Source organism: Equus asinus, chromosome 25, assembly GCF_041296235.1.
Source record: "Equus asinus isolate D_3611 breed Donkey chromosome 25, EquAss-T2T_v2, whole genome shotgun sequence".
Classification (NCBI taxonomy): domain Eukaryota; kingdom Metazoa; phylum Chordata; class Mammalia; order Perissodactyla; family Equidae; genus Equus; species Equus asinus.
The window spans coordinates 46,194,712-47,137,939 of record NC_091814.1 but is presented as its reverse complement, the minus strand read 5'-3'; the positions used below and the strand labels follow the sequence as shown (position 1 = coordinate 47,137,939).

The window sequence follows — 943,228 nt, the reverse complement described above, 5'->3', positions numbered from 1 at the left end:
TGTCTTCCCTTCCAAGGATCTCGGGGCACAGCATGATGGGCTTCTGGCCAGGCTGGCTGCTTAGAGTCACCAAGGGAGTTAAAGATGCAGACTCCTGGGCTTTACTCCTAGAGACCCTGATACAGTAGGTCTAGGGTGGGCCCAGGAATTTATATTTGTAACAAACAGCCCGAGTGTTTCTGGACAATTGTCAGGTTCAAAAACTGTTGTATAAGCAAGTTGAGCGGATGAGCCTCTTCTGTGAGCACAGGAGCCGGTGCTGAATGAGGGCGTGGACCTCGGGCGAGGGGAGGTCGGGAGAGGTTGATCATGTACAGCGGCACCACCGCCTGCCGCGGGGGGCCTCCCCTGATGCTGCTTCTTGCCCTTGGGTAGTAGGGCATCTGGGCCAGAACTACTTTCCTGGGGGTCATGATTCAGTGCAATAAACATTCACTGGACCCTCACTATGTATCCGGCCCTGTGCGTTCAGACCCTGAGCACCTCTCAGTCTAGCAAGGAGGAGACACATAAATAGCTGCAGTAGAGTGTGATGAGTCCTGCGGTCAAGGTCTGTGTAAAGGGAAAGGGGAGTGGAGCAGGAGAAGGAGTAAGCAATTCAGCCTGGAGAGGGTTAAGGGGAACAGATTAAAAGGAAATAATCAGGACGGTGTCTGCTCATCACTGGGTCAATGACTACTTATGGACCACCTATTACTGGGAGCACTGGCGGGGAACTGTGTTGGGTCTTGGCTATCCAGGAACAAGCAGACCAGATCCCTGTCCTTTTAGTGCTTGAAGTCTAGTGCGGGAAGCAGACACTCCTTAAAGAACCCCAGAGGCAGGTGTGAAAGTATACTATCGTAAGGAAGCAGACACTCATTAAAGAACCCAAGAGGCAGGTATGAAAGTATACTATCGTAAGGAAGCGCTTTGAAGAAGCCCGAGGCCACGAAGGTGAGTAATACGCCTCAGGGAGGTGGGGCAGGCTCAGGTGGGACGACTTAGCCAGGCTCTGAATTACAAAAACAGCAAACACATGGCTAGGGTGTCTGAAAAGCCTCGAAACAGAGAATAAACTTATTTAAAGCGTTTTCAAGTAACATGCTTGGTATGTTTTTCTTCAAGCCTCAGGTGAAGTGCCTCTAAATTTAGAAAAATGAATTCAATTGTTAGTACGCTATAAAGTGTCCCCCCAAAGTCTGGAAACACAGGGCAATAATGCATTTATTGTGCTTGTTTTCAGAGGAATACTTGGACCCATTGCTTCTCCTGAAAAAGACCTGACAAGACAGTGTGGCCGAAGGCCGCAGCAGTGAGAGAGGTGACAGTGGGGAGACCAAGGCCCTCGAACAGGTGGCTCCACACCCACAGGGCCTTCTAAGCCGTGTTAATGGCTGGTATTATGTAAGAGCCACGGGGTTTTAAGCAAGGAGGGGACTAATCCATCTGCATTTTGTAAAGAACACTGTCACTGAGGTGAGAGGGAACAGATTGATGAGTGCAGCACTGGGAGCACACAATTACAGTTGTTCAGGGAAAGCGGCAGCTGAGAGGGGGTGACGGTGGCAGTGGAGGGCTGGACGAGTGGCTTGACCAGGGTGTTCTCCAGCAGATGTGGTGGGAGAACTCTCAGGCACAGGGACAGGAGGAAGTGCCCCTGGGCTGGGCTCTGCTCTCCCCTTGCTAGCCCTAGTCTAGTCTCCTCTCAAGGTCTCCAAGTCTGGCATATTTCATCTTTTCTTAAATAGGAATCCCATCAAACAGTCTTGGCCTGACTCCCTGCCATCTCTCTTAGGGGTTTAAAACATCTTATTGAGCCCCAGGCCTCTCCACCCTGCCTGCCCAAACCTTGCCCCAGTCTCAAAGCCACCCTGAGTCCTTGCAGAACCCCTATGGTTACAACAGTATCACACACTTTAGAAACCGAGGCTCTCTGGCAGCGAGGGCTCAGGGCAGAGCCTCAGTCAGCAGTTATTGGCTCTGCTGCTCTGGATATGTATTTTCTTGATGGTTCTCACCTTGCTAACCTGGTGAGCTCAGATGCCCTCTAATAGATGTAAGTACTGGTTTGTACAAAAATTGTCAGAGCACAGCAAACAATCTGCTGGTGGAATATTATGTGTATAACTTACACCTGGCTTTAAGCATGATGAAACAGATATCTGTATTTTCCCCAATTTAATTACTTCAAGCAACTAGTCCAAATACAAAGTGGGAGCTTCATTTTTCCCCCCGAGGGTATGCATATATGGTGTGTAACTAGATATTGAGTCTTATAGGAAAACAGATAGTATTTTCTCTTGGAATCAATGTTATAATTATGGTTGCAATTTTGAACAAAAGCACAAATAGATCATCAATATAGAAATGATTAAGGCACCATGGGTATTAAAAATAATAAAGTGATGCTTTAGCATATAGGCATTCTGAATTGGAAGAATCCAGAGATGGGTCATCTGGTTGGGTTCCCTACTTTGTTGATAAAGAATCTGGCACCAAAAGAAGCTTCGACTTGCTAGAGGTGACACAGTTGACAATTGGTGGAGTCAGGGCCAAAACCAATGTCTTCTGACTCCCAGCACCCCGCCTCGCCAGGTCTCCCATGCAAAAGTCCTTAAAAATAAGCATTGAGGCAGCACTTGGCAAGATGCTCGCCACATCCTCGTCCTGGGCACAGGCTAGATGACACTTCTAAGCCCCCTTACATCTCTGTGGGGCCATGTGGCTGAGTTCTGGCCAAGGGAACGTTGGCCTGGCTCCTGAAATCTCCTCCAGGCCCTCCATGTTCTCTCTCTGCTTGCTCAGTGGCTGGCCAGATGCAAAGGACCCACAGGAGGACTCAAGGCCCCTGGGATAGCAGAGATGGAAGGTCTTCCTGAATGACTGCGTGGAGCACAGCACCCTGCTGACCACAGTGACCAGTGCAATGAATGAGAAATAAATCTCTGTTGGGTGAAGCCACTGAGATTTCAGGATTATTTGCTATAGCAATTAGTCTATCCTGACTAATACAAGTGACAAAAAGCTAATGTTGGTAATGATTATAAGACGTATGAGATAAGTTCAACAGCTCTCCAGAGATGCAGCTTTGACCCAGGTGGGGTTTAGCTCAGTGCTTCAGAGTGCTGGTTCTGGGACCAAATACCAAATCCTGACTCTGTTACTCACCAACTATCACACTGGGCAGGTTACTTAACCTCGCTTTCTGGGGCTCAGTTTTCTCATTTGTAAAATGGAATTGATAATAATAGGCTGTTGTAAAGCTAAATGAGTCAGGAGATGTAGAGCCTCTCCCGGCTGAACCTGGCAGTAAATGTGAGCCCTTATTATTTGACCCCAAAGAAACAGGCCGGCCGAAAGAAACATCCCCGATTCCTTAGCTAATGGTGGTTTTGTTTGCCTTTTCAGAATTTGGGATGGTTCCGGAGTCATGACTTTGATTATATAGGTCTTCTTTAAAAGGCACTTTTTCTCCCTTCTCTGGTTTTCCTATAGTAGGGAGACTCTTTCTAAATTACTCCATTCATTATTCTTTGTCAAAGCAACCACTTCAGAATTAAAATATGTACGGCCATCACTCCGAAGCAGCATTATGAGGATTTGAATGCAGTCTCTTCACCCTCCCTCTGTGGGTCTCACATTATTGGGCAGAGTGGGACACGAGCTTCCCTCCCTCCCCCCACCAAACTGTCCCTTTGTCTCCTCCCTCCCTCTCTTCTTTCCTTCTGCCACTGTATTTCCTGAGTCCTAGAATGTGTCAGCTCCTGTGTGAGGCTCCGCAGATGGAGTCATGAAAGACACAGATGTGGTAAAGCTCTGTACTTTCTACAGGAAGAAGGTAGAGAATAAACAAGTGTATGAACAAATAAACCAAGACATGTTGTAAGCGCTATAAAGGAAATAATTGGCACTGCCTCTAGGAGGTGACTTCAAATTGAGATCTGAGGATGACAAGGATCCAGGTGTGTGCATGGCTGAGGGAAGGGCCTTCCACGGGGCAGGAACAGCAGACTGAGGGCTCTGAAGTGGGAAAGAGCTAGGCACCCTCTAGGAGAGAAGGAGGCCAGTGCCACTGGAGCCACAAGCACTGAAGGCGAAGCAGGGTTTAAGGCTGGCAGCTCTGGTGATGTGAGCATAGAGGGCAGAGGGTGGAGAAGCGAAGGGCCCCGAGCAGTAAAGCTGCCGTCCTCTTCATCCCATTGCTACTGCATTTGTCCGAGCCTCAAATAGGTCTCTAGCTTTTCCTTCTTCCAATTCATCTTTCTAAAATCTGAAGGTGATCATGGTCCCCCTGCTTAGCCCCTCTTTGGCTCTTCATCACTTACATGATAATCATGACTCCTTAGCAAGGAGGACAAATCGCTTGCGAGCTGGTCCCTCCCACGATCTCAGCCTCATCTCCCACCACCATCCTTCGTGCCACATTTTCCTTAGGCTCTCCCAAACATTCCTGCTCTCTCCCATTGTCATGCTTTGGCACATGCTATTCCATCTGCCTGGAATGTCTCCTCGCCTTCTTCCCTGGGTCCCTGCATGGGAGAACTCCTTGTCCTTCAAGCCTCCTCTGTGACAATCAGTCCTCCACTCCCAAACCTCCCCAAATGGATTTCTTTCTCTTCTGAGCTCTCATAGAGCCAGGAACCCACCATAGCCTTTACCTTATTGCATTATAATTTTCTTTGAAAAATTAAAAGAATACAGAAAAGTACAGAGTCATATATATTAATATTTTACATACATTAATATGTAGATATAGCACTTGTTGACATGTTTCTCTCATACTCACTGCAAACTCCTATACAGCAGCGATTCTCACTCAGCTGTATGACCTGACAAGCATACAGCTCTGTGCCTATCATACAACAGGTGCTCATAAATATTTGATGAATGAATGAATTCTTTCAATGCTTGGACCAAGAAGACTGAAGATGGGTCCTTGATTCCCTCCTGTTATGGGTTGAATTTTGTTCCCCCCTCCAAGATTTAGATGGAAGTCTGAACCCCTAGTATCTCAGAATGTGACCTTATTTGGACACAGCGTTTTTGCAGATGTAATCAGTTAAGATGAGGTCATACTGGAGTAAAGTGGGCCCCTAATCTAATATGACTGGTGTCCTTATAAAAAGGGGGAATTTGGACATAGAGATAGACATGGAAAGAGGGAAGACAATGTGAAGAGACATTTAGAGAAGACAGCTATTTACAAGCCAAGGGAGAGGCCTGGAAGAGATCCTTCCTTCATAGCCGTCAGAAAAAACCAACCGTACCAACGCCTTGATTTTGGACTTCTAGCCTCCAGAACGGTGAGACAACACATTTCTGTTGTTTAAGCCCGCTAGTTTGTGGTACTTTGTTACGGCAGCCCCTTTTGCTTCACCCCTACCTCCACCCCATCAGCTTGTCCCATCAGCTCAATCTCCAAAATGTATCCCAAATCCATCCACTTCTCTCCACTTCGTGGCCAGGTGTCCATCATCTCTCACTTGGATTATTGCGACAGCCTCCAACCAGTCTCCGGTTCTACTCTTCCCTCTCTATAGCCCGTTCTGCCTCACCCCGTGCACCTCCACTCACCACTGCTTCCCAATTCCTGGAGAGTGAAATCTAAACTCCTTGCCATGGCCCACAAGGGCCTCCATCATCTGGCCCTGCCTCCTTCTCTAATCTCTTCTTGAACCCCCTCCTCAGTCACTGTGTCCTGGGCACACCTACTTCAGGACTGTCCACCTCTCAGGACCTTGTTTGTCCCTTTGGTACAACTGCTCTCAGATCTGGGTGTGACTGACTACTCATAACATTCAGAGCTCAGTTCAAAAGCATTTCCACTCAAATGTAACCTCAAAGGTTACCTCATCAAGAGGCCTTTCTTAACCAAGTAATCCAAGAACCCTGCCCCCAGGCAACCTCTACCGCGCCATCCTGTCTCATTGCCTTTGTAGTACTTCCCCCTCTGAAACTTCTCATTCACATATGATGCTCTCGTCACTGTTGTTTATGCATTTATTGACTGTCTTCCTGCACTGGAAAATGAGCTCGATGAGAACAAGGCCCCTGCCTGTCTTATTCTGTTTGGATGCCCAGAGTCTGGCATATAGCTGAATGAATGAATGAAGTCATGCCAGTTAAGCCAAGGGTCCTGAAAGAAGAGAAATCTTGAAAAAATGTTAATCAGTCAAACCACATCATTAGAGAGAGAGAGCAGCCTCAATAAAGGGCATAGAAAAGTGGCCATCAGTCACATCTGTGGTCAGACTTTTATGACAATTACCCACCATTTAGCGTACGTTTTAGCCAGATCCTCATTTAAGGAGGAAATAACGATCAAGAAAATCCCATATCACTGAAAGCAGTTGGGAGTGGGGGCTGTGCTTTATGAGCTCCTAAACAATCACCTACCTTCCGTTTGCTTAGTTACAAAGAGCTCATTGTAGCTGGGACTTTCTGATAACAAGTGATCCTTTCCTAATTACTATATGCTCTATTTCAGGTTCAGCAGAAAAGAAAATTAAAAAGCTACATTTCACTCCAGGTTCAAATGAGTCAATCTTTCAATCAATCAAGTATTAATTAAGCTATGCTAGGAAATACAGGGAGGTAAAAGACACCTTCTGTCTACTCAAAGATGATGCCAGGGAAATAATCAGAGAACAATTTAAGAACAATGAAAAGAGTTTAAAAGGTTGTCATTTGGGCTTTCTCTGACTTTCTCTTACGGAAGGCATAGAATCTCTAGCTACTTCATTCCCTTTACTCTTCCTCCTTCCCTCTTGCTTCCCTTTTTTCTCTTCTCATCCCTGTTACACTGTCTCCAAAGGGTCCACGCCAGAGACTCTGAGAATAATTAGTCTTTTTCAGTCACCGCTAGGATAAGTCGTGTCTCTCTGATACTCTGAACATTCCAACGTGCTAAATGGGATTGATACAATCTCTCCAGCCTGTTAGCAAGTCAACCACTTCCTCATATTTACATCACTAGATCATCAAGGAAGTTTCCTGATTTTTCTTCTCCTAAACCAGAAAACGCACAGTCAAGAGTTTCACCTCCTCCACTCACATAGGTGTAGAGTCTGAGCCACATTCTCTCAAGCTCTTTGAGTCTAGTTTTCTCTTCTGTAAACAGAGGTATCAGCACATTTTTCAGAGGGCTGGGTGCCTTACCTACCTGCTACATCGCTGTATTCGCAATACCTAGCACGGCGCCTGGGAGAAAGTGGACCGGCAGTGTTTGTCATTAAGGAATGAATGCACTACTGGGAGGAATAAATGAGATAATGTGTATAAAGCATGTAGCCCAAGTACACGTCACACAGTGGGTGCCTTAAAATTGCCTTGAAAACTACATAGCATTATATTTGTTATTATACTATTCATATTGTGTGAAAGGTGAAAACATATATTTACTAAAAGATGATTTTATTCTAATCCGAGTTTGGTCCCTTTTTCAGTGAACTGGTCTAAAGCGTGATTAGCCAGCTTCTAGGGCGTCAGGGCAGACACGCTTGCCTTTCCCTTGGTTTCCTGCTAACTTGATCTCCATCTATTCCCAGCTGCGTGCGTCCCTCTTCCCGCCCTCCTGCCCTCTGGGATCTAGTTTCTTGGGGTGCCTTGTCCTATCCCTCACTATCAGCTTTCCCCTCCTCGTTTCAGCTGGAGTGCTCTCTTGTTTTCCTTTCGCCTCTTTTGACACAGACACCTCGGGAGGCCGAAGCCTCACGACGGAGGGTTGGCAAAACATCTTACCGCTTCTCACAGGAACAGGGAATCATCTGTTGAATCAAAAAGCTACCATTTGTTGTGCTCTTAGGAAGTGCGCCACTCTGTGGGTGTAATCAAGGCCTTACAGACACGGCCTCATTCACCAACTCAGAAGGTGGGCCTTTTATTCCCATTATACAGATGACGAACCTGGGGCTATCAGAGATTAAGCAATTTGTGGAAGGCCCTGGAGCTACTAAAGTGTAGAAGAGATTTGACTCTAGTCCTGAGTTCCAAGAGCCTGCTGTGACTACACAGCTGCCATTCTCAGGAGGCTGAGGACTTCAGTCTCTGGACCTTCTCTTCTAGGATGATGGGGTGTTCACTCAGTCATTCATCCATCAAACACTGGAAAGCCTGCCATGTGTGCCACACCCTATGGATACACACTTTATTAATTAAGATGTCTCTGTGACCTCGAGGAGCTCACATTTTAACAGGACTGAAAGTGTACGAAGAGGAGTGCAGAACAACAGCACATATGACAGTGGCTGTTGGGGACCCAAAGGCATAGACTCCTGTAAGTGCTCACTGGCAGTCCAGGAGCTATAGCCAACCCACAGGCGCTTCTATTTTATTTTATTTTTTGCCTTCTCTGATTTCATATAAAATGCTCAATCTTTAGCTAGTCCTAAATTTGGCCACACTAACCTCCCACATAGCCACAATCTGCTGGAGCTTTAGAAGGGCCTATGCTGTGCCCATCCCACACCCTAGTCCCACCCTGCCTGCTTCACCCACCTGGTCGCTGTCCTGTCCTGTCCCATACCTGGTCCCTGGAGGCATTTGAAGCCTGCAGCCCCTGGACTGTACGCTCCCTCCACAGTAGGGACTACGTTACCCCTTCTTTGTGCTGTCATCTATGTGGGGGGGAGCCACACAGGGGGCTTGAAAAAGACAAACGAGGACAAAAGGCAAAAGACCAGCCTTACTTTCCAGCTGTAACCTCCAGTTTGATGGAGTAGCCCTGGTCTTTGGCTAATCAGACAAATGATAATGATGAGGGATGTTTGCAAGAGGAATTAATGCATATCAGAATGTTCCCAGGCATGATACAAGAGGCTGGCAGAGGGATGCAGTGGAAAGAATATTAAGCTGCGAGTCAGAAGACCCAGTTCTAGCCCGGGGGCAGTTGTCCTCCAAGCCCCCGACCTTGGGCCAATCAGTTAAGCTTCCTGAGCCCTTTCCTCATCTGAGAAATGAGGCTATTAGCTGTCCCAGATCTCTCTCAAGATTGTTGTGAAGAACAGACAAGACATGTGAAAGCACACTGGGAAGGGAAAATTGCAACCCAAATGCAACGGAGTAGTATGTTAGAGGATTATACTAAAAAGCTGAATTAAAGCTAAAACTAGAACCCTGAGCGTCTCTTACCGATGCAGCCCTGCACCCTCCTCGTCTCTCCCCTCCCTCCCCCCACCAGTCTTTCATGAATCAGAGCCATTAGGAGCTACGTTTCCAATTTGGAGAATTTATGGGCACACACTCTGACACCACTCACCCTTGTGTTTGCTGTCTGTATATATCCGATCTGACCACATCCTGGTCTTGATGCTAATAAAACCTGTAGCCATGGTTACAGTGAAATACCTGGGTTATTCAGCTCCCATTTTCACTCTTGAAAATTATTTGGTAGAAGACCTTGGAGCCAATTTTTGTGGGTGTGGTAAGGCACGGAGGTAAAGTTCTATTTTTGGGAAGTGTGAGCCAAGGCTCTGAGGTCACCTGGGTGCCAGGAGTGGCTGAAGGGGGTGCGGCTTCTCTGTTCCACAAATAAAGGGGAGGCTGTGTGGCCACTGCTACCACGGACGCTTAAATCTTCAAACGTCATATCCTCTTGGAGGGAAAGAGTGTTTTTTGAAAAAGCAAGAAGACAACCAAGCACTTGTGTGATTCAGGGTCTCCCACGCAGGTGGTAATTAAAAAATAGATCTTAAATTTAAAGTTGCATAATTCTCTTTCATATTAGAGAAGAGAACTTAGAGTTCTGCAAACTTCGCAGCAATAACTGAATGACAGATTTTTCTCAGTGGTGGGGGGAGGAGGTTTACAGTCTGGAATAGTTGAAAACCAATGGAGTGGCAAAAATATACAATTATGCAACTCAAAAGCCATACAGATATGGCTTATTTTCCTTTCCTTTCCATTTCTTCCCTTCATTTAGTGTTAACACAAGTTCGAGGCAATCAAAAGCCAAAAGCTACCTTACTGTAACATTAAGGCTTGAAACGTGAAGGCCAAATCACAGAGGCAGGGAGCAGGAACATTCTCTTTGAGTCCTAGCTCCCCACTGCGGAAGGCGCAGCGTGGGACAGTGTGGATTCACCAGGCTTGGGGCTGCAAGCTCACTCCGGGGGTGGGTTGTGCAGAGGAGCTGATGCTGCAGGAGGATGAACCTCCACTTCCTGTCTGCGCAGGTTTAAATCCGCATCCTTAACACTGCATCCTTTTTTACACTCTTGATAAATAATTGCTGGTGAATGCAGAGGACATATATGAGTGCACTAAACTATTTATTGAGCTCCCACTGAGGCAAGCAGCACCCGCTTTTTTTTTTTTGCCTCGGCACCCTCTTTCTTTGATATAGACGACACTGACTCAGTCTCGTCAATGCAGCTTTAAGTGCCTCTGGGCAAACAGATTGTTACCCCTAAAGTTCCTGCTATAGAGAAATTCTGGAGCTGCCACTGGCTTCATCCCATCCCTGATCCCCTTAGTTTGCCTGCCCTCACTCCCAAACTTCTCCCTCTCTGCCTCTGAAATGCTCTTCCCCGAGGAAGCTGCAGGTATTAGCGGACATAGGTGATCTGGGAGCATGGATGGAAGAAGCTGCTTCAGCTGGGGACGGCAGGGGGTGCGCCCCGTAGATACTAACATGTATACACACACAGACACACACACACAGCCCCCTTCCCTCAGCCCCACCTCCTCACTCCTCCCCATCCACCACCTCTGCTCCATCCTGGCCTGGAGACCTCAAAGCTTTACGGAAGACTCTCTGAAGAGTACTTGGGGCCACTGGGCGGTGGGGGGATGGAGGGAGAGGCCAGGGAACTCAGGCCTGGTCTCCCAGCTCTCCACCGGTGGCCTCAGGCCAGGACTGCCCGCAGGCTCCACACCAGCCTTTAGGCTTTTTCTCCCATTAGCAGTCCAGAATACATTTTTTTTAATCAGACCGACCCTCAAAGTATCAGGTTTTGAAGAAATGGGACATTGGCTGGGAACACTTTGATAGAGCCAAACGGTCTGAATATGTGGACCTGCCTTGGCTAAGTAGAAGGCAGGAGAGGATCCTGAGATGGGGTTTGGCTTGGAGCAGCCAGAGAAGGGGCAGGTGTCCTTGTAACGCCGTAACGGGTAGGCAGTTCTGGTCCTCAGTGGAGAGCCTATGGCGCTCCAGGCCTCCAGGGCTGGCTTTCACTTTTACTTGCTTGTATTTGTTTACACTCTTGTAGGTTTTCACATGAGCTGAATTCATGGCTAAAAGACAACCTGGGATCCACAAGTACAGGGGAAGCTCAGGGACTATGGTATGAGAAGCCGGCTCAAATTCTCACCTGTGACTTACCAAGTGTGCGTCCTTGGGAAGGTCATTCGGTTGTTTTGGTCCTCAGTTTCTTCATCTCCAAAATGGGGAAAAATCTGGAAAGATGCATAAGAAAGTGATAGTATGTGTTGCCTGTATGGAAGGATACTGGGGGCTGGGCCGGGAGACTGCCTGCTCTCAGTCCTTCCATACAATTCTGAAGGTGTGACCATGTGCACACACTTTTTAAAGTAAACAAACAATAGGAAGTGAATGCCCACCTCAAGTGTCCTTGTGTCAAAGTAGACAATGTGTGTGAATGTGCTCCGAGGCTGTTAGGAACTGTACGAGTCTTCAGAGTCCTAATTGGTATTACTCTGGACAGATGTAGGGACACGGTAAAAACCATCACTCCTCAACTCTGCCAGGTAGTCAGAGAAGCCTAAATTCTTGGGAAATCTGCTCTCATGCTGGAAGGTCTTTGTGCCTCCAATGCAGAATGGGACCCCCCCCCCCCCACTCCCGTGTACACCCCCAGTGGCTCTTTCACCTGGCTGTGTAGTGGTGCTGGGCAATCTGGATCCTCCACGTGCCCAAGTGATCCCAGGTTTACCAGGATTAGCTGAGCATGTCCACCCTGCTGAGCAAGTTCGGACAAGCACATTCCATCCTTTGCTGGGAGGTGGTGGAGCCATGCAAGCAGAAGGAGTGGTACCTGCATTTGTGGCTGCCCCCTGATTAACCCTGGGGTGGGGGTGGGGAGGTTAGTAGAGAACGTGTGTGAGTCTCCTTTAGGTTGTTTACTGGGTCACTATAATAAAATAAAAATAATGCTGCAAACACATTGTTATTTATACACGAAGAGGCGGCAATTCTTTGCATCAATAAAATATGCCATTTGAGTTATTTTTCCTGTAGTTACATATGGATTTCATTTCGAGAAGTGTTAGTTCAGTCTTTGCTATCAAGATCAAGATGGTGCTAAGAGGAAAAACAGAAGCGGATGAACTGGTTTCTATCCTAGGAGGGTTTCTGAATGAAACTTAGAAAACCGTGAGTCCTGCCAGGTGAGAGTGAGTCCCTGAGTCCCCAAGCCTCAGGGTCCTCATCTGTAAGATGGAAAGATGATAATCGCACTGACTTCATCACCATCCAGTGTTGTTGCGAAAGTCCAATCATAATATAAATGAGAGTTCTTTATAGACTGCAATGCCCTGCAAAGTTGAATTTTCAAAAATAACAAAGCAATTAAAGGCTAAAGTAAATAGCAGAAAGTGCAAAAATGCACGACCATTAGAAAGGAGAGGGATAAGCGTTGGCTTTAGTTTGAAGGAGGAGATAGAGGTTGTGCTGGCCGTGTGCTGCATGTTACCACATGGAGGGATGGGCATTCGGGGGAGTGGGAGAAGGGAAGTTGGGGTAAGCTAGATAGATGGGAAAGCAAGAGCAAAGGAACAGAGAGCAGCACACACAGAGTTTGGGACGGCGATGGCAGTGAAGAAAACTTCTGGGCAAGAGTGGGGAACGAGGTGGTATAGGCAAGGCTGGTGACCTCACAGAGGGCTTGGAGGGCACAACACAGGTTTGGTGTAATGGGCCCCAGGGAGGCCTCGAAAGTTGGTGAGCAGGGGAGAGAGCAGCATCAATGTTTCCAAGGCCACATTATTCAAAGTATGCCTCGGCCAGAGCTCAGGATCATGCAGGATTAAGCCCCCACCCCTGGGCTCAGTAATGACAATTTAAAAACAACCCTTTTATTAATAGCATGCTTTCTCCCTTAAATAAAATATGATTATGAACTGAAATGAAATATCACCAAACCAATCAGAAGGAAACTGCTCCTAATCTCCTGACCCTTGGGAATGGGGGCAGAGAGAGAAAAACTCTGATGCAATCACTTCTCCAGTCTTCCAGCTGATGCACAACTGGGCTCGTGTTTATTTATGACTGGGAAAGACCTGTCAAAGACCCTACACTTACAACTCCTCTTCATTTTTTAAAGGCTCTGCAAACATTTCTTCATTCAATTGACAGTAATGTGAGGAGGGGAGGGAGTTCTTGCCTTATTTCATACATGAATAAATTAAAGAGCACAAATGTGTTCAAGATTTGTTCAAAATTGCAAGGCTGGTTAGTGGCCCAGGGCAGACAGGGTTCTAGTTTTCCAGTTTCCCAGCGTGATGCTGTCCTCGCTATACTAACTCCTGAAAAGCAGCAAGAGAGGTGTGAACAAAGGCAACCAGTCACTTTTCAGTTTACAAAGCCTTCTGTTTCTCAGACTCTGCGAGATCTGAGGTCCCTGTCTTGCTTCGGGGCCTCACACAAGCTTCTTTACCTGGAACCCTCAGCTCTCCCCCAATCCCACCCCAACCACTACCCCGGAATCTCCCGGCCTCTATTCAGTTAAGTCTCAGCTGAAACACAGTTCTCTTTGGGAAACTTCTGTGACCTCATTTAGGTAGTGCCACCCCTCCCACTGTCCCTGTGACCCCACCACAGCCCAGAACCTGCTTTAGGCTAATTGTTTAATTATCTTTTTTCTTTTCTAGATAGAATCTATTCCCATCATGACATCCTCAAATCTGGGATATGTTTTGCCCTTAGAAAATATTTGCTGAATTAATGAATGAACATTTTTATAGATGAGGAAACTGAGGCTCATGGAAATTAAATACCCAAGATCTCACAGCTAATCATGGATGATGTGGCAATTCTTCTTCCCCTAAATGTGCAGGGCTCATTCCACTCCACCACGCTGCTTTCTGGGTTCACTCACAGCACTGTGGTCAGATAGAAGAAGATACTCAGCGGAAAAAAAGTCTACCAATTGGAATTTCAATATTCTGGGTTTGGAGAACTCTTTCAGCCTGGGATCCGAGTGAGCTCAGATGCCACACATTCTTGGGCGTTCCAGGGTATAGGCACACTGTGCAGGCCTCTTTTGGGGACTGGCTACTTTTGAATCTCCAGGGAGGCTGACAGTACCAAGAAACAGAGATGACAGCAGTGAGATCTGACTTTCAAAGATCACTGGCCTCAAATGGAGATCGGATTTGGCCTCACAGCCGCCATACTGAATATTACAACGACGTCACCTGAAAGTGAGACTAGCACCATGTTGGAAAGCCCAGGCTGACTGTGTTCCTGAATATTTTGGTGTTTACGAATTGATATCATTCCATTTGGTAATTTCCGGTTGCCAAGCCGATTGAGTAGAGAACATGTGTGTGTGGTACTCGGCCTTTCACTACGTCACTGTTATTACTGCAAAAGGCTTTCCGTGTCTTTCCCCAGAGGAAGGAACTCCCTTTGCTGGCTTTTGTCTTCCTTGCCTGAGCCTGGGTTGTTGATACAATTGAAGCAGAGGAGGCCAAGAACTCCCATCTCCGCTCTCTGCAGTACAGCAGCACACAACTGAGTGCACATTTGTTGAGTACCCACTGTGTGCACAGGAACTTCTCTCTTTTCTAAGGCTGTCCAGATAATGTTGCCAACAAGAAGCAAAAACTTGCCACCTACCTGGGTAGAGAATCCAAATTGAACTAAAGATATAGACTGTGAAGTCAAGGAATTTATTTTTTGTTGGGGAAATGGATGCGCACAGAAGAACTGTAAAGCACAACTAATTAAGGGTCTCAAGGGAAATGCAAACAAATGGTTATGGGAACAGCAAGGAGGAAGCTGTTAATTCCATGAGGAAGCTAGGTTAGGCTTCAAAGAGGGTGTGATGTGAGCTGGCACCTGCAGGGAGAATGGGATGATTAAATGCAGCGAGGACGGGAGTGAAGGGATTCCAGCCTGCTCAGGAAAGCACAGCTGGCTCAGGGAAAGAATCCGATCAAGGTAGCCCGGGCACTGGCCCAGATCTGGAGCCTTCCAACCTCCTGCTGTTACCATGGTAACATTCTCCACTCCAGCCTGGCCCTCCCTCCATGCTTTCCCAGCCAGCTGCTCTAATCCAGGGCATCCAGCAAGCAGCCTGGCCCATGGGGAAGGCTCCGCAAGGTTGTGGCCCGAGGAGGAGGGCTGCTCCTTGGAAACTTCCTCTGCCTTCTCACCTCCTTACCTATTATGGCTTGAACGTCCAGGGACAGGGCTGGGGGTGGCTGATGATGTGCTGGGCTCAGGGACCTTCAGGGAATGTTTTTCACATTTGGCCATGAAGGCAGATTATGGTGTATGAAAACCTGAGTGCACAGGGAGCTTTCTGCTTCCTTCTCCCCCAACTCCTAACACACTTTATCCCTTTGTATATTCTTAAATTGGGTCATAATCCTGATTTCAACTCTGGGGTCACAAGGGTAGCTAAAGCCAGTTCCAGTTGGCACAAGTTCAGAGGGATCCCTCTCTCTCTCTCCTCCACACACACACACACACACACACACACGCACTCAGCCTACCCGTGTAGCAATGCTATTAACGTTTAGCACAAGGTTGGTGGAAATCAAATGAGATTTCTGTCCTAGAGGGACAGAAACCTAAATCACAGGGCGCAAACTGGAAGCCCACGAGGTAGATGTGACCAGTGACCAGTTTTCCAGTTTCCCAGCACACACTCCTACATTCCCACATTGTCTGTGTTATTTTTGTAGGTGGACCAGCCTGGGTCAAAGGCCAACCCCTGCCTCCATTCACCAGCTGTCAGACCTCGGAAAGTTCCTTTACCTTTCTGTGCCTCAGTTTCCTCAACCATAAAAGAAGGATAAGAATAGATTCTAAGTCACTGGATTGTTGTGGAAATCAGATGGGTTAAATAATCTGTATAATGTGGTTCAAATAGTGCCTGGCACAGAGTAAGGTTCAGTAGACGTTAGCTTTACCTGTCAGGCCCCCGTAGGTATCTGAGCTTGTGATCCAATGGTGAGGAGCTCAAGGATGCTAAAGAGACCACAGTGATGACTCCTGTGTGTAGCACGGAAAGATGCCTTTTGTCATTTTAGGCAGAGCCAGTGAGGGATGCTCTGGCCTGTTAAACGTAGCAAAGATTGGGCCATGTACAACCTCTACCAGATATGGGTGAAGGGAAGGAGGATTTAGAGGCCTGGGGGCTTTTTCTGGAATCATGGGTTACACAGAGATCATCATAGCTGAAAATTTCTGTCCCTCTCCCCTACGTCACCTCCCTGACAATGCGTGAAAGATTATTGCACAGATGCTGTTCACGTCTGCTGTGCCACTGATTAAACTAGGTAACAGCTCTTCCCTGGAGGTATCCCGAGTGCCTAATTCAGGGTTGGCACATGGCAGATGCTCAATAAATGCTTGTCGATTGCTTAGTGAACTGGTTATGGTCTTGAGGGACAGAAAAGAACCAGACTTAAGAGTGGCTGTGTGAGGGCTATATATTACCTCCTCAGGGCTGGGACATCCATATTCATCACTGGCAGCCTGAGCCCTCATATCTATATATACAGCTTGTGTATCTATACAGGCTTTGCAGAGGCCTCTGCAGGGCCAGGTCACAAGGTGGCATACCAGGGTAGGGCTACTGCAGGTGGAGGGAACCAGGACAGGGGCCTCTGCAGAACAAGAAGGTCTTGCAATGGTCGAGCTTTCACAGTTGGGGCTGGAGCCCAAAGTAGCAGCTCATGGCTTAGGCAAGCTGATCAGAGCCTGGAGGGCCAGCTGACCAGGGATGAAGCAGGTGTCAGGGAGGTTGAGAGTGGTGCAGGCCAGAGCCTGAGCAGTGAGGGAAGAGATGGCGGCACTAGGAGCAGAGATCCCAGGACAGACTGTAATCCCAGGGAAGAGGCTGTTTCCCACACCTCTGAATGAGGAGGCAGGACTTGCAGTGAGGTGCTCGAAGACTCCAGGTCATAGGCAGTAGGCCCCGGAAGGTGGGATCTGTGCCTGTTTGCTTTTTAAATTCCCACAGCCTCTAGCATAGTGTCAGGCACAGAGAAGTTTAAAAAATGCATATGGAAAAAGCGCAGTTGGAGCCTCACTGGGGCAGCGTCTGCCTTCTAAAGCAGGACGGCCAGACCTCGGAAGAGTTGTTACAATTCTCCTTTAGCAGACAGGAGCTGAAGGTGAATGATCGAAGGTAACTGATGGCACCCAGATTTCACGGAAACTCCCTGGGAAAGAGGAGCGAGAATTACCACCTGGGGAGAGCAGTGACCTTCCTGTGAAGCTGCTGCTTCTCGAACTTGCTGGCGGAGGTGAATTGCCTCTGATACGGTATAGCCGGTACAGCTGTCGGCTCAGAGTCTTTGAGGCAACAATACAACCTTGAGATGCAACGCAGAAATTTCAGTTTGGAAAGTGGTTTGCCAGTTCACTTCTCCTTTAGGATCCCAGGGACCTCTATGGGCTCCTCACCTGGCATAGAAGATCTCTTCCCAATCCCTTTGATGACCTCCCGCCCCCTCCCCACCCTTCTTCCCCCACTTCTCTTCTTCCCATATACACTGAGCCTGCTCAGACAGAGAGAGAACACCACAGAGAGAACAAAAGCCATTCTAGGCCTTTTCTCATCTCCTTCCCCTGATCTCTGGGCCATATCTGTTTTGAGAAAGCTCGTGATATTGTCCCAAGTGTTGGAATCACGTAACAGTGTGACAGGGGCTAGAAGGTCCACCTGCAGAAGCGCACGTGTTTATTAACCTGTGTTTAATGAGAAGCTACTACATGCCAGATACTGTGCACTGGGGATACAATGATGAAGTGGTGGTGCCAAAGGGTGACCCTAAGGGGGAGAGCCAAGTCTTACCATGGGTCACAAAGGTTTACACGTAAAATATCAATGCCACAACTAGAGGGACCCTCAACTGAAAATACACAACTATGTACTGGGGGGCTTTGGGGAGAAAAAGGAAAAATAAAATCTTTAAAAAAAAATGTATCACACTTAGATTTCATCTTCTCTGAGACGTCTATCACCCAGAGCTGGGCTAAGTGCCCCGCCTCTGGGTCCCAAGGGAGAGGTTGTGACGTCTCTCATGGCATTTATTACACTGTATTATAATTGCCTTTTTATCTGTCTGCCAAAATAGACTGTAAACTCCTGAGAAATAGAACAGCTTCTTATTCATCACTGGTGGCAGTCACAGAGTTTCTTGCTAGAAGGGGCTTATGGGTAATACTCTGGAGCCAGGGAGAGAGAACCAAGCTTTTGGAGAGACCTCAGTTTCCTCCTTTGTAAAACAGGGACAACAGTCGAGCCGTCATGATGGTTAAATGAGAGGAAGCAGGCGAAGTGCGTGACACAATGCCCGGCACCCCTGCACACAGCGCCCCACAGATGCTGCCGCTGCTGTCTCTTGCTGCCTACTTGGTCACATGGAGAAGGATTTATAGTTCACCTGATTTTTCTCTTTCTTAAGCATCCAAATAACTCTGCACCTCCAGGACAACAAGGCTCAGGATTTAATATCTCTCATTAAAGCATAAGATCAAAGACCACAAATAAGAGACCAGGCATGGAAAAGTATGCCACTTAATATGCATATTTGCCTCAAGAAAGGAAAGTGAATTTATAAGCATGCCAGAAAAATGCGGGAGAAGGGACAACAGTTTGGCAATTCCTCATAAAGTTCAACATAGCATTAGTTTATGATCCAGCAATTCCACTCCCAGGTATGTACCCGAAACAAGTGAGAACAGGGACTCAAACAAATCTTCGTACATGCATGCTCACAATAGCCAAAAGGCGGAAACAACCAAGATGTCTATCAACAGGTGAACGGATAAACAAATCGTAGTACATACACACAGTAGAACATTATTCAGCCAGGAAAAAGCATGAAGCACCAACACATGCTAAACCATGGATGAACCTCGAAAACATTACGCTAAATGAAAGAAGCCAGACACAAAATGTCACATATTGTATGACTGTTTATGGAAATATCTAGAATAGATAAACCTGTAGAGACAGAATGCAGACCAGTGGTGGCCATCAGCTGGGAACAGGGAGCAATAGGGAGCAACTGCTTGATGGGTATGGGGGTTTGTTTTGGGGTGATAAAAATGTTTTGGAACTAGATAGAGGTGATGATTACACAATATTGTGAATATACTAAATGCCACTGAATTGTTCACTTTAAAATGGTTAATTTTATGTAATGTGAATTTCACTTCCATTAAAAAAAATATGGGAGAAGATAATGCAAAATTTCTTGAAAGCTAATAGATGGTAAAAGGAAAAGAATGGTATAGTTTCCATTATTAATTGTTTAAGAAGTATAAAACGTCACAGTTTTTTTTTAGTAGGTGATTATTCATTCACTCCAATACCAAATGTTGAAGGACCACACATCTCAGTGGTTTAAGTATTCCTTATTAAAGGAATAATATTCTTTAAACCACTGAAAACTTACTCCTGGAAAATATCAGTCAGGAGCATCAGATCTTCTTCCCCATGTGGCACATGCTCAGTGACTGTGTCCCCTCCCCTTGTCCCAGACAGGGTGGGGGAAATACAGTGCCTCTGTCTGGAAATGAGATATTCTTTCCATGGCCAGCTGTGGAAATCTGTGCCATCGATCCATCGAAAACACAGTAATAATCAGCTCTATCCTCAGAGGGGCCAATAATATCCTCATGCAAACCCCGAAACACACAGTAGTTGGAAATCAGCAAGTATCCTTAGGCACCTGGCCCATCATTGCCTTTTTCTGAACCAAACAAGGCTTTGGGCCAAATATCCCACAGGGCGGAATCAGAGTTTCTAATTTGGAAACCAGGAGGGCTCTTAGCAGGTCTTGTCTGGATGGTGTCGTGTGCAAATGTGCTCCCCGTCCCAGTGGAGGTTTCATTAGGGGATGGTGTGGGTCACCTATGTAACGAGCCTGGAGGTTTTAATCTAGGCCACTGCCGTGCTGCGCTGGCAATTGCTACTCAGCAGACTGTGGGCCTTGGGCGGGAGGGGATGTTTCAGGTCACGAGCGGAAGCTAGGGAGAGAGAAGGGAGGGTGGAAGCCATCAGTCGTTTATAAGAAAGGGTCTGGAGAGATGGGGTAAGTCTGCAGGGCTGGCCTTAAGAGTGGTGTGCTGTCTTTCAGCTTTGCCACTTCTGCCTAGCATGACGTTGAATGAACAACTGTGATACGCTCATAAAGAAACCTGGAGGCTGGGAGGCAGCAATGACTGTCATTTTTATGTGCCTCAGATTCTTAGCACCACTATTCCACAAATGGCTCTTGAGAGCCTAGCACGCATACTAAAAACTCCTGGGAGCCAATGACGGTTGGATGAACATTTGTTTACTCTGGATCCCTAATCACTGGGAAGGTCACTTTGGCCCCAGTGTTAGTTTCTGGGTGATTTCAGGCCGGCGTGCATGAGTGGCTCTCTGGAGCCTCCGGGCTACGGCCAGGGCTTTTACAGCAGGGGGGCTTTTGAAAGCTGGCACATTGTCCCATTGGTGGAGCTGCTTAAGAATCTCAGATTAGAAATCACAAGCAAAAGGACACAGACTCAGGATCTTAGTCAGGCTGGGGTGGAAAAAGCTGGCTCCTGACTCACGTGGCAGCATTCTTTTCTCTTGTTTAAGGTGGCCACGGTCACAAGACATTTAGGTTAAGACACAGCATGTCTACTGTGTGCCATTCTGTTCCATAATGCTAAAACTAATGGAACTTTCTCATTTCCATTGATTTTCTCTGCCTTCAACCCCCACCCTACATCCATCTCAAAACTTGTGGACCCCCAACTTTTCCTCCTCAGGACAATTTGAAGACTAAAAGTACGATTACATGCAACTATCCTCATTGCTGTTATATTTTTTCCCTCTCTTCTGCCAATTTTCTTTTATGACTTGCAGAAAATGGAAAGAAATTGCTGATGGGCTTTCCTTAAGCCCATCTGGCTTGAAATTAGGGTTGTATTTGAGGAGAGTAAAAGTCAACTGGAAAACATCCTAGCAGGGAGAAGTTATAGACAGTGAACAGCAACGACAAGCCTGGCATGCCTTACAAACACAATCTTCAATTTCGACCAAGACATACAGCAATGATGAGGTTTTCTCTCATTTTTTAGCAACAACTGCATGGAGCAGCTTGCTCACAATCGTGGGAGCAAGTCTCTTCCCAGAGGCGGGGATTGAGTTTGGACACTGCCACGGCCCCTTGGGAGTTGCCCTGGGAAAGGAATCTTGGTTCGTGTGAAGTTCATTTTGGAACTCAGCTACCCTTGCCCACTCTCCACAAAAGGTCCACTCACGTGCCCAGGTGGTGCTCTCTTCAGATGGCTCACGCGGATGTGGGAGAAAAGTCAGAAACCTGACCTGGTCATGCAGCCCGGGGGATGGCCCTTCAAAGAACTTCAAAGATTTTCCTTTTGCTGCTTGGAAAGGGAAAAAGTCTACCCGTGGCTGTTTCACCTCTCTTACTGTGCCTGTGAGGAGCCTCAGGACCTTCTTTGATTGGCTTGGAGCTTTCTCATTGAACGGTAAGTTGTAGATCAATATTTGATGCGTACTGCTGACCCATCCACTGGTTTGAAAACAGTCTTCATGACAAATTTCACAAAACACTAAAAGGGTTGTCGTTCATTAAGGCACCCAACGCTGTTTCCCTTCTTGACGGGTCTTTGGGATTCTTGAGAAAAGCTTAAGGACTGAAGTTGAGGAGACAGGAGGGATGGGTGTGGTATGGAGACTGCCTGAAAGGATGAGATCTGCCCACATGTCTTGAGGATCTGCTCGTAGTTTCCCCCAGAGGCCAGTCGGGGAAGATTCAGCCTTCAAGGCAGTCTTTCATTTGACCTCTCTGCCAGCATTTGAGTGCCTGTGTGTGAGGGACAGAAGGTCTGAGTGATAGAAACCCTCAAGGGTGTCCACTTTTCCTGAATGGAGAAAGAGAGAGCTTGGATTCTGGTCCCTCCATTGACCAGCTGTTGCCCTGGGCACACACTTCACCTCCCTGAATCCTCCCTCATTTCTGAAGTGAGGGGGTGGGGCCGGCTCATCTCTGAAGTGCTTTTTCATTTGAAGTCTTTGAGTCTGTGGTTACTTCCTGTTCTTCATCAACAGTCAGCCCCAAACAGAAGTCTGTTTACTTGAAAGTTTTGATGCTGGCATAAAATTCCAGTTTCACTGGGTTGGAACACATCAGGTTTCCCTGATTGGGACAGAGGAAAACCACAGATATGGCCAAGCCATCAACCGATGCTCAGACTCAGGGCCACTGCTGGTTTAACCAGCACCTTAGTGAGGATTAGAAAAAAGCGTCCCCTCTGGGTGGACTCAGCTGCAAGTGGGATGGGTCCACGGCCTAGCCAGTGGAAAACTGGCTGCTTTCAGCCCCATCAGCTCCCAGGAGTCCTTGTGCAGTGTACAACCTGCATCAGCATTAGTAGAGGATTCACTGCTGTGGCCTCTGACCACTTTAGGTAAGGAGAAAAAAGAGAAGGGGCCAGAAGAGATGCATGCCATTGATATGACGGCAGGAGACTTTTATAACTACTGCCTTAAAATATTTCATACAGTCAAAAAGCTGCAAGTCTGGGCCTAAGATGCTGCCCGGATCCTACACCTACACAATCCATTTGATTTGGTAGCTTCAAGAGGCATTAGTAATCATTATTAATGATAATAAAACCCCTCACATTTTTATAGAACCTTACAATTTATGTAGCACATGAAATGTACTTTCTTTTTCAATTTGATTCTGATTCTAACCATTGCCCTGGTGAGTAATAATTATCCCCATTTTAAATACAAGAGAAATGAAGCTGAGAGATTCAAAGACTTGTTCAAGGGAAGCTAATAGGGGTCAAGGCAAGAAGTGAACCCATGTCCGTCTAGCTCCAAGTTTGAGGGGTTTTTTCCACACCAGGTCATATAAGATCGTGATCTGGGCACTGGCAGCCAGACCTAAAGTACCATGCTATAGGGGTTTAGAATTAGTTTGAGAAAGTCATCTTGTTTTAATGAAGGTAGGACTCTCCCACATGGTGCAATAAGCAGACTTGGGGTATCAGTTCTGGAGAGGCCTTGGTAGATCTTACAATTAAACTAAAGCATTCATTTCTCACACCGGGGAGTGATTCCTGGGGATTTGCTTGTTTGGTTAAATGCATCTGTAAATGCAGTTTTCCACTGGCTAGGCCATGGACCCATCCCACTTGCAGCTGAGTCCACCCAGAGGGGACGCTTTTTTCTAATCCTCACTAAGGTGCTGGTTAAACCAGCAGTGGCCCTGAGTCTGAGCATCGGTTGATGGCTTGGCCATATCTGTGGTTTTCCTCTGTCCCAATCAGGGAAGCCTGATGTGTTCCAACCCAGTGTGCATTTAACCCAGGATTCTCTCCAACACTTTAGGTATCACCCTGCAAGGCATCCTGAGAAAGCCTTAGGAAATCAGAAAGAGTCATGTAGAAGTCACCATACGGCATGAAAATAATGCCTGTCGGCCACTACTGACAAATCCAAGACTCTTCAGCGTCAACATGGTCTCACTGATGGTGTTATCACAGGCCTCTTGAGCTGCCTGCAACACTGCTTTTTGGTACAACATCTGAGATGGTTAAATTGGAGCAGCCTCCACCTCCCCCTGAGCTCCAGACTCAATACCCACTGCCTCCCATATCTCTCCACCTGGACATCTCCTGAGCATATTCAACGTAAGTGTGTCTAAAGTGTTCATCGCCTTCTTCTCCCACAATCCCCTTCCCAGGCCCACTCCTCCTGTAGTTCGTGAGATTTCCATTACGGGCATCACGATGCATCTCCCAGCCCTAGCTCAACACCTTACAATCATCCTCTGTTCCACTCACTGCTCCCTCACCACATACACTTGGTCATCAGGTACTTTTGACTCTACTTCCTAAACACCCCTGAAATCCATTCTCTTTCCTTAGTTCCCACTGCCTTTATCTTAGTTGAGTCCTCCTTCTCTCTGCTTCCCATCTCTCCAAGCTGGCCTCCATCTGGCCATTAGCTCTCTCTCCAAATCTGACCATACCGTTTCTCTGCCTAAAACCCAAAGCTGACTTCCCACTGCCACAGGAGAGACCTCACCGTTCTTAGTAGCAGCTCAATCCCCAATACTTGCAGTTCCCACAACCTGCCACTGACTTGGCCTATACTCTCTCCTCTGCCTAAGATACTCCTTCCCTGGGCACTCTAATCATTTTCAACACCCTGCTCATCCATCACTTCTGCAGTGCTGACTTCCCAGTAACTCCTGGGGGACTTTATCACTCCCTCCTTTGGATTGTTTCAACGTCCCACAGCTTCTGCTATTACGATGTGTAGGACAGTCATGTGTTGTTTAATGATGTGGATAGTTCTGAGAAATGCATTGTTTCGTGATTGCGTCGTTGTGCGAGCATCATGGAGTGTCCTTACCCAAACCTAGATGGTATAACCTGCTACACACCTAGGCTATATGGTACTAATCTTACGGGACCACTGTTGTCTATGTGGTCCGTCACTGGCTGACACGTCGTTATGCAGTGCATGACCGTATTCTAAACACGAGTTTATTTCTGTATCTGTCTCAAAGTGTTTATCAGCCTGTGGGGCTTTAAAAGCAGAAACTGTCTCACTATCTTTTGATTCCCCAGTCCTGTCACACTACCTGGGACACAGAAGCTACAGTAAATGTTGAATAAATGGATGGGGTGGATGTACCGCCCTCTTGGATGAAATCAGTAATGCAGCTTGTTGAGTGTTGGTTATTCTCTTGGGTTTAGTCCTGAGGGCAAAGGGCAGAAGTCGTCCTTTCTGTATTCCACAGGCTAAATATTGACAAAGTAAGGAGGCTGGAGAAACATATGTTTGCAATGTATTTCTTTCCTAAAACTGTGTCTGGGGTGGGGGGGGGAGCCCGAATTTCAGAGGAAATGAAGGACCTGATCAGACTTTCCTATACAGCGGCCTCCCCAGCCCAGCACTGGGCAAAGAGAAGGCACATCAGACGAGGAGGTCATGGCAAGATCTTTGCTGAATTCTTTAGATGGAACTTGCAAACTATTTGTAAAAGGGTTAGGAACAAGACGCATCAACACTACTTTTTAAGCTCTGCTCCTTACAACTCAAGGCTCTCCCATTATCCAACAGGACTTCAAAATGAGGGTTCCTCAAAATTAGCTTCAGGGTCCTATGAACTTTAGCTGAGTGAATGAAACGCAGCAGATTTGGAAGGAAGGGGCTCCTGGGATGATCAAGTGCACTCTCTCTCCCCTTCCTCATTCAACAGAATCTGTGGAGCATTGCCGTGGAGCAGCAATCCTAGCACACTGGCTGCCAGCATGGTCGGTGAAATGATGCCGTGCTTGTCTGCTTGGTTTCCCTTTCGGTTAGGCAGGACTGGCGTTCCTACTAGCTAACAGCTATAGTGTATTTAACTCCATTATTACATAATGTACTTCTGTGAAGCTCTTCAAAACACTAGGGAAACAGGGTTAATTGTGTCCTCCATTCTACCTTCACAGATGGGGTGGGGGGCTGGGAGTGGGACCATTCAGAGATTCAAAGAAGTTGGGAAGCAATCTGTGTCACAGCAAATCCCCAGGAGGCTCAGGGAATAGCAGACAGGTTCCCATCCCACTCCTGGCTCCAGGCCATATTTTCGTTTTGGCCACTTTCTTAGCCCCATTGAAAATCTGGCTTCACCTAGAATAATTTAGAAAGAGCTAAACCCAGGATACTTTTTGGACAGTCTCAGGCCTTGAGTTTTTCAGTAGCAGACAGAACGTTCATCTGTCCCTTTGCAGCCGCTCCTATGGGCAGCTGTGTCAACTGGCGTCAGAGCACTGCACCCCAGAGCCCCTAGGAACCCAGAAGCAGATGGAAGAGAGCTGAGGGTCCTCGCGAAGAACAAACTAGAAGTGAAGGTGTGAAGAGGCAGGAGGCTATTTAGAAATAACCCTTAAATCTTCCTTTTCTCTGGGGCTGGTCTCATCCTTCTAAAGAAACATGTGAGTGGGAAGTCCCCTTCCAAACAGAGGGCAGCTTAAACTGTATCTCAAAAAACCCACAACAACCACAGAAAGTCTTGAGACTCACCTTTCAGTCCACCGGCGAGCTTCCTGCAGGCGGGTCGCCCAGGGATCCCCGGGGCTCCCGTCTGACAGCGATCAGGACTGGAGGCGAGGTCCGCGTTTCCTTCCCGAAGGCCCCGCCGGCCCAAGCGGAGCCGACTCTGGGGTGGCGGGGTCAGCGGGGGCCGCCCCGCGCCGCGCCTACCTGCCGCCCGTCGGGAGAGTGGCGCCCTCTGTGTTCCCTGCCCTCCCGCTGGCCGCCGCCTCGCATTTTTGAGGTTTCACTCCAACTCCGTCCTGCCCCTGATGTCAGAGACTCAACTTCCTGAATCACACTCGCGCTCTCTCCCGCACCCCGGGCGCGGCCCAGGCTCTGCGCGCTGGGCACCCAGACCACGGGTGCCTTCGGATTGGGGCGCACACGCCCCAGATGCGCCCTCCCTCCGCGTCTTCCCGCCAGTTACCCCTCCCCGCCCCCGCCGTTACGTGTTCGTGCCCCTCCGTCCCGGAACACGCCTCCTGCAGGACACAGGCGCGCTCCTCGCCGGCGGCTCCGGTCCCGGTCGTTTTCACAAATGCGCAGAAGTTCCCAGAGACTTGAGACATGATTCGCGGCAAACTCGCCTTAAGTGAAAACAGCCCAGTGCTGCCTACTACAGCAGCCTTCTTGGAAAAAGGGTGGGAGGCATTGGAGAGGGAGGCCACGGGACAGATTGGGTGGAGGCTCCCATGCCTTATCTGGACAACAAAAACGACAGGCTCTTCTAGACAAGGCTGTGTGCTCAGTGGGGTGCAGCAACATCTCCGAAAAGTCTTTGTGCGGCTCACTGAAGGCTTCGGGGGAAAACTACGCCCCAACTGTCAGAAGCAGAGATGGAGGGGGAAACTGTCTTCAGACTTCTCAGAGTTTCTTCCCCTCTCATCATGAGTTGCCGTCTGTCCATTTCTTATTCAGATCTCCCTGGGTCTGATTTCCAGCGCCTGGAAGGCTAGAAAAGGAGAGGCCTGGCCCAGGGCTGGATGCAGGGCTCCAGACACAAAGCTTCTGATGCCCAAGGGCAGAGAACTTGCTCAGTGTCTAAGGTTACCGTGCGTGGGAAGGGAGGTGATGCCGAGTCCTGGCCTGGGAGCATCTTCCTCAGAGTCATCTCGGGAAGTCCTTCCGTGACATGGACCTGAGATACTGCCGTCTTGACTGTTTCTGCCAGGTACCCAAGTGCTCAGATGCCAGGTGCTTAGCCAGGTCCTGCCCTCCCCCTCCTGTGCTTGAGTGCTGGTGTCCTTTGGCCTCTGCATGTGGACATTAAAAGGACTGGTGCAGCCAACTGTTTTCACTGAGGAACAAGAGATCCCTTTCTGTTAGTGCAGGAGAAACCAAAGGGCTGTGAGCTGAAAGGCCAAAGAGAAAACCCAGCCCTCCAGTCAGAATGCCAAGGATGATTAAGAGAGAAAAACCAGTTTTCTTCCAGTGGAAGGAGTTTAGATGAGACCCTCTTCCCAGAAATCCGGGTTGAGTGAACTCAGTCTGGACTTGAACAAGGATGAGGAAGGGGGCCTTCAAGCAGGTGGGCTAACAAGTAGTGAGGTGGGGTCAATAGAGATTGGAAGGTTGGGCTTGAAAGACTGCTTGGAAGCGTCCTGACTGAGGGGCTTCCCTCGGTAGATGTGTTTTCCAAGATGGGAAAAGCTCAATCTGTAATCACGCTTTGAGCTTACGGTTGTCCACCTACATAGAGTTGGTTCCTCTAACACTCCTGGAGCTTAAAGCCAGAGTATAATGTCTAACAGAGCGTTGAGGAAGACCGGCCTGAGGGGCTGGCAGAGAAGCCTTGAATGGCAGCCTAAGGATTCGGGATATTTGGAATATTTGCTTCCATGTTAAGGAAGGACACTAGACACTGGGCCAGGAGCTTTACGCATAACGTATCATTCAATCTTTCACAACACATTCATGAGATGTAGTATTAGCCTCATTTCACAGATGAGGAAACTGAGGTTCAGAGAAGTTAAGTAACTTCCTCAAAGCCACATAACTCATAAATGGTGGAGCCCAGTTTGTGTCCAAGTGTTTCCAACTCCCCCATCCATCCTTTTACCACTATATCATCAGGTCGAGGAAAAAATTGCCTTCTGCGGAAGAATTCCACACTTGAGCAGGGGTAATGTTCAGGCCTGGAATGAGGCCTATTGAGGGAAGGCTACCGTAAATACTTTCCTGGGAATCGAGAGCAGCATTACAGATTGACTGTGGCTATGTGACAATTATTTAGGGTTGCTTGTAAGAGAAAACAGAAAGAAACTAACTGAGAGAAACTGTGAAAACTGACTTGAGCTCAGGGCTTCGTGGACATGGCTGTCAATGGTAGAAAGAAAATCTAGAGGCCTACCCAAAAGGTGATATCTCTGTGATGTGTCTGTTAGTGAGTGAGGAAAGCCAACAGCTTCTGTGGCAGAGAAATTAGTGACTCATAGGTGAGCAAGATGGCAGATTGGCTCACACTGGATTGCCAAGGCTGCAAAGTCTGTTGGGGAACTGATACTACTGGGAAGATGCAATTATGGCAGAAGTAAAGAAGTGGGTATCTGACCAAGATGTTCTCACTCCGGGTGGATGATGCAACCCTTACGAACAAGCAAGTTAGAGCACCACCTACTATTTTATTCTCTTGGCCCGAAATCCCAACTCTGATGAACTCATGAATGGCCCCAGGCAACCACAGTGCTGTTACATTTTGCTTAATCCTCATTATTTTTCATGTTTTCAGTAAAGATATTTAAAGGTGGTCAAGAGGTTAATGGGCTCTAAATGGAGTGAAACAGAGCATTAACATCTAATTAAAAAAGAAAATCCAAAATAAGCAGATTTGCGAACTGAGACTGGAAATTTGAGTGACTACCCCTCACTAACTTTAGCACCTGCTAAGCTATGGTTTCGCATCAGTATGTTCACAGAGTGCTGTGAAAAATCAATGGGGTATTTATTATAGAACCGTGGCCTGCTGTGAAGGCAAGGGCTGCCCATACTGCTTTTCCTTCCGGGCTGTGCCCTGTTCAGACAGGTGGCCTTGCACTACTGGCCAGCATTTATCCCTGTGCTGCTTGCAGACACTCTCCCATCAGTTTGCAAACTCCCTGAGTCCAGAATAAGTTCAAATATAGCGTGTTTACACCCAGGACAGTGCTTCCCAAAAAATGGGTGTATTCTTCATGTATGGAAAGTATGAAATTGAGAACATTGTCTTACTCTCACCTAAAACTGTGGCGTATTCTTGTCTACAACACTTGGGTGAGGATCTGGAAGCATAAATGGGGCCACAGAAGTCCTTGAGTGATAGCCTGGGTGCTCTGAGAAACCAGATAGAAGTTAGAAGCGCTGCTGACAAGGTGCAGGCTGTTAGGAGGAAATGAGCAGCCTATAAATGGTGTGGATAAGATGAGCACAGACTTGTTCATCAGATCCTGAAAGATAGCAGTGCCTTGGAACCAGGAAGGAGGCAAGTTCAGGACTAGTCAGTGGAAATACTACACCACGCAGCAGGCGAGGAATTTATGGAATGGATTATCTCCCAGAGGTGGCACAAGCTGGCGACATAAATGGATTCCAGAAGGGTTTAGACAGATGTGTGAATGGCAGAGCCATAGAGGAGAGCTGAAGAAAGCTGAGATAGACTCCATGTGGTTGGGAGAGCAGGATGACTAAATGGGCCCTTACACTGTGCCTACGTGGGGGTCTTTGTGGGCGAGAGTCATGGCCTCCATAGAGCTTGGATTTGAACTTGTGGGCATCACCAATGCTACCTCCCTATTTCTGCAGACTCTGTGGCCTTTGCCTCATGAAGGGAGCAAAACTTTGTTCTTTTTCCCTTAGCCAAACGTTTTCTGCACATACTGTCTTGTCTTTTTAGTCTCATGTGTGTTCAGTTTTAGTGGGTTACCCAAAAAACAGTGAGTTTTCCAGCTTAATTATAGCCATTCTAAGAAAATATTTCCTCTGCCCCACTCCCCCTACACCTTTTACAGCCCTTTTAAAATGCCTTGCCTTTTCATTTTGGCTTTGGACTTCTAAACAGATTCTGAGAGCCTGTTTTCACATCAGTCATTGTATTTATCTCTTATGATTAGATTTCTGTCGAAAACTTTCCTGCTAAACTGTCTAATTCTGACATAAATTGCTCTAATATGAAAGCTCCAATGAAAAGAGCAGTGATAATATACTTTTTTGAGGAAGTCTTTTGAATGCGACGTCCAAAATGTCTTCAATGCTGCATCCAGGATGCCAGGGAAAAGGTTAATTTTATGGGCTGTAGCTCCCAATCTTGGCCTCAGGGGAAGTTTAGGAAACTCTTGGATGTGTCCGCTAATAATCCAAGTGTTGCCCTACTCATCCACGTTCCCCTGCCTGACGCGCTTCATGTTTTCTGTAGCGCTCCTGTAAGTTCCAGAGATAGTGCGCCCCGCCCTGCGCCTTCCAGTAGTGGGGCAGGTGGCGCATTGTCTGTACTTACGGCACATGAAGGGGCTCAGTTTTCATTTTCTGTTTCTGGCTACGGCCCCCAGAGTTGTGCCTTGAAAGCTCTTTCTACAGCACTATCGCTGGCCGTGGTAGACTGGCGGGCACCGCTGTTCAGGGCCCTTTTGTTGGGATTCAGCATTGTCGTTGTTCAAATGTAAACAAGGGCCTCCGGATTCCATTTTCCTGGCAGGGGTCTCGGGGTGGGAGGAGGGCCCCACAGAGTTCTCATTTCATCTCTCTTTGTGGTTCCCCTCGTCTTCTGCTCTTCCCTTGGGGTTGGGTTTACTTATCAATTTATTGAGTGAGCCCGTGGTGTGGGTTTCGTATAGCATTTCCATGGACTAGGTAAAACATTTCTTGTCGCTTTGTGAGAGAGACGCCTGGGCAGCCCCAGCTTGCCCTGCCCAGCACACTCACTCTGGCAGAAGTTTTTGTGAAGGCTGAAATTGTTTATTCCTCTTGCCCGGAGGGCCCACAAAGTGACTGTGCCTTTGAAATTTTCTTCCTTAACTAGTTCAGTGACTCAGAATGTCAGTGTTGCCACAAACAAACTTCCTTTCTCTAGGTTGGCTCTTTCTTAACAGGTGAAAGGAAGTGCTGACGTAAAGACAAAATAATGGGATAATCTTCATTTACCCAACTGCAGAAATTGACTATGTTTCAGGCACTGTGCGAGGCAGCTTATGCATACTGCCTGTAAATTTCCAACAACACTATGAGATACTATTATATCAGTCTAGTAGATGAGCAGACTGAGATTTGGAAAATTTAAAAATTCGTCAAAGATCAGGTTGCTGGCAGACAGAGATTCCAACAAATTGTTAGAAACACATTTGTTCAGCACATGTATGTTCCTAGTACCGTGCGAAACATGAGATAGACAAAAATGGATGAGACTCTAGTCTGATAGAGCTTATGCTAGAGTCAGGTTTCAACCCAGAACTTTCTGAATTCAGAGCTCCACTGCTACCCGCCTTAATCAACTGAACTGGTTTGGGAAACAGCGCCTGTGTCTGTGGAGCACAATCGAATTAACTCATGCCGGGATGATAGCAACAGCAATAATACCGGAGCCTGCGTGTAATTTTCAGTTTATGAAGACTTTTCACATGCGTTATTTAATGTAACTCAATGTTCGTTAGGACGGCAGGGTAGATGAGAAGCTGGGGCTTCAGGAGGCTGGTTGCCCACAGTAGTTGCATAATTAGATTAGAACCAGGGTGTTTTGCCTCCTAGACCAGTGGGCTCTACATTGTGGCATGCAGGATGAATGATACATCCCAGGAACATCTCTTGGTGGGATATAGACCTATTGGTCATCTGAAAGTATCTGGAAGCAGAGCCTGAGCTGATAAACTCAAACAGAATCTGGATATTAGCCTTGGAGGGAATTCTTGCACTTAGAAAAACATGGGATACAAAAGTACTTCTCAAACTTCTCCACTACATTATCCTTACATGGTAGGAAATTTTTGCTTGAGGAAGACATTGTTTAATATCTTGTGGCTTCATATATACTTGGCATACTTTTCCATATACCTCCAGGGATGTGGGCACCCCAGTTTGAGAAGCGTAGGATCAGATGACTTATGAGACTTATTAGAGCTGTGCTCTAACCATTAGAATTGTTTTCTAACCAACTGAGCTAATAAATACAACCCAATGGAATTTCATCCACCCACTAGTGAACATTTATGGAGAATCCATAATAACCTCCACATTGTGCTAGGTAGGCACTATGACGCAGCCTTGAGGAATTTACAGTCTAACATGGAACTGACTCATGAAATGATTGGCAAATAGTAGAAAATTGCTTGTAATGAAGTGCTAAATTTTGTAATTTGGATTTAAGGGCAGTAAGAGCTGGAGCCTAACTTCCTGAGAGAGGTGGGTTGGCCAGAATCTAGGAGGTGCAGAAGAATTTGAAGAAGGGGAAAGAGAGTGAAAGGTTTCTAGATTGGGCATAATGTGAACCAAGATGTGGAGAAGCAATAAACATGGTCGGATTTTTTTTTGTAAGTAACATTAATTATTTGACGATCCTTTCTCAATCTCTCTCTCTCTCTCTCTCTAATGCAGAAAACTAAGAAAAGACTCAAAAGTATGAAGGAGAAAAACAAAATATCATCCAAAAACCTGGTGACTGAAGATAACCCATGTTACAGTAAAAAAAAAAATTGGTTATGGCATTTTTTTTTTGGAAGATTGGCCCTGTGCTAACATCTGTTGCCAATCTTCCTCTTTTTTTCTTTTCTCCCCAAAGTCCCGGAACATAGTTGTATATCCTAGTTGTAGGTCATTCTAGTTCTTCTATGTGGGATGCCACCAGGGCATGGCTTGATGAGCAGTGTGTAGGTCCATGCCCAGGATCCAAACTGGCAAACCCCGTGCTAGTGAAGTGGAGCACATGAACTTAACCACTTGGCTGTGGGGCTGGCCCCCAATGTTATATTTTTCTCTTTTTTTTTTTTGAGGAAGTTTAGCCCTGAGCTAACATCTGCTGCCAATCCTCCTCTTTTTGCTGAGGAAGACTGGCCCTGAGCTAACATCCATGCCCATCTTCCGCTACTTTACATGTGGGATGGCTACCCTAGCATGGCTTGCCAAGCGGTGCCATGTCCACACCTGGGATTCAAACCGGCGAACCCTGAGCTGCCACCGAAGCAGAACGTCCAAACCCAACCGCTGTGCCACTGGGCTGGCCCCGCCATGTTATATTTTATAGGGGCTATTCTAGTCTTTTAGAACGAGATTAGAATTTGTATGTTGGTAGTTGGAGTCACTGCAGATTTCCAACAGTGGACTGACCACTCTTAAAGAAAGTTTATCTGGTGGCCTTTTGTAGGATTTATTGGAGTATGGACAGACTGGAAGACTGTGGTTAGAAACTCTAGCCTGGTTGGAGGCCACTATATACTCTAGCTCCTGCCTGTAAAACTAACTAAGCAACTAGTTGCCTTGATGAGTGCAGAGTTCTCCATCACTGGACAATTTGAGCAGAGGCTGGGTGACCACCTGGCAAGGATGCTATAGAAGGGATTGCTATACCTGGTGAGAAAATTTGGTAACCCTTCTCATCCAAACCCAAGATTCTAGGGTTTACATGGTTAGCTATGGAAATCCATGTTCAAATAGATTATGATACTTTTTTCTTATGATTGAACAGCAATTGGTTTGCCCAGTAACGTTATTGGGTAACATGAAATGTTATTGGCAGGTGGAAATCAACTATCTTTGAGGTGCTGGGGTTAAGTTCTTGTATAGTTTAGCTATGTTCTCTTGCCATGTTATCATTTCACAGCTATCCTTACACGGGAGCATTTGAGGAGTAATTCTTACCCCTACCTAATCTCTACATGCCTGGGTCCCAGCTCAGCCACCATCTCCTCTGAAAAGATCCTGACTCCCCAAGACTGAGGTAGAAGGCAGCTCTTCGTATTCCTGCAGGACTCTGTGCTTACCCATTGTAAAGCCTGCCCCGCGGTCATGCAGTCACTGGTTCTTTGCTCCCCACACTGGACTGTGAGCTCTGTGTGAGCAGTGAGGTGCTCAATAAACATTTGTCACTGTATGAAGACCTTCAGCTGTAAGGCCACATCTGGGGAGTTGTGGAGGCTTTCTGCAAGCATGGAAGAGCGTGACGCCTTCCATGTGCACTTGTCTCCTGTGAGTGCACGAAGCACTGGGTTCTTTCTTTCCTCGGTACTGCTTGGGGTCTGCAATTCTGTCTCCTCACAAATAACTGGAATTATTGTTGGAAGTGTGTGTGAAAAGGGACACGAGAGGGGGAAGAACATGATGTGGGGTCAGAGTAAGGCCCGGCTACAGAGGCATTTCTGAGATCAGATCAGGTGTACCCTTCCTAAAGCCACTGCGATCTTTATAAGAAAAGGACCTTTCTGCCCTCCTCTGTGGTGGCCTTGGAACTCTTCTCACAATGTCCAATCCTGTTCCAGGCAAACAGAAATCTCCTATATTCCCCACCTCCAGCACTGTGGTCGTCCTTTCTCAAGTTCCTGATGTTGCCAGCCCTCAGCGAGGGTGCCGGGGAAAACACTGCAGGCCTATTGAGAATTCTCGACACAATGTTGGAGCCTGGAAGATGCTGGATCTGAGTTCCTTCAAGATTCATACAGGTTCCAACTCGAGCCTAAATTAAGCGGAAAATGTTTCCACCTACAAGCTTATCGTCCACTCCTCTGGTGAAGTCGCTAGGCAGCACGGTTTTCAGTGGCTCTAAAAACCATTTGGGTAAAAGATTATTTATTTCTATATATGGCCAGAAAAGAGCCCAATCATGGGCCAGCTTCCTGGTTGACGCTCTCCAGTTTTCCCAGACCTGTAGACTCCAGAGACTTCCAGGCTGGACCTTGGTTTCTGTGGCCTGTGTGTAATTAGGCTCAGCAATGGAAAATTTGGCTCCCAGTGTGACTGTCCCTAGTTGTCCTCGTCTGCCATCCCCTCCACACTTGCTTCTCTTCCCGCAGAATGCTGCAGCTAAAAAGCAAATAGTGAAGCTCTCACAGCTGCAGCCCTGCTAAAAATAGAAAGCTTGTTTATTTTTATGTTCATGAAGCCCTTTTCCTGCTGCTGCTGTTGTTATGAGCATAGCTCCCAGGCAGGAATGGGAAGGACTCTAGGCGCTGGTCACCGGCCAAGGGAATTCTGTCCTCTGTTGGAGGCCCAAGTTGAAGCCTACTCAAGGCCAGAGGATTCAGTGATCTGTGTTCTTTTTTGAGCCTCTCTCCTCTTAGCTGACACCTGCTCTTCAAAATTGGGGTTGTGGGTATCTTGGTTTTTAGATGATCTGCATGAAGGTACTTCCCTTTCAGAGACAGAATCCCCTTTTGTTATCATCTGCTCATAGGAAAGATAATGCGCAGGGGAAAGGACACTGAGCTCAGAGGCAAGAAACCTGGGTTTTTCTTCCTTGCTCTATGACCTTGAGCACTTCATAACCTCTCTGACCCTCAGTTTCCTCATCTATAAAATAGGGATAATAATATATGCCCAGAATTCCAGTGTAATAATGGATATGGAACAACTTTAAAAAGTTCACGATAGCTGCAAATGAATTGTTTTCTACTTTTGCTAAACAAACCCAGGCTTCTCAAGTGTGTCCAAAAGATAAATATTCTCTTTGCCTCCAATGGCCTCTGAGTCTCCCCTCCCTAAAAGGAGGAGGGGAAGGGGCACAAGAGAATAGTACAGGCGGAGACACGTTTTGATCATATTTCCTTTGAGATCAGCAAAAGACAAACTCGTGTTGAAATACCTGAGAGGTGATCAGTGCTAGAACAAAGACACCTGGATCTGGATTTGGGAAATCGGGGAAGGGACTCGTCAACATTCTGTTAGCTTGCTGTGGGCCCTGGAGCAAGGATTCCGCTGCTGTGTGTCTTGTCTCCCTTCTCATAATGTAGAACCATTGTTAATGGTTGATCTTCCCAGCTAGGAGGGATCTCCACTTGCTCAGCCATCTAGATTGCTTGGTTTATAACACACACATAAGGCTCGTCATATCTTTTCCAGACAGTGTCCTGGAGTGTCATCATTGACACTTTCTCCTCAAAGATCCTAATGGCTGAGGGCAGGGCTGTGTTGGACCCATCTTCGACTCCCCTGGGGCCACTCTGAGTGTTGTGTTTGCTTATTTTCTGTGAAGAACCCTTATGTACCCAGGGCTGGTCCTGAGGCCTGGGTCACATTGAGTACTGTATCCTACAGGCTTCTGTGTCGTAAGCAACAAAATAACAGCTTTGGTTGATTGAAGCAGAAAGGGAATTTATTTAAATTAAATTTTAATTAATTATGTTTTAAAACTAAATTAAATTTTAATTAAAATTTAGGGGCTCTGTGACTTGGGTGGATCACTTTTGTTTTAATAATCTCTCACTGAATGTAACATTTCCCTAAGTTATGAATGTAGACAATAAACCAGGTACCTGTGACTTTACCACCTTTAGAAATCATAGATATCTTCAAGTCACATTTCAGTTATTGCAGGCATTCCAAATATTGTTTATGCTCATTACAATAACAGCAGTTATTAGATCTGCCACCAGATTCATTTAATGCACTAATAAAAAACCACACGTTATGCTATCATATATCATCATAATATGATAATACATACTATGCTATTTAAAATGTGTTTTAACTGTATTTTAATATAATTGGCTTCCTATGTATTTTATTTTGTGCATTTAAAAACATTCTTTATATGCTTCATAGGCTTCACCCAACAGCCAAAGTGCTCTATGACAAACAAAAGATTAAGAACTCCTTGACCAAAGGATGCTAGCAAGCTCACAGCAGGACTGGCTACATAATTTGCAGGGCCCAGTGCAAAATGAAAATATGAAATCTCTTGGTCAAAAATGTAAAGAATTGGGAGATGGACAGCAAAGCATTAAACCAACCATAGGACGATGCTGAGCCTGGGACCCCGGGTGACCACACAGGTTGCTAACACATGAAGTGGGCCCTGGCTCGTTGAATTTCCAGAAAGGTCAAAGGGCCAGGCGCAGGGGCTATATGGCCAGGGAAAATATCCAAAATGTAATGCAGAACTGATCTGATAAGGATCCAGTGTTGCTCCTGCTGAGAACAGAATCTGCAGCTTGTCTCCGTGCCGCACCAACGGTAAATGCTGGAAACTGCCCCTGAATCTGCCACCACTGGTATGTCAGTAAGCTGAACGGAGCTGTCCCCACTGACAGAGTTCTGTGTGACCCCTGCTTTTTCGTATGACTAATTTCCAATTTTAGCTAGCCTTGGTGGTCTAGTGGTTAAGATCTGGCGCTCTCATCACTATGGTCTGGGTCCGTTTCCTGGTCAGGGAACCACAACCCTAGTGTGTTGGTTGTCATACTGTAGTGACTGCATGTTGCTGTGCTGCTGAAAGCTATGTCACTGGTGTTTCGAATGCCAGCAGGGTCACCTATGATGGACAGGTTTCAGCAGAGCTTCCAGACTAAAACAGACTAGGAAGAAGGACCTGGCCAACTACTTCTGAAAAAATTGGCCATGAAAATCCTACGAATAGCAATGGAGCATCGTCTGATGTAGCGCAGGAAGATGAGAAGATGAGTGCAAAAAGACGGGACAGGGTTCCCCTCTGCTGTGCACAGGGTCTCCAGGAGTTGGAATCCACTCGATGTCTAGACTAGGTACATTTGTTTGGCAGAGCCTAGTTCATGCCAGCCCTCCAGATGCAAGGGAGGCTAGTAAGCAAACATCTATCATTGCTAGTCTCCCTAGAGGGAGACCAGCTCTGCCTCACAGAAAGAGGGACTCCCCAAATGTGGGAAGGGGATTCAGATGCTAAGAGGCAAAAAAAATGAGAAATGTCCTTGACAGTACCCACATACCCAATGTACCCTGACCACTTCTGAAGAAAGCCCATGGGCTGGCAAGAACACATGGCCACCTTTAGGTAGACGAGATTGTCTGAGGGTGAATCCATATTAAAATGCTTTAGATTTCTGGGACATTTGGATCATTTCTAGGATCAGTAAGGCAGAAGATTTGGAATGGAGATTATTCAAGAAAATTCACAATCTGTGGAGGTAGGACGTAAAACCTTGGGACTTTCACCAAATATTCTCTATCTGCAAGACCAGACAATGCCAGGAAGAGCAAATGGGCTCTACACTGTCACACAATGACGAGGTCTAGTTAATTTAAGAGTTTCCTTGAAGCAAAAGACAATGAGTCAGTGTGGATGTACTTAAAGTTGGGCTAAGCCAAGGGGAGCAAAGGTCACTCTAGAAATGAGCCACTCTATGGTTTTATACAGTACCACTCTGTGAGGCAGGGGCTGGACCTCCAGCCTCAGCTCATAGCTCGAGTTGGCCTTCTCACTCCCACTGAAAAGTCAGTCAGTTAAGTAAGTGCTAGGTTTTTCTGTTTTCTTATCCTCCCCACAGAATAGTGGGTGGGCTGTTCTTTAAAAAGTGGTACAAGGACAGAGCTGTCCCAGGGGGCTTGGCAGGAGCCCAGCAGAGTGCAAGCTGCTTTCTAGAAGTCGAGCTGAGAGACCACAGCTTGCTGTCCAGGTGAAGACATCCAGCGGGTCCTCAGGAGGCCAGGAAGACAGGGAGCCCCACCCCTCCCCCCCACCCCCCAGCCAAGACAGAGCATCCTTCCACCCAGAGGGGCAACTTCTATGAGTTTCCCTAAGGGGCTGACAGGAACTGCCGGTGGGGATGTCCTAAGAAGGAGCATAAGAAAATGCCACTTACCCGGCTCCTGACACTCGTCAAGTGCTCTACATCCATTGTGTCCTTTATTCCCCACAAGGACTCGTGACAGAGAGATCATTATCTCTGTACGGACTGGAAAGCCCAACTCCTGGGGCTCCCAGCTCTCTTTACCTTCCTGACACGTTACCTTGAGGAGAAAAGGAGTTGGCCACCATCTTTTGGTTGATCTCTAGCAAAAGGATGGAGATTTTTGTCCTTTTAATATAATTTTCATTGGGAAAGAGAATAATAATCCCCACCTCTCCCACCCACCAAACAAAGGTTCTTCGGCAAAGAAATCTTAACTTCTTATTATTACTTTGCTTTTTTAAAAATAAATTTTCAGGGGCTGGCCCCATGGCCGAGTGGTTAAGTTCGTGTGCTCCACTGCGGTGGCCCAGGGTTTTGCTGGTTCAGATCCTGGGCGCGGACATGGCACCGGTTGTCAGGCCATGCTGAGGCGGTGTCCTACATGCCACAACTAGAAGGACTCACAACTAAAAATATACAACTATGTACTGGGGGGCTTTGGGGAGAAAAAGGAAAGAATTAAATCTTTAAAAATAAATTTTTGAATAAATTCTGGAATGATTTTAGATTTATAGAAAAGTTACAGAGATAATACAGAGATCCTACATACCCTGCACTCGGTTTCTCCAAATGCTAACATCTAATTTAACCACAGTGCATTTGTCAAAACTAAGAAATTAGCGTTGGTGTTACACTGTTAACTGAATATGGACTCTGGATTTCACCAGTTCTTCCACTGATGTCCATTTTTTCTGTTTTAGGATCCAATTTAGGATATCATACTGCTTTTGGGAAACCTTGAATTTTTTTTTTTTAAAGATTTTATTTGTTCCTTTTTCTCCCCAAAGCCCCCCAGTACATAGTTGTATATTCTTTGTTGTGGGTCCTTCCGGTTATGGCATGTGGGATGCTGCCTTAGTGTGGTTTGATGAGCGGTGCCATGTCTGCGCCCAGGATTCGAACCAACGAAACACTGGGCCGCCTGCAGCAGAGCGAGCCAACTTAACCACTCGGCCACGGGGCCTGCCCCAGGAAACCTTGAATTTTAAAGGAACTTTCAGACTGCCAATGGAGGGTTTGACCCAGGATGATAAATAGTTGTGTTTTATATTTTCCCTCATTTTTCTTGCCAAAGTGCTTTAAATATTAAGTGCTCTTTAAAGTTTTGTGGCCTCAGTGAACTCTTTGCTGCTTCTCTTAAATGCTAAGGCCGGACAAACTGACGTGGTTTGAGAATTTTGGAATAAAGATGATGCAAAAATGCAAACTACTGTGGTCTTTGATTGGGAATTTGGGATATCCAAGGTTGTTTCTTCCCCCAAGTTTTAAGTACTAAAAAAACAGGATACTTTCCCCACAGACTTCTACCTTGCATCTTCCTGTGGAGTCACGTAAGTTTGGGCTCAGAGGTTTACTTTGACAAATTGAAATGGGAAGTAATAGGATATACTGGAGTATATGAGGAAGCCATTTGGTGTAAACCTAATTCGGCCTGACTTTTTTTTTTCCGAAAGGGCCTGACCGTGGCTGTTGAACACGCATTGTATATCTGCTTTAAACATTTCCTATGGCAAGAACAAATGGGCTTAAGATAAAGATGCAACTTCCCCCGACATTGGCATTTCCTTAAGGTAAAGCATCTTTCCTTAGGCTAGGGACTGATTGCTGTGCTCACCTGTGACCACCCAGCTCACCTGTGACCACCCAGCTCGAGACAGCAGACCTGCCACTCTGCTGTGTCCACCGAGACAGCGACCTACCTGCTGTGTCCATCAATCGCTGTGTCGACAGAGCAGTCTTACGACTGTTGTAAAAGGCACATTTCAATTATATGTGAAGCACCCTCTTTGGGGGTATATAACCACTCTGTACACCCCACTTCTTTGGTGCCCTTTCTTCTTTCGGGAAGAAAGGCCCCAGGCCATGGTCCTCACATTTTAGCTCAGAATAAACTCTCCCAAATTTTCATTTATAGATTGGTTATGGATTATTTTCATCAACAGCTTTGTGCTGAGGGCTAAAGAGACTAGATGTAGGTGAGGTGTTGTGTGAACTCAATGGTACAACTGGTTTCCCTGAGTTGCTCAAATCCATTGTTTGTAGTGCCAGGCTTTGCTGGCAACATTTCAAGTCATGGAGTATCTTGTATTTGTCTGGGCTTCTGCTTATCGATTGGTCATCCTTGCTAATGTAGTTTATTTTCTCTTGAAATGGAACTAAAAATGGAATTTTAGTTAGGTATTCTTGAGTCTATGACAGGTCTCTTTTTATAGTCTACTATCTTGGGCTCCCAGTGCTTTTGGAAATCTGTAAAATTTCAAGAGCTAGTCAGCTGGTGAGTGATTGGGTGGGGTCCTTGTCATGGTTATATGGACCTGAGATCCCACAGAATAGAGTGGGTAGTAGAATTATTTATGAGGTTTCATGGGATAGACATAGCATGATCATATGTACTTGACTGATAATTTAACTCTCACTCCCAATCTTTATCTACCATAATATAAAAATGTGGGTCTATTACACAGCCATATATATAACTGTATGCATCTGCCCTTATAGCCCACCTATCTCTTAGGGCTTGCTTTTAGAATAGCGACAAGTGCTAATATTTGTCGAACATTTCCTATGTGCTAGGCAGTCTGCCATACTCTTTACATGTCTTCGTTTTGTGTAATTTTTCACAATTCTATGTGTTAAGTACCATTATTATGTTCACGTTTTGAATGAGGAAAATTAAGCTAAGAAACTTAATTTCATCCAAGTCACATAGCTAGGAAGCAGTGAAGCCTGGATTTGACTCAGAGCTATCTGACTCCAAATCCAGTTCTCGTACCCACCTTGCCACACTGAGCCAGGAGATATGAAGAGTTGGTAAATACTCATGTACATTTCCAGGCAGTGACTCCCTACTCTCTCTTTAAGCAAAGATTAGTCAAGTTCCAGAAATCAATAACCTACATCATTTATTGAATTTTTCCTACATGCAGAACTCTGTGCTTGCTATTTAAGAGGGTGGAGAGATAAAAGAACATGTTGAAAGTACTGAAGGAGGAAGAGCCCAGGAGACCTGAATTCTTGTCCTGGTGCTATCACTGATTGGTTTGGCCTCATCATGCAACCTTTTGGGGCATCAAATGATTTATTTATAAAGTGAGCAGGTGAGATTAGATGAACTTAAAGGTCCCTGCCAGTTCTTTGATTCTGTCCCCTCAGCTTTGTGCCAGACATAGCTTAAGATAAATACCAGATGTCAACTCTGCCCTCAAGGATCATGAAAAAACTTTCAAACACATGAAACAATTAGAGAACAGTAGAATGGCAAATTGTCTACCATGGGCTACAAGAGATCACTGGACGTGTGCTTACTTGAATCTCTTAGTACTCAGCAGTTTTAGGGATAAAAGACATATGTCATAATTTCTGCCCTTAATGAGCATACAGATTAGTTGGAAAAACAGGACATAAGCACTTGGAACAATGACTAATACAAGACACCAGATAATTAATTGCTAAATTGTGTTGTGCTGTCATTGTGTGATGATGATAAAATGATGGCAACCAACATTTACTGAGTTCTTAGGCAAGTGTGCAAAATTTAAGGGATGTCAAAAACCCCTCAGTAATCAAGATAGGTAATGCTATAATGCAATATTTTTTAAAAATAAAAATTAATACAAAAAATTCATGATAAACAACTATCAAGATTTTGAAAAAGACAGGGTCAGTAGTACAGATTTTTCCTTTTGTCTCAGGCTCAAGTATGCTCAGTGCAGCGCTGTGTGCTAGCTGCTACACCATAGGGCTTTGCATCCATTGCCTTATTTTTTTATTTTTATTTTTTAGCCTTTTTTTGGAAGATTGGCCCTGAGCTAACATCTGTTGGCAATCTTCCTCTTTCTTTTTTTCCCTCCCCAAAGCCCCAGTACATAGTTGTATATCCTAGTTGCAAGTGGTTCTAGCTCCTCTATGTGGGATGCTGCCATCAAGCATGGCTTGATGAGCAGTGCGTATGTCCGTGCCTGGGATCCAAACGGGTGAACCCTGCCCTGCTGAAGCGGAGTGCGTGAACTTAACCACTCAGCCATGGGGCTGGCCCCTCATTATTTTATTTAATCTCCACAATAACCCTTATGATTAGGTTCTGCAATTGGCATGATTTTATGGTTGAGGAAGCGGAGGCTTGGTGGGCTCAAGTCACAGAGGTGGTAAGGGGCAGGAATGGAACTCGAACCCAGGTCTCTGGCTTTGTAATTCATGCTTTTAAGTACTGGGTTATGTGCCCTTACAAATATACATACAGAGCTCACTGCTCCACAGAGACTGCCCCAGTGTGGCTGAGCTGGCAGTGGGCTCTGCCTGGGGCAACGCTCTGGTCCTCCTGGAGGGATGCTCAGCGCAGTTTCATGCCTTACACCTGCTGCTTACCAGCTGGAACCCTTTGGGGGGCTCCTCTTTCCCTATCCACTGGGTTCCACGAGACTGGAAACCACTGCTGAAGGGGCTTCACCAAACACCAAAACTTCAGGGTGCACTTCACACTCACTTCATCCAGAAGTAGGAAATCCAAGGTGAGTCCATCTGAATTGTGCTTTCTGCCTGACCCCACTAACAGAAAAGCCTTTATAGTGTTTACCCATATCTCATAGCAAAGGAAACCATGCTGAACCCAGAAGCTATCTTAGAAATGTTTGTGTCATCTTAAGCCCCATCTGCAGCACCGAGCTCTGTTTCCGGGCAGGAAATGAAACCACAGAGGGCAAGGCGAATCTTGATTTTCATGTTACCACTTTGAAGGTGGCAATCATTTGTCTTGCAGCTTTATATCTAGCACACATTTGCCCAAGGTAGGAGGCAAAGACACTGACCAGATGGGCCCTTGGGGCACTTCCATTGGACTGTGCTGTTTGAGCTACAAATCCACTCACGTGCCTTTAAGGAGTAGGGGTTAGATTTCTGCTGCTCAAGATGGTTGGTTGTTAGTACAGATAGAGGCTTGGAATAACTAGATGTGAGGTAAAAAGGAAAGGCAGAATTAGAAACTGTCAGAATGGGAACCGGCTGTGGAGGTTATCCAGTTTAATCTTCACATTACAGAAGGGGAATTAGAAGCCCAGAGAAATTATGTGACCTTGAGAAAGGTCACATAACAGCTTTATGGTAGGCATGGGACATGAAATTGGGTATATTACATTTTGAAGCAGCAATTTTAATGCAACCTCAGGGCCATTTGAATGATGCATAAAAAGTACTATTTTTAACAGCACAACGGGTACTTTCATTCTATTCTTGATCTCACCTTCTCCCCTTCTCTCAGGTTCTCTGGGAAAACATTCTGAGATCATTTAGTGATGCCTGCAGTGGAGGCCTATGTGCAACATATTGGCTATTTCTGTAGCATAAATAGGATGATCCACAGCGGCAGTAAACCCTAGGGTGATGAGGATCTCTCCATCAATTGGCATGTCTTGTCTTCGTTTTGATTTGTTACCTTGATGGGAAATTTTCTATTTTTATGTTTTGGAATAAAGAACCTATGGCCTAGGTTTCACAGTGTACATAGCTGCTTCATGTACTACTCACAGTTCTATTATATTTCTGGCAATTCCAAAATGTTTATTTCTCCAGGATGTTGGGTTATTTTGTGGGGCCCTTGAGATGTCCACACTGGGAAGTTGGTCCCTCTATCCTTCAACCTCCTTCTTCCCTATCCCCCCCCAGGATCTTCATAATTGTGGGTGGCCTGTCTGATATGACTTCAAGAACCTGTGAGGAAAAAGGCATTGATGAATGAGGGCCATTTAATGACCAATAACAACTCCAGGTGTGTAATTTAAAAACATGAGGTGAACCTGATGGATTCATGGAACCTGATGGATCGTGGTGCATGCATCAACAAAATGGGAATGATTATTTGCTGCCAATTCACCAGGATAGTAATATATGTATTTACTATGCATGTAAGATACTATATATACATACATTATGCATAACTTATAAATGTCCGAGTTTTTATGGAACTATTCACAGTTGTTACTACCCTGAGGAATATTTCCTTAATCCTTCAGGTTGAACGGACCATTCCTTTCTTTGTGCCATCATGTGCTCTTGTACATGCCTCTAGTATGGCCAGTCACTGTCTACGTGCAATTATTCATATGTACATCTACCTCTCTACTTGAGGACAGGGATCCATCCATCTCGGTGTCCTTGAGCCCAGCATGGTACCTGGCATATAGTAAAGCTCAAAAACTATTTGTTAGGTGCACCATGTCTTCAGGACGATGTAGACACTTCAGTCACGGGTGCTTAGGACAGCTGGATCTCCTGCTGCCTGGCTCATTTGGAAAGAAGTGGCAACAATGTCATGCATACACATCCCCTCAGTACCTGGAACCCTTTTGCTTCCAATTTAGCAGTTGGGCCAGTAAGATGCCCACATTCCGGGTACTGTGCCTCTAGGTGTTCAAATGATCTTGTGTCTGTGGAAGGAAACCTGATTTTTTAATCAAATGATTTCTAGTTTCCTTTACTATTGCTTTAAAAAAAATAAAATACTTTTTGAAGTAAAATCATTATCCTGTGCTGATTCCAAATTACCTTTTTATGCTGCTATCTCTTTCCATCTCTGTGATTTTATGCTCTGACAATACAGTTGTCAGTCAGCAAGGCTTTTCTGAGAGCCCTGCGGGATCTCTAACGTAACATTTTGAATGCATGTCATACTATTCTTAAGTATTCTCCTGGTGTTATCACTTTGGCTTCGAATATAGTCTAAATGAGAAAAATATTGTGCTTGAAGGTGTTTTGAAGTTCATAATGCAGAGATTGGTGCCTTTGATGGGGAAAGGCACAGTTACTATTTATTGGCCTACCATGTGTCAGGCATTATGCTCCACAATTTACATACATTATCTTATTTGATTCTCTCACCTGTCCCATGTGTAGGTGGTCTGATACCACATGTCACAGCTGAGCAAACAGATTCAGAGATGGCAGGCTCCTATAACTAGCAAAGGGTCAAGCCAGGGCTTGAACTCAGGCCCCTCTGAACCTAAAGCCTGTGCTCTTTCCCACATGTTTTCTTACTACATTAAACCATCCTACAGGCAAACGTTTGGAAAGATTACAATCGAAAGCAGATTGTAAATTCTTCAAGCCTGGGACTGTGCATAGAAGTGAAATGTGCCATTGGATGATTTTGACATGTCTTTGTGTATTTTTTTTCCCTACATGTGAAAAATAGGACTCATGCTGGGGTTCCTTTCTAAGAAGCTGGAAATGATGATGCTTTCTCTCTGTCCCTCCTTCCAGCAGTCCCAAAGGCCAGTTCAAGGGACCTAACCCCAAACTCAAAAGCCGTACAGTGATGCTCATGATTCCAACCATGGATTCACTCTTTTTTGTCTGGGCTCCTGCTACACAGGGCTCTTCCTTGGGAGTTATATAGTTTTTGTGTATCTTCTTCTTCTTCTCTCTCTCTTCATAAAAAGTCCTGAAGCAAAGTAAAAAAACTAACACACAGTGTGTAATTTACAAGGTGTTTCAAGGTTGTTCATTCGTTTGTTCACTTAGTCAGTTGAACAATTTGTTTATGAATCAGTTACGAGCTCTTTGATGTGTCTAAAGTGTGTCTGAAAAATACACACTGCTCATCTTTGAAAAACTCTTAGGCAAGCATGCACACAGCCAACTGCAAGATGAAATATTTGTTCCATATTAGTCCTGTGAACAAAGTCTAATGGACTTCAGGAGAGTAGGAAATGAATTATTTGGGAGGAAAGATGAGAGAAGGAGAGAACAAGGAACCAACAGAACTGAGGAATCACATGAACTGGATATTCAGCCATTCCACAAACATTTTTGACCACCTCCTGTGTGGTCAATGCAAAGGTGGATATTACACAGTCCTCATCCTCAAGGCACTCACAGACTACAAGAAGGAAAAAGACGTGTAAGCAACTGAGTGTTAGGTACCAAGACACGTGTACAGTTACTGTGTGACTGCAGAGGGATGGCGAATTTTCTCTGGTCTGGGCTCTTAAGGGAGGAACAGGCAAGGACTCTTAGAGGAGGTGGGTTTTAGCTGAGTCTTGAAAGATATGAAGATGCTTTGATGCTTTGAAAGCTATGAAGGTGTGTTGGGGCAGAGTGAGCAGGCAGAGAGGCATGAAACAGCAAGGCACTTTAAGGAACTTCACACAGTCCAGAGTTGGAGAGAGGAGTTGGTGCGGGTGGGCAGCAGTGAAGGGTGAGTCCAGGTTGATGGGCAAGGGTCTGGGACAGGAATGCCTTGAATGCCAAGCTAAGGACTTTTTATCCTGTAGGCCTTGGAAAGCCATGGAAAGATTTTTAAACAAGGGAATGATGTCATCAGAGTGATATTTGAGTATATTTTCATCAAGGTTGTACATACAAGCAATTGTTAAAAAGTGAAAATTTAACTATTTTTCATGTATGTTACTGAAAAAGTGTTTTCTATTCTCTTTGTTGTGGTTGTAAATAGGATTGTATTCTTCAGTTCTCTTTCTGTTAGTTTGTTATTAGAGTATAGAAGTGCAACTGATTTTTGTAAGTTGATTTTGTACCCCAAAACTTTGCTGTAGATGTTGATTATACTAACAGGTTTTTGATGGATTCTTTAGGGTTTTCTCTATACAGAATCATGTCATCTGCAAACACCAAAAGTTTCACTTCTTCTTTTCCATTTGGGTTCCTTTTGTTTCTTTTTCTTGACTGATTACTCTGGCCCAAACCTCTAACACTGTGTTGAATGAGACTGGTGAAAGTGAGCACCCTTGTCTTGTTCCTGTTCTCAGAGGGATGGCTTTCAGTTTTTCACCATTGAGTATGATGTTGGCTGTGGGTTTGTCATATATGGTCTTTATTATGTTGAGATACTTTCATTCTATCCCCATTTTATTGAGAGTTTTTATCATAAATGGATGTTGTATCTTGTCAAAGGCTTTCTCAGCATCTACTGAGATGATCATGTGATTTTTATTCTTCATTTTGTTAATGTAGTATATCACAATGATTGATTTGCAGATATTGAACCATCCCTGTGTCCCTGGTATAAATCCCGCTTGATCATGGAGTATGATCCTTTTAATGTATTGCTGTATTTGGCTTGCCAATATTTTATTGAGGATTTTTACATCTATGTTCATCAATGATATCGGCCTGTAATTTTCCTTCTTTGTGTTGTCCTTGTCTGCTTTGGGGATCAGAGTGATGTTGACCTTATAGAATGAGTTAGGAAGCATTCCATCTTCAATTTTTTGGAATAGTTAGAGAAAGATAGGTATTAAATTTTCTTTGAATGTTTGGTAGAATTCTCCAGAAGTCATCTGGTCCTGGACTTTTGTTTTTCAGGAGATTTTTGATTACTATTTTAATCTCTTTGGTCTATTCAGATTCTCTGTTTCTTATTGATTCAGTTTGGGGAGGTTGTATGAGTCTAAGAATTTATCCATTTCTTCTAGATTATCCAGTTTGTGGGCATATAGTTTTTCATAGTATTCTCTTATAACTCTTTGTATTTTTGTTGTATCCATTGTAATTTCTCCTCTTTCCTTTCTAATTTTATTTATTTGAGACTTCTCTCTTCTTTTCTTAGTGAGTCTGGCTAATTTTGTTTATCTTCTCAAAGAACCAGCTCTTAGTTTCATTGATCATTTCTACTTTTTTTCTTGGTTTCAATTTCATTTATTTCTTCTCTGATTTTTATTATTTCCCACCTCTTGCTGACTTTGGACTTTTTTGTTCTTTTTCTAGTTCTGTTAGGTGTAGTTTAAGATTACTTATTTGAGATTTTTCTTGTTTGTTGAAGTGGGCCTGTATTGCTATGAATTTCCCTCCTAGAACTGCATTTGCTGCATCCCATAGGAGTCGGTGTGATGTATTTTCATTTTCATTTGTCTCCAGATATTTTTCGATTTCTCCTTTGATTTCTTTATCGATCCAATGGTTGTTCAGTAGGATGTTGTTTAGTCTCCAGAAATTTGTGACTTTCCCAGCTTTTTTCTTGTAGTTGATTTCTAGTTTCATAGCATTATAGTTGGAAAAGATGCTTGATATGATTTCAATCTTCTTAAATTTATTTATGCTTGACTTGTTTTGCAACATATGGTCTATCTGAGAATGTTCCATGTGCCCTTGAGAAGAATGTGTATTATGATGTTTTTGGATGGAATATTCTATATATATCTATTAAGTTCATCTAGCCCAGTTTTTTGTTTAATTCCACTCTTTTCTTGTTGACTTTCTGTCTGGATGATCTATCCATTGATGTAAGTGGGGTGTTGAGGTCCCTTACTATTATTGTGTTGCTGTTAATTTCTCCCTTTAGGTCTGTTAGTAGATGCTTTATGTACTTTGGTGCACATATATTCATAAGTGTTATGTCCTCTTGGTGGAATGTCCCTTTTATTGTTATATACTGCCCCTCTTTGTCTCTTATTGCCTTTTTTATCTTGAAGTTTGCTCTGTCTGATGTAAGTATGGCAACATCTGCTTTCTTTTGCTTGTCATTTTCTTGGAGTATTGTTTTCCATCCCTTCACTCTGAACCTATGTTCATCTTCAGAGCTGAGATGTGTTTCCTGGAGACAGTATATTGTTGGGTCTTGTTTTTTAATCCATCCAGCCACTCTGTGTCTTTTTATTGGAGAATTCAACTCATTTTCCTTTAGAGTGATTATTAATATAGGAGGGCTTAATACTGCCCTTTTATCTCTTGTTTTCTGGTTGTTCTGTATTTCCCTTCTTTCTCTTCCTGTGTATTTCTGACTGACATTTTAGTTTGGTGATTTTCTATGATGGTTTTCTCAGTTTTCTCTTTATTTATTATTTGTGTCTCTGTTTTGATTTTTTGTTTAGTGGTTACCATGAGGTTTGTATAAAAGATCTCATAGATGAGATAGTGCATTTTCTGATAGTCTCTTATCTCCATTAGCCTAAGCATGTTCCATCCCTTTCCTCTTCGGTGTCTATGGTATTGTTGTCACAAATTATTCCATTTTGTTTTGTGAGTTTGTGATTAAAACTAGATGTTTATAGTTATTTTTGATACTTTCCTTTCCTTTATCTTTAATGTTATAATTAAGTGTTTGCTAATCTGTTCTGACAGGAATATGCAATTTTCTGATTTTTGTCTGTCTGTCTCCTTGCTCAAGACTTTGTAAATCTTTTCCTTTTTGTTTCAGGTATGAGGGCCTTCTTGATCATTTCTTAGGGGGAGGGGCATGTCTTACGGTGATGAACTCCTTCAGCTTTTGTTTATCTGGGAGAGTTTTTATTTCTCCATCATATCTGAAGGATAGTTTTGCTGGATTGAGTATTCTTGGCTGACAGTTTTTGTCTTTCAGTATTTTGCATATATCATTCCACTCTCTCCTAGCTTGTAAAATTTATTTTGAGAAGTCTGCTGATACCCTGATAGGGATTCCTTTGTAAATTATTCTCTTCTGCCTTGCTGCCCTCGATATTTTTTCTTTGTCATTTACTTTTGCCAGTTTTACTAATATATGCCTTGGAGAAGGTCTTTTTGCTTTGATGTAATTAGGAGTTATATTAACTTCATTTACTTGTAATTCCAGTTCCTTCCCCAGGTTTGGGAAATTCTCAGCTATTATTCCTTTGAATAATCTCTCTGCTTCTTTCTCTCTCTCTTCTCCCTCTGGAATACCTATAATCCTTATGTTGCTTTTCCTAATTGAGTTGGGTATTTCTTGGAGAATTTCTTCATTTTTTTAAAAGTCTTAGTTCTCTTGTCTCCTCCATTTGAAGCATTTCTGTATTTCTGTGCTCAAAATTACTAATTCTGTCCTCCATAATGTCAGCTCTGTTTTTTAAGGCTTCTAAATTGCTTTTTTTTGCCTCATTCATTGTGTTATTCATCTCCAGAATTTCTGGTTTCAAAATTTTTTTAGAGTTTCAATCTCTTTTGTAAAAAATTCCTTCCGCTCATTAATTTTATTCCTGAGTTCATTGCACAGTCTTTCTGAGTTTTCTTGCTACTCATTAAATTTCTTTAGGATAACTATTTTGAATTCTCTGTCATTTAGATTGTAATTTCTGTGAATTCAAGATTGGTCTCTGGAGACTTGTTATTTTCCTTCTGATCTGGAGTGTTAATATATTTCTTCATGGTGTTTGATGAAGTGGACCTTTGCTGGGGCATAATGGTAGTGTCTGGTTGCAGATTCCACCTGCCGCCACTTGGAGGGGGCAGGAGCTGTGCTTTATGAACCCACTGTATCCACTGGAAGCTGTGCCCATCCACTGGAAATTGTGCCAAGAGGGCTCATCTGCATCTTCTCGCTGACCATCACTGCTTGGCAGATCACACATGCAGGTGCAGGTGCACTGGTGCAGATCTGCTGCCCTGGCCGACTGGCTGAGCTAGTGTGCCATGTGGGAGGAGAGAGGGAGGTTGCTTTCTTTCAAGCATGTGAGCCCACTCTGCATTGACTGGTGGCCTGCCTGGGCTGCTGAGCTTGGTGGGGGCACTTACGTGGAGGCCCAGGTGCCTTGGTGTGGAGCATTCCTGCACACTGGATGCAACTCTGAAAGCAAAAACATACATGTGGAGGCCTGCCTATTCCCCTGCCTCCTCCCAGAGTCATGCACTGGCCACTGCGTGAGCACCTGGGACCTAGGTTGCTGCTGCTGGGCAGATGATCCGCTCACCTCCTTCTACTGCTTCCTGAGGATCCAACACCCCTACCTTCAGACATATGGCTCCATGGCTCTCAGACATCCTATTGTGCTGTGTGGATATTTTCTGTTGATTAATGAATGTCCTTTTGGTTGTATCTTAAGGGGCAGAGACTAAGGGAACAGCTCACTCTGCCACAATGCTGATGTCACTCTGAAAAAGTTTTTTCTAAACATTTATGATTATATACTAAAATTAAAAGAAAAATGCAAATTGCAAAGAATGAATGTAATTTTTTAGTTAAGTTTTCTATTTTGAAACAATTGTAGATTCACATGCAGTTGTAAAAAATAATGCAGAGAGATTGCAGATACCTTTAGCCAGGTGCCTCCTATGGTACTAGAATAAAACTATAGTTCAATTTACAACCAGGATATTGGCATTTAAACAGTTAAGATAAAGAAAATTTTCATCACCACAAGCATCCCTTATGTTGCCCTTTTCCAGCCACGCACTTCCCTCTCTTCTCCATTCACTCCTTAATCCCTGGAAATTTATCATATTTTCCTTTTTGGAGTGATGATTTTTTATGTCATGTCTAAAAATTCTTTGCCTAGCACTAGATCCTGAAGATGTTCTCACATATTTTTCTAGAGTTTATCTAGAAAACACTAGTTTTCTAGCGTTTATAGTTTTGTGTTTTACATTTAAGCCTATAATCCATTTTGAGTTAAATTTTGCATAAAGCTTGAGATTTAGGTTGAAGTTCTTTTTTTTGCCTATGGATGTCCAATTGCTCCAGCATCATTTATTGAAAAGACTGTATTGCCTCTGTTGAATTGCTTTTGCACCTTTGTCACAAATCAGTTGGCCATATTTGTGTGGGCCTATATCTGAGCTGTCTATTCTTTTCCATCAATCTGTATGTCTACCACTCCACAAATATCACACAGTCTTAATAACTGCTGCTACACAAAAAATCTTGGCATAGGGTAGATTGATTTCTCCTACTTTATTCTTTTATTTCAAAATGGTCTTAGCTATTCAAGTTCCTTTGCTTTTCCATATAAATTTTAGAATAATCTTGTCTATATGTACAAAAAGCCTTGCTGGGGTATTGACAGAATTGTGTTAAACCTGTATAACAATTTGATGGAAAATTGACATCTTTACTATTTTGAGTCTTCTAGTCAATGAACATAATATGTCTATTTGTTTAGATCTTGTCTGATTTCCTTAACCAGCATTGTATAGTTTTCAGCATACAAGTCTTGTACTTGTTTGTTAGATTTATACCTAAGTATTTGCTTTTTAAGTGTCATTGTAAATGGTATTGTATTTTAATTAAGATGTCTACATATTCATTGCCAGTGTATATAAAAACTATGGATTTTTCGGTATATTTATCTTGTATCTTGTGACCTTTCTAAATTCACTTATTTGTTCTAGGAAGTTCTTTTGGCCTTTTTAAAAAATAGATTCCTTAGGGGCCTGCCCAGTGGCTCAGTGGTTATGTGCACACCTTCCACTTTGGCGGCCTGGGGTTGGCGGGTTCTGATCCCAGGTGCGGACATGGCACTGTTTGGCAAGCCATGCTGTGGTAGGCGTCCCACATATAAAGTAGAAGAAGATGGACAGGGCCAGCCTTCCTCAGCAAAAAGAGGAGGATCGGCAGCAGTTAGCTCAGGGCTAATCTTCCTCAAAAAAAAAAAATTCCTTGGGATAGTCTATGTAAACATTCACGTCATCTGCAAATAGGGACGGTTTTATTTCATATTTCATTGTTTTCTAATTTGTATGCCTTTTATTTCCTTTGCCTTATTGCACTGGCTATAACTTCTAGCACTATGTTGAGTAAGAGTGGTGGGAGCAGACATCCTTGTCTTGTTCCAGATCTAAGGGGAAAAGCATTCAGTCTTTCACCACTAAGTGTAATGTTCACTATAGGTTTTTGTAGCTTCTCTTTACCAAGTTGAGGTAGTTCCCTCTATTCTTATTTTTCTGAGAATTTTTGTCATGAATGAATGTTGAATTTTGTCAATTTTTTTCTGCATTGATTAATATAGTCATGTGGTTTTCTTTATTTGATCTGTTGATTACATTGACTGCTTTTCAATATTGACCCAGGATTGCATTCCTGGAATAAATCCCACTTGGTCATGGTATAATGCTTTTTCCATATTATTGAATTCTGTTTGGTAATGTTTTGTTAAGTGATTCTGTGTCTAAATTCACAAAGAGTATTGATCTGTAGTTTTCTTTTTCTTTCTTTTTTGGTGAGGAAGATTGGCCCTGAGCTAACATCTGTGCCAATCTTCCTCCATTTTGTATGTGGGACACTGCCACAGCATGGCTTGATGAGTGGTGTATAAGTCTGCACCTGGAATCCAAACCTGTGAACTCTGGACTGCCAAAGCGGAGCATGTGAACTTAACCACTGCACCACTGGGCCAGCCCTTGTAGTTTTCTTTTCATGTACTGTCTTTGTCTGGTTTTGGAATCAGGGTAATACTAGCTTCATAAAATGAATTGGGAAGTGTTCCCTTCTTTTTTATTTTCTAGAAGAGTTGTGAAGAACTGGTGTTAATTCTTCATTAAGTGTTTGGTAGAATTTTCCAGTGAAATCATATCATCCTGAAGATATATTTTTTGTGAGTTTTTACATTAAAATTTCAATTCCCTTAATCGTTAAAGGGCTATTCAAGTGATCTGTTTCATTTTGGATGAGTTGTGGTAGTTTGTACTTCTTGAGAAATGGGTCCATTTGTCAGATACAGGTGTGTGGAGTTGTTGGTAGTGCTCATTTGTTATTCTTTTGATGTCTGCAGCGTCTGTAGCAATATCTCATATTTTATTCCTGATCTTGGTAATTTGTGTCTTCTTTTTCTCTTTGTCAGTCTTGCCAGATTAGTGCCAATTTTATTTTTTTTCCAACGACAATAAATTGTCTTTGAAAATTCAATTTTCTAAACATTCAATTTGATTGCCTTTGTTTCATTGATTTTTCTCTGTTTTCAACTTCACTAATTTCTGCTTTTCTTACTATTTCCTTCCTTCCACTTACTTTGGGTTTATTTTGCTCTTCTTTTCCAAGGTTCTTGAGATAGGAGATTAAATGATTGATTCAAGACTTTTTCTCTTTTCTAATGTACCCTTTTAGTGTTATAAATTTACCTCTTAATACTGCTTTACTTGTGTCCCACAAATTTTGGTATGTTTTATTTTCTTTCATTTCAATGTATTTTTAAAATTTCCCTTGAGACTTCTTCTTTGACCCATGGATTACGTTAAATTTCCAAGTGTTTGGAGATTTTCCTGTTATCTTTCTGTTATTGATTTGTAGTTTGATTCCATTGTGGTCAGAAAACTCACTCTGTGTGATTTCAGTGCTTTTACTTTTGTTGAGGTTTATTTTACAGCCCTTGATTGGTCTATCTTGGTATATGTTCTGTGGGCACTTGAAAAGAATGTGTATTCTGCTGTCATTGACTGGAAATTCTATAAAGGTCAGTTAGATTCTGTTGGTTGATTGTGTTGATGAATTCTCATATATCTTTGGTGATTTTCTGTGTAGTTATTCTACAATTGTTGAGAGAGGGGTCTTGAAGTCTCCAACTATAATTGTGGATCTGTTTATTTCTTCTTTTGGTTCTATCAGTTTTCCCTCACACATTTTGCAGCTCTGTTGTTTGGTGCATGCATATTTAGGATTACTGTCTTCTTGGTGGATTGACACTTTTATCATTATGTAATGTCCTGTTTGAGTCTGGCAATTTTCTTTGGTTTGAATTTTCTCTACTTTATCTCACATTAATATAGTCATTCCTGCTTCCCTTTGATTAATGTTTGCATTATATATTTGTTTCACCTTTTAATTTCAACCTGCCTATATTATTATATGTGAAGTAAATTTCTTGTAGACAGGATATAATTGGGTAATGTTTACAATCTGCTTTCCCATTCTCTGTCTTTTAATTGGTATATTTTTATCATTTACATTTAATGTAGTTATTTATAGGATTGGTCTTTTTTATTTTCTCACTTTTTTCTCTGCTTTTTAAATTTCTGGTTTTTTCTGCCTTCCTGTGTGTTACTTGGACAAGTTCTAGAATTTCATCTAGATTTTATTTCCTTGTTGACACTTTCCATTTCTTTGCTGAGACTTTCTATATTTTTATTTGCTTCATGCACATTTGTAATTGTTCATTGAAGCACTTTTATCACAGCTGCTTTAAAATATTTTGTCAGATCACTGTAACGTCTCTTTCCTCTCAATGTTGGCATCTATTAATTGTCTATTTTCACTCAGTTTGAGATCTTGATTTTTGGCAAAATGAGTGATTTTCGATTGAAACTTTAACATTTTCATATTATGCTTTGAGACTGTGGATTTTATTTAAACTTTCTGTTTTTGTTGGGTTTTTGGTGAGGTGCCACTTCTTTACTGCAAGGTGGAGGTAGAAGTCCAGGTCCCCACCTGTGCTTTGTTGACAAGTGATCCCCGAGGAGGCTGCTTTCTGTTACTACCAGGTGGAGGTGAGAGTTGCAGCTCCTCATGTGGTTTCTCCTGACTCTGCACTTAGGATGGCCTTGCTACTGCTGGGCCATGGTGAAAGTCCTGACTCTTCACTAGGCTTCTTCTGATAGCACCTCAGAGGAAAGGGGGAGGGACTCCTCGTGACTACTGGATGGGAGTAGAAGTCCAGGCTCTCAATGTGGTCCTCCACTGGTGGGGGGAGCTCATTACTGGCCAGTGGGGATGAAAGTTCAGGCACCCTATTTGATCTTCTCTGACCCCACTCAGGTGCATTGGGGCACCTCATTACAGTCTCATGAGGGGGAAGTTTAGGCTCCCACTTGGACTCTGCTGGCATGGATGGGTGTGGTGCCACAGATATTTTCTGTGGTGTATGGTTGGGGTAGAGTGGTTATAATCTAAAATGTTTCCTGTCTCCTAGGCTTCCCCTTTCCTATTCTTTTGGGGAGAGAGGGAAGGCTTTTGTTGGGGTTTGTTCTGTCTGCCAGTTGGTGTTTCTGAGTTGTTCAGCTCCAAATCTGGGGTATATGAGGCAAAAAGAAAATCCAGGGAACTGACTCCTCTGTCACTCCCTGGGCTGAAGATTCTAGCCAGTCTACCTTCTTCTCTCTACCTTTTAGAGTCTTCTTATCTTTATTTTATATATAATATCCATAGTTTTTAATTGTACTTAATGAAAGGAATAGGCATGTCAAAGTATGCCTAGTCTATCTTCCCTGAAGAAGTATCAAATGTAAATATTTTAAATAAAGCTGAATTTTAATTTGATTCTTTGAAGTGTAATTAAATATTTTAAAGTAGTTTTACAAGAATAAAACCATTTTCAGTTTTAACATTCAATGTTCTTCTAGTTACCAATAAAAATGTTAGTATCATGCTTCACCCATATACACAAATTTAAGGGTAATATGACTGGTTTAATACTGCAAAATGTTCCTCAGCTGCTGCCTGCATCTGTTGCAAACGCTGTGATCATTTGTGAACACTCCGGGAAACTTAAATTAGAATACAAAGAGAATGAAGAAAACAGACACCTGGCCCTTACTAGGAAACAAGCATTCAGCATGCAAGAAGTGTTGCATTTACACACAGAGGAAGGGTTTGACAAGTTAATTTCTCTCTTCTCTTATACCTAAGTGCTCCTGTTGCTCACATTCTCCCTATGGTTCAATGTCTGCAGGACGAAACCCACACACGTTCATGGCATTCAGATGCACCTGCCTTCTGTTTTGAGGACATCAGCAAGAGATCTGAAGGATTTCCCTGGGGCCTGACGGGTGCCAGAAACAAGGATGTTTGGGGTGATGGATTGCTCTGCACTGGCACTGAGCATCAGATCCTAAGCGACAGAGGCGCTCACGTGATCTTCAATAAGTGTATTGTGTGTGTGCTGTAAGGTATGGGAGCCCCTCCAACACAGAGGTCCAGGCCAGGGACCCTCTTGCCTGGAACCTAAAGGTAGTATTGTCTTCCATTGGGCCTGTTCAGCTAAGACTTTTAAGCTATTTGCCACATTTTAAGGGCCTTCTTTCTCATCTGTTTTCTCATAATCTAGTGTAAGACTATTAACAATGTAAATGAGGCAAAACTAAACATTTGCACATTCAACTGAGAATTAATATGAGGTAAACACAGATCAGGAGATGGTGAACGTTCTTTCTCTATAATTTATGATACAATTTTAATGGTGCTGCACCACTGTGTCTCTGGGTAGAAACACTGCGTGGGCAGAGAGGGACATTTCCTTCTCTAAATTGTGGGGGAAAGAGCTGAAGTTTTATTTTATGGTCAATTTCATTTTTTCTAACTGGAGTCAAACGCTTGATATGATAATTAAAAATACATCAAGTCATCCAGAACAGTGGCAGTGGTGTGTTTGGTTAGATGGCAGGATAATTGCCAACGCTTATCTTCAATTTTCAGACTTAAATCTCTTTCCCATTTAGTTTTAATTGGCTCTAGGCTTCCATCCATCCTTTACTTTGGGTTCATTTGTCGCAATTGTTTTATCTGAGCTAAGTTGTTCTCCAATGAATACAATAAATCTATGTAGCTGATTTGCCTGTGTTTTTATGGTTAATATTTTAAGATTATAAAACCAGACTTTTCAGAATGCGAAATATAGGAGTAAATGTCTCCGTTTCAGAATTACTTTGTCAATGTCTGAAAAGGCATTAGCTACCACACATTAGCTTATCGAATCACATTTTTAAAAACTCTCTGTAAAAAACAAGAATTTGTATTTTTATTTTCCCTGCTCTTAACTCTTGTTGATTTTTTATGACTCTCATAGCAGCATTTTTTGGAAACTTACATCTTTTCACAATGATTTTTTCCTCTTTCCAAACTGCCAATTAAATAGTGACCTGGTTTGAGGCTGCCTTAGCTCCTCAGGTTGCATTGCTGATAAAAAGCTCAGTCCTCTTCCCTGGCTACTTGATAGTGGTTAACACTTTTTTGGGGGGCAATGTCTTATTAAAGTTATAAATCCTTCTTCCGAAAAATGCATGTACTAGTTGCGTTTCAACTAGGGCATTGAAGGACGTTCTGCGGTTGTGCCCAGCTTCCTAAGAGTTTCCCAGACCCCAGGTTAAGCTCCTGGGTTCAGACCACTTGGTGGCAGAGGCATCTGCAGTAGACATAGTGTGGTAATGTCAAGACACTGTTTACAAGAGCCAGCGTGCCAATGCTGTTGGGGGAGCTGGTATTCCAACGTAGGCAAGTCCATTCTTTAGCTGTGAGCTGAGCTGGAGGCTCAGGACCTAGAGCACAGCAGGCAGAAAATGCTGCCACTCAGGGAGTGAGCTTATAAAGTGAAACGGAAGACAGTCCTTTTGCTTTCTAATGAAACAGGATTCAAGTTATAATTTTATTGGTGAAACGAAGGAAAAAGATCACCATTTAAAGCAAGTGTCTTAGAAAGCTGGTCTTTCTAAAGGAGTCAAAATGTTGTGGTTCCATTTCACACTTAGAGGGGTTTTGGATATGCAAAGCAGGGGAGGGAGCTATGGTGCTCTGAGCGAGAAGTGAGAAGTAGGAAGAATCCCCGGGGGAGAGAGGAGCCACGTGCTTCAGAACAGGCCTGGCCAGTGAGAAACCTCTAGAGAATGTTCAAGAAATGGGACATCTAGTATCGGATGTTAGGTTGTTAGTTGTGTGGTGAGAAAATGTAAGTCATCCCTTCTGACCTACAAACCATCAATAAAAGTGCTGCTAAGTGGAATGCTTGTAAAAATGATTGCTTTTAGGCGAGAGGCTAGGGTTGGGTGAAGAAGGTGCAGAATTATGGAGAACAGAGAATAAGAATTCAGTGAGGGCAGGAAATTGGAGCTGGAGGTGAGAGGAGAATATAGGTTCCCTTGCAATTTGCAGAAATCTCAAGGCAGGCATTAGCCTTTTCCCTAGGACATAAAATAGGGGTTTGAGCCAAACCGATGTATGTTTTAAGGAGCATAGTGACCCGCTGACCTCTGAGTAACATTTGTCTAGAGTGTTCACATTTCTAGAGCCCCTTTATATTCGTTCACATTGTTTGCTCTCCTCGCATTCTGAGTCCCCAGGCATGGTGTGCCTGTAGGGCCGGCAGCTTGTGAGACTGACAACTGCGGAAGGAGGGAGTGACCGAAGGATGATGCAAGAGAATTTTTAGTAAAGGTGGGGAGGGAAGAGATTCCTGCAACTCTGAGAGTCAAAGAAAAATGTTGGTGGGGATGGATAATTTGAAAAGGATTTGCAAAGCTCCATAAGGTTTCCAATTCTGTCAAGTTCCCAGGAGGGACAGCGCTGGCGCCTAGAGGTGTCATTCTACTCTTTTCTGGGAGAAAGGTTCCCTAAGATCATGCTGACCCCCTGTCTATTGCGGTATGGTAGGCATAAGGGGCGGGGACGCAGCTGTGACCACTTCTTTCTTTTCTCAATTGTTGACTGACTTAGTAAGGTTCGGGGAAATATTTGGTATGCTGACTTGTACTGTCTCAAACGAAAAGAAAAATGAGTACACCCCACTCCCTTGCTTATTAGTGTGCCTTATACATGTCTTGACTCTGCACAAGCGTTCCTTCCTGAGGAATCTTTAGTGTCACTGAATGGACTTCGTGGGAGGGAGGCAGGAAGAGAGGAGGGAAGGGAGAGGGGCAGGCTGCCCGGATGCAGAGCCATGAAAGCTGGAGTCAGGGATGCAGGGCCTGGAGATGAGGTTGACTGGCTGACTTGTTTCTTTTGGTCTCAGTGACCTGCATTCCCAGCCCTTTTCTCCAAGAATTCTGTATAATATGGTCTGTGGACACATGTGATGTCTCTCTTTAGAGCGGATGAGGACATATCTTTGGGCGGTGACTATGCTGTCCAATATTGCACCAGGGACGCTTGTGGGGCTAGAGGGGGGTGTGGAAGTGTGAGAGGAGGGAATGGAAGTGTGAGAGGAGGGAATGGGGACCCGTGTTGATGACTCAGCACTGACGCATATACTGGGCTGTCATAAAGAGTGCATTTCTCATGCAGTGACTCACTCAGGCGTTTGTTGGATGCAGGTAATATGCCAGGTGTCGGGACGCAGAGATGACAGTGCAGCCCCCGCTGCAATAGAACTTAGAGCAGTTTCTGTTCCAGCTGGTGGGTTTCAAGTTCTAACCAAGGCTTACAAGGCCTTGAGTGACGGCCTTGTCACCTCTTCACCTTGTCCTCTCCTCCTTCACCCTCTCACAGCCCAGCCACGCTGGCCTCGCTGCTGTTCTTGGAAAGCACCAGGCACACTCCCATCTTAGGACTTTTGCACTGGCTGTTCCCTCTGCTTAGAACGTTCTTCTCCCTCGTCTCTTTCCATTTTTCTCGAATGTCACCTTATTCTGATCAGGTATGAAAAGTGCAGTGGGCCCCCTTCCCAGCCTCCTGACTCCCTCACCTTGTTCCACATTTTCTTTCTAAAGCATATATCTCTTTCTACCGCACCATGTAATTGACTTATTTATTATGCTTTTATATTTAATATCTGTGTTCCCCTGCTAGAATATAAACTCCATGAGGCAGGAATGACTGATGTGTCCCAAGCCCCTGGAGCACGGCCTGTGGATGAATGAACAGATTACAGGGGGAGCTTTGGAAGTCCTCCTGCCCTTCCCCCGTCCATGGCAGGCCGGTTCAGAGCTGTACTTGAGCTGAGCGTCCCCTCCATCTCTTCAGTCTCTCCCTTGGCACCATATCAGGGAGGACCAATCAGGCCCTCTCGGTAAGCTCGGCCACACGAGGACGCTCCTGGTGGCGCCCGCAGGAAGAGTAACGCAGCCTTGTGGAAGAGGAGGCACTCTGCGATCCTGGTCAAGGTTTTCAGGACCTTGATTACCACAGCTTTGAGGGAACTTAGCCAAGGAAGTTCTTGAAAGGAGGCTTTGCATTTCGTGTTAGAGGTCCGACTCTAGTCTTCGAAACGTGATCCAAGTTTCATCCATTCGTCTAGCTCTACTTCTCTTTCAAGAGGCTTTCCAACTGTCAGCAGTCACCACTCTCAGTATCCAGCTGTCACGGTCTGAGCCCCTCTGCGTGTCTCAGGAATCCTGTCCCTTCCCCAGGTGTTTCTGAAAATCCCCAGGAGTGCCCAAATGTCCCTCAAGTCGTCTCAGTTTCCACCAGCTTCGTGTGACATTGGCTTACTCAGCTGATCACTCTGGGCTTGTTGTAACCATTTCTCTAGAGCTCCCTGTGGTCTAGTCCTCAAACCAAGGACACAGCCTAGACTTTCTCTCCCAGACACAGCTGACTCAAGGCTATGGGGATGTGATAAACCTTCCCAAGGAGCTGATGCTACCACAAGAAAATTATAACTCAGAAAAGGGAAGCCTACTACTCCAGCTCAATCATCAGTGCTTCTAACGTCCACTGGCTGTGCTTCTCCATGGTGGCAGTGCCCCTAACTGGGCACCTCCCCCCTTAGACACTAGCCTGCTGCATTGCTCCAGGACTCGCTTACCTCCTCTGCAAGAGCATTCCCTCTTACGTGTCCTTCTTTCCCTGAATCAAGCCCCAACCCCAACTCTGCAGTTAGCCAAACAGCCCCACAGGCCTCTTGTCTGTCCCCCCTAAAAGTGAAGTTTACACCCAGCGAGGGGCTTTTGTGCTTGGTGTTTCCTCTGTCTGGATGCTCTGCCCATAGATCTCTGTGTACCAGACTCCTTGTCATTCAGGTCTCAGCTCAAATGACACCTCTGTGGAGACGCTTCCCTGACCTCTCAGTCCGAATAGGACCTCTCTCGCCCTCCTATCACTGAGGTTTGTTCTAGTCTCAGTCCTTAGCACTATCTGGAAGGATCTGATTTATGGCTGGTTTGCATGTGGTTACTCAGCCCTCTACACACACAGATGCCTGTTTCTATCTCCTCAACGTAAAATAGAATGTAAGCTCCCCAAAGTGGAACTCACCTATCCTGTTCACCATTTTAGCTCCAGGACCTAGAAGATTATCAACTGGAACATAACATAAGATCAATAAATATCTGTTGAATGAATAGACACCCGGATCCCATCAAACGGGCCTCATTTTCCAGTTTTTCAAGAAAAGCCAGAAATCCATATTTTAAGTGTCATCCCCCAATGTGGCAACGTATTTAAAAAATTTAAAATACTGTTGTAGGCAAATAAATCATATCTGCAGGATTATTTGTCCTGCCAGCTTCCAGGTGGGGTCACTGCCCTAAATGCGTGCAGACACTTCCCGGGTTTCTTGGAGGAAAGAGATGGGGAGGCTAGAAGCTTTGAGGAAAAAGAGGTGACAGAGGATAGCAAGAGCGATTTCTCACCTCTGAGAAGGAAGCGGTGGTCAGAGAGTCCCTCAAAGGGTGGCAACCCCTGCTCCTTACCCTGACAGCATCTTTGGAGCTGGCAAGACCTCAGAGAAGATGGCACAGCTGGGGAGGCAGGGCCCCAGGCCCCCGGGGGAATGGGGCTCATAGTGCCCCTCCAAGGTTGCATGGAAGTCACGGTGAGGTTAGATTTCAAGGGGTCTTTTGGAGGGTCCAAGGCAGTAACCAGCGTGGGCTGGAGGGGCCTCGCAAAAACTTTGGGCAGCAGAAGCGTCCATAACCCAAAGGGATGGCGGCAGTGGAAATGACTGGATTGGATTTCCCACCAGACCAGAGGGAGAGGCACTCCAGGGTCAGATTTAAATTAACATAAATCGACCTCTCTGACATCTCTCATAGAACTCAGTCTGTAGACTGATGTTTCTCCCTATTACTTGACATTTCGTTTTTGCTGAAGTGGGACAAACTCCTGGGAAGTGTGTTGGGGGAAAGTATAGCACCAGACCTCACCCCAGCAGGGGCCCCTCGTCCTAAGGTCCCCTTGGGCTCTCTTGGGCTGCTTCTTGTCATCTTCGGACAGTGTCCTCCCGCATGCATCTCCTGGTTTTGGCCACCCCACCCAGGGGGAGGGTCCCGCTTGCTCCTGAGGCGTGCTCCCTAGGAACCTGCAGTGGCAGCCTTTGTTACGTATGTTCCAGCAGCAGGGGGAGGCTGAGGCATCAGAGGCCTCTTGTGGTCCAGATGAGGGACAATCAGGGCCAAATTTATAGCATCCTCCAGCCGTGTCCTCAACACCTCCAGCTTGCGAAGGGGAATTCCTAGGTCCTGCTGGCTCAGTCCTTTTTTGGAAGAGAACAAAACACTTCCTGGCTCTTTTCATGCTCCAAACACCTTTCTCCTCCCCAGCCTTCCTCCCCTACGCCCTCCCTGGAGAATGGCCTGTGGAGAAGGAAACCAGCTGGCTCAAGCCGGCGGACAGGATGAGACACTTTGTGCAGAGGATTTTCTGCCCAGTGGGAGCCAGCAGCTAGAGGTGGGGCTGCTGCTCCCATCAGAGAAGCAGAGTTTCTCTCTGGCTGAATTCTATCCACCTCACATGCTCTCCATCCTTCTGGGCCTACTCACAGAAAGACTGCCTGGGAGTGAGGGCTGAAGGACTCACTGTGTGTGTGGGATCGCTCTGTGCTGGAATGCTTCCTTCTTCCCAAGGGAGATGAGTGCACACAGCTCAGGGTAAAAACAAAAAGCTCCCGACTCTCTCTGAGGCCTGGCAAACATAGACTACATTACCTGCTTGAGCAATGGAGGAAAATATCCCCAGGCTGATTCTTGCCTGTGCCTCCCTCCACATCTCACTCTTCATACCTCATCTCCTCTTCTTGCACAAGTAAGGGGGGAAGAGAGAGAGGAGGAGAAGGAGCCCTGAGGGCGGGTTTGGAAGTGCCTTGGCCAGGAAACGGAGGTGAGAGTGGGGGGGCCGCCTTTAATGAGGGCACCGGTGTAACCGCCTTAGGGGGACTTCAGGCCTGGTCACACTAACAGCTATTTATAATATAGGATGTGCTGTATCCACCACTGGAATTCAGACACGTCTGGGCATCTCTGGCAAGTTGGTCAGTGAGCCAGCCAGGGACTCAGGAGCCTCCTAGAAGCAGGAACCAAGCACCATAACCTTGGCCCGGTAACAGGGCCTTTGGCTTCTGAGGGGGGAAGTGATGGTATGAGGCGTGCATTCAAATCTGTCCCAGCCCTGGCTCTCTGCCCCAGGGTGAGAGGGAACTAGGTGCAAGAGGAAACAGAGTTTCATGTAAATGTCACAAGATATCGGGCAGGAGCATTTCTGCTTCAGCAGTCCTGAACAACTTCGGAACGCCTTGTGGGGAGGGAGGGGTGCTCTTCCACATCTTGCCACAGATAACTGAGTGTCTGGTGGGACACGGAGGAAGTCATGGGAAGTGCTTTGTGGGAGCCACAGGTTGGTGGATCCAAATTTTAGGGGGAAGCACAAGTAAAACAGCTCCTGAGGATGCCCGGAAACAGTTGTGTGGTACTAAGCAGGGTGGGCATTAGGGAACCTGCATCAGCAGGATTACAGCAGCTGCAATGATAACTCCACCTCAGGTATCCAAGTAAGGGGGAGAGAGAGAGGAGAAGGAGCCCTGAGGTTGAGTTTGGAAGTACGTTGGCCAGGAAATATAGGTGAGTTTGGGAGGTAGCCTTTACAGAAGCTTTCACATACATGATTGTATTTGCTCCTCACAACCTCCCACAGAATGATCCTCTTCCCTCAGGACCCAGAGGGGCTGGCCTGGCAACCTCACGGTCACCTCGGCTCTGTCACTCCAGGGTCCTCACATAGGGACACTTCAAGAGCTGTAAAGCCAATGTGAACATTGCCTGGGGGCCTTTCTTCTGCCTAGGGTTCTGAACAGGAAACAAAGTAGTAAAAATGGAGAAAAATATTACCTTTATTACTGACAGAAGCTGAGTTGGAAGATGCAGCTTATAGTGAGAAACAAATGGTCCTGCTAACTGAGCTCAGAATTGGCCAGACCTGCCTACCCTGTCACAGACACAGCTGGACATTTTTCCAGGTAATATTTAGAGCATAAAAAGGCAGAGAGGAGCAAGAAGAGGAAGGAGCTGGGCTACTCTGTCTGGTTTCTCTATTGAACTCACCAATGAGGTGAGTGAGGGGTGGAGAGGGTCGAGAGTGTCACACTAATCAACGTCCCTCTATGTGGAAGAAACTTCAGGGCTTGGAAGAGAATGTTCCTGTATGAATAAGTGTACTGCATTGATATACAATATCCCCTGGGGCCAGGCCCTCTGTACTGGCAGGACTTAATGCTTAGTCTTCCAGCCTCTTGAGGGTTGATTGCTGTGTTAGTCAGGGATCTTCAGGGAAATGACAGAATCAATAGTATATATATAAATAGTATATATATGTGTGTGGGTGTGCGTGTGTGTGGGAAGAGAGAGAAAGAGAAAAGAGAGGGAGAGAGACATCAATGTAAGTAAATTCACCGAACAAAATTAAATTATAAAGATTTATATCAGGATAGCAATCCTTGGATCAATTAGTACCTCACAACTATCTAGGATCCGTGGATCATTGCCTGAGCCACAGCGCTGCTTAAATATATTTTTTTTAATTGAAAACAGAGAAGAATGACTTGTTTCTTGATTCAATAAGTAGCAAATAAGTGTCTGTGGTATCCTGGGTCCTGTGTGGAAGACACCAAGGGGAGTGACATTCGATATTTGTTTTCTGGGGCTCAAGGTTGAGTGGAGGATGGCAAAGCATAATATGATGAGCGCAATTAAGAAGAGAAAAGCAAAGTGCTATTATGGTCCCAGGTAGGATTAATTCTGACTTGAGATCTGAAGAAGGCTCTATGGAAAAGGAGACATTTAAATTGCACCTTGAAGAATGAATAGAATTTTGACAAGCAGAGATTAAGGGAAAGGATCTTTCCTTCGTATTGGAGGAATGTTGGTAAGTCTGGTCTTGTTAGAGTGTTCTAGATGTGTGTGCATCTGGGAGAGGACGAGAGGGTAGGGGATGGCTGTAGGGTTTGCTGGGGGCTGGAAGGCAAGAAGGAAAAACTAAAAGAGAGAACTCAATCTGGAAAGAGAGTTTATATTGGGAAAGGCACTGAATGCTGTGCTAAGGAGTTAAGACTTCCTACAGAAGGTAGGGGGGCTGTTGACTGTTTTTAAAGAGGTGAGGGGGGAGACATGGATTCTGAAAAATCCTTCTGGTGGTGTGTGTAAAATGGTTTGGAAGGTGATCCGAAGCCCATGTACGGGTCTTGGTGAGAGCTGGAGGGGAAGGAACCACGGCAGAGGTTGTGGGAATGGGTGCCAGGGATTCTCCAGAGAGAAGTGTGGCAGGCAGGACTTGATGCAGCATGGAAGTAGTTTCGGTGGGCTTGGGAGGAAGCCAATCACGAGTGGACCTGTTTGTCTTGTTTGAACGATGCATTCTGCCTGTGTCGGAAGCTCTTCTGTGTCTCCTGTCTCCTCTGGACTGGAGGTTCATTACAGGCAGAGAGTCGGGGTTTTCATCTTTGTGTCCCCCTCAGCCTTCAGCTCAGAGCTGTGATCATGTGAAGAAGGCAAGATATGAATGTTTGTGACAGCCGAGTGACCCCAGGAGGATAGGCTGTGGCATGCAAATTGCACGAGGGAGGGTCCATGTGTTGCTCTGTGGGTGTGATGCCCGGTACTTGAAGTGAAACTCTCTCTGTAGAGGACACGTGGAGCCAGAGAACCTGTGTGGGAAAGCCCCACCCGACACCCATGGGTGGTTATCTCATGGGGCCACCTGCACTATTAAGGGAGCCCTGAGCAGGAACAGGGGCTGGGGGAGGGGCCCGCCTGCGCTGGGGAAGCTCACTTCAGCTCTGAAGACAGGCCGGCCAGGATTCCTGCTGAGGGAACAGCACGTGCTGGCTACACTCCAGCCTGGGAATCACCACCTACGGTCATCACAGGAGCCACAAAAGCCCCTGGAAGTCATCAAGGGTCATAGGTTCCTGGAGCCACCCACAGGGGTACTTTCTGGCAGGATGATGGGTGTGAACTAAATATTCTCCACTTTGTATTTGCTTTACCTTTTTTTTTTCTTTTTTGAAAAAAGTAATGCATGTTCATTGTAGAAGTTTTGAAAATAAATGTAAGTAAAAAAATAAGTAAAAGGATCCGTTGTCTTACCAGTAAAGATAGCCGATGCCAAATTTTCATGATTATAAGGCAGTATATCCTTACCATATGCGTAAGGTATATATAAATATACATATACACCTATGTATATTACCATATATTTGGTATGCCATGCACCACACCATATGTGTCCATTACCAAATGTATATAGAGCGCTTTTTGTTTCCTCAGTGAATCACTAGGGTCCTCGTCTGTCGTTTGCAGGATGTGCAGGATCTCATCTCGAGGCCCTGCCCTCTTCCGTGGTCCATGAACACCAGGGACTCATTCAGTCCAAAGGGAGCCAGAGGTGCTTTCAAACACTGGCAGGTGACAAGGTGGGGTTCAGTCAGTTCCATGCCATTTGTTCTTCCTGCTGCCACGTGGCACCACTGTTGAAAACTATTTGCCGATACTGTGATCTCTTGACAGGGCTAAACTCTTGTCACTACCATTGAGGAACCCCATGCTTGGGCTCCAAAGTCACAGCTCTCTAGGTTCACATTCTCCTTGCAAGCGTTGTTCCCAAAGTACCACCAGGGACCCTGGAGGCTGCACGGTGAGGGCCTTTCTGCCTCAGCCACTGCTATTGCAGAGCTGGACCAGCCTCACAAACCTCAGGCTCCTGTGATGAGCCTGGGCCTCCAGCGTGGCATCCCTTTGCCCCCTTGTCTTTGGGGCCTTTGGAATCTTCTCCGGCTGATGAAACAGGGTCAGGGCTACTGTTGTTTCTCTAATTTTAAATCTTGGGGGAAAAGTTGTAGGAGTCTAGGTTACTTCCTTCCCAGAAGATCCTGGGCTCCCTATGCAGATTGGTCCTCCTCTTTCTCAGAAACTTGTTCCGCATACCCAGGAATACTGGTCAGCCTACAGGAAGTTTAATTATTTTGTTCTCCAGGAACACATCACAAAACTAAGATCTCCTCCAAGATGGCGAATAGGACACCTCGATGGATAGTTGTGTGACTGATTAGAAAGTTACCCGATCTGTCCGCCTAGGCAGGGGGGCAAGAGGCAGGTCTGGCACATCGTTATACGGAACTTTCCTTTGGGATCAAATAAAATCCAATCATCTCCTCACTCGAGAGCTGTCCTGGTGATTTGGGCCTCTCTGCACTCAGAGGGCACGCTTGGAATGCCAAATATTGCCTCCCGGGGCTTTGATGAAGTATCCAGCCAGCTCTTTCAATCACCAGTTTAAAAAATAGAAATGCTTCCAAATCTCCGAGCGGAGGAGCTCGGTCTGAATAATAATTATGTGTGTGTGACTGAGGTTCTCTACCTTCAAAACACACTCCAGGTCTTATCACTTCCTACCACCCAGGTGCAGGCCACCACATTGCTCTTCTAGACAATGGCAATAACCTCCCAACCAGCCAACCAGCCCCTCTGCTTCCACACATTCCCCTCTACAGTCTGTTGTTCACAGAGCAGGTCAGAATGAAGTGCTCAGCGCCTCCTGATGCCTTCCCAGAACAGGCCAGAATAAAATCCACACTCCCCACTGCGGTATGGAGGCCCCACCGTGCGACCCCTGCATAGCCCTCTGGTCTCACCCCATCCCTCTTCACTGTGTCTGCACTGCCCTCTTGCTCTGCCTTGAGTAACTCAAGTCTGTTTCTCCCTCAGGGCCTTTACACGTGCTTTCCCCTCCTCCTGGAACATTCTTCCTCCATTTCTCCTCATGTTTCCCTCCCTGGATTCATTGAAGTCTTGGCTCTAAAGTCACTTTTTCAGAGAGGACTTTAAGAGTAGACACTGCTCCCTGCCACACTCCACTTCCCCCATCATGTTGTGTCCCTGCTCACACTTTGTTTTTCTTCATTCATCTTATTATTGCCCCCAATTTCTTTTATTTAGTTGATTTGTTTCTTTATTTGTTTCCTGTCTTCCTAGCATTAGAGCTGAAGTTCCTTGAGAGCAGGGCCATGTCTGCCTTTTTGTGGTGGAATCCGCCAGGCCTAGTACAGTGCCTGGCACACAGTAGATGCTTCAGGAATGTGTTTTACATGAATGAATGTCTGAGCCCATTTCTCAAATTTACAGAGATGGAACCCAAGTAATGAAATGGCTTTCTTTGATGTAGAGTCAGTAGTTGCCTCAGTATAGGGTATTTCTTGCCTACCTTCCAAAGTGCTTAGCACTGTCCACGTACAGGGCATTAAGCATAGGTACACACACACACACACACACACACATACACACTTTGTAGCAATGAAATGCATAGACAGAAACATAATTAGATATCTTTCTTGAAATTTAAAACCATGGTTTGGGATAGTTCTCAGCCAGACTCTGTTCCACCTTTGGGCATTCCTTCTGACTCAAAAAAGGCTATGTCATTCTTCACCACTGCTCAGGTGGATTCTTCAGGACTAATTATTCTGTGGGAGAGCAGTCTGTTTTCTGAGTGACCCCCCCTCTCTCAGTGGAGCCTCCCAAAGGCCTCTAACTTTGTGGGTTTAAAAACAGGAAAGGTAAGGAATTTGGAAAGGGTTTGGCCAGATAATTCTGTTCCATGTGACACTGGTTGGAGTTATTTACTGATCTGTATTCAGCAGGTGCCTAAAATGGGCTGGAAGGTGTGAGAATGCTTTACTCACGTGCCTGGTTTCCTGCCGCTCCTCTGTGAGGCTTCTCTCTCTCCACGCGGCTAACTGGGCGTCCTCACAGCATGGTGGTCTCAGGCTAGTTGGACTTCTGACCTGGCAGCTGGCTTCTAAGAAGGAGCAGCAGTCCTAACACTGAGTTCTCATCTTGACTCTGTTACTTATTAACTTTTAGACACTTGGCAAATTGTTGCAATTTTCTGAGCTTAAACTTCCTCATCTGTGAAATAGGGATGCTAATACATATCTTAGAATGTTGTTGTGAGGTTTAAAGTGAGATGTGTATAACAGGAGAATAGAATCCCAGAACCCCAGGACCCAGGAGTTTGTAAGGATGGAGGGAGAATGACTTTTCTATTCCCTTCCTTTCCACTTAGAAGAGCTGCTTCTGGGAGAGGGATCTCTGACCAGATGTGTGATCTGGGGTACATGGAAGAAAAATTGCCATTTCAAAGCTTCTGATGATTCTTTACATTGTTTGGGATGGAGCCCAGAGTGGAAACTCACATAAGAGGACCCTTTCTGGTTGTTGAAGGCAAAACACAGGGAGACAAGGTGAGACGAAGGAGACCTGCATAATAAAATAACAGAAAATGTCTGTTTCCTGGCTCTGAAACTCAGAGGAAAGAGAATGAGAGAAAGGTCATAACTGGAGGTTGAGATCCCAAGTCCTCGGAGGGTTAGCAAGAGATACTGTCTGGTGCGATGTGTGATATTCCACTTCAGTCTGCTTCCTTCTCTGTAATCGCCTTCATTATCACCAAATCTTCAGGAAAAGCCTTGTGCTGGTGTTATGTGGAGGCCTGAGGCGGAGCCATATCCACTCAACCTTGGAAAAGGAGAGAGAACAGCATCTCAGGAGGGAGATGGTGAGAGGAGGTGAGAAACTTGCTGACAGCAGGAGTTCGAACACTTGCGCCCACTTTGGAAATCCTGGAAAAGATACTAGACTTCTCTAATTTAGTATGTTAGGTTGGGGCTCAGACTATTAAAGTGGGGGAGGCTGACTCCAGGAGGCTGGTAGAGTTGGGGACATTCTGGTTATGGATATAAAGAACTTGACCCATAGCTGACTTACCTTACATGGTGACTTCTCTTACTCAGAGTTCAGGTAACTTGCAAAGGGAAATACAGCTTAGCATGGCAACTGGCAATCAGACTCAGGTTTGTCTGAGTCTAAAGTCTTTACTCTTCACACTCTTCCACATTTCCCTTAAGTACTATGTATTTGCTGCCAAGTCTTTTTAGAATATTAGAGCTAAATGAAAGGCCTGGTGGCAGCTTAAAGTCAAGTTAAATGATGACTCCCCTTAGGTCACCTGAGGCAAGGCAGGGCCTTCTTAGGACTGTCTGAAGATCGCCCAAGTACACTTTCTCTTGAGGTCAAGTCTCCAGTGGTTAGTAGGCTCTAAAATCCTTCTCTGTTCCAGCTATTTTAAAATCTTGTTTATATGCTAATCGTACTCCACCCTCAGCCGGCCTTCTATCATCTGTCAAGTAAATAGTGACCATAATGAGAAAAGAAACCAGAAATGCAAATGAAGAAGGACAAAGAGTGTCAGTGAGCAAGAGCCAGCTGAACAGAAACATAGAAATCCCTGCTCAGAGCCACTTTGTCTCGTATCTAAACTCACACCTTTATTTTTTATTGACTCTGGCATGAGAAGGTTTCCTTGCATTAGTAATGAATGTTTTATAGGGTATGGAAGTCATAGTCACATTGAAATCCTTCCTCAGTGATGGAGGACTCTCAGACTTATTGAAACACATACTGAGTTTGAGTCAGAGTGTCATATAACCCAACCGAGGATCTGAGAATTCTTTGGGGGTGTTGGTGATATTTGGCCCCCTTTACTTTGTTAATATATGCTTCTCTACATCCTCAAGGAGGTTTCAGAAGACTCCTCGACCTCCTTTTCTTGACTGAGACCTGGATCTCCTAAGAGTCTCAACTGCCGCTGCAGTCCCCACCAGTAGAAGCTGCTCTTTCTTCTACATTCCACGCAGCAACCTCCCAGGGAAGACGTTGCTGTTCTCCTCACTCTTACCTGCACCTCCAGACCAATGCTCATCAGCCTCCAGGCAGAAGCTCTTTTCCCTTCCAGGTCACACCACCCACTTGAATCATGTTCTTTTCCTTCTAGTCACTGACATCAGCTTATTTCCCAGTTAGTTTCCTTCCTTCATTAATGATTTTGAAATGACAGTCAGTCATTATCCCCATTTATTTCAGACACAATCCTAGGATTCTTTTTTTTTTTTTAACATTTGTTAGACAGCCAATCCAACAAACTAATCTCCAAACTTCGATGTCCTTCATTTCTCTAGTTCTTCAACTAACCTTGTAGGCCAGCATTCCAGTATCCTACTCTCTGGTCACAACGCCCTGTCCTCACAATGTCTCGCCCATTACACTTTGACCTCATATGCTCTTCCTGTCCCTTGGTCACATCATTTTCTCACAGTTTATCCAAACCTCTACGACTCCACTCTTTCTCTATACAACCTAGATCCCAAGGTTGTACAGACATGTGAACCACTCTTTCGCAAGCATCTTTGATTCCTTTCCATCCTTTATCTTTCTATCATATCATCCATAAAATCCCAAACTAGAAACAATGGTACTGTTACTCTCTACCTCCTATGCTCTTCACTTGAATAGGGGAATACACTGGAAAAATAGTCACATATAGATTGGCATGCTAAAAAGTTCATGGTCTCCAATCACGACTCATCCCTTAGCACTACCTCTCAATCTTTTGTCTTTAGTCAACTCTTTCTCATTTCCTTCACTGACTATCAGATGGTATCTATTTCTTCAAGCCTCATACCTTATACTTGTTCTTTTGTCCTCAGCAGACAATCAAGAAAATCAAAGAAATTAAGCATAATTTCTCCTCCTGGATATAAACTTTTCCACATTTATCCCCACTGTGGCAGACACTTTTGATTGCCTACCCAACAGCTGTGCCCACCCATTCTTTCTTGATAACAGAGTCCTGATTTGGTTTAGGTGTTTGGTGGCTATGTTGTTCAGAGGGGCTAGGCCCTTGCCTGGCCCCAGTGGATGGATCATAATTAGTTTAACTCAATTTTGAATGCTTCATTTCCTTTGTCAGTACTTGGCTTGGCCATGTGAAGAAATTCTGGCCATTGAATGGAGGTCTGTTGAGGGGCTTCTGGGGAACTTTTTCTCCCTCTCAAAATGGAGCCCAAGAAAGAGCTCTTTTCTCCTGGTCTTTGGATATTGTTCTGTGTGTGGCCTGGAGCTACTACAGTGATCTTTTGACCTTGATGAGAGTGGCTGGTGTGTTGAGGGTGCCAATGCAGAAACCTGGAAAGAACCTGGGTCCTTGATGACATTGTTAAGCCACTGAATTAGCCAAACTTGCCTATAATCATCCCACTCTTTGATATATAAAAGAATAATATTCCCTTCTTGATATATAAAAGAATAATATTCCCTTATTTATTAAGCTTCTTTTGATTGGATTTTCTGTTGCTTGCAACCAAAAGCATTGCAAATGTTAAACTAATCCTTCCTGTCCTGGAAGGTTCTCTCCTCATTTCAGGGTGAATCTCTTCACTTGTGCTCTTGATCCTCTCGCTTCCTGTCTTTTCTGGAACTTTGTCACTTCACTCATCCCCCTCCGTCCTGTACCTTCTACTTCTCCCCCTCTAAGTCCATCAACTTGCTCAAGCAGCCTCTAATGTTAGAAGTTTCTCTCAAAGCCGTATCTTCCTCTAGCTCTCAACAAACTTCTCTTCTCGCCTTCTCATGCAAACTCTTTAGAGTGAGCTCTGCTTTCTCTCTCTACTTCTTCACTTCCCATTTCTTGTTTAGCCACTCAACTTGGCTTCTGGCTCTTCTTGACCATTAAAAAGGTCAGGTAAAAGTTACTAATGACGATCGGGGCTGGCCTGGTGGTGTAGTGGTTAAGTTCACATCCTCCATTTTGTTGGCCCAGGGTTCGTGGGTTCAGATCCTGGCATGGACCTATACACCACTCATGAAGCCATGCTGTGGCGGCATCCCGCATACAACATAGAGGAAGATTGACACAGATTTTAGCTCAGAGACAATCTTCCTCAAGCAAAAAAGAAGATTGGCAACAGATGTTAGCTCAGGGCCAATCTTCCTTATCAAAAAAAAAAAAGTTACCAATGATCTCATAACCACCATGTTCAACGGGATGTTTACGATCCCACGTTTTGCTGCATTTAATGCAGCTTATTGAATCTCCTCACTGTTTTGGCTTTCATGTAGCCTCACTCTCCTGGTTCTCCTTTGTGATGCTTCCTCTATATCTCTTGTGGATGGACATTCCTCTCTCTTCTTGCCCCTTACATTTTGGTATTCCTTAAGGTTACACCATCGGTTCAGCTCTCTTCTCATTCTATATATTCTTTCTGGGTCAGTGCACCTACTTTTGTGGTTTAAATGATCACCTTGCTGCTGATAACTCCCAAATCTCAGACCTCTTGCCTGACCTTCAGATCTTTCTGTCGAATGAGTTGCTAGAAATCTACACCAGGATACCATTTAGGCCCCTCAAACCTAACATGGCTATGCTGAATTCATCATCTTCCTTACCAGACTTCCTCCCTCCTGTGTTCTCTAGCTAAATTGGTGGCGCCCCATCTACCAATCACTTAAGTAAGACACTTGAAGACCAGCCTGCACATCTCCCTTTCTTCCCTTCTCCTCATCTACCACCTTCTCCCAATCTACCACCAAACGTGGGGGTTTTGCCACCTACATAGCTCTCAATCTTATTCCTGCCTCTTCAGCCCCCCTGCCACTCCCCCAGTTTGTATCCCTACCACCTCTCTCCTAACCACAGCATTAACTTCCTAATTGCTCTCCCTACCTCCATTGTTTACCTCCTGCAACTAATTCTCCACACAGCCGGCAGAGGATTGCATCTTGGTAATTAAGTTTGACTGTGGTATGCCCTTGATTGAATTCTGTCCATGGCTCCCCAGTTTTTATTTACAGAGTGAAGTGCACATTCTTTAACAGGGCATTCATGAGTGCCCCCTGCTGGCTTCTCCAGGTCTATCTCCTGGCATCTGCCTAACAATTTCTTTTGTTTCCTTTGCATACCACGTTATTTTTCAACACAAACATACACACACATACACGCACACCACTTTGCCTAGCCAGTTCTCTGAGTTGGATGCCATTTCTTAATTCTACAAGACTCTACCATTTCTACCACTACGATTTACCACGCTGCATTATAATTTTCTTTTTTTATGACTATTGAGAGCAGTCTTACTAATATCTGGGCTGTCAGTGACCAGCCTGTACTAGGGATCCCTGGCCCATAGTACAGATCCTTTAATATTTGTTGAATGAATGAATGGATGAATAAACATATCCTCTAGAAAGTTCAATCTCCTGGATCTGTCTGTGTAGATTGGGCCTCTCTGTAGCTTCAACTCAGAACTTGAAGAGGAAACTAAGCACTGTGCCTACAGACACCTCTGAGATACCACCTTGTCACTGTTCCTATATTTCACATTATCCTACTGTAATTCTCAAAGTGTTTTGACACTCCTCTGGTGTTGGAATAATAGGAGAATTTCTTCATGGATCCACTTGCAGGAAATAGTAAAAGCAATTCATGATTCTGGGATTACATGCATAAAATTAGTATGCACATAAATAAACTGTTATGTTTACTTTCAAGCTACCAAAGGAGATGTTGCTTGCTGATTTTCTTTTTTTCTGTATCTCCTTATTTCTCACTCAGTTGCTGGATGAGAAGAGATCCCTCAAGATCAAGAGAAGAGATCAAGAGAAGAAAATCCCTTGGAGCTGGAGGAGGGTGAGAGACATTGCAAACTTTGCTTTTTCCTCAATTTCACAGAATGCTGCGTTAGGGTGGAAGTCTTTTCCAGTTTAGAAATGTTTCTCTCTCTGTGACTCCTACTCTCTCCCTACCATCATCCTCCCCATGGCCCCCACTACCCACCTAGAACCATCTTCTACCCTCCTGAACATATGTGAAAAATCCAGAGCAAGGTTAGTCTGGGCCAAACGTGGAACACCTGGATTTAGATGCATTGTCGCATGTCCCTCCATTCCTGCAACACAGAAGGAGAAGGAGGGCCCTTCCATTAGCAAATTAGTGGCAGAATTTCAGGTCAATGAGAGGGAAATGTATGAGGTAGGCAGAACTTTTGTTGATTAATGTCTTCAGACCACATTACAGAAGCAATTGCCTGCTTGGCTTGTTAATCAAGATGGGGAAACACTTGTCTTTGAGCAGTAAGTTTCAAGATTCTTCAGACTTCCTGTATATTCCTTAGCTTCTTTCAATCTCAAAAATTTCTCAAAGTGAACTGAGGTGGTAGTGATAAAATTATAGGTTTTTCTTTGTTACCCAGGAACTTCTAAATGCAGGCTGCTCCTGAGGTTAAGAGACAATTCTAAACTGGGAGGTACAGTGTGTGAGGACAAGGACAGCAGGGACATTTGTTAATAAGTGCAGACTCTATTTTTCCTCTTGTCACTTGCTGCAGAAACATGAATCATGACCAAATCTTTCCAGATCAGGGAGGGCCTCAGAGTCACCCGTGGATGCTCCTGGTGCATGCTGACATGTGCCACATCAGATGGCCTGAGTGTGACTGTGAGCTGTCCAAATGCTCTTTCCCTAGTTTGAGGGCATTGAAATGGAAAAGCCCCAAGAATGTACTGCAATGGAGTCTAGTACTCCTAGGCTCAGGCTTCCTCAGCTGCTTGGTACAAGGTGAAAGGAGCTGGAAGAATGTTAATGGAGTTGTCATGGGCGGAGGCAATGGATGGATAAACAGCATTACAGATACATGACATTACATATTTCAGGATGGGGGGCAGTAGGGCATGGAGTGGGAGGCCTGAGGGGCATATTTCCCCTTCTCCATCCTTCGTTCCTTGCCTCATCTGTTCAAGAGGTACCAGAAATCTAAAAGGTGCAAACATGGCAGTATATTTTGCCTAAAAACCCATTATTTTGATTTTGATTTTAAGTAGTTATGATCCTTCAAATAGGAAAATCATATAAAAGTGTTCAAAATATGGATGAGCCATAGAGTATGAGTTCAACATATGGATGAGCCATAGAGTATGACCCACCAAATTCTTCATTTAGGAGATCCATAGATTTTGAAATCAATTCTCAAACTCCACAACTCATTTTTATGAAGCAATCATAATGTTAATCTCAAGATCTTCACCAAGAACTAATATGAAAAAAAACCTCTTTAGATTATTTTCATTTTAGATATAAACACAAGAATTCTAAATAAGATACTAGTAGATAGACTGCTTGACAATCCAGCTCATGGAGTCCTAAAAGGGAGATGGGAAAGGAAGAGGTGAGTGGAAAGACATCAAAGAGAAGCTCTCCTCATGTCGTTATTTGGACCAGAACAAGCCCTGGTGAATTAATTAAATCAAAGAATGAAAGATAAGAAGGCTGCAGAAAACTACAAACTTATGTGATCAAAATAATAGATATTAGTGGATAAGACAAGGGATTTGAAAGCCAAATACTGGCATATCCTTATGTCAGTGCCTTCTATCCTATGTGGAAAACAAAACTGGATAAACTAGATAAGTATAAAAATGAATCAGTGGTATTTAAGAGATAGTGTGGTGTGGTTTTAGTAATCGGGAAACCTGGCATCTAGTGCAGTTCAGCAAATTAGCTGTGAGACCTCAATGAAGTCACTTGACAACTTTGTGAAATGAGGCAGTTGATTCAGATCAGCACTTCTCAAACTTTTATATGTGTATGAGTCAGCTGAGGACCTTGTTGCAATGTCAATTCTGGTTCAGTAGGTCTGGGCCTGGTCTGAGATTCTGCGTTTCTAATAAGCTTTTAGGTGATGCCAGTGTTGTTGATCTGCAGACCACACTTTGAATAGCAAGGATCTAGATGAGCTCCATGCCTCTTCCAGTTCAAATGAACATGGTTTTCAGATATACTCTTTCACAGTCAATCAGCTCAGAAGTTTCTGAATTATAGAAATGAAGGTAAAGCAAAGACAAGAACTACTGTGATAAATAAGAACAAATTGAGAGACGTGGGCATGTCAGTAGGATGAATCTGGCAGTGAAGTTTGACTCAGCAACTCAGTGAGTAAGAGAGGCAGAGCCAAGTTAAAATCAGGGCATGAATCTCAGTCTAAAGGATGTGACCAGAGAGAGAGAAGAGCAATGGAGAAAGATACCCAGGAATCTCGTGAGCGGTTAAGTGCACGATGACACATTCCTCGTATTGCAAAGGAACAAAATGGGCCAGAATACTGTCAGCTCTGCTTCAATTCCGTGAGTCTCTTTGACTTCCCTATTGCATTTATTCATTGGAAAATGACTTCAGTTTAATGGCAATAATGATTTAGTAAGCCATTTATATTAAGAAAAGTTCTGTGAGGTAGATGGAGGCAGACGTTGTTATCCAATGTAAAAAAGGAAGAAGTCAAGATTAGGCAGGTTAAGACCGTCTGGCTAGCTAGTGTTGGATTAGAACTCAGGCCTCTTCATCCCCGTCAGTGGAGTTCCTCTACAGTGCTGTGTACCTTGTACCATACGTATTTAATCATATTGGACTTGGACTTTTCTTTCATACTCCACTAACCTTACCTATCAATTATCGTTATAGAATTACCAGGTGCTTTGTTTCATTATTTGATGGCAAAATGTTTTAGAAAATAAATAGTCTGTCATATCGGTGTGAGCGACAGCCATTGCTCGTTGCCAGTCTCAGAGCATTTCCCCTTTATTCTTTGCTGACAAATTTTCTTTACTTTCCTCTGAGAATCCACGTTCTTTAGCAGTGGCTGGGCCCTTTCCCAGCCTTAGGACACTGAATCCTGATTGGTCTAAACTAATGAAGATGGTATCACTTGTAGAGCTAAGGACGTGTGATGAAATTGTGGCCAATGAGATGCGAAGGGAGGTTGCCTCTGCCTTTAAAAAGGGACATATGAAGGAGATAGTCCTTTTTCTGCTTCTACACTTTGTCCACTACAGGTGATGCCTGGAACTAAGGCAGCATCTTGGAATGATGGGGGGAAACATTTGACACAATGAGAGTGGTAGAGAAGGAAAATGAAAAGAACCTGGGTCCTTGTTGATGTAATAGAGGCATGGAGCAATCAAACCAAGCCTGCTCTTCCTTTGATTTTTAGCTGAGATTTCTTCTATTTGCAGCCAAAATTATCCTAATGGATGTAGACAGACTGGGAGTAGCTCTGTCATAACTGTCATCAAACAACCAGCGTTGGAATCTCAGCTGGTTCACCAACTAGTTCTGTGACCTTGGGCAAGTCACTTTCCAGACAAGAGCCTAATTCCCTGTAAAAATGGAGACAAGAAAATACCAACTTCACAAGGTGGGAGTTCTAACATAAACTGTGGAAACACTCCAAAATTGTTATTATTATTATTACTGTTATCTTTATTAATATTATGTGTTATACAATAACAGCATTACAATCAGGCTCCATGTCAAGCAATCTGCAGTAAGAATGCTTTAAATCTTTTGATGTTTCTGGGAAAATCCCTGCATGCTGAGACATTTGCGCCTGCCCTCTCTCCTAAGGGCACATGAGAAATAGCCAGGCTGGTTACAGCTTGGAGTGGGGGAGTTCCTTAATGGAATCTGAGCGTAACACCTCATGATAAGCAAAATGGGGCTCATCGAATGACTTTTGGGACTAATGTTCCATGAGAGTGTTTCCAGGAATTTCAATGCATAAGTGGGGCACAACACACACCAGATAATTTTTCTCCGCACTTTCCTTTACATTGAGAAGTACAGAGCTCCACAGATTTCAAGTGAGAGGTCATGTCTCTGGTGTATGGAAAAAAAAATAAACCTGGGGGGTCTGACTGCACTGGATTATGAGAATGCTAGATCCCCAAGTGGAGGTTTGTAAAGGGCCTTCTTCCATTCCGTCGTTTTCATCCTCCCCACTCCCTTCGACAGACCACTTTTTCAGCAGGGTTCAAACAAGGCAAGACTTGCTTGGTTTACAGCTCTAGCCATTTTATTCACCTTTTTGTTTCACGAGTAAGGGCCAGAGGAGCTCTGCATTTTGTGTGTTTATGTTAGAGACAGCCTCCTGTTTCCGACTGAATGTAAGATTGTTGTCATTCTGATGAGCATGTCACTTGGGAGGACACTCAGGGCTGTTTTGCTGTTGAAGCTCTGGAGAGGAGAGGCAGTGGCCTCGGACTGCATAACGAGGAGGAGGAACCCATGGGAGGGGTGCTTGGCCCAGTTCCAGCCCAGAGCCTACTATTTTTTATGGGAGGTCAAGAAATGAGGAGCTGGGCCTACGGACATCTGCCTAGAGTGATATTTCCAAATTGGTCTTTCTCCTCTGGAGGTTCAGTTTCAAATTTAATTAGCTAGCTAATGATGGTAAATTATCATAATTAATTGATGAATGCTGAAGTGCTTTGACTACAAAGCACTATACATAATTTCTAGGGCAGTTAATTTCTGGTCTAACTTTGAGGACTAGTCTAGGAGAGAGACTTTTATAATAATAACAATAATAGTTTTTTAATGGTTTGGACCGAAGCCTTCTCTTGGTCTGGAACACTGCCTTAATGGAGTATCTTATACAGTCTCATTTCCCACTTAGAAAATGATCTCTCCTTTTGCCAGAGGCACCCCTGGAGGAAGAAGGCCTTGTGAGAGATCTGTAAGCGTGTCTTTACAGTCCTGTGGGTGAGACAGAGAAGTAAATAAGCAGTTATTATCCAGGAAGATTAGCGCTGTGGTAGGGAGATATCCAGGGAGCTATAGGATCATAGGACAGGGTCTGGGAAGTATTCTGGTAGAGGTGAGAGCTCCCGGTGAAGGATGAGCAGGAGTTCCTCAGGCAGAGGTGGCGGGGGACAGGGGGAGTAAGAAAGACGACGGGACAGAGAGAGTAACGTAAAAATGTGTGTGTGTGTGTATGTGTGTGTGTGTGTAAGAGAGAAAATAACACATTTGAAAAGTCCCAAGTAGAGTGTGTTTGGAAGGGTAGCAAGAGATGTAATTAAAAGGCTAAGGGGCTTTTATTTAAAGAAGATAAATTGAATACATGCATTATATCTTTCCCTGCCAAAACTTTGTTAAAGGGATGTTAATGAGATTTTTATAAATATGTAAAACCGTAGGAACAAACAGTACAGGAGAAATACGACAGTAACAAAATTTTAGAAGCTAGGCAATAGATGGAAGAGTGGCAATTGATTTAGCAGACTGGAGAAAGTGGAATTCTAATCTTAAGTAAGCAGTGGGGAAAACTAAACAGGAAGCTGATTTGAACCAGAGATTCCTCCTCGCCAAAGCTCAAGCATCAGAGATAATACATTGGAAATAGAGGTAAAGGAGGATCCAAAACCAGAAGAATTGGTTCAAGTAATTTTAGAGAAAGATTGAACCCCTAAATCATTTCATCATCTGTTCAAGAAGATGTCTTCCCACTTCCACTCTCACAGAAGACTGAGGGTGAGTCTCTTGAGGGTATGAAATAAACACCATGTAGAATTGAGTATGGGGAAATCGTATTGAAAATATGGTGAGTTCAGGAAAGTTTACATACTGAGATTGAGACACCTCCAGTCTTCAGCTCCTACCAGACTCTCAGAATTTTGACAACCACATCTTTATCCTCCGGGAAAGAGACAGAAAGAACCTTCTTTGGAAATATGACCAACCCAAGAAAAATGATCTAAAGGTACTGACATCAGGGCTTCCACAGGGACCCCAGTGAGATATCAACAATGAAGACTACAAGTTGATCTATACATGGTTTCTTTAAGGAAGTAAAATTGATAAGAAACCTAATACACCAAGGATGCTTACACAATTGGAGGAGAGTTTGGAGCTGAATTGCACATGGAAAAAGTTAAGGGTATGTAGAAATCTAAGCAAATAAACAAGCAAACAAAAGACAACTATTAACTACAGGGAAAACAGAAAGTTGTGCAGGAAAGGAAACAATGGTTTAGTTACAAAATGTGTTTACATAGTCATAATAATATTTATGCTACTAAAATTCTAAATTACAAGTAGGATGGAGGGATGGAAAGTACATGTTGGGAGCACGGGTGTGTGTGAAAGAGAACACTCTATCCTCATCTTCTGTAGTAGATAATCAACAAAATATGTCTAAAAATGGAAAAATCATGAAAGCAATATAGCGATAGTCTTTATCAAGATAGGAAACACAGGAGAAGAGGAATTATGGAGGAAGGTAATAGATTTATTGATAAAGTGTGGCTTTTGAGGCACCTGTGAAACAACCAAGTTGAGATGTCTCTTAGGCAGTTGGCTTTATGGGTCCAATGCCAACAAGCCTCAATAAGGGTTCTTGGAGAGAATTAAGCCGTACGGGAAATGATTTGAGTGACTATTTCCTCACTTCTTCCCCAGGGTGGTTGATAGCTATTCCCACTCTAGATAAATAAAAAAGAAGTTAATTAATTATATGCAATAGATGCTTAAGGGCTCTAGGGCTTGATGTCCTTGTAGAAGCCAACGGAGGGGGCTGCGTCAATAGGGTGGGAAATGGAGATTTGGAGTTATTGTCAGGGGAGTAGATGAAACTGGAAGAGGGCCAAGGATAACCACTAGAGGATACTCACAGGTCAAAGACGGGCAGGCAGGAGGAGACTGCAAGGAGATTAGAAAGAGCAACTGTAATAGAAATAAAAACACCCAGGAGAGTGTGGCACCCAGAAGACACAAGAGAAGAGATTTGAAAGAGCAGGTGCATGGGAAGTGCCAAAAGTTGCAGAAAGATTATGTGAAATAAGGACCATCAGGAGGTTGTTGATTTTACCTAGGAGGAAGTTGTCAGTGACTTTAGATGGAGCCTTTTTATTGGAGGAGGTGGTATTCAGAAACCAGATGGCAGCGTACTTGGGGCCCAGGAATCAGTCAGCTGAAACTAGTTATTTCTTAATGCCCAGCTCTCCAACCCAAGCTAAAACTCCATTCATGCTCCAAGTCACATCCCCTAGGAGGGAATTATGTTCTCACCCAGGAGACCACTTAGACACACAGCACTGGGTTTCTACGACTTTGTGAGAACATTTCTGGGGATTCATGGGCCCTGGCCAATCTTGTTACTGCATTCTTTAGGTTAGTCATTTTTATGTGAAAACTTAGATGGGATGAAGTGCTGATACTGACCAGGGAAGTGTATGAATTACCTTGTCCTTCAAGTAATTTCTCAGCATAAGTCAAGAACTTTTCACCTGGAAAAGTAAAGTCCTTCCTGTCATGCAAAGGGGTGGTGTCGATCTGTCTCTGAAATCTCTGGTGGTACAGCATTGCTGCTACAAATATATATCATGCATTCATGCAAATATTTACCATTCTCCTAAGAGTTATAGAGATAAAAACATGGAGTAGATATGGATTATGCTCTCAAGAAGCTTACAGTAGAGGCAAGGGTATGGTTGATGAGCCCGAGTAGCACCACGCGAGGTAAAAGGGCTAAAGAACCTTTTTCTCATGGAGAATCTTCAACCCAAACCAACCATCTGTGGGAGGAACAAAAGGAGGTGGGGTCCCCTAGGAAGCTCATCAGTCACTTTCTGCCTCAATCACCCAGCTTGCAGCTGAGAACCCTGACACCAAAATAAACAGACAAGCAAAGTCATCAAACAATTAGATTACAAAATATTCAAAAAGGTGGAAATAAGGCACCCATATTCCTATCCCTTTAACACAAAAAATAATGATAGCTATGTTTCCCCCATGACACTTTCCCAAAGTGTTTCCATGGAACACTAGGTCATGTGGACAGAAAACGTCTCCATCATCAAATGATTTTGGAAATTTGAGAAATGTTCTGATAATACTGCAGTTTTCTTTACTTCAATACATAACTTCTCAAAATCCTTAGTATGGTAATGCATTTTGAGAAGATTCAAGAAAGAGATAAACATTACTCTTTTTTTCTGGGAACTTTCAAAGGATTTTGAGAGACATTTGCTTCAAAATGCTGCCTTATGGTCTTTCGCACATACAAGGGAGCTACAAAATGGTAGGCAGAGGGCACGTGCAATTCTGTGCCCTGCTTTCTTCTACTACTGTACCATGGAGACTTTGAGGGCAAGACTTTGCTTGAAGAAGCTTCTCTCCTTTTGTTCCTGGCGTCTCTGTGGACTCGAGCTAACCCAGCAGGCGAAAAGCTGAGCTAGCAGACCATGTCTTGGTACTTAGTCTCTGCTCCCGTGTATTCTGCTAGAAGCAGGTTGTCAGGACTTGAAATTAGGGCCAGGACCTTCTAATCCTGAAATGAACTTAATTTATTTGGGCATTTCCAACTCACTAAACAGCATATCCAACTTCCCATCCACTCCCCAAGCTCAGAGGTGAGACCTTGAACAGTGATTCGACACAGACTACAAAGGAAGAAAGAACGCCTGATTTTCCTCAAAAGAAGAAACTCAAGAGCAACCGAGCGACTGCAGCAGGCTTTGTCATGCAAATGGACGTGGAGTCTCCTTGTTGCTCCCAATTATGCCCGGGGTGGAAAGGGCAGAGATTTAAGGAGACTTAACTCAGAGAAAGAAAGAAATAAGGTATCGTCTGTGGGGCACTAGCTGTTAAAGGAAAAAGAAATGTTTTCATTTTGTAATTTTTTTTCACCTGCTGAGTTGGCCCCAGGAAATACGACACTCACTGACAGGTACAGCCCAACCGTGCTAGCAACTCTGCTGCTTAGAACTTGGTGCTGAGAAAGGCACAGGCATGAATCTCCATTCGAATTTATATTCAATGAGGCCAGGGACTTGTTGGTGTTTTCTCTGCTGCGTCCCCAGGATGTAGAATAGTTACACTCTAAATATTTGTAGAATTAATGAAGGCTGTCTCCTTGGAGAAGAACTAGTTTTGCTGGTCCTCACAGACGGAGGTTGAACCTCTAATCCCCACCAGCCCGAAAATTCTAGCTTGGTGTACGTGTGTATATAAAGGCAGTTACCATTATATTTCTCTAAGTTCCCTTTGAAAAATCGTCAAGCCACAGACCGCTGTGTTGTCCTATTGAGTAAGAATTTACTCTGAATTATTTCCTTGCTGCACACTTGCATGTTCAGAAAATGCATAGCTCTGTTTCTGGTAATATAATGGCTAGGTACCTGGAACAATCTTCCTGCTAATAACAATGAAAAATGCTAGTTAATGAATATTTAAAAAATCTTAAAATCATTGAAGAACTGGTCAAATACAGCAGCAAGGATTTACCAGCTTGACATCTAAGGGAAAGCAGGAACCAAGGCAGGTAAGCAAAGTTTTCACCCTGAGGGCTGTTGCTGAACCTAATAAACTGGAGCTTCAATTTTCTGGGACAAGTGTCTGTGCGTGTGTATGTGTGTGTGTGTGTGTGGGGGGGGGGGGAGAGAGCTGGAAGGAGAGAAAGCAAAGTTCAGTGCCTGTTCCCAAATCCTGGAACCCCGATGCATCACGTGTTGTGTCAGTGTGAGCCAGAACTGAACACAACTACACCCCTTCCACACACAGGAAATTTCAAGGCAAGTTGCCTAAGCACCAGACAAACAGAATTAATTAAAAAAAACCTCTCCCTGATAGCTAAAATCTTGAGCTGACCTTCATGTGGGCATGTAAGCCAAATTTGTGTGACCTGGGTGGTCCAAAAAACTTCAAGTCAGATTTTAAAGTGCTCTTAGGATGGCAATGTCCCAACCATCTGGTAAATGCAAGCTCAAATCCTCTTTGGAAGAGTCCATTTCCACCCAAGGCATCAAAGAATTCTCAAAAAGAAAAGGAAGAGGGGCGGCTAACAATAAAAAATTACCAAATATACAGACAGAAGAAATGGATCTGCACAGACTTCAGACACTGCAATCATCAGTCTCATGATCCAAAGTAAATATGATTATTGTGTTTAAAGAAATAAAAGAGAAGCTTAAAATGTCTGTAGGGAAGACAAAACTATAATGAAGGTCTAAGCAGATGTTAAAAGGTATATTGAGGCATGTGAAAAATTTTAAGAGTTTATTTGAGCAAAAATCAATTTGAATCTGGCAGTGCCAAGTCACAAGTGGTTAGGAGCACTCTGCCAACAGCAGCCAGGGTCACGACTTATACAGAAAAAGGCAGAAGCAAAGTAAGGAAATGATTGATTGACTGTAGCTTAAAACCCCGTTGCCTGTTGGTGATTGGTTGCCCTTAGCATTTTGATTTTGTAACCTTGAGGCATTCACAGACTTAGATTTTGGGTTGCTTAGGCAGGTGTCACAGCATTAGAGCCACTTCAGTCTAGTGGCCTCCTTGTTTAATTAATTTAACACAGATTTTAAGAAAAACCTCATATAATTTATTGGAATGAAAATTATAATAAAATCGAAAAACCCAGTGGATGAGTTTAACATCAAATTAGATAGAGGTGAAGGGAACGAGTGAACTTGAAGATGGGTCAAATAAATTATCCAAATATAGCATAGAGACACACAAAAATAGAAAATGTGAAAGAGATAGCAGGAGACATGGAGAATGGAACGTGAAAATCTAACAAAAATGTAACTGGAGTTTAGAAGGACAGGTGAGAACGGGATGGGAAAAATGTTTGGAGAGATAACAGCTGAGAATTTTTGATAACTGTTAAAGACTAAAATCTACAGAATCAAAAATCCCTACAAATTCCAAGAGAAATAAATAAAAAGTGTACATCTAGGCACACTATAGTGAAACTTCAGGACATCAACGAGGAAAGATCTTAAAAGCAGCCAAGGGTGGGGGGGAGAATACACATTACCTTTAAAAGAGTAACTGTCAGACAGAAAGCTGATTTTTTCAACAAAAATGATAGAAACCTAGCATCAAATCTTCAATGTGCTAGGAAAAAAAAACTAACTACTAACCTAGCATTCTTCACCCAGGGACAGGATATTTCAAGAATAAGAACAAAATAAAAACATTTTCAGAAAACCAGAAACCAAGAGAATTTGTTGCCAGAGGACCTTTTCTAAAGGAAATTCTAAAAGATGAACTGCAAGCAAAAAGACAGCAAGCTCAGATGGAAGGCTTACAACCTTGTAAGAAAAGTGGCAAATACATGGGTAAGTCCAAGTGCTCATGGTATACATAAAAAAGTAACAACAACATCTTGTGTGTGTGTCTGTGTTTTTAAAAATAAGATAAAAGTAAACCACTTTAATTAAAATACTAAGTGTGGGGGATGGCGAACGGTATTAAAACGTTATGAAGTCTTTGTACTGTCTAGACAAACAGTAAAGGTATTGTCTAAATTTAGACTTTGATGAATTAGTGTGCACATTGTCATTTCTATGGTAGTCACCAAAAGAATAGAATGTAGTGTATAATTTCCAAACTAGTAGAGGAGAAAAATGAGAGGATGAAAAGTCCTCAATCAACCAAAAAGATGCAAAAAACAAAAAAAAATGAGAGAAAAAGAGAGATAGTGGAACCAATAGGAAGCACAAAATAAAATGGAGGAATAGATACAGAAATGTATCAGTACTTTCATTAAATGTAAAAAGGATAAGTGAAAATATGCAATAATACTTAGCATTCAACAATAAGAAAATAAACAAGCCATTTGAAAAATGGGCAAAAGATCTGAACAGACAACTCACTGAAGAAGACAGAGAGATGGCAAATAAGCATATAAAAAGATCCTCAGCATTATTTGTCATTAGTTAATTGCAAATTAAAACAACACTGTGGTACCACTATGCATCTACGAGAATGGCCAAAATGCAAAAAACTGACAATATCAAATACCGGCTAAGACTCAGAGGAACAGGAACTCATTCATTGCTAGTGGGAATGCAAAATGGTACAGCCTCTTGGAAGACAGTTTGGCAGTTTCTTACAAAGCTAGGCATAGTCTTACCATACTATAACAATCACATTCTTACATATTCACCCAGTTGAGTTGAAAACTCACATCCACACAAAAACCTGCAAACAAATGTTAATAGTAGTCTTATTCATAATTACCCCAAAACTCGAAGCAACTAAGCTGTGATTTAGTAGGTGAATGGACAAACACACTGGTACATCCATGCAGTAGAATATTATTCTACGATAAAAAGAAATGAGCTATCAAGCTGTGAAAAAACTGGGAAGAACCCTAAATGCATATTGCTACGTGAAAGAAGCCAGTCTGAAAAGGCTACATACTGTATGATTACAATTATACGCCTTGATGGAAAAGGCAAAACTGTAGAGACAGTGAAAAGATGAGTAGTTGCCTGGAGATTGGGAGGAGAGGACAAGGGATGAATAGATGAAGCACAGGGAATTTTTAGGGCAGTGAAACTATTACGTATAACACTGTAGTGGTGGATACAAGACCTTATGCATTTGTCAAAACCTATAAAACTTCAGTACATAAAAACTGAACCTCAATGCACGCAAATTTAAAAAAATCATTCAGGAGTCTGGAAGATCCCGGGAAAGAGTCTAAACTATGGCAATAGAATCTAACTGTATCACAAATGTATTTGAAAAGACCTCACTAAAGAGGATGGGAGAAAACATACTGACCTAAGTCTTTTTGGAAATGAATGGAGTCTGTGAGACTAAAGGCAAAAGCGACTGAACATAAGCACTGTACTCCAGATGACAAAATTGCTTCCCACGGAGGTACAGGCTAGCAATTCTGGTACTGCTATATGTGTATGCTGGAATTGAACAATTCAGTAAACAACGGCAGATGGTGGAGCTTAGTTTCTCAATGCTGGAGTGGGAATTATGGATAAGCACTGGGAGGAGGCTAGAATCATCTATATGGTAACGGATTAGAGTTGGAAACGTCAGTAAGAACTGATGACTAACCTAACAGATACAAATGTTTACATACAGTTAACACTGGTTAATATACACACATGTATATCTTTGTTTTGTCTGCTGAGAGGCTAAAAGAAATGATACCCTCGTAGTAATGAGCTCACCTAATACCCAGATCTTTGTAATACCATTATCCAACAAAAGGAACCATCTCCTGGGAGAAATGGATGATTCTAGGCCTGGGGCATGAAATATACAAGATAAGCCTTGAGCATCTTACAGTGCCAGAAAGTAAGGAAGTACTGGAAAAACAACAAACCCACTGAACCCTACCAAACACCTCATAGTGATGTAGGTAGATCAAAGGTGCACAGGATTCAAGGGAAAGAGTTTCCACTGGCCAAACCAGGAGCAATTTGAGCAACAACAAAATAAGGTAGTATTGATTTATAACCCAGACTATAAAACAAATATCCATGAGTCTGTATTGACATGAATAAGTGATGGAATGAATAAATAAATGGGAGAGAAGAGATAATTCTCCCATGCAGAAAAATTTCAAATAATTTATGTAGATTCTTTCAAGGAGGTGACATATAGCTCTTCAGTCCTTAAGTGTGGGCAGTACATAGTGAGTTCCTTCCAAAGAATACAGTATGGATAAGGGAGAAAGAGTAACTTTGTAGTGGAGAAACCTGATAAACATTAACTTAGTCAAGTGATCAAGGTCAATATCAACATGATAAGTTGCGTTGATAGTACATATCGTAGGTCTGATCTAACGAAAATGTCATTTACCTCTGTGATATTCCTCTCCAAAACAAACTACCCCAGTTTAACCATGAGAAAAACGTTAGACAAAGTGCAGTTGAGGGACGTTCTACAAAATACTAGACAAGTACTTCTCAACATTGTCAAAGTCATCAAAAACAAGGGAAGTCTGAGAAACCATCACAACCAAGAGAAACCTAAGGAGAAATGATTACTAAATGTAATATGGTGCCCTGAATGGGATCCTGGAACAGAAAAGAGATGTTAGGTAAAAACTAAGGAAATCTGACTTTAGTTAATAATAATGTATCGATATTGTTTCATTAATTATAACATGTATCATACTAATGTAAGATGTTAATAATAGGGGCAACTGGGTGTGTGGTATATTGGAACACTCTGTACTATCTTTGCAATTTTTCTGTAAATCTAAGACTTTTTAAAAAATAAGGTCTATTAATAGTAATAAAAAATGGAATAAGTGCTACAGAGAAAAAGATGGTCTGAGAGGATGAAATACAAAATCTAACTATTTATAAAAGAAACTTCTAAAATATAAGGATATAGAACGAGTGAAAGGAAACAAAGAATGAAAAAAGATATACTGGGCAGAATCCAACCAAAAGGAAGCCAGCGCAGTTATATTAAGATCAGAAAATATAGACTTTAAGCCAAAATCCTTACTAGTGATAAAGAGGATCACTTCATAAAAACGAAAAGTTCAATTCACCAAAAAGACGTCATAATTTAAAATGATATGTACCTTAATAACAGGACCTCTAAATATTCAAGCAAAAATTGATAACTCCAAGGAGAAATAGGCAAATCCACAATCATGTGAGTCATTTTAATGCCTCTCTCTCAGTAATTGATTGAACGAGCAGATAAAATAGCAGGAGGAATATGGAATATTTAAACATGATGGAAAAATCTTGATTTAATGGACACATATTATTGACTTGACTAGCATACGCACTTTTTCAAAATACACAGAATATTTACACAAAATTGGCTATACGCTGTGCCGTAAAGCAAACTCAAATAAATTTAAAAAGTCTGAATAATGTGTATTGAGTCTTCTCAGCACAATTCAATCAAGCTAGAAATCAACGGTAAAATGATAATTAGAAGAGTATGTTTAGTATTAGAAAACACGCTGATAAATAATTCTCAGTTCAAAGAAGAAATGCTTATGGAAGTTAGAGAACATTTTTAACTATATGATAAAAATACTGCAAATCAAAATGTTTGAGTTGAAGCTAAAGCAGTACTTGGAGAGAAGTTTATATCTACAATGGCAATATAAGTAAAAAAAGGCTAATCAAATTTAATAGAGTACAAAAATGATAATATATCATGACAAAGTTGAGTTTGTCTCGATAATGCAAGGTTTTAACATTAGAAAATTAAATTTGTTTTAACATTGCTAGATGAATGGAGGGAAATCATGCAATAATCTCAAGAGGTGCAGAAAAAGAAAAGTTATCCAATTACTATAAACACTTAGCAACCTGGGAGTAGAAAAAAATTATTTAATTTAATCTAAGGTATTTGCAAAAAAAAGGAAAGGGGACTAGAGAAAGCATCATTTATAACAGTGTAACATTTAAAGCTTTCTCTTTGAGATAAAGAATGAGATAGTGCTGTCATCATTTCTCTCAACATTGCTTTAGTTAAGCCAAGGAAACATTTTAGCCAGTGAAATAAAGTAGGAAAAAAAAGGTAAAAAATATAAGGTTGGATCAAAAGAAACATTTTGTTATTCAAAAATGATATGATTTTGTATGTAGAAAATTCTATGGAATCCAAGGCTAAATTATTAGACTTACAGGCATGTGTCGCTTAATGATAGGGATACATTCTGAGAAATGCATCGTTAGGCAATTTTGTCGTTGTGTGAACATCATGGTGTCCTTACACAAACCAAGATGGTATAGCCTACTACACCAATGCTGTATGGTACTAATCTTGTGGGACCACATCATGCGTGTGGGCCGTTCCTGACTGAAATGTTATGTGATGCATGACTATAATGAGTTTAGTAAGATTGCTAGATAGAGAATTAATATACAAAATTTATTTATATTTCTACATGTCAGCAACAGACGGTTAGAAAATAAAATTTTTACAAGATTCTGTGAATTACTGTTGGGAGATACTCCTCCGTGAGTCTTTTATACTCCCGCATGTGTTACTGTGTACGCCAAGAATGGATGGTTCCAACAACTATTTACATGGTCTTATCTTAATGCTGTCTTTCTATCAAGAAATCTTGAGGGATGAAATAATGTCTTCTTCTGGGACAAAGAGCAAGCTTGCTTATTGCTTGCCATATAACACAGTCATGCACTGCGTAACGACATTTTGGTTAATGATGGACAGCATATATGATGGTGGTCCCATAAGATTATAAAGAAGCTGAAAAATTGCTATCGCCTAGTGACATCGCAGCCATCATAATGTCATAGTGCAATGCATTACTCATGTGTTTGTGGGGATGCTGGTGTAAATAAACCTACTGCACTGCCAGTGGTATAAAAGTGTTGCACATAGAATTATGTACAGTACATAATACTCGATAATAATAACAAGTGACTGTCACTGGTTTATGTATTTACTATATTATTTTTTAAATCATTATTCCAGAGTGTATGCTTTCTATTTATAAAAAAATGTTTACTGTAAATCAGTATGCTGTGTTAAGCTGATAGCAGCTTCATACATCCATGTTTACTGCATTTCTTGACTGCATTGTTTTCTCTTGTGCTTGGTTTAATCTCGTGTTCTTGTGTTCATCATGGCCCCTAGCCATACAAAATCCACTGTGCGTGCTGCCAGTAAGAGGCCATGTCAAATGAATGACCTGGAAACAAAATTAAAAGTGAGTAAGGATTACAAAAGCAGAAAATCAGCGATGGTTATTGCTCCCCAGTCAGGCATGTCCTCTTCCACCATAGCTGAGATCTTGAAAAACAAGAACAAAGTGATGGAAGCTGTTAATGGATCAGCTTCATTGAAGCCAATGAGACTAACAAAAATTTGAGAAAGGCCTATATCAGACATGGAGAAACTTCTGATGACCTGGATTGAAGACCAGGCACAGAAGCGTATTCCTCTCAGCACCACGATGATCACGGGCAAAGCAAAAAGTTTGTTTGTGATATTGAAAGAAAAGGCCGGATTCGACTACAATGTTGAATTTACTGCCATCTCTGAGTGGTTTAAATGATTCAAGAATTGTTATTCATTACAAAAGGTGAAGGTGAGTGGTGAGTCTGTGAGTGCTGATGTGAAGGCAGCTGAAGAATTTTTAGAAACTCTAGATAATCTGATCTTGGAGGAAAATTAGTTGCCAGAGCAAATATTCAATATAAGTGAAAACTCTCTATTCTGAAAACAAATGCCCGAAGGGACTCATCGATAAGAAGACCAAGTCAATGCCAGGTTTCAAGACTTTTAAGGACAGGAAAACAGTCTTGCTTGGGGGCAATGTTGCAGGCTGCAAATTGAAACCCTTTGTGATCAGTGAGAAACCCAGGGCCTTCAAGGATATCAATAAGCACACACTGCCAGTGTACTGTAGGAGGAATAAGAAGTCATGGATGACCCGGCTTCTCTTCCAAGATGTCCTCCTAAATTGCTACCCCAGTGAAATGGAGAAATACTGTTTGAGGAAAAATATACCTTTCAAGACTTTGCTTATTGTTGATAATGCTTCTAGACAACCTCCTTTTATTGGTTACCTTCCTTCCAATATCAAAGTGATGTTTCTATCTTGAAACACCATCTCTTTCATCCAACCAATGGATCAAGAAATTATAGTAGCTTTTAAGACCTACTACCTGAGGAGAACCTTGGCCAAGCCTACTGCTGCAACTGAAGAAGACACTGAGAAGACAATGAGGCAATTCTGGAAGGATTACAACATTTGTGACCGCATCAAGAACCTTGTTTGGGCTGGGGGTGATGTCACCAAGGAATGTGTGAATGGGATCTGGAAGAAGGTACTCAAGAGGTTCATCCATGACTTCAAAGGATTTGCCAAGGATGAGGAGGTTGCAAAAATCAACAAGGCTGTGGTTGAGAAGGCAGACTACTTTACCCTGGGTGTGGATGAAGATGACACTGAGGAACTCCTGGAGGTGGCTCCTGAGGAATTGCCCAATGAGGAGTTGTTGAAACTGTAACAGGAATGCATAGCTGAAGAAGAGACAAGAGAAAAGGAAACTGCAGGAGAAGAAAAAGAAGAACTCCCCTCCCCTCTAAGAAAATTCACATGGAAGGTTTAGCTGAAGCTTTTGCAGATCTCAATAAGCTCCTTAAAAGTTTGAAAACATGGACCCCAACACTGAAAGGTTTTCATTAATAGAGAAGAATGTTTGTGGTGCATTATCTGCTTATATGCAAATCTATGATGAAAAAAAGAAACAAACCGTGCAAATCACCATGGACATATTTCTGAAAAGAGCGACACTTCCTTAAGAAGAGCCTCAGGCGGGTCCTTCAGGAGGTATTCCAGAAGAAGGCATTGTTATCATAGGAGATGACAGCTCCGTGCATGTTATTGCCCCTGAAGACCTTCCAGTGAGACAAGATGTGAAGGTAGATGACAGTGATATTAATGATCATGACCGTGTGTAGGCCTAGGCTAACGTGTGGGCTTGTGTCTTAGTTTTTAACAAAAAAGCTGAAAAAGTAAAAGAAAATAAAAAATTAAAAAAGCATTTTAAAGAGTTACAGAATGAGGATATAAAGACAGAAAATATTTTTGTACAGCTGTGCAATGTATTTGTGTTTTAATCTAAGTGTTATTAAAAAGAGTCAAAGAGTTAAAAAAGTAAAAATGTTTATAAAGTAAGAAAGTTACAATAAGCTAAGATTAATTAAAATATTTGTAATAAATTTAGTGTAGCCTAAGTGTCCGATGCCGATAAAGTCTACAGTAGTGTACGGTAAGGTCCCAGGCCTTCACATGCACTCACCAATCACTCACTCACCCAGAGCCACTGCTGGTCCTGTATGCTCCATTCATGGTAAGTGCCCTGTACAGGTGTACCATTTTTAAAAGTCTTTTATACTATATTTTTACTGTACCTTTGCTATGTTTAGATATGGTTAGATACACAAATACTTACCATTGTATTACAATTGCCTACGGTATTCAGTATAGTAACATGCTGTGCAGGTTTGTAGCCTAGGAGCGATAGGCTATACCATGCAGCCTAGGTGTGTAGTAGGCTATACCATCCAGGTTTGTGTAAGTATACTCTCTGATGTTTGCATCATGGTGAAATCACCTAAAGACACATTTCTCAGAATGTATCCCCATCATTAAGTGATGCTTGACTGTAATTTCCAAGCTCAGTGATCCTCAGCTATAAAGCAAACCCATTGTGGGGAGAGAAGCCCTCTGGCCTCCTCCATGGGGCTTGGACCAAGGAAAATCAATGCGCCTGTTGCTTGCTGTGAGAAATAAGAGTTTTCATCTCTACAGGATCCTTGTGTCTTCTACCAGCACTCATGAACCAATAATAGGCTAACTTATTAGCTTGTAAGTTGAGTAAAATCAAATCTCATGCTCAAAAAGTACCTGGAAGTAAATCTAATAAAAGACATGTAAAACCTATCAGGAGAAAATTATCATCCTTTATTGAGAGACATTAAAGAAGATATAATAAGTTGATAGATATTCTGTGTTCATTAACTGGAGGGCTCAGCATTGTGAAGAGGTCCATTCTTCCAAACTGATGCATGCAGTCAATGCAATTCCAATAAAATTCCAAAATTTCTTTTGGTTAAACTTGACAAGCTGATCCTAAGATTTATTTGGGAGTGCAAAGAGTCAAGAAGAACCAAACTCTCTTGAAGAAAAAGAGCCATGTGAGAGGTCTCGCCCTACAGAACTCACGTTGTTTTAAAGCCATAATAATTGAGGTGATATAGCCCTGGGGCTGGGATTGACAAAAAGACCTACATTAGCAAGATGGCATGGCAGATCAGTGGGCAAGGATAGACTTTCAGATAAACAGTACTGGGAAAATTTATTATTCACATGAAAAAATGGAAAATCCTGCCTCACTTCATGTATTGTGTTCAGTCATACAGAACTCTCATTTTGTAGGTCAAAAAGAGTCAAATATAAGACAATTCATGTAATTCAACCTAATAAAAACTTCCTTCCAGGTAGATTAAAAACCTAAATGTGAAAGATAGAAATTAAGATAGGAGAATATATTCATGCCATCAAGGGAAAGATGATAAATTTGATTACATTGAAACAAGAAACTCTCTTTATTTCAAAGACACCATCAAGGAAGTGGAAAGACAAGCAACAGAGTATAACAAGATATTTTAAATGCACATAACTGACAAAGGCTTCCTATCTAGAATATATAAAAACAACTCCTAAAATCAATAAGTAAATGACAGGCAAACTAATAGAAAAACCATTCAATGTGTTCTGTAGATCTTCCAAATTTGACATATTTTATTGTACAAAATCAAAAAATCACATTTTTAAACATCACTACTGATCTCATCAGAAAAGTTTTTAAGTATTGGGAAGCTGTCAAGCTTAGCATAGTGGATGCAAGTTTTTCAGACTTCTCATTTTTTTCAAGAGCTCAAATTTTATCACTAGTTACAAATACTGTCAATGGATTTCCTTGAAATGACAGGCTTACTTGGCTTATTTTTGAGACGATGCCTGCCAAATACCCAAACCTAAAAGCCATAGTTTGTCTGTCAGTTATTCTTTCAAGTAAAAATGGTGTTTCCACGAAAAAAGCAACTAGTTCAGCTGGCGACTCAAACAATTGCACAAATTCTTTTCCTCAAGACAATTGTTGTACTTGGATGTGCTGCAGGAGGCTTTCAGCATTCTTCCCATTGATTCACATAGAATGAAAAAGACGTGCATGCAGGGTCAAGATATAATAAAATTAATAAGTTTTACTTTTTCGTCAAGGACATTCTTAAGTGGCTTTTTTTTTTTTTTACTGTGAGTAAAAAGTACGACAATGAGTATAGTAGTTGCTATTGCCTTTTTTTGTGCTAAAGTGCCTGCAGTTTCACCACCATCGGTGTAAAGTTAATGCAGTGAAAAAGGTAAATATTGTCTTAGCATTTTTGTAAACATAGTTTGGATTTTGTGGGTCCCTTGGAAAGGTCTCATGGACACCTGAGGATCTATGGACCACAGTTTGACAACTGCTGCCCTGGGTGGGCAACAGCAAGGCAATACTGGGAACACCTAGAGTCCAAGTGTTCAGTTGTCTTCCTTTTCTGTTGCAGGCTCTCTCAGGACCATTCTGGCTGAGTTGGTAATCAAAGACATTTTGATGGGGGCCGTATGATGAAACTCCTTTGACATCACCCATTTGGGTACACAACTGACATGACTTTGGAGATGAATGTGGTGAAGTCAAAGATGGAAAGAGGTAATTTCGACTTTTCTTAAAATTTTTTTTCAAAACTGGAAGTTAATGATAGGTTATTTTTTAGACTGGGTCAAAAATTTCCTGAGGTCTAAATGGCATGAACCTACTTATGTTTTATAGGTTAAGATTCTTTTGGTATCAAGTAACAGAAAACTCAAGTGAAACTGTCTTAAACAACAACAAAAGGATGCATTCATAAATCCAGGTCAGATTGGATTCAGTAGCTTAACAGTGTAATCAGAACCCAGTTTCTTTCAGTGTCTCTGTTTAGCCTCGTGTGGTGTCAGCTTCATTCTGAGCCCGACTTTTTTCAAGGAGAGAAAATGGATGCACTGGTTTCAAGAGTTTCATCCATATATCACATAGTTCAGAGGGAATGAGAGTTTCATTCCTTGAAGCCACCAAAAAATGTTTGCTCTAAACTTCTAGGACTGAATTGGGACTCGTGTTCACCACTGAACTAATAACTGTGGGCCAGAATAGGACTGAGCTGAATTGCTTAGGCTGGAACTCCTGTGCCCTATCCCCAGAGCAGTGATTTTCACGAGGTGATGATTTTGCCCCCAGGTGACATTTTTGGTTGTCGTAACTGGTGTGCGTGTGCAACTAGTATCTAGTGAGTAGAGGCCAAGGATGATTCTAAGCATCCTACAACGCTACAATGCACAGGATAGCGTGTTTCTCCTCTCCCCTGCAAAAAAGGGAATTATCTGGCTTCAGCTGTCAAGGTTGAGAAACTTTGCGTTAGAGGAAGTGTTACCGAAACCAAAGTGGGTTCGCCTCCTGGTGAGTTAAATCAGACTCTCCACCAGAAGTAGTTGTCTCACAAAGTCAGGTATATTTGTAGCAAATAGGAGACCATGAGGAATCATTTCCTGAGTCATGGTGTCCCCAAACTAAGGGAAGCAGGGACCTTTTATTTCAGATGGGGAATGAATATTTAAATAGGAGAGGTGGGTATTTGCTTGTGCAGGCTCTGTTGGAAAACATGCTTCCACGTGCACTGCAGTTAAGGCAATGAGGCCTAAGCTCCTCCTGGAGAGATCTTAGCATTGAAAATAAGGCAAAGGTTATAAACGTAGCTCTGGGTGAGTCTTGGTCTGGTTCAGGGTGGTTGGTGACCGCATCTGCTTAACATAACAAAAGGAAAAAAAAACAATTTGGAAAAAGAGTTAAATGCTTCTAAACTCACTCCTGAGTTCTTTGGGGCAATTAATCTGTGACAGAAGGTGTAGATATTAGAATAAAATTGGTGTATTAGCAAGGGAAAAGGGAATGCACGTTGGAGGGGCAAGTATGTCTATTACAGGCATATTTTCCTGTTTCTGGTCTGTTGGAAATCCTTTCCTGTGGAAAACTAACTATCTTCCATTTGGTCTCAATTTCCATTTGGGAAATTGGGAATAATTTTTTCTCTTCATTAGGAATATGAAGGAATTCAATTGTTGTTGATTGTCGTTGAATATCTTACATTAAAAACTGAGTAAGTATAATAGTATCTGAAGTGGAATTCAAAAAACAACAACTCCTGTCTTAGGTAGATACCAAATGTAATTTTGTGATTTATAATAAGAAATATATATGATATTTGGTCTTCTTCCTGTTCCTGGCACAGAGCTCCTAAAATCCTTGGAATTTCCTAAGTGATGAGAGCAAGAGTGATAAAGATGTTTTGTGCTATTCATAGCAAGCCCCTTTCAACCACAACTGAGTTTATGTTAATCTGGTGACGTTTAGAAAGCCCCTAAGGATGGGGGCTGGTTGCCAGGGAAACCACCAGTCTGATTAAAGGGTTGGAACTTTCAGAACTAGGGACCCCCTCCCTCACCCCCGAGGGAGGAGAGAAGGATTCGAGGTTGAATCAATCACCAATGGCCAATGATTTAATCAATCATAGCTATGTAATAAAGCCTTCATAAAAATCCCTGGATATGGGGCTTGGAGAGTGCTCATGTTGGTGAACAAGAATGCATCCACACGTCCAGAGGGTGGCACACCACAAACTCCACAAGGACAGAAGCTCCTGTGCTCAGGACCCTTCCAGAACTTGCCCTATGTATTTCTTCATCTGACTGTTCATTCATATTTTTTAATATTATTTGTAATAAACCAATCATCTAGTAAGTAAATTGTTTTCTCAAGTTCTGTGAGTGGCCCAAGCAAATTAATCGAACCCAGGGCGAGGTGTTGTGGTAACCTCTGATTAATAGGCAGTTGGTCAGAATCACAGGTAACAACCTGGACTTGAGATTGACATCCAAAGTGATGGTGGTGGTGTCTTCCTGACACTCCGGTTAGAAAGTGTCAGAATTGAGTTAAATTGTAGGACACACAGCTGGTGTCACAGAATTGCTAGTGTGGGAAAAACCCACACACATGTGGTGTCAGAAGTAGTGTGGTAATAGTGTGAGAATAAAGGAGACATACAGAAGTGTTTTTTCTTTACGTAAGATATTATGGTTTCCCTGAATTAGCAGGTGTTACCGCACCAGGTTCGTTTTTGCCCACTGCTGGGAAAGCCAAACACCATGACGATGAGATTGCAGCAGAGAGAAGGTTTTAATCACAAGGCAGCCATGCGAGGAAGCGAGAGCATCTCAGATCTGCTTCCTTGAAAATAGGGACTCAGGGATGTTTATGGTGTAGGGGGCAAGGTGGTCTGAAATGCAGAGACAGATGATTGGAGGTGAGGAGAGGTGAGGTAATTGAAGATCTGCGCAAGTGTAGTCAGACTTCACGGCTCTTCCTGGGACGCATGCTCACAAAATGGCAACATTAGTATGGTCTGAGGGTGGAGTTTTTAGCCTCTTGTCATCAAAAGGTCGCTTACTGGACATCTACATGGGCCCAGTTGATGGGTTGGTGGTCTCAACTGGCCTGGAGTGGACAAAGGAGTTCTAATTCCTGAAGAACAGCTCAAACGCCCATTACCATGGTTGCTCAGGATCCAGGGAGATGTTATCTATAGGAACCCAGTGGGAGTCAGATAGCATACTGCCTGAACAGCAAAGTTAATAACGGGTGGAGGAACAGCTAAAAGTGATGATAATCAGTAATTGCAAAAAGGAAATTAAAAAAACCATTTAGTTCCTAGCTACTTAATCATCAATGGCTAACTGTTTGCCAGTTCCACAGGTATTCTGATTTCCTGGCTTCCAGGTCCCTAGGTGGATGCTGTGGCCAAGCTAACTGTATATATAGAAGGCCTTCCAAATAGTTTTCTCAAACTAGTATATACTATGAAGTGAAATGCCTAAAAGATTTGCAAAAGTCTATATGACTCTGCTTCTCAGACAGGAAAGAGAGAACTCAGACTACTGAAATCCATCCAGTCCTCTATACACATGCGTTATTTCTTTCATTTGATTTGACTTCTTATGGAAAGAAGAGGCAAGGAATCTGAAATGGCTCTTCCTTTTGCAATCTGACTTCTTTTAGGTTCTCCTTGAAATAGACCACCTATTTTCCCCTAGAGGTTTCACTCATTCTGGTCAGGCTTTCGCACCACTACTACCAGTCCTCCAAACTGCCTTTGTCAAGGTTAGCTTCTTGTCCTATCTCCTTTCTCAGTGGTATTCAACACAGTTGATCATTCCCGTCTCCTTGACTATTTTCCTTACTTGGCTTTCAGGACACCACACACTCCTGGGTTTTCATCTTTTCTCAGTACTTTCTCCTTTTCAGGCTCCTCTTTTCTTCATCCTCTTAAAGTCCCAACTGTTCACCATAAACCCCAGGAAAACCATTAAAAAATTTGAAAAATATAGTAAAAGAAATGAAAAGAGAATTGAGGTGGTACACTAGAAAATATTTGCTTAACACAAAAGAAAGCAGGAATGGATTAATAGAGGAGCAAAAACAATATAAGACATATAGAAAAGAATAAAATGGCATAGGTAAATCCTGACTTATCAGTAATTACATTAAATATAAATAGATTAACCACTAATCAAAAGGCAGAAACTGTAAGAATGGATAAAAAACATGATACAACTATATGCAGTCTACAAGAGACATGTTTTAGATTCAGAGAGACAAATAGGCTGAAAGTAAAAAGAAGAAAAGATGTACCATGCTAATAGTAATCTAAAGAGAAGAAATTGTTACTAGAGAGAAAGAAAGATATTTTATCATGATAAAAGGGTCAATCCATCAAGAAGATAGAACAACTATAAACATATATGCACCTAACAATAAAGCCCAAAAACATGATGCAAAATCTAACAGAATTGTAGGAAGAAATAAACAATTCAACCATAGTACTGTAGAATCCATGCCCCATTTTCAATAATGGATAGAACAACTAAAAAGAAGATCAAGAAGGACATAGAAGACTGGACAACACTATTAACTATCTAGAACTAATGGACATCTATAGAAAATGCCACCCAAACCAGCAGAACACACATTATCTCAAATGCACATGGAACATTCTCCAGGATAGACCTATATTAGGCCATAAAACAAGTCTTAATAAATTTAAAAGGATTTAAGTCATACAAAATATATCCTCTGACTACAGTGGGAATCAGTAACAGAAGGAAATTTGGGAAATTCACATATACATGAAAATTAAACAAAACACTTCTAAATAATCAATAGTTTAAAGAAATAATCAGAAGGGAAATTAGAAAATACTTTGAGATGAATGAAAATGAAAACACAATATACCAAAATTTATGGGATGTGGCTAAAGGAGTGTTTAGAGGGAAATTTATAGCTATCAATACCTATATGAAACAAGTGAAAGATCTCACATTAATAACTTAAACTTCACCTTAAAAAACTAGAGAAATAAGGGCAAATAAAACCCAAAGACACTAGAAGTAAGGAAGGAATAAAGATTAAAGCAGAAATAAATGAAATATAGAATGAAAACTAATGCAGAAAAATCAATGAAACCAAATTTTCTTTTTTGAAAAGAGCAACAATATTGACAAACTTTTAGCTAGACTGACCAACACCCCAAACAAAAGAAAAAAAATGAGAGAGAGAAAATTCAAATTACCTAAATCAGGAATGAAAGAAGGGACATCACTACTGACCTCACAAAAATAAAAAGGATTATAGAAACATATTATAAATAATTATATGCAAACAAATTTGATGGCCTAGATAAAATGGACAAATTTACAAACACACAAACTACTGAAACTGGCTCGAAAAGAAATAGAAAATCTGAATAGACATATAACAAGTAAACAAACTGAATTAGTTGTAAAAAACCTACCCACAAAGAAAATGCCAGGCCCAAATAGCTTCACTGGTAAATTCTACCAACTCTTTAAAGAAGAATTAACAACAACTCTTTACAAACTCTTCCAAAATAAATTGAGGAGGAAACACTTCCCAACTGATTCTATGGGTCCAATACTACCCTGATGCCAACACCTAATAAAGGTATCACAAGAAAAAATACTACAGACCAAATTCCTTATGAAGATACATAAAAAATTCTCAACAAAATGTTAACAAAGTGAATGCAGAAACATAGAAAATTGTTATACATTATGATTAAATGGGATTTAATCCGTGAATGCAGGGTTAGTTCAACATATGAAAATTCAGCAATGTAGCACACAATATTAGTAGAATAAAGGACATAAACCACAGGATCATCTCGATGGTTGCAGGAAAAGCATTTGACAAAATTGAATACTAAAAGTACAAGCAACCAAAGTAAAATAGATAAATTGAACTTCACCAAAATTAAAAACATTTGTGCTTCAAAGGACACTATCAAGAAAGTGAAACGATAACCCATAGAATGATAGAAAACATTGCAATTAATATATGTGATAAGGGACTGGTATGCAGAAGATATAAAGAACTTACAGGGCTTAGCAATAAAAAGACAAATAACTCAATTAAAAACTGGGCAAAAGATTTAATAGGCATTTCTCCAAAGATAAACAAGTGGCAATAAGCATGTGAAATGATACTCAACAACGTTACTTATTAGGGAAATGCAAATTTCCACAATGAGATATCACTTTATACCTACTGCAATGGCTATAATAAAAAAGATGGAACATAACAAGAATTCGTGAGTGTATAGAGAAATTGGAACACTCATACATTGCTTTGTGATACAAAATGGTGCAACTGCTTTGGGAAAATAATTAGCTCTAAGTTAGACTTAGAGCTACCACGTCACTTAGCAGCTCCACTCCTATGCATATTCTTAAGGGAAACAAAAACATCTCCATACAAAAAACTTGCACATGAATTTTCATAGCAGTATTATTTATAACAGCCAAAAAGTGGAAACGATCCATATGTCCCTCAATTGATGAGTAGATGAACAAAAATGTGGTATATCTATACAATAAAATATTATCCAGCCATAACAAGGAATGAAGTACTGACACGTGCTACAATGTGGACGCACATTGAAAATATTATGCTAAGTGAAAGAAGACAGACACAAAGGCCACATATTGTATGATTCCATTTATATGAAATGTCCACAAAGGCAAGTCTGTGGAGACATAAAGTAGATTCGTGGTTGTCAAAGGCTGGAGGAGGGGGAAATTAGGAATAACTGCTAACGGGTATGGAGTTTCTTTGTAGGGTGATGAAAAGTTTTAGAATTAGTGGATTGTTGTGCAACTTTGTGAATATAATAAAAACCACCGCAATGCATACTTTAAAAAGGTGAATTTTCTGGCATATGAATTATATCTCAATTAAAAAAATCTCATGAAAAAGTCCAGTGTGGGGGGAGCCTTGGAGTCATTCTTGACCCTTAACATCCCACATCCAGTCTGTCAGAAAATCCTGTCTGCTATTCCTTCAAAATATATCCAGAAACAGACCACTTCTCACTGCCTCCGTTGCTACTATCTTGACCCAAGCCACTGTCATCTCTTCCTCAACTGTTGTACTAGCCCCCTCATTGGACTTTCTGCTTCCCTACTTCCCCCTACTCTGTTCTTAGCATAGAAGCCAGTGTGACCATATCACTCTTCTGCTCAAAAATCTCTCATGTCTTTATACTTCATTTAGAGTAAAAGCCAAAGTTGTTATTATGGCCCATAATCATATATTATTATGACCCATAACCCTCCAGCCTGGTAGCTACTAACTATATGAGGCTATTGAGCACTTGAAATGGAGCTTCAGCCAATAAGGAACTTTTAAGTGAGTGTGGAACAACTTGGGCGCATGTATCTCCTATTCCAACTGTGAATTTTATGCAGTTTTAGATTTAGAAATCTAAATGTAGGTTTATTAGTTCGCTGGAGCTGCCGTAACAAAGTACCACAGACTGGTTCAAACAACAGAAATTATTTTCTCACAGTTGTGGATGCGAGAAGCCTGAGATCAAGGTGTCGCAGGGCTGATTTCTTCTGAGGCCTCTCTCCTTGTCTTGTAGATGACTGACTTCTGGTTTCATCACATGGCCTTCCCTCCGTGTGTGCCTGTGTCCTCACCTCCTCTTCTTAGGAAGACACTGGCTTTATTGGATCAGGGCCCACACGTATGACCTCACTTTATCTTAATCACCTCTTTAAAGACCCTATCTCCAAATACAATCACATTCTGAAGTGCTGGGGCTGAGGGCTTCTACATATGAATTTTAGGGGAACACAGTTCAGCCCATGACACAGGCTAGGTATGTCTGATGGAAATGTAGCATCCCAATTGACATGTGCAGTAAGTGTAAAATATATACCAAAGTTTGAAGATACAGTATAAAAAAAGAATATAATATCTTTCCAACAATTTCTTTTATACTGATTACATGTGGAAAAATAGTATTTTGGATATATTGGAATAAATAAAATACATTACTATACCTATTTTGCCTGTTTTGATGTGGCTATGAGAAAGTTGAAAATTATGCACGTGGCTCGGGTCCTAATTCTCCAGGCCAGCACTACTCTCCACAATGGCCTCCCATTAGCTAGCCGATCTCATTTCCTGATGCTCTTCCCCGGCCTCTATACCAGCCTCACTGGTGCAGCTAGAACTTGAGTTAGCTCCACCTCGAGGTCCTTGTCCTTGCCATTCTCTCTGCCTGGAACACTTTAGCTCCAGATGTCCCCATGGCTTGCTCCCCCACCTTCTTCATGGGACATTATTCAAATGTCGCTTTCTCACCGAGGCCTTATATATATACTTTAAATTGAAAACGCCTATCTTAATTTGGGTTCTCCTGAAAGCAGACCTTGAGACAACGAGTGCAAGTGGTTATTTTTAGGAGGTGGCCTCAGGAAGTATAACGAGGTAGCAGGGAACTGAAAAAGGGAAGGGATGACCAGCAATGAGAAGTGGATTAATAAGTGGCTCACTGCTGTGGGCACCAGGAGACCTCCTGAGAAACTTTGTAAAACACACGCCTCAGAATTGCCCTGCTCAGGAGCAAGGCAGCTGCGGCATATCCATCATATCTTTTCCCTGTTTATTTGAAGATTGCTGCTGGGGGCATTAATTCCTTAACATTTCTGTAGAAAAACAGTGGAGTTTGAGGTAAAATGTTAGCATCGATGGTAACAGTCATGGAAACTGCAGGTGACCCCAGAGGTGGGTTGAGGAGACAAAGGTAGAGAGCTGATAGCTTCTGCTATACCCCCAACACTCCCTACCCCTTGTTATGGACCGAATGGCATACTTCCCTCCCCACCCCCCCCATCCATATGTTGAAGTCTTAACGCACAATGTGACTGTATTTGGAGATAGGGCCCTTAAAGAGGTAATTCAGGTTAAATGAGGTCACAAGAGTGGGACTGTGGTACAACAAGACCGGTGGTCTTCTAAGAAGAGACTCCAGATCCCTCTCTTCTCTCCCCCACCCCTGCCCTGTGCACACAGAGAAACGGCCATGTGAGGGTGCAGTGAGAAGGTGTCTGTCTGCAAGCTAGGAAGAGAGGCCTCATAAGAAATGGAATTTTCCAGCACATTGATCTTGAACTTCTAGCCTCCAGAACTGTGAGAAAATACATTTCTCTTGTTTAAGCCACCCAGACTGGGATGTTTTGTTATGGCGGCCCTAGCAGACTAATACATCCCCCTTATTTATTTATTTATCTTCAGAGGCTTATCATCATCTCACACACTCTACATTACACTCATTTATCTTGTTTGTTGATTTCGCCACCTACTATTAAACAAGGCCCACCAGGGTAGGTATTTTTGTGTCTTTTGTTCTCTGCTATATTCTCAGTGCATAGAACAATGTTTGGAACACATTGAGTGCTCATGGAATGAATGAATGAATCCATGTCTATAACTTCAATTACTATCCGTATCCTTATTGATATTATGTTATATGTTCAGAATCAGCTACACAACTTTCTGGGCTTTGTGCAAAATAAAAATGTGGGACCCCTTCTTCAAAGATTTGAAGGTGGTGACAGCAGAGCATTAAACCAAGCGTGGGGCCCTGTGTGACTGTGTAGGTCACATGACCATGAAGTTGGTCTTGTATGTGACCCCCAAATAACTCTAGCGTGGCCTCTCCTTGAACTTCAGGCCAATATGTACAGCTGCCCTCTTGCTTGGATATCTCAGAGTGCCTTTAGCTGATGTTCAAAATGGAGTTCCTGGCTTCGGCTCTCACTGAGTCTCTCTTCCCTTCCTGGTGGCCACTGCCTGTCCAGTTGTGTCATCCAGAATCCTGTGAACTCGTGTCCCTCATCCACATGTTCAAGTTCTGTCAATTTACCTCCTAAATATCTCTTGAACATGTCTGTCTCCCCAGTTGTACTAAAAGCACCTGGGTCCACGTTATTCTGTTTCTCATCTGAACCAATCCTGAATTTCCCCCCAAAACCTTATGCAATCCCTCACCATCTACACTACACCCACAGCCAACTCTTTCAAATGCATACGTGATCATCCCGCTCTCTTGTTTAGAATCCTCTTGTGGCTTCCCACCACTCTTACAATAGCTCAGAATTCATGCCTGGCTTGCAAGGCCCTGTCTGATTAGGTCCTGCTCTCCTTCCCAGCTGTATCTCTGTTACCCACTCACCACCAATCTGTGCTCCAGCCACCCTTGCTTTCCACCAGTTCCCTGCACAGTGCAGGCAGACATGGGTATTGAACGACTCTTGGTTGAGTGAGTGAATAAATAAATGATTGCATGAACAAGTGAACGAATGAGGGAATGAATGCTCTAGGTCAGGAATGCCTGGGTTGTGCAGACGAGAAGCTGCATTGAAGGGCACGGTCTTCCTCTCCGTCCTGCAGGGCTCTTTGGCAGTGGGTGCTATGTGAGGAGGCGTGCTCTTGCTTTTGCTGTGCAATCTCATGCCTTGACGGGGAAAATGGCAGCAGAGAGGCTCCAGTGCCCCACCACATCTGTCACAGTCCATATGATACCACCAGAGTGAAAACAACTGGCTCAGTGAACTGCAAATTTGTCTGCATCCCCAGAGTGCAAGCAGGAGCTAAAGACTGAGAGTGAATGTGATCATTTCTGTTCCTCTTCTTTTTATAGGTCAGGACCTGGGACAGGTCAGTGGCTTCGAAGGTGGCTATGAGCCCTTTGTCCCCTATAGCACCAGACAGAATCAGGGCTGGAATGTGACAAGCTGTTTTCCCAGTCTCAGGCCATTGGAGAGGGTTGGGGAGAGGTGAGTGCCCAGCTCCTGGCTCACCCTCCTGGGGTGGGGTGGGGATGGGGGCAGGGCAGGGGTCTTCTCTGAGAGACCAAGCTTCTGTCCATGGGAAGTTTCAGGTCCATTCTGAGGGGCAGAAACACACACCCTTTCCTATATGGGGCTTCTGTGCAAATTTGAGGGCAATGCTGAGTTGAGACACATGGACATCCAGAGTAATTGCCTTTCAAATGAATATTCTTCAATCATTTGTTTCACATTTATGTAGAAGTGGGGCTAAGTCTCTGAGCCCATGTAGGGGGAAGGTTAGGGATGGTGCTGATGGCAGCACTCAGCCTCTCTGTCCCTTGAGTAGTTCAGTTCTGGCCCCAGACACCCTACTCAACAAAACTGAAGCCCATAGCTCCGTAGAAGCCAGACAGCAGCCCCTTCTTTATAAGCCATCATCTATACTATTGAAACATGCCCTTTGGGGGGCCAATGCCTGAACCCCGCAGGTGTGGTCTCCTGGGAGGAGTTTTGATAAATACAGGAACTCAGTGAGGAGTCCTCACCCCACACATCTGAAAGAGTACTACTAAGCATCTCTGTGGTGGCTGCTGAGTGCCTGCTGAGATCTCTCTGCTCTATGTCGCAGGGTAAGGTCGGGGTGGGAGAATGGACTGGAACCAGACCATCCTTAGACAGTCTGTAGTTCTGGCACATACTGGGCTGGCTTTCAACACAGCCTGGTCCTCTTCATCTCTCTCCTCCACAAGAGTCAACCGTGGAGCTGGCCTCAGCCGTGGCTGCTTTCTTCCATTCCTGTGTCCTCTGTTCCTTGTTCTTTGGCTCCTCATCTGCTCTCCTCCCCCACCCTTGTCCCCTCCTGCTCTCAGGTAGCCATCAACTCATGCCTGATAGCAAATGGATGTTCTTTCTTTGCCCGGGCATTTTCTCAGCAGAATAAGTTGCTTTAGGAAACTAGGTTGGTGAAATTTCAGGTCAGAACACTGCTGGGAAGGTATTGGAGATTTAAGGATGATTTTCAACATCCTTTACCTTTCACCAAGTTAACATGCTCCCAGTAGTGACAACACCTACTTCAAAGCATTTTCTGAACATGTTGAAGTTTGCCCCTCACAGCAGTCTGTGAAGAAGGAAGGACAGTTATGCTTGCTCCCATTTTAAAGATAAGGACACTAAGCTTCGGAGATGAAAGGACTTACCCAGCGTGCATCGCAGGTAAGTGGCAGAAATAGATTGATCACATATGCCTTTGACTTGAAGTCCAGCATCCCTTCCTCTGCTCCTCGGATAGTCTCAAACATCCTATTTTAGGGATCTATCCTAAATTTTGACATGATAAAAGCTGTTAATTGAGTCTCTTTCATGGACATGAGATAGAATTGATTCAATCCAGTTTACATCAATTCTGTGTTGAGTCCATACAGGGTGCTGGGCTAAATATTGGGAATAGAAATGGAAAACCCACTCTCTGTCTTCAAGGAGCCCAAGTACAAGGAGAAGGCTCTTTTCATTGGTACTTTCCCAATTCCCTCCAGTCCTTTGGAAAGAGAATAAGCCCTTTACTCTGCCAAACAGGAGGGCTTGACTCTTCAAAGTGGCTTGGTCTTGGAAGAGAAATAACTGGTCTGGAAATCTGATAATGAGTTGTGGCCCTTAATGGTAGGGGCGCTTTCTGAGCTGCTTCAGTGACTCTTGATCTGGAGGAAGATCCTGTGGTGAAAACGATCACGATGGAGGACCCATCTCCTTGGACACCAATGTGAACACCAAATATTCCTTCCTTGCTGTGAACTCTGTGGCAACACACCCCCCTGCAGGAAAGGGACCTCATCAGAGTCTCTTGAGAGACTGACCTAGACCTGTCCCATCTGACCCAGAGAAGCAAATGTGAGGGCTGTGGCTGCCAGTCACACTTGCTTGTTGATCCTCTCCTGATCCCAGATGACCTTCACAATTAACATAACGTTACAGAGATCAACTATGGTAACTGCATTTTCTAGGGACGTCTACTATAAGCATAACTGTTATAAGTAAGATCTACTACAGTGACTACATTTTCTAAGAACTAAACTAGGCCATGTGGCCCAACAGCCACGGCTGGGACAATAGGAAAGAAAAGTCAATATGGTGATTTCTCTGAAAAACCTGGAAGTAAAAATGGCGTCCGTCCTTACATCTCCCTTCCTGTGTTCTGGAAGAGCTTGTTTGGGAGGGTGAACTGAGTAAAGGGGTTTGGTGGTAGGTGTGCTTCTCTGCCACATGCTGAGGCTGCAGTAGACTTCTTCTAGACAACTATCTATTTTTCCCGTTTGCTGCATTTTTATTCTTGTGACACAATTAAAGTTTTCCTTGGCTGGGGCTCTAGTTAACCGTTTGCTCTCCCTAACACCGTGGAGCACTCTCTTAGGCACGTGACTTTGATATCCACATTCTCCTGGGGAGAATACTGGCCTTCTTTGTTCAGTTGACCAGAATCCTGGACCTAGGCAGAATATGGGGACAAAGCCTTCCCTTCCTCCTGTCTTTGGTGTATAATTTACCCTTGACTTCTCTTTTCTTAAGAAACCTTCAGGACATGTGAGATTGTGAGGTATTTGGGGATGTTAAACAATCAATACCATTTATTATTGTCCATCAGGTGAAGCAACAGAGCCAAAGGTCTAACTTACAAGTGACCCTTGATTGGAGACTTAATTGATTCCAGGAGCGCCGTGAAAAATTGAACCATTGTAAGTCGAGCTCTCATTTTCTGTAAGCACCATCCTACACATTCTACTCCCTACCTTGGAATCTAATCTCATACCATAAAAATACCCAGAGTAATTCCAACAAAATGAAACTGAGATAAAACACAGATATACGCTTTCCAAACATTTACAGACTACATAAAAAGAAATTCAATAGGAAAATCTGTAGCAGGGCCCTAATTGGGGAGCTCTCTTGTCTTTGGGACCGAAATGGGCTGGATGAAGTTTCTTAAAATGTTACTTCGATGAAGTCTGGATTGAAGTCATCTTCTTTTTGTGATAAATGTCCCTGTCACAGTGGCTTTCAACTGAGGGTGACTTTGTCCCCAAGGGTAAAATTGCATTTGGCAATGTCTGGAGATAGTTTTGGTTGTTACCACTTGGAGGGGGCAGTGGTCCTATTGGAATTCAAAGGGTAGAAGCCAGGGGTGCTGCTAAGTATTCTAGAATGCACAGGACAGTTTCCCTCAACAGAGAATTCTCTCACCAAAATGTCAATAGTACTGCCGTATTAAAACCCTGCCCCACAGTAAGCATGGGCATTTCAATCTGAATTAAAATTCAGGTAATTTCTCTGGAAAAGGAAAATTGAAATCTAGATTTACATGAACGCCTCTCCAAGTCTTTAAATGGTACATGATAGGGAGGCGAGTAGGGTAGGAGGTCAGGTGGTTCCATCTTGACTTCTCCAGCGATCCTGTGCTCTTCTGTGTCAGTAAGTCAGCTGAGCTGCCTTTCATAGCAAGCCAGGTTGTCATTGTTGCCAATTGTCTCAATTGTGTGTAGCTTTGGTTGTAAATATAAGTTTTGGTCATTACTCTGTGGGTTTTACTTATGGAAAAAAAGTCATAAAAAGTGAGTATGGGTCACAAATCATTCCAGGTGTTGCCTGTACACAGACATAATTTACACATTTCCTCACAGTTATTGCTGTTTTTCTTGGATCTTTAAATTTCCTGTACAGCTAGCATATTGAATTTTTGTAATTGCTACTGCATTTCTTGTAATTTATACTCATTTCCTAGAAATCTCTAAAGGGCTGATTGTTTGTCATGAAGAGCAGACCCAGAGCTTTCACACAAACTGTGAACGAGTGCTTAGCAATGATCTCTGATCACAGCAATTCTTACTTAAGATATTAAAGGACATACCAGAACCTTTTTGAATGCCCTTCCTCTCCCCAGCTGCCCCCTCCAACGAAGATTCTATAGTAATCAGTCCTTTGAGAAGGTTCTGTTAGCTTTTTGGATTCAAGAAGCTCCTTAATTGCCACTTTTCTCAGTGTTTGAAATATGTCTGAGTTAAAAAAAATATTGTCAATATTGAAATGACAACCTCATCCTAATTAACTGAATTCTTTTACTGTGTATCTCTTTCCAGTTCCTCACGAACACATAAACAGAAATTTGGAAATTTTAATCTGTTCTATTTTAAAACCTTTGAAGTGAGGGGCCTTATTCACATACTTGTGGCATATCTGGATTGGGGAGTAGGGAGTTTGGTACAAGTGGATGGAAACAGAAAGAGGCAAAAAGAGATTAAGTCTCTTCAAGGAGGGACCAGGCCTTTTGTCTCTGCACATCCAGAGCCAGCACTGGGTCTGGTCCATAGTATGTGCTCATTGAACTCAGATGGTGCGATGAGGGAAGAGGAGCAAGAGACTCAGTTATATGTGGATTTATGAGGCTAATGCACACTCTTTCTATAATTCCTTGAAAGCCTGGGCAATGGAGTGTATCGTACATATCACAGGAGAGGAGATACACAGGACCCAAGGGCCCTTATTCTATGATGATGTCTTCGTGCTGACTAGCAAAGAGGTTGCTGTTGAGGCATGTGTCCCCAGGGCCACTAGGGTCCTTACAGAAGAGAAGACGCTACTGTGTTTAGGTCAAGTTCTTGATAATTGCACTGATTACTAATGCTGCTAATATTTCTCTTGCTTAACAATCCATTTTTAATTTTACCCGTGGCAATCCTTAGTTCCCACAACACAGCAATAATTAAATCTTCGTTCAGATGGTTGTAAATGCACCCAGAGGTCTTAAGCAATGGATGAATTATACTCATTTAAGACATAATGTTAGCATTCAGTTACCTCAGGAATAACTACTAATTACTGAAATTCCTTTAAGTTCCACTATATCCTTTTAGTTTCTGCTTCCTACATAACATGCAGGATGAGATTCAGGTGGTTTTATCTGCACCTTACAATGGCCACTCCTCCGGGAATATGATCCTGGGGTACAGGTTTCCTGGGTGGCTTATTTAAAATAGGATCAGGAAATGTGGCTATTTTTAAAGGATGGTCTCTTGTCCGATATTCCAGAAATCTGTTTCTTAAGAAATGATGAAGAAAGAGGCAAGGAGGCATGGGGGAAGGGCTGAGAAGAGTGTGCTGGCCCTGTTTGTGTAGGGTGCCTTCAGTGGGAGAGTGTCACACAGCGGGAAGCGGGAAGTGGGAAGCTGGGATTCTGTCCCTGTTTCTCACATGGCTTAGGGTTGAGAAGACCCTGCTGGTGCCTAGTAAAGACTAAGATGAATAAAACTTTAAAAAAAAATTTGTTTCCAAGGCTAGGATTCATCCCTTTTTTAAAGTACTCTCTTGGTCTCCCTTTTAATGTGGGAACGGTGGAACAAAGTCTCTCTCTCTTGGCCTTGCGATTTCACAAGGCTCAGCCTGTCCTTGGCTGCCTGTGGGGAGCTCTGTCATCACCCTCCCTCACAGGGCCCCAGGCACCCAGGCCAAGACGAACACTCACCTCTCCTGGCCCTGCTCCCACAGGGTGTGCTGTTTCATGCCCTCCACTCTTATTCATAAGGCTCCCTCCTCACCTTTCCCCCTTGGATATTTCCTGTGGTCATAAGACCCAGCCAGGTCAACCTCCCCCAGTTAGGCTGCTAATGCCCCTCCCTCCTCCAGCAGGGGGAGATCTTGTCTGTGTTTATGGCACCTATCGTGCTCTGTTACAGTGCTCTCTCTACGTCCTGGCTCCGTGTGCCTGTGGATCTGAACTGGAGGGAAGTTTCCCTCATGACCCTCTGGTTGGCGCTGTTACCTGCTGGGTCTTACCTAATGTTACCTGGAGCTTAGAGATGATCTTACAGTGTGCACTGGGCCCATTTTCAAGGGAGAGAAAGGGAAAATGTTTTCCCAGGTGACCAAGTCTGAGAAGCAGGTAATCATGGGAGGTGGAGACTGACTGAGCCAAGGACAGGTAGGTTCAGCAAGTTAGGCCTGTTACATATTCTCCACCAGTGCCCATAGGTGGCACTAGAGCCTCGAAGATCTGGCTCCCACTGGGCATCCAAGCTTGAGGGAGGCGGGCAGTGAGTCACTCTTTGTGGCCGATCAAGGCTCAAAACCATAAACAAGACCAGTCTGGGTGGTGCTGGGGCATCCAGCGGAGGCTACCACCCATCAGTGACCTTTTCTGATGGTAAAAGCAAAGGCTGAGATGGAGAATTCAAAGTTGGTGGGAGACAGGGAAGGAAGAAAGGGGGAGAAAGAGGTGAAGAGAGAAGGAGCAGTAGGTGGGCAGAAAGAGGGAGGTAGAGAGGAGGTAATGAGAGACCAGGAGAGGGAAGGCAAGGAGGCAGATGGAGCAGCAGGACCATCAGGAATGAGAGCAGCCTACCCAAAGGGTGACGCAGGGAAGACGTTTTGGCAGAAGTGGTGGGTAAACGTTGAGGAAAAGAGGACCAGAAAAAGCAGACCGGTCATTAAGAAACGCGCGCCCCCACAATTCCCTATAGGACTTGCAAGATGCATACCGTTCCTTCAGGATCTTTTATTAACGTATAGAAAATGTGTTTAAAAAAGGAACTATACAGAGGCTAAAAGCAATCAGGACTAAAAATACTAGTTAACAATGGTTAACAAGCGGAGATTCCGGTCTTCGAGCTACAGCGCCATGAAAGGATGGGGACGTTGGTTTGCCCTCTCTCTTCCTCTGCACGTTTGTATTTTTGTTTTAGTTCATTAAAGTGTGCATCACCTGAAGAGTATGTACTCCATTTTCTTCTTACTTTTTTCTTCTTTCCAGTCCTTCTTTTAAGTAAATGCTTTCCCAAGCACGTTGTAGCTAAAAAGTCAGTAAATTGGTCTTTGTTATTTTTACCTGAAAAGCCTGTTAAAGGTTAAAACAACAAACAGAAATTCGGAGGGATTGGAGGATTTGGTGTTTATGATTTCTCAGAACAACAATCTAGAGACCACCAGGGTGGGTTTCAGCTGCCCGAGCCCCAGGTAACATCTCCCTCAAAGTCACAGTGACTTGCTTAGGGTACCTGGGAATTCCCATGGGCTTGGAGCGTATTTGAGGTTGGAATAATTTGAAGGGTGCGTGTGTGAATGACAGGAAGGAGGAATCTGTGTGTTAACGATAACTCACATAGATTCTGAACCTTGAGTCTGTGGGGCCATGGTGTGAGTCTAGGCCTCAGAGAGGGTGCGGGTGGAGACAGAGGCTTGACAGGGGAACACTTTCTTGGCTGCCATTTTTGCAGAAATCACAGTGTCTGCTACATCTAACACATAGGTGCCCCTGCTGCCCAAGCAGCCTCCGCACGGGAGAGGCCATAACATGCAGCGTTCTCTTTCGGGGACAGCTATTCCTTTACACAGAAATGTCATTCAATTAAGAGAAAGGGGTTCATTTCTGGAGTTTGTGCCTAGCAGCTAAAAATACAAGTTACCAAGTACTGATTTCCTTCTAACCTCCCCAAAGTGGCAAAGAGAGCTGAGATTGTAGCCAACTGTCCTCTGAGACCCCACTTACTGAGGAGGGGGGAGCAGGTAGGGAGAGGAGCAAAGAAACCAGGGAACAAACAAAATTAATTTACCTCCTGTCTTCTTCTAGCCTTAGTCCTCACAAATTTCCACTGCTGTAACCCTGTAGGGGACCAGGAAGGTCTTCATACCCCTGAGATCCTAGAGGGAGGGAGCCCGAATCTGTGTGCAACCTGCTGAGTCAGCCTAAAAATTCATGGGATTTCTGCATTTGATATCATCTGTAATGGTTTGAATTAATTAACAATACAACCCTTTTCCTCCCAAATTCTGGAGTAAGAGTGACATATGCCATGTTTATTCTGTGGCTTCCCTCTCCTCAATCCTGGCTACATTGTCTGCCCCAGTTTGAGAAGAACGTATCTAGAATATCCCACTCTTCTACTGTTGGGTGAGAAAGAGGCTGCTGTATTTCCAAAGGAGCGGGGTGGGGGAAATAGTGTTTGTGTCTTGGTCTTTATCTTCCCCTCCCAACCTGCAATGGATCCTTTTCTTCACCTCCCAAATTTAAGAAAAAAAGAATGGAAAGAGCTGCCAAGATGTTTCTTACTCCTGACGATAAGGTTGAAGATCCCTTGGAGTATGTGGCAAAAACTATGCAAGAACTCCGTTTTCTTTGGAGAGGAGAGAAGTGGCATCAGAAGGCTCTTTGGGAGAACATTAGCAAAATCCAAGATGGCGGCCACTTGGCTAAATAAATATAAAGGGCAGAAGCCTCATGAAGTAGAAAAGGCAAGGGCTTTAGAATTAGACAAAGAGCTTCTGATTATGGCTCTACTTAGTAGCTGTGTGACTTTGGACATATTACCTAACCTTTCTGTGCCTCCAGTCTCTTACCAGTAAAATGGTTAAACTTGAGTCAGGGTTGTGGTGTGGATTTAACAAAGAAATATACGTAAAGCTCCTAGTACAGTATCTGGAAAATAGTAGATGTGCAATAAATACCATTTCTCTTAGTTTTCATTTGGGGAGAGAAAATTAAAAAGCCTATGCCAGATCTGATGTCAGTTCTGTTACTAATTAGCTGTGTGAACTTGGGCAAGTTACCTAACCTTTCTGGGCCTCAGTTTTCTTGATTATGAAATAAGAGGGTTGGGTTAGATGATCCCCAGAGTCCCTTCCATCTCTGCAGGTGTGTTTCCAATGTTGGCCTTTTGGAGGCAGTGTTGAGCATACTAGTGTTCAATGACAGGATGTTAAAAGCAACACAGGGTCTCCCTGGGGGCTGCTAACCCAGTGATGGGAAGAAAACAGTAGCTCTCATCCATGCATTTACCTCCTGGCCGTGCACCTGGACCCAAACCCTCTCTTGTGGCTTGTGTGTTCCAGGCCTCCAGGGATGCTTGCTCTGCCTCCCCTGAGCCCATGACGCCAATGAGCCAAGGCCAGTGCCTGGGATTGCTGATCCAGGGGGACTGAAAGAGTTACATGTCTCTGAACTGGAAATTCAGCATCAGCCCAGCCTCACAGCCAGACAATGAAGAGCTGTTTTATTAAGTTAACAGAGGGGCAGAGTTTGTTGGAGGAATAAGAGCTGTGTTATTTGGATGCTCTTCAGTAGCCTCATTAAGCTTGGGGAAGGAGGGAGGATTTCCCGTTTGGAGAAAATGCAACACTGTCCAAAGACTGTGAGGTTTGCCAGGGACATTTGGACAAGGGAGTGCTGCAGGTGCAATGAAGTCATGCTTCAGGCAAGGGGTGACCTTGAAAAATTAATCAGAAATGCTGGAGATGACAAGTCAGGCTTGTGACTGTTTGTGAAGAAAAAGCGAGGTCCATGCAGGACCGGTTGAGCAAGCACAGAAAGCCCTTCGGCTTCCCATTCCCATTTCCTGTGCTGTGACAGGCCTCTCGTGCCTTAGTTTCTCCTCAGGTGAAGGGGGTGAACGGACAGGAGCCCTGGTGGAAGGCTGAATTCAAGGAACTAATGTGGACCCTTTCCCCGGGCGCCGCCCACCTGGTCTCTGCACATCTACTGTGGAGCCATCTGTAGAAGGTTTGCTTTTAGTCTCTAGTGATCCGTTGTTTTCTTTTTTATATTATTTTGTATTTTGTTTTTTCTTCTTCCCAGCTGTTTTGCAAAGCTTGAAGAACACAAAAGGAACATAAGCAAATCTAGTGTGGGTACAGCTAGGATGAGCCGGAGCCACTCTTTCCAACTGGACCTGAGTCCACACCAACACACCCTGGTAAAGTATACTAGAGTCTTTTCCCTACCCGCTTTTGGAGGTTTTCATCTTGACTTCTCTTTGGCCTGCTGCTGCCAAAATGCTCCAGTACCGCTGAGGGAGACCTTATCACATCCATGTGGGGTTGGGTTATGGGGTTTAGGGAAGCATTTAGTCAAAGATCTTCAGGATCTTGGTCAAAGACCCCTGATGTACAGCCAGAGAAAGGCTACAGGCACAATCCAGAAGCCAGCCCTGTGACTCATCTTCCCTCAGGGCATAGTACGTCTCTGTCATTGTGACCTGGAGGAAAATCCCAGGAAGGTTAGACAGAGCTGAGTCAGAAGCTCCTGGGGTCTGGATCTTTGTGCAAGAGGCAGACTTCCAAACTTTACAGACTCCCCCCAGGCCTCGGAGGTCCCAAGGCCCCCTTCTTGTAGCCTTGGCAAGTTTGAGGCAAGTGAAAACAAATTACCCCACCCTCTGTGGGCTTAGTGAAACTCAACTGAAGTGTGAATCTTTCCAAGCTTCCTTATTAAAGTTTTAAGAGTGGCTAGTGAGATGCAAGTGGAGTGACCCCTTTGGAGGGAAAGAAATGGAAGTCAGGACTTAGGTTAAAGAGGAGGCTGGTGATAAGAAAGTAAGCTGTAGAAAAGTACATATCCTGAGTGAGTGGCTCCACCTTTCCTGAAATTCTGAGGAGAGGTTAAAAAAAAGGAAAAATGTTTTCAAGCCCCAGGAGTATTTACAAATCTTGGCCACCAGTTAGTCTATTTCAACCCTTTCAGCTTGGTGCAGCCACTGTTCTCATAGGTTCTAGAAGACAAAGAGGAACTGAAGCCCTTTCCCAACTGATGTTTTTAGGAGTTCTTTGAAAAGATTCCATAATGACTTTTTGTCCCTTAATCCACAGTTCTGCTCTGGGACTGGATTGTAAGTCTAAATGTGATTAAGTGTGTTTGGTTTGGTATTGAACTCATCGGCAACCTTGGTTCTTCAGGTTTGTCTTGGAAGTAACAGTTTCAGTGTAGAGGGAGCTGGTTGGTTCCCAGGTGGAAGGGGACAGAGTGTGAGGTGTCCTACCGCTTTATGAGTAGTGGAGTGGGGGAGCTGGGAGGTGAAGGGTGGGGTGGATGTGACTATAGTCATTACAGTCATGCACTGCATAAGGACATTTCGGTCAACGATGGACCACATATATGACAGCAGTCCCATAGATTAGTACCATTAGTACTACATGTATAGGTGTGTAGTAGGCTATACCTTCCAGGTTTGTGTAAGGACACTCTGTGATGTTCATACAACAACAGAATTGCCTAACGATGCATTTCTCAGAATGTATCCTCGTCACTAAGCGACACATGACTGTATTTGTGGAAGTTTGCTCTGCATTTTCTTGCTGCCATTTTTGTTGTTGTTGTCCTTTTACAAATCAATCTCCTGTGCAAATCAGTTGGCCAGTTTTCCTGGGTCCTGGTTTGGTATGAGTTCTCCTGGAAACCTGGAGGGACTTGCTGTCCTCCACCCTATGATCAGGAGGTGGCTGGGGGCTGTGATCGCCACCTCATGGTCACACTTACCAAGTCTCCCTCCTCCAGTGAAATCTGGTCTAAAGGCCAGCAGGAGTTTTCCGCAGACTTCTTGTCTCTCCAGCCCGCCCTCTCACCTTCCAGAAATAACCCTGGAGAATGTGAGTGGACAGTGTTGGAAACTATCTTTGTCTGATGGGGAAATGCAAAAAGAAGAAACTGTCTGGGTCTTGGGTCTAGGCAGTGAGTCCAGGGCAGTCATGGGTAGAGGTTTTTTGTGTTTGTAAGTACATATCCTGATGTGTCTGCCGTTAATCTGCCTCTGAGCAGGGTTCTCTTCCATTCCTTTTGAGACCCTGGAGGGAAACTTTGGTGTGCTCAGGGTGAGTGCTTTGTGAATATTGCTTACTGGGTCCCCCGTGGGAAGAGCCCATGTGCTTGGAGGAACAGGATAAACAGTAATCAGTGAGTAAAGTGACAAAGCTCTGAGTCAAGTTGACTATGGGCCTTGGGGAGATAATGGGCACAGTGTCTCTTAAATATGGTGAAAGCTTGTGAGAAAATCACTGTACTTAATAAAAGGAATTTATAAATCTTTTTATAGAAGCTTGGGTGTAGTAATCTTTGAAGTCCCTTTCCTGCTTTAAAATTCTTTAAAATAAATCTAGGCAATGCTGCTGATACTATTTATAAAAATGTTCCATAGGGTAAAACGGTTCCAAGAAAAGGCGGGTTTTGGTTTCCACTTTTACCTGAACTGACGACATGAGGACTCATAATCTTTTCCTGTTTCGGTGCCCTTGATGAGGTGGGCCGTGCTGGCACCACCCAGGTCCCTGGGCTCTGCTTTCATGGACAAAGTGAGTTCAGCCTCTTACTTGGCAGGGTCTTTTCTGCAATGTTTTGTCCTCTGTGTGTGTGTTTTACTTGCGACTTCTAAGTCAGTCTTCCTTCCTTCCTTCCCTTCTTCTTTCCTTCCTTCCTTCCTTCCTTCCTTTCATTCAAGTAAAGCAAGGATTCTGGTTAGTTCTCATTAGTTAATTGTGCTCTCTCAGCAATGCCAATTTCTATGCAGATCTCCAGCTCAGAGACTAGCATTACTGGCTGCCAAAACTGAAAGGGAAGTTAGAAGCCATTGTAGTCTAAGCTTTCATTCAGCAGGTTAGGAAACTGAGGCCCAGAGAAGTGAAGCAACCTCCCCGATGTCACATAGCCAACAAAATGGCAGTGGTGGGCCTACAGCTCAGCCCCCAAGTTCCTCCTCACTCAGTTGTTTCCCACTGTTCACTGGCGTCCCACTCTCTAGCTGAATCTTACTTAATTTAAGGTTTCTTGAAAGGATCGTTTCTGTTTCTTTCTCTTTCTCCTAGTTTTCTTGAAGCCCACAGTGAATTGAGAAGTGAAAATGTCACCTCCATTTTCAGCACCGGGTTTGTCAGTCACATCCACAGCACACCAGTGAACAAGGCCCTGGAGGCCTGCTACAGGGAGAGTGGCTACAGCAACTGGCAGCTGACTTCATCCTCATCGCATCAGAAGTGTGATCGTCCACCCAGGGACCGCCCCTTCCTGGTTATCAGAGCTTGGTTAGATCGTGGATGTTTCCATTAGAAAGGTGCCTGCTCACAGGCTCATCCAGTAACTGCTTGGGAAAGCTACAAGATGCCCCAGTTTGACTAAAACACAGGCATTATAGAAGCAGACCTGGGGCTCTGAAGAGAACGAGAGGAAAGGGAGAAGGCGGCTGGGGGAACTGGGCATGGATTTTGGCAGAGCTGCAGAGACAGCTGCAGCCAACGTGATTTGGAGAAGTTGAAGGGCCATGGCTTCTAGAGCCTCCAGCTCTCTTGGGCTTAAAAACCAAATCATGCTAGTGAAGAGAGCACATCTCATAAGATGGAGGGATGCCCACAGTCTGCCACTCTTCACCTTTGGATTTCTAAATGTAATTTCCTCCAGTATTTTTCATTTTTCCTCTCAAACGCAGAATAATAAAAGAAGGTGGAGAAAGGCTTCTCATGATCTCACCTCATTAAGGAGGTCATTCCTGTTTCCCACAGAAGCAAAAAACAGAAAAAAATCCAAAAACCAAAACCCCCAAATCCCACCTCTTCCCAGGGAATGTCAGTAAGGGGATTGGCTGGCTGGTCATATAACTTCTTCTTCTGATGCTTATTAAGCCAGCCACACTAAAGAGAGCCTGACTGAGACAGAAACGAGGCCTTCAGTCTGTAATTCAGAAAAAAACAACCCATGACAAATAGGACCAGAAATAGAGAAAATGGAGTTAGGTAAAATCCGTGTTCCCCATGGGACCTGCCATCTCAACGGCAGGTGCCCTGGTTTCCACTTCTGCTGTCCTTTCCTCAATGCCTGACCGCAAAGTGCTAAAACTCACAACCATCTTCCCCTCCCATCCCCCAAGAAAGTTGCTGTCTGACCTGAGGGAGGGGGCAGTGATTTATGACCCACAGGGACACAGCCACTGTGTAGCCCAGGGCCAGGCACGGGCAATGAATGCCTTGGGAACTAGAGGCCAAAGCAGAGCTTGGGCTTGTGGGGCCGTGGGAGTCTCAGGGTAGGATGCAAGTAGGCACAGGTCTATTGGGGCTGGAAAAGAGGCCAGTACTCTTGAAAGGTAACAGAGGACACTCGGCTGGTAAGAGTGTCAGACGATGAGAATCTTTGGCCCATGTAAGAGGACTTGGCTTGTTGGGTTGGGGTGAGGATAATCTGTTTCCTCTTAAGGGGAGTTGTTGGCAAAGCTCTCTTGCTGAGGCTTCTTCTCTGTGTCAGTGTGAGAACCTGGCCATCAAAGGCAGTGACAAGAGCACGAACACCTGGATGTGGAGGGCATCTCAGAAGGAGGGCAAGGAAAGAAGGCACGTGCCTGCCACCATGACAATCTGACTCCAGCACTTGCCTTTGAATTTGGCTTTCAAGAAAACTTCCCACTTTCATCCTTGGTGGGAAGAGGGGAAGTTTAAGGATGACTGGGCAGAAGGGAGAATGGAGACCGAGGGTCAGGGCCGGGGGCAGCAGAAACCATGAGCCGCTGAACCTCAACTGATTTCCTGCTACATCCTGCTTCCTTTAAACACTCTTATTATGTTGCAAAGCACATTACTATTACCCCCCACCCTTTGTTTCATATTATAAAATACAAACAAATGACAGAAAAGGTCAGTTGGCTTGCAGCCGCCCACTACTCAGAACTGCAAGGACCGCCGTTTCCTCCCCGCCGTGAGACGGTGGTTGTAGGGGCGCATCTTCATTTCCACAAAGGGGATGGAGAACTCGTGGCCTTTCCAATGGTACCAGTTGATCCCCTGGGAAGGAGAAAGGTAAGCACATCAGGTCATCCTTCTCCCTCAATGTAACCCCTAGCTTGCAAAGAAGGGGAATGATGGGAGTGGGGAGTTCAAGGTGTGGATTTTGCCATTTTCCATCAACATGAAGCTTGTGGCCAAGTTCCCAACAAAGTCAAAGGAGCAGAGTCTCTTTCCAGCTTTTCTTTTTAAACACGACTGTGAACTGGGTCTTTATTGGGAATGTGTTGCAGGTCGTTCCTTATTGCCAGCTTCATGTGTTTAGCTTTCGGGATTTGCATGCACCAGCAACCAGTGTTGAATTTCAAAATCCCAACAGTATAGAAGCATTTTGAAGAGAGTAACTGTTTGCTTACTCCTGATGGAAGAGTCAGGTGGTTTCCATCTATGGTGACCAACCATCTTGGTTTGCCCAGGACTAAGGAGTTTCCCTGGCTGCTGGCTTTTCAGTGCTAAAACTGGGAAAGTCCCTGTTGGTCCAATTGGTTAGCCTATCACCCAGCCCAGACTATGGGACTTGTAGTCTCTAAGGGGAATCACAGTCCAGTTTATACTGGTATTTCTGGTCAATCCTTTCGTAGGTCACTTCTTAGGATGAAGTTGAGCCTTCATTGATAATCTCTTCATGGGATCTTCCAGATGAGGAAATGAAATGGAACTTGACTGGTTGTCAAGGGCTTCTTGGGGTGAGTTCTAGCTCTTGAGTCCAGATGCTTTCCTTTTCTTCCTCTGCCTTCTATTCTGTCCTGTCCTATCCCAGAATTTGCATTACTTTCCTTGTCATGCTAGTCCTTTCTCAAGACTCTGAGCATTCCTTTTTAAAAGGGAAATGTAAGACCTACACGTGCATTTACAACACAAAGCTAAGGGACCGTGGGTTCCACAGCTGTGGATCACTCATAACAGAGGCAGAACTTTACCTACCTGACTGTGCCTGGATTCCCCATATTTCCCATTGAGGTTGGTCCGGTGGCAGTTCTTATACCACCAAGCCCCCTTGTATGACATGGCGCAGTTGGTAACTGCAACATCATTGTCTCTGTCCTCTGTGGAGAAAGGGCGTCCTTGATGGTAGCTGAGGGAGTCCCCTGGAAAAAAGACACATTTGTGAGGCTGTTCTATCTGTCACTCTTTTGTCAGGATTTTCTGACATTGGACCCCCTCCCAACAAACCTGGCCTCCACTTAAGGGACCTTCCACTTGCCTCTCCTGTTTCTACCCAGTTCATCAGCCTGACTATACTGAACTCTTACTCCACCTTACTCCTGGGTTCAACTACTTCTGTGCTTCAATCTCGAACTCATTTGCTCATTCCCCTGACCTTCTGCTGAGAACTCTGTCCACTCAGCTCCACCTCACCGCCCCTGTGCACTGGGACACAGATATTCATGGTTCCTTTTGTCTCTAGCGGAGACAGTGATGAGCCATGGTGACTTGGGCCAGTCTGGGTCACCACCATGTGCCTGGCTTTCTCCGTGGCTCATCATGCCTGGTCAGCCCACACTCAAAACCCTCCATTTAGAACTTGGTGCCACATGTGAAGAAAGACATCAGAAAACAAGAGTTCCTGTTCACAGGAAACTGGATGATGAAAAAAGTCCTAACCGTGTCAGAGGAGAAGTGGTTGGGAAAACTGGGGCTGTATCTTGGGGAAGAGCAGGCTTGAAGGGGAGACAAGGTTCATGATCATTATCTCCAATATCTGATGGGCAATTGAGTAAAAAAAAATTAAATGAACTCTCTGGTGATGTATGAGAATCAGTAGGTAGAAACTTGTAAGGAGGCATAATTTGGCTAAATATATGAGGAGAAATCACCTAAATATTAGAGCCATTCACAAATGGGATAGACTGCTTGGAGATGTGGTGAGATCTCTACTCTCAGTGGCAAACAGAGGCTGGGTCTTCTCTTCTTGGGATGCTGTGCAGGGGACTCATTTGAATTGAGTATTCGAGATGAGGGGTCAGACTATAATTAATTTATAACTCTTGACCACATTTTTGGCAGGACTTGTGCTTAGAGATGTTGTGAAGGGGCTCATGCTTTTGAGTGAAAGTTATCTTAGATGCTTCTGAGGTTGCTTTAAGCTAGGAGAGACCATAGTTCTGCTTCTGTGACTTCTAAGTCCACACCATAGTGGCCACTTAATGCCTCCAATGCTTCCAAGACAAGTAAACCCTGAGGAGGATGATCTTTATTTTATGGGGATGCCTGATCCCCTCAGCCCAGTTGGGTCCCTAACTCAGCATGTCATTGTCTTTATCCCCTCTTTTTCATCTTACCCTCTTAGTCTCCAAGGAATCAGTTTTGTGTCCATCTAGAGTTAATCTTACTACCTGCAACTCATTTTTTCCCATCTCCCCAGGTCCTAGAGAAGGCAAAAAATATTTCTTACTTTTTCTTTTTTTTAATACTTTTTTTTTTTTTTAGCACTTTCATCTCCTCCAATCCTAAGTCATACTCATATTCCTTATCTTAAAAAGGTCTTGGGTTAATCCTACTATCTAGTGACCTTTTCTGTGCCATCAATTCCTTGACTATGTTGCCTCTACCCACATTCCTATCTTCTCATCTCCTGCTTATCCCTCTGTAACCTAGAATTTGCCCTTATTACTCCCCTGGAACAATTGTCTCCAGCTTCCACTCTAATGTGGCCTGCCACTGTTTCATATACGATCCCAATGTTGGTCCTTAGTTCCTTCCCAAATCTTGCTCCCTGTCCCATTTCTACCTCATATATCCACCTCACATATTTAGTACATTAGCTAAGTACTGGTTGTTCCCTCTCAAACTGCTGTTCAGATTTAGACCTTTCTCTTAATTCCTGGCATTAGTCAAGGCTCCTGTTATCTCCTACTAGGATTAATGCAGCAGCTCAAACTGGTCTCTGCTCTTCTCTCAGATTTACTTTATCCTGCTCATGGCTGTCAAATGAATCCTCCTACAACCCCACCTTCATTATCTACTCAGGACCCACCATGGCTCCTACTGCCCACCATATTAATACTGAACTCTTAGTTTTAAGGCCTTTTGGGATCTGGCTCCAGCCTACTCCACCAATCTTCTATTTCTTCTGAGCTCACACCCTGCCGGGGCAGCCAGGCCCTTCACGCCTTCCCTCCCTCCACATTAACTGCTCCTTCCGTGGGTTCTCTTCCAGGCTTTGCCTTCCCTGGAGTGTCTCCCTTACCATCAGGATCCCAGCCAAATGCTGCTGGTTTCATGAAGCCTTCCTCAACCACCCAGACCCCCCCTCCTCTGGACGCCCATTAATCTGGATGTGAGTACCATTTCTTTTGAGGTGAGTTACTACCTAACTGTTTCTTTTCTTTAAATAGATATTTAGTTCTTGCAGAGGCTATGTCTTACGCCTCTTAAGTCCCCACAATTTGTACGAAGAACTTCCAGGATTTGTTCAACAACCTCTTGTTGATAACTTGATTTGGAATTTTCGGTCCTAATCCAATGAGAGTCCTGGTTAGAGATTTGGATTTCTGGAGCCTTGAGAAATGGGGGTAGGAGAAGTGGCTGAACTTGGATGAGATGCCATGGGGATGGACTGTTGCCAGCAGGGCCAGTAAAAATGAGCAACAACTAAAAATAAAGGCCCAGAGAATTGGGCAATAGTGAATGCCAGAAAGAGAGGATGGGCTCTTCCTCCCCAGAGACCTGGTCTAGAAAGAACAACCATTGTGTGGAGTTGCCTGGAGAAGTGGCAGCCTACATAAGCCCAGGTTTTCATCTTTTGAGGAAGATGAACTAAATATGTGAGGTGAGAGGTCATCAGGTTGTAATTAATTTATGATGATTGGCCAAATTTTTGGCAGGATTTGCCTCTGAGACATGAGAGTAGAACTAAATCCAGCAATTCTGACCGCTACAGGGCCTGGTAGCGAGATAGAGCTGCAAAGAGGCAGCAGCCACTGGGTCCAAGGTAAACGGTAAAAAGCAGAGACCTGGAGCAGGTGAAGAGGAAGGTAGGACACGTGAGGAAGTGGGAGGGCCTGCTCTCCTTCTGTGGGAGAAATAAGAGCTGCTTTTCTACAGGCACAATTCTAATCCCATGGAATGGTTAGCATCAGGTTATTTTTGAAACGATTTAGTCTGACATTTTGTTTAATACACTCCATTTCCATGGCTGTTTTATGCCCAAAGTGTGATCAATTGCACCTTTTATTGGGGGTGCTTCAAGCAGGTCTGATTGCCATTGGGAATGACCTCCAATATGAACAATAACAAAGGAAAGTGTGTCTTCCCTTTGGAGTAACAATACCTGGCTGAGAAGAAATAATTGGACAGATGCAGTGTTTGGAAGGGAAACACCTTGATGATCTTCTTAATTCCAAGAGGCATAAAAATGTTACTAAAATTATACACTAGCATTTAGTCCTAAAATTGGAGTTAACGAAAGGACCAATAACTCCATATATCAAAGAGCAGAATATTTGGCAAAGCAGGTTTTATGAAATGTGCTACAATAGAACTCAGGAAACAGACTGACAAAGCCTAAGAAGCAGGCTTGATATTATGTGCCAATAAAACCATTAGTGCAACAGAGCTTAGAGGGAGAGTTGTTCTATTTAGTAGAAATGTCATAAGAATCTATACAGAAAACGTGACTGTGTGTGTGGCTCTTGTGGAGGAATGAAAAGAAGTGTGGCCACTGAGGAACATTTAACTGCTGTTGTCTGGCCCTTGATGGGAGTGTCATGATGACTGCTGATGGTGAGGTGGGGTCGTCTCAGAATATGAGGGATCTGTTTTATCCTCATTAGTTCAAAGATGGTTTTCTGAGATGTCATTGCAGGGGAGATTTCTACCCAGACAATGGATGATTGTGCTCTCATTGGATAAGAGCCCATATTGATTAATCTAGACAAGAAAAATAATCCTTTGCCCTTAAATTGCGCATTTTTTTTTTAACTTTAAAAGCACTTTCACTGCATTTATCGCATTTTTTTCTGACTTCTCTGAAGTACAGCAAGCATCATTATCACAGTTTTCCGGATGAGGAAACTGAAGTCCTGAGAATTTGATTTCAGGTCACCCGAGTGGTTAGGACAGCCTTGATGAGAGCAGTGATTCCCGGCCCTCTGCCCTCCTCATTGGCTAGCAGGGAATTCATGAACTCTGTGGGTGCTGCCACTGCCTGGTGCAGCTCGCGCCTACAATGTGGGCATCCTGGTCCTGCCACATGCCCATTGCCCCTGGGGTCTGCTCAGGGGCCAAGGTACCTGCAGTGCCATTGTAGCCTCCTATGCGGAGTTTGTACAGGCTTCTGCTGTCCTCCACGGAGAACTTGTCGTAGTAGGCAAAGGCGGCCTCCTGGCCGTCCCGCATGTCCACGCGCAGCTCGTAGCGGCCCTGCGACGTGATCCTGTGTATGTTGTCCAGCCCTGTGGAGAAGAGCAGAGAATGCAGTCAGCTGGCCGCAGTGGCTTTGGAAATGGGAGGGAAAAGGCAACTGTGGCCTCATAACAGAGGTTATAGAGGGGAGGTGGGATATCCAGATTGCTTTTGCCCTCAGCCCTTCCCAGGTTGTTAGCAAACAGACCCTAGGGGCCTGGCCCCGTGGCCAAGTGGTTAAGTTCACATGCTCCACTTCGGTGGCCCAGGGTTCACTGGTTCAGATCCCGGGCATGGACCTACTCTCTGCTCATCAAGCCATGCTGCGGTGGGATACCACATTGAAGAACTAGAATGACCTACAACTAGGATATAGACCTATGTACTGGAGCTTTGGGGAGGAAAAAAAAAAAAAGGAAGATTGGCAACAGATGTTAGATCATGGCCAATCAGTCTTACCAAAAAACAAAAGTCAAAACCAAAAAACCAAAAAAACCCAGACCCTGCCAGATTCTGAAATTTCTCCTGCAAAAAGGCCAGCCCAGGTCTGTTGATGAATTCCCACCACAGAGAAGGTCAGGGGTGCTAATATCTAGTCTTGACCCAGTAACTGACGAGCCCTGAGCCTCAGGATTCCTGGCCCTGTTGCCCACCATCTCCTATTCCAAACCATGGTGTGGGGTGAAAATGACAAGAGGCATCATATGGCCATGAATCCTTTGGTGTGGGTGATAGGAAGCAAGAGGTAGAAACACTGATCAGAGGAGGTGAGGGTGGGCCCTAGGGGTCCAGGATACCTGGACAGCCTACCGTCTCCTGGTAGCCTGTGAAGGGGGTTCTCACTTTCATTACACTGCCTCTCCTCTGCCTCCGGCCCTCCTGAGGCTCCCGTTACCAGGTTGGGGAATACTCTCGCCTGCCTCCTGACTCCACTTCCTTTCTCTCTGACCTACCTGCTACAGCTAGCACTGCTGCCTCTTCACTGGTCTTTCCAGGCAGTTACCCTCACTCACTCACTCTCTTTGGCCTCTCAGCTTCCCAGGCCTTGGTCCAATAGATTCTTGTATGTGCAAACCTCTGGGAGTGCAGAGTTCAGGTAGAGCCCAGATTCTCCTTGGTGATATGTTCTCGTATGTATTTTCTTTTTTTTTTTTTAAGTAATTTTTTGGGGATTATAAAGGTTTATAACATTGTCTAATTTCAGGTGTACATTATTGTTTTTATCAATTCCCAAATATACTTCATTGTGCTCAGCCCTAATAGTCTAATTTTCATCCATCACCATATCATATGTATTTTCTTGGCTGCTTGCCCTGGCTGGCTGTGCTGGGCAATTTTGACCTATTTGACCAGACTTGGAGCCACTCACCCTGCATTGCTAGTCACCTCTGAGTCCTCCTGGTCTCTATCTGCCTACAGAACTGGGATCCTCTTGCTTTGCTGTGGCAGCTAATGTCACTAGAATATGCCCTGATTTAGAATCAAAGAATTGCAGAGATGGAAGGGAATTTAGAGATGACTTAGGCTAGTCTCTGTTTTGTGGAAAAGGAGGCTGGAACCCACAGAGGTGAAATGATTGGTCGAGGGTCACCTGGATCTTTCTGCTTCCCTATCCTGTTTAAGATTTAAAGCATTACCTTGACTATAAGTCAAAGGCTATTTGACTGCTGTTTGCTGGGTTGCTGACCCTAGACTTGTGCTTGTGTGGATGAACTGGAGCCTGCTGGTGCCCTGCCCAGATGCCCTGAATTGAATGGTGGCTGCATCCCTCAGCTGATAAAAGTGTTGGCTGCTAATAACTGACAGCTGCTTCCTTATTGGATAATTGCCCTTGACCAAACGGGAGTCACTTCCCTCTGGAAGCTACACTCTCCCTCCCCCAAGCCTTGGGGCAGACTTCCATCAATGCCTGATGTGGGGGGTACAAAAGCCCGGTCCCCTTGCCCTGGTGGGGACCAACTCTGAGTAGCAATTCATGCTCCAAAGCTTCCCTGAGGATCAGACTGAAGTTAGTCTCCCACCAAGACCCTATGTTTGTACTTTCCCCTGCTCTATCCTGCCTTCCCCATTCCTCTTCTCCTGAGAGCACTCCCCCGACAAGTCACTCGAACAAGAATCCTGGTCTCAGGCTTTGCTTCAACTTACGACATAAACCATGGGTCATAATGTCACCCCCAAGCTGAGGATTGCTGCCACAGTACACATCATCAAGCTGTGCCTCTGTTTAAGAGGCCTCACTGGCTCCCTTTTACCTATGGCCGTAAGTCAAGACTTCTCTTCTGCACTTTAGAACCATAATGTGCCCTCATTCAACCCACCTACCATCATTTTCTTCTTTCCCTGACATGCACCCTTCCTCTGGTTGGATGTTTTCTTCACTGTCCCTTTGCACAGATCAAATGGATCCCTGCCTCCCCTCCTTTCGTGTCCCCTTCCCTCTTGCATTCTTCCTACTCATCCCTCAACGCCTTCTCCATGAAGCTAAACTCTTCCTTGAATATCCATGGCTGTCTTGTTGGTAGCTCATAGGTTGGTACAGAGTTTCCCAGGGCGAGATGGCATTTCTGATGAAATGAGAAATATTTTGGGAATAGGATTAAATAATTTTGGACATATAGGGAAAAAGGTATTTCCAAATTCTATCTCTTTCTTAATACATTAAGGAGAACACTTACCCCTGATCCTAATCTTAACTCTCAGTCTCAATTTGGTTCTAGTACTTTGTGGTTTAACACCCAAAACTTTCTAATCTCCATTTTTAACACCACCACCAGCAGCAACAACAACAGACTTGGAGCCTCCGTACTGATCTGTCATTTGATAATTTTAATATTGATTTGTTTTCATTGCATTTATCTTTGAGGTTCCCTTTTATTTACGGTACACGATAGTTCTCAATTTTCATAAAACAATAGATTTGATTAAATAAAACAAGTGATATATAGAAAATTTAAGTGCATGATGGTTCAGATATTTCACAGATATGACAAAAGTTGTGAGAATGTCACACAGTGGCTGAGGTTTGGGAAACGTGAGCACTGTCTGCTGTGGGGGCATTAATTCATGTGCATTACACTTGTCTCCCAAGGTGTCTGCAAACTCTTAGAAGGCAAGGATATTTTCCTATTCACTTGACATCTCTTTCTATGTTTGTGTATGATTTTTTACCTTATTTTTTAATATTTACATCAGCAAACACAGACCTGGGCATCTAATAGGTTCTTAGTAAAGTCTTGTCATTGGTCGACTGATTGATATAAATATCTTAGGGACCTACTATCTCCAGTCACCATAATAGGCAATGGGGTTAAAAGATGAATACGATGTGGTCCTAGCTCTGAAGCAAGTTTACACAGTACAGTCAAGAGAGACAGAAAGGAAAATGGACACTGTGATTGGGGCCACAAAGAGAGAGTAGCTGATTCTCCCACAGGCAAAGGGTGATAAAAATGGGTAGGATATGTTCTATGGAGGAAGAGATGTGTATTTGGGTCTCTGAATATGCACAGAACAGCAAGGTGCATAGGGGAGGGAATTGTCAGCTGGCACAGTGGTCCTCGCAGAGGCGACATTAGTAGTTCTAAGTGTTTGGAGTTTGGTGTTGGGTTGGGTTGAGGTAGTTAGCGGTGGGAGCAGGCTCCAGAGGTATGTTACAGCGGGCCTTGGACCTTAGCTAAGGTGTTTGGCCTTCACCTGGTGGTGACAAGGAGTCATTGAAAAGTTTTACAAGTGGGGTTAGCCGTCACTCAGATTTTGGGTATGAGGAAGATGATTCTAGTGGCCATGTGGACAATGGGTGGTTCTGGCGGTAGGGAGGCTAGTTAGGGGGTTGTTATAGGAGCATCCAGGAGAAAAACGATGAGGCCTGGATGAGTTAGTGACAGGGGAGACAGAGAGGAGACCACAAACATAAAACACAATTATTCGCCTTGCCTCCACCTCCCTTTATAATCACTATGAAAACCTCACCCAGAGGGAGATGCAGGTAAGAATGAATCTCTTGCTTTCTGGGATTGGCTCCACAGCTGTCTGCCTAGGGTGGGTGTGTTTACTTTCTCACACCAATTTGGTTCTCAATCGACACCTCCTGCTTGTGTGAGACCTCAAGGAAATTGCCGGTCACCTCTAATGCCATTTTCATTTTTTCCCTTCCCTTCTCAAGTCAGGTAATAACACTCCTCCAAGGAACTAGAGCAGCGTGACTGCCTCATTTCTCTCCTGACCTGCAGGCTGGCTGGCTGGGCCTGGCTTCTGAGAGCTGACCAGCCGGCCTGTTGCTCCCTGCGTCCCCTCCCCCGCCAGGCAGCTCACTCCCTTTGTAGTTGCCTCATGTCAAGATCCATCAGCATAAGAGACTATTAATGAGGATGGGAAGAGACAGAGCAAAGAGGAAAACAACACAATAAGATAAAAACAGATCAATAGTGGAGCCAAATGGAGCAAGAGGTACTGAAAGCAATTCACAAGCTGTCAACTTCTCAGCGGGGTTTCGGATAATCCCAGAGGGACACAGAGAGGAGGGAGGTGGACAAAAAGCCAGAGCTGCTCTCCAAGGGAAAGCAAAAAGGAGGCATTACCCAGCCAAAACTCATCCTCCAGGTTCCCGAAGCCAACACGGTACTCAGCCCATTTCCGGAAAAAATCTGTTTGGCCATTCTGCCGCCTCTGGAATACCTGTGAAGAGAAGGAGTAAGCCACAAAGAGATGCTAAGGAAAATAAACTCTAATGAGTAAAGTTGCTATAACTGAGTGTGATATCTGCAATGGCAATGATGCTCCCATAAGGAACAGGGCATACAGAGCTGGGGATTTTCACAGCAGCTTTTGCAGGAGATGCTCAGAGCCCTTCTCTTGAAGGGCAGAGGCCCCAGATCAATAGGCCAGGGTGTGATGTTGACACTAATTTGCATCCCTGCAATGTAGAAAGGATTCAGGGTACACATCAAACCCCCAAGCAGTCAAGGGAAATAGGCTTGGCTCACAAATTAATCTTTTTGCACCACGGAATGCACGAGAAAGCAGAAGAATGGGACCAGCCTCAAATCAGCTCGTAACTGTCGTCATCCTATTGCAGGCAAAGGAACTGCATGTCATTCACTTTCCAAGCTAAGTGCTAATTTCATTTAACCTCCAATACATCAGCCTCGGCTTCAATTTCTAATTATGTTTTAAGAAGGAGGCACAAATATGTCAGAAACATAAAAGAAAATGCCTCCCAAGAGTAGCTGTTATGAGCACAGCTACTATTTAACTCCATTCAAAAACTATCCATTTTGCATCGTGAAGAATCCGGCGCTGTGTATTAGTAGCGCTGGAAGGGGGATCCACAGGAGGGCAGGCGGAGGGGCTGGCTTTCCACCCCCACCGACTCAGTTAACACTGAGCTGCTCTGGGGCCAGGCTGCCGGAACTCTCCCACCTGCACAGGGGCCAGCACTGATAGGTGGGACCATTGGTGAGGTTGCCCTTTCTCTTCTCTGTGTACTGCCCTATCAGACATGGGAGGGGGGTGGGGACAGGAAATGGTGTCTCTCTTTTCCCAACCACTAGTGTTCCCTGAAGGCTGTGACAGCTCTGGGGAAGAGCCAGGGAGGGGAGGGAAGGATGGGACCAGGGTGGCCTTTGTAACTAAAGGTGACTATCCATGTTCTGGCCCTCATCTGCTCCTCCATATGCAATCTTCCAGTAGAAAGATCCTAATCACCTCCCCACAGAGGCTCACCTCCTCCTGCAGAGGAGTTGCCTGCTCTCTTCCTTTATTATAGCTATGGTCTTCAGCAGGCAAGACCCCTGGGCCTATGTGAGCCCCTAGTCCCCTTCCCTGGCACCCTCCTGCATGAACTGTCCCGGCAGAAGGTGCAGTCTTTCTAGGGCCCCTTCATTGGGCCGGGCCAGTGCAGCCTCACTAAGCTTCTTCTTCATGGGCCTGGCCAAAGCTAGGGTTGGGCTGCTGAACAAGAGCCCTTAGGGCAATGAAAAGCCCTAAGTTGGACATATTGGGGGTGGATGAAGGGAAGGCCAGAGGATGGTGAAGTCTGGGTCCATAGGTGCTGAGCCAGGTGGACTAGAAGGCCAAGGATGTTTGCATGCATGGGCAGCCGCATGTACTTACAATCCAGCCACCCCCGTCCGTGCTCATGTCACAGTAAACCTGTAACTTCTGGCTTAGCTCTCCATTGAGGAAGATGGTGTAAACCCCACTCAGAGTGTCTCCATTCATCAAATGCTGGGCACAGTCTTGAGGATGCGGGAATATCCGGCCCCCTGCACACAAAAAGAGGCAATTTCCAGAAAGAATCCACTTTCCCACTATGCATCAGAGCCCGTTGGATCAGAGAAGGTTTTAGAGAGCCTCGTGATGCTTCATCAAGAGCTGTAAGAAATCCTCACTGGATCTCAAACTGTGTGTGGGAAGCCTGCATCATCCTGCATCCCCCCTCTTCAACTGAGGCTGGATTTATCATGCAATATATAGTCTCATGGGATCTGAGGACCAAAGAACTGGGTTCACAGTCTGGCTCCTCCACTTACCTATTTGTCCGGCTTCGGGCAAGTGGCCTGAATTCCCTGGGCATCAGTTTTCTCATCAATAAGATGGAGATAATAAACACACTCCCCCACCCCCAACGGTAAAGGCGTGTGATTGCAGTTACTGAGTGGTTACTCAGGCCACCATTACAGACACGTGGGCCACAATAGATCACTGTAGGGCCCACCTTTCAAGAGGACGAGAGGCCCCTCAGCCGAGCTTTCTGCCTTCTTCACAGCAGCAGTAAGGAATGCCCAAACACGCTCAGCGTTAGCAAGAAGATGGATATCTCTTCCTCATGCAAAACAATCGGACTGGACTAAACAATCAAATGGCCATGTTTCACAGTTCAGTTTAAGTTTAAGGAGAGGGCAGGGGAAATAAATTGCTCCTCATCTTTCAGAGAGAACAGCCCAATTTGTAGAACAATATCTAATTAGCTGAAAGAGAAGCTTAAACCACGTGTCTTGAAGAGCTTAGCTTCAGGGCAAATTTTAATGCTTAGCAGGCAAGCCAAGAAGCAAAGATCTTGTGGGAGGAGCTTTTCTGGACTGCAGGAGCTCACAGAGCAAGTAAATGGCAGAGCTTGCCACGTGAGGGAAAGCAGCTTAGGTGCTCTGTAAATACCACAATCTTCTGGGTCAATGAAGAGTGTGGTGTGGTTGATGTGGTTCTGCCCCCTGCAACCAACCGTAGCAGAGTCAGGAAGAGAGGCCTGGGAGGGACCTCACGGGTCAGTCCCTACAGTCTCCCCTAGTGGCAGAATCAGCGCACTGCGGGTGTGACGGAGGGCCATTTGGAGAGTCAGTCAGTGGGTCAGAGCAGGTGACAGCATAATGCTACACAAAGAAGGTGACATAAAAATCCTGCTGAATGTCCAGGTCATCTAAGACCCCTGTCACAGATCATCAGTGAAGTAGCCTGTGTCAGGAACAGGTTGTTGGGGCTCAGTAGACTTTACGCAAGGGCCCTCCGGAGATCTGTTAACACCTCCTAGCATGAAGACAGTGCAGCCTGCTGCCACACTATGGTCAAGGGCGTTCCCATTTAAGGTAGTTTAGAACAAAGGCATCGCCTCCTTCAGGCATGGTTACATCAGGGAATAGCAATATATTTCTGTGGAACTTGCATTCTATAAAGTATGCCTTTATTTCCATTCAGTTCTTGCAAGAGACTTGAGAGGAAGGCAGATTGTTACAGATCAAAGACTTATTTTGCAGAGAAGGAAACTGCACTCAGAAAAATCACATGACTTCCTCCGGTCACTTGAGCTCAATTTTCAGACCCAAGTCAAGCGCTTCTTGCACTCTGCTAAGACAGGGAACATAACATATGATACAGTTCATTGGGTCTCCATCTCTCCACAGCAAAGGATTAATGTCTGTATCTATCTTATAAGCATATAAAACCTCAAAGGTTAAAGTTAGCTCAAAAAGTTCTAAATAAGTATCTTTACCCCCCAAAACTGATTTCCTTAATAGCTGCGGAAAAGCTCTTAACTTTCATCTCCAGCATGTCCTGGAGCTCGTTAGGGTCCCTCATCCCACCTGTCCCTAGAGGTCACGATTCCGTTTCAGGGGACAGGTGTGAGCGAGCTCCTTCCCTTCTCCCTGTTGCTTTGGGAGCTCTGTGATTATTTGGTTATTTCCTGGCTTCCAGGTCATTCTCTACCTGGTCTCCGGAGCAACCAGCCTGTCTGCCTTCCTTTCTCGCCTCGTCTCTTACTGCCTGAGTTTCTCATTTCAGAAGATCTGCACAAAATGTTCCTGGTCCTCAGCTCACTCCTACCTTATGCACGAAGAGCCCTTTCTCCTCAATCAACTCAGCCCCAAATTTCCTCCCTCTACCCAACGTGTCCCCAGCGGAATATCTTGCCCCAAACCTCAAAACGACAACCTCAGACAAATACACATACAAAAGCAAACCAAACTTCAGAATAGGTAAATAAATGATATTATACAGGCTTCTTCACATTGATAATCTAGATTATTTAACGTTTAATTATAGGTACTTTTAAAAGACTCAACGTATGAATTGCTTTAAAGGTAGACCTACCCAAGACAAAAATCTGAGATGACCCGCCCTGGAGATGAGAAGGTTTTTAAATATCTGAAGGACTGTTATGTAAAAGAGGGATTCATTTGTTAAAGTCAGAAAATGGGAATAAGATCAGTTTAAGAAAAAAGTGTGACCTAAGGGGTGTCAAAAGTTTGGACGGGATTAAGGTCCCAGACTGCACCCTGGGAGAGGAGGGTCGTGCTTCCTTCCTTCCGGCCCCGGGGTGCGCGCCCACCAAATGCGTGCGGGACCACTGTGTAGCTGCTGTGTGTGCTTGCCTTACTGTTAACAATTGCAAGGCCACCTGGTTGTGTATAGATTTGATTTACTATAATTTAGTCTGTGGCATTAATGGGAAGACAATCAACAAGGTTTTGGCTGGTGCAGAATACCAGGAGCAGCCATCTGGGATTTTCACATCCTGGGCGTTGGGAGAAGACATGACATTTACCGTGAAACCATGCCTCTCCACCCGCCTCCAGCCCTCAGTGCTGCCAAAGTTTTGCCTCGCACCTCCAGTCCTCGATCAAATTATTATTCCTTCTCACCAGATGAGAGGCTCACTAATTGTTCCCAGATGGGAAACTTTATTAAAATTCTGATTCCTGGGTTCTGCAGCAGACCTGCTGAATCAGAATGTCAGAGGGCGGGTGTTGGGGAATCATGTTTTCCCAAAGCTCCTCGGATGAGTCTGAAGAGCAGCTGGATTTGAACTCCACTGTTTCTCTGGTACATTTTCCTCTTCTCAGAGAGGCCAAGAAGGGGAATTAGTAAGCTAGAGAGTGCCCCCAAGGGGCCCAGTAGTCTGCTTTCTCTGCTAGATGCATATGGCTGAGTGGATAAGTAGACTGAGTGTCTCGGTCCCATTCTCTCTCTCTCTCTTTCTCCTCTTTCCTCCTTTCTTTCCCTTTCTCCCTTTCCTTCTTTCTCCCTGTCCTTCCCTCTCACTTTCTCAGTAGGTATGTTTTGAGTGGGCTGGTCCCCAAATTTAGACTGGGTGAGAGGGGGTAAGAGACTCTATTTATCCTTGAGTTTAAGCCTGTGTTCCAGTTTTTACCGTGAAGTTCTGCCTTGGGGTTGTTGGGTTTGGGCTTAGTTATTAATGGAGAACACCCTGACTCCTGTTCTACTGTGCTCACTGCATGTCTTCAGACATTTTTAGGGGATGGTCAGGGCAGATTTCAGGCATCCCTGGCTCTCTGGATGTCATACTCTCTCATATCATCAGAAACTCACCTTTAACCTTAACATAGATCATCTCACTAATTTTTCCCAAGGCAGAAATGTTAGGCCCAAGAGCAAAACTGAGAGGCTTTCTTTCTTTTTCTAGTACAGGCTGTGGTGATCACCAAGTTAAGGGGAAAGCAATGCCAAGTGATCAGTGCCCTCAAATGTCTCACAGTTAAGTGTTTCTAGAGGTAATTGTGAGATCAACAGGACTGGGGCACTCACCAGAAGAATTGCTCAGAAATTGGTTTGTTTTGGGCATCTGGAGGCTGGATGCTGATTAGAGTGAAGTGCGCTACGTGACCAACAGCAAAAACAGATAGTCCCCAGCCGGCTGGGAGTGAAGGAAGAGACTTTCTCTGTCCCTATCCTGACCCTGACTTGCTTTGTATTCTTGGATGCACTCTTTAAAATGGTCAGAGTCAGTGGCTTTGGCGAGTGTCTGCCCACTTCCCACTCTTATGGCCTTAGCATCAGGACCGAAGCCGTGATGTCAGTGTCTGTTTCTGAGAACAGCCTTGGCAGGCCTCTCTGCAACTGCAGAGTGAAGTGTGCTGCTCCATAGAAGCCCAGGTGAGACCACCTCTGGCCACCAGCACTTGGATTTTTCCCCCAGAAGTGAGTTTGTGGTTGGCAGGTTTGTGGGGCACAGTCTGAGGCTGTGGACAGGGCAAAGGTATCAGTTCAGCCCACATGGGCTGTCCAGCCTAACACCTTAGGCTCCTTCACAGCATCTTCCAGTTCATTTGCCTGTTTGTTATTTTGTGTATTCATTCAACAAGCATATAGGAAGTGTCTGTTGGATTCTAATTACTGGGCTAAGAGATGGGAATATAAAGAAGAGAAAGACACAGTCCCCTCTTTCAGGTTGCTCATACTCTGGTAGGAGTAACAGACAAATACACTCCTAAGTTCGAATGCTCTGGAAAAGAGATAAACATAGAGAGCTATCAAGACATGGAAGTGCACATGCAATGAAGCCTGGGGCTGGGAGGGTGGGGGTGAGCAGTGGAGCTGAGATTAGCAAGTGTGAATCAGAAAGTGCTTCTTCTTTAGGAATGATGTAGAAGTTAGCCAAAAAATTGGTGGAAGAAGGGTGTTCCAGGCCTGTGGAAAAGCATGGCCCATTTGGGAAACTGCAGGTTTAGGCAGGAGACAAGAGCAAGAGGTGGGTTGGATGGATGAGGGAGAGCCTTGGGGAGGTAAGAGCAACTGGATCACAGCATTTAAGAAGTTGGACCTTCTCTTGAAAGAAACAGGATGGAGAGTCCATTGATGGACTTTAAGCTCAAGTTTATAGAAAGATCATTCTCACTGTGGTGTGGAGAATAAACTAGGCAGAGGTAAGGCTGGAGGTAAGACCTCATGCAGGAGGTATAGGGGGAATCCAGGAAGGAAAGTGACAACAGTCTTTATGGAGGTAATGGGAATGGAGAATCTGTGGAGAAATAGACAGCATAGATGTCTTCATGTTGAGCAGAGTTGCTGAGGAAGGTCTTTAAGCTCTGCAGACGGCCTGCCTTCTATTCACCAAGCGCAAATGCAACAGGCTTCCAAATCTTCCCTTTGAAGATCAGCTAAAGGCACCCAAATAGCAGAGAAATGTTCTGACAAAATTTGCCTTCCTATTCCTCGGACTCACTTATATCAGGAGACTCAATTCCATGGCAGATTAGTTGGTCACAGACTGGCAGCTGCCAGCCTGACCCTTCTCTGTGGTTCTTGATTCAATATGGCGGAGAGGGCTGGGTGATGGTAATGCCTCCTACCTGCTCTCTCTCTGCCATTCTGGCAACACTTGCATCCATTCTCCATATTTTAACCAGAATGATCTTTTTATAATGCAGATGTGATCCTGTCTCATCCTGTCTCTCACTTGCCGAAAACCCTCTACTGGCTTCTCCAATGTAATGGCTCCAATTAGAATAAAACCTAAATTAGAACAAAATCTAAAATCCTTACCATGGCCTACAAAGCTCTGCATGCTCTGGCTCTGCCTTGTACTCCCCCTTTCTCACTGGCTTTCTTTTAATTTGTTGAACAAGCCAAATTTATTCCTCCCTGGGGGTAAGTAATGACCCTTCCCTGGGCCGGAAATGCCCTCTTTGTGTGATTCAGTCTCGTCATTCAAGTCCGGGCTCAAATGTCTCAGCCTTTTCTGACTGCTCTAGTTGAAGTCAGGGTTAGGATGGGGGTAGGAAGTAGCAGGTGACAATCAGGAAAGTCTTCCTGTCGTAGGAGTTAGCTCTTCAAACCCGTTTCTATTCCATTACTCTGTTTATTTATTTTTTTATAGTGTTACCACTATTTGAAATGACCTTACTTCCTTCTTTCGTCTATTTCTCACTGCCTCATCTCCTTGAATGTAAGTTTCAGGGGGGCAGTCGTCTGGCTTATCTTGTTCATCCCTCTATCCTCAGCACTTAGAAGAGTGTCTGACCTACAGTAGATGCTCAACTCATATTTTTAAATGATGCCATGTGAGCACTATATCCCCCAATGATTATCCAAAGGGGAATTAAAGTTAGATTTTCTGAAAAAATTTGGGACAACATGATTAAAAATGAGACAGATCAAATTCTGCATATAGTGACATATAAGGTCCTTCTATAAAATTCACAATGTCATCTTGTAACCTATGGCAGATTGTATTACTGTTTGACAAAATTCATTGCCCTCCCTGTAGAGGGATTGCACATCCCTTCCTATTGAATAGTATGAACAACTCCATATAAATAAATTCAACAGCTTAGGTGAAATGGACCAACTCCTTAAAAATCCCCATTTACCAGAAGTCACCCAAGATGAAATGGATGACCTGGGTAGTACTATAACTATTAAAGAAATTGGATCTGTAGTTAAAACCCTTAGAAAAAGAATCTCCAGGTCCAGGTGGCTTCACTGGTAATTCTACAAACATTAAAAAAAAATATATCACCAATACGATCCCTTATACAATTTCTTCCTGAAAATAGAAGAGGAGGGAGCATTTTCTAACTCGGTCAATAAGGTCAGCATTACTCTGATACCAAAACCAGATAAAAACAGTACAAAAAGGAGAGAGGGTAAGTTAGAAGATAGTCTTGAAGTTCTGTTCTTGCTTCTCCCCTGGTCAGTCACAGAGTAATCATTACCTACCCCTTCACATGTACTTGCTTCTTCTCTAATACACACATTACCAGAGAGAGCAGCTGAGAACCCCAAAGGAACATGAGCTCACAGGCCAGAATATCCATTCATTAAACAGTAAGACTACTGTGAAAGAAAGACCACAGGCAGTCTGACATCAATCATCTGAGGAAGAATTATTAGAATAGATGGACCAAGTTTAAATTAAGCATGATAATTTTTTAAATTTAATTAATTTATTTAAGGAGGTAAGGAAAGATATTAACAATATGAAAAAAGAACAGAAATCTTAAGGAATTAAGTAGAAATAGTAGGTATGAACAATGTAAGAGTTGAAAGTAAGAATACAACAGATGGGATGAATGAGGGAGATAGATATGGCTGAAAATAAATAAATGAATTGGATGATCAGACTGAAGTACTCTGAAAAGACTAAAAGTAAAGATAAAGAGAAAAAAAACATAAAGAAAAAGCTAAGCTATTTGGAGGATAGAATACACATTCCAACATCTAATTAACAGAAGTCCTGAAAAGGGAAAATAAAAACAAGAGGAAATGTTTAAAGAAATATGTCTCAGAATTAAAGATAAAACACTTCAGATTTAAAGGACTAATAGAGTGTGAAACTGGAGATGAAAAGATAAATGAACTCCAAGACATATATTGAAGTGTAGATTGTCAAAAAGAAAGAAAAACATTCTAAAAGCTTCTAGAAAGAAAGAGCAGACTGCCTACAGAAGAACAAAGATCAGATTAACATAGACTTCTTAATAGCAATACTCCATATGAGAAGACAATGGAATAAAATTTTAAAATATGAAGGAAACAAATATTTGAACCTAACATTTTATATCTCTGATCAAATTGCAATTCAAATGTGAGGATACGGTAAAAAAAAAAAAAAGAACAACTTCCTCAGGCATATGAGATTTCAGAAGTTTTGCCTTACAAAATCCTGTACTGAAAATGTAGAGTAAGCACACAGCTAAGAAGTGACAAATGCTGAGATATGAAAAGTAAGGGTGAGTAAACACTTGAGTAATATTTATTATTTTTGTCTTAAACCAAAGGCTATAATAAAAGAAGAGAAAAAAGAAAGCCTATTCATGACAATCCAGAGCCAAAATGTAAACGTGGTTTGTCTGGGTGGAGGTGAAAGGGATGGGTAGTAAGGAGGAGTCCAAAGGGATTTGAAAGCATGCTCAGGTATTCGGATTGTTAGAGGGAAGATATTATGTTGATATGTTTAAGAAATCAAGAGAGATAAATAAAACTGAATATGGATCTTAAATCTAAAAGCTGGTTCTCTTAAAATATTTAAGAGAAATAAATCACTGGCAAGATTGATCAAGAAATGAAGAAGGAAGTTGGAAAAACCAAAATGAAAAAGGGAAAATAGCTGTAGATACAGTAGAGAATAAAAAGTCTTTTGAAGATTTTTATGCTACTAAAATCTAAAACTCAGATGAAAGGAATAAATATCTAGAAAGTTATAAAGGGTCAAAACTGGTGCAAGAAGAAACCAAGAATTGGATAAATAATTAGCTAAAAAACTTCTAAGTATTAATCAGACATCTCACATTTCAAAAACAAACAAAGAAACAAAAGAAAACAAACAAACCAACAACAAAATATGCCCAAGTGGTTTTAGGAATGAGTTCTGTCTTAAGTTATTCCAAAAAAGTGGAAAAAAGAGTGAAAGCTGTCCAGTTTTTTTTAATGAAGTTAGTAAAACATGGATTTCAAAACGCAATAAGTGGGGCCAGCCCCATGGCTGAGTGGTTAAATTCATGTCCTCCGCTTTAGTGGCCCAGGGTTTTGCTGGTTTGGATCCTGGGCAAAGACCTAGCACCACTCATCAAGCCATGCTGAAGTGGCGTCCCACATAGCAGAACCAGAAGGACCTACAACTAGAATATACCACTATGTACTGGGGGGCTTTGGGGAGAAGAGGAGAAAAAAAGAGATTGGCAACAGATGTTAGCTCAGGTGCCAATCTTTAAAAAACAAAACAAAACAGAACAAACACAATAGGGAGGTATGTACAAGAAAAAATTATAAATTTCATTTATGATTGTAGATGTGAACAGCAAACAAAATACTAGCTAATCAAATCCAATGGTGCATTAAAAATCATATCCAGGTGAGGTTTCTCCTAGTGATGTAAAAAAAAACTATCAAAAAAAAAATCTATCCATGTAATTCACCTCATCAGTAAGCTAAATAATAAAAATCATGTTATTAATTAAATTGATGAAGAAAAAAGACATTGATGAAATTTAACAACAAAATTCATGGCAAAAACTCTTAGAATAGAAAAAAATTCTGTAACAACACATATTTTGAATTTCAAACCTAAGCAAATAATATTCTTGTTTATTTAAGGTTAGCTAATTATATATTTATTTTATTTTGGAAAAGGTTAAATAACTTTTTTTTAATCAAAAAGGAGTTTAAAAATGAATACTTAGCAAAAATTATGCAACATGAAGCTTTAGTTGCATTCTCTTTAAGAATGGGAACAGGGCAATGTTACCTAATATCTCTGTTACTGTTTAATATAGTTCTGGAGGTCCTAGCTAATGTGATAAGAAAAGAAAAGTAAATAAGAGGTATACGAATTAGAAATACAGAGATAAGACTATTGTTATTTGTAACTGATGTAAAACATTTACCTAAAATATTAACATGAATAAAATAGATAATTAGGATTAATAAGAGAGTTCAGCAGCGTTGCTAGATATGGGATCAATATACAAAAACCCATAGCATTTTTCCATATCAGCAATAACCAACTAGAAAATATTTTTAAAATTAAGTAAAAGTCATCAAGCAATAAAAAATTACAAAGTGTTCAGAAAATAGCCAAGAACATAAAGAATGTTATATAGAAAAACAAAATCCTATTCAAGAATGTAAAGATGATTTGAATAAGTGAAGATACATCATATACTTGTAGAAGAGATGACTTAATATTATAAAGATGTCAGTTCTCCCCAAATTAATTTACAAATTCATTGCAATTCCAATCTAAATTCAAGTTGAAGTTTCTTTCAGGGAAGTCGATAAACTTATTCTGAGATGCCTATGAAAAAATAAAGGCCACCAAACAGCTAAGTCAACTTTGAAAAAGAAAAGTGAGGAAACTTGTTCTACAAGCTATTAAGATATTAAGTCTTAGATATAAAAACTCAATGTACTGTTGGCAAAAGAACAGACAAATAGACTGTGGACTCGAATAGGGAGTTCAGAGTTCAAAGAGAGATACACCTACATATGGGAACTTAATATACAATAAACCACCACCAATCAGTGGAGAATAGATGGATTATTTAGAAAATGATAATGAGGAAATTGGCTCACTATAGAAAGGAAAATAAAACTGTATCCTTACCTAATACACATAAAAAATAGATTAAGTATAAAAACGTATATCTAGAAAGTTAATAGAAGAACATATAGAAGAATACTTTTGCATCCTGCAGGCAGGGAAAGACTTCTTAAGAAAGACTTCAAAAGCCCAAATAATAAGAGCTAATACTTATCTAGCACAGGAACCCTGGTAGAAAGATGGACAAACTATATGAACAGGCAATTTACAGAAAAAGGAAATTTGAAAGTCTAGCAAGCTTATGAAGAGATGTTTAAACTCAGACTTGTTATTATTTAGAGAAATTCAACTAGAACAATGAAATATCAATTATGCCTATTAGACTGTCAAGAATTACAAAGCTGAATCATGTCAAGCCATTAGGAATGATGCATGTCATTAGGAAATAGGAGACCTACTGCACTGTTGGAGGGAGTCTAGACTAGTACAGCCATTTAGGAGAACAAAACTTAGTTAAACTATGTAAATACATGCCCTACAACCCAGTAATTCTTCTTCTGGGTGTATATCCCAAATGCATTGCCCCACTGATTCATAAGTGGACACATACAAGGTATTTACTGCAGCACCATTTGTAGTGGTGGGAGGATGGAGACAATCCGATGTCTCTCTTTGGGAGAATGGAGAGGTAAAATGTGATGAGTGCATACCATGCAGTATTTTGCAACAGTTGGAAGCAAAAGACTGTACACATGAATAACAACATGGATAGATCTTAAAAACAGTGCTGAGTAAAAAATAGGAGAACTGGGAATGAGTTATGTCATCCAATACGATTTACACACATTTAAAATATGTTATACTCAAAGCAATTTTACAAGGACACATTTTTAAAAGACACAACAAAAGGATACAAATTTAACACATCAAAATGGTTGCACAAAGAAGGTGGAAGAAAAGATGGGGGTAAAAGGAAATGAATGAATAAACACAGAGAGGGACCTTGTGGAGACTGACATTAGTGATATGAGATAAACTGAGCAGTATGATGAGTTCACGCTTCTCATCTGACACCCATCCATCTGCCTGTGTTGGACATGCATGGGAATGTTTTGTTCAAATGGGATGCTGAGTGCCTACCTCCTTCCCGACAGTCAGGTCCTAAAGAAAGAAGAAGGTGAAATTCTCCTTTGAGGGGTCTGCATGTCTCAATGAAGCAAGAACTTGAGCTGTTTCTAAGTAGCGGACAAGAGAAAAGCCCCTTCAGTTCCCTATCTTGGTGAGAGGGAAGTGTGGCCCATACAAGCAGTGTGGTGTAGACAGACAGCAGTGGACGGCGATCATTCGGCTTTCCTTTCCAACTGAGAACTACGTGGATTTGCATGATCCACCACCTATTGTCCCAGAATCCAACGTTTGCCAATCTTCATTAATATTCATAACCTCAAAACCTGAAGCTTGTATTAGACTCCTGGAGTTTTCCTAAAAAGCCTCAGAGAGCAGCTCAGCCTGGATGTGGATAGCAGGGACTGGAGCAAAGGCAATAAAGAAAACTCATTATCCATCTCTGGGTACCTCAGCAAATGATTGTCTTCACTTAACCTCAAGGTCAAGACAACCTATTTTATAGCGTTCACTGTCTCTGAGGACAAGCTTTAGCGAGTACCTTGTTTGCTTCTTACAATATTAAAAGAGACAATGAAACCTGCCTCTCAGAAGATCATTTCACCAAGTCCCTGTTGCTCTGTGGGGAATATTTGTTTCCTCATTTATATTCATGTCTCTAAAAGACAAGCAGACCTTGGATGAAATTTTGGGTGACAGTAAATTATAAATAATGTATCCAGAGTTTTTTATTTTCCATACTTCTTGTATTTAATTCTCCCCAGAGTCTTGTGCAAACACCAGAGACAAGAGGACAGGAAGCTATTATCATGATGGAAAGAATGAAATGGGCTTATGTTATATGGCAGTTATGCAACAAGGGAAGATATCTTGATCAAAGGAGGTTTTGAGGTTTTGTGGGGGCCAGTTCTTCTCTTTTCTCTCTCTTTCTCTCTATCTTTTATTTTTATTTTATTTTTTTAACATCCCAACTCTTCCGGATCATTAAGTAGGCATCTGCTTGAAATGAGTTTCTTTTCTTGGCCCATCCAGGATGAGATGAGGGTTTGTCAATGGATGGTGGCCACTTTGGGGACCAACTTTAAGCTCTTTTGTTCCATAAGACAAAGCATAAAAAATGCTTAGAACGATCAGCTGAGATCAGCCGGTCCTAAGAACAGGATACTGCTAAGTGGAAAGCTCAGGCACTGTCAATGAAGTCAGGAAGGATGCTGGTTACTAGAATGAAATTAGCCTCCAAATCCATCAGCCCTGATTTGTCATCATTTAGGATCCCTGGTGTTCTCAGACCTCTTGCTCAGCAGGAATAATTCATGGAGTTCAGACTGGAAGCGCTCCAATCTTTCAAGTAAGTGAGGATACTCTGCTATTTGTTTTTGTTTCTTTCCTTTCTTCTTTTTTTTAGGCAAAAAGGAGTCCACAAAGGGAGCCTGCTGGGTGTGCTATGTGGCTGCTGGTGTGTGTGGGAAGTTAGTGCTAGTCCTGATAGAAGGACAGGGAGAGGATGGGCTGGGATGTGCTGACCGTGAGGGTAGGCTCACAAATGGTGCAATCAGGCACTGGTGCTGCTGCTGCAACCACTCTTCCCAGAGGAAGCCTGATCTCGGATCTTGGGAGATCTATGGGGGCCAGCAGAGGAGTCCTGGGATGAGAAACACCTGGGGGCCCAGGGCGCTGGAGGCCCCTCCTCCCAGACTCCTCCTTAAGGAGTCTGCCTCATGCTGCCTATCAAGCAAACCCCAATCTTTCTCTTCTTGGCAACATCCTGATCCCCATACTTAGGATGCTGGTACCCTTGTATTCTCTTCCTCTTTAATAAAGCTTGCTTTTGGCTTGGGGAGCAGGGAATGGGAGGGGGGTAGAAAAGATAGGGGAAGGGACGTCGGACAGGCAATGAAGACTCATTAATATTGGCATGCAAATAACTGTAGACTTAGTGCAATTTATTCAAGGAAATTTGCATTTTGGGTGGCAGAAGGAGCCTGAAATTAGAGGGACTTTGGGTATCAGATTCTGCAGGCAGTGCCTCTTTCCTGTGCCATCCCTGCGAGGGATATGGAGAATCCTCTCTTTCTACAGCTTGCTTTCACCAGAAACCCCTCTTCTGTGCTCTGCAGCTGGGATTAAACCATTCAGTTCAACCAACACTGATTATGACTGCTATGTGCCAGGCTTTGTGCAAGGCACTTTCACATGCATAACCTCTGTCCACAAGCTTTTCATTCTGCAACCACTCATTTCAGTGGGTTCTGATAAGTCTCCAAGACAAAGCTGACAGTGTTTGGTATGCATCAGTGACTTAAATCCAAATTTGGGTTTTCTGGTACAACTCTGCAAAAGCTTCCAAACATGGACATGTCTTTGCCAAGTACCACTGTAGTAGTGGCAAGTCCTCTGCTGGTATCCCAAACTCTACATGGAGCAGCTCGGTCAGTAACTACACTGTACAGGAACATGGGCTCTTCCGCGTTCTCCTTTCCAAGTTGGTATTGGTCATGCCATGGAAGCCCAGTGTCAATTGGAGTCTTGTAAAAACAAATAAACACCTAAAAACATCCTGATGGTCCCTCTGCACTGTCTACCAAACAAAGCCACTACCCTGGTGTCCTCTCCAGACTTCAGGGAATTGTTAACCCTCTGCTTATTGGATCTTGCTGAGCCCCTAGCTGGATTTGGGGTCCCAGACTCAAACTGTTGCACAGCCCCTGGGGCAGCTTCATCTAAGAGAGGCCAGGGTCTCTTTCAGCCCTGGGGCATCTGGAGCAAGACACTGCAGAAACCTCAGCTATATTGTCATACAGCTCACAGCCAGCATCTGTGCATTACTAGCATGGGAATTAAAAGCTCATACTACACTGAGCAAGCATCGAAACCCATGCATTATGGGGACGAAATGATTGGTTTAGACCTAATAAATATGCAAATTGGGAGCTATATTTACATTTCTGTCATCTGTGTCCTTTCTATGGGAAAGAAGTTCTTAATTCAGTAGAAATCTCTAATACATGGATCTTTGGGTGGTGGCTTGGAAAAGAGGACCACAGAAGAACCTTATTTAACCTGTGAATGTGCAGGGCAGGGCTTGAACAAGAAGACGGTAGCACCTCGGTTGAGACAAGACCTCTTGAAAGGGCAGGGAGTGTGAGCATAACTGACTTCAGCCCGATAAAAGAGATGAGTCCTCCTTCCAGTTCCACTTGATAGGAGCATGTCTTGAATTCTTGTCTTGGTTGCAAGACCAAGGTTTATTTTAATTTTTTTAATTAAAAAATTGTTTTTATGATTACTGTGCTCATTGTAGACACTTTGTAAGATATTGAAAAGTATAAAAAGCAGGAAAAAGAGGCCTCATTTGCAATCTCACCACCCTAAACAACCCCTGGCGACATTTGGTGCATTTGATCTGGTGTCCTGCTTTGTCATCCAGAACAAGTCTAATGGGGGAGGCCCCTGGGCAGGGGAGGGGAGCTCTGTCACCCCTCTCTGGTGTTGGGGCATGGGCAGGAATCCAATCATCCTGGAGCTCTGAGATGGCAGGCAGGCAGGCGTCTAGGGATGAGCAACGTGCTCACACTTGCCCCATGCACGTGCACGGCCACACCCCTAGAATGTGGGGCAGGGAGAGAATTCAAAGTCTGGACTCCAGACTGTAGAGAGGCACCGTGGGAGGAGGCAGAGAGGACTGCTCACGGCACAGAGCCCAGAGCCAGAACAACCGCAGTCAAATCCCAGCTCTCCTATTTAAGAGCTCCGGGCTCTTGGGTGGGCTGTCTCACTGGTCTGTGGCCCAGTTTCCTCACCCGTAAATAGGGATAATAGAACATACCTTGTAGGCTGTCATGAGGATTAAATTCAATAATGCAAGTAATACAGTTAGAGCAGTGCCCATCACATAGCCCTCAAAGGCTAGATATTAGTTTATTTCCTGTTATACACATCAGGACACTCTTATCCCTTAGGGACATTTCCAAGTATCATCTGCTGATACTTAAATGAGGGAAGGCAGGAGGAGCAGCTGGATTTAGAAGGAGAAGAACTCAGTTCAAGTTCTGACCCAGCCTCTTACTAGCCATAGAAGTCATTTGATTTCCATGCTCCTCAGTTTCATCATCTGTGACATGGGGATGATAAGGCCCTCCTTACCAGTTGTTATAAGGACTGACTTGAGACCATAGGAATGCAAAAGTGCTTTGTGTATGGAGAAGAATCATAGGTTTAATATTGAGTGTTGACTACTGCTATTTTTACTAGGTGACTCTCTGATTACAGACAGCGGAGGAAGACGGGAGGGAACGGAACTTTGCTGGAAAAACACGTGCAGAAAATCTCAACAGGAACCTGATGTCTTTACTTGGTGCGTTTAGTTGGTCCAGGTGGACCAGGGATTAGTGCTGTTGGTTCCTACGGTGGCCTTGGTAGTGAGAGGTTTCCTGGCAGGACCTTGAAAGTGGGAAAGGCAGCAGTGGAGGAAAAAATAATTTTCCTTTGCAGAAAGAGGCAATTGAGTTTCTTTGGTAGGCTCCTCCCTGCTCAAGTCTTAGCAGAGGCTGCCGAGGACACAAACGTCATGCAGGGGAGAAGAAGGGATGGAAGTGGCGGAAAGTCTCTCACCTGTGGTGAAGGCTGTGGAGGTGATGCTGCTCCGCGCGGCGTCCTGGGCTGCCTGCAGGAGCACTGTGTAGTCTGTGCTCTCTGACAGGCCCTCCAGTCGGATCCATGTGTCCTCTGCATCCACAATCAGCTCCTGTGGAATGAGCCGGAGGAAGGCAGATGAAAGGTAGCAACTGGCTCGCAATAGAGGAAGTGGGGAAGGAAGTCCAGATCCCACAGCCAGCTGGGTCAGTACTGCAGTGGTCATTTTCATCCTCTGCAACCCACAATGAGGAGAACCAAGCCAACAAGCCGAGAGGACAGCTCCTCTGTGAGATTTAGGACAGCTCCTAACTTCCAGATGCACATTGGGATAAACATAGGCACCTGGATTATCGAATCCAGTGGCTTTTGCATTGCACTGGGCCTCCTCGACAGGTGAGGAAGCAGAATCCTAGGCCTACTCCGTCTCCAACAGACTAGCTCTGCTTAAATCTACTCTGAACGTGATTTCACTTTAAAAAAGAATTCCACTGCTAACAAAAGTTTGACAACCAGTGCTCTAGATGGACTGTTTCAACTGATCACATGAAACAGAAATTTGTCATCTCTTTACTGTAGGCCATATAGATGTAGCCTTTATAATGCTTATCAGGAGGTGTAAAAGGCTGTTGAATTTGGTATCCAGCTCATGTTTGCTTGGCCCTGTTAGTGAAAAATCATTCCAATATCATGTACTTCTATAGCCTTGGAAATTTCCAAGGTGCTTTGCATCATCATGTTGGAAGCACCACAACCAAGCGAAGTTGCAGGAATAGATACCCCCATTATCTAGAGAGGAAACTAAGGCTCACGGAGGTTTAGTATTTTGCCTCAACTTGTATGAAGAGGAATAGTGGAGCCAGGATTAGCACCCAAGTCTTTGGCTTGCAGACTCCTTCCTCAACAGCATGCTATGTATCCATAGTGAGAAACCCAGCTTGTTCCTTGAGGATTGCTTGATAGGAATGGTCTTTCCCCTTGACAGAAAAATCTCACCTTGCGGCTTCCATCGGTAGATCTGTAGGTCAAGACGTAGTTTTCAATGTCTGCTCTGGGAGGCTGCCAGGAGATCAGGGCACTTTGTCTGGTGACTTCACTGGCTGTTAGGTTTGCAGGAGGGTCCAGGACTGCAAAGAGGAGGCAATGCCAGAGCGCCTGCCCCTCCAGCTCCTCCCCGTTCGATTCCAGGCATGTGTACCTATTTGCCCACTTGTGTGGTCCCTGGGCTGCTCACATGCTGACCCAGCTCTAGCTTGGACAGGAGCATAAAGGGTGCTCCTGGGTCAGAAGACAACTGTTGAGTATCATGATTATTCTTACAGCTATCCCCCTCTTCTCTCATCTGGGCCTCTGGGCCTCGGTGTGACACCTTACAATCTGACACTTTATGTCTGAAACCATGACCTTGTTAAATCTGCATGTCTGTGAGTTCAGTTTTGAACTTATAACATTCTCACATCTATATCTTTGTCTACTGTTCTCCTGGCCGTGACCACATCCAGCACTCTCTCTCCGATATCAAGCCCTTTCATATCCATCAGACTTTTCTGAGCCAGATGCATCACCAGTACTGGCCTCTCTTGGCCTGATTCTACTGCTATCAGCCAGATCCAGGATGAGAGCAGAAAACAGATATGTGTCTGCTGGCCAACAGCTGCAGCTCACTTCCACTGGCATTTGGGCCACAGTCAACTAAAATAAGAATAGCTCATGGCTGCATTGTCCAAAGCCTATAGACTATAATCTAGTCTATCACAAGCAAACTGATCATTTTCAGGATCCACAAAAAACTCCAGGGATACTGGATATGTAGCTGACCATGTACTCACGGGTAGAGAAGTTGGTGCTGATGGTGCCACTGGTGAGAGGCCCATTGGTGGCATACAAAGTGACGGTATAGTGGGTACTAGGAAGCAGGTCAACAAGCTGGAATTCCTCACTGCCTCCATCAACCAGGATGGTCTCTCCAGCAACTGAAATCAGATGAACATGGATAAAGATTGAATAAAGCTATTCAACTTAGGAAAGACTCATCAAATCCAAAGTCATTTCCAAAGATTCAATATTAGAGAATTTTGGAAAAAATATTTTGGAGGTTATTTAGCTTAGCATTTTACTCCATACAAGGATCCCCTTTCACCTAGTTTTGCATTGAGAAAAATATTCTTTATTTTTTTTTCAGAAATCTTTTTTCTTTTTTAAGATTTTTTTATTTTTCCTTTTTTTCCCCAAACCCCCCTGGTACATAGGTGTGTACTTTGAGTTGTGGGTCCTTCCAGTTGTGGCATGTGGGATGCCGCCTCAGTGTGGCCTGATGAGTGGTGCCACATCCGTGGCCAGGATTTGAACCGGCGAAACCCTGGGCTGCCAAAGCGGAGCATGCAAACATAACCACTCGGCCATGGGGCCAGACCCAAGAAAAATATCCTTTATTTGGAGGCCAAAATATCTTTTCTATAACTTCTACTCAGACCTCTGAAGTTATAAAGAATAAGCCAAATCTTTTGTCTACATGACCCCTTCCTTCCCACCACCATTCCTAATCAAGTCCTCTCTCTTCCAGACTGAGAAAATTCAGCCCCCATCCCCTATTACATGTATGTGACAACTCTAAAACCATCTCAATCCTGGCTACCTTTCTCTAGACAAGTAGTAGTTTATCAGTGTCCCTGCTGAAATGCAGAACTCAGGAGAATTGAGAACAATAGTTGAGAAGTACTGCCCAATGAAACAAACAGGGTCAACCTATGCTTATATTTGTGCCAATTATATTAGTCCATTAGGTTTTGAGACAGTCATGTGATATGGTGTCACATGCAAGATTATTACTAATCAAAGACTTTCTTTATAACCACCCAACCCAACCTTATGTAGTTGAGTTTTTGTACCCATAGGCAGAGCTTTCCATTTATTTCTATTGCATTTTGCCGTCTTGAATTTTGGGCCATTGTTTCACTTTATTAAAATTTATTTGAATTTGGATTTTATTGATCACAGTTTTGTTTTATACACATATTTGTGAGCATGTCTTCTCTGGATTCATTCAAGCTACTGATAAAACTGTTCATTAGATCAGGGCCAAGCCCTCTTTGTGCCTTTAGAATATTCTGGAGTCATTCAACATTTAACAAAGTTTACTAGGCACTTCTCCAAACTAGGTAGGGCCAGAAGTGTCAAGTTTCTTGTGGTCTAAAGGCATAGAAGGCATGTGAACAAGTTCAAATCCAAAAGGAGTCTTTGGAAGAGCAAACATAATGACTCTACCTTGTCAATATCCTCCTTTGAAACATCCTGCCATCAGTTAATGCTCCAGTCATGTCAAACTATAGCAGTTCCTCAAACTCTTCATGCTCTCTCATATCTCTGTAAATGCACACAGGCTGCTCTTCTTCTTTTCTCTCCCGTTCTCTTTCTTTAATTTTATCTGAGATGCACCTCCTTTCTTCTCTTCAACATCCTGATCCCAAATCATAGTGGCCCAAAAGACATATCTAAGGTGTTTTGTGCTTGACTATATCATGACACTGCTCCCTTAGAGTTGTAACTATTTACTTGTCTGCATCGTCACTAGATGTGGGTTCTGTGAAGACAAGAGCTCATGTTTTGTCTCTGAATCTTTATAGCCTTATAGAGTATATGGCACATGAGAGGGCATCAAAAGTATTTGTTGAGTGAATGAAAGTTAATTGCTATGATGGACCTGTGTACTTTTGTACCTGTGAGCAGGTGCATCTGACTGCCTTAGGGGAAAAATGGGAGCTTTGACAGAGGAGATAGTGTTGAAACTAAGACTTGAAGGATGGGTTTTCTAGGCAGACAAGTAGAGAGAGAATTTCCTGGTGGAGGAAACAGCATGTGCAAATGCCTGGTGACTTGAGAAGGCATGGTGAGAATTAAGAAGTACAGGATCATCATATGCAAGGAGGGATGGTAGCAGCTGAGGTGGATTGTGTATCAGAGGGGTTAGGATGTATCCAGAGTGATGATATTCATTCTTTGAGGAGGGTCATTCAGTCAACTACAGTTCCATGTAACTCCAAATATGACCCATCATGTATTTTTCCATCTAAGTGATTAGTGGGTTTTTCTAATGCCTTGCTGAAATACAAATGTGCTAGCAGATTTGCCAACAAAAAAAGGACGTAAACTGGTTTTGGTAAAACTTATTTGTAGTGAACCTGTGCTGTTATGTAGTAATCACTAATTCCTCTTCCAATTTGTTGAATAGTCTGTTTTGGGTTTTACTTTCCCAAGCTTTGACAATCAGTTTATTTCTTTGCAGCTTACAGAATTGGCTTTCTCTGCCATTTTTGAGAAGTAAGACATCTGCCTGCCTTCTGTCTTCTGGTATCTCTGTTTTCTGGATTCCTGAATATAACTCACAACAATTCTGTGATCATATGTATAATTTAGGCAGGGAAATAACTTTCCTGGGCCTGGTACTTGGACTACTCAATACTATTCTGCTTTGGGCCTCTCTGTTCAACTTCAAATAGCATAAGGTGAACAAGCATGGTGAAGAAGACATTGAAACTCAAGATTTCATCTTGGCTCAAACTTTTGGGCCGGATGTGGGTAGAGAAGACCCGTATCTGCTCCAAGCATGATCCTACAAATTTAGTGTTTTTCTTGCTCTATGAATATCTAGCCAAGTCTGCTTTTCTGCCCATAGCCTTTTGGGCCAGGTCTTAGCTTAATTCTGAGTTTTGTCTTCCTCATGCTACTTCTCTGTTCTTGTATTTGCCCTTGGGTATGTGCCCTTCTTGTAACCTTCTGAGTCAGCTTTCTCAATTCCTATAGTTGATACAGTTTGCAGAGTTTGGGGACATCTTGAGGGCTTCATAGTGAAATTGAAGCAGGAAGATTTCTAATTTGTCCCTCAGATTGACAAAATGTTTTGGTTTTTTTCCTTTCACACTAGTCTTCAGCCTCAGTCTCCACCATTCCCACCTGCCTGATGCATAGGCCTGCAGATACCCACCTGCAAAGTGGGTGAGAACGATGACGTAGTTCTCCACTTCACCCACTGGCGCCTTCCACTGCAGCAGGGCTTCCGTTGGAGTGATATTGGTAGCAATCAGATCCACAGGGTTGTCCATGGCTGAAAGAGAACAGGAGAGTATGGGGAAAGGTGAGAGGAACTGCAGCATGGAACTGTAGTGAACTATCTCCTGTAGATTCACCCACGACTCATGTCTGCTGCTGAACAAAATAATGAAGTGAGTGGAGACCTTTTTCCCTTATCCCCTCTGATTCCCACCAGCCCCTTCCTCCTCTCCCTTTCTGCCTTCCTCTCAAGTACCCAGCTCTCCTCTGATTGCCCCCAGATCTTCCTCTTAATTCATTAACTTCTTATGTACAGAATACGGTCAGGCGCTGTGGGGGATTCCAAGTTATGGCTGTTGTGTCTTAGACATTTAAGCCTAGATGGAGAACTAAGGAATATAGAAATTGTTATATTTCTTTAGCTAATGAGATAATACACTTCCCAAGATATTTGCACTTTGATAAATGTAAGGGGCATGCCTGTGGAACCATCTGTATTGTTGAACTTCAAGAGGTGTGGTGGGAGCTCCGTGAAGGCAGAAGTGTTCCTGGCACCTAGAACTTAGAAAGTGCTCAATACACATTTGTGCCAGGACTGAATGGGACTCAGCTTTCCTCTGAAGTCGTATGTGATTATTGAATTCTTGCTTTACTACTCACAAAGCTTACTCTGTACTGAGTCCTGGTATCCTTTTTGTGACATAGCGAATCAAGGAGATTCTTCTAGGTTTAAGGCCAAGAGTGCCTGTTGGGGCAACAAGATTTGCTTGTCATAGGACCATGTTTATATTCTCATTTGCCCATGCTCTGTGCCTTTGTTTTATTACTGTGCTTCCCTTCTATAGAGTTGGGATTTATTCTAGAGATGAACGTTATTACGACAGTTTAGGTATCAGCTCAACCTAAGTGTCATGCAATTTACTTTTGGGGATCAAGATGTGCTGTTGATTTGGCCCTGTTCTCTAATTGAAGATTTTTATTGCTTTCCCATGCCCATCACTTCAAAGCAACAACCATAAAATGTTTTTACAGTTTACATCTGAATTGTATCCATAATCTATGCCTTCAATGAGTTCTTCTGATGTGACCTTAGGAGAAGAAATGAAGAAGAAAAGTCTTATGAGACTATGGTTAGCTTGATCTCCCTGAGATTAAGCATGAGACCCTGAAGGAGTGCTCATTTCCAAAAGTTGTAAGATCATAGACTTCACGTTAGAACAACAACAACAAGCAACAACAAAATAAGACGTTTCTGTGAGCAATCTGGTTACTGGGAGTTTACAAAATAGCTCTGCCTGGACTTGGTTGGGGGTGGTTTGTGTTGGCACACTGGTGAACATCTGCATTAAAGATGCTCGCTGCTTATCACCAAGAACCCAAAGAATGAGCTATTGACCTGAGTTGCTGCTCTCTTTCTCCTTGGGGGTAGGAGGCTCTTCAAGTCCATTTTATTGTCCTCAGTGAGAAAAAGCTTGATTTCTTTGTCATGAATTTCTAAGACTTTCAGGAAGGTGTGAGAGCTTCTTTTGACTCATAGGGTATCACTTCAGGGTCAATTAGTGTTGATACTTTAGTGGTCAGAAATAATTTGATAGAAAGGGTAAGACTGAACCAACAACATGGCTGGGTTATCTGTGGTCATAGGCCTGGAAGGAGACTAGGGAAGAGTCCAATAGCCTGTGTTGTCTGTAGAAGAAGACTTTTTTTGAGTTTCTGAAGGAATGTTTCTTTGGGTGTGGCCTTAGAGACACTGCTTTTGGGCTTCTGAGAGCATCCACAAAAGCAGTGAGGAATTCCAAGTTACATTTTTCTCATTCAGGAAATACCATTCTCTGAGGAAAGTAAGCAACCTCAGGAAATCCAGGTGTTCTCCTAATGAGACAAGTTGGGTGTTTTCCCACGTTCTATGGGAACTATAGCTTAACTGGGAGGTTAGTTCTGGGGGTTGGGGACAGAAAACTGTGACTGTCCCCTCTGGTGACTTCTACAGCAAATCTTTCCTAGTTCTGCATTGTGGGCTGGCTGAGAGGCTAGAGAAGGAGGGGTGGTGGAGCTGCCGCAGAAGCCCCATCCTCAGCCCCATCCAAGGGGCTCATTGTCCAGAGGAAAGCTGCCACCTTCTTCCTCCCTCAAGCCTGAAGCAAGAGCAAATGCAGCTGCTTGGTGGTTTCTGGCAATATAGGAGAGAGGTTTCCTGACCCTGAGGGTTGTTACTAGAATAACAACCCTTTCCTTCTCTGAGGTGGCATTTCCTTCTGTGAGTTTTAAAAAAATTACATAGGATGATTCAGGTCTGTTCTGGAATTCACTTCCATGGTGTGTCTTTGAAAGGTCATCTGTCATATTGGAAGTTCCATGAAAATTCCTGACCTAAACCAATAAGAACCCTAGAGGGTGACTCTCTAAACTAGTATTAGAGAGAAATATCAGTGCGGGGAGAAGTTGCAGATGGCTTTGCATGACACAGTGAGTCAGAGGAGTGCCTAGGAGTGGAGCTTCCAAGCCCAGAGCCAGTGTCCTCTGTATCAGCCAGAACAACTTCGCTCTTTGCCTCTTCTGTTTGCTGCAGGTCCTCAGCAGGGGTCCTGACTTGGCCCCCAACAGGGAGGCATGCCTACCTGTGTGCACGAGAGTGCAGATGCGCTCACTCTCCTCCCGGCCCCGCACACTGTTGAGGCTGATTTCGTATTCGGTAGCTGGGTACAGCTTGGTGATGGTGAATTCTGTCACAGTGTTGGGCACCACGGAGCTGTCCAGCCGTCCCACTAAGGAAAAGCAGAAGCCACAGTTAAAGTTGAGCAGATCTCTCATCAAAGCAGCTCATGGCATAGTTCACATAGGAGCTCCTGATGGCACTTTGTCATGAAGCACGGATGGGTGCAAGACTTAACAGTTGGTGGGGAAGGAAGAAAAATGGTGCGTGGACTGACAATGCTCGAGAGAACTTACATGCTGGTCTCACCCCCTCATTTAACAGGTTCCTTGGAGCAAAGTAAAAGAACTATTTATTAGGTGGTTTTCTAACAAGCTGGTCTTTCTAAGGCAGTATAGAGGGCATGGCTGCAAAGAGTGGTCCGTGCAACCCAGAGACATGGTAGCCTGGAAAACTATCCCACCCGCTCACTGGAAGTCAGCACGCCTTTCACTTTGTTAACAATGCCACACGTGCTAGCAAGAACTGGCAGGATGCGGGGGAGATCTGGGCCAACTTCTTCTGACTCAGGACTTGGCTGGAGTGGCAAAAATAGGACCACTGTCACTGTGTTTCCCTCCAAGGCTTCGTCTGGCTCTGCTGGATCTTTAGGCATCCCCCAGGGTTCTAGTCTTAGACTTTACTCTCTCAGGAAAGTGCACATGACCCTGGCTCTTGGCAGATTCTTTTAGAGCTCTTTGTTCCTTACTACATTGCCTAGATAATGGTGACTAGCTACCTCTGCTGGTGAAGGGCCTGCTTTCTGGGTACACGTAATCAAGCCTTTTGTGAGAGGAGTTGGTGAGCGTAGGGTTTCTTGGGTGCTTCTCATCAACCCACTCTCATTCTGTTGGAGCATGCCACAGAGAGGAGGAAAAATGCAGGCATGGGGGTGATATCCTCTGGCATACGTTAGTTTTCCCATAACAATCTTCACCTAGCTCCAAATCCCATTCATCTTTGAGAAATCAGATAATTTTTATTACCTTGTGTTGGCCGATATGATACTCGGTAGTAATCAAAAGATGCAACAGGAGGGCTCCAGGAGACCATAACTGAGTCCTTGGTCACATTGCTGATTGTGATGTCTTTGGGGGGATCAATTCCTACAAGGATCCAAGTGGTTGTGGGAAAAAGACAGAAAGACAGAAAGTGTGAAAAAGGGATTCCTATCCTTGGCTTTACATGGCCCATGTGCTAATGGTGTCCAAGAGGCCTGTAAGAACTTTCTGTGTACTAGGGCATCCTTAAAACCATGGTGAGGCTGAAGTCTCATCTGAAACCTCATGGATATGGCCAAAGCCATGTTCATTGAGAATGTTTTAAAAACATGAAGTCAATTTGGTAAGATCTGTGCTTGTGTAGCAACTATTACTACCTAAAGGCCAACTGAGAACTTTCCTTTAAGTTTGTGTGTTTTGTTTTGAACCGAGGGCAACATGGTCATTTTCTCTGGGGCAACTTCTCTTGGACAAACCCAACTTGATCTTTCTTATTTTTTTAGCAATCACCTTTGGTTCACTTTGGAAAAACTGCCTATTGACTGTAGAGGGATTTCAGAGCACAAGTCCAGAACAAATCCACTTTCTAAATTATATTTCGTTTATACTGTATACCTTATTTTTTTGACTGCTGGAGGATCGCAGAGTCAAAACCAGCTGAGTGTTTAATCTGCTTGTCCAGTTTGTGAGTTCTTGTTGGTATGTAGGAAACCACTCAAACACACATGTCCTCACCCACATACATACTCATATTTGTGATTGTATTTGGGAATGATGAGATGAGAATGATCCAATTCATCTCAGAATGCCTGTGTTTTCCAAACACCATGCAAATCAACCCCATTCTCTATGTACCAGGTCCCTACATGGTTCCACGCTAGTCCCATATCTGAGGAAGCATCATTTGTGTTAGTGACCTCACTGGGCAGTGAAGAGATGGCCCTCCAGAATAGGAGCAGATGTCTCCTCACTGCAGAAGTATTTCCTCCGGGAGATTAACTCTCTCCAGGGCTTTTTCCTACACTAGTTATGGGAGGACTTCTGGACCAATATTCAAGCCTTGGCCTTCTCAAGACATTGAGTCCATTCTGCCTTCTAAATGGAAATTTCCCATCTTCTACATTTTGCATAGCTCTGGAAAAGGTGGCTGTTTCAGAACAGCTCATAGACCCTCTCTAGCCAAATGAGGCAGTCCCCTATTCCTTGGATGTTTCTCTTTCTAAGTTTCATTGATTTGTCAAAGGCTACTGTGGGAACCCCTTTCACCACCTGCTGTCAAGTCCTCCAGCCTCACCTGTGGTGATGGAGCCCACGATGGGTTCAGAGGTCACCGTGCCATGGACTGCCACCAGGTTCACAATGTACTCAGTGGCTGGTTGTAGGCCCATCAGAACAGCATGCCTCTTGGTGGCATCCAGGGAGACCTCCATCATCTCTTCCTCTTCATCCCGGGGGTTGTAGTTCAGAATGAGTCTGTCTGCTGGCGGAGATGGGTCACTCCAGGTGATGTTCACACTGGAGGAGGTGACATGAGAAAAGTGCAAATGGGAGATGGGGCGGAAGCCTGCAAAATAGAGAAGATGGATGGTTCTGAAACACACAGGAGGTGGTAGGGCCACTGGGCTAGAAGAGCTATCTGACTGAAGGGATCTACTTTTCTTGCTAATAAGGACTGTACCTTCACCTGCTGACCCTGAGCTTCTACCTCCTCACTCTCCAGTCCTGTCCGTTCATCTTTCTCCAAGCCACATTCTGAAACATGAATGTCCTCAGCAGGATAAAGCCAGCATTATCTCTTGGAGTTATTCATAATACTGATCCAGGATTTAAAAGCTCTCTCTTGGAAGGAATTTAATACGATCCCATGGATCCTCTGAATGCCCACTGGTTTAGTGCAGGCAGGGGAAGATGGACAGAATCAACCACTATGTCGAGGCTGTAGGAAACCAGACACAAATTTTCAGGCATGTGGGCAGCCTAGCTCATCTCTACCCTTTACTTCCAACCCTTCCTTCTTGGTGTATTCATTACATCCATCTCTTCCTCCTCTAAAGGAAATGGGGCGTTAAAAGAATGGGTTGCCTAGATGGCCTTCCCATGCTAAGATCTGTTGATCCCTGAACCTGGCTGGGATTTCTGCTGCCCTGGTACCTGTGAAGGCATCCACGGTGGACTCCAAGCTCTGCTGCCGACCCCTCTCAGCAGTGATTGAAATGATGTACTCTGCCCCAGGTTCTAGATCTGTCAGTGTGTATGAGGTCATGTCCTTGGGCACAGTGACTTCTGAGGCAATCCCAGAGGATGGAGTAAAGGTAATTCGGTAGTGGTCAATGGGGCCACTGGCCTTAGTCCAGATGAGGGAGATGGAGGTCTCCGAAGAGGCTGTCACCATGAGGTCTCGGGGACTGTCAAGTTCTGTGGATAAACATAAGTGCCCTATTTTACACAAGTTACACAGGAGGGCCAGTATTTATTGGAATTGGAACTTTCTGTGGATTTCTAAGCTATCAGCAGGCCTGCTGACCATGAGGATTAGCTTGTCATTGCTGACACTTATCTCATATTTTGTTAAGCATCTTCCCTTTGAGAGATGGCCATGGGCTTGGCATACAGACCGACAATCTGCAGAAAGACATTAGCAGCCCTAACACCTCTGGAAAATAGCCACCTCTGGGACAAAGCTGGCTGCTGATTTTTAAGCTTTCTGCATTCATTTTCTCCAAGCCTTACTCAGCAAGCCGACCAGGGCAAAACAGGAGCCACCATCAAGGAGGGATATGCCATTCCTGGAAACAATAGCAACCCCTGTTCCTGAGACCATTTTGACTGACCTGGCCATGACTGTGTAGGCAACTAGATCTGAGGACTCCTGGGGACTTATGTCCATGTGGTTCTCCAGAGAGGTTGTCTATGCTAGACTGAGCCTTGTGACAGAGATTGGCTCAAGATTCCCAGCCCAGTGCAGGGTGCTTGTACCTAAGGTACTAGAGTGACTTTGAGATTTATCCAGGGTCTGGAAGCAAAAGTGCTGGATCCAGAGTAGCAAGGGTCTCAAGGGGACTTTTCCATTGCCCTTAGATTTAATGGGCTCCTTCCAAGTCTAGGCCTTCATCCCTGTGGCCTTTCTGAGGGCTTCTGTCATGCACAGTGAGGGATACCACATTCTGCCTGCTGTGTGGTGGTCTAAAAGAAATATGATGTGCTATGACATCAACCTATCTTGGATTGTCCACCTCCGTTCTGCACAGCTGTGGGCAGCCCTTCAGACCACGGACACCATGCACACATCTGTGGGGAAGAGGGTGGGATTCCATCCTGTGTGTCGGATGTTGGAGGTCAGGCAGAAGGCATCAAAGAGCTGCAGGTAGATGTTGTGCCTAGGTGGATAACTGTCACCTGGAACCTGTTATCTAGGGGGCATTGCCTTCTGACCAGTCCTTACAGGACAAGCCTCCATGGCTCCTCGGGCTTACAGAGTATCCGGGTCTTCTTCCTCACCGATCCGCCTACTCACCAGTCCTGGCGTTCATGGTGGCTGGCACACTTTGCTGTGAGTTCATGACGGCAGATATTCCAACTCCATACTCAGTGCCAGGTACCAGATCTGTTGGTTGATGCAGAAACAAACATTATTCCATGTGTGTGTCAGGGGTGGGAAAGGCTGAAAGGAGGGAAGCAAATGACCCTAGACTCCTGTTCAGATCTTGTGTTTAGTCCTTCCTGAATGAACTGATCAGGGCAGAGCCTCCTTCTTGCTGCTGGTCTCCTCAGGCAGACAGTGAGGCTGCCCTTGTCAGTGACCTCCAGAAGGGTGCTTTCCTGTGGAAGGTCTCCCTCTGGTACTTAGAGTCTCAGGTTGGCTACAGCTGGGGAAGGGATTTCTTGCTTAAGCTGTGAATGGGGAGAGTATATAACGGAGAGGAACTATGTGGACAGGGGCCTTTAAAGCATTTCTTAAAGCTTGTGTATAAGGACCAAGCTGCACCTTTTATAGATGGGGACTGAGGCCGTGTGGGGACTCCTGGGTCCCTTCTAGGGAGCAACACTGGAAGGACTTTCTCTCTGAGCACAGGGCTGTCAGGCCTTTAGTGTGGGGCATGCAGAAGCCCTGTTGCTGTGGGATCCCACCAAGATCAGTAATTCAGGCCCCAGGATGTTTAAAGCTAAGGATTCAATTTTAGAATGACTTCTGGGGGACTCTGAGAAGATGCAGAAAATGCAAAAATGGTCCAACTTACAGGTATAAGTCTCTCCGGAGCAATCCTTTGGGACTTCAATGCAAAGGATGGCTGGGAGCCTCCCAGAATATCTGGAATTAACTGGGGTGTCTCCCTACCCTCTCCCACATTAATTTTCAGACTAACTGGTTTGACTGGCGTATTAATTTCTATTGCTGCTGTAACAAATTACCACGACATACTGGCTCTAAACAACACAAATCCTTATTTTACGGTTCAGGAGGTCTGAGGTCTAAAATGGTTCAGCAGGGCTGCATTCTTTCTGGAGGCTTTAGGAGGAAATACATTTCTTTGTCTTTCCCAGCTTCTAGAGGCTGCCTGCATCCCTTGGCTTGCGGCCCCTTAATCCATCTTTAAGGCCAGCAGCATAGCATTTTCCAATCTGTTTTTCTGTCTGACCTCTGCTTCCATCATCCCATCTTCTACTCTGACTCTGATCTCCCTGCATCCTTCTTATAAGGACCCTTATGATTACATTGGCCCCACCTGGATAGCACAGGTAATCTCCCCATCTCAACATCCTTAACTTACTCACATCTACAGTTTCTCTTTTGCTATGTAAGATGACACAGTCACACATGCCAGGGATCAGAATGGGGCTATTTTGGGGGGCCGTTATTCTGAGCATCAAACCAGCATCCAACTCACCCTCACTTATTAGGAGTAGGATTACAGAAAAATGCAACAAGAGCAAATCCTCACCGGCGGGGGCCCCCTGGTCAGTCTGAGTCCTTTTGGTAGGTTCTATGTGGGGCTCCGTGTGGCCCTGTCAGAGCTACGGCCAACGATCACGCTGTTCTGCATTAGGATAACATTTGCTCTTTTCAAAATACATGAAGTGTTTTGACCTCCATCTGCATTAGCTCCCTGTGACTATTGTGACAAATGACCATAGACAGAGTGGCTAAAAACAGCAGAAATTTATTCTCTCAGAGTTCTGGTGTCTAGAGGGCCAAATCAAGGCGTGAGGAGGGCCCTGCTCCTCCTGAAGGCTCTAAGAGGAGATCCTTCCTTCGCCTCTTCTTAGCGTCTGTGGTTGCCAGCAGTCTCTGGTTTCCCTTGACTTGCAGCTGCACTCCAGTCTCTGCCTCTGTTGTCCCATGGTGTCTCAGTCAGCTTGGGCTGGTGTAACAAACTGCCGCAGAAGGCGTGGCTTACACAATAAACATCATTCCTCACGGTTCTGAGGCCAAGAAGTCCAAGATCGAGGCACCAGCAGGTTTCACGTCTGGTGAGACTCCATTTCCTGGTTCTTAGATGGCCGTCTTCTCATATGGCGGAAAAAGTGAGAGAACTCTCCGGAGCCTCTTATAAGAGCACTAATCCCACTCACAAGGGCTCCATCCTTACTGACCAAATCATCTCCCAAAGGCCCATCTCCTAATATCATCACATTGGGAATGAGGATTTCAAAATATGAATTTGGGGAGAACACAAACATTCAGTCCATAACACGTGGTATTCTCCCTGTGTGTCTGTGTCTCTTTTTCTTATAAAGACATGGGTCATATTGAATTTGGGGGCCTGCCCTGATCAAGTATGACCTCACCTTAACTTGATTTTATCTGTAAAGACCCTATTTCCAAATAAGGTCACATTCACAGGTTCCAGGTAGACATGATTTTTTGGGTGGGACATTATTCAAACAGGTACACCGTCTTTTTACAAAAAGAAACTAAGGAAAAGAGTAAGTCTGTGATCAGCTGGAAATGACACTCTGGCTTCTGGCTTCAGGGTTCAGGGCTTTTAAGTGACTGGAATGTCCCACCCCTCCTCTCAGTTCATCCCCTCCCCAGAGCAGCTGTGAATTCTCTGGGATCCCTGAGGTAAGAGGAAGGATTTTGATAGGAAATGTGCTGAGCAACTTTTCCTTAGCAAACAGCCTGGTTTAATGAAGGGGAATGCTGCGAGAGGCCCCTGTACCCCCTCCTCAGTATGGCATCACTGCAGCCTGTGCAATAAATCCCTCGTGCTTGAGTATGGCAGAACCTACCAGGCCTTACCGACCAGGTTCCCTGGCAGGAATGCATTAGAATCAGGCTACTTTTTCCTTTCTCTCACCAGTTCCATCCATGCCTAACTCTTAGTTCTTTCTTTCTCTAAAGCGCCAATACCAGTAGAGGTGAACTTTGAAGTCTGACAGACTTTGAGGTCGCCATACTTACGTTAATATTCATGCTCGGCCACTTTCTACCTGTGAAACATTGATTACTTAACATCTTTGAGCTTCAGTTTCTGGAGAATGGGAAGAATCATAGGATCTGTCTCAGAGGGTCATTGTGAGGATTAGATGAATCAATGTGTATAAAGCACAGCCTCTGGCCCCTCGTGATAGTAGCCGATATTATTATTCCCTTGCTCAGAGAACTATTCCAGGATTTTGAGTCCTTTTGTTGCGTGCCCCAGGCAGGTGCAGATCAGTCCTCAGGACACCTGTTGTTGGTTTGCTGATGCTTAGCCTGTCAGCTCTGATGAAACCAGTGAGTCAGGGAGTCCAGGTGTCAGCGAGGAGCTGTCCCATGGCTGGCCTGAGTACCTGTTGCTAGATTGAGTGGGTGATTGCAACGCCCCCAGATCCGCCTGAAGCCCGCATTTATCTCCGTCAGGATGTGCTCTGAGTCCCAGGTACATCCTTGGTTGGAGAAATTAGATTACCTTTGGGACATAAACCACTTCTCTCAGGCACCTGATTGAGACCTTCAATTGCCTATAATGAAGTAGGAATTCTCCGACGAAGATGAAAGATGACAGATCGAGGGAGTAAGACAGAAATTATATGTTGCCAAACGGATCTAACATGTAACGTTTTCATCTGAGTTTCTTATTTATGAAGCTTAAATGAAATGTTCAATAATTTACAATGGAATCATCTTCTCCCAGAAAACCGCAGAGCAGAATTTAAAGAGTACCGTCTTCCCAGGCTTTCTGTCTAGGGGATGGGGAAGTGGGACTCGCTTATAAGCTCCTGCCTGCTGCTTGCCTTTGATTTTCAGCAGCTCTTTTCCTGTGCTACAAGTGAAATGTTGCTCTTTGCCAGTAGGTAAAATACAGTTCTGCCGGAAGAGAAAATGTGTATCCAAGGCACATCTAGCACACTTATATATCAGCACTCGGAGGCCGCCTGGGGAGTTCTCACTTTTTAAAGATCCCACTGCTCTCTATTAATGCTCCCTTTGTCTTTCCATCCAACTCCTGCAAGTGGTAACATGTAAGTGTGGTAACATATAAGGTGGTAACATATAAGGGCTCAGTTCCCTTTCTTAACAGTAGCTCAGAAAATTCGTCCCTTAGGAGACCACCACTCTCCATCCCTTATAGAACTTCCTTTGTTCAACTTGGAGCTTGATGCTTTTCTCAGCCCTTTCACTGCACACCCATTCTTTTCTGAGCTCCCAAAGCACACAGTTCATTCACTCAATGGGTATCACGGAGGGACTCCATTGTGTCAGGCACAAGGCCATGTCGGGGGGATACTGGGGTGAGCTGAGTGGACATCACTCTTGTCCTTAATGAGATAACAAGACATCTGTACTAAAGAAGGAAATCAATTATTTATTGAGCATCCATAAGAAGCCAAGCACTGAGCTACACGAAATAGGTACTCTAGAAGAAGACAGGGAGGGAAGAAAGGAGGGATAAAAATTGAAGGAGAATTTTTGAGTGACTGATGGTCAAGAGTACTATTGTTAACTATAGTTTCTTAGAGATTTGTCCATGTTATCTCATTTAATGCCCCTGTAGCTCCGCCAGGAGGACATTACTGACAAGCAAACAGAGGCTCAGAGAAGTTCATTCCTTGACCAAAGCCACAAAGCTAATATGTGATAAAACTGGGTGTGGAGCACAAGTCCTTTGTTCTTTCCGACACATCCTAGCATGGTCCCCATCCCTAACGGTCTTACAGGCCAGTTGAGGGGAGTGGAGCAAGCACATTGGAATTCCGCCCTACACCAGGGGCAGATGGTTAAGAAGACCATTTCAGAGGAGGGGTGAGATCAGCATGGGCTAGAGTAAGCCAGAGAAGTCTTTCTAGAAAAGGGGCTTGAGTTGAGCCTTGAGAGCCAGCCAAGACCAGAAAAAGTTGGGGGAAGGAGATACAGAGTTCTCTGGGGGTCAGGATGGGGCACGGTGAGCAGGAAGAGAACAATTAGGCCTGGAGAGTAAGAGGGGCTAGTGAATTCTCACCTGCACTTCAAGGACCGTGGGTGATAAAGGCAGAATGAGTCACTTGCCCCTGTTTAAGAGACCTGTCCTTCATGCTTCCTGCTGCTGGTGGGCAAGGAGTGGGAGGAGGAGGCCCGTGAAGCTGAGATTGCTGTCTCTTGCCAGCAAAAACATGAATAAGACACTTGGGGTCTGCAGGCTGGGTTGAGTTCAGGTGGACATGCAGAAATATGGACTCTTTCCATCTTTAAATCCCTACACTCATCACCCAAATGCCTGTGAAGCTCATGTCTACCAAACTGGGGTTAGGGATTTGCTTGGTCCCAGTGCATCAGGAACCTCCCTTCAAAGGGTGGGAAAAACTGAGGACCCTGTCCCCAAGGAGCTTGTGGTCAATCTCTTAGCTTTAATAGCAATTATGTGATTTTAGTTTTATTGTTAGTTTTTACGGCAGTCTCCTCACTAGACTCTTAGGTCTTTGAGTCAAGAGATTTGATTTTTTCAATGTTTTAATTCAGTATGTAGCATAGTGAAAAAAATCTATTCATACAGCATGGCGGAGCATTGTTGGGAGTGTTGGGAAGACTTCCAAAGAGGATATCTGTGAACGGGGCTTTGAGGGCTCAGGGGACATTGGTTGGGGAAGGGGCATCACAGGCAGAGGGCACAACATGTGCAAAGGCAGATCGGGTAAAATAAGTCATGAAAACCAGGGACCTAATGGAGGGTGCCTCTTAGGGAAATTTGCCAGCAGTAGATTTGGGTCCCAGGGGTTTCATAGATGGGGAGATATTTGGAGACAGAGGATCACCTGGAACCCCTGAAATCATACCAGATAAGCAACAGTCTACTTCTTATTGTAATGGAGACCTGAGTTCCCAGGCTCTCCATTCTTATCTTCTTGGGTAATGGTAGTTGCTCCTTCAGGTTCCCTGAATGAGTCAGGCGTTGGAGGACATCTCCTTGCTTTTGGAGTATGGATGATATGAGAGCATCAAGAGAAGCAACTGATTCTGTGCTGACTTTAAGGGAGGGACTGAGCCCACAAACCTCAGGTACAACTTTCTCGTTGCTGGTGAGATTAATGAGAAGCACGGCTCATCATCCTTGTCCTACAGGAACATCCGTCTCTGGTCTTTACTGAACAAACACTGCCTGCTGAAGAAGCCAAAGCAGAAGATGAAAATTCCCCACCTGGCTTTCCTCCTGGCCTTGCCCCAGCCCTTTAACACAAATGGGGGGACAGACACCCTTATGTGCCAGCTCTGTGGGGAGGAGGGGTATGGAAGCCTCTGCCCTTTCTTTCTCTCTTCTGCCTGGGTCTCTGCAGCCCATTCCCCACTTTCTGGCCCCTGGAAGGTGGTACCTTGTTCAGAGGGTGTCTTACCAAAGTGACCACTTGGGGTCACTGTGACTTCGCCCAAAGGAGGCAGAGCACGGTCTGGCTCTGGCCCCAGGCCCATTGCCCGATTCCTCCTCTCAGAGGAGCCTGCAGGGCGTTGAAGGTCTGGCACCACGTCTGGTGTTTGTGCCCTGGCACGCCGGGAGTGCAGACAGGGTGAAGTGAACATCGAGTGCCTTGGTCAGCGCCGAGTTGCCAGCTGGACTCCTCCGGAGTCCCAGATTTCTTCATGGAAAATCCTCCTGTGGACAAGCACATCTCCTGCCTTTGCCCCTCAAGGAGCCCACCTTCTCACCACCAGACCCCCTTCTGACACCTGAGGAGAAAATGTGGGGTTTGGTGTGGGACTCTGTTCCATGTCCACAGCAACCAGAGGCTTTGAAGGGGGCACCTTGCACAGCCTGAGTGAGGTGTGCTTGCAGACGTCAGCCTTGTGCGTGTGAGACTGTGTGTGTGAGCGAGTGGGTGTGTCATGTGTGGCTGGCTGTAGGTCTTTGTTTTCTTGCAATCCTACTTTGTATCGTGATGTCTGTAGGAATCTTCAAGGCCCTGGGTTTCTCAAGCCCTGTTCATGATTTTTCTGATTAGCAGCTTGTTGACTGGAGAGCCACGTCATCATAGAGCAGAGAGAGGCAGCTGGTTGGGACACGGTGTCAGGAGGCACCCAAGCAGGGCTGTGCAGTGGGTGACGGAGGCGATGAATGGGCCCCAGAGGGCGGGGTGAGAGCCCCCTGCTCACATGGCCATATGGGCCACTTTTTTTGCCTTTCTCCCTGGCCACAGAGGCCCTCAAGTGTGGGCTCCTGTTCATGACGGAAGACCAGCAAGAGGGTGTGGATGGCTGAGGACAAACCCCTCTCCCCTCTGGGCAAAACACTGCAGCCACAGGCCTTTCCGATGACAGGTTAGAGGAGTCACCTCAGACACAGAGGCCAGAGCAATGTCTATAATTTGCATGGGTCCCAGGCAGGGTTTTTTGACCAAATCCCAGTCAAGGAATGAGAATTTCCTTCTTTCCTTCTCTCTCTCCCTCCCTCCCTTCCTCCTTCCTACTCTCCTCCAGGAGTTTTCTATGTGGTTTGTTGTTTTTCATTGCCACCCAGAAAATAGACTGGTGGTGCCTGTCCCTGGTAAGTGCTGCCAAGTTCTAACCTAACCTTGATGAGCCTGTAACGTATACAACACTTGGGGACTCCTTAGGGACTCCGGGCATGGTACACAGGCCAAGCAGACGTCATCTGGGCTGAGAGGCTGAGCCTAAAAAAAGACTTATCATTAAGGACACAGAAGCCACCAGAGTAGAAAAAGAAAACAACCATTGCAGACACTGAGTCTGTTGTTCAGAAACGAATTCATACTTCAGAGGGAATTCACTGGGCATTGCCTAGAGAGAATCATGGAAAAGAAATGTTTGGTATTTTGTGCCCCAGCCTGGCCTCTGTGTTGCAAAAGGTGAGGTATGTGCACTGGGAAGCTGGGAGGGGAGTGCTTGGGAGAGCCTGCATTCCGCAGGCAAAAGTAAATGGTGCCTGTGGAGACAAGGGCTTGTGCAGGAAAAAGCCAACACAGATGCCATAGGACTTGAAGGGTTAGAGTCAGCTGTGAGAACACGGGGGATGCAAACTTATTCCAGGGAGAGGCCAGGTTGCCACGGATCCAGGTCTGACCTTTGTGGGGATTAAAAACAATGAAAGGTCCATCCTAAGTCCTTACTTATATAGATATCTGTGATTTCATTTAATCCTCACAACAACCCTGCGGGGTAGACATGATGGCCTTCAGACCAGGAAGCCGAAGTACAGGAAATTTAAGAAATTGCCCAAGGATGCATATCTATGAAGTTGGTCTCAAACCCAAGTGGGCAACTTCAGAAGCTATGCTTTAAATGAGCGCTTCTCACCCATTAATGTACACAAATCACCTGGGGTTTTCTAAAACGCAGGCTCTGAGATGGTAGATCTGCGGGGCAGAGGGCTCTGACATCTCTGGGGAGGAGGGTGCCCTTGCTGCTGGTCCCCACACCCCCCTCTGTGCCAAACCTGTTACAGGAAGTTGTCCTAAACCATCCGTTAGTTCACAGCCTCCTCCACCTCCTCCTCCTTCAGCCTCATCACCAGCCACAGGTGGAGTAGTTTGCTACGTTAGAAGCACTGCCTTAAACTCGCTGGAGACTGATTCGTTAAAGCCTCATCATGACGCTATGAGGGAAGAGGGGTCATTATTCTTCCACAGATGATGAAAGGTTCAGTAGATGGCCCCAAATCACACAGGAAGTGGCCGTGCCTGGATACAGGGTCCAAAGTCCTGGCTCTTAACATGTTCTGCAGAGCATTCAGATAAAACCGGGGCAAGAGAGAATGGGATCTTCTGCTAGAAGTCCCAATTTTTTTTCTTTTTTTAAATTGAGATATAATTGACATATATAATATATTAGTTTCAGGTGCACAACAATGATTTGTTATTTATACATATTACAAAATGACCACCACAATAAGTTTAGTTAACATCTGTCACCACACATAGTTACACATTTTTCTCTTGGGATGAGAATGTTAAGATGCAGTCTCTTAGCAGCTTTCAGAGGTGCAATGCAGTATTATTAACTACAGTCCCCACGCTGTACATTCCATCCTCAGGACTTATTTATTTTATAACTGGGAGTTTGTGCCTTTTGACCATCTTCACCCATTTTGCCCACCCCCACCCCCACCTCTGGTAACCACCCATCTGTTCTCTGTATCTGAGTTCCCCAATTATTTTTGACTAGGAGACAGGGAGGCTGGCGATGGGGAGGGTCTCTCTGGTGAGGGTGGACCAGCTACAGGTGACCCTGGGATGCCCTTCCCACCCACGGCCAGGGTCTTGTTTTATATATGCAAACAAACAACTTGCTTGAAACCAGAAAAAAGAACAGACTTTGGAGGCTGAAAAACTCTCTTCTTTAGTGTCCAAGTTGGGGAGTGAGAGAGAAAATACAACTCTTTAGAGCTGGGATCAAACTTCTCCCTCCCTCCTTCTGCCTGCCTTTCTTCACTGTCCTTCCTTCTCTTCCCCCAGATGCCACAGCAGGAGAGCCAACCATCCTTGTAATTTGCATCTCAGCAAGCACAGACATACTTGATTTCCTTACATGCCTATAATCCCTTCTTAAGTCACATAAAGCTATTTGTCTTTATAAATCTCCCCAGCGGTGAGCTCCCTGGGACAATTATGTGTAATATATACTTATAGTTTTATTTCATAAGCCCAACTCTAACCAAAAAATTGGCCTGAGTAAGCCCACTCCTCAATAATAATTTTCCATTCCTTGTGAGTCTGCAGCATTTAAGTTTTGACTGGCCTTTACGTTTGACTTCTTTAGTTGGAGCAGCCATGGCTGAGAGGCTTTGGGTGGGACTCAGAACTGCCTTTGAATCACAGCCATGCCCCTTGCTAGCTTTGCGAACGTAGGCAAGTTTCCAAACTCTCTGAGCCTCCATTTCCTCATCCACAGAATGGGGATGCTAACATGCCTCACAAAGTTGTTGTGAAGATTAAATGAGCTGTAACTATGTGAAGGTGCCTGGAATAGGACAGATGATCAACGAGTCTTCTCCTTTCTGGGTAGTGGAAAATAATAGCTAGGATGTGACTGGGTTCTTCCCTCTGTCTCTCCTGATTTTATGGTGCATGCTGTATCTGAACAACTAGCCGTCATCTTTGTAAAATTGCTAATTGCCAGATCAGCCTGCGGCTCCAGGCAGGGATGGGCTGCCCTTAGAATCAGATCCCTCCTGTATCATTTTAGTTTTTTTTGTTTAGCTTAATTTTTGTGAATGTCTCCAGCTCACTGTAAAGGCCCTCATGCCAGCTGGTCTGTTCCTGCTATGTTTAATTCACCCCCAATAACCTGCTTGGTCAGCATATCTCTCCATCTCTTGCTGTGTTTTCAGGAGTACATCTGTCTGGAAAAAGCATTTATTATATTTACTTTAACTGGCCTCATTTGGCAAGGCCGTCTGGGATTTCAGTTCAGGAGGAAAACAGCTTTGATTACACCGCCCTTGTTTACTGTGTGCACTCTTCGCTGTGTGTCCCTTGTCTAGCAAGACAGCAAATGCTTTTGCGGGAAGCCAAGACGCAAGTTAGACCAAGTGTCTCTCTGTGAGCGCATTGGCAGCCCCTGGTCCATGGCTGCTTTGCGTAGTCTCCTTCGTCTGAAAACCATGCCCCCCATTTCTAGTCATCTACCTCTCAGTGAAGTCCAGCAGGTAGATTTTCCTGGATAGCTGTGTCTAAGGCCCCAGGAAGAGCACTGGCTGGATCCCACAGTGCCATGGGGACAGGGAATGCTCCCCAGCCAAGTGTCATGGTGACCTAGGGCATTGTCTTAGCCCAGACCACCGTTATCTCTCTGTTTGACTCTATCACAGCCTCCTGACCAATCTCTGCCTCTGGCCTTGCCTTCCTCCCATCCATTCTCCACACTGCAGCTGCACAAATCTAGTCATTACATCACCTTATTTAAAATTCTTCAATGATTCCTCATTGCTCTCAAGAATGAACTCAAACTCTTTATAGGGTGTATGAGGCATGACCAGACTCTCACCTTTTCACTGGCCTTTTGTAGTCTATGCCCTAGTCGTAGTGAACTTTTGCAGTTTCTTTCATTCATTCATTCATTCAACCATTGATTATCTAGGAAGATGTACATGCTAGACGCCATGCTGGACACTGGGGTGTCAGTGATGAGCAATAACCAATATGATCCACCTTTCACAGAGTTTTAGGTCTAGGGTGGAGATGACAATCAAATAATCCCACCCACAAGTGTCCAGTGGTAGCTTGAGGAGTGCTATGAAGTGAGTGGCAACCAGCGAGGTGAGGCTGCCCGACAAGATGACCTGACCTCATCTGGGAACCAGACGGGCTCCCTGAGAAGTGGCAAGTGAACTGAGATCTGAAAAGGAGGCAGACACAACTGGGTGAAGAGGGAGGTGGGAGTGCCCAACAGGCAGTGAGAGCAGCATGTGCCAAGCCTTGTGGCAGGAGGAAAAGGTGTTTGAGGAGCCGAGAGAAGCAGACCTGTGGGTCTGGAGCACAGGGAGCACAGGGGATGTGGGAGGGAGGGGAGATGGGAGAAGATGGCAGGGGAGCCAGGACCGCAGTGTGGGCTGCGCTGAGGGTAACGGTTTCTCCCAGGAGCAATGGAAGTCCCCCAGATGTGTGCACAATGGGACAGCATAAATGGAAAAGATCACTCTTGGGTGAAGAGGAGGTTAGAAGAGGGCAGGAGAGAATGTGGGGAGGTTACTCAGAAGTGAGGACAGGACATGATCGTAGCTTAGACCAGGTGGTGGCAGTACCATGAAGGCAGTAGACAAACGTGGTAGGTACTTGAGAGAGTCAATCAGTGGGGTTTGGCAATGGCTGGATGTGGGGTGGATGGGCTGGGGAGAGAGCTGTCAGGGTTTGCACTCAGGAACTGAGGTGCCCCAGGAGCCAGGGCTCACTCACCTGTGAGGGTGGCTCTGGAGGTTGGGCCGATGCTCTTGGGAACCAGCAGCTCGTGGTACTGCTCGCCTGCCAGGGTGCTGTACACAACCTTGTACCCCTGAACCTCCGCTTCACTGTTGTCCCACTCAAGGTCAAGGCTGGTTGCCGTGCGGGAACCAACCCGCAGGTTCTTGGGGGCGTCGATCTCTAAAAACAGTCAGACATCACCAACATCACACAGGACAATGTGCATTTGTCATGCATCTTGAACCTTAATAGGCTTTGGGGCAAGGGCTCACACCTCCTGACCCTCCACCCTACATGAGTGAGCCCCGGGGCTGCCACTGAGCTGTGGGTCAGCCAGGCTGGTCAGGACTCAGTTCCTGCGCAGGTTGGAGAGTTTGACTTGGAGTTAAATACGAACACACTTCACACTTTCCCTATTTCCATTCAGGAGTTCCAGTGGTGTTCTAGAAATTTTAAAATGAACTAGTTAGTATCATAAACTTGAAACTAAGTGAGGGAAACCCGAATAGGAGAAAATCACAGACGGCGTCCAAAGGATTAAGATGGAATAGAGTAATGTCAAATTGACTACCAAGCAGAAAGAAGAGAGCTGACTGTGAAATGTTGAAGTGTAAGCTGTCGTCCCCTGGATTCACCTGTGGAACACTGCTGAAAGTTCTGCAGGTTAGAAAATTAAGTCTGTACAGAGGATGTGATGGAGGGCAAAGAATGTGGGCCTGGGAGTCCGGCCGCAGTTTGAGCCTCAGCTCTGCCACTTATTGTAATGGGACCATGGGCAAGTCCTTTCACATCCCTGGGACTCGATGGACACATCTGTAAAATGGGCAAATAATACTGACACTTCAGCTTGTTGTATAGCTTAGACACAATGCATATGAAGTGCGTGGCGTGGTTCCTGGTGCAAAAATAGGTGCCCAAGCCCTGGGCTGGCTTCCTGTTGCCTCTGCAGTTCTTCCTGAGTTCCAACAACTTGCCACCCCCAATGCTTGCTCTCTGGGGTTCCAAGAATTCCCATGCAATGAAAAGAACACTGACATTGGGGTCTCTCTCACAATCCTGGGGGCTAATTTTCTCTCCCAGGACTGATTATCTCCTCAGGCTTATTTGGGCAGAAACAACATAAACAACTGGCAGGGGAATAAGGTGCTGTCTTGAAAAACTGCCACTAAGAAGTTCTAAATAGGTCTTGTCTTTGACACTTGAATTTAAGTCTGGAGTGGTCCGGCCATTTGTTCTGAGAAAACCTCATGAGGACTGCTTTAATTTGCAAATGCCAGGCATGTACCCACCAATTGTTCTTTTCAGAAGATGGGGATGCTGTGAATCAATCTGAGTGCAGCTGCTTCAGAGTGAGAAGCGTTCTGTTTAGTGACGTAAATTGGATGAATCTTTTAGCAGATTTATGTCTCTGCAGCTTACTTTTCTGAGAAGTGTTTCCTTACTCGATGTGGCTGTAGCATGCCGGATACTGTGCGTTCTTGACGTGCTGTGTGTTGTGTGTGTTATTTTTCCAGCAGTTGGAGGGAGAGAGGAGCATGGATGCAGAGGCAGGCAGGAGGAGTGTCCGGGACTGCAGGCCAATACAGTGCATGCAAGAGGAGAGGCTGGGCCAAGGGGCTGGGCTGAGCTTGGAGTGTGCAGCCTGAATGGAACTGGAGCAAAAAGAAGTTAGGATGAGGGTTCAGACTGAGTCTTGTACTACCTAGTGCCCTTCACAGTGGAAAATCCCAGACCTTGGAAACTATGGTTTTTCTTTTCTTTTTTTGGCCTTAAGGGCTATGCCCTGTGGATAGGGGGCAGTGTTTTCTCTGAAGGGACCAGATATTGCAATGTCAGTGATACCAAAGGGAGGTCAGTCCTGGGAATGAGGGTTTGGGTGGTGAGTCTTAGGACTGGGGTGGGGTAAAATGGTTTGCTCCCCTGGGTCTTGAAGCCTGCCCTCTAGGAGAGGCCACCGAAGGCCACTCCTGTAGGTGGCTGTGTGTCTCTGCAACATGTCAGCGAGCCAGGGGCAAGGTAGTCCACTATAGACCGTCCTACATGTCATCCATTTCACTTCTCGGGAGAGTACTCACGATTGAAATGATCCTGCATGCTTCTTTTCTTCTTGCTTGTCCAGTTTTCCTCACTGGAAAGTAACTCACATGAACTGAGATCTTGTCTAGCTTGTTTTTTCTGTGCCTAGAGTGGTGCTTGTCACCTACTGGGTGTTTAGTAAGTACATGGGAAGTGACGGAATGCTTATTGTCAGTTCTTTGTCTTGTCAGTTACCTCAAAACCCTTAGAAAAGTCTTGCTAAATATTTCAGCTGTGGGGCTCTGAGGATGCTTAGGGCAAGGTGATGAGGAAAAGGAACAGCTTTGACCAAGGGTAGCTGGTCACAGCTCGGGTGGCAAGTGCCATGCAGGTTGAACTTGAGAGAATCCCAGAGTGGAATCACTGCCGAGCAGGCTGGGCCTCCAACTCTTGTGACTTGGGTCTTTGTATGGGTGTCCTGGGACTGCCATAACAAAGCATCATAGACTGCGTGGCTTAAACTACAGAAATGTCTTGTCTCCTGGACCAGAAGTCTGAGATCCAGGTGTCAGCAGTGTGGCTTCCTTCTGAGGGCTGTGAGGGAGAATCTGTTCCATGCCTCTCTCTGGTGGTTTGCTGACAACCTTTGGTGTTCCTTGGCTTGTAGGAAGATCACCCCAATCTCTGCTTTCATCTTCACATGACGTTCTCTGAATGTGTGTCTGTCTCCGTGTCTAAATTTCCCCTTTTTATAAAGACATAGTCATATTGGATTAGGGCCCACCCTAATGACTTCATCTTAACTTGATCAACTGCAAAGACCCTATTTCCAAATAAGGTCACATGCACAGGTACTGGGGGTTAAGACTTCAACATCTTTTAAGGGACACAACTCAACTCATAACAGCATTCAAGAGAGGTCTGGGGCATTCAGGTTCAAGCAGCAGCCTCTCGTTGGCAAATGCCCTGGAGGCTGCGTTCGGTGCCTTGAGGGATGTGCTCAGAGAGAAGGCCTCCGCTGGAGAGAAACAGTCCCAGGAATTCCCTGTGAGGGCACTGAAACCAGAGCCACTGAGAGCAGGGAGACTCTAGAGATTGGCCTCCCGGTTTCCCTGCGCCGGCTTCTCTCTAACCATTGGCCTTGGTATGTTTCCATCAAGGCCCTTTCCTTTTTCCGAGCGGCTCTAAGACCCAGCAAATATCCCACTCACCATGCAGGAAGCAAATCTGTTTTAATTGCCTATGCAATTAGTGCGCTCCTAGTGTCGAAGCCATCACCTGGAAAAGCACTTTGGCTAATTTGAATTTAAGCGGAGTTCTGAAATGACCGAGGGCCCTATCGCGAGGGTCCGGGCACCCTCTCATCATTCAGCCAGCACCTGCCAACCCCAGGCCCTGAGAGCTTGTCTGCAAAGCTGTTCGCATCTCCTCGGCCCCATGTCTCTCCAGCCCCCTTGAGCGGAGGGATGCAAGTTGGAGGTGCAGGCTGGGGCTGCACTGAGATGGCAGCCTCCAAACAGCTGCTGATCGGCCAGGCACCCGGACACAGAGAATCATGCAACAGTGAACTGAAACTGGGGGCGGGGAGGGGGAGCTTCGAGGAGGCAGAATGTAATTGTCTTGATTGGAATTTTTCTGGGCCACCAGCCAATCCTGCTTCCATCTTGTCGACATAAACATCAAGAATTTGCTTTTCATCATGCTGCTCAAGAGCTCTCTTCTCCTTTTCTGCCTCTTCAAACTCCTTATCTGAGCAAAGCACAAAGAAACCACTTTTCAAACAAAAACTGTCTTGAAATTCAGAACAGAATGCAGCACTCGTGGCCCACAGGAAACCCCACAATCCGAACAGGAAGTGTTGGGGGGCGGGGGGACGGGAGGAAAGGCTGACCTTGAATTCACCAAGAAGGGACAGGTGTGAGGGCCCTCCTCCTGCTCAGCCCCGAGTTTGGCTTAAGCAAGGGAGAAGAAGGGAAGAGAAATGGGCAGAATTTGGTTCTTTTTTGGTTTTGTTTTTGCTTTTGCTTTTGTTTTTGCTTTTGCTTTTGTTTTGTGCTGAGGAAGATTAATTCTTCTGACCTCTGATTCTTCTTTTAAGGTTCATATGCAGTCACCAGGGATCCCAAGATGTGTTTAGTAAAAAATCTGACCCCCTGGATGGGGTGGAGGCTAGCACAGGGGCTGGAGAGAAACCCTAAGATCTCTTTGGGAATCAAACCTGCCTTCTCCATTTCCTCAATGTCCACACTTGTTTCCTTTTAACAAAGAAGGTTTTCCCCCCTGCTGATGTTTCCTTCTGTGCAGGGGGAACCTATTATAAGAGTCCTAGCCTCTCTCTTTCTTACACTGGGGAAGACGGGCTCACCTCAGTGATGAGTTTTGCAGCAGGACCTGGGCACTGCCCTTCTGCTCCCTTCTCTCACGGGAGCCGGCCGACCCCTTGGACCAGGCCTCCACTTGCTCCTCCGGCTCTAAGTCCTAACCTTGGTAGTCCCCCAACTTCTGCCACGTGGGGGACTTGCCCAGGTCCACAGAGGCTGTCAGTTTGCAAGTCCATCTGGCTCTAACACTAAGCTACGTGCTCCAATCCAGGGGGTATTTTGGCCTTTATCTATCTTGCTCTTTGCCTTATGCATCAATTGATTTTCAACACAGGTCGGGGACAATGGTGCTGTGTATCAAACCTCCCTGGAGCCCCTCGGCTGCTTACTCCATCCTGCAACAGGCTCTTAGGGCACAACCCACGGTAGGATGCTTGCATTAGTGATTCTCCGTCAACTTTACCCCATCAGAAGATGCTGATTCTTAGATCTTACAGATGCTGGTCGTTTCCTTTGATCCCTGGGACAACTTGAAGGTGGCAGAGACATTTCTTGACACACAACCTCCCCAGGGCAGAGGGGCTGAGACTGAGGATCTGGGTTAGACAGAGGCTCCCTATCTGATCACAGACCCATGGACCCAGGGAGAGTGCCAGGAAGCCTGTCTTTGTCTGGGGTCTCTTCTAGGTGCCCACTAGCTGGCCAGCCTGATGCGCTCCGGGAGAGTCAGGGAGCAGGTCACCGCGAGGTCTGGCCTTTCCCGGCTGTTGGTGAAGCCCTTTGAGAGTCCCGACAGCCTTGGGAAGGGGGTGAGTGGTCATCTAGGCAAGGCAGGCGGCACTGATATGGCTTTATCCAGCCTACTGTCTGCGAGCCAGGCCTCACATTAGCCTTCTTGCTCGGGCTTACAAATGGCAGAATGAGTCACAGAACCTCAGGCAGAAGGTCTTCTTTCAGTTGTATGGGTTGGGCTTCATACAGCTCCAAAGGACACCATCATGCTAATGTAGTCATTATGGATTATAGAATTATTACAACAATTTCCAGCAAACAGCAATAAAGTGTCTCAAGGATGGGGCACATTTCCTGAACTCTCACAGATTTACCATTTGGGCTAGTAATATGGATGCTTAAATGACTTCAAGATACACTTTTCATTTTACAAATGAGAACTCGAGAGCCATGGGGAAGAGACTTATATCAGGTCCCAGATTTGGCTGGTAGCAGAGGTAGGATGGGAGCCCATGCTCCTAATTCCTGGGGCACTGCCCTCCTCTATATTGCAATGTCATTTCACAGGAGGCCCCGATACCTGTCGCTTCCTTCTTGCAGCATCAATGATAACATGGATGCCCAAGCACAAGTCAACTTGCTTCCTTAATGGCCCTCTTGCATGACGATACCACCAGCTGGCTCACCTCCTCCCCACTCATTCTGCTCCTCTCCCCAACCAGCCTTACCTGTTGTAAACTGGGTGGTCGTGGACTCGCTCTCGTTGGTCCCGCGGACTGCGCTGACCCACACCTCGTACCGGGAGCCGGGCCGCAGGGCCTGCACTGAGTATTGGCTCAAGGGAGGCTGCAGCCGGAAGGTGGTCTTCCCGCCTTCCCCGCCCACCAAGCCATACTTCAAGAGAATGAAGTCAACTTTGGCTCGAGGGGGCGTCCACTCCACGAAGGCCACAGTGTCGGAGACATCACGAACCAGGATCTGCGTGGGCCCATCAATGACTGAGTAAGAAGGACCAAATAGAAAAAAAAGCTTGAGAAATGAGCATATAATATCAGCTCTCTCCTTTCCTCCTTATGTTAGCCTGCTCAGTTAGAGACAGGATGAGAATTATTATCCCATTTTACAGTTGGGAAAATGAGATACAGGAAGATGAAATCTTTCCTGAGCACAGACAGTTTGGCATTGGGGGAACCAACACAGGAATTCAGTTCGTCTGAATCTTCTCTCACCAGGCTGTGGCTTCTCAGTGCTGGCATTTCCAAGTCTGGGCAGAGGAAGGACACTTCCTGGCTTGAGAAGGCCAGCACTGCTTCTGTCTGGAGGTAATGGGACAGAGAACTGTGTGCCCTGCTGCCCAGCTCTCACCTTCTTTGAGCCCTGAGGAAAGATCTAGGAAATTATCAGCCCTACATAAGCATCTGAGATTTCCAACTTTGTTGCTAAAGAGGACTTCATGAGTATCCAAAAGATGTCCTTGCTTAGCCATACTAACAACTCGGTCAACCCAGCTGCTAAGACAGCACCAAAACCCAACAGATATTTGGGACACGAAACATGCCTTCCGGGGAAGTTTGTTTTTCTGGAAAAAAAAAATGGACCTCAGTTTTGGAACAACCTCTTGTGGGCTGTTTTTTCCCACCTGTTCTTGCATATTTCTGAGCCAGAAGGGCACTGCAGTCACTCAGAGTCGCTCAAGGTTACTCAGCCTATGTCCCTCGTGAGTACTGGCCTCTGGCACTTAGCAGCTGAGGGGAACACCATTGTGGGATGGCATTACCCTGGAAAAGCAGGTTGGTTTCCTAGGCAGCCCACCATCCATGGTTCCAGCACCCATTTAGGGTCCTGTTCATATTGAACGAGATGATGGTGGGGGTGGGGGAAGCTGAGAGAATGTAGAAGGGAAATAGAAAAACAAAAGGCTTAGTGAGGAGAACAGAAAATAGTGTTCTCAACTCCTCATGGTATGTCTGCATGGCCAACATGCCCTTCTTTGAATTACTCATTATCTTCTAAAAGAGTAGGCCCAGCTTTTGTGTTTGCATTTGTTATGTGACCACAGCCCTCTGGCTGGAGCTGGTTAATATTAATATTCTTCAGGGATTTCGAATTGGAACAGGAGACCCTGTTTCTTTGGTTAGCTGGTTTTGGACCATGTAAGAGCCAGAACAAGCGTGGCCATGTTCTACCATATACACACATAAATAGAAAACATCTGATCTGGAGAGAGAGAGAAGGAGAGAGGGAAAGTGGGAGAGACAAAAGGGGAGAGGGAGTTTTATAATAAACACATATTTGGTCTTCCTCCCCTTCCTGGCTAGAGCTCCTAAAACCCCTGGAATTTCCTAAGTGATAAAGTTGTCCTGTGTTATGTTAATGAGGTAAAAGTGAGGGCTGGTTGCCAGGGCCCCCAACCATGTGATTAGTAACTTTTAGTCCCACCCTCTGTCTCTGGTCAATCAATCAATCAGGCCTTCGTGATGAAGCCTCCATAAAAATTTGAAAGAACTGGGTTCAGAGAGCATCCAGGTTGGGGAACCAGAATGCTTTCACATGCTGCTGTGCTGGGCCCAAGCTCCCCAGGGACAGAAGCTTCCTTTGTTATGGACTTCACCCTGTGTATTTCTTCGCCTGGCTGTTGATTCCTATCCTTTAATGTCCTTTGTAATAAACCAGTAATCTAGTGAGCAAACAGGTTTCCTGAGTTCTGTGAGGTGCTCCAGCAAATTAATCAAACCCAAAGAGGGAGTCATGGGAACCTCCAATCTGTAGCTGGTCAGTCAGAAGCACAGATGACAACCTGGACTCGCAATGGGCACCTGAAGTAGAGGGCAGTCTTGTAGGACTGAGCCTCAATCTGTGGACTCTGATGCTATTTCTGGGTAGATAGTGTCAGAATTGAGTTGAATTGTAGGACCCCCAGCTGATGTCACAGAGAATTGCTTGGTGTGAGGAACACCCCCCACCTCCCCCCGCCTGGCTCCGCCGACAGGAATTGGGTGCAGAATTTTAGGAGCGAAATATACAGAGAGAAGCAGAAATGAATCCCTACGTGGAACTTCTAGATGATATAGAGAGTAACTTGATTCCTGATTTTCCATTTTCTGGTTCATGTCTTTCGCGAGACCCAGATGCATTTCTGGCCCTGGCGTTGCATGAGATAATCTATATCCTTCCAGTAAATTCTCTTTTCTTGCTTCAGTTAGTTTAAGAAAGTTTCTCTTCCTTGTTACCAGACAGTCTTGACTTAAGACTGGTTTTTTAAACTAACGTGCACTGGACTACTTCCCGCTCTGTCTCTGGATGGGAGTACCTCCCTCAAGATTGTCTCAGGCTGACGTTGAGCCTCGAAATCTTTGAGACTTGGGCCTTTCCCTGGTTACCTCACCCTCTTTCTTGGTCTAGCCCACTCCTGTTTTCTATTAAGCAGTTTAGGATTTTTGGTCCGGCACCAGCCAAAATGAAAATCACCAGACCATTTTGATGTCACCTGGACTGGAGTTAAAATGAAGTTCTGTTTTTCATATTTGGGGTAACAATGTGATTTAACAGAACACATCCAGATGTTTTCTTTTCAACATGCTGTATTTAGTGGTTTCAGATAACTTGGGTCTTTTTCATTTGATTTAACTTAATAATGAAATGGGGAAATGGTCTCCTAGCTGCTGTATAAACATAATGCCTGGAATATAGCAGACACTCAGTAAATGGGTGTCGAGTAAGTGAAATGAATGGATGATCCTCCATATTCATGAGAAAGAAGAGGAAGCATTTCAATGAATTGCAGCTTCTTGAAAAAAATAGAAGATGTCACAGAAACTTCAATGACCACGCAAGTCTTTTGTCCTTCAAGTCTTTAAATCCAAAAAGCGCTAATCGTAATGGATTGACCATATTAGAATGTGATTGTGTAGCACAGAGGGCTCTAGCGCTAAGGGGTCTTGTGATGTGCATTCCCAAAATGCCTGCCTCGAAGAAGCTACTCGGAGTACCTGATGAAGACTCAGAGCTTTGCATGAGGGGCATGGTGTAGGTCACACCTTAGCAGAAGGAAATAATTAAATAATCATTTTCTAAAAACAGCAGACAGAGTTGGGAGCCAACCGTGTTTTCTGTAGCCACCCTTGGATTCTACTGTTTAGTTGGCCACTTAGTAGCGATGTCCCACTCCACTCAAGGAGACATCAGCTTGCTTTCAACTGAGCCCCTAATTTCTAAACAAACACAAGTCCTACTCAAAAAGTAAACTGGAATAAATGCTTTTCTTTCCATTTCTTCATGACTCGGTACCCAATGCCAAAATATTAACTAGGATAGTTTGCTTAATTGAAAAAAATTCTGCTCAGCTTTACCACAAATTTCTAGATCTGGAACTTTTAATTTTAATCTTAAAGCATTTTCAAACCAAAAAGTACTGCAAATTTCATAAAGATGTGGTTTGAGTAGAAGGCTAAGGCAGAGTTGGACGATCTTCTCTGTGTTCTCAACACTTGGGAAGAAAAACCTTCTACAGCTATAATGTTCTCTGCCCTCTTATGAACCATCTCTTCCTTCTAGCCTTTTGTTTTCTACTAATACTTTCTTAATAACAAATCATAGGAACAACTGGAGACCTGAAACATTCCACATCAAATGAGGAGAATCTGCACATGTTACCAGCTGTCAGCTCTTCATGTTCCAGCAGAACCTTGGGGAATGGAGCTGTGGAAGGACTCTGGCCACTGGCATCTGGAGAGATTCCTATGGAGCACTTTTAGGCTTTATGGCTATGGAGTTTCTTCTGAAACATATTTGGATTAGAACAGTGGTTTTAAAGCCTTTTTGTGGGGGTGTAACACTCTTTTTAAAGAATAAAATCTTAAATGACTGTACAAAATATAAAAGAGTAAAATGGAGCTGCCTTGGTTGGAGGGTGTGATGGACATGGAGTGGGAGTAACTAGAGGCCTGGCTCTCCACTGCATCCTTGCCTCGAAGTGCTGCCATGGAACCCTGGTACTCTAATGGAACATAATCTAATGCCACATCGTTTTAAACCAATGTTTTCTAGACTGAGCCTACCCCTCCGAATCTGATGCTGTTTAGTTTGGTTCCAATTAGCAAAGTATGAATCACTAACACATAAACATGGTCTCATTACACAGTGTTGTGGTTCCCTTTTCTGACCAACTCGGCCTTTGTCCTGGACTCATGACTGGCTTTCTTAGGTGTCAGTTTCTGTTTGTGAAAAACAAAGCTGTACTCATATTCACCTATCTCAGTTTCTGTTACTAACAGGGAAAGTTGTTTAACCTTCGAGTCTCAGCTCTCCCAGGAATAAAATGAGAACCAAAAATGATGCCAGACACTATTTACAACTTTTGAGAAATTCTTAGTGAGGGCACACTCATATGTATCATAATTGCTAATTTATGGCATTGAGGTTGAATATCTTTTGTTAGTTAAGGCAAAACACAATGCAGTTAATGAACCAAACCTAAAAATATAATGATCTTGCATGAGATTAACAGTAGGGATGAAATAATAATCAATTTACATCATTGCCTTGAACAGTGACCAAACCCACACTTACTGGTTTTGAATGACTTATTTCCTACCACTCTCACTTCTAGGTGTGTTCTCTGAGTATATGTGTATGCACAAGGTATAGAGCCCTCACTTTCACCAACACAGTGCTAGTCACCTTGTGTGCTTTATCTAATTTAATCCTCATGTCAACTCAACGAAGAGGGTATTATTGTTCATCACTGTGATAAAATGAATTGAGGGTTTGGGAAGCGTTGGATGACTTTCTCCAAATTTCACAAAAGGTAAGAGTGGGTCAACTCTTGATGCTTTCAAAGCTCAAGATACTAGTAGCTGACAATCAGGCCTCTTAATGAATATGATCAGAGGAAATACACTGGAAATCTTAACAAAGAATTTTCCCTGTAGAATACTCTCCCAGATTTCTTGCTTGCAAGGACAAGCAATAACGAAGAAGTTCAGCTAAGCATCTGGTAGAGCAGTTTCACCTCCAGGTACCAAGATGGTTCTCAGTTCTGAGAGAAATCCTAACACTTCCTTGTCTCTCTACTTCTTGGGCAAGCCTGCACTTTTTTTTTTGAGTGACCTAATGGGTAGCCATCAGGAAAAGGATGGGAGGCACTCACCAGTAGAGACGCTGGCCGAGGTAGGAAGGCTCCGGGCTTGCTCTTTCAGAGCCACCACGTTGACAATGTATTCCTCCCCAGGCTTTAGTCCCGTCTGGTTGAAGGATGTAACATCACTGGGGAGCTGGGCAATCACTCCTCCTTCATTGTTCTGGAGAGCAGGAGGAAGGGAGAAGCAGAGAAAGCAAAAGAGAAAATCACTGGGGGAGAAATCTGATGAGAGGAAGATAAAAGTATGGAACACTGTGAATTAAAAATGGGGACTACGTCTATTCCCTCCATACTGATGACTGAGTGCTGGGGGCTGGGAACAACTCCCAGCAGACTTAATAAGAACGCCACCACTCTATGAGGATTTGGCAAATGGGAAAGCAATTTTCAAGAACACTTCTTTGGCCTCGCCTGAGTCTATTGAGTTTGCCAATAAAAATTAGTCATGAGGTGATGTAGATCGGCTCTTGCCAAAGATTAAATATTTGATGGTTACAGTTAACATCCATCAATTTTTTTGGCATTTATCAAGATGAGCATACCCTTGGCTATTTAGAAGACTATACTTGTGTGTGAATGTGCATAAACATCTCTATGTACACACAGAACATATTTCAAACTAAGACATTCCCAGTTTTTTAAAGAGCGAAGCTTTTATTTTGCTATGTCTGGTGTTTCTCATGGTGTTACACTGGGTGCAAATCTGTCAATGTCTTGTTTACCCTTCATCCAGATGAGTTAGGAATCAGCAACACAACCAACTAGGAAGTACAAAAAAGAAAAAGGGAAGCATGGAGCAAAGAATAATACAAAGGAGAGGGGAAAGAGACAAATTGGTGGAAAAGGAAAGGAAAAAGATCAACTTGATGATGTTGGGTCCAGAATTTATTATCTATCTGCCTGTCTGCCTATTATTATACATTTTCTATGTGTGTCCCTGGAAATGGAGGAGACAAGAGGGCTTTTTTTATGGCACTGCCCTTCTCCCTATTCTTTGGTCTTTGTTAATGTCACCTGGAGCATCCTATATTTAATTTATACCCATACTCTTATAAATCAATGTGACAGATGCCCCCCAGTGGCCTCAACCTACAGATCACACAGTTATTCCATGTGTTAGACCTTGGCATGCCCCGGCCAGCCCCTCCCTTACTTAGAATTTTACATATTGGATGTAAAACCGGCAAACCTGTCATAGTCTTTTTCTGTCTGAGCAGCAGGGTGACACGATCCTCTCTGCCCCATTATAAATTCAGTTGCCCACCATACTTTCCTGTCCATTTTAATGCAGATAAGAGACATAAGAGAACATTTGTCTAGAATGTCTGCTTAGGTGTATTTAGCTTGCCATGACGTGACTACATCCACTTAAGAGAGTGGGGCATCCTGGTTTAGTGGACAGAGCCCTGGAATAGGAAGTGGAGACCCTGGTTCTTGTTTTAAGCCTGCCACCAACTAGCTGTCCAATATCATTTAAGTTCTCTGAGTCTTAGTCTCTATAAACCAAACAAACTAGACGTAAAATGAAGGGTCATACTCTGTGAACTTGAAGGTCTTTTGTAGCTCCAACAGTCCATGCCTCTAAGAATTTTGAAGTATAAGAGTGGTGAAGTCACAGTCTTGTTAGCCAAAAATGTGTCATCTGTCATTAAGTCTGATGAGTGACTGAAAAAATGTTCTTTGATATTGAAAGATGAAGACAGGAGGAAGGAGTAAGATTCAACATTATACCCCCATGAGTGCTATAGTTAGGGAGACATCAGTAGGGTCAACAAATCCTGGAAAACTACAACTGGTCAGGCACTTCTGGCAACTTGGAAAAATTAGTTTTAGGATCAATAAAACAAAATACTACTTGAAAGAATAGAAATGAATCTTAGGACACTGTTTAACTCAAAGACGAATAATATAATTTGATTAAGAAATTTTTCTCAATTGATAGGTTATAAAAGGTGTTTTTGTGTCACGCCTCTAACATTTAGAGACTAGGCCATGCAAGCTGACTTTTGGTGCATGTGTCTGCACAGAATGGAGCTGTGGGCTGACAGTGTGACTGATTCAGTTTGGCGTTTCTTGCGTCCTAGAGAGAAGCCCCAACTTTTTGAAGGTCTGGTTTTCAGACCTGCTAAAATCACAGCTTGCTAAACCCTAGAGATTTCTGAGCAGAGGACTAGGGCTGGTGGCTGCCTCCTGCATCCTCCTGTCATCCAAGGCCAGCGTGCTAGGCTCAGGGTCACTCTTGTTAGTGAGTGCTCACCACAGCTTTGTGAAAGAAACGTTCTGCAGTCCAGACACCCACAAAATGCCCCTTTGTGTCCATAATGGCACAGAGGGAGATATTGGGTAGGGCCTTCCTTGCTGCTCCTGATTCCAAGTTGAGGGTATGGATGCTCTAAACAAGGCTGTTTAGCAGTCTGACAGGTGGGTGTTACCTTTGGAATGAAGCTGATCTCCCACCCATCAAAGGAGAATGAGAAGGGCTCCCACTGCACCTCCACGGTAGTCTCTGTGATCGTCTTGAATCGCAGCCCTTGAGGAGTGGAGAGATCTGGAACACAGCAATGTGGGTGACCATGTCACGGCTACCCCCAGCAGGGACAGAGAGCATCATCTGGGGCTTTGTCTGGGTGTGCTTCCTCGCGTGGCGTCATGGGTGTGGTGGCATGTGGTGGGCTTTCCCAATCTGATTACAAACACAGTGGGTCCCAAGCACAGGATCAGCCCATGCCACTGTGGCCCTGGTGCTCAGCGTTGGTGAAGACATGAGTAAACTTAACAAACATAATCTCATAAATACTTTCTTGTGCTTTCTAATATACAATGTTATTATTAAAATACAAATGTCACTCTTTTCTTTCCTTAATAATGTGGTCAATCTTGGCATTTAATATAATGCCTTTTCTAGAGAACTTGAACACTATCTGTGGAGGCTCTAAGGATTCCTGAGAGGGGATATAATGACTAACGTCCCCATTTCACACCCAGAAAAAGGGAGGCACAGAGAGGGCTGGCTAAAGATAGGGGGTGAGCCAAGTTCAGATGAAGACTAGAATGCTTTTCTTGACCATCTGATGTGCAGCGAGAGCATTTTGTTTAACTAAAATCACCAAGTGTAGGATGACGTGAAATTTCCATTTCATGCACATGAGCCAAGCAAAGGTATACGCCAAGGACAACAGCAGGGCCTGGGGTTGTTGCTCTCGCTTCACTATCTCCTTCTTTTCTCCAGGTGTTCCCTCATGATTTCTCTCTTCTCTCCCTCGCTCACCTTTTATCTCACTTGTTTTTGTTCCTCTCTTAATCTCCCTCTTTTTCTACCGCGCCCCTCCCCTGCCCCCCCGCCCCAACGCACGTACGCACACGCAGGCACAGGTTTAGCGAGGTGGAAGTATGCTCGTCCTAATGGAGTTCCAGTTACCAGCCCTGAAATACGACAGCACGACTTTTCCCAGTTCTCCAGGGAGCCTGCTCCCATTTTAGCTTTGCCTCGCATGGGATGTTCCCATTGGAAAACGGACAGATTCTCATCCTTCCTGTTTGGAAGCTTCCTCATGCTTCTTGGCTGCAAGGCAGGGCTGATTCTAAACCCACTTGAAGGCATGTCAGGTGAGTTTACACGATTTTGTCCTTGTCACCTGGGAGCTTGCCTGAGGGGATGCCCCGAATTGGCATAATAAATGCCACAGGAGATGGAAACCTCATCACTGCCTGTGCACGTGGATCAGAGAGGAGACGCTTGGGAGTCAGGCCAGGCGCTCGCTGTGGTGACTCATCCTGGAGCAAGGTGGGGAAAGCAGCAGATGGTGACTGGCCTCTCTACACGATCACTGCAGATATTTAAAACTAGTTCTCAGGCATGAGAGGAATTAGAAAAGGGTCAAATATAAACAGAGATAATTATAGGAATATTAACAGGGTCAGCATTCATAGGGGGAGTCCAATATTATAACAGGATCTTTGTCACCTGAAAAGCAAGGGGACAAGACGACTTCTTAAATCCTTTCTCCTCTGACTGCCCCTATCCTTGCGTCCTTCAAAGCACAGTTCAAGTCCTTGGTACTCCGTGAAGACTTCGAGGTCAACTCTTCCTCCCCCTTCTCTGAACTTTCATGGTATTTGTTACCCAAATACCATCTTGTCATTTGAAACCTATATAAAATGGGCTCAGAACTCTTATCCTGCATTTGATGATAAGTCCTGTTTTACCAACCCAGGGGCTAATGTTTCATGGTCACCTCTTATTTGAGTTTCCTGTTACTACTGAAATCTCTGTGTGATATAATAAACAATAAATATTTGGTCTTTGCCCTGGCTCCTGGTACACAGCTCCTAAAACCCTTGGGATCTCTACAGTGATAAAAGTGTCTTTTGTATGATTATGTGGTAACCGGTGGCTAGAGGCCCCTAGATAGCTGGTCTCCAGAAAGACCAAGGTATGATTAGAGGTTTGGAACTTTCAGCCCCACCTCCAAACCTCCAGGGAGGGATGAGGGGCTGGAGATTGAGTTAATCACCAATGGCCAGTGATTTAATCAATCATGCCTACATAATGAGACCTCCATAAAAACCCTGGACAATGGGGTTCAGAGAGCTTCCCAGTTGCTGGCCACATGGAGGTGCTGGAAGGGTGGTGCACCCGGAGAGGGCATGGAAGCTCCATGCCCTTCTCCCACACTTTGCCCTGTGCATATCTTCCATGGGGCTCTTCCTGAGTTGTATCCTTTATAATAAACTGGTAATAGTATATAACGACTCTCCTGAGTTCTGTGAGTCATTCTAATGAATTATCAAATGTAAAAAGGACTTGTGAGAACCCCTTGAATTTATAGCTGGTTGGTCACAAGTATTGGTGACAACCTGGGACTTGTGATGGGCACCTGAAGTAGGGGCAGTCCTGTGAGACCGAGGGCTTAACCTGTGGATCTGATGTCAATTCCAGGTAGATAGTGTCAGAACTGAACTGAATCATAGATCACCAAGCTGGTGTCAGAGAGTTGGAGAAGTGGTGTTGGAAAAGACGATTTAAGAATTCAGAGGTGTATAAAAAAACCCAAAAAGCACTGCCTTCCTTATCTCTTTCTTATTCTACTCCTTGATGTAGTCAATGTTAACAGGTAGTATGGAATCTTTCAAAAATCTTCTATGCTTAAATAAACATACAAAATATAAATACATAGCTATAGGAGGTTTTTCCTGTTACAAGTGAAAAAGAACAACTGGCATTTCTTATGGAGAGCAGTTTAACTTGCTCCTTATCTGTATCTCAGTCTCTCTCTTTCTCCCCATTGAATCTTTCTAAACTATGCTCTAGAAACTCAACTTTTACAATGAAAATGAACTATAAAGATACTTTGCTAAACAAAAGACCATAAAGAAATTAAGCCACCTCTCTTTGAGGAGAGGTGGGTCTTGTCAGTTGTGGTTTTAAATAAGATTTTTTTTTCTCACTCTGCTATACACTTACCCTCTGTAACAAAACAGTTAGCACTTGTTTATTAAACATCCTGTATCACATCTCTGCGTCTTGAACCTCTAACTAGATTCAAAGTCTCTAAGTCTCACACTTTCCTTGACTTCTCGTTAGACTCTAGCTTATAATAAGTCAGAACTCAATAATTACAGTATTTTTTGTCCTTCTGGTTCCATTATTGGTAGGAGCTGCCTGAATTTGGAAGCCCTCTAAATCAGAAATGCCTTTTTCCTAAGCGGGTCACCTTGGAACCCTATCCCTCAAGAGCAATGATTACTACAGGCATCCCTGAAGAATTAAGAAAAGACACTACCATCGTGAATGCACATGATCTCATGTAGGAGAAAAGGAGAATGAAGCAGGATGGGGAAATGGTACGTACGGGTGGCCACCTTGGCAGTGATGGGAAGGCTGAGGATGTTGCTAATGACAGCGTAGACGCTGATGTTGTAGGTGAGACCTGGCTCCAGCTCCGTGATGGTGACACCACTCCAATCTCCAGGCACCCGCTGCTGGAGCTGGAGGCCCCCCAGGGCCGTCGGCTGGTAAGAGATCACATATTCCGTCACTGCCATCGGCCCGTCCCATTCCAGCTCAATGGACCTGTCGCTGATACCAGCCACTCGCAAGTCCTCTGGAGGGGCAACTACCGGGAGGCAATACACAGATAGCATGAACTCAGAGGACTGCCTTCCCCATCCTGGACTCAACTTTCTTCCTCACATCTCACCCCACATGCCCTGTGTGTATGTTCTGCTCTGCTCAGTGGCTTGGAGTGGTTTGTAACTCCCTTTGTGGGCAGGTTCTTGTCTTTTCTGTGCTTATTATTTCCTTCTCCACAGGGCCATGAGTTAGTGGCATGCTGGAGTTGTCCCCTAGTGGCTCATGAAAGTTGACTGTCGAATTTTCAGAAGTTTTGCCAAACAGTTGTTAAACATAGCCATTATTACAGATTAAATTTTTATAAACTTATCATTAAGTGAATTAGATTAAAAGCAAAGGTAATAAATACTCAAAATTCAGCACTTTCAAATTATTTCACTACAATTTACTATTATCTATGTCCTTAAGGTAATGTACATGTGTTGTATCTCTCTGGTGGAAACGTTACATAATCGCGTTCCACTGCACAGCTATTCCCAACTCCACAGTTAGTGGTGTTGTATGGGTAGTTGAAATTGGCCACGGAGGGAGTATTTACACCATAGAAATTGGCAAATGCTACAAATTAAGGCTTTTTATTTTTTTCCTCAGAGAGCCAGTTGTTAGATATTTAACAGCACACTACTGGCCAAAATTTTTGGTAGTTTAATAAGTTATTGTCACCAGGTTACTCTGGGAGCCAATATTTGATTTGGCAAGCAGGAATAAAGGCTTATTTCCTGGTTATTTTGCAAAATATAGGAAGCCACAACAGTAAGTCCTGGATATCATGGACTGATGAAGACCTTCAATAACTTTTATTATGTCATTTTCCCTTTTAAAAGGAGATCATTTAAGTTTTGAAAGAAATGTAACTAGTATTAAACCAATTTTTATTAGCCTTAACCCTGAGGATGATGATAAAGAAGAATTTCTGAGGGCTTTGGTTTGCTGTCTTGTCCTACTTCTCAAATGTTGCTCAGAATCACCAAAGATTAAACCTCATTGAAATAGCCTTTCATGTATGCTTCCCTTGGGAAGTGAAGATTTACCAGTAGCCTGGGTATTAAGTTATTGAACCTTTAAGACCAATTAGGAGGCTAACTCCAGTGTGCCTGTAATTGGACCTGTCCATAGATTAAATCAAAGATCAGACCAATATTTAAATAGTCATAATTAACATAAATTTATATGTAGAGGAGGCTTTGGTAATTTTAAGAGTCATCATTGGTTTTGAATTTCTCCTCTGAGTATTCTCACCCGTTCACTTTTACAAGAGCACAGGACTGAGCCAGCTGCTACTCACAGGACCGTGTGAGTGGAGAGCACCTGCCCAGTTGGCTGTGCTCATGCGTGCACCCTCAAATCCTCAGCAGAGGCAGAAATGAGGAGCCTTTTAACTGATCCCAGACTCACTGGATGGAAATTAGGAACAAATATTTGCAGTGCTGGGCATTTGTTTTGGTTGCTTTTGTGCAAAATTATTCATTGTATACAACAATCTAGATAGCAGAGCTTCCTCTGATTGAAGATGGCAAGTGTTAACCAAAACAAAAAATTAAAAATTTATTTGTTTAAATTTATAAAACTAAATAAATGTAAATGAAATTTAAATAAACTTTCAAATGATAATTTATAAGCTTATACCATTTCTAATTCTGGCATTATTAAAGCTCTGAAGTGCTCTAAGATCTCTGGGACAGCCTGTCTAATGCACGCAGAATGACTCCTAGGCCGAGGGAAGAAGAGTTGATATATAGAACTTATCAATATTTTGCGTGACTATATTGAGTATTTATTATGCACCAGGCACAATGCTAAACACTCTTACATGGACGATCTCATTTCATCCTCTCACTAACACTACGGACAGGCAATATTATTACCCCTATGCAAAGACGAAATTGGTTCACACAGTCAGCACGCACAGAAGACAGGATTTGAACTCAGGCAGAAGGACTCTAGAACCTCTTAGGCAGTAAAGAAGATCGCTTTACATTTACACAGCATTTCACAGTCTGTAACACATGTTCAGACACACCATTTAACTAGAATTTTAACAATTCTTTAGTAGCAGCTTTATGAAGTAGACCGGGTAGATATAAATATCCCAGCTTTATGAATGGGGAAACTGAGTCCCAGGTAAAGGGACTTAGTAAAAGTCAGAGAGTTGGGCCATAGTAGAACCGATGCTCAAACCCAGATCTTCTACACTTTGTGTTCTGTCCCCGACAATTTGTAGGACACGTTACGTATTGCGCCGGATGCCTTCTTTCATTTATACACAGCTCTCAAAAGTAACTGACATTAGAGAATAATTCAGGCTATCTTGTAGGATGTGAATCCCAGACTGGTGCTTATCCTAGAGGTAAGAGACTTCTTTTAAAAAAGGTTTTCCAGGGCCTGCTTCTTGTGATCCAATACATTGATTCCAAGTTTCCTCTGTGGGACTTCTGTCATAGTGACAGAAATGGCCATTCCAAATTTGAAGTCACCAACAACTAGGGCAGCTGGGACTAGCCAGTGCATTCCTTTTCAGTTCCTTCTTCCAGAAAATGAAGCTAATAATGACAACGGAGGATGATCCAAGAAGAGCATTTTGGGATTTTAAAGTAAGAAAGACGTGCAGAAGAACTCTTTATCTTGGTGCTTTAGCTTGAGACCTTAGCCTGCTCGTAAATACTGCTTTCCCTTCTGATGAGAAAACAGCAATGGTTTTGTTCATGGTGAAAGTACTTTTGGAAGTGATTGTGGCTCAATGGAAGAGACCATCACCCCTCTCCCTGTGACTTAGCAGCACCTGTGCACATTGGGTGTCAGTAATTCTTATAAAATGAAATGATATTGAACTATAAAGCAAACTATAAAAGAGCCATATGCCTTGAGTCAATGAATTTTGGACGGGTGCCAAGTATTCTTAGTCTTACTTCCTTTGGGCTTCCAATTTTGAACCTTGGGGAAAAGCAGGCGGTTAAAAAGTGGCTTGAAGAATTGGAGTTGCTTAGCTGCAAAGATGCCGTGCTGTTTACTTTTGAGATCTTGCATCAGTTTTGTACACATGCCATGAGAGCAGTCAGAATGAGTTCCATGAAGTGTCTTGCTCCAAGGAGCGAGTGATTTCAGGTGCCAAAGGTCGTGCTGGGGGCAGTGCTGGCAGAGGCAGAGGCTGACGTGGATGAATCTCCGCAGGTCCCAGTCCGGGGAACAGCTTTCTGGATTGTTTCCAGCCCTGCTCTGGTGGTTCTTTTATCCTGCTGACTCATAGGGAGTTTGGGCCAGCTCACTGGCAGGCTCCCCCGCCAAGCGCCTTCACTGGGGGCACATGTGGACAAATGGTTTAACATGCTTCTCTACTCCACCTCCAACACCTAATTTTTTTTATCATTTGACAGGGCTCAGCTTTCATATCAAAAGACTATTTCTTTGTGTATGTGGATTTTAAAATTTTTATTTTTCCATTCCACTCTACTTAGCATCGCAGAGAGGATTAAAGAGTGCTAGAAGTTGGTAGGAGATCAGGTTCTTATTCTTGCTCTGCCATTAATTAGCGGTCTGGCTCTGGAAAAAATCTCTCTGTCTCTCTCGACTGCTGCTTTTTAAATTTGTAAAATGAGAAGCCCAGAGTAGCTTGTTTCTAAGGCCTGTTTTAAGTGTTCATATTCATGAATTTTTTGTTCTATTATATTTACACAGCCAGAGAACAGAGGCAGAAAGGTTGAGATTTTTGTCTCATGGCATACTCTGCACAAAGATCAAGGCTAGGAGTCAAATATAGTGGCCTTGTGACATTATTCAATTGCATTCAAGCTCTAGGATCCTAGGGGACCTCAGAATGAAATCCAAACAATGGGCAGCTCTTTTCCATGCCCTTGCCAAGAGAAAAGAATGACCTCCGGGGAAGTATATTTTGTGGCTCTCCATATTTTCCCCTTCCTTACTCTTCCTTCTCCTCTCCTCACTCCTGTTGGCAAGGGGAGCAATAGTGCTGTAGTGTGTGCACCTGGCCAGAAATGTCAAACGGTGGGTAATAGTCCCCTCTCCTACGGCTTTCCCACAAAGAGCAAGCAAAGTAGCACTTTAGATAATGACCTAGATACTTCTCTGGAAGAGACCCCTGGCACTTGGTTTGAAAGGCTGGCGCTCAGAGCAGCACCTCCTGCAGTGAGTAGTGGCTCCAGGGTTGCTATAGAAACAGATGGAGATTATGCAACTGTCCTTCCTCACATGCTTTGGGAACCTGTAAAGGAATTTATCTGGGCCTCTAGAAGTCTTTCTCAAACAGCGTGGACATAATGTGTTGGAAATAATATGTGCTCACGGTTTGGACTCCACCAGTTGTAGTTATGCTAGCAGCTGCTGAGTCTTCCCTGAGTGACCAGGAGAGTTTGTCTCCAGTTCAGTTTGGACCCTGGATCAGATCAAGACTCTGTTTGTAAGTGAACCCATCCCTGTAGAAAAGCAAGGTCAAGAACAGGACAGGTATGTCCAGCCCAACAAAGATCAATTCTATTAAGAAGCGTGTGGACTGTGGAATAGCCACATGCAGCAATGGTCCAACTGACCCTTAGCATCCTCTCACGGGCCTTCAGGTAGCCTCGTCCTGTCGGTGGGAACCAGGACCATGCTTCAGCCTCCCCAGCAACTGCCTAGTGACTTTGGATTCAGAAACAAGGCTTCACTTCTGCTTAGTATAACGACTATTTACATTTTTAGAAAGATATTTCAATTCAGTACACAAAAATAGGAGGCCAAATGAAATAACTGAATATGGAAAAAAATGAGGAATATGAAAATATGTTGTTTTTCTTTTCATTATAGCCATTGATCTCTTAAAAGAATTTAAGTTGAAGTCACAGATGCAGGAACCTTGTCTAGCTGGTCTGCTATAAAGTGAGAATCATTGCTGATGCTGAAGAACAAAAGGCTGATGACGCTGGCTTCCCAGGATCTCCCCTGTAAACTGATGTCAGAAGGCTGATCAGAAAATTCTTAGAATCAATCCATCAGATGGTTTAAAAATGTTTATTTGCTGTTATTTTTAATTTTAAAGCTTCTCAGTGGGCACTCTGAGCCCACTGTTACACACTGAACTGTAAACGGAAAACATCAATTGCTTAATCTGTACCATTTAAAACACAAACAAATGTATCAGCAAGAGTCACTTGATTTAGTTAGAAGAGGATGAGCAGTTATAGTGAGATGATGAAAATAATCTGATTTTAGGCAAAAAAAAAAAAACCTCCAATGAGATATTGGTGTTTTTCCCTGCTGCTGGATTTAGATCTTCATTTTAAGACATCACCTTTGTATCGGTTTCCATGGTATAGACTACATATGGGGTTGGTTCCAATTTGCTATATGTCATCTGGAACAAAGGGAGCCCTAGCCTTTTAATATTCTGTCGTAGTTGTTAGAATGGGAGTTGGTGCTTGATGCCGTTAGTACTTTATTTCTGTTTAAATTTAATTCCTTGCCTATAAATGCTTTTTTCCACGTGGACACTAGATCATCTAATAAATTAATGACACCTTGCAATCTGTAAGCTCCAGAATAACCAGAGTGCCTGGTTCGTCTGGTTATCTCATTCATTGTAAAAGGATGTGTCCCTGGAATATGACAACAGGCAAGGCAGATATTTCGTAGCAGGTGGAGCTCTTGGAAGCCCTCTGAGTGGGAGAGTGGCACTGCCTAGGGTGGTCCCAAGGCCTGACTCTCTGCCCTCCCCCACCTGTGGGACGGTGGAATGCTGTCACCACTGCTTTTCTTCTAGTCTCAGGGGTAAAATCCAACTTTCAGCCTGAACTTGACTTTTTCTGGTTCCTGCCCTTTTCCCCCTTAACTCTGCCTCGACAGTTGTGATTGACTCAAGAAATCTGCGCTCTTGGAAAGCAAATGAGAACAACTCACATGGGAATTAGTTTGCCTAAAATTCACCTTCCTCCCATCTCTCTTCCCACCTCCAGTCAGTTTGCTGGACCACCCTTGCCAAGCGCCCCACGGAGCTCCCCTTCCTACCTGCCGAGCAGTCAGGGCCCTGGTAGCCCTCTTCACAGACGCACAGTCCCTCCTGGCAGTCTCCTCGCCCACTGCAGGCATTTGGACATCTCCGCTGGCCGCAGTCCTCACCGACGTAGCCCTCCTGGCATAAGCAGGTACCATTGACACATCTCCCCTTCCCCGAACAGTCCCCAGGGCACCTCAGCTCGCTGCAGTCCTCGCCTGTGTAGGCCTCTTCACAGACACACTCCCCGTCCACACAGAGCCCCCGGGAGCTGCAGTCTGCCGGGCACCGGAGTTCGGAGCAGTCATCCCCACTGTATTCGCTGTCACAGATGCACTGGCCATCCACACACACGCCCCGACTGGAGCAACCCAGGGGGCAGTAGGGCTCTGAGCAGTTCTTGCCAAACCAGCCTTCATGGCAGATGCAGCCACAGGACTCGAGGCTAAAGTTGCCGTGGCCACTGCAGTGAGGGATATAGTCCAGTTGTCCTGGAACATTCAAGGAGAAGGTCAGAGGGCAGCATGGCACCTCTTGTAAATGGTGCATGGGGAAGGGTGGGCACGGACCTCTCCTCACTCTCTGATCAGGTTTGTGTTGATGAGAGTTAGGTTCAACCTACTTTGGTAGGTAATCAATTTCATAAATATTTTCACCTAATATGGGTTGTCTGTGCCTAGCATAATGCTGGGGCAAGGATGAGTGACAGCTGGGCACGTGTCCTTCAGGAGCTCACCTTCAGTGTCGTAGCTTGAGTTCCCTACCAGTGGACCTGAGATGAGGATTCAGGTGAAAGGGACTTATTAGAAAATGCTCCCAGGAAAAACTGATTGGGGAGAGGGGAAGGTTGGGGAGGGAAGGAGCCCAAGCCAGGGTGCGTTGCCAGGCAAAGTCCCAGTGAGGGTAACTTGGGTTCAGTCCTGCAGAGTGCTCTGATCACAGTGCGGGTCACACCTCACCATGGGTTAAGCGCTGTCCCTGGGGGGTGTAAATGTTCTGGCTCTCTCGTTCTCTCTTTGGGCAGGCCAAGGAGGTTGAAGGCCTGAGGACAGTCCCTGACAAAGACACCCAGGTGCTGTGGGGACTGACGGGGATCCTTCAGTCAGTAGATTCAATGCTGAGCCTGCTCCGCAGGGCAAGGTCATATGCTCTGCAGACCCACGCTAGGCCCTCTCCGTCCTGCTGTCTATCTCACTCTGCTCGTTCATCACAGCCAAGTGCCAGGCTCACGTCAAAGGCTTCCCAGAACCTCAGTCTCACTTAGTTGCTGTTTGCTGGGATCTTTTTAGGATTCTATGCATATCTCTGTCCTAGCTGTTCCCAGGCTATTACCACAGTGGCTAATTTATCTGTCTAGCATGAATCAAACAAATTTATTAAACAAACACAAACCCAGCACCTGCTTGGCATCCTTCTCTGCACTTGGCCCTGGGGATATGAAATCAAGTAAGTTAGATCTTTGTTAAATTCTGTCATTTCACGCAACCCCCAGGGCCGGAAAGGATACTACGCTGACACAGCTTAACATAGCTCTTGCTGGTAGACTTTTCCACGTCTGCCAGAGAGCCTGGCTGGAGGCTGGTAAAAAGCCTACTCACAAGAGCCACCCAGCGTCCTGGGCAGCAAAGAGTCCATGTCCAAGGACACCTGTGACTTCCCCGCATTGCCTCGCTCCATTGTAAAGGTAAACTGACCTGACTGCTCTCACTGAGGAACAGAGGACTGAACAACTGGCCTTTCTCTTCTCTCCTTCAGATTATTTATTTATAGTTTTGGTGGTGAGGAGGAGAAAGAGGTGAGAAAACCCATGAAATATTTCACGACTCAAACACTGCCCCTAATCTTGTTGTGTCTCAGGATGAATGTGTCTGACATCCTTCTGGACGTGTGTGCCATCCAGGCCCTGTTAAAATGTCATCCTGCCACCTCCTGCTTTCATCTCTGTGAAAGCCCTGAGATATTGGACCCTACAGAGGTGAAAGCTTAAACCCAGGAGAGTAGGACAAATTCCTCTTCTTATTAAAGAATGAATGGCGCGGCTCTAAGGTAGCTTTGGGTGAGGGAAGTGGGGCCCATAAGGGGACGAACACAATTTCTGCTCACTGGGGGTCAGCTAGTAATAGCTACTGCTTATATGGTGCTTACCGGAAGCCACACTTCCATCCAAACAGATGCTTTCATATTTAACAATTCCTTGCCCTTCTGGTCTATCACTATTTGTCGATGGGGAAAGGAAGGCACGGGTTATGCAACTTACTTAAGTCACAAAGTAGTAAATAGCAGAGCCAGGATTTGAACTCAGGAAGTCTGGCTCTGAAGACTTCTCTCAGAGGGGCAAAAACAGTAATTCCTAAGTGTTACTAGTCAGGGGGTGGGTGAGGCTAGAAGTGCATCTCCTGGTCATTCAGCCTTTTGGGGGATGGAATAAGCCCTGTGAATGTGTGTGAGGACGTGTGTGCATGTGCGTGTGAGCAGATGTGCACTGGTGGAGGGGGCAGGGGCTAAAGCTTCCATCTTGCCGGAGAAGACGGGGACAGGTCCTCCGAGACCTTCATGACTATCATTTACTCAATGGGAGAGAGGCCGTGATTGAGGGAATCGAGCGCCTGCATTCTCTAGTCCCTCAGGTTAACACGGGTAGATATCATTTCGACAGCCTGTGAAAACCGAAGACGAATGAAGACAGACATCAAATTCCCTGCTCACCACAGAAGTTGCCGTGCTGAAGCGATGTACCATTACCTGACACATCCCCCCAAAATCAGGTTAATGTATTTCAAACTGGCTAAGCAGTGGAGAGTCCCTGCCCGGATCCCCTGGGAAGGACCGCGTTTAGATCTTAGAGACATAGTAACGGAGCTACGGACGAGGGCACTCTTTCTCCCCAGGTTTCGCAGGGGGTGGCTGCTCCCTTGCTCTCTCTCTTCCCTCTCCCTCTCTGCTCAGCCCTCTCCTCCCCCTCCCTCCAGAAGACTCTACCTGTGGCAGCGCTTCCTTGGCAACAGTTGCTGTCGCACTGGTCCCGCAGCAGCGACACCTCCCTCTCCAGCATCTCAATCCGGCTCAGCAGCTCCTGCAGCACCTGGGCGGAGCTGGCACACGGGCAGGCCTTTTTGGGGAGGTTGATCCTGTGGGTGAAGGTGACCTGGCTCTCGTGGTCTGAGGTGTGGCCCGTGTACTCTGCCAGCGCCTCGTCTTCGGCACTCACCTCCTGCTCGGCCGAGGCCTCCAGCCCCGAGGAGCAGAGGCTGTCCAGGGGCACGTTAATGTTGTACACGTGGTTGAAGACCACAGGCTGCTCTTTGCCCGATGTGTTGTAGTTGGCACCACCTCCTTCCTCCACCACTGCCTGTCTCTGGACCCTTTCCGTGGTGACCTCCAGCTGACACTCTGTCGGCTTGAGCATGGAGCCCAGAAGGATCAGGTTGACACCAATGAGCATGTTCTTCAGGACTACTGTTTCCCCGTCTGCCCCCATTCTCTCAGCCAGAGCTCCAGGTTCAAGACCAGCCTGCAGCACACAGCATGGAGTTGCGGGAATCTGCAAGAGAAACCAAGGAACGAGAAGATCTCTGAGACCTGCAGCTCGGCACCACACAGGGCACAATCCTACAGAGCTACAGAATAGGCACAAAAGGTTTTCAAGGGGGAGGTTGGGAAGGGACAACGACTACCACGGTCATAAAAGCCCGGAGCTTTGTTTCCTGGAGGAATCGATTCCTGGAAATGGACACTGCTTCTTCGGAAGAACATTTTGATTTCTCAAAAGGCTTATCTAGAACACATATCTCGTCCCCATGGTGGGCAAGTGGTTCCAGTGAAGAGGATACACGAGGACCTGGGCCAGGGGCTCTGTGGATGGGCCAGTCCTCCGAGGAGAGCTCAGTGCATCTTTTCACCGCTGGGTGAGAATTATGATGAAGGATGGAGCCTTTGGCGTACCCTCATATTTCTCCAGATATTTATTCTGAAGGGCCTCTGCCAGCCACTTCAGAATAACTTATTAACTCCTCTAAGCTCGTCTATTCCATACAAGTTGACTTTAGAATAACCGACCAGGCAGATAATATAGTTCCAGGTAATTGTGGTTGTTAATAATCCTTGGGTACATTTGTGATTATCTGGGACCGTATGCTCTGAACTTTCTTTTAATCTTCTCATTAGTATAGACCCAGTGCTTTGTGACCACAGGGTGCCTTTCTCCTGAGGTACTGTTTAAATTGCTAAAATAATGAATTAGCTCCTCTGCTGGTTACCTAGTCACCGAGAACCACGGAGAACGATAAATTTACTGTAATGTAAATCAGTTTTGCAGAAATTATACTTCTTTTTCACTCTCTATGTAAAAGAGAAAAGAGGCTTACAAACCTTGGTTCTAAAGGTGGTGTTAGAGCTACTAAGAAGATTAAGGACTAAGAGAGGGAGTGAGAGAAACTACGAGTCTGAGAGGAAGGCAACAAGTGAGAGCTAACATTTATTGAAGGTGTGCTGTGTCCACACTGTGCTGCGCCCCTCACGCAGAATCTTACTTGACCTGCAGAACAACCCTCGACGGGGCGTTATGATTATCCCCATCTTATAATGGAGAAAATTCTGCCTAGAGAGTGTAAGATTTGAAGGCAGGCCTGACTGATCCAACACCTGTGTTCTTAACTCCTGTGCTCCAGGGCCTTTCTTGAAAAGCGTGTTCAATTTTCTGTTGTCTCTGATGGAGACTGTGTAATTCTAAGATCTTCCCAGGAATACTGAGGTTGGAAAGTTTTGTTGGGGCCAGATCCAATCTTCCTTCCTCCATGAAGCGTTCTTCTCTCCCCTTTTTCCTCCTGTCCCTCATCTGTTCTCCCCGGTGCAGGCTGTGTGAATGCCCCGCGCCCCAGGAGCCCCTGCTGACAGCATTTGCCACGCTGGGCCATGGTTTCCTGTGCCTGCTCTGCTCCACCCGGACTGCTAAGTCAATTCACATCAGACCACCTTCATCTGCCGTGTGTGATGAGTGCCTAGGACAGCACAGGTGCCCTATCTGTGCTTGTACAATAAATGGCTGGGTGGATGCGTGGAAGGACGAATAAACAAATGAATTAATGGGGCCGGCCCAGTGGCACAGTGGTTAAGTTCGCACATTCTGCTTCTCAGTGGCCTGCGTTTCCCCAGTTCAGATCCTCGGTGTGGACATGGCACCGCTTGGCAAAAGCCATGCTGTGGTAGACATCCCATGTATAAAAAAGTAGAGGAAGGTGGGCACGGATGTTAGCTCAGGGCCAGTCTTCCTCAGCAAAAAGAGGAGGATTGGCAGTACTTAGCTCAGGGCTAATCTTCCTCAAAAAAAAAAAAAAGTTCATTCTTTAGGCAGAAAGAGAAGATGAAGACATTCATGTGAAAAGAGTAAATATTACAAAACAACAACAGCAAATGAATTAATGAGCAAATGCTCAGTGAGCCAAAGGTCGAATCATTCTCCAACTCATTTAACTTCATTTCATTATCCTCAAGTTATTCACTATTGTCTTCAATTTTAGTTCAACTGGATAACGTCTGAGTATTGATTTTTTTTTTTTTTTGGCAGGGAAAGATTCTCCCTGAGCTAACATCTGTTTCCAATCTTCTTCTTTTTTTTTTCTCCCCAAAGCCCCAGTACATAGTTGCATATCCTAGCTGTAAGTCATTCTAGTTCTTCTATGTGAGCTGCCACCACAGCATGGCTACTGACAGACAGGGTGTGTGTTCAGCGACCAAGAACCGAACCCAGGCTGCCGAAGATGTGAGAGAGCCAAACTTTAACCAGTAGGCCATTAGGGCTGACTCTGAGGTTTGGTTTTTATTAGGAGTAATCTGTATTAGTGACTAGTATAAAAGGCTGATTTATTACTCAGCCTTTATACCATATATTGGAGCATAATCTGTGCCTGCTCCCAATATGAAAAGGAAGCAGTGAAACAGAACAGTTAAGATCATGGACTCTGGAGTCAGGCTGCCTGGGTTCAAACCCAGCTCCTTACTTTCTAGCTGTGGGTAGATCAGTTAACCACTCTGTGTCTCAATTTTTCCATCTAGAAAGTGGGGATCACAACAGTACCAACCTTATAGAATTGTGGTGATGCTGAGTTATTATTTGTATAATACTACCTAGTACCTGGCATTGACTGAAATAAATAACTATGGTTTCTAGACAAATAGAATAATTGCTCTGCTTCTTCTCTTATCCAAGGGCTGCCCTGAAATCACTAGACCATGTGAGAAGTCTCATCCGTTAGTGGACAAGAGGAAAGCCAAACCTTAGCATACCCTTGTCCAAAGAAGGGTGGGGTTCTTGGAGTGATGTGGGAGGTGGCAATCTGTTGGTCACATCTGGATGACGTATGTCAACCTTGGGGATAGGTGGAGTGACATGTCTGAACCAAACTGCCCTCGAAACTGTAAGCTCTCGCTATACCCCTTCATCCGCCTCTGGGGCTCCCTGCCTTCCCTCTTTCAGGTGTTCTAGGCACTGCATCCTTGGAGCACCATGCTGCCCTTCCATCACTGAAAGCTTCCCAGGAAGGGCTCTCTCTCAGTCATTTACACTTACATTCAAGGCTAGGGAGCCTCAGCATCGCTCTTCCTAAAGTTGGTTTGTCTGATTCATGTTGATATTGCTGAAAAACATTTTTCTTCTGGAAATTGTGAAATTATTACATGATACCCATAACACTTAACATGGCTTTTTGCACATAGTCAACACTCAATAAATAACTGAAAGAATAAACAATGTTACAAATGAAAAGGAAGACAAATGACAGGAAAATTAAGAGGGAAAAATGTTAGATTCTACACTTTGGTCCAAAGCAACAACTACAAAATTATATATGGAAATGAAGGTACAGCTTTAGGTGTGAAAAACACTTAAGATTTTGGTCAATAACCAAACTTACCATGAGTCAGTCTACAGTGTGATTTTTGTAGCCTCCGAAATCTTATTTAAACTTAGGTTTTATTAATTGAAAAGCAGAATAAAAGATGAGCAGGCGGCTGTTTTGCTCTGTACCGCACTGATCATTGATCGCTTCTAGGTGGCTAGGTTGTTGAAGGGACTCGAAATCTTGTCATATGAGAGGGAGGAATTTACCTCCCTCTGGGTCCAGGGAAGTGAAGACTCAGGAGGTACATTTATTCCTTTATCATTCATTCCTCTGACAGATATTTATTGATCACCTACTATATGCTAGTTTCTTTATTTATAGAAGTTAATGAATGTGTGTGTGAGTGTCTGTGTGTGTGTGGGCACAAGGAGGGGAGGATGGATGATAAATAAATAAATACCCAAAATAATTATGTATATCATATAATGCACATTATATGGTATTTAATATATGACAATGTAACATACAGTTGTGCGTTTTTGTGGCAGGAAGTGGTAACGACTGTGGAGAAAAATAAAAGAAGATCACGGGTGGGGAGTTAGGGAGGGGAAGTCACATTCTTATTCTACAGAGCACGGTCAGGGAAGGCTTCTCTGAGCAAGTGACAGCTGAGCAGAGACGGAGAGAAGTGGAGCAGGGAGTCCAGCAGATGGCTGAGGAGGTGCGTTCCAGGCATGGAGAGCAGCAAGCGTGAGGGCTCCCAGGCAGGAGCCGGCCTGGTGAGTTTGAGTGACAGGGAGACTGCGGCCAGGCAGGTGAGGGAGAAGAGGGAGGGAGCGGAGGTCAGAACAGTGGGGGCCAGATCAGCTATGGCCTTGTAAACCACCATAAGGACTTTGGCTTTTACTGTGGATGTATGGTCACGTCTCTCAAACGCATCCACATCCCAAACATTTATTATAATCTAGTCCCTGTCCTTGAGAAACTCGCAGTCTCGTGAAGGAGATGGAAACTGTTGACCTTAAACAAATAGCCAGTTATTTCTCCAGCAAAAATGGGTTTCTTTGGGATCAGCAAAGAATTGCAATTTCGGGGTCTGCAACCATGCTAAGCCGTGCAAGTCCCCAGCAGCAAAGAGAGGAGAAACTCTTTTCCAGAGGGGAAGAGGAACTTGGGAGGGCCATTATAAACAAAGAGTCCATTGGAGGAATTGAGAGTTCTGTGTGTACTGGCTTTATTGACGGAGCTGTGACAGTCTCTCACTGGCTGAGCTTCCTGCCAGGCAAGAAGAGCAAGTCTTTCTTCTTCCTGTTGGACTCTGCTATCAATGTAGGGCATGAGTACTCCCCCTTTTGGCCTCCTGAATCCAATTTAATGAGGTTTCTGTTTATTCATTTTCACAAAACACAACTAAATATAATGACAATGCAATGTGATAACTACCATGACCAAGAAATACACAAAATGCCCTGAGGAGGCTGGGGGTGCTACCAGCAACGCTGCCCTGGGCAGCATGGAAAGCTCCCAGAGGGGGTGGGGGAGCCATCAGTGCCATTTGCCCAGTATTTCTGGCCTGGCTTTCCAGACACATGGAAGGACTACATTTTCTGTTGGGTAGGTGAGGTCATGCTACAAGTACTGGCCCATGAGCTGTGAGAGGAAGTGCTGTGTGTCACTTCTGGGTTGCGGCATTAATTGCTGATGGGAGACCCTCCAGAGCTTTCTCCCTTCAATGGTGACTGGTGATGTAAGGCTGCTCTCTCAGAGTGGGTCCCTGAGTAGCCACGATAAACAGGGTGTCCCTGCTGCCCCACAGTGGATATGTGCTGTGTGAGAGAGAAATAATCCTCTGACTTTGGAGGCACAGATTTTGATATTGCTTTTTCCTGCAGCATAACCTAGTCTATCAGGAGATAATACCGAGTTGGATTTTAATGAACTACTCTTTAGGTAGAGAAAGCAGAAGTTCATTGTACACAAAAGAAATTGCATTTGCTCAACCTCTGATATGTGCAAGAACATGGCTTATTCCACGAATGCAAGTATTTGGAAGACTGCTAAATGCCAAGGGATTGGACTTTTATATGGTAAAAGGTCCAAGGGTGGAAGTTTCCACCAATGAGGCAATCTACAGGGAGAGAGATTCTGGCTTCATATAAAGAATGCTTTTCTAATTGTCAGAGCTACTGGGTTGTCATGATAGGTAATGAGTTCCTGGTCACTGGAGGTGTTCAGGCACCAGTTGAAGGACTCCTTAGTGAGGATGCTGAAGAGGGGCTTTCCACTATCACATGAGAGACTGGACTGGAATGAACGTTAACGTCTTCTCTTTCTGATACTTTATGAATTCATGGTCTTATGCGACCTTTGAGGAGTCTACTCACTAGAACACCGTATGAGCTTCCCAGAAAGGCTGCAACAAATCAGCACTAACTGGGGAACTTAAGACAGCAGAGCTTAACTCTTTCACACTGATGGAGACCAGCCGTCCAAATTCAAGGTGTCATCAAGGCTGGTCCCTCTGAGGGATAATCTATTCCATGCCTCTCTCTGAGCTTCTGGTGATGACAGGGAATCCTTGGCGTACAGCTGCGTCACCCCAGGCTTTGCCTCCATCTTCACATTGCATTTTCTCTGTCTCTGTGTCTTCACATGGCTATCTTCTTTCAAGGACATCAGTCATATTGGATTAGGGGCCCATCACTCCAGTATGACCTCATCTTAACTAATTGCATCTGCAATGACCCTATTTCCCAATAAGGTCACCTTCTGAGATACTAGGGTTAGAATTTCAACGTATCTTCTTTGCAGGACACAATTCAATCCATAACAAACACCCCCAGCTAATTGGGCATTTACCACGAGCCAAGCTAAGCTAAGCATTCTCCTTGTATTAATTTACTCATTCCTTACTACAATCCTATAAGCTAGGAAGGAGTGATATTTAGGAGTCAAGATGTTTACCAACTAGTATGGCTCAGGCAATAACCAATCAGAAGAGGGGATAATCAATCAGACCCACTGTAAACAGCCAGTAGGGCTCTGTGGTGATTTTACTATGATGCTAAGTCTTCTTTTTATTTCCATTAATTGAGAACAGGAAAACGAGCTTCAGGAAAGGCCAAGGAATTTGACCAAGATTGCACAGCTAATGAGCAGAGGAGAAGGATGAGCCCAGATCTTGCTGACTATATTCTTAACTGCTTTTTTTCGGCCAGCTTTAATTAGTGGCCACATACCATTCTCATGAAAAGACTTAGAGCTCTTGCAAATCAACACTCTCCTCTCCCGGGATCAGATTTAGGACTTCTTGACAGCGATGACTTTTAGCTTAGTGTTTTCTCTACCAATCTAGGCTACTACCCCAGAAATTGCTTCTGTCTCTCCCCCTGGAGAGAAGGCTTGTCTGATGGCTCCTTATTTAAAAGTGCCCAGCCTCCACTGCGTACCAAAGAATCAAGAGCAATTCTAAACCAGTAAACCTTGATCCTAGAGGAGTTGGGGACACTATTTAAACTTGCCCTTTCCCAGGACAATTCCCCAACGAGCCAGCAGTTAAAGAAAGCCAGGGCCTGCACAGACAGACTCCCTCTGACTTCATTGGCTCCTCTGAGCTCCCTGTGGTGCGTCCCCACTTGCTCAGTTATAAGCCATTGTCAACCACACCACAGAGATGCTTTGCTTTTGCCTCTCCACTTCCATTTGGCTTAGGTTGCTTTTCTGGGGATGGGCAGAGAGAGAGGGTGGGATGAACGGCATGAAGGCCTTCATTTTTCTCATCCATCTGAAGCCCACTGAAGGGGAAAGGAGAATGAAACTAAGGTGTACTTAATGCCTACTTAATAAACGTGCCCTTAGTTTTTCTAAGCTCATGTTACTTATTTCAAAGCGGCTTTTCTTTCCTGTGACCCTGAAAGCTTCTCTTACTGACTTCGTTCTCTATCCCCGCCTTCTACTCCTTTGTATCACAAAGAATGCTGGCTGTTCTGCAGGCTGTCCAGTCTCTTTCTGCGGGGTTTTTCAGTGACGCTGGTGGGCAAATTTCTGCAGCTTCCTAGGAGGAAGGCCTGGTCTAATCCTGTGGCCTATCCAGGAGTGCCTCATCTGCTATTTTTATGTCTGTCTCTGTGGAGGGGTCTCCCCTGCTCTGAGACCTGTGTGCGAGGGCTGGTGGGAGGTGGTGGCTGCACCTCTAAGCTAGATGAAAGGCTCTGTCATCAAAGGCAACCTAGGAGACTTGAGGGGACCGGTAGCCTCCTTTCCCCTGTCACTATCTTCCCATCCCTCAGATGGGTCATCCAACTAAAGCTAGTAAGACTCCAGGACCAGAACCAAAACGGGCTGGTCAAAGGGGTGAGAAGGAGGAAAAGGAGGGGGAACAGAGAGGGAAGGAAAAGCAGAGAAGACAGAGAAGAGGAAAAGCAGAGAGCCAAGCTGATGAGAGGAACAGACAGGAATTCTACAGGTAGCAAGAGAAAATATAAACCCAAGGGACAGATAAAATACCCAGGATTCATTGATACCCTAACAGTCGTGAGCAGACAGATAGCTAAAGACCCTACAAATGAGAGTGCAAGGGAGTTGCAGTAATTCGATAGATTGATACTCAAGAAATTCACGTGATGCCATTGATTCATTTCCTCCACTCCAGCTTCCGTATCAATACAGTGATCATGGCGGCACCAAAGATAATTTGTAAGATGCCGGCCAGAGCAGAATGGTCCTCCACGGTGAGTTGGGGCTGTGTTACTGAGGTGCCCACTGCTCTCCTGGGAGGCCTACTCGGAGACGTGGGTCACCCCACTCAGCTGAAGTTCTCTCCTCCAGCTAAAGTTGTTCTTAAGTGGCTTTTCTTTCCCTCATCCTCTTCCACCCGCCCTCTCCTGGCTTGATTTCTGCACATTGAAGAGCTTTTGGTTATAGAGAAATATTGTGCTAGCTGTCACCTTTTCCCAGCCTCGGAGGAGAAGGGAGAGCAGAACTGGTCTCAGGAAGGTGGGTGTGGGGTGGGAGGCAGGAGGCGGCGAAGAGGAAGAGAAACAGTCAGGAGTCATTCACATTGAAACTATGCCTTTGTGTTTTTTCCTTTTTATTTCCTCCTAGAGTCAGAGGAGGGATGGAAGAAATAAACAGGAGCAGAAGGACCTCAGGAAACAAAAGGGAGAGAAAAAAATGAGTGTGTAGGTTGTTGGGCAGGTATGAAGAGGTGGTGGTCTCCCCGGGTGGGCGGCCAGTGCTCTCTTTGGATTTTCCAGCTTCTGCCAACTGTGGTCTCCACTCTGTCCCTGGGGGTGATTTATAAGCCAGAACTATATCTGTGAGAAAAAAATGACGCTTTTTTTTTTTTCAGTTAGAATTAGTTTAAAAATAGTTTCCTCCCTGCCGTTGGGATGCTCTGTCACTTGGAGAAAGAGGGTAATTATGAGAGACGAGGGTGTAATGCGATTACAGCCGGCCCCATTGTGTCAGGAGAGGCAGCATCAGGGCTGCTCGTCGCCGTCAGCACTGGGCCTTTATTGGGCCTGTCAGATTTCTTTAAAGAACCTGAGGGCAGAAACCTCCCCACAGACAGGGCTCTATGGCTGGCCCAGAGCTGTCAGGAAGGAGGGGAGCGATGTGGAAGGAGGCAGAGGCCAGGTTGGGGCGTCCATCGCCTCCCACCGGGCCTGGCCGCCCAACCCTCCTGAGCCGAGTTCACTTCCACGCGCCCCCATGTGGGAGTCTGCCGGAAGGGGCTCAGGGCTCGGAATCTGATGGAATCATATTCATTTTCTGCATGTGGTCAGCCCAGCATGTCTGTGGCTTTGTGTCGGTGCGGATTAGCGAGACCACACGGCTGGGAGGTGGAATCAGGCTTCCCGTCTTGCCCTCTGGTTCTGTCTTGTACTGTCCACGAGACTTCTGATTGACCTGACCTCTCAGAGCAACCCCTTCTTCATCTGGAAAATGGGGTCCTGAATATCAATCAAGGGAATAATACCCAGGGAGTAATAAAATGTCATGATTGGAAGTGAGTGTGAGGTCATCTGGCGTTGAATTCCCTCTTTACAACACAGCTGGCAAGGCTGGGCGCATTTTCCGCTGGGGGAGGGCGCCTGCTTCCTTCTGGGCAGCTAAGGCTGATAGAAAGTCTGCCTTCCAGGTTTCCCCACAGCTTTTGGTAAATAGGAATCCCCTTTAGGAGAGAATTTATCCAATTTTTATAGATCTCAAAGAATTCTTAACATGTGTAGAGCAATTGGCAGTATATATATACATATATACACAATTTTTGTATTATAGATTTTTTTATTATATTATATATATGTCTTAAAATATAACCCCATTTAATCCTCACAACAGTCCAGGGGATTATTACCATTTTATAGATGAGGCTTAAAGCAGGGGAGTTCTTTGCCCAATTACATCCAGTAAGTCAGAGTCAAGCTAAATCCTGAGTCATATTTCCAGACTCTCAGCTCAGTCGTAGATGCCATCAGCTGCCTCTATCCTTTGGAAGTAGGTGGGATATAAATAATGACTTTCTAATTAATCTCCATCATTTTGGCCAAGAATTCTTCCAAGAGTCTGACCTTTTGCTATCATTGATATCTATTTTTTGTCTCTGTTTCCTGAGCTGAGAGAACAGCATGTCACCATTTGCCATTCAATTATTCTTCTTGAAGAATCATCATATTACTTTTCATCTTTTCCTTCTTTACATTTAATAAAACTGCAAAGAAAATTCCCTTGTAAGAAAGATTGCCAGTCAGACTGCAGCCCAAATTGATGGTTTCTATTTCCTGCCCAAGATACCTCTCAGAACAGATTGAGAAATTGGCTCAGAATACAAAAAGTCATCTCTACCCTCATGGGGCTTAAAATCTAGTTGAGAAGCCTAGACTAATACACATGAAATTGAAGGACAAGGCAAGGCAGTCCATCTCTGTTATTAAACCGAAGATCACTCTTTTTACGTCTAATAGGCACTCCTAACACTGAACAGAGATAAGTATGGGAGAAGTGACTGGAGAAGGCCACCTCAAGAGGTGATGTCCCAGTCCAGATGGAGGGGTGATGTAAGAAAGCTGGATACGAATTGTGGGGAGCAGGTGGAGAGAGAGAGGAAAGGGCACAGCGTGAGCAGTTAGTTGGAGCCCCAAGGCCAAATGCAAGGAAGTTCTGCCTCTGAAGGGACCATCTTCAGTCTTCACAAAGGCTTAAAATCAATTACAACTAGATTATGACAATAAGACACACATACCTTGTTTGTGCCTATGACATAAGGGAGCTAGTCATATATCAGCAGTGCATCCATGGCTGGATGTCCACGGACCAGTGCATCTAGGAGACCAATGTGGGGCCATGCCAATTTATAAATGTGGGCTCTGAACATCTAGTTGATTATAACTCTAAATGTAGGGATTGTTTGCTTGATTTTAGGGCATTGAAACCCTTTAGAAACAAACAAATCTTAGAAGTAGTCACTTTTAAAAATTATGTTCACCCACATCCAGAATACCAGTTAATTCATCTGCTCTAAAAATACCTAATGACAGATTCAAATATCAAATTCATGCTGTTCCCAGTAATAGGAGATAACTATATTGGAGCTGATCCTTCCAACAGGAACTGACTAATTGCTTTCATATTGGATATCCATTAATTTCTTCAGATGACTTGTATGTTGGAGGTGACAACTTATGAAAGTCCAGCTCTAGAGGTCTAAAGGAGTTATTTACTTCATTGTGTAAATTATGTCTTTTAGAGCGTGAAATAGCAACTCCTTGACTCAAAGGCTACACACAAGTGAATTATGTTTTCTAGTGCATGAGCTAGCAGTTATTTTCTAACTAAAATTTGAAGAAGCGCTGAGAGTATAGTATATGGAGCACATCTTGCTTAATGAAATTCGGTTACACACTGGTTGCATGCCCGGAACTGGACTGGGTTCCCTTCGAGATGTCAGAGGTGAGCTAGAGAAATCTCAGGTAGCTCCTTGTGTAACTGGAAGGAAGGTATTCGCATAACAAGAATAAATAGCAGACCATGCTGAGCACCGTATCAGAGGTCTGGAGAAATTCTTCTGGGAGCCTGGCAGCAGGAAGCATTTCAACTGCAAGACTCGCTAGAGAAGGATCAATGGAAAAGGTGGCCTTTGAGCTGGCCTTGAAGAATTAGAAAGATTTTGAAAGGGGGAGGCAGGGGAAAGGCAGTTGAATCGAGTGAGGAGTAGAGAAAGAGGAAAATCATACCTGAGGAAGAGCAGGGTTCCCGGGGTGTTTGTGTGTGTTCAGGGATGGAGGGTACTAAGAAGCTGTCAGGGAGCCTTGATTGCTGTTGCTAGAAATTTGCTCTGTATTCTGTGGGCCTGTGGAGCCATCAAGGCTTTTCAAGCAGGGTGTAACATGATTAAGAAACCCTTAACATCTGGGGTTACAATTGGCCAAAGATGAATTCTAATCTGAAAAACTCGAAAGATTCCTTTTGCTTGTTTTTTATCTTATTTTGCAATTATTTAGTCGGTAAGGCCCGATTAGCCTTCCTCATGACTTCAGAGAGTGGTTTTCAGGGTACATAATTTCTTAAATTCCTTTTCTTTCACTCTCTGTCTTGACAAAACACATTTTGCTCTCCATTAAATTATATTGCATCGTCTTTGTTCACTATTGTTAAAAGAGGGCTCCAAGGGAATTCAAATGTTATTTTATTAACTGCTAAATTCGGGATATGTATTGTAAAATATTGGACTTCTAAATGTTTTCAATCTGAATAAAGACAAGAATTGACCATCTAGCTACAAGCAGCTTCCTTTCTGACACACCAAGAATGCAGATGACACTGAGTGAGCTCCGAGCATGGCCAGGCTGCTGAGACTTTGGTAAGCAAAGCAGGTTTTGAGGGTTCCCAAAGTCCCTGTGGGATCATAGAGGGTACACAGGAGCCCACAAGAGGATGCAGGATGTCTCTGGAGGGTTGGGGCTTACATCTGAAATAATTCGTTCTCGGCACCCTGTTCTCTTTGACCTGAGCTCTCCTTCCTCTCCAGCCCTTGTGCGCACACTCTCTCTCCACACACAGTTCTGGAGCTCCACCACTTACCTCTCCACACACTCGTTCCACCCTTCTCCTCGTTTGGGGCTTAAGCATGGTAACAGCTCAGCATCTACTAACTCCAGATGGTCTGGGTCTGACGACCTCCCTGCCTGACCCATGGCTGTCCAGTGCTCGTCCCTGCAGGTAGCCACAGGGACCTGGCTTCCTGGGAAGGGCTCTTTACCCTAGACATTTCTCCCTGTCCCCAACTCTGCTTAAGCCTTACCTGTCCTCTGCGCCTCATTCCCTTAGTAGTCAAATGCCAAAGTAATACAAGATACAGTGTTGGCAATAAATTAATGCCTTCTGGAAACCTATTTGGAACAGGTAGGCCTTAAACCATAAATAACAGTGACATTTTCATTTTAACAACAGCCTTCAGCTAACCTAACAGTGGACATGGTTCAGTGTGGTTTCGTGCTGTAGCAGAGAATAAGATTCATTGCCTGTAAAAGTCTTCAACATTTTTTCTCACATTGATCTTTCTGCCTTTCCCCTGTTGAAAAGCACAAAAATGAGTCAGAGTAACAGAACACCTGCATTTGCAGAGCTCATGGTTCCCAAGATGCTTTCATAAACATACTCGTGGTTGATGCTTCTACGAATTTTGTGGAGTACGTAAGGTGGGTATATTGCCCCACTTTACAGATGAGCAAACTGAGGCTTATTTCTATGAATAACATGCCATAAAGCTGCTATTAAAGAAATCAAGTTTTCTGAGCGTCATCTGTGCTACTTCTGAGAAATTTACATTGTAGAAAGGAATTTGGCTCACATCTTCTTGGGTTTGTTTTCCTCGCAGGGAAACTGGAAAAGTACAGTGACATTAAAAAAAATAAAGACACAGGTTTATTTATTTCTCAGCAAGGATTTGTTCTCTAAATTTTAAAAAAGGTTTGAACCTTCTACTTTCTCTTCGGCCATTTGTTGTGCGTTAATGAGCAGCTAGCTGGGGTAGGGGCAGGGGGCTCACCAACACCGACTCTCAGCTGCAGGGCTGGGGGTGGGGTGGGGTCTGGCCACCAAGGGGAAGGGGAGGTTGAGTGGAGAATCCCAAGCCGGTCAGTGCAGAGGGAGCCTTTCTTTGCTCCTCTCCATGGATTTACTCAACAACTCTCCTACTCGAGGGTGGAGGACCATACCCCAAGAGGCTCTCCGATTTTCCTAGCAACACCTCAAAACTGGATCCTTTCCATGGAGTTTGTAACAGGAAAACCTATCTCTTTGATCCTAGTTTGCATTACCAAACAGGACTCCTGTAGGGAGAGTTTCCCCTGCTGAGCACCACACCAGCCTGGTTCACTAAATGGGAAGCCCGAAGCAGGTGAACTGTTCCCCAGGCCAGCTCTGAGAACCTCCCACACCATATCCATCAGGGGCTATGTTTGAAGATAATTACGAGGTGGGCAGTGGAATATTATAGCTTCATTAGTCTAGACTCACAAATGTGTCTAGAATGATCCAAGCTTCTGACCTGTAAGATGAGCCTACAATATTAAGTCAACAATGAATATTTATTGTCTTTCTCCAAAATAACATCTCCGGGCTTTTCCTAGAAGATTGAAGATGGGAGACTGGTGGCTGGGTTTGTTCAAACCTGCTGCATTTGATAAGGAATCCTCACCATCTTCAGCTAAGCTGGTCACGTGTAACCACACACCCCAGGATTTGTGCATTCTACCCACTGCAATATGAGGACTGTGCTGTGAAGGAAAGGAAGGGCCTTCTCTGACTGACCAGATGCATTCCAGGCACAGGCCAGGCGCTCTTCCAAGGGCTTTATATATTAACTCATTTAATCCTCACAGCAACTGTACAAGCTACTAGGATTGTACCCATTTTACAGATGAGGAAATTGAGTCACAGAGAGGTTAAGTGACTTGCTTAAAATCACAAAGCCTTTAAATGAGGGGACCAAGATTCAAACATTTTTGAATGTCAAGGGATGTATCCAGTGCATGGAGACGCCTTCAGATGAGAAGGAATTTGTGACAGTTATCTCCCTCTCTGAGCTCAAGCAGAACTTGTTATTACACTTATTACAATAGTTGTCTGCAGAGCTTTTGCCCTCTCTGCCCCCAACAACAGAGGGTCCCTAGGTTGCAGGTCTGTAATCTAGTTATCTTTTGTCCCGGCATACAGCACAGATCCTAAAGTCTAGTAGGTTCTCTCTCTCAAAATACGTACATACAAGTATGTGTGATGTGGTTTCATCCATCCTGACCTACTCAGGTGTCTGCATGTTCCCACAAATTGGTTTTTCCTGCTTCCAAAGTTTCTGAAATTTTCCTTTCCTCAGTGTTATCCAGGAGAACTGCTGCTGGGAGGGTGTGAGGTGACACTGAGGGGCCTGGGGACACACTGTCCTGCTGGTCATCAGCACAATTTATGTTCGGGTAATAAATGTCCTGCCTACCCCCTTTCCAGTCCCTCTTGTTGATGGCTTCAGGATTACGGTCTTCCCCTTCACGTTTTATCACTGCTGCCTGCCACATTGTTTCTTCTTATTTGACCTTGGGACCTGTCAGACGGTTCCTATCCCCTAATTGTCTTTACCTGCTGCATGTCCATCTTCACAGAAAAGCCGGTGTCTCTGATTCTTCAGGCCCTGTCAGTCTCAAGGATTTACTTGCTTCTTCTCAGAAATGAAGGAGTGATTTGTGGCCTTCTTTGCCCTTGGATTTGATAGGGGTTGTTGGCAGTGAGCCGGGTCATAGATGGTCCCCTCCAGAGGGCTACTTCAGGGAGATTTGAGAGAGGGGTCATTGCCTGGTGGGCAGGGCCCTGCCTTGAAGACACATCATCTCCCTGGGTCTCCTGGCATTTTCATTTACCGGCTTTATGAGCTTGAGCAAGTCATATAACTGCTCTGAGTTTCAGTTTCCTTAGGTGTGAAGTAGGAAATATGTATGAGAATCGAGTCGATATGAAAATATTGTATAAACTATGAAATGGCGCATAACTGATGGGAAGGTATCAGTATCGCTAACATGAAAAATAAAGAAGCACGTGCTTTCCATTTCTGCACAGGTCAGAGGTTTGTTATGAGGCAGCCAGCCATGCGATTATCTTTCCTCCTCAACCTTCCCTCAGCCCCAGCGTTTAGAGGGGGCACAAGCAGGATGGCGATTTGCCACTGTGTGCTACATTAATGATGGTCGGATTGAGCAGAAGTGAGGATGCTCAGATAGTTATGAGTGAGAAATCCCATGGTGGCACTTGGGGTGCATCTTCTTGACCCCCAAGTATAGAGAAGGACCATCATTTCATGCAGATGATCATCAACCCTTAGAGAATGGTCTGCTTTCCAGAGTGAGGTTGATTAGAATGTAAAAAGAGAACTCAATCTCCTCGCAATCATAAGGGTTCCTAAATTATTCTTTGGTTGTTCCTGGGCTCAGTTTGATCCCTGAAACTGGATTCGAAGAAACCAGAGGAGCACCAGAGGTCAAAGCTATTCACCGGGCTATAGCAGCTGGACTTGAGGCCTGGGAGGCCAGCTTCAGGGGCCAAGGTGGAGCTGTCCTGGGCTAGACTGGAGCATGATGCTGGGCAAGACTGAGGTGGATAATGTGGCATATCCTGGGTGCAGCCAGGGTCAACTAAAGTCACAGAGCTGGATTAAAGCCATGAGGGTCAGAACCAAAAGGAGAGGAGACACATCAACAGAACCAGGACACAAATCCCACTGTCCCAGGTGGAAAGGTGGGTATGCACCAGCCAAACCCTATGAGCCGTGGGAGTCAGAATACCCACACCAATGCCCAAAGCTCAACCAACAGCTCTATATTTTTTAGCGTTTTTCTGTGTTTAGAAAAACAATGCATACTCATCATGAACTAACCAGAACATACAGAAAGGTTGTATTCTCAATAACCTGATCCAGCAAAACTCCCTAGTGATTTTGGTGCATTTTTTCCCAATTTTATGTTTATTTACTCAATTGAGATTGTGCAATATTTGGAAGAGACATTCCTTGGGTTTGCTATCTTTGGGGAAGCACTGCGCAGTGACACTGCCCCTGCTCAGGCAGGCCTGGAAGGCAGGGCTAAGGGTGGCCCAGGTCCCCATCAGCTGCCAGACCGCAGGGTCGTGCAGGTAAGGCAGGTGCAGGCTTGGCCAGGCAGTGATGGAGAGCTGGGCAGATGGCAACCAGAGAGCAGCTTCTGTGTTTTTCCCCCTGCCCCTGGCACCAAGCACACTTCTCTGTCAGTTGGGAGCCTGGGCAAGTGTTGACAGGGTGACTAGCTTCTTCTGCACAGTTCTCATTAACACGTGTGCAGAAGTGTGTCTGAACGCGTAGCTGTTGTGGGGGACATTCTGTTTCGGTCCTGATCAGAATAATGAACCAGATCTACCAGAGAGAGAGTTGTGGTAGGGGAGGGCCGGTTCCCCTCTTCGCTCTGTGATTTCTGACCAATCTGAACAGCAAGGCCCTCAGGCAGGGAGACCTGAAGCTCTGGAGAAGAGAAGTTTCTCAGGGGTGGGAGCGACTGGAGCAGGAGACAGAGCGGACAGGATGGGTGGGGGATGGACGTTCCTGGGTTCCCACGCGCTACCCTGTACAGGCTAGGTTCCTTCAGAGGGGTTAAGAAGGGCTAGTGGCCAAGTTCAAGTTTGAGTGGAAGACAGAAGCTGCTGACTAAGATGCAGTGTGTGCCCCGAAAGAGCTTCAAGTACTCGGAGACCAAGCAAGGAATACCAGTTCAGAGACCCTGGAGGGGGACACAAACCCAGCACTCCGGGAGCGTGGCATCTACCAGCATCCCTGTGGGTCCGGGTGGATGGATTCTCACCCGGAGAGACTCTGAGAGTAATTCTTATCCCCATTGCTACAACTACCTCAGGGCTCAGGTTTGTGGATGTTGTTGTGAGCTTACCAAGTCATTTTCTAAGATCTTGAATTAGGGATACTTGAAGTGGGAGATAAGATGGTGCGTAGACGTGGGGCTTGGGAATCCCATAAGCCTGAAGTCAGGTCTGCTGTGCCCTAGCTGTATAATCATGGGCAAGTGACAGATTTTCTCTAAGCCTCAGTTCCCTCATCTATAAAATGGAAGTAACAATGGGTTGTTTTAAGCATTTAATAGATGGTACGTATGAAGCATTTAACACAGGGCCTAGCTCAAAGTAAGTGTTCTAGACAACATGTTCGTCCGACTGGTAGTGTTTCCAAGGTGCTATGTGGGACTCTGCTTGAATGAGTTCTGAATCAGCTCTTACTATCTGAGGCATTTTGATTCAAGTTTCCTGGGTAATTCATGATCATGGAACAGAATTCATTTATATCAAAATCTGTGACGTCAGTTCCAGAGGCAGTGTCCTGATTAGCTATGAAAATGGCCTTCAGTGACAAGGACCTGGCAGACTGAAAGGACAGCTGGCAGCAGTGGGATGTGTCTGCATCCTTTCTGCCTATGCATTGCCCACTGCCATCGCACTTGAATTTGCAAAGCCTGTTTTCAGCACCCCCGTGGACTGGGACCTGGGAACACAGAGCCCACTTGGCCTTTCTTCCAGGGGTAAGACCCCCTGGCAGTGTTGAGATTAAGCAGTTGTTAGAATGCAGGGAGCTGCGGCTTTTGTGGCCTTGCATCCCTGGGGTGAGTTAGGACCCCTGCCTGGGTGGGCCTCAGCCTCTGCCTCCTGCAAGGCCAGGGTTATTCAAACCATGACTTACCACTGTGCTCTTGTGGGGTCTCAAATCAATCTGGAGCTGGCCTTTACCCCAGAGAGAGCTGCCTCTGGAGCCTGCAGAGATCACTGAAGCTCAGCCTCCAGAAAGCGCAGCGGTTGTGTTTTCTAACTTAATTATCTGGAGGGAAGACGTCTTTGGAGTTGTGGACTCCCTGTCTAGACTGGAGAGGAAACTTTTCTAGCCTCACAGGGATGTGCTGAAGGAATCGGCAGACCTCTACGGATAAAATTGGTAACACGATGTCTAAGTTGCCTTTGAGGGGGCCTCACTTCCTGCCCCTCTGGGTGCTCGGATGTTGTTTGCCCGCTGCCTTCATCTCCCAGGGCCCAGGAGCCCTCGGCATGTCACAGAGTGGTCCTCACTGCTTTCTACTCAGGCCTCTGAACTTGCATGACTCACAGAGATGGGTTAATAGCGCGGGCGCCCTTCTCTCCCACTAGCACAACATCAGCAGAGGCTGCAGAGTTTCCCTGGGCAGAACTGAAAAGTTACAGCGTTGACCTGACTCATCTCTGAATCCCCGTGGTCAGATACAAATCACACAGCCTTCGCTGTTTATGCCAGAACATTCTGACTCAAGAAAGTACTGTCTCGTCATGGATCATTTAGAAAAGGGGTGTTCAAACACTTTTTACTCTATTGACAGTAGAAATATTTTTCATTTTGTAACCCAATATGTAGTACATAAATCACACACATACATGTAATTGAAACCAAAATTTCACAAAACACTCCTTCCTGTTTTGAATGCATTCTAATCTGCTCTATTACATTTTATTCTACTCTCTTCATTAGGAAAAAATACAGGTTGTAAGTCACTAAACTGGTTTTATGCTGCACTGACACATCACAACCCACAATTTGGAAATCATTGCTATAGAGCCGCACCCTCCAATAAAAGCATTAATGCAAGTTACCAATGTCAGCCACACATGTCATTTACAATTTTCTATAGCCCACACTAAAAAGGTAAGAACAAACAAGTGGAATTAATCTTAATGATACAATTTATATAGCTAAAATATTATCATTTCAGCATGCATCAACATCAAAAATTACTGTTATTTTACTGTTTTTCATACTAAGTCTTTGAACCCCAGTGTGTATTTCACGCTCACAGCACATCTCAGTTTGGACCAGCCACATTCCAAGTGTTCCGTCATCACATGGGGCTGGTGACTCCTCTTTGCGCCGGGGCAGCTTTAGAGGATTCTTCAGGGAAGAAGAATCAAGCGTTTCTCGTGATGTTTACAGGTGGGTGAGGTACTGACAACGTGGTGTTTGAAGCTACCTTCCTCAGGCATGTTGCCTCCAGCACCAAGAAATACATTGTAGCAGAATGGACTTTGGGTTGGAGTCTGGATTTACTGTTAGAAATCCTATCTTTCTTGAGGCTTTGAGGAAGAGTCAAGGGGAAGGTTAAGGCAACACCATTCTACTTCCTTAAGGAAACCTTAAGATGTAGAAGTTAGCTGAATTCAACAATTAATGAGCACCTGCTATCAACAGTAAACCCATGTCCCAGCATCTAAGGGGTTTGGGGGGGCCTCTCTTCCTCAGAGCTAGAAGCTAATTTGGTTAGGGATCGTCCCCACTTAGGTCTTAGTGGCCTTTCCTCTACCTCTGTCTGTAACAGGGGCTTGCTTCTCCCCGCACGCCTACTGCTGACCAGCGTCTCCAGCAGGGAGCAACTCCAGTGGAGACCTGGCTGAGAGAACTGACGGAAACCAGGATGGTGTGTTTCAAATCTGACCAAGTTTGTTGTTGTTGATGATGATAGTGCTTGCAGCTAACATTTGCATCAGACATTAAAATCAAAGCTTGTTTACAATCAGGTCATCTGATTTACTTTTCACAGCAACCCTGGAAGTTAAACTTTTTATTATCATCTCCATTTTTTACACAAGGAAACTAAGGTTCAGGAAGGTTAAGGAAATTGTTCAAGATCAAACATTCGTTTAAAGCAACTCATATTTTCTGAGCACCTACCAGGCACAATATTATAAGCTGAGCATATAACAAGCAATAAAGTTCCAGCTATCAGTTGAATTTGGGCTCAAATGAAAATCTCTTTAGTCCAAATTTCAAGCCTTTTATGCCATACCACACTATTCTCATTTGATGTAAGTGGAAATGCTCACCATCTACTATTAGTTTATTCTTGGCTTGACTTGACTCATCTGTCTATCATCTACCATCAATTCCTTAAACAATTAATTGGATATTCAGGGATAGATATGATTCTGTTTTCTGTATTTACCAATTCCCTTTAAATTATTTAGGACCTGAAAGATTAGATAACTCTCACATGGATTTTGAGTTACCTGCTTATACTAATATTGGTCCAAATAAAGCAGAAAGCTGAATCTAGGATTCAAGAGTCTCATCTTTCCTTCAGAAAATCCTCAAAAGCATATTTTCATGGTGCTCTAGAACAGTCTATGACATGAGCTGTTAGTAGAAGTAAGCAAAGAAAGAAAAAAATAATGTTTCTTGTATCAAATAAATTTAGAAATCACCTAATTAAACAGACAGATTTCTTTACAAAAGAAATTTTCAGACATGCTAATCTGATTTGTAAACCATCAAGAAAGATATAGATAAAGATGTAAATATGGGTGTAGAGTAGATATGGAGATGAAGATACAGATTATAAAGATAGAATGAGAGAGAGAGAGAGAGAGAAATGGGAGGCAGTATCACATAGTGGTTAAAAGATGAGTTCTAGATTTGGACTAGTAGATTGAGCTTTGACTCCAATAGTTGCTTGTTGTGTGATCTCTCTGCTTCAGTTTCCTCGTCTGTAAAATGTACCCTACAATAAGGTTGTTGTGAGGATTAACTTAATTAATACATGCAAAGCATTTAGAACCTGTGACATGATAAATGCTCAATAACTATTAGATGAAAACGTTAGCTATATTTAGCATGCAGCATTTCCCAAATGCAGGATCAAAGGCTCCTCTTTTAAAAGCATCTTATGCGATTAATATTACATAAGATACTCTCCGTAAAGTGCTTCTCGAGAACTTAGAGTGCAAATTGAAACTAGTGGAGAAACTGGGCAGGAGCTGGGAGCCATCTTCTGGAAGATGGGAGGAGAGTGTTGTATGATGTCGCTGGTTGAGGAAAGATGTTGCCACTGGAGGAACTGGGTTGTCATCATTGTAGTTTCATCTCCAAGAAGATACAGGTTGGTAGCTCAAGAGCCTGGGGCCCAGGGACAGCAAATAAGTGGCATGTGTGTCACTGCTTCTGCCTTCTTCCCTCATGGCAGACATTGCTAATTGATCATGACGCTCTCTCCTGTGAACCTTCTCCACACAGCACCTCATGCAACTCTACAAGAAGGATAGAGTCTGCATGTGAGATAAAAGCTACTTTATAGCCCTGGGTCGGTTGTCATCTGGTGGTGAAGAAATTAGCAGTACTCCACCACAGATGGTTGCTGGGACCCCAGTGTGTGGGTTGGACAACTCGTTCTACTGTCATCAAATTTTCTGCCAGCTTTGTTTAGAGTTGGCTCTGTTTATAGCCTGAGGAAGTTAAATAACAACAGAAGTTGTGGTAGTCATAGTAATAATAAAAGTTAGAAAGACGTTAGTGGAGAGGTGGCTGAACGGCAACTTGGACAACCTTTAGGAATTAACTTCTGAAGAAGGAATTAAGTCAGGGTTCCTGAAGCAAGAATTAGAAGAAGTCTTAGTGAGAATGTTTGTTACCTCATATCTCAGACTAGAAGGGTCATTCTAATAGTTGAGATTATGTTATGTCGAAAAATAGTTTCCTATACTCCCCACTCCCACCCTTGTGTACTTCCAATGAGTACAGACTCCAAATGATGGAATCAGCAGAATTTAGAGCTCACCTTAGACGTTTCTATTTGACAGGTAAGGAAGTCCTTTCAATTCTTAGTGATAGATCTGAGTTTGGGATGCAGGTCTCCTGACTTCTGGCTCCAAGCTCTTCCCACTGTAGAAGAAGCATCTCCCCTCGATACTGCCCCCTAGTATTCCTTTATACCCACAGAGTACCAAGATTTTCATTGGAGTCCTTCAAATATCTTCTCCACTTCCTTTTTTCTGTCTTTAGATAAAAGTTGTTTATATCTACCGTATAGAGAAGAGGGCCCAGTGAAACATCATTGCTTAAAGGGAAATTATCACTACAATAATGGGTTCTTTCATATTTAGGAGTGAAAAAAATGTCATTTTCTATGAGAAGGGAAATTTTGTCTTAGTGCCACTCCAAGTATTCTGGATTCTCTCTTGGACGCAATTTGGGACCCTTTATATGCATGTCCATATATGGACTAAGGGAGATATTTGCCTCATCATCTGCTTTTTCTCATAAGAAGACCTATTCCAGGAACTGAATCATTCACAGCTCCGCACAGAGCCCAAGGAGCAGCCCGCATTCTGCATAATCATCTGCGTGACATTCAGCATCGGGCATCCTCAAAACTGCCTTTTCATTTAGGGACTGTACCAAAGGGACATTTAGGGAGGAATGAATCAATTGGGAGAAAAGTCAGAACTTGAACCTTTTCCTTGGAAATTTTGCATACTAATTCATTATTTAAGTGCTTGTTTTTAAAGCTATGTGGAGCTGAGAAAATAGACGTTTTCTCATATGTTTGTTTAACAAGTAATATCAAATATCTACCATGTGTGGAGAGCACTGTGTTTGGTATTGAGGGTAATGTAAAATAGATGTAAGATCACACACTGCTCTGTAGAAGATTAAATTCTAACTAAGGTGATACCACAGACGACATTCTCCCTTCTCCTCTTCCCTTCCTCTCATTGGGGGATGAACTAGCATCCACCCAGTGCTTTAGGTCCTAGGAGGGTCTAGAATAAAAATAATTTAATCCCCTTGGGCACCTCTCCTCCCAGGTGGCCAGGAGAGCTTCTGCTGACAGTGAAGTTTCTCTTGTGCCAGGGCCAGGCGTCAGGCAGAGCGGGACAGAACCAATGCCCTTCAGCACAGCCACAGGGGGAAATGAAGAGCATGGTGGTGGTCTTCTAAAGGGCAGGGTCCAAAGCTGAGGAACGTCAAAGTTTACCTCCATGAAAGACCATTACTTCATAGGTAACCTAGTAAGGGCCTCAGCCAGTCTTCGGCTCTCACTGAGGACCCACATCTCCTTGTTTGTGGACCATAACCTCTCTCTCTGTCTGCAGGCTACCGAGGGAGGTGAGAACACCAACGCCTTCTGCCAAAGCTTGAATCATTGTTGCCCCAACTGGTAAGATACAAGGAGGAATGTGGGCGAGCTGCCTCCTGCATGGAGAGGGGACGGGGTAACTGACCGGGAGTCTTGGCGCAGGGGCTGTGCGTCCCCGGTGAAGGAGGCAATCACAGAGAACTGCCAAGACCAGCCCAGAAGGGGCTAAATTAGCAGCAACTTCCACACTTGAGGTAGATCCTACAGTAAGTATGGACATCGTGTTCCTGAGTGCTTGGTCTGGTGAAAGCTCACAGTCAAGGGCAACCCAGAGATAGCCTGGCTGGTCCTATTTTCTAGGCATTGCAGGAGAAGGGGCTGGAACATCTATGGTGACAAGCTGAAGCAGGGAGCTCTGCTCCTAGAGGGCACAGAAGAAGACCCTAGGCTTGGGAAACAGGAATCCAAAACTTCCCCTGGTAGCAAAAGTCACTCCTAAGGGTGGACAATGGAGGCTCCACGAAACTCCCGGCTTTCATTTTCCGTTCACTCCTTTCTTTAGCCCTCTCTTGATTTCCCTCTTTTTCTTATTCCCTCTTCTTTTCTCCTCTCTTTTCTTTCCTTCCTCCTTTCATTTTCTTTTTCTTCCGTCCTTGGTTGGTCTTTCCTTCCTCTCCTTCTCTCAGTCCTTCCACTCTTCCATTTGTTCCCCTCGCTGAGTATTTGCTGTTATTTTAAGGTCCGTGGTATTATATTAGCGGTCTGGGGTCCTCTGCTCTTCAGATAACTGCAACCTAACTGTAGCTGAGACTGTGAGACTCCACCCAGTATGCATTCTCCTCTTCTCTCTTGGTGGCGGATACGTGAGATTATTTGGGGCCATATTATATCCAACTAAAAGACTACATTTTCCAGTCTTTCTTGTAGGAGCGGCCAAGTAATCAAGGTTGGGCCCATGAGATGCAAGCAGAGTATTGTGTGGGGAAGTTGCATATAGGAAGCTGACCAGCTGAGAATTGCAGCCTTTTTGCCCTTCCACCTTCCTCCTTCCTGTTGACTGGAGCATGGACATGATGGCTGGAGCTGCAGAAGCCATCTTGGACCATGCAGTGAACTTGAGCATGGAAACTACACAATAAGAGGAATGGAGAGATGATAGAAGGAGTCTAGGTTCATGGCGACACTGTGTGTCTACTGTACCAGCTCTGGACTTGATGTCTCTGGACTTATTATACAAGAGAGAAATAAATTTCTATGTTGTTTAAGCCATCATTATTTGCGGTCTCTCTTACTACAGCTGAATTCAGTCCTAAACCATCCACTAACCTCATCAAAAACTGTTTCCCATGCTCCATTATTCCCTCCTGGGTCATTGACTCTTCTGTCTTTACTATCAGGTGGGACACTGAGACTTTGAGGGCTGGGCGCTGTCATGTTAGATGGCTCAGCATAAGCAATGGAGCACCCCGACTCTCTTCTCCATTCAACAAACCCTTCTCAGGCATAATGTAGGACTGTGGGGAGTTTGAAGCTGTAGCAGCTGAAGGTTTGAGTCCCTTGTGCCCCCAGCAGAGTCTCCTACAGAAGTGTCATATGGGGAAGCAAAGGCAATCTGTCTGAGGCTGTCAGCTGTCCAGAAGCCTGGACAAGGCAGCAATTTATGAGGTGCCTTCAGACATCAAATGTAAGAGAAGGCTTCATCAAGCGAATTTTGCTGGCTGTGTTGTATGTACATTCACAAAGTAATTTACAGTTCCCTTGGAAGCATGAAATAGTTTGGGTCTAAATTTAGCGTGTTCATTCTGAGCTGTTGTAATGAGCTCAAAGAATATTCAGAGTGAAGGAACAGAATGAAGAGATGCAGGACAATTCACCCATCAATCTAAGCACCAACCCATCCACTGGGTCACAGAGACCATAGTTGCTCCCACAGGGGGTCAATACCCTGCAGCCCTCACAGTCAAGAGGCTGAGGGGAGGGCACCACTTCTTTGTCTGCTCTAGGCACTCTGGTCCTAGTGCGTTGGGTTTTGGTTTACTCCCTTGCCTTCGCAGTTGTGTGAGGCCCCATGACTTTTGCCATCTGTTTTCTGTTAAATTTTCTTGCAAAGTGTCTCAGTGTGTGGTTCCAGAGAACCAGCATGTGAAACTCTCAGGATGCAGCCAGATTGAATTTTCAAGATTCATCCACACGCTGGTTTCCCAGGAAGATTCTGGCAGCCTGTGAGGTAACGAACATCCATTTTCGGAGAGCAGGTGTGAGATGGAGCACTGGAGGAGGCGTGAAGACTCCAGATAAGCTCTACCTTTTATGTTGACAACATATGGGGTGTTGACTGTCTCTGGGAACACTGTTCCTTCCCTGGGCTGATAATTCATCATCTCTTGCCTGAATTGGAATATGAGTCCCCCAACTGATCTTTCCCCGCTTCCTCTGTGTCTCCCTCCCAGCCATCCTCCGTACTGCCAGGGAGGTGATCTGGCTCAGAGGATACTCCATTCCCCCCTGCACTGTAGCTGCGCACCGACATCCCCTGCTGGACTGTAACACTCTAACATCGGTGTCATTTGCCCAACAGTTGGCATGTGGCCTATATTAACTCAAAACAAATTTATTGGGCTCCTGGGTGAATAACACCACCATACCTCTGTGTACAACCTTGAAATGTCTCCCTGTCATCTATATTCCAAGCTCGTTAACTTGGCATTGAAGGTGCTCCACGGTATGACTCTATTAGGGCTCCAACCTCATGTCTTACCTCTCCTGGCCTCTTGATTTGTGCTTAGGAAGATGTTTCTACCGATTCTGGTTTCTCCCAGGTTCTGGCACGTAGCAGGGAGTTTCCGAATTCTCTGCATTTGGCCTTGCTGTCCTTCTGCCTAAAATGCTCTCAACAATTCTTCCTTCGTCTTTACTTCCTCACCTCTCTCTCGCCACCAAAGCACCCTACCCAGCTAACTCCTCCTTAATTTTAAGACTCTAATTATCACCTCTTCCAGGAAGCTTTCTACTATCTTCCTCAGTTTGGGGCAATAATTGTGTCTCTTTTTCATTCCCACAGCTTCCTGTCATCCACTTTTTACATTGCCTTGTGAATGTATTTTTATATTTCTGTCTTCTCTGCTAGACCACAAGCTCCTTAAGGGCAAGGGCTGAGTTTTAATTCTGTTCACTAGTACATATTTACTATCTGGTGTGTCTTAGGCACTGGGGGACACTGCAATGAACAAAATACCTCTCAAGGAACTTACACTCTAGTGGTGGAAGAGAGAAAAGAGATATAGAAATATAATAAATCAGTCATGATAAGTGCTATAAAGAAAGTTCCCATAGAGTCCATAGGGATAGTAAAGCAGTGCTAGGAGGTCTAAGGACACCTCTGGTGAGAAAATATTTAAGCAGTCACTTGAAGGAAGTGAGGGAACAAGCCGTGTAGATAGCTGGAGGAGAAACATTTTAGTCAGAGAGGCCAGCAAGTGCAAAGGCCCTGAGGTGGGATTATATTCGAGATTTTCCAAGGATAGTAAGAAGGCAAGTGAACAAGAAGGACAGTGACGTGAGATAAAGTCAGAGGTGTCTGAGAGCAGTGCCAATTATGTAGGACCTTGGAAGCCATGGTAAGGACCGCAGGTTTTTCTCTGAGTAGGATGGGATATCACTGGAGGGTTTTGAGCAGAGAAGTGACACGATGTGACTTATGTGACATTTTGGAGATGGAACTAATGGGGTTTGCTGATAGATTGATATGGTAGGTGAGAGAAAGGAAGAGTGACGGATGACACCAAGATTTTTGGTCTGTGCAGAGGAATGGCGTTGCCATTAACTAGGATGAGAGAGACCAGGGAGGACCCAGTTTAGAGCATGGAGTAATTAGAGGTTGGATTGGGGGTCTAATATAGTTTGACACAGGTATTAGAACTCCAAGAGGTCATAATGAGGAAGAAGTTGCATATATGAGTCTGGATTTCAAGGAAGAAGTTGGGCTCAAGATTTAAATTTGAAAGTTGTTAGTGAATATTCATGGAAATGGATGGAGTGAGTGTAAGAGGAGAACAAAAAGGATTCCAAGGATTGATCCCTATGCTGCACCGACATTTAGAGATTCAATTGGTGATGAGGAACCAGCGTGGATGAATGAGAAGGAGCACCTACCGAGGCACGAGAAGAACCAAGAGAGCGTGGATTCATCAACACCAAGTGAAGACGTGTTTCAAGGAGGAGGGAGGATTCAATTGTGTTAAGAGCTGGGAATCAATCCAATAAGACGAGGACTGAGAACTGACCATGGGGTTTGGCAATGTGGAAGTCATAACTGACTTCAGAGCAGCATAAATAGATGATGCAGAATACAGAGGATATTTGGTGGATTGATATTCCTGAGTAAGCAAGAGGGGATGGGATCCAGTATTCACACAGAGAGAGCTGGCTTTAGATAAGAGCCTAGTCACTGGAGGGAAGGCAGAGTTAAAGCGAGAGGGTTGACAGATGGGAAAGTGGGAATGGACAGAATTCCTCTTCTGATGGCTTCCATTTCTCAAGAGAGTAGGAAGCCAGGTCATTAGCTGAGAATGAAGGTGAGGGCATATGTCTTATGCATCTCTGGGTCCCCAGCAATTTATGTGGTGCCTGACACGTGCTTGGCATTAACACATGGTGCGTGAATTGAAGCTCTGTCTAATGACTTGACATTTCCTGTTCATCTAGTTTTGTGCTGTTTATGTGGTCGGAACCCTTGCTGGAACTGTACAAGAAGAGAAGATGGGATACCATGGGAGAAACAGAATGCTTTTTGATTAAAAGTTTGTGCGCATATTTATATATTATATATAATATATATCTACCTACATACATATAAATTACATACATGTGTTACATATACATACTTAACAAGAATTAAACCAATTTAAATAGACATTAACAAGTCCTATGATTAGATATTAGATATTATCTATTAGATATTAGATATTAGGTATTAGATGAACCCATCTTAGATCAATGCTCTTTCCTGTTATAGATTTGGATAACATTTCGCCAGCTGTAGAAATACACTTACTATCAAAAGATCATGGGAAGTCAGGTCCCTGGGAGGCCAGTGGAGGAGCTGGATGGGAGAAGGGGCTTCAGGGAAGCCCCTTGGGCTGCATTAGAGAAATCAGTGCAGCCCCTCCACCTGACCTGGGTAGGACCCATTCTTCCTTCTGAGCTGATGATTTCCAACCAGCTACTTCTCAGTGTCTGGGTCCAAATACGCCTAAGATGCTATCGTACTGCCAAAGAAGAACACGAAGAAGGGCTTTCGAAAAAATCTAAAAACTGAGGAGATGGGGGTTAGATAAGCAAGGAAAGGGAGTGTGAACTGCTGAAAAACAGAATTTAAAAGTCACGTCTAAGAGCGACATATTTTGCATTTGGAAGTCTTCCCAGCCCGGAACTAGCTGCAGCGAGAACACGGGGACGAAGCTGACATCTGTTGGATGACAGAGGGCTCTCGGGGACTGCTGTGGCTTCAGTCTGCAGAGGCACGCCATGCGTTTCCTCTCCAGAGCCAGGGTTCAGAGGAATCCATGAGATAAGCAGGGCAGTAAATTTTAGTTTGCCTCACTGACCTACCTTTTTTACATCTTATTTTTCTCTTGGCTTTTTTCCCCTCTTCCTTCTCCTTCTTCCACCAGTTCATAGAATTCACTGTGAATAGAACAGAATTCGCAGGCAGCAGGACATGTAAACTAGCCTCGTAAATTAGGACAAGCCGATTCCCATCAGTTTGACTGTTAGAACTGTGAAAGTGGTGGGAGACTTCACCAGAAATGAGATGAAAGTGAATGAAGATAGAGCGGCCCCAGGGTCACGCCTGAGGAGAGCCTGTGAGACGGGAGAGGGATGTGTTGAAGCATTGAGGTTGAATCCTAGGGCTCTGAAATCATATTGGCTGGATTATTAGAACACTGAGAGTGAGAAGGTGGTCTCAGAGCCGACCAGAGAGGCGAAGAGAGATTGTGTTTGGAATCCCTGAACGTAGCTGGAGGCGTTGTCCATCAGATAGACGCACACAGCACGACTGGAGGGAAGAGGCGAAGGCTTTCGCTGCACCGTGCTGCCTGCCGTGCCTCAGCCGGGAGCTTTGCTGTTTCCAGTCGTTAAAGCACAATAAATATGAAAAGTCCTGTCAATTGCCCAAGACCATATTTATTCAAATCAGCCAGAACAGGTTTCTAAAACTAAATGTCAACATATCAGAAAGATGAAAGGGATCTGAGAAAAAGAAGTCTTGAAACAGCTCTGAAATAGGTTATCACACTCTGAGACAATTGATGTAATTCCAGGCTCTGCAAATTTACCCATGCTGTGTACTTTGCTGGAAAAGACCCGTACCTTTCCCAGTCCTTGATGTCACTTTGGTTTCAGAAGGCTATAATAAGTGGGAAATGAGTTGTAAAGGTAGTAACATACTTGCCCATGCATATTTACAACACAGTCCTGCAGGCAACTTGTAGCTCGATGGAACATTTACTCTATAGCATAATTTTTCAGTAATATTACATGCATTAATAAAGGGAATTTAGAAGAAGCCCCATAAAGTCATTTGACTTCTTTGCCAATTGGCAGAGTAATAAAATGCCTTTACATTTATGCTGCGATAGAAAAGCTGTGCCCTTTTGCTTGATTAAGTTAAGTCCCTTCAGTGTTTACAACTAGATATTTGTGTGTCACTTTATTGCCATCTTATTTTAATTTGAACTATGGATTTCCTATCTCTGGACGACACTGTCCTTATAGTTTTGGAGACGGGAACTCTTACTCTGTTTACCAGGAGGATCGGGGACATGAACGCTGGCCTAGAATGTTCTATTTCTACCAGGTGCTCATGACATTTAAGTTATACTCCAGGACTCCCAGTCAACGCTTAGCAAGTGTTTACTGATCACCTACTACATGCTTGGCACTGTGGTAGGGAATGAGGGGGATATTACAGCAAGATTGGAATCTGGGGTAAGAAGTTTCAAAAAAGCTTTGCTTTGTTGAGCCCGGAGGGGAGGGTGAGACACTCCTAATGTACGTTTCAGCTTCCATAGATGATCACTACATTTCTCTGCCAGAGCCAAGGAGAATTGTTTTGGTTCCAAGAAAGGGTAGGGAAAAGGAGAGATGGGAACCACAAGAAGGGAGCATCATGAGAAAGGATGATGGGGTCTGAGAAGAAAGGAATGCAAAAGGATGGATTCTGAGGTTGATCGCTCCATGATTTGAGATGTGATTTCCTTCTTCGCAGCTTTCAAAACCTGCAGGAAATTTTACTGTCCCTACAAATGTTCTGTTTTGGGGTTAATTTTTGGGGACAGGGCCTCTTCAGAGGAATCTACTAGAGGACTGGATTTCTAGTCTACATGAGCTTGAGGTAGAAGGGTTCATGAAACCATAGGCCATCCCATGGGAGAGCTTCAGGCTTCATCTGGCCATGGACTTGGGGGTCTTTGTCCATTAAATCTAGCTCTCTCAAGGTATGGAGGCACCAGAATCAGACCCTCTAGTCAAAATACTTACAATCTGATAGGGAACTCTAAACCAGCTTACAAAGCCAACGTGTCTGCTGGAGATGGAATGTAATTAAGTGGTGAACTGAGAGTCAGGCTGGTCCGAGGGAGAACATGGAGCCACGGGAGAGGAAGGAGGGCTTTAAGGAGTCTCTTGATTTTCTGACCAAGGAATCTAAGACCTTTTTAAAGGAGGAAGTGAGATTTAATGGGGGTCTTAGAGGATTTAAGGATTTGGATCGGGGATTTAGGTGTACGTCAAAAGAGAGGCACACATAGACAGGTGCAAGGTGGGGAACATGGAGTATAGCTGGACCCCCACTGGGTGCCTTACCCCTTGGCAGAGTTTCCTGGGCCCTGATGCCTGTGAATGTGTCGTAGGTCCTGACTCAAATCTATCCTTCACACATCACATCCAAGAAACAACAAATAGTGTGGTTTATCTACTCATTCATCCGAGAAATAGATGGCAGGTAGCATTCTTATTGCTAGAACTACAGTGATCAGTAATGCAGACGCAATCTCTGCCACCCTGTCCCGTGGGAGAGACAGAGGCCGAGCATGTGAACAACTCTAAATTAAATCAGTGACCTGGAGGAACACAACAGGATACTGAGATGGAGAATATTGCTGGGCAGGCAGAAGCTACTTAAGAAAAGGTGTTCAGGGAAGACCTCACTGAGGAGGTGATATTTAAACTGGGATCTGAAGAGTGAGAAACAAAGTCAGGCAGAGAGTGTCGGGGTGGAGAGGAATGCTCAGGGGGCAGTGAGAGCACTTGCAAGGGTCCTGAGTCGGGAAAGAACTTGGCACCTCTGAAGACTCTTGAAGACCGAGATGGCTGATGCAGTTAGTAAAGGGGCGAGAGGCAGGACATAGAGCAAATTGGGTCAGATCATGTAAGGCCTTATAAGCCCAACAAAGGAGTTTAGATTCTATTCTGATTGCAATGAGAATTTATCAAAAGATTTCAAGCACAAATTTTAAAGCTGTTCAAGGATTTTTTCATTTCTTGGTTTCTATCTATAAAAATTTTCAATAACAAATTCTCAATACTGTACTGGTTGTACATGCCCCAGCCATGGTGCTACAGAAAATGGTAGGAACCTGCTAAGGTCTACTCATTACAGGCCCCTGAGCAGCCAACGGATGGATAGTAACATTTAGTCATTGCCGACTGGTAATTACAATATATATTTAAAAAAGAAATAACTACATTTTCTGCTTCAAGCTCTCACTTATGAAACAGAGAACCAATATCTCCCAAATTGTATGTCAGAGATGCAGTCCATAGTTCCCAGAGCCGATAGAAAGCTCCCCGAGGTTAATAATTCGTGCACGACCCGTGACTGCACTTGTCTGTTAGATCTGCTTTCATTAGGTGTTCTCCTTTATTGCGTTTTCACAGTGCCCATCGGTAGCTTCTGTGCACCCCCGTTTGAAATAGGCTGCTTGCTTTTAAAATGTTCTGGACAATATAATCTCATCTGAACCATTATGGGAACACATGGTTCCTGTGTGTCTGGCTTTTTAAATCTTTTCACGCTGATCTCTAACACTGTGATGCGATGTTGGTCTCAAACTTGTCCAGGTCTAGAGCGTTGTGGCTCTCACCTACTCACGGAACTATCTGCCCCTCCCACTCTTCGATGCAGACCTCTCTGGTCCTAAAAGGAGGGTCTCTAACTCAGGGCATTTTGAAAGAAGGCATCACGCATACTTTGAAATGAGTGAAGTCCTGGGTCTGTGTGCAGCCGGGGAAGAATGACATCTCCACCTCTCTGGGGCTGACCCCAGCACCCAGGGAACCGCTGGATCAGGCCCGGAGCTCAGGGTCTGCCCTGTCTGCACCACATCCTTGGGTCAGAAACTGGGCTCCATCACTTCTTTCTCCTGAGGCACATTCTTCCAGCCACAAGATGACTATGAATTTTCCTTTATTTTATCTTTCTGGGATGATAGAGAAATTCCTGAATTAAGGGCTGCTTTGTAATTACTGGTGACATAGTCTAACTTATGGCTCTAGTCCTCTACCTGCTTCTGAAACCAATTGGAAACAATATTACTGTTAAGAAATACATAACATGTATAGATCTGTAGAGAGATGTGCACATACACCCAAATTATTAATAGTGGTCACCTCTGGATGGCAGGATTTTAATTATTTTTCCTTTTGCTTATCTGTATTTTCTAACGTTTTGGCCATGGAAATGTTATTCAGGTTAAAATAACTCAAATTATTTATGTAATATAAAAAAAAAAAAAAGCAAAGAAAAAATTCGCTTGCTCTTGGTGCCCAGAGCCGGAGATCTGGCAGTCACAGTGATCTGGGAAAGGAGAGAAATGACAGCCCTTAAGACATCCCGCAGGACTAGCCACCTCCCGCGCTACTCAGGGGGTGAGGGTGCCCCAGACTCTTCCTGTGTGTCTGTGTGTGTTTGTGTGTGTGTTCCAGAGGCCCAAAACCTCCCCATGCTGCTCCCTGCGACACAAACCAAGGAAGACTCCACTCGGGTTTCCATCATCTTCTGGAAGTAGTGGCGGCATGGAGGCAGTGTGGGGTGGCTGCGGGGAGCGGGAGGAGTGGGGAGGCCTGGCTCCTTCTCAGGGCCCCACACCAGCAGTGAGTCCGGGTCCTCTCCTTTGCTGGTCTCCCCCTGCTTCTCTGTACATTGTCCTCTTCTTTTTCCCTGACTTCCTCTCCCCTCCTCCTCCTCCTCCTCTGTTTATTTTATTCCTGCTCCTTCTTTGGAGGTGTTGGGAGGGCTTGGTTCTTACCCCGTTCATCACTGCCTTCTTCCCACCCTCTGTTTACGGTGGACCCTTTCAGCACACAGTCCCTTCTGCTTCTGACTCTCAACGATCAAAGTCAAACTTTGGAAGGTAGAAAATATTTTCTCCATAAAACAGCAATCAACAAGCCCCAGTGCTTTTGCTGATCAAAACCGCTGGGACTGTGGTTTCTGCTGTGACTTACAATGCCTATTTGGAGACACAATCAGCTTCTGTGTTTTCTCTGTTTTCTGTGAGTTGGTTGTGCTTTTTTTTTTTTTGATTTTGTATCCTCTCCACTTCTGGGCAAGGAGTGGCTTCTGAAACAATGAAAGCCTTCGCTCCATGTGGGGAGGGAGGCATGTGGTGCTCAAGAAGGGAAAATCCCTCAGTTAATATCATCAAATTTTATTCTAACACATGTAAGATGGGAGCAATTATGTACCTATCTCTTAAGGTTGTTACGAGGATTTAATGAGCTAATCCAAGAGAACCTTCAACACTCTGCCTGGTGCTTAATAAAAGCTCAATAAATGTTACCTATTATTATTATTACTATCACCGTCATGCTGCTCATTACTTCCCGCTGGGAGAAGACAGCAGATGCCTGGATTCATCTTCCCCAGGTGTGAACGGAGGGGGTTTGGAGCCCCATCAAGCTCTGGGGACCTGCACCTGTGCCATCTCCCCATACCTGGCTCCCCGCCCCCCCCCCCCACCAAGGTGGGCTCCTGAGCCCTGGCATGGCGGCTTTAGCTTTACCTATCACACCCTGTTTGCAGGAGCCTTCAGGGGTTTGCTGGCTTTCCAGCTTGGTGGTCACTGTGCTCTCCTTATCCACCTCTGACCAGGCCAAGGTGGATGGTCCCATGGGACACACGGAGACCCAGGTGTGCTGGCCTGGCTTGGGGACAGCAGGGGCAATTGAAAGCCGCTGGAGAAGGCTGACCCTCACGGACCCTCCTGGGCAGGAAGCAGGTAAGTCTGGATTCAAGCTTCTTGATGTTCACTTTGGTGAGCCCTTTGGTGAGCCCTTTGGTGTCCACCAGCGAACCATAGTCTAGGACGGAGCCTGGAGCTATTCTTGTCCCTAACGCAGGTAGGGGAGCAAGGGGAGGGAGTGGGCTGTGGCTCCCAGCTGTCCTGCTTCCCTCTGTGCCAAGAGCAGCCTAGGTCTGTCACTGCACCCCACACCAGGGATGGTCCAGGAACTGCTGACGCTGCTTGGGCTCCTTTTAGCCCTTCCTTGGGGCTGGCTCCCATCTAAGGGGATTACTTTTCCTTAGGGTCCTGTCGTCTGACCCAGTGATCAGTGTGCTTGTCTTGCCACCTGCTGACTCACTGAAGTGACAGCAGATCATGGGAGGTTCTGCAAAGACCCTGAGCTGTTTTTTATCTGGAATAGTAGAGACCACTGGAGTTGTAGAAAACACTGCATGGAAATTGCTGCCTGCCCAAGCAGCCTGATTGGATGACGTCCACAGACCTCCACAGAACCAGCTGGCAAACCCTCCATTTCCCCAGGGAGCTCTGCTACCACCCGCCCCCTTGCTCTCACACATAGGCACACACATGCACAGGCATGCGGGCACACATACAGGAACGCACACACTTTCAAGCGCAAATACACAGTGTGCACATACACATGGACACACGTGCCCACAGCAGTGTCCAGGGCACCCACACACCTTGCATACCTCAGGGTGGGTGGTCCTGCAGGATGTCTTAAGGGCCATAATTTCTCCCCTTTTCCCTCTTCTTCCCTTGCTCCTCTGCAAATGCTAGATTCTTGCAAATATTGAGTAGTTGTGCAGACCAGTTAGGAGGCATCTGCATTCTGTGCTGGATCAGTTGCTAAATGAACTGCACTGAAGACCAGCTACACATGGCTGCCATCTGTCCTGAGAAGGCATTCGTGAAGGTTAACGTAAAGAAGGGACAAAACCGATGGAGCTATAAGGAAATGTTGAGGCTTCACTAAGGTGTCAGAGGAAACAGGGCATCCACCTGCCTGGGTGCCCCCGACCTGGGCTGAATTTTAGGGGGGCTCCTCTCCCACCTGCTCATGTAGGAGAGAGGGCCTCCGAGTTCAGAGGGCTAGGTAAACCCTTTTTATTTGAGATTTGGGAGCCTCCGTCCTCAAGGCTTCCTTCTTTGTAACCCAGAGTCTCCATTTTCCTGCTCAACACGGATAGCTTCATCTGCAGCCTCGTCAGCGACCTTCTGCATGTTCATGCTTTGCTTTTGCAACACTTGCCTGCCCACCCACGCTAGCTCACTGGTCCCATCATGCCTCCATTTTCTCCTGGGCTCACTCCCTCCTGGCTTAGCCCCTGACCTGCCGTGTAAACCACTCTCCTGTCAGGAGGGCCAGCTCCCTTACCCTCTTGTCCAGCTACCCATCTCCTGGAATAACCTCAACACTCCATTGACAAAACCCTCTGCCTCACCTGGCACTATGGGGGAAAACCGTACCCCCAACCTTCTTGTTTGGCCCATTAGAGATACATAGCCTCCAACTGGGGCTTCATGATCCCTCTCATCAGACCCTTGCTCTTCTCTGCAAGCTCTGGCATCATCATATCTCCATAGTCCCTGCAGCCGTCAGCTGATCTTAACCTTTAGAATGTGGGCCCTGACCAGGGGGGACAGAGTAGTCAGGACCGGGGGCTGTCTCTAAAGGGACCCAGGAAAAGCCGAGGGGTCCTGAGGAACCATCTCCAATGCGGTGGTCTGGAAGCACAGCCAGTTGCATCCGTATAACAGTGAGAAAGCTGTTTCTGTCAACCGCCATTCCACAGATCTTTAGCTGCCCATTTTGGGAGGAGGGGAGTAATTTCCTCTCCTGTTTTTTCTTCCCCACAAAGATAAATTCACCTTGGCTTAGAGTCCTGGAGTGTGCCGCCCAACTGTCAGTGGGTGCCAGGCAGTGTGTGTGTCCTCTCTCCCCGCACAGCTCTCTTTGCACCCTTTTGTTGCATCAAAGGGTTAGAATTTTCAAGCTCAAAGGGGTCTTATGGACCCCCTGGCCCAACTCCTTACTTTTACACTTGAGGAAACTGAGACCCAACGAGGTTAAAATTCTCCTCAATGCCACCTAGTTAGTAAAAGGGGGACATGTGGAAGCCAGGCCTCCAGGCCTCCAAGCCACTCCTGTGTCCACGAGGCTGCACTACTTCCAGCATGGGAAGTCCTGGTAATGGCTCTCTGGTGGGGGAGTTCGTCGCTGTGCACCAGGATAGGCCATCCCGCTGCGCCCCTTGCCCGCCAAGAATGAGCCTCTACAGCCCCCAGGAGCAGACGTGTGGAAACGCCGAGCATCGGCTGGTATGCCCGACCCCTTTTGTGGAGCCGCCTGTCTCAGCAGCAGGTAGAGCGATCTGTCCACGGCTTGGCAGGATTGTAGCTCTTGTTGATGAAAGAGAAATCCAGCCAAGCCTGAAAAATGACTTAGCATTTTGAACGTCAGAGAGACACAGACTAATGGGTTCCCTCCTTACACGTACTGTGTGCTACAGTGACCCAGGGGCGCGTCTATAAAGAATTGCTCTGGCTGGAGCCAACCAGGTCTCCCCTGTCAACTCCGAGCTCTCTGGGAACTCAAAGCCTGATGTAGTTGGAGTGGACGTGTGCCTTGGCGTCATTGTACCAAGTGCACATTGCCATGCAGTATGTTCGTCCGCCCTGGGCTCCCACTTAGAGGTGGCCAAAGCAGCAGCCGAAGGAAGAGGTGAGACCAGGTGAGGCGATACTGTAATGGCAACCAACGTCGTGTGCTCTGCGTTTCCCTTCTGTCCACTTCCTTTGGGGTCCTGTGACTCCTCTGTCCTGCTCTCCTTCCACTGTGGGCTCTCAAGTCCGATATTCAGACTTCATTCCTCCCACAAACACCGACAGCCCCGGTGCACTGGGCTCTGTCTGGGCCCTGGGATTCAGCAGTGAACAATGCCACCTGCTCTACAGTCCAGTGGGGGAGAAGACAGCACCCAAAGGGAGGTTCTGTAAGGCCAGCCATGCAGCTGCTACGGGGCAGACAAACCCAGGAAGAGGCCCTGGTGACTGGATGGGCACCAGGCTGCTGCTGCTCCAGCCCAGGGGAGTCCTCTCCAAGGAGGAGACATTCAATCAGAGCCTGGAAGGAAGAGGAGGAGCTGGCCTGGCTCAGGTCTGCGGAAACATTCCAGGCACAGGGAAGAGCACATGCCAAGGCCCTCGCGAGGACACGCTTGGTGTGTTTGAGAAAGGGACAGAAGGCTGATGTGAGTGGAGCCTGGTCAGCTTGGGGAGAGAGAAAACAGAGAGATGGCCCTGAAGGGCCTAGTGGACAAGAGGGAGGCCTTTGGATCTTATCCTTAGCATGGAGCTTTGGAGAGCGTTAGGGAGTGGAGAGTGACAGGAGCTGATTAGTATTTTTAAAAAGATGACCCCATATGCCAGTGTTCACAGCAGCTTTATTCACGATAGCCAAAAGGTGGAAACAACCCACACGCCCACCAACAGATGAGTGGAGGAACAAAACGTGGTGTGTGCATGCAATGGACTATTATTCAGTGTTAAAAGGAAGGAAATTCTGACACATGTGACAACATGGATGAATTCTGAAGACATGCGGATGGAAAGAAGCCAGTCACAAAAGGAAAGGTATTGTATGATTCTGCTCATAAGAGGTACCTGGAGAGAGGCACCTGGTTCCCAGAGAGCTCAAATCCATAGAAACAAAAGTGGGATGCTAGTTAGCAGGACTGGGGGTGGGGGGCACGGGGGTCGGCATTTAATGGGAGGAGAGTTTCAGTTTGAGACAATGAAAAAGTGGAGATGGATGCCGGTGGTGGTGGCATACGATGTAAAAGTATTTAATATTAGTGAATTGTACACTTAAAAATGGTTAAAATGGTAAATCTTATATTATCATATTTTACCAAAAGTAAGAAAAACACAAACAAAAAGAGAGAAAAAACAAAGAAAGAAAGAGCACCCTGGCTCCTGTGTGGAAAATCTCTGATAGAAGAGCAAGAGTGAATGCAGAAAAACAAACAGACAACAGTTAAGAGGCAATTTAACAACCCAGGGGACAGTGGTTTGGGCCAGGGTGGAAGTAATGGAGAGAGAAGAGGATGGAAGTAATTTCAAACTTAGAGAAAACTTGCAAGGACAGGACAAAAACTCCCAATGGCCCTTTCCCCAGGTGACTGGTGAAACATTTTGGCAATGAAGTTGAGCCGGACTTGGTGGTGGGACAGGCGTGCATGCTGGGAGAAGGAGAGAAATGCACTGTCTGCTCCCTGCAGCTACAGAATGTTCCATGCGGAAGGGCAGCGATCAAGTGGCTGACCACTGAGCACCAGCTAACAAAGCCGAGGCCCAGCGAGGTGAGGGGACACACAGCGAACTCACAGCAGGACCAGGGTGTGAGCTCAGGTCTGAGACCTGCGGTTTTTGATCAAGGGTGAAACTGCTTCCATTTTAGCCATATTTATCTTTATGAAAAGGTCAGGCAGTCAGTGGGGGGAAGGGGCGGGGTGGATGTCTCAGGGGTGGACCCTCTCTCCCTGCTCCCGGTCTCCTGTTATCCTCATAGGGAAAGGAGGATGCGCTTAGGGTGTTTACTGTGGAAGGCACCAGAAAGTTGCTCAGTTTCTCCATCTTCTAACTGAGTCTCGCAATCTGTCTGTCGGGGCTGGTAGTGGGAGTAGGAAGAACAGGGCTTTCCGTTAAAAGGGTTTTAGTAGACACAGCCCTACCCAAAATGTCTCCCCACACCCCCAAATGTCTCCCATACCTCTTGCCACAGTGACTGAAATCCCCATGATAGACTCATTCCTCGGGGTTCAGGAGAGAATGGTCAGAAGCAGCTGGTCATGCTGCATTCATTGATTCACGATGTGCCAAACTATGCTAAGCACAGAACGATACAGCTAAGATGTGGTCTCTTTCCCACGGGATGTCTGATATTGTGGAAAGAACACGTGCTTTGCAGTCAGACAGATGACTTTGAGTACGGGCTCCATCATGTGTTAGCTATTTGCTATCAGACAAGCGACCTACACTCCCTGAGCTGTGGTTTCTTCATCTGTGGCTGTGAATTCTTTCATACTCTTCTCATTGAGAGGAAGGGTCTATGTTGCCTCCCCTCAAATCTGGGCAGATTATGATGGCTTCAGTCAATAGAGTGTGGCGAGTGTGATGCTGTGTGACTCCTGAGGCTGGGTCATGAAGGCCATGAAGCTTCCTCCTTGTTCTCTGGAACCCTGAACCACCACATATGCCACAAGTAGGTACTCCAGCCCGCCAGTCATCCCAGATCCTGGGCCAGACACACAAGTGAAAAGCCATCTTAGAAACGGATCATCCAGCCCCAGCTCTTCCAGCCTCCGGCCATTCGACTCTAACCAGAGACCAGCTGTGCCCGCTATGCTTTGTGCAAATTCCTGGCCCACAGAATTCTAGACATAATGAAATGGCTATCATTTTATAGCACTAGGTTTTGGGGTGGTTTCTTGCATAGATAACCAGAATAAGGCCAGTGTTACATCCCTTAGGATTACAGTGCATTCGAAGTGGAAAATAAAACTGCATACAAAGCATCTAGGCCCTATTAGAGTCTTAGCCTGTTTGGGCTGCCATAACAAAATACTACAGACCAGGTGGCTTATAAGTGACAGGAATTTGCTTCTCACAGTTCTGGAGGCTGGAAGTCTCAGACCGTGTGGCAGCACAGTCCAGTGAGGGCCCTTTTCAGGGGCGCAGACTTCTTGTTGTGTCCGTCTTCACATGACAGAAGGGTGAGGGAGCTCTGTGGGGTCTCTTGTATAAGAGCTCTAATCCCATTTATGTGGAATCCAAGCTCATGAACTAATCACCTCCCAAAGGCCCCACCTCCTGATACCATCACCTTGGGGGTTACGATTCAATGCATGAATTCTGGGGGACACAAGCATTTAGACCATAGCATCAGGGCTGCAATAAATAGGAGTCTCCCTTTTCAAAAAAAGATTCTCCCTATCTAGCAATAGAAGTGGGAATGTCAACTGATAAGTAAACACGATGTGTAAACATTGTCAGAGACATGCAAATGAAGTAAAAAATCAGTCAAGGCACTGTTGAATTTTGTGAGGATGGGGGGCGGTGGGGCTGGGTCAGAGACAACCTCAGAAGAAGGAGACGTCTAAGTCAGGCCCTGAAAGAGTGGTGGAGTTGTTTGGGGTTCACCAACCAGACACAGCGGGAGAGGAACCTTCTAGAGAGAGGCGACAACCTGAGTTTGCAAAGCCTCTCAGGTTGCTTCCTTACTCCCACCTTGGCCCCGGGTCAGGTCCTTCGACACAGAGCAGCTGGAGGGGGCGCTCGACTGTGGGAGTCAGATACTGTCGTTCTGTTCCAGCTCCCTCAGCTCTGTTTGCCTCAGAGTAAAAGCCAAAGTCCTAAGGTAGCCCATGAATCGTGACCATCTAATTGTTGGTTCGCAACTTTGGGGGTTTCTGGGTGAAATTCGTAATTGGCCCCTGTTCTGAAGAAAGAGGTGGAACACTCCAGGTTGGTAGGTGGCAGGTTTAATAAGTAAGGGAACTTACATATGAGGCTTGCCTTGGTGGCCACGAGATGGGTAGATCTCCTCCCCCTCCTGGCGGGATCTTAAAAAGTTTATACAAAGGCCTTAACGGGTTTCAGTCACATGTGCTGTCCATATGGTCTTGATAACATATTACTCTCTCAAGGCTGCATCCTTGAAGTGACTCCTAGTGTGGGAACAGTGGGCAGAAAGTACATTCCAAGGACAGGGGAGGTTGGAGGGGCTTCTGATCGTCCAGGTCTAGCTCATGGGTCAACCGGTGGTCACATCCTCTTGACGACCTCCTCCAACAGTGATTTATCACCCAAATGGGGCACTTTGAGAATGGACAGGGACACTATTAATAATTCCACCAGGATAATAGGCATAATTCAGGATTGTTCCAGGCAACAGGGATGCGTAGTCACCGCAGCTGCAGGCTTTCTAAGGCCTGTCCCCGCACACCACCTTGAAGGCCCTTGACCGCAACTCCAAATTCCTTGTCTCCCTGCTCACTCCAGGCCGGCCACACTAGCCTTCCTGATGATTCCCGATTACATGGGGCAAGTTCCTGCCTCAGCCTCCTTGGACCCCCTGGCCTCTGCTTAGGGTGATCCTCCCTCAGTGGTCACGTGGCTCATTCCCTCACTTCCTTCAAGTCTTCGCTCAAACGTCATTTCTTTGTAACGCCCTTTCTGCTTACTCTATTGAAAATGGACTCTCTCAATGGCCTTCTCCTCTTCCTTGCTTTGTTTTCCTTCATAACCCTCATCACTTTCTAATATACCTCATAACTTACTATTTCTTTGGCTAGCATTTTTCTCTCCCCTCATCAGAATGCATGAGACAGAAAGGCAAGAATTTTGACTATTTCCTTTGCTGCTGCACCCCTAAATGTCTAGAACAGAGCCTGACACATAATAGGTACACAATAAAGATCCAGCAAGAGAATTCCTAAGCAAAAGTAGTTGACTGATCCCCTCAATGAAATACAACCTAACAGCAAAGAGTTCGGCCACTGGGGCTGAGGGTATTGAAGAATGTTTTGCATGACAGATTTTTTTTTAAGTTAGTAGCTTTTGAAAATAGCCAAGAGCCATGTCTAAAACAAAACGTATGGCCCATGTTCAGTACAGTTTTCTGTTATAAACTTTCCCTCTACATCTCTCGCTATCATAAATTATTATAGCTGGAAGAAATCAGTTCTAAAATTCTATGATTCTAAGTGAAAAGCTCTTATATCATAAAAAAATTGAAGGGATTTTTTTTCTGGATAATAAAGAAAACTGGAGGTCAGGGTAATAAGGGGAAACTGAGGATTTGGGCAATTTATGAGTCAATTTCTTGGGTTGACAGACTATTGAGATTTCTCCCAGTTTCTGTGGGGGGGTATTTCGATCCTGCCTCAGCTGCTGGAATAATACTTCTTCCATTTCTTTAGCTCCCCACTAACGTCTGCAGATTCTGGGAGATAAATTGTCAGCAGTTCTTCCCATTTCTGAGGCATTAAGCTTAAATCCTGTTAAGGTTCCTCATATATTAAAAATAAAACTTCTATTAACTTTTCCCCTGTCAGCGCAATGAGTTAAATTAATTTTTAACACTTGGGTAAAGCAGCCAAAGAGGAATGTGTCCCCAGAGCTGCCCCACGTGGGCTGTGGGGCAGCCAGGGAGACCTGGCCGGCTGACTCCCTGCAGAAGCTGGCCCACGCACCACCTGGATGTGCTGGAGGGCTCCGTGTCCATAGGCAGCGCTCCCAGAAGTATAATAGATGTTGGCGGGGTCCCAGGCTACAGTTGATGGGCCGTATGCAAGTGGATTGCTAAACAAGATATAACTTTGTGGACTGTGTTAGACCACTGAGATGGCCCACCAAACTGGCCTGCCTGGTTTGTCACCAATTTGGTCTGTGGCATTATCACTCCTGGAGATGCCCTGTCACTCACCCTCTGTGCCCAGGGAAATAGCTTATTTCTGAGGCTGAACATATGGTGTGTGAGAGCACGGGCTTTACAACCAGCTTTATAGTTGAAGCTTTGTTTTCATCACTTGAAGGTTATAAGACTTTAAGCAAAAAAATAGAGAAAAACCAGAGCAACTCTATTTATTGAATGCTTACTTTGTCTTGGGGACTGAACAAATGGGTGTATGTGTGTGTGTGTGTACAAAATTTATAATAATATATTAACCATTTATATACTTATAATTATATATAATGTGTTCACATATGTGATTCTTCTTATCCAATTCTCCCTTGTACAATCAAGTCTTATTTCCCCACTTTTCAGGTGAGGAAACCAAGATTGAGAGATGACAATTGACTCAATAAAAGCCACGCCACTGGTAAATGACAGAGCTCTGATTTGAAACCAGGTCCATCTGAATCCAGAGCTAGTACTTTTAACCATGAGACTTTAATGAAAATTATTGAAACTTTCTGATCCTACAGTTTCTCATCTGTAAAATGGGGAAATAGTACCCACTCCATAAGCTCAGTGTGAAGATTAAAGGAGATAATGTGTGTGATGTGCTTAGCCCAGAGCCTGGCCAGAGTTCAATAAATGTCAGCTACTATTGTAGTAATGGTATTATCAATTAGATCCCCTCTTTCTTACACTACCAGAGGAGATCTTGATGCTCAAATTACTTTCTTAACTATTGTGTGCACCATTGTGCTATGTATTTTTGGGAGAAAATGATAGCACCATAGATTCATTCATCAATCCATTCATTCATTTGTTCAGTATATATTTATTTAAAGGGCATGGAATTTAAGAAAGACAGGAAATGCACCTCATCTTCAAGAGGCTTACAATCTGATTGAGATGGAAAAACGTGCACACAAGATAAAGTAAATAATAATAAAAGCAATAGATGAGTAAGTTTTGAGGAGGGGAGTCACCCTTGGCCAGAGATGTGGAGCTGGGCTTGAGCTGGGCTCTAAAGCAAGCAGGACTCTCCTTTCAGGAGAGGAGATAGACAGGACACCTAGTCCCCAAATCAAGAAAATATTTTGGGCACCAGCAGGTGGTCAGTCCCTCAGAACTGGAACTTCCATTTTGCAACTTCTACTCTGAGATACACAAAATTGGACAGGATTCAGAGAAGGGCTTTTATGGAGGTCTGATTTGAAATAGGAGCAAAGTGCCTTCTTAGAAAAGAAATGTTCCATTCCTTAATGAAAATCGTCTTGAACACAAAGATTATATTGTCACACTCTACCATAATGCACAGACCACCACCATCACCACTTTCCTGATCATCAGCACCTCCACTGTCCCCTCACTGTCATCATTTCTACCACTACCACTATCATCGCCACCGCTACCACCATCATCACCTCCACCAACACTATCATTACCTCTATCACCACTACCACCACATTAATAGCACTTCCAAACCATTCCATCACCACCCAGCACATCATCATAACCATTATCATCACTTCCACCATCACCATCATTACCATAACCATCCCCACTATCCCTTCTGCCATTACTACAGCCACCATCATCACCTCTGTCATCACTACTAACACCACCACCATTACCATCACCTCCAGCACCACCATCATTACCTCCAATATCACTACTACCGCCACTACCACCATTATCTCCACCAGGCAAAACTCTTAACTTTGAGCAGAGATGATTATGAAAATGAGTGGTCTTCACTTTAAGGCCTACATCAGTCTAAACTGAGTAAGAGATTTATTTCTTCTATTTTCTAATGTGAGGCCAACTGGAGCTAGTCTTAACTGCAAACAGACCTATTGGGAACATCCTTTCCACCTTGTGATAATTTGTGAAAGCTGATATTACAAAGAAAATGCATTTAAAAGTTACTTGCCTTAGTCTGAGCCAAGGTTCCCACCTCCTTCAAGTGTGCCTGGAGAGCTGAAGAGAGGGCTGGCTATTCACAGTTCCAGGAGGTGGGGTGGTGGTTGCCGGCATGGAGAGGGGAGCCTGAGAAAACCTGGCAGGCAGGGGCTGTTTCTCTCCCACTCGAGGCAGCCCACTCCCTTCAGGCAATAGACAGCTTCGACTTCAAACCCTAGCCAGGGATACTGCAGCCTGAGGAATGCCCAGAAAGATTCTATAAATGATTTCTTTCATGTCCTATTGAAATGAAAGAACAAGGGAGTGAGAGAGTAGAAATGAATTGTATTCCTACTGCAGAGAGTTCATTTGATAAATAATGTATATAGAGTTTGCAGTTATAACTGCTCTTTTCCGATTCAGCATGTGAGGGTGAGTTTTGACATATATTCTCTGTATTTCTAACAGGTAGTGAGTGACTGGTGTCTGGACTGGCATTATGAAAAGCAAGGCAGACTGTTAACATTTGCTGTCGTGTCGGAAAGGTTGCTTTGGCTTTTCCCTGGAGCTGGGGGCAGGGCGCCTTTGCCTTTCAGTGGAGATGTAGGAAATGAAGTAGGAGGCAGATGGAGGATTCGTCATGCGCTGGGCTCCTGGGAACAGGTGGCAAGAAGATGACTTGTGCCACCAAGGTGGAGCGACTGGGACACAGGCAGCAGGGAGACCTGCATCTTGAGAAACTCGCTCTGCTGCCTTCTGCTGGCTTCTTCTCCCGGAGCATCAGAGAAAGTCCCAGAGCCCACTGGGCACTGGAAAGAGCACAGAGATCTACCTAAGCTTTCCTGGTGGACTGTTCCAGAGGCCAGGGGCTGGCCCCTGGCTCCTACCGAGAAGGAAGAAGCACTAGGATATTGGAAAACTTTCCTGATTCTTACAGCCTTTGGATTTCAAGGAGACAAACAAGTTGAAAAATGGACCCAAGTTGAAAAATTAATAATTTGATCATCCTATGTTACCTTCCATTTTGCCCCTAAACAATTGAGAACTCATGTCATTTTACAACGTGTTTGGCTTACAGAGTATCCTCATGCATATTATCTTGTTTGATCCTCATAACAATGGAGCAGGAATGGTTACCCACATCGTATAGATGAGGAAACTGAGGTTAGAAAGCTTTAGTAACTTGTCCATGATGGCAAAGCATGTAAGAGAAATAATTTATTCAAAATATGCTCCATGGTAGATTTTCTGACTCTAAGTGCAGTGCTTTTATCACTCAAGATTGCCTCTCTAGAGACACTTCTGCAGAGACTTTGTTGCTCTTTGTGTGTGTGTGTGGGGGGGGGGGTGGGCGCATACATGCACATGTACACACAAGCATGTGCACACACACGGATGAGTGCACATATGCATTCCTGGACACATGTACAGGACATACATCACATAGATACCCACATACACACATGAACCTGACCTGTGTACATACGGATGCGTGCACACAGACTTGCACTTGCATGCATGCACATGTGGATGCATACACACACACAGGTGCACACACATGCAGACATGCGTACTTGCACAGGGGAAGCCACAGGAGCGTTCCCAGTAGGGGAGGGTTTCTGCTACGCAGTTTGTTTTCCTTCACTTCAGTGAACAATCACTCGAAGCCTCAAGAATCACTCCTCCTGGCCCCAGATGGACGGATGGAGCTACCTGGAAGCCCCAGGAGATGAATTCTGCTCTTCAGGGGTCTGTGATTCTTGAGAATTATGATCCGCGACCTCTTTTGGCCACTGCCCTCCAGTTGGGATTCATAGTAGTTGGTGGCTACAATTTCTGGGACTAAGATTTACAGCACCGAGTGTCCAGGAAGATGTAATTTACTCTCAATGGGGACAACTCTTGATCCCAAGAAAATGTTTTCCATTCCCTGGCTCACCGTTACATTTAAGGAATCACTCTGCGAGGTGAGAGTGTCTAAAATTTTAAATGTTAGATTCGCCTCCCCAAAGATTAGATAACATTAATGTCAGACCTGACTCGTGTTTTTCTCAAAGGTTCTTTGCTCAATTCTCCACTCAAATCACCTACAAGGAACTTTCATGAAATAACAGAAAATGAATTCTCTATGTCGAATATTTTCCTTCCCACACCCCTCTCTATTCCCATCTTTTACTCTGATTTCTTTCTGCAACATCTCTTGGGAAATCTCACTGCTTATTCTCAAGTGTTTACTGCCTCTGCTCATACTTTTGTTCTGTCAGTTTTTGGTTTTCTTTTCAAATGAGACCTTTTCCTTCTACTCCCATGAATTCTTAATGGCTTCTTTCAGACAGTTCCTTATTTTTGCCAATTCATTGGCTTTCTCTCTCCTTGTGCCCTGGGCCTTTCCTCATCTCTGTCTTTGCGTTTCCTCCTCCATCCTTTGCAGGGAGGTGTTCTAAGCAGAGCGAGGGCTTTGGGAGTTTGGGATGGACACTGCTTTGACTTCAGACTCTACCACTTTAATATGCATGCACACGCGGAGGCATATACACACGTGTGTGCACACAAACGCACACGTGACCTTGGGAAGCTACCGTCACTGCTCACAGAGTCTTGGTTTCCAGATTTGAAATATAGGGTATTAATATCTACAATGTAGAGTTGTTCTGAGACTTAAATGAGATCCTGTGTGGAACCTCCTGTCCCATGCCCTGACACGTAATCGGTACCCACAGAATGTCCAGTTGCCCCATTACCTTCGCTTTTGGTATAAAATGTGTCCATTTCCAGTCCTTATCTGGTTCATTAAGTTACCTGGATTAAGTTTCAGGGTTAATCAGGCCACATAAAGGTAGAAATGTCCTTAATTTGTTGTTGGTGGAAGATCTCAAACAAGACAGATTTGGTTTGATGCCAATTCAAACGAAAACAAGGAAGGAATTTAAACAATGAAGGAAATTATGAGGCTGAAATTCATCAAAGGATTAGTTCTCTCCCATTTTGTGTGTGTACTGAAAACATTTTGATAAATGGGGAAGAAGAAAAATCTAAATGTGCTCCTTGGTTCAAACAAGCTGTCATAGCCCGTGAGATAAAGATGTGTTCGTCCAGGGAAGTCAGTTTCTAGACACACACGATCATTATGCACAATTTAATAATATACACAGGCATTCTCCCGAGTTCTTATTTGGCAGTGGCCAACACTCCAAGAGCTGAGCTTGCTAATTTTGCTATTTGGATTCTGCAGTAAAACAAGCAGTCTCAATATTTGGGTTCACTGGGAACCAGTTCTGGAATTGTAATGATGATTAAGTGGGAGAATGTCTGTGAGGCCTTAAAAGTTAGTTAATGCATCCTGACAGGATGAGTTTGGAGATTTGCAAATAACACCACTCCTATCAACAATAACAACACAGGCCACCTCCCCCTCCCCAAATAACAGCAGTAACAAGACAAGGACAGCTGGTCAGCGAACGTGAGCAATGCCTGAAAGGGCTGTAGGAGGGGATGTGGGGCGGGGGGGCTGCAAAAATGTGCACGCTGGAGTGGTTGGGATTTTTTGATTAATAATCTGCTTTGCCAACAAGATAGTTTTTACTCTTCTGACATAATGATAAGCCGTGGTTTAGAAATTGTTCCTGGAGAATGCAGAATAGTGTTATTGTCCTTTTATTAGAGGAAGAAGCAGGCCAACAGTAACTTACTAGAAGTCAGGGGCCAGAGCAGAAGGGCAGTTTCTCTGAATCACACTGGAGAAGCTCTGCCTTCAAGATTCTGCATCTATTTTATCTATAGGGTGCCCAGAGTCCAAAGCAAGAGTCCTGGGGGGAGCAGGTGACCTGCAGGAAGGGCCCCATCAGATTCACTTGTCCCACCTACTTGAAGGTTTAACAGGACCTTCCGATTCCTCTGTGTTTTCCAGAGATCTCAGCCCTTTCCTGCTTTTGTTTCAGAAACTCCATTAAGGATGCTCTTGCCAGCACACCTGGTCTTTCTTCTTTCACCATCCTTTCAATGTACACACTTGTCAAAAGCCAAAGCACAGGCAAAGCCAGCCTATTTAGCAGCTCAACACTTCATCAGGGAATTAGGTTTTTTCTGTGTTCTTGTGCTGACATTCTCATCACGTTGGCTTTTTTTCTCAGCTAGACTCCTCTTGATGCCGAAATAGTTGCCACAGCTCCAGTTATCCCATTTTTACCCACGAATGTCCAAAGTTTAGAAGTGGGGTAAGAGGGAATTTCCTTTCCTTGTATCCCTTTTTAAAAGTGATAATGTTCTCTGAGGCTGCCTCACAGCTCAGTGGCCAGAATTGTGCTTGTGCCCATTTCTATGACAATTCCTTGCAAGAGAAAACACAGTTACCAACATTGGTTTACCATCAAGACTCCTCCCTTCCCACCGGGGTTTGGAGTGGGACTCAGCCTCCTCCTAAACTGATTCCATCAGACGCTTGAACTGAATTAGGATTCTGCTACAAAGAAAAAATGACAGAGGGCTGCTGGGTAGATACCCACAGAATGTATGCTTTCCAAGGGAGTTGGTAACATAATCGAGAGTAAATAAAGCAGAAGGCTGCCAAGGAGTGACGTTCTTTTCTTCTCTGGTCTGACCTGTCTCAGGGTTCTTGGATCTGAAGCGTCTGCATGCCGTGAAAAAGAGCGCGTGTAGTTTTCACACAGGCTCGTTCATTCTGAATAACTGGTCCCTTGATCGTCACGTGACTGATCACTTCCCTCATAGGATCTAAGCCACAAATCTCTTCTCCCCAACACTTGATAGAAAGCCTTAAACTCAGAGGGGAATAATCGAAGAAAAGAATATCTGATAATAGGACAAATCCCAACTGCATTGAACCCAGCACAGCTGAACAGGAGCATATCCATTTTGCCCACCAGGTGAAATAGACATGGACTAATCTTTCTCCGAGCAGCCCCAGGGCTTCAGAAACCCAATATCCAGAATTAAAGTATGGAGTAAAATCTGAACAATCCTGAAGAAGAGAAAGAAGCCCATTAATAAAGACTGTCGATGGTACTAAGGAGAAGATGCTGCCAGTTCCGGGGAAGATGAGAAGTTGGCCAAAGGGACTAGAAGTGGAGAACAGGGATCAGCAATGAGAAGGCCAGGAGTTGCTGGGAAAGCTGCATACCAGGTGTCAGGGTACCCAGAACACAGGCGTTCAAGCTCCTGGGAAATTTCTGGATTGTACACTGGATCATTCCTCACCAAACGTTACAAATGGAGAGGGTATACATGGACAACAGTTCATGGGAACTGGCATCATTTTCTAGAACAGAAAAGCAGCCCTTTTGGGGCTTTCCACTGTCTTATTGCATTAACAGTAGCCAGAGAATGCTCATTATAATAGATACTGTTTGCTTTTCATTGTCTTCTACTCTATCAATTGATTTTATTTAATTTTTTTCCTGTTCTAACACCGTGGAAAGGGCACTGAAAATGAGGACAATTATTCAAACACAGGGCTTGAGAAATCCAGCCACCAGGTTGTGCTGGAGAGTGGAATTTGCCACCTGGGGGCCTTGCCTCTCCTGGGAGGGGCAGAGCTGAGAGGGCTGTCAGCCCTGACAGGGACCCCTCCTGCCCTGCTCTTACCCAAGTGGGCCCCGCGTCTGAGCAGACCTGGAAAGCCAGCTCGCAGATGAGGTGACTTGCTTCTGAGCTTTCACGGACTGGTAGGAGAGACATCGATGTGATCCAGGCCCATGTGCCATGTGGCAGCTTGGCATCCTGAGGTCTGAGCAGGACCCCACGGGCCCTGGACGGGGGGCCTGGGACACACAGCTGTCCCAAGCTCGGATGGCCTTAACTGAAATCCCAGTTCTACTACTCACTTATTGTAAGGCCTTGGGCAAATTCCTTTCCTACTTTTGGCCTCAGCTTCCTGATCTGTAAAATGGGGATAATAACCCTGCTGATGCTCCTAGATTGGAAGGGTTAAAATAAATAATCCACATAAACTTTGTAACTCCGTGCCTGGCATCTTGTAAGTGCTCGGTGAATGCCAATGATCATTTTGTGTCAGTCAGTGGCAGAAAACGAGACTTGAAGGCAAAGGCTTAAGTAGATTTCAAAGCATACTGATCATAAAGCAGCTAAGTGCTTTTATGTGATGTTTTTTTAATGAGCTCTTTCAAAAGTAAGAAGGTGCTTGCTTTTCCCTCTTGGAGTCAGTGCAGCCTGCTTCCCAGTCTCTGCATCCCGGCAGGTTTGGCTCTGTCCATGGTCCTAGGGTCAAGCCTCCAATGCCTGGCACCCAGTAGGGGACCCAGAAATATATGTTGAAGGAAAGTAGGAAGAAGAAAGAGGAAGGGCTGGAGGGATTGAAGAAGTATTCAAGAGGTCCACCTTGTCCTTGCTCTGGTGCAGCCTTGCCTGTGGCCAAGGCTGACCTCTGGAGCCAGCACTGCCTCCCTGAACTGGACGCCCAGTGTGGCCACACCCACTCTGCCTCTGGTCTGTTGGGGCCCCCAAGTAAGCAGACCTGCTGGTTGACATAACCGTGGGTGGGGCCCAAAGGCGGTGTGGGGCATTTGAGACAGCTCTCACTTGGTCCTCACCTTAGACCCCGGCTCTGCAACCTTGACCTCAGCTCTGCCCCTGGTCTCTTGAACTTGCTGTGCGGAGGTGACCTTTCCGCCGTTGCACTGACGATAGGGTTTTCATTACTTGAGCCCCTACATGTCTCATGTGGACATCGCACTGGACAATATTAGGTCCTTTAATCCTCAGAAGAATCCTAGGAATTAGGTTTTGTGAGCCCCGTTTTATAGATGGGGCAACAGGCTCAGAGGGGTGAAGAGGCTGGCTCAGGGCCATGGCTCAGAGTCAGATACAGTCTCTGACTTCACATCTCGTGTTCTAGTCCTTCTTCAGCCTTGGCTTTTCTAGTGGACACCAACCTGGCTCTCTGAGTTCCCTGAGGCCTCAGGAAAGGTCTGTGGAACCTAGTTTCCTCACTTGGCCACTTGGCTGCTGACTCAACTAGACGCTTTCTGCAGTCCCTCCAGCTCCCAGGAGACCCGTGTGCTGCTGACCCCATCCCTCCAGCCTTGGACCACGTGCCCCCAGGGACCCATGTCCTTCCCTGATCTCTACGCAGTTACTGGGCTCTGCCATCAGTGCCATGTTTTCCTGGGTGGGCCAGGGTGTCTACCAGCTCCCTCTGTGCGGCCCGCTGTCACTGCTCTGCTTATGTCAGGAGATCCTGTTTCTTCCCTCAGACGTCTGATGCCCACAGCTTGTCGGAGTGACTCCCTGGCAGTGTCTGGCCTGCGGAAAACTCATTCAACCTGACAGATTGTAAGTCTAGCTCCTGCAACTGCATCCACACATCACCGCTTTCGCCAGAATGGTCCACCCCCGGCAGACAAACAGCCTGTTTAGGAACCTGGGCTCCCCTTGTCTACTGGGATCTCCAGCCCTATGCGGGCCCCACATTCAGGACATGACACAGTCCCAACCCTCCCTGGCCTCTGTTCTCCGGGGTCTGCTGTTGTGGTGGCACAGGGGGAGAAATAGGCCTTAACCCTTGAATCCTCAGTAGAAGGAGGCTGGGATTCCAGGGCCTGGCAGATGATGAATAGGCCCAGCATATTAGATTCAACCCGTCAGGGCAACATTAAATGTGATTTATGACTTGGTTTTAATTGAGATTTTACTGAATTATTATTCGATGTAGAGAGCAGACCCAGACCCATATTCCTAAGTGTCCCAGGAGTCCTGAGCTCAGAGCTGAGTGAATATGTTCTGTCCAAGGGTGATGTCCACTCTCCTCCAGCATGGGGCCAGAGGCAGCCTCTTGCTCTGCCCGCTCCCACCTCTCCCCCTCTGCCTTCTGCCACCTCATTTTCCTTAACCCTTTCAAACCCAAGTTCAAACCACAAGTTGATCTGGTTGGTAAAATGAAACAATGAACTCAATGAGGCTGCAGAGTAAATGACTCAATGGAGGATGTACATTCTGAAAGAGGACAGAAGAATAAGGCAGTGCTGAACTCCAGAGAAACGACCTTCCTAACAGTGGGATTTCTGCCCGCTGGGGGGATGCTTGAGGGGCTCGCCCACGGACAGACATCAAGATGCAGCCATGAGTTTTGGCGATAGGAGATGAAACGACGGAGTGAGTCTAGAGGGCCCTTGAGCCCTGGGACTTGGGGCTGCAGCTGCCATGCTGACTGTCAGAGACGGTCCCACCGAGCATACTGACGTCTGAGGGGATGGTTGGGGGAGGGCAGGGAGGAGGACAAGGACATACGTGGGAACTCTCTCTCCACCCCCACAGGGCTGCTCTCTGACCTACAAGTGGGGAAATTGGGCTTACATGACATTTATTGGATTTTGAACTGCATTGGGCAAAGAAAATTACCTGTTAATATATAAAGCACTGCATTTCCCATAATGTGAACGCCAGTGAAAAATGGGTTCCTGCCTGCTTCATTGAGAGAGAGCTGCCTTTAAAGTACTAACGTAAATGTGTCCTTAGAGAGAGGGGGAATGGCAAATTAGATAGAAGTTTGCAATATGATATGGCGGCAAGGAAAGCTCGCGCTTGCTCCACGCCTGCAGACGTGCAGAGCTGAAGGAGGAGGTTTGCAAGCAGCAGGAGCGACTGAGGTGGGGCAGGCGATCAACATCTCAGGGAAGTTGGGCCACCTTCCTTCCTGGAGACCTTCTGAGAGAGTGAGAGTTAGTACGGCCAGCCCAGGAAAGGAGGTGGCACAATGTGGAAGAAAAGGCAAGGTATGGAGGTGTAGGTATGGGTTTGAATCCCTCCTGGTCATCTCTGGGCAAGATACTTACCCTCTCTGGGCCTTAGTTTCCTCAGTCATACATGGGTGGGGGCAACAGTACCTGCCCTGTTGAGTTCCTGTGAGACTCAATTGAGATACCGCAGATAAGCATCTGGCATATAATATTGCAGTCCACTCCCTTTACCTTTAGACGTTTCTTTAAGGAAATATGTTCATTGATTCCACATTTGTTGAGTTCCGATCATGTACAACATGGCTCCTGACCCCAAGGAGTGCAGGATCTTGTGGTAGTTGCCCCAGCAGTGACATGCAGAGGAGATTGGGGAAACTCAGAGGGTGGAGTTAATCCAGTCTGAGGAGGTGGGGAGAAGTCTGAGGCGGGAGAGGAGATGCCTACATTCAGTCTTACGTAGGAGCAGGAGCGGAGGGAGAGCCGCTGGGGCGGGGTGGGCAGAGACCCACAGGCCCTTCAGCGTGGCCGGGCAGGGGGCAGGGCCAGGAGCAGGGCCCGCTGAGGCCGTTGGGCCCTCAGCTGTCACATGGTGGCAGGTTGGTGCTGAGCAGGGGGGACTTTGTTTGAAGCATTCTCGAGAAGGTGACCGTGGCCTGGCAGTGTGTGGAGGCTAGTGGGGAGGCAGGGGTCACAGCATCCAGGGGGCAGTGGGCAGGGGTCAGAAAGAGAGTTGGGGTGGAGAGGACGGCAGTGACTTGAGATGTATTTGGGAAGTAAAATGGACAGAAAAATAGTTCTGAGGGAGGAGTCAAAATGACCTTCAGTTTGGAGATCGCCACCACCTGAGGCAGAGAATTCAGGAAGACGAGCATCTGGTGAGAAGTCACGGAGCTCAGCTCCGGGCTGTGTGACCGGCACTTGTGGGGCCATAGAGGGCAGGACGAGAGGTGTGTGCTGGCTCTCTGCTAGATGTTCTGGGGGCTTCGCCAACATACGAGGTGTGGCCTCTGTCCTTGAGGAGTTCACAGTCTTGCCAGGAGGCAGGTACCCAAATGGAAAAGTATAATAGAGGCCTCATTGCCATGAGAACACAACTCCGGGGGCGATTTGTTATGTGTGGTTGGGGCAGAGAAGGCTGAGAGAGCGGGAGAGTTTCGAGCTGGACCACGGGGCTTCCCAACTAGTGGGAAAGACACAGAAAGACATCGAGGAGCTGGAAAGTTGAGTATGGGGAGGGCTGTGGGGCCTCTTGTGGCTGGACAGGGGGCTGCTCTGGCAACTGGGGGAGCAGGAAATGTGGGAGTAAAGGAGGTTCAGAGTCAGTGAGGGTACTCAGAAAGCAGGTTAAGGAGCTCCAGCACAATACTAGAGGAAGTGGGATCTGTCTAACAGTCTTAAAAATGGGATACCTGGGTTTTGGATAAATTTCTCTGGCATTAGTGTTGTGCATAGACTGGAGTGAAGAGATACTGAGGCTGAAAACGAGGAGACTTGGCTGGAGATGACTGCAGTGGACCAGGGAAGAGACTGTGAGGGTAGGAGATGGAGAGAGCAGGATGGGAAGGGTGAATGGGAGAACCCCTTCAGACAATCACTAGGTGGTGAGGGGATGGTCAGCAAAGAGGTGGCGGATGGTTGGACTGCTGAGGGTAGAAGGAAGAAGCCAGTCTGCACTGTCAAGAACAGGAGGTTCATTGCTCTTGTCTGACACATCTGAACTAGACAGCAAAGAGAGAAGAGCAATAAATACACTGCAATTAGTAAAACAGAAGAAATGTCCTATGAGTCACGACAAGACTGACGTTAATACATCGGTCTGAGCAATGAACTTACGTCTTTCCCTTCCCAGCTCTACTTGTTGCATCGCAGCCTTAAAAATCTTTATTTGGGGTCCTTGACAGAACCATGATCATGTCAGTCTGTACTTGTTGCAATATTAATAATTTGTGCTATGTGTTAGCTTGCAATGATTGGGGGAGCTCTTAAGTTGGGAAGGGATAATATGTTGGATGAATGGGGTATCAGGTTGTCTGGGTCCCTTCTGGGTTCTTGAATCTCTGATTTCTAGCATTTACCACCATTGGCTTAGCTGACGGTGAGCCAGGCCTGTCAGCTTCCATTCCAAACCAGCACTGTGGGGCCACTGCTGCACCCATCTCCCAGTCCGTCTGAGAGTAGGGGCCCCTAGCTTTAAAAGTTTATGCTGAGGCACAAGCTCAGATGAGGTATAAGGATAGAAGCATCTGGAGGAGAGATGGGGAATATAGTAGTCTTGGGAGAGGTGACTGTTTTGAAATAAGTGGTGGTCCTAGGAGAAATTATTTTTCTGGCAACATTAGTTCTTGGTGATTAAGCCCTATTCACTCCTTTTGAATTGTTGTATTTTAGTAGACGGGAATCCTGGTGAGGATTGTCCAACAGTTTGCAGACAAGCCCTGACTCCATCTCAGGTTCCAGGAAAGCTCAGACACACAATTTTCCCATACAACTTCTTTCCCAGCTGCCAAATGCATTTTCTTCCTCTTTCCATTAAACGTCTGGTTTCTGTTCTTGTCAATATGATGACACAAACATGCTTGCACACACACATGCTAATCACCAGGAGACCCTCAAAGATGCCCCCAGCCCTCATCTTGAATTAACACTGCCCCCTTGAGAAGGAAACACACTGGAAGAAACATTATCCTGTATGTGCTTCTAGATGAACTGTCCTTCCCAAGAAATGGAACAACTCAGACCCTCCCCCGGGGAATGGAAGCCCTAGATTGGACAGAGCACCCCGGTGAACTGGCAGTGACCACCCAGTCATGGGGGAACGCCGGATGGATGGGCAGAGAAGACGGCCAAGGCCCAGATATCTACAAAGCTTTGGAAAGGAGATTTGGGTGGCTCGTACCCCTTGCCTGATTCTGCCCCCTCCACCCCACTGGGTAGCCATAGCGATGGTGGAGGAATAAGGCTGAGCACTTTACCTTTGATTCTTGCTGCCCTTTTATGTGTGAGCGGCTAACAGAGTGAGAAAGTGCAATCTTTAATGTACAATCTACCCGGAAAGATCAATGACAGCTTAAGACGCATTTCTGTCTAATATTCTCTTTGGCAGGTCTTTGTAATAAAAATGCTGGTTTTAATGAAGTGCATTAAAATGAGAAGATTCACGGCTAGCCTGTGCACCTTTATCACTATTGCCTCCCCTTGAGCTGTCAGAGCAGAAGCCACTTTGTGGCAGGAAGGCAGAGGGATGTCATTTTAGGAATCACACACGCACAAATTCCCCATTTCTGGAAAGACTCATGTTACTGGTGCATATATTTCAACGTAATTCATTTTATTTCCATAATATGATATCTTTCCAAAGATGTGTCTTTGGCAGAAAGTTGAGCTACGAGCCAGGTAGGTGGAGATGATGGAGAGAAGAGTCCTGTTATGGGCTGAATTGTGTCCTTCCAAAATCCATATGTGGGAGTCCTAACCCCCTAGTACTTCTGAATGTGGCCATATTCAGAAAGAAGATCTTTAAAGAGGTGATTCAGTTAAAACCAGCCTGTTATAGTGGGCCCTAATCCAATCTGACTAGTGACCTTATAAGAAGAGAAGATTAAGACACACAGACACCAGAGGCATGTGTGCACAGAGAGAAGACCACATGAAGAGACAGCAAGGGGGTGGCCACCTGCCAGTCAAGGAGAGAGGCCCCAGAGGAAACCAACCCCGCTGGCACCCTGATCTTGGGCTTCCAGCCTCCACACCTGTGAGAAAATAGATTTCTGTTGTTGGAGCCAGCCAGACTAGTATTTTGTTATGGTGGCCCCAGTGGACCGATCCAAGACCCAAAGCTTGAGATTGGAGCAGTGAGCTCTGAGCTCATCCTTTGGGAGAAGAAAGTGACCCAAGGGAATGAGAGGGCAACCCATTGCCATGTATGCCCTGGAGTGAGGTCAATTCAAACACCTGGAAACATCTGGAAAATGGAGAATAAGGATGTGGTAGTGGTGGTGATCTCTGTCTTTGAATGCCTGAAATGTCGCCCCTGGTAAGAAAGGATACACTTAGAATGTGCTGAGTGAGGGGCTTGTGCTCATAATGGTGGGTAAAGAGTTTCAATAGATAGGTAGGCAGATGCGTGCTCAATTCATATTTGTTGAATGTTGCTGAACGAACAGAGAGAGCGCGTAGCGTGATTGTTAGAGGCACAGACACTGGAACCCCAGCCCCATGCATGCCCACTACGTGATCTCTCCTTGCTTCCATTTTTCCACCTGTGAAGTGGGAGTAGCAGTGGTTTCTACCTCACGGACTGCTGTGAGGATGAAATGAGTTGCTATTTGTTCATGCTCAGAGTAGCGCCTGGCTTGTGGAGAGTGGGCTGTGATTGTTAAGTAAGCAAGTGGCTTGGGCTCACTGTGAGGAAGTCATTATATCAGCTGCTCATACAATAGCGGAACAGGATGTCCCAGGGTGGTGAGCTCTTTGTCACCCAAGTCACCAAGTCCCGTCTACTGCGTCAGGGTCCCCTGACTCCTCCCTTCCCCTCTGTTCCCTGTGCTGCTTTCCTGTAGGTTCTCGCTGACTCTCACCTGGACTCTCCCCAGCATCTTCCATCTGATCTCCTGGCCCCTAGCATCTTCTCCCCGATTTCTCCCACCCATTCTGCTGAAGTGAAACAAAAAATCCTGGCATGTTTCTGCTTATTACCTCCATCACCTAAGGGCTTGGGGAGGTGGTGGGGGATGTTGGTGAATTGGTTAAGGCATTGCATGAAGTGATATGCTCGTGTGGATATGTTAGCTTTTTGGGGGAGAAGGATAAAATCAAGCTCTTTCGCACAAAAATGGTCTTTTATCATCTGATCCTTAGTCTACTTTTCTGGCTTTATTTCCTGTTATTTCTCATTCTCACAGTTTACGCTACACAATGCAGAATGCTTACAGTCCTAAGAATATATGGTTCTGGTCGATGCTACTGTGCCTTTGCACATGCTCTGTCCTGTGCCTTCTCTGCACCCTGGAATACTCTTTTCCTTCTTTTTTTTAATCTGGTGAGTTTATATTCACCTTCCATAACCAAGATGGCCTCCTTCAGGAAAGGCTCCTGTCCAAATAGAATACAGAGTCCCCAACCCTCCTGGTGTTATCCTGGATAAGAAAAGAAAACTTGTGCCTGTGTAGCTTGCTTACTATCAGTAAATAAATACAAGAAGGAGAATCCAAGAAATAATTAGGAATTTGGAATCATCAAAGGACTAAATCTGGCATTTCTTCTAGAGTATCTGGCTGCCCCTCCAAACTTCAACAATCCTGTAATAAAATGATATTTTCAGGAGAAAGCTGGCTCTGCAGTCAAAGGGGGACACTAAGGTCAGTAGAGTGACAAGCCTCGTGGGAGTAAATGAGAGCTGGACAGGAAGACCACACGCAGCCCAAGTGGGAGAATCAAAGGAATGTCATGTTGGTTGTTAACCCAAGGGCCATGAATTCATCAACACATCTATGCTTTGTGGTTTGCTGTCTTGTTCTCACTCCATTCCGTCTTTAGACACCAGAGACAATGGGCGAGAGTCCTTGGTGACCATATAACTGCCTCCCAGAGTCTAGAAGCAAGCTAGTGCGTGCCACGATCGAGGGACAGGGAGATCTCAGGACAACCACAGTCTCTCTGAGCATTGGTTTACACATCGTTACAATGGTCTGATTTATAAGATTGCCCAGAGGGCTAAGTAGACGTGAACGGTAAGCTCAGAAGTCTGTACCGATTGGGTTTTGCTTTGGGGGAGAATTGCTCTGTGGGTGGTCTTGGCGCTCCTCACTCCACTTTCCTGCCTCAACATCTGCCTTCTTCGAGCACCCCACCTACGGCCTCCAGTGTCCTCTTGCTGCTTCCTGACCTCACAATGCCTGTCTCTGAATTGTGCTCTCTGGGCCTCCACACTCCCTCAGCAACTCTCCAGGTCACATGTCCCAATCAAAACAAGACTAGTCTCTACTCGAAAGTCCCTTCTGGGCTGGTTGGAAAGTAGACTAATTTATCTACTAAACTCCTTTTGCAAAAACATCAGCAGGTGCTAGAACATTTGTGTGTGACCCTCCTCTGTAAAGTGTAGAGATACAATACCTGACACACTGCTCCTATCCAGTGGTGACACTTCTGGGAATTTGAACTCCGAGGAATGGGGGTTGGGGGGGCAAACTCAGGACGGTTGGCCTTTAGGGACCCGTAACTGCACCGGGAGGAACCTGCAATCTAGCCCTGTGAATAACCGGCAGGATCCCGTAACAGGATGCCAGCTCCTTCACTAAGTACATTTTAAGGAGAGCATAATGGAAAGGTAGGGCCGCACGGGAAGGAGTGCCAAAGAGTGGCTGTTAAATGTGTCTGTGTTTTGGTAATGCACTAGCAAAATATAAGTGAAAAAGCTCTGCAAGGATAAATGAGATAATAATAACCAGAGATCATTTTTAGTTCCTGGGAAGAAAAGCACCATATAGATTTGAGGTGTTATTATTATGCACATAATATATACAGAGACGTTGGATATTTATTCACAGTGAAGCTCACATATGTCATTCCCACTAATAACATTTTCTTTTCCAGCTCTGGCGTAAAAGGAGAGATGCCATTTTCATCTGCTCCACACATACTCAGAGGAACCTGCTTAGAATATTTGCTGGTCAAATTTTCTGGGTTGTAACATTTATCTTTCGAAGAGCTTGCTTCCTATAACCCCATGTGGAGGGTGTGTTTTTACCTCTCATTGTGATGCCATCTACATGCGGATTTTGTGTCAACTGCTTATCTCAGGCATTAGCCAATTTCTTGTCTGTTTGTATTGTTTATAAAGTGCTGGAGACAGACCGTGCTTTGCCGGTGCATGAGGACCAAGCTCCCTGCCCTGTGGGGAGCACTCGCTGATGAAAATAGACAAGCCCAGCACACTGACTTCAGACAAATACAAGACCCGGGAAGATGCCGCCTTCGTGGGAATCGGGGAAGGCCAGTCAGGGCTTAGAGGATCGGAAGAAAGACAGGGAAGTATTCAGAGGAAACTGGGGTGAAGGGTAGTCTAATTGAGGCAGACACACACAGCACACACAAAGTCAGTTCTTACACAAACACATGATTGGAAGGAACCTCTAGAAGTTATCTGTCCCCCTCACCTCCTCATGTGTTTCTCTCCCTCATCCTGCAATGTCTCTCAGCCTTGATCATCCCCAATGGTGGGACAGTCAATTTAAGTGTGGATCTTTGCAGAGCAAGTGTTCGATCTCCAGCTGGCTTCCTCTGCCACCCAGGATGCTTCTGGGTAGCTCGCTGCCTACACTGTCACGTGCTGGGTGCTCAGAGGATGCAAATTCACTTGAGTATTAGTGATAGCAAGGCATAATAGAGAAATTAAATGTACTGCAAATGGAGGGGCATATATTTCATTCTCATACTAAAAATAAACCATTTGAGGTTACATGTAATTGCTCTCTGGGATTTCTCACTTCATCAGCAATTCTCTTTAGAGTGGACAATTGGAAATGCCCAGTTAATTTACACACACGGTCTCACAAAGTTTTGGGTCAGAAAACTTGCACCAACTTTCAATATGTATGCATATATTGTCCACATGGAGAGACATTAGTATTAGAAGAAGAGAAGAAGAGAAAGAAGGGGGAGGGAGCAGGCAGGACTCAGTCATGTGAATTTAGAAAGCAGGCAGAGTGCAACAGAGAGCAGAAACGGAGTCCAATGCAAACGCTGGTTCGTGCAACTCACTGACCTCTGTGCAACTCACTTAACGTCTCTGTGCTTCAGTTTCACCATCTGACTATGCACTTTGTAAACACGCAGTTACTTTTCAGGTGTGGCTCAAGAGATGGATCAGATCCAGCCCTGGGCTTCAATGAATTCTATCCAGCCCAGTGTCAGCTGGGGACACCCATCTACCTTCCATTTAAAAAAATCCACTCTCTGCGCTTTCCTTCAAGCAGCTGCCGGGGTGGATGACATATGACAGGATGGAAGGAGATCAACACCCAGCTCAAAGCACCCCCACCCCCACTGTGGAAAAGGACTTCAGGGGACCTTGATAGTACAAGGTTATGTGGCTGCCGCCCTGTGGTAGGACCTGCTCTTGTTTCTCCAAGAAACTGACAAGCATTCAGCATCCTTTTGTTAAATTCTACTTATGACCATTGGCAATTAGGCCACTGGGGCTCATACTGTACAAATGCAGACATTAAACAGAAATAGGATTTTATTCTATGGTTACAGGCTAGTAAATCCTGGGGCATAAGGTTATATTAGCCTGTGTACTTTGAGCATTTACCTTGTGCCAAGCCCCTTATGTACATTATCTCATTTCATCTTCACAATAGTAGCTTGACACCATTATCCCCACTTGACAGGTAAGAAAATTAAGATTAGGAAGAGTTTAAAAACTTGTTTTAGATTGCACACAAGGTAGAGCTGGGATTCAAACTCTAGGCAATTTATTCCCAACCACCGCAAGACTTCACTCCATGTTGACTCTCTGATTCCCCAGGTGGCTGCCTACCTGCCCCTGTTTGCTGTAGGAGGGTCCTTCTCTCCACTGATGGTGGAATTCTTTGGTTTCCTTGAGGAATTTGGGGCAACTATTTCTTAGCACTGGATTGGAGTCCATTCAGAAGGCCCCTCCCAGGGGTACCCCCTGAAGAGGTTCCCCCAAGTCAGTCCCCCCAGATAGAGCCCCACTTGCTTTAATTGCTTCTCTGTTGAGGCGATGAGACCATTCACGTGGGGACTCTCTAAGTGAGTAGAGCGGTTTCATCTTCCTGTTCTCCCTGAAAATTTTAATCCTGGTGACCTGGTACCTCAAACTCAGCCCCCTAATTTCCTTAAGCCCTCCATGGGCCCATCAACTCCTGTCGTCCATGGGCCTGCTGGCTGGACTTGGCAACCAGAGCCCCTGCGGCTGGTCTTCAGATCAGCCCCACACACCATTCTCGATACCCAGCTGAAATAACAGCACAGCTGGGCCCCTCATTGATTGTTGACTCACTGAGCTCTGAGCCCTGAATCTGAGATGTGGATTTCTAAGGATCTCGTGGTGTCCCTCTGATATGCTTTGTGGCTGCTGAGTTCCTTTGAAAACCCTCCAAGCTGCTATGGGTAGCTGCATTTTCCAGTTACTTCTGAGCCAAGCTAATGAGGCATGCTAATTTTGAGAGATGCATAACCATTCACAAATCTACTTCAGATCTCCAGGAATAGGATTCTGGAGAGATTCTAGCTAAATGCTAAGGCATTGCAGACCTCCAGAAAATAGCTCCTGTCTTCATGTTCCTCAGAAGAAACAAGGATAGGTGGTGACATGGGCCAAGTAGGAGTAGGAGCAGAGGGAGGAGAGGCCAGGGATGCCCACAGGGACCCGTCTGCCCACGTGTGCTAAATTTTGGTAGAGTATCCGAGTGGGCTTTCCCTCAGGCTTCTCAGAGCAGCCCCAGCACTGACAGTGACCCCAGAGTTCTCCTACAGGCCTCTGGACCCATCCTGGGCTCCGTTCTCCAGCTGCAAGGTCAGGAGCTTGGATGTACCCTGGACTGTGCCCGTTGAAGGAGATCTGTGTACAACGGAGACAGCGGCACCGACACTGGCCCGGAGGACATGAGGAGCAGAGCGAAGGGCTGGACTTAGTCAAGACTGTGAGCAGTGCTTTGTCCCCACTGCCTGCACAACCTCCTTTTTCCTCCTCTCCAGCCATAATGACGAGTATTTACTGAACACTTACACTATATTTGGCACTGCGCTAAGTACTTTACATGACGTTATATAACTTAATTCCCACAGTATATGGAATTTGGAGGGAGGTCTAGAGATGTTAAGACATCAAATGCTCACCTGACATCAAATGCTAGTAAATAAGAGAAGCTGGATTTGAATTTAGAACACATCCCTCAAAGCCACTAGTTATACTGCCTTTTCTCTGACCTCCCTCTTTTCTTCAGGTGCCTAATGTCCTCAATTCTTTTTTTTCTAGCATTTGGGCCTCATTGCACTACCCTTTCTAGGGGCATATCCTAGACTACTTCTTACCCTTTTATAATCCACACTTACATGGTTCTGTATTTATTCACACTAAGGATGCTTCTTTCTGATAGAACGAACTAATTTCTGCTAAAGTGTTAATGACTACCGAGGAGTAATACATTATCTTAAACTGAAAACTCTCTGCATCATCACAGTGGACTGCTATGCCTTAACCTTAAGGAGAGAGAAATTTGCAAATCTAAGGCTTTATGTCTGGACCAGTGAGAGAGAAAATCTGAGGTTAGGGAAAGGGGAATGGGGCACTCATCCTTGCCCCCTTTGAATCACATTATCTACTAGCTTGACACATTGTAAACACTAAATAAATGTTTACTGAAAAATGACTGGGTAAATGAATGAGTGAACAAACGAATGAATATGAAAATATCTAGACAAGATTTAAGTTCTGGTAATACTACATCTGGCCAGTAGAGGCCACTGTTAACACTTTCCAACATCTGAGCCAGTGCTGATCATTGAAGGGAAAGCCTGGGGCATGGAAAATTCTGTTATCCTAAAGGTTGATTCTGGGGCTAAGATTCCGAGGTGGATCCCGGTGTGCTGCCTTCCCCCCTGCCCCAAGCTCTCTTCAGTGGGGTTTTCAGGTACAGATGAGGGCTTGTTCTCTCTGCTGCTTGGAGAGAAGGCAGGACCGAGATGACCAATGCTGTGGGGCATCCGCCTGAGACAGCCCAGTAGAGTCATCAGAGCGACAACCCGCCCTATCAGACTTTGCACTAGCGTGTGGCTCTAGGGAAGAGGATGGTGGTTGCGGGCACTGACCGTTGGTTAAACGTTGGTCTCTGCTTTTTGGTGTATCTTTCTGACTAGAGCACCACCAGAAGGCAGTGTTCCAGATCATCCCCCAGTTCAAACCCTCTCTCTGGTGACCCAGACAGACATCTGGGAATCTAGCTGGACCCAGAACTTTCCCCTGGGAACAAGCACACTCTTCTGCCCGGAAAGCACAGTCCTGGTGTGTCCTCTTGGGAGTGGGGCATTGTCTGTTCTGGTTGGCATCCTTCTGTACCAGATCCACTTGAGTAACATTTAGGGCTTACCTCCTCTGCGAGGCCTCCCTGATACCCTTCGCCTCCCCAACCACACACCCGCCCCAGGTGTCATCATGTTGCATACCAATATTGAGTGGTCAGTTTATTGTCATTTTCTGGGTATGTCGCTGTGAATTCCTCAAGGGCAGAAAGGGTTTTCCTTTTCTCTCATCTTTAGGTCCTAGAAGATGCATGACTGAAGTCCACTGACTGTGATAATCCAAATCAGCTACTAGGATGACGAATTAACCAGACCTACCATTTAACTGTCACTTTATTTATGTCACATGGATACAGCAGAGTGGAGGAAATGGAAATAGTTCTTCCCCGACTTCGCCTTCGTGACCCTCGCTTTGATGACTGAAAGGGATAAAACTTTTCTTGCTGAACAGAATGAACCAGAGTTAATGTTATCCATGTTTCTTTTTGGTCCTGCGTGCACAACAGGAGACCCTTAATGACCATCCAACTTGTGTCTTATTAAATTTAAAAAGATAAAATGAATTGCATGAACCATAAGCTTATATGCTACTGTAGGCTAATGAGGGAAATGCTGATTAAAGTTTACCCAGCAAAGAACAGTAACACTCTGTCTGTACCGCGAGCATAGAAAAATAAATGTGCCTGGTACTTTGTAATTATTAGTTGAACATATGAATGAATTAGCTGCCTAGGAACAGTGCAATACATGAAGAAGGTAGGATCTCTGTTCCCTTCTTGGTTGTTTATTGAGCCAAACTCACTGAAACTTCTCTAAGCTTCTATAGAATGCAGAGCTAGCACCAAGAGAGCCAAAAGTCAAGCCTGCCACTCTCTGGGCTATGTCTGTGCACAAACACAGCCAGGAAAGGCACCAAGACTCACCCGATGGAGGCCTCACCCAGTGGTCTCTCACGGGGAAGCTTGCAGTCCCACTTTGCAGATCAAAACTTGTCTCAGAGGGGAGGAGAGGTTGACCAATTACTCCTATCAGAAAGATTCTATCAGAAAGAAGCTGAATTAGGGGTTGCCTGCAACTCAAATCACTGGGGACTCAATTCAAGTCAGCTCCCCAAGCATTTATTAAACTCTTTGTGTAAGCAAGGAGCTATGCCAGGAGCCAGGGGTAAACAGATGAGTGAACAGACTTCACAGCCTCCTGGGGGAGGAAGACAAGTCAAGAGATGATTAAGACATGAATGTGGTGACTGCTATGAGAGAGATGGGGATGGAGCTTGGGGGGTTGGGGGGCACCTGGGCATACTGGTTCAGAGTGGGAGGTTAGAGGGAGAAGGCTCTATGAGAGGTGGAAGAACCTGGGCTGAGTCTTGGAATGAGTTCAAAGTGTATGTCAAGGACACTGTAAGGCTGGGGTTGGGCAGATACAGGGAACACGCCTCAGCAAAGAGGGCCTCGCCTGTGAAAGAATGGAGGCCCACTCCTGCACCTCCAAGTACTTCAGTGTGGCTAGAACTGATTGGAAGAAAGAGGAATGGGTAAGAAGATGGATGGAGGGTACACACAAGCCAGCTGGAGGAGGGAGGGCCTGGATGCCAGGAGTTGGATTTGATCCTGAAAGGAATAGTGAGCCACTGAAGGATTTCCTGACAGATAGGAAAGGGAGCTGCTCTTGGATTTGATCCTGTGTGCTCAGGCTAGAGATGAGTTGTCAGGATGTTGGAGTTTGAAGGGGGCAAAACCAAACTCAGAAACAGTTGGATGTAGGGGCTGGAAACCAGGAGATGGGACTTCCAGCTCAGGCTCTGCCGCTGATCTCCTCGGAAGCTGGAGGGCTCTTGGCTGCTGGCTTTTGGGCCTGTGGTCACCCCACCTGGTACACACAGCTGTCAGGGGCCTCCTCGTGGGTCCCATGGCCCCCACACCATCATAACTCTCCTCCCACTGTGCTGTAGGTGCCAGTTCACTTGTCCATATGCCCCACTGGACTGTGAGCTCCTTGAGGGCAAAGATCTTGTCTGTCTTGTTCACCACGATGTCCGTGGTGCCTAGCACAGAGCAGGGCACATAGAAGGCGCTCAACAAATATTCATTCAAAGACCGCATGAGTGAACGGGTGGATGGATGGATGGATGAAAAGTCACTTAACCTCTCCGAGCCTTTAGTTACTTTACTTGCTTATTGGTAAAATGAAAACCATCTCTGTGCTCCTTTCTAATTACAAAACTCTGCATTCCAACACTCTACAATTCCTGAATGTATTACTTTCCTCCCTCCCCCATCCTTTTCACCTTCTTCCTCCTCTTCTCTCCGTGTTCCCGCTCTCTCCTCTTCTCCTCACTGTGGTTCCCACTGTTTGTGCATCTCCCGCTCGTGTGTCATGTTCCAGTTCTTCACTTTACCTTGGCTTTTCTATTCAATACTTTCCCTCCGCTCACCTCTCCACTCTCTCCCTTTGCAGGTCACCGGCCCCTTGCCCGCATCTTCCTTCCCGGCTCTCTCTCTAACTCTTCCCTGTTTTCCATTTAGCCCTCCTTCTATTCCCCCAATTGTTTTTGTCCTCATGAAATTTCTGCTAACCTAATTTCCTGCCTGGCTTTTGCCCCTGGCACTGAGTTCTAACTGACCTTCAAACTCTTTTCTCCATTTATCCTGCACGGAACAAATTGGCGATGATAATGACAGAGATGCTATTTCAGCAAAGAAAGGAATGACGTAGAGGATGTCTTTGAAGGGACCAGCAGGTCAGCTACGGAAGGAGGGACACCACTTAGTCCATCACTGAGAATACTCTGTCCTTTGATGGAGCTTCAGAGAATTTGAGAGCATATGATGAGCATCTGGAACTGTTCCTTCCAGAAAATAATACATCAGAAGGCAGAAAAATAATTATGTTTCCCTCAATGATCCCAGCAAAGATGTTTGCTCTCCTAAAGGACCTCAAGGCACTCATAAAACTAGGAAAACTGAGTTAAATGCTTTTTATTAAACCATTAAGAGATTTTATTCAGCTAAGACAAATGTCTTCACTGAAAGATACAGAGTTTGGTAGTATAGAAAATACCCAGATGAAAACTTGTGTGAATAAATTAGACTGATGCATTCGGCATTTAGGGCTCCAAGTGTCTGATTCCCTCCTTCAGGCCCAACCTGCCAACCAGAAAATATTCTGTAATGTGGGACTCACTGATTCTTAGGAGCGGCTGGGGAGCAGGCGTGAGAGGTCCTGACAGCACTGGAAGTTTCCCAAACTGTAAATGGCTTTGTAGATTAAGATGGAAGTAGCAGGGAATCCATTTTCTTCCCTCAACAGCCACGGGCTCCCAGATCTCTCTGGCCTCATCCATTTTGGCGGCCTCAGGGAGGCTGAGCAATAAATACATCAGGAGACAAGGGCATTGGCAAGGAGGAAGGGTGATTAGAAATGGGAACTTCACATCCAGCTTTGGAGCCCTCAGACCTCTGGTCTGCCACAAAATACAGAGTGGGTATGGACTCAGAAAAGACACATTTAAAGACACTCACTCCCAGCTTTCCCCTCACACCTTCTGGGTCCATTATAATCCTAGAGCAGATTCTTCTGGGGACATCACAGCTCTCCTCCTGGCTCTTTCCTCACTTTTCCAAAATGGAAAAAGAACTGGCTATGAGAATCTTGTGTGCCAAGGGATTTAGTATACTAATGTTTATTTATAAGGAATAAAATTGAGCCAGGCCTGTGAGCTCGCAACGGCTCCAACTTCATAATAGTAACAAGCTAACATTTACTGGGTATTTACCATGTGCCAGGACCATGCCAAGCTTTTACATATGATTTCTTATTTTGTCCTCACAACAGCTCTATGAGGAACATGTTAGCATCGTCATCCTAGGTGATATAACCTACCCAAGGTCATTTGAAGCCACATCCATCGGATGCAGCCTCTTCTTTGGGGAACGGACCACCTTCCTCTGGGACCTGCTCTTCCCTTTCCCTCCACCCTACCCATATGGCTACTGTGAGAGGTGCCATGTTCTTTTTGTGACCTGCCCCCTGCCAATCATTCCCACCCCCAAGGCATTTTTGAATCCTGGAAGAGAGAGCAAGATCAGTTTGAAGTTCTAACATGTGATGCTTGGGGCCCGATGGCAGCCACATTTTCTGGCACACAATCCTGTGGGGAGAGAGTCGAATGAATCACACACTCCCAGAGCACACTGACGGCCTTTAAGTCCCAGGCTCCAGGCACTCCTCAGGCCCTATGCCTGTTTTGGCTTCCACAGGCTACCCGAGGATGCTTATAATAAAGACTCTCCTTTGCTTTAGTTACTTCAAATTGGTCTCAGGAAAGCTTCATAGTGTGGTGGATACGTGCACAGGCTTTACAGTCAGACGGCTAAGATTAATCCAAACTCCATTAATTCCTGGCTGTGTGATTGCAAGTCACTCACTACCCCACGCCTCAACTTCATCTGATAAATGGGGATAATGATGGTACCTACTGCTGAAGATTCTCTGAGGGTTATAATTCAGGTGAAGTACTTAGTACTGTGCCCCCACAGGGTGAGCTTCCACAAAAAATAGTGTTCTTTATTTTTAATACCAATTTTAGTTGTTACTTTCGTTATTATCATGAAGGTTGTTTCTCGCGATGATTTATAGAATCACGGGGCTCTAGTTAGGGCTGTCTGATGGTACCTGGGATTTTGAGCTTATCACCAAATTTCCAGAGATGCTCCTCATGGATAGAGTGGAGTGGAGGGCAGATGGCTGTGAGTGTGCCCATCCGGGCCTTGGTGAGGGTATGGAGCCAGTGGGGTGGCTGGGGGTGGTTCAAAAATAAGAGCTAATAATATCTTTAGGAGACTTCAGTGCACGGACTGTCATTCTGCGCAAACTGGGAGGTGGGGTTCAGGAACGCAGAGAGCCAGATTGATTTTTAAAAGGCCGAACTTCCAGGCTGTTGTAAGAAGCCGGCAGCAAATGAGAGATCTATAAACTCAGGGAACATGCAGTGCATCACTGCAAACGGTGCTGGGAGATGGATTAGGCATGGAGAATGAGTACTTTGCGGCACAAAGAAGTTTTATATGATGTCAGAATTTGAAAATTCCCAGAACTGCTTTTTATGGGCAAAGTTGGGTGGGGAGAGAAGGATGAAGAATGAAATTAAATTTCTTAAAAGGATTACCACTGAGGATTAAACACTGGTTGGAAGAAAGCGCTAGATGCGAGATGTGATTTGGGATTGCAGTGAGGGGCAATGGAGGGGAATAGATTCAATACAATCCTGCCCGGTTTTTCTGCTAGGCTGGGAAATTGATTTAGGGCGAACTGGGCAGCGGATCCTCAGAGGCCCTGCACAGCCTTTGGTGGAAAGTTGGGCAGATTTGTTACTAGGTATCTCTCTCCAAGAGGCATCTCTCTCCAAGAAAGTCACTTGGGTCAGGGGACTGATTATTGATCCCCAGCCGCCAGTGAAGTTCTAGCATGGGCCAGTGCACATGTCACTCAAGGAATTGAAAGAGGATGAAACTCCCAGAATCCCCTTGCCACCATGAAAAGCTGGCGGATTACACGACAGATGGGGAATGAGAAGGGAGCATTTTTTGCTGGTCCCCAGAAGGGCGGATGGGGCAAGGGTTGTGGGGTAGGTGGAGAGGGAAGGTGCCTGCACTTTAAGGAAAGTTTAAAACAGATGCAAAATTTGGGGCAAAGAAACAGGAATCTGAGGACAAAGGGATATTCAGAGTTAATGGGATTTGAACCTGCAAGTGAATTTAAAGTCTATCCCAGGGAAGGTGAGACAAAAGTCACCCGGCACAGGAGTGAACATGTCACAGCCCTGGAACTTCAATTCCCTGAGGACCTTATTAATTTATTTGTTGGCATCTTCACACATATTTTAGAGCCCCGTCAACACTCTGAGGGTAGAAGGAAGGGATGTTATTATCCCCACTGAATATGTGGGCAATCGGGGCCACCCCAGGAAAGCTGGCAGGATGAGCCAGAAACAACCCAGAACCTCCTGAATTCCAGCCCAATGTCCCTCCCTTCCACCTTGCTCACAGAGGCCAGGTGCACTTCTGAGTAATTCACGTCCCCAGGGACTCTGCCATCCCATGCAAAAGATGACTATTGCATCCCACAGATGGAGGTTAGATGGGGTCATGGCTGCAATCCTTGCTGGGGAAACACTGGGAGTTTCTACCGTCCCCTTCAGGGTTTGTGCAAAGAATGTGCTTGTCCCAACTCCCATGTAAATTGTGGTTGCTGAGCCAAGCTGAACCGTGTGTCAGCATTTACTGAGGAGGGGCTGAGACAGGAGCAGAGATAGCACCTTCCTGGGGAGACTATGCAGCCTCATTCCCGGCCCTGTAGTCTCATTGCCCTGGGAGACCCGAATGCACGGAAGCTCAAGGAGCACTTGTTGGTTATCTGATGTGCACATTAATAAGGGGCTGCTGATGGGGGTCGAGGGCCCTTTGTGCCCGGCCGTGTTTAGTTTTTAGTAATACTTGCCATTCAGAGTCTGGTACTTTTCTAAGAACTTGAGAAAATCTAATTTTTAAAATTTTTAAAATAATCTTCTAAAATTTAGAAGATCTGTCATCACTTGCGTTTTTCAAAAAATTGAATGCTGTATATATATATTTGTCTTACTTCGACCAAAAGAACTACACATTTTCAATCCACAATATATGGGTTTCTTATAAGCATAATAAATTCAAATATTAATTTATTCCCTTTTCTTTTCACAATATCCTTTTAGCATTTCATCTCCTGACTTCTTTCCCTGCTTACCAGTGAGGGAGACTGAACTATGCTGATTTACTCCTTTTCACAGATGAGAAGACAGATTCCCAGAGTGGTAAAGTAATTGCCTCAGGATCGCACAAGTTGGTGGACGCGTCCAGACGTCCTGTCTAAATAATGCACTTTCTATCATAGCACAGGCATCAATATAATTATGTCTAAATTTCCAGACCTGGATTTTAAACTATAAACTTTTTATTAGTTGGTTCCATGACTTATTTAAAAGTTGCATAAAGGAAGGTCACTCATTGTGGGCCAAGGGTCATCTATGGCAATCAAATCAGAGGCCCTAATTCAGGCCTCCTGGTAACCATTTCCAGAGCCAACTTTGTTTTCCTGATCAATGAACAAACAGATTTCTTCAAATTTGGTGGGGAGTGGGAAGAGCATGCATTTTATGATTTTTCTCTCTGGAGAAAGCCCAAGTTTGTTTCATCTGTTGCTTTTGAATATTGCATGTGCTACTCTCATTTGCAAGAGTCATTTGATGATCACATTGCATGTCTCCCTTGTTTAGATAGTTCTGCAGATGGATCAGCAGTTGCTCACACACAGCTGTGCACATCTGGCATGCAGGTGTGTTCTCCGATAGCCTGACTTGCTTACAAAATGATTTCTTCTGGGAATGAAGACAAGAAATTGGCTAAGGTCTCAGACGGAGCTGTCCATGAGCCGGGGCGCTGATTTGTTTCTGACAGTGGTTTTCTGAGAACAGCTTAGGGAACATGATGAGATGAGATCCATATGCTGAAACAATGAGGGGGCCACAGAATTTCCACCCTCAAAGGCAGGTATGTCCCAAGGCCTGAGCTGGTTCCTGGGGCTTGAGACAGGCTGGAGAGTTAACGCTCTAGTCAAACCACTCCCACGGATATTTATGGATGAAACAACATTATCAATTGGCATTTCTTAAAAAATAAAAAAATCCCATGTGGGTGCGGGGGTGTTCGGGGAGTGAGGGCTACAGATGAAACAAGAGAGGTGCAGGGCTGATGATTTTTATAGCTGAGTGATTGGCACACAGGGTTCATGGACAACTCTATTTTTATGATTTTTAAAATTTTCTGTAATAAAAAGTTAAAAACAAAATCTGTTCCCACATATGGGCCCCCAGAAGTACCATGGATATTACGAGGCCTTGTATTCATTCCAGGGAGTGCATGGCTGTTGGAGTGCAGGAATGGACCCAGGCAGGAGGAGAAGCGAGGATGGTGGAGGGTCACTCACAGAGCGAGGCTCAAAGGAGCCTGAGAGAGAGAGGCTGAGAGATGAGGAAGAAACAGGGAGAGAGAGAGAATGGACTCGGCACACTTCCCAGGTGACGTGTTATTCTCTGCCCTACCCATTAGACGGCAGGTGTGTCTGCCTCATGCACCAGAGCTGTCCTCGCCCCCTTCCCCAAACACCTGGCAATCTCTCCAAGGAAGGGTGCTTGGGGTTCCATGGAGCCTAGAAATACAACCAGGAAAGCGGCTGGTAGAAACCAAATGTGTGCATCAGCCACGTTCTGTCAGAGCCAACCCTAGCCTAAGGAGTAACCCCAGCAAGGGGGAGAGGTGAAGGGAAGGGAAAGGGGGCAAAGTAAAGAGAAAACCACAGCAGTTTCAGAAGAAATGTTCCTGTTCAGAGGAGAGGCTTCCCTGGGCCATCGACTGACCGAGAGAACAGACAGGTGCCCAGAAGAGGACAGCCCATGTCACTCAGGCCATCAGCAGAAGCCTGGCCCCTCTCTGGCCCATGCTCTGCTGGGAGCAGCTGGCTCTGCCCTCGCCCGCTGGGCGAAGGCCATCGCTGGCTTTCTACAACCTTTACCGGAGAAGCGATGGCTCCCTTTCCAGCCAGAACAGCCTCTGCCCGGCCCCTTCTGAAACCACAAGTACCTGGAACTAATCTTGTGCGTGACCCTTTCCACTCCTACTCCCAGTCGAGTTCCAGGGTCATGCTCCCTCCTTTCCTACTAGAGAAGATGTGCTTGGGGTGGAGGCCTCGGTGTGGTGGTCCCACAGGGCCAAACGGGGAGCCAGGGCCTGGGCAGGAGGTGAGAGCATTTGCTGTCCTCCAGGGAGTCCAGATGGCTGCGGGGCTACAAATAGCTGCGCCAACTTGCAGGAGACGCCCACTCCTCTGAAACCGGCTCTGACTACTTGAGTCAGATACAGGCTGTTCCCTCCCTGGTCCTGACAGGAGCCCCTGTGAGATTCACTCCCAGCCAAGGGGGCCCTGAATCTTTGCGGGGGCTCGCCCTCCTAACCTCTGTTTTTCTTTGTTGTCGGCTGCCATCCCTGTTTCTTCCTTCCTCCTTCCCACTCTATCTTAGCCTCTTTCCACATTTTGGTCTGTGCCTCCCTCCCCAGTTCCCCGGACGCCTCAGCCCGCCCAGACTACCCCTGAGCCCCTCCCTCCAGCCTGCCCCCGCCCCTCCTCGCAGCTGGGCTCTCTGGGGGGGGGGGGCAGTCCTGTGGGCACAGGTGGCACTGGCAGATGCAAGTTCTTTCCATTCATGTGGGTAAACAGTAAACATTATATTAAAATATTCATCACCAGGGCCTCTGCCTGAATGTTAATCTGGGGCGGGAGCCGATTCCTCGTCCCCAGGGGCCCACAGTGCCGCTGTGACTGCGGCAGCAGACTCAGTGGTCAGGAAGGTCGGCTTGAGTGGAAAGCATTGATTTTGCATTTGCCTTGGAGGGAGACACAGTGGAGCTTTCCTACCAGAGAGGCCGCCTGTCTGCCTGGGGAAAACGGTCTTGCTGGGCGTTGCTGCCGCTGAGCGCCGCCTGGCCGGTGGGTTGCAGACCTGTCCAACAAGCAGGAATCTGACACTGGGCTCCTAGCACCTGTTTATCGCCTGTGTATTTACACGCCTGGCCATGTACTGAATGCTAAAAAGTCCTGTGGCTCTTTAAATGCCCACTGGTGATCATTTGCTCTCTGTTGTTAAGGATTACACGCCATGTATCTGTTCCATCTGTGCTGTTGAAACCTAGGAATCCTAATAGAGTCTGGACAATGCCTCAGTGATATCAGCTGGAGGAAAATCTAGCCTCTTTCTAAAGGACAGATTGTTGGGGGAAGGGGGCACACTGTTCCCAGCGTCGAAAATATTTCAGCATCAGGAGGTTCTTGCCCATAATGAATCTAGCCCCTTATACTTCGGAGGAGTTGAAACCATCAGACACGATGCTCTAGGCACAGCGCCCTCCTGGATCAGACCTCTCTTAGTCGCACGCTGTCTGCAGCATTCACTCCTGCAGGCACAGCTGCGTGCGTTCAATCCTTCCTCCTCACCCTTGTACACACTCATTCATTCATTCAATGACCGTTTGTGGATCGCCTGCTTGGTGACACACCCTGGGCCAGGCTAGGGGGAAGATGAGGCTCTTCTCTGCTCACCCTTGAGAATCCACAGTCCAGCAGAGAGAGAGACAAATGCATCATGTACTGTGCTAATGAGTCAGGTCAAAGAAGTACGGGAACCCAGAGGACGGGGTGACAACACTGCACAGAACAGGAGTGGCATTTGAGTGGAAATAAAATTTCCTAGGTAGAATTAAATAATAAAATCAGATACTTATCTAGCACTTACTCAGTAAAAGCACTATTCGAAACCCTTTCCAGACATCAGTGCATTTATTCTGCATGGCAGCTCTATGAGGCTGGTACTACGATTATCCCCGTTTTATGGACGGGAAAATTGAGGCACAGTCAGGATAAATGACTAGGTTAAGGATCAGAGCTTGGATTTGAACCCAGGCAGACTGGTTTTTAACCATTTACCATGTTACCTCCGGATTAACCCAGAATATTCAGGGAACAGGGGTATAACTCATTGTGGTTGGGACCTATTGATTATATGTAAGAGGGGTGATCAAGCTGGAGACGGAACCGGCCAGACTGTAAAGGGCCTCGCGTGTTGAGATCTCATCCTACAGAAAATGGGGAGCCATGAGGATTCCTTCTGCCAAATAACCCTAGTCCTCCAGACGTTCAGCCTTGTTCTTATTTCCCAGCTCTCAGTAGCTCTTGGCAGAATCCTCCCCACACTTTCCGCCTTCCTCACTGGAGGAGCCCACGATGATGCATTAGTCTAAAGAAGGGCTCTGGACAGTGCTGATGGCGAGAGGATATTCTCCCAGCTCCTCTGTGGTCTCCTCTTTTCGATGACCCCAAGAATTGCACTCTTCCCTTGTAGGAGCCTGCTCGGCTGCCACAACAGAATACCACAGACAGGGCGGCTGAAACAACAGGAATTTATTTTCTCACAGTTCTGGAGGGTGGAAATTGGAGATCAAGGTGTCAGCATGGTCAGTTTCTGGTGAGAGCTTTTCCCTTGAGCTGTAACGGCCGCCTTCCCTCTTGGTGCTCACGTAGCCCTTTCTTGGGCATGATGCTGTCTGGGGTCTCTTCTTAGAAGGGCACTAACACCCTGATGAGGACCCCACCCTCAGGACCTCATCTGGCTCTGACTACCTCCCAAAGGCCCCATCTCCAGTGCTACCACATAGGGGGTTAGGGTTCAACACGTGAGCTTGAGGAGGACACAGAATTCGGGCCATGATGTCCCCAGAGGACTCACGTCCATCACCTATCACCTTTCTCATCCAGGTGAGGAAAAGCCCTAGGCTGCTGAAGCAAAGGCAGGCCAACCACTGAATGGCCTGAAATGCCCCCCATTATCAGCGTCTCTCTCTTTCTCTTTGTCACACAGACACAAACACATTTGACTTTAGGTAAAGCAGTCATAGAGGCAAACATCCACTCATCATTCTTTTCACAGGTCAAGGCAACTCCTCAGCGAGGCTTTCTGAACCTCCTCTCTATCTACTGCCATGGCACCCACAAAATGCGACCATGTGATTGTTTGTTGTCTGCCTTTCTGGCTGGACTATGAGGTTCTCAAGGGCAGGGATCCTGTCAATCCGTATTTTTAACTCTAGTGCCTACACAGTGCCTGGCTCAGAGTGAGTGCTGATAGAATGTTTATTGAGTGAATAAATGAAGGTGCTTGTAGGACACAAAGATGTAAAAGTTGATTCCTGCTATCCAGGAGCTTAGACTTATTGGGAGTGGTATTAGGGGAACAAAATACTATTGAGATCACTAATGAGGATGTTCCCACACCCTTGCTTCAGGAACAATCACTGGGAACCCCAGCCTGCTGCCATCCCCCCTACGACAAACTCTATGACCACTACATGCTGGCTAACTGAACTGGTATATGGAGACCATGTGATAATCGTGACATCATAGGTGCCATTTGGGTTTACCGTGACCTGGGACCTGCAGCAGATATTTTACATAGGCAGTTGCGTTAACCCTTACACACCCAAACGCTCTTTTTTTTTTTTTTTTTGGTGAGGAAGATGAGCCCTGAGCTAACATCTGTTGCTAATCTTCCTCTTTTTGCTTGAGGAAGATTGTTGCTGAGCTAACATCCATGCCCATATTCCTCTATTTTGTATGCGGGATGCTGCCACAGCATGGCTTGTTGAGTGGGGTATAGGTCCATGCCTGGTATCTGAACCAGCGAACCCCAGGCCACCAAAGCAGAGCGTGCAAACTCAACCACTACGCCACCAGGCCGGCCCCAAACTGTGTCTTTTTTGAACTCATTCAGGAAGAGGAGCAGAATTAAGAAGTCCCAATCTCTGAATATTACCTTGTGTCACCTTCCCAGCACCTGTCACTGAGCCACAGAGAGACCCTGGATTATCCTTCAGGGGGAGTTTGCTGGCTGCTTCCTGCTGGCTGATGTTGAACAGCCTACCCTCCTCAAGCCATTTTGGAATTGATTTTAGGAAGTCTTTGCATTGTTTTTCGATATAAAGAAGTTCATGTTCTTGTGCGTTTTCCTGTTATTAAAATAGAAGGGCTCATCACTCTTATTTTCTGAGTCCCTGATTCTCAGACTCTCTGTCTCTGAGCTATTTTAACACTCCACTATGTGTGCGACCAAAGTCTGCTGGAGCCAAACGCATCTCGTTTATTGAAACACCTTTCACCAGGTATTGCCTGCCTTCTCCTTGATTTCCCGCCCTGCCAATCTGGGCGGATGTGCTACATATGTCTCTCTAATCACCTGTGTGGGAGCTCAGCACACACACGGCTCCTTAGTCTGTGAAACAAGTAAAAATTAGAGTGCTGGCTGGCACACGCTCTTCTTAGTGGCTTGGGGCTGCCGTGTGCAGGAGCTTCCCTGGCACCGTTTCCTGACGTCTTTCCTCTCCTGTCTTGCTGGGATCTGGGAATACTTGGAACATTCAGCTCGAGGTGGCACTTAGCATTTATTAACTGCCAGGTCTGTGCCAGGTGCTGGGCAAGCATGTCCACATTCACAGTCTCAGCTGAGCTCACCACCTGTGAGATTTTCTGTGTGGCCATAAAATCGGCCTCGTTTTATGAGCAAGAAACTGAGGCTCAGGGTTTAAATGAAGTGGCTCCACGTCTCCTTGCTATTAAAAGAGGGAATAGGGGTTTTAGTCCAGCTTTTTTATCTCCTACACATCTGTAGAAGGCCTACTGTGTTCTAGATGCCACTCCAAACATTTGATAAACGTTAACACATTTAATCTTTATAACAACCCTTCAAGGTAGGGTCTGACATTAAAGTAGCCGGAAACTGAGGCATGGAGGGGGTAAGCAACATGCCACCTTCATCCAGCTGGTCGATGGTGGAGCCACAGCATCCTCTGTCTCTCATCCCTTCTGGACTTCAAGTCATGCTTACTCAGGCCAAGGGCATTGGAGAGGTTTGTCCAACAGGACAAAGCCCACCAGAAGGACCTCCCTTCTCTAAACTCCCGAATTGTGACCCTAATTACATAGCTGCCTAGGCATTCTCCTTTTCCTCCTTGGTTCTTTCCAAGAGTCCTTCAGGGGAAAAAATAGTACTTAAAATCTACTTTTCCAGTATGCACACTTTACAGCCAGCCCTTCCTCTCCTCCTCCCCCCCTGTCGCCTCGGTTTCAGGCCTGTGAGAGCAGAAGGCACTAACTCCTGGGGGTCCTGTGCTCCTCTGCCCGCCTGGTCACCCTCTCTCTCACTGTCAATTTCAGGAGACGTCATTAATTTGAAAGGCAAGAGACCAGGAAGAATGGATTTTGAATTAACTAGTTCAGATAATCTGATATTTTTACTGGAGCATGACAAGGTATCCAGTTAGCTGGAGAACAACAATTGCTTCCAATTGTGCATTCTCTTGGATAAACCAATATCTGCTTAACAAGCTTTCGCTATAAAGGGTGATCAAATAAGCATTTGTGTTTCACAGAGTTTCCGAGCCTGGATCCCGATGCCTGGGGCGGCTGCAGTTGGAGGGGGTCTCGTGGGAGAAACAGGCTTCCACGTTATGTGAGAATACATGCATCTGGGGCTCACACGTGTTCTCTGCTCTAGTCCCACATCAGACCGTTCGCTGGTCCCTCGGAATCTTCAGTGCTTGCATTAGGTGATAATCACTAGTGCTTAAACCAAACAGGTCCTGCTTGGGTCTTGCAAAATGCCTTGTAGCAGAGACGACTACCCATCAAAAACTTGGGCACCTGTTTCCAGGGTGTGCAACTGTTGTGAGGAGCTGCTGCCTCGCCACAGGCTGCATTTTCTATCCTCCTTGTATCCATGGCAAGTTCTCACTGATGGGCTATGAGCCTGAGTGGTGTATGTCACTTCCAGGCTGAGGAGGGTGTGCAGATGTGTCTTTCCTCCCTCTCCTCTCCATCTGCCACCTGTGAGTGCCCCTGAGGACCGACTGGAGGATGGTCGAGCCACAAGATGGAGGAAGTTCGGACCCTCAGTCACCACCAGGAGGAAAACTGTCAGCCGATGAAGAACAGCCCCACTGGGCTGCTAGGAGAGGGTGAAATAGGCTTCTATTGTGGGGTGTCTGTTTGTTTCGGCAGCTCGTGTCACCCTGACTTATGCATCCTCTTCAATCCTTCTATTCTTGTGTTTTTCTCCCTCATTAAGGCAGAGAGCTCTATGCCCCAGTTTGAATCTAAGCAGAGAAAGGATGTGCTATCAGAGAAATTACCACTGAGGGAGTGTATAGATGCTGGAGAGCTGGCAGAGAGTGCGGGAGGAGGGGATTGAGAACCTGACCCTATCAAAGTCATACTCAGTAGTAACTTAAGTGAGCTGCATGTCTCGTGTGGCCAATTCCCACGCAGCACATACAACTGTTAGTACCATCATCTATCAATAGTATGATCCGTAAGAATGTGGTTGTGGGTTGCATTTGATTATTGCATTAAACTCTGTTTGCTCAACCTTCTGTTGCGCAGATTCGGGCCACAGTTTATATAACAAGGTCATTTGACCATAATTAAAAAGGAAAACAACAACAACAACAAAGGAAACGTAAAACGGAAGTAAAACCTATGAAAGCCAACACTCCACTGGGCGCACGCCGTGGACTCTGGTTCCTTTGAGGCTGGATCTCTCCAATTACATGTCTAGTTTCTGGGTTTTCTGTTGTTGTTGTTGGTTTTTCCTTTCCAAATATACACAGAAGAGGCAGAAAAATATTCCTTCGGAGTAGAAATTGGGAATGGCACTGTCCTCCCCTCCAATTAAAAATAACAAAGGAGCGCATGCCTCATGAATAATCCTAATAATTACAGTAACAATAACTGACATGTCTGGGTATTTAATATGGGCCTGGCACAGCTCTGAGAGCTACACTTGTCACTTGCAGGATGATAGAGCTGGGCTCTCCGTGCAGGGATGATGGGTGCTGAGGGGTGATGCTAACCTATCTTCTCTCTGATCTTTGATCCTCTCTACTCTGGACCCCCAGCTGAAGTTCAGACGTGGGAATGTTTTATATTTGCTGCCCCTGCTCACCTCCCTTCACACCCTCCCTTCTGGAGCCCTCAGACTCTGCGCCCCAGTCTCAGCAGGCATGGCATGCTTCATTCACAGCCCTGTGCCCCGTGCTCGGAGGGTCTTCCTCCATGCTCCACTCTTCTAGAGGGAAATGAGCTAACAAATAAATTACCTCCCATAATTGGTTAATCAGAGTATTCTCCCTCACAGCTGTCAGAGGCTTTTGGTGTCCTGGTTAATGTGCCCTTACAGTCCCTTCAGAGTGGGGTGATACAGATGTGGGGGAGGGCTGAAGGGACAACCTACATTTTTCTGTGATGTCTCTTAGCAGGAAGCATACCTATCTCCTCCCACCCACCCCCTCTTCCATCCCACCCCTACTCCCCATCAATCCACTGCATAACTACTGTCACTAGATTTTTAGAACTAAGATTGAACTGGTTTGACAAACACAAATTATGGTGCAACACAACAGAATAGTTGAAAGTGAAAACACCCCAGAAAATACCATACCTATGGTCATGGTCACCGTGCATGGACTGGCAGCCTTTCCTACCATCTGAGGAGACTTTTGACTGCCCAAACAGCTGGCCACGCGTCTCTCCTGCCCCCCACAAGGTGATGATGCTCATTCCATGAGAGCTCCAAGCTGACTGAGACTTGAACCAAAACGGGAACAAAAGAAAAGTCAGAACAGCCACCTTGGTGGAGCCCAAAGGCTGCCTTCTCATTGCCTGGGACTCATGAACAAGTCAGTACTTCCTGTAGGATTTTGGGGGTAGTTTAGCTTCTGTGACCCATCAATCACTCGGGTTTCTGGACATCAAATGTTGAGCCCAGGGAGTTGCAGGCAGGCTCTGCACTTGCCAAAGAGAAAGCTAAAGAGTAGAGCTCAGGCCTCACAAGTCACATTTTCCTCAGTTTCTGTTTTCCTTGATGGATGTAGAATTTCCGAGTAGATTTGGGCTTAGGGGGCCTCTGAAGCACAGTGGCTCTGACCTAGCTGCGGACTCCATAACCCCGGGAACTGTAATAGGCCCAGGTGAATAGAGTTGTGTGTTGACAACAAAGGATGCTGGGAGGAGGCAGTGTGGGCAGTGAAGAGCCAAGACTGTGCTGTTGTGGCGTGACCTTGGGGATAAGCGTGCATTTGACTTTTGTGCTTTTCTGCCCGACTCAGCCAGAGCTTTGTTTTAAAAGCAGAACCAGATGCTGCCTCTGAGATCAGCTTCAGGGCTGAAAATAAATTAGGAAAAGAGGGTTCCACGCAGGGAGGCAGCAGGACAAGGAATGCAGCATGCCCTAGAAAAGCCTGATTAAGACCATGGCGCAGAAGGGGACTCGCCCCGTTCAAAGGGCTGGACAGAAGAGGAATGGAGCAGAAGGCTGCCTACCCCTTTGCCTGGCTTTCTCCTTTCAGCCATTGTGCTGCCAGGTAAGTGAGGTCTTGGCAAAAATACAGTGTCCAGTCCTGATGGGTGTGGAAGAAAAGCAGGACCAGGCAGAATGGCAATGGGCTTGTGTTCCCATGTGCTGGCAGGACTCCAAGATGGTCTCCAACATTCCTTTCCCCCAGTGCAGCAAAGGTTGGGAACAACTGGTTTGGAAGAATGCTGGGGGTGCTCTGTTCAGACCCCCTCTTCAGGGCAGACATTAAACCTCCATGCTGGGAATATTGGGACTATCGGCTGCCAAAGGCTCACAGAAGTGTCCCTCCTTGAGTATTGCCCTGGGCCTCAGGGAATTTCCCCACCCAAGGTTCTTTTTTCCAGTCCTTTGCGGGGATGCAAAGACCTGGGGATGCGTCAATTTGAGACAACTCTGATGGGTCATTCCAGCTCCAGGGCTCCCTGTCAGGTTGACTGAGGGCTCAGTTAAAATGACAGTGTGAGTCACCTCCTCCCCCTGCTCAATCCTGCCTTCCTCACCTCCTTACAGATCTATCTCCTCAGAGTTCTCCCCAGTAAACCTTCTACATACAACTCTCTGGCTCAGAGTCTGTTTCCAGGAAAACCAATCTAAAGCAATGAATGAGTTGGCAAGACAGGTGCTCAGCATCGGTAATCATCAGAGAGATGCAAATCAAAACCACAATGAGATATCGCTTCACACCTGTTAGGATGATTGTCCTCAAAAAGACAAGACTTATGTGCTGGTGAAGATATGGAGAGTTTGAGGGCGGCAAGGAGTAAAAGACAGGTATGGAGGACATGATCAAATATGCCCTTGATAAGGATTACCAAGACTGCAGGATGGATTGGACCTACTGAGTGAATCAAGGATATCCATAAAGTTTCTTTGAGGAGTCCTACAATCGTCCCCTGAATATTAGACCACGGCTTAGGTTCCATCACAGAATCTTGAAATGTAGCCAGCATGTGCTCATCCCACTCCAGCTTCCCAGGGTGGCCACATGTGAGAGTTAGAGGGAGAAGGGTGCCCAGCTACAGCTGTGCACGAGTGGACACAGGGACCTATGAATAGGCTCAGTGGCATTGCTCAGGATGACTTGGAGACCAGAACCCTGGACAGAGCCATCGGTCCAATGGCTGAAGGAATGGATGGCTCTCTAAGATGAGAAGGCCCAGCTCAAGAGGCATCCTGACGGCTCCATTCCAAAAGTCTAAGATCTAAAGATGGTTCTCAACCAAGAACAGGGCTTACGCCTCAGTGCTCAGCGTGCAAGGAACCAGCCGGCCCATGTTCTTTCTCAGTAATGGATTGTAATAGCAAATTCATATGGAAGGAATCAATATATTTTTAGAGCATTATGTTATCATATATTATCTATAAATCAGGTAATATATATGAGAGTACTTGGTAAACGGAAAAAGAGCTGTACAGATGAAAGGTATTATGTCTTCTACGGTATTATGTAAATGAGCCACTGGGGATGATTGTGTTCTGGAAACTATAAATCCCTGTACAAATGAGAAGCTACATGATTAGGTATTTTACAAGGTACCTTAGGCCTGGGGCAGGCGGGTCTGGCTTCCATTCTGCGAGGGCAGCTCTCTCCCACAGAACAAGCACCCTGTGGAGAGGAGTGGGCCGAAATCTCACGGCGCTCCGTTCACGGAGCTGTGGAACAGCAGTCGTCAAGCTGAGCAATTTTCAGAAAGTAAATTAAGGGGAATCAAATTCCTGTAACAGATCCTGGGAGGAGGGAGGAGATAAGGAGGAAGAAGGAGAAGGAAGCAGACAGAAATTTTTAGCGACGCCTGCCTTTTACCATAGTCGGTTGCATGATGAAAAGTGTGCTGGGAATCGGAAGCAGGCAAAACGGTGTGCGTGTGGGATCCCTCCTGGACAGCCTGCAGGGTTCCATGTTACCCAGAAACTTCTAATCTCCAAAAGCTTGTCCTAAGGTGTGGCCCTAATGGTAAAGGCTGTGAGGGACTGGATGGTGGTGGGTACTGAGAGGGCTGGCGCCCAGGAGGTCCTTCAATAGTCACATCGCTTTGCCCACGATGAGGCTGGTCCTGGAGGAAACTGGTCTCTGCAGGGAGTTTCGTTTTCTAGGGTGAAAACTCTTTAATATTTCCTATTATTGTGATTACAACTGTCACCTTCCATTCCACCAGTGTTGAAGGAATGGCTGCCTTTTAAAGGCCCCATGCTAGGCACTTTACATGCATCCTTTCTTTATTCCTTACACTACTACAGGGTAGGTCCTATTAATATCTGACTTATACATGTAGACCCTGAGGCTTCAAGAGCGTGGATGACCTGTCCACCAAGCGAAGGAGGCAGGTCAGCAGTGAAAACAGCTCACTGGAATCAACCCTGCGCAGCCCCGCCATCTTGCTTCCCCTAGGAGCCCTGGTGCTTTGTCCTAACTGCTGACCTGCCTCTGCTGTGACTCAGGTCCTCATTCACCCCCACTCTGGAGCTGGAGCACGGGCTCTGGCCTGGCTGCTGGCCTCCAGGTCTGCTCAGTGTCTGGAAAGCACATCTTGCCCTGACAGCTGGCGCCTCGGGCCCTGTGGGGTCAGCCCCCTTCCCGCCAGGACAAGTGAGCCATGTACTCCTGGGCCAGACATGGGGCCCCTGCCCCTCAGAAATGAGAAGGTTTTGTCAGGAAAGTTTTCCAAGCTTCGGAGAAGCTGGGTCAGCATGGTATGGGCTGCAGTGTCCCCCTCCAGGAGCCCATATGTTGAAGGCCTAGCCCCCAGTACCTCAGAATGTGGCTGTCCTTGGAGATAAGGTCTTTCTTTAAAGAGGTGATTAAATGAAAACAAGGTCACTGGGGTGGGCCCTCATGCAGTATGACTGGTGTCCTTAGAAGCCGAGGGGATTACGGTGCAGGCATGCAGAGGGAAGACCATGTGCAGAGAGGAGGGGAGAAGACAGGCGTCTACAAGCCAAGGAGAGAGGCCCGGAGCAGATCCCTCCCTCACAGCCCTCAGAAGCAAGTGGCCCTGTGCACATCTTGATCTCGGACTCCCACCTCCAGAATGCTGAGAAAATCAACCTGCAGTTTTGACACCCGGTCTGGGGGACCTCGTTTTGACAGCCGCATTGACTAATCCAGCGTCATCTCCCATCCACCCCCAGCCCCTCCTGCTGTCCCCACCACTGCTCATCCGTGGGTTCGAGTTCCTTCGGCTGCTGCTGCTTGGTATTCCCCTGGACCTCTCGGCTGACAGGAGCGGCTCCCTGCTCCACGTTACAGCAGGAGGCCTCCCCACTCCAGAACTCTCGCCTGCTGTGTTTACCCCTGACTCCCCAGGTGGGATGAATGACTGCCTGGCTGAGAGGCGGCTGAGCGATACCAAACACAGGGTGGGTCCAAGCAGGCGAGCAGGTGGGGGAACAGATTCTACCAAGTGTGTGTTCTCGTCCCTCCTCCATCCACCTGGGGATGTGCTGGCCCCCGCCCCCCCCCAGGTTAGGCTGGCCCAGGTAAGACCTCTGCCTTGTTATGTCAATGGTGGAGGCCAGACATGTTAGAGAATTCCTGGGCTGAAGCAGAAGTTTAGATGCAGTGAAGGTGATGTCCACACCCGGACCAACCCCTCAGTGGGGGGCAGTGCGCTGTGGTGAAAATGCCTGGGTTTGAATCTGGCTCTGTCATTAATTGGCTGTGTGAGTTTAGGCGAGTTACTTAACCTCTCTGGACCCAGTTTTTCCCATCTGTAAAATTACAGTTCCTGCCTACTAGGATTGTTGTGGAGAGTGTGTAAGAAATGGTGGGTATGATAATTATCTACTGGGTGAGATGGGGTGGCAGAGGGAATTGGGATGCCATCCTTACTGGGGCCACACTGCCCTGGAAGGATGACCCTACACAAAAATATGAGTTATAGAACTCTCCTTTTGGGCCGGCCTGGTGGCGCAGTGGTTAAGTTTGTACATACCACTTCGGAGGCCTGGGTTTCATCAGTTTGGATCCCGGGTGCGGACATGGCACCACTTGTCAGAGCATGCTGTGGTAGGCGTCCCATATATAAAGTAGAGGAAGATGGGCACAGATGTTAGCTCAGGGCCAGTCTTCCTCAGCAAAAAGAAGAGGATTGGCAGCAGATGTTAGCTCAGGGCTAATCTTCCTCAAAAAAAAAAAAAAAAAAAGAATTCTCCTGACTTTCTGAATAAGCCTCAAAACTCAAAACACTTTTTAAAAGGGAGTTGAGCCTAGAGTGTCTCTCTGTGCTATTGCTTCAGAGACAACATGTTTTCTCTGTGTTCCTTCTAAACTGCTCAGGGCAATAGCAAGCACTTTTGTGGCGCTGTATTCTAGGCAACATTCTAAACACTTTCTTTCTATTAGCTCATTTAATCCTTGTTATGGGCTGAATTATGTCCCCTTCCAAATTCACATGTTGAAATCCTGACCCCTAGGACCTCAAAATGTGGCTGTATTTGGAGGCAGGGCCTTTAAAGAGGTGATTAAGTTAAAATGAGGCCGTTAGGATGGGTTCTAATGCAATCTGACTGGTGTCCTTATAAGAAGAGGACATTAGGACACAGAGAGACAGCAGGAGTGCACATGGACAGAGAAGACCACGGGAGAGGCAGAGAGAGCCAAGGAGAGACCTCAGAGGAAACCAACTCTGCCACCACCTTCACCTTGGGTTTCCCGCCTCCAGAGCTGGGAGAAAATAAATATCTGTTGTTCAAGCCACCTGGTGTGTGGTAACCTGTTATGGCAGCCCCAGCAAACTAACACAATCCTCACAACAAACAGCGAGGTAGGAAATATCATCAGCCCCATCGTCATTCATTCGTTCATTTGATGCGGATTTTCTAGGTGCCCGCCCTGGGTCCAGGACTGGGTTAGAGGCCAAGGATGCAGTGGTGAACTAGACAGTCTCTGACCTTGGAGAGCTTAAAGGCGGGGGGACTTGTTTGAGGTGGAGACAGATCATGACGTCCAGCAGGTGTGCACGCCATGATGGGGAACATGCTGCCCGTACGACGCCGGTGGTACCAAGGGTAATGGAGCCAAGTCTGAATGGGATAAACACAAGTCTCCATGTAGGTGCCCGCTCAGTGTCTGCAAAGACGTTGGCAGTGCTCCATGGACAAGGACAGCCATGCCAGCTGAGCAGTTACTTCCTTCTCTGCAGTGGCAGGGGTGCCTCCCTGGGAGGATGTGGGGCCAGCATGTGGGGATACAAGCCAACAGGGCTGGAGACACCACGACACAGCCCATGTGACACATGAGCTTCAGGGGGTTGCCTGGGAACCCTGACTTGAAGGATTCTGAAAATTATTTCACCTGCATGCCAAACGAATGATGACCCTCCCTCTTTCTGCTTTCTCAGAGGCGAAATCCTCCATGTTGCCATCAGTCTCTAAAACAGAACCACAACTACTGATAACTGAGCACTCCTATGTGCCAGGAACGTTCTATGGGTTATCTGCTATCATCACCTGAAGGAGTCTGAGTCTTCCCTCAGTATCTGAGGCTACTGACAGCCTTTCTCTGCCTGTCTGTCCAGCCTTATGTCTGACTCCTACCTTCTTCCCTTCCTGACCCCCTCACATTCCCCTATCTGACACGTCAGGCCTGTTCAGCCTCTACCTAGGCCCTGCCCTCTCAGATCTCTATAATATTCCTCAGCCTCAAAGGCTTTCTTCATCCATCCAGCATAACAAACTCCTATCCATCCTTCAAGACCCAGTTCCTTCTCTTTGTTTTCCTGCAGCACTGGGCAGATACTTCTATAAAAGACTTAGCACAATGCATCATCTCCAGCGTATTCACAGGTCTCTGCCCATCACCAGCCTGAGTGATAAGGAGAGATCGTCTATTCATCTTGTATCCCCAGGACCTAGCATATGAGTGATGCAAAGTGGGTGCTAAACACAGGTCTGTGTGATTTATTTAACTATCTATCTATTTATTTTATTTTTCCTGTTTCAATTCTGGTGTTTTTGTTGGATAAACAATTGACTATAGTTTGATCCTTTTTTTAAAAAAGACTGTGTATCTTGAAATAAGAAGAACCGAAACTATATTGCTTCCCCACTGCCTTCTCCATTGCCTCAAGGCGAAGGGTTGCTCTCTGTGGTCGTTTGTCACAGGGCGGACGTGGCCGTGTCCTCTACTCTGTTCCAGACAGCCCAATTTTCTTATTCTCACCCCAAATACCATGCCTTTTCCTTTCCTCGTCTTTTCTCATGCTGTTTCCCCCTACTTGGAATCTCCTCCACACCTACCCAAGACCTCCTCATCCCTCAAGGTCCGCAAAGTGCTCCTCAAAGTGCGATGTGTGGTCCAGCAGCAGCAGCATCACCTGGGAGCACTGTTAGAAATGCAGAATCTCAGGCCCACTCAGACCTACTGAGTCAGAAACCACATTTTAACAGGCTCTCCAGGTGAGTCACAAGCATATAAATTTCGACAAGTGCTGCTCTAGAGTAGGGCTCAGCCAAGCTTCCCCATAAAGGTTCAGATAGTCAATACTCTAAGCTTGCAGACTTGAGGGTCTTCATCACCACTCCTCACCTCTGCAGTTGTTAGCACAGAACCAGCTGGAGACAACAGGCAAACAAATGCGTGTGCTGTGGGCCAACCCAACTTTATTTACAAATCGAGTGGCAGGCCCTCTAGCTGAAGTTTGTTCACTCTGCTCTAAAGTACAACATCTTTGGCTACTATAGGGGAAAGCCTTTAGGGCGGCCCCCCATGACCCCACCCCCTGGTATTCACACCCTGTGTAATTCCCTCCCTCGGAGTGTGTGCTGGATTTCTCAACTCACTTCTAACGAACAGAATATGGCAGAAGTGACGGGATGTCCCTTCCAAGATTAGGTTGTAAAAAGACGGTGGCTTCCATCTTGAGGCTCTCTTGCCCTCCCTTGCCATCTCTCACATTGCTAGCTCTGGCAGACGCCAGCTGCCATGTTGTAAAGTGCCCTGTGGAGAGGCCCACATGGTGAGGAGCTGAGGCCTTCCGATGGTCACATGAGTAAACTTGGAAGCGCATCCTCCTCTGGTCGTACCTTGAGGTGTCTGCAGCCCCAGCTGACAGCTTGATTGAAGCCTCACGAGAGACTTTGAACCTGAACCAAGCAACTCAGCTGATTCCAGGTTCCTGACCCTGAGACACTGTGAGATAATGTGGTTATTGTTTGAAGTCACTAAATTTGAGGTGGTCTGTTATCAGCGATAGACCTTTAGTACAGTTATATACTCCAAACTGTTCGCTCGTATCTCTCCCTTTAACTCCTACTGTACTGTGTGAGTGAGCACGGGAATGGAAACCATCCTACACCGTTTCCTAATGATGAGAGCTGGTCCTATCCCCAGAAGTAGATTACAGATTCTTGGAAGGCAGGGGCTGTATCCTATAAAGTAAACAGACATTTTTCAAGGAGTACTTATTGAATTAACTTAGAAGAGTTTTCTTATTTCCTATCGGAAAATCAGGAAACATTACTTTGCTGGGCAATTGTTTCTGTCCTCCAGCCTCCAGTTTTCTCTGAGCCTGCATAGGAACTACGGTTTCTCCTTCTACCAGCAGAGTTTCTATTTAATAACAGTCAACAAAAAATTTTTTTAACCAAACACCTGAAAGCTTTTTTCAATTACCTGGTAAGGTTACTTAAGCTGAACTTTGCTATAGAACTGATCCTTTTCTATCTTCTTTTTGAATTCCTGGATGGGAGAGAAAATGGTCTTGGGACGATAAAGCCTGCTCCCGGGTTATCTTTGAGAAAAATGTAATCCACTGTATTCTTTTGCTTCCAGTTTTCCTCCTGCCTCTTGATTTTGTTGGTTCTTATCTCCTTTCTGTTATTTCACAGTTGTCTGGGCACCCAAAGAACTTCTCCCCCCTCACTCCCATGTTCAAGAGTTTGCTCGTGGCGCCTCCGGACTGCCTCACCGCTGATCTTCGAGGGCAGGCACAGGGGACAGGCTCTTTTTTAGAAAGGGATCTTTTCCAGTCGACTCGATGACTTGGACCAAGTGTAAACTTAAAGACCTAAGAATCCACCCTGTCTGATGTTGGGGTGAAAGGGCTATGTCTAAACTCTTTTTTTTTTTTAGAGTACAGTATTTATTATTATTTTTTTTTTTTTGAGAAAGATTAGCCCTGAGCTAACTACTGCCAATCCTCCTCTTTTTGCTGAGGAAGACTGGCCCTGAGCTAACATCCGTGCCCATCTTCCTCTACTTTATACGTGGGACGCCTACCACAGCATGGCTTGACAGTTGGTGCCATGTCCGCACCCGGGATCCAAACCCGCAAACCCCAGGCCGCTGAAGCGGAGCATGTACACTTAACTGCTGTGCCACTGGGCAGGCCCCACTAAAGTCTTTTTGATGAAGAAGAATGGATGCTTTGTTAAATGTAGAAGTCTCTGGATCAGGGGCCATCTTATGCTGCATTTTTTAATTTCCTTCTTTTTCCAGTGAATGGAACTAGAGTTTTCCAAGTGATGGAGACAGGCTCTATGTTGTGCGTGTGTGTGTGTGTGTGTGTGTGTGTGTGTGAAATCCCTTTTTAAAATGTATTTAAGAGGCTGGCCTGGTGACGTAGTGGTTACGTTCAGGGCTTGGTTCCATGCCCGGGGGCTCACAGCTTCGGATTCTGGGTGCAGACATACACACCGCTCATCAAGTCATGCTGTGGCAGCGTCCCGTATACAAAATAGAGGAAGACTGGCACAGATGGTAGCTCAGGGACAATCTTCCTCAGCAAAAAAAAAAAAGTATTTAGATGCCCTTGCCCCCACAAGTTCAGTTTCTTTATTTTGTCTTCAAATTATACCCTTATGTTCAAAGTGCACTTGATCCTAAAAACTGTGAAAATCTTAACCCAAAGCAAAAAAGACAGTCCAAGTTGCCAGCCATATGTGTGAAAGTTATATATTATTTTGGATCATGACCCATAACCAGCTCATAATGTCTGTCCTATGAGGATCATGACCTGCCCACGTGATCATCAGCACCATCATTATCCTTTCAGACCCCCTTCCAAGATAGAGGTCATTATGTCAGGTTACGGTCATGGAAAGCAAGCAATAACCACAGTTAAATACAGTGTCTATAACTATAACTGTTGGAAAACTCTTAATCGGATCTATAAATTACTGACCCAGGAAGCTGTCAAAAGAAGAAATTGGATTAATATCTGGGATTCCAAAGCAAAACCAGTATTATTCAGTCATTCCAAATCAACTTTATCCTATAAATCCAGGGATTGGCACACTTTTTCTTAAAGGGCCAGATAGTAACTTAATGAACAAATTTGTGCTTCAGTTTCCCTTCTGAAGGGATGGTATTAGCATCCTAGAACTGGCAGACTGTTTTTCCAGAAAGTTGAGAAAGGGATGGTATTTACAAAGCACAAAAAAATTTTCAGCTTAGAGTTTATATAGAATGCACATTAGGACTGGTGTAGGATTACTAAAAGCAACTTGATGTTTCTATGGCAAAAATACCACCAACGTGGAGCTGCATATCTCCCTCTTGCCTCGCAAGAGTAGAAGCAGTTGTTTTGTTAAATGACTTCCTGCCCAAATCAAGCCATTTTTACTGCTGATGGAACCAGAGCGAGGGCCTGTGGGACCCTCAGAATAGGGTCCCCTGGATCTCTCAGCTTCTCTTTCTTGACCAGCGAGTCTCAGAGCCCAGAGCAGTAAACGTATAACACAACAAGGCTGGGCTGCTAGCGAAACAGCAGAGCATGCACAGCAAATTAATTTAAATAAAGCATGTCAAATATTTGCTTCAGTTTAAATTCATAAAATGCCATTTCATTAAACCGTGTTTTCATTTATATCAAGCGACTGTCATGCCAAAGCTGTTTTTTATTTTAGAAGTTAGAACGTGTAGGAAAATACATTTTTAGAATAAAACACTGTCATGGTACAGATATTTGAGCCCTGTAGTATTGATTTTATAGTGGAATGATGGATTGTGAAGTCTTAAGTTTCTTTTTTTTATTGCAATTAAAATAAAGATTCATAAAGAGTCTCTACACTCCCTCTGCCTGTGATGACCCTGTGACAGCCGCCATTTGGCACCTCTGAGAAGTACCACTCCTGGTCCCTGTGACTCCAGAACGTCTTGGAGTGAGACCGACCGAGACGCGGGGATGTGGTGTCCTCAGGGGAAGGAGAAGCAGGAGCTCTGTCTCTTTCCCTAGGGGAAGAGGGATGCCTGGAGGATTTAATTTGCGAGTTGTGGAGCCACCAACCCCAACTCCTGTGCCCGCTTCTCGCACAGCCAGATCTCTGAGAGTCCCCTTTCCTTCGCCTGGACCCCAGTGAGATGACCCTGGACTCTCCTCCCAGGAGGGCACAGCAAACCTGAGTTTTGGGACTTTCTCCTGGCATTGTTTCCTGGTTCATGCTGATGCCTCACTAAGCACGATATCATTACATCACTTTTTGGGGGACAATGACTCTCATTCATTCCTAAAGACAATAAACACATGTTGAATGGCCACTCTGGGCCGGGCACTACGATAGGCACTACAGATACAGACAAGTCAGACGGAATCTCTTCTCTGGAAGAACTTGCGGTTTGATAGGCGGGCACTTTCCTAAAAAATAATTACAACATAAGTGGATTTGGCAGTCACTCCTGGAAAAATGTTTCCTTGGAAAAGAGCTCTCTTCACACCAGAAAAAAGTACGTAGGAGGGCCCTGAATTATGTGGGGAAGTGGACTGACTGAGCTGCAGAAGCGTCCTTGCCAAAGGAGTAAGATCTCCGGCCATTTCCAGTCAGTAGGGGAGGCGCAATCTGGGGGATTTCGCTAAATCTGGTGGTTCAACGAGATTGATTCGAAGTATAAATTAGGAGTGTTTTTAAATTTTTTATCAGACACCCGAAGGCACAAGGTTTTCCTTCATTTTTTGGTTATTGAGGGAAAGCAGTTTTAAAAATAGAAACAAGGGATAGATAGCAGCCTCTGGTAGATTCTTTTGGGTATCCGCCAAACTTGCAACAACTTCTTTTCTCTGAGAATTGCCCTCGCTCCAATGTCTCCTCCAAAGATGGAGGGACTGGTGCACCTGTCCCTGAACCTGGTGGGCACGGCTGACCTGACACGGGTCAACCAGATTCTCTGTCCTGGGTTTTAGAATTGGGACTAAAAGAGAGCTAATCTGTCTGCAGTGTCCAAGGACAAAGCACCTTTGGGAGTCGTGTAGGGTCCATCTTCTGCTCACCGCATACATGAAAACACAGAGAGAAAATGGCTTTGGTCATGGATAGCTGGAGAGACAGCACTGCTGGGTTCCTGAAAGCGTCTAGTTCGTGGGCCCAGTTCCTTCTGAACTTGCGCCCTTCACCCTTGTGTTCTGTAAGACACCCATGGGTCCTGCAACACATTCCCTCTTTTGAGTAAGCCAGCTCAAGTTGATTTCTGTACCTTGTAATCAAAAGAGTCTGATCTAACATTTATTCTCTCTGATTTAGGTCAGGTCCTGCCCAAGTGACTGAAGGGCCCACAACATCAGCTGTCTTCGCACTTGCGTGCCATCAGGATTTCAGGTCTCCTCAATTCCCAAGCCCCACCTCAGACCTGCTGCATCCAAATCCCTAGGGTGGGAGTCCAGGAATCCACATTTTGTAACAAGTCGTTAGGATGTTCTGATGGGTTGCTAGGTTTTAGAACTGCTGGAAAATACGATAATCCTTGTAACTGAACTACAATGTACCAAGTGCTACCTCACAACGCGCCTGTGACATTGACCTTATTTATTAGGTGAAATGCTGATTCCCTCTCCTGATGTTTCCTTACACATGGAGGCAACTCTACCAGCTGTCACACTTCTGCTTCATCTCCATCCCCTTACTCACCAGTGACCTATCTGGTTGCTAAGCTTGTAAGGAAAAACCAAGCATGTGTGGCCCCGCCTCTCCCTCTTCCTTCCTCTTGGAAGCTGACCTGCCTGCAGGGAGCATGTGCTCTCAGAGGCACTACTCCTTGCTAGAAATCCTCCTACTACAGGCTCTGCCCTGTGTGCGGGGGCTGTAGTGGGAGAGACCCTCCCCCGTTTAGGGCAGCCATGATGGAGTGAGAAATTCTCCTCATTGTGAGGTTCAATGTTAGATCTGCAGTTAAAGCTACATGACTGGGTATCAGCTTACCAAGGTGACATCCTGGTCCCCACCTGGCCCACTTCTTTATCTTATGCCTCTGTTTGTTCAAAGATCTGACAGGGACAGGAGGCTATTGACGGGGCTCCTCAAGACCCCTCCATTATTATGTGCATGTTCCCGGATGAGACCACTGTCTGTCCAACACCAAGTCCAAGCTCTTTCCTCTGTCCCTAGGGAACCTCTGAGTGGCGCTTCTCAAACCCAATCCCTGGGGAGTTGGGGAAAATGTAGGTTTTGATTCCGAAAGTCTGGGGTGGGGCCTACGAGTCTGCGTTTCTAACAAGCTTTCAGGCGACAATGATGCCATTGGTGGGACGTTCACACTAGACCCGTGAAGTGGTACAAAGGATGTGTTCCAGAGGTCCAGAGCCATACAAGTGTGATGGGCAGTATAATGGCCCCCCCAAGGATGTCCGTGTCTTACTCCCTGGAACCTGAATATATTACCTTATTTGGCAAAGAGAAATTACGGTTGCAGATGGAGCAAAGGTTGCTAATCAGCAGACCTTAAAATAGGGAGATTATCCTGGATTATCCAGAGGGGCCCAATGTTATCATGAAGATCCTTAAAAGTGGAAGAAGGAAGCAAAGGAGAAGGTCAGGATGATACGATGTGACAAGGACTCCACCAGCCATTGCTGGCTTTGAAGATGGAAGAAGGTGACAGGAGCCAAGCAATGTGATCAGTCTCTAGAAGCTGGAAAGGTAAGGAAATGGATTCTCCCCTCGAAGCTCCGGAAGGAATGCAGCTGTACCAGCTCCTTGATTTCAGCTCAGGGAAACCCATACCAGACTTCTGACCTACAGAACTGTAAGATCGTAAATTTGTGGTTTTCCTTTCTTTCTTTCTTCCTTTCTTTCTGTTTTTTTTTTTTTTTTTGGTGAGGAAGATTGTCCCTGAACTAATATCTGTGCCAATCTTCCTCTATTTTTGTGTGTGGGATGCTGTCCCATGTCCAGGATCAGAACCCTCAAACCCCAGGCCGCCAAAGTGGAGCATGTGAACTTAACCACTTGCCACTGGGCCAGCCCCTAAATTTGTGTTGTTTTAGGTCACAAAGTTTGTGGTCATTTGTTACAGCATCAATAGCAAACGAATAGGCAGGTATTTCCTTCACAGAAGCGTGATCCCTAAGGCTGGAGTAAATCAACCAGGTGTCAGCCTGAGAGGTATATATAAAGGATGCTTGGTAAAAATGTACAGTGTTCTGTGACGAAAAATTCTAAAGTTTTAAATGCCAAAATTACCAGACTGAATGAATAGGACCGACTAATGCCTGAACAGGCTTGATTTTGAGTTAAGTGAGCATGACGAGCACATTGTAAAAACGCAAACCTGATTAAATCTCTGATGAGGCACAGCATGATGAATGCCAGGCGAGCACGGCTCTGTGAAAACCAAATGCAGTGTGCAGAGCCGGGAGACTGCCCGTGGAGCTGGAAGCCCGGGCCCGGGAAGGCGACGTGGGTCAGCACGTGGTTTGTCCTAACAGTGGTCTCCTGCCACAGGGAAGCATCCTACCCACATGCAGAGCCTGTTCTTTCAGACATGGACGAAGGAGTGGGAGGATGGAGAAGCTGTGATTATCACTAGCTGTAGGAGACTCACTCACTCAGGGCCAAGTCTTCACTGACTGAGTTCCAGATTATGAAAATAAACTTTTCAAATGTTTCTGCCCAGAATTGGGAAGTGGGAGTGTGGCTGCTAGAATTAGCATAAATCGTGTCATTGGGTTCATTCATTTATTTAACCATGGCTTCATTTATTCGATCACCAATTCATTCGTTCGTCAAATATTTATTATGTATCTACCACACGCCCAGCTTTGAAAATACAAGGTTAGACGCTGCATAGCCTTACTCTCAAGTAGACGTCAATCTAGTTAGAGAGAGAGATTTGTGTTCCAACCATCATAGTGAGTGCTGTGTTCAGTAATTGAGCTCTGCCCCCAGTGCTAAGGGAGCATGGGGGAAGAGCACCTAACTCAGCCTAGGAATGGCAGTAAGGAGAGGTCACAGAGGGTTTGAGGAAGAGGCACAGTTCAAGGTGAATTTTTTTTTTTGCTGAGGAAGATTCACCCTGAATTAACATCTGTGCCAATCTTCCCCTATTTGGTGTGGGGGTCACCACCACAACATGGCCACTGACAAGGTATAGGTCCATGCCCAGGAACTGAACCCAGGCTGCTGAAGCAGAATGCACTGAACTAAACCACTAGGCCACGGGGCTAGCCCCTCAAGGTGAATTTTAAAAGATGAGAAGTAGGTTGGAGTAGGCACTCAGTGGGAGAAATAGCATGGCGCTGTGAAAGATCATAGAACATTCAGAAGTGATGTGAACTTGGGTGTGGCTGGAATTCAGGATGTGTTCCTAAAGGGGAACAATAAGGGATGAGACTGGAAAGATAAGGAGACATGCTAAGAAGATGAGGAGGGTGAAGATGAGTGGAGGGGAGAAAGCAGGAATGTGATGGGATCAGATTTGAGTTTTGGAAAGATCACCCTGGTGGCCACGAGGAAAGTGTCCTGCAGGGGAGGGAGGCCGGATGCAGATGGACCTGGTGGAAGGCAGGAGAAGTTTAGAGTCTGAATGGGGCTATGGACAAAGATGCTCTTTTTAAGGAAAGACTTGGGGATAAACTAAGGCTTATTCTAAATTGAGATGAGAGCTTCAGAAGTTATTCAGTTCACCTGAGAAAGCATTAAGGAAATATTAGAAAAGTTGTAAATGTGGAAGGCTGTTGGCGGTGGCAATATGTTCTTTTGGCTCCAAAAGAGCTTGTGGACTGAGAATAGATGGAAGCTAGGACTGTGGTTAATATGCAATTTTGTACTGTTATCATCTGCTGTGATTATAGGCTTGGCTCCTGGTTTTTCATTCAGAGCCATTTATTCAGAAAATCTCTTATTCAGAATTTGAGTTCATTCCTCATTAATTCAGGGGCTGCTTTCTGGAGCCCAGTGATTGAATTACCTAATAGCACCTGCCTGAAATGATTAACAGAAGAGGAAGCCATGGGGTTGTATTTGATATAAATGATTTGTTTCCCGAAGGTGTAATTTTATTAAAGGGAGACCCAGTGAACCACCTCTGCAAGTGAAGGCGAGGTCCTGGCTTCTGGGAGGTACCTGGAAGGTTAATGAATGATTAGCAGCTAACAGATGACAACATGACTCCGGAGGAAGGTGGAATTTCTCAAGTGGTTCCCTGGAAAAGTGAGGCATAGTTTGGAAAGGGCTGTGTGGTCACTTTCTGATAAGGGTGGTGACAAGGGAGAGAGGGAGAGGTGACCGACTGAGGACAGGGCCCACACTGTGCTCGTGAACTCACTCTCCAACACAGCCTCAGCTGATCGCTTCAGTCCTTCCCAAGTGAATCAAGTAGGGGTTGAACTTTGCTACTGTCTCTGCTAGGGGAACCTGGGATAATGCTCTGGGCTTCTGTCTCTCTGAGGCAGATCCAGATGAACCGATGCTAATAGGACCTGAGTTTTTCTTTTTGAGATGACTGGCTTTGTACTAGAATCTTTTGGTAAGTCACTCATCTCTTTGTAAGTTCAAGTTGAAGGGAACAGGAAGAATTAGGACACAGGCTACTGAGAAATCTTCTATCATTTTGTTCAGCAATTGAAAAAATACATTTTCCTTGTAACCCATTGCTTAGGAATTATACCCATTTTCTAATTTTGTTGATTTAGGCGTAGACATATATACACACACACAGTTTGTATGCCATTTAAGGACAGAAATAATTTGTACTTCCCAAAACATAAATTGAATAGTTCTATGATACTTACACTTTTTAATCCCTGAGAATATTGAAGAATAAAATGGTACATCTGAGGGGTGGACAGAAGAGACCTTCGAAAGACAGCACGCTGGCACCAACCCTCATTTCTATACCCACATCCATGCCCACAGCTAGAAGTGCCTGAAACATCTTTTCTGGACATTTACCTTCCTCCTCCCCACTCCGTTTCCTCCTCGTCTCCCCTTACATAGACTCCAGTTCCTGCACTGCTTCATTCCTTCTATTCTAGAAGGAAGAGGGTCCGGGGGCCCAGTGCTGCTTGTTGCCATGGTGCAACATGTCCCGAGCAGGCAGACTGCTGAAGTCAATTGCGTGGCTCTTCTTTGAGGGGAAGTACTCCCCAGCCGCAGGTGGAGGGGCAGACAGGTGGAGGATGTCTTCCTACTGAGGAGAGGCTTCTGAGGGCTGCTCACATCCCACCGTTAGCACAAATGCTCTCACAAGGTTGCCTCAGCTTACACCCAGGAGATAATCTTTCCCCACCTCTTGCCTAAACTTCTCCTTATAAAGGCCACAGTTGACACTTAGACAGTGGTTCCCACACTAGACTACACTGGAGAATTGCTGGGGGAGTTTTTAAAATACAGATTCACAGGACCTGCCCCCAATCAACAGAATGAGACTCTCCTGAGGTGGAAGCTAGAATCTGTATTTTTGTGAAAGCTTTCCCAGTGATTTGGATGTAGTTGGTCTGAGAGGTGGCATTTAGGTACTAGAGGCAGAGAACACCTGAGTTTCACACAAGCCTCCTTGTACAGACAACGAGTCTTTTGGGCTGTCTCTGCTCCTGTCATGGGCTCTTCTTGCCCATATCCCCTGGATGTGGGTCGGAGATCATCTATTTGTAGGTCCCTGTTTGTAGATATAATCTACCCTGCGTGTACATCTCTAGGCTACTCAGTGCAGAAATACCAGCAGCTTTGGGGACCCTTGTGAACGACGGTTCCTCAGGTTCCTTTGCGGAGCCCATATCAGAGCCTCCGTGGCCAGACCACCAACACAAGCTGCCACGGGCTCTCCTCCCAGCTAAGGTGGCAAAAGTTAAAGAGTGAGCCCCGGAGGATTAAGTTCCCACTTCTCCACTTGGAAAGAGCATGAATGGTTAAAAAATATTTTTTAAAAATCCTCTGTATACATTCAGTTGTGCTGCAAACTCATGCATTTCCCAGACATTTTGTTTACACGTTTGCTCAAAGAAGTCCTATATCTGAGCTACTATGTTGTCATGCCTAATTTAAGAAGCAAATTTAAAGTGTAAGCTCGAATTCTTGCTGCAGCCACGTCTGTTCATCCCGGACTTGCTTCATGCATGTCAAATGTCTGTATAAGCAGCCTCAGTTGCGCTAAGCCAAACAACCCACAGGGACGTGTCTAGGGGACAGCTCTCAGGAACCTCAGTCCTGGGACATACAAATACATCCATGACAGTCCAATCGCACCCCCATTCCTCCTCTTGTCTCTCCCACTAAACAGATAATTCTAAATACCATCACAAGGCTCCTAACTTTCATGGCGGTCATCATCTTTTCCATTAACATCATTATCTTATTCCAGGGTCCATTAGAACTCCTGCTGTAATGAGAACTTGGGGCACAGCTGTTCATTACTTTCCTGGTCACCCACAGCCCCAGCTGTCGTGATAAATGCTCTGCATACAATTCTTACCTGTATCACACAGTCCCTCTTGCTTCCATTAAGATGATCATCTTTTTTCCCCCACTCTGTAGTCATCACCTCATTATAACTCCATTACCTTTTAGTGTCATCTACATTATAACTCCATTACCTTCCCCGTCACCACCATTAGCTCCCTCCTCAGCCCCTCTACATGTCAGTTGCCCTCACCTTCTGCTTTACAGCCACCAGCTTTTCAATTAGAGGTCCATTATCTTTATTATTACCTCGGTTACAATCATAATTGTTCCCATAACAACTTCAACGTCTTTCTCCACCCCTCTACAATGCAAGACCCTGGCCACCTTTGATAAAGCTACAGGCACCCCTAGTACACAATAGACACATACTCCAACATCTCCGTGAATGTTAGAAGCCCCTTCTTTTTCTTCACTGAACACCCATCATAATGTTAACCACAAAAGATCTGCTACTTTCCATGGCGATTTCACTATCGCCATTGTCACTCTTATTTACGACTCACTGATCCATCCTCATTTCTCTTTCTGTAACAGCCACACAGTAATAATCCTCATCTTAAAGACACTCACATCTCATCTGCACAGCCCTGTGTTACAATTGTCTCTCTGACTCCAAGAATCCTTACTACCAATTTCTTCTTCAAAGTGGTTCGAGGCCACATTCACATAACTGACGATGCATACCTGCATTTCTGAGAATCCAGCGTGTGTTTGAGGGAGGCGGGTTATCTACCATTGCCCTGTTTTATCCATTAGATTGGTAGTTCACGGCGGACTAGACTTCCTTTCCTTTCCAGAGCACTTAGCAGCTGGACAAAGTGACCATGCAGAAAGCGGGGTTGGTCGAATGACTGAATGTGTTACCACTCTTCCTTTATCTTTACACTGATGGTCTATTGCTGCTGCATTGATCACCGTCAAAGCCTCATCAATACACTCTTTACGATTTCATTATCTCAAGCTCCTCCTCTGCAAGCAGAGATCTGTCTACTCTTCCATCTCTGGGCCATTATCTCAATAATTACCAGGGCTTCAATTGCAGTGGCTGCATTACAACTCCTTGCTTCAGGAGAGATACAGCCTATCTCCACCTACTCTGCCAGGTGCCCCGCTTCCCTTTCAGGACAGCCCACAGCTCCCTCAAGGGATTACCAGCACCTGTAGCCGCTCTACAACAGACATTCATCATTGCACAACTGATACTTATGCTCCGACCCGAATGTGCCAGGATTCAACCCTCAGGTGGCAGCTTTTCCTTCCTGGGGTCTGGCTATGTGATCTCAGAATCATCTTTCAGGGCTGTGCTTAGGTGGAGGAGCTCTGGGCTCAAACTTCCTGCCTGGGTTCAAACCCCGACTCTGCCACTTCCTGAGTTGTTTGTCCTTGGGCAAATTATTTAGCTTTCCTGTCCCTCAATTTCCTTATCTGTAGAATGGAGATAATAGCAACACCTACTATTATTCATTCTTGGGAGGAGTAAATGAGTTAATACATGTAAAGTAATCAAAATGGCACTTAGCAGGAAGAAAGCACTCAATAAACCTTGTCTTCTCAGGGCTCCCTTTTCCCCTAGCTAGAAGATGAGGGCAGAACTAGAATAATCTCTGAAGTCCTAGACTGAACCTTTGATGGGTCTGTGTGGCTGGGATCAGATTATCAGAGTTCTTGCAGAGATTCAGGTCGTGCTTCCTAAATTGTTTCCCAGCTCCACTGTGCTCTGCTGACTCAGCTGGGAACCATGGCACGCCCTCGGCCCCTGGCCACAATTGTTCTGGGCAATCTCTAGGCATTTTCTTTTCTGCGCCTAATGAAAGACTCCCCATGGTTTTGCTGTGGCTGGACCTGACTTAGCTACGTACACATCCATTCAGCCTGCTGCTGGCGGAGCCTCACCCTCCCCTGCTAGTCTTGCCCGCCTGGGTCCTCCTCCTTTTTGCTCTCTTATGCACTGAGGAGAGTTCTCAGGTGGCGCCTGAATATGCCCAGCTTCAATGTGGGAGCTATCCAGTCAGCCAGGGCCACTCCAGGCCACACTGCAAGAGACAAAGTTTGATTCTGACTTTACCCCAACATGATTTTCTCTCTCACTTGCTGGCTCCATTTTCTACCCCTCCTTCCGCTCATTAGCTATCCAGACCATACAGCCCTTGCACCAGATACCCTCCTCAATCCCGCCTTTCCTAGCAGAGCCCCATGTTCTAAACTCATTTTTCCCTCTTCTCCCGCAGTTTTTTCTCCTCCTCTTCTCTGCATTTTCCTCCTCCGGTGGCCTTTAGACAGAAAATGATCTAATAGAATAATGAGCATTCCAGTGTGGATAAAGGGATCTCTCTGGGGACATGTGCTTTTCAGAAGGGACATCTGGGAGAGGCAACACCTTAACAAGAATGTATCTCAGGTGGTACAATTTCAGACAACATGGCAGAACCAGGTATTTTATTTTTAATTTTATTTTCTTAAAATTAGAGAAGGGGTGAGGGTGGTGGAGGGGAGCAATTTTGGGGGCAGGGAGATGTCACAGTGCCATTTAAAATATATTTTGTGGGCAATGTCCTACTCTCTCCATAAGACCCACTTGAAATGCATTTAATAAATTATCCTTAATTTACCAATCTCTCCATTTTTCAGAGCTTACTGGAACCTTCAGCTAATGAAGCCATCTCATCTGTTGTGACGTTTCTGTGGGTTCTTTACACCCAGTTGCTAGTACTATGAGAATTCAGCTGTGAAAGACCAGTCTGAAGCGTAAGGCCTTCCGTGTAAACAACATTCCTCTCAAGCAAACAGAAGGAAAAAGATGCTTCCCTTTGTGATTACAGAGACAACCAAAACCAGCTGGCACCAGATCAGTTCCACAGAGACTGCTGGGACCACAGAAATGTTTTCTGCCTCTAAATTGTTGGTCTTTGGCCAAGGCAATCCAAGCGTTGGCACAGGTGCCCAAGGAGATGTGAGGCAGCTGTGGGAGCCTCTCTTCCTTCACTGTCGTGGCAACTTTCTCCTTCTCCTGTTCTCTATCTTTCTCTAAGTCTTACTTTTCCATAGTCCAAGGCGTCATGTTCATTCTGCCATCCTGGCTTTGTACCACCTCTACTTTCAAGGCTCAGCTTGACACGCACGACCTCTCCCAAGAGGTCTTCTTTGGTCATCTCCATTTCCCTGAACCCTAGGACACTCGCTCTGCCTTGTTCTCAGCAACACAACGCGGCCAATGCGGGGGTGTAGTATTTAGCGCTTCATTACATTGTCATGCATTGGTATTTTACTGCTTTTCGGAGTTTAGAATTGCCCTTTTGACTAACTCCTAAGCTCCTTGAGAACAGGGACCATGATAAGTACTTCTTTTGTGTGGCCCATGGCACATACTTTTGTATCTGACACATAAAAATTACTCAGTAGGGGCTGGCCCCGTGGCCGAGCGGTTAAGTTCGCGCACTCCGCTGCAGGCGGCCCAGTGTTTCATTGGTTCGAATCCTGGGCGCGGACATGGCACTGCTCATCAAAACCACGCTGAGGCAGCGTCCCACATACCACAACTAGAAGGACCCACAACGAAGAATATACAACTATGTATTGGGGGCTTTGGGGAGAAAAAAGGAAATAAAATAAAATCTTTAAAAATAAATTACTCAGTAAAGTCTTGTTGGCTGGGCTTTCCCTTTTCTCTTATTTTTCTCTTATCTGTCTTGCCTTTCCTTTTATTCACCCCATTCCACTTTTTTTCCCTGCTTCCTGAGTGCCTCAGGCAGGTGGCACTCATACCATTGCTTCAGCATATTGGATGCGGTCCAGGATTAAGAGATTTCTGACTCCTGGTTTCCTAGGAACCAGGGATTATATTTAAGTGTGACAACTTGGGTACCACAATGGATAGGACTGACTTATGGCCAATCAGAATCCTTTGATTTGGCATGAGAGAGGGAGAGAGAGGAGCTAATCTTAGGGTTATAAAAAGATGCCATAACAAAAGCTGTAATGGGGCCAATCAGGTCCACACACAGAGAAAATCAATCACAAAACTCTAAGTGCTGGCTAACTCCTGACAACATATTTGTTAACTATACTGTAGATACTTTCACCTGGGGAAAAATCTGAACAATTTAAATTTGCTTTGATGATATACTGAAGGGTAACTTTACATAGGTATTTTCACTATAAATATGGGTCCTGCTTATGATCAATTCTCATCAGTATGTTGGAAAGCAATGTCAGTAAGTACTCAGCATAATCAATTTGTATCTGCACATTGACCGTCGGGGCTCTGCGTGCAGGTCCTACCATGCGGTGTGCTCCACAATTCTCTGTCTCTTCAGACAGCATATTTCTCGATATTTGTACATGGCTTTCATATCCAATTGATGCAATCATCTGTTCCCTCCCTTCAAGAACTTGCTTTGCCTGGGGAGGTGAGAGCCAAGCAGTACCTCTGCCACCTGTATGTGTTAAAGAATACCTGTTTACTATTTCCCTAAAATCTAGAGAACTAAGAAGACAGCAGGGCATTCTGGGATAACAAAAACAATGGGAAAAAAATTAAAAATTTTCATCAGCTTGTTTCTAAAATTATGAAAACAATAAGCACTTAAACATGACTGATTCCTCAATTATTCATGGTTTAAAGGTCTTGAAAATTCAATTCAACTAAATCACCTTTTCTTTAGCTCTTATTATGAGCAAGGTACTGTAATTTGAGGAAAGAGAGACAAAGACACAATTTTATAAGGAAAATCAGAGAGAGACTCAAATAACTGTGATACAAGTTGAGTAAGTACAAGAAAAGCATAATAGATGCTCTAAGCGTTTAGAGCAGGAAGAAGGAGCATCTGTTTGGGGGAATCCAAGGCAGGACTCGTGGCGGGAAGATCAGGTGGTGCCAGCAGCCCCTCTTCTGCGTCCCCAGAGCCACTGTTTTGGTTCAGGCCCCTATCCCTCTTATCTGGACCATTAGAGCAGCTTTTATCTGCTCTCCTTGCTGCTTCAGAGCAATCTTTTAAAAAGACAATCTGATTATGTCACTGCTCAGCTTTGAATTCTCCATTGTTCCCATTGTCTGGAAGAAAGTTAAAGTTTCTCAGGGTCTCGCACTTGAAGATAAAATGTCTCTCATCCTCTGTAGCCACAGAAGCCTTGATTTCGCTGCCCTGTACAGAGTGCCCTCTAACACGTTGTGCTGCCTCAGTGGCACCAATGGCTTTGCCCACACTGCTCCTTCTGCCGGGACCGCCCACCCTTCTCTCCTTTTTTCCTCTCCTTTCCTGGGTTCCTCATTTGTCTGGAGAGCTCCTATGGTGCTTTCCTTGCCCCCTCCCACAACCAAGATCAGGGTGATGATTCCCACCCTGCCTCTGTGGTATGCAGCTCCATCCTCCCCCTTATCCAGTACTTTGCATTTTGGGGAGGGAGTAAGCATGCTTGTCTGCCTTATAAGAGTGTGTCCTCTTGTGGTCAGAATTCAGGCCAAGCAGGGCACACTGCATGTGCTCCATGCACGTTTGCCGAATTAAGCTGGATCTGTTGCGTAGGTGGGTTGGAGGCACCATTTTCCAAGAGATTAAGGAATGAATATTTGGTGGGAAGTGAATGTAGAATATTCTTTCACAGAGTTTGGGATAAAAGAAGGAAATAGAGAGTCACAAAATCATGGGAAAGCTGTGTTTGTTTGCTTGATTGATTGGTTGGTTGTTTTAATGAAGACCAAGTCTTGTTTATAAGCAGAAGGGGAAGAGTTTATAGAAAGTGAGAGGAAACATGAGTGAGGAATCCAACAGCTGGATGAAGGCTCTAGAGGAGGTGGGAGGGGAGGAACTGAGAACTCAGCGGAAAAGTAAGCCTTACAAGGAGCAGAGACACCATCTCTCCAGAGACAGGACAAAGCAAATCAGGAAAGATGATGGTGCAGAGGCATTGGGAGAAGGAGGGGAGGAAAACTAAGCAAAGCCCTTTCTATACGGCCCCAGGGTGAGCACAGGGGGAGGTGAGCTTGTGTGTAAACTGCCAGTTGACACACCCAACTCCATACATGTTTCCCATGTCAACGCAAGACGTTGAGAGAAAGCACGAATATTCCAAAAGTACTTTAATGAGCAATGGTCTCTTAGATATTATGCTCTTTATACAAATTTATACAATTGAATGGGCTGCTTCATTTGCTAAGGAGCAGAGCTGAGCAGGAAGGCTCTGGGGAGAGCCCTCTGACACTCCTTCTTCCCCACCATATGGAACACCACTGGAACCACATGACATCGATTGGAGGTTTGGGAGAGACACAAATGCTGTGATTCTGGAGAGGCTGTACTTTGCTGATCTTCCTCATTCCTGTTTTTATGAGGCAGCCGAAGCAGCCATTCACATTCAAACTATAGTTTCTGTTTCAATCCCTTCAAGCCACAGTTTAAGTGGATTATAAGTATTTTCCTCCTGAAACTCCCTTAAGGGTCCCTGAAGGCTGGATGAGGTTTGGACTGTTAGGGCAAGAGCAGGAGGAGTGGGTTAACCCACAGCTCTGTCCAGCTATGTCCCCTTCCTCTCTGGGCTGGCTCCCTGGAATTCTTGGCTTCATTTCCGGAAAACATGGCAGCAGGTCTTTTCCCACCGGAACACAAATGCAGAGTTTAAGCTCAAGGTTCAGTTCCTTCTGAAAGGCTATAAGAGCAGCTGTATTTGGTGAGCATTCCGAAAAAAGGCTTAAATTCAGGGGCACTTCTTTAATGGCCATCTCCAATGAAAGGGCAAGCCATGTTTCTAAGAGACTCAAGATTTAATTCCACGTACAGCCAGGTGTCTAGTTTGGTTGAGGAAAGATGAGGAAGAGAAGACAACTCCAGTTTTGTTTACTGGTTTGTGAGAATATGTCTACCTCAGCACTGAACCGTCTGATTATGTTTGCCATTGGTGGCTTTGCCACTCCACCCCCTCCCATTCTGTTTTTAACTTTTCCCAAAACGTACAGAAGAGCATTAAGTCGGAAGGCAGTCATACCCAATGGCTTGCTGTGTGTTTCCCCTTCCCAGCACTGAGCCCGCCTGCGAGAGTTACAGAGGGAGCTGAACGTGTCAACCAAGATGCAACAGCAATCCTTCTGATCACCTTATATTATTCTCAGAAAAAGCCAGTATTAACAACACTAATACTGAATTAAATGACTAAATAGTAGTTGCTCCATAAAGCTTTGTTGCCTGGAACTGAAAGTTATCAGAGAGTGTGAGAGCACGGGGAAAAGCTTTCCCACAGATGACCACATGTAAACTATGACTCTGTCCTTTGCCTCTTGTCCCCAACTTACCTTTCCTTGAAAATGCATGATCATGAAGGCATGTCTATGAATCCTAGACCTTTAGAGATGAAAGGGACCTGACAGACGCACACAAACCTAGTTTCAGGCTGCAGAAAAGCCTGGGAGAAGATAGTGCTTCAAAACCTGTCTGCAGTCCAGAGCAGCCAGGAAGCTGAGAGCTCAGCTCCCCAAATATCACATTTATCTCAATTTGGCAAGAAGCTGAAAGCCTATCTGGGGCCATTTAAGTTCTAATGTTATTAAGGGCTCATCTAATCAGCTTTTAAAATAAGCTGCTTTCAAATGAGTGGGGAATGAAGGTAGGGAAGCAGCGGGCTGAGAAGGCAGTTCAGACCTGCCTGGTGAATGCTCCTCAGTTTGAATTGCCCAAGAGCCAGGAGGCGACCTACGGGTCTTCCTATTTGGTAACTTTTGCAATTTTAGCATCAAATCATGCTGGTGAACAGCTATCTGCAAGTACGTGGGGGAGGGGGCTGGTCTGGATAATCCATGCTCTCCCGTGAGGTCAATCGTACACATCTGACAAGGCTTGGCAGAGAAAGATGAACTGGCCTCTGTGCCAGGTGGTGGCTTTGAGATTTAATCAACAGAGCAGCTGGTGCTTCTAGGAACTACCTCTGAATACTGCATCCTGTAGTCTTCTGAGAAGTTCCGCCCTCAGGAGGGCCAGCAGGATCCACCACCCCTCTCTGGACCCACTGACAGCTGTGAGGGGCTACAAGGTAAACTCCTCCCATCCAGCTTTGGTTTGACTTTCCCCGGGCCCAAGAACTTCTCTGTCAGCTCTAGACTGAAATGAACCTTTACTCTGGTGTTTTTGGCTCTGATGCGGTTTGGGATTGCAATTCTGATTCTGACACCAATTTCGATGTGCGAGTTTTTCCCCCACACCAAGCAATTCTCTGACACTAGCTGGATGTCCTACAATTCAACTCAGTTCTGACACTATCTAAAGGAGATAGCATCAGAGTCCACATTTTGAGGGCTCCGCCTTACAAGACCGCCGTCCACTTCAGATGTCAATTGCAAGTCCAGGTTGTCATCTGTGCTTCTAACCGAACAGCTACAAATTTGAGGTTCCCACAACTCCCACATTGGGTTCAGCTAATTTACTAGAGCAGCTCACAGGACTCAGGAAATCAGTTTCCTCACTAGATCACCAATTTATTATCAAAGATATTAAAGGGTAGGAATCAATAACCAGATGAAGAGATACATAGAGCAGGGTCTCAGACAAAGGAGCCTCTGTCCCTGTGGAGTTTGAGGCCTAGTTTGGTGGCGTGTGGAGGCATTCTGGCTCACCAACCCAGAGGCTCTCCGAATCCCGTCCTTTGGGGTTTTTATGGAGGCTTCATTACATAAGCACCATTGATTAAATCATTGGTCCTTGGTGACTGAACTCATTCTCCAACCCCTCTCCCCTCCCTGGAGGTCAGAGGTCGGGGGTGGGACTGAAAGTTCCATCCCTCTGATCACCTGGTTGGTTCCCCTAGCAACAAGCCCTCATCCTTAGGTGCTTTCCAAAAGTCACCTCACTAACATAAACTCAGGTGTGGTTTGTTATGAATATCAAGACACCTTTATGGCTCTTACCACTCAGGAAATTCCAAGGGTTTTAGGAGCTCTGTGACAGAAACGGGAGGAAGACTAAATATACATTTCTTATTATAAATCATAATATCACAGGCCCCATCCCCAAGCCCTGCTTTAAACATCAGGCTCATCCTTGCTTTTCACGAGCATTCTCTGATCAGCCTGCAGATGGACTCCACAGGTAGGACCGGGGCAGGGTCCTCATTCCTGGAGTAAGGCAAGCACCAGATAGGATGGGATGTTTGTCCTCGATAGTCACCCCTCTCCCACTGCCTGTCTCTGTACATGGGCTTCTCAGATCCCCACGGGGTCTCATGCAGGCTGGTGGGGTCCTGGGCTCCCTCTTTCATCCTCCCAACACGTCCACCAAAAGCCTCAGATATCAGGGCTGGATGAAAATATGTGAGCCTTCTTGTCAAGCTAGTGATTTAGCTCACGTTTAAACCAACATTCTCTCAATGTGAATTGAACATCGATTCAGAGGAGGATGACAGCACCCCAGGCATCACACCCCTGTTCAACTCGCCTTATTCAGAAGTCAGTTTAGAGACCAACTATTTTCACTTGAGCAAGTTTCTTTGTGGGGGGCGGGGGAAGGGGTTGGAGGGAGCTTAATCTTTCAGTGCAGTGTTTTATCAAGTATTCTTTTGGCTACACAGACTTTCTCTGAGTGGAGTGCTGGTAAGTAAAAATGTCTCCATCTTAATACTTTTCTGGTGATGCTTTTGTGACAGCGCCCCCTAGCTGCTGCCCAGATAGATGGTCCACCCTGTTCCGGCTCTGCTTGGTTCTGGAGAACTCCATCTCAACCAAGTGTTAGACTAGAAGCACCAAATTAACCAGTTTGCTCTTAAGTGTGAATAACTGATAGTCAGCTTAATGCAATGATGTCTCTTGTGAGTCTGTATGTTCAAAGGTGTTTTAAACAGCCTCAGGTACTTTGTAATCAAGTGTCCCCGAGTGAGGTAGGGTGTCACTGAGGGCATTCTCTGTTAATTCAAATATGGGGCTTCATCAAAGACTTGTCCTGTCGCTGTAGTATGCCACAACAGAGAACAAGTGCGTGATGAGTCTGGGGAAGGAAAGGAGTTTTTCCTGAACAACCTTAGACAGCATATAAACAAATATAGAGAGAAGGCCAAGGGGGTATATTATCATTGTTTTGTACAATAAAAAAAGGGCCACATCTGTTTGAAAAGTTCTCGATCTGGCATATCAAGTTTGAGAGCTAGGGAAAGTTATTAAGGGAGGAAACTGTTCACTGTGCCTGTCAACTCTGTGAATCCGGAGAGCCTTCGCCTGTGGACCATTTTTTAGAGATTATTATTTCAACCTGAAAATTCTTTAGATATATATATGCAGTATGAAAAAGGAATTAGGAAAGCTTTTAAATTAAAAGAAATAAAACGACAGATTTTTCCTCCAGTCATATAAATAGTTATGGATAGAGATAAAGAGATGGATATTTTTTCATAATACTTTATTAGAGGTTTTGGAACTCGAGAAATTTTAGAGTCAGGCTGGTGAATAATTTAGCACCGATTCCTGCAGGCCCAGAACAGGCGCGTTAGGCTGGGAACCAAGTCTAGCCTTTTGGAGGAACAAAGAGCAGTAACAGTTTTATTACCAACCGCATCATGAAATGCGTTTCAGAAATATTTTATGAGAAGACAACACCGTGGTGCCCAGTTTCTCCAGCTTTTTCCAAGACGGCGTGAAGCCGGGGGGAGCTGATGCTCTTCACCACCTCATTTCAAGGAGACTGTCCCTCGGGCTGTGGTCACAGTGACAGTGAGTCTCAAATCCCTGGGAATACACAGTCACTAGTGGAAGCCATTGCAATGACAGATGGTGAAAGATTCACAGGAAACGGTACCTTTAGTGATGGTGTCTTTGATATTTTCTCTTTCCCGCACGTTCTTTAATCCTGCCGCCAAAATGGACCTGGCCTCTGTCCAGTTACGGTGATATGACCACCTGAAGGAGCAGTAAAGGAGGGAAGAAATACGTTTATGGTTTTAAAGTAAGGAGCCTCAGTTTCCCTTTCCATCCCAACTGCCACATCTCCTTTTTTATAAACTTGGAGATAGACCATGTGGTTTTCATAAAGCAAAGAAAACTGTTATTTATGGTTATTTTTTCCTCTCCAGAGAGTTCTATTTGTTTCCTTAATTTTCTTTCATTCATTCCCATAGCTTTGCAATAAAGTAGTAAATATTGAAGGTAAAAATTCTAGAGGATGGTTATAAATCCGGAAATGTGTTTTATGTAGCAAATCTATTCTGACAGTGTGGAAGAAGACGCGCTAGTCTCCTGAAACTCCTGGAGAGGAAGGAGCTACGAGACGTCGCAGCCAGCACTCCCAGTAGCTGAAGCTTGAGTGTCTCAGTTTCGTGGTGCCTCAGAGCACCCACAATATACACTCTCACTCGCGCTCATTTAAACCAAATTATGCATATATGTAGAGATACACGGGGTGTTTTTGGTACTAGTTTTTAGCTGAAACGCTGCAACTTGTTTTGACTTGACATATGAACATCAATATTTTTCCCCTAATTTATTTATGCATGTATACACACACTTCTACGAAAAGATCATATTATACATCTAGGCTTTTTTAATGCAGTCTCTTTTTTTCTCTATTGCTTGCCTCTCTCCATCCTTTCTCCTTCCTGCACCATCCATATTTCCCTCAACCCCCACATTGACAGCATGGAATGTAGACTTTCATACTTTCCCTCCTGCTCATATATCCACATATATATGTAGGGGAGCAAAATTTGCCACAACAAAATGTGTCTCCTTGGCTTGATTATTTTTAAGGACAAAAAACTCAGGAAGAAACTATGACCCTCCCCCTAACTACCTAAAAGAATTTAAGGTAGAAGTCCTGTTCCTGAAGATCTGTCACCATAGATAGCCATAGTATGATATGAACTAGGTGTGGTAGACAGGGCAGAGCCTAGCAAGGCCCATTTGATCAAAGTCCTTCCCACGTCCCATTGTCTCTGCAAGGCATGGCAAACGTTTGCTTACTAAACATTTGCTTTTCCATCTCCATGTGAATTGCCTTCCTCCCTTTTGAAGTCCCAAACCACTACCCTCAATATGCTCTTTTGTCTTTAGCTGAAGATGGCATTTAAGGTGGTGGCTTCGGCCATTTTGGTGAGTTACTCAGTTTTCCTGGGTTATTCCCTGGTATATATGTTATTAAACTTTGATTGACTTTTCCCTGTTATTCTGTCTTATGTCAACTTAATTCTTAGACCAGCTAGAAGAATCTAGAAGGGTAGAAGAAAATTTCTTGCTCCCCTACATATGCATATGTGACTAAGGATAGATGCACTGATTTGATGTTTCAATCACTGGCAGCAACCATTTATTAAGAGCCTGCTGAGTGCCCAGGTCCTGCCCAGGCACTGAAAGTTCAAGAAGGTGCACAGCCTCTGCTCTCAGGGAGCTCCCGCCCATGAGGAAGACACACACATGACTGGCAGTTGTAACAGGGGGGAAGTTCACTTATGGAAGCGTGCACCAAACACACAGTTATTTAAAGAATTTGAACTAGAATGTGGGGGCCCCTATGTTCTAGTCCTGAGCTCTTTTCCATTTAACTAATGTGTCTTGTTATTTGTTTTTTTTTTAACTGGTTTCAAACTGTGGGCTGAGCAATGGCCACATCGAAATTGAGCAAGAGTGTGCTGATCTTCTTGAAGTCATGACCACACTTGCTCTGTTAGAATGAAGCTCATAATGAACCTAATGTGTGAGGCCTTGTGATGAAATATGCATTTCCTCACTCATAGATCCATTTAATTTGATTATCAAGCCATACAGCCCTGTAGAGATCACATAGAGGCCTTATCCTGGAGTAGATATCCATAAGACAAGGCAAGGGATGATTATATCAGAAATTGATGCTGGCGTGTCACACTGTGGGCAGTATGCCTGTGATAACACGGTCCAGAGGCAAAACCGTTAACAGAGATGAACATCAAGTGCAGGACTCACGTCCCCAAACCATTTTAGCCTACACACTTCTGCGGGAACAGAGGGAGAGAGAGGCGGAACTGTAAGAGACATAGACAAGACTAAGGAGCACGGCCACCTGGCTCCCCAGCATCTTCAGCAAACTGATGCACTCTTTCCATCCATTGTCTCAACCCACTCATCTACCTGCACTTCCCTGCTTAGTGCTCAATATGTCTTTCATAGCTATTTTCTGGGACCAACTTATAATTATATAATAATATAATTTGTTCATCTTTGAACAAATCAAGTTTTCCTTGAAAAATGCCCAGAAAATGTGCATTATATTTTCTTTCCTCATCATTCTTATACTGGACATGAGTTCAGGAACCCAAGGGGCTGGGCTTGGATTTTGTTGCATGAGCTCCCTGCCCCTGAGTGCCCAGGCAGGATCCGAGGAGCTGGGCAGTCCAGAGGGTGCAGCGAGGACGCCCTGTTGACCCCAGTCACAGATTTTCTCCAAAGCCCTGTGTTTTTTCCCCTTTGGCCTAGGTGAGTCATGGACAGAAGAAAGACACCGCCAGGCTGGGTGGGACACAGCAAACAAAACCTGCAGAGGTTTCAGACTCCACAGCAACAGTTCCTTTTGGTACTCAGCGTACACCCTGATACGTGGATGGTTTTGGTTTGTTTTCTGCAAGTTGCTGGTGATGTTCCAGTAACAGCCATGTGATTGCAAGGATGCTGATCAGCTCGAGACAAAGCTACCCACAAAGCTAGCATATTGTCAACTCATGTTTTTTCTCAACTTTCACAGCCTTCGGTTGCTGAAAAGTGGATAAGATTATGAATGGCCAACAAGTTGTACTTAGTCATCTTATGAGAAAACAGGAAATTTAGGCAACTATTGATGATCTGACCCATATTTGGCTCCTTAACTCGCAATGTCTCCTACCATGAGGGACCTGAATGACTATTATGTGAGTCTCCTAGTTTCAGGCATACAAATTTGAATGTTTCTAGAAGGATTTCTCTAACCCATTGGTATTGGCAAGACTTTACAATTTAGCAGGATGTGAAAAGTTCGTGAATGCTCAGTTCATTATCTATTATTGCATAACAAATTATCCCTAAAATCGGTGGCTTAAAACAATGAACATTTATTATCTCATGGTTTCTGTGGCTCAGGAATCCAGAAGTGGTTTATCTGGGTGGTTCTGGCTCAGAGTCTCTCACGATGTTTCAGTTAAGATGTCGATGAGGGCTGCAGTCATCTGAAGACTCCCTAGGACCAGAGGATCTGAATCCAAGATGACTCGCTTATGCAGTGTTGGTTGTTGAAGAGGCCTCAGTGTCTCCTCACCGGCCTCTGTAGGGCTGAGGGGGGGCCCTCACAACATGGTGGCTGGCTTCCCCCAGGGTGAGCCATCCAACAGAGAGCCAGGTGAAAGCTACCAGGTCTTTTATGACCTGTATTGTCATCATTTTGGCAATATCCTACCAGTTACACAGATTAGTCCTATTAAATGTGGAAGGAGATAACACAAGAGTATGAACACCAGAAAGCAAGAATTAATTGAGGGTCATCTTGAAGGCTACCTATCACAAATGCCGTTTTGCCCTTATCAGTAGTGATAAAGGCCTGGAAGAAGACGTTTCTGTTTCTTGTATCTCCATGGAGCAACAAATGGAAGAGCATGGAATTTGGCTCCAATTCTAACTCTTATCAGTCACACACTTTTGGAAAAGATATGTACTCAATCCCTCCAAGCACTCTTTCTCTAATCTGTAAAATGGGGATAATAATATTTCCTTACAGGATGCTGTGAGGATTAACTTAGATAATAAATGTAAAAAGCTCAGTGTGCACAGAAGGTAGGAACTTGAAACTTGTTAGTTTCTCTCTCTTTCCCCTCGTTCTTTCCTCTCAGGGTCCTTGTATGCCACCTGAATGATGGGGTTAAATGACCCTGACTCAGAGTTGGCCTTCCTCTCCACCCCACCCCCTTCACTCCTGGTTTCCAAGCCAAAGATGGGGCTCAGCCTTGGCAATTTAGGTTTCTTTTTCCCTAAGGAAGATTTTCTGAGGCTTAATAAAGTCAGGATGTGTGAGAGACACTGCGGTTCTTTTATATCTTAATTAGCAATTAATTAAGTGAAGGTGTGGATGCCTGGAATATCTGACAGACAGGCTCAATAATTATCCTTTATCATTATTACTAATGGAAAATATGGTCAGGGTGGTTCAGGTTTTCCCAGAATCTCTGGTTTAATTGAATGACCCAGTGGAGAATCAAAATGAGCAGGCTGCCCTTTCCACATTGTTTTATTAAAAACATTTTGAAATTTGGCGGTGCCTTGCATTCAGGAGCTTTGCTGGCCTCGTATCTCGGGCTGTGATCTTTAACTGGACTTAGAGGAAGCAGGTGGGCCGCCTTGGGGTGGCAGGGTCCCTCCAGGAAAGCATGCACAATCACATTCTGACGATGATGTTGACTATGCCGGCAGCAATTCATTAACACCCTCCTCCTCCCCTGCGGGGAAGGTCTTGGTTTGGAGGTCAGAAGAGGACATTGCCCTAAGGCCTGAGCTGGAGAAGCGAAGAGAGGTGCTTTTCCAATGTTGCTATAGTGATGTTGGCCTCAGTCTCCCGGAAGCTCCATCCAGGAAGTGCTGCAGGACCCTAACTTGTTGATGCTGGCTTCACAACCTCGTGTTCACGTGGGAGGGATGGCAAGTGAGGGGTCCAGACATTGGCACTACTTGGAGGGCTCATGGGGTTGAATTCTCTGGGGTATCTTGGGGAAAGTAAGTTAGGGCCCGGTTTCCTCCGTATTCTAAACTCACACATGGTGGATTCTCCACAAGCCATTCCAAGCCTTCTGTCTTCTCGAGTTAACTTGAGAGAGCTGGACATATGTCAAACTACTCTCTCACTCCAGAGAGAGCTGCACAGTGTTGCCACAGGGGGTCATCTGGGGAGGCATGAGGGTCCTTCTCTGTCCTCACATGCATAAGTGTTTACACAGACTGGGTAATACCTCCTGGATTCAGTGCTACCTCATTATCATTATCTCTACCCGGAATGTTTGGGCGAACCCTCACACTCTGCTACGTGTGTCAGGGGTCTGATGGGAACATCTGGCGGGTTTTGAGTAGAGTCAGTTAGGATCCCTGATCAAGTGGGCAATTTCCGTTATTCACAATTCATGATTCTGACTTGAGATAATTCATCAGGTCTAACAAGAGATTTGAGATCAGTGGGATAGCTCCTGTGAGTGGGGCTGGAGGATTCCAGTGTGATCTCTGGGCTGCCAGGGCACCCTTGCTCTGTTCTGGACACTTGGCCTTGCCTGTGTGTGGCCACACTGTCAAAGGCAGGAACTCCTTTTCCCTCACTGGGCTTCGTGTCATTTCTGCCCTACATTCATGGGGCTTTGAGTTGGCTCCTACCTGAGCCTCCCCAATGCCTTGGCGTCCCCCTGAGCTAAGACACACTCTACTAATCCTGGGTGAGGTAGTCAGCCGCGAAAGATGGATCTGCAGCGGGCTCTGCCTCTCAAAAGTCAAATTACTGCACCAAGTCAGCAGGGGTTTTCTCTGGGGCATGTTTTTAAATGTCCTCTGTCTTTTCCCACTTAACCTATATTTCTTAACTTTTCTATTACTCTTATATTTTTCTTTAGTAATGAGAAAATAAACGTTATTTAAAAAATTTAGAAAGTATGGTTATAACTTTTGTTCTCAAGCCTTATTATAATACTTCTTAGCCTGAGGTCCACAGAGAGTCCATGCACTTAGGTGGAAAAAAAAAATTACATCTTGATTTTCACCAACCTCTAACAAACATTTAGCAATTCCTCTGATTTTCAACGGAGGCAACAAGTCATAGTAGTATTAGCAGTAGCTGTAATTTGTCACCAATAGAAATCACAGATATTTTTATATCTCATTACAGTTGTTGCAGATATGTTGAAATATTGTTTAAGCTTATTACTCCTTCAAAATTACAGTAGTTATTAGATCTGCCAGCGAATCTTGTTATTTACTGTGTTAATAAAGAAGCACATATATTACTATACAGCAAATTTTGTTTTTTAGTATTTTGATAACTGCATTTCAATAAAAATGCAGTTTCCTCTGTAATCCTAAATATTTTATTTTATGCCTTTATACCAGTATTCTGAGAAGGGTTCATATGCATCACCAGGCTGCCGAAGGGGTCCACGACATAAATGAGGTGAATTAGCCCTGGCTCGGGAGAGGGGGAGGCAACTGGCTTGTGTTGACACAGCCATGGTCCAGGCCCTGTGTTTTCTGTCTGTTGCCCTGCGGGAATCATCCCTAAAAGCTCACAGGAGAGTACTGTTACTATCCCCAGTTTACAGGCAGGAGATTGAGACACACCGAGGTGAAGTCACTTGCTCAAGGTCATTAGGCTTCTAGGTGGCGGAGCTGATGAAAAGCTCAGACAGGCAGGACACAGATGGCCTCCTCCGTCATTCCCCAGCTCCACAGATGGGTCAACATTGAGTGTACTACTTCAAGTGTGTGTTTGCGGCTGAGCCAGATGGAAGTTTGTTGTCTGGGAGTTTGATGGGGTGTGTGTGACCTTCCCAACTAGAATGCAAATACTTCAAGGGCAGGATCTGGGCCATTATTCTTTATTTATCCCTCCAAAGCCCCCGAGGTAATGGAATTAAGAAATTATATTCCAAGCACTAGATTGAGTAGCAAATACAGAATTTTGGCTGTTGAAGGCACCCCCTGCCCCTCAGCTCATGTTCTGGTCTCACCTTGGGCGGCATGGGGACTCTTTGGCCAAGGGGTAATTCTTGTTCCAGAGGTCCCCTCCCCAGCATCCACCCTGTCCCTTCCCTGCTCCACCTGCCATTCTTACCTCTTTACCCACAACGTCTCTACATCTAAAGGAAGTGGGAAGTTCTGGGGGCCAAAGCCTGACAGACAAACCAGGAGGCCTTGGGTGCCTGGTCCTCATGTGATAACCAAACTTGAGAGCCACATTGGAAGGGTCCTCCTCGGAGAGCACTTCACTGGGGCCTAATTGCATTTGCTAGACGTCAATTACCAGGGTAACTTCCTGTCTTAAGACCAAAATCGGAAAGGGAGAGCTTTGGATCCAAGGGGAGCTTTGCCCTGATAGACAGCCCCTCTTTGCCCGGTGTGGACAGAGGTGAATATTTCTTCTCTCCTTTAAACAGCTCCTGTGGAGCAGGTAATTGGCTAAGCCAGTACTTGGTTGGCAAAGGCATGACCCTCAGGGCCAGAGGCTGAGCATATTTTTTCTGGTGGCAGCTCTCAAGTCCTCTTCAAAATAGCCAATTTCCTCTCAAAGGACCTGACCTGGAGGGCACAACTTCACAACTGCCCAGGATTCCATCTCCTCAGAACAAGTTCAATTTTCATTTGCTCGATCTCATCATCTCCCTTGGACCTGCAATGAAGGGGGATCAGTTGCTAGAGTGATGAAAGATCAGCTTCCCAGGTATCTGATGAAGGACTCTCCTCTGGGTTTGTTTGGGTGTGAGCCAAACCTCTGTTACTTCATCAGTCAACATGAGCACGGAGGACACAGGACTGGGACTCTGAGCGAAAGACACAGAGAGCACCTGAGTCCCTCTCCCTTGTCAGAGGCCTGGTCAGGCATCTCTATGGACCAGGGCCTGCTTATGAGGCCTGTGAACTTGGAGGAGTGGGTGGGGAATCACCTAGTCAAACAGGAAGCAGAGTCGACCAAGGTTCTGGTGTAAAGCCAGTCGAGAAGAGTGAGATCATTCTTTATTCAGTAGACTATACGAGGTCAAAATCTGGAGAAGTAGAATATTTAGGAAACCTGAGCCAGGGCAAAATAAATGAGGTAAAGCCAGAGGTCCAGAGCTTAGCGCTTAGAGAAGCAGCCCAGGAAGTTGGGTATAAAGCCAGAACAATGCAAATGGGGCCATGGGGCCATGGGGCCACAAGCAGGGCTGGGGTGTCCAAATTTGCTCTGCTCAGTTGCTGGCCTTGTGGGAAATGGAAAGGGGAAGTACAGGATTAGAGCAGAGAGGAGCTGCCTGCAGTGTGACTACAAGGCCACTGTCCCTTGGGCTACAGTGGCTTGAGTAGGGTCTCAATCTTAGCCTGATCTGTGGAGGTGGAGGAGTTGAATCCAGTGGAGAAGAGCATTGATTGTGGGTTACTAGGAGAGAGGCCCTAGAAGAAGCAGGCTTATTTTCTATAATCAGCATCTGAGTCTTCAAAAACTGAACTTCTATCTAGAACCTTGAATTCTTGGTGTCCTGGTGTGATCCAAGGTCGTCATCTAGCTTTGTGTTTTGTAGACCACACTATTGCCATTTTGGGTGAGTTGATTCTTCTTTGGGTGAGACTGTCCAGGGTGTTGCGGGACGATCTTCATCTCTGGCTTCCATGCACCCTGTATTGGCATTCCCTCCACCAAGCACTCTGACCACCAGACACACATTTCCAAATATTCCTAGGGTAGGAGGGAGGAGGGGAGTCAGGACCACCTCTGGTTAATCTAGCTTCTCTCAGCCTACAGGGAGGTTACTGATCTCGCCGATGTTGGGTTTCTTCTCAAGAACCTGAGGCAGAGTCTTGGGAGCTTTCTCACACCTTCACATTTCAACCTAGTCAGTGTTGGCCAGCCCCCAGTTTTTCAGGACAAGGTCATCCGCATGGAATAAGAGGAAACTATTCTTTCAACATTTTCACTCTCTTACACCTACGTTTGAACTGACATTGTGAGATCCTTGAAGACACAAATAGTAATGTTTTCATCCTAGTCTCCCCAAGAAGGGCCTGATGAATATGACAGAATAGGCTTCAGAAAGGCTGGAAGGATGCTCCTGAACGAAACCCCATTCAGCTTTCCACATTGCACTAGTCTTTTTGCACCACTCCTGAGGAAAAGAAAAGAAAGAACAAACCAAGAAGCCCATATACTTATTATCTACCAGAACTAAAAATCACTGGAGACAAGAGATGAATAAGAACTGATTCCTGCCCTCAGGAGAGAAGCTCACAGTCTGGGGAAGACACACTCACGGCTCTAGAGAGATATAGCACGTGGCTTCTGTGTCAAGAGTTCAACGGCGGTATGAACGAAGCGCCCTGGAACTCGGAGCAGGAGTCTGACAAGGCTCACAGCAGAGAGGGTCAGATGAAGATGGAAGAGCCAAGGCTCAGAGCTGGGAGAGCGGCTCAGGCAGGGAGAACCAGTTGCACAGAGACCTGATGGCTCCTGAATCTTTACTGGAGATCCATTTCCTCAAAGTGAAGTTGAAGAGCAGTGCAGACCCTCTCTCATGTGCATCATCGAGGGTCTAAAGAATCCTCACAGTTCCTTCTGAGAATGGGTCAGAACCAAGTAGTTTCATCCTTAGGCCAGGCAGTTGCTACACAGTATGATCGGAAGGTCTTCACAGGACCCTCTAAGTCCCTGTTTCTGAAACTCACATTTCTACCATTAGGTTCATACCTTTGTCTTACTATTTACCCTTTCTAGAGATATCTACATCTTAAACCTAAGCGTAAGTCAATCACGCTAAAGCATGAATCAGTCTCATCAGCTATTGGTACACCAGGAGAAAAGTGGGACTTGAGGACTGTGATAGAGAACATCAAAATGATAAAGGGAGGATGGTAAGGTCATCAAAAACAGAGATAAAGAAGACAAACTAAATTCCTGTGCTTTGACCAAAAGGACAGCAAAGGAGTTACCAGCTGGTAAACGGGCCTCGAATGTAGAGTGGGGAGGAAGCTGGGACTGTGATTGGTTTCTGGTTTTTGTTTTTGCAGTCAGACCACATTATTGCCCGGACAGTTCCCTCATCACCGAGTCCTTCCTCTCACCATGCTGACAAGTGCCACCCTGATCACACAGGCTCCACATGACCTCCTGTGTTCTGAAGCTGTGGGGCCCTTCCACAGGCAGGCCATGAAGAGACCTCAGGCGGGCTTACCTCCCCCTGCAGCCCAGCCCGAGGTCGCCCTCTGGAGGCACCACTGATGCATCCCCAGAGAAGATGAAACTGAAAGGTAACCTAGAATCGTTCTGCTCCAGGGTTTGACTCAAATCTTTCAATGGGGATGCCAGACTTCCAGGAGGACCGGAGATAACAGAATGGGGTGGGGTGGGTAGTGAGAGGAAAGGAAAGACCTTCAGTTTCCTTTCGTTGGTCAGGATCATTGTGACGTTACGCAAAGCAGATGCCAGTTTTCTCAGAGAGCGGACGGCTCTGGAAAGGGCACAGATCTCAGCCCTGTCTGCAGGGGCAGACCATGCCTGCCCACAGAGAACCCTGGCCCAGAGCTGGAGTGTTTGGTCTCTTCGAGCAACAAACAAGTACCCTAGCCCAGCCCTGAAAGACTAAGACTAGAACTCTTACTGCTGCCCCTCTCTCCTCTACCTCGCCTTCGCTCAGGCGCAGCCTTCACTTCTCCCCATCCTCACAGCTATGCACTTAACTGGGGCCTCCAGCGTCCTCCTCCTGCTCCTCTTCATTGGGCTTCCTGCCTCCATTCTCCGCCCCCTTCCAACCCATTCTCCACGTTGCTCCGGGAAGGATTTTTCTAAAGTAAATCTACTCGGGTTATTTCCCTTCTTAAACCCCTCAAGGTTTAAGATGTGCCCAAGGCCCTTCATGATCCCATCTCACCTCCCTGACCTTGGCTCTTGTGCCACCCTCCCCTGCCTCCTGTCTGCGCCCCTACCTTGCTTGACTACTGGAATCTTCCCACTTCCCATGCTCTCCCTCTCTGGGCTTTTACGTCCGTTGTTCTATCTGCCTAGAAACTTCTCCCCGGTTAATATTGATCATCCAGGATTCACCTCCTCCAGGAAGACTTAGGTGTCATCCCCTCCACCTCCTCTCCCCTAAACCGTGTGCTCTCATAATTACCTTCCCAAGCAGTGTTGCATTTGTCCGCACATAAGTCAACATATCCTCTGCACCTGGCTTTGTGCTTAGCCCGCAGAAGAGGGTCAATTAGCATCAAACCACAGCACTGACCCTCTGAGGTCTCTACTGCAGCTCCCTGCACCCACGGCTGTGAGAACTCAATGCACTGGGTCAAGGGAAAAGGCCAGCATTAAATACTGCCGTGTGCTGCTAGAAACTGTGCACTGAAGGAAAACAAACAAGTGATTAAGTAATGGCAGGCTAGTATTTCACTAGGAGTCCTATCCAAACAAAATAACAGGAAAGTGCCTTTCAGGACTGATTAACCGCAGCTGAGAATTAAAGATCATTTGTAACAAATCATTACAGTCAACTGATTAAAAATGAATGAGTTTGTACAGAGAACCGTTACTAAATCTGGGGCTGGAAAAAAAAAACAGTTAAAGCACATTAACATGAGACTCCCAACCTGTGTGAACGCTGCTCCCGGGGCTGATTTACCCTGCACACCAAAGGGCACTGAACACCGGAACGAGTGGGAATCTGAGTTCGAGCTTAGCTTGAGGTCCGAACCTCATGCCCAGCTCTGGGAGTCGGGTGAAGTCTCCCTAAGCCTCCGTACTTGTCACTGAGAAAATAACAGTGGAAATAAGAACACTGACAGTGTTAGACTGAACCTTAAGAAGTTGCCCACATTTGGCTTTATCTGACATACAGAAATGGCAATTTCATATGGTTCAAGCTAATATTTAAACAAAGCTATTGTGGGGATCAAAATGAGATAATGGTTGCAGACCAGAAGACCCTCTGCAAATGCAAGGCTCACTGGAAGTATCTCCCAGCACGAGAGCAAGACTGGGACTACTGGCAGGGGTGTGGCGCTCAACTGGGGCAAGTCCCAGAAACATAGACCCTCCCTTGTTTGCATTAATTAATGTTAGGTTGGAGGAAGGGGAAAGAGGAAGACCAAAGAAGGAAAAAATTCCTCCAGCCCTGCTCGGGCCCTCCCTTCTCAGCCCTGTCTCTCTGCAAGGACGCGATGCCTGTCCCTGCTGGCATTTTGTTGGTTAGTGTAAGCTTTCTTTCGCTGTAGGTTTTCAGTGGAATCAGAGGGGGCGCTGTCTTGTATCTGATATGCTTAGCCCGCCTCCCCGCTCCAGGCCAGCCCCCAATCTGATCTCTCACTGCCCTTGCTGAGAGGAAATCTCCGAATGTGAGTCGCTGGAGTGCAATGAGGCCTCGATAAATGTTTAGCTGAATAAATGGATGGACAGATAAAGGAGCTCTCAAAGCACACTTGGCCTGTCGCCTGTCCTCTGGCCATCTGACAGAGTCCTAATAGAGAATAAAGTACTCTACGCCCACACCCCTCAAGCCATGGAACCAACACCACTCCACATCTCCTGATTTGATGCAAACCATGACAAGCAATTTCTTCATAATTACCAAATGCTTCCAATGAGACAGCTTATTCTTCCACATGGCATTGGTCCAAACCCTTTACTTACCAAATAATCATATATATTAATCATATATATAATACACACACATATAATTTTTTTAACTCCCTTTTTCCATCTGCATTAATTGAAGAGCCTATTCAGGTTTAACTTATTCCACCAAATTCTCTCCAATGCTTTCCTCATGCAGGCAAAAACACACCCTCTCTTCACTCTGGCCTACTTGCTTTCCTGAAGAATTGATATATTCCTAGTATGACCCCTGGTATGTGGCTTCAGCCTGGAACTGGGAGGCAGAGCTGAAGGCCGACTTCGTGGGCCTGAGAACCACACAGTCACACAGGGCCCTGTGCTCAGAAGGGACCTGTGCTGGGCTTATTGCTTTGCTGTTGCCGTCTTGAAATTCTTAATAATGTTTGGACGAGGAACTGCACATTTTCATTTTGCGCAGAGCCCTGCAAAGAACATAGTCAGTCCTGGCAGATTTGGGAGGAAAGGAAACTAAGAAAAAGATGCGGCGAGATTGCTAGTGGAATCCAGATTTTGACGGCTGGGGGAGAGTCAGGAGGGCCCGAGTTGGCCTGGTGGGGGCGCTGGTCAGGAAAGCTGGAGAGCAGGGAGCGTGGCTGTGGAGGAGGCTGATTAGGGGAGAGACAGGCGCTAGGAAGGGGAGGCTTGCTAAGGAATCCTGCGAGGCTAGACCTCTCAGATTCAGACACCCAGGGCTGCAGAAAGACCACTTTGAAGATAAAGACAAGAAGTTAGTCCCCCAACACAGAGAGGAGACAGTGTCTCCCAGAACCAGCAAGCAGCCGGAGAGTAAAACCAGTAACTGGAAAAGTCTGACCATTGTGTTCATGTGACACAGCCTGGCTCATGTCATTTGTTCGTTTGTTCTCCTCAACAAATACTCACTGAGCATCTAATGGGCATGTGCTGCCTTAGTTCCTGAGCAATTTCAAAGATGACAATAATTCAGTCCCCGCTCTGGGAACTCGTGATCCACATAAAAGAGAGAGATGTGAATGATAATGGAGTGTGTTGATGCTAGAAGAAAGGTTGCTGTGACTTATTGTGGAGGAGGGGCAGCGGGAATGGGCGAGGGGAGGAGAGGTCTTATGAGAGATGTTGAGACTTGCGAGATCAGGAGCTCCGCAAAGATAATGAGAAGAGCACTGGACAGAGGGAACAGCGTGAGTAAGTACACAAGAACAAGAAACCTCACGAGACGTTTGGCACTAGGGAGAAGTTCCATACAGCCAAAGCAGAGGGGGAAAGACAGCGAGGAGCAGGACAGGGCCATGGCAAGATTACTGGGTCCTGGCTCTCAGCAGCCTTGAAGGCCGTGATATGGAGCCTGAATTTCACTGCAGGCTGACGCGCGAGCCTTTGAAGTTTCTGAAGCAGAGAAGATCAGGGTGGACAGGCTCTCCCTCTGGAGACCAGAGTGGAGAAGATCCGAGGGGAGGAGGTATCCTTTGCTGCAACGCAGAGACAGAGCTTAGCAAAGAGTGACAAAAGCAGACAGGCCAGTTAGAGAATCACTGATGTGCAAGCAAGGAGTGGCGAACGCCCAAACTCAGGGAATAGCAGAGGAAGGAGAGAGAGGGGAAGAGATGACAGATTCATCTTAAGAGTAGAATGGGCTGTAGTTGGCTCATTAGATGAGATGAGAAGGGAGGAAGAACTAAGCCTTCCCAGGTTTCTGATTTCTACAATTGGATTGACGACATTGTCGTTAAATATAACGGAGAACAAAGGGAGAGGAAGGTAAGAAACTGAGTTGAATTTTGGGCAGGTTAAGTTCAAAGGACTACTAAATATGTCCAGTGTGGTCTGTGCTAGAAATTTGGAAATCATAAGAACATAGGTCCCTGCTGAAGTTAAGGGCAGAGGATCTGCAGAGTGAGAAGCTCTGGAGAGCACCGATACCCAGGAGGTGGGTGGATGAGTGTGATCCAGTGGAAGAGGCTAAGAACAAGCTGTTGGTAAGACAGAGGAGAAGCAGTGTGGCGGATTGTGTTCTTGTTCCCCGTGATTTGCTGGCTTTCCTGGAAGACCATGCTCCAGCCCTGCTCATTGCAGTGGGAGGCACTTCTTTGATCTCATGTTGGGCTTGGGCCACGTGACTTGCTTTGGCCAATGGAACAGGAGCACAGGTGATGTAACTACATGCAAGCAGAAATCTTAGGAGTTACTGTGGTTCTGCCAGAGGTCCTCCTTCCTTCGGCTCGGATCCCCAGATGAAGAACATACGAGGAGCAGAGCTACTTCCAGCCCTCAGCTGACATGGGATGTGAGAATACAGGAAAACATTTATTGTTGTAAGTGGCTGAAATTTGGGGATTATTACTGTAGTGTAACATAGCAAAAGCTGACTGTTACAACCAGAAAAGAATAGTCTCAGAAACGAAGGAAATGTTACAAGAACAAGTGAGTGGTCAAGGGAGTCAAAAGTGACAGCGAGGTAATTAGACGTAGCACTGGGGAGGTTGTTGGTGATCTTAGTGGTAACAGTTTAATGGTGTGGGGAAAGCTGAGGTTCGATTGCTATGGATCGAGGCATGAATGGGAGGTGAGGAGGTGGAGATCGTAAGCGTAGATTTCTCAGTTAATGCTGTTGACTGAAGAGAAGGAAGGAGAGAGAGAGAAACAGCTTATGGTGGAGATAGAGTAGGAGGGAAGTTTTATTTAGAAGGGAAGAGAGTTAGAACTATTTGTAGATTGAGGAGGAAGATTTGGTGGAAATGAAGGATTGAAGATATAAGTATTGAGGCTACACGCCTGAAAATATTTATATCTATGAATCCCTCATAATATTAAAAATAATCATAGCAAACACTTATATAGTGTTCACCAAGTGCGTGGCACGGCTTTGATTGCCTTGCATGTATTAATTTATTTAATCCTGAAAGCAACTCTGTGAAGTAGGTGCTGTTACTATCATTCCCATTACATAGGTGAGTAAACTGAAGCATAGAGCATTTAATTCATGCAGGTTCACACAGCGAGTAAGTGGCGGAGCCAGGATTAAAACTAAGGTCATTCAGCTCAAGGGAGCAGGTCCTTAACCACAGCACCACTTTGCCTTCCATGGAAGTACAGAAAGATTTTGAGCTATCAGCACCACCTGGGAAGATGATGTGACAGAGACGGTCATATGCATCACGAAAGATAGATGTGACTGACAAGTATAAAGGCAGCACAAAGTATAAAGGAGGAGAAAGTTCCGGTTTCTTGGAAAGTGGAATTGGAATGTTATGAGCCATTCATTGGGGATACCAGCCTGGTTTTCTTTCTTTTTTTCTTTTTTTGGTGAGGAAGATTGGCCCTGAGCTAACATCTGTTGCCAATCTTCTTCTTTTTGCTTGAGGAAGATGGTCACTGAGCTAACATCCGTGCCCATCTTCCTCTACTTTGTATGTGGGATGCCTGCCACAGCATGGCCTGATGAGCAGTGCCATGTTCATGCCTGGGGTCCAACCCTGTGAACCCTGGGCTGCCAAAGTGGAACTTGTGAACTTAAACATTACACCACCAGGCCAGCTCGTCAGCCTGGTTTTTCGTGTCTGCCCTCAGCTTTTGTCAGTCTCAGTGGTGCTGGGAGGTGAGAAAGATGAAAAGGAGGAGGAGACAGACAAAATTAGTTAAAAAGCAGGGCAGAAGGGTCAAAGGACGGGAGAAGGGGAGGAAGCCAAGCTCACTCTTGTGGTGCACTCACGACTCACTGTGTACCAAGCACTGTGCTGGCAGGGGTGCTGACAGGAGGACCCAGGCCTTTCTCCAAGGAGCTCCCAGGATAATGGGAAGACAGACATAAGAGGCTACTTTGACTCTGGGGTGAGGTTAAGTGTGATGTGTCCAAAAGGCTAGGGAGAAGCGGACCACAGCGGGACAGGATCTTCCAGCAGAGATTCAGTCCACGGAGCGAGAAGCAGAATTGCCAGCAATATCTCATCTTAAAGATGCCCTCTCTTTTCCCTGTCTCTTTGTGAAGACCAGGACATGGCTAACGGGATGTGGAATTCCCCTGCCACCTGGACTAAAGGAAGGAAGGCCATGTGGGCAGAGTTGCCTTTCAGAGTTCAAAGGTGCAGAAATCTAAAATGACACCACACATCTGAGTACCCAAGCTCGGCAGGCCTTTTAGGAGGCATTTCAAAGTATGAGTAGCCTTTCATCACTATTGAGTCTGCAGGACGTGTTGTGAATTATCAGGTTGCCCCCTGTCACCTCAGTGTGTGGCGGATGCTCTGAACTGGAGAGGATTCCTCTGGACTCTTGGGGAGTCTGAAGAGTTCCCTCCATTGTACATAAAGATACGTATGCACAGGAAAGCAATTGAATGTCCCAGGACGGCAGTGTGGGCAAGTGGGCAGAGGCTCACCTCAAGCCGGCCAGTCTATTTAGTTCCCAGATAAGGCTTCTTGCTGAGCTGGAGTGAAATGCACGAGTGGTTCTGCCCAGCAAAGGGTTTGTCACTCTCTCCTTTCCTTCCTCTCCACTTTACTTTGCCTTCCTAGCTCATCCCCTGACTCTCAATTTAAGAGCAACTACTGTCCAAACAGACACACCACAACGTTAACTGTCTGCTGTGTGCCAGGGGACCTCTGTCTCCCAAGTAGGCTGGCCTGCCTCCCACAAACTTCCTTAGCAGAGCCCTGATCCCGGGGCACCAGATACAGCTCACTGAGCATCTCTGATACCAGCATCTCCTACCCCAGTGCCCTCCACATCAGACTGACGCTCCCTACCTGAGTCACGTTGAAGTCATGTGTCCCTGAATTTATTCTGTGTGGGACTGTAGCCATCCTCTTTGGCAGAATCCATAGCTCTGCCAACCCCTTACTTGCAACCTTGGGCCTATACAATCTTTACTTCTCCTTAATTAACAGCTGGCCCACTCTGCTGATCCTTGTGTGTCTTGAAGTCGAAAAAATAAGTAGGAAGCAGTGGTAAGGGAAAAAACTCCAGAGAAGGTGAAATTGAGGCTGGTCCTTGGAAGGATGAGTAGCATACCTTCTGACAGATAGACATGGAAAGGAAGATGCTCTAGGCAGAAGGAACAACGTGTGCAGAGGCTCCAAGTGTGACAGGACTAGCAAATTCAGGGAGCGGTGCAGTTCAGTGGGGTTAAAGCATATGCCTGTGAATGGAGTGTGGCAGCTACACGTGACACTGTTGAAGCCGTGCTGTAAAGAGTGGTGAATGTCCTGCTAAGAAATCTGGCCACAGACTTGGCTCTGTAGACAGTTGAGGTCCATCAACGGTTTTGAAGTAGGGCATCCAACGTGATTAGATTTGGGTTTTAGAAGTTGAAAGATGGCTTCATGAAAGGTGGATCCCGGTGGGAAAGACCCCAGGTAGAGAGACCCGTGGGAAGCCATTGAAATTCCATCCAGGTGAGGCCACAACCAGGCTCTCAGCATTGAGCCCCCCACAGTGGACCAGGTGGACCCTGAAACAAGCAGAGCTGAGGCAGGCTCCCTCAGAGTCTCTCAGCCCTGCTGCAGGGGGGAATCTCATACCCTCCCTGGGTTATAGTCTCAGAACCCTGTCTCTCCACCCCTCCTTTTCATGGGAAAATGGAAAAGTAGATGTTTTGAAAAGGAAGCCCAGATGCCCTTGCTGGGAATGAGGCCGAGTGTGTACAGAGGAAGCACGTCCTGCTGCCAGTCCGCCCAGCAGCAACAAGAGGAGGCTCCCTTATGAATTTCTTTCAAATACTGCACACGTTCTATTGGTCTGCTGATGCCCAGTTGGCTATAATGAGAAATGCACATGCATCTGAAAGATCCTGAAACCGGAATATTTTTCCCCTTGTCGATCTTTCTCCCCATTCCTGCCTCCCTGCTTGCCTTCTTCTCTCATTTTTAGCCTAAGACTAAATTGTGTGTGACCTTTTCCTCTTTTCAGGACCCCTCCTTCTTCTGGTTACCCACCAGTGCCTCTCCCACCAGTTTTACTCTAACCTAAAATTTAAAAAAAAAGTGTGAGATGGACAGGGAGCCTTTCCATGAGGGAGCGCCTGACAGTGAAGGTTAGGAGACATGAGGCTAATGAACTACAACTATTGGTTACATCTCACTTGATTATACTCAGAAAATGTAAAACCATCTTTTAGTCATGACTGGCCATTTATCTACTGGAATCCTCAGAGTAACACCCCCACTCACATTCATCTCTCGCCTTCAGGTTCCAGTCAAGGTTTCTAGAAATTAGTGATTCATCACTGAATACAGCAACTACCATTGGGATCTGCCAAGCCAGGAAAAATCACCATGTCCCCGTGCCAAGGTGCTGTCTTCCGTTGGTAATATCTTCATGCAGGTGGGTAGTGCTGGTACTCAACATTCGTGCACGTGCCAGGAACAGCGACCTTGCCCGATTGCGTACCTCTGGACCACTGAGGACGGATCAGAACCACAGCCCTCCAGTCTGGCTCCTGGGCTCCTAACAGGCTTGTGCTTTGGAGGGGAATGTGCGAGTCCACTCAGAGTGTGCTTTGGGTTCTCAGGCACATAAGGCTCCCTCGTTTGGATGAGAGAGGAGGAAGGCTCACTCTTCCTGAGCCACAACCAAAGGGAGCGCCTTATGTGAAAAGCTAGGGGTCAAGCTTGCTGTTGTGCCTGAAGCACTGATAGTAACTGAAATGCCCTGTAACAGTAACAATGTGTTAACCAGTGTGTAAGAGACTTCTAATTACACATGTTGCATTCAACTCACACTATTATTTTGCTCCCTCCTAAAAATCTTGCTGTGGTAGGCAGAATTCTAATGCAGCCCCCAAGATTTCCCACCCATGGTGTACATGCCCTGCATAATCCCTAGGACTGTGGATATGGGATTTTACTCCTGTAAATAGGTATGTTATATGGCATGATTGACTTTAACATAGGGAAATTATCCAGGTGAGCCTGTCTCGATCACATGAACCCTTTAAAAGCAGAGAGTTCTTTTGGACTGGTTCCAGTAAGGGAAGTCAGAGAGATTTGAAGCAGGAGAGGGATTCAGTGCAAGAGAAGTTTTCATTGCTGAGATGAAGTGGGCCACATAGCAAGGACCTGAGACTGGTCAATAGCCTGCCATCCAGTGGGGACCTCAGTCCTACAATTGCAAAGAAATGAATTCTGCCAACAACCTAAAGTTGTTTGCAAGTGGGCTTTCTCTAGTCAAGCTTCCAGATGAAGATGCAGCTGGCCAACATCACTATTTCAGCCGTATGGGATCCTGAGCCAAGAACTCAGCTAAAACGTGCTGGATTCCTGACCCACAAAAACTGTGAGATAATAAATTTGTGTTGTTTTAAGCTGCTACATTTGTGGTAATTTGTTATGCAGCAATAGAAAACTAACACATTCTCTAAAAGGAGTAAAGATTTACATCCATAAAGGAGGCACTTACAGCAGAGGAGAAGGGGCAACAAAATTTTGAAAGATGGGAAACAGGTGAACATAGGTCACCAATTTAGAAGAGCAGAGACAGTATCCACAGAAGAGAAGCCAAAAAGTCGCATCTGATTTGGAACTCAGGGAAGACTCAGGCACTAGAGATACAGGTGCCTCTGAAGACTGCAAACAGGGAGACCAGGTGAAAGTCTACAGGAGGAGCTGCTGACCCTTAGATTCTCTCTCCTTCCCCACTCAGTTGCCTACCCTCATCTCTACAGAAGGCAAGAGGTTTGCTCTCAGGAGACACTGAATCAGACAGGCTGTGGACCCAAGACCACCAGCTATAGCTGATAGCAGATGTGGGGGAAAGTACTGAAAACAGGGGTATTAAGTGAAATTGATATACTGAACCATGAGATTCTCCTTGTGCCCCTGGTCCTTTCCCTCTCTTGGTTAGGCATGTATTACTCTCACCCCTGGGGAAGGAGACTGGAAAAATGTCTCTGGGGAAATGAAATGTCCCCTAATTAAGTGACTAGGGCTGCAACTGATCACCCTACTAACTACTCTATAGTCATACAGGCACCCCACCCCCACAGTGTGTGTGCACATGTATATGAACACACACACAGCATCTGATTAGCTTTCTAGTGGCTTGTTCATATTCAAGACATGAATAGACAGAAAAGAATTAACAGACATTTGAGGAAAGACTCTAGTGTAGAAAAGATCTAAACAAACAAAAGAGGAAACGAGAATCAGATGGAACAGAAAAATGTTGAGAGAAACCATTTCATCCATGAAATGACAAAACAGGATCCTATATACAAAGGGACGTTCAGAAAAGAAGAAAAAGCTCTTGGATAGTAAAGATTAAGATAACAGAAAAAAATCTGAAAACCAACAGAATAAATATAAGATACAAGTGAGGCGATCTCCCAGAATATAGTACACAAAGATGAAAAATAGAAGGAAAAGATGAGAAAATCATGGGATTCATCCCCGGAGGTCCAACTTCCAGGTAACAGGAGTCAGAGAAAGAGAGAACAAAGAAAGTAGAGGAGCGAAAATTATTAAAGAAACAAGTAATAAAATTTTCCTCTTTTGAACGACATGAATTTCCAGAACGAAAGGGCTTCATATGTGCCCAGCACAATAAACGAAAATAGGAACCACATCAAGGCATGCCATCATGAAATTTCAGACCAGGGACAAGGAGATCTAAAGATCTCTTTTCAAAGCTTCCAGAGAAAAAAGGCAAGTGACATACAAAATATCAGAAATCAGAATAACGCCAGTTTTCCAAGAGTAACACTGGGTTCTAAAAGACGAGAGGGTGATTCCTTCAAAATTCTGAGTGATAATAATTTTCAACTTAAAGTTTTATACCCAGTCAAACTATCAATCAAGTGTGAGGGAAGAATAATTGCATTCAGATATCTAAGTTCTCAATCAAAAAATTGACCTCTGATGCCTCATTTCTTAGACAGCTGGTAGAGGATGTATGCCACGAAACCAAGGAGTAAGCCAAAAAGGAGGAAGGAATTGGGTATAGGAAACAAAGGATCTTACATAGGAGAGAAGAAAAAGGAATTCATAGGATACAAGTGGAGGAAGCTCCACGAGGACTGGGGTGTCAGACCCGGGGAGCAGCCAGTGGACAGGGCAGGAAGGCTGAAGCCTCTGGGAGGAGTATCCTAGGAAACACAGGGATGACACCGGCTGTTTTCATGTTTTATGGGTCTGTCAAAGAGTTTGCTAAGAATTGTAATTGATCACAAAGAAAAATAAGCAGATGGAAGGTTGGACTCTAGAGACAACCAAGAAGTTACACAAGAGATTAATCGTGATAATTGTACCCTACACAGCTTTGTCATGAATAATATTCACAAAGGCAAAATAATGTAAATACTAATACTGATTTAAACAATGATTGTGATAAACTATCTTGGAAGGATGGGTGGGGGAAAAGTCCATGTGCATGTGAGTGTTCCTCTGTGTTTGTGCACATGTGTGGTAGGTGGAGTGAGGCCTCGGTTGTAAGAGAGTTAAATCCTTGCTTTCCACAGGAGTAAGTCAATCTATGATTTCTAAAATTTGAAAGCAGAAAATAACCTAAAGAAATAGTCTAAATAGGGCCAGCCCAGTGGCGCAGCTGTTAAGTGCACTTATTCCGCTTCAGCGGCCCAGGGTTCACCAGTTAGAATCACGGGTGGGGACGTGGCACCACTTGGCAAGCCATGCTGTGGTAGGCGTCCCACATATAAAGCAGAGGAAGATGGGCACGGATGTTAGCTCAGGGCCAGTCTTCCTCAGAAAAAAGAGGATGATTGGCAGCAGTTAGCTCAGGGCTAATCTTCCTCAAAAAAAAAAAAGAAAAAGAAATAGTCTAAATATATTATCTAAACTTATTTAGGTAAATACTAAAATAAATGGCTAAACGTGGTTGCTTCTGAAGAGCAGCCCTCAGTGTTGGGAGGGACGAGCTGAGGAATGGTGTTTTTCCATTGTGTGTCTTATAGTATTGTCTGACTTTTTAAATTCTGTCAGCAAGCAGGGGGCTATAGAAAAGTAACTTTAATTTGCATGGTACCTTGACAATAAGAATGCTCCCCTTGTATCCCATGGTTGCAGTGGGAGGCAGAAAAGGATTGTTTCTGATAACTTTAACCTGGCTTGAAAGCCAAGTTTTTGAATGTGAGCATATACTCCTGATTCTGAGTTTTGGACGGCAAACTTCATCTGTCTACTGCTGAGAGCACGGTATAATCCCACCTGCCATGCACACAGTGCTGTCCAATTTACAAAGCGCCTGCACATGCATTACTTTGTTTCGTTCTCATAACAACCTTGCGAGGTAGTCATGGCAGGGAATAGTATACAGACAAAAGGACTGGAAATCAGAGAGGTTGGGTGACTTATCCATGGTCACACAGCCTAGACTCCAAACCAACTGTTGCTCTCTAGATATACTGAAGCCATCGATCTAAAGCAAGAGGAAATACGGCATCATCTTGGAGTAAGTCATTTGTCTATCTCCAGTACATTGTCTATTTTGGGGTTCCTAATCTGGGGACATTGAGTCATTCTATTCTTTATATTTTCCATCTTTCCATCATGCCAGTTCCTCCCTTTTTCCTTCCCATTCCTGAATTGCTGTCACATGACTGCTTGGATCTCCTCCCCGCCCCTTTCCTCATGCCTCCAGACTTAATTCTTGGCTCAGGAATTGAAACATCAGAAGTACTGAGAATGACCAGGTAAATCATGATCACAGCTCTGCCTTTGTGGTTGAAGGTAACCGCCATAGTCTGTCCCAGCCTTGGAAGCTGAATGAGATCCGGAGACACTTGGTCAAAACCCTGGGGCACCCAGCCCAGCGCACGCCACCTCCTGGCACCCTGCCCATCTAGTTCTGACTTTCACAAATGCAGGGGTCTTGCCATGTGGAATAGACCACAGGAGAAAGGCTTCTCATTGTCTTTTAATCTTTTGATTTATTCCTCAAGCACATACTCAGTTTGAGGCTAAAAAAGGGTTTCCAAAAATGAGGTGGGAAGAGTGGGAGGGGTAGGAGGAAGAGGCTACATTCAAATATTTGCGTTAGTGCCTACTGCCAATGTCTGTGGAGGGGCAGATGGTTAGAGCGGCCCCTGTTGAGGCCACCAACACTTTTCCCACCCTCAGGTTCCTTAGAGATCTCTTGATCCCGCCTTGTGTTTGAGGTAGATAGGATCACAGCATCCAGTGTTATGGCCGCAGGCATAATTCCAACATCCGAGAACATTTTCCTCCCAGATATTTAATTTCTCCTTCAAGCCGTTTTACCGCTGGGGCCCTGAACATACTTCACAACTCTATCTACCACATCATCTCAGCCTCTTTTGCAAGTCTTTTAATATCTACTGGAAAATAATGCTGCCTTTGATTCTGAGACAAATCCCTAACACTTCTTCCCTTGTTTCTAATTAGCAATATTTCTGCGGTAATTAAGACAAGAGCAGTTCCTTAGTTCTGCAGCCTTTTGGTTCAGAGAGAAAGAAAAATAACAACAATAACATGAAGTGGGTCTAAGAATGACTCTGTTAGTTGACTTGACTGTACTTTAAATGATTTCGGCCCCTTAGAACACACACACACGTTCATGCCACACCCACGCACACACGCACATGCTTACATCTATGCACACACAAATACATGCATGTGCACACATACACATTTCATGCTGATGCACAAATGCACATAGACACAATCATGTGCACACATACACAGTACATGTTCACGACCAAATGCACACATGCATGCTCATGTGCACACACACATACTCATATACACACAAGAATATTAACCCATTTCTGAAAGAAACAGGATCCAAAACGTGCTAATGGAAATACTGTTGTGCATCGTCTTAAACCCTCGGCATCCCATCAAATGAATGATTTCAGTGAGCTGAGCGCAAATGAAAGATGGTCAGGGAGAGGCTGCCTCCCCTCTCTCACTGGATGGCTGAAAACAAGCACACTTCCTCTCTCATCAAACACCCAGGGACTTGGCATTTTCAACTCTTCAAAGACCCGCTGCATATGTTCACCCTGCGTTAGCCTCTGCTCTTGCCATGTAGGGAGGGAGGTCAAAGCTCTGTTCTGCCAGACAAATCTAAGGCTGCGGGTTGAGCCCAGAGGGTTAACTGTGCTATGATTTCCGTTTTAGAGATGATACCCCTCTCTATAAACTCTGAGTGTGTGTATGTACGCACAAATACGTGCTTATTTGTACTCCTAAGGGATTAACTAAAAGGTGTTCTACATCTCAAAAAATGAAAAAAGATATCCTCTCTGAATTTTTGACTTTTTCGTATCAAGGCCTATTTTGAGGCTGGTGTTCATCAGGGTTCAGGCAAAAATCTCTTGTAATTGGTATGTGTTGTATGTGTGTTTCAGGGAAATGACAGACAGCATAGCGTTTTATTTGTTTGTAAATTGTAATTATTTCAGGCAATTTGGTAATGATTTCTCCCATAGCTAGTTACGTGGTGCCTCCTCAAGCAGAATTGTGTTTGCCAAGAGCTAGAGCTGTGCATTACTTGATGGGTACGTGGTGGGCATGGCCCATGGGGGCTGCAAGTCCTGCTGAGGACAGGCTCCTGGCTCCATCACGCCTACAGCCTCCACCCTGAGCACGCTCATATCTGGGGAGGCTGAGCTGGTGGGCAGCATGCTTCTCTTTGTGTTGGTTATTTTCTTTCATTGTGAAATCCAGGATTTTCCCATACCCATGCCTGTCAAATCATAAAACCATTGAGAGTTAGAATAGGTTGGGCCTGAGGGCTCATCTTATTCAACCTTCTCATTTTATAGATAAAGAATCTGAGGTTCAGAGTGGACGGTTATCCCAAGGTCATCCAGCAGCTAAGCACGGCCAGGACTGGAACACAGGTCTCGTTATGCTCAAGCCAGTGCTCCATCCTCCTCCTTACATTGATTTAATGCTTTTTAATTAAGCAATTATTATTGAATTCCTGGTATGGATTAAGCATCCTACTAGGTGCTGCAAGCTCAAAGAAGCCACAAAGGAAAGGGCACAGTAGATGTCAGATGAGACAATGTGCGGAGGGAAGGGAACCTCATACAACATGTGGGCTAGATGAGGTAAGCCACGGGTCTCAGCTTCCTTTCCCTTTGCCCTCATCTTCCCCTGGAATACTTCTGGAAGGGAGAAAAACTCAGAGTTTGAATTAGTCAAGTTCTTGCAGGTGTTGGGAGAAGAGCTGATGGACAACTCCTGTTACTCCTTCAAATTCACATTTTCTAGTTCTGTGATAAAACTCCTGGGCCAGGCCCATGCCTGGTATTCTGTGACGGCGTCGGTGCCTCGTGCTTCCCGTCTATTCCAGGGTGCTGGGTGAACACATGTTTTGCCCACATTGGTCTGACTCATGGGTGCATTAGTGCTGACTCATTGACACCTACAGAGCAGAAAAAGCCATCTCCTCAGGTCTTGCCTGGAGATGGAGACACTCACAAGATGCAAAAATCAGCTTTACTGAGGGAAAGATTGTTGAAACACACTATGGGCTGGTTGTCTGAGGAAAATATTGTCAAGGCTATTTGCCCTGGAACCCATGCTAGCGTATCCATTTCCCAAACTCATACTAGGATTCTCATTTTCCAGAGATTTGAAAGTCTCTGCTTTACTGTTATCCAAAAACCAGAGGCATAAAACCAGGAAGAATCTGAAGTATCTGACCCAAGTCATCCCTGATTTCAGCTTTTAATGGGAGGATTTGACTAGAAGGTTGCTTCCAACCCTAAGGCTGTGTGACTCTCAGGCCATCACAATCACTGTGCTGCCAGCTTTACACGCGTCTGTTATGCATTGATTTGAAGTTTCTCCAGACCCTATTCAAAGCAAGATATGTAGATCCACTCACTCTACCCTACCACTGGACACTCACAACAGAATAGTGATGTAGAAAGACTTTTAAATATAGGTATCTAATTAGGGGCTAGCCAGAACTGTAACTAGAGTTTCTGGGCTCCTTTGCAAATACATCTCCCTTGCTGGCATGTGATGAGATGCAGGGCTATTCTGAAGGTGGGCTCCCTGGCCACTGGGGCCACTATCTCAGGGCTTTAACATCAGCCTCTCACCCTTTGATTGCTTTTTGCCTCCTCACCAGAGGGCCGACAATCTGTGGCACCAAGCTGAACACACCCAGATGGGTGGGCAGGCAGCCTTAGCCCCGTATAGCACAAAATAACTAATTCCCATGGAGGATGAAGCGTGATCAAGTGGAAAAGAATGGATATACTGCCTGGTACAGACCAAGCCTGATCTATTCTCTTTTTCTAAATCCAGCTTGTACCTAAATTCATCCTGACAAAAGCTGTCTCTCTATGCTCTGTGAAAACAGGGCCTTTTCTGGCAAGACTTCTGGGCAAGGCCTGTCCTCACACCAGGCAGACCCCCATTAGCCATAATGGCTGCTCAGTCAGCCCATGGGCCCCACAACCACTTCCCCGAGCTCTGATTTGCTGGCTACTTAGCCTGTCAGCTTCCCTTATACTCCTCCTCTTGTTCCTTCTCCATCTCAGTTGTGCTCTTCTTGTGTTTACACATCTGTGTCTGCCTCCTGAGGGAGGCACTTGCACTTCTGTTTCCTCACACAGTTCCCTGTCTGTGGCAGACAGATTCAAAAATGGCCCCCAGTTATCCTTGCCTCCAAAGTGACACCTTTGTGTAACCCCCTTACCTTGAGTGTGGGCAAGATCTGTGACTTGCTTCTAACAATCAAAAGTGATGAGATGCCACTTCCATGATTATGTTACATAAGATTATAACATCTTCTTGTCGGTGGACTCCCTCCGTTGCTGGTTTTGATGGAGCAAGCAGCCATGTTGGAAAGGCTCATGTGACAAGGAACTAAGGATGGTCCCCCTACCAACAATCACCAGGAATTGAGGGCAGTTTCTAGCAGATAGCTGGCAAGAAGCTGAGTCCCATAGTCTGGAAGGAGCTGAACTCTGCTAGCAACCATGTAATCAAGCCTTGAGAAGAGACCACAGACTTGGTCAGCACCTTGATTTCAGCTTTCAGACAAAACCCTGAGCCAAAGGACTCAAGTAAGCTTGTCCCGCAGAAACTGAGATAATACAAATGTGTGTTGTTTTAAGCCACTAAGTTTGTGGTAATATTACTCACAGAAATAGAGAAATAATACATTTCAGTCTTAGAAGCACCCAACAATACGACTCATCAGTCTTTGAAACAAAGACTTTTAGATTCAATAATGTATGTGGAGGACAATAGGCAACATCTACTGTAGCCTCCCTTTGAGGCACAAGTCCCTTTCTCCAGTACCTTGGACAGTTCATCATCTGTTCTCGATTTGAACTTTGATAGCACTGGGAAGCTCAGTGTCTGATGAGATGGTCATTCTACCAATGGACAGCTCTTATTCTGTTCTTTGCATTTATTTTATATTTATGCAGCCATTATTCTGTGCAATTCACTATGATATCATTTATATACTTCATTAAATTAGTCTTCACAATAATTCTATTAGGTCAATACTATGATTAATTATTATGTACTTTATAAATATGAGGAAATGAAAGCTCGGAGCAGTCAAGCAACTTTCCCAGTTTCCCAGGACTAAGAAACATCAGACAGATGTTAACCCAAGTTTATCTAACTCAAAGTCCATATTCTGAACCACTGTGATGCACTGCTCCCATCTTGTTAGGAAGTTCTTCCTTATGCTAAACCAAACTCTCCCTTCTTTTAATATCCACTCATTGATCCCTTGGAGGTTTACAAGATAAAAATTGAATTTCTTTTCCACAGGAAACATTTTAAAATGTTTAATGATTGTTATCATGTATTTTCCTTTTCTCCTTTCTTACGAGTTTTTTTCTTTTAAGCTCACTCCTTAAATACGTATTATGGTGAGGGATGAATAGGTGGAGCACAGAGGAATTTCAAGGCAGTAAGATGACTCTGCATGACGCTACAATGGTGGGCACATGTCATTATTCATTTGTCCAAACGCATAGGATGCACAACATCGAGAATGAACCCTAATGTAAACTACGGATTCTGAGTGATAATGACGAGTCAACGGATGTTCATCAATTATAACAAATGCACCACTCTGGTGAGGGATGCTGAGGGGAGAGGCCGTGCATGTGTGAGGGGAGGAGGTACCTTCCTCTCAAATTTGCTGTGAACCTACAACTGCTCAAAAATAAATAATAATATATAAAGCCTATTTTTTTTAAGTCCTTACTATACCAAAATCTCTTCAGTGGGGAATGGGAGAAACTGCTCAGTGGGTACAGTGTTTCACATGGAGTAATGGAAATATTTGGAATTAGTTAAAGGTGGTGAAATCACAACACTGTGAATGTACTAAATACCACTGAACTGTTTACTTCAAAACGGTTAATTTTATCTTCTGTGAATTCCACCTTAATATGTTTTTTTAAAATATCCCAAAATGCAGTTTGGATATTTTAAACATAGAAAATGGTATAAAGATTAAAATAACTTAGACACATATACCCAACCCCCAGCTTAAAAATGAAACATTATGAATAGAAGTAAGCACACTGTTTTTCCATTACATACAGCCTTGCCCTCCCACTCCACCAAGAAGGAAGCACTGTTCTAGATTTGGTAGTTCTCATTCCCATGTGTTTCTTTATTGATTTACTTCATATGTAAGTATCACTGAACAATAAATAGTATTATTGTGCACATTTTAAATGTAAATAAATGCTCTTATACTGTAGATACTCATTCAACTTCCTTTTTCCATTCTAATTATATTTGTGAGATTTGTGAATAGACCATGTTTTCTTTGGCCATTCTCTTGTTGATGGACATTGAGGTTATTTCTCTTCTTAGTCGTCACAATCAATGCTTCTGGGAAGATTCTTACATATGCCTTTTGTGCATAGGTGCAAGAACTTTCCTAGCTTATATATGTAGGAGTATCTTTGGCTCCACAGCCACTGCCAAGTTACTCTGACAACAAGGTTTTGAGATGCATCACCAGTGTGTTTGCCCTTCGGGGAGCAGCTCTGATTTGTCAGGAACATTTCTCCAGGACAATGAGATGGCTGCCTCCTTTGTCCTGGGCAGAATACCTCTACCAGTGGTGTGTGATTGCAGGAAACGTTTCAGTAACTTTATATATTGTAATCTGCTCTTGATATTTTAGTCAGACAGTCATCTCTAAGTATTTTTTCATATGAACTACTCTTAAACCAGATATCCCCAGTCTGTACCTGCACAGCTGAATTTTTAAGCCTAAATGTGGGACTAATCTTTCCCTATTGAATTACATTATGTTAGTTTCAGCCATTCCTTTGGTCTACAGAGACATTTTGAATCCTGGCTCTGTATCCTATTCACAAATTTGATAAGCATGCCTTCTGCATCTTCATCTAAGTCCTTGATAAAATAGAAAGGATGGAGAAAAAGATGAAGCCCTTCCTTATACTACAAGATGTTCCTACTATGTTGATGTAATCCAATGCCTGGGCAGGGCTGGCCAATGAACCATGATGCTAGCTAACAGTATTATGTGGTCCTCAGTTTCCCACTCAATCCACAGGAATGTCAAGGCAAACGTTGTCAAGGACCTTGTCATATCTAGAGTATCCAGCTGATTTACATATCTAGCAATCTGGTCAAAAATGAAAATAAGACTCTGCTTATTACGCCTTGTTCTCACTGAACCCATGCTAGCTTCCAGTGATTGCTACTTCCCTTCCAAGATCCCACAGACAAGTAGAATATTAATTAATCTCAGAATTTCTATAGTGATCAGTATCAAAGTCACCAGGCCGCACAATCTGGAACCTACTTTCTTTCTATTAAAATTCAGATTTTTCTCATCTTTAGTCTTCTGGTCTCTTTCCTCAATCATTTCTAAATTGTGATTTAATGAGCATTTATAAAAGTTTTCTCAAAATCCTAGCATGAATGATGTCAGGTTTTGAAACTTTTAAATCCTTTCTGTGACCACCTACTTTTTGTTTGTCCAGCTTGAGTTTCAAGATTATTTTAACAATATTGATTCTATTCTCTTCTACTGAAAGATCTTGCCATTTGGTAAAAAAAAAAAAAGAAAAGAAAAGAAAAGAAAAAAAGAAAGAAGGAAAAGAAAAAAAGAAAACCAAAGTACTTGAGTGGTCCTATTTTCTTTTCATCTTTAACCTCCCTCCAAGTTCCCCAAGCAGCGAGCCTGTCCCTTTCAATTCTGAAAAGAGCTACTAAAAGCTTTTGTGTTGTCCCTGGCATTTTCCTGAAGCCTCTGCTCATTCTGAGCTTTAGCCTTCCTGGCACTCTTCTTATAGGCTTGTGATACTCTGGCGTATTTGTCCTTGGTTACGCATTTCTCCTTCCATCCTTTGTACATGACCTTTTAATGTATGAGTTAATCAAAGAGCTTTCTGGGCAGCCTCTCTGTTACTTCAGGATACCGTCTCATTTTCCCCTCTCTCCTCAGAGACAATGCTATTGCTTGCCCTCTTCTAAAGAAGATGAACAGACAGTTAAGATGCAGCATGGTCATCACTTTACATAAATCTCCATCTCTGCCAGCCTCACCTCCTATGGTTGGTTTCTTCTTCTATTCTCCTCACCCTCATGGAAGCAAAAGATGTCAGAGAATCAGAAGGAAACCATTAATTCATGGATACAAAGGAATTTTCAGCCTCCTAAGATTGGTAGGGTTTTCGAGTACTAGAGGTGCTTACTGGATCCCACAGGTGGAAACCACAGAAGCCAGGAACCGCTGCATTCAGACCTTAGCAAGTTGACGAAATCTGGATTCCAGAATTTTGGGAGTGCATTTAGGGAAAGAAGCTGGTTGGAACTGTCTGTTGTTCATTTCCTCCCACATTAGAGCTGAGATTTTTCTAGAATGGCTTGACATGTAGAACAGATCTAGACCTAGAGTTCCTCTCTCGGGAGACCCTCAGCCTAAGTGTCGGTTTTCTGTGTTTTTCAGTGGCCACGATCCATTAGCAAGAAAACTAGGAGAGACCAGCTGAGCTGGGACCACTCTCAGCACTTCACAAGCTCTTTCCCCTTTCTGAGCCACTCTTCCAATCCTGAAATATGAGAAAAATAATATGACTTCCTGCCATCATCAATGGAAGGACGAGAGAGCTAATGACATAATACACCATAAATCTCTTTGATAAAGAAAAGGCTACATTGTATTTTTGATGTGCATAATGGCACTCATATCTAGTAGGTGCTTGCAATATGCTGGCTGTTCCTACACTACAAGGCTGTATTGTTATATTTATTTTCTCGCTCTCCAAGTACTGTTTCTTGTCCATTTTCCCCCAGTACTGAGGAAACCTGATTGAGATTTTATAAATTCACTGGCTGCCATGCTCCCACCCAAGTCTGCCACCTTCACCATCATTAAGAAATGCCCAATTCAGACACATTTATATGCCAGAACCCCTCATACAGCCAATGATCCCTAAGTGCTAAACAGATTTGTCCTGGACTTGGAGCCTGAGCCTGTGGAGCGAGGCTCGCATAATTTAAGTGCCTCTTATAACAGAAGGCAACTGGAATTCAATAGAGATAAATGTAAAATATTGAACTAGGGAGCTGAACCATCAGCAGGGCAGGATTCTAAATGGAAAGGTTATGGCTGAATGACTAAGCGGGGGAGAACACACAACACACCCGAGGAATTCTTGCAGAAATACAAGTCCCTGGTGGATCCTGCAGAGAAGAAGAGACAGGAGGCTGCAGAGCAGCTTGGCTGAAGGAGAGCTGCCTGGGCTCGGTGGAAGCCGCTGCTGCAAAGTCTCGCTCCTGATGCAGACTGGCTGACAAGGGACAGGGGAATTTGGCTGGCGAAGTGAAGCTGCCAGTTTTTAGCTGTTGTCATGAAGAGTCAATATTGCTTTATCTCTGCCAGGCCCCAAACTCCAGGAGCAAAACGTTTAATGATAACCTGAGGCATTGGTTGTTGTCTACTAGAAGAAAACAGCTACTCAGGTTGCTTAATTCAATCAAATGTCTGGTCAAGTTCCATGAAGAGATCGATAGAATCTGTTGTTTGACCAAATGGACAGGCCCAAACAAGGAGCACGATAAATCCCATTGCCCCATGAAGCGTCAGGCAAACAAGGCACTGTCTTACACTCAGAAGGCTCTCCTGGGTGTCTGTGAATTTTCCTTGCAAAGAGCCCATGGCATTGGCATGAGCCCTAAATACATCCCAACATGGCTCTCCCTCTCCTTTCCCTTAGAGTATGTTTTTACAGAACTCACAAAAGGGCAGGCACTCGCTCTCTCTTAGACTGATCCCACCAGGAAAAGAAAGAAGGAATGGGAAAGGCCAGAAAAAAGCCCAGAAAAACAAGAGCCGGAATTAAGCAAGTTTTCAAATTGGTCAAAAAATTTCTTGAGACACAAAAATCGCTTGTACTGTTTTCTGGCCAAAGTCCATCAACTCAATAAACTAGCAGCCCCCCATGGAAGTATTCAGGCCTTCCCTAACATTTATCTATTTAAGGCTCCTCTGTAGCCTCTGAAAGGGTATTAAAAGCCACACCAGTTATTAGCCTTGAGGACAAAAGAGGCGACGCGAACACCATCTCTCCCTTTGCTAGCCTCCCAAAGGACCACTAGGAGAGCCCCCCGTCCCTAACAGAGACAGCGTCCATCAGTTAAATGAGGGCAGCTTCACAAAGCCCTATACAGTGTTGACATATACACTAAGCCCTTTTGGCCCAAGTTCCAAATTCATTGCTCGGTTTTGGCAGCGAACAACATGGAGGCTTCTGCTGGGAAAACGCATTGCTGTCTGAATGCCTGAGAAAGAAGGACCCTGAGGCCTGGTCTTGTCCACAATAGCGCTCCCCGACCCAGTCATAGGAAGGGGGTCTGTTGTTTTCTAATCAGCAAGGAGCAAGTGGGCCCTTGGACATTTTGGCTGGCGACACAGGGTTTTCTCTTACATCCCCGGGTTGTAGCAAAGTGCTTTCTCTAAGGCTTGCGTCACCCTCATCCAAAGTTCACAAAACCCTCTGAAAGATCCGGGCTTGTTTGTTCTCCTCGGTCACTTCCCCAGGCTCTGAATCCTCCTGCTTTAGACCAGAGTCACAGTAAGACTTTCTAACTAGAGAACCCGTTGTTGATTCAGACAAAGACTAGCAGAAGCACAGTATTACCATTAAAAGTACCCTGGAAGAGACCGGTAAATAACAACAAGCCAATAACAGAAACCCGACTCTGCTCTGCGAGGCCCTGCCGTCTTCAAGGCACTCAGCAGCCTATGACACTTGAAATGTGCCTGTGTCGTCCCCCTCAGAGGCCCTCTGTCCTCCCTCCTGCCCTGTCCCCTGCTCAGGGCTCACCTGCCCACTGCAGGCAGAGGTGGGCAGCTGGGAAGGGGGCCCTGGATTCAGGGCCAGGCACCAGAAGCTCCCTCATTAGCATTCAGCTGTGAGGCTTTCTTGGGCCGTTCTGCGATTTACAGGACCAGAGAGAAACCTCAAGTCAAGAGCTTTAGAAAACCTCGTGAGTAGTGGTTCTCTATTAATCCACTTAATCAGTAAATTATGTAATTAATATATCAAACGGTACCCAGAGACCTAGAATATTTAAAAGGAATTTTGTATTGATGCATATTTCGATGATGATTCTAGATCCTCCCAGGACAGCTCCAGAATTTCCCTAGAGGAGGGACTTCAGAGTGCAAATTGGTTTGAAGGAGAGATTTAGGGAAGAGAACCGAGATTAAGCGTTTATTTGAGGTGGCTTTTTGGGAGGGGAAGAAAGACAGAGATTGGGGAAACTCGTGAAGGCTCCCGTGCTCTGAGCCGTCTCGCATTCTTGCTGCTCTGAATCAGACCCTGAAAAACCAGATGGCTAGGCTACCACACCCAGCTCTAGATTTCTCTTCCCTCTGCCCCCCCTTCCTGTCCTGCCCCATCTCTTGCCCCCTTTTTGTCCCCCTTAAGCTCTACACCTTCACCTTTGTCATTCCATCATTACTAACTTTGTTTCAAATTCCGTCTTCTCTTTATCCCAGCCTAGTAATGACTGGCTGGAAGGCAGGAATGCCCAGGGGACTGTCATCAAACCAGAATTACAGCGTGAGATCCAAGGCTGAAAGCTGAGATCACTTTTCTATTGTGACAAACATTGTGGTAGACTGTTCAGCCCATAAAGAATTCTGGATCTTAAGAGAATCCCGAAAGTTTTCATTTCTTTTCCTTTTTACAAATAGGACGAAACTGGATGACCCTGTGGCGCATGCCATTTTGTTTCTCCGAGGCTGCTGCCTTTCTAAGAAGGAGCGAGGACCTATCGCCTCTTCTTGGAGGTCTGGTCTTTCCTCTACCTTTCAGCCTTACACCTCCACCCCCACCACCCCCGGAGGTGGGAATGACAAGTCTACAGATCAGACAAACCAGTGGAGGATGAAAACAATAAACTGACCTTTATAACTATACGGTGTTGGATTTGAAAGGGCTTGAGGCTGGACACCAGTTGGTGAGGGTAAAGGCATTGAATAATAATGCCACCCACCGGGAGCGACTCCACGTCAGGAAGTTATTTCCCACTGGTATCTGACAGTGGGAAATTTCCTCCCGGAACCACTGAGGGAGGTGCGGGCAGCAAATAAGATCTCTCAGACACTGCTGGCACAATATTTCTGGAGCATCATTTGGCAATATATGTCAAAACCCTTAAAAACATACATCCAATTTGACCCAGCGTTTCTTTCTAGGTCTTTATCCTCTCAAAGCAATTAAGAAAGTGAACAAGGTTTATTTGTAAGGCACACGTAGGGATACTGAAAAATGAAAAAATCCAAGTGTCCAATAAAAAGAGTCTGGTTAAATAAATTATGGCACATGATTCAATGAAATACTCTGAAACCACTAAAAACGAATTGTATTTATTGACATGAAAAAATATCTGTAAGATGTTGAGTGGGGATGGGGGTTGGGGGGGGGTAGAAAGGATGTGAATGTAAATTAGCCCCTGGCCCTCAAAAAGCTTGCATTTTAATAGGGGATGGGTGACACGTAGAATCTTGAAAAGGCTTTGAAAACAAGAGATAATTAGACTATGGTTGGTTACTGTGTTTTGTTTCCACAAGAATCCTTGTTGTTTTATACAAGTTCCAAATTACGCAGCCTGGAGCAGAGCAGGAAGACAATAAAGAAGACTGCAATCGGTTGGGAACATATCCCTGAATAATCGAGAGTTCATTATGGACTCTTAGTACATCAAAATCCAATTAATTCATTAGCTCGGCACTTGTGTTCTCCTTCTCCCCACCCCCCGCTTCTGGCTGCGGGCTTTCTACCCTAGAACGTGGTTTATTAGCAATCCCAAAACGGGGTGAGGAGGGGAAATAAAAAGGAGATAAAATCCACAAGAGTCAATTTTGTTACTTGTTAACAACGATGGACGAGGGTGGGTGGTGAAGGTGGGGAGGCGCTCTAACCGCACGGTGTTGGGTGGCTGCCATTAGCGGTCCCAGGAGCAGCGTCTGGCACACGGTAGGTAAGCCCTCAGTCACGGGTGTTGCCCTGATCCTGAACGAGGGAATCTGCTTTTAGACCTTGGAGCCATGGGTCCCCAAACCATGTGCTCCACTCTACAGATTTCCTGGAACTTCCAATAAGAAAGACAATTCAACTTCCTCTACTGGATCCCAGTCCCCACTTCTCTTCAGAAATGTGACTCCACTGTCCCTCTGGGGTCTCTGAGTGATGTTAAGGCACCACATAAATGGCCTGAAGTAAGGGCAGACAGCAGGTGGATGAAGCACACTCACGTTCCAATGCCCCAGATTCAGTCAACGTTGTACCTAATGTCTATTCCATTCCTCCATAATCCTTTACCCACTTGAACAGCATAAGTCTATGTGGGTTTTTTTTTTTTTTTGCCCACAAGGACAAAACTACTATGGTAATTGTGGTCTCTAAATAGTTATTTATCAAAGTATTCTTTAGGGAATAAAAATACAAAAGAAGACCTCATGTGTCACATAGTTTGCAGCCACTGCCCCTAGTTAAAATGTGGTGCATCTTGTCCTCCATCAGGCCCATGGTCTGATTTTCCTTTCCACAAAACTGTTATGTAGTTCTTATTTTCTGTCCTGTTTTCTTCAGCCAAAGTTGCATTCTTTTAAGATCTTTCAAGGTCTTCAAGACACCAACAGTCGTTAACCTCTTGTAACTCTTCCTGTTCAAGCAATAGTGTGAAAAATTTAAAACTTCAGATCTCCCAGAGATTGTTTGTGTGTGTAATTATGTTTAATACAATATTTAATTTTAAATTCCCTATGAGGAAAGAAGAGACCAGGATGTGTGGACTGGAAAGGGAAGGTGTCCTAAGGTGAGGCATTTCCACTGGCTAATCCACCAAGCGAGCAACTCAGCCATGAGGACGTGCTGGATGCTGGGCTTGCACAAGGTCTCCAGGAGACGAGGACACGCCTCTCAGGAAGCCATGGAGGACTGTAGCCTCACCCAGGAGCTCCTCCGATGGTTTGCTTTCAGGGCAACCTGTGCCGTCCCTCAGAGGTGGCAGGTCCTGTGCTACTTAGAAAGCACCTCTGAGCCAGAGCAAGGAGAAAGCACAGTTGGCCTCCAGAGGTCTAATACAGCCATGTGAAAATAGCTCTGTGTGGTGTTTAAATCATACCAAGAACTCTTCCCTCTAACATGTGGAAAATGTGAACTAGTGAACAGAGTGTGGTTGTGGGAAGCAGGGGCCTGGGACCTAGACCCCTGTGTGCCTTGGACAAGCCCCTCTCTGCTCTAAGACTTGTCTGCTTCTGCTACAAAGGCGACGCAACAAGGAGATTTCTAAGGCCCTTCCCAGCTGATCACTCTAGGACGCTGCCTCTCATCTAAAGGCAATCGGACAGATGTTCTTATTGGTTTTTCCCAACTCCATCATCATAATTCCTGTGGTTCAACGTTAAAAAAAAAATCATCAAGGAAAATAGTAACTGAGTAAATTAATGATTTAAATGCAGTCTGGGTATTTCCTTATTTCAATTTTCCTGTTGCCTTTATGCTCCTTGCAAAGGGAAAACTCAATTTTCCACGCGTGCAGGACGTAACCCAGCTCTTCCCTCCTGTGCGTATCTGTCCCGTGAGTCTCCTTTATTACTCCCATAAGACATTTCACTTCTGGTCACCAAATGGTGTGGAGGTTTCCCCCACACTGCCAAGCAATTCTCTGTGACACCAGATGAATGTCCTACAATATAACCCAATTCTGACAATATCTACCCCAAGATAGCATCAGATTCCACAGGTTCAGGGCTCAGTCCTACAAGACTGCACCCCTTCCGACTTCCGACACGAGTCGCAGGCACAGGCTGTTACCTGTACTTCTGACCTCCCCCCAACCCCGGCTGTAAATCAGATTCCCACACCCCCCTCCTTGGGTTTGATTAACCTGCTAGCGTGGCTCACAGAACTCAGAGAAAGATTTTACTTACTAGATTACTGGTTTATTGTAAAAGGATATAACTCAGGAGAAGCCAAGTGGAAGAGATGCACAGGGCAAGGCCTGAGGGGTGGGGTATGGAGCTTCCATGCCCTCTCCAGGCGCACCACTCTCCCAGCAGCTCCAGGCGTTCACCAGCTCAGGAGCTCTCGGAACCCAGTCCCTTTGGGGTTTTATGGAGACTTCATCACATAGGCACGAGTGATTAAATCATTGGCCGTTGGCAATTGATTCAAACTCCAGCCCCTCTCCCCTCCCTGGAGGTCAGCGGGGTGGGACTGAATGCTCCAACCCTCTAATCACGTGGTTGGCTCCATGGGGCAACCAGCACTCATCCTTAGGTGCTTTCCAAAATTCACTTCATTAACACAACAAAATATCTTTATCACTCTCAACACTTAGGAAATTCCAAGGGTTTGGGGAGCTGTGAGCCAGGAACCAATATATTTTGGTCATCGGATTAACCAAATATATATTTTTCTCATAAATTATAATAGCACACTCTTAAACCAAGAATGATAACAAGTTAGCAGGTATATTTACAATAACCTAAGCCTGCCAAAACACCTTTCTGAACTTGCCAAAGGTGACCCAAGAACCTGCACCTGACATGTCTTTTCAAGTCCAAGCCCCCACCCTGCGGTCCCAGAGCACGGTGCCACCAAAGTCCTGTTGCAGAGAGGCACCTTCTCCAGGATGGCTTTACAGGTTCCCTTTCACGCACGGTTGCCCTCGTTTAGTAAATATTTACTTAGCCATCCGGAATATGATGATGAGTCATGGCTGCTCTCTTTACACAAACAAGCCTGACCTCTGGGTTTTCTCTTGCTTCTTAATAGCTAGTTTTTACCTGTTTTGTGTAATTGTTTAAAGAGCTTTGGGTCCACGGAACAAGCTTGGTGGGCATCACTCAGCAATCAATGCATCCTTTTAATAGCTCCGTCCCTTCCCGCAGAGACGATTGCTTCGTATTACAAAAGGTGCTCAGGTTTGAAATGGTCTCTGTCTCTCCATCCATCAGCCTTGTTTATACCCTATCTCTGCCTGTTTCTGGTACTCAATGTGCTCTCCCTTCCCCTTGGCCCTTGGGCTTTAATTTCACTATTTGAGTGTCTGGAGCTGGTTATCTGGTGTATCCAGTCCTCTGCCTCCCGCCCAGGCCTGGATCAATTGCGGAGCCCCTGTCCGTTACCTCAGTTCGTTCACAGTTTCTCCTGTGAAGCACAGTGCAGAGAAGAGCAATGTGCAGGGGCTGGAGTCTGTGGCGACACTCTGCTTAGGACCCGAGACTCTTGAAGGAAGCCAGAAAGGCTTCCCTGTGATGAAATGGAGCGAGAGTAATTTCGCTTTCCTCAGTGCAGGACTTGTGGTGAAGAAAGAGCTTGCCTTCATTTTGATGCTAGGACTAAGTGAAAGTGCCTTTTAAAAATCCCGTCTCTCTTACCCTAGCTGTTCACTTACTTCTTTTTTCTTTCTTTCTTTTTTTAGTAAAAGGCTGTTTTCCCCCAGTCTCAGTATTTTTCTTCTACTTCCTGGCCAGGGACTGCCACGGAAGGGTCTTTGGCTGGCCGGAAAGGAGAGGAAGCACAGTACTTAGAAGGAAGATGAGAGAAGTCACAGCCACCCACCTAGTTAACCCTCTCAGGAGACAGTGAACATCACCCACAAGGCTCGGAACAGATTTGCAGCTTAATTTCACTTGCTGCGAACATCCTATTTTTCTCTTATTTAATTCTAGACAAACTGTGTTGCCCATGAGAGACGAAGCAGTCTCCAGGCACATCTGCAAGAGGACCCTCCAAATATACTGCCTCCTCCCAGCTCCTCCAGTGCAACCAGCAGATGGCTGTCCCACGCTTGTGCACACTCACAGCAGCCCGAATTCTCTCCAAGAGAGATCCACGCCTCAATTCCCAGACGTTCACTGAGGTCAAGTACTGAGCCTCGCCCATGCCGGGCAGGCTGTGTATGAGCAGATCTCTGCTTCCAAGCAGCTACAGTATAATTGTCGGGACAAGACAGAGACAAATGAAACAAAGAAAATTGATATAAAGCCATATATCGGTCAGCGATGAAATTTGTGGCTTTTGCAGTTTTGTTTTGACCAGTACTCATAGACTTGTCACAGATTGATAAAATGCTTGCTAGTGATATCAATATGTTATCAAAATGAATAGCACCCCACGACTGAGCTCTGTTTATTCACTCATTCAACAAGTATTGTGCGCTTACTCTTATCATGTTTTGCGTTTGTAAAGAACTTTACAGTTTGCAAAACACTTTCACAAACACTGACTCATTTGGTTCTTATTAGCTACCTGGTTTATAGGAGATGGACAATGAGGCTCCAAAGGTTAAGTGGGTTTCCTAAGGTCACTGGGTTTTTAAGTCTGGGATCCAAGACTATAAATTCCTCTCCCATCCATGTGCCCCCCGCCAGCCCATCCTTTAAACTTAGACACACTTGATGGATATGAGTTTGAGTCAACACGGTCAGCCCGTGGCAGGGGTGCCAGTTCTGACCTTATGCATTTTACCTACTCTCGTGCCTCACATTCAGTGATGGATGAAAAGGCTCTCCTGCAAGTACTAAAAATAGGAATCTTGGGAATGCCCTTTCTAAGCTTCACATAGCCCTGTACACACACTCGACTGGCCCTTAAATGCAGCTTCTTTCATCTCTGACCCTTTTGTGTGGAGAAGACCAAACTGCTGATTTGTGATCTTTGTGAACGTCCCCAGAGGCCTAGGATGAACTTTCCAAACTCACCTCAATTTCAGACTGAGGGTCATGGTTGTTTGCACAACTTTTCCCATCCTCCTCACTCCTCAAACTCTGATTAAAATGATGATTGAGGGCAGTTGCGGTGGGGAGGAGAAAGAAGGGAGAGTCGCGCTCCCTACGTGGCTGAAAGAGGGAGCTGCTTTCGTTACTACTTGGAGAACGTGAGTGTGTGTGTGTGTGTGTGTGTGTGTGTAGAAATCCTGAAATTAATTAATTTATTCTATGTTGTAGCTGACTACACCCTAAAGGACCGGGCTACAAAGAGTCATGCTTAAAGATCCCTCTCCACTGCCCCAAATTAGGGAAAATGCCCCAAACCAGTGCGACAATGGGAGGCCACGAGGCAGCAATGTGTCTGCTCATAATTCCTACAAGAACACACACACCTTCCCCAGAAGAATGCCAATAATGACAAACAAACAAGCAAACAAATGCACTAAGGTGGACTGCGTTTTCGCTGGGAAACATTCCTATGCCTGCCGACTAACGTAGAAAGGGCCCTCACCTTCCACAGTTTGTGTTGGGTCGGCCGGGTCCATACCCTGATTGGGCAAGAACAGGTACCTTGGCTGCTGCTGCCCATGGTGCTGACGCTGAGGAGCTCACACCAGGGACAGCAAAGTGACATCAGCCTGAACCCACTGCCTCAGTTAGCTTGTTTGAAAGGAAAAGAAGCCACTGTCACTTCTTTCGTTCGTACATGCATTCATTCATCCATCCAACAAATATTTCTTGAGCACCCTGAGCCCAGCACTGCGGATTCTATAAAGAATATGACATTTGCATTGGGAAATATTTGTGTTTCTCAGTAATGGAGAATTCCTCCCTATATTGACTATCAGAAAATCAAATATGCAACCAGAGAGGGCAGGTACTTAAGTAGAGAATGGACCCAAGGAAAAGAAATGGACAGGTAACGTGCCCCTAGAAATCCCCCTGATCCTAGGAGTGTTCAGGAGAAGGGTGGACACCTTGATGTCAGTCACATCAATCAATCGTCCAAGCATAATGAGCATTGTCATTCATTTGTGGTGTTTGAGTTTATTCCAAATATAAAAATGCGTGCTCATTGCAGGAAATTTAGAAAAATAATGAATTGGGATATATGTATATCTATAATAGGTACATTTACGTATAATGGATATTATATATGTATGTCCCAACAACTGAATTTAACCTTTTTATCATTTTAGCGTATTCTCTTCCAGTAGGTCTCTCTCCATCTTTCTCCAGAATTCAAAAAAAAAAAATATTTTAATTCATCCATATATACTCTAGGTGCCATATGATCGCAGTCCAAATCTTTTCACCCCACCTGTCCTTCCTCACCATGACTTAGAATTCCCAAGCCACCTCCTCTTTCACCCAGGGAGACATCACTTAAGAGAAGGAGACAATTTCAGTGCTCGAATAGCTTAAATTAAAAGGGTTAACTGTAGGATACCGTGTGATTCATTCCGGAGCCTAGTGCATTTCTGTGTTATTTTGTTTGCCTTTGTTGGAAGCTTTCAATGGTCCAAACTGATCCTTTGATAAGCATGCCTAAGCCAGAGCTGACCATAGAAGTATTTCACACATCCTGTACTTGTGTACACACTTGTGACAATGATAAGGAGGGAGCAAGTTCGTGTTGCCTGGGACCTGTGCTCCCTTTTGTGGCAGTGAAAAGCTCTGCCCTTGTAGACTTGTGAGCCCACCCTGCCGTCAGCCCCCCTGCTGCCCTTCCCGGAAGCACGGGGGTTGAGGATGGAGCTGTCACTGTAGCAGTGACAGGGGAGAGGAGGACGGGGGCTGAGTAATAAAGATCCTTGCTGTTATTTTCTGGAGGGAGAAGGCCTGGCTCACCTGAGCAAAGTAAGATGGAAAGAAGTAACTGGAGAGTGGCTTGTCACAACCACCCGGCCTGACAGCCCGACAGGTGAGTTAGCAAATGCTACATTGTAAGGAATTGCAAGCTATTTTCTGCAAAGTGGGCAAAGACTCTGGGATTAACGACTGTACAGCGTGATAGATGTTGCTAAAGAAGGCCATAAATTACCAGCCATAAACCTGGCAAAGCTTATCCGATTGTATGGTGCAGTCTGGGGCGCTGGCAGATTCCCAGCACAGGCTGGAGGCGGTGGCCTGGGGGCAGGGTTGATGCGGAAGCTGGCAATGCATACCACTGGCCGGAGGGTACAGATGGTGAGTCTGGCAGACGTCCAGCGTTGGACGCTGTGAAGCAGCAGTGCTGCTGGACTGGCTCTGCTTTGTCTGAGCTGCAGTCCTTGATCAGAGATGCTGCAAAAGCTCAAATGAGCTTGGACATGACCGGAGGAGGACCCCAGCCTCTTCCCCTCCCCTGGCTGTGGGATAGGCGGCCAAGGGGGCCCTTCCCAGGACATGAGTCCCGGTTGTTTTTCATCTCAGGCCTTGAAGAGGAAGATGAGCGATGGTGGGTGGAGGTACAGAGAGGACCTGGAATGATTTCTGCTCTCAGCTTCCTCTGCCGAGCCTCTCAAACCTGGTCAAGTATATCTAAAGTGGTGTCCATGACAAGGACACTCAAGCCATGACCATGGCCTCAAATGTTGGCCAATCTGCAGCCAGACCCCAGTTCTCACACTCCTTATTTAGGCCATATGTTCTCCCCTTCCTCTCTTTCTATCTGCCACTGTGGTTTTGGAGAAAGGCATAAGGCAAAAAAGAGGGAGAAGAGGGGAGAGGAAAAAGGACCAAATGGAAAAAAAGATGGGTGTATGAGCCACTCACAGCAGGGAAGCAAAGCTGTCAGAAGGAGGACCACATCCCCACGTCCCAGGGTCTTCTCCCTCGACTCCCACCACCAACTGCTGCATCAAACATGATGCTGATTAACTACTACTGGGAGATATGCAGCGACAAGATATGGAGCTAATTCCTGCCTTCCTCCCTGCCCGTGTTACCTGTAACACACACACGTCCTCACACACACAAACCTTTATAACGCGTACCTTTCAGAAAGCGTCTGCTTGCCAAATAAGGAAGAACAGTCTCAACAGGTAATAGTGCCCCTCCTTTCCTGCCTCTCCTACAGCGCAGAGGGGATACACTGAAGCAACACTGACCCTTATGTGTAAGGGCTACACGTGAAAGCACGGCTCCCTCCTTCCAAGGGCTGGTGGTCTGCAGAGGCACAAAAAGCAGATTCAAGGCCAATAGAGCACAGAGCTTAAGTCTGCATCTAGTTAAAGGGTCAGAGCTGATGTTGGCCATCAACCTAAGTATTCCTTGAGTCTCTATTATGTACCAAGCACTGTGTCAGTCATTGGGGATTCAGTGGTGACAAAGAAGACACAGCACATTTCTCACGCCATTTAGTAACTGAGCACTTTGGAGAAGCCATTGGTGGTATTCACTAAGTATTCCCAGCTCTGCCTGCTGGATACATGGTAGGATTGTACCTTCTGGTCCCCTTCAGTTTGGTGGGGCCATGTGACTTGTGAGTGGAAGTGATCTGTGTCATTTCCAGGAGAAAACTTTATTTCATTGCCAGTGTGAGATCCTCCCTTGCAATGTTCAAGTTGGTGGCCTCTCTACCAGTCTGGGTCCCTGAGGGACTATAATGAGCAGAGTCTGCTGGCTGACCACGATAAGCACATAGGATCAGCAAGAAACAAAGGTTTGTTGTGTTAAGCCTCTGACATGCGGGGGTCATTTATTGCTTTAGCAGAGCCCAGCCTAGCCTGGCTGGTACACCCTGATCTGCAGCCAACACATTTCGTGAGAACCTACTGTGTGCTTAAAGCGGTGGTTGGCTTCTTCACATGCATCACGTAGCTCCCCAGGCAGGCTGTGGGCAGGCCAAGGGTAGAGACTGTGAGCCACCCATGCCTGTATCCAGCCATGGTGCCTAGCACACAGCCAGGCACAGAGTAGATTCCACAGTAGAAGGCAGCAAGCGCCTTGGTTGCTTATAGGAGTGTATCAGTCAGGATGGGCGAGGCTATGGGACAGAGGTTGAGGGTAACAAAACTCAAAGGAGAGAGAGGGCCACTGCGAGGGTGGTAAGGAAAGACCACACGGAGGTTTTGGACTTGAGTTGGGCCTTGAAGTGTAGATTAAGTTCAGCAAGGTGGACATGAGGTGCATAGAGCGTTCTGAGTGGGAGAGGGCCTGCACCACACTGCACAGGAGGGCTGTGTAAGACCTAGCTGGGGGCAGTGGTTATAAATAGATGCTCCCACCCAAGCAGTGAGACGGTTTAGCGGTGGGGCCAGTGCTGCTAAGCTGAAGTGGTTGGGAGACTGCAGATGCTGGTGGAAAAGCCGTCCATCAGCTGGTGCAAGAGTTCATGGGAGCTGTGGGGGCAGAGGAAGGAGAGGGGCAGGGTGGATGACCCCGGCCTGCACTGCTGTAGGCTGCTATTGGAGACATCCTCATTTGGGGAGCGAGCCAGCAGCCGTTTTTCCCCCTCATTCCCTGCAGAAGGTAATAACCTGTCACCAGAGCAAATAAAGTCTGATTTACATGAAATTTAATGCTAAGCATTTTCCTTTATTCCCTGGCACTGTGATGGTGGGATGGCAGTGCTGGCACAGCACAGCCTGCTGTGTGCAGCAGTGGGATTTCACTGGATAGAAGTTTAAAAAGAAATTACTTTTCTGTGACAGGGTCTATCGGCCTGGGCAGGGGGTCCCAGTCAGCCTGGCAAACCCCATCTGTTTCCTGAAAAAGATGCAAAGTCAGGGGAGAGAGCTTGAGGAAGAAAGTGGAGAAGAGCAAGTGCCATTAGAAAGTTACTCAGTTTTCCCAGATCTGGTCCTCGATCTTCAGCCTTACAGAGGCCATAGCCTGAGTCCCATAAAGCAGCATAGGCATCACCATTACACGCACCATCACCATTGTCATTACATCTCCAGTGATTAGAAACACACCTTGAGCACCAGCCACGACCGTGGTTGACACAGTAGCTATGAAGAGTTGGCCTCTGCCCCGATGGAATTCGTAGTGAAGGCAGATACGTGCAGACAAGCCTTATTTTTCTCTACCTCCATGCCCTGTCTACCTTGTCACCCCAAGCTTATAAATACTCCATGAACTTCCCTGCCTTCGCTAATGATAATCTTTCTCCTTTGAAGGCCTGCGTAAATCCTACCTATTTTCAAGACCCAGCTTAAACGCCTTCTCCCTGAAGATTTCCTCAACCCTCTATACCGGGATTTCTCTGTGCTCCCAATTTGTATCAATTACCTTTATTTTAGTGCTCATCACCTCTCTACTCTGTATATAGTAATTGAGTTGGATGTGTTTTTCCCCCACTGGGCCCTGTAAAATTCTTAAGGGCCAGTATAAAAACCCTGGTAATTAGCCAAAGAAAGGCCATCCATTCTTTCTCAAGCATACCCCCTAGGGGTCTCAGTTCTTTTCCCCACACCAAACAGGGTGTGATCAGGAACTTTGTGTTTTTCTAATCCAGCAGGGAAGAGGCATTCATGCAGAGGGTAAGGGGAGAGAATGTACCAGAGGCAGGCTACAGGTGGCCTTGGCTATCATATGCGGCAAGGGAGCTTGGATTTGACTCTAGAGGCAAGAGGGACCCGGGGAAGAATTTGAGTCAGTTGCCTTCAAGGAGGTCAGCAACTTCCCCTACAGTCTCCCTGGGGGTTCTGTTTGGTTGTTTCTTTTTTCTATCCTTGGGATTGCTATTTTAGGAGATCACCAGGTCTAGGAGTAAAGTCATTTTTTTTTCTTGACCAAGCGGCCAGAGGATTCACTTGTCTCTATCTTATCCCATGGTGGTTCCATTGCAGGGATCTCCCCACTGCCTAACTCACAGGGGACACTCAACTACCTTCTATTATTTGTCCAAGGCTATATTGGAATCCTCGGTGGCTTTCCTTTGGTTTCCATTAGGTATCTGACACCACCACACACCACCCTGGGTCAGTGTGGGTGCTCAGGGAATAGAAACGGCTTATATGGCTGGGACAAGAGGGTGCGGGAGCCATCACACTGCTCTCCCCCTAACAGGGAGCAACGCTGCCTGTGAACATTACCATCTCTGTGGAGCATCTGTGGCAGAGCACCATTCCATACAGGGGCCTTTCCTGCGCTCTACTTTGACTATCAGCCACAGCAGAGCAGCGCTAGGAGGAGAATCTTCAGCCCCACATGCAGTCTTCCCGACCCTATTAGAAATGAGGGCTACACTTTTCTGCAGGGGGAGATTATCCCTGCCATTGCTCGTGTAGATAACTAAGGGTGGGCTGTCAATATTCCGCATAGTAGTTGCGCGACTTTGAGCGAGTTACTTCTCCACCTTGAGCCGCAGCTTCCTCCTCTAATACAAGAAGTTGCCTTGAAAAGTTGTAGTAAGCAGGAAATGAAGACCTAGCTCAGGGCCTGATGAGCTAGACGCTCAGTATGTGTTCACTGTGGTTATTAGCAGTAGATGGAGAGGACCTCATGGGTGCGTGGAGTGGGTGTCTGGCTGAGCAAGTCTTGCCCCAGAGGGGAGTGTAATGGGGCTCACTTGTCAAGTGCAGGAAGTGGGGGTGGGAGTGGAGCAGGCAGGCCTGCCAGGGGAACCTGGAATTTCTTCAGGTAAAAGCTGGAGACAGCGTGGGGGGAGGCGCGGGGGAGTGCAGGCCATTTAACTAGATAGATAACTAGATAATAGCAAGATGAAGGGGCAATGGAGAAGGTAAACAGGCTTGATAAAAGAGATTAAAAAGGAGGGGAGCCTCAGCACGACAGAGGAATATAAATAGCCTAGAATTTCACCAGGATAGATGCTGTGCATGGAAAGGGCCATAAAACAGAATAGACAGAAAATATAAACAGTGTAAACAGCCCAATGGATAGAATATGAAAATGATGCGGGCAGGGAGACAGGAAGCAGCACCTAGATAGACACGCCACTGAACAGAGGGAGAAAAGAGATGCATACATCGCTGTGGGGGCCGCGGATGAATGAGAAGAGGGAGGAGGTGGGGATAAGGAGGGAGAGCCTGGGAGCAGCTCTGCCTTGGTTTGCTGCCTCTGGTTCTGGGCTCTGGCCCCTAACATCTTTGGTGATGTGGCTTAATGAGGAGATCCCTGGAGCTGAACTGGAATTAAAACAAACGGAAATCCTGTCAGGATTTTGCCACCTTTTCTGCACTTGCCATTGAGAGGAATTTAAATGAGAGCTGGCCTGGCAATTAGTATGTCATCCTCTGGCTGGCTAAGAGGAGGAAGGACTTCCAAGGGCTCTGATGCTATAGCCAGGTGGCCGGGCTGTGCCCATCCCCAGGAGAGTTGGGGTCTGTCTGGGCAGAAGCCCCTCTCCTCTCCTGCCAGGAAGTCCTGCTGGCATCTGAGACCCTGCCTGAGCTGACCCCAGTGTCAGGTGCTCTTTGCCTTTGCCACAGTGGTACCACTAAGTCAAGAACCAGCCCCCACCCTCCAAGAACTTCATCCATCTAACTCTCTCAATCAAGCAAAAATGAACTGACTCAGAACCGTTCTTCACTTTCCATCATAAGTCCTGTTTATTCAGAGATAAAGGATGAGAGGGGTCTTTCCTCCCTCTCTCCCTCCCTCCTTTTCTTCTTTTCTTCCTTCTTCCTGCATTTGAGATGTATTGAACACATACGCATAATTATATAGCACAAGGCATCATATAAGGGCTATGGCAGAGCCACAGGCTGCAGGAATGATGAGAATTCAAAGGCAGGCAGGAAAGCTTACTGTGTGTGGGCTAGTGAGCTCTGAGGGGGCTTGAAGGATAGGCAGGGTCAATAGGGGTGATGGGTGAGAAAGGCATTCCAGGCAGAGGGGAAGGCCTGAGCTGGAAAACACATGGTGCAACTGGGCAATGGCAATTGGACCAATGTGGCAGAAGCAAAGGATTCGGAGAGAAGAGTCATGCGAAAGTTGTTTGGATTAAAGAGGTGTTAAGGTCAGGAATTCGAACTTTATCCAGAATCAGTGATAATCCATGGAGGGTTTGAGGGAATAGAAACAAAGTCAGAGTTTTGGGTGGTGATGCGTAAAATGACAAGGAGGATAAGAGGAGCGGGACAGAGTGGCTGCTTCAAGCATCCAGGTCTTCAGGAAACAGAGAGCTGAGGGTCAGGAGAAACACTGCTCATGCTTCCTTCTGGCAAACAGCAGCCCCAAACCCTTTTCTTTCCAACAGCCCTCTCACTTCGGGATGCCCAACTTGTACCCTCATTGTCCTGCAGGTCCTGCCTTTTATATCCTTCCATTCCTTTCTCTCCCTCTTCTCTCCCCCTTCCATGGGGCAGCTTCTGTTTTTAAGGAGGATATTGGTCCCCATGGCAACTCAGACATATCAGAGATCCCTTAAAAGATGCTGAGGTCCCAACAGCCTAAGAAAAGGAAAGGGAAGCTAGAGACAAGGACCCCCACCATCAAGGCATTCACCTGCAGAGTTGAACCCAAGAACCACGACCACCTGGCATCTAGACATTGATTCAGGGACACAGCTTCTTTGGGAGAAGAAATCGGGAGGTAGCTCTGGCAGCTGATGCAAGACAGCTTGACGCTCTTAGAGAAGGTGTGGGCAATTATTTTGACAATTCTGTCTTGCCATGTCAGTTAAATGTTTTGTTCTGCACAACCCAACTTCTCCCCAAAGAGAGTAGGGGCAAGAGACCAGGCCTACCTCTTCTGTCTGCCCCACAGCACGTGGCACAGTGCTTCACAAGGGCTAACAGCTCAGAAGGACTAGCTGATGAATGAATGAAGCCCCACACTGTACCTGGCCTGTCTATTTGCATATGAAATGTGATTAACTTTTTACAGAGATCCAAGGGAGGGCTGTCATTGAAAGTGATGCCTTCGCTGATTCTCCCACAGCTCAGAATATCCTTTGAACTTCTCTTAGAATTATCTTTAAGGCTAGCTAACGAGCCACACAAGAACAGCAGTCTGATTACATTATAATCACCCTGTGCACATGGGATAAACCCTCCCTCCTCCTGCAACTTCCAGCAAAGGAAGGCTTGTGGGACTCTTTTTACCCCCTTTCAAAGAAGCCTTTTTGTGACTTATTTTCTTTTCACCTTCAAGATTGTCTATGATGTTTATTTTCACCTGATCTTATTTGCACAAGGGGAGGAGGAGAGTGGTGTGTGTGTGTGTGTGGTGTGGTGTGCGTGGTGTGGTGTGTGTTTGGCGGTCAAAACAAGGAGAGTTTGCACTGTCCCGGCCCCCCACCCTCTTATGGCGTGTGGATCTATTTGCCCCAATTGCTTTTTAAATTTTCATGACCGTCTTTCCATGGTGAGGTGGGGCGCTCCTGGACATTCTTACAGAGAGGACAGAGTGTTTCATGTCCTCAGGAGGTCTCTGCTTTGAAAACAAAACCTGAGCGTAAGGGTGCGTAAGCTATGATTGACGGTAAGTAAGCTTTCCTTCCAGGTTTCCATGTCGGAACCCTGCCAGTCTAGCTATCAGGACTGAAAGCTCAGTGGAGCAAGCTGGAGCTGACAGCTGCTTTTTAAAAACCCACAGAAATGTCTGCATGGCGGTATGGCCGACGCAGGCTTTGCAAAGTCTGCCGCTTCTGCGGTGGTGTCAACTGGAACTGAAGACAGGGACCCTTCATCCTCTCCATCTGTCTGCGTCTGTCCAGCGCCTTCTCCTCCGGAGCAGGGCCTTCTGATGGTGTGCCGTGGAGACATCAAGAGCAGCCTCCATTGTAATCTCCCCGCCTCCAGACAGGGTTCATCTGAGTGAAGAACTGATCCTTCCTTGGCAAGCGGGCTGAAATCTCTTGGCAAAGAAAGCAAGGTTCCAGCTCATCAGAAATTCTGTCTTCAGCAGCCACGAGCAGACGGATTGGGGCTTCTCAAGCTCAAGCATTTGCACTTCTCCATCTCCACTTCCAAACCGGATATTTAGAATTGAAAAACAATCTGTAGGTTGGGAAGAGTAAGGAATCCTTGTGGCAGCATGAGGCAGTGGAGAGAGAATGGGGGCGTTCTGATCTCCCTGGAGCACATCTGCATGCAGACCTCCTCGCCTTGGCTTCATGACAACGAAGCTTTGGAATCTTTGGGGCAATTTTTCTTACCTCTCTAGAGTTCCATTTCTACATTTGTAATATGACTGAGATTGGACAAAATTATCAGGTTTACAGTGTTGGTAGCAGGCATAAAGTGACACGTCCTCTGCTAATAAAGGAAGATGAAGCTAATAACTCAGTGACAACTCACTATATTCCATCATGTTCTAGCTGTGGACAATCTTGCGCTAATCCATCGATATCCACGTTTGGGGGACTGACAGCACATGTTTGGGATATGGGCAGCCAGCATTAGTGATATTATCCCTGGTCCTGGACTAGAACAAAACCAATCAAATCCTACAGGCCAGAATCTAGGACTCATTCAAAGGATGCTTCAACCAACCAAACTCACAAGTGCTGGGTGGTGCCAGAAAAGCATCTTCTTGGCTGCAAAATCTCAACGCTAAAACAAAAGTAGTGCAGTATTCTAAAATACTACATCATGAATTTTCTTTATAGGTAATTCCTTTTTACCTTACAACTCTTTCACCTTTAAAGCTAGATCATCAGGCTGAAACTAGTTGCCCCAGGACACCAAAGAACACTGGAGAACCAAGACTTGGACTCTTGGTCCGGAGTTCTTGGGAGCCAAGGCTTGCTGTTGTAGTTATTGTTGCGTTGTTGTTTGAATAGCAAAAACCTAGCTTTGACCATCAAGAGAAAAGGCTGAAGGACTCAAGAATGGAATATATACCAGAAATTAGAGAAGGTGGGAAACCCCTAAGGCTGTAAAGGCAGTTTCCCCGTCATACAGAGAGGAGATAAGAACCTTTTCTGGGCTTGGGGTGGTGGTATTGGGGAGGGAGCTGAAGAAGATGGGAAGGGGAGAGCAAAAAAGTTTCAGCATGAGGGTGGGCCATGCTCCATGTTCTGCCCTGAGGTTGAAGCTCTGGGAGAGGGGGTGGTGGAGAATGTCCCATATTGGCCAAAGGGGCTTCTACCATGATTCCTGCCTGGACCACTAGACACAGAGGCCCACACCATTATAGGGGTGAGCCGTATAATGGGGGATGGCAGGATAGGTGTGGGCGGTGAGAGGTTTTGAGGAAATAGTTCCCCCCCCCCCACCTGCTCACTGAGGCTCGGCTGACTCTTGAGGGCATGGAGGAGATCCTATGCCCTGAGTAGAATGTAGAAGGTGGCTACGACTTGAGAGCCAGGAGGCCTGCCAGAGCAGCCAGGAGCAGGAGAGCCCAGGCAAGGGCTAAGCCGGCAGTGGAGCCTCAGAAAGTCACAGTGCCCACGAGAGCTGGAGGTAGGAGCCCCACTGGCTGCGGGAGCCTGCTGAGCTGGCCCGGAGCAATAACACACACACCACAGAGTAAGGTGAAACAGAGCAGAGAAGAGACCCTGGACCAGAAACACTTCTCTCGATGCCAAGACCAGGCAAAATTCCCATCCCTGCCCACACCCAGGAGCCTAGAGCATCCGTGAGAGGGATGAACAGGTGACTGATAGGACCAAGAAGATCCAAGGGGCCTCATGGGTCAGGACACAGGGAGACTGCATGGTCTGGTCAGTGGAGGCCATGGTGGGACAATGGTCAACTAAGAAGGTGCAGCAGATGTGGAAGCTCATGCTCAATGATCAGGAGGAACCAGCAAACCTTGGTGGAAACATGCTCCCCTCTCCTCATTTATCCCTTCCCATTTGTCCTGCAGCATTTCAGGGTGTTTCTGGCTGTACCTGAGCAGTGGGGATCAGCCACTGCTCAGGATCCAGAAAAGGGAAGGCACGTCTCCAGTTGAGAGTTCGTGCAAAGATCACAGAATTGACTAATCAAATTCAGACACATATGTGCTGGAGTGAAGTGTAGGACTAACTAGTGTCATAAGAAGTGCCAGCTCAACCTGCAACACCATGACACCCCAAAAGAACCAGCACACAGAGCACGAGGAGTACGGGGTCCAGTCTGGGTCTGGAAGACATCGCTTTCTCCAAATGCCAGCTATGTGACCTGGACACATTTCTTGTCCCCCTGAGGCTCAGAGACATCATCTGTAAAACATGATGATAACACAAACCTTAAAGGGCATTGTCATGGATTAAACCGTGTCCCCCACAAGAAGATATATTGAAGTCCTAAGCTCCAGTACCTTAGAATGTGACTTTATTTAGAAATAAGGTCATTAGGGTGGGCCCTAATCCAATATGAGCGGTGTCCTTATAAAAAGGAGAAATTTGCACATAGAGACCCACACACAGAGGGAAGATGATGTGAGGAGACACGGGGAGAAGACAGCCGTGTGACTGGAGTGCTGTGCCTACAAGCCAAGGGATGCCAAGGATTGCCAACAAACACCAAAAGCTAGAAGCAGCAGGGAAGGATTCTCCCTGAGAGACATCAGAAAGAGCCTAGGCCTGCTCACACTCTGAGTTTGAACTTCTGGCTTCCAGAACTTGAGAGGATAAATTTCTGTTGTTTTAAGCCATCCATATTTTGGTACTTTGTTACGGCAGCCCTAGGAAACCAGAATGGGTGGCTTGCAAAGTTTGGATGTATGATGCATGGAAAGTATCTGCCACGTAGCACATTCTAAAAAACTGAAAGTTATGGTAATAGGCACTTGCTGTCTTATGCTCAAATCCATTTCTGACTCTGGACCCAGGGGCCCAGGAGCTTCTGGTTCATAGGCAACCTTGGTTTATCAACATTTTCACTCTTACAATAGTTAGACCAATAATAATAAAAAGAAGTTCTCAACATTTTTACTAGCCTACGGCCTCACTTTTTCTTTAAGACTGGCTTAATTTATTTTAGGCTTTGGGGCATGTGCTAATTAATACAGCTGAAAATATATTAACTGCAAATGAACTTCCCTGCATCTGCCACCCAACTGTCAGTGCCCGGCTCCAGGTGCGGATGCTTTGATGTTTCCTCCACAATTGCACAGCAGCAGCCTGGACCAGTTTACTGGCTACCTTTAGCTGCTTCCTACTTGGGAAGATTGATGAGTGAACACAAACATGAGTATTTATGACATGCAGGCGTGTTCCAAGGACTTCACTCATGTCAACTCATTTACTCCTCCAAGCAAGAACTGGTGAGGTAGGTACAGTTATTCAGGTTTTATAGATAAAAAACTAGAGGCACAGGGGCTGTGGAAGGATTAAATAATTTGCCTGAGGTCATAGAACTAATAAATATAGAACGAGGATTTGAATCCAGCTACTCAAACTGATGGACTAAGCCATTTTAACTGTCATTTGCTGCAAAAGTGGTTGCTGAAGTGATTCGGAAACAAAATTTAAAAACCTTACTAAAAATGTTGTGTCTACCATGTGCCAAGAGTATTACAAGGACATCATCTCATTAATTCTCATAACAGCCTAAAAACAAATCTATTATTACTCCCATTTTATAGATGAGAAAGCTGAGGCATAAAGAAGTTAAATAACTTGAGCAAGATCCTACAGATCATGTCGCAGAGCTGGGATTCAAACTTACGTCTTTCTGATTGCAAAGCCCATGACCTTCCCACCATGTCAGTCTGGCTTAAAAGACAGGGGAGACTTTAAATGTCATGTATTATAACTTCCTACGTAGACAGAAACTGCTTGCAGAACAATCTGGTAAATGGTGGTTCTTGAATATCTCCGGTTACTGAAAACCTATGCCCACCAGGCTGCCTGTATCTCCTCCCTGCCTCCCTCACTTCCCTCTTTTCTTCTTCCCTCCTCCCTTCCTGTCATTAACGAAGCAATCTAGAACAGTGACATTTTCTACATCATGGCACGCAAAGATTGGTTTTGCCACATAGTGGATAAACAGGCTGGGCTGCTCAGGGCTCCAGCAGCAGAGATGCCCTAACTGCTGCAGTGTGCAAAAGCTTGGGCACACCTGTAACTCACCTGGAGGATATAGTTAAGAGGCTTTGGTCTGAGGACCAAAGGAGTAGACTGCTAAGTAAAGAGTCAATGTCAATACAGTACTGTGTCCTATGATGAGGTGAGTATAGAACCGGGAGAACATGGGAGGGAGAGTGATCAGGGAAGCCCCCAAAGAAGAGGGGCTTTCTAGGCTATCATCTGAAGAACAGGTTGACTTCAGCCTGGGAAAGAGATGGATGCTGGGTAAGCGGGCTCTTCTGGCCAGGGGCATCCCATCTAGAATTGTTGGTGCTCCGTACACACCTTTCATTGTCTTGTTTCTTCTCTGTTCTCCATTTCACTTTTGTTTCTTCTTCTCCTTCTCTTGTCTGGACTACTTTCCTTATTCTTACCTTTTTATTCCTCCCTGGCTAGTACCTTCAGCCTATAAGTAGCCCCACAAATGGCCCAACACCCAGAAGCTTTGGTGAGAAGAGTCACAGAGCCACCGGTTGCTGGTCACGTCACTCAGCTGACTGAGACGGTCTTTAAAGGATAGGATAAACCTCGGGGGTAAGACAATGTGAAGCCGCTCTGTGGTCACTCCTGGCAAGGTGACCATAGCTCTGGGATCAATAGCCACCGGGGTACAGCAACTCCTTCCTTATGTACCAAATTTGTCTTAAATAATGAAACACCAGCAACAGTCCATCAGTATTCCACAGCTCTGTGGGAAGTGATTTCACATACAGCTCTTTATTTTCTCAAACATTTTATCCTGACATTTATTTTACAACCAAATACCAAAGACTTATTTCTCTACAAAGCCTGCATTACATCGACATGATTTTTCCTTCAAGAAAACATACCCATAAACAAATCATTGAATGAAAAAAGAAAATGCTCTGTGTCCTAGCACAGCTTGGCAGATTACCACAAAAACTCCAGCTCCCAACAGTTGCTGGCCTAGAACATGTCTAGCATATGGTAGGTCCTGATTTGTAATAAATATTTGTTAAATTAGTGGAATTAAGGAAATCAAAATGGGATGATAAAAGAAAGGTGGGCTTTGGGCTCAAACAGGTCTGAGTTGGAATCCCAATCCTGCCACTTGTCTAGCTGAGTGAACTTGAGTGAATTGCTGAATCTCACTGAGTCTCAGTTTTCTCCTTTGTAAAACTGGGGACAGACCACCTGACTCACAGATGAAGATGAAATGGAATAATGGACCTAAGGGTCTAGCTCAGCTCTTGTATGAAAGCCACTCAAACTATAGTTCTCTCTCCTTCTTCCCTCCAATTCGCCTCCCAACCAAGCTTAGCATGCTTCAAGAGATGAACCAGAGCAAGAATCAAGGGCTTCCATACCTAGTTTCAAAAGTGATGGTTCTTAATTCTGGCAGCACAAAAGAATTACTTGGACATTTTTTTTTTTAGTGTCAGAACCTAGCCCCCACTCCCAGAATTTCTGATTTAATTGTTCGAGGATGGAGCCTGGAAAGCAATATTTTTTCAAAAGCTGCCCAAGTGACTCTAACGTGCAGAAGGGTTGAAAAGCACTGGACTAGAAAAAGAAAGCTTTTTGCTCTATTCTGCTCTGATCAGCCTGTGCAGGATGGCGCATTCCATTCTGGTGCATCTCCATTAAGAGAGAAAAAAATGAATGATGAGGACCACTTGTATGGCAAAAGGAGTCAAATCTATGCCATGAAGAGAAGAGCTCAAGGGTGGAGGTGATTAGCTTGATCAGCAGAAGATAGTGAGGAGCCAATAGTCACTGTCTCCAATTATTTGAAGAGTTATTCTGTGAAGAAGGATTGAGCTTGTCTTGCACGGTCTGAAGAGGTCAAGCTCTATGAATCAGGGGTTCAAGTCAGGTATGACCAAAGGTGATGAGTTCACAGTCAGGAGGAATTCAAGAAGCCATCATATGACCACTTGATAGGGATGGAGAGAAGGGGATTCATACACTGATAGCCATGTAATTAATTTTGAGTGATTTCTTGGGACAAAGATGTTTGTAAAGTGATGGATGAAAAAATTCAAGGCATCATTCTCTGTGTATCTCTACACCTTGGGCCCTCCTAATCCACAGGCTTAAGTGAACACACAGAAACAGCTGAAGCAAACGTGGCACTCCTGAAAGCTGTAGCCAAAAGACCACATAGTATAGCTCTGGCGGGATTATTGAACTCATCTAGACAGGTGTTTAATGTCATTTTTTTTTAAAGCACTGAACCCCACCCCCTTTCTTAAGAAAAACAAATCCCACATGAGAACTTAATAAATGATAAAAGTGGGGCTCCTCCTAATGAAGCGGAGTGGATATCTCTCCCTAATGAGTCCATCAGTGGTCCCTACGGAGATCTGCTCATAGTCCTAGGGTTTTATAGTACAGGGTTTAAAAACCATGATTTTTTAGATCAACCCTCTTTACTTGTGAAAAAACTAGAGCTCAGAATGGCTAAGTAACTTGGTCAAGGTCACACAGCTAGTGAAAGCACAGATGGACCCAGCTCAAGCTCTTTACTCCTGGGCCCTGTGCCTTTTCCACTAGCTCACACCAGCGCCTTTAACTGGGGACAAGAGTGGCTCCAGAATGGCTGTACAGCCAGTTCTTGGGCATTTATCTATCACAACACGGATGTATTAAAGACCCAAGATCTCATTTCAACCAAAAATGTGAACCTTTTCCCTAGGGCTGCCCATCCTCTGTCACTGGTGGTGGGGATGGATTTGCTCTAATAGCTGGTTTCTTACTCAGTATCCCCAGTGACCAAGGTCTTCTCTTTGCATAGTGACCAGTAGAGTTGGGGAGGAGAAGGGTAGCACTTTGTCTTTGCATCCAAACCAAGCAACTTGCCCACACAGAGGGGATCTCAAATCTTGGCCCCATCACAAGGTGCTCCACCCCATTGAGCAAAGCACATTGAAGCGACTTGAGTTCAAGTATCATATTCCTTTTTTCCCTTTTCTCTAAACTTGGGAAAGGGTTTAGAGAGCTTGCACCAAAAGGCAAATAATAGAATGAAAAAGGAATTGGTAAGGACACATGCACACGTAATTCTAAAACTAAATAACAAAGCTTGAGATAATTGGAGGTTCAGCCTGCAAAGATTTTCCAGCCATTCACTCACATACTCACTCAATCACTTACTCGCTGACTCACTCATTCAACAGCTGTTCATAGAGCACCTATCACATGCTAGGCAATGTTTTTATTTATTTATTTATTTATTTTATTTTGTGTTTGTGTGAGGAAGATTAGCCCTGAGCTAACTGCTGCCAATCCTCCTCTTTTTCCTGAGGAAGATTGACCCTGAGCTAACATCCGTGCCCATCTTCCTCTACTTTATATGTGGGACACCTGCTACAGCATGGCTTGACAAGCGGTGCTAGGTCCACGCCTGGGATCTGAACCTGCAAACCGTGGGCTACCAAAGCAGAGCGTGCAAACCTAACCACTACGCCACTGGGCCAGCCCTGGCAATGTTTTTAAAAACTAACATTAATGCAAAATTTATGCTAGAAATCTGAGATGAACAAAAATCAGAAAGTTAAATAAAGACAGAATCAGTATCTCTGGTTTTTTCCTCTTGCCTCAGGCTCTTTCCTGACTTGGCATGACACTGTTTTGGATACCATCTTTATTTAAAATTTTGATATTTTGTTCATCTTAGATTCTTTTCATTTTGATTTTTTATAATATTGCATTAAATATTATTTCTTTTGATTACTGAGTTTTTTAGCACACTCCTAAGTTTTGGGCCCCAGGCAAATGTCTCATTCCTCTCTCACTGGTCCTGGTCCTGCCCAGGTATTGGTATAGGCAGAAGGATACAAAATAAATAAATAAATAAATGATATGTCTCAGGAGTTCTCAGGCTAGTGAGAAAGACAGATGGGTATACAAGTAATTGTAATATAATTATTTCTGTAACAGAAATATGTGCAAGGAACAGTGTTGGCACAAAGGAGGGAGGGATCCACTTTATTGAGATGGGTATTTGGCATCAAGGAGGGGAAGAACATTCCAGGCTGAAGGAAAGTGTGTGCTCAGGCCAGGAGCGGTACAATGGCGAGATGAGTGTTCATTCCAACTGGCACGGAATGCAACGTGAAAACAGGAGGGACTAGCAGAAGGTAAGCTTGGACAGGTAGGCAGGAGCCAGGGGCTGCAAACACTGATTGAATGCCTTGCTCGGTGGTCCAAGCATCCTCACAAAGCATTGGTCATAATCTGTGCTCCGAGGAACTCACTTTAATTACAGCAGACAGAGCATGTCAATAAGGAAAAAGAAGCAATAAAACCAGGTAAATAACAAAGGGCACAGGGACAGACTGCAAGAGGACAGTGGTTCCAAGGAAGGCGCACTCAGTCACTCTGGACTGGGGAGGGGAGACCACAGAGGAGGTAGCCCTTAAGTTTAGCACTAAGAGAGTTAGCAAAGTCCTAAGATTTCACATCCTCCTGGCCTCCTCCTCTTCCATGTGATGCACATGTCTGCATCTCCATGAGCGAACAGCCTCCATTCACTCTTCTTTGTGAACGCAGCCCAGGAGTTGGCCAAGAAGGAAGAACCCTCCGAAGCCCTAGCTTGGAGACAGCCAGGGCTCTGTGTCCCTGGAAGATAATCCCAGCTGACTCTCCTTGCTGGATGAGCACAGCAAAAGGTATAAATAACAGCAGCAATGAAGCCCTCCCAGGACTGATGTGGGATTAATAAACCCTCGAGACTCCGGCACTCAAAGCCCAGCAGAAACTAGCGCTTCAATTGCTGTTATGAGCAGGCTCCCAGCCATGGCTCCTTCAGCACATGCTGTTAGATAATCTCTCCCTGACTATTGCTGGGAGCCATCAATCACTGGGGCCTGTCTCCTAAGCCATGGCCTGGGAAGTGACGGGAGGAAGATGTGCGGTAGGGCATGAAGGGAGCAAGATACTGCCCCAGCTGGCTGCTTTGCTCTTCCAGAATAGGAAGGACTGAACCCTGGCTCTGGAGTCAGCCCATGTGGGTTTAAACTTGGTTTGCCCACCTACTGGGTGACCAGTAATAGGGCCGTTGATAAATACCCTTATTCTCTAACTGGGCAGGTGGAAGAATTGTACTTCACTGTCCCTTTTGGAGTCAGGTGTAGCCACGTGACTTGCTTTGGCCACAAGTATGAGCAGAAGTAAGGTGGAAGTAGGGGCTTTAAAAGCTAGTGCAAAATTGACCACAGTCTCTTCCCCTCCCAGAGCAGCTGTGGAGGTACGTGTCAATTCTGAGTTAGCCTGGGGGTCTAAGAGACCAAGATAAGCAGAGACCCCTGCTGACCTGCCTTCTACGTGAATGAGAAATAAACTTCTGCTGTTGTCAACTCCTGAGATTTGCGAGACTTTTGTTACTGCAGCTGAACACGTAAGTGATCCTGTCTGGTTCAGGGCAAGTTATTCAACCTCTGGAAGGATCAGTTTCCTCACTTGCAAACTGGGGAAAATCATATCTATTTATACAGTTATTGTAAGATTTATGAGTGAATTCATGTAAAATTCTTAGCAAGCTCTCAGCCCATTATAAGTGCTCGATCATTGTTAGCTCCAGTGGTTACTATTATTATTGCCGTATTATTATCCCATTTGCTATTGCACCTCTCTTCCTGGGTCCTACCTGGCCCCCGGTTTCTGCAGCTCTTCTCCATCCCAGCTGGAGGCATCTGCCCTCCATGTGGAGACTGAGGCTACTCTCAGGCTCTAGGACAGGTCTAACTGAGGTAGGAGGGTTTGAATCTCCTCTAATCCAACCACGAGGGTGGTACCAAGTTGTCCCTCCCACTGGCTTCAGTTCCAATTGCTGGCAATTGCTCTGCCAACTGCCTGGAGCCCTGCCCCTCCCCCAGGGTGTACCCAGAAAATGGTAACTGGCTTCTCATGTTATTTCCGAGGTCTGAGGCCTGCCCTGGAAAGCTTAGTAGCTTAAATTCACATCTGGCTCTCCCACACCGGTGGCTGCGGACCCTGTCCCTGAAACCTCCTGGGGCTGTGCTGCCTTCAGGAGGACATCCTGGTTCAGCCCGCCTGCCCACAGAGTCCCCGTCCTGCTCTGGTCACTCTATGGCTTGCATTGACCCCTGGCTGCTGCTCCCTTGACAAACAGTGGCTGCCACATCTCTGCTTGGTTTCCCAGAGCAGCTTCCTTTCAGCAGATGCAGCACATCTTTCATCTGCTGCTTTCTTTCCCAGAGTATGTGAAAGAACTCTGACTTGTTCATACTTGTAGTTCCAAAGCTTGGCATGCAGGCGGTGCTCAGAAAACATTTGTTGAACGGTGAATGAATGAATGAATGAACGAATGGTATCATGGAGTCACTGACTCTGAATGCTGGGAATGATATTAAAGCTCATCTAGTCTAAATCCTTCTCCTTTTCAGATTTAAAAAGTGAAGTCCAGAATTGCGTAACCCCCTTAGAGGCAAACTGGAACCAGTAACCAGGACACTGGCCTCTTCCTGGCCAGCCTCCGCCACGTGGCCCAGCCCAGGGAAGACAAAGGGAAGACACCCTGCCTCAGATTCCCCCATGCCAGAGGGGTGTAACATCCTTTAACGCTCTCCAAGGCCAGGAGTAAGTGTGATCTACTAAGAGGAGACTATGCCAGGAGGCTTTCCTTTCCTTTTTTTTAAAATGCAAAATAAAAATAGAAAATATGGCAGTATGACAAAAAGGGAACTATGTAGGGAAGCATTTTTCTTCTGTTTATTCTTTTTTTCTCAACTCACTGAAGTCTACAAAGGGGAGAAGTGTTTGAGTAAACAAGGCAGATACTGAGTAGGGGAAGCGGGAAACGCACCTCCATTGTCTTCCTGCCAACCAGCATGCACCCCCTGGAGCCGGGCTGGCCTCGTGGCCTCCGCTTTGCCGGGGTTCCACACCCTCGCCTGCCTTCTCCATGCCCCCAGGTCTCTCCATGTGGCCAGGTTCTGTGGAAGTCTCCCCTCCTCCAGGGCGGCCCAGCAACTCCTGCAGCGCTCATGGAGGGCTCCCTCCTCTGACATCTATATTACAGCCCCTAAGCACGTACTATTTTGTGTGGGGTGTGAATGCACTATATATATAGCTATTTCAAATTCCCTCGTTGTTTGTGTCCACAAGTCCCCTCAACTCCAACCCCCATCCCAGCCCCAGCTGTCTGCAACTTGAAGGCAGAGACTTTTTGCTTATACTTCCCCTCATGTCCTCAGTGCCCAGGACAGTGCAGCATCCAGCAAAAGCCCCGAGAGCGGTTGAGAGAAAAAACTCCCCAGAAGCACAAGGCTTCTGTCTCCTGGGAAAAGAGAAGATGAGCAAGAAAGAAAAGAGAGAGAGTACGTCTGCTTGGGGGCTTTTCTAGCTTGGGCCAGGACAAGGCGCTCAGGAATAAGGGGGGAGTAGGGTGGGGCCTCTGGTCCCTCCAAAAGTGCCGTCCCCTGGGCGCGGATAGGGCATCTCAACACACCAGATAAGGCTCCAGGCTGAGAGACGCTCTTGGCCCACCTCAGTTCCCAACGCCCCCTTGGGTGAGATTGTCCTCCAGGGCTCAGCGCACCTCCCGGACTCACGGCAGCCAGTATTTCCCTTCCCCGCTTCTTAGTTATAGATAGCTAAGGAGCTCCCCCACCTTGGGTTGTCTGGGGCAGTGCCAGTGTACGTCCGCTGTCGGCGTGATTATTAATGGTGCCCGGCCGCTGTGGGAACCTGGCTGAGGGACGCATGGCTGGAGGAGCTGACAGCCCTCCCACTCTTCCTGCTGGTGCTGTGTGAGGCGGTCCTTGTGCTCACTCTCTCTCCTCATCACTCATCTGGGCAGGACTTTCCTGGGGGTCAACCACGTCTGCCCTTTACATCACTGTTTCACTTTGCTATTAACCATCATTCAGTGGAGACCCTCACATGCGTTATAGACGAGGCAATTGAAGTTTACTGGAGTTAAGTGGCTCCCTCCAGGTCACAGCTCAGGGCTGGAGCCTGAGGAGGCCCAGTCCCTTTTCCCTCAGTGCCTAGTCTCCTAGATTGGAAAAAAAAAATCCTGTTATTTTCAGGCTGGGCCGTCATTTTAAAAGCCTCTCCTTCTCCTCCCCTCCCGCCTGGTCCTCATTAATGGTGGAAAAAACAATTCTTCAAGGGGGAGTGTTTCTTCTTCTGGTAGCTTCTGACTGCTGTTTAGTGGGTGTCTACCTACGGATGGTGCTGGAAGATATGTTCGTGCTGCCCTTGGCCATGGCAGAAAGGAAGCATTTATCCGTTGTACCTCTCTGACCGGGGGTTCTCCTCAGACACGACATGTTGAATCTCTTCTAAAGCGTATCAAGAGTGGCAGAATTTCCCTGTAGGAGGGAATTAAGCGTAGCAATCTGCCTGGAAGGCAGCAGGTCTAGGGCACTCATCTTGAAGCCTTCAGTGTTTGCAGAAACCGCGTTCTACTTGTGCTTACTGACCTTATTTGCGAGAGTTGGGTGGAGGTTGCTGATGAAGGTTATGGGAGAGCTCAGCTAAGTCCTCCGCCCTCCCGCCTAGCTCCTCACACTGTTCACACTGTCCTTGTAAACCAAGCCGCACGTTGAGCCAGTTAATGGAGGAAGAGAAAAGTCAAAGAGCGTGCCGAGACGCCAGTCTGACCCAACCCAACAGTTTGCACCTCCAAAAGCAGTGAGAAAATAGAGACCCCTCTTTTGTCAGGCCCTCCTGAGAGCTGCCAAGAGGTTTTATGGGCAAATAATTCCCATGAAAATAGAGTCTAATGAAAGAAACTCAGCACCCCGTCAGCCCAAGTTTTAGGAGCTGCAAGTTTCAGGAACTAGTATTGTTGGGTTGACTCTCAATTCCCTTATCATCTCAGCATCGTGAGCTTCCTTTAATGGATATCAACAAAACTACATTTTGAAAGAGCCTGTCCCGCACAGTCCTGTCCCCGGCAAGCCCAGGGCCCTCACTGGCCTCTGTCCTCTGTTTGCTTGTCTGTGCAGAGGAGATGTGCCAGGGCATCTTCCATAGAGCAAGGAGGGCCCAGGACGGTTTGTTTTCTCTGCAATAGAGACACCCTCCCTGAGTTCCCCTCACACCACCAAGTGTCCTCCCAAACGGATGAAGTGCAGGCGGAATATTTTACATTCATGACTCCAGAATTCGGGGCCAGCAGCGGTGCTGAACTTCTTCTACGAGACTTAATTTCCGGAGCAAGTATTCACCCATCAAGACACCCGGCAGATGCGGGGAGTCCAGCATCTGTGGGATCTCTGTTTCCTCACGTCTCTCTGCCACCTCAGCATCTCTTAGGAGATTCTTGTTTCTTGACGTGAATATTTTTTTACCTTCTCTGAGTTCCTTGGGCCCCATATCACACTTTCTAAAGAAACAGGGAAAAGCTGAGTGTACCAATTAGGTTATGTTATTTTCCGGAGTCTTCTTGGTGGGAATTGGAAGTCTTATCCTGGGGCCTGTAGGAATTATGCCTCTTTGACTTTTTTTTTTACTGCTCTGAATTTAGGTATCAGTGAGTATAGAGGAAAAGCAAAGGTTTCCGAGACATTTGTAAATGCTCTTCCCCCCTCCTAGCTTTGGCTCTTGCTCTTACTTCCTCCTGGAATGCTCTCCCCCTTTCTCCTCTTTTCCTGGCCATTGGAAATCCACCCATTATTCAATCTTTCCTTATTATTATTGGTCTGGTTTATGCTTCCCTTTCTACCTCCTGAAGCATTTCGATGTCTCTCCGGTTCTTATGCTTAATCACATGTTATCGCATATCATTGTCTGCTTCAGGGCTATGATGCCGTTCTTCTGGGTGAGATATGAACTCTTTTAGGATAGGAGTTATGACCGACAATAGCTCTTTGGATGGCCTTAGTGCTGGTGGGGAATGTGTCGTGTGGAAGAAGCTATAAAGAGAAGACACAGCCTCAGAAAATTAAAGAAAAGTGCCAACTACATGAGGGCAGGGATTTTGTTTTATTAACTGCTTAAAAAAATTAAGGCTGAACAGGGCTTAGTGGTTGTCCAGGCCAAATTCTTCATTTTATAAATGAGACCTGAAGGCAGATACGAAAGGAGTCTTTCACATGCCCAAGGATAGATCTAAACTGAAACTCAGACTGTCCTGTTTCCGAGCTTTCTCCGCCATCCCATACATCCCCCTGGGCAAGAGGTTAGCAGCAAAGACTGCATTTTGACAACAGATAGCTGGAGACGCTAACTTCTCCTGTTCCTTTCAGAAGCTGACTGTGAGGATAACACTGGGACACTTTGCACTGATTCAGTTGGCTTTGCAAAGATTTCCCATCCTCCACTGTCAGGAATGCCAGTTTTCAAAAGTCTGTGCCATGTTCTTTGTTTTAAGTCTGGAGTGAGCCCACAAAATTATTAGATCGAATTGGACTGAGGTGAATCAAGCAATGGAGACAGTGTTTGTTACAGAAGAGCAGGGCCGTGGCCTTGAATGCCATGCCATGGTCGAGCTAGTTAACAGACGGACCAACAATAACAAAAGACAGGGTTTACTGAGCGCTCATGGTGCGCCAGTGTCCTAGCATTTTGTATATGTTCTCTCTTCCGTCACTCACAACATCGCTGGGAGGTAGGTGCTCTTATTATACTGATGTTATAAACAAGGAGGCTGAGGCACAGAGAGAGCAGTTAAGCAAGTGTGGTGGAAAGGGGAAAACCAAGATGAAGAAGGAGAGGCTGGCAGGATTCTACGATTCTTCTGTTCTTGTAAGACTCTATGGGTCCTATAAAGAAAAAAATCCATTATTTTTCTTCCACCATGGTTTCATTGGAAAATTCACACTGGTTTAAATTCAAGGTGGAAAAGAATATCCTACAAGCCAGATGTTTGGTTTGGCCACACTGTGTTAAAAAAAAGAATTTGTGAATAACATTTAAAATTGCGAGATGGTATACAGAATTATTGATATTTGGCTTCCCTGGAAAAACTGGAAGAAACCCCGGAACTGTGTTTCTGCATTGCAAGAGGCAGTTGGAACAGAGGGGTGGCAAGTCCTTCTGGCAGGTTCTTCAGTTCCCTGTGACCCCCTGCACTTCTTACCACTCCCAAGCATGGAGGTGAAGGGGTTCAGAACATGCCACCCCAAAATATGCTGCTCTGACATAAGGATTATTTTGAGCTGAATGCAATTAAGAAAAAGCAGACACAGGATGAGCTCTTTGCCCTTCCCCATCTGCCTGAAAGCAGAACATCAATTCCCTTTGCGAAGGTGCTCCCCGCCCCCGACTTCCCATACTAGGAAGGGAGAACAACCTTATCACGGGAGACTGGATGACATCATCAGAGACTAGATGGTACCAAGAAAGAGGCTACACAAACACAGCTTACCAACTAACAGTTATCTTCCATTAACTTCCCTCATATATTTACCTTCCCACTGTTTGCTGCCTCTAGAAGCCTAAGATCCTTTTGTCTTACAGCTTTTCTACAAAATTATTGTTCTTCTTTAAGATGCTATATAAGCCCCAAGTTCTATCCAACTCTTTGAGTTACTCATCACTGAGTCCTGCCATGTGTATGTGCAGTGTATGTCTTAATAAGGTTTGTTTTTCTCTTGTTAATTTATCTTTTGTCCATGTAATTTGCAGGGCCCCAGGCAAGAACCTAAGAGGGTAGAAGGAAAAGTTTCTCCTCCCCTCCAGAGGCCATACTTGGTTTTCATGATGCCTGGCCTACTTCCCTCCCTTCTGTTGCCTGCCCCGCCCGCAGAATCATCTCCATTTGAGACACCCACAGTGTATACCCACACAGTGTATACCTACAAGCAGTTCCAGAGTAGTCTCTTTTGCTACTCAGGGACTGACTCCACATAAGAAAAAGGACTTCGAGTCTTCTGAAAATCAGTGATCTTTCTAAATTGGAAGGATGAATTATTGTCAAAATAACAAACCTCAATTTCCAGTGTGGGAAAAATCATTGGAATAATTTCTCTAGAAAGAAACAATTTTGTTATATGGAAAAAGCAGCCTCTGTTCAGCACCCTTGAATGGCGGCTTCAAACATTAGACCCTGCCAAACCAATTTTCCCCTTTCAGATTTAACACTGCTCCATTTATCTCCCTGGGGACTAAAGACCAGCTAAATTTGAAGTCATAAAGCTCAGCCTTTTTGAATGATTTTGGTCAAAACAGCTCTTTTGTAAGCAGGCAAAGTGTGCTTATTTAATGTTCTTCCTTCTCAAAAGAGACTAAAGAGAAATTTCTAAAATTTTCCCCAAACATTTCACCCCTGAGCGGATTATAAAGGTGGAGAATTTCAGTTGGAAAAGGGAGGCATATTTCAGAGTGTTATCAGCTCTCAGAAATAGGAGATTATAATGGAATCAGGGTTCCTCCCCCTCGCCTTTAACTAGAGCAAATGCTTCTGTGATCGCTATAATAATGATGTTTTGCATTTATATAGCACCATTCACTCTTCTGAGGAGCTCAGAAAGCTTTACAAACATTATCTCATTAAATCCTCTCAACCTCCCTGTGAGGCAGGTAATGACAAGAGAGATTATCCCTGATGTACAAGGTCTCAGGTGGGCGGGGTGGGGGTGGGAGGCGCTGCCGGGACGCCAGGCCAAGTCCCCCCGAGGCTGCAAATAGTGCTCTGGTCTCTAGAATGCTGATGGAGCCTCAGGTGAGGGCCAGTGTTTCCTAGGGGAGGTCAGGAGTGACTTCGTTCCCCACGTGTCCTCGCACAGCTTCCAGAGGCTCACTCAAGGGAAAGCCATGTCTGGGTTCTCCCATCTGGACGCTGTTTTTTGGAATTCTGCGGACAGAGGAGGCATTCAGTGACTTACTGAATACATGAATGCTACTTCAGTCTCGAGACGTCCAGCTGCACTTGGTTGTGCTCAAGTTCAAATTGTATCCAAGCACTGATTTTCCAGAGGCTTTCCTTTACTTCTGAGACACTGGGCCCATTTTCAAATGTGCTAGCGCAATATCTATAGGTGGGACATTTTAGGTGGGGAAGAGGCCTGTTTGTTTGATATACTGAGGCAAAAATCTTGCTGAGGAGGGAATTGGGAGTGTGCATATGGGAAAGGGGGCTAGTTAACTGGACTAGTCACGTAAACTAGCAATCATACATTGTCCTCCAGTGCAAGTGTCCTGGCCCCTAAAGGAAAGTAAAACAGCAGTGGGGGGAGAATGAATTTTAATAAGAACAGAAGCTAATGACTCTTCTGCAGTAACATTCTTCTAGGCTCAGAATTCTCATCTTCATTCTAAGTGGCCTCACTAGAGGACAGATAGAAGGGTTAGTAAAAATTGAACAGGCCATTGGGCCTGCTAAGAGTCTTAAGGGGTTCTCAAGGAACCAGATAAACTTTGGTCATGGCTTCTGGATCTCACCCTTACCATCAACAAATAATTCTACAGGGCCTACCACACATGGGCACAATGTTGCATACAGAGGATGGCGAGACAGATATAAGGCAGGATACAACATTTCTGCTTTGTGTGAACAGGACAGGTTGTTAAGAACAAAAGTAACGGTCTCTAGAGACCAAATGTAGGAACGTCTCTCAGGAAGTAACAGTCACCATGCAAATACACCGTGTTTTCTTACCGGTGATTTGATTGTAGACCTCATTTAGTTCCATTCCTTATTTCACTGCAATCTAATTATTATTTATAGAGCATTTGTCAAAACTAGAAGCCAAACAGGTTAAGTGACGTGGTCAGGATCACATCATTAGTTATATCACTGAAAAAACAAAAACAAATCAACTCAATGGAATTAATGTTGCCATTTTTCATGGGACACAAATAAAGGTTATATTAAGCAGCGGACGAATTCATGCTAATGAAATACAGTTATGGTTTTTAGTGAGCATGTTTTCTGCATCTTCAAGACCTTGGGCACGAGCGTAGAATATATGCTTATTAAACGTGCAGATTCTATATAAATGGGAGGCGGAGATGAAAGCAGGCATGTGACTGTTAGAAGCGAATTTTTAAAAGATTATCAGAGTCTAAAACTACAGGGCAAAATGAATAAAGATATAATTTAAAAGAAGTATACACCGCATTTAGTGTCTAGCTCAGTCATAAAAGGACAGAACATGGGTTCCCTGTGACATTGGTCCAGAGATTTTAATTGTAGATGTCTCCTTCACCCTCAGGGAGGACACTCAAACAGCCAAGGCCTGAATAAGACCCCATTAATCCAGGCAACCAAGCGCTCCGCGGCATATGTGAATCAGTCACCCTGACAAATCAAGATCTTCGAGTCTTCACGTTTTCTGGAACGCTCTCATGAACTGTAGGCTCCATGAGGGCGAACATTCCGCAAAGGGAAATGTTGGGCAGAGCGGAGAGGCGCCCTTAAACCTAAGGGACTCTGCCCTCAGGTGCCTCCCGTTCTAGGGGAGCTAAAGGACTTCCCCAAGGTCACAGGTGGTACTGGAGCAGTGGTCTCCAGGCTCCACCGCAGTCCCCTTTCCTTTGCCCCGAGGGAACCCTGCAGGGCGGGCTGCAGCCCCAGGAGAGAGGAGAGAGGGCCTGGCGCGCATGGAGCAGGAGGGAGGAGGAGCCGCCCAGGCCAGCGGGAGCAGCGGGAGAGGTCAGTGACAGGAAGAGTCCGCTCGGCCAACTCGAGTCCCGGCCGGGTCATGGCTCCTCCTTTTCGGGCGCCCTTGGGGTGCGTAGCCTTGGCACGGCAACGCGGACTCGGCTGACTGGACAGTGACCCGACGCACACATGCCCCTATTGCTTTCCCCTCAGGTACTTAGAGAGCTCGGCGGAGCCGTCTTGGAGTCGCCTTGGCAACGGAAGCGGGTCAGGAGAGCACTACCGCGAAGTGGGGGACGCGGTCTGTAATTCACCAGCGCGGCGGGAGGGTTCCCAGCCCGCGCTCCGCCGGCCGCGCAGCGAGCGTCGGGCATCGCGGTCACCGGGCAGGCCCACCGCGGGGGAGCGGGCGCAGGCCAGGGTGGCCAGGGTGCGAGGCCTCCGGCTCCCCGCAGGGGCAGGGGTCGGGGTGGGCCGGCGGCAGGGGCGGGGTCTGCAGACAGCCCAGGCTTCCTCCACGTCCGGGTTGGCGGGCTCCCTGCCACCACGTGCAGTTCTCACAACTGTTTTCTGTCCTCCTTGAAACCAGAGAATGCACTTCCCAGATCGCAAGGGGCATTTGGATTCGTGGCAAGAGGATGGTACAGCTCAGGAAGGAGGCACCCCTTAGCCTGGAGAGGTTGACCCAGGCTGGACGACTGGGATGGCTCTTAAGGAGGGTGGAGGGGTGGGCCGGAAGACGTTAGAGAATCGCTGGTACGGACTTCCATTCGACTACATACCTGCCTATCCTGGCATCCCTATGTTTCCAGCATTTTACATAGGTATCATAATGCTAATAGCACAGACTCTGGAGTCGGGCTCAGGTTGGAATCCCAGCTTTACCACTTATGAGCTGTGACCTTGACCAGGTTCCTTAACTTTTCTGTGTTTCAGAGAAGTCTTGCGTCTGTATAATGGGGATAATAACAGTAACTCCCTCAGAGAGGTGTTGAGAGGTTTGCATGAGTTAATACTTGTGGTATTTAGAGTAATGCCTGGCATATTGTAAGCCTTGAATATATGTTAGCTCTAGCTGGTAGGATCATTAGTATTATTAGTATGAATCTGGACTTGCCTAATGAGATATCTTATAAAATGAGAGGATTGGAAGAAATGATCTTCCACTGTATGTGGGAGAGTTCAGCAAACACGGTCTCGGTGTGTCATTCTTGGCTACCAATATCCATTTGATTTGAATGTGATTTGGGGGGCCGGCCCCCTGGCCGAGTGGTTAAGTTCGGTGCTGCTTTGGCAGCTCGGGGTTCGCCAGTTCAGATCCTGGGTGCCCACATGGCACCGCTCATCAAGCCATGCTGAGGCTGCGTCCCACATAGCACAGCCAGAAGGACCTACAACTAGAATATACCCCCCAGAATATACTGGGGAGCTTTGGGGAGAAGAAGAAGGAGAAAAAAGAGAATAAGAAGATTGGCAACAGATGTTAGCTCAGGTGCCAATCTTTAAAAAAAAAAAAGTGATTTGTCTTAGCAGAAAGCAAGGCTTCTGTTTACAGATGTGAGCCCCACCCCCGGATGCAGACCTTATTGGACTGGATGGCCCCACAGCTGTAGTACACACAGGGCTTGCAGTAAAGGCAGGGCTGCCGTGCACAGTTGAGTTGGTTGTGCCCTGCACAAGAGTGGCCAGCTGACAGGTGAGTAGGAGTTGAAATTCAGCCTGTGCTCCACTCTCCCAGCCATGCTCCCTAGTTGGGGCTAACTCTGCCTGGAGGAAAGAGCACCTTTTCTTAAATTTCACAAAGGTACCCTGTGGGCTATCAGCAGCCTTGTGACCTTGGGGAAGGTCACAGAAAATGCTAAACTGAACCCAAAGAAAAAAAGGGAGGGGGGGACCAAGACATTTTACTCAGATGCAAGTACTGGATTAAAAACTTATGCAACAAAGAGACCTCTGAGTCTGTGTTACATGTGGTCTTGAGTGAAACACTTTCTTGCATTTCCTCAGTCTGACATTTTGTTGTCCTCTTTCTGCGACCTTCCAAAGCATTTGCTTAGATTAATTCTGCTGAGGACATCAAACCTCTTTGCCTCTATTAGAGATGACATGCAGTCTCTACATATTTACCTGTATTTAGATGTGTGCAGAAATCTGTCTACAAATACAGATACGTGAAAATGTGGAAATGCCTTTATTGCCTTTATCTCCAGTTTGGGTTTGGCTGATTTTGATTGTCCAGTAGCCACACCTCTCAGAGGAGTCTGGGAAAAACCACCACTCCCTGAATTTGCTCTGCAGTGAGTGGAGCTTTGGGGAGGTCACGCCACCAGCCCTCGCTCAGAGGTGCGGTCAGCAGAGGCTGTCTTGAGTGGCTGAAAAAGCCGAGGCTCTTGCCTTTGTCTCCTTGACTTGCCTGGAGTTGACCACAGCCACACTGACACGGAAGTGACCCTTCAGTTTGATACCTTCTGTATCTTTCGAGGGAGGCCCAGTGTGTGAGTAGCACGTTTCCAGGCACTATGGGGGTGCCACATGGCAGAAGGGAAAGGCAAAAGGGCCAAAAGTTAAGAGGCCTGTGTCACAGTCTAGATCTGCAATATTAGAAGCTGTGGAACTTTGGTAAGCATCCACTGCTCAAATTTTAGTTTGTCGGTCTGAAAATCTTGTTAATAATACTTACTGAGCCTTGGTGGGAATACAATGCTATAAGGCACTTGAAAATTAGGAAACACTACACACCGTCACCAAGCAGATTCAACCAAGAGTCACCAAGAACCTGTTACGTGCCAGGGATTGAGCTCAGAAATACACGAAGGGAAACTGGTCCTGCTCTCGAGTCGCTGATGATCTGTAAACTGAGGAGGTTATATTATGTTATCTTTATAGTCTCTTGCAGCTTTCGGGCTCTTTTTCATTCTATTCCTGTCTAATGGAGTAATCTTGGAATTTTAGAGCTGGGAGGGATGGCGGGAAAGCAGGAACAAATATATGTGCAAAACACAGAAGAACAGTTTGAAAGAAGCCGAGAAGTGCACGCGGCGTAGTGCAGGTCTCTGGGGAGGAAAACTCGGCCCCCTGCTGGCCTGCCCGGCACCTTCTGCCCAGAGCAGGGAGCTCAGGGGACCTCTGGAGGGACAGCGTGCAGAATGGGGAGAAGGCCAACCAGACTTTCCTCTGAGTGGTTTTGAAAGTTATGGATCAGCTTTTAATTGATAACCTACGTATTTGCTCTCCAGACTCTTGTCAAAAAAATATATCCTCAAACTACCTACTGCCCCAATGCCACTTGAAGGATCGGGGACAAAAGAATGTTCCTATACTTGTCAGAAGGACGTGCCATCTACTCGTTCACCTGTGTCACTGGTCCTCAAATTGCATCAGGGCTTGTAAAACCTAGAGTCTCTGGTCCCATCCCGAGACGTTCTGATTCAGTAGGCCTCGGGGGAGCTCAAAAATTCGCGTTTTTAGTAAGTTCCCAAGATATTGATGCTGCAGGCCCAGGGCTACATTTTGAGAACAATAATATAATAAATAATTAATTTCTTTCATAATAAATGATAAATAATCGTTGCAGGTTTAAGTTTATCAACAGGTCGAGCTTACAGCAGAGAGATGCATGCTTGGAGCACAGTGTTTTGACTCCTGACCTACAGCAAATCTTTTACTGACTTCCCTGCCGAGCCTGTGTCCTCCTCTTGCACTGGGGAGTAATACGGGTAACAGCCTAAAGAAATTACGGGCGAAGTTGTTGAGGGTGTCAGCTGCCACATTTCTCAATGTTCTTTTATTAAGATCCAAGAAAGAAATCTCTGTTAGTTCTCAGAAGCAGGAAAAATTGTTTGTTTCTTCCAGAATGATTGGGATGTTTTCCCCTTTCAGTCTACCTGATTTCATTTGGCCACCAGAAAGCTCTGAGACCAACATATGGCCTATTTCTAATAAATAGAACCTTATGGTATATATTTTAGGGTACTAATTTTCCCTGTCATATATTTTTATTCCACGTCTTTTCCTTTTTTCTTTTTTCTTTTGTAAGCTTTCTCAAATCCTTCCTGGAATGAGGGAGAAATAAATAAATACATAAATAATGAAATAAAGAAATGGTGAAAATTATGTGCACTAGCTCTGAGGGGACAAGAAATAGTGCAGTAATAGAAGTTGGTGTCAGTAAATGTGTGTTGTTTGTCTGTTTTAGTGCGGTAGGTAACAAAAGTGATTTACCCAAGATCCACCAGCTAGATGCAGCAGACCTGGCGCTGAGATATAAATCTTCTTGCTCCAGCAACAGAGACCTCTTTCCTAGTCTTTCCCGCTTTCTGTACATAAAGCATTGAGATAACTGGGCTCCTGCCTTGGTGTTGGTGTCAAGTCATCCAACCTGAGAAATCAATAAAATGCCTTGGCCTCAAACCCAGTCACTCCTGCTCCCAAAGGAAATAGTAAAGGGTCAGCAGGAATTTATAAACACTTAAAAAGATGGCCTAATCATTAATAAAGAATTTTTTCTAGTCGAGAGAGGGTTGATAATTCCTCCCACTTCTCAGCAGTCACTGTAGCAATTATTAAATTGACACCAGTAGGGGCAAGAAGTCTGAGATTTTTACAGAATGCTAAAAAAGATGCTTCAAAGAATCCAGACTAAAAAATCACGGGGGTAATGAAAAGTGATTCAAATGATAACTAATAGCCATTGCTCACAGTAATAGCCGTAGCCTACATCTCAGGGGTTAAATCAAGGGGTGCTGGCTGCTTGGCGGTCTGGGTGGATCACTGTGGACTCAGCATCTGTGAGTGGTGAGGTGTGGGGAAGCCTCTAAACAACCACCTCTTCACCCCTCCCAGGAGGCCTGGATGAGGCAGGCCGAGCCCTCCCCTCCTACCATACCCTGTGTCCTGCACTCACCACACTGCACTGAAGTTATCTATTCTGGTGTCTGCATGGCTAGACTGCAGACTCCTTCAGGGGACAGCCAGAGAAGATTCCAGCAGGGTCAGTACAAAGGACCAGGGCCCCTTTGATTTTCATTATTTTATTTTCAAGTGAATAGATTAAAGGAGCATTCCAAAGCTTTCCACCTTGCTATGTGGTTTGGGAGTGGTACACCTGTGCTAATTATCTCTTGCTCCCGCCATGAGGACCTAGCGGATCCTGATCAACCTCGACTATCCTGGTTGAAGAAGCCAAACTGGAGGGGGTCGGGGTGGGGAGATTGGACAGGGGCAGCTCTCCCTGTTCCCTGCTGCCCTTTCCTAATGAATTCTTCAAACAGCATTCAGAGGAGGAGATGGGCAGAGGCGGCCAGCCCACTAACCAGCTGCATTAATCACGCTCTGTCCCTTCAGCCCGGCCTAGATGCATGGCCCTTCAGCCGGCCAACGTTCAGGTGCAGTTCTAATAATAAGCTTAATTCAGCGCCTCTTGGTCCTCACAGGAGCTCCCTCCTCTCCCAGTGCCGGACCAGCCCTGTGAGGTAACAGTTACATCAAAGGCCTGGCATGGGGTTCTCAGGAGCTCTGGGTTAGAGAAGTGGACTGGCCCCAGCTCTCCTTTCATAGTTGGGAAGTCTCAGGCTGAGAAAGGTCACCCAAGATCACAGGAGGAAGGAGGGCGGGAGTGAAAAAAACTCTCTTCTGTGCCCGATGCTATCTGGCTGCCCAGAGAGGAGAGGGAGTTAGAGACAGACCGGCTGACTCCACTGTGCTCCAGTTTGCAAGAACCTATGTTTATTCCATCCTCTCCCCTCCTCTCCCTTGAAGTCCCATTTGTCCTTCTAGAACCAGTCTGTTTCGCGTACAACTGATGGATTGATTATGTTTTTGCTGGGGCTTTCAAAAGCAATTCCTGTGCACCTCCCATTTATGTGCCACAGCCCCCCAAGTCCCTGGCGCCCTCATTCTGTCATGTTCTGCTGTGACGCTAACCACGGTGACATGACTGCCTATGACCCAAACCTTACCTATAAGTCTGAGGGAGGAGTGGCCACAGATGCATGAAATGTGGCTTTTGCCCCCTAGAGGGGAGGAGAAAACATACATGAATAAAACACCCAGAGGGAAGAGCCTGACAAGGTATAATTAATGGGTTGGCGTGGATTTCATCTTTCTTCTTTCTCCAGTGTACCAAATGGAGGAAGCATCGACAAAGGGTAGAATGACAAAATGGCGGCAGCCCAGGGAGGGAAGATAATAGCTCGTTCTCAGGTCGGGCAGCCAGACCTCACATCATAAAGAATTGTCTCTACATAAATAGTGAATCCAACAAAAATCAGAGACTTTAGTCAGATAGACCTTGCTTTGAACCCCAGCTCTTCCATTTGTTAGCTGTCTGGCCTCAGGAAAGTTATTTAACCTCTCTGAATTTCAATGTTCCTATCTGCAAAATGACTATGATAATATCTACCTCATTTTTGGAGATTTATATGACTCAAGAAGGTCAAGTGTCTGTATTGTGCCTCGGTCAACATTGGCCCTTAAAAACACGCCAGTCCATTCATTTATTTTCTTAGTCATTCAACAAATATATAATGAGCATCTGCTCTGTACTAGACATTGTGCTAGGCCTGCCATACATCAAGGTTGAAAGAAAAAGATAGAGCCCTTGTCACCAGGAACATGGCACTGTGGCCAGGAAAACAGATAAGAAAATGGACAATTATAATTCAGTGTGTTAAACGTGAGGATGAAGGAAGCACAGGTTGTGCCATGGGAGACAAGAGATGACATCCCTGCTTCATTCTTAAAATTTCTTTCCCCATACCCTTAGGCACTTGCATTATTTTTTCTCCTCCCTTCTTCTCTTTTAAGATTATCTAGCCAATTGATTTTTTTCCCCCTTTTGCTGATAAATTTTTCGTGCCTTAAGGAATTGCTGGTCACTTCGTCTGCCCACCCAGCACACATGACAGCTTTCTCATCTTTCAGAGTTTCTTTTCCTCCCTGTCTGGTTGTCCTCACAGTTCCTCCAAAGCACTCTTAACCCCCTGATTGCTCTCTGCTGTTTGGCCAGCCATCTCTAAGGGAGTTGGCAGGAGAGAGTTGGTGTTGGGAGGGGTTAGGCAAAGCTCTGGCTGGAAAACTCCCCGCTATTGAGCTGAGGGAAGGATGAGGCAGCAGCAGACCGTGCACTCTTTGCCTCATCCACTCTTTCGTTCTTAAACAGACAATAATTTATTTGATGTGGGCTGAGATTTATTTCATGACTTACAGGAGTGGAGATTTGGGGACAATAAAAATTTGTCAGACTATTCAGACCTGTCATCTTCTGAGTGCCTTCTTCAGGCGCCAAGGTTTCCTTAACTACCCAGATAAGTCTTCCAGATGACTGCCCTGTCCTCTGTCAGGGGAATAAGTCTGTTTTCTCCTGTGCTGCCAAGCAGGGCTCCGTGGGCCAGCTGGGGCCTGCGAGGATGGATGCTGAGTCTAAAAGAAGCCAGACTCTGGACAGAGAATGATGCACATGAAATGAAAAATGTGATTCACTGTGTTAGCCCAGCATTCCTCCAAGCTCTCAGGGCTGTGCTCATCGCAGGAAGGTGAGGTGAGATGGAGTTGGAACAGACCTGGACTCGAATTTAGGAGCCTGAAATTCAAATTCTGTCACAAGTTAGTTTATGTGACTTTGGACAGCTACTTTAACATCTCTGTGCCTCAGCTTTCTCCCCTGGAAACAGAGGGGACTCCTAGGATCTGGGGGAATGGCTACAAGCTGGCAGAATCCCTGAGCTTGACTGATGGATGCATTGCAGACCCTTGTTCATGGTGGCACTGTTGACGTGCAGGTTCCGCCCTTCCCCCAGCTTTTGTGAGCCTTTACTTCCCTGTGCCTCATCTGTTCTGAGGACAGCCCTTGGACCACTGGAGCTGCCTGGGAGTTCCCCTCCACCACCTCATCTCCCTCGGGTCCCTAGCCAGTGCCCCCTGCATGCTGGAGCAGGAAAGCCCCAGCAACATCGTTTCAAGTCTGAACAAACTCTAAGATGTCCTGCAGGTGCCAGCGCTCCCCTGCAGCGGCAGGCTGACCCTGGGACTTTGCCTGAAACATTACCTTTGCTCGGCTGCTTTCCTCTCCCTGCCCTGCCTCCCTCTCTCTCACACTAGGTTCTCCTGAGCCACTTTCCCATGAATCTTTGTCCTGGGGTCTGCCTATGGGGAACCCAACCTACGGCACCTTTCAGATCTGACAAGTTAGCAGAGTTTGATCTGTTGATAAAATACATACCTATCTTTTTCCTTCCGGTTTCTTTCTCTATCTCCAGTATATCTGGCCCCTGGGTAAACTTGCCTTGCCAATGGCGGAGAATTGTTGAGACTGAGTGGCCTCGAGACTGCAGGTCAAATGCCAAACTTGCAAATCGCTCCAGTGAGAAAGACATTTCATGCGAGACGGAGGCGATCTCCTTCAATTCCTAAGAGCCTAGAAGGACCCTCTGGCACGACAGCTTTGCTAAGCATTTAGGCAACCCAATAGTCAACATCCAAACTTTTGACTACAACATACATGGAAGTCTAATGGGATGGGTACTTCTTGGCAAAAGGTAAAGACTGAAAACATTTCTCTCAGTTCTGAGCAACTACAGAACTCAAGGTCCTCCAAGGCCCCTCTCATTTTCTAACCGGTGTTGTACTTGTTGTGTGTACGTCTTATCTTCCAGACTAGACTGGATGCTCCTAAGGACAGGATTCTCACTTGATGAATGTTTTGGTACCAAGCACGCTGTCTTACGGTACTCAGAACTCAGTAAACACTGTCTGAAAGAATTACAATGGATGTGAGGAACAGTATAACAGAGGGTCATAATAGGAAGCATATAAGAGGAAGGGTCGTCAGCAGTGGAGTTGAGCACACCTAGCTTCAGACGGGGCTCTGCACCTCATCTGCTGGGGAGACTGGTGCGAGCTAATGCACCCTCTCTGCATGCCCGTTTTCTCACCTGTAAAACTGAGACAATGCTAACTACTTCATGAGGTTTGCCCAAGGTGAGTGAGGTCATATACTTAAAGGAATTGTGAAAGTTTCAAACACACCACAGCCAGTTAACTAATCCCGGCTGCCACTGAGCCAGGTCAGTTCTGTATCCAGAGGAAGGACACCAGAGGCTCTCAGACCTGAAGCCACTGTGCCTCACCAGGAAGCGCCAAGGAGCTGTGCTGTCTGCACAAGTTTTTCCTTAGATTGCGGCTCACGCTGGAATACTACAGGGTTTTAGAGGCCTTTGTTGTTTCCATTTTCAAGAAATCTTCTGAAGTCTTATTACTCTCTACCAAGTGAATGTAATCAGTAAACTTTCTGATAGCACACATTGCTATGGAAATTTGATATATGATAAAGGTGCTACTACAAATCAATGGGGAGAGGATAGGTTGTTAGGAGATGGTTGAGAAACTAGCAGATTGACCTACATTTGCTGCAGATATCTTTCTGGAGAAAAACACAAGGAGATTTCTTTAAATGAATATCACACACAAAGTAGACCGTGGAGAGATTAGAGAACTAAAGGCAATGATTAGGAGAAGCTTAACAGAAGCAAATGTAAGGGAATCGCTTTGTGACCTTGGAATAAGGGAAGACTTCTTAAGCAAAACTTCAAAAGCATAAAGCATAAGGCAAAAAAAAAGTTGAATTTGATTGAAAATTAAGGATTTATGAACAATGTGGATAAAATTTACAGATGATATTGGGAAGAAATATTTGTGATGTCTGAAATTGACAAAAGACTGATATATAGACTATAAAGGAGCTTCTGTAAATCAACAACCAAAAGGCAGAAAATCTAACAATAGACTGGGCAAAGAGTCAGACTAGGAAATTTAAAAAGACTCAACCCCAAATTATAACAAGCATAAGAAGAGCTGTTCAGACACACCAGTAATCAGAAATGTGCAAAATAAATGAGACACCACTTTGAACTGTGGGAGTGGCAAAAATTAGAAAGCTAGATGACACCAAGTGTTAGCAGGGATGTGGGCTATAGAAACTCTCATGGCCTGCAGGCAGGAATGTAGTTTGGTGCAGCCAATCTAGAGAGCAATCTGACAGTTCTCAGTCAGATGGAGTACGCACGACCTGGGATCCAGCAAATTCGCTCCTGGGCATATATTCCAAAGAACCTTCCCATAGGTCCACAGAGAGGCACGTGCTAGACCCTTCATTAAAGCACTGTTTGCTGGGCAGTGTGGTGGTGGTTCTCTGAGTTTCTGTCCTGAGGAATGGATGAGCCATGACAGTGCATGTGCATCATGGAGCACCTTGCAGCAAGAAGAAGCTTTAGACCAAATGTATATATAATAACACAGATGGAGCTTTCAAACATAGTGTGAAGTAGAGAAAGCAAAAACCTGAATGATATCTGTAACCCAATTTGACTTACAGAAATATAAAACATAAACTGATAATACACACAGTTTGCAAGAACGAATACATATACCACACACATTAGAATCATTGCCTGTGGGGTAAGAGAATGGGAGTTGGGAATGAGGCTAAAAGGCAATAAATCAATAAAAAGAAGGAAAAACATTTAAGCAATGGCAATGGGGTCTGTGCTTTCTCTTCCTTTTCAGTGGCTGCTGAGTTTGGAGTGATTTGGTGGGTAGACCTTTTCAAGTCTTTGGGTGAAGAGACTTGAGGGTTTTAGAAAATGGTAGCTGGACATAGTAGTGGTGTCATCTAAAGAGTCCTCCTCAGGGGGTACCTTGAAGATGTCTTGGACTTGGCTTTTACTTTGCAGGCATAGAGACAGCTTCTGTCATTGGCCAAATGACACTGGGCCCTGGGGACTGACTTCTGTTAACTGAGATGCATGTGAGACAGAGGTAAATGTCAGCAGGCCAACTGATTGAGCTACAATGAGATGTAATTGTCATACAACCAGAGCGCTCAATGCTGCATGATTAGTGCATTCTCTCCCTGTAGTCAAACTACATGAGAAGCCAAATCATAATCAGAAGGTTTCTTTGACAGGGACAGAGATAAAGCAAAAGGAATTTAAATGATCTTATAAAAAGCCACTCAACTGAGAGAGCTTGAGGACTGTCGTATGACAGGGATGGTCTTGCTGATGAGAAGATAATGCCAGCATCGTATACATATTGCAACTTGGATACATATACAACACTAATTAAATGCAGCCAAGGAAAAGAAAGATAGGCTGAAGACTGGGACCTAAAGAACTTTGAACCGAAGCAGAACCTTGATTCCAGACAAATAGTATAAGCACCTTAGGAAGACATTTCTCTGAGGACAGAACTGCTCTGGTCTCAGATCCGTGTAGAGAAGGATCCCACACCTGGTGGCGCTGGTTTCTCCTGAGCCCTGAGATCCTGGAAAATGGCAAAGGTAAGCACGTCCCACCCTTTGCTGTTCCAGAAAGAGCCACCCTTTTCCAGATGACTGAGATGAGACTCACGGAGGGCCCCCTGGTTTACCTATGACAAGCTGAGACACAGACCCTCTAAATTCCCATTCTCAGTCTCATAAATGATTAGCTGAATGGCTTCTCCCCATTGATCAATTGGAACAAAATGCTTGTTGACCAAATTTTTGTTAAACTTCTTTTCTTCCCTGACACCTGTGAACTTGGGTCAGCATAGAACTCCGGAACAGCCCCTCCAGAGAATAAGTTGGCCTCAGGGTCGTTCTCTGCTCAGCTGTCCCATGATGCCACCCTCTCCTCCCACTTCCCCATCTCTAGTTTTTCCAGCCTTGTTCGCTCCTCCCCATAAAAAATAAATTCTTTTTGCCTGCTCTCGGATGCTCGTGGATCTATGTTTACAGCAGTCTCCCTATTGTAATCGTCCCTCTTCCCACCCTTGAAATAATCCTTTTTAATAAAATCTCTCTTTTCCAAGTTGGGAGTTTTTAAATTTGACACACCTCATAGACCATCCCCTCCAGCTTCTCTGAGTGCCCTGGAGGAGATGCCACCATCTCGACTCCCTCTAAGTATGGCAGGAAAGGAGAGAGAGAGGGAGAAAGGAGAGGATTCCTGAGTGCCCACCATGTGTTGGGTGCCTCCATGGAGTTTCCTGTCATGTGGGGATATGACACCACTTCATCAATGGGGCTGCTAATGCTGCCCGTTGGCCTGGAAACCCAGGGGTCCAGACGCTCTCGCTGGCTTCTACTTTAAAGGTCACCCTTTGAAGTTTCTGTCGAAAATCCTCCCCTCCTTGCCCTTGCCTTGGTTCTCCACTGCCACGTTTCTCTTTTTCAGCTTAAGAAGCTGCAGAGTGACTTAACCTGGTCCTGCATTTGGGAAGAAAGCTGTGTAGCTTTTGATCCCCCAGCCTTGTGGTCATCTGGGGATTGTTCTTTATTCCATCCCTTCGGTGTGGAATGATGTCCACCCAGGTCCCCTCTCTGCGGTGTATTTTTTGCTCTTCAAGCATCTGTCCTGGTCACCATTTCCTTCCCTTCTGCTCTTGACCTCCTTCTCTTTCTTTCTCCTCCTCCTGACCCGTTAACAAATGAATTAATTGGTTCATTAACTACACAAGCACATGCAGAACACTGCCCATATCTCAAGGGTTGTTCCAGGCCCTGGAAACACAGACGCACAGTCCCCGCCACTGAGAAGCTTGCAGAGAGCAGGGGAGACAGACATATAAAGTAATGTAGCACAACACGATTAACCCTCTAATAGAGATAGGAAAAAAACAATAAAGGACTGTATATTGAGTTTAAATCAAAGGGGGGATGACAAAGAGCAGACAAGTAACAACTGAAATGCTTCATGTTTTATATCTAATACCCAAGCTTCCTTGGGGCCTTGTAGATGATTCGTTCCTTAGAGGTCACAGACTGGATAATATTGTTCTTCATCTGTTAGGCACCAGCCACAGAGTCCTTCCCAGGAAGGAGCTCAGTAAACTCTTCCAATCTTGATTTTGGAGAAGCAGCCCACAGGCTGAGTTTCTGGGGGAGGGGGAAGGTAGAGGCAGCTCTGGCCCGGATCCCTTACCATCCACCCTTGCGTTTCCACAATCTATGAGAGCACCCCCCCTCAGTCTTCCTCAACTGAGCTTCAAAGAAATGGGTGGATGGGGCTCACCCTTGGGACACCACCCCACCCCTCAGTTTCTTGTGCAATGCCTCGGCCTAAAAGATGTTCCAGCAAAGGTGGCCCTCAAGGCTCTGAATGACCCCTGTGGTTTTGCTCAGGAGATCTGAGTCTCTTTCACACTCCCATCTTTGCATATCTGGTGAGTTTATAGGAACCACACTTGGTGGCAAGGAAATCCGGGTTGTGGGCAATGGCCTTCTCTTTCACAAATGCCTGGTATGTACCGACAGCAGTCAAGGGATCAGGCTTCTGTTCCATTATTCAAAGGCTGGGCCCGCAGACAGGCAGTGCTAAACACCGGGATTTTCCATCCCCCGAGCGCGTGATTGCTGGCGTTGACAGATTTTTTTTCAATTAGGAAAAACAAAAGCCCACGTTTCTTAACATATAAAATAATGCAGCTGTTTTACAAATAAATTAAGGACCTTCTAACCTTGACAAACATACCCTTAATCTTTCTGTGATGTCTTTAAAATCCCAAACCACTTATGAGATGTGAGGAAGGCTGAGAAAGAGAGGAGAATCGGATCGTGTAGGAATGTAAACTCTTCCTAGTTCCCTGAAGATATGTTGTTTTTCTTTAAAATATTTTTTCCACTAATGAGCTTGATTCCAATCATTTACTCAACAAATACACAAATGTTTCTTGTGTGCCTGGGCCTGTGGTGTGCGCCAAGGTGTGAACATGACCCCTTCCCTCAAGATGTACAGTCAAGAGGGACTGAGAATTTGTGGGTCCAATACACTGCCTGGCATTTTGAAAGTCTAAAGAATATTTGAGAAACAAATGGATTAATTAATAATTTGCGACCGGAAGTATTCAGTTCAGATACCTAGAGCTGTATGTTTGTGAGAGTTGGGAACCAGTGAAAGGGTTGCCAGGAGAGACTTTGTAGGGCCTCTCCCCTGGGCATTGTTTAAGCTACAGCTATCTTTCTAGAATGGTGCTCCAGTCAGGAAGCCCCATCAAGCAAGGGCATGATCCCTCCAACTTTCGGTCATCCTCTGCAAACCTCTGAGTCTCTGTAGGTAGGTCCTATTTTGCTGCCAAGGGTCTAAGTCTTTGCCCTAGTACATTCCTGGTTCCAGTAGTAAAAACCAATTGCCAAATTTGGGGGAAGTTTGTGAGCCAGTTGACATCACATTGGTACCTTGAAATTGGCTATTGTGGGACCATTTACACCATGGAAATAGGCAAATCCTACAAATCAGCACCCATATCCCCTCCCCTTCCCCCCCACTCCAGAGCCAGTCTGTCAGCACACCCTGCCTGTTCCTCCCAGACCAGTCCTGCAGCTGATCTCATTGTCACCACTGGCCCCACTCTCCGTAGCCTGTCTGCTCCTCTGTCCTCTGAGGCTAAGGTCCTATTTCAGTGCTCAGTTGCTTGCCTTGTTGCCATGAGTGTGTTGTTACTATGGTCCAGGTGGCCCTCTTACCTCCACATGGGGACTTCGAGTGAGACCAGTGCTCTCTCATCTCTCATTTCTCAGCAAAGCCAAGGGAGACTGGATCAGAATCAGGCCTTCGGCATAGTCAATACAGATAAAATCCTATTAAATGCCTCCTATAAAGCTGAAGATGATTGTCTCTGCCCACGCAGTGTCACAATTTAAATCCCATCACCTCCATCAGAGAGATTTTATGGTATTGGGAAAAAGCATGCGCTCTGGAGAAAGATGAACCCGATCAAATCCTAGCCCTGTCATTTACTAGCTGTGTGGTCTTGGGCAAGTTCCTTAACCTTTTTAAGTCTCAGTTTCCTCATCTGGAAATTGGGGGCAATAGTCTTTACTTTGCATGACTTCTGTTGTTATAAGAGATCATGTACGTAGCCGGCCCTCAAGAAGGATTAGTTATTACATCTTGCATGTGTGTTCATTTCGTAACTTGTCTCACCAAAGAACTGAATATATTGTTATCAAAATCCTATTGTTGTCAAATTGGAATACGGTGGGAGCAGAGGGTGAAGATAGAATATGAGGCCCAACTATGGTGGGGAGTGAGCCCGGGAGGGCAGCAAAGCTGAGCTGATGTTGAATCAGGCTGTGAGCGAGCCAGCACCCAGGCTGGAGGAAGCGGGCTGTCTCTCCCTTTCTCTCCTAGCTGCGTTCTCATCCTCACCATCTTCTTGGTAGAGATTTTGATTTCTTACTACCTCCAGTAAATCTTTTTTTCTGTATGACTTTCTTTCTTGATTATTTCTTCAGTCCTTTCTGGGATTCATCATCATCATCATCACCATCATCATCATCATCGAAACATAATCACCATCTCAGATTAGTTTAAAAAGTTGGAGCACTTAAAGAGACTCTGTCAGTGTTCTCTTCCCCCAGAGCCCTGCATCCTAACTCTTTCCAGCACACATGATTGGCACTTGCTTCAGGCAAGGACCTGGGGCAGCTCCCTTGTAACCACGTGTTCCTCAACACTCCCCCCAACCCCCATCCCCCGCGAGTCCCTCTCTAAATCTCCTTGATATTTCCTGCCTCTTGGAAGGGGGACCTTGTCGCGGGAGTTTCCTCAGATGAAAGGCCGTCTCTCCCCTTCCCTCATCCTGACTGTGCGTGAGCACACACAGAGATGCCCAGCACTCAGGCTCTCTTCACAGTTGCAGGTGATGTGTGCATGGTAAAGGGGACAATGGGACAATGGGAAAAAATATTGTTTAAAAAAAAGAGCCACAGGGCTCCTTCCTTTAACAGACAGCCTGGAGGGTAGCTGCTGCGGGACCATCTGGACTCATCAGGGGACCCACCGCCTAACCAGGGGCTGGTAAGAAGCCAATGAAAACAGCCTCCTTCCTGAAGGAGAAGAAGGAGGAAGGAAGGGAAATGGCTTAATTACATCCGTGGAGATAAAGAAAGGGCAGCAGTGTCAATGAGGGCTGGGAGTGCTGCTAACAGGATTGTGTACCTTTCATCTTTGGGTGAGGCTGGTGTGACCTGGAGCTTAAATGGACCACAATCAAATTCTGTTTTCATCTGGTCTACATCTTCCTGCTGAAGAGGGGAGGAGATTCTGGGAACATGATTCCTCCCTTAAGTTTGCTCTATGAGCTGCCGCCTGAGAGATGCCAAGCACCAAGCCCGGACTTCAAACCCTGGCAGGTGATTAGACAGGAACTGCCCCCTGCTCAGAAGGTCCGATTGTAGACTGTGAGCCTGGGACAGGAGGGTCAGACCTAGTCTGCAGGCCTGGAGATGCCTTCGTTTAGGACATCAAGTCCTGCCCATGAATGCGGGCAGGCATCTCATGCCGGGAGGGGTCTGGTTCTGAGGTCCACACTCAGGTCCGTGCTGCTGGTGTGAACTCAGAGGTGTGTGAGCTCCAGGCCAGGACAGCCTTGTCTTCCTGAGTCACTTTGGGCAGTCTCCTGACCTGTCTGAACTTCAGTGTCTTCCTGCATGAGGAGGCGACAGTGAAGTTGGTGTATAGAGAAGAGCATGAAGATCAAGAGTTGACCTTCCCAACAATGATGTGTTTAGTGTTACTAGAGATAAGAAACAAATCCGAAACTTTAAACACTTATTTACAGTCTGTATCACGAACAGAGCACACACCCTTCAATTAGGCTTCTAAAATATCCCATGCTTATGTATATTTAGATCTTATTCTACAGAGTATTTAGGAACCTCACCAGCATCTTTGCTAAAAGGATATTTAATGACTTTCCATGCTCACTGCTAGGAGTTTCAAAAGCACTGTTGTACTATGGGTTTATATTCAATTTGCTCATTAATGTACATATTATAGGTCGTAGATTAAGGTTATTTTAAAACATGACTTGAAGAATGCCACGTGAATATGCTCTGCTCTACCTCGGGGCTCCAGACTCTTCCCACACGGAACAAGGAGCCTGCCAGGAGGCCATCCACAGGCCAAATCGGCTTCTAGGCCGCTTACCTCTCCCCATGCCGCCCTGAAAGGCATTTCTGGATCCTAAGGGTTCCGTTCAGAAGTATTCTCAGAGAGGTGTGGTTTTGTCAAGTCTCCTTGCCTTTTACTCTGACCATGCCCTTGTGTTCTCTACTACAGCATTTCTTCTCCTATATGGCCCCTCACTTGCCTGGCATGGCTGCATTGCCTGAGATGTACTGTAGCACTGCGGAGACATCTCCTTTATCCCTCCCCAGGTGCTCACACCTCCCGGATGCTGGCAGGTGGTACTAGGTGTGCTGTGGGGTCCAGGCATCTGAAAGGGGGCACTACTCTGAATCAGAACTTTGAGGGTTTGGGGTTCTGGGGTAGCTGGCCTCTCCCTGTAGTGGGATGGGGACAGAAGAAACATGGTGCCTGCTCTCAGAAATCAAACAGTGATGTCCAGAGATGAGGGAACCAAGAGATTCAGCAAGGAGTCAAGAAGGGGCATAGTCCTTGGTGGCCCCAGCTGGGCTCCAGCTCCATTCTTTCTGGGTGCTTGGCACGTAAGGACATTCCAGGAAGCAAGTTTCACTTTTTGGTATGAGGAGCATGGAAAATAAGACAGGGTTGAGAATTGAAAAACTGGGACCTAGTCCCAGCTTTACCACCAGCTCCCCGAGTGACTGCAGGAAAGCCATTTAGTCTCAGTTTTCTGGACTGAAATGAGAGGTTGAAAAAGATGCCTTCAAAGATGCCTTCTAGCTTCAACCATCCACAATTCTCAGATTCTTTTCAGTGCCAGCCATTAACAAAAGTGTGAAGCAGGCGATTCTATTCTTCCACCACTCCAACATAAATTATCTTCCTCCTTCCGTTCCCTCCTTCCTTCCTTCCTTCCTTCCTTCTTCTTTCCCTTTGTCTCTTCTTCCTTCCATCAAATAGAAACTGAGCCCCTTCTGTGGTCATATTCCGAGGATGGAGCGGTCCATCTGGAACTTCTGTCTGGGATCACCACGCTGTCCTCTCTGCTGAGGGTTTTCTGATACAGGAGCACCTTTGCTGATCATCAAACAAAACCATCTTTTCCTCAGAACCTTCCCGGTGTCCTCCCCCATGGAGAATTACCCTTTTAGATGCAGGGCCTTCACTGAGGCCCTGACCCTGAGTCAGGTGTGAGTGCCTGATGTCATCAATGTATTAGTTCTCCAAGACAACCCTGCTGTCTGCACCAAGAGCAGAGTCTACATGGTGCTGGCTCTCATCAGGGACCATGGGATCATACTGCCCTACCTCCTGTCATGGCTCACAGCTGGCTCCTGGAGTCAGGGTGGCCTAAAGTCTTCGACTCATAGTGTGGTCTGCACACCAGCAGCATCAGCATCACCTAGGAGCTTCTTAGAAATGCAGAATCTCCGCACCACCCAGACCCACTGAATCAGAATCAAAGATCCCCAGGAGATTTGTATGCACATTAAAGGCTGAGAAGCACTGGCCACAGGCTTCAAAACAACGGTTTCACACTCTCACTCTCAAAGCACATTCCTCACCCTGGAAGTAATGGTAGTAGGCAACAACTACACAATCTTTTTTATTTCACAAATATGATCTTTTTTACTCTTTACCTTTGCAAGGTATTTTCTATTTATTTTAGATTAGGAAGTTGATACCCAGAAAGGTTTAGTGTTTCGCCAAGATCACAGAGCCATAAATAAAATACTTGGAACCTGAACTCAAGACTCTCGGCAAACTTTGACTTCCTGCATTGTGTCTGTGAAGGGTAGAGGGACCTCCCCGCCCCGGCACCCCAGTCACTCTCCTCCCTTAATCAAGAGGGTCATTCAAGCTCAACCACTGTTCCTTCTGGTGATTATGAGGGCAGGCTCTCTGCAGTCACCCAATTTGTATGTTTGCATTCCTTCTCTTGGGCTGCCAGTGAGCTTTATGGAAATAGACCTCGGACCCTGTTTGCTAATGCTTATTGCCCGCTAATCAGAAGTGAGTTGCAATTAGACTGGAATTAGGAAGTAATGGCATGGTAGTTATATGTAATTAAGGAGTAACGGCAGGCGATTATATCTCTGGCCTTGAGATTGAAAGCGACGTCATCAGAGCCCACCTCCTCTTCAGAAAAACCTCGAACACAAATGCAGAGTCAATGCAGACGCCGCAAATCAACCAGGCAGGGCTGGTTATTTTTTCCCCTCTCTCCTTTGTTTTTACTAGGGTTCTGGGACTCAACTGGATGCGTATTGGCAGCTGCTTAGCTGCTTTTGTTCCATGCCATTAAACTGCGGCTCTGTTTCACGCGGGAAGTCTCCATCGCAGCTGGCTAAGAAGAAACAATCGGTTCTCTATTGCCCACCCTGCAGCAGACGCCCTTTTCCAGCCCAGGAGCTCCGCTCAGGAGGACTCTTCATTGCTTACTGCAGGAACTGGGAACTTCCCACCTGGTTGGCCTGAGTACACCTGTTTTGTAATCCACTGAGGAGCCCAAACTCACTTGTCACCTCCAGGAACATACTGCCTGGGGGGACGGCTGACCTGGGTGCAAGGACTATTTGAGGCTCCCCTTTGAGCAGTGCCATTCATCAAACCCTGTCCTCACCTTCTGCCCAGGAGAGCCCTGCACACAGTTTGTGATTCATTTTAGAGGGCTGAAGGTTCGGTTGGGCAATGACGTGCCTATTTGGTTTTCCATCTGGCTGTTCATTAGTGCACAGCTGTGCCTTGCCAGCCTCGTTGCCCAGCTGAGTTAGGCTGAAAGGGCAGCTTCTCCTGCACCTAGAGAGGAAATGGCTTCCATGGTAAGAGACCTTGCTGCGCTGGGACACTGAGAGGGTCTCTGATAGTGATGGAGGGTCCATTCCCTTCAGCCCCCTCCTCCACCATGGTCTACTCCTCTCCATCCCTCCTGGGCCATCTCAGGGTGTCCACATTCCTAATGGAAGAGAGACACAATACTCGACCATGACAGCACCCTGGCTGGCAGCCACTGCTCTTGATTGAACCCCTTGTCTATTGCTGCCCAAAGGGCCAAAGGGAGCATCTAGTATTTGTAGAGCCTTTATCAGCTTGCAGCACACAAAGCTTTGCGCAGAGTCTCAGCCCAGGAATGACCTCCCAGGACTTTGCCCAGAGAAGCAAGTACATCAGAAAGCCATTTCACTGCAGACATTTTAGTTTCAGGAGACCATAAAAGTCACACAGATAACCCACCTGATGTATTGGCTAGAACAAAGCCAAGCAGGTTCATCAGTCTATCAAGTGCTGGCCTGGTTGGGGAGAAAACAAGTGTCTCCTATGCTGGCTTTGGACCTAAAAAAGGAATGACGCAATACTAGCCATGGAAGCTTAGAATCTAGAACCTGGAGTCTTGGGAAATTATCCAATCCAAACCCACCATCTTACAGATGAGGAAGTAGAGCCCCAGAGATGTTGTAAGACTTACTCTCAAGACCCAACACTAGCTAGGGCTGAACCAAGAAGAGTACCCAGGTTTGTGATGCTCAGGGAATTGGTGGTAATCAAAAGCATGTCCCTGCTCTTCCCCTTGAGAAAAAATAGAATAAACAAAGCCAATCACCACTAAAACATGCAAACAGAGAGGCTGTGTGTTGGAATGGAAACAACAGAGGCTTTGGAATAAGAAAACATTCACTCCAACTCATTTTTACCCCAGTAACCCAGTCTCTTGCATAAATCACTGAACTGAAACTTACCCATCTATAAAATGGGAATAATAAAACCTACCTCACCAGTTAAATGGAAGGGGGGAATTAATGGAAAGTAAAGTGCTATGTAATTGTTATAATGGGCAACTTTACATACACAGAGGTATCTTTGCCAGCAACTCTCCCTTTGGCTATATGGGTAGGGAAATCCACAAAGTGATTTCGGGGGCCCAGAGGGAAGTTCTGGCATACAGCCCTTCCCCTTGGCATGCAAGAGAATAATCGGTACTGTATACAAAGAGCCTGGGGAGCTCAGAGCAATGAGTGTGGACTTCCAACTAGAAGGATTGGTCTCAGCTTCATCACCAACCCCACGTTTATAGAGGCTCTACCGGGTGTGAGCTGGGCTCTCTGAAGCCTGATAGAATGGGATAGGCAGGGGGAACTGGATGGAGGATGTATAATACCCAGACTGGAGTAACGATGGGAAAAATCTGACCCATTAACCTCACCCCACCCCACCCCCATCCTCCAACCTGGCTTCCATCAGAGCCAACAACAAGGAGCCAAAAAAACTAGTCTGAGTCTGGAGCCATTCCTATCCCCTTGCCCTGCCTCCAGCAGAGCTGCTAACAAGCAGAAACACAGCCCAAATGCTGGCAGCAGGAGGGAGAGGAGAGAAGCAGAGGGGCTGGATGAACCGAACCTGCACGATCAGGAGAGCAGTGGCAAATAGGTGTGTCAAAGATGAAGGACCCAAGATGCACTTCTGAAATTGAGTACCTGCAGTCATGCTCTGCACAAGGCTGGCCTCTGGTGTCCACTGCTCAGTTACAGCATGGAGCCCCTCACTGGGGTTGGCAGGTGTGTGAAATGCCCTGTCACAGAAGCTCAACCTCAAACGAATCTGTGTGAGTGCAAAAAAAAATTCTCTTCTTTAAACTCCAACTTGCTTTATAAGTTGAGTTGTTATTTTTAGTCTCATACTCGCCTTCCGGGTGGGTTGGCCCCTAACCCACAGGCACGTTTCATTTTCCAACTGCTGAGAGCAGTGTGAACATCTCAGTTGCCATGTCCTGCTGATTCTAAATGTGAAATACTATTACCACCCTCCCCTCTTCCTTCTGCCATTGCTCGGCCTTGATTCAGGCCTTTGTTGCCATTGTCCTCGACTGTCAACTGTAGGAGGGCAGAGAACTCTTCTTTCTGGCTGGTCACTCTATTCTGGCACACTGCAGCAACTCAATATATATTGTTGACCAAATGATGGACATGATTTACCTTAGCTGGCCCCTCGCTCAGCTCCCTGTCTACATCCACCCTCGCTCTAGCCTGAATCCTGCTGCCAGATTAATCTTCTCGATTAAAATCTTCCGATGCTTCCTCACTGCCCACTGAATTAAGTCCAAACCCTTAATTCAGATCGTCCCTGCTGGCCACGATCTGGCCCCATCTGACCTTCCTCATTTCCTTTGATAGATCTGACACCCCCACCAAATTTAGCTACTTGCTGTCCTCGCACTCACTCCTGAGATTTCCAACTCTACACATTCAGAGATGCTTTCTCCCTCTGGCCATTGCGCCCACTCCCAGATGCATCTATCCAAGTTACACTCAACCTTCTGTGCCTTCAATTTCCTAACCTTTTACATGGACTAATGATAGTCCTACGCCATAGGGTTGTTCTATAAAACACTGGTGCAACATTTGATACATAGCAGGTGCTTGATAAACTCTTGTTAATGTTACTAACTACCTACTCTTCAATGTCCAGCTCAAATTAGACCTCATTCAGAACTTCCCTGCTCCACCCTCCTTGCTCCCCACTCTTACAGCCAGTCTATCTTATCCCTTCTCTAAGCATTCAGATACCCTCAGTGTGCTCTGAGTTATGGCTGTCCTGTCTTTCCTGCTAGATTATGAGCGCCTTGAAGGCACAGACTTGTATTGCCCAGAGGTTAAGGGTATGGTCCTGGAGTGAGTCTAACCTGGTTCAAATAACAGCTCCACAGCTCCTGGCTGAAACACTTTGGGGAAGTTATTCAGCCTCCTGAGGCTTGGATTGCTTCTCTGTGAAATAGGGATAGTAATGTTATGCAGTCCATGAGGTTGTTAAGAGCACTGAGTAAGATAATCCATGGCAAGCACTAAGCATAGTGCTTTGTACATAATACGTGTTGGGTAAATGTTAAGGATTATTGTTATTATACATTTCCGTATCTTACATACCTAGTGTAGAACATTGAACACTAAACAAATATTTAGAGAATAAATGAGTCTTGGAGACTCTGAATCAAGAAGGAGCACATTAGGCAGAAAAGCCGTACATGCTCTCCTTTCCTTTTGGAATACCCCTTTGTAGCAGTGAATCAGGTGTTTGCAGGTGCACGACCCAGCTGGGGCATGTGGCACCCCCGGCACTCATCCCTGTTAAGGAGAACTACATAAGCGGGAATGCAGCCAGAGGGGTAACAGCGGCCAGATCTTTGTTACTGCAGCCACGGGAAACTCACAGAACTAAAGGGAGCAGAGGCTCCTGGGGTGGGGAGTGAGGAGCTGCTAAAAGAAAAGTACAAAGAAAATAGAGTTCCAAAGACACCTATGTTCGACTTCACAATTACAGCGTAGTGTCCCTTCTGTAGTCCTACGGGGAGACCAGCCTTCAGGTGGCACTTCCTGTCTCCTGGCAACAGTTCTTTCTGGGGAACTGCTGGATGGGGGAAGCCCAGGGCACCTCTGGGGTCTCATCCTCAGCTTGACCAGGACCACCACTGCTCTGACACCAAGGAGTTAACCACCCCTAGCAGCTTACGAACTTTGGGGAGGAAGAGACTTCTATTAGCTGGGAAAGCTTCTCAGAGCCTCCAATAGCCACAAGCTTGGCTTCTGCGATTCCCACATCGGCCTTGCAAATCGTTTTTGATGGATTTTTTTTCTTTCTCAAATAACCCACAACTGTGGAAAACAACGGGGTGAGTTTTCTGGGCATTCCGTCTGTAAAACATCCCTTCCCAAGTGTCAGGAAAACAGAATATCACAGAGAGGAGAGCCTTATCAGACCTGGAGGTGGGCCGATCAAAGGGGATACGTAGGAAGGTGTAAATGTTGAGGAAGGGGACACCAGGTCGGGCACAGCTCTAGGGTGACGGGGGAAGGCTCTCCAGTACTGGCTCCCACTGGGTCTGCCGGCCGCATCTGGGGAAAAAAAGTTTCCTTGGCCTGCAGGCCACCCCGCTCCTTGCGAGAGTCCAGGTGTGGGGAATTCCCAGAGGCCTCGGTGCCTCTGCGTGCTCTGCAGTTGCGGTAGGAAGTGGGAGCAACTGAGTGGAGGCTCCCCAAGGGAGTCCCAATCCTGCTCTCCGGGCTAGAGAATGTTCCTGCCGCTATTAAAGGGCCCATGACTCCCCCCCCCCCCCCCCGACACCTGAGCGGGTGCTGGAAAAGTTGACAGCTCTCAGCTGACTGCTCCCCCTCTGCAGAGAGCCTGGTTCTGCAGTTGGCATGGGCGTCTGGGGCTTCCAGCACCCCCGCCCCAGACCCTCATCCATCTCCCCACAGGCTAAAGCAATCTCAAACTGGAACAAGAATAAGATGGTGATATTTGCGCTCTCTCCTTTCTATCTTCCCCCAATCCAGAAATAGACTTCAATACCCATGGCTGTGTGAAAGCCCCCCAGATCCCGCCCAGGCAAGCTGGGGCTGTGAACTAGCAGCTCCAGAACCATTCCACCCACCTCCAGCCCCGTTTCTACCTTTCTAGATGGGCTCTTCTCTCCTCTGCCTTCCAGCTGGGCTCCAACCCTTCATGTTGCTCTAACTTTAAGACTCCTTTTCTCCAAAAGGATCCCTCCCTGTTCCTATTCCTTGTCAAAATTCAGTCCCCATGGCAGCCTTCACTTGGTGCCTGGGAAGGAAACAACTGGGAGAGAAATTGAAATGAAGACCTGGATGTGCTTTCTAATCAGCTTAGTATATTTATACTTCCTGGAGTATTTATGTTCTAAAATACTAGTAACTAGTAGATTGAATGGCAACTCCCCAAAAATATGCCCAGGTCCTAACCCCTGAAGCCTATGAACATGACCTTATTTAGAAAAAGGGTCTTTGCAGATGTAGTTAAGGATCTTGAGATGAGATCATCCTGGATTATCCTGGTAGAACCTAAATCCAATGACAAGTGTCCTTATAAGAGACACAAGAGGAGAAGACACCAACACAGAGGGACAGAAGGCCAAGTGAAGACAGAGGCAGAGATTGGAGTTCCATGGCCACAAGCTGAAGAACACCTGAGCCCCCAGAAGCTGGAAGAGGCAAGGAAGGCTTCTCCCCTGGAGACTTCAGAGGGAGCGTGGCCCTGCCAACACCTCGGTTTTGGACTTCTGGCCTCCAGAACTGTGAGCAAATAAAATTCTGTTGTTTTAAGACACAAAGTTTGTGTGGTAACTTGTTATGACAGCCCTAGGAAACTCGCACAGTTGTTCATCTAAGGCAACAGAATTGCTGCCTCTTGGGTATAATTTGAGACGTGAGAGGCAGGAGGGCAGAGCAGAGGATCAGGAAAGAAAAACCTCTGGACTGAGAGTCAAATGCCGGGTTCAGATCCCAGCTGGGTTTCTCGCCAGTCCCTGGCCTGGAATGATTAATTCCTCCCTTCCCCAGCGCTCCCATTTGTAAAACCTGCTCTGTCTGCCTTGCAGGGTTGGTGTAAAACTCAGAAGAGCATATGGGAAAGGGCTTTGACTCCATAAATCTGCAAATCCCTGGAAGGGGTTATTAGATTCAGACAGAGATGGGTTCAGATTCTACTCCTATACCAGTCACTTTGAGCCACAACGTCCTCATCTGTAAAAAGACATAATACTCCTCATTATATGAGAACTATGAGTAGTCTGCACCTGGCCTAGAACTTGACCGGCCTTCAGCAGGTAATGGTTGTAATTATAATTATCATCATCACCGCCCATCTATAAATACACTCAGTCTTATATTCAAATTAACCTGAGGGTCTCCTAACATTTTCACATGTCTACACATGTTCTTTGGAAAGACTCAACTTTTCCCGTTGGAGAGAGCCTAAGAGGATGGGCTGAGTGGAAGCCACAGATTTCCAAGAACCCCTGGCCCTTTTCATAGTAGTCCCTGGGTGTAACGGGAGGTCCGTAAGGGCCAATGGAGCCAGCCATCTCTGTCACTCTAGTGAAAACCCATCAGACATGGGATGGTCTGAAGTAGCCTGGACCACAGGGAGAAATGCTTCCAAGTGTACAGCCTATGACTCTCAAATTGTGCCCCAGAATGTGGTAGAAGGCAGATTAAAAAGGCTATTTCCTTGGAAGCCATGGCAGAGGTTCTGTTTTAGTAATTCTGTGCTGGGGTCTTAAAATATGCACTTTCCCAGTATCCCGGTGATTCTGATGCAGCTTGTCTGTGGCCCACTCAGAAAGGCCGCCATAAGCCAGCAAGGAAAGCATGTTTTCAGGGCTCATCTTTCTCCCCAGGTGAGTGGGCCCAAGTGTTGTGATTTGGGGCGGGGGTACCTCTCCTGCAGGTTTCTAGAGCCTGTCAGGATCTCTGAAAACTGTGGCTTAGTTATTCCTTTGCGAGATGGCCACTGAAAAGGACATATGGGGAAGAGCTGAGGAGTTAACCATTTTTCCTGGGAGGGGGAGCCGCAGAGAAGGGACGGAGAGGGGCTGGAGACAAACTTCCTCTTCAGTTCTTTGCAATTTTGCGCTGTGCTGGCCTGGAGGGAGCTGGAAAGTGGAGCCCGTTGTCCCAAGTGGTAGTGTCAAGCAGGAAAGCAAGGGAACCACCAATTTATTCAATTTGTCTATCAGATCCCTCTGGGCCTGTGAGGGGGCTTCTGCAATCATCAAGGTCAAGTCGTGGAGAACGCTTATCTACGGGACTCTGCAGAAAACAAAAGAAATCTCATTTTCTCTCAAATTTAATTTTACCCTGTGTTCTGAGAGTGTGATCCTATCAGGGCTGAAGTGTAATAGCCCAGTTGGAGTGGATCAGATGGGATTTCCGATAGCGCCCAGGCGCTCCGGCGTGGTAGGGGCATGCAGCCCCAGCTGTCTGCTGAGCTCCGAGCTCAGGCGCGCTGGGAGCGAAGACGATTCACCTCTCCTCCATCTCCAGCAACTGATCTGGTGGTCCCTTTGCTTTAACACATGTCAGCAGGACCGAGGCACTGGAAAGGTCCTACAGATCCAGGCTAAGATGTTTCTCTTACAGGTTCCCAGCGGAAACTGGGTTGTTTTAAAGTTTCTAACCACTGGAAAGGATGTCAGGCTCACAGCCCTCCTCCTGGGCTTTCAGGAGCAGGCAGGAATGTCGGCAGCGATAGTGGGCTGTAAAGGATTTCTGGCGGACAGCCTATGGACACAAGAAATGCAGAAATATGGAGCAAGGACCGGAGAGACTGAAATGTAGTGAAATGGCCAATGCATTTTATGCTTGAGAACAATTGTCCTTGCTGTCAGGAAATGGAGGTGAGAGAGGGTGGGGGCAGGGGCGTCTGGCCTGGCTAAGGCCTCTGCAGTCAGGAGGCTGGGGTCAGCCGCTGAGCATCAGAGGGGTGGAGCTGGGGGGCTGCAAGGGGCTGCAAGAGCCTGAGGGCCTGGCAAACACCTCAGGTCATCACAGAGAGACCTAAGCCAACACCACAGTCAAAAGGCCAAAGCTGTGATTTGGAAGCCAAGAAATGTACAGGTTGGAAATAGAGTTAGAGCAAGAGCCACTTGACTGGTAGAAAATTGCCTTGGAGTGCTGGAAGCTCACCTCTATTTTTGCGTGGTCCTAAGAGCTAAAGTAGAGCAGACGCGATCATTAGTAGGTGACATGAATCGAAATACATACCGAATACATGTATAGAAAATGAAAGCGGCAATAGTTGAGCACATGGTTACTCATTGTGTAAATAAGTTATGATCAGCTCTTTAGGACGAACTTCAGATACTTCCCATACATACTAAGTCCTGGGGAGGGACTTCCTGGTACCACCTCTGCCTAAAGGTCATTCCCAGGCCGCCTGGGTACACAGAGTGCTCCAGGGCCTGGAGGCATCCTTTCCATGGCTGCTGACCTGCTCCCCAGGTCTGGGAACAAGGGGCTTTCTGCTAGAAGACTCTAGGGACTCCGTGGCTAAAAAAAGTCAGGAGTGAAAGGTTACCTGGACTCCGAGGACAGATCTGATGAGGAGCAAGGTCCCATTCTGCTTCATGGAGAAGAGCCTTTTATCCAGGCATGCAGAAAAGAGGGACTCTTGTCCTAGCCCTAGAAACTGCAAATCAGTGAAGCTTTTTAATAGAAACTTTCCTGAAATCATACCTTATTGAGGAAGTGTCTATCAGTTGCAAATCACAAGTTGAAAAAACTTGTGTTGTTTTTGTTATTTGAGAATAATAACAGGCATCACAATTCATGAAGTGTTCACCATGTAGCAGGCATGGGGTTAGCACTGTATGTAGCTCACTGCTAGTCCTATAACAATCCTACAAGGGTTCAGGCCGTGACTCCAATGTCATTTGCTCTCTTTCCCTCCCTTCCTCTCTTTCATCTTTAGCAAATAGGAGGGTTTGGCAGACACAGGGTTTTGGCCTCTGTTTCAAATCAGCCTCCTGGGGTGTGGAGGGAATCCCCTTCCGCCCACGGTATTTAGCTTCACTGTTAGGTCTCCTTTTAATGAATAAAACACAACCTTTTAGAGATGTCAGGGCTATTTCACACTAAATTTACTTGTGCTCTTAACTCTGCCTGAGAACTCAGCTGAGCTCTGCTGGCAAACAGTAGTAAGCTGAACAGCTTGTGCATGACGGGCTGAATTCCTGTCACACCAGAGAGCCAGGACAGGGCCTGGCCCTCTGTGTGATCTATGGGCACCCAGACCATGGTCATCTGGCCACTCTGGAGGGAAGGGATGGGGTCAAGGAGATTAATTTCATTAATTCCTAGTTCTTCCAATTTGCAAAAATTAAAAAGACTGATATTACCGAGGACTAGGAAGGATGTGGGCCAATGGGTGTTCTTAAATGTTGATGGTACAATCTTTGTGGAACATGACCTGGAATGTCCTATTAAAATTAAAATTGCATAGGTCTGATCAACAACCCCTCATTATGAATCTTCATTACAGAAATCTATATGTATATATGTGGGGTCTATGAGTTATATCTATAGATCTGTAAGTTGGGGGCAAATTATAGAGTAAAGTGTAGTGAATGATCCCATTTGCCAAATAAAGCAAACAGGAAAATGGGCATATACGTGTGTGTGTGTGTGTGTGTCAACATTGACAAAGTTGTGGAAGGATACATGCACCAAACTGCAAACATTAGTCATCTCAGTTGAGTGGAATTAGAAGCGTCAGAAATATTAGCTCTTTCTTCATATGTCTATACACTGTTTTACATATTATAAAAAGCATAGAATGCTTTTTGATTAAAAATGAAAATTTTAAATCATGCTTAAAACTATTTAGAAAACCAGGAGGCATGTAGGGTCATTACTGCCCATCATTGCCAACAATATCAACAAGCAATCTTCACTAACATAATTTTTCTATGGAGGAGACAGGGTGGGATGAGATAAATAACATCGAAGCGTCCCAAGGGACCCTGTGAGGAGGACCCTCAGCTCTGTGAAAGCACCTCGGCTTGGACCTCCAAGGGCAGCATCCTCTAAGCTCAGACAGTGCTCCCGAAGAGAGGGTGGTGCGGGGAGCATCCTCACACAGCTCTAGTATCAATAGAGACGCTCCACTTGATAAACTTTGCAAATAAAAGAAAAGCAGCTTTAACAACAAGGCAAAAGCAGCTTTGGCAAAAGTGCTCAGCAAATCTGATCATTATAGACGGTGTGAGCAGAGGCGGTTTCTCAGTCCCCAAGGCTCAGCAGTTCACTCTGAAGAACTGAGGACTCTATTGCGCATCTGTCCATATGGACTGAAAAAGCGGGACATCCAGGCTCTTATGACCTGATCATTAATGTCATCCTTGCTCTAACGTGAACTCTTATTTCGACATTAGACTATTTGATTTTACTTGGAAAATAGGGTCTGTAGGGTTAGATGAGACAAAACAACAAAACTGAGATCTAAAAACATTGGTAACCATGAATTTAGGGTTGATGTTTTGCTAGATCCTGCGGTGAGTATGTAATTCTTTATATTTGTAAAGCACCTAATAATTTACAAAAAGTTTTGGAATTAAAAATAAAAGTAATATGGGGCCAGCCCAGTGGCGTAGTCCATAAGCTCACGCGCTCTGCTCTGGTGACCTGGGATTCGTGGATCTGGATCCCAGGTGTGGACCTGGCACCACTCATCAAGCCATGCTGTGGTGGCATCCCACATAAAATAGAGGAAGATTGGCACAGATGTTAGCTCAGGGCCAATCTTCCTGAAAAAAAAAAAGAAATATAAACATCAACCTCTATTAAATGCCTTTTTAGTGCTGTGCACCTTGTCTCATCTGGTCCCAAGGATAACTCTGCAAGGTCTAATTGTACCTATTGGACAGATGATAAAATGAGGTGGGAAATTTGTGACCTGCAATCACCATATAGATGGTACTTAGCAAAGCTAGAATTCAAACCCAGAGCATTTGGCATCCTTGATGCAAATCCAGACTTCCAATACTACATTGAGACTTCTCACTGTACTGCGATACCTTCCCATATGAGATTATGATGACCCTTTCCCTCAGAGGGACTAGTAGTCTTGGATATAGTTCTTGGCCGTATTACTCCTTATAGGGATGAAACTTACCATTCCCCGAGCACCTGTCTCCATGCCTTTGCATGAGCTGTCCCCTCTATCTAGAATGCCCACCTCCTCTTCTTTGCTTTACGATAATTTATTACTCATCTCAAGACTTGGCTCAACTCCCCAAACTAAGCTAGACATATCTCCTGCCTTCCTGGATTGTGAAATTTAGCTTTCCCTGAATTGTAATTTTTCATGTCTGGTAAACTCCATTTGTCTGTCAGGGTTTTGAGAAGAGAATCATGTATTCATTTATGTCCCACAAAGTCTAGCGCAGTGCCTGACACACAGAAGCTGCTTGACACGTGTTTTATGAGCAGATGAATGAATGAAACACAAACAAACAAATAGCCACCAATCTCAGGTCTCCTTTTAAAGTGATATCAGAATTCCTCCTGATGGGATGGTTTAAGAGGGCGAAAGCTATGGAAGTCAGAAAATATAGATTCCCCAGGGCAGATTAAGAGTCCAGCTTTGAGATGGTCTCGCGCCAGCCAAGATATGGTGTCAAGTCCTAGTATTCCAGACAGAGTCACTGCAGGGAGCCTCCCAGGGCCCTGGACCCTCAGATCCCAGGGGGAGGCTGAATGGAGGGAATAACAAAAAAGCTGGGGACCCACCAGGTGAGTTTCTTCTCTTGTGTCCCCTGTACATTGTGCGCTAAGCCCTATTCCTTTAGGCAGGGTCCCGCCTGGCCAGCAGTGGACACAGTCAGCTCGTCGTGACAGTGGGGGGGCTCTGAGGTGCTAGGCCTGCCCAATGCACCTGGAGAGTGGGGCATGGCTCTGCTGTCATCATCAAGCTTGTGTGGGAAGACACAGAGTGAGGCAGGGAGTTTCCTTGGGTCCAGAACAGATATTTTTGTGGCCACTGCCCGGCATCTATATGTGTTCAAAAATCTTTGTTGAGTGAATACATGAAGAAGAGGATAATGAGAAAAGAGAGACAAAGAGAAAAGGAATACACATTACCTTTTACAGATCCAAAACCTGCTCTTCCTAGGAACTTGCTCTTATTTCTCTTTATTGATACAAACGCTTCGCATATCTCAAGGCCTGGTTCAAACCCACCTCTGTCCTCTTCCGCACACTGGGCATATAATTGTCATCTGTGGGGCTCTTTGTATGATTCATATTATAGTGTGTTGATGGATTGTCTCCTCAATTAGACCATGTGTGTCTTGTAGGCCAAGACTTTGTCTTAAGATCTTTTTTTGTTTCCATTATGCCCAACACACAGAACTAAGCTGTGGCTAGCACCTTTCAACTGCCTATGCCTCCAAATACAAGGAAAGAGGGAAGTAAAGATTCAAGGGCTAGAGGAATGGTGGAAAAGAAGGAAAGAAAGAGACAAGTAATTTTGATGGCAAAGAAAAACCATGTTTTGTACAATTCAGCTTGTGCTAAAATTAAAATAGAAATGGCTTTCAAGATGGCATGTGTAATTACAATTAATTAAATATTCTGTTACTCAAATTATTTAATTACCAAAGCTTCCCACAGCCTCCGAGTTGATTTAATCACAAATGCCATAAAAATTAGGGAGGTGGTGAATAGATGGCCTCTTAGTACATTCCATATTATAAATGGATCTCTTGGCCAGAAAAGTGGGGGAGGGAGGCAGAGAGAAGAGGAGAAAAGAGTGCAGCAGAGGCCTCCTTTTGCTCCAGTCTTCTGGGACCTTGGTCTCAGAATTGGGGAGGAGCAGAAGAGCAGAGCAAGACAATTGGGGAAATGCACCAAAACTAAGGTGCCATAGACCAGAAGTGGCTCTGCTGGAGCACGGGACAGTGAAAAGGATGTGGGCTTGAGTCAGCCAAACCCAGTTTGGCTCAGCACTAACTGTTGCTAGCTGAGTGGACATTCCAGACTTGGTTTTTTCATTCACAGAATTTGAATGACAACAATAAGAGAAATAAGGCCAACCCATGAGGTCACTCTGCCCATGAAATAAGCTAATATCTACAAACCACTTGACACCGTAAACGGCCCACGGTACGCTCAGTGATTGTCGGTTCTCTGCTTTGATTTTGAAAACGGCTTGCTGTTTAAATGGGAGCAGGGAGGAAGTTGGGGAGGAGGGCAGAGCTGCATGCGCCTGCGTTTCAAATTCCCCTGAATGATTGTCTGTCTAGAAGATGATGCCGGTGCTGATGATACGCTTGCTCCAATTGTGCCTCCTCCCTCCATTCCATCCATCCAGCCACCCGACACCTCTTATCCGTCTTCTCCATCAGCCCTGCCCTCTGTCTCACCTGTGAGTCTCTCTGCCTTGTGTGCGGAGCCATCTGTTCTGCTGATGGGACTTCATCTTCTTTCACATTTTGTTTTCTTAGCTTAAATGATTGTCTGCCCATCTCAGGCAAGTGTTTTATCTCAATAGCCCAAGTGTGGAGAGTGGACTGTATGAGAGAGGAAATCTAAGTGTTCAGCAGAGTGAGATGTGAGTGTTGGGTGGGACTTAGTATATTGGGACAAGGGACAGGACTCATGGACTTGAAATATTAGAGGTGGAAAAGTCCTAACATGTCCCCTAGTCCTCTCTGTCTCCACCGTCCTAAGGCACAGGTGTAGAAACTGAGGCACAGACGTGGAAAACAACTCACTTGTACTCATATAACTCCTACAGCACCGGAAGTCAGTCCCAATTTTCCCTTCTGATCTGATGCTCTTTTTGTGATAAACCACTGCTTTTTTTATGGCAAGTTGTAATTTTATACGGTACTACTTATTACCAACACCCTCCCAAAGAAACTCTAGAAGAGGTTGCTATGGCTTTTCTAGGTTGCCCCTGACCTCCTCATTCTCTCAATGGCAACGCTCCCACATCAATACCCTATCGTCACTGCTCCTTGCTCAGCCCCTCTTCTGCTCCTTTGTAGGTGCTGGTGAGGCTGGCCATGGGCAGCAAGGACAGGAGCCCTGCTTCCTTAGACGGTTAACAAGATGCATCCCCAGAAAACAAGAGGTCTGTTACGTCCATGCACACGCTGAACTTAAAGGTCTGTGGGCGGGCCATCCTGCAAGAAGCCCATCCCAGCACAGGACAGGACTGACCCAGAGGTCAGCCCTGACTTAGAAGCCTTGATTAGACCTGACAGACCTGGAAGTTATTCCACTTTGGGCAGCCTGGGCAGGTCCAGCTTGAACATGTCCACCACCAGGCCGGTAAACGGAAGGGTCTCTTATTCTTCCCTTCAAACTTGGCCCCGGGGCGATGGATGATCTCTAGCAGTTTGGAAGTTCTCCAGTGGGGATTTGTCCTGGTTTTAATGTTTGCCTGCAACCTCAGCCAGATAATTCCAATATCCAGCAAGAGTGAGTTTTCTTATCGTGGCTCCATATCTACATTTGTAGAACACATTTTATCAAGTACTTGGCAGGAGATATGGAGTGGCAAGGAGATAATTCTCTTGTATTGAACTGATTTAAGAATTTTTAATAAAAAGTCCCCCAAATCCAGTTGCACAGATACAGACGGAATTGGTAGTGTGTGCTTCAGACCGAATTAACTCCATAGAGACGAATTAATTATGGAGTCCTCAGCAATCATCCCATTGTCCACGCTCCTGTACGACGCTGTGCTCACCCCGGCTGCAGAAGACCCTCAATCAAATAATAGGTCTTATTCATCTTGGACTGGTACATTCCATAGAGGCCTATAGATTACTGAGAAGAGAGTCGGTATTATCCACATTTGGATTCTTGAGTGTTTATTTTAGAAATACAAAAAATCAATTTCAATCCAACAGAGTTTATATTTTGCCACACGGCAATCAGGCATACTCAGTTTTTGAAAGCTGTTTAGGGCCGGCCTGGTGGCGCAGCGGTTAAGTGCACACATTCCTCTTTGGCAGCCCGGGGTTCACTGGTTCTCATCCCAGGTGAGGACATGGCACTGCTTGGCACACCATGCTGTGGTATGCATCCCACATATAAAGCAGAGGAAGATGGGCACGGATGTTAGCTCAGGGCCAGCCTTCCTCAGCAAAAAGAGGAGGATTGGCAGCAGATGTTAGCTCAGGGTTAATCTTCTTCTTCAGAAAAAAAAGCTGTTTATTACATGTCACTGCCTGGGAGTCACCTATTTAGGCGACTCTCAGGTCACACACGGGTGCCAAGCCCACCCCTCATTTCCTCTCTATTCAGGACTCCACCACTGGACCTTCTGCTCCCTCCACCTGATGGATCACCCCTGCTCCAATTTCCACATCAGTCCAGAGATACAAAAGGCAGCACCTCAATAGTCTCACCCACCACAGCTGGGTTAGCATCCATCACTTTGCTGAATTGAGATCCAAGTGCTCAATATTAACCACTTCCTCTTCTCTTGTCAGAATCAGGAATGCATCCCTGGGATAGTCACCTGAGAATAATAATGGTCGTGATAATAATAGCTATCACTTAAAAGATGGCTAACTGTATTCTACACCCTGTTTTAAGCACACTGTTCTAACCACACTGTTTTATGCTTATGAGCACTTTTAAGCTCCGCCAGCAACAGCTGAGTCATGGGCCATCCCCGAGAGCCCCCTGCCCTCTTTCCCAGGCCCCAGGTCCCAGAACTGCATGTCCATTTGATTCTTTGCTGACTGCCCAATTCTCTTGCTATTCCTCGTCCTTCTTCTAGGACTAGAGATCTGCCCTCTGAACCCCAATTTGAGGGCCGGGACCAACCACCCATGGACAGGATTCCCAGATAATGATTGCATTATCTTCTGCCTGATTTTCAAAGCTCCCCTATGCAGTCTTTGCTGGAGCCCTGCCTCCTGTCTCTGGAACCACAGTGCTCTCTGCTGTGTGACTCTTCACCGAGATGACCTTTCTGTTTGGACACTGAGCCTCATCAGCCCTGACAAACCCAGGCTTGGTTGGGGTAGGTCCCGTGCCAGGTCTTTACTTGATGCCTCAGGCCAGAGTCCCGAAAAAAATAACCACAGGATGGCAAGACTGTCCAACAGTGAGTTCCTTTTGGAACCTCCGTAATTAACATGCATTGGATGTGACTTAAAGCCAACTCGATTTATACCAATAATGAACAGAGCGATAATGCATTTCCATCATGGATCTTACAGATTCGACTCTGAAAATTCATCAGAAAGAGTAGACTCAGTTTGTATGAATCTGATGTTTAAGAAAGTAAGTGATAATGAAAGATGGCTGGGACATTCAAGAAAGCACTCTGGGCTTGCCTTCTGTTTCCTTCTGTTGCTCTCTAGCATCCTGAGTTCTAAGGGTCCCTGATAAATAGCGTGCTGGAATATGATCACAGAGCAGACGTTGTGATTACATGGTGCAGTTGTCAACTGTGCAGCCGTTAATGCCGATGTTCAGGGATCCATAATAATGAAAGCAGAGATAACATGGATAATTAAAACTTAAAGAGAATCCAATATCATTGGTAAGCCATTTAGTTTCTTCCATACCAGATCCTTTCTCCTAACTCACACACACATAGACTACATTGAGCTGTACCTCTTCCTTCTACTCATATCTACCCTAGGGTGGAGGCAGATAGGACTGATTTATAAAATCATCCAAAGACAGAGAATAGCAAAGGAGAAAAAATAGAGAAGCCCTGGGTAACCCACAGCCTGATTAATCATGCCCGGGCCACAATGAGGGAGAGGTAACACACATTTATATTTTAACAATAGGTTCATCTTTAGGGGCCAGAATGAGCCAGGTATCAGCTAACCAGTGCCTGGATAATTAAGTGTTGGATGAAGTTCTGTGTGGCTGCAAGAAAAAATCTTCCACTAAGGGGGAAATGTCAAATCTAATGTCTTCTAGACTCCTTTTCTTTGTCTAAAGCCGTCTTGGCTGTGACGTTGGATTAGACCTCTTTGCTCAGGCTTCTTATCTGTACATGTGGCCTGATGATCACCATCAGACACTGTGCTGCAGAGAAGAAGATGCTGAATATAATGAGGGGGAAGTGAGCATCATTCCACAGAGGTGACAAGATCCTTCTCCCCACCCCTTTCTGCAGTGAACCTTAGGAGAGCCTCATGGATTTCCAGGGCTCCTCCATTACTTGTCAGGCTGCATATGAGCATCCAATTGCTTTTCTCTGTGGAAGCATAACTCATTCAGGGACTGCAGACCTTCTAGTAATTGTCCCTTAGACTCTAATACTGAGATCTTCTCAGGATGGTGTAGAGACAGCGAGAAGAAACTTCTTTTTATGCAGAATCCTCCTGGAAGAGATGTCTCACAATTCTGCTCTTGTTCAAGTGGACATGAGAATGAATTACATGAAGTCTCTCAGTCATTAACGATAACCAATTGTGACACTCGGGCAGGGACACTCCTCAATGACTTCCAAAGGATGTCCAACCTCCTTTCTGGGGAAATGTTGGGCTCTCTCTCATTCTTGTGTTAGGACTCCAAACCCCACTTGGACCAACTCTCCTTCAGATAGCTTCACAGTAAATAGGGTGTTGTGCATGTGGCCTCAAGGGGTCTTAGCACAAAAGTACCACCAAGCGAAATGCTGCCCCTGGACCTCAGCCCCAGGGCTAGAGGAAGAGGCAAAACTAGTAGTGAAGTCGTTGGTTGCATATCACAAAGGCCCGCACACTGGAATGCTGAGGGAAGGGGAAGTTAGGGGGCCAAAGCCCTCCAGCTGAGGTTAGAATATCACTGAATCATCTTCCACATTTCAGCAGGATCCCTCTCTTGATTGATTGATGGGGACACTGTAACAAGCAACTAGTGGCCAAGTCCATCTTCCAACAAATTACTCACCCATAGGGCTAAATTAGGCCATAATCGCTACATATTCTGTTTACACCCAGAATATTGTTTTCCCAAACAGAGGTATTCATTTTCCTTATTTTGTTCATCTTTTAACTCTTACTCTTTCTGTGGGAACACAAGAGTTTTATTAAATGAGATACTTTCTTCTTGACTTCTCTCTTTCTCTCAATACCTACAGCTAATCCATCAGCAAATTCTACCAACTTTACCTTTAAAATATATGCAGAACCTGATCTCTCCTGGACCTCCCCAGCATGCACTCTGGCCTAAGCCACCAGCATCTCTCATGGAGACTCATGTCCTGTTTCCGCCCTGGCCTCACTATAGTCTATTCTCTACGTAGCAGCCAGAGCGATGCTTTTTACATCCAAGTCCCATCATGTCACTGCTCTCCTGGCTTTCCAGCTCACACAAAGTAAAAGACAGGCACTGTATCATAACCTAAAAGGCCTTTTAAGATCTTGTCCCGCTAACTTTCCAAGCTCACCCGGGATCCCAGGCTTACTCCACACCAGCCACTCTGGCCTCCAGGTTCACTCCCACTTTGGGAATTTTAAACTTGTTGTTCCTTTAGCCAGAAATTCTCTTTTCCTAGCTATTCCAATTATTCCCTTCTTCATTTTATTTTTGTCTCTATTCAAATGTCCTCTATCAGAGAAGCTTTCCATAACTATTTAATTTAACTCCCTGTTTTGCTCACCTTGCTGTTTTTTCTCCATAGAACTTGATAACCCCAAGAATGTGAGCGCAGTGAGCACAAGGACTTTTTCAGTTTGTTTTACTATTATCTTCCCAGTAGCAAGAACAGGGCCTGGTAGGTAGTATACATCTATCTATCTATCTATCTATCTATCTATCTATCTATCTATATACATATGTTGCATGAATAAATAAAAATCAATGAAATAAAACTTCTTGTATATTTGGAAGGTGATATGGGTAACTAGGTACTTCCAGAGATAAACATTTTCTTTAAAGGGAGAGCCTGAAGATTTTAGCCCTAGATGTCTTTTACTTAACTTAGACTCAAGTAAAGGTTTGGGGCCAAAGAACAAGAGTCCCCAGTCCTCAAACTTCCTTCTTTTCCCTCCTATACATGGCCTGTGTGTTCCAGGGAAACTCAGCAAACCTTTCTGGAATTCTCCCTGTGGGCTCTAAGGTAACCAGCTCCTCAAGTACTCAGACAGCTGCCTGGGAGAAAGAATTCAGAGGGACTTGGTTGGAACAATTACTCCCAGCACCAATGCTGCCAAGATTTTGGGCAGGTGTTTGAGTCAAAGCTTACCTGTCCATCTAATTGAGAGTCCTCCTTCCAAAAGCTTACTCTGAACTGCCTTCCTCAGAAGACTTTACGAAGGGCCCATACTTAGTGGGTTTTTTTTTTTCACTATTTAGAAGGACCCATGATCATCTGCCATCCCCTTTGATGTCCCTTGGGCTCACAGAAGGCCTCAGATTGTGTGCATGTTCTCTCCTTTGCAAGATAATGCCCTCAGCCAACATTTAAAGGTCCAGTGCTTGATGTTGTTTTAGCCATTCCACCTAATCAACAGTATGTTATAACCAATGATACACACACACACACATATATATTTGTAAGTAGGATGATGGGTTGAAATTACCGTAAAACATCCAAAACAAAAAATAAGCTAATTAGCTCTCACAGAATTAAACGTGCAATTCCTTGCCCTACCAGCTAGAGGTGCTCTGCGTGAGATCATATAACTGGCTCAGGTGCAGTTGAAAAGATGATGACAACCTAGTTTGATGTAGAACTTCCACATCATCCTGTTTTCTAAATTATATGTGTTCTCACTTTAATTACTGTGATATCTATTTAGTCATACCTTTATTTATTGATACACTTGATAACAAAAGAATCCAAAGCAGCTGCTAAAGAGACATACTGTAGAGTAAAAAAAAAATACATAAAATTTTGGAAAATTGGTCAAAGGAAAATAAAGTAGGGAAAAGATGCATCTGCAAGTGAGGTTAATATACAAAATTCATGCTTTGAGGTCTTACGTACTAGCAAGAGGCCAAACACAAGTTTGATTTCAAGCTTCCTAGGAGCCAGTTCAAGACAGAGAAACCAGTTTTATGGTTTGCATTGTCCATAAAATAGAAACAAATGAGTTGTACAGAAGAAGTATCCAGATGACAACACCAAATAAGTCCTAAGTGTCCTCAAAGGGAGGATACAGTAATATAAGGATTAATATACTCAACAGCATCCTCCATTACTCACTGTGGAGAGGGTACAGGGGGTGGAATGACCCATGGGCAAGGAGTTTTTACCCCATGGATAGGAGATGGAGGCTGCCCAGCAGTGCAGTGACCTTCCTTATGTATTTTTGTCTTTCAGCTAGGATTTAAAAAAAATCTTTCCCATGTCTGGCACTGGAATAAAAAACTACTTTTTACTAATTAGCCCTTTGTTGGTGAAGCTAGGTTACAAATGGGCTTGCTCTAGGCTCTGGAATTGTACTGAGAATCTTTTGTGTTAAATAAAGGGGGGAAGGTGTGTTAGTAAATTATTGACCAGGAAAGCCTCATAGCACAGGTTAAAGAAATGAGCTATCCAAGGTTCTGGAGTCTCTTACTGCCAGAAGAAAATAGAATTTTCATGCCCAATTCAGTTCAGTTCAATAGACATTTATCAAGAACCTAATACATGTTAGGTATTGTTAAGCTAATACCATGAAGATTAATAAAACCCTGTCACTGCTATCAAGTAGGTCATAACCAGAGAAGGCAGACAGGTAGACTTGATAATCCCATCCCCGCAGCCATGTCAACTCTTAAGGATACTCTGGCAGCAAAGTGAAGGGGCATCTAACCCAGTCCAAAGGGATCAGAATAGCTACCCAGAGGAGGAAGGCTCTGAACTGAGTCTTGAAGAACATTTCCATTACCCCTGCCCCAGTCCACAACAGATAGCCAAAGTGTGTGAAAAGTATATGGGCATTGTGTGCATGCACATACATGTGGTATGTATACGTTTGTGGAGTGAGCGCTGGAGGAAGATAGCGTTGCAAACCTATGGAACAGCATATGCAAAAGCAAGGAAGCATGAAATGGCAAGAAAACTGGTGCATCACTGAAACTTGAGGCTAGGGGCAGGGAATTGCAGGACACTCATCTAGAGAAGCACCAAGAGGCCAAATCATGCATGAAAGGAGCCTGAACTTTTTCCGTAAGCAACAAGGAGTCACTGAAGTGGACATGACCGTATTTTAATTCTACATTACTTTCGAAGTCTCATGGAGGAATGATTGGGGTTGGCAGCCAGGGTGGGGTACGAGGAGAGTGAAGACTTGGAGACTAGCTAGAATGTTGCAGTGGTCTGTGGAAAAGGATGGAGGACTGAAATAGGGCAACAACAATTGAAAAGAGGGGAAAGAGATGGTTTTGAGCATCCCTGAGAGGGAACATTAACAGAACTTTGTAGTCTATTGGGTGAGGGGTGAAAGAAAGGAGTCTATGTTTCTCCCATTTCTGATGGGTGATGACACAGTAAGGGAGCCAGAAAGAGAAATACATGCATATTCCCAGCCCTTCACCTGTAAGTGGGCTACGTTTTAGATAGATGTTGGCCTTTCATGTCCAATTCCATATCACTCTTGACATCCTGAAGAGATGCCCTAAGTTGTGGTAGGAATTATCTCCCATTACTTCAGCCTCTAGTTAGAAGGCAGTGCTATCAAGTGGGAAGTGTTTGGCCTCTCCTAAGCTATCGCTACGTAAGTGATATTAGTCACCACAAGTCACCAATTCTCTGTGCTTCAGTTTTCATACGTACAACGGATGTTTGACAAGGCCGGCTCCTCCATCTCACAGAGTCAATGTAAAGACCAAACACGGTACTTTATTGGACCATGCTTTTAAAATATGTGTACTATTCAAAGATAAGATACTATTGCTATTGTTACAGGGGGGGAAACAAAACAAAGGATGCTAAGGGAGGGATCTAGAAATACAAGAGCAGTTCTGCAGAGTCCAGAGAACTTTTAAATCATTTCCCTCCTTCTTTTCATTTTCTTTTCAGTAGGCAATGAAAAATACATAGAAATATGACCGCAGAAGTGCTGCCAAATTCAATACTCATAATATCTATTCAATATTCATGCAATATTGCAGATGGTTGTGAGATGTGATGGTCTCTTTCCAATAGTTCCAAACGGGAAAACAAAATGTTATAAGACAACAGCCAGTCATTTGATGCATCCTGATTGTTTAAGTGATATGAGAGTCAGCAATCATGTGCAATTTAAAACATAATTATGCACACAGATCACCCAGGATTAAGTAACATTTCACAGATGCATGCTAAATTCCTAAACACCCTTTGAAATAAATTGTGACCATCATTTGCTATTTTCCGGAGAACATTATTACTAAAAAACGTCAAAGTACAGAGACATGTGTTGCTTAGTGAGCTAATACTATGCTTGGTATAAGGGATTGTTACCACAAATTGGAGGGGTGTGTTAGCAACTGAATAGTCATGCTACCCCACAGGGTCAGTAAACAATTTTTGTAAACAGATACATTGCCCAACAAAATGCCGTTTCTCCCTTGGCCATGCAGATGTTTAGCTTTGAGGTAGCTGGTCGCAGTTTATTGTGGATCTCATCAGTACCACCTCATTGTAATCCCCAGCTGCTAGCAAGCATGCATTTCTCTATCCCCAGAGTGAGCTGTATCACACCTCAGCCCAGCCAGATTGTGGCTGTGGGCAGAAGGGTCAAGAACATGGTGGTGCTAGACTTGCTGCTCCAACAATTGGAAGACAAAGAGAGACTGAGCCATGTGATGACATACATTATGAAATAGACCAGTGGTTGATTCCTCATTTCATCCTTCGTCTGCACCTCTCGTCCAGTTCCACAAAGCTGGGCAACTCCAAGAGAGAATTGACCCTAACAGCAATATCCTGGGGCCATTTTTTGAATTGTGGCCCTGAGGTCTGCTTGCTTTTCTATCCAACCCCTGGCACTAGACCACTCCGCATCATCCGTGTCTTCTCCCACGTGGCATAGTGCCAGGCACATGGTAAACACTAAATGCCTGTTTGCTAAATACAGAAAATCTTTAAACAAGTAGAAGCCATTTTCTGGATTTGCATTGTCCTTGCATAGTAGGAATTCCTACTGGAATCCAGGAATCACTGAGTCAGTCACACTTCTCCTTGCCCTGTCAGATGTCCTATTCATTTACAGAGGAGGGAGAGAGTATGTGAAACCTGTCTATTCTCTCACTTCATATTTATGAATAAACTTTCATCCTTTACATGATTTAAGCTTTTTTTCCTCCTTTCAATGTCTTGGGCATCAGCCGTAGTCAATGGTGAAGTAAACACATTAACAAGTATTTATTGAGTGCTAACTGGGTGTAAAGCTCTGTGTTAAGCACAGTTGAAAGATTTTTTTTTTTAATTACAATTCCAGCTGAGAAGATTAAAGAGATACAAATGAAGCAATTTGAAAACAACAATAAAATGACATAATATACTATGATTTTAAATGATCACAAAATGTATGTATAATTTATGCACTGCTTACTCCCAAAACTATTTTAATCAACATATAATAACACACATATATGCAGTAAACTATTAGAATAAAAACAGGTCAACACCAAGCAAATGAAACAGAAAGATAATTGTGCTCCCCGTTTGGGAATATATGGTTGCTGCCACCAGCATGAAGGCAGGCATTAAGATTCCCATCAGCCAAGGCAAAAAAGGAAAGGGAGCATTGTGAGGTCTAGACTCTTTGTGATCACTTGAGAGGAAGCATCCTATTGTGCCAAGAGAAGCAAATATTTTCCTGACATTAAATTCTAAGAGGAATTCATAATGTGGATCATTATATCAGGAACATTGAACAACATAATGGACAATATCTTCCACAACAGTTTTTGGAGAAAATGTGGAAATGTTCTTCATGTGGCTGATTTTTAAAATGGGCTTCCATAAAAAAAATGGCACGATAACCAACAGGACTCAGTGAAGATATTTCTGCAGGGAGCAAAGTTAGTATGGTCCAGGAATATAGCTGTCTGAACAACCCAACAAGAGTCAGGGAGAGAACTTAATAGACACAAAGCAATAAATGATTGGCATATACTTTGGTCTAACGCAAAATTTATCAGTTATTTCAAGTAAGCTTTTGGCTGGAACTAAAAAGCAGTCACTTTGGTGCTGAATGCTGGCAAATATTCGAATATTGAATGAAAAGTCATCTGCTTTAGATGTCAGACTTGCAGACACCACAAAACTGATATTTTGTAATGAAAGTTATGAAACCTGACCATTATTCTTGCCTGGACTAAGGACCGCAGGAAGGGCTTTGGACAGGGCCACAGTTTTCCTAATTCCTGGGAACCAAAGCAAGAAGGAGAGTTTTTGGTGGTGATTAACGGGTGAATGTGTTTGGGGCAAGGAGGCAAAATAAAGATATTCCAGTCGTGTTCTAGTTCAGACCAGACTGACCCTACGGTTTTCCCCTCCTCCCCCATAACTCAAGTCTCTACATATGTCCCACCTCATGGCCACCAAAGGGGCTCCCGTCTGGCTCAGGTAGTTATTCTGTTAAAATGTTACTCAGGACATAAGGCCAACTTTGCATGTGTGTTTGACTATATTGACTAGGTCATTTTTTAACGGAAAGAGACCACATAAATAATGCCAGACTTATGTGTGGGCAGAGCACCCAAGCTGCCAGGATGGCACCATCTGCTGGGGGAGCAGGCCCAGAGCCAGGTAGATCGTTGCTGTAAATAACCTTCCCAATGGCCTATCATAAATCTTCAGCCCCACCGTTAGAGGTTCTTTGGGTTTGCTTTCTTTAAGAGAGTGAAGTTAAAATACTCAGTAGAGATAGCAGAATCTTAATCCTCTACCAACTGCTGATAGAACCAGAAGGGTCATAGATATAACCTGGCTCAGAGGTTATGAGCTTACTGTCCGCAGGCCAAATTAGGCCTGCAGATGTGTTTGTGTGGCCTGAAGAGTGGTTAAAATATGAAATTTTTACATAAAATTCAAATTTTTCATTTCTCATAAAAAACTAGAAGTTTTGGTAACGTCAGTCTTGTACTACCCAGGGAAGCAATCAGCTGGGACAGGCTAGCCCTTGCCCCTTAGTCATCGCAGGCTTTCTCTACTCTGCCCCAGTCCTCATCACTCTCTAGTGTCTTCTGCCAAGCCTGATTCACCCATTTACGTGACCTGCCTCGTAAATTGTTGAGTTTTTAATCCTTCATGATTCAATACCCTCATTTTATGTCTCAAAGAGAGGAAGGGACTTACTCAAGTTTGCACATCTGGTTAGTGGCTGAGCCAGTGGTGACCCCACTTTCCCAGGCTCCCAGTTCTCTTCATCACAATGTAAGCCCTAAGGAAGCAGGGTGGGACAGGTGCCGGCGGAGATCAGCCCCTTGACAGAGAAGAAGTGTCAGGAAAGCACCAAAGACGAGTTTTGCTTGGTTCACACTGTTTTGCCCCGGGCTGGCTCTGTCTGCAATAATATTTTTACAGCATCCTCCAGAAAAATCAATTTGTTTAAAATAGCAACCGATTTCACCCTGGGTGAAAATGTTTAGCATATGCAAAAAAGGGGGCATTGTGTTTTCTTTAAAGCTCTTCCTAACCTATGAACAAGCAGAATTGTTCACCACACACAAAAAAATCGCTCAAGTGTATTTTCATGGGGGAGGGCCAGATTTAAAATTTAGGCATGTGGGGTTTTATTTAATTCTTTAAGAGCCTCTCTTTCAGCCACATAATGCTTTTCTTTGTTACAATATTCAAAAATACGTTTGTTACTATTTTGTGATAAAAAAAAGTTTATGGTCTCGAGCTCTCTTTTAGGAGAAAGAAGCAAAGTAAAGGGAGGAGGAGAAGCTGGAGTAAATGGTTCTGCTCAGATGAAAAAATCACAGGCAGAACATTTCCAAGCTGCTCAACACCAGAAGGAGACAACAGGCAGTGAGTGAAATGCCAATTAGGATGTAACAGTAATAAAAATCCTCTAACTGCGGTCCCCACTGTGCTGTGGGAAGCCCCACGTCCCAGGCAGACAGGAGCTCTTCCTGTGCTCTGGTGTTCTTGGCCCTGGGGCCTCCCTTCCCCGGCGCTGTGTGATTGCAGGGCTGTGAGCAGCAATGAGAAGCCCCAGCTAGCCCCCAAGAGAAAGGGAGCATCCATGCCTTTGCTTCCACACTTCTTGGCGTGGTTTCTTCTCTAAGGTGGAACCCCTGGTCTTCCAACCTTTTCCACTTCCACCTCTGGCAGATGGCCCTCCCCAAGCGTGTGCAGTGCAGGTGGCATGAGTCAGCTTTTGCTCACCTTGTTCCCCCCTCTAGAACACCCTCCCCATCCTTCACCTTTCACCAAAATTCCAGCCAAATTCTCTTCACCCCAAAGCCAGTTCTGATCCATGGCACCCTCAGCCCATCAGAGTCAGATTTCATTTCCTCTCCTTCTGGCTGATGCTTGGAATTCCTTCCTCTCACTCATTTTGTTCTGCCTGGTTTTGTGTTCTGGTTTTGCTGTCACCTCCCTAACTAGATGGTGAGTTCCTTGAAACCCAGAACAAAGCCTCGGCTGTGTTTGAACCCTCAAATCCTGAGTTTTTTGTCTATAGCAAGCATGCAATAAATGTTTAATGAATATAAAGCTCCACTTTAAAAAAAAATGAGCTGCTTTGCCAGAATGAGAAGGACCTGTGTGACACCAGCTAGACAGGATGTAAGTCAATCATGGGAACACAGCCTCAGGTAACTCAGCCAGATTCAAACAACTTGAGGGGGCAACCTTGCCCTCACACCAGCTTCTCCCTCCACATCCATGGCAGCAGGTGGCTAGGCATCCTGGGAAGACTGAGGCAGACCAATTTTAGTTTTCACCACTGCAAATTTCCTCCCTTTCTTTCTCCGTGGCCAAGAAGGGAGCGTCCCTCCCACTGACAGCTCACTCCTCAGTCCACACACTCTTCCTCTCACCCACCAGCTGCCCCTTCGCACACTTGCCTGGTCGATTTTCCCTGTCCAATGGCCCTTTCTCCTTCTGTTGCAAGCAAGCTCAGTCTCCTCCCGTAGTGAAATGCTCCTCCCCTCCCCAGCGTCATCTCTCTCCTCTGTGCCACTAGCAGGGCATTCCGCTCACCCACGCTCCAGGCTGGTCCACCCTTAGTCTGCCCATCTCAGTAAAGGTGTCACCATCTACCCAGTCACTCTGCCAAAAACCTCCGGAGTCATCCCTGATTTCTCCCTTTCCTTCACGCCCTGTCCAAGTCCATCCTTGTCAGCGATGCCTCCAGAATACCTCCCCAACCTGCCCGCTTCTCTCCCCTCATCTCACACCTGGGGCACCCCAGTGGCTTCCAAACAGGACCCCCGCTTCCACTCTTACGCCGTGACCTAGACACCTCCAGGAGCCAGAGGGACTGTAAGACATGCTTAGGCCATGTTCCTCCTGGACTGCGGCCCTCCCAGGGCTCCCCACCACACCAGGACGAATCCCAGCCCCCCACACGGTCAGGCCGCACCCGCCCCTCCTCTGCACTCACTTCTCTCCGGCTGCTCTGGCCTCCCCCCTTTTCCTTGAGTGCGCCCATCACTTCTCTGTCTCAGAGCTTTTTTTTTGCTGTTCCTTCTGGCTTAAAAGCTGTTTCCCGTGCTTTCCTCCTCTGCCTTCAGGTCTCAGCTTATAGTCACCTCCCAAAACATTTCCTTGACCCCTATTTAAAGTACCTCTGCCTGCAGCTACTTTTCATCACCCCACTCTGCTTTTTTCTGTATCAGCTCTCCGTCCTTACTTCCCATGATCAGAAATCATTCTGTCACAGTGCTGTTTGCTTACGCGATGTCCATCCCCAACATTAGGCCATAAACTCCAAGAGGGCAGACATCATCTTTCCTGTTCCCTGATGCAGCGACACACTTAGCACAGAGCCTGGCATGCAGAGTGGGCTCAATACAAGAATGACCGCCCAGAGGTGAGCTTTCCACCCCTGGTGTCTCTTCTCGACAACCCAGCCCTCCATTCCACCGTAGATGGACCTCTTTTCCCCACCCCTCTCCTGAAGCTGCTCCTAACTGGCACTCAGCGACCTTCCTGAAGCCTCATCCTCCTCTGTTCTCCGTAGCCCTTCATGCATTCACAGCTCTGTTTTTCCACCTTCACTGCCCACTTTTCATGCACAGGCGTTCTAGAAACCTCTACTCAGTGTACCTCATGTTCACCCCCGTCCTCTCCTGCCTTCGTATTTTTGCAAGTGTCATTTTCTCCGCTTGGATGATGTTTCCTCATTTTGTTTAAGCTGATAGAATATCATGATTTCCTCGTGTTAACATGTGTTAAGATTGCAAAGGATTATTATTAAAAATAAATAGAGCGAAGCATATAGGCAAGTAGAAATCCTTACAAAACACTGTTTCTCAAACTGGGATCAACAGAAACCTAGCAAATTTCTAAATTTTGTGGTTTCATTTTGATATCAATCTTTAAAAAGTAGTTAATAGAGGGGCCGGCCCAGTGGTGTAGCAGCATAGTGCTTAAGTTCCCGCACTCTGCTTCAGTGAACCCCAGGCTGCTGGTTCAGATCCCAGGCACAGACCTATGCACTGCTTATCAAGCCATGCTATGGTGGCATCCCACATACAAAATAGAGGAAGATGGGCACAGATGTAGCCCAGGCCAGTCTTCCTCAGCAAAAAGAGGAGGATTGGCAGCAGATGTTAGCTCAGGGCTAATCTTCCTCAAAAAGAAAAAAAAAAAGTAGTTAATAGAATAATCTGGATTACAGAGTTGGCCAGCACATAACCAAGTACTTTGATGTGACTACAACGCCTGTGTTTGCATTATTGTTTACAATAACCTTGGCAACAAGTAGGGCTGGCTCAATCAACACAGGCTCATGAGAAACTAGCTGTGGAGACAATACAGCAACTACCCCTCCCACACCTCAATACTACCCCTCCTCCACCTCATTACCACCCCTCCCCCACCTCATTACCACCCCTCCCCCACCTCATTACCACCCCTCCCCCACCTCATTTCTACCCCTCCCCCTTATCATTACTAGCTCCTCTTCCACCAGCAGATCCACAAAGACCAGGGCTAGGCTCTTGGAAGCAAGAGACAGAGGTGTTGGAAAAGAGCCTCACCAGGCAGAGGGTTCGGCTTGATCTCAGACAGAGAGGGTGACCTTGGGGCGAGAGAAGGAATGGGTGCAAATGTGGAAGGGCAAACCCAGAGAGGAACATACAGGCTTTTTGCCCTAAGTCAAATGAATGAATGAATGAGTAATTTAAAGTAGAGAAATTCCAGCACAACAGAGAGTTTTGCAAATAATATGAGAATATTGTGACCAGATATGTTTCAACAAAATTGAAAAAACTACATAAAATGGATAAACCGTAAAATATATAAAATGCAATATTAATTGCAGATATTGAAAAAAATAGTTGAAGAGCTCTTTCCAAAGAATCCCAGGCCTGGTCATATTCTGGTAAACGTTCAAGCAATAAATAATCTCTACATTACACCAGTCGTTCCAGAAAACAGAAGAAGAAAGATGCCCAACTCATTCCATGAGGCTGATATTACTGTGAGCCTAGAGCTGGATATGGACAACGAAAGAACAAAAATTATAGGTTCATTTCACTGATGCATATAGAAACAAAAATTCTGGATAAAATATTCACTAACTGAATACCACAGTGGATTGAAACATTCAAAAGATGATAATCAAGTAAGATTTACACCAGGAAAGAAGTGGTAGTTTAACATCAGAAATTTATTCCAAATTACTGTATTCATATATGGGTTATATTACAACTTTAATATACCCAGAAAAAGCATTTAATTAAGTCCAAAACTATATTTGATTTAAAAATAACCTTCAAAAAACTAAGAATAGAACTTTTTTTTTTCTGCTTTATCTCGCCAAATCCCCCCAATACATATTGTATATCTTAGTTGCAGGTCCTTCTAGTAGTGGGATGTGGGACGCCGCCTCAACGTGGCCTGACGAGCGATGCCATGTCCGTGCCCAGGATCCGAACCCTAGGCCACCACAGTGGAGCACGTGAACTTAACCACTCGGCCACAGGGCTGGCCCCCTCTTTTTTTTTTAACTTTTTTTTTTTGAGGAAGATCAGCCCTGAGGTAACATCTGCTGCCAATCTTCCTCTTTTTGCTGAGGAAGACTGGCCCTGAGCTAACAGCTTTGCCCATCTTCCTCTACTTTATATGTGGGACGCCTACCACAGCATTGCTTGGTGAGCAGTGCCATGTCCGCACTTGGGATAAGAACTGCTGAACCCCGGGCTGCCAAAGCCAAATGTGCATACTTAATCGCTGTGCCACAGGCTGGCCCCAGAATAGAACTTTCTCAACCTAAAAGGCTATATACTAAAAATCAGAGCAAACATCATTCATAACTTTATGCTAATAGATAAAATATGAGAATATATTTGTCACTTTGAGTTGGGAAAACACTTTAAATGAGACTTAAGAAGCACGAACAGTGAAGTGAAAAATGAACAGACTTAACCACATCAAAATTAAGGATTTCTATTCAATGGGGCCACATAGACAAATTTCACAGATAGGTCACAAACTTGGAGGTAATGTTTCAAAGTACAAGAAAAACAAGAAATTAATATCTATGATATGAAAGAATCCCGCAAATGAACAAGAAAGGAAACCCAATAGAAAAGTGGGCAGAAGTTGTGGGTAGAAAATTCACAGCAGGGGAAAGCAATCTGGCTAACAAATATTTGAAGAGATGGTCAATTCACTGCCAATCGGAAAAAATGCCCATTAAAACAATGATATAATACTTTACCCTTATCAAGTTGGCACATAGGTTAAAGTCAGACATTATCAAGGATTGGCTGAGAAGTGAGGAGAGAAATGTTTTCCTGCAAGTGTCAACTGGCACAGGGACTCTGGAGAAAAATCTTATTGAAATTATCTATGTACAAGTATTTTATAACCAGCAGGCCATTTCTGGAAATACACTCCAGAAAACTTTCATACCAATGGATGAGGAGATTTGCCACAGCTTTATGCGGCCACTGGAAATTGGAGGCACCTAGGTGTTCACCTTAGGGAACGAGCTGACGAAAACGCAGCCGATGCACAGTGTGCCACTGTATGCACAGGAAGAAGCAATGTTCAGAATTTCACTCTGCAATATGGGTAGCTCATAAAAACGTGGCAGGAAATGACAAAAGTAAGAAACTCAGTGAAGCATATTGTTCAATACCATTCACATAAATTAAAGCCAAACCACAAGACAACACTGTATATTTTACAAACAAACAAACAAACAGAAACCCCAGATGTCCAAGCACACATATCACACACATTCAGGTGGATGCTTTGGGGAATGAGAGGGGACTGGGAAGGCAGGAGGAAGGAAGGAGAAGAAAATGGTATAATAGAAGAAAAGGCTCCCCTACTGACAAATTGGCATAGTTCGCCATGATTTAAGGGGTATAGTTAATTCAGCTTTCTGTATCTTGGGTTTACAGAAAAAAAGACAAGTGGTGGAAACGTTGGGTTATTATACGACATATACAGATACCTTGAAGTCAAAGGATTGGGCGTGTTACTCAGAAGTCAGACTTGTTCTTTACTTTGTAAGCAGATTTCTTCTGAGCAAACAACAGCATATCGTGTTAAATTGATGTGATTAATTTGAACGTGAAGGGTTTTTGTTTTAATTTATGAATTTACTTTCGTTTTATAATTATGTAAGATTTCCAAGCATTCGAAATATACACTTAGCTTTATGTTTGCATAAATTTAAGTACCTTTATAATAAAAATAATTTAATGTGAGAGTCCTTGGGAATATTTTTCTCTGCAAGACAATATTTTCTTCTTTACTCCAGCGTGTGAAATACTGCTTGAGGAGAATGACTGACTCTTCCTTGGGAGATTTGAGTGTTATCTCAAGACACAATGGTTTAATGTCCCAATACATCTAAATATTCCTTTTGTTCCTTCCCTGTTTTAGAGCATTTCTGTGAATTTCCCCAGATTCTTCTTGCTTATTGTCTTTCACAGCCCTGAGACCCCCAATTTCCCTTTGATATGTACAGGGAAAAGATTTTTTCACAATGGGACTCTTCAAGATCAAGATGCTGGTTTTAGCTGCAGAAAGTCCTAGATGTTTGGAAAGCATCCGGAAGTGGCGTTTGCCATGTATACTATAAAGAACACATGAAAGCAGAAAAGGGTAAAAGAGAAGAAGTGGACGATATAAACTAGGTCAGAATGTTGTCCTTTGATACCAACTTGAGCAGGAACTATGCTTTCTCCCTCCAGTCTCTTTATGGTGAACGTACAGTTTCCAGGTCACCACAGTGAGGACCATGACACGCCAAGGTCAGGCGAAAGTGGCCTATGTCACACCCCCACATTCGGTGCCTGTGTCTTAAGTTCTTCCCTCTTCTTGGAACACTACCTCCTTCCTCCCACCCGGCCTCCATCTGTCAATCCCTTTTCAGATTTATCTCAATAAACCTCTTCCACCATTTCTAACAGGTGTTCTTCCACTGAGTGGGTGCGGTCCCTTCCTCCTTTGGTCCTACGCCTCTGTTTTGACGCCGACGACTGACTTAGGGTTATGGTGCATTGGAATTGTGGTTTCTAAGGCCCTGATGGTGGCTTGCCCGTGGTTACAGGCCACGCCCAGCCCAGTATCCGATAGGCAACATGAAGTAAATCAGAAGCACAATTCAGTCCCTTCTAGACCCTTCCTGTTATATCTCTGCTCCTTCCAGAAAGTTAACTCCTTATTTGAACTCCATAACTTTTCTTATTAATTCACTCTATGTCCAACTCCAGGATGAAAAAAATTTAATATAATTTTCTCAGGCAGTAGTAGCCTTATTTTACAAATAAGCGGAGGCTCAGAGAGGCTATAAAACTGTCACTAATGTAGAAATAGGCAAGAGCTGGGATTCAAACCCAGATCGGCCTGATTCTCAACTCTATTCTCTCGCCACCACACTGGGCTGCCCCTCAAAGTAGAATGAGCCAATGAGGACAGCAGGAATCCTCATTATCACAGTTCCTCTCAAGGAGGATGGGACACGTGTGCCAAAGCACTTTGGGAACTGTGAAGGATTATTTCAATTTAACCATCACAATGAGTGCTATTATTGCTGCTCCCCCCACCGCTGTGAGCAAAGAGCCAGCTGCAGCCTTAAATGAGTGAATTGTTCTGGTCCTGAGTGAATTATAGCTGGTCACTAGGGACAGCTCAGGCATGACACTTCACCAATGCCCTCACCTGTGAGGGGAAAGGAACAGAGAGGTCTAGGAGAGGTTTGTCACCCTTAGGTTCTGAGCTGTCATGAAAACGCAATGACAGTGAGGAGGCTGATTAGGGCCGGTGGGGAGATGGTATGGGGTGCTTATTCAAGGCTGCGTGTATGGGAAGGCCGTTTGTGCTCAGGTGCCAGGGATCAAGGTGGCTGGAAGACAGCCAGTACTCTGCTCACCAAGCCATGTGTCCTGTGCAGGACGGTGACCTCCCAGAGAAAGAGGTAGAATCACACTAAAGCACCAAGCCTTGAGGCCATCTGCTCAGACAGGACACCTTTTAAAGATCAGTCCTCATGGGCCAGGGGAGGATGAGGGTTGCAGTGTGTGTGTGCATCTTTTTCTAATCTGCCCCACGCCTCCATCAGCTCGCCAAGCTCTATGCCAGCCATGTGCCAACCCCAAGGTGCCACACAGAGCCGCAGTGGCCTTCCTTGCTTGGTGGGGCAGGCAGGAGACCCTCCACCAGCTAATGGCGGCCATCAGCTGTCAGATAAAAATATTTTTCAGTTCCTGTTGACCAGAGCTGGGTCTGAACCAGTGACCTCTCAGTAAAAATCTCCCAACTCCATTAGCTCAGCCACCCAAGAGCCCAGCTCCTGACTGCGGTTTGGTTCTGAAATCAAAGCCACTGTTTGGGGGTCTTGTGTTTACTGAGGTGCTCTGTTCAGGCATATACCTGGATGGGCTTTCAGCTGACTCGCTCTGCTGCCTGCGCCCCCTCCTGCCCCAATTAGCCCAGGCTGGGGGTGGGAGTATCACTGGAGGAGATGTGACCGGTCCCCGTAGTGTGACAGCTCATCAGAGCAGAGCTGTCGTCATGTCAGCTGGCCGAGGCGAGGAGATGAGGACTCTGTGGGTGCAGGAGCGTTCGTGAGTGAGGGTACATGTGGCTGTCTGAGTGAATTAGAAGTTGTGTGTGTAAGACATGCACGTGGTTGTGTGTAAAAGTATGTGAATGTTACTAATATAATAAAAAATGAGAATGTATGTGTGCTTATTATGTTGGTTGTAGGGGGCTGTGTGCACTGAGTGCAGGAATAAGACGGAGAGACAGACATTGGGGAAGGAGGTGAGACAGAGAAAGATGCAGGAGGTAAAGAGGTGAAGGGAAGGAAGAAGAAAAGACACAGGTGGAAGAAATGGAGCCGTTAAGAAGAAGAAGAGAATGCCCTTTAGTGGCTGGTTCTCAGAAGCAGAGGGCTGGAACGTTCTTTACCAGATGCATGTTCCAAGCTCCTCATTTTAAGATCCAGAGTTAATGAGGGCATGGAGAGAAACAGAAGCAACAGCAAATCAGCTGCCTCCACTTGGATGCCACGTCAGCATACAGATCGCAGACATTCTATGACTGGGTCACGTGACAACCCCCTGGGGGAGGCCCCCAGCTCCAGGGCTCTGGCTCTCAGCCAATGCCCCCGGCACCTCCAGGTTTGGAGCCAAGGCTGCTGCCCTCTCACTCCCCAACTGTCCTGCCAGCAGCCCCTTGGGTGGTGGGACTCAGCTCCCCACAGGTGGCACCACCCCTCCAGGCCCAGGCTTTCAGCTGTCAGGGGGTCCGGGCCAGGACAGCGCCACAAGGAGACACTACTTCCCTCTGCCCTTGCAGGGAGGAGAACTGAGGAAGGGAGCAGTTAAGCAGGTTCACCACAGTCCTTTCACGCCATCGTCCCTGAGTCCATGGAGGGATGAGAGGGTTTGAAGCTCAGACTTCAAGAGGGGAGACCAGCTCTGCGGGTGGGTCAGTCAGTGCCACGTGCTCTGTGCAGAATGCTGGGGGTGCCCAGAGTGAACTATACTGAGGACAAAGGAAAACCGCACACCTGTCCAACCCCCACCCTAGTGGCACAGCTGCTGAATCCCCAGCTGCAAAGACCCAGCCGAGAACAGGACGTTCGTGCGGGGAGGTGCTGAGCAGCTTGCGAAACCTTCTATCAAATAAAGATAACATTCTCAAGTGGTCTCAGTGGCTAGAACTCTTTTGGAGCAAATGCCCAGGATCCGGCAATCCCTCTTCCCTCCCCTCCTCCTCCGATGGTTCTCACTCTGCCCAGGCCAGGCAGACTTTCTGATAAACACATTTCCATTGATTCCTTGAAAGCAGAGGCTCACGAAAATAGGAAATTCTCTTTTCTCCAAAATCGATACTAGGAGACAGAATTTCTCCTTCATTCTCCTGCCAATCCTTGGAGCCCATTTCAGGAAATGGACCAGACTGGAGGAATGGAGGGAAGAACACAACAGATCTAAAGCGCCAACTGCACATGAGGTGCTGAACTGGGTGCTGGCACGTAGATTGTCCAGGCACCACCAGCTGAGCTGGACCAGAGGAAGCTAGCAGATGTTCAGTGAGGGGTTCTCAGCCTAAGCCACACTTGTCAGCTTGGGAGAAGGGGAGAAAAGGGAGTAGGGGTGGGGTGGAAGCCATCTCTGCCTCTGCCCTCCCCCACTCCACTTTCAAAGATGCCAAGCATGGCTCCAGAAGTCCTAGCCCATCAGAAGCCCCACCCAATGGCTCAGCCTCAGCTGGGCAGAGCTGTAAGAGTCTGAGGTCAACCACCCTTACTGAGTGAGGCAGGCTGGCAAAGGAATGTGGCTTCCCCAGCAGCCCAGGACGGTGGCTCATCCAGGTGATTGGAAGGGTTTGGGGGCAGAGGATAGAATAGTGGATCAGAATCCTACTGCAACAGACCCTTCTCAACTCACTGCAGAGGGTGGGCAAGGCCGAAGTCTCTGCCAGAGATGAGCACATCAGCCAGGAGCAAAAACACTTTAGACACTCTGCATGCCAGCAAGGATGGAGAGAACCAGGAGGAGACCCTCTCCTGGGTGGGGCACTGCCCCTCAGGCCCCAGTGCATTCTTGCTTGTTCATGTGGACTCACCAACACCCCCTTCTTCACCCTCAGAATGATGCCTTCATAAGAGACCAGGAAGGCCTGTGGAGAATCAGGAGGCTTCTGACTTCGTCAAGCCCTGCTTCTTCTGTCTCCCATCCATCACGTGGGAATAGTGGCCCCTGCCCTGCCTCCCTCACGCAGGCATTCTGAGGGCTGAAGGAGCTGATGTCTATAAAGCCTAAAGGACTGCTCATGGGGAAGGGATTCCATTTATCATAAAGACCTAGATGCCACACAGAGACTACAGCTGCAAAAGCCACACTACCGCAGGTTTGGGCAACTGGATAAGAGCTCCAGGAGGTGGTAGGTGGGGGATTTTGCTAGAAAAAAAATAACCTGAACTGGCACATAGGGTCTTTTCATGACTTTATTTTTTCTTAATTGCTACTCTCAATTTCTCTTTCACCAAATTTTTTCTAAACATAAATTTTGGAGGTGGATCTGCGGTCCCTTCTTACTAGGAGAGAATGCTAGAACATTGGTGACTCATGACTCAGATGCACAGTTCATGCAGGAGACCTGGCTTCTCCTCCTGACACTCATTCTAATAACCTGGGTGACTTTGAACGAGTCTTGTCTCCTCTCTCCGTTTCCACACCTTTAAAATACGGAGGTTGAACCGGCAGCAGGCTCTGGTGAAGGGCCACATGAGATGTGAGTCATACCTCCTGACCAACTCGTGGAGTAAGGCAGGATTGGGAGTAAGGGACACAGTGAAGCAAATCAATAACTGCCATTTGGTCACAAGCTGTTTAATCAGCTCCTGCAGTGCCCCAGGCAGCACCATGAACTGGGAACAGCTCCAGGGGCAGTCCCAGGGGACTTCCATCATAGGGGGTCCTGCAGGAAAGTCATGCACCCAATCAGCCTAAAGAGAATTTTACTAGGGATTGACCTCCTTAATGTCATTGACCAGTCATGAGACTTTGAGCAAATCCTTTCACCTTCCTGTGTGCCTCAGGCTTTCACTCAGTAAAATGCCTTGTACACCTCCCAGACTTGGGTCAAGGAGGATCAAGTGAGGATGGTTATGAAAACCCTTTAAAAGGTGCAGATCTTCCACAATGCCAAGTTTCTCTTCATTCAGTATTGATGGAAATCTCAAAAAATGCCCAGTATTATCATAGACATCGGGGAGGGAGTTAGAAGTGGGTGAGCAAGCATCCAGAGAACACAGTGCATTGGGTTCCTGGAGCTCCTGTTGGATTTCAGAAGAGAGGAGCAAGTTAAGAAGGTAAATGGACAAACAGTGGGGTGCAAAGCCAACAATGAGTTCCCAGAAGTGGAGGGAAGTTCACTCCCTCCTCTGCTGACCCATCAGAAGCTTCTAGAAGAAGCAGAACCAGAGGCGGGGTCTTAGAGATAGAGAAGGAGACTCCAGATGGTGCGGGGCCCTGAGTGTGAGGGGCATGCCTCCAGGAATGGCATCGACATCACTCACCCCACAGCTTGCCCAAAGACACTGTGTAGGCCGTTTCTCTTCATGGCTGGTTAGAGGCCAGCTGGGAGAACTCTGAGCCAGGACATATGTCAACATTGTCACAGTGATCAGAGTCCTTGGATTTGGGTGGTACCTCAAGTAACCAGCGTTCTTTCATTCCATTCTTTAGTCACATATTCATTCCTCCAGCATGTATTTTCTGAGCTCCTGCTATCCACCAGATTTCATGGAGAGCCAGGAAAGCAGTCAACAGTGGGAACGGAGGTCCTGACACATCACCCAGTGGATCCATCCTCGTGGAGGCACTGGCACGTGAATGAAGAAGCATCCCAGACATTCAGCGCCAGTGGACATCATGTGGGACAGAGATGAGCCCTTTTATTTTTGAGGAAGATTAGCCCTGAACTAACATCTGCTGCCACTCCTCCTCTCTTCGCTGAGGAAGACTGGCCCTGAGCTAACATCTATGCCCATCTTCCTCTACTTTATATGCAGGACGCCTACCACAGCAAGGCTTGCCAAGCGGTGCCATATCCTCACCTGGGATCTGAACCGGCGAACCCCGGGCTGCCAAAGTGGAACGTGAGCACTTAACCGCTGCACCACTGGGCCGGCCCCAGAGATGGGCCATTCTTGCTGTCCCTGTTTGAATTCCTGATCTTAGGACTCATGAGAAATGATTTAAAAAGTCTGTTTTAAGCTACTAAATTTTGGTGAAATAAATAATGATACAGGAGCCCCGAGCATTGGAGGAGCACTTTATTTCAGGAGATGTCACTGATGAAGCGGATTTGGGGGGGGCTTTGAGACAGGAGAAGGGTTCCAAGTCCTTCTCTGCATCCTGCTTGGCACTACACAGCCAGCCCCACCCAGGGAGAGGCCTCCCTCTGTTTGACAGCAGAGCGAGAGTAAAGCAAATGTCTTCCCATAGCAAGGGATTTGACTGCAAATCCCTAATCAATGAGGAAAACTTTAAAGAGATTAAGGCAGCTGCCAGGCTGCACACATCTCCCTCCCCTCCCCCTACTGGACCCTTCTTTCCTCTGACTTCATCTTCCTCCCTCTCTAGTTCCTTCCCCTCTACATCTCTTCTTCTTTCCCGCTCCTTCCTTCCCTTTCTCCTCCCTTCCCCTCTTTGCTCCAGGCACCCCTCTCCTCTCTGGTCGTCTGCCCAGGCCTCTCCTCTCCTGCCTCTCTGCCCCCCACCAGCCTGGTCCCCACCGACATTCCACCTACAGCAAGGTTGTTTTTCTCCACAGCAGCTCTCTGGCCTTTTTGGGACGCTCTCACTGCTTATAAATTTAGGACCAGACAAAACTACTCTTTGACAAGCCCAGAGGGAGACATTCTTGCTTCCAGCCCCAGTCCCTGAAACCAGCCAACCCTAAAGGTGAATGTCCTGAAGAACTTGGTCTCCTGAGACTTGCTCTCTCCATGTCCCAGGAGGAAAAGACCAGGGTTGGAGCAGGGGCTTAGAACCCAAAACCACAGGTGAGCAGGAGGGAAGATGGATTTAGGCTCCTGGATATGAGGGTAGTTGTCAGAGATCCAGATTTGGGCAACAATAACCATGGTGATGTATGACATTTCAGAAAACCCCGTGCGTCCTGCATAGCTCTCTCTGTGTTTCACAGCCCTCTTATATATTTATATGCTTCCTTCTTCCTATAGGATCTCCATGCAATTACTCCAGGCCTCATATCATAACCCACCCACTCATTGGGACCCTCTGTGAGTCCCACCCCTTCCACAAAACCTGGTGAACTAATTCCTATAGCACTCACTATCCACCCCTCACAATTTGGCTCCTGATCATTTATTGTCTTATTTCTTTCTCTTGCGTTTCTTGTGTGTAAGACTTACCCCCCAACTAAGGCTCATCTAGGGCCCAGACCAGGCCTGATGCTCCTTCTATACCTGGCTCAGGGCCTGGCTTGGTGCCGATCCTCTGGTAGAGGGTCAAGGGTATGTGATTGCTTAACTGATTACAAGTCTCATGCAAACCTATGAGGTAGGCAGGGATGGGAATTCTTCTTTCTATCATTATGATGTGGAACAGAATGGGGTTGGAGGGTATCTGTTACCTGTCCTCTGGATCTGAGGACAGATTTATTCCATGAATCCTGCAAACTTGTCACAGTCTGAGTGTAGGAGGGGAGGAGAGCGAGAACCTCTATGATGGTTTTCCTGCAGGATGCTCGTATCCCTTGGGGTCTCACCTTGCTTAGCTACTTGGAATAGAGGCCACGTTCACAGAGGGAACACCAAGTACAATGACTAAGATTTGAGGTTTGGTTCCAGACACAGCTGTGCTCAAATCCCAACTGAACTAGCAATATCTTCAAACCTCACTTTTCTCATCTGTGAAGTAGGTTTAATTTCAACTTCACTGATTTGTTAAAAGGACTAAATGATGTAGTTTATGTAAAGCCATTGGCATGGTACCTGGCCCTTGGTAAGTGCCAAAAAATGACAGAGACTAGTAGCTTTTGAAGTCACTAGGCTCCATGCGGCCTGGACCTTACTGTCAAGGAGATATTAGATTCTGAGAGCCAGAGAGGCTTCCTTCAGCTCCCCAACTAGCCCCCTTGGCAGGCCCCTCTCTGAGGGCATTGCCCTCTACCTTTCCTCCCAGAGGATTGCACGCCAGTTCATAGCCAGGGTTTGTTCCAGGAGGAGAATGAAGAAGGGAAAACTCTACTTTAGAAGTGAGGAGAAGAAAACTCTACTAATGAAGCCTCTCGTAGTAAGCAGGTAGGCAGAGGGCTGCCTTGGATGGCTAATTTACTAGCAATACAGGAAGGATGAGCAAACTGCTCAAGTAGAGGATGAGGGAGGAAGGGCTTGTCAGTAGCACATACGGAAAAGACACAGGGGTTTCCATTAACTATAAGTTCACTATGAACTAATGATGTGATGTAATGGCAAAATATATATATATATAAATAACACTTACATATGAATGATATAAATGATATTATTTGTTTATAAATGATGTCTATAAGTAGCGTTTAATAAAACAACCTACAGACAGAGAAGAGCTTGAATGGGTTCTAGACTGGACGATTATCGTATAGTGACTAGAAGAAGGGAGGGGACAGTTTTACACTATTCTGTGTTGGATTGTGATTCTCAAGCCTGGATCCTACCTTTTAAATGACAGAGGAGACAAAAAGCATGTTGAGAAGAGAACACCCAGGCTGGTAGAAGATTAGGAACGGTGACTTACATACGCCAACTGAGAAAATGAAATGCTTCCAGTCTGGGGAGCCGAAGACTCAGAGTCCAAGGGCATCCATGTTAAATAATTGAAGGGATCCCTTGAGAGACGGATTTTACTCTTCTTTCAGATCGCAGAGGATAAAGTGGTTCTGGGTGCAGGGGATGTCTAAACGGGGATGGACTTCTGTTCAAAATAAAGGTGAACCCATGAGTGCTTAGAACTGTCCAAGGATGGACCTCTAGGGAAGGTGGTGAGCCACATGGGTGGCACGTGAGCAGACGCTGGACCTCACCCGGGTGAGACTGGAGATGTGATCACTCCTGCCTTAGGAAGGAGGTTGGACTGTTAGGCCTGAGTGGTCCCTCCTAACCCTCAATAGCTATCTGTTGACTAGTTAATTCTTTAAACAGTTTTTCTCCTTGACCAGATGCAGCCAGCCTGCCTCTGGGAAAAACTTGGACCTGGTCTTCCTGCAAGTGTGGGGTAGCTATGCAGGCCCTGGAAGGAGAGGCTGACCTGGTCATCTGTTAGGGTTAATTCCCATCAGAAACAGCAGGAGGAGACTGGAGGGGCCTCCTGCATCAGGTGTGACATCATGGGTTGGAGTGTCAGGGGATGGAAGGAAGGAAGGAAGGACTGAGCAGCAGGAGTAGACTGTTGACAGCTGATCTGAGCCTCTCTGAGACAGAGAAATAGGGAGAGAGGAGGGGAGGTGGTCAGGGCAGAACTTCTTTGACCTATGATAGGGTATTCTGAAAAAATCTGGGATTGCAGAATTTCTCAGACCATCCAAAGCCTTTGTGAGCCTTCTATTTTCTACAATTACCAAGGCTCCCTAGAACTGTGTGAACTTTTTCCAAACAAAATATCTATTCCAATGAGCACAGGACATGGAAATGGTGTCAACATTTCGATAAACCACCAATGAAAGATCCAGGGTAGACTGAGCCTGCATCCTCTGTTTATGGCATTCAGAATGCAATCTTGTCAATGTGATTGGCACAAACCTCCGACAAGCAAAGACTAAAGCAACGAGGCTGGAACATGGGGTTGACACATACCATGCCCCCAAAATATCAAAAACAAGTAACTATAACAGGAAGGAGGAAACTTCCAGGGATGGCCCAAAGATAACACACCTGAGTGAGCTTGGTTAGAGAAAGTAACGAAACTTCCAGATAGAAATATAAAACTGTCCAAAGGATAGAATTTGAAGAGGTTGGATAGAACTCCTTAGCCACCAAGAGAGTGAGCGACATCACTAATAGTCACACCGGCAGAAACTTTAACTACCTGATCTCCACAATAACCAGTGTGGTCTTCTAAGTGCTGGACATTGCTTTGAAGTGAAGAAACACTTGCGGCACTGTTTTTCTTCCTCACGAGCTTGGGAGAGTTGCGTTACCCTTTGGGGGTTCTACTCATGTCCTGGAGGCAGCTTCAGAGGCCTGCGACTGGAGAGCAAGGGACCCAGAGGGGCATCTGTCTTTCCATCAGGGTGGTTAATAAGAAAATTACACAGAGCTTTGGGGTCACCTCACAGTGCATCTGTTCTGGGAAACAAGCAGAATGATTCCATTGATGAAAAGGAAATGAATAGCCCTCACTTAACCTTTTACTCATTTTCTTATTCATTTCTTCATCAATCATTTGAGGGTCTCCTATGTGCCAGGTACTATGTTGGATACTAGGGATAAAAAGGTAAATAATTCTCATTACCTCTTCCTCTCCTAAGTACTTTATGGTCCAGTAGGAAGGCATGCTGTAAACAGGAAATGCCCTGCAACATCATTCTAATGGTGCAATGGAACCTGGAGACAAGGGTGCCTCCCTTTGCTTAAGAAAGTCCAGGACAGCTGAGTTCAGCAGCTCCTGTTTACTGAGGACCTACTATGTGCCCGAATTCCACTAATGACAAAGATCACTTCTCCCTCTTGGAAGGGGCCAGTTTTTTGGGAAAGCCTCCTAGTTTACCATGAGTTAATAAAAAATTTAAATAGTCATATATTAAATTTCTACCGAGTACCCGTCCTGTCTTAAGGGCTTGACATATATAACTGAACTCAAACTTCATTTGACCCTGAGAGGGAGGTAATATTTATTATACTCATTATACAGATGAGGACACTAAGACTCAGAGAGCTTGTGTGACTTGCCCAAAATGGACAGGGGCAATTATTGTCTGCAGTGTCATTTCTAAGATGGGACATCTGACAATTCCACCTCTCTGACCAATAGTCCAAAGAAATTGGTTCTTTGCCTTCCTGCCTCTTTCCTAAGGACCTACCATCAGTCACCACGAGTGGCTGCCAAGAGCAGCTTGTCCTGCACAACTGTACCGAGCAGCTTTCTAGATGTGCTGCAGTGGAACTACGGCCCCTGCCTCTCTTTGACTCCTCTCGGAACCCCAGCTTCCAAACCCCAGTGCTCTAGGCCAACCTTGGCTCCCTGAAAGAGGCTCCAGGCCCCACAGAGTGAGGCCAGCTGTCCTCCTCATTCCCCTCCATCTTCATCTCAGGTCCTGATGGCTCCAGAGACTTCTTCATGGCTGGCCACCTTGCATTCCTAATCTAACGTTGCTGGGAAAAAGAGAAGCTGAGGTGTGTGCTGTTGAGTATGTCATTCGTAAAGCCTGCTTCCTTGCTCCCAGCAGGAGGAGGGCCCGGCTGGCTGGGCCTGACTAAGGCCCTAACAGCTTTCAGTTCTCCACCTTTAGAAGCCCACTCTAGATGCTACAGAGCCTGGCTGTGAATTAAAACTTGCCCATATCCACGCTTTTCACTACACTGTTTCTTTTTCCTGAATGGCCTTCCCCATCCTTCTTTACCATTTGAAAACCTGCCCATCCTTCAAGGCCTGGACAGCACACCACCTTCTCCGTGACACATTCTTCTACTCCTCAAGCCACATCTTGTCTCTCCATCCTCTGTGCTCTCCCAAGCCAAGACCCACACCAAACAACACGAAGTAGTCTGCTCTGCTGACGATTCCCTATGGACAGTCACTCTCCCCAGGAGCTAGAAACCTCACAACAGCAATGACCATGCTTTAGCCTTCGATTTATACCCCAGCCCACGTCTAATGCTTTATAAACATTCATAGACTATGAGTGAATAAAGAGGCAGGAAGGGAAACCCATCCAGCGTGTATGTGAATGAGTCATCCATCATGCATTCACAAACATTTATTAACATCTGCGATGTGCTGAGCATTATGCCGTGTGCTGGGAAGACAAAGTTGAATAAGGTCCTTCTTTGAGGGGTTCTCAGTCTAGCTGGGGAGACACATAAGTAAACAGGCAATTTGAATATAGAAGCACTGAGGAGGCAAACCTAACCCAAACTGGGAGAGAAGAAGGGTGTTGTTGGAGAAACTGCTTGGAACAGATGAGGAGGGAGAAGTCCAGCACCGACAGCTCCAGGTCCTCCTTCCCTCCCCTGACACCCTGCCCCCCTGTCCCTGCATCCCAGTTGCCTCTACCCTCCCTCCTGCACACTCCAGATCAGATGGGCCTTTCTTGTATGTTGCAAAGGGATCTGGCCACCCGAGCTGGTAGGAATGGAAGGACAAATTGGAGAAACCTGGGGAGAGAGTCTCAGTCAGCAGAAGGTCAGCCAAGAAGACCCATCCCTGGCTACTCCAAGTGTGACCATAGCTCCATATCATCAGCACCACCAGGGAGCTTGTTGAAATGCAGGTTCTCAGGCCCTGCCCCAGACCCACTGAACCCAGAAGCTGCGTTTTTAAAGAGATCCACAGGTAATTCACATGCTTATTATTCACATTTGAAAAACAAAGGTCTAGTCTATATTTTCAACCAGCCTTATCAGAGCAGATTCAGGGTCCTCCTTCAGGAGGAATGGGGGCTGGGGGCATCTCTTGTTTGTACTCTATGCAAGAAGTTTGTATAAGCGAAATTAACATAGAAAGCATCTTACCAGAGAAAAGCGGTGAGAATGAGAGGCACACGGGAGCAAGGGGGGAGCCCCCACCCTCTGCTGGACCTCAGTTTGAGTGGTCAGGTGACTTTCAGGTTGTTTAAGGAGAGATGTCTCATGTCACCGTCAGCCACCAGCCGCAGTGTCTGCTTCCTGCTAACTGCCGCGTCTCAGCACCACCCCCTGCACGCAGGATGGTGTCCCCACAGCAGGCAGCATGCTTTCATCTGACCACAGCTGTTCTGAGACCTGCGCCCTGGGAACTGGGATGCAGTCCACCCTGGTGGAGTGACTCGACTGCCCCGGGACTGGGCAGAGGGGACAAGCAAACCTTGCTGGCAGTCACAGATGCTGCCACCTGGCATCTCAAAACAGAGTCAGGGACCGACACTGAATAGCTGTAATAAGCATAATAATTGCATTTACTGAACACTCCTGTGATGGGCACCGTGCAAATATTACACACATTCTCTCTGATGACCTCAACAGCTCTACAAAGACAGCAGCATCACCTCTCTTTTAAAAGTGAACAGCTGAGGCTGAAAGAAGCGAGTGACTTACACAAGCTCACACAGATGGCAAAAGACAGGGTGGGAACTGGAACCCAGATCTGTTGACACCAGAGCCCACAGTCTTTCTACTGTCCCGGCCTCCTAGGTCCAGTGTGCACAGCCTCCCTGGGAAGGCAGATCCATTTGCTCAGCCCCAAAGTGTTGGGCCTCTGCCACGGAGGTGGCTCCCAGGGCTGGGGGAGACCTGCCCCAGGAGCCAGCCCCTCTCAGGAGCTTGCCCAGCAGCTGCATGGCCCTCCTCCTTAGCCTGTAGCCAGCACATCAGCCTCTACCTCAGTTTCCCCACATTTTCCCAGCAGGCAGCAGTAAGCAATAATTAGTGATCTCACTAGGGGCCATGAGTACTACAGAGATAATGACAGTAAAGCACTTGAAAGATGAAATGTAGTAACCGTTATAATCACTGCGTCTTCTGGAACTCCCTTCTTCCCTGTAATTGAGAGCAGGAAACATTCTCTGGGAAGGTCTGTTGCCAAGCAAGGTGGTTGCTGAATAAACAAATGAACAAAAACTCCAAGCTTGTCTAATCCCGCTCCCGGTTGCCCTCTGCATCGTCCTCCATCACCGCCATGGAAGAGGGCAGCCACGTGGTGGTCAACACTGTGGGGGTCACTTTGTGCCCCACTTCCCCCCCTCTACAGAGCACACAACACGCCAGTTCAGGAAGAAAACAGTTCATCATTTTTTTAGTAAAACTGTAGGTGCTCCAGTCACAGGGCATGTAATTACCCAGCTGGCTTTTTTTCTAGTAGAAACACGTGTTAAGTTTTCCAAAAAAGGCTCCTCAAGAGTGTTAATGTTCACCACCACCAGCTGAGCCAGGGGTTTCGGGCACAGCCTGCGAGGGTGGAGAGGTAACCTGTAAGACCTTTGATGTGGAGTCTGTGAGATGGCTGTGGGGACGGGCTTTGGGTGGTGGGCAAGAAAAGAGGAGGGCTGGTTCCCCCAGAACGCAGCCATCTGCCTCATCGCCTTTACGTTCTCAGAAGAGAATGACCCTCTGCCTCTCACCTTTCCTGCATCTGAGCATCTCGAGCTTGGGAGCAGAGACTCTCCCAGCATCTGGCTCCCAGCCCTCGGGGGAGGGAGAATCTCAGGGGTGGGTGGGCCCTCGGTCCTCCTGCACTGCGTGGCATCATGGGACTCACAAGTGCTGTGCCTCCTGGTCCTTCCACCCGACCCACAGCCCCACCTCCTCCTTCCTCCTAGTCCTCTCTCCCGGGCACAGTCAGCCAGCAGTCACAGGCCACTCCGAGTTTTCAGAGTGCAGGAAAATATCTGCATAGGCACCAGATTGGGGTCATGAAATTCATTTAATTTATGCTGCGACCTTCGCCCCAGCAATATTTCCTGTCTCCGGGGGCACAAGACTGGCTACTTCATTAACCCCTGAGAGCTGTCAAAGCCCATTTGGGGATTTCAATAACATTAGGATCTAGCCATTCAGGGTCTGAAGGCGCCAGTCCAGGGGAAGCCTGCTGTGAGAAAGCTGGTGAGCTGCTGGTACTGCCTCCTCACACAGAAGGGAGTAAAAAGAGAGGGAAGGGGGCTTGCATGGAAACACCAAAGGGAAAAGGAAGTGGTTTTAGCCTAGGTTGGCATTTTGTGAACTCAGGCAGCTGGTAAGTAAATCAGTTTTCAATCTTGTAATTGCTTATTCATTGACTAATTCAGCTCCCATTTACTGAGCACGTACCATGTGTAGACACCAAGCTCCCCACAGGAATACAAAGTCAAATACAACAGCATGAGAAGTAATTAGGCGAGCATGCCCAGGGCATGGGGAACCCTGAGGAACATCTCCATGACCTCTGAGCCAGGAGGGCTTCCTGGAGGAGATGATAATTAAGCTGAATTTTGAAGTACAAGTTAGGAAAGAGCATGATGCGTTCAGGAAAGTGCAATCGTTTCAGATGTATAGAGAGAGGGACGTAGGTGGGCGGGAGTGGGATGGGTCTAAGGAGGTATGTGGGCAAATCAGCACAGGCTGGTATGCTGAGCTAAGGAGCCAGGGACAATCTGAATATGGACAAGTGTAGAATCAGATTTATATCTTGGAAAAATCACCCTGAGAGTGCTCCACGGGAGCTGGATTAGGAGGAGTTAAAAGCTCTTGAAATAATCCAGGTGAGGAATGATGATGGCTGGCACTTTGGAGATGAAGAGAGGAGAACAAGGTGAGAGACCTGAAGGGGGAAGAAGACAGCATGTGGTCACTGACTATCCGGGGGGTTCCAGAAAGAGAGAGTGGCCAAAGTTTCTGGTTTGGGGGAGCCCATTCGCTAATATAAGAAACAAGCAAGAGATGCAGGTTGGAGGAAAAGACGGTGGGTCAGTTTGGGACATGTTGGGTTTGCTGTTTGGGAGGTCTGTAGCCATCCAGGTGGAGGTGCCCACTGAGCTCCCCCGCGCTCAGTTCTCAGGAGCCATGAGAAGCAGGAGCAGAGCCCCACTCAGGAGCAGACATGGCACAGCTGGGCAGATTTGCTGTCTTGTGGAAGAACTGGCCATGCTGAGAAGCACTGGCCATGCAAGCGTGAGGGAGTGGGGACCACCCTGACTCCTGGGCTGGAAGAGGCTTTTTAGTAGCTGCCAGGACCCTGAATGGATATGGAGATGCCACCCTTCACTCAGCCTGGTGGCAGGGACACAGCAAGGAGGTAAGTTTGCCAGATAAAATACAGGACACCCAGTTAGATTTAAATCTCAGATAAACAACAAATTTTCTTTAGTATAAGTATATCCCAAAGATTACATAGGATATACTTATACTAAAAAAATTATTCATTGTTTATTTGAACTTCACATGTAACTGGGTGTCTTGTATTTTATGTGCTAAATCTGGAAGCCCTGACCCTACTAGGCCCAGAAACTTACATGGTACTAGTAGACAAATAAGTCCTCAGGGCAGCCCTGGCCAGATCATTGGCCCTGTCATGTGCTCCCTTTATCCAAAGAAGCCTGAGCACTCTACCTTTGTGTGTGTGACAGGGGACACTAATCTTCACTAACGAGCATCAGTACAGTGGCCTGGCCCAGTGGGTGGCTCCTAGTAGACTCTCAATAAATATTTGAATAAAGAGATGGCTGGATAGATTCAGACCCACTCCACAAACAGAGTGACCTTGTGCAAGTTACTTATCTCACAGCTTCCATTGCCTCACTAGTAAAACAGAGACAGTAAAACATTTTTGCAGACCTATTGTGACGACCCAACGAAATAACTCAGGTGAAGTGTCAAGCACGGGCATTCAACAAATGCTTGTTGCTGCCCTGCCCGCCTGGTCTGCCGGTTCCCAATTCCTGGCTTGTCTACCTATGGCCAACATGGACCGGAAGGAGAACCTCGTGGGTCTGGCATCCTTATTCAGCAGCTACCCCGACTGCGGCCTACGAGTCGGGACTATCCAGGCACTGGTGCCGCAGGAGGGAAAGAGATGTGCTGACATCGATCACTTGGTTTTATTTTCTTAGCGCAGTGAGCAGAAGGTGGGACAACCCTAATTGTTGCTCTTCTCCCTGAGTGAGGATGAACTGTCATTGTCATTTAATATCCATTGGCTGACAGCCCATCCTGCCCCCTCCAAAGGCAATTTCTGTGTGCCTTCTCAGTGAGGCCAGCCTGTGTCCAGGCCAAACCCCCATGAATTCAGAGAGGTGAATTCTAACCAGCCCAGAAGACATCCCACAACTCCTTTTGCCGGCAGCTCCTGAGAACCTTCCAAACCTCTCTGTGTGTCACGTGACCCTGGGTTCCCAGCTAGCTGGAGGTTTGTGACGGAAGAGGAAGCAGGTGCATCCCGCAGGATGTGAGCTGTGGGGCTGATTTATCATTGTCATCAGCTTCCATTCATATACTCCTTTCAATTCTCAAATGCTGCTTCCCGCTAGACTGGGCTCCATTCTTTGCACCCCCGCCCCCTACCCCCCAATCAATACACTTATTTCTGATTCCAAGTCTGCATATCTTGTGCTCTTTCCTGGCCTGGAAGCAATGCCCCGCACAGCACTGTCACAGCGCCTCCCATCTTCCGAGTCCCACTCAGGCTGTGAAGCCTCCTATGGCCACTGGAACAACAGGTCCCTCCTCGTCTCTAAAATCCTAAAGTGCGTGTGTCTGCATCGTTCACGGGCGGCCCTTAATTGAAATCTACCTTGATTTGCTGCTTCGCTGTTTCTTCCGCAACCGGACTGCAAGCTCTCTGAGCGGAAGGCAGCATGTGACATTTCTTTCCTGGTCTCCTCAAGGCTGAGCTGGTCCTGGCCCAGGACTAAGCACTCAATGGGTGGTTACAGAGCAAATGAAAGCATGAAGGGCCACCAGGATGTTCATTTCTCCAGAGAATTAGCACAGCTCCAAGTCTTGTGGGGAGACAATTAAACAGACAGGGGGCCTACCTTTTGGGGATTTACAAGCTAAGATGGACAAGATGATTCTGATAGAGAACGGAGAGGCATTCAGAAGAAGGCGTAGGTGCTACGGCAATGGTTAAACGTTTGCTTTATGTGGAAGCAAAGGGGTGAGCGTATTTGGGGCCCTGGAAGAAGAAGAAAGGAAGTCTTGAATGTGAGCTCATTCATTCAGTCAGTCAATAAATGCTTTTAAGCGCCTCCCATGACCCTCAGCACTGCGCCACGTGCTGAGGGTGTGCAGATGAGTGAGCACGCTTCCTGCCCCACAGGACCTCTCGATTGAGTGAGTAAACACTTCCCTTGGCCACATAAATCCAGACAGTCTTCTTGGAAGGTCGGATTTCAAGATCTGCTGGTATGAGGGGGTAGAACTAGAAAGCATTAAGAGAGATAAGATGTTTTTTGGCATGCCAATCATAATAAGAAGCAATAATTGTGTAGTTATTACTGGTGAACAGAGCCACAAAAGATGCACCCAAAGAACAAGAATCTCAAAAAGCACATTAGCAGATTTGAAGGGCCGAAGCATGTGATATGATCAAGGCTGGGAGGCACTGGGGCACGTGCCACATTTACTGTGGCCACACACTGGCCTGGCACAGACGTTCAGACTTCTCCTTTTACCATCTCACCTGGGGCCCAGCACTGGGGTCTAACAATGCTGTGTGCTTCCTTTCTTCTCCCTCCTGGTGGCCAAGAGGAAGAGGGAGAGATGGTGTGGTGTGCAGGGAACTGGGAATCTAAAACTGGCCAATTCAACTGTCAGGGAGCAGACTGTGTGTGTCCAGCCTGGTCAGGGAGGAGGAGCAGAGGGAGGACCCACAACTGGAAAAGGTTAAAGGAAAAGGAGAAAGGGCCCAGAACTGCAGAAAGAAAGGCTGCGCATCTAGGAATGAATGCTCATTTTCTTCTCCTTTTACCAGAGATAGCTCCCCTCCCGAGCAAGTCTCTTTCAAGTGGAACAGAAAGACACAGTTCTGAATGGCAGCTCTGGCCTAGAGCTGGACCCCTGGAAACCACAGCCCAGCTCCATCCGATTCCATTCTTTTTCCTCGAGTTAAAAAGCTTCCCACTGGGCTTAAGCCATCAATCTTGGCCCTCTCCATCCCAGCGCATGCCGGCCCCCATAAGTGTGCCAGTTCATGCAAACACACACACACACACACACACACATACAATACTTGCCTTGCCCCATTGCCCTGTGGGGCTAGGGGAAGCTGTGATGCTATAGGTTAAGTGACCAACCACCCCCTCTAAGACAGTACTGGGTAATCTGGGACAGCGGGCCACCCTATGATAGTCTGAATTCTCCAGGCACCTGGGATTCTCAGACTGTGACGTCCTCGCACCAGGCCAGGTGGCCTCCCTGAGAGCCCCTCCCCCAGCCGTCACTGCCTTCTGAACCCGCCTGCCCCCCTGGCCTCCTGGGCCCTGCTCCTCTGACCCATCCGCTAGTGGTGAGGAGAGCACCAGGACCCCCAGCCTCAATCTGCTGGGCCTTGGAGAACCCATCCTACTGTGATGGATTTTTTAATTGGATTGTGACAAACATTTAATACCTAATAGAGCTCTCACCAGCACAGTTAATTAAGAATGTGACTAATCTAATTCAGCGAGAGCTCAGAAAGAGAGAAAGAAGGGAAGGCTTGAAGGGGGGAGCAGGATTTGGGAGATGGCGGTGGTTGGAGTTGGAAAATGACTGTCGAGCTTGTGTGGTTGTCAGGGCGAGGGGATTCCAGACACCTAAGGCAGGGAGAGTGCATCAAGGTTGCAAGGGAGAAGCAGAATGGTGGTGAGTGGCGAGCAGCCAGGTGGCCAAGGACTCTCTTCTGTTTCTTGCTCTCTCCCATTGCACACATCAGCTTGTCACCACTGGCTTGTTAGCAATGCATGTGCAAACAGGGCTGTGTGGATCTTCTGCAGCTGTATAGATAACTGCTGAGTGTTACAAGCCTCTTGGCTGAACCTGCCTCACAGAGGGTAGCACGGCTTGGCACTGCCATCTCAGAGCTGGTGGGCCCCTTCACCCTTCCTGGATCTCCAGCGTCACGCAGATAGCAGTTTGAATATAAATATTGCATTCAAAACCCCCCTCAACCATACAGATGCACCCACACACAGCTTTATCACGTGAATGTGCAGCGCATACATGCTCCCATGTGCATGCGGTCCACACGAGCACAAAGGTATCGCCATGGGTCTACACAGCAGAAATGCACTCACATGCACAGAATACACACACGCACATGAAATCAACAGTGCTGGTATGCAAATATGGTGCATCCTGAACATCCCGGGGAACATGACCATGCTTGGACACCCCCCTGTCTGCAGTAGAGGCTGGACTTTGGCTGGGCCGTGTTGCAATCCAAACAGGGACATCCCACCATCTTCCTGAGGTCTGAGCGCCTACTTCCCTGAGAGCATGGGGCCATAGCTATTAGACAGCTGCCACTTCCCCTCTGGGAGTTGGCCCCATGCAGGGGAGTGGGGAGAGGGGTGTGTGGAAGGAGACTGGGCTTGGTTCCTGGGTGAGTGGCATCGACTCTGGGGAACGAAAGGTGCCCTGGAAACGCTGGACGCTGTCGACATCGCACCTAATTTTGGGTGGCTGTGCAGGGAAGGCTCAGTGTCAGGGTTAACGTTCAAAGGGGGTGGTGTTGGGAATATTAATCCCAGATGCACATGGTGCCTGGGAAACTGCCAGGAAGGAGCACTATCTTGAGCTTCCCCCTGTGGCAGCACAGTGGTGCTACTACGCTGAGCTTCACAAACGGGAGGCTTTCACATCCTGATCTTTAGTGGCAGGTGATAAGATAGGGCAACGACGCTGTGATGTGGCGGGTCTGAAGCGTGCGATATCTCACCGTGGGCTCAGCCACCGTGTGTCCGCGTTAATCCCCACAGCAAACCTGGGCGGCGGTGGACAGGATTGTCTCAGGAGAGGGAAAGCTGAGCCTTGGACCTCTTGAACATGAGCTACTGGAGGACAAGACGCACAACTCACCCCTTGGCACTCAGCTCCAACTGCCTCGAGGCCTCATGGGAGTCAACTGACCTCTGAGGGAGAAGCTGGGGTGGCTCATAACTAACCCGGTGAGTGCCAGGACCACAACAGAGATGGGCCATGCAGACCCGCTGTGTGCAGGGGCCCGGACAGCTGGCAGGGCCACTCTCTTTGGGACTGAAACAAAGGACAGGTCTCCTGACAGGACTAGAATAAGACCGATGATGAGAATCACACCTGGAAAGGCCAGAGGATGCATCAGCAACAAACAAAAAAGCTGAAAATGAAGGAAAAGCAGCCAAGAAGTGGAAGGATGCTCTCTCGCGCCCCCTTCCTCACTTGTCTCCTCCTAGTACGTATCAATCATTCCTTACATTTGTAAGGGTATTTACCATTCTCAGGAGCTCTCACATGTGTAGAGCTGTTAAACACTCATGTCAGAAAGAACCTTGAAGTTTCTTGCTCTCGGAGCTGGTTAGAGGCAGGGCCCCAAGGAGGACTCAGATATCCTGGGTCTCAGACAAGCGCCAGCTCCTCTACACGTGATCTCACTCAAACCCACCGCGGCGCTGGGAGGTGGCCACCAGTGTCCCCATTCCACAGGTGAGGAGGCTGAGGCCACTCAGGCAATGAGTAGCAGAGACAGGATTGGGATCAGGCACGTGTTCCCGGGGCAGCGCTTTCCCACTTCCCTACGGTGTGCTGTTTTCACCGGCAAAGACAGACAGGAAGGGAGACCCAGAAAGAAGAGCTGACCTGTGGGCAGTGGTGTAAACGCACTGACTCCTCCACTGCCAAAGGGCGCCTGGAGCCAGAACACAACGCTGGGAGAGAGCACCGGATGGACGTGTGGCCCGAGCATGTTCCAGGAGGCTCTCTCCCGTGTTTTTCTACCCCCCTTTGGCCTCTAGGCACATTTCTTTGATTTCCCTCCATTGCCTCTTCCTGTTTCTGCTCCTGGGCGGTGGACGGAGCAGCCCTCTTTGTAACTGCAGTTTTACTCTAGCTCTCCTGAAGCAGCAGCAGGAGGGGCAACTCCTCCCCTTGCTGGACAGCACGTCGTCGGAGCACCTCTCTCTCTCCTCACTCTGGGCCACCCAGGGCCACGCCCTCCCACGTCGTCACAGGCCTTTCGTTACAGCAGCAAACCTCTGAACTGGTCTGACTCTGACTCTAGCAGGGAGCACAAGCCGAGGCAGGAGGGAGGGGAAGGAGCCGGGGTGAGGGCCTGGGTGAGGGGAAAAGAGCTCGTACTTACCACTTACCCCTCAGTGGCCTTGGCCCAGTCACTGAACACTTTGAACTTCATCTATTAACTGGGAATTAAAAATCTCTGCATGCCTTGCCGGATTCTTGTTGGGAAGAAATAATACACAGGAAAGAGGTTTGAAAGCTGTAACGGGCTACAGAAATGAAAGCTGTTTTTTATTAAGTAGAAAAAGGAAGATCAAGAATGACAGAGAAAGAGGAGGGAAGAAGCCAGAGAGCCAGGAGTAAGTGCCAGCAGAAATGAGTGCTTCCCCACAGAGAAATGCATTAGGCACCTTCAAATGTTCGTTCTTTTCTAGATGATCATAAAGAAAAAGCTACTCCTAATGGGCATCAATTATAAGATTCAAGAGTTAGCTTGTGGCACCCGTGATTGGTAGATATCATTACAATTCTTTCAATTATTTCCCCAACCCCAGCCTGGTACATGAAATCTCCTCTTTCTTACCCTCGGCCATCCTAGAAAAGGGTAGTACCAAGGATGAGGGAAGTGGAAATGAGGGAGGACGAGTGACAGCTCCCTCTGGGGAGGTGGACTGGGGTAGAAATGAATAATTCTGTGCCTCCCAGACACCTGGTGAGGGTGGGGGGAGTGCAGAGGGACGTTTGAAACAAACGTATTCTCTCGCCCCACCACAGACCTACTGAATCAGAATCTCCAAGGTGGGGCCCTGGCATCTGGATTTTTTTTTAACATGCCCCAGGTCATTCTTATGCATGGCCAGGTTTGAAAACCACCGTTCTATCTCCTGCCCTCCAGCCTCACGGACCACTATGCAAGCTTGGCAGCCCTCCTGCTGCTCCTCAGCTCACAGAGAGGGTTCCCCTTTGATGGACACAGTGCTGGGACCATCCTACCTCCCTGCTTTACCCCGTCTCCTGTCTGCTTCTTCACGCCCTATATTCCTCTCCCGACCTGGAGACAGTTCTGGGAGGAGTGCCTAGGAGTGCACTAGCTTGTAGCTGCAGGACATTGGACAAAGGGATCTCTCAAAGGCAGCATCCAGCGGCAAAGGCGGCACTGACGATTAAATAAACAAGACAGGCCTAAACCAAAGGGTTTGGCACATAGTGGCCTGGCCCTTCTAGGCAGGTAGAGAGACTAGGAGACACCACCCAGGTGAGACCATGCCCACCACCAGAGTACAGAGGCAAAGCTGCAGTCAGTAGTGGTGGCTGGCTGTGCTGCCCTCCTCTTTCTAGAGAGTGACTGGGTTCCTCCCTTCTCCCTGCCACTGTGTCTGTCCATACTCCCAGGGAATCCCCAAGTGAGGTGGACACCATTCTGCTCCCAGAAGTGAGAAAAACAGTTCCCAAGAAGCAGCTTCTGACTTGCAGGGGGGGCTCAAGAAAAGAGAACTTTTTCAGCTAATTCTGTGTATTTTGCTCTTGATAAAGTTTACCCTTAAGGGTCAGGGTAAAATAAGGGAGGGCTTTTGGCAGTCTCGCTTGGCTGGCCCCAGCCTCCGTTGCCGGTTTCTGGGAACAAATCTGCCACGCTATTGAGGCCGGCTCTGCCTCTCTGAACTTGCAGACATCATGTGGGACAGGCTGCCTTAGCAGCCAGCTGGGGAACTGGGGAGAGGTCTCCAAGTCTCCAGCCAGGTGCAGGCTCCCTGGACTATCAACCATATATACTGAGTACCCAGTGGGTGCTCAATGCTAAACCAGGTGCTAGAGAAGGGGGAGACACAACATTAACAGAGACATGACCCCATCATCAAAATGCCTATGGCTCGGTTGGGTAGGCCAAATGCCTACTTACTCGTTCATTCTATCATGACATGTCCCCCAGCCACAATGATGATGGCACAGACCACAATCAACAAGGCATAGACCAAAGACTAAAGTGCATGGGGGGTACTGAGGAAAGGAGGGATTGTGGGGAGGCTGCAAGAATCAGAGATTTGCTGGAAGAGGCCAGTCTCAAGCAAGTGTGAGCAAGTCCCACTCAAAGGCATCCATGCATCAGCCACAGTGAGGACCAGGAGGCTGTGTGACCCATGTGATCACAGCCCGGTACTGGAAGGCAGTGTGGAGGAGGAGAGAACCCTGTAGACAGAGGAGAGGGCCTGAATTCTGCTTCCAACTTGAGTTATTTCATCGCTCTGGCTTCTGTATTTTACCAGTTTGGGTGATGTGAGTACTAGTGACATGTCTATGGTCACTGACCTCCGTGAAACCCATAGGTCCTCCATCACCATGCTCCTGTCTGCCTGAGGACTGAGGGATGACAGACCTACGTCATGCCTGTGTAGCCTCCACCTCAACACAACTCGGCCTTGGCTTTGAAAGGAGGTACTAGCTGAGAACCACATAGGCCCCCAACTGAACCCGATCACCAGCCAGCTGCTCCGTCTGTATGCGGGGCATCCACCCAGCCCAGAGTTTATAAATAAACCAAGAGAAGCCATTTTGTCCCAAGAGACCGGGATGTCTCTTGAGATACAGAGACGTTCTGTCTTGTGCCTCTGTGGTTCCTGGGTTCATTGTTCTTCTTTGGCGAGGAACAGGGCTTGGATTGAATGTGGTTCCCGTCTACAGCTGAGAGTCTCAGCGAAGGCGGAGGGGTGGAGCGGGGAGGCAGAGCCGCAGACAGAGACGCTCTTGGTTGCCCCCTGATGTAATGAATGGGGCCACTAAATGAACAAGAGAGGGAGACAAAAGAGAAGCATGGCAGAGGGGGAGCAAGAAGGCGGGAGGGTGTTGATATGGGAAAGGGGCAGTGAGAGAAGGAGACACTGACAGAGACATAGAGAAGAGATGCTGGCAGAATGACAGCTGAAAAATTCACACCAAGGCAGGGGAGAGAAAGATGGGGGGAACTACAAGGAGACACAAGGCAGACAGCTCCAGGCGAAGCACTGGGGCTGTAGAAACGCAAGAGGGACGGAGATCAAGCCGCAAAGAGTCCAAGGGTGTGTTAAGTCAAAAGAGAGATGCAGCAACAGATGGAGGGGAGCTAGCACAGAGAGAGGGCAGGGGAGGAGGGAAGGGTCTGAGTGTGAGGACTAAATACCAACGTGTGTCCCAAAACAGAAGAGCAGAATCGCGCGTCTTACATGCGTCCTTGTGTAAAGAAACGACTTCACGCGGTAGGAAGAGCATGGACCCAGGAGTAAGACTGCCTGGGTCTGAATCCTGGTGCTACCAATTTCTAGTGGTGTGACCTCTGGTAAGTTAGGGAACCAATTTGACCTCAGTTTCCCCTCTGTGCAAATGCGGATAATATTAGTACAGCCTCGCAGGGCCGTCATGAAGATTGAAGGGTTTTATAGACACTGTAAGCACTCAGAATAGTGCTGGCATGTACGAAGACCTTCGAGGGGCTGCAGGTGTGGACAGAATGCGGGTGCACACAGACAAAAAGGGACAGGAAGGATGGGGGGGCAGAGGGAGGCAAGGGCCAAAGGCGAGCCCACCTTTTATTTACAAATATATTCTTTTGGGTCGACACACGTTTTGGTGTGGCCAATGGGGCTGAGGAGGAAAGAAGAGCTCCTCGCACTGGACCAGGGCAGCAGGCTGAGGGAGGAAACCTGAGCCAAGAAGGAGGAGAAAGGAGACCCGGGCCAGGGTGAAAACAGACTCTGAAGAGGCAACAAGGGGGCTGACTCACTGTGGACGCCAGCGGGACCCAGCTGAGGCTGAAGCCAAGGAGAGAAGCTGGCTCTCGAGGCAGACTGCGCATGCACAGAGGGAGCCGGAGGGGAGAAGCGCGGAGGAAGACGGTCAGAACTCCATCTGGGAGGAAATGCTGCGGGTTGCCCGCTCATCCTTCAGAAAGCCGAGGACTGCGAATTAGATTAAATATAACGTCTCTCACACAGCATGCTCCTCTCTCCTGCCTTCCAGGGGACGGGGTGTTTCCTTCCTAACGTGAGGATAGACTTAAGAAGTCACTTCCTTGGGAGCTGAGGTGTCCACTAGCCCATCTGTGGGAAAGATGACGCACTCTGTAAGCCAGACTCAGACAGGCCATTCGGGCAGAATCCCAGACCTGAACTACTTTTTCCGGGGGAAGAGGCAGGGCAGGATGGGGAGTGAGGCAGGCATCTAAGCAGAAAGGAGAGAAGGGACTGCAGGCTTGTTGTGTTGCAGCGCTTCGCCCAGCATCCTGAGGTTGGCTCTCGTGATCTCAGGGCGGGCCAAGGGTAGGGCGCTGAGGAAGGATACCTCTCCATCCACCCTCCTGAACCACAGCTAACTGCTAATGCAAGAGTCCCAGCAAACCAGTACACAGTCCCGCACTTAGTAGGTGCTGCTCACTGAGGGGCGTTTTGTCACCAGAGATGCTTCCTGAATCAGGTGAGACCTCCAACAGCCCACGGATGGCTCTGAGAAAAATGCAGGGATCCCGTATCTTAAATCCCCAGTTTGCTAAGGCAGGCTCTTGGTGCTGGAACTGAGCCTAGAGCAACAAACATAAGGCATGTTGAAAAAGTTAAAACGAATTAATTACTGCCCATGCTCATTTGCGGTTATGAATATTATAATCATTGCCATCACTTACCGCCAGCCTCCCCAGGGCTCAGGTGCTTATATCCATAAGCTCCTAAATCCCCACAACGACCCTGCGGAGAGGGGATTAGAATTCGCGTGTTCCAGACAAAGACACAGGCTCGGAGAGGTGAGTAATGCCCCGCAGCCTCCACTTTTCCCACATCTAAATCTTCCTCGGGTTTTCTTAAGGAGTATGGATTTCCTTTAATTTCGGATTCTACTTTAAATTCAGTTTCACTGGAAGGCAGTACCTGCCGCCCTCCCCGACTCCTGCCATCTTCTACCCCCTAGGATGGAATGATGGGCTCGCTCGAGACTGTCCTTATGAATCAGACATGATCCCAGAACTCTGGCAGAGAGGAACATCCTTCTGAGAGGTGCCTGCTCAGAGACGGATGTCAGTTCTCTTCCCTCCTTCCCTCCCTCATGGGCTGGTTGGACTTTTAGGGGGAGTAGGAAAGGGGTGTGCCAGGGTCCCATTCTCTCCAACTCTTGTAGCAATAGAAAGAGCAGGAGCCTGGTGCCCCTCACTCCTGGAGACCCCCCCCACACACTAGCTGTGGGTGATGGAATGAAATGTCTTCCCCCTTCTAATTGTCCAAAAGTTTAAGATTCCCTGTTCCAGGAAGCATTCCACATGAGCTGGAGCCATAAGGAAAGCCCACAGAACAGTAGGGCCACCATTCTTCTGTTTGCAACAAGACTCAAAGTACTCCAAGCTACTCCCAGAGCTTAAAGACCATGGTGTTTAGGGGCAGAGGGTTGGCACCAAGTTGGCAGGGGTCTGTGGGCCTATGACAACTGATTCTGCTTCCCTTTCTCTGGCTGTGTACTTGAGTGTCTTCATACGGTGCTCAAAGGATCCTCAAATAGGTGTTTTAATCTGTTCAGGTTGCTATAACAGAATACCCTAGACTGGGTGGCTTACAAACAACAGAAACCCATTTCTCACAGTTTTGCAGGCTGGAAGCCCAAGATCAAGGCGCTGGCAGATTCGATGTCTGGTGAGGACCTGCTTCCTGGTTCAGAGACAGCCATCTTCTCACTGTGTCTTCACATGGTGGAAGGAGCGAGGGAGATCTCTGGGGTCCCTTTTATAAAGGCAGTAATCCCGTTCATGAGGGCTCCACCTTCATGACCTAATCACTGCTCTCAGGCCTCACCTCCAAATACTGTCACACTGAGCATTAGGATTTAACATGTGAATTTTGAGAGGACACCAACATTCAGCCTATAGCAAAGGTCTGCTGGAACGAGCTTCCACGCCCTTCTCGCCTTACTGAACCCCCCCACACATACACACACAGAGCTTATTCCTTTAGAGAGTAGGGACCCCACTGAGGTATAATCAAGAAAGATAATAAAATCTTGTCCTAGAAAAGTCAGGTAAATACCTGGCTCCTTATAAGTAGTCATGTGTCACCAATACTGATGGAATTTAGTCTGGGTGTGACCAACCCTACAATCTCCAAGTCAGAGCAGCTTTTAATGGAACAGTTTTCCTCAAGGAGTGATTCTAGGGCCGCCACCCTTCTCCAGAAAAGGTCCTGAAAACACCTAGATTGGCCCGGGGTGAGCTGGCAGGCGGAACTTCTGAGCTGCCTCCTCTGTCCACACCTGCCAGTATGGGGCAGCCAGTTGCGCCCCATCTTCTGGACATTCCCGCAGAGACCTGTGTGGCTTCCACGCCTGCACCCGTCTGGCTGTCTCCCACCTCAGCCCAAATACCTGCAGTGGGAGGGAAGGCATGAGAGTTGAGAGGTACAGACACCACGGTGGGAGGAAGCGGCAAGGAGAGGGCAGACTGAGGAGAGTGGCCAGAGGACAGGGGAGAGCGCAGGAGAGAGAGTGCGTGCTGGTGCGGGCCTGGGGAAACCCCAGGGGATCAGCTTCCAACAGTGATTAATTTAGTGGGAGAAAATAGATTCGCGCTGCCAGCCACCAAGCTGCAGAAACTGACAATGAAGCCGTCAGCTCTGCGTTCAGGCAGCTCCGGTCCTGTGAGAAGGCAATTCTGAGCCGCGTGCGCTCTTGCACGTCCAGGAGGGTGATTGTGGGAGCCTGTCACCACGGTGGGGAGGAGCCACCCAGCTCCTGGAAGGGGAGACCGTAACTCTTTCTAGAGCCTGCCTCCAGCGTCTGTGGGACTCAGGAGCCCCATGGACTCTGATGTCTGGCCAGCACTGTCTGGAAGAATGTCCACGTGGCGCCTCTGTGCTGGAGCCGTGCATCAGGCTGACTCAGTCCCTGGAGGAAGCCTGAAGGTCCCCTGTGTTAGCACGCCATCTCCCTTTCTGCAGGCATGACATGATGGCTCACCAAATAGGAAGCCACTCACTCCTCCATTCAACGCAATGTACTGGGTTTCTACTGTGTTTCAGGCCCTGCGTCAGGTGCTACATTTATGACAGTGCAAATAAAATAGAAGCAGACCCCGCCGTCCCAGAACTTAGAACTTAGTGAGGGAGACAATCAATAAAGTGATGAACGGATTTCACCCATCCGTCCTATAATATGCACGTGGTTCCAAATATTCAAAGGGAGCCGATTAGAATGATAAAGACTCAGACAGGATAAGACTTCAGTATCATCTAGCTCATCGTCACTTGACATATGAGGAAACTGCAACCCAGAGAGGTGGTATAACACATCCTAAGCCACACAGGTGGCAGGTGGCAGGGGCGAGGACTAGAACTTCCATTCCCTTTTTAACAGTTTTCCTGCCACACCACATTGCCACAGCTCAAGGAGGCCCAGTTGAAGCAAGCATATTCAACATTTCCTGAAGTATGTTCTTTGAATAGCCACCCTGTCACGTGCTCCATGAAAAACTGCTCTATTGTCAACTCTGTTTGGAAAATGCCCGCACTGTATCTTCCTTATGGACGTTGACAGGATTCACGATCGTATTAAAGGCTCTGAGGTCTGTGGCAAGAGCTCTGTACATCATAGTCTGACCCGGTAGTTTCCTGCTCTGACCATGGAGGCCCTTTTATTGAAGCAACACATCTTAACACCGCACGCTGGTATTCGTGAGAACTTCGGGAAATCCCAAATTCATGACAGTTTTGTGAATTTCAGACATTACGCCCTCCCTTGGTGGCTTTTCCCCGTTTCCTTTTGTTGTCAAGCAGTCTTGGTTCTTCCTCTCTAGGTTATGTTAGATCTGAGTCTTCATTCTCCAGCTCTCCAAGACTCTACATTTCTGGATATCCAAATTCCCTGGAATTCTGGGGTCCTCTCTTTTCTTGCATTTTCTTCACTTTGCTCTCTCAATCACTTCTCAGGACTTCTCATTCCTTCCTGCCCCTCAGTAATTGCTCTTCAACTTACTTCGAGCCTGTTTTTTCCTAGGTAGTCAACGACATGACTTGAAACTTCACCAGTCATCTTCTTACGCATAAATCACAAATCCAATAACTGACCTACGACCTTTCTCCGCCATGACTTGTTTCTTCAGCTAACAGTTCATTCATCTATTTGAACAATACTTCTTGAACACTGACGTGCAGGTCACACTAAAGGCCACTTTCTCAGCCATCTCTGCCTAGTTAATTCCACTGGCTAGAAAACTGTGGGAATAAGGTTAAGTTCATAAGTTTGACCTCTTTTGGGCCCATAAGTTTCATTCTGCCTGTGACCTTGAATTCTGGCCAGTATTCTCTCAAATGGGTATCCTTGGGCATGAAGGGGGCAGGATAAAGCAGTGTAGCTGGCTTGGTTTGATTTGTGACCCCTAAAGGAGAAAAGCAGTCACAGCCCATGCCCTGGGACTGAAGACATCGTCATGTTAAGTGTGTCCAAGTGGCAGCTGTCCCTCCCTGCATCGGCCAGCGACTCAGTTCTCCCAGGTTCACAGTCATCTCTGGAACCATCTCCCTCTGCAAAATTCCGTAATCCTTTCATCAAGAAATAGCTAATATGTGTCCTTTATTCCTTTTTACTCAAACAAATCTAATGTTTTTTTCCCATTAACTGTCTTACTTCTATATTCCCCCTGACACTGTGGTTCATATGTGTTGCTCAGAGATTTCATTTGGATCTGAAGAAATGAGAGAAGGGGTCTTAAAAAATGCTCACTGTTTGGCAGTAGGATTATCGGCAATATGGTCCCTTTTGCATGAAACTTGCTACCATCAGATGTGCGAGTGGGTCTGAATTTTTACTGAACACACACACACACACACACACACACACACACACAGTTTTTCCATAGAAAGAAAAACCTCAGAATTTGATTTTTCTATCCACCTAAGTGTACATGGAATCCTTTGGGGAATTATTTAAATGGAATACTGCTTATTACTTCTTTTTTTCCAGTACACCTGGCATAGCTGAAATATAAGACAAATAACACTCTTACCCCAGAGTCATTAAGAAGTGTCATAGAAAACACTAGCAACACTTATTCCAATCATTAATTTAGAAGACTGTGTACAGACACAGAGAGTTCCTAACCAATCTGAGTTTGCAGAACTCACTCCCTCCACCTACCACCAGGACCCTTGATTCTTTTCCCTCCGTGGGTGGGAGAGATCTTGGGGTGCTCAGCCTGCCCTGGGCCCTCTCTCCTCTCCACCACAGCCTTTTCTTGTCTCTCACAGCCCCAGTGGTACCCTCCGAGTCCTTCAAGAACCCCTCTGCCCACTCCCTCCTCCCTACCCTGCCTTCGTCCCTGCATTATGGTCTTGTTATACACACTTATTTTTCCAAAAGCTCAGTCTACATGAGTCCTGTCAACTCTTTACACCCACGGGAAGGAAGCAAGCTGTAATAGAAAGAACACAGCGCTCGAAATAAAGCAACATGTTCTTTCCCTTCTTTTCTTTTCCTTTCTTTCTCCCAGGCAACCTCCAGCTCGCCTCTTCCCCCGTCTCTGAATCTTTCTTGGTTAACCCCCAAACAAACTGAAGCTGTGATGGGCTGAGATTCCTCATCCCCAGGCATATCTCCCGTGCCCCTTCCTTCCTTTTTGGAAGACAATGGTGGGGACTGAATTCATGATCAGGTACCCTGCTCCCCAGCACCGAGAAAACATGAGCCATAGACAATGAGAGGCAGATGCTCCTGTCAGGATCCCATACTTCAAGCGAGATGTGGCCCATATGGCTCAGGCTGAAGACTGCCTGGCCCTCCCCATCTTCTGCTGTCAGTCTCCCCGCATGCCCCCTCCCCCAGAACACGCTCGAATCTTCCAAGTTGGGCGTGAAGACATCAGCCATCTCAAACACCCAGGGATTTGGGGAAAGTGTTAAGAAGGAATGTAAACAATACATACTAATTGCTGCTGTGACATAAGTTATAAATTAAATTAGATGGGCCAGAGTGCTGAGCACTCCCTTTTCCCAGCTTCCCCCCTTTGCACGATGGTAGAACAGGCATCTGAGAGCGGAGACCGACTTCCGGTGAGAACCTTTTGATATCTCAGTAACTAGGCTGTGGATGTTTTGTGCCAAGTGAGCCCTTAGCTCCGCTGTGTGTGGGGGTCCACGGCATTCCAGGCTGGTGCAGGGGGAGCCCCCGCCCAGGTGGACTGAGACGGACAAGCACACCTGCGGCTCGTGCGCTTTCTGCTGGACTCGCAGCCTTGGAGAATGAGCACTGCAGAAACAGCCTGTCTTTAAGAAGTGGCCTGGAGGAAAAGCAGTGGTGAGCTTTCTAAATAACCATGATGAGGCTTGCTGTTCCCTTTTGTGTGACTGCCTGGGAATCTCAGGGCCTAGAGCACAGCAGATGCTAAATGGCTGTTAGTTGAGTAGATGAATGAAGGAAGGAATCAATCAGTAAGAGAAGGAGTGGATCTGTTGGAGACCCAAATGCCTTTGCTTTTTGCAGACCCAAGTTTTGTTTGGTTTTGTTCCAAGTAGAGGGAGGTGAGACCAATTAGAGGAGGAGGAAATGGCAGTGCCATTGGGAGTGCCTGGGAGCTGGGCCTTCCCAATAAGCAATGCTTAAAGCTGCCTGAAATCCAGAATCCAGAGGCAGCGAGGGCGGGTTCATCATTGTTTGGTAAAGTCAGAGCCGGTGGGGCCCAAGCCCTGGGTTTCTGTAGTTTCTCCCAGTACCTCCCCACCCACATGCTGGTGCTGTCTGAGTGGCTGGCATTCTCACCATCTGCCCTTCTCAGAGAGAGTTGTTTCCATGCTACCAGGCTAGGCCTGCATCTTCTGCGATGGGAGCCAGAGACAGTGCTGCTCAAGTCTGTGCATTCACTCAACAAACATCACCACGTGACCTCCGAGTGCTTGGCACGGTGCTGGGCTCTGGGCATCCAGAGATGGATGGGACACAGATACGGACCTCAAGGGGCTCACTGTCTAGTAGGGACACAGCAGGCACACAGATCATTACAGTTCTGGGCCCCCTGCAGGCCTCACAGCCCCCTGTCTCCGTGGCACCACATCATGGACCTTGCCACCAACAGCAAGTGTGAAGCACAAAGAGGACCAGGGGCCTGAGCTGGGACCATAGCTCCTCAGGGAGCTTCTCCTGACTCCTGCTGGGGGCCCTTGACCCTGCAGCAGCTTGGCCACCCACGGTGACCCCGGGCAGCGCTCCAGTGCCTCTCTATTTACGTCCTTCCTATCAAAAACAGGTCACCAAAAGCTGCTGTTTCCCCAGGGACACCACGCAGCATGGCCAAATATCTGTGCCTACCTTGCTTTTTCTTCCACTGTTTTCAGTGACACAAATCCAAGGTGCCGAATACTTCTTAGACTAGAGGCCGGCAGGCTGGGGAGGGGTGGTGGGGTGCGCTGGGAGCGGGACCATCTGCGTGCTCCCATCAGAGCGGGCTCTGGCTCGCCAGGCTGCCAGCGCCCCTGAACGTGTGTCTTCCTGCGGTGATAGAGAATCAATTGGCTGGATGCAACTTCTGGATCCTTGTTACAGCCCTGGCTTGGGTCCCGCGGAGGCCCTCAGACAGACATCAATAACCTTGCCTCTCATTGCCTTTATCAGCCTCGATCCAGTCCCATTAGAATGCGCCAATATTTATGTACATTTTAACAGCACTGCCAACAGCAGCATTGCCACAGGGTGGCCAGCCAGGGGGGCGATGGAAGGCTGCGGCTGGGGTTTTCTCCCCCCACTTTGTTTCTATTCAGCCTAGGGGCAGAGGGCTTCTCTCTCCCGAAGCTCTTCTCTCCATTACCTGAGGCCTCAGTTTACATTGCCACCCAGAGGTTCAATGTTAATAAAAATAGGTAATATTTGTGGGGATCCATAATGGGCACAGTGTTTTATATGAATTCATTATCTCATGCAATCATCTTGAAATTCAGCAAGGTAAGCGGTTCTGCTATTTAACAGATGAATAAATCAAGGCTCAGAGTAGTTGAGAAGTAAGCTCAAGGTCACACAGCTGTAACCAGGGTTACAGGCAAGGTAACCGGGTTGTGCGGGAAGAACCAGGGTTTCAGCTCATGCCTGGACCCAGACACTATGTACTTTTACTCAGTTATATTGCCTTGTGTTTTTTAAATTCAATAAATGTAGTAAATATTTATTGAGTACCTACTGTGTGCCAGTTACTGGTATAGGCAGAGGATACTGAAATGACTAAGACAGACAAGGTCTCTGTTCCAGTGTCTGTACATTGTAGGACAACAAACACATCAACAAGAAAGTGTTACCTGGCGATAAGTGTGTGCAGAGTTAAAACAGGCTGATGTGAAAGTGAGTGACTGGGTGGCTACTTTTAGATGGAGTGACCAGGAAGTCCTCTTGAGGAGGTGACATTCGTACTGAATCATGGATAGCAAGAAGGAGCCTGTCACCTGACCCTCAAGAGGGACCGCTAGGAATCCCAGGGTGGGAATGAGCTGGCTGGGTCTGAGGGAAGAAGGGAAGACCAGTGTGATGAAGCAGCAGGTGAGGGAGTGAGAGGAGGGAGGGGCGGTGGGAGAGGCGGTGGGAGAAGCAGGGAGCTGGAGCCTGCTGGCTTATTCATCTGGGGAAGCCATGTATAGTTAATTTTGATCGTGATCAGAGGTCGCTGGACTTGATCCGATCTAATTATTTAAAGTTCCCTCTGGCTCTGAGTGGAGGAGTGTTAACGTGGAACAAAGGAGAAGCAGGAGGCTACTGTGATGGAAACTTAGGGAGGGATGGAGCCACTGAAGGAATGAGAGAAGCAACGTATGCCAGATGTGGTTGGGAAGGGGCAAACGGGACCCGCCGATGGATTGGATATGAGAGATGAGGGAGAGAGACCAGGAAAGTCTGCAGGTTTTGGAAACGAGCAGCTTGGTGAATCACGGTGCCACTTGTTGAAATGGGGAGGGGTGGGTGGGGAATTGGTTGGGAGATTTGGGGTAGGGAGTCAAGAGTTCATGTTTGGAACATTTTAAGCTCCAGATGTGAATCAAACATCCACATAAGTAGCTGGGTATCGCCACGGAGAGTGTATAGCTACAGATGAGGAAGGGGACCAGTTCTCTCCCTGCCACACCTTAACCCACAGAGGTGAAGCAGAGGAGGAGGAGGCTGCAGAGAAGGTTAGGAAGAGAAGGTTAGGAAGAGAACCTGGAGGAAGTAAGTTCCAGGAAGCAAAGAGATTAAAGGGTTTCAAAATAATAACAACAACAACAATAATAACAGTAGCAACAGCAGCAGCATAAAGAGCTTATTGGGTGCCTGGCACAGTTCTGAGAGTTTCATATCTATTAACTTATTTATTTAATTCTTGCAACAAGCCTAGGAGAGCTACTGTTATTCTCCCCCTTCTGTAGCTGAGACAACTGCGGCTCAGAGAGGCTACTGCAAAGGGAAATCGCTGGGGGCCGGCCCCATGGCCGAGTAGTTAAGTTTGCGCGCTCCGCTGCAGGCGGCCCAGTGTTTCGTCAGTTCTAATCCTGGGCGCGGACATGGCACCACTCATCAAGCCACACTGAGGCGGCATCCCACATGCCACAACTAGAAGGACCCACAACTAAAAATACACACAACTATGTACCGGGGGGCTTTGGGGAGAAAAAGGAAAAAAATAAAAAATCTAAAAAAAAAGAAAAAAGGGAAATCGCTGGCCTTCTACCCCTCATGCTCACTGACTAAGCAATGCCAGTTCCTTCTTTCCGTGCCCTACAAATCAGCTTCTGAGCCTCAAACAGGGCCTGACTGCGTTCTCCGGGAGGTCCTGTCCTTTCTCAGCCCCGAACTTGGTTTATTAATCTCTTTGTCGGTTTCAATGCTCAGATTAAGGGAAACCTGCTAGCTTAGCTGACAGACAAGCAGGCTGCAGCTCCGTGCAGAGAAATCGGGTTTCCTGTTTCACTCTATTCCCCAACACAAACCTCTTCTCCAGGCTCGTCCTCTCACCAGCTGCTAAATACATCATATGTTACCCGGCCATCCCTTGCCACCCCAAACTGCTCCAAATCCTTTCTCAAGACCTCATCCAACTCCTACCTCCTCTGAGGGGGCTTCCCATATTCATCTCTACTGTCCCTCAGAGATTCTTTCATATATAATTAATTTTCATTCCTAATTAGGTTGTTTTGCACTTGGTATTGGCAAAGTAGTTGGGTTCCCGTGACACTTCACAGTTAAAAACATTATTACCAGAAGTGAAAATAACAATGAAGGGAGAGAAATGTGTCCCTGGGTGTCAGAAAAGGGGCTAGGAGAGAAAGAGTGATCTTCGATTCCGATTAACCTTGGGGCAGAGGCACGCAAGCACAGGGACGTCAAGGAGAACCTGGAGGAAGGGGTATGAGCTGGGGCGGGACCTTCCAGGTTCAAGGAAAGACCTGGGCTCTCTGCCCCCGGAAGTGCTTGGAACATGATCTCGTGCAGCTAGACGGGGCCCTGGCTGTCCTCCAGAGAGGAAAGCAGGGGCCATCTGGGAAGTAAGCCTGACTGTGGTGTCCCTTCTGCCTGGGCTCTTGTCACATCCATCTGAAATGGACCAGGTTCCTCTGTACATGGAACCTGCCCCAGCAACAGGCAGTGTAACCTAAGAGTTCTCCAAGTTCCCTCCACCAACCGTCCCTGCTGCTTAGTGTATGAAATCTGTGCACTTGAGGAATAAAGCTTTTCACTTTGCAACTGTAAACAAGTGGGTTCATTTCCAAGAGCACAGGTGAGGGAGCACGGTGGGGAAAGGTGAGTCACACCAAGGGGTAAATGGGTGTAAGCAGTGTGGACATGCTGAGATTCTGCCCTGAATGGGGTCATCGATGGGGGAGGGGAGAGGAAGGTCTCATACAAGGGACAGTGGGAGCCATCGGAGGAAGTGTCATAAATTTCACAAGTCCCCAGGACAGAGCCTACTTTCCTCCAATGTGTGCAAACAAGTAGGTTAAGAGAGAGTTCTTATTATGCACAGCTCTGTGCACAGATGAAGCCCTGTAAAGCCATCATGACAGGCAGGGAGATCCACAGCAGTCCTGCTTCACGGGATTCTGAAGACTGTTCATTCATTCATTTGACAAATATTTATCAAGCATCTATTACGTGCAAGCACCCCTCTAGGTCCTTGCAATACCTCATTGAACAAAACAAACCCAGACCCCTGTGTTTGTGGAGCTTCTACACAAGTGATGAGACTCCGACAATAAGCTACCACCATGAGAAAGAGTAGAATATGTGGGATGTTAGAGGTAATGAGAGCAAAGTCTTTAAAAGAGACCATCCTTCCCAAAGTATGTGCCATCCTGAATACCACGTTATCATGGACCGTCTTGGTTTGTTCCCTATTATCGCCTCAGGAATCTCAGGCCAGAGTTGGCACACTTGTCACCTCTCTCTCATTCCATCAAGTACCCTCCTCCGCCAAGAACGTGCTCTACACACATACTGGACACAGAGAAGGTGCTCAATCACACGTGTGACATTGAATTAGTCATCCTAGTTTGGGAGCACAAATTCTGTCCCCTGACAGAAATCCTCTTCTGAGATGATCTGTTTACCCCGGAGCCCCTTTTCCACAGACCCTCCCCTGGGACACATGCGAGAAATGTGGTTATCCAAGGAGAGTAGCTCTAACACCAGGAGAAAAGAGAGAAATCTCATTCCTGTTATGATTGATTTCCCTTCCTCTTCTGCCTAGGTCCCCCAGGAGCCCCATCTCTACCCATCACCCATGATGCCTTCCTCTCCTGGCTCATTCCTGACCCAGAAGGAGAGATGGGGGATGAAGCAAACACTGTGTCCTTACTTGTGTCCCACAGGTGACTGTTCTAGAATTTGCCGTATAGAAGGTCTGAGATGGCTTTGGATTCATCTCATGTCCAGCACACATGCATCCATGTGTGAGATGGAGAAGTCACCATCCTTCCTGTGTCCAGCACAAGGGAGATGGGCAGAAACAGTCTTTTTTATTTTTTTAATTTACCTTTTTTTTTTTAATTGCAGGGAAAGATTCACCCTGCAATCTGTTGCCAATCTTCCTCTTTTTTTACCCCCCCCCAAAGCTCCAGTGCATAGTTGTATATCCTAGTTGTAAGTCCTAGTTCTTCTATGTGAGCTGCCACCACAGCATGGCTACTGACTGACAGGTGGTGCAGTTCTGTGACAGGGAAGCGAATATGGGCCACTGAAGTGAAGCACACCAAACTTTAACCACTAGGCCATCAGGGCTGGCTTGAAACATTCTTGCATAATAAGGTCATGGACCATCTGAAGTGCATGTGGACTGCTCTCCTGCCCTTCACTTCTTCTCATATATATTATGTCAAGTTCTACAAAGACATAGCTAAGCCCTACTTTCAAATTCAGTGTATGTGAAAATTAGAGGCATAAGGCTTAAAAATCCAGTGTGTGTGTGAGCCAGGGTTCTTTGAGGTTCAGCCCTAGGCCCCTTTCTCTTCTCACTCATCCCTCAGACCTGGCCCATCTCACCTACGCCCTCTCTTCACATACCGTCTCCCTGCTGATGATGTACAGACTTACTTATATTTGCAGTCAGACTTGTCCTCTGAGTCTTAGAACTGAGTACTCCACAACTTTCTAGAGGGTATCTCTACTTGGCTCACAACCAGGTTCCTCAGCACCACACAACCAACAAACTCATAATCTTCCCCCAACACCCCGAGCCTGGACCTCTTCCATCATTCCTTGTCTCAGCCATAGCTTCACCACCATCCAGGGGAACAAGCCAGAAAGTCAAGCATCCTTGTTGACTCTCCTTGTTCTCACCCTCATATTCAATCTAGCCACAGTCTTAACAACTTTGCCTCCTAAATGTCCCTTAAATCTCTCAACCTCCCTTTGTCTCTATTGCCACCGCCTTACACCCAACACCCATCCATTCTCACTTGGACAACTTTAAGATCTCCAGTCAACCTTCACTCAGCCACCCCTCTCATCAGATCCCCACATTACAACCTGAGAAATGTCTAGGTGCAAATCTGTTAGTGCTACCCTCCATGCTTAAATCTACTTCAATAGTTTCCTGTTGCTCGAAGAATAAATACCAAAATCCTTGTGTTATCAGCTGAATTCTGTCCCCACAAAATTCATATGTTGAAGTTGTACCCCACGAAGTACCCCAAAATGTGACTGGATTTGAACATAGGGTCTTTAAAGAGGTAATTCAGTTAAAATGAGGTCATTAGGGTGGGTCCCTCCAATATGACTAGTGTCCTTATAAGAAGAGGACCTTTGGACAGAGACAGGCAGAGGGAAGACCATGTGGAGACTCATGGAGAAGATGGCCATCTACAAGCCAAGGAGAGACCTCAGGGGAAGCAAACCCTGCCAAAACATTGACCTTGACCTTCTAGCCTCCAAAACTATGAGAAAAATTTCAATTGTCTAAGCCACACAGTCTGTGGTACTTTGTTATCACAGCCCTAACAAATGAGTGCATCTTAATCAGGCTACAAAGGCCTCCATGGCTTGTGGGGTGGTTTTAAAATATGTCCACAGTTTTTTGATACTCCTCCCTTCAAAAGTTGGAGCCTAATTCTCCTCCCCTTGAGTGTGCGCTATACTTAGTGACTCGCCTCTAACAAATAGAATGTGGCGGCAGTGACAGTGTCTGACTTCCCAGATTAGGACTTAAAAAGGCATTAATGGCTTCCTTCTTACTCTCCTTCTCTTGAATCATTGCTCTGGGGGAAGCCAGTGGCCATGTCATGAGGATTCTCAAGGATCTCCGTGGAGTGGTCTGCATGGTGGACTGAGGCCTCCTGCCCCCAACCAAGGGAGTCCGCTATCTTGTCAGCGGCCCTGCAGCTCTTGCCAATGTCTTGACTGTGACTTCATGAGGGACTCTGAGCCGGAACCACTCAACTAACCTGCTCCTGAGTTCCTGATCCACAGAAATTGTGGGATAATAAATGTTTGTTGTTTTAAGCTGCTAAGTTTGGGGCAACTTGTTATGCAGCAGTAGATGACTTACACAGTTTAAGTTGAACTCCTCTTCTAGGCTTGCCTCTTACCACCCTCTCTTACTCTCTGAGCTCCAGCCCCACTGACTTTCTGGCTGGCCTTCAAATTCCCTACATTCCCCGAGTTCCTCTTTCCAGAATGCACCCCTACATTCTTCCTTGTTTGAGTCCTACTCATCCATTCGATCACGTTGCAAGCATTAATTTCTCAGGGAACTCTTTCCTGACCCCTCATCTAGTAATATGCTCTCATCAAACCATATCCCGTTCCTTCAGGACGCTTTCCTCAGTTTATTATTATTTGTTCATTAGGGTGATTATTGAATTGATGACTGTCTTCCCCAATAGACTACAAGCTCTATGAGGCCAGAGACGGAGCTATTTCTGCTCACTTCTACATCCCCAGTACCTACACAATTTAGTCAACCAATAAAAAATTGTTGGATGGATGGATGGATGGATGGATGGAGAGAGATTAGCCAGTATCTGCAGGAAACAAGTCTTAAGTATCAGAATTGTGCTTCTGTTCATTCTCCTAGTTACAGAGCCATCTGTGAACCTAAAAACCTGCTCACCAACCTGTAACTACTCATGAGTTAACTAGGGCTCAGAAACCTGTACATTGTTTGTTCATTCATTTTATGCCACTAAAAATTATTTTGCCTTCTTTTAGTATCTTTGCAAAATTCCAAGGTCCATTTTGTATGTCACTGTTTCTGCATGAGGAGAGGGAAGGGATTCTCCTCCGAAGCTGGGAGACGGAAGGGCAAAGGCCCCACAGGTCCGGGGCCAGGGGGGTGGGCGCAGCTGGGAGGATTGCTGCTCCTCCTCTCTATAGCTGCGGGACATGATTGAAGAGCTGCAACATGGGAGAGGAGTGTGCAAGGCCAGTCCTTCCAGACTGAAGACAGATCATCTGTGCACATGATTCACTGCAAACAGTTTGCCTTAATTGATGAGCCTTGAGAAAAGAAGGCCAAAGAGAAACACTGCTTATGAACTGGATCATCCTTCCTGGTATGGACAATAACAGGGGCAGCTCAGTACCTGGCAGATACCGCATCGCGAGAGGAGAAAGTCCCAACCCATTTGTTAAAATGAATATCATAATTTTAAATAAAAATAGATGCTTTTAAATCCAAGAGCTTTATTAAATCAAACTATTTAGCTGCACTTAGGCTGGTTTGCCCTAGTTTGAATTTGTGTTGTTTATAACTGTAGTTCATGAATGACATTTCTTTAAAAGAAAAAAACGACCAGAAACCTGTTTGTCTTGAGCCTCTTTATCTCAGGCTATTTTGCATGTATATGTATGTACATATATCTGTAATTTCTCCCTAGCACCAGGAAGGCCAGACTTGGGAAGAGCTTTTATTCACTATTTAATCAAGGAAAAAGCTTTAACTCAAATAAGAGCAGGGAAGGGGGGCGGGGGGCGGCGTCCAGCAGGAGTGAAGGAGGCTGGGCAGGAAAGAACATTTTTATAAACAGACTCTTGAGATAAAAACCAGAACAAAGAGCAACAAACACCTCCTTTCTACATCTTTTTTTTCTTTCTTTCTTTCTTGAAGCTCCTGACAGACTCAATTCCCTTCCTGCATAATCTCCTCTCATTTCTTTCTGGAGCAATGTCAGTGTTCTGAATACAGAAATACATCACCACTTGTTTCCCATTAAGGTTGCTCCTTCCTCTGGCTACAGACAGAGGAGGGAAAAGCCCAGCGCAGCCCCCAGCAGGCTGAGGGGGCCTGCCCACTACCCCCAGCCCCTCCTCTCATCCTCCGCTACAGTAGTTTCAAATCTTGAGACCGTCTCCACCCGAGGGCCTCTTCCCCTCACCTGAGCCGGTTTTCCATGATTTAACTAATCTTGCAAACAGCAGATGGTGGCTGATACTCAGCCTCAGTCCCACTTGGGGTGGGACAGGCGCACTTGGCCCTGCTGATCCCTGTGAGCACCCACCACTTGCTGGGCTTCATGCCAGCACTATCTCACTTAAGCCTCACAATCACCTGGGGAGGTAGGGGACTCCCACCCTCAAGCTGCAGATAAGGGGACCGAGGCTCAGAGAGCCAGCTTCCTGTTCATGGAGGGAATCCCAACTTTGGAGTCAGCCCTGCCTTTCCACAGTGAGCTCTCCGACTCTACCTCTATGTTACTTGTTTTTCCCCATGGAAACATCCTCCCAGAGAATATTCCTCTGTGGTCTAAATCTCTCCCCTTGTATTTCTCCCATCAGCTAGATTCCATTACCTCTTTCAACTTGCGTTAATTTATTAATTCCACAACTACTCATTGAGCACCTGCTGTGTGACGCCGTGAGGCTGCTCTGGTGGAGCTAACATCCTAGTTAAGGAAGATGGATAACGAACAAGCAAAGATGGCCGTGTCAGCTGGCGATAAGTGCTAAGTCAGGGGAAAGACCAAGCAGGGCGCAGAGGGAGGCAGCGCTGGGGCAGGAACAGGGGCTTGAGTGGTCTGTACTGAGTGGGCAGGAAGTCCTCATGGAAAAGGGGACACTTCAGAGCAGACCTGAAGGAACTGAGGGGTCAGCCATGGGGGAGGAGTGTTCTAGGAAGAAGGAACAGTAAGCGCAGAGGTGCTGAAGTCCAGGTGGGTCTGAGGGACAGTGAGAAGAGTTGCTGGAGCGGAAGGGGCAAGGAGGTGTGACAAGTGAGATTGGAGTCGAAAGAGCAGAGTGGGCAGCAGCAAGAGATGAGGTGGGCGACACAGGCAGGAGACATGACGGCTTTCTGTGGTAAGGGCTTTGGATCTTGCTCTAAGTGAGCTAGAAAGTTACTGGACGGTTGTCAGCAGAAGAACGACGTGACCTAACGTAATCACTCTGGTTGCTGTGTGGAGAATAGACTGGGGGTGAGGAGGCGGGATCAGGGCAGGAAGACCCACAGGAGGCACTGCAGTAATGAGGTGCAAGCTGATGGAGACAGGGGAGGCAACGAGAAGTGGTTCAATTTTAGAGATATTCAGAAGGTGGAGCCAACAGGGTTTGCCAATGGCTTGGATGTACGATGTGAGACACAGAAAGGAATGAAGGATGACTTCAAGATTTTAGCCTGAGTAACTGGAAGAAGGAAGTTGCCACTACTGAGAGGGAAAGACTATGAGGGGAGGAGAATCAGATGATAGCAAAAAGGGAGAGGGGAGGTTTGCAAAGAGAGAGAAGGTGAGAAATAGCCATGCAGGAGAGAAGGAGAGTGAATGGACTAGGACAGTGGAGGTGGAGTGCCCAGCAGAGAGGAGGGCTAACTTGAGATTTGTGGCCATGACATCACGGCTAGTTTGGGGAGGTTTTTTTCTCTAGCCATTTAAAGCTGAATTTGTACAAGTGTGGAGTAGAGTTGGACTTAACCAAGGTTGGGGATTTGCCAGCCAGCCCCCTGGAGGACGAGATGGGTGAGGGAATTGAATTTACGCATGGGGTGACAATGAAGATCAAGGGACTCTAAGCAGGATAAGGAGGGAGCCAGGCCAGAGGGGTGAGGACAGTGATCAACTGGCAGGCAGGATCAACCGGCTGTGCTTTTTGGGGATGCTAGAGGGAGTGAGCGGGAAAGTCAGGAGCTGGTGCTCCAAGACTGAAAGGCTTAAAATAGAGATTATGGAGGGTGCAGAAATCAGCAGGAAGAGGGTCAAAGGAATGACTAGGGGAGTGGGAGACTCCCAGAATCATCTTCCCTGACATCTCCCACATCTTGGGCTCTCCTCCTTCTCTTCTGCTTGCACGTTTTTCCAAGAATTCTTTCCCTTTCTGATATTTATGTCATTAACTGATGCAAATCAGGCTCATTCCCTCTGTTCCTGTTGGTCCCTAGTTGTGTTAGTCTGGGTCCTCTGAGAAGCTGAGGTCACAGGATTAAACACACAAGAATTTCATTAAGGGAAATGTCTGTGAGAGAGGGAACGGGGGGAGCTGGGTAAGGCTGGGAGAGCTGTCCCGCCACCAAGCACGCCAGACCCTGAGTGAAGGAGAGAGGGTAGGTTGGGTGGAAGCATCTAGATAGCTGTGCAATCTAACAAAGGTTTAAAGGTTGGCAAGGGGGCTGGCCCCTGGGGCCGAGTGGTTAAGTTCATGCGCTCCACTTCAGCGGCCTGGGGTTTCGCCGGTTTGGATCCTGGGCATGCACATGGCACCACTCATCAGGCCATGCTGAGGCAGCGTCCTACATAGCACAATCAAAGGCACTCACAGCTAGAATACACAACTATGTGCTGGGGGGCTTTAGGGAGAAGAAGAAAAGAAAAAAAAGATTGACAACAGATGTTAGCTCAGGTGCCAATCTTTAAAAAAATAAATAGAAAGGTAGAAGAAAAGTTTTTAAAAAGAGTTTGGCAAGGCTGTCAGGCAGGCCTCTAGCTGAAGGCATCTGTCAGAGACCCTGTCCCCCAGGAATGGGACACACTCAGTCATTGGCTGGGAGCAGCCATGGAAGCATGGGCTCCAGCTAACTCAGCAGTCGACTTCAGAGCACATCTGCTGGGGACCTTGGTCAATTCCATGGCCCGTTATTGGGGTTCTATGAGGCATATTCTTGCAGACACCACTACTGCAGCCGCAGGACCAAGCTCAGGACTGAGGGCGTGGCTTTCAAACTCGCTACCCTGTAGCTTTCAGCCCTTTGCTAAGATCGGGGTGCTGCGCCCTTCGCAAGAGAAGCATGTGGGCAAAGTGCAGCTGTCTGGTTTCCTCCACGCACACTGGTGCTCTCCACATGGACTCCACTTCAGAGAAATTTCTCTGCCCTCAGGGAGGCTGCACTGCGCATGCTGCCTGCCACGCCCCTGTCCAGCTGCCACTGTAAAGGTGGACATGGGCATTGGGCTTGCAAAGGCTGGGCTTGGAGAGCATTAGGGCAAGCAGACCACAGAGCTGGAATCAGGGCCTCCTTTGATCCCATTTATGGCTCCCCTACTGTGACACCGACAGGCTCCACATCTCCACGAAAGGGCTATTTTCTTCCATGTTCCGCCCAGTCCTCTGTCCCATATTTCCCTCTCATTGATACCTGCAAACTCCAGTCTCAGAAAACTTTACCTCAAAGGCTTCGTCCTCCTCCCTCAGCCTGATTTCTCAGGCCTCTGGCCCAAATAAACTCCATCTTCAGCCCCTGGCAGTTTGCGTCTTTGCCATAAAATGCGCCTTTGATTTTTCTCTTCCTCTGCAATTTCTTTCACTCCACGTCCCTCGATAGCGCCTGACCTGTCATCCGTGCGCTCTCTCTCCAGTCTCTCCCTGTACTTTTATGCCTGCTGCCAAAACACTGGCTCATGCTTCAGTTGTTGCCCTCAACCAGCACAATCTATCACTTTCTTCCTTCACGGTTTCTCTTTCCATCTTTTTCCTCTTGCCTCCCCTCTCACCGTGCGCTTACCTCCTCTCCCTCTCTCACAAGTCCCCTGCCACTCCCCTCTCTTCACCATCCAAATGGGCCTCCCAGATCCACTTACCCCACCCACCTCTTCTCCCTGCTCTGGCCTTGCTTAAGGCCCCACGCATACCTCTCAAAACTGTTTCTCCTAAAATCAGAAACAAAACATAAAAACACTCCTTCCAGTAGTGGGGCCATTTAGAGCAAAGTCTTAGTTCAACAAGTCCTGTCTCCACAGCCCACAGTGAGCCAGCGTACACCCCACCGCACGCACCTGCTAGAGGGGGGGCTTTTAAAGATTAGGGATGAGGTTCGAGTTGGAGTAATAGTAAAGTTTGGAGCAAGGTGGTTTGCTCAAGGTTACCCACTACTGAGTGGCAGTGCTAGAACCCGGCTACAGTGACACGCAGTCCAATATGTTGTTCAACTATGTGTTACCAGTGCTTCCAATTAAGAAATCCCAGCAGTGGGTGAGCACATGGGCTCTCAACAACCTAGTGTGCTGGTGGAGGAGCAGCAACATGGGGCTCACCAAGGAGCTTGTTAGAAATGCAGAATGCAGGCCCCACTTAGAGTTACTGAGCCACAGTCTGCACTTTCACAGGTGTCCAGGCGATTCCCATACATGTTAAACCAGAAGAAGGACTGAGCCAGAGAACCTCAGCCACGCCTCCCAGCTCCAACACTCTGACTTCACTAGCCAGATCACAGGCTCTAGAACACAGATATTTCAGCCAATTTATAGTGGAGTACAGAGAGCTCTCTGTAACACAATAGATGCTAAATCAATTTTATTTACTGGCACCCTGATTAAACAGTCTTGTCCCTTAATTATTTTGTCTTCTATAAATAGCAAGTCCAGTTACTCTTTTTCCAGGGATATTTTCAAAGGAAGATACTCTGAGGGTGACTCCGAGGCATACTTTGTGGCCTTTGCATCTTCCATGCGTGCTAAACGGCCACACATTGGGACCCCACACTGCAGGTCACGAGCGTGCACTCGGTGAGAAGAAGCCAGCAAATATAGCAGCATCGCAGACTCTCCTCAGTTCCCTCACCCACGGAGCCACCTGCACAGTGCCCCAAGCTATTCTTAGACTGACATGCCGCCTCTGGGTTGTCACCAGGCCAGCATTCTTTGTAATGTAAAGAATGGAAGTCCCTAGAAACATTGATTTTTGGATCCATGAGAATCTTCCTTCCTCCAGACCCACAGACAGGAAGAAAGGCGTCCTTGGCAAGAGACCAGGCAGCCTGGACCCAGCCTCTTGGCAGATGAGGGGCAGGAAACATTATGAAGAGGGGACAGGGTCTGGTTATCCCATGCTGAAATGAGGTAAAGGGTCAGAAACGCCCTCCCAACCATCCTACCTCGAGGCTCAGCAGGTGTGTGTGCGCGCACAGAGCACTACCAAGAAACAGCCTCCAGGAAGAAAGGCTTTCCGTCTGAACGGCAGGTCTGCATCACAGTTCTGTGAGATTTCGGGTTAGAGTTGGATGCAGCTGCCCAATGCACAGCGATAAACATCTGGAGCCATTAAATGCCCTGCATTTCGGGGCTGTTCTGGATCAATACCAAATGAGGATGTAGGTTTCTTCCTTCTACTGGGGATGAAAACGTGCTTGAAACACACAAAATCCTTTGGATCTGCTTTCATTTAAAAGGCACAATTACTCCTAAAGTTTTCAGTTTGCTACCACAGACAGTTTCCTGCTCAAACATGGTAATCCAAAATACCCTTCCATAATTCTTAGCATCTGCTCTGTACAGGGCACTATATTTTGATGTTCCAGGAAAATTTTTTAAATAAAAGAAAAAAAGAATGAAAGAAAGAAAGGAGGGAGAGAGGATTAAAATAAATATTCTCTGAGAGTAATTTCCTCACTGAAAGGCTAATAATATATAAACTTCAAAAATATTTACATTGGCAAATTCTTGGGGGGGTTAATTGACAGTCCACGTCTTTTCAGTAGAGGGGCTGTTGGTAAAAGCAGGTGGAAACAATTAGTACCACATTCATTCTAGATCCATTTGCTGTAAAGGTTAATAGCTCTTGGTTTTGAATAAGATCTCTACTAACCCTTCTATGATCTGTGATGTTCCTTTGAACAGTGCTGGGTTCAGAGTATCATTCAATTAAAAAAAAATATTCCATGAATGAATGAATGGATGTCCACGTTTGTACGAAAATTTCTTGAATGTCTGCAAGAATGTTTAAATTTCATATATGTCACCTTTCATAGCTAGGCTAGGGTCTAGACTCAGTTAACACTCGGCTGTACTGATCATTTTATCAAGGTATAAATAATGATCCTTCACCAAAGAAATCAGACAGAACCATTTGTTAAACTACAATTCAGTAAACCACCTAATAGAAAAAAGAGCAAAACGTACGAACAGGCAACACACAAAAAAAGAACAGACAAATGGCCGGTAAACCTGTGAAAAGGTGCTCCCTCCAACTAGCAATGAGGGAAATGCAAATTAAAGCACCAGGAGGCACCCGGTATGCCACTGGATGGGCAGTAATCAGGTAAAATGGCGGCATGGATGAGGGCAGGGGCTCTGAAGTCAGACTATCCGGGGCTGGCTCCTGGCTCTACCACTTGCCAGTGTGTGTGCCCCAGCATGAGATTCCTAGCTTCTCTGGGTCTCTAAAGGGGTAATAATGTGAATACCCACCTTCATAGGTCGTTGTGAGCATTCAGTGATTTCATACACATACAGCATTCAGAACAGTGTCAGGCAGAAAGGAACTCCTTGATAAATTTACCTTTTATTGGCCTCAAGTGTTGAGGACTGTGGGGAAGCAGATACTTTCATATACTGTTGGATGGACTATAAATTAGTACAGCCACTTTGGAAGGTAATCTGGTGGCTTCTATTGAAATTAAAGACATACAAATCTGGAAACCATTAAATAGGGGAATGGCTAACTATGGCATAACTATACTACATAGCACTCAAAAACAACGAGGTAGGGGCCAGCCCGGTGGCATAGTGGTTAAGTTTGCACACTCCACTTGGGAGGCCTGGGTTTCATGGGTTTTGATCCTACACACCACTCACAAAGCCATGCTGTGGCGGTGTCCCACATACAAAATAGAGGAAAACTGGCACAGATGTTAGCTCAGCAACAATCTTCCTCAAGCAAAAAGAGGTAGATTGGCAACAGATGTTAGCTCAGGGCCCATCTTCCTCACCAAAACAAAAACAAAAACAAAAAAACCCCAGCAATGAGGTAGATTTCTAGGTACTGGCATGGGATGATCTTAAAGACATATGGCTGAGTGAAAATAGCAAGTATCAGTACAATGATATGATATCATTGTAAAAATCATTTATGATATGATATGATAGTTATGTACGTATCACTTTCTAAAAGCTACAAACCTTATTTTATATGTTTATATGTATATACATATTTATATAGGTAAGTGCAGTCATTAAATCTCAGAGAGGGATTGGTATCAATGTGATAGTCAAAGAGAACTGTACCTTACTTGTATTATTTTATTTTGACAATGTATTGCCCTATTATTTATATAATTAAAATTTAGGGAAAGAGGACTAAGGAGTTACTGTTTATTGGGGACAGAGTGTCAGTTTGGGATGATGAGAATGTTCTGGACATGGGTACTGGCGATGGTTGCACAAGAATGTGAATTACCTAATGTCACAGAACTGTATGGTTAAAAATGGCTGAAATAGTAAAGTCTATGTTATGTCTATTTTACCACAATAAAAATTTTAATTCAATTTAAAAATCCTTTACACTATTATGTGGAACAACAGGACGACTCTAGTCAAGGATTAGCCTGTGCCACAGACTACAACGTGGAGCCTTTGAAGGAGCACAGGATTGGGGTGGGGACCGTTGGTGGGCAGCACAGAGGATGGGAAAGGAGAGGCGATGGGAGACCGGCCTGCCAAGAGAAGGAGGTCTTGAAAAAAGATGGGAAACAGGATTAGATAGACATTCGGTGGAAAGTCAAGCAGCGCCCAGTTGATGGAGCTTGGCCTTGATCTGCCAAGAAAGAGAGAAGTAATTCCTCTGACTCTGTTCCCTCTCTCCAGTCAAAAGCCCTCTGGAGAGGAGTTCACAGACGGGGAGGGGCGGAGGAGGTGGCCCAGAAGGAAGAAAAGAAAGGGTCATAAGAAGTAGAGTCGAATAATGGCTTGTATTTTTGCTGCAGCAGCTCCTCTTTCAAAGAGCTTCCCCGCACCTGGAGGGAACTTGATTTCCTTCTCAGAATATGCCTTTCAAGTAGATTAAAAACTATTTTCATGAGTTGCGGCTGTTTACATGCAAACCTGTCACTCAGATGATGTGTGCCTTCACAGACACCCACCCGCAGACGCTCATCCACGGCTCCCTTCTTTCTTTGGATAATTTCCTTTAGGTTCCTCTGCAGTGTATACAGGCAAGGGAGGAAGGCGACAGGCCTGGAGGGTGTTTTATTTCCTCAAGAAGGTGAAAATAAAAATGCAAAGAGCATAATGGGGATGGAGCTGGAGTCCAGAGTCTCCTCCAGCTGGGATGAGGGCAGGATGGTCTCAGAAGCTGCCCATCAAGGGCTGAGCTCGTCCAGTGCTTGAGACAGACGGGGTCCAACCTAGCCTGCAGATGTAGCCACTTCCCATAGTCACTAACTCCCAGGTTTCACGGTTTCTGCCACCCATTGCCCGGGACAGCCTAATACTGCGGCCACACTGTGGGAGAGAGAAAGACTCTCCAGAGAAGGACACATTGGCTTTGGGAAATTTGGGGAGGTACAATAAAGCCTTGAACTCAGCTATTGTAGATTCCCCAATTCCAGAACAAAGTTTAAAACATATTCTGAATTGGATTTTAGGTTGATGGTTTTGTTTTTTGGTTTTGGCCAAAAATTTTTTTAAAACCAACTAGTGAGCCGCTTTGATCTAGAAGTTACATTGTTTTCTAGAATTTATGAAATTGAATATAAAAGTAGTCCCTACACTGAAAATTGATCTAAATTCTAGAAGGATAAAGAGATGGCTTGTGAGCCTTTGGAAAGAAAAACTTGATCCATTCAAGCCAACATAAGATAAAAATAGATAACAAACCAAGGGGGGGTGTGTGTGTGTGCGTTTGACTGAAGGATCAGCAAGATTTTTCACAATGTTTCAAGGACAAGGTGGAAATATGTGGTCAAGATATTAATAAAGATAGATTGATTTGCAACTGACCAAACAACATTGCCCCAAGATTGTTGATTTTTTAAATCTAGGTTTCTTAATCTATAAAATAAAAAAGTTGAATTAGACATCCACTAAGATCTTCGCCCCCTCTTCAGCTTGTGATTGTTTTACCTAGAGGAAGGTCCCAAGAGATATTTCCCATGATTTGCCAAGGCCTGTCCTAACTTGGATGAAAATGTGGGAGACATGCTTACAATGCCACAGAAGACCCAGAGGGAGGAACATTTATTGTCTCAGAGGATAGAATCAGCCTTCAGAATTACCCACTCCCCCCTCCCAGGCCAATAACATCATAGTTTGAAACTAATGAGATAAAATGTAACAGCATAAAGTTCTGCTTGAAAAAATCCATTCTGTAAGGTCAGCATATTGGAGATCTATCTTGGTAGCGGTTCAGCTAAGGAAATCACAGGGATCTGGTTGACTTTAAATTCCGTATCAAACATCCAAATGGCATAAAGTAGTCCCCCCCTTATATATGGGGGACATGTTCCAAGACCCCCATAATACCGAACTCTACGTATATACTGTTTTTTCGTATACATACATACCTATGATAAAGTTTAATGTATAAATTAGGCAGAGTAAGAGATTAACAATAACTAATAATAAACTACAACAGTTATAACAATATAGTGTAATAAAAGTCATGTGAATGTGGTCTCTCTCAAAATGCCTTACTGCGCTGTACTCACCCTTCTTCTTCTTGTGATGATGTGAGATGATACCATGCCTATGTGATGAGATGAAGTGAGCTGAATGACATAGTCATTAGGACAGAGCATTAGGCTACCATTGACCTGACCATACGTCAGAAGGAGAATTACCTGCTTCTGGACTGCGGTTGACGGCAGGTGACTGAAACCTCGGAAAGTGAAACTGAGGGTAAGAGGAGACTACTGTATTTCAGGCCTGGGTGAAAAGGAGGACTTGATATGGTCTAGGCTATATTAATAAAATATGAAGTCCAAATCAAAGGATGCCATTGCCCTACTCAGCACTCCACTCTGAGTTTGGAGTGCCATGTTCAGCACTGGGCACCATCCATTAAGAAGGACATGAACAAGCTGAGAATATCCAGGGAAGCAGGAAAAGATGGGGTAAGACGTCTCAAAGGATGTGGTAAGGATCAGAGGACTCTTCCAGCCACCCCCACCCCCTGACCACCTCACCGTCACCCCCACCACACATGGTTTAGATCTTTCTCAGCATCTCTGGGATGTACATCCTTGCTTGAACATGTTAGCATGAGAACACACCATTTCCTGGTCTATTGGAAACTTCTCCCTTACCCTGAATGGAAATCTCCTTCTCTATGACTCTTCCACCCATTGCTCCAGATTCTGGCACCCCGGGGCCACGCAGGTCAATTTTAATTCCTCTTCTATATAAACAGCCCTTCAAATAAGACAAGAGAATGAATGGTCATTCCCAAGAAACATTTCTAAGTAAAACCGGGCTGTTTTCTAAGATTAATCTTCAAGATCTTTTTTTGGCCATCTGCTCCTCATGGTTAGAAGGTTATCTGTTCCAGAGATGAGGGCCCCATCGTCATTCTTTCCTCCTTGCACTGTTCAGAAGCAGACCTGAGCAGTGAGGAGCCCGTTGGCTTGGCCTCACTGGTCTTGCTTCGAGCCTGTCATCTGAGGCCTACAGATGCTTAAAAATTGGAGCAATGATCCCTAAGTGTGACTTTTCTGATCCTCCAGGGTATTTCTGACATACACAAAACTCTTAGAACACTCTCCTAGTTCACATTAATTTTCGAAGGAAGCATATGCCCTGGAGCGCTGTAGGAACACTATCAAAATTCCAGGTTGCAATTCCAAACAAGTTGAAAATGATTGGCTCATTTAGCCACTTTTCTTCTATTTCTGAACTACTTTAATTATCTTGCCTTTAAAAAAAATTCCTCTGAATGCTATTGATTCCTATTCTATATTTGACGGACATGTATATTTTTTTAAATGCTGCTGCTGGTATTGCTATATATTTTCATTTATCTGATTTATTTGAGTACCTACTATGTGCATGACCTCTTGAAGCATGTGGCAAACAAGAACAAAAGGAAAAAACAGGGGGTTGTCTATACCCTGGTTTGGAACGGTAGCCTAGTTTATAAAGAAACGCCGAGGGACAGGAGAGTTGGGTGTCTCACCTTCTAAGGGGGACGCAATGGGAACCACTCCCCTCCCTTTTGTTCAAGAGCCTGAAAAAGACCAAGAGGGGTTGCTTCACAGATATTTTGTATTTTGTAACCTCTTAGTAAAACCCAACTTCTTCAAAGTAAATAAAATATTGCTGGTGCCAGTAATTAATCAAGAATTACATGGAAGGTTTATTATGAGGCCAATAGCAAGCAGCCTCCTGAGGCAATCAACAAACTCTTGCTTTCAGTAAATAATTACTTAAGTTAAAATTATTTACTAAATGAAGTCATTCCTTTTGTGGTATCTCTAAGACTTCAAGTAATTGGTTGGGTTTGCTTTAATGTGGAGTTTTACAAAGGAAAAATAGTGCTACATAATGAATTAACTGTGCAATTAACTATAAATTTAGCACTTCAGAAACACATTTTTAATGACTAAGAACAGGTACAAAGAGCACTGCGTGTTTATTTTTTTTTTAATTTTTTAGAACCCAGGTATAATTTCCCAACTTGTTTATGCAGCAACGCTGGGAAAATGTTAGCACAGCATAACATTATTTTCCATTTGCCGAGAGTCAGCAACAGGAACGCCCGCTTCAGGCAGAGCTGCGGCCACTGGCCCCTGCCCTGGGCTCCCGGGGAGAATTGCGTTGGCCCCCAGCTGGTCTTCCTCCTTCCTTTCTCCCTTCAGTTTCCCCTGCAAGGACAGGATCTCCTGGCCACGCCCTGCACCGGCCTGAGGTCCAGAGGGAAGAGTAATGGTCTTGCAGTGCAGCTTCCTCCCTTCCTCCAAACCACTACACTTCCCTGCTATCCTCAGGAGGGAGATAATGAAAAGTACAACCTGGGTTAACTAACAACTTTAATTAACTATTTTTGTTGTGCTCTTAATTTTTAGGGCTAAAACGCAAATTCCATGATTTTTAAGAGCGAGAAAGAAAACTGAAGTCCCCACATTGAACATCTGTGCTTTGCAAGGACATATTCTATAGCTTTATGTTTTGTCCCACATTTTCGGGTGCCTGGCCATGGAACAGGAAGTGAGCATCTCCCACGTGCCAGGCAGGGGGCGGCAGGGTCTCTCAAGCACCTTATCTCATGCCATCCTCATGACAGCTCTGCAATGTTGGTGCGGCAAGTCTGAACTCACCAGGGAGAAAATGAAGGACTTTCCCGATGCCATGTAGCTTCTTTGTAACACAGCCCAGATAGGACTCCCTCCCTCGCCCTCAACCATACACACACATCGCCCAAGGAGAAATCAGAAGTTTATTCAAAAGTCCAGGTAGGACGCATCCTCCACCTTTGCTTTGACCATAGAAGACCAAGGTCCAAATGACCCGAAAACTCCAGAAAACCATTCATTTATTAACTAGTTGGGTTTCTGTACTTGGTACGGTTTCTAACGGCAAGATAATCAACACATTTGTTGTAGAACGAAGCAATTTTGCCAGCAAGGGTTGAAAACAAAATTTACTTGGACCTTCACCAGAAGTAAACACGTTAGTCAGCCAGAATGCTCACTCCCCTAACATGCCAAGCGGGTAAGGTCTCCCTGGCTCAGTGATGTCTCCTAGACATTGTGCTGGGGCCCACAGACTTTCTGTTCCTGTGTCAATTCCAATGGCTTTTGCTCAGCCCTTATCTTCTGGACCTGTTGTAGTATTTGCGCCTACTCAACACCCCACTGCTTCCTTCAGGGATACCTTTAGCACCTCCTGTGATGGTTCATTGTAGGTGTCAGCTTGACTGGGCTGAGGGATGCCCAGGTACCTGGTCAATGTTATTCCTGGGTGTGTCTGAGGGGCTGTTTCTGGTAGAGATTAGCATTGGTATTAGTAGACTGAGTAAAGAAGATGACCTTCACCCATGAGGGTGGGTATCACCCAATCCACTGAGGACATGACCAGAACAAAAAGACAGAGGAGGGATGAATCTGTTCTCTTGCTTGAGCTGGGACACCCATCTTCTCCTCCACTTGGACATGGCACTCCTGGTTCTCAGGCCTCCAGACTGGGATTGAGACTTACACAATTGACTCCCCTGGTTCTCAGGACTTTGGACTTGAACTGAATTACGCCACCAGCTTTCCTGGTTCTTCAGCTTGCAGACAGCAGATCATAGGACTTCTTTGCTGCAGGAGATCATAGCAGCATTCTTGCTAGGCTTTAAGCCTAGGAAAAATAAATTCCAAATGGGTGGCTGAGAGATCTGTGATCTGCTGACTCTCATAATTATTATACCAGATGGCTTGTGCTTTGGAATCCAAGGCTGGAGGGGAGTATGTTATCGAGCATGAAGGCAAGGGGCTTGGGAACACCAGGCCATTGCAGGAATGGAACGCCACCGGCATACCTTGCTAATTGTTCTTAAGATACTCCCCAAGGGAATGACCTGGGATAGGGCTGCTGTGTGTCGGAAGGATGAAGAATAGAACCTTTGGACTTTGGCTTGTGTGTCCCTGCAGGCATGAGTTCCTGCTCTTGTACATGCTTATGCTTGTGATTCTTTACCCGCAAATAAATACGTGTTGATCAGAGGGACCTCACCTCGGTCCTTGATGGTCCCCTGTCCCATTGAATATATAGATTGTGTTCTGTCTATTAATTCCATCTGCACCTTCAGCTCACTGCCTCGCCAGTCTCAGCAGCACTTCTTGGCTTCCATAATCATGTGAGCCAATTCCTATAATAAATCTCTCTCTGTCTCTCTTATCTCTGTCTCTTTATCTCTCTCTCTATATATGTATATATATACATATATACCTATCCTATGGGTTCTGGTTCTGTGGAGAACCCTGACTAATACACCTCCCCTGTGCCAGGTACTCTGCTTGGTGTTCAGATGTGATCTCCACTTTCAGAGAGCTCAGTGGCTTTCAGGTGAGACCAACATCTCTGCAACTCACTCTAATACAAAGTGAGGAAGAGACAGATGTGGGTGGAGATTGCAGTGGTCTTTGAAGCCATATTAAGGATGTAGCCGATGATTCTAAGGACAATGGGAACTATTGGTGCATTTTAGTAGGAAAAAAGTATGACTAGGTTTGCATTATTCAAGGCTCACTCAGGCTATGTTAAAAACACATAAAACTTCATTAGAGTAAATGCATTGGAGGGTGGCAAGAGTAGCCACTGGAAGATCATGTAGGAGGTTACTGCAATTATCCAGGAAAGAGAGAACGGTTTCCAGGCCTAGAGCAGTGGCAGGAGAGAGGAAGAAGTGGGTAGGTTTTACAGGTGTATAAAGCATGGCTGGAGGACTTGGTGAGTGGGTGGAGATGGGGAGGGAGGGACTGAGGATGATTGCCTAGTTCCTGCCTGGACAGTGAAGCCTTTCCTGAGCCGTGGGGTGGAAGGGGTGGAGATGGTGAGCTCTGGGTGCACGTGCTAAGCATGAGGTCTCTGTGAGGTCTCCCATGGGAGCAGCTTAGGAAATGTGCATGGGTCAGGGAGAGTCTGGGGCTGAAGTTACACACCTGGGAGTTGTGGCACTGTGGCTGAAATCATGAGAATGGCAGAGATCACCCTGGAAGTGTGCAGAGTGATAAATGAAGAGGCCATGCTCCAGAGCCCTCCAGATAGCCCTCCTAAGACCTGTTACTTGCCCAGCCCTGTAAATGATCGTTTAGCTAGAGCTGGTCCCTCAATCTGCCTGTCTCTGCATTCTTGCTCTCCAAATTCAGGCCCTAACCACTTCTTAAAGACTACAGCCATAGTCCAGTCTCAGGCTCTCTCCTTCCTATTTCCCTTTCTTATCATTGCCAAATGAATTTTCTTAAGGCTTTGACTACTGTCACGTTACTTTTCTCTTCAAAAGCTTTCGGTGTTTCCCCCTTCCCTGCCAAATAAAGTATCATTTCTTCACCCTGGGACTCCAGGCCTCCCACGAGATGGCCTCGGACACAGACAGAGCTTTGCTGCTGCCTGCTATTTACGCAGCTCTCCATCAAGGCTGATGTATGTGACCTCGCGTAAGTCATTTCTCCTCTCCACTTCTCTGTCTCTTACATCCTGTGAGAGGTTGACGAAGGAATTCACTGCATTGAATAAGAAGGACACGTGCCACTGCTCAGAGACAGACGTCTACCTTCGGACACTGGCTTCCCCCAGGCTTCAAGGTCTGTTGCTATGACGCCAACAGACAAATGAACTGTGAGCTTGGTGAGGAGGAAATGGGGGGCACACTCTGGCCCTTATGAGGGAAGCATTTCAGCTGCTGGCAACCATTTCAGACAAATGGAACCTTGGTCCATTTTGAACAAGAAAGAAAATTCTATTTGCATCTTTAATTATACAAGTTACTTATGGCCAATGTATCAATAGTATTTATACATTAAGCATTCATCTAGTACTGTGAGCCGGCCCTGGAGAGCAAATGGAACTTGGAGTCTTAGAGAAATGTCTATAAACCAAGGTCCCAATGTGCCCGAAGCAGAGCTCCTTGGGGTACAATATTAGTGCTGACAGGTGGTATGAATGGCAAAAGCCTCTTTCAACAAGATTTGTTGAGTGTCTACTATATGCTTGGCACCATTCTATTTGCTGAATAAAACAGTGGACAAATTAGACAAAATTCAATGCTCTCATGGAACTTACACTCTATAGGAAGGAGATCGACAAGAAACATAGTAAATAAGTAGATTATATACTATGTTAGGAGATGCTAAGTGCTGAGTGGAAAAGAGAAGCAAGTAAGGGAGATTGGGAATGATGGGGGTACAATTTTATATAAGGCCACCAGGGCAGGCATCATGAAGAAGGTGTCATTTGAGCCAGACTTGAAGGAGATGAGAGAGGAAGGCATGTGGATCTCTGGGGAAAGAGTGTCTCAGGCAGAGGGAAGAACGGCCGGCGCAAAAGCCCTAGGCAGGAGCTTCCGGACACATTCAAGAATCAGAAGGAGGCCAGTTTGGCTGAGCAGAGTGAGCGAGGGCCAGGGCAGTAGGAGATGAAGTTAGAGAGCACGGGGATGGAGGATCACATGGAGAAGTGCCCTGAAATGGGCCCCCTGGAATGTTGGGGGCAGAGGAGTGATTCAACTTCTGTTATAAAGGCAGCCCTCTGGCCACTGCGAAGAGACACACCATAAAGGGTAGGACAGGAGCAGGAAGGCTGGGGAGGAGGCCACTGCAGTAATCCAGGCAGAAGAGAGGCTGGGACCAGGGTCCAAGTGGGAGAGGGAGTGAGAGGGGCTGGATTCTGGACAGATTCTGAAGATAGAGACTTACACAGGGACTGAATATGGAAGGTGAGAGAAATAGAGCAGTCAAGGGTTTTGCTCTGAGCTACTGGAAGAGAGGAATCGTCATTTACTGAGTTGGAAAAACAGGTAGAGCACATACGGGAGGCAGAATGCAAGGACTTCAGTGTTGAACTTGTTAAATTTGTGATGTCTGTTAGATAGCCAAGTGAAAATAGCTGTGGCCAGTTACACGTGCACGCGTGCACACACACACACACACACACACACACACACACACATATATAAATCTGGAGTTCAGGGAAAGTCAAAGCTGTAGGTATAAATTTGGGTCCAGATCATAAAGAATTTCCTCTGTAACAATAAAAATAAGAACCACTCCTCCTCTTACCAGCACCACCATCAGCTCCTCCCACTACTGGTAATTTCTACGTGCCAGGCCTTGTGCTCACATTACTCACGTTACCTATTTCCTTCTCATAAGGACCCCGTGGAGCAACCATTAAAATCCCCACTTTACAGGTGAGCGATCTTAGGCTTAGAGAACTTGCGTCTCTTGCCTATCTCACATGGCTGCAAAGAACTCCATTTTGCAGGCAGTGAGGAGCCATTAAAAAACTGAAAGTAACATTGTTAGGTGTTCATTTTGGATAAACTGCTCTGCGGGTAGCACAGAAGTTCGAACAGGATAGTATGAGACCAGTGAGGAGGCCGTCGTAATAACCCAAGAGTCCGAGTAAGAGACGATGTGGGACGGAACTCAAGCCTGGGGTGCAGAGATGGAAAGGAAGGAACAGGGTCCAAGAGTGACCAGGTAGCATGACAAGGCTTGGTGACCCAGTGAATTGGGGGCATAAGGGAAAAATCCACCATGTCTATGGACTTCCGGCTGAGGGAACTGGGTGAAGGGTGGGGAACACAGGAGAATGGTCGGGACCTGGCAGGCTGGTGCAAAGGGGCACATGAGGAAGCAGGGGCGTGACATTGGGATAGGCTGGGAACCATTAAGATTAGGCAGATAAATGTTGCCACAGATAAGAATCGAGCCCTGGAGTCCTTTAAACTTTGTGAGGGCAGGCCCCGGGTTTGCTGTGGGCAGCGCCCTATACAACCGTCTACACACAGCAGCTACTTAACACAAAACAACACTCTCTCCCCCAACCCCTTTTGCCATTTACTGGGCATACTCGAGGCAGATTTTTTTCCAATGCAAGCACATTGTGCCGTTAGATTGAATGAGGCGAATAAATTCGTTCAGTATTTCTATAGAACTTTTTTTAAATGCAACTTATAACAAGTAACAGCCCACTTCCTTCTCCACAACTCAGCCCTCCCCACCACCGCTATTGTCCGTCCTGACTGGGAAAATGGGTAATTGTATTCCAGCTTGCTTTATGCTAAAACGCTTCTCTTTGCCCAGCTTCAATCATTATCAAAACCCAGATCCTAATCTAACTTCATCATCATTAAGCAGCCAAACCAGCTGCAGCAGTGAAGACGGGGTGAGAGGAAAAGGCTTAGGAGGAGAGCAACGTTTCTCTGAGAAACAAAAGAATCGTCTCTGATCAAGTGACCCAGCGGGAGAGAAGGAAGAGAGAGCTCCCGGAGCTGACAAAAATAAAATTGCCAGTTAGGCCTTCCTCTCATTAGTTGTTCTTTCACACTTCACATTAGCTCAGTGAAAGGAAGATGAATTAAGAGTTAAAAGCACCAAAATAACTTAAGCAATCGTGAAATAAGACTTAAATGTGCTTTATATTTCCACCAAAAACCCTCTTCCTGTCTTGTTCACCTCTCTCTAGCTCACATCAACCTCCGGGCCTTTCTTTCTCCCTCCTCTCTTTGCCTCTTTTCTCTCTGTTGCTTCCATTCTCTCTCTGGACTCTGGATTCTCCCCGCCCTCTGCTTATATAGTTTGTTCTCTCTAATGATTTTGTCCCCTCTCTTCCACTCTCCTCCCACCCTTCAGCCCTGGCCAGCCTCCAGGACCCTCTTTGGAGTCATTCTCTTTCCAGCTCCCCCTACTTGCCCTCAGCCCTTCTCCCTCTAAGACCTTCTCCTCCCCATCACACCCCTCTCCCAAGCCCCCGCTTTCCAGTGTCTGGCCTCAGAAGCGACCAGAAACAAATTTCTAGTGATGGAAAGCTCATTGTTGCCGGAAGAAGGCAGATGATATAAACAAGGCGATGGCTTCAATTCATAATTAAAATAAGCCAAATGAAGCAGCAAAACGAGACAGATTCATGGTTTGGAGATCTAAGGATGAACTCTTTGCAGAAGACAATCCTCCTTCCCCTTACTCCACTGGCACTGCGCCCCAGAAGCATATTGACTAGCCGATCAATTCTCAAATTCTAAAGAGATGGGCCAGTGATAAACGATTACCCCGCAGCCCCTCCTCAGTGACTGCTAACACACTGAACACTCCCCTGCTTCAAAATACCTTGCCCGGATTGTTTATCTCTCTCCCCTCCCCACCTTTGTTTCCAGCTACAGGGAACTCCTAAGTAGAAAATCAATAGGCGCTTTAATTACTGGCCTCCAATTCATCAGGGCCTCAACTGTAATTACTCTGCCTGAGCCAGGAGCCTCAGAAGCCAATAAACTGAGACAGCCAGCCACTGGGTAATATGCAAGATGACGAGAAGCCAGAGGCTGTGACTCAGCCAGGAAGGAGCCTGCTGAGACCACCTGCCCATCTTCCTGCCACCCCCTTCCTGGGTCCTTTTCCCTGGCCAGCATTCAGGAAGGCAGTTCCAAAAGCCATCTGAGGGCAGAACTGATGGGGGCAAAGGTTGGAGACAAAGCCAACCCTTCAGCTGTCTCTCTGGCTTTCATTCAGTCAACTATCTCCAAAACCTTGCTGCTCAGGGGTAGACTGTAGACCAGTGGCTTCAGCATGCCCTGGGAAACTGTCAGATGCGTAGGAGTTCAAGCCCCAACACAGATGCACTGAATTAGATTCTGTGCTTAACAAGATGCTCACATGAAAGGACAAGAAGTACTGCCTTAAAATACATGCTGGCATGTGTTTAATTTGCTAGGGCTGGTGGGGAGGGGGGGACAATGTTCTTGGTACCCATTCCATGGCCCGACAGTCTTTATGCCACTTACAGAGGCTTCCCAAGACTCCTTTTGGGTTATGAGGGGCCCAAAGATGCTAAAATGTTCTTTCTCCCCCACAGCATCTTAATTCTTTTCTTTCCACATCCACAGCTCTTCCCAAAGACAGGTTAAATGAGGATCTGAGAGCTGCCTGTCCACCTGGGAATCTTTTCTCCACTGTCCTCCATGACGAAGACTGGCCATTTGCTATGCCCCAAGCCCCCTACAGCTCATGTGCTCCTGATTATTGCCCTCCTCAGCTCTGCTGCTAGAGTTCGTTCATCTTGGGACCCTCAAAGGATGGATCTCAGCGAAATCCTCAGAGTTCCTCTCAGGGACTAGGTTGGTCCCATAGGGTGATGCTTGGGATGTCACAAGAAATGCTGTCGTGGGATCCATTTAAAACAGCAACAGTGGATAGAATTGTCTCCCCCAGGAAAACAGGAGTTCATCTTTGGGACAGCTCAGAATAAAGGACTTCTTTGTGATGGGTGAATTCATAACCTATGTGGCTCTGAATTGATTCCTCCTTCAGGCTACAGGGACTTAGAGGCCAAGGATGGTGGCAAAACGAGCTTGGTTTCTCCGCCAGATGCCTGAGCAGGCTGGGTTTCTGGTGAGGGAAAGCAGGACTGCTTCTGCCCTACTTCCTGCACACACATCAGCCAGGGCTTTGAGTCTGAGCACAGAGCTATTGACTCAGCTGATCAATTTCCAAGTCGCAGGCAGCCAGGCCCATGAAAAATGACTCTGTTGCCCATCACCCACCCGACCCAGACACTGGCTAATGCAAATACGACAATTCTCCATTTAGAAATTTCTTCTAAAGCTCTTTTTGTCCTTCTGCCTCCCAAATGTAGGCGTTCCCACCTGAGCCCTCTGCTCTTCTCTCTCTCTGCTTTCTCTCCAAGCTCATGCACTCCTTCAGCCTAAGCCACCACTTCTAATGGAGGTTAAATTCTCAAGATTCTCCATTCCTGGTTCTTCGCTCAAGCTTTACACTTACATGACTCTTGCTGGGCAATCCTGTCTGATGGCCCAATAATTATTTTCCTTTAACTCAAGATGTCTAAAAATAAATCATCCTCTTCCCACATTACCCCCACCCCCAACCTTGTTGCTTTCCATCCTGTACCTCTCATTCTTGTGAACGGCACCCACGATCAAACCTTAGTCATCATGACTTGTACACTCCCATGGACAATCAGCCCAGAGGCACTGCCTTTCAAAGAACTCTCACCCTGTCTCCCTTCCTGTTCACATTATCACCACCTTTATTCAGACTCTGTTTGTGTCAAACCTGGGTGCACGTGATAGCCTTAGTTTGGAATCCCCCAGTCCTTCCCCAGTGCCAGTGGGTCTCAATCCAAGCTGCACAGCAGAACCGCCCAGGGAGCTTTCATAAAACACCAATGATGAGACCAATGACTAAGACCAATTAAACCAGAGTAGCTGGATGTGGGCCTAGGTACTGGTAATTTGAAAGGCTATCAGGTGATTCTAATACATAGGCAGGGTTGCGGACCACTGCTCCAGCCAAGCCAGGGTGTTTGCTACGTGCAACTACCCTCTGCCTACTCCCTCCTCTGTAACTGGGCCCCCACCCTTCTCTCTGCCTAGGGTGACCTCCACTTCTCTCTCCAACAAGGGAAATGCTCCCCATCCTTCCAGGCCCAGTCAAAATTCACCTCCTCGGTGGAACCTTTCCGGATCCCTCTCCAGAACTCCTGTAGCACTTACTCACACGTCACTCATGGTACATGCCCTGCTCTTCCTTGCCCTGTGGTACATGGTCTTGTCATAGCCCCTTAATCTAATTGTCACCTCTTTGAAAGACCAAAACCATTCCTTTGGAGTGTCTCACTTGGAGCCAGAAGAGCTAAGCTTGCATTCTGACAGCTCATGAACAAATCTTTGGCTATGAAACTTTGGATAGGTTACTTAAAATCTCAGTTTCTGGTGCTGCAAAATGGGAACCATGATTCCTATCTATTTCATCAAAGCGCTAATCATAATTATTATTAGTCTAACAATTTTTGCCCTTTATGTTGCTTAACAGTGGCTTGGACCAATTAACTACTTTGTAAATTAACTGGCTGTTGAATAAAGGAATGAATACATTAGGATTTTTATCACAGACTTTTTTTCTCCTCCTAAAAATAATTCCAAGTTAGAAAATCAGTCCACCAAAGTGTGGCACCTAGGGTCAGGGGCCTAGTACCTCCTACGGTGTAGTCAAGCATGGAGACATCTGCGTTCCTAACTACCCTTGTCACAGGCCCTTGCTGTGACATTTAAACCATGTCCCTTTTGTCAGGTGTCAAAGTCAAGAGTATGGATGTCACAGTCGCTGTCTTCATGCAGACTGGCCTCATGGGTGAGTGTGTGCACATATATACAGAGCTAATAAATTGTGCTGCCCTCTCATGGCTACCCGTATAATCAAGAAGGCCAGCTTCCCCAGTGAACATTTTCAGAGCCAGCACTCCGGGGGACCAGGCTGGGCCTGGAGATCCCGGTCTACCTCCCTCTGTAATACGTGGCAGAGGTTCTGTCTGCTAAGTACCAAAGGTTCCTACAGCAGCTGGTCTCTGCTGGGACAGCCACCTAATGAGCTAATAACACGTATTTTACATGAGTCTGGGGGAATTCTAGAGCAAAGAAAGTGGAAGCTCAAGGAGCAGGAGGTCATAGGTCAAATAAAATATCATGTAGAGCAGGGGGTGTCTGCCAACCACCCCACAGTGCTCCGTCCTGGCCCCTGCCCCCGCGCCTCCGTCGTGGCCTTCTCTGGCCTGCATTCCCCAGCCTCCACACTCATTTAAATGCTCATTTATTTTTCTGGATGAATAATCTCTGAAAGCAACTAGATTAGAAGAGTCCTTTATCCTGACTCACAGCACTCGTGCTCCGAGGAGCACCAAGTAATTAGAAAACATTATCCTATTCATCCCATAAAACCCAGGAGAGGAAGGCAGGCAGCAAGGACTGCCATTGCCCCCTTGAAGCGGGGGAACTGGAGGCCTGGATGGGGGATGAGGTGGCCAAGGTCACAGTTGGGCAAAGAAGGGGAGGAGCGGGCAGAACCCGCAGTGCTGGTCACTCAGGGGAGCTTTTCAAGTCTGGGCAGTTTAGAAAGCTGAGTTGGCCTGGGAGCTTGGCAGAATCATGGGGACTTTTATTCTCTCCTTGATGGGTGCATTAACACTCTCATCCTGTCCTGAATAAACTGATGAACTGAGACTCTGGTACCCCAAGGGGTCAGACAAGCCCTGAACCTTGTAAGAGTTGGAAGGGCCTTGGAGATCCGTCATATGGCCGCTTTATTTAAACAAAGCCCGGGAAGATTATGATTTGTCCAAGGTTACATGGGTTGTTCATGGCCAAGGTGGGCCCAGAAATCAGGTCTCCTGAGTCCATATAGTGCTTCTCAGGATGCAGACATCACCCCTATAAGAGAGTCCACGTTTCCATCTCCACCACCATCTTAGGGCGCTGGGCAAGAAGACTATTCCTGGCCAGGGGCCTCTCTGAATTTTACTATCAGGGACATTTACTTGTCCCTCCTCTCGATGCTTGCACCTGCCCAGTTACAGATAAGGAGGTCACATGAGGCTGCAGTTGTTTGTCACCTGTGGCCACTCAGGTATTTCTGTGGCCTCATTTCTCTGTCCTCTCTCTCCATTCTCCTCTGGTCCCATGTCCCTCCTTATCTCTGGCCCCCACCCTACAGAAACCTGGGTGAGGAAAAGCTCCCCAAAAAAAAGCTCATAGTGCAGACACCAGCCCACCTAGAGCCCCCAAGCCTCAGAAGAGGTGGCAGCTCTGTCCGGGCTGCAGCCCACCATGGGCTTCAGACACGGCAATGTCAGGGGAGTCGGGGCATGACCTAAAAAGACCAGGCTACCATTGCTCGGCAGAGGTCCTCAGGCCCCCTCTGCAGCCCTCCGATTGGAAGGTGCACGTGACAGCCAATGCCATGGTCCCTTGGCAGCATGGTGCACTGGTTAGGGTCTTGCCTGCAAAGCGCAAATCTGAGGCTCACAGCAGTCATCACCAGCTGTGAGAGTGCAAGCAGGTTACTTCATCTCCCTGAGTCTTCCCATCAAAATGAGGCAACCAATATGAGGATGAAATAAGTTAATACATGCAAAGCACTTAGAATAGCCTTAGGACAAAGAAAGCATTCAAAAAGCATTCATTAATTCTGCTTTTCTTGCCTGGCCCCTGGCTGCTCCCCTGGAATGACTAGTCTTGCAGCAAAGATGTCCAGGCCGGAGCATTCCTCCTTAGAAAAGCTGTGATGGGATGATTGGCCTGGAGCCCTGCCGGGAGACAGAGCAATTGCTCCTTTATTCCCCCACTGTTGTCCCTTCCCTCCCACTCTCCCAACACCCTCCTCACTGCCAAAACCAGTGCTTGGACAAGCATCTGATTCTCTTACTCGCCCCAGGGTGAACCCTGAGGGAGCCAAGTGTGTTTTCCTCCTAAGTTTTCTCATTTCCACAGAGTCAGAGGGAAAAACCACAGGTGAAGCAGTCCCGGCCTCAGCAAGGGGAGCAGTTCAGATGGAGGCAGGTTCCCGGCAGGCGACTTCCCTGCCATTTTTCCAGGACTCCCCCTCTGAGCAACGCATTTCTGCCCAAAGAGAGAGATTCAAACTGTTTCTAGAGCTTTCCCACTCACTCGCATCCTTACCTACTGTTATGGAGTGAATTGTATCTCCTCAAAATCTATGTGTTGAAGCCCTAACCCCAGTGTGACTGTATTTGGAGGCAGAGCTTTACAGAAGCGACTAGGGTTAAATGAGGTGATAAGCATGGGTCCCCGGTCTGACAGCGTTAGTGGCCTTATAAGAGGAAGACGGACCACAGAGCTCCCTCTTTCTCTACCAGGTGAAGACACAACAAGATGGCAGCCATCTACCAGCCAGGAAGAGAGTCCTCACCAGGAACTGAACCCGCTGACACCTTGATCTTGGATGTGAGACATAAATTCCTGTTGGTTAAGCCACTCGGTCTGTGGTATTCTGTTATGGCGGCCCAACAGACTAGTACACCCCCCCATCCGCAGTTCCTTCGGTCTTTCAACCTCTGCCGAGACACCTACCCCAAGCCTGGCACTGTGCTCAGGGCTCAGACATTAACAAGGAGTTTACAACTAGAAAGAGATGTACAGATCGGTTGGTGGCTTTGTTAACTATTTTAAAAGGCATAATGAGATAAGTGGCCAAATAAAAGTATTTTGCGATGGGAACAGGAAGTAATGGATTTTAGTTTCAACGAAGTTTCCAGGGGCAGCAGAGATGGAACACAGGCTGCGTTTTAGGACAAAGATCTCGTGTCTGGTGGAGGAAGGACGACCACGCCTCGGGCAGAGGGGAAGCAGAGATTCCTGTTTTGCTCTCATTAAAGGTTCTAGGAAACTATGCACCTTTGGTGCTGGTTTAGATGACCTCACTAGTGCTTTGAGGATCTTTCTTCAAGATCCAGGTCAAGTCCCACCTTCTCCATGAAGACTTCCTGAGATCTAGCAGGACTTAGCCGTCAGCTAGTCCAACCTTCTTGTTTTACAGATTAAGGCAACCCAGGTTCCGTGAGGCACATGCCCTGGGTTTGAGTTGTCCTCTTGGTTGCATTTGTCTTCATTACTCAGCTACCTTCTGAACTCCTGGCTTCGTGCAGCTCCCAGACACACACAAGGCTGCTCCTGCTCATCTTTCAGGGTGAAACTCAAATGTCACCTTCCCTGACCACCCTGGCTAAAGCAGCACCCTCCACTTCCCCACTTGCCCAGTTCATCTCTAATACATTACCTGATTTCATTGCTTTTGTAGCACTTTTTTGGTATGTAAAAATAACCTTATTCAATTATTTGTTTACACGTTTACTACCTGTCTCCTTGAGTTAGAATGTAACCTTGCTGAGAGCAGACCTATTTCTATGCGCCCAGCCTGGCACAGAGTAAGTGCTCTATAAACACTTGCAGACACCGAGCTGTGCTCTTAGGGGAGAACCAAGCAGGCACCGGCCGTGTCCGCCCCACCCGGGTCTTTAAACCAGATGGACCCGCTCCCACACCCCGGCTGCCTCTCACTTGACTCACGCTGGAAGCAGCTGAGCTGTCCTCCTGTTCCTGAAGATACCTTGGCTTCTCATTCATTCCGCTCCTGCATTCACTGGGCTCCTGACCTCCGGCTTCAGGTTCCCTTCCAGGTCTCTTCCTCACAATGGGCTCCCTCTCACTTCAGCACAACCCTCAATCTCTCTTTTATGTTAAGGAACAAGCCTGTCTTTTCTCCATGGCTCCCCACTCTCCTCACACACTCACACACTCACACACAACTGGAGAACAAAGCAGTGCTTCCGGAGGGTGACACCCCTCCACCCTCCTGACCCCTCTCTACCCCACTCCCAGCCCCACCAGCCCCCACCCCTGCTCCACCTGCCGCCCCAGTCCGATATGCCTTCCCCTCCTTGGCAATCACAGGACAGCAGTGAACCTGGCACCAGCTTTTATCGTAAACTCAATCATGGGCGCCGGCTGCTACTCCCTGGCTGTCAGAGGTAGGGATGCTCCTTCAGTTCACTGGCCCCGGGACGATAGAGCCACGCTCACTCCCGCCAGGAGTTCTCGGCTCACCTGCCCGAGGGACGAGTTGGTTTCCCTCCTTCTGTCACTCCTGGTTTCAGCCCTCGTGTTAGGCTGCTCCCACCGCCACCCTCCCTGGCCTCTCCCTGGCCGTGGAGAGCTTCATTTTCTTGATGTGTGTTTTCTGGTCATTCCCTCCTCCTCTTTCCTCTTACCTGGTTTGAATTGTGAATAATTCATGTGTTTCCATGATCCTGCCACAGTTTTTCTCCCTCATGAATCAAATCCCTGAGACACAGTTTACTTTATTTCTCACTGTCTTCTGGTCTGAGTTGCTGTCAGGTACAGGGTTTATTCCTGTAGGTCATGAATGGAGGCCAACACTTAGGCCAGCTAACAAGGCAGTTATCGTTTTTCCACCCTGCTTTTCTACGATGCTCTATTTTTCTAGCCTATTTTAATAGTTGCATATTGTATAATATTACATGGTTGGATAGATACATAAATAGATAGTTACATAAATAAATAGATGCAAATAGACAGACATAATTATCTCCCCCTAGAGCTTGCTCAATCACCTTTGTTATTTATTTAAAGTTTCTGGGGAGAAAGTGGCAGATGCCTTTGAACATGTTCCTCGTATGCAGTAGATGTCCTAACCCCGCAATTTGTAGCCTCATAAGGACTCTCATAATAGCTCAGCTCTTATCTGGAGTCCACCTGGGTATCATCTCCATTCACCTAGTTTTTAAATGTCTCCTGAGGCCTTACTGTGTCCCAGGGGCTAGGCAAGACCCTAGGCGTACGAGGTGAGCAAAATAGACAGCATCCCTGGGGGCCAGCCCTGTGGCACAGTGGCTAAGTTTGCACGTTCCACTTCTGCAGCCCGGGGTTCACCAGTTCAGATTCCTGGTGCAGACCTACACACCATTTCTTAAGCCATGCTGTGGCAGGCATCCCACATATAAAGTAGAGGAAGATGGGCATGGATGTTAGCTCAGGGCCAGTCTTCCTCAGCAAAAAAGAGGAGGATTGGCAGCAGATGTTAGCTCAGGGCTAATCTTCCTCAAAAAAATAAATAATAGCATCCCTGATCCTTAGGAGCTTACTAACTACTGGGAAACTGGGTATTAATTAAGTTATCTTATGTATATATAATTATATATGTGTGTATATTTCTAAACTGATAATTTGATACATTTATATGAAATTTGATATTTTTATTTTTAATATTTTGATCAAGCTTGATAAAATTGATATTATGTAAACTATAAATATATATATTTCTAAGCTGATAAATTCTAAACCTGCTGAAATTAAGGAAATTATGACCATGAAGTCAGGAAAGCAGTTAAAGCGGTTATCTCTGGTGGAGGGAGTGGTTTGTGATCAGGAAAAGATGTACAGGGGTGTCCTTGAAGTCCTAGCAATGTTCTATTGCTTGACCTTAAAGGTGGTTGCATCTATTATTGATTAAATTTGAATAATTATTATTGATTAAATTTGATGTGTGAGTTTTATGTACGCTTCTGTGTATATGATATATTTCACAACTAAAACACTTTAAATGATAAACAGACACTTACAAGGTTCTATAAGAGCATGTATCAGGGGCACCTGGCCCAGTCTGGAGATCCAAGGATGGCTCCCTGGAGGAAGGGGCAGCTGAATTGAGATTTACAGATGAAGATAAGTTAGGCAGAGGAAGGAAGGTATGTAGAGATGGGATGGAGGGAAGGGGAGGGAGGCAAAGAGGGAAGAGCACAGCACAGAACAGAGCCTCAGGAGTCTGGGGGACTCTGAAAGCAGTCCAGGGTGTCTAAAGGCCAGAGTGAGGAGGAGCAAGCCTAGAGAGAGAGGCAGGAGCTGGACCATGCAGAGCCTTGTTAAGGATTTTTGTTTATGTCCTAAGATCAATGAGAAGTGCTTAAAGGTCTAAGCAGAAAGTGACATGATCAGATATACATATTGATGAGATCTCTGATTAAAGTGTAGAGAATGGATTAGAAGAAGGCAAGAGAAGATGTGGGGAGGACAGTGAGGGGCTTATGATGATAGTTTGAATAAAGTGCTAGCAGGCTAGAGATAGAGAGAAATGGACAGATGTAAGAGATATTGAGGAGATAAAGTCAAGAGAACTTGACCATGGATTTGTCTCCCTTAGAATGTATGTATGTCTCATGAGCTCAGAGGTCTTCGTCACTGCTGGCTATTCATCACCTAGGGCAGTTCCTGAACCATTGGTGTCTCTCACCTCAGGACTCTTCGATGTGTTCGTTTCTGCATTCCAGAATGTGTCATGGAGATGGAAGTGGAGTGAGGGGAGAAAGCTTCTGAGGTGCCAAGTACATAAAAAATGCAATGAGGAGAGAAAGCTTAGAGTGTTTAGGAGCCACCCTGAGGATTCCAGTGCTTCTTTCATAGAATGGGCAAGTAAATGAAGCAGAAAATAGATTGTTTAAATGATAGTAAATATAACGAAAGAAGAAGATATAAAGTTACTAGTGCCATTGGGTATGCTAAAACATCAGTCTTCAAGAACATCTCAAAGATCATCCAGATGAGGAGTAAATGGCCAAACCAACACTAGCCAACTAATCTTTACTCAAACAGATGATTTGGGCATCCACTCAACATTATGTACTGCAGGAGAATAGAAGGCCAAGAAATGAGAGCAGAAATAAACTAGTGGAATCTTTGGGGGTGTAAGATGAAGTCCGGGTTGTTGCTATTTAATAGTTTTTAAGTTTAAAATTTGATTAGAGAGGTTCTCTGTGGTTTGGATCTGAATCTCAAAATGAAAGTAAAATTATACCCCAAATATCCCTCCATCTCCTAAAGTACATGGAGCCAAATAAGAGGTAGAGGGTGTTGTTCAGATGGTTTGCACAAAGAAGGACATTCTCCCCTCCCTGTCCGTGTTTGCAGAAGGTAGATAGACAAAGCAGAATATGCTCTGTGACTGAGCAAACATTCTTTTTGTTGATAGTAGGTCAACAAATGCTCAGGCAAGATCTGCATTTGAGGTGTAGACTTTTAAAACTCAAAGTCAGGCCAATGATAAAGAATATAAGCGGAAAAGCAGAAAGAAAAATATGATCACAAATTATAACGAAGGCTGAGTATTTTTAAAATATTCTTATTTTTCCAAAACAGTTTATATAATAGCATGATATGAAGTCCTTTGAAGTGACACTGTTTTTCACTGAGGTAAGTCTGATATACAAATAACCCTTGATTATAGGCAAGTCAACAGAGAGGTGGAAGAGGGCGGAACTGTGGAAATCAGCTTGAATGAGCCCCAATGTGGCACGTGAGGAGTGACAGCTAAATGAAAATAAGGGTGTGAAGAGGCCATAGATCTATGCCAGACTGAAATGAAGATCCTCTCTACAGGACAGGTCGTGGATGACTCCAGAGGAAGAGACCAAGCAATGATAAGGGACTTGCTTAAGGAATAACAAGGGAACTGTAACGACAGTTTGACCTTGTTATCTACTAAACAGTCCATGTGGACCAAAAACTGGGGAATCTAGGGGCTGGCCCCATTGCCTAGTGATTAGAGTTCTGCATGCTCTGTTTTGGCAGCTGGGTTCATGGGTTTGGATCCTGGGCGAACACCTACACCACTTGTCAAGCCATGCTGTGGTGGCAACCCACATACCAAATAGAGGAAGATTGGCACAGATGTTAGCTCAGCAAAAATCTTCCTCGAGCAAAAAAAAAAAAAAAAAAAGGCAAATCTTTTTTCAGGGAGTCATATATTGCCCAGAAATTTTGGATCTATGAGATTTTTGTTAAAAGTCCCAAATCTCTCCATAGTAACATTTAAGGACTACAATTTCCACAACAGTGCTTAGGGCCAACCAGATTAACTTGCTTAAAATCACAGCCAAGACTGAACCAGATCCCAGATCTATGCTTCTACCAAGGTGAGGGTCTCTGCAACTCACAAGATGACACACTGGTGAAGCATTCAGAGGGCAGCAATCACCCAGCACATTCTGGTGGAAAGAGCACTGTGCTGGCCATCAAAAGACCTCGTCCTGGCTTTATCACTGCTTTGCTATGAGACTTCCCACCACTGGCCTTGGTCTCCTTGTCTACAAAGGGAGAGAGTTGAATTAGATGCTTCCTAAGATTTCTCTAAATCCTAGGGAACAGATACTGCAAAAGTCCTGAGGTGCTGAGATTGATGTTTTTGATAAACCAATATGAGTGGAAGAGAGCGAATATTAGAGAGAGGTATCAAATGGAAGTCAAAGAGATATGTAGAATTTTGCTGATCAGAGTAAGATATTTGAATTTTACTTTAAGTGTGGGGGAAATCAGTGGAGCATTTTAAAAAAGGAAGGAAGAAAATCTGATTTAAATTTTCAATAGATCACTTTAGCTTCAGCATAGATTGGCTCCGGGAGAGCCAATCCGAAACAAGTGCAATCAGGATCAAGAGTCGGGGGCTTTGCAGTGGTCCAAGTGAGGGGTGGGGGCATTAGTAGTAAAGCAAGGATTTGAAAAGTGCCTTAGAGGTAGAGGCAGCGGCACTTGCTGATGGACTGAACATGGAGTGGTGAGTGAGGAAAAAAGAGAAATAACGATGACTTCTAGGTTTTGTTTTTTTTTTTTAACTTGATCAACCAGCTGGATGTAGTACTTTTTACCAGGAAGAGGAAGACTAGAAGAACAAGCTTAGGACATCAATGAATCAGGAATTCTCTTTGGACACTTTAAGTTGGAGGACTTTATTAAATATCAAAGTAGAGATACCAGGTAGACTGTTGAGTTCTCTAAGCTGGGTTCCAGAAAGATGTCAGAGCTAAAAGCATGGATTCGGTAGCTATTGGCGTACAAGTGGTATGTGGCCACCTGCGGTGAACATGAGACTAGAGAAGAGAGAGAGATCCATGACTGAATTCTGGAGCCCTCTAACTTTTAGACATTGAGTACAGAAAGAGAAACCAGCAAAGTAGTGGCCCTTGGGATGGAAGGAAAACCTAAGCAGTGCATGTCACCAAAGCTTAGGGAAGATAGTGGCTAAAGGAGAGGAATAATTGCTCAATGATGCTGAGAGGCCAAGGATGAAAGTAACAGAGAAATGACCATGAGATTTGGCAACTTGAGGCCACCGGTGCCCTTCAGCTGTCTCTGTGGAGTGGTGATGTTGGAAGCCCGCCTGGGCGAAGAGAGAATGGTAATGAGAATGGGGGACAGCAATGCTTTCAATAAGTTTTGCTGACAGCTGAGAAATAGAGTGGAACCTGGAAGGAGAGTGGAATCAGGAGAGGCTTTCATGTTTTTTCAAGTAGGAGACATCAGAGCACATTTATTTACCTACAGGAAAATGAAGTCGTGAGGGAGAAATAGAAGATTCAAGAGAGGAGTGGTGACCATTGCAGGAACAAAGTCCTCAGGAAGGGCGAGGTGATGAAGTCACAACACAGGAGGAGGGTTGGCCTTTGCGAGGAGCAGAGTCATGACCCCCATGAGTAACGAGGGAAGACTGAGAGGACAGGCACAGTGACAGCAAGAGGTGTGGAGTCAGTGGCAGGAAGATGAAGGAGTGCCTGTCTGTCAAATACCAGGTACGGCCATCAGCTGGAAGGCATTAAAAAGGGACGGTAGGCAGTCTTTGGAGAAAGGAGATGTAAAATTGTCATTTTGGAGAGTGGAAAAGTAAATGGATGAGGGAAATGTTGTGGAATTGCCAGACTGTTTCCAGCATGCACTTGAGATGTACAGCCATAACTGTAAAGCGACAGCAGGCTGCACAACGATCTATTCTTCTCTGGCAAAGTGTGGTTGTTCAGATGTGAGCATGGCCAGTAACTGGACTTAGCCAGGTTGGGGTTTTCCAGTTGAGTACAGGACAAGAAGTCCTGAGAGGTTTTTGCAAGGGGTTAATGGTAAAGATGGAGGATGGACTCTAAGCCTGGTAAAATGAGGCGGTGGAGAGTGAAAAAGGCAGAGTCAGGGGCTCGGAGAGAGCAACGCAATTGTGAGGTCACTGGACTTGGAGTGCTAGAGCAGAAGAAAAGAGGAGTGGCCAGAATTGGGCAGCTCGTGGTCAGGACTTTGGAGCAGGTGCAGTTAATGGCACTGTCAAGGGCATGGAAATGGTCAGGGCGGTGGGTGAGCCCTCTGCTGCCCTCATTAAAGTTTGAGAGAGCCATCCCCTGATTCCTGAGCTGTGTATCACCTGTCCTTACAGAGGAGCAGAGAGGTGGTTTCTAACAGGCATAATTTAAGGGACATTTCAGCAGCCCCATCACCCAAAACATCTCTGTGGAGGCCTGCAACTGGTTTCTGACATTCTGCTATTAAAGCTTCCTTCATTTCTCTCCTCTCCATTCCATAAGTGCCACCACCTAACCTATTAATTCGTTACCAGTCATTTATACATAGGTGTGATTTAGTGGCTCAGACCCTTTCAAGTAAGACAGCAGCGGGCTGCAATCCAATTTTAGTAGGCTGCAGGGCATGGCTTTTAGGGAAGAGTGGGAAGAGGCGCTCCTGCAAAGGAAAGGGGGTTAGGAACTAAGCATTTGTTAAGCACCTACTATGAGCCAGGCTCTGCTCCAAGAGCTTTGCCTATGCAATGTCATTTGAGATGCTGTCATTTCCTCCTGTTTATGCAACAGGAGGGCTCAGAGAGAAATGTGTGTCGTTTGCCCAAGCCCCACAGCTAACGAATGATGAAGCCCGGGTCTGAAGTCAGAGCTGCAGAGCCTGGGAGAGGGGTTTGGATGGGAGGGAGAAGCATTTAAAAGGAGAAATGCAGGGGCAGGAGGCACATCTTGGCTAACCTCACAGCCCTCGCCTTCCAGCTCCCTTCCCGAGGCCCTAGAACTGTGCATGTGGCTGTTTTATCCACTCTCCTTAGGAGGTTGTTCCCTGAACAGTTGTTACACCCTTCCGGGTTTTTTTAAATGATAATTTAAATTTTTATTAGGTGCTCAGCCGCAGTATAAATACCCCTATTTGAATTGCTGACACACAAATCAATAGGGAAGCACTTTCTCGGACCAGAGCCCTGGCATGGGTGCTCCCAGCCGCATCCTCTCTCCTGAAGAGAAGGAGTTGAAGAAACAGAGCAGACAATCTTCTTAAACAAGCCACAGCTGAAGGAAACAGAATGAGCATTCAAGGTTTCTGCTCTCAGGGCTCTTCTTTCTTTGGCTGTCTATCCCTCATTCTCACTGAACAATCTCACCATTAACCTCTGGACTACCAATCAGAGCGATGTCATCTTTACGGGGGGAGTAGAGAAGGCAGCATGAGTGGCGGAGAACTGGCCTCGTGTTTTGACACTGAGAGCCAAACAGCACTCCCCAGTGTCTCCCAGAGACAAGGGATCCGGGGTCTGCAGGCCCCATCCGCCCACCTCCAAGTCTCCACGATCACTCCCTGGCTCGAGATCTTGCAGTACAAGATATGGTTAAAATAAAAGAATATCTCAATGGTGAACAAAATTTGGTTAGGCTGCACCTTTAGTTCTCTGATGAAAGAGGCAACAAGTTTGCACGCTACAATACAGCTTAAGATTTCACACCTACAGCACCCAAGCAGGTGGTAATTCTCCCCATGGGTATCCCAAGAGGAAGGCCCAAATTCCAACCTCCTTCTTTAGTATCATCTTCCAAGATTCTCACCACCGCATCACCATGACCCAATGATCCTGTGTTCCAGCTACATCACAGTTAACTTTCAACATGCCCTTTTATGACTCTGAGCCTTTGCATATGCTGTTCCTTCTACCTGGAGTGCCCCTTTTCTGTTCTCTGGTTGGCAAAGGCCTATGCACCCTTAACACATAGCCCACCTATCATCTCCTCTGCGGAGCTTAATGAGATACCCCAAGCAGCATGAGTCACCCCACCCCACCGCTTTCCCCCTCCCCCCCACCACACACACAGCTTATTCCCAGATGTTAGCACTTCATTATGCTGTGAGGTGGTTCCCTATCTTTGTGCCTTCCCCTCTACCCCAGCCAGACTGGGAGATCCTCAAAGACAGGGAGCCATGTCTCATCCAACTCCACATCCAGCCACTAACACAATGCCTGGCTCAGAGTCGGTCTTTGGCAACGTCTCGTTGAAGTAGGGAGTACTGGATGAAAACCCATTCATTCATTCACTCAACAAATATCTGCTCAACACAGTGTTCCAGGCTAGGAATGTGACTGTGAATAAGACAGAATTCTTAAGTCATAAGACACAATAAGTCCCTATTCTCAGGGAGCTTACATTCTACTGAGAGGAGATAGATAATAAGGAAGAAATCAAATATATATTATGTTGGTTGGTAATAAATGTGACAAATAAAAATAAAGAGAGAGAGTGACAAGGAGAGCTATTTTATTTTGATATTATTATTTTTTTTTTTTTTACCTCTCCCTTTCTCTCCCTCCCCCTAGCCCCTGGCAACCACTTTTCTACTCTGTTTCTATGACTGCAACTTTTTTTAGATTTCCTATGTAAGTGATATCATGCAATATTTGTCTTTGTCTGATTTTTTTCACGTAGCAGAATGCCCTCCAGCTTCATCCATGTTGTTGCAAATGATAGCATGTCCTTCTTTTTCAAGGCTGAATAATATTGCATTGTACATACAGACATATACGTACCACATCTTCTTTAGCCACTCATCCGTTGATGGGCACTTAGGTTGTTTCCATACCTTGGCTATGATGAATAATGCTTCCTTGAACATGGGAGCTCAGATACCTTTCAATATAGTGATTTCATTTTCTTCCGATATATACCCAGAAGTAGGATTGCTGGACTTATGGTAGTTCTATTTTTAATTACTTGGGGAATAGCCATCCAGTTTTCCACAGTGGCTGTACCAGTGTACATTCTCACCAACAGTGCGCAAAGGTTCCCTTTTCTCCACATCCTCACCAGCACTTGTTATCTCTTGTCTTCTTGATAAAAACCATTCTAATAAGTGTGAAGTGGTATCTCATTGTGGTTTTGATTTGCATTTCCCTGATGATTAGAGATGTTGAGCACCTTCTCATGTATCTGTTGGCCATTGTATGTCCTCTTTGGCAAAATGTCTACTTAGGTCCTTTGCCCATTGGGTTATTTGGTGTTTTTGCTATTGAGTTGTATGAGAGCTTTGTATATTTTAGATATTAACCCTTTATTGGATTTGTGGTTTGCAAATACTGTCTCCCATTCCATAGGTTGCCTATTCATCTTGTTGATGGTTTCCTTTGCTGTGCAAAAGCTCTCTAGTTTGTTGTAGTCCCATTTGTTGATTTTTGCTTTTGTTGCCTTTACTTTTGGTGTCAAGGAGAGCAATTTTAGATGAGATTATTAGGATGGGCTTCTCTGTAGAGGTAACGTTTGAGGCTACTGGCCTGCGGGACACGGGCTTCATGTTCCTTTGCTGGTGGTGGAACGAGGTGGGAGCTGGTCCCTGTGGAGAGGCTGTGATGAGTGACTCGGGTCCCCAAGATGGCTGGCTGGGGAGGCAGGAAAACCAAGACAATCTGGCCCAAAGGAAACTCGGCTGCCATAGCGTTCAGCACTAATCTAGTGAGGGAGCTATCTCAGGACACATGTAGAAATGAAAGGACTGAAGAGCCTGGTGCCAAAGCCTCTGCAGGACACCCCAGCCTCTGCCCAGTACCCCCAGAGATGCTACAGAGGCCACGGAAGCGGGTTCTGTCTTCTGGGCATCTGGGAAGAGGGTCTTCTCAATCTCTGTGAGTTCAATTACCAGCCCAGTCACAGCACAACAAAAAGGGCTAGAAATGATTAAACCCAAGCTGCAAGAGTCGTGATCTCAGTTTTGTCACTTGCCACCTGTGCTATCTTGGAGAAGCCACTGCAACTCTATAGTCATTCCCCAATCTGTGAAATGGGAGTAATTCATGAGTCATTTTGCTCTCCTTCACAAATGGCTGTGCAGATCAAATGTGATATATATAATCGCGCTATGAAAATCACAAAGCACAACAAAAACGCAAGAAATTATCGCTACTGGGGAAAGTGAATCAACATTTATTGAATATCTATTAATTGCCAGGAGCCCCGTTGATGTTACCTTATTCACTTTTCACAAAATTCCTAAGAGGTATTGTCATCCTCATGTTAGAGCAGAGGAAACAGGGGCTCAGAGAGGTTCAGTGACTTCACCAAGGGGGCAGAGCTAGGCAGAACCAAGACCCAAGCTGAGGTCAACTGCCTTCAGAACTGACATTCTTTCTCCCTCCCTGCGTCCTCATGCCTGTGGGAGATTGACCCAAGCTTGGGATGGATTCTCTGCCCTGAATCACCCCTCCCAGAGCTGGGATGTGCATTGCCCCCAAGTTCCCCCTCAGCCCTGATGCAAGAACTAAACACTAGCCTCTAACCAAAACTGCACTGGGGTGCCCAGGCCTCTCCTGTCCCCAGTGCTTCTATTCTGGGATGAGGCTGCCTCTTGCTCAGTCTGCCACTGCGTCTGGCACATTGTGGGGGGGCTCTAAGTACTGCACGGCCCACCTGCTCCTTTGGCTGATGCTCTGCCGCCATCTCCATCTCTGACTACAGAGCAGGGATACGCCTGGGCTACACTGAACTTCCCTATGTCCCCGGCCAACACTCCCTGCCTCCCCTGCAATCTTCTGGTGGTCCTGGCTGCCAGGTGTTCAATTTAAGTCCCCACAGCTGAACAAGGAACCTCAACAGGAACAAATGGGGCTTCACTGCATCTGCCCGCCACGCTCTTCCCAGCTGGACCGATCATTTGAGGATCCGTTACAGGAACTCCATTTTGCACAATCGCAAATGAGAGTTAAAAGAAGTGGCCCACAAGTGAATGGGTAGTTACAAGTGTGGCCCATATAATCCCTGAAGTGGATAAACCACAAAGCGAATGAGGCATTTGTGGACAGATGAGAACTGACACCTCCTTGTGAGATCGGGTGAAGGAAAATGCATTGACAAAAACTCACCTGCTCTGAGCTGGATTCTTTTCTCATCCTGAAGGAGATAGATGAGGTTTTGTTAAAAAAAAAAAACAAAACAGAATGACTCCCCAAAGGAGGGGGAGTGGAAGAAGTGACAGCCCTGAGCACCTGGGAGACATAGTGACTGCTCTGGTCTTATTTTTAAACTGAACTTAGTGATCCAAACCAAGCTTGTGAGGACTATGACTGTCCAGTTTTTGCATCTCGCTCTGGCAACAGGGAACCTGGCAGTTTCTGAGTGATGCTCAGGATAGCATGGTCACTAAGTGCACAGAGTTTCTGGGTTCAAATCCTGGCTCTGCCATTTACTGTGTGTCTTCAGGCAAATTAAATAATCTCTCTGTGCCTTAGTTTTCCCATCTTTAAAATGGAGATAATAATAGGAGCTGCCTCAGAGGTGGCTGTATAGATTTAGTAAGTTTCTGTGTGTAGAGTACTCAGATTACTGCCTGGCAATTGTTCCTATCATGTAGGTGTTAGGATTTATTACGCTGCTGAAAAAGAGACCAGGAGCTATTTGGGACCCAGCTGGTGATTTTTGGACCCAGGAGATCCTAAACATTCTGGAAGCGGGTCTTGGTAACCACTGCCCACAGCTCGTCCCTCATCACTGACAGGATCTGGTCAGGCCAGTTGCCAAGCCTAGCTGGGTTGAGACGCAAAACTTCAGAAATGAAAAAGCTATTTTATACCCTTTCTGGCAGCCTTTTGCCTGCCATTGGTGAAGAGCCCCTTCAGCAACATTTCACCTAAAGAACTTGAAAGGAAAGGGGCAAAACGTGTCAAGGAGCAGAAGCCGGTCTCCTCCCAGGGCTCCCACAGTGGCAGAGTCGGGGCATGTCAGGTAGGGTCCCCTGGCCCCGCTGTGAAATGCGGTCACCAAAGGCCCACGGGACCCCGCCCGGAAAGCATGGAAGCAACAGAAAGATGCGTGTGCAGAGAGAAAGCTCCGTACTCCTCCATCTCCTGCTCTCCAGCCACAGAGAAGCCATGCCACAGGCGCCTGGGAGGGGACCCCTGTGGGTCAGAGGGAGGATGCTGCCCAGGAAGCCACCACAGGCCCTCTTGGTGGCTTTCTTCCCTTTCCCTCCCACTCTCCAAGGATGGCAGCCTGAGCTTTTCCTTCTCAACAAATTAAGCCAATAAAATACAAATGAAAAAAGGGGCGGGGGTGGGGAGGAGGGCATGGCACCCTTATTTTGCATTTTAATATCTCTTGCACTGTGCCTCAGCCATTTTTAATAAGAGATTGACAGATAGTGGTCCCCTCCCCACCCCGCCCCACTCAGTTCATATCAGAGTCCAGATCAATAGCACCCTTTCTTCTCCTCCAGAATATTCCACTTGGCCCCTCTCTTGGATGGAGGGTGACCCAGGAGTGAAACCCACGTCTTTGGCATGATCTGCTGACCTCTTGAGGGTCAGGTCTGGAAGGGCACGTGCTCCCCAGGGAACCCTACCCCAGGTGGGCAGCATTGCTCCTCTGATCTCTCCAGGGAGCCATCTGCAGGGCAGACAGCCCAGCCCCAGGCAATCCCAGAGAGATAAGGCCTTTCTTATTTGGTCAGTTAACCTTCTCTGGAGTGGCTGCCCCAGGCTCTCTGGCCCTGAGGCCTCTGCAGGACTGGGGAGAGCTGGCAACCAGATGAAAAGAGAGTGGTCCACTGCCTGTCTCAGGCCTCCCCAACCCCGTGGGGAGAATGACTGTCAAAGGAGCCACGTGACCCCTAACCTCCACCCTCTAAATGTACCCCTTCTGCCAGAGACATTTCCATCTGTAAAATTCTATTGACTGAAGACTTTCCATGTGCTCAGGGCTTTTAGGAGCCTTCACATAGAAAATGACACCTCGTTTAACCCACACTGCAGTTCTGAGAGGTAGGAACTATTTATCTTATGGGCAAGGAAATGGAGGCTCAGAGAAGTCAAATGATTTCTCCAAGGCCACACAGCCAGTCAGTGGCAGTGCCAGGATTCAAACCCTTGTCTGGCAGGGTTTCACCAAGCATTTCTGCCAGCCCAGCATGGGCAGTAAGGGGACTCAAGGCAGGCAGGGAGAGACACGCCAGGCGTGGGGCCGGTCCGCACTGGCCCTGCAGTCTCATTGCTGGATTCCATCTGGAGCGATGAGGAGCCGAAACCTGGCAGCTTCCGAGGCAGATGAAAAGCCAACCTTCCTCAAATTGTTTTATTTAAAGCCAGACTCCTGACTGTTTGAAGCCTCTTGATTTTGGCAGTGCTTTTTCCTCGTTCTCTTTTTCCTCGCTGCTTTTAAACAGCCCTCGCAGATAGGGGAAGGCCTCGTTGCTGGGGGCCTCGCTCGCAGATGCTCGGAAGACCTTCTGCCTCTCCCACCCCCGCCGGCTGCTCCCGAGCTGCAGCTGGGCCGCGTGGGAGCCTGTGGGCACGGCGCTCTCAGCTGGAAGAAGGCAGGAAGCCCTGAACTGCTCTGCACCTGACGTCTAGAAACAGATGAAGTCTTCTGCTTTTATAGTGATTTCACCGGCATTAAACTTCATTTATACCTCTATAAATATATATGGCTTTGAACGGGAGGCTTATGGCTGGCTTTATAAGTTCCGTCTCCCTAAGGCACGGACTGGGTCACCGCAAGGAGCCAGCCCCTTCTAGACTGCGTGGCCTCTGCCCTTTCCAACAGAGCCGTTTGCAGGGCTCTCCTCGGCTATTCGGGCCTTGGCCCTCCTGCTGGCGGAGCTGCTGGCCCGGTGCTCTGCTCTCCCTGTCTGTACGCGCCCACCGCTCTCGGGCGAGGCTGCAGGGGCAGGGGGCTGTCATCTCTCTGCACCTGTTGCTTGGCCCCAGCCCCACTGTCAACCTTGGTACTGACAAGCTCAGAGGAGACAGCAGAACAGGCTGGCAAACCTGCTTTAGTAAGGTATCTGTTTTACAGAATTCCGTTTAGATCAACAGATCATCCACCAGATGCAGGCCCTCGCTGGCTGCGGGGTTTACCCCACCATGCGAGGCCGGCAGTGCTCCTCTCCTGAGGGCTTGCTGAGATAAATTTGAGGTAATCTATATAAAGTCAAGCCCTTGAAATTGCACGCCATCAAAAAACTCAAACAATTACTCTAGCCCAGCCAGGAGGTAGCTGTTAGATGTTCTTCTTATGGAAAACATAATTATAAAGGAAGAGAAAATGTTTCATAAATAAAACTCAGAATGGCAGAAGAATCTGGAGGGAGGGCAAGGCGAGAGAACTCGGATCCAAACGTGGCTGGTCTCCAGCTGAGCGTGGAATGGGGCTCAAAACACGGGGTCTCCTTAAGGCTCAAATTAATGTCAGTCTGGTACAGTTTCCAGGTAATTAATTGGCAAGAGGCATCTTTCAGATATTTTTAAATACCAGCCTGCCGGGCTCTTGGTGGTAAAGGAGAAGAAGAAAAAATAGCCAACACATGCTCTTAAAATCAAGGTGATGTAAAACAAGGGCCAGCCCAGCCCATTAGCACTGGAGGAGAATATAAAATCCAGGTCAGCCCAGATAATTGTTAGCTTGTTAAAATGCCAAATACCACTGGCTGTCCCCAGCCCCGGGGACACAGGAAACAGCAGGTGGCACACTCGCTCTTGCTCTGCCAGATGCCATCCTAGGCACCTGCACCCCATTTAATTGTCATAAAAACCTTTTGAAGAAGACATGCTCGGGACAGGCCTGGTGGTATAGTGGTTAAGTTCACACACTCTGCTTCTGTGGCCTGGGGTTCACAGGTTCAGGTCCCAAGCACAGACCCAGCACCACTCGTCAAGCCACGCAGTGGCAGCATCCCACATAAAATAGAGGAAGATTGGCACAGATGTTAGCTCAGCAACAATCTTCCTCAAGCAAAAAAAGGAAGATTGGTAACAGATGTTAGCTCAGGGCCAATCTTCCTCACCAAAAAAAAAAAGACATGTTCATCTCTGTAGGCTTTTTTGGGGTGGGGAGGGTGGGTGGAGAGGCTCTGATGAGGAACCTCAGATTGAGACAGATAAATTATGGCCCAAGGGCACAAGGTCCTGACAAGGGAGAGCAGAAATTTGAAGCCAAGCGTCCTGGTAATAAATCCCCAGGTCTTGCTTCTTGCTGCACGCGTGGCCCAGGGTGGGAAAGGATGCAGCAGAGAGGAGTGACAGAGCTTGGGCTCTGCTTCAAACAGACCAGGTTCAAAACCAGCCCTGCCACCTGCTAGCTGTGTGTCCTCAGGTGAGCTATTTAGCCTCTCTGAATTCAGGAGCTTTGTTTCCCTCATCTGCGTGTTCTCTGTGGTCTTCTTTGGGAAAAGCAACTATTTCAACTCAAGCTGTGCCATGACCAGAGTCTCCCTTTCCCATTCGGCTGGAGACAAGGGTTTCCCTTGCCAACCTTCCTCCTGGGTTGTTGTGAGGATTGACTAAGAGGAGGTATGGACAAGACCTAGCAGAGCGCCTTCCACACAGGCGCCTCCAACAAGTGAGAGCGGCTGGTTCCCATGACCATGAGAAGCAGGCGAGATAGTGGACTGCACGGCCTGGTCTAGTGCCTGGCACATTGTGAACACTCCATTATTATTACTGCACAAGGGAAACAAGCATGGGAACTCCTATACTTAGGGTGAGCTGAACCAGCAGCAAATGAGACCATGTATATCGGGCCTACTATGTGCCAGGTCCTGTGTGGGACTCTCCCAGCCCCCGTAGAACAGGTAATCTAGATTGAGAGGCACTTGGATTTAGCAATAATGCAAGATGTAAAATTCCTCTAAAAGTGCTTAAGAAAAATCACAAGGGAGCCATCATTAATTGCCAAACAAATGATAAAGCAAAATAAGACAGCGGTTACAGCACAGGCTTCGAATCCTGGCTTGAGTCCCTGCTGTGTCACATCTTAGCTGTAAAAAGTTGAACAAGTCACTTCCATCAACATGCCTCAGTTTCCTCATCTGTAAAATGGGGTAACTGTATATGTCTTAATGTTTTAGTGACTAAATTACACAAAGTATTTAAAGTGCTTACTAATAGTAATAACAGGAAACATTTATTAAGGGCATTCTCGGTGCCAAGCACTTGGCCAAAGCTCATAGCAAGCACTCAGTCAATGTTGGCTGGTATTATCATTAAGCAATAGAAAGATCCAAGCTGCCAGGGCCCAGGAACGTGAATTCTTATGTGCACTAGAATCAAAGACCAAATTCCAGCCCAGAGATGTTGCCAAGCTGTCATCAAACGGTAGCCATTCTAGGGTGATACTGTTATGGGATCAGTGTTCTAAGCTTTTTCCTCTTTCATACCATGTGGTATGATGAGGACACACCCAGAATAATAGAACCATGAATTCCTCCTGGGTCCTGTAATACCCTTTATTGAGTCATCTACAGCCAGAGCATAAGATGCTATCATAGCAGCCAAGTGGGGGAGGGCTTGGGCAGTGCCTGTTCTAAGGACATGGGTCCCTAGGAGGTCAGGGCTAGAATCCGTCAAGAACTGTACTGAGTCTGTTGGCTCATTGATCCCTGACCCCACAACTCCTTCTCTCATTATGGAGTCTCACCTTATGATAAGTAAGCTGGGAAGGACCAGGAGACAGGCCCATCAAAGATGAGAGCTGGGCTCTCCCTGTCTCCTGGTACCTCTCTGAGGTAAGACTGGGGCACTTACAGTGGGGAATAGAGGAGGGTTTAGGATCCTAGTCTACTTGAACTGTATCTTTTGAACAGTTAACAATGAGGGCCAGAGTACGCGAAACAGACCCCACTCATGTGGTTGGCGGGGGAGTGCACCTGCCCTCCTTATCCTCCTCGACTTGCCTCCAGGAAGTTACCTGCTTGGTCTTCACAGGCAAGGGGAAGAATTTCAACTCCAGAGACCAGAGTCTCCTGTTCCCACTTGGTTGGAGAGCAAAGCAGAGGGAATTGGCCAGAATTAAAGGAGGGGAAGAGGAAAAACTCAAAGGTCCATCAAGGGATTAATGGACAAACAAAATGTGGTCCAAACATACAATGGAATATTATTCAACCTTAAAAAGGAATGAAAGCCTGACACATGCTGCAACATGGATGCACCTTGAAGACATTATGCTGAGTGAAATAAGCCAGGCACAAATATGGAATGATTCCACTTATATGTGGTACCAGGAGTAGTCAAATTCGTGGAGATGGAAAGTAAAGTGGTGGTTGCCAGGTGCTAGGGAGGAGGGAATGGAGAGTTACCGTTTGATGGTTACAGAGTTTCAGCTTGGGAAGATGGAAACGTTCTGGACATGGATGGTGATAATGGTTGCACAACAATGTGAATATATTTAATGCCACTGAACTGTACACTTAAAAAATGGTTACAATGGTAAATTTTATGTTATGTATACAAAGGAGGGAAAGAGAAGAGGGCAAGGCTGCTTAAATTCCCTTTGCCAGCTGACATAATCGTTACTTGCTGTGTATCAATAAAGTTCTAAATGTATCAATAAAGCTCTAGTCCAAAGTCCTGTTCCAAGGTAAAGATGTAGTGATGCTTATTTTTGGTTGGAAAATAGCTTTTAAACACCTCTGTTCCAATTTCCCCTTCCCATTGAACTTGCTCTTCAGATGATACTCCAGTTACGTGGGGAATCTCATCTGATCTTTATTAACACAGCCTATAGTCAAGAGGAGGCAAAGGTGTTTCTTTGCACTTCTCCCAATTCATCTACTGGAATTGGCTTTGTGGAGATTATTCAAATTTTGCATTTCTGCACAAACTTCTGCCTAGACGTTAGCGAATCCTCACTGTGGCTGTTCCCTAACTTGCCATGACCCAGTGGCTTAGTAATGCGCTCTTCCCTCTGTGGCACCCCAGCAGGGAGAGCTGACTCAGGAAGGAGCCTTCCCATAACTGAGCCGGCTGGGTGCATTCTCTGAGGCAGGCAATCCCGCAAAGGGGCAGAGCCTGAGAAGGAGGTGCTCCGGGACAGGGAAGTAACGTCTCAGAGTAGAGGGAGGCAGAGGACATGTTTTCCCACCAAGCATGTAAGCAACTCTATGACCTACTTGGACAAATTTTGAGGTCTACTAAAGACTCCGATATACTGGTTGATCTGCTAGAAGCTCTGATTTTTCAGTTGAGGACCTCATGTTCGAATTGGGCACAAAATGCCCCATCTCTAGCCAACATTCCCTGAACACAGAGCATCTACAGATACAGAGTGAGAGAGAATTGGACAAGCAAGATATCAGGACTGGTTATGTACGTATTGTGTGTGTATATATATATTTACCAATTACATATATATATGTGTGTGTATTTGTATATTATATATATATATATATTTACCAAAGTCATCAAAACCTTGTGATAACTCCTCTGTCTCTTCATTGTAAAATAGAAGAGACCCCATGCCCCAGCCTACAACTAGGGATGGGAGCAGGATGAATGGAGACATCCCTGGATGGAGTCATGATAGTATGATGGTACAGGAGTCTCTGCAAAGCGTCTTCTGGTTCTAAAGCCACTCTTGAATAAGGAAGAACTAGCAGCTCCTCAGCCACAACCTTTTTGGACAGAGCTGAATTTCATGGCATAAGGTCTCCTCAGTGAACTCTCCTCTCTCTTTCCCTAGTAAGCTCACACGGATATTCTTTCCTCACTTCACCCTCCTGGAGCCCATATGGGATGACTCATGCCCTGCCACCTCAATGCTGAATTCCAAGTTTTTAATAGAAATTTCAACATCATCTCCATGCGCTGTACCATCAAATAACTCAGGTTCAGTGCAGAGGTAGGGGCCTGCAGGGGCTTCCACAGTTCCTATTTGGACTTTATTGTGACTTACACACACTTGAAATAACCACTTGACTTCCCAACATCATGACCGTAAACTTGGATGAAGAATGCACCCCTCCCCAACCCTGTCTGCCACCTACCCTACAGTGATAGCCTCAGACCTCTGAAATGTTCTTTTAAAAGTCTAGGTTCTACATGACACATCTATTAATTAACACATTAAGCAATATATTTCCACTGCAAATTGGAGCAGTGGAAGCTGTGGTGAGAGAAGTCAGAAAGTGACGGGGTTTAGAGAGGGAAAGATTGATTGGAAAGAAGAACAAGGGAACTTTTTATACCTTATTTGGGGTAGTGGTCAAGTGGGTGTACACAATTGTCAAAACTTACTAATCTGAATACTTAAGATCAGTGTGTTTTCTTACATGCAAACTACACCTGAATTCTTTTTAAGTAAATTAGGGGGGAAAAAAAGGAACAGTGGCACTCACCAGGTAAAAGATGGCAACCTGTGGCTGTAGGAAATAGGGCAGGATGCCAACCTTCTCCTTCCCTCCACCTTCTCCCACATCTCTTGTGTCCCCAGATCTCAAAGGCAGCCCATCAGAGTTGCTCCTGCTCCATGAGTAAGGGCTGGATATGAGAACACGATGGCTTTCTCTCCAAAATGCTGACCAGACATGAGGGCTAGGGCTGCCAGGGGAGTGGAGGTTTTGGATGTGGGGTGGGCTTGTGTCCAGTCTCCCACTCCTCTCCTGGGAGTTTCTGTGGCTACTCAGAGTCCAGCTCCCCTGCTCCTCAATCATCCTCCGCACATTCTGAGCCTCAGAGAACTGGATAGAGGTCTCCCAGAGAAGACTTGGAGGAGAGCAAAGTCATCAAACACCTAAAGCCAAGACATACATGGCAATCCGTCCCACAAGGGTGCCTTCAACTGGGATTTCTGGGGCAAGGTGAGTGTGGCAATCAGGTGTGTGACATCAGTTCAGCCTGGAGGCCACCAGCCTGGGGTTCTCTCTTCACAGTAAGCCCAGAGAGGTCTTCATCTGGCTCCTAGCCATCTTATTGGCTGAGAACCTAAGGCCAGCAACACCTTGAGACTCCTGGCTGATCCTCACTCTTCACCAGGGAGAAGCCAGTGCTCCACACTGAGTTCACTAAAAAGCTTCGGTTGCAAATCTATCCACTGGGGAGCAATCCATCCCTGCTCTCCCACACGTGAGCATTTATGCATTTCACAGGTGACGAGATATTAGGAGAACAGAAATTCTATTTCCACTTTTGCTACCCTCTGGCCTACCACTTTAAGTGCCTATCTGTCCCCATGTATTAAATGGGCCCAGTAATGGCACTGAGCACTTCTTTCAGAGATAATTTAATGGCATTACTGAGATAATTACCACTACGTATGGTGACTTCAGTAATAGACAGTGGCTTTGGATAGGGTCCACTGCAAGGGCATGGATTTTTTTTAAGCCTTCAGGCTTAAAATTCATGCAGAAATCCATCCATTCTCTTGTTCAAATTCGGAGATTTTAAGAATGAGAGAAGTTGGGAGAGTTGAAATATGAATGAGTCAGTGTTGGTTTCTGATGCTCTGCTTTGTCTATTTCAGTCTTTTTTCCCTACCATTACAACCTCTGACTTCACTCTTTTCCTCTCTGCATTGTACTTCCTGCCATTCTAGGGAGAGGCTGAGGTTTCTGGATCCAATGGCAAGCATTTTAAAAAAAAGACAGTGGTACCATTTCACTCAGGACTATGTTTCTTATCCAGAAGGCTCCCCAACCAGAGGCAGAGACTATTTTGTTCAGCTTAGAGGAGGGGCCCAAGGTGCTGAATTAAAAGCAAGACAGAGAGTCACCACTCAAGTTCATTGGCAGTTGGAAGGAGTGGACCCCCACACCTCTACTCTCTCCTGTCCCAACATACTTGAAGGAAGTGACCAGAACCTTAAATAGTTAGGGGCCAGTCAAAGCAAGGTTTGCTTTTACAAGAAGCCACATCTCTTTAAAATAGCCCCCTGGGATGCTGGCTCCATAGAGACTTTGAGATTGAAGGAAGTCCCCAGCACCACTTGTTGAATGGCCCCACCCAAGCAAGTGTGGCCAGGACTGAAGAGAGGTGCAGGTAGATAGTGTCTCCAAGGCAGAACCAACACAACTTCAGGGAATTATTGAACATATTTCAGAGAGGCAGGAAGCAGAGGAGCTGGAGGAGCATCTTGCAAAGAGTCATAGCAATGAAGCCTAAAGTAATGTTGAGCCCATTTGTGGAGCCTCTCAGTACTGAAGGACATAGCACTACTTCAAGCCTCCTGAGTCAGGTTTACTTCTGCTTCCCCAGACATATGGAGACAAATCTTTCTCCTGAGCTGTCTTTCACTGGCAGAAAAGGCAGAATAGACTTTGTCCTCTTTCCAACCATACATAGTCAAGGATGACAGAAAAGCAGAGGGCACTTCCTGCCTCCTTGCAAATGTAGTATAATCCACATGGGCCAACCTCTGCAAAGCTCAAGATACTGACGCTTTCCTACCACCATGAAGTCAGGGGGACCTCAGCCCCAACCTGATGTTCACCTGTTGCACCTGGCCACTGGCCACGGATTCATACTAGGAGAGAAAGCAAAAGGTCAGATTGGGCTCTCTCCACAGCAAGAGCCCAGAGAATCCTGGGGAAATTGACATTTTAAAAATCACCTCCTCCAGAGCTGTCTCAGAAGAGCATAACTTTTAACTCTACCCCCACTCCCAACCCCCCAGACTTTCCTTGAAACACTTTCCCTCCATGATGGCCTGTTGGGAAAGAGTTAAAGAAGGTGCGTGACTAATTCCCCAAATCCTCCCTCTTATCTACATAGAAAAAGAACAGTCCTACATGGAAACACGCAGAAACCCACTGGCAATTTAGCTCAGACCTCACCTGTCTTATGCAACAGCACAAACACACACACACACACACACCCCCATAAGGCCATAGTCCACATCTACCTTTAATTAGGCAGACATAGTTTTGCACCTTTCTTTTCCCTACGCAGAAACCGGCTCGACTGGCAGCAGAGAGACAGATGCAACCTTAGTGCCAAACGCCTTGCGGGAACACACAGAGACACACAGGAGCCGATGGCATCTCATAGCTCTCCGTGGTGCTGAAATCACGCTAGCACGGAAATTAAAGGAGCAAGTGCGCTGGACTTACCGGGGCTGGGGGTGGGCGGCAGGGGAACGAGAGGAGCTTCCTGCGAAGAGAATTCTTGTCTGTTCAGGCTGGAGCCAGCTGATGCACTCACCTAGAGAACCCACCTCTCTCTTCTCTTCCCTTCCTCCTTTTCTGGGAGGAAGTGAGGAGGCTCTACGAAAGAAATGAAACCCCAGCTGGCAGGGCTAGAGTGGAAGGAGAAAGAGGAGGCAACCAAAATAAGATCAAAAAGTCAGGTGGCTTTACTCCACTAGTGGTAATTCCTTGGGTCAGGGAGGACCCCTCTTCTCTCACTCTCTGTGTCTGTGCCTTTCTCCGTCTCTGCGTGTTGAGCCAACAGCCTTAGCACAGTCGGTTCCTGCCTCTGACGTGAAAGAGACGAGGAAGCCTGGGACTGCTTTGCTGTCTCTCTCTCACGCGCTCTCTCTTTTCCCCTCTTGGTGAAATTTCAGCAGCATGATATTTTTTTTAAGCCTCCGTTTTTTCCATCCCCCTACAAGCAGCCCCCTAGTGGACAGAAAAGAAAAGCATCCTGATTCCTCTTGAACAGTCTAGATTCAGACACAGGAACACTCCCTGTACCCACAAACTCTTGGGGACTGCTTCTGCACATACAGGGTCCTGTACAGCCAGCGTCTCCCCTCTGGCCAACCCAGACAGGAAGGGAGAGGGAGGTGGAGGAAGGGGGAGAAGATCCTTTGCCGATGATTGCAGAAGAATGCACTGGGATGGGGGGAGGGGTTGGGGAGACAATGTTTTGAAAGATCAGCCTTGGGGTTCCGAGTGGTTTAAGGTCCTTGCTCAGCAGAGAAACATCTTCCAAAGAGTTAGGGTCTGCAGCCAAGTGAGCTATGTCTATACCCAGGACAACCCAGAAATTGCATGCTTAAAGAGGCAGGGGATGTAAGGAACCAGAGGGGGTTATCTAGCCGGGACCCCATCTATCACCTGAATATGGCTTTTTTTGACAGCTGGTAATAAAAATATCTGGGAAGTCATGGCCTGAGATCATCTCAGAGATGGAGAAAGAAGTGACCTTGTTGAACATCCCTGGAGAACTGCAGCAGAGAAGGGCCATCAAGGGTCACTGCTCACAGGCTCCTAAGGGATACTTTACATTCTTTTAAAATATACAGTTTCACAGCCTAGTGGGAAGGGTCCTCGCACTTCCATCTACAAAGTTGAGTCCCAGTTTCAACTGTGACTCACTGGACATTTTGCTTCTTTACGGCTCGATTTCACTGTTTGTAAAATGTGGATAATGCTGCCCCCTCCCTACTGAATAGAAACGCTGAGGGATTGGAATGATAGAGACAGACAACTGCAGCTAACAGGGAATTTCAAGATAATTCTATACAAACACCTTTCTTAGGCTTTATTCACTCTTAGCAAATAATAATAGCTAGCACTTATAGAGTATTTAGCAGGTGTCAGGCACTGTTATAAGCCCTTACACATATTAGCTCACTTAATCCATAGGATAACCCATAATGCAGATGCTACTATTGCCATTTTATAAGTTAGGGAACTGAGGCACAGAGGGGATCAGGAAACATGCTCAAGATCACACAGCTAGTGAATAGCAGGGATGGGGTTGCAACAGAGGCCATCTGACCCTGGAGCTTCTGTTATTAATGTGTATCATATACAACTAATGTACACTTCAGATGTGATAGCATCTGATATAAACAGAAGATAGCACCATAGCCATCATTACTTTTGTTTATGATAAATGCCTAGATTGTTACCACAAATTTCTATGTAGCTGAGTTTTTAAAATGAATTATTTGCAACTATGAGTGTCAAATAAACTGTGGAAATTGCTATTACTGATGAGAATCCTCTAAGCAAACTAATTTTCTTGGTGAATTGGGTAGTTTCACATATAGAAAACTGTCTGGAAATCTCATGAAGTTGGAAACTATTAGGTTTTAACACTAGCTCAGAAGACAGGTCACTCAATACCTGTACCAAAAGCAGATGGTTGTCCAGCGCCTAATGCAGTGCTAAGATGCAGGCAGCAATTTGATGAGCAGAACTGTTGCAATGCACTCAGCCAATAATCACCCAGTGAGCTATTGACAATTCTTTGGAATTTCAGAATTATGAATTCCTTACCTAAAGTGGCTCATTTTGTCTGACTTTCTTTGGATCAAAAGTCAACAGAGCAGGACAAAGATGGAATGTGATGGTTAACAAATTGTCGTCCCTGTCCTCATAGAATGCCCAGTTCCTCAAGAGAGGTGGGCAGGAGAGACCATTACAGTTCAGGGGGTAAGTGCTGAGACATGGGCAAATGCATGTAATAACTGAGCACATAGAAAAGATTACTAACCCAATCCTTGAGGGCCGAGGGACTTCCTGAGGAGCTAGCCTCTATGCTTAGGCCTGAGGAATGAGAATTTATCTCAGCAAAGTGTGAGGGAGAGGTAAGCGGAAGGCACAGCATGTGCAGACTTGGAGGTGAGGGAGAGCACAGTGTGAACTTTCAAGGTAAGCAGTACCCTTCAATTTACAAATGGGGAAACTGAGGCTCAGAAAAGCTAAGTGGCTTGATCAAGGTCACACATCCATTAAGTGTAGAGCTCAAACTAAACGCACATCTATTTGACTCTGAAGTCATCCTCTTTGTGAAGTACCACATTGTCTTCTGTCTTCACATGGAAGTGATCACACGATTTCATAGGATGTTTCAAATAAAATGCATACACTAACCAAGTGCTGAGGTGGCATCTACAAGGAAGCTGGAAGTGTGATCCATTACTGTGAGAGGAGAAGGCCACAAGAAGGCACTAGTCCATGCAAAAAAAGGAGAAATTCAGGATGGCAGAACTGTTTCTGGTGAATGTGAAATTACTAAATGTATTAGGAAGTGGAAATGAAATATTTGAAGTCATCAGAGACTCACATTTGAAAGCAGCAGGGTTACAGAAAGGGCTAAGAGAGGTTCATATTGGGGGCCCAGAGGAGGAAGAGCTCCTTCTGCCTGGGAGGGATTTGGGGAGACTTCACACAGGAAGCGGCTTTTCCCCTGGACCTTAAGAGTGTGGACTCAGGAGACAGAGGCAAGCCAAACTCCACTGTGCTCCACTGCCCCAGGCATTTCATACACAGAAAACATGAGATCTGAGTTGTCTCGAAGGATAGCAGGACATAGGGAGAGGAGAGTAAAAGATCACTGTAGGCTGAAGGATGCCAAACTTTGGGAAATGGATAGGTTTGGGAGGGGCGGAGGGGAAGTGAGGTTAGTGGATGATTTGGTTTGGGGCATGCCATGTTTGCTGAGGGTGTGACTACGTATCATGATAAGATGTCTAAGCAATGGTTGGAGTATGTCTCTGGAGCTCAGATTAGAAATCTGGGGTTGGTGATGTGGATCTGGAGCCATTTACATGGACATGATAGTTGCTGGATGGGGCCCATCGGCAGGAGAGACAACTAAGAAGACTGAGGACAGAATCTCAATTCTATTTCCTCAATTCTTGGATCAAGATTTTTATATATTCTTTAATCTTTGTGGATAAAGTACTTGGTACCCAGTGGATATCCACAAAATACTGTGGATTGGCTCATAACAACCACCCAAATAATGTATTAGTTGAAGACGATATTGAGACCAAGGTAAGTTGTGGGTTCCTTAACTTCTGATCTACTCTCAGAGCCAAGACACCTCTGTCACAATCTTCCTTTGGAGCTGGTAATGACCGGCACCTAGTTTCTTTCTTTCTTTTCTTTTCTTTTCTTTTTTTTGAGGAAGATTGGCCCTAAGCTAACATCTGTGCCCATCTTCCTCTATTTTATATGTGGGACACCTGCCACAGCATGGTTTGATAAGCAGTGCCTACGTCCACACCCAGGATCAGAACCAGCAAACCCAGAGCCGCCAAAGCGGAGTGCGCGAACTTAACTGTTATGCCATGAAGCCAGCCCCACCCTGCTTTCTATTTTTGACTTGGCACTCCAGTCCCCAAGCCCTCCTCCGTGTTGCTATTAGTTCTCCATTCATGCTGCTGGACCAAACCGAGCATCTCCTCAGGCACTCAGCTGTCTCCAGACAATCAGGCACCACAGTCTGTCAATCACACTGGCGTAATTTCCCAAGGAAAATACACACCGTAGTCAGCATCCAGAAGGTCCCTGGGATCCAACCTTCCAGAACTTGAGGTCTGGATGCTGGGACTCAGAACATACATTTGTGGCTTTTTGACAGAAAAGGGAAGGGAACTTAGGATTCTTTGGGACTTGGCAAGTCCAGAACAGCCATGGGGAGCCCTCTCTTCCCAGGCTAGCCTAGGCCAACATCATACCGCTGCCTCAAAGAGCATAGAAAGGAAGTTTGGTGTAAACACCAGATAGGACACTTGATGGCCTCAGGGCTCTGACCAAGGAGGAGAAAGGGAAGAGGAGCAGTGGGCAAGATCCAGGTTATTCATCACCACCACAAAGCCCATTTTATCCAGGTAACTCTTCCTGAGCAAGCCTTCCAGGTCCCCAGCCCTTCCCTCTTACACAATTTCTGACCCTGCCCTCTGTCCTTTCCCAAAGTCTGTGTTTGCCTGGCCACAGCTATGTAGAATTACAAATTATTGCTCTTTCCTCTTATAAGGATGTAAACTCCTTGAGAGCTGGGACCTTGTTGGCCTTCAGGAAGCATCTAGCAGTGCACTGAGGGCTCTGCCCACTTCCACTCCAAGGCTGGGCCCAGGAGACAGAGGAAGTCAGGAGGCGGAGAGAGAGAGAGAGAGATTGATTCTGAGGTTCCAACTAAGTCTGCTAGGTTGAAGGGGAGAGCTGAGTGGACAGAACAAAGTTTCTCCCAGATTGGAAACTCTATTTGGGAGGCAATTTTCCTCTTTTATCTTCCTCACCCCAAATCTTTTCCTCATAGCAAAGGTGAGGAGGCCGGGCACCCCTCACAATCCTAACACGACTCTGCCCCGCACTGAAGAGAAGAGCCTGCTGTGAGCTGTGCACCCCCACACCTAATTACAACAGACCCTTCATGGCCACATTCCTTAGATGGGGGCCCAGCAGTGACATTCTGTAGGGAGGGGGCCCAGGAGTGTTAGGCACAGCAGCCCTGGAAATAACTGGCTCCCGGAAAGCAATGGAACAGCTCTGCCCTCTCAGAGTCTCGCCCTGGGGGAGGGAGGACAAGATTGTTGTACAGTGTCCCATAAACTCCCGTGGGGTCCTGTTCCCACAGCCCTGACCACGTGCAGACTGGAGGAGCCTCCACAACGGCCAGGCTTCTCAGCACCTATCATACACAAACCAGGAGTCAAACATTCAGGCCATCCTGAAGAAGGCAGCTTGGGGAAGCTGCCTCTAAAGTGGGGGTCTGGGGCTAGATATTGTTCCTAGGGCCCAGGGAGAAAGGGAAGAGAGGAGAGCCAACAGAAAGGAAGAGAGGAGAGCAGAAGTTGCCAACAGTCAGAGTTGCCTGATAATGAGGACTTCCTAAAAGCGGTCCAGCTCAGGAAGGACAGCCACTTCTTACGACATTGTATGGGCAGTTAAGCCTTGTCTGGGTGCTTGGAGTAAATGACTCATGGGATTGCATTGACCAAAGGGCCAAGAGATTTGCTTATAAAGAACTAGTTCAACATTTGGGGCTTATTTCCTGGGAGGTAGAGGAAGGAATTCTTAAAGATGACCACAAAACAATGTAGCTCAAAAGCTTACCCTCACAAGGAGATAGAGAAGGCTCTGTCCTCCTACAGAGGGCCAGGCACAGGCTCAGCCCCAGCCTGACTCAGCAGGCCTTGGTGACCTCATTACACAAGGAGGGTGATGTCTGGGATGCCTGGAGAGCCGACTGACTGCCACCCAGACAGGAAGGCTAGAGTTACAGGCAGGCACTGGTTGGGGGAGGGAGCATGAGGAAGTGGCCCCAAGAAGGTTTTAGAGCACTGATGGGTAGAAGGAGCCTAGCAAAGCTCTGCCCTGTAAGTGGGGGCTTGCCTGAGCTGGAGAAGAAGGTGGGCAGTTGGATAATTGTAAGCTCTGTCCGCCCACTGAAGAGCCAGGATCTGCCTGATGTGTTAGTGGAGTGGGAGGGAAGGGACCCCTGCCCCAAATCTCCTACTCTGGTGCCACAAGATGGCAAACAGCACTGTGGTGGGGAATAGTAGTTATTACTACGCCTGCTGACTACCTCTCCCCCACGCTTCTTCTTCTTCTTCCAGAACCAAAACCTGCCCATCCCCCACCCCAGGCACCAACCTGGACACTTGACCTAGTTCCAACTAAAATCCAACCCAGAGATGAGTTCAGGGCTGGGCATACGTCCCAAGTAGGACCAATCAGAATCTTTCTTAGAAAAGGGGAAAGAGAAGTTCTCTTCCTAATGGGGTTGCCAAGCAGGGCCCATGTAAGCCTGGAGTTGACCACAGCCATCTTCCTTGGCCTTCTGGAAGAATTCCATCCACAGTTAAAAACAATGATGCCAACACCAACAGGAAACAGAGCCAAAGAGGGGGCAAAAGGGAGTCCGAACAACGTTGTTTGAGGCCCTAGATCCAGCCAGCCCTGAATCTCTCAGTCAGAGGAGCTGATAAATTCTCCTTTTGCTTAAGCTGATTTGTGTCAGGTTTTTGTCAAGCTGGCTTAACTTTTGATTCTTCTAAGTTTCCTGGGAAAATTCAAATTCCTCTTAAGGGTCTTCTTTCAGCTGAGGTGAGGAGTACTCAACCAGGAACCCAGGAACAGGTAGGTGCTTTGGGCATGGGAGCAGGAGCAAGAGTAGGGGTGAGTGAAGACGCCATTTGGATGCAAGGAAGAAAGATGACATGAGCATGGGTTGTTCTGAAGCCTGTGTGGTTACCTGTGTTTTTCCAGGAGAACCCAGGACCCATTACCACTGGCATCACAGAGCTCTGCTGTCCTGCTTGTGGAGTGCCCACCTGATGAGGATGGCAGTCCCAGGGGCCATGTCCATCCCTGGCAAATCCCCCCAGATCCTCAGCATGTCCAGCCTTGAAGACCTCCTCCAGACCCCTCCCACTCCATTGGCTCCTGTCTGAGCATCGCCACCTCAGAGGGCTCTAATCAGAGTCCTCACATTCTGGGAGGCTGCAGACCTGAGCGCATGTGAGGCAGGAACCCTGCCTGTCCTCCTGCCCGGTTGTTTTTGCATACAGCATGCCTGACCAGCTGCAGCCTGCTGGGGGAGGGCGGGCTGCTGGATGATGGAATGCTGGCCAGGAAGGGATGCAGCTGGGCCCCTGGCTCCCCAGCCTGCCTGCCAGCCAGCGGAATCATTATCTGCACCCAAGAGCCAGCCAGGCTTCCCACACTAAATTAGCAAGAGCAGAGCAGATGTCTCCCTTCAGCGCAGCAAAGGATTAGACAGGAGAAAGCCGGCCTCCTTCCCCTTCCTGTTAGACAAGGGCAAGCAGGGGAAGCGCCTTTCCCTGGGAGTTCCAGAGCCACACTGTGGTGGGACGGCCTGGAGTCAAAACTACTCCTTTCCCCTACTCTTCCCCTCCCTGGCTGTCCCAAGCATGGGTTTCCTTCCTCACAAACTTCTTACTCTCATTTGCTCCTGGAGCCCCAGTATTCATTTGCTCTGGTCTCTGAATAGGAAAATGGAGGCCTTACTTTAGGTTTCAGCTTCTTCCGCACTGGCCATATTAGACATTTCACATCCTTGCTCCCCCTTCCTCCCTGAGCCCTCGCTCCTGCAGGAGAGAGCTTAGTCTGAGAGACCAGGCTCCTCCTTCTGCTGCTGCCTCCCTGCTGCTTTGCATCCTAAGTCCCTCAGCGGCAGCCTAAGCGGGCGGAGCAGCCAGGGTCCATCCTGGCTTGTGGCCACCACTCTGCGATCCTCGCCCTCCTTGGTTTCTCAGTCTGACTTTGCAGCGGCTGAAAGCTTCCCGCCTCTGACGGCCCAGCTCTCACCTCCCGCTCCTCAGCCCTTACCTTCACTGCAGGTAAGGGAGAGCCAGAGGGAAGCCTGTCACCACACTGGCCTGCTGCGGCTGAATCCTCGCTCTGGCACTTAGGCTCTGTCAGCCGGGCAGAGTACCTCGCTCTTCGGTTTTCTCAGATGTGTGTCAGGGACAATCATTGTACCTTCATCATAGGGTCGCTGTAGATGTTGTGTGAGTTAATTCATGGAAAGTGCCAGAACAGCACCTGCTCCCCAGTGAGTGCTTCATCCATGCTAGCTATTATTTCTGTAAACATTTTTGAACATACTCATTTTAAAAAAATCCCCCTTGCTCTTAGCTTTGGCTGGTCCTGGTTTTATGAATTAACATCCCTCCTGGGTTTAGCACCTGCCCCTTGGCTCCTGCTTGGCTGAACATTGATGGGACTCTGGCTTCGGCTCTGAGCCTCGAGAGGCCACTGTGATCCGAAGGAGCTGAGAGCCTAGACGTGGGGTCAGACTGACCTGGGTTTCACCTTTGCTAAACTACTTACAAGATGTGCAGCCACTGGCTGGTCACTTCTCTCTCCACATCTCAACTCCTTCATTAAAAAAACGGGGGCGGGGAGGGTGAGGTGCATAAGGACGACTCTCTCTCCACAGTGTTGTATCGATCAAATGGAATAATGAATGAAAGTTTCAAGAGCAGTGTCTAAAACACGGGAGAAGCTCAGCAGCTGTTCACTGAGTCCCTGTCTCCTCTGTGGGCGCACACCTGATCATGCTCCCTGGGTGCTCACACGCGCCCCTCAGAGAAGGCTTTCCCGACACCCCCCCCTCCAGTGGCCAGCTGGCCTGTTACAGTCCATCTTCCTGTTGGCTTATTGTCTGGTCCCCCACCGCACCTACGACTCCCCAGGGGGGCAGGGCCTCTGCCTGAGATGTACCCCCAAGCCTAGAACAGTACCTGGTTCTTGCAAACAGGTTCAATAAATATGGCCACTTGAGAGCATATTTTATATCTAGTCGTTTTTAGCTCCCTCATAGCATGTTTTATTGCAAGCAGTAAGGTTTTGAGTCAGGCAGAACAGAATTTAAGCCTTCTCTTTTCTTCCTTAAGAAATGTACTCTGAGCTCCTGTTTTTTCATCAGTAAAATGGAGGAAATAATATTTATACTACAGGGTTATAGTGAAGATTAACTGAGATAATGGCTCCCGGAACGGTGAGTGACATGCAGAGGAACCTCATTAAATCCCCAGCGAATGAATAAACGGAGGAAGGATGACTGCTCAGATGGGCCCTTTATCTGATCTCCTACCCTCTCAACCTTTCTCTTCCTCCTTGCTTCCTCCTCTCCTTCCCCTCCCCGAGGCTGGCACGCTGGGACTCCTGCTAATCCTTCAGCCACCAGGCGTCTGTCTCTGAGTCCCTGCTGGCAACAGCAATCTGGATCAGCCTTAGAAGTTATTACCCTTTAAAGCAAGGGTCGGCCACTAGTTTAGCTCAAGTGCCACAAATATGGAACGAATTTTGCCAGAGGCACCAGAGTGGCCAACAGAACGCTTTTCCAATTTTCAGAAAAGCATCACTGGCACCCATTGGCACTTGGGCTTCATGTTTGGTTTTTCCAGAAGGCCTTTAATATTCACTCCCCGTATCTCTCTTCATCTTTTTTATCTATCACTCTTAAGTGAAGAGTCATTCTCCTTCTCCTCTCTTCTGTTTTTACAGCTCCTCTTTTTTCTACTTTTGTTTTCTTCTTCTTTCCTTAAGAAGCAAGCCCCTCTCGGGCTAGTCCCAGTGCTATCATTCCAATCTCCTCCCACCTTCTCCCCCACCATCCTTTCTTTGACTTCCTCTCTCCAGTTGGCCGGAGTGTGGTAGGACCCCAGGACTCAGATCTGGAGCAGGTGGAAGGCCCCCCGCTGTGTCATGGGAGACCACTGACCCTCTCGGCTCCCCATCCTCCCTATTTCAGCCGTCAGAGGGAAGCTCTGGGTTTGCTCTGCCGCCACATTCTCTACACCCTCTGTTAATAAGTAGAAAAGCTTGCACAGTTAGAACAAGTACAAAGGCAACGCCCTCCCTGTGAGGCTTCTGAAGGAGGGGTCAGGGTTGTTGGGGCCAGGCTGATTTACTTTATAGTCTTCCTACCCCGTCCAGGAGTCAGTCCGCGAGGCTTTTCTAAGCCGTGCACAGCGGCTCACAGGACACAGGTTCTAATCTTCATCTAGCCAGGTACCTGTCCTCTCCCCAAACCCAGTTGCCTTCTCCTTTGTCATCCATTTATAGCCTCTTGAGTTTACATTTCTTCTTCCAAAAAATGAGAACAATAATCTCCGCTCTTGGCTCTGCATCCCTAAGAGTGAATTCCGAGGATGGAGTGTGAGGCTGCAGGGGAGGCTCTGGGCAGCCAGGGAAGAGCGAGCCTCGAGATGGTCTGTGAAGGCCTGCTGCTCTCCTCACTGGTAATGTGGGTGAGAGAGGATCCAGACCACTTTTTTTTTTTTTTTTTTTTGCAATTTTGACGGTAGCCCAGGTCAGAGAAGCCAGCTCAAGCCCCCTCTGAGATGGAGCTGTATTTTCTCACTTGGAATAGCACTATTGGAAAGTGTTAACTCAACAGCTCAAAGTCAGATTTTGAGTTTCTTTGGCCTTGTAAGCAAGCCATCCCTTCCTGTATCAGTATCCCAACTTTGCACATCCCGTCTGACATAAGCCAGGGCTGCATCTTGAGGAAACATGCTCCTGGGGCCTCTGTCAGATTTGAAGACAGGGCCTTGCCTTTGTCAAAATCTGATATGGTGCTGGGCACCTTGAAGTGACTAGGGCCCACCATGCTGTGAACTTGAACGTACGAGCTGCTTTCGAAAGAAAGCTTTTTATTGCAAAGAACAAGCTAAGTGACTCTGAGTTTCAAACAATAAAAAGTATTTTAAACGACACAGATATTTAGGTTAGAGGAAGACATATATTAGTACTATATATATATATACACACACACATATACATATGAATACAGTATTACGAGCTAAGCATTGTGGTAAGCACTTTACATACTAGATTTCATTTATTTAAATGCTTCAGAAGAAAAGTGAAGGAAAAGAGTTCCCTAAGTAGCTGAGAGCATGCATTGATCCTGTACAAGAGGATGAAGATGAATGAGAAGGCCCCGTAAGGAGGTAGGTAACAAGATCCTACATGGAGACCAGCTTTAAGTCTGGGCTGCTAGCCAGAGGAGTCTAGAAGGAAGGAAGTAATGAACTTTTGAATGTCAGAGCCGGAAAGAGCCTCATAACTGATCTCCTCCAACCACTATCTGCCCCATTTGACAGGTGAGGGTGCCAGGGTCCACAGAAGGAAAGTGACACACCCACCCTGACACAGCTGGTTATATCCAGTGGCCTCTCCTTGGCCAGGGATCTTTCAGGGAAATCTAACAATGTGTCCCCATGCCCCCACCAGCCAGATTTTGAAGTCATCATGTTTCATGGATGGAAGGGTCATTTCTCCCCGAGTCCTGCATGCACCCCTGTGAGCCACCTGTTAACCTATGAATGGGTAGCTGCCCTTTGTCATCATTGCGGCTCATTACATGGCAAGGCTCTTGCGGACCTCCAGGCTTAGTGATCCAGCCCTCGGAATGACATGCTCTCCCTGGCATCCATGTGCATCTTCCTGTGCAGCCATAGGCTTTGTCCTGGATTATAGCCTCAGTGTCATTATTGAAGACTAGTCCCCAAACTTGAGAAAGCCAGACTTGGCATCTGTCCTTTGAACCTGTTTGTGTTTCTTGGAACCTTAGATTCACAGAACATTTGAGGTGGCAGAGCCCACATATCATCTGGCTCAACTTCGCCAACTAGAGAGCAGTAAGATGACTTACCCAAAGTGATACAACTAGGTGAAAACTGCTGATGCCACTTCCCATAGGAAAGTACTAGTGTGATTGCAGTAGCTTACTGGGAGTAGTAGATACCCAGCACTGGTGAGTTTTGGAGGAAGGCCACTGCTGGGATCACAGGATGAGGAAGAGGGGTGCAAGGGTGACGGGAGCCCTGCTGGTGGGGAAGGGCAGCATCCATGCAGTGGACCTTTATCCACTGCGTACCTGCTCAGGCGCACTGTTACCCGCATTTGCCCAGACCCTAGCTTTGCACTGAGCAGCCCCTGACGTCTCATGGGATGCCTCTGAAGGATGCAGAGCAGCAATTTTCCACCCCATTTCCCAATGAGAGTGTGTAGGCTCAAAGATAACACCTATCTGGTAATAAATAATAATACGACAAAAATATAAACAACATAATCAATGATAATAACATAGTATTGAATAATTGACTCTATTCACACATCAGGTAAGTTATGGAGTCTGAGGGTCCATTTCTAGGGCTGTGTTTCCTACAGTCAAAGTTAGGAATAATAAATAACATTTATTTACCATTTACCAGGTACCAGATACTGTTGTTCATACGTATATATGGAGAAAGACCAAAGAAAGTATGGTATACATACTTATTATATATTATATATACTCTCATGCATTCTTCATAACAGCCTTATAAGTTAGGCATCATTATCCCCATTTCATAGAAGAAAATACTGAGGGACGGAGAGGTTAAAACAAAGCTCAAAACAAAACCATATTCAAATAGCGATTCTTCGTTCTGGGCTTTCCGTTCTTGGAATCCGTCCACAGCTCCCTGCTCCTGAACCATCGAATGGTAAGCAGAACTTCCCTTCCCTCAGCGCCTCCCCATCGCCCACGCCCCCCACCCGGCCCGCACTCAGGCAGTTTCTTCCAAAGGGGGCAGGAAAGCCCAGACAAGATTCCACGAAACTTATGTGATTTTCCTGGGTCATCCGGGTCTCTCATCTTAAGCTTAATAACAAGAAGAGGAAAGAAAATTCAGCTTGAGAAAGCCGGACATCGGGGCCAACCCTCATCAGGGGCCAGCGCTTCTTAGGATGCGCGGACGTAGGTGAGCACCAAGCAGCGGGCTCTCGCTGTCCAGCCAGGTCTGCAGTGAGGCGCTGGTGAGACTGGGCCAAGGGCGCCTCTAGAGGGCGCGCGGGGAAGTGGCAGGACCCAGGCTCCAGCAGGCTGAGCAGGCCAGTGATATGAAGAGGGTTTGTAATCTAGAAAGCAATGAACTGAAATCTTTAAATCCATCTAATGCCCTACAATCAGAAACCAAATTATCTGGTATCAAGAGCAACTGAGTGGATAGTGCGTACCGGCAAGAGAAGGGGTGGGCGGTGGAGCGAAGAATCCAGGGCGGAAAGAACACGCCAGTCAACAGGTGGGAGAGAGAAAGAGCAGGATAAACAGAGGATTTGCAAGAGGCCCAGGAGAGAAAATGAGATGTTCGAACAGAGCTGAGCGGCGGGATGGGGGTGGGAACGGCATCTGCTTCCTTAGCACGGCGTGGTTGGGGTGCCAGCTCACCACGGCAGACCAGCCTGGGGGGGAATCTGCCTGACCTTCAGGACGGTGGGCTCCAGCCTCTGCTTCTCCAGTTCTGGGCTCCTGTATGGCCAGGAAAGCCGGGCTGCAGGGCCTTGGTATCCTGTGATCAGTGACATGCATGTGGCGCCAACCCCAAGGAGGAGATGGAAACAGAAATGACGGTTTAAAAAAAGGAAAAAAAAATTTTTTTCATTTCTCTCCATTCCCAGGTCACTAAGTCCAATAATAAGATCACCCATTTCTCAGTCATGCTTGACCCCAAGCATCTGCTCAGTTCATAGGTTCTGCAGAGTGGAAGAAATATGCAACCTGAATATAGACTAAAACTCTGGCAGGTTTTTAAAGTGTCTTCTACTCGAGGAGCTCTCATTCCGAATCTGTCACTTACTATTTTTTGTTTTATGAATTGCTCACGTGGTAAGAGGCGCAGGGCTCCAGACAAGTTAAGAGAGAGCACTGCATATGTAATTCAGTCAGACTCCCGAGCCGAGAGCTTGCTGCCCTTAGCTGAGAGAGTATATGGGGTCTGAGCATTACTGACTGTGTGTGACCTATGGGCAACTGGGAAATATGAAGTGGTCTGCAGTGGACACTGGGCGCCAGCCCAAAGGTGCCACATGTGGAGTATACACTTCCTTGCAAGCAACTGTCCCCACTCAGGAGAGGCAGGGTCCCCTGATGCTGAAGGCTCTCACCCTGGGTGGCACTCTACCATGAATAAATCAAGCATGAAGGAATGAACTGCTGGGGGATGGTGACAAATCCTAGGGAAAGATGGCTCCCTGTGGGCCACATGTGGATGTGTGGAGAGCCACCAAAAAAACAAGAAACAAGGAGAGACTTCGACAAAGACACAGTCCTAAGGACAACAGAGTGAGAGCGGGGCTGAGGGGTGCCAACGATGGGATCCCGAGGAGGATTATGCTCCTTGGGTAGCTTTCTTCCCTCAACTGGGGGAAAGTGGTACTCAGTTAAAGCTTTTGGTTTCCCCGTTCCATGAGCTGATTCCACCTGCATTCGTTTCCTGGGGCTGCCATAACAAGCTGGGTGCCTTAGAACGACAGAAATTTATTGTCTCACAGTTCTGGAAGCTGGAAGTCCAAAATCCAGAAGTCAGCAGGGCCGTGCTCCCTGGAACCCGTAGGGGAGACCCCCTCACCTCTTCCTAGCTTCCAAAGGCGGCCAGCCTTCCTTCGAGTTCCTTGGCTCACAGCTGCAGCAAGCCAACCTCTACCTCTATCGTCCCTCTGTGTCTGCCCTTCTGTGTCCAAATTTCCCTCTTCTTATAAGGACATTAGTCATTGGCTTAGGGGCCCCCTCTTCTTAGCCTGATCACTTGATTACATTTAGACTCTATTTCCAAATAAGGTCACACTCACTGGTGGCGAGGTTTAGGCCTTGAACATATCTTTTTGGTTCAACCCCATCGCCTTGTTGTTACCTTAGCCTTTTGGTAAACCTCACCAGGCCTTGACAGAACAAAGAGTAAGTGCAGCCTGCCTGCCGTCTACAGTGGGAGAGAGAGCAGTCCTATTTAAGCCTCCTTGAGGGAGGCGGAGAAGAGTGGCAGCAACTCCCTCATTTACTCCTTCTCTTTCCCGATATATTTTGGAGGGAGATGACCCTTGAAAGGTGTGTGTGAGTTAGGTTGACACCTGTGCATTCGTGTTATTCCACCTCCATGCCCATGGAAATGATAAACCTGTTGGGAGCAAGAACAGTGTCTGGCTCATCTGTGTGTTCTCCACATCCCAGGCTGAGGACTGCCTCGCTCAACAAATATTTGTGGAATTGAACGGAATGAAACTAAATTGAGTTGTGGGAACAAATCATGCCAATACTCCTCTGGCCTTGGAAAGTGAAGAAAAAGGAATTTGCTAAGAGAAGAGCAAGGGCCTGGGACAGAGAGAAAATGATTCCCCCGGAGTTCTGATGAGGCCACCAGCTGGGCCCACAGGGTCGATGCGACTTGTTCAGCTCTTCTCCGAGCACATTATCTTTCCAAGGGTCCACGTCTCCTGTCCTCTCAGTAAGGGTACATGTCCAGCACCTCCTCTGCATTTTCAAAAATGTCTGCCTTTTTAAAAAGTGGCGTCTCTATTTGAGATCTGTGACATCTGGTTTGATGGAACCATGTCTCCATCCACTCGAGCTGCATGTTGGGATGCTCCATCTTTGCAGAGTGACTCATGTTCTCCACCAGCCTTCACGGGTAACACAGTGACCACAGGCACAAAGCAGGACTTTTCCCACTCCACTCCTTTCCGTTCTGTGGAATTCTGCTGCCTTTTACGCTCCACCCAGGCATCGCCAGGGGGTGTTCTTGTGGATTCTGAGAAAACACCTTAGCTCTATGGACCTGTGCTTATTCCCTCGGATTCAAATTTGCCTCACTCTGGTGGTGTCTCTAATTACCCCCAAATGGCAGCAGTACCACTGATGTCCACTTCTGTCACCACATGACTGCTGGTGTCCCCCAAGTTCCCCAGGTGACATTTCTGTCAATATTGGCACCAGAAAGCTAAAGGGGCTGCCACCAACACTGGGCCTGTACTTCTGCAGCATCACTAACCCCAGCGAGGAGGGCTGCCATGGCCAACCCACAATACCAAGGCCACCACCACTGTCACCAGCACTGCTTCCTACAGAGCTGGTATCACTGCCCCAAACTCCAAACCCTGTTAGCAAAGCTGCTGCTGAAGCAGCCAATGCCAGCCCAAGGCTGCTGTCAGGCTGGCCCCTCAGTGTCTCTGGAAGGGTCTAGAAATAACTCTCTGGGTATTTACCATGCCTGTTTGGCAACCTCCTCACCCTGAGGGTCAGGCATGAGACCACGGGGGCTGATGAAGCCAATATGAATGGAAGCCCATGGCTGTTTTTCGAATGGTCCCTCACTCTGGGGGCGGCTCCCCGTCCTGGATCAGGTACAGGTGCCCCCTTCTCCCTGTGGTCGCAGTTAGTCCCCCTCTTTCTGCTGCAAGTCCCTTGCGGCTTAGCTTCCCTGGATGCCCCAACAGACCTGAATCCTAGAGAAACTTGGATAAAACTGAGGCTATAAATCCTAACATGTCCATTACAGCTTAGTTTTTGCCTAAAATGTATTTTCCAGGTATGAAAATAAGGCATAGTGGCAGGGCCTAGGGGCAAATAGGAGGGAGTCTGCCGCAGGCCTAACAAGGACTAAGCAATGGGCGAAAACAATCCCCGAGGCTCCATTTTCTCCCTGCATTGGGCTTCTCTAGGAACTCGGAATGTGTTGACTACAGCCACAGTCCTTGCTCGGGGAAACTGGCTCAGAGCAAGAGCCTGGGCCTCGACACAATCAGAAATGGCCAAACTGTGCGGGATAAGATAAGGGTCACAGGCCGGTAGCCCGCTGGCTCTGCCAAAACCACTCCCAGAGGCCGAACACGACTGGTGTTAGCAAGTTCTATTCATTTACCTTTTTTTTTTGGATAAGGAAGCATCAATGTCTTATAAGTCTGTACGCCACCTCCGTCTATGATCTTAAGGGCACAGCAGATCCGTTGGCTTGGGTGAAATGCAGAGATCTCCTGGGCTGTCCTTGCCTGGAACTCGCTGAGGACTGACGTCTCCTGATCTGCGGGACTAAGCACGACATGACGGAAGGTCTCAGTGGAGACAGGAAGAGCTCTGGGAGCACAGCGTAACATTAATAATGGGACCAGACTCAAACCATCCTCTCCCATCATGCCGCTTGACTCGGGGGCCATGCACAGGAAGGCCGTGGATCTGGCTTGAAGACTCTGGGACCCTCATCCTTCACTCAGAGTGGAGAGAATGACTTCATAGGCACAACGGGGACAGGGATGGAAAGACCTAGAAATAAATCTTTCCTTTCACGAGCGTGAAGAACTCACTCTATGTGCGTTTAGCACTAGGTTATGTGCTTAAGAGATGCCGGGAGTTTAAGACGTGGCTCCTGTCTTCAGGGGCTGGATTCTTCTTGAGTGGGTTTAATGACCAACAGTAACCCATGGAACACCAGTGAATGAACAACGGACACATAGAAAGGCCAGCCACTCACCTTCCAGTTTTCACTCGTAAGAATTTGCTTCAGAAAAAAACAGAAAAGTAGCTTCAGCTCCCACTTTTCTTGTTCTTTATTCACTTTGAATGACTCCTCGAGGAATGAGATGTGAAGAGCTGGCACTGGGAAATTGAACGTTGTTAATGCCTGTGTGAAATAAAAGATCAGCGAGTCGGGTTCCACCTCACTCAATGGTTTTAACTGGTGAGAATCCTACTTTGGCAGGTACCTTCCTGACGTTGGTTGAGTTGTGTCCTCAAAAAATATACGTTTAGGGGCTGGCTCTGTGGCTGAGTGATTAAGTTCTCATGCTCTGCTTTGGCGGCCCAGGGTTTCACTGGTTCGGATCCTGGGCATGGACATGGCACTGCTCATCAGGCCATGTTGAGGAGGCATCCCACATGCCACAACTAGAAGGGCCAGCAACTAACGTATGCAACTATGTACTGGGGAGATTTGGGGAGAAAAAGCAGGAAAAAAAAGAAGACTGGCAACAGTTGTTAGCTCAGGTGCCAATCTTTAAAAAAAAAAAAATATATATATATATGTATATGTTTAGGTGCCGGCCTGGTGGTGCAGCGGTAGAATTCCCACACTGCTTCAGTAGCCCAGGGTTTTCCAGTTCGGATCCCAGATGTGGTGGGCGTCCCACATATAAAGTAGAGGAAGATGGGCACAGAAGTTAGCTCAGGGCTAAACTTCCTCAAAAAATAAATACATATATATAATATACACACAAAAATCCTAACCCCTCCTACTTATGAATGTGACTTTATTTGGAAGTAGGGTCTTTACAGGTGTAATCAAGTTAAGATGAGGTCACACAGGATTCGGGAGGTCTCTGATCTGATGACTAGTGTCCTTATAAGACAAGGGAAGTTTGGGCACAGAGACACACAGGGAAAACGCCATCTGATGATGGAAGCAGAGATTGGCGTGATACGTCTATGAGCCAAGGAACACCGAGGATTGCCGGTAGCCACCGGACGCTAGGAAGGCAAGGAAGGACCCCCCTGACAGCCTTCAGAAAGAGCACACCCTGCAGACCCCTTGACTTTGGACTTCCCGCCTCCAGAACTGTGAGACAATACATTTCTACTGTTTAAACCACCCAGTTTGTGGTACTTTGTCACAGCAGCACTAGGAAACTAACACACTTCCCGAACCTCTACTTCTCCACCCCTGCCACTGACCCCCCAGCATGCGCGCGCGCACACACACACACAAACAATGCTGGTGCCACTTCTGAAAACAGGAAGCTGTTTTAAAGTTAAGACTTGGAGCTGACCAAGATTCACACATTCCTAACCCCGGGCCTTTGTGACAGAGGGACCCTAAGACTGACAAGGAAGCTGGAAGAGGCACCTCAGTAGTGCCTGAGAGCATGAGAACAGACATGGTCAGCAGAGAGGTCTCCAAAGAATAAGCTGCTCCCAGGAGGGAGAAGACACGGAGGGAGGGCAGAGACTCCTGAGAGAATAGCAGTTTCTTCCCTCCAGGCCAGCACAGCCCCAGACTGGGCCTTGCAGGACCATCTCAGCCCCTTGTCGCTGGCAGAGCCCATTGTGAGGGCTGGCTCCACCCTTCCCCACAGCAGGCCAAGCAACCCAGGAAGGTGGATGTCATGAAAGGGGGAGAGCCCCAGACTCCTCCTCAGCTTCCACCCCCATCCTGAGTTGGCAGCTGAGGCTCTCGGCTCTCCCTTTCGGCCCTTCCAAGCTCCTTCATGAGAGCACAGGCTCACTTGAAGTTTAAGAGGTCCTCAGAGCATAGACACTCAGCAGGCAAAAACGCAGGACCTGCACACTGGATTAGCACCCAGAAGGCTTGATTTCAGTGCCCTTGTGGAATTTATTTGCATCACTAGTCCCCCTCCAAAAACTTGGCATGCCCATAAATACCAGCCCATTCCCTACCCCGCTAAACTACAATTAGAAGTCCAGAGACTTGTATCCAATTCAAGCTCTCCTAAGACAGACTTGCCGTCCTCTTCTGTAACTCCTCATGGTGCCGTGCTCAGGGGGGACCTCAGTAATGCTGCCGATTGAAAGGTTTGCTGAACTGAGTTAAAGAGAAGCACAGGGTCAACGCAGGAGGTGTTGCATCGAGCCAGGGTGCTTGTTCATTTACCTCCCTGGGGCCAACAGATCCACACCGCCTTTAGGAATCCATCGTGGCAGAATGATAGAGTGGGAAGAAAAAAATCACCAAGCCACCAACAAGTCCAACACATTCCCTTCACAGCCCAAAGAAGTAAAACAACTTCCTAAGGCCATACCACCACCTGTAGCAGAATGGGGACTTAGAACCTAGTTTCCCTGACTCCGGGTCTAGTGTTCTTTCTGGGACTGTGACCAGAGAAGGGAAAATAGTCTGGATTGTGGCAAAGCAAAGACAAGAATCATAGGGATGCCCAGTCCCATGAGGACACTGAGGAACCGGCACATTCCAAAACATCACCTTGACAACCTGGCCAATAGTTCCTTTCACCGTTAATAGGTCATCCCCAAGTTGCCAAGCCAGGTGGATGAATTGCTGATATTCCTGCTTGCCTAAGAAAAGCAGCTCTTAGTGGGTTAATAAAGCTGTCTGAACTCTCCTGCAGGAGACTGCCTTAAACCCAGAAAGCACTGCTGATACACCGAGTGGTGTTACGATGACCAAAGCGGACCCGACTTCTTGGGCTTCCTGTTGGATATCTAGGCCTTCAAGACCGTCTACAGTCTGATTCCAAACACTGTTATCGACCCTGCCTCTCTTGGAGATGGAGATGTGCACACTGTTTTACTGTCTAGATTCCATCCCTCTTCCTAACAGCACCCAATCTTCACTTACGGTCATGCAGCTGTAACAGATAAACCTCTAATCTTCAATGACTTCACATAATAAACATGTTTCTTTTCTACGTAAAAGCTCAGACAGGCACCTCTCCTCCAGGAGGTAATTCAGAGACCTAACCTCCTTCCTTCATGTGGATTTGCCGTCTTCAACATACAGCTCTCAGGGTCTCCCTGGGTGATCATCTCCACTGCAGCCAGCCAGAGGGAACAGGAGCATGGAAGAGCATGTATGGGAGTGTACACGGAGGAAATACACAGGGAATGGCCCACTTCTCCTCATATACATTGATTAGAACTCACTCATATGGCCACACCCAATTGCAAAGGAGGCTAGAAAACACGGTCCAACTCTGTGTCCAGGAAAAAGAGGAAAGAACTTTGTTAATTAGCTAGTAGTTTCTGCCACATGTCCCAAATTACTTGCATGGATTTACCTTTTCCTTATTCTATGAAATCGTGATAGAGGGTAATTTTTGGTTCTCCTTTTCATTGGCCACCTCCCACTATAGAAACCAAGGGGCAAGAAATTTCTTCTACTACTTGTACAGCCAGGGACCAACCATGAGACTTAATCCGATTACTTAGCACTCAGCCAATCACATATTTTCTATCAGGACTTAGAGTCTTGAACAAAAGATGTGAAAGATGCAACAAAAGGTAACGAGAGCATTTGGAAGTCATTTTCAATGCACTGTGGTGGTATCTAGTGGTGGTCATGGCCTCTGGCGAGCATTCAGATGTCCAGTGTCATAAGCGGATCCCAGGCTGATGTCTTCACTTCTGCTTCCCACACCCACTCCACTGGTCCTTCTTTCTGTGGTGCCATAGGGTTACCTCCAGCATCTAAAGGTCACCACCTTGCTTTAGAATAGAAAGAAAGACTGTGAATGGCTGCATGGGAAGTAAAGAGATATCCTTGGAAATCACCTAATACTCTCTCTCTCTCTCACCCCCTGTAACCAATAATGAAAGAACTCTGGGAGATCTCACCTTTATCATAACTCCCTTTATTTTTGAATGAGAAGAAAGCCAGTGGCAAACAATTTAAAGATTCCAAAGCCAGAGATCCATGGGATGAACAGATATTTTGACCACCCACTGCATTATTCATACCTTCCTTTATGAGCAGAAGTCTGTCACAAATGGTAACCCCACCCGCTGGCTAGTAGCAATTTCATGTTAACTCACTAATCTTGGAGCTTAGTGCCCTAGTGGCACTATTCCCTTCAGCCCCACAGGCTACGCCACTGTCCTGTCCTCTCCAGAGACCAGAGGTCAAGTGAATGTTTTGGAGAGCAGGTTCTTCTAAAAGTCTTCTCACATGGCATGGAGCTGTCCCCCCTCATTAGTGATGCCTACAATGTGATAGGTGCTGGAGACGCCCAGATGAAAAGCTTCCAGTCCACACTCCATCTCCATGGGGGAGATGCTTCCGATGAAAGTGAAGGCAACCAGGCTGAGGCAGACAGCCCATGCTGTGCTGCTTCTCAGTCACCCGCCTGTCCAGGAGAAGGGGTAGAGAGGCCATCAGATCACGGCTGAGGAGACCGGACTCGGGAGAGTCACAGAATGTGGAAGTGGAAAGGTCCTTAGACACTATTTAGTCCAATGGTTTTCAAACAGAGAAACCTGTCTTCAAATGAAATTCCATGTGGAATCCTAATACGTGACAGATAAAAGTGGGGTGTTCTGATTGAAGTAGGCATAGAAATTCTTGGGTTCTGGCTTCCTGGCCCATGCTTCACCCTCTTGGTGGGTCCAGAAGCACTCATTGTCCTGGGAATTCCAGTCCAAAAGCTGCTGATCTACACAGCTAGTTGTTCACTTTATAGAGGAGGATCTGAGACTTGGCATGTCTAGCCGTGCTAATGACCAGAACACACATCTCCTCATCCCCACTCCAATTCTCTTTCCACCAAGTTTGCCATTTTCTGACTCAGTTTCTTCATCTTTAAAATGGGAACAGAACCAAAATATCTACCCCACCTACCAAGGGGCTCCCTGAGGATCAAGGGCGTGTGTAAGCATGATGAAAAGCCTAATGCTCTTATTATTGCATTCTAGAATAAGGAAATTGTATTTGATGGTGCTTCCTCGACATTCCTTGTTCCTTCTCAAACTCCTCCTCCTTCATCTCCACATGCGCAGAGGAAAACTGAGAAACTAGGCTTCAAGACCAGTTTGAGCCTCCCGTAAAGAGGATCTCCAACTCTGGGTGCAGGGAGCAGGCAGGCGCTTCAGAAGGGAGGCTCAGTCTCCTTGAAGGAGACATAGCCTCGGAGAAGTCCCCTCCCCACTGTCAGACTGTCTCCTTGCTATTTGAAAGGAGCTTTAGATTCCTCAGGAAAGTCTCAGAAGCCCCATTTCCTTACTGTTTGGGGTGAGGAGCTGCATTAAGTACCTGAGGGCTGCGTGGTTGGAGTTCCGCTCCCTCCTAAAGCTTTAGCTTTATGTTTCAGTGTCTGCCTCCCGGGAAGATGAGCAGCTGCTTGCCCAGGGCTTCAATTAGCAGGTGTAGGACCAGCTCCTTAAGCAAGCAGCCCTCCACCTCTTCCTGAGGGTGAGGGCGAGGACGAGGGTGAGGCGCCCTCCAGGTGGAGGGAAGGTGAGCTCTGAAGGCTGTGGTCTTTCTCGGGGCTGGAAATGGGCAGAGAAGCAAAAGCAGATTCCTCCCTCTTTCTGTTGTCTGGAGATGAGGGGCATCTAAGAACATCCAGGTACTTTACTTGGACATCGCCACCTTCAGCTCCAGAGCCTCCCAAGCATGAGAGGGACAGGAAGGGTGTCTTCAGGGTATGGGACGGAAAGTGGTCAAACCCTACCCATTGCCCCAGCAGCACACGCCACATGTCTCACCCTCTCTGGGCACAAGCCTTGCCCAGGCACATCCTGATCCACCGGATTCTGGGGAGGATCACGCAGTAAGAGTATTATTAGCTCCCCTGACAGATGAGCAAACAGATGCCACCAAGGATAAGACTTCGACCCGCATCATGCTTGGGGACTTTGGCAGACATGTGCTCACCAAGGCTTCTGCACCCCAATTTAGACTATGAATCATCTGACTGAGTACTGCTCCCCCCCGACTCTGAGGGAGCTTGGAAGCGTGCCCATGTGAGGCTGCAAGGGGCTCTGCTGAGAAGCCGAGCATGGCTGAGGCCTGGGAGAGGAGTCCTGGGCCCTCAGAGGCCCCAAGCCAGGGTTCCACACCAACTAGACCTGTGCATTCTACTGGAGTTACAGTGAATCAGAGACGAGCATCAGATCCAACAGAGAAAAGCAGAGGGTGCCTCTGAGGGTCTTAGCTCTAGACTTCCCTGAAACTGTGAAGAGGCAGCCCTCGGCATGAAGAAGCCACAGCTGTGTCGGGCAGTAAGCTGACCCTGTCTCGGGAAGGACACAGGCTAGACAGGAGAAAGAGTCACAGTATCAGGCATGCTGTTTCAAAAGGTTTAAGGAGATGCTATCCAAATCCTCAAGGCCTGATGATTTCTCTCAAATATTTCCTTAGTCTGTCCTCTCTTCTCCAAGGTCAAGGACACATTATCTTTCACCTAAACAGCAGAGTTAGTCCTAAGTGCCTCTGGTCTTGCTCTCAGCAGCAGACAGAAGACCTGTAAAGCCAAGGCTGACCGTGCCACTCCCTTCCCCAGGCTGAGGGCAAGAGGTCAGCCCTGTGGCCTCACGCTTTCGCCTTCCAGCGGCACCAGTCTAGTCTCTGTTTTCTGCCCCAACTCATGCTGTTTTCAGTTCTGCAACTTTGCATATTCTATTCCCTCTGTTTTGAATGCCCTCCTCTCCTCCACTTCATCCTTGTCTTCACCTGGAAACTCTTCCTCATCCTTCAGGACTCAGTCCAAGTGTTTCCACCTCTAGCAGCCTGTCCCAGCCACAGCGGATTCAGTGCCCTCCTCCAGGTTCATGTGGCACCCTGGGCCATCTTTCTTGTTCCCCAGACCATCCCACATCATCACGGTCTGTATCTGTCTCCTCAACTCAGCAGTGTCCCTTGGGGACAGTGACACACATCCAACTTATCTTTTTACACACAGAGAATGGCATAGGAGGGGTTAGTAAATACTGGTTGAACTGATTGGAACTGAACTCACTTAGTTTGAGCAGCCCAGGCCCACAGGATGAACTGACCAGCCCCTCAGGGGCCTCCTGGTCCTCGGGTTCAACATGATCACTTGTAGGAGTGTGTGTGAGGCTCCATTCTATGGGTCTCTAGACCCAATGGGGAATCTTCAGACATCTTTAAGACACCCCAGAAGCAGCAAGAAAACCCCCTTCAATTCATTAAGAATTATGATACTGATGTGATTGAAAGCAATATTAAGTCTTTTCAAAGGCAAAAGTGATGTCTTTGGGGAGAGGAGAGGTTATGAGACAATTCACCCACCAGATCATTGAAAGAAGAAATAAACACATTTATCCACGTTCGGAGTTGTTGGTGGCCGTTCAGTCTGGCTCCTTCCAGGGCCAGTGAGCCTGCTTTGTCCGGAAGATCAGCAAGAGCATGCAGGGTCGGCGCTGCCCGTAGCTCCTCCAGGTCTCCCCTGTAGCCAGGGACTTACTGAGGCTCTGAGACCGTGCAGGCGCTTGGATGCAGAGCAGTAAATTAGATCTCTTGTCCTTTGTTTTCTGATCGAGATGTGAAAAGCCCTTGCTTTGTGTCCACTGAAGCATGGCTAATTCCTCTGGGAGAGACAATCGAGGCCAGGACTCCAGTCGGGCCGGCGTCTGCTCTCGCTTCCTCTCTGCACGTGGGGCCTGGGAGCCCACTGGCTGCCTGGTCCAAGTCACCATCTAGTCCCCAGTGGAAACGATGTAACCCCCACCCTCCACAGAGTAGCAGCCATAAGAAAGGGCCCCCAGGATCACATTTGAGAGGGACCCCTCTGCCTCAGCCACACGGAGACTCACTCTCCTCAAAAGCCTCGGCATAATTCTAGGGTAAGATATCATGGTTTGGTTTTGCTTTTGTAAAAAGGCAGAGGACTAAATTTAGCGGCCTGTCTGGAACACATTCCCCAGGGAGTCTCTACCCTTTAGAAAGAACTCAAGAGAAATGTCTCCCAAGCAGAAGCAATCCACCCACAAGGGATGTGGGCATCAGACTTCATTCCTGCCTTTCTCAGAGAGGAGCTGGCTGCTGGCACAGGATTCAACAGAGAAAGCAGCAGTGACATCCCTTCCTCTCCTGCTCAAGATCCTGCGATGGCTCCCCACTGCCTTTAGGATAAAACTCAACCTACTTAGAAGGACCCTCAAGAGACTCTATAATCTGACCTCCACTGATGCATTCATTCAACAAACAGGGACTGAGTGCCTGCCTTGTGGTGGCTTGATGTCAAGCCTGTGAATGCAGAGATGGAGTCACAGCTCTGCCTTTGGGGAATCTCATGGTTTAGTGGGTATGATGGTCTGTTTTATGCATCACACTTGGCTAGGCAACAGTCTCCACTTATTCACTAACCTAGGTGTTACTGCAAAGATGTTTTGTAAATGTTTTTGAAGTCCATAATTAGTTGACTTTAAGTAAGGGAGGTTATTCTCAGTGATCTGGGTGGGCCTGATTCAATCAGTTGAAAGGCCTTAAGGGCAGACCTGGAGCGTCTTTGATGAAAAAGAAATTCCCTCTGTGGACAGCAGCTCCAGCCACATCAGAAAGTTCCAGCGTGCCCTTCCTGACAGCCTGCCCTGTGGATTTCAGACTTGCCTGGCCAGTCCCCACAATCACATAAGCCAATGCCTTGCAATAAGTCACTCAATATATATCTCCTACCGGTCTGTTTGTGTGGTTGACCCTCACTGACATGGGGGGGATGCCACAGTCAGATAGTGCCCTGGCCAACAGGAGACATGGCCTGCCATCCCCAGTCTAAATCCTGGGCCAAATCCGCCATGACAGAATGCCTTTTCTATGCCAGCCATTGTGCTAGACATCCCTGCCTGTTTTATCTTAGTTGCTCTTCCCAAGAAGATGCTAGGCGGGAATTACGGAGGAGGAAACCGAGGCGGCTCAGAAAGATCAAGTAATCTACCAGTTCTACAACTGGGAAAGCGTGGAATTGGAATTCAAACCAATTCTGCCTAACCCCCTAACTTGTGGTCTTTCCTCTACCCTGTACAGGCCTCTCACCTCTTATCTCACCTAACTTCTGAGTCTCAGTTTCCTTATTTGTGAAAAGAGGATGATCCCCAAAGTCCATACAACATAAGGGAGCAAAGTGGAGAAGCCTGTGTCACTGTGTAGCCACTAGCCAAGTTCTTCTTCAGAAAAGAGCAGTCTCTGTTGGGCATGTACTCAGAGAAGAGCTCATGATGGCACTAGGCCTTCCCCCCGTGTCCTAGAAATCAAATGGCACCAGGCTCTGGGGAGGGCAGGCTGCTCTGAGGAGTGCAAGTGTGGACTGGGGCCCTCAGAGACAGGAGTGAGGGAAGCGGGAGGCGGGGGAGGAAAGGGGGCAGAGATGGCAGGGGGCTGTCCTGCCTGATGGTGCTTTCCAAGGTCTGCGTTAGAATCTAGCGAAAGCACAGGGCTCAGTGAGAGTGACAGTTTTGGTTGGAGAGGAAAGGCTTTAAAAAGATGACTTTCACATTGGCATCAGTATGGAGAGGGGCAGAGAGGTCCTTCCAGAAAGGTGGAATTCAAGAGGCAAAGGAAATAAGGACAATAGAAATTTCACTTTGCCAAAAGCCTACCCATCCACTGCTTCAGAGATCAGTGAAAATCTTGGAAAACACTTTAACTTTAATAATCTATGGAATTGGGGGCCAATATCAAACCAGTTTCATCCAGATTTCAAGGGGTACGGAAGCCCCAAACCGACAGTTGGTTTATGCGGGTGAAGCACGATGACCCCAGTGGTCATCCGCAGCCTTCGTGCGGGAGCTGGCTCCACTTCAGGGCTCGTCTGCTGACAGCATCGTGCCCTTGGGTGGGGCTCATGAGCTTTGGCAGGTGGCATTTCACCTCTTCGTGAGTATGTTTGGCCTTTTCAGGTATATTCCTGAATATTCTTTGAGGTCCTCACATAAGAATGAGGTCCCATGCTCCCCTGTGGCCCCCATACTTCCTAACTCAGAGCCTGGTTGCACAGGCATAGAGAATCCTGCACCTGTTGGTTGACTCCTACCCTGGGTCCCTTAGGAGAAGGACTGGAGTCACCAGCAGTGACTAAAGAGGATCATCTTCAGTGGCTATCTGGCATCTGAACCCAGAGAGTCTACCCCTGGGACCTGGGACTCCTCCTCAGCAGCTGGAGCAGAAGGTACATCAGGACTGTGCCCAGGACCAGGTGTCCTACTACTATGAGCCCTACAGGAAACATGTCACCACACCTAGGAGGTCAAGGCCTGACTTGGGCAAACTGACATGGGGAGCATGGGCTCCATCAGTCCTGCTGCTGGTGAAGGATCCCTGGCCACCCCCAAATGACACGGGTGGAGAAACCCAGCATCAGAAGGAGGGAAGCACCCTCAGGTGGGCTCTCTGTGGGGGTCACACTCCAACATCACGAGAGAAACAAAAAGCCCTCCTGCCTTTCTAGACCCCTGGGATGGTCTCATGGTCCGCTGCAGTCCCAAAGGTTCGTCCTTTCGGGGAAACCTTCCCTCACATCCAACCTGTCTCTGTCACGCTTCAGCTCTCTCTTTTAGGGAATGGAGCAAGGCTGGCCCACCTGCTTTCTCCTCTATGGGAGGCCTGTTTCAGGAGCCATGGAAGTGACCGTGTTCCTCATTGCAGACACAGTAGACTCCTGGCCTTTTCCCTTCCTGCCTGCCGTTCCTTCTCTAGTGACAACTGTGCCATTTGCTAATGAGAGCAAGAGACTCAAAGAAAATCCACCCATGAGGTGAGGGAGAGAAAGAACAAGGGATCTAGGAACACAGGGCTGGTCTTCTAGGGCTGGTCGGGTGCAGACAGGCACAGACGGGACCCTTTCTTTCCCGGGCGCAGTGACGTGCTCTCTCTACAGTAGTAGAGTTCAGGCGACAGAGCCTCCGAGCCACTGACCCCATGCTTGGTTGCATAGACTCCTCTGATTATTGACAGCCAGACACAGGACCCCATGTCTCATCACTGTTTTTGGCTGGTGGCAGGGCCCACTGAATGTGCCGAGGCAGGAGAAGAAGTGAGAAGGGGAAGGGCAGATTCATACAGAACCATCTCTGGTCCTCTCATTCCCTGGAACCAAGATTGGCTCAACCACCCCCGCTCTGCCAGGGATGGGAGTGACGGAGATGGAGACCCGAGAGCCTCATTCGTTCAGACATCACTAACTCATGGCTTTAAACTGCAGGGAGAATGTTTCAACGGTAGAAGGAACAACTGTTTTCAAGTCCCCTTAGCCACCTTGAAAGGACAGGCTATATAGTAGCCGTAAATTATCAGGCTGACTACAAACAATTTTCACCCCTTCATTTAAGGAAGTCTCTGAAGAACGAGTTTGCCTTTATTTGCCTACTTCGAGTTACAGGATCTCCTTGACAATAGAAGAATGCCTCATTTCTCTCCCTAATGGGCACTTTTCACTGAGTCGTGCTGGCCCTCCCCTACCCTTGCTGCATGTTAGCTAGGTGTTATTGACTTGCTCGTCTTCTGTCTCTCACCTTCTTCTTCTGATTGGGAGCCCCAAATTCAGAGGCCCTTTCCATTTCTGTCCTCCTAGTTCCTCTGGCTTCAGACAACGGCCTTGTCCTTCCTGACCTGGCCTCCGTGCTGAGCCTACTTCTGAGGAAGACCGGCATTTGGCCTTGAACCCTCATCTCCAGAGTCATACACTCCGCGTATTGGACTGCTCGTACCGCCAGTCTCCTCCTCTGTTTTCCCTTCTCTACCAGTCTCTGCCTTTTCCTTCCATTTCCATTTACCGCTTCCTTGATTCCTCAAACCCCTGCCCCTGCTTTTGTTCTATACTGCTCTTCTGTCCGGTCTGGCTGCTGACTCAGTTTGGGTATTCCTCCTCCCTCCAGGATTTTCAGCCCCTTCAAGACTCACCTTCTCCTCTTGATCTTTGGTTTCAACATGTTGTCCTTGGACCAATAGCATAGGCACCACTTCAGAGCTTGGTAGCGATACTGAATCTCAGGTCCACCCAGACCTATTGAATCAGAATCCTGATTGCAACAAGATGCCCAGGTCACCTGCATGCACGTTAAAGCTTGAGCGAGTCCAGTCTAAGTTAGAAGAGGCATTCCTGACTCTACCTCCACTCTAAATTAGAAGAAGCATTCCCGACAGCCAGCACCTGATTGTTTTGGCCACATCGTATTCCCAGCACTGGCCACTATGCCTGGCAAATAGGAGATGCTCAATAAATCTTACCTGAATGGGTGGATTTCTGGGCTTTTCTCTCTGACCTCATGTACTACGTCCTCTTCTAAGAGACACTGACTCGTTTTTACCCCCTGCATCACATTTCATCTTGCCCCTCCCACTCCCTATTCTCCTACTCCTCTGCCATCGGGGACAAGATCAGATTGGTGTGTGGGAGAGGAACGTGCTGAAGGTGGATCAGCGACTCCAGCAGAAGGTACCATGAGGCTACAGATGAGCCGCAGAGAGGAGCCCCACACAGAACAGGAAAGGTGTCCCGCTCCCATCCCATCCTCTTCACTCAGCAACCAGCAAAGCTCAGACATAAAAAGGGAGCTGGAAAGGGCCTGGAGGCAAGCTGATCCTTTCCTCTCAGAGATGACAAATGCTGGTTCCGAGGAACAGGAAACCAGAGCTCCAGTTTGCCTCTGCATTCACCCTTTTCTTAATTAAATGCACAGGTATGAAATACTAGCAACAGGGGAGGGGAGGAAGAAGATGTAAAGAATAATAAGAAATAAATTATGGCTTCCAGGAGCTTCTAAAAGCCCAGGCAATGAGTCCTCAGACACCTCCACTGTTTCTGCCGCTTTCTTTTACCGTAGCGCTCCGTCTCATGTGAACGACACGAAATCAAATTGAGTTCCTGCCCAGTGTACACGAGGACTGAAAGATTGTCAAAGTGTGATTAAAAGGGGGAGGAAGGGAGAGAAAACTCAGGGATGGAAACTGACTGCCCTGGCAAAGAGGAGGATAAAATGTAGAGATAAGGGAGAAAAGGGAACCGAGAAGAAAGAGTGGCTTCTGCAGCCGTAAAATTTTCACACTATAAACCTTTAGCATATATTTTTTTAAAACCCTCCACCTTGCAGTTATTTATTAAGCAGGTGAGAAACTTCAGCTGTGAGCTTGCAGACTGTCTGTTCAGCCCTCACATAAATGTCAAGGGTGGATGGCTCTGATTAAGTCTACTCCCATGGGCTGGGGTGCCCACACTCGGCACCATATCTTCTCCAGTGCTTTGTCTGGCAACAGAGCGAGTCCTGCAAGGACGGGCCAGTGGGGGCCCTGTCTGTGAACTCCTCCCAAGTGGGTTTCATTCCATGTTCAGGGGCTGACAGTGCCTTCCCCACAGAGTGTGAACAGGAGGCAGGCGCCACCACCCCCAGTCCAATGGGCATGGGTGGATCTGGACAAAATCTACAATGCCTGCTGTCCTAGGGAGACACTTCAAGGACAGTCGCCCTGGCCAGGCCAGGTGGGGCGGCTGCAACTGAGGGCATCATGCTTGACTCGGTTCCAAAGTGTGCACGCCATGCAGGGCAGCGGGGGTCCGGGTGATTAGCACATGCATTGGGTGACATTTTGACTAGAAGGCCTCAAGCCAAAGATCGGGTGACTTTTGCCAGCTGAGACCGTGAATAATCACTGAGAAAAGCTGATTGCTTAATTACAAGGTGGAATGTAAACACAGAAACAGGGAAGACAACAAGCAGGGCTGGGAGGGCAGGGGAACTCATCAGATACCCTCTCCATGGCTGTCTTGGCCATTTGCTTTCCAGCCCGCAGCTGTTTCTCTCCCACACAGGCAACCGCAAGGCTAATGGGCTCCTACTCCCAGGAGGCCTTGGAGCAGGAAAGAGATGTGGCGGTTGACCTGGAGTTACAACACAGAGATGAGGAACTCCAGGAAGAAGTGCCTTGCTCAGGGTTAGAGAGGGGCTCCAGTGGGGAACATTGACTAGCAAGTTACTTAACCTCATTAATCATCATCTGTGAAATGGGATAATAATATAGGTGTCATGAAACTGTTGAGACAATTAACTGAGATGGAGAATAAAGTGTGTTGTTCAATGCCTGGAGCCCAGTAAACATTAAGTAATAACTAGCACTATTTTTATATTTGGAGATTCTTTTGGAGCTTAAATATTCGTCATCCCAAGTGAAGAATATATATGTACTTCTTACGTGGAAAGTAGTTAGAACTGAGTGACCATTCCTCCCTAGCCATTTGAGCAGTGGTCCTCAAACTTCAGTGAACAGAAGAATCACCCAGTGCGTCTATTAGAAATACAGAGTCCGCAGCTACCGCCACAACCCACTCCTCCCCATGACAATCTGATTCATTCAGAATGTCTAGGAAGAGGCCTCTGCCACGTGTTATGGAAAGGATCTGTCTGTGGGTCTCTCTGCAAACTCACCGAGCACAGCAAATGAACCTTTCTCCTCTCTGTAGCCCCAGCTCTTAGCCCAGCTCCCGGAACATAGGAGGCATTTAGGAATGCTGCTCGAATGCTCAAAGTGTCCACCTGCCCTTGAGAATAGCATCTGGGGGAAATCTTAGCTCAGAACTACAGTTAGGACTTTAATTTTATGTCTTATCTGAAAGATGGGTGCTGAGCCAGAGCACAACAACAGGACTAAATCCACCAAAAATTGTTACTGCCTTCAAGGGTAGCACCTAAGATAAGAGAGAAGAGAAAGGAAGAGCATAGAGGATGAGTAGTAAGTCCTCGAAAGGGAGCAAAGGGGTAATTTTCCTAAGCCAAGGAAGTCATGTGAGGAGGGAAGAAAGGCCATCCAGAAAAATAGGGAAATGCATCAGCAGTGAGAATTCCCTTTTTCTGCTCCTTCCAGCTCACGGTTTACGCTCAGTGCCCCCCGGGACTCTATCCAGCTCTGCCACGACCTAGCTTTGTGACCAGAGGTGAACTCTCAGTCGTCCCATCCATAAATAAGAACAATGTCATCTCTACCACAAGTAATAAAAAGCTGGTCTTGGCCGTCTCTCCAGCCTTGTCCCCTCTTCCTCCCTCTACACACTCTTGACTTCAGCCAGGCTTGACCTCTGTGCCGCCCAGCTTTCGCGTTCACAATTCCTTCTGCCATTACTTCTTTCCTGGGCTAGCAAACTGCTACTCATCCTTTAAAACTCAGCTCAAGCGTCAGCTTGCCAGGAAGGCTCCCTTGACCCTCTCTCTGGTCTAGACGCTCCCTCCCTTCACACGGTTCCACGTGGCCCTGGTAAGAGGACCTGCCGTTCTCCTCTGTACCTGTGGCCTTGTCTGTCTCCCCACAAGATTCTGTGTTTATCTCTGTGTTCTCGCCTTTCAGCACAATGCCTGGCACATTAAAGATGTTTAAAAAGTACTCAAATAATTAATTAATTAGAAATAAATCTAATGGGGAAGAAGCTCCCTGAGTGTGTAGGGTGTGTAGGGTCGGGGGAGGTGGGGGACAAGGGTTGAGATGCACAATTGCCCAGGGTGGTCGGACTCTCATGTTTTAACTCCCGGGAAAAGTAAAGGACCAGGCGCACTGGAAAGATTTTGACAGACCAGGAGCACAAGGTAGCCCTGTCCCATGGCCCTGATAAGAAAGCGAGCTGGGAGGGATGTAGGACATCTTCCCTGGCAGGATTTTAGAACAGAAATGAGCAGTCTTTATGCAGCTACAGGCAAAAGTCAAGGCCAAAACAAGCAGATAGAAAAAGAAACTCTCCTTTCGGAAACCTCCTGCAAGGGAGGATTTGGGTCACAGGCTCCTTGGGGGTTCACCCAAGATTCCTTCACCTGTAACTGTAAGTGGAGCCCCCGGAGCTTCCTTCCAGGGATGTGCAAGCAGGACCGGCCTTGTAGAGTGAAAAAGCCCTTGAATATGACATCAGGGGAACTGCCTCAGATGCTGAATGATATTCCTGTTGCTGTTTAATCATTTCCTGGGTATAAATTATCCAAAGAAAACTGTAGGTTCTTGAGGGAAGAGCTTGTGTCTTTGAATTAATCTGCATCTTCCCCCACCCCTGCCACACACATGCATACACAATCTAAAATGGGGCCAGGCAGCTACACAGATAGGAAAAATACTCAGTCAAAAAAGATTTAAGTAGGGGCCAGCCCCATGGCATAGTGGTTAAGTTCAGCAAGCTTTGCTTTGGCAGCCCAAGTTCATGGGTTTGGATCCTAGGCATGGACCTACACCACTGGTCAGCCATGCTGTGGCAGCGACCCACATTCAAAATTGAGGAAGACTGGCACAGATGTTAGCTCAGGGCTAATCTTCCTCAAGCAAAAAAGGAGGAAGATTGGCAGTAGGTGTTAGCTCAGGGTAAATCTTCCTCAGCAAAAAAAAAAAAAAAAAAAAAAAAAAATTGAGTAAATAATGATTCACTCCCTAGTTTGGGTTCATGGACAAACACTTACAGAGTGCTCACTGTGTGCCCGGCTCCTCACTCATAGCTTTGTATGCTTTATTTCATGTAATCCACACAATTTGTCTATGAGGCTGGAATATTACTATCCCCATTTCACTGAGGAGGAAACTGAGGCACAAAGAGCTTAAGAAACTTGCCCATGTTCACCCAGAGAGCAAGTAGTAGAGCTAGGATACAAATCTGGCAGTCTGGCCTGAGAGTGCCCACTCTTACCCACTACTTCAGGCAGGAGAGGAAAGGCATGTGTGGATGCTGATGGCTGATCTCTTCCTGACACCACCAGGTGTTATGGACTGAATGTTCATGTCCCCCAACACTTATGTGTTGGAGCCCTAACCCCCAATGTGACTGTATTTGGAGATGGGGCCTTTAAAGAGGCAATTAAGGTTAAATGAGGGCATAGGCATGGGGCGCTGATCTAATAGGACTGGGGTCCTATAAGAAGAGACACCGGAGAGCTCTCTGTCTCCACATGTGCACAGAGGGAAGACCACAGGAGGACACAGAGAACGGGCAGCTGTTTGCAAGCCAGGAAGAGAGGTCCCACCAGAAAGCAGCTCTGCCTGCCCCTTGATCTTGGACTTCTGGCCTTCAGATTGTGAAACAATAAATGTCTGTTACTTAAACCCCCCAGGCTGTGGTATTTTCCTTCCACAGCCTGAGCAGACTCATACACCAAGCTACCCTCCAGCAGGGCACTAAGCAGGAGAAAGTTGGGACGCAGGCAAAATATGCCTTGGGTGCCTCCTCAGAGCCCATTTGAGCACAGCCTTGCCATCCTCCTCCTCCTCCCATCCCCACCTCCTCCTCAGCTGGTCTTGGAGCGGACCCACAACCCCAGACTCCAGCTGCAGCACTCCTGCGGCTCGTCCTCTGTCCCTACCAAAGTTTACCTGTCCTGTGTCCCACTCCGGTGTGCAAAGTCCAGCTGTGTGCAACCTGGGTTTGCAGGCGTTGTGTTGGTGCTCTCAGCATCGCCACCCTTAACCCCATAGCCGCCAGTGGGGCCAGGCTGTGGTGGGGATTGAATGCGATGGCTTGTGCACAGGGCTTTTAGCAGCGATCGGCACCCAGTAAATGCTCGCTTGGCAAGATTATTGACCCTCCCCGTGTCCCAGCTGGTAACTGGTAAAGCTGGGATTTGAACCTTGATCTTTCTGCCTCCAAAGACCAAAGCGTCTGCTTTCTAAGGTGACAACCACCTCACGTGATAAACTAATTTGACATCATAGCAGTGGTCACTCCCTCCATCGATAATTGAACCGTAGGATTCTTTCCAGTTTTATTCACTTCAGTTGGGAAAAAAAAAAACAGTACGTAGTATATATGTGTTGGGTGCATGGTATGTGCACACACATATTTTTCAGCTAAAAGTCATGCCCAGGCACCCACAAAACCACACTCTGTGAGCGTTCCAGGCTGTGACAAACAGGGGAGAATCTGGTGGGCCTGATGGCCAGTGCTTCTAACAGCCACGTTTCTTCATTCCCAGCCCTAACTGATTTCTCAAAAGACAGGCAAAGAATAGGGTGCACATTTTTAGCACCAGCCCACGGTGCAGAGTGGGTTCTTGGTAAATATTTGCTGTGTTGAATTGCTCCTGAGGTAAAGGGAGGCGAGTACCAGGACAGGCTGGCATGGGGTACAGAGAGGTGCTCATTCATGTAAAAAGCTAGCAAGCACGATTGCTCCCCTGCGCATTACCCCAGCTCACATCTTGGTCCTACTGATTAGACACTCAGCAGAAATAGCTGTGTAAGCGCTGGCATGGGACCAGAATTTTAAGGAGCCATTAAAAATAAGCGTAGCCCATGACATCATCGTCTGTTGTGCAGTGAAGTCGAGGGAGCTGCAGTGGCCCACTGGCCAGCTGGAAGTTAGGTCACAAAGACAACAGGAGCAAATGAGGCCAGAGCACACACAGCCCAGGAGCAGCCCCAGCCTAGAGAAAGCTAGACCCAGATAACAAGGGTCCTGGCCGCTCCCACATCCCCAACTCTGCCCCAGGTTCAGTCGCCTCTCTGTTTAAGAGAAGCTAGACTTTCCTTGGTCTCACCATTGGTCTTTCTTTGCTTTATTTCAAAGTCTTCTTAGGAAGAGAAGCCAGCACAGCAAGTCTGGGTTGGTCCTGGGGACCTGGCGGGACCTACTCTGTATGACATGCAAGTTCCCTGGGAAAGACTTGAAGTTCTACCCCAAACAGTGGCCCTGGGCATCACTGTGGTTAAGACCTTCCCATCATCTTGTGGGTAAAGCAGCCACGTAAATGGCTGGTTCTAAGCTTTCCTGTATCCTCTTTGACAGAGAAAGAAACCCAATCTAGCCCCTGAGTTAACTACCTTACCCCAGCCATGCCCTGCCTCCGATATTCCAATTGCGTGTATAGCCCTCCATGCTTCAAGTCCCATCTATTCATGAGGTCTTGCTGCCAACCCATCCATGATCCTCTCTGCTCTTCAGAACCACCCACTTCAGAATTTCAATTGATTTTTCATTGTTTCTCTCTCCCAGGTCCCTCACATTATGTCTTAGATGAGAATATTTCTCAAAGTTCAGTCTTCGACCCTCTTTTTCAAATTATACCCCTTCCAGGACATCCTGTCCACCATCACCTATAAACTTAGTGATAATTCAGAAACACAAATTCATTCACATTTTGCTCCTACTTAAAGCCGTTCAGTGGCACTTAGAATCTGCAGAATGAATGTCACACTTCTTAGTCAAGCATGTAAAATGCTCCAAGATCTGCCCCTCACCCTCTCTCCAGCGTCGCCTCCAGCCCCTTCCTTCCTGCAATGTGCACCAACCATGTGGAACTCCCTTCCACGTTCCCAGGGCACTTCCCTGATGCGCCAGGTGCTCTCTCCTCCAAGCGTTTGCTCAGGCCATCCAGACACCCAAACCGGAGCCTCAGGCCACCGCCCTCTCTCTTCCCACAACTTCCAGGGAGCCGACAAGCCCTGCGGACTCGGGTTCATGGCCATCTTTCCCATCTGTCCCCTTCACCTTCATCGCTGCCCACCCAGATGATCATAATTACCTCCATCCTGGTCTCTAGCTCAGTGTCACCCCTCCCCCACCAACCCATTCTCTCCACCTTTTCTCAATTTTCTCTCTAAAATAAAGATCTAGGGCTGGCCAGTGGCCTGGTGGTTAAGTTTGGCATGCTCCACTTCAGCAGCCCAGGTTTGGTTCCCAGGCATGGACCCACACCACTCTTCTATCAGTGGCCATGCTGCGGCAGCGGCTCACATACAAAAAGAGGAACATTGGCAATGGATGTTAGCTCAGGATGAATCTTCCTAGAAAAAAATAAATAAAATAAAATAAAACACAAATCAGACTTTGTTCTTTTTCAGGCTAAATCCTTCAATCCTTGCTCTTTGTCTATATTAAATGCCAATCCTTTACATGGTTTTTTCAGTCCCATTTTCTCCCACATGTCTCATCAGAAGCTACTGCCGTCAACATGCTTCCATAATCTTGCACATGTTGCTTGTGTTGCTAGAACCACCTTCTCTGTGAGAAAAACTGCTTTCATCCTTAAAAATTAAACTAAAGATTCACTACTCCTGTGAACTCTTCCTAGAGATTCCAACCAGGGCACGGTGAGTGTGTTCGTCACACTTACCACATTGGGTGGCAATGATCCCCTCACATAGCTGTGTCCCCCAACCACACATGAACTCCCTGAGTGTGTCTTTCTCCCCGAGCTCTGTGTGTCCAAGTGCCTGGTACAGTATTTATTGAAGGAATGACTCAGACAGAGGAATGTTTTGGCTGTGTCATCTCATCACCTCAACTAGATTGTAAGGTCCCTGATTTCAGAGACCACCCCTCATTACTTCATTGTATGTGGCTGTCTCTGAATAGACAGAGGAAAATCTCAGTGCCTGCCTCCTCCTCACCCCAGACGATCCTTTCTTAGATCCATGAATGAGCATCAAGGCTCTAAAAGGCAAACATGTCACAAAATAGAGAGCCACACATGAGGAACTAAAAGGAGAGACTCCAGCCATTATTTTTTTTTTTTTTGAGAAAGATTAGCCCTGAGCTCACATCCACTGCCAAGCTTTCTCTTTTTGCTGAGGAAAATTGGCCCTGAGCTAAGATCCATGCCCATCTTCCTCCACTTTATATGTGGGATGCCTGCCACAGCATGGCTTGATAAGCAGTGTGCAGGTCTGCGGCCAGAATCCAAACCAGCAAACACCAGGTGGCCAAAGCGGAGAGCAGGAACTTAACCACTTTGCCACTGGGCCGTAGGGCAGCCTTTTCATCGTAGGGAAGCATGGGAGACAACAGGCTAGTTGCGTCCATGACCTCTTATCTGTTAGGCCTCTCCACCAGCAGTCGTGAGCCAAGGAAGAGGAAGGAGGGAGCTCCCATTGCGGGCTCCCGCTCTGTGCAGAGGCCGTAATCTGCCTGCAGCTTGTAGGTTAGATTTGTAGCTCCTGCTCCACTGTGCAATTTGTGAGCCCCCACTTTGCAAAGCCACCACCAGTTTCTAAGTTTAAGCAGCCAGAAATGCTCATTTTAAGGCCAAGGATCTGGTGTCACTTTAAGCAGGGAAGACACCGCAGACCCCATTGGCTCACACTCTGTCATTGTTACAGTATCCTCAGTGAAGGGCAAAACCACTGCCATGTGCCTTCCAAGAGGTGGCCGCCATTTTTATAACGAGCTCATCCAAGGAAATGGCTGTTTTAAATCCGAGACAAACACATCAGCTTATGTCTTAAGAACACTCTGGAAGAAGCTAGCCCACTAAGTTCCCAGAACCCCCAAGAGCCTAAGGCACTGTGCCTTGGAGGGAAAATCACTGCCCGGGACACAGAGGCGAGAGTTCGTGTTCCCAGCCCATTGCCAGGGACACAGCACATTAGGTGCTGGAGGCAGGGAGCCAGGGTGCTACCAACCCTCAGTAAATTAATCTGGGTGAACTACACCTGAGGATGGGGAGGCACATCCCCTCTACCAGCAAGCTTGCCTCAGAAAGATGCAGGGCCTGAGAGCAGGAACAGTTTCAGGAGGCCATATTCACAGGTGTACACAGAACCTTTGAACTTCCAGAACACTCTCACAATTGGCAGCAGCAGGGAATCCAGGCAGCAGCAGGGAATCCAGGCAGCAGCTGATTCTCAGAGCCATAGTGGCAGCCAGGCTGGAATGATGAGGAACGGGGTTAGAGAGAAAGGCCGGAAGGAGCAGAGTGGACCCCAGGCCCAGGAAGGAAATGCTGCACAGTGGGGGCAGCACAGAGAGGGTATTGAGACCACGGCAGCTTTCCGAGGAGGCTGTGTCTGGTTAAAAGAAGCTCTCAGTTTTGCTGAGCATGTGGTGGATATGAATAAACCAAGGGTGGGCCTTTCTTCTATCTGGCTCTGCATAAACAGAACAAGAAGAGATCAGAGTCCAGCAGCCCAGCCTGGAGTGAGGGGTGAGGATGGTGCTAGACAGAGGCAAAGAAGTCTTGGAAACAGTCTCAAGGCAGATGGCCAACAAGCTTTTCAGAACAGAAAAATCTACCATTTAGTTTGAAGATGCGGATTGCTGCAATGTAAATAATCACCCTCAATCCCCCTTCCAAATTGACATCAAAGTCTGCTTTACACGCAAAGATCATGAATCAAAGAAAATAGACGCATTTCCCAGCTGGGTCAACGTGGGGCAGAGAGAAGCAGCTGATGCCCTGGGACGATGTGATGATCCATAAAATGAGCTCATTCCACAGAGGCCGCTTTCAGGACAGCGCAGCCGTGAGAATTTACATCTCCCAGGAAGGAGGGCAGTCTTGATGCAGGCATTGTAATTCCACGGGGCTTGCAGTGGAAGCCGGAGGGAACCAGACGCAGACCGTAAGGGCTGGGGAGGTCCACATATTGTCCAGGCAGATTACGGAGAAAGTCAGAAGTCAGAGAAGAGTCCAGACAAAGCGGAGCAAGGGGGGCCCTGGGTGTAGGGAGCCTTCTTATCAGAGAAGACATCACAGGGAGGGCAGCGGTCTGTAGCTCACAGATCACCACTGAGACCCTCGTTGTCAGATTCGGCTTCTGGGATGGTCTACTGGGAAGAAAGCTTCAGAACACGATCCCGTATAAAGGAGAAGCTAGGGCAACTTACATCTTCCTGTACCCCCTCCCAAGTCGGGGGACTCCAATAGCCTAGTTTTAAATGGCTCTCCACAGAAGGGTCCTGGCAAATCAGGTGTAGAAAGAAAAACAGAAGCCATGGGAGGTTTGGGAGCCGAGCACTGACATGATGAAAGAGATGTTCTAGAAGGATATCCGGCTGGAATGTCAGGGTGAGTTGCTGGTGAAGAACTGGATGTGGGCAGACAAGACATCATAACCACCTGAATGAGAGAGGTGGCCGTGCTGATGGTGGGAAAATAAAACTGAGGGCTTCTCCACAAAGGTTTCCATCTGGGGCCGAGAGGAGGGGTGAAATCAACGATTTCAAGCTTGGCTGATAGAGAAAATGATGGTGAAAGTGGTGGAAATAATGAAGGGGGGTGTAGTTTTAAAGGAGAAGGAAAGAAGAAGAATGCAGAAAGGCTGAGTCTGAGGGGACGGCCAGACAGCCAAGGGAAAGTGTCTAATGAGAACTTTAAAATCACATGATGGGATGTAAGGCCAGGGCTCGAGATTGTGTTTGTGAGCCATTTGCTTAAAGGAAATTAAAGGGCAAGAGGGAAGCGTGAGATAGAAAATTGGAGGTGTCTGTGGTCACAGGAGTGGAAGGAACAGGATGGTGAGAGAAGAAGGCGTAGCTAGAAAAGGACAAGGGAGAGGAGAAGGCAGGGCAGCAGAAGCCATGGGAGTGGGACAAACAGCATCAACGGCCACAGAGAGGTCTTCAAACCCTAACTCTGAAAGTGACCTTGATAGATCCTCTGGAGGGAAGGTGGCCTGGTCGATGCCCCTTGGGGGCTCATTTTGGGAGACATCCTAAGGAGAGCACTGAGGATGAAGGTCAACCTGCTGGAGACCAGAGGGAGAACCTGACAGAAGAAATCACCACCGCCTCACCAAACTCAGCAATAGAAAGAAGAAAGGAAGCAATGCAGAAGTTGTGAAGGATGGTGTATTGGCCCCTAGGGGCATAAGCAGAGGAGGCAGCCGGGGGGCGGGGGGGAAGGCTTCAAGAAAAGGGAGAAGTCAGGGAGCCAGGACCCTCCAGAGATGGAAAAGGAGGTGACTGGGAACAGAGTAGCTCCAGAAAGGAAAAGATTCTCTGTATCAGTTAGCTATTGCTGCATAACAAATCACCTCAAAACTGGATGACTTAAAAAATTACGTTTAATTTGTGTCACAGGTCTACAAGTCGGCTGGTCAGTTGTGTTTTCTGGACCAGGCTCGGCTGATCTCAGCTAGGTTGGCTTGTGCTTGTACAGTCAGCTGGTGAATTGGCTCTGCTGGAGCACCTCGGCTCTCATGTCTGGTCTCCCGTCTTCCGGCAGGCTAGCCTGGGCTAATTCTCAGGGCAGTGGAAGGGTTCTGAGAGAGCTGGAGAAGCCCATACAAGTTCTTAAGGCCTGGTTTCCAACTGGCACACCATCACTTCTGTTGCATGTTCTTAGTCTAAGCAAGTCACAAGGCCATCCTTGATTCAAGGGGAGCAGGGGAAAGTCCACCTCGACTGGAGGAAGTACAATGTCACACTACAAGGGGCACAGATACAGGAAAGAAAAGACTCAAGGCCATTTTTGCAATCAATATGCTGGTCTGCCAGCCCCCTGAAACTTGGAGAAGAGATGCACAGGAAAAGAGGAAGGAAGGTGAAGGAGGTCACATGAGGTCTTGATTTACTCAAGTTCCCCAGGAATAGAATAGACCTGGAGCTTAAGGAGAATGAGAAACATTTGGAACGGCTATTGTAAACTTGTGGAGGGAGTCACCATGTAAAAGAGGGAGGATTGCTGAGTAATACAGCGAGGACCTGGCTGAAAGCAGGGAGCAGGGACCTGTGGTGACCCAGGGCCACAGTGCCTGGGAGTGGGAGAGAAACATCGCAGCTGGGGCTCGGGGAGGTGACGTGACAGAACAACAGAGTCAGGGACAGTGCAGGGGCCAGGTCCCTCAGGAGTGCCTGTTTCTGCTCAGAAATGCAGAAAGGTGGCTTGTGGCCACACACGCACTTGCCTGGGGACCCCTTGGAGTCTTCTCTGGGGAGAAGTCCTGGCCCTTCGTGTCTCTGAGGTGCCCTCAGTGTTGACAGGGCTCCCCATGAGGAGCCCAAAAAGTGTAAAACGCAACTGAGTGAGTGGATGTGACTCTGAAGGGCAACAAAATCAATGAATGGAAAATAGTTCATTTTTGTCCCATTGATTTTTTTCCTGCTCATTGAGGACACAGCTACACGCTGTCATTAAACTAACCACTTTTCAGTGAAAGGCTTTAACTCTCTTCAGGACGGACTTCTGCATAACCAATTCCTAAAATAAATTATTTATAATGCATCTTACTCTCAAAAGAGCCAATTCTTAGGTGGTTGCATAACCACAGTGGGGCAGTCAATCCAAAGGTTTTTTACATCCTCACACAGCCTCACTCTGTCCTCCTTTCCAGGCGTCAACACTTTCAGCTGCATCCTCCCCTCAGCCTCCATCCCTGTCTGATTCCCTTCTGAGTCCCTGAGCCGCTCTCTGATGGTTGCTGCTCTAAATCCTTTGATTGCCTTCTTCCCCGTCGCTCTGCTCAGCCTTCCGTCCTCCAGCCACTGTCGATCTTTATCCTGTCCACACATCAGACAGACCTCTTCTCCCTTCAGTACCAGTAGCTCCCCATGGAGTGAGCCTCACCAGAGGGAAGAGTGGACTAAAATCTCGGGGGCATATGTGTTGTTTTTAAAAGCCCCCACCTCCACTGATTCTGATAGGCTTCTCCTTCCCCGGCCCCAAGATAAGATGCTGCCTCCCTCCCACCTCTCTGGTCTCTTGGGAGGATGCTTGTTTAGACAAACCCCAGGCATGGAATAAGCCTCACATTTGCCGGGAAGCCTGAACGCCCCCCTGGCAGCTGGCTCTTCTCTGCTGGACCCTGCAGAGCGGCACCAATTCCAGGCCAGAAGGCGTGGTGAGGGGAGCGTGGTCCCTTTCAAAGGCCTGGAGTTTTGTTTGGCCTTTATTTTGATCTTGTCTATAAATTACCTGGTATATGAAATAATTCGTAAAAGCTTCCCCTTGGAAAGGAAATATTTAAAAAAAAAAGAAAGGGTGGTGGCATTTAGACTTTCACATTTGAAATGCTTCTTTATTCTTGCAAATCTGTCACCTTCCGTGTGAATACTGCCCAACACTATTTTCGGGGTTGATCTTTCTCCTGAGCATTTCACTTCCCACTGCCTGTAGGACCCCTCCACTCAGAGGTTCCAATATTAAACTCACAATGCCTAGTTTGGGATTTCATTATTTGCCCTCGAAAATCAGGGCCACCTCTCTGTTTCTATTAATGAACCCCCATTCACCCAGTCACTCAGATTTGAAATCACCTGGCTGTACCTCCCTCTCCCTCTCTCTGGCTGAGTCAGGTCCTAAGTCTTCCCGTTCCTTCTTTGTCCTGTCTCTTCCTGCTTCTCTTTCCATTCCAACATGATCTACTGAGGTCACCTGGGTCTCGTCGCCTCCCGCCTAGACTGTGCGCCTGGGATCCTAACACTGAAACTTCTCTCCTTCAGTTCCGTCGTAAGCTCCACGAGAAGACTGTTCAAACAGCACCGTGGTAGCGCCACTCCTCCACCCCCAAGCTTCACGGGCTCTCCGTCACCAATCACCTGGGGACCAAACTCCTTAGCCCACTGTGCAGACCTTCCACAGTAGGCCCTACCCTGTTTCTCCTCACTGATCTCTCCTTCTCAAAGTATGTGTGTCCGCTCCTCACTGTCCCCTGAGCACGCTAACCGTGCTGTGGTCTCTGTGATGCCCTCTGCTGTTCCAGGCTCAGGAATGTCTCCTGTCTTCCTCCCACCTTCCAAGCTTGGCTCAAGCCCCTGTCTCCATGGGTTCTTCTCTGCCCACCCCCTAAGATGAGGGAAGGAAATGGACATCCCCGCACATCTGTTTGGGTTGCACCTACCCTTCCTTCCTCTGAGCTACACTCGGGTTTATTGTTCACCCCACTGCCAAGTCTCTTATCCATTCTGTTGGGTTTCTGAATGTATTGGGATGCTTAAAGTGTCAGCCATTGGTTCTTTGGAGCTTCCAAGGTACTGCCATGTATGTTATCTTGTTTTAACCTTAAAACCCTGTGTGGTAGGAATTATTTTCCACATTTTAAGGATAATCCATCTTGGAAAAACTATGTCTGAGTAGAGGGTAAAAAATATTTTGTAGTAAATAAAGAAAGAATGGAATGATGCTTTTTCCAGGCCCAGGGGTCCCTCAGCAGCTAAGGACTGGGGCAGGGTGAAGTTGCAGGATGCTGGGAGCCTCCACGCTGTGGGATCTTCCTCACTGTGGGAACCTCCATGCTGTGGGATCCTCTATGCTGTGGGAACCTCCTCACTGTGGGAACCTCCACACTATGGGAACCTCCACGCTGTGGGATCTTCCATGCTGTGGGATCCTCCATACTGTGGGATCCTCCATGCTGTGGGATCCTTCTCACTGCTGGGATCCTCTACACTGTGAGATCCTCCACATTATGGGATCCTCCTCACAGTGGGATCCTCCACTGTGGCATCCTCCATGCTGTGGGATCCTCCACACTATGGGAACCTCCTCACTGTGGGAACCTCCGCACTGTGGGATCCTTCTCACTGCTGGGATCCTCCACGCTGTGGGGTCCTCCACACTATGGGAACCTCCTCACTGTGGGAACCTCCACGCTGTGGGATCTTCCATGCTATGGGATCTTCCATGCTGTGGGATCCTCCATGCTGTGGGATCCTGACACAGCAGAAAGATCATGACTGATGGCAGGTGGGGATGCAATCTTGGTACTGCCCTTTGTCAGTCCTATGACTTGTTCATTCTCTCGGGATGGTAGAAAAGCTGCTGCTGAGACTCATGGGGCCGACTATGAAAAAGGATGGAGATCCACTAACGTTGAAAAAAATTCTCCTCAGGGGCTGGCCTGGTGGCGCAGCAGTTAAGAGCGCATGTTCTCCTTCGGCAGCCCGGGGTTCACAGGTTCGGATCCTGGGTGTGGACATGGCACTACTTAATACGCCATGCTGTGGTAGGTGTCCCACATATAAACTAGAGGAAGATGGGCACAGACGTTAGCTCAGGGCCAGTCTTCCTCAGCAAAAAGAGGAGGATTGGCAGAGTTAGCTCAGGGCTAATCTTCCTCAAAAAAAAAAAAAGAAAATTCTCCTCAAATATTTTAAATGCACCAGCATAGATTATTATTGCTATTAAATTAAGCTGATTTCACCTGCATAAAAATATATGGAGTGGAGATGGAGTTCAGGCCACTGTACCTCAAAATGTGGCAGCTTGGTATATTGAATATTTTATGCTGAAGGAGCTTGAGAAAAGGGCAGAAGCAGAAAGGCCACTTCGAGCTCCCACCCCAACCCTTCTTCCCTGAAACAGTCGTGAAACTCCCGTGCAGGTTCCCGCCCTGAACTGAGGAAGGAAGACAGTCTCATCACCAGAGACAGGGGACGTGGGGCTGAGAAATCTGTACAAGCAAACCCTGTTAAACTAACCGTTATCTTCCTAGTGACTTCTTCACCTCTTACATCCCCTAGCCCAAACCCCTCAGTCCTGTCAATTCTTCACAAACTTATTGTTTCTTTGCTAAAAGATAGATAGCACATACAGCAGACAAAGATATAGCAGATAGCTTCCTGCTCTGGTCACTTCTTCAAGTCGTGATTCTCTTGCGAAGGCTCCCACGTACAGGTCAAATCTTAATAAAATTTGTGCACTTTTCTCTTGTTAATCTGTCTTTGTCAGTTTAATTTTCAGACCCAGTCAGGGACCCTAAGAGGGTCGAGGGAAACTTTTTCCCCACCTCCAGTGGGGGAGGGGAAAATGGAGTTCCACAGTGTGGTTTCTCAGGGCTTCCTGCTCCCTTGGGTGACCTGTCGGTGAGGTCAGCTGAAATGATAACCTGAATAAATGTCTCAGCTTTGTTAGTTCATTCATTCAGGAGACATTGCTGACTGCTGTGTCCCAGGCACGCAGCAGGAATACAGCAGCAAATAAAACAAAGACTCACCTTCCAGTGGGGGAACCACCCGCTCCTCACGAAAATGAAGAACAAAAATAAACTCCGCACACGTAAAACGGCAGGTGAATAAAGCCAGGTAAGGGGAAAGGGAGTCCCCGGAAGTGGAGAGGGAGTTGATCTTTTATATGACGTGGTCATTGTGGGCTAGGGAGGTGACATTGAGCAGACACCTGGCAGAGGAGAAGACTGACCTCAAATGAGCATTCCACAGCTGCCCTGCCTTGATTTGGGATGGTTCCGATTTAGCCACTGTTCCAGGAGAGGGGTCCTCAAAGGTGGTGTGGTTGGTCTCCACCAGGGTCAACTGAAGGGAGACTGGGCCCTTGCTAGGAACGTGCCATCTTGTTTTCCTGCTTCCAGCTGGTGGGGAAAAAGCAAAGTGGGATCCAAATACCTGAGCGAACCCAAATCCTCTGATCCCTTTCCATACCCTCTTCAGACACACCAAGAGCACATCAGTGATGGGGCCAGGGGTGGAGTATAGCACTGCTGTGATTGGCTGGAGCATCTCTACTGTCTTGGCCTGGTCACCATTACCTACCAACGCTCCCCCAAGCACGCTCGATGAGAGGGAGGGAAATTCGGTCAAACACCTGAGGGGAATCCTATCAACAGTTCAAAAGTAAGAAAGTTGGATCTGATGGATTTAAGATTTCCTCCAGCAAGATATTCTGTTAACACGTAGGAATTGTTACCCCTCCGCCATCCTAAATATCCATGCTCTCTGCCCCCATTCAACTTGCCAGGGCCCATGGTAACAGGCAAAAGGAAGTTTTATATTATGTTTTAAGTTTGATATTATGTGATATTTGGCCTTTTCCCTTTCTTTCTCTCACTATTTCTTTCTTCCTTATTTTTTCTTTCTTTCCTTCTGTTTTTTGCATTTATCCAACTCATAAAGAATAGATCGGTTCTCTGAATCTCTGCGTCAAGACTTGTTGTATACTCAGAGGCCAGCCGCAAGGCATAGCGGTTAAGTTTGTGTACTCTGCTTCAGTGGCCTGGGGTTTGTGGGTTTGCACCCTGGGTGCAGACCTATACACCACTCATCCAGCCATGCTGTGGCAGCGTCCCACATACAAAATAGAGGAAGATTGGCACAGATGTTAGCTTGGGCCAATCTTCCTCACCAAAAAAAAAAAATTTAAACACTTGTTTTATACTCAAGTCTGAAAGTAGAAACATTGGTAATAAAAAGGACAGGAGAATGAGAAAAAGGAAATAGCAAGAGACGGGGAGGAAGAAAAGTCACAATAGCAGAAGAGAAGTCCTCAAGTAGAGCATAATTGATAGTTTGATGATGCCCCTCCCTTATTCCAACCCCTCTAGGTACCAATGGCCTCAAGCCCTTGTATTAGTCAGCTCGGGCCGCCATAACAAAGTACCACAGACTGGGTGGCTTACACAGCAGAGTGATTGTCTGACAGTCTGGAAGCTGGAAGTCTGAGATCAAGGTGTGGACAAGGTTGGTTTCTCCAGAGGCCTCTCTCCTCAGCTTGTAGGTGGCCGTTGTCTCTCTGAGCTTCCACAAGATTTTCTCTCTGTATGTGCCTGTGTCCAAATTTCCTCTTCTTGTCAGTACACCAGTCACTGGCTTAGGGCCCACCCTTATGACCTCGTTTTACCTTAGTTACCTCCTTAAAGAGACAATCTCCAAATGCAGTCACGTTCTGACATATGGGGAGTTAGAACTTCAACAGATGAATTTTGGGAGAACGCAATTCAGCCCATAACAGCCCTGAAGCTTCAGAAACTCTGAACTCTCACTTCCTTTGCCCTCTTCCTTCCTCCTTTCTGGGCTATTTATTCTGGAATGGAAGAGTAACAAAGGGAGTGTGCAGAGCCAATGCTGTCCGTGAGGCGGTCTCCACAAGAGATATGGCATAGATGTCATGTCAGTTCCTCCCAATCAAACAGACCCCGAAGAACAGGGACCACACTGCACCCCGCCTCAGTCCCAGTGAGTGGGGCACCTACCTATGACCCCTGAACCAAGAGACCAGAATCTTGGTGTAACGAAAGACGGGGGAGATGGGTTTCCTCAGTGATGAGCCACTTGGGAAATGAAAGAGCCCTCTTTTCTGGAGAGTAGTCATGAGCCCATGAAGGGAAGTCAAGCTTCTAACAATCCCCCTTCCCCTCACCCACACACCCATCCTCCCCGCTCCTAAGGTCTGAACATTCTGGAAAGGATCCTGGAGCCCTGAGTCCTCAGAGGTGAGGTCAAGTTCTTAGTTCCATCTGTCATTGCTTTCCTCTTACTTCAGACTTCTAGAAAGTCCTCAGGCTTTGCCCTAACACCCTCTTCCTCACTCCCTGAGCTCCTGCCTACACTTCTTTGTGGGGGGAAGTTGGGAACATTAAGGATCTCCACCTTTCAAGCTCTCACAGCCCAGTAAACAACCCCCGTTGATCTCCTGCAATTGGGTGCTGTCCTGGAGTGAAGGGTCAAGGACAGGACTGTTTCCTTCTTCTCCCTTAGACTCACCCAGCTCGGTGGGGAAGGAAAGCTTGAGCAGCGCCCCCATGCCTGAATGACACAGTTACACAACACCAATCTTCTCAGAAAACTGAAGGCTTGCCCTGGGCTAGAGCATGTGCGGCTGTGCTGATAAGATGGATTTTGAAAGTTTGTGCAGAGCTGTCATAGGATGGCAGAGCTTTAACGATTATGCAGACATGGCCCCTCAGGCATTCCATCTCATCAATGACACAGGCTAAACCTACGATACTGCCTGGACCTTGGATGGGTCTCTGCTGTGTCCCCTCCCCACTCCACTTCTGCTTCCCAGGAATCAAGGAGAGAGGAGGTGCCCACAGGGAGATTCAACTGCCCCTCAGAACCCATCAGATTAACCTGTGGAACAAGCAAAACTGAGTTTATTCAACTTACTGCAGAAAGGAGAACACCATCTTGGCAGAGTCGTAGCGGTGTTTCAAAAGGGGAAGTTAAGGAAGAGTAGTCATAGCACGTTGGAGTCTGGGCTCAAAGAGTTTAAGGTGCTAGGGAAGCACCTAAATGAATTAGGCAAAGCTCCTGTCATAGTAGTTTAAATCTAGTGGACACAGCAAAGAGAGGGCCTCGATGTGAATCCTGAAATGCGCCACCTTGTTTGATAAGCAATTTGTTTATTTAGGTGAGCAAATTATTATTCTGATAAAAGAGCTGTTTGTGCATATAAGAAAACTGTTTGCCTCCATAATTTGGTTTGCAAACAGTGAGACTGCGCTGTCACATGTGTCTCAATTCCTAGCCCTTCCTTGTGGCCATTTCCAGCCTGAGCTGGAGAATAAACCATTACCTTCTAGGGTTGTGATCAACCCCGATGTGCACTGATGTTTGAGGTGTCATGGCCATTTATCAAGTTCTGATTGTAGGTGTTTCTACCTCTATAGGCATCAGATTTTCCTGTTTGCAGCAAGCAGAATAACAGCCTTCAAAGATATCCTAGCCCTAATCCTTGGAACCTGCAAGTATGTGATGTTATGCGGCAAAGGGAATTTTGCAAATGTAATTAAGGCTACTCATCTTGAAACAGGAAGATGATCCTGGAGGATCTGATGGACCCAGTTCTCCAGCTGGAAGCAGAAGAGATGCAGCAGAAGGAAAAGAAGAAAGATTCCAAGTCAGAGAAGGACTTGACGTGCCTTTGTTGCCTCTGAAACATAGATGCCCACGTGCAAGGACCAAAGGGAGGCCTGTGGCAGCTAAGGGTATCCACAGCTGAGAGCCAGAAAGGAAACGGGGCACTCTGTCTACAGCTGCAAGGAACAGGATTTTGGCAACAACTTAAATGTGCTTGGAAGCAAATTCTTCCCACAGCCTCCCAATAAGAGCCCAGTCCACCAACACCTTGATTTCAACCTTTTGAAAACTGAGCAGGAGAAACAGTTAAACCAACCTAGACTCCTGACCCACGCAACTGTGACCTGAAGTTGCGCTGTTTTAATCCACTGAGTGAATGGAAATCTGTTACGGCAGTGATAGAAAACTGACACACTGCTTTTTGCTGGCTGATCATTTGATGGAACTTTCGATGGAGCAGCAAGTGCACAGCAGAATTGGAGCACTGCAATATGACTAATACAAAGAAAGGGATTATGCTCAGAGTTTGCAATCCACTTCTAAGCTAAGAGTCAGCTACATCCAAGAGCAAAGATCCCATTCCAATGGGAACAGCCTACAGAACCAGATATGGAGGTATTAGTTAAATTACCTACTTTTCTAATTTCTATGCTGGTTTCTCAGATCTGTAGAAATTTAGGTACAACATTCTCCCCCTAAGATAGCCCATGATCCCCCTTGAAAGGTCAATACTGTATCCAGGCTACTCTGTTGTGTGTTACCATCTGCCCAATCTTATAAACCTCTCGAGTCAGGACTTCTCTGGCCTTAGTAGCATCATCTAGCTCCCCTGTCAACGCGTGAGCCATAAAATACTATAGGAATTTCCAGACTTTTTGGGCCTTTATTTCAGACATGAAATAACAAAGAGGCTTGAAGAAGAAGAAAATAGTTCAGAATTCTCCTTACTGATTAAGATTTGTGGTATCAAATCAAGGCTCAGCTTTTCAAGTTACCTAAAAATCTCTTCTTCCAGAGGGGAGGTGGGTTGAGCCAAAACAAACTCTGGGTGCTGTCGGAGACTATCTGAAGGCAGGCGTCAGTTTTTCAAGATCACAAATCCCCATCTGGCTTGTGAGTTTTAGGCTTTCTGGCCACAAATCTAATCCCACTTATTGGGAGCCTCCCAAAGATCAGTAATCAGCCAAAGTATCCCAATGAAGTTGTTAAATCTGGTTTTGGCAACTCTCGACAAGAGTGGTTTGGCACTGGCTGGTGAGACTATAGAGGAGAGATCATGAGGTGGATCTGAAATGAAAGAATGTGAAGTTGGGCTTGAGTGGTGAGCAAAGGTCTGCAAAAGGAAGGCAGCTCCTCCCAACTGTTCACAGCCCCATGGCCCATATGGTTCAAAGCCCTTTCCAAGGTTTGTTTCTGGAAACGCTCAGTTACACAGGCCAGTTCCTATAAAAGGTTATAGGAAATTTCCTTCTAAGGTGTGATGTGACAGTACATTTTTGGCTCTTTGGCTTCTTTTTGTGTTTGCCATCTAAAAAGTCACCAAATGGTTGAGGAAACCAACTGATTCATTAACAAAGGGCTAGTACTGAAGAAAGATGGGTGGCAACCAAAGAAAAATGAGTATAAAGCCAACAGTTGGTTTGATTGTCTATTTTAGCCACATCAGGAGCAAATCATAGGCAGATATTGGACTCTCACAAAGAAGTGACTAGGGATGCAAAGAGCAGTATTACAACAGGGGCCTTGTGGGTGTCATAGCTAAGGGTTCACAAGTGTCCATGAGCAGATTTTTTTAACTAGCAGAGAGGAAAGAATAATTACCTAGGAAAACAAAGACCAAGAAATGCAAGTTAAAGCATGATAATCTGACTCTAGAAATCTGGATTTTTTTGCAGCTGTTGGGTGGAAGTTTGTTGGAGCAATTTGCTCCATTGAGCCAGGTATTGGGGAGAAGCTGTCTCTTCCTTTCTTAAGATTGTCACAATCCTCACTTAAAGCCTCAGCCAGGACAGTCTTCCGGTGACCTCAGAATGGCTTGTGTCTCTTTATTTGAGAGACATAAATCCAAAGGTCAACGCCTTGGAGTTTTACTCCTGTGTTAGTTCTTTCTTGACAGAACCTAATAAGGTTCTTTTTATTGGAGTTTGAAGTCTGTCTGCCTCTGATGTCTCTTCCAGAAAAGCACATTCTCAGAGTTTAGGTCATGCAAGTGTTGTTTAAAAGGATGCTGAGGAAAGGCTGCCCATATTTACTGATGCTAAAATTGGATGTACTACACGAGTTTCTGGCAGATTTGGACTAATTTTCATGAAACAGAGCCGAGTCTAGGATCAGAAGTGATATTTCTAGTCACATGGGTCAGCCTTGTACTTACTTATAAAGAGAGAGTTTATAAACCCCAAGAGTTGGTTTCATTTTCATTAAAACCAGTAGTAAGACCTGAGGCCATGGAAGTTCCAGAGGTCTGAGAGTTTTGTTAATTTTAGTTCGAAGTTCCATCTGTATTTTTCAGTTTTCCAACGATTTGGGGTGACGTGGTTAGGAAAGTTTCTGGGTAGGTGAAAAGGCTTTACAAAACTCTTTAATGACAGTCCTAGTAAAATGGATGTTCCTGTTACCTGAGAGACAGACTGGACTTCCCAAGCTTGGGAAAACTAAATCAGGAATTTTTCACCGTGTTCAGAGCCATAACTCTCTCACAAGGAAAAGAATATACCCATCCTGTGAAGAAGCAAGCAATGGTCATATTCTAACCTGCTGCAGAGTAATATGAAATTCTTTCAGAGGTGTTCAAACAGAACCTGAAACTTGGGCACTTGTCCATGCCCCGCTTGATTATTTTTCTGTACAGTTTCTTAGCTAGCAGAGGACAATTGTTTGTCCCATGTCCTTTTCGCTTATAACATCTACAAGTGTGTGAACTAAGAGGATCCTTTATCAGATTTTATTGACTAGGGTGAGGCTATCTAGCTGTTTTATTTGTAAGCCATTAGCCTTATTCTGCTTTTGTCCTAATGCTCTTTGAAAATGTTCAGCCACATTGTGGATATCTGGCAATGGATCTAGCTCCCTTTCCAGTCTTTGCTTACATATCAAATTTCCTATTTCTGGCTCAAGGTCATTCACAGACATGAGATGGGAGCCAAAGTCACATCTGTATCAGGACCTGCTCCTTAATGTTGTCTGAAGGATTTGAAGAGTCTTTTCCTGGAGTCCCCAACAGACTCACCCCTTTCTTCACTTGCAGGACCAAATTGGAGTCCAATCTATTTTCTCACGATAAACTTTAAGGATACACTCCACAAGAACTTGTTCAGTATCCATGGTTATTGCAAACCCCTCTACCTTCCTATGCAATTCAGGGTCTTTTGGGACAGTCTCAAGTTTATTCCAGTCCACCTTCTCCATCCAAATTATTGTCTCTGAGGTTCCATGTCAGGGGTCCCCAAGACCACCCTGAAGCTCACTCAGTGAGTTAGTTACTAGAAGGACAAACAAATAAGGACTCATCCTTATTACATCAAAAGCATACAGTTTAAAATCAGCAAAGGGGAAAGGTACATAAGGCAAAGTCCAAGAGAAACTAGGCACAAGCTCCCAGGTGTCCTCTCCCGGTGGAGTCACATGGGGACACTTTTAATCCTCCCAGCAACGATGTGTGACAGCACGTGGGAAGTGTTGTCAAGCTGCAAAGCTCACCTGAGCCTGGAAGTCCAGTGTTTTTATTGGAGGTCAGCTCTTTCTGTCTGGGCTTTAGAAAATATTTAACAAATTCTTTTAGCTCAATCTGATATCAGATCTTAAAACCAATCACAGAGATTTCACTCTGTTCTGAAAGTATTTAACTTTAAAAGGCAACTGAGCTTTGGGGGTTTTTCCTCTCTCAGTCAGCGGCTATTCCAGACATTAAGAGCAGAACCAGGGAATTATCCTGGGCTTCTCCTTTTTCTCGATCCCCATGTCCAACAAGTTATCAGGAAGTGCTTCCATTTCCTGCATCAATGTTAATCTGTTTATGGAGTAGTTAAATGCAGTTGTTGGAAGAAGAGAGGAGTGTGTTTCTATGTGTTAAGATAACATAATAAGCAGATGACACACAAGGAGAAGGAAGTCGTATATTGCCCAGCATACATTTAAACAGGATTTATTGGTTGCATGAGATTTTTATAGAAATATGTTTTTACAGAAGTGCCAGTTTCATTTGGTGAAGCTGACTGGTTGATAAAGGAGATCCAAAAGATGCTCGGGCATCTAATGTCTTTTTACTGAGGTTTTGTGTGTCTCTATTCATTGATAATAGCAAAGAGGAGAAATGCTGGCACATTTTATCATTATGCAAATAAACCAACTGGCCTTTCAATAGCTTTCTTAAGATAAATTGCTAATTTCCATTAAAAAGGAAAAGCCAAAACTCCTTTATACAATGACCTTGTTCCCAAGCTGTTTTGCAAAAACAAGTCTTTTGATAGTCCATTTCTAGAACTTACATTTCTTCTGGTAAGCATTGCAAAAGGCAGCATTCACACGGACATGTACACACAGGGACAAATAGACGATCCATTGATTGATCAGTAAAGCCGTGGTAAAATACCAGCTTTCTTCCTATTATTGGTGCTAAACTCAAGGAGGTTATGGAGATTCTCTCTTCAGAGGTCCTTTAAACAGCTGTGATCTTTAGAACAGCTTCACATAGATCATTCCAACTCTTGTGCTATCCAAGTCTGCGACATTCCCTGTCATCTCCCTTCCCTCTTCCGCAGGCCCCAAATTGTGCCTCTGAGCACCATGGTCCTGAGTTGCTCCTGTGACTTCCAAAGGTCCTCATGAGTCTGAAGGACAGTGTCTGGGTACCGTGGATAAATAAGATAGAAGAGGAGCAGCGTTTGGGCCAGTACTTACTAAGTTCCAGATTAGTGCAGCTCTCACCAACTGAACTGTGAGCCTACCCATCACTGAACTGAAGAGCTCGGAAAATAACTCCCTCTCTTACTGCTCTGGGCCCGTGTGTATTCTAAAGAATAGCCCCCACATATCTGCAACATGCTCCCAATAAACCCTTTTAACCTGCAGCCTCAACTTCCTGAGAAAACTTGGCAAGTCATCCAAAAGCCTCCCTCTTTGTACACAAGGATGATATCCCCAGCTGAACCAAGAAGACATGAATTCCATCACTGCCTCCTGCGTCAGACCCTCCAGACTGTCATCCAGGAAAATCCAGAGCAGCAGCTTCTCAGGGCATCAAAAACTCCTTCTCAGACACAGCTTTTCCTCAGTGCCTCCAATCCTTTTAAAGACAAAGTACAGAGATAAAATGGCAATATTGACATAGCACACTAGGCTAACAGGGATGGCATTTAGGGCACTAGGCCATGAACAACAGGTCCAAGGGCTCTAGCTGCCTCATGGCCTGAAGGAAACAACATCTCAGACACACCTGTTTGGAAACTCCACTCAAGTGGCCTCCTCCTAACTCTCACCGTAGGCTGAGTGTTTAAATCCATTTTAGAGAAAGAGCAGCTAGGAATCCCACTAGCCTCGCTGAATGGACCGAAACCAAAGGCCTTCCTATGGTATGAAGCATTTTCTCCTGTTAAATGCAAACACCTCTAAGAGGAACAGCCTATCAAGGCGTTGTCAGTAATTACCATTTTACAGCAGTGGTTGCCAACCTGTTCTGAGGCTAGTGGCCTCTGGTGGAAGTGGGGCAGGGGCATTAAATGAGCCCAGGGACCCCTGGCTTCTTCTGTACCACGACATTATCTGAATAAGAAAGATGTCTTGTATGTTTGTGCACTGTTCTTTTTCAAATATACATAAAACTAACAAAAATTGACGGAATTTGTTGCCAGTAGACTTGCCTGCAAGAACTGTTAAAAAAAGTTTTTCAGAAAGAGGGAACACGATATAGGTCAGAAATGCAGACCTACATAAAGAAAGGAAGAGAATAAAAGAAGGAAAGAGTGAAGGAAAATAAAAGCTTTTATTTTTCTTATTCTTAATTGATATAACAAATAACAGTTTCTCCAAAATAATAATAGCAACAACGTATTATATTATGGACACTTATGTATAAGCAAAATGAATGACAGTAATGATACAGGGAACAAAAGGGAGGAATTAGAATTATTTTGTTATTATAAGGTACTCACACTATCTGTGAAGCAGAATAGTGTTATTTGAAGGCAGCCTGTGGAAAGTGGAATGTATATTGCAAACTCTAGGCCAATCACTCAAAAAAGTAAAAAAAGAAGTATAACTGATATGCAAAGAGAGGAGAGAAAAGGAAATCATGTAAAATACTCAATTAAAACCACAAAAGACAGATAAAGAGTGGAAGACAAAAATAGGGGGGAAAAAAGAAAGACAAGGACAACAAATAGAAAACAGTAACAAATATGGTAACTATATTAATAATCACTTTGAACATCAATGGCCTAAATGCACTGATTGAAAGACAGAGATTGTCAGAGTGGATCAGAAAACAAGACCCAACTACATGTTGTCTACAAGAAATCCACTTTAAATATAAAGACACATATAGATGAAAAGTAAATGGATAAAAAAGATAGATCGTGCTAATACTAATCATAACAAAATGGGAGTAGCTATATTAATTTCAGACAGCAGATTTCACAGCAAGGAAAGTTATCAGGGATAAAGAGGGGCATTACATGATGACAGAGGGATCAATTCTCCAAGAAGACATAGCAATTCTTAATGTGTATGAGCCCAGCAATAGAGTATCAAAATATATGAGGCCAAAAATGATAGAACTGCAAGGAGAAATGGGAATCCATTATTACAGTTGGAGACTTCAACACCCCTCTATCAGAAATGGACAGATCTAGTAGGCATAAAGTCAGAAAGGACACAGGTGAACTCAACAATACCATAAATCAACTGGATATAATGAACATCTATAAACTACTTCACCCAACAACAGCAGAACACATATTCTTCTCAAACTCACATGAAAAATTCACCAAAATAGACCACATTCTGGCCCATATACTACATCTTAACAAATTTAAAAGAATAGAAATCATACAATGTCTGCTCTCAGACCACAATGGAATTAAACTAGAAATCAGTAACAGAGAGATAACTGGAAAATCCCCCAAATACTTGGATATTAAATGGCACACTTCTAAACATACAGAAGTTAAGTAAGAAATCTCAAGAGAATCTTAACAATATATTGAACTAAGTGAAAACAAAAACACAACTTATCAAAATTTGTGGGATGCAGCAAAAGCAGTTTTAGAGAGCAATGTACAGTGTTGAATGCATGTATTAGAAAAGAAGAAAGATCTGAAATCAGTAATCTAAGCTTCTACCTTAGGAAACTAGAAAAAAAGAAAAATTAAATCCAAAGTAAGCAGAGGAAAAGAAACACTAAAAATTAGAGTAGAAATAATGACATTGAAAATAGGAAATCAATTTTAAAAATCAATGAAATCAAAAGCTAGTTCTTTGAAAAGATCAATAAAATCAATAAGCCTCTAGCCAGGCTGACTAAGAAAAAAACAAGAAGGGACACAAATACTAATATCAGAAATGAAAGAGGAGACATCACTACAGATTCCATGGGCATCAACAGGAAACCAAGGAATACTACAAACAACTCTATGCCCACAAATTTGATAACCTAGATGAAATAGAAAAATTTCTCAAAAAACATAAGATGCCAAAGCTCACACAAAAAGAAACAATATGAATAGGCCTATACATCTATTTTAAAAATTGAATCAATAAATAATAATCTTCCAAAACAGAAAGCACCAGACCCAGATGAATTCACAGGTGAATTCTGCTAACATTTAAGGAAGAAATTATACCAAGTCTCTACAGTCTCTTTCAGAATATAGAAGAGAGAATACTTCCTAACTCATTCTATGAGACGAGCATTACCCTAATACTAAAACCAGACAAAGATGTTACAATAAAAGAAAACTACAGACAAATATCTCTCATGAACACAGATGTAAAAGTTCTCAACAAAGCATTAGGAAATCAGATCCAACAATGTATAAAAATAATTATACACCATGACCAAGTATGCAAGGCTGCTTCAGTGTTCAAAAACCAATTGATGTAATCTATCACATCAATAGGCCAAAGAAGAAAAATCTCATAACCATATCAATAGATGAAGAAAAAGCATTTGAGAAAATCCAACACCAATTCATGATTAAAAAAAAACTCATAGTGAACTACCAATAGAGGGGAACTTCCTCAAATTGATAAATATCTACAAAAGTCATACAGCTAACATTGTATTTAATGGTAAGAAACTGGAAACTTCCCCACTGAGATCAAAAACACACAAGAATGTCCCCTCTCACTACTACTTTCCAACATCACACTAGAAGTCCTAGCTAATACAATAAGACAAGAAAAGGAAATAAAAGATATACAAATTAGGAAAGAATAAAGAAAACTGTCTTTGTTGACAGATGACATGATTATCTGTATAGAAAATCCAAATGAATTGGCAAAAAAAACCACTGGAGCTAATAAGTGATTACAGCAAGGTTGAAGGATACAAGATTGGTGTACAAATGTCAATTGCTTTCCTGTATACCAACAATGAACAAGTAGAACTTGAAATTAAAAACACAATACCGTTTACATTAGCACCCAAAAACATGAAATGCACAGATATAAATCTAACAAAATGTGTATAAAATCTATATGAGGAAAACAACAAAACTCTGATGAATGAAATAAAAAAGAAACTAAGTAAATGGAAAGATATTCCATGTTCCTGAATAGGAAGCCTCAATATTATCAATATGCCAATTCTTTCCAACTTGGTCTACAGACTCAATGCAATCACAATCAAAAGTTATTTGGGGGATCTCGACAAAATGATCTTAGAGTTTATATGGAGACACAAATGATCCAGAATAGCCAACACAATATTGAAGGAGAAGAACAAAGTTGGAGGACTGACATTACCCAGGTTAAAGATTTATTATAAAGCTAGAGGAATCAAGCCAGTGTGGTATTGTGAAAGAACAGACAGATCAACGGAACAGAATAGAGAGTCCAGAAATAGACCCACATAAGTATAGCAAACTGATCTTTGACAAAGGAGCAAAGGCAGCCCAATGGAGAAAAGATAGTCTTCTCAACAAATTGTACTGGAACAACTGGATGCCTACACGCAAAAAAAAAAAAAAATGAGTCTAGACACAAACCTTACCCTCCTCACAAAACTTAACTCAAAATGGATCAAAGACCTAAATGTAGTATACGAAACTATAAAACTCCTAGCAGATGATATAGGAGAAAATCTACATGACCCTGGGTTTGGGGATAGCTTCTAGATACAACACAAAAAGGATGATCCATGAAAGAAAGAAAGCTGGACTTCATTAAAACAAAATATATGCAATAATATGGTCATTAACAATATTTAATTTTGGATTATAGTATTATTGAATTCACAGTGGCTTGTTGTCATTCTGAGTTTTCTTAGTGAACATGCAAAGACACCAGCCACTACTGTGTATGGATTATGGATGGGGTTTGGGGGATGTTATGGATTTATGTTTGTGTCCTCCTAAAGTTTACACATTGATGCTCTAACCCGCAATGTGATGGCATTTTGAAGTGGGGCCTTTGGGAGTTAATCAGGTTTAGATTAGGTTATGGGAGTGGAAACCCTGTGATCAAATTCATGGCCTTATAAGGAAAGGGAGGGAATGATCTCTCTCTACACGCCCACGCTGAGGAAAGGCCACGTGAGTACCCAGTGAGAAGGCAGACTGCTGCAAGCCAGGAAGAGGGCTCTCACCAGATCCCGACCATACTAGCACGCTGATCTTAGACTTCCAGCCTCTAGAACTGTGAGAAAATAAATGTATGGTGTTCAAGCCACTCAGTCTATGGTATTTTGTTATAGGAGTCTGAGCTGACTAAGACAGGGAGAAGGAAATCTATAAAAGTTTTTATGTTTAAAAAAAGTATTTCTGGAAAATGAGGGATTGAAGAACATATCAAATGGCAGCAGAAAGATGAAATCAGCCAAATCTAAAATGTGGTAAATTCTAGCAGAGAAATTAACTGGTTTTCCCAACAAGTAAATGTCATAATAAAAAAAATAAGTGGGAGAACTGGTACAGGTTTAAAGAGATGTCAACCAAATTCAATTTATGGATCTTGACAGGATCCTGAAACAAACAGGAAAGTAAATTGTTGAGGTAACTGCAGAAATTTGAACACAGTCTGGGCACTAGATTATATTATGGAATTTTTGTTAATATTGCTAGTTGAGATAATAGTTTTAGTGTCTTAATTATGTTAAGAGATGGCAGGAGGATGGATAGATGAAAACAGCTTGGCCAATGTTAGGAAGCTGGGCAACGAATACACAGGGATTCATTGTTTTTTCTCTCTACTTGTTTATTTTGTGCCAAATTTTCCATTATAAAGATTTTTTTAAGCAACAAAAAGTGATCTTTATATTTGAAAAAGTTGGGAAGCACTCTCACAGAAATGATCCAAATAACTAATTTACATTAGGTGACAGAAAGCTAAGAACATGTCCTTGCTTTGACGACTTGGTATGATTCCACTGAAATGAAACCAAAATAAGGAATCATAAAACAGTATGAACCAGGCCACTTACTTTAACCTCCCTGGACCTCAAATGATTCCTCCTCTGTGAAGATAGAATAATAAATTACCACTTATTTAAATAAAATAGGCATTTAAAAAGCCTGTAGCATCAGATAAGACAACTCACATTAAAACTACCTAAAATATGAAATGTTATACAAATGGATAGGGTTGTTATTATAGTAGTTATTCTCAGCAGCAGCATCATTATTCAAATGTATTTAGTTACAGGAGGGTGAAGATGCATACATCCAGGATATTTCCTACTGAAGATAAGCCTGTATAATGGGTCTGGGTGTCTGATAAAGAGGAGATGATCAAACAGACCAGAACAGGGTTGGAATCTCCTTGGCTGGTTTAAGAGACATAGATGTGGCCAGGAAGGTGGGACCTCCTGGACCAGTACAGCTTTTTATTCATTCATTCATTCATTTACCTATTCATCCAATAAAAACAATATTATGTACTGGTGACTACATGCCAAGCACTGTGCTACATCTTGAGGATGAAAAGAAGCTCAAAGTTGAATAGACTTTGAGAGACAGACATCTAAAAAGATGATTATAACAGAATATGGCATTATGGAAACATGGAATAGAGAGGCTCAACTCAGCCTTGGAGTGTAGAGGGGAAATATTAAATAAGCTTCTTGGAGCTGTGTTGGTCAGATAGAAAGAGAGGGGGAAGAACGTTCCAGTAGAGGGATAACATGACCAAAGACATGGAAGATGTGCTTTAGGAAACCACAAAGTGGCAGCCGTGGTGTATTTTGCCAGAAGCAGGAGGATCTGAAGTTGAAGAGACTTGTCAAAGCTGAGACTGAGCAAGACAGCAGAGGCCAGAAGCCAGACCAGAGGCGGGCAGGCACGGAGAGTGCAATCCTGAAGCCAGAGAATCTGTGGGCCCACCCAGTGAGGAGACTGCACTGGCAAGTAGGAGCCCCCTGGGGGTTGGAAGTGGTATGGAGGGAGCTGCTGGGCTCTACCCTGCACACTGGCTCAGTTCTACTTAAAGGACCTCCAGGGTAACGCATCCCACTTTATGCTGGGGAAGGTGAGGGTACTGCTCAGGTGTAAGCCGCTGGGCTGAGGGTGGTAGAAACAACAGCAAACTTTAATCGGAGATGCCACAGAGGAGGGGGTGGCTCTGAGTGCATGTTAATTAGGGCCTCTTGGATGATGAAACACAAGTACCACTTCCAGCTCAGTTAAGAAAAAAGGTAATTAAAAAAACAAAACAAATATAATAAAGTTCAGATGCCTCTCCACCGCCTCTTCAAGCCAAAAACCCATCTGTTCTTTGATTTGTGGGTGGTGAGTGAAGATGCCCATCTTGCCTATGCAGCTGCAGAGCAAAAGGCCTTTGACATTTGGGTCTGGCAGATGGGCCCATGGAGCATCTGGAGGCTGCCAGCCTTCAGCTCCTGTCTGACTCATACATCACTCCTCCCCACTTCCTTATCCAAGGGTGAACCTCAGTGTGGCTGCTCTCCCAGCAAAGGAAGCTGAGAAACAGTGTGTCGTTACAGAAGCTTTTTCTCTTCTCTTTCTGTGGAGTGGGGTCAGAACATCATGTGGAAAGCTGAGATGCAAGGAAACACTGTGATGTGTGTGCTTCTCAAACCAGGATCCTCAGATATCTAGGTGTGGGGCTGTCCCTAGATATAGTCTCAGTATTCCCAAAAATCCTTAATGATTTTTTAAATTTTGTATTTCTTATTTTTTTTTTCTCCCCACAGCCCCAGTGCATGGCTGTACATCCTAGTTGTAAGTCCTTCTAGTCCTTCTATGTGAGCCACCACCACAGCATGGCTACCGACAGACAGGTGGTGTGGTTCTGCAATGGGGAAATGAACTCAAGCCACCAAAGTGGTGAGAGTGCTGAATGTGAACCACTAGACCATCAGGGCTGGCTCTTGTATTTCTGTTTTAATCACAACCTTAAAAAATAATAGAATCACATGCTGGAATCATAAGCGGCATGGTGGGATCCCATGCTGGTATTAACCCTTGTGCCAACAGAACACCAAATTGTTTCAAGCCACTGTGTGAACAAAGGTTTCCAAGTAGTTTAAATCAAAACGACTGTTGTGAGAAGAGTCCTCACATCTGCTCCCCCACAATAGTGCATTTAATCTGTACTTAGTTTATCTGCCTTAAATAAAATCTGTAATACGAATCCTTTCTTCAAGTAAATAAGACACCTCTATAGAATTTTTAAAAAACATCTCACTAGAACTGGCATTTGAGATTGACGACATGCTGGTCATTTTGATCAATTTTGAGATCTGATTGTCCTGAAATAGCAAACTCAGCCTTGAATTTACCAACATCATTTGGACCAATATACTTAAGTGCATTCTTGTCATTATTATCATTGTTGAAGTCAAAATAAGGAAATAAATTAAATATAAAAGTGAATGGGAGGCTGTCAGTGTCTACTCTTAAACCCAACAAGTCGCCCTCAGGAAGCCCCATCGTCCATCAATGTGGGGTGGTGCTTTCCCGGGCAGGCAGGCTGTGGAGTCAGTCCACACAGCAAATCCCCGCTCCACCATCACCCAGCTGTGTGCCTTCTCACCCTCAGCTCTTTCAACTGTAAAATGGGAATAATAATGAAAATATCTAAGTATGGTTGTTTTAAGAATTAAATGACTAAATAAATGTAAAGTCCTTAGAACAGTGCCTGGCACATAGAGAGAGATAAAAACAAAAAATTGGTCATGAAATTGTTACGGTTTTAGTAAGCTAAGGGCAACTTCTTCAAACTGATGGGGGACACTGGAACAGTTGCTCGTGGCTGCCCTCTGCGTGCCCTCACTGCCTTCAGAGCTGCGTGCTGCAAGGAGGGGCTCTTGTGGAGGAGGTAGCCTCCATAACCTTCAGGAGTGGGTTCCAGTGGCGCTCCTTGGAACCCAAGTGTACCCTGAGTTCCATGACGTATTTGGGTTCCACAAATGTTTTGACTCAAATTTCTCATATAATTTTTGAAACTGTAGTAAGACTCAACACAATCTCAAGCATGCGCTATGCTAGCTTTGACAGTGAAGATAACCAAGCAACGGATCAACTTCATTCTGCCTTATTAGCTCATTCTCATGCAAATCTTGGAGAAAACTTGTGTTGCCAGATCTGGGGGTATATTTGAAAGTCTTGTAAATGAGTCATTGATTATGAAGATTGTAGCTCTGCACTGATCTTTTTGAAAATCAGACATGCACAAGTAAAAATAAAAATGCATATATGTAAGTCAATACTTAATGAGATACCAGGCAAGGTTGGTATGTTCATTCATTCACTCAACAGACATTTATTTTATGCCCACTAGGTGGTAGGTTCTTCTCAAGGCACTTTTCTATAGCTGTGAACAAAGTTCAGGCACATTTACTCAGCCTGAACTGAGCTATAATTAATATGTGATAGGCAAAATCATAATACTTTTCATTATGTTACTGTCATAAAATTGACAGGCTTAGCATTTCTTGTAAGTGTGGGGTGTTTATTGATTGACTTTTATATTTATGATAAGGGAGTGAGCAAGTTGTTAAATATTGTTGGTGATTCAACTTTGAAGCAAAAAAAATCCTACAAATCCTCTTTAATGCTTTTGGATCTGTTTGATTGAACAGATTCTCAAGATTGCAAGGTAAGCCACTTATCTGTTTGAATCGGGATTTTCTTGATATTGTATATCCAAAACAGATCACAGAAATAAACTGGATATTGAGACTTGCGTAAGACTGCAAGTGCCAGCCACAATCATGATTTCCAATTTTTGTGTTCATCAAAATAGACTCAGTATTCTCTTTGATTCGCTTTGCAATAATTAGGAAAAGGTATAAGTTTGACTTTATTCTATACATTTATCCTTACCACATGCTGCTTTTATGTGTTTTATGTATTGAGATCCTGAGTAAAATTTTGTCTGGAAAAAACTTGTGCTCCTGCCGTTTTTAAATTGCTGGTGAAAGAATCCAGCGGACTGAGGAGGAGGGAAGTTTTGATCAGTCCCCCCTCATAAATTGTAAAAGAGAGCGGGGAACTGTCAGGGCTTCCTGTTACCAACATAGGCAAAGAGTCAGAAACAGGATGATTTCATGTAAGAATGATGTAAGGTTCCAGACTTTTTTAATTCCCACAAATTTGTTTTTTTTTAATACCTCCACCCCCTTTCTTCTTGCTCTCTCTTAAGTATTAGCAATAGAACCCTTAAGCAAAAATGGTCTGTATGTCTATATCAAGGGACCAGAAAGAAGAGAGCAGCTAGGCAGACTGTGTCCCACCCCATTTTAGCAATATGGGCTGCCCGGAGAGCTCTGATTTGCAAATCTAAGTTGCCCCACTAACCCTGGCTCTCGAGGTTCACCAGTGCTCTCAGTGTGGGTGGCAATGTTTTCCCTTATCCCTAATGAGCTTTCTCTTCCCCTGACTCATAGAAGTTTTCCAAACATTCAACATTTTCACAAGTTCCCTACTCCACCACAGCCTTCCTCAAAATGCACATAAAACTGGGCTCTGTGGTTAGAGAGGTAATGTGTGTCATGGTTAAGAACGTGTGCTCTTGAGCTAGACTACCTGGGTTTGAATCCATCACTCAGTAGCCACATGAGCTTGGGTTAATTAACTTCTCATGTGTCTTGATTTCCTCATCTACAAAATAAAATAAAAATGTGATGGTGAATTTTATGTGTTGACTTGACTGGGCCACGGAATGCCAAGCTATTTGGTCAAACACTATTTTGGATGTTTCTATGAGGGCGTTTTTGGATGAGATTAACATTTCTATGGGTAGACTGAGCAAAGCAGATTGCCTTCCGTAATGTGGGTGGGCCTCATCCAATCAGTTGAAGGTCTGAGTAGAATACAAAGGCTGACCCTCCCCTAAGCAAGAGAAGACTCCTCCTGCCTCACTGCCTTTGAACTGGGACGTTGCTTTTTCCTGCCTTCGGACTCAAACTGAAACATTGGCTCTTCCTGGGTTTCAAGCCTGTTGGCTTTTGGACTGAAACACACCATCGGCTCTCCTGGTTACCAGGCCTTTAGACGTGGACCGGAACTACAGCATCAGCTCTGCTGGGTCTCCAGGTTGCCAACAGCAGATCTTGGGACTCATCAGCCTCCGTAAGCACATGACGCATTTCTTTATATAAATTTTTTTCTGTGGGTTCTGTGTCTCTGGAGAACCCTGAAAATACAAATAATGATACCTTCCTCAAAAGTTAGGTTAATGATTTGATAGCTGGAGGGCTCTTAGAAAAGGAGTTGGTGCCTACCAAGTGCTAGTAAGTGTTAACCGCCTGAACACGTGCTATTGCTTCTATTCCTTAATCACAGAAATGACACACAAAATATGGGGACAAATCCAATCCAGCACTGGGAAGTCAAGAAAGGAGCCAACTAGTAGTTACATCGAAAGAATTTTCTGAAGGGTAAGAGGGGAAAGATCGACAAGAAAATCTACAAAACTAGGGAAGCCATGAATCCAACAGGTAAAAAAGAAAAGCTCTAAAAACAGCAATGAATTTTCCATTGGTCCTCCAGTGAACCCTTAAAATCATGGGCACCAGAGTACAAAATAAAGGAAATTAATTACTCACAGGGTAATAGAACAGCTGTTCTAATTTCCTACTTTCAGAACAACTTATTCCAGTGTTTACCTCAGTCAGATTTTAAATACTGCCCTCTAAAAGGGGAGTTCTAGCATTACAGTTTCAACTTTCCAGTCAGTCTTAGGGCTGGAGAATCAGGGTCCTGTCCCAGATGACTGAATGCCACAGTGACATTTGGATAGTCTTATCCCAGAAAATAAGCTACATACACGCCCTAAATCCATAGTTCTCAAGCATGGCCACACCTTGGAATTATCTGTGTAGCCTTTGAAACTTGTGAGCCCCGAGCTGAACCTCTGGAGGGTCTGATCTAATTGCTCCGAGATGCAGCCTGAGCATCATGATTTTTAAAAGCTCCCCAAGGTGATTCTAGTGTGCAGGCAAGGTTGAGAACGACTAAATAGAAGCCAACTGCCAGTAATTCCTCCCACTCACAAAACTAACAGAAATGGGGTATCTATTAGGTTGAACTATATGAAATTGTCCAACATTCAACCACTTTTTACCTGGAAATATTGCAGTTTCATATGGTTCACTGAGTATTGGAAATTGGAGGAAGGGGTATCTTTGTTATGTAGTGACAGAAAGTTTAGCAATACTGTCACTTGCAGTAATGTGGAAAATAAAAAATATACTCAACAAACTGGGTGATCTAGCTGGAGGTATTTACAGGCAAAATGCTTATGGTATTTATAGGAAAGGTAAGAAGAGGAAGACAACTAAAGGGAGGACTGGGAGCTTACGGCTTTGAAAATTCTCATCTTCTTTAGACAGCGAAGGATGATAAAATTAAGAAACAGCTTCTGAGCAAAGATTAAGTCCAGGGTTCTACCAGAAAAACATCTTCTAAAGATGAGTCAAGGGTATAGCTGTAATATTCTTTGTTAAAACCTCAGAAATATCAAAGGTGGTACCTCAGTATACCATTACGTTAAAAAAAAAAGATCCTTTAAAAATTTCAAGAATATCCCTAACAAATCCTCTGAAACAAATAATAGGACTTCTAAGAAGCTTAAGGGTGATGTCCCACAGCAAAACCCCAAAGTAGAGAAGGGCTTATCTCAAGGAGATTTATGGGGTAGCTTTTGTCCAATGGAGTGATCTCAATAAGATTCCCAGGAGATCCACAAAGCTTTCAAGGGAATTATATCAACAAAAACACTGCCAGTTGGATGGAAAAGAGAGAAAATACGAAATAAAAAGAGATGTTTGGGCCCTTAAAATTCTGACAAGAAAAAAATTAAGACAAGTATTCATCTGCAAACACATGTTACCTTTCATGAAGAAGGATGGATGTCTCAGAAAGTGGAACCAAGAGCCCAGAGGGAAGAGCTGTGAACAATAGAGAATAAGTTTCAGAATGAGTCCTAATCAAGGAACTTCAAACATTTGCTTGGCTGTCTATTTATATGAAATTCAACAACAGGCAAAGCTATTGTAAGGCAATAGAAATCAGAATAGTAGTTGTGAATGGGAGGGTGGGAATTGACTGGAAGATGGGAGGAGGGAAAAGTTCTATATCTTACATGACTGTAGGCATTTATCAAAACCTATCAAATTGTACCCTAAAGATCTTTTTATTTCACTATATGTACATTTTACCTGAGTTAATAAAAGAAAAGAATAGAAAATTTAATATAATATACTGAACAAACAAAAAATCTGATTCAAATTAAAATAATAAATGAGGGAGCTAGAAGCTCAAAAACAGCAAAATAATTTTTAATAGAAGTAAGGAATTAATAAAGATAACAGAAAAACAATGAATTACTTAAAATAGACCTAATAAATTTTGGTTCCTTAAAAAAAGACAACTTTTTGAAATATATGGTCAAGAAAGAAAAGAAAACATAATAAAGATAAAAGATTATAAAACTGTACTGTGTACAATCTTCACCACTAAATTTAAAAGTCTAGAACAAAAGAATTATTTGCTAGGAAAATATATAAACTACTAACCTTGTTTTTAAAGAATATAAATCCAAATTAGATCAATAGCCATGGAAGAAATAGAAAATATAATTAAAAAATATCTCCTGGGGCCAGCCCCGTGACTGACTATTTAAGTTCTTATGCTCTGCTTTGGCAGCCTGGGGTTCATTGGTTCAGATCCTGGGTGCGGACATACACACCACTCATCAAGCCATGCTGTGGTGGCATCCCACATAGAAGAACTGGAATGACTTACAACTGGGATATACAACTATGCACTGGGGCTTTGGGGCCAAAAGAAAAAAAGAGGAAAATTGGCAACAAATGTTAGCTCAGGGCCAATCTTCTTCACCAAAAAAACATACCTTAAAAAAAACCTCCCCCCTCCCCCAAAAAAAGGCACTATGATCAGTTTTAAAGATGAATTCTATAAAATCTTCAAACAGACAGTTTCTTTATTTTAACTCTTCAAGGGCTTTGAAGAGATGTAATGCTTTCCAGTTCACTTCATAAAACAGGTATAATTATGATACTAACAGTGCATGTGGGTAGCATAAAAAGCGGTAGTCTTAAACTATATATCAAAATGACTTTTGATGGAATTTTAATGAAATAAAATAACAAAATATTTAATTCAGCATACTCATACACCACACTCATTATGACTATGTTGGGTTTATTTTGAAAACACAAAGATGGCTAAAACTGGAAATCTAGTAATGCAAATTATTGCATTAATAAAGAGAAACCCTCCATGTTATTTCAATAGATGGAAAAGGCATTGACAAAATTCCACATCCATTTTTAACATAAAATACTCTTAGAAAAGGGGAAATGTATTTTTGCTTCTCTTCTTGCTGTCTCCTGAAAATGGTTTGATGATCTCCCAAATTTCCTAAACAGCGAATGTGATGGATTTTATCCCACTTGACCTTACTTAATTTTTCCTCCAGCATTTAACAGTCTCAGCCGCTGACTCCTTAAAACTTCCCTTCCCTTCTCTTCTAAGACAGCACTCCCTTCTGGTTTTTCTTATTTTATCCTTACTGCTCCATTTCAGTTGCTCACTCTCCTCCCCCAGGATCCATTCCTCAGCCTTCTTTTTCTCCTCTTTTCTGGCCTCGTAGTCTTCCTAGGCACTCTTATCTAGATCCATGCCTTTAATGTCCTGTACTTGTGGACGACTCCCAAATGTTATTTCCAGTCCATAGTTCTAATTCTCAAGTGCAGACAAGGGTACTCAAACATATCCAAAACTGTATTTATTCATGAGATCAAAGAGAAGTCCAGTAAATTGACCAGATAAAACTTACATGCAAAAATTGATTACTAATTAATCAGAATTCCTTTGACTTCCAGTCCTACCACATCCACAAACTTCTTAAAACTTACCCACCACATTTTCATCCTGCTTATATCTCCTATATCTAAAAATATACCACCCTTTCCTCAATTACCTCAGCCAGAAACTTTGAAATGTCCTTCAGTGACCTCTTCCAGCTTATTAGTCACCAAGCTCTGACTACTTGGCTTACTAGCACCTTTCCTAACCATCTCCTCCCCTCCAAACCCACCACTACTGCCCCATTTCAAGCACCCCCTGCCTCTCCCACGGTTTTATGACAGTCTTCTTTTGCCTGATCTCCGTGTATTTGATCTCACATCTTCAGTTTCCAGATAAAAATCTCTCCTTTGGTAGTTAACATTTCCTTTTTCTTCCTATATAGCATTGATGGATGGGTTCTCCCAGGTAAGGAACACCAGATCCACATTCAAAGTCACCATAAAACTAACAGCCACCTGACAACTGTGCAGCCCAGGCAGTGAAGGGTAATGGAGAATTTGGATACAGAAACAAGGGGGCTTGAAGCACTACTGGTTGCCCAAGAAGGCCCAAGCATTACTACTAGGGCAAAGATAGACTTTTGAGAGTTCCTAGGACTGGCATCTGTTCATGCTAGTGATCCTTTGCACAGACAAACAATAACGGTAGCCATTCCCAATTAAATCTTTATTTCCTATTTACACTTGGTGACCCAATGACTCTGATTCAGTAGACCCTTGGCATCCAAGAAGCTAACATTATCACCTTCACCATTTACCAGCAGCCCCAAAGATCTTGGACATGTGGAAATGTGTGATTTTGCAGAGGCACAAATCTCAACCACATACGCCTTGAGGCTGCTGATTGTGAGTGAATTATTTAGCAGTGAGCGAGCCAGACATCCAGGGGTTGTTGAGTCACACACTCCAGAATGAAAACTGAAGGCCAAGCCCAGGATTTGTAGCAGATGACCACAGGCAAAGGGGGCCTGAGTACTTGTCATTCAGGGAGCAGAAAGGAGGGAGGAAACCGAGATGGCAGTACTGACCTTCACAGTGAACCTCATGGAGGGAGAACCCCAGGCGCAGAGTGGCTGTTGGTGGAAAGCTGAGTCCCTGGGAACTTTGACAAAGAGAGAGGAGAGTAAGATATGCTGATCTGAGCCTGAGATGGAGACCCAGAGCTGGACTGAGCTCAGCAAGGCCCAAGTGCAGCTTACAACAAGGACCAACCCAAAGAGGGAAGCTGACATCCTTTCTTCCCCATCAGCATGAAGAGTCATATTCCTTTCACTATCCTAAGTAGCAATGACTTAGAGCAGAGCAGGTCAGCCAGGATGTGATAGCTGGAAGAGGCTTGTCTGTAAAAGACAAGCAGGAGGGACACAAAATCCTCAGGCTCCTCACCCAGAAGGACAATCCCTCAAAAAAGTGTCTTTCTGGGCAAAGATGTTGGACTCCTAGTACCCATTTGTATGACTTGTCTCTGCTCCATCTTATGCTCAGAGGTCTCTGGATAACTCTACCCAGTGAATAAAAGCCTATATTAAGCCTCATTAGGGGATTCTGCACCTTTGAGGGATACATTATCCTGGAAATCAAATTCAATGCCTATGCACATTGAGCTCCTCTCACTTGTCACTGAGGGCTGGAGACAGCAGCAGAGAGAGAAGACGCTGCCAGGGCTGCGCCTAGGAAGGAAGTGGGTTTAAGCATCTAGTTCAGTTTCAGCACTTGGAAATCGTCCATCTGGATGAGGAAATGAAATCAACTGATCTTTTGCCTTGCTCATTTGAAAGCAACGGGACATTTCTCTGCATCAGAAAACAGGCTTGTGATCCCGAAGGACGCTTGCTCTCTCCACTTCGTCTCTGCAGCTGTAAGCTCCAAGCAGTGGACGTGAGCATGAAGGAAAAGGGGCTTCCTTAATGTGCACAGTCAAGGATGGATGGTCTGAGCCAACAGTGAGGTCGGGGATACAGGGAACCCCAAATGGTAGTTAATTTTAATTTTAATTTTAATTTTAATTGGCCTTGGCATACTCTAGATGACTCCTTGTGCAATAAATTCATCCTCCTAATTATTAGTTTAATTAACTTAATTATGAGTTGGGCTAATATTTACATTAGTTGATATTCTCTAAGTCACTCATGGTGCGGAAGGGCCCATAACTGAGCAGAACCAGGAGGACTGGGGCTGAGAGAACACTAATGGGTAACTGGAAATTGACAGTCTCTCCCACTTGGGCTTCAGGCACACTGTTGACCTGGTGGAAACTGGTTACACAGGGTTCTAAATCAACCGGGCCCCCCAAACTCTCCAGTCATCCTTCAGGGATGGTTTCTCTCAGCGGTGTTGACTTTACCTGGGGTGTTGAGATGTGGAAGTGGCCCCAAGTCCCCATGCTGGTGCTTGCTCCACAGCTTGAGGCTCCTTGAGTCCTGCAGTGCCTGAATCCTTAAAGTTCATGGACGCTCTCCTCCTCAAACTTCTTGACTGAACTCGGTGACACCTCCTCCTGGCAGCCTTCTCAATGGGCTTCCTACTCATTGTTCATGTGTCAATAGCGTCCAGCACATTGATTTGTGGAGAAAGACACTCAATAAGTGCTTGATGAAGAAATGAAAAGCTTAGCACTTTTTACACTCTACGGTAATTGCCTGATTTCTTATTTATCACTCCAATATTGTGAACCCCTTGAGGACAGGAAACTTATTTTATTCATTTGTATGTCCCCACTCCTGATAATTCATGGCACAGAAAAGGCACTTAAATGGGAAGAGCCCACCTATTCCCATCTTTGGCAGCTGAATTTTTGTTTAGAGATTGTACTTAAATAAGCCAACTTTTGTGTAAATCTTTCTGACTTATAAAATGCTTTCATATGTCTTATTATTGCTTATCCTTGTGGGTTTGTTGGGGGAGGAACAATGAATCAGATACTTGTGTTATTCCCATTGTACAGATGAGGAAGCTAAGGTCCATGAGGTTACACAGCTTACAGATGAAGAACTCAAGCTGAGTTCTCTGACTCTGAGTCTATACTCAGTTATTTTCTAATCAACAGCAAAAGTTTGTTCCCATCTCTTACCCACAAGTCTGACCTCCCAGAAGTACCCTCCTCTCAGCTGGCTATGAACTAATGTCCATTCAGGGGTTGGTTCACTGAAGTGTAGGGGTTAAAATAAAAAAGAGAGAGAGAGAGGCCTTTGCCTTTTAAGACGATACTCCTGAAAACAGATGCCCAGATAAGAATGACCCTCAAGTGCAAGAATTTCAGATGCCAGACCAGGCAAGGAGAAGGTGGTGAATGACTATAAACAGTAATCTGGGTGACCCAGGTTAGTCACTTATTATCTATGTTATGTAAAATGACAGTATCAGTCATTTTGCTACATAACAAATTACTCCCAAACTTAGCAACTAACGACAACAGTAAACATTTATTTTCACACACGCTTTTTGAATATCAAGAACCTGGGAGTGGCTCAGTTGGGTGGCTCTTGCCCATGGTTTCTCAGAAGGTTGTTGTCAAGCTGATAGCTGGAGCTGTGGTCATCTGAAGGCTTGGCTGGGACTGGGCGATCCACTTTATGGTGCACTCATGAGGTGCTAGTTGTTGTAGGAGGCCTCGGTTCCTCCCCACTTGAGCCTGCCTGTGGGCTACTTGAGCATCCTCAGGATACAGTTACTGGCTTCGTTCAGAGTGAGGGGTCCAAGAGTGAGCAAGGCAGAAGCCACAATGTCTTTGCTGATCCAGCCTTAGGAGTCACACTCCCTCATTTCCACAGTATCCTATTGGTTGCAAGGTCAGCCCTAGTCAATGTAGGAGGGTATGTAGGAGGGGAGGATCATTGGCCACCATCTTGGAGGTGGCTACCACAATCCCAATAGGTTGCTATGACCCAGGATTTTTGCTGGTTTGCTCTGCCCCTAAATTTGCTTTCAGCGATGGTTCTGCCACAAAATAAAAGTTTTGATTTTTATGTGTTTTAAACAAGCAGGCCTTTAGTAAGACAGTAAATCAAAGAAAGCCAAAAACACAAAGTTAAGTCCTCTACCCTGACGAAGACATGAAGGGTCAAGAGCACACTGCTGGTTTCCGGAAAAGCTCAGAAGAGATGAAGAGGGCAGGACAGCCAGTTGGCCTTTACACCATGATGGCCTCAAATTAGACTTCTGACCTTCTCTCCAGATAAAATTACTCATCCCATCCTAAAGATACACGGATGGGCCTGGAGGAAGAAGACAGTCGGTCATTGTTCAACTTTGAATTTGGGTTCGTGACTATACAACACTGCCTGAGGTGCAGGGCGACTGTGAATTAATATTTTCTAGATTTTGTGACTATTAAAGTATATTGTGCTGCATTTTTTCTGTAGAGTTCTAATTTATAAAATGTAAACATTTAGGATATTCCACAATTGTTATAACTCTCCCTTTTAATTGCTTCCTTTATTTTACTATACAAGGAGCCTCAAAAAATTGAAGTGGCCCAGGTGTCTCTTAACATCTGAGAGGCTCAGCTCTCGACCCCTCAGAGTCTTGTTCTTCTCATTTGAAAGAACACGAGGGTTGAGCAAATGGACACTAAGGTCCTCCCAGGTTTAGCCAGCCCTGAGGGCACTAGAGCCACGGTTGTCAAAGTGGATTTGTCCATACTCTGTATCCCCCTGGATGGTCTTTCAGTGAGGAGGAAGAAAGATAATGAAGTGGACAGGTCCAATTCTGACCGCTATCCTTGTACGCTATTCATGGGATACTGAGCTGGGTAGGGCTATGAAGTAGGAGACAAACAAAGATCATTTTTGCAGGATTTTTTTTTTTTTTTGCCTTATCCATAGAGTCACATTGAGACTGGCTATTGGCTTAAAATAAAATAGACCCCAGAATATTCCCCTGGGAGGTCATCTCTCCTCTGTGGTCTGGCTCGGCCTGGGCGTCCGACTGCCCGGGAGCAGGGCCCTCGCCCTGGAGCTGACCTGCTATATATAGATGTCCTACCTTGGAAACTGGGCCACAGAAGGGCTGGCCATTTGTTTTTGTCTGTTTCCTGTCCCCAGCAGAATCCATGCAAAGAGAAGTGATTGCAGCCATGGGCCGGGACGCAGGGCCAGGCAGTGTGGAGAGGCAGGGAAGGCAGCAGGGATTCCGGGTACCCACGGGCGGTCAGGCTGCCATTGGTGCTTTCTGGATCTGTGGAACTGGCAAACAGATTTCCTTGGACTGGGGAGGGAGGATGTGGCGAGGTGAATGAATGAGGGAGGAAACCTCTGCTCACTCACCTCTTTCTGAGCTACCTCCTGACCTTGAGCAAGGCCAGTAACCTTGACTTGGTTTATTTAGGACCTGCCTCCTCCTTCTACCCAGTGAGCCCCCACTGATCAAACGTCCCTGTCCCCTAGCAAGGATGCTCTGCTCTCCTTATCCCCTGGCATTCAGCAAAGTCCCCTTCCTGGGTATACACCCAGGAGGATACAGGTATCTTCCCCAGACTTCCCATAGTGCCTGACACCAGCTGGAGCTATAGAGTCTAGCCCCCCAAGAACTTGCCAGGCCTCCTGGGGGGGTGCAGTGTAAATTCAGCTCTTCTTTTAGACAGCTACCAACTCCATTGCAGCTGAAGCCTTTGGCCCTGGGATCACTTGCTGCTAACCCTGGGGAGGATACAGGTTTGCCTTCTACTTTTCCCTCAGTCTTTTCTTTTGGAGAAGCATCTGCATAAGAAGAGAGAACACCCTGGCTAACAGGGAAGGAGACATTCTCTTGTGGAAGATCTACTGACATTGCGATGCCACCAGAAACCAGCCAGAGGGATGGGGCTCAGTGGAACTTTTTAATGTTACTATGTGATTGGGGGGGAAAACAAACTCAGCTATTGTATTTATTGACTCTAAAAAGATATACAATCACTGCCTACAACTGTGTGAGGAGCTGCCATGAAGAAGAGGGCTTGGGTGATATATTAATCCTGAAGGAAGGGCTGGGACCAGTGGGGGTGGCTAGCGGGAGGTAGATTCCATTCCAATATAGCATATTCTGCCTCAAGAGGTGGTGAGCTCGTTGTCACTAGGGATGTTCAAGCAACAATCTGTCAAAAATGTCAGAAATTTCAAAGTTAAAAATAAATTTCAGGAGACTCAAAATCCAATTGAGTTTTTCTTTCAGTGGAGTTGAAAGAATAGGTGAGGGTAGGAAGAGGGGGAGACTTGAGCAAAGGGCTTTCTTGCTGTCTTTTCAGAGGTCCAAGTCTCTCTCCTCTGGTTCTTCCCGGCCTTCAGACCGCATGGGGCTCCAGAAGGAAGCAGGCAGTGCGCCCACCGCAGGCCCTCAAGGAAGGTGGGCTCTCAGAACACTGGAGCCTCTGCCACTAGAAGCATATGCGAGTCTGTCAAGGAAAAAAACACCCGAGAGATGAGGAAAATACTCCAAATATTTCCCAGACTGAATATTTAACAAAATTAGGTTTCGATTTTTTTTAATAAGGCATCAGTGGCTCTTTTTAAGCAACAAAGAGACTGCTTTATGCAAATTTCCCCTCAGGGTTTTCATTAAGATGTTAACATCTTTCTTGTCACAATATCTACCTTATTACAATGAGTCATAGTACTTCTCTATTCTCTTGCTGAAACAACTTTATGAAATAAACTCTCTGGGCTGAGAGCAGGGACTAATTTCCTTTTTTTTTTTTTTTAAGTGAAAAGCCCCTCTTGAGAATCCTAAGGAAAGGGTCAGGAGACAGGAGATCAAGAGAAACAAAAAACGGACCTCTAGTGCCAGTGAGCCCAGTGGGTGGACCTAGAAGTATTTCTGATGCAGAAAGCCAGCTTGCTGCGTCCTCATGGTTAGGACTCCTGTCTCATTGGAGGAGGGACATATTGCCTGTTCTGGGAACACGCTAGAATCATTCTGCTTTGACCAGGGGCACAACATCGAAGCCCCTTGAAGACAGCCTTCACCTCTCCACCCAAGCCTCAGCCCCCTCTCTGAGCTGTGGGTAAGTGGCCCTGTGGTCACAAGTATTATTTTCCTCTGCAGGAACTCATGCCACAGCCCTAGAATGGAAGAGGAGGTCACAGGGAAAGAAATGCCGTGTGTCACTGCACGGTTACGTGGATGGGAGGTCTTCCGTGTAAGGTCGAAAAGAGAGAGAGCAGGAGTCACTTCCATCGAGACCCAGACCTGAGAGCTCAGAACAGGGCATGGTTGATCCCGCAGCCTCGGCTCCTTCCCCTCTCTCGGCAGCACCGAGCTGGCGGGCAGTCACGCGGCAGCCTCAAGCAGACAGCCGCTCCTCCAGACCAGGGGTCGGCCGGGTTTCTGTGCAGGGCCACACAGCAAGCATTCTGGGCTTTCAGGGCAGTGGGGTAACCACCCATGGGCACAAAGCGGATGTCGCCGTGTTCCAGTCAAGCTTTATTTATAGACACTGAAATTCGAATTTCATATAATTTTCACATATCACAGGAAAAATATTCTTTTTGCTTTTTTCCCCAACCATTTAAAAATGTAAAAAACATTCTTAGCCGGGAGGGCGGGCCTTAGCTCCCCAAGCTCTGCTTTAGCCGGGAACAGCTTGCTGATCTGGTCTTCCCCGCTTCCTGGCAGCCTCGCCCCCCTGGGGCTGCTGCCGGACCCCCTGCGGGAGGTCTCCATCGCAGCTCAGGCTTCCTATGCCGCCTGACCTCACACGCAGCATCCTGCAAGGAAGCCACACGTGAGTGTTCAGAAGTGCTCTGCTCTGCCTTTTGGAATGTGGTTGAAGTGTGCTGGAGGGAGGGAGGGTGGCCAAGGCCCTTCTGGGGGATACTGGGCTCAGACCAAGAGCTTGATTATAAAACAATGCTTTAGAATCGTTTTAAAGAAGGTTGGTGCTAAATATTCATCAGGAAGCAGGAGGTGTGTGAGAGAGAAGTGAGTGGGTTGGTAGGGAGTGATGTGGAGCCGGACCTTTCAGAAGTGGCCTGGCTGGAAGAGGCGGTCCCAGGAAGAGAAACCCCACACACCATCTCATGGTCATGGGCTGGGGGTCTTGCAGGTCGGGAGGAGTGAGAGCAGGGCGGTGAGGGGGAGTTAGGGAGCAGAGCACCCTCTGACAGGACTCTCTGCACCTTCGGCTGAGACATTCCCCCACCCCCACTCCCCAGGCAAGGCCACAGCTAGCACCTTCTGGAGGAGCCCCCACAGCTCCCCAAAACAAGTCAGCTGGGGGCTGCTCTAAGAAAGAAAGTAGGGAACACATAGAATGTAGGTCTCAAGAAATAACTGGGGTGGATTAGGCAGTGTTCGTTCAGACTCTGGAATTTGAATCCCAGCTTCGCAATTTACTAGCTGTGTGGCCTTGGGCACGTTACTTACCTTGGAGAGCATCACTTGTCCCTGGCGGTCACACCTGCTGCATACGTCGTTGAGGAGATTAAATGAGATAATCTTCCTAGAAGACATAGCACAGAGCATGGCAAACCAGTAAAGCGTCGATGAAAGCTGGCTTTTTTAAAATCATTACAGCCGTCACCACTGCTTACAGTGTCTTCTATCATTTTCCATAAATATATACAACTTCTAATTAGTTACGCTCATCATGCTAATTAGTGGACCTTACATTTTACATTTTTCTCTTAAAATTTTTGTATACACTTTTTCAGTATTTGAAAAACTTTCGGTTTGCGGCCAATGGTTTGATAACATTCCTTTGAACTGATGAAGTTCTGGTTACTTAACTTCTTCCCAGTTTGTCAGTATTTTGATTTTCACTATTATAAGCAATGCTCCCATAAACAGCTATTTAACACTAGATTTTTAATCTATAGGCAATGCTTTCCTTGACTCTCCTAGAAGGGGAAACGCTGGCTCAAAGTATGTACTCGTGTTTGGGTATTTTTTCCTGGGCTGTCCTCGCCTCGAGAATACTAACACTGATGGCAGTGGTGGGAAGAAATGTCTGCAGACAGCGGCATCAGCATTGGGTTTTATTGATTTAGTTTGTTTTTTTGAATACATATGAAGCAGGGGCCCATGGTTGCTTTATCTGTCTTTCCTTTCCTTTTCTTTTTTTTTAATTAATTACATCAGATGGATTATCTTCCTCGCTAACTTTACTATTGCACAGATATTTTTTTACATTCCCCAGCTGCAGGTTCCACAGACATGTGGCTTCACCCCTTGCAGATTTGTGTAGGCTCTTTATAGTTTGAATTCAGACTTTCTCCATCATCTCTGTGATCCATATTTCCCACTCATTTCCTTTATACCTGAGTTTTGCTGTTTTTCATGAAGTTTTGAATCTGTGTAAATCTTAACCTGTCATCTTTATTATTGAAAATGTTATGCTTCAAGCCAGGAAGTAATTAGCCCTCCTCCACAGCTGAGTAAGGACAAGATTCTATTTTCTTATTATTATTTTTTTAATATTGTGTCTCTAATCCACCTAGGCATCCGGCGCTATATGTGTAAGTTATGGATCTGAATTTTTTTCTGCAATGCTTCTAGTGATCCCAGCAAAACATACAAATTATTTGTTTCCCCATGATTCCTTTTACTTTACTTGTCACATTTTTTTTAACTATTTCTTCTTTAGAGTCTATTTCTGGAATCTCCATTATCTCCCATATTCTGTTTTTAAGCCAATACTATAGCATCTTAATCACTGTCACTATGAAATAAAAAACACCTGAGAGAGCGAGTTTCTCGCACCCAGCCCAGTCCCTGGCGCCCAGTGGAGGCTCAGTAAACATTTAAGGAAGGAAGGAACAGACAGAGCTTGCCGAGGCATTTTTCTTCTTTTGTATGCTAATTTACAATAACTTTGATGCTATGGAGTATTTTCACTGTCAATTTAACAGGACCAGGTCTGCAGGGTAACTTGAAGAATACCGTCATCTACTGTACTCTCCTTGTCCTTCAGGAGGAGTTTCCCTTCTTTCTTATTGGAGTCTAGGAGGTAGATATGCGACAATGTATTTCAGAGTCTTATACATGTTATCCTCATTCCCCCTGCTTCTGCTGTTCAGGTTGCAAGGTCCCAGCTACTTTGTCTTTCTCTTCTTTCTGTTTACTTGATATATCCTTTCTTTGTCTTTAAAGCTTTACAGTGGTATTTTCTGATCATCTTTCTCTGGTAATTAACCCTGAAAGAGACTCTATACAGATTAAATTCTTCGTCTTTTAGCTTTTTATAAAAAAGCTCTGAGAAACTATCTACTATTACGTCTTTATTTACTATTTCCATATTTGTTAAGCTTTACCTGCTTTCTGTTTTCCACAGAGTAATCTTCCTATTTGGTTAGTCTGTTATTTTTCTTTTATGCATTACAATTATCCATTTACTTAATCCTTCTATGTTTTTACTTAATTTCCCTACTCATCCTATATCTCACTCATTTGTTGTTCCAGAGTCAGTTCTAGTATTTTTTTCATTTGTAACAATATTCCGCTTTTTACGTGTCTATTACGCAGCTATACTCTTGACCTGTTTCTGTTTATTATTGCTATCGTTATTATTATTATTAAACCTTAAGTTTTCTTTCATTTTTTTCCAGGCATATTTTCTCTGTTTCCTGGACCCTGGTTTGGGTGCATGTTTGTTTCATTTCTGTCACTATCCATGTTTTTCGGGGGGATCTTTGCAACTTTGTTTATTTTTTTCTACTGCAAAACTTGTATTAATAAATTTGGGTCACTTTAGGAGGTGAGGGCACAGGGTCCTTTGAACAATGTTGAAACGTGCCTGGCTGAGGTGAGGTTCAAGTGGTAGCAGGCCTAGGTGACCCAAGCAGGAGAAGGGTTAATTAAGTGAGAGAGATGCTTGAAAAAGGGGAAACCAGAGGATGGGCCAGCAGTAAGTTGGTGGGGCAAAGGCGAGTGCCGGAGCATCTCCAGGTTGGCAGGGGGAAGAGGAAAGGGCAGATTCACACACGCTGGGTCTGTAGTTCAGGAAGTCTGGGACTTCAAAGAAACCCGCAAGACAAAGAGGAAGCTAATTGGCTTCACAGAAAGAGGCAGAAATTGGGGAAGTTTCTGGAGGACTGATGAGCCGAATTTACGGTGCTCTGTAAACATGAAAGCTTAATGGGAAGAGTTTAGTAAGAGGTCATGATTGCACACGACTTTACAGCCAATTAAAAGTTAGAAATGGAGCTGCCGTTCGTATCTGAGCCGATAAATCAGGTAATTAGGTTGGTTGCAGAGTTTTAGTGAACGGGACAACGTTGCAGCTCTCAGATCTCACGCTGACTCACTCCCCATCTGCAGGTGGGAGTGGGTGAGCAGGTAGTTAATGGGACAGACAAGGTCCTGGTGGATGGCTTTGCACATCACAGGGAGCAGGATATGGAGATACCGGGTGTGGAATCCAGAAATCCAGGCTGTGGAGAGCGAAACATTCTCCACGTGGTTCCCGCACCACCCAGGTGAGTAGTGCCCACATCCAGTGATGGGAGAGGCTGAACCAGGTGGCAGGTGTGAGAAGCAGGACTCGCCCACCCTCCCCAACCCCTGATGTTTGATGCTTGACAAACGCCTGAGCTCATACCCCTCTCCCAAGTAGATGTTGCTCCTGAGGTGAGAATTCACTTTCCACAGGAGCTTTCCAGCCTGATGTGTGGTGTGTTGTGTTGTGTTGCATTTCTGTGACCTCCCAGAGCAGAACTAATGGGCAGAGTCTTCTGGGGACAGATTTGGGTAGAGTTCTGGGAAGAAGCCTTCACACAGCCCCAGGAGGCAGTGAGTTCCCTGTGTCCAGGGGCGGGTCACGTCCTTGGTGGGAAGACCATAGACAGGCTCGGTGATTATGTAAAGTGTTGATGAGACCACCTTCCAACCCTCAGGTTCTGCGAGATGAGGTAACGGGGCAGGGTGACTTCCCCGTCTTCATCTGGAGGGAGAGGCAGCCGCTTCTGAGCGGCGAACAGAATCCTCAAGGGACGTCAGGGTGATGAAGTCCCATCTTGGTTTTGCCGCCTCTTACAGGCTGCATGACCTGAAATAGATCCTTTAACTTTCTCTAGGCTGTAAGATAATGAGTTTAAACCTACTTTAATCCCAATCCCTAAATTCTCCTGACTATAGCTCCAAAATGTCTTTCCCCTCCCTACCTGCTGCCTCAGCCTTTGCCGGACCCCAGTCATTTCTCAGCCAGACAATAACGAGTTCTCTAATGAAGTCCCTGGTGTCCTTCAGTGTCCCACTCCCAATCCATCTTCCGCTCGGCCTCCAGAGTGATCTTTCTAGATTGCGAATCGGATCACATCACTCTCCTGCTTAAACTTGTTCAGAGGCTCCCCGGTAGCTTCGTGATGAAGGTCAGCCCCTTAGCACGGCCGCCAGACTCCCCGGCCAGCCGGCTGTAGACTCCTCAAGAGCAGGGACCGCGTGCAGCACATTCCAGCACCCCAGGCCCTAGCACCGTGCCTGGCACACAGAAGAGGACTAGCTGAGTGAGGGAATAAAGAACTTTCCTGCCAGCCCTGAGAGGCTCCTCTGTGTCAGCCCCGACTGACAGCTTCCCTAGAGAAAATTCCAGTACACTCTGCCTTCTCAAGTGTTCTCACAGCCTCTCCAGCCCAACCTCGTGTCATAACCGACACACCCCCAGGACCCCACCCTGCCTTTTCCAGTAGGTTCTGAACACAGAAGTTGTACCCCGTTCAGACCTAGGTATGGCTTTTGAAAGGGCACCCTACTTTGACGGCATCTGCAAAGAAGCCTCAGGATGCCTCAAGGAGACAAAGTTCACTGCCTGACATGAAGCAGTCCATGGCCTACCCGCTGCCCGAGACTGGGAGCCCCAGGCTCTGAGAACCAGCGAGAGCCAGAGCTTTTTCTAAGACGGAGAAACTGGACCCTCCCCAAGCCACTCGCTCCCCCCATGTCCATCACAACAGAACAAATAGGCTGAGAAGGGCTGAGAGCGGAGGAAGGGGCCATTCTGGGCCGGGCCAGTGCGGAGGCATTGGCTTTCCCTGAAGGAGGGGACAGCCCCACGGGCAGGCGGCGTCAGAGGAGGCAGCAGGCGCCTGGGAAATTGTGGGGAGGCCGGAAAAGTGCTGAATTTGACACCAGTAAAGGAAGATGTCAGTTCAACATCTGTTCCCGACATCTCGGGAGCTAATTATTTCTCTGTGCGCTGTGGTGGGCGGGTGGAAGAGCCCGGGGCAGGCTGAGTCCTGTCAATCAACCTGAGTTTGACTGGCAAAATAAATCAGTAAATAAATAAGCACAGCCCGCAGCCACTGGGAACAGTAACACCCAAGCAGCCCCTCCGCCCGCAGGATCAGATGCCCTCTGCGCCTGGCGGAGTCGGGGAGAGGCAGGTGCGGGATGACCCAGGGCCCCCGGAGCCGCTGCTGCTCTTGGGGTCTCTCTCCCTTGGTGGCCTCAGGGAGCACTAGCCTCCAATTCTGGGCCTCTCCTCCATAGCAGCTGAAAACTCCATCCTCCATCCGCCCACATCTTCCTTGTTATCACAATCTGTGAGGACTGGAAGGACCAAGACCGTTTTTTAACAGAGGTTTTTTTCTACTCGGTTTCTCCTATTGGATTAGATGCGGCTAAGTCGCAAGGGTCTTTGGGAAGCTCCTTCTGCATCCTGTTTGCTCTTTCACAGCCCAGTCCCTGCCTCCCTCCACACTCCTTACGGCCCCCGGGACTCCAGCAAGGAGAAACATCTGGCCAACTTCTTCACACACCATTATCAATCTCATCTGTGACAGCTGGTTTTCATATCTTCTTCTCCAGATTGGCCGAGGGTTGTTCCTGTAAACTAGGGGCTCCTGGTGCCTAGACAGAGTCTAGTAGAAGTCTGAGAGAGAGAGGGAGGCAAGGCGGGAGGGGTGATGTTGGCAGGAATAAATGAATGTTACTCACAGTGGGTTACCCCTCCAGGACTCCATGACAAAGACAGTGCTTAATTCAAAAATGCTGATTGGGGTAGGAACACGAAGACCACACCTGCATCCTTTTTGGAATTTTCCAACACAGAGAAAGAAGTCAAAGTCCTGGAAAGATGGTAAGTGACCTGCCCCCTGTCTGAGTAGGAACAGGTCAGAACAACTGTCACCACGCGGGTCACTATTAAGCACTCTAGTCAAGAATGGGGGGTTTGGGGAGAGGAGCGGAAGGTGCAGTGAGTGGGAACAGGAAGAAAGGGCTCTCCCTCTAGACTCGGAGTCCGCCATCGCTGGGTACCAGCCAAGTGCCGTCCACTCTCTGGGACTGTTTCCTTGTCCGCAGAACCGGGAGAGGAGGCGCCCCCGCAGAGGGTGAACGTTGTAGGAAAATGGAGTTTCCTCCACTCCGCGTTTGGAAGCTTTCCAAGACACACCTCTGACTGGCTCCCTCCTGCTGAAAGACCCCCTGTGCCTCCCCACAGCACTTAGAAAGAAGCCCGAGGTCCTCCACACGGCTCACACAGCCCCCACGGTCTGCCCTGCGCATCTCCCCAGCGTCACCTCCCTCCTCATGTTTGCCTAGGCACGCAGATCTTCTTTCAGTACCTCAGACTCAGCTTCTCCCGACAGGGCCTGCTTATTTATGTGCTGGAATATTCTGTCCTTCCCTCTTCACCTAGATACTTCTACTCAGGCTTCAGACCTCAGTGCAAGTGTTCCTTCTCAGGAAAGTCTGCCCTGGCAGCCCTGATCAGGCTGGATCTTCTATGATGGAGGAAATTTCAAAGCCTACACCATCTCACCTCCTCCACCACCAACAACCCGGTCCAAGGCCCCCCATCTCCCCCTGTGCTCCTGCAATAGCCCTCTGCTGACCTCATTCCTGCCACTATTTCCTACCTACACTCTGTTTCCACACACAGCCAAGTTCCTTCCAGCCTCAGGACCTTTGCACATGCTGTTCACTCAGCCTGGACCGATCTTCTGCCAGATCTCTGTGGGATCCTCTCTCAGTTCTTCCAGTTCCTTGCTCAAGAGTCATCCTTTTAGAAGGGCCCTTCTGCACATTCCTACCTAAAGTAGCCACACAGTCACACTCCAATCACTTACTCTGCTTTATTTTTATCATAGCATTTATTAATACTCAATATTACATTATGGATTTATTTTGAAATCATTGTTTATCTATGTTTTGTCTCCTGTGCTAGGATGTAAGCTTCATGAGGGCAGGACTTCACCCTGTTCACTGCCATATCCTCAGCTCCTAGAACAGTGCCTGACACATAGACTAGACCTCAGAATACCAGGAACTCCTGTTGGTAGTAATATCACTGTGGTTCTGACTGATTAATATCTGCCTCTCCCTCTGAACTATCAGGGTGGGGACCATCTTAGTGTTTACCCCTCACTGTATCCCAGGTGACAGTAATCTGCCTGATACACAGTAGGCACTCAATAAATACTCACTGAATAAATGCTTGCACGGGAGAATGAATGTATGGAAATGGGAAATTATAAAGTCAACACGAACATTAGGGTTTTTTCTGAAGGGTTGATTAGACTCAGCCATATCTCTGATCAGACCGGCTAGCCCTGGGAAGCAGTGGTGTGCGTGATTCAAAGTGTGCGCCCTCCTGGCTCACTTCTCTCTATTGCTTTTCTCAAGGCTTTTTGGAAGGAGGGGCAGGCTCTTGGGACCACATCCTTCCGTCTCTCCAATTTCTCTTATACTTTTCTTCAGGCCCACAAACTCCGTTGTCAGGTTTCCCAACTTGCTTCCGACACGATTAACCATTTCCCCCAATTCAGTGCTCAGGGTAACAGCACATAAATATCGTCATTTTCTACACTGGCAGCACAAGGGAAATTTCCATCTTACTTGCGGGCAGCCAGCAAGCTCAACTTGTGGCAAACATCCCCCTGGCTTGTGCCTTCCAAATTATCTGGAAGAGGCTGAGAAGGCACCAGAAAAGAGCTGTGACTACATACAGGTTGATGGTGTGTGATGCCATAAACTTCACTGCCACGTATTTGGGAAGACAGAAATAAGTTCCTGGTGTCTGCCGCTCTGAGGAAACACAGTCATTCCCAGCTCAGGATATAAAACTTTACGGCAGCCAGCTCTCCCAGAGCATAGTAACTCACCCCGCAATGGAATTCATCAAACCTGGCCACAGTTTACTTCATAGCAGCATTTAGTGTGGTGATTCAGATTACTCTAAGCCCTCCAGAATTAGTCGAGGGCTCGAAGAACTCAGGGCATCGACATCCAAAGAGACTAACGCAAACATCAGTAGCCATAGTTCTGAACTCCTTTCCTTTGCTGCTAAGACCTTGGCCAACATCTTTTGGTCCATCCAAGGTCTGTCTTTAGGAAAGTATGGGAAAAACTGGTAGAAAACATTGCAGGCTAGTCCTTTTCAAATAAGATTGCTCTCATATTTTTCTAACTTTGGCATTTTAAGGTCTTAAAATGTGACCGCTATTATTTGACCTCCCTTCTCAGCATTTCCTGGTGCTAACTGACCAACACTGACCCAGAGCTTTGTGAAAAGAGGGAGGGGGTAGAAGACCTGTTTATTCATCACGTGACACAGGGCAAGACATTCAATCATTCTGAGCCTCAATTTCCTCCTCTATGAAATCAAGACAAATCCTGCATCATAAAACCGTAATGAGAATTAAGTGAGATCATCTCCGGGGCTTACAGTAGATGCTCAGTAAATGTTGGTTTCCTTTTCTAGAACACCATCTCGATTCACTGCTTTCTTCAGTCTAATTGTTTGGCACTGACTCTTGTTCTATTTTGAAAATTTCCTTTCATCTTTTTTCTTGTGTTTGTTCTGACTTCAAAATAGATCATAAACTCTTCGGGCCCAGGAACTGCCTCTTCCCCTTCTTTTGTAAATCACGATTTCACAACATCTAACCATCTTGACCTGTGTGGACACCCGTCAACGCTCTATTGCCGGGTGGCCTTACAAATGATGAGCGGTGACGTCAGACGCGCGGGGCGGTTCCGCGGCTGCAGGCGCTGGGGACAGCGGAGCATCCAGCGGTGGTCTCCACGCTGGGCAAGGGGGACAGAAGGTCCTGTCCCATAAAAGGAAATTCTCAATTTTCAGGTAGCGAGATTTTTCTGTGTGACCTAAAAAGGCAGATTTTTGTTTTGTTTTATTTTGTTTTTCTCAATAATCTAAATATTGCATTGAGGGGTAATGCACATCCCCATATACGGTCTGGCTCCGTGTGGGGCTATAGAGGGCTCAGGTGTAAGGTTGCCAGATTTAGCAAATAAAAATGCAAAATACCCGCTTAAATTTGAATTTCAGTTAAATAATAAATAATTTTATAGTATAATTACAGCTCATTCAATATTTGAGACACACACTAGAAAACTATTTGTTGTTTAGCTGAAATTCAAATGTCATGGGGCATCCTGTATGTCACCTGGCAATGCCAGCCAGGGCAGGGCAGCCAGCAAACAGCTAGATAGAGAGGATAAGGAAGGATAAGGAAGGACGAGAAAAAACCAGAACAAAAACTTCCCACTCAAAATGAAACTTCATACCAAATTCCAGTATACATAAAGAAATCCAAAGCTAATACAGACAGCCAGCAAAGCAGTTGCAACACAAATTTACTCTAGGTCAAATTAATTTTTTTAATTTTATTTTTTCAATAAATGGCGTTAAGACAGCTGTGTAATTATTTTGGGGGCAACGTGATATCAATTTTTTGTTTCTTACCAAACACATTTCAAGCATACTAAAGAGTAAAATAAACTTATTGTGTCTTGTTTCCTTTTGAAAACATAACATATATGAAATAAATATTTTAACATTTAAAGATTTAAAAATGTAAAGATTTTAAGAATTCAAACCAAAAAAATAAAAAGAAGGAAATATAAATAAATTATATCAAATTCTACTATGCTCACATTTTGGTGTCTTTTTAGTTGAGACACGAAGGACAAAGAAAAGGTCAGTCTTATCAAACACTGGGCAAAGAGCATTACAAAAAGTGGGCCGTATGAGCAAAGGACCTGAGGTAGGAAAGGTCTTGTGTTTAAGAAACTAAATATGGGCCAACATGGCTGTATTGAAGAGGATATCAGTGAGATATGAGGTTGTGCAGTAACCATGCCAGTTCATGCAAGCCTTGCTTAGAGTTATAATTTTATTCTATGTGCAGTAAAGAGCTGCAAATGATTTTAAGCAAAAGTGGGTGTATATATTTAGCAACTATCCTTCTATTTATATTTTTCCAATAGTATTTTAATAATTAGCTATGGCTTTTTCTTTTTCTTTTTTTATGGCAGAACATTGTTTTTAATTGAGCTATAATTGACATATAACATTATATTAGTTTCAGGTGTGCAACATAATGATTTGATCCATCACCACATAGAGTTACACATTTTTTTCTTGTGATGAGAACTTTTTAGATGAAATTGGACAAAGACTTTTAAGTATAGTATCTTTAGTGTGTTCTTAGAGAAAAGTGAAGCCATAACTCCCATATTGAAAAAAATAGAAATTATTGAACAAAACTAGGCAGCAATAAAATAAGGAGAGTAAGAAAAGAAAGAGAACCTATTAGAAATCCTAGAAATTAGAGGAAAACAAAATTCAGGACACTCTTAAAGAAAGATTTCGTAATCTGGGAGATGGAACTGAGGAATTCTCCCAGAACCCCACATACATATGCACACACACCTGTAATATGTGTAATGCATTACAGTTAAGAGACAAGAAGGAACATTGAGAGAGAATTTAACATTAATCTAATTCCAGAAAAAGAGAAAATGAAAGGAATGGCAGAAAATCAATATTTGAAGAGACAATTGCTGAAATCTTTCCAAAATTTGATAAGACATGAGTCATTAAATGGAAAATGCATTCTAAGTAACTAGCAAGATAAATAAAAATAAATCGACTCACAGACACTTTAAGGAATAACAAGGATCACGGGGAAATCTTTAAAATTACCAGCTAAGAAAACAGAGCAATTAGACTAACAGCAGACCTCTCGCGCATAATAACAAATGCCAAGGACAATAGAACATCACTCTGAAAGGGTGCAAGAAAAATAAATTTCAACCTAGAATTGAATTTTGCTGTTAGCATCAAAGACCTAATAAGGCTTAAAAAAATCAAATATAGTTGTGCGTCACCTAACAAAGGGGATACATTCTGAGAGCTGCATCGCTGGGTGATTTCGTTGTTGTGCGAACGTATTAGAGTGTACCTACATGGAGCTAGCTGGCATAATCTATGACACCCTTAGGCTGTATGGTACTAATCTTATGGGACCACCATCGTAAATGTGATCCCTCATTGACTGAAACGTCGTCATGTGGCGCATGACTGTAAAGTGTTTGTTGTCTCACATCAAAGGGACGAGAAGTGGCAGCCCAGGAGTGGGATGGGGGATCACAAAACCCGAGTCCCACGCCCCGTGCTTCTGCTCTGCTTTCTTAGCTTTCGGCTTCTCTCTTCATTGTTCGTGAAGGCTGCTGTGTCCCTCGAAGTGGGGCAAGGGTGAAAGTGTGCTCCTCTTAGCTAAGTCAGCCCCCTTTAGGAAGACTGCCCCACTCAGTGTCTTCTGCTTACATCTCGTTGGTCACTGATGGCTGTGAGAGTCCAGAAAATGGCGTCGTTCTGCTGAGCACACGGCTGCCCGAAACAAAGCATTGTTCCAGTTCTGTTTCTAAGAAAGAAGGAGGACAAGGGTGAGGGCGGGGCAGCTAGCAGTCACTGCCACAGCTATTACTTATGAGTGAGGCAAGATAAAGACATTTTTAGCCTTAAAAAATACTGACAGAATTAACATCCACAGCCTCTCACTAAAAGCCCTATCAAGGATGCACATGATTTAGAAACAAAGGAAACCCAGAGGGAAGAGGTGGGCCACAAGAAGTGACGGTGAGCACAGAAATGCACAAAACATGTCAGGAAATACAATTGCAGTTTGCTGGAAAAAATAAACATTATCTTTTGTTTTTTAAAAGGGCAAAACAAAAACTGTGAATAAAAATTAGAAGATGATGGGAATACATAAGTGTGGCAAAATGTTAAGGTTTTATTAAGCTGGTGGTGAGTATATAGATTTTATATTATTCTTTATATTTGTCTGTAAGTTTGGAACATTTCATAATTTGAAAAATTAAGAGTTGCAATACTTACATAGAAATTTAAAACATCTATGCATCAAGGAGCCAGCCTGGTGGCGCAGCAGTTAAGTTTGCACATTCTGCTTCAGTAGCCCAGGGTTTGCCAGTTTGGATCCCGGGCGTGGACATGGCACCACTTGGCAAGCCATTCTGTGGTAGGCGTCCACATATAAAGTAGAGGAAGATGGGCACAGATGTTAGCTCAGGGCCAGTCTTCCTTGGCAAACAGAGGAGGATTGGCAACAGATGTTAGCTCAGGGCTAATCTTCCTCAAAAAAAAAAAAAGATCTATGCATCAAAAGACATCAAAAAGTTAAAAAAAAAAAAAACAAAAGAGAGAGAAAGATCAGAGGGAAAATGCTTACAATATATGCCACAGGAAAAAAATCAACATCTAGAATAGAGAGAGTTACTGTACATCCATAGAGAAATGACAAAACCCAATGGAAGAAGAGGGAAAGGATACAAATGAGATTTTGTAGAAAAATACAAATGGCTAATAAATATTTTTAAAAGATGCTCAGAAAATTCAATTCAAAACAATAGGCTGTTATTTTTCACCCACTGGAGAAATAAAAGTTTAGAAAATCGAAAATACCCAGTGTTGGCAAGAGAGTAGAGAACGGCTACTCTTGGCCTCTGTTGGCAAACATTCAAACACGGCAAAACTCGTTTGGATTACAATTTGGTAGCACCTAAAATTTTTCGATATGCATGCTACTAGACCCACAGCCACACTTCTAGAAATCCGTTCCACAAAAACCATTGAACAGGTGCGCTGAAATGTATGAATGAGAGTAGCCATTGCAGCATTCACTCTAATCTTAAAAAATTGGGACTAACCTAAACACCTAACGACAGGAGAGGGGATAAATAACGATACATCTATACTGCAGAATGTCATGGAGGCATCAACCAAACAAAGTGGAGCAGACCCTTGACAGTGACATGTGAAGCACACGTGACACACAGAGATCACAGCACAGCCGCATGTGTGCTCCTTAAAAGTCATGTGTGAGTACGCTCTGTGCTGAGAAAAAAGACTGGAAGGATGTGTCCCAGGAGATAATAGTGGTGAGTTCTGAGGAAGAGCATGGGAAAGCTGCTCTATAGTCGTCTGTACTGTTTGAATCTTTTAAAAGATTTGACTTTTAAAAGGCAAGGAAAAGAGATAGAAGAATGTTCTGGAAGGAGTTCAGGAAAAATTGCTAGGTCTCATTTTTCTCATATTCAAAGCGAGGATAATTGAACCCAACCTTGCTCTTTCTCTTGAGGTGATGAGGTTCAAATGAGCACAGTGAAGTGGCAATGGACACATGCTTGGAAAAAATGAGACCATATTCAAAAGTAATGGGTTATCGTGGAATAAGTGGGGCCAGGCGTTTTACATATATTCCTCATATGAAACAGATTTTAATGCCCTAATTACCTTAATGATAAAACCTGTCTATTAAGTGGCAGAGCTGGGGACTGAACCGAAGTGATTGTGCATCCATGCTTTCCCAGAAACCCCCAAGGCCGGCGTCTTTTGAGAAGCAGCACCTGTAACGACTGGGAACACTGACGACCTCGGTTAGGGTCTCCACTGCTCTCCGGCTCTGTGACCATGAGCAAGTTACTAACTGCTCTGTTTCTCACTGCTCTCTTTTGTAAAGTGGGTAGGATAACAGCACCTCCTGCAGACAGTTATTGTAAAGATTAAATGAGTTAATACATGTGAAACACGCCAGTACCTCGCACAGGAGGTGGTATGTAAGTGTTGGCTATTATTATTATCTGCTTCAATTGTCTGGTCGATCAGTGGGAGAGAGGAGCATTTTCCCAGGCTCCTCTGCTTTGGGGTTGAGTAAGGAGTGAAAAGCTCAGTATGGACCTCTTTTCTCCCTTCAGAACACTATGTGTACCAGGAAAAAGTCTTTCTTACGTTCTGAGTCCCCAGGTCTTCAGGACACCTCCACCACTCCCCCCTGCCCAGCCAGGTCCAGGAATGGGAATTGCCCCTCACGTGGTGGGACTGCCAACTCCACCTTCAGGGCTCTCCCAGGATGCCCCTGTCTGGCTTAGCACTCTTGAATCCACCCGCCAAACCAAAGACCAACACTCCAGGTGTTTTTAGCCAGTGGATGGATCAGAGGATGGCAAAAGCCACAAGTCCCGTTTCCAAGCTTCACTTTGAGAGGTATTATGGAAACTTTGCGTTTCCTTCTTAAATTGTGCATCTTCCCAGGATGTGGGAAGTCTCCTTGTCCGTCTGCCACAGAGGACCAAGGGCCTGTTTGACCCCAGCCCGCCCTCCTGTGACAGCCATGCTTGTCATCCCACTGCCGACCTCTCACGGGCTTCCAAGAGGTTCCGCAGACGGAGCCACTCCTTGTTCACTCCAGTGGGAGGAGGAGGCTGACTGAGGACTGGAACACAGGCCCTCAAGTGTCTGGCAGTGTGGGCAGCGAGGGCGTGAAATCCAAGAGGCAGCTCCAGGGGCAGAATGGCTTTGTCTCAGGGGCCGGCCCGGTGGCGCAGTGGTTAAGTGTACACGTTCTGCTTCAACAGCACGGGTTTGCTGGTTTGGATACCTGGCGTGGACATGGCACCGCTTGGCAAGCCATGCTGTGGTAGGCATCCCACATATAAAAAGTAGAGGAAGATGGGCACGGATGTTAGCTCAGGGCCAGTCTTCCTTAGCAAAAAAAGAGGAAGATTGGCAGCAGTTAGCTCAGAGCTAATCTTCCTCAAAAAAAAAAAAAAGACACGAATGGCTTTGTCTCGGTTCCACCGGGGACAGGCAAAAGCAGATGCTGCCACTGTCCTCTCCTTCACACACACGCTTAGTCCAGGACTCAGGGGTGCCAGACGGTAGTCTCCCACTGGTGGGTAAAATGGCTTTGGGGAAGCACAGAGTGGCAGAAGACCAAGGGTGAGAGGAGAGAGAAACAGAAAGGAAAGGTAGAGCCGTGAAAGAGCCTGCAGGAAACGGCGGCGCTGAAGTGCAGCTGGACCGGCTTCTGTCTTCAGGCTAAAGAAGAGCATCTCAGGATTCGCAACGTTTACAGACGTCTGCAAACTGAAGAACAGTTTGGGACTGTGGGAAGGCAGCACTCTCTCTTTCAGGGATGTGACTGCAGCCCCGTCAACCTGAAGGGCTGGCCTTTGGTGGAGTCACACTGACTTTGTTTAGCCACAGTGTCCCCCTTTGAAAGGCAGGATAATCATACATCCCAGTATAAGATGGATTGCACTGGCTTAAACAAGATAGAGGTTTATTATCCTCTCACATAAAGAAAATCTAGAGGTAAGCTGTTCGAAGCTGCTATGGGTGTTCCATAGTCATGGGAGGCTCCAGGTTCTATCTGATGATTTTACTAGCTTTGGCATATGGCTTCCAACTTCAAGTTCACCTCGTAGTCCAGAAGGGCTGTCAGAGTGCCAACCATCGTATCTGAATTCTAGGTTGAAATTAGAAGCAAGAAGGGATGTGCAAAAGGTCACACTCCCAGCTGAGTCAGCCCCCTTAAAGAATTTTCCTGGGATTCCCTCTCACCCCTCTCCCCCAACAACATTTGCTTACATCTCATTGACCATCCCTAGCTGTAAGGAAGGCTGAGAAATATCTTTTAGCTTTGCACATTGCCGCCTGCAGTAAAGGGAGGCGTCTGTTGGAGAATAGATAGCCAGCGGGTCTCTGCTGTAAGACCTCAGAGGGTTGTCAGAGAATTACAGAAAACGACGCCTGAGAATAAGCACTTTGTAAACTCAAAACGCCTCTGTCGCTGTTCTTCACCCTGACGGCAATGCTGAAAAGTGCAAACTGAGGCACAGAGAGGCGTTCAAGGTCAACAGCCACTAAATGATAGAGCTGGGATTCCAAGTGACGCCCGTCTCTGCCTTTCCTGGGCCTCCCCTTCCAACAGGAAAGAACGCGTGGCAGGCTTTTCTGAGGTCTGTTGGCGTCTGTGCGGGGGGAGGCTGGCAGTCATGCACGGGACAGACTTTCCACCCTGCCAAGTCCAGAGACGGGGGGTGGACATTCCCCTGAGAGCTGGGAGCCTGAGCTGCGGTCCCCTGGTGGAGCGCCGGCGGCCCCAACCTGTCTTCAGCCCTGGGGAGCTCTGGTGGCGCTTGTCCTCTTTGAGATTATGGATGCTTTTAATTTTGCCTTTTACCAAGGGCCTTGGGACCAGAGGCCTTCAGGCGTGAGTGCCTATAAATTGCATCTTATTACATTATTAATTGCCGTGTTAGCTCGAGTCAGATAACTGACTCATGCTTTGGCGGGCAATGCTGTGAAATAGAAACCTCTCCTGCTCCCATGCTCCCTGGCCCCCACCACACCCCCACAGGGAGAAGAGGGGGTCAGGCACCTACACGTGTTTTGAACTCTTTGAAGAACCACCTGTGACCGCAAACGGCCGCTGTCCTGCGGGTGTAGGAAGCACTGTGCTCAACGAAGGAGACGTTAACCCACTGGAAACGGAGCGATGGCAACACACGTCCTGGGATGTCGGGAATCCAAGATAAGGTTGAGTGGGCCCAGGAGGAGACGAACCAGCCTGAAGTTTGGATGCGGCTGACCGAGGCGACGGGAGAGAGGGGACAGGTGTCAGTTCGTGGGGACGAAGGTGCTGAAGAAGAGCGGCTGCTGGAACTCAGGCTGGGAGCCCCCCGAAGGAGAATGTGAGCACTCGAGTGGCAGAGGGACCTCGGATGCCTTGAGGCCCCTGAGAGGGAGCCTGCTGGTCTAGAGGAGAAGCCCTGGAGGTCCACGGAGGGACGTCAGCCGGACCACCGGGACTCATGCAGGCTGCAGACCTGCGCTTTGCTAGGAGTCTGTGTCTGTTCCCCAGGACTCCCTTGGGCCCGTAATCGCTTCCTGCTTTCCACGTGGCGCCTCAGAGCACAGCATGTGGGGCACCTCAATTCAGAGCATGAGAATAGGTGGCGCCCACGGCACCCCGCTCTGCAGAAGGGAGCCCCTCTCTCCTTGGCTCCCCCAGTGCCCGACGCCTCTAACCGGCTCAGAGATCCTCTGATCTGAGGGCATCTTAGAAGGTTCCTCACAGACTTTTATGATTTTCCGGGACAGGAGAGGTCAGGCTGCTGGCAGGCGGTAGATTTTGAAGGAGCTGTGACCTTCTGGAGTTGCAGCTGACAGGTAATAGGAGCACCCGCTCCCGTCTCCACCACCCTACGAGCAGTCAGACGCGTCGAGTCAGCGAGGGCTGGATGCCCTTGGTGGGGGAAACAAACTCTCAGCCCCCGTCCTGCCCCAGCAGTACAGTGGGCGACAACCCCACCTGCAGAATCGCTGGAGGATAAACTCTCATACGGGAATCCCCTCACACAGCTCCTGCTGGGAGAGCAGCTTGACAGATGGTAGCGACACGTTACTGCCCTGGGCCCCACCCCAGAGCGTCGCAAATAGGAGCACAGGTGGCGAGGGCAGCTGGAGGCAGGTGATGGCCCCAAGGAGGGGGGGTCTGTGTCCTCAGATGCTGGCTCCGGGGATGAGGTTATCACACACAGCGAAGGTCCCGCTCCTGTCTGTCCAGCTTGTGAATGAGTGCCCAGCAGGCTTCGGAGGAGGCAACATGTCACAAAGGGTTTAGACTGAGTCAGGCTCCGGCATGGTCCCGTCTCTGCCCTGTACTAGTTAGATATTCTTGGACGAATTGCTCAACCTCGCCAAGACAATGCCACCTTCTGGGGGCTTCTCACCCCCATTCCAAGAAGCACAGCTTTCGTCATCAGACCGGACCTCCCGCAGCTTCACAGCCCTTTGGCGCAGGGAAAGGGGCCAGTGGATTCCGGTCCAGAGGAAGACAGGCTGGGAGGGGATGGAAGCCGAGAAAGAGTGAAGACTCAGGCCTCTCATAGCCGACTCCCAGATGAATCCAGACTCAACCTGTGCTTGTTAATCCTTTCTCACACATGTGTGCACGTGGACACCTGTGTAGATACTACCTAAGGCAGGCTGGACACACAATTTTGAAGCCATCTGAAAGTTGCACTGAAGTCGATGGAAACCAGAGCCCTCTACTTGGAAAGCGAACACTGGCCTCTTCCTTGGTGCATCTACAACAGAGGGCAAAATCCCCACTTGCAAATCACAGACATAAAACCCTTCACACAGTGCCTGTCACAGTGCAGCTGCTTAACAGACGTTAGGGACATGTGACTGTCCTGGGCCCCTCCCAGGTCCACTCACAGACAGCCATGCAGGTGTGCAGTGCCCAACTCCAGGAGATACCATTCCCACAGACTATGATGTACATGGTGCTTCCTGGATTTGCACAGTGCACATCTTGCACCACCAGACAGGTAGGTCTGCTGTGGGCCTGCCCCTTACTCAGAGCAGACACAAACCACTCCAGGACATCCCTTCTGGCTTTGGCTCTCAACTGGCCTTCCTATCCTTTCACTAGCTCGTTCTCCAGCTTTAGATCACCCTACTGGTGCAGAGCCTAAGTGATATAGCCAGCCAGGAAGGCAGTGGGGGCAAAACCAAGTGCAGTCTGTTTCTTTTCCTCCCTCTCTCAAGGTTTACATAAATCTTTAGTCTCTTAACATTTTTTAGGGCCAGAGGCTGATTTTTGAGACAAAGTGTGCTGCCAGCCCTGGCCCTGGGTCTGGGTTCTCCTGCCCCAGTGCTGCAGGGCCGTTGGGCTACAGTGGCCGCCAGGGGCAACAAGGAAGCTGGGGACTCTTGGGGTATTTCACTCACAGCAGAGCTGGAGCGAGACCCTTGGAGGCTGTGTGGCGGCCATTTTGATTCCAGCGTTGTTGAGTCTCAATCCCCCAGTCATTTATCGGGAGAGCCTGCAGGCAAGGACGCCGCCGGGCTCTCAAGGCCGGCCCAGCTCCCAGTGCACTAATGACACTTGACAGACACCAAATCCTTGCAATTTCCAAACAAAACCTTGATGCTCCGGTCCCAGGGCTCCCGGGAAACAGTCCATTGCTTCCCCAGGCTCTGCTCCCTGGTCCTCCCTGATTGCCAGCAAGCCCAGCTGAGTGAGGTCCCGCCCTCCTGTCTTTTAACCCTTCCCTTCCTGCTCCCTCGTCCCTGCTTCTGCTGGGGAGGCCGAGGGAAGCTCCTTGAGCCCTCTGAGAAGCTGGCCAGACAGGGCAGGCGGCCCTGATTTCTGCCGCTCAAAATAACATCGCCTGGTTGTAAGAGCTTTATCCAGGGGCTGAGACAGCGCTGGGGTATGCAGATCCACCAGCTTAATGTCACAGAACTCCAGGGCTTCTTCAAAGATTGTCTGCCAAATAGCAAAAGATGGCAGCTTTTCACTCAGAAAGGCTCTGCACAGGACACAAGATGCAACAGACTTGGGGTCAGCCCAGTGGCACAGCGGTTAGGTTTGCACGCTCTGCTTCGGCGGCCCCGGGTTCACCAGTTTGGATCCCAGGTGCGGACATGGCACCACTTGGCAAGCCATGCTGTGGTAGGCGTCCCACATATAAAGTGGAGGAAGATGGGCATGGATCTTAGCTCAGGGCCAGTCTTCCTCAGCAAACAGAGGAGAATTGGTGGCAGATGTCAGCTCAGGGCTAATCCTCCTCCAAAAAAAAAGAAAAAAAGATACAACAGACTCACAACTGGGTTTGAATCCTTTTTACTCTGCTTCAGTCCTGCTTCTTAAAATGGAGGGGAGTTTTTTTGGATTATTATTTTTTAATTATGGAATAATTAGACTTCCCAAAAGAAATACCAAATAGTGTTATAAGCAACCATGTGTCCACCACCCAACGTGAAAAAGGAAATATCAAATGTGGTGAAAATCAATTCTACTCTCTTTTCTCCTACCCTCCCACCCCGCGAGTTGTTACCCCATCCTGAACTGGGTCTATACTGTCCCTCTGTGTCTTTATGCTTCACACTATGTTTTTAAACTTCTTATCTGGAGAGACTTGTAGATTCACGTGCATGGTAAGAAATAGCAGAGGGAGAGCCCGTGTGCTCTTCACCCAATTTCCTCCAGTGGTAACATCTTGCAAAACGATAGTGCAATATCACAATCCAAAAACTGACTTTGATGCAACCCGCAGACCTTATTCAGATTTCACCAGTTATCCGTGCACTCATGAGTGCGTGTGTGCATATGTGTGTGTGCGTTTAGTTGTATGCAAGTTTACCTCATGTGAAGATGCGTGTGACCCCCAGCACAATCAGATACAGAGCAGTTCTGTCACAAAGACTCCTTTTATGACCAAAGCCACTCTCTTCTCTCTTCCTTCCCCAGCCCCTGGCAAACACTGATCTGTTCTCCGTTTCTATGACTTTGCCATTTCAAGTTATATAAACGGAATTATATAATATGCAATCGTTTAAGATTGGCTCTTTTTCACTAAATAGAATGCCACTGAAACCCATCCAAGCTGCTGCATCTCCCAACAGTCTGTTCCTTGTTGTGGCCGAGTAGTATTCCACTGTATGGACGTACCAGCTGTGTTTAACCACTCGCTCACTGAAGGACACTTGGGTTGTTTCCACTTTGGGGCAGTTTCAGATAAAGCTGCTATGAACATTTGGGTAGAAGCTTTTGTGTGAGTGGAAGTTTTCATTCTTCTAACGTGATGGCTAAAATTGCAATTGCTGAGTTGTATGGTAAGGACATATTATTATTTTAAAAATATGGTACAAGTTCACTTCTTTTAAACATATAACGGCGTCACACGGTGTATGTTCTTCCGCAGCTCAGTTCTCTCTCGACATATGTTCCTTCAATCTGATTCGTGTTGATATGCGTAGCTCTGGTTTCTTTGGACTGATGTATAGTATTATATTGTAGGAATATACTGCAATTTATTTACTCATTCTAATTCCAATTCCAGAAGACAGAAAAGCTTTACAGGGGAACGGGTTTGGTAGGTAAGGAAATGATTTACCTTCCTTTAGAAAGGTAAGAAAGGTTTTAGAGTGAGGTGGTATGGAACAAGCCCTAACTAGTCTAGCAGTCAAGATGTGGTGGTTTAGTCTTGGTTCCGTCCACTAGATTTCCTTGGTAAGATCACAACCTTTCTGTGCTTAGCTTTCTCATCTGTAAAATGAGAATCTCAATCACGAGAATAATACTTTCCTTAATACTTGTGGGAATTCAATGAAAATGTGGCATGTAAACTAAAATAAACAAAACCTGCTGAATAAACGGCGATTACACTTACTAGATAATATAATTAAATATCTATTATCACCAAAGGAAATAACAGCCAAACTGTGCATTCTGGATTTTTCATGGAAAATCCAATTTCAAGTAATCACCCCATTGTCCCCCTAAATTGCCTCGTCAGGCCTGTCTTGTTTTAGGGGTCAGAAGATACCATCAGTAAACGAGTGAGGGTAAGCATGGAGGTCCTGGTCCTGACTTCCCTCTAAGGTGGCAATTGGTATCCCATTTGACAGATGAGGACACAGAGGCTCGGATGTTAACTGGCTCAGGGTCACACAGGAGCTGGAGTCCACCGCCTTTAGTCTGGATCCAGAACCCGCGCTCCTCCAACTTCCTCTCTGACATGCAGGGCCTCCGGGAAACCCCAGCTGCCCGCACCCACTGTACAGGCTGGCGTCTGGAGGAGGTGGGCTCCAGTCCTGCTCTGAGGGGACAGGAGGCTCTTCCCTGTGCCCAGCTCCCCCGAGAACCTCTCCCACATGTCTCCAGAGGCTGGCCCAGCACCCCCAGGCTCCTGGATCCCATCTGGAAGGACTGCGACTAGCCGGGCAACCCCAGGATGAGAGGACGGGAGAAGGGAGGCAGGGAAGGCCGCCTCAGACCAAAAAAGAGTCTTTAAATATCCACTGCTGGACTGCTGGGCTAAGCAACAACCGCAGAGCGGCATGACAACTGTCCCCAAACATTTAAAACGTGTGCATCCTCAGGAAGAAGTTTTTTCAGCCTGGAATGAGGAGCGGAGGTTGTGGGGGGAGTAAGGGGGCTGTGAGGAGGGGCGGTACAGGATTCAGCAGGGAGAAGGGACCCAGAAGCTGGGCCCTGAGCCACTTTCCCTGGCTCTGCCTCAGTTTCTCCCCTTGTAAGGTGAAGGGAGTGGATTGAATATCCTCTAAGGTCAGCCCCGCTCTGTTCTTTGAAAAACAAAAAAGCATTTACGTCTGACAGCAAGGTGCTGTCTGTGCCTGGGGGAAGCAGAGGACGGAACAGTTCCCTGAGGCATCCCCATGCTGTGGGGACCGCACCCGTGGGATGTGGCTTCTCGGCATCTCTGGCTTCCCTGCCTCGCAGTCCACTTTAGCTGGGGTGAGAAAACTCGGCCTGGAGGGCGAGCGGGGAGGATGGGGAGGCAGAGAGCTCCCGGGAAGGATTGAATCCTGGTTCTGGAAAGAGCACCGCCTGCGGCCCTGTTTTCCAAAGTGGGATCCACTGAGCCCCAGGCCCTGGACCCCACCCAGACGTCTGTGCAGAGAATCCTGAGCAAAGGGCCCAGGGCCTTCTCAGTCCTGGCCAAACCCTGTGTGTTCCTCGCAGCCCCTCTCAGGGAGCAGCCCCATCACGCCAGCCACCGGGCCCCAGACATGCACCCGCCCCGCTGAGGTCCAACCATCAGGACCCAGCAGAGCTTCCTGGCACCTCATCTGAGCCTCGTCTTCTACAATTTAAGCCCATTTTCTCAAGGGGAGACGGTGTACTCGGGCGGCCCCTTCTAAAGACAGTTTCTGATGGGAAGTTCTAACTCAAAACTCATCCCCTTCTTGGGAGACGAAGAGGAGCTCGTGGCCCCACTCTCCAGGGTTCAACTGGGCTCCCCCGCACCCTCATGCCCCCTGGTCCGCTCAGCCTCTCCCCCATTCCCTGATCCAGTCTGGCCCGTCTGTTCCCGCCCTTCTGTGCCCAGCGCCACCCCTCAGACACATACATCACAGGCCACACCCCTTAGCCCAAACCCACGGGGCCTTGTGTGTTTCAGAATCCTAAAGGCTTCAGATTTTAGGGGGTGCCACGATGCCTAACCCCTCTGGAGTGTAAGGGCCCAGCAAGGCCTGGGCCGACTCCCCCAGTCAGCACGTTAATACCTCTGCTGGGAGAGCCATGCATATTCATGCCGAGTAGAGAGAAATAAAAGCCCATAAATAGCTCAGTTCAGGGCAGGTTTGGCCTCCAAATGAGTCCCATGGAGACTCCCTGTTTCCCAGTGTCTGTGGGTACGAGCGTGAGGGCCCCACTCAGTCAGCCCTGGCCTCACCTTATACCCGGGCTGTTACTCAGTCACCAGCCAGTTGTCACCTGCCTGCTCTGTCCACAGGCTCCCTGCTGCCACCCCAGTGTTCTCCTGCAGCCCATTTCTCTCGTCCTGCTGCTCATCACTTGGAGACCTTCCAGACAGGCCCTGAGAACACCAAGCCCGCCTCCCCCACCTGCTCTTCCCCAAGGAGGCGCCAGGCTCCCTGGGCCTCCCTGACCAGCAGAGGGGTCTCGAATTTCACAGGCTCCGCTGAGCATGAAGCTGAGCAATCCTTCTTCCCGTGACGTGAGGGGTTTACATTAATGGTGGGACGGGGTGTAGACAGGGGTGTTGGTTGAGATGGAGGAATCTCTAAAGGAGACTGAGTAAGATGCTCAGCACGCTGGGGCCAGTGTTTGGCCCTAACACTGCCTGCTCCATGGACGAGGGTGTGAGCTCAGCGTGGGGCCTGAGGAAACATCCACCAAGATGCCCTGACTCACTGGACCACAGGCACGTCCGCTGTGGGAACTAGGACTCAATGTGCAAACTAGAATGGTGATGAGGACAGGGCCGAACCTGTCCTTGTGATGCTTTTGTGCAAATTATAAAAAGCCTCCTGCTCCGGGTAGGGGTGGCCAGAAGGTCTGTGGTCAGCCCACCCCTTGGCTGTCACCTATAGCCAGGCCACAAGATGCATCAGTGTATACTGTGGTCCCAGGGGGCCCATGGGTTCTCAGGAGGGCAGGCCGAGTGCACGGCCCACTGGCATCCTGAGGGAGACCCCTCCCTCAGGATGGACAGTGGGGAAGGCCCCCTTTAAATGGCTCTGAGGGCAGCCAACTTTGGGGTCTCAGCAGACTGATGGAGAGTTTGCCAGACGTTCCCAGAAGGACGGGTGTCATGTTTTTCAGGGAGCTGTCAGTTGATTTTGTGCAGATGAGGGGCATCACCCAGACCAGTGAATGTTGAGTTGTCACCCCCTTAAGACCCGTGGACTGGGGAGCCCTGGGGTTTAGAGGCCTTTGGACCTTAGGTAGTCAAAGCCTAGTTCTCCAGAACTGGCTGCCCCAAGGCAGTCAGGAACCTTCCCGCTGCTCTTAAGAGGGAGGCCACTTTCTGCCAGGTCAGGAAGCCAGCAGGGAGCTCCCATCTCACAGCCGGGGCGGCCCCTTCCTGAGCAGGGACACCAGGCACACCACGGAGGCGCGGTGGGCAGAGAGCAGACAGGAAGCAAGAGGAAGATCATTAAGCTGAAAAAAGGATGGCAAATAAAGATGAATGGAGGGGAACAAACGAGGAGACGGGCTCGCTTCGGCTCACCTGCCCCTCCCCACTCCCTCCAAGATCAAATTGTGACCTGAAATCACTGGATACATATTTTATTATGTGGATAATTTAAAGGATTAGAGGGAGACAAAGAATTCATAAGCTGTAGTCACATTAGAAGACAAATTGTTTCCATTAATCTCTAAAGAAGGGAGGGAAGGAGGGAGATGAGAAAATGCACATGAGCAAGAGGAAGGCAGCGAGAGAACGGAGCTGGGGCACGGAGACAAGGATGCTTCCTCTTCTCTGCATCTCTTGCAGCGCCCCCACCCCCAAACGAGCTGAAGCTCGGCTCCAAATGAGGCTGATTTGCATTGCAGATTTATCTCAGCTGCTTTTTGCTCCTGTTGCCAACCAGAGATGGTTTAAATAACATGTATTGTTCTGCGTGATTCCTTATGCAAATGTTTCTGGCCTGTTTGTTATTCCTGAATAATTTCCAACGCCTGCTGTCTGGGCAGAAGAAGCGGCTCCTCTCCCAGCTGTGGCAGGAGTCACCTGCCAGAGGCCAGGGCATGAGGACCAGGTTTTAATGGCCCCAGCCCTGTTCCGGAAGGCCAGCCACAGTGTCCCAGAGAGACAGGTCCGCACACCCCACACCTGGCTGGATCCGAGGCTCAAGAATGTTGTAGCTGGAGGGACCTCCAAGAACCAGTCTAACAGCGGGATTTTATAGAGAGAGAACCGAGGCCCAGGGGGAGGGCAGCTGGGAGCCCTCTGCACAGTAGACTGAACCAAGGACAGCCTATCAGGAATGAACAAACGAGTGAATAAAATCGACAACCCGAGATTTAATGAATGAACTGAGCAGGCATCCACTGAGCACCCTTTTTTCCAGGACTGGGATTAGAAGGTGAGAACACCACCAGGCCCAGCTCCCAGGAAGCTCGTCCTCCAGAGCCGAGGCTGGAGCATGTGCATGAGCAACACCGCCTTCCAGGGTTACTTGCCTCTCACTTCCACCGGCTCACAAACTCGGGGCCTTTTCTTAGTGGCCTAAAACCGCAGTGTACTTTTCTCCAGTCTCAACACCTCCCACCCGACGGATCAGTGCCAGCCTGGTGGCCGGGCCTTTGGACGGGACATGCACAGCCCTGGAGAACACCATTCTGGGTCTGTGGCTTACTCATTCGTTTGTTGGTACCATTTATTCATTCACCAAACATACGTCACCCTCCAACGATCATTGCTGGAGAGGGAAGTGTTTAGCTGTGTAGGCCCTGAAATCCAACAGACCCGGGTTTGAATCCCCACTCTGTACTTTCGGTACGATGGTGGGCAACGTTAAACTCTGTAGGCCTCAGTTTCATTTGCAAAATGGGAATAAAAGTTGTTGCAAGGATTAAGTGAGGGAATATATATAAAGCTCTTAGCATGGACCCTGGCATGTGATAACCATTCCAGAGTTATCATTAAAAAAAAAAACTCTGCTAGGCACGAGGATGCAGAGAGGACCTGCGCTCTCTCTGCCCGGTTCCTGCCTTGCTAATGGAGCTGGGACACGTGCCAAGGGCTCTGGGGGCAGAATGACAGAGCAGCTCTGTCTGGGGGGCCGGGATGGTGTTACCAAGAGGCCACAGTAGGGCGAAGGGCTGAGGAAGAGTAGTTCTTCTGACAGACCAGGGAAAGGGTCTCCGGGGAGTGCAGTGTGTGCAGACTCAGAGGAGCAGGACAGCATAGATTCTTCCAGAAACCACAGGCTGGAGAGTGCTGCCCGAGCAGTGTTTCCCAAAGCATGGAGCATGTACATGAGACGAATCTGGCTGGTACGAGGACATTCCTCCCCCTCCTCCTTCAGTGCTAACCTCCTGCAGTTGGAGCCCCGCCCTGCGTGATCCCTGCCCGTGTTCCACTGGGGCTGTGGGGACAGTCGGGTGACAGGGTTTCACCCTGGCTGGATCCTGAGCTTGGGAATCACTGGACTATGTATGAAGAAATACATATAACCAGCACAAAAAATTTCCTTTTAAAAAAATTAATTTTAAATAAAAGAGTGTGGGTCAATTTAAAAAATATTAAGTAGGGCCAGCCCCAGCAGCCTAGTGGTCAAGTTCAGTGTGCTCAGCTTTGGTGGCTCAGGTTCTGATCCCGGGAGTGGACCTACACCACTTGTCTGTTAGCAGCCATGCTGTGGCGGCAGCCCACATAAAAAAGAAGAAAAGAGGAAGATTGGCAAGGGATGTTGCTCAGGGTGAATCATCCTTAAGGGGGAAAAAAAAAATATATATATATATATATATAAAATAATTGCACAAGTGCTCAGCTACAATGAAATTCCTTGAAGAGGGCATGCAAATGCCTGACATTCGGGGAAACCTGGATTAACATACACAGCATGAATCCAGGAGTCTGAGTCTATGAGACAAGAAAGGTAAAAGAAACAAGAGTTTATGCTGATGAAGGACTTGAGTTGGTGTAATTTAGGGAGCGTTCCCTGACACCCCACATAAATGCTCGGACCCAGGCTTCCTCCTCCGTCTGTCCCCAGGACCTAGCGGATATAGGCTCTCGGTGATTCAACAGAAGTCTGCTGATAAGGACAAAGAGGCTGGTCCTCTGTGGTGCGGGGAGTGGGACATGCTCACCAGACCGCCCCGACATGGCCCTCCTGGACCGGCCCCTCTTGGCACCCTCTGCTGTGTCACTGGGCAGATAGGATCCCAGGAAGATGGGGCCCGGGGGCATTTTCCAGAGGAGGTGACATCACTAAACAGCTGCCTCCCTGGTCTTTTGGGGCAGGCAGGCTGTGCCGGCGTCCCCGCCTCGCAGCTCAGCTCTCCAAGCGTGCTCCCCAGGTCGCCCGCCTCAGTTAAAAGGGCAGTTTCCACGGCCCTTCACAAACTCCCAAACCAGTAATGGGAAAGGACTGAGACTCTGCGAATCCTGGCTCCGCCCCTTGACAAGTCACGACAACTCTGAACCCCTCAGCCTCTTCGCCTGGACAGGGAGAGAGGAGGACCCCTGCTCCAGGGTTGGCTGTGAGGACCAAGTGGGTTAGATCTCTAGAACATTCTTGGCAGGGTGAGCAGGGCACAATTAGCTCCTGTGTTGGCATCTCCAGCGAGAGGCCCAGAAGTCTGTATTTGTGTCAAACAGTGCAGTCTGCTATGATCCATCCACAGGCCTGGGCCCCACTGCCCCAAATTCTTCAGTTCTCACAGCTCCTGCCCCCCGTCCTCCTCCCTCCGCAGCTCTAACTTGCCCAAGCTGGGGCCCCATGTCTGGCAACCCCCGTTCTTGCTTCATGGGGACCCTGGGGACAGGTGAGTGACAAGATCTTCCCCTGGCTGCGCTGGGGAAGGTGCAAAACCTCTGGGCCCTCTGCCGCCACCTGTGCTTGCTCCGAATCACAGGAAACACACGACCGAGGTGGGCGGGGGTGACATTTGAGGACAGAGATGAGAAAAGAAACTCCACACGCAGGACGATGGAGCTGACTGTTAAATTGCTTCTTGAGGTGAAGTTTGGTGATGATCCCACGATGCTCCAGCGAGAGCTCCTGAGCGATTCGACTCAGGTCCACAGCGGATGGCACAGGCTTGTGTAGGGAGCGGAGGCCCCAGGTCAGGGGGAGGGGAGGGACTCCTTCTGAGTGACAGTGGGGCCCCAGTACAACCGTGGCTACGAAGACTATTATTATGGCTGTTAATAAGAAGAGGAATGATGCCACTGAACCCAGCACCTTGTTTTAACCAGCCTCTTCTCAACATCCCTGAGGAGCGGGTGGGGCAGGCGTTACCCTTGCCTTGTTAAATTCAAAGGACTGTCCAGGGAGGGGAAGGGGACAGGGACATTTCCTCCCAGCTTTGGAGGCACTGGGCAGTGGAGAGGGGCGGCTGTCTGTAGCCACAGAGCAGCAGGACAAGTAAGGACCTTGATCCTTGCCTTCTCCTCCTGTTCCTCCTGGGGGATCATATGGCGCTGGGACCAGTGGAGCTCACCTCACACATTTTCTGGAGTGCCTGTGGTCTGCCTGCCCAGCCGTGGGTGGGGGTGAGGGTAGGAGGGGTACAAGGCATGATCTGGGCCTCGGGCACCCTGGTCTCCTGGGGACCTGAGATTTCCACACACGAAACAAAAAGAATGAACAAGCGAGTGTCGTGGTGGAGGGAAGGAGTGTGAATGTGGAGTAAAGAGACCTGCTGTATCTCATGCCTTGATTGTGCCGAGCCTCAGTCCCCGACTTACGACATGGGGATGGTGACGACCCCCTCTCTGGGTGGTCTTGAGGATGAACTGTGTCCCGGCACGTGGCAGCATGCAGCCACGGTCCTTCACTGCCCGCTCCCACGTGCCCCTGCCGCGTTTCTCTCCCGCCAGCTTCTCCCCGGAAGGCCAAGATGCTGGTCTCCTACCAGTCCTGCTGATCTTTGGGTCACTGTGCAGGGGTCTCCATTCAGATCGTGGTCTGAGCTGGGGAACAGATCTTTGCAAACCCGCGCAGGCCCCACCCTCTGATACCAAACCTCCAGCCTGGAGGGTGCGAAATGTTAGCAAGAAAGGAGTTTTTTAACTATGGTCGGTTAATTTGTACATTCCGAGCCTTGATTTTGCTTTTAATGAGACTTGGTAATTTCTTCAACGCTAATGGAGACTATCCTAGTGTTCTATGAGTTGCTGCTAAAACGATGTAATTTAAATATTTGGAATAGATACGCCCTGATGCAACAGCAAGAGGCCCCTCTTGGCACCATCGTCTGAAGGCGCGGCCTCTAGGAAACATGCTTCTTGGGTGTTGCTGAGGTTCTCCCTGTCTTGTTTGGGGAAGAGAAGAGCTGGAGGGGCCCCGAGAGTTCTCGTCAAAGATCTGGAGGCTGATCATGGGCCAAGGCCAGAAGGCTGGTCTTAGTGACCAGCCACCAGAGGCATGTTTCTGCTCAAAGAGAGGAGCAGAGTCCAAATGCTTAGCGCTGTCACATCAAGGAGTGGGCAGCCTTGAGAGGCAGGGAGCCAAGCAGAAGACACACGCTGTAGGGGTGCTGGGGAAGGAACTCCAGGGCTGGCTAGGAGACCGGACTGTGTTTCCTGAAGCTCACTGACTTTGCGGTTCCACAATATGTTTAGCACACAGCGCGTGCTCTGGCGGGTAGAGGAGGAGAAGTGGGGAGCTTCCCACAAACAGGGGGCCTCAGACAGGCCCTTAAGGAGTGGAGTTTAAGTCATCGAAAAGGATGGATTGGAAGCTTCTCTACCGGCAGCTGCAGACTAAAGTTATCTTTCCCGTGGATGGTCCTGCCACCCTGGCCTCTCGCTCCTGCCTTCCTGGGAGAAGTGTCGAGATGGCACATGGAGGTCAGGTGGTCAAGGCCTCAAGAGGAGCTCCTGGAGAGGGGCAGGGATCCAACCCCCCACTCCAGCAGCCCTGGCCACTCAGCTCCGTGTTTAAACCCTGGGCAGTTTGACGTGCCCCAAGCCCGAGCTGGAAGGCAACGCGTGCTCAGGATAGGGACGGATGGGCTGTGGCTTGGCTGAACGGGGTCACCTTAGCCATCAAATCCCATTTCCCACTGCACAGGCTATGTTGACAGATGTGGAGCGGTCGATTGAGAAGCGGTGAAAACACCAGACCGGACAGGCGGCTGCTGGCTTTGATCACTGAGCCCAGATGCTGCCGGAGCCAGGAGTCGATAGGCGCTGCCTGCCCGGGGCAGATGTTGCGAGGTGGGCTTCTTGGCTGGGCCTCTGACTGTCTGTGGGACACTGAGCACTTACCTGACCTCCCTGAACCCTAATTTCCTCGTCTACGAACAGGAGAGAAAACGCTTCCGTCATGGGGTTGCCAGGAGGGTGGGAGCAGATAGAGCAGTGGGTCTTCTCATGAGTCACAGATGCTGTTGAGCACACGGCAGCACTTGACAAGTGCCCATCCATTCATTCTGTGTCCTCATTTCCTCAAGGATGCTGGCCAAGTGGTGGGATGGGGCACGTCATTAGGTACCTGGGAGGGGGCCCACCTTTGGGGTGGGAGGAGGCTCTCTCACCCCCTAGAAGCTGTGCCCATCAGGCCTGGTTTGCAGAAATTGTTCTCATTTCAGGGCAAAAGATGAGAGAGAAGAGCAGTCACCACACACAGCCCAGTGCCCACTAGCTGTGGGGATAATGATTCTAAATGCACATCTGAAACTTGGAGACAAGTGCCCCCGTTCCCCTGCCTTCCTCCCCACGTCCTAGGCTGCGCTGGGTGAGTAGCATCCTAACTCCAAGTTAGAGCAATTTTAGGCAAGTCCCTGAGCCTTAGTTTCTTCATCTGCAAAATGGGCATCATAACATCTACTTCACAGAGACGGTGCAAGGATTCACTGCCACGGTGCTGGCAAACGACAAGCTTTCAAAAACGTGAGCTGCCTTCCTCTTTCCTCCACCTGATGCCGATTCCAGCCCTGATTGGGCAGCATCTCAGAGATGCCACCTCACCCTGCCAGTCGCTCACCTGCTCCCTCCCGTGCTCTCCCTGCCAGTGGACTCTCAGCCACCAGTAACTGAGACTGGCGGCAGGATGGAGTGGGGGTTGGAGGGAGGAAGAAGCAGCACTGAGAAAACTGGTCAGTACTTATTAGGAGACCATTCTTGGTGGATTTACAAGGAATTAGTGTACCTCGTCTCATACCAGATGCCACACTGCTCTATCTTTAGAAACTCCGAAACGAGGGAAGTTTCCAGGGACGTGAGCATCCCGGCGCTCCAAGTTTGGCTCTATAAATACCCTCCCAGCCGGCCTCAGCAGCTCTCTCCTCTGATCCAGAAACAGCCCCTCCTCTCAGAACCCTGGATGCAGCCAGCCCAGGAGCCCTAAGCAGTGCCGACCCCGCGCAGGGCCCCGAGGGCTCCACCTCCCGTCGTGTCCCCAAAGGTCACGCACGCTGCCCTTCACAAGTCTCCTGCAGAACCCAGGAGCAGGAAGGAAGGCAAGGACAGAGAATAAAGCCATGTCCCTGAGCCGGGGGTGGAGAGGGGGCTGCAAGGGGCAGGGAGGGCGAGGGCAGAGCCGGGCGGGAGGGGCGGGGCTCCCTTCTCCCTTACTGCTCCCTGAGCTCCTGCTCCACGATGCTGGAGACAGACCCGGCCTGCCCTGGACAGCTCAGAGTCCACCGAGCTGGCAGAGAAGGAAGCAGGCAATCCGGGGCGGTGTGGTCTCCTTCAGTGAAGAACAGAAACCTGAACACCTTAGTGATTGGGAAAAAGAGCCGAAAGAGGAAAGCGGAAAATCCTCAGGAAAGCACAGAAAAGTCTGTGGTTCCTCTGTCTCCTTGTCCCTCAGTGCCTCTCCCTTGGTGCAGAATCTCTGTGCGTCCGTGGGAGATGGACCCTCTGTCCTTTGAATGATGCTGTAAACACACCAGGCCAGCTCCACGTGGAAGGTAACCTAGGGGCCCTTGTCTGCAGTGAAGCTAATTGTGCCCCCTGTGATGCACCCACATGCGCGCACACACACATGCACCACACCTTATCTGCTTCGTCAGCCTAAGAGGTTCACTGTGAGTTTCTAGAAGCCAGCCACCCCAGGCGTGGGCCTCTTTGAAGAAGGGAGCCCCTGTCCCCAGCACATTCTGTGTGGATTCCTCCCCTGTGAGCCTGCAAAGGAGGATGTGTCTTGTGCCATTCCAGCTGCCATTAGGCTGTGCCGGGGGGGGGGGGGGGGGGGCCTTCTCTCCCCACCATCTCCCCACTCCCTTCAGTTGGCCAAGGCAGGGACAGCAGCTGAGGGATGGAGAGGAGGTGGGGGGAAAGGAGAGAGGAGGGCGGGGAGGATTGGGACAAGGAGAGGAAAGTTGGGACTGAAGGGTCTCAGACAGAAGGAGAAGAGGGAGGTAAGTGGTCCTCACTTCTCTTCCTCTCCAGCCCGTTTCCTCGGTTCCTTCTCCTCTCATCCTGCTCCTCCCCACAGAGCCCCCACCTCTGCTACGTGCACGTGTGCACACACCCTACCCTCAGTCCTCACCTCCTGGGATCCGAGCTTTGCACCACAGATGTAAGACCAGCACATGGGCTGGGCTCTCAGCGGCCATGGGTGGAGCATTGTTCTCCAGGTACAACTCCCAGGACAATAGTCACAGGTGGCTGGAGAGCTGTGTGGCCTCGGCCAGGTCCTTAGCCTCTAACGCCTCAGTGTTGGCCTTGCTACTGGGGGCTCCTGAGACCAACCCCACACAGCTGTGAGCATCAGAAGAGACGACGTTGCACAGGGCAGCTCTCCAACAAAGGGCCATAAGCAGCGGCACAGAACTCTCTTGAAGACACTGGGGTTCAGGATGTGCCTGGGAACTGGCCCTGAGGACCCAGGTCTCATCATTAACTTAGTTTCCCTGAGAAAGGCCTTCCATGTGCCCAGCTGACTAGAGCGGACAAAGGGGATTTATTTACAGACCAGGGGCACTGCACACACCTGTGGCCAGGTGACCCTCCCTTGAGACCTCTCCTCCCTCCCTCTAGTCACTTTGGGGTTCCTTTTGCAAATCGGCACCAGTAGACCTGAGCCACTATTAGGAGAGGCGGGTGGTTCATTTTGAAACCCTGGAGTCACACTGAGGAGATCACAGGCTTGTTCCTGCATGACTGCAAGTAGAATTAAACAGTCAGCAAGACGCAGGGTTAAAAGTCAAGAAAGCAATTTTTTGAAAAACTGACCTCAACTCATTCTGTAATATTTCCTATTTACATTGAAGAAATGTCAATTCTTGGCTTTAGACCTCACAAGAGACCAAGGATTTAAAGATACTTGTGAGACAGATATAAACCTCTGATATGACAGTCAGTGCAGACAGAGGCCTGCCAGGCATGCTAAGCGGCTGAGAGCCGGTCATAGCTCTTTCCAGTTTTCCTGATGTGCCTTCCGAACGGCTGGGTGCCCTGCGCACTCGCCGTTCCTGTGTCTGGTGCAGAGTGTGGCTTGTGTGTGTGACGCAGGCACTTTGTGTCTTTGCCTGTTGTCCACAGTAGGAAAGAGCAAGTAGAAATGTGCTAATTGTCCTTTTATTTGTACTTTGATCCCCAGAGCTTGCATCTGCCTTTATCTGGATGCCTGGTGCAGCTATGGCGGGAAGGCCATGCGCGTATCAGACCAGGTGACGGCCGAGCATCCAGGTGGGCTCTAGGATCAGGGCAAGATTCTGGGGTAGGAACTGGCCGTTGAGAAGGACTGGGAAGCCTTGACCGGAGCTGGGCCTCTGCCAGTTTCTTGAACCGTATAGCAGATCTCAGGTTAGGGCAAGAGGCTGGCAGGGGGCAGTCTAGCCCGAGCAGCCCTATGGAGTGGAGCACACTCCTTGTGCAATTTGGACAAGACGAGGAGATGGGGCAAGGATTCCGGCAAAGAACTGCGTGGAAGGACGTGGTGGGGGTGGGCAGAAGGGAGACCTGTTGGTCTAATTCACAACAGTCTACAAATTTACATGTCATCTGTGGCCAGGTTCCCTGGTACCGATGGTCAGGATTGTGATGTTCAGCGGCCTTTATGACTTATTAATGACCGTTAGCGGCCGGGATTGAAGCACAACCTGAAGAGGACAAGTGGCCAGTTAACGGACTTGTCTAGCATGAGACGTGAAGGCACTTCATTAGTTTTTCCTTCCCTGCGTGAGCTGTCGGGTCTCCTTTGGTTTTCAGGTGTGACACAAAGAGAGGACCCGGATGTGACATGCTTCCTGGGGTTCCTGGCCTCATAAGCCTGTGGGACAACGAGCCACATTCGTCTGGGTGTCTCCAGCTGGGGCTCCACCTGTGCCTGCAGCATCTCCAGAGCCTTCCTCTCACCGAGTCCTCCCCAGGCACGTCCTGGAGGCCCTGAGACGTCTCCCGGAGCTTGTGTGGGGCCCGCTCGGGTCCTCCCACTCTCCCCCCCAGCATGGGCAAGGTGAAGCCCCTGGAGTCTGCTGCCGTCCGTGGCACCGCTGCCAGCGAGACGTCCTGTGCCTTGAGGGGGCTTTGCCCTCCTCACAGAGGTCCTTGGGAAACAGCGGCTTCTGCTTCAGCTGCAGACTCCTTTCCAGCACCCTGGGGTGGGGCTGGGCCGGGGAAACAGGGTTTGAGAGGGCATTGTATGGTCTTCTCCCTTCCCCTCCTGCTGGGGTGGTGTGACAGCCCCCCGGTCCTTTGCCAGCATCCCCCGCTCCACCGGAGACCAGCTCCTGATCAGGCTGCGCCGGGTCAACGGGCTCAGGGACTTCCTCCTTTGACTTCGGTGCTAAGAGCTCTTCAGGCTGATTCCATCTCCTCCATCTCCCCTGGGGACCATTTCCAGGCCCCCTCATCATCCCGGTGACGCACTTCTGAAGACTCCGGAAGGCCGTAATTAAATCCGGCTTGTGATTCCTTTAAGGAGGCCTGAGCGGAGGCTAATTTCTCCTCAGCATCATCTGAGCCACTGGGTGTCTCGTCACCTAGGAGCACTGCCCACAGCTCACATGGCCCACCCTGCAGAGGCCCTGCCTGTCCACAGCGGGAGTGGGGCCTGGACTACTCACAGTGGGGTCCTGGTGGCTCTCTAAATGAGGGTCGTGGGGACACACAGGAGCTGCTTTTGCAGGGCCAGTTGTCCCTTCATGTGCACTGAAGATTGGGAGTGGGCGGGGCTGTGTTGTCCCCCTAGGAAGGCCGGGAGGTCATGGCCTGGTGGGCCACTGAGACCAGGATCCTGCTGGCTTCCTCGGCAGAGCACGAGATGCTCCCGAGTTCAGGAAACGGTGTGGAGCTGCTCATGGTGCTGGAGGCCAAGGGAGGGTGGGGGCAGGTGCAGCTTGGGGGCCTCTTCTCACAGCTGTGCAGATAAGCACCAACAGGAGCTGCCACCCCACGTCAGTAAAGCCGAGGGGGTGGCCAAGATCCTGGTACTCAGCTTGCATCAACCCCTTTGAAAATCTCATGAACACTGTGGACCACACATCCAAGATTTTGCCCACAATTTTAGGGGTCTGGATGAACTTCCGGGGCCCCGTGGACCTAGATCTGGTTGGCTGGCCTCCCTGGTTCCCTCTTTCTTTGTCCTTCCATGCACTGACCACGCAGTGCAGACTGGGGTGGGCAGTGGTCATCTCCCTCCTTCTGCCCCAGCTCCCAATAACAGGGCCCTCCAAGGACCCTGGGCTCAGCCAGACAAGAGCCGGTTTCCTTCAGACTATTTGGCTCTGGCTACTAAGGGATAAAGAAGGATGGGGAACACTACGTCTGTGGTCATTGTTTTCTATCTTAATGGAGAATTTGCTATTTTTGCTCTGCTGTAGAAGGGGGGTAGAACCATGACCTGCGGCTGAAGTCGTGTACCTCTGACAATCATGTTTCTCACAATTACGAATATGTTCCTCCCCTGGGGATTTGGGGGGATGGGGCACAGCCCTCCCCACAGTCCAGCTAATCACTTGGGGAGCTGTTGGCGCCCTGCCTGGGAGAGAAAATAGAGCAGGGAGGCCCTGGGGGAAGGCTAGACGGGGCCCCGCGGATCGATAGCATGGCCTCATCCATCTCGGATGCTCATCGGTCTGTGGCCTGTTAAGTGCTCCCTGCCTGTCAATAACTCGCTGTTATTGCTCTCTTGCTGAGCGCTCTGAGGCCACTTCCATTTGGCCGGAGAAAAATAATGATTGTTTGTTTATTAGTTAGAAAGAAATGTCCAGCCACAAAGGTGCATTTGGGCCAAAGCCAGGTTCTGAGAGCCCTCGCCGTCTGGGTCCCTCCCCCTAGAACTCCCATACTGTGGATCCACAGGCTGGGGTCTGTCAGGAGTGGGTGGCCCAGGGGCTGCAGGGACCACATGAATGTTTCCACACAGCCAAGAACATGCTGGCAACTTTGACTTACTCCTTGGCTGCTGAAAGGGAGGTGGGGGCGCCACTGGGGAGACTCTGGCCACATCACACAAGCTAATGTGACAAAGGGAGCCCAGGCTGGTCTGGCCGTGGGCTTGAGCCCTTCCTGTGCGTTCCAGAAGCCTCTGCTGGAAGCTGTGGCTGAGCGCTCAGAGGGCCATTCTGAGTCAGGTATAGAGCAGCCTAGGCGGCCTGGGCATGAGCAACATTTCCTCCTGCACTCTCGCTGCTCCCATCCTCTCCCAACTGCCCTCCGTTATCGGGGTCTTCAGAGTCTTCCTGACATGGGTTCAAATCCCAGCTTGGCCGCTTATGATCCGTGAGATCTCGGCAAATTGTTTAACTTCCCTGAACCTCAAATGACTCAGAATAAGAGGGAATCTTCCAATGGTGTCATAGGGCCTGTGTGAGATGTGGGCTCCTCCCAGGGAGCCCACAATGCCTAGGACCCCTTAGGCTCACGCGCTGGCTGGAGCTGGTTGCCTGTCCCCCTCAACTGTCTCCTGAGACTCCCCTTTCCCAGTGGGCTGGGGAACCCCACCCCAGCTCCCACCTTCCTTGCTATCCTTCAAGTCAAATAACTTGCCCCTTTCTCTGGGAGATTTTGTACTTTTCATGACTAAAGGGAGACGGAAGGTGCGAGTGGAACTCACATCTATCAGGCTTGGGTCACCTGCAGTGTGACCTCCGACAAGTCATTTCAGCTCTCAGACCCCAACTGCCTCACCTGTCAAGTAAGAGGACTGTCCTAAGAGTCCTAAGAGGCTTGAAGAGTCTCTCCTACCCTAAAAATATTGTTTCCTGTTGAAACAAAACAGACATCTTGCAACATCCTCCTAAGTACTCTCGTCTATTCGTTACTCTTTTCCAACACGATTTGCTGACTTCAAACCCCTTAGGACGCTGCTCCGTTGTTCTTGGGATGTAGGGCCCCTCGCCACCCCAGTGCTCTCGTCTGCCCCACATTCTTTGGGCACCCTGTTCTGGAAGGTCACCAGGAGTTCAGCGGACCTGGAACAGCCAGGACTGGTTCCTTGCTCACTCTCATGTCCGTGGTGTGTCGGCTCCCCATCCTCTTCCTCCAGGACCAAGGCTGATGGAGAGCAGCCCCATCTGGCTGAGGAAGACACATGGAGAGACCATGAAATGGCTCTTCAGGTTTCTGCTTGGGCCTAGCACACATCACTTCCCCTCACACGTCACTGGCGAAAGCAAGTCACACGGCCAAGCCTGCCTCAGTGGGGCAAGCGTCATACCTTCCCTCAGGGATGGACACGGTCTACCCCGTAACAAATCCTTACAACTGAGGGCCTCTGGGCCACTCCTCTCATTTTATAGGTGCAGAGAAGAAAGCTCAGAGATGTTAGGTGACATGCCTGAGGTCACACAGCAATCGGCAGAAGAGGAAGGGCTAGAATCCAAGTGTGCTGATGACCTTCCACTTTGGAGGTGGGAGCAGGGCCAAGAAGACACAGATCTGAACTGAACCCCAGCTCCGTGATTCAGGGCGAATCATTTCAACTCTGAGCCTCGGCTTCCCTTTCTGGAATACTGGGTGAGGGTTGGGAGGCTCGGATGAGATTTCACAAATGGTCGCACTCAGCGTCTGACCCAGAGGAACCTCGTAACGCACGTTTGTTCCCGTCCCCTCCCTGCCTCCCAACTGCCCCAGACTCCTGCACCTCGTTCCCCTCCGCTCTTTTCCTTTACTTGTGTCCAAGCCCACCTCTTTTTTTTTCATCAAGAAGTTTTAAAGAAGAGGATAGCAGCGATCCTGGGGGAATGCGACCCAGGCACAAGAGGCTGGGGGAGGCGTCCTGGGGTCACCACCAAGCTCAGGAAGAAGCGGTCTCACGGCAAAGCCTTTCTCTGGGACCTGATGACCCACCGCCCATCTGCATCCATCACGTCCTCAGGTCCTCACCACAGCCCTGTGCAGCGAGAGCTATTGCTCCCATAACACAGATGTGCAGACTGAGGCCTTGAATGGCTCCAGGCTGAGCTCACCGGCCCTGGGGGACCCAGGACTTCTGACTGCAGCTCTTCGGCTCTGAGCTTCTACTTTCTCCTACTGCACCTGAGGTTGGGCCTCTCGCCCCAATCACCCCTCCCTCCCCGCAGCCCTGCCCCGTGTGATGAAAAGATCTCCCTCCAGCCTCCAGGGAGCCCTGGTGGTCTCCAGGGAGTGAGAGAAATGCGGCTGGTGTGGGGACAAGGCCGCGGGGTGGATCCTGATGGAGAGAAATAGGAAAAGGCCCTAAGAACATCACCACGGATTCTGTTTGGCTTTGTCTTATAAAAATTCTGTTTTCAACACTCACGAAATGAAAGTCCAGGCAAGTCTGTTCAAGCAGAGCCATTTTCTGGGAGATGTGACAGTTAACATTTCAGGGATATGTATATATTTCAAACCTCTCTCCCAAGGACGCTCTGCAACCTGTTTGGTATATGCTTGTGTGATTAGATGAGGTGGGGGTGTGTGTGTGTGAGCAGGATGCTGGCTTCTGTGTTTGTTTTCTCTCTCTCTCTGAAGGCTGTTTTCTTTGTTCCAGAAGTCTGGCCCTACTTAGAACGTCTAACAAGGGCACAGACGGGTCCAATTTATAGCTGCCTTGTCCCTCTGTCCCACACTCACACCTGTCTCCCCGAGCTGTCCCGCGAGCCTGCTCTGCAGCTCGCCTCAGCTTCTGTCCCCAGCCACCCTCTCCGGAGCCCTGCCACTCAGACCTGGCAGCCCAGGTACCCTGCCAGAGGGCCACCGTCTCCAACTGAAACAGGAAAATATCCCTGGTCAACCCAGGATGCAGACCCCCCGAGCCTCCAGGCCACCTGGTCTTGCAGCATTTGCCCAAAGCAATGGGCTCCTACGCAGAGCAAGAGAGAGCCTCTGTTTTACTGATTTGAGACTGATTGTGCTAGAAAGGGAGAGATGTGTCCTTATGATAAAGAACGGGATGGAAAGGCCTCGGGGTTTTAGCAGCAGAGGGCCAGGTTTGCACTGTGGTATCCCCAGCACCCCCTCCCATCCCCTCTGCCCCCGCCGACTCCCCTGGGTCTGCAGTGTCTTCACCTACCCCCCAGCGTGTCTGCCGTGGCTCAGCCAATCACTCACGTTCATTCATTCATCAAGCATTTCCCAAAAGCCTACTACACACTAGATACTGTTCTGAAAATCAGGGACGCACAAAATTCTGAAGCATTATGGGGTGCAGAGGAGTTGGGGAGGATAATAAATAAGTTATATAATATATTAGAAATGTTATACATGCTGAAGAAACTAAGAGGAGATGACAGGGAAGCCTGGGGTGGGGGGATGGTGAAGGGTTAAACACGACCTGAAGGAGGTGAAAACTCAAGCCATGCAGGAACCTGGGGAGAGAGCAATGCAGAGGGAGTGGAGGCCTAGGGGGCTGTGCCTGCCCTATGTGGGGAACAGCAGGAGGGAGGCCGGTGCACTGGAGCTGAGTGAGAGAGAGCAAGCGGTGGGAGGTGAGGCTGGGGAGGCGGTGAGGGGCCAGGCCCTGTGGGTCTAGGGGCTGTGAATACCTGGCTGTTACTGGCAGCGCAATGGGGCCACTGGATTGTTCAAGGCGGGTCACGATCTGATGTGTGTTTTAAACACACATCTGCTGAGTGGAGTGCTGACTCGAGGAGGCCAGTGTGGGAGTGGAAAGGCTAGTTAGGAAGCTACACCAGGAACCTAAGGGAGAGCTGACAGTGTTCGGATTCTGGACCTATTTTGAAGGTAGGAGCCAAAAGGATATGCTGATACCTCAGCAACGGGGGGTGGGGAAAAAAAGAAAAGTCAGCGATGTTTCCATGGATGTGGCCTAGCTACTAGAGGGTGAAACAGGTTTGGAAAGGACTATTAGGAGCCTAATGCTGAGGGCATCAAGTTTAAGGTGCCCGTTAGACATCCACATGGAGATACCGAGGAGGGAGAGGTCCAGGCCTGAGACCCACGTCTGGGAACAGATCTACACGGTGGAGGTTGAGCGTCCACTACGAGCAGGACATGGGGCCATTAGAATTCCTGTTTCTAAAGCATTCCCTGCTCATCATGGCATCTAGTCTTCACAACAGCCTTTGAGTGAGGTGGAGACAGGCTCAGGAGAGTTCAGCAAGTTTCCTAAGATCACGCAGCCAGTAAGCCTCCCTTCTGGGAGGCAGTGACTCTTGACCTTGGGCTAGTTACTTTAGCTGTCCAAGCCTCAGTTTCCCCGATCCAGGACTGGGGACAATACAGGAAACATCATTTTCTTCTGAGGGAAGAATGAGAAAAGAGTCTCTGAATGCTGGGCCCCCTTCTCTTCTCTCCTGACTCCAGGTCCTGGCTTTCTCCAGATCCTGCCTTTCAGCTAAAATGCTTCTGACTCACCCAGGGCCCCCGGACTGGCTGTTGTTCCTGATGACTTTCTTACAGATGCTCTTTTAAGATGCCTCCGCTTCACCCACCCCCCCACCTGACTGTAAGCCCCGAGAAGACAAGTGGCTGTGTTTTTCCCATCTCTTTAACCCGTAGCTTCTAGAATAGTGCCTTGGGTTCTGTAGATAGCCATCCAGATGGACTGGAGAACCAGAATTGTCTTTCTTAGGCCCCTTTCCCTCACTTCCTCTGGCTTCCCTCCCCTCCCCTCCCCCATCCCGCTGCTCTTTCACTGTAGGTCATGGTCATGCTCCAGGCAGCCCTTGAATTCCTGGGACCTCACTCAGGAGGCTGGGGGTGGGGTAAAGTCTATGACAGAACACTTTCCCCTCAGCCAGTCAATCATCTGGGGGCCACAGGGCCTGAACAGCTCTGCCCAGCTGAAATACCATGTGAGCCACATAGGTATTTTCTGGTAAAAAGGAAAATAATCAAAAGAAACAAGTGAAAGTAATTTTAATAATATATTTTATTTAGTTCAATAGATCCTAAATATTGTTTTAATCTATAACATAAAACAGTAACAATAAGGTATTTTACATTCTTTTTTTAATATCAAGTCTTTGAAATCTGCTGTGTATTTTACACTGACAGCACCTCTCAATTAGGAAAAGTCGCATTTCCAGGGCTCACTAGCCACGTGTAGCTAGTGGCTACCATACTGGACCCCGATGGTGTTGGGGTCAGAAATAGCTTTGCTAGTCCCCCAGCTGTTCCAAGCCCTTCTTGGTCCTGAATCCCCGGGCGTCCACTTGGCCATTTCCCTGGCCCGGAGGGAGCCTCCCCAGACCCTCTCCCTCCTCTAACCCCTTCTCTTCCTGCTCTAGGAGCCCATCTGCGCCTGTCCAGCACCCAGCACGTAGTGGCGGTCCCTGTCTGTCTGTCTGATTAGGCAGCTGCACTTGGGGAAGGGAAAACGGGGCCCTTCTGCTCCAGAGGGAAGAGGATGGCAAGCTGGTCCGGGTGCTGTGAGCACATCTAAGAAAAATACATCTCCTGCAGGCAAGAGATCCCCTCCTTACTCCCTGCAAGAGATCCCCTCCTTACTCCCTGCAAGAGATCACCTCCTTACTCGTGCGACTCCCACCCTGATGATGCTAAAATGGGGAGGACTCCTTCCCAGGCTGGAGGTATAGTACTGTGGCCCCTTCTGGTCCTTGGCTTCAGGAGGATGTGGGATTCAAAAAGAGACGGGCACAGTCCCCTTTCCTGCATTTCCACTCTCCCCAGAACTTCGTGGCCTGCCTTCAGGCTCCTCTTCTCCTCCTGGTCACGTTCATCTAAAGCAAATTCATTGATCCTGGAGTTCATCTAAGCCTGTGATATTCCCCACTACCACCCTCCCCTACTCGTATCAGACCTGAGGCCTGGAAACTCCTGGGGGCACTCGGAGACTGCCCCTCACCTGGTCCCAGCTCCCCTCCACCCCTCCTTCCAACCATCTCTGCCTCACCCCCACCCAGACACCCACACGCATGAAAACTCTCTCCTTCACCGTCATTCTTTTGGGCCTTCCCTGTGCTCCCCAGGGCACCCCCTCCATGCTGCTTCTGCTCCGCGCCCTTGAATCTCCTTGGGCAAAATGGAAATAATGAAAGAATCTACTTCCTGAGAGTTACTGTGCAGATTACAGGGTTGATGTCTGTAGGGTGCTCAGAATACATTGAGAGTGCCACTGCATCTCTTTCACCATTCTCCTGACAGTTTCATGAGATGTGCGTTTTTACCCCATTTTAGAGATGAAGAAACTGAGGTTGAGAAGTGAAGCGACTTCCCCAGGCTTACAGCTAGGGAGAGGCAGAGCCAAGACCAATCTGGGACTTCTCTCCAGTTTCAGAGTTTGCCACACCATGACAAACAGCCTCAGTGAAAACAGAACGAATGGTCCTACCCACAGGAAATGTAATGCAGTCAAGAAGACTGTACAAATGCATGGAAAATTCCTGAGACTGTTTGCATCCAGAGCTGTTTCGTAACTGGGGAATCAGGAGGGAAGGAGGCTGAGGAATGTGATGGGCTGTCTGACTCTCCAAGAAGCTGTTGTCAGAAGGGTCCCTGACTCCCTGCTCCCACTGCCTCCTCAGGGAGGATGCCCACTCACCCTCCATCCGGCCCCCACCCCCCAGTGTGGGCCTCGAGCATCTCCTGGCTTGATTGACGGCCAGGAAATAAACAACAAAAACCCCGACTAGATTAGCGAGGCAGCAAATGCTGCTCATGGGAAGTTAAACAATTGCGTTTCTAAATAACAGTTCAACACGGAATAGAAGAGATGTCACAAGGCTAGATATGATTAATTGCCAAATGAATTATTGAAATTATAATTGCAGAGGAGTTCAGAGGAGCGCGTAATGGCCTCGGGCAGGCAGGGGCAGGAGAGGCCGGCAAGGAGGGCCGTGTGAGCTGGGCCCACAGGGAGGGCGGTGGGCTGGGCACAGCCTGGGCAGAGGTACTCCAGAGGAAGATGCAGAGGGGGGATGGTTTGACTCTGTGCCGGGGCTCACAGGAGCTGAACTGCAGATGGACCCGCCCACCATGGGCATCTTCCCCGCTCTGAGGACCTCATTCTCACCTTGGCCTTCCACTTGCTGTCTGGCACTGCGCAGCCTGTCCTCCTTTGTCTGTGCCTTAGTTGCCCAGTCTGCACAGTGGGTTGAGAAGGTATGTCCTTCACCCATCATAAGAGAGAAAAAGACCGTCTCTAAGCCTGGAATGGAGAAGGACAAAATCAGCAAGGTTTGCTGCAACTCTATTATATTGAAGCTCATTTTCACAAGCGCTCAAATACCCAGTGAGCCAGATCACATTTCCTAAATGTAGGATAGTGACATAAGCACAGGCTTAGAAGTTATACAGATCTGAGACTCAATCTCTGCTCTGTCTTGTAATGACTGTGTGATCTTGGATAACTTGCTGAACCTCTCTGATCTCACTTTTCTCATCTGTAATGTGGAGCAGAGTATCTCACAGGCTGCCTTAACAATTGCCCGGGATAATGTATGCCAGATGCCCAGCCCAGTGCTGGCCCGTGGTAGCCCATCTCCATAAATGGCTGTGCCTATTGGCAAAGGGTGATCTAATAGGTGACATCTAAAATAGCCGTTTTTGCGGTCTCCTGTGGACAGTGTCATAAAAGGTGTGACATCCTATCGCTGCCCCAAGTGGCAGAGATGCAGCACGGTTAAGAGCACAGGTGCTGGAGGATAAAACAAGGATGGACACAGGGCCTGACACACGGGAACGTGGTCAGCTAATGGAGAGGGGCAGCGGCCTGCCAGGGGAGCCCGCGAGCGCTGGCGGAAGACAGGATTGGAAGCCAGGCCACAGGACGCTGCGCTGCGTGGTCACTACAACAATGATTAGGAAGACTGTGCGGAGATGCACGAAGATGCACTTTAGGAAAATGATAACGCACATCCTCTAGTCGCAACTGAACGAAAACGTGAAGGTGATAAAGAAAGAAGCTAAGCAGTTGTGGAATTAGGCTAGTGTGAGAGTGAGGCTGGGGCTATTCTGTGCGTAACTTTTCCTTTCATTTTATTCGCTTTTAGACCTAAGCGTGCCTCACCGGAAGGGCAGTGTTGACACAGGGAGACGGTGGGGTCTCTGCCTCTTCTCCCGACCAGACCTTCCCGCAGGGTGAGGCCCAGGTTTAGCTGCATGCGTCTTTTATGGTGATGTCGACAAACGGGTCCAGGGAGCAGGCACCTGGGGGCAGTCTGGGAGTCTTGTGCAAGAGCTGGTGACCCGCATCGGTCCTCGCAGGTGAAGGGTTGGCAGAAGAGGTGCTGGGAAGGTGGGTACAGCCCAGCCCTGGATGGGGAATGTGGAGCAGAGGTGGCAGCAGGAGGCCAACCTTTGGCTCAGGGTAAGAAAGAACCTGCTGGCATTCAGAACCTCTGACAGCACATGCCTGGGAAGCAATGAGCTCCCTGATGCGGGCAGTGTCCAAGCTGAGGCTGGGTGACCTGTGGTCAGGGTGCTGGGCCTGGGGAGGGCCCGGGAGGACACCTGGACTGGTAGAAAGTGGATCAGCGGCTCCCAAACCTACTGGTCATCAGAATCAGTCGGGGGAGGCTCACAAAATACAGATTCCTGGAGCTCCGCCCCAGACCCTGAGCAAGGATCCCAGCATTTGTGTAGAGTCTGGCTGTTCTGAAATCTCCAGGGATTCTCAGGCCGCAGCAGAGGCTGGCTGCGGGAATGCAGGCTCACGGTGCCCCTAGCGGCCTCGGAGACGCGGGCACCTTCGTACTTGGTGCTTGCTCTTAAAGCAGCTGCCCCCTTTCCCAGCCAGCCCCTCCCTCGGGAGGGTGGAAGAAGCAGTCCTAATGCGAGAGAGCCCTCCTCCTGGCCCTTGCCGAGCCAGGTCAGGCCGGGGCAAAGTGGAGTCAGAAGAATGAGTATCTGTTAATGAATGAGACAGGCAGTTTGAATTTCAGTTGACAAACAGAATGTCACATTTTTTTTTCTTAAATTGACTCAAATTCAAATTTGAGTCTCCATCTCCTGCAGCTTGGATAAATTTACCCTCAGTCACTATGGAAGCCTCTCCTCTCACCCAAGATCTTCCCCAAGCTGAGGCTTCAAAAAAGACTTGCCGGTGGTTCCTAAGTTAAACCATCCGCCCCTCAGCTTCCTCGTGGGGAAACAGAAGCAGCTGCTGTGAGGACGCAATGAATCAACACTTATAAGGCGTGTAGAATGGTGCCAGGCACAGAGCACTACATAAACATCGTCAGTGTTGTTGTTGATCTGTCTGTACTATTTACTACTGAGACACCCATTTTCCTGCCTTCATGACTGCTCCATGCCCATACCACTTCTAGGGCCCAGGAACCTTCAGCAAGAAGCCAGAAAGCCCCTCTAAGCTTTTGTCGTCTTTGCCATTTGCTTTCGCTAGACAGTTCCCAGCTCCTCCCTCTGTCCCAGTCCATTCTAGGGGAACCTCTGTCTCTCCCTTCTCTTGATACCCTCCGTGGCATTTGGCACAGGCTTGTCGTGTGTTAGTCTCGTGCCAGGGCATGCAGAACAGTCACTCTGAGCAACTCCTGAGGCTGTCAGGCTGAAATGGGAGATGGGAAAAATGTAGGGAGAATGAACACCTATTTCAGTGGGTGGATGTGGAATTCACATCCAGGAGCCAGGAGGCCCGAGGGTCGCCCACCTAACCACACCCTGCGAGGCTCTAGGAGCGTGCCAACGTGCGACAGCCGATGGTGGTTAGTGTCTGAACATGGGACTGCTCTCTGGGGCCACTCCACTATGACAGAGCCTCTGAGGACAGAGAGCCGAGCGGCCTGGCTCTCTGGTGGCAAAGTCTGCAGACGTCCAGGGAATGTGGGCTACAAAAGTGGAGGAATGGAGCCGCCCAAGGCCCCTCTGTAAGCTCGTTCGGATAGTCAGTCAATCAGGCAGTGAGTGGACAGTTTCTTCTGAGGGTCTGCTCTGTGCCAGGTAATGCTGGGCCCTGGGGAGACACAGAGAAGGGTCCTGGCCAGGGCCTGAGGCCACGAGAGGCCAGATTCAGAGCCTCGGGGATGGGGCTATTGAGTTTTATATCCTGGCTCCTGCTGCTTTTTCAGTGTAATATACTTTTAGTGTAAACATGTCTCATCTATTACAATACTTTTTTAGTATAACTACGTCCTGATATTGCATGGGACATACGTATACTAAAAAATTAGTTGCCATTTATATGAAATTAAATTTCACTGAGTGCCCTGTACTTTTATTTGCTGCATCTGGTAACCTCACCTCCCGGGGCCCCCGTCCCTGACCCACGGCCCCCAGGGAACCACCAGCCTGCATTTTCCAAACCCTGTCAAGAGTGTTTGCACAAATATGGAGGTGGGTGCTGCTCGCAGAGAAAGTGAAAGCACAAGCACAGCGAACACTCAGTGCTTCCCAGGTCTTTCTACGGGCTGGGCACTGTGCTCAGTGGTGACCTGTTACCCATATTAATTCACGCGTTGCTCACAACAACCCCTGAAGGGAAAGGCCGTGACTACCCTCACTCTACCGATGAGGGACCCGAGAATTAAGCCCGCACGGCTAGGAGGGGCCAGGCCAGGCAGATGGGGGCATGAGCGCAGCTCCAGCCTGTGACACGGACTTTATTTTTTATGAAAATGGGTCCTGGACCTACACTGAAGAGAAGACGGCACAGCGTATTTGTTGGTGCTGGAGCCGCCAGACAGGCTGTGCCATCAGGCGGGTCCCCTCTCCAGGGCCATAGAACTGTTGCATTGTGTATTTATTCACACCAACACGGAGATGTTTACATTCCAAGTGCCAGCAGAGCTTCCCCAGCTGCTGGTGCTGTCTGTCCTGGGGAAGGCCTGGTGCCCGGCCACCAACAGGCAGCTCACAGACATGGGCTGTCACTCCGGGAACACGTCAAGCTCCTGCAATGGGAGCTCAGCACGCCGTGGGCCCCCGTGTAAGATCCACAGCACATCTGACACTTTACACATTATCTTTGTAACAGTGTGTTTACAGCTTGTCCCTTCCAATAAAAGGCAGGCCCCTAAAGCAGAGAGCATGTCTTTCATTAATTCATTTAACGACGTTTTTTGAGCGCTTACTCTGGGCCAGGAACAACGCTAGGGAGTGAGATACATGTCCCTATCATGGAACTGACAAGTGAGCAATGGCAGGTCTGGGCGGCAGAGACGATGAAAGAAACTGGTTTCATCTACCACGATGCATTCTAATAGGATGCTGGCTACAAGGAGGAGGCAGGCGGGCGGGCAGTGGTGCCACGGTCAGGAAGAGCTTTCTGGAAGGTGAGGGGCTGGGAAGGGAGCCTGCAAGGGACCTGCTGGGATGTGGTCACACTGTTCACTGCTGCTCATGGCTTCCCAGGTGGAGGGGCAGGCGGTCGGGGAGGAAGTGGGCAACCTTTGCAAGATGGAGGAGAGACTAAAGTGAGGGGATTGGGTTATGGTTTTTGCTTTTCTGGGTGAGGGACATTTGAGGATAATTAGATACAGCGGGAGAGGTTGAAGATGCGGGAGGGAGGAGGCAGAGTGACCAGTAGCATGGGGCCAGGTCCCTGAGGGGCAGAGTGTGCTCCAGGCGTGGGTGAATTTACCCCCACATCACCCTACTATTCCCTAGAGCATTGGTTAATGAGGGTTGTGGCATCTGCTCATTTATGCAGCATTTCCTCTCATGAGAATGTGAGCTCTTTGAGGGTCAGATCTGGCCTGTCTTGTCCCCTGCCTGGCATCTAGTGAGCACCTAATGACTATGGATGAATGAATCAATGCATGAACTAACAGACCCCACCCTGCCCCAGGCACTGCTGACGTCAGGCGGCCAGGCCTGGGGGGCCTCACCCCCAGCTGCCCCAGACAGAGCAGCCGAGGCTTCCCAGGAGCCTCTCGGTCCTCCCCCTGCTGTCTGTTATTTTCCTCCTAAATTGTCTTCTGGGAATTCTGACAAGGTGGAGTAGACACCATAATCAAGATAAACTGGTTATTTAAGCAAGGCCCCCACGGACCATCCTATGGAATTTCTAAAACGCTTTTTTACGGGGCATTTTCTCTTTAGAGAATTAGGGCTTGTGTGGTGGGCCTGAAAAAGGTGGCTGCTTTGTTTTTTAAAAGAGATTTCTTATCTCTGGGCTGTCGGATGCACAGCCCACTTCGCCCATCTCAAAGGCACCACTTCCGACCCCTGCAGTCCGCGGAGCCTGCAGCAAAGCACAGCATCCTTCTCCATCTCTCCGGAGAGGCTGCTGGGAAGCGAAGCCAGGACCTCAGGGAGAACAAGGAGAATTGAAACCTACTGATAATCCACCAATTTGCAGCTCACACTGAGAGAGGCTTACTGTGTGCCCAACAGCTCATGTGCTTTTCCGTGTCATATTCCTTAAGAATGTTATGAGATAGGCATGTCCCCACTTTATAGATGAGGCTGGAGGCACAGAGAAGTTAAGGAACTTGCCCTAAGTCACACAGTGAATGGAGGGGCCAGGACCTGGCTCCATGCAGTCAAACACCAAAGCCAGTGCTGTACCTTCTCACTTTCCCAACCTGTCCGAGAGCTGTGACTAGGATGCAAAGTGACTGCGGGTGCTTCCACCCTCCTCCCTCCCGCGAAGTGCCAGGAAGGAGGCGGGAGAGGAGCTGGCACCTGCCCCTTGGTAACCAGGCACTGGCAGTGGCAGAGCACAGTGGAGCCAGCCCAGCTCTGGGCACCGAGAACCCGGGGTCAAAGCCCAGCTCTGCCTCCTTCTAAACGCTCCGTTCCCAGCAGTAACACCCTGGTGCTTCTCAAAGATACATTCCTCCTAGGACTTTGCAATTCCTCCGAGCATTAAGAAGACAAAAGAGATCAAGTTGGAGGGACACCCCAAGGAGACAAATCCAGACACTGAAAAATCCAGAAGGGCCCTTAGACATGAGCCAGGCCAAGCACCATCCTCATTCCAAGGACAAGGAAAGAGGCCAGCAGTGGGGAGTGACCTGCTCGGGGGCACGTGACGGTGGGTGGGAGAGCAGAGTCCACGTCTTCCTCCCTGCTCGGCTCCCTTCCTTCTCATGCATCGTTAGGGGATGCGTGTGCCCGCTGTCCCATCTCCTGCCAGCACAGAGAGACCTTGGGCTTTGCCCCGTGGCGGAGTCCCCTCCCTGCCCACTGAGAAAGCTGGCCCTGCCCGGGACGGGGGCACAGGGAAGGAGGACCGATGGGGGCAGTCACATTTAGGGGTAAAGGTGGACTCTCCACCCTCCCCTCAGCCTCTCTGAGAGATTTGGGCAGGAGAAAATAGACCACAGTGTGTGAGGGAAGCTGTTATGAGAGGAAAAGAAGATTTTTAAGAATTTTTCTGTAGTCTCTCTCCCTTCAAGAAGTTCAAGAAAAGAAAGCAATGACCCACTCTCGTTAAATAGGGCACCCCTAAGGACCTGGATCGTGATGGTCCCAGCAGTGTCTCATGGGCAGCACGTCTTTGGGCACCAACTGTGTCCAGGCCCCAAGGGCACCGAGTTGGTCTGGAAACCATGTCTCAAAGTAGGGATCAGAGTCACTCAGGACTCTGCCCTTTATCCAGCAGGTCTGAACCCAGAAACGACTTTGGGAATGGCTATTTCAGGTCCCTGTAGGCAGGAGTGGCTATGGGATTGTTTCTCCCCCTATTTTCCAGGTGCCTATGTATATTCGTCAATAGTGCTTTTGGCTGAAAATAATGGAAAACATATTACAGAGACTGCAATAAGGATTTAATTTTCTTGCTCAACAAGAGGTGTAGAGGTGGATAATTGCTGCTGGTACTAATTCAGTGGTTCTGTGCAGTCAGGGCTAATGTCTCTGAGGTTCTTTTGATCATTCCTTCATGATTACAATATGGCTGCTGAAGCACCAACCATCAAATTCTTATTCACTCAGGGAGGCTACTGTGAGTTTAGGAAGAGTCTGGCCTTCCATCAGAACTTGAGTCCTGGCTTCACCATGTCCTCACGTCTTTGCTTGAGTTAAGGTTACACTAACCTTACTGAGCTCCAGCTTCTACATTTGTGTGATTGAGCTAACAACCTTCCAGGGTTGTATGAGAGTCAAAACCAAAGGAAACAAAAGGAGGGTTTGGTAGTGCATAGTGGTTAAGACGCAGGGATCAAACTGACTGGGTCTCTTTAAAATGGGGATACTAGCAGGTACTGTGCAGGGCTTTTTAAATTCTAGAGTAACATGCATACGGACAGTTGCACAAAACCCGATCGCACCTCATGTAACTCCGTTAGGCCTCACACGTGGAACACACCCATTTTATCAGGGGTTTCTCTTTTCTTTTCTTTTTTTGAGAATTAAAATAACGCACGTAAAGTGCTCAGAACAGAGCTTGGCACATTGGAAAGCTGGAGAAAGATTAAGTACAATGCAAATGTGAGGCCTCCTCACCTGTCTGCCTAAGTGTGGGGCCTGTCTGTCCTTTGCTGCCCACCACCTGTCAACCCCTCTGGGTTTCAGAACCCACGAAAAGGAGGGAAAGGAGGGACCTGCCTGAATCAGACGAAAGGCTTTTCTGCGGCCTTGCAAAGCAGTGGTCTGTCCTTCCGGCTGCAAGGCCCTGCCACTGGTGAGGAGCCCAGGGCAGAGCAGCCCGCTGTCAGGGACGCCTGCATGGAAATGTGCTCGTGGCCAGGACCGGCCCACGGCTGGGGGAGGTAGCACGCGACCTGCCTCCTCCCTGCAGGTGAATGAGGCTCTGCAGACACAGGCAGCCTCACCAGCATCTCAGGAACCCGCGACTCAGGCCGGAGGGTCAGCACGGCAGGCGGGGCTTGCTGAGCGCCCCCATCGCCCTCCTAGGAGCCCAGAGGCGAGAGGGCTGCCTCCGTGGCCTCGACCTGAGCGGCTAAAGCGAAGGGAACGGAGTAGAACTGTCACGCTCCTCGGGTCTATGAATAAACCTAGCCTGTAAATATTTATGTGACTCAGTGCTGTGACACTGTCATCATCTCTCGTTTTCCCCCTCTGAAGGGCAGCTCCTGGACAGGCCGCTCCAGGGGCAGAGCAGAGAGGCGCGTGCGCGGAGACCGGGAGGGCGGGAGCCCTGGGGGCTCGGTGTTCCTCTTGCAGAGAGGGAAGGATACGGTACCTCCGTGCAGACATGTCCCCGTCGCCTGCTAAGCACAGGCATATGGAGATTTACAGATGAGTCAGCCGCAGATGGAGCCCTTGTGACGCCCCAGTGTGGTGGGGAGACGTGTGCGCACATACAGCAGGCACGCGCCAGAGGGCTGTGGATGGACGTGGCAGAGGCTGACTTCTACGGTGGAAGTGGTGGTGGTGGCGGTGGCGGTGGCGGTGGCGGTGGCGGCAGGGGCCAGGAGAGTGTGCTCTGACATCACGGAGGATTTCCAGGGGTGAAAGGGCATTTCTGGCAGAGATCTTAGCCTGTGGGAGGCTCGGGGATGTTCTAGGGTGGCAAAAATAGAGGCTAGAATCTATTTATTCAACAAATACCTGTGTGCCCGTTATGTGTCACTGCTGGATGCTAGAAGCTCTAACGTCAAGGCGAGGGGCAGGAGTGGCACTGGGCAGAAAGATAGGGCTTGCTCATTTTAGGAGGACTTTGAAAAGCAAGCTGAGAAAGGAAGTATCTTTGAACAAGCTGGGAGGGATGGGGCAAAGATCCACCGGGGTGGGGGTGGGGGATGCCTAAAAGGCATGTCCCTTTCCTCCAAAGGTCCTCAGCCTGATGCCCTGAAGAAAAGCCCCTCAGTGAGGGAAGGAAGGGGAAATAGCACAGAGCTCATTTCAGGAGGAGCCATTGCAGTTCTGTGGACACCCAAGGTGGGAAACAGCAAAGGCACTTGGGGCTGCGGTGTCTCCCAGACGAGGCAGAGGGAGCCTGCCATCAATCATGACTCTGGGTTCCAGGGACTCTGGGGGACCCGGTCCTGCCACAGGAAGATAAAGTGCCTCACGGCTAAGGTTGGCAGAAGGAGCTGGACAAGTCCTTCTGGTGAACCCTAACAGGATCTGAACACAGTCACACGCTGCATAATGACGTCATGGTCAACAACAGACCACACATGTGACGGTAGGCCCATAAGATTGGTACCACACAGCCTAGGTATGTAGTAGGCTGTACCATATGGGTTTGTGTGAGTGCACCCTGTAATGTTTGCACAACGACGCAACAGCCTCACGACGCACTTCTCAAAATATATCCCCGTCATTAAGTGACGCATGACTGTATACATAGAGATAAAGAAAATCACCACCACCCAGGACTCTTCTGAAAGCTGTGCGAGCACCTGAAGTCTTCTGTTGGCTGGGTGGTGGTGGGGTGCTGGCTATTAATGCACAGAGAGGTGGAGTGATCGCCTGTGGCCTCACCACCGCAGGGCTGTTTGCAGCGTAATTCATACATTTTCCACAAGAATATGTGAGAATACACTGATACCACAGGAGGCATATTTGCTGATGCTTTTGGGGAATGTCGGGGAAATATAATTACAATGAACATAATAATATCATATAATTAAAAACAATATCTTCTCCCAAGCCAGAGATCCTCTCCACAGAGGCAGTGAAGAAAGCAAACACTCCTGTTACTGAACAAGCATTAGACCAGAACGTGACGTGCATCACAGGCCGTCCACCAGCAGATGGCAGAGACAGAAAGGACTCTCCCCTTACCCAGCCACGCAGACACAGCCCGCTACGGCCATGTCCCAGGATGGTCCGTCACTAGCCCCCAAGTAAGAGACTCGACACCCGTGCGTCACACAGAGTTCCTCCTAACTTTGCCTTGGTAACTGGGAGGGCCACTTGTGTTGGCTTGATCCGGAGAAACAAACTTCTCAGATCTCTAGGACAGAAGGTAGTTTTGCAAATTGGAGCAAGATGCCCACAGAAGTTAGGCCCTGACCCTCCCACAGCAAGTGGGAGACAGAGGCGCTCGCTCCTTGGATGTCGGAGTTAAAAAAAAATGGCTCCCAGGTCCTGGAGGAAACATTCCTGAATTGAGAGAATGGCAAGAGGCTTATTTGGCCATTATAAAGATTTATACACAGTAAAGAAGAACAGAGGAAGAAATTCTGAATGACAAAGCGGGGGTGTGTCTTTTCTCTCATTTTCAACATGGAGAGTTAAGCTTTATTTTTAATTTGTATCTGTCCTTACAGTTTCCTCCCTGTGTTCTATAAAATAATGACAACACAATCTTCTAATTATTTCCATTGTGGTTTCAACCTTTCTCTGGGCAACTTGCAGGCACCTAAATGTCCAGCATGTCTAGAGTAAATGTAAATAAAGCAGTTTCCAGAATGACAATTTAATGTAATATGAACTTAAAAATTCAGTATAGTATTTGCTTTGGGGGAATAATCTCTCCATAACAGGCATTCATCTTTGTTTATCCATCCATACTGGGACCAGAAAGAACCTGAACCCCAATGTTAACCTAGTGACATTAGACCAGCCTTTTGCAGTTTCTATTTGTCTGTCTATTAATTAGATGTTTTTCTTTTCTACATCATCTTTCCAATCAGTTAACATTTTTTGTGCCAAATTTAGAGCTTGAGCACCTGGTGCATATTAATTACTTTTACTTTATTATCAAAGATCACTGGTGAAGATGGTCCCACGTGTCCTCTGCTAATAATCAAACTAGTGGACTTAAGTCCAGAGCACGTCCATACTGAGAGCCCGGTTTAGAGCTGATGAGAACTACGTGGTTGTGGGAACCATCACTGGGAGTGCAGAAAGAAAGAGCAGTGTCACAAAAAACATTGTTTTCTACTAAACGTGATTTTCGAATTAAATGGAATAACCATGGCTGCGAGCAGGACAACCAGGCAGCCTTTGAGAATTGTAACACATTTTCTAGAATACTTCTTTTCAGTTGAGGTCAACACCAGTTGGTTACTCTGGAAAAGTTAAGTTTTAGGCCCTTTGCGGAAGCCCACCCAGTCCTCCTGTAATGCCGGCTTCACACGGGAAGCAAGACTCCAGCTGAGCTCTTTCACTTTGAGAGGCTTACAGCAGAAAGGGTCCCTCCCGACTCGGTGACAGCTGTCTCTCTTCTGGAACACCTTTAGGTAGATGAAGTCTCCCGGTTGATGGGGTGTCCGACTTCCTCTGGCAGGTCCTTCCAGATCTTTACGACTTTAAGTCTCAGGGTTTCTGGGGAAGACAAGTCCTCTTAAGTATTGAACATAATTATGAGAGGATTCTGTTAAATTGGACACAGAACATGGCCTCAGACCCAAATTTATAGCCCTGACAAACTAAGTTCAAAAGGATACATTCCATCCTTGCTTACAGGGGCCATTCTGTGTTTTCTTTTTTTTTCCCCTGGATGAAGATTAGCCCTGAGCTAACATCTGTGCTCATCTTCCTCTACTTTATATGTGGGACGCCTACCACAGCATGGCTTGACAGGCAGTGCATAGGTCCGTGCCCTGGATCCACCAGGCAAACCCCAGGGCTGCTGAAGGGGAGCATGCAAACTTAACCACTGCACCACTGGGCCAGGGCCCATTCTAATTTTTAATAAGGCTAACGGTAGTGCTCTAGGCCAATTTTAACCAGGTAGATGATGAATCTTATTCAAGGAGGTTTTGTTTGTTTTGCTTTAGAGTTTGATTCACTGGGTCTCCCTGTCCAGAGGACTGGGGCTTCCAGGAACCTGCAAACATCTGCATAATTCCCAGACAACAGTAGGAATAGAGTGACTTCCTCTGATTGAACATAGGAAGAGAGGCTGGACCACCGCCTGGGCATCGGCCTGTGAAGAGGGAAAGACTCCAGGTCATCCAGATGTCACACACACCGTAAGCACACAAATGTCTTACCTTCCACAGGCACTAACTCTGTGAAATCCAGCTGCCCCCAGGTGCCTGGTGAAGCAGGCAGGGAGAAGTTTCTGTGCTCACCTTGGGAGAGGCCTCTAAAGAACTCTGTTGACAAACAGCACATCTCTTTGTAATGTGTTTTGAATAATTCTACCTTTTTGAATCTTTAAAACCCCTCTTTTATTCTGTGATTCTTTTGATGACACACCACCAACGGAGCAGATAGGGACTGTGGTATGGGAATTAGATTGGTCGGTAATTCCCATAGTCCAGCCAAATTTCTTTTAATCCCTTTTATAATCCTTTTGTCCACTTTCTTCTGCAAGGCACGGTTTTGAAGATGAACAAACATTTCTTGTTGTATTAGAAGTGGAGCTTTTAAGTTTGGACTCTGCCATGTTTTAAGGGCAGCGTTTGCAGCTCTGTCAGCAAAATGAACTACTGACATCTGAGCAAGCAGTTGTAAAGCCCCTAACAAACCAGCTATCAATTGGACAGGAGATTTTAAAATTCTCACTCATGTCAAAAGTACTCTGATTTTTAAAAATTTTGATCTGTTGCATGACAGACGCCAAATACATATCTACTATCAGTATATATATTCACTTTAAGTCCAGAACCAAGAATTGTAGTGCTAATAACTATGAACTCAGCTGCTTGTGCCAATGTAATTCCACACAGACAACAGGCCTCCGAAACTTCATGAGAAGTCACTACAGCACTAGAAGCCTTAAGGTGGCCATTTGTACTCTGGGTACCTACCCACCAGCAGACATGATCAAACCCGCATTTTGAACTGGGCCGTCTGACAAATCAGGGTGAGGCCTGGTACCTTCTTCTATCACTATTGTACAATTGTGATCATCTCTTTGATCAGAATCTTGTAAGAGGGTCACGGGTTTAGGAGACCGCACCTCCGAAGCACAATATTGGGACTGAACAATGCTGGCTCATGGTCAGTTTGATGGTGCACTGACAAATGCTGGGTTTTATGCACCTGTAAGATCACTGTCGTAGCATATGGGACATGCAAATAAGTCAGGTGACCCAAGGTAAGAGCTTGGGCCCTTTCAAAGAATGGTGGCTGCTGCCACTGCCACTGCTCAGAGGCATCCAGGCATTCACAGTACTAGAGCATCTAGAAGAACTGAGAAACAGGCGATTGGTCTGTGGTCTAGTCCCAATCTTTGAGTTAATACTCCACCAGCAGCATCATTATTGTCATGACTAAACAAGTAGAAAGGTTTTTCAAAATCCAGAATCCCCAAAGCTGGGGGAGAGGATATAGCCAGTTTCAGTTGTTCAGAAGCCTCTTCAGATTCTAAGGACCAGACCAGAGGGTCTGGAGAGCTATCATGCAATTGCTCTGTCAGAGGCTGTGCATGCTTGGCAAAATCTGGGATCCGCTGTCTACAGTACCCTACTAGTCCTCAAAATTGTCTAAGTCGTTTTTTTGTAGTAGGCTGTTTCATATGCAAATTTGGCTGCCTCCCAGATTGTAATACTTTATGGCCTTCAGCTGACAATAGATGCCATAAGTATTTACTCCAGCTTGGCAATGTTGCAATTTGTCTAATGAGGCCTTAGGACCCTGTGAAACAAGGACCTGCAGTAAAGCCAAGTATCAGTCTTGCATTGTTCTTTAGTTTCTGAGGCTACCAGCAAATCATCGACATGTTGTATGGTCACAGATCCCTCTGGTGGGACAAATTTTTCCTATAAATGACTAGAGAAGATAGGAGGGGAGTCTTGAAACCGTTGAGCGATTTTTTGCCACAAATATTGGGCTTCTTCATAAGTAAAAGCAAACAAAACAAAAATTTAGACTTGTCCACTAGAGGAACAGAAAAAAACAAGCAGAACATGGATCCATCAGAGAAATACTCTGCAGATGATGGTATCAAAGTCAGAATAGCTGCAGGGTTAGAGACTACAAGGTCAATGGGACAATAAATTTGTTTATTTCTCTAAGATCTTCTACAAATCTATATTCATATAGTGGCTGGCCAGCTTTATCAAATTTACCTTCCTTTCTTACTAGAAGTTTGGAAGTATTACAAGGGTGAATGTCCCTTTTTAATTATCCTTAATTTTTTTTTTTTTACTAAGGAAGATTCTGCCCTGAACTAACATCTGTTGTCAATCTTCCTCTTTTTGCTTGAGGAAGATTCACCCTGAGCTGATCTTCCTCTATTTTGTATGTGGGTTGTTGCCACAGCAGGGCTACCAAGGAGTGGTGTAGGTTGGTGCCCAGGAACCAAACCTGGGCTGCCGAACTTAACTGCTAGGCTACTGGGTGGCCCCACCCCTAATTTTCTAATTCTTTTATAACCAGCTTTATTTCTTCTAATTAAGCTCTCAACAGTGGATACTGTTTACGCGTGGCCATGGCTTATCTTTCTTGTCACCTATTTTTACTGGTTCTAGATCTCGTGTTAAATCAATCCCGTTAACCCCTAGGCTTCAGAGCAATGCACCGATTTGGTCGTTCGGGGGCTTTTCCAGCGTGGCAGGAGACTGCTGCTTTCTGCCATCCCCTTTTCTTCCAGAAGGCACACGATAACCAGTTCAGGTGCCTTTTTTTCAGGGCGCTCCATGAATACTCCATCCAGAGGACAGAATGTTGTGGGCTTCAGTCTTCAGAGGTCTCTCCTCAGGAGGTTTTCAGGAAATCAGAAAAGAGCGAGAACACATGCTCGTCAGTAAGCGCACCATGTGTGTGGGCTCCAGAGGAGAGGGACAAGAGGGCTGGCTGGAAACTAACAACTTGTACAATTGTTGTCAGGCAGAAAGCGGGAAGTTTCCGAGGAAACTGCAGAGAAAGCACCAATACCTACCAGAAAAGGCAAGGAGAGATTAAGCTGAGTGAAAGGTATGGACATGGATGGTTCACCCTCCCCTCTGTGAGGGTCCCTCAACCTGCTCCTGCGAGCTCCAGGCTGGGGGTTTGGTCCTGCCAGGCCTTCCTGATACGCCCCTCTCTGCGATCTCCACATGCTGCAGCCTCCCTCTACTGTCCTTCTTCCATTCCCTGGCGATTTACAATAATGACATAGCTTTCTCCTCTTCCTTTGCTACCTTCATAGGTTAGCCAGCATAGGGATTATTCCCTTTAGTAAAGAGTTCTAACTACACAGCCAACACAGCAGTCTTTAATCTCTTTTTGTCTTTCTCTAGATTATCCCAAAACTGAGCAGCTGCTGCTAGGCTCTGAGCAAGTCTGTCCTTGCCATCCTGCCACCTTTCCTTAACTCGGTCGAGACAAAGGGAGTTAACAATAGTGTGCAATTTTGATCTGTCCCGGGTCCATGCCAGCGAAAGTTGAGAAAGCCTCAACAAACTGCTGATGGAAACCAGTGGAGGACTCACCTATCTTCTGCATGCACTGCTGCAACTTCTCCCAGGGCACATTTATCAGAGAGGCTTCAAGTCCTGTCCTTAGCAACCCCTCTTGGGGGTCTCTAATGCACCTAATCCTTCCATGGTTGGATGGAGTGCTGAAGAGTCGACTTCTCTTGGCCGCAGCACCCCATCTCCGGGTCCACGATGAGCATGCTCCATCAAATAAGCGAAATCTGCTGGCTGCAGAATTCCCTGCAGCATCTAGCACAACATCCCCACGTGTGGCTGTAAACTGAAAACACGCCGCAGAGCATTTTTGCAAACTTCTGTGGATCTTCCCAGGGCACTGGGAAAAAGCCTTTAGATTAATGTTATCAGCAGGAGAGGAGAACACATGAACTCTTAATATTTCCTTTGTGCCTGAGAGGCCTGGATAGCTTCTCAGCAGCATCAACTTTGCTGGAGATTGAGTAGGAAGGGCTGGTTTTCCTCACATGGAGATGGGAAAAGGGTAGGATTACATGGCACCTTGGTTTCTTTTCCCATATTGATATTTATCAGCCTAATTCCTTTCTTGTATATCTTTTCCCAAGTAACTAGTGCAACTACTCTCCATCCTGTTGCCTTCGTATGGGGACACAGTCTCATCATCCCGTGATCTTGATCATTTATCTTTACCGTTTCTGCCTTTCCAGCGAAGTGGTGTGTGCATGGAAGGGGACTCTTGGAGGTGGAATCTGGTCTAGGACCTGAAGTGGACTCGGGGCTGGGCCAGCAGGCACACAATTCTACATCTTCAAACAGGGCAGGCAACACATTATCAGCTAAAAAAGTTATGTCCTTCTCAGGGAAACCCAGCAAGGAAAGGAACCACCATGTAAAAGATCATCGTTTACCCCTTCCCAGGAGTCAGTCTGAGGCAGGGAGGGTAAAGTGAGGCAGGAGGAGCAGAGGGAGTGGCACAGTACAGAAAGGTGGGCGTTTCCGTGAAAGAGGTCACCTTTAATTCTTGCATTTCTGAGTCGTGAGACTGGCAAGAGGCTTATTTACCATTATGAAGATTTGAAAGAAATGCTGAAAGAAATGGGAGAGAAAAAAGTCTTTTGCCTTATTTTCAACAGGAAGAGTTAAGCCTCTTATTTTAATTTGTGTTTGTCCTTACAGTAGGCAGGCAAATATTCCATCTGTTTTCTTCTCCCTCTGAATCAGTCAGTCAGGATCAGATTCTCAGATCTGAAAGGGATCTGAAGGGATGATTCCTTCTAGGCCCCTGCCTTCTGGCAGCTAAGTGAAGCATTTAGGACCAACGGTTGTCTGATGACCTCTGCTGATCTCCCAGGATGGAGATGTCACCCATCTCTGATGGAGGTACCTCTCAGTGTTCCAGCAACCTGACAGGGTCAGAGTTTTCTTTTGTCTATTTGAAGTCCTTCCCACTATAAATTAACAGATAAATATCATAAGATAATTAATTTATCATGAGACCTAGAAGATTCTTTACTGTCTTAACAGAGTCAAGATGTGCACACATTGTTTTCCTTGAAGATAACTCTCAGCTGTGTCATTTAGCACCTCTTTGGTCAGTGGAAGTGAACCAGACACATGATTCAGTACTTTTACAACGCCACTTAAATCTTACATCCTTTATAAAACCCATTTAACATTCTAATCTGCCCTTTTAACAATCTTTTCATTGTAATATATGCAGTAATTAATTTAACCTTTCTGAATGTTTTCGTTTCTTTAAAAAAATGCTTATTCACAGGATTACTATATTACATATAAATTATCTTCAAGTGTCCATCTTCTCCGCCTGAAGCTCCAGGAAGGAGTCATGACCTGTGCTATTTGGCATCTCCCATAATGCCTGGCAGTAAGAACTGGGCCTAGCGGTGCTGGGGAAGGAGTATTCCACTGAGATGGGATTCGGCTCAATCCAGGAAAAGACTGCCCAACAATTAGAACCATTGAGCCAGGGACGTCTCAGGAACCAGCAAACTCTCTTAAATTCTAGAAGTATTAAGTAGAAGCTATAAGACTGCCCACGATGGTGCTATATGAGGAATTACTACATTGAGTAGGGTATTTGCTTCACTGGTTGCTTTGGAGAGTTAGGCACTGGTCTTTTGACTGAGAGGAAAAAGAAATGGATTAGTCATTGAAATGTACTGAGACTGAGGGCATGAGGGCTGGATTTCTGACCAAATGGCTCTACTTCCACATCCCTCCGCCAAGAGGAGAGGAGAACTAATGTCAAGGTTCCCTGGAAAGTCTCATAATGGAGAAACAAGAATGCACAGTTAAATGGCTTCGCTAACATCCAAAGAGAGGTGAGAAAAGCGAAAAAGAGACATTGCTCTTCCATCATAAAGATCTGTTACAATGCAGTTAGACAACCAGAGGGTGGGTAGATGCTGGCAGGTGAGGGCACTTCCTGGGGAGTGAAACGCTGGGAAAACATCTTTGGCCCCCACTTGTGGCTCTTTGGATGTGACTGTTCTCCCTGATTACCAGTCTTTTCTGCAGCCACAATCCCCCTCTCTTCTCCACTCTTATTGCCCGTAGAGGCAGTAAGACTGAAGACCCAGCAGAGGTGATGCAGGTTTTCAGCCCGTAGTCACTTAAATCCTACTCTGAACCTTCTCTAGGGGGAGGATGCACGTGGCATGTGGTAGGAAAAGAGACATTTCAGAAATTTCACTACAGGCATTTCAAAAGCTAGCTTTTCATGGCAGCTGTGACGGTGGCCTTGGCAGGTCAGCACACAGGCAGATGTCATGTTCAAAGAGCACAAGGAATAAAGCCATTTTATGGACCCACTGAAACTCCCAGAACAGCTAATCTAACCTTTCAACCTTCCATCCTTTTGTTGGTGTTGTTCGCAATTTTTATACCACATACTTCATTAGTTTTCACAATGGAAAGAAACTGAAGAGGAGTGAGTACAATTTTAATATGCATATGCTAATACTGCCCTGTATTCATGGGGTGCTTTTTAATTTCCAAGAGTGCTAGAGGCCTTTCCAGAGAAGATATGTGACTCAAACTGTACTGCAGGGGCCGGCCCCATGGCCCAGTGGTTGAGTTTGAGAGCTCTGCGTCAGCAGCCCGGGGTTTCGCTGGTTCAAGTCCTGGGCGTGGACATGGCACGGCTCATCAGGCCGTGCTGGGGTGGCATCCCACATGCCACAGCCAGAAGGACCCACAACTAAAAAGAAAACATACACAACTATATACCGGGGGGCTTTGGGGAGAAAAAGGAAAAATAAAATCTTATAAAAAAAAAACTGTACTACAAAGCTTTGCAATTCAATAACCTAGGAACACCACACCCTAATCCTGAGAAGAGAAGCCTGCCTTTCCCAGGGGATCCACAGAGCTCATGAGAAGTCTCTCCTGAGACTGGTCAAAGAGAAATGGGAAGTGGGAGGGAGGAGTCTTTCTTATAGTATAAACAGAACACTGACCAGTTTGGTCTTTAAACATGAACAATATTGAAAAAATATAAAGTGCTTATTAACTAGGCTGGCTTTTAACAGTGGTTTATTTGGCAAAAAAGTAATTTTGTTGCATCTTTCAAAATTTAACCCCTCAAAATTAGGCAGAGTTCAAACATTAGCCATAAAATATATATGAACACTGATAAGAAACTCAGTCACTCCAGGAAAACATGAGTCGGGTTCTAAGTCTCCACGTAAGTGCTATGAGCTTGAGAAGCTTCAGACTCAGACAGGAAGTTTCAACAGCTCAGGATGAAAAAGCCAGAAAGGAAAGAAGGGGAAAAAAGTCAGCCTTGCAGAATATCCTCTGCTCTTCCACACTCAACAGGCTACCTTAAGCACACACCTTTTAGAGTATTCAGTGAAAATAATCTCAACCACAATCCTCTCAGGCATCTCTGTTCAAGGGGTAAGCATTGTAGAGATCTTCACGTTCTAATCCAACAGCAAAACGTCTGAAATGTCTTACTGCTTACTGAGCTTTCACAGAAAAGTGTGTCCTCTGGTGCTCTGAAAATGCACATACCAAGTTGCTACGCAACTCAACAAAAAGCAGCTTTTGGTCCTGAGGTGTGCTCTCCAAAATGGCCCCTCAGGTTCCCGTGCTGGAGACACCATGACGGACAGAGGACACGATCGTTGCAGAAAGACTTTCACCCATGGGAACGCAAGCTCAGGCGAGACTGGATTTTTCATGGTTTTCTCTTCTTCCTGTCACTGCGGTACGGGGAGCACCTAGAACAGCGGTCAGCAAGCCAAGCACAGCTGGGAGGTTTTTTTTGTATGGCTATGAGCAATGAATGGTTTCTGCATTTTTAAACGCTTCAAAAATAATTTTACAAAATATTGTGACACATGACAAAATGAAATGACAAATTTCAGTGTCCATTCACACCGTTTCATTGGAACCCAGCCACACTCATTTGTTTACACTTTGTTTAGGGCTGCTTTCACACGCTACAATGCAGAGTTAACTGGTTGTGACAGACCGTACGGCCCACAAAGTCTAAAATATTCACTCTCTGGCCCTTTACAGAGAGTCTGCTGGGGCCGGCCCGGTGGCGCAGCAGTTAAGTGCACATGTTCCGCTTCGGTGGCCCAGGGTTCGCCAGTTTGGATCCCGGGTGTGGACATGGCACCACTTGGCAAGCCATGCTGTGGCAGGCGTCCCACATATAAAGTAGAGGAAGATGGGCACGGATGTCAGCTCAGGGCCAGGCTTCCTCAGCAAAAAAGAGGAGGACTGGCAGTAGTTAGCTCAGGGCTAATCTTCCTAAAAAAAAAGGAAAAAAGAAAAAAACGTCTGCTGACCCATAGCCTAGAAGAGACTACCTCATAGTAGGCACTCAAATTTTTGTTGAAACAATAGAACCACCATATGTAAGTGACTATATGACCTTCTTTATCCCTTTAGAGCAATAGCCTATATACACTACAGACCACTAACTGAGGATACCAAACATGGGAGTGCACTGAGTTATTACTAGTCTGCTATTCCATGGAAGATCACTCACAAAAGTTTCTGGGATAAAACATTCTCGCAGGTGTATAAAACTAAAGGTGAATTGTTACATTTTGAGTGTTTGCTTTGGTTCTTTCTCTTAAAACTCCTGAAGATTATTTTCTTATGTGGTTCTTCCAAAAGACTCTTAAACCTCTGGTCACAGATGAGCACCGACAGTACGGTAAAAGCAGTGCATATAGAAAAATCCATAAAATCATCTTCAGAGAGATTGCAAACATTTTACACAGTAATTGGTTAACCAGGACTGTTACCAACTTTGGGAACTTTAACTTAGAACTCAGGAGAATACCTGCCCGGTTCCAACCCGAGATCTCCTTCAGAACTTGGCACCAGGGAATTTGCATCTAACGCTGATCAAGGACGAAGGATTCATGGAGAAGTGAGAACAAACGAAAACCAGAAACAAGTAGAAAGATTTCTTGATTCTCATATTGAGAAGCTGCAACGACCTCAGGTAAAAAGAAGAAACAAATAAGTGCAGGCACTCAGACACCTGAGTGACTGAACCACGAGGATGAGACTATGGACTTCGTTGTGTAATCTTACTTATTAGCAGAGATGAGACTATCACTCTCGCTAAGTAGAATTTTGAGATAAATATGGAGTATGGAGGTTTACTCTCTTTTGAAAACTATACAATTTCTTAGTGCCAAAGTTCAGACTGTAACTTAAATCTCCTGTAAACTCCATGTTTTCCTCTACGTTTTAAAAATACGACAGCTGGAACAGGTCATTGTGATTTTTTCTCTGTACTTCTCCAGGTTTCACTCATACTACTGTCTTGCACTTTGTTTTGTATACACTGGATTTATCCCCATACCTTCTTTTTGATAAACTTTTAATTTTAGAACAGCTTTTTTTTTTTGATTTACAGAGAAGTTGAAAAGAAAGCAAGAGTTCCTATATATCCTACACTCAGTTTCCTCTACTAACATCTTTAGTATGGTACGTTTGTTACAATAATGAATCAATACTGATACATTAATATCAACTAAAGTCCATACTTCATTCAGATGTCCTGAGTTTTCTGTAACGTCCTTTTCTGTTTCAGGATCCCGTCCAGGATACCACATTACATTTAGTCATGTCTCTTTAGGCTCCTCAGGGCTGTGGCAGTTCCTCACTTTCCTTGTTTTGATGACCTTGACAGTTGTGAGCACTGGTCAGGTATTCAGCAGGATGTCCTTCAAAAGGGATTTATCTGACATTTTTCTCATTTATGATGAGAAATGAGATCACCTTCCCAATTGCACCTTCCTAATTGTACTCTTGCCCTCATCTATCCATTCACCATAAATGAGATCATCCTATTCCATTTAACCCTTCCTTTTAACTGCTTTTATAACAAAATTCAAATTCTCAACCATGCCCTAGAAGTCTCCAAATATCTATTAGCTCCTCCAACTCTTTGAACTCATCCCATTCTCGTCTCTTCCTTGGGTACCAAGGTCCAGCCATGCTCACCTTTCTCGAGTGTAGCTCAGTCCCATAATCTTTTTGATGTCTAGTAGCTCAATCTTCTTAGAAGAACTTTACAAAGTTCTTTAATCTTTAATGTTTCTTATGCATGAGTTGTGTGCCTAAGAACAAAGGCAAGTCTAAGAAACCCCTACAAATATACTGAAATCAAGATTAGATTGAAACATAAAAACCCATATTCTTCTTGAGTTAGAAGTTTTTTTGGTGTTAAATTGTACATTATCTTTAAGCTTTACTTAATTATTGTTATTTTTCCAAGGAATAGTAAAATTAGTTTGATGTTGACATCCTGCAAAGATTAACTCAAATTTAAAAACTTGTTCCTCACTATTTACAAGAAAAAGTTATTTAAAATACAAATTTAAATAAAGCACTGCCTTCTTAAAATAATAAGTTATTAAAAATCCTGTCCCTTTGATAACCAAAGGTACTTTATTGCATCCTTCCAAACATGGAAATTAACATGACCCTAACAATGCTGACACCTTGAAATAAAACATAAAACAAGTCAGACCAAATTAAAAACCATAATAATCTGCTTCTATTTAGATTCATTCAGAGAGGCATTAACTCTCTGCTTCCTATTTTGATGATTTTCTAGACACATCTGCCTAAATGAAGTTCTTTAAGTGAAGAATCTACATTTGAATATTCTTTCTACATTTTTGCAAAAGGTCATAAATTAATCTTGAAAATGAAGGCCAACTAATATTCTGGTTGATGACATGGGTAACTTTTGAATGACAGTGACCTTTCCTCTCAGAATTGAGTCCAAAAGTTTATCAGGATCTTCAGTCTCAGAGGTTAGTAAGATATAATTATCTTAAAGCTCTGAAAACTGAAAAATTTCACATAAGTTTGAGGCAAGCTCATTTGGTGGTAAAAACTGACCTGAACTGATGCAAGACTATTTTTAGCCTTTATTAATCCCATATAATATGAACATTCATACATTTTACTGCAGAAATATTAATGTGTTTGATAATAGAGTATTTTTCCAGACTCTGTTGGAGAGTGTTGCATAATACATAGTATACTATGTACTCTATTACAAATCTACAACTGAAAAAGTTCTATATTCCAAAATGTATTTGGCCCAAGGGTTTCAGATAATGAAATGTGGACCTGTAGTAGGTTTCCATAATTTTGACCAGAAGGATACAGTGGGATATTCTGATTACCCTTATCATTTATATAGTTATTCATACCAAGTTTCTCCAAGTGTCTGTTTTTATAAAATATGTGTGGAGTATAAATCTGCTTATATCTTTTTTAAAAAGTGCCCAGACTTTTAAAATGGCTCAAACAGAAAGCTTCACATTACTTTGGCTTGACCTGCTACTCCAACTATTAACTTCTCTCCTTTTACAGATTGAAAACAACTTATAAAATTAATTAGGCAGTCTAAGAGATCATATGGCTTAGAAATTTGGGTAATAGGGCTTCAACTTCTTTTTCTCTAAGTCAGGGGCTTGCAAACCATGACCTGTGGGCCAAAGCCACCCTTTTGCCTGTTTCACAGCTATGCCCATGTTTGCATACTGCCTGTGGCTGCTTTCCTGCTACAGTGGCAGAGTTGAGTGCTTGTGGCAGAGACCACATGACCTGCAAAGACTAAAATATTTACTCTCTTAGGGCTGGCCCCATGGTCGAGTGGTTAAGTCTGTGCACTCCGCTTTGGTGGCCAAGGGTTTCACCAGTTTGGATCCTGGGTGCCGACATGACACTGCTCATCAGGCCATGTTGAGGCGGCGTCCCGCATGCCACAACTAGAAGGACCCACAACTAAAATATACAACTATATGCTGGGGGGTGGGTTGGGGAGAAAAAGCAGAAAAAAATTTTACTCTCTGGCCCTTTACGGAAAAAGCTTGCTGACCCCTGCTCTAACTCACTGTTCAGCCCAGGATGATACCAATAACTATGACCATCTGATAGCTATGATTTTATAAAATAAGTTGGTTTGTCTGTATTTAGGGCTTATGGTACATATAAATTACATTTCAAAGGCAAAGAAAGAGATAGCTGTCACAGACTGACATTCCCTTTCTGTCTGAACTGGTCTCAAGGTCAAAATTTTAGATCCTTGGCCAGATCCAGAGGGCCTGAGGAGTATGGCACTGGCTGATGATGTAAATCTAGTCAGAGAATGAAGTAAGGAATTCATAAGGCAAAGTTATCAATCTCCTCACCTACTGTAAACATTAAATTCACTGGAAGAAGTCCATACACTTTATATTTTGTTTATGTTGATATGCATAATTCCAAAGAGGTTGAGAAGTGTGAACCTTACAGATGATTCACTGATACATTAATTCTATAGCTCATGTGCGCTACTTCTTGAAAAAATTCTCTCTTGCCACATTTGACAAAACTTTTCCAGCTCAACCGTGGCTCAATAAACTTTTATTTTTTTTTGTTATTTTATTCAAAAGAATTTGTTTCCCTATCACAAAAATTAGATAACCACACCACCAACAGCAGCAAAGTCTGTGGAGTTACATTGATGGTGGAGAGTTCACTGGGTATTCCCAATGTCCCAAAGGTCACAGAGGAGAAAAAAAAGGAAAAGAAAAAATACTCAAAACAAATCCAAAACCCATGAGGACTTTGGGGAGAAACATCACACAACAGTCTCTGTCTTCTCTCATTGTCAACTGCAGATGTATTTCAGCGGGATCAAGTACAATTTAACTTGAGTAAACCCTTTATACCAACTCCAGCACCTAATGGGAGAAAAAAAGGAACAGTTCAATAAAATAGTTTTAAAATATAGAAAGAGTTTAATGAATCTTTAGTATACTATAAACGGAGAACCAAATAACTTTTCTCAACTGCTAAAATGCCAAAGAATTTGAAGGGATAAGACATTAATCCTTTCTTACTTCCAATTCAACAGCTGCACGAACTCTTTCAGATTAGTTATTTACAAGTTAACTAGGGAGCCTTCAAAGTAAACTATATAAAACAAATGGATAAATGAACTGGCTGATGCATAACATAGATATAACATTTTTGAGATATATGTTATCTTTCCATGTTCTTAAGAAAATTTTAAGTACTGCTGTTTAGGATTTTAATCTATTTATTTCTTCCATTGATAAACAGTTTATAGTGATCAAGGTTTACAGGATCTGAAATCTTGCCTTTTCCTATTGATTCATTCATTTTCTAGTCAATCATCCGGTGTCAAGATATTTTGTTAGTTATTAAAGTAGTATCTTGCCCCACAAGAAAGTTGTGATATTGCTAAAACTATAAATAAGAAGCAGCAATCATCAGTTATAAAAAGATTAGAAGAAATGGCTAAGAATGTACATAGAACAACGCAGACAATTATGAGACACTGTCAAAAAGGACTATGTTGCATGGAGACTGCAATTCTAGGTGGCAAGGAATTAAAGGAGGAACTTCTCCCCTCCTCCTCTGCTAAGGCATGACTTACACTTGTGTTTCCATAATGCTTTTTGTCTTTATATTTGGCAAACAGGCTACCAAAATAAGAGGTCAATGCTGTTGAGCAAAATCTTAAGATTTGTCACTGAGATTCTATAAGTGCATCTGTAGCTTTGAGCTTCCGCAGATATGTTAGCAATCCCAATCGCCACAAAGGCCAAACTTGTTGAAGAATAAGGTGCAGCTTTTTCAATATATGCCTTGCCATGAGAGTAAGAGAGAGAGAGAGACTTTAGAGACAGTAGAGAGCCACTTAAAACAGAGATTCTAAGATCTTCTACCATCTTGCCTGAGTCTTCTAGAACATAATGCTGATCACAGTTCAAAAGCCTGGCTCTCATTTAAGTTGCCCATGTCTCTCTAATCAGGCTTTCCAAATAGAGAAACTAGCTGCACACAAAGCAGTGCACCATGTATACTACTTTGACTGGCTAACAGTGCAGTTCTTCTGCTTTGAGCTTGCTTATTTCATCTCTGATGGACAATATGTTAGGCTTGGATTTGCTCCCTTGGGTGCTGGGTCATTCTCTACTCAGGATGAGTGGAAAGGAAGCCATGGCAAAATCAATGCTAAGTGGCAGGGGAAATAGATAAATATTAAAAAAAAAAAAACAAAAAAAAAACAAGTCCTGATATTCCTATATCAGCAGAGAATGTGTGGAAAGAACTGGTAGTCACAGAATAAGTCCTTATCAAACCCATGTACTAAACCTCCTCCAAAATGGTGTTTTGTTTAAAAAGTTCACTGCTTAGCTCTGGATTTATTTATCCAATGTATCATGCCCAAGTGATAAATATACAGTGGTACAAATTAAACAAAATTTCTACTCTCTTGGGAGCTCCTAACTAGAAAAAAACAATGTATGAATTTGTGACTGAGACTGTGTACCAAGAGACATGTAAGTTTGCAGATTACACAAATGGCATGATCACAAGATAAATCAATTTTCAATTGATCACCGAAATATCTTTTCTACCCTTGGCAACTGAGGAAAAACTTACTTGTCAGGGAAGAGAAGGAAGGGAAACATGTGGAAGAGGAGAGTAAAAGAAGAGTGAGAGATTTTTAAATCTGGTGAACGTCTAAGCATCTCCGGCTACGTCTTGGACCTTGTGCACTGAACGCCCTGTGGGGCAGCTGCACTGGCATAAGAGAAGCTAAATGGTGCTTGGCCCACAGTGAATGCTTAAGAGTCTTCCTCTGATTTTCATTCTGACCACCTATCAATCCATTCAGCATTCACATCACCTCTAACAAGTACTGTCATCTTCTCCAGAGCTGCAAGCTACCTATTCTTTTCCCTTCAATCAAAGCCATTTCCAAGCAGACAGAGACCCATGATCTGGAATGACCTCTAAGGCCCAGTATAACTCTATATTTCCATGTTATGGTTATAGTCTAAAAATGGATCTGAGTTTAAAATAGAGATGGATAAAATAGCTTACCTTAATTGTACCCTGACTGTTAGCAGCAATCAGCACATTGGACTCCTAGAAAAGAACAAGAACTTTTAAAGTACAGAGAAGGATTTCCTGGAGGGCAGTACAAGAGAATGATTTCCGCTTTGTTCTTCTTTCTTCACTTTAAGACAACAACAGAATCTAAAGTGGAGAACCAACTTCAGCATGTTTTCAACTGTGAATTTTAAACACAAAATTCTATATTTTGATGATTAAATTTTAACAAAAAAATAAAGTTGGAAGCAGAGTAGAAAACTTTTAAATGTAAAGAAAAATAAACAGATTCCCAAGAGAAGGAAAGTCAAGAGAAACAAAGACTGAAATAAAATATAAATAAGAATAACTTGAGAAAAATAAAGTGCACAATCCTTTCCACACAAACCTCCCCCTTCATTCACTTTCTCCCATAAAACACCAGTAATTGATGTAAATGCTGCCAACATCTTTGGCATAAATCTCTATGGATAGCTATTTGGTATTAAGAAAACAAAAAAATGTGAATATTCATCTGGGAGAAGGAAGGCTATCTTTCTTTTTAATTATTCTATCACTCAGTATTAGTAACCTCGATGATTACTTGAAATAGAATGCACATGGTAACGTATTTTTTATATCCTAAGCCTTAGGAAAAAAACGATTTCTCTGGAAAGTAGGAAGGGTGGGAAAAGGAACAGACATGACTGAGTTTCCCAGAGAGAATCTCATTAAGTAGGCAGAGTTAGGACATGCCTTCTGCAGGAAACAGAGTCCAATAGAGCTCTGATACATGGAAGTAGACAGAAGTCTTTTTGCTTTTCAGAGTAGGCAGCTAAAAGGAGGTAAACGGACTCAAAACTGCCACAGGGCCACATGGCTGATGGAAAGACTAAGTCCAAATAATAGCTATGAGAAACAGATGAAGTGGTCAAACCTCAACGAAGGACAGGACCTGCCCGAATATCCTACAGGCTTCATGGTAAAGTGATGAAGAAAACTCTTAATGAGTATGCTTGGAAAGCGACTTCAGTCAATCTGAGGTAAATGGCAGTTTCTTTGATATAAGAAATCTGTGCTCTGCAAACTTATAAATTTCTAGTTTTTAACTTTCCCTTTGATTCCCGTTAAGGGTACTTTTGAAAAACGTTCATCTTGTTTCTAGTGGTCTAAGAGGAAATAAATAACTTTTTCTACTATCCTCCCCAACTTTTCGGATCAGAATATTCCTTGGATGTAGTCAGTAGTGACAGCATCAATGGACATAGTTGTATCAAGAAGGAATAAAGACATGGTTTTCTGAGGGTGGGCATGGGAAATGCTGACGACGGTGTTCAGGTCACACGATCCTAAAATATGGCACCTTAGCATACTATTTTAAGCAGAAGGAATCTGAGAAAACGGCAGAAGCAGGAAGGGCTCTCTGACCTCCCACCCCTCTCACCATTTTCCCCTGAGTCAGGTTATAAAACCCTCCTGTGAGAGGTGCCCTCCCTATACGCAGAGTAAAGGAGCATCCTTATTGCCAGAGACAAAGGGATCCAAGAAGAATCCAAACAGGCCTTGCTAGGTCTCCCCTGGCTTACAACAATTACCTCATACTGCCTGCCCTGTCACATTTCTACATGACTGTCCACTCTTCATCAAACCTAGCGTAAAATACACAGGTCTGTTTCTTTGGGTCGTCATTTCCTTAAAGGCTCCCATGTCACATAAAACTTACATTAAATAAATTTGCATGCTTTTCTCCTGTTAATTTGTCTCTGTCAGTTTAATTTTCAGATCTAGCCAGGGAACCCAAGAGGGTTAGGAAATTTTTTCCTCCCCTACACTATTTTCCTAGCTGAGATTTTCCTTTAAATCAGCACACGTATTCTTGAAAATAGTAACATGGGTAATATAGTATTCTCTATTAGAATTAGTTTCAAAATTCACTTTGAGGAAATTATGGGCTACTTCTAGGACTGAATGTGCATAGAATTAATGATTCCACGGGGGGTGGAGGGTGGGGTGGGATGACGGGGCAGAAAGATAAATTTGAGACTTATCTACTCTTTGAGTGACCTGAGTTCAGAAAGTGGTTGGAGTGAGTTTTGGGTATCCTTAGGGTAATAAGTCACTTGGCTGGTCAAGAGGCAGAATTCCTATGCCTGCCTCAGAAAACAACAGAATGAGGCACTGTGTGGTGTAATACGGATTTCTTTCTAGCAAGAACTTTAAACAACCTCTGTGATATCACAACTGCCACCAGAGAACCCAGAAACGATTCTTCTGTGAACACTATCCAGAAATGAAGCTACAAATAGCACGGATCAATCTAGTTCCTGCTTGAGGAAAGACTGCAGACTCTAAGAAAGCTACTGCCACTATCATTAGATGCTGCAGTCACCAGAAACTGCTCCTTCTGCTATGAGAATACAACGTCAGGATGATGAAAAATTTATAGCCCAAACCTCTCTCTTTCTGCCATTTTGGTTCTAGTTACCTTTGCATACAAAGGAGGAAGGCAGAGAAACCTGGTGGAGATGAGGACTCAGACTAGGGTGGGGGGAATCCACTTCTGCCTGTTAGAGAGATCACATATTACATAATTCAAAATTCTAATTCTTGGTAGAAGGAAAGCTTGGAAAAGTGTGGTATACTACCATACAATAACAAAGATTAGGCTCAATATAAATAAGAGAACCTAATCTAGTTAAATCACTACATAAGAGGGGTTTGAAGCCTGTGCAGTTACTACACTAAATCCAAGAAGGAAGACATCTGATAACTATCTAATGTGAACAAACAATGTCATTTTGTGACCTCAGGACTACTGTGGCATTAATAGGTGATGCCATATTAGATGTTACTGGAAGGTTAACTCTAAAGACCTTTACCTGTGGAGACAGACAAATATCTCATTATTAATAAGCCAACACAGGAAGTGACTGCCCAGTTGGAATTGTCTTTTGGGACTAACATACAGGTGGACAGACTCTCCTAAGAATTCTTAGAAACACTCAAAAGCTATTCAAATTGACAAACAACGAAGTAAAAATAATAGCTTCACATCTCAGTATGCCCCTCCCTCCAAAGACCATGAACTTATTTATAAAAAAGAGATTTAGGATTAAACTGTCTTTCAGATAGTCAGATATTGGCTTAAGAGAAAATAATTTTTGCAGAAAAATAAAACCAGGTATTTTACTTCAGCATGGAAGAAAAGAAGTTACAGTATAAGATTATTACTGTAGGTTTTGAGTGATTCTTGTTTACATTTTGAATGACTGGTAATTCTTAGCTGTAACTGCAGTCTGCCAGAGCTCTAATGTAAATAAGTTCTGGTTCAATGGGGTGTTTTTGTAGGTTTGTTTGTTTTTTGGTGAGGAAGATTGGCCCTGAGCTAACATCTGTAGTCAATCTTCCTCTTTCTGCTTGAGGAAGAATGGTCCTCCGGTAAGATCTGTGCTAATCCTCCACTATTTTGTATGTGGGACAGGCAGTGTCAACAACAGTGTGGCAACAGCATGGCTTGATGAGTAGTGTGTACGTCTACTCATTATGGCATCCAAACCCGTGAATCCCAGGCCACCAAGTGGAATGTGCACACTTAACCACTATACCTCCGGACTGGCCTGTCAATGGGTTGTTTGTACTTGCCAAACAAAATAAAAATGCCAGGGGCCGGCCCAGTGGCGCAGCAGTTCAGTTCGCACATTCCACTTCGGTGGCCTGGGGTTCACTGGTTCGGATCCCCGGTGCGGACATGGTAGCGCTTGGCAACCATGCTGTGGCAGGCATCGCACATATAAAGTAGAGGACGATGGGCATGGATGTTAGCTCAGGGTCAGTTTTCCTCAGAAAAAAGAGGAGGACTGGCGGCAGATGTTAGCTCAGGGCTAATCTTCCTTAAGATAAATAAACAAAGGAATAAATAAAATAAAAACACCAGCCACTAAATCTCATTATTTTCTCCCTCTTTCTTGGAGACCGGCAGTTTTGCTGGAAAACTCTCTCAAGGTTTAGGTAATAATGTACCTGTTATTTTCTTCTTAATATAAAGAGATTAAGTAATGACAATGGAAAAACTAGCAGCAAGTCTTTTAAAGAAATAGAAGATACATACACAAACATACACCAACTTGCTTATAAAGCTAGTGATAATACTAACTTATATTGAAACAAAACGAGCACCCACTGGAACAGTTTTCTCTTTGCTAGCTTGCTTATAAAAGTGCCTATATAGCTAATACATTAAAATCCTGAGCAAGTTGAGAAATAACAATTATTCACTTAGTTTGCAATTGGGGTATTTATTCCTAGATATAGGTATAATTGATTTCAAATGTGAGTTAGTTTTACTATAGATATAAATATGTAAAAAAACAAACTTTCAGTTCTTGCCATGACAGAATAAATGGAATGGCTTGCTCTCTTACTATAAACGACTAGAAAACTGAACAAAATATATAAGATAATATTGGACAACGGGCAGTGCAGAACTGTGATCCCTAGGAGAAGAGAAACAAATGAGGTGAGTCCTATAATCACCCTGGCTTTCTGCTTGAAGGGAATTTCTGGACCCCACAGTAAGAAGGGGAATCCAAATAGAGCACAGGAATCTAAGCAGACCACAGCGGACTCACTAAGTTGCGGAGACAGAGATGGAAGTTCAGGGTATCTGTAGGGCAGCTGGAACCTGTAGGGCAAAGCACCATAGAGGAGAAAGCTACGTGAAGTAGAGCTCCAGGAATCTGCACAGAGGTCCTCTTGACTGTATGTCAGAATAATAAACTGCACATGCATAAGGTGAAACTACAGAAGGCCAGGAAAATGACAATGAACAGAGAAAGTACAACTATTGAGAATCTATAACATTAACCAACGCTGGAGTTCACACAGGGTTAGGAGTTGTCTGAATTTGACCAGCCAGAGTCAAGAGACCTCAATGAATACTCAGGGCATTTAGCAGAGTCCCCAGAAGGGCCATGCTTTACTAGTAGGGCTAAACTAGCCTAAAGTAAATGCTTCTGTAGACCATGGATGGGCAAACTGTAGTCTATGGACCAAATCCAGCCCACTGCTTGTATTTCGTATTTCAGTCTTACTGGAACACAGCCACAGTCACTTGTTTATATATTGTCTAAGGTTGCTCTTATACTACGGTAGGAGAGTTGAGGAGCTGCAACAGAGACATCATGGCCTACAAAGCCTCAAATATTTGCAATGTGGTCCTTTAAGAAAAAGCTTACTGCTACTTCAGAGTCACCCTGATAAAGTTTAAAAACAAGAGTCAAAAGAATCAAGTTTATCTCCAAAAACTTAACTTTTCGCCAAAACAAACTTCAATACTCTTTAAAAAGATTCAACAAAATCCAGACATTCAACAATGAAGCATTCACAATATACAGCATTCAAGAGGCAAAAAGCATGACCTATAACCAGGAAAACAAACAAACAAAATCAATGAATAGAAACAGATCCAGAAATGACAGAGACAATGGAGGTAGCAAATGAGGACTTTTAAAGCAAGTATAATTATGTTCAAGTACGTAAAGGAAACAATAAACTTAATGAGAAAAGAAATGGAAGACATAATTATAAAAACCAAATGGAATTTTTCCACATGAAAAATATATACTATCTGAAATGAAAAATTCACTGGATGGGCATAACAACAGAAGAGACACCAATAAATAAAGCACCAACAAATTTGCCAACACTGGCAAAAAGAATCCAAATTGAAGAAGAGGGGAACAAAGCTGGGAAGGAAAAAAAAACATTCATATTTTAGTGACCAATAGGACAACATGCAATATAAAACTTTGTAATTGGAATCCCAAATGGAGGAGAAGACACAGAAAAATTATATGATAATATAAGGCTAAAGGTTTTCCAAACATGAAAACTATAAACCCACAAATCTAAGAAGCTTAATATCCAAGCAGGAAAAAAAAAAAAAAAGAAAGACCACATCAAGGCACATTATAAACTGCAAAAAAAAGAGTAAGAAAGAGAAAATCTTGAAACTGCCAGAGGACAAAGACACACATTATATAGAGAGGAACAAGACTACCAATTTGCCATCAGAAGCAATGCAAGCCAGTAAGACGATATCTTTAAGACGAAGAAAAAAGAAAATTGTCAATCTAGAAATATTATTCAAAAATAAAGATATTTTCAGGTAAACTAAAGCTGAGATAGCAGCAGATCTGTGCTGTAAGAAATTGTTAAAGGAAGTTCTTATACCACATGAAAACTCAGATCTAAACAAAAGGATGAAGAGCGCTGGAAATGATCAATATGTGTATAAATATAAAAGATACCTACTTCCTTGGTTTTTATTTTCTTAATAATTTTCTATTTAAAGTAGAAATAATAACAATGTATTATGATTATTCTAACACAGAAGTAACATGTATGATAGCAGAAGTACACAGGATAAAAGGAGAAGAGAGAAGTCTGTTATTGTAAGGTTCTTCCATAACACACAAAGTGGTGTAATCTGAAGGCAGATTGTGATAAGTTAAACATGAATATTATAAACTTTAGAGAAACTACTAGAAAAGTAAAAGAAATAGTATAGCTAGTAAGCTAGTAAAGGAGATTAAAGTGAATTCTAAAAATACTCAAAGAAAAAAGGAAATAGAATGAGGAACATGGGGACATAGAACAGACAGGACAGATAGCAAGATGACACACAAATACCCAACAATATTGAAAAGTAAATGTAAGTGGTCTAAATACTATAATTGAAAGGCAGAAATATAAGACTTCCTAAAAGAGCGAGACCAACTCTATGATATCCACACGAAATACCCACTGAAAAAAAAAGACGTAAAAGGAGAAGAAAAATATATCATGCAAACATTAATCTTAAGAAAGCTGGGATGGCTCTACTAATATAGAAAAAGTAGACTTCAGGACAGGGAATATGACCAGGGATAAAGAGAGACATTTTATAATTAAATAAGGGTCAACTTATTTTTTAAAAAAATCCTAAATGCATATTTATCTAAATCAGAGCATCAAAATACACGAAGCAAATACTGACAGAACTGAATGGAACAGATAAGCCCACACTTGTGTTTGGAGATTTCAACACTCTTCTGTCAAAACTTCAAAGAATAAGTAGACAGAAAATCAATAAAGATATAAAAGACTTGAATAATACTATCAAAAACAAATTAAGCAAATTAATATTTACATAACATATTACTTAAGGGGCAAAAATATGCATTATTTTCAAGGACATCTGAACTATTCAGCAAGAGAAGCATGTGCCAGACCATTAAACAAACTTCAACAGATTTAAAGACTGAAATTATACAAGTATGTTTTCTGACCAAACAGAAGCAAAGTAGAAAACAACAACAAAAAGACACCTGGAAAAATCCCCAAATATTTGGAAATTAAAAAACACACTCTTAAATAACCCAGGGCTCAAATAAGAACTCACAGGGAAATGAGAAACTATATTGAACTAAAAGATAGTGAAAACATAACATATTAAAATTTGTATAATGCAGCTATAACAATGTTTAGATAGAAAATTATATCTCTAAATGCTTATATTAGTGAAGCAAAAAGGTTTAACATCAATGATGCAATAACTTTCAGCTTAAGAAGCTAGGAATAAAGCAAAGTACACACAGCATAAGTATAAACATGGTAGTAATAAAGAGTAGAAATCAAAAAAATAAAAACACGAAAACAGATAAAAATTATTAAAACCAAACTAATTCTTGAAACAAAATTGATATATCTCCACAAAAACAGAGAGAAAGTATACGTTAACAATATCAGAATGAATGAGGGGATATCACTAGACATCTATGGATATTAAAAAGATAGAGAACTAATATAAACAACTTTATGCCAATAAAATTGACAGATAATGAATAAATTGTATGAAAGATGCAAATTCCTAAAGATGACAGAAGAAAGTAAGTCAGAAAATAGAGAAGGAACACTTCCAAATGCAGTTTATAAGTCAAACAAAGCTAGAGAAAGACATTATTTAAAAAATTACAGACTAATTGCCTTCATAAACAGATGTCAAAACTCAACAAAATACCCGTAACAGATTTCAGTGATATTGAAAAAGAATAATGCATCATGCCCAAATGGAATTTATCCAGATTAAAGAAAAAATAATGAATGCAATTCACCGCCTTAGCAGAAAAGAAGAGAAAAATCAGGTAATCACAATCGACACAGAAAATGCAACGGACAGAATTCAATACCTATTCATAATAAAAACTCTCAGCAAACTAAGAACAGAAAGAAATTTCCTCGAGGTGATAAGGAACACCTATGAAAAACTTCCAGCTAATGTTATACTTAATAGTGAAATGTTGAACTCTTTCTTCTCAGACTAGGAGCAAGGGGAGGATGCTTGCTTTCACCACTTCTATTTAAGACTGTTATTAGAGGTCGTACCCAGTGCAACAGTCAAGGAAAAGAAAGAAAAAGCACACAGATCAGAAATGAAAAGTAAAATTGTATTTATTTGTAAATGACATGATTGCCTACGTTGAAAATCTTAACAAATCTTAAAAAAAGCTACTAGAATAAATGGAGCTAGCAGGGTTGTCAGATAAAAGTCATTACATCAAAGACAATATATTTCTATAAGTTAGGAATGAATAATTAGCAAACAGAATTTTTTAAACAATCATTTATAATAGCATCAAAAACATGAACCAATTAGAGACAAACCTAAAATGTAAGTAAGACCTGCACACTGAAAATTCTAAAACAATGCTGAGAGATATTAAATAAAATCTAAATAAATTGACAGATATATCAAGTTCATGGACCAGAGGCTCCCATAAAATAAGGATGGTTTTATGTGTAAGCCTTGGTACCCATGATGATAAACAACATTTTTCTTAACCAGAAGTAATATAAACCTATTAAACAAACTCAGAATATACCCCTTCCCTTAGTTTCTTTTTCCAAATGTTAAGTTTGTATTAAACTGACTTCTCCTTCTCTCAGAATAAGAATATTGAATAATTTTACAGAAAAAATGGAAACAAAAAAGATTTTACATTAATGAATTTGAATATTTAAACCAAGTGGAAAAATTCCTATAAAAAACTTACCAAAATCAATCAAGAAGACATAAGAAACATGAATCATCCTACAGGCATTGAAAAAAAGAATCAGCTGTCAAAAATTTTTTCTACCTCAGGCTTACACGACTTTACCTACAAGTTCAACCAAATATTCAAGAAAGGAGTAATTCTAATCTTAGAGAAATTTTTCCATAGAAAAGAAAGGATCATGCCTTAACTTGTTTTATGAAGCTAACATAACTATGAAATCAAAATGTGGCAAGGGCAAGGCAAAAAAGGAAGACTACAAGCCAATGTTATTCAGGAAAATATATTTAAAAATCCTACCAAAAACATAGTAACAAGAAAATTTTAACAATATATAAGGATAATATATCTTGACCAAATTGCACTTATTCCAATCATGTAAGATTGGATTAATACTAGATATAAAAATGTTATCACATCAATATTTAAAAGAAAAATATTACATTATCCTCAATAAATAGAAAAGAAAGCAATAATAAGGTAAGAACTCTTAGCAAGCTGAAAATGGAAAGAAACTATCTTATAAGTGTATCTACAAAAATCCTAGAGCAGACATTGCACATAGGGGTGACATATTTGAAAGTTTTCCCTATGTAACAAGAGAAGGATGACAGATACCATTACGTCTATTCAACTTTATACTAGAGGTCCTGGCCATTGGAATAAGGCAAAACAAATAAAAGATATAAAGAAATAAAAATTGGAAAGGTAGAGATTAACCTTTCATTGTTTGTTGATCATATTATTGTATATATAAAAAATCAGAGTGTAGAAATGGATAATCAAAATTAGAGAGTGTAGCAAGACTGCTGGATTAAAAAATGGGAACAATAATGCACCATTCCTTAGGGATTGTTGTCACAGCTTTCTTTCTCTCTTAAAAAAAATTATAAGCATCATGGCACAGTGAGCTCTTCCCAGCAACTCCCTACCCAAAATACAATGAAAAGAACATTTATAAACCAACAGAGGGCATTCACACAATGAAATAAATGTCTGAGAGACCCACACAGCCATACCTCTGAAGGTGGAGGGACTGGACCGACTGGAAAGAACTAAGGGGATCTCCTCTTGCTCCCCAAATGGCAGCAATCTAGGGCATGGGACTGAGAGTGGCAGGCGGCACAAGACTCTGAGCAGGGAGAGGAAGGGCAGCCTCTGCATGAATGTCTTCACCAAGTAGAGCAGCCCAGGAGAGCAGACAGCAGATGCAGAGCAGGAACGCCCAGGAACAGACACACAAAAGAAAGCACCCCTCCCCTCCTGCCTGAGGCAACAACAGCCAGTGGGCAAACACAGATGGCACTATCAGCACAGGTTCGAAAGGACAGACACAGCTGCCAGGGATTGCAGCAGGCTCAGAAGACATAGCTCCTGCCACCCTCCCTGAATGGCAGCAGACGCAATCTGAGACCAGATACTACCACTATTCAATGGCAGAGTCCACCATAGCAAATAGCACAAAGAGGTATATTAACACTCCAGACCAGAAGGAAAATCCTGAAGTACCCAGACATCAATCCTGAAGGCACAAAAACTTAAAATCTAAATAGCAGAGAATTCAAAATAGCTATCATAAAAAAAAAACTCAACAAGTTACAAGAAAACTCAGACACTTCAATAAAATCAGGAGCAAAATTAATGAATAAAGGGAACTCTTCACAAAAGAGATTGAAACTATAAAGAAAAAGGAATCAGAGATGTTGGAGATGAAAACACAATGGATGAGATTAAAAAAAGACCTGGACTCCCTGAATAACAGAGCTGACATTATGGAGGACAGAATAAGCAATCTGGAAGACAAAAATATAGAAATGCTTCAGATGGAGGAGGAGAGGGAAATGAGACTAAAAAGAAATGAAGAAATTCTCCGAGAAATATCCGACTCAATTAGGAAATGTAACATAAGAATTATACGTATTGCAGAAGGAGAAGACAGGGAGAAAGGAGAAGAGGACTTGTTCAAAGAAATAATAGCTGAGAACTTCCCAAACTTGGGGAAGCAGCTGGAACTATAGGTAAATGAAACTAAGAGAAATCCTAATTACCTAAATGTAAAAAGGTCTTCTCCAAGGCATATATTAGTAAAACTGGAAAAGTCAATGACGAATAAAATATATTAAGGGCAGCAAGGTAGATGAAAATAACTTACAAAGGAACCCCTGTTAGCCTTTCAGTGGATTTCTCAGAAGAAACCTTACAGGCTAGGAGAGAGTGGAATAATATACTCAATTTCTGAAAGAGAAAAACTTTCAGCCAATAATACTCTATCTAGCAAAAATATTCATCAGATATGATGGAGAAATAAAAATTTTCCCAAATAAACAAAAGCTGAGGGAGTTCATCACCACAAGACCCTCCCTACAAGAAAGACTCGAGAAGGTCATTCCTCATATTGAAAAAAAGGAGAAAGGGTTTACAAAGCCTTGAGCAAGGAGATAGACAGACAAAATCAGAAAATTGCAGCTCTCTATCAGAACAAATTAGCAAACATTTACTTACAACACTAAAGAGAAAGGGAAGGAAAACATCAAAAATAACTATAATTACTTTATTTTACCCACCAACTAACAACACAAAAAGGAATAAGTTGTGACACGTATTACTTAGACAGGGAAGAGAGAAGGGATAGAACCTACTTAGACTAAGGAAGTAAGAGGCTATCAGAAAATGGACTATCTCATTTATGAGATCTTTTATACAAATCTCATGGTAACTACTAACCAAAAAAATCAGAACACAGACAACAAATGATAAATAAACAGAAAACTGAGAATACCATCACAGAGAACCACCAAACTGCATTGGCAATCAGAAATACCTGGGAGAAGAAACAAGGGAAATACAGAAAAACTGGAAAACAAGTGATAAAATGGCACTATTAAGCCCTCATATATCAATAATTACCTGAAATGTAAATGGACTGAATTCTCCAATCAAAAGACACAAAGTGGCAAGATGGATTACAATACAAGACCCAAGAATATACTGCCTCCAGGAAACACATCTCAGCTCTAAAGACAAACACAGGCTCAGAGTGAAGGGATCAAAGATGGTACTCCAAGCCAACGACAAACAAAAGAAAGCAGGTGTTGCCAAACTTACACCAGACCAACTAGACCTCAAGATAAAACAGGCAATGAGAGACTAAGAAAGGCAGTATATAATGATAAAAGGGACACTCCACCAAGAGGATATAACACTTATAAATATATATGCACCTAACTCAGGTGCACCAAAGTACATAAAGCAACTATTAACAGACCTAAAAGGAGAAATTAGCAGCAACACAATAGTAGGGGATGTGAAAATCCCACTTACATCAATGGATAGATCATCCAGACAGAAAGTCAACAAGGAAACAGTGGAATTAAATGAAAAACTGGACCAGATGGACTTAATAGATATACATAGAATACTCCATCAAACATCAGAAGAATACACATTCTTCTCAAGTACATACAGAACATTCTCAAAGACAGACCATATGTTGGGGAAAAAAGGCAAGCCTCAATAAATTTAACAAGAGTGAAATCATATCAAGCATCTTTTCTGACCATAATGCTATGAAATTAGAAATCAACTACAAAAAAGAAGCTGGGAAAGTCATAAGTATGTGGAGACTAAATAACAAGCCACTGAACAACCGATGAATCATTGAAGAAAGTAAAGGAGAAATAAATAATATCTGGAGACAAATAGAAATGAAAATATACCATACAAACTCCTATGGGATGCAGCAAAAGCAATCCTAAGAGGGAAATTCATAGCAATACTTGCCCACCTTAACAAACAAGAAAAATCTCAAATAAGCAATCTTAAACCACACCTAACAGAATTAGAAGAACAAACAAAGCCCAAAGTCAGCAGAAGGAGGAAAATAAAAACTAGACCAGAAATACATGAAATTGAAACCAAAAGTACAGTAAAAAGGGTCAATGAAACTAAGAGATGGTTCTTTGAGAAGATAAACAAAATTGACAATCCCTTAGCCAGACTCACTAAGAAAAAGAGAAAAGGTACAAATAAATAAAATTAAAAATGAAAGATGAAAAATTACAATGGATACCACAGAAATACAAAGTATTATAAGAGAACAGTAAGAAAAACTATATGCCAACAAATTGGACAATCTAGAATAAATGGATGAATTCTTAGACTCATACTACCTTCCAAAATTGAAACAAGAAGAAATAGAGAATCTGAATAGACCAAACACAAGGAAAGAGATTGAAACAGTAACCAAAAACTCCCAAAAATAAAAGTCCAGGACCAGATAGCTTCTCTGAAGAATTCTACAAAACACTCAAAGAAGATTTAATACCTATCCTTCTCAAACTATTCCAAAAAATTGACAAAGATGGAACACTTCCTAACACATTCTATGAGGCCAACATCACCCTGATCCCAAAGCCAGACAAGGACAAGACAAAGCAGGAAAATTACAGGCCAATATCATTGATGAACACAGATGCAAAAATCCTCAACAAAATACTGGCAACCCAAATACAGCAATACATTAAAAAGATCATATACCATGATCAAGTAGGATTTATACTAGGCACGCAGGGATGGTTCACCATCCGCAAAGCAACCAACGTGATACATCACATTAACAAAATGAGGAATAAAAACCACATGATAATATCAATAGATGCAGAGAAAGCATTTGACAAGGTCCAACATCCATTTATGATAAAAACTCTCAATAAAATGGGTACAGAAGTACCTCAACATAATAAATGCCATATATGACAAACCTACAGCCAAAATCATACTCAATGGGGAAAAACTGAAAGCCATCCCTCCAAGAGCAGGAACAAGTCAAGGGTGCCCACTCTCACCACTCTTATTTCAACATAGTACTGGAGGTTTCGGCCAGAGCGATTAGGCAAGAAAAAGAAACCAAAGGTATCAAAAAGGCAATGAAGAAGTGAAACTCTCACAATTTGCAGATGACATAATTTTATATAGAGAAAATCTGAAAGAACTCATTGGAAAACTATTAGAAATAATCAACAACTACAGCCAAGCTGCAGGGAACAAAATCAACTTACAAAAATCAGTTGCATCTCTATACTCTAATAATGAACTAACAGAAAGAGAACTCAAGAATACAATTCCATTTACAATTGCAACAAAAAGAATAAAATATCTTGGAATATATTTAAGTAAGGAGATGAAAGACCTATACAATGAAAACTCTAAGACATCACTGAAAGAAATCGATGATGACATAAAGAAATGGAATGATATTCCACGCTCGTGGATTGAATGATAAACATGGTAAAAATGTCTATACTACCTAAAGCAATCTACAGATTCAGTCCCATCCCAATCAGAATCCCAGTGACATTCTTCACGGAAACAGAACAAAGAATCTAAAATTCATATGGGGCAACAAAAGACCTCAAATAGCTAAAGCAATCCTGAAATAAAAGAACAAAGCTGGAGCATCACAATCTCTGACTTCAAAATATACTACAAAGCTATAGTAATCAAAACAGCATGGTACTGGTACAAAAACAGGCACACAGATCAACGGAACAGAACTGAAAGCCCAGAAATAACACCACACATCTATGAACAGCTAATCAGCTAATCATTGTATGTAAGAACATAACAATGGAAAAAGGGAAGTCTCTTCAACAAACGGTGTTGGGGAAACTGGACAGCCACATGCAAAACAATGAAAGTAGACCATTCCCTTTCACCATATACAAAAAGTTAACTCAAAATGGATCAAAGACTTGAGGGTAAGATGTGAAATGATAAAACTCCTATAAGAAAATATAGGCAGTACACTCTTGGACATCAATCTTAGGAGGATCTTTTTGAATCCAATGTCTACTCAGCAAGAGAACTAAAAGAAAAAATAAACAAATGGGACTTCACCAGACTTAAGAGCTTCTGCAACACAAAGGAAACCAGGAACAAAATGAAAAGACAATCCACTAACTGGGAGAAAATATTTGCAAATCATATATCTGATAAGGGGTTATCTCCAAAATATAAAAAGAACTCATACAACTCAACAACAAAAAGACAAACCAATCAAACAATGGCCAGAGGATCTGAATAGACATTTTTCCAAAGAAGATATACAGATGGCCAACAGGCATATGAAAAGATGTTCAAAATCACTAACCATTAGGGAGATGCAAATCGAAACTACAGTGAGATATCACCTTACACCTGTTAGAATGGCTATAATTACCAAGACAAAAAAACAACAAATGTTGAGACGATGTGGAGAAAAGGGAACCCTCATACATTGCTGGTGGGAGTGCCAGCTGATGTAGCCACTATGGAAAACAGTATGGAGAGTTTTCAAAAAATTAAAAATAGAAATACTATACAACCCAGCTATTCCACTAATGGGTATTTATCCAAAGAACTTGAAATCAACAATTCAAAGAGACTTATGCACCCCTGTGTTCAATGCAGCATTATTCACAATAGCCAAGACAGACATGGAAGCTACCCAAGTGCCCACTGTGGAATACTACTCAGCTATAAAAAAGACAAAATAGCCCCATTTGCAACAACATGGATGGATCTTGAGGGTATTATGTTAAGCGAAATAAACCAGACAGAGAAAGACAAACACATATGATTTCATTCATATGTGGAAGGTAAACTAACACACGGACAAACGGAACAGATTAGTGGTTACCAGAGGAGAAGGGGGTCAGGGGGTGGGCATAAGGGGTTAAGGGGCACATATATATGGTGATTGACAAATAATAATGTACAACTTAAATTTCACAGTTATAAACTATTATGACCTCAATTAAAAAAATATTGTATGAATATGTAATACATACATGTGGTAAAAATTTAAACAGTACCAAAAAGGGGGGAAAAGTGAGTAACTGTCACCCGGCTGTTCTGAGTCCCTGAAGCAATGACTATGATCAAATGTGAAATCTTCCCAGATAAACTAGCATCATTACTGTGAACTTCAATTGTATGGTAGACCAAGTATACCTTCAGGGCTTTCTCAAGATGTAAAGAATCATGAACTTTTAGCTGGTGATTCTATTCTCTCCTTATCTTGAGTTTCAGGTAACAAGGAACCCACTTTCAACTTGCGATCTCATCCTTGTTAAAGTGACAAGTCATATTTTATATTCAATTTGAAGCCCCATGATCACCTAAGAGAGGCTCTGGGCTTCTCTTACAGAAAAAGCAACTTGAGAGAGTTCAATTCTGTTTCCCCACACATGTGAGCAAGTGGCCTTCAGGATAAAATGGGCCAGACTATAGCAGACAATCTATCTCCCTAAAATCAAATTAACAAACCATGTAACAAAATATAGACAGAGTGGCGTAGTGGAATAAACAGTCACTGGAGTCAGAAACACTTGAGTTTGAAGCTCTAACATTCCCAAACTATGTCATCATGGACAAGTTACTTAACCTCTCTGAATCTCAGTCTCCTCAACCATAACATAAAACTGAGCTAATAGAGCTAATGGGAGGGGAAGGGAAGGAAAGTGGGAAATGAAGGGAAGAAATCTGAGTTAATAGAGTTGTTGTTGTGATCAAACAAGACACGTATGTAAATATCAGGCATACAGTATGTATTTTATAAGTGATCCTTTTTAAATGAGGGAAAGTTGATTCTAGCTGAGGCTAAAAGAAGAGTTTAAGAAAGAGGAAGTAGCCAAAATGGTCAAAAATCATGAGAAGATGAAAAAATTGCCTAGTAATAACAGGTTACTGGATTTGGGAATTAAATGGTATTGGTGACATCAAAAGCAACTCTACCTAATGGTCAAATCTGTAGCGTAAAGGGCCTTTCCACAAGTCCCTGAAGCTAACTCAGCCTTTAGAACTTGGCTTTGATGGAAGCTTCTGGAAAAATCTTTCCCTGATCTCCAAGGTGATAAAGTAACTCTCCAAATTACTTCCACAGAGAGAATAAATGCCCATTATCATAGCACGTTCATGATACAATAGTGGATTCAGCATAAAGTTTATTAATTTCATGCCATTTTATTCACTTATCATTATACATCCATTTATCATCATTAGGGTAGATATTATATGCCAGACACTGTGCTGGGTACTGGAGTTCTAAAGATGAGTAAGATATGATGTCTGGTCTTGAGATTATAGACTAGCAGGGGAAACAGATTTTTAAACAGAAAACTACTATATTATTATAAGAAATAGAAAGTTCAAAGGGGGAACTGCAGAAGCAAGAAGGGAAGTGATCCTCTACCTAGGAGAGACAAGAAAGGCTTCATAGATAAGGCCACAAATGGAACATGGAAGAATAACAGTTGAAATTCCTCAAGAGAAAGGACGGAAGATCTTTTAGGCAAAGACACAAGGTCATGAAAATGCAATGAGTTTGGAAAAAAATGGTGTTTTGGGATGATGAGAAATTGTTAATCAGCTTGTGTATCAGCTGATGAGATGAGAACAACAGGTTGGGGCAAATATGCAAACTAATTCTCCAAGACCAGAGTTAGGGTTTTATTTATGGATAACAAGGAGTCAGTGGCAAGGAAAAGACAGAACTAATTTTTCCACTGGTATTCTATTGCCTCAGTGATGTCTCACCCTCTCATCCCCATCCCTCAAGCACCTAGAGTCATCTTCTTTAATCCTATCCCTTAAAAAGCTCTTCAATTCACATGTATTAAGTTAAGCAAGTGAAATTCTTGGAGAAAGCAAAAAAGATTTTCAGGTTGTATGCTAATAGGGGGGAGAAAATAACTGTATCCTCAAACAAGGTGCAAAAGTTGCTTTTTTGAAGTGATTATACTGAAATACCTTTAAACATATTTGTAATATGTGAGGTTGACTTTAACATTTTTAAAAGGAAACTGAATACAGAAAAAATACTGATTAAGTTATTTAATAACCTAGCTAACTGGACTCTACTTTCAATCTCTTCTCATTACAATGTACTCTGCACATGCTATGAAAATGTTCTGGGGCTGGCCCCGTGGCCGAGTGGTTAAGTTCGTGTACTCCGCTGCAGGCAGTCCAGTGTTTCATTGGTTCGAATCCTGGGCGTGGACATGGTAACGCTCATCAAGCCACGTTGAGGCAGCGTCCCACATGCCACAACTAGAAGGACCCACAACTAAGAATATACAACTATGTACTGGGGGGCTTTGGGGAGAAAAAGGAAAAAAATAAAATCTTTAAAAAAAAAAAAAAAAGAAAATGTTCTCATGTGATTGTCTCATCCCCCGCACCGCGGGCTTTAGGAGCTTACTAATGCATACAAAAGAAAGCCCACACTTTTTTTTGGTATGGCATTCAAGACTATATAATGTGGTACCTCTCCAGCCTCATTCCCCAAGAGATTTCTACCCCACCTTCTTAGACTATTCTCTTAGAAGTTTCCTAAACATCTATTGCCGTTTCCCTCACCTACACCTTTGTTCATACTATTCTCTAGCCTGAAGGCAGTGTAGCCAAGGATGTGGGTTTTAGAGCCATTTAGACCTAGATTCAAATTCCATCTCTACTACTCCTTATTTACTTGTGCTATCTTGGGTAAATCAGTTAACCTCTCTGAGCCTCAATTTCACCCGTAAACAGAGGTCAAGAGTACCTATCTTAAAAGATTTATGGTGATGATTTTGAATTAAGATAGTACTTAGTATATAATGCCTGGTTGGTACTAAACAGAAGCTGGTTTATGGTCTTCTGTCCAGACATGTCCTCTCCCTCTGTCTTAAGCCTTCTGAAACTCTTTATGTCTTTATGAAACTCAGCACAAAAGCCGATATTTTCATAAAGCCTTCCATAATTTTCCCAATTAGAAGTAATCTCTGATCTCTAGGGTCAATACTTTCAGGAGTAATTCTCTTATAAGGATTTCTTTCATTCAGGGTTATACCATAGTTATTTGTTTATAAATGTTTATGTTTACTAGGTTGTAAATCACCTAAATGCAGAGAATATATTTTGCATACTGCAAAATTAATATCTGACAAATTAAAAACAAGTCCAATTGTCCAGCTATGTGGATTTGTGTATAAAATGTAGAAGATGATGACAGCAACATTTATTATTTATTGATTGATCATTTACCTTGAGTTTCCCACCTATCTCAATACTTTCCATATATTTTCTAATTTTATTCCACAATATTATGCAGAACATACTAGTATTCTGAATTCATAGAAGAAACTGAGGCACAGAAAAGTTGGTAACTTGCCCAAAGCGTCAGAGCTAATATTCAGTGGCAACAGGAAGCAAACCTGGCAACCTGACTCCAGTACTCTTAATCAGAACACTACTCAAGACAGAAGCTATGAACGACATCCCTCCCCCGCCCCCCATCTAAACTTAGATGTTTAAAAGCAGAACCTTGCCAAAGAAGGATCTCAGAAAATTCAGAAACATTTCCTCTCCCAAAACAAACTTATGGCCTGTGTTGTAGAACTAAGGAAGGAATTAAGTGCCTTGAAAATTTTATTGTGGGGATGGGAGGTGGAGTGAGCCTACACATATGATCTTGAAGATCAAATCGCCCCTTCAAGTGGTAGAACACTCTATTAGTAACATGGCAAATGTAAAGTACACTGAAATACTATTCACATTTGTCCTCTAAAAGCAAGAGCTACAGTTGAGATAGCTGGTAAAAAAGTGCTCTGTCTTCAACAGTTTGTGCTATAAGCACTTACTTTTCTTCTTAAAGTGTCTGCCAAGTTAAAACTGTATATACACTTAACTCTTTAGACAAGGACTTGGGACAACGAAAATGGTAAATCACTAAGTACAACATATAGTATTTGTAAATACAACTCCCCCAGAGGACACAGAACAGTGAGGAAGATGGCTGAATTTAATATTCTTCCTCAAATAAATATGAAGGAAGAAGTATATAAAAATTTGAGGTAACCAGGCTTCAAACAAGAACAACTCACGATCTACATTATATCTGTTAATTCCTTAACATGCTCTCCATAAAGCCTCTTGTCTTATTTGGTTATTCTCTTTTTTATGAACACTTATCTTGCTTTCTCATTGCCAGAAGAGAGTGCTAATTTGGAGTGATGACTGGAGTGTCACTGCAAATAAAAGACCACAAATACTTTAGGCTCTTTTCATATCAAGATTACAGACCTAGAAGTAGGGCTTTTGCCTCGTGTTTTCTCTCTTTGGGGGGAGGTGGAAGGGTGGTAATACTTGTATTCAAAATGCAACACAACGACTGAAAATCACAATGGCTTTTTTCCTTATGTGGGAGTTCACAGACTCTGTGTACAGTCAAATCTGATTTTCACTCAGGATCCTGCAGCCTCAGAACACTTTCAAATGAATTTGCCCTTTCAGCTTTTCTGTTTATGCATGATATATATACAGTTGCCTTATGAACATCCTCTTCCTCTCCCTTGAGATGAGATGCAAATATAATATGCAGAGATTCTTAACAGTTTTTCTTCCATCAATGCTCTGTTAAGCGATACTATTCAACTGTCCAATTTCTCCACTCCTTCTTACTTCCTTCAAACCATCCCAAAGTCTTCATATACTTCCCCACAGTACCCTCTGATTTAAATACAAAAGAGAGAAAATAATTGAAGTGCTGGCATTTTTGTCGTTTAACTTATTGAGCCATAGTGGCTTTCTTGATATGCATAATCATTCTTCTATTAAAACCACTTTATAATAGATTTTCTTCTTTGATCAAGCTTCTATTCTTTCTGGATCTCGGAGTTACAAGCATTTCATTTTTGTCTGGATTTGATTCATCAGGAGAGTCCCCCAATTTGACCAGAGTGTTCATTTACCTTAATATAGACACAAATCTACGCTGATGTGGGTAATATGTGAGAGCCCACACAAAGCTATTCAAACACAGGTTCCAAGATGATCTTTTTTTTTTTTAAGATTGACAGTTGAGCTAACATCTGTTGCCAATGTTCTTTTTTTTTCTTCTTCTTCTTCTCCTCAAAGCCCCCCAGTACATAGCCGTATATTCTAATTGTAAATGCCTCTGGTTGTGCTATGTGGGATACTGCCTCAGCATGGCTTCAGCATGGCCTGATAAGCGGTGCCAGGATCCAAACCAGAGAAACTCTGGGCCGCCAAAGTGGAGTGCATGAACTTAACCACTCGGCCACGGGGTCAGCCCCCAAGATGATCTTTAAAGGTTTTAAATAAATGCCATTTGTAAACCCAACAGTTTTTGTCCTTGACCTTTCTTTCAGCATGTGGTTTTTCAGAACTGACTTGGTAAAAATATAGGTAAATATGTCTAAAAAAGAATGAATACAAAATCACAACCTATCAATAAGAGGTCTTACTCTTTAAACTAAAATGCTACAATTAGCTCTCCCTGCATTCTACAAAGGATCTAAGCTTGAGTGAATTAGTTGTTTGAATTGTACTTGCAAGACAGATAATAAACAACTTTGTGACCTAATATTCTCATTTTACCATTGTCTCATTTTACTATCTTACAGAGATAGTAAAAAAAAAAAAAACCAAACTTCTATCATCATCACATAACCATTTGTTGAGCACTATGGCTAGTTACTGTGCTAAGGACTTTATACAAATTATTTCACTAAATCCACACAGTAACCTATTGAGGAAAATACTATTTTTATCCTCAATTTACAAAGAGAAAACATGGTCTTAGAGAGACTTAATTTGTTCAAAGCCACACCTATGGAACAGCAAAGCTACAAATCCACTTGTGAAGACTGATGCAATACACCAGTCGTTGATGTGCAGCATATTGATTCAGTAAGCTTGTCACATGCCTTGCGCCGACATGAATATTCAAAATCAGAACAGAAGGAGGAAGGGGTCTTAGGTGAGCATTTGACATGGACAGGGGAGTCTTGGCTCTCATACATTATATATAGATATTACATTTCAAATCTTACATACCTAGATTCTTAAAAGCCTTCTTGCATGCAGAATTTTGTCTATTATATTTCCCTTTAAGTATGATTTCAAGGGATGTCATTAGAGGAAAGGGCTGGGCCACAGAACCAAGGAGAGAGAGAACGTTCTACAGTCAGTATATAAGGCTTGCCAGGCCACTACCTTCCCCCAAAATCCCAATCTAAGATCTGGGAGATAGGAGTTTCTTTATCACAAGGGAACAGTTTCAAGATCATCCAGTTAAACCCAAATCTTCTCTTTCCTCCCCACTGGTATCCTTGCTTAGGAATGCCAAATCCCTTTCTAATCCTAAACTATAAAGATCAATATCAATAGATATAGTCACAATCTATGATTAATAGAATAATGGGGTCATTATTTCAATAAAATATCATATTATCTTCATATACTTCAATTTTTTTGATTCATTCAAACAAATACCAGCTCTTAACTAACTTACCTAATAGAAGGAAATGAACTATACTGCTAATCAAAAGGAGTTCTAGATTTGGTAGCTTGACATATTTTCAATTCCAAAATTCTTAAGCTTTATAAATAGATTTTTCTGAATAAATAATGGAAACATTCCATACTGAAGATTTTTTATAATCATTCTAAGACAAGGTGGACCAGATTTTTTTATGGCAAACTCATGGTGCTCTAAGTGTTGGACACTTCCTATACCTTATGACGAGATTTTAAAAGGGGTAGTATAAACTGAACAGAAGACACGAGTACATATAAAATTCAAATGTTATCTAAAAAAAGAGCTTAATATGATCATGAATATAAACAAAATATATCAGCCCAATAATTTTACCATTGGAATCTGTCTCTACCAAATAAATATGAACATTAGCATTCGTTAAAAATATTTTGGTATAAACTGCTTCTCTCTCTGGCAAAAGAGCCATGTACACATATAGATTGGTCTAGCAAGTACAATTTTCTTTGTAGAGCTTCTTCTAAGAAGCTTTACCATTTCTAAAGGCTAACTTAATACGTCAACAACTCAGACTTCAAAGTAGTCGGAAATCATGTCTAAGTATCAGTTTAGAAGGATACATGTGTGTAGACCAACACACACACACACACACACAGAGGAAGGAAAAGGAAGAAGATTCACCTCCACCAGAATCACCAGAACCTCACGTTTTCTCCCTGCCCCAAACTTTTTTTTCTGTTAAGAATTAATCTTTTTTGGGGGCTGGCCCTGTGGCCGAGTGGTTAAGTTCTTGCCCTCCGCTTTGGCGGCCCAGGGTTTTGCTGGTTCGGATCCTGGGTGCGGACATGCCACCACTCATCAAGCCATGCTGAGGTGGCGTCCCACATGCCACAGCTAGAAGGACCCACAACTAAAAATATACAACTGTGTACCAAGGAGCTTTGGGGAGAAAAGGGAAAAATAAAATCTTAAAAAAAAAAAAAAAGAATTAATCTTTTGATTTGGTATCCAAAGGAACTTGTGTTCACAATTAGAGCACACACAATACCAGCTGTTCTCAGGGGTGGATATTAAAAATATTTAACAACAGGCACAGGCATCAACCTATCATAAAAAACTAGTACAACTCTACCATTACATACCTTATTGTCCCTGATTTTAGCATATCCTTGGCCATAAAAATATAGTTCCACCCAATTTTTAAGTATAATAATATAGGTAGACATAGTAAATATCCATCTTATATTATAATGGGATTTAAAATTTATATTGTGAGGATCAAAGTCTGACCTTCCAGAAAAGCTCAAACAGCCAAAGAAGGATGTGCAACTAACGGTATTGGTGCAGTGTACAAAATAACTCATATTCAAATTTATATTCAGATTTAAGTTCAGCTTTAGTTAACATAATCAGCTTTGATTTGTTATGTACGAGGATCACTGGATTCCTATAGTCACACATCTGATCTGAGTAGAAGCCAGCCATCATCTGCTACATTGACTAGAGTTTGTGGAGAACATAGTTTTAAGGGGCACATACGATATGGCAGCAAAGGGTGAGGACACACGTGCAGTTACACGGAAGAAGAAACAGAAGAACATGGCAGCCAATAGACTCAAAAAGATGGGCGCACTATAAAGGATTTAAAAACACAAGGAAAATACTACATTTCTTGGCACTCTGGTGCTGTTACCACACCTCAGTGCATTAGAAATGCCACTGCAGCTCCCCCCCCGCTCCGTGCCACTCCCTCAACTTACAGCAGAACATACACCATGAAAAACTAAGATTTCAAATTTAGTACCAAGAAGTTAATAGTTAGTAGCCAGCTCTTCCCTGGAAATGATCATTTCTGAAATTTGGTTACAGACTTATAAGATTACATAAACTGTATTTTGGAAAAGTCACTTTCTTAATGACAAATCAATTCTTAATGAGAAAAATTTCATGGGAGGTACCTCTGATTAGCTTCTTTATAACTAAAATATTGATTAACCTTTCTCATAACCCTGGATTAATTAAGCTAATGTAGCCCCTCAGAAAAATAATATTTCTGTATTCATTTCACTTCCTGGCTGTGGGTCCTTTAATCAAACAAACAAACAATAACCTATTTTCAAAAACCGTAAGAAACCTCAAAAACCAGTTAAGATGGATGTAGAAGTAACCTCACATGTTTGTCTATTAATAAATCCAGTACACTTAATCAGCAGAGATATTAAACAAGATGGCAAGGAGAGCGGGACTTTGAGTGTTGGTTTTAAAGGTTGTATGGAGGGGAACGATCAGACTTAGCCATCTGTCCTAAGCCAGACAGAGACCTCCATGTTTATGTAGGATCACTGCAATTTGTAGACAAAAGACATTTTTTCATTTGTCTACATGGTTAGTTCCTGCAGGTTCCATTTTTGTTGTGCTTCATCATTAAGAAGACTTTTGTTATCCAGTCTTTTCTATACCAACTTCCTGACTGCATCAAATTCTCATTTAAATACACTTTAATGCATTCAAATAAACTATTAAAAAAAAAAAACCCAGGATCCAGATAACAGAAAAAGAACCATTAAAAAGGCACATTTAGAATACAAGGTCAAAGTGATCTTTTCAGGGAGAAAAGGTTGTAATGAACATGTACAAGGGAAGGATTGAGATACTCAAAAATATCACATACATTCACCACCTTTCCTTCATTCTCAATGCCTTCCAAAGTCTCCTCTCGTCTTACCAAGCAGCCCTAGTCAACGTGATTTTCCTTGCCACACAGCACTCAAATATTACCTCCAGACACCTACAACTTCCCTCCCATGTCAATACCTCTAAGACCTTGGATGCTTGCAATGGCATCTCTGACAGGGAAAAATGACTGTACTGCTGATTAATATTGAGGTGGACCTCTGAGCATGACACTGTGTATTTCCAAAGGCACCATTTCCAAGTTCCTCCAGAATATTCTGGCAAAGCTGTTTCAGGAGTTCTGCACTATTTTAGGGATAGCATGTAACAAGGTACAAACAACAATGAATTTACAACATGAAGCCCTGCAATTTTGGTTCTGCCATAGTACTCTTTAACCCTCTCAGACACTCAATTTCTTCAACTATAAAATAGATAATCTTAGGTACTTCATAGAATTTTTATGAAGACTCAAGGAAAACACAGTAAAGTATCTAAGCAAAAAGGAACTGGCATATTACAGGCAGCAAACAAATAAGTGGCAGTTATTCTTATTAAAATACTATAACCTAAATTTCTTTAAAATTAAAGGGTTGTTGTCTCAAGTATGACTATACTATTCTATCATTCTAGTCACCAGAGTTATGATCTTACGAACTAGATTAAAAACATAAAGTAGGCTCTCCAAGTTAAGTGGACTTAAATTTTAACTTATCTCTAATTCTTTTCTAGAAAACTAAGTAGATCTTATTAAGGCAGCTGCTGTTGATATTTTCTACTCTCAAAGTACTGTAGAAGCAAGGAATACACCTGGGGCAACACTAAAGAAGTACAATTAGAGAAGAATATACTTTAATGGCAGCTGGTAGAGTACTTTCTACAGATGCATCAGTAGCCATGAGAAACCAGAAATCAAGGAGATAAAATGGTTAAGAGAGGAATAGAAAAGTAGGGATTGGGTTGAGAAAGGATGACAGATTCAGATAAGTAGGAGAGAAAGGACAAGATAGAAATATATGAGGAACAAACAGGAGCACAAGTTCAGAGTTAAGAATAGGAACAGTACAGAACAATTCAGAAACTTTCTTCATAGATGTTTTGTGTCAGAAAATAGGAAGAAGGTCGGACAAGGAGCATTATGCCAGATTCTTGAAAATCTAGAACACAGGTGATAGTTTAGATATGATGCCTAAGATCAAACACATGAGGAAAGAGGAATAATTAAAGGAGCAGAGAGAGGAGTGACCTTTAAAAATTACACTATGATTAATCTATATTTATTTTAAAGGCTGATTTCCTAATTAATTACTACAAAATTTGAAATCTGAGCTACTTTTGGATCATTTCTACTATTGTATTTTTTTCTACACTTGGAATTGGATTTTCTTAAGGATCATATTTAACAGTAAGAGTAAAATACAATTTTTAAATTAGATAAAGGTATTTGAAGTGAAACAGATAAAATAATTGACAAGTTCAGTAATACATTTATCAAATTTTCCCCTAATTTTTAATGATGGTCAAATATACAAGTTGTAGTGACATATAAATACTGAGTTTGAAAGAAACTTTTCTGAATGACCTAGGGGTCAATTTAATAAGCAAGGTCTGACTCTATCTGAATTCTCTGTGTACTGATTAAGGACATGTGGTAGCAGTGTACAAAGGTAGACTGAAGGGGATATAAAGGGATTTAACCTACGGCAGGGTGGGGTGGAGGAAGGAACAAGAATGAGGAGATGAAAAGTACAAATGAATGAAAAGAGACAAATATAGGAGATATTTCAAAGAAACTATTATTGTTGTTTGATGAATAATTACAGGGAAGATACAAAGAGATGCAACAATAATAATTTGGGAGTTTTAGGCTTAAATGACTTCGAAGAATGACAAAGCCAAAAGGAAACAAGGATGTTAATATGTCAAAGGTTGAAAGAAAAAAAATCAAAGGAATAGCATGTTATAATAAATTTCTTTTGGTTGTACACAATAAATTCCCAAAGAGCTCACTGTCTGATTTAAATTAACCTCACTTCTTTCTATGGTCATTTAGGGTCTTTGAAAATTTAGTTAGATAAAATTTATTTTGTTAATTCAACAAATCCTTAGAAAACAAATAGAAGAAGAAATTTCTAAAACTGGTATTTTATAGCACTTCATTACACAGGAATCCCATGGGCACGGTGTTAAAAATGGAGGTTCTGGAGCTTTCGGGTTGGTGAACACATTAAAGTGATGGGAAGGTGGCTTGCCCAGAGAGGGCATGGAAGCCCCACACCACCATCCCCACCAACACCTTTCCTTATGCATCTTTTCTATTTGCTTATTCCTGAGTTGTATCCTTTATAATAAATTGGTAAACATTTGGTCAAATTTGGCTGATGAAACATCAGGACGTACTGCCTTCTGGGAGACAGATCTTTGACTCCAGCTTTAAGATCCTGATGTACTACAAGCACTACAAGAATGTTCTAGCCTTTATTTTTGCTGTTGAGGAGATCAACAAGCTCCAGCCTATTATCCAATCTTTCCCTTGGAGTTGGTCTTTACATCTTCCAAAGTGACGAACTTCAAAAAAGATCTTGGGGAGCCTCCTTATGTGGCTCTTAGAAGGTCTTGAGACGGTACCTAATTACTCCCATGAAAGGAAGAACAAGTCTGTAGCAGCTATTGTTGGAAACACTTTGGAAATACTTCTTTTTCGTCCCAGATGGAAACACTGTTGGAGCTCTACAAATTCTCACAGGTGGGATCAAGACAGGATGTATCAGGGATAGAATCTTTGCTTCTCCCATGTAATTATAGGCTATTTAGTAAAATGAAAAAAGAGAACTATGCATACCATAAAGAAAAAACAACAATAACAAAATGTTGGTTCCTGAGTCCCACCCTCAAAACTCTAACTTATTAAATCTGAGGTTTAGAAATTTGCATTTTTAATACATACCTCAGGGAATTAGTAATTTCAAAGTAGATGATCAGTAAACCATACTTTGAAAAAAACTAGTATAGATATTGGAACCTGTCTATAAATGTTGAACTCAGAGAAAGGAGAAATGTGTGTTTTTCTGCTATTGGTCATGGGGCTGGTGAGAGGGAGTGGAGAGGAAAGATTTACTTATTCATTTTTTAAAAAAAATTGTGTGCCAATTTACCAGATTTCATGCAAGGCAAAGTGAATACCAAGATAAATAAGAATTTTTAACCTAAGTAAGTTTTTGAGTTTAGTGAGAATAATTATACATGTAAAGCTTATTTGTAATGCTTTTACAAATCTATATAAATTTATTTGGTTAAAAAAGATATTAAATTTAATACTGGAACTTGAATTACACAAACGGTTCACAGAAATTTAGTATGAAAGTTAACTTCACAAATGGAAATCTATGAGAATTTAAAATGAAATAGAACGAGAAGCTGAGAACTGGGCTGTTACTGTACTAGTGTAGTTTACATATACTAGTAAATGTCCTATTCTTCTCTTTACTCTCATCCTCCCATTCTCATATTTTAAACTAGTCCATATACATGAAATCAGTACAACTTCACAAAATGCAGTTTTGAACTCTTCGCCTACATTTTCAAGTGACATTATACCCCCAAAGGATAAAAGTAAAACTGAGGTAAACAGTCGGTTAACACGATGAAAATTAATTCAGAAAATGATGACTTTTACTGTACGTGGAGTTCTTGAACATTACACATTTTTTTAACATTTACTGTTTATTAGGTGATGGGAAGAAGAGATAAAAGCTGTTTTTATGGGACAACTTTGTAAGATTTAGAGTTATAGAAAAATATAATGGGCTTCCTGGTGAAACAGGAGCTCCCTATCACCAGAAGTACTGAAAAAGTGTGAAGAATACCCCATCAGATACATAAATCACCTCTATGAAGGGCAAAAGGTAAGACTAGATCAATCTAACGGTAGTTATCTACCCAATGAACACTTTACTATTTTTGTGGCTACAAAACTCAGCACTGTACTTAAAGGGCTTCCAGTCTAATGGAATTACAATATGTAACAAAGAGAAGTGCAGGAAAGGATATCTGGGCACAGTGTGCAGCAAGGTCAAAGGTTAAACAACAACGACGAGAAACCAACATAGGGTGTTTGAGGATCTATCAGTAGTTCAATGTTGCTGGAGTGTAAAAAGGGCCTATGCAAGTGGGAGGTGATCATGCTGAAGAGGTAGGTGATGGCCTGATGAAGGGACAGGAGAGGGGGCATTAAATATCACATAAAGAAGCTTAGATTTTATTCTGTGACCATCAAGACACTACTGAAGGATTTTAACAGTGCAAGTGCAGATAAAAGAGCCTAGCACTATTCAGAAGTAATGGCAGGGAATGATGAAAGTCTAAACTTGTAGTAAGTGGCAGAGTAGCAGGGGTAGAAAAAAATGATGAATTCAAGACATATTAAAAAGAAAATCATCAGATTTATGCTTAGATACATACCAAAATTGATTTTACATTGATAAGATTCCAGTCTCTAATGGTGAAAACTTCGTACTTAAATAAATTTGATTTTAAATGTACAGAATGCTAAAGAATAGGGCTATGCTTAATAAAACTAAACTACCTCAACATTTTACAAGTTATAATAAAACACAGCAATAGTCTATATTGTTTGAATTTCTATAGCAATCCTCTGGGTTCATAAGTAGAATGCCAAATTGGCATAAATATATCTTCATATCTGTCAGTTGCATATAAGAAGTCTGGCAAATTTTTATAGAAACATTCCTTATTTGAGACTAAAAAATTAAAAAGTTCTTAATGGTTAAGATCACGTCATATCAAAACTTCTGGATAGCCTAAATATTTCCTCCATATTTTAAAAATTCGTGCCCTTGGCTAAATTTGTATGAAGGCTAGAAAACAAATTTCAAGTAGATGATTTCATTGCTACTGACAATTCAGAGACTTAATTATCTTTTGTAATTGAGATTACTTTTGTCACTATACTGAATGATATATGTTCAGTCTAGCGGCGGGGCTGGGAGGCGTTGGTCACAGATGGATACATATTATAAGCCATACTTCAAGAAAGGCTAATCATCCCAAAAATATTATAAGAAATGAAATATTATTTACTATTAACACAGTTCTGAAATAAGCTAACAACACACAAATTTAAACAGCAAAAAGTAAGTCTAAGATAATTAAAAGTGACTATTAAAAAACCCTTATATTTATATCTGTAGAAGTAATACAAATGTTAAAAAGTAGAGAACTGAACAAGCTGGAAAGAACAATGCTCCTAGGCTTACAATAAGAAAAAAGCTGGAAAACTATAAATTAATGACATTTCTTGAACGTATTAAAGAACTGAATCACTGGTAAAACAACATAAAATCAGGAGAAACTGGTACCTGTAGGGAGAGACAATACCAGAGTATTTGCTTACCTGACACAGAAACAGCTGGATAAGCCAATAGAAAGATTAAGCTCAAGTTTAACAAAATGCTACAGGATGGCTAGCATGAGAGTGTGAGGCCCCTGCAGTCATAAAAATTGGGGGTAGGGAAGTAGCACCCTTTTGCAAACTGTTCCTCCATGAACCCCATCAAGAAAGACTGGAGAGAATCTTGAGAAAACTTCTCATGTGGTGTTAGCTGGAGGAAGGAAACAGCAACTGTTCCCTAAACATCACCCAGAGCCACTCTACTATGTTCCCTACACAACAAAAGGATTAGTCTGTAGGAGAAAGGGAGGGGCAAAAAAATTATAGCCTGAGGGCACTGGTAGAAACCTACTGCAGCTGGGAGAGAGGAACAGGAAACAAAAAAGCTTTACTCTTGGTCAAGGAGCAGCACCATATGCCAGATCCAGCATTACAATTGGAAGAAGGGCAGAAATAATTGGGAAGTCCACACCCCCAAGAAATAGGTTCACAGTATCTGCCTCAGACTGAGGATTAATCAGAACATCAGAGAACATCTCTCCTCCCACAACCACCCTCACCACCTAACAAGCACTGAGGAAAAAACCCAAAGGAATACAGGAAGGACTGCTGCAAGAGACAGATTCCTTCTGGGAAACAGTGAAGAGGGAGGACTGAAAACCCAACAGAAAGAACACAGCGAGAATATTCCTCTAACAAAGTAGTCCACATTCTAAACACAAAGTATTAATAGGAAAAATGGAAACTTGCAGTGTACTGAGGATAATCACAACAACAACAAACTTCAAAACAACAATCATGACTAAATTAACACAAACCCCACATTGAAAGTCTGCGGAATGAAAAGCATGTTTATCTCCAAGCATGAAAAATATTTACCTCAGTATCAAATGTCCCATACAATATGTCTGGTTTTCAACCAAAGATTACAAAGCATTCAGGGAAAAAAACAGTCTGAAAAGTCAAAGCAATCATCAAACCAGACTCAGGTATGACACAGATGATGGGACTATTTGAAATAAAATAATTATGATTAATGTGTTAAAGAGTCTAATGAAAAAGGTAGGAAAAAATATACTATCAGATAAGCAATTTCAGCAGAAAGATTTAAACTATGAGAAGGAATCAAATAGAAATGCTAACAATAAAAAACACAGTAACAGGGTGAACAATGCCTTTAATGATATGATCAGTACACTTGACAGAGCTGAGGAAAGAATAAGTGAACCTGAAGATAGGGCAATAGAAATCACCCAAACTAAAACACAAAGGGAAATAAGAGTAAAAAAAAAAAAAATAAAACAGAACAGAACAGATTAACCAAGAGCTGTGGGACAATATTAAGTAGGCTAACATACACATAATAATTGGAATTCTGGAAGTGAGAATGAAGCAGAAGAAATAATAACCAAGAATTTTCCAAAATTAATGACAGAGACAAAACCCATGTCCAAGTGGGACTTAGAACACCAAGCAGGACAAGCACCATTAAAACCCACACTTCAAGGGGCCGGTCCCGTGGCCGAGTAGTTAAGTTCGTGCGCTCTGCTTTGGCAGCCCAGGGTTTCACTGGTTTGGATCCTGGGCACACTCATCAAGCCATGCTGAGGTGGCGTCCCACATAGCAGAGCCAGAAGGACCTACAACTAGAATAAACAACTAGGTATTGGGGGACTTTGGGGAGAAGAAGAAAAAGGAAAAAAAAGGAAGATTGACAACAGATGTTAGCTTAGCTGCCAATCTTTAAAAAAAAAAAAACAGGGGCCGGCCCAGTGGCGCAGTGGTTAAGTGCACACGTTCTGCTTCAATGGCCCAGGGTTCACCAGTTTGGATCCTGGGTGCGGACATGGCACTGCGTGGCATGCCATGCTGTGGTAGGCATCCCACATATAAAGTGAATACGATGTGGGCCAGAAATCTGGATTTATACAAATAAATGATGAGCACTGGAAATAAAATTAAGGTAAAATAACATTTACTCTTTTATTTTTAATTGCATGAAATGATACTATAAAAAATAGTAACGTAATCTGTTTACATGTGTAAAAGTAAAATACATGACAAGAACAGCACAAAGGATAACGTGAAGGAATTGGAAATACACTGTTATAAGGTCTTATACTACCTTTGAAGTAGTGTATAATATTATTTGAAGACAGACTCAGGTTGTTTTAAAATGCATACTGTAAACTTCAAGACATCACCAAAATAAATTTTAAAGAAAGGTATATTTAATAAGTTCCTAGAGTAATAAAAAGTTATCACAAACAATGTTCAATTACGTCCAGAGAAGGAAGAAAAAGTGGAAAAAAAAAACTAAATAAATGAAAAAAATAGGTAGGAGGCAGGAAAATGGTAGATTTTAATAAAAACATATCAATAATCATACACTAGTTAAAAGGCAAAAATCATCAATTGGGTAAAAGAGCAAGACCCAAACTATACCTATCTAGATGAAATCCACTTTACTTATTTTTTTTGAGGAAGCTTAGCCCTGAGCTAACATCTGCTGCCAATCCTCCTCTTTTTGCTGAGGAAGATTGGCCCTGAGCTAACGTCTGTGTCCATCTTGCACTACTTTATATGTGGGACACCTGCTACAGCATGGCTTGATAAGCAGTGTGTAGGTCCATGCTCCGGATCCGAACCGGTGAACCCTGGGCTATCGAAGCAGAACACATGAACCTAACCGCTGTGCCACTGGGCTGGCCCTAAGAAATCTGCTTTAAAGATAAATATGTAGATAAATTGAAAGTAAAAGGATGGAGAAAGTTGTATCATGCAAATACTAAACAAAAGAAAGCTGGTAGCTATAATAATTTCAGAGAAAGCAGAGTTAAGAACAGGAATATTTTCAGGGATAAAGAAGGACGTTACCTTATGATAAAGGGGTTATTTCCCCCAAGAAGGCATGGCAATCCTGAATGTACGCACATAACAATAGTGCATTGAAATACTTTTGCAAAAACTGATAGATCTAAAAGGAGAAATAGAAAATTCACAATTACAGATGGAGACTTCAATATCCCTCTCAATAACTGATGCAGGAAGTTGGGAGAAAATTCTTGTAAGGGAATATGATAATTACAGCACAAAAGTGGCAGAAGGGAAGGTAGCTATATTGGATCAGAGTTTTATATTTTACGGGATTATATTAGTATTAATCTGAAGTAAAGTATGATAAGTTAAGATGCACACTGTAATTCCTAGAGCAACCATTACAAAAATAAATAGTAAAAAAAAAAAAACACAACACTGAAATAAGAAAGGCATATTGAAAAGTATACAACAAAGCACTCAAATATAAACAGAGAAACAAAAAGACAGGGCACATTTAGAAAATAAAGACCAAAATGGCAAATGTAAATGAAATCAGATCAATATTTACATTAAAAGTGAATGGTCAAAACACGCCAATCGAAAGGCAAAGATTGTAAGACTCAATAAAAAAGAAACATTCAAGTATATGCCATCCATTAGAGATACACCTTACATTAAAAAATATTAAGAGGTTGAAATTGAAAGGCATAAAGACATTATACCATACAAACAGTAACCATAAGAAGGCTGGAATTGCCATATTAATGTCTGACAAAATAAACCTTGTGACCAAAAATGTTATAATAGACAAAAAGGAACATTTCACAATGACAAAAGAGTTAACACATATAAGGAAGCTATAACAATTATATATGCAACAGAGCACAAAAATACATAAAACAAAAACTGACAGGATTAAAAGGAGAAATAGAGAACTGAACAATTAATAGATGGAGATTTTAATATCCCTACTAAATAACTGATAGAACGAGACAGAAAATTAGCAAGAACATAGAAAAATTGCAAAACACTATCAACTAAGTTGACCTAATTGACATGTACAAAATAGTCTACTGAATAAAAGCATAAGACAGATTCTTCTCAAGTGCACATGGAACACTGACCAAGATAGACCACACCTGGAACCATGAAACTAACTTTAAACTTAAAAGAATAGAAACCATATAATATATTTCTCAGACCACGACAAAATCAAACCAGAAATTAATAAAATGAAGATATCTGAAGAATTCCAAAATCTGGATATTAAACGACACACTTCCAAATAACCCAAAGGTCAAACAGAAAATGTCAAGGGAAATTTTAAAAATATTTTGAACTGAATGAAAGTTAAAAATTAGATGGTCAGTTTAAGTCTTATGTACATGTTCCTTTTAAACACACTTTTTTAGGAGTGGTGGCAATAGGCAGAGGAATGCATAAAAAATACAAAGTTTGTTAGATACTCTGAAATACTACGTATCACTTTAGGACGATATGAGGCAGAAAACACGAGACACTAAACGACGTTGTACCAGTTATTAACTCACAGTCTACACGGTAAACATGTCTTCCAAATTTAAAACAATTTAGGATGAAGATTTTTAAATTTTTATAGGTAGCTTTTACAATGAGGTAAAAATCATTAACAAACGGTGAAGTGAATCTGTGTCTTCCTACTTGTTTTGAGAGGGACAAAAACTGAATCTTATGCAGTAAAAACAGAAAAAAGAATCTTACTGAAAAATAAGGTGTACTGTGTAACTGCTCATGCAAAATGTGTAATTACTGTATTTTCTTAACAACTCACCTATTAAGCTTCCCAAGTAAGGATCATCTGTTTTCAAGATTATTACATCAAAAACTCATGTGATAATGCAGACTAGTAAAACAATTATTTGTACAATAAACAATTTTTCACTTATAAAACTAGTAAATATAAAACAATAAGAGTAACAAATATATAATAAACATCCTTTTTTGTCATTTTTTACCTATACAACATGAAAATTTTGTCACATTCTTTTTTACATTCCCTATAAATACTCTCAGAATCTACCATGAGGCATACTAATAATCAACAAACTGAAACAGTACACAATTATGGATGCACTCCTTTTATTTCAAATTTGGGATATTTTACGCTAAACAATTCTCCCTATAAAGTTCATGTTAAGATTTAGACATGTTTTATATTTATTCGAAGATATATTAATAACTCTTGGCATAATCCCAGAAAATATACCTTTAAATACAGCTATCTGAGATACACAAGCCCAGCCAAAACTTCTTTCCATAAACAGATTTCATATTCTTAGATGAGGAAAAAGATGTTATATAATCTTATTTACCTGTTCTTGCTTTTCATTTGTGAGATTATGTGCAAAATTATTAGCAATTTTTATGGAGTTATTTTTTCTTAACAATGTATTAACAAATTAATGTGAAATTCTGTTCTACATGTGACAGATGTATCCTGCCTTAACGTGATGTTATATGTGTTAAAACGTTTTGTTCACAGCCAAAAATCTCATTTGAGTTTTAAAACAACTTTGTGAGGCAGTAAATCTGATGTTACTTCCTTTTATAAAACATGAGGAAACAAACAGAGGCAAAGTGATTTGCTTAAGGTCACACACACACACACACACACACACATACATTCTCTCTCTCTCTCATAGCATGATAGATACACAAATCTATTTTTAGACTACAAGAGGTAGAGCAAAAGAATGAAAGAATTAAAATAAAGAGCTTCTATACAATTATTCTGTGACTCTTTCTTTGTTTCATTTTAAGTCTGCCAAGCTATACAAAAATTAATGTAAATTTCAAAGCGAGGGTAGAAAACTAACAATTATAATTTTTAGTAATTGGTATTGCTAGTACAACTTAATTCACAGCTGTCAAGTCAACTTGCCAGATTACATTTTTTAGCACTGATTTTTAATTATCAATGTTTTGATCCCTTTTAAGAATCTAATAAAAGCAATAACCTGTCTTTCTAGAAAAATAATGATGTGGACATGACAAACTTTTTCATATGCTTTTAGTGGGTCTAAGAATGCCCTGGAGATCCTTGTGAGCTAAGTTCCACGAATTCTAAGTTAAGAATTTTGTACTAGAGGAACTGAAGAGCCCCAAAGGACCACAGAGTACTCAAACATGGTAACTGGTAACTGGTAATCTAACTAATATAGACATTTGATTTAATAAGGAGCTTTAAAAAAAAAAGGCTTAGTTCTAGAACACTAGTCAATCACATCAACTAACTCAGCACTAGTCTGAAGTGTTAGCATACCATCCATTCTATTCCTTTCACTATTTCAGTATTAACAGAGCAGTGAGAAGGGTGCTAACTCATGTGAATAATTAAAGACCAGTTACATAGTTAGAAAATGTGATTGCCTCTGTATCAATGCTTTCATTTTACACTAGGTTCAACTGTACAATCAAAACTTCAGAACAATGTTAGAAAGGAAAAGAGCGTCAGTCTATTGTTCTTTCATCTCATAATAATCTTTTAAAATATTAAGTGATTAGAACAGAAGCTCTTCATCAGAGGAACAGGACAGATGCAGGTGTTATTAAGATGCGATATAAACTCAAAGACAATAACTTTCTATTAACCTGTGGCAGTAAGAGTCTATCCAAAGACTTACCGACAATGTGAAGATGCCAAAGTTAAAGCAAAAAATAATGCAGTAATTACAGTAACAGAAACATTACGTTAAAGGGGAATTAGTAAAGAACATGGGAACAAAGGAAGTTCACGACATTTTAGAGAGATTTTTAAAAACAAATTATTTTTCTTACCACTATTATTTGTAAAATATTCATATGTAGAGCAATAGTCCTTGGAAGGTGTTGCAATTTGCTCAATAAGGATTTCTAAAACTAGTCAAAGAAAATTCAATTTTTCTTAGAAAGCTGTCTTTAGGAAACTTTTTGCCCCATCTTCTCAACATCAAGAAAGTTTCTGTCCTGAGGTGGGTTATGTTCAAGTGGCAGAAGAGTTCTTTTCTTTGGTTAAGGGACATCCTAGAATTCGGAGCAGCTATTCCATTTTTAAGCGAGTTTTAGGAGCTCAATCAAGACAGAACTAAAGCAAACCGAAGAGTTTCTCAGACAGTCAATGTTTTGGTGAGTTTGTCATGCATGGGGTAAAACGAGGTTTGATTTGTTAGCTATCTACCTATAAACAATATGATCTTACTATAAGCATAGCTGGTCTTACAAATGGCCACTGGGCAACAGAAATCAAGTATACAACTCCTTCAAATTAAAGAGGGAAATGAAACTCAGACATGTTAAGTGACTGACCTAAAATGAAAAACGCTAACTAATTGCTATAAACCTAGAGTCATCATCCCTCTAATGAAACAACGGATCCTGTCAATTTAACCTCAAACACATCTCCTAAATACTTGGGCCAAAGTAAAACCCCATCACCAGTGTCTTTCTGTTTTAGCCTACCATAGGCACTTCAGCTAGCACTATCTTTTTTTCTTTTTAAATTAAACTAAAACCATGAATCAAAACTTGAGGTAAATCACACTTCTTAAAGGCCTTTATTTATGCACAGATAAAGTTCAAGGTCCTTAAAACAGTCTAGAACGCTCCTTAAAAATCACTTTTCTTAATCTACCACTTCCCGCTTCATCTCCTAGCAGCCTCCAAACACATGGTACACTTTCATAGTCTCAAGCTTTTGCACATGCTGTTCCTTCTGCCTAGAAATACATGGAATAGATTAGGATAACTTATGCAAAATACTAAGTAAGATAATGAAGGCAAATTGATGCTCAAATGTTAATTTCCTGATTTTTACACATTAATTTATTATTAGTAGCAGCTACCATTTATTAAAAACTTACTAGGCACAAGTTTTTCATATACATAATCTCACTTATTTCCAAACACCACTTTGAGGTATTTAAAGACTAGTTATTAATCCACTTCAAAAATGAGTAAGTAGACTCAGAGAAGATAAGGAATTTTCCCAAGGTGTCACAGAGTGACAGAACTGAGGTTTATACCCAGAGATCAGCTCTCAAAGTCTGAGCTACATGAAAATATAAATAGATTGCCACAAATTCTCTCTTTATCTCACCCTCATCTCCCTCTCTCCAACAACCAGTGCTGGCATGGGTAAGAGAAACTGAAGTTTAAAAAATATGTCTTTTGTGGGGCTGGCCCCGTGGCCGAGTGGTTAAGTTCGCGCGCTCCGCTGCAGGCGGCCCAGTGTTTCGTTGGTTCAAATCCTGGGCGCGGACATGGCACTGCTCATCAGACCACGCTGAGGCAGCGTCCCACATGCCACAACTAGAAGAACCCACAACGAAGAATACGCAACTATGTACTGGGGGGCTTTGGGGAGGAAAAGGAAAAAATAAAATCTTTAAAAAAAAAAAAAAATATGTCTTTTGAGCCACAACTAGAATATACAACTATGTACTGGGCGGATTTGGGGAGAAAAAGCAATTAAAAAATGTCTGTTTTTGGAAATCGACATAATAATGGATATCAAAAGCTAAAAAAATCTGAATATTTTGATCCAGCTGTTTCACCCACTTATGGGATTTTGTATTCCAAACAATATTGCAAGATAAGAGAGAAAAAAAATAGGCCCCAAAATATTACAAATTTAGAACTGAGAAAAAAGAAGAAGCAGCCTAAATGTTTAGTAACAACAAACAGTAATTGATAATATATATAAACGCTTTTGATAAACAAATGGCAGCAACAGGAAATAGTGGAGTATATGAGGAAGCCATTTGGTATAAAACTAATTTGGTCTGACCTTGTTTTTCTAAAAGGGCCTGACCATGGATGCATTGTATATCTGCTTTAAGCATTTGCTATGTCCCAAAGACAAAAATAAATGCCCTTAACATAAAGATGAAACTTCCCACACATTGGTATTTCCTTAAGGATAAGCAACTCTCCCTAGACAAGACTCCCTATCATATGTGATGTATACTTTTTGTTCCAAGACTGTATATAACCACTCTGTACACTCCACTTCTTTGGTGCCCTTCCTTCCTTGGGGAAGGAAGACCCTGGGCTAGTCCTCAGATCTGGCTCATAATAAACTCACCCCAATTTTGACTTACAGATTGCTTATGGATTATTTGCATTGACACTTTCTACTACTATTATGATAAGGTGAGAAATGCTTAGATGTAGTGATGGATGTAAAAAGCTAGATACAAAATATATCTATATCGTAAAACTATTTAAAAAATATTGGCTGAAGACTGGAAGGGCAACACCAAAACATTAACTGTGCTTTGGGTGAGGTAGTAGAATTACAGGTCGATTTTCCCTGCTCTATTTTCTAAAAGTTCTTTATTAGTGGAGAAAACTATAACACTCTGAAGCACAGATGACGAAGGGATAAAAAAGGTCATTAGGTTTCCTGAATAAGATATAACTGGATTTAGAGGATCCAAATGCTAAGATAATAAGTTTCTACTTAGTCAGGCATTACTTTATGTTAGGACAGACTGAGAAGGAAGCTTGTAGTTATTTTTATTTGTTTTGACTCTTCTGATATGCAACTTGTATATGTTAGCAAGCATAAGAGGAAACTGCATAATAATTCAAATGCAAATATTCATACAAAGACCCAAAACCTCATGCTTGTTTAAAAAAGTAATTGCCACTTATCACTTGGTAAGAAACATGGCACCTAAATCAGGTGGGAAAATCTCTTCCTAAGGGTTTATTCCCACCTATTCATAGCCAATAGTTTCACCCTTAACAATTCAGGTTGATGCAAATTCTCATACCTGAAAAACACAGATATACAAAAGCTTAAAAGTAACACTTTTTTCATAAATCTCATTCGACAGAAAAAATATACCTTCAAACAATTTACTAATATTACCAGAAAGAAAACAAAACCTTTTCCCCACATTAGTCATATCAAACGGATGAGTTTAGAGTTAATAAGACATTTAAATAAAGACTAACAAAACACCAGAAGCCAAAAAACAAAAAAACCCACCAGTTGTTACCCTTGAGAAGTGATCTTTTTCTCCATATCCCTAACATAATGATTTGGAAAGGACAGAATGAAAAGGAAAAAAGAGAAATAAGTAAAAGCATGCACTTAATGTATAGAGAACAATCACACACTGGTCAAAAGGAAGTGGTTTTCTTCATTCTACTCTTCCATTATAGGATGACTGAACACTTGTTTTTAAAAATAGTGAGTAGTCCGATGGAGAACATAAAGTCTACAAGGGTGACTGGGCTTTCTCTATCAATAAGACCAGTGAGATCCCCATGAGGGATCCCAGAATTTGTTTTGCTATCAATAATTCACCCTTTCTATTAGTAAAGGAAAACAAAGTTGTCACATCTTAAAAATCCTGCCTGCAAAATGTGAAAGTTTTAGAATGAAAAGATCTTTAACCCTTTATAAAACAGAAAACTTTAAGGAAATGAAAATACTCCTTACAAACAGGGACTCCTACTGAACTTTGAAGTTGCAAGGTTAACTTACTAATTGGGAGAGGCAGAAACCTCCTTTGATTCTTTTCAGAACATAAGATAAAATTGAAATGTAAATACTCAAATAAGTCTCTACATCAATTATCCATCCTTGTTAGCTGACACCTTGGATTAATCTGAACCACTATAATCTTCCATTAGTACAGACATCAAGGATTATCATGTGAATTACAGATCTGGCTAGTTAGTAAAAGATGATAAGAAAGAGCACGGGAGTATGACTTAGGAAACAAATGACTCTTGGCTGCTAAAAATAAGGATTAAATACACTCAGTTCCATACTTCAAACTAGACAAAGGTATTTAGATGTCTAGCATGAAATGAAATATTTCATTCCTTATTTATTAGTTTCATTTCTTATTTATTATTTACTACTTTGGGAGCTATGAGGACTTTTTTTGAGAGATATAATCATTCTTAGCAATTTTAAAATAAAAAGATAAACTCTTGGGTCTCCTAAAATAAACCAATATTTGGAATGTTGTAAGAAATAAAAACACACTAAAAACAAAGCCAGGGGCCGGTCCAGTGGTGTAGCGGTTAAGTTCGCATGCTCCGCTTTGGCGGCCCAGGGTTTGCAGGTTCTGATCCCAGGTGCGGACCTACACATTGCTCATCAAGCCATGCTGTGGCAGCATCCTACATACAAAATAGAAGACTGGCACAGATGTTAGCTCAGAGACAATCTTTCTCAAGCAAAAAGAGGAGGACTGGTAACAGATGTTAGCTCAGGGATAATCTTCCTCACCAAAAAAAACCCCAAAAAACAAAGCCAACTCCTCCAATTTTATCCCATTCTCTGGAAAACATCTCACAAAACTATGCTTGGTGAATCACAAAGCCTCAATGATAGATACTTAGAATTTAAAACAACAAATCAACAAAAAGGAACTGAATCTTGAAGTCATATTTACTTTCTACACAATCTATCCCCAAAGCTTCCTAATTTCATTCGAGAGCCAAAGATCTTGAAGACAAATAGAAGCAAGACCAACTGCCTATTTAATTTCAACAATGTGTAAACACTTTGTCATTTAAACCAAACGATTTAGATTTATTTTCTGCCTTCATCTTCATCTTTTGGTTGGCTATCACAGTTATAACAAATAATCTATATTTTCGTCCAAGGTAATCTTACTTATAGTAAAAAAGACTAATTTAAACAGGCACAAAATTAAATGGCTTCTTTACAGCAATTATAACAGACTGACGACTTTTCTTTAACCTAATTATTCCTATGTTCAGCAGTAATAACTCTTCTACCTCCTGAGAACAGTCAATGCCAATTTCTGATAGATTTATTTGGAAAAATGCTGCATTTAATGGGATTTAAGAATTGATGGAGTTAAGAGATATGAAAGGCACAAACTCCCATAACGATCACATCAATATAGGAGAGTGTCATGAGAACAAGAGGGATTAATGCGGCGCTGTGAAATAAAAGACCAAAAGATATTTCTTTTCCCCAGATGGGATGCAAGTTTGAATTAGGAGGAAACACTTTTCTCTTAAACAGCTGCTGTCCTTGGCTAATTCTGCTTTAAGTAACTGTTAAATATATTTCTATTCAATTAGAAAAGAACAATCATTTTTTCCAAAACATACAATTTGGCATATGAAACCAATTCAAGTAAACGTGAAGTTAAGGAAACTTTTAAGTTAAGGAAATAAACTTTTAAGTTATTAACTTCTAAGTTAAGGAAATGATATTTAATATTCATTCTCTTTCTTCCTACTACTATTATGGTAATTTGGTATGAACTATCAAAAGAGAAACATTTAGAAACCAAAGTTAAATACCTTCCGATCTCAAAATATTTTGGACAAGTTTAAGCATGATGGCGTAATAATTAAAATTATTTACAGGTTAACAGCATACTTCAGAATGCATTCCCACATTATTTCTTTTTTCCCTTGCAAAATGCAAAACAAAAAAACCCAAAAACCAAGTAGCTTAAAGATTTGTGTCAATTCTATGCTTCAAAATTGGCTTACTTCAGACGGATAGACACTATTTTTAAAAAAGTATTTAATGAGGGGCCGGCCTGGTGGCGCAGCGGTTAAGTTCGCATGTTCCGCTTCTCGGCGGCCCGGGGTTCGCTGGTTCAGATCCCGGGTGCGGACATGGCACTGCTTGGCAGCCATGCTGTGGTAGGCGTCCCACGTATAAACTAGAGGAAGATGGGCACGGATGTTAGCTCAGAGCCAGGCCTCCTCAGCAAAAAGAGGAGGACTGGCAGTAGTTAGCTGAGGGCTAATCTTCCTCAAAAACAAACAAACAAAAAAGTATTTAATGAGAAAAAAATTATAAGAGCCATTTTAATATAGGTCAAATTCCATTACAGTACATATAAAAATGACAATAAAAGAATATTTTAAATGTCGACTAGCAGACCCACTAAATCATATTTTGTCGATTTCATTATAATACTCACCACAAAATATCTAATGCAACAAATGTTTTCACAGAAGCTGTCCATAGAGTAGTGGATATTAAGGTTAAAGAATATTTGCACAATGTAATTTACTTGGAGAATAAATTATAGGTTTGCTTCAGTATCACACTACCTTCTTGTCTCCTCTCTCTTCTACTTCCCACCCCACTCTAGTCTGGACAGTAAGGGAACAGTGGGGCCCTTAGGAGGAGATGGGAGCCACAGTCTTCCTGGAAGTCAGGGTCCATGCTCAGAATCTTCTTTCCTTCCACGCCCAAGATAGACAAGAGTTCATTCAGATTGGCCCTCTTCCAGTCAGGAAAATTTTCTAAAGTGTTATAAACCATCGGGCTAGAGGAAAGAAGAAAGGAAAGGAAAGATAAAAGGAAAAAGAGAAACAGAAATGAAGAAAGGAGAGAAGAAAAGAAAAAGAAAGTCCTATGTTGTCTTCCTAATCTTGACTGAAGAATTCAGGATAAGAAATAGCTTATAAGCGTGGAAAGTTAATATAATTAAAGGAAAAAAGACCACATCTTACATTTTTGTTTGCGTTTCTTCCTGAGGGCGGTAAGGTAGCAAAATCTAACAGACATTAGGTATTCATAATTACAATTATTCCCTCTTTAGCAGATGCTCAAGAAACATTTTTTAACAAATCTCTTTCCAGCGGTAACTGAATCATCTGTTTCCAAACTTTATATAATTTTCCAAGGAGACCTAGGGAACTTTTCAAATTACAAATCTCTACCTTTCTCCCTTTCTCCCTGAAAAGATGGATTCATGGGTCTAAGAATAGAACTGTTTGTTATTTTCTTTGGAAAGATCTCAAGGTGATTCTGATGATCAGTCAGGTTTGAGAACCACTGGTATAAAGACATTGTAGTATGGATGCCTTCTGCACTTTCACAGAAGCAGACTGGCTGTTCACATTGCTTTAACTTTCCTAGTTTGGTACAACCTGATGCTTTATACACAGTGTTTAGTAAGTCAGAGAGGGGTGCTTACCTCTTAGAAAAAAACATATATAAACTGGAAAAACAGGTAAGTCTTTTTGAGAGAAGACTGAACTGTGAAATAGTGCTAATGCAATGGAGAAAGGGAAGGAGGAACAGGCTATAAATCTAAGAAAAATATTAAGCCAACAATAAATATCAATTTCCCTATAGCTGCACGTACTTTAAAACTGTTGCTTTTGAAAATAGGCAAAAGCCTGGAGGTTATATCCCAAGGGGCAAATGGTAATTAAGAAATAATCATATAGGTAGCCATGAATGTTCATGTCAGGAAAACTAGTTTTCTTAAATTAATGTAATCTTGATCTACCACTGAGTTTTAAGTGCATCTATTAGATATTAGAAGTATCTCCCACCTCTACTCCAATATTTCTTTCATTTCAAAAATTAATATTTAATTAATTATGCAAAAAACAAGGTAAAAGTCATGCGTGAAGGACTGTATCATTCATTACAAAAATTATATATTAATTACACATTATGTGAAAATATTTTGCTTAGTGTTAAGGGTAATTAAAACATGAATAATGCTAATAGAAAACACAGCTCTTACTATTTGCCAAAAACTAATCGTAACCCTTTACGTAAATTAACTTATTTTAACTTTATAATAACTCTAAGAAGTAGGTTACTATTATTATCAGCACCTTATAGATGAGGAAACTGAAGCATAGCACAGGTTAAGGAACTTGAGCAAGGTCACAGAGCTGATAAGTGGGAACCTGATTTGAACCTGGCTCCACAGTCTGTGCTCTTACTCAATATATGATGATGTCTTTTTTTCAAGGAGTTTGCAGGTTAGCAGGAGATATGAGACATAAACACAAATAACAGTACAAGGCAGTATATTAACTCATTCAGCAAATATTTTTAATGGATAGGAATCATGAGAGATTTAGGTAAAGAAAAGAAGATCTGCTTAAGAATACAAAGATCTAGTTAAAAAACACTTTAGAATAAGCATTTCATTATATAAAGTTTTATTCATTAGAAATAAGAACAGAAAGAACATATTTCACTATATGATTGAAGAAGACCCTCTCGCCTAAAATGGTTATAACTTTGTATAGTATGGGTGATAACAGTTGACGGATTCCCAAGTCAAGTTTTGTTGGATCTGGTTTCACAGAAGAGAAATTAGGAAATCGTTATCCTGACATCCTTCAGTCTAAAGCTACAAAAACTTAATATGTTTCCTGGTGTTTCAAGCCACAAGAGAAAATATCCACCCTTAATAACCAAAGTTTTTTTCTGAGGCTAGAGACCCTTTTTTCGGTCACTTGTGAAGAGCTAAGGGAGTTTTAAGTGTCCTTTACAAGTATTGCCTTTTACCATTAAAACACATTTGAATTGGTGATCCAAGACTAGATAATTATGTATGATGTGGTTCAGAGATAAGGTTGATGGTACCTGCAGCCTCAGTGGGAGTTACTATGGACTCAGGATCTGCATCCAACAAAAATATAGTGTCCCTTTACACACACATGGTCACTTAAGAACAGAAATAGTCATTTGCATTCTTGAATTAGTTTATATTTCATTCCAACAGTTTCAGATAAGAGTCATAACACAGAAGGATGCACAGATACAGAACATATATAATCTTTACCTAACTCCAGTGTCTGAATAAAGCAATGATGATAAAAAAAAAAAAAAAGATACAACAGAAATAAAGAATATTGTCCAAAATTTACCTTAGCTTAGTAGCATTACTCTCAAGGTGGATGTGGAATGTGGGAGACAGCGGAATAGACTTAAATTACTAACATCAAATTGCCAGAGGACTATGCTTATAATATCTCAGTTGCATGGTATTCCCCTTTCAAGCAAGAATTTCTTTTAAAAAAGAGAATTCTCACACGGCCGAGTGGCTGAAGTTCCACAGGCTCTGCTCGGGTGACTCCTTTGAAAATTAAGTACAAGAGGTTGCGGCATTTTAGTGTAGAAATGCTAGAGCCACGACCTTGGCAAGACAAAGCTAAGGAACAAAGGACAGAAGAATCTGTCACCAAACCCAAAGGTGACTGAATAAAAGCGTTTTTAGACAGAGGGAAAATATTTGGAAGAAAGAGACAAAAGACAAAGTACTATCTCTCAGATTAAAAGAAACAGTATTAGAAATATTCTCTGTCTCTAACAGGAGTAAATAAAAGAAAAAAATGGGAAACCTTAAAGCAAAAGTAGACCACATGGCAAATGTGCAGGTGGGAGAGCAGCGTGCAGTTAACCTCCACAGCACTGTGGAACAAAGTAGGAGGGTGGAAGCTACAGTGAAATTGAGCAACATCTTAAAAAAGGGCGGTGTATAACACTCCTTCCAGTTTATACTAAGATCGTAGAAATAAAGTTAGAAATTACATATGATCCTGGGTGATTGTTCAAAACAGGGCTTGAGATTACTGGTTCATTTTTAGCTAGAAGTGGCCAAAAAGAAATATGTGTATCTAAGTTATAAGAAAAATCAAGGCTAGACAAAAATTGAATCTGCAGGAAAATAGCCTTAATTTTTATAATATTGAGATACTGCCCTAAAAGAATCTATTTGTATTTGTGTTTCTCCCTCTACCACTCATTCTTAATTTTTCATTCCCTCTATGACTAAATCACTGCCATAAATGATAACATAAAGGCATATGCAATTTTTTATATTATTAATTGAGGAGTTTTATGTTTTCTGTTAATTCATAGAGTAAATTGATATACCACTTACATTTGTCCAAAAACTTTCAAAGTTAAGCTATTTTGTAAGTGTCCTTAAATTGATCTCGTTCTTGTGATTAAAATTAGATAGGATAGAAATAAAAAACAGAAAGACAATGAAATGTTTGGCTTTTCTAGAGACAGTTACTGATCTCAAATCTTACAAAAGTAATCTAGATGAGAGTAAACACGGTACTATTTTATTAGTCCCCAAAACAGTTCTCCATACTTCACCATCTCCAATTTCTCCCTTCCCTTTCTTTCTTAAAACCATTCGAATCAAGCTTTTGTCTTACCACTCCTTTCATTTTTTTGCTCATTTACTTGTATTAGTAGCATTTGACAAAACTGAACAATTCCTCCTCCTTGAAAACCTTTCTTCACTTGGCTTCCCAGGCACCAGTTTTCCTACTATTGATAACCACTCCTTCTCAGTCTTTTTGTTGATTCCTCCTCACTGCCTCAATCACTGAACAAAGAAGTGCCCTCAAGCAAGGTACTCATAATATTTTTAATCTCTAATTACACTCCTTTGGAGAGATCCTATCCAGTTTCTTGGCTTAAATACCATATGCCAACAGCTACCAAATTTGTATCTTTGGTCCTACAATCTGCTGTGAACGCCAAACTTAGCATGTCCACATGGATGGCAGGAAACATCTCAAACTTTAGAAGTTCACAAGTCTCCTGTGAATTCCAAACTTGACATCTCCATGTGGCATTTTTAGTAAGTCTCAAACTTAGCCAGTCTAAAAGTCAACTCTTGGTCTTCTCCCCTAAGACAGCTGCCTCTGCTGGTCTTCATCTGAATTAACGGCAACTCCACTCTTAAAGTTGCTTGGGGAAAAAACTTTGGTGTCATCCTAGACTTTTCTCATTTACTCTTCACATGGAATGTATCGGCAATTCTACTGGTTCTTTCAAAACGTGAACAGGATCTGACTACTTCTCACCGGTGTACCACTATTTTATCTTACCTGGTCTGTATTCTACAAAACAGCCAAGCCGATCTTCTCAAAAAAATTTAAGTCAGATTATATCACTACTTTGCTCAAAATCTCACAATGGCTTTCAACTCACTCCCAATAAAAGCCAAAGTCCTAATAATGGTAAACAATGCTTTATTGACACGGTTCTTCTTCACTGCTCTAAAATCATCTACTACTCTCCACCTAGCTCACTCCAGTGCTGCAGCACTGGCCTTCTTTTCATTCCTTGAACACTAATCACAGTCTTACTAATCACAAGGCCTCTGAAAAATTTATTCCACCCGGAATACTCTCCTCCTACATTTAAACATGGATTACGTCTTCATCTCCTTCTAGTCTTCCCTCTAATTTAGCTACTCAGGTAGGCATTTTGTCACCACCAATTGAGAACTACAACCCCCTACTCCAACACTCCCTATCCCACCTTCCTGCTTTGTTTTTCTCCAAAGCACTTGTCAGCTTCTCATATAATAACTTATTTTGTTTTTTGTCTCCTCTGGCACATAAAATTCTAAGTCTCCTAAATCCAGGTCGGATATTAAATCTTCACTCATATTGCAGATTTCAAGTCATTTATTCTCTAGGGTACAAAAGCTTACTGAATCTCTGCCTTGATGTCTTTCATCAATTTTGTAAAGTTCTCAACAATAATCCTAACATTTGCTTCAGCTACATTATTTCTCTTCTCCCCTTTTAGGCCTCCTATTGAATATGTTTAACTTTCTTAACCCATCTTCTATCTCTTTTCTGTATTTTTTACATAATTTTTGTCTCTCCATGCTTCCTTCTGTATATTTTCTTCTAACTTACCTACAAGTTCAATAATTCTCTTTTCAACTGTGTCTTATCTGCCATTCAACCAATCCACCAAGTCTTTAATTTTGGTAATGATATTTTTTCAGCTCTTGGACTTTCATTTTTAAAATAGTTCTTAGTTTCCAGTTGAAATTTTTGATCTTGTCTTTCACTTGCCAGCATGGTTATCTTCAAGCTATGTCTGATAACTCTAATATCCAGACTCGCTGTGATTTTGTTTCTATTGTTCATTGCTTATGCTGGGTCTATTCATGCTGGCTTGGCTTTTCCCATGCCTGTTTATTTTTTATGGTGCCCTAGTTACTGTATTTACAATTTTGAAAAAATAAAGGAAGTCCTTAGATGATCTTTTTTAGAATATCTTCTTTCAGAGAGCATTTAATTTTGCATCCTATGGACACTAGCAATCCTGGATTACCTCAATTTAATGTCAGGGCTGATGTGATTTGAAGTTGAGCTGCAAGTGCTATGAGGGCTTATCTTCTACTGGTGGATCCTAGACTATAGCTCTTTGGGAACCTAAACCACAGTGAGCTCCCTCACACAGTAGTGAGCACTAGACTGCAATCGTGTGCCCCTGTGAGGCACCGTAAGTGCTTTCAGCCATGCCACCAAAACTGGCAAATGCTCCCAGGGGAAAAGCCAGGGTCACACTCCTAGGCTGGTAATTCTTTCCTATCTTGTTTACTTTCCAATGCCTTCAAACAGTTTTGGTTTGGTTTTGTAAAGTACATACATTTGGTCCAACTTTTTTAGTTCCACTTAGAGGGAGGGGTGGTCTAAATCACCTACTCTGCCATTACCAAAACTAAAAGTTGAGTAACAGAACTTTAAACAAGATAGCAATGAAATATATCTAATTAAAGTTAAACTGTACTTAGAACTCAGATATCTTAAAGTAGGCATCAAGTAAGAATTTTTTGTGTCAAAATTAAAACTAACCCCAAGTTAGCACCTAAAAAACTACTTAAAAAAATATGACATTAATGAATGACTGATGTTTATAAAAATCAAGATAATAAAACAATTATGAGAAAGCTTATACTTAAAAATGTAAGAGTAAGCGACAAGTTGGAGGAAACTTTTTTTGGCTACCTAGAAGTGCAACTTTCTTGTTAAGAAATTAAATGTGTTTAAATATTCTTGTATAAATATATTTTGTCGAGACCAATTCTGCCTTGAAATGGCCTTTAATTAGGTGTACCTATAAGCCACTCTCCTTTACCTACATCAAATTTTCTTATTCCTAATACAGTATCAAATTCAGCTGAACGTTTACTGAGCATAAATTGATCACTAAAGAAAATGAGACACAGTGAGTACTCTGGAGAAATTTCCAGTCTTACAGGAAAAATATAAAGATACAATGTGATAATGGTGTAACAGAGGTTTGTACAAGATGCTATGGTTGCATATGGGAGAGACATGTCAGCACAACATTGTTTCATTAGTGATGTTTCAATTACTAGCTAAAACGCCTGTTTCCTTTGGTGATGCAATACTACGCAAAAGAGAAAGCACATATCAATTCATATTTTAAGCTTAAAAAAATTCACCCGTATATATAAACATAAGCATTATAGGAGACACCAAAGTGAAAACACTGATATAAAAACTCACCCCATCTGGCAGTGCCCTCCAACACACGGCACTAACAAATTCATTTGTATCATCTTCTTTTCGGTCTTTGTCCAGAACACTTTTGACCGTATCAAATTTAAAAGTTAGCAAAGTCTTAGAAAGTCCTTTATAGTACAGGTAAAGAGAGTTGTTCTCGCTTCCTAAAAAAAATTAAAGAAAAACATAAGTTTTTAGAATGAGAGAACTCAGAATTAGGAAATCACATTCATAAGGTAATTATTATTTGGTGTTTAAGCTCAAAGACATAATCTTTTATGGTTAAATATGAAAGACCAGAGCATAGGGTTTCTTGGGAATCATGTGAGAAAAGGATTCACAGAAAAAAGCTATACTTTACTTATCTAAAGAAATAATCATTGTTAAATGATATAACAATATTGATAACTCTAAGGCTGAAATGACTATATAAAAATCACTTATGGCAGGGGTCTAGAATTTGTTATTATATCATGAATCTTAAAATACATTTAGAAAGATTTCTATCTAAAGAGGAAAAAGAAAGTTATACCACTAACAAGGGCAAATTTTAATAAGCTACAAAACTTATTTCCCATTTTTCAATAAAGGCATTACTCTACTAGATGAGTGGTCTAAAAACCTGTGTTTTTGAGCAGTCTATCAAACTGGGATAAATGTGACAGAGATTTGCTTTGGCAGGGTTTAGGTTCATGTACGTGTGGAGAGAGTCAACTTTATTGACCAAAGACTAAGTCACTTCAAAGTACTGAGGACAGTTCGTATATTCAGCATTAGATATATTAGAGCATTTGAACAGTATCAAATTTAATTTTTCTACTTCAGATTTAAATTTGTATAAATTATCAACAATAAAAGCCCTAGAATAACATATCAAGACTATGCAAACAGACTGCTTAATGAAAAGAACACTATATAGGGGAAAATGAATATCAAGCCTAAGAAATATGAAATAGAAGAAATGAAGAAGACAAATAATGTCTCCAAAATTAGGATATTAGCAGAAATTAATATTGTCTGTTTTCTACCTAATATCTATAGAAATTATGTTAAAATGGAGAAAAAGTACAAAACATATTTAACAATTTTATGCTATTTCCTGTTGTCAGGGCTTGTGCTCAGTAAAGAAGGGAAAGAGTGACACTTCTTCCAGTAAAACCTAAGAAAAATCCAAAGTGCTGAGGCATTGAGTCTATACACCACCTTCTGAAGGTACAAACCACTTCGTGATTTGGCGTGTACTCTATTTCCATTGAAGGCAATTTCAGTGACAGTCACCTGCTAAAAAGTTCCAGGTTTCACTTACCACAAGCTATATAATCTCCATTGGAAGCGAGGCCTACAAAGTTTTTTTCATTGATGTGACCCTTGAAGGAACGTAGACAGTATGGTTTCCCTACATTCCACAGCTTTAGTTGGCTGTCTGTTGAGCTGAGGCAAACACAAAAAGTTAGAATGCATTTAAGATTTCGAGGCATGAAACTCATCAGTACTAGTACAGGTAATCCAGTTGCGGATTAAGAATGCAGACTCTAGAGCTAGACTGTCTGGGTTAGAATGCTCAATATGCCATTAATCTGTTTTTGACCTTGGGAAAGTTATACAACCTCTCTGGTCTGTTTTTTCATGAGTTAAATGTGAAAAATAATTACCTTATAGAATTAGATGAATCCTATAAAATATTGTGAAAATTAAATTAATTCATTTAAAACACTTTCAATAGTACCTGGGCATGTAGGAAGTGCTTATAAACACCAGTCATCAACACCATCATCAAACAACAAAAGAGCTCTATGGGAGTTGTACTTAATTTCAGGGATACAATTGGTCCACTTGATTTCATTTACTTTTCAACTGCTGAATTGTATTGGTATTCTGAACATAAACTATTTAACCTATGGGGTGGAATACTATGAATGGTAAATGGTCTATATGAAGTAGTTTATCTTACTGAAATAATAAGCAAATGCAGTTATTTAACAAAAAATAATTGAATATAAAAATTACTGGTAATCCTATCATACAGAGACAGTCTTAGGACATGAATAAAACACCATGCTGTTGGTTTTTTCTGACTTCTTGTTACAAAAATTGGATCATACCATACATATTATTTTGTAAATTGCTTCTCCTTCATTCGACAATTTGTTTTACATTTTCTTCTGTAAAATATATGTTCTATATTTTTTCCTTTTTTTTGAGGAAGATTAGCCCTGAGCTAACATCTGCTGCCAATCCTCCTCTTTTTTGCTGAGGAAGACTGGCCCTGAGCTAACATCCATGCCCATCTTCCTCTACTTTATACGTGGGACACCTACCACAGCATGGCTTGCCAAGTGGTACCATGTCCGCACCCAGGATTTGAACCAGTGAACCCCGGGCCACCAAAGCGGATCGTGCAAACTTAACCACTGTGCCACCGGGCTGACCCTTGTTTCTATATCTTCATTAATGACTATGCAATAAATATTTTCTCTTACTGTTAGATTCAAAGAATAGGGCACTATGATAAATGCTTTATATACATTATTTTATTTAAAGATTCACAACCTAAGTACTATAATTAGCTCCATTTTAGAAATGAGGAAACTGAAATTCAGAAGGTTAAGGACATTTTTAAGATACGACAGCTAGTAAATAGCAGAGCCAAAACTGAAACTGTCTTATTTCAGAGGCCAAACTCTAAACTCTTTAAATACTTCCCTATTTCTTTTCATTTCTTAGACATTTAGGTTGTTTTAAATTTATTTTTTGCTCAACAATATTACATTGACTATCCCGTTACATGTATTTTATGGTATATATGTATGTAAAATATATGTATGTATTTTTTTACTGGCCAAGAATTCAGGGTTTTAGCAATATGTGTATATTTTAATATTACTTTTTAGTATTTCCAAATATATTTGTGGATTCTAAATACTTTTAAACTCCAAGTATGTCCAAGAGAAAAACCATCATGATTCATAAAAACTAAGAAGGAAAAAAGATTGGTGAAAATACAAAGAATATATCCACATTAATAAGGTCAACTAAGATTTCCAATTTATACAATTAAGTATACATATACCACAATTAGTTGAAATCAAACTAATTGATTTGACATTTATAAATCTGAAATTGAAGAAAAATATTTTTGCCATACAATCCATCATCCATATTTGAATCTGAAGGAAACTTTAATTATTTACTGGCCATTATTACTCCTAAAGATGGAATACTTTTGACTGGTTACCACGTAATTTAGATTTGTGAATTAATTATCTATATTACCTCCCCTTGGAAAGCTCAGTTTCCACTTTATTTTTTTCCTTTTTTCGTAACTCAATTCAAGTTACCAAATTCTTATCTAGAGCAATCAGTATGGATGTGGTAGGAGATACCAAGTACAAGGCAGTGGCATTAATAATCTCCTAAGAGAGATTAGAAACTAAGTGAAAAAAAAAAAATAGTGTATCATTAAACTTGAGAAGAAGTAATAGATATAAAAAAGAGAGAAATTAAGAATGAGTATTTACTACGGTAATATAAAATAAAGAGAACTATGAAATGGATAAAAGAAAGAAGGGACTGCCTCTGTTAGTAGAAGAACTTTGTCAATAATATTTTGGCAATTGAGATTTATTACCTAGTTGACATCTTATTACTTTCAAACAAAATAAAAGACAACTAAAAGTCTATACTATGATTCTCCAGTTCAGAAGGCTTCTCAAAGGATAGTTGTTGGGTACTAGCAGCCATACTTAGAAAGTTCTCTTCAAAACATATTTAAAAGTCACCACGAAATCACAGGGAAATCGAGTAACATGGACTTTTAAAAAGTCAACCAAATATTACTTATAACCAAAAATACTACTACTGTACTCCAATGCAGATACATATACAATAACACACTAGTAGACTTTAATAAATAACACACTACTCTCATATTGCATCAACTATGTTGTTTCTCTCTTCTTAAGGAGAAGCAGGGCTGAAATCCAATGTGAAGTTCAAATGTTTAAGGGAGCTACATTAAATACTGGTATCATCAGGATTTTTTCATAAATAACATACAAAAGTGAGCAATAGAGACCAGAATATACATGTATTTTAATTAGACAAGTTATAAAAATCTACTAAGAAAAAGTGCATACACCATAGTGTTACTCTTTAGATGTATATCCATGGTGACATTACCAACGGTAACTGATGATGACAGAGATCTGTCTTATGCTCAACCTCTGAAGAGAGTGATACTCACGCAGAGACAATTTCCTCCCCACTCACAAACTTTGCATAGGAGACTGCTTTTCGGTGTCCTTTGAACACCATGATTGGCTGCTTAGTGTTACGAAGATCATAGTAGTGGACACAGTGATCTAAAACAAAACAAAACACAAAAAATGTAGTGAACAAAGAAATGAAAAGCAAAGCTAATATTAACTGGTTCTGGTGATTTTCATCAAATGTTTCACAGACAAGGTCAAACCTATAACAGCCAGAAAGCGAAGGGCTATGACTCATTTTCAAAGATAAGGAAGATACACTGGGTTTTCTGTTTTGAATCCAGGAAGACATAGTTGCATAAAAAAGTATATACACATAGGCCAATGTCAGTCTGAAAGGGAGTTCCACTGATATTTCCTGTGATCCTGGCTCTAGAAACAGAGTAGTAAGGGTTCAAAGTAACTGGAAATTTAAAAAGTATCCTTACATTTGACGGCTTTATAAAAAAGGTAATACAAATATTTTGGGCTTCTGGCTAAAAATGCTATAGAATTTTATTTCCCACATTTGCTTTTTAAAAAACACTTTCTTGAGACACATATAACATATAATAAAAGCCACTCACAGTAAGTATACAATTCAATGAATTTTACTAAATTTACCCACTGGTGCAACCATCACAATAAACTGGTTTTAGAAATTTTTCTCATTCCAGTAAGATCCCTCATCGCCATTTACACAAACTGTCCTGGGCAACCACTCTCTCTCTCTCTCTCTCTATAAATTTGCCTTTTCTGCACACTTAATATAAACGGAATCATACAATACAAGGTTTCTATGGATGGCTTCTTACCCATTGCATAATGTTTTTTGAAGTTCACCTATGTTTTAACGTGTCAGCAGTTCATTTCTTTTTATCACTAAATAGTATCCATTGTATGGGTATACCCCATTTTGTCTAACCACTCATCAGTTGATGGATATTTGTTTCCATTTTTTGATTATCATGAGTAATGGTGCTATGGAACAATCACACTCAAGTCTCTGTGTGAACATGTATTCAGGTTTTAGGTAGATACCTAACAAGTGTAATTTCTAGGTCATGTAATAATTTTGTGTTGAACTTTTAAAGAAACTGACAAACTGCTGACTGTCTCATTGTACATTTCCACCAGCAATACATGATGGTTCCAGTTTCCTTACATGAATATTTGAAAATTTTGGACAGACATTTGACACAGATGCCTGTTTTGCAAATATTTTCAACCATTCTGTTGCTTGTCTTCTATTTTCTTAACAGTGTATTTTGAAGCAGAGAAGTTTTGAATTTTGATAAGGTCCAATGTATCTTCTTTTTTCTTTCATAGGCCATACTTTCAGTGTTACAGATAAGAAAACTCTTTCTAATCCAAGGGCTTAAAGATTTTTCTCCTATTTTTTTCCAAAAGTGTTATTTCTTACACTTACGTCTGTGATAAACTTTAAGTTAATTTTTGTGTACGATGTGAAGTATAAGGTCTAGTTCATCTTTTTGCATGTAGATGGATATGTATCCACTTGTCCCAGCATCATTTGAGAACAGATTACTTTTTCCTAATGAACTGCTTTGGCACCTTTGTCAAAAATGAATTGACTATAAGCAAGGATGTACTTCTGGATTCTTAATTCTAATCAACTGATCTACACATGTCTACCCTTCTGCCCGTACAACAATGTCTTGATAACAGTGGCTTTATAATTTTCAAATTGCAAAGAGGAAGTCCTCAAACTTTGCTCCCTTTCAAAACCGTTTTTGGCAATTCCTGTTTGTTTGCATTTCCACATAAATTTTAGGATCAGCTTACCATTTCCTACAAAAAGTCTGCTGGAATTTTTACAGGAATTGAGCTGAATCATTAGATCAATTTCAGGAACACTGCCATCTTAAAAACACTGGCTGGTTAATACCAGGCAATGTATGAACACAGAATGTCTCTGCATTTATTTACATCTTCTTTTAATTTCCCTCAGCAAACTTTTGTAATATTCAGTGGACAAGTCTTGTAATTATTTTATTAAATTTACTCCTTAAGTATTTTATTCCTTTTGATGGTATTCTGAATAGAATCATATTCTTTTATTTTTGGATTGTTCATTGTTCATGTATAGAAAAACAGCTGATTTTTTTTATATTGATGTTTTATTCTACTGCCCTGGTGAATACTTTTATTAGTTCTAATATTTTTATCTTTTAAGATTCCTTAAAATTTTCTACATATGAGATGATGTTATCTGCAAACAAAGAGTTTAATGTTTCCTTTCAAATCTAGATGTCTTTTATTTCCTTGCCTTCCCTAGCTACTACATTAGCTAGAACCTCTGGTACTATGCTGAATTGAAGAGGAAAAAGTGAACATCCTTCTCTTGTTCCTAATTGCAAGGAAAAAACATTCAGCCTTTAACTAACTACTAAGTAGGATGTTCACTGCTAGTTTTTCATAAAAACCCTTTCTCAGGTTGAGGAAGTTTCCTGCTATTTGTTTGTTAACAGTTTTTATGGGTGTAGGTTTAGTTAAATGCCTTTTCTATTTTTATTGAGGTAACTGTGTGGTTTTGGTCCTTTATTCTATTAATTACATTAACTGATTTTGGGATGTTAAACACATCTGGCACTTCTTGGATAAATCCCACAATGTCACAGTGTATAATCTTTTAAATATGCCATTGGATTTGGTTTGCTACTATTTTGTTGAGAACCTCTGTAGCTATATTCTTGAAGAATACTGGTCTGTGTTTTCCTATTCATGAGACATCTTTGGCTTTTGGTTTTAGAACTCCTTCAGGGAAGAATTTGTGAAATACTGGAATTACTTTTTCTGTAAACATTTGATAAAATTCACCAGTGAAACCATCTAGGCCTTAGCTTTTCTTTGTAGTAGATTATTAGTTACTAACTCAACTTCTTTACTTTTCATAGGTCTATTCAAATTTTCTATTTCTTCTGAGTCAGTTTAGGTAATTCGTGATTTTCTAAGAATTTTTTTATTTCATCTATGTTACTGAATAAGTTTGCAGAGTTTTTCATAGTATTTTCCTTTAACCCTTTTAATATCTGAAAGGTCAGTGGTAAAGTCCCCTCTTTGATTCTTAAGTTTAGCGATCTGTGTCTTCTCTCTTTTTTCTTGGTAAGTCTACCTAAAGATTTTCCAATTTTGATGATCTTTTCAAAGAGCCAACTTTTGCTTTTACTGATTTTCTCTATCATTTTTCTGTTTGCTATTTCCTTCATTTCCACTCTAATCACTCACATTTCCTTCATTCTGCTTATCTTTGGTTTGCTATATCTTTCTCTACATTTTTATGGTGAGAACTTGGATTATTGAGATCTTTCTTCTTTTTTAATATAGGCATTTAAAACTACACATTTCTTCCAAGTACTGCTTCAGCTGCTAGCACAGATTTCAATATGATGTGTTTTCATTTTCACTCACTTCAAAATACTTACTAATTTCCCTTGTAATTTCTTCTTTGACGGATGGGTTTTTTAGAAATGTGCTGCTTTATTTCCAAATATTTGTGGATGTCCCAAATTATTGTTGATGATTTCTAATTTAATTCCATTTTAGTCAGAGAAAATGATCTTTATAATTTCAATCCTGTTAAATTTGTTAAGACTTGTTATATGACCTAAAACACGGTCTATTCCAAAGAATAGTCCAAGTCTGCTTGAATGTGTATTCTGCTGTTGTCGGGTGCAGTGAGCGACATCTCTTAGGTCAAGTTGATAATGTTATTCAAGTCTTCTATATCTTTGCTGATTTTCTGTCTAGTCGTTCTATCTATTAAGAGTAGAGTACTTAAGTCTCCAACTACTTTTTAAATTGCCTATTTCTCCCTTCAATTCTATAATAGTTTCATGTATTTCAAAATAGTTTGTTTTTAAGTGTATATATATTTACAGTCATCATAGCTTGCTGATAAAGTGAGCTTTTTATCATTATACAAGGACTTTCTTTGTTTCTAGCACTAATTTTACTTAAAGTCTATTTTGTTTGATTTAAATACAGTCAGTCTAGCTTTTTCTTGATTACTATTGGCATGGCATATCTTCCTCCATCCTTTTACTTTCAATCTATCTCTGTCTTTGAATCTAAAGTGCATCTTTTATTGTGAGTATATAATTGCATCTTGTTTTTTGACCCATTCTGCCAACCTCTGCATTCTGGAGTGTTTAATCCACTTACACTTAGTATAATGATTTATATGATACGATTTACACCTGCAATTGTGCTATTTGCTTCTGTTACATCTTTTTTGTTTTTATATTATTGCTGTTTTTTTTGGTGAGGAAGTCTGGCCCTGAGCTAACATCCATTGCCACTCTTCCTCTTTTTGCTTGAGGGAGAATGTCGCTGAGCTAAAATCTGTGCTAAACCTCCTCCATTTTGTATGTGGGACGCTGCCACAGCATGGCGTGATGAGCGGTATGGAGGTCCGTGTCCGGGATCTGAACTCAGGAACCCCATGCCACTGAAGTGGAGCACACAAACTTAACCACTACACCACCAGGCTGGTCCCTCATATTGCCTTGTGTTAGATATTCTCTAGGGTAATACTTTAGTGCCTTTCTTGCTGTCTTTTTACTATATATTTTTAGAAGTTATTTCCATAGTAGTTTTCCTGGGGATTATAATTAGTATGGGACTTTAAAATAATCCACATCAGATTATCTAATTTAATACTACGTAGGAATTTTGCTCCAATATAGTTCTTCTCCTTTCCTTCTCACCCCATCCTTTGTGCTATTATGGCCACATTTATTGCATCTTTTTATGTTATAGGCCTATGAACACAATTTTATAATTCCTGTTTTACTCAGTTGTCTTTTAAATCAGTTAAGAGTTATTTAAAAAATACATTTAAACTATCTTTTATTATACCGATATAATTATCTTTACCCAGTGCTCTTTCTTACTTTGTGTGGATTTGCATTACTATCTAGTATCCCTTCTTTCTCAGCCTGAATGACTGCCTTTAGTATTTCTTGTAGGGCAGGTCTGCTGGAAAAGAACTTGCTCAGTTTATATTTATCAGAGAATGTCTTTATTTTTCCTTCATTTTTGATGGGTAGTTTTGCTACATATGAAAATCTTCCTTGAGAATCTTGCTTTCAGCATTTTAAACATACCTCACTGCCTTCTAGCCTTCCTGGTTTCTAATAAGATCTAAGTTGCCAGTTTTATTGAGGATCCCTTTTATGTGCTGAGTTGCTTTTCTCTCACTGTATTCCAAGGTTCTGTTCCTGCCTTTGGCTTTAAACAGTTTAAATATGATGTGTCTAGGGGTGCACCTCTTTGAGGTTATCCTACTTTGAGTTCCTCCTACACTGAGATCCTTAAGCTTCTTGGATACCGTAAACTGACGTTTTCCATCCAATTTCAGAAAACTTTGGCCATTACTTCTTCAAATATTTTTCTATCCCTTTCTCTCTCCCCTTATCTTCTGGGTGTCTATATATGTTGATATGCTTAATGGTGTCTCACAGCTTTCTAAGGCTCTGTTCATTTTTCTTTCTATTACTTAGACTGGATAATCACTATTGATCTATCTCAAAGTTCACTGATTCTTCTGCCAGCTCAAATTTGCTCAAGAGCTATCAGATTCAATGAATTAAAACAGAATTAAGGAATTAAAGAAAACTATGACAAATATGTCTCAACAAAGAGAGAGTATTTAAAAAAAACTAGAGGGCCACCCCTGGTGGCCTAGTGGTTAAGTTCAGCACACTCCGCTTTAGTGGCCTGGGTTCTGTTTCCAGCCAAGGAGCTACACCATTCTGTTAGTGGCCATGCTGTGCCCACATACTAAAAAATAGAGGGAGACTGGCACAGATGTTAACTCAGGGTGAATCTTCCTCAGTGGGGGGGGAAAAAAAAAAAAGATTAAAAAATAGAAATTCTGCAGTTTCTATTGACAGAATGTTTCCTGCTTCTTTGTGTATGTCATAATTATTTTGTGAAAAACTAGACATTTTAGATAATATAATGTAGTAACTCCAGAATCAGTTCCTACCTTCCTCTCCCTGGTTTGTTGTGGCCAGACTTTTTGTGGTTGGTGGCACTGTTGCCATTTATTTGTTTAGTGACTTTTCCAGAATTAATTCTGTAGAGTCTATAATCCTTGCTGTATAAAACCACTGACGTCTCTGATAAGTTTTTTTTTAATTTTTGTTTTTAGTTTTTTAACCTAGCTGAGTCAACATGGCTCCTGGGTTAGTATCACTTAGTCACAAGATTTACTTAACTGCTTTGAGCCAGTATGTCTTCTATCCTTTGCCAAGGGGATGTGTGTGTGTTAGGGCATGAATTCAAAGCTCGGACAAATTATTAACCTGACTTCGCCTTCCTCTTGCTAACAGAGCCTCAGGGTCAGCCAGACCTAAGCGAATGGAGTTTTCCTGGGTAGGTACACTGGCTTGGGCATGCACAAAGCATTCTACACCCCAGGAACATGTGAGATCTTTTTCAAAGTCCCTATGGTTGTTTGTTGCCCAGATCTTCCTTTTAAATTTCTGACTGGGCTCTTGTTTGCCCCAACTGGTATCCTAGCCTTAGACAGCTGTGATACTGCATCTGATTGTTTTCAACAATACCCGGGGTACAGGTCTTTTCCTATGGAGACTCTGAGGCAGATGAAACAGAAATAACATCCTGTGAATGGGGCTTTTTCCAGTAAGCTGTGAGTCAGGTCGAATAGCAACAATGATTTGGAAATGGGGCCTTTTTTTCTTTTTTTGCTGGGGAAGATTAGCCCTAAGCTAACATCTGTGCCAGTATTCCTCTATTTCGTATGTGGGTTGCCACCACAGCATGGCTGATGAGTGGTGTAGGTCCAAGCCTGGGATCAGAACCAGTGAACCTGGGCCACCGAAGCAGACAGCAGTGAACTTAGCCACTACGCCAAGGGCTGGCCCTGAAATGGGGCTTTTTGAGATACTCCAAAACCAGTATTTTCCCAGTGGTGACTACAAGGCTGCTGGCTTTTAAGGCTTCCATATCACAGAGTTGGTTCATTTTTATAAATTTGTTAGTATTTTTGTTGCTTATACAGAAGAACATTTCCACATTTCATTTTATGTTTACTATTACAATTGTATTAAGTGATCACGTCAAATGACATCACTCAGCCTACACTGTGGAGGTACAAATGGAAAAAAAAATCCTGTTTCAACTGCTGTGGTCATGTTAAATTTATTAGTTACAAAGATTAAACTTCTCTCCTGTAATAATTCACAGCTGAAAAACATTTTCACAAAATAAGTCTTTAATTTCCCAAGTTATTTTCTAAGCTGAAAATAATTTGATATTATAAAAATAGCATAGTACACTATAATAATATACTACCTTATGCTCAGGCTGAAAAAAACACAAAAGGGGATGTAATATGTAAAAGATGTAGGGATACAAGTAAATGTTGAATTATATCATTGTGCAATACAAAAAGATTTGACAGTAGCTGAAATGAGAAAAGTAGTGTGGAGACTGATATCAAATCACAGATGTTTCTATAGACATGGCAATCTCAAAAGAAATTGCAATGCAGAACTCAGAACCAGCTTACTATGTGAAGTGGTGTTTCATTTTCAGCAAAATATATACTAGTCCATCATATTATTGTTATTATGTCATCATGTTGTTATTTTCATCTTTTGGGGTTTTATATTTTTTTCTTTAATTAGAGTTTGATTTGATATTCTCTTAAGAGCTATGAACATACAAAGGTGACCTACAGTTTTATATTTGTACATATATTTTAGTAACGTTATGATAAAAATAGTTTAGGTCAGTGGAAGGGAAGGTCTTCAATAATTTTCCTTCTTTTATAAATGGAAAGTCTTTCTGAAATGCCACCGTCATTTTTTTAATATTCTTAATAATTTGAGGATTTGGTATACGATCTCATTTCCATTTCTTTTCTTTTCCCCCTTCTGTTTTACTTTGAAAAATTTTAAACCTATAGAAAAGTTGCAAGAACAGTACAACGAACATCTTTGCACCTTTCAATCTAGAAAAATTGCAAAAATGTTACCATATTTGCTTTATCACCCTGTCTACAGACAGACTCGCTCTTTTTTTCCCCCTGAACCATTTGTAAGTAAGTGTCAAACACCAGAACATTTTACCCATAAAAATGTCAGCAACTATCTCCTAATAACAAGAAGACTCTCCACAACACCATTACATCACACACCAGAAATTAATATTGGCTTAACAATATAATTTAATATGCATTCTATATTCAAATATCTCAGTTGTTTGAAAAATATCCTGACTAGGTATTTATTTACTTAGTTTTGCTCAAGGGTCACTCAGTGTATTTAGTTTCCATGTCTCTGTTGTTTTATATAACAATTTCATAATACTGTTATTCTTGAAGTATATGAGAGAGTTATTTTGCAGAATGTTCTGCAAGTCTGAATTTGTCTGAATATTTTCTCGTTATTATGTTCATGTTAAATATTTTTGACAAGAAATACTGTAAAGGTGATGGTCCTTCTTGTATCACATCAGGAAGCATATAACGTTTGTTCCAAAGATGACGCTAAATTTGACTGCTTAATTAAATGCCCCCACGGCCTTGTCAATGTAAAGAGAATCTGTTTCTTTCAACCTTTGGGCCAAACTATGCTACTTAACACAACCATTAAGAGGAATGCTAATACAGAACAATTTCCACAATGAATAATTTTCCTGTAGAGACCCTAAAAAAAAATGTATGGAATAGATGTAGGAGTAAGTTATTGAAGTTAATGTTTAATGAAGAGTTTGTTATCTTTATTAAAGTAGACTAAAACAACTGTAACCGATATGTCAAAGTTTTTAAGTAGAATTTATGACACAGCCATTCTAGACTATGTTCTAAAAAGCAAGAAGACAAAGAAGTAGTCTTAATCCATATACAATATGGTCAGTCAGAGATCAAACTGAATTTCAGAAATCCTGAACTCTATTTTCAGGCTTCCCAGAAGGCTTATAAAAGTTCTCAACGTCCTAGCTTTTGGATATCACCATGATGGATTTGCGGTAAGAAAGTAAGTTGGAGAAATCCTTATAAAGTTTTCCTTAGCCAGGGAAAATAACTTCTGAGTATTTAAAAACACACAGGTCCACTGGTTACTGATATTTACTTCATATAACTATCATTATTAATTTAAAAAATAATTATATGATTTTTTACTTCCTTTAAGTCTTTGTTGGTATCCTAATACACCACCTTAGAGATCTGAGAGAAAGCTTATTTTTGGAAAAAGAAAGATTAAGCAAGTATACGTTACATAATACAAGTGCATATGGAATACTTGGTAAGCATTTCCTTTTAACATCTGTTCTAAATTTCATTGTTAAATCTTTGTGCATCTTTTGAGAGAGAATCAGAGATTGTCACTGCTTATTTTTACTGTATACAATGAGCCCTGGGTTCCAGCCTACTAAAACCTTAGAAAGATGTACTAACTTTAGTGCACTGCTGTATACTCTTTATGAATCACTCCTCTAATCCTTACCAATCTGCAAAAGATATAAAAGCAATTGTGATAGTCCTCTAGTGTCACAGAAGCAGCAGTTACTGACCTGTACATTAGATGGAACTGCAATCATCAAATCATCACCAGTCAAAAACAAATGAAAACAGTCTCGAGTTCCACATGTAAAGAGCTTGTAAGGTGACACTCTATCCTAACAACAACTAAAAGGTGAACAGACTAAAAAATCAACAACTCTTCTGGGATCCAAATGAGAGGTGAGGGCCCAGATCAAACCTCTGTCCAAAGATTGGAGAGAAAGACAGGCAAATACAGGGAGCCACAGCTTATCAGAGCAGAGATCCATGAGGATTTTTCATGAGGAAAAATTGCCATGGGAAAAATCTGAACTGCAACTGATGAATTACTGGAGGCTCAGCGTGGACAAGTCAGAGAGTGAAAAACACCAGGGGGACCCAGTCACAGGAGTCCTCCACAATTTTGTCAGATTTCTTTCCAGGAGCTAGATCAGGTTCTCAAAGTGGAACACACAAGATTTTTAGAGCCGTGAAAATACTCTGTAAGGTACTATAATGATGGATAAATGTCATTATACATTTGTTCAAATCCACAGAATGGACAACACCAAGAGTGAAACTTAAGGCAAACTATGGACTTCAGGTGATATGGTGTGTCCATGCAGGTTCATCAATTTTTAAAAAAGTACCACTCTGGATGGGGGATGTTGATAAGGAGGGAGGCTATGCATGTGTAGGGGCAGGAGGTATATGGGAAATCTCTTTATTTTCTTCTGAATGTTACCGTAAACCTTCTTAAAAAAAGAAAGATAAAAATCTTGGTCATGTACATTTTCCCAAAATTAAAAAATGAAATCTCAGTGAAGAGAAAGCAGAAACATTTATAACAAAGTCCTCCCTTGCCTGACTTATTTGGAACCACACCAGGATATAAAACACACTAAAGTAGAGCTGCTCCAGTTACAGCCCAAGAACAAACAGGAGCCCTTTTTACTACGCCTCTTCTTTTCCTATCCACCTGGTCTTTATTTCCAGCTGCCATCTCTTAAGGAATCCAAAGAAATCGAATTTGAAAACAAATAATTGTATTGATCAATATGAAAAATTATTCTTTATTTGCCTTACTTCGCAGAGAGAGTATATTAATGAATTTTTAATGCTTAATTCCAAAACTCATGAGCAAATAAAAACTTTTACAAATCACTACTACCACCAAAAATGAAAAACATTCCAATTCAACACATCAATAACACCTATTTGTTTCCAATAACGTCTACCTGTATATATATGTTCATGATTTCTTGACTCAATGATCTCTGACGGAAGAAAATGTGTTGCCCTAAAACAGTTTCCCCAGTGCTGTCTTTCGATTAGACTGCCAACATGGAAAATAGTGTTGAAATCTTCATATTCACTAATAGGACCCAGTACAATATTCCACACACAGACATTAGTGGCTAAACAATGATATCATTGGGAGATGCAGAAAAATACATATCAAATGTAGAAAAACGTTTTAAAATTTGTTTGCTATATGAATTTATCTGAAAGTATACACAACAAATTACTTGTGGTAAACATAGTTATAACATTACTGTAAAAAAAGATCAGACACACACATAAACCACACTATCTAAAATATTCACAGTGGCTTTTAAGATATTAAATAAGCACCAGCTGAGAGGAAAAATTCCTGGTCTCACAGTTTTGTCTGCTCAGGAATCACTTTCTATATAATAAAATATGTGCTGGTTACCAGGGAAATTTAAGGATTTATTTTCCTCTTCTATTTAGTAGGTGATATTAAAAAAAGGTTAGAATTGGAATTTTATAATATTGTTCAAACATAACAAATCTAAATCTAGAGGCAATATCTTCCAAATCTTAGTAGCTTTTAGAAATGTAAAACCTAGCATGCCCACACTAGAGAGAAATAAAAGCACTGAAATGCATAGTCACAACGTAGCACAAAATTAATTCCTCATTGTGGCCTGACTGTTAAGTTTACATCACCAAACTAAGCAGCTGCAACAGTTTGTGAACATAGTAAACATTTCTTTTGTGAGAATTAATTTCCTTCAAAGTTTACTCATCTGCTTTACTTCAATCTCTCTTCACACAATTATGCTTTAAGGAGTCAATGAAAATAACGCTAAGTAATGACTAATGAACATTAGAGATACTTAAAATTTAATTTTCATTACTAGAAAGGCATTAAGTGAAAATTTAAAAATCCATGTAAGGCATGTAAAAGTTATAAGTCTATAGATTTATCTTAAAAACCTGGAAACTGGTTATCAAAAGTGATGGTGGCAGGAAAGAACTGAAAAAGCGTAAATGGAACACTGCCACAGCAGGGATGCTTTCTGTGAATATCCTCAAGCAAAGATTAATTCTGGGAAACTGGCAAAACATTTGGAATCAAGTCTGATAAACAAGGATAGGAATCGATGCTTGATTTTCTTTGAAAAGAAGAACAGAATAAAAAATAATTTTACATAAATAATCTATGTGTGATTGAAAAGAATATGAATGTGCCTACTTGACAGATTTTTGTCTGCTATATACTTGTTAGCTTTGTTGTTCAAATTTCTCCTTTAATTTCTTCAATGATCTATTGGTTGTGCGGTGGCATGTTTTTTGCTCTCCACGTTATCTGTCACTTTCCCAGCTTGTTTCTTGTAGTTGTTTTCTAGTTTCATAGCATTATGGTCGGAAAAGATTCTAGATATGATTTCAAGCTTAAATCTATTGAGGCTTGCCTTGTTTCCCAACAATGGTCTGTCCTTGAGAATGTTCCATGTGCATTTGAGAAGAATGTGTATTCTGCTGTTTTGGGATGGAATGTTCTACATGTGTCTATTAAGTCCATCTGGTCTAGTTTTTTTGTTTAATTCCACTATTTCCTTGTTGACTTTCTGTCTGGATCACCTATCCATTGATGTAAGTGGGGTGTTGAGATCCCCCACTATTATTGTGTTGTTGTTCATTTCTCCTTTTAGGCTTGTTAATAGTTTCTTCATATACTTTGGTGCTCCTGTATTAGGTGCGTAGATATTTGTAAGTGTTACGTCTCCTTGGTGGATTGTCCCTTTTATCATCATATCCTGCCCCTCTTTGTCTCTCATTGCCTGTTTTATCTTGAAGTCTACTTTCTCTGACATAAGTATGGCAACATCCACTTACGTTTGTTTGCCATTAGCTTGCAGTATTATCTTCCATCCCTTCACTCTGAGCCTGTGTTTGCCTTTAGAGCTGAGATGTATTTCCTGGAGGCAGCATATTCCTGGGTCTTGTTTTTTAATCCATCCCACCACTCTGTGTCTTTTGAATGGAGAATTCAATCTATTTGCATTTCAGGTGATAACTGGCATTTGAGGGCTTATTCCTGCCATTTTATCACTTGTTTTGGGTTGTTCTGTATTTCCCTTGTTTCTTATCCCACGTATTTCAGAATACCAATTCAGTCTGGTAGTTCTCTATGATTGTATTCTCAGTTTTCTCTTTATTTATCATTTGTGTCTCTGTTCTGATTATTTGTTTAGTTGTTACCATGAGGTTTGTATAAAAAATCTCATAGATGAGACAGTCTATTTTCTGATAGCCTCTTATTTCCTTAGTCTAAGCAGGTTCCATCTCTTTCCTCTTCCACTTCTAAGTTTTTGTTGTCACAATTTATTCCACCTTGTGAGTTTGTGGTTAAAATGACAAGATTATAGATATTTTTGATGTTTTCCTTCCCTTTATCTTTAATGTTATAGTGAAGTGTTTTCTAACCTGTTCTGATAGAGAGCTGCAATTTTCTGATTTTGTCTGTTTATCTCCTTGCTCAAGGCTGCTTTTTTTTTTTCAGGCATGAGGGCCTTCTTAATCATTTCTTGTAGAGGGGTCTTGTGGTGATGAACTCCCTTAGCTTTTGATTATCTGGGAAAGTTTTTATTTCTCCATCATATCTGAAGAATACTGTTGCTGTAGAGAGTATTCTTGGCTAAAAGTTTTTGTCTTTCAGAATTTTGAATATATTATTCCACTCTCTGATAGCCTGTAAGGTTTCTGCTGAGAAATCTGCTGAAAGCCTAATGGGGTTCCTTATTTTCTTCTGTCTTGCTGCCCTTAATATTTTTCCTTTGTCACTGACTTTTGCCGGTTTTACTACTATATGTCTTGGAGAAGGTCTTTATACATTGATGTAATGAGGAGTTCTATTAGCATCTTTTACTTGTATTTCCAGCTCCTTCTCCAAGTTTAGGAAGTTCTCAGCTATTAGTTTTTTGAAGAAGCTTTCTGTTCCATTCTCTGTCTCTTCTCCCTCTGGAATATATTTAATCCTTACGTTGTATTTCCTAATTGAGTCAGATATTTCCCTGAGAATTTCTTCATTTCTTTTTAGCCTTAGAACAGTTCTCTCTCTTTCTCCACCTGAAGCATTTATATATTTGTGTCCTCTAGATTGCTAATTCTGTCCTACATAGTGTCAGCTCTTTTATTCAGAGAGTCTAGATTTTTCTTATCTCATCCATTGTGTTTTCATCTCCAAAATTTGATGGCTTTTTCTTTACAGTTTCAATCTCTTTTGTGAAGAATTTCCTCTGTTCATTAATTTTGTTCCTGATTTTATTGAACTGTGTTATCTGAATTTTCTTGTGATTCCTGGAGGCTTTTTTATGATAGCTAGTTTGAATTCTCTGTTTCAGCTCACGTTTACTTCTCTGGTTTCTATATTCTGCTTGTTTCTGATCCTTTGTGATTTCAATACTTTATAAGCTATGCATCTAAAATAATATTTTATGTATTTTATCTAAAATAATGTTTATCTAAAATACAAATGTTTTTTGACAGACAATTTTCAGTTTATCTGGGCAATCATATTGTTAAGACCAGAACGTCCTTTTGCGTATCTAATTACTTTTATTGGTGTAACTATCTGAAGCAAGTTTCAAAACAAAAGACTGATTAACCCCCAACTCACGTCAAGTAACTAATTTTCTGGTGAATTTCACAACTGTCCCTCCATTTCCAGAGGCACTTTCATCCAACCCATGGTACAAATCTGAATTTTACCCAGTGTTTCAGAAGTATTAAGAGTCTTTAGTAGGAATATTTTAGGTAGACTCCATGCAAGTATATGATTGAAAAACTAATCTAAAATGGAGAATTTACATGCAAAATGTAGATTTGGGGCTTAGCCTATTTCATGACTTTCTTTATGCCATTTTTTAAAGAGCCATAATGATTCCCAGTTCATGTGGAAAAATAATGCTTTTTTTCCTTTTACTGGACACACTTGGTCCTTACATTTTGCTCAATGCCATTAGAAAAGAAACAATATTTTAACGCAATTACATTCATTAGACAAACCAATCCTTCTTACAAGGACATAGAAAGGACTTCATCATTTAGCACCAATCTACATTTCCAAATTCTTGCTCTACCAATTCAGGAAGCTGTAATTATTTTCAGCATAGCTATTCTTGTCCCAGGGGAAGAGAGAGGAGTAGACATGAAAATGACCTGAGGAGCAATTTGAACATACAAATGCTTTATCTCCTCTCTAAAGATTCTAATTCAGTAGGTTTCAGATAGGGCCCAGACATGAATAATTTTTCAGTTTCTCAAAAAAGATTGATATGTGCCTCAGATTAAAGAAACACTGTTCTTATGTGATTTTTCACAGTCTTATAATTTATTTATCTATCTATCTTATCTAACAAACTGTAACATCCTTGAAGGAGAGAATTATTTTTTTTATTTTTGTATGTATAGTAATAAGTATAAAGTTATTTAAAAAACTAAGTGTTTGTAAAGTTAATAACTGAATCATATAATCCTGATAAAAAGAATTCCAGATACCCTGATTAGTGGGATAGCGGAAGAAAAAAAAAGTTGCTTTTTCTTTTAGAGTGGTACATGATCAAGCTCCCGTAAGTAAATATTATTTGCTTTCCTTCTAGGGACTATGAGAAAACTTTAAATATATATTCCACATTGTATAAGCAGATCTACAGTTAAAGTGGAGAGTACAAAATGCCCTGAGTATATGTGCTTATGCTTATCAGTATCACGGCATTCTATTTGTAGATCCAGAGCACACTTGCGTATCACTTAACTGCTGGTCTTACAGAATGACCACGCTTCCTAATATTGCCATTCCCTTTCCATGTACCTTCTAATATGTTTTTATTCAGAATCCAGTATTCTAGAGTTATACAAAATCAAGTGGGTGGTTTACTTTTTATTTTCTGCAATTTAGATCTGGTATAGATCAATCTTTCTATATCCATTCATCCATCATCCACCAAACCATCTGTCCATCCCTCCAGCCATCTATCAGTAGGGTTAACATCTTACACTCATCACAGTGTCTGAGTTAACTAAAATGCAGCTTTTGGTTGTCCAAAAAAAATCTGTCTTCTTTTGTAAAAGATTTTTTGGGTGGATATAGAATTTTGGGTTAAAATTTTTTTTCACCCCTTTGTGTGGGGGCTCCACTGATTTCTGGCTTGTATAGTTTATGATAAGTCTGTTATAATTTCTATCTTTCACTGTACATAATATTTCTTTTACTCTGACTGCCTTCAAGATTTCTCTTTTTTTTTTTTTTTTTTGAGGAAGATTAGCCCTGAGCTAACATCTGCCAATCCTCCTCTTTTTTCCGAGGAAGACTGGCCCTGAGCTAATATCAGTGCCCATCTTCCTCTCCTTTATATGTGGGACGCCTGCCACAGCATGGCTTGCTACGCGGTGCTATGTCCGCACCCGGGATCCGAACCGGCAAACCCCAGGCCGCTGAAGTGGAACGTGCGCACTTGATCGCTTTGCCACCAGGCCAGCCCCTCAGTACTTTAACTATTATAAGACTAGGTATTTTTGGCCTGTTTTAGTTTTTATCCTGTTTGAAATTCTACGAACTCCTTTATCTGTGGTTTGTTATCTTTCATCATTCTTGGAAAATTCTTGGTCTTTATCTCTTCAAATATTTCTTCTTTTTCTCTCATTCTACAACTGCAATTACAAATGTGTTTCATTGTTTAATATTGCCCAATAACTCTTGGCTACTGTGTTCTGTTTTTTCCTCCCACTCTCTTCTTTTGTGTTTCATTTGGGATAATTTCTGTTGACCTACCTTCAAGTTCACTTAGTTTTTTCTTAGTTTGTATTTAATCTGCTGATAAGCACATCAAATAATTCTTCATTTTTGATATCAAGATTTCTATTTCTAGTATTTCCATTTTAGTTTTTCAAAATATTTTCCATCTCTCAACCAAAACTCTTCATCTTTTCAAGCATGTTGTCTACCTTTCCCACCAGATCCTTTAACATATAATCAGTTTTTTAAAAATTTCTGTCTCATACCCCAACTTCTGGGTCATCTATAAATATATTGATTCCTTACAGTCTTGGCAATGGGATGCTCACTTTTATTTGCGTGCCACATACTTTTTTATTAAATGTAAGCAATCATGAAGAGAATAGTAGACATTGAGGTAAAGGTATTTTTCCCTGGAAATGCACACACCCCTTTCTGTCAGGCCATTAGTGTGAGGGGATCAATCAATCTAGTCAGTCGTTGAGCTGCATTTTGGTTTTGGTTAAGTTCGCTGTTGAATATACCACAGGCTTCAAATTTTTCCAGCAAGGAGCCATCGTCATGTCGTGCTTAGTGTAGTTATGGAGCACAGAAATTTCTCTCAGTATTCCTGTTCTACCCTTACTTTTTAGCCATTCTTGCCATGTCTGAGCCTGAGAGAAGGTCTTTCTCTATGCTACTTTTCCTCCCTCAGAGGTAAATGCCTCTTGCTTAGTTTTTTTTGGTGCTGGGATTCTGCTTGGAGTAGGGGTTCTCAGTTCTTCTGGCCCATCCTAAGTCTTAGGCATGCCCTATAGGCCTGAGCTTCCAGGACAGGCCCTTTTTAGCATTCCAGCCCTTCACCATCATGGCAGCCAAATTCTACGTAGCATCTGAGGCAGGTCTAAGGCAAGAGAAAGTTTCAGGTCACTCCATCAGTCATAGTTGATCTCCACTTTGTAATGACAGAGGATCCTGGGCCCAAGAAGTTTTCTTGCTCCTCTTCTACTAGCTTAAAGGTCTGCTCCATAAGAAAAGAGGGTCCAGAGAAAAGAGTGATGTTTTATGCTGGTCTTTCAGCTGTAACTGATCACACTTGGTGAACTCCTGCATGCCAATGATGGAAGCTATTGCCCTGCCCCATTCATTCTTGTCAGCAGCCAGTGGTGGGCTGTGGAGAACGTTTACAAGTAAAGTGCCTTCTCTTGTGTTTCGGGCTTCCAGTTATTCTACACTGATATGCCAGCCCACACTTGGCCTTTAAGGATGCATTTAAATTTTAGCTCATTTCTTCTTACCAGCCTCTGTGGCAGCTACTACTACTTCTTGTCGTCTGCAAATGGTGAAACAGTTCATGTGTCCCATCTTTCCTTGTAAGGGCTTGTCATTCTTTCCCATGCCTTATGACCTCAGCTCTCTGACAGATCAAGAAAAGTTATAATTTTGTAGTTCATACAGCTTTTTCTGTTTTTAAGATGGGAGTAACATTTTCTGGTGGCCTTCTATATACCAATGTGGATATCTTTCAACAGTATTTCTTGTCACATCTACAGAACACACATTGTAAATTCCTGCATACTTACAAGAAAACTACACTGATCCTGCCTGGTGCGGTCTTCCTTCTCATTCACATGAGTCTATGACAGTAACAGTTCAATCTTTCCTTGTTCACTTTGTAGTAGCATCTTTTAAGTATCCTGGCTAGGAAATTTTAATATATATAGGCAACCTTAGTCTCACACTCAGCTGTCTCCTTGACATCAGTATCACTATATATTCAGTTAGAAATAAAGTCTGATAAAATGATTGGGGAAAAGAACAAATACAAGGCAGTCAATTCTAAGCTGCTAGAATAACAATATTTTGTCAGCAAAATCTCAGATATTGTTAACTTGATTAGTAATCAGAAAAAGGGGTTTACTCAATTTTCTGGCATGACAGAAGAACTGTACAGGCAGAGTTGACAAGAACTGAAGACTGAATTGGTAGCAAGGAAAAGAAATCAGGAAACGTATGTGTAAGACCATGGGGAAGAGACCCAAACATCGGTTTGAGAACCATTGGTAAGGGCAGAGTGGCAGGTAGAACTAGAGAAAAACAGAGAGGAAAAAGAAGAGGAAGACGGGGAGGCAGAAAGAGAAAGAGGGAGACTGATACAAGAAGGGAAGGAGAAAGGTAAGAAAGGTGAGAGGAAAGGAAGAGTATGGGAGTGAGAAAGAGAAGGGGAAAAGGACAGTAGGGAAAAAGGAAAGAGGGAAGAGGAAAAGCAAGAAGAAGGAGAAAAGAAAAAGAAAGGGAGGAACAGAGGAGAAAGGAAAGGAAGGAAGTGGAGTTGAGAGAGAGAGAAAGAGAATGTGAGTGAACACGTGCACATGAAAGAAAGAAGTTTCTGAGATTCTGAACTTCTTTCTATAACCACAATGGCTCTATAATAGTAGAGTCTAGGTTTTCAGATGCACGTATGACTCTATGAAAAAACTTCACATCTTACTGAAACTCCCTCATTTATGTCATAAAAATACACACTTCTTTACAATCAAGAATATTTTATCTTTTCATTTAACACTGTGCAATAATTCATTTAAAGACTAATCCAGGGGCTGGCCCCGTGGCCGAGTGGTTGGTTTCGCGCACTCCGCTTCGGCGGCACAGGGTTTCACCAGTTTGGATCCTGGGCACGGACATGGCACCGCTCATCAAGCCATGCTGAGGTGGCATCCCCCATGACACAATTGGAAGGACCCACAACTAAAAATATGCAACTATGTACTGGGGGGCTTTGGGGAGAAAAAGGAAAAGTTAGAAAAAAAAAATCTTAAAGACTAATCCGTCAGTTAAAACATTTAGCAGTTACTTTTTGACTACTAATAACCATTCATCGACTCTCTACCACCTACAACTATCCACCTTCATCTGCCCCTAAATTTACTTCAGGCAGATTCAGAGGCTTGTAACATCTCACATAAAACAATACTGAAAAATTCTGCCTTCATAAATTTTAAATCAATGCCTTAAAATTTTCATAATGTATTTGCTAGAGTTGTCATTTGTAACATATTTAAATAGTGACATTTTAAAATACGAATTAAGTATATCTAATGAAAGCTAAACACCATAGTGATCTGATGTTCAACATCATCCATCAAAAAAAATATGAACAAGCTATTCTTTCATAATGGAAAATGCTACATAATCTTTTCCTTAAATTCGTATCTTCATTCCCCTTGCAAATAAAATTTATCCAACTGATTTTATGCTTTTCATAGTCTGATTTAGCATTCTCTCCTCTGAAAAAAAGATATGTATACACATACAAACATTAATTTCATTTCCTGTGACCAAGACATTTTTTTCCATTTGAGTTACCATTAAAATTACTAGTAACATACAACTGATAAAAAAAAATACAACAAATTTTGATAATTATTAAACAAGTAGTATTTTACTGAAAAAGTCTTCGTAAGATGGTTGTGGCATCCCCTCTCCCTCTGCCCTTTGTCCCAGCTTCATTCTGGTAACTGTAAATGAATTATTACATACTCTTAGAATTCCATTCTTATTGTTCAGCATTAATTATATTCCCATTGATCATTTTTATATTTATATAAATATAGTCATAGAAACGGAAAATTTTCTCACAGTAATGTCACTCGATTTTTTAAATCCCAAGTTTATCCCCAAAATCACATAGTAAGCTATTACCAAAAAATACTTTTAATGATCTGCCATCTTGATTAGACCATCCTTCAATTTTACTAAATGAAAAGAATTGGAACCAATCTTGCCTGTTACCTAGTAATTAAGAGTAATTAAAATCACAATTTTTGCAAAGTACTGAAATGGTTTTGCCAAAGTCAAATCAAATGTACCAGGACCACAATCCCTCATCCCAAGCACCTGGGGCAGATGAGTTCCATATTTCTGAATTTTTCAGATTTTGAAAGGAAATAGGCTTTATATTAGGCAAGATTCCCAAGAAGGCTTGTTAGCACCTTGTAATCAAAAATATTAATAGTTTTGCTGGAAAACTTAACATTTTTTTTTTAAGGATTGGCACCTCAGCTAACATCTGTTACCAGTCTTTTTTTCTCCTTCTTCTTCTTCTCCCCAAAGCCACCCAGCACATAGCTGCAAATTCCAGCTGTAGATCCTTCTGGCTCTGCCACATGGGATGCTGCCCCAGCATGGCTTAATGAGTGGTGCCAGGTTGGTGTCCAGGATCTGAACTGGCGAAGCCCTGGGCCGCCAAAGCAGAGCACTCAAACTTAACCTCTCAGGCGCGGGGCCGGCCCCAATGAACAATTATACTAAGTGGGATATACAAAGATAAGTAGCTCCACTCTAGATCTGCTCATGTCCTCAAATGAGCAATGAATTTCTGGTACTCAGGGCTTTGTGGATTTTCAAAATGTAGATAATGGACCACAGACCAGTATTAATTATACTTGTATGAACATATTTTCAAAAGAGGTTGCAAAAAAACAAAATACTGTCATTCTAATATAACTTACCCAACAAAGTATTTTGGAGGCACTATTTTACTTTTTGCTTTAATATTGTTTCATGTTTTAAATATATTTTTTATCAAAACCTTCCCAAGGCAGATTTAGCTCATTGATTTATATATAAAGAACGACTAGATTTAAGGTCATATTATCTTTTTCAATTGAAAAAAAAGTGTTAATATGCATCCCTGCAAACACCTCACTTCTGAATTCTGATTCTATGATAGATTAATGAATAAATAGGGTGTAAAGTTTATTGACAAAGAAGTCAAGAAGATCCACGCTCAATATTTGGTGCTAACGGGCTCTCTGTTTTGCTCCCATGGGACTTGAGAAAAAGAAACAATGCATATATTTTTTTGATACTACTCAGAAGGAAGAAGCCCTTTAAAGAAAAAACTTCACCCACTTCCACTGTTTCACTCAATAAATAGCTAAAGTAGAAGCACTATAAATGGTATATATACTTTTTCTAATGGCATGTTTCATTCAATAGAAATATCTATAAGACAAAGAATGACAGGAAGTTACTCTAGTAACAACATTTAGAATCATCCCTTCGTTTGATAGTCCTAAGGTCTGCACAACCTGGAATAAGGTACCATACTAAGATTCATGATGATGAGAGTTATGTTTTCCTTTGTAAAACAGGAGAAAAGTTATTATAAAAGTTGAAGTGGAAAAGGAGAACTGGGATGACACTTTAAGCTTCATTATCAGGCATATCAACTTACATATGAAATTTGAGGATCTAAAAATTATTTTTCTTAACTCCATAAGTTTCTACACACGCCTTGAATATTTTCAGTGTTCAATCAAGGTTTTCTTACTCTGGTTTGAAGATCTTTGCTTTAAGATTACATGTCAAGTATTTAAGTATGTCTTTCCATACGTGAAGATTTTTTGTGTGTGAGGAAGACTAGGCCCTAAGCTAACATCCATTTCCAATCCTCCTCTTTTTTGCTTAAGGAAGACTGTTGCTGAGCTAACATCTGTAGCAATCTTCTTCAATTTTTTTGTATGTGGAACATCACCACAGTGTTGGTTGATAAGTGGTACGCAGGGCCACACCCAGGATCTGAACCCATGAACCCCATGCATGGAAGTGGAGCAAGCGAATTTAACCACTATGCCACAGGGCCAGCCTCAATATGCGAAGATTTTTTAAAGCATGTCTATAGAGGCAGTAGTGTAATTTTACATAGATTTTTTTCTGTGTTTTCAAACAAGTGGAAACAAGTGAAGGTGATATATTGGCTGTAAGTACACTGTTAACCCAAATGGAATGATTTTTTATAAACAGAAGATAATTAGTTAGAGCCTTGATAATTACATAGAGAAGTTGCCTTTATTCATTCAATATCACAAAATTTCACAGAACAGTGAATTAATCAGCCATTGCCACAAAATTGCTATGTAATAAATTATTCCAAAATTGAGTGGCTTAAAACCTTCATTTACTCTCACTGATGTGAGGGACAGCTTGGGGTTGACTGATTTCAACAGGGATTGTTTTAGTGACTGGAGGTTGAATGATTTGGCTGGGGAGAGTAGGTGCTGCTCCAAGTGTGGTCTTTTTCCCTCCCCCTGGGACCAGCAGCTAGCCTGAGCATGGTCTCCTCATGGTGATGGCAGAGGGGCAAGGGCAAGCAAGCCCTCTTGCGCAAGCACATTTTAAATTTCTGTCAATGTCACACCTAACATCACTTGGGCCAAAGCGAGTCACATCGCTAAGCCCAGAGTCAAAGGGTGCAGTTGTTTCCCACAGCAGGAAAGCACTGCTTCATGGCAAAGCACATAGACACAGGGAGGGGTGAAGAATTGAGACCATTAATGCAACTTACTATAAATATTAAAATCTAAAACACATCTTTCAGCATCTTACAACAATAGCTTAATATTGAATCATACAGACCAATGAAATTGGCTCTGTTATTAAAATAAAATTAGCAGAGTCTAAAACGTGGTTTATATAGCTTAAGATTAATTCAGAACCACCAGCAGAGGAAGTGACTCTTAAAATATTAACAAGTGTAACTTGTTATACATCACAAGTTATACATCAGAAGGTCACAAAAAGATGAGATAATAATCACTAAAAGGAAAGAAAGCTGGCTCATACAGGCTTTCGAGGTCTTAGTTTGTAATACTGACATGGCAATCTATATATTCTCTCTTAAACTAGAATCTCTGAGGGAAAAAAAATAGTCACATTTTATTTAATTCAATTAAGCCCTTTAAGATAATATATTAACCACAGTCTCTGTCTAATGAGTATCTGTAACTCAGATACTAGTGGTTAAATTTTATATTTTCTGCAGCAGTCCTTTTAAATATAGCCTCTTCTCAATATCTTCATTTTAATTTTCTCACCAAAAAAATAATCTGTAAGTTACCTGATTCATCACTCTACGGTGTTTAGTACATTTAAAATAAGAATCCAACCTTGCAAACAGAATGCGAAAACATCAAATCAGTGTTTAAATTCAGAAAAGTTATTTCAATTTTCTAACATGGGTTTTTCAAAAATCAAGTATTTCAAATGACAGATTTACAATAATCTACAAGTCAGTCATACTTAGAACTCAATTTTTTAAAACCTCAATGAGGAAAAACACATTTTCTTTCAGTAAATCACATACATCAGGATTTAAAAACCTTCTCCTACTGAGTGAATATCTGAATAAATAATGGCCATCTTGCTTTACTTTGGCATTGGGCTTATTCTAATAATTCCCTTAAACATAACTCATCCTAGCAGTAGGTGCTTATCGAAAGGAACATGAATGATATAGCTAACCTGAAACTTTAGTGACCTACTGAAAATGGAAACAACAAAAATAGTTTTGATGAAGTCTCAATCCTTATAAATAAAGATTTGAGAGAGATTATCATGTCTGTTCACTTAAACCATTTCCACTTACAACTGCCAAAACATCAGTCAACTTTAAAAAGTTTTCATGGTGATACCTTAAAAGTCACCAAGAAAAAGATAACACAGTTAAAAAGAAAATTCCAGAATTCCTGTTTCTTTGTTGGAAGAATAGTATTGCTTCTCAGTGAATACGTTATTAGCATAAATGCCATTCCTGAATCAAAATAATACTAATTTTACCTTTGATTTATATCACTATTTTCTGGGGGAAAAACTGTTATTGCTAACATCTGTTGCCAATCTTCCTCTTTTTGCTTGAGAAAGATTGTCATTGGGCCAACATCTGTGCCAGTCTTCCTCTACTTTATGTGGGATGTCACCACAGGGTGGCTTGACAAGTGGTGCTAGGTCTGTGTCCAGGGTCTGAACCCGCAAACCCCGGGGTGCCGAAGCAAAGCACGAACTTAACCACTAAACCACAGGGCCAGCCCCAAAACTGTTATTATTTTAGAGAATACCTTAAGAGTACCCATATTTCCTATCTGTCATAATCATTACAGTTTAAAAAATTGCAAGATTCTTCGAGTAAGTATGCAAGTAATTCTAATATTCTACTAAAATCACAAATTGCTAGGAGTTTTATTTACTTTAGCCCTACAATGTTCTCCCAAATGGGCTTTAAAGAAGATATATTGGAGAAAAATTGTTTTCCTACTAATAAGAAAATTTCATGTAGTAATCAAGTAACAGATAATTAATAAACAATACCTTTACTTTTATGTTAAAAATATCATCCTCTCTTCTGGTAAAAGCAGGCTTCAGATAATCTCAGGGCTTAAGAATAGATTTTAAATGGTTTAAAATAAAATGTAAAGCCTTTTTCTCAATATTAACCTTGAAAAGGTATTTTAAAATTCCCAGCCTCCTATTTTCAAGGGGTCCATGACTTAGGATTTGATATTTTAAAAGAAATGCTTACAAATTTTTAGTTCAATTCAAGAAACTTTTTATGCTATAAACTCCAGTAACAAAAACCAGACATCTTTCTACATTATGGTGAAAGGTGAAAGAGCAAAATAACAAAGTAAAAGCACAAAGAGAGAAATGAATTAAATGAAGGCAGGCGGGAAGTCTAGAGTGAGCACAATGCATCACTATCCATGTAGGACCCACAGCACCCTTGCGACTGGGAGCCTGACTGTAAATGGTGGGTAGCTCACATATTAATTATCTATTCCTTGTAACCCCAAAAGCAATGTACAGCCCATTCCTAATGCCAAATTCATCATCACAAATAATATTTAACAAGCAACCTCAAGAATATGACTGTACTGCTCTCAGTGGTGAAATAAACATTACAGCTAAAGAGAGAGTGATGTTTTACAGTTTAAAGAGAAATATTTAGATAACAGTCTATGTTCTAAGAAACATTTCAATTCTAAATAAAGATGATTCAACATCAGCCATTGGTACAATTAAAGTTAGTGAATAAAGTAAGGACTACCGGCTTCATTAACGTCTTGCTCTGATACCAACCCCTATTTCAAAGCCAGGAAAAGTAAGTTCTTAACTCATATCAAACCGCATTTGCTGGATAGGGCCAATGACATTCAGCACCCATTCCCACCACCTTAAAGTATTTACAGCCTATGGAAGATGGAAAGTTAAAAACAATATTGCCCAGATCCCCTTGCAGTTATGCTTCTAGATGTGAATTAGACGCTACCAATGGGATGCACTTATGTAAGACTTGAAAGGTAGAAATTTTGTGCTCAATCTGCTTTGGATATTTCTGTTGCAAGCACTGTCGTAAAGATGTGGTGGTTCTCTGCTGTCATGTTCCAGTCTCCAGTCTCTAGTTGTGGCAGTAATGGTGAAAGATTTCTGATCACTTGATTACAGCAATGGCATCATGTTCTTAATCTTGACAGTTCTTGATCTCAATAGTTTCAATGGATGAGAAAGAAATAACAGCTCTCTTGGCCTATATATATATTTATCGTGAGTTAGGAGTCATTCCAGGAAGTTCAGCCTACAGATCTTCAACCCTTCCAACAAGTAAGTTTGGGTAAGAACATTGAGAACAGTGGAAATATGTGACGTTCTGGTCTGAAGCACCTTCCACCCACACATACCCGCTACACACACACACACACACACACCCACCCACACACACACACACACCGTACACCTTGAAGAAATTGAAAAATATTTAAGTAGGCTGACCAAGAAGACAAAAGAAAGAAGACACAAATGACCAGTCAGGAATGAAAGAAGGAGACTACAGTTATTAAAAGGATTATAAGAGAATGTTATGAGCACCTTTACGCCAACAAATAAGAAAATTAAGTTTACAAATTCCTAGAAAACAATTAAGTACCAAGACTGACTTCAAGAAGAAATAGAAAATCTGAATAGACTTAAAAGAAATAAAGAAATTGAATTAGGAATTTAAAATCTTCCCACAAAGTCCAAGTCCAGATGGTTTCACTGATAAATTCTATCAAATAATCAAAGAAGAAATATTATCAGTCCTTTACAAACTCATTCAATAAACAAAGGAAGAAACACTTCCCAACTCATTCTATGAGGCCAATAGTTTCACTATCAAAGCTAAAAAACATCATCATAAGAAAAGAAAGCTACAGACAACTATCCACAAAAACACTTAAAATATTAGCAAACTGAATCCAGCAACATATAAAAAGGATTTTACACAATGGCCAAGAGAGATTTTTCCCAGGAACGGGAGGTTGGTTTAACATTAACAAAACAAAACAACACCAATAACATATCCCATTTTACAACAATAAAGGACATAAACCACAAGATCATCTCAACAGAAGCAGAAAAAGCATTTGACAAAATCCAACATTAACTCATAATAAATACTCTTAGCAAACTAGGAACAGAAGAAAATTTAACCTGATCAAGGATATCTACAAAAAAACTCACAGCTTTTCAAGACACAAAAAACACTTAGCTGTGCAGGACTGAATACTTTCCCTCTAAGATAAGGAAGTCCATTCTGCCACTTCAAATCAACATTGCACACGACCTTTAAGCTCATGCAATAAAGCAAAAAGGCATTAATCTCATAAAGAAACAAAATTGTTTTAATTCACAGATGATATGATCCTAAAAAAAGTAGAAATCCACAATAAAACTACAAGAAAAAAATACACAACAGTAGCAAGACTCAAAGATGCAAGACCAATATACAAAAACTGATTGTATGTATATCCATATACTAGCAACAAACAATCAAAAAATAAAATTAAGAAAATTCTATGTACAATATAACTAAAAGTAATAAAATACTTAGGAATAAATTTAACAAGAGAAGTTCAAGACTCATATAAATGAAAATTATGAAACACTGATGTTAAGAAATGGTTAAAAAAGAGACAAAGAAAATTATACACCAATTTATGAATATAGATGTAAAAATACCAGCAATGAAATGCAGCAATTTATCAAAAGAATTCCACTTATGCTCAAGCAATGTTTATTCTAGAAACATAAATATAATTCAGTATCAAAAAATGTATAAGCATAATTCATTATGTCAACAAATTAAACCACATGATTATATCAACTGATGCTGAAAAGGCACTTGTTAAAATACTGAAGTTGCTCCTAGGAAACAGCAAAATAAATGATTTGAATTTAGTAAAGACTTTTCCAAAAGTAGATATCCTAAACAGAAAAAGTCTAAAGCCCTTTCAACTAAATGAAACAGATGGGGGAAGTAACTATCACTATATCACATAACATTGCCTTGTAAGAAGACAATGAAATAAATCTCTGGGAAAGAAACAATACAGCCATCACTTTTGCCTATTATGAAGTATAAATAAATAACCCAAAAGACTCTACTAAAAAGCTACCAGATTTAATAAGAAAAATGTATAACATGCGTAGATAGAATACAAATATCCAAATATCAACAGCTTTTATCTACTCTTAGCAAATAGTACCTAAAATAAGGAATGAAAAAAAATACTTTCTTTAAGATAGTAACAAAACTTATATAGAGAAAAAAATTAACCAGAAAGGCCTACAACCTAAATGAAGTAAACTATAAAATCTCATTAAAAGACAGAAAATAATCCAAACAGAGAGATACCCCATGTAAGCGTGTGGCAAGACATACTATCTTAATGATGTCAGTGGTTCCAAAACTAACAAATACATATAACATAATTCAGATGAGAATCCCAAAAGAATGTTTCCAGAATTGGAAAAATATAAATGTTAAGCTTACATGGAAAAGAAAATGCAAAAATTAACTAAGAAAATATGAAAATTTAAAATAGTGGGACAAAACTGCCTGCCAGAGAGCTGAAGCATTTTTTAAGTAGGTTCCCCTTTTCCAAGAAGGAGAAATTTTGAAGATGCTCATATCTGGCATTTGAACATATTAAATATTGAGAATAACTTCTATTCATAAATGATGGCCAATAGTTAGTGAGTGTGTTTATAAAACAGAACACTAAAACTCAATACACTATTTATAATTAAATGCATGATAAAATATTAATAATGAACATAACTAAACAATATTGAGCACCATATTATTATAAGAGTTTTACACATAGCATCTTTCTTTTATAATCCTCATAAGAGTCCCAAAGGGCTATCTCTATTTTAAGGATAAGAAACTTGAGAAGATAAGTTATTCAACTTGCACAAGCTCACATTTCTAGTCAGTGACAAAACAGGGATTTAAATAAGGGAGTAGTTGGTTCAAATGGAATAAAAGAGCATTTAATCATGAAAAAATATTCTATATGCTAATAAAAAAAGAATTCTACCCACATATACATGTTAGTCTATACTCTCCTCAAATTTAACCATGAAATTATGTCAATATCTAAATGAAATAAACAATAAGTTGAAATAAGGAAAAGATGTAGTGATAAATTAAGATTTAAATTGTGCTCTTCCTTTGTAAAAAGTGATATTGTCCTCATGTTACGGTGCTGGCTTACCTTTTTTTAAAAAAATCTGAGACTATCAACTAAAAAAGAATCAAAGAGATTTCACAATGCAGAAGAAAAAAAAAAAGACTCCTGTGTCTATACACTATAGCTTAATTGTTTAAACATCATTATGACCTAAGTTTGTGAGTAAGTAAACATTAGTTCATGCATGCAAAGACTTAGAGGAATAACAACAAAAAAAACTCAACAAATTCATCTCTATGTTTTATTAAACATGGGTGAAGAATACTGAAATTAAGGCACAACAATAAATGAATAACGACGGTATACTACATATACTTCTAATTTAGAGTTTAATGATGAAAACAAAATTTAAACCTACAAAGCAAGCTATTCATTTTAAAATGCTCTTTTATCCTAACCATGATATTCAATCAACATCAAAAGAAGAAAATCTGCTTTCACTTCTTACCTGCACAGCCGAAAGCCAAATGGTACCTGGAAGAGGGGCTGAATTTAACACAGCACACGTTAGCCTTCGCCTCAATGCTTGCCACTGAGTTGTCTAAGTTGGTAGACCACAGCTTCACTAAGAGTAAAGGACAACAAAAACAAAAAGAAATAAACAATACATTGGCAAATGCTTCTGTAAAACAGAAAGTTTGCTTATTGCAACAGCTGTCTAATCTAAAGCATTTTGGTTACTAGGACCAAAAATGTTTAAACTGAACAAATGAAGAACAGAACAATGTATTGAAACCAAGAGAGCTTAGTTTTAAAGTCAGAAAACACCACAGATAATCAACGTATACTGAGAGGTAACATGATCCTATAACTAAGGCATAAAAGACAGGGGTAAAAAGAGCAATCTGGAGATATATGTGCCTGTGCTTTAGTATTATTTAAATTCTGTATGTGTGTGTGTAGGAGTAGGGTGACTATATGATTTAACACATGACACTTTTAAGAAACACACACACTTTCATTTGTATGATATATATCAGAATAAAAATGTTATTTAAAAGACTTGGGATACGTTCTTATTTTATCTTTCAATCAAGAATTCCATGATTTTAAAATTTTACATAGGAACTTAGTTACATGATTTAAGTATGTCTAAAGTAATAGATTATGGAATTGGTTAGCTAAACTTTAAAATTTTGTTTTAATATTTGATATTCAGTCCATTCTGGTGGTATCGACTGAGATCTGTAATGATTAGGGTGTGGAAAGCTGACTGATCAGAGCAGGTCAGATGTGGAAGCAGAAGTAGAAAGGTGAGCTGCTGTCTTATAAGCTACCAGAGCAACCATATCATTTCTAAACAAAAATGTCTTAGTAGACACTAGAATACACACATACAATAAAGTTTCAGGATATAGGTTACAATTCTGGTTACACATTAGAATTAATAATAAATATTAACAATAATAACAACAAAAATTTTCCTTCCATCTTTCCATCAGTCCCAATGTCCTATCCAGGACAATACTCACATGGGGTCAAGGTATTGGTGTGGTTTTATGTTTATTTTTGTGTGAGTGAGGAAGAATGGCCCTGAGCTAACGTATGTTGCCAATCTTCCTCTTTTTGCTTGAGGAAGATTGTCACTGAGCTAACATCTGTGCCAATCTTCTTCTACTTTATGTGGGATGCTGCCACAGTGTGGCATGACAAGCAGTGCAAGGTCCGCACCTGGGACCTGAATCTGTGAACCCCAGGCTACCACAGGAGCAAAGTGTGTGAACTTAACCACTACACCACCTGGCCAGCCTCCCAGGTACTAGTGTTTTTTAAAAGCTCTCTGGGTGATTCTAATGTGTATTTGGGGTTGAAAACCAATATTAGGGATGCAGGCATAGCAAAATTTTAGAATCTTTTTACAAATACTAAAACAGTAACCTGTAAATAGGAATGAAAACGGTTCCAACAACTACCACTTCTATGAAACGATACTTCATAGGAATAGAGACTTTCCCTGTGTGAACGGGATAATTTACCTTCTATGAATGGGATTTCATAATAGAGAATTTCCTTAAATATATGTAATCTCTGAATAAAAATTAATCATTAATAAAAGTTATTTACAATCTGATGAATCTATTAGCCTTCCCACAGAAAAATAATATGCTCATTATTAAAATAAAAGAATAAGAGTTCTAAACAGCAGTATTTGATTTGTCTCATGTTATTTTCCCATAAAAGTCATATGTTATTTCAATCAATATATAATTGTTCAGGCAATTAAGATATACAATTCTGAGATGAGATGGTTAGCTGTAATGAAAAGCCTGCATGTCAAACACAGCATTCATAGATTTGAATATCAAGTGGTAGAGCTGTAGTCGAACAGCCTAGCAGGCCAAAGTTAATCTATGATAAATATTCATGGAGCACCTTACTGTTCCCATAACCCCACTACTAATCACTAAGAACCTTCACAAACAACGGTTCTATATCAGTGTCTTATGACAATTCAGTATCAGTAAGCGTAAAAATGAACCTAACATAATGACAGTTAAATTAGAAGTGAATCAGGTCTTTTTTTTACTTCACAGTAATTTTCTCAATGAAGTAATTGTAAACATTTTAAAAACAAATCACAACAGTAACCACCATGATTATAATTTTCAATATTTAAGATATTACAATTCAATATAATTGTATGAGCTATAAGGATAACTAAGGTTTAAAATACTATAAAGATACAGTGAATATACACAACACAGAAAAGGAAACTGCATAAAGAATATAATACACTTTATTAAGGTATTGGTAATCAAACAAGTGCTGTGGGTTAAACCATCTTCCCCAAAAGATATGCTGAAGTCCTCACCCCAGGTACCTATGAATGTCATCTTATTTGGAAATAGGGTCTTTGCAGATGTAATCTAATTAAGGTGAGGTCATATTGGATTAGGATCGGCCCTAAATCCAACGACTGATATAAGCAGTGGGAGACTTCAATATAGAGGCACAGAGTAAAGAAGGCCATGTGTTGAGAGAGGCAGAAATTGGATGTAGCTACATGTCAGGGTACACCAAGAATTGCTATTAACCATGAGAAGCTGGGAAGGATTCTTCCCTAGAGGCTTCAGAGGGAGGATGGCCCTACCAACACTTTGATTCTGGGTTTCTAGCCTCCAGTACTGTGAGAGAATAAATTTCTGTTGTGAAAGCCAGCCAGTTTGGGGTACTCTGTTACGGCAGCCCTAGGAAATTAATACAATAGATATGATGAAATAACATTAAAATCAACTCAATATCCTAAGATGGCATCACAGATCAAAAGGTAAAAAGAGTATAATCTTTTGGAGAAAGTGCAGAAGAAATTAATAAAAGCTTTGGAAGAAAATGTCCAAGACAAAAATAAATGAGATGGTCCTCAAAATAAGGAGACAGTATGTAAATCAATAAGAACAGACCCATTGTTATTTTCTCTTTAAAAGGATGATAGTAAGAATTTCATTGAACTTCAAAAATTATAATTTCAACCTTTATTGTGAAAACTCCCTTTTATAAGAAAAAGTAAAAGTGAATTTAAAAGAAAACACGATCCTCAAGGTGAAGAGCTAAAACAATTAAATCAAACAAAATTCATTTATTTATATATAGTCTCTTTTGATACTCAGTAAAACATCAAAATAGTTCTATATTGCTAGGAAAATCGTGTTGCAATGTAGGAGGCTAAAAATAAAAACAAACCTGTTCTAAATACTATTAAGCAGGCTGTAGGAAATGAATGTTACTTCAAACTAAGTGTTTTAGGGCAGGTCCCGGGGCCAAGTGAAGTTCGCGAGCTCCGCTTCAACGGCCCGGGATTTCACCAGTTCGGATCCTGGGCTCGGACACCGCACCGCACATCAGGCCACGCTGAGGCAGCATCCCACATAGCACAACCAGAGGGACTTATAACTGGAATATACAACTATGTACTGGGGGCTTTGGGAAGAAGAAGAAAGAAGAAAAAAAAAGAAGATTGGTAACAGATGTTAGCTCAGGTGCCAATCTTTAAAAAAAAAAAAAAAAAAAGCAACTGTTTTATACAAGTTTGATTTCTTTAATGTCAAAAGCTAAAGAAAAGATTTTTTCAAGTGGCACCTGAATCTTAAGTCCCATTAAAAAATACCAAATTTTTAAAAATCCAACTACCCTAGAGGATGAGTGAAGTTTATTATCTACTCATCTGTAAAATTTGGCTTAAACGGTCCTTAAGTTCTTTTGTTCAAAATTATTTTTTCCAAAAACAGAACACACTGCATATCTATCATAACAACAGCATCAATTCCAATATGCAGGATTTACGTGTTTCTGAGTTTTTCAGGGAGAGCCTACCACATGTCTATTTGCACCAAAGCTTCCTAAGATGAATTCATTGTAAAAGAAAAAGAAAACAGGCACAGGAGTACGACACAGTAAGAAAACCTGTCTTTAGTGAGGACATGCAAGTATGAGTATGACTGATAGCTCATACTCCTGGACCCACTTCTGAACTACTCTTTAGATGTTATAGAAAACAGAATGAATAAAAAGAGACAGTGTTGTTTCACCAAAAACTACCGTAAACCTGAGGGATATCTGCACTATTTTATAAATCTCTAAGTACAAAAGATTAAACACAAAAATGTGCACTTTGACAATACTGATTATCAAACATAAGTTTCCTTTTAAACTTGATTAAATAGAGAAAACAGGCCTTGTTGTCTTAGTTAGCTATTGTTGCACAGCAAAACTTAGCAACTTAACACAAAATTTACTATGTCACACAGTTTCTGAGGGTCAGGAATCCCCAAGCAGATTAGCTGGGTGCTTTTGGCTCAGAGTCTGAAGGTTCAGAGGTCTCACACAGTTAAGCCAAGCTGGAGGATCCACTTCAAAGCTCATTCAACATTGTTCATAGCATGAGGATTCAGTTCTACACCATCTGGGGTTGTGACAATACGGCTAATGTCTCCCAAACCAAGCCATTGGAAAAAGAACGATGAAGATTGAGGCTGTGGTGTTTTTTATAACCTAATTTCAGAAGTGACACACCTTCACTTCTGCAGTATTCTACCAGTCATGCAGACTAAAGCACTAGGAAGGGAGAGGAACTACACAAGTGTGGGAATACCAGGAGACAAAGGTCACTGGGGGCCATCTGGGACAATGGCCAACAAAAGCCTTTTAATTTCACTTAGATCCAGGGGATATTACACTTAGTAAAGTTATAACTTATAGGAAAGGTAACTGCCTAAAGTTACAAATTACAGGAAAAGTAACTGCTGTCATAATGCTATTTATGTTGCAGTTCACTTTTTAGTCCTCTGATGAAAAAAGAAGTGGAAGCATTTCATTCAGTATGAGTTAACTACAATTAATCTTTAAAATTTACCAAGATTTCAAATGCTTCACTCTTACATTAACTTACACAACTATGAAAAGCTGGAATGAATAAGAACCTGTAACTTCTGCTGTCTTAAAACCTAACTTCTTAAAACTCATATTTGGAGGAAAAAACTCTTCAAGAATGTGCTTACTCTAATTCAAAAGCAAGATTATTTATTGCAAGCAATTGTTAGGTTATTTAAAAAGGAAAATATATGTCTCCAAAAGAGCTTATAAAATGCCTCATGCAATTCTTTTCTAATTAGCTTGCTACATATTGATGTTTCTTTAACATGCAAATATGTGCATATATATTTGAAAGGAAACTATTTTTAAAATACACAGCATGAATAGGAAAAATATAAGAACTCAAGTTTTTAACTTTGCAATGAAATAATAACTTCCACTAATAAAACTCCATTAAAAATTTATTAAATATAAAATATACAAAATGTTTAATATATTTCTATAAAATATATTAAAAGGAATTTAAAATATTCTCTTACTATAAAATTATCACAAAGGTACTATTTTATAAGTAAAATCACCAGAGAGTGAAGGAATGATAAACGTATTTAAGTAGCAGTAAATAATGCTTTTGAGATGGCCTTAAATGCATTTGAGGCTTTTAGTACCAACCAAGACAGAGTAAGCCCACCACAGCCAACCTCTCTCATTATGAGTTTACTCTAGACAATATCGAAAAAACAAAAAGAAACCCAGAGAAACCTGAAAAGTAAGAAAAAAGGGTCATTTTGGGGAGAAAATTCAAAACTTAAAAGAAGTGACAAATATGAGGCTGAAAATACCATTTTTTTCATCCCACAGCAAGCTAAAGTCAGGACCTTGATCAGCAAAAACTGGGAAAATTCCCTGTGTTTCTGGCCATAAGACTGACAAAAAGGGTCCCTGCAAGCCAAAGGGTTGGGACTAATCTTCATTTTTTCCATTTTGCCCTTTTCCTCTCTAAACTTTTCCCCATGGGTGGGCCTCAGTCACAGAGCTGCAGCAGTATGAGAAGCTAATACCCAGAGAGAAACTCCACCTCTGTGATCATAAAAAGCAGTAGCTCATCTGTAGAGAAACCCCAACTTTGTTGACAAAGCCTCAGTGAAACAGACTCTAGGAGACAAAGAGTGTGGGAGAAACCTAGAAAAGAAAGCACTGGAGAAGGAGATCCCATAATTCTGTGTATGAACAGGCATAAGCCTTGCAGTCATTTCCGAGCTCTGTTGTGTGTAAGATGGATACAAAGTAGTATAGCAAAGGCTTTGTGCATTGCACTAAATTTGAAAAGATCATCCAATTTCCAGATTAACCTCTGACTGGCAAATGCATTGAACAAACCAATGCAGCACAGCAAAGGCTTTGAAAATTGACCTGACAATGGAACTAGCACCCACAGAAGGCAAGACAGAATTTACAGCCAAAATCTAAACCAACTGATCACCTGCTTAAAAAAACAAAAAACACTCTCCAGAAAATGTCAACAGGACTCAGAGTCCTACAAAATAATATCCAAAATGCCTAAGACACAACCCCAAAATTAGTCAACATACAAAACTCCAGGACAGTGTGAAGAATTTTCAAAGGAAGACACAATCAACCCTAAACTCTAGATATTGGAAGTATGAAACAAATTTTAAAGTAATTATTGTAACTATGCTCCATGGGGTAAAGGTAAACACATTTAAAACTAATGAAAGGATAAAGGTACTCAGCAGAGATAGAAAAACTATAAAAAAAAAGAGCCAAATGGAAATTTTAGGGAAAAAATACAGTAATTCACATAAAAGATTCAATGGAATGAATCAATAGCAAAATGGAAATGGACAGATAAAAGAGTCAATGAACTAGAAGACAGAACAACAGAAATTACTTAATCTGAAGAAGAGGAAAGTATTGACAAGATAAGGACAGAGAGTCTCAGGGACCTATAAGACAAACGAAAAGGTCTAACATTCATGCAACTGGAATCTCAGAGAAGAAGACAAAGAGATTATTGTGTGAAGAATATCTAAAAATGCAGTTCAAAGGAAAGAATATTAATAGGGATGAAGAGTGACATTATATACTGGTAAAAGGGTCAATCTGCCAAGAATACATAACAATTCTAAATGTTTATGATCCTAACAATACAGCTTCAAAATAAATGAGCAACACAAACAACCTTGCCCCCAGATAACTGAAAGGAGAAATAAAACCAGATTTCAATACTCTTGTTTCATAACCAATAAAACGAGACAAAAAGAAAAATCAGTAAAGATATAGAAAACAAGAAAATCACTATCAACAAGCTTGATCTAATTGACACCTATAGAACACTCCATAAAAGAGCAAAACACAGATTCTTTTCAACGCACTCGGAATATTTACCAAGGTAGATCATATTCTGGACCATAAGACAAATCATAACAAATTTAAAAGAAATAACAATATATAAAACATATTCTCTAACTATAAAAGGATTAAGCTATATATAACAGTAAGATTTCTGAAAATCTTAAGGAAAGTTGGGAAATGTTGAAACACATCTTTAAATAATTCTTAGCTGAACAAGAGAACACAAGGGGAATTGGATGTAGTTTTAAATTGAATGAAAATGTGCAGGATCAGCTAAAATAGTTCTTAAAGGAAAACACATAGAAAATATTTATATTAGAAAAAATAAAAGGCTCAAAGCAATGACATAAACTTCAACCTTAACAAACCAGAAAAAAAGGAGGAAATTAAGCCTAAAAAAAGAAGAAAAAAATCAATGAACAACATCAATGAAACTGAAAATAGAAAAAACAGAGAAAAATCAATGAAATACAAGTTAGATATTTGAAAAGATGAATAAGATAAACAAACGTAATGCCACACTGACCCAAATACATAAATAATAAATGAGAGGACATAAAATATCAATTCCTGAAAGATACAAACTACCAAAGCTCACTCAAGAAAAAACAGATGATTTGAATAGTCCTAAATCTACTAAAAAAATTAAATTCTTAGTTAAAACCTTCAAACAAAAAAACTCCAGGTTCACAAAGTTTCAATGACAGATTCTACCAAACATCTAAGAACAAAATGATAACATTCTACACAATTACTTCCCACCATGTCCGCCCACCGGGGGGGGGGGGGAGGGGGGGGAATGACACGACACAGAAGAGGAAAATCATTTTATGAAGTTAGCATTATCCCAATATGAAAAACACAAAAAGACATTACAAGAACAGAAAAATGAAGGCCACTACCCCTCATGAACACAGATGCAAAAATCCTCCAAAAACAAAAAGTTAGCAAATTAAATCTAGCAATACAAAAAAGATAAACCTCATGACCAAGATGAGGTTTATCCTGGGAATGAGTGTAAGGCTATCTCAAGATTTAAGAATAGATCATTATAGTTCACGATATTAACAAACAAAAGAAGAAAAACATGATCATCTCAACAGACACAGAAAAGGCACAACAAAATTTAACATCCATTCGCGATAAAAATTCTCAGCAAAATAGGAATAGAAGAAAATTTCCTTAACTTGATAAAATATGCCCAATAAAAACCTAAATCTAGGGGGCTGGCCTGGTGGCGCAGCTGTTAACTTCACACTTTCCAGTTCTCGGCAGCCCGGGGTTCACATGGCACCCGGGTGCGGACATGGCACCACTTGGCAAAAGCCATGCTGTGGTAGGCATCCCACATATAAAGTAGAGGAAGATGGGCATGGATGTTAGCTCAGGGCCAGTCTTCCTCAGCAAAAAGAGGAGGATTGGCAGTAGTTAGCTCAGGGCTAATCTTCCTCAAAAAAAAAAAACCCTAAATCTAACATTGTATTAATGGGGAAGGACTACAAGCTTTGCTCGCTAAGATCAGGAACAATGCAAGGACATTCACTGTCAGCACTCCCATAAATCATCATCCTGAAAGTTCTTGCAAGTGCAATAAAAGAAGAAAAAGAAATGAAAGGCTCATACATTGGAAATAAAAAAGTATTAACGTCTCTGTTTGCTAACACGATTGGCCCAAGGAATTTCCAAACATAATCTCTTAAAAGCAAAGAGTGGCGTTAGCAAGGTTGCTGAAACACGATATATATTTAAAAAATCAGTTTTTTCTATAAACTAGTAAAAAAAATGAATGGACACTAATATGTTTTAAATACCATTTCAATAGCACTAAAAACATAAACTATTTAGTTGTAATAATGGGCAAGATCTCTATGCTGAAAACCATAAAACTATGATAAAAGAAATCGAAAAAGGCCTAAATATGGAGAGACAAACCATGTTCATGAAATGTAAGTCTCAATACTTCCCAAACTGATCTATAGATTTAACACCAAATCAATCAAAATTCCAGCAGGATTTTCTGTAGGAACTGACAACTTGATTCTAAAATGTATATAGAAAAGAAGAGGAAGTAAAGAGCTAAAATCATTTTCAAGAACAAGATGGACTCATACTACTTGATTTCAAGACTTACTATAAAGCTACAAATCAAGATAATTTGGTATAGTAAAAGAAGAAACACATAGATTGGGGCCAGCCCAGTGGTGTAGTGGTTAAGTTGGCATGCTCCACTTGGGCAGCCCAGGGTTTGCAGGTTTGGATCCTGAGCACAGACCTACACACCACTGTGCTGGCATCCCACAAGCAAAACAGAGGAAGACTGGCATAAATATTAGCTCAGGGACAATCTTCCTCACTGAAAAAAAAAAAAAAGACGAAGAAGAAGAAATACATAGATCAAAGTGGAATCTAAAAAATACACCCCTTTACCAAAATAGACAGATCCAGCAGGCAGAAAATCACTAAGAACACAGTTGAACTCAAAGAACCATCAATCAACTGGATATAATTGATATCTACAGACTACTTTATCTAACAATAGAATACACATTCTTATCAAGCTCACATGTCATTCATCAAGACAGACTATATTCTGGGCCATAGAAGACACCTTAAGCAATTTAAAAAAGTAGCTGGAAAATTCCAAAATATTTGGAGACTAAACAACACATTTCTAAATAATACATTAAAAAGTCTTATTTCTATTCAAATAAGAAATCTCAAAAGAAATTTAAAAATATTTTGAAGTAAAAGAAAATGAAAATACAACAAATATTTGTGGGATGCAGCACTCAGAGGAAAATTTACAGCACTGAATACATATATTAGCAAAGAAAAAAGATCTAAAATCAATAATCTAACCTTCCAATTTAGGAAATTAGACTAAATCTAAAGTAAGCAGAAGAAAAGAAATAATACAAATTAGAGCAAAAAAACCAGTAAATTAAAATCAGGAAATCAATAGAGAAATCAAAACCTAGTTCTTCAAGAAGATCAATTAAATCAGTGAGACTTGATGCAATCCCTATCAAAATCCCAATGAAGTGTTTTGCAGAAATAGAATAAAATCCACCCTAAAATTCCTATGGAATCTCAACAGATCCCAAATAGACAAAACAATCTTGGAAAAGGAAAAATTTCCTGATTTTAAAACAAAGCTACAATAATCAAAACAGTATGGTAATAGCATAAAGAAAGACATACAGAACAATGAAGGAGAATAGAGTCCAGAAATAAATCCTCACATATATGATCAAATGATTTTTGACAAGTGTGCTAAGACGTTTCATGGAGAAAGGAGAATCTTTTCAACAAGCGGTGCTGGGAAAACTGGATATCCACATGTAAAAGAATGAAGTCAGATCCTTCCTTTACACCATATACAAAAGTTAACTCAAAATGGATCAGAGACAGAAATGTAGGAGCTAAAACTATAAAACTCTTAGAAGAAAACATAGGGCAAAAGCTTCGTTACACTGATTTGGCAGAGACTTCTTGGATATGACACCAAACACACAGGCAACAAAAGAAAAACAGAGACAATTTGGACTTCATCAATATGAAAAAATTTTATGCATCAAAGCACACTATCCACAAATCAAGTATCTGATAAGGGATTAATATCCAGAATATACAGAGAACTCCTACAATTCAAAAACAAACAAAAAAATCCAATTAAAAAACAGGCACAGGATTGGAATAAACATTTCTCCAAAGATATACAAATGGCCAATAAAACACATGAAAAGACGCTCAAAGTGCTATCATTAGGAAAATGTAAAGCAAAGCCACAATAAGATACCACTTCATACCCATGAAGATTGTTATTATCTAAGTAAAAAGAAAACAAAAGAAAAGAAAATAGGCGTTGGCAATGATATGGAGAAATAGGAATAGTTGGGCACTGCTGGTATGGAATGTAAGTCGTGTAGCTGCTATGGGAAACAGAATGGTAGTTCCTCAAAAAAATTAAATGTATAAGTACCACATGATCCAGCAATTCTACTTCTGAGCATATACCTAGAAGAAATGAAAGCAGGGACATAAAGAGATATTTGTTCACTCATGTTCATAGCAGCATTATTCACAAAAGCCAAAAGGTGGAAGCAACTCAAGTGTCTATCAACAAATGAATGGATAAACAAAATGTGATATATTCATACAATAGATTATTATTCAGCCTTATAAAAGAAGGCAATTCTGACACACGCTATAATATGGATGAACCTTGAAGACATTATGCTAAGTGAAATAAGCCACACACAAAAGGACAAATATTCTATGATTCCACTCAAACGAGGTAGTTAAGAGCAGTCAATTTCATAGAGACAAAAGTAGAAAGACGATTGCCACGGGCTGGGTGGAAGGGGATTGGGCAGTTATTGTTCACTGAGTATAGAGTTTCAGTTGTGTGATATGAAAAACGTTCTATGGATTGATGGTGGTGATGGTTGCACAATATGAATGTACTTAATGCCACTGAACAGTACATTTAAAAATGGTTAATTTTATGTTATGTGTATTTTAATACAATTTAAAACGAATAACTTTTTGAAAAATCCCTTCCTACTTAAAGTGCTTAGAATGGCTTTTATTTTCCTGATGAAGACTCTGACCAGTTACCACCTTTGAACAAATGTTAACCTTCAGTACAAAAACACAAGTATTCAACTCAACAAAGGCTATCCCTAGTATATTATGAAGAAAAAGGACGTTTAACATTAATTAGTAAAACACTGTATTCAAACATCAATTGGAACATGATGCTCTAAATAATTTAGAAACTTAAGCATAATTTCTTAAAATAATCAAGATTATATTCTAATCTATATATACTGTGAGTAAAAAACCTACTAATTTTTGATTCAAAATTTTCGGGGGGGGCAGTCCAGTCATGATCATTTCCCTTTTACAAAACAGGGCATCCTATATCATTGTGAAATATAATTTTCAACAACAGAGCTATCCTTGCCTATCTAACCACCAGTCTGGAAGTTACATGGAGAAATGAAGGAAAGAGCAAAGAAATTAAAGCTACTAACTCTAAGATAAAAGAAATCTTTCTTTCAGCTGTATCAGTTGGAGTAGTTACAATAAGAATTTGTTAGCCAGCAATGATTATGAAGGCACTTTCATCCTACGGGATAGATTCACAGGACAGAGGTCAAAGGCCTATCACTTAAATAGGATACTAGTTATTTGTTTTAAGAATCATTTTTCACTTTCTTTTCTCTATAAATTCAATAGTGGGAAGAACCAGGCCAAACGAAGACAGTAAGGATAACAGAAAAGAATGAATAATAAAGATGGATGTACAAGAAATAAAAGAAGAGAGAGGTCAATTAAATTGGCAGAAAGAGGTGTAGAATTTTTTCCCTGAAACATGATAAACTTCACTAAAAAACTTTTAATATACACTGGAAATTTAATATAATTCAGAATACTGAGATATCTAAGTATTTCAGCAAAAAAAGTTCATTTGATGGTACATGTATTAGAATTGGTTATAAAAATGTCATCATGTGGCATGAATCCAGAAAACCTTATAATGAAGATACAGTAAATTCATTTTTCTTTCACTCCAAAAGAGGTATAGATTTTTGTGCTTAGATTTTAGTTGGAATATTCAGTAATCACAAAAGACTGCTATGAGTTTCAATAAATATCTGCATCTCTGCCAGTAAAAGGAATTAAGGTTGTGGGCAGGGGAGTGGGATGGTGTTCAAATAGTACCTTTTGCATCATCAGAACCTGAAGCCAAGAGTTTAGGATCCATCAAATTAAAGTCAACACTCCAACACCTCTTCTCATGCTCCTGGATGTAGAAGAAAGACAAAGTATTCTCAAACAGAACATAGATCTTAAAATAAATAAAGCAAAAAAAAAAAAAACCTGGATACCAATTTATTGCTATGGTGGAAGGGAGAAACAACAACAGGCTATGAAAATAAATGAGATGCAAAGCAGTTCCCAAACTTTTTATATATACATTTCCTAAAATTACTGCTTTTGGAAATTCATTTGATACATTCTACAAATGCAAAAGTCTGAGGAGACGCTTCAGAAAGTATTATTTGGTATTATGTAGGAACAAAACAAATGCTAGTGACTTTAAAGATTCTATTTTTCCTTTTTCTCCCCAAATCCCCTGGTACATAGTTGTATATTTTTAGTTGTGGGTCCTTCTAGTTGTGGCATGTGGGATGCCACTTCAGCATTGTTTTATGAGCGGTGCCATGTCCATGCCCAGGATCCGAACCAGCGAAATCCTGGGCCGCCCAAGCAGAGCTCGCAAACTTAACCACTCGGCCATGGGGCCGGCCCCGCTAGTGACTTTAAATTTGTAATTCTAAAGCACATGAAGCTCTAGAATTATTAAGGGAAAAAAGTAAAAGAGATTCTTAAAACAAATAACTAGTGTGCTTACTTACCTGATAGACCTTTGACCTCTGTCCTGTGAATCCATCCCATAGGATGACGGTGCCTTCATAATCACTGCTGGCTAACAGGTTCTTATGGTAACTACTCCAACTGATACAGCTGAAAGAGGAAAATATAGTTAAGCCTTACTTTATGTAAAAATAAATAAAAAATACAAAGAATTTTCACGTGTTCAGAAAGATCAGAATGCTTTCAAAATGGTCTAATGAGTTCACAATCATTATTCTGCCCACAATACATCTGGGAAGAAATGTACCAAATAATTCCCAGATTTTCCTATTGAAAATACCAAGTAATGACCCTTACCACTTTTCGATCTGAATACTAGCTGGAAAATGGATCTGAGCCTAAAGCCACCACTGGCCATCTGTGATACATGAGGAGAGCATGTCTACGAGTGAAGAAAATAGAGGCGAAGGGGGCACAAAGCATGCTATGGCAGAATGACAGAGACTTAATCAGGTTGTTCAGGCCCCTGGATCCAGTTATGCTGAATCATAGAAGCCAATAAATTAATTTGAATTGTATTTACATCCAAAAAAACTCTTAACTAGTATAAGCTTATGACTGAAATTCCAATTAAAAGCATTTAACAGTTAAATCAAACTTTTAACATTTATGGTTTCAGGTATTCTCAAGTGCTCCAAAATTGAGAATGCAACATCTAAAAATGTGTGCTTTTGGTGAGACACATATGCAAATCATGCATATAAGTAAAAATAATGTAAATTAAGGAAGAAGCCACTTAGAAAGCAATTAACCTAGACGACTTACAAGCTTATGAACACAATAAAGTCTTTTGCTCTCTACTACTTGCATTCATACTAAATTTCAGGGATTGGAAGAGTCATTTGCATGTTTAAATATACTTAATAGAATTTCTGGGAGAAATTATATAGAAGAGTTAAGAGCTAAATCTTGGATTTAGATAGACCTGAGTTCAAATTCCAGATCTGCCACTTACTAGCTGTGGCTTTGGGTAATTTAGCTCACTTTCACAGTTGGTGTGCTCCAAATTGGTTTTAGGCATGCTTACATACTGATCTTTTCAGTCCCAAGCCCACAGCTTCCAGTCTTGAATAGCTTCATCTGTTTACTCCAAGGTGCCATAAAGTACTGCCATACTTTTACATGTGTCAAGACAGAAAAGGTAAACTTTCTAATCTACATTTTCATTACAGTAACGTTTACTCTGAATTCTTGATATGGGCCAAGTATTGTGTTGAGTGCATTACATGGATTTATTTAAAGTATAATCCTATGCAACACATATTACTATTATGGCCTCCATGACATAAATGAGGAACATGAAACGGTTAAGAGGACAGACTCTACTTCTGTTTGAATCCTGGCTCTCCAGAGATTAGCTGCGTAACCTTAAGCAAGTTAGCTAACCTTTCTGTGCTTCAGCTTCCTTGTGCATAAATGGGGAAATAGCGGTAACTCTCTCATAGGCCTACTAAAGACAAAGCACTTAGGACAAAGCCTGCCACATAAGAATTCAATGAAGTCATGTCATACTCATGTTGCATTCTTTCCACTTATGACAAAAACTATAACGGCTTCCCAATGATGATCACCACTGATGAATGAGCAGGCTCACAAATTATCACTCTGCCGTTTGTATGGATGAATTAGGAAACAGAAAGGAAAGCTGTAACAAATTATATAAAGACTGTAATACTTGCTATATTATTAACATTATTAAAATGAGCACACACACACACAATATATGTCATTCATACAGACAAAAAAGGCACAAGGATGAATACTCGGGAAATGTTCAAAGTTCTAAATAAATGTCTTATTAAGATGATTTCCTTATATCATTCCCTTTTAAGCCAGTGCTCAAAACTTGAGAATAGCTTAGGAACTTATTTAAATGATGCAGATTCTAGGATTCCTCTGGGGTTTAGGTGGCAGATCAGAGGCAGGGTCCAGTGCCTGCATTTTTAACAGTATTCCAGGTTTGAAGAGCACTCATTATGAACTCTAACCCCTAATACATGAAACTTAAATATTATCTTCTCAATGAAAACAATGTTCTTGAGAAAATAACTCTTAGAACTATAAATAACTATAATATTTGGAGACATGTGCATGCTAGGGGAAAAATTCTGACTTTCAGACACTACTCATAAGCTACAGTAATCCTTTATTCAACAGCCCATGAAAAGCTATCTACAACAAAGATCTTTATTTGATTAAGTTGAAAGAAAGAAGACTTTCACTTGGCAAATAGAAAAACAATAACTACTACGCCACACAGGGGAAAAGCAACAAGTTATCTATAACAAAGATATTCTGATGTATCCTCTCTAAGCAATTATAGTGAACACTATAATTGTTCACCATGAATGAGTACGGAGTCTCATGGAAAGGTAAAATAACAAACTCATTCTAATTATAGATACTAACTGTGATATATACACTGCATTATGCCAAGAAAATAATGTAAGTACCTGATTTTGGAATTGCAGGTCATTTCATTTTCAGGGTAATGAATATCCACTGCATCTTGAATGACTGTGCCATATTCATAGACTTTAATCTTCTTTGTAACCCCAGCAATTGCAAAATAGTCACAATCCCGATCAAATTCAATACTAAGGAAAAAAGCAGATACTTGGTCAATAAGACTATTTACCTATCCTTGTGATGTTTACAATGACAACACCTCAGAACTTGATTTTTTCTGTTTCTAAAATGATTCTGTCTGTAAAGATAAGAGATCTACTTGAAATGCTTCAAATTGTACCAGGCTTTATCTATGTTCAGATTAAGTCATTATCAAGACATACCAAACTACAAATGGTAGTGAAATGTGCACAGCTACGCAATTCTGCTTATAGATGGTTCTTTTGTTCCTAGAAACTTGACATGTTTTTCAATTTAGCTTTAGTAAACATATTTCAACTTACCAATTGTGAAGGCTAAAAAGTTATAATGTAAAAGTAGAGAGGAAAGATTTAATGGTTTGGTATACTAAAAATACATCAGAAGAGAATTACCAAATTACCTTTTCAAAAATTCTAAGTATTTCCCTTCCTACCATTTTGTGAGGATAAGAGAATTTCACAGTATTTAATATTATTTTAATAAATAAATTAGTATACAAGCTGAATTACTGAAGCAATTAAGGAAGGGGTGATGACAAAGGAATAAAATACACATAAAAATGGAATCATTAAATTATCATTATGTTTTCCCAAATCCATTTCTAACTTGCTAATCAAATATGATCTTTCTGACTTATGAACCCCCAATACAGACTCCTTATACCACAAATAAGACAAAAACTAAAAATCTCCCTTTTTTTAGAGTGACTCAGGGAATTCATCCCTCTCTTACTGACTTTTTATACAAGTTCCAAAATAACCTACATCAAAGCAAAGCACAAGACCTTATCCACCTTTATAGAGCTTAACTTGGAGACTCAACAAAGTTGTATAATCAGCAAGAAATAAAGTGACCAAATAGAATTAAGAGTGAAACGAATCATCACATACATTATTTAGAAGTTCAGCCATAAGACTGGAGAATACATGAGAATTCTGAATGATCTACAATTAATTACATAATAATAGTAATAGTTAACATTCACTGACCACTAACTACAACGACTGCACATATTAACTCATTTAATTCTCATAATAACCCTATAAGACAGGTATTATTATTATTTTTTCCTTTTTATCCCCAAAGCCCCCCAGTACATAGTTGTGTATTCTTCATTGTGGGTCCTTCTAGTTGTGGCATGTGGGATGCTGCCTCAGCGTGGCTTGATGAGCAGTGCCATGTCCGCGCCCAGGATTCGAACCAACGAAACACTGGGCCGCCTGCAGCGGAGCGCGCGAACTTAACCACTCGGCCACAGGGCCAGCCCCAGGTATTATTTTTATCCACATTTTACACATGAGAAAACCGAGGATTAGTGGTGAAGTAATTAGCCGAAAGTTAGCTGGCTTCTAAGTGGCAAAAATGATATGCTAGTATTCTGCATATTTTAAGCATTCACTAAATGCATACACATGCTACATGACATACTTTTCTTCATGGATTACCCGTGATATCCTTTTATAGAACTGTTAATGATTAGTTAATAATTTAGTAAGAAACTTACTGAGCTGATGATGATGAATTAGGAAAATAAGTACACTTTAAGAATATTTCCCATAAAAACACATGTTGAGATGTTCACTTTTCACTACAGCTTTAAATCCTTTGATAATTTCATAAAAATTTTTAAAGGAATTTCATTAAATGTCATTGACTATAGCACAATGCAGAAAATGTTCCCTCCGATAAAATATAACTATGCCTACAACAGATTATTTGTACAACAACTTCAACTGAACTGCTGTCTCAGTTACTATTATCTGCCCTGTGGATTCTAATGCAGCATAACTATATCGACGGCAACTACTCATTTATCCTGACTCAAAGTTATACCCACAGGCTGATGCTCTTGAAGCAGAAGTATTACTGTGTCTGGCAAAAGACAAGTTATCAGAACTGAAATCCTATCCTTACAAGGTCTGGGCCTGAGACTTCAAGAGAGAACCAGTTTTATTATACCTAAAGACTCTCCCTGCACCTACAAACATACATGGCTAATGAGTCAACAGCATTGCAATGTTGTACCAGTAAAAGTTAGTATGTCATTTCCAAAGAATTAGTTTTTAATTTAAAAAAAGAAGTTTAAACACTAACTTATTAAAATAATAGTCCAAAGACACTGCAGGGAGAAAACTGACATGTAAATAAAAATGCTATCTGTCAAAAGAATTGATTTGATGATGTAAATAAGTCTATTATTTCTTCTGTTGCTACCTTGTTATTCCCTTTTTTTCAACAAAAGTAATTAGCTATATTAGCTCATTCTGAACTCTCACGTTAAAAAATTAACTTTTTGTTTTGACTTCACTGCTATTATTTTCTTACATTCTGGTTATGTTTTTTTCTTAATATACTGAGATATCAAGAACTTGTATAGTAGCCTTTTTTTAATATTCTCGGATACTGAGGTCCTTTATAGTTTAACAACAAGAAGATCTTAACAGAAATACTGAACAAAAAGCATAAAGAACAGTATTATTTCTAGTAAATTTTGGCTAAAAGGGAAAGGAAGATAAACAGCTGCCTTTTTTTAAAAAAATGCAACTTCCACATCACTAAGACTCAGGATTTAAGTACTTCCAAACAATGAATTATTTGTTCCCCATCTCTGACAGAGTTAATATGTGTTCCCAAACATAAATGTAATTAGATTCTAGAAACAGATCATGGAATAACTCAAATGAGCAAGACAGTTTTCAGGTACAGAGAGCTTTTCAGAGCTAATCTAAAATGGATGGCCTCTTATTTCACAATACAATATTTCAGCTGCTTTAATTACAAAATCTGATAACATAATCAAAAATACTAATTAAATAGTGACTAATTAGGTTGAAACAAAAACAAAAGGTAAATAAATGAATTGAAATATACCTGCTTGTGCAATTAAATTCAAAAAAGAATTGTAATAAGTCTTGCTTATTATACAAAATTCATTTCTGCTATCCACCATCACCAGTAATTCTTAAAACAAGTGGTTATGAAAATTCATTTCAATGGTAAATTCAGTTTCATAGAATTTTTTAAATTTTAAAGTAAAATATTCTCTTTGAAAAATAATATTAAATTACTTTAAACATGGAAAGAAAGTGCATTTTTATTTCACACTTGGAATATTTCAACTGTTTTTAAAAAGTGATTTATTTAAACAGCTGTAAAACATAATTCAGCTGCAGAAAACTGGCTATATTCTTTGTCAAAAGGGCCATCAGTCAAGTGATTAAGTATCAAGGCAACAGACCACACGACAGCTGATTAACATGTACCTCTAGCACAATGTGGCACAAAGCAATGCAAAGACATCAATATCCTAAGAAGGGAAGTGTCAAGGTTCTCTCTGTCTGTCATATTTTTTGCAATTATAAAACAGGTATTAACAAACATGGTGGATTAATATCCCTGAACACTAGAATCCAATTTATCAAGACAAAACGTAGTGTGAACGCAGTTGTTAAAGGTCTAATTCATCATGATGTTAATGTGCCTCAAGAGACAGAGGCTACTATAACTTTAAGAGTTTAGAAATCAGCCATTTTAATGAAAAGAAATGGGCAGATCTTTAAAGAACACAAACATAGCAAAGTAAATAAGAATTCATGTTATTCAACTGACTTTCTCCCCAATCAATCATTAATAATAGCTAAAACTTCCATAACATACCTACTCACTATGTATCAAGTATTGTTTTAAGCACTTCACATAAAACATATTTAATCTTCAAATCTCCATTGTATAGATAAGGAAACTGAAGTATATCGATGTTAAGTAATTTACCCAGGTTCACTAGATAATTCAAATTCACCCAGTCTGGTTCCAGAGTCTGTGCTCTCAATCACTATGCAAAATTCCCATTTTAATGAGAACAGAAGAACTGCTCCTCAAAGAACACATACAAAGGCAAAATAAACAAGAATAGCAACACAGAATAATGATATATACTACATCATATATATGGTAGTAATGACATATAATAATTTAACCTGTGTAGTAAATTAAACATAGGGAGATAGAGAGTAAGGTAGCCTCACAGGGTTTATAATTAGTGGGAAATATTATTGACAATACAAGCAAATGCCAAATAATAAGAACAAAATATGCTATGGAAATTCAGGATTCTATGATTACTGAGGCCTGCTGGAAGAAAATGGATGATGCATGAATATTCTCAGTCATCAAATATCCAACGTAGCTGTCACTGGCCAAATACTGACCTAGCTGATGGAAAACCAGGATGTTAAAAAACCAGAACACAACATTTGAGAAATTCATGGAACCATGAATTAGGCCTGCATTACTGCTAAACTGGGCTACTGCAATAGCTGCATTACCAAGTCTGCTACTCCTGACTTTCCTCTTTTCTAATCCATTTGAAGGACTGAATTAGGGTAAATTTCCAAAAACATAGCTGTGTTCACATAATTCTCCTCATTTACTAATATGTAAAATCCAAACTCCAAGTATCACGAAGGATCCTTCACAACCTGGCTTGACTCTTTTCTTAAAACTTATTTTATTTTTAAAACATATGTATATAGCCAACGGTTCAAAAAGTATACAGAGAAAAGCAAGTCTCTCTCCCAATCTTGCCAAATAAGCACACAACTGCCCTCCCTAAAGGCAACCAATAATTTCAGTTCCTGCATCCTACTCGAGCTACCCTGTGCATAAACAAGCATGTATGTACTCATAGTCTTTTTTTTTTTTAATTAAGCACGTGGGATGATTACATACATATTGATTTGCACCTTGTTTCCCCTCATCCCCACCTAACAGTATCTTGACAAGCATTTCTTATTAGTAGATACTAGGGCTACCTCATTTTTTCCCAGTGGTTGCACAGAGTTTCACATGTGGATGTATCATAAATTATTTAACCAGCCTATTAATGAGGAACATTTACTTTCTGGTTTTTCACTGTTAAACAATGCTGCAATAAAATAAAAAGCTTTCTATGTGTGTCATTTTTCTCATATGCAAGAATATCTTTAAATATACCTAGAAGTGCTAGGTCAAAAATCATGTGCATTTTAATATACTTAAGTAAAGTTAAACATCTCTCCATCCAGATAACACCATTAACAATCTCAGTTTCTTCTCTAAATGTTCTGTTTGCCTTCTTAATCTAACTGAAAGCCAGCTGTTCCCTGAAAATGTTGCTTCCCCTGAAGTCCTCCCACATTCCATGTTCAAGCAGGCCTAGAGATGAAGTCAGTGTCCTCCTTCCAAAACATAGCTTCTTCCACCCATTCCCCCGACTCCTCACTAAAGCCTCTCAGCTCAAAATCAATCTCAGGTAACTTATACCACCCAGTACTGCTCCTTGTTACTCCTTCTACCAATCCATGAGTTTAATTCCATTTTTAATTAAAATATCTTTGACCATTTGATTTTTTTCTGCTTTCTGTATGTTTTTCTCGTAAATCAGAATTGTAGTATTTCTGTCTAGTGGCTATTTTTATGACTTTATGAATTACTATAGAAAGAAACAAAGGATTCAAGGTCTCTCTTAAGTCTCTATTCTGAGCAAAGGACAAAGTTATTTTGCCCTCCCTCTTCCCTCTTCCAATCCTATTGATTGTCTTAGAATTTACTTCAAAGATATTTAAACTTCTCATCCTTGTGCAAATGAAAAACCTAGTAATAATTATGAGTATAGAAATGAATTCCATTACACATATAAAGACAAACTAGTCTTGCATTTCTAATATTCACTGAACATTCCAAACTCATAAGTAAGTTCAAGTGTCTGACTACTCCATTATATTGTCTAATGCAGTCATATCCAAAGTATTTACATATTAAAATATGTATCTTATTTTTTAAATTATTTTCCTTTATACTAGAATTAGGGCACTATAATTTTTTTTAATGTGTACATAGGGAAGTTGCAATATCAATTTTGTTTCAGAACAGTGTCCATGTTCCCATAAAACTTTATTTATGGACCTTGAAATTTGAATTTCATATATTTTCACATCACAAAAATTATTCTTTATATTTTTTCAACATTTTAAAAATGTAAAAACAATTCTTATCCTGTGGACTGTACAAAATTAAGCAATGGGTGGGACTGGCCCGCAGGTCTTAATTTACTGACCGTCTTGAATCAATGGATACACTGGATTTTATTCCACAGGCACTAAAATGAAGCCACATTTAAAGTCTATGTATATTTTTGTTTGATTATTTTTATTAGCTGGCTGGTTTTGTTTTTAATCCCATAAAGCCAAAAGATCGTGCTTTAAAACAACTACTTAAAAAAATTTTATTCTTCTGTTCCCTCTGGCTATTACTGAATAGCTAGAACAAATAAACTACTGACAAACTATAATCTGAAACACTAATGTAAATGTCAAGTGTTTACGACCGTGATAAAATGTCTTTCTTGTCATTTAAAATTAAAGATGTCTCGAGGCCCTTTAAGATCAACAGACTGATTATTAAATTTTTCTCGTTTAAGTTTATAGCAAGTTATAATTTATACTCATTTAAATTAACTTAGTTGTAGATCCTTCATCTGTCCTAAAACACCTATTCTATGCAGAGTACAACAGTATTTTATGGATAGATGGTGTTTATGAGAGAACTTCGGCAAACTGATAATAATTTGTAAAGTAAAAGATTAACAGAAAGATTGAATAAAAACATCGACAAGAGGAAAAAAACAAGAGTTGAAAAACAAAGTATATTTTGTCCCCAAGACTACAATGACATTTTGTGCTCTTTGGAATGTGTTTGTATTTAGTAAAAGTGGACGATCCACAGGGAAGCAAAAGTTTCAATTCTTTACTTTTGAAATTGAAGTAGAAAATACATCTAATTTTTCAGTTTTGTGTCCTCTGGTACTATTTACAAAACAACCAGTTAAATTAAAATATTAAATCCTTAATGTCACTCCTGTGACGCTTCATCAGAAAACAACAGAACTATGATATAATGTAACTATTCCATGCTGCAGAGGACTAACCTGGAAAAACTTACAGTCTAGGAAAACTTTCATCATAAATATATTAAAGTGTGTCCCCCCAAATATCAGCCAGATAGACTTAACAAATCAGGAATCCATGTCACGTTTGCTATAGGATCAAGTAGACAAAACCACTGAAAAAAATCTACAAGAGAAAATGTGACTTTTACTAGATAAATCCTTTCAAACTATCACAGCAGGGAAAAAAGAGCTCTTGCTCTAACATTTCTACAGAAATGCAAAGGATTTACAGTAGCTGAAACAACTCTGGAAAAGAATAATGAAGTCGGAGGTCTTATAGTACCTGATTTCATGGCTTAGTATAAAACTACGATAATTAAGAGAGTGTGGTACTGGCCTAAGTGCAGACAAAGATCAATATAACAGAACATAGAGTCAAGAAATAGATTCATACATACATGTTCAACTGATTTAAACAAAAACGTCAATGGGAAAAGTTCATCCTTTTAAACAAACGGTACTTCGAACAAGTGGCTATCCATACTCGGGGGGGGGGTGAACCTCAACCTTTACTTCACAATATAACCAAAAATTAACTTGAAATGGATTACAGACTTATATAAAAGCTAAAAGTATTAAAATTATAGAAGAAAACAAAAGAGAAAAATCCTCAAAATTTGGGGCAGGCAAATATTTCTATAGAACAGAAAGAGCTTAAATCATTTTAAAAAATTGATAAATTGGAATTCATCAAAATTAATACTTGTGTTATTTGAAAGACACTTAATAAAAAGGCAAGCCACAGACTGGGAGAATATACCATCAATACAAATATTTGACTAAGGACTTGTATCCAGAATATATAAAAAATTCTCACTATTCAATGATAACAGGACCTGATTTTTTCCTAACGGGCAAAAGTTTTGAATAGATGCTTCACAAAAGATACACAAATGGCCAATAAGCACATTAAACACCATTAGTTATAAGGGAAATCAATAGTGAAACAACAAGGAAAGACCACTACATACTCATTAATAAAAAGACTGACAATGCTAAGAGTTATTGAGGATTTGGGACAATTGGAACTCTCTTACATTGCTGACTGGAATGTTACATAAGACAACCATTTTGGAAAACAGTTTGACAGTTTCTTAAAATATTAAGCACAAACTGATCCTACAACACAGCAATTTCAACTCCAAGTATTTACCCAAAAGAAATAAATATGACTATGAATATATAAAATGACGTGTGTGAGAACAGTCATAGCAGCTTTATTCATAATAGTAAAAAACTACTATCACAGTTATTTCTAAGTTGCAGTAAAGTGAAGTCCTAGCATACTAGTGATAAAATGGACAGAGACTTTGCTTTCATCTGAAGGAAATCAGAATACATCACCCCAAAACATGCCTCTTTGACTTATAAATTATTTTGAACTGAAGGCAATTAAGCAGCAAAAGCAGGAAAAGCTCTCTCTACCCTCTCCCTTCTTCTGCTTTACTGGACACTCCAGATTCTCATCAGCCCTGAGACGGTACCAGAGGAATCCACATACAAACCTTACTCCACCAGTTTCCTCCTGTGTATTTACCTTCCCACAGCTTGCCAACCTTGGAAGCCCAAAACTGCTTTCCTTTATCCTGTCATTTCTCTACAGATTAATTGTTCTGTGTTGAAGATGTGATACAAGCCCGCGTTCTAAGCCACCTCTTCGAGTTACTCATTTCCTTGGGTTTCTCCCACGTACGTATGAAATATACATATTAATAACCTTCCGTTTGTTTTTCTCCTGTTAATCTGTCTTTTGCTAGAGGTCCCAGACAAGAACTTAGAAGGGTACAAGGAAAACAATTTTCCTCCCGCTACATATCCTAATTAAGTCAATAGTATTAAAAAAATGAATAAAGAGATTAAATTTAAGGATGTATTTTTTTCAAATTTTAAAAGCTTCAAAACTTATTTCTTAGCGCCCGAAAATATGTGCCCTTTTTAACAGCATCCCAATGGCTCATCTCTATGTCAAAGTGAGAATAAGAGTAGGCTTCCTTTTAAGAACTCAGCTTTGCAGGCTAATTATCAGCATGGAATATCAACATTTTATATTATTAAAGAGTTCAATCTTAATTTTCACTATGAAATTCACTGACCAAAAATGACTACAACAACTTTGAGAGAAACGAAGATAACTTTATTTGTACTGGGTTCTCTAATAAGTTTAGAGAGTTTCTCTATCACTGTGCAGCAGTCAAGGCAAATTAGCTAAACGTGATTAATGCCCTCTGTCCTTAGGACAGTTGACTATGAGCTGGTTCCCCAACCCAGGTCCCACCCAAATGCCCCAAGAACAGAAAGAATAAAGATCTTGGTACATATGCAACCCATTCATAGCACACAATGACAGCTTACTGGTTAGGAAACTCTATAAACTAAATGGCTTTTTACTTATTTTCTTTGATTCATAAAATCTAAAAACATAAGTAATCATGATCTTTACCTAAAGAATTAAAATTGTAACTATTTCCTAGCAGAAGTAAATTTCTTCTTTTTAAAGTTCTTAACCTAAGACAGTGTTCTCAAAGTGTGGTCTCAGACCAGCAGCATCAGTACCACCTGGGAAATTTGTTTGAAATGCAAATTATTGGCCCCAGCAGAGGCTACTGAATCAGAAAGTCTGGGAGTAGTGCCCAGCAATCTGTGTTTTAACGAGCCCTCCAGCTGTATCTGAGGCCCTACTAAAGTTTGAGAACCACTGTCCAAGGGCATGAAAGCAAATCTGAAACAACAAAAATATTGCCTAACATTTACTTAGTAGTTATAATGTGCTACACAAAATGTTAGAATAATTTCAAATAAGTTCTCATTTTATCTCACTTAAACAGGATTAATTGAAACTATTTTTAATTAGGCTAGACAGCTGAAAGAAATAAAAATTTTTTAAACTACACGGGACCTTACTCAGAGTGCTTTTCTTTGCCCCTATTCCCAATCAGTAGTTTTACTGTAAAGATTTACAAAGGCCTTCTCCTACACAGGTAGTCTATATAACATGATATGTGTGAATGATTATATCCTCTTATTTCCCTTCCACAAATTTTATCCAGAGAAGGCGCAAAATAAGCTCTATCTTCCCCTTAAACATAAGCAAGTACAATGACAGCCTAGCCTTTAACAACAATTACTACTTCCACCACAAACTTAGGCATGGTTGTGGACATAATGAAGAAAGAGAGGAAACTATATTGATGCCACTACCTATCTTAAAAATCAAGTACAGAAAGAATAAACCGTAGAAATTTACAAGAAAAAACTTCAAAGAACCACTTCAAATACCTACAGGATCCTGAGTCACAGCCTAAAGTGACCTCCCTCTTTAGTCAACTCCCTCAGCATTTTATCAGATCCCCACAAGCATTTATTATTTACTTTCTACCTTGTACTTTATTCTCCAATTGAGTCAACAAACAGGAGTAACCATTAGATATCGAGTCATCTACGCAGAGCTACAGGTACAAAAATGAAAAAGCATTCTCTGACAAAGACGCAAATACCTCTGACCACAATCTCCACAATGCTCCACCTTGCTTGCTCACTATCCCCGCAACCCTTCATTCCTGACTTCCATACAGCTGATCCTATCACTTCGAGTCTCTTTCTCAGCCTTATCCTATCTTATTTCCTTCAGAATTCAGTTTAAATCCCATGGTCCATAAATTTAATCAATCATCTAATATTTCTTTCTTTTAAAGTCAGACATAAACGCTAACCACCCTTTCTACCCATCACTCTGAGATGACATGTAAAAAGCATAAACTCCGAGAAAAATTCCTTTATCTCTGTCACTAAATCTACAAACATGCCTGGCTTTGAACCCATTCTCTTCTCTTTCCCTCCTGTCCATCCTGCCCATGATCTAAACTGCAGATCATCTCCCCTTTCCTCACTGGTTTGCATGACAAAACACTCTCCTAGTTTTCATTCTCATCTAAGAACCTTCTCAGTCTGCTCCACTGGTTCCTCCTCATCTCCCCGACCTTTAAATGTTGGAGCTCTATGAATCTACAATTGTGGTGTCAATTACCAACTCTACAAATTCCCAAATGCACAGACCTCTTCCCTATACATTCAGAGAGCCTATACAAAATCTCTAGTTGGTTATCTCTCCCATGCCTCATCGCCTTTAAACCTGCTCTTTCTCAGGTATCTCCATCTGTGTAAATGACACTCTTATTTTTCTGCCCAGCTACTCAAGCCAAAAACTTGGAAGTTATCTTCCTCTCCTTTAAACACAACATCCATCAATCATCAAGTTTTGACTATCCTAGTCACTAAATATCTCTTAAATACTTCTTCAGCCAAGCCTCACTGACCTCACCCTAGTATGAGTCACAGGCCAACATCATGCACTGCCAGGACAATTTCAACAACCACCTATATATCAGATCTCCCTACTTCCACTCTGGCTTTTCTCAAATCCATTCTCTACACTGGACCCAGTAGATACTTTTATAGCACTTACAACACTTTATTGTAGCTATTGGCTTATAGGTTTGTCTCTTCGCTAATCTGTACATCATTCTTATTTGTACTCTCAGCACTTAAGAGTTTTTGGTATGAATAGGTAGAATTTTAAAAATCAAAACAAAAATAAATATTCTAGACAAATACAGGTGACTATATCACTGATCTCAGAATTGCAGAAAGGTTTTCTAGGCAAAAAAACTAAAGTTTAGTTTTAAAAAGTTATAAGAGCATATGGCAACTAACTGCCTCCTGATGAAACCTATTCCACTTCTCCACATTGATGACTACAAAGATCTTCCTTATATTAACCTTAAAATGTGGCTTCCAGCCATGAGACCTACTTTCATCTCTTGGATACCAAACAGAACCATTCTAATTCCTCTTCTGCTTTGATTATTTGAAGAGAGCCATTAGATTAACAAACTCTACTCCTTTCCAGACAAGTAATTTTACCATGAATAAAAGGCAACATTCTAATTCCAAACCTTTGTTGTAGGCATCTATTTTATGTTCTGATTATGTTCTGACATACCTCTATAAGTCTACTAAAACCTCAAATCCTAACCTAATTAATGCTTTCTTTGTGGTATAAACATAAAATGATTTGAGTTTATGGTTTCACTCTGTACTACTGACAAGTCTGAGCCCAAGAACGGGTAAGGGAAAATAAACAGGAAAAACAAGAGGATTTGAGATGAGAACAGGAAAATTTTAGAATAGAGGCTATGGGGGAGCGAGAGGACGTAGGAATTTGTAAACCTTAAGCTCAGATTGAGTTTCATCTTTAACCTATATCTTGAATTGTCACAGATGTAGCAAACTCATCAACACATGCTGACAATCTTGGACTTCTCTATTTTAAGTTGTTAGCATTAATTTTTCTGTCACATGCCGTTGGTGATTTACAAACTTCTTTTATAGCCTAGGAATACTTTCTTAAAGGAATACTATCAGCAAGCAAATATGTAAAAGCTGGTTAAGATGGACAACTGCTAGAGCCCTAATGGCTCCAGACTCTCCCAGAGCAGGCAAAAGAGCTTTGCATTCATTCATGCATTCATTCAACAGATATTTACTGTTGAGCACCTACCACGTGCCTGACATGGGGATGCAGCAGGAAATAAGACAGATAAGATCCCTTTCCCGATGGAGCTTCAAGCCTAGAACACAGTTGTTAAAATTACTGCTTTAAAAGATTGGTTCTGGGCAAAATTGTGAAAGGAAAGCCTTTCCTTTGCACTCTCACTGCTCACATTTCCCACCAACCCCAGATGGTCGAAGAACTCCTAAGACAATAACAGAAATGTCTTCTGACAAAAAGAGAAAGCACGTTAGCAGTCTTAAAAATCATACTTATTCCTTAGAAAACAAATCAATAATTACCTGGAGATCTGATTTTAAGTACAAATTAAAAACTCATAGCATTCTGCACATTAATAAAAAAATGTATTGAAAGTTACTCGGCCCCATGGCGAGTGGTTAAGTTCTCGCACTCCACTTCAGCAGCCCAGGGTTTCGCCGGTTCAGATCCTGGGCGCGGACATGGCACCACTTGTCAGGCCATGCTGAGGTGGTGTCCCACATGCCACAACTAGAAGGACCCACAACTAAAAATATACAACTATGTACCGGCAGGCTTTGGGGAGAAAAGGGAAAGATAAAAATCTTAAAAAAAAAAAAAAAAAGTTACCCTAAATCTGGATCAGCACTGTCATTATAAATTTAAGTTTAGTAAAAACAATCCGTATAACTGGCTTAAAAATGTGTTTAATCTGAACAGTTTCAAACTATAGCAAAAAGTGGCATCTTAACATATTTATATTAAATTAAAACTGAAAAAAAATGTTCATTATTAAGGCCAAGTTAAACAAGACAGTAAAAGAGAGACAAAGTATCAGAATCTCAAAAGAATTTAACCTTTTTATTCTTTTGGGTGTCTCAAAAGTAAAGTATTTTCTGAAACTTTTCCCAAGGTTTCAACAGATCCTGAAGAGACTAATAGATCAACAGAACTCAGGAGTCAAAATGTCTTAGTTCACATCTTAGTTCTGTCATTTACTGGCATTGTGTTGATCTCGGACAAGTTAGAAAATTTCTCTCTACCTCAATTCCTCATCTGTAGAATGGGATTAATAGCAATGCCTTACTCCATAGGGTTGATATAAAGAGTTATGAGTTAGTGAAATACAATGTCATGTAAAATATTTACTATGGTGTCTGAAAAAAGTAAATACTACATTACCTGTGTAGTGACTGATCTAGCAGCAACGAATGCCACAATATATAACCATTTCCTTATGAATTAAATAAGGTCTGATGTAATTCTATTTCAAAAATTTGAGAAAACATAAGCAAAAATGTCAAAATAATCTCTAAACTACAGATGGAGTCTATAACAATTTTAACTGTAACAATCTAGGTATGTAAAATTCAAACCAAGGATTCAAAAGGCCATTGCTACTAAGTATTCAATAAGTTTCCAACCATTCCTCTCTGGTGGTCACTAAATACCTAATTTAAGAAAAAACGCAAAATGTGACATTATTGCTATGTGTAAGAAGAGTTCTCTATTCTCCCCATCACTTGCCATTTAAGCTAAGACCCTGTCGTATTCGTGAGAATGCACTTCAGTATAAGGCACTAATTTTCATACCTTGTCTACTGTCTATTAGATATTGTCACAGTAAACAAATGCTGCCACCTTGTGGGCTTATGAGTATGGTATTAAATAACCCAAAGTGATCCATAAGCAAAGGAAGAAAAATTTTTAAAGCAAACTTTCTAGTTGAGCTTTTTCTCTCAGTGAGATTCTCAATGCAATAAATGACCACCACTAGATGCACTTTATGAAATTTTGCAGGAAGAATAATTTCTTCTACAATATAATGAAAAAATACACCAAATTCAACATTATTTGTCATCTCTAACATGTCTTTATCTCTCTTTCCAAAAGAAATATATCAAATTTCCTATTTTGAGAAGAATTAAGTATTTAAAATGAATTCATTATCAATGATATGTTTGAATGTGAGAAACTAGGAAAAGCGAAAACTCACCAGGGCTGTGAAAGTTTCAAAGTCCCTTTACTTCTTTGGATACTATTTTCCCTTCTTGCTACCTACTAGTCTTCATTGGTCCTGCCTAATAAACTTTGAAAATTGGAAATTTTTTTTTTTTTTTTGATCACAATGGTCTTTTATTTATTTATTTCACTTTTTCTAAATTGAGGTAACATTGGTTTATAACACTATGTAAGTTTCAGGTGTCCATCATTATATTTCGAATTCTGTATAGACTACATCGTGTTCATCACCAAACGTCCAGCTGTCATCTGTCACCATATACATATGCCCATTTACCCCTTTCACCCTTCCCCCACCCCCTTCACCACTGGTGACTGCCAATCTGTTGCCTATATCTATGTATTTGTTTGTGTATCTTCCGCATATATGGTAATTGTCTTTCTCTGACTTATTTTTCTTAACATAATACCCTCAAGGTCCAACTATGTTGTTGCAAATGGCAAGATTTCATCCTTTTATGGCTGAGTACTATTCCATTGTATATATATACCACATCTTTTTTATCTATTCTTCTGTTAATGGACACTTAGGTTGCTTCCAAGTCTTGGCTATTGTGAATAATGCTGCAATGAACATAGGGGTGTATGTATCCTTTTGAATTAGTTTTTTCATGTTCTTTGAATAAATACCCAGAAGTAGTATAGCTGGATGATATGGTAGCTCTATTTTTAATTTTTTGAGGAATATCCATACTATTTTCCATAATGGCTGCACCAATTTACATACCTACTAGTAATATAGTAAGGTTCCTTTTCTCTACATCCTCTCCAACACTTATTATTTCTTGTCTTTTTAATAATAGCCATCTGACAAGTGTGAACTGGTATATCATTGTAGCTTTGATTTGCATTTCCCTAATAGTGATGTTGAACATGAAAATTGGAAATTTTTATTTCAGAAATGTTAATTCAATGTAAATAAGAGAAAAGAATGGATGTTAACAGGCAAGATGACACAAGTAAAGGTATCTTTTAAAATTTTTATTTTAATTGAAATATCCTAATATAATCAATCTCACTTCAATAATACTGATATTCCCAAACTCAAATCTTGCTTAAATCTTCCTACAACAGAACACTTCTGCCTCAGAACACATGGCATTCTGATATAAATGTCTGTGTATGCTCAAGGTTTATTAGCATTAAAAAAAACAGAAACAGAATTATATTAAATCAAGATAAAATGACTTTCAAAAATGATGAAAAAAGAATGGCTCTTACTCTTTTTTGAATACCTAAGATATATAACCATTCCTACATTTTCCAACTAGAAATGCTGCTTTTGTAATATGAGGTTAAGAAGGAAATTATTATTTTGTTTTTGGATTTTTGGTCATTTTTTAATGGAGAAGGAAATACAATACAGGATGAATTCACAATGCTCAGGGACATTAATCAATATTACAAGAGAGTTCTAATCTGCATTACATTTTAGGTGAGTAGAGCCACATAATTATAGGTAAATGTATACATATTGGATTGATATTACAAATAATATCCATAGTCATTTATGCCATTTCATTCAAGCTATATTTCTGAAGTCTTTAAAGCATATATTATACCTCCTTATATTAGTTAAGAATTTAAGTAATAGTGTTACAGTATTGCTCTACACTAAATTGTTTCAAAAACTTCTATTTCTTCTATAAAGGCATTGAGATAAGACTGAGAGCTCTCTTGAATCCAAGCATCATATTGGGCCCATTCACAGTTATGCTCTAAGTCCAGCACACAATAGGAAATTAATGAATTTTTGCTAAATAAATTACTCATTTAATTAATTAGTTAAATGAGCCCCATAATCTACTGCATTTTCACATTTTAATCACTCTAGTGCATAAAAAGGGAAATATATAAAAAATAAACTAATGTATGATTTTTGTCTTATTCATTACTGAGTTAAACCACCAGCTAGAGCACAATAAAAGGTTTACTGCAATAGCTTCTTTAGCTAACGGCTTAAATTTCAAGATCAATATTCATATACATAAATAAAAATCTTACTCATGCAAAGGGAAAAGCATACATAGTTTTAGTAATATTGGACAAGTTAAAACTTGCCAAATTTCTGATCTGCATCAAAAACTTCCTTTTAAGGCTTTTCATCCTATCTAGGAAATCTGAACATGGAGTAGCAATTTGATGATACCAAAGGATTACGGCTAATTGTGTTAGATGTGACATAGCCCTGTGATTTTACAATGTCCATATTTTAAGACACAAAGATTCTTAAGGATGTAAGGGTGAAATGACAGAGTATGTTGGTTTTGCTTTAAAATACTTAAGCAAAGGAACTAAGAATGAAAAGTATAAATGAAGCAAGGATAGGAAAAGCTGGTGGTTGTACAAAGGACTATTATCCCATTCTATTTTTATGTAATTTAAATTCTGATTAAAAATGTTTAAAGAATGGTCATCAAAACAATAAAGAAAAAATAATATAAATTAATAGCAGAAAGACTACTAGAAAATCCTAGTATTTGAAAACTAATAAGATATGTCTCAATAATCCATGGGTCAAAAAAAAAATCAAATCTGAAATTAACAAGTTCTTGAACTGAATGAAAATGAAAAGATATCATATCTTCAATATAATAACAAACAATCTGAAAATTATGAAAACAATTCCATTTACAGCAGCATCAAAGAAATATTTAGGAATTAACTTAACCAAGGAGGTGAAAGACTTGCACGATGAAAACTACAAATACTGCTGAAAGAAATTAAAGAACACATAAATAAATGAAACACTCCCATGTTCATGACTGGAAGACTGAACATTGTTAAAATGTCGACCCTACACAAAGCAATCTACATATTCAGTGCAATTCCTATCAACACATCAATGACATTTTTTGCAAAAATAGAAAAACGCATCCTAAAACTCACATGGAATTTCAAAGGACCCAAAAAAGCCAAAACAATCTTGAAATAAAAGAACAGAGCTCAAGGACTCACACTTCCTGATTTCAAAACTAATTACAAGGCTACAGTAATCTAAATAGTGCAGTAGTGGCATAAAAACAGACATACAGACCAATGGAATAAAAGAGAAATCCCACAAATAAACCCTTGCATTTACCATCAAATGATTTTTTTTTTTTAATTTTTTTTGCCGAGGAAGATTAGCCCTGAGTTAACATCTGTGCCAGTTTTCCCGCATTTTACATGTGGGTCACCACCACAGCATGGCTGAAGACTGGGGTCAAACCTGGGCTGCTAAAGTGGGGTATGCCAAACTTAACCACTACGCCACGGGGCCAGCCCATGGTGAAATGATTTTTGACAAGAATGCCAAGAGCATTCAATGGGGATAGGACAGGTTTTTCAACAAGTGGTGCTGGGAAAACTAGATATCCACATGCAAAAGAATGAAGGTGGAGCCTTTCCCTAAAAGCAGATCCCCCCAAAAGTAATTCAAAATGGATCAAAAAATATAAATCTAAAGCCTAAAACTATAAAACTCTTTTTATGACTTTGGATCTGGCATTGGTTTCTTGGACATGACACCAAAGGCCCAGGCAACAAAAGAAAAAATAGACAAATTAGACTTCATGAAAATTTTTAAATTTTGTGCATCAATAGACAACATGAACAAAGTAAAAGGCAACCCACAGAATGAGAGAAAATATTTACAAGTCTGATAAAGGATTAATATTCAGAACATACAAAGAACTCCTGAAACTCAACAACAAAAAAACTCAATTCGAAAATGGGCAAAGGACTTGAGTAAACATTTCTCCAAAGAAGATACACAAATGGCCAATAAGCAATGAAAAGATGCTCAACATCACTAATCATTAGGGAAATGCAAACCAAATCTAAGAGATAACACCTCACACCCATTAGGGTGGCTACTATCAAAAACTAGACATAAGTGCTGACAAGGATGTGGAGAAACTGGAACCCTTGTGAACTGTTAGTGGGAATGTTAAGGTGTAGCCACTGTAGAAAACAGTATGGCGATTTCTCAAAAAATTTGAAAAAGAATTACTATATGATCCAACAATTGCATTTCAGGCTATATACTCAAAAGAATTCAAAGCAAAGTCTTGAAGAGATATTCTTACACCCTTGTTCGTAGCAGCATTATTCACAATAGCTAAAACAGGGAAAAACAAAAGACTTCAAACAGCCAAAGCAATCCTTAGGGGAAAAAACAAAGCCAGAGGTATCACACTCCCTGATTTCAAAATATACTACGAAGGTATAGTAACTAAAACAATATAGTACTGGCAGAAAAACAGACACTCAGATCAATGGAACAGAACTGAGAGCCCAGAAATAAAATCACAGCTCTATAGACAGACAGTTTTCAACAAAGGAATCAAAAACATATAATGGAGAAAGGAAAGTCTCTTCAGAGACTTGGAAAAATTGGACAGCTACATGCAAAAGAAGGAAAGTAGACTACTATCTTACACCATACACAAAAATTAACTCAAAATGAGGGGTGGGCCCCATGGCCAAGTGGTTAAGTTCTCACACTCCGCTGCAGGCAGCCCAGTGTTTCGTCGGTTCGAATCCTGGGTGTGGACATGGCACCGCTCATTGAGCCACGCTGAGGCGGCGTCCCATATGCCACAACTAGAAGGACCCACAACTAAGAATATACAACTATGTACTGGCAGGCTTTGGGGAGAAAAAGGAAAAAAAAAAATTTAAAAAATAAATGTTTAAAAAAAAATTAACTTAAAATGGATTAAAGACTTGAATGTAAGACCTAAAACCATAAAATTCCTAGAAGAAAACATAGGCAGTACACTCTTTGACATGGGTCTTAGCAGTATCTTTTTGAATATCATTTCTCCCCAGGCAAGGGAAACAAACAAAAAAAAATAAACAAATGGGACCACATAAAACTAAAAAGCTCCTGCATGGCAGAGGAAACCATCAACAAAACAAAAAGACACCCTATTGATTGAGAGAAGACATGCGCAAATCATATATCCAACAAGGGGTTAATATCCAAAATATATAAAGAACTCATACAACTCAACAACAAAATAACAAACAACCTGATTATAAAATGGGCAAAAGATCTGAACAGATATTTCTCCAAAGAAGACATACAGATGGCCAACAGACACATGAAAAGATGTTCAATATCACTAATTATTAGAGAAATGCAAATCAAAACCACAATGATATATCACCTCACACCCAACAGAATGGCTATTATTAGAAAGACAAGAAATAATAAGTGTTGGAGAGGATGTGGAGAAAAGGGAACCCTCATACACTGCTGGTGGAATGTAAACTGGTGCAGCTACTATGGAAAATAGTACAGAGATTCCTCAAAAATTAAAAATAGAACTACCATATGATCAGCTATTCCACTTCTGGGTATTTATCCAAAGAAAATGAAAATACTAACTCAAAAAGACATATGTACCCCTATGTCCACTGCAACATTATTCATAATAGCCAAGACTTAGAAATACCTTAAGTGCCCATCAACAGATAAATGGATAAAGATGTGGTGTGTGCATATACAATGGAATACTACTCAGCCATAAAAAAGATGAAATCTTGCCATTTGTGACAACACAGATGGACCCTGAGTGTATTATGCTAAGCTAAGTAAGACAGAGAAAGCCAAATACCATATGATTTCACTCACATGTGGAAGATTAAACAACAATGACAGACAAACACACAGATACAGAGAACAGATCAGTGATTACCAGAGAGGAGGGGTGGGGGGAGGGCAAAAGTAGTAAAAGGGCACATTTGTATGGTGACAGATGGCAACGCGACTTTTAGTAGCAAACATGATGTAGTATACAGAAGTTGAAAGATAATGATGTATACCTGAAATTTATATCATGTTATAAAGCCACTGTGATCCCAATGAAAATATTAATTAAGAAACAAAACAAAACATGGAAGCAACCCAGGTATCCATCGAGGGACAAAGAGACAAGCAAAATGTGCTAAGTACATATGATGGAATGTTATTCAGACTTAAAAAGAAAGGAAATTCTGACATATGCTATAACACAAGGATGAGCACTGACAACATTAAGCTAAGTGAAATAAGCCAGTCCAAAAAAACAAAAATTGCATGATTCCACTTACATGAGATACTTACAGTAGTCTAAATCATAGAGACAGAAAATAGAAGGGTGGTTGCCAGAACTGGGGGGAGGTGGAAATGAAGACTTGTTTAATGGGCACTGAGTTTCAGTTTTACAACATGTCAAGCATTAAGGAGATGGTGGTGATAACTGCCAATACTATGAATGTATTTAATACCATTAAACAGTACACTTGTTGAGATGGTAAATTTTATGTTACGGATATTTTACCACAATGAAAAAAAATTTGGAAAAAGAAAAGATATCACATCAAAATTTGTGGGATGCAGCAAATGCAGTGTTTGGAGGGAAGTTTATAGCACGAATTAACTATATTAATTTAAAGAGAAGAAGAAAAGTTTCAACTCAATCACTTCAGTTTCTGTCTTAAAAAGCTAGAGGGGCCGGCCCCATGGCTGAGTGGTCAAGTTCGAGCACTTCACTTCAGCAACCCAGGGTTTTGTTGGTTCCGACCCTGGGTGCCAACCTAGCACTACTCATCAAGCCATGCTGAGGCAGCATCCCACATAGAAGAACTAGAAGGAACCTGCAACTAGAATATACAACTATGTACTGGGGGGCTTTGGGGAGAATAAAAACAAAATTAGCAACAGATGTTAGCTCAGGGCTGATCTTTAAAAAAAAACAAAACAGGGGCCAGCCCAGTAGCACAGCGGGTAAGTTCACACATTCCACTGCCCGGGGTTCACTGGTTTGGATACCAGGTGCAGACTTGCACACCACTTGTCAAGCCGTGCTGTGGCAGGCGTCCCACATATAAAGTACAGGCAGATGGGCATGGATGTTAGCTCAGGGCCAGTCTTCCTCAGCAAAAAGAGGAGGATTGGTGGTAGATGTTAGCTCAGGTTAATCTTCCTCAAAAAAATAAAACAAAACAAAACTGCATTTTAAAAAAAAAGAAACTAGAAACATAAGAGCAAATTAAACCTAAAGAAAGGAAATAATAAAGTTGATAGAAATCAATGAAACAAAGAACAAAACGATACAGAATATCAATAAACCAAGAGTTCAGTCTTTGAGAAGATAAATAAAACTGATAAACTTGTAGGCCAGACTATTAAGGAAAAAAATAAAGGAAAACAAATCTCTAATATCAAGGATGAGAAAGGGAACATCATTACAGAAGCTAAAGATATTAAAAGGAATATTATGAACACTTGTATGCTAATAAATTCAACAACCTAGATAAAACAGACAAATTTCTTGAAAAACACAAACTAAAAATAATGCTCAGTCAAGAAGAAACGTATAAACTGATTAGCCTCACATCTCTTTTAAAAATTGAATTTATATTGAAAAATCTTCCCTCAAAGAAACCTCAAGGCCAGCACTGCTTCACTGGAGAATTCAACAAAATATGTAAGGAAGAAATAATACCAATTCTTTACAAACTATTCCAGAAAACTGAAGAGGAGGGAGCACTTAAGAGGCATGTCACTCATGATACCCTGTCATCAAAACCACACAGAGACGTCACAAGAAAACAAACTGCAATGCTATGAGGTGGTTACTATTAATCATTCCATTTTAGAGATGAAGAAATTGAGGACTAAAGAGATTCAGAAACTTGCCTAAGGCCACAGAACTAAAAACTGGCAGGCAGAGTGACTTCAGAACACAGGCTCTTAAGCATAACACTATAACAGCTTCCCAAATTCAATTAAACTCCAGATACTATTGCAAAAGAAAATAGTAAAGAGTGCTGCTCAATACTTACCTAGAGACTATGCTGGAACCATTATAGAGATCACTAGCATATGACAATGTAGCCAAAGGTCGTACTGAATTATATCGAGTAAACTTGGACAAGCATTCCTGAAATTCATCCAACTGGCTTGCAGTTCGACTGTCATCTGTAAGAAGAAAACAAAATAAATTAATTGAACTGCAACATAAGCCAAAGAGCAATATCCACAGATTATAAATTATATTCTAAATACAAACCACAATTCTTAAAAGGTATTTAGAGAAGACTAGCACACAGTAATTAGCTGATCTTTTAGCCTTAATAAAAATTTTTTAGTAGTTCTTTGAAAGATATTCTCTTTCAACACCAATAAGAACATAGTGTGAACTGTTTTCTTTCTCTCTCTCGCTCTCTTTTTTTTTTTTTTTTTTTTGCTGAAGAAGATTAGCCTTGAGCTAACATCTGTGCCAATCTTCCTCTATTTTACATGTGGGTCGCCTCCACTGCGTGGCTGCTGACAGGTAGTGTAGGTCCACGCCTGGGAACCAAACGCAGGTCACCAAAGTGGAGCACGCTGAACTTAACCACTAGGCCATGGGGCCGGCACCCTCTTTCTTTTTCAAGCAATAATTCCTTGGAAAGGCAAAAAAAGTACCTCAGATGAAGAGAAATTAAATCATTTATTAAAACAAAAATCTCTTTTCAATGGAGAAAGTGAGGATGGAAAGAGGAGTATATATATGGACAGGGTATCTATTAGTTTGAGGGAACATGTTTACAGAGATACGTCCTCATGACAATGTTTACTTACTGTTAAAACACAATTTATAATAACATAATTTAGATAAAAGATAACTGGTTTTTAAGTAAGAAGAAGGTGAAGTATTTGTTCACATAATACTTTGAAGTGTTTCAAATCCAATTATGAGAAGGGAGTAGAAAATTGCAATGTATGAATTATTAATTCTCAAAAACAAAACCATTTCACTCAAATGTCTTGGTGGAATATGGAAAACAATAATTCCATCCAATAGAACACTGTACAAATATTCTAAGTAAAGGCCATTTCAGTAAACTATTCAGTAAACTATAAATTATGTAGAATTTAAATCACAAAATCTGTTTACGAAGTACCTGAGAATACACCTAATCTATTCTCCAATCTAGAAACAGGCCTGCAGTAAAAGCATAAATTAAAAAGTCATTCTTTTTTTGAAACTGCTTTTTAAGTTTGGACTTGTATTTTTCTTTCCAAAGAATTAAAAGTAAAATACACAATTACTTTAGTTAGCTTCCAAGATTGAAATTTGAAATAAGCCTATTACAACATCGTGTTTTCATACCTTCTTCCCTCTTCTAAGCTCACACACACACACAACCTTTTCAAGGCAAATTTTCATGATTTCTCTTCTTAAATATCCTCTGAAAATTATAGCAGGCATAATGAAATTAAGATATAAGAATCATTAAGTCAAAAGAGTTACTATAGTATATAAAGCATAGTAAAGAATTTATTTTGTCCGGAGATATTAGGTTATCTTAAAGATAATTGTTGACGTGAAGAAATTTCTCTAACAAATATTACAAAGGAAAACAATTACGGGAGGAAACTAAAGAAGCTTCTGTCCCTGATATTTTATATTTTAAAGATTTAAACACTAATTTAGCAGATTCACCTAACAAACTATATTAAAATAGTCCAATTTTGTAGTATTTCCATTTTAAAACCAGCAAAGGAACAAACCCAATTAGCATGCAGTATCATAATGTTATTGAGATAAAGCTCCTGCTCCACAAAAATTATTCTCAGGAAATTCAAAAAACTATAAATAAAACATGAGTTATTGCAAAACCAACAAGTGTATTACAAAGTGGTTTGAATGTAACAGTTGAGATTTTTAATATATAATCCTATTACAGTGAGCTATTCAATATAATAAATACTTACTGGAAAGACAGTAACTTCATTATTCATTTAAAAATTGTTTTAATGTTAATCTATTCTTTCACATGTTTACATCAATTCCTAAGTACATAAAATTCACAAGCATTCAAGAATGTGCATTTTGTTCAAGACCATAATCCTTTTCTAGAGTAGCTGAACTTCTGGCCTTCATACTCACTCGTTAACACCTACCTGCAACAGAAGTTATAAAGAAAACACTAAAAAGAGTTATTTCAGTATCTGAAAGTATAGGCATTAGATTTCACTTATCTGGTTATGAAAAAGTAGGATTTTATTTGCCTGGTTGGTTTATGATCAACATCCATACATACCTGCTGACATATCACCTCTCCTATTCTAATTACAGATAAGTTTGTAAAAGTGTGTTCGGTATCTCTTCTCTCTTCTAATGTTTTATAATTTACCTTCTCTTTCAATTACAATTAAGAGTCCAAGGCATTAATTTCTTGATCTTCATCTCTTATTTTCATAGTTGAAAATAAAAGTTGAGGATGTTAGGGAGGTGGAGTCTCACTTGAAAACTTACAAAAGGACAATGAAACTCTTAGGTACCCCATCACATAGAAGGTAAAATTTCCTCTTCACAGTCAAGGATAGTAGGAGAAACTTCATATTCAGCAATATAATTAGTGTGGACGATATGCAAATTTGAAAAGTTAAACTTGAGATTCCTAACAACTAAAGACAACATGCTTTAAGCACAATATAGCCATGCCTACAAAAATTAAAATCTAATCTTCCTCCTGCTTTTAACTTATTATTCTACCTTTCTGTAAAGCTACAGCCCCAAAATAAATTAAATTGGTTTGTGATTACCTTTACTATCTCACAGCATGCCTATGGTGCTAGCCACTTAAAAATTATTAATAACAAGGGGCCTGGTCCCATGGCCAAGTGGTTAAAGCTCAGCATGTTCCACTTCAGTGGCCTGGGTTTGCAAGTTCAGATCCTGTGTGCGGACCTAACTCCATCCGTCAGCCATGCTGTGGAGGCATCCCACATACAAAGTAGAGGAAGATTGGCACAGACGTTAGCTCAGGGCAAATCTTTCTCAAGCCAAAACAAAAAAATTATTAATAACAATAACCTATTCCAATCTCTCTTTTTGTTTAATGTTTGCCACTCATCTGTGGTTGTATTTCAACATCATACCAACACAACATCTGAAAGAGTTAACATGAATCCTCTATCAGTCAGAATGTAGGCCTCAGACAATCAACTTAAAAGCTTCCTATGGCAGTTTATAGAGTATTACACAGGCTCAATAAAAGACTTGATTCTCAGGCAATAAAATGAAAGCTTTCCATTTGTATAAAAACTGTTGATTGTTAATTTCAAACACACTTGTAAACAAAGTTTGGCTTCCTCCTAGTCTTCACAGAAAAAATGCTATGTAAATCTAATATATTTTTATTATTATATCCACCACCAATCCCCAGGCAAATTCGTCCAAAGGATCTAAGCAATGTGTAGATTACAATAGAAACATGCCTCTTCAAGAGAAAACCAAGGCCAAATTTTTAACAACAAATAAAATGTTAGACTTTTTTTTCACTGGTGGCCCTCATTTTGAGCAAGTGTATTACTAATGACATCCATTAACTGAGTACCCAACTTATACCAGGCATTTTATTTTATATCTATCACCTATAAACCTTAAAAACAAAACCTGTAGGGTTGGTATTAATGTCCCTACTTCATTGGTGAGCAAAGACAGTAAGAAAGGCTAAAGATCAGAGAGCTAACAAAGAGGGGCAGAACTACGTTACTTTTCTATTGCAATAAAAAATATCCTATGCTATCACGTCCACATCTTTGCATTAAGTTAATTCCTCTACTTTGAACACGTTTCTACTTACCTTTTAAGTTAATGTATACTAGCCTTGATTAAATACAGCTCCTCTGAAATCCCTACAGTGATCATTCCCCTACATTTCCCCATTTTCAACTTGTCTGACTTTTTCACTCCCAGCTATATTAGTGGATATTTTTCTCCCTTCCCATAATATTTATGTAAAATATAATACCACATTGAATTATCTGCCTGTTGCTTGTCCCCACAAAATTTACAATACTCCTTGGCAATAAGAACTGATACTTTCATCTTTTTATTCGTAGCACAGAGGACAGAGCTTAGAACTTATTAAATGTTGAGTAATTGGAGGCAACTCAATGGAACTTATTTTTGCTAGCTATATATTCATGGCTGATTTTTTTTTTAACTTTATGTAGCACACTATATGAAGATTAAAATTTCCAAACAGAGAAAGAGAACAAAAATAGCTATGGGAAAGGAATGTTCTCCAAGACCTCTAAAAACCTCCATACTGCTCTGGTCAACTACATCAAAAATACATACTTTTGAGTGTGGAGATTTCTCAAAAAGTTAAAAATAGAAATACCTTATGACCCAGCCATCCCACTACTGGGTATCTATCCTAAGAACCTGAAATCAGCAATTCCAAAAGTCCCATGCACCCCTATGTTCATCGCAGCATTATTTACAATAGCCAAGACGTGGAACCAACCTAAGCGCCCAGCAACCGATGACTGGATAAAGAAGGTATGGTATATATATATACAATAGAATACTACTCAGCCATAAAAAAGAACAAAATCTTCCCATTCACAACAACATGAATGGACCTTGAGGGTATTATGTTAAGTGAAATAAGCCAGACAGAGAAAGACGAACTCTGTATGACTCCACTCATAGGTGGAAGTTAACATATAGACAAGGAGAACTGATGGGTGGTTACCAGGGGAAAGATGGGGTGGGAGGAGGGCACAAACACATAGGGTGAAGTGGTGTACCTACAACATGACTAACAATAATGTACAACTGAAATTTCACAAGGTTGTAAACTATCATAACCTTAATATAAAAAAAAAAATACATGGATGAAACTTAAATGTGTATTACTAAGTAAAGAGGCCAATCCCAAGAGGCTATGTACTGCATAATTCCAAATATACGACACTCTGGAAAAGGCAAAACTATGGAGACAGTTAAAAAGATCAGGGTTGCCAGAGGTTAGGGGGTGGGGGAAAAAATGAACAGGTGGAGCACAGAGGATTTTCAAGGCAGTGGAACTATTCTCTATAACACTACAGTGGTGGATATTTGTCAGTATACATTTGTCAAAACCCATATAATGTATAAAACCAAGAGTGAACCCTAAGGTAAACTGTGGACTTCAGGTGACAATGATGTGCAAATTGACTCATTAGTTTCATCGATTGTAACAAATGCACCATGGTGGTGCAGAATGTTGATTGTGGGGGAAGTTGTGTGTGTGTAGAGGAGAATGCTCTGTACCTTCCCTCAATTTTTCCCCTCAAAATTGCTCTGAAAAAATAAAGATTCCTTTTTAAAAACAGAAAAAATATGTATATATACTTTTTCTTTAAGAACAGGATTTTCCATAAATCCACCATAAGAAGCTAGAAATGGATCTGAAATACGAGTTTGAGATATTTTAGGAAGTCCTGAATACGCACCTGAGATACGAGACATCCTTGTAGAAAAGTAACATTGCTCTAAGTCTTCAAAATGAGCAGTGAGTCGTTTTCGTCTTGATGCTAATGTGCTGTTATACCAAGGCTGTTTCTTTGTCTAAGGTGATAACAAGAAAAGACACTTATAACTCAGAATAAACCATACTCTTTTTCTGCACAGAATATCCAAATGCTTGCATATTTAATTTCAAAAGTTCTTCATATTAAAATAATTGCAAATGGTAAAAACCCAAAGTTCTTAGATCATATTTTCCAATTTTTATTTTAAAGTGAAAAATAGGCTCTAAAGGCCAATTTTGCAAGAATGAAATGAAAAGTCTCTTTCAACTCTCCAAATTAAGTGAAGATAGAATGCATTATAACTGTCATCCTAAAATTTAGAGAATTTTAATATGCAGAATTGTTAGAAAACACTTATCAAAAGAAAACTAATTGCTTTTTCATCATCCCTATACAGCAGCCTTGTACCGTTTGTATAACAGGAATAGTGCTTGATTGTACAGAATATGTACTTAAGTTATTAAAATAAGGGGCAGTTTTATATAGGTTAAATAGTTTGATATATACATTAGAAGATCAGAATAATTAAACCAGATATTTATAGACTAAGACAACAAACCTGAAATATATTGGCATATAAATCCCATAAAAAACAAGTTTATGATCCTAAATACATAATTTTACCTATACCATGTTAACTGAAAGGATAAGACAGTTCTCCCTCAAATGGTTACCTATTGTGCTTTAGGCAGAGAAACAGAAACAGAGATAAGACATACAATGAGACCCTGAGACGACACCAATTCACCAATAACTATACCACAATTGCAAATGTACTAAGAAATATTAAAGTACTACTATGAATGAAACACTCTAAAGTGAACTCCTGAGAAGATAAATAAAACCAGATGGTAGGTAAGAATAATATTTTAAAGCAGTGCTTGGATCACCAGAAAGTAAGACTATGTCCGAAGACATAACAGACAAACAACCATACAGGAAACCAGACTCAGAAAGGTGATGTTAAACAAAATATAATGGTGCAAAGGAGGGGAAAGAGAAAGTGGACAATACTTATTTGGGCACAAATACCTACAAAAGAAGTACTAGAACTGAGATTTTATCTCCAAACACAAAAAACATTGATGTGTATACCAAATGACCCTCACTTCCTCTCCCAGGTACAAAATCTAGGGAAACTCTTGCACCTGTGCATCAGGATACATGTACAAAGATGCCCTTAACAGTAAAAACAGAAACCCTAGAAATAGGCATAGATTGGACAATTGATAAATTGAGGCATACCAACAAAATGAAATATTTTACAAATTAGTGAAGACAAATCAACTACAGCCATAGATATCAGGAATGAATCTTTGAAAAAACAAGTCTCAGAAAGCTATGTTCTATGATACCATTTTTATCAAGTCCAAATATAGCCAAACCAAATAACATAGGGGTACATATATGTACAGTAAAACTATTTTAAAAAGTCAACACATTGATAAACACAAATATTAGAAAAGTGATTACCTCTGGACACGAGGCAGGCTGATGGAATTTGTTAGGAGCACGTGGGTAACTTGAATAGTACAGTTAATGTTCTAGTAAATAACATAGGAGCTGGGTTCATAAAGTTTCTTTCATTATATATAATTTATAATTATGCTTCTAATTTACATATTCATAAATATGTTTCTTTTTATGTACCAACATATTTTTTATAAATTCTAAGCAGAAGAGTCTAGATTTTTTAAAAAGTGATCTGCTCAATGGAAAAACAGAAAAAACATAATAGTGTCAAACATGAGAATGATTACAATAAAAATCAGGAATATGACATAAAACAAATGAGAAGTAGTCAAAAACATCATTTGATTTGGCTTCCAGTTTTTACAGCAAACACACCTTCACAACTATTTTGCTAATATTTATTCTTAGCTTTTCTTGGATTTATTTATTCACTGCAATTCCTTTTTAATTCATCCAAAACTAGGCTGTCTCATAATTGTTGGTAAACACGCATCACTTGCCTCACTGTCATATATGTTTATTAAGTTCGCAAACAACATTAATACAATGAAGAGAAATATGCTAACCGTGAGGGGATAAATGTTTTGAGAATACAAACTCGTTGCAGATAATACACAAGGTCAATCAGCAGATTGAACATAAGCTCAGGATGAGCTCTATAACCCGTAAGTAGGATATAAATATAGTTAGAAATCAAAAGGAAATGCTCATCCCTTGTGTTTATCTATATAAACTCTAAAGAAAAATGGCTGCACTTACCAAACTCAAAGATAAATTTCACCACAGCAAAAACAAAAGCACATAAATACCTTATTTGCTCAATGAGAAAGTAAAACACTTCTCACATAATGCTAAAAAGTTAATAGGCATACTACAATAGAGCAAATTAGACTTGATGATTATCCAGAAAGATCATTTAGTGTCAGCCTGGAAATTATGAAAAATCTTTATAAATTTAACAAAAATCCGATTCCCAATAAACAGAATTAAAGTGAAAATAGAAAAGAAGCACTCAAAAGTGAATATTCCACTTCACATACTTCATATAAACTAATGGGCAAAACCAATGAGATCTTCAGAAGATGAATGAAATCAATGTTTGTACAATGAAAGAAATAAGTATTACCATAGCAAAGTTCCCCATGAATTCCACTAAGAAGAGAGCCCTACTGTAAATGAAGCTGAATGTGTTCTGAATGGTTAACCAAAATTTGCTAATTTTTCAACATATAAACACCTCTTCTACTCAAACTAATTTTGTAAGTGAAACAATGAAGAATGAAAACTTAATTATTATTTACACAGTAAGTAATCTTTATAAGATCAAGGACCAAGTGGAAAATAATAAAACAAATTAACTGTTAAACACGCATATTTTCAAACAAACAGATTTAAAGAATGGCTTAAAAAGAGAAAGCTACATAATTTAGAACAGTGGTTCTCAAAGCACAGTCCCCCAAGTGTGGTCTTTAGGCCCTTGGGGGTCTCTGAGGGCTCCCTCAGGATATCTGTGAGGTCAAACCTTTGTTCATAAATATAGTAAGACATTATACGCTATTTTCAATGTGTTTATGTACGTACTTGTGATACAAAAGCAAATGTCAGTATAAAACTGCTAGCCTCATCACAAATCAAGGCAATGGCACCAGCAACACTGGTAAACACTATATTCTTCACCATGACTCATAATAACAATAAAAAAATACATACATACATTTTATAAAAGTCAGTTTCCCTCAAGGATACTCTTTTTTTTAACTTTTTTTTAAACTGAAGGTATGATTGACATATAACTTTAGTTTTAGGTGTACAACATAATGGTTCAACATTTGTATATATTGCTAAATGAGGACAAAAATAACTCTAGTTAACATCTGTCACCACACAGTTAGAATTTTTTTTCTTGTGATGAGACTTTTAAGATCTCCTCTCTTGGTAACTTTCATATGTGCAATAAAGTATTATTAACTATAGGCACTCTGCTGTATATTACATTCCCATGACATTTATTTTATGAATGAAAGTTTTTATATTTTGATGCCTTCATCCATTTTGCCCACTTCACCATACCTCTGGCAACCACCAATCTGTATCTATGAGTTGGTTTTTCATTTTTCTTTAATTCCACATAAGTGAGATCATGTGTCTCTCTCTGTCCAACTTATTTCATTTAGCTTCATGACCTCATGGTCCATCCATGTTGCCACAAACGCCAAGATTTATTTCTTTTTTTTACTGCTGAGCAATATTCCTGTGTATGTGTGTGTGTAGCTCACATTTTCTTTATCCATTCATCCATTGGTGGACGCTTAGGTTGTTCCTCTGTCTTGGCTATTGTAAATAATGAAGCAATGAACATGGGGTGCGTATTATCTTTTTGAGTTAAATGTTTTTGTTCACTTTGGACAAATAACCAGAAGTAGAATTGCTGGATCATACAGTTCTATTTTAAATTTTTTGAGGAACCTACATACCGTTTTCCATAGTGGCCATACCAATTTACATTCCCACCAACAGTGCACAAGGGTTCTCTTTTTTCCACATCCTCACCAACACTTATCTCCTGTCTTTTTGTTAATAGCCATTCTGACAGGTATGAGGTGATATCTCATTTTGGTTTTGATTTGCATTTCCCTGATGATTAGTAATGTTGAGTTTCTTTTCATGTAACTGTAGGCCGCTTGTATGTCTTCTTTGGAAAAATGTCTATTCAGAGCCTTTGCCCATTTTTTAATTGCACTGGTTACTTTTTATCTTTTAAGGAAGTAATATTAGCCCTGAGCTAAGATCCGCCACCAATCCTCCTCTTTTTGCTGAGGAAAAGTGGCCCCGAGCTAACATCTCTGCCCACCTTCCTCTATTTTATATGTGGCACGTCTGTCACAGCATGGCTTGATAAGCGGTGCACCAGTTCGCACCCAGGATGCAAACTGGCAAACCCCGGGATGCTGAAGCGGAGCACATGAACTTAACCACTGCACCACCAGCCCAGCCCCTGAACTGATTATTTTTTTTTTTTGCTATTAAGTTACATGAGTTTATCATGTATTTTGGATATCAACCCCTTATCACATACATGATTTGCAAAAATTTTCTCCCATTTAATAGGCTGCCTTTTCATTTTGTTGATGGTCCTTTGCTTTGCAGAAGCTTTTTAGTTTGATGCAGCCCCACTTGTTTATTTTTGCTTTTAGTGTCAAACACCCTTTGCTTTTAGTGTCAAATTCAAAAAATCATCACCAAGACAGATGAGAAGTTTACCACCTCTGTTTTCTTCTAGGAGTTTTAAGGTTTCAGGTCTTTTTTTTTTTTTTTCTCCTGCTTTATCTCCCCAAACCCCCCCGTACATAGTTGTATATCTTAGTTGCAGGTCCTTCTAGTTGTGGCATGTGCAAGGTTTCAAGTCTTAAGTTCTTTAATCCATTTTGAGTTAGTTTCTGTGTACGATGTAAGATAGTGGGTCTATTTTCATTCTTTTGCATGTGGCTGTCCAGTTTTCCCAACACTACTTACTGAATAGACTATCCTTTCTCTGTTGTATATTCTTGGCTCCTTTTTAATTGACGGTATATGTGTGTGGGTTTAAATCTGGGCTATCTATTCTGTTCCATTGATCTGTGTGTCTGTTTTTATGCTAATACCATGCTGTCTTGATTACTATCACTTCGTAATATAGTTTGAAATCAGGGAGCATGATGCCTCTAGCTTTGTTCTTCTTTCTCAAGATTGCTTTGACTATTTGGGCTCTTTTGTGGTCCATACAAATTTTAGGATTGTTCTATTTCTGTGAGAAATACCACTGGAATTCTGGTAGGATTGCTTTTAGTAGTATGAACATTTTAACAATATTAATTCTTCCAATTCATGACCACAGAATATCTTTCCATTTGTCTGTCATCTTCAATTTCTTTCAACAATGTCATAGTTTTCAGTGTATATCTTTCACCTCCTTGATTAAATTTATCCCTAGTTATTTTGTTCTTTTTGATGCAACTGTAAATGAGATTTTCTTAATTTCTCTGATACTTATTACTGCTATAGAAATGCAACAGATTTTTCTATATTTTGTATCCTGCAAATTTCCTCAATTTGTTTATTAGTTCTAACAATTTTCTGGTGGAGTCATTAGAGTATTCTATATGTATTATCATGTCATCTGCAAATAGTGAGTGTTTTACGTCTTTCTTTCCAGTTTGGATGCCCTTTATTTCTTTCTTGCCTAACTGCTCCGGCTAGGACTTACAATATTATGTTGAATAAAAGTGGAGAGAGCAGGCATCCTTGTCTTTTTTCTTATCTTAGAGGAAAAGCTTTCAGCTTTTCATTGTTGAGTATAATGTTAGCTGTGGGCCTGGCACATATGGCCTTTATTATATTGAGGTATGTTCCCTCTATAACCACTTCACTGAAAATTTTTATCGTAAGTGGATGTTGAATTTTGTCAAACACTTTTTCTACATCTACTGAGATGATCATATGATTCTTATCCTTCATTGTGTTAATGTGGTATATATCATATTGATGGATTTGCGAATGCTGAACCATCCCTGCTTCCCTGGAATAAATGCCACTTGATTATCAGGTATGATCCTTTTAATGCACTGTTGAATTCAGCTTGCTAATATTTTGTTGAGGATTTTTGCATCCACATTCATCAGATATTGGCCTATTAATTTTTTTCTTCTGGTGTCCTTGTCTGGTCTTGCTATCGGGGTAACACTGGCCTCATAAAATGAATTTAGAACAATGCTCCCTCCTCTTTTATTTTTTGGAAGAGTTGGTACTCTTGATTCGAGAAGGATTCATACTAATTGTTCTTTAAATATCTGGTAGAATTCACCAGTGAAGCTGTCTGGTCCTGAACTTATGTTTTTTGGGCGATACTTGGTTACTGATTCAATCTCCTAACTAGTAATCAGTCTCCTCAAATTTTCTATTTCTCATGATTAAAGATACTCTTAATAAAGCCATTAAAATAAGTTTTATTAAATCTTGACCCTTATGTATACACCTTTTTACTATTCTGTTATGAAATGGAAAGTATGCATAAAGCACTTTACTTACGTACCAAAGTAGAATGTAAGAAAGAGTACTTGTGTGATTGCTTAATTCACAAGCTAAATTAGCTGCTTCCCTCATAGGACGCCAGAGGAAACTATGAATCTTCAGGAAGAAATAATAGAAGGGGAAATGGCAAGTATTCGGATAAATAAAAAGAACTATTTTTTAATCTTAATTTCTTTAAAACACATATGACTGATTAAAGTAAATATCTTATCTTCTAGGATTTACATTTTACATAGATATAATACATATAAAACCTGGAGCATAAAGGATACAAGGGGTGGGAAGTAATTGGACGTACAAACCTCAGGGATTCTACACTTTACGTGAAGAGATGCAAATGAACTGTAAGTAGGCTGGGACAAGTTAAGGACATAAATTGTAACCAAGAGAATAGTTTGAAAAATAATGCAAAGAAGTATAGCTAAAAAGTCAATAGGTAAAATTAAATTTTAATTATAAAACATATTCAAATAATACAAAAGAAGGCAAATAAGGAGATCATGAGAACAAAGAAACAAAAGGGACAGAAAGAAAACAAATAATAAAATAAGAGACAAGTACAAATATATCAATAAGTACACTAAATGTCCATGGATTAAACATTACAATTAAAAGGCAGAGATTATCAGAAGGATTAAAAAAAATCATATATAATGAAATACACTTTAAGTGTAAACCACAATTAAAATAAACGTTAAGATGGGAAAAAGATATACTGTGCAAATAAAATAAGAAAGCTAGAGTGGCTATATTAATACCAGATAGAAGAGACTTTAACACAAAGAGTATTTTCAAAGATAAAGAGGGTAATTTGATAAAAGTTTCTCTTATCAACAACAAAAAACAATTATAAATGTGTCTAACTTTAAAAACAGAGCTTTAAAATGCATGAAGTAAAAGTAATAAAATTAAAGAAAAAGACACTTCAGTGATTATAAATTTTAATGTCCTGTCAGAAATTAATAGTACTACAGTAAACAGATGATGAACAAACTACCTATCCCTCTGACCTAATTCATACATATGTATGTAACAATAAACCAAACAACTGAAAATTAAACATTATTTTTCGATGTACACAGTATGTTCACAAACACAAACCATAGCAATTTAAACGAATTTCAATAAATTTAACAAGATTAAAATGTGTGTTTTCTGACCACAGCTCAATTTAATTGGAAATCACTAAGATATCCAGGATAAACCCAAACATTTGGATATCTTAAAACACATTTATAAAGAATCCATGAGTCAAAGAACAAATAAATGTGAAAAATTAGATAATATTTCTAATTCAAGGAGGATGAAAAGAAAACCTCCAAAATTCATGGGCTGCAACTAAAGCAGTGCTTAGAAGGGAACATTATAGCTTTAAGTGCTTATATTAGAAAAGATCTGAAATAAACAACCTAAGGTTCTAGCTAAAGAGAGCACAATATATGCTAAGTCTAAGTAAAATGAAATAATAAAGGGAAAACAAAATGTAAAACAAAAAAACAAAAAAACTTTCAAAGAAAATTTATTAAAAAGAGAAAGGAACTGATAAACCCTTAGAATGCTGAAGAAAAAAGAAAAATAAATCAATATCAGGAATGGAAGAAGAGATATCACTAACAGATCCTAGAGACATTAAACAGAAAATATGAACAAAATTTCCATAACAAAGATGATGGACAACTTCCTTGAAAAAGAAAACTTAACAAATTTGCCAACAGTTGAAATTGAGAATGTCAATATCTGCCTAATACAGAAAACAAATTCCTTCTATAATGCTTTCCCACAAAGAAAAATCCAGACCCATATAGTTTTACTTGGGAATCCTTCAAGGAATAAATAACATCGACCTTACAGAAACTCTTAGGAAACAGAAAACATTCCCCAACTTGCTTATGAGACCAGCATAACCCTAATACCCAAACCAAACAAAGACTTTAGGGGAATGGGGGTGGGGAATAAGAGCATTCATGAACACAAATACCCACAAGAAAATATTAGTTAATAAAATCTAACACATAAAAAGAACAACTCATCATGACCAAATGGAGATTAGTCCAAGAACGGAAGGTTGCTTTCTTATTAGAAAATTAATGCAATTCACCAAATGGGCAGAGTAAAGGAGAGTAACTATATAATAACTTCAAAAGATGTAGAAAAAACATCTGACAAAATTCAACATCCGTTCATGTGAAAAATTCTCAACAAATTAGGATTAGAAGGAAATGTCCTCAACCTGATAAAGGGCATCCACCAAAATGTAGAGCTGATATTGTATTAGTTGAAGAGTAAGGAGGAAAGGGGAAGGGAAGGGGAGAAAGGAGGGAGGAGGAAGGGGGAGCATGGGGAAAAAGAGGAGAAAAGGGAGAAAGGAGAAGAGGATATATAGAAATTAGAAAAAAAATAGGTAAAAATGTTTATTTGCAGATCACATGATTTTTGCATAGAAATTCCTGAGAAATCTACAAAACTACTATAATGAATAAGTAAACTCAGCAAGCTGACAAGAAACAAGGTTAATATACAAAAATCAATTGTTTACATATTTGCAACAGACAAAGTAGAAAACAAAAACTGTATCAATAATAGCATCAAAAAAGAATTAGAAATTAATTTACCAAAAGGCATGCAAGACCTTTATATTAAAAACTATAAACGCTGCCAGGAGAAATTTTTACAAGAGCAAAATAAATGGAAAGATATACCATATTCACAGCCTGGAAAGCTCAATATTGTTAATATGTTGCCACTGGGGTAAGCGGGTAAAAGGTACATGGGATCTCTCTGTATTATTTCTCATAACTGCATGTGACTCAACAACTGTCTTAAAGATTTTATTAATTTTTACAACTCTAAAAGATACCTAGGAATAAACTTATGAAGAAATGAGCAAAACCTAAACTCAGTCAGTATCATAAATATATCAATTCCCCCTAAAGTACTTTTTAAGTTAAAGGCAGTCCCAATAAAAACACCAGGAAGCTTTTTTATGGAGCTAGATAAGTTGATACTAAAGCTCATGTGAAAAAAGTAGACAGGAAGGGATGTTCTGCAAAACCCTGAAAAAGAAAAATTGGGGGCTTGGGGAATGAGCCTTATCAAACATTAAAACATACCACAAAGCCTCTATAAATAAAAAGAAGTGATAGTGATGATACACGAAGAGACAAATACACCAGCAGATAGAAGAGAAAATCCAGAAATAAATTCATATATATACAGAATTTTTGATATGAAAAGCCTACATCAAGGCACTCAATCAAAGATAGACTTTTTAAGGAGGGACTAGCCATTTGGATGAAGGTAAAATTAGATCCACACTTGAAAACATACACAACAATAAACTCCAAAAAGAATAGGAATGCAAATGTAAAAGATGAAATACAAGTATTTTAAGAAAGCATGGTAAATTTCCCTACATCCTACTTATAAGCAGACATTTGAACTGAGACTCAAAACCCAGATGTAGTAAAACTTTAACTAAGTAAAAATAAAAAACTTTTGAATAATTAAAAAAAACCAAACTCGAAAAAGATACAGGCAACAGAGATGACCAATAAAGGCCTAATATTCCTAATATACAGAAACACCTTAAAAATTGAACAACACAGATCAAAAACCTCATATAAAAAAAAGCCAGAAATATGCAGATATAATTCACTAATAAGTATATTAATACACCAGTAATCATTTGAAAAGATGTTGAATCTCACTCATAATTACAGAAACACAAAACCATTCTGAGATTCTTTTCTCACCTAACAGATTGACAAAAATTTTTAAGTGCAACTCATTCTATTAGAGAGACTAAGAGAAAGGCTCTAGGAAAACAAGCACATTCATATACTGGTGAAAACACCAATTGGTACAACACTTGGGAAAAGGAGAGGATTTGGGAATATCAATGTCTGTCTGTCTGTCCATCCATCCATCCATCTATCCATCCATCTATACCTTTAACTCAGCAATACCACTGCCAGGAATTTATACTGAAAATACACCTCCAATAATATGAAAATATATATGCCTAAATTAATCACTGCAGCACTGTTTGTAATTTCAAAATAACAGAAACTATCTAACTGCCTTTATGTAACAAACTGATTAAATAAATTACAGCACAACCACATAAAGGACGCCTAGGCAACTGTAAAAAATAATGAGGAGGATTTCTATAACTTCTCTATGGATTTGTTTTCACGATAAATTGTTAAACAAACAAACAAAAAAAGCAAATTGCAGAAGAGAATCACTAAAAAGCTACCCTTTATATAAAAAAGGAAAAATAAGTGAAGATGCATGTATATCTGTAAACCTAAACTAATGAAACTGGTTATCTACAGGAGTAAGTAGGAATGTGGTGGAAAAAGATGGGGGTACGGGAATTGGTTAAAGGGCTGGATGGGTGGTATTTATTGAATATGACTTTTGTATAACTTTAGAATAGGTTAATATTTTTATATTCAAAAAAACGATGTATATGGATGCGGATGGGTGGAACACAAACAGAAGCAAATGAACTTAACTATATTTCAAAGAAATATCATAATTAATAGTAAAGGAAAATTATCAATTAAATCCAAGTAACCTCTTAACACATTTTCACTACATAGTCTCTCAGGCTAAATACAAAAAGAATTTAAATAAATATTCACCTCCAGTTAGATTTGTTTTGTTAGCAATTCCCATACCACTTTACATATATATATTCTAAGACTATGATGATAAATAAAATGCATTTTAATAAAGAAAGCTAGTGGGCCAGCCCAGTGGCACAGCAGTTAAGTGCGCACATTCCGCTTCGGCACCCCAGGGTTCTTGGGTTCGGATCCTGGGTGCGGACATGGCATTGCTTGGCAGGCCATGCTGTGGTAGGCATCCCACATATCAAGTACAGGAAGACTGGCACAGATGTTAGCTCAGGGCCAGTCTTCCTCAGCAAAAAGAGAAGGATTGGCAGCAGATATTAGTTCAGGGCTAATCTTCCTCAAAAAAAAAAAAAAGCTAAGTTTCTGTCAGAAAAGAAAACAACAAATATGGAAAGGTGAAAAGTTAGAATGAGGGGCCAGCCCCGTGTCAGAGTGGTTACGTTTGCGCACTCCGCTGCGGCAGCCCAGGGTTTCACCGGTTCGGATCCTGGGCGCAGACATGGCACCATTCATCAAGCCATGCTGAGGCAGCGTCCCACATGCCACAACTAGAAGGACCCACAACTAAAAATATACAACTATGTACCAGGGGGCTTTGGGGAGAAAAAGGAAAAAAAGAAAAAAAAAGCTGGAATGAATCCTGTGATGGTGATCTTTAATTGGAGATCATCAGTATGAACTCACAGCTTTTATGAAGATACAGAAATATATATAGACATGTCATAAATATATGTGATTATATAAATATTATGTATGATACACTGAACAGCATGGACTAATCTCAGCTAGTCCGGATTGCCCACATGGTTATCTCCAGAGCTATTGACTCTTGCCTACACTATGGAATGTATTAACTAAAGGTAAATGATATTGTGTAACCGCAGGTCAGCGAGTTGTTTTGAAGCAGAACCTATCAGTCTGTCAGCAATGTTTAGTAATAATAGTTGAATTTATAAACTGTACCTGGTTATTGTGGAGGCTGTAAAGGCTTGTCACATAAGTGGAATGCAATGCCTATGTGACTAGCTTAAAATAAGAGATCCTGACCACAAGTCAACTCTAGATTTCCTATTACTGAGGTGTTTGAGATGCAAGCCAGTAGTGGTTCTAAACCTGGAGACAAAACAATTCCTCTGTGACCTGGTGGTAGAAGGACAAAGAAGACTGTTTCTTGAACTGTCCATACCCCTTTCAATAAGCATCCTTCTTCAGCTTGCCTGTATTGTATCCATTGAATGTGATCAAGCTGTTCCAGAAGTGTAAATTGTTTGATTCCTGTGAGTCTTTTCATTAATCAAACACTTAAGGTGATTAATATGTAATTAAGGCATCTTAAATATGCATATTATACGTATGTTTCCTAGCTCTGTCCACTGAATAGGGCTACAGGCAATGACACTCTAGGAACAATGAGCACACACTTAAAACCCAAATCTTGGTTTTTAAATACTATTCTCCATTAAAAGAAAACAGGGCTTCTTGGATACATGGCTGATTCCAGGACTGAGGCAAGATAAGTATAAGGTGATGCTGGAATATCTTGTCTAAGAATGTAAGAAAGTACTTAAAGAATGATAGAACATATCAAAAGAACATATAGAAATCAGCTTGAAGGAGTTCCGAATAGTCAAATATGGGACAATTTGACTTTCAAAATGACTAACAGAATAAATTAAGAATCCATGATTCCCTAATGATATAAACAAACAAAGAGGAGGGAAAGGTCTTCCTTACAGTAGAAATGCTAACTAATAAATGTGGAAGAAATAAGGAATTAAAAAATTATCATTTGGGGGGCCAGCCCAGTGGCATAGCAGTAAGATGGCACACTATGGTTCGGTCGCCCAGGGTTCCCTGGTTTGGATACTGGGCACGGAGCTACACGCCACTTATCAAGCTGTGCTGTGGTAGGCATGCCACATATAAAACAGAGGAAGATGTGCACAGATATTAGCTCAGGGCCAATCTTCCTCAGCAAAAAGAGGAAGACCGGGGGTGGATGTTAGCTCAGGGCTAATCTTCCTCAAAAAAAAATAAGAATCATTTGCGCAACAACCATATTAATAATTATTTCAAGTAAGATTTACCGACAAATGTTCAAAAGAAAGAAAATGGTAACTTTACAGTGGAGAAATCTGGCAGGCATCACCTTAAGTGATCAGAGTTAACATCACCAATATGATATTGCAGATAGCATGTGTCCAGAAATGACTAACAAAGAAGGACACAGTATCACATCTGTAGTATTCTTGAAAAAAAATGGATAATCTGAATCTAGTCCGAGGAAACATCAAACTCAAACTGAGGGACATTCTACAAAATAAATAGTTGATACTCTTCAAAAATGCAAGACTGAGGACCTATAACAATTTAGAGGACATTAAAGAAACATGACAACTAAATGCAACAAGTGATTATACCTTAGTACCAGACAACGAAATTTTTTTCTTTTGCTATAAAAGAACATTAGTGGCAAAACTGCTGAAATTTAAACAAGTTACCTCACATAATAATATTATATTGGTATATTGCTAATTGTACTAAGGTTATACAAAAATTCTAAAGCAAAATCAACAATTATAAAAATGCAGAGATATAAAATAATTGTTTCTGGCTTCACTTAGATTATATTGTTACCATTTTTTTCAATTCAATTTCAACTTTAAACATTATTTTTAGGGATAGTAAAATAATACAACCTATAGCCGTACCACAGTTTCTGTAGTTATTCTATTATGATTGGGCATATTTATTTTTCCAGAAGTTTTGCTTATATAAATAATACTGGCATATAATCTTCACATAGTACTTTGAATCAATTCTTGTAATAAATCCCTATGTGTATAACGACAAAATCACACATTTTTAGCATTTGTCATACATATATATTGCCAAGTATCTTTCTGGAAGACTATCAACTTTCTCTCTCTCCTCCTTTTCCCTCCTACCCACTCCCTCACCCTGCCCTCAAAAGGTACAATCAAATGCACACGCATACAATAAGTAAGAGTCTTTCCCATTTTGAAACATCTTTAGCTATATCTACTAGGTGATTTTTTTGGTAGCTCACATTACTTCATGTTTTGCTTTTATTATTTGGGAAGTTGAGTATTATTTCATATGTGATCTGGTCATTTGAATTTTCACCTTTTTAAAAGTGTTCTTCATCCATTTTATTTTACCCCATTTGGAGCTTTCATCAAAAAGATGAAATTGATATAAAGTTTTTTTTATTTTGAAGCAATTAAGCTATTTACCTATCATATTTACTAGACTTTTCCCAAATTGGGTTTAAAATTTTGCTTATGGTGCATTCTTATATATAGGCTTCTTTCTTAATTTCCAGAGTTCTATTTTTATTTAAATCATTATCTAGTTGATCTGGACTCTTACAGTAAGAGATAAAACAGAAAGCTAAATTTCCTGCAAATGGTTTCCTCGCTATCACACCACCATTTACTTAATCTTCCCTTTCACAACTGATCTGCATGACCACCTTTACCACAGGATAAACTCTTAACCACCTTTCAGTGGTTTTTAAATTTTCATTGTACTCTTTTTTTTACAGTAGTCTTAGAATACACTTTAATAACTTATTGGCTAAATGACCTCGTATTATTATACCTCTGAATCATTCACTCTACCAATGAACTTTAAAAAGTCAGTTGGTCACATTTCTCTGCACACTGTTAAAAAATACTCTTGAGATTTTTTTATTGGAATCACATTAAATTAACAGCTATAGTTATTAGTCTATTTGAATTATTCTACAACTGCTTTAATCTATTTTAATATTTTTTATTTTTCTTGAAAATTATACATTTCATTAAGACCATGATTTTTAGTAGTATACATCAGCACTGTCTAAATTATTTTAATCTACTCCGTATTATAATAGTCAATTTCAATTGTATACTGAAACATTTTATATGGGCTCTTTTTCCATCTCTCCATATTTACCATCTTAAGTTTCTCCCAGCTTCCTGAGTTAAATGCCTAGTTCATTTATTTTCATTCATATCTAAAAGTAAAACCATTTAATGCTATAAATTTTTAAGGACAATTCTGACATTTCATAAATTTTGATCTGTAATATTTTCACTAGCATTATTTTTTGAATTGTCTGTAGCAGCATCTAGAACTACTGTGACACAAAGGTATTCAGAGGAGTCTTTAGTTTACTCTCTCCTACATTATCTGTCTGTCCATCTCTGTCTAAATACTTGTTTATTCGGGGTTCTGATTTAGAGAATGTAGACGATATAATTTATCCTGTTTTAGAATCAATCCCTTTTTCTTAATATTCCAAGACTGCTATCAATAATGTGTATCCTTTGATGCAGTCTAAAGTGAGACAATTACCTATTAAACCAAGTTTAACTGATTTCACTCAAAGAAAAAACCAAAGTCTTTATAATGGCCTAAGAAAGTCATGCACTAATTGGTCTCTGTAATGTTTTTTACCTCATTTCTCCTTTTCTCCTCCTTGCTCACTCCTCTCCAGCCACAGTGGACTTCTGGACTATGTCAGGCGTGCTCCTACCTAAGGGCTTATTTACTTGTTATCTCTCTGCCTAGAACTTCTTCCCAGAGATATTCACATGGCTTGCTCTCTCACTTCCTCTTTGTTGAAATGTAATCTATTTTTATTACTCTTAGTATCTCTCCAACTAGACTAGAAGCTTGATTACAGCAGGGATTTTGGCCTATTTTGTTTTTGTTCAATAACATATCCCCAGAGCCTGTAATAGTACCTGGTAAATAGTAGGTACTTAAAAAAAACTGTTGGTTGAATACACAAGTCTTCAACAGTATATGCTCTGAAGCCATAACGCCTGGGTTAAAAATCTCAGCTCCCTCTTCTTACTAGTTATAATACCTTGGGCAACCTCCTTAATTCTCTGTGCCCCAGTTTCCTCCTCAATGAAATAGAAAATAATAGTAATAGTACTTATAGGGAAATTCTGAGAATTAAATTAGTTAATACATGTAAAATACTTTGAGCAGTGCCCACGAATTGTAAGTACGAAATAAATGTTACATAACTACTATTAATACTACTTTAATTCCTTGAGCAATACTTTAAAATCTCTCACCATGTTTGAGTTTTAATCAATTTTTTCAAATTTCTAACAACTTTTGCTTTATATAAATTCTAATGCTTTATATAATGTCACACAAATTACTACTTCTTTAAGGGGACTATACCTTTTATTTATGTGAAAAACTGTATCCGTCTCATGCTTTTTTGAGTTTTACTTTTGTTCGCACTTGTCTTTTTGTTGTTGTTGTTTATTTGTTTTAGTTTTGCCTATATTCTTTAGCATTCATATATTTGCTGGGCTTATCCTCAACTATACCTCTATTTTCAATCCTCTTTTTTTTTTTTTTGAGGAAGATCAGCCGTGACCTAACATCTGATGCCAATCCTCCTCTTTTGGCTGAGGAAAACTGGCCCTGAGCTAACATCTGTGCCCATCTTCATCTACTTTATATGTGGGCCACCTGCCACAGCATGGCATGCCAAGCGGTGCCATGTCCGTACCCGGGATCCAAACCGGCGAACTCCGGGCCGCCAAATCGGAACGTGGGCACTTAACCACTGTGCCACCAGGCCGGCCCCTATTTTCAATCCTTTTTAGTCTGTCTCTTCTAAAAAGTATAACTAGAAATGAAGGGGAAGGTCTTCAGTGCAATCTGTCATGTCAGCTCTATCCTGGAAATACTAGTAGGCTTTCCTCCTCAACAACCTCCCTGCCCTTCAGCAGCTGCTACGCCTGGAGTCTTAGGGGAGACCCCACACTATTTAACCGTTATGCAAGCTTTTACTCTGCATACGGTGAGGCACATGTTAGGATGCCTTCCTAAGTATTTTTATACCTTCTATAAATTCTTTTAAGTTTTCAGTGGGAGGACAGCAATGTGTCAATGGGATTTCTTGTGGTTGGAGGTTGGAGAGAGATTAACACATGGCTCAGAGTACTACCTCAAACCAGAAGTCTCCTCTATTACATGATAATAGTAAGTGCTGATCTAAAAATTAAAAATGTTTTTAAAAACCCACTATTCTGATTGTTTTTCTTTTTCAACTAGATTCAACTCCTATTCTTTTTAGCTCATGAAATTTGCTAGAAATTCTAAATCAATGCTATATAAATGGCAACAGTAGAAAACCTTTTCTCGTTCCTCTTTGTAGAGTTTATCAATGCCCTGCAGCCAAAGACCAATAGAAACACATCTGTAGTTGAACAGGTCTTATTTATTGCTCATTGCAAGGAAGAACACAGCACACTAAGGCGAGAGAGAGGTGTCTCAGTAAGAGAAGTCGGAAACAATTTATAGGATTCTGGCTCATGTTAAGTGATCTGGGGGAGGGTTCAATGAAGGAAGGCTTTGCTCTGGATTGAATACCATCAAGAAGTGGGGATAATTCTGTGACTGAGTATCCTGATAAATCTTACCTAGAAGGACAGAGGATCATAGTGAGACTAAAGTTGTAATTAGTAAAGAAGAGTAATTGCTCATATCACCCAGGATAAAGGTGTGTTTGGTATTTTTTGTGGCTTGCACAATGACTTTATTTTTGTATGTGTTTAGACAAGTTTATGAAGTGATCCTGTTTACTGCTTCACTGCATCACAGTCACAGAGTGGCCATGTCTGATGTTTATGATCTGTCAGATTACGTTCAAAGGGAGAACATCAAGGCCCAGCTGTGAATGTCAAGCCTGTTTCCAGATTCAGAGACTGTTTTTCCCTCTCAAGTTCTTAAGGTATGTTTCAATTTAATGCTTTAAAATTTCTCCTGATATGTCCCCTCATGTCTTATAAAGACACCCAAATCTGGTGTTTTCATGGCTGGTCAGAAATGGACACAAACCAATCTATGAACTTACTATAAAAAAAGAATAGGCCAAATACATGCTTGGATATGAAGATAACACAGGACATGCACAGTAGTTACCGAAACTAACCGCAAAACTAATAGAGGTTGTCATCTAAGTTGTGGGAAAAGAAAAACACAAACAAAAGCTGTACGATCCAAAAGAATTCTCTTTTCACTTTGATAAAAATAACTGCACTATCATATAAAGTGAATATACAAATGAACATGCATTAAAAATGCTTCATTTTTTTTCTTTTATTATAAAACATAGTATTAGGACAATTTATAAATCTGAATGAGATATAGGAATTAGATAACAGTACTGTATCAATGTTAACTTATTGAATTTTAAAATTATATTATGATTACATAAAGACAACATCCTTGTTTTTAAGGAAATACACACTGGAGTATTTAGAAGTAAAGGAAGATTATGTCTGTACCTTACTCAAACAATCCAGAAAAAAAATTTTATGTGTACATGTGTAAAAGAGAGACAGAGGAGAAGGATAAAGCAAATGTGGTCAAATGTTAACATTTGACAATCTGGATAAAGGATTTAAAGGAATTCTTTTTATCATTCTTGTAATTTTTCTCTAAGTTTGAAATTATTTCAATATGAAACGTTAAAAAAAAATGTCCAGCATCAAAATTAGATTTGACAAATATCAGCACCTCCAAGTCACAGATAAAGAAAGTAAAAGTCAAAATAATCAAACAATTAATTAGAAGAGACGTGAAGCTAGAGTCTATTTTACTCAAGCCCATAGTTTACTTTCCACAAAAAAGCTTAGCATTTCAACATAATGACGGGTAGTTCATCAATAGATTATAACTTTATCCCTGACAGAAACAATGTCGATTATTCAGAATTTCCTCTTACAGTACTTCTTTCCTCTTGAGGTCTGATGTTACCAGTCTATTAAACAAAACTTTAACTCACCACTGATGAGCAAATAAATAGCTGATCATGCACCAGAGCTATTCGAGTCCTAATCAATGCTACAGCATTCCAAACAGCTGTCTTTAGACAAGACATTCCAGTTCATGAATCTATGACCTTACAGCTCTGGTGATTATATTCATGGTACCACTAAAACATACTGTTAAATAGATCAATTACCTGAGAACTGCCACTGAAACCTGGAGGTTGGCTGTATTCTGTAGAATCAATAATACTACTGTAAAATGAAGAGAGAAAAATGTGATTTCAGTATTTACATTTTATAATAGCAACAGAAAAAGTACATCTGAAACATACCACATATAAGTCCAATATTTCTCATTTCTAAGCAGAGAAAATATTTACTGCCAATAATTTCATCAGACATCAAATAAATGCACAACTCATAAACAAAAAAATCAGCAAATATTTAAACAATTTACCCCTTCACCCCCCCCAATTTAAATATTTACACCATGAAAGAATGTCAATAGAGAATAATCACAAGACAGGTGTATACATAGATGTATTTGCTTCAATTTTGTTTTCAGAAAGTTTAATAAGTTGTTTGAAACTCTAAGGAAAAGAAGACAGAGTATTGGGAAAAGAGCACAATCATGCAATCAAAAGCTATGGTTAACACAACATGCTTTGCCACTAAAGAGCTATGTGCCTTGGACAAGTACCTTATAATCATTCCATTTCCTTCTCTGCAAAGTGAGATGTGTGGGGACTAGCCTTCTCTAGATTATCTAAAGTCCCTTCTAGCTCCAAAATGTATGATAATCATCTCATATGAAAGAAAACTATCAAAGGAATGGAATAAATGATAAAATACCAATAATCTTTCTTTCATAACCCAAAACTTACATACTAGTTCTCTCTGGCCTGATCAAACATAATCTGCATTCTGCACAGATTCTTTTTATTTGGTTATATCCTGTATACATTCTCCCACCTAACTCTAGAAAAACCTCTAGAATTCCAGACTACCTTTTTCTTCCTATTCTATCTTACCATTTCTATCTTATCACTTCATCACACCTATCTCCTTCCCATCTTTAAACAAAATAAATTACCCTATGAGGTCTATTAATCCCGGAAAACGGCATAATATATATATATCAACCATGCTAAACTAAGTTTACATTTTTAAAATTCTTCTTCCCTATCTCTACTATAAAAATGTTTATATTCTTGTCTACCCTAATGAAATTTAAGCAATTGAGCGTACTGATTAAAACGGTTCTCTCTACACAAATACACAAAATCACTGTTTAGTACTCAAATAACCTTGAAGGTTGTAACATGAGAGGCACTCTTAAGAGCACAGAGAGCATCTGAATTTCATCCCTTAGCAGCTAAATAACTCTGGGCAAGTTATTAATCTTAGTCAGCCTCTGGGTTCTCCATCTATTAAATGAGAAAGACACTTCAGAGAGGTATGAGATTTTAATCAAAGTATTAAGTTCTCAGTACAATGCCACATAAGAGTAAACATTCAATAAATTTTACCCTCTACTAATAAAATCAGTCAATAACATACAACTTCTTGTTTTCAAAAATACAATAAATCAAATGGAACTGTTCTCACAGTAGTCTTAAAAGAAAAAGCAACACCTATTAATAGTTCTCAACTCGTGTTCTTAACTGTTCCTATACTAAGACTCAGTTATACAAAAAAGAGCCTTCAAAGCACTACACTACAAATTAAAGAATGAACATAATCCTGTAATGGGTTTCTTCCAATGAAGTATAACCAATGCTCACCTTCCCTGCACAAAATCATGCACTGGTATGACAAGATCACACGGTATTTTCAGTATACTCCACCCAGGGAGTAATAGGAATGAAGAAAATGAAGACATGCCAGGCATTCAGAATCTGTGTTCCTTTTACTAAGGAAATCCAATCCCCTACCATTTGTATAAACATTAATAAAATTATGTAGCTGCACATAGAGGTCAACAGAACATAGCCATTTCTAGATAGGATTTTTTTATGATGTTCTAATTCAGATTTCTTTGGCTGTAAGCCTGAACAATGATATTAATATATCAGTGTGTATAGCGAGATAACACTACATTTCAAATATATGTTAAAAAAAATACTCATCAATTTGTTGAAGATACTGAAATTACAGGTTTTAAATGGTATTTTATCGATAATGACTACAAAGTTTGAAATTTATTTTACATTAGATCTTAATCTTATTCACTAAGAAAAATTTATTAATGCACAGAAATATGAAAAATAAACCCTTTAATTCTGTTTTTTTATGTCTGTGTTTAACGTAACAGGTTTAGAAGAGAATAGTAGAAAGCACTGACTGGGCTGGGTCCTCTTGATTCTGATGCTATACTACTTCTTAACAATGATTTAGCCACAATCACCAGATGGTAACAACAACAATAACAATAGTAATACCATTTAAGCATTTACTATGCACTAGGCACTGGCTGAAATAATTTAAACCTCATAACTCTAAAGTAGATACCATCATCACTCCCATTTCTCAAGTGAGGAAACTCAAGCACTGAGAGATTATCTATTTGGCCAAAGTTAGCAAACAGCAGAGTTAGGATTCAAACCCATGTAGTCAGGTTCCAGAGTCTACAGTGAACCACCACACTAGGCACATCATGTTATCTAACTGAAGAGTGGGGAAACCCTGGATTAGTCCAACTCATTCCACAGACATAACTTAAGGAGAAAAGTAAAAAAATAGCAACCTATAAATATGAAAGAGAATCATCAATTATCTCAAATAAATGTCAACAAAGTTACAGAAACTGAATAAAGACATCAAAAAAATGGCCAGTGCAAGAGGAAAATTTCAAGGTAGTAACTAAAACTGAGTTAGGAAAAATACACTTTAATCAAGATGGGGAAAAATAAGACGACAAAAAAATTCCTAATGTTCTTGCTGGTGACAAGAAGCTTACCTTAAAACATAAATGAAAACTATACAGCTGTTAATCCAAGTTGCAAAGGAAATTCACAGTTAAGCAACTAGATGTCACACAACTACTCTCACTTAAATTATTTGCTTCCAAGAGCAAAGATATACTTTGTAATTAAAAGACAGACTTAAGTCAATTGTGCATATAAGCTATATCTATAATAAATAGGTAGATAAGAGAGAAAACAGTGGTTCATTCTTGGTAAAAATAATAGGTGACTAGTTTTATATTGGACTTTTATTTGAAAAAGGATTATTCATATTTAAATTATAAATAGACACAACATTAGCTAAATTACACAGAAATTTTTAATATATCAGCAAAATAAAGCATATTGAGATCATTTAAGGCTTAACATACAGAAAATAAATATAAGGTTTTTTTAAATAAATAAGTGAAGTGAATAACCAAAAAAAAAAAAAACATGCTGTGTACACACATGAAATTAGACTAACGGCTGTCATTGATTTGTTTTTCATTAGTATAAACTTAAGACAGAAAAAATAAACTTCTAATTTTAACACACTATATGGGGCTTTAGCCAAAAACTGTTCCTCTCTTATGTATTCTACATAAAATTTAACCAGTTTCCCAAAACAAAACATACTAAGCAACACGTAACCTGAAAATCATCTGGCTTATAAATTTTAATAATGATTAAAACCAAACATGGTTTTAATTTTTTAAAATAGTAAAGTTTGTCACTATTTTACTCCCTTTCCACCAAGGCAATAATCCTGAGTATTACAAACAGATCAGAGCTAAATGACTTTTCTCAAAATAATGCTTTTCTATCAGTTCCCTAACACAGAGTTTTTTCTCTGCTACAGAATATATTGTATTATTGTTTATATAAGAATTGAAGCACTCAGTGTCAAATTAAAGGTAAATCTCATTTACTAAAGAACCAAAATTCTTGTGGTCTCAATTTGGAAACACCTCAAGAGATACTATAAATCAGTCTTTGGGTTCATTTTTTCCTTTCTAATTCTATATACCCTTCAACACTTGACACAACTATTCAAACAAATCATACAAAATCAATGTGATCACTCTATCTACCAACAGCAAAAACAGCAGCAGCTAACGTCTACGGAGTGCTCACTATGTGACAGGCATTATTCTCATTTCTTTAAATGTACTATCACATTTCATCAGTCAAGACAGGTATTATTATCCTTATTTTATAAATGAGAAAACTGAGGTGCACAGAAGTTAGTAAACTCGCCTAAGGTCAAAGTGCTAATGAGTTGTGGAGGTGACAGTTAAACCCAGGCAGCATAATTCCAGAATCCTCATGTAAGACTGCCAAAGTGACATGTTTTCTCTTCTTGAAGAAGCACTGCCCTGTAATTTTGGAACTGAAAGTTTCTATTTATCTTCTTTTCAAGGTTTTATTCTCAACTCTGTGATGATTTCCAAAACTCTTTCACTTCCTAAGAGGCTCCAGAGTAAGGATGTCTGTGTCAGAGTACCAGTTATGCCACTAACTGTGTGATGCTGGGCAAATTACCGCATCTCCATGACTCAATTTCCTCATCTCTAAGATGAAAAGGATAAAAAAACCTAGTACATGGCATTTGTCCTGAGGGTTACATGAGATAATATGTATAATTACAAAACAGTACCTAATGCACAAATGCTGTGTTATTCTGACAGTTACAACTTCTGCAAACAAACACAATTCTCCTCTAGAACAGTAATAATTTCCTGATTTTGATGCAAAATCCAATTGAAAATTAACAGAATCTTTTCTTATACAATGTCAGACTCCTTAGAAACAAACTGTACTACTACTCGTATTTGAAAGAACTTCAGTAAGATATTTCATGACAAATTTTATACAACAAAATTTGTATAAATAAACATTGGTGATTACAATGGCCTTTTCAGCAATATATAATTTGGCTTTTAAAAATATTGGGCTCAAAAAGATTACATAAGACCTCAATTCTTAAAACCCAAAACTCTGACAATCAAATACTTTTTTTGTAACCTATTAGAAGGTAGAACCTGACCTGAAAAACTCTGATACCATTTATCTCACTAACTATGAACATTCACGCTTCAAAGTTGAATTATGAACGTGCTTGATGATGTGGAACTGTCACTCCTTCATCAGTATTAAATAATGTATGGTATATGGACTGCATTACCTTTCTAAAAGTGGGGATGGGAGCGGGAGGGTAGAGAGAACATCACATTCTAAAACACTTCGGCCACCAAAGATTTCCAAAAAAGTTATGGGAATCTATACATCATACCAGTTTGGATTTACTTGAGGAATGCAAGATTAGTCCAATAATAAAAATATTGGGCTCCAGAGGACGTATCTATGGTCTCCAGGAAAAAGACAGAGATTCAATTTATTCTTCAAAGAATAGAAGATATCAGCGTATTTCAGAACTCCAAAAAAAATGTTCCACGACATCTTTTGTCCCCTTTTTATTGTACATGGTTAGGAACGGTTGTGACTACATAAGTGCATGGGGGACTGTATGAACTTAATATTTATTCTGCCTTTTAAAATGTCTGCAATTCCATAATATACCTAAAGTAGAAAAAAAAAAAAAAAGCAAAAGGGCAACTCATTTTAAAGTTTTCTTTGTAAGAAGAGTTTCCTAAGGGAGAAACTTAGTGTTGGCAGATGTAAAAAGCAAATATGGAAATTTCTGAAAGATGGAACAAGTCTGAATCTACCACTTTACTGCCTTTGGAATTGAATAACTTGCTTGGCAGAATTTCAAAAACAGAAAAGAATAAACTCAAAAGAGTAAGACTGACAAGACTGATCTGCTTCCAACAAAACTAGTCACAGTCCCAGTTAGTTAGGCAAAGTGCTGTATCTGACTATTGTACATTCTACTATCACTTTCCAAGGAGTGGGAACAGACTACAATTTAGTTATAATTCACAGAGGAGAAGCTTTTAATTTCGGATGATATAGTTGCTATAAATCTCAGTGTTACAAAAACCCAGTTATCTGAAATAGCCTCAGGAAAAGGCTTTAAAAGCAAAGAAAATAGAGGAAATATTCCAAAAACAATACCAAAAGATTCAAAGGTAGAAGGTCTGGCGAATGGGCATAATATGCTGGGACTTGGGTAGGCAAGAGACAGTAATTAGCAGAAATGGAAAATGGTAACAGCCATGAAGTTTTACACTCATATTCAGTTATCCTTCTATCTCAGCCAGGGTTACTAATCTAAATAGCTTTGCGATTCCCAGTCTCTCCCATCCCTGACCTCCCAGAATCAAGGTACACCTATAATAACCAAAGGAGTGAAAAGTTTCCCATATGACTCTAACCTGAAGGGGTAAAAAGCCGTAAGCAAGAGAATCTAATCACAGTAGATGAAAGGAATCAACAGAGAATGGCTGCTAAATACCAATAATTTGCTTTCTTCCTAGAGACTTAATTTTAACTTTTCCGGCTCTCCCAAGCCAAGAAACTTGAGTTGAGGTGTTTTTCAGACATTACAGAAGGATATGTTATTTTACAGAGTAGAGTAAAATAAATAGAAATCTTTACCCTTTTCTCCCCAAAAGATAAAAGAAGCTAAAGATAGTTATAAAACTCTAGTGCTGAATATTTGAGCTTTCTCTTATGAGAAAGAAAATAAGTATATCTGATGATATCTGATATAGAGATTTATTTAAAAACATGTCAGTATGGGGCAGGCCCAGTGGCGTAGTGGTTAAGTTTGCACACTCCACTGCAGCGGCACTGGGTTTGCAGGTTCAGACCCAGGCCCGGGCCTAGCACCACTCATCAAACCACACTGTGGCAGCATCTCACATAAAACAGAAGGAGGTTGTCATAGATGTTAGCTTGGCAACAATCTTCCTCAAGCAAAAAGAGGAAGACTGGCAACAGATGTTAGCTCAGGGTCAATCTTCCTCACAAAAAGAAAAAGAAAAAAAAGTGTCAGTAATACAGACATATGCACTATCTACCAAATCAGTGTTTACATATTTTTAAAGTATGATCCCCCAGGGCTGCATTTGAATCACGAGACCACCTCCAATCCTAATGATCAGATTTGAGGATAGGGTTCAAAAATTCGCATTTCAAACAAAAGTCTTGGTTGAGACTCAAGCGCACTGAAATTTGGCGTAGTCACATCTCAGATCTCAGAATTGGAATAGATGTTAATATCATCATCAAGCAGTGACAATTATAGTTTGTAACAAGAACCCGAAGGTGTTTTTTTAAAAATCCTGAAATGCCTACTAATCAAATATAATTACTAAAGGTTTTAGAGTTAAATGTATTTTGATGATTTTAATTCTTGGAATCAGAAAGTCTACTTATACCATATTTTAAGCAGAATAATTAATTTATCAGCATAACTTATTTTCCATCCTAAGGCTATGTAGCCATGACAGCAGGACTCTAGGGTCTGTCATAGTCACAGCTGTATCCGCAGTGCCTAAAAGAGTGTTTTACACATGCCTGACACACTCTACAAACTGGATGAGTGGCTGAAGAACAAATTATTCAAATATTCTAAATAAAGGAAATTGTACTGTTTCAAAAATGGTTTTCATAACTTGCTATATTTCTATTACTTATCAATTCAATGAGAAGTTACAGATGTATGAAAGTTCCCTGTACATTATTGCCAAGGAAGTTTGTTTTCTGTGTTTGTGTTTCTTTTTGTCTGGTTTATGTTGACTTCCATGACTCTTCAGTATCCTCCATCACCTATGGCATCAACTCCTTTGCACAGGGTCAGAGTTAAGGCAAATAACCCTTGTACTCTCAACAATAAAATAATCAACTGGTTTAATGACTTCTCCCACACCATAGATAAACTTCATTAAAGTACAGCAAAACATCATTTATAAGTCCTCAATGCGGGGCCAGCCCCATGGCCGAGTAGTTGGGTTCACATGCTCTGCTTTGGTGGCCCAGGGTTTCACCGGTTCGGATCCTGGGCACGGACATGGCACGGCTCGTCAAGCCATGCTGAGGCAGCGTCCCACATGCCACAACTGGAAGGACCCACAACTAAAAATACACAACTATGTCCTGGGGGGCTTTGGGAGAAAAACGAAAAATAAAATCTTTAAAAGAAAAAAGCAGTCCTCAATGCAGGAATAGCAGAGATTTCTTAAGATATGTTGTAAACACCTAACCTTGGGGAGAAGCTACTTCAGAGATGAATCCAGAAGTTTCCAGGCAAAAGGAACAGCTTAAGCAAAGGTGCCCTAACATCCTGTTTTGGGAGTTAAATTTAATTCTAAAGCACAAAAATAGTAGGCAAGGTACAGGTGAATATGGAAGGTCATGCAAAAAGTCAGATCTAAACCAATTAACAAGCAATGGAAAGCCATGGAAAGATTTTAAGCAGGAAAGAAACATGATCAGACTTCTGGCAACACACTGTAGGACAGCTAAAAAATCACTGCTAGACTGCATGTGATATTGAGGGTCTAAACAAGGCAGCAGGAAGAGAACAAACAAGATATGATAATTACAGCTCATCAAAGTAGATGGAAGACAAAGTCGAGGAAGGCAAGAATACCGTTGCTTGCCTTTGTTTTTCTTTTCATTTAAATACACAATCTAATCATAAACCCAGAATCTGGGTAAGGGATTCAATGACCTGGCATATAAAGAAAGTCCTCATTACAGAAAAAAATACATGAATCTACAAAAAGGCTTTTTAAAGTAAACCTGTTTAAAAGAGAGACCAGGGCCGGCCCAGTGGCGCAGCGGTTAAGTGTGCGCGTTCTGCTTCAGTGGCCCGGGGTTCGCCAGTTCAGATCCCGGGTATGGACATGGCACTGCTTGGCACGCCATGCTGTGGTAGGTGTCCCACAGATATAGTAGAGGAAGATGGGGACAGATGTTAGCTCAGGGCCAGTCTTTCTCAGCAAAAAGAGGAGGATTGGCGGCAGATGTTAGCTCAGGGCTAATCTTCCTCAAAAAAAAAAAAAAAAAAGAGAGAGCGAGAGACCAAAATGTTACCGTCAGGAATACAAACAAACTGTCTGAAATTTAAATAATGAAGCTAATAATTGTGGGGGAGAAAAGTTATTATAATTGCAACCACATACTTCTTAAAAATAAAGAAAAACCAAATACGGACAGTATAACATAACATTCTTCCTAGCACCTTTAATTTCACATCTTAATCTTAAGGGTCATTTGTCAGCAGTATTTAAGGGCTACGTCATTTTTCCCAAGTGTATCTCTCAAACCTCAAGTGACATTCAAATTATTTAAGAAAACACAAAAACACTCTTTTGAAGAAAATACCATGTTTGCCTATTTTCCCTTCAACTGTCAGCCAATCTATCTGCCAGAAAATCATTGGACGATAGCTTTACATAAAATTCCAACAATTCTCCAACAACGTTTTCATACACTTCATGAAATCCTAAATCTTTTACAAGATCTGCTACTTTATCTTACAATACAACCACTTCTGGTCTCTTCCACCAATAAAATCCTAATCCAAGCCATCATCTCCTCTCTTCTGGACTGTTGCAATGCTTCCCAACTTTCCTCCTGGCTTCAACAGCAGGGGACCGGGAGGAACATGGATAGTCTCTTCTATCCTTCACATGGGAACCTCAGTAAACATTTTAAAATCTAAATCAGACCCTGCTTAAAACTCTCCCATGACTTTCTGTCATATTTACACTTCACTTCGTTCATATATCAGCTTAAATGTCACATCCTTGGAGATGCCTGACTATCCAAACTAAACCCCTAGTATGCCTATTTTTTCTTCCTAAGGTACTATTTTCATGTTATGTACTACTACTATATTATATATTTACTTATTTAATATCTCCCCCAACCTCCACAAATACACTCCCTGAAAAGGGACTCTCTAAGGTCATGGACTTTGCCAGCTGGATTCAACAGCTACAACAGTGCCAAACACATCAGAGGCATTCAATAAATAGAGCCAGTTAAATGGATATAATACTATACTGTCACATGTTAATACAAGCCATCAGTGAGAAACTGAATAACAAAAACTTGGACACAGGCGGCCGGCCCCGAAGTGGTTACAGTCACGCGCTCCGCTTCAGCGGCCCAGGATTTCAGGTGCTGAGATCCTGGGTGCGCACATGGCACTGCTCGTCAAGCCATGCTGAGGCAGTGTCCCACATAGCACAACCACAGGCACTCACAACTATGTACTGGGGGGCTTTGGAGAGAAGAAGAGGAGGGGGAAAAAAAAAGAAGTTTGGCAACAGATGTTAGCTCAGGTGCCAACCTAAAAAAAAAAAAAAAAACAAACTTGGACACAGTAGATAGAAATGCTACTACTAAACAGAGAGGGATATGACAATGGGAATTATCAGTTTATTAGCAAATATCTTGTGAGATGACAACTTTCGCTTGCCTGCATGCATTCACATAATAAATATTCCAGTGACAAAGATCCCATGTATATCAGGAAGTAAATGTTAAACTCAGAGATAACCACATCCCTGAGAGTGAGTCATTCCCAAGTGTGTTAAAAGAAAATATGGAGGAAAACAAGCTGAATTACACAGCTAACGTGACCCCAGAATCACTAGAACTCACGAGAATTCTCCATAAAATGGTTAATGGGAAAAATATCAAACATCCCAAGACTGCTCTTGAACTAGAACATCCCCCATCGCTCCTTTCCCCACATATGCTACCAAACTAGATCCACAGCTGCTTTTCTGAACTGACACAGGTTCTGAGGGTGCTGTAATCTCTTGTACTGGCATTAGACAGCCTGATAATCCACATTATCCTAAAACTATTTGTTTGAAAAGTTTCCACTGGACCATTATCCTAAATAGATTAGCAAATTAAAAACAAAATTGCTCTTTCTTTGAAGAATTCAAGCAAAAAAGTTCAAATTCAAATTTTAGGTAGTACATATTTCATCAAACAGAACTTTATAAGAGACCACAGACATTCACTCTATTTCACAAATACTTACTGAATGAGGTCAGTCACTACTACTACTCTAAAACCTCAGGAAACAGTTGTGAGCAAGACAAATGTAATCCCTGCTCTAACACAGCAGAGAGAAGGGAAGACTTAATTAAATTACTAACAGGGAGTCACAAGAAGACACCAGGGAGATCTCAACTAACAGATCTATCTGATGCCCTCATTTTAAATCTGGGAAAGCAATCTGCCCAAGAAAATTCAACAAATTATGGGAAAAGCCCAAGGTTTTACTTGAACAAATTTTTCCCTAATATTACCATTTCATGTTCTCAAAGTATAGATTTTTAATGTCATCTGATTTTAATTCATGAGATATTTAAAGCTATCATTATTTCAAGAAATCCAACAAACTTTTAATCCAACAGTGAATTCACAATATTACAATATTCTACTCAATGACTGTTTCTGGCATGAAAATTAAAGCATTAAGAAAACAGATGGGCTACGTGAATCTTATTTCTAGATCATGATCAAAAGTAATTTCTTAGGGGTTTTGTACATTACGTGGAAAAGGCTCCCTACTAAGGTACTAAGGACTAGTACCTTAAGTGTACTTTGTAACACAAATCATAAGCAATTACAAGTTTGGAGCTTTGTACCTGTGTGATGGAGAAGGAGCTTCAAATTGAGGCACTGTGCTATCCTCACTGACAGGAGAGTATAAGCCACTCATTTCCTGAAAACACAATTTTTTGAGTTATAGTAGGTACTCCAAACAGAAGACACATAAGTCAAGATGAGATATGATATTATATTCCTTTCCAGTCCCAGATTTTTATCAGTCCTTTTTTGTCTCAACATCCAAATTCCTTAAGGCTTCTTCTCCAGAGTACAAAAGGATATCTAAAAAGTTTAGAGATAAGTCTTTTCTATGGTACATATTCTTAAAGAACTAAAAACTCTTTAACGGGGCCGGCCCCATGGCTGAGTGGTTAAGTTCGCGCACTCCGCTGTGGCGGCCCAGGGTTTTGCCGGTTCGAATCCTGGGCACAGACATGGCACCACTCGTCAGGCCATGCTGAGGCGGCATCCCATATGTCACAACTAGAAGGACCCACAGCTAAAAATATACAACTATGTACCAGGGGGCTTTAGGGAGAAAAAGGAAAAATAAAATCTTTAAAAAAAAAAACTCTTTAATAAATTTTTTCATCACTAATAAAGCCACCAACACAGAAAAAGACAAACATAAGTATTTTAAATGAGATGTACAGTACACTATGAGAACAGTGAACTAGCTAGTCACTAATCCGGGTAAGAACCTACTAATAAATATTAAGATAAATATGACAGTACGGTTACTGAATCATTAGGTTCAATTCTCTAAAGTACAGAACAACGGGATAGGCCAGTCTCTGCTTTAAAAACACCCTCTGCAGGGGCTGGCCCCGTGGCCGAGTGGTTAAGTTTGCGCGCTCCGCTGCAGGCGGCCCAGTGTTTCGTTGGTTCAAATCCTGGGCGCGGACATGGCACTGCTCATCAGACCACGCTGAGGCAGCGTTCCACATGCCACAACTAGAAGGACCCACAACAAAATATACAACTATGTACCAGGGGGCTTTGGGGAGAAAAAAGGAGAAAAATAAAATCTTAAAAAAAACAAACAAACAAAAAAAACACCCTCTGCAAATAGTAAGAAAAGTAACATTTCATCTTGATTCAAATATTAGCTTTATTTAATAATGACTTAAATTCTAACTTTTGATCATTAACCTAGAGAAAAAGGCCACCTAATCAACCATTATTGCATAAATTATGCCTCTGAATCATAGTAACAACCTGGCCTCTTTTTTATGTTCTACATTTTGATTAATGAAAAAACAGCAAAATTTTAAACGTCACTAAAGACACATAATCAAGCAGAATGATTCTGACTAACCCAAGCTCAGCTCAATCACACAGCCAAGTAAGGGGCATAAACATGGCAGTAACAAGTCAGGAATGCCACATGGGATACTGAATTTCCACTGAATATTAAACTCAGGACCATTTAACATGTTCTATGTTATCAGCAAAAGAAAATTATAACGTGAATAATTTAAAAAAAACATAAATTAAATATAGCTGAAGACAATAACCTCCCACCATAGTAGCCTATGAGCCTCTCAAAGATTCTCCAATGGAGGGGCTGGCCCCGTGGCCGAGTGGTTAAGTTCGCGCGCTCCGCTGCAGGCGGCCCAGTGTTTCGTCAGTTCGAATCCTGGGCGCAGACATGGCACTGCTCATCAGACCACGCTGAGGCAGCGTCCCACATGCCACAACTAGAAGAACCCACAACGAAGAATACACAACTATGTACCGGGGGGCTTTGGGGAGAAAAAGGAAGAAATAAAATCTTTAAAAAATAAAAAAAAAAAATGCTTCCTACTTGAGATAGTTATTATTTTAAAAAAAAAAAAAAAGATTCTCCAATGGATTTCTATAAGTAAACTATATTATATTATAAATTCCTAGATAATTAGTAATGTATTCTCATATTTCCTTTTAAATTAACCTTAGCACCTAGGACTGCACAGAAGATATGTAAAAACTTATCTACTTAATAAAACAACAACATTGTGACACATCACTTTTATAGTAGTAATTGAGGGTTTTGTGGGAGTTGATTTAAGTTAATATGAAAGCACACCAAGAAAACGGAATGATTTTTTTTTCAATCTACCTAAGAATAATTATGGCAATAAAACACTGTGAAAACAAATTTAGAATGCATTTTATCATTAAGAAAGTGTTCGGATAGCTTTTTCTACAAAAATGTACTCTCAATTAAAACCAAAGTAACATCTGTCACTTTCTACATAAAAAGGCCAATCCCATAAATATAATGTAGCAATTTAAAGGAAAAGTGACAATTTCATGAAATTGAAAAACTGGTACAGATGAGAAATTCTTGATATCTTACTTCCACTCTTTTAATATCCTCTTCCAAGACACTTAGCTCCTTCTGGATTTGTTCCAGCTGCTGTAGATAAAAGAAAAAGAAAAAGCTTAAACCAAACCACACTGGCATCACCAGGATCATAACATAACTTTACATTTGGAAAATGATTTCTAGGAAACTGGGCACCATTGACAAATTGTAGGGATGAAAACCTGCACACAAAAAGAGTTGGAAGCCCCCATGTTAAAATATAAATGTAGAGACTTAATATTTAAGAAAATACAATATTGTCCTTCTTTAATACAAGGATCGACTTCACAATAAACATATGAAAGACGAACAATAATTACAAGGTGACCTAATAAACATACAAGATACCCAAAGAACTTGTCTTTCAAATTACCTCATTTAACTGTCAGCAATTAATGTCAGCATGTCAGTTGTTAATCCCATTTTAAAAATAAAAATTAGTCTCACAGACGTGAAATCCCACCACTCAAAAGCAATCACGGGTTAGGATCTTAACACTTTCTTCTTAAGCATTTTTAAAAACATATTTAAGATAATATTTTCTCTTTGATATCTGCTGCATCATAACCTTTTCCCATGCCATTAAAATGCAAACATTTTTATTGTGGAATCATATTCAATAATATATTTAACCATTCCCCTCTCAATAGAGATTTAAGTTGTTTGCAAACTATTATAAGTAATTCTGGAACATATGAGTCTGTACTTCAAATTTTATTAAGAGATTATTAAAAATGAAATTATTCGATCAAAAGAAATAGAGTTAGAGACTCTTCACTATATAAAACAAAACTGCTTTTCAGAAACACTATACAAAGTTAAATTTCTATCACCAGCATACATAAGACTACCTTAATCTAACCCAAATATATTGAACCAATTTTTAAAATGTAAAACAATAAGGAATACTTATGTAATACTTATCATCAGATGTGAAACAGGTCAATTAAACATTAGAAAAATGAAGCACAGAAAGATTAAATGACTTGCCCAAGATCATTGAGCATGTAAGTGGCAGAACTTGAGTTCAAATCAAAGCAGTCTTCTTGCTCCAGAAGTCATGCTGTTAACCACCTAAGCTATACTACTTCTTGAAAGCAGTACCTCATTATTTAACTTTCATTTCTTTAATGACTGGTAAGGATAATAGACTTTTAAGATTTATTAACATTAGCATCTTCTCTTCTGTGGGAATACATGCAAAGTAGATAATACAATTAATAATTTACTAATTCAAATACTTAGCAATCCTAAGCATTTTGCAAAATACTGAGAATAGGATCTAAAAAACTATAGCCCTTGCCCTCAAGGAACTCAGTTTAGGGGAGACGCAAAACAAGTAAGCCAACGGTTGAAATATCACAGTAAGCATTAGGATGATGGTCTGCACACAGAATTTAGGGAACATAGATTGCTCCTAACCTAGATGGAAAACTCAGCAGGATAGTAGAGGCAACTGGATAACTGAAATTAGATCTGAAACTAAATGAAAGGCTGAGCCTTGAAGGACTAATAGAATTGTGCCAGGTGGAAAACAGTAGGGAAAGACAGAATAAGCAGGATAAATAATAATATGTACAAAGGCATAACAGCTATGAGAAAGGGAAATAACAAATTTGAAGCTATGATAATGAATGAAAATACCCAATACCAACCAGTATAGTCAGAAGAGATAAGGAAAAAAACCTGGAGAGTAGGGAATGCCAATGTTTAAGAGACTGGCAAAGGAAGATGGAGCAAGCCCTGCATTAACTATCAAGAAGGGGAGAGCACACTATCACAGAAATCGGGGTGGGGGGGGGAGTACTTTCCTACACCCGAACACTTTTCACGGTACTCCTAACCTTAACACTGAAACCCTGCTCTTCCTCAAAGACAGTCTGTCTTGGAACGCTTTCAAATAAAAGCTGGTCAAAATTCTCTCATGCACCAGGCTTCTCAGGACTAGGTGGGAACTGACCACTTGTACTATACTCCATGACCATTTCTAATCATTAGTCTTCCACTCTCACATAAGAACCACTCTGGTCTGGCTCAATCCAAGCAGCCACGTCTCTGTTTACTGATCTCAGCCATTGATAAACATCCTAATTGCTTCCCACCAACACTGAAGCCTTTTGTCTTTTGGTTCACACACATTTTCAACTCCAGTGATCTCAACCTCTAATTTAGCAAAGCACCCCATGGTCATCCCTTAACCTTTTTCATTTAATTACTTAAAATGCTTCACTCTTGGGGGCCAGCCCGGTGGCACAGCGCTTAGGTGTGCACGTTCCACTTCAGCAGACCGGGGTTCACCAGTTCAGATCCCGGGTGCAGATGTGGCACCGCTTGACACCCCATGCTGTGGTAGGTGGCCCACATATAAAGTAGAGGAACATGGGCATGGATGTTAGCTCAGGGCCAGTCTTCCTCAGCAAAAAGAGGAGGATTGGCAGCAGTTAGCTCAGGGCTAATCTTCCTTAAAAAAAATAAATAAATAAAATCTTCACTCTTGAAATCCTTATTTAAACAAATGCTGACAGATCTTTAGTATGACCGCTTTAAAAAAATACACTTAAAAAGAAAGATGAGGGGCAGCCCCATGGCCAAGTGGTTAAAGTTACACATGTTCTGCTTTGGCGGCCTGGGTTCGTAAGTTCAGATCTGGGGCGCAGACGTACTGCATTCGTCGGCCATGCTTTGGTGGGTCCCACATACAAAAGATAGTGGAAGACTGGCACAGATGTTAGCTCAGGGCTAATCTTCCTCAAGCAAAAAGAAAAAGACGACAACGACTGGCAATGGATGTTGGCTCAGACAAATCTTCCTCACCAAAAACAAAAAAAAAAGGAAAGATAAACGTAATCATCCGTAATATCAACATCCAGAGATAGCCAATATCACTTGTGTGACACATAATACATAATTAACATCAAATTAATAATTTTCATTCCACTTTTGAACTTGAAATGCCAGAAAAAAATTCTAATACCACCTGATATCCCAAAAATATTAAACTCTAATGTCCTATGTGGGGGATCACAATTGGCCACCCCAAAATGTGCCTCCTTGGCTTGATTATTTTCAAGAATAAAAGACTGAAAAAAGCTTGACCTCCTCCCTAACTGCCTAAAAGAATTTAAAATAGAAGGGCCTGTTCCAGGAAGGAGCTAATACCATAAGATAACTGTAACATAATGTAAAATGTATCTCTCAGGTCACATAGTCTATAGCTGGCCCATTTGCATTTCCATCTCCATGTATATTGCCTTCCTTCCCCTTGAAGGAAGGCAAACTTCCTTCAACTTCCTTCAACGCTTCAAACATAATGACTCAGTAATTGATATAACAAGGAAACAAAGACTCACCAAGGATGCAGAAAATTCTCACCGTACATTTAACCAACTTTACACTGCACCACAGCACTGCAGAAAACACTTTTTCAAGCATGAACATTTCAAAATTTAACTAACTACCAGGTGATAGTACAAATATCATACTCAAAAGAATAAAACCAAAAAGTATTTTCTAATAATAATGCAACCATAGCAGAAATCCATAACATAAAGACATGAAAATACCCATGTCCAAGTAGTTCAATTCTAAATAACCCACAGGCCTAAGAAAAACTGTAAGGAAAATTAGAAACTATTTTGAACTAATAAATAACAAACAAAATACCGTACCAAAATCATTAGATGCAGCTAAAAGAAAAATTACAGCCTTAAATGCCTATATTAGAAAAAACAGTTTGCACAGTAATATGTACATCCGAGTTAACAAATTAAAACCAAAGAAAGGTGAAGGACAGAAATTATACAGAGTATAAATTATTAAAATAGAAAACAAAAATAAAGTAGAGAACATAAACAAAGCCAAAAGTTGGTTTTTAAATAAGACTCATAAAATTGATACATCCCTGGCAAGAACTGATCAAGAAAAAAAGGCACAGCACCAATAAGAAGAGTCAGGAATAAAAGATATCACTAAAAATTCTGGGGGCATTAAAAATTAAATATTATACCAATAAATTTGAAAATTTAGATGAAACAGACAATGTCTAGAAGAAGTACACATATCAAAAGTGATATCTAAAACAAAAACCTGAATAAGGATATAACTATTGAAGTAAGTGAATCAATAGTTTAAAACTTTCTGCAAACAAACAACAGGTACAGATAGCTTCTCCAGTAAGATATTTAAATATTCACCAAAGATATCCTTCCTAGACAACACAAATGCTCCCAGAAAAGGGAAAAAGATGGGACATTCCCCAACTCATCTGATAAAACAATCTTTACAGCAAAACTGAACAAGGTTGGGATAAGAAACAAAAATTATAAAACAATTTCACTAATGAACACAGATGCAAAAATTCTAAACAGAGTATCAGCAAAGCAAATAATATAGAAGAGGATATACATGATGACCAAGTTTGGTTTACATAAGGCATGCAAGTAGGGCAAGCAACTGTACTAGTGGGGTTTCCTAGAATGCTGACTGTGCAGTGATAAGACTAGGATATTCCTGGGCAAATCAGAACAGTTGGTCACCCTAAGTGCAAAGTTGATTGACTTTTTAATGTTAAACAAACGTAATTATTCACATTAACAGAATGAAAAATTCGTATCATCTCAGATGCACAAAAATTTTGGAGAATACTCAACTCACATTCCTGACTAAAGAAAAAAGTCCTCTTAGGAATCTGAGAATAGAAATTTATTTCCTTGAATAATAAAAAGTACCTACAAAAAACCTACAAAAAACATCATACCTAATGGTGACACGCCGAAAGCTTTCGCTTTGAGATCAGCACCAAGACTAGGATGCCCCGCTATCACCACTTCTATTCATCATTGTACCGGATGTCCTAGCCAGCAGAGTAAGACAAGAAAAATAAATAAAAGATATAAAGATCATAAAGAAAGAAACTAAACTGTTATTACTTGCAGATGATGATGTGTACACAGGAAAAAATATCTACAAATTATTAGAATTAAAGAGAGTTTAATAAGGTTGCTGGATATGAAAAAAAAGTATATGTAAAAATTAACTGTATTTCTATATACCAGCAACAAACTGAAATTAAAGATATAGACATCATTTACAATAGCATAAAAAATGACTGAAGACTTAAGAACAACTCTGAAGTACAGATGTATAAGAATAATACCCTAAAAAATACCAAAGTTTTGAAGAACATCCTTAAGAACCTAAATATAGAGAGAGAAATACCATGTTCATGGGTTAGAAGACTCAATATTGTAAAGACAGTCTCCCAAATTGATGTATTGAGTCAAAGTAATTCCAATAAAAATCACAGCAGGTTTACCATGGAAATGTACCAGCTGGTTCTAAAATTTATATTGAAATACAAAAAGCCATGAATAGCTGAGACTTTCCTAAGGAAGAACAGTAACTTACTTTAAAGTTCTATATTTAATACAGTGTGATACTGCCAAAAAGATAGACAAATAGACCAGTGGAATAGAAAGAGAGCGTAAGAAACAGACTCATACCTATATGCTCACATGATAGATGACAAAAGTGGTACTTCAGAGCAATGGGGAAAGGATGGACTTTTAAATTAAGGATGCTTGAACAACTGGATATCAAAGTTCCTTATCCCTCACATTATACACAATAATAAAATACCAAATAGATTATAGAATATGAAAGATAAAAGAATAAAGCTTCAAGCAGATAATATAGCAAAATGTCTTCATGACCTCTGGTGGAGAATTCTTTACCTGACACAAAAAGGCTCTAATCATAACAGGAAAGATTAATAAATTTCATTCTATTAAAGACAGAAACTTCTACTCATCAAGTGACATCAAGATAACGAAAAAAGCAGCCCAATTAGAGGGGGAAAACACTTGCAATAGAGAGAGAGAAAGACAGAGATAGACAGAACTAAGAATTTTTATCTAGATTATACAAACAACAAACCATTAAGAAAATCAACTAAATAGAAAAGATGCAAAAAGTCTTAAGCAAGTACTTCACACATACATAAGAATCCAAATGACCAATAAACATAGTAGCAGGTGCTCAATCTCACTAGTCATCACGGAAATGTAAATTAAAACCACAGAGAACATATACACCCCAAGATCAGCTAAACCAGAAAATGTCTATCGATGCCAAGTACCAGCAAGAATACAGTGCAAGAGGAACATGCACTCACAGAATGCCTGTAGGAAGAGTAACTAACACAACTGCTTGGGAAAACAGTGTGGCTTTATCTATTAAATTTAAAGATATACATATCCTATGACTCATCAATTCCACTTCTACATACATACCATATAGATATATATACTAATATATACCTGGATACATGTATAGTAGCATTGTTTGCGAAAAGCCGAAAACTGAAAAAGCTAAAAAGTCCATCAACAACAAAAGTGGGTTATACTTATTTTATAGAATACCATACAACAACAACAATGAATCAACTACAGCCATATACAACATCAACGAATCTTAACACTGAGCCAAAGAAGACAACAACACTATGTACTGCAGAAGTGCATTTATATAGGTTCAAAAAAAGAAAAACTTACAAATACTTGGGCATTAAAACAATAGAGAAAAACAAGGAAGTGATTACCACACATACCAGAATATTGACTACCTAATAGGCAAGGGAGAAGGCTATAATCTGGAAAGGGTCAGCAGGGAGATGCGGGGGTCCTAGCAATCATCTATTGTTTAGTAAGGACGGTGGTTACGTGGTCGGCCACTCTACTGTGATTCTTTAAACTGTAAATTTGTTCAATGGACTTTTCTGTGTTTTATCTCACACAAAAACATTGCAAAATTCAATTCATTAAAATTCCAAATGAAACCAAGACTCATCAAAACTGCCCTATTACAGTAAATTAAACAGGTACCACAAATATCCAGGAGTATACTTTAAATCAAACGAAATATAAAGTAATTATTCAAATACTGGTACAAATTTACACAGATGAGACTGGTTTTTATATGGAATCCAAAGCCCTTTTGTTTAATCTGACCAGGAAGAAAGAATAATGTCTTCATTTAAATATACACATTCATTAAATGCTGTGGTAGGCAGGCTTTAAGATAGCCTCCAAAGATCCTCACCTCTTAGTATTCACATCCTTGTGTGATTCCCTCTCTTTGTGCAGGCTGGACCTAATGATTTGTTTCTAAGAAACAGAAAGCAGCACATGTGTTGGGATGTCACTTTCAAAATTAAGTTACAAAAGGAATGTGATTGCTGTCTTCAAAACCCTCTCTTACTTTCTCACTTGCCCTCTCTAAGGGAAGCCATTGTGCCACATAGGAAGTTATCTTAAGGAGAAGCCCATGAGGCAAGAAATTGGTCCCTTTCCAACAGCTCGCAAGTGAACTTGGAAGGCTTCCTATCCCAGTTGAACCTTGAGATAACTGCTGCCCTAGCCAACACCTCAAGTGTAGCTTGGCGATACACCTTGAACCAAGGCACTCAGGTGTGCTGCACCAATATTCCTGACCCAAGATAGCAAATGTTTGATGTTTTAAGCCATTAAATTTGAGGAAATCTGTTACACAGCAATAAATAATTTATGCAAATATCTACTATGTGCCTTGCACATTCCTGTTCATAATATTCAAAAGAAAGTCAGTAGGAAAAAAATAAAAAACGAAAATTAAATGTAGGATTCTAATAGCCCCGAATAGCAGTGAGATGTGACACTGATGTAAATAAGTAGTATGTTAAATCTGAAAAGCAGTTTAACTTCTTTGATTGGTATATATCAATGTCTAAACCAAGACTCATCACAATCCCAATTAAAAGTTACGTATGAAATCATAAAGTTAATTTTCAAAGTCTGAATGTTAATCTTAGGAAAATAAATTCCAAAGTAGTAGTTTCCCTCCTGGTCAGTCTATATTTTGCTTGAATAAGTTCAAGTACAAATTATACTGCGGGAGATAAGACCTTTAACAACTATACTCATTTTGAGGATTAAACATGCAAATATGCTTTATAATGTATGCAAGAAGAAAATATAACCACTCCATTCTGCCTGCACTAAATCATGAGATATTTGTCAACTATACTTTCTAGACTAAAGTTTATTACAATTACAAATCACTACTGTACCCAACTCCAATCATGGAGAAATTTATGAAATTTAATCAAAATAATAGGTAAATTTTTAAAAATCTGTTAACTTAGCTTCAGATTTTCAAATTTTCAAAACTTTATTAACCTAGCTCCTCAAAGTCCCTTCTGTAATTAAATCTGAAATACTCAAAATCACTCAATCATGGATACATTAAAAACAAGAAAACCAAAATGTATTAATGACAATATAACTAGTGCACATAAGAGGCACCAATATCCAGAATACTTGGAACTAGTATATTTCTTGGATAAACTACCTCTAAGGGGGAAAAAAATCAATCATTCACAAGAATCATATTAGATTCAAACTAAAGTCAAGCTGAAAAACTCTACAGCACAATTAACCCAAATGTTTAATAACAAAAATGGAAACACTCATATTAAGAGCTATGTGATCAAAGGCAAATATGATAGAAGGTGTTACTGAAGGCCACCAGCCACCACATCAGAAAGAGGACAAATTAGGATCACAAGGTAGGGATCTTGTTGGGAAACAATTTTCCACTAATCTCTCCCATTTCTGCACATCTTGTGATAGTTTTTCTTCCAAATTATCTTTTCAAGAATGTTTGTGTTGACTTCCTCCAGGACAGAGGGCATATTTACTTTCTGATCAGTATAATATATATAGTGTCTCCCTGCAGGGCAAAGACTGGACAGGTTTGCTAGCAGATTCTCTTAAAAGATTGGAATTTCCTAAGCTCAGGGTTCCACAGCTGTAACATAAATCTACAGTATGTGCAGAATCCACCTGGGCCCATCTCTACATCGCCCCTTGGAGGTCAGGTGGAACTGATGCAAATATGAAGCTGATGCTGCCAGATGTGACATGAGTAATAAAAGTCTTTATCTCCAGCATCTGTGAAACTGTGGCAGGCTAACTTGCTAGTAGGGTAAAACTCTCAGAACGTTCACAGTTTTCTGGGGTTTTTTTACAGTTATGTGCTGTTTCCTTATTACCTGAGACAATTTCAAATCTAACAATTTATTACAAGCATTAATAGACCCCTAAAGAAGCACTGAAAAACCTCAGGGGCTAAGGAAAATCTTAAATAATTCAGGACACAGATAACGACCAGGCATTACATTTAACCCTCGGATATCCTCATGTTTGGAATGTTCATTTAATTGATTCATTTACTCATTCACTATTAAGTAATTTCCTATGTTTTAAGTCTCACTCCCAATGTTTTCAAAGTCTAAAGCAGAAAGAAACATGCAAAACTACTGCGAAACAATTTTACACTCTGTTTTAAAAGGTGGGAGGAGTATGTATGGAATATAAAAAATTACCACTTTTCCAAAGAATTTTCTACAGCAAAAAATGTTGAGTCTACATATTGAATTAATAATTTTATTTCCATACATTATAAAATTTCCAACTTTGTTACTCAAAGTGTGGTCCAAGGACCAAGAGCATCATCACCTTGAACTTGCTAGAAATGCAGATTATCAGGCTCCAACACACACTTCTTAATCAGAACCTGGATTCTAACAAGCCCCTCAAGTGATTCTCATGCACACTGAAGTTTAAGAAGTACCCACTCAAAAAGAAAAAAAAGGAATAAGTCTTAAATTTATAATGAAGATAACGTTTTTAATAGACATACTAAAAGCACAACTGTAAGCAAAAGTTAAGGATAGGACAAATACAGTCATAAACCATGTAAAGAATATTTAATTATCAACACTAGCATAAAACAGAAAAACCAAACCTGAATCAAGTAAAAACACTGACATCATGAACAATCAGAAAAAAGGGAAATACCAAACTAAGATAACGTAAGGATCTGTCAATGCATTGAAAGTATTTCATCAAAATAAAAACTCATCGTTTTATTTTCTCAACTAATAAAGATAGCCTAGAACCTAGCACATAATAGACGGTTATTTATATTTTTTTAATGAGTGGAAAGTATCCTAATTAGACAACTCAAAGTAAAAATATAAGAGAAGTGACACAGTTAGGAATTTAAAAGTTTTTAAAGCTATTTTAGGATGCTACCCAGAGCACAGAATTTTGCCTTTGATTTTCCCATATTTTGTACAAGTGCGAAATGACCGATGAATTTTATAAATGTAAAATTAGAACATTCTGGTTATAAAATTGTTAATAAAAATTATCTTTTGGCTATCCTGCATGCTTACACTTTCCAGATTCTAAATAGGTAGCTATGTTTTCACATGTTTTCTCCCCCAGCGTGCATTTTTACCATGAGAAAGACTGTAACCCTCTCTACTTAAGGCTTTTTTAGGCACATTTTCCTAACTTTTCTTTTCAGGGCGAGGAGTAAGCTGTCATTTGATAATCCTGTTTTCTTCTTCACAGCTTTGAGGTAAGCCATTGTATTCAATCTTATAGAAAACTTTTCAGCACATCTCCAAAAGTGGATTTTTAAAGTATCAAGTTGTAAAGGTAAAAGAGGTTAAAATAACAAAGCTTAAGAAAAACTCCTGGAAACTTAAATGCTTTTTAAATATTTAAATAAATTTTTTAGCATGAAATGCCTTTACAAAAGTGGGGGGGAAATGGGACTAGTCAACAATATTAAATGAAACATTATGTAAAAGACACAAAATAATATACCTCTCTCTTATTTCTTCTTGCAACCTTGAGGAATTCCATAAGGATCTGTAGTTGGGCTGCATGTGATTCCTATAATAGAAAATTATAATTGTTCTTTTAAAAATATAACTACGAGTTCAAAGTTTTCTTTAACACCACAGTATACCCAGTATGAAGCAATGTTATACATTGACTTAAGTCAGTCTATACGGCTATTTAATCAGTTTTCCCATTTACTAAATTGGCGTTTTTAAAAGGCATTTTCCCCAAAACTAACTAAAACTAATTTTAAGAAACAAGTGTTTCAAATTACATTCCTCATCTACCATGCTGAAAAAACTATTTATGGGAAATGGCAATTCTGTTACCTGTCCTAGCCTTCTCTTCTCCAATCAAACTAGTAAGACATCAAAACCAAAAATCATAGTGAAACTAACATAGTTCCTAGAGACTAAAATCACTTTCCCCACAAGAATTTCATTGGCAGGGGAATAAGAAGCAGAATAAATGGGAAGAAATCCATACATTTCAGAAGTCAAATTTACTATTTCTAGTTATTACCTACTTACACAGATGTGAGAATTAATATATTTCTATAGAAGATTTCAGTCATATAGAAACATATAAAAACAAAAATTTTAATATAATTAAGTGGAGGGAGAGGTAAATAACCCAAATTGGTAACTGAAATAATGAGATAAGAGATAAATGATAACTATAAACTTGCCGTTTTCTGGGTATCAAAAAATAAAATTACAAATATGTATCTTTTACTGTTAAATTTTACAAAAAGAACCAAGAAATTCCAGATGAATCTGATAAATACACGTAAAAAAATACCAAACATAAAAATGGAATAACAATAGGAGATGGTTATGAATAAATATAACTCTATTTTTTAACATATAGTTGAAAAGGATGAATAAAAAACCCCAGTGGAGTACTTCCAAAACAAACAAAAATAAATGAGATTAATAAAATTTTCATTTACCAGGCTATGCAACAGAATTATCTGAGGCATTTGTTAAAATGACACTGGAACAGATATTATCTGATTCTCTTACTCTAGAGAAGACTCCAGGAATCCATATGTTTAACAAGTCCCCAGATGGTAAGAATCAGTCCATCAACATTTGAAGAATCACTAAGATATTACACATACTACACAAAAGTATGGCCACTTCATAAACACTCCTAGAGTCTACCCTCTTTGGGGAGAGGGAGGGAATCTTTGCATTTTCAAGGATAAAAGGCAAAATAGATCAATGAAATGTTTCAGTCAAGACAAACAGACAAGGGAGGACAAATGAACTGACAATCACATTAGGATATTCCAATTAACAAACTCAACTGAATTAATGTTTCACAACTGAAAAAATTTGTAAAACACAGTATCATAAAGCTTTAAAAGTGAAATTTTTTCCTGCATAACAAACTGGATTGGAGGTCAGACACATTCCTGAGAAGTTAAACTTTCACACAGAACAAACTCACAGGGGCCCTGAGTCCCAACAATGATAACAAAGTATCCCAGAATCCTCTGCATCTTTCTTGGGACTTCTTTACACTGATTATCTATAACTGTCTACAGATTATTTGGTTAGAGAGCAAAGACCACATATTTATATAAGAGGAACGTGTACAGCCAAAACTGTTAATAAATAACAGCTCATTTGCAAAGGAATTGTGCAAACTACCTTCAAAATAGTTAAGTTTGAATACTTCATTTCAGTCTATCAACTAGGATATGTTAATAGGGTGAGAATGCAACGGATTTACAGAAGGGAAGGGGAAAAGCCCCCCAAAGCCTCTAGGTCAAAGGAAAACTGGGACCAACTAAGTACACGAGGAATTCATTAATGGCACCTTCTTCTACAACTTAAATCTTTAAAGGAATAACTTCAAGAAAGGAGATAAATGGCAAATTTATAAAACTATAATTTCATATGTAAATATGAAAGAAAATCATATAAAATAAAAAGTGGAGTAAAAAGAGAACACTTAAAAATGGGAAGAGTATAGCCAATTGTATCAAAATAAGTCTAGCCATATAAAATTGTTAGAACTGTCTCAGAAACTGAACATGAAGGTAATCCCCTAAAGTCATCTAACCCACTACCAAAAATACAAGTCCAGGGGGCTGGCCCCGTGGCCCAGTGGTTAAGTTCGCGCGCTCCGCTGCAGGCGGCCCAGCGTTTCGTTGGTTCGAATCCTGGGCGCGGACATGGCACTGCTCATCAAACCACGCTGAGGTGGCGTCCCACATGCCACAACTAGAAGGACCCACAACGAAGAATATACAACTATGTACCGGGGAACTTTGGGGAGAAAAAGGAAAAAAATAAAATCTTTAAAAAAAAAAAAATACAAGTCCAAGAAGTTGACTTTCTAAACATTTCTTACAATTGTCAAAGCTTCCACAAAAGTATAATGATCATTTATCCCAATTATCTCATTTTCAGATGAGGAAACTGGAGTAAGAGAAAGAGTGAAAAGAAACATATTTAGGGGAAAGAAAAAAAAATATTTAGAATCTTATTCTCCACTCTCAGTGCTCTTTCTAATACAGCAAGTTCTGTCACATTTGTCCCCTTTGGTTCACAGTCTATTACCTAAAAGGGAGCATGCCTGCCCTCTGAAATGGAATATGCTTCAAATCTTCAGTAACACATTGGTTTTTTCCTATATTTTCCTATTCTTTTCTGCAATTAATTTTTTATACTAAAGATCAGATAAGATTATCCCTACTATGAAAATGAATCAACTGCTTGATTTGAGCCCAGAACAATTAAACATGTGAATTGTAAAATTAAATCTTCTTGTTCCAACTCCATGGTTTAGTATCCTTCTGATATTTGGCATTTGAGAGAACTTTCCAACTGGCTGAAAATGCACTGCTCAGACCTATCAAAACAGCTACTCTAACTCAGCTTCATAAATTTCACTATAAATGAATGTTGGCCCTTATGAGTTTACCTGCCACCAGTTCATCCTCCCAAGTACAGTTAACTCTATAGTAGTTGCTCAACACAAGGGTAAGTGGCATTTTGAGGGAAGAAGTGTTTCCTTCCATAAGACTTCCCAAGTAGCACAAAATAGACATGTTATTTAGCAGTATAGAAGTAAATAAAAACAATTAAAAGTTGAACAGATTGCTCCTAGGGAGTTAAGATAAGGGATAGGGAGTAATGGAACTGAGGACTGCTGATTTTTTCTATGAATCTTGTCGTATCATTTGATTTTGTAAATTAGGAGTATTTATTACTAGGATTTTTTTTTAAGGGAAAGGAAAAGCAAGAGGGGGAGAAGGGGTGGGTACTTTCCAGATGTGACAGAAGTAGAAGAGTTCTAGGAATCTAACACAAAAACACTGTAAAGCTGTATGAGTGCTTCCCCTACTTGCCTTCAGATTCCCTATCTATAAAATAAGCAGATGACATGCCAAAAACAAGAATCATTTTGTCATATCCTTTGCAAAGGTTATTTAGGTGATTATTTTTCTCTACATTTTTTTCCTTAAATCTACTGTCAAAAAAATTCTAATGAATATTATTTCTGGTAGTATGAGTGACTACCAAAGCATTCAAATTGGGGTACCAATACACCTGAGAATGCAAGTAGATCTTCCAAAGTATATATGGACACAAGATTTAAAGGGAAATAATTCACAAATCCTCAACCTTCAATATTTATCTTTTCTAAAATTGATCTGCTCACCAGACATCACTCCAGTTCTCAATTCCAATATGTTCTTTCAAAATTTCTCTTTTCGTTCTTTAAAGGGGTTTAAAAAGGAGGGGAAGGAAAGGCGTATCTTTTACCCATCCAGAAATTTACCTTGATACATGGCCTTGGGGTATGAAAGTCTCTGGAACAATAAAATAACATAATATAAAATAGTCATGCACCACATAATGACATTTCAGTCAATGACAGGCCCCTAAGATTAGTATCACATAGCCTAGGTGTGTAGTAGGCTATACCATCTAGGTTTGTCTAAGTACACTCTATAAGGTTCACACAACAACAAAATGGCCTAACAACACATTTCTCAGAACATATTGCCATTGTTAAGTGACGCAAAACTGTACTGCTGTTTTAAAAAGCGAATTACTCTAAATAAAAACTAGATAACAAATCTTTTTTATAACTCAGGTAGTTGCCAATTCTTTGCATTGAACACAATTTAGGCTATGAACCAAAAACTGACAGCTCTAGAAGGAAAATTTAAAAATCCATGATCATATTAGTAAATTAATATACCTCTCTCTACACTGAATAGGTTTTTACTTTGAAAAATTTTTAATAGAAAACTTTTAAATAGAAGATGTAAACACCCAATTAACAAATTAAATGAAAAGAACAAAAATGAAACAATTTCAGAAAACGTGCTTCAAAGCACAAGAGGAATATTTACAAAGAGTGACATTATAAATAGTTCACAGAATGAGCGACTAAAATTTGGATGAGCTGGTATCATAGAGACAACACGTTCATAGTACAAAAGATTTAAGTTAAAAAACATTAGTGACCAATCCTCTCCAGATTAAAATGTAAAACACTGCTCCCACAGTTAACAATAAAAATACAGATAAAGTAAAAAAAAATACTATTCTTTAAAGTCAATGAATTGAAACTAACTCAAGCAACAACTGAGCTCCAACTCAACTAAATTCCTGACTAGACCAAAGAGATCAGTCTCTTAACCTTGCTCATGGCAAAGGAAAAGGCAAGAACTTTTAGGAAGAAAGCATTAACTACTTTAGTCTCTATACCACTCTTGAATACAGAATGTATAAGATACAATTAAAAAATTACAAAACATGGAAAGAAGTAGAAAACTCAAGAGAAAAAACAAGCAAAAGAATGAAATTCACAGATGACTCACATGCTGGAATGAGCAAAAAGAACTTTAAAATATTACTATAAAGCATTAAAGAATTAACAGGAAAAGAGAACAAGTGAAAAAAATGGAGAATTATAGAAAAGAAACTGAAAGAACAAAATGTAAATCCCAGAAATGAAGTACAAAGTCTGAAGAAGTAAAAAAATAAAAATAAAAAGACATTGGATGGTTTTAGGAGCAGACTGGACAGAGTGGAGGAAAGGAATAATGAACTCAAAGACAGTTCAATATAAATTGTTTAAACCGATCTACAGAGAGAAAAATATTAAAAATAAGAACAGAGTATCAGAAATATGTGGGATAATATAAAACATTATAACAAATGACTAGAATCCTAGAGGAAAGGAGAGAGAGCACAGAGCTGAATAAATAAGAGTTCACAATGTTCAAAGAATAGATCCTCTTGTTCCGTGAAACACAAGCAGGATAAATATTTTTAAAATGAAACCGAAGAATATCAAAATCAAACTACTGAAAACCAACGTCAAAAAGAGGATCTCAAAAGCTGCTAAAGAGAAAAAGGATATACTATCCTTAGGGGAAGAACAGTAAGAATGACTGCTAATTTCATCAGAAACAAAGAAGCAAGAAGACAATGAAAATATATATTTAAAGTATTAAGAGAAAAAAAAACTAGACTTCTATCAGCACTACAAGAAATAGTACAGACAGTTATACAGACAAAAGGGATTTAAAAGAAAAGATGAAGATACCTGAAAGGGTAAATATTTGAGTATAAAAAGGGGTTTTCATTTTTCCATCACATCTTCAAAAGACTATTAAGTGTTCAAAGCAAAAATAACTATGTCTAGTGGGGTTTATAACAGTCTAAATCACAAAACACATCAGCTTGGTTAAGTAGAATTATTTTAAAGTTTTACATTTTCATAAAATGGTATATATTCAATGTTGACTGTGAATACATTGTCCTTGAAGTGGCATACTACAAACTCAAGGTTGACTGTGAAAAGTAAGAGAGGCATTTTGTAATCTTTAGAGAAACCACTAGAAACACAATAAAAAGAAGTACATCAAAAACAGAGAAAACAAAATGGAATACTAAGATGGAATCCTGAAAAGTCAATGACTTCTAAAAAAAGGCAAGAAATGAGGAACAAGGAATAAAGAATATATGGAAAAATAGAAACAAATACCAAAGTGGTAGACCTCAACTCTGATGCAATATACCTCAACGCCCATCACACAGAAGACAAAAAAGAAGAAACAGGAAAAAAAAGAATAGCAAAAATAGTCATACCCAAATGAGAAGTGAAATAAAAGGGTGTGCTTGCAATATTGCTTTTCCCTTCTCATGAACTATGAGGTGTATCATTTTTTAAATGTGGAACACACCAAATAAAAATACATTAAGCATCTAAAATTTGATGTGAAAACTGTGGGGAGTCCACAGCTGATGCAGGTGCTCCTGAGGCCCTCAGCGACAAAGACTGCCAGGGTCTTCCACAGAGCAGGCCGCTAGAGACCATGACAGCAAAAGTCCACTGGCTGCCAGAAGTAGCTCCCACCCTTGCCTTCTGATCCTAGCCATCTTCAGACGTTTCTGCTAAACCAGTCTCTCCAGCAATCCCTTCAGTATGGTTATTCTCCTTTTTTTTGCTCTGCTGTGTTGCTGTTTGTCTGTCTTACCAGGACTCACGTCTCGCTCCCTAGAGCTATTTTCATTCATAAATAGCTATCTAATTGTTTTTGAAAGGGGAATGAATGCTGGTATCCCCTATTCTACATCAATAATTATATTACATTTAAATAAACTTAAGCATTTGAATTAAATGAGCTTATTAGATTGTGTTTTTTAAAAAAAACAACTACATACTGTGCAGACACTTTTTTAAAACATGAGGACAGTGAAAGAATTACAGTAAAAGGATGAAGGAAGATATACAATAGAAACTCTAATCTTAAGTAAGCTACTGATGCTATATTAACAACAGAAAATATAGAAGCAGACTACAGGACAAGGAATATTTCCAGTGATAAACATATACATTTCATAGTGATAAAGGAGATGATTCATCCAGAAGACATAACAATCTTAAACATGTATACACCTAATAATGAACTTCAAAATCCATGAAGCAAAAATCTCAGAAAACAACGAAAAACAGACAATCAAAACCATATTTTTAACACACTCCTATCAGTAACTGGTAGAACAAGCAGGAAAAAAAAAGGTCTGAATAATAATAACAAACTCTACATAATCAACATTTATAAAGCACCACAACAAATAACATGCAGTTTTCAAACGCAAGTGAGCATTCAACAATATACACCATATACTGAGCCATAAAGAAAATCACAATGAATTTCAAAGGGCCAAAAGTATAAAAACTGAACTTACAAATCTCACTAAAATGCAGTAAGAAAGAATTCACACTCCTACCTTAAACAACAAAACAAGAGGCCAGTTATAGGAAACCATGGTTTTGAGAAAAAAGACCAGAAATAGTACATTTTCCCAGGAACCAGAGTGGAAAAACCTTGAAAGACACAGGCATCAGTAGAATACTCAAAAAGGTTGCCTCAGCAGTGGAGCAAAATTACCCTAGCCAACAATCTGCTCTGACCCCAATCTAACAAACTCAAAGACAAGTTGTGAAAGAATCAAACTTTTTCCAAGTAACTTAACTACATGCCAGAACAAAGCTCAGGAAAGTGTAAAAGAATACAAAACACCCAGCACTAAACAAGGTAAAATTTACAATTTCCAGCATCCAATCAAAAAATTAATAAGCATGCAAATAAGAAAGAAATATATCCCATAAGGGGAAAAATCAATCAATGAAAATAGATATAAAAATGATACAAAATTAGTAATCAAAAACAATGAAGAGTTATTATAAGTACATATATGCTCTAGAAGTTAGAGAAAAGCATAAGCATGTTAAGGAGAGACATGAACAACAGAAAAGATTAGTGTACATGAAAATAGAAACAGAAACTATCCAAAATGAAGTAGATAAAGAAAAAAGACAAAACAGAAATGAATACAGATGTTTATCAGTGAGCTGTGGAATAACTTCAGCTGGCCTAACGGATGTGTAATTGGAGTCGCCAAAGTAGAAGAGGGGACAGAAAAATATCTGAAGAAATAATGACTAAAACTTTTCCAAATCTGATGGAAACTACAAACCCACAGATCAATAATCTCAAAGAACCCCAAGAACAAGAAATAAGTGGTAGCGGGGGTAACTATAGCAAGGCACATCAAAATCAAAATGCTTAAAAACATCAAAAGAACATTTTAAACTGGAAGAAACACATTTCATTCCAAGGACAAGAGATAAGAATGACAGCAGTCTTCTCATCTGAAACAATGCAAGACAGAAGACAGTGGAGAGACATTTTTAAAATACTGGGGGAAAAAAGTAATTCTAGAATTCTGTACTTATTTGGAAGTACCTTTCAAACACAAAAGCAAAATAAAGATTTTATTAGGCATAGAAGCTGAAAGAACTCATCACCAACAGATTTGCCCCAAAGAAAAGTATTTTAGGCAGAAGGAAAATTACTGACACAATTCAAAAGAATGAATGGAAAACAAAACAAGTGCACCAGAAACAGTACATATATGGGTACATATAAGACTTTTAAAAAATCTCCATAAAACATAATTTACTGTTTAAACCAAAATTAGTAACATTTATTTTGGGGTTAATAAGATATTTAGAAATAAAATATGTGACCAAAAAATGGTACAAAGGTCGGGAGAGAGGAAATGGAAGCATATTGTTGTAAGGTTCTTATAATACAGATGAAGTGGGACAATATTACTTGAAGGTACAATGTAATAAGAATTGTATTAAAAACCTGAAAGAGGGGCTGGCCCCGTGGCCGAGTGGTTAAGTTCGCGCGCTCCGCTGCAGGCGGCCCAGTGTTTCGTCGGTTCGAATCCTGGGCGCGGACATGGCACTGCTCATCAGACCACGCTGAGGCAGCGTCCCACATGCCACAACTAGAGGAACCCACAACGAAGAATACACAACTATGTACTGGGGGGCTTTGGGGAGAAAAAGGAAAAAATAAAATCTTTAAAAATAAAAAAAAAAAAAAAAAAAAAAAAAAAAAAAAAAAAAAACCTGAAAGAAACCACTAAAGAACAGAACAAAAAAGTTCTATTTGATAAGCCAACAATGCAAATAAAATGGAATCATGAAAAGTATTCAATCTAAAATCACATAAATCATGTTGTCTAACCACAATGCAATTCAACCAGAATTCAATTACTGAAGTACATATTTGGCAAAGAAGCAATATCCAAAATACACACACACACACACACACACCCCGTCTTACAAATCAGTAAGAAAAAAGACAAATAATCTAGTGAGAAAATAGGTTTAGGATATGGATAGGTAATTCACCAATAAGAAACCAAGAGAGGCAAACAAACGAAATTCTCAACTTCACTAGTAAACACAGAAATGCAAAACAAACACACACACAAGCATCTGACAACCATCAGATTGGCAGAAACTAAAAAAGAAAAAATACCAAGAACTGACACAGTACAAACCCACAGATGAGCAATTTGGCAATATTTAGTAAGGTTAAAATGTGCATGCAAACCCTATGAACAGCAATTCCATTCCTTAAATCACTAAGTGTATATATTTCAGCACAAGGAGACATGTATAACAATATTAAATGGAGTACTGACAATAATAGCTAAGAAATGGGAAGAACCTAGATGTCCATCAAAAGGGAATTAGATATGTTCATGCAATGGATTACTATGGAGAAGTTAAAATAAATAAACTAGCTATATATTTATCAAGATGAACCTCAAAAAGTAAAGAGGTGTATGTCAAAAGGATAACTACAGTAGGAAACTCTTTATATAAACTTCTAAATTATACAACTGCTATACAACATTTTATATAGTTGTAGATACAAATATATGAAGAAAGCATATAGACACTTGAGAAGGATCCTTGCCAATTTCATATGTTGGTCATTCTGGGAGAATGGAATGAGAGGAGAGGGCTTTAAGTATAAAAAATTTAATTCTCAAAAAATCAGATCTAAGACATATATGGCAAACTGTAAATATTTATTAAAACTGAGATGAGGTATTTCAAGAGTCTCATTTTCTATATTTTTCTGTATGTTGGAAATATTCAAGTTAAATAATAATACAAAGTTAAACAGGAAAACAATAATGAAAGAAAGCTATAAAACCTATGATAGGAACTTTGATTCTGAACTGGGTTCCTCTTCAAAAAATAGAAAAGGATCTGTGGTCTAAAACTAAGATACGTGTATTTCTTCAATCTAAGACAAAAAGCCAAAAAGCAAGCAAAAATTAATGTTGGCAAATCAAAAGGTGGGAAGAAAGTTAACAGTTCTCACCTTCGACATGTAAGCTTATCTATCTTCAGTATGGTACCCCCATGTTGAAGTGTGCCTGTCGTGCAATAGTCCAGAGAACCTCTTTTACCACCACCAGGGGGAAAAAATTCTAGCGTTCTAAGGTAGAAAACGGAGAATCATTTGCTGTGAGTTGTATAGGAAAGGATCAGAGATTCCAATTGCTTCTTAATCTGATTCTCAATCAATCAACATGTTTTCAGCCCTTACTATATGAGGTACCTAATGCTCTCAATTCCAAGGCCTTTGTTCCACAATACAACAAACAGGATTGGTTCTTAGCTATTCCCCCACTGCTGGCTCAGTATTCAGCCTTCTCAGATCTCCTAATCTACTACTTTTCATCCATCTGCTTTATAGCTTACAAAATGTTGCTGCCATTGTCTCTTGTCCCATTCTTTTGCCTTCTTAAAATCTCTTCACTCTCATTTTCATAGCTTTATAGGAACAAGGTAACAGCATATGTTCAATCCATCAGAGAGAAGTTTCTTTATATTATTTATCACTATGTGAAAATATTTTCTTAATTGATTTAGTTTATCTCCTCATCCCATCCCCAACACACACGCAAAGCAGAACCCTGTCTGTCTTTTCTACAGCCCTTAACATAATACCTAGCACATGGTAGATGCTAATAAAAAACTATGTTTAAAACCATAGGAGAGTCTTGGCAATGACTTCTGGGACATGACACCTAAAGCATAAGCAACAAAAGAAAAAATAAACAAGTCGGATTACATAAAACTAAAAAGCTCTGCACAGGAAAGGCAACCATCAACAAAATAAAAAGGCAGCCTACAGAATGGGAGAAAATATCAGATCATATATCTGATAGGAAGTTAATATCCAAAAAAATATAAAGAATTCATATAACTCAATAGCAAAAAAGAAAAAAATTCAATTTAAAAATGGGCAAAGGACCTGTATAAACATTTTTCCAAAGAAGATATTCAGATGGCCAACAGGTACATGAAAAGGTGCTCAACATCACAAATCATTAGGGAAATGCATATTCAAACCATGAAATATTCCCTCACACCTGTTAGGATGGCTATTATCAAAACAACAAGAGATGATAAATGCTTGTGAGGAGGTAGAGAAAAGGGAACCTTTGTGTACTCTTGGTGGGAATATAAACTGGTATAGCCACTACGGAAAACAATATGGAGGTTCCCCAAAAAATTAAAAATAGAACAATCATATGATCCAGCAATCTCATTTCCGGGTATATTTCCAAAGGAAAACAAATCACTATGTTGAGGAGATATCTGCATTCCCTTGTTCACTACAGCATTATTTACAATAGCTAAGACACGGAAACAATCTAAGTGTCCATCAATGCATGAATGCATAAATATGTGGTATATATACAATGGAATACTATTCAGACACAAAAAAGAAGGAAATCTTGCCGTTTGCAACAATATGGATGGACCTTGAGGGCATTATGCTAAGTGAAATAAGTCAGACAAAGAAAGAAAAGTGCTGTATGATCTCACCTATATAGGGAATCTTAAAAAATAACCAAAAAAAAACAAACTCAGGAGCCAGCCCTACGGCCGAGTGGTTAGGTTCGTGCACTCCACTTTGGCGGCATGGGGTTTCACCAGTTCGGATCCTGGGCGCTGACATGGCACTGCTCATCAGGCCACGCTGAGGCAGCATCCCACACAGCACAACTAGAAGGACGCAAAACTAAAAATATACAACTATGTACTGGGGGGCTTCGGGGAGAAAAAGGAGAAATAAAACTTTAAAAAAGAAACCAAACTCATAGACAAGAGATCAGATTTGTGGATACCAAAAGCAGGGGGTGAGGGAATTGGATGAAGGTGGTCAAAAGGTACAAACTTCCAATTATAAATAAGTACTGAGGATGTAATATACAATACGATGACTATAGTTAACACTATGGATGATATATTTAAAAGCTGCTAACAAATCCTAAAAGTTCTCGTGACAAGGAAAAAAACATATTTTTTCTTTTTCGTTTTATATCTATATGAGATAACGGATGTTAACTAAACTTGTTGCAGTAATCATTTCCCAATATATGAATGTCAAGTCATTATCCTGTACACCTTGACATATGCTGTATGTCAATTACATCTCAACAAAACTGAAAGAAAAAATAAAAGATAACCCCCCCCCCAAAAAAAAACAAAGGAGAATTTCCCTCAACTCTGCCCCCCAAAAAGACACAGCATGGGAGACTCATTTTGGTCAGCTCACCCTCAGCTACTCCTTTCTCCTTCTAAACGATTCCCATTCTATTAGGTGAGATCCAGATGCAAGCTATGTTAACCAGAATCTAGCCACAGAATTTGTTAAACTAAATTTGAAAAGAAAAACTCCTTTTCTTCTTTTATCAAAAAACATAAAAATAAATGAGGAAGTGCAAATAAGCACATTATCCACCATGTGATAAAAATCTGCAAAAAGAAAACCAGACCTGTCCTAAAGAAATTGATAAAAAAAGCACAAAAGAAAGACTCCCAACAACATTCAAGTGCCTGATCTCATTTCCTTATAGTCTCCAGAGAAGCCATGGTTCCAATCTTCCCAACAGCTGGTTGTTAAGCTCTTCCTTTTTATGAGTGTGAGCTACTCACTCCCTTCTCCTGTCAATAAATTCTACCTTTTTGTTTAGTTAGGTCAGGGTAGGTATTTGCTTATGCTAAGGTGTGTGCTGCTTATAATGAATCATATTCAATTCTTGACTAATACATGCAAATTTACATTTTGCATTTTTACATTTATTTACATGGAATAAATGCAGATTTACATTTCATCACATGAAAAAGGATATATTTAGTTCTAGTTCCCATCTTTCTAAATGCCCTTAGTTAAGCTATAGACTACTGCTGCTGCCAATGGACAGCTGCTGGAAGGATTTTATATAGATAACAATCATCTCTATTTTCTCCTCCAAACTTCATATGTGAAGAGGGAAGATTTGGCAAGGAAGATATTCATTAGAAGAAAAATGACCAATATAATTGCTTCCTATTAAAATGAAACTGTACTTTCTCATGATCTTTCTTAAGACTCAGCTTTTAATACAAACTGGCCACTGCAAGTAAGCTATATTATAATATAAGGAATTTATTCTTTCTTTTACTTGAAAAAGGGGAATCTGTTAGAAGTGATACCTTGCAGATGTTTCTTGCTGAATAAAACTGGATGGATTGAGCAGCACTACCCTATAATTTTTAAACATTTCTAGATATTTTCCAATGCAGCAAAGAGCAACACTTAAAACAAAATTTTTTAAAGTGCAGCAGCCACTTACTGCTTCCAGTTGTTTCTTCTTCTGCACTAGTAACTCCAACATGAGGTTGACATTGGCCAAATCAAGGTTATCTTGGTCAGTTCCCAACAAATCCTGAAGTATTTGCCACCTATGGCCATTCTAAAAAGGAAGAAAAGAAATCAACTTCCTAAAAAGATTGTTTTAGAAAGTCTAAACCAAATGTTTAACTATTTCCGAAAATGTTATTACACAGATATCAATAATATACTATAATGTTGCAACCTACTCTTCCCAGCTAGTGGCTGCCCACTGCCTTCTAATTATAATTTGAACAACGTTTCTCCCTTAAATGAATTTAGATAACAGACATGAAAGACAAATGTCAAGTCAGCATCTCAGAAGGTATAATTCCCTTCAAAATAAATGCCTGGATTTATGAATTTATTATTATTATTATAAATTAAGGTATTAATTTAAGCTCACTTGCTCAATAATTTGGGGCTAATCCTCTTAAATCCAGAATCTTTCAAGAGTTTCTCCAAATTACCACCCATGGTTTTATCCTGCCATATAATCCTTCAAATGTCATGTACTACAAGCCAACTCTGACTCAGTGTGATCCCAGCAGACCTTTCAGAAGATGATCACCAGAGTAAATTTTAGACAATGCAGTTAAGAAAGTTCTTTATTGAACAGAACAATCTTAAATAAATCTTTTTTAAAAAATGAATAATATACTAAACTTTAATATCTAATAGTAAACCAATAAAAACAATAAATTGAAATTTATTAAGAATAGTAATAAGAGTTGAAACATACGGTGCTACTCACTGAGTGGTCCAATTTGAACCTCTTTTCCTCAAATCTTTGTTTCTGTTTGAGAATGAGCTCATTCACTGAAAAGAGAAACAAAACAAAAAGCACACATAATTTGAATTTTTGTTAAATGTATCATCTAACTGTTCTATATCGATGGATTCTATTTTAACTTTAAAAAGCCCAAAAATTAAAAGATGCTAAGCAGAAAATGCTAGGTTTTTCTTTTATTTCAAATTAGAAACAGTTCTGCCACAGTTATTACCACTACAACTGCTATTATTACTACCACCATTACTACAGGAGGAGAGTTCTTCAGAATCTGTACTTTCTCTTACACGTCTCAATGACGACACTACTGGCACTTGGAGAGAGAGAATTCTTCACTGTGTAAGACTGTTCCATGCTTTACATGGTAACTGGTAGATTCTATGAGGTAGGCACTAAAGATTTTTATTTCTTCTTTTTGTTTGTGACTTTTCTATAAGTATCATGGCAGACACTGTCAGTTAGCTATTCAAAAACCATCCTACCCTTTTGTTTTAACAACAATATGATTTTTTTCATCCAAGTGTCAGATTGCCACATACTTTCAGAGAGGTTAGATCCCTCCCAAGTCCCACAGTATGATTCTCGACTAACCTAAGCCAATCTTGTCATTCATACCTTTGCCAGTGATTGACATGGGGTTTAAGTTTTTTTTTTTCTTTTGAGGAAGATCAGCCCTGAGCTAACATCTGCCGCCAATCCTCCTCTTTTTGCTGAGGAAGTCTGGCCCTGAGCTCACATCCGTGCCCATCTTCCTCTACTTTATATATGGGACGCCTACCATAGCATGGCTTGCCAAGCAGTACCATGTCCGCACCCAGGACCCGAACTGGTGAACCCCGGGCCGCCGAAGCAGAACATGCGTACTTAACCGCTGCACCACGGGGCTAGCCCCTGTGACCTAGTTTTGATCAATGAGAGGTGTGCTGTCTTTCAGAAAGAAGAGGATAGGAGGAAAACAAGTTTCTTCTATGCCTTCAGTAACGGATGATATCTGGAAGTGAGTAGAGTCACTTTGCAAGCTTGAGGGTAGCTAGCCAAAGCACCAATGCATATCCTGAGGATGGAGGAACAGAAAGATGGAAAGAACTTGCTGAAGTTGTTCAGTATCACTGAACCAATGAATTAACTAGTTCTAGAAATTCTTTTTGTGTGAATCAATACAGTTTCCTTAATGTTTAAGCCACTTTTAATTGGATTTTTGTCTTTAATAGCCAAATGATACCAAAAAAAAAAAAAAAAAAACCTGATAAAGAAAAGGGAAACGAGCACTAGGGTAGGTAGGCACTTTAGTTTATAAACATTATGGTACGGATTATTCTCCCCACTTTAGACATGAAGGAACTTACTTGTGGTGACATATAACACAAGACAGAGTTGGGACAAACCCAACTATTTAATATTTTCCACTATATATCACAATCCAACCATAAATATTTGCAAACAAACCAGAGAGGTACCATGCCCACACTAGGGATCTAAGCTTCAAAGACAAGACTCAAACTAAGAAAGGCTCAATCCAAGACTCAAGCAACTCAGAGTAGGAAGACAAATACATATGATACAGTAGTAACGTAACATGATAATCAGTAACATCACTGAAATAGATTTACAAGAAACACAAGACCTTTGTGTTGTTATCAAAATGTTAACGAGCAAGCTTCGCATAGAAGGTGACATTAGAATTGAACCATAACAGGCACACAGATTCACTAAACAGAAAGAGAAGCGGAAAATAATTCAGATGGGGGGGCGGGGGGGGGGGCGTTAAGTCATAAAACAGCAAGAGATAAGATGTTTTAAAATCAACCTGACTGAAATACAGGGTCAGTGATTTTGTTAATGATTAACAGGGGCTAAGAACTAGGGCTGGAAACAGAGCCTGATTCTGAAAAGCCTGGTATGTATCTCATAAGCAAAGTTATTACTATAATCTGGGAAAGATAAAGGAAAAGAGCTTGAAATAACATAGCGGGAATAAAGAGGAGTATGTGAATAAGAGTTTAATGTTTCAGTTACCGAATTAACTATTTACATAAAAATTGTCACAAATAATTGTAATACTTTATACATGTGTATACCACACTGCATTCTGAGAAATCTCATATACCACTGAATCTGAAAGATATTCCATATCCATAATTATAATTCTCTAGATCCTTATAACAGCCATAGTACTAAGAACAAACAATGCATTTTTACTGCTAAAGATTCCATTCTAGTAACTGTCTTTTTAAATGCAGGATAGTATAGTAAAAACACATACTCTTGAGTTAGACTGCTTAGGACCTAATCCCAATTCTGCCACTTACTGGCTGTATAACTTTATGCAAATTACTCAACTTCTCTGTGCCTTAGTTTCTTCGCCTGACGAAGGAGGATGACAACAAGAGTACTCAACTCATAGGGCTGAGAATTAAATGACTTAACATATGTCAAGCACATAAGACAATGCCTGGCAGTAGTAAGGATGTTACATGCATTAGGTACTTTTTTTAAAACACAGATTTTAGACTCTGCATGCATGCTGTCCTTTACATTAAAGAGTAAGAGGGTCATTCATTAGGGAGATTTTATTTCAATTTACAAATATTATATAAAGAGAAAGCTAGAAAAGAGACTCCTAGAGAGAGACAGAGGCAGCTGGAGAGAGGTCTCATGCCATAAAGGGATAGGGAGAGCTAGAGAGCAAGCCTTGGCAGGAGTCAGGGAGAGAACTGCAGGGGGATGAGGGCGGTGGGATGCCGCCTCTGCATGGCCTGATGAGTGGTGATAGGTCTGCACCAAGGATTCAAACAGGTGAAACCCTAGGCCGCCAAAGCAGAGCACACGAACTTAGCCACTCGGCCCACAGGGTGGCCCCAAAAAGTTTTATTTTTAAATGCATTTATTTTTTAAAGATTTTATTTTTTTCCTTTTTCTCCCCAAAGCCTCCCAGTACACAGTTGTATATTCTTCGCTGTAGGTCCTTCTAGTTGTAGCATGTGGGACGCTGCCTCAGCATGGCTTGATGAGCACTGCCATGTCCATGCCCAGGATTCGAACCAATGAAACACTGGGCCACCTGCAGTGGAGCACGCGAACTTAAACCACTTGGCCACGGGGCCAGCCCCTTTAAATGCATTTTATTTTATTTCATTTTTATTTTATTTTTATTGGTGAGGAAAATTTGCCCTGAGCTAAGATCCATTGCCAATCTTCCTCTCTTTTATTTGCTTGAGGAAGATTAGCCCTGAGCTAACAGCTGTGTCAATCTTCCTCTGTTTTGCACGTGGGATGCCTCCACTGTATGGCTGATGAGTGGAGTAGGTCCGCACCAAGATCTGAAGCCACAAACCAGGGCCATCAAAGCAGAGCACGCAGAACTTAAAGCACCAGACCATGGGGCCAGACTCTACAAGTTTTATTTTTAAATAACCATATTTACAATACTCCTTCTTATAAGGAAAAATTCTGGATGCTAATTTAAAATGTGGCATCAATGTATGAGGAAGTACATCATTTTTCAGAATTTTTATACGGGTAACCCAAGCAAAAAGATTTGAAGACCACTGCTATAGAAAATGTGTAGCCCAGTCCTCTACCCATGACTCAGATAAATGTACAGCATTAAAAGTGAAGGATGCTGGGGCAGGCCCCCTGGCCAAGTGGTTAAGTTTACACGTTCCACTTCAGTTGCCCAGGGTTTCGTCGGTTTGGATCCTGGGTGTGGACCTAGCACCACTCATCAGGCCATGCTGAGGTGGCATCCCACATAGCACAACTAGAAGCACCTGCAACTAGAATATACAACTATGTACTGGGGGGTTTTGGGGAGAAGAAGGGAAAAAAATAAGATTGGCAACAGATTTTAGCTCAGGTACCAATCTATTAAAAAGAAAGAAAGAAAGAGATCCCAGTGGCATCCTGAGTGCACTGGAGACATAATCCCCATCTTCCTACTGTGGAAACCTAGGATTTGACCATCACTGTACAAAGGCAAAGACTGGAATGTGTGACAGGCAGAAAAACAAAAATAGATACATCAGGATGAAATGTTATTTCCATGGGCTGACATATATAATCATATCGGAAGCTGCACTATAATTAAAAGGCTTCAAATAACGGCATAAAATACTTACACTCCAATTACTCAAAACATTACTTTTTATCCATGAAAAGAGAAGGTTAAAGACGAGATCACCAAAAAGATAATTTCTAGCTTAGAAAATTAGTAATTGTGGCTTCCTTATTCACTAGATATATATATTTCAGAATATATAATATATGAAATCACTTTCCAACTTAAATAGTACTATATTTTTAAATTCCTTCCACACTAGTTATAGTGCTCTCCCTCTCTCACTAATTAGAAATTCATATAGTAGAATTTCTAACTTATGGACTCATTAAGGAATATCACCTGAAAAATTTAGTAAATACCAAAATCTTCAAAACATTAGGTTCCTTTCTGTATTTAACTATTCCAAAAGAAGAAGCAGTTTTCCAAAGTTACGACAACTGACAGAAAAATAATTCCAGAGGCCACACAGCAGCATCAGTGAATCCAGGTTTGCAAGTTCAGGTACAAACACTGACAAAGGATTCTGCTTTGCAGGGCTTTGGCTTCCCTTTTACCTAACCCAGCCCATGAAGTCCAGTCCTGCAGAGTAGCGTATCACTCAATATTTCTTCTTTTCCTAAGTTCCCTCTCCAAGATGGCCATAAAACTTTATCTACCTAGAAGAACTTGGTATTCCAATAGAAAATCTTCAAAATGTTTCCTTCAGAGTTCCTTTCTGCTAGGCAATCTGATTTCCCTTCATGAAAAGATACTGGATTGAAGTGAAGAGTGAAAGAGGTAAAAGGATCGTAGCTAATGTAATTTTAGAGCAGAGGTAAAAAGGAAAGCTGAAAAGTTTCAAATTCATGATTTATTATAAACCACCATTTGAGCTAAGCAAAATCAAATTGCAAGAGAAGCACTGGCAGGTCAGATCTAATATACAAATAGACATCACACCCTAACTCTGAGTATGTTATTCTTTAGAATGAGGAATTAACTTTTTTGATATACATATTCAACACTGCCCTACTTCACACCTACCCCCATATCTGAAAATTAATCTTTGGAAAATTAATCTTCATTCCTAAAAAATCAGACTAAAAATTTCCCACAGTATCTTAGGCTTTTCAACTTGTAGAACTTTTAGATACTCACAATTGGTCTCTGACTACATATTACTTCCAATCATTTACCTTAAAGATTCCCCATTTGCGTGTCTCTTCTCCAGTTACCAATCCTCTCTGAATAGTTCTATAGCCATGTCTTCCTTACCTAGTTCTAACATTTCAATAGCATCCCTAGGTCACAGACTCTCCTTCCCCTTTCCAGGAATCCTCATACCCAAGGTTTTTCCCCCCTTCTCCCTCTCCATTAACTCTTTCCTCCATTGCTTTTCACTTCTGACCCAGAGGCAGAAACAGCAGGAATGTACAACACTGTATAAAGAAATATTCTAGACCTCTAGCACTCTCCTTCGGCCTCACATTCTGTCCAGCCATCTGTGTAAGAATCTAAGAGTTGTGTCGTCAACTTTTTTTATGCACCTTAAAAATAATGATATGATACTAACAACATAAGGTATGAGATCTATGTCACAACCCAAGGACGATTAAGGAAAGCACCCTGGTGGGGAGGAGAAAGAGACTTGCTTACCGCAAAGCTATGTTTTCTGAAAAAATTAGTGACAGCATACACTTTTGGGGATAGAATATTTAAAAAAATTAAAAATCATTCCAAAGACTCACCCAAGAAATTAGGATACAGATGGTCAATATTATCCACAACATAGTTACACTTGGGACATCTATTATTATCCTCCAAACTCTGATGAATACACTTGTAGCTATCAGCAGAGAAAAAAATAAAATAAGTTTGATTAAATCAGTGAAAGATTAATAAGCTGGTCACAAAATAATGCCTATTAGTCTTCTATTCTTCATTTTAAACATAAGTAATCTAACAATTATCAAATTTATTTTAGCTTAATATTTTTACATCATAAAGAAGATACAACGGGCATTTATTAGATAATAGTATACAAAAGTTACTTAAAAATAAACTTGAACAGCAAGTCTACTCAATACAAAATTTTTAGGGGCTGGCCCCGTGGCCGAGTGGTTAAGTTCACAGGCTCTGCTTCGTGGGCCCAGGGTTTCACCGGTTCAAATCCTGGGTGTGGACATGGCACCACTCATCAAGCCATGCTGAGGCGGCATCCCACATGACGCAACTAGAAGGACCCACAACTGAAAATACACAACTATGTACCAGGCAGCTTTGGGGAGAAAAAGGAAAAAATTTTTTAAAAATCTAAAAAGTTAATTCATTAAAATTTTTTTGAAAGTACTTTTAAGTTTATGCAATTAAAATAGTATATAATAGCACCAAGAAAAGTAAATGCCTATGATTTAGTTAAGCAAACAGACTATTCTTGTTCTTGGAGTGTTGATATCCTTAACAGAAAAAAAGAGCTTATTCAAATAAAAAAAGAAACTAAGAGAAAAACAGAAAAATTAACAGGACAAAAATTAGTCAATAAGCATGAGAAAATCATCACTTTCACTAAGAGGAAAAATTGACTTAAAACTATATACTAGTTTTTACCAATCAGAATAGAAAAAGGAAAGAAAACACTGTCAGAGTTAAGGAGTATATATGTGAATATGAACAATCTTATGCACTGCTGCAGGAAACGTTAACTGCCACAACTTTTCTAGAAGGCAAGTTAAACAGAAAACCTTAAGTCTGTGCATCCCCTTTTACACAGTGATTTTAATTCTAGAAATTTAACCTAAGGAAATAAGCAGAGATACATATGTAGAAAGGTGTTCAATTCAATGTTATCTATAAATACAATATAAATTAGAAGCAACCAAAACACTAGGAAATTGACTAAATAAACATCAATCCAATGCAATGTAAACAGCCAAAAAAAATCATATTACAACATCACTATCTGTCATAAAAAATAATGTAATAACTATTAATAGCTATAGCTGGAGAAATATGATTGCAAGAAATTTTTCTTATATATTTCTGTAATGTTTGACTTTTTCCAATTGTGTCTTACAATAAAAAACTTTTTAAACATTGTTCAACTAAACCACAGACAAATATCAAATTGACATTACGAAAAAAATCACTATATCACTATTACTGAATAAAAATGACAATCTCTAACACAGTGGATACAGTATAATGCCATTTCTGCCTTAAAAAGTTATGTATGTGTACATTTAAAATAAAACAAAAAAGATATTCACCATAATATTAACAGTATATGTCTTTAAGTCACATAATTATGGGAAACTATTTTTTTGTAGATGTCTGTTAAGTTTCTATAGTAAACATGTATTGCCCCCAACAATCAGAAAAAGAATTATTTCTAAGAAATTACAAGGGGGATTTATAAAGATGATTTCTAAAAAGATGGCACCTCTTTCATTCTGTATCCAAATTATAACAAATTTACTTTGCTTTATAAACTGAAGCTGATTTTTATATCTTCCCACTTCCCTCCACCTTATCAAAACAAAACCTAAGTCCACCAAGTTTCTCTGTTCTGGTTACCAACTACTATCTCATCTCACATTTGTCACTTTTTAAGATAAGCAAAAAGGAGGACATTATAGAGAATCAATGTAGCAGTGGTCTTTAGCATAGCATAGTGGCCTAAAGATCAGAGTAAATGCCTGGCACATAATACTCAAATATATATTGAACAAATGACTTGCACAGTGTTCCAGAAACAGTATCATCACCTCTTGCAACTACAACAATGCTAGGATCACGATATTACCAGAAGACAGGCTCCATATCTGACAGGAAATTTCCTACATGAAAATTTCAATGGAGGAAATAACAGACTAAATGCTTTTGTTTTCATTTTTATTGCAAGGGAGAAGCATAAAGTAGATATGCAAATACAATAGATTAAGAGCCCAAACATGGAAACATTTATAGTCTGCTTACAAAAAAAGGAAATGAGTTAATACCAGAAAATATTCCCACATGACAAGATTTAACCCTTAAAAAAATCTGCAAGTTCAACTAAAGCAAGTCATGAAGGAGAGAATTTGGAAAGGTTATTAAAGATGGGAGACAGGGTGACATATAAACAGAAGAAGGACATTTCAAATTTTAGCAACTGACTTTGTAAAGAAATGGTAGTTGGAAAATGAGCAAATAATATGACAATAAGAACAAGCTAAGTTGTTCAGCCAGAGAAAAAGTTAGTCAATATAAGAAGTTATCGCAGAATCTAGTAGGACATCATCCTCTCCTTTCTTCAGCATCCTAATCATATCCTTTGTCAGTAGGCTTACTTCCACATCATCCTTTCCTAGCAGAAAAATTACTCTGGGACGTAGCCAAAAGGAACTGCCCTCAGGAACAAAAGTTCGAGTGACTTTCTGCAATGCACTTGATAATATCCATCAATCTATACTATAAAATTAAAACGTATCAAATTACACTCTACTGAGTAAAACTAAAGTGACAACAAGATGCATCAAGTTTATCTTAAAGCATCTACTACCTCACTACCACCCCAGGGTGGACCTGCCCCAGTTTGAGAAATAGTAACTCTCGTATTTTGTACTTTTCTGTACACATGTCTGTCAGCCCCTCTTCTACTTGCTCACTAAAAGCAGAGATTTATTTGTTTTACTCATCTCTGTACCCTCAATGTCCAACACAATATTCTGCTAAAGTGTTCGAACTCAATAAATGCTGAATGCGTGAAAAAAACAGATATAAGCAAAAAAGAAACATACTTCTGCTGCCCTCTGGGTCATATAAAATGCTATTGGAAAATCTTGACATTCCTTACTGCATTAACTCTTCTCATTCATCTAATCTACGTGACCAACACCAGCCCAGACACCATGCTTTGGATTCCAAAAGAAGGATAAGCGCCTACACTAGTGACCAAAATAGGAGGGCATAAAGAGCTAAGAGGGATATATATCTTGGGTCCACTTGAGAAGTTTTCAATAGCTAATCACACTGCAAATCTTAAAAAAATTATTCAGTACCAGAGTGTGCTGACATAAACGTGTGCCTGTGTCCTCTACTAGGTGTATATCTATAAGAAAATATGAACATTTCTCTACAGATGTATACGGCTGCTCTGTTTCTTCTATTAAGTATATACTTGCCTACAAAACAGAAATATCTTCTTCTCTCTGTGCAAACAGGGATGAGTATATATAGACAGAAAACTGCAAATAACCAGAAAATTCTCAAAAAAAGAAGGGATCATAATAAGAACAGCAAGGACAAATCAATACCAGTGGTCACATATAATAACCAGCTATAAAGACTAATAGCAAAGTGCAAGATGATGGATTTAGCCAAAAGTCCCAAAAAGCAAGCTGACACCCAGGCTGATATGCTGGGTGTCACATATGCTCACAGATATGCTGGGAGACGACAATGCTGAGGGACCCTGTTAATTAGAATTAATTTATAATTAAAGCTAAATAGTAAATCAGGGCTTGGTAAACATGAGGTCTGAGAAGCAAAGAGCTGGGGACAAGCTGGAGGCAGCAAAGGGGCAAAAAGAAAAGAGCAAACCTTCTCTCTATATGATACAGAAGCTAGATTTTTTGCTATCTCATTAAGTTTCAGTTAGACTACAGCCAATAGCAGGCTGACTGCCAAATGGGAATGAATAAAGTAAAAGAAGTTCCTGCTATATTGTCTCCAACTTGTTATCAGAAAAGACTCACCATTTATAAGTGGGACAAAGGATAAACAGTTGATGTGGTCCAATTTGATTGTGTTGATAATTTGGATGGAGCTTCGAAGTGGTATACTGTTTGGCTCCAGATTATCAGCCAGGGTACAAATTAGCAAAGAGTTGATTCAACAGGCTATTGTTAATGAATGAAATTCCAGAGGCTTCACATGTTAGGATAGGGTAAATAATTATGAGCTTTTGCTTTAAATAAAAGTGCAAAAATGCTTTCTCAGTTTAGCAAGCCTGACAATGGGACTGCCAGCCTCCAGGTTTATTAGCTCCTGCGAACATTATAGTCCCTATCCTACCAAAATCTGCTCTCTGGTAGGTATTTGAAAACAAATTCACCTCGGGTGTAACATGATAACATGAATTCTAACAACGATCTAAGCTTAAACTATTTTTATTTGAAGAAAAAAAAGTATTTAAGAAATCAATGTGGCTTTCCAACAATGACCTGAAGACATATCATTAAGATTATAGGACTCACTGAAAAGGCCAGGCCTGTCTAGTTATAAAGCCAATCAGTAATTTATCACACTTCATAACATAGACTCTTCAGTGCCTTTTTTAAATGCCACAGTGAATATATGTTAGAATATATAAGTTAGAGGCAGTTAGGAAAAATTAAAACCTCACTTTATAATGTTTCACATTTCAACACCTCTGAATCTGTGAAAGAAAAGGAGATGAAGCAGCAGGAAGAGGATGGGAGGACAGGGTAAAGTGCAGCAGCAGAAGAGAGAGGTTGAGTGACCAGACAAGGTAAAGTTTTAGAACCAGAACTAGAATTCTAGTCTACCAACTTCAAGAGCTTGCTCTTTTAGCTCTGTATCTATATCGTAGTTCTCAAATGAGGGCAATTTTGTCCCCTAAGGGATATCTGGCAATACCTGGAGAAATTTTTGGTTGTCACAATTGGGAGGAGAGGAGTTGCTCCTGGGTAGAGGCAAGAGAAACTGCTAAACAATCTACAACATCCAGGATAGTCACCGACAACAAAGAATTATGTGGTCTAATATGTCAATACCACCAAGGTTGAGAAACCCTACTCTACATCGCTCAATTTTTCAGAGTGATCAAAATCCAGTGTCTAAGAGAAGTACATGGTTTCCTACGGAATGCTAAGGTGCTGGATCAATTAAGGACCAAAGAGAACACTACTGCTAAACAATCAGCCTGAAAAGAACAAGAGCATGCACGCAACAGCCTAAAACAAAGACCCACATGACCGAAGTTTCAGTAGCAATACACAGCAGAAAGTGATTCATGAACCGTAATAATCTCAATGCAATGATATACCAGACAAGATGGCCTTTTTTAAAACACCAGCAGAAAGATTCTAAAGGAATACACAATCATTCCTCACCAGTAAGAACCTTTGAGGAGGTGGACAAGAAAGGCTAAGGGAAGGAAGACATTTACATTTCACACTACGTCTTTCTGTTACAATAAAAGTAGCTTTTGCAGCCAAGAGTATACATACTGCTCTTACCACTTTAATAACTTTTATTTTAATAAAGAACATAGATGATGCAAGCTAAGAAAGCTATTTTTAATCTAAACTTCTTTTTTAAATGACTAGCAGATTGGATATACCTATCAATGAAGCATCACGCTCCAAATCAAACTAAAGTACTTACAGACTGCTGATTAACACCTAGTACTCTTCCTAATTAATGGATATCAACCTACTAGACAGCATCTTCAACTATTCAACTTCTGTATAAAATTATGGGTCTTACTCCAACAAGAATCAGAATGTAAGGACTATTAGAACACAATAGAAATACTAAGATTAAAATAATATACCAACAATAATTTATGAAGATGATTGATTGCAAGCAGAATATACCATCTCAATCAAAAAATAAGTAAATGAACAAACAAAAAGAATTAAACATACACAGATTACTTACTCATTAGGATGGCTACTATTAAAAATAAAACAGAAAATAAGTGTTGGCGAGGATGTAGAAAAATAAGAACCCTCGTGCACTGTTGGTGGGAATGTAAGATAGTAACTGCAGCCATGGAAAACAGTATGGAGGTTCCTCAAAAAATTAAACAGAGAATTACCACTTGATCCAGCAATTCTGCTTCTGGATATACAGCCAAAAGAACTGAAAACGGGGCCAGCCTGGTGGCGCAGTGCTTAAGTGTGCACGTTCCGCTTCAGCGGCCCGGGATTCCCCGGTTCGGATCCCGGCTGCGGACATGGCACCGTTTGCATGCCATGCTGTGGCAAGCATCCCACATATAAAGTAGAGGAAGATGGGCACGGATGTTAGCTCAGGGCCAGTCTTCCTCAGCAAAAAAGAGGAGGATTGGCAGCAGATGTTAGCTCAGGGCTAATCTTCCTCAAAAAACAAAAGAACTGAAAGCAAGGTCTCAAGAAGATTTATTTATATACCAATGTTCAAAGCAGCACCATTAACAATAGTTAAGAGGTAAAAGCAACACAAGTGTCCATCAACCAATGAATGGACAAAATACATACACGCAAGGGAATAGTATTTAGCCTTAAAAAGGAAAGAAAATTTTTTTTAAGATTTTATTTTTCCTTCTTCTCCCCAGAGCCCCCCCAGTACATAGTTGTATATATTTTTAGTTGTAGGTCCTTCTGGTTGTGCTATGTGGGACACCGCCTCAGCATGGCCTGATGAGCGGTGCCATGTCAGCGCCCAGGATCCGAACCTGTGAAACTCTGGGCTGCTGAAGCGGAGCCACGCGAACTTAACCACTCTGCCAATGGGGCCGGCCCCAGGAAAGAGATTTTGACACATGCTACAACGTGGATAAATCTGGAGGACATTATGTTAAGTGAAATAAGCCAGTCACAAAATGATGTACACCATTTGATTCCACCTATATGAGGTTATCCAGAGTAGTCAAATTCACAGAAACACAAAGTAGAATGATGACTGACTTCGGGGAGGAGAAAATGGGGAGCTGTTGTCTAATGGATATAGAGTTTCAGTTTTGTAAAATGAAAAAGTTCTGGAGATTGATTGCACAACAATGTGAACATACTTAACACTACCTAAATTAAAAATGGTTAAGATGGTAAAAATGGTTAAGATGGTAAATTTTACGTTATGTGTATTTTACCACAACTAAAACACCTTTATAATATACAGATTAATGTGACATATAACTGAGAAAGTGTTAAAGAAGAGAACACACAATCTTTAATCCTCTATATCCTTTCCCAATGACTTTCTAGCCTGCTTTACTGGGCCTCACATCTAGCCCCACAAGTGCGTTAACAGTGCTTCGCAGGGACTACGTGCTTTGTTCTGATGACCCAGCAACCCCTCAATTTTCTAAAACAGCAGTCAAAGCTCTTTAACAATTAACAAACGCGAAAATTTTAAAATCCATCTGTAAAGCCAATGGTAAATCTAAGTATTTCACAGAAATTATGCACCAACCATGTGCTAACTGCCTTGAGCTGCTGAACCTGTAAGGATATGTCAAAGAAATAATATGATTAAAAGATGACCAAAATTACTTAAAAAACTAACTTCTTACAGGCTCCATTTACACACAAGTTAAAAACTGCCAAAAGACAATTTCGCTAAAACAAAATCATCTTACCAAAAGCTGTGGCCACATTTCGTCATGTATGCTTCCTCAATCATATCAAAGCAGATAGGGCTAAAAAGAAAATAGAAAAAAATTGATACATTTTTTTTAAGTGAAGTAATTACAAACTGAAAAAGGCCAATAACACCACCAACAAAATTATGTTTCAATACATAGCTAAGTCTTCAAACATTCTATCAATGAGAGATGGAATTTCTATTGAGCTGAATGAACATTAGAGGATTGCTGGTAAAATGCCAATCTGTTCAAGATGTAAGGCCCATCAAGCTCTAAGATGAATTAAATGGATAAGTTAAAATGGCCCTAATACTTTAACTCACTCATAATTTTTTTTTTTGAGGAAGATTAGCCCTGAGCTAACTGCAGCCAATCCTCCTCTTTTTGCTGAGGAAGACTGGCCCTGAGTTAACATCCATGCCCATCTTCCCCCACTTTATATGTGAGACGCCTACCACAGCATGGCCTGCCAAGCGGTGCCATGTCTGCACCCAGGATCCGAACCAGGGAACCCTGGGCCGCCGAAGAGGAACGTGTACACTTAATTGCTGCGCCACTGGGCCGGCCCCATCACCCATAATTTTTAATAGTACAAGGCAATCAGGAGAGTCCCTAAGAAAGTTCTACCATCTTCTTCAACCATCCTTGCACTCAAAAGCACCTGCCCAGATCTGCTAATCTAAATGCTTTCTTTTATTTCCTATATCAAAGAAAATTAATTTCTTGTGTGATAAATCTACAATTCTAATTTCAATAGTTCTAGATAATGAAAATGGTAATAATAGCTAATACTTAAAATAGCACTAACAAATATTAACTCATTTAATCCTTTCAACAACAAAGTGTTGGTAGGTACCTATTACTAGACCCATTTTATAGTTGAGAAATTGAAGCACAAGAGGTATTAAAATTACATAGCTAGGAAATAACACAGCCAATTTTCAAACTCAGGTCCACATTCTTGTTTTTAAAAAATGAGTTTATCATGTTTTTGAGGAAGATTAGCCCTCAGCTAACATCTGCTGCCAATCCTTTTCGTTTTGCTGAGGAAAACTGGCCCTGAGCTGACATCTGTGCCCATCATCCTCTACGTTACATGTGAGACGCCTGTCACATGGCTTGATAAGCAGCGCACATGTCCGCGCCCGGGATCCGAACCAGTGAACCCAGGGCCACCAAAGCAGAGCACACGAACTTAACTGCTATGCCACCGGGCTGGCCCCTCAGGTCCATGCTCTTAACCACTACTCTACACTACTTCCAGATACTGTAAGTTAAATACCAAGTCATACCAACTATGACAGTTCTGGCCAACAAAATGTAGTGATCAATCTCTGAGAGGGCACTGTCTACCAGAAAAATGCAAAACCTCGTAAAAAGAGACTTCCCTTTATCTTTCCCTCTTCTTCCTTCCAAAAACTGAAGTCTCCAGAGCTACAACAGCCATCTTGTCACCATAAAGACAAAAACCATAAGCTAGGAAGATAGCTTTTGATGATGACATCCTTTGAGCAGTTGCATCAGCCATGGACTGCCTATCTCTGGACTTCACATTACATGAGAAAAATAAATCCTCACTTGCTTAAGTCAGTATTTATCAAGTTTTCTGTTACTGGCATACAAATCGAATCTTTATTGGTGATACACGACACTTAAACTGTAAATGAAAATTCACCCATCCTTCAAGAAAAACTTCCTGGGCATAAATACCATCTTAGCATGTGAGGTTATAAAAAAGTTATAAAATCTCAACGTTGCACAAGCTCAGCTTCACCACGTATAGTGTGTAGGCTTAGACTGTGTTGGTTTTGTTAGCCTTCACTCTGCTAGACTGAGAAGAGAAGTCTCCTAAACGTGGGGATTCAGTAATTTTTCTTCTGAAACAAAGTCCATCTTGCTCCTGGCTTGATGGCGTTAAGGAGGAAGCTCTCAGGCTGCCTCCTGCATGTGAATGAGCTGTGCAAGCTCCTCTGTGGCTGAACGATGACGAAGAGCAGATCTGGGATGGACAGATTTTATTTCACAAGCACAGTTGGACACTGGGTGCCCAGGCAGATATCTTAAGGCTCAGAACCCTGAGTGGAGCAACATTTATTAGGCACTCCCCCTTTTTTAACACTCTATTTATCTAGAGCAGTTTTAGGGTTACAACAAAATTGAAAAGAAAGTACAGAGATTTCCCATATATCCCCTGCCCCGACACGTGCACAGCCTCCCCTATTATCAACATCACTCACCAGAATGGTACACTTTTTTTAACCAAGGATGAACCCACATTGACACATCATAATCACCCAAAGTCGGTAGTTTACCTCAGGGTTCACTCTTGGTGTTGTACGTTCTATGGGTTTGAAGAAATGTATAATGACATACATCTATCTTTATAATACCATTCAGATTATTTTCACTACCCTAAGAATCCTATGTGCTCTGCCTATTCATCTCTCTCCCCTTATTCACAACCACTGATCTTTTCTGGTTTCCACAGTTTTGTCTTTTCCTAAAAGTCATATAGTTGGGCTCATATAATACATAAGCTTTTCAGATTGGCTTCTTCCACTTAGTAATATGCATTTAAGGTTCCTCCATGTCTTTTCATGGCTTGATAGCTCATTTGTTTTTAGTATTGAATTGTATTCCATTGTCTGGATGTACCACAGTTTATGTATCCACTTATCTACTAAAGGACAACTTGGGTGCTTCCAATATTTGTAAAGTGTGAACAAAGCTGATACGAACATCCATGTGCAGGTTTTTGTGTGGACATAAGTTTTCAACTCCTTTGGGTAAATACCAAGGAGTGCAATCATTGAATGGTATGGTAAGAGTAGGTTTAACTTTTACAGAAACCACTAAACGGTCTTCCAAAGTGGCTGTACCATTATTCATCCCAACCAACAAAAAGAGAGCTCCTGTTGCTCCACATCCTCCTTAGCATTTGGTGTTGTCAGTGATCTGGATTTTAGCCTTTCTAATAGGTATACAGTGATGTGCATTTCCCTGATGACATATGATATGCAGCATCTTATCACATGCACATTTGCTATCTGTATATTTTCTTTGGTAAGGTGTCTGTTGAGGTATTTTGTCCGTTTTTTTAATTGGGTTGTTTTCTTATTGTTGAGTTTTAAGAGTTCTTGGTATGTTTTAGATAAAATTCCTTTATGAGATACACCTTTTGCAAATATTTTCTCCAAATCTGTGGCTTATCTTATTCTCTTGACAGTGTCTCATGAAGAGTAGAAATTTTTAATTTTAAAGAAGTTCTGTTTATTGATCCTTTCAAATATCAGGCCAGCAGTGTTATATGTAAAAAGCCATTACCAAACTCAAGGTTATTTAGATTTCCCCTATGTTACCTTCTAGGAGTTTTATAGTTTTGCATTTTACATTTTGGTGTGTGATACATTTTGAGTAAATTTCTAAAAAGTCATTACCAAACTGAAGGTTATCTAGATTTTCCCTAAGTTATCTTCTAGGAGTGTGCATAGTTTTGCCTTTTACATTTAGGTATGTGATACACTTTGAGTTAATTTTGGTGAACGGTATAAGGTCTGTGTCTAGATTCATTTTGTTGCATGGGGGTATCCAATTGTTCCAGCACCATTTGTTGAAAAGATTATCCTCTCTCCATCACTTTTGCTCCTTTGTCAAAGATCAGTTGACTATATCTATGTAGGTCTATTTCTGGGCTCTCTATTGTGTAATACTGATCTGTCTATTGTTTTGCCAATACCACACAATCTTAATTACTACATATATTATTTTGATTTAAAAAAACTCCTTGGACGAAACTCTGAAGTACCAATACTGATTAATTTCTGAAACTTAATTTTTACATGGACAACAGGAAACATCCAAATTGTCTTCCACAAAAAGTCTTCTGTTAACACACCAACCTTTTAAAGATTTTCTTTTTCTTTTTCTCCCCAAAGCCCCCCAGTACCGAGTTGTACTTCTTTAGTTGTAGGTCCCTCCAGTTGTGGCATGCAGGACACCACTCCAGCATGGCTCAATGAGCGGTGCCATGTCTGCGCCCAGGATCCGAACTGGTGAAACCCTGGGCCGCCGAAGCGGAGCACGCGAACCCAACCACTCAGCCACGGGACTGGCCCCAACACACCAACCTTTTAAACGCTACCTCAAATAAAGCATTTTTAAGATTTGGGGAAAGAGATCTTTCTGTTTCCAGAGTAAATATGTTTATCAGTTTAATAACAATACCGTCACATCTCTGTTTTACACTGCATTAAATGAAGCTTAGAAGCAAGATGCAAAATGTCTAAACTGACTGATCTCTCAGTTCAGAGCCACCAATGACATTTTAGGTTGACACTAGCACCCAGAATGAATCAATTGTGAATACTTATCAATAGTCTCTCAGAAAATTTCTTTAAACATTCATACATTCAACAAATCATATACTAGGTACTGACTACACACAAGACACTGTTCTAGACACCAAGGACACAAAAGTGAATAAAACAAACAAAAACCCCTTCATGCTTCTAGAATCTAGTGAAAAGACAGACAATACAAGACAAGAAAGACATTATATAGTAACGTTGGATAGTGATAAAGGAGAAGAGGAAAAAATTAAGCAGGGAAGGGAGATAAGAAGTGTTGGATTGGGTTAGACAGGGAAGTCAGAGAAGCCTCAATGAGAAGACAGTTGAGTAACTACTTCAAGGTAGTAGGGAAATGTTCTACACAGAAATCTGGGGGAACAGCAACTCAGCAGTAAGAGCAAGTACAAAGGTCCTGAGGTAGGAGTATATCTGCCGTGTTCAAAGATTAGCAAGGTGGTCAATATAAAGGAGGATAAGCAAGTGGGAAAATAGTAGAAGACGAGGCCAGAGATATATTAAGGAGCCATATCAAAAAAACCCTTTAAAATCATGTTAAGGACTTTGACTTTTACAGTGAATAAAACAGGCACTCATTGAAGAATCTGGAACAGAGAAGTGACATGATTTCATAAAGTAGTGAACCAGATCATTCTACCTTATATGTTGAAAGGAGACTAAAAGAAGAAACTAAAAGGGAACAAAAAAAAAGGTAAAGATAGAAGCTATTATATAATGACCCAGGTGAGAAATGTTGTTGGATTAAATTAGGGTGGTAGCAGTTGGGTTGGTGATAAATCATCAGATTATAGATATGATTTGAAGGTACAGCTTTGGTTTGCTATGAATCAGATGTTGGTTATGAGACAAAAATGAATCAGGGATTTTGACTTCAAAAGTAGAACTGAAAGTAAGTTTATTTCAAATAGAGCTCTATCACTATTAGTTTCTCTTTAAAAAAGGGAAGACGGTCTCAAGATGGCAGTGTAAGCACAATCTGAACTCACCTCCTCCCATGGACATGAGAAGTTTACAACAATTCTTGGAACAATTACCCCTGGAAAGAGAAATGAAAACTGGCTAATAAAAACGCTGACAACAAAGGACAGTGCTGACTGAGGTGAAAGAGGCAAAAATTCCCTTCTGGAGAGAAAAAAGGCACCTTCAAGCCATGGTGCTTCACAGCCAGCTGGAAGCAATCTTAAGGTACACAGCCCTCTCTGGAGGAGTGGGGGACCTGAGCTGGGGAGCATTACCACAATAAGCAGCTTCTGGACTCAGCACAACAAAGAAGACTGTCATTATATCTGGCCTTGCTAGTTATTAACTACAACAGGGAATGCTCCCAGAAAACCTATCAGACATAAGGGGAAAGAAAAGCCTGCTCTCAAAGGGCCCACAAGCAAATTCAGCCATTTCAGAAAGTAACCTAAAATCACCAAAAAGAAAGACACACAGTCCTTTGGTAAACAGAGACTCACTTGACAGGCTTTCGGTGCATCTTGGTAAGAGGTGAGACCTCTCAAGGGACTGAGACATTGGCAGCAGCAATCATTCTGACCTAGTATGGGCTTGCTGACACAGATACTGGCAGATGCAATTGGAGTTCTTCCCCTGACCTGTCAGCCCAAGGGTCTACCCCACCTACTAGAGCACCGATTTAATCCAGTTCAGCTAGGGCTGGGAGCCCACCCTAGGGACTAGCCCCAACCAACTGCAAGCCAAGGGGCAACTTGTGTGCCCAAAGAGGTGGGGTACCTGGAACCTCTGCAGGGCAGAAGATTCTGTGGGGAAGGAGAGGGCCTGCATTGGTGGAGTGTGTGGGGCTTCTGCAGTGAAACATCTGGGTCTGGGTCAGGGCGCAGGCAGGGGGTAGGACTAGGTTGACAGGGTGTCTGGTGCTGTGGGCAGTGGGGCTTGTCAGCTACAGCAGACTTGTACTACTCAAAGAGTCACACAGGGGATTGGCCTGACCTCCCAAAGCCTGAAACAACTGGGTGGTCCTGTGCCTGATGCCAGCCCCACACAGCTGCAATCCTGAGAGAGCTAACCACAGCCTTACAGGCCTGGGGCCTACACCAACTCTAAGCCCCTGAGCCTAGCAACCAGCCACGTTGAAGACCTACTTATGTAACAGAAAAAATGCAACAGAAATGTGCAATGAGGCCAAAAGTGCTGGGGCTTCCCATACCCGATAAAGCAACTGGTTCACAGCAGCCACATGCAGCTGAGCATTACAAACAGCCAGCCAAGGGGACAGCCTAGCCTCCCCAGCCACCTGCAGCAAGAGCAACCCTGCCACAACAGAAATATACACACAGCCAACACAGGGACACTCCTGAAACATTTGGAACTGGTGACGAGAGGGAAGAACACTGCTGGGCCTCATAAGACATCCCTTACATAAGGCCACCTCTCCAAGATTGGGATACATAGCTGATCTACCCAATACATAGATATAAGTACAGAGAAAGAGGCAAAATGAGGAGGCAAAGGAATACATTCCAAGTAAAGGAACAGGACAAAACCCGAAAAAAGAAATAAGCAAAACGAAGAGATAAACAATCTACCTGAAAAACAGTATAAGCCAATAGTCATGAGGGTGCTCACTGATCTTGGGAGAAGAATGGATGAACTCTGTGAGAACATCAAAAAAGAATTGGCAAATATAAGAAAGAACAAATCAGAAGTGAAGAATATAATACTGGAAATGGAAAATTCACTAGAGAAACTCAAGAGCAGAGCCGATGATACAGAAGAACAGACCAGTGAGCTGGAGGAAAAACTAGAGAAAATCACCAAAACTGAACAGACAGAAGAAAAAAGGATTAAAAAGTACGAGTACAGTCTAAGGGACCTCTGGGACAACATCAAGCATGCTAACATTGATATTATTGGTGTTCAGGAAAAGAGAGAACAAAGGGACAGAGAATCTGTTTGAAGAAATAACAACTGAAAACGTTCTTAAGGAAGAGAACATCATCCATGTACAGGAAGCACAGAGAGCACCAAACAAGATAAACCCAGAAGTTCACACCAAGAAACATTTTAATTAAAATGTCAAGAATTAAAGATAAACAGAAAATCCTAAAAGCCACAAGAGAAAGGCAATAAGTTACACACAAAGGAAACCCAGTAAGGCTATCAGCTGACTTCTCAGTAGAAACCTCACAGGCTGGAAGGGAGTGGTATGATATATCTAAAGTGCTGAAAGGAAAAAAATCTACAGCCGAAAATACTCTACCCAGAAAGGCTACCACTCAGAAGGGAAGGAGAGATCAAAAATTTCCCAGAACAGAAAAAACTAAAGGAGTTTATCACCAAGAAACCAGCCTCACAAGAAATGCTAAAGGGACGTATTTAAGTGGAAAAGAAAACACCATAGGGGTCAGCCCAGTGGCGCAGTGGTTAAGTGTGCACATTCTGCTTCAGTGGATCTGGATTCACCGGTTCAGATCCCGGGTGTGGACACGGCACCACTTGGCAAGCCATGCTGTAGTTGGCGTCCCACACGAAAAATAGAGGAATATGGGCACGGATGTTAGCTCAGGGACAGTCTTCTTCAGCAAAAAGAGGAGGATTGGCAGCAGATGTTAGCTCAGGGCTAGTCATCCTCAAAAGAAAAAAAAATGGAGAAGACCACAAATAGGTATAAGAAAATTATCAGAAAAAAATGAAATAAATCTCCAGTCAAAAGGCATAGGGTGGACGAGTGTAAAAGAAACAAAAGCGCATCCGTATGCTGGACACAAGAGACACACTTCAGACCTAAAGATGCTCAAAAACTGAAAGTAAGTAATGGAAAAAGATATTCCATGCAAACGGCAAAGAAAACAAAGCGAGGGTAGCAATACTTATATCAGACTAAATGACATTTTTTGAAACAAAAGTTGTAGTAGGAGAGAAAGAAAGGCACTACATAATGATAAAAGGAACAGTCCAACAAGAGGCTATAACACTTGTAAATATCTATGCACCCAACATTAGAGCACCTAAATATACAAAGCAATCATAAACAGACATAAAAGGAAAAACAAACAGCATATGATAATAGTAGGAGACTTTAACACCTTACTTACACCAATGGATAGATCATCCAAACAGAAGATCAATAAGGAAACATTGGCCTTAAATGATACATTAGACCAGACAGACTGCGTAGATATATACAAAACACTCCATCCAAAAACTGCAGAATATGCCTTTTTTTTCAAACTCACATGGAACATTCTCCAGGACAGATCACATATTAGGCCACAAAACAAGTCTCAATAAATTTAAGAAGAATGAAATAATACTAAGCATCTTTTCTGACCACAACAGTATGAAACTAGAAATCGACCTCAGGAAGAAAATGGGAAAGGCCACTAAAATGTGGAGATTAAACAAGATGCTACTGAACAGAGTGATGTGAGCATCATAGAGGAGTGAGCTCTCTCCATAAATTCTCCCCTATAAGATACAAGAAAAAGGACACTCACATTCCAACAGGGGACATCCACACAACACAAAAGACGTCTGAGAGACCCATGCAGCCATACATCAGAAGGCAGAGGTCCAAGAGCACCCCCCCAACTGAGAATGTGGAATGAGGTAAGAGAAATCTTCTCTTCCTCCTGAAGGACAGCAACCAAGAGACTGCACATAGCTTCGAGAGGAAAGAAGAGAGGCGGACAGCCCTCCGCGGGAACATCACTGCCCTCTGAGGTCCCTCACAGCCCAGGGGAAAGAAAGCCCTACACAGAGGTCACTAGCTATTGCAAGGGAGTCTTCATCAAGCTAATGCTCCAGGAGAGCAGATAGTGAGGGCAGAGCAAAAAGTCCCCAAGATTGGACAGGGAAAAGAAAGTGCCCCTCCCCCTAGCCTGGTAACCCATTTCTGCAGCTGGGAGCTGTGCCACGGATTGTGGCAGGTTCAGAATATACAGCTCTTGACCCCCACCCAGTGGCGGGAGGTGGAAGCAGCAATCAAATACTACCACAATGTGGAAGCACAAATCCAAGATGTATAGCAGAATGAAAAACTATATTAAATCTCCAGAAGAGAAAGAAAATGACAATTACCCATAAATTAATCCTAAAGACACAGATATCTATAATCTAAGTGACAGAGAATTCAAAATAGCTACCATAAAAAAACTCAACAAGTTGCAAGAACATACAGATAGAAGTTCAATAAACTTCAGGAGCTGCTTCACAAAACCAACTGAAACTATAAAGAAGAACCAATCAGAAATAGTGGAGATGAAAAACACAATGAGAGATAAACAAGAATATGGATTCCCTGAACAATAAAGCTGATATTATGGAGGAATGCATCAGCAATACTGAGAAGAGAAATACAGAAATGCTTCAGACAGATGAGGAGGATGAACTAAGACTAAAAAGAAATGAAGAAATTCTCCAAGAAAGATCCAATTCAGTTAGGAAATGCAACATAAGGATTATAGGTAGTCAAGAGGAAGAAGAGAAGCAAAATGGAGCAAAAAGCTCCAGGAAAGTTGCCTCCAGGAAACACATCTCAGCTCTAAACACAAACAGAGGCACAGAGTGGAGGGATAGAAGACAACACTCCAAGCTAATGGCAAACAAAAGAAAGCAGGTGTTGCCATTCTTCAGACAAAGTAGACTTCAAGATAAAACAGGTAAAGAGAGAAAAAGAGCAGTATATAATGATAAAAGGGACACTCCACCAAGGAGACATAACACTTATATAAATATCTATGCACCCCACACAGAAGCACCAAAGTACATAAAGTAACTATTAACAAACCTAAAAGGAGTTATTTACAATTATTAACAATGATACAATAATAGTACGGGACCTCAACACACCACTTACATCTATGGACAGATCATCCAGACAGAAAACCAATACGGAAACAGTGGAATTAAATGAAAACTAGACCAGATGGACTTAACAGATATATACAGAACACTCCATCCAAAAACAGAATACACATTCTTCTCAAGTATGCATGAAACATACTCAAGGATAGACCATATGCTGGGAAACAAGGTAAGCCTCAATAAATTTAACAAGATTGAAATAATAACAAGCATCTTTTCCAACCACAATGCTATGAAACTAGAAATTAACTACAAGAAAAAAGCTAAGAAAGAGACAAAGATGTGGAGACTAAACATGCTACTGAGGGGCCAGCCCGGTAGCGCAGTGGTTACATTTGCACATTCCACTTCTCGGCGGCCCAGGATTCACTGGTTCGGATCCCGGGTGTGGACATGGCACCGCTTGGCAAAAGCCATGCTGTGGTAGGCGTCCCACATATAAAGTAGAGGAAGATGGGCATGGATGTTAGCTCAGGGCCAGTCTTCCTCAGCAAAAAGAGGAGGATTGGCAGCAGTTAGCTCAGGACTAATCTTCCTCAAAAAAACAAAAACATGCTACTGAACAACCAACAGATCATTGAAGAAATTAAAGGAGAAACCAAAAAATATCTGGAGACAAATGAAAATGAAAACATACCATACCAACTCATATGGGAAACAGCAAAAGTGGTCCTAAGAGGGAACTTCATCACAACGCAGGCCTACAAACAAGAAAATCCCAAATAAGCATTCTCAAACTACACCTAACAGAATGAGAAAAAGAAGAACAAACAAAGTCAGCAGGAGGAGTGAAATAATAAAAATCAGCTTCAATGAAACTGAAACAAAAACGACAGTAAAAAGGATCAGTGAAACAAACAGCTGTTTCTTTGAGAAGATAAACAAAATTGACAAATCCTTACCAAGACTCATGAAGAAAGAGAAAAAGCTCAAATAAATAAAATCAGACATGAAAGAGGAGAAATTACAACGGCTACCACAGAAAAACAAAAGATTCTAACAGAATACTATGAAAAGCTATATGTTAACAAACTGGACTATCTACAAGAAGTGGATAAATTCTTAGACACTTACAACCTCCCAAAGCTGAATGAAGAAGAAATAGATAACAAGTAAAGAAATCGAGACAGTAATCAAAAACCTCCCAAAAAATAAAAGTCCAGGACTAGATGGCCTCCCTGGAGAATTCTGCCAAACATTCAAAGAAGATTTAATACCTATGCTTCTCAAACTATTCCAAAAAAATTGGGGAAGATGGAACACTTTTCTAACACATTCTACGAGACCAATATCACCCTGATACCAAAGCCTGAGAAGGACAATGCAAAAAGGAAAACTATAGGCCAAAATCGCTGATGAACAGAGATACAAAACTCCTCAACAAAATATTGGCAACCCGAATACAGCAATATATCAAAAGGATCATACACTCCATGATCAAGTGGGATATATACCAGGGACACAGGGTTGGTTCAACATCCACAAATCAATCAATGTGATACACCACATTAACAAAACGAGGAATAAAAATCACACGATCATCTCAATAAATGCAGAGACAGCATTTGACAGGATCCAACATCCATTTATGATAAAAATTCTTTTAAAAATTGGTATAGAAGGACAGTACCTCAACATAATAAAGGCCATAAATGACAAACCCACAGCCAACGTCATACTCAATGGGCAAAAAATGAATGCCATCCCTCTGAGAATAGAAATAAGACAAGGGTGCCCACTCTCACCACTCTTATTCAACATTGTACTGGACAGTTTGGCCAGAGCAATTGGGCAAGAAAAAGGAATAAAAGGAATCCAAATAGGAAATGAAGAAGTGTGACTCTTGCTGTTTGCAGATAACATAATTTTATATATAGAAAACTAAAGAATCCATCAGACAATTAATAGAAATAATCAACAACTATAGTAAAGTTGCAGGGTACAAAATCAACATACAAAAACCAGTTGTGTTTCTATACACTAACAACGAAGCAGCAGAAAGAGAAATTAAGAATACAATCCCATTTACAATTGCAACAAAAGGAATAAAATACCTAGGAATAAACTCAACCAAAGAGGTGAAGGATCTGTACACTGAAAACTATAAAACATTGTGCAAAGAAATAGGAGACACAAAGAAACAGAAAGATATTCCATGCTCTTGGATTGGAAGAATTAACATAGTTGAAATATCCATACTTACTAAAGGAATCTACAGATTCAATGCAATCCCTACCAAAGTTCCAACAACATTTTTCACAGAAATAGAACAAAGAATTCCAAAATTTACATGAAACAACAAAAGACCCCGAATAGCCAAAAGAATCCTGAGAAAAAAGAACAAAGCTGGAGGTATCATACTCCTTGATTTCAAAATATACTACAAAGCTATAGTAACCAAAACAGCATGGTACTGGCACAAAAACAGACACACAGATCAATGGAACAGAATTGAGAGCCCAGAAGTAAACCCATACATCAATGGACAGCTAATTTTCAACAAGGGAGTCAAGAACATACAATTGAGAAAGGAAAGTCTCTTCAATAAATGGTGTTGGGAAAACTGGACAGCCACATGTAAAAGAATGAAAGTAGCCCATTATCTTACACCATACACAAAAATTAACTCAAAACAGATTAAAGACTTAAACGTAAGACCATTAAACTTCTAAAAGAAAACATAGGCAGTATGCTCTTTGAGACTAGTCTTAGCAGCATATTTTCAAGTATCATGTCTGACCAGGCAAGGGAAACAACAGAAAAAAATAAACAAATGGGACTATATCAAACTAAAAAGCTTCTGCATAGCAAGGGAAATCAAAAACAAAACAAAAAGAGAACCCAACAATTGGGAGAAGATATCTGCAAATCATATAACTGATTAGGGTTTAATATCCAAAATATATAAAGAACTCATATATCTCAACAACAAAAAAACTAACAACCCAATTAAAACATGGGCAAAAGATCTGAACAGACACTTCCCCAAAGAAGATATACAGATGGTCAACAGGCACGTGAAAAGATATTCAACATCATAATTACCATGGAAATGCAAATCAAAACTACAGTATCACCTCACACCTGTCAGAATGGCTCTAATTAACAAGACAGGACATAACAAGTGCTGGAGAGGATGTGGAGAAAAGGGAACTCTCTGCACTGCTGGTGGGAGTGTAAACTAGTGTAGCCACTATGGAAAACAGTATGGAGATTCTTCAAAAAATTAAGAATAGAACTACCATACGATCCAGCTATTCTACTGCTAGGTATTTTTCCAAAGAACATGAAAACACAAATGTGTAAAAATATATGCACCCTTATGTTCACTGCAGCATTATTCACAATAGCCAAGACTTGGAAGCACCCTAGGTGTTCACCAGGGGACAAATGGATAAAGAAGATGTGGTATATATACACAATGGACTACTACTCAGCCATAAAAAAGGATGAAATCTGGCCCGTTTGTGACAACATGGGTGGATGTTGAGGGTATTATGCTGAGCAAAGTAAATTCGAGGGACAAAGTCAAATACCGTATGATCTCACTCATAAATAGAAGATAAAAAACAACAAACAAACAGATGATAGAGATTGAATTGGTGATCACCAGAAGGGAAGGGGGGAGAGAGGAAGGTGAAAGGGGTCATTGGGCACACGTGTATGATGATGGATTGTAATTATTATTTGGGTGCTGAATATGATGTAATCAACACCGAAACTGAAATATATAATGACATACACCTGAAATTTACATAACATTATAAGCCAATATTACCACAATAAAAAACAAATAAAATTTTAAAATAATATAAAATTACAAAAGGAAAAAGAGCGGGCAAGACTACCACATATGTCATATAATATGTTTCACTAATACTAAAAGTTGCATGCAATACCTAAAAATTACTATCAGATCAGTTTAAACCACCAGCTTTTACATAATGACTTCTGAGTAACACGTGCATTAGAGAAGAGAATCGCCATTCTTTTCACCAAAAGCTAGCTTTTTAACCAGAGTTAAGGTCAAGAGTTTCAGCAAAAATGGAATTCAACTGAAATTTATCCTAGCTATGCCACCTACAGCTTTCTGACTTTGGGCAAGTAGTTATCCTGCTTCCTCATTTGTATAACTGAGATGATATTTATAGCATAGGATCACTGTATTGATTAACAAAATATCTATGAAGTACTCAGTACAATTCCTGGTTTATAATATGCAATAAATGGTAGAATACACAAAAAGAGAATATGAAAAAAACTGTATCAGTGACAGAAACTTGGGAAGAGTGGTATCTACCCAAGCTAAAAACTTCAAGGAATTCCTATCAGAAATCGGTAGAACAGAATAGAAGAATATAAGGACTCATGACCACTACCCTTCCCAAAAAAGGGAAGATTATCATAGGAAATACAGAAATACAGAGGAGGTCCTAACAAAACACCCCTAACTCTCCCTAATTTTGATAAACAAGAACATACCCAGAGCAAGTTTTGGGAAAAACTGCAAACAAATCCATTTAGAACCCCGTCCACTCTGCCAATCAATAGCATTCAAGGAAGATGAGCTAGAAGACCCAACCAAAAGTACAGGCATAGCAAGTATATGAATTGGCAGCCAGGCCAAACATTATATATATACCTGAAATTTTATATAATCCCTCAAAATGTTTACAAACCCCAAAAACTTTTTATGGATCCCCCAATACAGAGGCATCATCAAAAAGGGGGAAGAAATCACGTATGGATTAAGTCACCCCCTGGTACTGTTCATGTCTCCGGCACCACCATAATACCAGCATTTCTTGTAAACCAACATTCAACACACAAAATCCAATAGGAAAAAAAGGGAAAGAATGTCAATTCCTAATTCATAGAAGAGGAAAACACACTGCCTTTCAAGTACACGCATGTTCCAAATCACTAGTAATCAAACAATGCACATTAAGACAATAAAATAACTTTATCCTCATTAAATTATTAGAAAATTGGAATTCCAAGTATATTAGGGAGGATATAGAGAAACAAGAATGTCCATGCAGAGATATTCTAGCAAGCAACCTACACTAAGTATTCATATACTTATGACCCAGTAATCTTACTTTTGAGATTATATGTAAATAGGTACAGCTAAATACATCTACATATTCCTGAGTATACATGTGTGTAGTAAGTCTGTATACATATATGCAAATGCATATATATGTGTGTATGTATTTATGTATATATATGTGGCTGTGCATGCATGGGTGCGCGTGTGTGTAAAGCCAAGAAAAACATCCACATCTATAAAGAGAGATCATGTATGAGGATACTTGCAACAAGCCAGATACCCATTGTGACAGCAGGGAATTAGAGGCAGGCTTAATGCTCATAATTACAAGGACAGAGAAGTAAAATGTACTTGGATATATACTATAAAACACCATGCATGGGGGCCCGCCCCAGGGCCAAGTGGTTAAGGATCCTGGGCACGGACATGGCACTGCTCCTCAGGCCATGCTGAGGTGGCGTCCCACATGCCACAACTAGAAGGACCCACAACTAAAATACACAACTATGTACTGAGGGGATTTGGGGAGGGAAAAAAAAAAAAGCAGAGGAAAAAAACATCATGCAACAGTCAGAAGGAATGAACCAAAGGTACCTGGAGCAACATGGCTAGATGTTTTATCAAGTGAAAACAGACATGAAAATGAGACGTATGCCACAATGCAATTCATATAAACTTAAAACATGGAAAAATATGTATTTCACAGGGATACATATATTCAAAGACATATATAATCACAATAGAAAACCAAGAGAAGAAGTCAGGGCAATAAGAAATGAAGTAGGGGAAGGAATACAATCCCTTATTCAATAAGAATGTCATCAACAGGGGCTGGCCCGGTGGCGCAGCGGTTAAGTGTGCATGTTCCGCTTTAGAGGCCTGGGTTTGCTGGTTCGGATCCCGGGTGCAGACATGGCACTGCTTGGCACGCCGTGCTGTGGCAGGCATACCACGTATACAGTAGAGGAAGATGGGCACAGAAGTTAGCTCAGGGCCAGTCTTCCTCAGCCAAAAGAGGAGTATTGGCAGCAGTTAGCTCATGGCTAATCTTCCTCAAAAAAAAAAAGAATATCAATAATAGGATGTACCATTATATACTACTAAAAAACAAACAACTCTGTTCATTAAATTACGATAGTACTTTCTTATCAGTTCGGAATTTTACTTTATGCTTCTCTAAAAAGTTCTTTTAGACAAGTTTTATATCACTCTTGTGAAAAAAATACACACACACATAAATAAGAGTTTTCCAACAAATTTTCATTCTTCACCATCTAACTTTTCTGAATCTGTTTTTTACTTCATCACTAACATCCAGATTTTTCCACACAATACTATCCATTACTTTGGTGAGGCAGCATTTATTAAGAGAATCAATAATAGAACTAAAAGCTATTGGTACTAGATTCTTAGGCCAGGCTGACATTTAGCCAGTTAACCTTCATCTGAGTCTAACTTTAGGAATGTTGCTAAACATGTCCAATTCACCACATCCCAGAATCTCCTCCACTCCTACCTCCCACATACATACATTAAGTTCATAGGAAATAAGAGTAATTCACAACTATCTCAGAGACTTTCTTTCAATCTGCTGAAACCTATATCAAGTTTTGAGGTGGGCATTTTCTAGGCTCATACATCTGCACGAAATGACAGCTACATCCAACTGCCATCTAGCCTTAACCACTCGGCCACGGGGCCGGCCCCCATGCATGGTGTTTTATAGTATATATCCAAGTACATTTTACTTCTCTGTCCTTGTAATTATGAGCATTAAGCCTGCCTCTAATTCCCTGCTATCACAATGGGGATCTGGCTTGTTGCAAGTATCCTCACACATGATCCCTCTTGATAGATGTGGATGTTTTTCTTGGCTACACACATACACAGCCACATATATATACATAAATACATACACATGTATATACGCATTTACATATATTAAAATTCCATCATCTATAACATATAACCCAATTTTCAGATATGTCAAAGCACAAAAGAAAAAAGTTCAATTTAGGACCACAGAAATATGACAAAGTAAAACAAAGCAAGAAAGGAGCCTTGGATAGGCCAAGGGATGATGCAAAACATGATTAGCTCACTCTGCACTCGAGGTAAAAATCTAACTGCAATCAGACTTACCCTCTTACCATATACACTTAGAAAACTGGGAGGAAAAATACATGAAACAATTGCTTTCAGACACTGGACACTAGGCAGCACAGTACTGAGATCTTTCACAGGAGTGAAACAAACGAAGTGAACACTGGACAGACCCAGATTTCTGCCTTCACAGAAAACTTCACAGGCCCAAGGAGGGAGAATACAAACACAGCACCACAATCTCACTAATTCAGGAAGGCTAAAACAAAAAGAATTCAAAGGTTCGAACACCAGAGAAGAAAGAGCTACAAGGAGAAAGAATTCTAGAAAGCTACACAGTGTTCTCCTCAAGTCTGTTGCTCAATACTAGTCACACACTTTCAGGGTAAAACTCCACAAGATCAGTTTAAAAATGTCAAGGGGGATATAAAACGCAGGGCATTCAATATAGAGAGCCCCCCCAAAAGAGTCATTAGTAGTGAAACTAAACTAGTTCTAGAAAAATGGCTCCTCATAATCCACCCTCGAAAAAAAATTAAGTTAAATTTTTTTTTAAAAAATCCTCAAAAGGATAAAACTAATCTGTAAGAAACTTAACTTTCTGCCGGAACAAAGTCCAACACACTATAAAGAAAAAAACAAAATTCAGAACTCAATAATGGAAAGTTTACAATGTCTATTATCCAATAAAAAAATTACTAGACAAGTAAAACAGCAGAAAAATGTAACCCATGTATAGAAGAAAAACCAGTTAATAGACACAAAGACATAAATAATGGAATCAGAAGAAAAGGACTTCAAAACATATATTACAAATATGCTCAGTGATTTAAAGGAAAACATGAACATACTGAGGAGGAAAATGGAAGATCTACAAAGAACCAACTGGAACTCTACAGAAAGTAAAATGTAATTGCTAGAAATTTAAAAAAAACAACATTAGAGACAAAGCATTATTTTCATGGGTTCATCAATACATGAAACACAAATTAAGAAGCAGTGAATCTGGGGCCAGCCCAGTGGCGCAGCAGTTAAGTTCGCATGTTCCGCTTCCGCGGCCCGGGATTCGCCAGGTCAGATCCTGGCTGCAGACATGGCACCAACTGTCAAACCATGCTGTGGCAGGCGTCCCACATATAAAGTAGAGGAAGATGGGCATGGATGTTAGCTCAGGGCCAGTCTTCCACAGCAAAAAGATGGGGAGGATTGGTAGCAGATGTTAGCTCAAGGCTAATCGCCCCCCCCCCCCAAAAAGAAAACCAGCAAATCTGAAGATAGGTCAACCGACACTATCCAAAGTAAAACACAAAGAGAAAAAGAAAAAAGAAAATACAGCATCCAAGAACTGTGAGACAATATCAAATGGTCTAACATATGTGTAATCAAAGTCATAGAGAAGACAGAGAGAACGAATCAGAAGAAGTATGTGAAGAGATAGTGGCTGACATTTTATTTTTTTTGGAGAAACATTAGCCCTGAGCTAATTGCTGCCAATACTCCTCTTTTTGCTGAGGAAGACTGGCCCTGAGCTAACATCCGTGTCCATCTCCCTCTACTTTATATGTGGGACGCCTACCACAGCATGGCTTTTTGCCAAGCAGTGCCATGTCCGCACCCGGGATCTAAACCAGCGAACCCCGGGCCGCCGAGAATCGGAACATACGCACTTAACCGCTACGTCGCTGGGCCAGCCCCAACATTTTTTTTAAAGACATAATACCACAGATCCAAGAAGCTCAGAAAACCCCACACAGAGGAAAAGTAATTTTTAAATCCCGACACATACATTGCATTTAAAGTGCAAAGATAAAGAGAAAACCAAAGATAAGGAGATAATCTTGAAAGCAGTTGTAGAAAAAAAGACATCACATAAAGAGGAACAAAGATAAGAATTATAACAGACTTTTCATCAGAAACGATGACAGCCAAAAAGACAATGGAGTGACTTCTTTAAAATACTGAAAGGAAAAACTTTCAACTCAGAAATTTATACCCCCAGAAAATACCTTTCAAAAATGAAGGCAAAATAATTCCATTTTTAAACAAACATAAACAGAGAAAATTCATTGCACACAGACCTTCACTACAAGATATATTAATATAAGTTCTGCTTACAGAAGGAATATGAAACCAGACAGAAAATCTACATAAAGAAATAAAGAGCTCTAAAAATGGTAACAATGAACATAAATATAAAATATATATTTTCCATGCTTAATCATTCTAAAACCTTAGCAACAGAAAAAGTTCACGTTCGAATAAGGAGCATAATACCGTCCCTAGAAACACTGAAAACAGGACAGGAAAACAGCAATTAATAGAAATTATAATCTAATATTTTAAAGTGGACTGAAAAGAATAAAGAAAATGATAAAAAGCATTTGGAAAAAAAGAAAATTCTTCACCAGAAAACCTCAGAAACCAGGTGTTAGGAAGAAAGAATTATCTGAAAAGAGAGGTGAAAGAACTCAGGAAAGTATTCTAAATATAAGAAAAAGAAAGAACACAAGAGCAAATAAACATAATGGATACTGATTTAAGAGAAAATACGATGGCCAATTTAGGCAACTGATTTTGCAACCCCAACCAAAGAACTTCAAATATACCACAAAACTGACCACACGGGTACTATTCAAAACATTATCAGTAGTGATTATTTTGAACTTTTGCCTCTTGTCATTGTTTTATTAAAATAATGTTCTTCATAGGGCCAGCCCTGTGGTGAGTGGTTAAATTTGCACCCTACGCTTCAGCAGCCCAGGGTTTCGCCGGTTCAAATCCTGGGCAGAGACATGGCACTGCTTACGAGGCCACACTGAGGCGGTGTCCCACATGCCACAACTGGAAGGACCTACAACTAAAAGATACACAACTATGTACCAGGGAGCTTTGGGAGAAAAAGGAAAAAAAAAAAACTTAAAAAAAATAAATAAAATAAAATAATGTTGTTCAATTAAATCTTTTAAGAAGACATTTCAATACTAATCATCAAAACTAAGGGCCGATATTATACTTCACAACCTTAAGCTTGCCGAAGAGTTAACTATGTCATTTAAGTGCATTTAAAAGCCAACAATGCAGAACAGATACAGAAAATTATTTTTAAAATTCTACTATTTTGTATTTATAAGGCACATCATCTCAGTTAAGCAAAGGTCATATCATAATCAGTTTGACTCTCAGTTTACATTTTTAACCAGGGCCCTATTTGTAATCTCCCTCAATTTTATATGCATCACCTGCTTCAAAAGCAGCATCCAAACTTATTAAATGATACAAAGTATAATCTCAGAACTTTCTAACAAAAACAATAAACACATTGTTCAATCAATGTATACTTTGGTACTGACACTAACTCCATTAAGCTTTCACAAAATGCGGCAACTGTCTCATAGCAGTAGCGGTTCTAACCAACCAAGTACACAATCTTTCAAAGGTTAAGTACTAAAAAACATAACATTACCAAGATAATCAGAGCCAGGAACAATCTAGAATCACCTAGGAAAACAAGGAGGGCTTACATCTTACCTAAACAAAACCAAAGAACCACTTTCTTTTTTGGTGCCAAATGCCAAACCCGAGCAACTATCACCTGATTCTTTTCAGTGATTTCATAATTTACAGTTTCTTTATACATGTATTATATAGTCTAAGCCTCACAATCCTACGATGGAATATTACTATATTTCAATTTATAAGTGAAGAAATAGACTCCAAGTCAATCATTCATTTGCCCAAAGTTAAATCTCAGGGCTTTTAATTCCAAGTTCAGTGTCCTTTGCCCCATGCTATGATCTCAGAAGATAAAGGAAACAAATAATATGGATCATTGTGACTATGAAAATTAAAATCACTATCAATGTATAGAAGACCTTGGAAAAAATTATTTTGAATATGCTGAAATTTATATACATCCTTCAAGAATTAAAGACACTCAACGAAAGACAGTAGTCACAGGAATGTTTCTTTCTTCCTCTCAAAATGTCCAAAACTTGAAATTTCTTTAGCTTCCTCCTTCCTCTTACACCAGTGGCAATACAACCATCCTCAAGCCATCCTCCATTCTCAACTGGCCCCAGCTGGATTCAGGACTGGAAGACAAGGAAATGAATAAAAAAGGAAAAAATAAACCTCAAATCCTTTTTTATACCTACACCTATAACTCTAGATCCCCAGAACACTTTTTCACAGGCAGCAGTCAGGTTCCAGCCTCTGTCCCATCATTTGACTCCTTCCTTGTTTCATTTGGTATGATAAAAAGCCCTGAAAAACTTAAACCTCTCTTTTTCCAAAGGTAGAGATTAAATTTATTTGTATTTTGTAAAGAGATTCCTCCCTAACCTATCTCCATTAGCACCCATGTTTAACATTGTCTTACGTCACAGGTTCTCTGAGTAAGGACAGGAAAGATGAAGAAAAGGAACAGAAGGCAAACTTTTTAGACTCTATAATTTAATAATGAAATCTTTAAAATGGGGGAGAATTCAAAATAGCTATATGCTAGCTTCAGGGCGGAGCTTTAAGAAAGATGAGACAACAATGGGCTAGTAAAGAAAAGACATCATGATTAATACAACAACTAATACACATGAAAAGATAAGCAGGGGAGTCAATCTCTGATATGCACAAACAAAAAACAGATTGGATCAGGGAACCAAATATAGCCATCAAGTGTCAATACTGGTTCCTCTAAGCATGAAAATCACCCCAATACACTCTCAGTCTCTTCCTGGACCTTATTCCATTCACACATTTCAAAGGCTCTTACTCAAACAGAGCATCCGTTCTGACCACCAGCAAAGGCTTAAAGTTGGAGAAGAATTTTAATTAGGCTTGTGTAGTTCTAAGACAGATGGAGCACTTAGAATTATCTCATAGCAAACACCAGGACCAGGCCTCATAGGGTGTTGGATTCAAGGTGAATCCAGAGAACTCAGCCCAGGAATACAGAACACAGATCTTCACAAGCGATCTACGATTAATGTGACTGACAGCTTCTTTTTCCACTTTTCAAGGATACCAGCTTGCACTATATAGCCCTTGCAGCACCACCACTACATCAGGAACTTTAATTAAAACAGGCCAATTCTAGGGGCCAGCCCCATGGCCAAGTGGTTAAGTTCATGTGCTCTGCTTTGACGGCCCAGGGTTTCGTCAGTTCAGATCCTGGGCGCGGACCTAGCACAGCTCATCAAGCCATGCTGAGGCAGCGCCCCACACAGCAGAAGCAGAAGGACCCACAACTAGAATATACAACTAAGTACTGGGGGACTTTGGAGAGAAGGAGAAGAAAAAAAACGACTGGCAACAGATGTTAGCTCAGGGCCAACCTTTAAAAACATAAAATAAAACAGGCCAATGTAGGTGTTTCTTTTTTTATTTCAAATTCCTAACAGACAATATGATTGGCCCAAAATATCTTTTCAAGTCAATTCCAACAAGATGTAATTGCTATATTTTAGTCACATTTCAGAAGAGCACCCATCACAGGCCAATCATTTGTGGATGACATCAAATTCACACAGAAGAAAGACATAGTTGCCTACACAGGAAGGGTTACAGAAACAGAAATTTCTAATATAAGGAAGCATGGACAGGGGAGGTACCATATCCAACATGTTCCATTAGACAGTATCCCCATCCCATTATCCAGGGGTGAAAGAAATCCCCAAACTACATGGAAAATGTGTCTCTTGTATCCTTATTTGGATTTTTTACAGTAACTTTTTAAAAAATTGTTTTAGTAAAGTCTCATTTTATAAATACAGTACTGAATTTAAAATATAGACCAATTAAATTAGTCTTCTATTCTTGAACTGAAAACCCAAACACTATACATAACATATACCTCTACAGAAAATGTATTCAACCAGTGAAAATCTAGACCACAAGTTTTCTCTCTACTTTACTTTGACTACCAAGAAATATACTGTTGACTGACCCAAGTTAATTACTGAAGACCAAAGCACAACCTTTAAAAAGTAATAAAAGAATGACCAATAATAAGCCCATAAAAAGATGCTCAACATCACTAGACAATCGGGGAATACAAATCAAAACCACAATGAGATACCACTTGACACCCACTACATTGGGTACAATCAAAAAAATGAAAAATGATACATATTGGTGAGGATCTGGAGAAACTGAAATCCCTGCAGTTCTGGTGAGAATATAAAATGATGCAGCCTCTGTGGAAAACAGCTTGGCAGTTCCTCAGAACATTTTACACAGAATTACCATATGACTTTAGCAGTTACACTCCTAGGTAAACAGCACAGAGCCTGGAAAACATCAGGTTCCAAGAAAACTTTTATACTAATGATCACAAGAACATTATTCATAATAAATAAAAAGTGGAAACAACCCAAATGTCCATCAAGTGATAAATGGATAAAAGAAATATGGTCTATCACTATAATGGAATATTATTCAGCCATAAAAAATGATACACACTCTAAGATGGATGAACCTTAGAAGCACTATGCTAAGTAAAAGAAGCTAGACACAAGAGATCTCATACTGTATGACTCCACTTACATGATATGTTCAGAACAGGCAAATCAATAGAGACAGAAAGCAAATTAGTGGTTGCCAAGGGAAGCAGAGAAGGAGAGTGACTGCTTAACAGATATAGGGTTTCCTTTTGGTGCGATGAAAATGCTCTGGAACTAGACAGCTGTGATGACTGCAAAACACTGCGAATGTACTAAAGACCACTGAACTGTACACCTTAAGTGGTTAAAATGGTGAATTTTATGGTATGAATTTTATCTCAATTTTTTTTAAAAAAAGGAATAAAGAACTTACACTTCAGGCCATGAGGGAGCAACAGAATGAATCCTACAGAATGGAAGCATACTGCTGCAAAATTTTTACACTGTATATGAAATGATGTAACACTATTTGAAGGTAGAAGGTGAAAAGTTAAAAACGAATACTGTAAATTCTAGAGTAAGCACCTCCCCCAAACACACACACACACCACACACACCCCACACACAACTATGACTACTAAGTCAATTGTGGAAATAAAATGGAAATCCTAAAAATATCCAACTAATCCAAAAGAAGGCAAGAAAAGAAGGAGAAAAGGAATTGAGGGGACAAATAGAAAATGAAGAGCAAGTAAAATATACACATAAAACCAAGCACATCATAATTATGTTAAAAGGTAAACAGTCTAACCCAATTAAAAGGCAAGCTGTCACATTAAATAAAAAAGGAAGACTCAACCATATACTATCCACAAGAAATCTACTTTAAATATTAAATCAGATATCGAAGTAGTGAAGGACAAAAAAAAAGCCATGGAAACACTGATGAAAAGAAGCTGGGGAGCTATATTAACATCAGACTAAATGGCTTTCAGAACAAGTATTACCAGGAATGAAGAAGGATGTCTCAGGGCCAGCCCCATGGCCTAGTGGTTAAGCTCAGCACGCTTCACTTCAGCAGCCCGGGTTCAGTTCCTGGGCGCAAACCTACACCACTCACCTGCAGCCATGCTGTGGCAGCGACCCACATACAAAATAGAGGAAGATTGGAACAGATGTTAGCTCAGGGAGAATCTTCCTCAGCACAGGGAAACAAAAAAAAAAAAGAGAGTCGTTTCAAAATGATAAAGGGATCAATTCACCAACTATAAAGGTGTGTGCCCTACTAAAATAGCTTCAAAATACATGAAGCAAAGGCTGACAGAATTAAACGGAGACAAAGCCAAACCCACAATTATAGTTGGAATGGTTAAAGATTTAACACTTCTCCTTCAGTAATGGATAGGACAAGTATATAGAAAATCAACAGGGGTACTAGAGAACTTAAACAAAACATCGACCAACTTGACTATTTGAGATTTATAGAACAGATCAGCCTACACAGAGCACAATACTCATTTTTTTCAAGTGTATATGGAACATTAACCATGATAAAGCTTACAGTGGACCATGAAACAAGTTATCAATAAATTTAAAATAACTAAATTCATACAAGTCATATTCTCTGAACAAAGGTGAATTACATTAGAAATCAATGACAGAATGATATCCAGAAAATTCTCATTTAAAAATTAAACAATATATTTCTAAATAACCCATGGTTCGAATAAGAAATCACAATGGAAGTGACAAAGTACTTTGAACTGAATGAAAATTAAAAGATACAACTAATGCAAGGATGAGAAAGGGAAATTGATAGGATTAAATGTTTTTCTTAGATAGAAGGCAAAAAAATCAATAATCTAAGCTTCTATATTCAGAAACCAAAAAAAGAGGAAACAAAGCAGAAGGAAAGAAATAATAAAAAATAAAACCAGGAGCCAGCCCGGTAGCACAGTGGTTAAGTGTGCATGTTCTGCTTCTCAGCGGCCCGGGGTGTGCCGGTTCGGATCCCGGGTGCAGACATGGCACTGCTTGGCACACCGTGCTGTGGTTGGTGTCCCACATATAAAGTAGAGGAAGATGGGCACGGATGTTAGCTCAGGGCCAGGCATCCTCAGCAAAAAAAAAAAAAGAGGAAGACTGGTGGTAGTTAGCTCAGGGCTAATCTTCCTCGAAAAATAAAATAAAAATAAAAAAATAAAATAAAATAAATAAAACCAAAAATCAGTGAAACAGAAAATGGACAATCTATATAGAAAATCAGTAATACCAAAGCCAGTTACTTTAAAAGATTAACAAATCTGGTAATCCTCTAGCTAAACTGTTCAAGGGGAAAAAAAAGAAAAAACAAATTACCAGTATCAGGAATGAAAGAAGGGACATCCCTTCAAATACCATAAACATTAAAAGCATAAGGAAATATTATAAACTTTATACCAATAAGTTCAATAACTTCGGTTAAATGAATAAATCCCTTAGCAGACAAATTGTCGAAGTTCACTCAAGAAATAAAGAACCTACGTAACCCTTTATCTATTAAAGAGATACTGACGTAGCAAATAAAAACCTCCCCACAAAAACTGTGGCTTCACTGGTAAATTCAACCCAAGACTTAAGAAACATACCAATTCTGTACAAACTCTTTCAGAAAACAGAAGAGAAGAGAAGGGAGAACAGAGGATTTCTCATCTCCTTTCAGAAGTCCAGCATTACTCTGTGATTGGCTGAACTGTGTTCCCCCAAAATTCAAACGTTGAAATCCCAAGCCCCAGTACCTCAGAATGTGACTGTATTTCAAGATTGGGCCTTAAAGAGGTAATTAAGGTAAAATGAGGTCATATGGGTAGGCCCTAATCCAATATGACTGGTGTCCTTAGAAGAGGACAGTAGGACACAGACAACACACAGACCCAGGGGTGCTCATGTGAAGATACATCAAGAAGGTGGCCATCTACAAGCCAAGGAGAGAGGCCTCAGAGGATTCCAAACCTGCTGACACCTTGATCTTGGACTCCTAGCCTCCAAAACTGTGAGAAAATAAATCTGTTGTTTAAGGTACCCAGTCTGTTATTATGTTATGGCAGCCCTAGCAAACTCATATACCCTGATACCAAAACCAAATATATATATATATATTATATATTTATATATTATATATGTTATATATACACCTATAATATATAGAGATATATATATAAAACAAGACAACCATAGCCCAGTATCACTCATAAACAAAAATGCAAAAAATCACTTTAAAAAAAATTAGCAAATAGGGCATACAAATTGTAAGGAAAGATGTAAAACTGTCTTGATTTGCAGATGATATGATTATCTTCCCAGAAAGTCCCAGTGAGGGGCCAGCCCAGCAGCGCGGCAGTTAAGTCTGCACTCTCTGCTTCGGCGGCCTGAGGTTCGCTGGTTCGGATCCCAGGTGAGGACCTATGCACCGCTTGTCAAGCCATGCTGTGGCAGCCATCCTACATATAAAGTAGAAGAAGATGGGCACAGATGTTAGCTCAGAGCCAATCTTCCTCAGCAAAAAGAGGAAGACTGGCGGCAGATGTTAGCTCAGGGCTAATCTTCCTCAAAAAAAAAGAAAGAAAGTAAGTCCCATTGGTTCTACCAAAAAACTAGTAGAACTAAAAAGTGAATTTAACTATTCACAGAATACAAAGTTAATATACAAAAATAAATTTATTTCCATATATTAGCAACAAGTAAAAACTGAAATTAAAATAACTTTAATAACAGCATCAAAAACATAAAATACTTAAAGGTAAGTTTAACAAAATTTGTGCAAGATCCAAACACTGAAAACTATAAAACATTGCTAAGAGAAATTAAAGACCTGGGGCTGGTCCCGTGGCCGAGTGGTTAAGTTCACGCGCTCCGCTGCAGGCAACCCAGAGTTTCGTTGGTTCGAACCCTGGGCACGGACATGGCACTGCTCATCAAACCACGCTGAGGCAGCCTCCCACATGCCACAACTAGAAGGACCCACAACGAAGAATATACAACTATGTACTGGGGGGCTTTGGGGAGAAAAAGGAAAAAAATAAAATCTTAAAAAAAATAAAGTAAATAAATAAATGACTGAATTGTATGGGATGTAAATTATATCTCAGCAAAGATATTTAAAAAGAAAAATTTAAGACCTAAATAATTGGAGAAATATACCATGTTCATGATTCAAAGATTCAATATTGTTAAGATGTCAAATCTTCCCAAATTGAGTCATAGATTCAAAGTAAGCCAAATGAAAATCCTAGCATGCTTTTTTGAAGCAATTGGTAAGCTAAGTCTAAAATCTATGTGGAAATACAAAGGATCTAAATAATCAAAATGACTTTGAAATAGAGGAACAAAATTACACTATCTGATTTCAAGACTTACTATAATGATACAGTAATCAAGACAGTGTGGTATTGGCATAAGGATAAACATATAGATCAATGGAACAGAATAAAGACTACAGAAATAAACTCATATAAATGGCTAATTTTTGAGAAAAGTTCAAGAAAATTCAATCAACAAAGATGGTCTTTCAACAAATGGGTGCTACAATAACTGGGTATCCATAGTGGAAGGGAAAATCTTCAACCCTTACCACACACAGCACATAAAAACCAACATGAAATGATCATATACCTAACCACAAGACAACTATAAAGCTTCTAGAAGAAAATATACAAGAAAATCTTTTGTGACTTCATGTTAGACAACAATTTCTTATATAGAATATAAAAGCTATAAACCATAAAAGAAACAATCCATAAACTCAACTTAAACTTTAAAATTTTGCACTTCAAAAGATACTGTTAAGAAAATAAGGTGCCGGCCTGGTGGCACAGTGGTTAAGTGCACACGTTCCGCTTCTCGGCGGCCCGGGGTTCACTGGTTTGGATCCCAGGTGCGGACACAGCACCGCTTGGCACACCATGCTGTGGTAGGCTTCCCACATATAAAGTAGAGGAAGATGGGCATGGATGTTAGCTCAGGGCCAGTCTTCCACAGCAAGAAGAGGAGGATTGGCAGCAGATGTTAATTCAGGGCTAATCTTCCTCAAAAAACAAAAGGAAAAAAAAGATAAGCACAGACTTGGAGAAAATATCACAATACATAGGAATGACCAAAGACTTATACCTAGAATATATAAAGAACCCTTCCCACTCAAGACAAAAAAGAGAAAAATGGGCAGAAAGATAGAACAGACACCTTATAAAAGATACACAAATGGAAAATAAGCACATGAAAATACACCCAACATCATCAGTCATTTAGGTAATGCAAGTTATGACAATGAGATACTACAACACATCCACTAGAATGACTAAAATTTGAAAGACTGAAAACACCACACATTGTCAAGGATGTAGAACTGGAACTCTTAAACATCACTGGTAGAACTACAAAATGATACAGCCACTTTAGGAAACAGTTTTGCAGTTTCTTATAAAGTTAAACACATACTTGGCATACAATCCAGCAATACAATCCTAGATATTTACCCAAGAGATGTGAAGACATGTCCACACAGAAACCTGAATGTGAATGTTTACAACAGCTTTCTCCACAAGTGCCAAAAACTAGAAACAAAGAAACTCAAATATCTTCAACCCACAAACATATAAACAAGTCATGTTATATCCATATAATGGAATACGACCCAGTGATTAAAAGAAAACACTATGATACATTCAACATTACTGAATCTCAAAAACATTATGCCAAAAGAAAGCAAGCAGACACAAAACACTACATACTGAATACTATTAATACAAAATCCTAGAAAAGGGAAAACTATAGTGATAGAAAACCATCACTGGTTGCCAGGTGTCAGGTCTGAGGGTAGAAGACAGAACGCAGTGTTGCCCCAAGTAAACATTCTAAGGTGATGGAAATGTTCTATATCTTGATTAGGGTGGTGGTTACACAGATGTATTCGTCATAACTCATTGAACTATATACACTTAAAACTGGTAACTTCTTTTTTTGAAGAAGATTAGTCCTTAGCTAACATCTGCCACCAATTCTCCTCTTTTTGCTGAGGAAGACTGGCCCTGAGCTAACATTCATGCCCATCTTCCTCTACTTTATACATGGGATACATACCACAGCATGCCTTGCCAAGCAGTGCCACGTCCGCAGTTGGGATCCAAACCGGCGAACGCTGGACCACCAAAGCAGAACATTCCCACTTAACCGCGGTGCCACCGGGCCGGCCCCAAAGTATTTCTTAATAAAGCCAATTTTAGGACCAGCCCCAGTGGCCTAGTGGTTAAGTTCATCTCACTCCATTTTGGTGGCCCAGGTTCAGTTCGTGGGTGCAGACCCACTGCTCTGTTAGCAGCCATGCTGTGCGGCTGGCCCACATACTAAAAAAAAATAGAGGAAGACTGGCACAGATGGTAGCTCAGGGCAAATCTTCCTCAGCAAAAAGAAAGAATAATAATAAAGCTGATTTTAAACAAAATTTCCAGCCTCTGAATAAAGTCAAGGTAATATAAAGGTTTATAACTTGAGATCTGATTCAGAATCTCTGGATATAAACACTGATAGGATCATCATTAACTGTATGAACTGAGACAAGTTACATGACCTCTCTGACCCTCATTTCCTCATCTATAAAACGGGAATTATAAACGTATCTGTATCAAAGTTGTTGTGAAGACTGAATAAGTAATACTAAACTCTTAGAACAATGCCTGGCAAAAAATAACAGCTTATATTGGAGCACATATTATTATGAGTATGTGTGCCAAACCAATTGTTAATACAGCTTATTCAATCTTCACTTTAGAGTGAACTTGTCATTTATGAACTTTGAGTTTCAAGTATCTAAAAATGCCCCCAAAATAATTATAATTTTTACTGAAGCCAGCCCCGGCAGTCTAGTGGTTAAGATTCAGCACTCTCACTGCTGCGGCACAAGTTTGTTTCGCGATCAGGGAATCACACCACCCAGTCTGTTAATTGTCATACTGTGGTGGCTGCATGTTGCTGTGATGCTGAAAGATATGCCACTAGTATTTCAAATACCAGCAGGATCACCTATGGTGGGCAGGTTTCAGTGGAGCTTCCAGACTCAGACAGACTAGGAAGAAGACCTGGTCATACACTTCCAAAAAAAACTGGCCATGAAAACCCTATGAATAGCAGCGAAGCATTGTCTGACACAGTGCCAGAAGGTGAGACCAGGCAGGGTTCCACTCTGTGGTACACAGGGTCGCTAGGAGTCAGAATCAATTCAAGAGCACTAACAACAAAATTTTTACTAAACCCACTTTGTCTCATTATCTCTACTTGAGCCAAATGTCGATCCTTGAACTAATACTCAGGCCAGAGAACTCCAATGCACTAGATTACCTGGGCCTGTATCATGTGTTCCAGCTCTGAATGTGGGGAAGAAGAATATCCACCCTAAACCACACAGACTAGGAAGAGAGAAGGGTGGATTCCTAAAGGTAATGCCAGAAATACAATGAACAGAAATCAGACCACCTATTAAAAACAGAGACAAAATCAGTTCATGAAACTTAATTATAAAAAAACAAAAGGACAATTAACTTATATATGAGGATATGAAGAGAAAATATGTTACTTTCAATGAAAATATTATTTGAGATGGTAGGGACCTATACAAATAGAAGCTGGTACATATAAATATATATATATATATATGAAGAAAGAGGGCAAAGAACAAGCAAGGTGGAGGGCAAAGATGAGGAGACATCACATGTAAAACAAATCAAGAATTTAAGAAGCATTTTATTTTGTATAATACAAATTTTAACAGGAAAGAGAAGACTAATTCCACTGTCAAAACCTTTCCTCCCAAGCTACAGAAGCTTTGAGGAAAAGAGTTGCAGGCTAAAATAATTATTTAAAACAGAAAGAAATCGCCATCAAGAACAACATACATATGCAAGGAGAAAAAATGAGCAACAAGGTTCAAGGTTGTAAGTTACTTTAATCAATAACAATTCTTAGATGGAATATGATCAACTAAGTAATGCTGGTTTATTACCAGAAAAGGTCTGTAAAAGGAAAAGGTAGTTGGAAAAGCTAACACAGAGGCAGTAGTGATGTGGTAGAATAAATGAAAGAAGTCATCCTCCAAATACAGGCTAGACTCACAGTTTAGTTAAATGGATCATGTAAGAAAAATCTGAAAAACCAAAGTAACAAAGACTTCCTCTGAATGTCAAAGATTTATCCAATTTCAAGCTAAATACTACTCCTCCTGTACTATAGATTCCCTATCCATAAAACTGTTAGAATTACCTACAACTTGCCAATACTTTCAATCCTTTGTATGAAAGAAATATTAAAGGGAAACTACAAATCCCTAAAATGTCAATCGACTCTGCAATTAAATATAAACTTACTTTCAAATACGATATAAGTCAAGAGAAGCCAATGTGTGTGACTGAAAGTTAGGAATCTGACTTTAAGTCAACTGTTCTCAAAGAGGAGAAGAGGACGACACATCCTTATCACCAGGGGAGCTTTCGCAAACTACACTGCCCCCTCCAGCCTCCAAGTCTGATCTGTCCTCTTGGGAACCTGGGTAGGCAGACAGGCAGGGGGAGGGAGTGGTTAGGGATAACACATCTCACGTAATTATGAAACTGCTGTGCCCCTCAAATCTACCACATTTAAGAACCACTAGGCTAAATACATGTACTTGAACTTACAGATCTGAAATTTTCGAATTCCATACAAAGAGAGCACTAAGTTGAGAACTGGAGATCTTGAGTTCTCATTTTGCCGCTTAACTATGCAATCTGAAACAAAATTATTTAACTTCTCTCTACCTTAACGGGAATACAATTATATTAGTACTATATGAAAAGTGAAGTTCTATACAACCTCACAGAATTACTCTAAGGATAAAATAAAATGTGAAGTATAAACATATCTTTAAAATGTGATGAATAAGGCCATTATCATCATTATTCAAACTTCAGCCTCATTTAGATGTAAACACACAGAGTAATTTGGATTGGTTCACAGTTTGACCTTGAAGCATACAAGACCAGACCAACCACCCAGAGCCAATTAGAAATGAAAAGGATCCCTTGGGCCTTGCCTAATCCACATCTTCCTACCCCAAAACTTGGCCAAATCAAATCCAGCTTGAGAGTCGGGAAAATAGATTCCTACTAATGAATTCTTCTGAATGTTCAAGCTAACCAGAAAAAGAAATAATGGTCTAAGAAGACTCTTAAAAAAGTGAAATATTCAGAATTTTTAACTGAAGACTCTCATTGGACAGTTCCACATTAGAATATAAAGGAAAACAAAATAATCTAAACAACATGATTAGGACTCAGAAACTAGATTGAAATTTTTTTAAATTAGGTGACAAACAAATAAAAATTTTAATAATCTTACCCTCAAAAAAAAAATGTGTCAGCTGCTTATACTTCAATGTCCCTCTCCAATTCCCTATAGTATGGCCTACAGTAAACACGACAAAACTCATGTGATGCCTGGCAGACAGTGAGCATCAAATAAATATCTGTTGAACGAATGACTGATTCCCTTATTTCTTACATCTTTCACACTATTTTACTTTACCTAGATGGATGCTGGCATATTTATTTTCTTTTAGCCCACTAAAAATTGAAATGCAAATGGTGGCTAAAATGACAAATTCTTCAAACCCTCACTCTGTTTCATTAGCTTCTACTTTACCATAAGGCACTCTCTACTGAACATGAGCACAAAACCTCTTAGACCCAACCAAAAGCTGCTTAAATTATTTACAAACAACAATCACCATTATAATGCAGTTTCACTAAAAAATGAATTAATTTTGAATCCAAAATAATTTAAGACAAAAGTAAAAAATATAAACAAAGACATTTTTACAGCAAGAACTAGACACTCTAAGTCTAATGAATAACCTTCCTATAGCTCCAACTTCTGGCCCTATCATAGTTAATGACACCAACTCCGATCTTCAGCCCTGAAGTGAATCAACTTCCCCTATGACAGTGCAAGCCAACTTCCTACATCACTAATATTCTAAGTCTATCAACAATTTCCTCCAGAGGAAAAGCACAAAACCCTACCAGTTCTCACTCAAAGCAATTCCTTTCTCAGAATTCTACTACTTGGACTGGGTTTTGGATACAAAACACAATGAGAATCCGCAAACACTCTCAGCAGACCATCAACTCCGTCTTTCACTTACTACGGATAACCCCTCCACGCCAAATATCATCACTGAATATTAGTGTGTCATTCAAGATGCCAAATATGATGACAAAATGCCTAATACCTAGTTTCTCAGAAGTTCCAGTATACGCTCATGTGTCATACAAGTGTAGTAGCTACAGCCGACACATGGATAATAACAAATGTGGTTCCCTCTTTCAAGACATCCACTTGAGAAGTGGAATTTTTTGTGAACAGATTTTCTTGACTGCAGTAGCCTCAGCAGCAGTCTTCAAAGTGGCCCACCCTTTGAAGTGGGAGGAGGTATTTATACATACACACGACGGGTACTTACATTAAATACTACTTCTCCTTAAAACACCTATACCCATGCTTAGAGCACCAGCTACCATACTTTCAAGAAGCAAATTCTGACCGACCACTCCGTCGCTCAACATCCCAGGAAGCTTAATTCTCTCCCTTTACAAGTTTAATTCACTTCAACAAGCAATCCGGACCGATAGGTGCCTAATTCGCCAGAAGATTCAAGGCCCAATCTCCTTGCCCAACTTTCTTCTATGCACATTTACTTGACCCTCCATCTCGCCTCACTCATCTAATATTGTTGCCTTCATGCCCTCCTCGCTAGCACTTACCTCTTAGGTACCCCCACCCTGCCTCGGGACTCCAACATCCCCGCGTCTCACCCCATCGACCCCCGCCCGCAGGTCTCCGCGAACGCTCGAACCCTGCGGACGCCGCCCAGGCACCCCCAGACCACCCTCCGCCGCACCCCGCAGCCCGCCCCGCAGAAGCTCAGAATTCCGCCAGGGGGAGGGGGTGCCCTCAACCCACCAGACGAAGTCGTTGCTTTTGTCCTCGTAGGAGTTGATGAGCCCGTTGCAGAGCGGGGCGAGCAGAGGGCGCTTCCTGCTGCCGCTGCCCAGGCTGGAGCTGCTCCCTCCGACGCCGGCGCTGGGCCTGGCCGCGCAGCTGAGCCGGGACAGGCCCGCCGACACCGCCCCGCCGCCGCCGCCGCCGCCGCCGCTGCCAGAAACGGCGGCCGCCACCAACACAGGCCGCGCCGGGCCCCCGAGGCCGCCCGAGCCCGCGGCCTGCGCCGCCCCGCCGGACCCCAGCGCCGCCGCCGAGGCCGCCACGGAAGGCGGCGACGGGGAGGAGGATAAGGACGAGGAGGCGGAAGTCACCGAGGAGGCCGCCGAAGAGCCAGGGCTGGTCCCGGCGGAGCCCGACCCGGCCTGGCGGCTCCCAGACATCGTGACTCCCTCCCCTCCGGCCGGGCGCTCGGAGGAGAGGGACCGCGACCGCCAGCCGCCGCCGCCTCCCCCGCCACAGCCTCAGTGCATCCTGAGGAGGCGCGCCGCCGGGAGGTGGGGCTGAGGAACAATAAAGTTGATTTTTTTTTCAAGGCAACCACACAACAGCGTCCGACGGGAGGGGGCGGAGGAAACTAATAAAGCGGAGTAGAAACCACTACCGCTCCGACGCCGCCGCCGCCGCGGCCCCTGCCGCAGCCAACCCGGGCGCGCCGTGGGCCGGCCGTGCGCGCGCGCGAGCGGCGGAAGGGGCGGGAGCGGCGCGGGATACAACTTCAGCCGCGGCCCGGGCGGCGCTCGGCCACGCACGACGCGCCCTCGGCGGCGGCGGCGGCCTAGCAACGACGGCCGCCCTCGCCGGGACCTGTTTTCGTTCGTGACGCACCAGGGAGCAGGCCGCCTTAATGGGTGAAAGGGCTGCGGAAGACGGATGAATGGTAGAGGTGGCGGAACGGTTTGGACGAAGGAGGCGGAGGTTGGGGAGCGCCCAGAAAGCGACTGCGCACGCGCGCCCTGGCGTCGACCCTCGCAGGTTACCCAGTGTTCCCCTCCAGGCGGAGAGGAGCGGCCGCGGAGCGGAGTGGCTGCACCAGGCATGCGCGGGGGCGAGCTGCATTCCTGAACGTGGAGAGGGAGCGGTCGCTGTCACCAGAGGGACCGGCAGTGTGACCAGTGGAGAGGGCGCGGCGCGACAGGTGCTTGCGACTCGGGAACTGAAGGCTCGGTAAACTGGGACACACAGGAAGAACCTGGAAGCTGCGAGCAGTTGAAAAGAGCACTGGGCTGAGAGTCAAGGAGTCGCGCACTGCTTTTTAAGACATTGCACGTTCTTGTGAGGAATAAATGAAGTCAGTGAACAGTTCTTTGTGAATTGCAGACATTGTAGCAAATGTTACCGATTTATGCGTTCGACCTTGATCTCACTCTTGTATTTTGAAAATTTGTTTACCAAGTTAAGTATAACAATAATGAGAAAAGTTAATGTAGAACAAGGCTCCATCAGAACCTCGGTTTAATATGGATCTGATGTAGTTCTAGCACAAAACAGGGAAACTTGGCAGTTAATACCGCTGCAAAATGTGCAATTTCTGGTAGGCTCTTTGGAATATTGAAAATTGATTACAGATTTATTTTCATTAGCCATTGTGAGAATCCCTAGGATTCTGGGGCGTGTAAATTAGAAACAACCGAACTGGGTGATTTTCGGTATCCTTTCCAACTATGTCATTTCTATGATTCTTAGAAGGAAGAATCCCAGATTTAATTCTGGCCTGAGTATTGAAGACTGTAGGGGCAACTAGGGCCTCTCCCTAGGAAGGGCTAGCCATGCTGAGGGGCCGGGGCCAGCCCAGGGCCAAGACCTAGCCTCTCACCTGGGCAGTGAAAGGCCGTAAGGCTGCCTTCTTCCTCACTTCGGCCTTGGCTGCTCACCCTTGTATTCCCAGCTCAGGTTTCTGCTCAGAATAATGACACAGGAATGGGCTTCTCAGATTTCCCAGAACCTCCCTCCTTGTGTGAACATTACGTTGTCCAACCCCTTGTTCACATTCATTTTCAAGACCACACTGAAATGTGAAGCCTTACTGACTCGTTGGCAGAGATAGTTGCACCCTCATTTGTGCCCCTAGGATGTTTTATTTGCACTTATAACACTGTATTTTAGGAATTTATATGTGATTCTCCTCTACTAGTCTTTCAGCTCCCGCTTTGTAGTCCCAGCATGTAACAGTACCTGACCTGTGATAGGTGCTTATTAAATATCTCTTGACTGACAAATAAATAAAGCAGTTGAGTGCATTTTTATTTTAATTATTTGCTTAAAGTCTGTCTTTCCAAGTAAGTTGTAAGCTCCATATATTGGTTCTCAGTGGGCATTCAATAATTTTTTGATGAAAGAATGCATAAATAATATTTATTGAACATTTACTACACATAGACCTGGACTAGGCAAGGAAGAGGTAAGGAAGTATAGAAAACGTTGCTCCTACATTCAGGAAGCTTACGGAATAATGGAAGAAGTAGAAAAATACATAAAAAGGTAAGTGATGTTACCAAGGAGGACATGCTGAATGCTTAATGAGTAAAGCGGAGAGTCACCATAGGAACTGAAGCAAGAGCAAGTGCTGAGGGCCAGCCTTGTTGGTGCAGAAAAAGGCCTTAAGTGAAAAGTATGGCTTGATGAATCAGAAAGTGTAATTAAAGTCATGAGCCCAGAAAACAAGTAGGTAAAAATGCTTGCATCAAGTTCAGATACCTGTTTGATAGGGGTAAAAGAGTTTATTCAGTCAGAATTCATTTGGGGGCCAGATTGTAAAGAGCCTTGAATCCACTTTGGGAGATAGCGTATACGCAGTTGGAAACAATGAAGGCATTATGTGGAGGTAAAATATATTCAAAGTGTTGTTTTAAAGATTAAGTTTTCAGCACATTAATCTTTCAGAAGAGGTGGGAGATTAGGAGCAAAGAGACTAATTAGGAAAAAATTATAGCAGTCCAGGCGTAAGTGATGAGATTCTAGATTAGGGTGCTGACAAGGAAAGTAAGGGAGTATTGTGAGAAAAATGCAAAAGAATCTATAGGATTAACTTTTGTTATTAGTGCTGTTGAGTGGATTCCAACTCCTAGCGACCCTGTGTACAGCAGAGTGGAACCCTGCCCCGTCTTTTTGCACCATCCTCTCACCTTCCAGCACTGTATCAGACAATGCTCTGCTGCTATTCATAGTTTTCAGGGCCAATTTTTTGGGAAGTGGGTGGCCAGGTTCTTCCTACTCTGTCTAGTCTGGAAACTCCAATGAAACCTGTCAACCATGGGTGACCCTGCTGCTATTTGAAATACCAGGATTAAACTACTCTTGGTACAAGAATCTTTATAGTCCTTGAGGGCATGACCCATGTCTGTCTTGTTCATCACCATCTTTCCCAGTGCTTAGCACAAAGGCCAATTTGTTAATTAAGTAAAAATGATGAAACACAAAGAGATTCCAAAGATAACTCCAGGAATAATAGCATGATGACAGAATTGGAGACGGCCAGTGGATGGTTTAGTTTTGGAAGGGTTGAGTGAGTGTGGGATGAAAATACATTCGAGTAAGCATATCCAGCACAGGAGAAAGTTCAACACATGAGAGAAATAGAACTGCATGTTTCTGAGCTCTTCCTCCAGAGATTCTGACTCTGGGCCTGGACTAGGGCCTATGAATATGCATTCTTACCAGCACCTAGGTGAATTCGATGCAGGTGACTAACATTTGAGAAACACTGTGACGGACAGTGTAGGGAGTGTAAGAGAAATATGTAAAATAGTCTCTTCCTTCCAAGTAGCTTATTCAGGAGACAGAAAGTGATATGACCCCAGCTGAGAAGTCTCCTAAGAAAAAAATCATCAGAGTTTAGTATTACCTCTTTGGAACCTATCTTCAGTGAAATCTAAATTCACAAAAGGAAACTGAGCGGGTGTGATACGATGGAATTGCCCTTTTATACCAGATAAATGTATAAAGACTATTCTGAAAGTACACGATCCTTATTAGTTTTTTGCTTTTGTTTCTTTTTCCAGAAACAAAGGACTTTATTATTCATAGCAATAGTACTGGCTGGAGTATCATCATTTTCATGGGCCAGTTCACCAAGCCCCAATTCCCACGGGGCCACGAGGGCCAGATGCTCAGATTTCCCTCGAGGAGAGGAACCCTGAGCTTAGAAACACATAGATACAAAGAAGGATTGATGATTACCAGAGGGGAAGGGGGGAGAGGGAGGGTGAAAGGGCTAAAGGGGCACACGTGTAGGGTGATGGATGGCAACTAGACTTCTCAGTATCTACTGGCAAGATTCTCTGGGAAAGCAGAAGAGAAAAGAGGAAGCATGACAAAATGCACACAAAGGAAGTCAGACAGCTCAGGAGAAGTAGCAAATAGAACCGAAGAAAACGTTAATGAAAAATGAAAGTAAATGTAAAATGAACACTAAGCCCTAATAATTAAAAGAATCCCATGGTGTTGTTAAGTATATTAATCCTGTGAATGACAACAATGACAAGACAAAACCCAAAGTCGTCTACAAAACACTGCTACTAAAGTAAAGTCTAATGGAGTTAAGATGGAATGGAATTACCAAGAGGATTGAGTTTGCCAGACATGTCTAAGTTGTCTTATCCAAATATACTATTTTAGGGAAATAAGACTGCTGGCTTCCATCTCCAGCTAGCCTTGTCCTTTGGTAACCAATCTCCCAAAGAGATCCTCCCAAAAACGCTTTCTCTGCCTGGCTCACCTGAAGGTTTGCTACCTGTTAGCCCTGTCTGCTGTCTAACCACATCTCTGAGTGAATAATAGCTTCCTGTTAATTTTTTTTTAATTTAATATGATTGCCCTTTAAAAAAAAATGTGAGGTGAAATAAACATGGTATTAAAAAGCTAAATTGAGAAGAAAAAAGGAAAATTTTTACGTCAGTGTGAGAGGACAGAAAAGATATAGGAAAGTTTCTGTAACCCAATAGCATCATAATGTACCTAGGAGAAAATAATCCATAATCTACTGATAAAATGAAAAGCTCCAATTTATATGTTAAAACCAGAGGTAGACAGTTACCTATAGACAACTATAATTTCTTAGAGTTATTATCTGAGGACAGTCTCTTTTCTGAAAATGCCTAGCACACTGTTTTCATTGCTAGAATTGCGTCATGAGCTTTCATTCCTCTCCGAGTCTTCCTATATAAAATTACAAGCTTTTTTGAGGGAAGGTAAACTAATAGCACCTAATACCTTGATAAGTCGGTCATCATATTAAAAGAAGTTAATCTCCTTTCTCAAAGCACTTTTGCAAGCTACTGCTGGTGGTTTGGGTGTAGGTAGTTGTAAAATACGGCCTAGGCCAATGAGAAGTGTAACAATGAAGGATTATGTGTGGAGCTGTGTGAATGTGAATGCAAGTTACTGAACAGGGTTAGTCAGCTTAAAACAAAAAGAGCAACATTGGGAAAAAACAGCATTTACTCATTTTATATATGGTGAATGTGTACCTATTTTATGAATAGATGAATAGGTTTAGATCCACTTGAAGATCGTAAACCAAAAGAAAATGAAGTCTAATGAATTCTCCAAAATCAGAATAATTGGTGTCATCATGAGGTGGAGACCAGGTAATGTTAAAGGGCAAAAGAAAAAAAAAACGCCTCACATGGAAACCGAGGCAGATAACGTTGCAAGTCTTTCTCTCTGTGGATTTGACCACCCGTGCATGTAATGTGGCCTAAGTGATTTTGGAAAGGGTTTCTAGCTAGAATCAAGAAATGTTGAAAACAGTTGTTGGGGAGGGGGAAATCCCCCTTCTAGCCTTCTTGTGTTCTGATGCCTGGACTAATAATAAAATTGACACGAGACCAGATTGATAGGAGAAAAACCCATTTTACTTATGTGTGCACATGGGAGAATCATGAAAAGATGCTCGGCGAGTGAACAAAGCAGGCAGTATACACATCTTTTATACCAAAAAACAATAAATTTGCCAGGAATGACAGGACAAAGAAACTCAGGTTTAGGGTACATAATTAGTGGGGAATTGAAGCATAGTTTAGGTAGTAAATTAGCAGGGTTGTTTCTGCAGACTTCTCTGCCCTGAATCCCCAGCTCTGGTGATAAGGATGCAGGGAGAGCATCCCTCACATGGGAGATTTACTTCCTACTTTCAGGGAAACAGAGACAGGAGGCTCAGAATGTCTCTTTTGCTTCTGAAGTAACTTTAATTCAAAATAATTAATATGCCATTGTGGGATATTTTTGGGTGGCCTGCCCCTGGGCCCCAACACAGTACACAGTAATTTGCATCCAGATTCCTTCCTATGTTGTGAGTGATATTTCTTTCTGCCCAGGACCCTGGGTATTCAGATGTAGTTGCTGGCAAATCATGCTATGATATCTCCTCCAATACCCACCCCTATCACCCACTGAATTCAGTAAGAAACTGAGAGTGCTAAAGCAGGACTAAATTGTGAGCTTTTATAAACTATCTAGAATGAAGGATGAAGAGTATTTGGATATAATCATTATAATTAGATATATATCAGATTGGAAGAGAAGTTAGTTTGGGAGCCTATTCTTAACCTTTGAAGATGATGTCAAGTAAAATAAGTATTCCTTCTGACAATATGTTTCCTCTTATTCTCTGAGACGTATAGTAATTCTTCTGTTTTTTTTTTTTTTTTTTGAGGAAGATTAGCCCTGAGCTAACTACTGCCAATCCTCCTCTTTTTGCTGAGGAAGATTGGCCCTGAGCTAACATCCATGCCCATCTTCCTCTGCTTTGTATGTGGGACACCTACCACAGCATGGCTTTTGCCAAGCGGTGCCATGTCCACACCCGGGATCTGAACCAGCAAACCGCGGGCCACCGAGAAGTGGAACGTGGGAACTTAACCGTTGCGCCACCAGGCTGGCCCCATTTTATTCTTAATTTGCTTTACTCACCCCATCGAGTCCTCCCACACAGAACCCTGGGCATCTACCATTAAACCAGTTCATCAACCACATTTGCACGTATCAATTTATTGTGAGATAATAGAAACTGGTATTATCTCATCTACAGTTTGGAAAAATTAGGTCAATGCAGTAAAGCTGCTAGCCAAAATCCTGGCACGCCACCCTACAGTCAACAACTGAGGGTTGCCAAATCTGGGTGATCTCTGTTTGACAATAGTTCAACTGATACAAGAGCAAATATTGAGTCAGTTAAACCCAAGTCACAAATAAACATTGAGTGTCATACACCATTCTTCATTCTTGCTTTACTGGACAATACCACATCACTCTCAAACACTTCGTTTGTACCAAGATATAATTGAGGTTGATAACACCTCCAAAGAAACCACAAGCTGAATTCCATACTGGAAATCGAATTCAGAAGTGGTATCCACTGCAGTTTCAATAGCGTGTATTACTCTTCTATTTTTGCCATAACAAATTAACATAAATTTAGCAGCTTGAAACAACAGGACTTAGGCTCACTGGTTTCCCTGGCTGAGTCTCACAAGACTGAAGTCAAGGTGTCAGCAGGGCTGCTGTATATCCTGGAGGCTCTGGGGGACACACTGCCGCCAGGCTGGTTCAGGTTGTTGGCAGAATTGAACTCCATGTGGTCGTGGGGCTGCTGTTCTGCGTCCTTACTGGCTGTCAGCTCAGGCTAGTCTCGGCTCCCAGAAGCCACCTACATTCCTTGGCTCATGGCCCCTTCTCTCCATTGCCAGCAACAGTGATCAAGTCCTCACACTGCATCTCTCTGACTGACTCTTCTGCCTTCCTCCTCCTTTTTAAGGGCCTGTATGATTACCTTGGACCCATCCAAATAATCCAGGATGGTCTACCTATTTTAAAGTCAACAAATTCCATCTGTGGAATCTCTTTTGCCTGGTAACATTAACCTATTGACAGGTTCCAGGGATTAGTGGATGGACCTCTTTGACAGGGCTTGAATCTACCTACCATGTGCAGTTATAGAGCACATATTCTCAGTGAATCCTAGTTGGTTGATTAGGTGATATGAATAATATGAAGTACTTCCTGGCCTATCCACACCAGTAAGAATTTGCCTCTTCCAAAGACCCACTTAATAAGATAATGATGCCCTTGGATGGTTTGTTTGTTTGTTTGTTTCTGCAGGGAGGGATTCCCCCTGAGCTAACATCTGTTGCCAATCTTCCTCTTTTTTTTCTCCCCAAAGCCCCAGTTCATGGTTGTATGTCCTAGTTGTAAATCCATCTAGTTCTTCTACATGAGCCGCTGCCGCAGCATGGCAACTGACAGATGGGTGCAGAGGTTCCACAACTGAGGAACAAGCCCAGCCGCCCAAGCGGTGAGAGCACCAAACTTAAACCACTAGACCATCAGGGCTGGCTCTAGATGGTCCTTTTAGAGAAACAAAATACTGACAAAATGTGTTCCTTTTGTATGGATCCTCTCACCCTCTGACATTAAGGTAGATCAATTGCCCTTCTTTCAGTACACTTATCAAATATTGAATAAATTGATAACATATCCGTGTAGATTTACATTGACAGCTAAATTTAGGTATGCATCTCTGGACATCATTACTGAGCATTTCTCTGTATATCATGGGAGAACAATGGTTCTGTTTCCTTGTTGGAAATTTTCTTCCCATTTTTTTTTTTATGCTTAGTGTATTTTTATGTTGTAAGAGATTCTTTCACCTGAGACAAAAAAGTCTGGGGAACTTTGAAATTCTGGTTTGTTGAGCCAGCATGTCATTTATCCCTCCTATTCTACTCTGTAAATGAATCCAGAACTAGAACTCATGACAGAAGTGAAAAACTCCTTATGATGGGGCCATCCCATCGTGGCATGGTGGTTAAGTCTGGCACACTCCATTTCAGTGGCCAGGGATCACAGGTTCAGATCCTGAGCACAAACCTACACCACTTACCAAGCGCACCCCACATACAAAATAAGGAAGACTGGCAGAGATGTTAGCTCAGAGCTAATCTTCCTCAAGCAAAAAAAAAAAAAAAAAGGAAGATTGGCAATGGATGTCACCTCAGAGTGAATCTTCCTCACAGAAAAAACAAGGGCTGGCCCCGTGGCCAAGTGGTTAAGTTCATGTGCTCTGCTTCAGCATCCCGGGGTTCACCTGTTCTGATCCTGGGCACGAACCTATGCACCACTCATCAAGCCATGCTGTGGTGGCGTCCCACATAGAAGAAGTAGACTGACTTACAACTAGGATATACAACTATGTACTGGGGCTTTGGGGAGGAAAACAAAAACAAAACTCCTTGTGATTCCTGGTTCAAGATGGCAGACTGAGATCACATATTTCACCTCTTCTCTTTCTGAAAATACCTTGAAAAGTAAAGAAATAACATCTTTAAAAGAATAAGTCCAAACATGATGGAAGACCAACAGTGAACAAGAAAAGTGTGGGAGTTTCTCAAATATACACATATATGTATATTTCTATCTATATGAATATGTGTGTGTAAACTATGTATAGCATAGTCATAGACTAATATATATATTATATAACAGTAACAGGATATAGTATATATATATAATATATAGGTATGCTAGATATATAATAGTATATATATTAGTAAGCTAGTATATATATAATAGTATATATAATATGGTATACTATATATAGTAGATTGTAACAGACTAATGAAGAATCTGGAGCAGACAAGACCATAGCCCAAAGCATATTAAGAAGAAAAGTTACTGGAGAGCAACAAGCCTTTTTTCCTAAAAGAGCCCGAAGCATGATGAGGCCTTCAAGCATTAATTATGCTAATTAATTCAAAGACTACCTGTGGAACAGTTGGTCTGAGTACCAAGGCTAGTACAGCGAAATAACAAATGGCTCCTTAAATCAGTTATGGCTCCTTTGGTCCCTCACTCCTCTCCTACTTGCATAATTCTAGAGCTAATACATGCCAACGATGATGGACACTGACCCACCTTTATCAGATCAAAACCAAGGCCTCTGTGATTAAGCCCTTCCCCTTTCAGCTATACCTAAGAAGGCTAGCAGTAATAGTATTTGCCCTAGGCTAAAGACTGAAGAGCTCCCTAAAGAAAGTGAATCATCTAGATAAGTAGAGATCCTGATATGGGTAGAGGATATGGAGAGAAAGAAGCCAGACAAATCCTGAGATAACACTGAACTCACATAACGGACTTGGGAGTATTGGAGAGAGAGAGGAAGATGGAAATTCAATCTTCACCCAGCACTGAAATACTCAAAAGAAAATTACTACTAAAATGAAACCCTCCTTCCTTTGGCATTTATGGGAGTGCCCAGCTTATATGCTTGCTCCCACATTCATGCATCCTAAAAGGATAGCATTTTAGCTATGTGAAAGAAGCAAGTCTGAAAAGTTTACATAGTGTATAATTCCAACTATAAGAAATTTTGGAAAAGACAAAATATGGAGACAATAAGCATATCAGTGATTTCCAGGGATTCAGGGAAGAGGAAAGGAGGGATAAATAGGTAAAGCATAGGGGATTTTTAGGGCAGTGAAACTATTATGAATGATACTGTAATGGTAGATACATGACATTATACCTATATCAAAACCCATAAAAATGTACAACAGTAAGATTGAGCCCTAATGTAAACTACAGGCTTTAGTTTATAATAATGTATCAATATTCCATTCATCACTTTTAATAAATGTACCACACTAATGCAGTATGTTTATAAACGGGAAAACTGTTGGCAGGAAAGGGAGATATGGAAGTTCTATGTACTCCGCAGTCAATATTTCGGTAAACCTAAAACTGCTCTAAATAATAGTCTATTAATTTTAAAAATTACATGGAAATAAAAAAATGAAATATATTTTCATAGGTTTGAGGAATAGATTCAGGATAATTTAAAGGAAAAAATAGACAAAGAAATGTTAGAAGAAAAATTTCCAGACCAAAATAAAAACTTGCTGGTAAGATCAGACAACGCAATAAGTGCCAAGCAGGAATATGAAAAAATATGTTGCCAGTGAAATTTCAAATCATCAGGGATAAAAAGAAAATACTAAATCATTCCCAATTTAGAGGAAAAATACTACTACTTAAAAATAATGAGAATCATGAGGGCTGGCCCGGTCACTGAGTGGTTAACCACTCAGAGTGTTTGCACTCTCTGCTTCTGCAGCCTAGGGTTTCACCGGTTGGGATCCTGGGCGTGGATGTGGCACCACTCATTGGGCCAAGCTGAGGCAGCATCCCACATAGCACAACCAGAAGGACCAATAACTAGAATGCACAACTATACTGAGGGGCTTTGGGAAGAAGAAGAAAAAAAAAAAGATTGGCAAAGATGTTAGCTCAGGTGCCAAACTTTGAAAAAGAAAGAAAAAAATAATGAGAATCAGATTAGCATTGGATGTTGTTATGGGCCAATGCTTCTGTGTCCCTCCCACCCAAATTTACGTGTTAAATCCTACCCCGCCATGTGATGGTATTAGGAGGTGGACCTTTGGGAGTTGATTAGGTCATGAGGGTGGAGCCCTCATAAAAATGGCATCAGTGCCCTTATAAGAAGAGACTCAAGACCTCACTCACTGCCTCTCTCTTTGCTCTCTGCCATGTAAGGAGACAAGGAGAAGACAGCCATCTACAAAGCAGGAAGCAGGCTCTTACCAGACACCAAATCTGCCAGCACCTGGATCTTGGACTTCCCAGCCCAGTGAGAAATAAATGTTTGCTGTTTAAGCCACTCAGTTTACGGAAATTTGTTATGGTGGCCCAAGCTAAGACAGATGTACTCATTCATGTATTTAAGCAGCACTAAATGCTAATAGAAAAAATGCCTTCAAAGTTCTGAGGGAAAACTATTTTGAGCCTAAAGTTTTAAAACCAGTCAAATTAGCAGTCACGTGTGAGGGTACAATAAAGTTTTTTTTTATACATTAAAGTATTTGAGGGGCAGGCCTGGTGGCACAGCAGTTAAGTGCACATATTCTGCTTCCACAGCCCAGAGTTCACCGATTCGGATCTCGGGTACAGACATGGCACCACTTGGCACGCCATGCTGTGGTAGGCGTCCCACATATAAAGTAGAGGAAGATGGGCATGGATGTTAGCTCAGGGCCAGTCTCCCTCAGCAAAAAGAGGAGGATTGGCAGCAGTTAGCTCAGGGCTAATCTTCCTCAAGAAGGAAAAAAAAAACAAAAAAAAAGTATTTGAGGCACCGGCCCAGTGGCACAGCAGTTAAGTTCCCACGTTTTGCTTCTCGGTGGCCCAGGGTTCGCTGGTTCAGATCCTGGGTGCAGACATGGCACCGCTTGGCAAAAGCCATGCTGTGGTAAGTATCCCACATATAAAGTAGATGAAGATGGGCACGGTTGTTAGCACAGGGCCAGTCTTCCTCAGCAAAAAGAGGAGGATTGGCAGTAGTTAGCTCAGGGCTAATCTCCCTCAAAAAAAAAAAAAGTACTTCAAATGCATTACCTCCTGTAGTAGATACTGACGGTGCCTAACCCAGACTCCTCCCACCAGCAGGGCGCCCAGCCTGTCTGTTGGCTGCTAATGGCCTGCAGCTGCCGTCTTCTCTGGAGGATTGCAGAGTAGTTGGTGCTCCTGGGCTCCCTGAAGGACTAAACTGAAATTAGTCTCCAGCTGAGACCTCATCCCTGCCTGGTTTTCTTGCCCTGCCCTATCCTGCTTCCTTCGCTCTCCATCTCCTAAGAGCAAACTCTCATTAAATCAGTTTCATAAGAATTCCCACCTCAGCCTCTACTTCTAGGGAGCCCAATTTAATACTCTACAAATTCTGAAAAGAAGATTGCTTAAGAATAAACTCCAACTTACAACCTAACGAAAGGAACCCAGAGGACTTCCGCTTCTGATCCACTATGGAGTAGCATGGAGCAAATTTATCCTCCCACATGAAACAACTGAAAAAACAGACACACTATATGAAACAATGCTTTTAGATATTGGATATCAGGTAGCATGGATCAGTGACCCCTGAGAAAGGGGAAAGAAACGAGGAGAGCCCTATAATTGCCCCAGCTTACTGCCTGAAGAACCTCTGCCAGTCGCACTGCAGGGAGGGGAGACCAAGGCAGTGCCAGGTGGTCTCTCTCCGTTGAGGAAAGAGAAGTGGGAGTCTGAGAAGTGGCGGAGAATCCAGTGGTGAGAGTTTTCAGGGCAGAGTTGCAGAGAGGGAAGAGCTGTACAGAGAGAGAGCTCTAGAGATCTGAAGAGCATCTTCCTCAATTCTTCAGCTGAGTCCTAATTCAGCTGAGTGCATGCGTGTGAGGAACCTGCCTGAGGCTCGGGAAAGAACCACCAAAGGAGCTAGGGAATCACTCCCAAAGCCCACACAGAGCTGGGAAGGGGCGCTGAAATGTGAGGGTGTGTTGCAGCAATTAGAGCAAATTACTCTAGCTAATTCACAAGAATTTCAACACGCTCTTCAAATTCCTAGCAAACACTGAAAAATAAAAGTAAGATGTATAAATATGAGACAAAGGGATGTTATTTTCATTATTCAACAAATAGTGCTAGGAAAATTGTCCACTTAGAAAGATTATAAATTAAATTCCTACTTCACACCATGCAAAAAATACATTTCAGATAAATTAAAGTTTTCAGTATAAAATAGTAATTATCAAATAACAGCTCATACTTTTGAGCTTTCATATTGAGCCTAATATAACATTTTTCATGACATTCTAAGTATGTTGTTGCCTTTAGATCATAGTGAATAGGGATGCAGATTTGGGGGTAAAACTGCTTGTGTGTGTGTCCTTCCCCACCTCTATCCCTCACCCTCTTTTAGTATTTAAACTTGAGATCAGATCCTGTTTTCTTGTCTCTTTTACTTACCACTCTATGGGCCTTTTCTTTTCTTTTCTTTCTTTCTTTCTTTTTTTTTACTGAGGAAGATTAGCCGTGAGCTAACATCTGTGCCAGTCTTCCTCCACTTTATATGTGGGTCGCCACCACAACATGGCTTAATGAGCAGTGAGTAGGTCTGCTCCCAAGATCCAAACCCACAAACCCCGGGCTGCTGAGGCAGAGTGCATGAACTTAACCACTATGCCAGGAGGCCCGCCCCTGGGCCTTTTCTTTTCTTTTCTTTTTTTTACGATTTTATTTTTTCCTTTTTCTCCCCAAAGCCCCCCGGTACATAGTTGTATATTCTTCGTTGTGGGTCCTTCTAGTTGTGGCATGTGGGACACTGCCTCAGCGTGGTTTAATGAGCAGTGCCATGTCCACACCCAGGATTCGAACCAACGAAACACTGGGCTGCCTGCAGCAGAGCACAAGAACTTAACCACTCGGCCACGGGGCCAGCCTCTGGGCCTTTTCAATCTGAGTTATTTTATCTTTCTTTAACTCTGGGAAATTAATCATCATATATTTCATTACATACCTCTTCTTTTTCCTTTCCTTCTGAGATTTCAATTCATTGGATTTGGCATTTTTCTTTCTATCCTCCCTACTTCTAGCTTCCCTTTTATATTTATTTTATATATTTATTTATTATATATATAATTTTTATATCTATATTCTCCTTCTTCTAATAGAGTTCCTCTATCTTTTTTTCCTCCCCAAAGCCCCAGTGCATGGTTGTATATCCCAGTTGTAAGTCCTTCTAGTTCTTCTATGTGAGCTGCCACCACAGCATGGCTACCGACAGATGGGTGATGTGGTTCCATGACCAGGAAATGAACCCGAGCTGCCAAAGTGGTGAGAGCACTGAATTTTAACCATTAGACCATCAGGGCTGGCTCTAGAGTTCCTCTGTCTTATCTCACTAATTTGTTTTATGGCTGCATCCATCTGCTATCATCCTATCAATTATTATACTTTTCCTACCGAATATTTTCACTTGGTTCTTTTTTAGTAAATTTTAGTTCCTGAGACAGATATGATTAGCAGTTAATATCCAATCATGAATTACTTACTCATTTGTAGAAGGTGCAGTGGGCCAGTCTCTCTCTATTCTTCAGGACTAACATTCATTCATTCAACAAACATTTTTTGGACAATTGCCATATGTCAACCACTGTCTTGAGTTCTGGAGATATGGTAGTTAAGCTGTCTTCTTTATGGGCTTTATGTGCTCAGAAATAAATTAATTAACATTTAAGTCAGTAGATAAGTTCTATGAAACAAAGTTGACTGATGGAAATTCCATTTTGATTAAGTTGGTCAAAACCATCTCTGAGACTAATATTTGAGCAGAGACTTAAATGAAGAGAGGAAGTGGGCCAAGGGAACAGCAAAAGAGTATAAATTCTAGGCAGAGATTGTCATAGCATGTGCAAAGGCCCTGAGTAGGGGGAATGCACAGTATTTGAAGCCAGAAAGCCAGTGTCAGGGGGAAGCAGGGAGCAGCACGTCAGGAGGGAGAGAGAGAGAAGAAATGGGCTCAGAAAAGTAGTGTTATGGGCTAAATTATATCCCCTCAAATTCATATGTTGAAACCCTAAGCCCTAGACCCTCAGAACGTGACTTCATGTGGAGATAGGGTCTTTAAAGAGTTGATTAAGCTAAAGTGAGCCTTTAGGGTGGGCTCTAATCCAATCTGACGGTGTCCTTATAGGAGGGGGAAATTCGAACACAGAGAGACACCAGGGGCATGCACAGGGAGAGGCTGTGTGTGGACACAGCAAGGAGGTGGCCATCTGCAAGACAGGGAGAGAGGTCGCAGGAGAAATCAACCCTGCCGGCACCTTGGTCTCAGATTTCCAGCCTCCAGAACTGTGAGAAAGTAAATTTCTGTTGTTTAAGCCCCCCAGTCTGTGGCACTTTGTTACAGCAGCCTTGGCAGACTGATACAGGTGGCCAGGAGCCATTTGTAACAGTAAACCTTTAAAACGAGGCTGTTACAATAGAGATTTTATTCATAGAAACTGTGCAAAATTATACTTTCCCTTTGTTTTAATGGGGTACTTGGTGGGATTTTCTGGAGAATAATATGAAGACTCACTGTTCATTTCCATTTTTTCTCATGAGAAAAAAAAAGCATAATCAAAGGTATGGTAAGAATTATGGGGAATTTGGCTAAAAGTCCTGAAATAATCAATGAGAAAAAAATGGATATATTTAACAAGAACAACAAAAATTTAACTCCCACATGTCAAAAGACAAACGCCAACATAAAAAGTCAAACCAAAAACTGGGTAAATTTCTGCAGTGAATACGAATGACAAATCCTAGGCCCTCTATAATCCACAGTGATTGTGGTTTTTTTTTTTTTTAGGAAGATTAGCCCTGAGCTAACATCTGCTGCCAATCCTCCTCTCAATGATTGTGTTTTGAATACCACCGTCTATTTGCCCAGCTTCTGGTGATATGTGGGGATCTGTGCCCTTTCTCATTTTCAGTCCATGTGGTTCTGGAGAGAGCCCAAACTCCAAAACTCCAGCCAGTTTAACAAATAATCCAGATTTAAACTAATCAATGAGTCACGTTCTTAGTGTCTTCCCCACCCCTCCAACCAAAATGATTGGTTCAGGAGTAGACAGATTACTCAAGAAAGAGGAGCTTTTACTGGGAGATCTGGGAGGAAGGCTTGTTTTTTCTTCTTTGGATCTAAAGCCAAAGAGGTGATAGGGACTGAAACTGTTGCCACCATGTTGGTACCATCTTGCTACTAGGTGGAATCTGAGAATGAAACCAACATAGAGGAAAGCAGAGTTAATAAATGGAGAGAAATGAACTTCTGGCCACATCATTTCAACCCTGATTCTAGTCATACCTGATATCAGCACTAACCCCAAATTCTTAGTTACATAGGCAATAAATTCCTTACTGCTGTCATTGCACTTAGCGTTATGATTGTTGGTATCTTTCAACTAGACTGTCAGATTCCTGATTGCAATGACTACATCTTTTCTGGTCTATTCCCAGCATCTAGAAAAGAGCCCAGAATATAGAGGGCAAGTTTCATAAATTTTTACTAAATGAATGTTTCCTTAAGATGCTCTCATATTTTAAAGATACTTTATTTTTTGTTTTTTATTTTTTTTTTGAGGAAGATTAGCCCTGAGCTAACTGCTGCCAATCCTCCTCTTTTTTTATGATGAAGACTGACCCTGAGCTAACATCTGTGCCCATATAGATACTTTAAAGACTAATCCAACTTGCCATGTGATTTTGACTTTTCACGACATCATGAAGATATTTGCTAGTCTAGGGTGAATGCGTGACTCACAGAAAACTCACTAATACCCTCTTAGTATCGTGACTCCGTAGTTTTGGTGAGTGATACAGTTGATACACATCCAAACACCCCCATAGCCACTGAAGTTTCAAAAATTCCTATTTTCATCCTTGTCAGCTCGTATACTATATATCATCTTAGACCAGAAGCCCCAGTAGCAATCTTACTTGAAAATCCTTGTTTACCTTCCTTCTGCCTGAGAAGGAACACAATCTCCAGATGGGCGTTATTTATTCATTTGTTCATTCACTTGTGTTCGTTCTTTCGTTCACGTGTTCAGTTGCTGTATCATCAACCTACTGTTGCATAACAAATACTCATAAACTTAGAGGCTTAAAACAACGCTACTTATTGAGTTCACGACTCTAAGTTTGGCAGTTTCCAGTGAGCTCCACTGGGAAGTTCTTCAGGTCTCACTTGGACTCTCTCGTGTGTCTGATGGGTTGGCTGGAGGCCAGCTAGTCTATGACGACCTCAACTGGGACAGCAAGCCTGTGCTCCATGTGGTATTTCATTACTTTATCCTGAGCATTAACACAAGGCTAACCATAAAATATAAAACCCTTAGGTTCAGGATGTCACAAGGTAGGCACTACCAAGAGAGATTACCCATGAGACAGGAATAAAAATCAAATCTGGATTTAGTGAAGGAGAGACTGTATTCAAAAGGATTATTGCAAGGGAGGGAAAGGGACTATTGCAAATGGGGAAGGGAGATTGTCACAATAGGGAGAAGACTTTGACCACAAGGTCTGCAAGCGACTTGAGAGTTAGGCAAAAAGAGAAGAGTAAACAAAGCTAGAAAGAACCTGGTGTGGGGAAATGGGGTGAGTGGGTGGCACGTTCAAGTAGAAGATCAGAGAATATTTTATTTACCCTGAGGCCAGTTTGTTCTTATGAGGGGCTGAATACTGGCTCAGGCTGAGGGTGAGCCAAAGTTTAGGCGCCTGGAGAAAGGAGATAGATTAACAGGAAAAAAACCATTAATTTTAATTATTTACTTACAGGAGCCCCTCAAAGATGTGAGACTCAAAAGGCAGGCAGGGGATTGAGGCTTATGTACCATTCCGGGCTAAGGAAAGGCCTAGGAGTCTGGGGCTTCAAAGACAGGGAGGCAACTCAAGGGAAGTGGAGAAAAGGACATGTTTGGAAAGCAAAGCTTGCCTGCCATGCAGATAAGTCTCCCACGTGAAAAAGGATGTCTAGTAAAAGCTCTCTTCCTGGCACGGGCCTCTTTCTAATGCAAATTTCCTTTATAAATGTAGATTTCTCTTACAAAAGGGTAATTTCTCCTCTGTTTTCAGAGCTTCTCCTGTGTCTGCAGTTTCTTAAAAATGATCAGTTCAAAATAATCCCTATGCCAAAGAGGCATATTTTGGGGTGGCATATTCTGCTACCCTTCAAAATGTTAAATTGTTTTGATTATACTAAATCTCAGAAAGTCCTGCCTTCCAAGAATGGATAAGCAAAATACAGCCTTGGAGGAAGGTGATCCTTCATTCTGGTAAGAAAGAGTCCTGCATGTCAGTGAAGTTACGATTATTTCATACTTTCCAAAGGAAAGAGGCAGGAAGGCCAACTTCTCCCAACTTAACAGTAACTTAACTGAAGAATTTTTGATTGTTAGGAGGGAAAAATTTATAAATGTGGACATCCTGATGGCAGTAGGTGATGAGGATCAAGGCTGCCCAGGGAGAGAAGTCCAAGGCGTCCTGTCCTGCATACTGATCTATACCATCCTCCAGGAAGCATAGGACGTCCTGACTTAATCCGATCTGATTCTTATCTAAAGTTATAGGACCCCTCGATAACCAGACCCCACCTGCACTGATATCATTTTAACGATTTTTTCCATGATCTTTCCTTTGTCTTGTAAAGAAATAACTCACATACCTATGCCCTATAAGTTTAGCTCTAACCCTCAACACATAGCAGCTCTTACTGCCCATGGGTCCTGTCCCCAGGCTATTCCATGCTATTCTCTGAATAAAGGAGCACTACTGCCAGACCTTGAGAGTCCAAGAAATCTTTCTTTCAACTCCTTGACTCACCGAGCCCTCATCAATAGGCAGAAAAAGAATGAACTGAGATATTCTGTTAATAAAGGAACATGTGTGGCTGTCTATGATACCGCTGTGTCAATGATGTATTAATGACGTAATGCTAACTTGGGAAGCAGGGGCTATTATGTGAATTAAGAGCAATCCAGCGCCTCAGGCACAGCACGCTGAGAAGACTGGGGCCCAGTAGTCCTCGCCACAGCTTCGAAGTGAGGGCTCCATGCCAGGAAAGGCAAGATGAGAGGATCTCAGGCTGCTGCCTCCCCCCCACTTCACTGAGTACTCAGCTCCTATAGCAGGGGTGTCGCTCAGAGAGAAGCTTGCCATTGTTCCCAGCCCCAGCTCCAGAACTCTGGCTCAGAAATTTTGCCTAGGGAGAGAAGCAGGCGTTAAACAGATAGCTCCTAATCTCTTCCCCAAGGAGCTGACTTCATTTGTAACAGAGCATGTAGAAGTTCAAGCCTAAGGGCCTGAACACTGGAGGTGGTGGTGAAACGCAATTGGAAAGAGATTCATGGATTTAATGAAGAGACAGACCACACTGAAGGCTGGCTAGTTTGTGAGAGAGGACTGAGGAATGGGACAGCAGGGAGGAGTCCTCTTGGAGTCAGAAAAAATAGCAAACAGTGACTTCAGAAACTATTCCTTTCAAAAAGGCACAATTTGATTGGATTAGTTTGTAGAGCACTTTGTGCCCCAGGATATTGGTGAAAAAAATAGGGCAATTAGCCAGCAATTAGTTTAACTGTCAGGTATGGTCAGGGAAAAGAGAGGAAGAGAGCAAATTCATCCCTCGGTGACTGCGGGCATACCCAAAGCTGTACCTCCTTAAGGAGCAATATGAGAGGTTTAATGCTGTGTGTGTGTGTGTGTGTGCGTGTGTGTGTGTGTGTGTTTGCGCACACAGAAGGCTGGGGGTCACAGGGAGGAGGGGGGACACCAGGTGGGGAGGGGGAATGGTAGGGGAGGAACGGGACTAAGCTTCACTAAAATAATCTGGCCAATCACTAAACAAACTGAGGGGAGGCAGCTGCAAGACTAGTGTTGTTGCTAGCAATCTGGACTAGCACAGTGGCTGAACTGAATGTCCCTTCCAAAGGTGGAAAAGTGTGGGTAAAAATAAGTGACAAATGGAGAGAAGGAGAAATAATAGCTGAGCATGAAGGAATGTATAAGTGAGTCATGCAATGAGAGAAATCCAACACTGTGTTTGTTAAAGAGAAAACCACAGGCCGAAAATGGTGTCACTTGTGCCAAAGCCCATGATACCAAACCTAGACTGAACACCTAACCTAACTGCAATTTCACCCCTCCCTAGAAATGTAATCTTCTGGAATTTGCCGGTGGGTACCAATGAGGCAATCTGTCAAGTGAGCCCTCTCCATCCCCGCCACAAAAAGAAGCAGTAGTCTGCATGATAAAACCCTTACCTGTTCCCTTCCCCCCAGGAGAAGATGTCCTGGCTCAAAATAATTCTTTCTTTTCTTTTGCTAATAACTTCCTTGCCCCACCCTTCTGCTGATAAAAACTTTCCATTTTGTTCAACTCCTTGGAGCCCTTACTTGCTAGATGAGATGCATGAATTGCCTAATAAAGCCAATTAGATCTTCAAATGTACTTGGTTGAATTTTGTTTTTGAACATATTAATACCACCAGAGAGGATCAGAGCAAGAGAATAATGTTATCTCTTAGCGTAACTATACCAGATGCCCAAAAGAGTGAAGCAGTGTTTGCCGAGACAACCCCTGCTTTGGGAACCTGACAAGGTTGAAAAGCAGTCTGTAAACCCGAGTCTGGGAGACATTTCTGGTCCTATGATATGTTGATGAACAGGATCAACTGTTATTGACTAAATCGAGCCCTAGAAATGCCCAGTATCTTTGACTATTTTTCAGGTTACATCTACTACAAAGGATATCATTTTGGAAGGAATTTCTGAGAACTCCTTTCTACTGAGACTTCAGATCATGTGGTAGATGGCTTCCAGCAGACTGATTACTGTTTAACTGTAAACCTTGATGATCAAATGCTTAGAAAGGTCTCTGGTTATAATGGGCTAGAATATAACGGCAGTACACCCAACGTGCCACAGTGTGCTATGCACAAACACAATCACCCTTGTTTTTGTGGAGAGAAAGCTATTAAGCCGAATAGGGAAAACAATGGGCTCCTGATGGGATTAAAGCAGTGGGCACCCTGTGGTAGATCTGGGATCCCCTGGGGAACAGCCTTACCCTGAGGAGAGAAATGCTGTGGGAGGCCTTAGGGCATAATCAAACTAAATTACATCTGGACTTGACTACCACTCATTAAACCCTATTATGGGGGACCCAACACTTTTGGGTACAAAATATGTATCCTATCTGCACCCGGGCCATTAGTACACAATGGTAACAACATACATGGTGGATTAAACAACAATGGCTCACAAATCGGAAAAGGGCCTTAGGGGAGGTAGATGCCTGCCTATGTAGTCTGGGACAAGCTGAGTTTGCTTTTAATGAGGAACAACATTCCGAGGAAAAAGATTTGTTAACTAGAATAGGCAGATTAGAGGGAGTTCTTGTCCAGGAGGAAGGCAAAGGATAGGAGTCAGTCTGGAGAGACAATGAAGCATTTAGCAAAGTGGGTCAGGCAGACTCAACAAACAATGCTGGATAACACTAGAACCCAGCCTTGGAAAAAGGTTTGTAAGCTGCCCCAACAGATGGAGGCAGAAGTGACTTTGGGGCAATGACCCTCTATCCCAGCCTTCCACCCCCACCCTACCCCCAGTTCAAGGGGCACACCTATGGGAATCTTAGGGCCCTCCAAGCTTATGGACATTCTCTAGGGGCTCTTGTAATTTACATCCGTATACCATGACTTGCCCCTGGAATAGATTGAAATAAATCATGTCCTGCAATTTAGTTAGTAGGGATAGGAGCTATGGATGGTGCCCGACTTACAATAGTTTGACTTACCATGGTTTGACTTTATATTGGTGCGAAAGTGATATGCATTCAGTAGAAAGTATACTTCAAATTTTGAATTTTGATCTTTTCCCGGGCTAGTGGTATGTGCTACAATGCTCTCTCGTGGTGATGGGCAGTAGTAGCGAGCCACATCTCCCAGTCAGCCATGCAATCAAGGTGGTAAACAACTGATACACTTAGAACTATTCTCATGCAACCATTCTGTTTTTCGCTTTCAGGACGGATTTAAATAAATTACAGGAGATATTCAACACTTTATTATAACATAGGCTTTGTGTTAGATGATTTTACCCAACTGTAGACTAATCTAAGTGTTGTGAGCTCATTTAAGGTAGGCTAGACTAAGCTATGATGTTTGGTAGGTTAGGTATATTGAATGTGTTTTTGACTTAACAATATTTTCAACTTACAATGGGTTTATTGGGACGTAAACCCATTGTAAGTCAAGGAAGATCTGTATTCTAAATACCACTCATGTCCTCCCCTTTGGAGAGAGGTGGGCCCTGCTATATTTACATACAATGAACACCAGTCTCAGTACAAGCCTGTGAGATGAGGCAGGGTGATTGACTTTTTCCCCAATTAACTTGAATTAACCAAGTTATGGCCAATTGCAATGACACCAGTCCTTATTAATATCGGTTATGTGGGCAAGGGTAGATTCTGTTGGAACACAAAGCATATACCTCTGTAATTTCTACTGATTTGTCCTGTAATGAAACTGAATTACACTATGACCATATGGCTATATGGTATAATACTGGTATTACTGGGAAGGTTCAACTACCTCATGTCAATAAGTCTTATGATAAAACTGATACTGATGAAAAAATGTGTTGGGAGATTGAGTTAAAGCCTCCGCAGGATGCAATACCAATGGAAAATGACTGGCCTGAAAAGGAACCAGATATAGCTAACCATCAGCTGATTTCTGTGCTAAATAGTTCTGCGCAAGTTTATCATAAGGTACAAATAGCACTAGATTAAAGAGGGAGAAGAATAATCAAACTACTACAAAAATATAAAAATGTCTGTAATGGCTTTATAAGACAAATTTGTTATTTCTTTAAATCTATCCCTACTCCACACTGGCTTCTCCAAATGTTAGGCGTATTTGTGTTGCCACGATTGCTAGATCTGTTCTATAAATGCTTCACCATATGTAAGTGTTTTGATAGGTATGATCATTTTGCTGTAAGGGAGCTGTGTTCAAAAACCAGGGGGTGGCCTGTGATATTGTGATATAAGAAGAAATATGTATTTTGGTCTTCAGTTGTGTTTCCCCACCCACAGCTCCCAAAACCCTTGTGATTTCCTAAGTGATTAGAGCAATAGGCGCATCTTTTGTTATGACGTTTGGATTTTGTCTCTGGTTCCAGAAATAGCTGTTGAGTGATGAAAGTGAAATGGGTCTTCTTTTATTCATAAAAAATCCTTTCAATCACACCCAAGTTTATGTTAATGAGGTAATTTTTGAAAAGTCCTTGGATAACCTAAGGATGGGGGCTGGTTGTTGGGGGAACCAACCAGGTGATTAGAGTTGAAACTTTAAGCCCCTCTCCCCACCCTCTGGGGAAGGGAGAGGGGCTGGAGACCGGATTCACCACCTATGGTCAATGAGTGAATGAATCATGCCTGTGTAATGAAATCCCCATAAAAACCCCAAAGGATAGGGTTCAGAGAGCAAGTTGGTGAACAAGAACACATTTATCTGTCAGGAGGGCGGCACACCACAAACTCCCCTGGGACAGAAGTTCCTGAGCTTGGGACCCTTCCGGACCTTGCCCTATCCATCTCTTCATCTGGCTGTTCATTCATATCCTTAAATATCCTTTGTAATAAACTGATAATCTAGTAAGTAAACTTGTTTCCTGAGTTCTGTGAGCAGCTCTAGCAAATTAATCGAACCTGAGGAAGGGGTTGTGGGAATCTCTGATTTGTAGCCAGTCCTGCAGAAGCACAGGTAATAAATCTGGGCTTGGTGACTGGTGTCTGATGTGGGCTGGGAGGACAGTCTTGTGAGACTGAGCCCATAACCTGTGGGATCTGATTCTAACTCCAGGCTGAACGTGTCAGAACTGAATTGAATTGTAGGACACCCAAGCAGGTGTTGCAGAATTGCGTAGTGTGGCAAAAACCTCCACACGTTTGGTGCCTGGAAGTGAAGTAGTACCGAGAGTACAGAAGTATTCTGTGAGTAGTGCTTAAAGGAAACAGTATTTTCTTGACACAAATAAATAAGCAAATAATACTAACAGCCCCAGAAAAGGGGCGGGAGGACCAGTATGAGAGTTGCTTGTAACCTGTCCATTTGTAAACTGTAAAATGCAAACGTCAATGTAAAATGTCCATTTCCCAATGAAAAATTTTGAAGCATGCAAAGAAACAGGAAATTGTGAGCCATATACATGACAGAAACTGCCTGCGAGAGCAACTAGATGCCAGATTGAATAGAAATAGACTTCCAAGTAGCCATTGTAAGTATGTTCACAGAACTAAAGGAAAGCATGATTAGAGAAGGAAGGTATAATGATGAGCTTGCATCAAATGGAGAATATCAATAAAGAGAAAGAAATTATAAAGAAAAAACAAGTGCAAATTCTGTTTGAATTTGAAATTGAGAAGTACAATAACAAAAAATAAAAAATTCATTAGAGAGCCTCAGCAGTAGATTTGAATGGCAGGATAAAGAATTAACCAACTTGAGGATAGATTCATAAATTTCCTGTAAGTACTCTTAGGTCTGTCCAAAACATTTCAATGTATTTTTATTGTTATTTAGTTTCAAATATTTACTAACTTTTCTTATTATTTCTTCTTTGACTGGTTATTTAGAAATTTGTTGTTTAACTTCCAAATGTTTGAGGCTTTTCTAAATACCTAATTGTTAAAGATTTCTGATGTAATTTGTGTGTTTAGAGACTATATTTTGTAAAATTTCAAACATAATATATTAAGACTTGTTTTATGTCCCAGCATAAGGTCTATCTTGGTTAGTGCTCTATGTGCATGTGGAAAGAATGTGAACTCTGCAGTTATTGGATAAATTGTTCTATAAAGGTCAGGAGGTTAGAGTGGTTAATAATTATTTTTAGATCTTCCACATCCTTCTAGACTTTGATCTGGTTATTAAAGAGGAAATTGATATTTCTACTTCTGATTGTAGATTTGTCTGTCTCTTTAGCTCAGTGAGCTTTTGCTTCATCTATTTTTAAGCTCGGTTATCAGCCACCTACATTTTAGGTTTGCTCTGTCTTCTTCATGGATTGACCTATTTATCATTCTAAATGTCTCTCTTTCTCTCTGATAATTCTCCTTGTCTTGAGGTCCATTAAGTCTAACATTAATAAAACTCTCTCAGCTTTCCTTTACCTACTGTTTTCATGGCATATCTTTTCATCCTTTTCTTTTTAATTTACCTGAGTTTTTTTTTCTCACATTTAATGAAATTATTGATATGATTGGATTTGGGTTGATCGAGTATTATTTTAGCATTCTAGCATAACCAGTCTATTGGCTTTTCAGCCATACTTCTTTACATTAGTTTTTAGGGTTGCTATCAGGATTACAGCATGCATACTGATCATAGTCTCTTTAGAGCTGATATTGCGTGCTACTTTATACAAAATGAGTGACCCTGTAACAGCATGGTTCCATTTACCAGTCCCGTCCTTTGTGCTCTATATATTTATACACACACGTGTATCTATTATAATATATGGGTTGTGGATGATATGTTCTGGGGAGCCTGGATTATGACTTTTCCTCTGTAAAGAGCACTGAATTTTGTGCTGGCTGTCAGTTGAACTCTAGATCCTTTTGGTTTTATCAGGCTCCAGTTTTGAGCTTAGTCCCAGGATGTTCCCCTTACTCTGGAGCGTGGTTCTTATTTTCAGATAAGGACTTACGGAAGTTCCACGGATGGATCTGAGATGGTCAGCGAGCTCTCTCAACTCTGGCTGGGCTGAGACTTCAATGTATGATTGTAGTTTAGCTCTTAGCTCTGCGGCTGACAATTCCTGCTAGGCCTTGCGCAGTCTTGTCCCGTGTTTCTGTAGCCCAGCCCATGGACCTGGCCCCATGGTGAGTCCCAGGCAGACATCTGGGCTTCTGACGTTGTGCAGCTCCCTCTTCTGGGGTCCTCTGCTCCACAAATTGCAGCCGCTTCAGAAGTCTCTCACTTTGTCTCTGCCTCCCCAGCTCTCTACTTCCCTTGTCTATTGCACAAGTGTCTCCTGACAAACATCTGAGGTGATCATGGGGCTCCCTTTGAGTGTTTCTGTTTTCTCAATTTCCGGTCATGCGCTGACGGTCGTTCACTGCCTGAACATAATATTTTGTCTGCATTGTCCGTATTTGATAGTCTGGTATTGATTCCTTTGCCATGGCTAAAAGCAGAAGTTTCTGTGTGATAATTTTAGAAATGTAATGGACTAAACACAACATGGTATCCTGGATTGGATCCTGGATCAGAAAAAGGACATTAATTTAAAAAGAAAAATCCAAATAAAGTCTGGAGTTAGCTCAATAACAATGTCCTGATGTTAATCTTTTAGTTTTGGCAAATGTACCATGGTTATGTATGATATTAAATTTAGGGGAACTGGGTGAAGGGTAAATGGGAACTCTTTATTATTTTTGCAATTTTTTTGTATATCTAAAATTATCTTAAAATAAATCATTTATTAAAAATGTAATGTTGAATGCTATGACCATTAATAACAGTAGCTAACACTTACATAGCGCGTACTATATGCCGGATACTAAGTTCTTCACATATGTTAACTCACGCCTCTTCACCAGGAAAACAACCCTGTATGGCAGGTGTTATCTGCATTTTATAGAAGAGGAAACTTTGGCACAGAGATTAAACTCATAAGTGGCAGAACTGGAATCTTAATCTAGGCAGTCTGGCTCCGGCATTCTGTCTTTTAACCACCGTGCAGTATTTGCTCTGGTTAGCAGCAGGAAATGCTGCTCTCCACTCCCTAAGGCCAGGCCGGAACAATTATGCTTCAGTAGATGCCAGTGTATATTGAAGGACAAGATGTGACAAGAGAATTACACAGAAACAACATGTCAAAATCCCAAAGGAAGGTAGCTGGACCATATCTTTCTGTCTAATAACAGACATCACATAAGTCACCCAGAACTTGCATCCCCTATTACCAAGGGATAAGAGCATAAAAAGAAGAGGGGGAAAAAACACTAAATACTTATTCTCAAAGAAACTGAGTTAATTGAGAAGTAATTAAGTTTTTTTCCAGAGTGATTTCTACTCCTAAAAATGTGTCTTTATTTCTGCTACTAAGAGGAAGTGAGGACTTTTAAGCTAGTTGAGTTGTGTTACAGAAAATAAAGTTATATTTTTGCATATGCATTGTCATGTATAAATTTCAGATCTGCTGCAAATGCTAATCATATTTTGTCACTTTCCTGCTGAAACCAGTGCCTTCCCACTGCCTTTGGTAAAGTCCAAAATCTTTCTACAGTCTGACGGGCTTCTTCTAGCTCTCTAGCCTCGTCTCCTAAATTCCTTTGCTCTCCTTGCTCTAGCTATTTCTTTTAAAAATTTCAATGTAAAGTTTGTATTGAATTTGTAGCAATTTGTTTTTTTAAATTTTTTTAAATTTATTTTATTTTTTCTTAAAGATGGGCACCTGAGCTAACACCTTTTTTTTTTTCTTCTTCTTCTCCCCAAAGCCTCCCATCACATAGTTGTATATTTTAGTTGTGGGTCCTTCTAGTTGTGCTATGAGGGACGCTGCTTCAGTATGGCTTGATGAGCGGTGCCATGTCTGCACCCAGGATCCAAACTGGCAAAACCCTGGGCCACCGCAGCAGAGCGTGCGAACTTAACCACTCGGCCATGGGGCCGGCCCTATTGCAGCAATTTCTTAAAAGAAATATCCCTTGTCCAGTAGAGTGCTAATGGTGGGGTGGGGAGTGGCACTACGTGAATCTGCTCCCAGAGAGGGAGAAGTGGCGTGTGTGTATTTTTAATAAACTTTATTTATTTATTTATTTATTTTTTAAAGATTTTATTTTTTTTTCCTTTTTCTCCCCAAAGCCCCCTGGTACACAGTTGTATATTCTTCGTTGTGGGTCCTTCCAGTTGTGGCATGTGGGACGCTGCCTCAGCGTGGTCTGAGGAGCAGTGCCATGTCCGCGCCCAGGATTCGAACCAACGAAACACTGGGCCGCCTGCAGCGGAGTGCGCGAACTTAACCACTCGGCCATGGGGCCAGCCCTAATAAACTTTATTTTTAAAAATAGTTTTAGATTACAGAAAAATTATGAAGATAATAGAGAGTTATCCATACCCAGCTCGCTCTATTGTTACCATTTTACCTTAGTATAGTACTTTTGTTGCAACTAATGAACCAGTATTGCTAGATTATTATTAATGGAAGTCCGTACTTCTTCAGATTTCCTTAGCTTTTCCCTAATGTACTTCTGCTCTGGCATCCTATCCAGGGCACATTACGTTTAGTCATCCTGTCTCCTTAGGCTCTTCTTAGATGTGATGGTTTCTCAGACTTTCCTCATTTTTTATAACTGTGACACTTTTGAAGAGTCCTGGTCAGTTGTTGTGTAGAATGTTCCTCAACGGGGATTTGTCTGATGTTTTTCTCTTGATTAGACTGAGTTTGTGGGTTATCATCTTCATTACACTATATCAAAAATGCCTTCTAACAACATGACATCACTGATCACCTTGATGACCCAGCTGAGGCAGAGTTTGTCAAGTTTTTCTCCTGTGAAATTTCTTCCCCCTGTCACCCCTCATTCCATGTTGTCGTCCTTGCAAAGAAGTCACTATGCACAGCTCAGACTTGAGTACGGAGTTATGCACCACTTCCACGTGGGCAAAGTATCTACATAAATTATTTGTCCTTCTTCTACCCGGGAGCTTTGTCTCTTCTCCACCGTTTACTTATTTACTCAATCAATCATTTTTTAGTATCACTACGGACTCATGGGTATTTATTTTATACTTGGCTTATAATCCAACACTACTTCATTTATTTCGTTGCTTGAATTTTTACAGCTTTGCCATTAGGAGCTCTTTCATTTGGCTCTTGTGTCCCTTTGACATACCCTCATCAGTGTGGTTTCTTGTCTGTTTGTTTTTGGTATTTCTTGTTTTCTGGTACTGAAAGATGGTCCAGGTTGGCCTTGGATATTTCCTGTCCAAGTTCCAGAATCAGCCAATTCTCCAAGGAGCACTGGTTCCTTTTTTTTTTTTTTTTTTTGAGGGAGATTAGCCCTGAGCTAACTGCTGCCAATCCCCCTCTTTTTGCTGAGGAAGACTGACCCTGAGCTAACATCCATGCCCATCTTCCTCTACTTTATATATGGGACACCTACCACAGCATGGCTTGACAAGCCGTGCCATGGCTGCACCTGGGATCTGAACCTGCGAACCCCGGGCCGCCGAAGCGGAATGTGCGCACTTAAGCACTGCACCACTGGGCTGGCCCCTTAACTTTGTCTTTCAGAGAACAGTAATTTTAAATTTTAATAAAGTCCAATTTATCAGTTTTTTAATGGATGTTGCTTTCATGCTGTACCTAAAAATTCATTGCCAAATCTAAGGTCACCTAGATTTTCTTCTATGTTATTTCCTAGGAGTTTTCTAGTTTTGTATTTTACATTTAGGTTTATGATCTATTTTGAGTAAATTGTTGTAAAAGGTGTAAGGTCTACATCCAGCTTCTTTTTTTTCTTTTTTGAGGAAGATTAGCCCTGACCTAACTGCTGCCAATCCTTCTCTCTTTGCTAAGGAAGCCTGGCCCTGAGCTAACATCCATGCCCCTCTTCCTCTACTTTATACGTGGGACGCCTGCCACAGCATGCTGTGCCAAACAGTGCCATGTCCGCAGCCGGGATCTGAACCAGGGAACCCCCAGCTGCCGGAGTGGAACGTGAGAACTTAACTGTGCGTCACTGGGCTGGCGCATCTCCTTTTTTTTTTTTTTTTTGCATATGGGCATCTAGCTGTTGCAGCACCATTTGTTGAAGAGACTCCCTTTCTCTGTTCAATCGCCTTTACTCCTGACAAAGACTCTCTCCTTGATCAAACCTGAGTCAGGCTCCTCGGAGCCCTCTTCTCTACTAGGCCCCAACCTTGAGCTCTATTCTGGGCCTGCTTAGTTCAGTTTTAGTAAGCATCCTGCTAAGTCAGTTTGGAGAGAATCCTCATCCTTAGTATCTGATCACCTTTGATATCTAAGCAAAACCCTCATTCCCCACCCTCAATATCTTATCACCATGGCTTACCTTCAGCAACAATCCTGTTGAGTAGGTCTAGCAAGAATCTGCCTCTGATGTTTTCTTTTAGTAATTTTTCATCCACTGACCCCCATCCTACTCCTTGGCTATAAATCTCTACTGGTGCTTGTTGTTTTCAGGATTGAGCCCTATTTCTCCCTCCTGCTACAAAATCTCCATTGCAGTAGTCCCTCTTGAATAGTCTTCCTTATCATCTTTTTTGTTTTGTTTTGTTTCCCCTGTCCCCTCCCACCCTCCCCCGCCCCCCCGCCCCGCCAGGAAGATTAGCCCTGAGCTAACATCTGCCAATCCTCCTCTTTTTTCTGAGGAAGACTGGCCCTGAGCTAACATCCATGCCCATCTTCCTCTACTTTATATGTGGGACGCCTACCACAGCATGGCTTGCTATGCGGTACCATGTCTGCCCCCGGGATCCGAACCGGCGAACCCCGGGCCGCCGAAGCAGAACATGTGCACTTAATGGCTGCACCACTGGGCTGGCCCTCCTTTTTTTTTTTTTTGAGGAAGATTAGCCCTGAGCTAACTACTGCCAATCCTCCTCTTTTTGCTGAGGAAGACTGACCCTGAACTAACATCTATGGCCATCTTTCTCTACTTTATATGTGGGATGCCTACCACAGCATGGCTTTTGCCAAGCGGTGCCATGTCCGACCCGGGATCCGAACTGGCGAACCCTGGGCTGCCAAGAAGTGGAACGTGCGGGATCTTAACTGCTGCGCCACTGGGCTGGCCCCATCATATCATCTTTAACAAGTGTCACGTGTAATTTTTCTTTGATACTCTTTTGTCAAAGATAAGTTAAATATATTGTATGGCATATTTCTAAGCTATCTGTTCTATTCCATTGACTTAGGTGTCTACTTTTTCACTGATCCCATACTGTCTTGATTACTGTAGCATGACAGCACATCTTGAAATCAGGTAATGTGAGTCCTCCAACTTTGTTCTTCTTCAGTATTATGTTGGCTATTCTAGATCTTTGTCTTTCTAATCATTTTGTCTACAAAATAACTACAAAATAGCTTGCAGGCATTTTAATGGGGATTACCTTGAATCTATAGATCACGTTGGGAAGAGTTGACATCTTAACAATATTGAGTCTTAATATATATATGTAGAATACCGTCTGTTTATTTAGACCTTCTTTGATTTTTTTTTAAACCAGAATTTGTTATTTCCACATATAGATTCTACACATGTTTTGTTAGGCTTACACCCAAGTATATCATTTTGGGGGAACTATTATGAGTGGTTTTTAAAAAGTTTTGAGGGGCCGGCCCTGTGGCCGAGTGGTTAAGTCTGCACGCTCTACTTGGGTGGCCCAGGGTTTCACCAGTTCGAATCCTGGGCACGGATGTGGCGCTGCCCATCAGGCAGTGCTGAGGTAGCATCTCACATGCCAAAACTAGAAGGATCACAACTAAAAATACACAACTATGTACCAGGGGGCTTTGGGGAGAAAAAGGAAAAACAAAATCTTTAAAAAAATAAATAATAAAAAAATAAGAAATTTTGAATTCTGGGGCCGGCTCCATGCCCGAGTGGTTAAGTTCGCGCACTCCGCTGCGGCGGCCCAGGGTTCAGATCCTGGGCGCGGACATGGCACTGCTCATCAGGCCACGTTGAGGTGACGTCCCACATCCCACAACTAGAAGGACCCGCAACTAAGATATACAACCATGTACAGGGAGGGTTTGGGGAGATAAAGCAGAAAAAAAAAAAAAAAAAAAGATTGGTAAGAGTTGTTAGCCCAGGTGCCAATCTTTAAAAAAAACAGAAATTTTGAATTCTAATTGTTCATTGCTAATATATAGGAAAGCAATTGGTTTTTATATGTTAACCTTGTATCCTGAAGCCTTGCTGTGATTGCTTATTAGTTCCAGAAAATCTTTTGTTAGTTCTTTGGGATTTTCTGTATAAGATTTTCGGGATTTTCTATATATTTGCAAACAAAAACCATTTTATTTCTTTCTTTCCAATCTGTATGCATTTTATTTCCTTTTCTTATCTTAGTGCAGTAGCTAGGGCCTCCAATATAATCTTGCTGTGGACTGAATGTTTATGTTCCCCCCAAATCCGTATGTTGGAACCCTAATCCCCAGTGTGATGGTATTTGGAAGTGAGGCCTTTGGGAAGTAATAAGGGTTAGATTAGGTTATGAGGGTGGGGCCCTCGTGATAGGATTAGTGCCCTTATAAAACAGGAAGACACACAAGAGCTCTCCTTCTGCCTGCACACACCAAGAAAAGGCTACATGAGGACATAACCAGGAAGAGGGCCCTCGCTAAGAACACAACCATGCTGACACCCTGATCCCAGACTTTTAGCCTCCAGAACTGTGAGAAATAAATCTTTGTTTAAACCACTCAGTCTATGGTAATTTGCTATAGCAGCCAGAACGACTAAGACAAGTGTTAAATAGTAGTAAGGAGAGAGGACGACTTGCCTTGCTCCAGATCTTGGGATACTTCTTTTTAAATTATTTTAGTGGTTGCCCTAGAGTTTGGAATATACGTATTTTTTATTGAGGTATAATTGACATATGACACTATATTAGTTTCAGATGTACAACATGATTCAATACTTGCATATATTGCAAAATGATCACCACAATATTCTGCTTAACATCTGTCACCATACATAGTTAAAGAATGTTTTTTTCTTGTGCTGAGAACTTTTAAGATTTACTTTCTTAGCAACTTTCAAATACTTAATACACTATTATTAACTATAGTCGCTATGCTGTACACTACATCTCCATGACTTATTTATTTTATAACTAGAAGTTTGTACCTTTTGACTCCCTTCACTCATTTTGCCCACCCTCTGTCACCTGCCTCTGGCAACCACCAATTTGTTCTCTGTATCTATGAGCTTTGCTTTGGCTTTTTTGTTTTTTTTAGATTTCACACATAAATGACATCATATGGTATTTGTTCTTCTCTGTCTGACTCATTTCACTTAGGATTATACCCCCAAGGTCCATCCATGTTGTTGCAAAAGGCAAGATTTCCTTCTGTTTTATGGCTGAATAATATTCCATTGCACATATATACCATGTTTTCTTTGTCCATCATGCACCAGGGGACACTTAGGTTATTGTAAATAATGCTGCAATGAACACAATATACATTTTTAACTAACCTAAGTCTATCTTTTCTTTTCTTAGGAAGATTAGCCCTGAGCTAACATCGGCTGCCAATAATCCTCCTCTTTCTGCTGAGGAAGACTGGCCCTGAGCTAACATCTGTGCCCATCTTCCTCCACTTTATATGCAGGATGGCTACCATAGCATGGCTTGCCAAGCGGTGGGATCTGAACTGACAAACCCCAGGCCGCCAAAGCGGAACACGTGCACTTAACAGCTGTGCCACGGGGCTGGCCCCTAAGTCTATCTTTGATTACACTGTGCCACTTTAGACGTAGTGCAGGTAACTTCTAACAGAATTCCTAATTCTTCTCTCCCATTCCTTATGACATTACTGTCATTCATTTCATTTATCCATGTGCAATAATCACCCAATACAGTGTTACTATTACTACTTTTAACTGTTATCTTTTAGATTAATCACAAATAAGAAAAACGAAAGATTTTATTTTACCTTCGTTTGTTCCTTCTCTGTTGCTCTTCCTTTGTTTATGTAGATCCACATTTCTGACCTATGTTGTTTTGCTTCTCTCTAAAGATAATTTTAAAACATTTCTTGCAGGGCAGGTCTGCTGGTGGTGAATTTTCTTAGTTTTTGTCATCTGAGGAAGTCATTATTTCTCCTTCACTTTTTTTTTTTAAAAGATTTTTTATTTTTTCCTTTTTCTCCCCAAAGCCCCCCGGTACATAGTTGTGTATTCTTCATTGTGGGTTCTTCTAGTTGTGGCATGTGGGACGCTGCCTCAGCGTGGTCTGATGAGCAGTGCCATGTCCGCGCCCAGGATTCGAACTAACGAAACACTGGACCGCCTGCAGCGGAGCGCGCGAACTTAACCACTCGGCCACGGGGCCAGCCCCTCTCCTTCACTTTTAAGGATAATTTTGCGGGATACAGGATTCTGGGTAGTTGGTTTCTTTTTTTCTCTTAACACTTTGAAGATTTCCTTCCACTCTCTTCTTGCCTGCATGGTTTCTGTTGAGAAGTCCACTTTATTCTTATCCATCTTAAACTCTATTGGTAAGGTGTTTTATTTTTGCTTTTTAAAAAAGTCTATCTTCTTTCAAGATCTCTTTGTCTTTGGTTTTCTGCAGTTTGAATGTGATATTCCCAGTTGTAGATATTTTGATATTTATCCCATTTGGTGTGTTTTGAGTTTTCTGAATCTCTGCTTTAATGTTTGTCTTACTTTTGGAAAATTCTTGGCCATTCTTACTCCAAATATTTCTTCTGCTTCATTTCCTTTCTTCTATTTCTGCCAATTTCACATATTTTATACCTCTTGAAATTTCCTTACAGTTTGGATGTTCTGTTCTTTTTCTCATTCTTTGTTTTCTTTTCATTTTAAGTGAGGAAGTTTTTATTGACCTTCAAGCTCACTGGTTCTTTCCTCAGCTGTGTCCAGCGTCCTGATGAACTTATCAAAGGCATTCTTTCTTTCTTTTGCAGTGTTTTTGATTTCTAGCGTTTCTTTTTGATTTGTTTCTTAGTTTTTCTATTTCTCTGCTTCTATCACCCCTCTGTTCTTACAAGTTATTTACTTTTTCCATTACAGTCTTTAGAATATTAATCATAGTTGTTTTAAATTCCCAGTCTGAAAATTCTAAGATCTTTCTCATATCTGAGTGTGATTCTGTTGCTTGCTTTGCCTCTTCAGACTCTTTCTTTTCTTGCTTTTAACATGACTTGTAATTTTTTGGTGAAATTAGACGTGCCATATCAGGTAATAGAAACTGAAGTAGAAGGCCTTTAGTATGAGGTTTTATGTTAATCTGGCTGGGAGCTGTGCTATGTTTAATATTTGCTGTAGGTATAGGTACTAGAGGCTTCAAATTCTTCTAATGTCCTGTTTTTAATTTTCCTTGTTGTGTTTGAGCTTCCCTAAGACCTCCTTATGAGAGAGAGCCTGTACCTTGCCACTCTTTCAACTGTGATCTCCTGTTATTATACTAGAGCCCTGTGGGTGTGGTGATAGGGTGTGGGGAAGGGAAACATTCTATAATCTTATAATTAAATGCTAATCTTTTAGTGGATTTCTAATGTGTCCCTGGGCTATCACCTTCACAAGTGTTTCTTAGTTTTTTTCCTCTCTAAGGTGAGGCAGGCAGGGTGGTTGACCCCCAGCCCTCCTGTCTTATAATTCCCTCTGTCATACATGGGATATGTCTCTGATAGTCTTCTCTCCTAGAGAAGAGGCCTTCGTCATGGAGAAAGCTCTGGACTATATGATCATTGTCCCTTCTCCCTGCCCCCACCCACCGCCAGAACCACAGGAGATCTTTCTTGGATCTTCACCCATGAGAACCTATAGGGTTACTGGAGGTAAAACACATGAAAATGTGGGAGTCCCCCCAATACAACAGCCCCCAGGATTTTCTCACTCTCATGACAGTCCACACTCAGACTGGCAATTTGTCAAAATAACCATTTAAATGTTTCTACCGGCTGGTGACTCCAGCAATTTATGCTTCAGGTAAGATTTGAGCTGTGTCTCTGAATGAGCCTGTCTCTCCAGAATTAGGGGTGGTGATTTGTCTTGCAGCCTCAGTTCTCCAATGAGTCCAAGAAAAATAATTGCTTTTCTGTTTGCCCAGCTTTTTCTGGTTCTAAGTATAGAAGTGACAACTTTTAAGCTCTTTACATGTCCCAACTAAAAGCAGAAGTCTGGGGAGAAGTATTTCGTCACTGATATTGTAGAGAATGGCTGACTCATGCTGCTAGTAAAAAGCAGACTGACTTTTAGTAGGTTTTATTATTTTTTCTTAATTCCCTACAGATAATGTACGCATTATTGCTTCATCTGGGATAACCACTTCTCTCTCCCCTTTAGCCCTTTGCATAAACTGTACCATCCATCTGTTTTTCTACCACCTCCCTTCTCATGCTTCGCCAACTGAATCCTAATCATCCTTCAGGTCTCAACTTAAATCTTACTTCTTCAAGAATATGTTCCTCACCCTTTAAACTAGGTTAAATCTAAACTAGGTTAAATCACTATTCTATATTCCTTTGTCCCCTGTATACCACCCTTTGTAATATTTAACTCCCTCGAAATTGCTTTTTCAATGTCACCCTGTGAGGGCAGGGATCATTTTTGTCTTCCTAGTACCTGGCCCAAGGTAAGTACTCGAGAATAATTTATTGACTGACACCTGATTGATTGAGATGTGACCCTTCTATATCTAGCTGAGTTCTCTTCAGTGTGCAGTGATAACAGAAAGTCTTTAAAATGTAATATTTGAAAATATTACCTGAATTTGTAATCCAGCCAGTCAAAGGATAAAACAAAACAAGAAATCATGCATAACTGGAGAAGATGCAGTATAGAAAATCAGTTGTCTACATTAAATCCAGTAAAGCAGAAATTTTTCCAGTGCAAAACAGATGGCAGTTGTTAGGATTATTGAAACACAAGCTATTCAACACAAACATGATAATTTGACAAGAAGAGAACAATACAAGAATCTTAGAACATGAGCAAAAATTGAGAAGTGTTAAGTCTATTTGGTTTCTGAAGTTAACTGATTGAGAAATATATATATATAAGAATTTATTTAAAGTCATAAAGCTTGCCATTAGTTAAAAGACAAAAACCAAAACCAGACTGTAATTTCCAAATTCCTTTGGCAGAGGATGGGGTAGGGAGCAAACACAGTTAATAGAAACTATGTAATAAGAGTCAGAAATCAAAGAAAATATGACAGAAACATGAAAACGAAAGTTATAAAATAATAAAAAATTAGGGCCTACTCTCTGGACTCACACATATGCACATTTATAACTTAAAAGGGGTAAAATTATCTAATAAAGGAAAAGATACACAGATCAAGTAAAAACATAAACCCTGCTATATGTTGTCGATAGGAAACATTTTTAAAAAGTGACTCTGAGAAATTGAAAATGAGTGGGCTGAGAAATGCAAAAAGGAGTGTGCAAAAATGCAATGAGAAAAAAACCTTTTTTTTGATTTTTTCTCCCCAAATTAGCCCAGTACATAGTTGTATATTTTAGTTGTGGGTCTTTCTAGTTGTGGCATGTGGGACGCTGCCTCGCTGTGGCCTGATGAGTGGTGCCACGTCTGCGCCCAGAATTTGAACTGGCGAAACCCTGGGCCACTGAAGTGAAGCACCCAAACTTAACTACTCTGCCACGGGGCCAGCCCAAAGAAAAAACCTTTTAATCATAATAACAGAAAAAGTTGAATTCAGAGAAGGAAACATATCACTTATAACATAAATGATATAATCCAAAATGAAGATATAACTGAAATGTATGAGCCAAAAGATTCTTTTTGGAAATACAGAAAAAATGCACAGAAATATAAAAGTAATTGAAAATTTTATCTAACCTCTTTAAATCCTTGAATGATAGCATAGACAAAAAATATGTAAAGCCAAAAGGAAATAAAAATTGAATTGATTAATTGATGCACATTTCTTCAGTTCTATACGTAGCAAACAAATAGTGCAGTTTCTTCTCACTCATAAAATATTTACAAATTTTGGGCCTGCCCAATGGCACAGGGGTTAAGTTCTCACGTTCCGCTTCAGCAGCCTAGGGTTCACCAAGTCAGATCCCAGGTGTGGACGTACATACCGTTTGTCAAGCCATGCCGTGGCAGGTGTCCCGAATATAAAGTAGAGGAAGATGGGCATGGATGTTAGCTCAGGGCCAGTCTTCCTCAAAAAAAAAAAAAAAAAGAAAAAAAGACTTTTTGAGGGGGGGGCTGGCCCAGTGGCCTCATGGTTAACTTCTTGTGCTGTGCTTTGGGGGCCCAGGGTTTCTCGGGTTCGGATCCTGGGCATGGACATGGCACTGCTCATCAGGCCATACTGGGGCGGCAACCCATATGCCACAACTAGAAGGACCCACACTAAAAATATACAACTATGTACTGGGGGGCCTTGGGGAGAAAAAAGAAAAGTAAAATCTTAAAAAAAAAATATTTACAAATTTTGTCCATACACTAGGTCACAAAGAAACCTGGATAAATCCAAAATATCAAAATAATATAGACCATATTCTCTTATTATGATGCAAAAAAATATGGATATTGTTATTTACAAGAGTGGGCGCAAATAAGATTCAACTGATTGGGAATGAAATAAACTTTTCTTCATATCCTCATGTGAAAAAGTTAGACTCAGAAGAAAATGCATATCTTTAAGTACTTTCATTATCACATGAGAAATAACTAAAATTAATCAAATTAATATTGAACTCAGATGTTGAGAAAATAACAAGTAAACCTAAAGAAAACAGAAGGAACAAATAAAGATAAAAGTACTAATTAATAAATTAGAAAAAAAGAATAAATATATAACCTAAGAACTAGTTCCTTGAAAACGAACCCTATTAAATAGAAAACCCACTAGTTTAACCTATGAAGAAATGAACACGAAAATGTAAATATACAAAACTCAGGATGTAGAAAGAGAAACAATAGATATGGAAAAAAATTAAAGAAATTATAAGCAAATATTTTGCAACTCAGTGAATTTGATAAATGTGGAATGGTATTGAAGTTTATATACTGTGGTTCAAATTGTATAAAACCTATAGCTTCTTTATTTTCTATAAGTGATCTGAACATTTTCATGAACTCACATCCAAACGAGTGATTAAAAATCAAATGTATACTTGCTAATTAGAAATATGTCATTCCCTTTGAAACAAGAGTCTCTTTTCTTTAAGACTTTGGGGTACATGCTCAGTCTTTCTGATTTTCTTATGCCTCTTCTTCCCCAAGAGAGTGTCTGGATATAGTTGTCTTGGAAACTCCGGAACTGTTTGGTGGTGGGGAAGGGACAGGGCACGGCCCTGGCTCTTCAGTGGCCTCTGCCCTTGAGCTTTGCTTCTGGTGAAACTCCTGGTCTGCTCTCTTAGTGTGAGGATTATTGCTGGGGGGTTTGGCCAGCTTCCACATGTGCAGGCCTTTCTTCAGTCTTTGCTCGTGCTTCTGACCCTCTGAGATCTGGCTAAGACGTCTCTGTGACTCCTCTTGAGGCCATCTGCCTAGAGGTTCTCAACCACATTTTTTGCTCTGTCTCTTCTATAGCAATCCCTTGGCAAGTTCACTCATTAGTTACATTCTACATCTTTCCTCAGGCTACACAGGAAATTCTGGATCCTTTAGGATCTTAGCACTATCTCTGGCTCTCTGTCTCTTTGGTGAATTCATTCTATAGACTTCACTCTCGTTTGCGTGGTTGTCTCATTTTGACGTGGCAACATCTGGAGCCATTGCCCATGCTGCACGCCACTGCTTGAGGATGTCTACGCTTTCCACTAAATCCAGAGCTTGCATTTTGGGAGGAGGAGCAGAGAAAAGGTAAATGAGATATTTTAAACGGAAAGAGAATATTTTAAATCAGAAGAGAATGAATTGCTTTAAACTGACTAGTTTATCTTCTCCTTATCTTCCTGCACTGCTCACTGGGATGGGTTCCCAAGAGCGACATTGGATCAGTTATGGAAAATAAAAGCAACTTGCATGTTTTGCATATCTCAGTGGTAGTTATCAAATTTTTGAGCTCACTGCATTTGAACTATTTTCAGATGTACTCTCATCAGCTGCAAATCTTGTTGCCCAGAAGCTGTCCCCTTCAGGGACAGGGCAGATTCCATCCAGAACAAAGGCGCCAATCAACTGGAAGGCTCGTAGCTGACTTTTTTGAAGTCTTTAGCAAAACACTAGTCTGATGGCTAGAATTCATTAAGTGTGAAAAAAGATTTCTAAACAAACCCTTCCCTGTATATATCAAAAGTAAAGCTTAGAGCATTGAATTGAAGGGTTTTTTTTTTTGAGGAAGAATAGCCCTGAGCTAACTACTGCCAGTCCTCCTCTTTTTGCTGAGGAAGACTGGCCCTGAGCTAACGTCCATGCCCATCTTCCTCTACTTTATATGTGAGACACCTACCACAGCATGGCTTGCCAAGTGGTGTCACGTCTGCACCTGGGATCCGAACTGGTGAACCCCAGACCCTTGAAGCGGAACATGGGAACTTAACTGCTGCGCCACCAGGCCAGCCCTGAATTGAAGTTTTATCATAAGTGTGAAATGGAAAAAACTTAGGATTTAAGGATGGGAAGCATCTACTAGTCAGGAAGATGAGGAAAGTTTCCACATAAAAGATTTGGAAATTTGGGGCCGACCCGGTGGCACAGTGGTTAAGTTCACACATTCCGCTTCTCGGCGACCTAGGGTTCGCCAGTTCAGATCCCGGGTGCAGACATGGCACTGCTTGGCAAAAAACCATGTTGTGGTAGGCGTCCCATGTATAAAGTAGAGGAAGATGGGCATGGATGTTAGCTCAGGGCCAGTCTTCCTCAGCAAAAAAGAGGAGGATTGTCAGTAGTCAGCTCAGGGCTAATCTTCTTCTTCTTCTTCAAAAAAGATTTGGAAAGGAAAAAACGTTGGGTGAGGTCAAAAGCAAGCATCCTCATATATCCCCTTCTCAGGGCCAAACCTTGGGAATCACAAGAAGTGGTGGTATATCTAGGTGGGCACAGGGAAATAAGAGGACATCAGAGCTACTGACCTGCTTTCCTAGGCATATCCAGTGAATAAGGGAGGCCTCTCCAATTCAACCCACATTCAGATAGGACCACACCTAAAATGACTCAGCAGCAAGAGAGCAGCATTGTAAAAGACAGAGTCCCCATGACTTTTGTGTAGCTCAGAAGACTGAGAAAGCCCAGTGTACCCCACGTAGGGGACACAGAAGATAGTCAAGTAGAGAACAGGTGGGCCTGCTGTGGGGCCACCTTGGCAAGGAACAAGGGTGACTCTACAGCAGATGCTCGTGGATTAGTGGTTTAATCTGAGGGCAAGATAGAGGATGTGGCTGAGACTCAGAGGAACTGCAACTCAAGAAAGAGCCAAGGTGGAACCATCAGACCTGACTGTATCTAGAAAACAGACCAAGTGATTCATCACCCATGGATTTCAATATTGGAG

General features: G+C 43.4%; 2 protein-coding genes, 2 long non-coding RNA genes and 1 other non-coding gene across 20 annotated transcripts; 2 read left to right on the top strand and 3 right to left on the bottom strand.

Moving 5' to 3' along the window:
• Positions 1-21,244: 21,244 nt before the first annotated feature.
• LOC139042093 (uncharacterized) lies at positions 21,245-125,728 on the top strand. The gene is made up of 9 exons (XR_011498327.1): positions 21,245-21,655; positions 23,529-23,830; positions 76,044-76,118; positions 87,200-87,379; positions 97,140-97,285; positions 117,473-117,590; positions 120,469-122,442; positions 123,009-123,113; positions 125,588-125,728. It is a non-coding gene; the product is annotated as an uncharacterized lncRNA (long non-coding RNA).
• TNR (tenascin R) lies at positions 114,386-520,903 on the bottom strand. 3 transcript variants are annotated; one of them, XM_014845339.3, is made up of 23 exons: positions 520,470-520,903; positions 310,792-310,892; positions 200,149-200,710; positions 197,184-197,660; positions 190,909-191,172; positions 187,489-187,604; positions 185,066-185,216; positions 179,646-179,915; positions 173,843-174,028; positions 162,057-162,146; positions 160,694-160,957; positions 159,837-160,106; positions 158,528-158,647; positions 157,468-157,614; positions 154,785-154,904; positions 151,633-151,776; positions 150,800-150,930; positions 149,783-149,915; positions 133,885-134,036; positions 132,351-132,447; positions 127,662-127,823; positions 123,352-123,515; positions 114,386-122,427 (listed from the first exon to the last, which is right to left on the bottom strand). In XM_014845339.3, the coding sequence occupies exons 3-23, from the start codon at positions 200,645-200,647 to the stop codon at positions 122,308-122,310; spliced, it is 4,077 nt and encodes a 1,358-aa protein (XP_014700825.2). In that variant the 5' UTR covers positions 200,648-200,710; positions 310,792-310,892; positions 520,470-520,903; the 3' UTR covers positions 114,386-122,307. The 3 variants fall into 3 exon arrangements, with proteins under 3 accessions (XP_014700825.2, XP_070354088.1, XP_044614287.1); XM_070497987.1 differs by lacking the exon at positions 190,909-191,172; XM_044758352.2 differs by lacking the exons at positions 200,149-200,710; positions 310,792-310,892; positions 520,470-520,903 and having other exon boundaries at positions 190,909-191,068; positions 197,184-197,264.
• On the top strand, positions 204,640-225,219 carry LOC139042094 (uncharacterized). Of its 2 annotated transcripts, XR_011498328.1 has the most exons (4): positions 204,647-204,784; positions 219,899-220,032; positions 223,965-224,029; positions 224,864-225,219. It is a non-coding gene; the product is annotated as an uncharacterized lncRNA (long non-coding RNA). The 2 variants fall into 2 exon arrangements; XR_011498329.1 differs by lacking the exon at positions 219,899-220,032 and having other exon boundaries at positions 204,640-204,784; positions 224,864-225,216.
• A 143,919-nt stretch (positions 520,904-664,822) lies between the features above and the next one.
• Positions 664,823-902,180, bottom strand: COP1 (COP1 E3 ubiquitin ligase). Of its 13 annotated transcripts, none has more exons than XM_070497937.1 (21): positions 901,612-902,180; positions 866,855-866,914; positions 859,257-859,354; positions 853,422-853,498; positions 852,642-852,761; positions 839,074-839,142; positions 828,350-828,409; positions 826,047-826,123; positions 814,705-814,762; positions 795,436-795,550; positions 789,999-790,134; positions 767,490-767,633; positions 765,018-765,126; positions 764,320-764,401; positions 751,352-751,468; positions 721,985-722,102; positions 719,048-719,172; positions 717,745-717,905; positions 700,708-700,807; positions 667,350-667,394; positions 664,823-665,173 (listed from the first exon to the last, which is right to left on the bottom strand). In XM_070497937.1, exons 1-19 carry the CDS (start codon positions 902,031-902,033, stop codon positions 700,709-700,711), a joined length of 2,247 nt encoding a protein of 748 aa, XP_070354038.1. In that variant the 5' UTR covers positions 902,034-902,180; the 3' UTR covers positions 664,823-665,173; positions 667,350-667,394; position 700,708. The 13 variants fall into 13 exon arrangements, with proteins under 13 accessions (XP_070354038.1, XP_070354039.1, XP_070354048.1 ...); XM_070497938.1 differs by having other exon boundaries at positions 853,434-853,498; XM_070497947.1 differs by lacking the exon at positions 901,612-902,180 and adding an exon at positions 877,694-877,757.
• LOC123280942 (small Cajal body-specific RNA 3) lies at positions 692,014-692,154 on the bottom strand. The gene has a single exon (XR_006520243.1). It is a non-coding gene; the product is annotated as a small Cajal body-specific RNA 3 (non-coding RNA).
• Positions 902,181-943,228: the final 41,048 nt, after the last annotated feature.

Coding starts and splice junctions, on each gene's coding strand:
- TNR (XM_014845339.3), bottom strand. CDS start 200,647: ATGGGGGCAGACGGGGAAACAGTAGTCCTGAAGAACATGCTCATTGGT. Junction 157,615..158,527: donor ATCATATCGGCCAACACAAG/GTAATAAAAATT, acceptor GCTTTTCCTTAG/TGGGACGGCTGGACAGCTCC. Junction 127,824..132,350: donor GGAGGATGAGTTTTGGCTGG/GTAATGCCTCCT, acceptor TCTTCTCCACAG/GGCTGGACAACATACACAGG.
- COP1 (XM_070497937.1), bottom strand. CDS start 902,033: ATGTCTGGGAGCCGCCAGGCCGGGTCGGGCTCCGCCGGGACCAGCCCT. Junction 795,551..814,704: donor GTTTCAGTGGCAGTTCTCAG/GTAATTGATCTA, acceptor TTATCACCTTAG/ACAAAGAAACAGCCTTGGTA. Junction 700,808..717,744: donor GGAGGGCACTGCCAGATGGG/GTGAGTTTTTAT, acceptor TTCTCCTTTTAG/ATCTATCAGTTTTTGCAAAA.